At 45.0% G+C, this 1,153,433-nt stretch overlaps 1 protein-coding gene across 3 annotated transcripts; it reads right to left on the reverse strand.

The window, feature by feature from the left end:
- Positions 1 to 313,685: 313,685 nt before the first annotated feature.
- Positions 313,686 to 935,680, reverse strand: PRR5 (proline rich 5). 3 transcript variants are annotated; one of them, XM_078673851.1, is made up of 10 exons: positions 935,551 to 935,680; positions 798,671 to 798,802; positions 736,466 to 736,579; positions 565,281 to 565,361; positions 484,073 to 484,121; positions 451,021 to 451,078; positions 392,056 to 392,147; positions 391,123 to 391,263; positions 341,704 to 341,842; positions 313,686 to 315,634 (listed from the first exon to the last, which is right to left on the reverse strand). In XM_078673851.1, the coding sequence occupies exons 3-10, from the start codon at positions 736,567 to 736,569 to the stop codon at positions 315,072 to 315,074; spliced, it is 1,227 nt and encodes a 408-aa protein (XP_078529977.1). In that variant the 5' UTR covers positions 736,570 to 736,579; positions 798,671 to 798,802; positions 935,551 to 935,680; the 3' UTR covers positions 313,686 to 315,071. The 3 variants fall into 3 exon arrangements, with proteins under 3 accessions (XP_078529977.1, XP_078529976.1, XP_078529975.1); XM_078673850.1 differs by lacking the exons at positions 798,671 to 798,802; positions 935,551 to 935,680 and adding an exon at positions 737,198 to 737,219; XM_078673849.1 differs by lacking the exons at positions 798,671 to 798,802; positions 935,551 to 935,680 and having other exon boundaries at positions 736,466 to 737,150.
- Between the last annotated feature and the right edge of the window lie 217,753 nt (positions 935,681 to 1,153,433).

Genomic DNA, 1,153,433 nt, shown 5'->3' on the forward strand with positions numbered 1-1,153,433 from the left:
TTACAACAACTTCACTGCTCCTCTCTCGTCGTTCTTCATCCCATTTTTTTTACTCTGGTTCCGTTACTATCCATCATTTCCTTTTTTTCATTGTCCTTCTCTTTACTTTCATCACCAAATTATTTTTTCTCAGTAGCACTGTTTTAGTCGTGTTCTCCTCTCTTTCATTTTTTTTGCTCACTTACTTTTTTCTTTTCTCACTCATTGTACTCCACCTCACTCTGTTTTTCTCTTAGTGTGTCTACCTTATAACTTCCTTAGTCCATTTCCTTCGATTGTTGTATATTATTCTGTCTCCATTCATCCTTTCACTCTATGCCTGTTCTTCACTTACTCTCAGTTATCTTCTATTCCTCATTCTTCTAAATGCATCATTAATTAGACTGTTTTCTGTCTCAGTCATTATCTTTTTACTTACTTGTGTTTCCTGATTTAGTTTTGCTAACTCACATTGTTTTAGTATCTTTCTTACCTTCAGTTCATTTCTCTGTACTTCTCTCTCTTTTTCTTAGTGAATCTATATGCCTTACTCATTGTAATTTGCTTTCCTTCTATTTCTTTTTCCCTTTTTTTGTCCTTCTAACTTAGTTTATTTCCCTTTCTGTGTTCTTCACTCTCACTATATTTCTAAATAGAGTGTTATGATGTTTTTAGCTCTTCATTTGTATATTTTAATTTAAAATACATATTTTACTAATTATAACTTATATATTTTTTCTCTCTTTCACAGATACCAACTGTAGTAAAAAAAAATAAAGTTACATTTATTATATGGTAAGTATGACTAAAAAAATGTAGTTTGTTATCACCCTTTGCTTTAAGGTCACTAACATTTTCTCCATCTACCTCACTCCTGTGTTTTTACTCTGCTTCTCTCACTTATTTTTATTCTCCATGTTTACTCCCCTTCCATTATTTACCCTCTCATATTCAACTTCTTTTGATCCCTATTCTGTACTTCACTTACCCTCTGTTCCCTTCCTTTGCTTATTTACTCATTCTCTTTTTGTTAATTATTTACCTTACTCCTACATATATACCTCATCCCCCTCCCAACACATACACACACCTGTAACATACACCCCACACACACACCACACCTACACATCATACACACAAAAAAACATCCCACACACACTCCTCAAAAACACACACACATTCCATACACACGCATACATTGAACACATATACACCCCACACTCATACACTTCTCACACATATTTCACACACCCTCATCTCTACCCACACCAGAACACTCCACACAACCACACCCACAGACACACCTTACACACCCACACTTTGACCTACACCCACTAACTCCCTGTAAATCACACACACTGCATTACTTATCTTTTTTTGCTGTTGTACTCAAGCCCATTCAGGTACTGTTCCTTTTACTCTCTTTGTCCTCTCTCTTTGTCACTCACCATGTGTTATCCTAATTCAATATTTCTCCCTCTATCACCCCTCTTTACTTTTACTATGGGTAGCGCACCGGGAAGCGTAACAAGGGGAAAACAAAGAGAAACAGTAAAATAATATTTTAGAGTGCTTTGAGGTAGGGTAGCTGTTGTGTTGTGTGGGTGATTTACTTACTGCACTCCTTCCACTCCTTTTCTCAGTACCTCTGTTCTCACAGTTCTTCATTCCCGTTCACTCAGTCCGTCTATCTTACTGTAATTGTCTCTGTCTCTTCACTCTTTCACTACTTGTTCATTATGCTTTCTCCCTGAAGTTCAAGCACATTACGTTATTTACATTTCTTTGCTGCTTCAATTATTCCCTTTCTGATACTTCTTCTTTTCTTCTTTTAGTTTTTTTCTCTGTCAATCCACATGTTTTAACTTTATTCCATGTTATCCATCTTATTTCATCCCTCTTTATTTATGCACACTACTTTTTTCTCTCTCTCCTTTACCAGTGTTATTTAAATCTGGTTCCGTTATTACCTTTTATTTGTACATCATGTTTTCTCTTTCCTTTTACTCTTTACAGACACTCACATTCTTCATGTGCCTCTGCTTTAGTATTCTTCTTCTCTCTTTCTTTGTTTCACAGCCTTATATTTTTTACATTTTCTCTCTTACACTTTGTTATATCTTTTACACTGTTTTACTATGTATTACACAGTACATCTGTGTTGCTCTCTCTTGCTGTCTGTCTCTTAACATTACTCTCTCTTTCTCTTTCTCTTATGCTCTCCTTCTCTTGTTTTTTTTTTTCTTTTTTTTTGTGTTGTGCTAACGGGGCGCTCACCGGTGCGCGTACCGGGAAGCGCACCCATGAGAAAAATGAAGTGAAGAGTGCTAAAAATGTTAGTAATTTTTTTAAAATGGGAGGTAGTTCTGAAAAGAACTTTTTTTAAATGTTTTTGTTGTTTTATATTTTTTTTTATTTTTCTGAACATTTTTTTATTTTTTTATTTTTTGAACAATTTTATGTTTTTTTGGGGGTTTTTTGGTGGGGAACAACAAAAAACAGGCATTAGAAAGGGCTCAACAGGAGCAAAAAAAAATAAAAAAAATTTTGGGGCGTTTTGAGCACTTGTGGTTTTCAAATGCTCTGTTTATCAAATTGATACTCATATTTGCACATGAGAGTAGGTCACCACAATAAAGGCACACTATCTTCATGTGCACAAAATTCTGTTGGATGTTTGGGACCGTTTCCCTCGCCTCTGGTCCCGACAGAGTTACCTGTGCCGATGTACTGGCCACAGGAGTTGGTGGGTTGTCTTGGAGGTGACGCATCTCTGCAACGCTGTAATTCAGTGGATGCCACCTCTGCATATGACGGTGCATAGTATAGTTACCATAACTATACTTTTTGTCTGTACCTCTAGATAAAACATCTTTACAAATGAGGCATGTCACATGTCGGGCATTCACTTTTTTTTGGCCTCGAGGAAAAGAATAAAATTGCCAAATAAAACTGTCTTTGTGGTGGGATTTCCGGGGCTCTTCACGTAAGAACTGCCTCCACTCTACTTCTTCTTCCTCTTCTTCTTCCTCTCCCTCCTCTGGGTTGGGAAGGAACTGTGGAGGTGGTCCTTCTTTCCTAGGTGGTTGTGGTGGTGGTGGGGGTCCACCAGCTGCAGCTACTACAGATGCCATTATTTTAATAAGCAAAAACAGGTCTTCTTCTCACAAAGATGAAAGTCAGAGTGAGGAAAGAAGGAGGGGTTTTCATCATTTGGGGAAAAAAAGTTCTAAACCAATGAAAAGTGTTATTTACAGGTCACATGACCTGTTAAGCTTACGTTACGCGTCCCGCTCCGCGCCCGGAGCACTTCCGGTAAGCTGCGCTTCGCGCCTCGTTCGCGCACCGGAGCACTTCCGAGTGCGCGAACGCGGCGTGTCATAAGACGCATTACGCGGCAACGCGATACGTCGTGCTTACGCGACGCGTCACGATGTTCTCGAACGCGGCAGTTGTGCAAACGGTACGTTTCCCGGTACGCGGACCGGTCGTGGCATAAAAATGAGCTAACGGGAATCTACCCGGTGCGCGGACCGGTAGCGAAACTAAAAAAAAAAAATATATATATATATACATAAAAAAATATATTAAATACATATAAAATATATTTTTCCTTTAAAAGAAGAATACATTTAACAGCTTTTGATATTTACTATTAAAAAACCATTGAAATTCACTGAAAAAACCATAGGTTATAGACCATATATAGTTAGGAATTAGCATTTACAAAACCTTGAAAATTCACTGAAAAAACCATAGGTTATAGACCATATATAGTTAGGAATTAGCATTTTTAAAACCTTATTTTACTCACACAAAACCATTGAAATTCGCATATATAGTTAGTTGTACTAACTATGTATTTCGCGCACCCGCAATCCACTGCTGATGATGTCACATATTACATCATTCATGACATGGTCAGTGACATCACTGATGACATCACTGATGACATCTCATTTGACATGACTGATCACATCACTGATGACATCATTCATGTGATAATACGATGAACTTCTTCAGACTCTAATATAACCTTATATACACTCAGTGTAAACAGACACTCACAGAGTGTCACTCATCCATGGAGTTACTCACACACCTAGTCAGTCATGCAAAGAATCAATCACACCTCCATTTCCTCAACTATACAGTTATACACACCTTACTTATTCAAACAGATACTAACACATATTTACTCTCTTATACAATCCCTGATACAATTTCAGAATGATCCATACAGCCACTCACACATTCACTGGCTCTTATGCACAGTTATTTATATATGTCAACTCTCACATATACTGTGTTTTACATATGTTCTTACTTTGACATGTAGCACTGAGATATCCATTCACTCACCAATACACTCATGCACACAGTCAACCGCCCATACAGCTGTTCCCACATGCACTTTTGAACCCATACATCTAGTGAATCAACTGCTCACACATCTATGCACAGTCATACACCTCCCAACCACCCACACACACACTCAGTCTCCCATACAAATACTTGGGCAATCAATCAATAACCCATATAGTTACTCATATAGCTACTGATCAATACATGCAGCAGTTTACAGAACAACAGACATAATGATGCACAAATTAAGACAGTTTAGTCACTAACCCATGCCCTCAGTGAGACACATTTAATCACTCACTCATACAGTCAGTCATGCACCTACTAAATCCTTCATCCAGACACTTATACATCCACTCATTCTTCAATATGTAAAACATATTTAAAGTTTACAGAAACATACAGACACTGGATGTTGTTATCAGTGATGTCATCAGTGATGTCACTGACCATGTCATGAATGATGTAATATGTGATATATCATCAGCAGTGGATTGCGGGTGCGCGAAATATATAGTTAGTACAACTAACTATATATGCGAATTTCAATGGTTTTGTGTGAGTAAAATAAGGTTTTAAAAATGCTAATTCCTAACTATATATGGTCTATAACCTATGGTTTTTTCAGTGAATATATATATATATATATATATATATATGGATTCAATGCTGGTTCATCAATATTCAAAAACAGGCACCGACTCCGTGGGTTTCAGGATCAAAGAAATGTATTAAAAAAACGACCAGACGCGTTTCGGCGGACAAGTCCGCCTTATTCACTACATCTGATTACACCAAAGAAGTGAGCTTATTTGTAGTAGAGTCAATTAACCAGTGAAAGGTCAGGTAGTGAGCTTTGGAAAACATGTGACTTGTGAAAAAGACATGGAAGAGTTCTATACTGTAATTGCAAGTCATGTTGAACATTTTATAAAACATGTAAATAAGTTTACATTTACTTATTTCAAAGCTGTTTCTTGTGTGCTGCGCTTTATTCTGTACATGAAAATGCATTTTGGCCTGTTGTGGTGAGAGGCAGAGGCGCAACTAGAGCCAAATTTCGGGGGGGGGGCTAAGAAAAAAATTCGGGGTGGGCTGAACCTTTAATCAGTAGGCAGAGTGGAGCTGCAGGGCCTCCAACAAGGGGTGAAGCAACAGCAAGGCCTAATTAACATTCAAACGGTCTTTTAAAGACCTGTGAAACGTTCGGGTGTGCTTGTGTGTATGCCCAGGATCTGTCTCATCCCGGGCTGCCACACACGACGGGGGAGGCTGAAGCCCGGTGAGTCCAATGGGTGTTGCGCGCCTGGTGAGAGGTATTGTGCTTTTGGGGGGCCCCCTGAGGCAGCGTTTGTGATCAGGGTGTGTAAGTGCTGGGACAGACATAGATTACATGAAAACACGGCATAAAACATTTCCTGCGCGCGCGTGTTCTGTAATCTCTCCAGTGTCAACTACGGCGTTGCCATGTGTTTGTGTGCGCTGTCCTGTTACTGTTGTCATTCGCCCGCCTGCTCTCTTGTGCTGAAGGTTCATGGCAAGTTATGTGAGAACTGGCATTTGAATCGTGGTGAGTTTCACTTGTAGTTGTGTACAGCTTTGTTTGCAAATCTGACCGCAATGTCGGTAAAACTGCCAATTTTCCGTGAAACTTGATTACTTCAGATTGGGGCTGGTATTGTCGCGTGATGCATGGTGGTGTGGGCCCATATGTCTGGAGCACTGCCTTACTGATGTGGGGCTTAGATTTATGTTCCGCTTATGTTGAAATGCCAAAACGGGGAAAACCTTGTCGTTTCCGAGTTGTTTCAGCCTGCTTGTACTCCGTTTTCCTCTTGATTGGTTGTCCTGCCGTAGAATAGCCCATGTGGGCGTTAAAATTAGAGCTGCGGCGGATACCTTGTGTGATATAATGGGGCCCTTAATGTGTTTTTGGATCCCTGGTATGTTTGTGAGGCGTCCGTATGGGGTAGCCGCATGTGGTGGAGGGGCTTAGCGGTACAGCCTTTCACACCTAAACAAGCATCTGTATTTGTGTATGAGTGCCTCTTCCTGAGTGGTCTGTGAGCGACGTGAAGTGGGTTAGTGGTTTACCAAAAAATACCACAAAGAAATAATTTTTAAAGTAAAAATGAAATAAAATAAATTTAAAAGGAAAAAGATGGTGAAATAAGATGTTCGCAAATGAATGGGTTACTGTTGCAGCGCGAGGAGGCCTGAAAGGATCAGTAAGAGAGTGCGTATCCTTTACAGATGTACGCTTAATGCTTCATCTGCGTTGAGTCCATTAGGGATTTTGCTATCTAATGTGATGATGTACTTGGATTCTAGTCTGCGCAGTGTTTGTTGTCTGTTGCCCCCTCTGGGGTTCTGTGTAACACTGTCTATCACATAGTATGTTAGGTCTTCTGCTTTGCCATTGTGGTGGGAGTTAATATGTCGTGCCACTGGGTAGGTCTGGTCGTCATTGGTGATAGCCCTGAGGCTATACATATATATATTACCTACTGGCGGTCGCCAGTAGGTAGTTATAATTAGGACCTATTATCCATAGGAAATCCACAACATTCTATTCCCAATAACTTTGGCGCCGATTGATGAATCCTTGCGAAATTTCTCAAACATTTTGCCAGCTCTGGTCTGCTCCTATCCTAAAAGTTTCGGGATGATTCGTCAAGCGGGGGCCGAGAAAAAAGGGGGGTCCCAAAACGCATTTTCCCCATGCAATTTTCATAGGAACTTTAGCCACAGCTACAGCCCGAACTGCTGAATGGTATTACTCCAAATTTGGCAAAGATGTAGTCCTCAGTTCAGACTTGTGCCTTTTGCTTAAATGGTGTCAATCTGTTTAGTAGTTCCTGAGAAGATTATAATTAAAAGTACATATATATCTATGGCCTCGGTGGATCCGCGCAACTTGCGCGCACTCTTAGCGCCCCGTCCCGATCACGCGCTGAATGCTAATTGGCTGCCAAGTGGTTGTCAACATTCGAAACCAGGAACTGTTGGCAGCCATTTTGTGCCTCAGTAGAAGCGAGGCTGTAGAAGTCAGTGGAATATGTGTGCAAAACATAGAAAGGGGGCAGGGTAGAAATACTTTTACCCTCTAGACCTACGCTAGAACTTTGTCGCGCTAGCTGCTGCATGTTGTGCTCCTTTTACTCTCGCACTGATATTAAAAAAAATAACTTTTAGTGTGTAAATACCTTTTGTGTGCCTGATCTCCTCTGCTCACTCGTAACTCCAGCTACTCCGCCCCTACGGGGGTTCACCACGGGCTCGCCCCGATTGATGTGGAGGGTAGGGCGGCCAATCACTACTCACTCACAACGCTGGGAGGGTTGAGTCAGGGGTCAGTGCGTCAGCCACTTAAGGCAAGGCTGCTACCTGTTTGCTGTGGACGCACGCTAGAACTTTGTCGCGCTAGCTGCTGCAGGCTGTGTTTGCTTTTACTCTCGCCCTGATATTTTAAAAAAATAGCTTTTAGTGTGTAAATACCTTTTGTGTGCCTGATCTCCTCTGCTCACTCGTAACTCCAGCTACTCTGCCCCTACCCTGGTCTACCACGGGCTTGCCCCGATTGATGTGGAGGGTAGGGTGGCCAATCACTACTTACTCACAACGCTGGGAGGGTGGAGTCAGGTGTCAGTGCGTCAGCCACTTAAAGCAAGTCTGCTACCTGTTTGCTGTGGACGCGCGCTAGAACATTGTCGCGCTAGCTGCTGCAGGTTGTGCTTCCTTTTACTCTTGTCCTGATATTTAAAAAAAATAGCTTTTAGTGTGTAAATACCTTTTGTGTGCCTGATCTCCTCTGCTCACTCGTAACTCCAGCTACTCTGCCCCTACCCCGGTCCACCACGGGCTTGCCCCGATTGATGTGGAGGGTAGGGCAGCCAATCACTACTCACTCACAATGCTGGGAGGGTGGAGTCAGGGGTCAGGGCATCAGCCACTTAAGGAGATGCACTTCCGGACGCGCAGCGGACGCGCCGCTGGCGCGCTAAAGGCAAGCCCATCTGCGCCCGTCCGCGCCTGTGCCGTGTCCAGCGCCAGCCATGCCGCCGGTGGCCCTCCAACTCGGCAATCCTGCTGGTCGAGGTCTCAACTATTAGCTTTGAGGCCGGAGACCGGCTGTGGCAACACCAAGTGCAACCCCTCTGGGCTGCTTAGCAAGCACTTTATGTGCAATGACTGTTCCTCCTCTCTCACCCCTTTTCCTGATAGCCCTCGAGTATGTAGCAAAGAGGAGCATCATTAAGTACCACCTAGAGAGATAAAAGCCTGTCTCCTCAACTGCCAGTCTCACTCACGGCATGTGGGCGATATCTGGCTATCCCTAACTACGCAGTCTTGGGACATGATGTTCCTTACCGAGACTTGGATTAAAGATACGTCCAACCCAGATATTGCCCTGGCAATTCCTCCAGACTACCAAATTGTCGGGATCAGTCGGCCAGGCACTAAATTAGGAGGAGGGATCACCATAATATTACGGCCACAATGGAAGATAACTTCTAGGAAACTAGCTAACACTGGCCCTATTGAAACAATGTATTTCAGTATCTCAGACTCATTGCATCTGATTCTTGCGGGTGCACTGATCTACAACCCGCCAGGCACCCAGCCTGCTCATCTCTCGGAGCTATTAGTGACCCTTGCAGACCTATCCTTGAAACACCCCCATTTCACCATCTTGGGCGATTTTAATCTACATGTTGATGACATGTCTTGTGCAAAAGCAAGGTCCCTGATGGAAACTCTAGCTGGCATAAACCTAGACCAGAGAGTACATGGCCCTACTCACAATGCGGGTCATACCCTGGACCTTGTATTTTCGAATTTGGCAGCCCTTACTACCTTGTCACCATTACCCTTGACCTGGACAGACCACTTCTTAATCCCTTTTAACCTGACCTCCCTCCCCCTCTGACTACTTACAGTAGGACTGAGAACTGGGGGAGAAAGTGGTACAAAGTTACCTGTGACTCGCTCAAACCCACAATGACCGACCTGAATTGGCAACTTTCGGACGACTTGAACGCCGATGTCAAGAAGTTTAATAGTTATCTCTCCACAACTATAGACACCATTGCCCCCTTACAATCCCTTTCATCAGCCCGAACAAAACCCTCCGCCCCCTGGTTCTTGCCGACTATGCGTGAAGAAAGAAGCAAATGTAAGAGGCTTGAAGGCCTATGGCGACTCACCTATGACCCTTCTGCTAAAGTCATATACAGAACCGCCTTAAAAAAATTCCACAAACTCAAACAGGCCACCATGAAAGAATACTTTGCCAATGAAATCAACGCCGTGGACAATTCGGCCAAAACACTATATCAAATTGTGAAGGGCTTCACTAAACCGGCAGCCCTTACTCACCTTACTAAACCCAGTCAAGAGCTCTGTGACGGCCTCTCTGACTTTTTCCATAATAACATTATTGATATTTTTTCCTCCTTCAAGCCCCCTGAGAGGGCCGGCGAGGAGACCCTACCCCAGCTCCAAACCCGCTGTAGCAAAAAGATGTTCTGTGCCTTCAAGGCAATCCTTCTGGACATGGCACTTCTAAAAATGCAGCGCTGCAAATCAGGTTCACCTCTTGACCCGGTTCCCTGGCTCCAGTTATCATCCAACCATTAATTACAATCTGGAATTCCTCCCTTCTCTCCGGCCACTTCCCTTCAGCATGGAAACAGACCACACTGATCCCTATTCTAAAAAAGTCAGAGGCTGATCCGTCAGTATACAGTAATTATTGGCCCATATCGCTCCTTCCCAAACCAGCACAGATAATGGAAAAAGTCATGCAAGAACAGCTGTCCGACTATTTGGAGTCCAGAAATCTCCTCCATGATTCGCAATCCGGATTTAGAACCGGATATAGTACAGAGACAGCACTATTAGAGGTTACAGAGACGATTAGGGAGAGGGTGGACAGAGGCGAGTTGGTGCTCCTCGATCTGTCCACGGCTTTCGATATCGTCTCTCACTCCATACTGCTGGATAGACTCCATAATATAGGGATACGAGACACTCCTTTGGCCTGGATAAAATCATTCCTAATGGATAGAACACAACAGGTGTGGTGTCGACCCTATCTGTCCAAAGATAAAAAAAACCTTAGTTGTGAAGTCCCTCAGGGGTCGGCTCTCAGCCCCCTTTTCTTCAATATTTATCTGTCACCTTTGGCAAAGGTGATAGAGGCCTATGGAGTCAGAGTGGTCTCCTATGCTGATGATACACAGCTAATTTTTTCTTTTAGAGACCACTCTGACAAAGGACTTCCAAATTTCAAAACTTGCCTTTCTAACATTGTATTATGGATGACCTCCAATACCTTGAAGCTAAACGCCGACAAAACCGAGGTGCTATTCTTCAACCAAAAATCTCTTTTGCCGCCGTCTATGTGGTGGCCATCAGAGCTGAACCCTTCCCCATCTCCTGTGAAAGTTGCTCGGAATCTGGGCTTTCAAATTGACAATGAGCTATCAAACAAAACCCAAATTCACAAAGTGACCTCTGCCTGCTTTGGCAAACCGCGTATGATAAAAAAGCTCTCCCCCTACTTGCCCATGGCCTCCATGAAGACTATTGTGCATGCCCTCAAGTCATTACCTTCCATCTGGACTACTCTAATAGCCTATATGTGCGAGCTCCAGCATATTTCCTACAACGGTTGCAGATTGTTCAGAATGCTGCGGCCAGGCTGATATGCAACATTCCCTACCGCCATTCTATCTCCCCTCACTTAAAGAACCTTCACTGGCTGCTGATATCCTCCCGCATCCAGTTCAAAGCCCTGGTTCTTACCTTCAGGGCTCTGAATGGAAGGGTCCAGGGTATCTCAGACGTATGCTGAAGCTAGTCCATTCATCACGAGCCCTTAGATCCAACCACCTTCGTCTCCTGCTCCCCCCACTTTATTCGATCTAGAAAAGGAGGTAGAGCTTTTGCGGTGGTCACTGCAAAGCTATGGAATTCCCTTCCGTTAAGCCTTCGACTGATTGAATCAGAATCGTCATGGGCAGTGCGAATGCAAAGCAACCCAAACTTACCTTTGATAATAAAAAAACGAACAAGCAACCTGACCAGGACCCGGGCGCTCAAGGTGCGGCGGGAGGTGATGCCATGTTGGAAGATGGAGAGAGTGACCTGCGTTCGCTCATGCTTGAAATACGCTCCAGCCTCCGAAACATAGATGCGAAGCTAGACACTTTGACCTCGCAACAGTGAAAACGCAGGTCACAACGTACGAAACGCTCCTGGATGGATTGGAAAATAGACAAGTCGAGTTTCATGAATTTCAAAAAGAAACGAAGGAGCAACTCCTAAATATGGACAAACTCCTAATGGTCAGAAGGGCAAAGAACGATGACCTTGAAGCGCGCTCCAGGAGGAACAACATAAGACTCACTGGGATTCCGGAGACCACGGCCATGCCCAGGATGGAGATCTATGTTTCAGACTTGCTCCACGAACTTTTTGACCCGCACCTATCTCTGGTCTTCGCAGTGGAAAGAGCACACAGGGCATTAGGCCCAAAGCCGCCAGTTGGGGGCACACCCAGACCCATCCTTGCTAAAATCCTGAACTATCAAGATAGAGACACCATCTTAAGACTGTCAAGAGAACGGGGTTGCAATATACATAAAGGGAACACTCTATCGTTCTATCCCGATTTTACACCAGCGGTGCAGGCTGCATGCCGTGAGTTCCTCCCGACAAAAAGATTATTGCTGCAGGCGCAGATCCCATATTCTTTACTCTATCCAGCAAAACTTAAGGTGTCTCACGATGGTACAGCCCACTTCTTTGCAGATGCAAAATCTGCACTTAAATTTGCCAAACATATATGTGGGCCTCAGTCAAAGAAACATAGAGATGGGTCAGAATTGCAAGCCGATCGGCTTAGTGATAACGATTGATTGCTAATTTCTTACACTATGTATTACTCTGCTGTTGACCGCTGTTCCTTTTCATACGCTTTGTTACTTTCACTCATGATGTCGCAACTATAATGTTGATGATGCGTTCACTGACACTCTCTTACATTGACTGTGCTTATTGGATACCTATGTACTGCTACCATGGAGGGTGACTTAGTGTTATTGTCATTCTGGGTCTCGGTGGGTGGCCTAGCCGCGCCTTTGCGTAAGGGCGTTTGATTTTGCCCTCAACCACCCTGTGTAAACGGGGGTGTATGCCGCTGTACCCTCGCGGGAAAGTTCCCTTTGTTCATGCTAGCCCGCTTTACTAGTGGGCATGGGGGGGTTTCACACAACCTGGTTGGGGGGTTGGAGTGGGTGGGGGGTGATGTACGGGGAGTTTGGTTTCTTTGTTATGGACCACGATACCTCTGCTTCTTCTGATATCAAGTTTAAAGTACCAGATTATTTTGGGGAGCAATGCACAAAATGTCTACATGATCTTTCTGCTGACGTACAACAAGTTAAGGTTAATGTGTTAACTTGGAATATTAGGGGTCTGAATGATAACAGGAAAGCCAGACTTGTGCATGCTTATTTGGCCAGGCACAAAATTGACATTTGCTTTATACAGGAAACGCATCTCAATGTTACACCATCTCCTAGACTCAAGCATGCACAATGGGCGACAATACATTCCGCTATTTACTCAAATTACGCACGTGGGGTGGCCATATTGATACGCAGAAATCTAGATTGGAAGGACATAGCAGTTCACATAGATCAGGAGGTCAGGTATATAGTCCTACATGGCCTCTTGGGGGGCAGACCAGTTGTCCTGGTGGCTATATATGGGCCTAATATTGACTCCCCGGGGTTCTTTAGGGATGTATGGGCTCGAATTGTAGCGACACAATGCGACTCTATAATTTGGGGAGGAGATTTTAACGCAGTGCTGAATGACCACCTAGCTAGACAGGGCTCACCGCACCCATTACATCCTCAAGCAGGGGCGGCTCTGCGTGACCTGATTTCTGAGGGGGCACTGGTGGATATTTGGAGGGAGAGATACCCAGCACTGCGGGAGGGGACTTGCATTACAACACAACATGCAGCATGGTCACGCCTGGATTTCTGGCTGTTATCCCCTGACGTTGCCTCCTGGGTGACACACACTTCTCACCTTGCACGCTCCCTATCTGATCATGCCCCCTGTTTAATCACACTGTCGCCACCTGCTGCGCCAACACATGCATTCAGCTGGAGATTGCCTCCTCAGGCGCTGTTGGACGAGGCATTTAAAGAGGAATTCAGAAAAGACGTGCTTGAGTACTTTGACCTGAATACCGGTACGGTCCAATCGGAGGCCATTTTATGGGATGCCTTTAAGGTGGTGATTCGTGGGAAGTGTATAGCCCGACAGGCAGGGGTCTTAAAGGCACTGAGGGGTACTCTGTCACAGTTGGAGCGCCAGATCAAGGTCCTAGAGGGGCGTTTCAGTTCGGAAGCAAGCCCTGCTCTGGCGGCCGAGCTGAAAAGCAAGCTGCTTGAGTTTGCTGAGGAGGCCCAGAGAGAGCTGAAATTCCTGGGGAAACATGCCGAAGCCAGACGCTATGGGGAGGGTGACAGGCCGGGCGGACTCTTGCTAACATGCTCAGGCGCTCTAACTCCAACACATTCATTCACACAATTCGCACACCGGGAGGAGTGGTGGTTACGGGACAGGAGGAGGTCCTATGGGAATTTGTAGCTTTCTACACGTCTTTATACACGGCCACCCAATCTGTCCATTCCAAAAACCTGCAGGAATTTCTAGACTCTATAGCGCTTGTTTGGTTTAGTGACGTGCACAGGTGATATATGGACTTACCCATAACAATTGAATATGTGAAGCAGGTTGTCAAGAGCCTACCGCTGAGCAAGGCTCCCGGTCCTGATGGCCTGACAACATCCTTTTATAAAACGTATAGCGAAGAACTAGCCCCCGTTTACTGGCAGTATATAATGAAGCTCTGGAAACTGGAACCCTTCCCCCCCTCAATGCGCGAGGCGCTCATAATAACCTTGCTCAAACCAGATAAAGACGAACAAGAATTCGATTCGTATCGCCCACTCTCATTGATCAATGTGGACGTGAAAATTTATGCCAAACTTCTAGCCAATCGTTTACAGCCTTTACTGCCAATGGTGGCTCTCTCGGACCAGTCCTGGTTTATCCCTGGACGTGCGACATCACACAACTTGCGAACGCTATTCTCTGTTCTCCATTATTTGCACCCTAGCACGAAAGCGGCCGCTGTTTTTTTGGACGCCACAAAGGCATTCGATTCGCTGGAATGGCCTTACCTTTTTCGAATCCTTGTCCGCATGGGCTTCAGCCCCTTATTCATAACTCGCATAAAGCTGCTCTATGAACAACCGCAGGCACGTGTGCGCGTGAATGGCCTGATCTCTGATTGCTTTTCCATAACCAGGGGAACGAGACAGGGCTGTCCCCTTTCACCCCTCCTATTCGCGATTGCGATGGAACTGCTTGCGGCCAGGATTAGGCAGCATCACACGGCCCGGGAATTGGGTTCAGCTCTAGAAGCCTCCAGATTTCAATGTACGCCGATGACGTCACGCTATATATCCTGAACCAATCAGAAAATCTTGACCCGGTGCTTCGTGATTTTATTAGTTTTGGGGGCATCTCTGGAATCACCATAAATTGGAAAAAATCGGTGATTTTTCCGCTTACTGAAGGTACTTCTGAAGTACATTCGGAATACCCATTACGGTGGGAGGCTGGGGAGGTGAAATACCTGGGAGTGTGGCTGAGTCGCAGTCTGCAAGACATTTGGAACCTAAACTTTGGAAGGGCTATGGATTGGCTGGAATCTAAGGTGGCCATATGGTCCGCACTGCCACTGTCCATAACGGGGAGAATAGCAGTGTTGAAAATGGTGATATTGCCTAAATTCTTGTACTTGTTCACTAATGTACCCATTCCCCTTACCCAGCATTTTCATAAAACTCTACGGAAACAGATGCTGTCATTGGTATGGGCTGGCGGACAGGCTCGGGCCTCCTGGGATCTGCTGACGCTCCCACTTCACCAGGGTGGACTCGGAGCACCGGACATCCCACTATACGCGCTATGCGCACAGGCTCAATTTCTTCACTTCTGGGTGTTTCCCACTCCGTATCAGCCACACGTCGCGATGGAGATGGACGCGGTAGCACCCACCCCTTTAAAAGTGGCCCTGTATAAAAAGTCTTCACCACCCCGACAAGACGTTAATACTGCTGACCTGTTGCGATGGGTCTGGAGGGAACTCCAAAGGTGTGCCGATGTCCCAATAATGTATGCCCCCTCTATACCATTGCGTGACAACCCCATGTTACCATGCCTGGAGCTGGGTGGCAGGTTGTTGGAGATTGGTGGGTCACAGCTAATAACTTTTGCGGATTTATATCCAGATGGAACCTTCAGGTCACTATCGGCAGACACAGAGGAACAGATTACCCCTTTTGCAGTACAATTTGCCTATCATAAATTAAAGGCGGCCTGTCGTACGTTGTGGGAGGGTTTCCCTGAGGCTCCGCCGACGTTCCAAGCACTTGAAGCTGTACTGGCCAGGGAATCCCATAAGAAGCTAGTTACTAGGCTATACATTGCCATGCAAGAACAGAACCCAATCACACGACCCAAATCATTCCAACTTTGGAACGCTGAATTGGACCCCCCCCTGTCTGAAGAGCAGTGGAGTTACTGCTGTAACCAATTGACGGAACTGTCCCCGAATTACAAACTTAAGCTTGCGCATTTTAAATTTCTCCATCGCTATTATAGAACCCCTATCAGTCTTTATAGAATGGGGTTGCGGGAGGATGACCGCTGCTGGAGATGAGGACATGCGCATGCCTCGTTTTTGCACATGGCGTGGGACTGTCATGCTCTTACACACTATTGGGAGGACATCTTTTTGGCAGTGAATCAGATCATAGGGCGCGATGATGAGCCATCACCACACTTGGGTATCTTGGGACTAGCGCAGCATACTATACCTCAGCGGCGAAAATTTCACGCTCTCCTTCTGCTCTATGCGTGTAGACAAATTGCACTTAAATGGGGCAGGAAGAAAGTACCCACCTTTGCGGAATGGCTATCGGATGTCACCTATGGCCACACTCAATTTGGGGTGTTTTGGGAGCTGCTGCCGCCACCCTCTCGGCCTAAAGACATTTGGGAACCGTTTATACAGTGGTCTAACAACTGGGCACATACTCCCATTGACTCGACACATCTGGACTCTCCCGATGGAACACACTAGAGGGGGGTTGAAGGAGGATTGGACAGCCAATCCCGGTCTTTATGGACCGAGCTCTGTGAGTTTGTAACCACATATAGACTATATCAGGGCCCTGCTGCTGCATGTGCCTCATGACTGTGTTCTCTTGCTTAGTCCTTCTAGTCACCTGACCCATCAGACCAACATGGTTGTCATTTTACTAGACCTCTAGAGTTTACTGATGTCCGACATGTACTATGTGCTTACTTTTCCCCAGTCTTCCGCAGAACATCATAAAGCAAGGTTGTTAAATGCGGTACCTACTGTTATGTTTGCTGTTAGTATTGTAATACAGCTGGAGATTTGATGCGTTGTGCAAAAGTATGTTGATAACTGCTGTCTATTTTATACTGTGAAAACTCAATAAATAAAGTTTGAAAAAAACATTACAAGTTAAGGTAACACTTGGCAATATTTGGTTATTTGCACGTCTGCAGTGTGCCTGATACATCCCACCTCTGTTATAGGCCCGCATTCAAGAGGTGTCTGTACGGAAGTGCCTACTGCATCAGATTTACAGTATGGACCAACAGGTCTTTAAAATGATTCAGAGACGAGACAGAATTAGTTGCATACAATTGCACACGTATATTTTTGCTTTATCTATTTGTACACTCAGGATAATGTATTTCATCAACTTCCACTGTAAGGAGGTGTCTGTGCCCTGTTTTTCGTCCAAAGTAATATATCCCATGCACTCCTACTGCATAGCGGTGAGTTCTCAATATTGCGTACCTAGACTGTTGCACCCCATTGAGTCGCAGAGTCCGGAGGTGAGTGTTTTTCTTGGGAAGTCAGAGGCAGATTTAGAAGCTCCTTGCGCCACTTTTCCCATGTTAAAAGTGACACAAAAGTGGCGCAAGGGGCTTGTAGATCAGCCCTCAGACTGTTGTAACCTATCCTCACTTGTCGGAGGTAATTGTACATTTCTACGCAGTAAAGCTGCTGCACACTACCCACTCTCTCCTTTCACAGATGACTTGTCGTTGTTTCGGAAACAAGCTTATTTTCTCACCTTGTGCCATTGGCGTGATTCAAAGAGGGTGCACCACGTGTCGAAGCAGCCTTCTCAGACGTTGTTATGATGGCCACGCATCATCGCAGAATCCACGAACGTAGAGCTTTGTAGGTGTTTTGGGGGGGATGATGCCAATTTGTGAAACACAACCTGTAAGATAACAAAAAAAGAAGTTGACATTGTGTGTCATTTCTTTATCAAAATGAGAGGAAGTGAGAGAGTGACTGAAAAGAATATTCGCAGCTCACCTTTCTGTCACTGGTGTGTTTTTCACCACGTGCCGGGACATAATGCACCCTGAAGCTCTACATCTAAAAGATAGTAAAAGAAAGATGCCATGATTGGTATTTGTTACTATCTTAATGTGGAGTACAATAAGATCGCTCTTTCACACCCCTTCCCTCCCGCATTTAAAAACAACTATTTGTACAGTTTATATTCCGGATGTTTGACCGATTATAAAAACGTTCCTGCTATTGTGAGTGCGAGGGTGGTGGCAGCTCCTCGCTCTCCGCTCGTGTGTTGTGACAGACTGCGAGCTACTTTGTGACTGTGATCTCTTCTGGTCACACTCCCAACCTGCTATCTGTTTTTGCTATCTGTTTTTATTTCGTGAAATCTTTTAAACAATTTTAATATTGTGCGCTCTGTGGCAACAATTACTTTGTTTTTAAAACACCTACCTCTGCTTGTAGTGTGCTCCCCCTGCCCTGGTCCACCGCGGCTTTCTGTGCCGTTTGCTGTGGAGGGCAGGGCGCCATCTTGTGTCAGTCCCGGAGCCCGGCGGGACGGTAGGCAGCGGTCTAGCTGGGGGAGGGGCTTGCGCATAAATCGCACATGTCATCGCGGATGCCCAGCGGACGCGCGCAGCGGGCACGCTGCCGGCGTGCCAAAGGCAAGCCCGTCTGCGCCCGTCCGCGCTAGTACGTAGCCTCTCGCCAGGAATTCTGGCCGGAAACAGCTTGCACTACTTTCTTATGGTAGGGAAGATCTCCTATCAATGAATCTTGGTTCTGCCATATGTAATGCTTTCCCCCTGAATTAGGGGTAAAACAATGGGAATGTCCGGTGTGTAGAAATTTCTCGATCCCGACCCCTGTCCCTATAGTAGGTGTTCAGATCAGTCAACCTCAGACTCAATTGAAAATATTTCAACTTAATGTAAGATCCCTAGCAAAACACTACTCGGAGATATATGACTTGATTACTGAGGAAGCCCCTGACTTATTTTTTATGTGTGAAACTTGGTTAAAAGATGATATGGTAGCGGATGCTAACCTAGCTCTACCTTCAGGGTACTCTATCTGTACTATAAATAGAGACTCCAGGGGGGTGGTCTGGCCATTGCTTTTAAATCTTGTTATTCCTGTCAATTTAATAAAGAAACTATTGCAGGCTGCGAATCGGCTTGCTTCAGGGTCTCTGTAAGCCCTCAGTACACCTTAACAGGTCTCTTGGTATATCATCCTCCGGGGCCGGTGGCCAAGTTCAAAGAGGCTATTTTGGATGTGGCAAGTGTGCTTGCTGCGGACTCAGCTAACTTTAGTATCTGTGGAGACTTAAATCTCCACCTTGACCACATCCAGGACAGTGCCATTTGTAGCCTACTTGCGGACCTGGTGGCGCTACAGTTGGACCAGTTGGTAGCTGGCCCTACGCATCAAGCTAGGCACCTGCTAGATCCTTTATTCTCTAATTTGCCATCCGTAAGAGTGGATACACCTAAACCTATGGGCTGGACCGATCACTCGCTGGTTGAGTGGTCTGTTACGCTCGCAGAGCCTCCTAACTCTGTGACCTCTAAGTCGCTCTTAAAACGCCCTTGGCGTAAACTGAAGCTAGCAGATTTTCACACTTTCCTTGATGCCAACCCATTGGGACATTCGCATGACAGTGACCTAGATTGACAACTGACAACATCCTTTTATAAAACGTATAGCGAAGAACTTGCCCCCCGTTTACTGGCAGTATATAATGAAGCTCTGGAAACTGGAACCCTTCCCCCCTCAATGCGCGAGGCACTCATAATAACCTTGCTCAAACCAGATAAAGACGAACAAGAACTCGATTGGTATCGCCCACTCTCATTGATCAATGTGGACGTGAAAATGTATGCCAAACTTCTAGCCAATCGTTTACAGCCTTTACTGCCAATGGTGGCTCTCCCGGACAAGTCCGGGTTTATCCCTGGACGTGCGACATCACACAACTTGCGAACGCTATTCTCTGTTTTCCATTATTTGCACCCTAGCACGAAAGCGGCCGCTGTTTTTTTGGACGCCACAAAGGCGTTCGACTCGCTGGAATGGCCTTACCTTTTTCAAATCCTTGTCCGCATGGGCTTCAGCCCCTTATTCATAACTTGCATAAAGCTGTTCTATGAACAACCGCAGGCACGTGTGCGCGTGAATGGCCTGATCTCTGATTGCTTTTCCATAACCAGGGGAACGAGACAGGGCTGTCCCCTTTAACCCCTCCTATTCGCGATTGCGATGGAACCGCTTGCGGCCAGGATTAGGCAGCATCACACGGCCCGGGGAATTGGGTTCAGCTCTAGAAGCCTCCTGATTTCCATGTACGCCGATGACGTCACGCTATATATCCTGAACCAATCAGAAAATCTTGACCCGGTGCTTCGTGATTTTATTCGTTTCGGGGGCATCTCTGGAATCACCATAAATTGGAAAAAATTGGTGATTTTTCCGCTTACTGAAGGTACTTCTGAAGTACATTCGGAATACTCATTACGGTGGGAGGCTGGGGAGGTGAAATACCTGGGAGTGTGGCTGAGTCGCAGTCTGCAAGACATTTGGAACCTAAACTTTGGAAGGCTTATGGATTGGCTGGAATCTAAGGTGGCCATATTGTCCGCACTGCCACTGTCCATAACGGGGAGAATAGTAGTGTTGAAAATGGTGATATTGCCTAAATTCTTGTACTTGTTCACTAATGTACCCATTCCCCTTACCCAGTATTTTCATAAACTCTACGGAAACAGATGCTGTCATTGGTATGGGCTGGCGGACAGGCTCGGGCCTCCTGGGATCTGCTGACCCCCCCGCTTCACCAGGGTGGACTCGGAGCTCCGGACATGCCACTATACGCGCTATGCGCACAGGCTCAATTTCTTCACTTCTGGGTGTTTCCCACTCCGTATCAGCCTCACGTCGCGATGGCGATGGATGCGGTAGCACCCACCCCTTTAAAAGCGGCCCTGTATAAAAAGTCGTCACGACCCCGACAAGACGTTAATACTGCTGACCTGTTGCGATGGGTCTGGAGGGAACTCCAAAGGCGTGCCGATGTCCCAATAATGTATGCCCCCTCTATACCATTGCGTGACAACCCCATGTTACCATGCCTGGAGCTGGGTGGCAGGTTGTTGGAGATTGGTGGGTCACAGCTAATAACTTTTGCGGATTTATATCCAGATTGAACCTTCAGGTCACTATCGGCAGACACGGAGGAACAGATTACTACTTTTGCGGTACAATTTGCCTATCATAAATTAAAGGCGGCCTGTCGTATGTTGTGGGAGGGTTTCCCTGAGGCTCCGCCGACGTTCCAAGCACTTGAAGCTGTACTGGCCAGGGCATCCCATAAGAAACTAGTTGCTAGGCTATACATTGCCATGCAAGAACAGAACCCAATCACACGACCCAAATCATTCCAACTTTGGAACGCTGAATTGAACCCCCACCCTGTCTGAAGACCAGTGGAGTTACTGCTGTAACCAATTGACGGAACTGTCCCCCAATTACAAACTTAAGCTTGTGCATTTTAAATTTCTCCATCGCTATTATAGAACCCCTATCAGTCATTATAGAATGGGGTTGCGGGAGGATGAACGCTGCTGGAGATGCGGATATGCGCATGCCTCGTTTTTGCACATGGCGTGGGACTGTCATGCTCTTACACACTATTGGGAGGACATATTTTTGGCAGTGAATCAGATCATAGGGCGCGATGATGAGCCATCACCACACTTGGGTATCTTGGGACTAGTGCAGCATACTATACCTCAGCGGCGAAAATTTCATGCTTTCCTTCTGCTCTATGCGTGTAGACAAATTGCACTCAAATGGGGCAGGAAGAAAGTACCCGTCTTTGCGGAATGGCTATCGGATGTCACCTATGGCCACACTCAATTTGGGGTGTTTTGGGAGCTGCTGCCGCCACCCTCTCGGCCTAAAGACATTTGGGAACCATTTATACAGTGGTCTAACAACTGGGCACATACTCCCATTGACTCGACACATCTGAACTCTCCCGATGGAACACACTAGAGGGGGGTTGAAGGAGGATTGGACAGCCAATCCCGGTCTTTATGGACCGAGCTCTGTGAGTTTGTAACCACATATAGACTATATCAGGGCCCTGCTGCTGCATGTGCCTCATGACTGTGTTCTCTTGCTTAGTCCTTCTAGTCACCTGACCCATCAGACCAACATGGTTGTCATTTTACTAGACCTCTAGAGTTTACTGATGTCCGACATGTACTATGTGCTTACTTCTCCCCAGTTTTCCGCAGATCATCATAAAGCAAGGTTGTTAAATGCGGTACCTGCTGTTATGTTTGCTGTTAGTATTGTAATACAGCTGGAGATTTGATGCGTTGTGCAAAAGTATGTTGATAACTGCTGTCTATTTTATACTGTGAAAACTCAATAAATAAAGTTTGAATAAAACATTACAAGTTAAGGTAACACTTGGCAATATTTGGTTATTTGCACGTCTGCAGTGTGCCTGATACATCCCACTTCTGTTATAGGCCTGCATTCAAGAGGTGTCTGTACGGAAGTGCCTACTGCATCAGATTTACAGTATGGACCAACAGGTCTTTAAAATGATTCAGAGACGAGACAGAATTAGGTGCATACAACTGCACACGTATATTTTTGCTTTATCTATTTGTACACTCAGGATAATGTATTTCATCAACTTCCACTGTAAGGAGGTGTCTGTGCCCTGTTTTTCGTCCAAAGTAATATATCCCATGCACTCCTACTGCATAGCGGTGAGTTCTCAATATTGCGTACCTAGACTGTTGCACCCCATTGAGTCGCAGAGTCCGGAGGTGAGTGTTTTTCTTGGGAAGTCAGAGGCAGATTTAGAAGCTCCTTGCGCCACTTTTCCCATGTTAAAAGTGACACAAAAGTGGCGCAAGGGGCTTGTAGATCAGCCCTCAGACTGTTGTAACCTATCCTCACTTGTCGGAGGTAATTGTACATTTCTACGCAGTAAAGCTGCTGCACACTACCCACTCTCTCCTTTCACAGATGACTTGTCGTTGTTTCGGAAACAAGCTTATTTGCTCACCTTGTGCCATTGGCGTGATTCAAAGAGGGTGCACCACGTGTCGAAGCAGCCTTCTCAGACGTTGTTATGATGGCCACGCATCATCGCAGAATCCACAAACGTAGAGCTTTGTAGGTGTTTTGGGGGGGGATGACGCCAATTTGTGAAACACAACCTGTAAGATAACAAATAAGGAAGTTAACATTGTGCGTCATTTCTTTATCAAAATGAGAGGAAGTGAGAGAGTGACTGAAAAGAATATTCGCAGATCACCTTTCTGTCACTGGTGTGTTTTTCACCACGTGCCGGGACATAATGCACCCTGAAGCTCTACATCTAAAAGATAGTAAAAGAAAGATGTCATGATTGGTATTTGTTACTATCTTAATGTGGAGTACAATAGGATCGCTCTTTCACACCCCTTCCCTCCCGCATTTAAAAACAACTATTTGTACAGTTTATATTCCTGATGTTTGACCGATTATAAAAACGTTCCTTCTATTGTGAGTGCGAGGGTGGTGGCAGCTCCACGCTCTCCGCTTTTGTGTTGTGACAGACTGCGAGCTACTTTGTGACTGTGATCTCTTCTGCTCACACCCCCAACCTGCTATCTGTTTTTGCTATCTGTTTTTATTTTGTGAAATCTTTTAAACAATTTTAATATTGTGCGCTCTGTGGCAACAATTACTTTGTTTTTAAAACACCTACCTCTGCTTGTAGTGTGCTCCCCCTGCCCCGGTCCACCGTGGATTTCTGTGCCGTCTGCTGTGGAGGCCAGGGCGCCATCTTGTGTCAGTCCCGGAGCCCGGCGGGAGCGTAGGCAGCGGTCTAGCTGGGGGAGGGGCTTGCGCATAAAACGGCTTTCAGAGTGGGGCTCGAGGCGGTAGTGCGAGGGTGGTGGCAGCACCTCGCTCTACACTCGTGTGTAGTGACAGACTGCGAGCTACTTTGTTACTGTGATCTCTTCTGCTCACACCCCCAACCTGCTATCTGTTTTTGCTATCTGTTTTTATTTCGTGGAATCTTTTAAACAATTTTAATATTGTGCGCTCTGTGGCAACAATTACTTTGTTTTTAAAACACCTACCTCTGCTTGTAGTGTGCTCCCCCTGCCCTGGTCCACCGCGGCTTTCTGTGCCGTTTGCTGTGGAGGGCAGGGCCCCATCTTGTGTCAGTCCCGGAGCCCGGCGGGACGGTAGGCAGCGGTCTAGCTGGGGGAGGGGCTTGCGCATAAACCGCACATGTCATCGCGGATGCCCAGCGGACGCGCGCAGCGGGCACGCCGCCGGTGTGCCAAAGGCAAGCCCGTCTGCGCCCGTCCGCGCTAGTACGTAGCCTCTCGCCAGGAATTCTGGCCGAAAACAGCTTGGACTACTTTCTTATGGTAGGGAAGATCTCCTATCAATGAATCTTGGTTCTGCCATATGTAATGCTTTTCCCCCTGAATTAGGGGTAAAACAATGGGAATGTCCGGTGTGTAGCAATTTCTCGATCCCGACCCCTGTCCCTATAGTAGGTGTTCAGATCAGTCAACCTCAGACTCAATTGAAAATATTTCAACTTAATGTAAGATCCCTAGCAAAACACTACTCGGAGATATATGACTTGATTACTGAGGAAGCCCCTGACTTATTTTTTATGTGTGAAACTTGGTTAAAAGATGATATGGTAGCGGATGCTAACCTAGCTCTACCTTCAGAGTACTCTATCTGTACTATAAATAGAGACTCCAGGGGTGTGGTCTGGCAATTGCTTTTAAATCTTGTTATTCCTGTCAATTTAATAAAGAAACTATTGCAGGCTGCGAATCGGCTTGCTTCAGGGTCTCTGTAAGCCCTCAGTACACCTTAACAGGTCTCTTGGTATATCATCCTCCGGGACCGGTGGCCAAGTTCAAAGAGGCTATTTTGGATGTGGCAAGTGTGCTTGCTGCGGACTCTGCTAACTTTAGTATCTGTGGAGACTTAAATCTCCACCTTGACCACACCCAGGACAGTGCCATTTGTAGCCTACTTGCGGACCTGGTGGCGCTACAGTTGGACCAGTTGGTAGCTGGCCCTACGCATCAAGCTGGGCACCTGCTAGATCCTTTATTCTCTAATTTGCCATCCGTAAGAGTGGAGACACCTAAACCTATGGGCTGGACCGATCACTCGCTGGTTGAGTGGTCTGTTACGCTCGCAGAGCCTCTTAACTCAGTGACCTCTAAGTCGCACTTTAAACACCCTTGGCGTAAACTGAAGCTAGCAGATTTTCACACTTTCCTTGATGCCAACCCATTGGGACCTTCGCATGACAGTGACCTAGATTATGGTCTGTTTTGTAACTGGATTAAGAAGGGCCTAGATACCCTTATCCCCGCTCAGTGGGTCAAGGAACGGACCTCCTCCTCTAGCCCCCGGTACAATGACTCCTTGATTGCTTTAAGGAAAGAATGCAAACAAGCAGAACGGGACTGGAGGAAAGACTATGAGTCGGGGAAAAAGATATGTTATCTGGCCAAAACTAAACACTATCACAGAGCTATTTGTAAAGCTTGTGCTGCCTAGTATGCGAATTAAATTAGGTTAAGTCCAAATCCAGCTAAATGCATCTTTAAAATCCTTAAAGATTTTAGGGCTAGGAAATCTGCGGCATCTGTTATGTCATCTGCGCACCAATGCGACAAACTTGCAACCTTTTTCGTGGAAAAGGTTCGCACCATCTACCAATCTTTTCCACAAATTTCCACCCTTCCTACCTCATTGTTGTCTGGCAGCGGGTCTGGTGCTACCTGTCAATAATCCCGACCTTATTGGAGGAAGAGTTCACTAGACTAAGCGGAAAAATTAAAACTGGATCCCCCTTTGACCCCTTGAGGCCAATGCAATTCAGGGAGTCCCTTTCCATCTTTAGGGGTCCGCTTTGTAAAATTATCAACTCCTCCTTTTCTACTGGAACAGTTCCAGCCTTATGGAAACAGGCATGGGTCTCGCCCATTCTAAAAAAAGTTACACTTGACCCAACCAAACCTGAGAATTTCAGACCCATATCCCTTCTTCCTTGGGTGGCCAAAATCGCAGAGGAACATGTTAGTAATGTACTGACTCAGTTTGTGAACTCTAATAACATCTTGGATCCATTACAGAAGGGGTTCCGCCCGGGTCATAGTACGGAAACGGCCCTGCTGCCCACGACTGAACATCTGCGGTCTGTCATGGATACCGTTCAAAGTGCGGCTCTGTTTTTGCTTGATCTCAGTGCCGCCTTTGACATGGTTTTTCATGGCATCCTACATCGAAGGCTAGAAGAAGTGGGGATAACGGGGTCTTCTCTAGAATGGTTTTGTTCTTTTTTGACTAAAAGATCTTTCCGTGTGTCTGCCCTCCCTTTCCTTTCTAAAGTCCATTCTATCAATCAGGGGGTCCCCCAGGGCTCGGCACTGAGCCCTTCTCTTTTTAATCTCCATGTTCAGCCTTTGGCTGCGGTCGCTAAGCAATGGGACCTTACTATAGTCTCCTATGCTGACGACACGCAGCTTGTTATCACCCTGGCTGAAGGATCTTCTCTGACTGCCTCTAGATTCAGAGAAGGGATGACTGAAGTAGCTGAATGGATGGCCGCCAATTGCCTGCAACTAAATGCTAGCAAAACTGAGAATCTGTTAGTTGAAAACAATGCTAGTCTCTGGAATGAGGATTGGTGGCCCACTAAATTGGGTGATATTCCTAAGCCCAAGGAAGTGGTTAAAAACCTTGGGGTCCTGATGGATTCATCCCTCTCTTTTCAAGACCATACAAGGCAAGTTGCCGCCACCTGATTTGGCCTTCTTTGGGGCCTTTGGCCCGTTCTGAAGTTCTTTGATCCTTCTATATGACAACTGATTGTTCAGGTGACTATTTTATCTCGCTTGGACTATGCAAGCTCCCTCCTCTTGGGGGCAAATAAGGCGGAAATACTCAGGATGCAGCATGTGCAAAATGCTGCTGCCAGAGCCCTGGTGGGTCTTCCACGTTTTTGCTCTGCCACCAGTACTATCCACAGGTTGCACTGGCTTCCTGTGGGAAAGCGAATTCAGTTGAAGACTCTGTGTCTTTCTTTTAAGATACTGAAATCTGCTAGTCCTGATCTTTTGGGCAATCTGCTCTTCTGCTATGTCCCTTTCCGCCAGCTTCGCTCGGCCGGGCAACATCTGGCGGTTGTGCCTAAAGTTAGGCTCTCCCGTGTTGGCGGACATTCCTTCCGCCACCTTGCCCCGAGGCTATGGAATTCTTTGCCATAGCAAATCCGTGGCATTGACTGCCTGTCTGCTTTTAGGAAAGCTATCAAAACGTTTCTTTTTTTTCCTCTATTGTAACTTCTTATAGGATCTACGGCCACTTTTTAGTCTGTTATGTAGTCTGTCCCCTCACACGGCCAGCGCTGGGATGCCCCTTTGCTGGGGCAGCTGTGCGCTTTATAAAACTCATTAACATAACATAACATAACATTGGAAAAAAATATATAAATGTAATAAGATACGGTATATAGGACTGTGTATGCCTAAATCGCTGCATCGTTTTTTTGTATCCAGTCTGCTGTAGCCCATCGACTCCCTCCGATGCGCATCCACGCTTCACTGCTCACCTTTTCGGGACAGGACACCTTCTACATCATGCAGTCCTGCTCTGCCACCAAGAAATCTGGCATATGGTGCCGAGTGTTGATATCAGTATGGCTAACGACAGACTTGTGCTCCAATCATCATCGCAGGTTCCTCACCCGCTCAGTCCTTGCGATACCATTACTCAGTAACCAAAGAGGCCACGCACGTAACGGTGGGCCCTTGTACTCGGTGGTTCGGGCCTACATGAGGTGTCCGAACCACTAGGACGGGCCATCTCAGCATTTGAGATGGGAACAACTCTAAAATTGTGTAGAGCATGTGCGCCCCGTCTTTTTTATTGGTACGGTCACGTATGTAGTGACGCATGTGCTGGATGGGAGTGGTGTGGGTGAATACCAGCCATGAGGGAGTGTGTGTGTGCCGTTCTGACAACTAGACCTGGAACTAAGAAATCACTACAATGGAAATCTGGGCAATGTTTTGTTTTTGTTTTTTCCTGGTAGCGTAAGTGGAATAGGCTGGCCTGATGTTTGCCTGTGCTGCGCGAGGCTCTGAACCATGCTTCCGGAGCTATGGGCATGATTCCGTCATTAGCTATATGAAAAATCAAGTGATTCGGGTGTACGTTTTGTAGTGCTGACGTCACCCGGGTCTTAAAAGCAAATGTGTCATATCTGTAAAGTTCCACAACTTGGCCAACATGGAAGGTTAGGGGTATCACTGACTCTATATCCGTTCATAGTTGCATACATAAAAGATGGTGGAAATGACGCATTTCTGTGATTATGAATGTGTGTTGTACATTCAGTGGAGTGTTGTAGCTGTAGTAATACAGGGCTGTGAAAGGTTTAAGTTGCAATTTTTGGCACATGAACGGCAGCTAATATATATACGTATGTGGTTATTCAGGTAAACTGTAGAACTTGGTGCTGGAAATCAGTGTTCGAGGCTCGAAGTTGGGTCTACATCCTGTTATTGTAGAGTAATGACGTAATGTATGCTTGCCTGAAAATGTACTGTAAATACGGTGGTCATGAAAATTGCTGATATAGTTTTGAGTTGATTTTGCGCTATATAAATACGCTAAAAAAAAAGGAGGAATAGCCCACACTTACTGTCAGAGGTAAGATGCTTGTATATGCTGTTTATAGGACAATATAATGTGGTAGGGCGCAGGAGCAGCATTTTACAAACATAATAAATACACAGACACAGATAGATAGTTGAAGTCGGTACGGGCACGTGTGCTCGACTCCATTTTATTACGTTGGTAACAAGTAGAATAGTAATCATGATATCTGACATAGATATTTAATCATAAACGGTTTATGACCGCTGCTGTACAAAGGTAGGAGCACTGTATGTGAAATAATACATAGAAGTTTCTATTGTAAAGAGTTCATGAGTTGTGGTGCACTGAGGTAGGGGCGGTTTGTGTGGAGCTTGCGATGATGCGTGGTTCAGGCATACCACACTGGTAAAAATGTGTTTTGACTATTGAATTTTGCCTTCACAAGGGCATGTGGCGATTATTTATGGTGTACTAAGTTAGTGGTATGTCTGGTGTTTAGCGTGTGCTCACCCTGCGATGATGCGTGGTCTGAGCGGGCTGCACTGAAACCATTCACTGTTGCATACTAGACTATATGAACTTTGAGGGGGGAACTAGCATCAATGGTTATCAATTGCTGTGCAAATTAGGTGTACTGATTGCTCCCCGTAACAAATTAAACAATTCCATTTCTTGCAGTGCATTCTACCTTTCACAAATTGGGGACGTATGTCTGGTGGCGATGTTGAAGGTGATACCCCAGAGGTATTTGGTATTGCCGGTGGTGGAGGTACATTTTGGCACAATCTTCTACATTCTTTGTGACCATAGTTCACAGGATGCAATGAAGGTGCTCTCGCATACTAGCAGTACAACAGCACTATTTTTTTCTATGCTTTAAATAAATCGAGGCTGCATTTAATACTGTCTGTTGTGTAGATCAAAAGGTAAATTCAAGTTCTGTACCCTATTGTCCACAGTGTACATCGAAGCTACTAGTCAGTACAGTTATAGAAGAATGTTTTTTTCACTTATTTTAACAAAATCTGAATAAATACAGTATAATTGTCTCTGCATTAAATAAATCAAGGTTGAATTCCCTACTATCTATAGTGTTGATGGAAAGGTGAATTCAAGTTGTAAACCCTGCTGTCTGCAGTGTAGATCTTAGGGTGGAGTGCATCATCTGCAATCATGATTGAAGTGGAAGATCGAACATGTATGCAGCATGCATTTTATTATTCAACTAAATCTATAAGTGATATATTACATTTTTGAAGGAAACATACTAAAGGGATATTGTGTAGGGTTTGATAGGTGTTATACTTAGTTTGGTTTCCACTGAGTTAGTGGTACCTGAAACAACAAGGTTCTGCGGAGCCTGCGATGATGTGTGGTCTAGGCAGGCCGTACTGATAGTAATGTTTTTTGTCTTGTGAATTCTGGCTTAGTAAGGCCACATGGTGATTTTGTGTAGGTTTGAGGGATGATTTTTGGTGCACTGATTTAGTAGTACCTTTGGCGCTTAGCGTGTACGTATCCTGCGATGATGCGTTGTTGGGGGGCACAGTAATTGGAGTGTAGATCGAAGGCACTACTCGACACAAACATCGATGAATGCTTTTTTTTCACAGTTAACAAACTCTGAGGACACAGTACAGTTGTCTCTGCCTTAAATAAATCAAGAATGAATTCAATGTTGTCTGTAGTGCTGATGTGCTTCTGGTATCAAGTGGTGAACTCTGTTGATTGGAATGTACATTTAAAAGCAGTTCTCAGTACAGACATTGAGGAATGTTTTTTGTTGCATCATTTAACAAAATTGTCTCTGCCTTACATAAATTAAGGCTAACTTCAATGCTGTCCGTAGTGTGGATGCAAAGCTGAATTCAAGTTGTGAACCCTGCTGTTTGCAGTGTAGCTCGAAGGCAGTAGTTGACACAAACGTCAAGGAATGCTTTCTTTGTCACATACCTTAACAAAATCTGACGACACAGTAGAATTGTCTCTGCTTTAAATAAATCGAGAATGAATTTAATATTGTCTGTAGAGCTGATGCGCTTCTGGTATCAAGTAGTGAACTCTGTTGATCACAGTGTACATTTGAAGGCAGTACTTTGTACAGACATTGAGGAATGTTTTTGTGGCATCCATTAACAAAGTTGTCTCTGCGTTACACAAATCAAGGCTAACTTGAATGCTGTCCGTAGTGTAGATGGCGAGCTGAATTCAAGTTGTGAACCCTGTTGTACGCAGTGTAGATTGAAGTCAGTTGTTGACACAGACATGGACGAATGCTTTTTGTCACTTATGTAAACAAAATCTGAAGACATATAGTACAATTGTCTCTGCATTAAATAAATGAAGGCTGAATTTCCTACTGTTCAAATTTTAACAAAATGTGATGACATAGTACAATTGTCTTTGCTTTAAATAAATCGAGACTGAATTCAATGTTTTCTGTAGTGCTGATGGGCAACTTGTATCAAGTTGTCAATTCTACTGACCGCAGTGGTGTTGTATGAGTGAAATGTCCAGCTGACTATAACAGCAACTATAACACCCCTAAAACCTATGGATTTTCAATGAATCTATATATATAAAGTTACTATTGTTGCAACTTACAAGCACAATAATGGATACTAACCCAGAACACAGTAAGAATTCAAAGGTTAAGATTGCACAACATGTATTTACAACAGCGCTACTGTCTTTCTGTTTTTTTGTGTAAAGTTTTTTGAAAAATGTGTGTCAAACTACTGATCCCAGAATACCACTTAGAGGTAGATATGGGTATAAAAGTAGAAATGAAGGAAGGACTTGCTGACCGTGAACAAAGACGTGGTGGCTGAAACGCGTTGGTGGGGGAGAGCTTATCAATAAAATAAGCGTACGGCCGCCTCTGCAAACTAAAAGCCCGCAGCCCATGATTAAGTGCAGCCATGCACGAAACGCGTTGGGGGAGCAGGACAATTATGAGTGTGTGCCACAATCATTCCTGCTTGCAGTACCTCCTGTAAAGATTCTACAGACATTACCTACCAGTAGTGGGCTCTTCCTCAGCAGGCAACTCATTGTTTTAATGTTTAGCGGTTCCGCCTGGACCTAGGAAAGAGCCCTGCTGTTTTCACAGATCTGCTGCGGGGTCAACCGGCTCTGCGGCATTGGTACTGGGAGCTGCTTTATTGGAGGGGCAAGCTGCTGATGTTTGAAGGACGAGATTCCACAACCCACTTGGGACAATACAGCTATGTTTTGAGGAAGCGGCATGCAACCCACTGGGGATTACGAAGGCACCACAAGGACCAGAATTCCACTCGCTGTGGACACGCCTACAGAGGCGGGGTTCTCAGTTATACAGGTGCTTCAAAAAGTGTACGGCCACCTCTGCAAGCTAAAAGCCCGCAGCCCATGATTAAGTGCAGCCATGCACGAAACGCGACGGGGGAGCAGGACAATTATGAGTGTGTGCCACGATCTTTCCTGCATGCAGTACCTCCAGTAAAGATTCTGCAGACATTACCTACCAGTAGTGGGCTCTTCCTCAGCAAGCAACTCTATCTATATATATATTCACTGAAAAAACCATAGGTTAGAGACCATATATAGTTAGCTGGACATTTTATTGACATAAAACCAATGAAATTCCATATATAGTTAGTTGCACTAACTATATATCGCGCACCCGCAATCCACTGCCGATGATGTCACATATTACATCATTCATGACATGGTCAGTGACATCACTGATGACATCACTGATGACATCTCAAATGACATCACTGATGACATCACTGGTGACATCTCAAATGACATCACTGATGACATCATCTAGTGTCTGTGTGTTTTTGTAAAGTTTAAATATGTTTTACATATTGAAGAATGAGTGGATGTATGGAAGAATGAGTGTGTGTGTGGCTGGCTGGGAGGTGTGTGACTCTGTGCATATCAATGTGTACTTGTATCAGTGATTGTATAAGAGAGTAAGTATGTGTTAGTATATGTGTGAAAAGTATGGTGTTCTGTGTTTAACTGTATAGATGAGGAAATCGAAGTGTGATTGATTCTTCACAGGACTGACTAGGTGTATGAGTGCATATGATAGTGTTGTAATAATGAGTGACTGTATGTATGAGTGACTGTATGTATGAGTGATTGTATGGGTGAATGAGTGAATGTGTGTGTAGACGTAGGAATCAGTGAGTGCGTATGTAGTAACTGGTATTGGTGTGTCATGATGTCATCAGTGATGTCATTTGAGATGTCATCAGTGATGTCATTTGAGATGTCATCAGTGATGTCATCAGTGATGTCACTGAAGTATGGTGTTCTGTGTTTAACTGTATAGATGAGGAAATGGAAGTGTGATTGATTCTTTACAGGACTGACTAGGTGTGTGAGTAACTCCATGGATGAGTGGCAGTGTGTGAGTGTCTGCATAGGTGTATGAGTGCATATGATAGTGTTGTAATAATGAGTGACTGTATGTATGAGTGATTGTATGGGTGAATGAGTGAATGTGTGTGTAGACGTAGGAATCAGTGAGTGCGTATGTAGTAACTGGTATTGGTGTGTCATGATGTCATCAGTGATGTCATTTGAGATGTCATCAGTGATGTCATTTGAGATGTCATCAGTGATGTCATCAGTGATGTCACTGACCATGTCATGAATGATGTAATATGTGACATCATCAGCAGTGGATTGCGGGTGCGCGATATATAGTTAGTGCAACTAACTATATATGGAATTTCATTGGTTTTATGTCAATAAAATGTCCAGCTAACTATATATGGTCTCTAACCTATGGTTTTTTCAGTGAATTTTCAAGGTTTTGTAAATGCAAATTCCTAACTATATATGGTCTATAACCTATGTTTTTTTCAGTGAATTTCATTGGTTTTTTAAAAGCTAATATCTATAGCTGTAAAATATATTCTTTATTACGTGACGTATCACGTAGCCACGTAAGACGCCTCATGACGCGTCGCATAACCGTGACGTATCGGCTCTGCAGCGCAAACAAAACCCGTAACGTAAGCGTGCCGGAGCACGCTTACAGATATATATATATTTTTTAACCTTAATTAGACAAAATCCACACGTGCACATATCTTGAGGCCTTGCAAAGGCACATCAAACAAACAGTCCCTACAATTTTGCCAAGTTTGCTGGAAATCTATTCCCTTAATTTTTTTTTTACTGTTTCTCTTGGTTTTCCCCTTGTTACGCTTACCGGGACGCTACCCGGTACGCGAACCGGACGCTCCAAAAACACAAGATGGCGGACTCCCGTTACGCTGCCGGTTAGCTGTCCGGTTCGCGTACCGGGAAGCGCCTCTACCGCGAAAAATCGCGGGGGACTTTAATATCCCCCTCATCAATCCTAGGGGGTCAGGAGGGGTTTACCTTGCCCCCTTTCCTTCATTTCCCCCTTCTTTTTTCACCACATCTTGTCTCTCGAACCTACCGAGAGACAAGATGGCGGCCGCTCCGGACTGTTTACAATGTTGACAGCTACGCTGCCGGTTAGCTGCCCGGTTAGCTGCCCGGTGAGCTGCCCGGTTCGCGTACCGGGACGCGCCTCTACGGCGTAAAATCGCAAAAAAAAATTTATTTTATTTTTTGCCCCGCGGGGCACTTTAATATCCCCCTCATCAATCCTAGGGGGTCAGGAGTGGTCTACCTTGCCCCCTTTCCTTCATTTCCCCTTTCGTTTTTCACCACATCTTGTCTCTCGATCGTACCGAGAGACAAGATGGCGGCTGCTCCGGACTATGTTAACAGACACCGGAGAGCCAATCAGCTTCGCTTCGCGAAGTTCCGTTACGCGTCAGGTACGCGAACCGGGGCGCTAACCGGAGCGCTGTCACAGATATATATATTTTTTTAAACGTTAATTTCTCAAAATCCACTGGAGCACATATATTGAGACATAGCAAAGGCACGTCGGGCAAACCATATCTACAATTTTGCCAAGTTTCATGTAAATTTATTCAGCCGTTCGAGCTAAAAGTGAGTCCAACCGCCCTATGGAAAAATGAATGGGAAAAACGCGTTTTGGGACCCCCCTTTTTTCTCGGCCCCCCCTTGACGAAACCCCCCCAAATTTTCAGGGGCTGCTCAGAAACAAAATGTGCCATTTTCCACAAACGCCAAAGTTATTAGACATAGAATTTTCAGAAATCCCATAGAGAAAAAATCCTAACTATATATACCCACTGGCTATCGTCAGTAGGTAATATACATATATAAACATATATAATCTGCATATCTATATAAATATAAATGCATGCATACATATACATATATGCATACATATGCATGTTATTTACATGAAAGTTTTAAAAACACTAATAAAAGGAAAGCTAAAAAGCCACCTCATTACAAACAGAATGGCTTTAACTTAAACGAGGGCGAGATCTATTGCATTTTCAATGCTTGTTTACTTTGGTTCTATCAAGAAGGCATTCAGATGTGTCACACATTTGCCATAAATTCTGAATGTTAGCACTCTAGTTGCTCATTAGATCACTGTAGTAAAGCTAGTGCTCACCAGGGAAGTCTGCTGCTAATCATGGTTTGCAGCCATTTTCCCGCATTTTTTATCCCGCAGACTTTCAGTCCGCATACCATTATCCCGCAAGGTCATTGACCTCGCATACCATTATCCCGCATTTTTTCAAAACGCATGTGCATTTATCGCGCATGCCTTTACAAAGAATTACGTTTTAAAGGCATATATGGTAAATGCATTTGCGTTGTGAAAACCACGATGACGAGAGAGGTAAGTGGGTTTGTGTTAATTTTTTCGTGGGTTAGTGATTGTGTAGTGTAGTGTAGTGTTGTGTAGTGTAGTGTTGTGTTAGTGTAGTGTAGAGTTGTGGTGGTTGTTTAGTGTAGGGTCATGCTGGGGGTAGTGTTTTAGGGTTTAGGGTTGTGTTGTAGTGTTTGCGTAGTGTAGGGTCATGCTGGGGCTAGTGTTTTAGGGTTTAGGATAGTGTTGTAGTGTTTGCGTAGTGTAGGGTCATGCTGGGGGTAGTGTTTTAGGGTTTTGGGTAGTGTTGTAGTGTTTGCGTAGTGTAGGGTCATGCTGGGGTGTAGTGTTTTAGGGTTTAGGGTAGTGTTGTAGTGTTTGCGTAGTGTAGGGTCATGCTGGGGGTAGTGTTTTAGGGTTTTGGGTAGTGTTGTAGTGTTTGCGTAGTGTAGGGTCATGCTGGGGGTAGTGTTTTAGGGTTTTGGGTAGTGTTGTAGTGTTTGCGTAGTGTAGGGTCATGCTGGGGTGTAGTGTTTTAGGGTTTTGGGTAGTGTTGTAGTGTTTGCGTAGTGTAGGGTCATGCTGGGGTGTAGTGTTTTAGGGTTTTGGGTAGTGTTGTAGTGTTTGCGTGGTGTAGGGTCATGCTGGGGGGTAGTGTTTTAGGGTTTTGGGTAGTGTTGTAGTGTTTGCGTAGTGTAGGGTCATGCTGGGGGTAGTGTTTTAGGGTTTTGGGTAGTGTTGTAGTGTTTGCGTGGTGTAGGGTCATGCTGGGGGTAGTGTTTTAGGGTTTAGGGTAGTGTTGTAGTGTTTGCGTAGTGTAGGGTCATGCTGGGGGTAGTGTTTTAGGGTTTAGGGTAGTGTTGTAGTGTTTGCGTAGTGTAGGGTCATGCTGGGGTGTAGTGTTTTAGGGTTTTGGGTAGTGTTGTAGTGTTTGCGTAGTGTAGGGTCATGCTGGGGGTAGTGTTTTAGGGTTTAGGGTAGTGTTGTAGTGTTTGCGTAGTGTAGGGTCATGCTGGGGTGTAGTGTTTTAGGGTTTTGGGTAGTGTTGCAGTGTTTGCCTAGTGTAGGGTCATGCTGGGGGTAGTGTTTTAGGGTTTAGGGTAGTGTTGTAGTGTTTGCGTAGTGTAGGGTCATGCTGGGGGTAGTGTTTTAGGGTTTAGGGTTGTGTTGTAGTGTTTGCGTAGTGTAGGGTCATGCTGGGGGTGTTTTAGGGTTTAGGGTTGTGTTGTAGTGTTTGTGTAGTGTAGGGTCATGCTGGGGGTAGTGTTTTAGGGTTTAGGGTAGTGTTGTAGTGTTTGCGTAGTGTAGGGTCATGCTGGGGTGTAGTGTTTTAGGGTTTTGGGTAGTGTTGTAGTGTTTGCGTAGTGTAGGGTCATGCTGGGGGTAATGTTTTAGGGTTTAGGGTAGTGTTGTAGTGTTTGTGTAGTGTAGGGTCATGCTGGGGGTAGTGTTTTAGGGTTTAGGGTACTGTTGTACTGTTTGTGTAGTGTAGGGTCATGCTGGGGGTAGTGTTTTAGGGTTTAGGGTAGTTTAGTTGTTTAGTGTATGCTAAAGGCATATTCGTTCTAAAAGTTTTCGTTATTTTAATTTGCGGCCTAATAGTACATGCGGGATTTTTTTTGCGGACTGATGGTATGCGGGATTTCGTCATATATTCGCTAATCATACTTTCTATGGCAAAATGAACCCCCTCATTTTGTTCCTTTTTAAATTAAATGTTTTAAGAGTTACCACTTTATTCCAATCAAGATGGCTTCAGGTGTGCCATACCTTTGTAATAAGTAGGACTGTTAGCACTCTAGTTGTTCTTTAGAACACTCTGGGACATTCTGTCATTGGGCTATAGTTGGGCTACATCTGGCTGATATTTGGGCTACATTTGTATTTTTTTTTGTCTCTGGTGGCCATCTTTGGGCTACATTGGGCTACATTGGGCTACATTGGGCTACATTTGGGCTCCAACATATATATAGCCCAATGTAGCCCAATATATATTTTTCAAAGTTAATTTTCGTAAAAACCACTGGAGCCTATATCTTGAGACATAGCAAAGGCACATCGGGCTACCAGTCCCTACAATTTTGCCAAGTTTGGTGTAAATCCATTCAGCCGTTCAGGCTAAAAGTGAGGCCAACCGCCCTATGGAAAATTGCATGGGAAAAACACGTTTTGGGACCCCCCTTTTTTCTCGGCCCCCCCTTGACGAAACCCCCCCAAATTTTCAGGGGCTGCTCAGAAACAAAATGTTCCATTTTCCTGAAAATTTCAGCCAATTCTGCCCTCAAACGCCAAAGTTATTCGACATAGAATTTTCAAAAATCCCATAGGAAAGAAATCCTAACTATATATACCTACTGGCTATCGCCAGTAGGTAATATATATATATATATATATATATATATATATATATATATATATATATATATATATATATATATATATATAGTTTCGGCTAGATGCCTTTTTCGATGTTGCCGGCACCACAGAAATGGTTGATATGGCTTGTGGATATATTGATCTCCTAAATGTCAATGATTTCAATCTGCACTTCTCGGGTTCAGGCAGTCCAGTGGCAGTGGACTACCTGGACCTTAGGGTGTTCATCGAAGAAGATAGAATTTAAACAGCTTTATTACGCAAACCCACTGCTGGGAATTCAGTATTATTTGCTACCAGCAGCCACCCCCAAAAACTGGTCCAAAGCATACCATATTGCGAACTTCTCCACTTAAAGAGAAATAGCACTATGGAGAAGGACTTTGAGGCGGCTGCCTCGGAGAGTATAGCCAGGTCTATCGTGAGAGGATATAACCCTGTTGCATTAAATGCCACTTTGAAGAAAGTGAGAGGGATACCTAGGAAGAATCTATTGATCGACAAGGAAGTGCAACAGACAAAAAATTAGGGCAAATCCCGGATGGTTACCCATTATTCAGTGGAAGCAAATCATTTGAAAAAGATGCTAAAAAAGAACTGGCACATTTTAAAAACAGACAGCACTATAGGAAACGACATTCTGACTGTTCCATTAGTAACCTTGAAAAAGGCAAGATCACTTCATGATATGTTGGTGAAAAATCCCTTGGAAAAGTTACCACAAAAAGTGAACATGCTAAAGGAATTAATGGGCTTCTACCCGTGTGGTAGATGTAAAGCTTGTGCCAATAGCAAGAGGGTCCACTCATACACTATACCGGACATAGGCAAGGTTAAAACAATAACCAAATTTATATCATGTAGTACACCCTATGCGGTATACTGCCTGGTATGCCCATGCGGGCCGCGTTATATAAGCAGTACAGTTCATCAATTAAAGATCAGGATCCTAGAACATCTGAGGGCTATTGATAAAGTAGATCAGGTGTACCCTGTGGTGCGTCGCTTTGCAGAAAAACATCATAGTGATCGCAAACAATTGCTGTTTTTCGGTCTAGATTTTGTCCCTGGAAATGTAAGAGGGGGGGACAGAGTCCGTAAATTGCGTAGATTGGAGTCCCGATATATAATTGATTTACTTACAAAACATCCACGAGGCCTAAACAGTGGAGAAGAATTAGCAGTACACATAGGTATATGCACACAAAGGGATTACTGTTAATGCAACTGCCAAATGTTTCATTCAATGTATTTCTGCTGTTTATTACTTGCTGTCTGTATTTGTTTTATTTATCTGTCTATTTGCTTAATCTGCTTTGTATTGACTTTACGTCACTTAGCTGTGACATCTATCAAGTTGGCTAACTGGATAGAATAATGACTTTGTTTGGTGCTCTCTAAACCGCGATGAAATTGAAGCAAAAGAGAAATAAGGACAAATATGTGCTATTAATGCAGCCTCTTAGGAATTAGGACGTGTATAAATGAGAGTAAAGATTGGCCATTATTGGTGATTTGTGTTTACAGTGAAAGGACATTAGCCGATCCACAGCTTTATGACAAATGCTTGTAGTCAATTGTTTAATACAAGGTCAAGGCTAGGACGAAGTATAAGACAAACCATGTTATGTGTTTACATAGAGTTGTTTCTTGTCAATTCTATACGAGAGCGTTGTGAGCCGATACACGGCATAAGAGTAAATACTGAGAGAAGGTATGCACATTACGAAGGGCATGTATGATAAATGTGACATACGGGTATGAATTGTAAAATACCGTTGACAAAAATAAAAATGTTGTTAATAAGCAAAGATTGACATTCATGGATTACAAGTTAAACTTCCATTGAGCATTGAACCATAACTACGTATATACATGTAGCTCAGTATTATACTGTTTTAAGATGGCGCCAATGTAAGAGCATTGCCGTTAGTCCTTTCACTGTTTTGATGAAAGTAAAAACGTTGATAAACATGGAGTTTCTGTGGTGCCGGCAACATCGAAAAAGGCATCTCGCCGAAACGCATCTGTTGCTGCTGTTCTCTGAAAGAATAAAACTTCTTTGTAATGTCCCCCGAAAGTGTGGATTTTCCTTGGGGAAGTTTGAGGGACGGAGCGAAAATAAGTTTGCGGTGTCCACAATCCGCAAGTCTGCACCCGTCTGCAAGTGCCCCCGTTTGTCTTTGTGGAATTGGAGCGCATATATATATTTATATCACTGAAAAAACTGAAGGTTACAGGGACTTTATAGTTAGGCTCAGATTTTACTCGTACAAAACCATAGAAATTCAGCAGATATAGTTACCTCAGCTAATTATAACTTACGCCCTCACAATGCACTGCTTATGACCTCGGATATTACATCACTCATGACATAGTCAGTGATATCACTGTTGACATAACTGATGACACTTCTAGTCCTCCTCTAATGCACAAACACTACACGAAGCGGTTTGGAAGGAAACAAAGGGAATCATGATTTAACCTCTCTGCTGCTGAGGATATTCCCCTGCTGTGCTGGTAAATCGTGAATCCCATTGTTTCATGACGAGCTGGGCTCGTCATGAGCGTGCGAGGAGGCTACACCATGACGAGCCCAGCTCGTCATGAGCGTCGAAGGGGTTAATAAACAAGGGAAAGAGATGGAAAGGCTAAAGGCCTATTGATAGACGAAATTGTCCTGATTATAGGAGGCCAGACATTAACAGTGGGAATGAATCAAAGGAAGAATTTGAGAAGAAGGATAAGTCAAATCATAAGTAAAGTAGTGATATTCTTGTATGCGCATTTGAGGAGGACTAGAGGTCTTAGCACTGGTGAACTGCAATTACTCTTAAATAAATTGGTGTCTTTGGGTTTAATAAATTACATTTTTGGATAGGGTGTTTATGTATTAATCTGTATATCTGAAAGGGGTGTGTAATAGAAATGTAGATTAATGCACTCCTAGAAGGGGAAGTGTTTTTCTGTTATATTGTAAATGACACATATACAAATAAAATTCAGAGTTGTTGATTTTAACAAGTTTAAAGTATTGATTTTATGTTTTTCCCAAAAACTTTATATCTCTATAGTAATTGTGAATGTATTTATATATCGCTTTTGATTTTGATCCCTGATGAGGCATTGAGGTTTTATATATATATTTCTACTCCAAAAAATGAATACGTTAAAAACTCTTAGTGAAATGAGAATGACGAGTAAAACTGACAGACAATGCAGACCATACTCTGGCTACAGACCCATCTAACAAGCCAACAATGTATTTGTGAGGGTATGACACCTGAAATACCCCCTCTTAAGCTACCCCTGAACTACATTTTTTAAAAGTGCTCTCATACGTTATAATAAAAATTGGAGGTTCTTTGAAATAAAATGTTTGACAATAATCACACAATTTAGACAAGCTGGGAAGTTGGTATTGATTCCAGGTTATCTGGTTTCACATTTTGCAAATCAGCGAATAGATGCATATCTGCCGCTCTCTAATATTTTATATCAAAGGCCATTGTTTTGTCTTCTATTCTTGTATCATGAGAAAAACCAACACAGAAATAGCAGCTTACGACCCCTGAGGCACTTTAATAAATATATTTCTACTCCAAAAATGAAAAAGTTAAACATTTTTTGTGAAATGAGAATGACGAGGAAAACTGACAAACATAGCAGATCTGACTCAGAGCCCTAGACCCAACTATTGTGCCAAGTATGTGTTTACGAAGTATAACACTCGAAACACCCCGTCTTTTTAGTTTAGAATGCTTTATTGAAATAGTAAGCAAAGTAAAACATCATTACAGTATTAAATAAACAGAGGGCAATCAGTAAAAAATGGCAAATTAAGGTGTAGTAAATAAAAAAGAATAGGAATATCATCAAGACCAAGTAAACCTTCTAAACCTATACTTAGAATAAATGCATTTTAACATTTTGGAATTTTAAAAGAGGGGGGAGGAGAAAGAGGGAACGGCGGGAGGGAAGTATTATGATTAAGTTAAACAATTATGCGTAATAATGAAAAGGAATTAAATTATAATAACATTAGGAAGAAATATGGCAATGTGAATGCAATGTGAATACAAAATAGATCAAATAGTCAACCTGGAAAGAAATGTGGTTAGTGGTGACCAAAGTAAATCTTTTTTAATCAAAAGAGGTATTGAAGTAGCATGTGCACGGTCTAGTCTATGATGGTGACAAAGCAAGTTCCACCAGGCTTGATATGAAATTTTGTTTGTAACCTTCCAGTTGGTGGTAATGATCTGAAAAGTAATAGCTATAAATAAATCAATAAATCTACCCATGTTTCCCTGGGTATCCCATATAGAAGAGGAGCTACCCAGAAAAACGTGCACAATGTCAAAAGGAACATTGGTAGATAAAATGTCTTTCGATTTATTCCAAATGAGTAACCAAAAGCTCTTAACCATAGGGCAAAGAAAGAACATGTGAAGTAAATCACTGTTTACATGAGGGCAAGACCAGCATTTCTTAGAAATCAACATGCTGAATTCATGCAAATCTGAAGGGGTGAGAAACAGCCTATTATGGAAATAGTATAAAGTCGGCGTTGTACAAGCTGAGCATGAGGAGGTGTGAATTTTTGTCCAGATGGTGACCCATGTCTGAAATGAGAATTCCTGTGCCAAGTCTTTTTCCCAGAGAAGTTCTATATTGGATTTGGTTCTAGAATCGGTGTGGCAAGATAATATCTTGTATATAGCAGGTGCCTTGAGTTGAGTACAGAAATCGGATGTACGATGTTACAACGCGATCAAAATGATCACGGTACATCACAACGCATCTTTTACAATGCAAGTCGTTACCACGACTTGCGCTGTAGGGTGCTGGACTTAGGAATAGTAAGATTTACTATTCCAACTCCAGCCTACGTACAGTAGGGAAGGTATTGGAATAGTAAATCTACTATTCCTTAGTCTAGAGCACCCTCCAGCGCAAGTCGTGGTAACGACTTGCGTTGTAAAAGATGCGTTGTGATGTACCGTGATCATTTTGATCGCGTTGTAACATCGTTCATCCGTTGTAAAAGACGCATCGTAATGGCACCGCGGTGTTTTGACCGCGGTGTAAAGGTTGTAGACCACAGAAATCAAGTTGGGGAGTGAATGTTTGATCGAGTGAGACTGAGGAAGAGTTCTGAGAGTAAAGATGAATTATAGATGATCTGAGCAGGGGGTAATGAGGAGCATGCAGGGAGGATATACCGTACATCCTTTGAATCTCCGTGAAATTCATAAATGACCCATCCTTTTAACAGATGTTCAAATGTAATAATACCTTTATCAATCCATTCCTTCCAAAATAGAGCTTTGTTTTTAATCTTTAAGTGTTTGTTGTACCACACTGGAGTGTGTGCAAGATAGTCTGAGTAGGAAAGATGAGTTTTAAGCAAAGAGGTTACGACTGCTGTAGAATGTGTGAAGGTAGGAGATGAGAAACGTCTAGGGGGTTGGGATAAATGAGTGGCTGCAGTAAAAGAGAAAGGTGTGTATTGGGCTTGCTCTAACGAGCTCCAAGCCGTTAAAAGTGTATGAGGCTGCAGATAAAAAGGTCCAAACTTTTTTCAAGGTGAATGCAGAGTGGTAACGTCTAAGATTAGGAAAACTAACCCCTCCTAAATATTTGGGCTGCTGAAGATGAATAAGTAAAATCTTAGCCTTTTGATTGTTCCATAGGAATTTTGTTAAGGAGCAGTTGATAGTGCTAAAAAAGGAGAGTGGGAGAGTGACCAAGAGCATAGAGAGATAAACATTGATGATTGGAAACAACATCATTTTAAAAGTAGCTAGTCTGCCCCAATAGGACAAAAAAAGTGGGGACCAGCTATCAAGGAGTGTAGAAAGTTTTTTAAGTATGTCTACATGATTGATTTTAACAGTTTCTTTAATACTATTAGTGTAGATGATACATAAGCACTTAATACTCCTTGGATTCAATTACGAAACCTGTATCATGAAACATATGTGAAAAGCAATGTTTATTTAATAGCATGACCTAGAATTTGTCTATATTCAATCTGTAACCAGAGACTAGAGAGTATTCCTTTAGCAGTGAAAAGAATGTAAGCAAAGAAGTAGTGCGGTTAGAGAGGTATAGCAGAATATCATCTGCATATGCAGTAAACTTAATGTCTGTGTGTTTAAATTAGAAACCTGTATATTGTGGGGAACGTCTAACTGGCAGATGCATCAAAGTTATAGTTTGCGAGTCCTTAATAGCGAATTTTAAGGAATCGCTATTAAAGACTCGCAAAACGGGATGCATGTAGGAATCGCAATGTTATTAGCGATTACTAAATATTCCTTATTAGCGATTCGGTAATAGCTAATCGCTAATAAGGAATGGCTTTCCCATTCATTCCTATGGGCCTAGGAATGAATGGGAAAGCCATTCCTTATTAGCGATTAGCTATTACCGAATTGCTATTGTTCCGCTATTTCAAGGGTGCCAGGGTGTCCAAAGGACACCCTGTTGCACCCCTGAAATGGACCTGTGCACAAATGTTACACACACACATGCCCTAAGGGCATGTGTGTGCGCAACATGTAACTTTGAAAAATGAACAAAAGTGCATTTTTCAAAGTTTTAGCAAATTACCACGAAGTTCAACTTCATGGTAATTTGCTCCCCTTATTAGCGAAATCGCTATTTTTTTGGGTTTCATGCATTGCATTTAAGGAATCTCATTTTGGGATTCCTTAAATGCAAGAGCAATTTAAGGAATCGCTATTTAGAGATTCCTTAAATTGCGAATTCTGCATTTGGGATGATGCATCTCAATTGCAAAAATACCGGGAGCAAACGGCCAGATTCTGAGAATCTGCCCGTTTGCTCCCGGTATTTTCTTTGATGCATCTGCCTGTAAGTTTCTCTAAAAAGGGTTCTAAGGCATGAATAAATAAAAGTGGGGTATGAGGGCACCCTTGTCAGTTCCTCTATCGCAGGGATTCTGCTCCTACACAGAACTGTGCATAGAGACTTGGAACCTCAGTGAATTAGAGTGTGCCAAAACTCACCTTAGTATCCAAAATCCCCTACCAGACTAGCAATCAGTGTCTCATTGGTTCTTCCATACCCCCAATGATTAGACAACCCGGAACATGAACTTAGAATACCTCAGGTAACGTGGAACACACAAACACTCTTTCGTTATACTATCATACCAGTCCAAAACGAGGAGTAAATAAAGACACGTGCAAGTTTGAAATATTTATTTCTAGTGACGTGTTCTCAAGCGCAGTATCTTAGCTAATACAAGCAAACTTATCATAAGCAACAAGGTTATCAGCATAGTTACTATTCCATAAAATACAAAGGGAGACAGCATGTTAAAATGCCAAAGGGAAGCACCTCAGCCTTACCCTCCCTTGCTAGTATATTATATTATATCTACAGAAGGTCTCATTGGGTTTACAAGGCCGGTCCCATACCTCTGGTCCTAGTAGAAAGGTATCACATAATTTTCTACACCAGCTCTCTGCATGCGAATGTTCTCCAACTGTGTGTGCATGCTCTGCGCAGTGCATTTTTAAATGCGCCAAAATTAGAGGTGGCCACAGCTGCATATGTGTTATGTCTAGGACGTGCTCTGATCAGACCGAACAATAACCACTGTGTTGAAATAACCTTGAAGGCCTTGGCACTCACTGTTTAGACATAGCTTACCAAGCATGGCTGATACTATAGGAAAACATATTATTCTTGTGTGAAGCAAAATATTCTGCTAAACTCTAAACATTTATAATATTGTGTGCCGTGTGCAAAAGCAGCAGAGAGGAAAAATGGCGTTTAAACTTCTAATAAGCTCATGCTAACTTAACACAGTGTAAAGGCAACGCCCATCTCCATGACACCCTCCCTTGATCCGAGCACAGAAAAGATATGATAAGATAAGAGAAAGGGCAAATTTAGAAATGCAGAGTTCAAGAACGACAGTCAGAACCAGTCCCAAAGTTGCACAAGTGGAAAATAAATTTAGAACAAAAAACCTTATAGCCCGATAATAGTTCAAGTTCAATAAACGTAGCCCTTGGACACAGTGAAGTCAATAGGTCTGGGCAGAGAAAAAAAATTGAGGCTTGATAAAAAAATAAAAATATCCAATGTCCAATAAGCGACCTCGGTCATGGAAGAGAGTGAAGCAATGACACATCTCATTCTAACAATGAATATGCAAAATATGCAGCAACAGCCTCCAACAGGAAGTCACTGTTCTCATCTGAAAATATTTCAGCCAGCCAATTTAACAAAGGGATAGAACATACATATTCCTCAATTACTGGAGCCTCCAGCACCATCAGAGGACAACTCGGTGGGTTTTCAATGAAGCTGTGTGCCAAGAAATCTTGCGCCACTGCGAACACATTCCAACGACCCAGAACTCAATGCATCGCTGCAAAGTCCATAATCCTTCCGCCAGAACAAAGCAATTCATGAGCAACTAAGGGGCTCATAAGCTGATCATAATCCGCATCGGGAGACACCGTATTGCAGAGACACAAATCCAGGGCCCAGTCGAAATCGCAACTCAGGAAATGAAAGACAGGCTGGTTGCATGTAAATTAGGAAAATCGAAACGATAATCCATAAGCTGCACTCAAAGTAGCAAGAGGCAGCGCTCCATAGTACTCAAGCATTCGGTTGCAAAGCAGCACCAGCCGTGACAGCTCTTCGTGTAACACAGGACGTGCATCCATTTTTAAATAAACAAAACAGTAAAGGAACGCCTGCAGCCAGAGCCAGCAGTAAGGGAAATCCACCAAACAGGCTGGAAAAAATCGAATGAAAAAGTTTGAAAAGAAGTCACAAGGCCACTGCCTACAACTTTAAAAAAGTGTGCCAGCCCTGTGGTGGAGGGCGCATTAAAGATAGTGTGAATTAACTCACCGAAATACAAGGGCAAATCAGTATTTAATAAAGCATGTACTTCTGTGCGGGTGTTTGCCACGTGAAGGACAAATGTCTCATGAGCAGATGTGAGGGCAACTTCTTTCTGGGACAATAGAGCTCTTATGCGACTCATCTTGTTGAACTCTGCTTACAAGGTCGGAATCGTAGGCCAGATGGACACATCAAGCTTCCCATGCGGAGGAAGATACATTAAATTTTTACAGCAAACGATACGTTCACTGACGGTAACTACATAAGCAATTCCCGCTACTAACCCACAACAGTCCTCATTATTTAAATATAAATAACTCCCGTTTTCCAGTAATGTGAAGGTGGGTACGATAGCAGGCACAGGTGTACCTTTCAAAATACAGGCTAAATTCGGCTCATTCTGGTTACAAGAGCCATGTAATTGGATATGTCTACACATCAATGAGTGATCTGGTGTTTCAGCGCAATCTTCACCATTCAAATAAACTTCCTTACCCTCCCTAAGGCATCCATAGGTAAAGAGAAGCGACCAAGCCTCATGAAGATAAGAAATGCCTAAAGGCTCATATCTACCAATGGCAAAGTAATTCATACACGCCTCAAACTTAAATAGAGGAAACGGGAGAGTTATTAACCTGTGGATAAGCCACGTTGCTGAATTGGCCTCAGACACTGAAAATGGTAAAGGTTCTTACTTCTCAATGTGTAACATAGAAAAAGTTGCATCTTTCATTGACATTAAACGTTGCTTGTCAGTCAAATTAAACAGGGCAAACAATGATGACGTGTTCATGCAGTACCATGGCACTTTTCCAGCTTTCAAGGTTTGCAAGGTCCATGCAAACTGCATAATGGAACGCAATTGATTTTGACCATTGTACAAAACAGACACTTCATCCTGCACAATATCAACAACAGATGATACAATATTGTCTAACGTGTAAATGCGGGAAGAGAGCGTGTTAATGCTGTTATCTACAACTGCTAGCACTTTCTCTAAATTAGCCTGATCTATAGCTCTAATGCGGGTAGCTGCCTCAATCTGGGACATTATCCAGACCTCGTTGTAAATAGCATATATCCATCTTTTGGATCTACCCTTAGCTGGGCCTCTTATAAAATCATTCAGATCAACATCGTCAGTCAGTTAAGATAAATGCAGCTTAACTGATGCCAAAGTGGAATGTTTGAGCCAATTCTGACATAATTTGCCTACAGAATAGGTAGTCACAGAATGGCCACTTTCAAAACGGGGATCCACCCTGACCTGTGTAAAGCCATGAGCCAAACCCAGAAAACAATGCTGGCAAGAATCAGCACTTCTGTGCCAGAGCAACCAACCCTTGGGATTCAAACTGGATATGTTAAAGGAAGAATTTAGCAACAGAGTTTGTAACTCTCTGATCGAAATTTTAGTGGCATTATTCCAACCGGAATATTCTTCTAATTCAGGAAACGAAGGATCATTTAATTTTTTAGTAGTAGCCAATCCAAAGCAAGTTGTCTCTGAAATTGTAGAACTCAAGAACAAAATATGGTTCGGGATGACGCATGCACGGTGCAAAGCCTCAGTGCCTTGCACTTGCCAGCTCGTAGAACCCCAAACAGATTTAAGATCAATGGTATCCTTCCACAACTCGTAGCCCCCAACAGCTAATTGGTCTAGAAAGGACTTCGAATACAATAATTTTGTGTCGGTAAGTCTAACCTTGGATGTGGACTTTTCAGTCATCTTAAAATAAAATGCATTGGGATTTGACTGATTAAAATCGGTAAAATAAGTGAACCTTTTCAAAAAGGAAGTAGATCTGCCTTGTACAGGAGCCAGACAATGTTCCCACTGTGTATAATTGACAGTGTTCCTCCTGGTATTAGCTTTATGCAGGTAGTAATTGCCAAAATGTTGGTAACAATACAAATCACCGTAATTAGCAGATTCTCAATACAAATCTTCAGCATCAAAGGCAGCATAATATTTCAAATCAGAAAACAAAGCTTCTATGGCCTGAACATCCCAATCATCAGAACGTATATTTTGTTTAATCACATCCCCCATAGAAACTCTAAGCACATTAGGGACATTTATAACTTCAGTGGGCCCATGGATTTGAAATCGAACAGCATCCCATACAATCCCATCTAAGACAGGCAAGCAGTGATATTAACAAAAGCCAGTCCCCTCTTCAATCTGTGTGATGAGGAATGGGGAGCCAATGTTCCATTGATATGTCGAATGCATGTTCTCTCCTCGACATAGTGTCAGTTGACAAGACGAAAAAAATATACCACAAAGCCAATTGAAAAGAATAAGTAAATTGAAAGAAGCACCAACCAAATGTAGGTCCAAGGTGGAATCAAAAAATGTTTTTTAAACAGTGTTGCCAAAACAGACATTTTTGAAGGGATCTTTGATGTGTGCGAGTCAGTGTCAAATGAAAATCTTGATTCTGTAGCCAAACGAGTTTGCAAATCAGGCATTGATAAGTCAGTGGGGTAAGTGTAGTCAGTTTCATCAAGATGAGTACCAGGCAGTGAACTCAGTAAAGGACTCGAAACCGCAGGCATCTTGAGGGCAAAATCAGGCCTTGGATCAGAAGCCGGGGCAAAAACAGAATTTCTCAAAATCGTAGGACATGAGACTGCCGGTGTCATACTAAGAAGAATCGGCCACTCTGTGTATTTTGACATTGTCAGTGGAGATATACCTGTTTTCCTTACGACCTGGAAGAGGTGGTAAAATGACTGTTCTTGTGCCCTTCACGCCAAGCACTGGAAATGGAGCTCAATAAGAGGGACCAAATTCTTTCTTGTATTCGATCTTTTCTCGAACCAGTTCTCCAACTTGGGGTAGCCAGCCAACTACCGGAATCTGCAACGCAGCTTCAGATGTGCAGGGCAAATGTCCTTTGCAAGACAGTCTCTCGTCTTTTGTAGATCCTGTTAAACATTGCAATGTTCATCTACGTCAAAGGAGGCAGCAACAGCCGCCTGGTCTAGACCGACAAGGTCCGGGACGAACATCTTGATACAAAATAGCATTTCGTATGAGGTCCGCCCACCCAGAGACCTTCTAGGGAGATTATTAAGGGCACGCTGCACGCTATTGAGGTGGGCCAGCCAGTTCCTGCCAGTGCCTTTAACCCTAGCTGTCAACGACTGCTTTAAATCACAATTCATTTGTTCCACAACACTCTTACCCTCAGGTCTGTATGGAGAGGAAAACTTGACTTGGACCCCCAACAAAGCCATTGCATCCTTATACGCCTTAGAGGCGAAAGCAGGACCCTGATCTGAATGGAAGGTACCACAGGCAAAAATCCCTACAAAGACACGCAAGTCTCTTATGACAGTTTGTGAATCAGCGCTGCGGTGCGGCCACACCCACACAAAGCGTGTGCATGAATCAACTGCTACTAAGATGTACTTATATGCAGTATAAGAAGAAAAAGGACCGCAGTGATCTAAGTAAACACAACCAAGTGGTTTATTAGAAATGTACAACTATGTCTGGGGCAGACGCGCAGCAGTGGAAGGTTTAATCTGCTGGCAAATATCACATTGGAGGACATAAACACGTGTCTGCTTGTACAGTCCCCGCCACCTGAAACGTTGTTGTACCTGAGATACAGTAGCCGAAACGCCCGCATGCGCAGACGCAACACCTTCATGGGCAGCTGTAATCGGTGTGGACCTGCGGTCTGCATTGGGAATTAACTTTTCACCAACGTCTGGTATTTTCACATAAGGAACTTTATCAGGACTTAAGTGGTATGAATACTTCGAAGGGAATCCCTTAGGATATTTACTTCCCTTCTCAGTCGTGGCTACAGCCGCCAAGATATCATCATCAATCTTACTGGAACGTGTAACTGCCGCAACCAAATATGTTGATACTGCTGATTTCGCAGCCTCATCGGCCAAAGAATTGCCAACAGCGTGAACTCCCACGCGCTGATGACCAAGAGTGTGAATTACATACACGAGTGGCAACTGCTCTTTAAGCTCAGCCACTCGTACCCAGATCATTTTATGTTTTATTGTGCCACCCTTGGAATCACGAAAATCATTCTGAATCCAAAAGAACAGATTTTCATTGTAAGACTGGACACAGTAGTAAGAATCACTCACAATAAGAGTCGTCACACTAGGATCAGCGTAATTCAATGCAAGCATTAGAGCACAAAGCTCTGCCAATTGTGCGGTGCAGTCCCCTAAAGTCTGCGTGTGCACGACCTTGAACTTGAATTCATCATTCACCATGGCACCTACCACAATGGCGCAAGCTGAAACGTATGCGTGCTTAGACCCATGCGCAACTTGTGCCAAACCATCAGTGTAAATGATACAATGGAAATCCTCCAAAGGCCGCATAGTCAATGGCGCAGGATGAACAAATTCATACTACAAAAACTCTAGTGACTGTAAGGAGGCATCAAAAACAAACGTGACATCCGGAGACGTCAGCGACGCAGCCCATTGTATCCACCGTGGGTGCACAGCCTTAGAATTTGGTACACTGACTTTCGTCACTGCTTCAAGTGCAGGATACGAGGTAACAATCAACATGCGTTTTCCCTGCGACAGTGCTCGTTCCTTGAGAATCGCCATTTGTACTGCTGTCAAAACTTTTTCCACAGTGGAAAATCGCATTTCAGCCGTAGTGTACAAGTGTGACTTGTAAGCAATAGGTACTGTGTCACCTTCGTTAAAAGTAAGGTAAGTGAAACCCACCGCCCCAGGGATAATTCTTATCACCAGGTTGGTGTGGGTATCGCGAGTCAGTAAGAATTTAGATTCAAGTAGATCATCCTGCAAAGATTGCAAAATGGCTGAATGTTCAGGCAGCCAGTATGATTTGGTAAAATTAGGTTGTATCAAAGCATACAAAGGCTTGATAAGCTGGGCATATTCGGGAATGTATGTACGCCCAAAATTCAAAAATCCCAGCAAGGACTGTAATTTTTTCAGAGTTGTAGGAGCGCGCAGTTGTGCGCATTTCTCCAAGAAGTGAGGAGCCAATCCTCGACCTTCATTGTTGAGCTCATAGCCCAGGAACAACACTGTGTACTCTGCAATGTGAGACTTTGCAAAGTTGAATTTGTTACCGAAGTCCGCAAAGTTACAAATTATGCGATCAACGTGACACAGATGCGCCCAAATTTCATCGTTTGTGAGATATATGTCATCGACATGCGAACACACATCTGGGTCAACTCTCTCCAAGAGAGAGACTATGCGGGCAGCAAACACACCTGGACTATTCTTATAGCCCATCACCAGGAGTTTAAATTGGCGCTGTTTGCCGCCACAGGTAAAACCATCCAAATTGTGGGCAAAAAAAAGTTAGATATGTCAAGTGTGGTTTTAAACCGTTTTCGCACAAGACCATCCAACAAAGCAGAGCCGTGGGTATTCTGTACTGCACAGGTACAGCAATGTGAGTTTAAATGCTTGTAATCCAATACCAAATGGTACGAACCGTCGGGCTTGGTCATAGTAAAAAGTGGGTTATTCATCAGTGACACACAAGTTTCAATTACACCTTGATATTCCAATTGTTCAAGGATTTCCGCAACGGAAGCCTTAGCTTCACATCGGATGGGATATTGAGGTTGAGGCTGCGGCATAGACTGTAATGGAATCTCGTGGTGTGGGGAAAATGTATCCCAACCACAATGCGCAAGGGCCTTAGCCCACTCTTCTGCAAAATTCAGCGCAAGCTCCTTTGAGACAGTGTGCGCGGAACTAGGGAGGATCACCTCCTTCCCTCTCGGAGCTGCGAGAACAAAAGGTGGGGGCCAGTCACCCCTTTTGTGGTACGTTGTATGTCACCTTCAATTAAAAGGACTATTTCATAAAGTCTATCAGGGGGAGCTACTCTGGTATCATCTGTCTCCACAACAACATATTGGTCAGTCGCTGTCACCTTCAGTAGTGGACGCAGGGCCGCTCGTACTATGGTAATCTCCGCCGCGCTGTCCAGCAAGGTCAGAGCCGATGTCAGATTCCGAAGCTGCGTTCTCAGTATCTGTGGCATATCTCGCTGTTAAAGAGGCAAATTTATTTTTCTGAAACTGGGGTCTCTTCTGTGAAGAATCATCCTGTTTGCCTTTTCCGTCTTTCGGGCGGGGCTGGTCGCGAGTCTGCGGGCCACCCTTACCTCTTCTGCCGGCCTCCACCACCGGACGATAAGGCCGATGTGACCTGAAAAGACGGAGGAGAGCATTGATCAGGAACCTGAAATCTATCATGCGACTTAATCGTACTGTGGTCGCGCAAGTCATAAATGCGCTCAGTAGACGCAGGCACTGGTGATGGGGGACGGGACTCCTGTTTCTGTTGTTGTTTACCTTGTTTTTTGTTTTTAGACCAATTTTGCTTTTTGGTATTGGGTTGATCGTCATTCTCAGACTTCGACCCTTGGGGTTGCTTTTTCTCTTTAGTAGAAAATGGCTTGACACCCAGACTATTACGGCCAATGGTTTTATAAGCAGCCGTGATAATCGTCGGTAACTGTCGGGGTTTATCAGCATCGGGGACCGCGAGCAAAGCATTAGACACCTGAAAGTTTACCACGTCTCCCTTTATATTAGAAATGATGAGCTCGGAAACTATGTCAAATGCGCCGCAGAGTCTCATTCCCAATTCTACCCGCTGCATCAGGTCCCTTAATGACCGTAGGAAGAATAGCCATTGACGGAGCGCCGAAGCACCTCCTGTACACTGTTGCAAAAATTCTACCCCATGGCTCGCAGTCAACGGAGTCTGGAATCAAGTCTTTTGGCAAACTAATTGTAAGAATCCTGTGCTTTTCAACAGGAGTCGTGTTAGGAAATTCCGCTTCCAGCTGGTCAAATTTCTCAGCAAGCCAGAAATGCATATCATTCATTTTTATCCTGGGGACGCTTGCCCATCACAGCATTAACTGGACTCAGCTTCATACCACTCGGTCTGGCTGAAAGCACCGCAACATCTGGGGCCCCACCCGGGAGATTGCGGGTAATGTATTGTACTAAGGCCCTAATAACTGCAATTGCTGTTGTATGTAGGACCCGTAGATCAGCAACGGGCACAGCACCCGATCGAGGATGCGGAGTAAATCCTGCCAAAACAGGCCAAGTTGCGCCTGGAATGGACAAAGGCCCCAATCTAGTTGTTGCTAATGAGTGGGGAAGGGCGCCATTAAACCAAACATGATGCTGCCAAGCATTAATTGGAACCTCCTGTGTCCTATAAGGAACATATTCTGCGGGCACGGCTGAGTGAGTATATGTGTGAAACACACCAGAATTTGCGTCCACTGCAGGAAAAGTCACCCACGAGTAAAAGATCTTATATGGGTACGCAACTTCAGCACTCACCACCATGATCACCGCCATGCCCTCCAAGGCGACGTTATAAGTCTGCAAATGATTGCGTACCGCAATGCGGCTATGCTGTGGTATGTCAACGTCACTCATTCTGACACAGAAATAAAGTGTGACAATACAAAATCTACGTAGCACAACTGGGTAGTAATTCAAACGAAAACCTTTTTCAAGCTTGAATAAACCTATATAACTATAGGTAGGTTTGTCCGACACTACTATTATCCGGAAACAATAGTGAAGGGGTTAAGGACTGTTAGACGTACTACTCAAGTGTCATATAATAAGACCACCATCGGTTGGGCGCCATGTCGCAGGGATTCTGCTCCTACACAGAACTGTGCATAGAGACTTGGAACCTCAGTGAATTAGGGTGTGCCAAAACTCACCTTAGTATCCAAAATCCCCGACCAGACTAGCAATCAGTGCCTCATTGGTTCTTCCATACCCCCAATGATTAGACAACCCGGAACATGAACTTAGAATACCTCAGGTAACGTGGAACACACAAACACTCTTTCGTTATACTATCATACCAGTCCAAAACGAGGAGTAAATAAAGACACGTGCAAGTTTGAAATATTTATTTCTAGTGACGTGTTCTCAAGCGCAGTATCTTAGCTAATACAAGCAAACTTATCATAAGCAACAAGGTTATCAGCATAGTTACTATTCCATAAAATACAAAGGGAGCAAGCATGTTAAAATGCTAAAGGGGAGAAGGCTAAATTGCACCTCAGTCTTACCCTCCCTTGCTAGTATATTATATTATATCTACAGAAGGTCTCTTTGGGTTTACAAAGACGGCCCCATACCTCTGGTCCTAGTAGAAAGGTATCACATCATTTTCTACACCAGCTATCTGCATGCAAATGTTCTGTAGTAGGGGATCTCTGTGTATAGTCATATTCTAGTAAATAGTCCCGCTCATGTGCGGGGACCCCGGAGCAATCAAAAATAATCTCTTAAACTGTCTTCTGTGCAGTCCTGCATAGACACTTAAGAGAGAATTAAAGACAAATAATGCAGCCTAAACATGCAAGGCTACACTGTCCAGTACTTCAACTAGAAATGCAAAAGATATTCCACCAATATCATATTCAGCACAGTCTGCCAAGTTTCACCCATAGAGAAAACTTCCCCCTTCACCAAATCCTTGGAATGATAGAGAGGAAGGTATGGACAGACAAGCCCCCCATAGGCTGCCATTATGTGGCTTAAAAAGGGATACCGTGCCTTTAAGGAAACTTCCCAGAACTCTCTTGGTATCCCAGAATGCACAGCAACTCCCTCCACTTTCAGTTCTTTTTTCCGGCTCCTGCTAGCAGGACCCTGGAGCATTGACCTCTCCCTTTTTGGGTGTTTTGTCTAACTTTTTTGCACTTTTAAAGTGTTTAGAGTGTTTCACTCGACGTGTTTTTGTTCCTTCTGCCCTTTGCTGGAGTTTCTGGTGATTTTGGCTACTCTTATGTCAGATATGCCTTCCTTATTTGACAAATGTCCTGAGTGTGCCAGGAAGAAGGCCAAATCTGATCCACACAGGGTGTGTATCCTCTGTCTCCCTTCTTCTCATGTTCCTGTGGATTGTGAGATCTGCCAGCAGTTCTCCAACAGGACCCTGAAGGACAGAGAGAAGACTCGGCTCCGAGGACTGGAGCAAAGAAGACAGCAAGATCAAGGTGGGTCTGGGCATGGAGAGGCCTCTTCCTTTGCCCGTACTTCGGCCTCTGGGGGCTCCCCAGGAAAGAGAAGGCCAGAAAACATCCTCGGTCTCCGTCGACGTCAATAGCCTCGACGTCGGCGTCGAGAGGGCTGACCACCGTCTGCTCCCTGTCTCCCCAGGGCTCTGGGTCGTAGCGACGTCGCCGTTCGACGTCGAGGGGAGTGACGTTGAGACCTCAGACGAGGTCGACGTCGAGGACCGCATCGTCGTCGAGATGCCATCAATGTCGTGAAGGGTCTGGAAGACACCGGCGCTCGCTGTCAAGGCGACATCGCCGTTCGGCGTCTACTCGACGTTCGTCGTCGAGACGCAGATCATTGACGTCGAGACGAAGATCGTCGACGTCGAGAAGAGGAAGAGCATCGACGTCGAGAAGGCGATCATCAACGTCGAGAAGGCGTTCGACGCCGAGGCGCTCGACGTCGAAGAGGAGGTCAGCGTCGAGAAGGAGAAAATCGACGTCCAGGAGGCTTTCTAAGACCAGGACGGAGTCCCAGGGCTCGGTAGTCAGCCTTTCCTCGGCTTCCACGAGCCCACGTTCGCGGCGACGCCGTCGCTTGTCCACGAAGAGGTCGGCCACTAGGTCACCCCCATCAGGGCCGGCGCGGAAAAGAAGAAGAGTGGTAGAGTCTCCGGGCTCGGAGTACTCCCAGACCTTTTCGCCCTCATGGCCCAGGACGCCTACGCCTCCCCCGCTCCCCAAGGACCCTCTTCCGCGTGATCCTACGCCTTCACCGCCTCCCGCCCCGCCCCATTAGCCGCCGCCTCCTCCACCGCCACCTCCTCCAAGGTCTATCTCTTTACCTCATCACCCGACACCACCTACGGGGCTTCCACGTCCTAGGCTCCCTCCTTTACGGCCAGTGGACAGACCGAGGCCGAGGAGGTCGAGATCTCGCTCCAGACGGAGGGATAGATCCAGAAGTGACCGTCGTTCTTCCACACGGTCCCAACGGCGCCACAGGAGGGACAGGTCTAGGTACCGCCACACGGACTCGTCCAGTGCCCGGGACTATTTGCCTACATTGTCGGACTCCCCTCGGACGAGGGTGTCTCCAGTAGATGACATCGTCTCCTTCCAAGAGGTGGGGCTGCGAAACTGGGCATTACACTCACGGTGCCCACGCCATCGACTTCAGTCATCTTCTCGACCCTGCATAAGAAACAGCTGTCTCGCCCCTTGTTGCCCTTGGTACCAGGGCTGGAAGAACCTGCCATGGAGCTCTTCCTCACCCCTGCCTCTACAAAATCGGCACCTTCCAGTCGGCAAAAGAAATACAGGGCCCCGGACTCAGACCCGGCGTTCCTTCGCTCGGACCCTGTACCTGACTCGGTGATAGTGACGGCGGCGAGAAAACAGCACTCCACTGCCCCATCGTCGACGGTACCTCCTGACAAGGAGAGCCGCTTGATGAACTCGGCCGGCAGGAAAGTCTGCGGTACGGCCTCCACGTCTATGAAGGCTGCGAGTGCCTCGGCCCTGTTGGGCCGTTATGATCGGGCCTTATGGAAGTCTTTGCAGCAGTTCCTGGAACACCTTCCCAAGGACAAAAGAGAGGATTTCCAAGAGATAATTAATGAAGGGATAATGGTCTCTAACCAGGTGATAAGCTCGGCCGTGGATTCCTCGCTCTTGGCAGCCCAAGGGTACTGCCATGGGATCAACCTGCGACGCCACGCCTGGCTGCATCTGACGTCACTGAAGCCAGAGGCCAAGCAGAGGGTCGCCAACCTACCGTTTTCAGGAGCGACCCTGTTCGGCAAACATGCGGATGAGGAGATGGCCCGCATGAAGGCGGAGGCTGAAACCCTGACGGCTGTCGTGTTTTAAAAGCCAAAGGAACAGAGGAAGACCTTCCGCCCGTTCCAGAGGCATTACGGTGCGCAGGGCAGAGGGCAAGGTCGGCAGGCTGGACAGCAACAACAGCAGCAGCATCAGTACCAGCGGCGGCCGTTCCAAAAGCGCCAGAGAGGCAGAGGTGGTCAGCAGTCCTCATCCGTGAACAAGGGCCCAGTCTAAGCCCTGAGGTGCTACTTCCCCCTCTTCCGTTACCCGCTCCGGTGGGGGGAAGCATACAAAATTACTTGGCAGAGTGGAGAAACATTACTCAGGACAAGTGGATGCTGAATATTGTTTGCAATGGATACAGTCTTTGTGTTCTCAGCCCGCCTCCAGCGATTCCACCGGTTTGCTCGCAGTTCCAACTGCGCGAGCTCCAGGCGGAGGCAGATACCCTGTTAAGAAAAAGGGCGATAGAAGACGTCCCTTTGTCTCAAAGGGGAAAGGGTCTTTACTCACGCTTCTTTCTGGTGCGCAAGAATGACAAGAACGAGTTCAGGCCCATTCTGGATTTGCGACAAGCAAACAAATGGATTCGCAGAGAAAAGTTTTGCATGCTGTCTTTGTACCAGATTTACCCTCAGCTGCAAAAGGGAGACTGGCTTTGCGCGATAGATCTGCAAGATGCGTACTTCCATGTGTCCATTGCTCGGAAACACTTGAAGTTCCTGCACTTCCAAATTGCGCCAATCATTACCAATACACCGTACTCCCGTTTGGACTGAAGTCTGCGCCCAGGACTTTTTTGAAGTGCATGGCAGTGGTGGCGGCACACCTGAGAAAGAACAAGGTGTTTGTTTACCCATACCTGGACGATTGGTTGATCAAAGCCTCCACCTTCCAGGAAGCGCAGTTGCACTTCAACAGGACGGTCGTTCTGTTGAATTAGCTGGGATTGCACATAAACATGTCCAAGTCGGTCCCGACTCCGGTCCAGTGCCTACAGTACTTGGGAGCCTCCATCAATATGCTGTCAGCAAGCATGTCTCCTTCGGAGGAGAGACGCTAATCGCTCCTTCGGAAGGCTCAGGCTCTCATAACTGTTCCATCTACAACAGTGAGGACGGTGTCTTCTGTGTGTACGTATTGCGACTTATATAGTGCACGTATCACCCGAAGGCATCAAGGCGCTTGCCTTGGGAACCCGTCCTGGTTTTTCCCTGTGAGATAACCCCTACTGGGTATCCCCAGGGTGAAAGCCAGGCATCCCGCAGCGGGTGGGCCGCCGTAGTGGAGATTAAGCAACTATTGCCCAGAGTTGCAGCGTGGGACCCCATGATTAGAATAGGCACCGAGGCGAGAATTATCGAGTCCGTGGACATTTTTTGGGCTCAGGACCCTGCCGCGTCGGGAATTGAACCCTGGTCCCGGGCCAGACCTCTGCAACAGGGTCTGCCGCTCTAATCAGTGAGCCACACTCCTCCACTTCTACTGGGGTCGATGGCCTCTTGTATCTTCCTCACTCGACATGTGCGCCTACACATGCGGCCGCTGCAGGAATGTCTGGAGGATCAGTGGGACCAGAGGCAAGGGAACTGGGACGACAGGATACGACTGTCTCTGCACGCTCAGCAGTCCCTGAGATGGTGGTGTTCAGCAGAGAACCTCCTCAAGGGGGTTCCGTTCCACAAGGACATTCCCACTCAGACTATCGTGACGGATGCTTCTCTCCACGGCTTGGGAGCGCATTCCGGACAGTTGCAGATTCAAGGAATGTGGTCCCCGACGGAGTCCACGTACCACATCAATTTCCTGGAACTCAGAGCTGTTCACTTGGCGCTGAAGGCCTTTCATCCGTCCTCCCAGACCAACTCTCTGCTTGTACAGACGGACAATACAACTACGATGTATTAACTAAACAAGCAGGGGGGCTCGAGATCGCGCATACTGTCACAGGAAGCGCAGGCGATCTGGCACTGGCTGCTAGCCAGAGGGCTGACGATAACGGCTACACATCTGCCAGGTGTGCAGAATGCTCAGGCGGGTGCACTCAGCAGACTGATTCAGGAAAACCACGAGTGGGTCATAAACGACGAAGTGCTCGAAGACGTCTTCGCCAGGTGGGGCACTCCAGACGTAGATCTGTTCGCCACCGCCGACAACAGCAAATGCCGAGACTTCGCATCCAGGTATTACCAGCAGGGGACTCTGGGGAATGCATTATGGATCAACTGGTCGAACAGCTTTCTGTACGCTTTTCCGCCCATACCCCTGATTCCGGCGGTGCTCATAAGCTGTCCCAATCCAGGGCGCGGATGATCCTCATTGCTCCGGAATGGCCCAGACAGTGATGGTTCACGGACCTGCTTCACCGGTCTCTCCTTCCTCACATACAGCTGCGGTGCCGGCCGGACCTTCTCACGAAGTTCGGGGGGCAGATGGTGCACCCCAACCTCTCGTCTGAGTTTGGCGGCATGGCTCCTGAGATAGTGCAATATGGCCATTTGAATCTTCCTGAAGATTGTATGGACATACTGAAGGAGTCTAAGCGGTCTTCCACTAGGACTTCCTATGGTTACAAGTGGAAGAGATTCTGCATCTGGTGCACGTCCAAGAACTATGATCCGACGACATGCAAGGAAGATGTCATCCTTCATATCTTTTGCATTTGGCGCAGTCTGGCCTTAATTTCCATTCTATTAAGGTTCATCTCGCTGCGCTGACTGCCTACAGGAAATGCCCTTCACAGACATATTTCTTCCAGATTCCTATGATAAAGGATTTTTTGGAAGGCTTGAAGAAAGTGTTTCCTCCTGTTCGGCTTCCTTCGCCTTCGTGGGAGCTGAATGTGGTGCTGTCCAGGTTGATGAAGGAGCCTTTTGAACCTATCCATAAGGCTTCGCTGCAGCACCTGTCCTGGAAGGCGGCGTTCCTCATGGCCATTACATCGGCCCGCAGGGTGAGTGAAATTCAGGCATTGTGTTGCCAGGAACCTTATACTGTATTTCATGCTGCTAATGTTGCGATGCGTACTCACCCTAAGTTCCTTCCTAAGGGGATTTCTGATTTTCATGTTAACCAGACTATAACTTTACCTACGTTTTTCAGAATCCTTCCACTCCAGCGGAAAGATCTCTTCATTCCCTGGATGTCAGAAGCGTGTTGAAATTCTATCTGGATAAAACCAAGGATATTCGTAGGTCAGACCAATTGTTTATCAACTATGGGTCGGTCAGGACTGGTCTTGCTACCTCTAAACAGTCCATCTCTAGGTGGATTGTGTCCTGTATCCAGTTATGTTATCAAAAGGCTAATAAGACCTTAGGGGGTAAGCCTAAGGCTCATTCCACCAGGGGCAAAGCGGCTACAACAGCTTTGCTCCGTAATGTTCCCATTGCAGACATCTGCAGGGCTGCCACGTGGAAGTCAGTCCATACCTTTGCGAAGCACTACTGTCTGGACTCTGATGCTCAGGTTGGGCAGGCTTCATTACGAAATCTGTTTGCGCAGTAGTGGTGTTGTCTTTTTCCTCCACCGCCGGTTTGGTTGTGGGGATGGGCTTGCCATTCTATTCAGCAGATTATGACTATACTCAGAGATCCCCTACTACAGAAGGAGTAGTTTCTTACCTGTAACTCCAGTTCTGTAGTAGGGGTATCTCTGTTATAGTCATAAGCGCCCGCCCTCCTCCCCGGTGGAGAAAAGGATGGATTATGGAATGCTACGGGTCTAGCTTTATACACCTCCAAAAAGAACTGAAAGTGGAGGGAGTTGCTGTGCATTCTGGGATACCAAGAGAGTTCTGAAAAGTTTCCTTAAAGGCACGGTATCCCTTTTTAAGCCACAAAATGGCAGCCTATGGGGGTTTGGTCTGTCCATACCTTCCTCTCTATCATTCCAAGGATTTGGTGAAGGGGGAAGTTTTCTCTATGGGTGAAACTTGGCAGACTGTGCTGAATATGATATTGGTGGAATATCTTTTGCATTTCTAGTTGAAGTACTGGACAGTGTAGTCTTGCATGTATAGGCTGCATTATTTGTCTTTAATTCTCTCTTAAGTGTCTATGCAGGACTGCACAGAAGACAGCTTAAGAGATTATTTTTGATTGCTCCAGGGTCCCCACACATGAGCGGGACTATTCACTAGATTATGACTATAACAGGGATACCCCTACTACAGAACTGGAGTTACAGGTAAGAAACTACTCCTTCTTCAACTCTGTGTGCATGCTCTGCGCAGTGCATTATTAAACGCGACAAAATTAGAGATGGCCACAGCTGCATAAGTGTTATGTCTAGGATGTGCGCTGATCAGACCGAACAAATACCACTGTGTTGAAATAACCTTGAAGGCCTTGGCACTCACTGTTTAGACATAGCTTACCAAGCAAGGTTGATACTATAGGAAAACATATTATTCTCGTGTGAAGCAAAATATTCTGCTAGACTCTAAACATTTATAATATTGTGTGCCGTGTGCAAAAGCACCAGAGAGAAAAAATGGCGTTTAAACTTCTAATAAGCTCATGCTAACTTAACACAGTGTAAAGACAAAGCCCATCTCCATGACATCTCTGAGGATAGGAAAGTAATTAGATTGACATCTGTTCACCCAAATAGAGGTGGAGGGTGCAAAATATAATAACTGGATGTATCTGATAATAGGGGAGCAAAAGCTGTGCCATTTCAATGCGCCAAAAATGAACTGCCAGTTTACTCTGTCGAATGCCTTTTCAGCATCTAATGTAATTACAGCAACTGGTAATTCTGCCTTGGAGGCTAAATTAATAATATTAAGGAACGTTCTCGAATTATTTTACAAATCCTGATTGATATATAATAATAAGGTCCGGGATTACTTGATGAATATGAAGAGCAAGTAGTTTAGCAAAGATCTTATAATCCGCATTAATCCGGGAGATAGACCTGTAATTTTTACAAAGAGAAGAGTCTTTGTCTTTTTTAGGGATCAAACATAGCATTGCCTGAGTGAAAAACCCCTGTGTTTCACGGGCGCTTAGAAAATGATTTATCAAGGCTAACAATTGAGGGACCAGAAATTGTTTGAAGTGAAGGAAAAAATGTACAGTAAAGCCGTCCGGACCTGGTGTTTTGTCTTTGGGTAGTAGATTAATGGCATTTGAGAATTCTTGTTCTAATATTGGATTATCCAGGGATGTAAGATCAATGTAGTTCTCAGGGGGTTTGGGAATGGTGTGGAAGGAAGAATCAATTTGAGCAGAGGAAGGAGTCGACTCGGGGGTGTAGAGAGAGGTATAGTATTCAGTGAAACAATCAAGGATGTTAGCATCTGTAATTTGTCTGATCCCTGCATTGTTTGTGATGGCAAAGGTTTTGGATTTTAGTTTTTTAATTTTAAGATAATTGGCTAGGGATTTGACTGCTTTATTCCGGCCACCATACATTTTGGCATTGAATTTGGGGAGATTGTTACAAGCATTGTCCTAGGATTGCTTATTATATCGCAGTTTTGCTTTAATGATATTGGATATTGTATTGGGGCAATTTGTGGTAAAGTATTCATGCTCTAGGATCTTGCTTTAGAGTGGATGTTGCCTCCATAAGTGCTTTCCTCCTTTTCAGGGAGACAAAGTCTATTATGTAACTTCTGGTGGAGGCTTTGAAAGCGTCCCGAATAAAATGAAATTGTGAAGCGGAGGAGAGATTATTGTTGAAAAATTCCTGCATAAAGTGTGTAAATTGTTCGACAAAATGAAAGTCCAACAGAAGGATGTTATTAAAACGCCATCTGCGAGAAGTAGGTGCAGGTGTTGGATAATCCATATCTAAAATGATAGGGGCGTGGTCCGAAATGAGAATGGAGCCAATCTCGGCATTACTCATGAATTGAAGAGATCATTGAGTGAGAAATATATAAGCTATGCGTGAGTGAGACCTGTGAACAGGGGAGGGGGAGAAAAAGGTGAATTCCAAGACGTCAGGATGGGAAATTCTCCATGTATCCAGCAATCCTCTAGAAGTGATAGCGTTGTGAAAGGTCTTTTGCATTTTACTGGGAATGTATTTGGTTTGGGATTTCAGGTCTGAAAAGGGATCCATAAATTAATTGCAATCACCACTCAAGATCAAATTTTCTGAGGCATGGGAAGAGAGAATAGTGGAGTAATCATTCCAAAATACTAAATCAATACCATTGGGACCATACACATTTCAAATAGAGAGTTGGGTATTGTTAACTTTAGTATTCAATAAAAGCCATCTACCGTTAATGTCCTTGACCTCATTTTGCAAAAGAACATTTAGTGACTTATGAAATAAAATTAGTACACCATTCTTGTTGTTCACTGCAGGGGAACAAAATAAATCTGCAACCTATAATTTGCGCAAGGAGGACAAATCTTGCAATTTAAGATGCGTTTATTGCAGTAACGCTACGTGACATTTCAATTTAGCAAGGTGAGACAGAATTTGCTGCATTTTAACTGGATTACAGATACCTTTAACATTCCATGAGATAATATGAAGGCCACTCATCGAAAATACCTATTCCAAATTAAGCAAAGAGACCATTGAAGCTTGAAGAAAGTGTGATAAGAAAGGTGCAAGAGGCAGAGTGACAATGGGTAATATAAGTACAGAAAGGAAGCAGAACCAGATAAGAGAGGGAAATTCCCAGGCCAAGAAAAAATAGAAAGGCAGGAATTGACAGAAGGGAAGGAAAGTATAACAGCTAGCCTGATGTATCCAGTTAAACATACCAGGTTGAAAATAGTAAAATACCCCAGAAATGTAGAAATAGAAAGAGATTGCAATAAAATGGAGGGTTAAGAGGAGAGGAAAAGAGTGGGAGAGAGGGAGGAAATAAAGAAGATAGATTGGAGAAGCAAGAGAGGAACACAGTCGCCCTGTGAGTGTAAACAAAGAAATGATGACAAAAAGCCATAAGACTTTAGTCATAATGATCACAGACAGAAAGAACATAAATGGAGGGGGGGTGAAAGGGATAGAGGCCACTCCAGAGATGGACACAGAGAAAGAACAGGTTTACTGATGCAAAAGAAAGAAAACTGAAAATTATAATCAGTAAAGGTAAACATAAGCAACATAATGGAAGGGAACTTATCAAACAATGGGGAAGACAAAGCAACGGAGTGATTTATACACAACAAAATAGATGGACAATGCAGATGGGGACGTCAGCATGGACAACTTGCAAGGAGTGAACCCGAAGAAATAAGGGAAAGAACATATGAGAGGACAATTAAGATTTACTCTGCTCCATAGCTTCTCATTTATGAACTTGAATGAATTTCTTAAGCTCAACAGGCTCTTCGAAAATGAAAGTTCTGTCCTTATAAGTCACTTTAAAGAAGCATTGATGAATGAGACCGTAGCTGGCGCTCATGGATCTCAACGATGGTCTGAGGTCTAGAAACTCTTTTCGATGATTAGCACTAGACTTGGAAACATCTTGACTGAAGAAGATTTTGTAGCCAGAGCATCTGTTTATGTTGCTTGGCTGCGTTGAGGATTGCCATGAGATCAGAATATAGTAGAAAATATGCAATGATTCCCCATGGTTTAATTTAGGAAGGTGTGTTCTGGGGCTTATCCTGTGTGCCTTTTGGATATTAAGATCAGTAGATTTCGGCAGACCAACTATCTGTGGAACGTGAACCTTCAAGAAGGAGATCCTATCCGAGCCTTCAGAACCTTCGGGAATTCCGTAAACTAGTAGGTTGTTGCGCCTATTTTGATTTTCTAAATCCTCTGTATCTTTCTTCAGTTGCGTAATTTCACGAGAAAGAATTTCCACTTTGGCAACAACATCTTGTGCGTCACTGACTTTTTGTTCCTTATCCGAAAGTCTTGATTTCAACCCGGACCACTTCTCTTCAGTTCTCTGAAGTGTTGCAGTAGTATCCGTCATAAAGGGTCTCATATTGCACAATTCGTCCATGATGTCCTCCAATGTCAAAGAAAGAGGTTATTAAGTTGGGAGGACGGATTTTTTTGGCGCGTTTGTTAGTATTACCAACCAAATCTTTGCGCCCACCAGAATTGGAACCAAGAACTCCATGAGTCTTGTTTGAATGTGGAGGGTTCATGAACAGAACACAGTGTATCAAACAGGCTTGTGAAAAATCCCTGCAAGGCACAAAATTCCAAGGTCACGCGCAGTAGAGACTAGATAGAGGTTGGCCGACAAACCCTATAGAAAGCCTGACTTAAAATGCTGGCTGAGTAATCTCAGTGTCCCAGGGGGAGAGAGGAATGTATTTAAGGGTGAAAAGACATCCGTTGAAATTATGACCATCTCAACATGAAGTAGTAGAAATTATGTTGAAAATGTCCCAAAAGGATAGAAAAGTCCATTCACAGGAACATAGCTGCATCGTCGCCTGCTGTGTAATGTGCGGGTATTGAGCATACAAAATGGCGGCCGCAATGCAAGGCTGAATGAGGCAGAAAGAAAATGGAGAAAAGGTATCCAAAAAGACCTCTTGAGGTCTAAAAAGAACTTGCCCCATCACTCTGCACAGCTTCCGACGGGAGAATCCATTGTTATTTCTCCGCCCCAATGAAAAAGTAAAGCCCTTTGGCTCCCACCGCTCCTCAGTGTCACAGAGCTGATTCAGGGAGCGGCCATTGGTTCGCCGCTCGCCTTGAAACACCCCCTCTTAAGCTGCTACAGAACTCAAGTATACGTGTGATCATATGCTATAATAAAGAAATAGGAGGCTCTATGAAATGAAATAATTGACTAGAATCACACAATTTGGACAAGCAGGGAAGTTGATATTGATTTCAGTTTATCTGATTTCACATTTTGATATTCAGCCACCATATGTATATCCTTGTCTCTCTCTCCTGTTTTATATCAAAGACCACTGTTATGTCTCTTTTTCTTGGCCCACGAGAGAAACCAACATAGAAATAGCAGCTCTGACTGCCATGCTAAGAATGAATTTAGATTTTGGTGTCACACTCAAAACACCCCCGTGAATCTTTGCCCGTGGGTCCTGCTTAACATATGCAAAAATTAACTGTGGATTGCCATCCTGACAGGTAATATTCTAGGTAGCACCTTAATGTATGAAAGATATGATAGCTGAAAAGCCACTTTATACTAAGTAACAGATTTATCTCAACTCTTTCCACAACTCAATATTCTAGTACTCTTTCCATATTTATACTCACAATGCTATACAGCTTTCTAAAAGTAAACATGAAGCTTCCAAGACGTAGTAGACGAACATTGATGTTCTTACCACTTCTAGTTCAATTGATCAAATCTCTGGCACAAAGTCTATTTGAACCCCTATTTATAAATGTAACATGCTTCTCATTTCACTGAGGTGTGTGCATTCCTACTAGGAGGAACAGTTTTACCACCAATATACACACATCACCAAGCAAAGTTGAGCTTTAATGATCATTATGGAATGCAGTTTGCAAAGTTGTCTGTCAGTCATCCCATCATCTTCTTCTAGAGATTCAAAAACCTATGTGGTTTGGTGCCGGGTAAATGGTTCCATAAAACAAAACACATAGGGCCTGATTTAGATCTTGGTAAATGGGTTACTCTGTCACAATGGTAATATTTTATCCGTGGAAATTTAAATCCAATTATAACCTATGTAATTTATATTTCTGTTTTGATGGAGTAATCAGTCTGCCAAGTTCAAAATCAGGCCCATAGGTTAAGTCATCACTGCTTAGAAAGGGGTACCAACCTAATTAAGGATCTATATTGCCTGAAACAATTTTTGTGGAATTCTTTCACAGACAAACTCTGGCCCATATTTTCAGATCAATGCAGAAGTTGCCAACTTTGATATTGCCATCAGAGAGAAGCATCAGCATGCTGAGAAGTTGGATTCTGCCCCCTAAATTGTTCACATTTGTTATCTTTGTTGTTGGTGCTCTTCTTCATATTTGGGGAGTACCTTTTAACCTCTTTTTTGACAATTTGTTTGTTAGGGTTCAGTATCTTTCCAAACAGAGCATACACCAATGCAATTAGAACCACAAAAAGACAACCCCATTTCACACACATATTTGAAGTATTTGAAGCTGACTGCCCTTCTAATGAACTCTACAAGGTCATACCAGAACTCTGCAGTCCAGAGTGCCAAAACATAGAAACACCACAATCACAAGCCTTCTCTAAAAAAACAAAAATTACCTCATGGAGAGCACAGCTAACACCATCTTGACACACCATAGAAAAAATGAGTTTTCCACCTCCTAACACTTATATTACTGTCTTAGAAAACAGATTATCTCAACATTATTATCACAACCAGCAAAAACCTTTAAAAATAGCATTCGCACATCATGCACAGGGAGGTATCAGGAAGGCTAATCAACAAGTCTTTGGAAGTAGATTCATTCTTCCCCAAGTTGAAAATGTTCTACATTGGACCACTTCTATAAAAACAGAAACACTTTGATACATCCCATCCAGCAAACTACAGACCGATATCTTATTCCACGATCCAAGGAAAAATAGTTGAAAGAGAAGTTTTTACTCAACTTTCCAGGTTTATGAAGGAAAATGATTTGATGTCAGACCAACAAATGAGATTCAGACCAGGCAGAGGCACAGAGTCAGCCCTCATTTAAATTTGGGATAACCTAAAACTCACTGTGGAGAAGAAAGGAGTTGTCAACCTATTATTCATGAACCTATCCACAGCATTTGACGCTACCTACCACTACACTCTACTACAAAGACTCCTTCCTCATCTCGGAATACGTTAAACCCACTAAAATAGATTACTTTCTACCTCAGAAACAAACAAGTGTGGTAGACCTACCGCCCTTCACATAATCTCATCACCTCCAACACTGTTGCGTCCCTCTGGGATCTTTCATCTCTCCTCTATTGTTCAACATCTACCTAAACATTTTCCTGGACTTAATTAAATCAAGGTAGAGTTCTTAAATCAAATTAATTAGCAGGATTTTTCTTTGAGAGTGAAGTTTTTTCAGCTTAATTACACACACCAAGCTGATGCTCAAGCAGTGTCCAATAATGAACTCTAAGCACCCATAGATATACGCTTTCCCAGCAAAGGAAAACTACCCAACAGTTTAGTTTTCAAGCAATGAAAACAGTTATGTATTTATTAAACATGTAACAACCCCCGCCTTGTAGAGTTGATAACATTAGCAAAGCAGCACATTCTTCCCACTGTAGGTGAAACCTTGAGAAACATTACAATTGAGAACATCATTTTTTGCTCTCTTGTCTTCCGTTAGAGTCAGTAGTGGTGCTCTGCAAAAGATCACTTTAACTATTAGCCGCTGAAGCCTATGCATGTGTTAGTGCTGCAGCAATGTGCTCACTTGGTTCAGATGGAGTTGGGTTCGTTTCATAACTTTGGCCTATATGCTCACAATTAGACCATTCAACCTCACATGTTACAACAATGCAGATTATATGCAAATTAAACTGTGGTACTGGCATTCCAAGATGCAAATTGTCCTTCTTTCAAAAGTAGCCAAATTACTCTTTATGTCGCCCCACAGCAATGCTGATGAAGAAAGGGCGTTCTCTAGAATAACAAAGAATACAATCATATTCTGTAGCACTTTATCACTGTCTAGAACCCTGTCTTCTAAATGTATGTTTCAAAGGAACATGCTTGAAGGGGAAGCATGTTATAGACAGTCTGTTTCTGAAAACGTGAAAAAGAAGGGCAGAACTGTGACGTAGGACTATTGCAAATTATACAAAAGCAAAAAATAAACTTGTAACCTAGAGTGTTATTTTGTTATAAATTTGGTCCCAGATTGAGGGGCCCTCACTTTATCCTTATGTAGGGTAATAGGGGAAGATGGCATTGCCAGCCTCTGGTGCTTTTTACTTCAACACTGTGATGATCTGACTGGGCTGTTAGCCCCTGGTCTTACTATATTTTCGTTTTTTGTCCAGTTGTAGAGATATTGTACTCAGTCTGCACTGTATTTCTTTATTTACATTTGGACTTTGATAGTACATTGTCTATTTTATAATGTAAATGAAAATCTGTCACACTGAGTATGTTTTTGTATTTATGTGAGAGAGCACAAGTCTGAAAAATGTATAAGTGCACCATATTTACAAGCACGTAGTTAGTTTAAACATGCGCTGCACACGAGTGTTTTATATCTAGAAGTGAAATACACAGAGTGCCTTATATTCAGTAGTGAAATGTATAGAATGTTTAAGTAGAGTAACAATAGTCATAACTGTGTGAGATTAATGTAGAAATGTTTGGGATGAATATGAAAACCTCACGTTCTCATGTTAAAGGGATCATGTAAGAGTTGAATGGAACTCTGAAAACCAGTTATATTGTGTAGGCCTTAGGGCAATTCACAGCAAATCTAAACGTGCTGCTAAAATAATGTGAGGTGGGGTTAACGTAGTTCTTCCAAAATGTATTATCGAATTTAGTTTGAAATATATGCTTTATAGATGTGTGCTTTAAGAAACGTATGTTAGTTAAGAATGCTGTTTAAATCAAGTTAATGTTTTAGAGTGCAGGGACCCGCTTCATGTAAATCAAGTAGGCCTGAACTGATAATGTCATCTCCTTTGATGTGCCATGTGCTCGTTAGAAGAGAAGTCGAGAGGCGTCCAGTACAGAGCTTCGCGTGTGCTTTACGACCTATAGATATGGTGGAGTCTGGAATTTGAGGCCCACTGCAGGACAGACTGTATGCAGGTGCGAGGGTCCTAATCAGCTAGAATGAAAGGGGCTTTGTTCAGTGGCGCTTGGCGCAGGCCTGTAGGAGTTTTCAGGAATTTCAGGGGGTATCGGCGCACTGGAGAAGAAGCCTGGGAGCCAAGGTCAACTTTAACGAGGGTCTTGAAGAGTACCATCATGGAGTTTACCGCGCAAAGATGTACCACGTGAGGGGCGTCCCAAGGGGCGTTCCTATCGGAAATGTGTTTTGGTATTAGGGAAAGCGACCCGGGAGGAGGGCAGAGCAGATGATTTTGGGAGCCTAAGGAAGCGGATGGGTAGGCAGATAGACTGATCAGGAGAGACCCATTATCAGAGAAGAGACAAAGAGAAGTGCGTGATCTTCTTAGGAAGTCACCACGGCTGACACCTAGAGGGGTAAAGATCTTGTTAAGTAGGGATGTCACTTAGTATAGTGTAGGGACAGACTAACCTTAATTTTCTTTTCTGTAATGACTTTGAGGTTGCAACTTGTATCCATTTTGGCAACGCTCATGATATTCGAACTTGTACTCATTATTCTGTTTTGTAGACTCAGATTGTTCAAAGAATTTATGTTCATAGTGATACCAGTTTATCTTTTGAACCTCATCTTGAGAAGTTTGTATCTTCAGTTATCTTTGACTTTATATTAAATCTTTGAAACATAATCCTGGTCAGTGGTCATTTAGAGTGGTGTAACTTCTTAATTGATTGACCTATTGTTAGATTACCTTTTACTCAATGACAGGTACCAACGATCCAGTCGACTTGGTTTGGGATCTGGTAAGGTAACTAGTAACCAGTAATCCCGCGTTAACAATTGGTAGCAGAGTAGGATGGTTATCTTCTTGAGGAAGGTAATCTAGAGAGGTTAGTTTACCCCAAAGCCCCTAGACGTCGAGAGACGAGCAGCGGAAGAATCGTGCGCCGAAAGGTGCAGACGGTGCGAGAAAAGCAGCAGTATCGGAGGACAGTGAGTATAACAAGGGTCATGCGTGAACAGATTGCGGTGTTTTGTGTTGTATTTGTATTGTAATGTCTTGCGGAGTTGAATGCCTGTAGTGTGAATGAGAGAAGGTTGTGAGCGCGCGCAACCTGGTAAACTGGTTACCTGGTAAACGGGTGAACTGGTGAAATCTTAAGTTCAGGCCAGAGCTTAAGTGGTTTTGGGTGTATCGAACATCCAGAGTAGTTGTCGACCATAGTACGGAGGTCACGAGGTACCATTGACCGCCGTGGAACCGAGATAGGGGGAGTGTAAGAGTGAGCGTATGAGTAACGGACGCTGGTCGGAAGTTACTGTGTGTGAGTAACCTATCAGAGAAGGCGATTGTCTGGAAGTAAACGGAAAGACATTTCGTCAAGTTAAGGTGACAACTACAGAAAGACTGTGGGCGTACAGTCAAGAAAGGTGATCGCTTGGACAGAAGTAATCATTTTTTTCAGAGTATGAATGGGACGCGTGCATGACCGAGGAGACGAGCTGAGAAAGGAGGGGAACTGCTGCGAAGGGGGACGGGTGACGTCGGCTAGAGCCGCGCTGTGATTGAGCGGTTGGTGTGACGTTAGCTAGAGCCGCGCTCTGGTTGGGCGGCTAGAGTGACGTCGGAGGAAAGTCGCGTACGGATAGGCCAGTTAGTGAGAACTGGGCTGAGATTGGTGGAGTATCATCAGGAAGTAAACAAACGCGGAGAAAGAGAGAAATCATGAAGTGTTTTAAGTGTTTGAAAGGGATTTTTAAACGAAAACGAAGTGAACATTATTATGGGGAAGAGGCTCCGCCGGAGGGTACACCAGCTCATTATATGGCAACGAATGTTGGGCTGCATACCATATTATGGATTGGGGCTTGGAATAAGCTTACGGAAGGGAATGAGGAAATGCAGTTCCCGAGGTACGGGACGTTTAATTTAGAGGTGTTACATCGGCTAAAAGCAACTATGTCCTCATTGAAACCCTCACCTAGACCTACACAGTTTGAGGCCCTTAATGCATGGATTAGGGCGGCACACGACAGAAATTTGAACAGGCGTCAACAAAGACTGACGCGATCGGTAAGAGCAGTGCGAGATTCTAAATGGGATGAGGAAGCAAAGCGGTGGAGGGTACAGGCTATTGAGGTGGAAAAAATGTATCCGATGAGGGAGGTGGCAGGAGGAGGAAACCTCATGGATGAAGACGAGGAAAGCGAGTCGGAAGACAATCTGATAAACAGATTGTTAATGGACAGACCACCTCCGAGAGTGGGGGTGATAGAAGATAGGGGGCTCGCAAGGGAAGATGGGAATGCCATAGAGGGGTATACACCACTCCCTATATCGGAATGGACACCTATCAAAGGTGGGGAGACACCTCAACCTAGTACAGTACAGAGTGTAGTGGGAAGGTTTGTGGTGCAGAAAACGCCAGCCACCGAAAGGGTTGAGTCCTTTGGATTGCCAGACGCTCTTCAAGTGCCTGTTACCATAGGACCTATAGTATCGATCTATAACCCAGAGAGGGATAGAGAGGAAGAACAGAGGCAATTGGATAGAGAAAGGATCGAGATGGAAAAGAGGAATAACGTGACAAATGCATGGAAGCAATTGCCAGGTTCGGTAACGTGGAACACCCCATTAGATACATCTGTAGGTCCCAACACAGGACAGGGAGGTCAGAGAGGACCGATGGACCTAAGGGGACCGCGGCCAAAGTCCTATACAGAATTAAGAGCTGATTTGAGGGAATGGGATGGGTCCGCAGTAACCCCGAGTAACAGGTCAAGAACAGAACCAGAATGGGAAAGCAGAGGTAACGGGACTGTATCTCATTGTGGGGCCAGCGAAAGCAGTCAGGGGCGGGAAGGCCAAAGTCAGGAGAATAGAGGAGTTACACGTCCTACGGATGAGAGGGAACAACAGGAGCAAAATGGTAGGAGTGTAGAGTGTGAGGAGATGTCCCGCCTCTGGGAGAAAGGTGGAGACCAAATGGTACATGCTTTTCAGAATAGGTTTAGGTGCCTTCATCATGTACTCGGAGAAGACGTTCAACAATGGAGAAAGGAGAACAGTGATAGGTCCCGCCACGCCTCGAATAATCAGGAATCACAGGGAAGTAGTGAAGAAAGAGGGAGTAATGGAATATCTTACCATGCATCCCGCGAAACTAGCCAGGATGGGGAGAGAGGGGCTATGAGGCGTGAAGGAGTGTTTCACCATCCACCCCGAGAAGATGGAAAGGCATGGGACCTAGAGAGATGGGAACAGGGGAGGACTCCCTATAACTCACCAGTACCTAAACGTAGATCTCGGAGCTGGGATGGGAGAGATGCGGATGGAGTAACTAAATTTAGTGTCTTGAAAGCTGAAATTAAGGCAAAGAGACTCGATGTCACTAGTTTAAAATCAGATGTTGATGAGATAATAGATGGAACATTGCCTTTGGAAAGGATAGAATTGTATGAACAGGATGAGTTATTGTTCATGGCAAAGGATATTACTAGGAAAGCTAGAGCGTTTCATGAGAAACTGACTAATTTGGCAGACAGGTATGCAGTGGATTTATCTAGGACAAGGGCACTGCAGAGTAACCACAGATTGCAGTACGCAGACCAGGACCTACATGAGAAGAGAACTACTGGATTAAAAACACACATAAGAGAGCTGGTATCAGGGATAAGGGTGTGGAGAGAATTGGACAAATGGGAAGAGAGGTGGTCAAAAAAGGGCACAGTTAGACGAAGTACAAATGTGATGACCCCCGAGGGAAGGGTAATGCATATGGAGGCATTCCCTTTGCGAGAAATATCAAACGGAAATTATGTACATGTGCCCTGGAGTAGAGGAGACTTAGCTGCATTTACCAACTCATTTCCGAAGTTAAGGGACAATCCAGTTGAGTGGTATAAGCAGGTAGAAAGGTTTGTAAAGATCTCGAAAGTATTGTGGATTGATTTGAACACGTTGTTTGACATCGTGGTCCCATCTGATTTGTGGACCCCGTGCAAGACTAGTGTTGAATGGCCAAATACTGAACCAGTGAGGGATGCTCGAACTAATGGACCGTCCGAGATTGTCATGCGAAAGTATGAAAGGGTAATAGCATGGCTGAAAGATAAGGTACCACCACAGGATATAGATTGGGTGAAAATAGACCGAACGAGGCAGGAACCCAAGGAGACAGTTCACGAGTTTTATGAGAGATTATTGAAAACATTCAAACAATACAGTGGACTCGATGTAATGGATCCCAAAGATATAGGGCAGTTTGTGTCAAAGTTTGTCTTGGGGTTGAGACCTGATATTTGTTTGATGATACAGCAACATTTAATCTGTTGGCAGAACAAACCACTAGATGAGATCTTAAGTTATGCAAGATACTGTAGTGACGAGATAGATTCTAAAGCCAAGAATCTAAAGGAGAAATTGATGGTGGTGCAAATGCAGTCCGCTGGGAAGGGTGGCCAGCAGAAGCAGGGGATGGGACGAAAACCAAACAGTCAGAACAAAGATAATGAAGAAGGGCAGAGACCTAGGGTAGACTTTGCCACTTTAAAGAAAACGACAAAGTGCCATTTGTGTCACCAGGTGGGACATTGGCGACGCGAGTGTCCCTTTAACCCTGAAAATGGAGAGCTAGAAGTAGAAGAGCAGGTTCAAGAAGTCCCAACTCCAAAGGTGACAGTTCCAGGAAGCAAGGTGGCCAAAGGGGGGACTTCGGCTCCACGGGCCCAGTTCCCACAGCCACCGAAAGTAGCGACAGGGGGAAAGGTCTTTAAACAAATGCCTCTCTTCATCGAGGAAGAAAGGTGTTATTACATTGATCCATTGACAGGACAACGTGTGAGCAGTGAAGAGGACTGTACCCTCGGGGCAGTCCTAGAGGTGGATCAAAGAGGGCCATTTGTTGAGGCAGAAGTGGCAGGGTGTCCCACAACGTTCTTAGTGGATACTGGGGCTACCCGATCAACTCTGAGGTCAGCGGTGGTTCCTGACTTGCCGATGTCAGGGGAAACAATTCTGGTGGTAGGAGTCGCAAATAAAAGGCTGACTAGTCCATTGACAGAACCAGTGTCTGTGAAGATAGGAAACCATATGAACGAACATCAGTTTGTGGTTTGTGATTCGAGTCCTGTATGTCTGTTAAGAAGGGATTTGTTGTGCAAATTGAACTGCACAATATACTGCACCCCGCAAGGAGTGGAGGTACAGACTACAGACGATGATGCTACTTTCAAGGTAGCAAACTCAAAATCCTGTGTAGAATTATATCCTACTCTGACAGTAGAAGATCTTCCCCAAGACTTAAGAGATGCAGTGGCGTCAGAGGTATGGGATTTCACAGGAGAAGAGATAGGATTGATTAAAGGGGTAGAACCGGTAAAAATACTAGTAAAACCAAATGCCGAGTTTCCAAGAACGCCTCAATACAAATTGTCCCAGGAAACGATTGCAGGAATAAAACCTGTGATCGAGTCAATGATACAGCAGGGAATACTGGAAGAAATTGTGGGTAGTCCTTGTAACTCCCCGATTATGGGTTTGCAGAAACCTAGTGGGAAATTCAGGATAGTGCAGGATTTACGAAAAATTAACAACATACAGGCAGATGCATCAAAGAAAATACCGGGAGCAAACGGGCAGATTCTCAGAATCTGGCCGTTTGCTCCCGGTATTTTTGCAATTGAGATGCATCATCCCAAATGCAGAATTCGCAATTTAAGGAATCTCTAAATAGCGATTCCTTAAATTGCTCTTGCATTTAAGGAATCCCAAAATGAGATTCCTTAAATGCAATGCATGAAACCCAAAAAAATAGCGATTTCGCTAATAAGGGGAGCAAATTACCATGAAGTTGAACTTCGTGGTAATTTGCTAAAACTTTGAAAAATGCACTTTTGTTCATTTTTCAAAGTTACATGTTGCGCACACACATGCCCTTAGGGCATGTGTGTGTGTAACATTTGTGCACAGGTCCATTTCAGGGGTGCAACAGGGTGTCCTTTGGACACCCTGGCACCCTTGAAATAGCGGAACAATAGCAATTCGGTAATAGCTAATCGCTAATAAGGAATGGCTTTCCCATTCATTCCTAGGCCCATAGGAATGAATGGGAAAGCCATTCCTTATTAGCGATTAGCTATTACCGAATCGCTAATAAGGAATATTTAGTAATCGCTAATAACATTGCGATTCCTACATGCATCCCGTTTTGCGAGTCTTTAATAGCGATTCCTTAAAATTCGCTATTAAGGACTCGCAAACTATAACTTTGATGCATCTGCCAGATAGTCGTTTCATGTTGTCCCGTGGTACCGAATCCATCAGTGATACTGTTTCAAATACCATGTCAAGCAGAATGGTTCACAGTGATAGATCTTTGCCAGGCCTTCTCTTCAATCCCATTGGATGAAGAGAGCAGATATCTTTTCGCTTTTAAAATGGAAGATCGCGTTTTAACATGGTGTCGAATCCCACAAGGATTCACAGACAGTCCATCTATTTTCAACCAGTTGTTGAAAAAGAACCTCGAAAATCTAGTACTGCCCCAGAACTCAGTTCTGGTCCAGTACATAGATGACCTACTTGTTGCGTCAGAGACAGAGGAAGCCTGTAAAGTAGACTCAATTGCCTTACTGAACCATTTAGCCGAAAATGGACATAAGGTATCTCCGAGCAAGTTGCAGTATTGTCTGACAGAAGTACAGTATTTAGGGCACCGGTTAGAGAAAGGAAAACGTAAGGTGTCACCAGAGAGGATTGAGGCGATAATGAAGATGAATGCGCCTACAACACAGAGGGAAGTTAGAATGTTCCTAGGAATGGTGGGTTACTGCCGACAGTGGATAGTTAACTTTTCACTGAAAGCAAAGCCCTTACAGAAACTGACGCACAAGGAGGTGAGTGATCCGGTACCATGGGACGAAGAATGCTTGGTGGCGTTCTTGCAGCTGAGAGACGATTTGTGTCGTGCTCCGGCTCTGGGAATGCCTGATTACGAGAAATCATTTTTACTCTATTGTTGTGAGAGAGAGGGATGTGCTTTGTCAGTCTTGGCACAGACCCACGGAAATGCCCGTAGACCAGTTGCATATTTTTCGGCTACATTAGATCCAGTAGCCGCAGCGTTGCCCGGATGTCTCAAATCCGTTGCTGCAACGGGTGTCAGCATTGAAAGGAGCGAGAGTATTGTGATGGGACATCCAGTGGTGGTGTATGTACCGCATTCAGTTGAGTTGCTAATGACCAGGACGAAGACGCAGCATCTGACTAATAGTAGGCTCACGCGCTACGAGCAAGTTACTCTTGCCGCGGAGAACGTGACACTCAGGAGATGCTCTGTCTTGAATCCTGCTACTTTAATGCCATTACCTACTGTAATAGAAGGCGAAGGATGTGAAGACCACGATTGCCTTGATGTGACTGAACTATGCACGAAACCCAGACCAGATATTGTGGATGAGCCGTTGTCTGACCCCGATGAAATTTATTTTGTTGATGGCTCATGTTTAAGAGACGATACTGGTCGGTTGAGAGCAGCTTATGCTGTTTGTACCATTACTGGAGTTGTGGAAGCCGCTTGCCTGGAAGGAGTACATTCCGCACAGGTAGCAGAAATCATTGCCCTAACCCGTGCCTGCATAGCAGGAAACGGAAAGAGAGTCACCATATACACTGACAGCCAATATGGTTTCGGTGTGGTTCATGATTTCGGGCAGTTGTGGTCTCAGAGAGGTTACATGACCTCCTCTGGTTCGCCCATTCGAAATGGAGAATTTGTGCGATTGTTGTTAGAAGCACTACAAGGTCCAGTTGACATTGCAATAGTAAAGTGTGTAGCTCATACTAAGAATACAGATTTTGTGTCACAAGGCAACAGATACGCTGATGAGGTCGCACGCTATTGTGCGGAACAAGATTATTCTTTTTCAAAAGTGGAAATAGATGGTGCTGAAGAAAAGACAGAATTAAGTATGATGTTAGAAACTGTAGACACTTGGGAGGATTTAAGAATGATGCAGGAGAACGCACCTGAAACAGAGAAAAAGGCATGGGAAATAGCAGGTTGCGTGCGAAGTGAAATGGATTTTTGGGTTTCAGCAGATGGGAGGGCTGTGTTACCTGAAGAATTAGCTAATCCCATGGCGAGAGAAATACATGGTCCAGTACATCTGGGAAGGGATGCTATGATGAGAGTGTTTAAGCAAACTTGGTATTGCCCTAAATTTAGAATAGCAGCAGAATCAGTATGTAAGCGATGTGTTACCTGCCAACAACTGAACGTAGGCAAACGAACACCAGTCACACTGAGTCACATTGGGAGGTCGGGGGGGCCTTTCAATAGAATGCAACTAGATTTCATCGAAATGCCAAGAGTTAATCGCCTTCGGTATGTGTTGGTGATTGTATGCGTATTTTCCAGATGGGTTGAAGCGTACCCTACACGTAGGTGCGATACACTCACAGTGGCTAAATTGTTGCTCAGGGAGTTGATACCGCGCTTCGGGGTGCCTGCCTCTCTGGAATCGGACAGAGGAAAACATTTTAACAGCGAAATAGTGAAGATATTGTGCTCCACATTAAAGATCGATCAAAAACTGCATTGTAGCTATCGACCAGAAGCTTCAGGAATTGTGGAACAAGTGAACGGCACTTTGAAGAATAGATTGGCTAAAGTAGTGGCATCCACATCTTTGAGTTGGCCAGATGCCCTTCCTTTAGTGCTCATGAGCATGCGCAGCACCCCTGACAGGAGGACAGGTCTCTCTCCACACGAGATTCTGATGGGGAGGGCCATGAGACTTCCCACGGTTCCAACTGCTGCCCTATTGAATATTACAGATGATCTGATCTTGGATTATTGTAAAGGACTGTCTGACGCCATCCATTCTGTGTCCCTTCAGGTGCATGCGGCTGAAGTTCCAGCATCGAGGAACCTGTGTCATGACCTGAACCCAGGGGACTGGGTGTTGGTCAAAAAGCACGTCCGGAAGAACTGCCTAGATGTTCGCTGGCGTGGGCCCTTTCAGGTAATCCTGATCACGAACACCGCGGTGAAGTGCGGGGGGCTGCCAAATTGGATCCATGCATCCCATACTCGAAGAGTTCCAGCACCTCTAGAGGAAACAGCTCCTATCCCAGACGAAAGCCCAGAAGTGGAAGAAGAGTCGCAAGAAGGGATCGAAGCAGCTGAGGGGGTGTCGGAAGAAGTTGGGAACGCATCGGATCCAGACGAAGAGCGAAGGCAGGACGGCAGTGAGACTGAAGACGCAACTGAAGGAGAGAGCAGCAGTGAATACGATTCAGACACAGATCAGTACCAGAGTGATCAAGAACCGAGTGGGAGGACGAGACATAGGAGAACAAGGTGTGAGGCTGCCACTTGGCCGGGAAGAAACAGGAGGCTAAGTTTGAGGTCGGCCCAGGAAGAAACGCTTGCTCCTATATCCGAAGACTCGGATCAGGAAGAAGATACCCAGGATCAGGCCGAGGAGGGTCCTAGAAGGTCAAGGAGGGTGCGGGTGCCTAGTAGAAGATACTCTACTCCTGATTGGACCTACCTCGTTGCAGATGTCAGTGGGGCACAGAACCGGGAGGGTCAGGGAAGTGAACCTGATCAGAACTGACCCGATAATCACAGTACAAATACTGTTCCTGCTACCGGGGGCGGAGACCGAAAGGTTGCTGACACTCAACATCGTCTATCCTCCTCTCCTAAGCGGAATAAGAAAATTTATTTTAGAAACAGTTGAATTTCCAGTTTGCTGTTCACGATATCCAGTGTTGGAGGGAACTCTCCTTCGGTTAGAAATGCTTGAGCGAGTAGTGGAAGTTCTTGGAGTGCTCATTGTTTTGGACTAACACTTTGTTGCAAAAAGACTTTTTGAAAGGACTTTGTAAAATTACTGCAAGATAACCTAGCGCCGAGTGGAAGAAGAAAAAATGGTAGGGGTTTCCTTTTAGCGGATGGAGAAGGGCTAGGGTTGTCTGTTTTCTACAGGACTTTAAACTGTTTGCGGAGAAAATTGTCAGCTTCTCAGAGTCCAAAGAGAGAGAGAGAGAGACATTGTTAAAAGAAAGACTTTGTTCAAAGAGAAGAAGAAGCGAATGCCGGAAGAACGACAAGAGCTACACTGTTTGAGAACATGGAGGCTGGCAACCCGAACCGCAGGGCAAAATGTATAGTTGGCACACTGTTGGGAGTGGTGATTTCCCTGATAGTTTTAGTGGTTACTGTCTCATACATAGTGGGACACGAGAGAGATGTAACGGCAGTCAAAGAAGTCAAGGGAGTGTCAACACCGAGAACTACTACTGTTAATGATAAGGGAAACATCAATGATAAAGACAAAGCGTTGTTAGATGCAGAAATAAAAAGGTTACACACGGATGAGTCACAGGGAAATTTCAGGTCAAATGCTTATGCTAAACTACTTTATGAGTACATTGATGTCATGGAGGCGAAGAATTGCTACGTTTGTATGCAGTTACCAGCTTCTGTAGATGAGGGAATCAGATACCATCATCTTCCATTGACGTATGGAATTACATCTAGTTTATTGTTAAGCATATTCTATGGACGAGAGGGGTTCGAGTATTATTTCTCGAACTTTGATTCGACATTGCCAGAGGTCCCAAATTACAAGCATTTGAACAAGTGGGACTATTACAAGAGCGAAGACAGATTACACAAATGGTTCATTCCATGGAAAACGTTAGATACTTCACATGCCCGAAGAAATCATCTGACTTGTCAAGTGTCAGAAATCGAGAAAAAGTTTATAGGGCAGGTGGATACTAGATACAGGAGGCAGAAGATTCTAAAGGCTTCAGGGCAATGGGAAACGGATTGGACCAAGGAAGAAAGGATACACCAAAGAAAGGGTAGCTTTGGTCCAATTGCTTTAGACAAGGAGAAATGGGGGAAACTGTGCATTCACAGGAGTTACTCCTATTATGAGAATCTGTATGTAGGTCAAGTCAGTTGTGAACATGCTTTTCAATTGGAGTACTACTCCAAGGATTTCCTGTAGGTGGAAGAAATGCCTATGTGAATCTACCAGATAATTGGTACGGATCATGCTATCTGGCTATTGTCTTCCCTAAAATATATCATGTTGAGAATTTAGAAACGACGAAGAAAGGAATACCAACTAGAGGGAAGAGAGGGCTGGGTGCAGCAGAAGTAATTGGGGATGTATTCGGTGCTGCATTCCCTATCCTAGGAGTGATACTGAATGACATTAAGATTAGGAGGTTAGCTACAGTCGTAGATAGGCTATCTGCCAGTACTGCTAGATCATTGATGCTGGTGGAAGGTGAGATGCAATCGATTAGGGCAATGGTTCTTCAGAACCGACTTGCTTTAGATGTTCTGTTAGCTAAAGAGGGAGGAGTCTGTAAGGCTTTGAAGGTCCAGGAATGTTGCACTTACATTCCAGACAATTCAAAACCTCTAGAGAAGTATATACAAAACATCACTGCCATACACCACGAAATTGAGGATCTGACAAAGATAAACGTGTGGGAAAAAGTAGGTCATGGAATGGGTAAAGTTGGAGGTTGGTTTGCCATCCTAGGAAAGGGTATCGTTTGGTACATACTGAAACCCATCATCATAATTGTGATTTGTGTAATCACTTTATGGGGACTGGTGCGTTTGTATCAGTGGTATAGAGCAAATAGGTTGCAGAGATCTATGAGGAAACAGGAGAAAAAGTTGACAGCGATGCAGGACACTCAATACAGGAGTCTGAAAGCATTGGAGACAATGAAAAGAGGTGGCACTGCCACGACTTCACTTTGAAGGGTTCTACATTTTTGTGATGATGTCTTGATGGTGATGACCCCTGAAGGTCATCAAAGGGGGGATTGAGAGAGCACAAGTCTGAAAATGTATAAGTGCACCATATTTACAAGCACGTAGTTAGTTTAAACATGCGCTGCACACGAGTGTTTTATATCTAGAAGTGAAATACACAGAGTGCCTTATATTCAGTAGTGAAATGTATAGAATGTTTAAGTAGAGTAACAATAGTCATAACTGTGTGAGATTAATGTAGAAATGTTTGGGATGAATATGAAAACCTCACGTTCTCATGTTAAAGGAATCATGTAAGAGTTGAATGGAACTCTGAAAACCAGTTATATTGTGTAGGCCTTAGGGCAATTCACAGCAAATCTAAACGTGCTGCTAAAATAATGTGAGGTGGGGTTAACGTGGTTCTTCCAAAATGTATTATCGAATTTAGTTTGAAATATATGCTTTATAGATGTGTGCTTTAAGAAACGTATGTTAGTTAAGAATGCTGTTTAAATCAAGTTAATGTTTTAGAGTGCAGGGACCCGCTTCATGTAAATCAAGTAGGCCTGAACTGATAATGTCATCTCCTTTGATGTGCCATGTGCTCGTTAGAAGAGAAGTCGAGAGGCGTCCAGTACAGAGCTTCGCGTGTGCTTTACGACCTATAGATATGGTGGAGTCTGGAATTTGAGGCCCACTGCAGGACGGACTGTATGCAGGTGCGAGGGTCCTAATCAGCTAGAATGAAAGGGGCTTTGTTCAGTGGCGCTTGGCGCAGGCCTGTAGGAGTTTTCAGGAATTTCAGGGGGTATCGGCGCACTGGAGAAGAAGCCTGGGAGCCAAGGTCAACTTTAACGAGGGTCTTGAAGAGTACCATCATGGAGTTTACCGCGCAAAGATGTACCACGTGAGGGGCGTCCCAAGGGGCGTTCCTATCGGAAATGTGTTTTGGTATTAGGGAAAGCGACCCGGGAGGAGGGCAGAGCAGATGATTTTGGGAGCCTAAGGAAGCGGATGGGTAGGCAGATAGACTGATCAGGAGAGACCCATTATCAGAGAAGAGACAAAGAGAAGTGCGTGATCTTCTTAGGAAGTCACCACGGCTGACACCTAGAGGGGTAAAGATCTTGTTAAGTAGGGATGTCACTTAGTATAGTGTAGGGACAGACTAACCTTAATTTTCTTTTCTGTAATGACTTTGAGGTTGCAACTTGTATCCATTTTGGCAACGCTCATGATATTCGAACTTGTACTCATTATTCTGTTTTGTAGACTCAGATTGTTCAAAGAATTTATGTTCATAGTGATACCAGTTTATCTTTTGAACCTCATCTTGAGAAGTTTGTATCTTCAGTTATCTTTGACTTTATATTAAATCTTTGAAACATAATCCTGGTCAGTGGTCATTTAGAGTGGTGTAACTTCTTAATTGATTGACCTATTGTTAGATTACCTTTTACTCAATGACAGGTACCAACGATCCAGTCGACTTGGTTTGGGATCTGGTAAGGTAACTAGTAACCAGTAATCCCGCGTTAACAGTTGCATGTTTTTGCATATGTCCATAGAGCTCCAATTAAATACTCCCTCTGAAAGACTTCTTTATTGTTTAATATAATGGCGACACAATTCATTTTTAGAAAGGAGCAGTAGGTTAACAACCTTCTATTTCAGGTGTTTTGCAGAAGTTTCAAGATTTTTTTAGGGCTTCTCATTGCTCAACAGGGTGCATCTTATGATATTCATCTCTTTAAATACATTTTGTTGCTTGGTTTTACACACAAAAGAGTTTCACTCGAAGTGTCGCACATTTGCTTGTTGAATGTCACTCATAAGTAGGCTGAAACCAAGGAAATGTCACACATAAGCAACCTGAAAACTTGGCAGCTAGGGTAGCCTAGGGTTCGGATACCTATATCTGCAAAGAAAGACAAAAGCAAAAATTAGAAGGGTAGTTGAGAACTTCATGTTCATCTCTCTGAGAAAAATATAGATTCATTCTTTCAGGGCAGTGGGGGGTGTTAAGGACAGGTACAAGGAAGACAACTGAGGGGGTAATGACTATCACTGTTGGAGTGTGTAGGAATTTCACCTGTAATGCGGTAAAAATGAACCAACACTGACATCATACCCGGCTTCTGATTGGGGTGGAGGTTAGAATCATTTGCCTACCGTAGGTAATTCGGTTTTGAAAGCAGAGGGCAAATGAAGGGCAGCTCGTGGCATTTTGAGTGTTCGCTGCTTTGCTCTGCCAGTAGCTCAGTGTATTCTCTCTTCCTGGTTTGGAAAATGTCTTTAATGGCGCGGGCTCGCGCTCGCTATGAAAAATGATTTACGGCTAGTCAGCAGAGCGCGTGCTTTGCATTGGTAATTCAAGGCAACCTCGGTGAGTCGTTAAAAGTAAATGACCAGGCGTCATAGTTTCGTTGTGAAATGATGCTGTTTATTGTCGTCATTCTGAGCGGCAGTACGTTCAATTTAGGGACCAACATACCCAGAGAGGTGGGCTGCACATTTCCACATGCATCACAAATGTATAGAGTCCCTCTGAAAGCGCGTGCTAGAGAATAGGTGACTCCCATACATCTATGAAAGGTATTAAACCATTGTATTCCCCACCGAGACCAGGAAGACCGTCACCCAGGCCCTCGTCACCAGCCGGCTGGACTACGGCAACGCCCTCTACGCCGGGACCACCGCCAAGCTCCAGAAGAGACTCCAGCGGATCCAGAACGCCTCAGCCAGACTCATCCTCGACCTCCCACGAACCAGCCACATCTCCGGACATCTGAGAGACCTTCACTGGCTCCCCGTCAACAAAAGAATCACGTTCCGCCTCCTCACCCACGCACACAAAGCCCTACACGACCAAGGCCCGAGCTACCTCAACAGCCGAGTCAACTTCTACGCTCCCAAACGCCACCTCCGATCAGCCAACCACGCCCTCGCCGCCGTCCCCCGCATCCGAAGAGCGACATCAGGAGGAAGGTCCTTCTCCTACCTGGCCGCCAAGACCTGGAACTCCCTCCCGACCGACCTGCGCCTGACCCAAGACCACCTCTCCTTCAGGAAGAAGCTGAAGACCTGGCTGTTCGAGCAGTAGCGGCACCCCCCCCCCAGCGCCTTGAGACCCTTCGGGTAGGTAGCGCGCTTTATAAGTGTCACTGATTGATTGATTGATTATTTGCGGATGTGTGGAGGGGGAGCCTCGCGTGTGTATGTGCATGTTTCTCAAACACCTGGGTGGACTCATGATGACAATTTAATATGCTGCGCGGCCTACGCTTTTAAGCTCATCACGCAAACTTCAAATTGAAGCAAAAGGGGGTTACATTAATTTCTTTCGATGTATTTTTGTCTTTTCCGTTGCCATTTGCAGCACTCGCCATTCTTTTATGGACTGGTAGGTACTGTTTGTGTTGCTTCGATTTATTCTTCACTAATTTCTGTTCTGTTTTTCTTTGTTTTACTCCCTGCCCCGTGGCACTCGCTGTTGTGCCATGTGCTGCTCGCTGAGGAACATGTTGTGCATCTCTGTATGCTTTTTCCAAGGATATTGTACGGGTGTGCTTTTGAAAATTGGGGGTGTCTTATTTGTGTGTTTATTTATTCATAGCAGATCGTGCTCAGTGGTGCTAGAACGTTTTTTAGAGAGAGGGTGCTCTTCAATAATGTCACTCCATAAAATCACAGGGGATATTTGACACAGCGTCTTTCAAAATTCAAAAACGCTGCCAAAAGAAAAACCTTTGAAGGACTCCTTTATTTCTAATTCGCCATTGTTAGAAATGGGGATCTCTAGTTGCCAGAGGTAGTTACCTTTGTCCAAATAGGGACCCTTGCTTCTAGTCTGGGTAAGGGGATACACTTCTAAAAATAACCCCTGTTCAACCCTTTGGTACCTTGTCACAAGCAGACAGGCTTATCTCAGAGGCAGTGTGTAAATCATTTGGGAACACATACAGTTTTACAGTGAAAATCCTACAAATGGGCACCACACCAGTTTAGAAAAATAAGTAATCTTTATCTAAACCAAGACAAGACCAAACGACAAAAATCCACAATACAGTATCAAAAATAAGGCTCTTAAATGGTAGAAATAGTTCAGTTCAATGCAAGTTGTAAATGGGACACTTTTACCGCAAAGTACCTTACGTGCGTCTCGCAAAACAAACAAAAGGGTCGTAGGAAGGTAATGCGTTAATTCCTTGCTTCGGGGAGGCGATGCGTCTGTTCCTTACTGCAGCGCAGCGGAGGCAATGCGTCTGTTCCTTATTGGAGAGGAGGGGATGCGTCTGTTTCTTACTGCGTTCCAGTTATGATGCGACAAGATGGCGCCTCGATGCGTGACGATCCTGTGCGATGTGACAAAAAGGCGGCTCGATGCAATGCACGATCCGGTATGTTGCATGAACTTTTGCACCCGCACGGGAGGTGACACTACGGTCTTCTCGGCGATGCGTCGGGACTCGGTGTGGATGGGGCGCGCTTCTTCCTGGTTGGTCAGCGAGGCATCGGAACCCACTGCAGATGCGGCACGCTTCTTCCCCATGGCTCGCCGATACGTCGGGAATAGGTGCGGCTGTGACACGCTTCTTGTCGTTGCGTCGATCTTTCAGCTCCCAGCGACAAACAGTCTCTAGAGGTCCTAAACAGCAGCAGGCACCTCTTTGCAGGTTGGAATTCCCAGCAAGGAAATTCAGGGGAACAGGTGGTGAAGTCTTTGTATCCCTGAGACTTCAGAACAGGAGGCAAGCTCAGTTTCAAACCCTTGGAGATCTTTTCTTCAAGCAGGTGGCAAAGTAAACAGTAAAGTCCTTTTTCTCCTTTCCTTGGCAGCAAGTAGCCACTGCAGGCCAACCCCAGACAGCAAACAGCACAGGAGCAGAAATCCTCCTCAGCTTCTCTTCTCCTTGGCAAAGGGTCCTCTTGATTTCCCAGAAGTGATCTAAAGTTCTGGAGTCTGGGTCCCACTTTTTATATACAGAAATCCTTTGTTCTCTGAAGGCAGAGAGTGTCTGTACCCAGCCAAAACCAGTTCTATCCCCGCTGGTGCTGCTTCCTGGCGGGAGGTGGAGACGGCATTGTTAAAAGTAGACCTGGCCAAGGCAGGTGAAAGGAAATCACCTCCCCTACTCTAAATTCAACTCAGGTCCATTCAGCCCAGCCCTGACTCATCAGACTGCTGGAGCCGCTGCCCTCCTCCAGCCCCTGTCACTCACAAGCCAGACATTAAATACACAAACCTAGCAGAGGCACACTGGATGGTTAGGCAAGAAAATACCTATTTTCTAAAAGTGGCATTATCAAACACAGAATGTAAAAATCACCCTCATTAAAAGATGCACTTCAACCTTCTGAGTTCAGGCATACTAAACTTTATTTTCCAGTCCCGTTCCCAGGGTCAGTTATGTTTATAAGATTTTATAAGCAAACTGCCCATTCTGGCATATGGGGAACAGTTAGCCTTGCAATAGAGAAAAACGAAATTGGCAGTCTTTCACTATCAGGACATGCCACACACATCAGGGCATGTCCTACCTTTCACATACAATGCCTCCTGCCCAAAGGGGTACCTTGGGCCTACCTTAGGGGTGACTAACATGCAGAAAAGGTAAGATTTGGGGACTGGCAAGTGTGTGCACGTGCCAAGTCGACATGGCAGTCCCAGACAGCACACAGGCTCTGTAATGGCAGGCTTGAGCCACATTTTTCAAGCTGCTTCTGTGGGTGGCACAATCAGTGCTGCAAACCCACCAGCAGCATTTGATTTACGGGCCCTGGGCACACACAGTGCACTATACTAGGGTCTGACAAGTAAATCAAATAACTAATCATGGAATCACTAATCCATAACAACAATTTACAAAAGGGAGCACTTGCACTTCGGCACTGAACAGCAGTGGCAAAGTGCCCAAAGCATCTAGACCAGCAAATACACAGGAGGCAACAGCAAAAGATGGAAGGGAGACCCACGCCAATGGTGCCAAGTATGACAGCCATCTTTCAAGTTTTATAGGGGGAGGGGTTCTACAGCAGCTCGTGCACGCCCAGTTCCAGCGTGACTGATTGCAAAGTGACCTCTGCAAATAACCGGTGAATATACACACAGGACCAACTGATAATTGAGTTGGGGAGGGTTGGTGGGGTGGGGGTGGTTATGAGGAGTGGAATGCCTGGTCGGCGTGGTATTTCTCCAGTTTCATTTATTCTGAGTGTTTGATTTGAACAGTGTTGGTTTAAGGGCTCTTGAGAAGGGCGACAGGTAGGACAGCCGAGATCGTAGGGTGCCACATACACCTACGTGCGTGCCTCACTACATCAACATACGCACCAGAGTTTGTCATGGCAGAGGGGGTAAATAAAGGGAAAGGTGACCATGCGGGTCAGTTCCGACACAGTGGTACAGCCTGTGTGATGTTTTGGCTGGGGCTTGTCTAACTAGCTGCACGTGCCAGCCAGTTCTAGCAGACACCACCCTAGATGTATTTCTTAAAAAGAGTCTTTCGAGTCCCGGGACCATGATTTCGCTTTTATTTGTAAAGTTTCAGGAATTTCAAAGAAGAGGCATGGTTTGCTTCTCACTTTTTCACTCCTGTGACCAAGTAAGGCGTTGAGTGTAAAGTACCTGTGATGAGAGTATATCCTCTTTTGCTACACCCTTCAACTGCCTAGTTAGTTCTAAATGTGAAGTAAATGGAAAGCTTGTACTACCATTGTACACAGCGGTGGCTCCTCCGCTAAGGCGGAGGAGTGTTGACTCACTGCTTTTCAGCAGCGCAAAAAAGGGAAAATAAAATGATAATAACACAATATTATTATCATTTTATTTTTCCCTGCTGAGGCAGTTTTGTGGGAGGGCAGGGCTGGGCTGCTCACAGAGCAGGGAGAGGAGGGGTTGGGGCACTTTCTAAGTGCACATGATGGAATGGCTGGCCGTCTTAAGCCATCCAAACAGTCATGCGCACTTTGCATGTTCTCCACCAGGCTGCAGAACATGCACAGGCTCATAGTCTCTGTCTGAGCACCGAACCACTATGCTCAGACCAATCAAAAAGTATGAATCCAATTGCTGCAATGGTAAATTGTGGTGGATTCTAAGCCCACTCTATGTAGCAGTGGCTCTCTTTCACAGCTGCTCTTTTAAACCAATACCTAAAAAACAGACAAGGTATATTCTGAAAGAACAGCCCATTCATGGCTTATAAAAAGGTATCTGTCACAAAAGATTTAGGAGTAAAACTTTCCCGATATGAGCATATCTACTCAATGTATCAATCAAAATCACGGTTTTTGACAAGTCAATTTATCACAGTCCTCCTTCCATATAAAGCATCACTTCTGTACCAAAACCTGTGAAAAACTTTTATAGCCATTGAAGTGTCTAATTTCTACACATCACTCCTACTCTGAACCTAAAATTGGCTTTAATATATCAGTCTGCCATTTTCTTCCTAATTAGTCAGAACAATTATTATTTGGATGATGATCGCCAAACAAGATGAGTGTGATAGGGGAAAACTACAGTGGATGTAATGTTTCCCGAAACCGTTACCCATTCAAAAAGAGCCTGTGCTCTCCTCAGCCAGATGTTTGCATAAACTCTTGCTATGATGTCCTTCAAACAATGTTTTGTCTCTTTGCTTTGCAATGTACAGAAACTATGGAGTCTATTAAAGGAAAATCTACATGCGGACAGCTCAACGCACATAGATTTACACTTCCATTTGGGTGGAAATCTCCACCCAGATGCAATTCAGAAACTCTAGTTAGAAATGTACACTCCACAGCAGGAGTACATGTCTTCACCCCTTACATGGGTGTTTGGAAGGACGCATGACTTAAAATATGTCCGCGAATGTACTTCTCATCATTTATATCTGTATTTTAGGCATTCGCTGTGAAGCATAGTGTAGTGTAGGCGAAGATCTCCACATATGCTATGTAGAACTATGTATTGAAAAGTATGTGGAAACAGTTATCGTCTGTGGAAAATCCCACACAAAACAAATATTAACGCTGTTGAGGGAGGACTTGGAGCCAGACTCCAAACAAAAGCTACCATGGTCCAGACCATGGTTCACTGGAGGGAACTAATTGGTCTTGTAGGAAAGTGGGGTTCTGTTGCAATAACCTCTGCACTTTTTGCCAGATTTCTGATGCATTTTGGCTAAGTGTGCGCTGGGTCCCTGCCAATCAGGATCCTAGGGCCTCTGTTCTTTCCCAAAACTGAACCTTTGTTTTCACAATTGGCACACCTCTGACCCACATATAAGACCCTTGTAATAGGTACTACTGGTACCAAGGGCCTTGTGAGCAGAGAAGGCCTCTGAGGGCTGCAGCATGTATTGTGTCACCCTTGGAGACCCCTCATCTAACACATACACACTACCATTGTAGATTATGTGTTTAGTGCCGACAACACTTAAAAGCAGACATGGGACACATTCCTGTGTGACATACCTAACTACCACTGCTTGTGGCATAGGTAGGTCACCCTTTAACAGGCCTCACAGCCCTAAGGCAGGGTGATCGATACCACAGGTGAGGGCATAGCTGCATGAGAAACATACCCCTACAGTGTCTGTGCCCATGCATAGACATGTTAAGTGCAGTGAAGCTATATTGAGTACATGGGCTGGGAGTTTTTCATTACAAACTCCACAGCTCCATGATGGCTTTACTGAATGGTAAGGAGTTTGGTATCAAACTCCTCAGCATAATTAACCCACACTGATGCCAGTGCTGGAATTATTATAAATGCACTCAGAGGACATCTTAGAGATGCCCCATGAAAAATAGCCACCTTCAAGTGTATTGGCTGACCAGTCTCTGCCAGCCTACCACCACCAGACAGGTTTCTGACCTCATGGGGTGAGATCCCTTGTGCTCTCAGAGGTCAGGAACAAAGCCTGCTCTAGGTGGAGGTGCTTCACACCTCCCCCTTGCAGGAACAGCAGCACTTAGCGGTGAGCCTCAAAGGCTCTCACCTTGTTTTTGTGCTGATTTGGGCAGCTGCAAATAGTGGAGATGTTAGCCTTCCTGTCCCAGCCCCACTTTCTGGTGTCAGGACAGGTGGGAAAATTAGTAAGCAGAGTAGGTGTGTCCACCTTGGGTTGCACACCCCTAGGGTGACCAGAAGCTGAGGTGAACCCTTCTCTTTTGAATTCTCCTTCTTGGTTTGGAGAATTAGGCCCAATAGGAATAGGGATGTGCCCCTCTCCCCAAAGGAAGGGAGCACCTGAAGGGTGTAGTCACTGTATGGGACAGTATCCATTGGCTCCTACCCTCCAACCTCAGTAACAGCCTTACATTTAGTGTTTAAGGGCTTGCCTGAACCTTGTTCCTCAGATTTGATGATGAAGAAGAAGGATCAAAGAGATGTGCAGCAGTGGAGAAGGAGATGGCAACTGTCTTGGCTCCAGTCCTACCGGCCTGTCTCCTCGACCAGCGACCCTGCTCCAAGAAAGTAGCCAGCAACCTCCAAGAACCCGGGGGACCTGTGCTGTCTTTCACAAAGACTCTTTTCTCCCATGGACACAATATTTGTCCGGAAAGAAACTAGCTCAAGGACTTCGGATCCAGGCGGATCCGTGACACTTGCAAAACTCTGCACCCGATGCCCAAGGCCCACCTACCCAGTGATGTCTCCACAGAAATCCTGGCCTGGGATCAGGCATTGGACGACCTCTCCTGATCTTCCCCACGATACCTTAGCCTCAACTTGAAGGGTCTCCTGACTGCGACTGGATCCGGTGAGAGAAATCCGACGCCTAAAGACACCCCTGAACCTACAGCCCCTGGCATTGGTGTGCCCAAACAACGGTGTCCTGACATCCCCCCATTATCCAAATTACCTCTCCAGTTTTCGGATTCCTTCAAACGGGCTGCTGAACCGAGCCTGCAGCCGTTTTCTCAAATGGAGGATCTCCATTGATTTCTACAGGGCACCCGATGCCTCCTTTGCACTCTGCAACTGCCACCCTGGTGCCACTGGTGGTGCAGTCTCAGTGCTATTTGGTGGACCCTCCAGTGCTGACCTCAGCCCCCATGGCCTGTGTCCTTAAACAGCGGGTACTTACCTGCAACTGGTGCCTCTTCAAGGTGCCCCCAGCTTCTATAGGATAACATTGGGCCCAGTGACCTGTGCACCCGGCCACCCCTTGCTGCTGGTGGTGCAGCATCTACCTTGGTCAGACCCTTGCCCAGTGTTGACCAAAACCCCTGCAGACTGAATCTGAAAACCATTTATTTACTTGTAAATTACTCACCTGTCCTTCCTCCCATAGAAATATATTGGTCTCTTACTGTATTGTACCAAGTGCTGATTCTGAATACAAAGTTGCTTTTTCCACATTGAAAAGCATTACCTGCACATGTAAAGTATTATTTGATGCTATACAAACCTTTGCCAGTATTAACTTGAAAGTATTGCATAATTGAAAAGTCTACTTACCCGTAATGGAGTTCACCTTGGTTCCAAAAAATAAAAAGTAACTAAAGTAATATTTTTACTAAACACTGGACTGGAGTTAGTCATTGAAGTGTGTGTTCCTGTCTTGTATGAGTGTGTACAACAAATGCATTCACACTACCCTCTGATAAGCCTATCTGCTCAGCCCAGCTACCACTAAATTGAGAGTAAGGTATTGTCTACTTTTTCCTCTGCTATATGTTTGGTGACTCGCTAGACTCAGTGCACACCATACCTCTTTTTGGTATAGTATACATAGAGCCAGCTTCCTACTGGTCTGCTTCTCCATAGTCTCAGTGGAGCAGAAAAGGCGGCCACGTGCCAGCAGCACAGTGACTGCAAATGCATTGAGTATAGAGGTACAAACTATGGGGGAATCTCGAAAAGAAATGGCAGAATGAGATGAAGCAGATGAAGGAGAGATTTTCCAGCATACAAGTGACGAAGGCTGTTTCTGGTGGCGGACCCAGATCCCTCCACAGTCTCATCCTTCTCAATGAGCATATCCTCGCCTCTGTGCACACTGACCAGATAATGGCCTGCCTGTTCCGGGGAATCAAAGCATCAAGCCAGGTAAGAATAAAACTCCTCTATGTTTCCACAAGATGTTGATTCTCTATTAATGTATCACTACCCTCAAGCATTCACATATAAGCATATATTCACTCGTCACTCACTCACACCTTCTCCCAATAGAGTGACGACTGATTATAATAATCTTGACGCTTTAACTTTCATGTGTACAGCTCCAATGTCTGGTGAATTCCAACCAGAAGCTGGAGCCGCAGCCTGACTCCTGTGGCAGGGCCACAACCAGGACAGCTATAACAATGCATGACTAGCACCCAGCCATGTATGCCACATTGATGTCAATGTCAAAACCGCACTCTTGCTGTGTGTCTATCAGTGACATCAGGGCAGATCCCTGATGAATCTGCCATCCTTTCAAACAAGTAAATCTGTGCCCTGGTACAAATACTATCTGCGCCCTGGTACAAATACTACTAGCTTTGCTTGTTATTCACCCCTGTATCACTTCTAACAAATGTCTGTCCATTTATAATTGTGTCCATGTGCAAGAAAAATACCTTTGACTTTTTTCAGCATTGACACAAACTGCCATACATATCTCAATTTTCCTCAGTTACACTGTCAGAACTGTAAATGTTTTCATTATTCTTATCTGTAGCTACTACATCAAGGGACTTATATGCACAGCCACCGTCAAGGACTGTTGCTGAAAACATGACTTTAAGGGCACAGCAAGAATCCTACATGGTACGGCACTATCTTAGTTCATGTCCGTGGGCAAATACCAAGCAATAGATACCTATATAAGCCAATGTTCTGTTCCATCTGCCTCTGTTCAAGTGTCATCTCTAACCTAAAGTTACAGTACCACATGCCATGTTATCTGAACAAAATACCTTTGTACTCTCTCAATTGTCATAGTTCAAACTATAATTTTCCTTCCCATGCAAATGTTCTAATCAATGTTTGTGCAATGTCAAGGATCACATTGCTAATGCTGCTTCCCTGGTCATACCAAAGATAGTGAGCCTCTGTCCATAGATCCCCTCTCTCCTACTGAAGTAGTTGTTCCACAAAATGAGGGGCAAGACAACAAACATATTAACTAATAAAAATTGGTTTGCCTGTGGCTTGCCGTCCTAGATAGCAGGCTGTGCTTGATTGTTTGATGATATACTGCGTTTCACCTGATGATGGGTGTGGTAGATTCATGACTGTTTATTCCCCCATCCCTTGCATTGGCATGTGTGAGGAATGGAATGTGTTCCCTTGTAGCTAACTGTGTAGTCCACCACGTGTGAATCAATTGTTTTCCATGTTTTGTGTTATGTATGCTTCTTCTGTAGGTGTGTACATGAAATGGACGTGCTGTATCTGGGTTTATGATTTTTCTGATCATTGTGGACCACTGTTTAATTGTGATTGTCTTTTAGTATTTATACTTGGCCATATGTGATGTGTGACTTATTCCAGGGCTTTGTTGGAGTAGATTCGAGCCTTCCCCGAGATGTAGTACTACTGAAGTGGATGTGGGTGTAACTGGTGAATAGCACTTGATTTACCTTTTAGTAGGTTTGTAGGGGTGGTTTTGTATTTGCATGGACCTACCTTTGCCCCGTCATAATGTTCCTTTTAATCCTCCCACTAAGCTGTCGCTATGCCCTATTTTCCTGCTATTGCCCCTTGCAACTTGTATACCATCAATATATGCCTATGCTTGTGGAATTCTTCACATCTGTGGCAAAGAACCCTGCACATAAATGATGTTCCGAATGTAGGCAGAGATCTCCCTCTCTACCTATTCATGTTGCATTTGTGAGTTGTTGAAAAAGTACTGCAGCAAAGAGCACAACTTTATAAATGCATTGGTGAACAGTCCCATATATTTCTATTTCTCTCTCTCTCTCGCTCTCTCTCGCTCTCTCTCTCTCTCTCTCGCTCTCTCTCTCTCTATATATATATATATATATATTTTTTATTTTTATTTTTTCTCAAGAATTAATCTTAGAAGGGAGTGAAGATAAGCTGGCAGGGTATATGTCATGAATCGAAAAACATGTAATTTAAATGTAACAGCAAGAAAATCAAACTTCGAAAAAGTGTCAAGAACCCTTGTGATAGCACAGACATAGCATGTTTCTGAGACATGCCTGTCAGTGCTGGTCTATCTATAAGGGTCGAGAGTGGAGTGCTCTGGTCCTTGTTGACCTTATCTTGCAGGACTTGCCTATTTTGTTATTCACCCCAACCTTGATCTAGTTACAGGCATATAGTAAGATGAATGCTAGCACAATGGAATATTTCTACATGTCCAATCATGGTAGGTTCCTCAAGATTATACCGTCTGTGGGTTGCAACGTTTCAGAAAATCCCTAAATACATGGTTATACAGCAATTAACCAAGGCCATCCACCGGGCAAATCAAATCTGATCTCACAACAAAGCACTCTATATGCAGTTTTCAAGTGCGCAACATGAACTGGTTGATAAGAATGCCAGCTTCAGCTAACAGGAAGTCCAATTCACAGTGGAAACATTGTTGGCTTGTGCATTTTAAGAAATCTGGTCTTTGTAGGAAAGTAGGATCTGCTTTTATGGTTACCCCCACTTTTAGCCTGGTGTTAATACCCATGGCATAGGTACATCAGGGGTCCCCCATGGGCTGAACATGTATTAGGCCAACCATGGGAGACCATTCACACTGTCACTGCAGACCTGCAATTGCAGTCTGTGTTAGCTGGTGCTAGCACCACTTACGACAGATATAGGTTTTCCTATATCTGATGTCACTGCACTTAAAACCTATAAGTCACCCCTAAGCAGGCCTTTCAATCCTGAAGGCAGGGTGCTCGGTTCTCAGTGTGAGGGTTCCCCTGCATGAGCAGGACACCCCTACAACCTTAAGTACGACATTAATAGAATTATAATAATAATTCCAATGACATTAGACATAAATTACCAACATAAACTGACAACTGCACTTTCATACTATTAATAAGAGAGTAAAGGACCGCACAAAAATTTGGAGATACACCAAGTGTCTAATGTTTATATTGTCCGTGAATAGAACCAAACTTCCCCGTGAAGATTAGATAAGTAGAATATAGGGATGATATATGCTCCTATTTATTGCTCTCATGCCATGCCATACTGATATAATTAGCTTATAAGCATGCGGTTATTTTTGTGCTTGATGTGCCTCCCTTATAGATGCAGAGTGACATCATACAAAGGCAGTCGAGAGACGTGAATTATCTCTATATTAGATGCTCAATTACTGTATAAAGGGAGCGGAACAGACATTATTTTAACCTTTTCATACATATATATTTTTTATAGATTTTATTTGAGTAGTTTATGAATTGATTTCATTTAAGTTAAGTCTACTGTTTTTACCTGCGTGTTAAGATTCTCTTATCCTGGCACTATGTTGATTATATTTCATGTGGCTGAGATCCCATTCAGTAACAATGTGGGGGAAACTAACAGCCTAGATGACAATGCACATTATTAAGGTCAAAAAAGAATATTCTTTACAAAAACACCTTATATAACAAGTGAATTAACTGATGTCTACCAAAACCCCATCAGCACTTGTAGATTTTACAAAGAATGCGATTGTTATTAACTGGGGAACCAGTGGAGAATATGGCAGATTCACCCTCTATATATCATTTATTGCTGGGAATTCATGCACAACGTAGTTTATTTAAAGAGTTAGAGGGGAACTATTATAAGAGAACGCGATATAAGGTATTGGAATCAGCTTTTAGAGTCTGGCGAAAGGTGGCACGAATGATAAAAATTGGGAAAGTGTCATATTATACACCATTTAACGCGGACAAAATATTACCCTGTGTTTTTCAAGATACAGGGACCAAAGTTTGGACACATTTGGGGATAGTGCAGATTGGGGATTTGTTTGAATCAGATTGGTCATTGGCTACTTATGAGAGATTGTCCTTAAAATATAATTTGACTAAGTCGTTTTTTTTCAAATATCTTCAATTAATTGACTTTATTAAAAGAAAACATATCCATGGGGGAAAAAGTTCTTTAGTCGAGGCGATTCGAAAAGAGGAGAAAATCGGGCTTTTATATAGTATGCTATTGGAATACAGACCTGATGATTTACAGAAGTTTAATTTATATTGGCAGGCTCAGCTAGAAGAACCTTCTTTATTAATAGAAGATGCAATTATTATGTCTAAGGAAGCATTCTTATCTGCTAATTTGAAGGCGCAATTTTTTAAAACTATTTTTTATTTATATTATACTCCAGAGCGCATGATGAAGTGGGGGTCGCAATACGATGGGAAGTGCTTCAGATGTAAAGCTGACAATGCTGATAGTATACATATATTTTTCAGCTGTTGTAAATTACGTCAATTTTTGATACCTATTGAAAATTTTCTTTCAATGATTACACAATCTACTGTGAAGATCTCTCCATCTATGATGCTTTTAGGGATAGGTGAAAATGTTCAACAGGGCACTGTTTTATTTAAATTTAGATATTTCTTATTTGTAGCTATGACTGCTGCACGTTTGTGTATCGCCTCAGACTGGTTACAAGAAGAACCTCCTGCATTTGAATTTTGGGGCTCGAAGCTGTATAATCTATTTGAGTTGAAATGGAGTCTCTATGCACTGAAGGGAGCTAGGAAACGGCAACTGGGAATATTGATTTGGGGTGCAATTAATGATTATCTTGCAGTCTGAAAAAGTGAATCATGATTTTATTCTCAATTTTTTAATTTGGATGTATGAAATAATGTCAAATGTGTAATTTCGATACATGAGATATGTATTGATGGTGTAAACCTGTGCTGATGTTTTCTCCCTACGGGGGAAAAAAAAAAAAAAAAAAAAAAAAGCACTTGTAGATTTATTAATTTATTTCTTTAGCAGCACTTTTCACAAGTGCTGCTACACCTATGTGTCCTGATCCTCCCCCTCCCTTCATGGCCTGTAAGCAGTGGGTCGCTATTCAGTTTCCAGGGCAGTAGTCCATCGCGACTAGCATGCCAGACGTATTTTCCCTCTGTGATGGACTTCCTGTGACACACTCGAAGCCCCCCTCTTCCTCCCCTGGTGCCACCACCATCACTCCTGGCCCCCTTCTTCTGTCTCTCTTAGTGTAAGAATACATTTGGGTCACAGTAACACCAAGAATCTATTGTGATGGAAGTGCATTCTGGGTGCAATCTGATCCTGTATTTCTGGTGACTGTAACGCTGGCCTTATAAAATATATCATGGGTGTGTAGGTATGGTTAATGCCACCTTTTTTATGCTCACTGCCTGCATTGTGCATATGCACTGCATAAAACTATAGCATTCCTCTGCTTGTACTAACGTTTTTGACATTTCAGGGTGCTCAATTTTCTGGCATCCCAATCGAATTATTCATAACTTGGAGCTCGTAGGCATTTTCCGCTGAATGAGTGCTTCCTGACATTCATAGTCTGCCTACCATCTAGCACTACCAGGTGTTGGCAGTGTGATGCACACAAGTAGGTTTTCAGAATTCCTCAGCTGCTGCAGAGGTTTTACTTATTGCTGAGCTAACGTTAATATTTTGTGGCACCCCACCCCTACTCTCTGTACCAACAGGTAAAACAACTTTAAAGATTTGTTACCTTTTATGTACCATTCCAAAGCAAGTGAGTGTTTGCTATAAATCAATGCTTAGTGTATATATTCCAGTAGTCGCAGTCAGGGAATGTAATGGAATGGTCAATGTAGAAAAGTAGGATCTGCTTCTTATGGTTACCCCCACTTTTTGCTTGATGTGATGCTGTTTTTGACTACTCTGACTGGGATCCTGCTAATCAGGATCCCAGTCTATCTGCTTTCTCCCTAAACTGTTATGTTATGTACTTAGGTACACTTCAGACTGTATACTGGGGTACCCTTATCAGTCCCTACTAAATGGTAACCATGTACCCAGGGCATAGGCAACCCAGAGCCTATTATGCCACCCATGAGAGACCATGCAAAATGGAACTACAGGTCTGCCATTGCAGCCTGTGTAGGTTGGTGCAAGCACCACTTACTAAAGATATAGGTTTACTATGTCTAAGGGCCACTGCACTTAAAACGGGGAACATCCTTTACGACGCGGATGTTACCCCGCGCTACCATTACGTCACATCTCTTACAACTGAAGTCGTAACCACGACTTGCGCTGGAGGGCGCTCAAGGACAAGGAATAGTTAATTTACTATTCCAACTCCTTCCTTACTATCCACGGGGACTGGTGTTGGAATAGTAAATTAAACTATTCCTAAGTCCGCACCCTACAGCGCAAGTCGTGGTAACGACTTGCGTTGTAAAACACGCGTTGTAACGGTACGCGTGGTAATAGCCCGCGTCGTACCGTCATACATCCCTTAAAACCTATAACTCACCATTATATCAGGCCTTTACAATCCTGAGTGCAGGGTATGTGGTTCTAACTGAGAGGGTTCCCTTGCACAAGCAGGACACCCCTGCATCATACGGAGTCCATTCTCCCACGTTGTCAATAAAGCAGCCATATACTAATATAGAGGGGCATTATGCGACTGCATGATGACCATCTCGAAAACAGCTGCAAAGAACCTTATCGTGTTTGGTATCAAACATGTTGGAATCATAACCCCCACACTGGTAACCGGTGTGGGAGGTATGATTCCACTCATCAGAAGCGCCATTCGTGGGGCTCCTGGTGTTCCCGGTACCAGCCTTGTAGTCACGGATAGCACATTATGGTTTGCTGTCGACCAGAGACACATTTCTGCCCTTCTGCTGCTGTGCCAAGCTCGAGCAAGGGAAGGCAGGACAATAGGCATCCTATCACAGGGAGGTGTGACCACCTCCCAGACAGGATTTCCTGTAATGGGGCTGGGTGGGTGCACTTGCCACGCCTGAAAGTCTGCATGAGGGGCACATTTGGTGTCCCTGTGCATAGTCCAGTAGAAACCTGTTCTGGGAGCCGTTGGCTTCCGCTCTGGTGCTAAACTAGACAAAGTACATGAAAGCAACCTCCCCCTGTCCAGAACCTCCCCTAGAAAGGTCCCCTGAATTTTTCCAACCCTCTCCCGGTGGTACTTAAGGGCTTACCTGGCTGTAGGACCTTAGATTTGTCATGGACAAAATTCAGAACTGAAACCACTGCACTTCGACCGTCTGGGCACTCTGGACTTTTCAGGACTATGTTTAGGCCGGACTCCGTCTCCCTCTCAGTCTGCTGCATCATCTGTGCCTATGCACCATACAAGATCTACACAGTACCTGTGGAGCATCTAAGACACCTGAAGATAATCTCCCTTGGAGTGAAGGAGTCGCTCCCCTGTATTTGCCGGTCATTGTAACACTGCTGACCGGTCTGATGATCCTGAGCTCCTACGGACTCCGAAGGGTTCCGCAACACAGCAGGTGGGGTCCTACATCCCTCGAGGCCTGAGCTGCCCTTTCACTCAGTTTGAAGCCAGAATCCCTCGTGGGGGCTGCAATACCCGAACCCCTGTGCACGGCGTACTTTTGTAAGTGCCATGTGCATTGGACTCTGAGTAGCATCAACCTCTGGCAACTTCTACTGCAAAGATCTTTAACTGCCTCGCACCGAGTGCTCCGTGGCCTGTTGTTTTGTGAAGCTGCTCGAGGTCCTCTTGTGAATCCTGTGCTTCCGGTCTGTGGGTCCAATTAAGAGTCAACTTTGCTTTCCTTGGGCTCCCCTGACTGCTCGGGGCCTGCCCTGACTCCCCTGTGTGTGGTGAGTCACCTGGACCTTGCTGGGCTAAACTGTGCACTTCCTTAACCTTCTGCATGGGTTGCCATTGTCACGGCTTGTTGGTGCTCCCGCCGAACACCGACCCCATAGCACTTGTCCCATTATCCTTTGTGGGACAGCTTGCATCCGACTCCTGGTCATCCTCGACATTGCCTGGTCCCCGCTGCTGCAGAGTTAAGGTCACCGTCAACTATCCTGAAGCACCTGACATTGGTGGACATTCGTCTACCAAGCCCCTGGTCACTCTGAAGTGACCCAGACTCTGTCCCCTCTGCTTTCAGGTACTCTTCATCAAGAATCCACGTTTGGATTCCAACTGACATTTTCATCTCTTCCAGCAGTGGCAGTTTCTCGAAGTCCTCCATTGGGTTTGACAGCAGTTACCGTACCACTTCACACCTATACACCTGGCTTGCCTGGGATAGGTAACTTGGGTACTTTGATATCCATGGGTGGGGTGGATCTTCAACTTTCTGTCTTCCAGGGGGTTTCTTCAAAGTCCACTGGGAGGGGTCCTTAAAATGTAAAAGTCCAACCGCGACTTGCACATAGATTTGTACGGAGCACGCAGTTGTGTTTTCACACTGCTCACGCACTCTGTGGGGTCCCTATCTACTCACCTTAGGTAATTGCTTGGGGTACCAGCAATTCTACGTCCTCTCGATACTGTCTTGACTCGAGTAATGGTTCTTATACCACTTTCCTAGTAAATGGTTTGATCTCCCCCTGGGGCCCACTGTGTATTAGTGCTATTTACTGTTATTTCTTTGCTTACATATTGTGTGCTTTGTGTCTGTCTCCATGTGGGAGATACTGTAACGTGCTAGATAGTGTTATAAATAAATAAATACATATTTTTATAACTACTGTGTGGTTATCTTTTCATTTAATCTATACTATAAGATTGTTTTCTGATAAAATAAGCTGCTTTATGCTCCTTCAAGACTAAGCATGAAGGCTGCTCTCCACAGCTACCACTTGGAAAGCTTTCTGAGACCTCTTAAATCACCATAAGGGTTGTCTGGACTGGTGCAAGGTTCCCACTTTAATTAGTGGACATCATATACCAAGCCTGCATCTCACAGTCAATATATATACAGCAATCAATACGGGCAGTCTCAAAAACAGATGTGTGGCTTAAAGACTTGCACGCTGTGCATGCCTTAGAGGACCATGTACAGCATTGCAAATCTGCCCCGAAGAGCTCTACATAATATAACAACAAGTTAGGGCAGATCTCTAAACAGCTGTGCTGCCAAAAGACTTGCTGCACACCACACAGTACCAAGAAAGAAACAGCCAGTTTGGGAACCATGAGCAGCACTGTAAATGTGTCCCATCAAGCACTACTTCAGCACAGTGATAAAACCTACCTGTTTCAAGGAGAGGGAAATGGGGGTCTGCAAGGGGGTGCTGGGAGCTGATTGTATCCTAGACCCTTAGCACAAAAATTTGGAAATAGGACCATGCTGTACATTTAAAGAACATCGTTCCCAATTTTTTACTAAACAGATTGTAGAGGCAGAATTGATGGCCAATTCATGAAATACTCTGACACTCAAGGCTCAGCTTTATTACCAAAAACATTATTCCTGCGGCTCAGCAATAGCACTTTACCATTGGAAAATAGTGTAGCAGGTTGAGACACTGGGCTTTCAGATGTGGACGTGTGTCCAGTGGAAACGGGATGCATGTAAACCTTGTGCCACAGAAGTGCCAAGCTTGTAAATAAGAGATGTATTCCCGTGTTGAAGTCTCAGTGAAACACCAGTGAAAATTCCCGTTCACTGAAATTAAATACCATAAGAATTGCTACTATCATATGTCAGGTGCAGCCAGGCTATTGGTCAATTATATCCGAATGCTGTTCTATACTTTGCACGTATCGCATTGTGCTGTCAGTAGCAATAGTGTGCTGCTAAGTGTGCCCAGTTACTCAAATAGGGCGCCAAGCTGCTCAGTGCTAAGTTCTGCTCACTGTACCCCTGGTATTGTTCAGCTGCTCTCGGTACTCCTGGTATTGTTCAGCTATACAAATTAATCCATTCTGTTGCTGAAATGCAATATTGCAGAGGTGCTTAAATATGCTGTCGACCTACTCAGTTTCTCAGCATGGTAGGGCAGCTTCTTTCTGCGCTATTGGTGATACCCAGTTATACCGGAGCTCATTAGTGTACCAGTTCTGCTGTTCAAATATGTCATGATTACTGACTATTTTTTGGCCACTTGTGCCAAGGCTTCTGCTCTTATGCACATGACTGACTATATATCTGAGCAACTGCTGATGTGACATGTGGCTGTTGCTTATTCTTTGGCATCATGCTGTTGCATTATATGACATTTGTTTGTACATGTTGTTGGGCACTTCTCACGTGCCTTGGGCATGATGCTTATCTGTGGTTGATCTAGCTGTTTATCTGACGTTTCATGGTTCCAGGGAATGTGACCTCATGGTACGAAGGGCACTGGGCTGCTGTGCTCAGGTGTTAGATGGCTGCCCATGAGTGACTTATGTGCTCTTGAGGCTTCATTGTGTTTCATGAGGCTGCTTGTGTACAGTGGAGATTGTTGTTGACCTGATCAAGGAGGGAAAGATGTGTATTATTAATTCTAGTTCCAACTTCCCTACCCCTAGATTGGGTTACCTGGGGCGAGGAGCGTTGTTTAGTCTGAATTAAATCAAGTTAACTTACCCTATCCCACACCACCAGCCTCTGTTTTACCACGTGATTTAACACAAGGGAAATAGCAAATCTTTATTGAATTTACTCAATCTTACCTCACATGCTTGACTAACCAATAAAATATGGCGTTAAAGGCTAGATATGCTGTTATCTTGCTACTTGGCAGCATACATGGACATCAGAACCATAAGGTACACACTTAGCCAACATCTGTGTGACCATGTTATGTCCCTATACTTATTTTGCATTTGCTACTGTACTGGATGCTCATTCCTCCTGCCATCTGAAAGTCCAAGAGCTGACGACTGCTGACTACGTCGGCCCAATCATGCCTCCCATAGTCGACAAAATAGCTAACTCCTACTTTTACACAACCTGTGGTGTGCTCTGTAATAGCTGTCCATCTCTCTGACTTCCTTCTTTAGTCTCTCCAGCATTCATCTTCTGGAAGTACTAAATCTTTTTAATTGAATTGCTGTTTTCCTAATGTCAAATCATGCATCTGACCTGCACCACTGATCCACCTGTCAACAGAAATATCTGTAGCAAATCTCCCCCCGAGTGACCGTTCCAGAACATTTGGTTGCCACTTTTCTGTGCAATATTCATTTACACTCTGTAGCTGCATATTAGTAAAGGATAATTCACGTACTGCCTTACCTACACATACTATGTTTATGACTTCCCAGCAGGCAGATGTAGGGGTGTTACCACTATTTTTAGCATTACGAGCCGGTTCCCAGTTTTGCCATTGCAGACTGGTGTAGTGTCCTGCTGGACACGGTCTAGTTGTTCTAATGATGTAACCTACACTTTACTCCCACCCACCACTGGTGTCACGAGTCAGGTGACCCAGTCAATAAAGGGGGCGGAGCGCACGTGCTCTTGGCCCATTCACTAACCAACTATCCCTGTGTCTGTGTCTCCGATTCATTACAATAATGCGGGCCTAGCGCCCGACATTACATTGGCGACGAGGATGGAGCTGTGCCCAGCGTGCCACAGCTGAGGAATTTGTGGGGGAAAGGGGAGAGAAGTGCAGAGCGACGTCGCGCCCCCCCTTCACCGCACGATTGGCGCCAGACGCCGAGAGGCCCGCGGGGCGTGTGACGAGCCCCGGGCCGACATGTCAAGGAGAGAGTGACCGGGAGCCCACCCCACACCTCTCCAGCCCTGCAGAAGGCCGCCCTGCTGAATGAGAGGCCCAGGAGGAAAAGTGGACCGACCGGAGCCCACCCGCGTCGGCTGCCACTGACCCCGCCACGCAGAGACCAACGTGGAGCCCACCCGCGTGGTTGAACAGGCCCGTAGGCCGAAGGTGAGCCCAGGTACGGGGAAATGCCTGGGGGGCCGCGCAAGCCAGAAACGACTCCCCTTATGATCGCACAATAAAGCGGAGCCCACCCGCTACGAACAGAAACTGTCCCCAACAGCATGAGCGGCAATTGGCGCCAGCTACTGTGCCCCCACCCCCGGTAAAAGCAAGGCCAGCGGAGCCCACCCGTGGCCTGCCAGCAGCGACCACTGCCCCCGCCGCACAGCCTGTGACTGAAGCTGCTGCGGCGGGGTGAATGTGCCTGCAGCATGTGGAGAGCTGCCGGGCACGGCTTACAGAAAGCGGAGCCCACCCGCGAGGCAACAGCTAACTCTGACCCCCACCCCGTGCAGCGTGTGACCGTTTGAAGCTGCCGGGGTTAGAAGGGAAGCAGAGGGAAGACGGCGTTCCACCTGCAGCAGATCGAACCCCCCACCTGCGCAGCCTGGGAAGACTGAGGCCTGCTGCGAGGGGCGGGGAGATCACAAACTGAATCACTGGCCGGAGAAGAAGCGGACTGCCCGAGACGGGAAAGGCTGCCCCCCACTAGCACCGACTCTCCCCTGCCCAGCGCAGCCTGTAAAATGAGAGGCTGCTGCGGGCAGGAACGATGAGTAGGAGAGTGCGGGTGGCCTACGGCCGTGTGGAGCAGCACTAGCAACCCCCAGCCCCCGCGCAGTGTGTGAACGGGGAAGAGCTGCCACGGTGGGGGGGAACGCCGAGAAAAAAGGCAGCGAGGCGGCCAGCCTCGTAATCAGGAGCCCAAAGTGCAAATGCCCCATCGAGCCAGAGATCCCCAGTGTCCACTCTAGCCCCAGCGCAACGCTGAGAAGAGCAAGGGGAGCCGAGAAACCACGCTACAAAGGACAGTGAACGCCCAGAAACGGGAGAAATTAGAAAGACACTCACCGGGGCATGCAGAGTGATCAGGAAGCGTCGATCTTCCCCCCATCTACTCCAATGACGCCCGTGTGGAGGAAGGCAGAGTCAGGAAATTGATCCAAATCTCACGAGCAAGGAAACCGGCTAGGAACTACTGCAAGTTAATCCTACACTGCCATCTAGTGAACACCGGGCGGTACTGCACCACAAATAGCAAACAAGCCCACGACAAGCCAAGGAAAGGAGTACTGAAGGAAGGCAAGCCTGCAGCAATGCAACCTAGAGACTGTAACAAGAGGACCCTGGTTCGTGAGAGTCCAGGAACGCGCCAGGAGCACAAGAACTCCAAACACACACGAGGACAGCACAGCAGGACAGCACAGCACTGCGCAGGATCACGCAAGGAGTGAAGGAACTCCACGCACCAGGAGAAGGTCAACGGAGCAGAGGCGTAGTCCACCAGAAGCACTGAAGCCACACCAGCCTGGTCGCAAGGAGAAGAAAGCCGGCCACCCAGCCTGGTCGCAAAGAGAAGAAAGCTGGCCATCCAGCCTGGTCGCAAGGTGAAGAAAGCCGGCCACCCAGCCTGGTCGCAAGGAGAAGAACGCCGACCACCCGGTCTGGTCGCCAGGGAGAAGAATCCGACCACTCAGTCTGGTCGCAAAGGAAAGGAAGCCGACCACCCAGTCTGGTCACAAGGAAGGTAAAGCCGGCCACCCAGTCTGGTCGCAAAGAAGAAAAAGCCAACCACCCAGTCGGGTCGACCACCCAGTCTGGTCGCAAGGAAGGTAAAACAGACCACCCAGTCTGGTCGCAAGGAGGACGAAGTCACAAAGGAGAAGATAAAGCCGGCCCCTGTCTGGTCGCCAACTAAGATGAAGTCACAAGGAAAAAGGGTGACCACCCAGCCTGGTCACAAGGAAGACGAAGCCAGAGAATCGACTAGAAAGGAAAGTGGAACGACCAGTCAGATGGTCGCCAGCGCAGAGAGACCTGGCAGGAGGTCTGCTCCGAAGACAGAAGACGTCCGTGCACCAAATGCCCGAGAGTGTCCGGAAGAGGACCCGAAGAGACGGACGCAACACCTACAAGAACCAGAAGTAACAGGAAGCAAGAAAGATCGCAACGACCGGTCCAGTCACAGAAGAGAAGAAGAGAGTGTCCGAACGCCAGGACAAGACCAGAGGGAAACAGGCAGAGTGCACGCTGCCTGGAGAGGCCTAGTCAGGAAGACAAGGACAGCGAGATGACCAGACCGTTTTGCGAAAAGGAAAACGGAGAAGAAGGGCACGACGCCATGAAGGAAAGAGAAGAAGAAAGGAGTCATGTGGCACGACGCCATTAAGAACAACAAGATCCAGAAAGGTGAGGAGAGGTGTGACAAGTCTACACACCCACCAGAAGAAGAGGTGACACGCACCACAACACCGCGTACAGTGACCCACATGTCCAGGAGAACATTGATGGCACTAGGAACAGAACAGGCATCTACTTACAAGTTCCCCGACGACCGGTCGACTACAGGAGAGTATAGGCTGGAGCATTGGTGACATCTACCTTTGGGATTGAGCTAAAGATTGGATGCGGAGAGCGCTCAGACGTCTGGCAGAAGGAGAACTGACCACTCCACACCAGCCCGTGGATATCCAAGGGGCAAAGGCCTCAGGGACACCGGTGGCAGAGGGTACAGAAAAGAGAGATGGATCCACCACCGTCTATCCTGCACGTCCTGGGAAGAAAAGGAACTTGTGCGCAAAGGTAAGAGTCAACAGCCACCCTCCAGGTGGAGCTACGGACTGCGAGGTAGTAATCTCATCGCCTCCTCCATTCACACCCAGACTGTGGAGTTGGAGCAAAGGAGAAGATAAAGCCGGCCCCTGTCTGGTCGCCAACGAAGATGAAGTCGCAAGGAAAAAGGGTGACCACCCAGCCTGGTCACAAGGAAGACGAAGCCAGAGAATCGACTAGAAAGGAAAGTGGAACGACCAGTCAGATGGTCGCCAGCGCAGAGAGACCTGGCAGGAGGTCTGCTCCAAAGACGGAAGACGTCCGTGCACCAAATGCCCGAGAGAGTGTCCGGAAGAGGACCCGAAGAGACGGACGCAACACCTACAAGAACCAGAAGTAACAGGAAGCAAGAAAGATCGCAACGACCGGTCCAGTCACAGAAGAGAAGAAGAGAGTGTCCGAACCACAGGACAAGACCAGAGGGAAACAGGCGGAGTGCACGCTGCCTGGAGAAGCCTAGTCAGGAAGACAAGGACAGCGAGATGACCAGACCGTTTCGCGAAAAGGAAAACGGAGAAGAAGGGCACAACGCCATGAAGGAAGGAGAAGAAGAAAGGAGTCATGTGGCACGACGCCATTAAGAACAGCAAGATCCAGAAAGGTGAGGAGAGGTGTGACAAGTCTACACACCCACCAGAAGAAGAGGTGACACGCACCACAACACCGCGTACAGTGACCCACATGTCCAGGAGAACATTGATGGCACTAGGAACAGAACAGGCATCTACTTACAAGTTCCCCGACGACCGGTCGACTACAGGAGAGTACAGGCTGGACCATTGGTGACATCTACCTTTGGGATTGAGCTGAAGATTGGATGCGGAGAGCGCTCAGACGTCCGGCAGAAGGAGAACTGACCACTCCACACCAGCCCGTGGATATCCAAGGGGCAAAGGCCTCAGGGACACCGGTGGCAGAGGGTTCCGAAAAGAGAGATGGATCCACCGCAGTCTATCCTGCACGTCCTGGGAAGAAAAGGAACTTGTGCGCAAAGGCAAGAGTCAACAGCCACCCTCCAGGTGGAGCTACGGACTGCGAGGTAGTAATCTCATCGCCTCCTCCATTCACACCCAGACTGTGGAGTTGGAGTAACACTGCAAAGAACACCAGCCCAGCAGAAACCTGAAGAAGAAGGCCTCCGGGACATCTCGTGGCAGGAGAACACCCGCGAGAGGGGCGTCTCAGTGAGAGGGATGTCCTTCATCCACTCCCTCCTTTGCAATGTGAAGCCAAGCTGCCTACAGTGAAGAAACCAGACGGACTAGTAGAAGACAACATCCATCAAGTCTACCATTTGGTCAACCTGTTTGCCGTCACCCCAAAAGCAAGATTTCAGTGGACTGAGGAACACACTTCCAGGGCGCAAGTCCAGAAGAGCACGCCCACCGAGAACCAGGACGTCGAGTCCAAGAAAACTAAAATTTCAGCGTCAAGTTCCACCGGCTTCATCTAGCAAGCAGCTGAAGAGACTCCTTCTAAAAATTATGAGATTACATATTTTGTGTTTTCCTCCCACAGGTTCGGACTTTGTTTTATCTCAACTTTTATTAAAGTTTGGGAGGAATGTAGTGTCCTGCTGGACACGGTCTAGTGTTCTTATGATTTAACCTACACTTTACACCCACAAACCACTGGTGTCACGAGTCAGGTGACCCAGTCAATAAAGGGGGCGGAGCGCACGTGCTCTTGGCCCATTCACTAACCAACTATCCCTGTGTCTGTGTCTCCGATTCATTACAATAATGCGGGCCTAGTGCCCGACATTACAACTGGGAAACCCTGATTATTCGGTCGTCCATCATTTAATCTCTAACAGTATTTCCACATTAGCTGTTGTCTTGCCATAGTGAAAAAACAGAAGTCCTTTTTTGTTTCTAGTACAACTCAGCAGAGTTTCGTTTTTTTGTTTCAATACTTCACTGCAGGCCACACATAAATCTCCCAAACAACTGTAATTTTCATCTCCCCAGCTGGGTTAACATTACTAAATCCGTTCAATGTATTCTTCAATATAAACTTTTGCTAAGATGCCCTAGTCTAAACTATGCACAGAACCCATATCACCAGCCATGGAAACTTGCCACGGTTTGTTCTTTCTGATGGCTGCTTGACCTGTTTCTCACTGATGAAGACACTACTGGAACTGGTGTATCTGAAAATCCCATGTCCCTTCTCAAAGCTGTTCTCTACTCTACCTGTTGACTCATCACTGATGGAAGACATCGTGAAACTACAGTGCATATGTGTCTATAGTCGTTACCACTTAATGCTTTCTTTTTTTTAATTGCACCCTTAGAAATCCTTCTACCAGTAACAACTAGGCTAGATAGGTGGGAATTGTATTTTAGAGGTGAATGGACCATTCTCAATAAAGTTGTGGGTGGGTTGTTAGTCCCAAAGTGAAAAATATTAAAACCTCAATCAATCTTTTCCTCCTTTATTACAATAATTTGAAATACTCTGCAAGTTTAACGAACTCAGACTCTTTATTTCTTAACCTTATATTGTAATCCAGCGCTCTCCCAGCCCAGCTCTACCTAACTCTTTAATCTTGTTATGTTTGCAAATGCTACTGCTACCTTGGTTAAAGACAATGTGCATTGCTCTCTAACATACCTTTTTTAAATTCTCACATTTAGACAGCTTTAGCTGTCCATTATCAAAGACCTATTGATGGAGCAAGGACTCATATAAAAGAGACTTGCTTGGAAGCAATCCTCTCATTTAACTCCCTAACATGTTATTAATTATGTATTGTGTAAAACTAATACGCATCACATAAAAACGAGGGATAGTGAAGCTTGTGTATGTGTTTGCTAACATGATTAACTCGAGCGGCTTTCTAAAAAGGCTGTAAACAGTAAATCTTTATTGCGCAAGCGCCAATTGCATCTACGCAGTATGACGAGCTGTCACTTGAAGGGAAATTCTTGCGCATGATACGAAGGTACTAATATTGTGTCTTGAAGACTCACATGCTTTGCATCTGCTTTGCTTGAAAGTAAATGGAGTGAATTTACCAATGCCAATGCGGGGAAAGTATTAATAAGTAAAAGGGATTCGAGTAGACATGGGTGGTATACAGTGAAACCATTGATTATTGAAAGTAACATCTGTCTTTCTAACTTTATTACTAGTGCGCATTTGGGTATCTTGGGTATGTCTGGAGTGAGCCGTGTCACATGGGTTTTGTGCATGATAGGTGGAAGTCAGCCCGGAAGGATGACGTGTGGTTCAAGAAGAGTACAAGGCCACAGCCTGCCTGAAGCCTGAGAACCGGCAGAACTAGACCTGAATGAATAAGACCACATATTAAAGTTAAACATTTGTAATAGATGTAATGTGAATGCAGGTGGGAAAATAAAATATGAATAAAAATTAAGGGGATGGGTTTATTAACAAAAGGCTAACTGAAAAGAGTGAGATGTAAGCATGGTGTGATGATCTTCCCCCTTGCCTGACCAATCAGAGTTAGTATTTTAACGATATTGAAACGTTAATGGGTGGTACATGAGGAATGAAAAGGTATAATTGAGGTAGTTTCATTTAGTTAGAAAGACGTCGTTCCTGAGATGCTGTGAGCCCAGGGTGCTGTTGTAGTAGCGAGAGATGCTGATGAAGAATTGAATGCAGAGCTTCATATCCAAAATTATTAGGCTGAGAAAGAAGATCGGCGAAGAATCTCTTGGAGAAAGAGAATGTCAGAGAGGGGTGCGACACAACCGTCAGTGTTAGAGAGGTCATCAATCCTGTCCTGAATCCTGTCCTGAAGTCTTTGTCTCCTGAACTATCCCGGGGTACCCCTACCAGCCCTTTGGCCAGGGGGTTGGTCTTCACACAATCCTAGGTAATCATACATTTCGGGAATTTGCAGATGTTCTTTTCTCTCTGTCCTCTCCGTTCTAAGCATAAGTTATTGCAAGTTTGGAGTATATGTCGATGATTTGATTAATTGAATCTTCTCTCCTATTCGTGACGGTGACTGTATTGTACTTTGAAGTGGTTCACATGCAATTAATTTAGATAAAGACTTAAAACTTACCTGAGTCTGTGGTTATTTACTTCAAAGTGTAAAGGTTAGAATTAAGTTATAATTTTCACTGCCAACTAGTTCAACTAATGGTTCATCGACCAGAGGAAATAACTTTTTGTTCAGTGAAAGTTTGGTTAGGAGTAAGAAATAATCAATCTTGAAGTATAATAAATGTAATAAACTTTGACTCCAGAGGTTTACTAAATTGTGTGTGTTTATGGGTCCAGGTGAGTATATGGTATTAGAGTATCTGTTGTTGGTACGCCGCTGGATCAGACCTATTATTTCTGATACATTAAAATATGTAAATATAGTGGGCTTTTTGTCAGCCCCATGATAATGATTGCTGCCTTTCTTCTATATCATTTCCCTACTCCGTATTCAATTGTTTTCCTTCTCATTGTTTGTCTTGTCCATAGAGCACTTCTTCATTTGGATCACGTGTCCTTCCATGCCTTGCACCCATTCAACTTCCTTTTTGTTTGTCAATCAACACCTCTTGGGGGATGTATTTTCTTTCTTGCTCTCTACCTTTTGTTCTGTTTCTCACTCTAAAGTGCCCCCTGAACTCCATCCCCTCTGCTATTCAATGTCCCGTCACCACGCCCCTCCTAGCCTTTTTTTCCTTTTTGTACTTGTTCACAACCTTGCTTCTCCATTGCTCCCCCACCCTTCCCTGTCCCTTTTTTAGGTCATGCCTGGGCAGCATTGCGCTTTCTCTTCGGGACATGCTGTAATCAGGAATGGACGTTAAGCTTAGCCCATTTTCCTACCCATCATTTCAATTGCCTCCTGTTTCAGTCCTTTGTAAATAGTGCTTTTAATTCGTCAATAGGCTTAGTAGCCCCTCCTTAGTACCTCCTTTTCTCCTGTTGTATCCTCCCATGAGGACAGCCCCTGTTACATCTGTTGTTACTCTAGATGTTTTAATTACAACCTGTGAGCACTGGTTTCTTAAATAATTTTTTCCTGCCTGCTGTACGCTCTCCTGCAACGCCTTTTTGTGAACCATCGCGGCACGCCTCAGCTGCAATAATGGCGGCCGTACCTTTCTTTTCTTATGTGTGGCTCCTGTCCTGCCTGCAACAGCAGAAAAAAACATGTAAAGCTAAAGCTCGGGTGCCGTGATCGCTTCAAGAGTCAATAAATAAAAAGAAAATGGACCCGCATGTTTACTTTTGTTACAATCATGCAATCCCCGCTTTAGCTTTAAACACCGTAAGCTAAAGCAAGGGTGCCGCAATCGCTTAAAAGGTAAATAAATAGAAAAACAAGCCTTTGCAATGCAATAGGTCTCGCATTACAGAAAGTTTAAGCTACTGGCGTTGCATTATTATTAGCAACACCAATAGCTCAAACTTTCAGTAATGAAAAACCTATTGAATTGCAAATGCTTGTTAAAGATGCCAGAGCACCAGGCCCGCATGGTTAAGCTGCTGAATTTGACAATTTGGGGGCACCTCAAATCCCTATGTCACATAACTAGGAATACCTTTTGTTGTGAGAAACAATAAACTTAATTTTGAAATTGAGAAAACTGCATGAAATGTGACAGCTATGACACAGTTTATCTACTGAATACTGAGTTTGGAATGCCTTACAATGGAACTACCAAACAGAATACACCTCTATAAATGTCATGTACAGTCCTAGAAAGTAGGGGATCCCCCCCAGATCCCAGTTCCAGCAGGTATCTGGGATCAGTCATTACACACCTTGAGAGGGCAAACCACTCCTCCTCTGCAGAGCAGCCCGCCCGCCCAACAAAGCTGCGCAGCAGGAACAAATAAAATGATAATTACCTCGAGATATTATCATTTTATTTGTTCTTTCTTTCACTATTTTGCAGCAGTGGAGCTATGCTGCTCCGCCTTTGCAGAGGAGCTGCCACTGCTACTCATGTGGGTGGCACTATCAGTGCTGCTGGCCACTAGTAGAATTTGATTTACAGGCCCTGGGTACACACAGTGCACTCTACTAGGGACTTGCTAGCAAATCAGATATGCCAATCATGGAAACCAATCACCAGTGTTGTAGCTGGGGGGTGGGGCGTCTCGGGTGGCACAAGTTTTGGGGGCGGCAGCCACCCCCCGCTCTTACCTGTCTTCTCTGGGCGGCAATAGAACCCAGCCCCCCTGATCTTCAATCAGCTCTGAGGGGCGACAAATGCAAAACTTCCCCCCCCCGCTCTTTGATGACACTGCAGCAGGGCGGTAAACACGGGGACCGCCACGGGTGGCCTAAGTGCTTGCTACGCCACTGTCACCAATGCAATTTAGACACGAAAGCATATGCACTTTAGCACTGGTTAGCAGTGGCAAAGCACCCAGAGTCCTAAAGCCAACAACAACAGGTCAGAAAAAATAGGAGGAAGAAGGCAACATGTTTGGGGATAGCCCTGCAAAAAGGGCCAGGTCCAACACAGCTACTCACTGCATCATGATACTTTTGGAATGAAATTCCACTCAAAGCCATGCAAATTTCGATTTTGTGGCTTGGTAAATGCCAACATGGGATTTTGCGTTGGGGAGGGGGGGGCTACGACACAAAATCTTGGTAAATCTGGGCCTTAATCTTTTGGATACTTAACTCTGAGGCCCTCATTATGGAGGCTGCACTTATGGTTGCACTCACGGCATGGGCCCTCATTCTGGAGGCTGTTCAAGGGCTAACCTCAAACAGACACATACAGATTGCTGTGTCCGAATCCAGATGTGCGGTAATGGATTTACCCATGATGATTTTACCAAATGGTATTTCTGCCAAGGTCTAGATGCGGCCCTGGATGTGCCTTGATTCGTCTGTCGATTTCATGTATAAATAGATTTATGTATCTCGCCTGTGCCCATCTCGAAAAATATTCAAAATGTGAATAACTTTCAGTTTTTAGAAGTTGTATTCCTTTTTATCATTAAAATTGTCTACATTGATACTTATTATATTTGCTATTGCTTGTGATTTGAATTAATTTGGACAGTAAAATAAATTCGTGAATTCTGACTCCATTTTCATGTTGACTAAGAGCTCTTCCTGAAAGTATGTATTTGCATGGTAAATGCAAAGCATTTTAAAAGCCAGTTGGTTTGTTCTATACGTGCGCTGCAGTTCTTCAACTAGAGTGTCGACAAGTATGCCTGCTTTAATTACAGAAAGCAGTCCCGTGGCAAGGGAAGAATAGAAAAAAATACATTTTAGAATAAAACTGTAATAAAAAAACTATTAACGTGCAAACTTTCATCAAAGTGTCTTTTTCAATAATATAAGCCCTTTGACCTGCCTCAATATCCTTCTTCGACCTGCCACTCCATTTTGACTCATCCTCATCCACATGGCCCTCTGCTGTGCCGCATATTATTGATAGGGGTTTGAGCTGCTTCGGAAAGGTTTAGCCTTCTTGAAAGCACGGGGCGGTGAGGGCACAGAGTCATTAGTTTTCCTTTCCCTTGGTTTATTCTCGCTGGTTTTCCTCGGTGCAATGGTGCAGTCCAGCGGCCAGCTGGTATACGGCAGAGCAGGGAGATACATATTACAGTGAACAGTGCACTCAGCACCATTAACACTCAGGAGACGAGGTGATTATCCGATTTCTTTAACCGAGGCTCTGTGCTCGGCTAGAACGGACAATGAATCTGCAGGTTATGGCATCCCGCGCTCTGTTTGTGCACCCGAGTGCACGGAGCAAAAACCAATATTAACTGAGGCGTAGATATTGTATTCTTATGAGAGGTATTTGCGCGTCCGTTCATCGAACACATTGTCACATTAACAGTCTGGGGCCGAGTGATTCCCTTCGTGCTCGTTACAGCGCCGCTATGCGTTGCACGAGCAGGGCCGTCGACAATCTGCAGCAATTGTATTTTAATGAGGCACAGACCGCGCGTGGCCTCGAACAGACTGGCAACGCTCCCGCCCACAGCGGACACGATGTTCCCCCGAAGCCAGGATGCTGCACTTTAAAGCTCATTCTGTTGTTTATTTTTTAACATTTCTGAAGTGCAACCTGGCAAAAGTAGTCGGGTTTTCAGGTCTACAAGAAGACAACGAAGAAAAACAATCATGATGCACTGACATCATTATTCTACAAAGAGGGCAGTGTCTGGAGAGCACAGACGTCAAAGGTAAAGAACACACTGTGCTGTGTACACTAATGTGAAGAACCTTGAGCATGTACCTCTGAGTAGGCTGCTGTTACCGAGCATATCCATAAGGCATGAGCATTACTTTGCATTCATCGTCCTCATTTTATTTTTAATAAAAACTCATTCTCACACAGGAAAAAGAAGTTGCAATACCTCATACATCATAATATAAATATAGAAAAATTCGCAAACGAGTAATATTTAACAGATGCCCATTCAGATGTTCTTAGAATTTGCCGGGTTTTTACCCCATTGACTAAAATCCTTAGTTAGATTTTGTGTTGAGGAAAACGACAGCCATTCTGAGTGCGTGTGATAGGCCGACATAGTTGACAAGTACACATAACATGCAATTAGACATATTATAATATGCTACTTTCTTTTATTTCTTTTCAAGTGTCCAAGGTTGTTTTTGTCACAACAATAATCTTTGTTCATATTTTGTCTCTGTATAGGATATTTAGAGATCGATTTTACTGCTTCATGACAGAACTAAACCCTTCACAAAATGGAGCAAACTAGCAGAACTTTACAAACAAAAGTATTGTGTTGATAAAAAAAGCACCCTGGTGTAAATCCAGCCGCAGCAAGGAGCACCGTAGGCATAAGTCATGCACCACATTACCAGGCTGAACATGGCAACGAAATAACAGATGTTGCTATAGAGATTAAAGTTCATTGATGAAGGGCTCCAGAACGTCACTGGCGGGGTTGTCATGGAAACAGCAGCCCTGTTGTCTTGGCTAAAAACATTCTAAGGTCTGGGTTGCTGTCACGTAAAGTACATGACATTGCCACATATCACCAGAGCACAGGCCATATGAAGCAGAGATGAAATGCCCAAATGGTGGGGTTATGCAGCAAGGCCGTGCGATGAAAAAATGACAACAAACACTGGCAAAGTCAATAGGTGTCGCCTATGCTAGAGGTATTGGCTTTGCCAATGTGTTTCAGCGATGTTGTATGCCATTGTGTTGCTGTTCAGCTAAAAGTTAGTGGTATAGAGGACAGTGATGTGGATAGGTGTGTCATGGAGTGTTGTATCGAAGAGTAGAGTAGAGTTGCGTAGAGTGCAACAGAGTGGAGGGGTGTCGTAGAGTGTAGTGGTGTAGAGTGATGTGGATTGGCACAGAATTGTGTACAGTGGAGTGATGAAGTGTGGAGTAGTGTGTAGAAGAATTGGGAAGTGTGTGGTAGACTGGCATAGACTGGAGTACAGTGGAGTGCCATAGAGAGGAATAGAAAGTTGTAGAGTGGTATAGAGCACAGGGTAGAGTGCTGTAGAGTAGCTTGGGAGTGGAGTGACGTAGAGTGAAGTGGCGGAGAGTAAAGTGGAGTAAAGTGTCATAGGGTAGAGTGGCATAGAGTGGAGCAAAGTGTTATGTTATGTACCCCAATCTAGGCTTAGGTAGTGATCCAGCGCCCCTATAGAAATTCTGTCTCAGCAACGCTACCCAACACCAGATACTCACCATTAATCATAATCACTCATAAGGCCCATTAACCAACGAGACAGATTTTGGGCAACTGAATCATGTGACCTAATTAATCAGAACCTATTCACTAACTATTTACTCATTTATATACAATGACCATGGTTTTGCGCATAAAACATTTAATTAAGTCACTAAGGTAAATGGATTTACTAATGGTAACAAGACTACAAATAAACAAGTCCAGCTTGTTTTATTAGAATCTTATTTTATTGGCTTTATTCATGTAAATGCATTTTATTATCTCTTTATTAGCAATTTTTGAAGTTTTTATTGAGGATTAGCACATTAGACTGTCAATTCAAAGTAAAATCAATTAGCATGATTAAAGTAAAATAAACAGTTTCCATTACCTAAATTCTATTTTCCCTGTCTAAAACTCACTTAACCTAAAGAAATAGTCAATAGCCCTATTGATCCTTACGTGCTCCAAAAAGTCCTTCAGCACGGATTCGGAAAGCGAGAAGTGCCCTCCTGCCCAAGGGGGCAATTTTTATACCTTTTTCCCTAGCTAATCTAACTTAAAAGAATACTTTTTCCTTGCCATCCAAAGTCCTGATTGGCACACAGGATTCGGAAAGCGAGAAGCGCCCTCCTGCCCAAGGGGGCAATTTTTATACCTTTTTCCCGAGCAAAATATACTTAAAAGAATACTTTTTCCCTGCCATCCAAAGTCCTGATTGGCTGACAAATGTCAGTCCACACATGGTGTCATAATCTTTTCGAAGCCTAGTTCCGACCTTTCTAAGAGTCTATTGTCTCTTATTCACAAGTCACGCAGCTTCCTCAAAGAGAAACATTTTGTAAATGACAGTCCGTGACTTCCTTAGCTTGGCAATCTCTGCCGGTTTCCGAACTTGGCTTGGCTTTGTCCTTCCATGAGCTTGTATAACACATTCTTCAATTGAACTTGCAAAATAGTGCAACGTGATAAAACTTTCCACGCAGGGCTCTTGCTTTTTCTGGACAGGACTCGACAACACCATCTTAACAACGTTAGGCCTCAAACTTTAGGCCTCTCTCATGGAAAACTAGTATTCAAAGAAACACAAAAGAATAACTAATGAAAGAATTAGAGTTCGTTCGGTTACCCACCCACCTTTGCTAAATATTAACCTAATAATAAATGTTACCTAGCCAAAGCATTTTAGTACTTACACCACATAAAGACAAAAAGACATAACATGGGCACACACAAATAAGTACATGCCATTAATTAAAACATAAAGTGACTACAAGGGATTTTATTTTAAATCTGACTCGATTATTTTATCTATTTACTGGTTCATTCATTTGAACCCAATGTATCCTCAGGATTACTTCTCTAAATAATCAAACAATTCTATTTAACAAAAAATGATACAACCAAATTTAAAAAGTAGAAAGCACACAGCAGAAGAAGGTTATGTTAAAAAAAGTTTTTATATTGATTTGAATCACATGAATGAATCAATGGGGATAAAAAGAACAGAACTATATAAAAGCAGTCATGAATAGCAACATATATACATTAGATTGACAATTCATAACAGCAGGATCAACTCCATTAAGAAAAATGAGGAAACCAGAGTCATCAATGTATCATGGAGTCCTGTAGTATAAATAGCTGAGGAGATGATACTTATGTCGACGTTTCGGTCGTCATCAACAAGACCATCATCAGGACTAAACTTTTCAAAATGTAACCCCTTGGATCAACACACGTTATATAGTGGATCTTCAGTTTTATGCGATAATTCAACCTGGGATAATTCAGGATGTAATCTGGGTTTAAAGTTATATACAGCCAAAGCTTGTTTCTTCAAAATGGATCCGTAACCGGATAGTTCAAGACAAATTATGAAACGGAGAAGGTCACCTGAATCAGTTGTGGTTTTCCAAAGGACTTAGGTGACCAGCCATCCTAAGTTTTAATCAGTCTCAATGTTTAGACGTAATCAAGCAACCCAGCATAGATTCGGAGGTACAGCAAAGAGGTTCAAAAATCACTCAGCTACCAGCACGAATGGAATCGCAAATCGTCACAGTAACACAGTTATCTCGTGTTTTTGCTGCTACAAGGAGATCATCAATGTACTGAACTAATGTCGAATTACCCAGGTAAATTTAGATTCTCCAAAGATTTCTTTAGCAATTGATTAAAGATAGATGGACTCTCTGTATACCCTTGAGGAATACAACACCATGCTAATATGCGATCCTGGAACTGAAATGCAAAAATTTGCTGGCTATCTGGATGCAATGGAACAGTAAAAAACGCATTGCAAAGATCAATGACCGTATACCATTCTACATCATGCGGAATCTGGTAAAGAATCACTGCTGGGTTTGGAACAGCTGGACAACATGGAACAACTATTTGATTAACCTTTCTCAGGTCTTGAACTATCCTGTACGTTCCGTTTGGCTTTTTGATCCCCATGATCGGTGAATTACAAGGACTACTTTCAATCTCTTTCAGTACACCTTGTTTAATGAATTTGTCAATTACTGGGATGACACCTTCAATTGTTTCTGCTTCCATTTTATACTGAGGAATGTTTGGAAAATCTATTCCTTGTTTCACTGTAATTTTAACTGGATCAACATTTTTCATTAAGCCCATTTCACTTCCTGTCAAATCCCAAATTTCAGCTTTAACTGTCTTTTTTAATTCTTCTGGAAGATTTTCTTTAGCAAATGCAGGAAACAATTTACTTTCCTCTGCTTCAACCATTAACATTGTTAATCTGTAAAGCCCATCTTCCTCTAGTGTTTGAGGCTCAATACCCTCCGGTGAGCAATATATTTTACAGTTCATTTTACAGAGTATGTCCCTTCCCAACAGGTTTACAGGACTGCTGTTACAAACTACAAATCTGTGTTTGTCTTTGAATTTTCCAATTTTGACCTTTACGGGCTCAGTTAAATCTGTTTTAATTTGTTGATTAGCTACGCCAACTACTTGGATACTATCCCCAGAGAGAGGCAGGTTTTCTATTTCTACTGATCTAACAGTAGAACGGGTAGCACCAGTGTCCACAAGAAAAGTGATTTCTACATCATTCACTTTACCATTTATATATGGACCTGACTGATCTACCTCAAGCACACACTCTTCCCCCACTCTCAGGCACCGTCATAAGTAATCCTCAGAATTACTTACTCCATTTTCTGTCATCAAACATTGTTGAGAAACATTTGGCACATTCACTCTTTGCGGTCTGATTACCTGATCACCTCCGCAGAATCCCGTTTCCGAATTGTACCGAATGGTAGTGGAGGCTGTGGAATCTGACTCTGCTGATTCACTACCTGTCGCTGTAGCTGTTGCTGCAGATTCAACTCATTTAACTGTCGCTGTAGCTGTTGCTGCAGATTTACATCATTCTGCATCTGTGGATTCAATGATGCATTTTTAAAATTTCTGGGCGGATTTTTACATTCGAGCTTCCAGTGTCCAATTTCGCCGCAATTAAAACAAGGGAGCTTTTGTTTCAACTCCTCTATATTAACATTACATTTTGGTTTATTACCTTTAAATTTTCCCTGATTCTGATTCTGATTAACATTAACATTCTTACTTTCTAAATTTGCAATTTGCTGTTCAGCTACCTTCACCTGTGCCCACATTGCTTTTTCTTTTAGCTTTTTCTGTTTAGCATCTATCTCGTCACTACAGTATTTAGCTTTTCTCAGAATATCATCAACTGAGAGTGATTGCCAGCCGACAATCCCGTTTCTAATCATCTCTCCAATTTCAGGTCTCAACCCATAAACAAATCTGTATATGAAGTGGCTCATGTCCTTTTCACTTAATTTTTCATAGCCACTGTACTGTTTAAATACCAACAGTAACCTTTCATAAAATGAATGTACTGACTCTTTTGGCTCTTGATTTGTTCTGTCAATTTTAACCCAGTCAACTTCTTTTGGGGGAATCTTATTTTTCAACCAATAAATTACCTTATCATACAGATCCATAACTTATGATGATGGAGCACCTGTTACTTTATCTCGAGCAGGTTCTACCTTTGGCCAACTTACAGAAACTTTACATTCTGTCCAAAGATCTGACGGGACAACAATGTCAAAAAATCCATCCAGATCAATCCACAGAACTTTTGAAACTTTTATGAATCTATCCACCTGTCGATACCATTCTACAGGTTTTTCTCCGAGCCGAGGAAAATCATTTGTAAACAACAAGATATCCTGTCTTGACCAAGGAACGTGCACATATCCACCTCCTGCTATTTCCCTCATTGGATATTGATTTGCCATCATGCCTCTTTCTCTCCTTTCTTTGTCCATTTTACTCTCCATTTACTTAAATCTCCCAATCTTTTTATATACACAATCAAGTCTTTTATATGCAAAATTCTTCCCATTGTATTCAAGTTCTCAATGTCTTTTTCAGTAAAATCTAATCTGTAGTGTTTTCCCACATTCTTCTGTTTGCTCAACTCAATCTCTAATTCAGTAGCTAATTCTTCCAACTGCTCATATTTATTTTTCGTTTTTCATTGTACACTTTTACAAATAAATAATAAATCATCATCTTGATAATGCTTTAAATTATCAGGTCCAACTGTGCCAATGATTAATTACTCCAAATCTGCTTTTAATCTAGCAACATCAAGTTTTGGGGATGTTACATTTGATTTTTCAACACTCTTTTCTGGGGTTTCAGTATCAGATTCTGTACCAATTGGTGTTCTACATAATGAACTTGGATTAAAAGTTAAATCAGGCATCATTGTTTTTTCTCGATGTATTTCTGTTAATTCTGAGTAAAATATTTCAGCTACTTTCTGAATTTCTGCATTAAGTGGAATAGTTAAACCTGGATGTTTAATTTCACCCTGATCGAATACTGGTTGAACAGGACCAATTGTTACCGGAACTGTTACTGCTTCCATGCCTTTAGTTAACTGTTGAATTAATTCCTCTTTTGATCGTAAATATTCTGAAGCACTTGGAGTTTCCTCATCTCTTCCAGTTCCCATTTGACTTCTTGAAGTCTCATTTCTCGAAACTGGAGTTTCAGGAAAATTTCTACTTTCACCATATGTACTAGAATTAGTTCTTGTTTCTACTCTTTCAGGAGTTTGCATATTATTCGGGTAAAATCTGGGTGATTCTTCATTAAGTGGTGGTGCACTTGGAGTGGTTTCTGTAGAAACCATCGGGGTAGACCATGCGCAAGCTGGTTTAAAAGGAGTCTGTTTTCTATTTGTAAGATACATTTCTTCTAAGACTGAATCTTCTAATTCATTTTCTTCAATATTATTTTTCTTTTGAGTATTCTTTTGACCTGGTATTTCAGTAACCATTACTCTTACTGGGTAGAGACCATCACACATGTCTTCTTGTCTCCATCGACGCATTCTATCTTCATGATTTTCTTTATTAATGTTTAATTTTGGACCTTTTGTTACACCTCTGGTTTCTCGTGCAAGTTCAAACATCTCATCCTCCCATTCAACTAAAGCTTCAAATTGTGTAGGTCTAGGCTTTGGCACAAGAGCCATCATTTCTTCTCTTAAATTTTTCAAAACCCTCATATTAAATGATCCGTCTTCCGGCCATGCTAATACACCATCATCTTTGGTATAATCCATCCAATTATCAAACCAAAGGCAAGTATGATAACCATATTCACCTTCCATATAGGCTGCAGGTGTTTTGTACTTATAAAGTAATTTTCCACCTCGCGTTTCTGTTTTCTAATCAGGTGAAATTATATTTTTCAATTTCTGAAGCCATGTTAGCTTTTTCTCCTCTTTTTTGTAGTAATAACTCATGTTTTAATCAAATCCGCTTATTTCTAAATGATCGTAAACGTTTCCTGGTTATTCCGCAAAACCAGCCAATCCGTGCGCGAAACTCACCAACAAACCAATCAGGTTAAGCTACGTCACCACCTTGCTCAACCAACAGAATAGCTACTTTCTGGATGAACCAATCAACTAACAGCTCATCTGAGTCACATGAGCCAATCAGAGCGCTAGCTGTGACGTATGTTAGCCAATCACAGCGCTGACTCTGTGACGTACACTGCCGCTGCAGCTTCTCGTCTCTCACTCCTAGAGCTCACCCCTCCTTCACAAAATATTTCCACAGCGCCATTTTAAGAAAACTTTTCAATGACTTTCGATTAATAACAACAGAAAAACAAACCATTTGTCTGTTTCACTAAATAAAGTGATAGTTTATACAATCATTCAAGTATTCTTTCACGTGAAATAGAAGACGCTATTCTCACAGAATATTCATTCATTGATAAAGTAAGACTACTCTACCCTTCAAACAGGAAAAACGAACTAATTTCCCTCTGAATGCACATAAAGTAAAAATTCAAAGTTTGACTCGAACGGAATTACAAAATCATTCACGCACTTTCAAACGGAAAGTATCCCTAATCATACGTACATGAAATCTTGGTAGGACTTTAACCAACCATAGAAATCCACATTTGCCAGTAAAATAAACGACGTTACCTTACCCTTCACACAAGCTCAGATAAATTCTATTACTCTTTTCGCAGTGAGTTTTAAAACAGGCTCCAAGTCCCTATACTCAAAAGCTACAATTTCATAGACAATCCTCACTATACATTCTACCTAGCATACCTAAAATCCCTAAACTTGTGCTGTACGTCCACAACACTAGTGATATATGACAATACCACTATTTTGAAACAGAACAAATGCACTGTGCAACTTTACCTGTCACACTACTCTTGTACCGGTACAAAAGCAGGAATTTTCACACTGCTGGAAAAAACCTTTCGACTACAAGTAACAAGTGAACAAACTCAACATATGTTAAACATTGATCCTATGTAATTACCATGTAGCATGTCCGTTACTATAGTAACCGTAACTCTGCTACCAGAGAATTGATCCAGCGCCCCTATAGAAATTCTATCTAAGCAACGCTACCCAACACCAGATACTCACCATTAATCATAATCACTCATAAGGCCCATTAACCAACGAGACAGATTTTGGGCAACTGAATCATGTGACCTAATTAATCAGAACCTATTCACTAACTATTTACTCATTTATATACAATGACCATGGTTTTGCGCATAAAACATTTAATTAAGTCACTAAGGTAAATGGATTTACTAATGGTAACAAGACTACAAATAAACAAGTCCAGCTTGTTTTATTAGAATCTTATTTTATTGGCTTTATTCATGTAAATGCATTTTATTATCTCTTTATTAGCAATTTTTGAAGTTTTTATTGAGGATTAGCACATTAGACTGTCAATTCAAAGTAAAATCAATTAGCATGATTAAAGTAAAATAAACAGTTTCCATTACCTAAATTCTATTTTCCCTGTCTAAAACTCACTTAACCTAAAGAAATAGTCAATAGCCCTATTGATCCTTACGTGCTCCAAAAAGTCCTTCAGCACGGATTCGGAAAGCGAGAAGCGCCCTCCTGCCCAAGGGGGCAATTTTTATACCTTTTTCCCTAGCTAATCTAACTTAAAAGAATACTTTTTCCCTGCCATCCAAAGTCCTGATTGGCACACAGGATTCGGAAAGCGAGAAGCGCCCTCCTGCCCAAGGGGGCAATTTTTATACCTTTTTCCCTAGCTAATCTAACTTAAAAGAATACTTTTTCCCTGCCATCCAAAGTCCTGATTGGCTGACAAATGTCAGTCCACACATGGTGTCATCATCTTTTCGAAGCCTAGTTCCGACCTTTCTAAGAGTCTATTGTCTCTTATTCACAAGTCAAGCAGCTTCCTCAAAGAGAAACATTTTGTAAATGACAGTCTGTGACTTCCTTAGCTTGGCAATCTCTGCCGGTTTCCGACCTTGGCTTGGCTTTGTCCTTCCATGAGCTTGTATAACACATTCTTCAATTGAACTTGCAAAATAGTGCCAACGTGATAAAACTTTCCACGCAGGGCTCTTGCTTTTTCTGGGCAGGACTCGACAACACCATCTTAACAACGTTAGGCCTCAAACTTTAGGCCACTCATGGAAAACTAGTATTCAAAGAAACACAAAAGAATGATTAATGAAAGAATTAGAGTTTGTTCTGTTACCCACCCACCTTTGCTAAATATTAACCCATTAATAAATGTTACCTAGCCAAAGCATTTTAGTACTTACGCCACATAAAGACAAAAAGACATAACATAAGCACACACAAATAAGCACATGCCATTAATTAAAACAGCCGCATTTTAATACTGACAAAGACAATAGACAAGGTTAGTTCATTATTTTTCACGTACATGCAGTTGCAACATAGAGCACAAATGTTAAACCCTCATGTCATGTATGCGTTTTAATCTAGGTTGATTAATATAAATCACTCCATGCTTATTAGTACAAATATTTAATTATGGAAGTTTAACTTCCTTCCTATATGCACCTCTCAGCAGTGTTGTCAATCGGAAGCACAGAGGGCGCTAGAGAGTCGGTAGCAGCTGCAAGCAGCAAGCGGTGGTGAGCAGTGGCAGGAGAGGAGGAGGGCTGTGGCGTGCAGCGTGCGCACGGCAAGCAGGGACGCCGCCGCTGCTGGGATCCGAGATCCGACCTGAAAAGCTGAGACCCGGTGAGACCCGGTGCCGGACTTCGGACTTCGGACCCGCCGCCACCCCAGCCGCCGTCACAGTCACTGCCACAGCCCACAGCCCACAGCGGAGGCGGTGAGGAGATTGAGGAGAACGCGGCGATAGCAGGACGCGATGGCAGGGCGAGGACGAGGAATGCAGGCACGCAGAAAGCGGTAAGCGGAGACCTGTACCTTTGCCGCACTGTACCGCACTGCACCGCACTGCCGCAAATTATCGCTAATCACCGCCAGCACTGCCAGCACCGTGCCAATACTGCCTCCCCCCCCCCCCGGCGTCAAGCGAAAGACAGCCAGCCGTGGAGCAGCAAATAGCGGCAGCAAACAGCGGCCAAACAACCACAAGTGAAGTATAAGTGAAGCAGCAAGTAAGCAAGCAGCCTATCAACTTAACAACTCACCAACTTAAAGTGGTCAAGTGGCCAAGGCAAAAAATAATCAGCGCTAGGTGTGAGGCGCGAGGCACCTATTTGCAGCCGGCGGACCCCACTGAATAGCGGGAGGCTAGAAGCAAGAGGCAACGCCAAGAAAAGCAACGCAGCGCAACGCAGCCCCCCCACCGCCTGTACTCCCTGAGCGGACTTGAGGCCCAGGACCGCCCCCAGAGGCCAGGCACGGGACTCACAGGGGACTCATAGGACCCACAGGACTCACAACACCTCCTAAACTCCCCCACAGGGCCAGGAGGCTAGGGGGTCCGCGCCCCTTGTGTTGACGGGCCAGGAGCGCGGTGAGAGTGCAGCACCGTGCACTCAGCAGTACCAGCTGCACCATTCAGCTCAGAGCCCAGAGTCAGAAGTCAGAAGTCAGAGTCCCAAACATCAAACATCAGACGCCAAATCCACAACTAGCATCTAGCACTCGCCCACCAGTACAAGCACCGGCTCGGCAGCATCATCATCAGGGGGGCCAGAGCTCCTTATTCAGCAGGAGACTCCAGGAGACTCCCACAGACTCCATTTTTCACGTGGCTCCCTTCAACCGAGTCGCAGCAAACCAGGAGCCGGCAAATCACCTAAGCCAACCCTAAAATGAGGACAGAAACTCTACTCTAATCCAACCCCAGGAGAAGCCCCGGCCGCACAGCTCTGCCAAGAGACGGAAGGCGAAGCTATTTTACCCTCCAGTATTAGAGATAGGGGGCCTTACCAAGGCCTAGGGCCCTGGGACGAGGAACACGCAGGGGCAGCGGGAGCGACTGGAGCAACCCCAACCTTCCCGGGACAACACACCGATTTCATTGTAGAACTGCCAGCCCCCTCCCTGCCAGTCCACCCCCAGACTGACACCAGAGGGAAGCCTCCTAGTTCCCCGAACCCAAACGTGCACAAGCCCAGGCTCAGCATTAAAGAACGCTTAAACTGCTCCGTTGGGAACAGAGACATAAGAAGTTTTTTGAACCCCAAAACATCCTCCACCCCCACTTGTCCCAGGACTTCGGACAGTTTGCTTACCATGAAAGTAACGGAGGAAGAAGTGTTGAACTCAACACCTGAAAGCCCTCGAGCAAGCAGGATACCCCTCTCACCAACAATACTTACCCTCCAGAGTGGCATGCGCCCTAAACCTTTGATACTGGACATGGCGGCACCTGGGCCCACCCAACCAAACACCATAGCCCAGACTCTTCCCCCCTCAGCGGACTGCCAGCAGAGCAGCGGTGCAGCCACAGCTAGTATATATGCCACCTTGGACAGTTCCCACGCCGACAAGAGAGGAGGCCCAACTCCACCCTCCATATCGATGCACACAGACTTGTTCTATGACTCTCCGGCCATTAAGGAAGGTGTAACCCGTCAATTATTCGACAGGACCCCAAAACCCCTACTGAACTCTCCCAGATCGGGCCTCCCAGAAAATGATAAGATGGCCCTATCCCCGCCCTTTGATAGTGGCCTTGCAACCACTAACCATTTATCATTAATCAGTGAAGCCCTGGTCTCAATGACAGGAGCAGCGATAATGCACGCGGACAAGCTCGATGTGCAGATCAACATCCTACAAATAGTGGCAAATCTGATCTCGGGGATAGACTCAAAGCTGGACAACTTGAACGCCCTGATACGCAGAGCGCAGGACAGCACACAATTCAAACAAGAGTCATGCAGCTGCAGCCCGATTCTGCACAGCTTAGAAAAACTTCCAAATATTATGACCACACTAATAGAGGACCTCAAGGGTGAAGCAAACAAAAAAAACGGTTTGATGAGCATGCCTTCAATTACACAGGGTCTCGCCCTGGCATACTCCACGGAAAACAGCCCGGCCATTCCCTGCCCAAGTAGCTCGGAAAAGCCAGTACCCTTGGCCTCGCCCTCTGCCGGCGGCACAAGACCGACCCTGACGAAGGCCGAAAGTCAGGTCCACCAACTAACCCTCAAGCCGCCCAGCCCAGAGTCTCAAAACCTGTCAAGGAAAAACAAGAAAAAATTAAGAAAACTCAACAAGGAGAAGAAAAACAATGCATACGCCACCAGCGTTATTCACAACTGGTTACGACCTAATAAGCAGCCTCCTGACAACATCATCACAGACGAAACATCTAACCTGGCAGCCTCCGTGCACACAGCAGAAGCCACAGGACCATCGACTGAAAACTTACACTCCTTTACCTTAGCCCAGGACCCAAGCTTGTTAGCTCCGCCCGTGGCTTCTCAATCCGCGACAGCGCGAATAACACAAAAACATGCGCATGAATCGCAGGCAACCACCTATGATGAAGCCACGCAACACCTGCAGGAGCCTCGCCAAACAAGTTCTGAGAATCCAGCGCAAACCAAGTTTTCAATGAGCGCAGCATTAGCCTCCGATATCTCAAAAACTATCAACGTCACCATCGGAGATTTTCAGAGTGCCCCCTATGGGCCAATACCCTTTAAGCCGGAGCAAGCCGTCGATAGGCAATGGAATAAGAACTGCTCCCCCAGTACAACGCCCCTGGAGGCACCTCATCTGACAACAGGACCAAACCAGCAGACAAATTCCCACCAGCCCAGTTCGACATTGATACCTTCAATTAAAACCCAGGGCAAAACTTGGCTCAAAGAGGCAAGTGCAAGCCAAGTAAATGCAGAGGACCGCAAAATATTGTTATATCCAGAATACACCTTGCAAGGAAAATGGGATATCCTCAACCGAAGTAACCTTCTATCACTCTGTGCAAACCTGCCGGGATTGGAAGGTATAAAAACCAAAGACATTGAAACCATCTCTTTCCTGCCCCCGGATGTAGAAGAAAAAAATGAAACAACGGAAATAACTTTTACCAGACCAGACCTGGCGGAGGCACTGAGGAGCCAACAACCACTACTAGAAAGCTGGGGCATAAAGATAAAGGCAAAGCCGACCCAAAAATATCCCTCAATTATAAAAGCATCGATCCTACACTCTAAGCCGGTCAATCAGGCACAGGGCATGGTTGACTCGACAGTTACAAATGCTCCTTCCATCCTTCGGCAAAAAATTGTGTCCGTCCTCCAGGGGTGCAAAGGAAGCATAAACAACAGCCCAATCGATGGCACCCCAATTAAAATCACAACAAACCTTGCTCAAGGAAAACGATCGTGCACAACTAGAGGTCACTCATGCAACGACTGGTCCTGGCTGTCATCTGCACTAAATCCCAGCACCTAATACAGCTCGCTTTGTAAACTTAGCTCTAACATCTCAACATGCTTCTAGCGAGCGAGAAAAAAATCTAAAGAAAAAAGAGAAATTCACAGAGAGCCTTAAAATAATAACGTGGAATGTCTCAGGACTCAAAAAGCTGCTACTAAGCCCAGCTGCGGTGAAATTCCTGGAGGAAGCTGACATTATTTGCACTCAAGAAACCTGGCTGACCCAACCACTCTCGCTAAGAGGATATGCAGAATACAGTAAAGCGGCTAAAAAGCCTAACATATTTGGAAGACCATCAGGGGGAAAGTGCGTCTACATAAAACACGCCTTGAACATAGAATTCTTGGAATTATATAACCTACCAGACTCTCTACAGGCGGGCATTCTGAAATTCCCCCACTCCACCAACGGAATTCCACCAATATTACTAATCAACATCTACCATAATATGCAGGAGAATACTTCCAACTCGCTCACACTCGTAAATCAATTAGAAACTTTACTGTTAGGCCATCCATCATTAGACTGCATTATCCTCGGCGACTTTAACATTCATAATATAGGGGTTTCAACCAAGCAAAAACAACATCGCGGGGGAACCGACGTATTGAACAAATTCTTAAACTCTCATAAACTGGCGACGGCCCATACATTGCTCTTAAAGAACACCCCGGGTGCCTTGATCGGTCACACGTACAACAACCAAACGACGATCGATTACAGCATCTTAAGCGACAACCTGCAAGACAAAATGATAAACTTCGTGGTTCACCAACGTAATGAGAGCGATCACGCAGCCTTAACAATAACCATGAACTTATTGGTGCAACCACGATATCAGCTCACATGCGTGGGGGCATCGGACGGCCAGGAATTAACAAAACTGCCCAGAAGAATAAAATGGGGACACGTAGCCACAGCAACCTTTAACAACTGGGCAAACACGTGGGTAGGCTGGCCCCCACGCAAACACAACCAGGAGATAATAGCTACATGGGAAGGAATTACCTTGACCCTAGCGGCAGAACTCAGGGGAGGTGGGGATAAACCAAGGGCAATCCACTGGCACCCACCGACCTCATTCGGATTCAACGCAGAAATCAAAACCAGTGCAAAGGACTTAAACAAAAAACGAAAAGCCTACAGTAAAAACCGCACAACCAAAAACAAAATCCAACTGCAAGAGGTCGCAAAGAGCCACTCCATAAAAGTGTGGGCTGCAAAGCGTAACTATTGCGAGGCTCAGTGGCTGAAAATTTTCGACCTGTTGAGCCCTGGAAAATCACAAGAGTTCTGGAGTTACATCAGTCATCTTGGTCGAGGTACAAATCATAGAGAAAACTCCCTTGAGGCATCTGTCTGGGTCTGCCATGTAAAAGCGCTTTACAAGGAAGAAGGACTAACTACCCAGCCTCACAACACGCCCCCACAAAAACTGGACTCGGCTTTAACCACTAACACAACACCCCCTCCCGGAAAAGCTCTAGTGACCAAAATATTAAAAAAAATCAGAGCAAACGGCGCACCGGGCCCTAATGGTCTACCAGGCCATTTATTTAAATCAAACATCGAATTCTGGTCTGAAAACCTGACCTACTTATTTTCTGACTGCTGGCTGTCGGGGGCTGTGCCTGACTCATGACGAGGCTCTCTACTGCACCCAATTCACAAGAAAGGGACCAAATCAGACCCAACAAATTACCGCATGATCGCCCTGTTGGACATCGAGGGTAAAGCGTACGCAAGCGCCATCTTGAAAGACCTTACAGACTGGGCAAGCGAAGAAAATCTCCTGCCATTCTGTCAAACCGGTTTCAGACCAGGGTCCTCGACTGTGGACAACATCACAGCACTTTCTTACCTAATTAATCGAGCACGGCGGTGCAAAAGTCTCCCCTTATTCGCCTGCTTCATCGACTATTCTGCTGCGTTCGATGGAGTAGACCGTACCATCTTATGGAGAAAGCTGGTCCATTGGAACATCGATCCTTCCTTGCTAAGAGCGATACAATCACTGTACCAAAACACCTGGGTAAGAATCAAACTTTCAAATGACTCTGCAACTGACAAGATAGACACGAATCGCGGTCTAAAACAAGGGTGCGTGTTGGCGCCCCTTTTGTTCAATTTATATACAGCAGACCTGGAGACAGCCCTGCTGGGGGCTACCCTAGCCACACCAAAGATCGGGGCAACCAAAATACATCTCATGCAGTACGCAGATGATCTTGTAATTCTGGATCACACAAAAACAGGACTCCAAAAGGCACTCACCGCCCTGGCAATATATAACAACAAAAACAGGCTGGTAGCAAACCCGACTAAATCAAAAATAGTCATTTTTGGGCACTACCCCCAAAAAAAAAAGAGAGCAAAATGGAGCCTTGGCCATTTAATCTTGGACAGTACCCAGAAATACTTATACTTAGGGGTCTCCTTCCATGAATCAGGGTTGTGCGGTACCCACTTAAAGAAAATACAGGGTAAAGGTAAGTCCATCACCTTTGCCCTATGCAAACTACAAGCCCTTATACACAGTCCATCAGCAATGGCCATCCAAAGAGTCCTCAAGGCCAAGTTAATGCCGGCCCTTAACTACGCACAACAGGCGTATCCGGGCAAATTGAATAAGGAGCTGGAAAAAATCCATTGTGGGGCATATAAGAGACTGTATCACTTGCCGAAATGCACAAGAAACACTCTAATTCGCCTGGAATTCTCCCTTAACCAACAAACTCTGGAAGAGATGGCAGCCCTAAGTAAATATTATTACCTCACAATAGCGGCACGCGATAACACACTGAAGGCCGCTCTGAAACATATTTTCACTGAACCAGGGAATCCCTGGTCAGCCACCATCGAAGCTGCCATGACGCAATTGAACCTGGCGATCGAGTCGTGGAACCCAGACCTTGTCAACTACACGACCATCAAATATGCGATAAAGAGGCAAGTGCGCGCACGCTCCCGGGAGCTGGACTTGGAGTCCCTCACGAAAAGAGCCTTCCACGAGTCCTTATGCTTGCCACATACCGCGCACAATCCTCAAAACCATCTCACGCAGGCCATGGGCCTCCCAGCTCTCCACAAGATTCTCGCCTACAGACTGCACCCCCTGCCGCTCAACGAACTATATCATCCGGAAAATGCAGGCACAGGAGTTCGGGATTGCAGACTCTGCAACTATAAACGAGAGTCACTGGCCCACTTACTGTTTTGCTGCCCCGCCTTACGTGCACCCCGCACCCTCTACCTTAGGCCCATTCTTAGGGACGCCGGGACACGAACAGCCAAGGAAGCAATCCATCATTTATACACCTTGAGCATAGTAAAACAGATGGCCTCATTTGGAAAATTTGTACAACAGACTCGGCTCGAGCTGATAGCTGCCAAGGTCACGCAGGAATAGAGACTTTGTCGTGGGACACTTGGTGTTTCCCACAGGTCCCCGACCGCGTGTGCCCTTATGAACTCTGGGATCCTCTTACAAAAGCCTGCCTACAGAAACTTTGTGGTTTTTTAACTTTTGTAATTTTATATTTTGGTTTTAATGTAATGGTTTTAAGTAACCACATAATAAAAGTTATTCATTCATTCATTCAAAGTTTAACTTTGCGAATCAAAATAAAATATATTTCTAAACCTCGCTCCATCAGTAGCTACATGACCTTTGACCTGCATTTGTCCTAGCTTGCTCTCCATAACGGTTCTAGCACTGACATTTTACCCAGTTATGTGCTGAATAAATGTTGATTGTTTTCCTTGAAATTAGCCTCATTTATTATTCATGAGGATTCTTCACATGCACATGAGGTGCATAACAGGATTAACATACCACGCATAAAACCCATGGTAATTTTCATCCGAGGGCGAAAGATCTACTTTGCCTAGTTGCAGGTATTGATTTAGACTCATTTATATACTCTTACTCACAACATATCGATTGTGTAAGGAACCCTGAGCCTATCTTTATGGCATAAAACTACCTTATCAACACTAAATAGGTAGAGGAGAAGCTTCCACACTGACACAAGATGCTGAGGTCCCTGCAAGCAGAAGCTAAAGCATGCAGTCCTTACGGGGTGGCACCTCGAGACCAAGACGGGGTCCTTTGTTCGCTCCAATCAGGTAATGAGGTTGGCTCTTTCCTAGGGGATTCTTGGCTTTACATCCACATACATGCTTGGTACACTTAGGTGGGGTATGCATCATAGGAGTATGTTTGATTACTACCCTGTCTATATCCATGCATATATTCACTGTTTTAGCACCATGGTAGAATTCTACCTTTTCTTTACTCTGTTGGTGCTTGTAATCTTGTACATTTGTTTTTGTCAAATGATTGGCGCAGCAAACATATTTTATACTAGAATGACGCTGGTTCAATAAATACTTATTGAAAACGTCCCCATCATTTATTCTGTGTATCTCTCTGAAACTAAGTGAGCATGATTGACTGAGTGAAAAGTACCGCTCTGTTTCCACGATCCCTGAAGGATCAAGGGTTGTCAAGTTCGGTAGTTGCCAGAAACTTTTCGCTCCTTGGTAAGGTTAAGGGGCTTATGGTGGCACTGTGAGCTAGCTGGTCTAAAGGCTAACATATCCTTTGCGGGTTTCTGGAATCAGTCTGGACACCAATCTCTTAGTTTATTTTGTCTAAACATGCAGATACTAGGTATTTTTAGGAACTACACAACAGTTGTAGAGAGGAGTGGTGCAGAGTGGAGTAGCTTGTTATAGAGTGGAGTGACATAGAGTAATGTAGAGTGAAGTGTCGCAAAGTGGAGTGGCATAGAGTCTCCTAGAGTGTTGTGGCATAGAGTGATATACATTGGAACAGTGTAGAGTGGAGTATTGGAGTAGAGTGGAGTGGCAGAGCAGAGTAGAATAGAGTGGAGTGTTGCAGAGTGGCATAAAGTGGAATGGAGTGCAGTAGAGGGAATTGCATGAAGTTGCATAGAATAGAGTAGAGTCTCGTAGAGTGGCACAGATTGGAGTAGACTGTTGTGGAGTAGAGTAGCCTGTCATAGGGAGGAGTGTCGTAGAGTAGAGTGGACTAGAGTGGAGCGGCATAGAGTGGCCTAGAGTGGAGTATGTCCAACTTGCCAATGTATGCCTATGAAGCAGATTTTTTTAACTTGACTCTTAACAGCGAAAGGTCAGTTGTGGGTCTTCTTATCAATAGACCCCCAGGTCTGGCAAGAACATTCATTGATGCTCTGGCTGAGGTAGTGCCCCCCTACACCATCCGCTACCCCAATTTTATTATTCTGGGGGATCTGAAATTACACCCAGAGGATAAAGAGAGTCGAGAAATTGGGGAGATGACTAGGGGACTACAAGACATGGGTTTAGAACAGTTAGTCCATACCCCCACACACATTAGGGGCCATATTTTGGACATCTTCTCTAAAAGTACTTTAGTAGAAGCGCTGTTACCTGTGCCCCTAGTTTGGTCCGACCACTCGATTCTCCTTTTCAGGGTGTGAATCCAAGAAAGGCACCCTGCAATATGGGAAAGCGATCAGAGCCCATATTTATCTGGAAATAGGCTTCTCTAACCCATGATATCTTTAGGGATAAATTGGCTTTAATCGCTCCGGAATTAAGGGAAGAAACGCAGATAACAGAGAATCAAGCCTCTCTTTGTCTCAGGGAGGTAGTGGACTCCGTGATACCTCTGAAACCTTGCAAGAGTACCCGTCTAACTCCTTCGGCGAAATGGTTCTCTGAGGAACTGGCATTATTGAAAACCCAATGCAAACGCCTTGAACGCCGCTGGAGGGGGAACTATTTGAATGAAAATAAGCTGAAATACTTAGAAGCACTTAAGGCTTAACATTAATGAATTAGGAGAGCACGTAGGGAGTTTTATACTGAGCAAATTGATTCAGTAAAAAATTCCACTAAGAATATTTTTAGTGTTGTCAAACAATTGACTTCCCTAGAACGTGTCACAGCAGTACTGCCTGCTTCCACAGACTACTGTAATAAAGTAGCGGATTTCTTCTTGGGAAAGATAGAAAAAATATACACTGCCTTCCCTGAAAGTAGCAGGAACTATAGCCCTGCTCCAGCGATAAAGGATTCCTGGGTCGGGGATAGGTTTTCTTTCCACCCTATTGAAGAAAGTGACGCCCTAAAACTTATGGAAATAGTTAAATCTGGGTCTTTCCTGGAGCCGATCCCCCCAAGACTTTTACTGCGAGGAAAATAAGCCATCGCACCAGTTCTCACAAAACTCTTGAAGTTGTCCTTTAGCTCAGGGCATGTTCCTAGCAATTGGACACATGCTATGGTGGTGCCACTGCTAAAGAAACCTTCTCTAGACCCAACTCTTCTGGAGAATCTAAGACCTATATCTTTGCTTCCCTACTTTGCTAAAATTGTGAAGAATCATCTGAACATTCAACTGACAACGTTCTTGGAATAACGGCGTATTCTCCATGAAATACGTGGCTCACTGGTTAGAGGAGGCAGACCCTGAAGCAGAGGTCAGACCCGGGACCAGGGTTCAATTCCCGACGCGGCAGGGTCTTGAGCCCAAATATCCACGGACTTGATAATTCTCGTTTCGGTGCCTACTCGAGTCACGGGTTCACACTCTGCAACTCTGGGCATTAGCTTGCTTAATCTCCACTACGGCCCCCCTGCGGCGGGATGCCTGGCTTTCACCTTGGGGATGCCCAGTATGGGTATCTCACAGGGAAAAGCCAGGACGGGTTCCCAAGGCAAGCGCCGAGATGCCTACGGGTAATCGAGCGCTATATAAGAACACTTAATAATAATAATAATAATAATAATTCAGGCCGCATCACAGTACCGAATTGGGCTTACATTTGGCATCTGAGGCCTTGAAAATTGCAGCTGATTAGGGAAGGACAACCGCACTGATTCTACTGGACTTGTGTTCTGCGTTTGACCCCGTCTCCGACGGCCTTCTGTTGCAACGGTTGTGGGAGGCCTGGGTCTGCGGCAGCTCATGGGAATGGATAAAAGACTACTTGCAGAATAGATCCTTCCAGGTCTTACAACCCCCTTTTAAGTCCAAGGTGTGTCCTCTGTCTCAGGGTGTACCACAGGGCTCGGCCCATAGCACTACTCTAGTCAATGTTTACATGCGCCCCCAGGCAGACATTGGGCTGAAACATGGGGTGAAACTGGTGTCATATGCCGATGAAACTCAGTTGATTGTTACTTTGGAGCAAAAGGAGGCAGGAACGGCATCTAATTTCAAGGCTTGCTTGAGTGATTTTGCTAACTGGATGAAGTTCAAATGCTTGCAACTGAATGCAGGAAAGACAGAGGTGATGGTAGTTGGCAAGCAGCCCTTCATATGGTCACATTTGTGGTGGCCGGAGGAACTGGGGCCTTCTCCAACTCCCACAGCTAAGGTTAAGAATTTGGGAGTCTGGTTCGACAACACCCTATCATACACAGAGCAGATTTCAGCTGTGGCCAGAACCTGCTTTGGCATTCTTAATATGTTGCGTAAAATCCTGGACTTACTGCCATTAGACACCAAAAGGACCATTGTTCAGGTCCTTGTCACGTCCCCATTGGATTATTGCAACATCCTCTATCTAGGGGTGCCCAAAAGAAATCTCAACATTTTGCAGAAGGTCCAAAATGCTGCGGCCCGGTTGATATTGAATATCCCTAGGCATGCATCAGTGGGGGCAGCCTTGAGGGAATTACACTGGCTCCCTATACAGGCTAGAGTCACCTTTAAGGTATTGTGTTTCTGCCATAGGATTCTCAACGAGAAAGGGCCAAGATATCTGCGCCCATTACTCACTGCCTATAGACCTACTCGGAATTTGAGGTCATTGGGCAACGCTAGGCTGATCGTGCCTAAGGTTCGTAAGGTTCGGTCAGGAGGTAGTTCCTTTGGTTTTCTCGCGGCTAAGGCCTGGAATGAACTACCTATGGAACTGAGTACATGTCCATCAGAGACAATGTTTTGGAAAAAACTGAAAACCTGGCTCTTTCTATCTCCCCCTGGGGATGGTAGCAGGCTTCTCACATCTTAGGGCCTATGGGACTGGGGGAGGGGTATGGGCCAGTTGCCGTGGTCTACGCAGTGCTTAATTTGAGCAGGTGCTTTCTGTTGCTCAGCACCGGCACTTCTTTCACAGGGCCTGGGCTATGATTTCTGGTCCTGGAGGTGATGGTCTCAATATTAATTGCCCAATTTAAAATAAAAAGAACTGCATACCTTGCATGGTGATGGGCTGGTAGGTTTTCATAGGGAGGCATACATCTTTTCAGGCAGGCATGATTGTGTATCATCACTTTAGTGATGGTGTTGTCACGCCTGTCATGAATCCAAGAGGTCATCACTAACAAATGGCTTGCATTCTATTTCCAGAGTCTGCTGCACCCTGCCACTGCCTGGGCCTAAGCCTCCCATTGGATAATTATAGTGGGGGGCTGCAGCCCTGCACTGCTACTATCCGCAACATGCTTGATGTGGCTGTAGCCCACTGCAACTCTTGTGCGGTATGGAGTCACCTGTAGTTTCCGTGTGCTGCCTCCAAGCATGCTAATTGCTGAGTGTGCTTGAGCCCAGTAGGGGCAACCGCCATACTCGCGTCTCATAGGCATTGCAGCATTACGGTTGGGGACAGTGCTTTTGCTGTAGCAGGCACGGTCACAGCAAGCTGAGCAGTGGATGCCTATGCCATCGCCATAACTGGACCAAACTAATTACAGGCAGCACTAGCAGTGACATGACCTGCTGTGCTCAAGCAACCTCCTGACCTGCAACAAACCCAGTCAGACCGCACTGATTAATAGGTTCAAAAAAAGCATTTTAATTTGATATACATTTTGTTTTCGCACTCATCTGTCGGTGTAGGTAAAGAAGGTAAACGCATATCTTATGGGGCAGCCAGCACAACATGGTTACAGGATAGAGAGGCAGTGTGGGTGTTAAAAGTTGGCCACACCGAAGGGAAAAGTGAGCTGTAGCCTCCTTGGCAGCATTTTCAGCCCAGGCACTTCATTTTTTACAAATTAAGCACTGGGTCTACAGTGTCTTAGCACAGGGACACTCATTTGGATTAACCAGGTGCTTTACAAGCTTAATAATATGTATGGGGCTGGCAAGTATGTGTTGTCATACAGACATGAATGTTAGATGTTGGTGTGCCACCAAGTTCATGCTGCATTTAAAAACTGCCTAAAAAAGAGCTAAGAGGAAGAAAACCGCAGTAAAAATTAAAACAAGGAAAATGTGTGTCATCAAAGTCTACATAATTTATGTTACATGAAATCTAAATGTCAGAGGCACAAACTTTTGCTTAGAGACTGTTTGGAAAGAAAATGTTTCACCGAGACATTTTCTTTCGAACAGTCATCATCCAGTATTTAGAATAACTTCTGAAGATGGGAGGCCAATTTTATAGGCAGAAGGCAGTAAAAAAATGTACGTCTCTTACAGAATGTTTGCTGTAATTAATTGATCGATGCGACGGCTAGTGTAGTCGTGATTGATTGAGTCTGGACTTTACTTACTCCATACTGCTGGTAAACGCTTGGGGCTCGTAACTTTCAGTAAGTCTCTCTAACAGGTTTCACCCTCGGTCGTCTCATGAGCAATGCGCCGGACATGAAGAGGAATACATTAAAAGCACAAGGCATAGAGGGGCAGATTTATGATGGGAATGCGCCACGTTTGCGTCACGCAACTGCGGCGTAAATGTGGCGCATCCCTATGACCTGTTTACAACGTGACGCATCTAGTCAGATGCGTCACGTTGTAAAGCCCTGTGCCACTTGTGGGCGTTCCGGCGCAGGGTGGGCGTTCCGGGGCAGGTGCGCCTCGCAAAAGTGGCTGAGTGAAATCTATAAGATTTCATTCAGTCACTTTCAGGCCAATGCTGCGTCAAAACCCTGCGCCTGCTTGAAGCAGGCGTAGGTCTTGACGCAGCATTGTATAGATGGGGTACCCCTGAGCCTTGCTGGAGCTGCGTCGCGCTTGCGATGCAACTCCAGCAATGCGCCACCTTTACGGCACAGATGCGTCACGCATCTGTGCATCTGTGCCGTTTTTGCCCCATGGTGCGCCGCATTGTAAATGCGGCGCACCATGGGTGGCGGAGCAGCGGCGCAAAATAACTGGCGCATCCCTGGGGATGCGCCAGTTATCATAAATCTGCCCCAGAAAATGGGCAATCACTGCATGGCTTCAAATAAAGTCATGCAGTGATTGGCCACATTTGCTTGAACTCAAACCTCTTTCGAGAGCTTTCAAGAGATTATTAGAAATATGCCTACTTCCATCCTTGAGTCAATCCAGAGGCTGCTTCCTTGCTGTTTATATTAACAAACAACATGAAAGCAGCACCTGTGTTGGCTGGAGCAGGCACAACCAGCGCTCCTTAGGAGACCAGGGAAGTTGCAACTATGATCCTTGGCTCACCAAGTTGTGCAAATAGCAAAGGCCTCCAGTGCGCATGTCGGGTTGGTCACAGACAAGCACCCATCAAACCGACATGTGCACTTCAGAGACAACCTGCTGCGCTGTCAATGGTTAAGCCCCTCCCCCACTGGCACAGTAGTGATTCTGCATGCATGGCCTGCCTGCAGTGAGCACCGTGACTCGATCCAGCCAGCCCACGGCTGAAATAAAAGTACCATTAAAAAAACATTTTCAAACACAAACATCATTTAATATTTGTATATTTTAAATTATATTTTAATACCGGTGTAATGAAATAAATAAAGTCAACGCCCCAGTGCCCCCATACAGAAACCGTCCCAGGGCACATGTCACAGAACTAACCATATAAGCAGTCATTTCTATTGTACCACAATACTTAATAATACCAATGGTCATCTTACTGACCTGAGGACAGAGCACAAGTCGAGGGTGCATGTGGGTTGACATCGTCTAGGCTCTCTTTTCAAAGGGTGGACGCCGTCTACCCTGACAAGAAGTTGGGCTCTACAGGCATATGCTGAACTCGTCCCGGTGTAAATTTCAGATCCTGGGACACCATAAGCAGTGTCTGCACATTGTCTGATTTCATTCCGAGCAGCAACGTGCAAGCGAGGGGGATTTGTTATTTTATATTTCAGGTGAGCCCAAAACAAAGGCCGAAGTTACGAGGCCACTAGGCCTCCTTTTGATTGAGTATCCTGGCTGGGAACTTTTTGGAACCTCATACCGAGATGCAAATGCAATGGAGGGTAAATAAAGGCTCACAGTTTGTTATTACTTCACAGATACTGAAGAGAGGCATGCTTTTGACTTTGTTCTGTCCCTGTATAAAAGACATATGAATGAACTGTAAGAATGTTTTATGTGTATGTCTGTCCCAGTATTTACACAAATAATAATTTAAAAACCATAATTTTGTTTTATTTATTTTATAGCGCTACTCATCCCAATCCAGGGCGTTGGAGCGCTTTACATAATACGTACACATTATACATTGACAATAAGTCATATGCGTGTAAATCGATGTACAGGATGTGCTACATAAGACAGTGAGGAATACAAGGCGTAGGAGTCACCAGTCCTTCGTAGCTCACTATCCTATAGTAGAAGGGTTACCATTTATGAACTGCAAGTAACAAAACTCATTTACCTATTTCAAAGCAGTAACCCACTTACCCATCTACATAAAATAGGTGTCTGTCTTCTGCGTGTTACATGATGTGCTTTACAGGAGTTATACTAACCCTCTATAATACTTTGATTCAAAACTGGGACTAGACAAAACACAGATCTTTCCAGCAAGTACATTAACTTCCAGAGTTACCTTACCATTATAATTATTTCCTGAGATTTACAGGGCACACAAAGCTCTATGTAGCAAGTGCCTTAACACCATAAGATATTTTAAAATGCAGACTTTGCAACCAATTAAGCAGAACAGATTTACTGACATTTACTGGGGTCATGTCACTTTTTTTGTCCTATTTTGGCGCTAATTTTTGTTAAATATTGTAATGCGCTCAAATGTACTCATGATAGACCTGCTACTGAACATATGTACAAGGTCTTAAGATCGGATGTCACTTCCTGGGATGTCACTTCCTGTGCGGTCATGGGTCGTTATGCCACTTCCTGCGATGACACATGCGATGTCACGTGCCATAATGTCACTGCATACTGCCTAACTTGGTTAGTTCCCCCACTTCTTTTTTCAGGACTTGTGCCCTGCCTAAGGACACCATTAAAAAAACCTGAATCCATACATCTTGAGCACTGGAGGAGCACTGGAGGAAACAAAACTATTGCCCGGATGAAGCACCAAAGGAAGCCGCTACCTGCCACAACTAACAAGTCAGCCCCATTGAGCACTGCATCACGTGATCCATATGTAGGAGAAACACCCACTCAAGCAGGCATTGATTGTATTCCTTTCCAGACATTAGACTTCACAGTGATCCCAATCTCAACACGGCAACAAGCTTTTACTTATTCTTTGCTATTTATACACAGCTACAAACCATAACCTAATAATAAAAAGAGTTGCACAGATAGGGAATACATATGCCATAATCCTAATGCAGACACATCAAAACATGCAACTCAGCAAGATCAAATAATACAAGACGGCTCCAATGACACCAGTTACATAAGCAGCCACCTTCACAAGACTGCCACCAAGAAGGTGCCCATCATGAGACACATGACAACTGGCATCATTCTAGACTTAATTTGTACCTGAAATACTCATCCACACACAGGAGATAGGGTCTCATGTGAAGTTGATTTTTCATTTGAATCAAATGTACAGAGCACTCAAGGTAGCCACAGGGATGTTGTTTACATATTATTTACGCCTAAGCACAAAACATACTGTTAAGTGAAATATGCATGACTTCAACACTCCTGAGGGAACAAAATGGAGAAATAGTACATGAGCCAATTAAATAATTTCTAGCACAAATTGTTGAAATGTCTTCCTTAACAGGCATAAATCAAAGACCTAGGGCAATGAAGAGGAGAGTAGGAGTGCTACCTCCGCGATCTACCAGGGACAAACCATTGCATTAAGGGGATGACACACACAGATCCATTGTAGAATGGAGAATACCAAAATCTGGCACCATCCCCTTCTTTGATGCCAGAAGGGGGAGGGCATCAACATTTCGCATTGATCTATTTTGAGAACAGGATGCGCCGGGTACTAAACCAGAAGCGGGGGACAGTTATATATATATATATATATATATATATATATATATATATATATATATATATATGTTCTTACAGCAATATGTACATCTTGAATCTATGATGGTGCATCTACAGTGTTTTAGATGCTTCTGTGTTTCTGCAGGAGAATCTAACTCAGATGTGGTGGGGAGATGTCCACAATCCAGAAGTGCTCTCCTCCCCAGCCTGCAGCCACTGGCCACCTTCTGTGTTATGGGTGGGGGCAAAAACTCCTCAAAGGGGGCCATTCTTGGTGGTGACTGTTGGCCTTTCAAAATAGAGGGACATAAAGAATTGCTGAAACAGTTTTGGCAGGTGAAATGTGATATAGATGCAGCATAAAATACTTACCCTGAATTGAAACAAGTCTGAATTCCGTGAGTGAAACTTGTAAATATGAAGCCAAATTGTACATTTTAGAGTGTGCCTAAATTAGCTAAAACACAGAGGGGGATATTCTCAAGAATGTGCGATAATCATCGCCAAAATAGGTTAATGCAATGTTTCATATCGCCCTCTATTGTGGGAAAATAACTCAGTTTTAACGTCCTATTCACAATACGGCAGTAACATGCGAAAGTTTCCTGATAACGCGTCAAATATCTCCAATAAAGTCACCGAGACGGCGATAAAAATCTATACCCAAACGTGAAAAAAGTTGCGAAGGGCCCAACCGCGATAAAAAAAATCAGCGATAATCTTCGCCAGGCCTTCAATGCACACACGTCAGGCGGGAAAAATCACTAGCAAAGAAGAAAAATAAAACACAAACAAAACCAAAACAACTGCGAAGCACAATGGAGGTGGCCAGAGCAAGTACAGTGGACAACCAGAACCCCACAAGCCCCACGGAGGACCAGCCTGGGACCTCGGGGTCAGGGAACGGCAAGGAGAAGAAGAAGAGGAAAACTCATTCAGTCCAGAGGAAAACAGGATCCTGATAACGGGGGTTATAGAACACCATCAACTACTGTTCGTCACCTCCACTGTGTCATTGGCAACAAAAAATAGAATATGGGCGTCCATCGTGGACAAGGTGAATGCAGTCAGAGTGCTGAGGAGGACAATGGAAGAGGTCAAGAGGTGCTGGAATGATGTGAAGCGCAAAACCAAGCAGAAACTCGGCAACAACCAGAAGGCAGCAATGCAGACTGGAGGTGGGAGTCCAGCGCCACAGGAGGAGCTGGATAAGATGGAGGAAATGGTGTCTTCAGTCATCAGTGTGCAGACGGTGGCAGGAGTTGGGGGTCCGGACACTGCTCAACATCACCTGACACAACAGCAACAGGGTGAATAACGACCAGGGACTGGGGGGATGGGGGGAGATGGACACAATGGCACACATGCACAATTAAGTATAGCTCAGTGCACACCCACAATGACTCTAGAGTATGTCCCTAACCCCCTTGGCCCACTGCAGCACACCTAGAAACAGCAAGTAGGCCCCGTCGACATTGTGCCCAGAGGGGGAATTTCCCACACACCACCAATCTCACAACCAACCCATGCACATGTGCTAAACCCAGCAAAGCGGTGTGTCTGTGAGCAACACTGGCAATGCAGATGAATGCTGCTGCTACCACTCCATCCACATCTCTGTCCCCTGAAGTGTCGGTGCCAATCAGTGCGGCAGACATTACACCTCCTGCCCCTGATGTGTCACTGCCACACAGTGATGCAGACAAAACAACACCACCCACATGTGAAGCACATGATACATCAGAGGATACATCAGAGGACGAAAATGCAGAAGATTCTGCCTCAGTGGTAATAAGGACGCAGTAGCATTCATCTCCGCCATATTGCCTGTTTCTGCCCCCTGCATCGTCACCTTCCACTGTACTCCAATACACTCTACGACACTCACATTGGACCTCGACATGGACTGCCATATTCTGTTTGGTTACCAATGACATAGCAATCAGACTACGGAGTGAACTCTTCCTCTTCCGATGAACTTGTCATTCCCTAAAGGACTCAGGCTGGCCCTCCATGGGGAAACAATGTAAAGAGGGGTGCATGTCCTGTACTGCTCCACTGAATGTGCATTAAACATTCAAATTCACACAGATGTGTCATGTCTATGATCATTCAAGTGTGGAAGTATGGATGAATGTAGGGTCAGTGATTCCCTCTTACATCCATGTTGCTCATGTTGTGGGACTTGAGTCACAGGGTACAACATTACCGATTGTGATCCGGGTGGCGCCGACACTACAACAGACGAAAAAACACCACTGGGTCCGGGCCCCCAACAGCACAGCTTGGCCATAAGCTACTAATAAACAAAAAGGAGTGCTAGTTCTGCTATTTGATTCAACTCAATCAATGTCTCAAAACATCCTAATTAAACAAAATGCTTTGTACTAATATCTGTATTTTGATTTCGTCACTTTATTTTCATCAATGATTTAGATGTTGAGTTTTTAGTTTTCTAAATTAACCAATTTCACAAAACAGATGTTTAAGACCTTATATACACAACAAATACATTAATCAGAAAAACAATTTACAGCACATTATATACATTTTGTACATTTCTCAAAATTCACACGTTCAGTCATACCTCTCTCATACAAACACAGACAACATACAATTGAAAATCAAAATATACACTGGCAGTATATTATTCACAGGAAAGCCATCAATTGTTTGTTTTAAAAAAAAAATCTTGTGTTTAAATTGTCTATGACTTCTTATGTTTTTATGGCCTTGATAGTCTACGCGTTTCAAACTCGCGTTGTTAGGGAGTTCTCATCAGGACCTAAGTCTGTGAAAGAAAAGGAAAGAACCATTCTTTAGAGGATTATTCTTATGGGTGTATCTGCAAGCTACTCACTCCATCACTACTAGCCTCCTTATCTTACCTCTGTTTAAGAGAGCGCCTGTGCTGAAAAATTGACCCCGACGTGTCCACAGTTCTATTGTGAAAAGCGTCATAGTCAAAACAAAACCATCAACATTAAGTCGTCATCTCACATACTCTATCTAAAAATTCTTCCAATTGAACTTACTTTTAAAGCTACTTGGATTGTCTCACTGGCTCGTGGTCTGCCTGCCTGTGCGGAGAGAAAGCACCGGTTGATTTTTGGGGGATCTCTTGTGCTGGGACCTATTCTATGTGAATCGATATGATTCTGAAAGTTGTGCTTACCTGCCTCGTAGGCTCGGGCTGCTGTGTGTCGAAATTCGCGTGCTCCCGCCTAAAAAACCACACAGGGCACATGTCTGTTATCTAGGTCACATCTTAGTGCAGATGCAAGGTGGTAGGCTACAAGGCTCTGTCGGTTGTTTTACCTATGGGTCGGGGAACGGATCTCCTAATGTTCTTCACACTCGTAGAGACAACGCCGAGTACACCATGAAAGTGACAAGCTTCCGGTCCGCAAAGGATCACGGGAATTGTAGTTTGGAATCGGCACGACCCGTCTTATACGTACACGCCTCTGTGGCTGGAATTGATGTAATTGTCAGAGGACTCATGTCTGTTCGAATTTGGGGTGCAGTGTTCTCATTTATTTGTGAGACATCTACTAAATTCTGGTTTGTGCATGTGAAGTGGTGGCATGTCGTTGCATGCTGCGTGTATCTGATTTATTAACATAATTTATCTACGCCTCGATTCTTGTTATAAAAGGATTCTTGCGGTCCTCGCCCAATGTTGATCGTGGGACCAAGGGGCTCCTGGGAGTTGAAGTCTTGTGCTGAAAAAGTTGCACATGTAACACGTTGGTTACTTATGTACTGTCACAGCTTTTATTGGGGTGTCGGTGGAAAAGGGTTGGCGGTGTAGAGACAGGTATGAACTTGTGGAATACCAAAGTCCTGATGTTTGGACATGTGGGACGTGAGGGGGTTGTCAGCCCGCAAATTTATTTTGTTTTTTTTAACAAACAAAGGAAGAAGTCGAGACTTGTCCGCTGTAGAGCAACACGTGTTGTTGGATCTGATGGTGTCCTTTTCCTTGGTGTATACCGAGAGAATCTGGGGTTAAGTCATATGGCGATCACTCTTTTGCTGGTGGATACTGTGGAGGTCCTGGTTTGTCTTCTCAACATAGTTTGACCATCTCTGTGAGCTCATTCAATCCCTGTATAGCAGAGTTGAACTTTACTATTAACATAGCTTCTCTTTGTGAGAGTTTGGCATCCAAATCTCCTCCTCTTGCATCATTCTCGACTTTAGATATTACAGTCCAAACTAAGGGGCACATTAGGATCGCGGTTTTCCCGCATCCTCCGGGCCGGCGGAAGCCACCGCCAGCCCGGAGGATGCGGGAAAACCGCCGGGGAGGCACAAAAGACCCACCGCCAAATTAGGATGGCGGTGGGTCTCAAATTCGGTCCGCAGCTTTTCCACCGCCGTCGCCTTCCGACCGTGGCGGAAAAGCTCTAACATGGCTGGCGGTGTCTATCAGACACCGCCAGCCATATTAGGATGGCGGAAAACAGATGCCTTTCCACGGCGGATTCTCCGCCGTGGAAAGGCATACGGTGATTTCTTTGGGGGCCCGTTACGGGCCCCCAGGGAGATTGGGGGGGTGGGGGTGCACATGGGGGGGTACCTATGGTACCCCCCTGCATTTGCGTGCACGAAGCGGCAGGCACCACGCGGTGCCTGCCGCTTTGTGCATGCAAATGCTAAGCATGCATATTTAACCTTGCGGCGGTTGCTGCTTCAAGCAGCACCCGCCGCAATGTTAAATATTGAGGATGTGACCGCCAGGCTGGCGGTCAAATCCTAATTGCACTGGAGGGACCACCGCGGCCCCTGTGGATGGTCCCTCCTCCTCTAGGGTGGCGGACGGACGCAAGTCCGTCCGCCATCCTAATGAGCCCCTAAGTCTGTATCTTTGTGATTTTTTTCCCGCCAATGGTTGACTAGGGGAGCTGTCAGTACGTTGTTCTTAATTCTTGATTTGTGTTGTTGTATTCTTAGCCGTACCTCCTGATTGGTTTTGCCGATGTATACTAGATCACAGGGGCATATGATCCCGTATACAACATAAGGACGCAGTAGCATTCATCTCCGCCATATGGCCTGTTTCTGCCACCTGCATCGTCACCTTCCAATGTCCCCCGATATACTCTGCGACACTCACATTGGACCTCGACATGGACTGCCATATTCTGTTTGGTTGCCAATGACATAGCAATCAGACTGCGGAGTGAACTCTTCCTCTTCCGATGAACTTGTCATTCCCGAAAGGACTCAGGCTGGCCCTCCACGGGGAAACAATGTAAAGTGGGGTGCATGGCTCTGTACTGCTCCACTGAATGTGCATTAAACATTCAAATTCACCCAGATTTGTCATGTCTATGATCATTCAAGTGTGGAAGTATGGATGAATGTAGGGTCAGTGATTCCCTCTTACATCCATGTTGCTCATGTTGTGGGACTTGAGTCACAGGATGCAACATTACCGATTGAAGGTCCGGGTGGCGCCGACACTACAACAGAGGCACATGCATTAGTTACTTCCTTGTCCAGCCCAGAACGGACCCATCCCCAGAGCCCTGGGGTCATTGTTCACACCCCTACGCTGGACTGGCATACTCCAGGCCAGGTCAGCCCACTTTGCTTACGCTTACAGAGGGGAAGACAAAGCTACATGTCCCAGGTCTTCCCTGTAGTGATCTGCTGATCACAGGTCTAGTTATCAGCATGCCACAGCCACTCCCTGAGGGCTGGTTTACACACACACCACATCCATCCAGCACAGGCGTCACAGGACATGTGACCCTGCCAATAAGACGGGCTGGGCTGGGCGCTTGTGCTCGAGGCCATTTACACTATCTATTTGAGTGTGTCCGTGTGGTCATTATTTATGCATGAGGGACAAGGGCCCTACCACATCACATTACCCACTGCCGGACGTGACATGATGGAGTCCGCACTACGAGACTCAATCATAAAGGGCCCATGATTTGTGGTGCACAGAGTTGGTGGCAACCGAGGCAATTTGGCAGAGATCTGGGTTGAATCCATCATCATTCTTTAGCTCACTTCGCCACCTCAATTCAGGGAAGACATGGCTTGGCAGTTCGGACTGGACTGTTGCCATGATCCACAGGGTCAAGACTGATTTGCATAAAGCTGGGTCTGAACTGAGGTGGCGAGGGGAGCTAAAGAATGATGATGGATTCAACCCAGATCTGTGACTAGGGATGAGTGTCTGAGAAGTTTCAGCGTTCCGTCCATCATCTCCTTGTGTTTGCTTTGTTCGACCTAAGTTGTCAGGGTATGCCCGAACGTGGGTCCCTTGCTCACTTTGCCACTGGATTCAAGCTAGCCTGGCTGATGAAAGGTGTTACCCAGAGACTGGTCCCAGGATGCTTGTTTCCGGTTCAGGGGAGACCTGGCTTGGCAGTTCAGGGTGTACACCCCCTTTTGTAGCGCTTTGGCCGCCATAAGTGTGACAGGGTATGCTCAGACGTGAGTCCCTTGCTCACTTTGCCACTGGATTCAAGCAAGCCGGGCTGAAGAAGGCTGTAATGCCAGAAACCGGTCCTCGGAAGCTTGTTTCCGGTCCAGGGAAGGCATGGCTTGGCAGCTCGGGCTGGACTGTTCGCCTTGAGGCACAGGGTCAGACTGATTTGCATATAGCCATGTCTGAACTGGGGTGGCAGAGTGGACTAAAGAACGGTGATGGATTAAACCCAGATCTTTTGACTGGGTGTGAGTGTTTGATTGGTTCAGATGCTCCGTCCATCACCCCCCCCTTTTGTACCGCTTTGGCCACCATAAGTGTGGCAGGGTACGCTCAGACATGAGTCCCTTGCTCACTTTGCCACTGGATTCAAGCAAGCCGGGCTGAAGAAGGCTGTAATGCCAGAAACCGGTCCTCGAAGCTTGTTTCCGGTCCAGGGAAGGCATGGCTTGGCAGTTCGGGCTGGACTGTTCCCATGAGGCACAGGGTCAGACTGATTTGCATATAGCCATGTCTGAACTGGGGTGGCAGAGTGGGCTAAAGAACGGTGATGGATTATACCCAGATCTTTTGACTGGGTGTGAGTGTTTGATTGGTTCAGATGCTCCATCCATCACCACCCCCTTTTGTATTGGACTGTTCCCATGAGGCACAGGGTCAAGGCTTATTTGCATAAAGCTGGCTCTGAACTGAAGTGGCGAGGGAAGCTAAAGAATGATGATGGATTCAACCCAGATCTGTGACTGGCGGTGAGTGTCGCAAAAGTTCGGGCGTTCCGTCCATCATCTCCTTGTGTTTGCTTTGTTTGACCTAAGTTGGCAGGGTATGCCCGGACGTGGGTCCCTTGCTCACTTTACCACTGGATTCAAGCTATCCGGCTGATGAAGGGTGTTACCCAGAGACCGGTCCCAGAATGCTTGTTTCCGGTTCATGGAAGACCTGGCTTGGCAGTTCGGGCTGGACTATTCCCATGAGGCACTGGGTCAAGACTGATTTGCATAAAGGTGGATCTGAACTCACGTGGCGAAGTGAGCTAAATAATGATGATGGATTCAGGGAGTGTGGCCTGCAGCCAAAGAAGATGGCCGCACATTAGAGGAGCTGCTCTAGCAGAATCATCAAATACACCCACCATCCGGCATTATCCGAGTATTGAGAGGCACTTACCGCATGCGGAGGCTGAGGAGTGACTGTAGACAGCTTTTTGACCCTGCCAATCTATATTCAGTGGTATTCTGAGGCAGCTGATCCGGGGCCCGGGCTGTGAGTCAGGCGGGAAGGAAATGGCACCTGCCGCCGCTGAGTCCGGTCATTAAATATTCGGGCGCCATCTGAGCATCGGAGCGGTACCTATCGCTCGTGGACATTGTAGGCCTTATCGGGCTACAGACTGCGGTTCTCCTAGGCTGGGGACCCGGGGCCAGGACTGCGAGTGGGACTGCGATAAAATGGCGCTGGTGCATCATGGGAGACTGCCGCTGTCGAGCGCTCTGCCCTGCCTGGTGGTGCGCCCTGGTGGCGGTGGGTCTGAAAACGTGGGGGTCGGCCGGGCAGCCCGTCCCGCTCTGAGAGGCGGGTGTCATGGTGGGCACGGAGGAGCATCGTGAAGGCTGGGCCCAGGTGTTGGACTAAGCGGTGGAGAAGACAGCAGTCCTCAGGTGGGAGCAGGTCAGTGTGAGGCCTGACGGGCCTGGTGAGAGGCGTGCCGGAGAGCGTAAGGGGCGGAATGGCGGCCCAGGTGGAGGCAGTGGAGGTGGGGGCAGGCCTGGCCCTGAACTGGAGACAGCGGCGGTGCGGTCCGTGGTGGAACGTGGACCTGTAGAGGCCGGTTTGCAACTGAGCTGGCTGACGAGGGACTCAGAGAAGTGTGGCTTGGACAGTGCGGAGGGGCTGCCATTGTTGGACCCTCTGCGGGTGGCGAGGCGGCGATTGCGGTGACACAGTGATGGCTGGTGCGCCCACTGGATCCTAAGTGTGGCGGCAGGAGAGACTGGGGCACGTTTGGGCAGACACTGGCTCGCAATCCTGTTGGCATTCTGCGGCTGCTCTTCGGGACATAGGGGGGCCCTACTATTGCACATAAGAGCTCCCCTCTGGAATTACTGGGCCTGACCTTGCACCGAAACCAGCATGCAGGCTTTGGCCTGTGACAGACCATGAGCTGCTGGGTGTTTGGCTTGGTTGAGTGGCTAGACGGACCGAGATTGGACCGGAGGCATAGTGCGCAGCAGGGGGGTGCAACACCTAGCGGGCACCGCATCATCTACAGGGGCTGCGGTAACACCCTGGTGAGTGTCCTGGGGTCTGCCAGAAGGAGTGGAATGGAATCTCTGTCTGAGGTGGAGTTCAGGACCATGGGCCGCAATAGACCCCTGACACAGAGACAGGCAAACCACATAGACAGGTACATGGTCAGCATGGGGAGGGAGGACGACCCTCCAGGAGGGAGCCAGCGAAGCGAGGTGACGAATGACGGGCCAGACCCTTCGTTAAAGGACATCATGTTGGCTATTATGGAGATGCGTGGCACCATAAAGGAGATGCAGGGCACCATGGAGCCCAAGCTTGATTCGGTGACGGAAGAGGTCAATGTTTTATGCGCGGACTTGTCAGATAAGGTTGCGGAGGTTGAGTGTGGCGTCGGTAGATTGCAGTCTAAAACAAAGAGGTTTGAGGAGCAGGTAGCCACGCTCACGAAGAACCAAGCTGACATGGCGGCCTGCCTGGATGATCAGGAAGGCCAGGCACTGTGCAATAATATTCGCATCGTGGGAGTGCCGGAGCAAATGGAAGGCCCATCCACGGACTGGTTTGTAGAGGATCTTATACTTAAGCACCTCAAGCCAAAGCGTCTGCCCAACTTTTTCTCGGTGGAAAGAGCGCACCGTGCGCTGGGGGAAGGCCCAAACCTGGGGCCCCTCTACGCGCCATCATCGCCCGTATCCTGAACTATAGAGACCGGGATGCCATCCTGCAGGTATCAAGGGTGTCGGGGGACCTACATCTGGACAACACCACGATTCGTTTTTTCCCTGATTTTACGTTCAATGTACAGCATCAGCATCGATCATTTGAAGGGGTCAAGAGAGCTCTCAGGGAGCAAGGCATAAAGTACATGATGTTATACCCTGCACGTCTCAAGATCCTAGACGGGGAAAAGGCGTTCTTCGTTGACTCACCAATGGAGGCAAGCGACTGGATGGAGGGCTGCAGACCGTGGTCTACCAGAATGGGTCGCGATGCTTCCCACACAGCCGTAAGGGTCAGGGGACAGCCAATCTCAAGAGCTCCAGCAGATGGAGCAGACACCGATCAAGTGATTATAGTGGTGTGGTGGACATGGGGCACTGTGGTTAAGGGAAGTAAGAGAAGCGATGTGCCTCCTGGGTTCTGGTTTATTGCAGGGGGGCGGACGGGAGGCTCAGGAACTGTGGACTCTTCATCAGCTGGAAGGTTTGGGTCCTTATTGTGTTTATGGTTTTCCGTTTAAGGCCTTGGGCATTGGTACAGGGTGTTAGGGGGGAGGGCGCTGGGGAGGGCGTCTTGCCAGGTTTTTTTTTCATAGGGTGTGGACTCCGCCACTTCAGTATGACTTCTTCTGCGAATGCAGGTTTATGTTTCCTCATTTGGTTGGTATGGGATTGACGGGGCGACAGGCACTCTGCATGTTCCAGTGGTTGGTGGTTGGGGGCCCACCTAGCAGGGAGGCAGGGAGGGGGTGTGGGTTGGGGGAGCTGGGTGTTGTGGGAATGTTTATGTTTGACTCATGGCGTCTTAACCTTTCATGTATATAGCTTAGCATGCAGCAACAAGCAGTGGTATGTGGGAGATCCAGCACACTCTAGGATTCTGTACTTCAATGGGTGATCAGTAACGATTAAGGATCTGGTCGTGGAATGTTAATGGTTTGGGTAATAAAATAAAGCGCACGTTGGTCCTGCAGTATGTGAAGCACCACAACGCGGATGTAGTTCTCCTGCAGGAGACTCACTTGTGAGGCAATACTTGCAGGGCGCTGGACCGGTTTGGCTACAAGCTGTTGGCCCACTCGGGGTTCACGTCTGGCTCCAAGGGGGTAGGGATTCTTGTCGGCACGATCTTCCATTGATTGTTACAGGCAAGTGGGAGGAGGACTCGGGTTGCTTGGTGGTGGTTGCGCCAAATGGGAGGGTCGCACGCTGGATTCCATGCCCCGACATACACAAAGCTTGGGTCCCATCTGGTGGATTTTCCGTGGGGTACTTTGGTACTGGGAGGGGACACTAACGCGGTTATGGATGCGGATCTGGACCGCTCAGGGGAGAGGCAGGGCAAATGGGGGGGAAGCTGGCTTGCGAAGCTTTACCTCAGTGCTGGGCCTCATCGATATATGGCGAGTACACCACCCCACACAAAGGCAATAAACTTTTTACTTTGCTCGGCATGGGTCCTTTTCCAGAATAGACCATATCTTGGCAAGGGTGGAACAATCAGGTGACTTTGTGGACTCCTGCATTATGGCCCGGGGAATATCAGACCACTCACCGGTGGGTGTCACTCTCAAAGGGGCAGTAACAGTAAGGGCAACCTACCCGCGGATAGACCCATGGCGCCCCAAAGACGACTCTATAGTGGACAAGTTGCGAGAGGGCTCCCAACTATACTTAAATGAAAACCAGGGCTCGGTCGACTCCCATGTAACCTTATGGGAAGCATTTAAGGCCATCTTGAGGGGTCAGGTCCAGGCGCTGATTGGCGCGCAAAAGAAGGAAGAAGCCCTTCAGATGGCACAGTTGGAGCGGGAAGTGGAGGCGCTGGAACGGGGTTTTGGGGGGGCCCCATCGGCAGAGCACAGTCACAAGCTCAAACGACGGGAATTCCGCTCATTGGCAGAGGGTGAGGTGCGTGCCTATTCCCTAGCCATGCAGCAAAGACGACTCTATAGTGGACAAGTTGCGAGAGGGCTCCCAACTATACTTAAATGAAAACCAGGGCTCGGTCGACTCCCATGTAACCTTATGGGAAGCATTTAAGGCCATCTTGAGGGGTCAGGTCCAGGCGCTGATTGGCGCGCAAAAGAAGGAAGAAGCCCTTCAGATGGCACAGTTGGAGCGGGAAGTGGAGGCGCTGGAACGGGGTTTTGGGGGGGCCCCATCGGCAGAGCACAGTCACAAGCTCAAACGACGGGAATTCCGCTCATTGGCAGAGGGTGAGGCGCGTGCCTATTCCCTAGCCGTGCAGCATCCGATTGACGATGCCAGGGATAAAAGTATGAAGCTGCTAGCATGGCTGGAACGTAGGGATCGGGAGCGTTCCTGGGTCGCGGAAGTAAGAAACGAGGTGGGAACCCTGGTATCGGTGGGAGTCGACATAGCGGAGCCCTTCGCGTCTTACTATGAGGCGGTGTATACCCCGGTGTGCACCAGATCTGAATCTGATTGTGAGGAGTTCCTACGGGATTTCGCACTCCCCACGCTGTCTCAGGAGCAGACTAACAGCCTAGAGGCGGACCTCACGGTCCTGGAATTGGGTGAAGCCCTTAACACGCTTCAGGCTAGGAAGGCGCAGGGGCCCAACGGGCTCCCAGTTGAAATTTACAAAAGGCAGGCCAATTTCGTGGCAGAACCCATGAGATGCATGTTCCTTGAGGCGAGGCAAGTGGGAAGACTCCCGCCTGACCAGCGGGAGGCCACGATTGTGGTCATCCATAAGGCGGGGAAACCGGCAGACCAATGTTCATCTTATCGACCCATCTCACTCATCAACCTGGAGGCCAAGGTCTTGGCTAAAATCTTGGTGACGCGTCTGCTCGCAGTCCTGCCTGATTTGATACATGTAGACCAGTCAGGATTCATGCCCCACAGGAGTACGCGGCATAACCTGCAACGGCTCTAAGGGGGTGCTGTATATGACTGTGGACGTGGGCGACACCCAAACGGCATTGATGGCGCTGGACGCCTCAATGGCCTTTGATAGCATTGAATGGCCGTATTATTTAATTGGTCCTGCAATGCTTGGGCTTTGGGCCGGACTTCTGTAGCTGGGTGCGTCTGTTGTATGAGAAGCCGGTGGCAAGGGTGAGGGTGAATGGAGTAATGTCCTGTGGGTTCTCCCTGGGACGTGCCCTCCATCCCCTCTCCTATTCGCCCTGGCACTAGAGCCATTGACCCACTGGATTAGAAGAGACCGGTCGTTCTGGGGCCAGGCGCTCACAGACAAGTGGGAGGAGCGTATATCTTTATACGCCGCCGATATAGTCCTTTACATGGCCAGACCCTACCACTCAATGGCGCAGGCGCTCCACCTCTTCGAGTTATTTGGTAGTTACTCTGGCTACAAGATTAACTGGGCCAATTCCTTGATTTACCCTCCCTCGGGGCCCCCCGCGAATCCCGTCGCGATGCCCAGCCTTGGTAGTCACTGAGGGATTTAAATACCTTGTGGTGTATGGCACTAGCGTATGCCACTAGGGACAGGGCGGAGTTCTTTACCAAAAATCTGGAGCCGCACTTGGCACGGTTAGCATTGGATGTCGCTCACTGGCGGTCCTTGCCTCTCACCCTGATGGGGCGCGCCGCACTCTTCAAAATGCTGGCGTTGCTGCGCCTCCTTTATACCCTACAGAATACGCCATATCCAGTGCCAGACGGGGTGTTCCGGTGCATATCCCAGGCCCTGCGGACGCTGCTCTGGGTCGAGGGGAAACCCGAGAATTGCGCTGAGTAAACTCACGAGGTGGGTGTATGACGGCAGGCTGGCCCTACCATACGTTCCGTTGTACTATTGGGCGTCTCAGTTCCATATCATCAATGACTGGATATACGTGGCGGGGTCGGAACCAGCCTTTAGATTGGATAGATACGCCATGCCGGAGGGTAATTGTGAACCTCTTCTATACTCATGGAAGAATCGGAGGGACTTGCCTTCGCACACACAGGTGGTATTGCAGTGCTGGAGAGAGGCCATTAAATTATTGGGATGGGCAAGCACTATAACAGGTAGGACCCCACTCTGGTTTGGGGACCAGTTGACGGAGGTGAAGAGCCTAACCGGCTTCAAAGGCTGGAAATTGATTGGAATTGAATACCCGGGGGATGTTTGGAATGGAGGTGCCCCTAGGTCCTTCGATTACCTAAAAACATTTTTTTACGACTCATGCCAATTGAACACTGCTATGTATTTAGCGAGTCTGTGAGCATAGTTAAGAAAAAGATTTATAAAAAAAAAAAGAATGATGATGGATTCAACCCAGATCTGTGAGTGTCTGAAAAGTTTCAGCGCTCCGTACAACATCTCCTTGTGTTTACAAATATACATTTCACAGCAAAGTTTCCCTAGGTACAAGCTAAAATGCGTTTTTTTTGTTAGAGACTGGTAACAAATCTTAATATACACTTTCTTATGGCCCATATATATTTTTTAAATGTATACAGCACCTTTTTCAGTTCTGTATTCTGCTTTCTTTCCTTGTTTCATCTTGTCAACGCCAGGTAGATTCTACAGCATATTTTATGATTGATAATTTATTTGGAAAGAGCAGTAATTAAAAATTTAAAGTGACATAAAAATGACAATCTTACACTACAGGCAGGAAAGGCAGTCCAATCTAACAAATTCATACAGATGAGGTACGTCTCAGGTTACAGAATCCTTAAGGCTCAGGAGACAGACAGGTGCAATGATGCCACAAGCCCAAGCCTCAAACTGTAGTTTCTTTAATGTAGTACAACATTTCAGCACCATGGATTATAGATGGAATGCCACCAGACAAGTATGGAAATAACTGCCATAACAGAAAGTGGCTTCAGGTACCCCCTAGTAAAATACTATTAAAAAATGATAGTGGTAATACCTGGCATATTGTGGATATCCATGGTATCACGGCCCACCCCTCAAACAGTTCTGGCTCCTCCTCCACTTCAGATGAGGCCCACATCTTAAAACAATACCATGTCACACTGTAAACTCTCTAGCACTGAGATCAGACTCTATTGAGTAAACTCCCCACTTCCTACTCCTACTTTCAATTTCCTCAACAGACCCAGCTCCTCAACTACACCCATTCATCATATAACACACATATAACACCAGTGTCTCGAAAAGAGAAGTCGTCCTTACACTCTGTTTTCACAAAGCATGGCTTGATTAACTTCTCACCTAGTGAAGGAGCAGGGTTCCTCTTCGTCAATGTACTCTGGAACCCTCGGTTAATGGACCATTTGTACCTGCTGGGAAGTGTAGAGGGGAGAAATAACTCATCAGCTTAGGCTTCCAAGTTCAGAGAATCATGACTGCAAAGAATCACAGACTCCAGGTTCCAAGTCAGTGGGTTTATTACAAAGCCATAAATAACTGGACATACAGCCACCTCAAGACGAGCTTGTAGAAATACATTAGAACTAATACAAAGTGAGACCTACGGGCAAGGTTGAACGTCTGGAACATAAAAAGAATGACACATTCTAAAACCAGGACACAGGCAATAAGTGTCCCCACGTCTGGATCAGTCTTTATTGGAAGTTCGTAAGTAAAACATTAGTCTGTCCTTACAGTACTCCTACCATGATATCCCTACTTAACACTCCCAAGACAAGTTCAGGAAAAGGTGTCAGCTCGTGAAGTCTTCCTAAGAAGTGCACTTACGTGGAATGGGGCAAGTAGCCAAAGGTTACAGAGCTTGTTTTAAGATGCTGCTTCCCTCTCCATCGATCTTCTATCTTCTTCCCTCTCAACTTCCAGGCACTGTCCATAATTCAAACAGCAGAATCTCAGTACATGTCCACTGCTTGTCTCACCTCATTCAGCTGGGCACTCCTCATAGGTGATTTTCCACTTAGTTTTCATATTCCCAGCTCCTGGCTCGAGGACCTTGATTCCCAGGCCTTCTCCAATGAGAAAGAACACTGTCTCACATTATCAGCACTTCTTGTGCTAATGTATCCTCTCCTCCCCTGAGCCTAACTCCTAAAACAAAAGCGTTATTCTAGCTAACAAAGACGGGTTTCTCCACCTGCAACAGAAACGTGAGAATAGAACAAACCCAACATGCACATGAACATTATAACTACGAGAGCCGGGGGAAATGCTTTTCAAGCCTACAGAAGTTGGGCAACATAAGAGAATAACACATAGGCCTTATGGAAATAACACATCGATGAACATTTTACTAAGCATTTCAAAACCAACACATTACATGAGCACATCAAATACCTGAATAATTGTGAGCAGTCTATACAATCGTACACGTAAAAGCTCAATTAAACACATCTATGTGCAGACTTTATAATGATGCAAGTTTAAATCAATGCATTACATTGTAGTGAGCAGACTTCACTAGTCAGTTGTAAACAAATACTAAGGATCACATTTTTCAGAACACTACTACCACGTTAGTTTCTTTACATAGTACAAAATAATGTGATCATTTCACCCTCACATTTTATTACAAGGTACATTCTAATGCTCCAAATGTTAAAGAGAATAAATGCAGGTGCAAACTACTCATAATTATGATGCACCCCTACAAATGAAAGAGCACAATTGCACTCCATCACTAGCATGACAAGCCCTTACATCCATTTATAACTGTGGTACACATTCAATGACGCGGCATCCATCCCTTGACCTCCCCCTTTTACTCTGGTCAAAACTACTTAGTAAAACTTCTCACTCTGTTTGTTCCCACACTCTTTATCTAGACAACTTACACACCTATGTAGCTGACAGCCACCACCGTGTTGCCCTTACATTGTGTTATCAATCTTGTTCAAGTTTGTTTTGTGTTAACACCAGGTTAGACCTCTACAAGTATCACAAATATATAAATATATTTTGCAATTAAAGCATTTTCGCGACAAAATCTAACTCAACAGTCTCTGAAAATATACACATTTTGCAAACACATGCAAGCTTCTTAGGATAAATGAACAAATAAAACATACATTTCACATTCATGAAAAAAAAAAATCCTAGAATTCCACTTTTTAATTTTAGCATTCTTTTTAGAAAAAAAAACATTTACACATCCACAAACATCAGTGTGCCATTTTATCAAATGCTTGCATATTGTGCTGTCGTACATAAGCAGGTTCTGATTTCCATGCTAAACTAGTTTGATCACATGTGAGGAATGGACAAAAATGCCAGGTAGAGCCAGATATCTCATTATGCCAGATATGTCAATAATGCTCAGAATAAAGCAGGACATACTATCATTATGCCTGGGATGGGCATCATCATGCCGTGGACGCCCACAATGTGCTAGGAAAGTGTCACTGATAGTCTGCAAATAACTACCATCATTCTGCCAAAAAGGCATTATGCCAGGGATAGCCACCAATATATAGTTGATGCCCACTATATGCCTAGAATTACCATCATTATGCCAGAGCCAGAATTGTGTCAGTGGTGGGCACCGTCATGCCTTGGATATCCACAATATGCCAGGTATTACCACTATTATAATCCACACAAAGAAGGGGGAGAGTTTGCATTCCTACCCCGACCGCCCTAGTCAAAATACAATTCACACAACAGAGCGGTACGAATGTGTACTATGGTTTAGTAGTGGCGTGTGCTCTGTGAAAAAAGACTGCCCTCACTCACAAATTGTGACATGCTTCATCAGTGGGCTTGCTAACTGACACCCCTGCGCATACTAACGCCTGTGTGGGTGCAAAGAGGAGGGGAAGATAATACAAACATAAAGTAGCGGGATCACCAAAGAATGTACAGTTTGTGAAGGTTAAAACTTGCTTGGTGTGTCGGTTGTATTTTTTAATTCCTGGACCACCCGGCCAGGGTTAAACATGTGAAGAATGGTGGTGAAAAGAGAAAATTAGGATCAATTCACCCCGCCTTACTGCAAAAGTGTCTACATGTTTCTGCCGATTAGACTGCGCCCTCAGTGTTGGGTCACTCCAGCATTCATCAGGACTATCAACATCCCAATCAAAACACTCTCCAGTCCTATTTAGGATTTTACTGTGTAATTCCCTTGTGGCACAGGGTTTCGTTACTCACACTCTCGAGTTATCCTGTGGACAGAGGAGTCACTCCATGAATACCTCTTGCTAGAATAATCATCACAAGAGCATACAAATACCCTTTCTGTCAGTGCACATATTTTACCTCACACACCACATGACCATCACACTGGGACCATTATGATCATTTAATCAAACTTCCTTTCTCTCTGGTCAGAAAGTTTAGTATGGTTAGTCCATGTATGCATTAAAAATCCAACGACCAATATTAGACCTCCTCATACATTCAACATATGTCCGTCCCATACTTAGTGTGGCAATATAATCACAAGGCCCCTGTCACTCACCGAGTTCCATCAGTAAGTAGACTTGAACTGGCGAGGGAATAGGAGCAGTTCCCTGTAGTTACACACTACATGAAAAATACATAAAGTCAGTGGTAAACGGTTACTCATCTATATATCATGAGTCATGCATCTCTTAATCTGAGGGTCGTCGCTGATTTTTGAGAAGCCATACCACCTAACACTACGGAGATCGTTTGATCTGGGCAAACCCCGCCCTCGTCGGTGCTCTTTATTTTATAAAAGTTTCCCTTCTGCGTGATAACTAAAACATGTGAGAGTGTCACATCCCTGTGTGTTATCGTGAATTGCCAGCATGGTAAGAGTAAAACCACGTCTGAGTTCTGCTGATTTCCAATTATCAATGTTTATTCCCAGTTCCTAAAAAGTGCTGTGGTCAATGACCAAGTAGCCCCCATTCTGTAATGTGATTGTTAGGGACATACTCTAAAAGCCTCCTGCACTTATTAAACTCTATGTGCCACACCCTCAAGAATTTTGTAGGGAATGAGAATAGTTATTACCCCCCGCCTCCGACTCCTTACTTTGTCAAGGTGAGACCGCTGCTCGGCATTGCCCTTCTCACACTGTGAAGGTAGCCGTCTCTCTTCATGGCGACTCAGTTTTGCGGAGATTGTTCAGGTCAGTTGCGGCGGGGTCCCATCAAGTAATCAGGACGTGCCTGCCTCCAGGCCCTAGGGGTGTTCACATTGCGCCATTGGAGAGTGGTGCGAGTTCCTCAATGATGTTTCTCTTTCCCTGATATTATGTCTACTACAATAAGTGATCATAGGTGGGATGGCGCATGAATGGTGTACTACATTCTCCGCTTTTCCTCAGTAATACAGGGTATGAGTTATGCAAGAGCCTCCTTCAGTCTGCATTCAATGCCTAAGCATATAATGTAATGCAACTTAATGCCCAAAGTAGGTACATTAATCCGCTGATTGTTCGGGTGGGTTTAAACTGGGGAACCAGATGGATCCAAGACAGAAACTTGTTTCCAAAAATACTATTTTGCAATGTGAGTAGTTACGTATAATCCCATCACAGAAATCTTTTGGGAGGATACACAGTTGTGTTGTTGAACCACCCCCCTGAAGTGCCTTGAGTGCTGATGTACAAATTCTTCATATACGTCCAGACTCTCCTTTGACACTTTCTAAATTATCACCCATTCAGAGAACTCCACTGAATGTCGTCGTTGAGAATAGTATTTTACTAAGAGGTACCATTATATCAAAGGTGCTCACAATATGGCAAGAATTACTACCATTAAGTGATGGTCATCATTATGCGGGGGGCACCACTGTGCCATAAGTGACCTAAATAATAAGCACCTTACTGCCATGGCTACATTAGGTCAGGGGTAGGTATTAGTGCACCACAGATGTTCACCTTACTATACACCAAAGGTTACCGCCATTAAGACTAGCATTAAGCCTGAAGTGTGCACCACCACAACAGGAATGTCCACATCATGCCACAAATTCCCACAATTATGCCAGGCCTAACACTATATCAGAGGCAGACATCTTTGTGAAGTGGATGCCTCAATACTCCATGTACTGCTACTGCTCTGCCAGCATAGTGTCAGAATTGAGTGTCAATCAAGCCATCAGTGCCCACAATGTGTGTGAGTTGTCAAATATGCTAGATGTAGCTAAGAGGAAGATTGTCAGAATGGCTGAGGGATCCAGACACTCTCAATTAAGGCATTCTCTTACGCAAGAAGGACCTTAAGTTGCTAAAGATCCAAGAAGCTGGTGAGAGAAAGATTGCCAGCCAGCTACAGAGACACCGATCCACTCACACACTAACAGACAGGCAGGCACTGTTTATGTCTAACCCACTGACACACATAGATACACATGTAGATATTCACACTGATACATCTACACACACACCTCAAAGGCATATAATTGCATTGACATATGTGACATATGTGCACTCACCCACGCATGCAAAGACGAGTCAACACCCCCACACCTTCTGTAATACATATTGTTAGGTTTCGCCTGCACAGCGCTAGTACTGTGCTTGAGAAATCTATTGTTTTTAATATAAAATTAAAAGAGACTTACATACTGCCTCCTCTCCTTCCTGGCTTCTCATTGGTTCCTGTGCGTGCCACTTACCTTTCCTCCATTTTTATTGGCTGTAGCATATTTTACAGTATTTACCAATGCTTGTTCCTTGTCTGGTTCTCTTATCAGCTTCCCACTGCTGAAATACTGTTAACATCCGCTTTTATGGAAGTATATTTTCATAAAGTTTTGCCTTTTACTATTGCAGCATTTTTTTATAACAATTTATCACCCAAAGAGATTAAGTGATTCACAGGCTGTTGTGCGACACTACCGAGACTCAAATCCCCAGCTCATCTGGCCACTGTGCCACACCCACTCCCATGTTATCTGTCAGGGAGCTCTTTCCTTCACCCGGACGATGATTGATGAAAACAGCTCTTTATTCATTACATAGGCAAAACCGATGCATTACCAAAGCTTGTTTGCTTACCTGTTTCCACCCTGCTGAACCCTGGACTGGCCAGGCTTCTAGTCCCAGAACTATGCCCTCTCAGGGTCCTCTTTGTCCCACACTGTCAATAACACTGTGTCAGTGCTGGAAAAAGATGATTAAAGCAGCATTTTGGTGAAGCCACAATATTGAAAAAAGTGAGTATTTTCATGTGACACTGTCAGGCAGATATATTGATTGACCAGCGCCTTGAAATTGAGGCAAATCGGTAACCTTGCTTCTGCGAGCCAATACCAGCTCAGCCACTGCTGTACATCATTGAGCTGCGGTAGAAAGAGAGAGCATTTTTTAGTCCAACTCTTCCTTCCCCATCTTGTCTTTAGCATTCCAGTCCCACCAACAACTACAAGTCATGACAGACTGAAATGAAGCACGTACTAAAGTGTGGCCTAGAGTGTGTCATGGGTCCATCACAGGAGACTGGCATGTGTACTTTGCCAGATGTGCATCCATGGTTATGGGTTTATACTGTCCCATTTGTCTTGCACACAGTTCTGAACAGAGCAAGGGGATTTCAATTTGAACTTTCCATATTCTACACCATTGGCCGACAGAACCCCACCCCTCTGAAAATACACTATGATAACTTAATGCATTGTTTCTTAACATCACAGGCCAGGCGTAAAGTTCAACATTGCTGCATGGGTTAATTGATGTAACCTGAAAGCATTACCAGTGTAAAGTAGGACAAAGAATAACATTAAACAGAAAATTAATTTCTTTAATGAGGGATTTGGAAAGTATTTGCCTTTAGATATAAGTGATCTGTATTCCCAGATCACAGAGTCTCAGGGCTAGGCAGGAGATGGGCAGGACAGAGACTCCCCTGACTCATATCAAAAGGGGATGATGTCCAAGTGATATGGTGTGATGTTGGTGGGCCCCAAAGAGCATTTCTTTGGGTAGGTCACAAACAATGATGGTGTTTAGGTACAGCAGAAGTCAATACTAACCACGCCGAGATTGTGATCAGCTGTGATAGCACTAAAAGGTTACTGAGTACTGTTATCCAGCTCAAACATGTCCTACATGATTGACACAAGTCAGTGGAGAACCAAACACAGCAGCAGTGAGCAACACTGTTTGAGTTTCAGCATGGTACAGAGGGAAATTAGCATGACATACAAAGAAAATAAAGGATAACAATTGACACTAAAGATTAATACACAGGTCATAGATGCTTTGTTAGCAGAGCAAAGTGAAAATCTGGAAGCACTGAAAGAAATGTGTGATGCAATATGTCAACATAATGTTGAGTATCGTAAAATATGGACAGCAACATTCATAAGGAGGCACGTCCTTTGAATAGGTCTATTGATGACAAACACCATCATTATTGGAGAAACTGACAGTTTTCACTACATATCTCAATACTGAGATGGTCCACATGCAGAGCTGCTCTGCCAGTCCCTATGGATGATGTGATTCAGTAGACATGAAGCACTAGCAATACAATATGTACTTTATCGAAGAGACACTTCCTCATCCATTGCACAAAGTAAGTAGACCCACTACGTTATAGAAAAGGCTAAGAAAATTTGAGATATTTGTGGGGTGAATGGAAGCTATGAATTATAGGACCATAGGTGAACTTTAAATCATTGCCACATGAAATGTACTAGATCAAACAGGACGAGATATTAGCTTCCCCTTTGTATGCTACATCATATGTGTGCATGTGTATATATATGTATGTATATATATATTATATACATATATATATATATATTATATATATATATATATATATAAATATTACAGCTCCGTGGGGTTGTCTAAGTAGCGGGTTGCACTCGAGCCTGCGTGCGCCTTCCCCAAAGCGTTTGTTGGTCTGGGCAGTTGCGTGTTTGAAATAGGCCCGGCGCGTTTCGGAAATTTATTTTCCTCATCAGGGGCCAGCAGTAAAGTGCACGACGTCTACCATCTCCCTGTATGAAAACACACATTGTGCTTATGGGAGATGTAGTCCATATGTCCTGGATGGATGCACTTTCAAATTACTGCTTGTTCCTAAGGCTCTACCATGAGCCCCAAACAACACTCCTGTCCTTATCCATCAAGCAGCTCCACATACGCGACTCCTTGAATAGCGAGTCTCGTGGACCCCGTTTTCCGGGGTGGTGCAACCCAGCGGCAGGACCGCCGCTAATGTATTACAGCTCCGTGGGGTTGTCCAAGTAGCGGGTTGCACTCGAGCCTGCGTGCGCCTTCCCCAAAGCGTTTGTTGGTATGGGCAGTTGCGTGTTTGAAATAAGCCCTACGCGTTTCGGAAATTTATTTTCCTCATCAGGGGCCAGCAGTAAAGTGCACGACGTCTACCATCTCCCTGTATGAAAACACACATTGTGCTTATGGGAGATGTAGTCCATATGTCCTCGATGGATGCACTTTCAAATTACTGCTTGTTCCAAAGGCTCTACCATGAGCCCCAAACAACACTCCTGTCCTTATCCATCGCGCAGCTCCACATACACGACTCCTTGCATAGCGAGTCTCGTGACCCCCGTTTTCCAGGGTGGTGTAACCCAATGGCAGGACCGCCGCTAATGTATTACAGCTCCATGGGGTTGTCCAAGTAGTGGGTTGCACTCGAGCCTGCGTGTGCCTTCCCCAAAGCGTTTGTTGGTATGGGCAGTTGCGTATTTGAAATAGGCCCGACGCGTTTCGGAATTTCTTTTTCCTCATCAGGGGCCAGCAGTAAAGTGCACGACGTCTACCATCTCCCTGTATGAAAACACACATTGTGCTTATGGGAGATGTAGTCCATATGTTCTGGATGGATGCACTTTCAAATTACTGCTCGTTCCAAAGGCTCTACCATGAGCCCCAAACAACACTCCTGTCCTTATCCATCGCGCAGCTCCACATACGCGACTCCTTGAATAGCGAGTCTCGTGGCCCCCGTTTTCCAGGGTGGTGCAACCCAGCGGCTGGACCGCCGCTAATATATTACAGCTCCGTGGGGTTGTCCAAGTAGCGGGTGGCACTCGAGCCTGCGTGCGCCTTTCCCAAAGCGTTTGTTGGTATGGGCAGTTGCGTGTTTGAAATACGCCCTACGCGTTTCGGAAATTTATTTTCCTCATCAGGGGCCAGCAGTAAAGTGCACGACGTCTACCATCTCCCTGTATGAAAACACACATTGTGCTTATGGGAGATGTAGTCCATATGTCCTCGATGGATGCACTTTCAAATTACTGCTTGTTCCAAAGGCTCTACCATGAGCCCCAAACAACACTCCTGTCCTTATCCATCGCGCAGCTCCACATACGCGACTCCTTGAATAGCGAGTCTCGTGGCCCCCGTTTTCCAGGGTGGTGCAACCCAGCGGCTGGACCGCCGCTAATATATTACAGCTCCGTGGGGTTGTCCAAGTAGCGGGTGGCACTCGAGCCTGCGTGCGCCTTTCCCAAAGCGTTTGTTGGTATGGGCAGTTGCGTGTTTGAAATAGGCCCGACGCATTTCGGAAATTTATTTTCCTCATCAGGGGCCAGCAGTAAAGTGCACGACGTCTACCATATCCCTGTATGAAAACACACATTGTGCTTATGGGAGATGTAGTCCATCTGTAGTCCATATGTCCTGGATGGATGCACTTTCAAATTACTGCTCGTTCAAAGGGTGATGCTTCCCCTCCCAGCACAGTTTGCCCCTTTGCATCCTGGTAAATGCAGTTCAATTTAAATGCTCCCATCCCCCTTCCGTTTAAAAATGCTCCCTTGAGCCACTGGACTGACGAGCTCTTGGAGTTGCATCTGTGCACCAGGAAGAGGTACAGAGACCTGAGAGGATTGTGGCAGCTTTCTCAGCAAACCCAGAAGAATTTCGTTTTAGCTCTACTGATGAAGGATATAATCCAGAAACACATGTGTCTAGAGATTAACAGCACTAACCTGCACCAACTTTGGTGAAACACTCCGTAATATTTCAAGTAAGCATTTAAATTGAACTGCATTTACCAGGATGCAAAGGGGCCAACTGTGCTGAGAGGTGAAGCAGTGTGCTGCCATCCCCCTTCTGTTTAAAAAGGCTCCCTTGAGCCACTGGGCTGATGAGCTCTTGGAGATGCACCTGTGCGCCGGGGAGATGTACAGAGACCTCAGAGGACTGTGGCAGCTCTCTCAGCAAACCCCATTAGAATTTCGTTTTATCTCTACTGATGAAGGATATAATCCAGAAACACATGTGGCTAGAGATTAACTGCACTAGCCTGCACCACCTTTGGTGAAACACTCTGCAACATTTCAAGTAAGCATTTAAATTGAACTGCATTTACCAGGAACCGAAGGGGCGAACTGTGCTGGGAGGTGAAGCAGTGTGCTCCCATCCCCCTTCTACTTCCCACATACCATTTGTTGAAGGTGCATATCAGAACGTGAACACAATACACAGAGTTGCAAGTCAGGGATTTTCTAATAGTGAATTCTCTTTCAGTGTTTGGAATGGTCAATCTGGTACAGTCATGACTCTTTCTACAAGCTTTGCAGTTTGTACAGCATCTAAAGCCCAGGTAGTTCCGATCTTTGTCACGATCAAAGTTGGTAACATGATTGTGACAGAGATCATCTCTCAAAGACCGGCTCTTTCTGAACCTGATTTGTGGATAACTACCAATATGGGTTTTGAGATGTACATCAGTGGACAGCACTTTCCAATGCTTTTTAGATATCCGCCGAATCTCCGGTGCCTGTCCAGAAAAGGTGCTTACAAACCTCACTTTCTCTTTAGTTTCCTCCTGTTTATTGGGATTGAGTAACTTATTGCGCTTGATTTTTTCTTCTCTCTTACAGGCATCCCTGAGTGTTTTATCATTTTAGCCCCTTTCTTTAAAGTATTCACACATGATCTCTTTCTCTGCTTCATACCTTGTTATTGTGCTGCAATTACGTTTCGAACGTAAAAGCTCCCCATAAGGGATGCTGGCTATAAGATTGTGTGGGTGTGAGCTCTTGGCACTCAGAATGCTATTCCCTGATGTTTTCTTCCGCAACAAACTGGTCACCATTGTTTCTCCTTTGATCTCAACCGTGACATCAAAAAATTCAATATATGCCATACTAATCTGTTCCGTAAAGTTGAGATTACAAGAATTAACATTCAGTTTGCTGACAAAATTCTTAGCTGTTCCAGCATCCCCACTCCTAACCAGAAAAATATAATCGATGTGCCACAGGACCACGTTGTTTTCAAATTCCACTATTTGCGTGGATACTTGCTCTTCCCATCAGCCCATGAACAAATTGGCATAGCTGGGGGTGAAGCAGGTGCCCATCGCAGTGCCCTGTAACTGCCTGTACACCGAATCATCAAAAACAAAGAAATTGTTGGTGAGACAAAATTGAATCATCTCAACCAACATTTCTGAGTGGTGAAGTAGTGAGATGGAGCGTGTTTTGAGGAAATGCCTGATGGCCTGTATACCCGATTCATGTGCTATACTTGTGTAAAGACTGCACACATCTAGAGTAACCAGTGTATACTTCTCATCCAAGTGTATACCATCAATGATTGTTAAAGTGCATGTGAAATCTTTCAAATACACTGGGAGAGCTACTACAAAAGGTCTTAAATAATGATCAAGGTACCAAGACCAAGTGAGTGAGAGCGATGTATCGGATGGAAGCCTCCCTGATATTTCTACATCGGGTCTCAATCAGGAAATTGGTCTAGATTCTTGCCTCATATCAACTGTGAGGCTGTTGACATTTTTGAGAAAGGAGTTCTTAAAGACCTCAAAAAACTTAGATACAAGAAAATATCAACCAATAGAAAGAATCTCACAGCTGAACAGATCAGAGCAGTTGATAATTTGAAAAATGATTGTAAGAATGTAATTCGCCAATCTGATAAAGGCGGTAATGTGGTGGTGTAAGATAAACATAAGTATCTAGCAGAAGGCGCAAGGCAATTGGGCGATACCCCATGCTATAACATCTCAAACACCGCAGCTATTTGCCAGTGTAACAAGAGGTTCTGGGAGATGCTGGTTGAATGGAGAGAGAAAGGCTTACTTGAGTGGGAAGAGTACAACTATCTCAGGTGTGTCCGTCCCAGGATTCCCATTCTCTATTTACTCCCAAAACTGCACACTGCTGAGCGACTTACCAAAGCTGCCTTCGTTGAATGCAATTGCCTGTCTCAATGAGCACATTTCGCTTGGGGGCAACTTCTTTCATTTCATAAACACGGCCAGCCCGGCAGTGAAATGCACCACTGCAAAATCCGAGCGACCCTGAAGGCTTATTTGGGCTACGTTATGGGTATTGACGAGGCACCTGGATTTAGGGGTAGCTTTTGTGTAAGTTGAACTGGCAGAAGAAAGTATTCTGGGTATGTACATTCATGGCTAACTAAATGGGTAATACTGGACTACCTATCCATTGATTCCAAGCACTGGCTTTTGCTCACCTAAGACGAATGAGTCTTCAAAAAGAGGGGAAGTATTGGTGGACAATGTTTGCTGTGCATGAAGCATGCTGCCTTTGAGAAAGTAAGGAGATTCTAAAACGCGTCATGCATTACGCTGCTGTGCAACTTACCAAAGCTGCCTTCTTTGAATAAAATTGCCTGTCTCAATGAGTGCATTACGCCTGGGGGCAACATCTTTCATTTAAAAAATACGGCCGGCCCGACTATTAAATGAACCACCGCGAAATCCGAGCGGCACTGTAGGCTTATTTGGGCTACGTTATGGGTATTGACAAGGTGCCTGGGTTTGGGGCAACTTTTGTGTGATTTGAACTGGCATTAGAAAGTATTCTGGGTACGTACATTCAAGGCAACCCACATGGGTAATACTGCACTACCGACCCCATGATTCCAAGCAATGGCTTTTGCTCACCTGAGAGGAATGAGTCTTCAAAAGGAGGTGAAGTATTGGTGAAAAATGTTTGCTGTGCGTGAAGCGTGCTGCGTTTGAGTAAGGAAGGAGATTCTGTAATGCCACTCACCAAAGCGGCCTACTTCGAATAAAATTGCCTTTCTTAATGAGTGCATTACACCTGGGGGCAACTCCTTTCATTTCATAAATACGGCTGGCCCGACCGTCAAATGCACCACCGCAAAATCCGAGCAACCCTGTTGGCTTATTTGGGCTGCATTATGGGTATTGAGAAAGCGCCTGGATTTGGGGGCACTTTTTGTGTGAGTTGAACTGGCAGTAGAAAGTATTCTAGGTACATACATTCATGGCAACTCACATGGGTAATACTGAACTACTAATCCCATGATTACAAGCACTAGCTTTTGCTCACCTGAGAGGAATGAGTCATCAAAAAGAGGGGAAGTATTGGTGGACAATGTTTGCTGTGCGTGAAGCGTGCTGCCTTTGAGAAAGGAAGGATATTCTCAAACACGTCAGTCACTACGCTGCTGTGCACCCGACCAAAGCTGCCTTCTTTGAATAAAATTGCCTGTCTCAATGAGTGGATTTTGCCTGGGGGCAACTTCTTTCATTTCATAAATACGGCCGGCCCGGACGTGAAATGCACCACAGCAAAATTCGAGCGGCCCTGTTGGCTTATTTGGGCTACGTTATGGGTATTGAGAAGGCGCCTGGATTTGGAGGCAAATTTGTGTGAGTTGAGCTGGCAGTAGAAAGTATTCTGGGTACGTACATTCATGGCTACATAAATGGGTAATACTGGACTACCTATCCCATGATTCAAAGCACTGGCTTTTGCTCACCTGAGAGGAATGAGTCGTCAAAAAGAGGGGAAGTATTGGTGGACAATGTTTGCTGTGCGTGAAGCGTGCTGCCTTTGAGAAAGGAAGGAGATTCTCAAACACGTCAGGCACTACGCTGCTGTGCACCTGACCAAAGCTGCCTTCTTTGAATAAAATTGCCTGTCTCAATGAGTGGATTTTGCCTGGGGGCAACTTCTTTCATTTCATAAATACGGCCGGCCCGGACGTAAAATGCACCACAGCAAAATTCCAGCGGCACTGTTGGCTTATTTGGGCTACGTTATGGATATTGACAAGGTGTCTGGGTTTGGGGGCAACTTTTGTGTGAGTTGAACTGGCAGTAGAAAGTATTCTGGGTACGTACATTCATGGCAACCCACTTGGGTAAAACCGGACTATCAATCCCATGATTCCAAGCACTGGCTTTTGCTCCCCTGAGAGGAATGAGTCTTCAAAAAGAGGGCAAGTATTGGTGGACAATGTTTGCTGTGCGTGAAGCGTGCTGCCTTTAAGAAAGGAAGGAGATTTTGAAACACGACAGGCACTACGCTGCTGTGCGACTTACCAAAGCTGCCTTCTTTGAATTAAATTGTCTGTCTCAATGAGTGCATTTTGCCGTAGTTGACCGTGATCAGGGACTTGTAACAGTCCGAAACACGTAGGTGGGGAATACCTACTGGAGAATAAATACAACTGAAACTAAACTGAAGTGGTGTGTGGCGTCTTCTTGGAAGAAAACTTGTTATAATGATTTGCAGCGAGGTTGTCCCAATCCTCGCCACCAGCGCCAGCTAATTGGACGCTCCCCCCGCTTGGGACATTTGCTCGTGAGATATATATATATATATATATATGCATTCCTGTTTTCTCCGCGGAGAATTTTGCTCGTGCACTCCAGACTCAATATTTCACAAACAGCGATTACTCCCAAATCAGTGGTTAGATTTCTTTAATCATAACAGCTCAGCCAGCAGCAACTCTACGCGTTTCAGTCTTAACCAAGACCTTGCTCACGAGACTGACATGGAACCACAATTTTTTCGTGACATTTTTAAAAAAACCTTAACAGTTTCATGTGACATCACATCCTGTTCATCCTCCCTGTGCATTATGGTACTTGTAGTTATTCCTAGAAGGGACGCATTTATACACAATTTTTCACACAATTTGACTTAGTGATTAAAGATAGGTTAAACGGTAAGTTACAACTCACTTTGTTTGATCATGATCTCTATAGATTTACCCATTATAGAGGTACAATTATTATCATCCCTCATTTAGTTATTGGGCACACGCCATCTAGTGGTTACAAATATCGCTCACCGCAGTTTATCACATTCTCTCACCCTCCAGTGGGTGTATCACACATTTTAGTCATATTCCAATTTAAATGAAATACAGTGGGGGAATTTTATATCATTCTATTGTTACCCTCTAGTGGGTGTTTAATTAAAGCAATCCCCATTAGTTATTCAAAAAAAGCGCGTTCCCTTTCTTATTCCCAACCCTTGTTTGATTTATCATTCAGTGTCCACCCTATTCCAAAAAGTGAATTTAAAACTTGATACAGTTCTATAAGAAAAGTCCAGTATTTGCCCTCAACATTTTTTCAGTTATCAGTTTGTTAAAGATGATAGTGTAACTCCTCGTCCTGGTTCAGCCCATACGGGGTTAAAGTACGAAAATTAATAATGTGCTTTGATTCTTTCTGCCTGAGGATTTTTTCACGATCCCCCCTTTTGGGGTGCATCCCAACCGATTCCACAGCATAAAATTTTAGTTCTTTCCAATTGCTCGAGTGTTCTTTCTCCATATGTTTGGCTATTGCATTAGCTCTGTCTGTATTGATAGTGGCTCTGACATGCTCCAAAATGCGTTTCTTCAACTCGCATTTCGTGCTGCCCGAAAATATGATAGATTTAAACAACAGGATCCAACAACTAACAGTGGTAGCATGTCGTCACTAGCCTCAACAGATGCTAGCACAAGTGGAAGTGAAGTAGAACAGGGAGCATTTGGACCAAAAATTCCTTTTTTAGACAAAATGAAGTTGGCCCTGCAACAGAAAAATTGGGAAAAGACCAGGGGTCCGCCAACTATAAATCGGGGAAGAGGAAGAGGCCGCGGAGCAAACCGCGCAAACCAACAAGAAGAGGCAGGCGGGGCACAAAACCAAGGATTCACCTCAAATCGTGTGGGAACATTGACGAGAAGCATGAGGCAGAAATGGAATTAGAGACAACCAATGAGCAAGTGGATGTCGAACCAGAGATATTAAGTGAGGACGCGACACACGAATTACAAGTTGTTAATCTATCTAATAAAATCTTGACGACATCAGAACAAAAACTTTTACAAAGGGGCCTCAATTTCTGCCCCACAAATGGATTTGACTTAGTAGAAACTAGAGTGGATCTATACAAATTTGTTCGTAAAATTAAGTTAGCAAAATTGTTTGCAGAGAATCCCAAAAAGGCAAAACACACAATCAACCCGGAGGTGCCGGTAACGGAACTAAGTGCTAGGGACACGGAAAGTTTTATTACACTCATGGAACTAGACCAAGATCCGGAACAAGAGAGAAATAGCATAGGATCATACATGGCCCAAATCGGTGCTGGGAGCAGTAAGAAAAAACCGAAATCCAGATTCTATCCGCAGCTAACCCCAGGAAATAAAATCGATTTGTTCCATGACTGTGTGATCAAAGAGCTGTATAAACTGAATTATCCCAAAATAAAAGACAATCTCAACCCAGAGGAACGCAAGGCGTTACACGATCTTCAAAATGATCTTTCCATTGAGATAAAAATGGCAGACAAAGGCGGTAATGTCATAATTTTGGACAAAGAGGCCTACATGCGTGAAGCATATTCCCAATTGAGAAATAGGGAATATTATGAGAAAATGAAAACAAATCCCACGAAGAAATGGAAAGAGGATCTGGACACAAAGTTGGATCACTGGCTGCATCGAAACTTACTAAATGATGATGAAGTGAAGTATTTAAAGGTAGAACATCCCAAAATGGCCACAATATACTTCCTCCCCAAGATCCACAAGCACCCCACTAAACCACCAGGGAGGCCCATAATATCAGCGAAGGGAGCACTATTGGAGCCTATGGCCAACTACTTAGATGTATATCTGCTACCATATGTGAAGGGACTCACATCATACATACAGGACACAGGCGATCTGTTGAGGCGCCTACAGGAAACACCGTGGCAACCTAATTATAAACTTATCACTATGGACGTGGTGTCCTTATATTCAAACATCAGCAATGATATTGGTCTTAGTGCTTGTGAACATTTTCTATCAGAGAGAAGCATACAGTATTTTGAACACAATCAGATGCTAATACAAATGATCCAACTTTGCCTAGAACAGAATATATTCTTGTTTGGAGATGACCTGTTTAGACAGACAAAAGGGACGGCGATGGGCTTTTCCTTTAGCCCTTCGTACGCATGTTTGACAATGGGACTTTGGGAAATGACATGGGCGTGGAGGCATGAAAATGACCGGTTTGTAAACAAGACAATCGCATGGCTGAGGTACATAGACGATTTACTTTTGATTTGGGATGGTACCAGAGATGAGTTTTCTGAATACTTCGAGATATTGAATAACTCAAATTACAATTTAAAATTCACTTTTGATATTAGTGAGGAACGGGTCATCTTCCTGGACACGGAGATATACATCTGGGACAATGAAGTACAAACCACCCTACACCGCAAGTGTACCGCTACTAACGCTGTGCTACATGCTGAAAGCTTTCACCAAAACAGCTTGATCAATAACATTCCCTTTGGTGAGTTCCTGAGGATCAAAAGAATTTGTTCCAAAAAAGAAGAATGTGACAAACATCAACAAAATGCAGTACAACGTTTCAAAAAACGAAAATACAAGATGGGAAATATTGAAAAATCATTAAAAAGAACGGAAATAATGCAGAGACATGACTTGTTGAAACAAAAAATACCTGAGACTGAGGAAAATAAAATTCGCATGATAACAACCTACTCCACAGCCAATCACCAACTAATGAGGATTATGCGTAAAAACTGGCATATTCTACATATGGATGAAACAACGGCAAAAATAGTGGGGGATCATCCAAATATAACTTATCGACGAGCAACAAACTTAAGGGACAAATTGGTGCATAGTCACTTTCAGCCACCAAAGAAACGAGATGATTGGCTGAAACCAAAAGGATTTTTCAAGTGTGCAAATTGCAAGGTATGTGCTATTGCCCAAAACACCAAAGAAATACAAATGGCAAACAATCGCATGTGGAAGATTCAGCAATTGATCAACTGCAAAAGCCAATTCGTGATTTACATCATAGAATGTCCTTGCTCGCTAAAATATGTGGGCAGCACGAAATGCGAGTTGAAGAAACGCATTTTGGAGCATGTCAGAGCCACTATCAATACAGACAGAGCTAATGCAATAGCCAAACATATGGAGAAAGAACACTCAAGCAATTGGAAAGAACTAAAATTTTATGCTGTGGAATCGGTTGGGATGCACCCCAGAGGGGGGGATCGTGAAAAAATCCTCAGGCAGAAAGAATCAAAGCACATTATTAATTTTCGTACTTTAACCCCGTATGGGCTGAACCAGGACGAGGAGTTACACTATCATCTTTAACAAACTGATAACTGAAAAAATGTTGAGGGCAAATACTGGACTTATCTTATAGAACTGTATCAAGTTTTAAATTCACTTTTTGGAATAGGGTGGACACTGAATGATAAATCAAACAAGGGTTGGGAATAAGAAAGGGAACGCGCTTTTTTTGAATAACTAATGGGGATTGCTTTAATTAAACACCCACTAGAGGGTAACAATAGAATGATATAAAATTCCCCCACTGTATTTCATTTAAATTGGAATATGACTAAAATGTGTGATACACCCACTGGAGGGTGAGAGAATGTGATAAACTGCGGTGAGCGATATTTGTAACCACTAGATGGCGTGTGCCCAATAACTAAATGAGGGATGATAATAATTGTACCTCTATAATGGGTAAATCTATAGAAATCATGATCAAACAAAGTGAGTTGTAACTTACCGTTTAACCTATCTTTAATCACTAAGTCAAATTGTGTGAAAAATTGTGTATAAATGCGTCCCTTCTAGGAATAACTACAAGTACCATAATGCACAGGGAGGATGAACAGGATGTGATGTCACATGAAACTGTTAAGGTTTTTTTAAAAATGTCACGAAAAAATTGTGGTTCCATGTCAGTCTCGTGAGCAAGGTCTTGGTTAAGACTGAAACGCGTAGAGTTGCTGCTGGCTGAGCTGTTATGATTAAAGAAATCTAACCACTGATTTGGGAGTAATCGCTGTTTGTGAAATATTGAGTCTGGAGTGCACGAGCAAAATTCTCCGTGGAGAAAACAGGAATGCATTTCTAACGGCTGGGCTCTGCCGTGGCTCGTCTGCACCGTCTGAGAGCGCCCGACATAACCTGAACCCGGGCCAAAGGAGAAAAGAAGATATATATATATATATATATATACAAACTAGCTTGGACAAAAGGTTTATTTCAGTCATGCCATTAAAACATTATTATTCACCTTGGAAATGAACAGAGGCACAATCCCTTTGGTACCCCACTTACCACTTAGTGTTTCTTATAATGGACTTCATTAAGGGAATTCTCTGTCGCTTATTGCAAGCTACACACTGAAGCCAGCAGAAATCTAGCAAGACAAGTCGCCCAACAGCGTCAACAATTCACATCTTACCAGGGCTTTAAGTGGGATGAAAAAACTGGGGGGGTCACTCATAGGGGTGTGGCCGATGTAATTAAGAGCGAGGCTAAAACCTGTAAGCTAAAAATCTGTACTTAGCATAGTGTGCTGCGCAGCCGGTATTTTGCTGCTTCTGTTCATTCATCCCGGTATATAACACCAGTAACATTACACCTACAACAAGCCAGGACTATTGGCTTTGTCAAAGTTTGGTAGTTGCATAAGATAAATGAGCAACAACTATGACTTTTTGGTACATAATACTGAAAATGCTCCGTTCTTGCAGCCGAGGTTGTGGTGTAGGTTAGAGCTGCCGACTTTTGAACTGAGAAAGCAGGTTTGAGTCTCACGTCAGCAAATATTCTGTGATCCAAAAAATCAATATGTCCTTGAATAATGTAACTGGTTCTAATCTAAAGAGCTCCAAGTTTGTGCAGTGAAAAATTAGTTTTTTTGAAGTTACATCAAAATCAGTGACAGGTTTTACAAATGCAGAGTTCAATTTTTTTTCACCCTGAGGGTAAAAATGGAGAGCCCTATAGGGACCTATCTCGGACCCTGCTCTTAAAAACTGCTGGTGCTGAGCACCAGCAGGACCCAGCCCACTTAAAGCCCTGCATCTTACCCACAATTGTGCGTCCTATATGAAATTGGCCTTTTCAGCTGAAGACCTGGAGCAAAAAGTCCTCCTCCAAAAAGTCCCCTCCTTGGCAGACTTCAGAAAGAAACTCAAGACCTGGCTTTTCGATGGAGACACAGCACCCTCAGTGCCCTAATACCATTAGGAGAGACAATGCTGTGCTATACAAATATGGATTGATGATGCCGGCAGGGTCTGTCGCTAGGGCTGGAGACACCTGCACATACATGAACAGAGCCTAACAATCACTGCACTGAAATGTTGGTTTGTCAGAGCAATCATTCAGCAATATTCCTTTGAAGGCAGTGGTGCAAAGGTGGACTCGTTCTAATGCAGGAATCAGAGACACAGTGCGTCTCCGATTTACTTTGTCGGCCAGATCTTTCCATCATTGAATTCTCCCGCTCTGTGTCAGGCCGCGTGATGGGATTTCAGCGTACTCTTTCCGACATGCTTTATAGATTTATTCCTTAGGTATAACCTAGTTCACACCAAGCGTGCAGGAATTGGTATGGCGATGACATGTACAATTTGTATCATGCAGAAATGCTAGGTCTGTTTTACAAATGCTACATTTTCAGATGAGCTTCAACTTGGACTGTTAAGAAGAAATCCAGCCTTTCAGTATGGAGAGAAAATCAGATTTTCCTTCCCGGCGACATTGCTTCCTTTTTTGACTGCACTATGGATGTTACATCTTTTTGCACTCTTTATTAATTGTTATCATGAGTAAATAAAGCATTGCGGGGATGTTATAATATTTCTGCAGAGCACTGTGAATTACTATGCCTGGAAACTTTGAAGTAGAAGTATATTGTTATATGACTCACCTGGAAAGACACTCACAGGACGCTCGTGGCTTGTATCTGTAACTCATATAATAAATGCCGAATAAAGTATGTGTTAAAAAAAAATAGTAAATAAAGCACATTTACAGAAGAGATGTCCCCGGGTGATTAATTCACTTGCTGACATTTGTAATGACCTAGGGACTGATTTAGTTTGTCAGATCAGTCATTGCACAGACAGCGGAGTACCCTCTATGCCATTGACAAACAGGTCTACCGCATCAATTACAGACTGTAAGTACATGAGTGATGGAGACTACATGACCTCCGTTGTTCCAAGGGCGTAAGACCTGCCGGATTTGCCAATTTTCAGTGTCCCTCACCGCAGGGTACAACCTGGTGGTAAGGTGCAGTGAAAACTGCTAAATGACCCTCACACCGTGGGAAACACACCCCATTGCCTCGGGGTCATTAGTTTTTGTATTTACAAAAACAAAATCCCACTTTGGGATTTTGTTTTGGAAAATACAAAACATTAAAATTGAACGGATGGAGCAATTGGTCAAACTTTTAAAACACAATGGCACAAAACAGGATCCTGCCATTGTTAAGAGATGTTTCCTGTGCCAGCGGACCTCTTTGGAGCGCGGTTATTCCATCAGGGAGAAAGGGTATTTTACTCTGTTACCTCAACGGAGTATTTACATAGTCCGAACTAGAAATAAGGTTCATATTTCAGCTCAGTTGTCTTTCTGTGACATAATAGGCACATAGGGACAAGTATTGGTCATACCAATACGTCTCGACTTTTAGGATGACACAAAAACATGTAGAGGGGCACTTGATAGAAAATGAACATGTTTTTGGGTGTTCCCAGTGGCCTCACATGGGCAGTACTGCCATGCAACCAAATAGCAGTGTTAAAAGTTGCTTTTCACTTTATAGTAATTCATCTGTGCTACCTTCAAAATAATAGTGTATTTGTGGCTGACAAATTGTGTTTGTTTTTGCGGCTTGTTGGAGTTCTGTTTGCTGTGGCCAGGATGTTCTTAACATTCACCATGGCTCACTTTTATTTTAAAATAAGTCCCAAAGTCGACATGCCGTTATGATGGGTTTGGCTTAAAGGCTATTTTTAATAACAATTAAGGGGCATATGCATCAAAATTCGGTATTCCATGTCCTTATTAGCGAAAAATAAGGAATCGCTAATAAGGACATGCAAACCGCGATGCATCAAGAGGATCGGTAATAATTACCAAATCGCTAAAAATCGTTATTCCACAGCAAAACTACGATTGCGAGACACCAAATTAAGATTAGCAAATACCGAATTAGCAAATACCGAATCGGTAAATGCGATTTCGGTATTTGCGAACTCGCAAAAAGACGCGACGCATCGGAAGCAGGCTGATGACATCACAACCAGGAAGTTGGACAGCCCATGCTCCATTCAGTGCCCTGAGGAGCTCAGAGGAGGAGGCAGAGCACAGGAGCTGAGGAGCTACACAGAACCAGCAGCAACCAGGACCTGCCAAGCATTTGATTATGGAGAAGGAAGCACCCCAGCAGGGAAAGGACACACCCAGGAAGAGAAAGCGCAAGTTCTCTGATAAGGAACTTGAAATACTCATTGAGGGTGTCAGCAGCAAACATGAGAGGCTGTTTGGGAAGCTGTCCCTGAAGGTGCCTGAGGCAGAAAAAAGAAAGATGTGGCTGCGCATCAAGGACAGGGTCAATGCTGTAGGAGTCACCCACCGCAGCATTGACGATTTAAAGAAACGGTGGTATGACCTCCGTAAAAGGGCAAAAAAGAAGATTGCTGAAAGGGTCAAGGATGCAGCAGGCACAGGTGGGGGTCATCCAATGTGACACCAAACACAGCCCTGGAGGACCTTGTGGAGTCAACAATTGAACCTGAAGCTGTTGTGAGGGTCACCCAACTGGACACCTCTGGTGCTGCGGAAGGAGGAAAAGGTAAGATGCATGCCAGCGTAGATATGCAGCGTGTTGGCAATCCCTGCCCACTCCCCCATGCCAGACACAGTGCACATGTAGCCGTGTCTAAAGCACATATTGAGTGCATGTCTGACCCCAGAGGTGAATGATATGAAAACAGCAGCAAAGGGCCAAATGTCAGTCCAAATATGTACTTTATACACAAAAAAGAATGCAATACCCATATATAATGACAAAATAATAACAATGCACTGTTTCACACACAGATGCATCCCCCATGGAATCTGATGACAGCGGCCGCCTCGTCATCTCTGAGACCCCAGTGGTGACCGATGCCGAGTACCCACAGGGACATGAAGCCATGTCCTCCCCTTCACCACCACCGCGAACAACACCTCCACCACCACCATCAGTGCGGACAAGAACACCACCTCCACCACCACCATCAGTGCGGACAAGAACACCACCTCCACCACCACCATCAGTGCGGACAAGAACACCACCTCCACCACCACCAGTGCGGACAACTCCGCAGAGCCGCAGGGCAGATGCCCCCTCCCTGCACGAGATGGAGACGGAGCAGAGTCCAGCAGCCCCAAATGTCCCACGGCAGGCTGTCGTCACTCCAACCACCCTAACAGCAGCACGTCAGCGTATCCCTGGGTAGGGCTGCAGCGAGACCAGTGGATCCGGCAGATGTGTACGGAGTCGTTGAGACCCGGATGCTGCATCTCCAGCGCCTGCAGGGGAGACACATGGGTGCAAATAATCTTACCATGACAAAACTGTCCAACAGAATTGGCACCATGACTGACGCTGTGCGTGAGCTCACCACAGCCGTAGCTGAGGGCAACAATGACATTAATCTATGCCTGCAGGAACTGACACGTGCTGTTGTTACAGGCCAACAAAGTAAGCGCCGGAGGCACAGGCAGAACATGCTCCATACAAATTCCACTATTAGGGCCATCACTAAGCTGTGCAACAGCACAGCTGTGCTCTCCCACAGGTCCGTGTCCCTGCAGGTTGACTTAGGGCATTATTGTGGGGATGTGGCAAGGGCCCTCGAGAGAGTGACCACTGTATTGGAGCATCTGCAGTCTGGAACTGTCAGTGTCAGCAGTGTGGGAGTGGATGAGGGGAGTGAGGCAGCCTCAAGTGTGAGCAGCGTCTCCTTGCCGGAGACCAGTGGGAGGAGTCGCAGTGTGCGCAGCGCAACAGCCACTGACACTCATCGTGGAGATGTGGAGGAGTCACGGGACAGGAGACTGGGGATACGTGGCAAACGCAAGTAGCCATGTGGCAATGGCTCACTATCCATGGTGACATAACCATGGGCCAACTATAGTGTCACATGCAGCACCCGTACTGACGGACAATTTAAGTTTTGCATTTATTTCAGCTGCATCATGTTTGTGTTACATTTCTCTGCACCAGTCAGGTGTTCATGTCCATTAAACCCCTGCAAACCAGATCATGTTGTCAAGGCTCTTTCTTACCGTGTGAAATATGTCCGCCTCCGTTGCCCTTCTGCTGTGTTGGGCACATGTGCCTGTTGGTGTTGGGGGGGGTTGCTGTGCACGTAGTTCATCCTCTCCGTCCACCTCTATGGGTATCCCCCTACGGGTGGCGATGTTGTGCAGGATGGCACAGACAGCTATGATCTGGCAGCAGGTCAGTGGGTCATACTGCGTCGTACTGCAAGGCACCTCTTGTCTTGTGCAGTATTCGGAAGCGACTCTTTAGGATGCCGAATGTACGCTCCACCACATTCCTTGTGATGTGTGCTCTGTTGTAGTGCTGCTCTTGAGGTGTTGCTGGGTTGAGGTAGGGAGTGAGTAGATACTCATGCAAGGCGTAAGCGCTGTCACCTTCAGGATGGGGAGAGAATGGTCAGCAGCATGAATGCAATGATACATGTGGGGATGGAGTAAACGATGATGCATCAATATGTACCTAGTAGATGTCCCTCTCCAAAATCACCGTTGATCAGGCACCTGTGGATGCCACTGTGACGGAAGATTTATGCGTTGTGTGTGCTCCCTGGGAATTGGGCTACGAGGTCCGTTATGATGTGCTTAGCATTGCACACGACCTGCACATTGATGGAATGATATGACTTCCGGTTGCGGAAGATCTATTCAATGGCTGAGGGAGGACAGATGGGGACATGCGTGCAGTCAACACACCCTATCACATGGGGGAATTGTGCCACCTGGTAGAACTCCTGTTTGGTGCGGGTCAGCTGCTGGGGGGTTGTGGGGAAGGTGATGTGGCGTTGTATGAATGTCAGCATGGCCTCTAGGAACCGGTGGAAGAAGCGTGATAGTGCGCTTTGCGACACGCCTCCGGCCTCTGCTATTACCCCCTGGAAGCTTCCAGACGCCAGCAGGTGCAGGCTGCATAGGACCTGGACATGGGCTGGTATGGCGTTGGTCCCACGGGTCTGGTGCTGCAGTATTGGTTCCAGATCTGATATTAGGCGCATGATCATGGCACGGTTGAGTCTGTACTTATCGTACACCTGTTCCTCTGTCTGCCCCAGCAATGTGATGCGCACCCTGAAGACCCTGTCCTGGATCATCTTCCTGTGCTGAGCCTGGGCGTTGATCCTCCTCCTCCTAGCAAGCACGTAGGGGGCAGCCATTTTGGTAGGCTTACAGGGTTTCCAGGGGCATTTTTAAAGGGTTACTGATTGTCAGCACCTGAAAAGACTTTTTTTTTTTCTTCATTCCTTCAAATAACTTTACCTCCAGTTTGAGATTCCCCTTTTTTTGCTCATGCTAAATTGCGATTTTTGGCATTTTCGGTATTTGCGATGTTTCATGCATTCCATTGCGATTCTTTATTAGTGATTCGGTATTTCAGAGGTCAGCTTTGGTGTTCGTTATTTCCGATTGTCTGAATTGTGATTCGGTAATTTACCGAGGGGATTTTTTTAGCGATTCTTTATTTTTTACCGATTTGGGTTGATGCATTGCATTTTCGGGTTTTGCGTTCGGTATCGGCCTGTTTTACCGATTTGCTATTTTACCGGGAGGTATTTTGCTTGATGCATCTGCCAGTAAGTTTTAAATCGTAGTGTTGTATTACCTAATGCAACAACATCTTTTTTGGGTTACAGACTCTTCCGTTTCAAACCTATTGTGTTTGGCCACCGGTAAAGAAAAATAAACGTAGACTCTAAAGAACAGGCACGGTTGGGTGAATAAGAATTAGTGGTAAATCAGCTGCCATCATGTTTATCATGGCAGTTATAGGTCCCAGTAATTGCACTGTAGGTGTAGGAATCTTTTGTGAGCACCGTAGCTCTCGAATTGTGGTTTCTATGTACTTTTCCTCTTGTGTTGGCTTAAAGTGGCCACATTCTTGGTATGTGCTGACTTTTCACTTCTTCTCACCTTTATTCCCAGGTGGCAGACTTCTCTGCCACTACAAAAAAATTGACATTAGAAAGAAGGCTTCATCCACTCCCACTTGACAGATTATCCTTGCACCAGCTGTGTGTGCAGTTAATGAGCGTGGCCTATGTACTGTTCCATGGTGACTTAAAGTATGACATGTGCTAAGGTGATATCATTGCAGGTTACTTGCCACTTTCCAGCACTACTGTTATATGGCCGTTAGAGTAATTCTCGACATTGCAAAGTTAGCATGAGCTCTGCTGCCATGATGTTGCTTTTGTGCACATTCCTACATGACTTTATTTTGCAATACTTTGTTTGTGCCTTTCACATGAGAACAATCTGCTTTCTGCGATCTATGCTTATTCCTGGAGTTTGGTCTGAACACGGTGTGCAAGGTTGATAAACATGCCCCTTGTTTTTCTGTTCTGGTCAGTCCATAGCACCTAAACAAAACATCCTAAACACAGCTGCACTGCTGGATACTTGTGCTTTGATATTTCGGGGATGCATGTTGTTCACACACACCTGGGGAGAGACCTTTCCTTGGAGAAGAGCTATGCTGTTCCTATGATGTAAACCTACCATCTAGACTCTAAGGCATGGGTACTCACAAACATTTTCTGGGGGGGGGCCTAAAGTTTGGTCTATGGTGTGACTGAGGGCCGCACTGATGGGGTGTAAAGTGGGTATAGGGGCCCAATTACTTCCTTTCCGTAACTGCAATTAACTAAGCATGGGCGGATTTTGCGGATTCGCAATCCGCGAATTTGCGGATTTGCGAATTTGCGGATTGCGAACATCCGCAAAATCCGCGAATTCTCGTGGATTTTGCGGATTTTTTTGGGGGTGTGTGTTCGCACGGGTTTCTGCAAGTTCGCGAGGGTTTTGTACAATTTCGCAAATTGCGAACTTACTTGTCGGGTCGCCAGTTTTGCGAACTTGTTGTTTCTACGTGCCCAGCCTGTTTGCAAGGCTTTCTTCATCACTGCCACCCTCTGTCACCACTGGCACTCTCTTTGTTCACCCATGCCACCCTCTGGCTCACCCATGTCACCCTCTGTGTCATCACAGCACCCTCTGGTTCACCAGTGTACATAATTGTGGCAAAGCAAAGCACTGCCATCCTCTGTCAACACTGGCACTCTGGTTCACCCATGCCACCCTCTGGCTGGCACACCCATGCCACCCTCGGTGTCATCACAGCACCCTCTGATTGACAAGTGAGTGTACATTATTGTGGCAAAGCAAAGCACACCTGCTAAGTGCTTTAAGTTTTGCAAACAACAACACCTGCCCTGCCCCAACTGACATTAATGAAGGCTGGCACCTGCTTGTCTGCTCCCTTCTCTTTTTGTTGCAATGTAAAAAAATTTTAACAGGATGCAATGGCATACTTGTAGCTATTCTGTGACTGTCAGAGCAGGGTCACACAATAGTTGCAAGTAGGCAACCGGATTCTGGAGGGCCCCTTCAGGAAGCACTACAGGGAAATGGTTACAAATTATGAGCTCGAACTTTTGCACCTGCTCGTTGGTTTTGCTTTTGCAAAACTCGTTTTTCGGTAATTTCGCCCTATTCGCGAGGCGCGGCGTCGAGCGAACTCGACCGTGGAAGATGCGAACTCGTGCGAGTTACCCCAAGGTTGAGTACGGGCGCCGCCATTTTGTTTACGTGACGTATTTCCGTTTCCGCCCGCTATGTGTAATCTCGCGGAATGAGCGCCTTGCAAATGCAAGTTCGCACGAGTTCGCGAGAGAAATCGCGTGCGAACTTACTTACGCGCACGTGATCGGGCCGCCATCTTGTTTTTCATTCATTCCTATGTGTCTGGGCATGGTGATTCTCTCCTCTATATCTCTGCCATCTTTTGCTTGTTTTTAGATTTTTTTTTATCTATTTCACTTTTTTTCTATCCCTCTAGTTTTCTAGGTCTAAAATTTTGTGTTTTAGGCTACTTTTGTTTACTTTTCAACTACTTTTTTAAACTTTTATTTTCTTCTTCCCTAGTTTTATTCTTTTTCATTTTGTCTCCTTGTTCCTAACACCTGCCCAGACCATGGTGAAGACAGGTGTGAAGCTGCCCAAGACGGTCCCCGCAGCCCGTGCCCGGCTCCCGTGTGGCCGCTTGAGGGCGGAAATGGTGGTGCCCAGGGAGATCTTCAGCCCTGAGGAGGTGGGCGCACTCGTTTTTTATGTACAGCGCCGCCTCCCCAAGACTATCGCGGCAGGCGGCAGGATCGCTGGAGGCTACACCAACCGCCAGGAGCGACGGAAGCGGTGGGAGCAGGTGTGCCGGGCCCTGTTTCACATCTCGGGGGTCCAGCGCACCTATAATCAAGTGACCCACCGCTGGACCGATATCCTGGACCGAGAGCGCGACCTGCTCGACGTGCTGGGAGTGGAGGTCCCCGGGCTTGTTGAGTAGTAGTAACAATTTTTTAATCACTCACTACTCTGTTTTTTCTCCTGCTCTGTGTGTTATATTGCAAATGTTTGCTTTAACTTTTTTACAAAGAGCAATAATGCTGCCGATTACATTGATAGGAGAGGTAAATTAATATTTCAAAATCTTCTGTGCATTTCAGGTGCACTGCTCTCCTCTGTGGCGGTGCCACTGCTTATTTGTTTTCTATTTTGTGTTCATTTTATTGGGCTGAGTAATGTATGAGTGTACTTTACAGAACTGCGTAATGCTAGACACAAAGGGGCAGACTTACAAGCCCCTTGCGCCACGTTTACGCTGCCTTACCACACGACGTAAACGTGGCGCATCCCTGCGAGTCATGTACAACGTGATGCATCTAGGGAGATGCGCCACGTTAAGGCCTGGGCCTGCGCCACAATGGATGCGTTCCCACGCAGGGGGGGGTGGGAGGTGGCGGTCAGGCAGCTGTGCGCCTCGCAAAAGTGACTGCGTGAAATCTACAAGATTTAACGCAGGCACTTCCGCAACGCTGCTACGTCAATTCTTTATGCCTGCTTGCTTGAAGCAGGCGTAACGACTGATGCGGTATGTTGAGTATTGGGCAGCCCTGAGCATTGCTAGAGTTGCATCGCGCCTGCGACGCGACTCTAGAGATGCACCCCTCTTTCGTCACAAGATGCGTCACGCATCTGCCTACCCTTGCGTCAGGGTTTGCCGCATTGTAATTGCAGCGCATCTGCCGTGACGCAAGGTTAGTTTTGCGTTAAGCATTTCTTCTGGTGCACCTCTGGAGGTGTGCAGCCCAGAACTCGTAAGTATGCCCCTAAGTGTCAGATTAGCAATTACCTGCGCATCCCTGCAAAGTGTGCGGCACGCCAGCACCACCCATGGTGCGCCGTATTTACAATGCGGCACACCATGGTCCCAAAACGTCACCGAAGCGTTACGCATCGGTGCCGTAAAGGCGGCTCATTGATGGAGTTGCGTTGCAACGATGGCGCAGCTCCAGCAATGCTGCGTCAAGCCGTACGTCTGCTTCATGCAGGCGCAGGGTTTCAGTGATGCATCATTGTCCTAAATGACTGATTGAAATTTTATATATTCCCCATAGCCACTGTTAGCATGCGTTCCTACGCAGGAACGCCCTCCCTTGCGCTGTAACGCTCCCTTATGGCGCAGGGCTTTAGAATGGGATGCATCTCCCATATGCGTCACGTTGTTAATATAAGCCACACCATGGCGCCTCTCTTGTTGTGGCGCTGCGTCACAAAAGTGACGCAAGAACGGAGCAAAAGAGCTGCAAGGGGCTTGTAAATCTGTCCCTAGCGTAGAGGCTCAGGTGCAGTCCTTCTTTTGTAGCCCTCTTTTTGGCTGAAATAGTTGGTTCTTGTTCTTTCTAAATGTTTGATTTGGTTGACAAGGACATCGACAAACAGCAATCATCAATGTTTTCTGTTCTTTCTTTCATGTTGTACGTCAGGTCCGCCCAGGGGCAAGCGGACAGAAAAGGAGGATGCTGTGGCTCCAAAGGAGGAGGATGTAGGCCAGGGCGGCGAGTGCTCCTTTGCTGGCCCCAGTAAGTTTTCATTTAAATATAGAGGACCTATTGTTGTCCAAGCGTTCTTAATGTAATTTTTTCGAAATAGTGTTTAGATAAGAGCAAAATCCATAATACTACTGTTGCAGGGACAATTCTCCACAAACCGAACTATGGACACCAAAGACCAGAGTAATAATATTTCAGAGTGGCGTGTTTGGCACATTGTATAAACCTGGTAGTGTCAGCGGCACGGACTCCTCCTTGCAAAAATTGCAAAATTTTTCGCTCAGTCACTCTAGTCTGGAGGACCAAAAACCACAGAGTCTATTCAAGTTTAAAAGCTTTATTAAAAGTTAAAGTAAACACATATATTAAAATAAAGTTAGCTGGAAATGGAAAAGTGCTTGGTGCTGAGTTGATGAGTAATGGAACACATTTCTTGTGGTCGAGCCGAGCTTTCACCTGGTTTGAAGTTGATGTTGCTCTTGTCCTTAGAAGTCCAGTTTCTGTCTGTTCAGAGAAAAATGGTGTGTGTTAAAATTAAGCAAGCATTCATCAATTGTGACAAAAAAGTGCAGCAAGACAACAGCCTTCCCTGGAAGGAGGGACATTTTTACTTTAGACTAAAGTAGACAGTCAATTACTTTTTCTGTTGTTTTCACATTCTTCATTCCTAGACCAAATACTAGTGAGTGGTGTAATCTAACATTCTTAAATCTACTTTGTAGGTGGAACATCTGGTGACGGGGCCAGCTCTGATGTGGTGGTGGTGATTGACTCGGAGTCCGAGGACCACTCTGGGGAGGAGGCGGCGCAAGAGGACCAAGAACAGAGTCAGACTGTGAGGGAGGAGACAGTGGTGGTGGTGGGTACAGGTAAGCTGGATCATGGTACTATCTGACTCTTAGATAGCATATGATGTGTATCTACAGAGAGTAGACGGTCACTGGATGAACTACGAACATACTATGAAATGTTTCCAGGGGGGGGGTGCAACATCATCACCATCTCCTGAGTCCTACTCCTGACATGATTGAGCACAAGTATTAAATACATTTTTTTTTAAATCTAACACGACAGAGCTTAAATAAACAAAGAATCCCATAGGGGGAAGACAAAAATCTTGTGCGGCACCACAGCAGACGACCTGGCAACTACATTAAAACAGAGGGAAAAATAAAAAATTGCCAGAAAAAAACAATTCAATCTAAATCTGGAGGATGTGGTTATAGAGCATGGGTCCTCACAAACTTTCTCTCGGGGCCAAATTTACAATGTGGTTTGTGGCCAAGGGCCGCACCGAAGGGGGCAGGGTCAGTGGGGGAGGGGGGTGGATCTAGAGCAACAAAAAAAACTATGACCATGAGGTTGAACTCATGCCCCTCTCTGCGGACGCCATGATACTGGCCTGAATAGTTTTGTACTGCGCTGGCTAGTTGCTAGTTGTACTGTGACACAACTTCATGCTGAATCATTTTGTGTTAATCATATTCTTAAAGAGCATTGGTTACAGATTATGTCTTTCTTTCTTCATATAGTTGGTCATACTCGAACAACAAAACCTACAAGGAGTATGCAGGCTGTACTGGCCCGGCAACGGAGGCTGGATGCTACTGTTGCCCAACATCGGCGGCTGGTGGAACTGGAGGGGGACGACACGCAGTCGAGTACATCAAATGGCACATCTGCATCCTCCTCCGTGACCCCACGTTCTGCCGGTCATCGCAGTGCTCCGGCGAAACGGAGCCGTGCTGTCAGACGCCACCGCCGAGCAGCAAAGGCTGCCCCTCATAGTACTGTAAAGGCTCGCTTGCGCCGTGCTATCCACCGAGTGTGCGACCTGGAGGCGGAGGTCCGTAAATTGAAAGAGTACCAAAATTTGGTGGAGGGCCTCCGCTTAGATCACGCCACCCTCCGGGAGCAGTACAATGCCCTGGCCCTAAGGCATGATGCCCTGGAGGCCAAAATCAACAACATGCATCCCTAGAGTGTCCCTTGCCCTTTTTTTAGTGACTTTTGGGGGGTGGGAATTGGGAGTTGGGGTTTTTGGGGACTTTTGAAGGACTATTTATTTGTTGGGGTTAGGGAGGGTCTTGCGGGAGTTTATTTTGTTAGGGATATAAAAATGCACTTTTTCAAACTTTATCTGAGCATACTTGTTTTTTACTACTTTTGAGCCTGGTGGGTGGTGGGTTTGCAGTAAGTTCGTTTTACTGAACACTGTCATCGTGTTGGTTCACGTGTAATTGGCCAAATGTTTTCCAAAGTAAATGCCTTTCACAGAGTTTGTTAATTCAAGAGTCCTAGGACTTTACTACTAGTACCACTGTCACTCTCTCGCCTCTCCTAATACTCCATTATACTACCTCCCATCCAAACACTTATCTTACCTGTAATTTGTGTTTAAGGGCTGGCTCCACCTGGAATTCACATTGTCCTAAAGCGTTCTGCAGCAGGGCCCCAACTGGAGTTTCCCGGCGTGGATTTTCTGCAAAACAAAAGCAATCAACATTGTAAATGTGGCAGCGGTGCTCACAGACACCAAAAACCTACAAGCCCCACAGACAGCACCCCTAAGACAGGCAAGCGAGCAATAATAACGCGTGTAAATGACCAAATGTTTTCCAAAGTAAATGCCTTTCACAGAGTTTGTTAATTCAAGAGTCCTAGGACTTTACTACTAGTACCACTGTCACTCTCTCGCCTCTCCTAATACTCCATTATACTACCTCCCATCCAAACGCTTATCTTACCTGTAATTTGTGTTTGAGGGCTGGCTCCACCTGGAATTCACATTGTCCTAAAGCGTTCTGCAGCAGGGCCCCAACTGGAGTTTCCCGGCGTGGATTTTCTGCAAAACAAAAGCAATCAACATTGTAAATGTGGCAGCGGTGCTCACAGACACCAAAAACCTACAAGCCCCACAGACAGCACCCCTAAGACAGGCAAGCGAGCAATAATAACGCGTGTAAATGACCAAATGTTTTCCAAAGTAAATGCCTAACCAATTTCATCCCTTAATAGACCTTGCCAGCAATGGCCCAGCCAAGACCCGTAAACCCAAGCGCAAACAAGTTTGTTTGACACCCCCCAAACAGCCAAAAAGCAAATCGGGGAAAAAAAGTCACACTTAGCAAAATGTATTTAAATGAGGACTCACTACTTCCAGTCCCTCTTTAGGGGACTCGTCAACGTAAGTTTCTTCATTGTGCAGAATCCAGGCATCAGCATTACGGGAAACAAATGGATAGGGTGAGTCTGGAAGAGGAGGATAGACGACCAGGACTGAGTTGTCAACTAACTGTTGTGAACCTGAGGAATGCTGCGGCATCAAAATCAAGACAGTTCTGCTGATGGGCTTGTTGTTTGATTGGATGATTACAGTTTTGTTGTGAATGTGATGAAGCACTTGCTAAACAAAGAAAGACAGACACACAGGAATAAAAGTGAATAAGGACGAAATAATGAATCATTGACTCATTTTCAGAACTCGCTGTCAGGGAAGCAGAGCTCGTCCTCAAACTCTGCAAATTGAGTCGGTAGTACTTCTGGTAACTGATGAAAACTTCCCTCAGGTAGGTCGGTGTCCTCTTCTTCCTGCGTGCATTCTCGTACTTTGTAATCTGATGGTATGAAGTGCTGGTTCATCTTTATCATGGTGAGCCGCTCCACATTTGCAGGCAAGAGGCGGGACCTTTTGCAAGTCACAATGCCACCAGCAGAACTAAAAACACGTTCTGAAGACACGCTTGCGAGTGGGCAAGACAAGTAATTGATAGCCAGGTTGGTGAGCTCTCGCCATATCTTTCTTTTCCCATGCCAATACGCCAATGGGTCCTCAGTAATATTGACCGCTGTTGAGTCATCCAGATAGGCCTGCACCATTGAAACAATGTTCTCCCGGATTCCTGTACTTTGCACTTCTGTGTCCTTTCTGGGACAAGGAAACCCTAGCTCACTTAGCCAATCCGCTTCAGACATATCACCTGTGACTGGTGCAGATGATACGGTTGCTGGTGTGGTTAACGGCTCAGAGGAAAAGTCACTCACTTCTGCCACAGGCACAGATGCAGAAGTGTTTTTTTGGGACGCCTGATGGCCTGCTGATTCACTAGTAGTACTGTCTTCAAGTTCTCCTACAGTTTCCTTCCGCTCTCTTTCAAAACGAATGGCTGACTGAGCTAGCCAACCTTTGTACTCTGTAACATCTGATGTTTCAAAAGGAATTATTACTTTGCCAAACAATGGCTTTTTGTAACGTGGATCCAGAATAGTAGCACAAATGTAGTGCTGTTGTTTCTTGATATTTACAAGCCGTTTATTGCTAACTAGGCGTTGTAATAATCTCTGCGCCAACTCATATGCTTCATTCTTTCCAGCATCTTTTAATTCTGAAGACACCACATTGACTTGGTGCTCGAGCTTCAGCAACAATGGGATAGCTTTGCTCAAAGAACAGTCCTCCCTGCTGACGTCACGCGTGAAGACCTCAAAAGGACGAAGCATGTCTGTCAGGCTTTTAACTAGCTGCCATTGCTCCACCGCTAGCATCATTTCTGTCGTATCACCACCCAGGTTGTAGAAATACTCATTGACTACTGGAAACAGCTCATGCAGACGCTCAAGCATGTAGAAGGTTGAGTTCCAACGTGTTGCCACCTCCTGGATAAGTGCTTTCACTGGCATTCTACGTACATTTTGCTGGCGCCTCAGCTCCTTCCGGGCCTTAAAAGAATGGTTGAAATGTGTGCATATTCTTCTGCAGATGGTCAGTATTTTGTCGACTGCAAGTTCTTTTTTCAAGAAATTTTGCACGACAAGGTTCATACAGTGCGCCAAACACGGCACTCTGAAATAGTAACCGTTCTCCATGGCCTTAACTACATTGCTGCCATTATCAGTAGAAACATAACCAACCTTGCAATTTCTTGGGGGCAGCCATTGCGAGACCTTTTTGTTAAAGTCATCCAAAATGTTGGCTGCAGTATGATTTTTCTCCATGCCAAACATGGCTAATGTTGCATGTTTACGAGCACCCTTAAAAATCTCGACCAAGTCACCACCTGCATTTATCTGTTTGGCAACCCCTGAAAAAGAGACCCAGTGTGCAGTGATGCACATGTAATCAAGGGCTTGGCAACTGGTCCACATGTCTGTTGTCAGGTATATAGTGTGAACAGCACTCTTCTGCAAAGCTGCCCCAACCAACTCAAGCACCTCTTTATGTAATGCTGGAACAGCAACCCTGGCAAAATAGAACCGGCTAGGAACCTTCCATTTAGGGGCCAGTGTTGCCACGAGTTCAAGAAAACCCACATTTTCGACAAACGAAAAAGGGAGAAGGTCCACCGCTAGCATTTTAGCCAGCTTAGTGTTATACAGGCGTACAATTGGGTGGTTGCGTTGAAATTGCGCATCTGAGGAGAACATTTTTTAAATGGTGCGCTGGACAAATTTACTGGATGATGCGGATGCCTTCTTCGACCCACTTCTGCTCAGTGTTGACATTTTCCGCATTGGTGTGTCTCCCAGACTCTCAGTGTGCCTCCTATGTGTTCCGGAGGGTGTGGTGCTGCCAGGGGTACTGGGTGCAACCGGACAAATGTCTGACGCTTCTTCTACCTCCCCGTCATCTTCAGATGAAACACCTAGTATGGGTATATTTTGGCCACTTGCCCTTTGGGATTGCTTTCCCTTGATGTTTGCTAGGTGCGCAAACCATTCGACAGCGTGCCTTCTTTTAAGATGACCTATCTGGCCTCCGGTTCCATAGTTGGTACCAGTCTTACCACGGCTAACTCTAGTCTTACAAATGCAACAAACGGCTATGTTATCATATTTTGCATGGACACTAAAAAAGTTCCAAACTGGGGACTGGAAACTTCTGGTTTTGCCGCACGAGATGATACTGCCAATGCCAGATGAAGCAGTGGTGGATGAGCCTTGCAGACATCTACTGGGTTGTGCAATTATTGCAGCAACCCTACTTGAGGGAGTCGAGCTGGATGGAGTCCCCCTCTGGGGAGAAAATATGGGAGCTGTAGGTTTTGTTGAACTTGTTGTACTACTTGACTGCGTTGGTGGTGCTACCAGTGCCACGTCGCCAGGGTCACGCTCAGCATGACGTCGGGATAGGGTATAAATGTCTGTCTGCTGCATGGCCGGTGTGGCTGGAATGACGTGTGTGATGACTAGGTCATTGCTGCCATCCTGTTCATCAACATCAGAATGAACCACTTCATCAAGTCCGGCGTTCGGATCCATAAGTATGAGCTTTCCGGGGCCCTTCCTTTTAACATTTGATACCTTTCGCAGCGAGTGGTGTGCCTCCCTCTCAGACGTCGGAGGTGGTTGCCAATCTAGATCCAGATCATCTGATGAGGCGGGGCTTGAAGAGGAACTTCTACACACACTCCTTGATCTTTTCCTTGCTGGGGAGCTGGGAGAAAATGAATCATCAGGAGGAGTTCCTTCGTCTTCCTGACATGATACCCCGGCTCCAAAGTCAATTTCCTCCTGTGCCCCTACTCCTGGAAGAAGAACCATTGTGGGCACTTGCACCGCTCCACGCGCCGCTACATGGGCCTCTTCACTGACCTCTACTTGCAACTCTCCATGGACCTCTCCTTCTCGGCCTTCTCCTCCTCGGCCTTCTCCTTCTCGGCCTTCTCCTTCTCGGCCTTCTCCTTCTCGGCCTTCTCTTTCTCGACCTTCTCCTTCTCGACCTTCTCCTTCTCGACCTTCTCCTTCTCGACCAGCTCCTTCTCGACCTTCTCCTTCTCGGACAGCTCCTTCTCGGCCAGCTCCTTCTCGGCCAGCTCCTTCTCGGCCAGCTCCTTCTCGGACAGCTCCTTCTCGGACAGCTCCTTCTCGGCCAGCTCCTTGCGCATGTACTTTTGCTTGTACTAGTAGCCCAAGCAGTTGTTGTTGCGGCTTTGGTTGTTGAATAGTACTTGTGAGATGAGTTACAACCTGTGTTGATGGTGTGCTGCTACTTTCTTGCGATGAGCCGACATCACTGGTCGTTGGTGATTGAACCACTAAACAGGCTACCTGTGCAGCACTCATGGTGGGCCTTTGTTTTTCCCACAAAAATTTAGTGGTTGAGCCACCAGTCTCCTTGGTAAGTGGTGCCACTTGCTTCTTCTTCTCCTTAGTAGAGACATCTTTCTTGCAAGAGGAGCTACGGGCACCTCTTTTTGGAGCCATCTTCTTCAGATGTCGGAACAGCAGGCCGCAGCAGGACTTCTTCCTGGCACTGATGCTCAACGATGATGCGGAGTTATTGACTTTGTGCACCTAAAAGCAAACGAAGACAGAGGAACATCAGTAAATATATGTTGCATATGTAGTGCTTCAATAAATAGTTTGCAAGTAGGCATTTATGAATACACACGTGCACACCACACAATATGGAAATTTCAAAATTAAGAATTGCTAAATTTTTGGGAAACAGGAATTTAACATTGATCCAAGATAGCACACACACAGAGGGTTATAGTTTCATGTACCACTGACTCCCCCTGGGCACAATGGGTGAAAGCAAGGCAAAATGGGTGCAGGCCTATGGCACAAAGCTCACTGCCTGCCTTCAAAATGGCCGCTTGACCCCCATCCACATGGCCAGGACCATGCCTCAAAATGGCCCCCACCAACATACCCAGCCCCCAACCCCTACTCCAAAAGTAAAAAAACACAACACCAATCAAATCACCACAATCCAATGCCATCCATCAAGTTTCAGAAGGTTTATGCTGCCTGCTGATGGTTTTCTGGTGCAGAATTGCAATTTTTGCAATTTCGCGAGTGCGAGGTTGTTGCTTCACGACGCGAACGTGGCGAAAAACCAGCAAAATCCGCAAACAGACCGATTCTGGGCCCCCTGGGCATGATAAAATCACAGCAGACTGGGTGCAGGCCTATGGCCTAAAGCACACAAACTGCCTTAAAAATGGCCCCTAGACCCCCACCCACACGGGACCAGGCAATAAAATGGCCCCCACCCACATAGCAAGCCCCCAACACCACCCCAAAAAGTCGTAAAACATACAAATATCACCACAATCCAATGCCATCCATGCCCTGGCCAGAATCATGTTAAAATTCAACAAAACAGTTGTATCATGCATGCACCCATAACTAAGCCTGGTAGTTTTCAACTCATGTGCAGAATTGTCATTTTTACAATTTCGCGAGTGCGAGATTGTTGCTGCGCGGGACGCGAGCAGTGCGAACACAGGCAACATTTTTTTTTTTTTAAATCCAATTTTCTCCTGGGCATAATGAAAAAAATCAGAGCAGACTGGGTAGCCCTAGGGCACAAAGCACACTGCCTGACTTCAAAATGGCCGCTTGACCCCATCCACATGGCCAGGACCTGCAGGACCATGCCTCAAAATGGCCTCCCACCAACATAGCCAGCCCCCAACCCCACCCCAGAAAGTCGAAAAACACACACAAAAATCACCACAAACAAACAACATCAACTTATCAACTTACTTGTGAAATCAAATTTCGAATCCAAAAGTAATCCAAAAGGCCTCAAAGCCAAATCTCCAGCAGCATCCACAAAAAGTAATCCTTCCCAGTCAAGATCGAATTCAAAGTGGCCAGGAAATGGACTAAACAATGGGAGGAGCTTGCTGGACAGGAACAGGAAGTTGGAGACTGGGCCACTTCCTTCACCCCTCCCCAATTGTAATTTTTGTAATTTCGCGAGTGCGAGATTGTTGCTGCCCGCGCCGCGGACCGCGAGCAGTGCGAACACAATCAAAAAATCCGCCGCGCGCGGATTTGCGTATTTTCGCTACATCCGCGAGAGTTCGCGGATTGCGGATTTACCGAAAATCCGAAAAATCCGCGAGCGGAACGGATTTTGCGCCCATGCTTACAATTAACCATTAAATAAGTGGTTGCTGTATATTTAACTTTTTTCTTTGTTAGTGCTGAGTCGAGTAAATGGAAGCCCAGTGCTGCTGCTGCCCAAGGGGCTGCATGTTAAGGTCAGGAGGGCCGCATGCGGCCTCCGGGCCGTACTTTGAGTACTACTTCTCTAAGGTATGGGGTCCGTTGACAAAGCCCAGAGATCTTTCTTTATATAATAAACTTCAACTTACCAAGGGGAGGGTGGTTAGGCCTTATAATCCTTTTTCCACTGTCTGTATATGATGATATCCCTTTTATATTCTATGGTATTGTAACAATGCTAACTGTTTTAGGTTTATGTATTTTGCTGCTGGTAGTGGCTCGTATACTGCATTATAGAGCACAATAGTTAAAATAAACATTTTGAACTATACAGCGACTCTGACAATCCTTGTTGTGGACAAGTATGAGTGAGTTAGCGAAAGGGTATGTCTTGCTACCACGATTCCTGAGAGAGTCGGGAGTGTTTTGTCCTGGTTTGTCTAATCTAAGCATGGGCGTAAAATCCGTTCCGCTCGCGGATTTTTCGGATTTTCGGTAAATCCGCAATCCGCGAACTCTCGCGGATGTAGCAAAAATACGCAGATCCGCGCGCTGCGGATTTTTTGCTTGTGTTCGCACTGCTCGCGGTCCGCGGCGCGGGCAGCAACAATCTCGCACTCGTGAAATTACAAAAATTACAATTGGGGAGGGGTGAAGGAAGTGACCCAGTCTCCAACTTCCTGTTCCTGTCCAGCAAGCTCCTCCCATTGCTTAGTCCATTTCCTGGCCACTTTGAATTCGATCTTGACTGGGAAGGATTACTTTTTGTGGATGCTGCTGGAGATTTGGCTTTGAGGCCTTTTGGATTACTTTTGGATTCGAAATTTGATTTCACAAGTAAGTTGATAAGTTGATGTTGTTTGTTTGTGGTGATTTTTGTGTGTGTTTTTCGACTTTTTGGGGTGGGGTTGGGGGCTGGCTATGTTGGTGGGAGGCCATTTTGAGGCATGGTCCTGCAGGTCCTGGCCATGTGGATGCTTTGTGCCCTAGGCCCACCCAGTCTGCTCTGATTTCTTTCATTATGCCCAGGGGGCCTAGAACTCCCGCGGATTACCCGAAAATCGGATTTTGTAAAAAAAATGTTGCCTGTGTTCGCACTGCTCGCGTCCCGCGCAGCAACAATCTCGCACTCGCGAAATTGTAAAAATTACAATTCTGCACATGAGTTGAAAACTACCAGGCTTAGTTATGGGTGCATGCATGATACAACTGTTTTGTTGAATTTTAACATGATCTGGCCAGGACATGGATGGCATTGGATTGTGGTGATTTTTGTGTGTTTTACGACTTTTTGGGGTGGTGTTGGGGGCTTGCTATGTGGGTGGGGGCCATTTTATTGCCTGGTCCCGTGTGGGTGGGGGTCTAGGGGCCATTTTTAAGCCAGTTTGTGTGCTTTGTGCCATAGGCCTGCACCCAGTGTGCTGTGATTTTATCATGCCCAGGGGGCCCAGAATCGGTCTGTTCGTGGATTTTGCTGGTTTTTCGCCACATTCGCGTCGTGAAGCAACAATCTCGCACTCGCGAAATTGCAAAAATTGCAATTCTGCACCAGAAAACCACCAGCAGGCAGCATAAACCTTCTGAAACTTGATGGATGGCATTGGATTGTGGTGATTTGATTGGTGTTGTGTTTTTTGACTTTTTGGAGTAGGGGTTGGGTAGGGGTTGGGGGCTGGCTATGTTGGTGGGGGCCATTTTGAGGCATGGTCCTGGCCATGTGGATGGGGGTCAAGCGGCCATTTTGAAGGCAGGCAGTGAGCTTTGTGCCATAGGCCTGCACCCATTTTGCCTTGCTTTCACCCATCGTGCCCAGGGGGAGTCAGTGGTACATGAAACTATAACCCTCTCTGTGTGTGCTCTCTTGGATCAATGTTAAATTCCTGTTTCCCAAAAATTTAGCAATTTTTAATTTTGAAATTTCCATATTGTGTGGTGTGCACGTGTGTATTCATAAATGCCTACTTGCAAACTATTTATTGAAGCGCTACATATGCAACATATATTTACTGATGTTCCTCTGTCTTCGTTTGCTTTTAGGTGCACAAAGTCAATAACTCCGCATCATCGTTGAGCATCAGTGCCAGGAAGAAGTCCTGCTGCGGCCTGCTGTTCCGACATCTGAAGAAGATGGCTCCAAAAAGAGGTGCCCGTAGCTCCTCTTGCAAGAAAAATGTCTCTACTAAGGAGAAGAAGAAGCAAGTGGCACCACTTACCAAGGAGACTGGTGGCGCGACCACTAAATTTTTGTGGAAAAAACAAAGGCCCATCATGAGTGCTGCACAGGTAGCCTGTTTAGTGGTTCAATCACCAACGACCAGTGATGTTGGCTCATCGCAAGAAAGTAGCAGCACACCATCAACACAAGTTGTAACTCATCTCACAAGTACTATTCAACAACCAAAGCCGCAACAACAACTGCATGGGCTACTAGTACAAGCACAAGTACATGCGCAAGGAGCTGGCCGAGAAGGAGCTGTCCGAGAAGGAGCTGTCCGAGAAGGAGCTGGCCGAGAAGGAGCTGGCCGAGAAGGAGAAGGCCGAGAAGGAGAAGGCCGAGAAGGAGAAGGCCGAGAAGGAGAGGGCCGAGAAGGAGAAGGCCGAGAAGGAGAGGGCCGAGAAGGAGAGGTCCATGGAGAGTTGCAAGTAGAGGTCAGTGAAGAGGCCCATGTAGCGGCGCATGGAGCGGTGCAAGTGCCCACAATGGTTGTTCTTCCAGAAGTAGGGGCACAGGAGGAAATTGACTTTGGAGCCGGGGTATCATGTCAGGAAGACGAAGGCACTCCTCCTGATGATTCATTTTCTCCCAGCTCCCCAGCAAGGAAAAGATCAAGGAGTGTGTGTAGAAGTTCCTCTTCAAGCCCCGCTCCATCAGATGATCTGGATCTAGATTGGCAACCATCTCCGACGTCTGAGAGGGAGGCACACCATGAGCTGCGAAAGGTATCAAATGTTAAAAGGAAGGGCCCCGGAAAGCTCATACTTATGGATCCGAACGTCGGACTTGATGAAGTGGTGCATTCTGATGTTGTTGAACAGGATGACAGCAATGACCTAGTCATCACACACGTCATTCCAGCCACACCGGCCATGCAGCAGACAGACATTTATACCCTATCCCGACGTCATGCTGAGCGTGACCCTGGCGACGTGGCACTGGTAGCACCACCAACGCAGTCAAGTAGTACAACAAGTTCAACAAAACCTACAGCTCCCATATTTTCTCCCCAGAGGGGGACTCCATCCAGCTCGACTCCCTCAAGTAGGGTTGCTGCAATAATTGCACAACCCAGTAGATGTCTGCAAGGCTCATCCACCACTGCTTCATCTGGCATTGGCAGTATCATCTCGTGCGGCAAAACCAGAAGTTTCCAGTACCCAGTTTGGAACTTTTTTAGTGTCCATGCAAAGTATGATAACATAGCCGTTTGTTGCATTTGTAAGACTAGAGTTAGCCGTGGTAAGACTGGTACCAACTATGGAACCGGAGGCCAGATAGGTCATCTTCAAAGAAGGCACGCTGTCAAATGGTTTGCGCACCTAGCAAACATCAAGGGAAAGCAATCCCAAAGGGCAAGTGGCCAAAATATACCCATACTAGGTGTTTCATCTGAAGATGACGGGGAGGTAGAAGAAGCGTCAGACATTTGTCCGGTTGCACCCAGTACCCCTGGCAGCTCCACACCCTCCGGAACACATAGGAGGCTCACTGAGAGTCTGGGAGACACACCAATGCGGAAAATGTCAACACTGAGCAGAAGTGGGTCGAAGAAGGCATCAGCATCATCCAGTAAATTTGTCCAGCGCACCATTACAAACATGTTCTCCTCAGATGCGCAATTTCAACGCAACCACCCAATTGTACGCCTGTATAACACTAAGCTGGCTAAAATGCTAGCGGTGGACCTTCTCCCTTTTTCGTTTGTCGAAAATGTGGGTTTTCTTGAACTCGTGACAACACTGGCCCCTAAATGGAAGGTTCCTAGCCGGTTCTATTTTGCCAGGGTTGCTGTTCCAGCACTACATAAAGAGGTGCTTGAGTTGGTTGGGGCAGCTTTGCAGAAGAGTGCTGTTCACACTATACACCTGACAACAGACATGTGGACCAGTTGCCAAGCCCTTGATTACATGTGCATCACTGCACACTGGGTCTCTTTTTCAGGGGTTGCAAAACAGATAAATGCAGGTGGTGACTTGGTCGAGATTTTTAAGGGTGCTCGTAAACATGCAACATTAGCCATGTTTGGCATGGAGAAAACTCATACTGCAGCCAACATTTTGGATGACTTTAACAAAAAGGTCTCGCAATGGCTGCCCCCAAGAAATTGTAAGGTTGGTTATGTTTCTACTGATAATGGCAGCAATGTAGTTAAGGCCATGGAGAACGGTTACTATTTCAGAGTGCCGTGTTTGGCGCACTGTATGAACCTTGTCGTGCAATAGTTCTTGAAAAAAGAACTTGCAGTCGACAAAATACTGATCATCTGCAGAAGAATATGCACACATTTCAACCATTCTTTTAAGGCCCGGAAGGAGCTGAGGCGCCAGCAAAATGTACGTAGAATGCCAGTGAAAGCACTTATCCAGGAGGTGGCAACACGTTGGAACTCAACCTTCTACATGCTTGAGCGTCTGCATGAGCCGTTTCCAGTAGTCAATGAGTATTTCTACAACCTGGGTGGTGATACGACAGAAATGATGCTAGCAGTGGAGCAATGGCAGCTAGTTAAAAGCCTGACAGACATGCTTCGTCCTTTTGAGGTCTTCACGCGTGAAGTTAGCAGGGAGGACTGTTCTTTGAGCAAAGCTATCCCATTGTTGCTGAAGCTCGAGCACCAAGTCAAGGTGGTGTCTTCAGAATTAAAAGATGCTGGAAAGAATGAAGCATATGAGTTGGCGCAGAGATTATTACAACGCCTAGTTAGCAATAAATGGCTTGTAAATATCAAGAAACAACAGCACTACATTTGTGCTACTATTCTGGATCCACGTTACAAAAAGCCATTGTTTGGCAAAGTAATAATTCCTTTTGAAACATCAGATGTTACAGAGTACAAAGGTTGGCTAGCTCAGTCAGCCATTCGTTTTGAAAGAGAGCGGAAGGAAACTGTAGGAGAAGACAGTACTACTAGTGAATCAGCAGGCCATCAGGCGTCCCAAAAAAACACTTCTGCATCTGTGCCTGTGGCAGAAGTGAGTGACTTTTCCTCTGAGCCGTTAACCACACCAGCAACCGTATCATCTGCACCAGGCCCAGGCGATATGTCTGAAGCGGATTGGCTAAGTGAGCTAGGGTTTCCTTGTCCCAGAAAGGACACAGAAGTGCAAAGTACAGGAATCCGGGAGAACATTGTTTCAATGGTGCAGGCCTATCTGGATGACTCAACAGCGGTCAATATTACTGAGGACCCATTGGCGTATTGGCATGGGAAAAGAAAGATATGGCGAGAGCTCACCAACCTGGCTATCAATTACTTGTCTTGCCCACTCGCAAGCGTGTCTTCAGAACGTGTTTTTAGTTCTGCTGGTGGCATTGTGACTTGCAAAAGGTCCCGCCTCTTGCCCGCAAATGTGGAGCGGCTTACCATGATAAAGATGAACCAGCACTTCATACCACCAGATTACAAAGTACGAGAATGCACGCAGGAAGAAGAGGACACCGACCTACCTGAGGGAAGTTTTCCTCAGTTACCAGAAGTACTACCAACTCAATTTGCAGAGTTTGAGGACGAGCTCTGCTTCCCTGACAGCGAGTTCTGAAAATTAGTCAATGATTCATTAACTTTATTGTTCGTCCTTATTCACTTTTATTCCTGTGTGTCTGTCTTTCTTTCTTTAGCAAGTGCTTCATCACATTCACAACAAAACTGTAATCACCCAATCAAACAACAAGCCCATCAGCAGAACTGTCTTGATTTTGATGCCGCAGCATTCCTCAGGTTCACAACAGTTAATTGACAAGAACTCAGTCCTGGTCGTCTATCCTCCTCCTCCAGACTCACCCTATCCATTTCCCGTAATGCTGATGCCTGGATTCTGCACAATGAAGAAACTTACGTTGGCGAGTCCCCTAAAGAGGGACTGGAAGTAGTGAGTCCTCATTTAAATACATTTTGCTAAGTGTGACTTTTTTTCCCCGATTTGCTTTTTGGCTGTTTGGGGGGTGTCAAACTTGTTTGCGCTTGGGTTTACGGGTCTTGGCTGGGCCATTACTGGCAAGGTCTATTAAGGGATGAAATTGGTTAGGCATTTACTTTGGAAAACATTTGGTCATTTACACGTGAACGTTTAGGCGTTATTATTGCTCGCTTGCCTGTCTTAGGGGTGCTGTCTGTGGGGCTTCTAGGTTTTTGGGGTCTGTGAGCACCGCCGCTATATTTATAATGTTGATTGCTTTTGTTTTGCAGAAAATCCACGCCGGGAAACTTCAGTTGGGGCCCTGCTACAGAACGCTTTAGGACAATGTGAATTCCAGGTGGAGCCAGCCCTCAAACACAAATTACAGGTAAGATAAGCGTTTGGATGGGAGGTAGTATAATGGAGTATTAGGAGAGGCGAGAGAGTGACAGTGGTACTAGTAGTAAAGTCCTAGGACTCTTGAATTAACAAACTCTGTGAAAGGCATTTACTTTGGAAAACATTTGGCCAATTACACGTGAACCAACACGATGACAGTGTTCAGTAAAACGAAATTACTGCTAAACCACCACCCACCAGGCTCAAAAGTAGTAAAAAACAGGTATGCTCAGATAAAGTTTGAAAAAGTGCATTTTTATATCCCTAACAAAATAAACTCCCGCAAGACCCTCCCTAACCCCAACAAATAAATAGTCCTTCAAAAGTCCCCAAAAACCCCAACTCCCAATTCCCACCCCCCAAAAGTCTCTAAAAAAGGGGCAAGGGACACTCTAGGGATGCATGGTGTTGACTTTGGCCTCCAGGGCATCATGCCTTAGGGCCAGGGCATTGTACTGCTCCCGGAGGGTGGCGTGATCTAAGCGGAGGCCCTCCAACAAATTTTGATATTCTTTCAATTTCCGGACCTCCGCCTCCAGGTCTGACACTCTGTGGATTGCACGGGGCAAGCGAGCCTTTAGAGTGCTGTGAGGGGCAGCCTTTGCTGCTCGGCGGTGGCGTCTGCCAGCACGGCTCCGTTTCGCCAGGAGCACTGCGCTGACCGGCAGAACGTGGGGTCACGGAGGAGGATGCAGATGTCCCATTCGATGCACTGGACTGCGTGTCCTCCAGTTCCACCAGCCGCCGATATTGGGCAACAGTAGCATCCAGCCTCCGTTGCCGGGCCAGTACAGCTAGCATACTCCTTGTTGGTTTTGATGTTTTAGTATGACCAACTATATGAAGAAAGAAAGACATAATCTGTAACCAATGCTCTTTAAGAATATGATTAACACGAAATGATTCAGCAGGAAGTTGTGTCACAGTACAACTAGCAACTAGCCAGCGCAGTACAAAACTATTCAGGCCAGTATCATGGGCGTCCGCAGGGAGGGGCAAGGGGGGGCGCTTGCCCCCCCCTGGATCGCAGGTCCATCCAGTGCTGGCCCAGTGACAAATTACAATATGGTAATTACAGCAGGCTGGGACCGACAGACAGATAGAGGCAGGTACAGGGACAGAGAGAGAGGAAGACAGAAGGAGAGAGAGAGAGGGATGGAGCCAGAGGGTGACAGAGGGAGGGTGAGGGAGGGAGACAGAGAGAGAGAGACAGCGAGGTAGAGGGAGACAGAAAGAGGGAGACAGAGAGAAAGAGAGAGAAGGAAACAGAGAGAGGGAGGGAGATAGAGAGAGAGGGAGGGAGACAGAGAGAGAGACAGAGAGAGAGACAGAGAGAGAGAGAGAGAAAGAAAGATGTGTGTAATGTGTATGCCAGGTCTGGTGGCTCAGTGGACGAAGGCATCCGCTGCAGGGGCATGAGTTCAACTTCATGGTCATAGTTTTTTGTTGTTGCTCTAGATCCACCCCCCTCCCCTATGGGGTTCTTTGTTTATTTAAGCTCTATGTCGTGTTATATTTAAAAAAAAATATTTAATACTTGTGCTCAATCATGTCAGGAGTAGGACTCAGGAGATGGTGATGATGTTGCACCCCCCCCTGGAAACATTTCCTAGTATTTTCGTAGTTCATCCAGTGACCGTCTACTCTCTGTAGATACACATCATATGCTATCTAAGAGTCAGATAGTACCATGATCCAGCTTACCTGTACCCGCCACCACCACTGTCTGCTTCCTCACAGTCTGTTCTTGGGCCATTTGCGCCGCATCCTCCCCAGAATCGTCCTCGGACTCGGAGTCGATCACCACCACCACATCCGAGCTGGCCCCGCCACCAGATGTTCCACCTACAAAGTAGATTTAAGAATGTTAGATTACACCACTCACTAGTATTTGGTCTAGGAATGAAGAAATGTGAAAACAACAGAAAAAGTAATTGACTGTCTACTCTAGTCTAAAGTAAAAATGTCCCTCCTTCCAGGGAAGGCTGTTGTCTTGCTGCACTTTGTCACAATTGATGAATGCTTGCTTAATTTTAACACACACCATTTTTCTCTGAACAGACAGAAGCTGGACTTCTAAGGACAAGAGCAACATCAACTTCAAACCAGGTGAAAGCTCGGCTCGACCACAAGAAATGTGTTCCATTACTCATCAACTCAGCACCAAGCACTTTTCCATTTCCAGCTAACTTTATTTTAATATATGTGTTTACTTTTACTTTTAATAAAGCTTTTAAACTTGAATAGACTCTGTGGTTTTTGGTCCTCCAGACTAGAGTGACTGAGCGAAAAGTTTTGCAATTTTTGCAAGGATGAGTCTGTGCCGCTGACACTACCAGGTTTATACAGTGTGCCAAACACGCCACTCTGAAATATTATTACTCTGGTCTTTGGTGTCCATAGTTCGGTTTGTGGAGAATTGTCCCTGCAACAGTAGTATTATGGATTTTGCTCCTATCTAAACACTATTTAGAAAAAATTAAATTAGGAACGCTTGGACAACAATAGGTCCTCTATATTTAAATGAAAACTTACTGGGGCCAGCAAAGGAGCACTCGCCGCCCTGGCCTGCATCCTCCTCCTTTGGAGCCACAGCATCCTCCTTTTCCGTCCGCTTGCCCCTGTGCGGACCTGACGTACAACATAAAAGAAAGAACAGAAAACATTGATGATTGCTGCTTGTCAATGTCCTTGTCAACCAAATCAAACATTTAGAAAGAACAAGAACCAACTATTTCAGCCAAAAAGAGGGCTACAAAGGAAGGACTGCACCTGAGCCTCTACTCTAGGGGCAGATTTACAAGCCCCTTGCAGCTCTTTTGCTCCGTTCTTGCGTCACTTTTGTGACGCAGCGCCACACCAAGAGAGGCGCCATGGTGTGGCGTATATTAACAACGTGACGCATATGGGAGATGCATCCCATTCTAAAGCCCTGTGCCATAAGGGAGCGTTCCAGCGCAAGGGAGGGCGTTCTTGCGCAGGAATGCATGCTAAAAGTGGCTATGGGGAATATATAAAATTTCAATCAGTCATTTAGGACAATGATGCGTCACTGAAACCCTGCGCCTGCATGAAGCAGACGTACGGCTTGACGCAGCATTGCTGGAGCTGCGCCATCGTTGCAACGCAACTCCATCAATGAGACGCCTTTACGGCACCGATGCGTAACGCTTCTGTGATGTTTTGGGACCATGGTGTGCCGCATTGTAAATACGGCGCACCATGGGTGGTGCTGGCATGCCGCACACTTTGCAAGGATGCGCAGGTAATTTCTAATCTGACACTTAGGGGCATACTTACGAGTTCTGGGCTGCACACCTCCAGAGGTGCACCAGAACAAATGCGTAACGCAAAACTAACCTTGCGTCACGGCAGATACGCCGCAATTACAATGCGGCAAACCCTGGCGCAAGGGTAGGCAGATGCGTGACGCATCTCGTGATGAAAGAGGGGCGCATCTCTAAAATCGCGTCGCAGGCGCGATGCAACTCTAGCAATGCTCAGGGCTGCCCAATACTCAACATACCGCATCAGTCCTTACGCCTGCTTCAAGCAAGCAGGCATAAAGAATTGACGTAGCAGCATCGCGGAAGTGCCTGCGTTAAATCTTGTAGATTTCACGCAGGCACTTTTGCGAGGCGCACAGCTGCCTGACCGCCACCTCCCACCCCCCCCCTGCGTGGGAACGCACCCATTGTGGCGCAGGCCCAGGCCTTAACGTGGCGCATCTCCCTAGATGCATCACGTTGTACATGACTCGCAGGGATGCGCCACGTTTACGTCGCTGTGCGTCAGGTAAGGCAGCGTAAACGTGGCGCAAGGGGCTTGTAAATCTGCCCCTTTGTGTCTAGCATTACGCAGTACTGTAAAGTACACTCATACATTACTCAGCCCAATTAAATGAACACAAAATAGAAAACAAATAAGCAGTGGCACCGCCACAGAGAAGGAGAGCAGTGCACCTGAAATGCACAGAAGATTTTGAAATATTAATTTACCTCTCCTATCAATGTAATCGGCAGCATTATTGCTCTTTGTAAAAAAGTTAAAACAAACATTTGCAATATAACACACAGAGCAGGAGAAAAAACAGAGTAGTGAGTGATGAAAAAATTGCTACTACTACTCACCAAGCCCGGGGACCTCCACTCCCAGCAGGTCGCGCTCCCGGTCCAGGATATCGGTCCAGCGGTGGGTCACCTGGTTGTAGGTGCGCTGGACCCCCGAGATGTGAAACAGGGCCCGGCACACCTGCTCCCACCGCTTCCGTCGCTCCTGGCGGTTGGTGTAGCCACCAGCGATCCTGCCGCCTGCCGCGATGGTCTTGGGGAGGCGGCGCTGTACATAGAAAACGAGTGCGCCCACCTCCTCAGGGCTGAAGATCTCCCTGGGCACCACCATTTCCGCCCTCAAACGGCCACACGGGAGCCGGGCACGGGCTGCGGGGCCCGTCTTGGGCAGCTTCACAGCTGGCTTCACCATGGTCTGGGCAGGTGTTAGCAAGCAACAAGGAGACAAAATGAAAAAGAATAAGACTAGGGAAGAAGAAAATAAAAGTTTTAAAAAGTAGTTGAAAAGTAAACAAAAGTAGCCTGAAACACAAAAATATAGACCTAGAAAACTAGAGGGATAGAAAAAAAGTTAAATAGATCAAAAAAATATTAAAACAAGCAAAGTATGGCAGAGATATAGAGAGGATAGAAACACCATGCCCAGACACATAGGAATGAATGAAAAACAAGATGGCGGCCCGATCACGTGCGCGTAAGTAAGTTCGCACGCGATTTCTCTCGCGAACTCGTGCGAACTTGCATTCGCAATGCGCTCATTCCGCGAGATTACACATAGCGGGCGGAAACGGAAATACGTCACGTAAACAAAATGGCGGCGCCCATACTCAACCTTGGGGTAACTCGCACGAGTTCGCGGCTTCCACGGTCGATTTTGCACGACGCCGCGCCTCGCGAATAGCGCGAAATTACCGAAAAACGAGTTTTGCAAAAGCAAAACCAACGAGCAGGTGCAAAAGTTCGAGCTCATCATTTGTAACCATTTCCCTGTAGTGCTTCCTGAAGGGGCCCTCCATAATCCGGTTGCCTACTTGCAACTATTGTGTGACCCTGCTTTGACAGTCACAGAATAGTTAGAAGTATGCCATTGCATCCTGTTAAAAACATTGCAACAAAAAGGAAAGGGAGCTGACAAGCAGGTGCCAGCCTTCTTTAATGTCAGTTGGGGCAGGGCAGGTGTTGTTGTTTGCAAAACTTAAAGCACTTACCAGGTGTGCTTTGCTTTGCCACAATAATGTACACTCACTGGTCAACCAGAGGGTGCTGTGATGACACCGAGGGTGGCATGGGTGTGCCAGCCAGAGGGTGGCATGGGTGAACCAGAGTGCCAGTGTTGAGAGAGGATGGCAGTGCTTTGCTTTGCCCCAATAATGTACACTGGTGAACCAGAGGGTGCTGTGATGACACAGAGGGTGACATGGGTGAGCCAGAAGGTGGCATGGGTGAACAAAGAGAGTGCCAGTGGTGACAGAGGGTGGCAGTGATGAAGAAAGCCTTGCAAACAGGCTGGGCACGTAGAAACAACAAGTTCGCAAAACTGGCGACCCGACAAGTAAGTTCGCAATTTGCGAAATTGTACAAAACCCTCGCGAATTTGCAGAAACCCGTGCGAACACACATCCCAAAAAAATCCGCAAAATCCGCGAGAATTCGCGGATTTTGCGGATTTTCGCAATCCGCAAATTCGCAAATCCGCGGATTGCAAATCCGCAAAATCCGCCCATGCTATTTGTAGCTTCATGATTATGTAGGGGAACAAATGAGACACTATAGCTAGTCGGTTTTGAGATTTTGGGTACTAAGGTGGTAGGAAGATACAACCCCTATACACCAAGGTCCTGTTTTCCTGCGCATAGTTCTGTGTATGTGCAGAATCCCCGCAACACTACCTACTGGCAAATGCAGACCTTCAACCTCTAAAAACCTTTCGCTGTGTGAGAAGGGAGGGGGGCTTGGTAGGGGTAGGACCTTGTGCCGAGCACAGCCTGAGGCCCATCACTCATTGCCTTTCCCTTCCACCACCATAAAAAATACAAGAAACAAACAAAGCTGCTGAGGCTGCTGCGGAGTAGTTTACAGAAGCGAGAAGTACTGCTGACTGGGAGGCGCAGCCGTCCGAGAAGGATGACAGCTCCCCCCACCTCGTGGGCGGCAAACAAAAAGCACAGCAGCAGCGGGGCATGAGAGCATGCCAAGCCAAATGGTCAAAGAATGACCAAAGCAAGTTTGGGTTTAAAGGGCCCAATCAGGAGAGGAGGGTGTGACTACAAGGCAACCGGATCGAGCCATTCCCAGCATTTAGCTGCACCTTGCGCTGACCTTTGGGAAGTTGAGAGCTGAGATAACATGGGTTTAAAAGACCCTGCTGGAGAGTACTTTGTCTGACTGCCATTTGCTAGGCAACATTAAAAAAGTACAGATAACACTGGTGATTAATGCTCCTACTGGAGAGAAATCAGGGTTTTGTCTAGTGCAAGTTTTGACTCAAATACAGTAGAGCAGTGGCGCGTGCCTGCTGTGAAGAATTCAGGCGTGCAACGCCCATAGGGCTAAACAGGCTTCAGCTCCCCCTCCGTAGTTTGTTTCAGCCTGGAATGCTGCAGCTCGAGGTGCTGTGGACTCGACTGGGCAGTGTCTGGAGTCTTATCTCTGGCACACCTGATTCTTTCAGAGGTCTTTAAAAACCATTTGCATAATTACATGCCTTTATAAACTGGTTACCGAGGCTTCCTTTTTTTCTGGTTTCTGGCCCTCCTAGGCCCCCACTCTGCACATTGCTACATTTATATTTTACATTAACTGCCCGTAGTGTGAGAATGCATTTCATGAAAAGGAATATGAAGCTGGGTTTCCAAAAGAAAACTTCCAGCCATATGTTGTTTAAAGAGTCTGCAAAGGCTTAGTCTTGATACTAAATAGGGTTATAGATAAAAGTATGTATTAATTTGTAATGTGACTTTTTTGTCTTTGTTCCCTTTAATAATCAGACATGGACCATTCAGGCAGCCTTAGAACACAATTAAACAGTTTAAAGGTCTTTCTATTTATATTTGCTGTTCGATGTATGCACATATAGTGTTGAACACACGACTTTAGGTGACTGTTTATTTTTGTATCATCTGGGACATCAAAATAATGACCTGGCAACCGTAGTCATAAGACTGGAAGTTTGTTGCAGGATCAGCACATTATTTTATTTCCTCCACCCTCGATCCCCGATTAATGCAATAATAGCAATAGTTTAACTTATATCTGAAACCCCATGCCGCCATCAATAATATGCTGAATTACTTTGTGTCTGGAAATAAACCCTGAATTCAGTCAAATCAATCCTTATTCTCGCCCTACACTTTCACCCTGCACTCACAGCGATCACAAGCACTCACACAGATCACCATGTACTTACACCATTCACCCACTCACCCTGCACTCACAGTGATCACTCTGCACTCACAATGCATTTGTGCTGTTCACCCTGTACCTCATCCTACAGTCACACGAGCACACTACTCATCCTGCAGTCATGGGACACTTCACTCACCTGTCCCCCTCAATGCTCAATCTGCAATCTCACTCAAACATGGCCATCACTAACCATTCATTAATTCGTCCCACTCTGCACAAATTCATATGGTCACCTCACTCACCCTGCAGTCACTCCTCTTACCCTACTCTCACACTGTTGCATCAGTCAAGGTGCACTCACATGGGCACTTCTGCCACCCACACAGTGCATATGGTCAATGTGCATGCTACAAAGAACGTGTACCATGCAGATGACAGAACTGAGTGTGAGTAAACTATGACTAACGCTATAAAAAAATTAAATGTTTGTCAGAAAGGTGCTATAGAGAGATAAGGTGCATTGTTGGTGAGTGGTAGTGAGGGAATTCATGGAGAAGGAGGAAATGGGGGACGGGCACCAAAAAACACCGTTGCACCGTGTGCAACTAGTGCTAGTGCAGCCTTGGCTGGTAGTGTTAGCCCCTCTCCGAAGTTCGGGTCTCGTTGCGCCCCTGGAAGAACGTGCATCATGCATTGGCATTGTAAATGGCAATGCCTTTTATAATATAAAAAAGCATAGTCATTTACAATACCAATGGTTCAAACTTTGGCAAAAGCGATATCTATTGTATTGCAGAGCGATGTTGGTTCAAATATGGGAGCAGCATTTTTGCCCCTTCCATAAGGCCGAGTTTGGGAACCGGGAGATGATCTTTGTTGTACTCCAAATAAAGGCAACGGCAGGAGCAAGCGTCTCATTCTTGCGCCAGGAGGAGTTCAATCGAGCATTTGCAATGCAATCCCGGTACTCGTGCTTTAGCTGTAAACTTCTTAAGATAAAGCACAAGTGCCCTGATTGCTTAAAAAGTAAGGAAATAAAAAAACTGCTTTTTCTATTTCTTTCCTTTTGAAGCAATCGCCGCACCACGCTTTAGCTTAAGATATTTTAAACTAAAAAACGAGTGCCGCAATTGTAACCAAAGCAGATAAAGAAAAAAAAGTCGGCGGCACACAAGTTTTGTTTTTTCTTTACTTACTTTGGTTACAATATCCGTACTCATGCTTTAAACATCTTAAGTTAAAATGTGGTGCCATGATTGGTTCAAAAGTAAAGAAATTGGAAAAAATAAATTTCTATTTCTTTACTTTTAAAGGAATCGTGGCATCAGTGTATTAGCTTAAGATAGTTACAGTTAAAGCACAAGTGCAGCGATGTTTACCAAAGCATTCAGCCATGTTTGGCAATGTAACTAACCATAAGATTGGCGTGGATGCTGTTACTTCTCCTGGGATGCCGTGCTGGATACATTTAATAACAAGACATAAGGCACCCATGATTTAAATGTAAAAAAACAAACCAACTATTTGGGAGAGCTGCATGGCACGTTCTGTGAGTGGTGCATGTGATCCCATAGTGAAAGCACGCGTAGCGCCAGCAAATACGAAGAAAATAGTGCTCACCCACTTATAAGGCAGACTGTGTAACATGCTAAGCAAAAGGTCCAGTCGTTATGGGTTTAACAAATGCAGACAAGGAGGGACTACAACCCTATTTCCGATTCAGAAGCCAGCATTTATCAAGGACAATGATAAAAGCCATTGATAAATATGGGTGGAGAGTGGGAAGGGCTGCCAGTGCATAGTCCAATACAGCATGCCTCGCAGAGCGAGCAGCGCATACACGCTGCTGCTAGGCTCGACCTAAAAGCTTCATAAGTTATAGGCATCAATATTTAGAGTACAAGAATAAAATTACATATGAGTTAATATTAAATGTCATAAAAGGAATATCCTGCAGAGATAATCTACATAAAACAAAATGACCACGTCACAATCTCATATAAAATGTTTCAAGGCATACGTGTCACAGCACTTTTAAGACATAATCTTTGAACGTTTCAACCAAACATTCAGCAAAAAGCATCTCACTGCAAACACAATTTGGTCGGAGGGATCTGTTTTTTTTAGAATTCTATATGCAATCAAATAACACGTAATTTTTAAATTTAAACAGATTGGGCATATCCATCACTTGCGAGGATAGTAATGCCCAGTGTAGAAGAAAAGGGCATGTTCTTCTGTTTCTGGCACTAGGCCACATGCTGGTTACTAATCTGAAAGCTTGCTCTCTATTCCAATCACCAAAGGTCCTTAGAGGCAAGCAGCACAAACAGAATCTCAGGTACAGGCTCTGTGAAATCATATCTAGAAATAATTTAAAATTAGGACAAGACTTAAAACTCAGAAATTGACTAGTCAAAAGTCCTGCCTTTGTGCTCAAGGTATATTGGTCACACACACATTCCAAGTATTTAGCTTTCACAATAGGTGTCACTGTCTTGCTTATCCCCTCAGGGTGATCCCATAAATGGGACAGGCCAAGCCACTTAAAGCAGGAGGGCATAAGTTTCAGACAGGGAATCTTTTTGCCATTATTCATCCTCAACAACTCCATCAGAGCCTCTCAATAATCAAGTGGCTCAGATATGGTTCACAGTCGTAGCAAAGGCTTCAGTGAGGCAATATCTGCAATTCTTTTGATGCCTACAAAACAGGGGGACAGATGGAGTACTGATAGGAACCAAAACAAGAGACCTTACAAAGTTATTCTCCCCTAATACCAATGTATTAAGGTCGGCATATCCTCCTATCTCAGCACCAAAAAGAGCAACACCTTGGGCATTAGCATGATAAACCTCCATCGTTGGTCTAATTGGGCATAACTGGGTCTGCTTGAAGAAGCAGTGGATAGGTTTTGATTTCTGTACCATAGGTAGGTGGCTTTTGCTGAGTTGTGACTCCCAATTTAACTTGTCCGACATCCTAACACCCAAATAGTCAAAACTGTGAAACTGCTCAAGGGGCTTCCAGTCAACCTAGACTTTAAATTATCGATATCTGCCCCTCCCAAACACCATACATTTTGTCACTACTGTGTTGAGTTCCAATCCCCTGCACAAATAAAAGTTCAAGAATGTATCTAGCAGTATCTGTAGACCTGCAGGAGTCTTAGATATTAGCAGTGGCGGCTCGCACAGGTAACGCTGTGGGGCAATGAGGCTGGGTGGGAGCGGGGCTGGGTGGGGGGATGTAGTGGAGTTCGACATACGACGGGAAAGTGTAAAGTAAATAAATAAATGCACTTACTTTGCGCCAGTAGCATCGCCGACTCGGCGATGCTGCGAGCGCAAAGTAAGTGCTTTTATTTATTTGTTCACTCTCCACTTTCCTGTCGTGTGTCACACTCCACTACCCCCGACCCAGCCCCACCCCCGCCCGCCTCGCTGCCCCACAAGGTTACCTGTGCGACCGCCACTGGATATTAGTAAGGAATCATCACCAAACAACAAAATCTGTATTTTCATCTAATTGAGGTGGAGTCATTCCTACAGTCAGCGAGATCGTTTACCACCCCATTTATATACAGGTTAAATAATGTTGGTGCCAAAATGCAACTCTGGCATACTCCACACTGTATGGGTATTCTTTCCGTTAGCTCTCCATGCTTCCCCCAGCGCACTTGAGCATTTTTGGCTTCATGCATCCTGGCTAGCAAAGTTAGCAGGTATACAGGGGCTCCCATGCTTAACAATACATTCCATAGACTTTCTCTAGGCACTAGGTCACAAGCTGATCTTAAATCAACAAAAGCAACGTGCAGTTTCTGGTTATTTAACAATACATATTTCCAGTTTAATAGTGATACTTGGTCACAGGTACTTGTTTTAGCACAGAAACCTTCCTGGAAAGGTAAAGGAATGCAGTTTGCATTCACCTGGGCCCGTAATTTGTCCAATACTTGTTGTGAAAATTCTTTTAGCAAGTTGTCAATTAGACCTATGGGCCTGTAATTCATTGGACTAGAAGCATCTCCTTTCTTATACACTGCAATAATCTCCGCACCCCTCCAAGTGTCAGGAATTTCTCCCCCGCTGCTGCTGCATTTCATATATAATATTAATGTATGGTGCCCAGTTTAGGGGCTCTGATTTAAACAGTCGCCAGGAATGTGATCAGGGCTAGGAGCTTTTACTGATTTAAATCGGTTAGTGGCCATACATGTCTTCAAGACTAAAAGCTAGTTCAACATTTGTAGACGCATAACAGGGAAGAGTGTTTAGTGCTATGGACTTGGGTAAAATAGTAATAGTATCAGCTTTGGCATAAAGCGTAGAAAAGTAATCAACCCACTTCTTTGGCTGAATAGCCAGGACTTCCAATACTATCTAAACTTCCATTGGAAACAATGTGCCAAGCGTAGGAGTTATCTTTAGCCCTCGCTGCTGTCCTGCCATATTTTCTCAGCCCATTCGTTTTTCGCTTTGCCCAGCATAGCTTTATATCTAAGCCAAGCTGGTGAGAGGTTCGGGTGGCTGCAATCTCTAATGGCCCTCTTGAGATCTTTCCTTGCCAACTTACACTTGGGGCTATACCATTTATGCCCATTATGGGACCTGTAGTCTTTTGGGTTGCCTCCTTATAAAATACCTGGCTCAGCATTTTAAACTCACAGTGGATAGTCAATAGTGATACAGGGGTGAAAAGAGCCATTTTTATACCTATTACAAAACTGTAAAAACAGCTGGTAGATCCTAGAGTACAACCCACAGTCTGCTAGAACTGGTGCCATGTATTTCTTCAAAAATTATGTTAGGATGAGCTCCAGAGCTAAAGTATAGCAGGGAGACAGACATCGCTGGAGCAAATTGCCAACCAGAGATAAAAGCAAAGGAATGTGGTCACTATCTAATCGAAAGACAATTCCCATGTCACTAGGTAACGGCCAAATTCTTACATGGAGCAGGATGTAATCAATGACACTACTACTAATTCCCTTTTAGAAGTAGGCTGTCTATTTGGATCGGAAAATTTTTGCCCGCAGACCCTTAAGCTCCTGCCAACCACTAGGGAAGCTTTAGGGAAAACACACTGGGCGTTACCAGACAAATTGGGGATGCCCCAGAGCTCATCAACCTCCTCTATCATTGGGTTAATTAGAAGAGATAGCTCAAAAGAAACATTAAAATCCCCTGCAACCACAATTTTAGCCTGCTGCTGGTAAAGGCCTACCAGATGATCTAACCTAGCCAACACTACTGAGTCAACACCCAAAGAGACTGATCTTGCATAAACATTAAGTAAAACCAGGTTTAACCTAGAGGGAAACTTGAGCTGGAGCCCCATTATATCAGGGGAATCCATTTTTAACACCTTGTGGGCACAGGCAGCAATTTTTTTTACTAAGATCATTAAACCCCTGATCACTCTCCCAGCTTTTAGCGGAGGGCTGGCTTCAACACCGTATTTACAGAAGCCATTGGCATACATTTTATCCACTGACCATGTCTCCTGTAAAACATATAGAATATTTTTCCCAATAAACATCATCCAATCAGGGTCAAAGAGTTTACAATGAATCGCTGCCAGGTTCCATGACATCAAAGTCAAACTATCCTATCCATAAGGATCTGTTTCATTTCCAGAACCGTCAGATTGAGCCAAGGGTTGGGAAGTAGAATTCCAAGTATTCTGTTCTATTTCTATGGCCTGTTTCTCCTGCAAAGTGTCAAAATTGCTTAGAGAACTCAGTGTGTCGCCAATTGACTCCCTTTGAACCAGGACTGTACTAATTTTAAAATTAGATGAAATCAAGATTTTCCTCCCCACAGAAGAAGCAACAACTTAAACTTACATTAACACATTGAGGAATTGACTGTAGTCCATTTCTCCATGTGTTAATGCATTTTTAAGTGACTGCTTTATTTAAGAAAGATATATGTCACTTTCAGTTTTTATTTGTATTGGACTGTTTGCAGACGAATTACAGGAAGAATTGTTAAACTCCTTGTTCATTTGTAAGAATTGAAATCAACTTGAATTGTTGAAATGTACCCTATGAATTTATGAAATGTAAATAAGAAAAATATTTTCTCAAAAGATTATCCCTGTTGATTTAAAAAAAAAAACAAAAAAAAACCTTTATTAGCATAAAAAGTGTACAGATACAGACCCACAACCATCAAGGCCGGTCCGGTATACAGTTCAACAAAAACAAATCAAAACACAGCTCTTCAGCCGACAACCCGAGGGTCCGGCAGCAGAAAAGCAGGATGAAGGTAGGAGCATCTGACGGTATAGGATAAATAAAAGGTTTTATATTTTAATACAAACAGACAACAAGAAAAAAAACACACAAGAAGAGTTGAGGCAAAATTACCAGAATGAAGGCTGCTACATGCGGTAAGGGGAGACAATGAAAGGCAAGCATCAAAGGATCATGGAAGTGTGATGCAGGGACCAGGAGAAAGCAATATCACACAAGAACCGAAAAGCAAAAAACTGGAACGCAAAGTCAAGGAGATCCAGTGGGATCAGGCGGTTCAACCAGGGGAGGGTCACAAATCTCTCCACGATACGAATTCCACTGACCCCAAATCCTATCCCATTTCTTAGGCCTACCTCGGGAGACATACACAATTTTTTCTCGAAACATGCACCAGTCCATGTTCTCCTCCCAGGTAGAGATCAGTGGTGCCTTGTTAGAACCCCAGAGCTGAGCGATATCTCTTTTCGCAATGGAATAACCCAACGTAACCCACTGTGTCTGAGCAACGGTGCAGTCATTCGGCTCCCAAACATTCAGCAGGCAGCGTCGGGCTTCAGGAAGCAGCCCGACTCCCGTCACCTCTTTCATAACCGCATGCACACGGAGCCAGAAATATAATATGGAGGAAGGTAGCAAGCAAACCACACCCACGCCGACACAATCCATCCACCGAATGGCCCATATGCATCAAACGTGGACCCGTGACATAGACACGATGAAGAATCTTTAGCTGCACCAGTCGGAGACGCGCCGGAATAGCGACTTCCTTTGGGGAGGATATTGCAGCCTGCCAGTCCTTATCGTCTAACTCCAGTCCATCATTAGTCCACGCCTCTCGCAGCTGTAGAAGAAGGTCCGAACGGGCATTAATAAGATTCTTGTAAATGAGGGATATAGTGCTGTCAGGGACATGCCCATCCAGCACCCTATCCTCCAAGGGAGAGGACTCAGGGATCGAGGTACCGGCGGGGAAGACCGAATCAAGCGCGTGGCGGATCTGAAAGTATCGAAAGTATTCTCTATCACACAGTTTGTATTCCCGTTTCAATTCATCAAAAGTTTTGACTCTATCGGTAGCCCAAAGATCCCCCACTTTGCTAATACCGATAAGGTCCCATCTATCGAATCCCTTTGAAGACCATAAACCACCCAATCTTTCAGATGCATATAAGGGAGTCGCCCTAGTGAGTTTACCAGTCCAGCCCGTGGCCGATGTTGCACTATCCCACACCCGTATCGCCACCGCAGTGGGGCCCGTCAGTTGCCTCCTATCGATCCTAGAATAAAGCGCCCTATTATAATCGCCTCCCGGCAGTTGCCACCTATCCATATCATAAGCGGGATTAGGGACAGGTCCATACATGGCGTGGTTGATAGCGCTCAACTGGGACGTCCAGTAATAGCGCTTGACATCGGGCAACGCCACACCACCGTCATACCAGGGCAGAGTCAATTTCGCCAGCGCAATGCGTGGCCGCCCCAGACCAACCTCCTCTGGAGGCCCTCGATTTCACGGAAGTAGCCAGCTGGAACCAGATCAATCGTGTTCTGGATGGCATACAAGAATCGGGGAAGAGACATCATTTTAAACAGGGCCGCCCTCCCCAGGGGGGAAAGAGGCAATCCACTCCATGCCGCCACATCCGACCGAAGTCTGGCAAGCGGAGGAAGCAGATTCCGCTCAAAGCGAATTTTAGGGTCCATAGAAATGTAGATCCCCAGGTACTTGAAACCAACGCTGGAGACAGGTATAGGGCAAAAACGAGGCAACTAGGTAGTTCAGCCATGAGTGGGTAAATACAGGATTTAGTCCAGTTAATTACCAGACCAGAGTTCTTGCCGAAAAAGCTAAGGACATCAAACAGGCCACCCAGCGACTTACAGGGAGTAGTGAGGTACAATAATATGTCATCAGCGTAAAGGGACACTCGATCTTCGAAGGTAGGGGACCACCGTATGCCCTTGAGCGAAGGCTCCCAACGGAGCCACGCAGCAAGGGGTTCAAGAGCGTGCGTGAAAAGGAGAGGCGACAAAGGGCAGCCCTGTCTCGTGCCACGCCCAAGAACAAAAGGTTCCCAGGCCCGTCCATTAACCACCACCTGTGCAAGCGGTTGTTCATATAAAAGTTTAACCCATCCGATAAATTTGGGACCAAAGCCAAATTTAGCGAGGGCGGCACACAAATAAGGCCATTCCACCGTGTCGAAGGCCATCGAGGCGTCAAGGGAAACCAAAATGGCCGGTTCAGCAAGAGATCCCACCCTCGCCAAGGCACCATGAAGGCGTCTAAGATTGAGTGCAGTATTACGGTGGGGGATGAACCCAGACTGGTCAGGGTGCACCAGATCGCCGATCACCGTGATCACGCGGCTCGCCATAATTTTAGCAATAACCGTAGGCTCTACATTCAAGAGCGAGATCGGACGATATGACGAGCAGTGCTCCCGGGGCTTCCCATCTTTATGAATGACAACAATGGACGCCAGTCTCTGATCTCGGGGAAGAAGCCAGAGGTCACGTGACGCCAAAAACGTCCGGCGAAGGTGTGGCGCCATTTTGTCAGGACACAACCTATACAGCTCGACTGGCAAACCGTTTGGGCCCGAGGCCTTGCCAGGGCGAAGCGCACGGATAGCGAGCACTACTTCATCGGTGGAAAAATCCGCCTCCATAAGCTCTCTATCCGAGTCCGACAGGCTAGGCAGCGCGATATCGTGGAGCAACAGATACGAGTCCTCCTCAGGTCTGTCCGAGACCGGCGAGTACACCTTCCGAAAATGCTGGGCAAAGATCTCAACTATCTCGACCGGGTCCACAACTCGCACACCATCCATTCGCTCAATAACAGGCACCACACGACTCGCTCTATCCCGCTTGTCCAACCAAGCCAGCAATTTCCCAGCTTTGTCACCCACATCATACAAGCGTCCCTGCTGTTCACGGTGCATCGCCTTGGCAGCATCGGTCACCAGAGCTCTATATTCAAACTGTTTAAGCGCCAAGGAGTGTAAATCAGCAGGTGTAGTTACAGATCCCATACGTTCCTCCAACTCAGAGATATCGTTTTCAATTCGCACCACTTCCGCATTTTTTCGCCCCCTCTCCCCAGCGATCAAAGACAGAGTCAGACCCCGAATCACAGTTTTACACGCCTCCCAGAGGGTCACGGGGGAGGATACCGACCCCTCATTTTCAGTGAAGTAATAATCTATACACTTAACTACTTCCTTACTAACGTTAGGGTTGCGAAGATGCCACGGATTAATAGGAGCAACACGACCCCCGGACTCTAGCCGCACATCAATAGTAAGCCACACTGGGGAGTGATCAGATATCCCCCTAGCCACATGCCTTATTTCTCTTACGGAAGCCATCTGAGCCGCTGGTATAAGAATGTAAGCAAGTCTAGAGACTACCATGGGCCCCCGAGTGAAAGGTGTATTGGAGCTGTCCAGGGTGAAATTGTCTCCAGCAATCCGCCAGTCCCAGCGTATCAATGAATTTGCCCAACCATAGCTGTGACGCGGGGAGGGTTCTACGAGGGCTACGATCCACCTCTCCACTGACCACCGAGTTACAGTCACCACCCACCACAAGTAAACCATCGGGGAGTCCCAGGACCACCCCCCCAAATCAGAAAACGTGGTAGACTGCAGACCAGGGGGAACATACACAGACAAAATGGAGATCGCCCTCCCCTCCCAGCGACCCACGACAGCAGCATACCGCCCCTTATCATCCAACACCTCGTCATCTACCTCCAATGGGAGGGAGTTCCTAACCAGGATACCCGCCCCCCTCGATCCAGTGGTGAATCCAGAGTGGACCACCAAACGGTAGCCTCTTCTATTCAATGCGCGGCAAGTATAGCCCACTAGATGCGTTTCCTGTAGCAAAACAATATCAGGGGAGTGCCGCTTCAGATACTGTAAAACAATCCCCCGTTTTAACCTATCTCCGAGTCCATTAACATTCCAGCTCAACACCCTCAGACCCCTACCCCCCATCCCACACAGAAACCAACAGTCCCCCCGCCACAAAGCAGACAAAAAGGATAAGATAGCAACCAGAGCAAAGCCTCGACACAAACAAACAAGAAAAGATTCCCCCACCACCCCCCAAAGAACCCGTAACACACAACCCCCCACCCTGCACCCCTGCGGTAGACTAAAAAGCCACCCCAACTTGCAGTGTGCCTGTCGCCCCATTAAACTAACCTACAAGAAGAGAGAGAAAACCGTCCCCTGAGGAGGAAGAGTCCCGGATCCCCCCACCCCTGAGCATCCACAACGGAGAGAGCATCACTATCACAGAGCCACTGCAAAGCGTCCAATAATGGCTCGTCGGAACCAACTCACTGCTCCTCTTCTTCCAGGCCACCTTCGGCACCTCCCGAACTCTCCGGAGCAGCGTGCTGTGTGGGCAAAGTGTCTAACCAGTCACTGGGGACGTCAGGTCGATCCAAAAAAAGGTTACGGTCATTATACACAATCCTCAGGCGAGCCGGAAAAAGCATGGCGTATTTCAATTCCATGTCCCTGAGGTGACGTCTCACCCCCATAAAGGCCATACGTTGCTTCTGTACCTCCTGTGTAAAGTCCGGATAGAAATTGACCGACACATTTTCAAACTTGACAGGACCATTAGTACGGGAGGCTTGCAGGATGGCGTCTCTATCACGGAAGTTAAAGATCCTGGCTATGATAGGCCTCGGGGCAGCTCCAAGCTTGGGCTTCCCACCTGGAATCCTATGAGCGCGCTCCACCGCAAAACGTTTGCTAAGGCCCTTGGGATTCAAATAGTTTTGGATAAGGTCCTCCACCAAGAGATCTGTTGGCACGTCCGCAGAAGTCTCCGGGACACCTATAACGCGAACGTTATTCCGTCTGGCTCGGCTCTCAAAATCATCCAGCCGCCGGGCAAACGAGTCTCTGGCTAATCGAAGGTCGCGGACCTCGGTCTGAAGGTCCGAAACATCCGTAATCAGGCTCGCTGTTTTAACATCCAGGGATTTGACCCGGTCATTAGTTTTCCCCAGGTCCGTCCTGATGAGGTTGACCTCAATTGCAACCGTGTCCAGTTTAGTAGCCAATGTTTCATACTGGTGACCCATCGCAGTCTGGATATTTGCAATGGCGCCCATAACGTCCGTAAGAGTCGGCTCCTCAGTCGCAGGAGTACCGTCGCCAACTTCTCCATGGGCCTTGCTTGGCCCACCCGGGGAGACCTTAGGACGAGTAAAGCGTTCTATAGTCTGGGTATGCGCGGCTCCCCCTCGATTCGGGCCTCTGGTGTTGCGTCTCTCAGCCTCCGGCTTGCCCGCCATGGCGGCCGCAGACCACCGACGGGTCCTCCGAAATCTTGGTCAAAAAGAATCGATTCACGGCCAGCACAGCGAGTCGAGTGGTCGAGGAACAACAGCCAGAGGACAGTCGGCAAGCAAGTCAGGGCAGCAGTATTAGGCAACAATGAGGCGGAACCAGCGATGACCAAAATCGAAACCGAAAGTACCACAGGGGAAGCGGAGGCGTAACTCCAGCCGTTGTTGTTCACTTGCCACCTGGGCACCTCGGGAACTCAAACCCCCGGATGGTCGTCACCGCAGGCCTCAGGTTGCGGGGAGCAGCAGGTCCAGTTTCCGACGACCAAATCAAATTCCGAAAAAATGCTAGTAATATCAGCAGGGCATCAGCAAGAAATACCCATCGACCAATTCAGGATTAATGTCAGGATAGATGAGGGTGGCGGAAGGGGTCTCAAGAGCCCTCTGCTCACGCGTCCATCTTGGATCCGCGCGTAGCTCCTCCCCATCCCTGTTGATTTTTATCTCTATTTTGACTATATTCCCTGAATAGATTGTCATTGCATTAATTACTAGTACAAATTGATCAAGGTTGTAGTGGAATTCAATTAGATTGATTCAAAGTTTATAGAAATTGAAACTTAGCAATTCGAATCTGAAAGTAATTTACCTGAATAAAACCCCTTTCAGACACTTTATACCTAACATTATTAGCATTGCCCAAGCCGCAAGGGTATATTGGGTTTTCCCACCTCTTTGTTATTTCCTCCTTAATCACAGCACCTGGATTCGATGTTCTACGCCTGGTCGGACTAGACTTTGACCTCTGGCCGAAGTGGACTGCTCTGTGCCTGTTACTCCCAGAGGCGCCAAAACACAGTTCGCCCAACCTGCCATACCGTGAACAGAAACCCCTTCTTCAAATCTGAGGTCGTGCTACAGACAGGTTCCCCCCTCCCCTTCAAGCTCCTACCTGCAATAAACGTTATGGGATATGAGCTGTCCAACTCCGTTCAACTACACCTACACACTCCTGTGACCCAGCTGACCCATCATCTGACACAAGGGACTATTGCCTGGCTGAAGACAGTCCCCTCACAAAGAAGGAACTACCACCACCCTGATAGCAGCACCAGAAGCGACTTCTGATCACCACTTGGGGCGAGCAGTATCCCGAACTTCTAAACTTGGCCAGAAATGTCCCAGAGGGGCCACCAGATGCCTACAGCCCAGCAACTAGCCATGGGTCGCTTGTGCTCCCACACTCCGTCCTCAACAACATGCCAAGTGATGAGTCAGGAGCCACAGCCTAAGGAATGCACAGAAGATGAGCCACCCCACATGGCACTGAATGCTAAACTGGACACGTATTGAAAATCGTAGAGCAAATCAGAGCAACCCTGGACCAAACGTGCACATCATTGGAGTCAAAAATAGACAAAGTAACTTCTGACTTACCCCTCCTATGGGAGGACCACCACAAACTAGCCGATAAAGTACACACCAACAAGCTTGCATTGGCTGAGCTACACCCGGTGGCTCACAAAAACACTACAGTGCTGCAAACTCTCCCTGAACATGTACCTTAGAACATAGACTTGAGGATGCAGAAGGCCACTCACAATGGAATAATATCAGAGTGGTGGGCCTCCCGGAAGGAGCAGAGAGCCAAGACGCAGCAATATATGTTGAGAAATGGTTATGTGAGCTGCTGCCAGATGCTGTACTGTCTCCTCACTTCACGGTTGAGCATGCCCACAGGTTGCCTGCACGCAGACCACCTCCAGGCGCCTACCCTAGGCCCTTTCTGTTTTGATTGTTTAACTACAAAAACCGACAGGCCATCTTAAGGAAAACACGTAAACTGCAGGAAATCAGGCTAAACAATGCTATGTTCATACTATTTCCAGTCTATACAGCGCAGGTACAGAAGCAAAGGAGCTCCTTCCCATAGAAAAGTACCCCTTTATGCATGGTTACCCCACACGTTTTACCTGACATCTGATGCAACTTGACTTGATGTGACCAGGGTCCCTGTTAATCAGGTTTCCAGGTCCTGTGTTCTTTCCCAAAACTGTACTTTTGTACCCACAAGTGGCCCATCTCTTGTCGTGTAGTTCATAGGAGTACCCCAGGACCTGCAGGTTTTGGATGACCTAAACTGAGGGCTTAGTGTCTCAACCGCTTCTGTACACCCCCACAGGATATGTCAGCCATTAGACCAGCTACCTCTACAGTGCCATTACTACCCCCCTGTATTCTACAGTGGTGTAGGTAGTCTCTGGCAACCACTGAGCATGACAACCCTGATTCCTCAGGGATTGTGGAAAACAGTATAGTACGTTTCTCTCAGACACTCATGCTTGCTTTCTCTCAGATAATACACAGAATGGCGATTAGGACGTTTCAATATGAATTTATTGGTCCAGCGACAGCTTTGTGTAAAACATATGTGCTGCGTCAATTAGGAGACAGCAGCATACAAAAGAGATTGCTAGTACCAATATAGTGAATAGTAGATACATTTCTATCATAGTGCTAATAGGATGAACAGAAACAGTTCAGATAAAAACAGTAGCACTTGCATATTCCTAAAATGTGCACCCTAAGTCATTTGCTAAAATGTACGTAGCCTAACCTGGATGTGTAGGTGTAAATGAGTATAGATATGTGTATCTGTAGCCAAGAAAACCCTAGAGATGAACCAGCCCCCTCACCTGATGCTTTAGAATGAAGGATTCCGTCTCTGTGTCAAGGATGACAATGCGCAAGGGATGTCAGACAACTGCTTGTCGGAAATTCGGCATGCAGGACCCCAGTCTAGCTTGAAAGGAATTCTCCTCTCATTTGTAGGGGGAGTGAGGGTCTTTTATACTAAAGTGGTCACTCCAGGGTTTTGTCTAGAATTGATATGTTTTTAAAACAACCATGGATGTTTTGAAAACAATCAGAAATTATTTGAAAAGAATCCCCGAAGCTTCTCTAAATAAGTGCGATCATGCACAGCTGGCTGTTGGCCATGGATGAAAAAAGTGGTGACTCTTCTACAGAATAAATCTGCCGTGCCTGGGGACATGTTTATGTATGGCGGGTACAGGAATTTAGAATCAAACTTTTTATTGGTATTATTATGCGGCAAGGTAGCATTGAACACAGCCCAGCTGCCTACATCAGTTTGCCGGCAGGGCGTACGCAAGCAACAATCGTACACAGCGTTTGGACCTACAACCCGGGGGGCGGTCCCGCGTATCAAAAACATTAGCAACCCCCCACCGGAGGCAATTCGTCCGCAACTTTGATAGAGAAAAAGTCCAACAAGACCCAAAAGAAACAGCACGGACAACTCACTTAATACGTCACCCACCCCATTCCGCATCAGACATAACTAGGATCCACCTGCCCAAAGGCCTACCCCTGCCTGGACCACGCAGGTCCCGTAATATCAAGTGCTGGGCACGGCTCCCACCGGCTCCAGGGGTATGAGTTGCAGTATTTGCAGGTATTTCGGGCATGTAACTTCCCTGAGGTCCTTGGACAGGAGCTGCAAAAAAGGGGCTCACAGTGTAGCGTATTCGGAACCTCTGCCGTCTATGCTCAGGGAGAGGCGCTCCATAGCCAGGGCATGCCATAATCGCAGCAGCCAATCGCGTACGTCAGGTACAACCGGGGAGCCCCATCGCGCCAGCAACACCTGTCTCGCAGCCAGTAACGCTAGCGCTAGCTGTCGTCCAATCAACGAGCGCAGTGGGAAGCAGGTAGGATGAGGTAAGCCAAGTAAAGTATGTTCGGGGCGCCTGGGCAGTGTGATCTGGAACGCGCTGTCTAACTCATCAAGCACTGTCTGCCAATAACGTTCTAATTTCGGGCAATGCCATAGCAAGTGAATAAGGGTCCCGGGCATCCCGCAGCCCCTCCAGCAATGGCCTGATTTTGTCTTATCCCACTTGGAGATGCGGTCTGGAGTATAATACCAGTACGTCGCTGTTTTATAGGCCGATTCCGTTTCAGCCGTGTTGGAAGACGTGTGATGTGCACAGTAGAACACATGTTCCCATTCTGTGTTCGAGAGGGGGCATCCCAGCTCCACCTCCCATCGCACTTGCGCTTTTGTGCGTTGCTTACGAGGGCATCGCAAGATCATAGCGTATAGCTCGGATATAAGGCTCTGGTCGTTCTTCTTACACACGAGCCAGCATTCAAAAGTCGAGAGAGGCCGCGACATAAGTGCCACATTGATCGGGCGAGTCACCCAGTGCGCCACTTGAGCATAATAAAACCCATCCTCCACATCCAGCAGGAAGTACTCCGACCGCAGCACAGGGAAGGGGATCAAACCCTCCAGATCAAAAAGCATGCCCACTCTCTTACACCCCCTCTCCCGCCAGCGATGGAAGACCGGCGATGCACGACCGGGGGAAAATCAGGGTTGTCCATGATCGGTGTCATTGGCGAGGGGAAGGAAGTCCATCCCTTACGAATCGCCAACTGGTCTCATGCTTTCAGCGTCGGCGAGGTAACCAGCGAGGAGTATAGCCCCCACGCCCTGTCTTTACGCGGTAACCAGAGCTCTCTCCAGATATTGCATCCTGCTACTGTCTGGTCCATGAAAAGCCAGTGTTTACTGGACATGGGTCTATTCCACTCAACGATGTATCTCAGGCAGGAAGCTTGGAAGTAAGCCGACAGCTGTGGGAAGCCTAGACCACCGGCCGACTTCGGGGATGTAGTCGTTGTGAACATGGCGCGGGGACGCTTATTGTTCCAGAAGAACTTATTCAGTAAGCCCTGGAGTTTTTTCAGCGCGCCCAGCGGCGGCGCCAGGGGCAGCATCTGAAACACGTACAGAATCTTGGGGAGGAGGGTCATCTTAATGGCCGCCAATCTCCCAAACCAGGCTAGGTTGAGGCGGGACCATTCGGATATGGATTTGGAGACCTGCTCGATCAGCCCGGTGTAATTCAAGGAGAGCGTCTTAGTCAAAGTCGAGGCCAGATGAATGCCTAGATAGGTGATGTCGGACTGGGTCCAACGGAAGTCGAAGTCCTTCTGCAGGTCCTCCACCTCACTCGGCGGAATAGATATATTCAGAATTTGTGATTTAGTAAAGTTAACCTTAAATCCCGATGCTCTATGAAAGGCTTGGATCTCCGCCGACAGGTGTCGTAGGGAGGAGTGGGGATTCTGAAGTGCCAGGATGACATCATCTGCATATAAGCTGATTTTATGTTTGTCAGCCCCAAAGCGGATACCGGTGATGTCAGGATGTGACCGTACTCGCTGGGCAAATGGCTCCATGTAAAACGCAAAGAGGACCGGCGAGAGGGGGCATCCCTGTCGCGTTCCCCTGGCGATGGGAAAGGGAGCTGACCTACGGCCGTTGACATGAACCACCGCCGCGGGAGCCGCATATAGACACTGAACCCAGCGCACAAAGTTGTCACCAAAACAATACGCTCGCAGCACCCGGAAGAGGAAGCCCCAGTCCACTCGGTCGAAGGCTTTCTCCGCGTCAATGGACAGTAGGAAAGCCTGTGTCTTCGACCGGTGTACACCGTCCAGCAGGTGCAACAGTCGCTTGGAGTTGTCACTACCCTGCCGGGTGGGAATATAGCCCGATTGATCCAGTTCAATCACTCCGTCCATGAGGGGGCTAAGCCGAGCAGCAAGGATTCCCACAAATAGTTTGGCATCGATGTTAAGGAGAGAGATCGGCCTGTAGGAACCACAGTCAGCGGGGTCCTTGCCGGGTTTAAGGATGACCTTAATGGTGGCTTCAGACATAGAAGGGGTGACCGAGCCAGTGTCGAGAAAGGAATTAAAGAGCCGGGTTAAAAATGGGGCCAACTCCCTACAAAAGGTTTTATAAAAAATTGCAGAGAAGCCGTCGGGCCCGGGGCATTTGGCTAGCTTAAACCGGGAGATAGCAGAGATAACTTCCTCCACGCAGATCTCCGTTTCCAACTCCTCCACCGCATATCCGAATGGTCCCGCCTTCTCAAGATATTGGGTTATATCTGTCGATAACGTCTCCTCTCTTGAGTACAGAGTCTGATAAAAATGACGAAAGGAGTCAACAATTGCCGCGTCATTAGTGTGGGACTGCGCCTGGTGATCCCGGATTGTGGCGACAGCATAGGCCTGGGCTCGCGCTCGTAGGCGGTGTGCCAGCATCCTACCTCCCTTATCCCCACTTAAATAGAATTTGTGGCGCAAGCGCAACAGAGAGTGTTCTGTCCTATCTAGGTCCAGGTGTTTGAGCATGCGCCTCTTCGTCTCGAGTTCCCTCCATACCCTACGCGCACCCGTCGTCTTATGCACAGTTTCTAGTCCCTGTACTTCGCCTTCCAATTCTTCTCTTTTTTCCCTACGCAGTTTAGCGTATGTGGCCGCAAGCACGATGAAATCCCCCTGACCACTAGCTTCAGTGCTTCCCATATTGACGCCAGGGCTACGTCCCCTGTTGTATTCTCGGCTAAATAATGAGTGATAGTGTCCCTAATCCTCGCTACTACAGAGTCAGCGTGTAGCATGGAATCTCTAAGCCGCCAACCAGCTGAGGGGGGCGCGGGCCGCACAGGGAGACCCTCACTGAAAGAGGTGCATGGTCAGACAGGGAGCGAGGAGCAATGTCAGCTTCCGAAAGGTGTGGCAGGAGGGCCGACGAGGCTAGGAAGTGATCGAGGCGTGCATACGTCTTGTGAGCAGCAGAATAGTAAGTGTAGTCGCGCTCATGGGGATGCTGCAGCCGCCACACATCATGGAGCCCTCCATCCGCCAGCCATTGCTTTCCTTCCCGTGACCAAGCCCCGGAGTGGTACACCCTATCGACCGATCTGTCCATTCCCTCGTCCATCACGAGGTTGAAATCTCCCCCAATCAGCAGGAGCGCATCAGGGGATGCAAGGATCTGTGCCAAGGCCATGCGTAGGAAAGGCTCCTGCTGTGTATTCGGGGCGTACAAGGACCCAACGGTGAAAATCGTGTCCCCACATTGCACCTGCACAGCCAGGAATCTCCCTCTGATATCTACCAACTGGGAAAGTACTTTGCACCGCACACGTGAGCTAAACAGCAAGGCTACACCATTTTTCTTAGCAGGACTAGAGGACCACAGTTGCAATGGATAGCGCCTGTCACGCATACGCCGCTCATCCTTAGGAAGAAGGTGGGTTTCCTACAGGAGGCATACATCCCCTCCCACGTTCTCAAGCAGGGATAGAACCGCTGAGCGCTTCACAGGGTTGTTAAGCCCACGAACATTGAGACCAACTACCTTCAGTTCCCTAGCCATCACACCACAAGCAGAATAGGAGCTCCATCAAACCAGGCCTCCTCATGGGTAAGCAGCTAACCCCCAGCCATTCATCTAAACACCCTCCCCTCGCTGACAAGGGACAGTCCAGGGCTAAGACCACCAAGATCCCCCAGTGTCTGATGCGGAATCCCCCCACCCAACCCGCCCACCCACCTGCAACACACCCCATACATTCAAACCCCAGGCCCAACAACACAAAACAAAAAAGGAAAAAGAGAAAGCAACATATAAAAGTTCGTAATACAGGCCTCAAAGGCAAGGGGAGGTGGCACCAGTCATCAACCCTCCAATTCCCGATGCGGGACTCATTCACGCAGCAGGACATAAAGTTCAAGGTGTACCTGTAGGGGGTGGTCCCCTCCGACGCTAGCAATCAACCCTCCCAGGGCCTCACGGCACCACTGTACCATCATCCACAACTGCCTCCGTCACTAGGGCCACAGAAGCCACTGCAGCTCCTCTCTCCTGGAGGCGCACTGAGGGATCGGAGCCCCTCGCAGACGCCGATCCACCCACTTTCTGCCATTCCGATGAACGTCGCCGTCGCCTGGGGGCCGCTCCAGTCCCTTCCGACTCGGGTCCCGGCTTGTCTAAGCCCAAGAGCTCCATGGCGTCCACGAGAGAGTGAACCTGGACCAGTTTGTTCTGCCATCTGAAGATGAGTCGGAACGGGTGACCCCAGGCATACGCAACGTTACGCTCTCTTAGATGAGCGGTAACAGGTCTGAAGTCCCTCCTTTTCTGCAATGTTGATGCTGCCAAATCCTGAAAAAGCGCAGGGTGATGATCTCGGAACTGCAGGGGAGCTAGGTCGCGTGCCTTCCTGAGGATTCGTTCTTTCAATTGAAAATCATGCACGCACACGAGGATATCGGGCGGTGGGGCCTTCGGGCCCCGCAGCAACCCGACGCGATGCACTCTGTCCATGCGGATCTCTTGCACATCCTCATCGCTCAAGACATGTTTAAACAGGGCCTCCACATACTCCCGCAGGTCGGTCCCCTCGCCTTTCACCGGCACTGCCCGGATCCTTATGTTATTGCGGCGGGACCGGTTTTCCAGGTTCTCCGCGTGTGCTTGGAGGTCCAGGTTTTGTTCCGTCAGCCGTATGACATCTTGTTGGAGCTGGTGTATGTCTTCAGCTGTCCCCAGGTCGTGCTCTTCAAGTGTGGCAACACGCTCCCCCACTCCATCCACGTCTCTCCGGACTTCTCGCAGGTCTGACACCAATTGGGAGCGTAAGTCCGCAATGTCCTCTTAGATCGCTTGGAAGAGTTCGACCATAAAGGCCTTAGTTGCAGGTTCCTCTGCTGAGCCCAGACGCGGTGACTTATCAGCTACTGGCGACACATTTTGCACCGAGCCCTTCGGTTGCCAGTCTTTGCCCAATTTGTCTTTTTTCAACCTGGCCGTCGCCATGCTGACCCACCGCGCTCACCGACCCTAGGACGCGTCGGGATCCGGGGAGCGACCCTCCGTCTAGTGGGGAAGTGCGTCGACGTCCTAGCACCAATAGGGTAGTCCCAGCTCCAGACCACTGTGGTCCGCTACTCTGCACGAGACCACCAAGTCACCGCTCCAACTCTCCACTCTGTGCTCTCTCAATACTCCTCAGACCAAATCGCCCTTCGAGGTAGAGGCCCAAGCAGGGGCGAGAGCGACCCGCCGGGCCCCTAGGCAGGCCCACACCATGAGGCGTCGGACCTCTCCTACCGCAGGTCTTCGCAAGGGTGTCAGCCCCTAGGCAACCACTGCTCCTCACCACAGGCAGTATACCCGCTGCTTCCCTCCGCCTCTCACCTCTGGCACGTAATTATGTCAGGCTGTGGGGGACCGTCTCCTTCCATCCACCGGTCCTGCCAGGCCTCAGGATACTTCAGCCCGGTGCTGCAGTGCGGACCACGCCGGCCGTGTATGCCCAGTGGTCACGGCGGGCTAAGCAGCGCACCCGGTCCGTGGACTCCCTGCTGCCGATGCTCACCCGTTCGCCGGGTGGGGGAGCGCAGCCGCCAGCACAGCGGGGCGCGGCAGTCTGACCGCGCGGGTAAAGTCACCAGGCCTCAAAGCCCCGGCCTTGGTGAGCACACGCCACCGAGCCCTCACACTTACGGGACCGGTGCGCGGCACCAACGAAGCACGCCCCCCTTTCACAGGCAGCCCGTGGTGCGGTCTACTTGTCTCCCGCCGCCGTCCGCGGCCGGATCCAGCGATCGGGTGCACCCAGGCTGCCAGTCCCGGTCCACGGAGCAGCTACTGCCCACTGCTCTCAAGGAGGCGGGCTCGTCCGTCGGTAGGCCTGCCGTCAGCCCCGCAGGTCCCTCCGTCAATCTCGATGGATCCCAACTCGGCGGGCAAAAGGAAACCCCCAGGCAGATGAGCCCAGCCGCGGGGAACACCCAGGACAGCAGACACGGGTGGAAGGTAGCCTCGGGAGGGTGCTAGACAAAGCTTTGGATGTTGTGGCGCCGGAGGGACTCGGGAACACGTCCTACTCCGCCGCCATCTTGGCCACGCCCCCCACAGGAATTTAAATAGAAGATTGAGAGCCTGCTGACACAGAGACAGGAGCAAGCTATTAGATAACAGGTAACTGGTTTAGAATCTGTATAGTCGTGTGGAAGGGATTTAGTATGTAAAATGGAGTATACATTACAGGGCTATCCTAAAGGACATGACACTCTGGCGATAGGTATGCCCCTTTTAAAAGGAACCATGGGTACCAATGGCACTGTGACCAGGAAAGGCCTTTAAGGGCTGCAGCACCTATGGTGCCACCCTTAGAGAACCTGTACCTCAACACCCACACACTGCCATTGCAGGCTGCGTGTTTTGGTGCAAAAGTGAAGAGTCGACATGGCACACATCCTGTGTGCTATGCGTGTAGCTGACTGTCTGAGGACTAGGTAAGTCACCCCTCTAGCAGGGTGCACTAGCCCTCAGGTGAGGGTACAGTGGCATGAGCCCTGTACCCCTACAGTCTCTAATTCTATTCTTAGACATAGTAAATGTAGTAAATCCATAAAGAGTATATGGTCTGGAAGTTGGTCATTACGAACTCCACAGCTCCATAATGGCTTTACTAAAACGTGGGAAGTTTGGCAACAAACTTGTCAGCAAATGAAACCCACACAGATGCCAATGTGGATTTAATGTAAAATGCACTCAGGGGGCATCTTGGAGATGCCCCCTGAACAACAACTAGCCCTGGTGTGGTTCCTGAATGTCTGCCCGCCATTTGCCATCATGAGACAGGTTTCTGGCCCCCTGGGTAGACAGCCTCCACACTCTGGGTACAGAAACAAAGCCAATCCTGAGCAAAGGTGTCACGCCTCAGGATGGTCTGGGTCCATGAATGGGAAGCTTCAAAGGCCTGAAGCCTTTGTAAGCTGTCCCTGCCTTTTGCTGCCCCCAGCAGCTGGCTCCGACCGGTTATGACTTCCACTTTGGGCGGTAGAATCAGCAGGAATTAAGAGGAAAACCAAGCTAGGAAGAGAGGTGTGCCCACCTTTGCTAACCCCACCCCTCAGGTGGAGGAGGCAAGGTGAAGCACACATCTCAGTTCTCTCCATCTGAAAGATGAGGGGACCCAGCCAATTAGGGAGAGGCATATTCTCCCTCCCACTGGAGGGTATCATAATAGGGGTGTACCCATCCTAAGGAAGGGACCCATTGGTCCCAATCTGCACAACCCTAAATTTAGTATCTAGGGGCAACCCTAAAACTTGCCTCCTCAGATTCAAGGAAGAAAGAAGAAGAACTGAAGAGCCATGCTGACACAGGAAGAAGAGGACATCAACTACTTTGGCCCCAGACCTACCGACCTGCACTGACTCTGACCTGACTTCCCCTGCATGTCAGCAGCTCCCAGAGCCCGGAGGACCTGCCCTGCAACCCTCTTTAAAACTCTGTCTCCCATGAGCACCATATTAGCTAAATTAAGACTCACCTACAGAATCTGGATCCAGGCGGCTCTGCGATTTTGCACTACTCTGCATCCGACACCCATGGCCCAAGTGGCACAGCACCATGAGGAGGTCTCCCAAGCCACCCTGACCTGGGATCTGGTGATCCTCCGACCTCCCACAAGTTTCAAGCCGAGGCCTGCAGCCTCAATCTGAAGGGTCCCCCGACGGCGACCGGAGCTGGTAAGAAGAACCAGACGCCAAAATACACCACTGCACCAGACGCTTCATGGCCTTGGGTGGCCTAACCAATGGTGTCTTGGCATCCCCCAAGATCCCAACTTACCTCTCCAGCCTCCCTGCCCAAGCCTACAGCATCTTTACCATACCAGAGACCCTCTTTGAAATCCACAGGGCCCCATCACTTAACATTGGCACACTGCAACTGGCCGACCCTGTGCCGCTAGTGGTGCAGCTCCTGTGCTGATTGTTGGCCCTGCAGTGCTGATTTCTACCCCAGGATCTTTTCTCCCACAACCAAGTGGCCTGCTCATAAGCAGTCCCTGACCGAAGGCCCCCTAACCCCCTTTGGCTAACCTTGTGCCCCTGCACTCTGCACCCAGCCGCCTCAGTGCCGCTGGTGGTGCAACTTGAGTGCCTATCTAGACCTCGTAGAACCTTGATCCTGACCCCCAAAACTGCCACTCATAAGACATTTACTTACCTGTGAAACCGATGACCATTTTTCTCCCTTAGGAACCAAGGTTATGACTTTTTGTTCCAAAATGATGTGTTGAACTGACTTTGTATGAAAGAAAAAGTAACTAAATTACAAACCCTAAAAAGTCCTACTTACCTTGTATTGCGAGATCCCCAGTGTTGCATCTACTCATACCACCCAGAGTAGTCAATGTAATCTAAAAGTATTACAAAAGTAATTACTTGTAATTTAAACTGCTTTTTGAACCAATACAAACCTGAAATGATTGCAAATCCATTCCTAATTGCACTTCATGAAATGCTCTATGATTCTAAGTATATTTGACCTACCTGTGCCAAGTCCTGCTAGATTCTAGAAATAAAACACAAGTACACCTTTTTTATACTCATCCAATTGGTCTGGATTCAGTCTGAGTGTGTGCCTTCAGTCTTGATTGAGTGAATACAATAAATGCTTAACCCACCCTCTGGATAAGCCTAACTGCTCTCCCTCACTACCACAAAGAGAGCTTTTAGTACTTACCTAATTTAGCCTCTGCTATAACTCTGGGGACTCCCTGGACTTGTGCACACTATACCTTCCTTTGGTATAGAACACACAGCGACAGCTTCCTACACTTCCAAACAGTAAAATGCTGCCTCCGCGAACTGGATATACGCTACTTGCTGCTGTTCCTGGCCCGTTTTCAACTAGTGGCAAAAGGGCACTGTTTCGACTCTTTGACAGGTGCATGCAACTATTAACCACAAGCCGGGAGATGCAGAGAGAAACTCGGCTAATAGCCGGGGCAGGACCCCTTAGTAAAGTGTGACTACAGGGCGCCCCTCTTCTGCTCTTGATGTACACAATACCCAACAATTGTCGGCGATCCTGCAAAAAAAGATTGCACATAGGCAAGTATTATCACTGTCTGATTCTCACTTGTTTGGCACAAACTAGCCACGTATTAAGTTCACCAACTCCGTAACCCTTATGAAAGCCTCAAACCTTTTTGGGCCTTAGAATAGCGCTTAAACATGTCAGTTTGAAATAGGGTCATAGGACCATAACAGCCCACACTACCCGCTAGATTTTGTTTTTACTTTCCCCACCTCCTTCGCTAATAAAGGGATACCTTGGAGAAGGTGAGGGACTTTTAATCTTTAGTTAAGCCCCCTGGTCACCCTTCTCAGTAGTGCTCCCTGGAATATGGTTGAGCCCACCCTGACCTCTAGGAGTCAGGGTGTACTCCATGATGAAGCATGACACTACTAGTGTGTGTGACGGTTATATATTTAAAAAAAAAGATTTTTTTCCTTCCCCGCACTAGTCATGCGGAGCCTCTGTACCCACTTGGGGTTACCTACCCTCTATCATTTGTTCCTCTGTTTTGGTAAGGAGCACCTATGTGTGCTTAGGTGGGATACTTTGTTTGGTTGAAACAGATAAGAATATATCGCCAACACGGGGACTTGCTAGACTTGAACCTTGGAATGGCGATGACAGTCATCTGCTTTCATAATTCCTTTTAGGAAACACTTTCGCTGATAGGCAAGGGACGCCTGGCCTTACTTAAAATGGTGTTTTTGCAGAGACTCCTATATTACTCACCAATCTGCCTCTTTACATTCCACCCCTTTTCTTACTTGCCTTCAACGCACCATTAGGGACTTTCTTTGGGGCAACAACCGCCACAGTGTAGCCCTCACCAAAGTCTACCTGCCACCAACCCGAGGAGGATAAGCGATGTCAAATATGGAGCAATACTACCACGCCACACAGATCCGGTGCGTGGTGAGATGGATGGCAGACAATGAATTCACTGACAAAGCCGCAATCTCAACACGTTGGTCACTTTCCTCGCAATGTTTGTTATTCCACTCATGCACTAAGGGGAAGCCGCCAGAACCTCTGCTACGCTTAACTGCATACCGATGTTAACGCAGGAGTTAGTTCATAACGCGGACGGTAATACCATATGCACCTGCGCTGCCCATACAAGACACGCACAGAGGTCGCACGGCGATCACATCCACTGAGTTATGCCAACGGCAGAGAGCAGGAATTCACACAATAGGTGAGCTGTACGTAGATGGCACCTTTACACCATATGATGCAGTCATCTAGGGGGATGGATTACACCCAGGCCAGTTCTTACTACATCATTCGCTGCTTGCAACCCTGAGTAACAAATGGGGACACATGACAGGTGAACCTCAAACCCACTTGACCATTCAATACTTGCATGTCACGGCTCCAAATTGTTTGCTGCCTCACTCTGACATAACACCGGAGTATCATTGTCACCTCTGAGGAAACACTGGGTAACAGAACTGCGCAGCCCCTGCACAGGCAACAAATGGGTCACTATACTGGAAGGCCCCATCCATGTCCCCAGAAACACATGCTTCCACCTAATACAATATTATATTATTTAGAGAGCAGCTCTCACTCCTGTAAAAATTACCAAATATTTTAACTGCATGGATGCCATCTGCCTGCGCTGTTGCCTCACAGATTGATGTTAAAGGGGTGGCCTAGCCAATCCCAGTCTTGTACACCCGCGGATGGCCATCCCTTGGCCTGGGCTTCGAGCTGTGGGTCTAGTACAGTGGGTCTGGGCACACCGTGGACTGGGTCACAGACAAGTGTATTTTATCTCCTCTACCAGGGGTGAGTAGCACCACTGACGGGCATCCCTGCGCCTGGCCTGGTCTCCTGATGTAGTCTTCAGCCTCTGGTTTGCCTTGACATGGGCCCGCTGGGCTCATCTATCCTCAATGCAGCAGTCCAGTACCAGGACCAGGACCACGCCACTAGCAAGCCAGCAGTCCCCAGGACATCACAGGCAGACTGCTACCACTCTATTGCGTGCAAACAGGGAAAAAGGCAAACAGGGCAGGCCCCTCGGCCACAGGACAGGGAATAAGCCAGCAGGGGGCAGGCGGGGAGAGTCACTCTAGAGCGCTCCTAGAGCTGGTCTAACTATTAGTATGCATATTCGTTATCTACCCAGTAACTACAAACTGTCAACGCACAGCAGCAGGTCTGTTCTAAGGGTTTAAATGACTACCCTTCAGTAGACAATGGTGGTATTGAAATACAGCACAGTTAGTATTGGGAGGAAGCCTGTGGCCAGGCAGGGTTAACAATGACAACTTGGCAAAATAGCCATGACACAAAAAATGTAAGTGGCATAATAGCCAATGCTTGCTGTATAATGCCATAGCATAGAATCAACTGTGTCCTGAAGCCAACCTTTAAGACACTCATGGCTTCTGAGATTGGCCTTTTCAAAGGGGAAATACACAAAACTCACTTCCTCTGTTCGGGTACGGTGATGTCCCTCTAATTGTTTCCCCTGGGATTACACAGATGACAGGGTTCATCTGTAAAGCAGAGAGATCGACGTGTTCCTCCTGAACATTGAAGGGGCATTGAGCTGCTGGTATTCTACTGGGTTGGGGTGAGCTGTCGGAGGTCGGTAAACCACCTCCAATGGGGAGTCACAAGGTTTAACAAGAAATAGCTTCACATATGAATGTATAGAGGGCAATTGCCTGGACAAGGTCCTTGGGATGCCTCACGGCAGGGAAACTTAAAGGCAGGCAAAGGGGTAAGAAAACAAACACAAGGTGATGATGGACGAAGCGCTGAAACTTTTCAGACACTCACCCCAGTCACAGATCTGGGTTGAATCCATCATCGTTCTTTAGCTCACTTCGCCACCTCAGGTCAGACCCAGCTAAATGCAAATCAGCAAGGTCTTCCTGAACCGGAAACAAGCATCCTGGGACCGGTTTCAGAGTAACACCCCTCATCAGTGAGGCTTGCTTGAATCCAGTGGCAAAGTGAGCAAGGGACCCACACCTAGGCATACGCTGCCAACTTAGGGTGAACAAAGCAAACACAAGGAGATGATGGACGGAGCGCTGAAACTTTTCAGACACTCACCCCAGTCACAGATCATGGCTCAAGGGTGGTGGGGGCGGGGGCGGGGTTGGGCAGGGGTTTAAATAATAAAAACTAAATAAATAAAACTTACCTTTCCTCGGTCCTACATCTTCACTGCTCGGTCTGCTCCTGCTTTCCTGCCTCTGCAGGAATAGCAAGCAGGCAGCCTCCCTCCCCTCCCCTAAGCCAATCACAGCGCTGCAATGGCAGCATTGTGATTGGTCGGGACGCCGAACAGACAGGCGCATATGGGGAAGCCATTTTCTCCATGTAGGATGCATGCAGCCTACATGGAGAAAAGCCAGAGTGTGCATTACAGGTTTGGTCGGCCCGAGAGGGCTGACCAAACAGTCAAGGCCCTCAGCAGTGGGCAAGCCACTCCTCCCCTGCCCTAGAGCAGGCCTGCCCACCCGCACGCCCCCAACCAAACCCTTCTGCTTTCTCACAGTGCGACAAGCAGAAACATAAAATGGTATTTATAATACCATTTTATGTTTCTGCTTCTCGCACTGGGAATAACCAGTGGGGCAACCCTCCTCCGCCCACATGGAGGAGCCGCCCCTGTATATATATATATATTTATATATACACACACACTCACCTGTGAAATAATGACATTTTCATTGTAAAGGTATGCATGGTAAAGTTATATGCATGTTAAAACTTTTAGTGGAAAAGGCATATGGTCAGTAATTGATGCAGTAAAGGTATTGCGTGGTAATGACAGAGTTGTAAAGGCTGTTTCCCCTTCTTGCCAAGGTACTTGCTGCTTTAAAGAAATGTTAATGTGTGCACTTAGTTAATCTGCAAATGTAAAGGCTGCTTGGAAGCCCATATGTGTTAATAGATGCAGTCACTTTAAACTTCCTGATGACAAAGGTTTATTTTTTTTTAGAAGCATTGTAAGGGTGCTCTAATCTAAGCTGTGGAGTGCTTGTTTTTAATGAACAGTTATAAAAAATGTTTGCACTAGCTACAATCTATACTAAATTACTAAAATCTATACTTTGTAAGCAATTTTTATCTTAAACCATGCATTTATTTGCCCATCTTGTGGCCACCTATCTTATACTCAGGGCTACTGAAATTTTGTGATTCTGAAACTGTAGATACTTTTGCATATTTGTTGCATTTGCCACATAATCCATCATCTGCTGCATAATCGATTTTAACAAATAAAATCTTGTTTCCAGCTCAAATGGATCAAAAGTTACTAAAACCATGGCAACATGTGTTCATGCATAGTGAAAGGCCTGTTGCAGTTTAACTGCTCATCTTTTATCTTCTTTCTGTATTTGGTTGTTAAACTGCTGCTAATGAGGTGAAATCTTTGTCCAAACTGTATTACCATGTGCAAAAATTACAAAAAATGGAGTAATATCAAAATATGTGCAGCATTATGCTGCATACTTTTCCTTTTCCGGAAGTATAATTTAGTTGCCTGCATAATTTGGTGCACCCATGTCACATAATTCTGCATACATCAAGTGGCCTTGCTTATACTGTCAGTAATGAAAGTTTAAAATAATGACACATTCACAGTGCTTTCTGTGACAGGCAGGGGACCTCCTAGCCCTGAAAATACATATCACTATTCACGGTGGAAGGATTCAATCTATGAACCTGTGGTTGTACACACAGACATCTGCTGTGATCACATTAAACTAGAGGTTTTGTAACATAAAATAGCGCATTTCTCACTGATTGGTTTAGCTTGCATTTATTTTTCAATTAAGGTGTGTGTTATTTTATATGCAGTTACCTAATGGTGAAAGATTAATAAAATAGTACATGATACTTTGTTCCTTTTAGCCACACCTTTGACTCTTTCTCTGCTTACTGATCCTCCTGTTCACACATCACTCGGATTGACAGTATCCATACTTTTTTTTAATACAATTCGACTGCGGCGTTGAATAGCTATGCAAAGTCTGATAAAGTCAGTGATATTAGCTTATGGTGTCTGCCATTCCTTACCTTCATTAAGCACGTTTTTTAGATACTGTGTTAGATTAACCTGTGATCTGTATTTATTTAACACATTGTATTATTCATCGGATCATGATTGGTCGGGACTCTTAGAGTCCCCTTCGGTATCCTTTCAGCAAAACAATGGCTAAAACATTAATGTCATGGGAACCTCAAAGGGGTGCTGGCATCAATGCGTAAGGAAGTTGCAGTTGTATGGAGTGTAGGGGTGGTCGCTGACGCGCAGTGCTTACCTGTAGCCTTCCGCACAGGACGGTGGGATCTGCACCAGCTTCTGGCCTGGGGCTGGCAAGCATGGGCCATAAAGCCAGTCATAACCTCACTCAAGAACTGTTTTTAATGTGGTTAATTATAAACAAGTAGTTATGGTTCGGAGATCCAATGTATTGGAGTAGTTTGTTAATGCCAAACTCCTTTTGGGACTATCATGCAAACAGGAAATGTGGTTACTGTGTAAAAAAAAGTATGTGGTTATATTGACATTTAATGTGAATAATATTTGTTGCCTGTCAAATAAAATACGAGCCGAGATCTTTCGATCTGAACTCCAAAGACGGTCTCATGCAAATCGGTTTTGTAAATGCATGCTACCCGACCTCCTTGCGAATATATTGACGCGCTACCCACGCGTCAATATAATCGCAAGGAGGTCGGTCCCCCCTGGCCGTATAGTAAATTTCACCTGCCAGTGTCAGCAATGCCCGCTGCTGCTCCGAGTGAGCTGTGCCAGGCCCCTGCTGGCTCGCCATGCCTGCACTGCAGATTAAGGGAGCGTGCCTGCAAACACTGCACGAGCCGCACAATAGCAGCAGTCAAACACCGCGTGCCAGATCAAGATCATTAAATGTGCACACGACACGTCCTGCTTGCTCACAAACAACTTCTAATTAGGGAAAGGTTTACCGTAAAGGTCCTCTTCGCTTCTTACTGACGAAGTGCTGTGATGTGAAAGTATATAATTGTTACAATTCGATACCCTATTCAGCGGAAAGAATGTCTGTTATTTACACTGCTCAGCAGGGCGTGGAGTCACCACAAAGGCTCCAATCACCAAGGGACAAGTAAACATTGAGCGTGAAGGCCCGATTCACAAAGCTGCTTACGGCCATGAAGGACGCGGTGATGGTGGTATGGTCGGAATCCTGGCCTGGTGCAGCTCTGCAGGAGTACCGCTGGGAACATGTGGGAATTGCAAGCAAGTGTAAATATATTTTCGAGTGGAGGTGTACATCTCTGCACGTACTTTAAAACTTTTTTGTGATTCAGGCTCGGAGTGTTTTACACTTTACATGTTGACAAGCTCGCAGGCCTTTTTCAGAACCTCGAAACAGCAATGTATAAGTGATAACTGGTATCATTTTAAACAGATTATGTCATAGAATAATAAACTTCATACTCCATAGTCAAGATCAATAGAATTATATAGCAATGCAGGATCTAATTATTCGAGGTGGGCAGACTCCTAACACATCAAGCAATGCAATGAGGCATTTTGAGTAATTAAAGGCGAATTATATTGCAAATTATCATACCCTCAGATTGTGTCATAACACACAGTGTTACCATTTTATGAAGTTTGCTTATTGTTTTTATGATGTAGCCTACATTTTACATTGTTATAGTCAGATGTTTCTTGCACATGTAACAAATTGTAATGTTCGATAGGGCAAATTAGAAAAACAAACGGGAACAAAATGAAATCTAAAAGAGCACAGATACATAAAAAAATTTGTCTTGTTGCATACTGTTACGTTTGCGTAGCCTACTATTTGTATCTGCCATATCAATAGCATGTCGCTGTCAGCTTCAGACAACTGATGTATTCTTTCTTAATGGCCTCAAGTTGCGGCGTTTGTGTTGGTTTCAAGTCATAACTATCTGCTTCTTGGCAGGTAAAACAGCTGGATCGGCTATTCTGTCCTGTAATTTTGCTTTCTTAGTTCTCTTATAGATTTCAAGTACGCAATCCTCAGGTTGGTATGGACCAGGCCTACCAGTGATTTTAGTAGAATGGTATGTTACTGTCTTGCAATCTGTGTTTAGTGTTGAGCATTGCTAGAACAGGTGGTTTAAATCAGCGCTGTCTTTTGTGTATTTTGGGCACGAGTCTTGAACGTCTTGTGCCAGGTACAATCCAGGCGGTGCATTGAGCTGTATTAACTTGAATCCTACATTTCTGGAGATCTTAGAAGTGACTTCAGTTACTGGTGTTCACTATTTGTCAGCCAGCTGCCTAGTTATATCCCTTCCTATCTCCTACTCAGATCAGTTATGTCTATACTAGTTTGCTCTGTGGTGTGATCGTATAAGGTAGTGATTGCGTTGCGGGTCCTTCCCAGTGTTAGCATTTCATGCAGTGTTTCTAATAAAAATGATAGTCACATCTGTACGTCTTGAAGTAGAGGTTTATTAACACCCACCAGATCAATACACCAGCAGCAGTCCCTGTAACTGACACTTACTCCAGAGGTCTTCTCAACATTCTACTGATGTACATAACATTCCCCACAGAGAGTCACACATTAAAGGGGAAGTTACAATACAACTTCCCTTTACAATATTAGTGGAAAGAAAGAAAAGAACAAAAGAGAAGAAATAGAGCAGCAAGGCATGAATTATATTTAAAAAAATATATATTGCAAAAGCTAAACAAAGGAAAACTGAAATGCCTAAAAATAACATGAGAGAAATATGTCATTACTCTAAAATGTAATCTTGAAGATACGAAGGTGACTTCCTTACTCGTTTGTCACGACATAATGACCCAGACTGGACCATCACAGTACCAAGATTAGTCAGAGGCTCCAAATTACCGTCCTCCCTTCCACATTTTGACAAACGGGACATGCTCCAGACATCACCATTAAACATCACAACATTTCTCATAACCTTGATAATGCGTTTAGGTCCCAAAAAATTGTTTCACCTTTGGGAGACCACACAGCTTTTTTAACAAACACTAAATCACCCACAATCCAAACACTTGCAAACCCCCATCTTGGTATCAAATCTGCATTTGTATTTTTCTTGATATCTTTTCATTCTCCAATCAGCAACTCTATTGATCCTATCTTTCACATTCAGCCACACCAGGTTGAGTGTGGACCCGGCTGCTCTGCCCTTGAGTTTTCCGAAACGGCGAGTAGCCAGTCACACTATTGGGAGTGTATCTGTGTGCCCACAATTTTTCTCTTAAAATGCACTTCAAAGGGGATCTTGTTTCAATAGCAGCCTGTATAGAAGCCCTTACAAGCCTATTCATGCTTTCCACCAAGCTGTTGGCTTATGGTGTGTAAAGAGCAGTGGGGTGGTGGGTAATTGAGAGATCTTTCAAAAAGTCCACCATCTCTTGAGAAGTGAACTTAATGATATTTTTTGTAACAGAGTTCATGCAACAAGCTGAGACCCATTTGGAGGTATAATCAACATGGACTACCACAATCCTCTTGTTAAGAGACAGAATATCAAAAGGTCCAACAATTTCTATAGCCAGCTTGGACCAAGGACGTTCGGGTAGGACAATAGGAGAATGAGGTGCAGCACTGACTTTCCTGGATTTATCATTACCAGCAAAAAAAGTACACTCCCAAACAACTTCTTCAACTTGGTGAGCAACCTCAGGCGACCAAATACGATTCTCTAACCATGGCTTTGGTTAAGCTGCATCCAAGATGGCCCTCATGCGCCAGATTGATAATATTTTCTCACATCATGCATGGAGGAACTAGTCTTTCTCCACGGAAAAGCTCCCCATCCACAATGTTCAATTCGTCACGCATATTCCAAAACCCTTTTGCTCACTGGGGAACATCATTAAGGGTGGGCCAATCATTTACCACAAATTCCATCACAGGCTTCCTAGATTCATCACTCTCTGAGCTGGCCTCCCATTCAACCTTATTGAGTGCTGATTCTTTCACCCAAGATACAGAACAATCAGAACTGGTAGGAATAATCTTGTCCGGAGGCATCCTCAAGATAAAATCAGCCGGAATGTTTCTAAGACCAGGCAGGTACAGTGAAATTATATTCCCAGAGTCCTTCAATCCACCTTTTTATTCTAGGAGTGGTACTTTCAACATTCCTGCAAGCAAACATGTGGACGAGAGGTTTGTGGTCTGTCCTGACCAAAAAGGGTTAATCCCAGAAATAGGACGTGAAATGGTTGATTGCCCATGAACAGGCTAACGCCTCACGCTCAGTTACTGAGTGACGTTCTTCAGCTCATTTTAGTGAACATGAGGCAAAACCTACAACTTTTTCATTGGCGTCAACCATCTGCGATAGAACAGCACCCAAACCCTGCTCACTTGCATCAGTAGTCAAAATCGTTCTTTTTACTACATCCAAATGACCCAAAGTTGGCATGCGTGCAATTTCATTCTTAACTTTGTTGAACGTATTAATACAGTCTTCAGACCATACAAAATCAGTCCCCTTTTTTAACAGTAACCTCAAGGGTTCAACAACACTGGCAAAATTGTACACAAATTTCGAAGAATACTCAGATAAACCAAGAAAATATTTTACTTGGTCTTTGTTCAATGGAGCTGGTGCCTCCAATATTGTTTCAGCAAGATCAATTTTGGGACTAATGCCTTCACTAGACAGAGTGACCCAGATAGGATACAGATCCAACTCTGAATTTAAAATGTTAACTTTGTAAAGTGAGTCCACGTTCCTGTAGCCTAGACAGTACTTTGAACAGCACTTCATCATGGTTGACTCTGTCTTCTCCATAAACAAGTATATCGTTGTGGAAGAAAAGAACCAAATCTATACCGGCTAAAACATCTTTCATCAACCTCTGAAAACAAGCAGCAGCACTCGCCAACCTGAAAGGCATTCTGATGAATCTATATGCACCCAGAGGTGTAACAAATGACGTTAGGGCCCTTGACTCTTCATGTAGCATAACCTGATGATAAGTCCTTCCCACTGAAAACCCACACACCACCCAATTTGGCCAGAGCTTCATTAATATTCAGTAGTGGCTGCCTGTCAACCCAGATACAGTTGTTTAAACTTTTAAGTCAACACGTCCTAATTTTGCTACCTTTGTCATTGGGTGCTAATACGATTAGAGCCAACCATTCAGATGACCATCTGTTCAATGACCCTCATCTCAAGTTATCTGTGAATTTCTTCCGGAAGAGGTTTCAGCATACAATTTGGTACCTTCCTGACCTTGTGTACTACTGGTTTCGCCTTTGTTTTTAAAATTATTTTGTGTTTAAATCCACTCAGAAGCCCAAGTTTATCACTGAAAACTTCCAGGTACTTCCCAACGATATCCCTGTCATCATTCTAATGTGTGACCAGCATTACCTGATCAGGAGCATTGGGATTAAAAATTATTCTAAGGTCTTTTTGGTTCCGCCAACCTAAAAGAGTATCACCACATTTGGCAACATACACTTTACCTACAGTTTCTCTTCCCTTGAACATGATGGATTGGATAAAATACCCAACCAGGTCAATATTCTGTCCACCATAACCCAAGGGATTGATGTCTGGTGGCAAGAGTACATGCAAAAATTCCTATATCGATTCGCTGAAAGAAACAATGATGCCCAGATCGCGTCTATTTAGAATAACAAAATATGGTGAAAAAGATGTAACCACTAGTCAAAGTTGAGACCCTAATATCGGACCAGTTACCTTTTGTACGCCTTTCTCGAGTCTTGATAGTTAATATTCGAGGTGTATCTGTTTAAAATTTCTCTGCGTCAACAATATACTGGGATTAATATGTCTGGAGAAGGAAAATGAAAATATGTATCGATAAGAAAAGGACACAGCGAATGAACATCTACTGGCTTTGGTCTTAAGTTTCGCGCTAATTCCCTTTAGCAAGATCTTTTTATCGAGGACACCACATACCAATTTTACAGGTATGAGTGAGCGTGAATAGATGTTGGTTTATATTGAGCCCTTTGCATTTAGCAATATTTTTGACATCATGTTTATATGAAAGTGTTTAAATTAAGGAAACACATCTGCCTAGCCTCCCAAATATCATCGACATTAACAGTAAATCATGGTGTGGTCCTCCATCCCGTTTTGCATTAGTATGGCAACATGTGCACATTTGACTCTCAATTCACCTTGCATTGATATTAACATTTGCAATTTTGATATATTTTATTTTCTATGCTTAGGTATATCGTTTACCTGCCATCCGTATAAAAATACCACCTGTGTGTTTTTCCTGTCTCCCCTTGTAAGTTGCAATCACTTCATACATTGGGGTTGTTGTCTTGATCTTTGAAATTGTTAGAACTGTGAAAACTATGTAATAAAAAAAAGGTCTCTGAGTACTATACAATCATGTTTCAGATTATGTTTATCATAGGACATGTTAGAAACAAAGTAATGATCTTGGACCCAGTAGCTTTAGGTCATAGGTAATATGTTAAGGAATATATGACATGTAATATTGCATTCTATGTATGTAAAATGTTTAATTTTAATTTCTCAACCTGTGATTGTCAGCCACCAGAGAATGGCATTTTATTGTCTTTTTTTTTACATGTAATTGCAGATTATAACTTGTGGCTCCTGAAGAAGGCGTTTTCGCCGAAACGCGCGTCGAGTATTTTATCTTTAGCTTGGTTGTGGACACTTTTTAGTATCTAAGAGTGTCCTTTTATCTTATTTTTAATATTGTAATTCGTGCCATTATATGTATTAATTGCACATATTGTTATATTTGAATTGTCATATAGTCGGATTGTCTTCTGTTTTCTATATAATTTTTAATATGTACATTAAAAACATGTTTGTGTTTTACAAATGATTATATTTTCCTCTGTTTCTTACCTGTTCCTTTTGCATTTGGGTCCAGTTACTTGTTGTCTATTATTAGGACTGCCTAGGAATTTTTGCATATACTTTGTTTACCCTGCCCTAGGAGTCTGTTGTAACCACTACCCAGGGGGTCCTTGTTTTCTCCACATTGGTGGCAAGAGTACAACATTGTTAATCCCAAAAGTTGAATGCCAAAATTTGTTGCTTAACAATGTATAAGGTGTACCTGAGTCAGCCAGAACCGGGACTAATTTGTCACCAATAAACACATCACATTTTGGCATAACTACAAAGCCCATAGCTAAATTTTTTACATCTTGTACAGTGTTATTGACATTTCCTGTAATACAGTGAACAGCTTTTTGGGATAACATTTCATCATCATCTACCATGTTTACTATGGTGGTCCTGCACATACGCGCATAATGCCGTTTTTTTCCGCAACTCTTACAATTCATACTTCTGGCAAAACAATTAGGAAAATTGGGTCCATGGTTTTGACTCCCACACCTAGGGCACCTTAATTTAATATCCTTACTAGAATTGTTGTTCCATCTCTGTTTATCAATCTTACTGGACACTTTCTCTTGTTTACTATTCAATTTACAAACAGTGGTCGTTGAGGTGTCATGACCAGCACTGTCAAATTCGTCCCTTTTTACATTAACAACAGCTTCAGATGGTACAGTAGTTTTGCGCATCTCTTTTACCCAATCTGAAATGTGTTCGATGCTCTCAACAATAGTAATGGCTTCCTTCAAATTAGGATTCTTTGACAACAATTTTTCTTTAATTCTAGAGTCATTTGTGCAACTTACCAATTGATCACATTTAGGTGAATCAGTTAATTGTTAAAAGTCACATGTTTGGACTAACGATTTAAGTGCTGCTACGTAGTTACCAACCCTTTCCCCTTTAGCCTGCACACGCATGAAGAATTTATGTCTCTCCATAACAACATTCAAACGTGGTCCAAAATTAGTCTGGAGTAGTAGCACACTCATTTCATATACATCACTAGGTTCCCCAGTCCCTCTCAATCGATATTTGCCCGGCGGTATTGCCTCTGTGACCCTCTAGTTATTTAATCAATGAAGAGGCAGGCGCTGGAGACTGGAAAGCAGGAAACAAGGTTTTTATTTTCTCCGGAGGAGAACACAACGAAACGGACAGAAGGTATCGTTCTGAGGTGCTCTAGATACATTTCTGAGGCCTGGCCTCTTATACACTGTTTTACGACTTTATTGTAGATTACACATTCATGTTAAAGCTTTGATGTATGGAAAAGATATTCCCGGAAATCCCCTTTGGGCCCGTTCCCACACACATTTACAGTTGAAGTCCCCACCCTAGTCACAACAGGTGATGAGTATCACGCAGCTGGATATTCCGCCGATTCACGGAATGTGGGGGGTTCGATCGGATCTCATGGAGTGGGGGCTTTGATCAACCCGGGGATCCTTTGATGGGGGAAGCTTTCTATTGTACGGGGAGGGGCAAGGAATGGTATCGGCAGAGCTGGGTGTCGGCCTGGGAACGGGGAAGACAAAACGGGCACACAGGGAAAAAGGGGGTTTGCATCTAAGGGCCGGAGATCATGAAAGGGAAGCAGGGAGGTGTCGCGCTGGGAACAGGATGAGGGCCTGGGGCAGAGCAGCGCCGAAGAGGGGTTTATGACTCACGGCAGGTGCAAGCAGGGGGTGGTCAGCGTGCAGGCTTAGTGAAGGCGAAGGGCTATGTCAGGGGCCAGCAGCATGCAAAAGGGTTCGCTCTGATCGGGGCATCTTAAAAAAATGGCGGGCGCGCACGACAAAAGTGTGGCATCAGGGGAAGAGGCAAGATGGCGCAGATAATGTTCACCAAAACGTACTAATTTTCAACAGTCCTCCCTTTAACATATTCAAGACATCTTGCTGGTTCATTTTCTACTCGGTTCTATTGTGGTGGGCATGAGAAAGAAAACGGTAGGAACCCTAGAGGAAAAGAGTTGTAAACAATACATTTTAACGTTTCTAGTTTTTAGGAGGTGGGCCTATTTGATAAACTTTGATCAATTTGTTTAGCAGGAAAGTCATAGGAATGCAATACAAAAACGATTCTGTAGCGAGAGCAGCAAGCATATTTCATACTGGCAGGTTATTACATATATATCAGGTTCGGATTGGAGCATGATCAATACGATGGCGGCTGGGAGAGAAATGAGGTCTAGCAGAAACGGCGATTGGAGATGTCAAATGTTCGAAGTTTAACGAGTTCTCGTCATTCTTTGTTGCCTTTCGTTGGCGCTGTTGAGCACCGGCGGTGGAGCTATAAGTCCAGCTCTGTTCTAAGTTCTGCGTTGCAGGGCACGACCCTTTCCTCGCGTTTCTGGTCGAAAAGGTCCTTTTCGCCCTGTGTCCTTTGAGGTGTTTGTCAGAAAGTTCAGATGGAAGAAGAGCGTACAAAACAGTCCATAGGGTAGGTCAGAGGAAAAGGGGGATGGAGCAAGGCCAAATTAGGAACAAAACTAGGGAAACGAGAGACTTCAAATAGGCGGGCGTGTGACCGAATTCAGAGAGCGGGGACTTGTCGACAGACACTGGACATCGAGCAGGGGCATCAGGTCGACCCTTTCTTCTCATGTTGTCGAAAACAGTGCCTCGTCCTGCAGCTCTTTTCTGTCGTGGTCTCGCCTTGGCTAATGTCGCAGGTGTTCCTTAGTCTGTAGTCAGGCCTCGTGCTCCCACATCCGGTCCTTCTCTCCTCCAACAGCAGTACCCTTAAACAAGTTTGAAAAGACAGTCTTTAGAGAATTTGCAGATGAAGATAATCAAAAAGTCTATTTCTCTCCCAGCTCCAGGCAAAGAATGAAAAATGCCCGTTATATTAGTGTTCACAACTGGCATATGAATGACCGGTGACGGGCCTGTTGGATTTACTATGACTTTCCTTTACAATTATTTATTACAGTCACGACAGTTCATCTGATGGTGACCCACCTCCGTGAGACGAACCTGGCAAAGATATGCCGTTCTCTAGAGTTTTACATTTACAAAGGGTACTGTGAGTCGTCAACATGGTACTACACAGGTATTTTGCTGAGAGACGAACATGACTAAACATTTCCTTTCTATCGATGCATCCTGCCTTTCAACTACTACGGGGTTCATTTCGATGATTTCTTTACCTTGGACTAGTCTGTTAACCTTGTAAAACATCACTCTGGATCCTACGTAACCCTTTACAGCCCGATTACTTAATTAGGAAGGACAGGGGTTTTATGGGGAACAACCAGGGACATAGGAAACTTGTGGTAAGGGCATAAATCGACCCATCTCTCACAACCGGAAATGAGGGGTAGTTTCATAATTCCAGTTTTTGGGCGGCTGATACAGGGGAGGTAACAGGGGTGATCATTTTTCCGGTTTGGGTATTGCGACAATTCGGGGAGGGGAGGGTCGCGTATTCTGAGGTCCTTGTTTTATACCATAGGAGCCGTTGACAGGTAGTTCCCTTATTTCGGGTCAGATTAGGGAACCTCTGTCGTCTTACCTGTCCTTTCCCTTACGGCCCAACCTCGGTTCATTGACTTCTAGCGGAAAAGGAGAGGTAATGACGCGGCTTCAGGGTGATTGTATTAAAGACAAGTTTTTGTGCAAATACTGACGGTATTTGAAGCCAATTAGGTGGTGTGCTAGGGGTGGCAGTCTGCCAATTTCGGGGCTAATCACTCGGAAGAGTGGGAGTGCAAAAATAGAGGGAGAGAGAGAGAGAGAGAGAGAGAGAGAGAGAGAGAGAGAGAGAGAGAGAGAGAGAGAGAGAGAGAGAGAGAGAGAGAGAGTGCAACGGCAGGCTAAATAGTACACGTGCAACAGAGAGGGTGGCGGTGTATTCAAGAAAGGCTATTTAGTGCATTACACAGTAAAGGGCATTCACGGGTCTGCGTTAGAATCTTGTAATCATGCAGTTTGAGCATTAGACAGGGTAGAGGGGACGTGCCTTGAGAAAAAGGAAAGAAGAAAGGAGGTACCATTTTGTCGCACTTCTCGCATTCTCGGTCCTTCGACCAGTTGGGTCGACGCCTCAGTCACACACACACATTCCCTCATAGTTTCGCATCATACGTGACATGGGTTCATTCGTCCGGTCTGGTTTAAGGGTGATCACTTTTTATCAGGTTGCGCTAATTTTTCGGGTTTGTTCGATACGTGAGTAGTTTGCAGGCGCGCTTAGACACCACCTTGCGGCGCTAGTCAGCTTCGTGTATTAGACATGGCAAGGCTTCAGATCTTCGCCACACCTCGGCTGTAATCTCTGATGTAACCTGCAGAGGGAGGGAAAAAAGGGGGGTGGGGGAGACAGCATTCGCGCATATTCAAAATACATGGATTCATAAGTCCTTTACTTACCTCTTACTCGTCTTTCCTCCTCGGGGCAGGGTCCCCGGGGATATGGTTTCTGGAGTCGAGGGGGGGTAGTGTGTCCATATAGGTCGTGTGCGGGGAAACGTAAAAAGGAAACCAGAGGTGCTTAGTGCGAGGTATCTAGTCAAAGGATGTATCTCACTATCGGGATCCTTAAAACCTCGTTCAACGCTGTGGCGTTCTAAGGTTCTTCGGTTCTTGGGTCAGCTCCGTTCCCTGATACTTTGGAACGTTGTACTTTATAACATTTACATTATTTCATTTCACCCTCCTTTTACATTCCCTTATTTACACCGTTCGTTTTACCCATCCTTGGAAGTCAAGGTCTTCCTCTACGCGAGAGCTCATGGGTCAGTCGCGTACGTTGAAGGCGGAGTGTCGTGTTGTCGATCCGATCCGTCCTCCAGGGCTGGGCAACCATCTTCTTTTAACCTTAAAGAGAGAGCAGAGTAGGGTGCACAGAAAAGAACTTTCCCACCGATCCCACATTTTTTTTTAAATAACGCATGCAATACCCGTCCATAGTTTCAAAAACTTTATTTTGCAAAATCATGTCAGCATGAGGATTATGAGGGTGCGGTCGTATTTGGCCGGTCGTGGCAATGGCTAAAGTGCGTACAGTGGGGGGTGTCGTTTGCAGCAATAAAAACATCGGAAAGTTTTACTCATTCATTTGTAAGAGACTAAAACGTCTATTAATTGGCTGGGGGTTCGGGGGCATTTATTTTCATAATTTAGAAGCATAATCATAATAGTGGTAATCAGATTTCCTATATGCATACCGTACGTGTGCGTCGTAAATGAGGTTTACATCAGTTATAAAAATATAATACATTGTACATTTGTAATCAACATTTGTAACGGGGATCCTTTCATACTGTTCGTCGAGTGAGTTCTCCTTGTCTTTTCTAGCCAAGTGTACAAAGGATCATATAAAATCTCGGAACATCAAGTTTATATTAGTGCGAAGGAACACCACGAGGTGTTCGTAAGTTCCGATTGATACCAGCGCCATTTTGGGCGGGGCCGGCTCAGTCCGGAAGCAGCATCAGGGGGAAATGTTTCCCATTACTGGCAGTTTGGACCAGAGTCCTTTTCGGCAGTTCTAGAATTCATGCTAACAGAAGGAGTGGCAATGTCATGTTTGTTTCGTTGGCGATCAAGGCAGCCGTCCCTTACCGGAAGCCTGCAGAGGCCGAAGGTTCCGCCGGGGACCTTTGTAGGATCTTCAAGGCTGCGGAGATGCTGTCGGAGATGGGGGCTCGTGCTCCAGGGGGCAAATGTTCGAGTTATATTGCTGGTCAAAGTTACTCTAGTGGCCGGGGCCCGCCTTCCAGCGGACCCAGACGCCATTTTGAGGCCCTACCGGGGCCACTCTCGTCGAGTTTGCAAGAGTGGGAGAGATCCTTCGGAGTGAAAGGAAGAGGTCCCTGTTGTGTGAAAGCGGGACGTTCAGCTGGGGTGCAGCTGTGATGCCCCCACCTGGGGGGGGGCGAGGGAGACTCGTCCGCATCGTCTCCTTCTCCCGGTGCACTCCATGCCGATCCTTTTCATCGCCCCGCATGAAGGTCTCTCCACATCCGGTGTTCCCCAAGTCCTGGGCTCAGTGCTGTGGGAGTATGGCCACCTGTGGCGCGCATTCGGCGCGGCACGAGTATCAGTGCAGTCATTGCAGGTTCGGTGTTCCGAAAATATGGCCACCATTGCACGTTCGGTGCTGCGCAAGTACTGGGGTGCCACCATGGTGTGTTCGGTGCTGTGGAAGTATTGGCACCATCGCCTGACTGGGGGTGTTCGGCGTCGGGCCGGGGGCTGGGGGACCTCCTATCGGTGGAGGTGGGAGAGGCTCGTCCGCGTCGCCTCTCCCTCCCAGCCCAACTTGGACAAATTGTGGTGGAGGTACGTGCAGGACATCCCGCCGTCCAGAGCTGCTGCGGCTGTTACGGAAGAGAAAAGGAAAAAAGGTGCCTCGTTCTCCTCTGGACATGTGGCGGGACTACTTAAGTCTATCCAGGCCCGTTGCGGCTGGCTGAGGAGACATGTGGCGGGACTACCTACAACTGCCCCGGCTGCTGGCTCCTGCCTCTCCTCCGGCTCCCCCATACGTTAAGATTTCCTGACCAAGAGTTGGCGGCCGGGCCCGCCTTATATGGGTTGCCGTTGGTTGGGCGTAGCCGTAACCCTGCCCTACTTTGGAAGGTTCCAGAATGGGGGGGGGGCGAATGTTCTGTTTGACTTTCATTTTCTACAGTTTACCGTTATTATTCCTTGTTTGTTGTGCTAAATTAAAAGTTCTAGTTCATTAATGGTCTACGGATTTTGTTTTACCATTTCTTTCTTTCCAGGTTGCTTTTATGCTAAGTTTCTGCTAACAGAGGTTGAGTAACACGGAAACACGTGTAGAGGGATGACGCAGATTTGTACATTACATACACACAAACTCAGACGGGGGACAGTACAAGTACGACATACAAAGACCCAAGATGAATATAAAACAGTTATTGGTCATAATTATCTCTTTCCGTCTGTGAATTTGAAACGAGGCTGGGTTCCCGTCTTGACGTTGCCCGACCTAGGAAAACTTGAGCATGCCGCTGAAATTGTCCTGGCGAAATCTGTGCCATCGGGCATAATCAAACGTGGTGGTTCTGTCTGGTCTGTCTATGTAAGTCGGGTTCTTCTTTGTCTCGTGCTTTTTCTCGTGCTGCCGGCCTGTCGTTCCTGTCGGCCCTTTGCCTTTACTCACGCTCAGTAGAGTCGGGCATTGGGCTTTCCAGTGTCCGACATACCTACAAAAAGCGCATTGGTCTGGCCCTAAGTCTGGTCGTCTTTTGCATAGTGTCGGGGGATAAGTCGTGGGTAGCGATGTCCTGGGGTTGTCCTGTCGGTATATTTCTCTACTTGGTTTGTCCTCGTCTTTTCTCTGTCGTTGCATAGCCTCCCTGCGCCACATACCGAGACTGTCGAGCATAATTGGCGTTGTCTTATTATTTCGAAGGGCTATTTCTAACGTTTCTATTTTATCAAGGTCAAAGGATCCTGCCAGTGGCCACTGTTTGTCTTGACTCTCTTCGGTATACCTGTGCCACAATTTATTATAGGCTATGGTGACTAATCCATAGTTTATGAACATGTCCCTATTAGGGGTGCCTTCTAGTGGAGCTATATGGTCCACCTCTAATACACGGTCCGGGCTAAACAGGCTATTAATCAGTGGGGAGAAGACAGACATGACGGCTCGTAACGAGGGACTAAAAAGTCAGCACTGCCTATCTTATCACTAGGTGCAAAGACTGGACAGAATATTTCTATTCAACGTTGTTTGCAGGCAGTGAATACCTCATGGATCAAAAATAACAAAAAAAGACCAATAAATAACAATGGGGAGAATGAGTAGGTCCGCAAAGATCTGCGTTACCTACCCTTTTCACTATCTGCAAAAAGGGTGGTCTCTTCCCTGTTTGCAGACAGGGAATCTCCAGGAGACAATAGTTTTGCGAACAACAGTTCAGTTTCAAGTAATTATTGAGTGGGGGAGAAAAATAAGCACGGCTGCTGCCCTACCTATCCTCCACTGCTTGCAAAGAGAGAGCCCGTTGTTTCTCCGTTTGTAGACAGTGAATCTCCAAATAAATAAAGAGCAATACTAGTATTTGTAAACAATCAAACAATCAAGCAATTATTTCGTAACTTGTCGTGATTACACGACCTTACCCGGACCATGTGGACAGTTTCTTGTCTTCCGAATCCAGCGCCCGATCGTCCTCTTTTTCTCGTATTTCTCACGGCACTCCTGATGGTCCCCAGTCAGGACCGTAGATCACTCGAGAGAGGTCTGTTCGGAACTAGTGAAGTTCGGATGATCGGCTGCCAGACGAGGGTCTATTGGGCAAGAGCTCTCCCGATCGTTGCAGTCGTTCACTCTGTCGTCGGGACCTCTCCCACTGGATCCACGAGTCGCTGATGGGCCCCACGCTTGGGACGCCAATTGTTAAAACCTGATTCGGGTCGGGGACAATCGATATTTGCCCGGCGGTATTGCCTCTGTGACCCTCTAGTTATTTAATCAATGAAGAGGCAGGCGCTGGAGACTGGAAAGCAGGAAACAAGGTTTTTATTTTCTCCGGAGGAGAACACAACGAAACGGACAGAAGGTATCGTTCTGAGGTGCTCTAGATACATTTCTGAGGCCTGGCCTCTTATACACTGTTTTACGACTTTATTGTAGATTACACATTCATGTTAAAGCTTTGATGTATGGAAAAGATATTCCCGGAAATCCCCTTTGGGCCCGTTCCCACACACATTTACAGTTGAAGTCCCCACCCTAGTCACAACAGGTGATGAGTATCACGCAGCTGGATATTCCGCCGATTCACGGAATGTGGGGGGTTCGATCGGATCTCATGGAGTGGGGGCTTTGATCAACCCGGGGATCCTTTGATGGGGGAAGCTTTCTATTGTACGGGGAGGGGCAAGGAATGGTATCGGCAGAGCTGGGTGTCGGCCTGGGAACGGGGAAGACAAAACGGGCACACAGGGAAAAAGGGGGTTTGCATCTAAGGGCCGGAGATCATGAAAGGGAAGCAGGGAGGTGTCGCGCTGGGAACAGGATGAGGGCCTGGGGCAGAGCAGCGCCGAAGAGGGGTTTATGACTCACGGCAGGTGCAAGCAGGGGGTGGTCAGCGTGCAGGCTTAGTGAAGGCGAAGGGCTATGTCAGGGGCCAGCAGCATGCAAAAGGGTTCGCTCTGATCGGGGCATCTTAAAAAAATGGCGGGCGCGCACGACAAAAGTGTGGCATCAGGGGAAGAGGCAAGATGGCGCAGATAATGTTCACCAAAACGTACTAATTTTCAACACTGCCAATTGGTATAGGATCCAAACTATCATTAATATTTCTTCCTTCAATGCCAAGATTATGAAACAATACTGCTTGTTTTCTTGCCGCAGAAAACTTCTCTCCACCAATAGCTATCAAGTACGAGTCAAAAAGGGGCGTCCATTTTTTCCAAGGAAAAAATAGTTTGACTACGCTCACATAAAAATTGTGGTGGTTGGCTCATTCCACTGGATGTTGACATTCTAAAAAGTAAAGCAACTAAAAAAATAACCAAATAAGCTAATAGAATAATCCAAAATAACAATTTAATATAATAGAGTAAAATAATTTAAACAAAATGCTCATTGTTAACTGTTGATTGTGTCCACCTTTATACATATTCCTAAAAGCATAGACAGCTTCTAAAATGTCTGTTGGTATTGACAAAAAAAACTTGCAAATAAACAGAATTAGCAAAACAAATTTAAATAAACTCAATAGGATTACTTAATTCTTTGCGTGTTGGGGTACGCTTGAGTGAACACACTATTTAATTTTGAGGTACGTTGACACGTACATGACTCGCTTCCTTCCGAACTGAGACAGCGTGCACTTTCACAACCCGTCTTCAAGCTTCAGTACACCTCGAGCGCTCGTGTGCTCCTAAACTCCAGCGTCATCACAATGCTCTACAGCTGCAGAATGGAACAATCGCACACGCATTATGTGCTGCTCATGGTGAGTTTCTTTTTAAATCGTGTGTGCTTAACGGTGTCAGTCTGATTTATACAGATTGGAATAAAAGTCTTAATCCCCTTCGCTGCTGGCACTTTACAATCCTGCCCGAGTGAGAATCGACATTGATCCTAATTTTAATCATGAAGCACACATCCACTCTTTCCCTCCCAAAAAAAACCGGAAGACTGACCTAAGTAAACAATTTGGGTTACTCTTGAAGTATTAAGCATGCCGAGTTCTTCGGTGGGTGTTACGGGTCGTCGACAGTAATAAAACGATAGTCACATCTATACGTCTTGAAGTAGAGGTTTATTAACACCCACCAGATCAATACACCAGCAGCAGTCTCGGTAACGGACACTCAGACTCTAGAGGTCCCTCAACATTCTACTGATCTACGTAACATTCATCTACATTTCATTTACTTAGAAAAACAAAAGCATGACATGAGTATCAATCTTTCCAGTGAAATGTGGATTTTCCTATCTATCACAAAGTAAAATCCTGCTTTTATTAATACAGAGGTGGTGAGTATCGCCCCACCTCTCTCTTTGCCCTTGATGATTGGGAAGCAGCTCATTTTTTCCTATTTTAGCATTTCAGAAGTTATGTTATCCATAGCTGTGAGACAACTTTTAAATTATTTTACTCAAATCAAGACAGACAGCTGTAGTCTTTAGGGATATGTATTGACTTGAGTGGGTGCTCGAGGGCTGATGGAATACCTACTACTGCGGTTTATTTTTCACCTCAATTTAAAGGGAATAAGTGTTCAGATTGTTGTTAATTTATAACCATCTGCTGCCAAAATTCGGTAGTAAAAGCAGACCTAATAGGAGTATTTGGTCTTGCCACAAAAATAACATTCCTTTCCTTAACGTTTAAATAGGATTCCATCCTCATCATACCAAGTGACCGTCTATATTCATCCATCACTCATTGTTATATTGCTATCAAGTTTTTGCAGTCCTTTAAAAAATCTATTTATAGAATTGATCTCCTAGTTTCCAACAGATTTCCCCCATCTCAGACAGGGCATGCGATTGGTGCCACAGCACTGGGCACTGACTTCTGGGGAAACTGTGTTATCCCATGTATCGTGGATTTAAAAGCACCTGCTGCCTCGTTCCTTGCCTCCAGAAAGTGTCAGGCAACATTAAAAATGTCAAGGAGTGATCAAGTTTTGTTTAGTGGGGGGGCGTGGCCAAGCTGCGGATCAAGATGGCCGTGCGGCGTTGAAGCTCCGAATGGTGGCCCAGCATCGATCTGGCTGTCTCTGTTGAAATGGCCCATTGCGATACTGCAACACAAGGCATTTAACCCTTATCCGCTGGAGCGGCAGTGATATTTCCATCTCCTAAATTCGTCTCCAACATGCAGAAATCGGCTCTGAGACCTGAGAGGACGGCGCCTGAGAAGGCCTACGACGCGGCCTGCTGGGGCATCCGTCCTGTTTCCCGCGGGAGCACGCCGGTGGCGCACAGGGTTCCCCGCGGAGGAATACGGGCAGCGGTGAGTGCTCCGCTTGGTTAACCTCCCCACATTTTTGCCCCCAGGTGGCCGTCGCGGCATGCCCCCCTTTTTTTGCCTGCTGACCTCGGGGCCACATACTGCTCCGCCAATGCTCCTGTAGGCCCACCGAGGAGATAGGGTCCTCGGGTGTGCCAGGGAGGCAGCCATCCAGCTGTGCGCGCTGGCTGTGTGGGGGGGGGTTGTAACGCTGGAGCCCCCATGTTCCATCTGCCGCTGGATTGATGCATGGAATAGATTGTGAAGACTGGGAAGCCATATCTAAAGCCCGTTCTCAGCCTCGAGACGCCCCTGAGTGGGGACGCCACACCGTCCGCACCGCATGAAAAGTGATGGGCACCTGTGAGTAACTCTCCGTTCCAGAGGGTGGGCTTGCCCTCAGCTGCATCGGGGTTCGCTTTGTAGATCGCTGGGACGTTGCAGCCCCTTCCAGTGCAGTGTGTGATCTCAGCCTACGGCCTACTCGTATGGTGCAACCTGTGACTCTCCTGTTGAAATCGCACCCACAGGCCCATTCTTGGCAGGGAAGCTCTCCTTCATATTTCTGGTCCCGGCGGCTCTCTGGCTACATCTGGGGCCTGCTTTGTCAGCAGAACACTGCAGTGCATGTTCACCAAAACGTTTACGCCCAGAACCTCTCAAATTGAGGGCTGAGGTGCCCCAACGACTCTAAATTCGTCATCGCAACCACGTGCCCTCATCTTTACCTGATCTCGCTGTCATGAGTATCGGCGAACAGCTCTTCTAGCCACGGGCACGCAAGTATGGGCAGAAAAGACCCCAAGCAGATAGTGCTAGCATTTCCCCTCGCCACGGAAAAAGCACAGAACAATAACGTCACAATAGCGGATGGTGACCGGGGCTCGGCTGCGGTGCCGGGGGCTGCTACCGCTCACATCGATCTATTGGTAGAACTAAGGGCTGGGTTCAAATTGATCGCCAACAGATTTAACATGCTCGACAAGCACCTGTACTTACTTGGGGCCAAACTAGACATTCATGATAAACAGTTAGATACAGCTGAAGGTTGTATCTCGGATCTTGAAGACGGCACCGCTCAATCAACAAAATGACTGGAACGCATGGAATAAATCTTGAAAGACATTGCTTTTAAAAATGAAGTTTAGAAGCTCGCAGTCGCCGCAACAACCTCCGTATTATTGGGGTTCAGGAGTCAACAAACACGGGCAAAATGGATTCCTTAATGGAATCGCAGCTAGTTGTCATTTTGGGAAAAGTAGTGTTCACGTCTGGCTTCGTTGTGGAAGGGGCGCATCGATCATTGGGCCCTCGTCCTAATCCCAACTCTCCACCTCACCCAATCATTGCTCGTATAATGAACTTTCGAGATAGGGACACAGCTCTGCGCTTGGCCAGAGAACGTGGTGCGCTCACATGGCAGAGCTCCACTGTGTCATTATTCCCGGACTTTACAGTCATGCTTCAGGAAGCCTGCCGCAAGTTCATTGACATCAAAGCAGCGCTGAGAAATCTAGGCCTCCGATATGTAATGCTGTACCCGGCACGACTAACGACTACGGGTGGATGTCAATGGGCGATCCCGCATCTTTGATTGCTCCAATGAAGCTCAAACTTTTTGCATATCCTATAAAAACTCTGACAATCAGCGGAGAGATGTTGGAAATGACTCTTCCCCCTCCTCACAGTGGTTCTGTTGCCACTTTTTTCTCACGAATGACCCTCGAGCTGTTCTGTAATTTTTCTGCTCCTATTCCACAGCAGCATAGATAATATGTAATAATTGTGCTATTATGTTTCTTGAAACAGCATGACTATTGTTTCTTTCACACTGTTTTAGTATTGCTGAGCGCCATTGGAGCGTTGCCACCCATCTAGGTGCGTAGTGCACTGTTGAATTCTCAGATTACAATGCATTAGTCTTCGACTTGGGGTTTACCAGGATGCATTAGGGTATTGGTTAATTGGGTGTTCGCCTTGAGAACTGGGATACGAGGTTGGGTGGGGGGCAGAGGGTAGGGGAATTTTCCCAAATTGTTAGATGTTATTTCTTTACCAGCTCCAAACATGGTGTTCCTGTTGAAAATCTTCACGCTCCTCACCTTCATTATTTCACTGCACAGCATCAATGAAGACCGCCCCGGACTTAGCCGAAACAGTCAAATCCGTCTCTCCTAACCTGGAATATCAGAGGTCTTAACAATCCTAAAAAATGTAACCACGTGCTACATTATTTACAACGGCATAAGATAGACATAGCCTTCCTGCAAGAAACACATTTACCTAGGTCCGATTCCACACAGTTTGCGACTTGATGGAGTGCACACAGATTATTTTCCAATTACAGCACCTATGCCCGGGGCACAGCGATTTTAATGCATAAGAGACTCCCATTTTCCTTGACTTACTGCAAATAATGATCGAGATGGGCGATAATCAATAGTAGTGGGCAAACTGATGGGTCACACTGTTACTCTTGTATGCGTTTACGCCCCGAAAGTAGAAAGTCCTGAATTTTTACAAGAGCTTGACGCTGCACTTTTACGCATGGGTACTGGCAGTGTACTGTTGGGCGGGGACTTCAACTTACTTTTAAATCGCACTATTGACTGCTCTTCTAGGACGGCATATTCCAAGCCCAGGGCTCGTCGGGTGTTGTTGGACACATATGAGGCATTCCAAATCTCTGATATTTGGCGAGTCCGCAACCCGACGAACCCGGGATACACACATTCATCACAACACGATGCCTGGACAAGACTAGATTTCTGGCTGCTCGTCCTGATCCCACATACATGGTATAATGTATATTGTGATACGCCCCCAAACTTACTCCAATCATGCACCTGTCCTGTTAAAACTACGCACTCCCAGACCGGAGGGACATGAGCACCAGAGGCGCTTCCCGGGCAGGGCTTTAAATGATGACCTATTTGACTTTGAAATTAGGGAAGCTATTGAGGATTATTTTGAATTAAACATGGGGTCAGTGGACACATTGGCAATGCTTTGGGAGGCCTTCAAGGTGTACATGAGGGACATTGCCATGTCAAAACACGCAGGGGTCCTGAAAGATTTGAGGAAAACACTAGCAAAAATAGGTCATCAATTGACTGCTTTGGAAGCCGCTATGATTGATTCCCCTGATGCTGCTGAGGGACAGCGGAGCCGCTTGGAGTTATTGTTAGAGATTCGGGAGCTGCAGAAAGAGAAACTCACTTCCTCAGCAAATATGTGGTAGCACGCAAATATGGTGAAGGTGAATGGCCGGGGCACACGCTAGCATCACTACTGAGACCCCCATATTCAAGATCATACATCACAGCCCCTCGTTCAGATACCGGGACCACTTTAACGGAAACATCTGATATCCGAGATGCATTTGTGGTGCATTACGAACAACTGTACACTTCCAAACTTGTGCACACCGCCACGGATATTATATGTGGATAAATATATACAAGACTTCCTTACTGAGCCAGTCTCGAAGGACGGAATAATTGGCACGATCAACGCATTAAACGGTGCATTCGCCCCTGGTCTAGATGGCTTCATGGGCGATTTCTATAAAAGATACAAAGATATACTGGCCCCTAAGATCCTAGAAGTCTATCATGAATCCCTGGAACAGAATCAGTTGCCACCAACTTTGAGAAATGCGATGATCGTTTCACTACCCAAACCCGGCAAGGATTCTCTACAATGTGGGTCATATAGACCGCTATAACTTAAATTTTGATTATAAAATGTTGGCGAAAACAATCTCAGTTCTCCTTGCCCTGCTACTAGATAACATAATACCTTCAGTTCAGTCGGGGTTTGTACCCCATAGATCTACCTCCCCAAACCTGCGTACTCTCTTCACAGTCCTGCAACAAATTAATCTGGCCGCAGCGGCAGTGTTGTTGGACGCGGAGAAAGCATTTGAGTCTTTGGAGTGGCCATTTATATGGACGGTTATGCATGGTTAGGCATGCACTTTGGGTTTGTCAATCTCACTGCGCTGCTGTATTCGGCCCCCGCCTAAATGGCATGCTTTCCGACTCCTTTACACTATCCCGAGCCATGAGACAGGGCTGCCCTTTGTCTCCACTACTATTTATTCCAGTAATGGATTCACTTATTAGACACTTTCAGGATCGGCATTTACACAGGGGGATCCAATTTAACACGGGCCATTACTGGTATCACTATACACAGACAATGTCATAGTATATGTCAGGGACCCTCGAACCAACTCAGCCCCCCTGATCAGAGAGATAATTCGGTTTAGCGGCTTCTCAGGCCTTGGTATAAATTGGCATATTTCCCCACTGTTAGATGGGAATGTGAATATCCACTTACCTGGTGTACTGACTCTGTCAAATACGTTATGTTATGTTATATAAGCTTATAAAGCGCCTGGTTACACTGTACTAGTGTGTCCCCATGCTGCGGACTGCTCTGTGGTGAGCTAACTACTGCAGGATGTGACCCCTAAGCATACCCTAGCCCTGCTGTTTGGGAAACAGGAATGGTTTCAGCTTTTTGCGGAACTTGGACTCCAGCCGGAGTTCCAGAGGCAATTTGTTCCAGTGTTGGGCTGTCAAGACCCAGAGGAATGGCCTTCCATTCTAACTCTCCTGAACTTAGGCACCACCACCATCCCTATCCCACTAGATCTTAATTGGCGGGCTGGGTGGTATGGTGCAAGCAGGTTGTGCAGGTAGGAGGGTCCTCTCCTTTGCAAGATTCGGTGGCCAACGCAGAGTGCTTTGAAAGCCACGCCTTCTCTAATTGGGAGCCAAAGCAGAATACTCAGAGCTCTCCTGGAGGCGGCTCTCCTAGGCAGCTTCAGAACCATACATGCAGCAGCATTTTGCACGCTCTGCAGCCTTTGTAGGCATCTGAAACTAGCTCCCAAATACAGGACATTGCCATAGTCCAGCCTGGATGTAATTAATGCATGGACCATGGTCTTTCTCGCGGTCATGGCTAAATAGTTCAGAGTCTTCTTAAGAACTCTCATTGTGCCATAACATGTGCCTGACACTCGTTTGGTGTGGCAATCAAAAGAGATCTTGTCGTCGATCTACACCCCAAGATTTCTCACTTGGTTGCTGGGTTGAGGTAGAGGACCCAGTACGGTGGGCCACCATGCAGAAGTCCCCAGTGATTGGTCTTTGCCCACAATCAAGACCTCTGTCTTATGTCCGTTTAGTTTAAGACAGTTGTCAGCCATCCATACCGCCAATTCCTGCAGACAAGAGCTAAAATTATCAGCTGCCTGTTCTTTAGGCTGGGTCAGGGCCACCACCAGTTGTATGTCATCTGCATAAGTCACGACTCCCAGCCCATATTTTTCTACTGTCTTGGCCACAGTAGTTACGTATAAGTTGAAGAGGGTAGGGCTTAGGCTGGACCCTTGGGGTACCCCCTACTTCAAGCCGACGGGGTCAGATCGAAAAGTGCCCTGTTGCGATCCAGCAAAAAGGACTCCAGCCATTTCCATGCCCTCTCAACTAACCCTCCCCTCCTAAGACACTGTAGTAGCGTGTGATGGGCTACCGTGTCGAATGCGGCGCTTAGGTCAAGTAGGATCAGCGCCGCCGTGTGGCCTTCTTCTGCATGTTTCCGCAGGGTTTCCATGGCCATCAGTAGTGCTGACTCGGTGGAATGAAATGCACGGAAGCCCGACTGGGTGGAATAGAGCAGTTTGTTGGCCTCAATGTGGGCTGTCAGCTGAATGTTAACTGCCTTCTCCGTAATTTTAGCCATATACGGTAGGAGAGAAATAGGACGCAGATTCTCCAATTGCTCCATGCCGATGTTGGTTTTTTTTTTCAAGGGGAGTACCACGGCCTCCTTCCAAACTTTAGGGGGCCTCCTTCCAAACTTTAGGGACCCTACCTTCCCTAAAGGAGAGCTCTAGAAGATAACTTATATAAGGCTCCAGCGTCTCCACGCTTCCTCTCCGCGCTTTAGGTGTTGCGGGGTCTTTCGGAGAGCCAGACCTGATACTGCCTGCTATGGAGCCGATAACCTCTCGAGAAGGAACAGTAAAGGTTTTGAGGCAATCCATGCTGGCTACCATGGTAACAGTGTCGCCTCCCGGATGGCCTTCTCTGGCCATTGCGGGAAAGGAGGAGTAAATATTCTCTACCTTTTGTGAGAAGAATTGAGCTATTTTATTGCATGACTCAGTCGACCCGTTCACCGGGGCCATCGTAGTCTCGAGATTGGAGGTCTCTTTATAAATGGAGAATAACTCCTTAGCAGAGTTGTCTACTCCCTCTATCTTGTTGCAATAATAGGTTTTGCGTGTAATCCTGATTAAAGCATGGTATTCTCTCAGCATGTTTTTGTAGGCTACCTTGTCTCCCTCGCCATACCCTCTCCTCCATTGCCTCTCCAAACGTTTGCAGTTCGTTTTCTTGTCCCTCAGTTCAGTTCCGAACCATGGGGCAGATTAGACTGCCTCCTCGGTGCAGTGTTAGACCGGGGCGCCGTGCTGTCCAGTGACTCCGTGATGCGATTATCAAGTGCTGTACATGCTTCCTCAATTCCCCAACCTCCTGGGGGTCCTCCTTGCATTAGGGCCTTATTAAGTGCCTCAGTGGAAAAGTTTGCCCACTTCCTACTTCTAATCATGATGCCCAGCGTGCTCCAGCCTGGAGATTGCGGGTGTTCCTATCTTGAAAAACATAAGGAGGTGGTCGGACCATACCACCTGTTTGGGGGGCTCAATGTGCAACATCTCCCCGTTAGCGAATATTGGGTCCAGGATAAGTCCCTGGCAGTGTGTGGGTTTCTCAGATTGCAAAAGGAGTTGGACTGCCGCCAGTTCCTGCCTAAATTCTTGTGCCTCCATGTTGGTGATCTCGTCAAAATGGAGGTTCAAGTCACCCAGCACCAGGAACCTCTCGTATCTAAGCGCAGGTTGGGTGACATTCTCTACCAAGCTAGCCGCGAAACGTGCCCCTGGTCCAGGTGGTCGGTAGACCAGGAGACCCTTAAGAATGTGAATCTTAGATGCTGAGATCGTGAAGGGACCGGATTCGCTGTCTGCGACATCCCCCTCCTCTAAGGTACACTGGATCTCATGCTTACATATAATGGCAATCCCCCCCCTCTACCCGCCTTTCTATCAATTCTGCTGATTTCATAGCCTTGCGGGAGAGCTTCCAGGATTTCGGGTGCCGAGGTGGCATCTAGCCATGTCTCGGTAAGAAATAGAACATCCACCTGTTTATCCACCAGATGGTCGTGTATTTCCACCCGATGCTTCCTTAATCATCTGCAATTAATCATGGAGATATTTAACATGTGTCCCCTCTCTTTGCGGTCCAGTTTGCGATTTAATGTGAAGCAGCAGTTGGAGCAAATTTTGTCCTGTTTTTCCAGGCGGATACTGTGCTTACACTTCTCTCCCAGTCTAGGACACAGCTGTCGAAGATGTTGAGCGTTATAACGGATGACTGGAGTTAAACCGGCAGGGGTGGTGGCCCCTGTCCCCGGCCGGTCGCGGACGGGCACAGACGGGCTTGCTTTTGGCGAGCCTTTGGCACGCCCTCTGCGCGCGTCCGCTTCGCGCCCTGATTGGCATCCGGTTTTTATGGGAAGGCAGGCCGCACTAGCGCCACCCACCCTGCCGCCGGAAATAACTCCTCCTTCCACAACTAACGGGATTCTCCCGCGGTGGTCCGGGGAAGGGCAGGCCAGGACCAAATCGTAAGTGCAATCAGTGCAAAATATACCCAACAGTGTATAGTTTTACTTTAAAACAAAGAACCAGTTTAAAATCGGTTATTTAAAAAAAAAATTGCAAAATAGGCAGCAGTATAAAAAATTAGCAGCCAAACATTAGCAGGTTACTTTCCCGTCGCACGTCCGCTTCGCATCCTGACTGGCATCCGGTTTTTATGGGAAGGCAGGCCGCACTAGCGCCACCCACTCCTGCCGCCGGAAATGCCTACTCCCTCCACAACAAATGGGATTCTCCCGCGGTGGGGATACACATAGTGGAGAAGTGTGGCTCAATGGTTTGAGCGGCAGACCCTGATGCAGAGATCTAGCCCGGGACCAGGGTTCAATTCCCCGCCTCGGCGGGTCTTGGGCTCAAAAATTCCACAGACCTGATAATTCTCGCCTCGGTGCCTATTCCAATCATGGAGTCCCACTCTGCAACTCTGGGCAATAGCTTGCTTAATCTCCACAACAGCCCCCACAACGCTAAGGATGCCTAACCTCCACCTTGGGGGTGCCCAGGAGTGGACACCTCACAGGGAAAGCCAGGATGGGTTCCGCAGCGGTATTCGTACAAGCGCCTTGAGACCCTTGCGGGTGAGTAGTGCGCTATACAAGTATCAATTTACATTTACACATACATTTTACTATTAAACTATGGCACAGCAATACACATTTTGGAGCAACAAGTGGATAGGTGGCTAATAAGCATGGGCGGATCTAGCGGATCTCGCGTACGCGAAATTGCGGATTTACGGATTCGCAATCCGCGAAGATACGCGAACTCTAGCGGATTTGCGGATTTTCCCGTTTTTTGTGTTGGCGCGCGTTCGCGCCGATTTTGGGACAAGTTCGCAATTGCGAACTTACTTTTCGGCTCGCAACGGCCGCGACTATGTTGTTTCTACGTCTGGTTTATCATCACAGGTTCACAGCACCCTCTGTTTTACCACTGCCACCCTCTGGGACACCCATGCCACCCTCTGGTACATCCTCACTGCCACCCATTAGGTTTATTTATCACTGTAGATTATGGTGGTTGAAAAAAGCAAGCACACCTGCCCTTCTTCAACTGCCATCAATTAATTTGTGGGTCATTAATGTGTCAGTAATTTTGAAACTTCCAGTCTGGCTGGCACCTGCTTCCTTCCTTATCTGTAATTTGCTTTTTGTTGCAGTGAATTTTTTTTTCACAGGACCTTTATGGTCTACTTGTAGCTATTCTATGAGCCTGCTGTTTGGGTCATAGCAGGGTCATAGAATAGTTGCAAACTCTGGAGGGGCCCCTCAGGAAGCACTACCTTGAATGTTACTAATGTTAAGTTTGAACTTTTGCACCTGCTCATTGCTTTCAGTTTAGCTAAAATCGTTTTTTCTGCAATTTCGCGTGTTTTTTGGGGCGCGAATCCGTGCGAGATCGATTTCGGAAGCCGCGAATGCGTGCGAATACAAAATTGTTTTTTTTGCGACGTGTATGTTCGCGTGATCTTGCGCGTGTTCGCGAGGCGCTTCTAGCTATACGTTTGCCAAGTTACCCTATCGGTCGTACACGGGCGCGGCCATCTTGTTTGCGTGACGTAATTCCGTTTCCGGCCGCTATGTGTAATCTCGCAAAGTGTGCTGCTCGCTAGTACAATTTCGCGCGTGCTCGCGAGGAAAATCTCGCGTGAACTTACCCACGCGGTCGTGAACGGGCGCGGCCATCTTGTTTCTCATTCATTGCTATGGTTCTGGGCATGCTTTCTCTATCCTCTCTCAATCTCTGCCATCCTTTGCTTGTTTGAAGTTTATTTGATCTAATTTTACTTATTATCTATCCCTCTATTTTTCTAGCTCTATATTTTTGTGTTTTCTGCTGCTTTTAGTTACTTTTAAACTACTTTTTTAAACTCTTTTCTTTTCTTCTTCACTATTCTATTTCTTGTTTATCATTTAACTGTATTTCTGCCCAGACCATGGTAAAGGGAGCCGGGAAGCACCCTGAGAAGGGGAAGGGTCCCGCACCCCGTGCCCGGCTCCCGTGCGGGCGTTTGAGGGGGGAGCAAGTGGTGCCGCGGGAGATCTTCAGCGCGGAGGAAGTGGCGGCACTCATCTTCCACGTCCAGCGCCGCCTCCCCAAGACGATCCTGGGAGGCGGCAAGATCGCGACTGGCTATGGCATCCGGGATCGCCGCAAGCGGTGGGAGAAGGTGTGCCGGGCCATGTATAAGCTCTCTGGGGTCCGGCGCACATATAACCAGGCCACCCACCGCTGGACCGATGTCATGGACCGGGAACGGGACTTGCTGGACGCGCTCGGCGTAGAGGTCCCCGGGCTTGGTGAGTAGTAGTAGCTATTCATTTACTACTCTGTTTTATCCGGCTCTGTTATTTGCAAATCTTTGTTCTTTACCAAGAGCAATAATGCTGCCGATTACATTGAGGTAAATTATATTTCAAAATCTTCTATGCATTTCAGGTGCACTGCTCTCCTTCTCAGTAGCCTTGCTTGCTACTATGCTTCTTTGTTTTGTATGTTGTGTTCAGAAGCATTTCATTGGCCTGAGAAATTATGTATGAGTGTAGTGTAAAGATAAGAACTGCGTAATGCTAGACACTAAGGGTCATATTTTCAATTACCGGCGCATCCCTGCAAAGTAGCAGGGATGCGGCAGTAATTGTGTGCCATGCCACCACCACCCATTGGCCCAAAACGTCACAGAAGCCTTACGCATCTGTGCCGTAAAGGCAGCGCATTGCTGGAGTTGCGTGCCAACGATGGCGCAGCTCCAGCAATGCTCTGGGGTACCCTATCTCCCCAATGCTGCATCAAGCCGTACGTCGGCTTCAAGTGCGCAGGGTTTGAGTCATGCATCATTGTCCTAAAAGTGACTGATTGACATCTTGTAGATTTCCCTCAGCCACTTTTAGGATTCGTTCCTGCGCAGGTACGCCCTCCCTTGCGCCGGAACGCCCCCTGATGGCGCAGGGCTTTACAACGTGATGCATCGCCCATATGCCCATATGTGTTTTTTTTAATATATACGCCGCACCAACACCATGGCGAGTCTTTTGTTCTGCCGCTGCGTCACAAAAGGCACGCAACAATGGAGGAAAATGAGCCGCAAGGGACTTCTAAATCAGCCCCAACAGACTGAAGTCCAGTCCTTCCTTTAGACACATGGCTATAAGAAGAAATAGTGGCGGTGGTGGGTGGATTGATAGTTTGAGTATTCACTGATCTGCAAGCAGGATGGACTTTGTCTGTCACTTCGCGTGCTGCGGACTGCTGCCTGCAGTGCCAGGCCTAGGCAAACCTCTTTAGTAGTCTGTTTATTGAGTTACATAGGAACTTTCTAAGTCAACGTTCCGCAAATCAGGCAATACGAATAACGTAGTATACCACATGAGATAGATCCCGTGGAATAGTTGTCTATCTATTTGCTATTTCTCCAAAATATTTTGTTATTGTTCTTTTGAAATGTTTGATTTGGTTGAAAAATCTCATCCATGTTTTCTGGTCTTTCTTTCTTTCATGTTGTACATCAGCTCCCCCCAAGGGCAAGAGGACACAGGAGGAGGGTGCTGAGGATGCAGGCCAGGATCGGGCAGGCGAGGGCTCCTTTGCTGGCCCCAGTAAGTTTACATTTTAATAAAGAGTACCTATTTTTTCCTAGCGTTCCTCATTCGATTTTTTCTAAATCGTCTTTGATCTTCTTGTAGACTGGATATAAATTCTTATCCTGCCTCGAATATGACTCCCTGTGGTATTATTAGACTATTCTTATTAGTCTGTCTGTGTAGCTAACTAAGATTGGACATTTGGCAATTCCATTGGACTCCCATTCTATTCAGCAATAGCTCTATGCACTGTCTCCTTACTGACTAGATAGTGTGGCAGAGTCATTCAGCTCCCGAAGTCACCGATTATTGATCCCCAATGATCTCTAGATTATCGTACGCAGGACAAGAGAGTACGGAGTCACAGCACAGTCAAGAAGTGTCAGAGGCACTCATGCTTGCAAAAATTCCAAAACCTTTAGCTCATCCACTCTAGTCTGGAGGAACAAAAACCACAGAGTCTATTTAAGTTTAAAAGCTTTATTAAAAGTAAACACATTTATTAAAATCTACTTTGTCATAAAACTATTTAACTGAAAACGGAAAAGTGTTTAGTGCTGACGATTAATTGGACACATTTCTTGTGGTCGAGCCGAGCTCTCACCTGGTTTGAACTTGATCCTGGTCGTGTTCTTAGGAGTCAAGCTTCTGTCTGTTAGGAGAAAAAGTGGTGCGTGTTAAAAATCAAAAGCAAGCATTCATCAGTTGTGCATAAAAGTGCAGCAAGACAACAGCCTTCCCTGGAAAAAGGGACATTTTTACTTTGGAGTAGACAGTCACAAATTATTACATTGTATTCAGTTTTTTTAACATTTCTCCTAGACCAAATATTATATAGTAGTGAGTGGTGTATTCTAACATTCTTAAATGTACTTTGTAGGTGTAACATCTGGTGACGGGGCCAGCGCGGAGGTGGCTGTGTTGGGCGAGGACTCGGAGGACTCTGGGGAGGAGGCGGTGCAAGAGCCGGCGGACGGTCCTGTGGGGGTTCAAACGGTGGTGGCGGAAACAGGTAAGCTATATATTCCTTACTTATTGAAATTGAAGACTGCATAGTGTGCTTTCTGCATGGGTGTATTACAAATCAACCAGGTAGTAGCCTCCTCGAAATGTACTTCGACTTAGCTGTGAAGTTTTTGGTGCGAAGAATCCCAATAAGTTCTTAGACGAACGTGATGGATGGGATGAACGAAAAGCGAAAGAAGGGTGTAAGTAAGTGGGACGCGAACTTGTATGATGGCTGGCAAAGAAGAACGATATGTGTTTGCTTGGCCCCAGAGGTGGCTGGGAAGGAAAGAATATGGTATGGTGCATGGCTGGGTCAATGATGAAGCAAGGATGGGTGGAAGGACAGCAGCCTGGGTGGGTGAAACAGAAACTGTATGTGTGCGTATACTTTGACTGAATGGATGCCTGGAGCATGGTATTCTCTGACTCTTAGATAGCACATGTGTATCTAGAGAGAGTAGATGGTCGCCAGATGAACTAAGTGTTACCTTGAAGAGCATGTACCACCGCACTCGCACGTCCGTTCCAGTGCAGGGAAGGCAAGGAAAAGAAATTGTAAATGTGTCCAATACTACCATGAATAGTAGCAGTACTTTGTATTGCGTCTGCAATCACAGCATATATCTGGTTATTACGGTGGACACTCCGTACCTCTCTTAATAACTTTAGTTTACTTGTAGTACGTCATTCATGTGTGGGTGTATCACTGTTCACTCAATATTAAGCAAAGCACCTAAAGTCATCCCATATGTCATCAAATACGTCCCATGTGAAGTGATAGATAATCAAATTAGTTAGCTTCTTCATTTTCCTTTTCTAGTACTCATTTGCACTGTAGGGTGAAAGGTAAATTAATTAAGCAGTAGCCCTTGTAACAGAGTATTCTCAGTGCCACCCGTAATAGAAAAGTAATAGCTTCACCACCTGCATGTACTGGACCGGTACAGTAACGCAAGTCTGTCTCACTCATCATGGTGTGCAACTTTTTTTCTCGGGTGCAAGTTCACTGTGCTGTCCATGTCATTCTGCCGGCTTGCATAAGATAACGTACCAATTTCCCTAAACAAGAGAGAAGAAGAAGAATAAGACTGGTGTACTGTCATAGTCGACTGTAATGGAAGTCCATAGTGGTCGTAGAATTTGTTCATTAAACTACCACTAATGTTAGAGCAAGGATGCAGAAGTGGGAGGTTACATAGATACTGTCCTCAATAGTTATGTACTGTGCTTTCAATTTGCTACTTGTACTGTGACCCAACTTTCGGCTCAATCACTTTGTGTTATTAATGCTAAGGAGCATTGGTTACAGACTAACTGGCAGATGCATCAAAGTTATAGTTTGCGAGTCCTTAATAGCGAATTTTAAGGAATCGCTATTAAAGACTCGCAAAACGGGATGCATGTAGGAATCGCAATGTTATTAGCGATTACTAAATATTCCTTATTAGCGATTCGGTAATAGCTAATCGCTAATAAGGAATGGCTTTCCCATTCATTCCTATGGGCCTAGGAATGAATGGGAAAGCCATTCCTTATTAGCGATTAGCTATTACCGAATTGCTATTGTTCCGCTATTTCAAGGGTGCCAGGGTGTCCAAAGGACACCCTGTTGCACCCCTGAAATGGACCTGTGCACAAATGTTACACACACACATGCCCTAAGGGCATGTGTGTGCGCAACATGTAACTTTGAAAAATGAACAAAAGTGCATTTTTCAAAGTTTTAGCAAATTACCACGAAGTTCAACTTCATGGTAATTTGCTCCCCTTATTAGCGAAATCGCTATTTTTTTGGGTTTCATGCATTGCATTTAAGGAATCTCATTTTGGGATTCCTTAAATGCAAGAGCAATTTAAGGAATCGCTATTTAGAGATTCCTTAAATTGCGAATTCTGCATTTGGGATGATGCATCTCAATTGCAAAAATACCGGGAGCAAACGGCCAGATTCTGAGAATCTGCCCGTTTGCTCCCGGTATTTTCTTTGATGCATCTGCCTGTATGTCTTTCTTTCTTCATATAGTTGCTCCTTCCAAATCAACAACACGGAGGGAGCAGGCTAGAATAGCCCGGCAACGGAGGCTGGAGGCCACTGTCGCCGAATATCGGCGGCTGGTGGCCCTGGAGGAGGAGGAGGACACACAGTCGAGCGGGGCAACAACAACATCCTCGACTGGGACCGCTGCATCCTCCTCCGTGACTAAGCCAGCGGGACCGAGCCGGGCTAACAAAGACAACCGCCACCGCCAAGCAACAGAAATACCAGCTGCCCCCCACAGGAGCTGCAAGGAACGCCAACGCCGCCTACGAGTCCGAATGTCCAACCTGGAGCAGGAGGTCCTGAAGTATAAGAACTTGGTTAAGGGCCTCCGCTCCGAGCTTGCCACCCTCCGCAAGGAGTATGATGCCCATGCTGCAAAATGCACCAGCACCAGCACCCTCCAGTAGTGGAGTGTCCCTTGCCCTTTTTTTATAGACTTTTGGGGGGTGGGATTTGGGAGTTGGGATCGTTTTGGGACGTTTCAAAGACAATCGTTGGGGTTAGGGTGGGTGAGGGAGATTATTTTGTTAGGGCTACATAAATATATTTTTAAACTTTATCTGACCATACCTGTTTTTTACTGCTTTTCAGTCTGGTGGGTGGGGGGCGGGGGTGTAACAGTAACTTTGTTTTCCTGAACAGTCGTAGGACTTTAGTAGTACAACCGTCAATCTCTTGTCTACTCCGAAATAATACTCCATTATACTACCTCCCACCAAACGCTTATCTTACCTGTAATTTGTGTTAGAAATTAGGGCTAGGCCCAGGGCTGGCTCCACGTGAAATGGGGATTAACGTTGTCAATCCTGGGCGGGTGACATTTCCTCATTGCGGTGGTACTAGTGGTGTGACACAGTGGCAGTTGCATGCCTATGGAAAAAAAGAAAACGAAACCTTGTTTGTCCTTACTGTAGCATTACAACGGTTACGGTACGATCGAGAATATAGCAGGTGACAGACAGAACAGTGCCATAATGTAGCCTAACAAATGGTAAAGTATTTGCTTGCAAGTATAACTAGTACTTGCGTTGAATTTATTTGACATTGGCTACTACTACTAGAAGATATAGTACTGAAGCTGAGTAAGTCTAGAAGATATCCTCGTATTCCTTCACCAGCCTGTTGCTATGACCTTATCCTCCCCAGCAAGTGTGTGGAATTATTGATGTCATTTTAGTCAGACATCAAGCAAAACAACACAGCCCGGGGGAAGAGGGTTAGGGTTTGTAAAATGGATGGGAATGGGGGTTTCTTTTTGGGTAGGTTTTGTTGAGAGAAGAAAAAAAAAGCAGAGCATGGACAAACAATAATTGAAGATAAAGACAATCTTTGGTTACAAACTAAAGCTAAGCACATGCAGTCACACTCATAGAATAAAACAATGGATACTGTATCTGTATTACGTATGTTGTTGGAGTTGTCCTGTTGAATTCGGTAAGTAAGTTGCATGCAGCAAACAATTCCTCTTATTGGCGGCACTCCTCCATTCCAGCTGACGCTTCGTCCATCAATGTTGGTGACCACTGACAGAAGACACCCTGTCCACTGCCTGCCTGGCGGATGTTGACTGAAACCCGGCCTGTAATTATTGAACGGAAAACAGGAAATGCTATTACAATACCACTGATAAATAAATAAAAGGTATGTACGCTGTGTGGTTCAAAAAGTGACACTTTGATTTCCCTAATAGACAGTACAATATTTTTGAAATTGCGTGCTCTGTCTGAGTCACCTTTTTAAGGATAAATAAGTATGGCCAAAATATTATAGCGGATCTTTCCCCTCAAGGTAGGTGTACTGTAAACTGTGTTTTAGAACAAAATTTGACCTTCCCAGCAATGCTCCCACCAAGACCCTTACTAAAGCCAGTCGCAAAAATGTAGAAGAACCCCAATCAGATCTCCAAAAACGATGCCTAGCAGAAAAATGGTTACAAAACGTACTTTGAAAGTAACAGTAGGCCCAAATACAGACCGTGGATTGTATTCAAACCACTTGCAAGCAAGCAAAAGTATCCATAGGCAGCATCGCTCCAACAGTGCTCTACAACACCAGAACTGCGTTGCAATAGAACCCCCCGAAACACATGCAATCCTGCTGCTAGGGCTAACCCTAACGAACCCTAACTTACAAAAAGTGCCAAAACTGGTGTTTCCTTCAGGATTTTGTCCAAAACACTTCTATCCGGTATTAGACCTTCCCAGGAATGCCCCAGGCAAGACCCGCCAACCAACCCACCCGGAAAAAAACACCCGACAACACCCCCAAACAGCGAAAAAGCTAAATCTCATACTTACAATATCTCTCGGCCTTCGGTCCAAACGCGGCGCTGTGCAGCTAGGTCATCATCATCATCAATCATCATAACTCCTGTTTTCCACCACGGATTTCCTGAAAAGCAAATGCAATCAAGATTAGATTGTCGCAGCAGTGCTTCGACAGAGACCCCGGCCGCAACCCACCCACGAACAGCAGGAAGCCCCCCAAAACGCTACATTGAGCAAGAGACAGAAGAAATAGCAAAAAAAAGGCTGTTCCTTAAGGATTTTGTCCAAAACACTTCTATCCGGTATTAGACCTTCCCAGGAATGCCCCAGGCAAGACCCGCCAACCAACCCACCCGGAAAAAACCACCCGACAACACCCCCAAACAGCGAAAAAGCTAAATCTCATACTTACAATATCTCTCGGCCTTCGGTCCAAACGCGGCGCTGTGCAGCTAGGTCATCATCATCAATCATCATAACTCCTGTTTTCCACCACGGATTTCCTGAAAAGCAAATGCAATCAAGATTAGATTGTCGCAGCAGTGCTTCGACAGAGACCCCGGCCGCAACCCACCCACGAACAGCAGGAAGCACCCCAAAACGCTACATTGAGCAAGATGACAGAAGAAATAGCAAAAAAAAGGCTGTTCCTTAAGGATTTTGTCCAAAACACTTCTATCCGGTATTAGACCTTCCCAGGAATGCCCCAGGCAAGACCCGCCAACCAACCCACCCGGAAAAAACCACCCGACAACACCCCCAAACAGCGAAAAAGCTAAATCTCATACTTACAATATCTCTCGGCCTTCGGTCCAAACGCGGCGCTGTGCAGCTAGGTCATCATCATCAATCATCATCATAACTCCTGTTTTCCACCACGGATTTCCTGAAAAGCAAATGCAATCAAGATTAGATTGTCGCAGCAGTGCTCCCAGACACCAATAATCACCCACAAACACCCGGAACCCCGCCAAAGAGCACCCCAAAGGCAAGCAAGTCAGCAAAAACGGCAAGAAATTTCCACCTCATATTTGGTCCAAAACACTTTTGTCCATTATTAGAGCTTCACAGCAATGGGCCCAAATCCGTCAACTCACCCGCAAAGAAGTACAACACCCCCACAAGTGCTGAGTCTTTCTTCATTGGGCGTAATCCAGCACTCTGCTTTGAGGGAAATCGCAGTCTGGAGGAGGAGGATAGAGGAGCATGTTCTTCAGAACTTGTGAACCTGAGGAATGTAGACTGCCGCACCTTCAAATCAATAAGCAAACAAGTGAAGACAGTTCTGCTGATGGTCTTGTTTTTGGGATTAGGTGATTAAAGTTTGAATTAAATTAACTGTGCAAACCAAAGAAAGAGAGACAAACAGGAATAAAAGTGAATAAGGACGAAAAAGAAAGTTCTTGATTCATTGATTTTCAGGGCTCGGTGTCAGGGAATAAGAAGAAGATTTCGTCATCATACTCTGCGAATTCAGGCTGGATGAGGTCAGTGCCACCGAACAGAGAACAAATCCCCTCATCTACGTTGCCGTCCTCCTCGTCTTCATGCGGCGTCCTTTCTCGTACTTTGTAATCTGGTGGTATGAGGTGCTGATTCATCTTGATCATTGTCAGCCGCTCCACATTTTTGGGTGAGAGGCGGCTCCGTTTGGGAGTTACAATGCCACCAGCAGCACTGAAAACACGTTCAGAAGACACACTTGTGAGTGGGCAAGACAAATAGTTTATAGCCAGGTTGGAGAGCTGTGGCCACAATTGTTTTTTGCCATGCCAATACTGCAATGGCTCATCATTAAGAAAGACCTCTGTTGAGTCATTCATATAGTCCTGCACCATCGGCTCAAGGTCATCAACGGTTCCTCCACTTTGCTTACTTTTTGCTGTGCCTTTGACATTTTTTCGAGAACCATACCCAAGCAAATTTAGCCAATCCTCTACAACAGCCACTGATACTGTTGTGTGTGGTGCAGATGATCCAGTTGCCTTTAACGGCTGAGAGGTCACTTGTGCCCCAGCCACAGGTGCAGAAGTGGATTCTTGTGACTGGGGATGGCCTGCTGATGCTGATGCTGATGTACTGTCTTCTCCTTCAATAACCTGCCGTTCTTTTTCAAACCTCTTGGCTGACAAGGCTAACCAATGTTTGTACTTTTGAACATCTGCATCAGCAAAAGGAAAGAATGCTTCGCCTGCCGGTGCCTTTTTGTAGCGTGGATCCAGAATAGTAGCACAAATGTAATGCTGTTCTGACTTGATGTTTTTAAGACGTTCATCACCACGTAGGCGCTCTAATAATTTCTCAGACAAAATAAAATGGTCTTTTTTTTTTCATCTTTTTTAAACTCAGAAGACACCGCCATCAGTTGGTGCTCCAGCATGCACAACAATGGGATAGCTTTTCCCAAATTACAGTCCTCCTGGCTGACTGCACGCGTGAAGAACTCAAAAGGACGAAGCATGTCTGTCAGGCTTTTAACTATGTCCCATTGCGCCGCACCCAACCGCATGTCCTCCTTCTGAGATGTACCCTCTGTGAAGAAATAGTGATCGAGTACCGTATACTGCTCATACAGACGCTCAAGCATGTAGAAGGTTGAGTTCCAACGTGTTGCCACCTCCTGGATGAGTGCTTTCACTGGCATTTGACGTTCGAGTAGCAGTCTCCTCAGATGCTTCCGGGCCTTAAAAGAATGGCCGAAATGGTTGCACATTTTGCGGCAGGTGGCCATTACCTCGAACGCTGGACTGTGTTTATCACTCAAGAATTTTTGAACTCCAAGGTTGATACAGTGCGCCAAACACGGCACTCTAAAATAGTCACCCTTCCACATGGCCTTAACTACATTGGCGCCATTATCCGTGGAAACATAACCAATCATGCGTTTTTGGGGGGATAGCATTTTCAAGACCTTTTTGTTAAACTCTTCCAAAAGGTTTTCTGCTGTGTGACTTTTCTCCAAGCCAAACATGGCTAATGTTGCATGTTTCCGAGCAGCTTTAAAAACTTGGTCCGGGTCAACACCTGCGTTTAGCTTTGCTTTAACACCTGAAAAAGAGACCCAGTGTGCAGTGATGCACATGTAATCAGCGCCTGCGCCACTGGTCCACATGTCTGTTGTCAGATGTATTGTGTGAACAGCACTCTTCTGCAAAGCTGCCCCAATCGCCTCCAGCACATCTTCATGTAGTGCTGGAACCGCAACTCTGGCAAAATAGAACCGGCTAGGAACCTTCCATTTAGGGCAGAGCGTTGCCACTAATTCTAGAAAACCTACCGCTTCTACAAAAGAAAAAGGGAGAAGGTCCACAGCTAGCATTTTAGCCAGCTTAGTGTTATACAGACGCGTCAGTGGGTGGTTGCGTTCATATGGCACGTCTGAAGTAAGCATTGTTCTAATGTTGCCCTGGACCAAGCATTTACGGGCTGATAATGACTTCGTTGACCCAATTTTGCTCGCTGGTGAACTTTTGTGCGTTGGTGTCTCAGTCGCTCCAACACTCTTAGTGTGCCTCACATTGGGTGTGCTCCTGACAGGGGTACTGGGTGTAAGGGAAGTGTTTGACACGTCTTCTTCCTCCTCGTCATCATCAGATGAAACATCAACGTTTCCTTGAATTCGGCCTTTCTTGATCGCATCTAGGTGCGCAAACCATTTGACAGTGTGCTGTCTCCTAAGATGACCTCTCTGGCCTCCGGTACCATAGTTGGTACCTGGCTTACCACGACTAACTGCTTGCTTACAAATGGTACAAATGGCAAACTTTGGATTTTTTGGACAAACAGTAAAGAAGTCCCAAACTGGGGACTTGAAGTGTCTGTGGGACATGGAGGAGGCGGCGATACTGGTGGTGGTGGTCATGAAGCTAATGCCAGATGAAGTGGAGGATCTGGATTGCCCAACTTTTGTACGTTTTGCACTTTCACCGCCACTAATTAAGGTCGAGGTTGACGGAGGTCTCTTCTTGCCAGAAAGAAATATGGAAGCGGGACGAGTTGGTGTACTACTTAACTCCAATGATTGTGGTGTTTCCACTGCCTCCTCATCGACAACATCATCATCATCATCACGCTCAGCAGCTCTTCGGGCTAGGGTCAAAATGTCTGTTTGCTGCATGCCCGCTGGGGCTGCAGTGACCTTTATGATGACTGGGTCGTCGTTGGCAGAGTCTTCATCAGCAGCAGTATCCGCCACTTCTTGTTGAGCCTCATCACACTCCATAACTCTGAGACTTTGGACGAGCTTCCTTTTACGCTTAACTACCTTTGTCGGATCATGGTGTGCCTCACTCTCAGACGGCTGTGGTGCTGGTTCCCAAGTTTGATCCGTATCATCAGAAGGAGGTGTGCTTGAAGAAGATGTAGACACCACCCTTGATCTCTTCCTTGCTAGGGGTGTGGAAGACAATGAAGGATCATCAGGAGGAGTGGCTTCCTCAAATGATACCTCGCCTTGATTGTCGATTTCCTGATGTGCCCCTACTTCGGGAGGAACAACTATTGTGGCCACTTGTGACCCTCCATGCACCTCTGCTTGCGCATCTCCTTGCACTGCCTCTCCTTCCACATGTACTTGGGCTTGTACTTGCACATGTGATTGTTGTTGCGGCTGTGGTTGTTCAACACTCGTCAGATGAGCTACAACAACCTGTGTTGATTGAGGGACATTGCTGCTGCTTTCTTGCGATGAGCCAACATCACTGGTCGATGGTGATTGAAGAACTATACTGGCTGCCTCTGCAGCACTCAAGGGCTTGGACTTAAGTTGGAGTGGTGGTGGTGGTGGCACTGAGCCCAATGGAGCGGGGGTGCTGCTGCCAGCTTGGTCCCCAGCAGATCCCGCTGCTGCTGCAGGCATACTTTTTTTTTTACTCCCAAAAAAAGGGGCGGGCGGCACACCAGTGTCCTTGGTAACTTGCTTCTTCTGCTCCTTACTGGCACTTTTCTTGCTAGAGGAGCTACGGGTTACTTTTTTTGGGGCCATCTTCTTCAGAGCAGGTCAGCAGGCAGCAGTTGCACGAGTTGCAGAGGGTTCTGTGTCCAGACGTGACGTCGCATGCCGTTATGCTGCACACACACACCGCTGCAGGACTTCTTCCTGGCACTGGTGGTTCTCTTGAGTCTTCTTGTGCACCTAAAAGCAATGGAAGACAGAGGAACATCAGTTCAGTTATACACCCCAAAAAATGGACAAAACACAGAAAAATGAGCACAATCCCATGCCATCCATGATGTTTACATTGAAGACACCCCACAGAAAGACTAGGGACATGCAAGTATGCAACACTCACTACCCCTGGGCATAATGGATGAAAAGGAGGCAAAATAAGTGCATGCCTCAGACACTGCCTCTCTTCAAAATGGCCCCTTACACCCCAAGCACATGTTGCCTGTACCAGCCAGCACTCAAGATGGCCACCACCACCACCCACATGGCCAGTCCACATCAACAGTACACCCCCCAAAAACAGAAAAACAGCCAGAAATCACCACAATCCAATGCCATCCATGATGTTTACATTAAAGAGAGTGAGACCAGACCACACCACAGGCACACTCAGTCCATGCACCACCACCCCTGGGCAAAAGGCCACACCAGCAGGCCCAAAAAACCGACAAAAAACAATCAAATCAGCACAATCCCAGCCCATCCATGGCCTCAATGGTGTTTAAATTCAAGAAGACACCCCTCAGAAACACTAGGCCCATGCAACACTCACTACCCCTGGGCATAAAGGATGAAAAGTAGGCAAAATAAGTGCAGGCCTCAGACACTGCCTCTCCTCAAAATGGCCCCTTACACCCCAAGCACATGTTGCCTGTACCAGCCAGCACTCAAGATGGCCACCACCACCACCCACATGGCCAGTCCACATCAACAGTACACCCCCCAAAAACAGAAAAACAGCCAGAAATCACCACAATCCAATGCCATCCATGATGTTTACATTAAAGAGAGTGAGACCAGACCACACCACAGGCACACTCAGTCCATGCACCACCACCCCTGGGCAAAAGGCCACACCAGCAGCCCCCAAAAAACGACAAAAAACAATAAAATAAGCACAATCCCAGCCCATCCATGGCCTAAATTATGTTTAAATTCAAGAAGACACCCCACAGAAAGACTAGGCCCATGCAACACTCACCACCCCTGGGCAAAGGGCCCCACCAGCAGGCCCAAAAAAACGACAAAAAACAATCAAATCAGCACAATCCCAGCCCATCCATGGCCTCAATGGTGTTTAAATTCAAGAAGACACCCCTCAGAAACACTAGGCCCATGCAACACTCACTACCCCTGGGCATAAAGGATGAAAAGTAGGCAAAATAAGTGCAGGCCTCAGACACTGCCTCTCCTCAAAATGGCCCCTTACACCCCAAGCACATGTTGCCTGTACCAGCCAGCACTCAAGATGGCCACCACCACCACCCACATGGCCAGTCCACATCAACAGTACACCCCCAAAAAACAGAAAAACAGCCAGAAATCACCACAATCCAATGCCATCCATGATGTTTACATTAAAGAGAGTGAGACCACACCACAGGCACACTCAGTCCATGCACCACCACCCCTGGGCAAAAGGCCACACCAGCAGCCCCCAAAAAACGACAAAAAACAATAAAATAAGCACAATCCCAGCCCATCCATGGCCTCAATTATGTTTAAATTCAAGAAGACACCCCACAGAAAGACTAGGCCCATGCAACACTCACCACCCCTGGGCAAAGGGCCCCACCAGCAGGCCCAAAAAAACAACAAAAAACAATCAAATCAGCACAATCCCAGCCCATCCATGGCCTCAATGGTGTTTAAATTCAAGAAGACACCCCTCAGAAACACTAGGCCCATGCAACACTCACTACCCCTGGGCATAAAGGATGAAAAGTAGGCAAAATAAGTGCAGGCCTCAGACACTGCCTCTCCTCAAAATGGCCCCTTACACCCCAAGCACATGTTGCCTGTACCAGCCAGCACTCAAGATGGCCACCACCACCACCCACATGGCCAGTCCACATCAACAGTACACCCCCAAAAAACAGAAAAACAGCCAGAAATCACCACAATCCAATGCCATCCATGATATTTACATTAAAGAGAGTGAGACCACACCACAGGCACACTCAGTCCATGCACCACCACCCCTGGGCAAAAGGCCACACCAGCAGCCCCCAAAAAACGACAAAAAACAATAAAATAAGCACAATCCCAGCCCATCCATGGCCTCAATTATGTTTAAATTCAAGAAGACACCCCACAGAAAGACTAGGCCCATGCAACACTCACCACCCCTGGGCAAAGGGCCCCACCAGCAGGCCCAAAAAAACGACAAAAATCAGCACAATCCCAGCCCATCCATGGCCTCAATGGTGTTTAAATTCAACAAAACAGTTGTATCATGCACCCCTAACCAACCCTGGTCCTACTGGATACTGTGGCTACCCACAATATAATTTATTTAATGTTCTGAAAAAGTTCCAAAATTTTACTTGCAGCAACTGTAATGCCCCAAACAAACTTACTTGTGAAAGTTGATTTCTAATCCAAAAGTGATCCAAAGACAGTCAAAAAGGCCTCAAATCCAAATATCCAGCAGCACCCACAAAAAGTAATCCTTCCAGCTCCAGATCCAAATGAAAGTGACCAGGAGATGGACAAAGCACTGGGAGGAGCCTGCTGGACAGGAACAGGAAGTTGGAGACTGTGGGGCACTTCCTTCCTCCCCCCCCCCCCCCCAAAATGGACTCCTTGCAAAAAAAAAGGCCATGCAAATGTCAATCTGAGGAGTGATTCTGATAAAAATCATAATTTTCTGAAGGTTTATCCTGTTTGCTGGTGATTTTCTTGTGCAGAATTGCAAAAGCTCTATTTCGCGAGTGCGAGATTGTTCCTTTCCGCCGCAACTACGTGTTCACAATTGCGAACTCTCGCGAGGTGTGCTGTGCAAGGTGGCAAGCCGCGATTACATATTCGCGGGCGCCAAACTCCCGCGGGATCACGCAGCAAGATCCAAAATGGCGCGTCACTCGCAAAGAAAAACAACTCGGCAAACGCTAAATGACGGAAAGTGAACGCCGTGCACCACGCCGCGCGCCGCAACCAAGCAAAAAATCCGCCGCGAGCGGATTCACGGATTTTCGACAAATTCGCGAGAGTTCGCGGATTGCGAATTTGCCGAAAATCCGAAAAATCCGCGATCGGAGCGGATTTTACGCCCTTGCTTAGTGGCTAAGGCTTCAACTGTCGATCGCGGGTTGAGTGGCACTGATCAAGATGATTGTCCTGCGCAAATGTTTGTACCTATTTAATAATATACCTATCCCGCTCACAAACCACTTCTTCAAGTCTATTCAAGCCTACCTTATTCGGCTGACTTGGGGCGGCAAATGCCCCAGGGTCCGCTGGGAGGGCATGACCCTCCCATATCACAGAGGAGGCTTGGGAGTCCCTAATCTTCAATTTATTTAATCGCACTGTGCAATTATGACGCCAAAATCCCCTATCTAATACCCGAGGCAGATTTGGTCCAGCCGGACACATTGGGCTACCCACAAGACATCCAGACGGTCTCCACCACCAGCTGGGCCTGGCAAAAATTGATCAGGGTGCTTGGATCACCAATTATGTATTCCTCAAGCTTACCACTACCGAATCAACGATGGATACCAATAACTGAGGAAAGAATAGTGCAGCACACTCTTACTCGGTTTGGCGTGACCAAAATAGGGGACCTTTACACAGAGGGCCAGGCCTTCTCAGTCTCAGATGAGGACAAGTTTCAAGAGGCTTCCTTTATGGACAAATCTGTGCTTACCCGTCTGCATGCAGCCTTAAGAGCTAAGATTCCTGGCTTTCCAATTGAACTGTACCCTCTCATCCCTCTCCACAGTTATAGATAGCAACACGGGGGGACCATTTGGTTTCGAAGTTGTACAGGGCCTGTGTGGAGATAATTCCGGTCCATGACGCTAAGTTACGGGCTGCTTGGGAGGCAGATCTCAGTCACCCTATAACTGATGACCAGTGGGCTGCATGCGGTTTACAAATTAAGGAGGTCTCATTGAACAGCCACCATTAGCTTCTGCTCTTCAAATCCTTACGTAGAATTTACATTACACCAGAGATATCACACAAAATAGACCCAGATAGACCTCACTGCTGCCTCAAATGCAAGGCCCCACATGCAGACTTCGCACATCTGGCGTGGACTTTTCACAGATTGGCAGATTTTGGACCGACATATTTCACACACTGGGGGACATATCGGATTCGACATAGACCCTACATCTGCCATAGCTTTTTTGGGGTACGTGAACAACATCCCCAAATCGGTCCGGAAATTCACAGCCTTGTGGTTGCTGTTGGCGAAAAGTGAGATTGCACTCAAATGAGGGCGGAGGGCAGTGCTGCAGTGCAAAGACTGGTTAAATAGTCTGGCATATTGCAACCTCAACTATGATTTATACGCTACCACGCTGCCCAGTACATCCCGTCCGCTGGATATTTGAGGCCCTATTAAACGATACACAGCTACAACACAATCACATCCATCCCATGGTCCAATAATGGACTAGTGCCTGCGGGTATTGGCTGAACTTTGCAACACTGATTCATGAGCTCATAACTTGGATATTACACTTTAGCATGCGCATGTTTCCTGCACTGTGATTTGACTGTGATCCAGAAGTTCATTGTAAGAAACTAAATTTGTTTGGGATTTGCATTATGTAAGTGAAACTCTGTTGGTCACTAGCGCACATAGTTAAGTGGAGCCGGATACCATGCAATGCAGAAACATCTGTAATATAACAAGAAATGTCGCAACTGTATTTGAATTGGTGCTGGAAATTGTAATGTGTTAATTCTGAAACTGGTAAATAAAGTTTAAAAAAAAAGTGTTGTCTAGTGGACGTTTTGACTCAAAGTAGCGCAGGGGGTTAATAGGACTGCTGCAAAGCACGTGCACCATTCAGACTACAGAAGCGCATATAATGTAAATAGTTCAGTGGGTTACTGCTTTCGTCAGAGAGATCATTTTATTACATGCAATTTATAGATAATCATCCTAATATTGAACAGTGAGCTAATTACTATCATCAAAGAGCTGCGTGGAAACTGCAAGGCATTGGTTAAAGCGGGAAGGCTCTTCTTCAGCCGGCGGCCTCAGCCCCACGAAATGGCGGACCCGCAGCTGCTCTGATCCTGGGCCTGAGGATATCTCTGGACGGCCCGGTCCCCCGCCTGCGGCGGGACGACGGCGGTGTCTGGGGCTCCTTCACTCGCCCCCAACGTCTGCAGCGATCTGAAGGTGAGCCCTTGGAGCAGGAGCCCCGTGGCTGCGCCGGCTGCTGACAACACAGGTGGGGCTCCGTGGGTCGGGGCTCAGCCGGGCTGCGAACTTGATCTGCTGGCCCTCCTCGGAGCTGCTGCGGAGCGCCTTGGACCTCGGCCATTGTTGTCGGGCGGCGGCGAGGGGCCGGGCGGTCTTCAGGCCCCCCCACATGTGTCTCCCCCTGTCACTGTTTCTTTGAAAGCCAGTGGCGGAGGCCCCCTGGACCCGGTTGGGGCACCGCTTCTAGGCGCTTTTGGGGCCGCCTGGAGAGCGGTGGGCCCAGCGATGTTGTGTCCTTTGGTGGGACCTGTGCTGTTCCGGGCGCGTGGGCTGCCCGGGGCCTGGATGTCCTGAGCCCGGACCTCCCCGCTAGCCCGCGCCGACATAGGATCGGCGGCAGCCTGCCTTGGGGACATCTGAAATTTCCGGGAGGAGTGGTGGCACAGTACCGGTGAGTGGGGCCAGGGGTGGGGGACCAGCAACCTTGTCGGGTGGCAGGGCATGGGGGCATGGTGCACTCGCCCGCCAACCTTCCTCGCTCTCCTCCCACCCACAGTTCTGGGCCTGCTCCTCCGGATCACCCTCACTGTCGGCTAGGGCCTGGAGGTCCTGAGCCCGGGCCTCCCCACTAGCCCGCGCCAGCGTGGGATCAACGGCGGCCGGCCTTGCGGACATCTGAGACTTCCGGGTGGAGTGGCGGCGCTGTACCGGTGAGTGGGGCCTGGGGTGGGGGACCGCCCACCTTGTGGGGTGGGAGGGCGAGGGGGTGGCCTGGTGCCCCCGCCCCCAACCTTCATCGCTCTCCTGACTCCCACCCACAGTTCTTTGCCTGCTCCTCAGGATCACCCTCACTGTTGGCTACATGCCTGTAGTTATTGGACCGCCTAGAGTCCTGCGTGGGGTTGCGGGCTCCCCATCATGACAGCCTCTGGTGGCTCCCCCGGTAGCAGACGCTTGGGCTGCTTTAGACAAAAAACATCCCACCACCTAACCCTACGAGGACACAACAGCTTCACTATTGCTGTCGGGCGACTGGGCCCAGGGACGGGTGAGAACCCCCTGTCGCCCCTGCCGCCGGTCCACCGCTGAGTGGGGTTGGGGAGTGGGGACCGGCCACCAAGTCAGGTGGTAGCGCGGGGAGCTACAGTCAGTGCCTCCTCCCCCTCCTCCTCCCTCGCTGCCTACTCTTCCCCCTTCATATGCAATACCCCTCGTCGGAGAGTGCCTCCCTGGGGGCAGTTGGGGGCCCTCTGTTCCGGCTGACTTGTGGTAGTGGCGGACCCACCACAGAACTTGGACCATCTCTAACCCCTATCCGTTTCAAGCTACCCTCCTGGGATAGAGGCCATCTCTGCCAGACAGGGGGTCCGAGTGGTGGACTTGTCGTTGTAGATACTGACTGACCCGTCCCAGCGGCCTTCCACTGGAGTGCTCCGCGCGGACCCGGCACCGGCCCTGAGGTGCTGAATCCATCTTCCTGCTCAAAGGCGGGCTCGAGGGGGTGGACCTGGGTGCCTGGAACGGAGTATTGACGGCCTGGGTGACCGGGGACCCCCTCCCCTCTGCAGGACCGCTGTTTTCTCTCCCTGCCCCAGCCAAGAACGGATCCCATCTTTGGTGGCAATGGGAAGGAATCTCGCCCTACAGAATCCTGCCCCTCCAGCCCAAACCACAATGGACCGACAGATGATAGGCACCTTGCAGGCCTCCGTCGAGACCAAGATTGGCGAGGTGAGGGTGGATGTCCGCCAAGACCTGCGCAATATGCCACAGCACGAATCACGGAGGCAGAATCCCGCATTTCCACGGCGGTGGATGACATTGACCAACTTAAGACACAGGTGGCCTGCCTCCAGACCCAGACCTCGGAGCTCCACCGACGGGCAGAGGACGCCGAAAACAGGTCGAGAAGGAACAATCTGCACCTCATAGGCTTTCCCGAAGGAACGGAGAAAGGTTGTGCGGGAACGTTCGTGGAGGACTGGGTGCGTTCATGGTTGCGTTCATGGTGACCCAAGGAGTCCCTTTCACCCTGGTTCGCCGTTGAGAGCGCACATCACTTTCTGGCCCCCAAACCCCCGCCCGGGGCTCCTGCCAGACCCATCATCCTGAGGGTCCTTAATTTCCGGGATAGGGATGCCATCCTCAGGGCGGCTAGGGCTCAGGGCCCTCTGGTGTTCCAAAACAGGTCTTCCCGGATTACACCAGGGAGGTTCAGGCACAGCGGCAAACCTATGATGAGGTCAAGCAGAAGCTCGGCAACCTAGATCTTAGATACGGTCTTCTCTTCCGGGCCCGGCTCAGGGTGGTCTTTCAAGACAAGATATTCTTCACCCCTCAGCGGGCATTGACCTGGCTCATGGAAGACCGACCCCTCCTGAATCGGCCAACCCCCTCCCTGACCCGGCTGGCCCCCTGCACTGCTCCACCCACCCCTGCCTAAACCCCAAAGACGCCGGACTAGGTCACGTAAGAAAAACGACCGTCTGTGGGAGGCATCCCTCTCTCCAGGTGCACTGTCTCAGCGCCCACGCTCACAAGCTTCAACTCAAAGGTCCGCCACTCCCAGTCCTACTAACCCTCTGATTAATTTGAGCCGTGTCCCGGACCCCTCCAGGACCTTGCGCCCCTCCCTCTCTGACTCAGACCAGTATAGGAGCCCTGCGCTTCATGGATCCGGAGAGGATGGTGGAGCTTGAACTGTGGCCTTGTTCCCAATATGGCACTTACACTTACGAATGTTTGCCAACCTCTATAGGAGGTGCGATCCATCTTCACTGTAACCACAGCTCGGTGAACTGTTTCCCATTCCAACTCCTGAATTTAAGTGTACTTCTTGATGCATATTAGTTTAAAAGTAATTAAAGCTGTTGATGAATCTCTTAACCGGCTGTAGGGTGGGGGGAGTTGGGGGGCGAGGAATGGTGGGTAGACCGTTGTCTCCCGATTGTTTGTTTTTTTTAGCCACCTACAGGCCGCTGTTTCTTGTTTTTCTTGGTAGCAACCCAAGCATGTATGCCACTGATGGCATGAGATTTACCAAAATCCACAACCTTTACCCAAAGACCACGGCCAGGAAACGCTACTTCCCTTGGGACCCGGGCTGATCTACGCTTGCATTACCTCTTCCATGCACTTCCCACCCCAATGACGTCCACCTTACATAGATCCCTCCACATCCTCTCGTGGAACGTCAACGGCCTCTTAGACTGGATAAAACGCACTGCTGTCCTTTGTAGCGCCCAGCGACATATGCCAGATGTCTTGTTCCTACAAGAAACACACCTTATGGGCATCCAGTGCAATTTCCTCTCTCAGTATTGGTTTAACAGGGTACGGCATTCAGGTTTTGCACGGGGTTGCCATACTGCTCCGGAAGGGCCTTCCCTTTACCCTGGTGCAGGCTGAGACGGATACACAAGGCCTGTACGTGGCCCTGATGGGTAAGGTCGAGGGACACCCAGTTAATCTCCTGTGTACTTACATTCCCCCGCCAACATGGCCTCTGCCCTTCGCCGTCTCACACTCATGGTCTCCTCCTTTACTCAAGGTCTGACTGTCAGCGGGGGGGATTTCAACGCCGTTCTGCAACCCTCGTATGACACGACAGGTGCTCCTTCAGCAGCCTGCCTTGCCTCCGCTAAACGCCTGTCTGATTGGTCCTCTGCTTGGAGTCTTGGAGGGTATGGAAACCCCGCAGAAAACAATATACTCACACATCAGTGGCCCACCACTCCTACTCTCACATCGATCTGTTTCTACTACCTGCCACAGACTGTCAACTGATGTCCGGGGCCTCTGTCTTGCCCAGAGGCATCCCGGATCACTCCCCCTTCTCCCTCCATCTTGGGAACCCCACTAATGGTACTCGTACGGCATGGCGAATGAATGCCTGGTTCACACATGACCCAGAATTCATTGAGTCCCTCGGGCAGGAACTGAGGCATTACTTTTCGACAAATACGGGCTCGGTCTCTTCGTCGGAGACGTTATGGGAGGCCGGCAAGGCCACCATGCGAGGGGTGGCTAGAGGTTTGTTCCACGCAAAGCGTATGGAGCAGACCGTCCGACTCATACAGCTGAAGGTCCAGGTGGAACAGTTGGAAGGGGCCCTGGCGGGCGCGGACAGCAATGACTCCGAGCGTCGGCTTAGTCACATTGATCTGAGAAGAGATCTGCCAGATTTCACTGGAGTCTGCTAAAATGCTCTGGTGCTCCTCTGTGGCACGCTTGTATGGCTGGGGCGATAAAAACTGTACATTACTTCACAATTTAGTGTCATATCCCAAAGCCAACCGCATTATCACTGAGATCTGTGACGAGACCGGGGCACACCACGCCACCTCCCATGGTATCACCCAAACTTTTGCATGCTATTATACTGCCCTTTATGCAGCTCGACCTCCCAGGACCACCCTGGCTGACTTGCTATCTGAGACTGGGACTCATCTGCCCTGCCTCTCCCAAACGGACTCTGAGATGCTTGCTCTTCCCCTCACCCCAGAAGAGATACACAGGCCATTGCACTGTTGTGCTCTGGCAAAACGTCCGGGCCTGACGGTTACCCCCAAGAATACTACGCAACTTACCGTGACACACTGGTCCCGCATTTAATGGAGCTGTTCAAACATGTAGTAGACACAGGGTCCTTCCCACCCGAGACCGACGTGGCCACAATTGTGGTCCTTCCAAAGACACAGCTGCCCTCCCTTGCGTGTGCGGACTATCCCCCCATCTCCCTCATAAACACTGAGGTAAATTTTTTTGCCACTGCCGTGGCCAAGTGACTCCGCCCACACTTACAAGATTTGGTTCACCCGGATCAATGCAGCTTTATGCCTGTCCGGGGCACCCGCCACTGCATCCGTCATCTCCACCTTGCCCTGGAACACCGTCACCACCTCACCCCGTATCTCGCTCTGCTTTTCGATGATTTTGAAAAAGCATTTGATAAGGTGGACTGGAACTACCTTGGGGACGTGTTGGAGAGGATGGGTGTCGGCTCCCGTCTCAACGCCTTATCCGGGTCCTATACTCCAATCCTACGGCAAGGGTCCTCATTAACGGCGTGCTTTCGGAGACGTTTCCCATTTGGGGAGGCACTCGTCAGGGCTGTCTGCTCTCGTTGCTCCTATTTGCCTTCGCAATGGAGCCTCTGGCCTCCCTTGTCCGTCAGGATTCCCTCATACGAGACTGGGCTTGGGACCCATACCAGACCAATAAGATCGCCTTGTCTGCTGATGACGTCATCCTCTTCCTGGCGGACCCAGGGAGCTCAGAACCGAGTTGCTTGGACGCCCTCCTAGCCTTCGAACGGGTCTCCGGCCTCCGGCTCAACCCGGCTAAGTCCACATTGGTTCCCTTACATCCATCCCGGGTGTGCTTCGACTGGCAAACGACCATCCCCCTGCGCAGGCACTTGGTGGTGTGGGTCGCCCTCCTTCCGAACCTCGAATAGGCCCTGAACATCACGCCACTGGTCACTAAGGCCAAGGCGGACCTCAAGAAGTGTCAATCTCTCCCACCCTCAATCCCCTTGGCAGGAGCGCCCTGTTTAAAATGATGGTCCTACACAGTTTTATATACATTTTACAGAATATCACCCTTCATCTCCCAGGGGGTTGGTTCAGAAAAATAGACAATGCCCTTACCTGGTTTCTGTGGTGTGGGGGGAGGTCACGATTGTCTCTGGTGCACTGCCACATACCTCATTATGGGGGCATGGGGGTAACCAATCTCCACCTATACTACCTGGCCCCAAAGCTCATTGTGATCCATGACTGGTTCGCGGGCTGCTGGTCCGACCCAGCGTACCGGGTGGATCTCCGGTCAATGGGTTTCCCACAGCTCCAAGCCTACCTTTACGGGACCCCCGTGCAACAGGCCCTCCCCCCATCACCCGAACGGTACTTATGGCCTGGCGTACAGCCTTACGCCAAACGAATTGGGATTGGAAGCTTACCAGACAGACGCCTCTGTGGAGTGGTGTTTGGCTGGAGGAGGTCTCGTCACTCAGAGACTTCCGCTGATGGGGCCTCATCTAGATTTTGTTGCTGGGGGACATCTGGGTAGGGGATCACATCCGATAGTTTGCAGACTTACAACACCTCCACTCCCTCCACTCCTCCCAACTTTACAAGTATTTACAGCTAAGGCATGCCCTCCGAACACAAATTCCATCTCCCACATACCTCTCGGAATTCAGTCCCCTGGAAGCCCAAGTGATGATGGGGAACCTAGGCAGAGGGGGGCGGGGGGGGTCGCGGATTTTCTGCTCCTTGGTGAACAATTGCCCGCATCCCTGGAACTGCTGCATGCCCGCTGGGTAGGGTGGCTGGGTGAGCTGGAGGACGCGGAATGGAGGGATGCCCTTGTGGTTCCCAGGACCCTGACAACTTCCTCCAAGCTGCGTCTAGTCAAACTCTATTACCTCCACACAGCACACCTCACCCCTGCGTGCCTCTACAGCACCCATATGTGGCCGTCCCCATCCTGCGCGCGATGCAACCACGCTCCTGCGGACTTCTACCACATGACATGGCAATGCCCCGCTCTTGCACCATTCTGGGCAGGGGTAGAGCTAGAGCTTATACAGACCTTGGGTTGGGAGGTTCCCCACGACCCGTTAAGCCGGATACAGGGAGTGTTCAAGGGCCTCGATGGTACTCGGGCCAATAAGCGCTTCCTCGGAACGGCAGTGGCAAAATGCGACATAGCGGCGCTTAGTAGGCGGCTTGGCCTGAGACCAATGCGGAAACGGAAACGGGGTGTGGATTGCTGCAGAACTCAGGAGGAACCCCTCTTTGAGGCCCGGGGCCGTCCAAGCTTTTTGGTAAGATATGGGGCAAATGGTTCAACTTGGTGCCCTGAGTGACACGAACACGTCCTGTATAAGAATGTTTGCCAGCAAGTGCTCTACTCATTCCCAAAGTGTTGTACGAGTCTCAGTCATCCTTCTTCCCAATGTAATTCACCTCATTACCATGTCTGATTGTGCTGCCATTATATTTTGTGATTTGTTCTCAAAAATATCAATAAACTTGATTATCAAAAAAACAATCAGGAGACAAAGATTATAGGACAGGATCAGGACAGAATAATACTTACTAAACTCCTCTAGAACCCCGATGTACCAGCACGCATCCCTCTCTTACTCTCTCTCCCTTCTCGATATTCTTCCGAAATCTTCAATCTAATCAGGCTGTCTTTCAGGAATAAATCTTCCCAGTCTGAGGTCTTCTCCTCAGTAGGCTCTCTCGCCCACACTTCTCTCAGCAATAAATCTGCAATCTCCAGCAACGCTAGCTCTTAATCTTTGGTCACCCTAGGTATATTCTTCACATTCTAAAGCTGCTTCCGCTATTTTCTCATGAAAATTCTTTGTCCTCCAAGTTATACTTTTGCACAGAAACAACTCTTCATCTCCATATGAGCCTAATCTGTCAAGATTTATCGTACCAATGATTCATTTCTTCTAAATCGACCGTCAACTTGCTTACATCTTTTTCCTAATCCTTTTGCCCATTCCTCCGGATTTTCAGGAGAAAATCCAGCAGAACTTCTTGCCACTGGAGTGACAGTTGATACTTTCCTCCTTGCATATATGGGTGAGATTCTCTTTGGGGTTTTAGTCACAGTCTCAATATTTGGGAGATCTAATAATGAAACATTCAAATCACTCTCACTAGTTTGATATTCTAGCATGACTATCTCCTTTCTAGCACTATTCTGTGAGACTACCACATTTTGCAATGTTGGTGTACCTCATTTATCAGCATACAGTGGAATAACAGTAGCAATAGTTACTGGTACTGTCAGTGCTTCCGCATTTAAACCTAAAGGATTTATTTTCTGAATTATCTCTTCTTTGGTTTTATTCAATGCATTCCTTTCTTGCGATGCTCGAATGACTGTTGGATCATATAGAACTTGTGGAAACAATGGAGTTCCCAACCCATAGGGGCACTTGGAGTTGTATCGTTAGCACTTTTCTGATAAGGCGGAGGTCTTTTTTATATCCTCTAACAACTCATCATCCGACTCATCACACCCTATTCCTGTCACACCCATGTGTTTCATTTTTTCCTTTAACTTGCTCCCTTCTTTGTCTTCAACCATCAATACTGGATACAAACCCTCCAATACTGCAGCCCTTCCCCATCTTTTCATCTGATCTACCGGAGTGTCAAATGGATATCTGTGTATAAATCCACGTTTGATTCTTCTACCTCCTCTATACTTCCCCAGGTCATATGCCTCCGTTTTCCATTCTTCCAAAGTCTCATACTGTGTTAACCTAAGTTTCGGTTCTAATGAATTCATCTTGTTTCTCTAATATCCAGAATGCTCCCTTTAAATGTGCCATGTTCCGGGAAAGCTAGAACACCATCACCTCTTGTATACTCCACCAAATTCAAACACTTATGATATCCACTTTCCATCATCATAAAGGAAGCAGGCATGTTAGGAGGTGGCATAAGAACTCCCTCCCTAGTCACTACTTTTTTGTCCTTTTTAAAGAAATTCTTAATCTCATTAATCAGTTTCGTTCATCCAATTCTTGTAAGTTAACTAATTCAGTCGGCAAATCTCAAAACTCTTCTGTATTTTCACAGACCCTGTTCATTAACATTCGACCTATACAAGCACGACTCACACCAACAGTCCAACCAGGGCTCACTACGTATTCCCCTCTTAAACCAATATCAGCACGCTATTTGCTTACTGACCAATCGGAACTTACAACACACCCACTAGTCTGACCAATGACAGCACGGCTCCTGTGACGTCAGTATTGCTCCTTCTACGGACCTTCCCTTTACAATCTGCAGTTTTCTCACGTCTGCTGCTTCAACCAATACCAGCGCGGCATTCTGTGCTGTCAGTATAGCTCCTGCTACTGACCCTCCCTTCACAAGGTAATACAACAATGTATTTTCTAACTTTTCTTTATAAAATTCTTGTTAGTAACAACATAAAAACAGTGCTACTCTGTCTGCTCCGCTAAACCAAAGATAGTTTCTTCACTCGCTTCAAAGAGAAATTACTTCCCGTCACTATGAGTAAAACCACTGTTTACCCTTCACTTAAGCTGGGGGAGGGCCTGTTACTAGAGATACTCCTCCTCTGGGTAAGGCCAAAGTTTCACAGGCGGGCCCTTTGCTATCAGTTACACTTGACTCTTATACGATATAGTCCCTAATATAATACTGCCAGTCCTGCGTAGCTTCTCGGTATTATGACAACAGACGAGTAACCTTCTGCAGTGTGATTTCCTTACCACACTCTTCTAAATTCCGTTTCCCGGGATTCCCAGGTATCTCTGTACCTGTGCTTCCAGAAAACATAAAACGTGACATTATCTCTTAGTGTTAAACTTATAGTCAATAATCAAAAACTAATCAGTAATCACCAAACTAATCAATAATAACCATTGCCCTGCAAGTTTTATTTCTCTTTGATCTTGATTAGTCTGTGTCTAACTAATCTTCACAGAGCAACACTCTTCCTTTGGTCAATGGACCATTAGTTGAGTAGTTAATGGTGATATTAACAATTAACTAACTTACAAATTTTAATGAAATAGCCACAGACTCTGGGTATGATTCAATGGATGTTTATCTAAATCTAAATCAAAAGTAAACACTCATTTGTACACATTCACAGTGTAAACTCCATCAACTTTAATGGGAGAGAAATTTTTTTATCAAATACATTAAATTCACAGACTCATTCAACAATTCAATGCATTGGGAGGGGATAGATGAAGAGAAAAAAGACATAATAAATCATACATTTGCAAAGATATGCAAATTTAAGACAGAATAATAATTACCCAATGGTGAAAAAGGAAAACTCAACCCTCTGGCCAAAGGACTGGTGGAGGTCTCCTGATTAAAAATCAGGAGACAAAGACTATAGGACAGGATAAGGACAGAATAATACTTACTAAACTCCTCTAGGACCCTGGTGCACTGGTGAACGCATCCCTCCCTTACTCTCTCTCCCTCCTCGATATTCTTCCAAAATCTTCAATCTAATCAGGCTGTCTCTCAGGAATGAATCTTCCCATTCTGTTCTATTCTTTTCAGTAGCAGCTCTCACCCACACCTCTCTCGGCAATCTCCAGCAACACTAGCTCTTAATCTTTGGTCACCCTGGTTATATTCTTCATTTCTGCATGTCCCACCCTTAAAAGTTGCACATATCAGTGGATCATGGACTGTGATTGGGCAGGGGAGTTGTCATCATCTCATGCTGTCATGCTCAATTTCTTAACTAATTCTTTGTTTAACAAACCCTTCCCCTTTAGCTCATTTATTATTCTGCCTTATTTTCTCAGGCATCTGGTGTATCAATTTAAACAATTTTTTCAATAGGATTCTACAGTTGATGAACGCTCGTTCACACAGCGACTTGTCCTTGGCTCTTGAGAGCCTGTCAACGATATGGTCAGCGGGCCACATCTTTATCACTCTGTGCATGTCCCAACTGGCGTACATCTTCACCGCCATCTTTTTCATTGGCTTAGCACATTAGGCCCAAACATACACTATTGATAGAGGAATCATTAACAAATGGTAATTTCTTAAAAATGTGATTTTCACTGTTCACCAACCACTTCTACTCTATCCCATGTTAAATTCTCTTCCTTTAAGCGAAAGCATTAGCAGCAACAGCTTCTTTTAAACTTCAGGCAAGCAAAGGCGAGGCATGTGGTACCTCAAGACCTACAGTTAGTAACTCTTGTGCATGCATGAGAGCTTCCCCTCTCAAACGGGTTAGTCACGTGGTTATTTACGTAGTTCTGATTTGCACATATGCAAAAGCTTTTGTCGGTTCCATGCGGGATTCTGTTGCGTAGCAAATTATTCTTTATTTAAGCATGCATAAAGCTCTTTTCCCCATATGTGAATGTCGTGGACATGTTATTTTTCACTTTTTTTCTATTTCCAGTGATTAGTACTTGTTAATGAGAGGTTGATCAGAGCAAGTTTTGTTCTCTTGAATCCTTGCTCCATCAAGGTCATCATGTGAAAGAGATGCACTAGAGAAAAGAGCACATTGGAAAAGTGTAGTTTAGATTGTTGTTGGTCAGTGCTCAAACACATGTACACAGGAGGACAGAAATGTATAACACAGTCTTAGTAAGTCTTTTTTTCCAGTTAAAGCACCTAAGATGCCCAAGCAAGGGGTCAGACGTTTTAAGAATTCAATTCCTGAGGTTGCTATTAGTATTTGATCAAGAAGTGGACCGAAGCAATTAGAAAAAGTCTGAACCAAAATGGCGCTTTCATGACAGTAAGATGGCGCCCAATTATATCCCAGGGAACAGGAGTGTCTAAACAAGTTGAAAACGGTAGAATATCTAACATGCAATGCTTACACAGAAGAAAGCAACCAATGAGAAATCAACACAATTTTTTTGCACTGTACCTATTTGCTAAATAAATGTATTAAGTATTCTTGAATAAGATATAGAATAGTCCTCTAAACAGTGGGTTATTTGTCATAGAGCAATAGTTTACTGCATTGCAAAAGAATATCTGAAAAGTGCTCGATTCTTGCATAATTGTCTCTGAGGGAAACGATGCTAAATCCATTATCTTGGATACTCTGGGGATGTTGTTAAAAGTGTTCCTCTGCCAAGCTGCATTCTCCAGAGAGATTTGCAGGGTTAAAGAAGATAAGCTACAGGACTAATGATCGAATTGCAAAGTGAACTCTGTTTTCTCAAAAATAAAAGCCACACAATACATAAAAGCAGAAATGTCCACCACACACTTAGACAAAGAATATCCAATGGACATTAACGCATGAATGAAGGTAGAACTCTTCGATTCACTAGCAAATATATTTGCTCGCATTCGGACCTAAAATCAGGGGAGGTATATCTTTTTCCGACACTGCCCCCATCATCGGAATAAACTCGCCCCTAACCTCCTCTTATGCTCAGACTATCTCCTTCAAGAAGGGTTTGAAGACCTGGTTGTTTTAGGAAGCGGTCTCAGCAGTTCAGCACCAAGATACTGTGTGCTATATTAAATGTCTATATCATCTCATTATATCAAATATATGACAGACATAATTTACATAAACAGGAAATTGTTGTCAATGGGTTGGCTGAGGGTAATGGGCGAGAATACGTTTAGTGGGACAACTGAATGCAACAGACAGCCAACACAATCTTGTCAAGCACTGGTAAAGCCAACAGGTCTGGCTTGCATTTTCACTTGAGCCATTTCTATTGGCCTTTTGCAATGATGAAGCCTTAATAATGCAAGTGCATAAAAATGGAAAGGGGAGGTAAGAGCAAGCAGGGGCGTAGACAGAGAAGTGTCACCAGGAATAGGTGCAAGAAAGGCGAGATCAGGCACAGGCTAGGAGAGATGTGAGCAAGAAGAGGTGACCGGGAGATATATAGGTAGGGAGAGAAGTTGAACTGAAGAGGTGTGAGCAGGTTGAGGGGCCAGCGGGGGAGCACTACAGGTTCAGGCTGGGATAGGGATTCCTGCGGACTTGGAAAGGGAGGGATAGGAAGTGTGAGAGGTGCAGGCAGTGATAGTGGAGTCAGGCAGAGGTACAGAGAGAAATTGTGGGAAGGTGAGGATGGAACAGGGAGAGTGTGAGAAGTTAGCCTGGCATATGTTGTCCACTATTCTAGTGGGCACCTTGCACCAGTATAAACGACCCTTATGATGGTGTTTGTAAAGTCAGCCTAATAGATCAGCTATCCTAGTGGTAGCATGGACCAGCAGTCTTAGGCTAAAACTTCAGAGAGCATGTGAATCCAGCTGTTTTACCATATATAATCTCTTGAATACCAAATGAAAGGACACCACAAAAGATATATATCAAATATATATATATGTATTTATTACTAACACAACCCCTCTGCACTCTTTATGAGGTCAGAGTTCGAGATACGTTACAAGTTACTCATTTAGCATACTATAAGTTGCACTAATACAATTCTGCCCTAGAGTTGTGGTATAAGGACCACTTTAGGAATAGTGAATAGGCCTAGGGCATCGCTGGGGCTACACTACAGCACCAAAGGTTAGGAAGTAGAAGACCCCTGGGAGACGCGTGCAGTGTGGGAACACAGTCGCGAGTTACCATAGAGTTATAATGGGAACGTAAAAGTTACAAAGTAGTAGATTAAGAACACTTCCGGATGGACTACGGTGAAACCCTGTTAAGCTAGGACACTTCGAGAGTCAACACCCACGGGAGCACCGGAGTACTCGAGTTACCTCACCCAGGGAAGCCGGGTGCATAGGTGTCTTTTCGTGTCTGGTTTCGTCGCTGTTTCTTATGGAGAGCTGCAAAGAAGTGCTGCAGGCGACCAGGAGAAAAGTGTCCGGGTGGATCCAAAGGTGGATCGAAGATGAGAAGAACCTGAAAGCAGAGGGGACAGAGTCTGGGTCACTAGCCAGTGACCAGGAAGGAACCAGGCGATGTCGAGATGCTATCAGGTGAAGAGGTGCAGCTTGTCTCTGCAGCCACGAGGACCAGGAGGCGTCGACGACGACCAGGAGTTGGATTTGAGATGTCCCACGAAGGATCTAGATGTCTGTGGTGTCGGTATCCGGATTGGACCCAACAAGACTTGGCAAACGCAATCCATGCAGGAAGGGAAGATTGGCTTCAGGTCAGACCAGCAAGGTCTGGGGAGCTTCGCCTTCACAGGGAAGCTGGAGCAAGCCCGGAGCAACCAAGCAGGTGGTGTAGTTTCACAAGGAAGTCTTCGGAGGGCTAACTAGCCAACGGGCTAGCAACCGGGAAGACGCGTCGAGCTGAAATGCAAGAGCAGGCCCCACGCAGCACTCGTGGAGTGTGGAGGGCTGATCTTCGGTGCAAATGGCGCTTGGGTCTGGGGCTTCTCAAACCCCAATGCACAACTTCGAGGGTACCTCAGAAGCTGCACGGTTTAGCAAAGAGCAGTTCCTGAGTCACGGAGTCTTCGGGTTCCGGCAGGAGCGTCGACAAAGCAAACCGGCAAGTTACTGGTGGTGCCTGTTTGCACAGGGTGGTCACTCCTTGACCTCAAGGGAGATGTCTTCAGTCTTCTAGTCGGTATAGAACGTCGAAGGTCCAAGAGTTCCATTTCAGAGTTTCAGTCCAGGATAATCTAATGTCTCTAGACACAGCTCCTATCTTTATACTAATCTAAGGGGCTGGATTACCTGCTAGGTCCCTCCTATGGGTGGACCCTGAGAAGGGGGTGGTTACACCCCTTTCTCTTTGTCCAGTTTCGCGCCAGAGCTGGGGCTGGAGTGCCCCAGCAACTGGTTTGAACCAGGCTATGCATGGAGCACCTTGTGTGCCCCAGGCAGTGTCTCATTTTGTAGCCCTCCCTGCCTCAATACACTAAAAGCCTGTCTGGGGAGGTGCTAGCACCTCCCAAGGCAGGAAACCTATTGTCCAGGCCTCCCCTGCCGGAGTTTCGTCCAGCAGCAGGAGGTCAGACTCGTGTCTGTGGCAGCCGCATCCATTTTGTGATGTTGAGGCTCTGTTTAACTTTAACCGGGTAAAGCAGTAACTACATGTCTTCTCCATCTAGAAGGGTGGAATGCTACCCCCGCCGCCAGAACTGGTGTTTGCCCCCATCACACAACATGTTTTGATAAAGCCAAACCAAAGTTAGCATTAACCGCGAGGATTATAATGCACTTAAGAGTATATGGTATGGCTATATCATAGAACAGCTATAAGGACATGGCTCCCAAAGCTGCAGAGGGGCTCAGCTCAGGCTAGAGCACCCTCTCACATAAAACCAACCACTCTGCCTTCAGGATTGTCAAGGCCTGCCATAGGAGTGACTTATATGTATATATATATATATATATATATAAGTAGATATAGGTATACTATATCTAAGCAAGGGGTGATTACACCACCTTGCCAAAGCTGAGTGATCAGCCTGTGGTGTCAGCTTGGATGGCCAGAGATGACCCAATTCCCAATTAGGTATGTACATAAAGTACATGGAGTCCATTTTACAGGGAGAGCAGATAGCCTGGGGCCCTGAATAGCAGGATCCCAGGCCAACTAAGTCAAAAACCAGCTGAACACTAGGCAAAAAGTTGGGGTAACCATATAGTCAGATATCCACCTTCCTACAGAGAGGTGTGGACAGGGAGACATGAGGGCAAGGAGAGGTCAAATGAAAGGTGCGTGGGTGAGAGGAATGGGGTATATAGATATGTGCGAGATTTGGAAGGCTGTGAGAGGAGTCAGCATGAAGTCCGTGCGGGGAAAGTACAGGCATTGTGAGGGTTAGACAGGCAAAGTCGGGCAGGTAGAGGGGCGGGCAGGGAGAGAAAAGAGGTTCAGCTTGGGAAAGGAGAGATGCACGCTGGGAAGTAAATTGGCTGACAGAGTGCAGACTAAAAAAGGAACAGCCAGGGAGAAGTGAAGACAGAGATATCAGTTGGATGGTTCCAGACGCCGGGAGGTATGGGCAAGGAAAGATGCTGATGGGTGGAGGCTGAATAGAGCTGGATGCAGGGACAGGTGCAGAGAGATTGGAGTAGTTTGGCAGCTGGCTGAAAGAGCTGTGGGCAGGAAGACATATGTGCAACGCACAAGCAGGGAGCAGGACGACCAGAGAGCTACAGGCAAAAGATATACAGTGAAATGACCAAACTGAACATTCAGAAAAGAAATACCAATACTAAGTAACTAAAACACTTTAAAAAATTGCCAGTTTGCACAAGTAAGAGCAGCCCTATATCTGCAAATGCTTTCATCCTCTTTGATGTGTAATGGGGTTGCGAGCTTTTTAGCTGAGGCTGTATGCAGAAACAAAAATATGGATCGCTCGTGGAATTGAATTGGGTTTTGTTGAGCTCATTTGACGACTTTTTAAACTTAGCATGGATATTGTATAACCTGTATTTTCCTGAAAGGTATTTGCTGGTACTATAGGTTTTATTACATTACGTCACATGTATATAAGGGCTAAGCAACATGTGTTATAACAATTGCATATCTAAAAGTTGTTTTTCTCTTTGTTTTGATCATGTATTTGTACTGGTTACTCCTTGTGTAAACTTCCTTTTATGCGGCCGAATAAAGTTTTATTGACTGACTGAACTAAAACACTTCGTTGTTGAAATGCATCACATACGTAAAGCATGATGGTTCGAGAAATGCAAGCCACGTCAGCAGGGTTTACACATTAGCTGCAATACAAAACTGTTATTTCACAGAAAATGTCAATCAAATGACAGTTTTTGGTGCACTTTACAGAAATCGAATTTGCATGCTCCTTTTTTTCATTAAGAGATTTAGGTTTGGCTTTTAATTTTGTTTTTAGTAGCAAAATCAAAATGTGGAAATAGCAATGAATCACAGACCAGATACCAGTTTCAGGTGCATATTTCTGAGTTCTTGTTCTAAAAGAACACCAAATATTCCGCTTTTTTAAATTCATCAAAAAAAATTCTTTCAAGCATTTCTTCCCATCATATTGTGGCATATCAATGTCTTTATGAAGCTGCTTTCAGTGTCCAGGGTCCACCAATTAAGGAAAGATAAGCCATGTCTATGTCTTGCTTATCCAGTATGTAGCATAATTACAAGCTAAGGCCAAAATTCCAAAAAGGGTGTTGAATTATGATATGTACTTTACATATCGAAATTCCAAGTGTAACAGTAATTACCGCACCTCCTGTAATTCTCCGCTGGTTTATTTCTGCAGGTCAAACCTGCTGAAAGTCATCAGGTGAAAACGTGCAGTAAATATTCATGCTTGCAGAATTTGACCTTTGTAATTAATCCCCTGTAGTCAAATATTAATTTCAGAATATTACATTTAAGCACCCGATAAATACCACGTTGTCAGTATTTACTGGATGCTGAAAATGCCTCCAACCTATCCCAACCCCTCTGAATCGGACGCTATTTTCCATCTGCGTGGCCTCACATCCGGTGAAGACGAGGAGCCATTGGCGTCACCTCCAGGCGCACAGAGGTACCATCAGGTCTTTCTGGATGCCGTCTGACGCCTGTGGAATATTCCAAGGCAAGAAATCTGCAGTTATATTGAGTCTCTACCAGAACAGGCGTTAGCAACGGTGAGTAACTTTTTTGTTGTTCTGTTTTTTCTTGTCTTGCGTTTCTTCTCTATTTGGCTGATGAATTCTATGTAGCATTTTACCTTATTTTGTAAAATGTTATTTATTATCTTTACTAATGTCCCATTGCACCATAGTTCTCCTTAAATATTTGTATGTATATATATTATATATTGGGAAGATATATCACCACTTCCCAATACTGGAAAACTAAACATATTGGGGGTTTTCTTAGTCTTCATTAAAAATGTCATCTCCTTATTTAATTTTTTTTACATTCTTTGTATTTTTCCATATTTTCAAGTATTTTTTAGTAGTGGAAATAAACATACTTCTAAACTCTCATGCTGGTGTTGTTGTTTGTGAACCCCTGAACGAGCTGATGAATGGCAGGAAGGCTTCCAACACCTTCTATGCTCCTGACACCTTCTATGCTCCTGACGAGCTCAGCTCGTCATGAGGCACTGTGCTCGTGTGCTCATGACGAGCTGAGCTCGTCATGAGCCGTGGAACGCTCACACGCGGGGATAATTCCCCTGCTGTGCTGAACGTTCCACGGAAACGGGTGTGGTCAAGCACATGAGCACTGTGCCTCATGACGAGCTGAGCTCTTCATGAGTCCCCACCGCCCCCCAGCACAGCGGGAAATTACCTCCGCTGCGAATGGGTTAAAGCTAAGTGGACAGTCCACAGCTGCAAGAGGTTTATGTGGCAGCTGTACTCTGCCAGAGATCACAATCCTCTGATCAATGGATTTAGGCCCAGATCTCTGTACTGGGGTGAATGTATGACATTGTTCTGCATTCTGTCCATCAATAGTTCTTTTTGCATTTGTCAACCCGAGTGGGACGGGTATGCTCAGACGTGAGTCCCGTGCTCTCCATGCCACTGGAATCAAGCTATCCTGGCTGAAGAGGGGTGAAACCCCGAAACCGGTCCTAGGATGCTTGTTTCCAGTCCAGGAAGGACCTGGTCGGACAGTTCGGGCTGGACTGTTCCCATTGGGTGCAGGCTCAAGACTGATTTGCATGTGGCTGGGTCCAAACTGGAATGGGATAATGAGGAAAAGAAATGATGGATTTAGGCCCAGATCTCTGTACTGGGGTGAATGTATGACATTGTTCTGCATTCTGTCCATCAATAGTTCTGTTTGCATTTGTCAACCCGAGTGGGCCGGGTATGCTCAGATGTGAGTCCCGTGCTCTCCATGCCACTGGAATCAAGCTATCCTGGCTGAAGAGGGGTGAAACCCCGAGACCAGTCCTAGGATACTTATTTGCGGTCCAGGGAGGACCTGGTTGGACAGTTCGGGCTGGACTGTTCCCATTGGGTGCAGGGTCAAGACTGATTTGCATATGGCTGGGTCCAAACTGGAATGGCATGGTGAGCCAAAAAACGATGGATTTAGGCCCAGATAACTGTACTCGGGTGAATGTATGACATTGTTCTGCATTCTCTCCATCAATAGTTCTTTTTGCATTTCACAATCCTCTGATCTCCACCTCTCCATGGTGGCCACCCCAGCCCAGAAGTGATGCATTAGTCACCACTGTCAACTCGAGGAGAGGAAGGGAGTGGGTCCTGCCACTGACCAATTTGCGATTCAGTAACTACCACTGCAGATATCTTGCAGTCTCCTCCAAAATCTTGACCTGATCAGAGATTCCCCTGGTGTTGTGCCAACTGGGACTTCAGATCCCACTGCAAACACAGCATATGCCATTCAGCATACTTCACCAGCAGGATCCAGGAGGTCATCAGACCCAGCAGCCTCAGAGTCAGTCTCAGTGAAATACAGGACTGAGACTGACACATCGGGATTGTAGGAAATTGGGTTACTGGTTGAAGAGGGTGAAACCCTACTCAAACAGCAACCACAATTCTTTTCAGGATGAAACACAAGCCAAACACAACATGTGCTTACCCTCTGGTAGCTTGGCAGAAAAGCAGTTAGACTTAACTTAGAGACAATGTGTAAAGTATTTATGCAGCACACAATAAATAAAGTAAAAACACAACACTTGAAAAACTCCACATCAATTTAGAAAAAAGTAAATTTTTAACAAATTATTTTTAACCAAAATGACAAATATACCCGGAGATATTCACGTTTAAAGATTTTGTTAAAACTAGTGCTTAAAAGCTTAAAGCTCCAACTGTGGATATCTCTTTACACTGGAACCGAGACAAGGTCACAAGTTCAGGCTGAACACAATGGAACGTGGGTCGGATACAGTGACCAAGTACCTTATATTGTTGTTGTGGAGCGTTGAGAGGTCCCGCATAGAAGATGCATTGCGCAGCAGCGGTTATGAGGAGCTGCAGGCTGCAATGTGAGGTCCTGTGTCGAGGATGCATCGTCCACTGGAGGTTCCTAGGAGCTGCGGGGCTGCAATGCGTGGGCCTGCATCAAGGATGAGTCGCGTATTGGTGGTAGTTTCAAGCTGCTGCAGTGCTGCAATGTGAGGTCCTGCATCGAGAATGCATTGTGCAGAGACAGTTCGAAGTAGCTGCGAGGTTCTGAGTTAGGGATGTGTTGCGCATCGGCAGGTACCGATGGGGACCTGCAAGGCAATGCATTACACTGCGTTGGTTCTTCTGGGAACACAGTTGGGCTGGCAGAACACCAACAGGCCTACTTGCAAAGGTCCACGACTGCGGTGGCACCATGGGGGTATGGATAGGACTCCGAGCAGGCAGAGAAGCACAGTTCAAGGTGGTTGGAACCTTTTCTGACACGAAGGCTCTGATCAGGGGGCCATTCAACTAGCCCTTGAAGTCACTCTGATGGTCCTTAGCTGAAGATGAAGGTCCAGTCCATCACACTACGGGAACAGGGCAGCAGAGTAGTACCTTGAAGCAGAGCATCATAGCAGTCCTCCTTCTGAGTCACAAGTCCAGATGTGTACTAAAGAGATGGGTCTGAGGGTCCACTATTTATCCTTGGTGCCAGCTTTGAAATAGGGAAAGGTTCTAGAGGTTTCCACTCCCAAAGTCGTGTGGAATTTCCTTCCTCCCTGCCCGGGCCCCAGCTTGTGTAGGGGCACAAAAGACCAGAGTGAAACCTTTTGCGAGTGTGCTGAGGCAGAGTCTTTGTGATGTGCAAGTGGGCTAGGTGACAGCTCACCCCCTATCAAGTCAGAAACGATCCATCCTGCCAACACCTGTTCTTATTGTGTGCACTTCCACATTGACCCAGAATGGAGTACATACCATGGTTTTAAGGTACTGGTGTATGAACATGTATTCTTGAACAGCACTAGTAGCGAAGTATGCATGGTTGCCACTCGATACCTTCAGGTGTGGGATAATGGTGCACAGCGGCATCACTCACAACAGTTTGTTTTGACACGCTATCTAGTGTGCACGAGCATGTTTATAAGATGAATACCACTGAATGAGACATTTTTTAATAGTACCGAAAGAGCATGCAAGGAGTTGTGATTGAAGTTTTGAATTGGAAGCAATCACCTATTGGCATTCATCTTTAAGCCATGTTCACATTTATTTTCAGGTACTACCCAGATCAGCAAGTATTAGCACAGCCCGGGCATGCTTTGAATGTAATTGCATGTCATACACCAAAACACGCTTTATATATCTCCGTGGAGGTGACAGAAGTATGAATCCACCCTGAAGAAAGCCCAGGACCGTTGAGGCCCTCAGTATAGGGCTGAAACTAGTCAGTGTTGTAGGGTCATAGGACCATTATATCCTTACTATCCCTAAATATAGATGTTTAACCTTCCCCATCCTCCTCAATAATAAAGAGATACCGGGGGGGGGGGAATTTTTAAAGTCACACCCCTCCCCCCCTCCCCCTTTGTAATAGTCTACATAAGAACTCCCTGGAATAAGGTTGAGCCCACCCTGGCATTTAGGAGGCAGGGTGAACACAATGATGAGTGGCTGAGGGTTTTATAAAAAAAAAAAAAATTCCTTTCCCCACGGTCTGTGAGTGGAGCTTAGATTTGACACGGGCTCCTGGCACGTACTAAGACGGTTTAGACTAGATACTTTTCAGGTCATAAACAGTTCTCACAGCCATGAAAAGGCTGGAAAGCCAGCCGCCCTTGTGGGTAAGGCTGATATTGAAAAAAGGACAGAAGACCCCCTACCATAGCCATGGAAGGGGCGAAAGGATGAATGTGGCAGGCAGAAGGCAGTCGATAACCCCAGGGTGAGCTGTGGCCCTGTGGTCCTTAAACCACTTCAGCACTACACCCGCCTTGTCGCTTAACAGGCGAGAGTCATCGAAGGGTATGTCGATTAGGCTCCCCTGGACATCCCAAGAACAGCCGGTTAGCGGAGTTTGCGGAATTTTGCCAACTCCGCGCTCCAAGGGGAGTACAGAGTTCAGGAAAAAACTCCAACTCTGCCACATAGCGGAGTTTGCCCCTTACATTTAGAGGGGGCGCAATCCAAACCGCATAAATAAACATTAACACCCACAGCAAATATTTTTCAGGGCTAATAATTGAATGGCCTAGATTAAGCATACAATTGTTTTAAAAAATGAGCAGCAGGAGCTTCCAAAATGAGACCTTAGGTGTGTCTCTGTTTCAATTCCAATACACTGAGGCCATTAAGACAGGGGGAGACTACGATCAAAAGCACCTGCGGGTACCGATCACTGGTAACACAAAGCTTTCATCCGTCAGCACGGACTTCACTAGAGACCCAGACCGCTGATGCGCAGGAGCGTATCCATCCAAGCGTAGGCTACAATGCAATTTACGAGGCCAGACAGCAAAAAGCTCTTGCTTGCCTTTTATTGGATTCATGACTGTACCTTTGCATATCATCATGAAAGAGCAGCTCATTAGGGAAAACATGTAAGGCTAGATCTCTCCTAGTAAACTGTAAAGTAACAACTGTGAGTCTGACGTTAATGTATTTTACCACTCTGGGCGGGGCTCATGATAACTGCACACCCTAAACAGAAAAAACAAGTGATTACCAGGGTTTATCAAGTTTTCGAAAAGAGTTATACACCATCCACATACTCCTGCAGGCCAAACACTTAAGTGATGCATTTGCTAGTCAGACTTTGGTGGATCCTCACTGAATCATTACTGGAATCCGGCGACCCCTAAGGTGTCATTACTGAAAGACGAGGATCCCCAGTCTTAGCAATTTTTATAATTTAAATCTCCAAACAGTATGCAAAAATATAAAAATACATTTATTCAATACAGAATGAAGGTTATACCCCTACAATACATTTAGTATGGTGACAAATACCAACATAAAGCAGAGGTTTATATTGAGAAGTCATTTCATAAGTAAACTATGGCTTCATGACTGTTTGTACCTTTGCATATAAATATATAAGAGCAGCTCCCTAGGGAAAACATGCTAGGCTAGGTCTTTCCTCCTACTAAACTGTAAAGTAACAACCGTGGTTATGGCATTAATCAGTTTTACTACTCTGGGCGGAGCTCATGATAATTGCACACCCTAAAAGGAAAAAACAAGTGATTACCAGGCATTACCAATTTTCCTTTATCCATTTTCCAAAAATGTTGATCGGATTCCAGTAATGATTCAGTGAGGATCCACCAAAGTCTGACTAGCAAATGCATCACTTAAGTGTTTGGCCTGCAGGAGTATGTGGATGGTGTATAACTTTTTTTGAAAACTTGATAAACCCTGGTAATCACTTGTTTTTTCTGTTTAGGGTGTGCAATTATCATGAGCCCCGCCCAGAGTTGGAAAAATCCATTAACGTCATACTCACAGTTGTTACTTTCAAGTTCAAGTTCAGAGATTTGTATAGCGCACTACTCACCCAGAGGGTCTCAAGGCGCTTGGGGGGGGGGGGTGCTTTACTTATCGAATAACTAGGTTTTTAGCTGCTTTCTGAAGGAGAGGTGGTTCTGTGTAAGGCGGAGGTGGGTGGGGAGAGAATTCCAGGTTTTGGCTGCTAAGTAGGAGAAGGATCTACCCCCCATGGTGGATCTATGGATGCGCGGAATTGCGGCGAGGGCTTGATTGGACGATCGTAATTGGCGGGTGGGTGTGTAGAAGGATAGTCGTGTGTTGAGGCATTCGGGTCCTAGGTCGTAGAGGGCCTTGTGTGCGTGGGTGAGGAGATGGAACGTTATTCTCTTGCTGACGGGGAGCCAGTGGAGGTCTTTCAGGTGACCGGAAATGTGAGCTTGACGGGGGATGTCCAGAATGAGTCTGGCTGAGGCGTTTTGGATGCGTTGGAGTTTTTTCTGTAGTTTGGCTGTGGTTCCAGCGTAAAGGGTATTTCCGTAATCCAGTCGGCTTGAGACCAGTGCGTGGGTGACCGTTTTTCTTGTTTCGGTGGAGATCCAACGGAAGATTTTTTTGAGTATGCGTAGGATGTTGAAGCATGATGATGAGATGGCGTTGATTTGTCTGGTCATCGAGAGGGAGGAGTCCAGGATGAAGCCCAGGTTACGTGCGTGATCTGTAGGTATGGGTGCTGTACCCAGGGCCGGTGGCCACCATGAGTCGTCCCAGGCAGAGGGGGATGATCCAAGGATGAGGACTTCCGTTTTGTCAGAGTTCAGCTTTAAACGGCTGTTCTTCATCCATTCTGCTACTTCTTTCATTCCTTCGTGTAGGTTGGTTTTGGCGGTGTTTGGATCTTTGGTGAGGGAGAGGATCAGCTGGGTGTCATCTGCGTAGGAGATGATGTTGAGGTTGTGTTGGCGCTCCATGGATACGAGGGGACTCATGTATACGTTAAAGAGGGTGGGACTGAGTGATGATCCTTGTGGTACGCCACAGATGACTTCGGTGGCCTTTGATTTGAATGGGGGGAGGCGGACTCTCTGGGTTCTTCCGGTGAGGAATGAGATGATCCAGTCCAAGGCTTTTCCTTGTATTCCGACGTTGCTGAGGCATTGTATGAGGGTGTTATGACAGACAGTGTCGAAGGCGGCGGAGAGGTCAAGTAGGATGAGGGCAGCTGTTTCTCCGTTGTCCAGAAGCGTTCGGATGTCGTCTGTAGCTGCGATGAGGGCCGTTTCGGTACTGTGTTTGGCTCGGAAGCCGGACTGTGAGGGGTCGAGGGATTTGTTTCATTCAAGGAAGGCGGCGAGCTGATTGTTGACGGCTTTCTCGATGACTTTGGCAGGGAATGGGAGGAGCGAGATGGGGTGGTAGTTCTTAAGTTCAGAGGGGTCCGCTGTGGGTTTCTTCAGAAGGGCGCTGAGTTCGGCATGTTTCCAGATTTCCGGGAAGGTAGCGGAGTTGAAGGAACAGTTGATGATCTCGCGGAGATGGGGTGCGATGATCGAGTCTGCTTTGTTGAAAATGTGGTGAGGGCATGGGTCGGTTGGCGATCCTGAGTGTATGGAATTCATCAGGCGGATGGTGTCTTCAGTAGTGATTGGGTTCCAGGCGCAAAGGTTGTTAGAATGCTGTTTTGGTTCGGGGGTGGGTGGAGTCGACTGGTCTTCTGATTGATTTTCAAAGCTGTTATGTATGTCGGCAATTTTGTTGTGGAAGAATGAGGATAATGAGTCGCAGAGGTCTTGGGAGGGAGTGATGTCGTTGTTGCCGGCGGTGGGGTTGGTAAAGTCTTTTACGATGTTGAATAGTTCCTTGCTGTTTTGGGCGTTGTTGTCCAGTCGATCTTTGACTGCTGATTTCTTGGTGGATCGGATCAGTTGGTGGTGTTTGCGGGTGGCGTTCTTGAAGATGGCCAGGTTGTCCGTGGTTGGGTTTTTTCTCCAGGTTCTCGAGGGTGCGGCAGAGCTTTTTGGATTTTTTAAGGTCATCGTTGAACCAGGGTTTTTTTTTGCTACCTTGCTTGATTTGCTGGTTTTTCAAGGGTGCTAGTACGTTGGCGCTGAGGGTGATCCATTGTGTGAGGTTGGTGGCTGCTAGGTTTGGGTCCGAAGATTTGGCGGGAGGGTTTAGGTGAAGCGAGGAGGAGAGCTGGGCGGTGGTGATTTTGTTCCAATTTCTTCGGGGGATTGGTTGTGGGGGATTGTGGGTCGTGGATTTTTTGGAGTTGAAGTGTACGCAGCTGTGGTCCGTCCAGTGGAGAGCTGTGGTGTGGTCGAAGGAGATGTGTTTGCTGGAGGTGAAGATTGGGTCGAGCGTGTGTCCGGCAAGGTGAGCGGGGGTGTCAACAAGTTGTTTGAGTCCGAGATTGGCCAGGTTGTCCAGAAGGGTGGTGGTGTTGTTGTCGTTATTCTTTTCCAGGTGGAAGTTGAGGTCTCCCAGTAGGATGAAGTTCTCGGAGGGGAGGGCATGTGGGCTGATGAAGTCAGTGATATCTTCGCTGAATTGTGTGCGGGGTCCTGGAGGTCTGTAGATGAGGGTGCCTCTGAGTGTTGTCTTGGGGTCGGTGTGGATCTGGAAGTGAAGGTGTTCGGCAGTAGCGAGGTTATCGTCAGAGCTGGTCGTGATGCGGATGGTGTTCCTATGGACGATGGCTATGCCTCCTCCCGTTTGGTTGATGCGGTCCTTTCGAATGATCTTGTAGCCGTCCGGGTTGGCTATGGCGATGTCGGGCGCTGATGAGGCGTTCATCCAGGTTTCTGTAAGGAAGGCGATGTCCGGCGATGTGGTGTCGAGTAGGTTCCAAAGTTCAATGAAGTGTCTGTGGACCGAGCGGGTGTTGAGCAGAATGCTCTTTAGGTGGTTGTTGTCGGAGTTCTATTTAGAGTTAGTGGATTTGGTGTGGGTTCTGGTGCAATCATATTTGCAGGAGAGGCAGGTGAAGGGTCCATGGGTGTGTTCTGCGGCAGCTTGGTAGCATTGTGGTGTGCGGCCGGGGTTAAGGGCTGAGAGGGTAGCGGCGTCATAAGTGATGCGGGAGGAATGGCATTTGCGGGGGCAGGGGGTCTGGCGATAGGCACGGGCCAGGCGCGGACGGGCGTAGACGGGCTTACCTTTGGCACACCTTCGGCGCGCATGGGGCGCTTCCGCTGCGCGTGAACGCTGCGCGCAAAAGCATCTGTCATAAGTGGATAGTGGAGGGGGGTGGGGCGAGGGGGGAGCAGCTGGGAGGCGGGAGCGGGGTGGAGGGCCGGTCTGGGAGGCACAACAAACAAACAACAAGATGGCTGCAAGCCACAAGTGGGAACAGGACGAGATTGGGCACGACCTTACTTAAGCAATATCGACTGGGCAGCACAATCACGCAACAATATTCAAAGCGAGTGGCACAGCAATTGATTATGGCACAGTACAATACAAATCACGGTCTGCTCATGAAGCGCTACGATGATTCTGATCACGGTCTGTTAATAAAGCGCTACGATGATTCTATATATAGCAGTGCGCTCAAGTCTGGCAATAAGCGTTACTATGGTAGTGCAAGATTAAAAGCAGTGCGAGGCAAAAACAGCGCCACGATACCACGTGTGGGTGAGCAGGGAGCAGCGAGGGGAGCGACCGCTTCAGAGAGGCTCCGGATGGTCACAGCGCTAAAGCTGCGAAGGTAGAGCCTACACTCTCTGTGGGAGGGGGGAGCAGCTGGGAGGCGGGAGCGGAGTGGAGGGCCGGTCTGGGAGGCACAACAAGCAAACAACAAGATAGCTGCAAGCCACAAGTGGGAACAGGACGAGATTGGGCACGACCTTACTTAAGCAATATCGACTGGGCAGCACAATCAGGCAACAATATTCAAAGCGAGTGGCACAGCAATTGATTATGGCACAGTACAATACAAATCACGGTCTGCTCATGAAGCGCTACGATGATTCTGATCACGGTCTGTTAATAAAGCGCTACGATGATTCTATATATAGCTGTGCGCTCAAGTCTGGCAATAAGCGTTACTATGGTAGTGCAAGATTAAAAGCAGTGCGAGGCAAATTACAGCGCTACGATACCACGTGTGGGTGAGCAGGGAGCAGCGAGGGGAGCGACCGCTTCAGAGAGGCTCCGGACGGTCACTTTACAGTTTACTAGGAGAGATCTAGCCTTACATGTTTTCCCTAAGGAGCTGCTCTTTCATGATGATATGCAAAGGTACAGTCATGAATCCAATAAAAGGCAAGCAAGAGCTTTTTGCTGTCTGGCCTCGTAAATTGCATCGTAGCCTACGCTTGGATGGATACGCTCCTGCGCATCAGCGGTCTGGGTCTCTAGTGAAGTCCGTGCTGACTGCTGACCACCTGTAGTTAACCGCCTTAGTTTTGGTGAACGGTGTCCGGATGAAAGCTTTGTGTTACCAGTGATCGGTAACCGCTGGTGCTTTTGATCGTAGTCTCCGTATACTCCTGCAGGCCTTTTACTTAAGTGATGCATCTGCTAGTCAGCGGTTTGTAACCTTTTGACTTCTGGAATCCGGAGACATGCAGTGTCATTATTGGAAGCCGAGGATCCCTGGGCTAAGCAGTTTCTATGACTTGAATCTGCAAACACGCAAAAATATAAAAATAGGGATCCACCATTTAAATGCTCAAAATATTTGTTTAATAATTTCATTCACAAACAAAAAAAAATTCATTTTTTCAACATTAGCTTATTTGTATATTTATTCATTTTAATGTAATAATGTTAATATTATTTTTTTTTTTTGTAAGAGTTGCGGACCCACTGAGTAGGCCTCATGGACCTCCAGGGGTCCACGGACCACAGGTTAAGTACCACTGTACAAGTTCACACCATCATTTCAAAGTCTTACCTGTAGCTCAAAGAATAAACTCTTGTCGCCTTAGATTTAGCATTTGAGTTTCCAAAGCGGACAATCTCTCTTCTCCATCAGTTACTTTGGCAGTGACCCTGAAAAAATGTATAGTTAGAGGTTTGTGTTCCCGGACTCACTTGTGCCTCCAGTGTAGGTGCCAGATTCTCACGGTCCTAAAAATGTCCATTATGGATGCACCCACTGCCACAATGCCTTTGTTCGTCTGAATCTGCTCAGTGTTACATGGGACTTTTCCTGACTTTTTTCCTTTTCAGCAGTGGGGCTGAAGTGATAATGCTATGCTAATGCTACAATTTAACAAACTAATGCTTAGGCACAATGTAACAATTTCACAGCTACTGAACGTTGAGCACGGTTTGACCCCAGGTTGAGGACCCATGCCTCAGATATCAGCAGATAATAATGTTCATCCTATGTTCAAGAGGTCACAGTGTGTTTCCTGCTTTTAAGGATCTCATTAAACACAAATTACAACACAGCTAGACCGACCCTTCCCATTACACTTGCCACACTGGCGTCAAATCCTGGATTAACAGCCAATATTTGTATTCAAGGATTTTTTGCCGGTTACAGACCCTAGCCGAGCTCCGTAAATCTCATAAGGAAGTCTACCAAAGTTCCTTCTGTAGCACAGCCGGCTGTATATTAAGTGTTAACACTGTAGCAGTTTCAATGTTCCACACATGCAACATCAACCACAGAATATTTCATCCTCATTTAACTGATCTGTGATAGCTCCATGTCTTCTCCAGAAAGATGGTGATCATAAAAGTCTGGGGTCCTCTGAGAAACTCCCCATGACACACAGACACCCTGCCAGTCACCACCCACACTGATGTACAACTAAACCACCGACAGGAAGCTTCTTCTCACCTAGGGCAGACAGGAAGGGGCCACTGATGAACACCATGTGCACTGGCAGATGCAAGCAGCGCAGACCCAGCCGACACACGTGTCCATCCATGTTTATCCACATGAAGAGCTCTGACTCTAGAGTCTGCGGACAAAGCACCGCCTGTCTTTCTCTGCTTAGATCACCAAAGGTTTAAACTTTCATAATGTTAATTAATCACCTACGTGTATTTTCACATGTACAGAAATTTAACATTGATACTATAGAAACTATAGCCTAACTAGTAAAAATAAATGCTGCAACAGCTTTGCTTCCTTTTACTGTAGGATTATGCTTTATTAAATGAGGCGAAAGTGGAAGCAACCCAGGTTCACAACACAATGCCAAATTTCTGCAGAGTGCTGGTCGCTCACCGGTTATGGCGAAAAGCCATTCCTGGTCTTGGTTATCATTCACAAGGTGCAACTTTCAATACTTAACCGCATTTACCGTCCCATCTTTTAAAACGTCAGCATTTGCTTTTGAAGTATAGCTTAAGGTAATTGTAATCATTAATTTTCATTAAGAAAATACAGAAGCCACTTCAAAGAAAAAAGTTTAATTGTAGTAGGTATCCTTTTTAAACCGAGCCTGCAAACAACTGTTAATTCTCTGTGCTAGTTTGAGCCAACACTGTGGCACTTGCTAACCTTCTTAAAAACAACACATGGAATTTGATCTTCATTTCACTGGGCCAGAATCCACGCTGAGAATAATGTTAACACACAGAAAAAACTAAATAGACCGGGGTCTCGCTTAGAGATCTCCTACAGAGCTATATAAAAATGTGTAAAATATAGAAACACTTAACTGATACTCAATCCTATGATAGGTGGTTGGATGTATCCTATGATAGGTGGGTGGCTGTAAAAGTCTAAAAAAAAATCTTTCAAATGTGATGGACAAAGAGAACAAAGACTCTCTTACGATACCAAGAAGCGACACGTGGCGGTGCCAGGCGTCTCCTCCAACCTTGCGTGTCTATGTATGAATGAATGAAGAGCAAGGGAGCATCTCAGATTAATAAACGGCGCAGGGGCTCCTGAGCTCTATGAGAGATAAGGCACTCAGGACAGGTCATTCTCTGATAAAACTGAAGGTTATATATTGCCTAAAGAACAAATCTGGAAGGAACAGGAATATATTAATTGGTATCTGTAAAAAAAAGTCCAGAAATTGTACCTTTAAAAAATATACACGTTTAGCAAAACCAGCCACAGCCTATAAAATGAATCAAATCACAATTTCGAAATCGGTTGCTTTGAACGGAAACACCAAATTCTGATGGGATTTTGTTTTATTGGCTTGGTAAGCATATAACTCGTTCTCTGCAATAATATAATCTTGTTTTTGGAATAGTAACTCACGTAATCTTGTTGTACTCCGAATCAGTTCACAGAACTTAGCTAAAATGTAAAATATGGTCACTTCTAAAACCTGCAACACAGAAGATGTGAACAATGGCCAAAAATTTCTATTAAGAACAGTGGGACGGTGCTGACACTACATCTCCAGTTCCTGAAAAGGTTCAGTTAGTTTGCTCTCCTTTAATGTGATGTTTGACTACAGACAAGATATTTTTCTGAAGAGTGGATATAAAAACATTGCTGCAACGATGCAATGGAATTCAGTAAATAAAGGCAGTAAATGTATTACTACTTTGACATTATCAGTCTTCAAAGAGTACTCTATGCTTTTACAGTAACCTGACACAAAATAAAAGTAAAATAACAACAAAGGGATGGAAGCAGGCGCCCAATGCGTTGTTTTTGCAGAGCTTTAAGTAAATACAGGATGTGCTTCCAGCTACCATCCACTCTGCTGGAAATCAGCCATTAATAACAGTGTGCAGGTATTACAGGAGTCTCGAAAGCTTGAGTCTTTAAAACAGAGGATAAACAAGGACACTTCATCATCCTCATTCATCACACAATGCTCTGTCTGTTCACGTCCAGGTTATACCCTGAGGAGTTTGTACCGCCTCGTCCAAAATCAATAAAGATCCCTTCGGAGTCAGAGTCAATGGACTCCAGAATCTGGTCCACTATAGTTTCAGGACTGGAAGAAGGCGCTGGAACCAAAGTGGAGTCTCTATGGATCTTGAAAGCACTGTTCTGTTCATCCAACATGTCTGGAGTGTGGTACAGCCCTTGCTGTTGCTCAGACGCGTTCACTAGGCTGGGCGTATGCGTTGATCCAGTTAGGAGTCTCTCCTGGTCTCCTGAGGGCTGGACTTTGGTAGCAGTCATTGAAGTTTTGGAGTCACTGTCCATGATTGTGGTCAAATTGGAGAAGTTTTGCATGTCAATTAAAGAAGTCATTTCCGATACAGAGTGCCTTCTGATTCCGGTGCCATTACTCGAAACGCTCTCTGCTTCGTACTCGGCCACTGGGGTCAAGAGCGGATTATTGTAGCTTTTAGAACGCACCACTGGGTTCTTGGTGACAACCTCCCCCGATTTTGGACATCGTCTAAACAATCGCTTTTCTGCAACAGAAGCACAAAACACACAATTAGGTTTTTGATTCCACAGTTTTGATGTGATTTCATTATGATGGAACAAACAGAAGTGTAATATAGGTAATATAGAAACTAATGACTAACTAGTAAAAACAAAAGTGCAGGGGCTCAAAGTTTTTCTTAGGAGTCAGGCACTGGTGTGAGAGTTTGAGCACCAACAGTGGATAATCTTGATTCTGCCCAATGGCTCTTTCTTCCTCCACCCTAAACTTAGCTATTAACCTCCCTCAAGCATGTTTTTCATACCTACATTCTCCCTGTGAAAACAATCATATATTCCTATATACTGCGGTTATTCATATATATATATATATATATATATATATATATATATATATATATATCCGCACACCACAGTATGTAGCAATACATTTTATAATCAAAAGTGGAAGTTATTTTTTTATTAATTTGAAGTATCCTTTAGCCTCAAATATGCATGCAAAGTGTAATTGCTCTATTAAGCCCAGAAGCCAATAGTACATTTGCACATTTCTGCAAAGCATAGCCTCGTTTCCAGTACTGGCAACTGGAAGTGGAAGTGGATCTTGATCTTGTGGAGAATAATGAGCTTGATATTGTATTTATGAGTGATATCTTCTCCTCAAAGACGCCCTGTGCTTCCTCTAGGAGAAGGTCCTATCCTGCTCATTAGATACGTTTTTGATGAAAGTAAAAAGTTTATGTCACATGATTAGGTTCCACACACTTTTACTGACAGAAAAACTATATAAACTGTCGTAAAGTGTATGTATTTTAAGCATTAGGCTCCAATTGACTCTTTTCTACCGAGAGGTCGTCAGTTGATATGATAATTGCCTTTTAATAATTTGCTGTAATGATTGCTATTTTACATTAACGCACGTTAGGTATTGGACTTCTCGATCTGTTGTGCTATATTTTTAACATCCCTTTATCACTATATTCCGATCTCTCTCTTTCTGCAACTTTCTCAATTTTTCTCTTCTCTCTTGCATGACAGTCTGATGATGAAAATGAAGTCCCGGATCCCAAAAGTGAGTGCCAGTGCCCACCACCAGCACAACTCAGTATGATAGTATAGATTTAAAAACGTATTAAAGTTATAACAAACTAAAAGGAGGCAAGAATGTACATTATCTTGAGAACGCTAGATTCATAAGTTAACCTCATCCTACCTTAAATAAAAATTGGGTACGCCGTTGGATATTTGAAAGTAAAAAAACTGCAAGGTTCTAGGGGACTTTTTGTAATTCACAAAACAGACAATACTCTATTTACAGACACACACAAGGCTGAGTTGTCTCATCCGTTGTTCCAACATATATTGGTATCCTAAAACCGGGGTGGGTCCAGCTCATGGAGATTGGGGGGGGCACTAGACACAGAGAACATGATTTGCCGCAGAATGTTGCCCTTGCATCTCAAAGTGGGTTAAAAATCCTTCAAGCTGTTCCGGTGGCCTAGAATAACAAGGAGCTTTTCATTTCAGTGATTTGTGGGATAATTAATGATCTACTGTTCCTGACCAAGGCAGAATGATGTCACTGCAAGTCTTGGGTTCCTTAGTCTGGATAATTTACTAGGTGGTACTGTGCGGTGGGAGATGGATGCTCAGATGGAGAAAGATGAAGGCAGAGGGAAGCTGCCCTGCTCCTGGTGACAATCTCCCTATGTCGTCCCTCAGTGATACCTTTTTTTTTTGTTTGAATATTTTTATTGGGTTTTAGCATACGTTTACAACAGTGTTAGATCCGTGCAGTAATTTAATGTTACAAAGGGTACTTGAACAAATAATTCCCAAGTCACAATGCCATACAGATGTTTTGTACTGTTCAACTGTTATTGGGGTGATTGGTCCGCGTGTACACATTACATGTCGCTGCACCGTCCATGTCGTGCACTTCCCCTCAGTGATACCTTTGACGGGTATCTCTGGTGATCAGACTGGAGCATGTTTGAGAATTCTTACACTCTCCGCCTTTCCCTTCATTTACTGACTAACGGCCCGGACAGACGTGTGAGGGCGTACTACATCCACTGGTAAAACAGGAATTGCATATTCAGACATGGGAACGAAACTGTTGTTCCCATATAATACTGGAACTTAGGTGTAGATAAAATTGATTGTATACTCATGCCATTGTAAAATATTATGGGGCCTTTGTGGTAAATATTAAGAGGATGTTCTGTATTTTAACTAGGTTGCTGAGGAGTCAACAAATAAAGTTAAGTCGGCAAACATCTACCCCCTCATCATAATGTTGGAGGAACCGGAGCGGAGTGGAAAATATCAGGCAATTGTGGTACCTCATATTTTAATATATGAAAATATGTTGAGGATTACTAAATAAGGAACAGTAATTCTAGACACTATGCAGTATTACAGTGTTGCCTCCAGGTAATCCAGCAGCTTGTCGGTGCTGGTATTCACGTGAAGTTCGGAACCATGAAAACAAAGCTTTCACTGAATAGTTTCTAAATCCTCTGCATAAATGTGAATATGGTGGAAAGAGCAACAAGGAAAGATAACCCATGCTTGGAGCCGTTTACCTGCCCAGTTAATAATCAGAGCGTTAGCCTAGGATAAGAGGATAACAGTAAATCACTGTGAACTGCTGGTGGCAGCATGTATACTGGCTAAGACCAGCAGTGGTGGAATTACTCAGAAATGAAAGGCAAAGAATGACAAATTGCACAGCACATCTTGAGTTATTTTATCTAGATACTTTTACATTTGAACACACATGGCTATAAATACAAAATGGACCCCGCCAGTGTTGAAAGGAATACGATTGTCCTCTAAAGGAAATAAACACATTCAGCGGGCACTATTCGAACCTTTACAGAGCACAATCTAATCTTGCAATGAAGCAGAGGTGCGCCACTTTATAATAACATATGTTTTTTATCTACCACAGGTAATGGTTTGTGTGAAACCTAATGTGCCACTGCAAAATAAGAGATCTAGATATACACACTAATATAATAACAAGCTTTTCCAATGCAATGGTTCTCGCATTTGCAACAGTTTGAGCTCTTGGCATTGTAAATGACAATGCCTTTTATTTATGTGTTGGTTTTAAAAATATAAATAAAAGCCATTATCACTTTCTAAGAGGGTTCCCCCCTCACCTACTCTTCCCTTTTTTTACCCATATGTCTTGCATAGCCCGCTTTACTTTTTATTTTTTACCTTTACTACTTCACTCTACAAGATGAGGAAACAACAGTACAAAAAAGAAAAGATGATAAAGAGACGAAAGAAAACCAGGGAGACAGTACACATAGAGGGGAAGAAGAAGATGAGAGATATGTACAAAGAAAATGTAAGGGCAGGCAGGACATTGACTAAGAGAGCAAGGTCTCTCGCTGTATGTACTTTAAAGTCGGCAGCAAGGAAGGGGCGGGGTGGTGGTAAGGGGCATCAGGGAGGAAGACAGCCAAAGTCGCAGAACCTTCCCAGAGCTTTTCAAAGGCTTCAATCCTCCCTCGAAATCTTCCTGACCTCAGTGTCAGACTCTTCCAGCCAGCGCACTGACAGCGCGTTCTACCATCCGCACATCTCCCCAAAGACGCCTCTATGCACCAGCAGGTGGCAAGATGTGTGCAAATAAAAGTCCGGGGGAGGGGGGCTTTCAATCCCCAACAGTCTGCTCGCCTCAGCAAAAACCATCTGGATCAAACCCTCGTGCAGACAAATCCCAACTCACCCAGAACTAACCCCCTGATCTTGTTTACGTCACCCTCTATCAAATCTCAACCGTACCTCCGGCTGGAAATGGCCACCCCAAGGTTGGCCACAGAGATAAACTAAGGAAGCAAATTCAGGCAAAGAGCAGTAGAAACGTGTTAACAAGAGATGTGTGCTGTCAGGCTTGCGCGCAGGCAGAGCTTGGGCAAAAGGGCACGTGCAACAAAGCAAAGATCCGTAAAAACACACACTTTTAGAATGTATAACATTAAGAAAAAGCAAATAAAAAAGGGTCTAGGAGATACAACCTAACCACATACACAACAGGTGCACACTAACTAGCAAGACGTTTGCAGGGATTTTGAAGGAAGTCCCGAGCTTGCTCAGCGCTATCTCCGTGCGGAGCAAGTCAAACACACAACGGAGTTCAGAATATTGAATGACTTTGGTCTGATTCAAACCAGAATACAGCAAACTGCAGAAATAGGAGCAAGGGCGTATGAGAGAGCGGAGGGCTGGACGGGACTGACTGAAAAAAACATAGTGCCTAATGACTAATGAAGCCCACAAGTGAAAGATCCAGTCTGGGTGGGCGGTGCCAAAATAGGACAGGGCGGTAACATAGAGGGACTAAAAAGCCTCCATCACAATAGAAAGACAGCGATTAGCCTAAGCTATGACGCAAGCCAATGGGAAGGAGGGGCTTGATTACAAAAAGCCCTCGCTTCATTGCTAGGTCTGCGAGACCTAAAAAGGTTACTTCTCATTCCTGTGCATCCCAGATCAGTCCTTCTCAATTTTACGGTAATTCTCCCAGGGATACCTTTGGGGAAATCAGTGGCGTAGCAAGGTCAGGTGGTACTTGGTGCTGAAAATTTCTGGTCACCCCCCACCCCATGGAGTACCATCTGCAGAGACAGACTCTGACTGAAAGAAAACACCCCCTCCTCCTTCCTTATCCATACACTCTCCATCGTTTTGTCACCCCCTCAGTGATGACACCCGGGCGGCCTGCACCCACCGCACCCCGCTTCCTACGCCATTGGGGGAAACCTCAGGTTAAATCTGGAGAACTGAACGGGGTGGTGTGTGAGGGGGGTTGTATGCCTGGGCTTGCATTGCCTCTCTTTGTGCTTTCCGCCACAGAATCGATGGATCACACTAGATCTTAGTATATAGGCCATCCACATCACTCCAATATTTAATGACATCCCAAAATAATGCTCTATTCATGAGGATTGCACTAGCTCATTCAGCTGTATTGTAATTATTCTTTTTAAGTATAAAGCAATCCATTGAAATGTTTATAAAAATTTAGCAATCTATTTATTACATGAACACATTGTAAATGTGGTTATACAAGAGTTTTCGCAACTTGTGATATTACGTACAAGAAAATGGGACGAGAACTGCCATATTCCAAAATTTAAAAAATCCGTCCAGGATAACAAATGTTTATGTATCAAAGGCAATATAATGTAAGGCGCTGCATGACATGTGTGCTTGATATAATGTTTGACGGTTAAATACAAAAACCCGACAGACCAACACTATACCCTCATCTCCTGTACTTGTTTTTCTATTTAATTACCCATATAGTGGTAAATAGATTCCTGCTCAATTTTTCCCAGGAGGACCAAGCGAGTAGCTCACCTGTTCATTGGCCACACCATAGAGTTGCCACCTAAGAGTTTGTGAATCAATAATTTATCTTTCTACACAGTAGTTCTATGATATCTACTGTACTTGAGCAACTTTGGTCTTATTGTGCCTCGAGCGCACGCACAGCATCCGTAGCTGTTGCTGCTCTGCCGACTGAGCCCTATGGACTAGTTAAACATTCTGTTGCATGTAACAAACAAGTGGAGTATGAGTAACAGCACCAGCCAAAGATCAGTAAATAAGAAAACAAAAAGCTAGTCTATACCTCCCACAGTAGCATAGTCGCGAGACTCAGGATTTTTAGTATGCCAAGGATCATCCAACAACCATCTTTTCCTAGTTACAGTGATTTTATTCGCCTCATGTAAATTCATAGTCAAGTGAGCTGCATAATATGGAAATCTTTGCCCTGGCAACCGGTATTACAATTATAGGCGAACAAACCGTCATAAAATGTTCGTCCTCGATCTTTAAACAGCCAATAAGAACTAACCACTGCATGCAATGTACCTTCATTCTTCAATTATGTGTGCTGATCCTTTACAGAGGAGACTGGAGACTATACAAATGTCACAATGGTGATTCCCCGCCCACGAATCTAGTTGCTTCCACAACTGGAAGAAGTCCCGCTGCGCACTATTGTATGACTTTTCCAAGCTTTAACCCAAATAAAGAATGTTTCTTACTTTACATTACAACATGTCCTCAATGCATTTAGGTCTGTTTTAGCCCTTCTTCTGGGGGGATTACTGAAAACAGAACAATAAATCATGTATCCGTATCAAAGATGCTACATTGAAAAATAGCATACTGAAGAGACCACAACGTAAAAAAAACTACCATTTCAAAGGCGCAATAGAAAAAACCTCTCAATGGTGAAATATACACTGTAGTTAAATGCTAGAACTTGCTGCATGTAGCTCAAAAGACAAAACACTGTGGTAACCAAGTCCCCGCCAAGAAAATATCGTAAGATTTATAGCTATTTCTGCCCTATTCTTAACTGTGATTAGTTGAAACCATGCAAGGTGAATACATCACACGAACTGCATACCTTGCATAAGTTAATCAACTAGTATACCTCACACAAATTGATCCAAAGTTCATCCTCCACTGTACCAATAATCATGCATTTGAAAGCTTGTTCCACTCACCCATGTCAGGAATGCAGCTACTACCCAATTAACCGATGTAATTAATTTGAGACACTGACCGTAGAGCTGAATAAATATGCATGTTTGCCAGTGTACTTGCCATATGCTGCCCTCGCTTAGAAACTTGCATGCGACCCACTGCTAGTCAATTACTAGTCTAGGCTTCTACCTGGAGTTAAAAAAACCGCTGCCATGTTAAAAAGGTGAACATAAAGAGTGTGCTTAGATCCTACATGTATTGCTTTGTTCATTGAACTCACCAATATGAGTTGTGCTGCTACTTCCAGATTTACCATTGTAGTAGTTCAAGTGAAATGCCAGCCATGGAGTTGAATAAATATTCACCCATGTAACAGCTCCAAATAACGTCCTCTCTTCAAAACGTGCACATGAACCACTATTGCTTAATCACTAGTCAGATCTCCTCCCTGAAGTATACAAATGCCCGCCATGTTAAAAAGATGAACTGAAGAGTATGCTTAAGTCATGCACTAAACCTGGCTTCTGCAACGAGTAAGCTCATGAACTACTGGTAGCTTTCCTGTGTGCAGCCCAGCTAAATTAGAACTGCCTTTGCTTGGCTGAATTAATATATGCATATCAAAATTGAAAAGTTGAATTTCCAAATTTTATTTAAAACTACTATTTGAGTGATAAATAATTTGGCATTCGGGAGACTTATTACTAATATTGGTGTCAGCGATGTAGTGCCCATGTAAAGGCATTCCAAATTGACGGATCGTCTTTTACATTACTGCTGGCAACCCTGCCTAATACATTGAGGTGATCACTGCTGATAATCTTGTATACGGTAGCCATTAAAAGTAACCTTGTCGGGTGTGCTCACTATTACAACACTAATAATATTAGTAGCTCGGGATGATTTTCATTGAACTTCAGCAACTCTTATTAAAGAAAAGGTTGGAAACCCCTGCACTAACCTGACTGTAATATGACAAATGCTAGGTAAATGCAAAACAATTATGATAAAACGTCCTGGTGGTGTGCTATCTTTTCATGATACAGGATTATAAATTCAGACTGTCAAACAAATCATAAAACTACAAATTATCAAAATATGCTGACCCAAACAATAAATGTTCATCAACAAGATTAAGAAAACAAGACATTTCCAGTCTATCATTCATCCTCATCCGGTGGAGTGTCTTTAATAATTGAATCCAAAATATTTCCTTTCGCAACAGTCTCTTGGTGTTATCCACATCTGCTTTCATCATTTCAAGTGTAAGGACCTGAAATCGAAGTTGTGAAATATTATGATGTAATTCAAGCCAGCCAATTAGATGCCACACTGGAGTTCTTGTGTTTACTGCAGATGTTACTGTTGTGTTTGGGTATTCTCAATTTGATTCTCTGTTCAGTTTCACCTATGTATTGAAGGACACAAGGGAATTTTAGAGCCTAGATACAATTTTCCTGAATCACAACTTAAAGAATGTTTTAATGTAAGTTTGTGGCTATGATGTGGATGTACCACAGTGTTCCCATGTAAAATTATTACAATGAACGCAGTTTCCATATCTGACGGCCCGTTTATACTTCATTGCAGAGTTTTTCCTTTGTCTGTTAGCTAAGATTTCTTTCCTGTTATGTGAACATTGATAAACGTATAATGGTTTCTCTTTAACCAAATCATCGAAATCTCTTTCTATTGTAAAATTTCCCAACGTTTATTGATGATTTGCTTGCTCTTTACACAATAGGTGGGAAATTTAGATAGAAATGTAAGCCTGGTTTGTTCTTTCTTATTTGATCTTTCCAACGAAATGTATTTTCATTAGATGCAATTCTTTTTAATCTCATAATTTGAAAATAAGGAAGATGTTCTTTTAAAGGTTCTGGATAAAAACTGAGGTAGTGTAATCCATTGTTCCAGTCAGTCGGCTTTCTATACACACCTGAATTAAGTAGTTCTAATCCCGTACTGTTAACCATAACATCTAGAAATAGTATATGACTATCTTCGATCAAATGTGTGTATATTGACATTTTTGGTGGTCAGATCAAATATGCTCATCTCTACGGTTCCTTGTGAACCATTCCATATTTTAAAAAAAACGTCATTAATATATGGCAGGTATAGTACTAGACTATTGTTCAATTGGGCGTTGCTGATGAATTCAAGTTCATATTTTTTCATGAAAATGTTAGAATGTAAACTGTGTAGAATTACGAGAGACACTGAGGAGAACCATGTGCCCTCTCTCCCGCTTGGAGTGGTTGAGGCTACCTCGGCTTACACAAAATGGATAGACGCAGCATGCAAATAACTAGCCCGGTTAAAAAGTGGACCCCCAAACGGGCCCAACCCTCAGCCCCCTGGTACTCTGATGAATTAAGAAATCAAAAACTGGCATGCAAGCGACTAGAACCGGCCTGGAGGAGAGGTTATAAAAGCACGGATAAAGAAATGTATAGACATAGTATTATGATTTATAAGGAACTATTGTTGGAAATCCCAAAAAGTTGTTTGCAGCACAAATTTCTCAAGCCAAATCCAATCCCAGACACCTTTTTAAAACCATTACTAAACTTGCTGTTGCAAATGTCCCTGAGAGCTCAGGCAGCCCAGAACTTTGGGATACACCGGACAACTTTTTCCAACAAAAAGTGGAATCCATTTTTTCCTCATTCACATTAGCTCGTAAAGGGGAAAAGGTGTCACCTACGGCGGTATGAAATAGACTCAACCCTACACCAGTCTTAGACAAATTCTTATTGTTAGAGACACCAGGCATGATTACATTTTTTAGTTCTATTTGATCAGGGTCTACCACGGATTCATGCCCAGTGTCTGAGCTGAAACAAATTCCAGAAGTCATAGGGTCAGCCCTTACACCCTTGTTTAATGCCATAGGCATATCTGGCAAATTTCCTAGAAAGTGGAAGAAGGCCTCCATTCTTCCCCTACTAAAAAAACAGACCCTTGAACCCAAGGACCCAAATAATTAGAGGCCAATTTCACGGCTTCCGCTTCCTGCAAAAATCATTGAAAAAGCCATGAATATCCAGCTCAGTGCATTCCTCCGAACTAACATACTTGACCTGTCTCAATATGGGATTAGTGTGGAACACAGCACGGAGTTGGCTCTAATCAAATCCACAGAGGAAGTAAGGGAGGCCTTCGACGGTGGAGGTAATACAATACTGATCATGTTGGATCTGTCTGCGGCCTTTGACAAGTTCCATCATGAAGTTTTGATGGACCGGTTGTCAGAAGCAGGGGTACAAGGGGCGGCTTAGAACCTCCTCCCGTCATTTCTTTCTGATAGAACACTAACTGTGGATCTTGACAATAACAGGTCAAAGCCATTTCCCTCTCATATGGGGTGCCACTGGGCTTGTCTCAGCCTGGTGCTCTTTAATGTGTATGTGGCAACACTGGCAGGCTTGATAAGATCCTTTGGCTTCCAACTCACCGCCTATGTGGACGACACTCAAATAGTGTTGTCGCTTAGTGATGGGGCAGAGAAGGAACCAGGGGCACAATTTCATGAATGCATGAAAGCCATCTCAGGGTGGATGTCCTCTAATTGCCTGAAATTAAATTCAAACAAAACAGAGGTTATGTTCGGGAACAACTCCCATATGTGGACGCCTGACTGGTGGCCTGAAGATTTGGGTATCTGCCCTGCACCTACCAGGAAAGCAAAAAATTTGGGGGTGATAGTGGACAATAAGCTTACTTTTGGTAATCACATAAGCACAGTGGTCTTTGCCTGTTTCCTGGCACTCAGAATTAAAAGAAAAATAACGTTTTTTTCTTCGTGAAAGTAGTCTTAAGACAGTGGTCACAGCACTCATCATGTCACTGCTGGACTATTGCAACAGTCTATATTTGAATGCCCAAAACCAACACTTTAACAGGCTTTAAATTGCGCAGAATGCAGCGGCCAGACTGCTGACACAGATGCCGAAATTTGTTTAGGTCAAAAAAGAATTAAAACAGCTTCACTGGCTCCTTGTAAAACAAAGGGTGTGTTTTAAAGCCCTTAGCACTTTTTTAAAGCCCACAATGGACTAGGCCCAGACTACCTGAGGCAAAAATGTCAGTGGTATGTCCCCAGAAGGACCCTTCGCTCCGCAGGAGCAAAACAAGTCCTACTTACTCCGGTCAAAAAAGTCAGTTGGGGATGTAGGAGTTTTATCACCTGCGCCTCTAAGGCTTGAAATGATCTTCTCTCCTACAGAAAAGGTCTGAAAACATGGCTTTTTACCCAGTAGTACCCTCTACTATGATAGCCAGCAGGTAGTGCTCAGCGCCAGGACACCTCAGGGTAATTGTGCTCTTTAAAAGTTCAATTAACATAACATACCTTGGAGCTCCTGTAAATCCCAACAAAGTTCCACTCTTTGAGAAAAAAAATCTTCCTGCCATTGAAAACAACTGTGACACAAACAAAAGTGTATCAGCTCTAATAAAAATGCTTTGTTGGCTACAATTTCGTTTTTTTATAAGGGCCCTTTCCACTGCTTCTATGCCTTCGTTATGGGAATAGAAGTATAAATCGCATTCACAAAAATCATGCACATCCATATTTCCTGAAGCTTTTGTATTTGTATAGTTTTTTTAATAATACTTTTGTATCTTTAATATAAGATGTCAAAGCTTGGACAATAGTGAACTGTTTCTTAATAAAAGAACCCTGGAACCCTTTAGGTTCCCACTGTATACCGTAGGCCTGTGCCATAAGTGTTGGATGTTGAGACGAGTTCGTTTCACATTGCACGTTTAAAGACGCCAGGAAGTAGGTGTATGACACCCGGGTGAGGTGCGGTAGATATAGAAATGGGACTAGTGAGGCGGCCATATTGAGAGGGTGAAAAGTAAAGCGTCATACACCTACTTCCTGGTTTCGCGGGAAGGAGAGCACCGGAGAGACACACCATAAACACGGAGCACACTAACTTTAAGTAAGTAACGCGTCGCGACTCTGCCAGCCTCTTCACATAAGCGTCTTTAAACGCGCAATGTGAAACAAACTCGTCTACTAATACTGACACTCGGTTGTACAACTTTATTGCAGATCCTTCACACATCGTGAACCCGTGAGTGAAACACACCCTCCTTTCCTTTTTATCGCATTTAGGCACATAATGGCACAATCGAGCACCAAGTTGTTTCATTATTTTATTAGTCTATTACCACGATCTCGCCTAATCACCTTGATATAGAAAGCACAGTAAAGCACACCATTGAAACCCAATTCCGATCACTTTGCAATTAAAGCCGGTCACTCATTTCACCAACCATGCCCCGCATGTTACGTTAATTACTCCCTACGACCTGAAGCCACCTTTAGTGCTATATTTTCTGTTTTTGTTCACAGAAGCTCCCCGATGAAGGCTATACCACCCGAAATGCATTGGAGCCGTTTTTGAAACGCTTAACATGTAAAATATGAATGAAATGTCTTACATCATAAAATCAATGGCAAAATAAAGTACGACAACTATCTATACTGTGGAGGCTTATTGTTTAAGCACCAACGGTGTGCACAAACTGCAGGGATGTCACCAAGGTAACATGGTGACATCAATTGTATCTACAATAGACGTGTGCTGGACGGACACGCCACCTGCTTGCAGCACCCAACCTCTAAGAAAAAACAATTTGAATTCAAATTGAACTCGTTGTGCGCTCCCCAACCACATTTTTCTAGTGATTACTAAAGATACACATTCAGTCAAGAACGCCAGAGACCAGGTGAAACCATTGATGGATTTGTTGAGAGACTAGATGGTCTAGTGAAGCACTGTAGATTCAATGAGTTTAACGACGAGGAAGCTACTAGCCTCAGAGTGAAAGACAGATGTCTATCAGATTCCTTTTTATGACGAAGGTTGGAGGAAACTCTGAGCTCAACAAGTCCTCAAGGCTGCTCATGCTGCAGAATGTGCTGATCATCAAATGACTGACATAGTGGCCGGAGGCGCCCAAAGTGCATCAGTCATGAGCCTGAAAAGTAAGACAAGGTACAAGGCTGAGGGACACAAGGGATGTCTCCAAAGAAAACAAGAACGTGTTACAGATTAGATGTGCCTTGTCCTTTCCATCTGAAGGTAAATGTCCCACCACTGGACAAACATGCCTTGGCTGTGGTAAATCAGTGTGAAGAGAAAAGTAAGTGCGTCACAGAGTGAAGGTAAACTGTCTGCTTAACGCTACCCAGTGATGTTGGACGCGCTCTAACAAAGGCAAGCTGTCACATCAACTGAGGGAAATTGACACCAAACGAAGTTGATCGTCATTTAAATCATCGCCAAAGAGTTCCTCAGTCTCAGTTTCTAGTGAAAGTAACAAAGATAATTGTGCAATGTCAATGTTTACCTCAGAAAGGCATGAACATGGGGGGCTGGTCAAATCTGAGAAAAAACTCAAAAGGAAGAAAAATCGACAGGAAGAACCAAACACATTCAAACATTGTCCGAAGATCACTCTAAAAATAAATGGGTGTATGATACCGTTCATAATAGGCAGTCGTCTGTCGATAAATATCATGCCTGAGAAGAAGTATCAAGAATTGTCTCCAGTACCACAACTTACTAAGTCAAAGACAAACTTATACACATGGGCTGCTTCAACACACATTAAGTGTCATGGATCCTTTATAGTCACAATGAAAAACAAGAAGAAAGTGGTTCAAGCACCTATTCCTGTATTTCAAGGAACCGCTTCAAGTGCCTTTTTGTTATCTTTTAATACTACAGCTGATTTGGGACTGTTATCAATGAATTACAATATGAATGCTCATCAAATTGTAAATCAATTTCCTTCATTATTTCATGGGCTAGAAAAACTCAAAACAATGAAAGTAAAATGACACATAAATGAGGGTGTTTGTCTTGTTACTAAGACACAGACGAACTACGTTTCACGAGTAAGACACTGTGGAAAAGGAACTCAATTCATTACTCAAACGTGAAATTATTGAACGCTCCACTGGTCCAACACCATGGGTTTCTACCATTGTAGTAGTGCCCAAAAGAGACAATGAAGGCGCTGTACGCATATGCGTTAACATGCGTCAGGCCAATAGGGCCACTGAGAAAGACAGATATCCTGGTACGCACATTGCGATATGATAACTCAAATGAATGTTGCAAAGTTCTTCTCTCGATTTGACTTAAATAAAGGATTTCACCAAATGGAGTATGAAGAAAAATCCAGGTACATTACAAACTTTTCTATGCATACTAGTTTGTTTTACTATAAGTGATTGAGTTTTGGTGATTCCTCTGCTGCACAACTTTTTCAAGACTTTATTCGACGTAGCATACAGGCTGTAATAAATTCATTTAACTGTAGTGATGACATATTACTTTTTGGAGCCACACAAAAAGAACATGACAAGGCTCTCATGCAAGTATGGGGTTTATTGACTGTTGCAGCCTAACTCTGAACGCCGGCAAATGTTAATTCCACAAGAAAATTTTCTGATTCATTGACCACGTCTTTTTTGATGTGGGTATGAAACCTGCTCCAGCAAAAGTGCAAGCATTGTTTACTGCAAATCTCCCACTAGACATTTCTATGTTACGATCCTTTCTTGGACTGCCAAGTTACTGTTCGAGATATATATGAGACTTTGTTAAGGTCAGTGCACCATTACGAGAACTAAAAAAAGAACGTATCTTTTCATTGAGAGTGCCACTGAAATGGCCTTCTTTGATTCCAAACTACCTAAAAAGGTTGATGCTAGCCCTGTCGGGTTGGGGCAATCCTTTCACAGCACAGCGGACAGCCAAATGCCTGGAGACATATCGTTGCATATGCCAATAAGAGCTTGACACAAACAGGACATGCTTACATGTGAGAAAGGAAGTTTGGCAGTGGTTTGGGCTTGCGATTTTACTTTCATGTTTTTTTGTATGGAAAGCCTTTCACTGAGTTGACTGTTCATCAAGCACCGCTGACGATATTTGGCAATCCTAAATCCAAAATGCGTTCTCAAATCGAATATCGGGGTGTGAGGTTAAAAGAATGCAACTATACGATTATGCATTGTCCAGGGAAAGAACAGAATCCGGCTGATTATTTTTAAAGAGTGCCATTGAAATGCCTTGATAACCCAAATAAGACAGCGAAGGCCTACATTAATTTTATTGTGAAATCGAGCACACAAGCTGTCATGTCTGTAGAATAAGTTGTCAGTGCCATGAGCCAAGATAGCAACATGCTAAGATTAAAATACATGATTGCTCTTCAATCCTGGGATCAGCATTCCAGACATTTCACTAATGACAATAAGTATTAGAAGTTAAAAAATGTAAGAGATGAACTTTCAGTTGACATAAGAAGTCCTCATTCTGCAAGGTACACAGATTGTTATTCATGAGATTCTACAACAACTAATCAATGTCATCCATGAAGGACATCGGGGAATAGCTGCTACCAAGAGAGCTCACTCTGACCGAGTCTGGTTTCCTTATCTCAACAAAAGGGTAAAAAAAGAAGTAAAGACTTGTCACATATGAAACGGTCTTTCATCTCAAGACATTCAGCACACTTTGAACATGCCAGACTTGCCACTGCATGCTTAAGAGAGAATTGCTACGGATTTCTTTGGTCCTCTTGAGAATGAACATCATCTTCTAGTCAGTGTTGATGAATATTTGTGTTTCCCATTGGTGTAAGACATTTCATCCACTACACATGAAAAGGTCACTCAAAAACTAAATGGCTCCTTTGTGACATGGGGTGTACCTCCTTTATTAAAGTCTGACAATGGTCCACCTCTCAATAGATGAGAATGTATAAAGACTTTCTAAATCAGACCAATATAAGGCATCAAAAAAGCACTCCTCTTTGGCCCCAGGCCAATGGCCTCGGAGAATGCTTTTTAAAAGTTGTGACTTTGTATTTAACAGTTCAGGAAATGTAGTGTCTTGTAAAGAAAGAACGCTGAAACTCTTTGCTCCCACTGTGTACCGTAGGACTGTGATGTTAGTGTTGGTGGGATGAGTTGAAGGCAGGCTTAGAATGTTGTATTCAAACTTAAGCACAGCAAAATAAAGACATGTAAAACTACTCTCCGTGTGTGGCGTACTTAATGGCGAGTGCCTAGGACGGCAGGACACTATAAATAGGTTGCAGGAAATATTCCAAATGTTTTCCCAGAGGTTCGTGGATAGATGGAGTTGAATTTATGTTAACTTGATCTCTATTTTGGGTAGAGATTGCTTTCTTAATTATAGTTCTGAGGAAGGGTTGGCTTGTGATGGGTTGGTAGGTGACCAAAACATCAGGGTTGAGGTTTGCTATTTTCATTAACTGGGAGATCATGACAGTTTTATTTGCATTACTAATGTAGCCAAGTGCAAGGGATGCACTGAGCACACTGAGGGGTGTGAGTGCTCCTCTGGAAAGGGGAGTAGCGACGGTGGAGGAGTTGATTGCATATGCGGTAGATTAGCAGTTGGAAGGTTGTTAGTATAGCCTGGATGAGGAGGCAGTTTTAAGGATGCCCACTTCAGTATACTACATGGAGGGATGGGAGAGATGGCAACAGTTTGCTTTGTGCAACTCCAGTTAAGCTAGAAATCATAACTGATTGGTGCCAATGAAATTGCAGACTGGCTGCAGTATCAGGGGTATGACATGAAACGGAGTCAATACTCAGGATATTGTTTGCCTTGTTATAAGTGGTTTTGGCTGGGAAGATGATATTTTGTAGTGAGGACAGAGATATTTCAGCCTCAGATTTAGAAGTAATTTTTTTCTCATTTGCTGTCTGAGTCAGAGTTTTTGTTTTACAGATCACTCATTTAGCGGGGGTTTCAGTGTTGTATCTGTTTTCGGGATCTGACTGAAAAGTACAAGAGCAGTACCATCATTTGCTAGGTTTCATAGATCGTTCTGAGCTGTTGATGTCAAGAGAATGTTGCTAATTGAGTGTCATCTAGACTGCACAATGCGGGCGTCCAGACTGACAATATTCGCTTTAGTACGAGTTGGTTCAGAGGTTTGTTTGATTTTCATAGTGTTACAATGCTGAATAGTGCTTTTGTCAAAGTTTAGCTCGAGGACTTGCCTCGAAGTCTGAAGTCAAATAGTAAGGTATTGTCGGATTAGTACATATATGTGAGGTGCTAATGAAGTCTGTGATTTCCACAATGAAGGGCTTGCTGGAATCAGTCGTGTGTTTGGGTCAAAGGTGATGTGAAAGAGAATGACATGGGAAAGTGGCTGTTCAGCAGTTATACAGAATTATAGGGTTCCTAGAGAGAACTTGGCCAGGCAATGTGTGGATGACCGTGGGGTTATGATATGTAATTTCTAATACTAATTACATCTAAAAGGTCAAAATGGGGCCCCAAACTATGTATGTGCACAGGACCTCTGAAATCTTTAAGAATCCAGAAGAGAGAACAATGAAGAATTAAGTGAAACAAAAGAGACATTTTGTTACTGATCTGCCTGCTTGAAACATAACCAAAAAGGCCCAAAGGTCTTAGAACTCTAATTTAAACATATGCCTACTAGCTACTAATTATTAGCACTTTGTTTTAATACCTACAGCGGATTTTGCAGGTACAAAGTATGAAATATCAATAACGCCAATGATCACAGCCAGCGTGCACACACAGTTCCCCCATGTGCAGTGCTTTAAATGGGAAAAAATAAGTGCAGGTACTCATTAGAATAGAGGCGTGGCAAGTGGGCGGGGCTAGGGGCGGGGCAAAGAGCAATATATGATCGTACCTAATCACTTCTGTACCAGCTGCATGTCAAAACACGCACATATATTGCATTAAAATGTAAACAAACCTCCTACAACTAAAAACTCACACTCTAATTACTAATTATCAAGTCCAACAAGTCGTGGTGAACTCCACAACATTTCTAATCTATCACCCGACTGCACACAAAACAGATGCTGAAAACAGTGAACACAAACGAACCATGATGCTGCCGCCCAGTGACAAGGACCACAGGAAAGAACATCATTTACCTGAAGCTGGTAATGATGCTCGTCGGAAGCAGAGCGAAATCTGCCCTAGAGGAGAAACGAAACCTGCGCCCACTATGGATCACGGTACCGGTACTCTCCCAAGGCTGGAGAGAAGTGCCGGTACTGTGGGCAAAAAAAATCGGAAGTGCCGGTACTCAGTACCGGCCCATTTAAAGCACTGCCCATGTGGATAAACACGGAGCCATTCACAAAGGAAAATGGATACTTACAGATTTATTCGTGTGCAAACTTACTACCCCATCTAGTGTTAACTTTTTTTGCTATTCACCATTTCGTAGTGTAAATATGCTACTAGGTACAGACTTGAATGGCTCCACCCCATCACTACTTGTTCTACTAACGTTTCACTCGTAGGCAGAGGCCTCTAACATTAGGGCGTAGATCTCTATATGGTACAGTTTAGAGAAAAATAATAACGTATAAGATTTTTAAAACATGTTATAATATTTTAATGTAATATAAAAATGTAAATAAACTTACAATAATTACTATTACCCTGGAGCTTCATTTAAATGCTACATTTTACAGCACAATAACTCAAAGTAAATGGTTTAGTAAATAATGAAATAAAATAGATTTTAAAATTATTATATAAAATATTTGTTTTAAGAACTGCATCCTCACTTTCATTTATATATTTATTTAGTAAATGTTATTAACGTATTTTTATTTAATAGAAACTTAAAACGTTTAGGAAAAGATTAAAAGTTGTATTTAATTATTTTAAACAAACATTTAAATATCAATCTATTCAAAAATGTAAATGAATATAACTTTAAATACTTGAAAATATATCTATACATAATTTAAATTTGAAATAATCTTATTTATTCAACATTACTTCTATGAGGAATCATTTTATCAGACCTCGTAACATTCGATCAGATTTCTTGCGTTCAACAAACAATTCGTTTCTACAAATTGCTTACAATTGCAATCATTAAGAATCACCACTAGATGGTAGTCTAGCCTTTTGGAAACTATATCTGCATTCGGCAATTTTTAAGAAAACGTCGATCCTTTTTCACAGTTTGCATGATGTTTTACGCAGTCCTTTAGAACGGTGCGTGTGGTCTGAAAAAATATTTGGCAGAGTACTCAAACTCTTTGTTATTGTGAGCACAGAGTTGTATCAAAATGTTTAAATTTAAAATTAAGGATGGGCTGCTGACCAGTGTTTTGCCTGGGAAAAGGGTGGGATTGTCAACTATTGTCCACGAGGACACAAGTCCCAGGACGGCCCCTTCTCCTGGAGGGCTGATACTCACATATGCTCGCACCCATCCCTCACATGCGTGATCAGCCAGGCGAACCAGTTAGGAAGGGAGAGCTGGGCGCAGAGCATGGAGGCCTACGCCACACGGGATCTTACAATAGGGACGAGGACATGAAACTGCCCCACCTGCAACCACAGACTCTACCCAGCGTTGTGGCGCTGCTGTTCCAGCCACCAGAGGGCTCCCTCTTCCCGTGCCATCCACCTAGAACCAGCCTCGGATTACCAAAGCGGGCGATGGGCCGTTTTTTTGGTGGCCCTGATGGTCTCAGCAGGGGCGGCTGGTGACATTTGAAAGTGGTAGGGCATAAAATGATTGGCATACTGCGCCGTGAGCCCGAAACACCATAAGAGAAAATTTTGAAAAAAGAGAAGAAAAATGGTGCACTTTCAAGCAAATTTGAGAAAGCAGGAAGGTTAATAAAGCAATTGCCAGCAGTCAGCAGACAGTCACTAACTCCCTACACGCACCAGCACTAGGTCTAGTATGACTGTGTGCGCCGGTGACGTGGGCTGTGCTGCGCCTGGGACGTCACTACACACACAGCCATGGCCAATCGCTACTGCATGGCTTCACTGAAGTCACACAGTGATTGGCCATAAATCTGTAATGACAGGTACACAGGTATTACTGCACAGTAATTACCACAGTATGTAGAATGGTAATATTTAAAGACTGTAGAAGTGGGTGCCTTAATTTCCCCATCGCTCCCCTTCATTCTCTGCTCAACCTGCCCTTCTTTCTGTACTTGGCCTTTCCATCCTACCTTCTATCTGCCTTCCTCCTTTCCTCTCCTCTCCTCTCCCATCCCCTACCCCTCTTCTCCTCTCCTCCTCTGCCGGTCACCCTCCCCAGCCCAGCCCGCCCCTCCTCTCCTTAGCTCCACTTCCTTCATGTACTCTCCTCCCCTTCTCTACCCTTCCCACTACCCTCCTCTCCTCCCCTCCCCTCAATTCTCCTCTCTCTACTCTCCTCTCTCTTCTCTCCTTCTCCTCCCTCCCTCCCATCCTGTCCCCTCCCCAGCTCTCCTCTCCTTCTCTTCCCTTCCTTTCTTCCCGTTTCCAGAAGGGGCCCTGGCACTCGTCTCGCAGGCCTCATAGTCAGTTTTCCAGGCCTCCTCCTAATGTTCCGTTTCGCGCTGACACGAGTTTTATCATAAGAGGTGCGAGCCGGCAATTATTCTGCGCGAGTGTTGCAATGAAGGACAACATAAATAGAATAACTTCAAGTGTGAAGTTTATTGCAAGATAGAAAAGTTGAGGTGGTCACAGTGACGACGTGACAAAGCCAGCCAGCAGTCAGACTCAGCAGACAGTCACTGAACTCACTACACACACCAGCACAAGGTCTAGCGTGACTGTGTGCGCCGGTGACGTGGCTGCACTGCGCCTGGGGGGGCACAGTTAGTATTCGCCCTGATCGCCCATTTAGACCCGAGGGCTGCCTGGCGGCATGAAGCAGCACCCTTGGGTCCCTTGTAAAGGTGGAAACCTGTGCTCTGCGCATGCTCGGGCTGGTTATAGCCCTGTGCCACTCAAACAAGATGCCGCAGCCCAGCCGGTGTCGCACCACCCACAGGCTTCAGCAGCGTGACGCGTGAGGTGAGGAAGGAGTCGAGGACGGAAGGTCAAGGTAAGGAGCATTGGCAAATACAATTGCATTTTGGCTGCTTAGCGTGCGTGCGTCCATGTGGCTTAGTGGGGCTACGCCCCAACGCCCCAATGGACGCACAGCGCCTGGGTCTCAGTCTCCACTGCAAGTGCACAACATCAAACGCCTTTGCATTAATATAATAAATGAGCCTCAGCCAGGCGCGCAACACCCATTGGGCTCACCGGGATTATCTCATTATTGTCGCCTCATAGATACTTTTCCCCGCGAGTCTCCGCCCACTCCAAGTCCCCATCCCCTCCTCACAGTGAGATTTGTATTCAGGTTGACAGGTGTGTCAATAAACCGGAGATACTGGACTCTTGCATGTTATCTCAATACTACGGGGCTGCATCAAATGTTCAATGGCTCTTCAACTAAACAGAGCTGCTGTTTCCCCCCCCCCCCTTGAGACCCTCACGGGTGATTAGTGCACTTACAATTCCCCTGATTGGTTGATTTAATGCCACAGTAAAGGTGAGGAAAGCAGACAACCTTCCAGCGATACAAGTGTCAGACCCAGTCCGTCCTGCACCGGCACCCAGAAAAGGGAGGCTGCCAGCTAGTGTATTGACCTTGCTGAAGTCCCTGCCCATTCCTCACCGTGAAGACCGCCACAGAGGCGCAGAGTCTGTCTGCAATGTTGAACTGGAGGAGCAGTTTACCCTCCTCCTACTCTATCTGGCGCCCCTTGGAAGAGACCCTCTACTGAGGACGGAGCACCAAACAGGTACTGGCCAACCCAACCCACTAGGTGTGGATGGTCCCATGCACCCCTGATGACATGAAGGTGATTCCAGCATCTGAGTCTGGCTGGCTGCAGAAAGGCTATCTGTCTTAGCCGTCTTCTCCTTGAACAGTTGCTCTCTCTCACCTAGCGTGAATGTTTATGCCCATGGCTGAGGGTGCCCAACATTCTTTTTTGCTCAAAGTTATTAGATATCCATAATATTTCCACATGCCTCCTCATCATAGGTGACTGCTGGAGTATCAGCCCGTGTGTCACATCTACCATTTGTGTTCTGATGTTGGAGACCATGTGTTACCAGTGGAGAGTGGGTGGAACCGCTGCGAGTGTGGGCCATTGCCCTGGTTTGCCATGCCAAGGACGCCAGAAGGAACACTGACTAATTGCCACAGGAGTTGGGCAAAGACATTCAGCACCAACAAGGGTTGTTCGATTTGACTGACCTGTCATCAGGGAAAGAACGCAAGAGGTCTCGGCCCTCAGGGTAAGGAGATCGGAGCTCAACAGGGAGCACCCTGTCCTCCAGTGATTGCCAGAAGCAATCCAGTCAGGTATGATTGTTCCAGGCATCTGGTCTGCTGGGAATTTGCAACAGCTTAGTAGCTAAAACGCTGGGATCCATGACTCTTAAGGCAAGACATAGGCTTTGTTGCAAGGGGACAACTGTTGGTCGCATCTGGGAGTCCTCCTCAGTGTAGAATGGGGAATAACTAACCTCATACAAGGGACTGAAGGACTTGGGGATTCTGATAGGTATGACGCTAAGCCACTGAGCTTAAGAGGCTGTGGGCATTATTTAGTGTGTTAAATTTATGCTATGTGCAATCCCATTAAAATGCTCTTTTATATTCATAAAAGGAAGTATTTGGTTGGACAATCATCTTATTGCCGTTACTGTCTGTACTTTAAGTGTTAAGCCTGTGTATGCTTCACACCTACCTTCCCTTTGAAGAGCCTTACACTGCTCAACCCACGCTACCACAGAAATTCAAGTGTTGAAAGGGGAAGTACTCGACTCAGTTACTCAGGACCCCTGGTATGTCAGGCTGCGGGATATCATGAGTAAAAGATCAAAATACCTATGGATTGGCGCAGTCACAATCCCCCTGGTTGGACCGAGTAACTCTTGCTTGCCTTGTGGCCTTCTGAAAGGAGTCTGACACTTGCCATCTACTTTGCAGCAACCCGTTAGTTTAGTCCTCCAGCTATTCCTAACAGTTTTCCTCAGTACATAATCAGTTATGGTGCTTTTTGTGGTACATGAACATTGCTTGTGGAACCAGAGAAGCAGGCAGTCCTACGCGATACACCAGGAAAAGAATCACTAAACACGAGAACATGAAGTTTATGCCTCTTGTTCTGCTACCTTAAGGCTACATATAAACAGAGAAGCGAGCAGTCCTTTGCAGATAAATAGCGAAACTAACGCTGACACTGCTAGGACAAGACTTCGGCGCCTCTGGGTTTTAATATTAGAAAGAAAAGAAGCTAAACAACATGGAGCGTAATAATTCTGGATAGCCCATACTCCATGCGCAAGAACTTATATTATCAGGAGCATTTGATAGGCAGCTTCAACTTGTTTTGCAGTTTTAACAATTTGCACACAAATACCGAACAACATAGAATCTGAAAATATCCTTCTAACACGGACCCCCAGGGCAATTATATTGACCCCTGAACCCTGACAGAAATCAAACATTGTCTTGATAAAGGTGGATAGAACTTTGGAATACCACCGAAACGCGTCGACGCTACACCAAGTATAATTCATGATCCCGACATCTTTTGCTGATAGACAAAATTATGGTGTACATAGCTTAGGTGTTTACAAACGGGTCCGAATATACAATCAGTATTGCATTATTCTATGTCTTACAGCCCTTTCTGTCTTTTGTGTTTCAATCTTGCTGGCCAATATTGAATGTTACATTTTTTTTTATTGTTTTAGTTGTGTGGAGTGGGATCCTTCTGGTCCACTCATCGTTTAAAAAATTTTTTTTTGTACTTTCAATAAATTGTAAGAATTCTTGACTTAATTTGTAATTTGTAATTATTTTCTCTTGACCCTTTGGCTCACTTCATCTATCCATATTCAAGGGAACATCCTGTTTTACTGGTATATGAACACTTATACAAGAAGAGGTGCAATAACCACTTTCCCGAAGTTCAGTAACCAGCCGCCAGATGCTGCTTGTTAGACCTGACATTCTTGACGTAGTTTTCCTCAACTTTTTACTTTCAATCCTCCTGTTTTGCTGACTTCATTTTTGCTGGGTGTAGGACTATTCACATTTTACCACTGCTAACCAGTGCTAAATTGCTAGTGCATTCTCCTTTAAACATACTAAAATAGGCTTACACCTAATTGGCACATTTAATTTACTGTAACACCCTAGTAAAGTGGTTCTAAGTGTCCCCAGGACCTGCAAATTAAATACTACTAGTGGTTCTGCAGCACTTATTGTGCCAACCACTTCAGTAGCCTTATAAACATATCTCTGGCCTGCCATAGCAGCCTGTGTGTGCATTCTAAAACTGCCATTTCCTCCTGGAAAAATAAATATTTTGCCAATCCTAACACTTCCTTTTTAATACATATAAATCACTCCTAGGGTACGACCTGAACCGCCCACAGGGCAGGGTGCAGTGATTCACAAACTTGGACACGTACTTTTAAGTTTTACATGTCCTGGTAGTAAAAAACTCCTAAATATGTTTTTTATTATTGCAAGGCCTACCCCACCCATAAGATATCATTGGATTGCCTTATTGCATTTAATACGTGATAGCTTCCAATTGGGAGCAGGTAGGAATGTTGAGTCCTCTAAAGAATTGTATGCAATTTAAACCCCTCCTTAATGGTAAAGTTGGATTTTAAGTCATAATTCTGAAAATGCAACTTTTAGAAAGTTGGCATTTTCCTTTCCCAACCATTTGGTGCCTGCAGCCTGTATCCTGGGTCACATAACGAGGTGTAGCTGGTGGTTGGTCTTTGGGTATTACTTCAACAAACTGAGACAAAAGGAGAAATAGTTGTTGTCAGGATGGGCTATCTCTGACTTTCTAGTGGGGCAGAGCTGTCACCCACCACACTTGCACATCACAAAGACTCTGCCTCAGCACACTCACAAAGGGTTGCAGACTAGTCTTTTGTGTCCTCACACAATCTGGGGCTAGGGAAGGGAGGCAGGAAACTCCAGACACCTCTGTAGGAGGGCAGGCTCTAGAAGGTTCTCTCACTTCAAAGTAGGCTCCAGATAGAAGTAATGGACCCTCAGATCCAACTCTCCAGTACACTTCTGGGCCTACGAAAGACTCAGAAGGACTAATGAGCTGCTCTGCTGCAATAAGGAATGCCATGCTACTCTGCTGCCTGAGTGAGAAGAACTAGACCTAAACCTTGGAGCCAGCACCACCAGAGTGACTCCAAGGGCTAGTCGGCTGGCCTCCTGATCAGAGGCTAAGGCACAGAAAAGGCTCCAACCACTGTGAACCATCCACCTGGACTCTGCCTGCTGTGAGTCCTAATCCCCCTCAAGTGGTGCCCCTCCAGTCCTGAAACCTAGTAAAGTGGGCCTGAATGCACTCTCCTAGTCCAGCTATTGTCTCCACCAGTTCGCACATGAAGCAACACAAAGCCTAGCTGCACAGCTGCTAGCTTCAATGGAACAGACTAAGAGCGACACAAAGCCCAGCAAAGTCTTGCCATCCAGCCTCATCGGAACAGACGAGCGTAATGCAAGTCAACTCAAGACCTCGCATCACAGCCCTTGCAGCTCCTCTTTGGAAACGCTACAGCCCAACGCAACTCTATACTACACCTTGCATCGCAGCTTCTAAGAACCAGCGCCAGACGATGCAAAATTTTGCAAAGCAACGCCACCTAACCGTGCATTAATAAGGTAAAATACTCAGCAGGCCTAACTTGGTCATTATATCCGGCCCGCATTACATCATGGTAGGGCTGAACTTGTGACTGTCCCTGTCCAGCAGGGCCAGATAACCACAGTTGGCAATTTGTGCTTGTAAGCACAATTTTTACCTAAATCTTTAAAATTGCATAAATGTGGTTGTACTAATTGGATTTTTGTCATTTTGGTGTCAAATTATTTATGACATTTTACTCTAGTTTTCTAAATTGGTGTGGCATTTTCTTTGTGTTAGCGTTTGCTTTATTAATGTTTGACATGCTGCATAAAGACTTTACACATTGCCTCTACATTGAACATGGCTGCTTTGAGTCAAGCTACCAGAGGGTTCAGCACATGTTGATTTGGGGTTTGCTCTTTTTTCACCCTGACAAGAATTGTGGTTGCTGTTTGAGTAGGGTTTCATCCCCCTCAACCAGTAAACCAAGCTCCCACACTACTATATTGAACTCTTATTACTTCCACCTTCTTCAGAATTCAAAAGACCATCTAAAAGTGAAAGGTCCACTTACCACAAGATAAGATCCTATCTCTGTGCATTTGGTGTTGGCAGGAGGCCATGCCACACTGGATGCCTGCCCATAATTTTTGGGGGTTTTACTATTACTGTCAGAGGCTCACCCCGGTCATCATTGGGATTTTGTTGAGACAGGAGCATTCTCCACTGATGCACTGGATATTATTCACCTCTCATTGAAGTCATATGAGTGGCTTGACCTTGGAGAAAACGTCTACATTTTGTGTGAAAGCAGGGGCCACCCACTACCACAATCAAACTATCTCCACAGTGAGTGCAAACACAAAAATATATTGTGCTGTGACCTCAGTTTAATCATGGCGCGCTGACTTGTTCTTGCAGGAATCCTAGGCAGGCCAATCAAATTGGCAAAACTGTTTTTCTTCAAGTCAAGACTGCCTCACATGCACACCTTTTCAGCATATTTACCCATAATGCAGGAAGAGTGCGAGAAGGGTCCTTCATTCGAATATAATCCATATGTGCCAAGGTAGGGTGACACAACCCTCTGTATTAGCATCTCGAGCTTCATGTACTCTTCAGTAACACCTTTCGACTCATGCACCCCCTGAAAACAAAAGACAGAAATAACATTGTGTATGCATCACAAAGAGGCAGGAATGACATTGTGTAGAGGATCACAAAGAGAGGCAGAAACGACATTCTGTAGAGGATCACAAAGAGAAGCAGAAATGACATTGTGTAGAGGATCACAAAGAGAGGCAGGAATGGCATTGTGTAGAGGATCACAAAGAGAGGCAGAAACGACATTCTGTAGAGGATCACAAAGAGAAGTAGAAACGACATTGTGTAGAGGATCACAAAGAGAAGTAGAAACGACATTGTGTAGAGGATCACAAAGAGAAGCAGAAATGACATTGTGTAGAGCATCACATAGAGAGGCGGAAATTACATTGTGTAGAGCATCACAAAGAGGTGTTGACACACACAAAGTAGGCTGGGAATAAAAACAGTCAGAAAGAAGTGACACTAATGTGTGCACGGTCACATATTTCTTCTATAAGCAAATACGATTACTTGTTTTCAGTACTGAGCTTCACACAGAACTGATGCAATTTCTATGCACTGTAATACATTAGCGTTAGCAAAATGATGGAGTTCAGTTTACCGAAGGCATGTCCTGCAAATCGTTATGTTTGAGAGGCGAGTGCTGAAATCGCAATATTGCTATATAATAGAACAGATCCAACTGGTTACTGAGCGGTCTTTTGTCTACTCACATAAGCAGCCGACAGCATTATGGTGGGCACGCTGGAAGTCGTGCCTGTAGAGCAGTGCCAAGCCACAGAAGCACTCGCAACTTCCTAACCTACAGAGGAAGATGGTGGAGGCTGTCCTCCATGAAGAAACTGTCATGAGAGTTGTGTGTACACGTGGCGAGAATATTGCAACCTTTGAGGCGGTTTAAAGACATCACAGGACAGGACAGGCACGGACCTCAGAGGAAAAGGGTAGACAGGACACGTCATCGAACAAAGGCGAAAGTCACCCATCAATATTTTATGAAAGACTTCCGAACGTTCACATTTCTACACTGGAAGACCATGATAGAGGCATTCAGCATATTAAAAAATCTTTTCTGACGGTCTCCTCGTCACGTAAGATAAGAGAAGAGCAGTCATAATTTGAGCTTTTAAAAGTAACTCACATTATGAATACCCTTCTATTATTATACAAGCAGCCTTCGTGTTAGTTAGAGCTGCAACATATTTGTGGAGACCACTCCACGGGTACGCATGACAAGTTCCAGCTTATCTGCGATAATGCACAAATCGCCTACCACATGCCTTTTACTGTTTAAAAGTTTCCTGAAGTTACACCGGGTATCTCTGCTGCTACAGGCATAGTCAGCCTCGGTCTGCCAGGGAGGAATCCCAGGAAATTTACTAGCACAGTCCTTCCCAAAGTTTTTACAACCGTTACCCACTTTTTAGAATGATAAACTTTAGTGACCCACCGAGCTTTAATTGCCATGAGACAGGCAATTTTTAATGTAACTAAAGTAATGAGTGGCAACACACTTGTTTACAGACAGCACATTGTTTATTGAAATGGCTACTAAATTTGTACAGACAGTTTCACCTGATTTGCACACAAATGATAGTGTTTGGAAATCGGTTTCAGTGAATAATTATCATTACGCATAAGCAAGTAAAGTGTCTTCATTTGCTTTGATCCTATTAAAATCTTTTCTTCAGTCACTCTTCAGAATTGTTAAAATGGACTTTATTTTTGCTTTTCTAACTGCTGATTGTGTACAGATTATTTACAGGTATTTACATTTTGTAGTTGGTAGACCCATCAGCCTTAGGGTGGTCTTACCCCAAACTTTTTGCTTTCCTCCTTCATTTTTTCTGATCTCGTTTGTGCTGGCTTTAGGACTCCGTGCACTTTACCATTGCTGTACACGCTTAAAAACATGGTACCATTGGCATATTTAATTTACTTATAAGTCTCTAGTAAAGCGGCCCTACCTGAACCCAAGGCCTGAAAATTAATGCTACTCGTGGGCATGCAGCACTGATTGTGCCAGCCACTCAAGTAGGCCTTTAAACATGCCTCCGGCCTGCGTGGGCACTTTGAAACTGCCATTACGAACTGGCAAAATAAACCTTCTGCCAGGCCCAAACCTTCCTTTTTAATACATATAAGTAACCCCTTGGATAGTCTGTGGACAGTCCAGAGGGCAGAGTACAGTGTATTTAAAAAGTAGGATATGTAATTTTAAGTTTTACTTGTCCTGGTAGTGAAAAACTCAAATTCATTTTTCACTATTGCAAGGCCTACCTCTCCCATACAATAATATTATAGTTACCTTATTACACCAAACAAGTGATAATTTCCAAATGGGAGCAGGTAACCAGTTCATTTTTGGAGTCTTTGTAATTGTAATAAAAAATCCTCTCTTGTGTTAAAATCTGATCTTAAATTACAATTTTGAACATGGCACCTTAAAAAAGTTAACACAAGGAGATGATAGGCGGCACGCTGAAACTTTTCAGACACTCACCCTCAGTCGCAGATCTGGGTTGAATCCATCATTGTTCTTTAGCTCACTTTGCCACCCAAGTTCAGATCCAGCTATATGCAAATCGGTCTTGAGCCTGTGCCTCATGGGAACAGTCCAGCCCGAACTGCCAAGCCAGGTCTTTCCTGGACGGGAAACAAGCATCCTGGGACCGGTTTCAGGGTAACACCCCATCTCAGCCAGGCTAGCTTGAAACTAGTGGTACAAAAATGATGGATTTAAGCCCAGAACTGTGTACTGGGGTGAATGTTTGACATTGTTCAACATTCTGTCCATCAATTTTAATTCCTGCATTTGTCACCCAGAGTGGGACGGGTTTGCCCAAACGTGGGTCCTGTGCTGTCCACGCAACTGGAGTCAACCTAGTCTGGCTGATGGAGGGTGAAACCCGAAACCAGTCCTAGGATGCTTGATTCCAATCCAGGGAGGACCTGTCCTGGCACTTCGGACTGGACTGTTCCTATTGGGAGCAGGGTCAAAACTAATTTGCATATTGCTGGCTTCAAACTGGAATGACATAGGGAGAACAAAAGCAATGGATTTAGGCCCAGAATTCTGTACTGGGGTGAATGTTTGACATTGTTCAAAATTCTGTCCATCAATTATACTTTTTGCATTTGTCACCCCGAGTAGGACGGGTATGCCCCGACATGGGTACCGTGCTCTCCACAACACTGAAGTCAAGCTAGCCTGGTTGATGAGGGTTGAAACCCCCGAAACTGGTCCTAAGATGCTGGATTCCAGTCCAGGGAGGACCTGGTCTGGCAGTTCGTTCTGGACTGTTCCCATTGGGAGTAGGGTCAAGACCGATTTGCATATGGCTGGGTTCAAACTGGAATGGCATAGGGAGCAAAAAAACAACAGACTTAGGCCCAGATATCTGTACTGGGGTGAATGTTTGACATTGTTCAACATTCTGTCCATCTATTGTACTTTTTACCTTTAAAAAGTTGGCATTTCCCTGCCTTAGCCATTTAGTGCCTGCAGCCTGTATCCTGGCCACATGACTGTGTGTAGCTGACTTTTGGGCTCTGCGCTTTCCTTGTACACAGCCACACACAATTGAGGGCTAGGTGTGCCTGGATGGGCAATCAATGGCAGGATGGGAGGACAGAGCTGGGCAAATCCCTACTTAGCCTGTAATATGTTGTGCCCTGCCTCCACACAAAGGGCACATAACCCCTGTAGCTAATCTGGAGCAAGAACAGGGAAGGCAAGATGTCTAGAGACTTCAAAGGGAAACCTCAAGAATAGAGGTCTTTAATCTGTGGGACGCGACCCCCAGGGGGGCCCTGGAGTCATGGAAAGGTGGGTCGCACATTTCCAGGCCTCACTTCTGCCTGGAATCCAAAATGTGCTTTTCCTTTTGAAAAAAAAACAACCGTCCGGGACGCTTCATTATGATCGGTAAAATGCTTCTGCTGAAGTTAATTGCTGCAGTTAATGGAGTCTCCTGTGCTGTGAAAAAAAGAGGCCGGGTAGACAGGTAAAACAATCCTTCACACCACAGTGCCTGCTTGGCTGAATGAAATGCAAATGCAGCTATGAATTAATCTGCAAATGTAAAGGGTGCTTGGGAGTGGTAATCACTCCAACCATTGTGATTACAAAGATTTGTTTTTTTTCAGTGGTAGTAGGAAGAGTTAATACCTGGGCTGTGAAGTTGTGCTTTTAATTGTAACTGTATTTACACAGCGCTTAGTACCCCTGAGTAGGGTCGAAGGGACAGTTATGCAAAAAAAAAAATGCATAACTTGTGTACTGGTATTACTAAAATCTACATTTTGGAAGCTCCATTTTATCCTAAAATATTATAAAATAATAATTACTTTCGCATTGACAGTGCTCTCTGTCACAGTCTGTGACCTCGTAGCATAAAACAATAACACAAATCACTATTGTCCACTGCACCAACCAAATGTAAATCTGTGGCTCTCGGGTTACAGACACAGACCTCTGCAGTGCTTTAACTAATAGAGGTTTCATAATGTACTACAGTGCATTTCCCACTGAGTAACATCGTTTTAAAATGCATTTAATCTATCCTTTATTTTATATGTAGCTACCTATATATGAAAGTTCTAAAAAACGAACAAAATATTTGGGTGCTTGGGCTGCTGGGGCGTCACTTTTTTATAAGCTCCAGGAGCGCAGGCATCTCAGTTATATTTATGTGGCCACGCAAAGTCACCCCGCTTAGCTTTGCATGGCCTCATAGATATGGAGTAAGACAAAGCAGTGCAAGACGCTGCGTTGCCTTTCTCTGTGTCAAGTAGGGGTTCCATGGGCATTGCAGTGAGTGTTTCCACGCAACGCCCATGGATTTTGTCGCTGGCCCAGATTTACAAAATCATGTAAACCTGGGGGAGCGCTAAAACCTTACGCTTCCACAGAGCAGGCACACCAGGGAGAAATGTTTTTATTTATCCTCATTATTTTCACTTTCCATGTGTGCTGCATTCTGCAGCACACATAGAAAGAGAAAACCCCTCTATTAATTATTTTTGTGCAGGAATGTGCCCCTTCCTGCACAAAAACAATCATGCCTATGTTGGCACTAAGTAGCAATTTGTGCGCCAACACAGAGGAGAAAGGACAGGAATGTACCATATTTCATAAATAAGGTGCATTCCTGCCCTTTCACATTGGCATACGGCAGCACAGCAAGAAGACTTGCGGCGCTGCCCTACGCAGGCCCTCGCATCACAAATCTCTCATCAATGGAAGCCTCAAAGATGGCGCAGGTTTTCACATCACAGCTCCTCAGAACCAAAGTGTCGCCTCAACTGTGTGATACAAACCTTCGTCGACGGGATCCTCAATGACACAGGACCTCACAGCTCTTCGGAACCAATGCATCTTCTTGGCTGCAAGCCGCATCCTGAGCGCTGGACATCACAATGCTACTCAATCAGTATCCAATGTACTTTGTTCAGTGGGTCTAATTGGGTCCATTATAGCCGGCCCCCGATCCATCGCGGTCACCCTGTACCTGTGACTTTGTCCAGGGTAGGCGCGGCCAGATATCCACAGTTGTCGCTTTGTGCATTTAGGCAACAGTCACATTAAAATATCTAAATCTGCATATTTACGCTTCTACGGATTGGATTTTTGTTATTTTGGCCTTGTTGTATTCCTAAATCTAGTTTGGGATCCTTTTGTGGCGCGTTTTCAGAGTGTTACTGTTTTAAGTGTTTCACAAATACTTTACACATTGCCTCTGAGTATGACTGCTCTGTGCCAAGGTACCCAAGGGTCGAGCAAAGGTTAATTTTGGGTTTGCTTATGACTTCATTGTGACAATGATTTTGATTGCTGCTTGAGTAGGATTTCACCCCCCAACCAGCAACCAAATTTCTTACAGCAGTGTGTTACAAAAAATAACATCCTACAGCCTCTCAGTACCCCAGCAAGATTATCACATAATTCACTCTACTCTTCTTTCTACCACTACTAAGTGAGAGGAGCTTGTAAACACCAATCCCCAAGTTAAAAAAATAAGCAGCAATTTGTCATAAGATTCAGCCTGACATCTGACCTCTGTCTTTTGAAGAGCAGAAAATGTGACACGTTAAATGTAGGGTATAAAGGCATCTTTATATATTGCTTGAATTTTTAAGCCCCACCAAAACTCAGCTTGCGACCCACCAGTGGTTTGGGACCCCTAGTTTGGGAAACAATGTACCAGGGGGATTTTCCACACAGCTTACTTTTGTATTAAATGTGCCATGATCCACTCTCGCTGCAGTGGGGTAAAGACAGATAACTCTGATGGGTGTTAGGAGTGCAGGGATAACAAATTGACTAAATGGTATAAAAGGAGGCTACCTAACCCGGAGAGTTAGCACCTTAGTTGGGGCAGTCAAAGCCTACAGAGGTCTTACTTTGAGGGCCCAGACTATTTAATTAAAAGTCCTTGGCCATAACTATGATAATGTAAAACAGAGGTAACAGTTCAAAACATTGTCCATTTCGGACTAATAAAGCAAAAAATGTGCCACAGCCTTACAGAATGAGACTCTAGAAGCCAGCAAGTCTTTGTGCTTCATCTGCATAGTGTTGTGTCTCTTAAAGAGCCACGTTTGCCCTTTTAGCAAGCCTCTTTGACAACTGAGCTGAGGTTGAGAGGAGAGTTATTCTCCATCCTTAGTAGTCAGGTTGTCATGCAGGTCTTTTTTTTTTGTACTGGTGTTCTAGACCAGGGTTCTCCAAAGTCGATCCTGGAGGCCGGATCCATGCCAATTTTTTGCATATTCCTAGTTAGATAAATGTAGTTATCTTACAAATCTGCCATGGATCTGGCCCTCCAGGACCGACTATGGAGAACTCCGTTCTAGACTATCCAACTAATTTTTCAGCTTGTGTAAAAGAGGCTAATGTTATTACCTAGAAGCAGGGCTGCTTGTCCTTCGGTCAACTACAAAAATAACTTGCATTGATAGATGCTCCTCCTCCTCTCCAAATGTGATTAAGTTATGAACACATTGTTTTGTAAACATATCCATTCTGAAGCAAAGAAACAACAATATTTCTATAGACAAACGAAGAATCAAATAAAATAACAAATATAAAAATCTAAGTGAAATACAGAAAAGATTTTGTTTGGAATTACAAAGAGTGAAGGCTTCAGTCTCACTTTGGATTTACAAAATATGCATAAAAACTTTTATGAATCTGGTCCCTGTTTGCTGTTATCATTTGGGCTTTTAAAAAACCGCCCTTTGAAACTGTTGTATTCTGCAGGGAATGCGAGATTTTTTTTTTTAACTCCTTCAGTACCAGTTTGAACCAGTGGTCGAAGTGGGGGAAAAAAAGTAGGGGAACTGTGGGCAAAGACTCAGGGGGCGGTAATAAGACGATTGGATTAGTGGGCGGAGTTGGCTAGAAATAGCAAAACATACCAATTTTTAGTATTTTTAGAGAGCTCGATATTCACATATACTGAACACATTTGTGGCACAGTGAATGGAAATGCCGGGCATGAACTGCACCGCTTGTTAGCATTTAAAAGGGGTGATTTGGAGCGAAAGGCAAGAACAAAATCTAGCCGAGAGGGAAAACACTGAAAGCAAAAATGATGCTTCTCGTTTAGCATCTCAGTTTGAATGTAATTGCTAAGTCAAAAATAACTTATCTTTGCAGTTCTATGAAAGCAGCAGAAATATACATTTGATGTGCGTGTAGGCTTAAATCTCTATTTGCAATCTCCAGTTTTTCCAAATACCATCCCACCTACCTTTAAGTTCACGTTTCAGCACACCCATCAAATCACTTAAAGCTTTGCCACCGAGGTCCCAGAGCACGGCCCAAAATATACATGAAAAGCTCCAACTCTCTTTCAAACCACCCTGCAAGCCAGGTTTTTTGATGCGGCCTCCTTTGACTGAGCGGGGTGTTGAGGAGTAAGCCGCACCTATTAACAAAACATCTATGTTCATCAGCTAAGTGGGCCAAGTATATCTCATGTTACCCAGCCCATTAGAAACAGATCTACGCGCGCTTGTTTTGGTAATGTTGTGATTGTGGCTGCATGCAGTGGGATGAATTATCACACAACAGATGTTGTAGGGTGCCTGCACCTTCTCGCCCACGCCGCGTGCACCCCATGCATGTTTTCCCCCTTTTGGGTATGTCAGGTAGTTGACCATGTGCTGTTCTCCTACGCCGGTGGCTTTCACCCTCTCGCCCACCACATCCTGGACTTTTGTTTGAGGCTACCCATAAGTAAAGATCCGAGAGCTGCACAAAGCACAGATAGAGCATGGAAGCACACACTGTTCTCCTGGCGCTGCTCGTAGCCTGGGCCACTTCGGGCAAGGCAGAGGCTACCAACGTCAGGCATTACCTGTACACAGTGAGTACTGACAGAGAAGTGGAGGTATGTCTGCTCACCCTTTCTTACTGTGACCGTTTGGGCTTCAGAAAAGGAGGCGGTGTTTAGCAAGCACAGTAAATACTGATTCCACAAGGCGAGGTGTTTACTGGGTGTAGTAAATTCTTCCGATTCTGTGTTTTGTAGGGTAAAATGAGGCATAACCAGTGGATTTGTTATTTGTCACGCTGAAAAATTTATATTTTGCCTTTTTACGTCACATTTTATCTTCATACATTCTGGCAGTTTGACCTGCCAGGATCTGTCGCGAAAAAAATAGCGCAGTTCGATAATTATCACTCAACTCTGAATTTTTCTCCACACTCAGAATAAGGGCCCTAAACAGAAATTTTATATTATAGGTGTAGAGAGATAAAGATCTCGAGACTGAGAGCTTGTTTAAGGCGAGAAAGACGGACAGCTCACTTTCAACCCTTTTGTATGTGAGATTTGTGTTACTATGTACTCAGTGGTGCAGGAGTTGCCCATATGAAATAACAGTTCGAGCCAAAGCACCCTTTTACTCCCAGGCATGACTTATAGGGACAGCCAGGCAAGTGACGTCACTAGACTGCAGCTACGAAGATGAAGCGTGGTCCTTCTAAAAGGGAGGCCCTTGTAATTAAATAGTGCATGAATGGGTAAGTGGAGCTGTTAAGACCAACCCCACTCCCATGTAAGAGAGTAGATTCATGAGAAGAGGATTGCAAGTTTCTGAGAAGCAATCAACCCTCATTTTGTTTTCTTTTAACAAAGGTACAAGATGCTCTCCAAAACGTGGGCTTATTGAATTTATTGTCATAAGAAAATTCAGGGGCCTGGCTGCACAGTGTGGTGAAGAGGCCCTGAGACACCCATATGCCACAGATATTCATGGTTGTTGAGCTGCATGGGGCGGCCTGAGTGGATGGAACAGCATGTACTTAAGCAGGAAACTAGCCGGCAAGCAACCACACCCTTCCTTGTGTGACACAAAGCATGTGAAAAGATTATTTTGTGCATACAAGAAAGCTACCAGTGCTCTCCTGCTAAGTGTACAGGTAGCATGTGGGCCACAGAGGGTAGGAATGCTGATCTCTTGGCTCATGTCAAATTTGAAAAGCATTTTTGGGAAAAAGAGGACGCATGGCTTGAGGACCATGGATTCCTAATAAAACAGTATTGTGATATTGTGATTAATTTTTCAGATAAGGCTTGAAGAAGGAATATTTTACTCACTATTTTTCGGGGTTAGGAGTACATTCTTTTCATAAGTATTTAAAAAGTAATTCTGTTTCCAGAAAGGGTTTAATTTTAGGCAGGTAAAAACAATTAAATATGCTTTTATGTTTACACCTCATATTTATTTTATGCTACCCATGCTTTAGTTGTAGATGCGTAATTGCATAGGTTACATGATGCATCTGATCTGAAAGTCATTCTTCAGATCAGGCAACAACAGCAGAACGTCGTCGTGGGGAACGCCACTGACCTAGGCACGAAGACAGTGTGGGTTGGAAGCGTGGGTTGAATTTTGTGCATCTGTTACTATCCATCGCAGCGCTCTTCTACAGATCTCTCTCTATTCGCTGTCTGTAGCTGCGAACTCCTGCAGACTGTCCTCTTCTTGTGTTTGCCCTCTCCTGGTGCATAGCGTCTTTACCATCCTTTTGATTCGATGGCTTGTTTACTTCCGTAGAAGACATCAGGAACCAATTTATTTTTATTTTTCGTTCAACAATTTGGGAGTAGATGTGCTTTCTTGCTCTCTAACATATATTTGCTAACCCCTACAGCCCCGCCCTCGACTCTTTCCATGTTACTTCCTCCTGAGTGTGTCTGTTGCTTGTCTCACGTCTCCTCTTCTGGTTGCTTTTTTTCTTCAATTTTTACACCCCTCTCCTGCCATCTCATTAATCCCTCCTTGCATTGTTGCTTGCAGAAGAAGAGGCCGCTTAATCCTGCTCATCACCGCGCCGGCTGAATGGCGCAGCCCTCTGTGACTGTCGCCCTAACAGATAAACCCCTGCGCATTGTTTTACAGAGGTTCCTCAAAGTGTGACAATATCATGAAGAATGGAAACATTACTTGTGCTAAAACCAAAACAGGCTGAAGTTAGCAAGCCCACAAGGTGAAAGGCTTGAACCGTCCCTTTCTATAAAACATTCTATAAAACCGTACTATTAGAGCTCCTCCTTCCCACTAATTGAAAAGCGCCTTGCTGCGTTGTGCGTAACATACGGGTAGCAGCATCATGTTATCAATCCGTTCTTGTCTTTAACATTCTGTTAGCATGGGTGCCACCATTCTGTTTACTCTTACTAAGGGAATAGGATACTGCCTTCCTAAAGACTAAATCTCAAACGGAAAATTCAACCTTTACAGCCGAGCACGGCTCCGCTTATGCAGATAGGTGTACACATAAAGATGCTTGGCAGGTGGATATTTTGCCACGTAAAAGGTCCCAAAGGCGAGACCTATTGGAAATTCCAATGCTTGTTTTCTGTCCCAGGTGGCGTCCGTCAGTCTGCGTGACATCAAAGTATCCTGATGTGACCATTGTATTGGTCACCGTGGGGGCAGGCAGAGTCCTCACAAAATGAGGTGTGAATCACGGGCTCACGGCAGCCGCAGGGCCATCAGAGATAGCCGTTTTCGCGCTATCTTAAGACTGATGGCCCTTTCAGTGTCACTCTCCAGGCACCTAGACACAGAGAGGAAGGGGAGGAAGTCAGGCGCACTGCAGAGGCCTTCCTAGATGTGCACGTTCCACCACTCAGGCAGAAAAATAAAGTTGTCATTTTAAAGTAGGGCTATTCCTCGAGTCCCGGTACGTTTTTTCAAAACCAAGAAGTAGGGGAACGGACTAACATAATTTTTTTAAGTAGGGGCACGCCGTGCCCTTCCGATCCCGCCCACTTCTAACACTAGTTTGAACCAGATAGTAACTCTACTCTTCGAAGCAAGTGACTTAATCAGGCCTCAGGACGGTGTAAAACCAAGGAGGCCTGCTCTATTTGGTGACTGTCCCTTTAATTTTCAATCAATCTAGCTGTTTCATAGGCTTGAGACTGAGCACACAATCAAAGGGACTGCAGGAGCCTCGTTACAAGCTGTATCCTGGCAGGCTGTTGAACCCTACCGGACCCCGTGCATAAATATCGATTTGTTGCGTTGCTTTTTTACAACCTGCGCAGGAAGTCGAGGGGAAGCGCGAGCCCTTCCATGCGCCCGTGACGTCATTGCGGCGGTGTTTATTCTGCAGCTACACTGTACGCCGCATGCAGAGAGATAAGAACGACCGTTTCATGGGGAATTTGTCTCACTTTGCCTAAGAGCATCATGGCTCCATGCGAGAGAAAATGGAAAACACATTAGTCTAAAATTCTGTTTCAAGAGCCGGTGGGAAATAAAAATGCAATCACACTAAAACAGACACATGGTTCGTCCCTGCGAGAAAAAAGGCGCCGCAGATCTCATCCGTCACCTCACGGCGCTGGCAGCGGCTCGGATTCGAAAATGACGAATTCTGGATAACTGAACTGCCTGCTTCGTAGTACATACAGCAAACATTAGGGGAGAAAATGGAATTTTCAATAAACGGCGAGCTAAGCATCTGCAAAATTTGATTTGGAAGCGAAAAACAATTACAACCATATTTTCCCCTCGTAGAGGCACAGCACGCGCCCCAGCCCTTGGAGCCACGTCTAATAGTGGTAATGGATCTACGAATGCCACAAGGCATCACAGTTGGCACATCATGGGGTACTCTAAACAGTCAAACATTTCATTAGGAATGCACAGCATTCTCTGCTGGAACAAAATATGAAGTGGAAGTCTCCTTTTTGCAACGAAGCTTGTAAGGAAATTTTCGACCCTGCTTGATAGGAATAATATTTCTACTAAAAGAGAGAGGGCGGTTTTTTGCTAAATCTTTGCCTTTTTTGTGACTTAATACTGTTTCGTCCACGTCTTGCTGTGCAGCCCTACGATACACAGGCCTCCATTTTGAGAGGCTCAGGAATACGCCTTTTCCATAAACAGGAGTTTGCACCAGAGTAGAGATTATAACTTGTGTGATAATACAACACTGACTATGAGGTTTTTCCCTCACAAATTTCGCTCAGTGAAAATGCAAGATAATAAATAAAATGCGCATTACACATCAGAAAGTAAGAACAAGCATTGGCATAGCCAATAGGTCTCGCCTTTGGGACCATGTAAGTAAAAAAAAACAACTGAAGTGTAAGACGTCACGTTTACATTTACTGCATCCTAAATACGAAGTTAATGTAAACGTGAAGTCTTATACTTCATTTTTTAATTACAAGGTCCCAAAGGCGAGACCTATTGGCTATGGCAGGAGTCTGAAAATGCAGTGTCACAATTTCCTCTGATGTCACTTCCTGTGATACATATGCTAATTAGAACAGTACTTCTTTTTATTAGGACTTGTGCCCAAAACACACCCCTGCCGTATGTTATATAGTTTCACACAACATTACCCTGTGCCACAACATCCCACACACCTCCTTATGATGCAACCACACATCAAACTAAACCAAAACTGACACTATAATGGCAAACATCAAATTCCACCGACGTTCACAACTTTACACTAAAGCACTTCACAGCATCTATCACCACTCCAAACTTCATCACACTGTACCATACCACTCATCGAACAACATCTTGATTGGTGATACTTCTTTCAACAACATTATACTGTAATTTGGAATAACAAATCACATTCTCAACACAACTTGCAACACTACACTACACCACACCACATCATATCTACTCACAACTTGCTGTGCAATACGCTGGTTTCCCAGTAAACAGCACAGTTTCTAACTCTTCGATTCCAGAAGCTGCACCAGTGCTTAATTTGTAAAATACTGAGCGCCGGTGCCCAAAGTGCTGCTCAGACAACACCTGTGCTTTAAAATGTAAGCACGCCGAATACCAAGGAATCTGCTTCAAGCCTCTTTATTCCACTGCCAGACCCTCCCTGCCCCCCGCTCTTACTCTTGTTGTCCTGTGCTTTCTCCTTTTGCCATAGTCTTAGTTCTTTCTCTAGCTCCTTCTTTCCCGTTCGTGTTTGTTGCCTTTCTTGATTGTTGGAGAAATGTCTGATGAGGAAAAATAACTGCCTTTCCCAAAAACAATTCAACAAAAGAGAGGGGGGACCAAGGAGCCAATAAAGGTCCAGTGTCCATGCTCCTAAACCAAATCTGGTCACAAAAAGAGGACAAAGTTCCTATACCAGGGTGCAAAAGTCACCCACGTATCTGAGTGCAAATAGTCACCCATACATTAAAAACAGGGAAGAATGGGGAAAAGTAATCCTAGGTAAAAAATACCCTGATGGGAGAGGGAAAGACATACTACATCCTCTGCTGCCCTCACACACCCCGGAGGATGTCATGCTTCATCATCGGGCAATTTTGCTCCTCGTAGGGCCGGCGCTGCAATTCCCTACGGGTCCCCGAAGGGTCACTTTATCGGAGATCTTTTAGATGATTAGCCGGATGTTGCATGCAGGTGTGTGGGGAAGGGTAAGGGAGGGTAAATCAATTACGTGCAAACATGATAGTGGCTTCCTGCATGCATGCAACTGAATATTCCTTATCAGAGGATGGAGACCATGAAGAGCCTCCGGGTGAGGATCCGGCAGCAGGACTCTTCCTCCCTTCTTCGGCACCGGGGCGCAGGGTAGGCTCCTGCCTGCTCCGGTGCTGCCTCTGATAAGGAATATTCAGTTGCATGCATGCAGGAAGCCACTGAGATTTGGTACACATTATCCGGTATCATCCAGGAACAGCTTCAATGTAACAGCTACAACCACATAGTGGGGACACAGGTCGCCTGATCCGCCCTGGATGAGATAAGAGGGTTCTCATTTTAACTTTTATGTATTTTACTCACGTGCACCTCACTTTGTTTTTGGTCCTGACGAAGCGCCAATGACCTACGGGCGATAGAGGCGCGAAACATGTTGACCTTGACTAGTGACACCCAGGCATAGTGGGCCTTGTGGGGTCAGTCATTTTTAAGCAGTACTTTTAACTGCCAAGGGTTACCTAGACAATCTTGTCGCTGCTTCCATACCCTTCATTTTATCACACTATCATGTTTGCACGTAATTGATTTACCCTCCCTTACCCTTCCCCACACACCTGCATGCAACATCCGGCTAATCATCTAAAAGATCTCCGATAAAGTGACCCTTCGGGGACCCGTAGGGAATTGCAGCGCCGGCCCTACGAGGAGCAAAATTGCCCGATGATGAAGCATGACATCCTCCGGGGTGTGTGAGGGCAGCAGAGGATGTAGTATGTCTTTCCCTCTCCCATCAGGGTATTTTTTACCTAGGATTACTTTTCCCCATTCTTCCCTGTTTTTAATGTATGGGTGACTATTTGCACTCAGATACGTGGGTGACTTTTGCACCCTGGTATAGGAACTTTGTCCTCTTTCCCAAAAACAAGTCTGGTCCTGCAGCAGCTGCCGCCCATAAGCGGCGACGGCTTTTGACCAGGGGGTGCACTATGGACGATTTTACAAGTTAGGTGGGCTGACAAAATAATGACATTACACAAGCCCAATCTCAAATAAATAAAAATGCTTGATTGTTGTTGTAGTTTTAATAGCGAAAAACGGACCCGAAGGTCACCAGTTACATTACACAAGGACACATTCTTTATTTAGTAGGTACCAGGAGATTAAAGTGATTTTTGCAGGTGCCGCATGTCTACCGTTTTTATTCTTTTGCATTATTGTACTGTTTGGTTTTGAAAGGTTATATTGTTCTGGTAGCATTTCCTTTTCCTTTTCAATGAATTCGCCGGCTGTGCCCCAACCCCTGCAGTTCAAGCTGACTAGCTGAGTTGTTCTCTCTCAACTGTTTTTCCAGTCAGCCTCTGCACCCGGGAAACGGAGAAGCTCATACCTTAAGCAAGTGTGCGCAGCAGTGAAAGTGGCGGGAGGGGGCATGGGCGATTTCCTTTCAGGAGCGTGCGACCATATGGCGCCACCATATGGCGCCATACGCTCCAGAAATCGCCAAGATGTGCACACGTTGCATTGCAAGCAATGCAACGCGTGCACTTATTTGCTGAAAAAGCTCTGCAGATGGCATTAGGTCTCCTCCTATGCAGCACATGCGCGCTGCATAGAACGAGACCTAAAAAGTGGTATTACCGTGCAATTCCCCATTCTAACCTGCAGCACTAGTAATAATTTGGCAATATCACACACATGAAAAAGCACTGGCAAAGCCAATAATTCTACCATTGACTGCAAGGTAGGGTTGCTACCTGGCGTCAACCTTTTGCCTTTGTGAATTTGTGAATGCTTGTTTTGTTTTTCATTGTTTTTGCAAACCTTTATTTTTGGGGTAGTTGTTAAGACTAAATAAATAAAAAAAATAAAAAACACTGGCTAAAAGCAAAACATTTTTTTTTCAGTCTCAAAATCCCAGGCTGCCATAGTAGTCCGTGGCACTTCAGGGAACAACTTTGTGTGTGAACATGCTCCTTGTAAAAGGGCACAATGTGGTCACTAAAACAAAACAAGAAACACTTGGGTCTGGGAAGAGGTAGAGAAAAAAACTAGCTGAAATGGGATGTTCCTTTTTAAGGATGCATTCCATCATTTGTCAGAGGTGGCATGCTTCACCACTGGGATTCTCCTCGCACAGTGACAACTGATCACAGTGTGGACTACAACACTCTCTCCCTCTCTGAGAAGGAGGATCTCTCCGGATGTTTTAAAAGAGTTAGTAGAAACCCTGTTGTGAGCTAAAGGGTGGTGAGGAACCCAGAGCGTGCAACGAGGGGATAAAGTGAGTAGGACTAACAGCAAGTTGGGTGTTCAACTTCTTTCATACATGCCTGGGCCAGTGTTAAAAAGAGAGAAGGGACACAATGCTTTAGTTACATAAAAAATTGCCCTCCTCTCATCAATTAAAGCTAGGTCTTTCACAAAGTTTTCTCTGAACAAAAACAGGGTTGCGGTTCTACATAGTTTGGGAAGCACTGTTCTACACTAAACAGGTGGAGGTAAACACTTCCAAACTCATTACTTTATATTATGTTTTTGCTTAGGTTTTAGAACATTAATCTGAATGTTGTCAACTTCACCAATTTACTTCTTTACTGGGGTGATATCCCCAAAACTCCCAGACACGAATCTACGGCCATGTTTGAAGTGGACAAAACAAATTATGATGAATTAATTCGTAAATCACTGTGAAATAATTTATGCAAGTTTAGTTACTAAATACATATGAGAGCTCCTAGTACTGACTTTTAACCTAAAACCCTACTTTTCACAAGCATAGGCTGAAAACAGACTGAGTGTGGATAGTTTGAACACAATTATGTTTTTAGACTGAAACGAGTAGACCCAATACTCCATATCTCCATCAGATAATGGCTACAATAAACAGATCGCTAATTAGACTTGGGATCAAGAGAATACAAAATTAGAGGCAAAGCAGATTCTCATATTGAAAGAAGCATGCCCACCTGCTGAACCTTCATTAAACTGCAAGACACATTGATTCGGGGGAATGAGAGCCCTTCTTCAACAAATACTTACATCTCCGAATGGGCCTAACGGTTAACTGAATGTGTGTTTCTATATGTATAATTTTTTTTGGATTGGTGTTGTATTGTTTGTATCATTCAAAACTATAAAATATAACGATGATTATTCATGATATTTACATAGTGCATACATAGTAAAATGCTGGATTCAGTTATGGTTAAAATATTATTGAGTGGTACTGACACAATAACTATACTTCTGTAAGACACACCAGTGAACTTATTTAAATAATAAAAATACGAATCTTCTTTATAACCACCATCTGCCGGAATAAATTGAGAAAAAACGTAAACAGTAGAGTACACCTCCGAAGAGTGGCTTTCTGTGATTCTGAAGTAGTATTCCCAAGATGTTGGGAAGGGTGAACCCATACAAACGTAAACACAATATTGTTAGGGCAAATACTTTTTAAGGGTAAAAGTGCCTATAAAGCCCATTGGAAAATGTCAGTGTGCATTTGACTGAGACCTAGGAATGATTTTAGTCCAACTGAGATGGAACTGAGTTCAGAAACAATGAGGGAGCGGATCATCCTGGTAACACCTTTGGACTTTATAGCATGGTGCCAGGATCGTACTTTGAATTTCTATGGGTAATATATATGGTTACTGGTTTTCTAAGCCAGTTTTGGCTCAGCCAGCACAAAATAAATTTATATAAATTCACTCTTCCACCAATGCTCTGAAAAATCAGATTTCATCATTTAATTAGATTTTGAAAACTGAGTGGAAAATAATTAAGATTCATTTTGATAGCATTTTTCCAGGAAAGTGTATTATTATAGGGCAGACTTTCTTAAATATATAGTGTGCTGCTTTCCTTTTATATATTAAGTGCCTTACCCTGTGGACTTAAAAGGCACACTTTAGGGACGACTGATAATTTCCATATGCAGCACAGATCATTTTCCTTTCCATACATCTGAGCCCTTCCTTTAAACTGCAATCCCGCCACAGCATGTAGGTGTTCAGGGTCCTTCGTGGTGCAGCTACATATTTTTATAATATGTGGGTGGTGTAAATAAATATTGCAGCTCACATTTGAAACTTAACAGCCAAGCCATTGGTGCATGTTATGTGCCATTTACTATGACCCTGTATGAAAGTTAGAGACCAGCTGGGTGAAACTAATTTCAAAATACTATTTGAAAGGCAAAGCACACACATTGTGTCAATGATTAGCAATTTCACAGTGCACTAATTAATGCCTGCATAAATAGGGTGCAGATAAAGTCGAAATCTAGAGTGACCAGGCAGAAAAGGTGGATTTTCTACAAAATACCTCACACTTTAAAAAATATATATATTTTTCCCTATTTCACCAGCATGACGGTCAGACCGGTACTCGCATTTTGTTTTTTATTGAAATGAGGTAGAGCCCTGAACATTTACAAACATGAAGGTTGATGGCGTTTATGGTCCTTAAATCCATTTTTACCACTATTCACAAAGGGAAGTTATGGGTGATACTTGTATACTATTGCTTTGTTCTTTTCATTTTTGTCTAACCCAAGATGGTACATCAGCCTTGGATAAAAGGTGGGGGAAATACCAATCCATTTTCATACGCATATGCGATTTCACCACTTCTTTTCAACTGATATATTAAGAAAATGTGGTTGCCTTTTTGAAAGCAGTCCTTAATATTCCAATGATAGACATATGCCCGCAATGTTGGGACACTCACAAGGACTGAGAATAATCAGCATACTTTGCAGTCTTTTAACAGTTTATTTAAAACACGTTCCTTTACGACAGATTCATCAAAATCTAAGGCTTGGAGAACCTCATTTGACTGGAATATATTTATTTTTATGAATCATTGCTTTTCCAAAATAAAGCACCTTAGCAGTGAATGACAGCTCATCGTCACAGCTGATTCCACATAACATACTAGTGGCTCGTATTAAGTGGCGTAGGGCCGCTGCAGAATAGAGTATTGTCAAACTGTTAACAAGATCAGTAAAATGATTCAAACGTTGTATAGTGGAATGAGTGTGTGTTGTAAGAAAGTGGGTATCCCCAGTTCTAACTGTTCAGAGGTGTATCCATTTCAAATGGCTGCAGTGAGGCATTTGCACAGTGGGTGGAGCACTACTCAGTTAAGGGATTCCTGGTTATCCGCAATCTACTTGGAATTTACCGGTTAATTTTGAAAGGCAAATTGATTAAAGGCACAACAGGTCAGTGACATCCGGGGACTCAAAAGCAAGAAGCAGATGCATCAACGACGGAGTGCAATGAGATAACTTGACAATATATAGTATTGAAATTCTGGTCTGCTTCTCGTGTTCAGTCCATCGATAATTCTGTGATTATAGTTCTGACCCTGCTTGCAACAATAATCACTATACTATAATTGCAATTAAACGCCTGATACAGCACAGTTCATGCATTCAGCACTGAGGGGAAAATTGGATGTGTTGAAAAAGATTCTAGCAGTGTTAGATGTGCTCCTTTTAATAGGAAATAACATGAAATTGAGATACACAAATCCATGTTATGGAAACTCTTTTTTCTTCTGCATGGAGCAGACTCTGTAACCGTGTTAACTTGCATATGGGCACATAACCGTAACTTGTGGCTTTGGAAAGGCTCTGGAGATTATTAAGAGTCAAATGTAATTTAACAGATTTGTTGAAAATGAAAATGTTCCCAATGTTGCGCTGCAAAGGCATGGAAATATACCAAATGTGGTATCATTAGATCTAGGCATCTTCAATTAGGTGCTCCTATGCTTTAGAGAAAGGCCCCTTCCATAGAGAATATGATTCTAAGAACTAGCGCAAAAGTTTACCATCTTGAAAGCTATTTCATGGCACCTATCTGTAAGGTTTGGAATATTGTTCAGAGTAAATATGCAACTTTCTTCCACTCCATTATCCTACTTCAGAAAGTGACATAATTGCATTACATAGCATCCACCTTTACAAGACGTGGCATCAATCAATTTCCTAGCATTCATCTCTTCAGAAAGTGACATCACTCTTTTGCTGCCCAAAGCATTTTTAAAAGAAGCCAGAAAAGCAGACGTCATTATCCATCATCCATGGCTAAATTAGGTAACACCATTGCATTAACCAGAATCAACCTCTCCGAAGTGACATCACTTCCTGACTTTTCCCTACTTCAAAATACTTCTTAAGGTGTTACATCACCTGGGCATCACCCAGCAAAGTGCACTGTCTGTTTGGGCTGGTTAAGGACAATAAGTGCCATGATCAAAACCCCCATTCTTCTGCAGCTTACAAGATAAGATGTAATCAAAGAAACATGGTTCACTTCCACACTCTCGACATCCCACAGGCCACGGCATCCATAGTACATAAAGAGGGAGGACGCCTTGTGCCCTAGGCAAGTGAGACTTAGTTCCATTATGCTCTTTACATGCCACTTACCACACTCTGCAACTCTGTCTGCCACTTTACATTTCAACTTCAGGGGCTGAGCTAGGACGCAACTGAAACATTCTCATAGCTGCTCACCACCGCATTCACGCAATATACATCATCCTGAGTGACTTCACCAGTGGCTAGGCAATCTACAAAATCTCATCAAAACACTCAACAGGGTAGAGACTGTCAACCATCCAACACACTTCAAAGGCCGCATCTTGGACCTCATCTTTTCAACATCAACGATCCAATGCAATCACCCATACCTCTACTCTAAATTGACCACCTCGCCATCCCTATCTTCTTGCTCAGCGACCAACCAACTAACCAAGGTCAATTCAAAAGACAATACCAAACCTTTGTTAATGTTAATGTTATTGGCACTTATAGAGCGCACCTGCTACCCGGAGGTGTCCTGGCGCTTTATAGGATATCCTTCCTTGGCCTGAGTTGGAAAAGTGCAACTGGTCTTAAAGCGTAAATAGCCATGTTTTCAGGGCCTTCCTAAAATCCAGATGTTTAGTTGTGCTTCTGAGATGTAATGGAAGAATACTCCAAGCTTTGGCCGCTCCCACAAAAAAGCTTTGTCCCCCCCAGTTAACTTTTTTTGCAATGGGAACTGAGACTAGTTTTGCCTCTGATGACCGCAGCGTTCTTTTGGGTATATACCAGGGAATGCGCTTGGTAAAATGAGAGGGTCCATGTCCATGAAGGGACCTATGAACCACACACATGGCCTTAAACAAGATTCGTTTTTTAACAGGTAGCCAGTGTAGCCTTTTAAACTCAGCCGAGATTGAGGCGTCTTTTGGAATGCCAGAAATCAGTCTGGCGGCTGCATTCTGCAATAGTTGGAGTTTTTTCAAAAGCCACTCCTGGATGTTTAAATATAGGCTGTTACAATAGTCCAATCTGGACAGGGCCAGGGCTGTAATGACTATATTTTGGCTATCTTTCGGTAACAGAGGCAAAATCTTTTTACATGACTTCAGAGTGTAAGATGTAGCAGAGACTAAGGCATTAACTTGATCTTTAAAGGACAGCTTGTTGTCAATTATAATTCCAAAATTTTTTACCTTCCCGCTAGGGATTGGGACGGGTCCAAGTGAATCTGGCCACCATGCTGGGGTCCAGAAATTTGGGTAATTTCCAAAGAGAACCACCTCTGTTTTGTTGGAGTTTAATTTGAGGCAGTTTTGGGCCATACAGCTGCCTAACGCAGTCATGCAGTCCGGAAACCCCAAAGCTGTCTTCTGCAGTCCCCCAGGGAGCAAAGACGCCACAATCTGGGTGTCGTCAGCATATGAAGTAAGGTAGAACCCAAATGATTCAATCAAGGGGCCAGTTGTTTCACGTAAATATTAAAAAGCGCTGGGCTTATGGATGACCCCTGGGGAACTACACAAGGAAGGGAGAAGGTTTTGGCAGTGAAGTCCCCCAGAGTAACGGTCTGTACTCTTTCGTCCAGGAATGACTTAATAAGTTTCCAAGCTGTCCCGTTCACTCCAATCTCTTGCAGCCGGTCCATCAATAACACATGATGGACCGTATCAAAAGCCGCGGAGAGGTCCAGCATAATCATAGCCGCTTTTCCTCCTTGATCCAATATAGACCCGATTTCTTCCGTAGACTTGAGGAGGGCAGACTCTGTACTATGTCCCCCCCGGAAGCCATACTGGGTAGGGTCTAGTACATGACCTTCTTCCAGAAATCGACTGAGTTGGATGTTCATTATTTTTTCAGCGATTTTAGCAGGGAGGGGAAACCTAGATATGGGTCTAAAATTATTTGAATCATTGGGATCCAGATTCGTTTTTTTCAAAAGGGGAAGGACGGAAGCTGATTTCCATGCTTTGGGGAAATAGCCTTTTCCAAACATAGCATTTATAATAGTTGTTAATGTAGCTGAAACTAACTGGTTCAGGTGCTAGTTGCAAGGCTGATGGAGGACATGGATCCATTGGTGAACCTGATCTGGCTTTCTTCAATAGTTTTTGAACCTCAGAAATTGTGACGGGTGTAAAGTTGTTATTGACAATCTTCAGGTCTGCCATCTCAGCCAAGGATGATAGGTTAGCAGTGTTTGAGAATGTGGAGAAGATAGCTAAATCCCTCTTTAATAAGGTCGAAGCTATCTTATCACAGAGTTCTTGACGTGCTTTTAAAGGGGAGGGCGCTGGATGAGCTAAGGCTGCAACAGTTTTAAATAATTCTTTAGTCAGACCCTCCAGGATATCGCGATTTCGCGATTTGCCGCGAAATCGGCACTATTGTAAAAATGCCGCGATTTTTACAAAAGTGCCCGCAAAATCGGCACTTTTGTAGAAATCACGGCATTTTTTCAAAAGCCGCTATATCCTGGGGGTCTGTCTAATGCGTATAGAAACAGTAAATGTTCGACCGGAAGAGGGCACAGCAAAGGCTAGCACCAGGCGCCGGCCGTGCACACTACCCGCCCCCACACGCGCACATATCACTTATTCATCATGTCGGCCCCGGTTAATTTCTTCTGTCAGTTCTCTAGTCAATGAATGGCCCTGCTTGTCAGACAGATGGGGGAAAGAAAACTCTTGTCACTCTGGGGCTCGGGGGCTCAGACATCATTTTTTTAACCCGAGCATTGATCAAAACGCTGCCTGACTCAGGTGGGAGCACGTGGTGACACTTCCCAGGAGACAGGAGAGTGGGGGGAAGGGAGTGCGGCTTGTAGGGGAGGGCGCTTGTGACTCCGTGCAGTTGTATCAGGCAGACTAAAGAGGCAGGCGTGAAAAGGTGCCCAGGCTCTGTTAATAAATTACAGTAGTGAGACCGTAGTGAGACTGTCATTCTCAGGAGGGGCGGTGGACTCCGCTTTGGATGTCTGCACTTACTTTCTCCCCGAGAAAGCATAGAAATAAGGTCTATACAAAAACACGTGGCGGCACTGACGAAAAAAAGAGAAGCAGAGGTGTGTTGAAATAAAAGGAAGTCATTTTGTGGCCTGTAACTCTGCTCTGCTGTCTGATCTGCTTTCAAATGACACTCGCAGAGAACCACCCTCTCTTTTCAGGGCAAAATATAATCAATGTTTGCAAAGTGAATTGAGAATCTGCCACATTAGTATTGCTCCCCGCATGAATATTAGGGCTTCAAGGTGCTACGCTAAATGATGCATCAGACAAAGATATTATTTAGGTATGCTGATCAAGAGCGAGGACAGGGTGGTGCAATACCATACAAAAGTTGGAAAACAGGGCCAAACTATGGGAGCATTTATCACTTTAGAGTCACGGCTGCGCTTTAGTCAAAACAGGCATTGGCAAAGTCAATAGGTCTTGTTCCTTGGTACCTGATTGCTTGGTCACTGGCTTTTAGCGACGCTTTATAGTGTTGGGGAAGGAATGAGAATGGGAAAAAGAATGCCATTCCCAACTCAATGCTGCGCAACATTGGTTAAAGAAAGGAAGATAAGTAAACAGACAGATAGATAGACAGAAAAAAGGCGCAATGATGTGACATACCCAGTTGAAGCATTCCGCAGACACGCGCATGTATCACAACGCATGCATGCACCAGCAGAATGACACTATTTTCTAACTTTGTTTTATTTACCATACCAACATGGCAGATGCCACTTGGATCTGTTAATAACAACAAGCATTTACAAAGCCTGAAGAAGTCGATTTGTTATTGGGAGTGTGACATGCTGCACCGAGCTGCGACGTGTCTCCCAGCATGGGTCATGTGTCAATTGTCGATTTGCATGAAGTGACAACAGCTTTCTAAGTACCCGCTTGCCATCCAGCATCTCTCCTGTAACCTGAGAACCTGGCACTCAGCTGTAGACAAAGGAGTCATCATTACTGTCGCTAGTGGACCAACACCTACCCCCCCCCAAACCTAGGAAAAATGGCCACATAAAATGCCGCAAAATTGACGCAAAATTTCCATATTTGTGCCGCTAAATTTCCATTTTTGTGCCGCTAAATTTGCTAATCCATGCCGCTATATCCTGGGGGGTCTGTTTAGTGGAGGTTTTTACAGAGTTAATTTTAATTGCAAAAAACTCTTGTTTTGTTGTATGGAGTAGTTGTTTATATTGAGTCAGGCTATGTTTATATTGATTTTTATCAGTTTCATCATATTTCCTTCGCCAAATTCTTTTAAGATGTTTACAGGACAGTTTTTTCTCTCTTTAGTTCTTGAGAGTACCAGGGTGAAGTCGGTCGATGAGAGTACCTGGGTCGATCCCTAGTATGGCGGAGGATTTTTTTTTTTTGGGGCCAACTTGTTACTTGCAGCTACTAACCAGTTAGAATAGTTCTAACTGGTTAGATCTTTCGAAGACTTTTCCATGGAAACCTTTAAGCTTGAAATCCTCTCTTGCCCTGCCACATCCATGTTCATTATCAACACCCTTTTAAATGGTTTTAACACTTTTCCAGGAAAACTATGTGAACTCCTGAGCTCCAAATAAAATGTAAGCCAAAAGAATTTGCACGCTAGTACTCCAAAAGACCTCATCAATAACAAAAGCTTCACTCGAGGCAGAAAAGAAAATGGAAAAAACAGATATGACAATGACTTAATTATCCTGAAGTCCTGCTCTAAAACATGCAGACAACTTGTTACATCAGCCAAAGCAGAGTACTAGACTAACAACATAGATGAAACTGTCAACAGAAGCAGAACACTCTTCAGGACAATCATGCACTGTGTAAAAAAACCTCACCTGACTCCTAGCCCAACCCCCACATACAAATGCAATACCATCAACCTCAACTCAAATCCCTCAAACTATGAAGACGATTTCTACACTTCTCTTTTTTGAAAGTACTCTGCAGAGAAACTCTTACAATTACCACTGGTAATGCCTCTCTCACTCAAGGCATCAACTCAAGGCATCAACCCAGAAGCCCTCAAGATAGGCCAGATCTTCTCACTCTGAAAGAAGTCTCTACCTGGAGTCTAGTCACCAGTAACCATCAAGATTCACCCGTATGTTAATGATGCACAACTCCATTTGAAAGTCTCTTACTCTATACACATTTAGCACCTCAGACCCTGCCTGCACCTTATCTAGCCCTGGATGTCCAGCACCTAGATGAAAGCTCATCCTCACCAAGACAGAAATCCTCTTACCTGACAAGAACAAGCAGCAAGAAATAGTACACAACTGGCTCAATGACATGAAGCTTGATGGCTTTGAATCAGAATGTTTACCCAATGCAAAGTCACCTAGATTCACCCTGGACACCAACCTAGCCTTCACGTTGCCAAGAAAACATATAGCATGGTGCCAACTCTCTCTTCTTAAAGTAAAACTCTCCCTTCCAGAGAGAGAATTTAGACCTGCTGTTAAAACCCTTGTTCTCTTGCATCTGGAAGATGGAACCACCCTGTGCCATGACCTTCCAAGCTGAACACTCCCCTTAAAGGCATCCTACACACCATAGCTCGTTTCATCCAGTGCCTGAAGAAATACTATCACATCTCCATCTTGAATAAACGTCACTTGCCAGCCTACGTTATCTTAAAAAACAGCGCCATCATTTAGAAAACCACGCAAACCCGCCCCCTGCCTATCTGGCTGACAAAACTACAATCTCTAGCGGCTCTTGGCACACCCACAGATAGGACTCGAAAAGACATAACTCAAAAAAGTGTAAAATAGAGAAAGCAAGGCAACAGGCATTTTCTATATAGGCACCCAGGATCTAGAACAATATCCCTGTAGAGACCAGAACTGCCTCAACCCTCTTGACAGGATTAAAGACTCACCTCTTTAGGGAGCAAAACATTATAATGCAGTAACATTCCACAAACCCGCTTCCACTTAAATAAAAAAAAAATATATATATATATATATCCCAAAAATCACCGTTTGAAATGTTTAACCTGAATGACTTTCGTGCTTAAATGTGCAAAGCTTGCATACTAAAGAACTTCAAAGTCATGGAAAAGTTTAATCCCTATAGTTAGAATAGCCTAGTTTTTCACTGATAGAAGGTCGGTGAAGTTCACCTGACAAACTCTCCCACCCATGAACATTACCAGTTCAGTCAATCAGAAAAGTCAGCAACTGGAATTCTGCATATGATTATGCTTGATAACGTTCAGTGACTGGACTGCCTAGGTTCCTACCAATATTCTGTGAAGCTCCGGGAACATTTAATTGACAGTTTACTACTCCAAATACTACCTGGGAAGGCTGCGATATTGATGTTTAGAAATGTATCCCATTGCTATAACTCATTTATGATTTCAAAAACCACAACCTTGATTTGGATTTAGGACTTGCAAGTCTTAATTATTCACTGGAGCTTCTCCCTAACACCTAAGGTGAGAGTTTAACTACTAGCTGAATTTTATTAATCTGTTTTATTCCAGAAAATAGCTGTGCAGACTATAGTCATAATATTACCACACAGCCCTATCACAATAAAGTATCCCTTTGGTGAGTAAAAGCAACATATACATATATATATCAATCAAACACTCCGTTTTTGCTCCGGTGATTCCTGGGTGTCACGGATCCTGAGTTGCGCCCCTGTCTGCTTCGGGGCTTCGGAGCGGCCGGGTCTGGCACTCCTTGGCGGCGCCCGGGCTGGACGGGACGCGGTGGCCGGCCCTTGGTGGTGGTGTGGAGTCGGTCGGAGGGGCCGATGTGCTAATAGACCGATTGCGGCCTCCCGGGCCTGGTCCGGCGGTCCTGCGGCCTGGTGTTGGGGAGCTGACTTCCATGGACGGGGTTAACCGTACATCTGGCTCGTCTCCCCTTTGTTCTCCGGCCCGGCCATTTTGAGTTCCTCCGCCCGGACTCGGAGAACGGTGCCGGCGGCGTGTGGGGTGCCGGCGCATCGCCTTCTTCTGGTGGCTCCCCTTCCTGCCCTGGTGGCACCTCCGCTGGTGGTTGCCGGTGTCCTGTTTTGCCCCGCTGATATCCGGGCGGGGGTCGGTGTTCGCAGCGGCCCCGCCGGGCTTCTAAGATGGCGGCCGGCCCCATGATTCTCGGCCTTGCGGGGACCGGCGATGCGGGTCCGCCGCGCGGCACGTTTGCTGAATACTGTAAAGGTGAGCCTACGCTCCGCGACATCCTCGCCGCATTGCGCTCCTGGGGGGCACCCATGACCACACCGACCGCTATCCTGGAGGGGGGTCCCTTTGTTGGGCCTGCCGGACCCCCCTCGGTTTGTGCGGCTTCATCTTTGTTGTGTGCTGCTGGAACTTTCCTTGGGGTTGTGGACCTGGAGGCTGCTGATGGTGTGGATGTGCGGGGGTCCGCTGCCCTTCTTCGTCCTGTGCCTCCTTCTGTTCCGGAGGTTCCCCGGCTGGATCCCGTCTGGACCGACCTCGATGGGTCTCCTTTTCCTCTTTTGCCTCACATGGCCGTACGAAGATCCTGTGACGGTGCCGCTGGACCGGCTTTCTCCGTATTCTCATCGGAACTTTGCCTGTTTTGCCTGAAGTGGTTACTGTACTTTCTGGATCATCCGGGTCACGATCGCTACAACTTGTGTGTATTTTTGATTCGACTCCCTGTTATTCACCTCCTGCTTTATGTGGTCTGTTTCCTGGTGCGCTGGACGATTACAGTTTGCGAAAAACGAGGACAGGGTTGAGCTGATCATGCCTCTGTGGACTGTTATTTTGTGGTATGGTTGGGTGATCCGTTCATAATTGTATGATTATGTTTGATACGTCTTTACGTTCCTGGAGCTTATCCGTGTGTTTATTATCTTCCCGTGGGCTCTGAGTATTTTCGGGCGGGGGGGGGTGGGAACTGAAGGGGTTTTGATTATGTGGCTCCTCTCCCGCTGTTTTTTCCCTGTTTCCCCTTCCCCCCCCTTTTTAGTCTACGTGTTTCTTTCTTTCTTATATTTCTCTATATTTCGGGTTCTAATTAGGGCGACAGGCACGCTGCTGGGGGGTAGGCCATAGCCTTCTGCAGGGGTGCAGGGTGGGCTGTGCGGGGTGGTGGGGGGGTCGGTTTATTGTATCTTTCCCTGTTCCTCTTTTTGGTTCTATGGCTCTTATGTATCCCCTAATTTCGAGGCGCGGTGTCGGCGCGTAGCCCCCCGGGGTGTTTGTGCTGGCATGGCCCTTTTGGTATGTCTGCTGTCACGGTTTACTACGCATTCATTTCTCCTGTTGCCACTAGTTCCATGTGCCGGATTAGTGTTGGGTGATTTGTTAGCCGTGGGGGGCGTGCACTGACGCTGCGCCCTCACTTTCCCCCTCCCCTTTTTTGATGTCCTCTTCCTCCCCTTTTTTCCTTTTCCCCACCCCATTTTCTTTTCCTCCCTTGGGTTGTTGTAACGGAGGGCTTTTAGTTTTGTAAACATATTTTTTGCTGTTTTATTATTATGTGCCCTGATAGTGGTGGGTGGGTGCTGAGCAGCGATTGTGATTGTTCTTGATGTGGGACTCACGTTCTGCCTTTGCCAAAATGTATTGTTTTGTTGGTCTTTTCCTGTATTCGAGACTTCGGCTTGCTCACGGCCCACCACGGCCCTCTGGACTTTACAGATTGACATTATCCTGTGACACCCTTTTTTCTATTATAAAATTAACCTACTTTTATCCTGTCCGTGATGGCGACTCAAAGACTTGTTGCCTTTGCCTTTCATATGAGCTATTTAGAAATCCTGTTGTCTCTCCTGTATTGCCTCGTATGTTTCTTTATTGTGGTGGCCGGCCCGGTGGGTTGTAGGCCCGTATCTGTGCGCGCCTTCTGTACAATAAAGGTTTTAAAAATTTTTTTTTTTAAAAATAAAAAAAAACACTCCGTTTTTTTGTGCTCGCGAACGACAGAAAAATGGACACTTGCTTGTTTCCTCTCGAAGCAGGTATTTATTTTTCAACTATTTTCCGTGAACTGCCATGTGTAACCAGGCGCGTTTCGGCGAACGCAGTCGCCTTGGTCACTCGAACTAGAGTGTTAAGTGACCCAACATTTTTTTATATATACATAATTCGAACACACTGACCACCAATCTTGTGCGAAGGAGGTCACATGATTGATACAATGAAATGGAAGAATGACTTTCACAACCATATACGTATCAATGTAAACACTGGCAGGGGCCACATGTATGTCTACAAAACGTGATAAAAATAATATCTGTACAAATACAAATACATTGGAACCAAAGTTTGTCTAGTATGCATATCATTTTTGTTCACCAAAGTGATCACAAGTTTATAACATAAAAGACCAATGGTACTGTATGAGATCAAATCAAAAAACATAAATTGCTGCGTAATGCACATTTGATTATGACATAGATTTGAATCATCAAAATAATAATCACTAATAATGTTAGGCATATATGAAAACGGTTCCTGTATATCAATAATTCACATAATGGGTCCCTGCCATATAAGGGTTGTGACCTACCAAAGTGCATGTGCAAAAAGTGCATGTGAAAAAGGTGCAAATATATCAAATTAAAATTAATGATTTGTTGTAACAACAATATCACTACAAGTTCAGCCCTGTATTGATCAGTCATGACCCCGGACAATCCTTATTTTGTCCAAAACTAACCCAGCCGGGTATAGTGTCACAGGTTTGAACAGTTGGGGTGGGGGAAGGGCATAGAAGAGAGACTATGCTCAAATTCCTGAATTTCATTTAATAAAGTAGTTAGAGTAAGTTCAATGAACTAAAGTGCATATCATATAGACTGGATGAAATATTGACCAAGGAAAAGAAAGCAGAGAGCATATGATTACATATCATCAACTGGTATAATTTAAATAGCTGATTTTTCCAGTCTACATCCAAACAATAAATAGCCGGTAAAATTGTGTCAAATAAATACCATAAAACCAATCATCCATAAAACAAATATATATATATATATATATATATATATATATATATATATATATATATATATATATATATATATATATATATATATATATGACCATAGCTTTCAGGTGCGTTATAGTTAGCTGGACATTTCACTCATACAAAACCATTGAAATTCCCTCGTTCTAGTTAGTTCAGCTAACTATAACTCGCGCGCCCGCAATGTACTGCTGATGATGTCACATTTACATCACTCATGACATGGTCAGTGCCATCACTCATGATATCACTGTGAGCCCCCCATTATCATACAAATATTGCCCCCGGGACTTGGCCCACCCGGGGGCTAAATAGTAATGAAGTGCAGTGGGCCGCGCTTCGTTTTCTTTTTTCCGGCAGGATCCGTGGATCCTCCGCGGATTTTGTCGTTTAAAATGTTTTTTTTTTAAATATGCCGTCGTCATTCCTTGGTTGCTGAGGAGGGTGCATTGATATATATATTATTATGTATTATGCAGTTATTAATCAAATGTAATTATCCCTTCGTTTACTACAATTTGCTATTCCTGTTTGTTCTATCGTGACGAATGATAATCATGGTAATTTGTGAATTGAAAAGTTTCACTGGTCGTTCTACATTGTATTTGTACATTTATTTGAACCCTATCGCTAATAATTATTATTGTCTTAATACACACAGCTAAGATATGTGCAGTTACAACTTGAATTTTATATGTATTATGACAAACGCCAGTCTATTTTCTGAAATTCGACCCTGGGTGAAAAGTCTTTCATTTATGGCTACTAGTGGTCACATGACAATCTGTTAATCTTTTCATTGGTGGTTAGTATTTTAAAAATGTGTTTGGCTCTAATCACATTCATCTGGTGAGCAAGGCGACTGAGTTCGCCGAAACGCGTTGGATCGGGGCACCCTTGATTCACTTTAAAATGGAATAAAAACTTTACTGCAACACGCATACCGGAGTGAAGTGTCCGTTTCTCCTGGAAGGTGCTGTGTTGTGCGGCATGCTCTGGAGCGTTGATTGATATATATATATATATATCAATGCACCCTCCTCAGCAACCAAGGAATGACAAAGCCATGTCTTGACAAATCCTTACGTTTTTATTTGTCGGCTGATCAGACGCGTTTCGCCTGAACCAGCAGGCTTGCTCACCAACGCGTCCGATCAACTGACAAATAAAAACGTAAGGATTTGTCAAGACATGGTGTCATCATTCCTTAGTTGCTGAGGAGGGTGCATTGATAGATATAAATATATATATATATATATATATATATATATATATATATATATATATATATATATATATTCCAACAAAGTTGCCTGTCAGACGAGAAGACCACTCACGGGTAAGTTTCCTTGTTGCATCTCTTTAATGGAAAGAAGGCACTCACAGTGTCATAATGCTTTGGCTCAAATAACTGTCCATTTCTCCCGACGCGTTTCGTGACATCGCTCTTCTTCATGGGGCTTTGGACTGACAGAAGGTGAAACCAGGCAGTGTTCGAGTACTACTATTTCAATTCGATACTTCCCCGCCCATAAGGCGTGGCCATCTATGTGGCCTGCTGGGACATGTAGTACTCGTGTATTCCTGCAGTGAGTCGCCGAGTTTCACTTCCTTACTCCGTCAAATATTGCCCAAGTGGGTTGGCAAAAGCAGTTCTGTACCCCGGAGTGCCACTTGCTTCTTTCAATCGCACTCACCCGCCCCAGCGCTAGTACGTCATGTGGCGTCCCAGCAGGGCTGCGCGGAGCACAGCGGGGTTCCTCTCACGGCACAGGCGGGCCGCAAACAATTCCAACAAAGTTGCCTGTCAGACGAGAAGACCACTCACGGGTAAGTTTCCTTGTTGCATCTCTTTAATGGAAAGAAGGCACTCACAGTGTCATAATGCTTTGGCTCAAATAACTGTCCATTTCTCCCGACGAGTTTCGTGACATCGCACTTCTTCATGGGTCTTTGGACTGACAGAAGGTGAAACCAGGCAGTGTTCCAGTACTACTATTTCAATTCGATACTTCCCCGCCCACTCACCCGCCCCAGCGCTAGTACGTCATGTGGCGTCCCAGCAGGGCTGCGCTGAGCACAGCGGGGTTCCTCTCACGGCACAGGTGGGCCGCAAACAATTCCAACAAAGTTGCCTGTCAGACGAGAAGACCACTCACGGGTAAGTTTCCTCGTTGCATCTCTTTAATGGAAAGAAGGCACTCACAGTGACGCCACATGACGTACTAGCGCTGGGGCGGGTGAGTGCAATTGAAAGAAGCAAGTGGCACTCCGGGGTACAGAACTGCTTTTGCCAACCCACTTGGGCAATATTTGACGGAGTAAGGAAGTGAAACTCGGCGACTCACTGCAGGAATACACGAGTACTACATGTCCCAGCAGGCCACATGGATGGCCACGCCTTATGGGCGGGGAAGTATCGAATTGAAATAGTAGTACTGGAACACTGCCTGGTTTCACCTTCTGTCATTCCAAAGCCCCATGAAGAAGTGCGATGTCACAAAACGCGTCGGGAGAAATGGACAGTTATTTGAGCCAAAGCATTATGACACTGAGTGCCTTCTTTCCATTAAAGAGATGCAACAAGGAAACTTACCCGTGAGTGGTCTTCTCGTCTGACAGGCAACTTTGTTGGATATATATATATATATATATATATATATATTTCGTCAAACCAACTTTGTAGGTAGAAAAGAAGGAAACTCGAGCCACAATCTCCATAAGCGTGATAGATTTTAATTCAGCAAAATGGTCTCAAACGCCCGACGCGTTTCGGTGCAGCCGCACCTTGGTCACGGGTGAGTTCAGTCATTACATTTTGAGTTTTTAAAGTGAAAAAGCAAAATAAGTGCAAAACATAAAAGTAGGACTACTTCCTCATAACTTCAGGTTTGTTGAACAATGGAGGCGGCCATAGTTAAATATTCACAACAGTCTACAAGTTTAAACTGATACATTCTCAATTTAGTGATACCCAGCATTTGAGATGTTATAGTCCACATATAAAGAATATAAAGTGTCAATGTTGATATTTAAACAAATAATACAATTTGTATTTCTGAGTTGAAAACATGGTTGTCCATGCTGTTAATAAACTCCACAAAATTTTGCCCAAGTGGGCATGAATTCGTAATGCCTGGAACACACTTAATTGTCCATACTGATTATAAAATCAATAAAGTTCATATATATACATATTCACAAACATTAGAAATATGCTTTCCCTCATTTGGGATTTTTAGATCGCTTAAAAAAAAACTTTCAGCAACACTTTATCCTCATTCTGAATCACTTTGGACATTTCTTATTTGCATTTCAATCTTAATATATATTGTATTTCGTATGTAGAGACACAGATTTTTTTCTCTGTTTCAACTTGTGTAGTACAAAGCGGATTTGTGTGTTTTTCCCCATCATATTGGCAATATAATATCTATTCTAGATTTGGCTCTCGAAACATTCGGCTTGTACAGTTTACATATGAATCCTGGTAGGTTTTAGTATATTTGGGAGGAGGTTTATTTTAATTAATTTAAAAGATTCCGATGTCTTAATTGATTAATACATGTACCAATTCTGTGACGTGTAATAATAAGCAGCAATAGAGAATTACATTTTTTCTTTCTGTATATATCTGTAGGCTTGTTTATTGCAAGAAACTACTGCAACTTGTTGATGTTGTGTTCATGGCAACTTCTAAAACAGAAACGGGCATCTCCTGGAAGTTGTGTGAAATTGGTCAGTGTTTTAACAAGAAAGACTGTTGTCTATTAAAAGTTCTATTTATAACACTAGGGCTCATGAGTCAGTTCTCTTTAGTTTGGGATACCTCCTTAATTAAGACCTGTAATTTGTACTGATAGTATGCTGCAAGACAGACAGGGTTGGATTTCCCGGTCTGGCGTGCAGTATATAGAATATGTTAATTAATTGCACATTGTTATGAAATAAGCCAACGATAATGCTTACCTTAGAACTATTCCATCATTACTTCCTGTAATTATTTATACTCAAATTCAAAACTATTCAAGGCAAGTCGGGGACTTGACCTTTTAATCAATTCTGAGATTAAACACTCCATGGTGTGCCGAAACTTTTGGGTTTTAGCACAGGTCCACCACATGTGCAGGTACATGCCAATGTGTGTTTTACATTTGGGGCAGAGAACACTATTGCCTAACCTATGCATCAGCCGAGGGGTCACGCATGTTCAGCGTATCTATTTTAAAATTAGTTTTAGCCTTTCATTTCTGGTTACTGTTTTATAATTCATATACATTTCGTCTGCTTTCAGTTTCTCTCCCAGTTTTTCTATCCAGTTGTCTTCGAGGAAAATTGGTTTAGTGGCGACACAGATACAAGGTTCTGTACTGTGTAATGAAATACGAGCCCTTAACTATTGGTTCAGTGTATGAATTTCGTACTCTATCGGCCATATTTTCCAAATGGTGGCCACTAGGTGGGAGTAAATGAGGAGGCTTACACATTCCTTTAGATGTGATCTAGCACAGAACTCTGCAAAACTAGTGGGCACCCTTCATCATAGAGGTGTTACAAGATGCACTGGCTCATTCCCCGCCATGATTATGACACAAATTTAGGCATGTCAGGGAATATCAGCCCTTCAGGTTTTATGTATAGTTTTTCATGTGTACTTGAAGGGTCCTGATTTTTCTCCTTGGTATCAGTTGTAGTGTCTATAGGAAAGTAGGATCTGCTTTCATGGTTACCCCCACTTTTTGCTTGGTGTCAGTATGTTTTTGCCTAGTCTGACTGGGATCCTGTTAATCAAGAGCCCAGTCACTGTGCTTTCTCCCTAAATTGACACGGTAAGTACTTCTGTACATCTACAATTGGCTACTGCTGTACCCTTGTAAGTTCCTAGTATATGGTACTAAGGTACCCAGGGCATAGGTACCTTACCTTAGGGCATTTTGATACATATAGTGGAGATCCGTCACTACACTGCCTAACTATGAAGTGGCTGTGCCGAACCTGGGCATGTTTGGTGTCAAACATTTTGGAATCATAACCCAAAACAAATACCGTTGTTTGATTCCATGCACTGGGGTCTCCTCCAGGAAGCCCCCAGTACTCCAGGTAACAGCTTTTCAGGGTTTGACAGCAAGCTAGTGCTGCAGCCGACCACAGACACGATTCTGCCCTCATGCTGCTGAGCTGTGCTCAAGCAGGGGAAGGTAGAACAATAGGTTTCCTGTCGCAGCAAGGTGTGACCACCTTTCAGAAAGGAGTTAGTGTATTGGGCTGGGGTGGGGGCACTTGCCAGCTCCACCAGCCTGCTTTGAAGGGCACATTTGGTGCGCCCTCCTTGCATACTCCAGTTTGAGCCAGTTCAGGGAGCCCTTGGCTCCTGCTCTGGCGTGAAACTAGACAAAGGACATGGGAGTATCCTCCCCTTTGTCCAGCCCCTCCTATGGGAGGGACCCCTGAGTCGTTCCAACTATTTCCCTAGGGTACTTAAGGGCTTACCTGTGGGTGGCTCTTAGATTAGTTGTGGGACAAGTCTCAAGCCTGAAATCACATCACTTTTCGACCGTCTGAACACTTGGACTTTGCTGGACTTCGCCTGGAACCGAGACTGCATCAATGAAGACTCCTGCTGCTCCTGGTCCTGGTCCCGATGTTCTGCAAGTCTTTGTCATCGGTGTCTGTGCTTCTTCCAGGATCTTCAACAGGCCTTTGGACATCACAGACACCCAAAGTAATCTCCCTTGGAGTGAAGGAACCACTCCCCTGCATATGCAGGCAACGCAACGTAGCTGACCGGTCTGCTGCTCCTGACATCCCACGGACCTCGAATGGCTCAGCAACACAGGTAGTGGTTCTGCAACTCCCTCGAGGCCTGACGTGTCCTCTCTGCAAATTTGAGGCCAGTATCCCTCATTGGAACTGCTGGGATCAAACCCCTCTGCACCGTGTCGACTTGCCATTGCCAAGGCTTGTTGGCTCTGTACTCCAGAGATCTTCAGGCTGCAAGAAGCTCTAGCCTCCAGCATCTCCTTCTGCCTAGTAAAATGCACTCACCGCATCCTCTGCACTGTGGGCCTTCCTTCTTGGTGAGCTGCTCTAGGTCCTCTTGTGACTCCTGTGCCTTTGGCCTGTGGGTCCTGCTCAGGATCTTCTTCTGCTTGCAGCTGCCAGGGCCTGTTGGTGCGCCACCAGACACCGACCCCCCCTGGTTCTCAACCTCCTATGTGGGGCAGCTCGTGCACAGTTCCTGGTCTTACTCAGTGTTGCTGGGTCCTCACAGATGCAAACAAGGTCACCGTCAACTCTTCTGAACTGTCCCACATCAGTGGGCATTGCTCTTCTGTGCCTCCTGGTCACCCCGAGTGGCATAGACTCTGTCCCCTCTGCTTACAGGTTCTTTACTTCAAGAATCCATCCTTGGATTCCACCGGACTCTTGCACAGTTTCCTCCAACTGCATCTCTTCTGAAGTACTCCATCCATACGGCAGTTTCCAACGTCACTTCGCACCTATACACCCGGCTTCCCTGGTGTAGGTATCCTGGTACCTGGGGTATCCACAGGTGAGGTGACTCTCTAACCTTCTGCCTTCCATGGGGTTTCCTCAGGGTCCACTGTGTAGGGTATTTCTTGAAAATTGCAACTGCGACTTTCCTGTGGATTTCTATTGGAAACGCAGCTGTGTTTCCACTCGGCACACAGCCTTCATGGGGTTCCGGGGTACTTACCTTGTGTGGTTCCTTGTGTCCCCAGCTCCTCTGAGTCTCCTGGTCCAAGTCCCGTCTTGGGTCGCAGTTCACTAATTTAGTATAAGGTTTGGTTTCCCCCTGGAGAACACTGTATTTTGTGCTTACTTACCTATTTGCAATTGAAGTATTGTTGTGTATCAGTGTTGATATCACTGGGTAGGAGATATACCAATGAGTTAGTGAGTATTGTGAAACAAATAGACATCTTTTTATATACACACTGTGTGGTTCTTTTTTCTTTTTACCTACACTACATGAATAAACTGGTAAAACAAGCTGCTTAACACTCCTTCAAGATATGCCCGAAGGATACTTTCCAAAACTACCACTTTGAGAGCTTTCTATGGTTATCAAAGACCACTAAAATCACCATAAGGGTTGTCTGGATTAGTGCAAGATGCATCACTTAAATAAGTGGGCACCATATACTAAGCCAGCCTCCTACAGTGTTCCCTGTGCAAAAGGACACATGAGCGACTATCAATTTGCAGACTGGATCAGTTTTATTTTCTGTAATTCAGGGAACAAAATGTTGTAGCTGTGCTGGCTGGTAAAATTTCCCAAAGTGAGGGATCAGCAGACCACTCCTGTCCTAAGGCAGTAGAAGTAAGCTCAGACCCACTCCCACTCTTCCGGCGTCTCGCTTAAACTCTAAACGTCAACAACACGTTTCCAATATCTACAGTGGCATGTGTTACAACATAAAGCACTATGAGTTGAAGAACAATCTTACTGGGAGAAACATCAATCACCTGTCAAGCGAGTTCTCAAGGCTCGCAAGTAGTGTAATTATACTTGCTTTACACACTTCAACCTTCTAAAGGTTTAAACATAGCCCTAGATATTTAAATGAGGTCAAGGGTACTCTTGACGAAATAGCATTTAGTGTCGCTGGGCCAGCACCAGGAAGCATCGAGTTTGGTAAGATCGATTTAAAGTCAAACACCAATCAAGTTTTATTCACTTACAGAATCCTGCGACTGAATTTTTGAACGTCAAAAGCACATCATCTGTGTTTAGAGATATATGATGTTTCTCCAGTCTTTGCTCCATATAATGATGGTCATTCTGTCATTATTTGCCCCATATGTTCTATAACAAGTGCAAAAATCATTGAAGATAATGGGTGAACCTTTAGTGTGCCCTGCAATATCCCCATCTCTGAAATAACAGCGTCATACAGACATTTCACTATATAATATTAACATCCGTGGTATGACGGTCTCACCTAAGTCATGTTGTCTTGATACCTGAAACAAGGCATGCCAGTTAAGTATGTCAAAAGCGTAGTGGGCATCCAGCCTGGCCATCGTGTGAGGTACACCTCATGCAAATGTTTCAAACAACAGAAATGATTTTCTAATGTTTGAGGTAGTATAACGACCACAGATAAATCCTGAGATGTCGTCATGCACTAAGCTACCTATTTCGCTAGTATGTATCTGAATCTTTCTGTGTGAACAACAAACGTGGAGATCCCTGCCACCTTTTGACAGCACTACGACTGAATCCCTCAGAGTTTCCGCCAAATTCCCAGTTCAGTTTGCCTCTTTACAACACATATATAACAGGGGCAGTGACATTTCCATGTACTCATGGTAAAGTCCACAGGGATGCCATCGCTCCTAGGCATCTTATCAGTCCACAGGTGTGATATCACCCATTTAAGTTACTGACATCTATTGATGCACATTGACTATATAGGCAGCACTGCTTGATATACAGAATTAGCAACAAATTAGAGACCTCACTCAGTTTGTCGACTATATAAATTAGAATACTACTAGATGATACTATGAATTGCTGTCTATTCAGTCAGTCTCTTCCCATCTTAGTCTTTTATAGCTGCCCCCGTTCTCACACCTCTTCCCTATTCACCAGCCATGCTAGTAGGAGTCATGCCTGGTCCTCAATCTCATGCTGCAATTCTGCACACTGCCTATAGTTGCGTTTCGCTAGTCTAGCTCCCATAGCAGCTAGTTCTTTCTTTTTAGCTTGCCCTGTTGTAAGTCAACTATCTGAATTTTTGTGTTCTCATTAGGGTTGAATCTAAACAATCATGCACACTCATCATGCACACTCTGAATCAAAAAAGGAGAAACCTAATTAATTGTATAAGCTAAATGTTCAAATACAAAAAAATCTTTGCGAGGTTCTCGAGGAACTTTTGGGGAGGAAGTATGCAGAGGGACCCTGGGAGTGACATTGGATTTCACAGAAAGAAAACGCATTGGCTCTCCTATGCGAGATCAATATGCTTTGTCAATGTACTTCCAAACATGCTGAACAGCACCCATGCAGCTGTAGAACATGGCTCAAAAAACATTGAAAAGCCAAATAGTAGAGCTAGTTGGGTTTATCAATGGTTTTTTGGCCATGCTGTACAGCTGCGTGGCTGCCGTGCAGCATGAAATGGTTGTCGATGTCTGAACTGGACAGTGCTCCACACAAAGAAAATGGAGTGATTCACTACATGTGGTGCCAAAATAAAAGGCAGTAAATAGGAGTGATAATGATGTCAAAGAATGGTATGTGATGGACGGGCTAAAAGCCTCTTTTTAGATACACAATAGATAGTCGCCAAAGCAACCGCACAAGCGTGCTGCCTGTAGGCAAGACATAAAAAGGTGATGCACAGCTTTATCCCTCTCTCCATTACTACCATGCAGGCGCTTAAGGAGGGTGCGTCGGGTTTGATGCTGTTCTTCGTGTGCCTTGTTACGAAGAGCTAATAACTATTTGTAAGAGTACTATATAGAAATACTGTTGAATCTCTACTGTTACATGCTTTTCTTGAAGAGAAGGATTGCACTCAGGGAATACCATATGACATGATCAATGGTTTGATGTCATTTTTGCAGGAGATGCTTTTCTTTGATTTGTCAATTGTGGCATTTAAGAAAATTGTGCTTCCTAGCAGTGGCGGCTCCTCTGCTAAAGTGGAGGAGCATCGCCCCACTACTCAAAAGGAAAGCTAAAATGCACATAACATATTGTTATTATCATTTTTACTGACTCCCTGGGCGAGGCAGGGCTGGCCAGAGCAGGGAGATGAGTGGTTTGCACTCCTTAAGTGTGCAGGACTGCTTGGCCAGACCTCTTGGGCCGGCTAAACAGTTCTGTGCACTTTGCATCTTCCCCACCAGGCTGGCGAGGAACATGCAAGGCTCCCTGTCCCAGTCTGAGTGCCGATCTACGGCGCTCATACCAATCACACGCGTTTTGATTGGCTCAGGGGAGCCTGGTTTCTTACTCCTGCTGGACGGAGAGGAAGAAGAGGCCAGAGGAGGGTCAGTGGCTGGCCATCACAGGTAAGTGTTTTTTTTGGGAACTTTTTTCATCCCCATTTCTGCCCTCCACCCACCACCCGCCCCCACCCTGCCGCTCAGATCTGGCAGCAGCGGCTACTGCTTCCTAAATTGAAGGATCATACTAAGAATTCAGTTTAATCCCATTTACTCAGCTCTCCTTCCACAGGTCATTGTTTACGTATGGAATGGAAGGATGAATCTTTTTTTCTGCGTCCATGAGAATATGCACACAACAGAGGTGGCATGCACAGGGGATTTGTAGGAATTTTGAACAAAGGAAAGCGTTTACATTTGTAATAGTAATGTCCTGGAAAGCATACATAATGTATCCTCTGGCTGTTCACCGATTAATGAATGATATAGGATAAGGTAGAGATATTTTAAATAGTTGATATATTTCCTTAATACTTCTGAAGATTTGAATACACCTTTAGTTTTTAAATCTCGTGTCAAACAGTACATCGTTTATAAATGCACATTTTAAGTATTAGTATAGGGAGTGATTAAATGTATTAATTTAGGGCTGTAATGTACAGTCTTCTTAGATGTTACTGTTTTAAGACACTGTAAATTCAAATTTACTAAATAAAGAAAAAGAGTAGAGAATGCCCCAAGGGTTCTCGAGAAACAAAATATGAATGCAACATAAAATCATTAGAATCCAGGGTTCTGACGTTCTGTGTATGAAGGGTAATTATTTTCTTGTAGATTGAAAAAACACCACGAACCATTCCAGTAAGTTACAATCAAAATACGGCATGGCCGGGGGGTGAAAGCCTTCATCAAACAGCAGCGCTCTGCAGAACTGGCTGCGCAGCCTGTCTGTCTTTGCTTCTTCCTAGGCTGCAACCGCTGCACTCCCAGAAGCAAACATTAATCATTGCGTAAGTAGCCTTGCTGCTCCTCAGCCGAGCTGCAGGTTTCAGCTGACTGGGCTGTTCACTCTAAAGTGCGCTGGCATAAACTGCAGGGTCATATTTCAAGCCAGGCAGCGTGCCAAGCACACTCTGAGTACACTTCCACGACCTTTCAACCCACATTTACAATTTCCTTGAGCGGCAGGCAGGCTCCCAGATACCTACAACACGGTGCTTAGCGACTCGGTCTGTTGCTCCAGCGTCACGTGGTGACTGCGTATCTTTAACAGGTTGGGTGAAGAGCAGGCCAAGGGATGAATTACTTTCTCACACACCCAAAACCTGGTTTAACTTTCCATGCCACACAACCTCTGTAATGCCCTTCTTACATCTGTGTGAACCTTCACTCGAGGGCAGTGGCGTAACAAAACTTGAGGGGGGGGCAGTGCCAACTAAATGGAGCCAACCCCCTCAACAATCCCCCCCCCCCCCCCCCCCCCCTCATCCTGGGACCCAGTCAGAAGCTCTCAGGTCAGAGGCACCCACCCGTGCACAGTGTTGGATGCTATTCTCTTGTGCGTGGTTGAGGGTTTGGTGTCGGAAGCTGGCTCTGTATATACTATACCAAAGTGAGGTATGGTGTGCATAGGGTCCAGTGGGACCCCAAAGGTAGGCAGAGGTAAAAGAAGATAGCACCTTCCTCTCTATTTGTGGTAGTAAGAGTGTTAATAATTGGTTGTACACACTCAGGCAAGAAATTATGTCACAGACTCAAAGACTGAACTCGGACCAATTAGTATCAAAAATATTATTCAGTTATTTTATTTCTAGCACCAAGCCAAGCCTGGTGTAGGTAAGTGAAATAATACTTTCCAAGATTTTATGCAGTGAATTACAGTTTAATGCAGGTTCAAATGCAGTTGGTTGATTTACAGGTATGTCAACAGTTCCAAATTATTTTTTAGTTACTTTACAGATTACCTTGCATGAAACTCATTGGATTACTTTTTAAGTTACTTTTGCTAATCAATATGATATGCCTAAAATCACACTGAAACATTTCCTAGATAAAAGGTAAGTAATTCAGTTTTTACACATCTGCAGTTTTTCAATGTTTCATAAAAACCAACTCAGCACGTAGAAGAATTTTCAAGGAAAAGCAGTCAATGCAATCCTATGGGAGGAAATGACTGCAATCCTATGGGACGAAATGACGTTATCAGTTTGCAGGTGAGTACTTATTTATGGGACTTGGTATATTCTGGGTTTAGAACCAGGGTTCCCCCAGGGTCGAGTACGCACTCTCAGAACACCCTCAGCGGCACTAGGGCAGCTGGGTGCAGAGTGCTGGGGCTCAATGTTTTCGAATGGGGGATAGGGGGCCTCCAGTTGGTGGATACACACAAGCAGGCTACAGGGTTGTGGGAGCAAAGCTCCTGGTGTTAGGCTCAGGGCAAAGGGGGATCCAAGTTAGCACCCAAAGTGCACACGCAACAGCACAGGGGCAGCTGGGTGAAGGCTATTTTGGCGTCGGTGGCCCTGTTGATTTCAATGGGGATTCTCTGGTTGCAACCAACACTGCAGGCTCGGGGACAAAGATCTTCTGGAGGTGACCACCGGTTGGAGAGGTAAGTTGAGATGCTGAGACACCCTCAGTTGGGCCACCCAAGGCTGTGGGATGCCGGGGGCAGGGGTGTCTTTAGGCGTCTGGTTTTCTTACCAGCTCCGGTCGGGGGGATCCTCCAGAAAGGGGCTGCAGGCGTCGAATGGAGATTCGAGGCAAGTCAGAGATCACCAGATCTCAGGTCAGGATCGACAAGGAAACCTCCTCGGGGTGTTGGGCCACTCGATCTCGGGCTGTGGGCGTTGGGTGCAGAGTGGTGCAGACTCATGGATTTCGCCAGAGCCAGTGTCTGTGGGTGAGCAAATCTGGTGCTCAAGGGAGACAAAGTCTTGTTTTTGGAAGGCAGGCCATGTCCTTCGGGTTCTTGAGGACTGCTGGCTGCAGGACACACTGGGATTCCGCTCTAGCAGGTTCGAGGAGGGACAGACTGGTAGGGCTGGGGCTAAGTCAGTGGGCGTCCTCCTCTTAGTTCAGCACTGCTTCTTCGGTCCTTCTTCCGGTCTGTTCTGGTCTTCTGAGGAGGCAAGGTACGGGGTTGCCCCAAAATACTAGATTTAGGGGCATTACAGGCAAGTAAAGGTTGGGTCCAATGGGTCCCTTCCTTGGGGTGGGTACACCCCCTATTGTGCCACATATGCCTCACTTTGGTTGGCTCGGCCCCCACCCCCATCTACAAGATTGCAGGGACTGAGAGCTGGGCTTCACCTCGCCTCCCCAACCTGAGAGGTGGGGTTGGCAAAGGTGGGCACACCTCCCTTCCTCACTTGGTTTTTCTGCCGATTCTCCCGCCCCAAGAGGGGGTCAGAACCGGTAGGGGCCAGTTGCAGGAAGCAGTAAATGGCTGGGGTAGCTCACAAAGGCGGAAAGCCTTTGAAGCTTCCCCTTCGTGGACCCTGACCATCCTGGGGGAGGAGTCGTGGCACTTCGTCCCAGGATGTGCATTGTTATAGACCCCTGAGAGCAGCAGGCTCTCGACCCAGGGGTCCAGAAACATGCCTGGTGGTGGCAGCTGGCGAGCAGCCACTCAGCCAGGAAACTAGAATTAGGTAGTTTATTTCAGGGGGCATCTCCAAGATGCCCTCTGAGTGCATTATTCATTAAATCCCACACTGGCATCAGTGTGGGTTAAATGTGCTGTGAAGTTTGATACTAAACTTCTCAGTTTTCAGCTAAGCCATTATGGTAATCAGGAGTTCGTAATGACAAACTCCCAGCACCATATACTCTTAATGGCATTACTGCACTTACAATGCCTAAGAATTGGTTTAGACACTGTAGGGGTACAGGGCTCATGCACCTGTACCCTCCTCACTGGTATAGTGCACCCAGCTAGAGGGGTGGCGAACCAATGCCAGGGCAGTGGGTTATAGGCATGGCACACAGGGATGTGTGCCATGTCGACTCTTCACTTTGTTCTGCACCAAAACACGCAGCCTGCAATGGCAGAGTGTGTGTGTCAAGGTACAGGGCCTCTAAGGGTGGCACAGTAAGAGCTGCAGCCCTTAGAGGCCTTCCTGGCCACAGTGCCCTTGGTATCGTTCGTACCATTCACAAGGGACTGACATGTGGCCAAAGAGTGGCAATTGGGTTTTGTATCAATGCAGTTTTAGGGAAAGAACAAAGGCCCTGGGTACCTGGTTGGCAGGAACCCAGGGCACACTTAGTCAAAGTACATCAACAGTTTGGCAAAAAGTGGGGGCTAGAGTGCAAAAAGAGGACACTTTCTTACACTTGGTGGATGGCTTTCTCTTCTGCGTGGTCGAGGGCTTGGTGGATGGATATTCTCTTCTGCCATTAAAAGAGCTCGACGAAGTAAAAGCGGACTACAATAATCTATGTGCAACCTACTGTCTAATTTATAAATTGTAACAGATTCATCCTCTTAGGGTTGCTATAATGAGCATAATTCCCATCCCTGAACACCCCTGAATAAACACGTCATTAGTGCAAGAAAAAAAGCCACACAATCACAAATATTATGTTGCTGAGGCACTCAATTTTTAAAGAGTTGACTAACTGAAATGCAGTGTCATTTTGTTTCAGCTTGAAGATGATTGCCTTGGAGGAATTTTATAGTGCATTATAATATAATCCCCCATTTCTTCAGCGCAGGTCAAGGAAAGTTGTGGGATTCTGACCAACAATGCATATGACCATCAGCCTTCGAAGCCCAGATAAAAGTTGTGGGACCGTGATAACAAAGACAATTTTTCACCTGTTCGCTAAAGGTTACCGAGGGAGCTACTGTCCCATTATGCAAACGTCGGTGGAGACCTGAGTGGAGCATGAGTCTCTGCCTGTCATCCCTACTGTACCTGAGGCTAGTGAATTATCTGCAGGGGTTTGCCCTGGGCAAATAAGGCCCTGCTGTCTCCCTCCCAAGGTCTACACCAAATACCAGTTTGATAACCCAGGTCTGACATTGTGAGAGCACACACAGCCTCCCTTTGGACTAGCTTTTCCCTGGTCTAAATTTGAAAGAATTGAGGTGAGAGAGAAGATTCACTTGCACATCTCACTGAGATTTGACAGCATATGTGGAGGGTTCCAAGGATCCTATCTAGTCTTAGAGGAGGGAGCCAGAGAGGCTCTTTCCTTACTTGGGGCAGGGGAGATGCCATCACCTCCACCCTTAATAATAAAGGCACTACATCAGGGAGCTTATGTCGGGTGTGTGTAGGAAATACTGTAAAACAGTGTGTTCACTACCTTTTCCTATGCACCAAGTATGCATTAGAGGCTATTTGTATAGTGCAAACCTAGTTAAGCAGCAATGGAGCACTGAATGCTTGGCGAGAGCCAAGAGTTATGGTACCAGGTTGTTTACAGAAAGGTAGGTAACAGGTGCATTCTTATTATGCCAGAGGCAGGATAGATTTCCTCAAACTGATGAGGATTTAGCTTCTTTGAATGTCAGTAGATTCCAGTACTTCTGATATCGATGGGAATGCTGTTCTATACCATGTGTGCACAGATGGACAAGGCCTACATTCTGTGTTCATTTTTCTTGCAAATTTTCATCTACTGTTCGGTGATGTCATGCTCCAAGTATGGTGCTATTCACCTGAGATGGTCAGTTTCCAGTCTAGTTAGTCAAATATTGTTTATGACTATGGGTGACACATCTGGTTTTGAAGATGCTGCAGCCCTGAAGATGGTGCCAATGTAATTGCTTTGAATGTGGTAGAATTCCTTTAGATCAATGAAAAGGCACTGTGGTAGAATTCCTTTAGACCCATGAAAAGATGTGCAGTGGCATGTAGGATTCCTTTGAGGGGTGCCAGAGTGGTGGTGTGTATAGTATTGAAAGTGAATACAAATGATTTAGCATAGTTCTGTTGAGGGGTGAGGCCATCTTGGTTCAGGTCCGATAGCTAAGCGTGGATTTGTTTGGGCTTTAGACCGGAATTGAGACCCAATTCTGAACAAGGGTGGTTTTGAGTAACTAAATGTCATCAGTTATGGAAACTTTAAGTTAGTGTTGAGCGTAGTTGGTATACTGATGGACCTTGACGGTGAGTAAGGATGCAAGACTTTCCCTTCAAAGATTGAGGATGATGGGTGTAAGGATAAATCACGGAGGTTTGCAGCATGAGATAGGAACTACAAAATCCCAGAAAATTCCCATTTGTGCAAAGTGTTGGCAGTTGGCAAGGCAGTAGATGAACTATTGCAAGACATTCCCAGAGTATTTCCTGTTTGTTTGCAGGGTGTGAATAAGTGCAGGATGTGAGACTGTGCTGAAGGATACAGAGAGGTCATCTAGGATTAGGTAGCAGGAGTTGTAATGTTGTTGCCAAGGATAGTACAGTTGACTGCTTGAAGATTAGCTGTTCTGGTGCTACAGAGTGGTCAAAAGCCAGATAAACAGTCATGTAGATGATCTGCTCCTGTAGTTTGGTGGCAACTGCTCTCTCAATGATTTTTCCTATGAAGGGTGTGTGGGTGATGGGCAGGGGCCGGTGTGGTTTCCTGGATCGTAAGCAGGTGTGGGATTGGTCCTTTCTGGAGGCCGCCTGCAAGAAATCAGAGGCTGAGATGGAAGTTGGCAATGTTGAGGAGGGGTATAAGATGAACAATCCAAGAGGCTGAATGATGCATGATGCTAGAAGGTCATCATGTGTGGAGGTTTTGAGAGAGTTCAGAATGTTGGAAGTTCAGTGTGTGAGAGGCGGTTGAAGGCTGTTGTCTCAGAGGTGGAGTGATGGGGCTGGAAGGTGTATAGATGTTATTTTCAGGTTCTTGGTATGGGCTATAATTTTGTCAATCTTGTCAGTAAAGGAGTGATGAACAGTACTGCACTTGTAGTCAGACTGAGGGATGATAGGGTCTATCTGGGAGTGGAATAATGGAGTGTTGAGGGTTTGTTGATTGATTTTGTGCTGGGTCACCAGGTAGGGAAAGGCTCTGAGGAATGTAGGGAGTGAAAGTTAAATGAGGGTATAGGTGATGAGTTGTGAAATTATTTTGTTTTTATTGGATCGCACAGTGGGTAGGTCAGAATGAAGGAGCCTATTTGAGATGTTGAGGGTAGAAATTGGCAAGTGAGGAGCTCAAATGACTTGCGACTTGCTCAGGCTTGAGGGTACAGTTAGTGGACTGGAGACTGAAGACAATAATTTGAATGCTATAGTCTGTATGGATGAAGACATCTAGGATATGCTGTGAGGTGGATGTGATTTAGTGTCCAGCTAGGTGTTTTTGGTGATTGTGTCAGCCATGTCGGGAGTATGATTGACAGCAGCAGAATGTGTTGATGAGCATAAGTTTAATGATTTGCGCTGCTGTGAAGTTTGCTCGAGATTGAAAGATGAATACCGGACACTGTGCCCTCTAAACCAAAGAGTGTGCTTATGGATTCAAATCCTTTCTAGAAAAAGATGCCTAGTTATTTGTTGCCTTCAATAATAGAGTGCTTGCATTTCAGTCCAGAGTACGTATGTGCCTGGTTTGTACCACAATGGTGCAATATGGAATGGAAATTAGAAGGTATTCTGCTTTCACTGGATTGAGTTTAAGGTGGTGTTAATGTTATCCAGGATTGGATGTTGGAAAAAGTTTGTGCAATAGGTTTGATGTCATTGAGGGAGGAGATATTCAGATAGAGCAGAGTGTAAGCATAAAAGTCGTCAGTGTGAATGTGGTAACTGATGTAAGAGTGTTTGAGGGAGGAGGCAAGGGTTCCATAAATAGGTTGAGGAGGATGGGGGAAGAATGCTATGCAGCAGGGCTGGTGAGGGAGTTAGACAGTTATATATGTTGATATCAATTCTCGAGGTATGATAAGAACATCTGAGGATTGAGGACTTCAACCCCTTCCTATCTCTGAGAATATCAGATAGAGGGGAGTGAATTATTGTGTCAAAGGCTACAGACAGATTCAGGAGTCACGTTTGTCTAGAATGTGAAATCATGCTCTGAAGTCAGAATTAAACACATTAGATCAATTTCATCTAAGAGTATCTACACAACTTAGCAGGATTTTTGCAAGGATGGGAATGTTTGAAACTGAGTAAACTGTTAAATCTTTGTGAACTGCTTCTGTGTTTTTGGTTTAAAAAAGTGGAAATCTTCCACATTTATGGCAGTCTGGGACTGAGTCGTATGACGGAGAGGTCTTAATTAGGTTTGTCCAGAAGGGTGTAACTGAAGGGCTTATTCTCATTGAAAAATGTTGATGGCATAGGTTTGAAAAAAATGAGGATGGTTTTGTTTTGGCAATGGTGTTTAGCATATCTGATTGGGCTAATTCTCTGAAAGAGGTCCAGGTACTTTGTGTTTTTGGATGGTGTAATAGAATTCAAAGTCCTTGGGGAGGGGCAGTAGAGAAAGTTCCACATTATTCAACTCATCTTTAAAAAGGTGAGGAGCTACTTACATATTTCAATGGTGTAATCATCTAAAGGAGGTTGTGTGGAATTTCTCATTATCTCAAACAACTTTTTGGGTCAATTTTTAACTTGGTCAATCTTGATTTGGTTCCAAAATATGTTGTTTGAATTTCCATCTCTTCTTTAGCTTTGGTAGGTTTACAGGGAAAGGATGTTTGCACAATAAATATGTTGCACCCTCAACGGGTCTTTCTTTGTTCTTTGTGGTCTTTTAAATACCAGTTAATTTTTACTGATGTGTCAATTACTTCTGTCCCAGTTTCAGAATATTGATTTGCAAGCATATTGAGTTCTTGGTGTGGTAGAACCTAGAAGTGAGGTTGTGTTATCAGCTGGGTTGCAGGAGTAGTGCTATTAAGGTCTCCCTCTGAACAGGTGTTTGGGTTTCTTTGGTTGTGCTTATGATGGTCAAGAAGCTTGCTATCCTTCTGACGATAAGATGGTTTTTGCAACACATTCGCGGATACTATTAGGACACTAAAGACTTAAGAGGCTACCTCCAGAAATAACATTTTCATAGACCATTTACAGTATTTTTATAAATAACATTTTAATCGTTGTGATAATGCTGCTATGTGGATGAGGCAAGTATGATACTCCAGAATTAACTTTCATAAAATGATTTAGAGATTTCCCAATTTTAACTTGCAAAGGACACGTATCACAAAGTAAAAGCTTACCTGTAGTATTAATAACATCTGTATAATCGATGGCGGTACCCTAGCCCGAGGACGTGACAGGTTATCTTCCAGTTTTATATTAAGTGCAATGATGTTCCTGAAATGCAGCAGAGCCAACTGGCGGACTGATGGCTCTTTGCCCTGGAGGTGGGAAAAAATATTGGAGTACAACAATGTAATATGAGCAAGCCTTAATATATGACCTCTATAGATGTGCCCTGAACTAAGGTTATGCGATCAAAAGATGAGCAATAAAACGGTAGGTTAACAGTCTTCATGGAGCATGACATTTTGGGTGACGTCATCCGAGGATATAGCATTGTTGATGCCTGTAAGCCCGAGCTTCTTTCTTCTAAACACATTTCAAATATGAACTTGCCAATGGATCTAGCAGTTTTCCTATACGCCCTGAAACTAACTCCTCTTGTACAGGAATGGGCCATACAAAGGTTTGTAAACAGCTACAATAAAACAAGCTTGAGGGCATTCCCACATTAAAAGAACCTCTTGCTGTCACTGAAAGAAGATTTTCACAGAAAAAATTATGTGTGAATAAATATTTTTAAAAGTGTAAAACCATGTGTTGTGAATTACAAACGTGACTTTACACTCCTAAAAATGTGTTTAGGTATATTAGATTAAATTACGGTGAAAAGGCTGTGTGAACTCGATTGCAGGATTTGACATTCTTTATCTGAATTACAATTTATTTTCAAATGTATATCATTCTTAGCACTTTGGAAAACAAGTATTACTTCCGGTGGAAGTTCACTTATAGAGCTCAGTGTACAGGTGCACTCATCTATCTCACACAATTGGCAGAGTCAGTGATTTCTGCTTCGATGATCTTCATAAACTACATAAAGACCCAGGTCACTCCAGTCTATAAATGAAAGAACGTCTTGTAATAATGTACGGTAGTGCTACACTTACCTGAACGGGGTAAAAAATTGCCTGAAGCATTGGCAGGACATAGGTGAAGAAGAAGTCCCAGGTTTCTGCCAAGGTGTCTAGCAATTTCTGTCCTGAAATAAGTCAAGAGATAACATTTAAACTACAAAGAAATTCCGGTGGCAAACTACACATCCACATTTTGGCATGCTATATTTTTGTGCTGAGCTCATCAGAACACTGAAATGAATTACATTTTAATATATTTCCTTGAAAAGAACACACACAAAAAAGCCCACCTCAACTGGTGTTTAGTGCCACACCAAGTATTGGAAAGACCTGGAGTTCCTTGACTTATGAAAGGTCTGGGCACGAAGAACAAAACGAGTTGCTTTGAAATGAGACATTTATGGAGTTCACAGAGAATCTGAAGACATTTGGGTAATCTGTGACAATCACAGATTATCAGGGGCAGTCGCATACATATCCATTTAGGCACATATCTGTATGCGGAAACAAACCACTAATGGGACTTTTTTTAATTCTCTGCTAGGAAATTACTATTTCATGTAGAAAAGAAAAACCTTTACTGAGACCTACATCAATTTTGGGGGATGTCCCTCCCGATTTCAATACTGAATACAAATTTACTCCTTCACTTGACAGGAGAATACCTGCAAAACGTTTGTGAATGCACACAAGATTGTGGGTGTTCATGAACTTTACAAAAAGACCAGCCTTGGACCATCCATATCTCACCCTCCTCATTGGGTTTGAAAAGCGCAGCTTCTCACCCAAAAGGGTCTCAAGGCGCTGAGGGGGCGGAGGGTGCTTGCTGCTCCTGGGTGTTCAGGGGGGTCAGTCGGACAGCCAGGTCTTGAGGTCCTTCAAGAACTTGGGGAGTGATGGTGTCTGTCAGAGGTGGTGAGGGAGGGAGTTCCATGCCTTGGCAGCGAGGAGAGTGAAGGAGCGTCCTCCTGATCTTGTCTTCTTGATGTGTGGTACCGTTGCAAGGAAGAGCTGGGCCTAGTGGAGGGCTATTTGGGGTGCGTGGAACGCGAGATGGTGGTTCATGTAGGCAGGTCCAGTGTTGTGGAGGGCTTTGTGGGCGAGAAGTTTAAAGGTGATTCTTTTCTTGACGGGGAGCCAGTGTAGTGTTCTTAGGTGTTGGCTGATGTGGCAGTGGTGCAGTAGGTCAGGACCAATCTGGTGCCGGCATTCTGAAGTTTGCGGGTGAGGTTCTTGTTGATCCCGGCATAGAGTGTGTTGCCGTAGTGAAGTCTGCTGCTGATAAGGGCGTGTGTGATGGTTTTCCTGTGTTCAATGGAAATCCAGTTGAAGGTCTTTTGGAGCAGTGGAGGGTGAAGCTAGGAGGATGTGGCAGCATTGATCTGATTATCATGAACAGAACTGAGTACATGGAAATTTCAATATACTGACAAAATTTCCTAATAGGCAAAATCCATTAATATGACCAAAATCCCACTCTCTCTAAATCCGATTTTGCCCTTGTAAGTGCTGCTATTTGTTTCGTTTAGTTGCACCAATAACTTTTTGAGTCAGCCTCAGGCTAGCAAAATACACTCTGCACACTGAAAAATCATTTTTCCAGTGGTAGAAAAAAGTGCCTGAAAAATATCAGATCGAGTAAGTGTGTGTGGTAGCATTGTTGCAACGAGTTCAGGTGTAGCTTTCTTTTTGGATTTGTATGAGCCAAAAGAATGATAAAATTATTTTTCTGAAATAAAGGAGGACTGGAATTTCTGGATGCAATTTTACTCTACAGTTGCGTTCATGCGTTTCTTTCCATTCTCTCTCTAATTCTCTTTCTCGTTCTGTCGGTTTCTCCTGTAGGATTGGAGTCATTCTTTTACACTTCCCGATTCTATCAGCCTTTTATTTCTCCTCTTTCTCTGCAAGTTTTATCATTTCACTTTCCAACAATTTCTTTTTTTTCCTTTCTCATTGAGTGGGTTTATTTTTTCTCCATTTCCCGCTGCAAAATATTTCTCTCTGATGGTCTACATATACTTTCTCTCTCACCTCTTCTGTTCACGCCCTCCACTTGTTTATCTACTGAGTAGCTGTTTCACGTTTTACCTTCCAGTTTCACTGTTACTGCCCTTTCGCTTCTGCTCTATCTCAGTCACACTTTTTTCCCTCTCTCAAACCTTTTGGGTCTTTCCTTCTGACATCTCATTGACTCCCATCTTAATTTCTCTTGTGGCCCTGTGGTCATTCGAATGCCTTTCTCCTCATCAGTCCTGTCTGCTCTCTACTCATAGTATTCTCTTTTCTAAACTCCCTTAATCAGGATCTCTTACACTCTTTGACCATTTCCTTCCCATATACTCTGGACACAACCTTACCCCAAGTTTCATTCAGTGGCGGCTGCTAGGGAGCAGGGGAGGTGGTGCAGAGTAAGGGGGGGGGGTTGAAAAAAAAAATCACTTCCTTGGTATCAGCCGCCACCTCTCCATCTTCTTCTCTTACTCCTGACTACAGGAAGCTCCAGGCTCCCCTAAGCCAATCACAACACTGCTGTCACAAGCATTGATTCAGAAAAGGGGGTGGTGATGAACAGAGTGTCTGAATTAAGCAGACCACTCTTACCCAGTCCAAAGATCAGGGCTTGATCCATCACCGTTATTTAGCTCAATGCTTAATTCAGACACTCTGTTCATCACCACCCCCTTTTCTGAATCATTTTGTCCACCATAAGCGTGGAAGGGTATACTCAGATGTGAGTCCCTTGCTCATTGCACCATCAGAATTCAAGCAAGCCGGGCCGACGACGGCTGAAATGCCAGAAACCGGTCCCCGGTAGCTTGTTTCCTTCCCAGTATAAGAATTGGCTTGGTAGTTTGGTTTGCTCTGTTCCCATCATGCACTGGGACAGGAACAGACTAATTTGCATGTAGCCAGGTTCTGAGCTGGGATGGTGCAGTGAGCTAAAAAACGGTGATGGATCAAGCCCTGATCTTTGGACTGGGTAAGAGTGGTCTGCTTAATTCAGACACTCTGTTCATCACCACCCCCTTTTCTGAGTCACAAGCATTACAGCAGCGTTGTGATTCGTCTGAGCAGTCTGTTTGGCTGTTCAGGCAGTGCCTGACAGCCTTGGGACAGTTCTCGACCCAGACGTGCAACACAGCCAGGTGGAGAAATGCTAAATGTGGAGGACATTTTGGCTGGCTCAAGACGACCAGCCAAACCGTCATGCGCACTTAGTAGTACCCATACCACTCCCCCTCCTGTGAACCAGCCCCGCCCCAACCTGGCTCCATGCAGAAAAACAAAATGATCATAACAGTGTGTTATTATCATTTTATTTTTCCTTGTTGCACTGCTCTGAGAGCAGTGGGGCAATGCTCCTCCGCCTTAGATGAGGAGCCGCCGCTTTCTTTCACACACAAACGCATGACACACACAATCCTAATTTATCCCTCCATTCTCTAAAACTATCTTTGGAGGGGGAGTCACTGTCCTTGGTTCCGACAGTGCTGGAATCCACAATAATGCACATAGGTGGTGCCGAGGCATGCACATCTCATCACCCTCTGTCAGCAGGTGCAGAGAGTGTAGAGAAGGGGGGCACTGACACCTGCAGAACAACACACAGCTTAAAATGGAAGTGACATACTCTCCGCACCTCCTGTCTATAACCCGGAGGCAAAAAGGAAGCATATATATGTGGATAGTTAACAACCTTGCAAACAGGACTCACATTTGCCAAGCAGATGTTGCATTTCGGGTATGAGGAACAATCATGCTAAAGGAAGTATTGCTCAAAGCATCCCTAAGGAATAAAGCATAACTGGCGAGTTGTCAACTGCAGTAAAACACAGACTTGCGGTATTGAGACAGTGCAGAGGTTTACAACAAACTTATTAACAAAGTCAGTTGACTTCGCTTTTTTCAAGTGTATTTTGTTTTGTTTTGTATGTTGTTGTATGTGGTGTTTTGTATCCATTACAAGAAAACACATACATGTATGCATATGCAGTCAATGCATTTCCCCACACCAACAGAAGCAGAAACATACAGTGACAAGGAGAGGTAGATACATACACTATCACAAACAGTCACACAGTGATGCAGATACATAACCACACATGGACGCATGTGCTTGCAGGCACACCAATACACACACACATGCAATGTCAGACTGAAAACATCAAGCTATTAAAAGCACACTAAGTTTGTAGCTCATACTACATTGGGTTACATATGCTGTATTTTGTCAGTAAGAAGCCACTCTCTTTCTGTACAAATTGTACCTTACTGAAGAATTGACATTAAGTCATCCAAATATCTAAAAGCGGCCTGTAGCCAAATTTAACAAGGTGCGTTAGCGTCATTGGGCCCTTTATGGTCAATAACCTTTTTCTTATCACTAGCCTTGGATCTCATTCACTTAGTCCTCTGTTGGAACTTGCTTTGTGACAAGAGGGGTCAGACATAGGGGATCCAGCTCCAGTTTTCCAATGAGGACCAGGACCTGGGTAACTGACTTACAAGCTTGTAATTAGATTAATGCTTATATCTCAGAACTAAGCTTGCCAAGTAAAGTATTATCACTGCTAGACTAAATCTCCTGAATAAATTCAGTCAAACCAAAATCATATGAACCAATAAGTCAGATTAGTATCTGCTGTCTAGAGATCTCTCTATTTGAATTCCTTCTAATTATCAACAACCCCACTGGAATGCACAATCAATAATTGGAGATAAATTATGGAAAGACAGAAACAGGATTTAGACAAAGTTAGATTTTGATCATACTTTTAAAGAAATTAGTACATACATATCAGGCATTTAAAGTCAAAGAGTGCAGGATAATCAAATAAAATGTTGAGTTTGTCACTAATTACCAAAGCTCTTAAAAAGTTCAGAAAAGAACATGACAATGACTGCTCAGAGGCACTCTCCCATGAAGAGGGAAAGAAGTCTGAGAATAGCGCGCACAACGTATGCGTCAGTCGAAAGGAGAGCCAGTGGAGTCTGCAAGGAAGTTCCGCAAGTAAGATGAGCGATGTGTGTCTCCATCCGAGAGAAAAAGCGTGAATCTCTCCTTCTCATTAATGCATAGCATAATATAATCCTCAGGTTCCGGGGTGACACCTTCTGAGTCACCTCATCTGGTCAGTTCGTATAGGATGATTGTCATGCAGCATAAAGAAGACACATATAGCAACAAGCAGTTGCAATGCAATCGGTCTCGCCTTTGGGACCTTATATGTATTTAGCTATGCAGCACATTAGCCTGGGTCCTGAAACATCTACTGTTCTTTAACATGGAGGGAAAGTAAGCACCAAACTGCGTGATACTCAAGGTATGGGAACACATGGAGAGAAATATTGCATTTCAGCGGGAAATGTTATAGTCCAAAGCTCTGTTTTTAATATAAAATCAGGGCCTTCGGTGGTCATATCACTGAAAATACAAGATTTGAAAAAAAATATTATTGTCTACGGGTGCTCGTGGAAGACAATTTTTATGGACTGGAATCTAGAGAATGCTAAAGTGATTCTGGTATTTTACTGACCTCTGCTGGTCGTTTTCTATCCAGAAATTTAAATAGAGGCAGTTGCCAGAAAAAAAAGTACCTTAGCAGAAAGCAATTCTGATATTTTAATGACCTCTACTGTTTTCTATCAAGGCAGTTGAATAGAGGCAGTTGAACAGAAAAAAAAATACCTAAGCAGAAGCAGGCAAGTCCTAGCGCTGATCTCCAGAGCCCACAAAGTACATACACATATAAGTATATACAAGAGGTCTCGAAAGGGCTACCTAAAAAGGGTGGTGATCATAACATAAGCTGTCGAGCACATGAGTGAGTTCAAGAGAACAGTTTCTCATGGCAGATGTTCTCAAAGTAACACAACTGTTGCAGACAGTCCTCATATGGGCATGGGAACTCTCCAAGTGATACATAGTTTCCCCTCACATTGCAAGTTTACAAGCCTTTCCATTCAAACAGAATCGAGCAAAGTATGGAAAATGCAGGCCTAAATTGAATTTGGTTAATGAAATACAGACTATAAAATAATGGAAATATACATTTAATTTATAACTTTTGGGACCCTATATATTTCTTTCCCTTATTTGCATTCATAGGGCATCTTAATTTTGTAGTAAATAGCATGTGTAACTATGACATATTACTGCATTTTCAAAGTACCAACTTATAAAATGATTTCAATGTATTTATTTTATTTATTTGATGAGTTTTATATAGCGGTGGCTAGATCCGGAGGTATCAGAGCCCTTTACATGAGGATCCACATTGTTACAAGGTTACATCAGTTACAAGTTACATATGTTGCTATAAACATTTAAAGAGCATAGAAGACGAGATAAATGGAGCGTAGAGGGAAAGGGGGTAAGGTAAAAGGGTAGGAGGGAGATACGGATGAGATACGAAGGAAAGTCTGTCTAAAGTCCAGCTGGGTAGGTGACGGCCGAGGGGGAAGTCCACAGCCAATCTCCTCTATAGCTATCAGGTAGCTCCACCGGGCATCGATCAAAATGCTAGGTCTCAACAGTCTGTGGCAAGTTCACAGATTCTTTGTCCTGATGGGTAAGCCGGTTGGGGGATATGCTCGAGGTCTGGTCGATGTTATAATTTGTGTCCAAGCGTAGTAGCTCATCATGGTAAAGGACCATTGTGGAGGCCATCTTGGGGTCGGGTAATTGATACTGCCCTTGGTGTTCCATTTGGCCGGTCCCCAGTCACATGTGGGCATCCGCATCTTTCCGTGGCTCTCATAGCTGCAATGTTTACAGTGTTTTATGTGTCCGGCATTAGGCCTCAGGCAACCATTTTAGGGTCAGGCACGTTATAGTTTCAGGGGTTCCCCCCTGAGCATATTGAAATGAATACGCTCTTTGAGCAATTAGTGTGACATATGCCCCACGCATCATCCTTGTGTAAAGGTGCCCTTCCAATCATTTGTGCAACACTTCATGAGTAAAGGGCTTCCCTCGGGTCACCGTTTTGAGGTCAGGGGTGCCGAGTTGAAGTTACATTTTATTCAAAAGAGTCCCCCAGTGATAAGGTAGACGAGGCGCACCCAATGTCCCCCGGTATAGAGATGAGCTGCTTCCACTCTTCACTCACTGGTTCAGGGCACGTTCAGGAGCTTTCATAGCCTCAGGCACAGGCCTCCAGACTATGGCGTTGAATGTGCCTGCCACCTCCATCAATCATCCACTGAGGCTGCACCAGGTTCTCTGGATCAGCCGAAGTGCTGACGCTCCCAGGAGGTGCGGGGAGTTCCGTTAAGGAGCCTTTTCAAAGATACACCCCTGTCGCTGCTCGTCTGTTACCGCCCGGCTCCGTCCCAGGAGCCATTTTAGACTATATCCCAACACAGCTATATCAGGTCAGCGATTAACTGGATTCATAGCTTCAGATCGACTTTGGCAATGTACAACAAAGTAATGCGCCTAAAGTGTATAATATTAATAATGATGATAATATGGATTTGCTGGTAGCAAAGATGTTCTTAGGGTTTAGCATCCCAAGACTGAAAAGAGTTATTGGTGCCCAAGGCCTTACAATACATAAATTGTAGCACATCCTATCGAGTCCCACCACCAAAGAGATGCACTTCTGACAAGGGTGGTTGTAACAGGCCTGGGTAGCAATATTTATGTTTAGCTAGGATTGAGTCTGGTGACCTGTGCCAGAACAGGGTACAGTTTCGGGAAGATGTGCTCTGGGACATATGTCTGGGTATTTCAGAACCTGCTTTGTGAACATATATTTGCATGGCTGCTTTGGGTTGGTGTCTGTGTTATTTGTCACTTTCCCTTTGTGAGTTATCTATAAGATTGGGAGTTGTGTAGTAAAGTGTATTGTTCTTTTTTGTGTTCTTGTTCTGCTTAACCTGGGTTGGTGAAGTCATACCGACTGTTCCTTTTGTCATTGTGTGATGCCTGGCAGGGTCAGTACTGGAAAGAGGAGATGCATAGTAGATGCTGTTCCTGGTGCAAATTGCAAAAAACACAGTTGATGGACAGAATGTAGAACAATGTCATACATTCACCACAGTACAAGGATCTGGGCCTAAATCCATTGTTTTTTTGCACTCCACACCACCCTGGGTTGGACACTGGCTATATGCAAATCAGCTCTGACCCTGTGCCTCATGGGAACAGTTCAGTCCGAACTACCAAGCCATGTCTTTCCCAGACCGGAATCAAGCATCCAAGGACCGGTTTCTGGCTATCAGCCTTCATTAGCCTGGATAGCTTGACTCCAGTGGTGTGGAGAGCCTGGGACTCACGTCTGAGCATACCCAGCCCACTCGGGGTGAAAATTGCAAAAAACACAGTTGATGGACAGAATGTAGAACAATTGTTCTGGTGCAGCATCCCCCCACAATAATTTTACCCTGCTTTTTAGGTCTCGGCCTGATCCAGCGCATGCGCAGATCTCGGCCGAGACATTTAGTAGCTCTGAGAAATGCTACTTTGCCGGCGATCAGCGTGTTAGAACGCACACAAGAGCGCGCATGCATGCACGTAATAGCAAGCTGGTGGCCGGCAAAGTATCACTTGCGGGCGTGCGCACCACTTGCGTCATTCCTGCCATGACGCGCGCTTCTGCAACAATCAGAATACACTCAAATCCATGTTTGTTTTTACTTGTTGAACAACTGTGATCTCCAGTTCGCAAATATTTCCCTTAGCAGAAGTCGCGACCAGATGCTCCTTTCCGCGCAGACATCCGATAGGATGCGCGTGTGCAGAAAGCGCTGCGGGTGTAAACCACCACCCCATTCCCTCAGCGCCGCCTGCCATAAGAAGGCATTTCAGTGTGCGTCACCCCACTATATCGCGAGCAGGGCCCACCTTCTGCGTGATTTTGCAGATACACGTGTGCAGAAAGTTTCCGTCTCAGCGCTCCCCGCAGCCAGCACGTATTCAGATATTTCGAGCGTCGCCCCATTCTTTCTCTGTCATCTGACACAAGACAGCATTTCAGTGTGAGACACCTGCAGAGGGGTCGCATAAAATGTGGGTGTGCAGAACGAGTCTATGTAGCCGATTCATTGAACAGTTTGAGAACAGCGCCCATTTCTTTGGGTACTACGGATTTCAATGGGTGATCTAAGCATGTCGTGAGCAGCCGCCTCCTTCTGCACACAGATCACAGATAGAGTGTGTGTGCAGGAGTCGGCGTGACTGCTCCACATGGCTTACATATGTTCGCTTGTGAGAGCATCAGTGTTCATTTTATTCTGGGTCCCCAACCCCAATCTCGCAACATAAAGGGTCGCCGCCTTCAAAACCAACACCCGCCTTAGGCACGACAGGGGTGTCATTGTAGCGGCTCTGACTCGTGGTGTACTAACATGTATCAATGTTTCCTTCGCTGGGATCCGTGCGTGGGTGCCGCAGCCCCCAGGCAGGCGAGCCGTAGCTCTGACATCTGTTTGTCACCGTGTTTCGCACTTAGCTGACACCCACCATTAAGTGACACAGTTGTGGCAGGCTGTCACCGGCAGCTGACTGACAGATGCTCCCCTCGCTAAACCATTAAAATGTTTGCACCAATTGAAGCCCTAAAGTCGAGCCCGCCATTTCTGTTAGTTAACATTTGTATGTCTCAATGCGAAACTCGGCGACCATCTTTAAGTCGTTTTTATTCCGAATTTGAGACTCCAATGGAGGGCGCATGGCCGCTTTCAGCTGTGGCGTGGAAAAAGTGCATTATTGTCAGACGTGACAGCAGCACGGCTTACCGAAAACTTGAGTAAACGAAAACTGGCAATGCACAGAAACAAAAGCGAGGGTTTCCTACTGGCATCCTAGGCCCTCTTGTCCTGCAACAAATGACACGACATGTGTGTGGAGTCTGAAAGTACCGGAGCAAGGTGAATGTTGTCTAAAAGGCATAGAGGTAACAAATGTGTGTCCGCTCAAAGGCCAGGGCAATGAGAATGAACGTAGTCGACAATTTCCCCCCCAATGGCCCGTGTACATATTTCTTAAATCAAACGATACGAAATAATACATTCAGACACCATATATACTGCGGAACATAATTCAACCACACCCTTTCCCCTAAAAAGCATTTAGGAATTTTCATTCACCAGTTGCAACTATTCATATCTCTGGAATTGCCACCTGACATTTTTCCGCACCCCACTTCCTTACATGTCCAAACCCATATTTGTAAACACATTTCTGACTCCTGTTTAAAATGAATTTGCACCATTGTTCACTTATGGTTCAGTGAGCACAACCCTTCCACGGATATTAGAGTGCACACATTTACAATAATATTTTACTAATGTTAGATAGCAAATCATTGTTTAAGGGGCACCTCTGCCTTTCATCCTTCTAACGTCGAGAAAGAAGAGTAAAATTGAGCCGGATAACACGAAGGCCCGTTATTTAGAGTGAATGTCAAATCTGATTTTAGTATAGAGGTTGTAGTAATTTCTCCCAGGCGTACACCGTCATTTTTTGCCTTTGCACTTTTGCATGTTTTCTCTAAAAATGTTACATGCCAACAATGAAAACACAGAACACTGTTTAAACACATTCCAGAAGCAGAGAATTGCATAGGGGCAGGTGCGACACAAACGGAGAATGGCGGACAATGAGGTGCACATGCCAGCGTCTTGCCCCAGTGCACATCGGTCCTGCATTTCTGGCAATCCTCTCTGATCACACAAGGCGCATCAAAGTGCTATATATATTTGTCAATCGCATACAAGAAAGCAGAAAGATTCTCATCTCCTCGAGTTTGGCCCTGTGCTGTGTCACACTTCCGGCTCCGCGCCATGTTAGTTATCTAGGGTTGCCAGATTTTGAGAAGCAAAACAACGGGACAGGCCAGACATAAAAGTAGGACTAAAGCATACTTCTAGATCTGGCCTGTCCCGTTTTTTGCAGAGCCTCGTAAATATGTGCACATATATGCATATACACACACGGCCCCAATAGGCTTGTAACTGCATGTATGTTTATATATGTGTGTACACAGACACTAGGCTTGTAAGTGTGTGTGCGTGTATATGTGTGTGTATATATATACATATATATATATATATATATCAGTGGTCGAAGTGGGCAGGAACAGCAGGGCACGGCGTGCCCCTACTTCTTTAATTCTGTAGATTCCGTCCCCCTACTTTTTTTATTATGAACATGCGTCCCTGGACGTCAGAAATATTCCGTTCGTGGACAGGCAGAGAGAAGAGAAGGAAAAGGTCTCTGTCTCTTACTTCCTGCCCAGACAAGACAAGGAAGGTGTCCGCTTCTGCTCTGCCGCTGGCAGCTGCCCCCTCTTTCTTACTCCTATTCCCTCTCCTTCTGTCTAACTCCTCACTTTTCCGAAAATCATGAATCAAGAAATGGTTCTCACGTCTCTTCCGGTCGTCCATTTGTACCCCTGTGAAATGGATGCAAAAAAGACAAGCATTAGAAATGCAATCGGGCTCGGATTTTTTGAGTTTGAGCTAATGGCATTGTAAATGCCAATGTATTGTTGCTATGTGTTATGGAGTGTGTTCATGTGGTGTGTACTGCCAGTGATCTCCTTGTGAGTGTGAGAATATTGCACCGTTACTGCCTGTGATGTCCTTCTTGTGAGTGTGAGGAGCTTGCACCTCTGCTGCCTGTGGTCTCCTTGTGAGTGCAAGAAGATTGCACTGCTGCTGCCTGTGATGTCGTTCTTGTGAGTGTGAGAAGCTTGCACCACTGCTGCTTGTGATGTCCTTGTGAGTGGGAGAAGCTTGCACCTCAGCTGCCTGTGGTCTCCTTGTGAGTGTAAGAAGCTTGCACAGCTGCTGCCTGTGATGTCCTTCGTGCGAGTGTGAGAAGCTTGCACCGCTGCTGCCTGTGAGTATGAGAAGATTGCATTGAGCATCTCTGTGCTGTGCCTGTTCTTTGTAAGGGACTCTTGCTCTGTTGCTGCTGCTGCCTTGGCACAGTACCTGCTGTGAGTGTGTAAGGGAAGCTTGCACCACTGCTGCTTGTGATGTCGTTCTTGCGAGTGTGAGAAGCTTGCACCTCTGCTGCCTGTGGTCTCCTTGTGAGTGTAAGAAGCTTGCACTGCTGCTGCCTGTGATGTCGTTCTTGTGAGTGTGAGAAGCTTGCACCGCTGCTGCTTGTGATGTCCTTCTTGTGAGTGGGAGAAGCTTGCACCTCAGCTGCCTGTGGTCTCCTTGTGAGTGTAAGAAGCTTGCACAGCTGCTGCCTGTGATGTCCTTCTTGTGAGTGTGAGAAACTTGCACCGCTGCTGCCTGTGAGTATGAGAAGATTGCATTGTGCATCTCTGTGCTGTTCCTGTTCTTTGTAAGGGACTCTTGCTCTGTTGCTGCTGCTGCCTTGGCACAGTACCTGCTGTCAGTGTGTAAGGGAAGCTTGCACCACTGCTGCTTGTGATGTATTTCTTGCGAGTGTGAGAAGCTTGTACCTCTGCTGCTTGTGGTCTCCTTGTGAGTGTAAGAAGCTTGCACTGCTGCTGCCTGTGATGTCGTTCTTGTGAGTGTGAGAAGCTTGCACCGCTGCTGCTTGTGATGTCCTTCTTGTGAGTGGGACAAGCTTGCACCTCAGCTGCCTGTGGTCTCCTTGTGAGTGTAAGATGCTTGCACAGCTGCTGCCTGTGATGTACTACTCACTACTCTACTCTACTCACTACTCTGCACTCACTACTCACTACTCTGCACTCACTACTCACTACTCTACTCACTACTCTAGTCACTACTCTGCACTCACTACTCTACTCACTACTCTACTCACTACTCACTACTCTACTCACTACTCTACTGACTACTCTACTCACTAGTCTACTCAGTACTCACTACTAGAGCAAGGCATAGCCTCTGACCCTTATAATGCTAATGCAAACAACAGGCCAAAACACAAAATGACAGTTACTAAAAGACATTTTTAAACTAACACCATAAATAAAAACAGAGGCACGCCTAGTCCCCACCAGCATGTCAAGAGAGCACAATCAAACCAATGTAACACAGCTTAGCAATCAGTCCTCAGCGCTTTGGAATACATTTATAGACCCAGGAAAACAGCCTGGACCTGAATGAGATCACATACTCGGGAAAGATGGAGGGGTTCACCCATCACTGAGCTGGGCAGGTGGCCTCTGGCCTGAGTGAATGAAAGCCTGCCTTCGTTTCATAGGTCTGAAAACACAGCTGCTGCTTGGAAACTACTTTGTCCTTGGTACCCCAGGTGCACAAGCCATTCGACGTGATTCTCCTGGGCTTTCTGTCACTCACAGAACATTGACTGTCTTTGCAATGGTGTCTCAAACCCTCTACAAGAAGTTTGTTTCCAACTTTTTCCACCTTTTAAAGTGATGAAGTTTGCATGCTATACACGTTCGTAAATGATCCTCAGTGAGGATTGATATAAGTGTATCGTGTACACAAGGTCAAAGCTTCTAAGATTGCTAAATATTAAGAGCCATAGGAAGTGGAATGGATTTCTGCGCATGCGCGAGAGCCTCGGGGCTAATCTGCTATAATTTAGCCGCATGTCTCACAATTCGCAGGCAGTATGCTCCTCCGTTACAAACGTGTGTCTAAATATTAGCTGCTTAAAATACTGAAAAGTGGATTCCCAGTAATATTTCATGTATACCTGTCCACGATTCTGACAGGCATAAATGACACCCTGATAAACGCACAGCTGTGTGCCACTTCTTTCGTCCCCACCTGCAAGGGATGTCGTGTGCCAGATTAATTGGTGCAGAGAGCTCTTGTGTGCCGAACACATGCTAAGAGCGATAACATAACAACGGTTATCACCCTGCCTGCTGACGCAGCTTCCCAAACATGCTTTGTTCAGGTGACATTCGTGTTTTACATTATGCAGCCGGTTTTCAGCTCAAGTCACTGCTCACCAGCGTTCTATAGTCAATGGCGATGAATGTGGCTAGAAACCAGGTGACAGGAGCACTGAGTTCACAAGTGTAAGGCTAATAACCTGCAGGGCCTGTGCGCACAATCAAGAGCACGTGTAGGTGTATCAATATTAAACAAACCACCAAATTATATTGTTTTCTAGATGTGCATCCACGTTGGAATTAAGAAGGGTTCTGTTTTACTATGTCATGGGGTTTACCTACGAGTGAACTTCAGGTATCACTGCATTTTTCTTCACCTTCTAGGGTGTGGCAAATCGGTTTGCACTGCTGGTGAATGACACACTAAAATTCAGGTCCTTTGACCCTTGTCACTCGCCGCTGCCGCTGCGGCTCGCTCAGCAGATGCCTCCCGCCTCTGGGGCCGCCCCAGCCGGTCGCTGGCATCGGCCCTCATCTATAAAGCCGCGTTTCGTTAAATGTTTACACGTTTCAGTGGCAGAGATGAGCGTGTTTAGATTTCCAAGTGGCGCTTTGACAGGGGCGCGGGCAGAGAAGAAGCCGCCAGGAGCGCCTCAGCTGAGACTCACATGCCGAGGAGTCACGGTATTTATCACTCTTGTCGCTTCCGGTCCTAAAACCCGACGGAGGCTGCAATGCTCGCTCCCGGATCCGCAGCCGAGCCCAAGGCTGATAAGACTGGGTGCGTCGTACTGCCTATAATCACGAAAGCTACGTTTAACATAATACGCCTGGGTTTGCACCCATGAATCTACTGCCCCCTAGTGGTCCGTATCTGAGACCCTGGGAAAAGGTAAGAACAAGGAACAGCGCGTGCCCAAGCTCTAACCACACTGGTCCCCACATCACACTGATGCCGGGGCCCTCGTTCACCTCAGATTTCTAAAATGCAGTTCCGAGCAGTGAAAAACAACTGCGTCGAGTGTGCTGACACCTGAGCACGGCCTTTTGGTGCTGTAAAAGTAGATAGTTACTGAGTTTTAAAGTGGTCAAGAATATACGGATTACATTCTATACCCACCCGTCTGTGGTTCCCTACACTTCTGAAACACGGGCTGGATTTACTCACATACATGCAACACAGTGCTGTCGCATAGCGGGGGGTGAGCCAGAGAGCTGCAGAGCAGCTCCCCGGGCCGGCAGGAAGGAGCCGCACACGGCGTCTATGCCTGTGTGCACGTGAGGACGCGCGCCAGACAAACACACTGCTAGATGGTGAACGCGCGCACACCATCTGGAATGCATTACACGGCCACCCTGACAGCTCCTAATTATAATTAATGTACTTCTTTGCGCGAGCACGAACGAAATATGCCCAAAATGGCGGAACAAAACTACATTTACCCTATCACTTGAAGCCTATTAAAACGACAACACAACGAAGACGAATCACTGGCCAGATGACAGAACACGCTAAGGAATGTGTGGAATTTGTCTCGGCCAAAGCCCTAGGAGATACTTCTTTTTTTTCTTCTTTAACATTAGTTCTCAAACTCCTCCCACTTTCAGTGGGGAGGAGTCCGAGCCCTAAAAACCACTTTTGCTGGAAATGCCGTTTTGACATTTTTCTATTCCAAAGTGCAGCCTCGGAAATAAAATGTTCAAACTCAGAAAAATAATTAAATAAAGCAAGATGGAGTGTTCTTAAAGTGGCCAGATAATTTTTTTTCAAACCCCAACACATTAGCGCCACTTTACAGAGTTTGCCAGTAAAGCGCTACTTTTGCTTTCTTCTCTTTCTTTGAACAGCATCGTTTTCCTCCAGTACCTCCTACCTTGAAGCAGGGGCGGCGCTAGGCATGGGCAGTGTGGGCAGCTGCCCAGAGCCTGGCACTCTGCCTGCCAGGATGGGGCCCCCCACAATGGCAATTAACACTCACTAGTCCTCGTGTATGTATGCCGATCAGAGTGAAAGAAATGCTTTACAAACAGGCTCATGGGAGGAGGGCCCCCCCTCCTGGGGCCTCTAAGGGATGGTGTGGGAAGGCCTAGGAGAGGGTACAACTCTCAGGCAGCCAGTTCAGAGACTCAGCAGGGCGCCCATTGTCAGCACTTTAGCCCACACAGGTTTAACTCAGCCCCCAAGCAATTCTCACACCTTCAGTTCGAAATGGGGTGTACAAGAGTTGCTTGGGGTGGCTGAGAAGAGGAGCTGTGGCCCAAGTGGAGTCTGCACAAAGCAGCTTCCCTGAGATCAGAAGGTGTCACTTATGTAGATTTCAGGGGCCTCCCACATTCCCTTTTGCCCAGGGCCCCGCAAATCCTAGGATCGGCTCTGCCTGGAGGTACTGCAATACCTGGTTGATGGGTGGAATGGAAAACGAAATGTGTACGGCGGCTTTGTGTTCACAAATGTGGTCTTTTGAAACCATACTGCTTACGTTTTGTAAGCTTATAAGCAGTGGACATTGACATGGGTCCTTTCTGGGCCCTGTAGTTATGTCCTTAACTTTTCAGGCAAAAATACTTGTTGATTTCTGAATAATGACTGTAAAAGCGTTAAGTTCACCATGTTCCTGCTTACATTTTACATGCGTTATTAAATCTTTCATTCCTTACGAGTGGTTGCTTTTTCCAGGATGTTGTTACCTTTTCTTTTAGACAGCATATTGCTCTTGCCTAGTGTGTAATTTGAATTTAATCGCATCCAGTTATTTATAGCAGGTCAAATTGGATTGTAGCTGAAGGCAGTAGGAGTTTCTCTCAGTGGGGCAGTATGGTGTTCAGTGAGAGAGAAGATGTAGCACTGGGGGCAGAGCTGCTGAATTTAGAACTGGGGAACCAGGTTCAGCCTTCATGACCAGTCCCCCAGACCACTCTCCTGAGGGAGCACATTCCCATGCCAGACCTTAGAAGGCACCAGAAAAGCCCTGGTGTGTTAGCACCAGCAGGTGGACCCTAGCAGTGGCAAGTGTGGGTTCACCTTGAAGGCCTGCCCACCACAATCCATACTGAAGTTCACCTCCAGTCTTGCGGGCAGGCCTACGAAGTAGCAGACCCTAGAGCAACAGTGACTGTCACTGAGGTCACAGGACCCCTGAGAAGAACTGGCTCTAGGGCGGTGCGACTGGTGTGACCGCAACGGGCGCTGACTTTGAGTGGGGGCGTCATATATTATGGTTTTAAAAGCACTTGCTGCCTCCTTCCTGGCCGCCAGCTATTTTGGGCAATAATAAAAATGTCTTGATAACTCTGATGAATACACTTCTTCCTAGAGTGAGATCGGAGATTTGTCTAGTGGAAGTTTTGACTCCTGGAAAGATAGCGCAGAGGGTTAATGTGCCTGCTGCAAAGAAAATGTACCAGGCCTATCACAAAGTGCAGATATTATAAATAGGTCAGTGGGTTACTGCTTTTGTCAGTGAGATCCTTTTGCTACTTGCAGTTTATAAGTTAAAATCCTAACAAAGAACAGTGAGCTATTAACTTTCATCTAAGAGCTGCATACAAACTGCAAGGTATAAACTAGAGTGTTATGGTTTTTTCCCTAAGCCTTTGATTATCCTAATGTTGCAAAAAGTGTTATTTTTTTATACAAATCAATATTTATTTTTAACCGCATGCGTGCGGGCGGAATTCCGCCCGTACGCTGAGATTTGCGAAAGCGCACTTTACGTGACGAGCTGGGCTCGTCATCAGCGTAGCAGGAGGCTACCTCATGACGAGCCCAGCTCGTCATCAGCGTCGAAGGGGTTAAAGAGAACCCCCAATCATGGTATTAAGTTTTAAATTCTGAGTTTGTGTTTCTCCAAGCCAATCACTATTAAACTATACTGTCTACTAGTATGGTTGTCATGTGACTCCTACACCTTGTAGTCCTTTGTCTTATGTAACATTTCCTATACAGTCATTTACACACGTAAAATTGATTGTCTCTGTGTATATTGCTGACTACAGAAACTCCATGGCTCGGAAACAAATGGCTCGTGCTTCCACTTTTAATCATTTTTGGGACATTCTGTGATTAAAATAAATTCACAAAGTGGAATAGGTTTCTAATGTCAATAGCTCATATTAATCGTTAAATAATCATGTGTATCCATTGGTTGAATTACATAACATAATAAGCTGTAACTGGTCAGTGAAATGCCACACAAATACTAAAGATTGGGATGTTTTGCGCATCCTGGCCACACCTCTAACTCCACCCAATGATCCAATCCTCAGGTTATTCCCGGCTTCTGATTCTACGCCCACAGTTCCCCTACTTTTTTTCCCCACTTCGACCACTGATATATATATAGCGTGACCTCCTCCTCCCGAGCTCCCCATGAGTCTCCCCTCTTCTGAGAGTCTGCAGCCGCCCCCCTCCTGTGCCACCTGACAGAAGTAGATACATTACATTCAGTCTTCAGACGCTGTAAACGGAGCCCATAATTTCACATTCTGCTTTGCAGAATGGCCTGACCTTAGTCCCGAACTTTTTTAATATTTAGCTAAAATGACCTAAAGCGGAAAAAGTTTCAGGACAGCGGGACAGTCCTCCGAAAACCGGGACTGTCTGGAGAAATCCGGGACGTCTGATCACCCCTCACTTCCCTTTCAGCATCACCGGCCCTCAAGTCGTTTAAGACATTCACTGGTACCACGTGGTTTCTTAATAGTAAAATAAAGAGACATCCACTCTGTTATAACTTTGAAGTACTGTTTTCAGTTAATGCAGTCATACGAATGCGAGTTCGCCAGTATGCGAGGTCGGTCCAGACACACGGTTGGGGGAGAGTAAAAACTTTTATGAAGAAGATACCTCTTCTCGGTTGTGCCCGTGCACGATGTGGGAGTTGGAAGAGGACAAGTGGGCGGGGTGCTGGTCTAAAGGACAGGGTTCGGTGATATCATGCCTTTAAAACCTCTCCTGGAATACCAGTCCCCTGAAGGACGCTGGAAACACGCACACTGTCGATAATTACACTCTCCGGTGAGCTTGAGCACCACAGGGACAGGGGTTAGCTCTACATCTTGGATGGATGTGGCGAGCATAGCATGCTTGATGGAAGGCCGTGCCTTAAATGGGCCTGTCCTGTCCGGTACAGAGTACCAGGTCCGGACTGGTCGTTGCGGGCACCGGGCAATCCCCTGGTGCGCCGCAAGGGTGGGGGCCGGTTTTGGGCCTCTGGGGGCCGTTTTTGTTACAGGGCCTGTAACAAAATCGTCCGAAATCCGGCCCTGGCAAAGAGCGCGGTCGCACCCCCAACCCCCCCTGGGGGCTGAAGGGGGGCGGCCGAGCACTTTGCCAGGGCCGGTTTTGGTTCCCAGTCCGGCACTGCCTAGTTCCAGCACTTTGCGTGTGGCGTGCACAGTGCCCTCCCTTGGCATGCCCTAGCGTGCAATCCTTGCACGGAATGGCTCCATCAATGGATCGGCTCCTTCTTGTATTTATAAGCTACAAAACATTAAGGCGACACCTTCTGCTTTCATCGTTCACGCGAACCTACCACAGTAACAGAACAGTAACAGTAACATCGCCTTTACCCACCACACACTCCACAGCCATTCCTAAAATGCTAGTATTGGCTTTTCCATCTAGATTTTTGCATCGTCCATTTCATCTCAAAAGGGAATCTTCTGTGTGCCTCACTCCAGTTTAGCAAACTCGGAATGAAAAACATGGGCAGTTCTGAACCAGAAAACCTTTGGTCCCAGATGTATAAGGCTTTCCACCCGGGCAAAGCAACGCAAAGCAGCTAAAGTTATTTACTATCAGGCACGAAAGGGTTTTGCACTGGTTAGGTGCCCTTTAAATCAAGGATGTGACATTGAGTTGTACCAGTGCAAATACCCGCAGGGTTTGATGAAAATCGTTTTCTTCTAAGGGGGCCAAAAACTTCTGCCTACCATAAGTAGTACGCAAAAAAGTGATGGATGGAATGCTTGAATTAATCAATTCAATTTCAATTCAAAAGTGCTTTATTCGAGTATTACTCATAAAAGCAGACAAACAAACACATAATAAAAATACAATTAAATTACAGTTTCGAATATGACTTTAGCACGATACATTTTAAAAGACAATTAAAAATTCATTTAACAAATATATATTGACAAAAAGTGCAAAGTTCGCATGATAAAAATAGATTAACAGATCAGACACCCCGCATGGGGAACAGAGAGTAGATGATCTAGCAATCTCTGTTCAACTAAGCAGAGAGTAGTTACCCTACTAGCAATCTCTGCCTAATTACCCACGACCACCCCAAAAACTTTGCGGTCGCTATGGTAATCCAATTTAAGGAGGTAGTTTTTATTATACGTAAAGCTACCATGCTGCTTTTAGTACCCAGATTTCTAGACATAGGAGCCAACCAAACACGTCTAGGAACAGAATATGCATAACAAGAGAACAAAAAATGACCCAACGTTTCCTTTCCTTCCCCACAGACTGGGCATAGAGCTGGACTTCCCTCTCTCCATTTTGCAGTTAGATTACACAGAGGTAGAGAGCCAGCCCTCATTTGGAAAAACAGTTTCCTATCCATGGGTTTCGTTATTAAATCCCAATAGATTTCATACATGGGGAAGAGCTTAGCTTCAAGAAAAATAACCGTCATAGACCCATGGTTGTTACTAAGAAGACTCCTGTTTTCTACCTGTTCCCAGAAAAGATTTTTTATAAATTCCTTAGTGGGGAAGGACGACCCAGTTGGGTCGGACCACAGTTCAGCTAACCCTAGTTCGCCTAATGCTGCTTTTAAAAATCTAAACCATTTGATTTTGTGAAATCGGTCTGCTTTGATGACATCAGCAAACCCAGCTGCATATTGTGACAACTCAGGGGTGGTCCAGATTCTACGCCAGTATAATATTGGACGTAATTTGCACATTACCGATATTTCTTTCCTACCGAGATCATATCTAAGAGGCAAAAGGGGACTACTCTGTGGGGTACCTGTAAGTTTACGAAGGAAATTATTTTCTGAGACCTGAAGGTCCAGAAGATTTTCTTGACCCCACAGCTCAGCCCCATACAGGGCTGACCCCAAGGCCTTGGCCTCATATATGATCAAAGGAGGTTTGATTGGTTTTGTCAGAGATTTAAAATGCTCCTTAATGATGGTACCAGCCAGTTGTTTATGTCTTAAAACTGCGATGTTTATATGTTGGTTCCATCTGTTGTCATTTGAAATATGAATACCCAGGTAGGTAAAAGAGTTTACTACTTCGAGGCAACGCCCACTCATGGTTATTTTAGATTTAAAATTTCTACATGGATTAAAAGCCATGAGCTTTGTTTTATCGGCGTTGACCTCCAGGCCATGGTCGCTACAAAATTTGTCAAAAATTACCAAAGCCTTTTGGAGACCGCTGGGGGATTTTGATAAAATTAGGGTGTCGTCTGCAAACATTAAAATAGGGACTTTTGCACCTGCAAGGGAAGGAGCATCCACTACCTGCGATTGCATGCGGGCAACGACTCCATTAATAAAAAGAGTGAAAAGTGTTGGTGCCATTGAGCAACCCTGACGGACGCCTCTGGCGACTGGAAAATCAATAGTGTCGTTGCCATAGCCACCCCATTGGATTTTGGCATAAGTGCCCTCGTGGAGTCTCATAATCATCGTTAAAATAATCTTTGGGACCCCTAGAGCTGCAAGGACCTCCCACAATTTTGCCCTTGGCACCAGGTCGAATGCAGCCCGCAGGTCAACAAACGCTGCGTAAAGGCTGCATCCTCCCAGTACCACGGTCCTCCATTGTATCAATTGAAAACGGAAGACCTGGTCCACAGTGCTAGTTGCCCTGCGGAACCCAGCCTGGAAGGGGGATAAAACATTCTGCTCCTCAGCCCAATCTAACAAATTGTTAATAATTACACGTCCAACAACTTTTTGAACTGTGTCAATTAAGCTAATTGGGCGGTAATTGCAAGGTTGGGCACGGTCTCCCTTTTTATATACTGGAATAATAACAGCACCACGCCATGATACCGGGATTTCTGCTCCCTTGGCAATATGATTCAATAAGAGGCAGATATATTTACTCCACCTGTCGGTGTCATTTAGAAAGACATCCGCAGGGACTCCGTCTATACCCGGGGCTCTGCCAGGGTGAACAGATTTCAGGGCAGACAGTACTTCACTTTGCACAAAGATGTCATCATCTGCATACAGGTACTTTAGACTTACACTATTAAAAAGTTGATCCCTGGAGGAGTACTGCTCACTGAAAAATTTAACCCACGCATCATGGGAGACGTTGTTATTGGGAGTTTCTGGAGGCCTATCATGACCCCATTTGACAATATGCCAAAAGAGTCTGGAATGTTTACGATCGCTTGCATCCTTTAGCTTCTGCCAGTATTCTTCGTCCCAGTCTCTTTTAGCCCTTACAATACAATTTTTGTAGTGCTTCCTAGCTGAACGGATCCCATCCAAATTCTTACCTTTAATTGCAGCTCCTAGATTTAATCTTGCCGTCCTACAGGCAGGGTTATACCATTTTGCTGATTTGCAAGGGCAGGCCCTCTTGTTCACAGGTTTCACAAAGAAGCCTTTGACTTCCGTAAAGAGAATAGTATGTGCATTTATAATATCCTCATTGCCCTGGGAACACCCGTCTACATTCTCCAATGCCATGATGGCCTTGTCAGCCGCAGCACTTATTTTTACAAGGGTCTGTTGGTCTGCCTTGACACCTGCCCACCTTAACCTACGCATATTGTTAGATGGTAGAATCGTTGGGGGCAGAAATTCATCTGAGAGGTTGTGAATAATTTCTTTAGATGTCCACCATTTGTGTGAGACACATAAAGGGTCGTGGTCGCTTTCTGGCCTGGCTATTACTACCATGTCATTGAGAGATGACCATAATGACGTACTACAGATGACATAGTCGATACGACTTTTATTACGCCCATTGTTAAAAGTCGTAGCAGGAACACGGTCTGATTTAGTTCGACCGTTCAGGGCTCGAAGCCCGTGCTCAAGACACATTGCGTTCAAGCCTAGTATGTCAGATGTCCAGCGAGTTATTGGTGGTGATTCTAATATGGGGATATTCCAAAGCTTATCTTCCTCTGCTCCAAGGGGAGAGTCGCCAGTGATAAGGGGTTCGAATGTGCGATTTAAATCGCCTGCAATTAGAATATTTTTACCTGCAGAATGAGTCTCAAGAAAGTTAAAAAGACTCAAAAGAACCTCTGATTTACCTTTACTGCCACCTCTAGCATAGATATTATAAATGTCTATGGTGATGGATACATCACTGGTCAATCTGATAAGCTGAATATCTTTATGGTCAAGCTCCACACATTTTACTATGGTTTTCAGAGACTGCCTGATCCATATGGTAAGGCCCCCCATTGGCCGACCTTTAGGGCCCTTAGTGGCAGGAACATAAAAATTTATATACCCCAGGGCAAAGATAGGGTCACATGCCCAAGTCTCTTGAAAGATACAAAGATCATATTTATTAATGAATCCCAACCAGTCAGCACAATCCATCCTCGAACATAGTCCAGCTATGTTCCAGGACAAAAGCTTCCCTGAACTAGATATCATAGGAGAACAAGGGTTTATAATAGTCTCGTGACTCTCCGTACCACCAGAGTTCTGCACACTATTATTTTCGTTGGTGGGGGCTACTAGCTCCACAGCGGAATTCCCCCAAATACAATCTTTAACAACATTACCAACCCCTTCAACAATACCTCCATCACAATCAGACAAAATCAAAGAATTGCTACTAAGTGGTTGTCAGTCGCAAGCATTTAGATTCGATAGTGCAGAGAATCGATTTTCCAACCCCAATCCCCAATCCACTGAAGCAACATCCTTCCTCCCCCTCTTTGTCACAATGTTCCATTTAGTTCTTAGAATACTAGGATTTGGCCCGCTTCCCTTTCTTGGGTAAAAGAAGTCCAAAGTCAGTGGGACAATTGAGGTGGATCTCCGTTGTGGTGGGAAAATGTTGGGCAAAATGTTAGGTAAAACCCCTGGGTCGGAAAAATGTAGGACAACACACTCCCCCTTAAACTTTTTCGCTCTGTCCCCAATCCACTGTACCCTTCTCGCTTTAACAAGCTCTTCTGCAAGTTGTTGCTTACCCCAGGGAGAAATAACCATATTGTTGGTCAACCACGATAAGGATTTATTAATTAGGGAAGATGTTGTTTCCCTCTCATCGTGGGCCAATGGTGGTACGTTGGCAAGAACAAGTACTAGTGGGGAGGCTTCTACTACAAGCTCGAAAGATCCTTTTACCACAGCTTGGTCTTCAGTGTCGGGAACTGGGATGAAAACATTAGAAGCATCACCAGCCGGGACGCACCTAGATACCAGTTGAGGATTTGGGACGGAAGTGGAGACCAATCCGCTGCTATCAATTGTGTCTGGTTTGCTTAGGATGTCCTTAATCCTGGTAGAAACATTTTCTGGGATCTTATCCATCTCACTCACAGTATCTTTTAATAGACCTTCTAATCGGCTAACCTCAGATGTTAACTTGTCTATTTTACTGACAAGAGGTTTAACCGCACCTTTAATTTTATTATCAATCAGAGACAATAGTCTGTTGAATTGGGCATTAGAAAGTGTAAGAGAAGCCTCGTTGGTCAAATCAAGCTCCTCTTCCTCTGAGTGTTTCCTAGGAGGGTTTGCTACTCTGTTCTTAGCTGACCTTAAGCCCTCCCGTTTCCCTGCAACTAAAATAGGAGCTGAGGGGGAAATCAGGGGTTCGCTACTATTAGTGATCTCTACCAAAGCCTCATCAATACTGCGGTCTACAATTCCAGCTACAATACCACTAGGCTGAATAATGCTGGTATCAGGAGCAGGATCAGGCATTACGCCATTAGAGCAGGTGTTAATCTGAAGACCAAAAGGATCATCTAAGTCAATATCAGTAAGGGAGGATTGGGTAGTCAGATCTATACCAAGAGAGGATCTCCTATCACTATTGATTCTTTCAACAACCTGTACAAGATAATTCTCGATAGAATTACTAGAAGTGACTGCCTTTTTAACCGGCATGATAAAATATGTGCACAGCGTCTACAATACACACTTGTGAGAATCACCAGATTTGCCAGATGTAATAACACAACGTTTACGAACACCACAAAATAAGGGACCTGGCCCAACCCAACCTTGTCCGACCTCGGACGGCCTCAGACGGCCCGCCCTTCGTCCGGGCGTCCCGCGCGCGTCCTCGCGGGACGAGGGACCTGCAAACGCTTTATGCGCCGCCTGGCGCGCTGTTCCTCGTCGTAGGCGCCTCCCCCCTGGAGGCTGCTGGGAGATGTAGTAGTTGACCGGCGGAGCCAAGCCCGGCCGGTCGTCAGGAAGTGCGGTTTGGCGGAGCAAAGCCCGGCCGCTGTGCCAGTAAGTTCAGGGCAGTAGAGACCCTCGCAATTCGGGCAGCAGAATGGATGTCAGACAAGGGACTCAGCCCCTGCAAACGCTTTATGCGCCGCCTGGCGCGCTGTTCCTCGTCGTAGGCGCCTCCCCCCTGGAGGCTGCTGGGAGATGTAGTAGTTGACCGGCGGAGCCAAGCCCGGCCGGTCGTCAGGAAGTGCGGTTTGGCGGAGCAAAGCCCGGCCGCTGTGCCAGTAAGTTCAGGGCAGTAGAGACCCTCGCAATTCGGGCAGCAGAATGGATGTCAGACAAGGGACTCGGCCCCTGCAAACGCTTTATGCGCCGCCTGGCGCGCTGTTCCTCGTCGTAGGCGCCTCCCCCCTGGAGGCTGCTGGGAGATGTAGTAGTTGACCGGCGGAGCCAAGCCCGGCCGGTCGTCAGGAAGTGCGGTTTGGCGGAGCAAAGCCCGGCCGCTGTGCCAGTAAGTTCAGGGCAGTAGAGACCCTCGCAATTCGGGCAGCAGAATGGATGTCAGACAAGGGACTCGGCCCCTGCAAACGCTTTATGCGCCGCCTGGCGCGCTGTTCCTCGTCGTAGGCGCCTCCCCCCTGGAGGCTGCTGGGAGATGTAGTAGTTGACCGGCGGAGCCAAGCCCGGCCGGTCGTCAGGAAGTGCGGTTTGGCGGAGCAAAGCCCGGCCGCTGTGCCAGTAAGTTCAGGGCAGTAGAGACCCTCGCAATTCGGGCAGCAGAATGGATGTCAGGCTTGAATTAATCTCAGTCACTGTTAATCACTGGGGTGGCATCCCAGTCTGTTAACATGGCCTGGAAGTTCAGGCTGAGCTGGTCCATTGGAACAAGGTCAAGGCTGGGATTCAAAATGAGGTGGAATGGTGTGCAAAGATAATGATTTACGAGTTGATGAGATTTTTTCCAGCATTCCATCCATCACCTTTTTAGGTCTCGCTGAAGCCATCCCGTTAGGGATGCTTTGGCGAGATTAAAGTAAGGGCTTTGAAAAGTGCACCCAAAGTGAGGATCGGGTACAGTGCATGTGAGCACAACCACGCGCACTGTGCATAGCTCCCATTTGCCACTAGACACTTCCACTTCGTGTGCGCGCCGCGATCCGCCTCTGCTGCCACACGCATTCAGCTCACCAGGCGGCACACCCCCTCACCCCCATATGCTCGCTCGCCAATGTCCCTCCCACCTTTCCTTTGATCTCCGCTGCGAGTTCTCACAGGCTACTCTCCGCCCCCTTCCTTTAATGGCCCTCCCCCTCCCCCAGCACAAATCGTGCATCGCTTGTTCTTTTTGACTCGGCTAATTTTCTTTGTTCATGTTGCCTTTGCTCCTGCTTCTGTCCCCTCCCGTTGTCTGAAAGAGCTGTGGCAATATACAGAAGATGGACTCCTTTCTTTGTGTCAGGGGAAACACTCATATCAACCAGAGCGAAAGTGCTGGACTCGTACCCCATCCCTTCTTGCATTTCATTGCTCAACCAAGAAGGGATGCATGCGTGTCTTGAAAAACGGAGCAATCCTGTTCCTAGCCTGCCCCTTTATCTTCTGTGTGAACTTATATCCTAGACCATCTATGTTATGTCACGATCCATAGCATACTTACTAGATTGACTATCTTCAACAGGGTGGAACTAAATCAAGTTGGCTGGGTAAACTAATTTATTTATTTTTGAAGTGTGCCTTGGTATGTATCTTTTACAAGGAGTCTTTCTACATTTCCGCGTCACGTCCAAATGATAGTTTTTACTTTTTTTTTCACTACTGTTTATTTTATGATATTTTGGGCACATTTACTAAGCTCGTTTAGCTGTAGCTGCGGCGCTGTTGGGGCTCTGTATGCGGAGGCACCAGGCTTTAAAGGGCTGTGCTCCTGTGTCTACCGTATTTGCTCTTTAACCCAGGCTTCCTGGCTCACAGTTGGCTCCCTCTGCTTCAGCTTTCAAAACTCAGACGAGATTATTTTAGCTTTCAGTACACTAGGTAGTTTCAGTTCATTAGCTCGTTGTGTCAACTAGCTCGCCACAACTCTGTTTTGTACCATATGAGCAGCCCGGGAAGAGCCTCAGAAAACCAGACCGCCATTACTGCTGACGTAGGATTGCTTGTAACAGTAAGGAAGCAAATCTCGTCATCACACTGCACCCTAACACACTGCGCACTCGCACACTGCGCACTCACACATCGCACACTCACACTACTTTAGGCCACACACACTGAATCCTCACAACCCGCACCCTCACACACCCCATACCCTCACACACCCATTACACTGCCCTCTCACACCCTGCACCCTTTTTTTTTTTTTTTCTTTTTTTTTTTCATTTGTAGAGCGCGGCTGACACCTTGCAGGTTTCCTGGCGCTGGCGAATACCCTTACCTCAGGGGAACAACAGCAGGGAGCAAGGGGGAAGGGGATTTTCTAAGGGAATAACCACGTCTTGATGCGTTTCCTGAAGGGGAGGAGCTGTGATATTTGACGGATATCAGGAGGAAGACTGTTCCACAGTTTAGCCGCTGCGACTCTGAAAGATCTGCCCCCCGTCCTGACTTTGTTGTATTTAGGAACAATCACCAGGCGAGCCGAGGCAGAGCGTAGAGATCTGGAAGGGATATACCATGTGAACATAGCCTGCAGAGGTTTAGGTCCAGCTCCGTGGAGCGCTTTAAACACAAGGCAGAGGGACTTGAAGGCCACACGTTGCCTAAGCGGAAGCCAGTGTAGTTCAGCTAGGGCCGCTGTGGCGGAAGCTCTCCTAGTCCAGCCTAGAACTAGTTTAGCTGCGGCCGACTGAACTCTTTGAAGTCGGTCAAGCAGGGCAGCTGGAGACTCAAGTAGCAGCGCGTTGCAGTAGTCCAGGCGACTGAGGATGGTACACCTGACTATCTGCTCCCGAGCTTGAGCGGGTAACAATGGCATAATTTTGCGTAGGGAACGTATGAGAGCTGTGCAAGTTCCCACCGTTTTTGCAACTTGGGTTTCAGTGTTCATTTTCTCATTCAGTGTGGCCCCTAGATTACGAACCGATGTAACTGGCCGAGGTTTATCTGTCGATTCCGGGGGCCAAAAATCGCAGGGGAATTGCCGGGGAATGCGGCTTCCCGCACAGTACAGAACCTCCGTTTTGGAGGAATTAAATTGCAGCGAGTTAGTGTGTAACCACCCAGCCGTCTCCCTTAAGCAGTCGTGAAAGGCTGCCAGGGGGGTAGAGTCTTCTCCCTCCCAAGAGAGAATGAGCTGGGTGTCGTCTGCATAATTAATTGTTTTTAACCCGTGTGCCTTTATTAATGTGATCAGAGGTCTAAGATACACATTAAAAAGAATGGGGCTGATGGAGGAGCCCTGGGGCACCCCGTGGGGGACAGGGGAGAACGTAGATTGATAAGGGGGAAGAGATACCGCCTGTCTCCTGTCCCGAAGGAAGGAGTGAAACCAGAGAAGGGCAGTGCCATCAATCCCCGCTCACACACTGCGCCCTCACACACACAACCCCCAACACACACAAACACACAACCACACACACGCAAAACCCCACACACACGCAAAACCCCACACACACAACCCCACACACACACACAACCCCACACACACACAAACACACACCAAGATAGCAAAACATAGCATAGCAAAACAAAACATAGGATAGCATAACAAAACATAGGATAGCATAACAAAACATAGCATAGCATAACAAAACATAGTATAGCATAACAAAACACAAAAAACATAGCATAACAAATCACAACAAACCAGCACAACAAAACATAGCATAGCATAACAAAACATAGCATAACAAAGCATAGCATAGCACAACAAAACACAACAAAACATAGCATAGCATAACAAAACAAAACATAGCATAACAAAACAAAACATAAGATAGCAAAATATAGCATAGCATACAGCATCACTCAGCACCACCACATCATCACTCGGGCACCACAACATCACTATGCGCTACCACTGCATCACTGAACGCCACAGCATCACTCGGTCGCCACCACAACATCACTCAGCGCCACCACAGCATCAATCTGTGCAACCATTCAACAACAACTGGTTCAAATAGGTTCTCTCAATGTTTAAAGCTTTATTACAAATGTCACAAAAAGTTGTTAATATTTCACTTCTGTTCTTGGATTTTTGTCACAATAAAATACACTGAACATAATCTTCACAAACGTTATTTACAAAACTTTAAGCTATTGCCATTATAAATGACAATAACTTATTTAATGTTAGGCCTGACACCCTTGGCGTGGTTTCCCCCCATCTTTTTGCCTCTGCCTCCTGTATTTTTGATGCTGTGCTGGATTTCGTTTTTGCTGGTTTAGATGCTTTGGACACTCTGCCACTGCTGATCAGTGCCAGAGTGTAAGTGCTCCCTATGTAAATTGTCATATTGATTGGGTATACCTGATTGGCATATTTGTATCACCATGAAGTCCCTAGTAAAGTGCACTGTGTGTGCCAGGGCTGGTGATGACAGATGCTACTAGTGGGCCTGCAGCGCAGATTGCGCCACCCACATGAGTAGCCCTAAAATGGTGTCTCAGGCCTGCCAGCGCAGTGCCTGTGTGCAGTCAGTGGACTGCCATGTCTGCCTGGCCAGTGTCCCCACTGGCTGGGCCTAACCCTTCCCTGTCTGTGCACATCAGTCACCCCTGTGGAAGGCTCAAGGTACCCCCCTGGGCAGGGTGCAGTGTATGGATAAGGTAGAGCATGTACTAGTGCAGGTCACATGCTCTGGTAGTGAGCAGCAGCCATTTTGTGTGCTCACTGCTGTAAGGTTATCTTGCTCCATAGAATAACATGGGGGAGGCTGGTCCCAATGGATACCAGCCTATCTTCTCATAGGAACAAGATGGGACACAAGTGATTGATATCCCTGAACTCAGAATTTAATAACACATCTTTTAGTAAAGGTTGTTTTTAAATTCTGTGTTTGAGAATAGTACTTTTAGAAAGTGGCTGTTCTCTTGTCTAACCTTTCTGTGTGCCTGGGCCTGTTTGTGGATTGACTGTCTGGTTTGAGGGTGACAGGGGCTGCAGAGCCCCCAGGAGGTTGTCTGAGTCAGCCCGTGGATGAAAGGCAGCATCTGCTGCCAGGGAAGTGGGAGGAGATAGCACCTGATAGTGAATAGGGCTGTGCCTGCCTGACCACAATGCTGGCTCCACCTCCCGCTGGGCGACTGTCACCTCTGTCCCTGATACTGAAAGAAAGAAGGAAGCCAGGAAAACCCCAGTGCTCCAGCAACACCCAGAACTGGTTTAGACCGGGCTCAGGGCCCACTTGCACAAAGACGTCAAAGGACTTCAAAGACTTTCAGGGGTATAAGAGAAGGACCCCTGACTACAGAAAATTAGATTCTACAATCAAGAGAAACCTCTGCTGGAAGAAGGACTGCTGGAGAACTGAAGGAAGATTGCCTTGCTGTGTGCACTAAGGGCTGACCTGTTCTGCTGACCAACTGAAGCTGAGGAGAAGAGGGACTTTGCTGTGTGCTGTGACCCTGCTTGCTTGAACTCCAGAGACTTTGCTGAGTGCTGTGTCTCCTAAACTGAATCTCCAAGGGCCTGAGAAGAGCTGGCCTCCTGTTTGGTAACTCAGGGACAGAAAGGTTACCAAAGACTACAAAACCCTGCTGTGTGCTGCAGAGATCGTGAGCTGTTTTGCCTAGACCATCGCTCATCTGCCCGTGTGGAGCGCTGGCTGCCATCTGTTTGGCTTGAGAGCGCCGCGCTGCGTATTGTCTGCCCACCAGCTGCTGTGCCGTGGTATCGACGTGCTCATCGGCACGTGGGAAGTGGTGGCAGTGCGCCCGAGAGCCTTCCCAGGACGAAGGAATCCTTGTGGGGGATTCACGATACTCAGATTGCCCTGCTGTCCTTGGGCGCAATAAATTCATCTGCCCGCAATTCACCGCCGCGGCCCGGGGGCCTGAAACTGATCCGAAGGGTTCCCGGAGCTGCAGAGAAAAGCACGAAGAGGCTGCGACCTGATTGGCCGAGCCACGAGGAGAGCCGCGCTCTGATTGGCCTTTGCAGTAGGCCTGCCCCGAGAGCCGCGCTCCGATTGGCCGAGTCGTCCTGCAAGTGCCCCGCGTCATAGGGGCCTGTTCCAGGAGCCGGGCTGCGAGTGGCTGACTCCTGGAAGCTGTGTGACGTCATCGGGAGGCTAGTCTGTGGAGCCGCGACAGGATTGGCTGGCGGGACCGGGACCTCCAGAAGCCACCGAGAGCCGTGATTGAAGGGCCGAAGTCGGGGAAGACTGACCCGACCTCGCCGAGGGAGCGACGTGTGTGCTCTCTGCCCCTGGCCTGTGTCCCTGCGCAGGAGCGCCGAGTCAGCTCCCCGCCGCTCCCCGAGGACCTGAGAGCGGGCGGAGGGCTGCTGGGACCGGCCGGGGCGGGAGAAAGTCTGCACTGCTTGGCGCAAAGATCGACGGTGAGGCGCGCTGATAGTGTCTGGGGCTAACCAGTTCGAGGGACTGACCCTTGAAGTAAATCACACGCTGGCATTATTTTAACAGAGCATATTAAGGGCATTTTTTTAACTAAATCAGGAGCATTATCATTACTACTGATTTTAAAGAGACTTGAGACTGATCTTTTTACATAAGAACTTCCTACTTACGTGCAACCATTAAGATTGAGTGCAACGTTTTCCTAAAGAAGTAATTATCGTATACTGTTGATTTTTACTGCTGCAAATAGATAAAGATATATTTTTATAAATATACTTACCTGTGTGGTCTCAGTTTGTGGTGGATTGGGGATCATTGTTTGTGTTAAGTGCATTTATTATACACATTGCCTTAGGGATAAGTCTGTCTGCTCGTGCCAAGCTACCTAGAGGGTGAGCAGGGGTTATCTACTGTGTGTAATTTCTTCAACCTGACTAGAAGCAAGGGTCCCTACTTGGTCTAAGGTACTTACCTCTGCCAATTAGAGACCCCCAGATCTAACATTTAAATATTAATTATTTAAAAAAATTAGCCATTGTTTTTTGTAATATCAATACATGTAAGTCACGTAAATACAACACATATTGCATTACAAATGCTATAGGTGTCACATTTGCGAAAGTTATAACTATTGGCATTGTAAATGACAAAGCTATTAATTTCGCTATTTTCAAAGCCAACACATAAATACAAAATGTGTCATTTACTATACCAATAGCTCAAACTTTCCTAATGCGATACCTATTGCATTGCAAATGCTTGTTGAATTATGTTTGGCCTTTTCTACACCTGAACATGTCTGAAGTTCTTACCCTGGGCACAAAAGATACCTTGGGTATTTGATGGCTGACCATGTACGTGTATGTGATAACCTCAAAATAAGAAAACTGGCGTCGGGGAAACTACACCCCTGTAAGGTTATCTGTGATCAGGGGTTGTGTTTCTGAGGATGTGTGTGGCAATGCATCTGCTTAATCAAGGACTCTTGGGGTCCTTACAATAAGTAGTTTGGCTCTGATAATGTCAATTCACGCATAGAACCTCAAGAGACATTTATTTTCATACAGCGGCAATAAAATGTCACATATACAGCAGAGATTCTAACTAACCCTCTTCTTCCCCCTTTTGAATGACAATCTTTTCATCTGGACATCAAATGTCTGCTTCACTTGAAAAATAAAACTTTGTCAAATTAATTTTCCAAAACTGAATCGTGTTGCTAGTCACCACCTGTTCACTTGGAGATGTTCCAACCTTGCACCTACTGGGACACAGGAGTGTCAGTCCACATGGATACCACTGACTGCTCCCACAGACTGTTCACCTCCCCGAGTCTACACCTTGTTTTGATGAAGCTTCTCAGATTTTGAGGTGCACGTGGCAAGCATGTTGAATTTGGCAACGTATTCACAGTGAGCACCAAAAACAGCTTATTTTGCCACTCATTAAGAGCTATTACATTATTCAAAGTTGTGGGGTAACGAGGGGGGTATAGTAAGAGTGTGGAATAGTTCCATCTGTTGGATTGTGTCTCTCTCTTTCAACGTGAAGTTTTACACAATTGAATAGTATACACATGTAGGGAAGAAAGCGCTTCGGAGAGCCTGCTGGGAAAAGGAGTGAGTGCTGAACTCTCTTTTGGGGGAAGTTACAGCAGAAACAGCAAAAACAGTGAAAAAAGAACTAGCGCAATGAGTTGCTTGTGTTGTGGTTGACACCCGGCAAGTGTGAAGGAAATGCATCATGTGTCACTGGTGCCTAACGTGAGGTCAGACAAGCCGCTAGGCCCCTCCATCTGTTTCCTGAAATTAACAAGGGAGGCAGCACACAGGTCCCCACAGCCGTGATAGGCTGGGAGCTTCAGCAAGCCAACAGGGCTCTGCATGGGTTTCTTGACATGTACAGGGGGCGCATCATTTGTACACTGGTCCTATGCCACAGAGAGAGGCTGTGAATATCGGAAAGCCAGTAGTGCTCTTCATCCTTCCTGAAAGCCGGCAGCACACTCATGGGCCGGCGCAACTTGGCGGGAGATACAGCTCTGGGTTGGGTTCATGAACGGCGCGGGGGTCTGGGGCAATAATGTCTCTACTTGCCCTGGACAATGAGTCTCCGACTCAGTAAGGTGATGGTGCCCGCTACCAGAGGGCCTTCAGAGGCGTGAGTGGGCTGGAAAGGGTGGCACGCCGCTTCTTTTCTGGTTTCCGCTTAAAATTCAACCCAGGTGAGTTCAGAGTCCTCGGTCCCGGTACAAAATGTTCCGCAGAAGAAGCACAGTCGGCTCCCTTCTTGTCAACGACGCTTTATCGTGGCGCCGGAAATGTGATAACAGAGACGCAGGTGCACTGTAGGCATCCCTACACTTTAACATGTATTAAGGCAGGCAGAACACTAGCGTTATGGTTCAATAAAGAGGCAGAGCAAGGGGCGAATAAACCACAAACAGCAGCAGCTAAGGTTTTTTTTGTTAGAAGAATGTGAACTTCGCTGGCTGTGCTGTTTTGATCACTCGAGTACATGTCGGCGAGAGCAGGGGCGGTTTGTTCGAGATCTACAATAGCTTTTCGTACAGAAATAGCAACTCCCCAGCACTCTTCCCAGCCTGTTTGAATAACACGCTGTGTTCCGGCTGAGCGCCATCCTCCGTGGGACGCACGGAATTCAGGACCGAGCCGGGGGCCGAGCCCCTCCCATCACAAGGACCTCATTTCAACGTCTCGCGACGGCCACGTGCCGACACGACTGTCAAACGAGGGGCCCAAGATCCCAAAACAGGGAAACCGGGGAGGCTCAGTCTGCTTTAAACAAGTTACCGATGCGCCAAGTCTCATGGGGAATAATACAATACGTTTCTGAATCCTCGGACAGATCTGAATGCCAGCCTTTAAGATGGCTCGATCTAGAGCACACGGTTTGTATCACAAAATGAATCACAGCTCTAGTGTGTCAAAACTGTTCATTGCATCATTTTCATAGTTTGCAATATCAAATCTGGTGCAAAAACACATTTGTAATTTTTTTTCGACTCCGGAAAACTGCACTTTTCCATTTGTAAGCTGCTGCCTACAATTACCACGTAGGGGTTTAATTGGTTCCCAAGACTTTCTTCTGTAAAATAATTGTACCACTTAGCCACAGTTGGTTCAAATTGCACTTTCCGTTTTCAGACTAGTAGCAAGTGTTGAAGCAACGTAAATGAGGTAATTGGAAGACATTCCTTCCTAGACAGCACGCCTGAGACTGCTTAAAGTTTGCAGCTGCTTCAAACATGAGTAACTATTAAAAACAAGCATTTCCAATGCAATAGGTCTCGCATTTGCGGAAATGTAAGCTATTGGCATTGTAAATGACAATGCCTTTTATTTATCTGTTTTCAAAACCAACACATAGGTAAAAGGTTTGTCAGTTACAATGCCAGTAGCTCAAATTTGCGAGACCTATTGCATTGCAAATGCTTGTTTAATCTTGGCGAAGTCAAAACTTTGTTACATATAGCCTATACATGTGATGCAATTGGGTGGCCTTGTGAGAAAAGAAATTGGAAGTTAAACTGAACAACTGAAAGTACGCCATAACTAATACCTGCTATGGGGCTGAAATGTATAGGTGTCTACTTACTGGCTTATGCAACTGGTACTACATGACCGTAGCTCCTAATAAAACTCGTGCAAGGCTAGGAGGAGAATTAAGAGCTGGCGGCAGTGCGCCCACCTGTCGGCACTCCTCGTTACTATGCATGTTGTATGAAGTTATTTACAGTATCGTAATTGCATTTATATAGCGCTTACTACCCCTGATGAGGTGTCCAAACTATTTGACAAACGAACCCTCAAAACACCCAACCAGGGTCGGCAGAAGGCTGTGGCTGTATTACCAGCTGAGCTGGAATCAGGCAGTTAACTGCTAATCAACACAATAGTGGTTGGAACGGAAGGTACCGGGTCACACAAAACTGTCAATCTCTGGTGCAAAAATAGAAACTGGAAACAAGTCTATGAAAGGTGCAAGGAAGGAACACAAGCGTCGTCAGCAGTGCAGAAAGCCAGAAGGTAACTCAGTGAGAAAGTCACTTACGATGCAGGCCTGTGGACAGCCTGCTCTGACAGGGTTGGATCCAGACAGGGCCACCCAGCCTTTCATGCTTCCGAGGTCACCATTGATGTGGATGACAATGAACATTGCTATTGGGACTTAGAAATCGGTGTAGGTGTGCAGTATATGACTGTTATATAGCTCAAAAGCCAACCTTTTACTTACCTCTGAAGCTACTGCATAGAATAAACGCACTCTCCCTGCAGCATGGTCAGAAAGTCAAGCAAAGCCAGGCCGAGGTGCTTTCAATGGGGGTCTACTGCCTGGGCCAGCCTTGATCTAGGTCGATTTACTAGTATGGCCTCTACTGCAGAGCAGGCTACAAGCAAAGGCAAGGCTCGAATGCTGGCGCATGGCAGATCTTCGTGTTCCACTAAAGCCAATGGTGTCCGCCAGAAGCATTTGGAGAATTGTCTCTTTGGATGGTGGAGCATCCTGGATTGGATTCTTGCACCTGCCGTGCTTGGCATCATGCAAGCACTGATTTTTAAAGGAAATATGGCTGACTGAAACACCTGTCAATCATGCTTTCAAAGAACCATAAAGCCCAGGACATGTACACGAGGCTTTGTTGTTTGAGGGGTAATACCACTGAGGGGTGAGGGACTGATTGTTTTTTTTTAGGACCAGGTGCTCAAACCTAACAGTCAAATTAGCAGAATTGTAAAAACAGAGCCAACCTACTCTGTACGATGAAAAGTCGTAAGAGCATCAGTTGTAATAGGCAATTGTTTTAGGAGGTTGCTGAAGGCTGAAGCCTCTCTATTGGAAAACAATCAGGGACAGTGGCCACCTTGGCATAGGTCAACGCAGGTTAAAACTTTTAGCTGTATTAGAAGTAACTTCAAACTCCAGTTTGTCCCTTCATACAGTCAACGTAGGAAAACATGTTGACCAACTTCCAGCTTATTCAATTTGGGTAGTCAACGGATGGGCTCTCGTAAAAGGTTCAGACAGACTGATGCATGTGAAATAATCCGGCAGCTGCAGACATTCTCAGCAGAGGTCTGCCACTGCTAAGGCAAATGTCAGTCAGTTTCAGGATTCAGTCTGAAATGGATCCGATTCAAGCCCGGCGCTAAAAACCTGCAGGCAATGGAGGGCGAGCTGCTTATGCGGCCTCTTATGGAGGGGTGGGGGCAGAACACATATGAAAGCAGTGCAGTGGATCATAGAGATGTGGTTTGGGCATCATTGTAGGCACGCAGTGGTCCGTGAAATGAGGCGGTTCACCCCATTCGGGGAATTAATGTGACTTATACAAGCTACCCGACCGTAGTTTATGAAGCCTCGCGTACCGCCTGCGGAGCGAAGCACCTTATTATAGCACGCATGCTCTCTTGAAAAATAGCAACAAGACGCTCCATTTCGCAGTTCTCAAGGTTAATTGCAGCCCATAAGAGAGTCGCCGAGCGCGCGATCACAACGCCAGCTCTTGCGCACGGCACGGGGCCGTCCATCTTTCCCTTTCGCGCTCTGGTGACAGGATGTAAACATTTAAGAACAAGCCAGCAACAAAACAAAAAAAATTAGTGGTGAAAACGAGGCCTGACACGCAAATAGCATTTCCGGCCGGGAGAAAGGAGAGGCGTGACACGCACCTGAAGGGGCGGAGAAACAACTGAGCGGGCTGCGGAGTCTGGACACGGAGGGACAGGACGAGAGGAGCCGGTGAGGGGGGGCATCGAGGGACAAGAGGGGCGGGTGAGTTTGCCTGTATGCGTGTGTCTGTGTGCCTGCGTGTGTGTGTGTGTGTGTGCGTGCGTGCCTGCCTGCCTGCCTGCCTGCCTGCGCGTGTGTGTGAGTGTGTGTGCCTGTGCCTGCGTGCATTCACCAACGCGAAAGCGTGCGCGTTCACGAGGTCAAATCTCCGGCAGGAGAAGCTCGTGACAGTCTGCTGTCCACATTCCCCCAAAAGTGATCACATAAGTTGTCGAGACCTAGACAGCAAAGCTTTCGCTTTGCTTTCATCTAGGCTCGACCTAAAAAGAGACCGGTAAGATAGTGGGGTCTTTAAATAAAATAAAACAAGCATTGGAAAAGCCAATAGAGGAAACTTAGATGTATGTGTCTGTGTTTATACATATTTATTTACTACAAAAAAACACAAAAGGTTTGAGCGAAGTTCTGCTTGGCTTTGGTTAGAAACCCTCAACATACGTCCAGTCAAGGTCAACTTAGAACTGCGCATCTTACTACAGCCTTTCACCGTGTTCGGCGTTCCCCGGGTCACATGATTCTATTGGTTTGACATTGACTGTGGCAACATCAATGAATTGGTGTCTCAAAAAAAATGCTCAACTTTGGAACTTCATTGACAATACTTAAGTCCTGATGAAGCTCATGATACTTGAGCAAAACGTGTTAGCTGTCATGTTGATTTATTCAGAGGAGAATAAAGATTAATCTATAAAAGAAACTTGGATCTCCTTGCTTCTTTAGACTTTTAAGATTAGTGCATCGTTTTTTCCCTACTGTCCGTTATTGTATGACTTTAGTATTTTTGACATGAAACAGCATATCCAGGGAGGTGGGCAACAACGTTGAAACCTATAGGAACTAGCTGGTAGAAGCGGTGAGGAGCCTTTAGCGGTCCATGGTCTTGAAATGTGCCTGTGAGAGATTGGGGGGGCGGGGAACCCTACTCAAGCAGCAACCACAATCCTTGTCAGAGTGAGGCAAAAGCAAAACCCAAATTAACCTATGCTCAACCCTCTGGTACCTTGGCACAGAGCAGTCAGGTTTAATTTAGAAGCAATGAGTAAACTATTTATGCACCACCTAAAACAGTAATAACATAGAATTGGTGGGTTGTGCGAGTGATAAGGTTTCGGCACCAACAGGCCCCTTCGTGGTCACAAAGAACCCAAAAACTTCAACTCGGCCTCTATGAGACAACACCAAGGGTCCAGAACCCAAGAGGCACCACTTGGGGGTGAGGGCTTGCACCAGCTGAGGTCCGGTGCAGGTGGTTGGGAGCCCATTAAGTCCCTGAGGCTCTGAACAGGAGACTAGCCCTTGGAGTCACTTTGGGAGTCCTGGGTTCAGGTACAGGTCCAAATCCCTCTGCCTCAGACAGCAGGGCAGTAATTAAGCAAAGAAGTAGTCCAGCAGGGCAGCAGTCTAGCAGAATGGCATTCCTTTCAGCAGCACAACAGTTCTCCTTCTTGGCAGAGTTTCCACAGATCCACTATTAAAGCCCAGCTCAGACCTCCAATCCTGCCAGTGATGACCCATTCAAGCACAGCTAAACTCTCTATTGTGTGTTGCTGTCTGGGAGGAATACACAAAACCCAACTGTTCGCTACACCCAGTCATGTGACCCAGAGACAGACTACAGACACTAAATGGCAAAGGCAAGAAAATGCCAACTTTCTAAAAGGGGCATTGTTGGACCTGGCCCTTTTTGGCAGGTTCACCCCGAAACTTTTTGCTTTTTCCTAGCCTGTTTTTGGAACCTGGTGTTGGTGATTTTAGGTCTTGGCGCACTTTTTCACTGTGGTACAGTGTAAAGTGCGTGAGCTCTCTGTGTATGTGTGGTGAGTGACCTGCCCTCCCATTGGAATGAATGGGGAATATGTATGCCCATGGTAGTTCCTGATGTGTGGGGAGTGCAGGGTCGAGTTTGGTATGTACGAACTCGTGAGATTGAATGCTGCGTAATGATGTATGCGGCATGAATGTGTCTAGTGCGGAAGTGCCACTTTTAGAAGTTGGCATATTTGTGTGATTTGTGTCTGGCGTGTGATTGGCTGGTGAGCCTGGCCCAGGAGTGCCTGGGCCTGCTTGTGGATTGACTGTCTGGTTTGAGGGTGGCAGGGGGTGGGGAGCCCCAGGAGGTTGTCTGAGTCAGCCCGTGGATGAAAGGCTGCATCTGCTGCCAGGGAAGTGGGAGGAGATGGCACCTAGGAGTGAATAGGGCTGTGCCTGCCTGCCACAATGCTGGCTCCACCTCCTGCTGGGCGACTGTCGCCTATGCCCCTCACCCTGAAAGAAGTTCCCTATAACCAGTTCTAGCTGGTTCTCACACTGCCTGCACCCTGCTAGACAAAGGAATTTACAGTATAAAAAGGGGCTGTGTCCCCTTACAATTTGTTCTTGTTTCTGACTTGAATCTGCCAGGGGCGTGCTGCTGCTTGGGCCCAGGGAATCCGTGGGCCCTGCCCAGCCCCTGGACACCTGATGGACTTTCCTGGATGCCTGGAGGACCTCTGGGGGACCCCTCCGCCTTGCCAGGGCTGATTGGGGGGACTTTGCTTTGCCCCTTGGAATCTCTGGGACCTTTGGCAGCATGGAGAAGCTGCATTTCCCTTCAGAGAACTTTTCCTTGTTTTTGCCAGGGCTTATTATAGCCTAAAGCGCCTGGAAGCGCTGTTTTTCCTGTCCTAGCGCTGGGAGCGCTGCATATGCCTTTGTAGCGCTTGGGAACGCTTTACTTTTAACTTTCTGGCAGAGCGCTGTGGTTATCCCGTGTTGGGAGGCGCTCCTGCCCTTTATGTGACCCTGAGTGCCTCGTGTGCGCTTTATTTTGATAAATTCGGGTGCTAACCAGTGTATGGCGCCACAGCGAGTGCCCACCTCGCTGGTACGTTTATTTTGTTAACCAAGGGTGCCCACCCCTCACTGCAGCCGTTAAAACCCAGAGATCGCTGCCGCCGCGGCCTGCGACGGAAGCAGAAGTGCGGCCGTGAGGAAGAGGAAGTTTGGGCTGTTGCGGGGCTCCCGTGTGCCGAGGGAGCCCCGAGACGAGAGAAGAGGCCGGGAGGAGGTTGTTCCCACTTCCCCCTGCCTGGGGGAAGCCTTTCCTTGCCTTTCCGGTCTCCCGTGCGGAGAGGGAGACCGGAGATGCTGAGCGGCCGAGAGAGGAGAAGAGGCAGCGTGGAGCTGCTGCCCCACCGCACGTCAAAGAGCCCGCGAGGAGCCCCGCCAGAGCAGCCGGTGAGTAAGACAGGCTGGGGCGGGCTCCATAGGGGCTACTGCTGGTGCGGGGGACGGGCGCAGCGTGTTGGTGCAATTAGGGCGGCCCGGATGGCAGTGGGTCGCCCCAACGTTGTATAGAGGCCGTGAGGCTCCCCTGAGGGCCAGCCATTGGTCGAGCCCCGAGGGACTCCGGGGGCATATTTGATTAAGGAGCTGAATGGGCTCCCCCCGCCCCCCTTATTTCTGAGAAGAGCCAAGGTGCTCCAATGCCACAGTGATTTTAGCGTCCCCACGAGGGACTTGGGGGACATCTTTATTTTACAGAGCCCCGTGTGGCTACAGCCTGCGCAGATGTGACTTTGAGGGGACCTGTTAATTTACAGAGCCAGAGGGCTCCAACAGTGGGCGCAGTTTTGTTTCCTAAGGGCTAGTGAGAGACCTGTCGCAGTTTTGTTCTCCAGCTGCCCAGCAATTAGTGGGCAGCTGCACCGTTTAGGCGCAAGATGGAGAGTGAGTCCCTGAGAGGGACAGAGATGGCACAGAGGTGCCCGGCCAGTCACAGCTGCGCAGCACTTAGTGCCAGCTGCAGCGTTTAGGTCTTGTCATTGTTCCCAGGTGCCCAGCAAGTAGTGGGCACCTGCACCGTTTAGGCCCCTGACTTTTGGACTACAGGGCGTCCTAGCCCCAACAAGGCCAGTTGGCCTAGGGACTGCCACAGGTAGTGGCGTATGTGAGTTTTGCGCAATTGTGTGGCTTTATTATACCTCTGAATGTTTTTGGACATCATGTGTTTTTGCGCTATTGAGTTGTGTTCTGGTACCTCTGAATGTTTTTATGCATCATGTGTCTCCCTTATTATTACACCGCTGAATGTGTTTTTATACATCATGTGTTTACCTTTTTCCCTACACCTCTGAATGTTGTGATGCATCATGTGTAATGTGTTCTTGCTGATACCCCTAAATGTATTTTATTCTTAGGTGGTTGTTCTTTCCAGTACAGGTGGTCCTAGTGAGGTCCTGGTCCCCTGCGTGACATTCTCCTAATGTGGTTAGGGTTGCGTAGGTGGTACTTACCTGTTACCAGTAATTACTGGTTGAGTGTTATTCTTGCTGATTTGTGCTACAGTCATTTTATATCCTTTTATTCTAATTTCTGAAAGTATTTCTATTTCTAAAAGTGTTGATTCTGACAGTGGCCCATGTGGCCCTGTCTTGTGAATAATCCCTTGTGAATATTGCCCGTGCCAGTTGGCACAATGTACATGTGTGATTTCTATCTGATGTGGTTTTGACAATACAGAAGTTATTTTTATATAACCTTGTGTGGAGTTCCTTTTGTGGTGTGCCTAGGATGTTGTTGCTGTTGTGTGCTGGCGCAAATGCTTTACACATTGCCTCCGAGTTTAGCCTTACTGCTCGTGCCAAGCTACCAAGGGGGTGAGCAGGGGTTATCTTGGCGTGTGACTCCCTTACCCTGACTAGAATGGTGGTTTCTGTCTGGCTTTGGCGTCAGCCTTAGCCTACCAGAAATAGCCAGTTCTAACATTGTTGGTCAGCGGTGCGGATTAGGACTTGTGTTTGCGCAGTGCCACAGTGACAACTGGCTACATTACAAAACTCTGCATTTTTCAGATAGTCACATGTTTGGGATTATTGTTTTTGATTTTGATTTTTCCTCAAGGGTGTCATTTTCAAATGGTGTTCCTGCACTTTATGTTTAGTGGCAGATGAGAGAAAGTGACAGGGCGGGACGCCAGTAGAGGGGGGAGGTTCCCATAGATTAGGAATCCCTTGCTGGGTCCAGTGGCCAATCCCTGTTCCTGTTCCTGTGTGGGTAGATGGAAGAGAGGGAGTGTGGAGGAGAAATGGCTTGCTTGGGAGGGTGGTTATCCCCTGAGTGTAGTGTGTGTGTCTGGATTCCCCAGTATGGTAGGATCCAGTGGTGGCAGCTAAAATATGTCCAGTGCGTGAAGTCCCATACCCAGTTCCCAGAGTATGGTGCCTGGTGCTCAGTAAGAGGGGTACAGGTTGAGAGTCAGGGGCAGTGAGGAACTGTCTCACCAGTCTGGAGGGGGAGTGTGGGGATGAGTGGTGTGTTGAACTGGAGGAGTTGGTGTGAGGTTTTTTTAAAGGAGCTTGCACGGGAGGTGTACCTCTGGTGGTGTGCAGGAGGTCCTGCAGAGGCACTGGACAAGAAGGTGGATGTCTGGCGGTGTGCTAGATGTCTTGCAGAGGCATTAGGGAGTGATTCTAAAAGTAGTGGCTTGTGTATCTGATGATCCTGTGTAGGTGAAGAGGTTCATGTGTAGCCCAGCTAGGTCCCAGTAGGATGGTAGGGGTGTAGGGGCTCACGTCCTGTCTCAGTGGAGGCAGAGTGAGTGTGGGACGGTGTGTCCCACGTTGGCCCGAAACCCTGTCTCAGGGCCTGGAGGGTTCCCTAAGGGAGCGCCAGGTCAGGGGCCTAGGCTGTACTTACAGGTCATTTGAGGAGGATCTTCCTGTGTCTAGAGGACGGGGAGTGTCTGTAACCAGAACTCCGGCGGTCCTGGTGTTGGGTAGTACCGCTCCTAGGTGGAGGGTGCAGAACTCTGGAAGGGGGTGCAGAGGGACGGTGTCCTTACTTCTGACCCCGGTAGAACCTGAGGGTTTAGATCCTAGGTTGGGAGATTAGGAAGCTTCCAGATCAAGAGGAATCTCTACCAAAGTGGATCAGCTGAAGAAACTGAGGGGGCTGCCCTTGCTGTGTGATCTGGGGCTCACCTGCAGTTTGTTGTTTCCGCTAAGGTGGAGGAAAGGGGACTTTGCTGTGTGCTGTGTCCCCCCACCTGCTTGAAGAGGAACTGTGCTGTGTGCTTTGTACCTCAGGAGTGAAATAGTTTCCAGGTGGTAGACCAGTGGTGGAGTGAGATCCTAATCTGGTAGGAGAGTTATGTTCTGGTGAGTGCTTCCCTGTGAGGGTGCGGAAACCCAGAAGTAGAGGTAGGGTGGAGCATTCTTGCCCGTGACCTCTGGTCAGCCTGAGGGTATGGTCCTTAGGTTGAAGGATCAGTGGTAGTTGTGGCTACACTGAGAGGGAGAGTGGAGAATGGCTATTGTGTGCCAGGGGTTACTGCCCCCCACTCTGTGGATTAGTCAGGACCTGTGATTTGGATGGCCTGGGGCCTGGTCCTGGCCGTGGACGACTAGGTAGTGCCAGTGGGGTATCCTAGTTGAGACAGAGAGTTCTTGTTGAGAGAAATCCATGTGGGTTTAGAGTGGCGAAAAAACGGAGGGTGTCCCTGCCTTGCGGGCCCGTGTCCGTGTTTTGTCGCCCAAAGCAAGGAAGCCCATCAGTGGAGTGATTGGTCTACCCTGCGCTTTGGCTGGAAGGGGGTTGTGTTGGACCTGGCCCTTTTTGGCAGGTTCACCCCGAAACTTTTTGCTTTTTCCTAGCCTGTTTTTGGAACCTGGTGTTGGTGATTTTAGGTCTTGGTGCACTTTTTCACTGTGGTACAGTGTAAAGTGCGTGAGCTCTCTGTGTATGTGTGGTGAGTGACCTGCCCTCCCATAGGAATGAATGGGGAATATGTATGCCCATGGTAGTTCCTGATGTGTGGGGAGTGCAGGGTCGAGTTTGGTATGTACGAACTCGTGAGATTGAATGCTGCGTAATGATGTATGCGGCATGAATGTGTCTAGTGCAGAAGTGCCACTTTTAGAAGTTAGCATATTTGTGTAATTTGTGTCTGGCGTGCGATTGGCTGGTGAGCCTGGCCCAGGAGTGCCTGGGCCTGCTTGTGGATTGACTGTCTGGTTTGAGGGTGGCAGGGGCTGGGGAGCCCCAGGAGGTTGTCTGAGTCAGCCCGTGGATGAAAGGCTGCATCTGCTGCCAGGGAAGTGGGAGGAGATGGCACCTAGGAGTGAATAGGGCTGTGCCTGCCTGCCACAATGCTGGCTCCACCTCCTGCTGGGCGACTGTCGCCTATGCCCCTCACCCTGAAAGAAGTTCCCTATAACCAGTTCTAGCTGGTTCTCACACTGCCTGCACCCTTCTAGACAAAGGAATTTACAGTATAAAAAGGGGCTGTGTCCCCTTACAATTTGTTCTTGTTTCTGACTTGAATCTGCCAGGGGCGTGCTGCTGCTTGGGCCCAGGGAATCCGTGGGCCCTGCCCAGCCCCTGGACACCTGATGGACTCTCCTGGATGCCTGGAGGACCTCTGGGGGACCCCTCTGCCTTGCCAGGGCTGATTGGGGGGACTTTGCTTTGCCCCTTGGAATCTCTGGGACCTTTGGAAGCATGGAGAAGCTGCATTTCCCTTCAGAGAACTTTTCCTTGTTTTTGCCAGGGCTTATTATAGCCTAAAGCGCCTGGAAGCGCTGTTTTTCCTGTCCTAGCGCTGCATATGCCTTTGTAGCGCTTGGGAGCGCTTTACTCTTAACTTTCTGGCAGAGCGCTGTGGTTATCCCGTGTAGGGAAGCGCTCCTGCCTTTTATGTGACCCCGAGTGCCTCGTGTGCACTTTATTTTTATAAATTCGGGTGCTACCCCGTGTATGGCGCCACAGCGAGTGCCCACCTCGCTGGTACATTTATTTATTATCCGAGGGTGCCCACCCCACACTGCAGCCGTTAAAACCCAGAGATCGCCGCCGCCGCGGCCCGCCTGGTTGTGGGCGGGGCCTGCGACGGAAGCGGAAGTGCGGCCGTGAGGAAGAGGAAGTTTGGGCTGTTGCGGGGCTCCCGTGTGCCGAGGGAGCCCCGAGACGAGAGAAGAGGCCGGGAGGAGGTTGTTCCCGCTTCCCCCTGCCTGGGGGAAGCCTTTCCTTGCCTTTCCGGTCTCCCGTGCGGAGAGGGAGACCGGAGACGCTGAGCGGCCGAGAGAGGAGAAGAGGCAGCGTGGAGCTGCTGCCCCACCGCACGTCAAAGAGCCCGCGAGGAGCCCCGCCAGAGCAGCCGGTGAGTAAGACAGGCTGGGGCGGGCTCCATAGGGGCTACTGCTGGTGCGGGGGACGGGCGCAGCGTGTTGGTGCAATTAGGGCGGCCCCGGATGGCAGTGGGTCGCCCCAACGTTGTATAGAGCCCGCGAGGCTCCCCTGAGGGCCAGCCATTTGTCGAGCCACGAGAGGCTCATGGGGGCAAGTTGTTTTTCGAGCCCCGAGGGGCTCCGGGGCGGCATATTTGATTAAGGAGCTGAATGGGCTCCCCTCCGCCCCCCTTATTTCTGAGAGGAGCCACAGTGCTCCAATGCCACAGTGATTTTAGCGTCCCCACGAGGGACTTGGGGACATCTTTATTTTACAGAGCCCCGTGTGGCTACAGCCTGCGCAGATGTGACTTTGAGGGGACCTGTTAATTTACAGAGCCAGAGGGCTCCAACAGTGGGCGCAGTTTTGTTTCCTAAGGGCTAGTGAGAGCCCTGTCGCAGTTTTGTTCTCCAGCTTCCCAGCAATTAGTGGGCAGCTGCACCGTTTAGGCGCAAGATGGAGAGTGAGTCCCTGAGAGGGACAGAGATGGCACAGAGGTGCCCGGCCAGTCACAGCTGCGCAGCACTTAGTGCCAGCTGCAGCGCTTAGGTCTTGTCATTGTTCCCAGGTGCCCAGCAAGTAGTGGGCACCTGCACCGTTTAGGCCCCTGACTTTTGGACTACAGGGCGTCCTAGCCCCAACAAGGCCAGTTGGCCTAGGGACTGCCACAGGTAGTGGCTTATGTGAGTTTTGCGCAATTGTGTGGCTTTATTACACCTCTGAATGTTTTTGGACATCATGTGTTTTTGCGCTATTGAGTTGTGTTCTGGTACCTCTGAATGTTTTTATGCATCATGTGTCTCCCTTATTATTACACCGCTGAATGTGTTTTTATACACCATGTGTTTACCTTTTTCCCTACACCTCTGAATGTTGTGATGCATCATGTGTAATGTGTTCTTGCTGATACCCCTAAATGTATTTTATTCTTAGGTGGTTGTTCTTTCCAGTACAGGTGGTCCTAGTGAGGTCCTGGTCCCCTGCGTGACATTCTCCTAAGGTGGTTAGGGTTGCGTAGGTGGTACTTACCTGTTACCAGTAATTACTGGTTGAGTGTTATTCTTGCTAATTTGCGCTACAGTGATTTTATATCCTTTTATTCTAATTTCTGAAAGTATTTCTATTTCAAAAAGTGTTGATTCTGACAGTGGCCCATGTGGCCCTGTCTTGTGAATAATCCCTTCTGAATATTGCCCGTGCCAGTTGGCACAATGTACATGTGTGATTTCTATCTGATGTGGTTCTGACAATACAGAAGTTATTTTTATATAACCTTGTGTGGAGTTCCTTTTGTGGTGTGCCTAGGATGTTGTTGCTGTTGTGTGCTGGCGCAAATGCTTTAAACATTGCCTCCGAGTTCAGCCTTACTGCTCATGCCAAGCTACCAAGGGGGTGAGCAGGGGTTATCTTGGCGTGTGACTCCCTTACCCTGACTAGAATGGTGGTTTCGGCCTGGCTTTGGCGTCAGCCTTAGCCTACCAGAAATCCCAGTTCTAACAGGCATTTTCAAAATTGTAACCAAAAATCTTACTCCACCATAAGACAGGGGTTTTCATTACAATTCCAGAGAAACCAAACATGAACTGGTTACCTGTTACTGTTTTGAAGTTACAGCTTATTAAATGTAATAAGGCTGCAGGGATGTGGAATTCCTATAGCCCGACGCCCAGGACATATTGTTTGGGGTCAAGGGCAACAAGTTTTAATGTGTATTTTGTCCTTGGGACAAGTAGGCCCAACCCCCTGCAGCACAAACACTTTTGCTGCCAGTTTGCAGTACCACATTAGGGATCAGGGAAGGGCACTGCCTATAGTTAAGTTAATATTTGTGTGAAGTGTTAATGTTAATGAATTTATGGTTTATTAATTGAAAGCCTTTATTATTACGGTGAGCGCTCTAAGTAAATGTACTTTCTGACTGCACTACTGACAGTAGTTCCAGTATGAAAATGTGTACACACGGTTTCAAAGTTTAGCAACGTGAGGCTATGCATGATGCTCACAGAATGTTCTCCGATTAGATGCAAATATTTGCAGAAGCTTGAAAGCAAGATTAATGTTTCTTTGCTTTCAATATAAAATGTTCCTAAAAAATGAAAGAGGGGGAAAAAACATTTTGCTAAACTACTGTAAAATTTCAGGTACCATTTCTTTGCAGCATCATTTAGTAAAATGTGTTGATGCATGCCAGTATTTCCCAAAAATATTCATATTGGAAATTTGTGTAACCAATTTCAATAAGAATATGGGGAACAAAAATAAACAAGCCTTGGCAAAGCCAGTAGGTCTGACATTGGCGATCAGCTTTTTAGTTTTGGCAATGCATGGCTTGTTTTGGCATGGCTTTTGTAAAACCTTATTGATGTGAGAGCTGCCGGGCCTTTACCATTATAACAAACCTTGGCCAACGCAAAAATAGTTTTTGGTCTCAAAAAAGCACACACTGCCACATTAGTTACTGGCACTCAACAAAACTACTTTGTGTACCGATATGCTCCTTGTGAAAGAGCAGAATGCTGTCACTCACAGTGAAGTCAGTCGATTCTGAGAGAGAGAGAGAATTTTAATAAACACAAAAGGTCATAGTTAATGCCAGACCAAATTAGGGGCGTAATTATTAAAGAAAGTCTCAAAAGTGCACCTTTGGTATATGGCTTTTGTGAATTCACAAGACTTTACATTAGTAGGGCAAGAAATTGTACTTCTACAAAATATTTGTGAACTGCATTTTAACATGAGCAAATGTGCATGTGCAGATTTGCTCGTGTGAAAACTTGGATGTTTGAAAGTTCATTTTCCCTCCAACTACTTTTTTCCAAACTCTGAAAAAAGGTTTACGCCTGCCACTCTCACGAGTAAATTTCCAACATTTCTCAGTATGGGAAAGATTAGAGAAGATTTGTTGAAACCCTTTAAAACATGCAAGTTAGTAGGTTTGCACAGATACAAATGGGCATTGTAACCCTTGAACTACTGCTTGCCACCATTATCAGTCCCAGTATGTAGATCTGCGGGAAAGGTGGCAACATAAAATGATTACTAGTATTCAAACACTACTAAGGTATATGCCCTGGCATAATCAGAGAGGCTATATAAGAGCTCTTCTATAATGAGGTTGCTGCCATAATTTGTGGCAGCACTACATGGCACCAAGGGGACAAGTGGATTTTGTTACAGGACAAGTAGATTTATGAAGTAACCTGCCCCATGGACAAGTAGATATTTTAATAAATTCCACACCCCTGTTAATAAGGTAACTCCAATATCATCATATCGGAGAGGTAGGCCTTGCAGAAGTGAAAAACAAAAGGTAAGCATTTTTGACTACCAGGACATGTAAAAATAAAAGGTACAATTCCAACTTTTAAAAACATTGCACCATGCCGTCTGGGTTGGTCAGGGCCAACCCTAGGAGTGACTTATAGGTCTTAAATAGGAAGGTTTGGGTCTGGCAAAATGTTTATCGTGCCAGATCGAAATATTGGTTGAAACTGCACACACAGGCTGCAATGGCAGACCTGAGACATGTTTAAAGGGCTACTTAAGTGGGTGGCACAATCAGTGTTGTAGGTCCGCTGGTAGCATTTATTGTAAAGGCCCTGGGCACAGGTAGCGCCACTGTACCAGGTACTTACAAGTAAATGAAATATGCCAATTATGTACAAGTCAATTCTACCTTGTTTTAAGTAGAGAGCACAAGCACTTTAGCGCTAATTAGCATTGGTAAAGTGTGCATAGTCCTAAGGCCACCAAAAATAAGACAGCAAAACAGGATAGTGGAGGCAAAAAGTTTGAGGAAGACCCCACAGAAAGGACCAGATCCAACAGTGTCTTTCTAGTGATTGTTTTTATATAATGAACAAGGTTTCATCAAATTGATATCTCAGCTTCTCATGAACTGTATCCAAACAAGAAGAATGGTTTCATAGAATGTAAAAGTAAGTGAAAGTTTAGAAGGGCATTATAAGTAATTGTTCATTTTGAAAATGTTCAACAAAGTTCAGACAGAATATATAAACCCGAAAAGAATGTTACAAGACAGAGAAAAATGTCATCCCAGGGACTCCAGACCAAGGATCATACAGAGTCAATCCCCTTCCCTTGCCGATGGCTATTGGAAGGCATACTCAGCCTTTGCTCAGCTTATCTGCTGACTTTCAGATGTAAATGCTGCTGTTTCTCTAGTGAGCATTGATTCCATTTTTCAGAAAAGTATACAGGTGTGAACCTCTACGAAACTCTCTCAAAGTAGGCTCTTTTGGTGCAAAGGTTAGTTAGCTCAATTAGCTGAAAGAAATGAGGAGTTGGGTATATGGATATAATGTTTTTATTTTATTACAATAATAATATATTTGTTATTATTCACTCTTATTATAAACAATGTTGCCACTATCTTGTTCATTTTTTTTAACAATAGTTATAATTCATATTCTGTGCACTAGGCTGGGGTTTTGATTACACCTATTCATGATGAAAGAGGTTTGGGATTCCACTGATTATCCCTGTAATGCTTCACAGTACACATCCTTACCTAGCCTGCACCTCACACAAATTATGCTCAGTAGGTGGCGGGATGGTTGTAGTCCACTGGGTTTTTTGAATCAGGTTGGCACACTGCCTAAGTCATTAGTGCCACTGGGCCTAGTACACCCATATCCTGGCCGTGTTCTGGAAAGAAATCCAGAAAACGTATTATTTTCATTACTGGAAGTTGTATCGGGCCCATAGCATACTGAACGCATGAGCACCCCAATGCCATATCAAGCATTTTCTTCTTGGATTAAAAAAAACAGACAGATTTGCCTTATATTAATGAATAGGTTCGATGAAGGAATTAATGACGGAGTAAACAAAAGAAAGAAGGTCTGTAATGAAAGGTGCGAGCCTTTATTGAGAAATATAGGGCATCGATTTGGACTTAAATCTGTAATATTGTTTGTTTTTGAGGCCAGTAATGTACACAGAGTTCTGCATAATTACATAAGTAAAGTGAGACTTCAATGCATAAAGATATATATTTCAATTCATAATAAATTAATTCAGGACAAGTCTTTTTTTAATGAGTACGTGTTTTACCCTGAACTTAGTATTGAAGTTTGTTTAAATAATTAGGTTGACAACAATTGTATTGCTTTAAAAGTATCAATGTGTGCTGGAATGTCTTTTACAATGATATGAAAGCAATGGCAATAGTGCAAAAAATATCAGAAATTCACATAAATTACGGACTGCGTTTCAAAAATTAGGGAGAGGTTCTGTGAGACGTAAGCAACTTTATAACACAAACTACACTTTTTTATTTTATTTCTCCCCATGCATGGATCTTCTATATTAATATGCAAGACGAGCAGAAAATAATGGCTGCTTATTAGCCATATTTTGCTTTTGATAAGAAATGGAACTTGGTACTTAAGATACAGAAGACAGTTACTGCATGCCCACTGGGTGACTTGATACTGCATGCCCGCTGGGTGACTTGATACTGCATGCCCACTGGGTGACTTGATACTGCATGCTCACTGGGTGACTTGATACTGCATGCTCATGCATAGCCTTGCACCCCTCAGAGCCTCGGCCCCCTAAAGTCCTGCGCCTGGCGCAGCTGCTAAGGCCACAGCCAGGTGCTATCTACCTTACAAATGGTCCGATTCTGTCTGTGGCCACATTAAACGATGTCTCGTCTGATCCTAATATGCCATCATGGGATGTGTCCTTCAACCCTTTAGATCCACCCAATGCTCTGCAGAGCCTTCCACTCTGAAACATTGAGACCCACAAGGATGTCTGGAACAGGAAAATTAGGATCCTTTGAGCAGAGTAGCATCTGTAACCTGCAGCACCCTCTCCCGGCTAGAACTACAGCAGAGGTGCTCAAGACCAAGAAGGACTTCATACAAGTTTCATTTGTGTTGAGGCAACACGGTTGTGGATATGTTCTTTTTATGGACCGAAGCAGCGCGGAGGGCCTTGTGTAACTGCAGCCACTGTAGCTCACACAAGACTGAAAATACTGTTTCTTCATATGATTAATTTGCGAACTGGAAATTAATACTGACCCTTGTTTAAAACACATTCTGATCCTCTCTTGTGCTTGGTGATGTTCTCTAGCATGATACTGCAGTGACGGGATTGGTGGAAATCATGCATATATAGGAACGAAATCTGCCATCCACATTTGGGGACGTAATTTGGCCGAGGATTCACATTGAAGGGAGTGATTAAGGAGGAGGAAAAATACAGACATAAAAAGATCAGTGTATTCTTTTCTAAAAAAGTCTCTCCACCTTTCACTGATAGTTTTACTTTCCCTTTTCTCCTCCTAGCGTTCACTACTGCATTTCTCTTTGTCACTCTGGGCAAGTCAGATACAAAATGAGAGCTAGTGCCCATTACCGCCAACCACACGCACAATATTAAGAAGGACTAGCTCAATTCCAATTATTCATTTAAAACTACCACATCAAACCACCTGCTTCTCCATTTGCTTACACTAGTAGACAATATCTGGGTGCAGACAGCCACCGACTTCAGAAAGTAGCTAATATCAATTCTGGCAAAACGATCTGATAAATTACAGATCGCTGTGCCAACTGGCAGCTTTGGGTGTGCGCAGATGAAGACATGAGCAGTTAGTCACCAGAGCAAACTTCCCTTTTCAGTACAGGAACATAATGTGGTGGCTCGGAAAAAGAGGTCCCAGAACACAAAATACACAGTGTGGTAAATATGTAAAAAAAGAGTAAAGTATGTGGTTTGGAAGTTGTTCGGGTTTTACAAGGGAGGGTGGGAGCCGAATTATGAGGTCCTGCACACTAGCTCCCGAAGAGACAGTGTTTTTAAGGGGGTGTGCAGTTCCTGGCTGGGTGTGGGGGGGCGGGGAGGTCTTTCTTCGTGATGCCCTTACACACCCCGGAGGATGTCATGCTTCATTATAGGACATTTGCTCCTCGTCAGGCCAGCGTTGCAATGCCTGACGGGCTCCCGTAAAAGGGCCTCTTTATCAGAGATCTTTTTGAAGGCCGTTCGGTGCGTACGGGTGTGAGGGCTGGGTAGTGCACAGGAAAGTGAAGTAAAATAGGTCTGGAGCAGTCCTACTTAAGTCAAGTTTAATAGTTTAGGTAGCTCAAGCCTGATTGGGAGTTGTTCGCTCAGAAATGTATTTTTTCTGTAGTGTGAATTTTGTAGCCTAACCTGAAATCTTTTTAATCCAGTAGTACAAATATGTTTCAAGAAAGCTCTAGGTTGGTTTGTAATATCTGCACAATGTTGCAAAAGATTTTGTTCCGCTCTGCGACCTTTTGGCATCTGCAGGAAATATTCCCAATGTGGCAAGTTCTTAGACGGTGAATGCATTATGTTTCCAGTTTTTTTCATTTGTTCTGCAATTCACATGGTTGACCACCATGAATATTCAGGTACTGCAGGCTAATTCTATGTGCAGTCGGTAACTGCAAATTTACTCAAATCTCTTTTCTCCTGACATTTGAGCATTAATATTATTTCAAATTCTCATAATAAAGCAAGTGTCTTTCCGACAACATTTTGATTTGCAATGAAAGAAATATCTGAACAAAAATATGAAATAAAATACTGAACTTTTTAGATTAATGATACAATGGTTGCACAAAGTGCCTACGCACTAATGCTTTGTTAAACTATTTACAACACTATCTGCAGTTATTCCTTACATTGCCTCACTCCCCCATAATATCAATTATGTCATATTTAGAGGTTTTGTTACATGCTCAACATGCAGTCTTAGCACTAACTTAGAAAGTGTCAGAATCTTAAAATATCGATCTTACCAGTCCCATATGGATAGCTCTAGCTCTTGTATTCATGTGATCAACTCTAACCCAATAGGAATACATTAGTACAATCTCAACAGAAAGAAACACACTTGGGGTAGGCAGTCTAGTATGTATGTAGAAGGTTATTTCATTTGCCACGTCATTGAAAAAAACACAGTTCGTTACTTAATGCTTGCCCGAAGAGTGCAGGTTTCCAATATGTCCTGATTCTCAGATAGTTTCTTTGCACTTTGAGAGTTGTGCTCCAGAAGTTTAAACTGTCGTTTCACCAGTTTGTTGACTGTCATCGTTTGCCTTTTTACAATGCCTGATATTAATAGGATTGAATGATGTTTGGTATTCTCTCACTTTTCACAAGTCTTTACTTATGAAATTCAGCCCCAATATGTCTCATAGTAATCATCTCTAGAAGGCTGGGACTCTTCACTAAGCTGACAGAGTGGTACAAAAGAAGCAGAGAGAAGATCTTTCATGATCATGTTTAGATGTTAGAGTTACCACCATATTCATTTGATGGGATATGAATATCTCCGAATCAAAAAAAAAACACAGACTCTTCATTGATTGGGACGGTGTAGGGGAAGTTACCTAGGCAGTAGCACCAAGTGAATCGAATTAGATAGGCTACCTCTATACATACAAGATAACTTATAACTAGGAACCGGTTGGGCGAATACATCTCTTCTATTCAAAAAATGTCTGTCCCAGACTGGATGAAAGGTAGATTTAATACTCCAACATGCTTTTCAGTCACAGTGTGGGTGAGAATCTTCCATGTCGCTACAAGGTTGGTGCTCTTTTACGAAACAAACCAAGGGCTGCATGTAAATCATTGAACAGTGGAAGGGGGTTGAAAAATCCAGGTGGTACCCCACATGCTATTACTTTAGGCATTTGGTCTATTGTCACAAATTCATGACAAAAACTTAGATTAACTGCAGATCCGTACTAGAAAACGCATTGAATTTTAAAGGAATTTCACACTTATGCCCATAAATCACCTTCCAGTGGAAACATCGTCAACAGTGTGGAAAATTTGTCCAGGAAATGTAGTGTCTAGACTTGACTTGTTGGATAGACATAATACATTTTGCCCCAAAACTAGTGCTTTGTTTTGAATTGGTCTTTTTCTTGAACTCTGTATACACATTTTTTTTCTGCACGAGCACCGAGCACATTTGCACAGTTGTAATAATTTGTTATGTACTTTGTTGAGAATTAAAGCAAACTATGTAATACTTGTAAAAGACTTCACATGGAACAATCCACTAGTGACAATTGCAGTATTCGTTGCTTAGATATCAGGGATATGTAATTTGAACTTTCTGAATTCAATGTTAAATTTTCCAAACTTCACAATTGATATTGCTGCTTACAGATAATAAATATCTGGACTGTTTATCAGTCTATACAGGAGCTCCCGTTCTTTTCTGAAGATTCAATAAGGCTGCCTCAACATGCGTTATTAAAATCACTGATTATGGATACAAATATATTTTGTTGCAGTGCTCTAGCAGATGAGTATTAGCAAAGCAGCTTATGAGAGAATAAAAAAACCCAGAATAATATAAAAGTTGCATATAAATGTAAATCTAGAAAACATGAAGAGATATTCTACTGGACATTTCAAAATAGATAGAGAAATACAGAAAGTTTGAACTATTTTCTGAACCATGTGTCTTAATATTAAAAATGTTATTTCAACTGCTGAATAACGTGTAAGGAGTAAGATGAGGACTTTAGATAAACAACGCCCTATGCCATGATGTGATCAAGACAAGACTTACTAAGATGCTAAGTTCAGTGTTAGCTCAACTAACAGCAGCACGTTTTGGAGAACCACTATGCTTTTGTTAGATAGCAAATAGAATGGGCACAGTTAGAACCTGATAAGCACAGACCAATATGTTGAACGAACAAGTTACTGACATAGGTAACACTCTTTATTGTGAATACTCTATCTAACTGCAGATAGCTCACTGTTAAACGCCGCAGTTTCGCGCTGGCTAAGACACATAGAAGCTAGTCAGAACCCACTGTTCCAAACAGAATGAGTATGATACACTTATCTAATAATCTGTGGTCCCCCTCTGGTAGCTTTGACCAAACAGTCAGGCTTATCCTCAGGGCTTGAGAGTAAAGCGCTGGTTTAACACCCCCTCATAACACACTGCGTTCATCACAAAAAGACTCCACATTGTACGTTTAAAAACACTTGTCTTTGTATTACACACACACACACACACTGAAATCAAAACGAGATGCACATATACGCTTTACAGTTATACGCAATTGTCAAACTTCTTTATTGAAATCCCAACACACGCATTGTATATACACTTTACAGTTACATGCAACTGTCAAACTTTCTTATTGCAGGAAGATCAAACAGTCACGAAACTGTGTCTACACCTCGTGACCCATCCCCTCAGTCTTTCAACTCCACCAGCCAATGATACACATAGCTCCTGGTGGCACCCTGTTCACTAGACAATCAGAACCACTTAACACTGATAGAAACGGTCACTTCATTTCATCCAGTTGGATGAGCCCTTCAGGCGTCCAACAGCACCTGCATGAAGGCGGGATCCCTTTCAGGAGAAACCTTTTCCCCTTCAAGAGAAGGTGTGACCTGCTGTAGATCCCCGGCAGTTAACTGCAGACGCCCACAAAGCACAGGAAACCCTTCAGGTCTTGTCACAAGGTTTTTCCAAACAAAGCACCGAGTGGCGTGGGTCCTGGGAGAGGGAGCCAAAGACCTCGAACAGAGGCCGCAATGTCTTCATGCATAGACGTACAGAACTTGCAGGCCCAGGTGCAAGACTTTGCCCTGCTGCTGCAACACAGGGGCCTCCCAAAACGGCAACTTGATCAGATCCTGGCTCAATTTGGAGCCACTAAGATAACTTGGGCCCAATCGTTCCTGATCTTCAGAATTCAGGGCAGAAGAAGCAGAAGCGGAAAGGCATACATGAGTCCTGTGATCCACTCTAAATTGACTTTACCTCTGAGAAAGAGAGTGCCTTCTTGGGAACACAAGTGTGTCAAAGGGTTGACATGGTGTGCTCTCGGTGGTGGTGAAGCGAATCAGCCAGGGTTCTCCCCATAGTAAGAAGACACTTTTAGACACATTCGTGTGCAGATGTCGTTCATGATCTGTGAAGTGTTGCCGACCGGTTTTGTCTGCCATGGGGTTTAAAGTTCCCCACCAGGTAGTGGACCAGCCAGTTCCAGGGCTGCATAATTTCCTGGCACAGAGCCCAGGACCACACCCAGAGCTGCTTTTTGCAATACCACATGGCAGTGGCATTGACAGCGAGGACCTGAACCAGTCTCACCTTGCTAGACAGTAGGAAGGCTTTCAATGACAAGCGAATGGCTCACAATTCCAGCAATTCCGCTGGAGACCAGTGTCCGTTGAGCTCCACCTCTCAGATGACCTCTCCATGCCATCATCAATGACCCTGTCACCATCATCTTTAGTTGCGGCGGGGTAGGGAAAGGTGTCTGCTACTGATCCATTTGTAGTCGAGTTGCCGCCACTGCAGATCTTTTGCAGTACCCTCCAAAGCCAGGATGGAATCCAACAGGTTTCCCTGGCGCTGGGCTCAGAGACGCCAGGTCCCACGGCAGAGCCTGCACATGCCACTTTAAAGTATATAAAAGAAAGTGATGGATGGATTGCTTAAATTAATCTCAGCCACTGGTATTTACTGAGGGCTGCATCTCAGAACATCGATATTTTGTTCATCATGCCACCTCAGTTTGATGCAGCCACAGGCAAATCATACTTGACCCTGCTCCAATGGGAACATTCCAGCCCGACCTGGAACCAAGCTATAACTGGTTGATGAGCCCTAATTAGGGCAACATTGGTCCTGGGTTGCTTGTGTTCCATTTCAGGGAGACCTGGCCTGGCAGTACACTTTTCAGATATATGAATTCAAAATGAAGACTTCCGCACAGGACAGTTCATTGTAGTTGTGATGTACCAGGCAGTAGCGAAGATCTGAAATGCCAATGACACATTGTCTATCAACCTCGAAAAGTCCTCAGGTCCTTTGTCCATACTGTCCCTTCCAGGTAGATATGCATCCATGTGTTAGGATTGAGAATCTGCTCAGAACGGGCAGGGAGAAAAAAATAAAAAGTCTCCAAATGACAGAGCACAGAAAGTAGAGCGAGATAAATTACACAGGGTCAATATGTAGACTGGACCACAGATGGTTTACTCTAGTTTTGCATGGCCAGGCACGTAACCAGAGTATTGTTATCATTAAAGCTTTTCGATTAAGGACTACAGAGCCAATGTCATCAATAACCTTCCCAAACTCAGCTTGAATTACTGTTTAAATAACAGTTTTACAATTTTTGGAATGCAGTAAATATGTCTAAACATCAGCCTGCCATTTTTAAAAAATGCAGTCATTTCAACGTAAAAAAAAACAGATTTTAATTTTAGATAAATAGGCTTGATTTCTTAAACCGAACCTGGCCATTCTGATGAAAAAACATTTTTTTTCCTGAAATATAATACAAGTTTAATCCCCCAAAACAAGCTTGGCATTGTCACCATATGCTCACAAGAACTGGTGTTCGAAATAGGCAGATTCAGTATTTCACACACAATTATCAGCAACAAATAGCAGAAATGTCGATCAAATATACAAATATTCAAAATATATTAGTGCATGCATAAAAACACACACATACAGCAGAAACTGAATCTATTGAGGCCTAGGAGCACAAGGCATAGCAAAGCAGCATGTACAGATGAGAAGATGTGGCTTAGCGACTTGAGTTGCTGCCTCTGGAACCTTGGGACAGAGGTTTGAATCCTGGCCTTGGTGCTAGACTCAACATCGTGTGTTTCTGGGCAAAACACAATCTCCCACTGCCTAAATATCTGTATTTGTGTAATCCCGATTTGATGTACATGATTTTATAAGCCTCCCTCCCGACCCTTCACCTAACACAGCGCTCTGTCCCTTTACGCTATACTAATACACACACAGAACAGGTAGAGGCTGTTATGATTGACAGGTTGCATGCATTACGCCTAGGACCCTGCCTCTACTGCCTCGCTGGGGAAGGCTTCGCCTGTAAGAGCTGGTGAGGCTGCATGCTGTCTGTCCTCTGTGCGCAGGAGGGCCTGGGCTCAGCAGCCCTCGGCCACCTTCAGTGCCCATAAGCCAGTGAGTAATTAGATAAAGTCCAGGCCTGATAGTCCAGACCCTCTGCTTAGCGAATCCCTCTCTGAGGCCGGTAGGAATGATGGACCGCCACCCGCCTTACCACAGTGGGGCAGCCACCGTTGAACTCCCACATACATTTTATGATGGAAGTTCGTGTCCATTTTCAAGAAATATCACAGACTAGGACACACCATTTTATCCGGAATTCTCACATTAAGTTAACATGATGATGTACTCGAATTAGTGTTTCGTGGAACTTCAATGTAAGTAAATAACAGCTGGATGCAATAAAACATATGCCATGCGTGACGTACACTCATGCCAATTACCTTCATAGAAGCGAATCTTGTCCCGCAGAATTACCATGCCTTTTGTGAGGAGCTGGTTCTGGAAGAGGAAAGGACACGTAAACCTCAAGTTTCCTTTAACACTAAATCACTGTAATTGCTAACAGGCGCTCTTCTCTGCAGGATTCCTCTGCCTACCTGCCTACTGTTGACATGCTTTTCTATCTACATCATTTTGTGTTTCTAACTCAAAGTGCAAAACATACGCATAGTTTAGCAGTGCGTGGGTGTAAATCTCTGAAGTGAAGACCAAAATATTTTGACTTTTTTAAGTAAACGTTTTGCAATTACCCATCAAAGTCAAGACTGAGATTGCAGCATTGGGTAAAAAAACAAACGACTTGTGTAAAGGCAACAGCGACAACACGTAATATTAATACAGTTAAATATCGGGTAGGTATAAACCATTCACAACTGGTACCTGTATCCAACAATGCCATCAAGGCAACAGGTGACAAGAAAATATACTACTAGGCACTGGACAACGAGTTGTAAATGTCACCCAGTGCTTCAGGTGGCTTTGCTGGCCAGTAAGACAGATACCTCGTTATAACATGTTTTTTTATTACAGGTTTAGTTTGGTTAAATTGGCACTGAAAAAAGATGCATATTAGTTTCAAGCTGAAAATTGAGTACTGAAAACAAAAAACAATAAGTGAACCATTGTTCTATATTGCTGGGTTCTGGGTGCGGTTTGGGGAGAATAGAAAACCAAATATGTTAATGTATTTATTCAGACTGAGGTTTTAATGTAGCAGCTGTTTCCCATATAGAAATCTCCCTGTATGCGCACAAGATGGGGTTATTCGTCTGCTTTCTGCAATATCTGACAACAAAGGAAAGTGGACTGTAGATTAAAGGTTCATGTTTTGTTTAGTGTTTGTGAAGGAATGTTCACTATACAAGAGCCATATTTATATAGCGAAATGTCAGATTAGTTGGCGACAAGGGACTCACACTAAGGGACTATGGAATAACCTACGTTTTTAGGTCACCCTGTTTAATTAGTTAATGGGAACACCTTTTAATTGCAGAGCTTAGAATCAAGAAAAGAGTAAAAAAAAAAAAAAAAAAAAAATCAAGAAATGATGCTGTATCCGGAAATTAGAGAACATATTCATGGTTTTTGGCATCATGCTCATGTAATGAGTCCCGAAACCACGAGCCTTTTCGGAAGAACAGCGAGACTTGCAACATTCGCCCAGACACATGCACACTCACTCATATGCATTGCATATATGTCCTACGGAGTTCTGTTATAACATCCAAATAATGTCTCGACTAGGACTCCCTTACATTGGGCATGTTCTGATAAAAGTAGACATAAACGCCACGTCTGACATTACACAACTTGAAGTTAGAGCTGTCTCATTCTTTTAAAGCCGGGGCTTGTGGTGTTTCTCTTTCAGAGACAGCTGCAGGAACTCACAGTGGTGAGCGTGGGATGAGTCTGGTGGCCTCACTTAAGTTACTGGACTAGTGTTTTTACAGAAAGGAGTGCTCAGCACGGGTAATAACGTTCAATATCTGGAACAGCAATAATGTATGCGGTTCTCTTTTGTTAGTAAATGAAGTTCTAAACGTCCGATCTTACAATAGAACTGGAAGTATTGTGACTTTGTTGTACATTTAAATCTGTCATTTCTAGGAATGAAACCGTGTCCATGGATTTTGCCTGATGAGCATATTTACTACCCTGGTGCGAGAGATGAAAGAGTAGCCTGCGTGCACACATTCAAAAAATAAATGTTACGATATGAAATGTAATTTGACCATGATTTTGATTTGATTCTTGGGTTTTATAGAGCACTCTAATGCTCTAAGGCATCTTGGCGCTAACCAGTGATCAAAGTGGAGCACACTTACTTGCCATAGAGGCAAGTTAAAACGTTTTGGGGGAACATCAAAGAGCGGGGGCTGATCATGCAATTGTAGAGCAGTGCTTCTAATAAAACTTTTACCTCCTCAAGAGACCAGCTTAAGGGGAGGAACAACACATTTTTTTTGTAGCGCTGATTGAAGGGATCTGCTTTGTATACTAAATGAAATTATTTTTCAAATAGTCAGGGCCTATTCCAGCGAAGGCTTTAAAAGCTATGCAAAGTGCTTTAAAAATGTCTCTCTTCTGTGTAGAGAGTCAATAAAGCTCATTCAGGGCCTGGGTTGCAGAATGGCATTTGAATATGAAAAGCAATAACTCTATGGGCTTCAGGAGGAATGGTGAGCATTTCTACAAACTGAATGTGGGGGATGGAAGGAGGAGCTCTCTCCCACTCATATGTTTTTTTTTTGAACCACTGTATTCAATACTGAGATAACATCCTGTTTTCAGTAAATTTCTATGTTTTTTTCTAACATATGTTAAGATATTATTACCAAACCTAACTATAATGCCACTTTAATCTTTGTTTTTCAGTGAATTTCTGGTGATAATTGATTATATACTTTTTTCCTGACCTCAACTTTTATTTACAACTCTCATCTCGCTCAGCTGTGCACAGCAGGGTTGGCCACAAGGACTGCCTTGGCACCGGATTATTATCCTAATCAGCTTTTGTTTGTTTCTGTACCATTGTCAAATTGGTGTTTTTTGCACAGCCGGTGGCGTGAGTTATGGTGTATGATGCTAACCATAAAAGGAGAATTTAAGTGATTTGCCAAATCTGAGTGAGAACCATAACTCAGATTTTAAATGTGTTTTATTCACAATTGTAATTTTTTAATGATATACTTCATTTTTAATGCTGCTGCACACACAAAGGCAGTGCCTAGCAGGGGTTATCCTCAGAGCCTGGCCTATTGCTAGGCCCTGCACCCAACCCACACTGAGCATGGTGCTGTTGACTCCAGGGCCTGGGCAGCAGCCAGGAGCTGTGCTGTGCGCCCAACCAACCATCTCTGCCCAATCCACACTACACATGTAATTTAACCATGAGCAGCAGGGGCTGCCCATAATGCCTGGCTGCCATGGCCTAATATCTCAGGCCTTAGGCACATAAACAACACTCAATAACTAATTGACAGCCACTCCTAAAAATTGTTAATTTTTTATGCACACACTACTCAACTGAATACATTAGTTCACAAATATGCCCTAGGTGGCAGACAGAAATACAAATGGCAATAGACTACAGCAGTTGCTGCTCCTGCATGGGCCGATTCCTACAATCACAAAAACCCCTCACCTCGTCGAATGCTGTATAATTGGGTACCATTTTCAAATCTAAGAAACGTGGCATTGTCAGCACGTCATCACACTCAATTCAATGATCTTTATTTCGATTTAAAAAAACATAAAAGATTTTACATTTAGTTAATGCACTTCACAATGGAAAAACATCATGTCATGACCAAAAATAAATTAAAAAAAGGGACTTCGCCAGACAAATACGCAATTATTGGGAATCAATATCCCAATACAAGACCTTTCTTAAACATTAAAAAGAACAATAAATATACATAAAATTTCACAATTTGATCAATCGGTTAATAAAATAGCGCAGAGGAGCATTTAATTTCGGACATTCATAAGATGAATTCATACTTTATCATTTAAGAGGTCTAATTTATTAAAAATCTATTAAAATATGCGTAGTTCATAGCATACACCTAATATAATATATAGGGGAACACATTTCCTCTAGTGCAATGCCAAACTAGTATAAACCTAGTTATGAATTCCATATGTACATAAGGTACACACATAGTCTAAAGTTTCAACCCTACTCTTTTTCTTATTAAACTTACGCCAAACAGGTATCTGCCAACACTAAAAACCACTGTTTGTGTGGTATCTGTTTGCAATATTCTTTCCGCCTCATGGCAGGATCTAGTGCCCAGAAGCCGGAAAATGGGTTTAATCCATTTCCTCCTACACTGTATATAAGCTGGACAGAAGAATAGTAGATGTAATTTATTTTCTATTGCACCTGTGTGGCATAAAACACAACATCCCCATTTACATCCCCATCGGTATGGACCCATTTTACTGTATTTGCATTTATCTGTAAAATACCATAGCGAAATTTCAAATATAAAGTATTAGACAACTGTGGTTGTATTTCATCCAAAAATGATTCAAAGTTCCAGTTTGGTTTCAGTAAGAGGAACCGTGTAGATAATGTACCTAAGTTTTGAATAATGGGACAGTGTATATCTTGATTAAAAGCCCAAAAGGTTTGCTTTAACAACTTTTTTGAAGCCATGGACAATCCAAGAGGGTCCTCACAAAAATGCTTTAAGTCCTAGTTTATGGAACCAATCATGGATATGTTTTAACCATGGCAACCCAGTATCATTTTTGAGTCAAAGGATTTCCTCTAACCACTAACAACAGCGAGTTCGTCTGTAGACAACAGACGGACCCAGAAAAATAGTGGCTGTAAAATTACCTGATCATCAGTGCAGCGTACATTTAGGTCCATTACTATTGGTATTAGCGGTGTGCGCACAGGAAGACTTAATAATTTTCTAAAAAACGTATTTTCGTCCGCCATAAAAGTATTAATAATCGTGGGGCCCCACAGTTCTGCCTAGTAAAAGGATGCCGATTGCGCCCTATATTTATACACCTCGAGGGAAGGAGATACTGCTTTGGACAAACTATTCTCTTGTTTTCTTATTATTGGCAGAGAGTTTTGGAGTAAAATAGTTAAAATTAAGCACATATTCTATCTTCTCATTATTGACAGTTAATTTAAAAAAAAAGATTTATGTGGGTTAACTGCCATATATTTTGTTTTGGTAGAATTTATTTCCAGGCCCTTAGCTTCGCAGTATGTCCCAAAGGTGTTGAATAAACTTTGCAAACCGTTGGGGGTTTGGGATATTAAAATTGTATCATCAGCGAATAAAAGTGCTGGTACTGGCACCCTTCCTAATTTGGGAGAATCATGTTCGCAGCCCAAAAGTTGTTCAGGAATATCATTAACATACAACGAAAATAGGGTGGGGGCCAGCACACACCCCTGCCTTACACCCCCTTTTTCATGAATAGGATCAGTGAGTTCACCCATTGGACCCCATCTAATCCTTGCAAAGTTATCCTCATGTAGTCTTATTATGTGCAAGAGGATTTCCCCTGGAACCCCCGGATCTTTCAATGATTTCCAAAGGAGGTTTCTGGGGATAAGATCAAAGGCTGCCTTGAAGTCCACAAAGGCAATATATAGATGACCTTTCCTGAATATAGTATATTTCCAAATTATGCAAAGAAATCCAAAAACCTGGTCAATTGTGCTAGTTTTAGCTCTAAAACCTGCCTGATATTTTGATAAAATACTATGTTTCTCAACCCAATCATTCAATTTCTTTAAACTTTGCCGTGCATATAACTTCTGTAAAACATCAATTAAACTAATCGCTTGACAGTGCGAAGGGTTACCCTTTTTAAAAATGGTTGCAATCTCAGCCCCTTTCAATGTTTCCGGTATAGGTGCGCCTGTGGCGACCAATTTGCATAAAAGATTGATATAAGGGCCCAAACCTCTTTATCATGTCTCCATAGATCTCCTGATATCCAGGTGCCTTCTCCTGGTTTTACTGCGTTTATTGCTGCCATTGTTTTATCCAAACTAAAATATAATGAAGCACTATGTTATAACGAAGTAATAGAGCAGACATCACTTGTAGAAGGTATAAGATGATTTATTCATGTAGTGATCTATAGGTATATAGTTACAAGAAGATCCTTATTAATAACTAGTAATCTCTGGTAGTACTTAGAAATGCCCCACCAGGAGCAAGGTCCTCTCTGCTCAGCCCATTACACCAACTGATTCCCAGCTAGATACAAACCAACTCCAACATTCTAAGTGACCTCACTACAGACTGAGCAGACAGGCAGAGAACCACAGTGGGGAGACTGAAATAGTAATTAGTATATTACAACACACTACTTCAAGATGTTTCATAATCCTGTGGATTATATTCGATATCACTAATGGATGTAAAATAGAGGGGGGAAAAATGGCTTACACAAGTATTTACATCTAAAAAAAGGTATTTGCTACATCTCCCCTTTTTATTACCTTTAGATCTCAAGTGCCAAAAAGCTGATTGGTCATCTGTTTTGGCAGCAATAATTAATTCAGTCCAGATATTATCTTCCCAGATTTTTTTAGCTTGGGTTAATAATCTCTTATACTGGGTCCTTTTTTCCCTTAGGATCACTATATCTTTGGCTTTCATTGCCTGGATGAGTTTCTTATTTGCCTCACGGCATTCTTTATTGTACCATGGGTTGTCCAATGTGTTTACCTGCGTTGCCCCCTTTTTTCGTCCTTTCGGGATCTTGCCCAATGTAGGCATTAGATCTTCTACCAATCTATGGTGTATTTCCATAATTGGAATCTCTGTTACAGGTAGATCTATATACAGGGAAACGATCTCTACAAAAGTGTCATAGATCTTTTTAATAGCCATTTAATTTCCCCATATCGAGGGCTACTTAAGGGCTCTACTACGATTGTTGGTTAATAATGGCTCATTAACACTACTGCTAGTGTCTCCAACCCTCAAGGTGGCTAACTGAAAGAGGTGGGCAGCAAGTGTCAGACATAAGGGATAATGATCACTCTCAGATCTATCCTCAATTACTAAGTCATATACCATTGACCACAAGGGAATAGATAGCAATATATAGTCTATGCAGCTTTTAGAATTGCCCCTACTAAATGTGGGGACATTTGGGCTGTCAGAAGGCAATTGTCCATTACAGGCCCGTAGGCCGTGACCTGAAACTAATCTTGTTAGCTGCGCAACAGCAGATGTACAGGATACTACTGGACTACTGTCTAGTAATGGGATGTCATTGGCCGTATCCTCTTCCTCGAAAATCTTTTCAAATCCAACAACAGGTTCGAATTTGCGGTTGAAGTCACCCCCCACAATTATCAGAGCCCTTTGTTTAACTAAGGTTAAACATTGATCTAAATATTCAATAACCTCAGATTCCTTACTTGCTAAATTTGGTCTACAATATATATTTATTATGTAGACTTCCCTTATATCAGGTGCTAAAAACTTTATTCTCAACATATCCTGACATGGGAAATTATCTGCTTTCTGTCGACACCTAGGGTGATTTTTCCCCAAATAGCAAGACCTCCTGAGGCCCACAATCTAACTGAAGGAATAGCAGCAGCACTAAATGTTTTAAAGCCTACTTTGTGGGGGGTTTCCAAAGCCCATTTTTCTTGTAATAAAATTATTTCGCTTTGTTCAATATATTCCTGCCATACTACATCCCTTTGGTTTCTTTTGAGCCCTGCAATATTCCACAAAGTCAGTCTTATCTCAGTTTGGCATTCTCCCATATTTTGTTCATTATCTATTTCTTCTACTTCATTTCCTAATCTTGGCATTTCCTCACAGTCATTGACCAAGTTACAAATAAAATTATTGTTTGGGTTATCCCTCTCACTGTTTTGAATTAAGGAACCCAGCTCAACGCCCACACCATTCAGCACACTCAAAAAAAGATTAAATATATTATTAGCAGTCAATGTAAATATCATTCAGGTGTGTGAAAATAGCATAATTTTCCTAAAGTAATACCTATGAAAAGCAACAAACCACTATTATCCTTAGCTGTGTCAATAAATCCTTTCATATTCCAATACCCTGTGCATGAGTCTTTTCTACCTTTACAAGAGCTGCTAAACAGTCTTGGACTCCACAACAAGGGTTTTTACAAAATAGAGCGACAACTAAAATGCAAGCTCCAAGAAAATTTGCTGTAAAGGGAACAAATAACTCTCCTAGGGTCATATATAGGAGACTCCGGGAGATATAGGGTGCCACCAAATACTTTCAATTCACCATTAAGGGGTCTTAGAGGGCTCATCACGCTTCTGGGTGCCACCGTAGTCATAAAAAAATTCTCATGGTGCCCCTGCTCTCCACTTACAAAATTAGCAAATTGGGCAGCCACAGTGCCTGATGGGGTGCCTTTTTTTGCCTTTGGGCATCTTAAGTTAAATAATTGCAGCCTCGCACTGCAGTACATTTATGCATTTGTATATAACGCTTGCAGAGAGTGTGGCAGAATAATTTTAACCCTGGGGACAAAGCTAGTCATAAACAGGCCCTGAAAGATCATTATAAGAAAATCCGCAAGGGGAAGAAACAGTTTTTCGCTTCCAAAATTGAGGCCGCAGGGAACAAAAGCAAGGAAATCTTTAATATTGTGAAAGATTTCGCCTCCCCTAGTATGGTGGAAAGGCCGTTTATGCCCACGAATGAGTGGATCAGTCTTCTGGCGGGGCACTTTCACATTAAATCAGAAATATTTAAAACTCTTGGAGACTACGCCTTTGGCGAATGAAGTAATCATAGTGCCAGGATCCACGGCTAACCTGGAAGCAGGCTCTGGCCTCATCCAGTTTCCTCCGGTCTCCTTGGAGAAATCACTGGAGATAATGAAAACTCTTAAGTCAGGCTCCCCTACAGATTCCTGCCCAGCCAAGGCACTGTTCTCTATAGCTGGGATTATTAATCCAGCGGTCAACCCGATTTTTAATACTTCTTTGCTCAAAGGTCAGGTTCCGGATAGATGGAAAATCCTCTACTTAAGAAGCCTGCTGTTGATCCTGCGCTGGCCTCAAACTATAGGCCAATATCTCTACTGCCCTTCTTTTCCAAAGTTTTGGGAAAATGTGTGAATTTCATTTCACTGCAGCTGCTGGCCGCCTCCCGCCCTCCCAGAGTATTTAATTAGGCTGACAGCGCAGCGTGCTGACTCTACAAGTGTCTCTCCCCTGAGGCGGAAGCCGGGGGCTCTGTTTGCTCATTTTTAAAACATTTCGTTTTTAACTTGTATTTTAATTATTACATATTGTGCATTGCCTAGTTGACTTGAGAACTATATTGCACATCCTTATGCCCCCTCGAACCCCGATTCCCAGCGCACATTACCACCTTGTGACGCTCGGGGAGAAAGGGTTATAGCGGCCATCTTGGGTGAGGGAAGGGTGGCGCTGGAGCTGCTGGTCGCCTCCCGCCCTCCCAGAGTATTTAATTAGGCTGACAGCGCAGCGCGCTGACTCTACAAGTGTCTCTCCCCTGAGGCGGAAGCCGGAGGCTCTGTTTGCTCATTTTTAAAACATTTCGTTTTTAACTTGTATTTTAATTATTACATATTGTACATTGCCTAGTTGACTTGAGAACTATATTGCACATCCTTATGCCCCCTCGAACCCCGATTCCCAGCGCACATTACTACCTCGTGACGCTCGGGGAGAAAGGGTTATAGTGGCCATCTTGGGTGAGGGAAGGGTGGCGCTGCAGCTGCTGGCCGCCTCACGCCCTCCTCAAACCGGATATAAGGACATGGCAAGCCCATCTGCGCCCGTCCGCGCCCGACCGGGCCCAGGGGCTACCCCCCTTGGTCTTTTTGTGGGAGATAGGAGGTCATATAACTCGAGCCTCCTACATCAGCTTCGCCCACCCATGTCACCTAGTTGCTGTCATTCTATACATCCACTGGAGATGCCCCGCCTCTGCCCGCACTGCAAGTCGGAGCTAATTATTAAAACCACCAAGTCCGAGGTAAAGGCCTACTCCATGTTTCTGCTTAATTGCAGGTCTCTCCTTAGGCACAGTTTAGAAATCTCCTTGTTGTTAGAAGAACATACACCTGATGCGATCTTCCTGACCGAAACTTGGTTGAGTCAAGATTCTCAGCCGGAACTGGTGCAGGCTCTTATTCCTGGTTACCAGATAGTTCGGCTAGACCGACCTCAGGGTAAAGGTGGTGGGCTTGCTATTATTTATAAAGATAGCTATGTTTGCCGTTGCCTGACGGAAGAGATTGAGGATTGCGAAAGTCTGCCCTTCGTGATCGAGTTTTCCCCTAACAACAGTTTTACTGGCATCCTCATCTATCGTCCCCCCGGACCCATCGGACAATTTCAAACATCCCTCCCTTCGGTGGCTGCTGATCTGGCTACCTCTCCCTCAAATTTTACTTTACTCGGAGACTTTAATGTCCATTTTGATAATCCGTCTGACACCACGGCTTTAGAGTTGATGTCAAGTTTAGCTGCATTTCAATTAGAGCAATTAGTCCCCTCTCCAAGGCATGAAAAAGGCCATCTCTTAGATCCGATTTTCAGTAATTGTGAATGTCTTAGAGTGGGCACTATTAGCTGCCTACCGTGGTCAGATCACTTTTTGATAGCCTTCACTTGGACCACTTACAAACCTCCACCGTCCATTTTCTCGTCCCGGAAAATCCGAAATTGGTCCAAACTTCCTGAAGATAATTGGACGAAGGTCCTTAGTTCCACCAGACCACTACTCTCTAATGACCCATCTGTAAATAACAACGAATATAATAATTGGATCACCACTTCTTTAGATCAGATTCTCCCTTTTCACTTATCTGGGTCAAAGAGACAGAACAAATCTGCACAGTGGTATACAGAGGAACTTAGAGATAAAAAGCGTTTCTGCAAAAGATTGGAGAGGAAATGGCGTATGACCTATGACCCCATTGATGAATCCACTTACAGGGACGCCATTAGGACCTATAAATCTGCCATCAAAACTTCACAGGCAGCTTACTATAATGAGAAAATAACATTGGCTAAATCCAAGCCTAAAGAAATATATCGAATAGTTAAATCTCTGACAAAACCCCCCCCGCCCGTGGCAGACAATAGTAACTCTCTTTCTAGATGCAACGAGCTGGTTGATTTTTTCTTTCATAAAGTCACCAAAATCTACCTCTCCTTTCCAGACCCAGTCACTGAACAACTCACCCGAAGCACTGATCCGGTCCTGGATACAGTAATTCCTTTTCAAAATAAGCTAGACCTTTTCCCTTTGTTGAATCTGGAAACATTAGAGCCTCTAGTACACCAGACAAGATCTGGCTCTCCGTGTGACCCTGCCCCGCCAGGCCCGCTGGTACTGGCCAGTAAAACCATTCTCCCCACTCTCATGGAGTTGTTGAACTCCTCCATCTTGAGCGGGATGGTACCCGTGGCATGGAAGCATGCAATGGTTCGGGCCTTGCTGAAAAAACCTGCCCTTGACCCAGCCAATCCCAGTAACTATCGCCCGATCTCCTTGCTCCCATGGGCAACCAAGATCCTCGAGAAACACATCAACACCATCTTGACGAAGTTTCTCGAGAAAAATCATCTTCTTGATGTTTCCCAGACGGGCTTTCGCCCTAAACATGGGACAGAGACCGCCCTTTTAGCTGTGACGGAGGAGGCGAGGCGGATCTTAGATCGGGGGGTTGGGGGGGCAGTCGCAGTGATCCTCCTCGATCTGAGTGCTGCTTTTGATACGGTTCATCATAAAATTCTTATGAACCGTCTCGCCGACCTGGGTGTGTCCGGAGAGGCTCTGGCTTGGTTCAAGTCTTTTTTAACTGATAGAACCTTCCAGGTCTTTGACGGCACATCCGTCTCGTCAAGCAGGCCTCTTGGGTGTGGAGTACTTCAGGGCTCCTCATTGAGCCCAACGCTCTTCAATGCATATATGAGACCGCTGGCTGGGATTGTTCGTCCGCATGGAATTGACATCATCTCCTATGCGGACGACACCCAGCTAGTGGTTTCCCTTGTGCAAAAGAGTGGCCTCCAATCACTGCCTAATTTAGCAGTGTGTCTGGAAGAGGTTAAGAGCTGGATGATGAGCTCCTGTTTGAAGCTCAATGACGACAAGACAGAGCGCCTGCTCTTGGGCCCATCAGCCCATTCTACTTTGGGGTTGTTATGGCCCGTGAGCATGGGTGCGGTCCCTTCCCCCAGTGACAACATCAAAAGTCTGGGGGTATGGTTAGATAAGTCGCTGACCTTCAACACACAGGCTACCAAGGTGGCGGCCACTTGCTTTGGCCTCCTCAGGGTGATAAAAAAAATCCTTCCCCTCCTCCCATTTGAGGCCAAGCAGATAATTATTCAGGGCCTTGTTCAATCCCGCCTGGATTTTAGGAACGCTCTGTATCTTGGGGCACCTGACTATAGCCTACAAAAACTTCAACGCACCCTAAATTGCGCAGCTCGCGCATTACTTGGAGTCCCACGAAGAACGTCAATAAAAGCTGGGCTAAGAACATTGCACTGGTTGCCCATCAGGGAGAGAGTGAAGTTTAAATCTCTATGCATTGCTCACCAAGCCTTCTGGAAACTGGGCCCAGAAATCAACCACTCTTTGGTCTCCCCCTATCTGCCCAATAAAGTGCTTCGCTCTTCATCTGCATCTCTGGCCAAGATTCCCAGAATTTATAGAGCCAGAGCAGGAGGCCGTTCCTTCTCTTATAATGTATCAAAGCTATGGAACACTCTCCCTTTGTATATGAGAATCAACTCTAATTTATCTAGCTTCCGTAAACAGCTTAACACTTTTCTGTTCCAGTAATTAGAACCCCCTGTTTCTGTTGATGGCACTTTTTAGTCTTAGCGCCTGGACGCCTGAGGGCAGCTGCAGCGCTTAACAAATTCCATTTTCATTTCATTTCATTTTCATATGTGGAGGCTAACCATGTATTACATCCTAGCCAGTCGGTTTCAGAGCTCATTTTAGCACCGAAACAGCCCTACTGGAGGTCTCTGAAGCCCTCAAAGAGACATTGGACAAAGGGGGAAAAGCCGTGTTGATTCTCTTGGACCTCTCCGCTGCCTTTGACACTGTGCCCCATGACCGGCTCTTACAGAGACTCCATGAGTCCGGCGTTGAGGGAAGGGTGCTCTAGTGGTTTTTGTCCTTTCTTAGTGATTGTTGGCAAACGATCTGCCCCCCCGCCCCCCTTTGCGGCCCCCATTCCCGCTCTGAAGGTGGGGATTCCGCAAAGATCTATTCTGAGCCAGTCATCTTCAATGTCTATATGGATCCCCTCGCGTTGCTAGCTGAGGCACATGGTGCTAAAATGGTATCATATGCAGATGATACTCAACTGCTGTTCGCCTGCAAGAAGGGTGCTGATTTCAGAGGTGGAGACATCAATATTTGCCTGTTTGAGGTCGTCACCTGGCTGAATTGGAAGCAATTAAAGTGTAACCCAGAGAAATCGAAGACCATTTTCTTTGGCCTCCCCCTTGCGAAGTATGGCACCAGTGGTGACCGCAAGACAGCCCCTGCCCCCCCCAGTAGCTTCAGTGAGCACTGTAAAGAACTTGGGGGTTAAGCTAGATGCCCAACTATCAATGAAGGCCCACATACCAACTGGAGCCGGCACCTACTTTGGCCTGCTAAAAATGTTTAAAAAACTTTCTTCCCCTGCTGCCGGTTGTGCACAGGAAAACTATAGTGCAGTCCCTGATCGTGTCAAGGCTTGATTACGTCAACGTCATGTACCTTGGCCTACCGGAGTACTTATTAAATCGTCTGCAGGTGGTCCAAAATGCAGCGGCTAGAGCTATTCTCATGGTTGGGCCCAGAGCACGAATGTCCACACATTTGATGTCCCTGCACTGGCTGACGGGTCGGAAAAGGATTCAATTTAAAGCTTTGGTCCTGGCTTTCAGGGCCTTCCATGACACAGGCAACACCTATATTAGGAATAGGATTCAGCATTATGTGCCGCAGTCACAACAACTTCTGATGTCAATTCCCAGGTTTTTCCGCATCCGACTAGGCGGTCGCTTTTTCCAAGTGCTGGCCTCCTGGTTATGGAACTGCCTGCGTCTGCCTCTCCGGCAGGTCCAGGATCTGCTCTCTTTCAGGAAACAGTTAAAAAATGGCTGTTCCAGCAGTAACAATCTACAGTGCTTGTCCGATACTGGCTGGTCTTCTGTCATGTGATCCTTAGCGCCGGGACACTCTGGAGTAGCCGTGCACTTTACAAGTACCCATTTACATTACATTACATTATTTTAAAAATGGTTATTATGTTAATCTCCCCAGGGACTACGTCCTCCCTGGGGAGATCAATCACCGTCACACTCCTTTAACCGTCATCTTCGCCAGGGACTGCCACGGTTCCAGGAGGGGCAGTGCTGAAGCCGGATGCTCTATTCTGTGAAGTAGTGTGGCTCACTGGTTAGAGGCGGCAGACCCGAGAGCAGAGGACGGCCCGGGACCAGGGTTCGATTCCCGGCGCGGCAGGTTTCTGGACCAGGGTCAGCGGACTCGATAATTCTCTCGCCTCGGTGCCCACTCTGATCAGCGTTCACACTCGGCAACTCTGGGCATTAGCTTGCCTCATCTTCACTAACGGCCCCACCAGACCGCCGGGGATGCCTGGTCTCACCCTGGAGATACCCATTAAGGGACCATCTCTCAGGGAAGCCAGGAAGGGTTTCGCAGCGGTCGAAGCGCCTTGGGACCCTACGGGTAAGTAGTGCGCTATATAAATGCCTATACATTTACATTTACATTTACATTCTCCCACCCACAGTCAGTGCGGGCAGGAGTCTTTCTGCCCGTCCCGCTTTTACAAGACAAATAGAGGGAGGGGGCTGATTCTGCTTCAGGGCTCTAGGCCTCCCTTGGTGCAATTTTGCAAACATGAGCACTCACTCTTCTGCAAGGGAAGGTGGCACTCCCAGGGGGAGATTAAAGTAAAAGGAACATAGCAGCACTCACTTTTTCCTGGGGAGGTGGTGGTCCCCAGCGAGATCAAAGTTAAAGAAGAATAGCAGCGCTCATTCGCTATTCTGTCTGGCGAGGTGGCAGTCCTTGGGGAGATTAAAGTAACTAGCATTTGCAATGCAATAGGTCTCGCTTCTGCGAGAGTTAGAGCTATTCGCATTGTAAATGACAATGCCTTTTATTTATGTGTTTTGAAAACTTGCAAGAGGTGCGTAAACATGCACTCTGTACTTATAGCCTTTGCTTGCGAAAAGCAAGGCTGGCAATAACTGCGCCTCTTTTACTGCCAGCCTTGCTTCTCGTAAGTAAGGATTATCTGTACAAAGTGCGTGTTTATGCACCTCTTGCAGGTTTTCATAACACATAAATAAAAGGCATAGTCATTTACAAAGCCAATAGCTCAAACTCTTGCAAATGTGAGACCTATTGTTTATTTTAGGTGAAAGATGAGTAACACTTCTCCCCCCACGCACCCTCCCCCGGGCTCAATACACCAACCGAATTTGTCTCATGACCAACCTCACTGACACCCACTCCAGGTACCCTATCCAGATAAAACCCACCATCCAAACTCTTTCTATGAACTCCACAGCAGCATTACTGGAAGCCAATGCAGTACCAATGGCGGAGGAGCGTCGCCCCACTGCCTGGCGCAGAGCAAGCAAGCAAAGAAAAAATAAAACTATGCTCTATAATCCTTTTATTTTTCGTTTGCCTGCTCTGAGCCAGCTTGTGCAGGAAGGGGCGGCTCATGGGAGGGTGGACGAGGAGTGCTTGACCACTCCCAAAGTGCTCATGTGTGTTTGGCTGGCCGTCTCAGGCCGCCCAAAACACGCATGCACACTTAGGTTTCAGGAGTCGGGCTGGAGAAACCCCACAGACTCCATGAACTGAGCAGGGTGCTTTTTCTGCCTGTTCAGGCCAATCCTGTGCTGCTGAGCACAGGGATTGGCTAGGAGTCTTTAACAGGAGCCACTGGGACCCAGGAAGAGGCCAGCAGGAGCAACGCAGGAAGCAGTGTCAGGGACTTTTTTTAAAAGTTTTTTATTAATAATAACATGCCTTCCCGCCCCCCATTCCCCTGTCTGCGCGCTCACCCCACCCTCCCACCACCCTTTTTTTAATGGCAGCCGAGGCGGGGCAAATACCTGCACAAATCTACCCACACAGCAACCTTCCACACTCCCTCTAGATGCCCCTTCACACCTGCAGCCCAAGGAAATCTAAGACCCCACTGCCCCATCTCCACCAGAGCCCTTACCACTCATCTTACCTTCATCCCGACCTCTAACACCAAAATACAAGCTCATCCTCATGTCCAGAGCAACTCCAACAACCAAACCAACCCCAGAACTACCACACCCATCCTTTACAGTCACCTCAACACCAGGACTCAAACACAACCCTTCGATGTGACCACCTTTCAGTCAAACACCCAAACTATCTCGCTGACCCCAAGCTCACACAAACCTTCCATGTGACCACCTTTGAGTCAAACCCCAAACTATCTCACGAACCCCAAGCTCACACAATCCTTCCATGTGACCACCTTTCAGTCTAACACCCAAACTATCTCACTAACCCAAAGCTCACACAACCCTTCCATGTGACCACCTGAGTTAAACACCCAAACTATCTCATGAACCCCAAGCTTATAAAACCCTTCCATGTGACCACCTTTCAGTCAAACACCCAAACTATCCCACTGACCCTAAGCTCACACACCACCTACCTCCCACAGACAGTGGTTAATATTGAAAAGACTGAGCAACGGTGCCCCAAGCTTTGTTCATAAGCGTGCAGCCAGTGCAATTAAATGTTGTCAAACTCAGACCCAAGGCTAGTAGTCTTAAATAGACCGTAAGCCGTTTTAATGCACCACAAGGCTCTCCCATGCCCCTTTATCTCACTCTTGTAAGTTACTGCTTTCAACATTTATGACGTTTTTCCCGTCCTGTTCTTCCTCCATCTTTATGCTTTATTTTTTCCTCATTTGCTCTTGTAAATGTTTGATGCAGAAAAACAAGTACTTGTTCCCAAAAATGAGTGCAGCTGGCCCCCACCGGCTCAAATTAAGTACTGCCAATTGCTGTGTCCCCCAGGTTCACATGCCGTGTTACCTCATAAACAACCTACCTCGATCCTCGGCCCTAACATGAACCTACAAAACGGCACCGCACAAACTACCTCATCCACCTCTTGCTTCCACCACATGTATCACACACCCACTCACCAATTTATGTGTGCTCAACCCTCACACTCAAACCCCACCTCGGCCCTCAAGATCACCCTTCCTCTCTCCTTCACCCAGTTTCACATCCATTCACCTTTCACTTTCACCACATGCACACCCTCGCACACAACCACCAAATCAACGTGTGCCACACCCTCCCTCACATCATACATCCCTACCTGCTCTCCCCTCACGCCCAACCCCCACATCCCTCAAGCTTACCCTCACTCTTTCACTCACCAAGCCTCGCACTCACCGCTCACTTCCACCATAGACACCCTCGCACTCTCTCAACCACTTCTACGTGTGTTACGCTCTCTCTTTCCCTCACTCGGCCCCGCGCCCTCCCTCACAAACATCCCTCCCACTGCCATTCACTTGCAAGGCCAAACCCCACTTAATAATCCCTCAAGCTCCCTCGCCGCCTTGACTACGCGATCGAAGCCATGCGCAGGAGGGTTTTACAGCTTTCATGGGGTGCCCTGTGGCAAAGTAAACAAACATTGTTTTTGATAATATTCCTTTTTGTCTTCCATTATCGTGGCGCATCGGCAGCAAAGGCAGCAGCCGTATCCCAGGGTGGCCACGGAGTCGCAGACACCCTCCGATCCCCTTTCAAGCCCAGAGATCATGTAACAGCACTCCGAGAACACACAGCGTCTCCCCTCCCAGACAATAGCAGAGCCCGCCGGCCTTTGTGTCCAGGCATTAAAAAGGCGATTAAAAAACAGAAAGTGCTGCCAGACAAGCGTTTGCGTTCGCTATTGTAAACAAGCTGGCTCCGTGGAGCCGACATGGGGGGGGGGGGGAGAGGGAAACTGAAAGCGCATGAGGCTCGCTGCCAGCCTCCGAGGACAGGAGATGTGCGTGTGTACGGAGTGCACATCTCCTGTCCGTACGTGTGCACATCTCCTGTCCGCGCATGCCACCTTCTGTCTCCCTTTGGGACAGAAAGCGGCAACAATAGAGTCGAGCAAGGCGAAGCAATGAATGCTCTGCGTTCGCTAGCAAGACCTAAAAAGGAGCACGGCGGAGCACACTCTTCTACCCAAGGAGGTGGTGGTCCTCAAAGAGATTAAAATAGGAGGCCCATGGCACAGAGGAGCTAATTTTTGCGTGTAATTTCAGGACTTGGGGACCACCCTGTAATGGCTGCCACAGCATATTCTCTATGTTGTCGCCAACCAATCAGTTTCACCACTGTCTAGATATCTGTAAAGTTTTCTGAGGATCTGTTGGACCTGGCCCTTTTGGCAGGTTCACCCCGAAACTTTTTGCTTTTTCCTAGCCTGTTTCTGTAACCTGGTGTTGAGGTTCCGTGGTTTTCGGGACCGGACTCCATTTTGTTTGCGTTGTTCATAACGCCATTTTGTGTTGCCCTCACGTAGGCCGTGGAGGTAACCGAACGAATAAAGTTGCATGGGCCTCATTGTTCATCTATGCATTAAACAGGCCCTTTTCTGAATTGTGAGTGAACTGCAGGACGCTGACCTCTTCACCTGAAACTGACCCTTCACGAAGCCAATTTCTCTGGCTGATCGTTGTCTGAGATTGCCAATCAATGTTCAGGACCTCGTTAACCTTTAGTTTCCTTGCACATATCTTATCCTAATCAGCATCTGAATTGTTTCTTTCCTTACGACTTTTCATTACATGGGTTGTGCTTTTCAATTATAAATTTGTCCGGCTTGCAAAGATTGAATTTGGGACAGTCCTAATAATTAACTTTTGGGTTGGGTTACTGTAAATTGGGTTTTTGTTAATGTGATACTCAGTTAGAAAATGTGTCCTATTGGTCAGAATTTTGTGCAGTGGGTGTACATTTATAATGAGAATATTGTGTATAAAAGGTGATGTCTTGCTCTATGAATTGGAACAGTTTCTTGAGTTGTACACCGTGTTGTATTGCTGAGATTACTGTTACTAGCTGCAGCTAATAAATTTGATCTCTGACGCCACCTAGAAGTATTCCGTGTCTCGGTTTGCCAAGACAGGAGAACCCGAAGACTTTGGGCGTGTCCCTGGCGCAGCTGGGTTCTAAAACCCGGTTCTTCAGTGTTGGTGATTTTGGGCCTCTGCGTAGTTTTTCCCTGTGGTACAGTGTAAAGTGCGTGAGCTCTCTGTGTATGTGTGGTGAGTGGCCTGCCCTCCCATAGGAATGCATGGGCAATATGTGTGACCATGGTAGTTCCTGATGTGTGGGGAGTGCAGGGTCGAGTTTGGTATGTGCAAACTCGTGAGATTGAATGCTGCGGGATGATGTGTGCGGCTTTAATGAGTCTAGTGTGGAAGTGCCACTTCTAGAAGTTGGTGTGTCTGTGCAGTGAATGTGCTGGCTTGTGATTGGCTGGAGCTGGCTGGTGTGCCTGTCTCCAGAAGTCAGGATGGGTCTGCCCCGGTGGTGAATGGGAGTTCTGCATGATTGATGTGAGGGAGGAGTACACCTGGGACCTGAATAGGGCTGGGGTTTCCCCACACAATGCTGGCTCCGCCCCCTGTGGTACGACTGATGACCCTAGCCTGACTAGTGAATGGGAAGAGGGACTGAGCACCACACAGTGCTCCAAAACCAGTTGCATCTGGTTTTCCCTTCACCCTGTAGCCACAGACAAAGGATTTTGCTGTATAAAAAGGGGGCTGTGACCCCATGAAAGTGTTCTTGTTTTTCCTAACTTGAAACAACCAAGGGCGTGCTGCTGCTGGGGCCCAGGGGAAGGCTTGCCTCCCTGGGCCCTGCCCAGCCCCTGGATGACTGATGGACTTTCCCTGGGAACCTTTGCCTGTGTTCCCCTGCTTGCAGACTTCTGGGACCTTTTTCCTGCCTTTGCCCAGGCTTGTGGTAGTCTAGCGCCGTGGGAGCGCTTTATTTTCACCCTGCAGTGCAGTGCTGCCTAAAGGGGGTCCCCCTGCCTGGGGATTCCCTCCCTTCTTGTGCCCCTTGCAGGTGCCCACCCTGCATTGTCCGTCCACTTGTGCAATTATTTCGAAGCGCAGGTGCCCACCCTGCGTCTCCGTGTGGATTTATTTAATTTTTTCGGGAGCGGGTGCCCACCCCGCTATTAATGCGCCTTAACGGGTGCCCACCCTGTTTCTGCTGTTATTTTTCACCTCAAAGGTGCCTACCCCTCGTTATGCCCCTTTGTTTCACCGCCGCAGGCCTCGCGCCCGAAACCGGAAGACAGGCAGCCTTGTGCCTGGCGGCAGGCGGGACTTCCGGTTGGCCGGAGGAAGTCCTGCGCACGCCGCCACTGCTGCTGAGGAGAGCCCCGGGTCCCAGGAGGGGGCCCAGGTGAAGTGGGGACGCTGCGGCCAAGGCCGCTGATAGCAGCGCGGGGCTCCGGTGATGAAGGAGGGAGCCCCGCAGGTGCCGCGCTGCCCACCGAAGCCCGCCAGCAGAGGATCGGAGACAAGAGACTGGTAAGGAGGGGTCTCAGTGTTGTGCGGGCTGGTTCCTGGAGCGGCCCCCGCTTGATAGCGGACCGCTCCAATGTCTCGGGGGCATATTTGATTTAGAGCCCTGAGAGGCTCCTGAGCAGTTGATGATTTTGAGTCCCCAGAGGGGGGACTCCAATGACGGGGCGCCTTTTCTTTAGAGGCCCGAGGGCATGGTTTATTCAGAGCCTGTCGGGCTCCACCGAGTGAGGGGGCAGATCTGATTCAGAGCCCCGAGGGCTCCACCCAGGTGTAGTCGTTCTTGAGTCCCCCATGAGGGACTCCAACGTTGTCAGGAGGCTCCAGAGGGCACATTATTGTTAAAGAGCCCACGAGGCTCCTAAGGTCATTGTTGTTTAAAGAGCATGTGCTCGAATTTCATAGTTCCTGTGACCATTCTTGCTGCAGCCTTGAAGGTTGTTTTCAGGGGGCCTAGGTGTGATTTTGCTGTCCCGGTCAGGGCTGCGATTCCATAGTCAATTCTGGAGAGCACCAGTGCTTGAGTGGCCTGTTGAGGGTGTTTCGGGGGGAAGGAAGGGTTTTATTTTGTATAGAAGTTTCAGATTGAGAAAAGCGCTTTTGGCGGATCTTGTAATGTGTTTTTTCATATCCAGTTTGGGATCAGGGTGATACCTAGAGATTTCACCGAGTCCGCCGGGGTGAGGGTGCTATTGAGGGCATTGGCTTTGAGCCATTCTTTGATTTGGGAGTTTTCGTCTCGGTTGGAGATGAGGAGTACTTCTGTTTTCTCTTGATTGAGTTTTAGGTGCTTAGTTGTGAGCCAGTGTTGAACCTCTTTGAGTGTGACATTTAGTCTATGTATGTCGTCAATGGAGGTGGTTTCCAGATAAAGCTGTGTGTCATCCGCATAGAGGTGGAAGGGGATGTTAGAATTCCTGAGTAGTGTGGTAAGGGGTTCCATGTAGTTATTGAAAAGTTGAGGGGAGAGTACTGACCCTTGAGGAACACCTCTACTGACGGGGTGGAGGTCGGACTCAAAGTTTAAAATTTTTATTCTTTGTGAGCGGTTGAGGAGAAAGGAAGAGAACCAGTGGAGGACAGTCTTTTCAAGACCAGCTCTTTCTTGAAGGACTTTGAGGAGCAGAGTGTGATCAACTGTATCGACAGTGGCCGATAAGTCTAGGAGGATGAGAAGGCAGCATTGGTCTGAGTCAAGTGACTTATGTAGATCGTCTGACATTGAGGATTGCGATTTCCGTGCTGCAGTACTTTCTGAATCCCGATTGATGGGGGTCTAGGAGCTGGATGTTATCCAGGTGTTGGGTTAGCTGTGGGAGTACACATCTTTCCAGGATTTTGGATAGCAGAGGTAGGTTCAATACGGGTCTAAAGTTGTTCATATCCTCGGTGTCTAGCCATGTTTTTTTTTTTTAGTAGTGGCGTGACTTGGCCTACTTTGAGGCAGTCTGGTACGATTCCAGAGCTCAGTGAGCTATTAATGATCTTGCACCATAGTGGGGCTAAGATGAGTTTCAGGTCTTTAGCCAGGCTCAGGGGAGGCTGATCTAGGGTGTGGGATGAGGGTTTAGCGTTGGAGATTAGATTGACTATCTCGGTTTCCTGCATGGGGATGAAGGATCGTGTAGGCGCTATCCTTAGTAGCCGGTGTCTTGATATCGGGGGGGGGGGGAGAGATTTGTGCTAAGAGAGAGATCGATCTTGGCGTTTTTTTCATTGAAAAAGATGGCGAAGTTGTCACATTGTTCTTTGGATGCCAATATTGAGGATGTCGTCAGTTTGGCTCCTAATGATATTAAAGAGTTCTTTGGGGCGGTTTTTGCGGTGTCTAAAGCGGAGCTTTTTGTAATTAATGTGCTTTTTGTAATTCCTGCGGGCTGCCTTGAATTGATCACGATGGAGGGTGGGAGGATTGTTCCTCCAGATTCTTCCTGAGGCTCTAAGATGTCTTCTTTCTTCATTGATGTCGGTGGTGAACAATGACCTGCAGGGGATGATCCTGGATTTTTTTAGTTTCAAGAGAGCAAGGTGGTCCAGGGTGAGCGTCATGTTGGAGTGGTAGAGAGAGGTGAGTTTGGTGGTTTAGAGGTGATCAGTTATGCTAGGGAGGAGCGAGTTTAATACTTCTAGGCGGCCCGAAGGACTTGAGCTGTGTGCCTGACCCATTTGGGGGGGGGGGGTCTGTTTGGGGGTTGAGTTAGGAACGATTGGTTGATATGGAAAAGAATGATGTGGTGGTCTAACCAGTCCACAGGAATGATATGGTCAATAGTGATTGTGTTGCTTTCAGAAATGATTGCGTCAAGGATTGCTCCTCTGTGGTGTGTTTCTTCTGAACAATGTTGGGTCAGATTATTTTCTAGAAGGAGGCTGTTAAGAGTTTTGAATGAGCGTTTTTTTTTTCATTCCATCTTATGTTGAGGTAACCGAGAATTATGTTGTTGGAGCTGCTGAGTGCGCAGTGGGCAATCAGGCCAGAGAGGTGTTCCCCAAATTCGTTGGAGTTAACTGGTGGGTGGTACAGGAGATGGCAAAGTAGTGGTCTGTTAGTGCATGACTTGATGTTGCCTGAGAGGCACTCAAAGGAGTTATACAGGCAGGATGTAATTTTCGTGATGGAGAAGTTACTTTTGTGAATAATTGCTATGCCTCCACCTCTCTGCTCTAGTTTATCTTTGTTAATCATTGTAAATCCGGGAGGAACCAGCATGTCCATGCTGAGTTAAGACAGGTTGTTTAGCCAGGTCTCCGTGATGAAAGCTATATCTAAGTCATGGGAGAGGATAGCTTCTGCTAGTTCTGTTGCATGTTTCAAGGCAGATCTGCAGTTGATGACCATGTATTTAATGGGGGGTCTTCTTCTTTCCTCAACTTGCTGGGTTGGGCTCTAGGTAGGGGAGTTAGGTGAGCTGGGGGTCTAGGGACTCTTGGGTGGGGGGTTGTTCCCTTCCAACTCCTGTAATTACCTGGATTTGTGGGAGGAGTTTAAAGGGGGGGCATATGTTAAGGCAAGTGGTATTGCTTCCTGGGAGAGAAGTTTGGATTTGGGTAGGGGTTCGATGAGGGGTGGTCATATGATGAGGCAAGTAGTATCGCTTCCTGAGGGGAAAGTGTGGATTTTGTTCTTCTCGGTCTGTCTGATCGGATCTCGTTCCCTGGTTTAATGATCGAAGGTCGGGTTCTTGGGGGGGGGACAGGGGGCCCACTGGGGGGCGGAATTTTACTCCTTCTGGGTTGCGAGGGGATTGGAGGGGCGGCGGAGTGTTGAGTGGGCATTCGGATTTTATCCAGGGAGGATAGGGTTTCGTTCAGGCCTCGTATCAAGATTTCAAGCTGAGATTCTAGAAGGTTGAGGTGTTGCGTCATGTTATCTGTGGTGGGGGAAGGGTATCACGGGTGGTGCTGCATGCAGGGGAGGGGGGTGCGGTCCAGTCCTGTTGGATGATATTGGAGGAGCTGCCCGGATTGTTGTTTCTGAGAGGGCTCCTGGGTAGGAGGGGAGCTGCCTCTGGTCGAGGGTCAAGCTCCATTAGGGCTGGGGGCGGGGAGGGGCTGTGGTGAGGCTGGGCTTGGGGGTAAAGCTCCTCTCTGGGTGGATGGTTGGGATTGGCTTCTGGTGCAATATTTGGTAGAAAAGTTCCCGCCCCAGTTCAACAAAAGTAGCGTCTGGGGTCGCAAATGGCCCTTTATATAGTTTCTGTGGGCATGGGGTAGGTCGGGATCTTCCTAAAGCCTTATTGCAGGACCCTTTCTGTCTCTTGTCTGAAAAGTGGTGGCCATTTGTAGGTCAGGCGACTGGGACTGCTGGTTTGAGGGGTCAAGGGGTCCGCTCCCTCCACAGGTCATCCATGTTAGCGCCTTGGGTAGCAACTGACCTGTTCTATAGTTATAGAGGGCTCTTGGTAAGTCGGGATCCTCCTGTGGCCATGTCGGAGATCTACTTCAGACTCGGGTCAGAAAAGTGTCAGCCATTTTAAGGTCAGGCGGCTGGGACTGGTGCTTTGTTGGGTCCCGGAGCGCTATTCCGGACTCAGACCGTCCTCGTCAATTTAGTTGAGGGTCCCCACTAACCTGGTGTTGTTAGGTCGTGAGGATCCGGCTATCCGGGGTCATTCCCGGTCTTGAGGCAAGTTAGATACAATAATCAACAGAACTCGTTCGACGGGTAACACTTCGTCTGCCACCAACGACATCGTATGTTTTGCGTGAAATCTGATGCCATTTGTTTTCTGGAGGTGCATGTTGCAGCATCTCTATGTGATTGTCACCATATTTGTGCCACCAACGACATCGTTGGTGGCAGACGAAGTGTTACCCGTCGAACACGGAGTGGAAAACCGTACGAGGACAACCTTAAAGCATCAGAGCACCCACGAAGCAAGGAGTAGAATTATTTATCGGGTGGCCCTGGAAATTTGAATCTGTGAAGTAAATCGCAGGCACATTCAGGTCCAGGTGAACGGACTATAGAAACACGCCAGCCTACTATTGGTTAGATGTGAAAATAACAGAGCACAACCTTTGAAGTTTTTAAAATGCAATGAGAAACAAGTTTGTGAAATACTCCCACTCCAGCCTTAAAGGGAAACTGTTTAAAACAGAAGGTTCATAAAGAATTTAGAGTTATTAATACTCCAGGTTGTAGAGAACAGTTGATTTATCTGGAGGGTCCTGATGAAGGTGGTCTACATTGCTGTTTCTTTCCACCGAAACGCGTTGGCCAAATCCTTGTAAAAACTTTACCCATTTGGGTATATGCTGGACAACAGATAAATAAAGAAACAAGGTTGTTTTGTGATTTTGAGTAATTTAAGTGGTGCATGGAGATGAGTGTGTACTGGTTGTGAATAGGGTGTTCTCTACCTGGAATATAATTTATTAACATGTTGTTTTTTGTAGAATTGTGTTTAATAACGTAGACTGAGATGAAAACAAATGATTCTTCAAATGAGAAAATAATATGTTTGTATATGTTGTAATAAGAATACAGAAATCAAATGAAAGAAAAATAATTTAAATAAAAAACAAATGCAAAAAAAGTAAAAATATTGTGACGTGTTGTTGCCCTGCAAATCAGAGGTTATACCCTGAAATAACATTTTAAAGGTCACGAGGGAGTTCTGTTGTTTATTGTATTTATTGTTTCCCCCCTCTTTCTCCCTGACCTCAAAGCAAACTTCAGAGGGGGTCCCTCAAAATAGCTACTTGAGGCAAATTAGACCCAGTGCCTGCACCGTTACGGGCTTCCATTTTCAGGTCAGGCGGCACTAGTGCAGTGGTGCGAGACGGGGCTCCGAATCTGCAGTCTCTCTTTCCTGATGTTTCCTAATCTCCTCGCCACTCCAGACCAAAGCGGGGGTCATCCCGCCACCGGCAAGGTTCCGGTGAGCTCAAGTCGGACTCTGTAGGGGGATAAGCTCTCAAAGCAGCCCGAGTCCCTCCCGTTGCTCGGCTCGCTCCCAAGCTCACTCCTCCTCAACCCGGGACCAAGGTGAGTGTTTGCCTCAGATTTACCTGGGGGGGGCTGGGGGAGGGGGTCACTCCAGTCACCCCACCGTTGGTAGGGCCCCGGTGAGCCCAAGTCAGATTCTCTGGGGTGATCCGACCCCAGTGTAGACCGCGTCTTCCTTGATGTCCCGACGGTTCCTGGGTCTGCTGATCTTCACCCACTGGACCGTCCGATCTCTTTGCCGGTCTTTAGGGAGGCCTGGGGGGGTTGCTCCGGTCGGGATTTGCACTGTCGTGATCCCGGACCAGGAGCTCAGCCCAGCAGCTCCTTCCTAATTATGCCACATTTCTTTGTGAGACGTTAGTTAAAAAATTAATGCAGTTCTGGTGTTTTTACTCATCATGCCCCTGTTCATCCCCCTCCCAATCAGTGTCCCGCTGCAGGTCATCTCCCATTTGTTTCCGCAAAACACCAAGCGAATAACGTTAAAGATATGAAGGTGGACAATTGTGTTAGAAAGTTCGTATTGTAAATGAAGCTTCCATTGTGTACCCTAAGTATAGTTTTCAGAGACTTCTGTTCAACACTCCATTGTAGGCATGCTAATTCTATGAGCTGTTGCTGGAGAAACGTTTCATTTTGTATTGCACAACTCCGGAGTGCAGTTGCTAAGGTATAAGGTGGATGATTTATTTTCTCATAAGAAATGGGTTAGTGATAAAGAGTTTAAGTATTATTTTGCGGTTTCTGATTTGCCAATGTGACCCTTTATCAATCAATCAATGATTAGATTTGTAGTGCGCTACTTTTCACCCGTGAGGGTATCCAGGAGCAAAAACGGCCCAGCTGCTTAGCCAAATATCCAGGTCTTCAGGGTACTTTGAAACACTGGAAGAGATGGGGAGGTCCATAGATGAAACTGTTGCTTGTTCCATGTCTTCACTGCTAGGTAGCAGGAGGAACAACCTCTGCATCTACTATGTTGGATGCCGCGGTGAGGGTTAGAGAAAGGGACATGGAGCTGAGGTGTCTGGTGGGCTAATGAAAGTTCAAGTAGGCAAGTCCATAGTTGTGTAGGGCCTTGTATGCATGGTTCAGGAGCTTGAACTGGCATCTTTTCTGTACACGGAGCTGGTTAAATTCCTTGAGGTAGCGGATGATGTGGGTTCGTCTAGGAAGAAGCAGGATGAGTCTGGCTGCGGTGTTCTGTATGGTCTGTAGTTATCGGAAGAGGTGAGCTGTACTCCCTGCACAGAGTGTTGCCGTAGTCCAGTCAGCTGGAGATGAGATTCTGGGTGATTGTGCATCTTGAGCTTTGGGGTAGCCATTTGAATATCTCATGAAGCATACGGAGGATGAAGAATCGGGAGGAGGAGATGGAGTTGATCTGAGTCATTATGGTTAGCTTGTTTGGTCATAATGATGCCTAGGTTCCTAGCGTGGTAAGTGGAGGTAGGAGTAGGTCTGAGTTCTGAGAGCTACCAGAATGCATCCCATGTGGAGCTTTTGTGTCAGAAAATCAGTTCCTCGGTTTTGTTCATGTTGAGCTTCAGGCAATTGCCCTTCATCTAGTTGGCAATGTCTGTCATGTAGTTGTTGAAGTTGGTCTTGGTGTTGTCTTGAGAGAGGATGAGCTGGGTGTCATCAACTTAGGATATGATGATAAGTCTATGGGGTTTGGCAATGCTGGCCAAAGGTGTCATAAAAGTGCTGAAGAGTTTGGGGCTGAGCGAGGATTCTTGGGGTACTCCACATATGATATCCTTGGTTTCAGAGGTGAAGGGGAGGGGGCGGGGGGGGGGGAGGCAGACATTTTGCATTCTTCCGATGGGGAGGGAGGTGATCTATCTGAAAGTGGCTCCTTGGATGCCTATGCTGTGCAGCCTTGTGAGGAGTGTGTGGAGGGGGGACTGTATCGAATGCTGCTGTGAGGTCTACGAGGATCAGAACTGCAGTCTCTACTTGGACAAGTAGGGCTCGGAAGTTGTCAGAGCCATCATGAAGGTGTTTTGGTGCTGTGGTTGCTGCAGAACCCCAACTGGGAGGAGTCGAGTGGAAGATTCCGTTCCAGATATGAGGAGAACTGTTGATTGATGACTTTTTCTACCACTGAGTGGAAACAAGAGCAGGGAGATAGCTCTGTAGTTGTTGAGTTCGATGGGGTCTGCTGATGGTTTCTTAAGTACGGTGTTGACTTCTGCATTTTTCCAGTCCTCGGGTAAGGTGACCATGACAATTGAGGTGTTGAACAAGGTTGTGAGTATGTGGCTGATTCTAGCTTTGCCTAGGTTGAAGATGTGGTGAGGGGCCTGAGTGGACAGAGTTCATGATGGAGGGGGTGTCCTCTGGAGCGAGCAAGGTCCATTCGGTTAGTCAGGCATCTGTGGTGGTAGCGGGGTTATTGTGTTGCTTAAGCAAGACGGTTGTCTTGAGCTGGGGTTTGAAGTTTCTGTAGAAGTTGGCGATTTTGTTGTGGAAGAAACTTACAAGGTTGTCACAGAGTTCCTGTGAGAGGGTTATGTGGTTTGTTGCAGCTGAGGGGTTGGAGAATTCTTTGACAATTTTGAAGAGCTCTTTGCTGTCATTTCAGCTTGATTCAATGTGTGAGGCTAAGGCCTTTGTCTTTGATTCTCTCAACTGTCTGTGGTAGAGGTTGAGGGCTGCCTTGAAGGTAGTCTTGTCTGTCGTGCCTTGCTGGTGCACCAGCTCCTTTCCAGTTGTTTACAGTGTCATTTAGCAGTTCTGAGGTCTTCAGTATACCACATAACCTACTTGGTGGACCTTCTATGGGTGTTGCTGCTGATGGGAACAACACGGCTGGCGCAGCTGTTGATCCAATTGTTGAAGTTTCTGACGTTTTGGGCTAGGTTTTTGGAGGAGATGGGGTGGGTGGTGTTGAGGGTGTTGATACAGGTCTCTTTTGAGAGTTTGCTTCAGCTGCTGTGGGGGGGAATTGGGCAGACTGGGGGCAGAGGTGCAGGAGCTGGTGATGTTGAAGTGGACGATGAAGTGGTCGATCCAGGAGAGTTCTGTGGTGTAGCTGTACCAGATGCGGTTGATAGAGATGAAGATGGGGTCTAGCGTGTGACCTGCGACCTGCGTGGAGTCATGAACGAGTTAGAAGAGTCTGATGTTGTTCACACTGTGGAGGAGGTTGGTAGTGTTGATGTCATTTTGGACAACAAGAGGGAAGTTGAGGGGGCAGAGGAAAATAAGATGTTGGAGTCTATGGCGAGGGTGGTGATAAAGTTGCAATGAAGTTGCAGAAGGCTCAAAGTGGTACTGGAGGAGGAAAGGCAAGGGTGCTCCTAATGGTGGTTTTGCTGTTTGTTTGGAGTCCGAAGTCAAGGTGTTCCATGGCTGAGGTGATGTCGTCATCTGTGGTGCTGCATTGGATGTATTCCTTGTGTATGATGGCAATCCCTCCACTAGGCTTGTTGATGCAGTCGTGGTGGGTGGTCTTGCAATTTTTGAGTATTGTGGTGGTGATGTGAGGCACTGAAGTGGGGTTGAGCCAGATCTCAGTGAGGAAGAGGACATCAGGTGTGAGGATGGAGATGAGGTACCAAATCTCAGTGGTGTGTTTGCATGGTGAGCAAGTGCTCAGAAGGGTGCATGCGAGTTGGTGTTTTTGTTCAGGTGGTGTCTGTGGTGAGTTCGGGGTGGGACTGCTCGGGACTGGTGTGTGTGCTGTGGCAGGTGAAGTGGCAGTGGGTGCAGGTGAAAGGTCCTACCGTGGTGTTTCGGTCTGTGCGGTGGCAGCGTTTGTCAAGGGTGATGGTGTATCTACAAGAGATGACAGAGACAGAGGTTGTGGCGTTGGGTGTGGTCCAGGCATGGACGGGTGCAGACAGGCTGCCAGTGGCACAGATGCGCTGCAGCCTGCATTAAGTAGGTCCTGGGCTAGGCATTGCTTCTGTTGGCGGAAACAATGGTGACAGGGAAATCCCAGGGGGAATAACCTGAGCAGCTGCAGTGCCACTGGATCAGGTTTGAACAAGCAGGAACTGGAGAACACAGGCAAGTGGCAGGCTAGGTGTCCAGGGGCCTACCCTAACCATGATCATAACATGCTGAATTTGCAGAAGCTATTAATAGCTTATGTGAATTGTGTATAAAGGCTCTTGGGACTAGAGAATCTGTTGGCTTTTTTGGGCTGATATTTTCTGGGTTAGGGACTTTTCATTATTCCTGAGACTTTGTCCTTTTATAATTCGATTTCTACTGGGATGCTGTCAGTACTCTTTAAGAGTTTGACTCTTGGAGGTTTTGCAATGATTTATTTAACTAGGAATTTTGACTACATTTTATGGCTTTAATTTTCTGTATTTGAACTTTCCTGGGGATTCAGGCATTTTTCTCTGTAGTAGATGTATTAATATTCCTGTAAAAAAAATGTTTTGCCTTATTTCTGATCTATCTAGAACTGAGCTATTAATGTCTTCATATTTACTCTGATTTAGCTCTGCTAAAATGTGAGTTTTTCTGATATAGTTTCTTACCGCAAGATCAACTGAATATTCGGAGCCTTAAGAGGTAAAATTCATGGTGTTTGCAGTTCAGGTGATTATAGGGGTTCACTCCCACAAAGGCATTCCTTCTAAATACCAAATCAGTATGGGACGTATTACTGTTTTGCGGCCGAATTCTGGTTGCAAAACAGTAATACTTTACCACCAGTTTAAATGTGGAGGTAACCAATTTGCAAATAGGAAGGGGACCCCCACGAAACTCCTTTCCCTTTGAGAATGTAAAAAGAAATTTAAAAAAGTAAGAACACCCTGCTTTAAAAAAATTAAACTTAAACCTTTCATTTTTTAAACCCATCTCGTTATCTTTTATAGAAAATAGGGTGCCTTTAAAAAAAAAAAAAAAAGACTGCTTTATTAAAAAGCAATAACAGACATGTTGGTCAGCTGACCCCAGCAGGCTCCCATCCCTGTGATGGTGGCGATTCTTAATGGGTCGCGAATTATGATCTACCTCATTAATATTCATTAGGTAGTTCGATACTAGAAATCGCTATTTGGGAACACAAAAATTCATACATTAGGAATATCGATTTCCTAATTGCAATTCGGAGATAATCGCAATTAGGAAATCAACATTCCTAATGTTTGTACATCTAGCCTAAATTACTGGAAGAAATCTACGTGGCTCAAGATACCTGTAATAACTCAATGAATAAATAATCTTCTATCATTCGAGGCAGACAGTAGACCACTGGTATTCATAGTATGGCCCACGGGCTGTCAGTGGCCCGACATGCCTTCACTGGCGGCCCGCAGACCTTCCCTTGCAGTTTCCATAGCCGGCAGTAAACACAGAAGATGACTGGAGGAGCATACGTAGTGAATACGTGTTAAATAGGTATTCACTACTTATGCTCCTGTGGCCATATTCTGTGTTTACTGCCCGCCTCAGTGACGTAAGGGCACCTTCAGAAAGCTTCCCAAAAGGCCCTTTAAAAGTCAGGTGTAAGCGCTTTCCCAGCTGACTTTTAAAAGGGCGTTTTTGGAAGCTTCCTATTTGGACAGAGACAGATAGACACACAGAGAGAGATAGAGGTGACAGATAGAGGCAGAGACACAGACGGACAGAGACAGATAGAGACAGAGCGACAGATAGAGACACAGAGACAGATAGAGACACAAATACAGAGACAGATAGAAGCAGAAACAGAGAGACAGATAGAGACAGGGACAGACATAGATAGGGACAGACAGAGACAGAGACAGGGACAGAGAGATAGAGACAGTGACAGACCGAGATAGACGGGGACAGACAGAGATGGAGACAGAGAGAGACAGGGACAGATAGAGACAGAGCCAGACAGGGACAGATAGTGACAGAGCCAGATAGAGACAGGGACAGACAGAGACAGATAGACAGGGACAGACAGAGGCAGAGACAGTGACAGACAGAGATAGACAGGGACAGACAGAGATGGAGACAGAGAGAGACAGGTAGAGACAGAGACAGGGACAGAGAGACAGATAGAGACAGACAGAGGTGAAGAGAGAGATAGGGGTAGGGACAGATAGAGGAAGAGACAGGGACAGGTACAGACAGATAGAGACAGACAGATAGAGACAGGGAGATAGAGAGGGAGGGGGACAGAGGGAGGGGGACAGAGGGATGGAGACAGAGGGATGGCGACAGCGGAAGGGAGACAGCGGGAGGGAGACAGACAGAGGGAGGGAGACAGACCGAGGGAGGGAGACAGACCGAGGGAGGGAGACAGACCGAGGGAGGGAGACAGACCGAGGGAGGGAGACAGACCGAGGGAGGGAGGGAGACAGACCGAGGGAGGGAGGGAGACAGACCGAGGGAGGGAGGGAGACAGACCGAGGGAGGGAGGGAGACAGACAGAGGGAGGGAGGGAGACAGACAGAGGGAGGGAGGGAGACAGACAGAGGGAGGGAGGGAGACAGACAGAGGGAGGGAGGGAGACAGACAGAGGGAGGGAGGGAGACAGACAGAGGGAGGGAGGGAGACAGACCGAGGGAGGGAGGGAGACAGACCGAGGGAGGGAGGGAGACAGACCGAGGGAGGGAGGGAGACAGACAGAGGGAGGGAGGGAGACAGACAGAGGGAGGGAGGGAGACAGACAGAGGGAGGGAGGGAGACAGAGGGAGGGAGGGAGGGAGACCGACAGAGGGAGGAGGGTGAGGGAGGAGGGGGAGAGACAAAGGGAGACAGCGGGAGACGGACACAGGGAGACAGGGGGAGGGAGACAGAGTGAGACAGACAGAGGGAGGAGGGAGAGAGAGGGAGAGGGAGAGGGACAGAGACAGCGAGAGGGAGGGAGACAGAGAAAGGGAGGGAGACAGAGAGAGGGAGGGAGACAGAGGGAGGGCGACAGAGAGAGAGGGAGGGAGACAGAGAGAGGGAGGGAGACAGAGAGAGGGAGGGAGACAGAGAGAGAGGGAGGGAGGGAGATAGACAGAGAGAGAGGGAGGGAGGGAGGGAGGGAGGGAGGGAGAGAGAGGGAGGGAGGGAGAAAGAGAGAGAGGGAGGGAGACAGGGAGGGAGGGAGACAGAGGGGAGGGAGAGAGAGAGATGTGTGTATGCCGGCTCTAGTGGCTCAGTGGATGAATGCGTCCGCTGCAGGGGGCTGTGTTCAACCTCATGGTCCCAGGTTTTTCTTTTTGCTCTAGCCCCGCCCCTCTCCCCCACTGACGCCACCCCCACCGGTGCGGCCCTCGGCCACAAACCACTCTGCAAATTTGGCCCCGAGAGAAAGTTTGTGAGCACCTATGCAGTAGACTAATACTACATCCGTGAAGCACATGTTCTGGAGTCATTTTAGCAGCACGCACTGGATCCGTCCATGAGCACAATAAATACAATTCAAATTCAAGAGACAGAGATAATTAAAATATCACACTTACCTGCAGGTATTCGGTAAAAAACGAGCCCAGTTCCGTTTTTAATAATTGCCTGTGAGTAAAAAAGAGCGCATATTAAGTAATTATGACAAAGGAATAATAAAAACCTGCTTTATGTTTAAAAGCATCAATTTTAACATGCTGAAAGTTAGGATATTTTTATACATAGACGGAATCATAAGCAGGGGAGTGTTTGGGGTGTTACTCCCCTCTAATAAATGCATTCTCTACAAAATAGTTGGGTACAGTTGCAGTTGATTTCACAAGGAATTTTTATATAAATCGCCAAAAGCGAGCACACACAGTCTCCCTCTCGGTCTTGAAATTTTTAAAAAATGTTGGCTATTTAAAAAAATATTGTGTTTTATCTTACTAAATACCCCTACCAATCCACATTTGTCTCTTTTCACAGCCCCCTTACCCGCTCTCATGTGCCCTGCTTGACGTATGGTGTATTTTAACATTATAGGTCAGCAGGATTGTTGGAAAATCTGAGGCTCACACCCATCAATCTTCCAGACCAAGCAACGCCCCGGGTCATAAGGTCACTCTGAGGCCCCTACAGTTTGCATAGCAGGGGTAAGCACGGCCACACAACTGCGGGTTATTTCTTTGGAATACACTGCAATTCGATGCATTAACTAGATCTCTAGAAATCTTAAAAACAAACACTCTGGCATCCTGCACTCCCTAGAATCCGAAGGTAGGTTTGGAAAGAACACCATGCCAGCGGCTCACAATAAAGTGCACTGAGAGGACTCAAACACTCTAGAGCTCCTTGTGCTCTTTCAAAACAGGTCGTCCTCAGCTGAGCTACATTTCCATTGGCTCCCACCACCAAGAGTGCCCTTTAGGGTCCAGGATTCCAAATACTGGGGTGCCTGTACGTGAAGTTCCTCTACACTAAGTTTTTCAAGATATACCTTTAGAAAAATATTGACTTTCTGAAAATGTGACTGCTGACTTAAACTCCGTGTTCTTTTGAATCTCCTTATCTTCCACTTTCACTTGAAAAACAATAGCATTTGAAAATCCTACAATATTGGTCTTGGCATGTCTGCTCCGCATGGCCTGCAGTGCAGAATGGATCACTGCTATGTATTCAATGAAATGGAATGGGAGGGGAGGTTTACAATAGTGATTAGTGTTAGGGAAAATATATATAAAATAATAATCTGTCTTGATAAGACCTTGTCCACCACTATAGCGGCTCATTAGTCCTAATGACAAATGTTTATTGTTACCCAAGTCATCGGGCTCTTTCATCTACCTCTTAACGATGAAAGGCTGAGTGGTCCAACCTGGACTCAAACGTCTGACTTAATGGTTAACCACAAGAGACATAGATGGTTTATGTCAATTATGTTTGCAGAAAACCTATGAAAAATGGCAAGATTATTTACTGAATACCGTGAATCCCGCTTAAAGTTCAAAACGTTGTCTTCCTAAATAAATTTGTAAGAATTATGTGTGTGTGAAGAACAAACCATAGATTAAAAATAAAAACAGCACATTCTGCTAGTCCGCTGTCAAAGCCGTGAAAGAGGCCTGCCAAGGACAGCTGCCCTTCACCTCTAAAGAAACAACTATACATCAAACAAATACACAAGTTATGCAAGATTTCCTTTAAATCACAAACAAAAAAAATACAAAAATATACATTTTAAGGAAAGGTTGCATCGTTTCAAAATTTGCTCTTATTCCTGAAAGACAAAGTGATGGTCTAGACTCCAGCATATTACTTAGTCTTTTTAGGTCGAACCGCTAGTGGCACCGCGCATGCGCTGCCCGCCTTGCGTAGCATGCAGTAATAGAGTATGTAGTGGAAGCTCCGTCCACTCTCTGCCCATGTTTTTAATTGGCTCGCGTCATTGTCTTTCGTAAATGCTGCAGTCTGAATGATTAGGTGGCTTGTTAGCTTGTTAGTCCCTCCTTATTATGGCCATGTTGTCATTTGTACCCTCCAACGACTAGTTCCCCTTTACTTTGTGTGTTACACAGTATGGTACCTGTTATTTGGACATGTGAGCACTACTTTGTTCCTGCCTTCTCGTCCCCCTCCCGCACACTTGTTGTCCGTGCTCCCCCCGTTGTCTGTAATGCAATGCAATAGGTCTTGTGTAAATGCGAGTCCTATTGCATTGCAAATGCTTGTTTGCTTTTAGTGTGTGCTCTGTTTTTGTCGGTGCAAATTAGTGCTTCAAATGAGGCACAACTCGTCAATTCTACTGTTTGCTGTACTTGGACTGCCCCCACAAATCAAAGCAAAAGATACCAACGTGATTTTTAGCCTTCAATTTCCTTCAAATTACCAAAGCATTAAAACTTTAACATTTTACCTTTCATGCACATATAATTAATATTCTGATATTAATATTTAACTTTCTAAACAGTCGCAGACACCCCTAAGAAGGCATTACGGGCCCTTAGGTGTCCACAGACCTAAGGTTAAGAACGGCTGGCCTGAAGCATCAATACATGCCATGCAAGTCTCTTTCTTTTGCAACGTTTACAGGCTCATAATGCAGCCACCATTGCATACTGTAAAATGTCAAGAGCTTCTGTAACTGCACTATTCATTGTTTGAATGGGAGCCATATTACAATCTGCCGAACTTTTAATTGCAGCCATTTCATACACTTGGGCCCCGGCCTACTACAGTTACTTAACGAGAAACCCAAATCAATCGGTCTAGATAAAGAGGTCAATAAAAAGGAATATTTTATTAGAGAAATGAATCTAAAAGAATGTTGGCACATGTTCAAGAGCAGGAGTAATTAACACACGAGTTTTCATTGACCAATGAGTTCATTTATTAGTAAAAGACTTCCATAAGCTCTATTAAAACTTTCTCTTTAAATATACGCTTACCTAAGCAGTAATCTTCTTGAAAAGTAAGACTATCTAAGACTTAATTGATTTTTAGATACCCTTAATTTTTATGTCTGTCTACAGACATCTCTAACGATCTGGTAACACATAACACAAGGCATATTACATAAACCAAGGGGCTTTAGGTCGGCCCTCTGCCATACATGCCAAAACGTCCAATTAACGAGGGAAACTAGGTTTGTGAAGCAAAAACTGATGCTTAGTCTTGCCTAAAACGTTTTACGCACTAATAAAAGTTTATAAGGAAATTGTACAACCCGATTTCTCCCCTTTGCATCTCTTTAGTGTTTCCTAGAGGTATGCTCTTGAAATATTGAATTACTTTGGTGAGCACCGTTAAGTCATGCTTTCAAACTAATCCATGGTATTTCCAGTGGCAGTTCCTTCGGTAAGGCAGAGAGAAGACTCACCCCACTACTCTCAGAGCAGTGCAGCAAGGAAAAACAAAATGATAATAACACATTGTTATCATGACATTTTTCTGCACGAAGCCAGGTATGGGCAGGGTGGGGCTGGACTTGGTCACAGGCGGAGGCGTGGTAGGTGCACTACTAAGTGCGCTTGACCATTTGGCCATCCATACTGGGCCTGCCAAACCGTAATGCGCACTTATCATTTCTCCACCAGGCTGTGTTGCACAGCTAGGTGGAGAACTGCCCCAAGGCTCCCAAACAGGCTGCTCTTGTTATGCGTGACAGCAGCGCCATGATTGGCTTTGGGTAACCTGGGAGCTTCCTGCTACCACGAGTCGGGAGAAGGAGAAGAGGACAGAGGAGAGGTGGCGGGCATAACCAGGTGATTTTATTTTTGTCAACCCTCCCACCCCCTGCCCGCCACCCCTGTTCCTTAGCAGCCACCACTGCGTATTTCGCAGATGGTTACGTTTTCTGCTGATGTAGAAGATGGAACTTGTAATGGGAATAAATAATACTTGTAGTGGTGGTGATGTAGTGTAGTTCCTATATTCCCAATAGGCTCTGCGCATTGGAATAATATATCCTGCAGCTTAGGCGTAGGACTTAAGTCGACTAGGTCTCTGCCGAATATATTAGACTTAATTGTGAGTGCCAGCTAGCTCAGAGGTCATTAGAAACTTTCTCGAAAGTACAAGAAGGGATTAGTCTCTGACAACCATATAACATGACAACTTTGTTTCCCTAGAATGAAACAGATCTCTAGAGTCGCGAAAACAATAGACGGCTATTTCACTCAGTCAGAGGTGCATGCTTCGTTTCACCAGAGTTGCTCAGAAATAGAGAGACGGCCGTTTTCAATAAAAGTATTTATTGAACAGTCTTAAGCATAAGAAATGCACTGCTACAATTGAAATGCTAGTTAAGAAGTAGAATGCATATAATACGAATAGTATTATAAAATAGTACTGTAAAAGCATGATATGTTTCTAAGCCATAAACATAGAATACATAAAATGCATAAAATACATACAGTGATCAAATAGTGGCTAAAAGTACTCAACTGGTGCTTCTAAAAGACACCTACCCCGGTGTACCTAACCTAAGTCTAGTACGAGGGAGGAGTAAGTGTGGTATAGTTTAAGTCTAGTAATTTTCTGCCAAGAATCTGTTCCAAGAATTCTCTAAGGGTCTAATCAGCTCCGTACCTTGGTTTTAGAAGGATAGAGGTCTTGTATCTCTCTCTTAGGACTCGATCTCCCAGCAACCCGTAAGGGCAGCCTGGAAACACCGGAGCTGGATTTCTCGGCAAGAGAAAAGACAGCGTCTTCTCAGTGCGTCAGCTGGAGGGTCGGCTTCCTTTGGCCCTTGCAGCAGCAGGGCGTCGGGCAAGTAATTAGTCGATCTGCTCCTAAACCACCGTGTGTTTGACTGGGCAAATGTAGGCATATTTATACTTTGAAGGTGCAGAGTTTGACATAAGATTGGATATAATATCGTCACTAGTGCCTCAGTTCCTTGAAAACTCCAGGAGTTCTTGGATAAATTAATATTCAAGCAGGGGGAAGTCCCTGACTGCTGAAGGCGGGTTTTTCTAAGAAATCGTTGTGGATTTTCGGAGTTTAGTGGAACTAGCCATGCCGTATTTGGGCTGCATAGGCTAAGACTAAATAAGGTAATGATTCCTATGCCTATATAAGGATTGGGTGAATTATACCTATATATGGGCATGAATTGGGAAAATTACACTAGGGTCCTAGATTCCTACATAACAGTGAGTTGGGGCTTGAGACAGCAGCACGTTCCGTATACATGGGAAGGTGAAAGCAACTAAGTGTACACAACCACTGGCAGCCGAAGAGGAGCTTACCTTTCTTGCTGTACACGGACGGATGCTTTTTCACTCTGTGCTGTAACCGCACTTGGGCTGCATGTGCGAGAGCCACCATAGATTTTACTCTTGTCAGCCACATAGGAAGCAGCGCAGGTTGTGATGGCTTTGTTTATGGTGCAACTAGATTTGAAGATGGTGTGGGTTGGCAAGGGGAGCCAGTCGAGTTCCATCAGGATGGGATTGATGTGATTCAATTTCTTCAGACCATGAAACATGCTGCGGTGTGTAGGATGCCTTTAAGAGGGCCAGTGTAGAGTCTGGGAGGTCACTGAGCAGGGTGCTTCCATAATACAGATGCAAATATACAAGGGCTGAAACAACAGTTATGAAGTCGCCTTCTGGAAGGAACAGTTTCACTATCTTCAGCAATGACATCAGGGTAGCAGGACATCTTTGTTTTCTTGAGAATATGTTCCTTGATGTAAAAGCAGTAGTGCTATTTTCCAAATATGATAGATAGGCAGACAAAGTCGATTTTCACCTCTCTGACCTCTCACTCATTCTCCAAAATGTATTGATTAACCTGCTACTTGTCCACTGAAAGTGCTTCTGCAGCTTGCCAGGGCTCGGAAGTGCTGTACACGATGCTACAAATCCTTCAGGAGGGCGGTCACTCAAGAGAAACAGGTCCAGGAAACCAAATACTGGGTGAAACTGGTGTGGGAAAGCAAGCAAAAAAACTCAAGGAAATTCTGGTCTCTTGTTAACCTCACTAATCTGAACCTGATAAATTCCGGTTCAGCGAACATTCAGGAAGCGGAATGGGCATCATATTTAACGGATCACTTTCAGGCACAAGATCACCATGATCATACTAGATCAGCCAGGGTATATGGCACTGGCTCCGGCGCATGACCGAGTACTCCTTCCGACACAACACAGGGGTTCGCCTCGGTATATGTATTAACCGAAGAACAAGTTGTCAAAACAGTGACAAAAGGGAGACAAGACGGAGCACCAGGCCCGAATGGCCTGCCACAGAGGTTATTTAAATCGGACATTCCTTTCTGGTCTATGGTGTTATTAACCCTCTTCAACTATACTTTGAGGACACTGACAATCCCGGACTCATGGCGGGGTGCAATTATTCACCCCATTCATAAAGCTGGATTACGAGCTGCCCCTAATAACTATAGATTAATTGCCCTTCTGGACATAGAGGCGAAACATTATGCAGGGCTCATCTTGGAGGACCTTAGGCAATGGGCAAAGGATCATAATCTGATTCCTCTGAATCAAACAGGGTTTGTTGCCAACTCAGGAACCATGACAAACCTACTAGCAGTTTCCACCATCATCGACAAAGCTCTCTCAAAATCTAGGATGGCATTTTGCTGCTTTGTCGATTTTAAAGCAGCATTTGATAGGGTGCCCAGGGCGGCACTCTGGAAAAAACTGAGCCAGTGGGGAATTCCAGATAAAATCCTGAACCCTATCATTCAACTGCATTCTAATACATGGGTTCGAGTGAAGTTAGGGTCCGGCACGCATCTCTCGCGAAAAATCATGACCTCACGTGGTGTCAAGCAGGGATGCGTGATGGCCCCCTTCTCTTCAACCTATTTATAGCTGATCTGTCAAGTACCCTAGATACCGGCCCAAACAGGAGGTATGGCATTATGTAATCTATTATATGCCGATGACCTGGCCCTGTTCAGCCTCACAAGGGTAGGGTTTCAAAGGCTCCTTGACTCATTAACGCAATACACGATCAGCAATCAATTAGAAATTAACATGAAAAAGACCTTGATAGTTCAATAGCTGGTCAATTAATAAAATAAGTCTTTCAACTGGCCTATCATATAAATATTTAGGTGTCTATCTGGATTCCAGGGGCTGCTTTACAAAGCAGAGTAATGTGATCGCTGCCAAAGCCACGGCTCTAGTGGGATCTTTGGCTAAGCTATCGAAGAAACTTTCAGGTCCAACTTTTTCTCCTCTACTGGAAGTTCTTAGAGCAAAGATCGGGCCAACACTTTCATATGGCATAGAGATCTTCAAAGGTAAAATGAACACTGTTTTAAATAAACATACAACTAAAATCTACAAAAAAGTACTTCATTTGCAGAGTACTGCATCCCCTGCACAGATTAGATTAGAGCTGGGGTTAACCAATTACGAAGCCTCTAATGTTGGTACATATCTCAAGCTTTGTCATAAATTAAGACAGGCTGAACCAGGTACTCTAGAATCTCTAGTCTGGAAAGAAATTAATGAGATCAATCCAGGAGGATCATTCGGCTGCCTTTTGAACGATTACATCCATCAAATGTCTGCTGCCGACCTCTGGGCCCTTAACCCCAGTCAGACTGCCTTTAAAAACACAATTAAAAAATGTGTAAGACTGACATCCCTTGCTACAGATAAAACTCTTCTCACGAAACGCAGTCATTCCTCGGCAGTAGTCAACTCCTACAAACGGCTATCCCCTGCCATGTACCTCTCTACGACATTTTCACTCTATTTAAAGCGTTGCTTTATTGCCCTAAGAATGGGAGATTGGCACTTTCTTCAAAATCTACCCACCTGGCGTCGTAAGAAGGAGGACACTACATGTAGAGGATGCGGGTTAGCAACATAAACAATTTTGCATGTGGTTTGTATCTGTCCCTCTTTCAATTCCCAACACAGGTGTTTGCTTAGGTCAGAATGGAACAGGTTGGGAGTTCGGACTTGTAGACATGCCATTATTGCTGCTTTGTCTTCGGATAATATTGTTTTAAATATAAAATTGGCCAAATTTATTCAGCAAGCGTATTGCAATTTAGATAAAAAGGAAACTGCTAAGGCCCCGTTGCTCACTGTTTAGATTGAATATGTACTTTAACAGATCTTGTAACGACTGGGAGGGTCACACCACAAATTGAAATATTTTGGCAAGTATGCTTATGGTCAAATTTTACTCTTTCTACTCTTTTAATTATTTTTATTCATAAAACTGTATATAATGGGATTTGGGAAAACTTTTAAAGATATTGTTTTTATATCTAAATAAAGAAATTATTACTTATTACCTGATGCTACAAATCAATGCGATGATTAATTTGACCGCATTTAGATGCTGTCATACTCTATTACCAAACCAAACTCAAACAGTGGGGAATCCTGTGGACTCTGGATGGGTTAAACTGGTTAAGGATGTCCACTAGCTCGATGTCATTTCTTGTGGGGAATGTCTTCTCCACAAGCCTATGTTGAATCTACAGGCCTGCCACCTTTGAAAAAATGTTTACCATGAGAAGGGGGGGGGGCACTGGAGGTTATGAGGTCTGGAGAGGTGGTAGAACTTTGAACATGTTATTATCTAACCAGACCTCTGTGGCACGGCGGTCAGAGACAGGGGCGTGGCTTTGTGCTGACCATGGCCTGGGAGAAATCTCTGGCACTCACCCAAGAAACAGAAATCACAGTTTGAGCCTGCAGCAGATGCCCAGAGAAGTTACGAAACCTATGAACGTCAGCCGAGCTGTGTCTCAGTACATGGATTTGAAAACCACACAGTGCAGGGGTTTCGAGATCACCGTGTCTTCTGCAGTGCAATATCGGTTATCACCGTAAAGCTGTGTGTGAAGACTGTGAATATCTTGTGACACATGGTGGCCTTGAATGAGTTAGCAGATCTGAATATAGCTTTAATATGCTAATGCATACAAACGTAAGCATGCACACATGCTATCTGCTGCATTATTGTGTTTTTATCCAGGAGCCTAAATCGATATTACTATTTTATGTCCTTGTTCGGTTATAATCAATAATATCCCTATAACGGCATAGTAATCATATCCATATTTAGTCGCAGCACATGCTGTCACATTAGGCAAGGCTACTTCCCCAGACTCCTAGAAAGCACAACGAGTTCTCTAAACAAACCAAACCTCCAGCAACCTGGGACATTCCCCTTGCTTTTGTTTTGATTTCGTCCTAGAACTCCTGTAAAGCACTGTAGTGAACGGCCAGTTCTTAGTGACATCTTTATTGACGTCTTATGTCCAACCTTACGTCAAACCCGGCACCTTTCAGGTATAAATATACCAACGTTGCCTTAAGCAAACACACGGTGGTGGTTTTGGAGCAGAGCAGCTATCTACTTGCCCGAGAGCCCAGCTGATGCGAGAGCCCACAGACGCTGCCCCTCCCTTTTGACGCACTGAGAGAGACGCTGTCTTTTCTCCTGCCGAGAAATCCAGCTCCGGTGTTTCCAGATACCTTCGCGGGTTACTGGGATATCGAGTCCTGAGAGAGAGATACAAGACCTCCTGCTTTCTATTAACCCAGGTACGGAGCTGACTAAAACCTTAGAGAGAATTCTCGAGTCAGATTCTTGGCAAAACCAACCTAACTTAAACTGCTACTTTCTTACTCCTTCCCACGTATTAGGCTTAGGTCAGGTACACCGGGGTAGGCGTATTTAGAAGCACCAGTTGAGTACGTTAGTCAATGTATATAAGTATGTATATATGTTATCTATTTTAAAAGTATCTTATGGCTAAGAAACCACATCAATGCTTTTACAGTATTATTTCTTAATCCTCCTTTTACTGTACGCACTTTACTATGAGTATTGCAATTGTGGCAATTCATTTCTCTTGTATGAGAAAGAAGACTGCTCAATAAATAACCTTTTATTGAAAACGCCCGTCTCTCTTTTCTCTGCACTCTGGTGAAACTAAGTATGCACACTTGACTGAGTGAAATAGCTGTCTATTGTTTTCACACGACTCTAGAGATACACTCTTATTCTGAGGGACAAAGTTGACATGTTATATGGTTGTCAGAAGCTAATCCCTTCTTGTCTATCCAGGGAGGTTAAACTCCTCCTCGTTTATTCGAGAAAGTTTCTAGTGACCTCTGAGCTAGCTGGCAAAACTTAAGTCTAATATAGTCAGTAGAGACCTAGTCGACTTCAGTCCTACGTCTACACTGCTGAATATATTATTCCAATGCGCAGAGCCTATTGGGAATATAGGAACTACACTACATGGCGCCCAACGTTTGGTAAGGCGATAAATCTAACGCAAGACGTTAGAGTAACTCAGTCGTGCTTTTTCACACAGACCCTTTTCCTGTAAATACTCCAAAAGACGTCTGGAGTGGGTAAAAGGTTAAAATCCGCCGGAACTTAGTAGGAAGAGATTCCTATGTATAGTTTTTGGTATAGTCAACGTTGAAGGATACAGTGTTCCAAAAATATTGTGCACGTAATCTTTGTTTCCTTGCAACTTGATCTGCAACAAAAACCTTTCTGTCAGTAAAAATGTCAGAAAGTGAAGACGAAAGGGAGGCAGCTAGAATAGCAGCTCGACTCTTAGAGGATGACACAAGTCTCCAAGAAAATGACCCGACTGTTATACTCATTCCGGTCAACATAAGGAAAACTATAACTCTTAAACTTATAGAAAACGGACTAACACCAAGAGGTGGAATATTCGTATTCGTAATTGAGGCCCATGAATATCGGCAGACAGAGGTATTCTATTCATGGATAAACTTTCCAGCAGCAAATGCTGTCACACACGACTTCCACTATTACAAAATAGAGGAACCTCCGGATGAATACACCCCTTTCGAGGAGGTTGAAATCCCATTAAAATACCAAGAGCACCTGCTCTGGTTTAAAGGTGCCCTAAAACATAATAATCACATCACCAGGCTCGGTCCACTAGGTAGAGCAGGAGCAACGTGGCCGGTTCTAGCCAGCTACACACCACATCCAGACATTGAAAAAATGTCAGTACCAGAACTTTTAGCACAGCTAAAACAACTGATTAAAATACATAGACAATTAGTCCAATATGTAATGCGGACTACAACAGTCCAACCAGCTATTAACATTCCACAGCTGACCCCTCATCAGGGGAACACAAACAAAATAACACCACAGAACATACAATCCTGTCTTGGTAAAACACCCGCAAAACGGGAACAAATTCCATTCTGGTTAGCACAAAAAATCACTCAAATAGGAGGCAGTATTCCCGGATACTACACCTACTGAGAAACACAGAATACTGACTATCTGTCTTCCAATGGGGATCACACCACATGTGGAGGACTAGACACTTGGGGCACAGTCTTTGCCTCCATTTACACAAAAACACATGGTGTTCCATCCATGGCGGTTATACCAGATGTGCTAAGACAGATTCAAAATGAATACGGTCCAGAACCTGCTTTAACTCTGGGTATGAAACTAATGAAAGACTTCAAGCAGGTCTCGGCTATATTATTAGCCAACATAAAAGGAGAAGCAGCATCTGTGGCGATCCGCCAGAAATTGAAAGAAACAGATATAGCAGACCAACCAATTGAACTTGCCAGAATCATAGAAAAATCGTATGAAGAGCTAGGAAGAGATAGTTTGGGTGGGAAACCAGTAAAACCCCAACTAACTGAAAATCCTGAAAAAATATTTATTAAAAATAATATAAACACTCAAAAAAAGAGCTGGGATGGAAATCCATTCCCAAAGAAAAAAGATTCCAGTCCAGAGGAAGGTCTCTTCGGCGGAGAAAAAGATCTCCGGACCAAGGACACAAGTCTCCCCAGAGGGAGCCCTCTGAGAAAAGATATAACCTTAGAAATAGGGATAATCTGAAGAAACCTGATAGATATCAAGATATTGATACACGTCCCTCTCGATCTTTTCAGACTTCCTTGCAGAAATTGGAAAGAAGAGGACAGTCAGAACACAGGGAAGAGCACGTCAAGTCCAAAGACAAAGAACCTGCTCAACAAAGTAAAAATTACAATTTCCAAGAAAGAAGGTAGCCAGTATTAAAATAATTAAACATGCCGAGGATACTGAGGACACAACTGAAAAACGGAGAGTGGGCCCAGACAATGCTAGACAGCGCAGCAGAAGTGACAATAGCTCGCAAGATCCTGATGAATCATCTGGAGACAGTGGACACGAATGAATACATTCAGGTGGAAACTGCAGATACCAGAGTTAGCAAACCTCATAAAATATACAAGATAACATTACGTATAGAGGGAGATAAGACCAGGAAAGTAAGGGGTCTCTTTTGGGATAATCTTTCAAAAGGCTACGACATCCTTTTAGCTGAGAAAGACTGGCCACCAGAGTTTGTCAGGGAGTGCCCTCATGGCGAAGAAATTATTATGCCTGCCTTCTCAAATCATATATCAATTCATAAAAAATATACATATGCAAGAAAATGGGCAGTAGCCCAAGCTCCTGCATTATACAAAAATCATGTAGGATGGGATGAGGACTCTCCTCCTCACAAAATCCAGTTAAAATGTCAACCCACTGCCCAAAGGCAGTACCCAATTAAACAAGAAGCTAAAAAGCAAGTCAGGGAGATCTTAGATCAACTTGAATACAAGGGGGTGATTGAAACATGCACCTCTCAAATGAACAATCCTTTGTTTCCTGTCTCCAAGCCAGACGATTCATATCGTCTAGTTTTGGACTACAGACACCTTAATTCATGTTGCAAGACATTTGCAGTACAAAACTCACACAGTGCAGCACTAATGAATAACATCGTGCGCAAAAAATACAAAACAACATTAGACATCTCTAATGGATTCTTTTGTCAAAACATAGCACCTGAAAGCAGGTATTTGACCGCTTTCTCAATAATGGGGTCACAAAAAAATTTCTGTCGACTCCCACAGGGATTCAAGAATAGCCCAGGATTATTCTCAGCAAGAGTAACAGAGTTACTACAAATATATGATGATGAGGCATTATCTTATGTCGATGACATCTATCTCACAGATGATGACCTGGAGACTCACTTGAAAAGAGTAAACACCATAATACTTGGGTTTGCAGCAGAGGGTTACAAATTCAACTTTAAAAAGTCAAGAATTGCCCATCTAACACTCCTGTTTTTAGGATATTAATTATCAAGTGAAGGCAAAAGTCTAGCGGACAATTTCTTAGAGAAATGCGCTGTACTCCAAGCACCAAAAACGCTGAAGAACTTACAATCAATACTAGGTTTCCTGAATTTTGGAAGAACATACATTCTAAATTATGCAGAGAGGGTTAAACCTCTCTATGAATTAATAAAACCTGATTTCAAACCAATGAATTGGACTCAAAAACACACAGAAATTTTGAGATCATTGCAAGCAGACATGTTAGCTAAAACAAAATTGCAAACTCGCGAAAACATACGCAACCTTGTAATCCGAGTCATCCCAGGAAGATGCGGATTCACGTACCTGACCTCTAATGAGGGAGAAAAGGTACCAATAGCTTACAAATCACACTTGTACACACAAGCTGAAATGAAATTCAGTTCTACTGAAAAAATTCTAACTGCGGTTCAGACTGCTGTAGCAAAAGAAAGAGCCCTAGCACAAGGTAAACGAATAATAATCGTTACACCAATACCAGCCCTAGAAGCGGTAACAAAAGCGAGCATTCCAAATGCTAAAGCACTACATCCGAGATGGATACAATGGGTTAATTCTCTTGCTGCAACAGACGTAGTATACGAATTTGATCCTAATTTGAAAACACAAGAATTTCTACAATACGAATATGAATGTCCTCTGCCAACCGAAATCCTGCCTCTAGAACGCTACGGCTGTATAATATATACAGACGGATCAGCACAACCCGCAGTTGGGGGTAAACAAGCTTACAGTGCTGCGTGCGCGATTGTTAAAGGTCGTTGGCACGAAGGAAAACTTAGACCATTGGTCTCTAAAACCCAATCTCTAGGAGATTGTACAGCTCAGCAAGCTGAACTACTAGCATTTAAGATGGCGCTTGAAAACACCGATCGCGAATTCCCCACACTGATAGTGTGTGATTCATATTACTGCGTCAAATCTTCTAATGAATACCTGCAGAACTGGGTTCAAAACGGTTTCAAAGATGCAAAAGGTGGCACAATCAAGCATAGAACGCTTTGGGAACAAGTAGTTCTTTTACAGTAAGAACTACAAAAGACTCACGTGATACATACACTGAGTCATCAACGTGATGGCGTGCACGTAGCGGGGAATTCATTGGCTAATGAGGCCGCGAAGGCAGCTGTGCAAACAGCTTCCGTAGCTGCTATCACCTGGTCAAAAACAAAAATAGACAGCGATATCATGCAAGCTGTCAGTGCAATCTTAAAAGACGATATAAAGTCACTCCCGAAAGGCTTTCCAGTAAAATACTCGTACATAACTGATGCGAATAATGTTCCATTTGCTCGAATCCCTGGAGTGGGGGATAGGGCAATTCCAAACATGGAACACAGGTTAGGACTAATTACAGCGGCACACGAAGGGCTCGCTTCTGCACATGCTGGTGTTTCCGCCACAATATCGTTATTAAAACAGAGATATTGGTGGGCGCGCATGAGAAAACTAACTAAGAACTATGTTCTAGAATGTGAAATATGCCAAAGAATGAAAGTATCAACAGTGAAACGACCAGCACAGACGCCCCTTCTAATGTCAGATAAACCATTAGCGTGTGTTTACCTGGACCACTGTGGTCCCTTACAAAGGGATGGCAACTATAAATATATCATGGTCGCAGTGGATTCCTGCACAAGATTCATTTGGATGTGGCCCCAGCGCTCGGCTGACGCCAGAACTGTTATAAAAGATTTGCGAGTCTATATCGGCACATACGCAATTGGCATGCTACATTCTGACCAGGGTCCTGCTTTTAGCTCTCGAGCTAATAAGGAGGCCATGACCAGCATGGAAAAACCGAGACATAAAGAAATTTATAACGGCGAGGGTATTAGGTTCGGGTGATGGGTGGGTCCAACATTTAACAAGTGTCCAACGTAGTCTTAATAATCTGCCAAGAAATTCTCTAAAAGGTTTCAGTCCGTACGAACTATTGTTCGGGACTAGAATGCATATTCAGGACTTAGATAGTCAGACTTCAGTGGTAGAAGAAAAATGCTTTGATATCAAAGATCGTTTGGCTATTTTACAGGACTTAAATGAAACAAGAAAAGGCCTGAGCAACGTAAAGTTAAAACAGCAGCCAACAGCCACTGAAGATAAACCACCTGTCCCAGCAAGGCCTGTCTGGATTCCAAAGATTGGGGATCTGGTCAGAGAGAAGATCGCGGTGAGGAAGGAATTTGGGCCTTCTTACAGAAAAGCAGTACCTGTCTTAGCTGTCAGCGGAACGAGATCAGTTGTACTACCGCCCCTTGCTGGTAAAAAGGAGAACAGAGTTGTATCCATCGACCTGGTAAAACCACAATCATGTGGCCAATAATAAGTAGTAGGCCCAGTGGACTCCCAAGATGTAGCAGAACACCGAAACTTGCTACAATAGAAGAGGTTCAAACTGAGAGACTAATCACACTTGATAAACTTGCAGTGAATAAAAAAGGACTATGCAACAATGCCATGGAACTTGTGCCTCTTGAAACCCAAATTTCAACAGTTCGTCAAGAAACACCAGTCTACAACGATGTAGCCTCAGACTATGCTAATGAAACAAAGAAAATTCCAAAAGCAAATACAAATTCGGAAGCGATTCCAACAATTGACAGAACTGCATCTGGCTACTTCATCAATTTCGATAACTTTTCCGAAGATCCAAGCAAGCCTGAAGAAATGCCAACAACAAAAACTAACTGAACTTCTACATCAACTCAAAGAAACCTATCTGATTTCTCCATGGATTGAATTTTGGATTGTGTTAGGTGTACTTTTCCTCCTGCTTTGGCTCATCATGGTTCTTTGTTTAGGAAGATTTATTGAGGGAAAATACAGTAAAATGGACACAGCAAGTCAGAACATCAACTTGGTCCTAAAACCACACAAGTCATCTCACATCGAGAAAAGAGAACTATCATCAGTAAATGTCACAGCCAATCCAATACCCGGTGGGGTAGCTTGGGAGAAAACGGATTACGAAATCTATGGCCCGGTCGAGCTCTTGAAATATCCACACCAGTTCAAGGTTTCATTAAGTGACTTTGTAAAACCGAGTACATTCTCTGATGATTGGGATTTTGAAAGTATTAATGATATGATGTCAGATTTAGTAATGTCAGCAAAATTTACAGAACATGATTACTTACAGGGTTCATCAAATTATGAAGAAATGTATTGTTACAACCACTTTGCACATCACTATTTGCATAAATCTGCTCAGCCTAGAAATGTTTTTAATTATAATCAATGGTAACATTGTGCAACTCCACCAAAAGGTAGTTTGAAAACATTTTACGAGAAATTCCCATATTTTTCAGGGTTTAACACAAGTGATGCAGAAACGTTTTATTTCAAACTGTCAAATAAGACAGGGGTAAAAACAATGCTGACAAACACTAAATTGATCTATTCGGAAACATTTTTTGAAATATTGACTACATTTGGTTTCGATTTTTGGAAATATAACATTGAAACAAAAACCATCTGGGGTACAAAAGAATGGCAGGTCCAAGGTTTAGAAGCATTATTTAGAGCCTGCATGATCCCAGAACAAATTATATTCTTGAATGACACTATTCAACAGACAACCTGTCTTGGCCTAGCCAAGATAAAAGAATTAAACAAACCGTCTATTCCAAAACCAACACCTGACAGTAATAGCACTACAGATGTTGAGATAGACATATCCCATATTTTTAACCAAAACAGAACACATCCTGATTGGAAAAAATGGTTGATCTGGCCCACAGACACAAATAACTGTCAAAATAGATTCCTGAACAAAATACAGGGGTTCAAGTTGACCAGGCCAGACCCTAGATACTCCCAGAGGCAACATCCAGGGATAGTTACAACATACAGTGTAGGAAAACTCTGCCTCGAATGGTTACAGAAATCCACACTGGCAGAAATTAAGCAACACTTGACTTTACTTAAAGATGGTGCTGACTTGCGTGATTTCATAATGGGACCACGCAAACAGCGTCAAAAACGTTTCATAGCGGCCGGTATATACGCTACTTACAACGAAGCTTGGAAAGTGATGCAAATTAAAACAGCAGAAAAAAACGAGAAATTGATCGTATTAATATGGAAAAATCATTTTCTGTTGTGGACAATGGGTTAATGACTCTGTCCTCCAGAATATATTCACTGGACAGTATTGTATCATATGCTATTGATATAATAGCACAAGACTTACTAATGTTACAACACGGTCAGTCCAAATTACGTTCTATTGTACAGCTTGGCTGGACGTTGCAAAATCTGCATTCAGGCTACGTGCCCTGGCGTTTAATCAACACAACGTCATTATTCTCTATCTTTAACCTTACTGATACACAAATCAGTTTGGCACAAAAAGGAGCAGACTATACGATTCTGAGCATTGAAAAACTTGAGAGATTACCATTGACAATGTCAGAAAGACCTGTCATTGAATGGATAATACATGGAATAATCACAATTCCGATAACAACTTTCCAATTTAAATACTGTCAAGAATATATACCAGCGGGCCAGTATGAAAGGTTGGGTAAAGGGTACATTAAGTCATCATGGAAATTGCCTTACACACACACATGTTATAGTGAAAAGAAACAGAATGTATTTCTTAGTGGAAACAATTGTAAACAATCACTAAGCGGTATACTTCTGTGTCAAGGTATTGACCTGCATGGGGCCTGTGAGGGGACCTTTCATGTTACCAGCATGGCACACCTGCAACAAGAATAGAGCCATTCTTTAGACGACTTTCTAACGGGAGTTATATTCTAATAGTGGACCACAGCTGTTGTGGCATGGTGCCAGGGAAAGCTTATCTTGTAAGCGTGAGCTCCATGGTCACTTGCTGTATGCAAGTATTGTATCGAAACAGCACTCCAGACATGGAGGCAAAAATGTGGCCTTCTTTGAATATCTTCTATTCGAATTGATACTTTAAGCAGAATAAAGTCTGTCCTTTTACAGACAACAGTGCCGTTGACGTCATCAAAAGAAACATATGATCTGCAAGTTGCAAGGACAACGGCAGAGATACATACTCTTTTATCAACAAATTGCCCCGTGCATTTCGTAGAAATGCTAAGCCAAATCCTAAATATGTCTGATACCAGTGGTATCCCACATATATTTAAGACAATTTTTTCGGGACTGTTAACACTCTTCGAAACAGTTCTGGGCATTTTTCCTAATTTTGTCCATTCTGTCTTTGGCGGCCTACCACTTCTGTTGGGACTCGTAGCAGGCATTTTATTTTTTATCCTTCTGCTCCGATATGGCAAGCCAAGTCGCAGACAAGACTCCAGCAACAATGGAAGAAACGATCCTGGCTACACGCTATCGGGACCGCATAAGTAAAGTCCTTGGATTAGCCCGGCTAAGAGATCTGAATATGACCTGGTTTCTTTCATTCAGACCCATCTGGCAGAATTGCATCTTACCTGTGCTTCGATGTATGCTATGCGGAGAAGAATGCGTGTTGGACGTCTGTCTTACGCTACCATCAGCAGTACCATTGGATACAGATACTTTGCTAAGTCCTGTAACGGCTCATGCATCGTGTTGTCCCCAGCGGTTACCCATCCTGATGACGGCATTCGTTGAGACTTCGCCACTACGATTAGGTGGTAGTGAAGTACGAAAGGAGAGCAACATCACCCAGGTACGACCTTCTGTGAGCATTGCTGATCCTGACATCGACAATAGCAATCATGCTCGAGACTGCTCAGTTGCGGCATTTTCGAACTTGATCGAACTTTCACCTGAAGCCGTAGACAACTTTTTTGCGAGTTGGTCTGAAATGATGTTCTCCCCTGAACAAAAAGAATAACTTTTTAAGCAAACGAGCACACAGCGTTCCCTGAACTCTGAATTCGGCCTTCAGGTTTGATAAACAAAAGCTACTGAAAATATTTGGAACTATTTTCTCCCACTGAAAGCAGAATTATTTTTTCTTCGATTCCAAAATATTTACCTTTTTCATGGCACTTGTACTCTGCTTAATGTAGAACTATTCTTAGAGAACAGAGCTTCTATTTTTAGGAACTCTAGAGACAATATATTACCTCAGCCTCTAGCACATTTACAGCGACTGTATTTATATGTGATGGAATGGTCTCAACCTTCTTTTCTGTATTAGGAGCCATTTCATGTGTAAATTTCGCAAATCGTTCAGCTAATCATATATATGCATCGTTTTAACTGAATGATTACACTGCTTGAAAAACGTACAGTACCAATATCATTTTCGTGTATTTCGCATACACCATTTCAAATGCAAAAAAAAAATGTTTTTTGGGGTGGGTTGGAATACACATGCACCTTTAAATGTTTTTTATTGCTTAGTTTTAGTAATGATGGACATTAGATCGTATTGTGTTTTTATCCAGGAGCCTAAATCGATATTACTATTTTATGCCCTTGTTCGGTTATAATCAATAATATCCCTATAACGGCATAGTAATCATATCCATATTCAGTCGTAGCACATGCTGTCACATTAAGCAAGGCTACTTCCCCAGACTCCTAGAAAGCACAACGAGTTCTCTAAACAAACCAAACCTCCAGCAACCTGGGAAATCCCCCTTGCTTTTGTTTTGATTTCGTCCTAGAACTCCTGTAAAGCACTGTAAGAACGGCCAGTTCTTAGTGACATCTTTATTGAAGTCTTATGTCCAACCTTACATCAAACCCGGCACCTTTCAGGTATAAATATACCAATGTTGCCTTAAGCAAACACACGGTGGTGGTTTTGGAGCAGAGCAGCTATCTACTTGCCCGAGAGCCCAGCTGATGCGAGAGCCCACGGACGCTGCCCCTCCCTTTTGACGCACTGAGAGAGACGCTGTCTTTTCTCCTGCCGAGAAATCCAGCTCCGGTGTTTCCAGATACCTTCGCGGGTTACTGGGATCTCGAGTCCTGAGAGAGAGATACAAGACCTCCTGCTTTCTATTAACCCAGGTACGAAGCTGACTAAAACCTTAGAGAGAATTCTCGAGTCAGATTCTTGGCAAAACCAACTTAACTTAAACTGCTACTTACTTACTCCTTCCCACGTATTAGGCTTAGGTCAGGTACACCGGGGTAGGCGTATTTAGAAGCACCAGTTGAGTACGTTAGTCAATGTATATATCAAATCAAATCAAAACCAACTTTATTCGGTTTTTCATAGTTGTAGAAATACCATAAAAGTTCATAAAATACATTTTATACAATTTTCTCAGTTTCTAAAAACAGTAAAAATTTTAAATTTAGTTATTGCTATACAATGAAAAACAATTTGTATAAAAATCACAATTCATAAAGTTATGACCATAACATGCAATTTTATGATAGCTTCATCAGTCCTCTATTATGCAAACATAAAGGCTCATCTTTGTTAAAGATTTAAACGATGGCGAATACAAAATTTAAGGAAGCACGCCATTGCTTTCGCTATTATTTCGTCTTCGAGGTACTGAAGCGCCAAATATGCTGGACGGCATTGGCGCAGGCCCCAGTTTTTCAGTATAGGCAGTAGCCAGCGCCTCCGTGGTATTGTATAAAATTTACAAAAAAGTATTGTATGTATGGTCGATTGTATCGAAACAGAATCACAAGGGCATGGGGTTGATTTTGATGACCATTCGTTATGAGAGGGAAAAGAGACCATTAAATGAAACATATTAAGTCTAATACGTGTCAGGAGCAATTTTTCAAATTGAGTTAATCTGTACATCAAATAAGGTTCAATGGAAAACACAGTCTGAGCTAATAAGCCCTGTTGAACAGAGGGTTTCTCTATCTCTTTTAGCAGGCGTACCTGACCCAAATGTGCCAGGCATGCCTTTTTTAGATCTGCCTTTGAGATATCAGTTATTGATAATGGCTCTGTAAAGTTTTTTTCATACCCTAAATCTGTTAATAAAGCTTTGACATATGCTAACCATTTTATCTTTCCACAATGATCAAGTGTCTGGATGTCTTGTACAATTGATCTTGTTAGATGGCATTGTTCAGTTACCCAAATTCGGCGCCACAACATTACTGGTTGGGTTTTTATGGTGTCTGTTAGGTAATCTATGCCCAACTCTAAATGACAGGAATATGTAGAGGAACACTTCGGTACTCCAAGTAGGTATCTTACAAAAGAATTTTCTATTTTTTGGAGTTCGTCCACATTCGCAAGACCCCATATCCCTGCCCCGTACGTGGCGGTACTAACACATTTTGCGTTATATATTTTTAACAGTTCTAATGATGGTCTCTGACCCAGTCTTTGTGCAAACGATTTTAATGCTGTAGTTGCTCTTAGGAAAGCCAGTTTCCTTGCATTAATCGCTGCCTTCCACTTAAATTTTTCATCAATAACGATTCCCAAATATGGGTATGTTGCAGTTCTGGCCAGTACCTCACCTTTTACAAACAGACTTCTAGTCTTTACAATTTTTTTCCCCGCATGCATAGTGTAAGTTTTTTTTTACATTCAGGGTCAGGTTTAGACTCAACATGAAGGCACAGTATCTGTCTAATGCTCGCTGCAACTCAACAGGAGTTCTAGCTAGGATAACCGCGTCGTCGGCATATAACAGGGCGGGTATCTGCCGACGACCAATTGAAGGGAGATCTTTACTTCCTTCTAGCATAGCGGCCTTAAGCCCATTTGTATACAGGGTGAATAGAAAGGGGGCCAGCACACATCCCTGTCTGACCCCCTTTTCCACCCTAAAGCTTTCTGTGAGTTGTCCTTTGGTCCCAAATCTTACTCTTCCTGTTGTTCCAGTGTATAATTCCCAGAGAAAATCTACAACCGGGGGGGTCAACACCCATTGTTAAAATGATTTTCCACAGCCTCGAGTGTATTACACAATCGAACGCTGCGGATAAATCAACATACACCATATGCAGCGCAGTCCCCTTGGCCTCCACGTATTTTCCTGCCAATAAAGACAGGTTTAATGCTTGGTCTACTGTACCTAGCCCCTCTCAGAACCCATATTGTATTGCTGAAATGATGTTCTGACTAGTTGTCCACTCCTGGAGTCGGTCGAGAAGAATCCGACCTGCCATCTTCCCGAGCGAATCCAGGAGCGAAATAGGTCTATAACAAGATGGGCAATTTCGGTCCCCTTTTTAGGGCGAGGCCTCCGCCCACGTAAGTGGGAGGAGTTTCGAGATCCTAATGTTAAAGAAGAGAAAAAAAAAGTATCTCCTAGGGCTTTTGCGAGACAAATTCCACACATTCCTTAGTCTGGTATCTCATCTGGCCAGTGATTCGTCTTCGTTGTGGTGTCGTTTTAATAGGCTTGAAGTGATAGGGTAAATGTAGTTTTCGGACGCCATGTTGGGCATTTTTCGTGCGTGCTCGCGCAAAGAAGTACATTAATTATAAGTAGGAGCTGTCAGGGTGCCTCCGTAAGTGAATCCAGATGGCCGGGCGCGTTCACCATTCAGCAGCGCTCAGCGCGCAGCTGCTCCATGCCAGGCCGGGAAAGGGCTTCATTAGTTCAAGAATTCTAAAAGCAAGCATCTATCGGAAGTGGGAGATAGGAACCTTTTGACTGGTTTCATATAGTTCAGAGATTCACTTTCATTCCTCTTTAAATATCACTCTTTAGGTGTTCAAGGTTTGTGTATAATTTTTTTACATATCTTAAGACAATCCAAAAGTATTTTTTCAAGATGAAATGCCAAAGCAGCACAATGCAGAGCAATGACATACTACAAGTGGCATACTATAATATTTTTTTAATAAGGGGCAAGACGTTGAAAGCCTAATAGCATTCTCAAAGTTTATGTGTAGTGTTCATAAAAGCAGCAAATCTGGGATAAGCTGGGGGGAACTGTCTTTCGCTCTAAAGGCTGTCTGTCAACAGGTTTCCCCTTTCAGAAGTCTAACTGGAATTCTTCAGGACTGTTTATATGGAGTAGTTGCACTATTCTAGCAGACAGTAAAGCATCTGATTACAGTGGTCTTGGGGGCAGAAAACATGACCGCCTTGCTCCTGTCACACTCACATACGTGTATATGACAATTGTGAGAGTGCAGTTTGAGAGTTGAGAGTGCAGATTGAGAGTGCAGATTGAGAGTGCAGATTGAGAGTGCAGTTTGAGAGTGCAGTATGAGAGTGCAGATTGAGAGTGGTGTTTGAGAGTGCAGAGTGGAGATTGAGAGTTGAGAGTGCAGTTTGAGAGTGCAGAGTGGCGGTGCAGAGTGGCGGTGCAGAGTGCGGAGTGGCGGTGCAGAGTGGCGGTGCAGAGTGGCGGTGCAGAGTGGCGGTGCAGAGTGGCGGTGCAGAGTGGCGGTGCAGAGTGGCGGTGCAGAGTGGCGGTGCAGAGTGGCGGTGCAGAGTGGCGGTGCAGAGTGGGGGTGCAGAGTGGGGGTGCAGAGTGGGGGTGCAGAGTGCAGAGTGGCGGTGCAGAGTGGCGGTGCAGAGTGGCGGTGCAGAGTGGCGGTGCAGAGTGGCGGTGCAGAGTGGCGGTGCAGAGTGGCGGTGCAGAGTGGCGGTGCAGAGTGCAGAGTGGCGGTGCAGAGTGGCGGTGCAGAGTGGGGGTGCAGAGTGGGGGTGCAGAGTGGGGGTGCAGAGTGGGGGTGCAGAGTGGGGGTGCAGAGTGGCAGTGCAGAGTGGCGGTGCAGAGTGGCGGTGCAGAGTGGCGGTGCAGCGGTGCAGAGTGGCGGTGCAGAGTGGCGGTGCAGAGTGGCGGTGCAGAGTGGCGGTGCAGAGTGGCGGTGCAGAGTGGCATTGCGGCGGTGCAGAGTGGCGGTGCAGAGTGGCGGTGCAGAGTGGTGTTGCGGCGGTGCAGAGTGGCGGTGCAGAGTGGCGGTGCAGAGTGGCGGTGCAGAGTGGCGGTGCAGAGTGGCGGTGCAGAGTGCAGAGTGGCGGTGCAGAGTGGCAGTGCAGAGTGCAGAGTGGCGGTGCAGAGTGGCGGTGCAGAGTGGCGGTGCAGAGTGGCATTGCGGCGGTGCAGAGTGGCGTTGCGGCGGTGCACAGTGGCGGTGCAGAGTGGCGGTGCAGAGTGCAGAGTGGCGGTGCAGAGTGGCGGTGCAGAGTGGCGGTGCAGAGTGGCGGTGCAGAGTGGCGGTGCAGAGTGGCGGTGCAGAGTGCAGAGTGGCGGTGCAGAGTGGCGGTGCAGAGTGCAGAGTGGCGGTGCAGAGTGGCGGTGCAGAGTGCAGAGTGGCGGTGCAGAGTGGCGGTGCAAAGTGGCGGTGCAGAGTGGCGCTGCAGAGTGGCGGTGCAGAGTGGCGGTGCAAAGTGGCGGTGCAGAGTGGCGGTGCAGAGTGCAGAGTGGCGGTGCAGAGTGGCGGTGCAGAGTGGCGGTGCAGAGTGGCGGTGCAGAGTGGCGGTGCAGAGTGGCGGTGCAGAGTGGCGGTGCAGAGTGCAGAGTGGCGGTGCAGAGTGGCGGTGCAGAGTGGCGGTGCAGAGTGCAGAGTGGCGGTGCAAAGTGGCGGTGCAGAGTGGCGGTGCAGAGTGCAGAGTGGCGGTGCAGAGTGGCGGTGCAGAGTGGCGGTGCAGAGTGGCGGTGCAGAGTGGCGGTGCAGAGTGCAGAGTGGCGGTGCAGAGTGGCGGGGCAGAGTGGCGGTGCAGAGTGGCGGTGCAGAGTGGCGGTGCAGAGTGGCGGTGCAGAGTGCAGAGTGGCGGTGCAGAGTGGCGGTGCAGAGTGGGGGTGCAGAGTGGGGGTGCAGAGTGGGGGTGCAGAGTGGGGGTGCAGAGTGGGGGTGCAGAGTGGGGGTGCAGAGTGCAGAGTGGCGGTGCAGAGTGGCGGTGCAGAGTGGCGGTGCAGAGTGGCGGTGCACAGTGGCGGTGCAGAGTGGCGGTGCAGAGTGGCGGTGCAGAGTGGCGGTGCAGAGTGGCGGTGCAGAGTGGCGGTGCAGAGTGGCGGTGCAGAGTGCAGAGTGGCGGTGCAGAGTGGCGGTGCAGAGTGGGGGTGCAGAGTGGGGGTGCAGAGTGGGGGTGCAGAGTGGGGGTGCAGAGTGGGGGTGCAGAGTGGCAGTGCAGAGTGGCGGTGCAGAGTGCAGAGTGGCGGTGCAGAGTGGCGGTGCAGAGTGGCGGTGCAGCGGTGCAGAGTGGCGGTGCAGAGTGGCGGTGCAGAGTGGCGGTGCAGAGTGGCGGTGCAGAGTGGCGGTGCAGAGTGGCGGTGCAGAGTGGTGTTGCGGCGGTGCAGAGTGGCGGTGCAGAGTGGCGGTGCAGAGTGCAGAGTGGCGGTGCAGAGTGGCGGTGCAGAGTGCAGAGTGGCGGTGCAGAGTGGCGGTGCAGAGTGCAGAGTGGCGGTGCAGAGTGGCGGTGCAAAGTGGCGGTGCAGAGTGGCGCTGCAGAGTGGCGGTGCAGAGTGGCGGTGCAAAGTGGCGGTGCAGAGTGGCGGTGCAGAGTGCAGAGTGGCGGTGCAGAGTGGCGGTGCAGAGTGGCGGTGCAGAGTGGCGGTGCAGAGTGGCGGTGCAGAGTGCAGAGTGGCGGTGCAGAGTGGCGGTGCAGAGTGCAGAGTGGCGGTGCAGAGTGGCGGTGCAGAGTGGCGGTGCAGAGTGGCGGTGCAGAGTGGCGGTGCAGAGTGCAGAGTGGCGGTGCAGAGTGGCGGTGCAGAGTGGCGGTGCAAAGTGGCGGTGCAGAGTGGCGGTGCAGAGTGCAGAGTGGCGGTGCAGAGTGGCGGGGCAGAGTGGCGGTGCAGAGTGGCGGTGCAGAGTGGCGGTGCAGAGTGGCGGTGCAGAGTGCAGAGTGGCGGTGCAGAGTGGCGGTGCAGAGTGCAGAGTGGGGGTGCAGAGTGGGGGTGCAGAGTGGGGGTGCAGAGTGCAGAGTGGCGGTGCAGAGTGGCGGTGCAGAGTGGCGGTGCAGAGTGGCGGTGCAGAGTGGCGGTGCAGAGTGGCGGTGCAGAGTGGCGGTGCAGAGTGCAGAGTGGCGGTGCAGAGTGGCGGTGCAGAGTGGCGGTGCAGAGTGGCGGTGCAGAGTGGCGGTGCAGAGTGGCGGTGCAGAGTGGCGGTGCAGAGTGCAGAGTGGCGGTGCAGAGTGCAGAGTGGCGGTGCAGAGTGGCGGTGCAGAGTGGCGGTGCAGAGTGGCGGTGCAGAGTGCAGAGTGGCGGTGCAGAGTGGCGGTGCAGAGTGGCGGCGCAGAGTGGCGGCGCAGAGTGGCGGCGCAGAGTGGCGGCGCAGAGTGGCGGCGCAGAGTGGCGGCGCAGAGTGGCGGCGCAGAGTGGCGGTGCGGCGGTGCAGAGTGGCGGCGCAGAGTGGCGGTGCAGAGTGCAGAGTGGCGGCGCAGAGTGGCGGCGCAGAGTGGCGGTGCAGAGTGGCGGTGCAGAGTGGCGGTGCAGAGTGGCGGCGCAGAGTGGCGGCGCAGAGTGGCGGCGCAGAGTGGCGGCGCAGAGTGGCGGTGCGGCGGTGCAGAGTGGCGTCGCAGAGCGGCGTTGCAGAGTGCAGAGTGGCGGTGCAGAGTGGCGGTGCAGAGTGGCGGTGCAGAGTGGCGGTGCAGAGTGGCGGTGCAGAGTGGCGGTGCAGAGTGCAGAGTGGCGGTGCAGAGTGGCGGTGCAGAGTGGCGGTGCAGAGTGGCGGCGCAGAGTGGCGGCGCAGAGTGGCGGCGCAGAGTGGCGGCGCAGAGTGGCGGCGCAGAGTGGCGGCGCAGAGTGGCGGCGCAGAGTGGCGGCGCAGAGTGGCGGCGCAGAGTGGCGGCGCAGAGTGGCGGCGCAGAGTGGCGGCGCAGAGTGGCGGTGCAGAGTGCAGAGTGGCGGCGCAGAGTGGCGGCGCAGAGTGGCGGTGCAGAGTGGCGGTGCAGAGTGGCGGTGCAGAGTGGCGGTGCAGAGTGGCGGTGCAGAGTGGCGGTGCAGAGTGGCGGTGCAGCGGTGCAGAGTGGCGGTGAAGAGTGGCGGTGCAGAGTGGCGGTGCAGAGTGGCGGTGCAGAGTGCAGAGTGGCGGTGCAGAGTGGCGGTGCAGAGTGGCGGTGCGGAGTGGCGGTGCAGAGTGGCGGTGCAGAGTGGCGGTGCAGAGTGGCGGTGCAGAGTGCAGAGTGGCGGTGCAGAGTGGGGGTGCAGAGTGGGGGTGCAGAGTGCAGAGTGGCGGTGCAGAGTGGCGGTGCAGAGTGGCGGTGCAGAGTGGCGGTGCAGAGTGCAGAGTGGCGGTGCCGAGTGGCGGTGCCGAGTGGCGGTGCCGAGTGGCGGTGCAGAGTGGGGGTGCAGAGTGGGGGTGCAGAGTGGGGGTGCAGAGTGGGGGTGCAGAGTGGAGGTGCAGAGTGGCGGTGCGGCGGTGCAGAGTGGCGGTGCAGAGTGGCAGTGCAGAGTGGCGGTGCAGAGTGCAGAGTGGCGGTGCAGAGTGCAGAGTGGCGGTGCAGAGTGGCGGTGCAGAGTGGCGGTGCAGTGGTGCAGAGTGGCGGTGCAGAGTGGCGGTGCAGAGTGGCGGTGCAGTGCAATGTTGGTGCAGTGGTGCAGAGTGGCGGTGCAGAGTGGCGGTGCAGTGCAATGTTGGTGCAGTGGTGCAGAGTGGCGGTGCAGAGTGGCGGTGCAGAGTGGCGGTGCGGCGGTGCAGAGTGGCGGTGCAGAGTGGCGGTGCAGAGTGGCAGTGCAGAGTGCAGAGTGGCGGTGCAGAGTGGCGGTGCCGTGGCGGTGCAGAGTGCAGAGTGGTGTTGCAGAGTGGCGGTGCAGAGTGGCGGTGCAGAGTGCAGAGTGGCGGTGCCGAGTGGCGGTGCCGAGTGGCGGTGCAGAGTGGGGGTGCAGAGTGGGGGTGCAGAGTGGGGGTGCAGAGTGGGGGTGCAGAGTGGAGGTGCAGAGTGGAGGTGCAGAGTGGCGGTGCGGCGGCGCAGAGTGGCGGTGCAGAGTGGCGGTGCGGCGGTGCAGAGTGGCGTCGCAGAGCGGCGTTGCAGAGTGCAGAGTGGCGGTGCAGAGTGGCGGTGCAGAGTGGCGGTGCAGAGTGGCGGTGCAGAGTGCAGAGTGGCGGTGCAGAGTGGCGGTGCAGAGTGGCGGTGCAGAGTGGCGGTGCAGAGTGGCGGCGCAGAGTGGCGGCGCAGAGTGGCGGCGCAGAGTGGCGGCGCAGAGTGGCGGCGCAGAGTGGCGGTGCAGAGTGCAGAGTGGCGGCGCAGAGTGGCGGCGCAGAGTGGCGGTGCAGAGTGGCGGCGCAGAGTGGCGGCGCAGAGTGGCGGTGCAGAGTGGCGGTGCAGAGTGGCGGTGCAGAGTGGCGGTGCAGAGTGCAGAGTGGCGGTGCAGAGTGGCGGTGCAGAGTGGCGGTGCAGAGTGGCGGTGCAGAGTGGCGGTGCAGAGTGGCGGTGCAGAGTGCAGAGTGGCGGTGCCGAGTGGCGGTGCCGAGTGGCGGTGCCGAGTGGCGGTGCAGAGTGGGGGTGCAGAGTGGGGGTGCAGAGTGGGGGTGCAGAGTGGGGGTGCAGAGTGGAGGTGCAGAGTGGCGGTGCAGAGTGGCGGTGCAGAGTGGCAGTGCAGAGTGGCGGTGCAGAGTGCAGAGTGGCGGTGCAGAGTGCAGAGTGGCGGTGCAGAGTGGCGGTGCAGAGTGGCGGTGCAGTGGTGCAGAGTGGCGGTGCAGAGTGGCGGTGCAGAGTGGCGGTGCAGTGCAATGTTGGTGCAGTGGTGCAGAGTGGCGGTGCAGAGTGGCGGTGCAGTGCAATGTTGGTGCAGTGGTGCAGAGTGGCGGTGCAGAGTGGCGGTGCAGAGTGGCGGTGCGGAGTGGCGGTGCAGAGTGGCGGTGCAGAGTGGCAGTGCAGAGTGCAGAGTGGCGGTGCAGAGTGGCGGTGCCGTGGCGGTGCAGAGTGGTGTTGCAGAGTGGCGGTGCAGAGTGGCGGTGCAGAGTGCAGAGTGGCATTGCAGAGTGGCGGTGCAGAGTGGCGGTGCAGAGTGGCAGTGCGGCGGTGCAGAGTGGCGGTGCAGAGTGCAGAGTGGCGGTGCAGAGTGGCGGTGCAGAGTGGCGGTGCAGAGTGGCGGTGCAGAGTGGCTGTGCAGAGTGGCGGTGCGGTGGTGCAGAGTGGCAGTGCAGAGTGGCGGTGCAGAGTGGCGGTGCAGAGTGACGGTGCAGAGTGCAGAGTGGCGGTGCAGAGTGGCGGTGCAGAGTGGTGGTGCAGAGTGGCGGTGCAGAGTGGCGAGTGGCGGTGCAGAGTGGGGGTGCAGAGTGGGGGTGCAGAGTGACAGTGAGTGCAGAGTGACAGTGAGTGCAGAGTGACAGTGAGTGCAGAGTGACAGTGAGTGCAGAGTGAGTGCTGAGTGACAGTGAGTGCAGAGTGACAGTGAGTGCAGAGTGACAGTGAGTGCAGAGTGACAGTGAGTGCAGAGTGACAGTGAGTGCAGAGTGACAGTGAGTGCAGAGTGACAGTGAGTGCAGAGTGACAGTGAGTGCAGAGTGACAGTGAGTGCAGAGTGACAGTGAGTGCAGAGTGACAGTGAGTGCAGAGTGAGTGCAGAGTGAGTGCAGAGTGACAGTGAGTGCAGAGTGACAGTGAGTGCAGAGTGACAGCAGAGTGCAGAGTGACAGTGAGTGCAGAGTGACAGCAGAGTGCAGAGTGACAGCAGAGTGCAGAGTGACAGCAGAGTGACAGTGAGTGCAGAGTGACAGCAGAGTGACAGTGAGTGCAGAGTGACAGCAGAGTGACAGTGAGTGCAGAGTGACAGTGAGTGCAGAGTGACAGCAGAGTGACAGTGAGTGCAGAGTGACAGTGAGTGCAGAGTGACAGTGAGTGACAGTGAGTGCAGAGTGACAGCAGAGTGACAGTGAGTGCAGAGTGACAGCAGAGTGACAGTGAGTGCAGAGTGACAGTGAGTGCAGAGTGACAGTGAGTGCAGAGTGACAGTGAGTGCAGAGTGACAGTGAGTGCAGAGTGACAGTGAGTGCAGAGTGACAGTGAGTGCAGAGTGACAGTAGAGTGACAGTGAGTGCAGAGTGACAGTGAGTGCAGAGTGACAGTGAGTGCAGAGTGACAGTGAGTGCAGAGTGTCAGTGAGTGCAGAGTGACAGTGAGTGCAGAGTGACAGTGAGTGCAGAGTGACTGCAGAGACAGTGTGTCAGGGTGCACATTGTGTGAGTGTGCAGAATGAGTGTGCAGGGTAAACAGTGTGTGACTATGCAGGGTGACATTGGGAGTGTGCGGGTGAGCAGTGTGTGAATGTTACGGGGCAGTGTGTGAGTGTGCAGAAAACATCACACACACATACACCACACACACATAACACACACACAAACCACACACCTCAGTCTCTCAACACCACACACTTGTCACCACACTCACTCCCCAGGCTCACCCCCACAGACTCACCAGCACACACTCACCAGCACACAGAAAACAACACACACAACAACACACCCCCAGCCGTCAATGAATGCTTTCACCATGCACAAACACCAACAACCATCATCCATCTGTGCACGCTTTTACCAAGCACACACCCACCAGCCGTCAGTGCACCCTTCCACCAGGCACACACACCTCTAGCCGGCAGTGCACTTTTCCACCAAGCAATCGCAGTATGGTACACTTTACTTTTAAACATATTCATATAAAGCACAGCATGCCACCATTGGTAAAATTACAATTCAACCAACATACTTCCACTACACACCACATGCACACACTCCATAACACATGGCAAAAAGACATTGGCATTTACAATGCCATTAGCTCAAACTCAAATAAATCCGAGCCCGATTGCATTTCTAATGCTTGTTTAAATATAGGGACCAGTATTGAAGTTTTCCAAGATTTTATTAGGCCCTCTTCTATGGTGGCATTTAGGACATTTGTCAGTAACGAGGACCAGAGATCTACTTCATGTTTAAAAATGTCCACAGGAACTCCGTCTGGGCCTGGGGCTTTACCTGTTTGAGGATTTTAGTGCTTTTTGCACCTCGTCATGTGAAAAATGCAATGTTATTGGGTAGGTAACCTGGGTCAGGGGATCTGCATAGTCCATACCCCATATATTCCCTTCACTGAAAACGTTAGAAAAATAATTCACCCATTCACGGTCACTAATCGCAACCCATCGATGGATGGTGAATTCTCTCTGTCTGTTAAAAAAGGAGATCTAACTATTTGCCTGAAAGTTGCACTGTCTTTTAATTCTGAGCTTCTACTAAGACGCTCCCATAGGTCGGTTTTTAGCTCTTGTTTTCTGGTTTTTAAAGCTAAGGCATATTCTTTTCTTAATCTAAAAACCTCCCCTCTGTCTCTCTTTCCCCTACTTAGGGCTTCCTTTAATTTCGAGTATGCTTTTGTACAAGCTGGGCTAAACCAACCTTTTTTCGCCTGACTTTTTGGTTTATGTGATCTAGTGAGTGCTTTCTTTATATTTTGAGAAATGATATTAAAGCTAGCCAGAACTTCCCTGGATTTTGTCCTAGGGTCAAGACAATTTATGATATCTGTCTGACTTTGGCTAACTATTTTTGCAGTTGCAGCTCCTTTATCAATATTTCCCCATTTTAATGTATAACCGTTCAAGGATCCTAGTTCGAGTTCTTGCTGGTCTAAGATTTTTATTATGTCGTTTTTTTTTTTTAATTTTGAATCATATAAGGCAATGGTATTTGGGAAGTGGTTGCTCAATGGGTTTTTAATTACTTCAAATAATTCGATGTTTGGGCCTTTGCATGATGAAATCAGAACGTAATCTATCAGGCTCATTATTCCCCTGCCATTGAATGTTGGCGTAAAGGCTACTGGGGAGGTCTTTAACTCATTGGCGAAGCCCAGTTCCAGTTCTGTCATGATCTTGTTCATTTTTTCACCCTCAGTCGAGTGTAAAAAGTGTGTTATACTGTTGCCATCATCCTCTTTGATTCCACACTTATCAATGTTGTTATTTCTGCATAGATGAAGGTTGAAATCACCACCCCACACTATTGTGCATGACTTCTTAATGTACTGTGCTTGGAGATCTTGAAGGGCTAGGGAAATCTCTGAAAGAAGGTTGATCAAGTCGTCTACATTCAAATTGTTGTAAAAGTTTACTATAACATATCTTTTGTTTAGTTCTCTTTAGGACTATTAACTGGTAGTTCTCTTTCAGTTTTAAGGGAAGAATGTCCTCACTATGTAAAGTTTTTGCAATGTAGGTGACTAGACCACCACTACTTCTACCAGAAGATGATTTTTTAGCTGCAGAGAATATAAGTATGTATATATTTTATCCATTTTAAAAGTATCTTATGGCTAAGAAACCACATCAATACTTTTACAGTATTATTTCTTAATCCTCCTTTTACTGTACGCACTTTACTATGAGTATTGCAATTGTGGCAATTCATTTCTCTTGTATGAGAAAGAAGACTGCTCAATAAATAACAACCTTTTATTGAAAACGCCCGTCTCTCTTTTCTCTGCACTCTGGTGAAACTAATTATGCACACTTGACTGAGTGAAATAGCTGTCTATTGTTTTCACACGACTCTAGAGATACACTCTTATTCTGAGGTTGCAAAGTTGTCATGTTATATGGTTGTCAGAAGCTAATGCCTTCTTGTCTATCCAGGGAGGTTCAACTCCTCCTCGTTTATTCGAGGAAGTTTCTAGTGACCTCTGAGCTAGCTGGCAAAAACTTAAGTCTAATATAGTCAGTAGAGACCTAGTCGACTTCAGTCCTACGTCTACACTGCTGAATATATTATTCCAATGCGCAGAGCCTATTGGGAATATAGGAACTACACTACAGCATAAGCACATAAAAGCCAGACCTATTACCTTTGTCACTCCTTGTTATATTAGTCAGTCAGCTTAAAACTGGAATGAGTAATGTCACAGACTCTCAATAATTCATAGGTATTGTATATGTCCCGGAGGCTTGGAAAAACGCCCAAGTCATTCCTCTGAAAAAAAAACCTAATGTTCCGATCACTCATTTCCAAAATCTTAGGCCAATATCTCTACTGCCTCAATGCGCCAAAATAATAGAGAAAATTGTTAACATCCAACTTATGGCGTTTTTAGAGGAAGAAAACATTCTTCACCCCACTCAATCCGGTTTTCGACCAAACTACTCAACGGAGACAGCTGTCTTGTACTCCACGGAATATATCCGCAAGATGGTGGACGAGGGTGAAACAGCAGCGTTGGTCATGCTTGACTTAAGCGCAGCTTTCGATACTGTGTTACATGCCACGCTGCTGTCCCGTCTTTCAGATATCGGAGTAAAGGACTGCGCATTGGCGTGGATTAAATCTTTTCTGACTAACAGAACTTTCCAGCTTCATTGCCCGCCCTTCAAATCGTCATCTCGGACCGTCAGCCATGGGGTTCCACAGGGCTCTAGTTTGAGCCCTACATTGTTCAACATCTATATGGAACCCCTGGCTCAGATCATAGAGAACTTTGGGGTTGGCATTGTTAGCTACGCCGATGACACTCAGCTGATGTTTAGGCTTACCCCTAACACCGAGGAGTTCGCCTCAAACTTCTCGGAGTGCATGGCTGCTGTGGCCGTGTGGATGGACAGCAATTGCCTCCGTCTTAATGGAGATAAGACGGAGGTGCTAGTGATAGGGAATCAACCCTCCCTATGGTCTCAAGCGTGGTGGCCCACATCTCTCGGCGAATGTCCCCGACCTGTCGAGAAGGTCAAGAACCTTGGGATCATGATCGACTCGGACCTATCAGGAAAATCCCAAGTTAATAAGATCATTGGAAAATGCATCGGCACATTAAGAACTCTCAGAAAAATCATTGACCTGATACCAATCAAAGCCAGGAAAACCATTGTGCACGCTCTTATTACACCTCACCTGGACTACGGGAATGCCCTCCTTCTAGGCATCAACCAAAAACATCTTCACCAGCTGCAATGTTTTCAAAATGCAGCAGCCCGGCTGGTATTAGGCCTTCCCAAAAGAACCTCTGCCAAAACTGCATTATCCAAACTGCACTGGCTCCCCGTTAAGGAGAGAATAAAATTCAAGAGCCTCTGCTATGCCCATAGGATAGCCCACAACAAAGGCCCCACCTACCTTAGGAGTCTCATGACCATTCACCGCCCTACCCGTCATCTGAGGTCCTCAGGAATGTCCCTTTTCAAACTCCCACGCATCCACAGATCAAAAATCGGTGGTCGCTCCTTTCGCTATCTAGGAGTGAAACACTGGAACGCTCTGCCTACTCATTTAAGAATGGAACCATCGGAAACCTTATTCAGAGCTAATTTGAAAACCCACTTGTTTCCTCAATAATCTTTTCTCGCTTTTTCCCTTTGACTTGACTTGACTCTCGGTTGAGATTCTTCAGCAATTAGCGCGGGGACACACAGTCGTGCAGCCATGCGCTTTATAAGTGTTTTATTATTATTATTTTATTATATAATAAACCAAAGTAGTGGGGTGCGCTTAACGTAGTCCTCATTTTGACATGCAAAGTCTTACAGAAGTTCTGAGTTTTGAAACTTATGATTTGCCATAATATGCTGGAAAGGCCAGGACCACCCTGCTTGACCATATGATTCTCAGTCGACATCAGTCAAAGTCTCACAGGAGTTTTAGCAATCAAGTAATCAATCAAGTGCAATCCCTTTATACTTGTCCAATTTAGATCCAAGGTTATTCTCAAGTGGCAAAAACCTTCCTTACCGGTCCTCATTCCAGCTGGTGACTAGTCATGAGGTGGGTCTCAAGCTAAAATCCCACATCAAATTCGCATTTTTCCAGGAAGTCAAGAGATTAAGGTTGTTTGAATGTAAGCACCACACTTCTATCCACCCATAAAGCAGACACGCTAACCTTTAAGATAGTAAGTTTATTTGGAGCTAGAATAAGAAAAATATTTACAATATTAATTTAAATATTTTCCTGGGCTTAGTTTAAAAATTGCTCAGAGATATTTCGGATTATTAAGTAATGATTGTTTAGCATTTTAATTAACTTTACAGAACCAGCTTTCTTCTTTTAGTTGGCCAGACAAAGCATAAACTAAGCAGATTCCATCTTGAATTTGAAATGTGACCATGTTTAATCTCTCACTGATTCGGCATGCACTGAAATGAGCCCATTGAAAAGTAACTGTTCAAGGACCTTTATGTTTGTAAATCAGAGGGCCTTTTCTTTCTATACGTTTGTCATTGTGGGAAGATGGGCTTTTGTTGCAGTACACCCCTACGTTTGAGTGGTGTTTGATGCAACTTTGACTGGGGTGTACTGGGTCCCTGCTAACTGGGTTCCCAGTACCAGTGTTCTTTCCCTAAAGATGGTAACACTGTTGGCACAACTTCAGCAACCTCCTCTAAGACCCTAGTAAAAGGTGCCCCTGGTACTGAGGGCATTGGGACTGAAGAGAGGCCACTAGGGCTGCAGCCCAAATTGTGCGATCCTAGGGACCCCTCATCAAGATCATGCACACTACCATTGCAGGCTGCGTGCCTTGGTGCAGATAAGACTGAAGAGTCGACATGGCTCACATCTGTGCCATGCTCACAGACACTGCATGAGGTATAGGCAAGTCACCCCTACTGCAGACCTTACTGCCCGAAGGCAGGGTGCACCATATCCCAGGTGTGGCCATATATATCTGTTCTTGGATATTGTAAGTGCGCAGTGAAGCCATAGAAATTAAATGGGCTGGACACCCGTCATTATGAGTTTCCCAGCACAATGATGGCTTCACTGTACCCAGAGATGTTCGGTACCAAACATCTCGTCTTAATAAATCCACCCTGATGCCGGGGTTGGATTTATTAATAATTGCACACAGAAGGCACCTTAGAGGTGCGCCCTGAAAACATACTAAACTCTACTGTGGTCTCTGACTGGTCTTAGCCAGTCTGACACCACCGGACGTGTTTCTCACCTCATAGAGTGAGAGCATATGCTCTCAGAAGCCGGGAACAATGTCTGCTCTGGGCAGAGGGCTTTACACCTCCCAGGCTGGAATGGTCTGCTAAGTCGGGAAGCTTCAAAGGAGATACCACCTTTGAAATGCAACCCAAGCAACTCCAGTTAGTGGAGGATGCCAATCCCCTTCATCTAGTACGGCCTGTTTTGAGGTGGCCCTCTTCTTTGTAGTGCACCCGCTACCAAGGACCTCAGCTCCCTGCGAAATCCGAGATGCTCCAGACGATCTTCTGGTGGAACACTGGGCCTTGGCCTGCTGCTCCTACCCAAACATCTGAGGTGAACGCCTAGAACAGACTGTACAATTTAATATAGATTTATGTGTTTTTCTCCATAGACTTTCATTATGCGTAACTATGCACACCACTGATTTATATTCAGAACTTTGCAAAATTCATAACTAAAAAAGCACTTACCTGTGAAAGAGGTTCTTGGTCTTAATATTATATAAAAATCAGTGTTACTTTTGCAAATTGGTCTCAGATTTATTCTTGAGTTTGTGTTCTATTTAGTGCTTCTGTGAGAACAACAAATGCTTAGCACTACCCTCTGATAAGCCTAACTGCTCGCCCACACTACCACAAATAGAGCGTTAGTACTATCTAGTTTTGCCTTTGAGTAACAATTTGGGACCCACTAGACTTTCTGCACAGTGTACTTCGTTTTAGTACACAATATAGAGAGCCAACTTTCTACAGCCATTGTTTTATATGTAACTACATTTGTGCTGTCAAATCTTAAGACATTAGGACAGGAGGGTACTAACTGAATATTCATTTAGGGGATGGTGTTAGGTGATGATGTATTCATTTTGTATTGTGATGATCTGAGCCTATTTAACAATTTGCCCACCTTATTCTGACAGTATGATTTTCACTTTGTGATTTCCTATAAAAAGGGCTCCTTCTGGAGAGAAGCCAGAGTCAGTCTATTGAGACTTAGAGAGCAGACCTGTGTAAATCTGTCGCATTCTTAGCACCTAAAATAATTTGCCAGATTCCATGCTGATTTTTACTGAGCTTTATGATATTTTGCCGTCTGTATTTAACTTTAAAAAAAAGACTAACTGCCATGACTCAAGAAGGCATATTAATTAATTCTGCTGTCTGTTTATTTGATAATTGTGATTCTGTTAAGGGCACATTACTTTATCTATCCTTGGTGGTAACACTGCCCCCGGTCCTGCGGAGGTGCATGATCTATTATTTTATCAGATGATCAAAAACAGCAACAACATTTTATATAAAAAATCTGATGACAAACGTTTGCAATATTAAATTCACTCACACTTACCAGAGTACCAGTGCTTAATTTGTAAAAAAATATAAGTTCCAAGGCCCCCCTCGGGAGCCCACTGCAGCTTGCACCACCCATTGCTCTTGCCAGTCATACCAATGACAGTACCTACACATCTATTAAACATCACACTCATACAAGTTTGATCATTCAGAAAAATGAAGGGCTCTAAAGCTATAAAAATGGCTTGGGTGGCAGGCATTAGTTGTTTATTAATTCAATATACATTATAAAATGACTATTGTGGTGCTAATCTCTAAATTAGACAAACAGCTCCACCATATGGCAGACTGTGATAAGTGCCGGTTTTGACAATTAAGTGCTGATGTCGAGCACGGGAAACAACTGGTTCAAAGTAAGCAATGCCCGAGACCCCACCCACGTTTATCACTCCTTGCTATTGCAAAGTTTTAGCTCATTTTTAGGTTTTGCCTAGCCAATGCGTACAAAGTACGCATACGCTAGCAAAATCTTATGTTTTCCTCTGTGGGGTCGGGTATCCGCCCCCTCCTCCCATTGGCTAGCTCCATAAATGGAGGCTAGCCATTGGGAGACGGCTCTGTCCGTCAATCCCGGACCAGATTCGGGGGCGTTCCCGAGATTTTTTCTCTCTCCACTCACTTCTGATCGTCATCGCGGCGGTGGGTGTGTGTTATTTTTTTTTTTCGAGTCGGCCTGTTTTCTTCTTTTTCCAAGTGTTTGTTGTTGGAGTTGGCTGCAAGATTTGAGTTCCCACGAAGCGATCAGGTAAGGAGCATTTTCTTTATAAATATGTTTTCACTTTGTATGTTTACGTACGTTTGTTTTGATCCCGTCCCCGACCCTCCCCTCCCGCTGTCCGTTCCCTCCCCCCCTCCCGCTCTCCGTTCCTTTCCCGCCCCCCCTCCCGCTGTCCGTGTGCTCGTGGTGCTTGTTTGTCAGAGCTAGCAGCGAGGATGCTAACTCATAACCAGCACTATATATTAACTGCAGCTTCTCTTGTAAAGATTAGCAGTTTCTGTTCTGACCTATTATGCGAAAAACAAGCCCGGCTTGCTGCTTGTTGTGACGGCGCAAGCCGTGTTTACATCGACGCTCATACTTACGGGGATGCGCCGAAGCAGCTGCGCCGGGAAGCTAGAGGAAAGAAAATTGTGCGCGTCTGGGGAGGGTTTATATAGCACCAGATGCCGGCGGCTCAGGGCGTTCCCAAATATAGCCTGAGTAAAGCCCTCTGCAAAACCCAAAGGGCGCTGGCGCCCTGCAGTGATGGAGGATGGGGTGGGGGGGCAAAACCCAAAGGGTACTGGCGCCCTGCACCCGGCAAGGGAGGGGGGGGGCAAAACCCAAAGGGCGCTGACGCCCTGTACCCGGCAGGGATGGAGGGTGGGGGGGCCCAAAGGGCGCTGGCCCCCTGCACCCGGCATATGGGAGGGGGGGCAAAACCCAAAGGGCGCTGGCGCCCTGCACCCGGCAAGGAGGGCGCGCATTCTGACCACGTGCAGAGCAAGACCCCCTCAAACAGCAGCACAAAACCTTCGACCCGCCCGCGGTCCCGAGACGTCGCCCATAATGAGAATACATGATGCTCTGAGATTGACACGTATATCGGCGGGTCACTGCTCCTGTACACGATCAGATGTCAGACAGAAAGGAAACCCCTGATATCGAGAACAGAGTCGCGTGGTGGATGGACGGATATGGAAACATAAGGAACTCAGCAAATACAAATGGACCCGGATGCCATATAGGCACTATATTGCATAACTAATGTGCAAAGTGAATTGTATACTTTTTAAGACGCGGTAAAGAACCAGCGATCGCCTTGTGTGCGCTGGTAGCCCAAACCCTAAGCAGGCATAAATAAGGCTTTTCTGTAGAAGTTGAATTCACGCATGGATAAAATGTGTCTAAAAATATGTGAACTTCTAAACAACATGAATGTGTCCTAACTCAACATGTGCTCATGTAAAGCGCTCTAACCCCTTCGGGTCTCGTTAGCGCTATATACAACTTTTTAAAAAAAAGCTTTAATGTGTACTGCCTAGTAGTGGCATCGGGAGCGGGGGGGCCCTCCGGCGGACGGGTGGCAGCATACTCTTCACGCCCCTATTAACTCCACCGTGTGGGAGAAGCTCCGTAGCTCACTATTTCACCGAGGTGTTTATTCAAAAGTGCCTCTTTGTGTTCACGAGTGGCACTGCTAGGTTGAAGCATTACATATTAATTAAAAGCCCCACTCTCTTCTTCTTTGGGCCACAGGGATAACGTGAGAACTTGTGGGGCAGAGAAGGGGGAGAGTGCCTATGATAGATAAGGCTCTTTGGTCCGGTTATAGTCTAAGTCTGCTAGACAGAAATTTTACTGATGGGTTTATTTAATATACAGCCCAGCCAGGGATCTTCTTTTAATTATTTAGAACTAATACAGCCTAAGCTGAGGATCGAACTCTGCTCTCCACCTCCAAGGTCGGCAGCTTTATGTGTTACGCCACCTCTCCTCGCTTCACTTTGTTTCCATTGCGTGACCTTTAAGTGCCCCTGGGGCACAAGCAGGGGCCTACTAGAGTGCTTCTCTATCGGAATGCACTGTGCGGTCCCCCGGGGTATACACTATGCGTCATGTTTTCTCTTCTGCTCTTACTCTCATCCCGTCACTCACTCTTCCCTTTCACCACACTCTCCTTCTCTCACTGCCTCTCTTTCTTCTGCTCATTCTCTCATCCCGTCACTCACTCTTCCCTTTCACCACACTCTCCTTCTCTCACTGCCTCTATCTTCTGCTCATACTCTCATCCCGTCACTCACTCTTCCCTTTCATCACACTCTCCTTCTCTCACTGCCTCTCTCTCTTCTGCTCTTACTCTCATCCCGTCACTCACTCTTCCCTTTCACCACACTCTCCTTCTCTCACTCCCTCTCTCTCTCTTCTGCTCTTACTCTCATCCCGTCACTCACTCTTCCCTTTCACCACACTCTCCTTCTCTCACTGCCTCTCTCTTCTGCTCTTACTCTCATCCCGTCACTCACTCTTCCCTTTCACCACACTCTCCTTCTCTCACTCCCTCTCTCTCTTCTGCTCTTACTCTCATCCCGTCACTCGCTCTTCCCTTTCACTACACTCTCCTTCTCTCACTCCCTCTCTCTCTTCTGCTCTTACTCTCATCCCGTCACTCACTCTTCCCTTTCACCACACTCTCCTTCTCTCACCACCTCTCTCTCTTCTGCTCTTACTCTCATCCCGTCACTCTCTCTTCCCTTTCACCACACTCTCCTTCTCTCACTGCCTCTCTCTCTTCTGCTCTTACTCTCATCCCGTCACTCACTCTTCCCTTTCACCACACTCTCCTTCTCTCACTGCCTCTCTTTCTTCTGCTCATTCTCTCATCCCGTCACTCACTCTTCCCTTTCACCACACTCTCCTTCTCTCACTGCCTCTCTCTCTTCTGCTCTTACTCTCATCCCGTCACTCACTCTTCCCTTTCACCACACTCTCCTTCTCTCACCGTCTCTCTCTCTTTTGCTCATACTCTCATCCCGTCACTCACTCTTCCCTTCCACCACACTCTCCTTCTCTCACCGCCTCTCTCTCTTCTGCTCTTACTCTCATCCCGTCACTCACTCTTCCCTTTCACCACACTCTCCTTCTCTCACTGCCTCTCTTTCTTCTGCTCATTCTCTCATCCCGTCACTCACTCTCCCTTCAACACACTGCTAACTCTCTCCAATGCACCACTCTCTCTCACCCTAATTTGTTTTTCCTTCTTGGCTCTATCTCTATTCATTATCCCTCCCCGACTCCTCCTGATTCTATAGAGCACTATCCAAAAAATGTTGTAACCATCGTCCATTTGCGTGAGATTACGCTATTGGCATTGTAAATGACAATGGCATTAATTTATCGGTTTTCAAAACCAACACATAAATAAAAAATGTGTCATTGACAATGCCAATCGCTCTAACTTTGTCAAAGGCAAAACAATTGCATTGTAAATGCTTGTTTGTTATGGGCATGGTCTCACACGTATTGCCCCCATCAGACTAAAGTATATGTCTGTCAAAGCATGTAAGACTATTAAGCGTTCCTTATTAGCTAGAGTGGACGGGGATACACTATTAAACCACACAATGTACTTTGTATCTTTCAATTCTTTCCTTATATTAGCTGACACAGGTCTCAAAATGTCTCCTTATTAACAGGAAATGTTTACACCTGCTACGGGCTAATACAGGAAAGATGCATGGAACTTAAAGTGCACAGTAGAGGAGAGGACAGAGTGAAGAGAACAGAGATTAGGAAGGAAAGAAAAGGAGGAGACTTGGAGAGGATAGTCTCAGCAGGGGGCAAGTTGATGAAGAGGAGAGAACAGGGAAGGGTAAGGGAGAGATAAGAGAGGAGAAGATGAGTAGGTGTGAAGAGAATTGGCAGGAAGCACAAAAGAGGGGAAAGGAGAAGAAGGAATGGTAATAGGAGGGAAGGAATGGGTAACACGAGGGAAAATCAAAAGAAGGGGTGACGAGAGGAATTGAAAATAGGAGTATGAACGGAGCAGGAAGGATAGAAACAAGAGACAGGTATGGAAAGAACAAGAAATGAGAGAGAAGCACAGGTAAAGAAGATCAAAAAAGGGGGAAGAGACAAGGAAGAGAATAAGGGGTGGAAACATGTTGTTCCTTAGGAGGTACAGAACAGAGTATTGACAAAACACTGATCGCCCAACCTCGAGAAGATAAATGGGCTCGTGTATGACAGCAACTTGATCATAGATAGCGCGGTTAAAAAATAAATATATGAGGGGCGTGGCTTAAGCGCCGAGGTGAGATGGCGGATAGTCCGTGAGCTCCACTGAGTTATGGGACATTTTCCTTCATATGGACCTTGTCCACCGTCGTTAAGAGCCTCCTGTGAACGAATTGGACCGGCGGAAACCGGACTGCAGACGACGGAGGCGTCTTTCCAGGTTTTCCGATGTTTTCCACGCAAATATGACGAGCGGCTGACTCTCTCCGTTTCTGGACGCGGGCGGCTGCCATTTTGTGCCGCCGAGCCCGCGTCATTTCACAACCCCCCTCCGCATTTTTTGTCACCGCATATGAGCTGGTTGCCTCAGCCAGTATAAGAAGTACATTGTCAACTTGTCTTCGGCTATTGAAAGGTATGACAAAATCCGCGATGCTTTCACCATCGTCATTGTGTCATGTTTCCTGTCAGCTATTTTCACTTTTTTGAGGATGACGGTGTAATTCTCATGTTTTTATGCGGAAGGTTGGCAGCTTTCATTTGTCGTTGGGCTCATAGCCCTCATTACCAATTATCTGCAGAGGAGATTTTTTTTTTTTTTTTGCTGCACCATTTTTCTGCTGTTCATTTGCCTCATACTTGTATGCTTTCTCCACATTATGACTTTTTGGCATGTTTTCGTCGACATTTTCATTCACATATCTATGGTTCATTGCCTATTTTTGAAGTTTTTTGTGGTGCTTTTCTTTCATTCTTGGATGCAGGCGGCCGCATTGTCACTATGCCGCTGAGCTCGTGTCCTTTCCCTGCTAGCCAAAACTATTTCACCTCTTGCTGATGGAATATCTCCTCAACCTTCGCTTTATATCACGTTACCTCAGTCTTTCAACCGCTCCTCAAAAATTGGCTCGACTGGTGATGCTAATGTTCTGCTGCTGACCTGTTCTGTCTCACATGGTCATATTTTTACTCTCCTGTGAGATACTTGGTAGCCATTCAAGGAGATTGGGTGCAGGCCAGTTTTTTGCCTGTGCTTTTTGTCCCTTCTTCACCTTTTCCTACACCATGAATTGATATAACTACGTTTTTGGTCTGCTGTGTCCCATTACTGTTGAGGGGGACATTTCTGCGTTTTCTATTCTGGTTCATCTCCTGAGAGCTTGCTTTTACCCAGACTTCCTCCAACTACTGCAGTGGGGTTTTCCTCATTTTCATTCCACCATGGCGAATGATAATAATAACGCTAAGACATCTCACACTGGCACAAAACCCAAACGACTAGAAAACGATCCCCCTTCTCCCATTCATACTTCTCCAAATCCTGTTCTGGACTCCATTTTGGAGGAGGTAAGGGGTCTACAGCCGTTTATGAGTGCGACCAATGAAAAGCTCAAACAAATTGAGGAGAGATGGGTCATCATGGAAGGCAAGGTTTTAAACCTAGAACAGCGTATCAGTGATATTCAGGATGTTGCCTCTAAAGTCCCGTTATTGGAACAAGAGATTCACAAACTGAAACTCCACACTGAGGACTTTGAAAACTGTAATCGTAGGAACAACCTACGCATTTATGGCATTCCGGAGAATGTTGAGGGGTCAGATATGGTGTCTTTCATACGGAAATTTTTACATGAACTTTTGGACCTCCTGCCTGCGTCACACCCTCTTAACATACAGAGGGCTCATCGCCTGGGTCATATTGCGTCCAATACCTCCAAGCCTCGTGGTATTATCTTGTTATTCCTTGAATTTACTGAGTTGATGATTGTTCTTAAGGCTGCTAGGCTTAAAAGGCGTCTCCAATGGTCTGGACATAATATTTTTATCTCCCAAGACCTCTCCAGTGCAACCAATGGCCGGCGCAAGGAATTTCTAAACCTCCGTCCTATGATGAGACAAATGAACATCCAGTATGGCATCCTGCATCCGTGTTTTTGTAAAATTACTCATAATGGTCGTACCCGCTCGTTTGATGATCCTCAGAAACTTCAAGCATATCTGAAGAGTATTCCCTCAACTACTATGGACACTAACTCTTGATTTCTTTTTTGTTTTTGCATGATCTGATTATGCTCTCTGTGATATTGTGGCTCCTTTGCACCTCCTCTTTGTGCTGAATCTTTTCTTACGTTTTTCTTGGTTTCTCCTCTCTTTTTTTTGCTTTCCTTCTTTGTTCTCCTAACGCTTGTTGGAGTTTGTGTTCTTTTCGGTGCCACTTCAATCCTGTTTTATTTGTTTGCTCTTTCATCTCCATGGCTCTGTTTTGTATCCTCCTTCTTTTTGAGGTTCTATCTTTTATTTCTTCTTTATGCCCGAATTTGCTCTTCTGATGCTGACGGGGATCAGTGTCCCCTGTGGCGTCTCCTCGCTCCTGATGTCTTGGTTATCTCTTTCATCTCAGATCAGGCTTCTTTGCCTTGATCTGTCTTCTTATCTCTCTCCTGCTGTTCTTCTCTTTTCTTTCTCCTTCCTTACTAGCTCTCTTCTTTCCAGTCTTCTTTCTCTATTATGCACTCTTATTTTCCCCTTCCTGGACAGTCTCTGTGTTTCTTCTTCTGGTTTCTTTGGTGTTTGCCGTTGGTCACAAGTATTTTGGACGTATTTAATCCTCTTAATGTGCTTGTAATGGGTCTCTTGTTCTTATGTAACCTATTTTTTTGCTGTGTCCTTTCTTGTAGCTGTGATCCTGTAATGTGTCTGCCCCAAGTGTATTCCCTCCTCTCCTTCCATCATGTGTAATTTTGTATCGTGGAATGTTCGAGGTCTTGGTCATCCAGTCAAGCGTCAAAAGGTATTGTCTCATTTATCCAAACTCAATTCACAGGTTGTTTTTCTTCAAGAGACTCATTGTACAGATGTTGAATCTTCTAAACTAAAAAGGCATTGGGTGGGTCAAGTGGTGTTCTCTCCTGCTGTTAACAAAAAAGGGGGTGTTGCTATTTTGTTCCACAATGGGTTGTCGGCCCAAATTTTCTCTTCTCAAAATGATGATGAGGGATGCTGGGTAATGGCTAAGGTTGTGATCCAAAACAAAACTTTGGTTTCACTAAACATTTATGGCCCGGTTTGACCAAACCCCAAATTTTGGAATGACATCAAAATCCTTATTTCCACTATTGATTGTCCGAATATTGTTCTTGCCGGTGATTTTAATCAATGGTTCGATCCATTCTCTGATAGGTTGTCCTCAAGCAAATTTCACCCCGATAAGTCTCATAAATGTTTCCAATCTGCCATTGCCTTGCGTCCCTTTTATGATGTATGGAAAACATGTAATCCTGACTCCCTGGAATATACCTTTTTTTTTTTTAATGTTCACCATACCCGTTCAAGGATAAACTATATTATGGTCAGTAAGTCTCTCCTTCCCTCAATTCAAAAATCTGATATTGGCTCTATTTTTATTTCGGACCAAGCCCCTGTTTATGCGGTCCTGGACCTTACCCTAACGTCCTCTAGATTCAGCCGTTGGAAATTTAACACATTTCTATTGTCTGATACTACTTTTGTAAAAGAAGTCACGGGCTTTATTAATGAGTTTTTTACGTTTAATGACCCTTCAGACACCTCTATCCCTAATAATTGGGATGCCTTCAAAGCTGCCCTTCGGGCATTCACTATTTCATATGTCGCTAAAAAGAAGAAAGCAAATAAAACTAAATATGAAGACCAACTGAAAAATATTAAGCGACTTGAACTTTCATACTTTTCTTCTAAGTCCACTGATGCCCTCCAGAATTTAATCAAAGCAAAATCTGAAATAAATAAACTTGCCACTGTTGCAGCATGCAATACCCTACTAAAAGTCAAATCTAAGTATCATGGGGGCCAGAACAAGGCGGGTAAAATGTTGGCAAATTATCTTAAAATCAAATCTGAACGCAAAACAGTTGGCCCTATCCTTAATGATTCTACCAATAAATTTGTGTTATCTGATGAAGACATTGCAGAAGTCTTTCATGATTACTACAACTTTTTATATACTGATGACACACATCCTTCTGATGTCAACTTAACTTCTTTCTTTGATGGTCTCCCAGCTCCACCATCACTCCCGGATGAATTTGCCCAATTAGAGAGAGAGACATTTCCCCTCTGGAAGTGCTTCAGGCTATCAATGCTCTGAAAAAAGCCAAGGCTCCGGGTCCCGATGGCTTACCAGTTGAATTTTACTCTACATTTCATGCCATCTTTGTACCCAAACTGCTTCAACTCTTTAATTCTTTTATTTTCCACTGCTAAGGCTTCAGGGTCTTTCCTGGAAGCTCTAATTATCATTATTCCCAAACCCGATAAAGATCATTCCCAATGTAATAATTATCGCCCGATCTCCCTGATTAATTATGATTGTAAAATTTTTGCCAAAATTCTTGCTTCACGTTTAGATTCCCTCATCCCCCTTTTGATTAAAACGGACCAGGTTGGCTTTGTAAAGGGTAGATTGGCTGCCGATAATGCCCGTATGTTTTCTAACATTATTTCCCATAGCAAATCCTTTAAAACCCCGTTAGCAGCCTTGTCCTTGGATGCAGAGAAAGCCTTTGATCGCATCAATTGGCAATTTATGTTCCACAATGGTTTGGATTTTGCCCCAATTTTATTTCCTTGGTTAAACTCCTCTATTCCTCCCCCGTGCAAGTATTTTTGTTAATAACCAGTTCTACAGATTCTTTTCCTTATCTAGGGGTACAAGACAAGGCTGTCCTCTCTCCCCGTTATTGTTTATCCTTTGTCTTGAACCTTTTTTGGAACGAATCCGAAATAATCCAAATATCAATGGCTTTAAACTAACCTCCAAATAAACGAAAATTTCTTCATACGCAGATGATATTTTAGTCTATATGGCTAACCCAATCTCGTCCCTCCCTCCTTCCATGGAAGAGGTCCGTTTAAATTCTTCCATTTCAGGATACAAACTTAACTTATCTAAAACAGAAGTTTTGCCCTTAAATTCCATCTGTTACCAATACATGTTGGATTCTACGGATTTTGCTTGGTGTCCATCTAAAATAAAATACCTTGGCATTTGGTTTTTCTCATCCCTTGTCGACACACTTAAATTCACTTTCAACTCCCTTATCAAGAAAATCCATTCCCTCCTCCAAAGTTGGTCTCCCCTATTCCTCTCCCGGTGGGGTAGACTAGACACCATTAAAATGATGATCACACCTCATGTACTCTACACTTTATCTATGCTCCCCATAAAAATACCTAATTCATATTTTGTTCGCTTAAACTCTATTTGTTCTTAATTTCTATGGAATGATAAACATCCCGCATCGCTTTGCAAAAACTCATCCGACCCAAGAACGAAGGAGGTGTCCGTTTTCCCAACTTCAAAACCTACCACTCTGCCTTTGTGATTAAACAATCCTTTTCTTTGGCATATGACTTTTTGGATTCCCCAATTCCTAGATGGGTTGTATTTGAACGCTCACTGTTAAAGGACTTTTCGTTTCAACATACTGTTTTTATGTCCAACTGTTCTTTTTTATCCAAACACCCAGTTCTAAAATATTCTCAAACACTGTTGCATGACACATTCTCCAAGGACTTATCTCCTCTCCAATGTTTTTTGTCATCCACGTGTGGTATAATAAGTTTCTTAAATTTAAGGGCAAGTCTTTCTATTTCAAATATTGGAAAGAGAAGGGCATTTTGTTTGTCCATCAATTTCTTTCTAATAATGCTATTCTTCCTTTTCCTGCGATGCAAAATGTATATAAATTGCCAAGTACTTGTCTAACTGAGTATACCAACATAACTAATGCTATACAGGCCCACTTATCGACCCTTTCCCCACCAGATGCCTTACCCTCTTTTTCTCCCTCAACTCCACTTTATCCTTTGTTCTCTCTTCACCAACCTAATGCTGCCCTTGTTTATAAAATGTTGGTATCAAATGTTATTGCCCGACCCAAATCATCAACTGAGATTGCTTGGGAAACTGATTTGAATGTCTCGTTGCCTGTTGATGTTTGGGATCATCTTTGGTCCAAATTATTTAAAGTTTCTATTGCTGCACGCATTACCCAATCCCTTTTTTTTTAAATGTATCATAGAGTTGTTATTACTCCTGTAAGTATTTCCAGATTTTCACCTTCATCTTCTTCATGCTGGTCCTGTTCTTCTGAAACAGGTACACTTAAGCATCAATTGTATGAGTGCCCTTCTGTTTTATCCTTTTGGAATTCTGTTTGGGATATATGCATGCGAATGTTTCATTGTTCTTCATCTTTATCAATTGTGAATGTATTTTTCGGTTCTTTGTCGGATAATATTGATATTGCCTCATCGAAAGCTAAGTTACTTGATCTTTTCATTGCTATTGCATTCAAAGTGATTTTATCTTGTTGGACAGATAATTCCAAATTATCTGTAAATACTTGGTGGAATTTCATTTGTGACGAGCATAGAATTGCTATCGCCTCCTCTTCTTCCATTTCTTTAAAGGTTAAGTCTGATCTCCTTTGGCTCCCTTTTGTTACTTACCTCTCTTCTCACCGCCCCAATTGATTGCCTGTCTTGTTCTTCCCTTGCATATATTCCTCTTACCCCTAATTTACTTTATCTACTTTCTAGATTCTTCCCCTCCTCTCCCTTCCCCTTTCTTTTCCTTTCTTCTTCTTTCTTTATCTCACCCATGGTTTTAATCTGTATTTTATATGCATTTTATGCCTCTTGTTTTATCTTATTATACTCATTGTTAATTTAGAATGGCTATGTTTTTGTATTTGTTAACACTTAATAAAAATCTCTTGAACTGAAAAAAAAAATATATATATATATATGGGACCCATAAGAGACTCTAGTCACAGTGAAATCCAGTTTCAGTTTGGAGTTATTTTGTTGGAGATACTAATGGAGTGGGGAGTGAGAGCAGCAGACGGCCGATTACATCCCTGTATGATGTTCCCTGGTCTTTTGATTCAGTTTTACCATGGGGTATGTCCTACAGTGCAGCATCTCATATGTGTGCACCGTTTCCTTTTAGTTCAAAAAGAAAATGAAGAACATATTTAAAAAACACAAACAATAATTCTCTGCCAGATAAAACCTGTCCGTGTTTTGAACGGTCTAAAATGGTCAGGAATGAAGAGGCAAATAGAAGAGGCCGTGGTGTCTGCTTTCAGAGAACGCTTCTACGGATGAAGCCTGCAAATATGTGAAAGTGAGATTATTTGTATTTCTCATTTTAGGCAGTCGCAGGGCAATGCGAGGGCGAAAGGAAAGCAGGCACTAACACCCAAGCTGACTTACAGAGGGCTAAATATTTTCATGAAGTGTGAACATGTATACAGAGCATGGTGACAAATGTTGCACCTTACTAATTCAACGCCAACTCATGTTATCTATTTTTGCATTTTATGATAGCTCCTCTCCCCCTCCGAACATCAGGCAGACCAAATGGAAGAAGCGACCAGCCCTCTGGCAAATCATGCCCTTAAAACCGATGTTCTCCATGACTGTAAATAGGCATAATGTCAATTTCCCACAGCCTATTTTGGTTATGCTTGAAAAAAAATCTTGATAATTTATTAGTATGTATAACAAATAAAATCACTATATAAGCATTGTAGCACCGCTCCTACATGAAGGTATATCACACAACATTTTGCAGATGCTGGTCACTGATGTGATTCGTAGTGCAATTCACAATTTTAGTTTTAATTTCTTTGCAGCAATTACATATGAACGCTTTCCGGAAGACAGTTCATATTATTTCGTATTGTACAGTTCATTTCAATTAAGTAAACACGCCCCATGTTTGTTCTTGCTGACAATATCATGGTTCTCTTATACACCATGTATACAAAACAATACATATTTGTTGAGTCATTTTGTGTCTCATGTTCTATCTCAGGCTCGCACACTAATCACCTGAGATTAAACTAGAAGTTACTTGAGTAGCTGAGCCAGGGAAAGGTTATTTCATTTCTGTTAGACCTGGCATCATTGGCTTGAGTCTCTCCTCCATTTTTTCTGTTTGCCTCCTCTGTTTATGATGTTTTTGCTGGTATATGGCTTTGGGCACTGTGCCACTGCTGATCAGTGCCACAGTGCAAGTGCTACCTATGTGAAATTGATGTGTTAATTGGATTCCATGTTTGGCTTATTTGGTTTACTGTCAGACCCTAGTAGCGGGCACCAGGAGTGCCAGAGCTTGTAAATACAAATGCTGCTAGTGGGCCTGTAGCACGTGTTGTGCCACCCACAGAAGCAGCCTGGTAAATTATGTCTAAAGGTCTGCCATTGCTAGACCTACGTGCAGTCTGGTACTGTCACGCAGACTGCGCAAGTACACCTACTTGCCAGTCCCTAAACCTTCCCTTAACTTCATGTTAGTCACCCCTATGGTAGGCCCAAGGGCAGGGTGCGTTGTAAGCATAAGGTAGGACAAGCCTGATGAGGTTGGCATGTCCTGATAGTGAATTACAGTCATATTCGTTTTTCACTATTGTAAGGTAACCTGCTCTCCATAAGATAGAATGGGCTGCCAGGATTATTAATGGTATAATCCTAGCGGGCTCGGGGAGCATGGTGCAATGTCGAGTTTGGTATCCCTGAACTCAGGGTTTAATAACGCATCCGTTTGGGTGGATGGCTTTTAGACTCTGTGTTTGAAAATAGCACTTTTAGAAAGTGGCAATTTTCTTGTCTGACTGTCTACTGGTCTCTGCTGGTTTGGTGTGCATGTTGTAGAGATGAGGCAAGCTTAATGCCCAGAGTTACCGAGTGTGTTCCCTGGTTAGAGTAGGCACTGAGGCGAGAATTATCGAGTCCGTTGACCCTGGTCCAAGACCCTGCCGCGTCGGGAATTGAACCCTGGTCCCGGGCCGTTCTCTGCTTACAGGTCTGCCGCCTCTAACCAGTGAGCCACACCTCTCCACGCTGGTTCCACCTCCTGCCAGGCGACTGATGGCTCTGTGCCTGCCAGGGATGATCCTGGCCCCACCTCCTACCGGGCGACTGATGGCCCTGTAGCGCTCCTCGCGGTCGACGCCGAACCTTTGGATTAACTTTGCCTCGACGTCGTGTGACTCCCGTGTGGGTTACATTGTTGCCAAGAACTGTGTTTTAAAGAAGAAGAGTTGATTTTGTTACTAAAGACTTTGTGCTAAGAAGAAACTACACTTGAACTGTTATTTTTCCTTCCAAGAGTATTTATGAAGATTGTGGTATATTTTTGTCGTTATTTGGTCTTGTGCTAAGCCTTATATAAACATCCTTATTTTTATAATACTACTGTGTCGTGTCCATTTGTAGTGTATTCACTTTATTACTGTATGTGGTCATAAATGCTTAACGCACTGCCTCCGAGATAAGCCTGTCTGCTTTGCCAAGCTACCAAGGGGGTGAGCAGGGGTTATCTAAGTGTGTGATCCCCTTGCCCTGACTAGAAAAGGTGTGTCCCTATTTGTCAGAAGTGTATACCTCTGCCAACTAGAGACAGCCGCTTCTAACATTGGTGAGTCAGCGGTGAGGATTTGAACTTTGCATTTATGACCCATGTGCAGTGATTAGTGTGCGCTACATAGTGAAAGCAGACCATAGCGCAGCCACAATCTGTTTTGGTTGGATATTCTATTTTTGTTCTCCGCTTTCCTGGAGCTTGATTTTTTAAACTGCCAGTTTTGACCATGAGTGATGCCGGAGTCACTACCCCTGTTGTTGTGGAGGAGTTTGATAGGGAAAAGATCAACGACTACCCGTTAAAAATGCTGAAACACTTTTGCAAGCAATTTAAAGTTCCTACCACAGGCTGCAAAAACAAAGAGGAAGTTCTTAAAGCTTTGAAGGCCTGGTTAGAGGCCAGAGATCCCTCTAATGCGGTGGTGGTACCGCTATAGGAAGGGGAGGAGGAGGTGCCAGTGAATGGGCCTGGATCCCCTCCCGGCAGCAGTGTTTCCTCCAAGGGTCTTTCTCCTGAAGAAAGAGAAGAAAGGGCGAAGGAGCGAGCATACAACATGGAAATGGCAAAACTTAAGATAGATGGGCTGTTGGAGTTAGAGAATGCAAGAGGCAGGAGAGAAGCTGATATGGAGATCAAAAGGTTGGAGTTTGAAAGAGAAAAGTTAGCTTTTGAGCGTGAGAAAATGGTGAGGGACATGGAGCTCAAAGCTAAGAATTTAGAATTGAATCCCTCTGGTGGCAGCATCCCATCTGTGCCTGCAGAAAGTAGGTTTTATTTTCCCAAAGATGTGATCAAAGATTTTCAGAAGCATGAGGATATTGGTCAATGGTTTAAAGCATATGAGTTAGCATTGTTGGCCCACCGGGTCCCTGAAAAGGATTGGGGAGCGGGGTTGTGGGGTCGCTTTGTGAATGAGGGAAGAGATACCCTGTTAGACATTCCTGTGGAGGATAGGATGTCTTATGCTCATATGAAAAATGCTTTAATGTTAAGGTATGGCCTAACCCCAGAAAAGTACAGACAAACTTTTAGAGAATGTAAGAAGTTGCCTGGTACTACGTGGGTTGAACATGTGTCATTTTTTTGCAGAGCCATGGATGGTTGGGTAAAGGGCAGCAAGGTGGAAAGTTATGCTGCTCTTTATGATTTGTTTGCTTGGGAGCACTTGTCTAATAACTGTTTTCCAGAGCTGCGCCAGCACCTTATTGATAGCAAGATATCTAACCCTAGAAAACTTGCTGAGGAGACGGACCGCTGGGTCAGTACCAGGGTTCACAAGGGTCCAGTGGGAGACTCAGCCAAAGGTGGACAGGGTCCCCAGCAGAAGAGTGGGGGGGGCAAGGGTAAACAGAGGGAGTTCCAGAAAGGGCCCCAAAATAATCCCCAAGGGAACCAAGGGAAGGGTTCCCAGCCTCCCCCTGTGAAGAAGCCAGAGGCCCCGACAGGTAAACCTGTTCATAGGGGCCCAATGACCTGCTATGTTTGTAAGCAGGTGGGGCACCGTTATTATGATCCACAGTGTCCCCTGAAGAACTCTAATGCACCACCTCGTGCACCCCCCGTGAGTTGGCGAGTGTAGCCCTGGGAGGGGAGGAGATGGTTGCCCCTGGTGGGGAGGGTCCCGCAGAGATGTCCCTGGTCTCTTTAGGAGACAGGGAAATGGTCCCTCCACCCCCTCTGCCTAGTAACACTAAGAAATATAGGCAGTGGGTGACCATTAATGGCCATAGAGTGGAAGCTCTCAGAGACACCGGAGCAAGTGTGACAGCTGTCAAGTGTCACTTGGTGTCCAGAGAGCAGGTGGTTCCCCACGCATTCTACCCTGTGATAGCTGCTGACAACTCCCAGAGAGAGTGTGAGGTAGCTCAGGTTCCCTTTGAATGGGGGGGGGGAGTTTCAGGTACTCTTTAGGTTGCTGTAAGGCCCGCCATGCCTGTTGATTGTCTCCTGGGCAATGATTTGGAGAACTCCCCATGGACTAGGGTGGAGAGGGAGACACATTTGAAAATGTTGGGTGTGCCAGAGTGGGTGTGTGCAACCACTCGATCGATGACAGCCAGTAAGGGTGTTGATGGGGTCCCGGAGCCTGAAAGTATGGCCCAGGACCCAGCTGTGAAGAGAAGAGGCAGGGGGGTGCGGGAAACCGTCCCCCATAGTTCCCGTGGTCCAGGAGGAGGCAGACCCTGAGGGGGATGCCCTGGAACCCACAGGTGAACAAGTAGCAGAACTGGGAAACCTGCCGGAGCTGACCCACTGGCAGCAGGATGGTGGTCCCTCCAGGGAAGAATTTTGTGCTGAACAGAAAGTGTGCCCTTCTCTTGTGGGTATGAGGCAGCAGGCCTCAGCCCAGACAACAGGTGATCAGTCAGGGTCACATTTGGTCTACTGGGAGAACGATCTCCTGTATAGCGAGCCTAAGGCTGCTGAGCCTGGGTCAGCCCGTGTGCTGGTGTTACCCCAGCGCTTCAGAGCCTTCCTACTGGGTTTGGCTCATGTCGTTCCTTTAGCTGGACATCTGGGGCAGGACAAGACCTATGACAGGCTGGTCACCCATTTTTATTGGCCTCAGATGAGAAGGGATACAGATATCCATTGCAAAACCTGTCAAACTTGCCAGGCAAGTGGGAAAAGCGGGCGGAAGCAGAAGGCTCCCCTCCAACCTTTTCCCGTGGTCAGTACCCCCTTTGACCGGGTGGGGATTGACATTGTTGGGCCCCTGGACCCCAAGACAGCCATGGGCAACAGGTTCATCCTGGTCTTGGTGGACCATGCCACACGGTACCCGGAAGCCATCCCTCTCAGAACAGTGACGGCCCCCGTGGTGGGACGGGCACTGATGGGTGTTTTCTCCCGAATGGGGTTCCCCAGAGAGGTGGTGTCAGACCGGGGCACCAACTTCATTTCCAATTATATGAAGTCTCTGTGGAAGGAGTGTGGGGTAACCTACAAGTTCACCACTCCTTACCACCCTCAAGGTAATGGGTTGGTTGAGAGATTCAACCGTACCCTCAAAGGCATGATTATGGGTCTTGAAGAACCAATGAGGCGTAAATGGGACGTCCTCTTGCCATGCCTGCTGTTTGCTTACCGTGAGGTGCCACAGAAGTCTCTAGGGTTCAGCCCCTTTGAGCTTTTGTATGGATACCCGGTAAGAGGACCTTTGAGTCTGGTCAAAGAAGGCTGGGAGCAATCTCCCAGGAAACCTCCCCAGGATGTATACAGTTACATGCTGGCCTTTAGGAACCAGACTAGGCGCTTCAGAGATCTTGCTCAGGCAAATCTGGAGGCCAGCCAGGAAGAGATGAAGCGGTGGTACGACCGGAATGCCACTCTGGTGGAGCTTCAACCTGGACAGAAAGTTTGGGTCATGTCCCCTGTGGAACCTTGTGCGCTCAAGGACAGGTGGACTGGACCATTTGAGGTTGTGGAGAAAAAGAGCGATGTCACCTACATGGTGGACTTGAAGTCTCCCAGGAACCCCTTGCGGGTCCTGCATGTCAACCGTTTAAAGCCCCACTTAGAAAGGTCCGAAGTGGGCATGCTCCTAGCTACAGATGCTGGAATGGAGGAGGAGAGTGAGCCTCTTCCTGACCTCCTGTATGCAAAGGAGCAAGATGGGTCAGTGGATGGTGTTGTCCTCTCTGATACACTGACCCCTGAGCAGCAGCAAGATTGTCGCCAACTGTTGGGACAATCTCCTGATCTGTTCTCCTTGATTCCTGGTGTCACTCAGTGGTGTGTCCATGATGTGGACACCGGGGACAGCACTCCTGTGAAGCACAAGGCCTACAGAGTGACTGACAAGGTCAGAGCATACATCAAGGAGGAGGTCTCCAAGATGTTTGCCTTAGGGGTGGTTGAGTCCTCTAGCAGTCCTTGGGCTAGCCCAGTGGTCTTGGTCCCGAAGGCTGCAGCGCCTGGTGCTTCACCATAACTTCGGTTCTGTGTGGATTACTGAGGGCTCAATTCAGTCACCAAGACTGACGCGCACCCCATCCCCAGAACTGATGAGCTCATAGATCGGTTAGGGGCTGCTCGGTACCTTAGTACGTTTGACCTAACGTCTGGGTACTGGCAGATCGCCTTGACTGATGGGGCAAAGGAGAGGTCAGCATTCTCCACACCAGATGGGCACTACCAGTTCCGGGTTATGCCCTTTGGGATGAAGAATGCCCCTGCCACCTTCCAGAGGTTGGTCAACCAGGTATTGGCTGGACTGGAGGATTTCAGTGCCGCCTACCTGGACGACATCGCAGTGTTCAGCGCCAGCTGGGAGGAACACTTGCGCCACCTCCAGGAAGTGTTGTTGGCCCTGCGCAGAGCAGGCCTCACAATCAAAGCCAGTAAGTGCCAGATTGGGCAGGGTTCAGTGGTGTACTTGGGGCACCAAGTAGGGAGCGGCAAGGTGGCCCCCCTGCAACCCAAGATTGATACCATCCTGGCTTGGGCACTGCCCAAAACCCAGACTCAGGTGAGAGCCTTCTTAGGTCTCACGGGTTACTACAGGAGGTTTGTCAAGGATTATGGTAACATTGTGCACCCCTTGACTTCGCTGACTTCCAGGAAGCAGCCAAGACTTGTGATCTGGACTGATGCCTGTCAGACGGCCTTTGACACCCTGAAAACTGCAATGTGCACAGCACCTATACTCCAGGCACCCGACTTTTCTAAAGAATTTGTTGTCCAGACGGACGCTTCAGAGCATGGCGTGGGGGCTGTTCTAGCTCAGGTGAATGAAGAGGGCCGAGACTTACCTGTAGCCTTCATTAGTAGGAGGTTACTTCCCAGGGAACCGAGGTGGAGTGCGATAGAGAGAGAAGCATTTGCTGTGGTCTGGGCGCTGAAGAAGCTAAGACCCTACCTGTTTGGGACTCACTTCCGGGTTCAGACAGACCACAGGCCCCTCAGATGGTTGATGCAGATGAGGGGTGAGAATCCAAAGCGGTTGAGGTGGTCCATTTCTCTACAGGGGATGGACTTCACGGTGGAACACCGCCCTGGAACAGATCACGCCAATGCTGATGGTCTGTCCAGATTTTTCCGCCTTAGTGATGAGGACTCCCTAGGGTAAGAGTAGTTCTCCCCACATTTCAGCTGGAGGGGACACGTGTTAGACCTGGCATCATTGGCTTGAGTCTCTCCTCCATTTTTTCTGTTTGCCTCCTCTGTTTACGATGTTTTTGCTGGTATATTGCTTTGGGCACTGTGCCACTGCTGATCAATGCCACAGTGCAAGTGCTCCCTATGTGAAATTGATGTGTTAATTGGATTCCATGTTTGGCTTATTTGGTTTACTGTCAGTCCCTAGTAGCGTGCACCAGGAGTATCAGGGCTTGTAAATACAAATGCTGCTAGTGGGCCTGCAGCACGTGTTGTGCCACCCACAGAAGCAGCCTGGTAAATTTTGTCTAAAGGTCTGCCATTGCTAGACCTACGTGCAGTCTGGTACTGTCATGCAGACTGCGCAAGTACACCTACTTGCCAGTCCCTAAACCTTCCCTTAACTTCATGTTAGTCACCCCTATGGTAGGCCCAAGGGCAGGGTGCGTTGTAAGCATAAGGTAGGACAAGCCTGATGAGGTTGGCATGTCCTGATAGTGAATTACAGTCATATTCGTTTTTCACTATTGTAAGGTAACCTGCTCTCCATAAGTTAGAATGGGCTGCCAGGATTATTAATGGTATAATCCTAGCGGGCTCGGGGAGCATGGTGCAATGTCGAGTTTGGTATCCCTGAACTCAGGGTTTAATAACGCATCCGTTTGGGTGGATGGTTTTTAGACTCTGTGTTTGAAAATAGCACTTTTAGAAAGTGGCTATTTTCTTGTCTGACTGTCTACTGGTCTCTGCTGGTTTGGTGTGCGTGTGACAGGAGCTGGGTGGCTCCAGAGGTCTGAATGAGTCAGTGTGGGGTGAGTGGGGCATTTGCATTGAGAGTAGGGGAAGAGTAGCTCTTGATAGCCTGCCCTGCCTGACACAATGCTGGTTCCACCTCCTGCCAGGCGACTGATGGCTCTGTGCCTGCCAGGGATGATCCTGGTCCCACCTCCTAGCGGGCGACTGATGGCCCTGCCCCTGCCAGTGACAATGCTGGCTCCACTCCTAGGGCGAACAAAGCGATACAAAAGGGGATGATGGACGGAGCGTTTGAGCAAATCAAACACTCACCTCCAGTCAACTGATCTGGGTTTAATCCATCACCATTCTTTAGCCCACTCAGCCACCCCATTTCAGACATGGCTATATGCAAATCAGTCTGACCCTGTGCCTCATGGGAACAGTCCAGCCCGAACTGCCAAGCCATGTCTTCCATGGACCGGAAACAAGCATCCTGGGACCGGTTTCGGATTCATAATCCTCATCAGCCAGGCTATCTTGAATCCAGTGGCCAAGTGAGCAAGGGACTCACGTCTGAGCATACCCTGCCACACTTAGGGCGAACAAAGCGATACAAAAGGGGATGATGGACGGAGCGTTTGAGCAAATCAAACACTCACCTCCAGTCAACTGATCTGGGTTTAATCCATCACCATTCTTTAGCCCACTCAGCCACCCCATTTCAGACATGGCTATATGCAAACCAGTCTGACCCTGTGCCTCATGGGAACAGTCCAGCCCGAACTGCCAAGCCATGTCTTCCATGGACCGGAAACAAGCATCCTGGGACCGGTTTCGGATTCATAATCCTCATCAGCCAGGCTATCTTGAATCCAGTGGGCGGCTGAAGACTCTGCCCTGCACAGTGAATAGGCCAGGTGCCTCGGCCTGGCAACGCCCACAACAAACCCAGGATGGGGGGAAATTCCCCTGCATGGACAAAGGGATCAAAGCCAAAAAGGGGTATAAGAGAAGGACCCCTGAACTGAGAATTTAGATCACTTCTGACAAGGAAACCTGAACCAAGGACAAGAAGCCTGCTGATCCAAGGACTTGCCTACCCCTTCTGCCAGTGTGCTGTTTGTTGGGGGGAATCCTGCAGTTACTTCTTTATTTTTGCCAAGGAACCAGGAGAGAGGAACTGAGTGTGTACTCTCAAGCTTTGCCAAGGAAAATCTCCAAGGACTGGAAGAGTGCTAGTCTCCTGTTGAAGTCACAGGGTCAAAGGACTTTATTTATTTGCTGAAAGTGCTTGTTGCTGGAACCTGAAAATCCAGCACCTCTGAAGAATCCAGCAATCCCGACGCCGACGGACGCCACCGAATCCAGCTCGACATCGTGAGTGCAGCTCCCGTGTCCCGCACCTTCGACGCCGGCCGCCAGGCCAGATCGACGCCAATAGCGACGCCAGTGAGTAGTGAGTTCGGCTCCAGCTCCAAGTGACCCCGTGTCGACGCTGCCGCTGATCGCATCGACACCGAGCCCTCTCGACGCCGTGAGCGCTGCTCACTCTTGCAACATCATCATCGACGACGATGCCGTATCCTGCTTCGACTCGTGAGCGCTGCTCCTGCCTGACATCTGTCGACGCCGCTGCAGATCGCCCCGACTCCGAGGGTCGATCGACGCCGAAGACGCGACGCCGGACACCTCGACGCCGCTGATCCTCGTGTGCTTCACTTTTCCAAGGTACTGTGTTGACGGGGTCTGTGCGACTCCGGGCTCGACGTAGCGCTCCTCGCGGTCGACGCCGAACCTTTGGATTAACTTTGCCTCGACGTCGTGTGACTCCCGTGTGGGTTACATTGTTGCCAAGAACTGTGTTTTAAAGAAGAGTTGCTTTTGTTACTAAAGACTTTGTGCTAAGAAGAAACTACACTTGAACTGTTATTTTTCCTTCCAAGAGTATTTATGAAGATTGTGGTATATTTTTGTCGTTATTTGGTCTTGTGCTAAGCCTTATATAAACATCCTTATTTTTATAATACTACTGTGTCGTGTTCATTTGTAGTGTATTCACTTTATTACTGTATGTGGTCATAAATGCTTAACGCACTGCCTCTGAGATAAGCCTGTCTGCTTTGCCAAGCTACCAAGGGGGTGAGCAGGGGTTATCTAAGTGTGTGATCCCCTTGCCCTGACTAGAAAAGGTGTGTCCTTATTTGCCAGAAGTGTATACCTCTGCCAACTAGAGACAGCCGCTTCTAACAATTTCTATCATGCATGCAGACCTCTTCGGAGCCTTCCCCGGCAAAACTGCCACCTTTTAGACACAATGATCTGACAGATCATGTTTAAGCAACTGCTCTAAAAATTAGCAAAATAGGGATCAGTAAGGCTGTCTCCATAGTCTGGCAGAGCTGCTTAGCAAGATCTACAACCTTTATCTTGTGCAAGCCCAAATCAAGGCTGCCTTTTATATCAAGATGTCCAAGTCATCTCAAGTGCCCCTAAAGGGCTCATCTTCAGAGCGTATTACTGTATTGTCCATTTACGATATAAAGTGTACCCTTTGCATAACCTACTGTTTCAGGACTTATCATCAAAGTCTCGTTTTGCATTATTCACTTGGCTTTCTGTCCAATTGTCCAGGTTGTGAGACAACAGCAGGTTTGTGTAACTATCTCCCATCCCTTTAAATCAAGACATTTTTATCGTCCATGAAAACCAATACTCAAAAGCTTATTTATGAATCTTCCCTAGAAATACATTCTCTTTTTCTGGGCTTTCTTAAGAATGATAAACGTACTCTGCACAGGTCTTCATGGGTCTTGGCTAAGAAGACTAAGCCTGTACTTTCTTGCCAAAAATCAGGAGTTGGTCTATTTATTTTCTTATAAAGTCTGCTCCATCCGAGGGTATCCGTGTACGATGCATATAAACTATGGAAGCCAGAGCTTCAACTAACAAAGAAGAACCTATCAGAACCAGAGGCAAAAATCCTTCCACAGTATTGTCTGAGTAACCCTTAATATGAGTGGAGAGAGAGAACGGCAATTTATAATTATAGCTATGGCGTCATCAAGACAGGAAAATGGGAGAACGGGAGTGAGGAGGATGTATAAAATGGGGCGGAAGTAGGTGGTTTGTCAAACTAAGGTAAATACGTAATTAGAGGACACAGGTTAAAGAAGCATTATACCATATGCAGTTAGGATTAGAACATTTTCAATTTTTTACGGGAAGCCAGTAAGGATTGAAGCCCATAGACATATCCTGGGCACACTTGTAAAATCAACAGTTGATACAACGTTAGAAATATGATGCAGTCGACACCTGTGGGTTTATTAAGGGTTGTTTATGTGAAGATGTTCATGCAAAAAAACAACGCCAGCCAGGATTGAAGCCCTACAGATAATAAACGCCAAAGTGCTATCTCAGGACCTGAAAAGGTTTGAGTCTCTTTTTTGGGCAGTAAATCTTAAAATCTAAAGTGAGATTTTGTACACTGCAAGTTCTTTTTGTCTCCCAGTCTCTTTATAGTTATGAGGAGATATTGAGGTTTGTTGTGTATGGTTTTGAGGGTGATGCATTCTAGTTTACGCTTTATTCTGGCTTCAATATGGAGCCAATGAAGTTCTTTCAGCACCGGCTTGATATAATCAAATTTCATGAGCCTGAGATAAGTCTGGGCATGGAGATCACAACTGCTCTAATGTGAGCTAAATAAGATCCACATACGCCACTGATGGATGATGTCAAACATCTCTGAACAACAGTATGTTGAAAAGTATCTCCTCGGCAAACAGCTAATTGTCAGAGCCCTATTTTTCTAGATGGAAAACAAAAGGACTAACATTCAAAGGTTCTCTTCTCAGTATTTTTTGAGACTTTCATTTTCACGTGGAGCTCATGTCCAGGCTACTTAGTTCCTGTTACTGAAGATACCTTTGTGGGATCCTCTGCTTTTAGATTCCCTTGTTCTTACTCGAATTAGAGTTATTTAAGGCCATGCTCGTTGTACCAAAGTCTTTATTTTTTTACTCTTTACTTTTCTGCCTGTGCCGTCCTTAATATTTTGTCATTTTTCCCAATGTCTTCATATTCTTCCCAGTCACATCGTTTTTTTAAATGTTGTTTGAAAGTTAACCATCTGGGGTACGTATTGTGTTTGAGTCAGACCAGTCAATCCAGCTGGCAAGTGTTAAAAACAAATCTCCCATTGTGTTTAAATGCAATAGGTACAGCATATTCTTTTCAGTTTCGGTCTAGATAACCATGATATAGCCCTCACTTTTACACCAAGGCAATGGTCTTATCACATATAAAAATAGCATCGAATTATTTTAGTTACACAAAAATAGTATTTGAAATTAGTAATTTTAGAATGCCAGGTAGAGCTGCTGTACTACAATAGACAGCACGAATTGTTCAGACTGGCGCATTTAATCTGCCTCAGTGCATTAGTGTTTTTCCAAACCAGTAATTGCACTGCAGACATTCAAAATAAGTACTTTCCTAATTATAAGTGGCAGTACCGCTATCTGCACAGTTAAAGCAGACGAGACCGAGAGAGAACTTATTGATGAACTCATCTCATCTGAGGACCCTTTCATCCATCCAGTTTGTTTTCAGTGCCGTCACTAACCTAGTCCTCTATACTCTTTTCAGGATGACTTGAATCAGAAAGAAAGGATGTTAATGCCTGTACATGAGTCTTCACCATAGAAATATTCTGATTGCATTTTTTTTAAACTGAAAGAAGGAAAGAAAAGTCGATCAGTTTGTCTACCAGCTCCCGCTCAAAGGCAAAGAATTGCAAGAGAGAATTGGCAGCCTGTGGCCCTACTCTTACAATATTTGCTACATTTCAACATTTTAGGCGGAAACCAGACACAGAAGCGGTCAATGCAGTCGTGAAGAGACGTGCTTTGCGGTAAACAGAGGCTACTGTCTGTTTTGGACCCTGTCTCACCAGGGTGTATTTGTCAACACAATAAATATTCTGTAACTTTCTTCTTAAGCCGTTTCTATATATCAGTTCTGCTTTTAAGCGTATTGTTTTGATGAAGACTTATGTGCATATCTATCCCGCGCAGCAGAAACACACTGACCCTGTTTCTATGGTACACTGGACTTTCAGTAACTATTACACAGATGTCCAGCCGTGGCCAGTCCATTGGGGCTGAGAGGCCACACCCCCTCACCTTTTGCCCCTGTCTGTCAGGGTGAGCAAAGGTCGGCCTGACAGAGGGTGTTCGTTTTCAGGTCAGGCAGCCCGCAGCTAGACATGCTCTAAATGCGCAGGCTTCTGGCTGCTTGAGCTGAACTTTACTGGGCTGAGGAAGACACAGCTCTCGTGTGCATGACCTCTTCCTCAGTCCTCCGCCCTCAGTGACGAGGGGGAGCATCACTCATTGCCTCGCACTTGGGCGCTTCAGTTTCCCTGAAGCGCTCAGGGTCGACTGTCAATCAGTGATACCTTGTCACAGAGTAGGGTGGGGTGGGGTAGGGTCAGCAGTCTCACTGACTCGATCCCACTCTGTGACGAGTTAGGGACTGCTGCCTCCCCTCATGGGAGGGAAGGCAGCAGTCCCACGCCTCCTGGGTCCTATGAGGCAGTGCTGCAGGGAAAGGTGATCTCTTTCTTCTTAATTAATATTTATTGAATATTTGGTAATGAGTGTTGTGAATGGATGTTTGTGAGTGTGTGTATGTGTATGTGCATGTGTGTGAATGCATGGTTGGGAGTGTATATGTGTGTGTCCTGTCTTCTCACCTCCCTCCAAAAATTACCGGCTGCGACTATGGATATCCTTGTATTCTAAGCTACCATCAGTGCCTCACTACCCACATCGTAATGGCTACTGTTTGTGCCATTAGGTAACAAGGCAGGTATACAAATATCCCTATCTTACTTGAACAGTGCATGCATAAACATCTTGATTTTGCATCCATATCACCACCTATTTATTTGAGAGAATGCTTCCTTGGTATGACAAAGGACTAGCCAGGCTCTTGTTGTTATTTTAGTGAGATAAACATCTTGCGCTAAAAGTTAGCTTGCTGCTCTTCTTACATTGTTGTATCAAGAATATACACCAACAGACTTCCCACCTCAACTTTGTGAAGTTTCTTTTCAAAAACAAAGTTCGGTACACATGAAAATAAACAAGCAACATGGTTGTATGGGTCAAATGACTGTGGAAGCCCACTCTACTGAAGAGAAAATACCTATCCGCTTAAACAGTGCAGTATGTAGTGTATTGATTATTTTATTCAAAGTTATGTCCTAGTGATAAATGGTTGAAAGTGTTACAAATGCCATCTGCAAAACCAATAGGTTCCCTCAGGTATCTGAGGAACATGGGGAGGGGAGATGCAGCAACCATGCATTAACTAGATTTTCTAAGCTTATTGCAATCTTTTCTGGCATATACAGTGAATGAGGATTGACCAAGTTGTCTTCTACGAGCATGAAAACGTTTGCAAATTTGGTAGCTAGAGTAAATCTAGGAAAACCATTACTGGTAATTATAAATTATCAGAACGGTCGCCGACAAACATATGCAAAAAAATAATTATATATATATATATATATATATTCATATACATATACATATACATATATAGATATATAGATAGCGAAGACTTTCACACTCTCACCACCTCCTCCCAGCGAAGAGAGAGTAACGGACCCAGAAGGTATTTCGGCAAGATGTTTATTCAAACCTCACTCCTCACATCGATGACGCGTTTCGGTCAACAAGTGCCCGTGTTCACATACGGAGCGCAGTCAGCCTTAACTTTTTATAATTGCTTAGTACACACCCCCCTCCTTCTGTGTCACGTGTTCATGAACAGGGAAAAAATACTTTCTACATTTACTGTGTCTGATAACATCGTATATCTCATAAGGTTGATGTTATTTTTTATCATTCAAATATCCAGTGGACACTATCATATTAATTACGACTGCAAGCCAATAGACAAGCTATCCACACACATATATAGAAATATATAAAAATTGCATTATGAATATGCGAGGCATAGGCATACTTAAAAAAAACACATATTATACATTCCACTTAGTGTTTTCTATTTGTAACATTCACCAATGTGTGATTTGCCCATCCAAACTTAATCTGTTAGGCTATGCCACTTCCGTGACATTTGAATATATAATAATTTATTCATCTTCCTGCACAAATGCTGTAACTAGCCTAATCAATGGTATGGTAGCAATGATCTTCAGCTTAAATGCCTTTACTTTGCAATATTGGATTTAAATGACAATCACATCATATCAACCTTTTTAGGATCGATTTTCTTACTTCTTTTCTTTTTTCAATGTGTCTATATGAATACATCGTGTTTTTATTTTAATAATTATTACTTAATCATTTTATTAAAGTGCATTGGTGCTTAGCTGCAGAACTAAATGTGCAACAAAAGTGCACAAAAGTGCTTGTTCTTAAAGTGCCTGATATTGCTTGTTCAAAATTTTAGCATATTGCCAACAGTAAAAACTTGATTTCAGTTAATACTATTTACAAAATCTATAAATATTTATATGTACTAAAATGTATCACATCATAGAATTAAGGCAACAATTAAAACACTTAAAATAATTGCTTCATGATTAAAAGGTCCTTGCCATAGCATCTACATATATATTTATTTCAAAAACTCCTCTTTTAGTATTTCATTTGTTGAGCCTTCATATTCTCTACTTGTCTGTATCATTAAAGAATATTATACATATTTTCTGTATTGTTGAGACCCTTTGGTATTTTGCTATCAAAGTCCAGAATCATCCGTGTCTCCAACTGTCTTAATTGTCGCTCTCTATTCCCACCTCTACGGAGTTTGGAAAATGTGTCAATTACATAGTATGTGAGACAGTAAACCTCATTATTGTGTGTCCTCTTGAAATGTCCTGGCAGCTGGGTATACGGGATCATTATTAATGATGGCTCTAGGATGTTACAATATTCTGACATGCACCTGCAGCTTTGTGCTTCCAATGTAATTTAAGCCGCAGGTGCATGTCAGGACATAAACCGCATATTCAGTTTTGCAGTTGAAGCTGCCTTTAATCGCAACCTCTTTTTCACTGAATGGAGTAACAAAATGGGTTTTATTGATTCAAAATGTACAGGCTCTACACGATGAGCACTTAGTGAAACCTTCTCTGGGTTTTAGCCAAGTCCCTGCCTGACTTAATTCCGGGTTATTTTTTACTAATTGTGATCCCATGGTTTTCGATTTCCTAAAGGTGATTGCCGGAGTTTCAGGAAGTCTATTTCCTAAAACACTGTCAGTGAGCACTACTGGCCAGTTCTTTTTATTATAGACCTTATTTTTCTTTCTTCATTACTGTACGTGGTTATTAGCCGAGGACCCTCAGTCTCTTGAGGTGAATCTGAATTTGTTTTTTCTTTTTTTCTTTCACTTTCTGTTCTTATAAGGAGACTTGCTCTGGGTCTTTCTTCTGCATTGTTAATCGCCTCTTTCAGGATATTTTTGTTATATCCTCGCTTATTGAGTCTGGCCATAGTATCCTCCACACAGTTCTTAAAATCAGAGATAGACTACAGATACGTTTTAACCTTTCTCTGTAAGGTATGGTCTTTATTAGGTGCTTCATTTGGGCACTGCTAGCGTGTTGCGTAGCATTGCCCCTGTTAGTTTTCTAAATAAGCTAGTCTCAAAGTTGCCATTTTTGATAAACTACTTTCACATCTGGATTTTAATGCCCACTTGGGCGGTACTGTGGGGAAGACTCTTATAAATTATGCATACCAACCCACTTGGGATTCATTAATGCAAAATTATATTATTATCTGTTAGAGGTATACATTGATGGATTTTTTCATGCCCTTCCTGTAGTTAAGCAGAGGGAATCATTACGGCGTTGTCATTGCGATGTATAGACCATTAATCTGTATTGAATGAACCTTACACTGTTTTCTTCTGCAATTGAGTGATATTAACATTCAATTATTAGGATGTTTCTTATTTTTGGACTGTCGTATTCAACCTATATAGGATGTAACGATTCCCTTAATACTATTCATTGATAAACGACAGGGAGTAGTACGTATGAGATAGGATCATATAAGCCAAGACGATTTCTGTCTTATTTGGGGGCTTTAATGTTTTACCATTTGCTATTTTTACTAATGAATAGGGTTGGATGATCTGTAATAATTTTTAACAAGTAATTTTGTAAAAACTAATAGTGAAAAATGTAACTGTACGTTTTCTTTATAACCGTTCTAACCGAAAAAGAATCCCTTATCAAGAGGACTCATTGATTGAGAAACTGAGGTGTTCCGGTTTAAAACATAATCATCTAACACTTGTTATTCTATAAGAAATCTGATGAATGTTAGTAAAAATAGTATGTTTCTCATGTTCGTAATCCTATTATGAAATGGCCGATTCTTAGCAAATATGCAGCGCTATGCTTTCACCTTGTTGTCCACTTTCTATGTCTTTCACTTTTTCACGCAAAAATTTAATGAATTTGCCCGCGATTAAGGCTTTTTACACCGAAACGCGTTGGGTTTTCCAACTTGGTACCATGAAATAAAACTTGTCCCAAGCACTTTGGATCTGTGCTTTATTTGGCGGAAGGATTGTGCGCATTCAACTTTGTGCGGTGATTTTGATTTAAAACAGGGCTGACTCGGACACTGGCGTGCATCGCTGCGACTGTGTCCCGGCTTACTCGAGGAGGTGGAAAGGTGATGTGACATAGGAGCCGGTTGACCGCGGTGTGGAAGGTGTTGCCATTTCAACACCCAGCGTTTAGGATAGCGGCTCTTGTACCACAGAATTGCGTTACTAACTCTGGGAACTTTATAAGCTTGCAAGCCATTTTTATCGATGTCGGCTATCAACGATGGCTCGTGGAAGGTGCAATGCCGGTAGCAGTAGGCACGGCTTTCTTTCCTCCGTGACTATTCCGGAGTGACGTACTTTCTCGGTGTACTGCTGAGTGTTGGTTATGATAAAAAGACACTGTGCATGAAAAGGCATAATTTATTCTACACCGCAGCTTTCCCTGTAAACCCCACCTAATTTCTTGATGACTGGTGGTTTCAATGGGCTTCCGCATACACTAGTGTGGTTTCCGTTTGAATTTCATGCAAGTGCTGATTATTATTTGGATGTGAAGAAATATGTAAAAGTTTAAGTTGGGTATCCAGTATTTAGTAGAAATGGAACAGGATACAGAGAAGGCTGAGAGTCAAGATGATGTCTGTGAAAACAGCCAATCAAATGAAGGATCATGAAAAGATAACGCTTCCTACTTCTTTGAATCAAAAGTACCAGAAATTGGGAAAACTGATCAGAAAAGAAATCCCTAAATGGTGGGAAGCCATAACATTAGAGAAATATCTGGAAGAAGGACGGGTCCCACAGGGACTCAGGATCCTCATTGCTCCATTTTATGAGGATCCGGATACTGAATTAGCTAATAAATGGGCAAGCAACTTCATGGACTGTTCTAATCGCATGTGGTCAATTTACAAAAAAAAGTTTGCTTGGAAAGAACGCCCAGTTCTCCTTAAATCAATTGCAGAACTTAAAGAGGAAATCAAAAAAGAAGAGAATACACAGACATTTGTGACGAAAATTGAGGACATTATGAAAAAGATTGACAAGCATGAAGAAGAGATTATGGCTAAAAAAAGAGAGGAAATTCTTGAGAGATAAGATTGATTATCAATCAGGCAGAGTGTTTACTTTTAGCCGTAGATTCGACAATGCGAGTAACAAGGGAGTACGGGAGTTATCGGATGAAGCAATAGCAACCAGCGAAACTGGCAGTGATGCAAGTGAGAGCAATATTTCAGAAGACGGGACACCGGTAAATGACAAGGTTTTGCCTGTGCCGACAAATTTTGCGGAGGAATTCAGACTACTGAATCAAACCAACCGAACTGGCAGAAGGACTGAGGTCAGGGAAAAGGAAGGGCCTAAAACGGGTGAGGCAGAGGAAGAGGAAAAACTATTGAAGAAAGAGCGCTACGACCCCGTTCTCTTATCCGCAAGAAAGAATTTATCTTTTTCATTTTGTAAGAAAATGAAGACTGCGGAAATGGCATAAACTGAAGGTACAAGTTTCTCCACCTCAGAATACTTTATCGCAAATTGTTCCTGCCAATGTGTCAATCAATGAGGTGGATACCTTGATTGCACTGAAGGAATTGGTTTCGAATAAACTTGATCCCATCTACAGATGCTCAATCTTTGGGATATAAGGTGAATTTGAGCTGTCCCAAAGTTTTTAGACTGCAGTCTACTTTCAATCCCGCACTCCCCCCCATGTGGTATTGACATTTTTGAAACTTTGGTGGTTAATGATCTGAAAGTATTAGCCAAAAAAAAAAACTGGCGACATGGTAACTTGAACAAAAAGGAAAGAAGGGCTGTGAAATCGCTGCAATTAGTTTGCAGTATAGTAATCCGCCAATCAGATAAGGGGGCAATGTTGTTGTTTTGAATGTGGAAGACTACTTACAGGAAGGCACACACCAACTAGAGAACTATAATTGTTATGAAAAGGTCCCCAAAGAAAATGCTAAGAATGCCAATCTCATATCATGGTATGCTAAAAATGTGGCATACGCAGGGAATTCTTTAATGGGATGAGTATTCTTATCTTTTAAATCGCTCTCCCAAAACAACAATTCTCTATTTATTACGTAAACTACATAAAGCTCCATTCAGACCACCAGGGAGACCCATTGTGTCCTCTATAGACTCATTATTGGAAAAAACCTCTAAATACATTGATTATTTTTTGCAACCGTGTGTAGAGATGTTGCCCTCCTACATACAGAATAGCAAAGATTTTTTTAACAGAATCAAGGATGTGGTTCGGCTAGAGTTTTTTTTATTGATAACTTTAAATGTTTGCAGCCTGTACACCTCCATTAAGCATGTTGATGGTGTCCAGGAGTGCAAACATCTCTTAGAATCACGTTCTATTTCCTTTTTGCAACATAATGAAATGATATTGCTGATCACATTTTGTCTTGAATTATTTTTTTTTTCAACAATATTTTTTACAGACAAAAACAGGGGACTGCTATGGGCATCTGTTTTGCTCACAGTTATGCTAACCTCTTTATGGGGTGGTGGGAGCAGCAGGTGCCCAAGGTCTACAAACAATATAATGACCACATTAAAATTTGGCTGCATTATATTGACAACCCTTTTATCATTTGGCAAGGCAGTCAGGAACAAGCAATTGACTTTGTCTCATTCCTTAATACAAATGATGTTAATCTTAGATTTGAAGGCAATATGAGTCACACATGTATTGAGTTTTTGGACTTGCAAGAGGAAATGGTGCAAGGTCAAATAACGTCCAGACTTTTCCGTTGAAAAACCGCAGGGAACACCCTCCTGCATGCAGAGGGTTGACACTCTAAGATGCTGATTCAGAGTATCCCTATATGGTGAGTTCCTCTGGGCTCGGAGGAACTGCAGCTCTGATATTGATTTTGAGAAGGGATGTGAATGATTGACCACTGGATTCTTAGATAGGCATTACACTGCTAGGTACATTAAGGATGCATGTGACAAAGCAGCAAAGGGATGAACTGCTAGCTCCTAAGAACAGTGCCAGTAAAGAAAATGACAACATTATTAGATACGTAACAACTTACAATTCTGGCTCACAAAATCTGAATAAATATCTGAGAAAACATTGGACAATTTTAAAAACTGAGCCTACTTTGGAAGGGGTGTTGAAGGACTCTCCAAATATCTCATTTAGAAAGGGCAATTCCTTAAAAGACAGGCTCTGTACTAATGAAGTCACACTCGCTAAACCCATACATTCAAGCATCAAAGGTTTTTTCACCTGCATGTCTTGTAAAGCGTGCAAGTTTAGCTCCAATGTTAAGAAGGTTTTGTATCCCGTAACAAACTCAGAGAGAATAATAGAAAAACATCTGACTTGTCTCTCTGACTTCTGTGTTTATTTTCTAATATGTCCGTGTTCCAAGGCAGCACTATGTTTCCTGCGAAGAAGCGTATTTTGGAACATATGTGGGGGATACAAAATAAAGATAAGGTGTACCCAGTAGTGCACCACTTTGAGGAATTTCACAAAAGTAACCACAATCTGCTGCGCTTTTATGTAATTGATAGAGTCCCTCCAACTATCAGGGGTGGAAATAGGATTCGTAGGCTACGCCAGTTAGAATCGAAATACATTTTGGAGCTAGACACTAAAATTCCAGGTGGCCCTAATTCTGAAGAAGAATTGTCCTGGTTTTTCGGTGATTGAATGCAACATATTATAGTAATTTTGATAACTTTACTCAATACTCTTTCCTTACTCTACTCCTTTATTCTACTCGTTCTTTTAGACTTTTTACTGGATTGATCTCACATTTAGCATGTTGACCCTTTTTGCTAGGTGCTTCAAATTGGACTTTCTAAAAAACATTACTTCTGAGATAAGGCAATTGTGGTGATATACCCTCAGCTTTGTTGATGAATTTTTGATGTTTAATGCCTTGTGCAGTCTGTATCCGAGAATTTTACATAATATTTTAAATTGCACTTTCACCTTTATATATGTCACTTTTGCACTGTTTATGTTGCTGTGCGTAGCACTAGACTTTACGATAGAGCCATGACATTTGATTTTTGCTCCCCCTTTTTCCAGGTGGAGACACAGTATTGATGCAAAAGCATACTGAAGACCTCCTTTTTCCTGCTGTCGGTCAGACTATATACAAAATGAAGAAGCATTATGGGGTTCAAGAGGTCTTGCACAAGCCTAGATAGAAAGTTATAGAATGCTTTTATTAGCCGTAGATGATTGGATTTTAATGCCCACTTGGGCGGTATTGTGGGGAAGCCTCTTATGAATTATGCATAGCAACCCACTTGGGATTCATTAATGCAAAATGGTATTATTATTTGTTAGAGGTATACATTGATGTATTTTTTCATGCCCTTGCTGAAGTTAAGCAAAGGGAATCATTACGGCATTGTCATTGCGATGTAAAGACCCTTTAATCTGTATTGAATGAACCTTACACTGTTTTCTTCTGCAATTGAGTGGTATTAACATTCAATTATTAGGATGCTTCTTATTTTTGGACTGTCTTATTCCACCTAAACAGGATGTAACGATTCCCTTAATACTATTCATTGCTAAACGACAGGGATTAGTATGTATGAAATAGGATCGTATGAGCCAAGACAATTTCTGTCTTATTTGGGGGCTTTAATGTTTTACCATTTGCTATTTTTACTAATGAATAGGGTTGGTTGATCTTAAATAATTTTGAACAAGTGATTTTGTAAAAACCAATAGTGAAGAAAATAACTGTTTTCTTTATAACCATTATAATGTAAAAAGAATCCCTTATCAAGAGGACTCATTGACTGAGAAACAGAGGTGTTCCTTTTACAAACATAATCATCTAACACTTGTTATTCTATAAGAAATCTGATGGATATTAGTAAAAATAGTATGTGTTTCATGTTCGTAATCCTAATATAAAATGGTCGATACACATTCCACTAAGGAAGGAACTCAACACAGATCAAAGCATACCAGTAGCATGACCATAAAATGCAAGAATTATAGAAATTATTCACCAGGTGGAAAAAACAGCAAAGGTGCAAGAACATACTATCATGCAGACTTGCAGGGAAACCCAATTAACAGTGATGCTGACACTATTCCTTTAAACCCAGCCCAACGCTGTCTACATCAGCAAGAACTGTACAGCTAAAAGGGAAAGATAGGAGAAGGAGGAAGGCTGCGATGGCCCCACTGGCCTGGAACCCAGGGAAAGTGGACTGCATAAGCCCAACAGTCAGCAAGCTGTATATACGGAGCCGGAGAAACGTTCACTACAGCAGGGACAAAAGACAACATGTTGACTGTCCTGCACCATGTCAGAATCTTGAAACTTCACACTAGCAAACCATTCAGCCCCTGCATTAACATAGAATTAATTGCAGGAAGCTACATCCCTCCTGTACCACCCACCATGATGCAGCTAGAGTGCATTAGTGTGGTGGATCACAACCCCAAATCAGCGATGAGATCGACCAACTAATGCATGGCAAAGGGGGAACAACTCCAAACAGCCATTGGCAAAGCCAGTAGGTCTGGCGTTGTCAAACAACCTTTTGGAAATTCTTGTTTTTTTGTCACGATTGTCACAAAGCTTTATTATTTGGGAAGCATCTGGGTGTTGGTCAATCTAAAACAAACATTGACTGAAGGCAAACAATATTTTGGGTTTAAAGAAGGCACACATTAAAATAGTGCTCAGTAGCACTGAGGGGATGTGCTCATTGTGAAAGGACAGGATGCCTTAACTCACAGTGAAGTCAGCCATTGTCTGACGCAGTGCCCCTTGATGCATGCATGAGTGAGTGAGTTGGGGGAAAATGTGAATGACAAAACTTCAGACAAATGGATGAAGTGTGGTTTAAAACCCCTGTAAGTAACTATGTCATACACATAATTTTATTAAAATCAATATGGCTTGGCTAACATAGACCTAATAAAGCCACTGGCTGTCAGCCACCTGCCATTGAGAACAAAAGAAGGAAAAAGAAAGAAGAAAATCAAGAAGGAAAAAAGCAAGGAAGAAGAAATTAAATAATGAATAGTAGAAAGGAATGAAAGAAAAAGAAAGAAAGGAAATAAGGAAAGAAAGCAAGAAAAAAAAGACAGCAAGAAAGAAAAAAGAGAAAAACTAAAGGAAAAAGAAAGAAGGAAAGAAGGCAGAAAAGGAAAGAAGAAAAAAGCAAGAAAACAGAAGGCAGAAAAACAGAAGGAAGAAAAGAAAGAAATAAGGAAGGGAAGTAAAAAGAAAGAAGACAAAGAAAAAAGAAGGAAAGGAAAAAAAGAAAGCCAGCTAGAAAAAAGAAAGGAAATAAAGACAAAAGTAATAAAGTGAAAACGAAAGAAAGGATGTTGTGCCAGTTCTACAGTACAAGAGGGAAGCAGCACCATCCACCAGTATATGTGGGAATGGAAAAAAATATTTTCCCAATTAAGGAATATAGGGTTATTAGTCTTTTGGTGAAGATTTAAGTGATTTCAAAGGGAAAGCATGCTGTGAAAAGCATGTTGGAGAGTTTTGCATAAACGTAAGTCCTAAACCCTGCATATTGATATGGGTGTGAAAGCAAAAACAAATAACAAAAGCAGACTCTTCAGGGTCAAGACAAACTAATGGATCCTAGGATTTACAGCATTTCAGCACTGATACCTATCCTGAAAAATAGAGGCATGATACCCACCTAAGATCTCTCAAAATTGTACCATATGCACAATTGCACATATTGTAATCTTGCTTACTGCCATCACAAAAACAAATATGATTTTAGTCTAATTCTTATTCTGAATTACATTTATGATGAATATCCATACGGGTACTGTTCCTTTGTCCCTCAAACTTTAGATATGTGTCCTCTTGGCTAATTGGTCTCACCAAACGACTTGGTAGCTAAGCTAGCATTTTGTCTCCTGTGCTAATTATACACAGATCCCAAGGAATACAGGATCACCCCCTTTATATCCATACCACAGCACTGGAATCCTAGAGGTCGAGCTTGAATGGTGCTCCATTAAAGGCATCTAATTAAACAAGATAACAGTAGGTTTTGGTTTAGTTCTCAATACACATTTGTGGTCCTTAAGTCCTTTTCTTTAGGTTGTTGTGGGAATACAGTATTTATAATCAATCATTTCATGAAGTCAGTCATGCTTCCATTTTTTTCTGATTCTCTCGCAAACCAATCCATCCCAGACTCGGTTTATCAGAGTGATTTTCTAAATCATTCACTTGATAATTGCACATCTTTAGGCGAAAGTCTCAACTTGCATGTCTACCAAGTCACATTCCCCATGCATGTTAAAGCCACACCATTTTTGTACAGAATATTCTTCAATGTAGAGATCTATTCCTAATAATTTGTTTGACTATCTACATAGGAGGATAAAAAGGTAACACTTATAGTTGGAGTCATTTTCATTACTATCTCCTTCGAGGTCAAAAGACAGAGAAATATCTGTATCCTTTATCATGCTGGCCTCATATGGTATATCTGAAGGGTCTACAATCCCCATATGGTGACCTGACTGCCATTTTTTAAAGAGGATTCTGCAAAACCATTAAGACCATTCCCACATCCCACTGAGGAGAGTGGCTTTTAATTAGCCCTTTCATTTTCTGCTCCTACGGAAATATCTGTTTTTGGAATGGATCATGTCACTTTTCCATATCACTTCGATTTACCCCTTTTGAATCTTTAGTTCAGGAAGGCTAGGTCTTCTTCACTCAAAGGGATAACAACATATCGCTGGCAGTCCAACGATCTTGTATCACGTATTCTTAAAGTCCGATTTTACTGAATGATTATATTATACCTGTAAATATTTTGAGGTTGGGTTGCCACTTTTCAGTAACCACTGGCTCCAATCAAGCACTGTCCAGGTCACTAGCATAGTCCGCATATCTTTCCGTTATACACACAGCGGTAAGTCAGAATGGCAACAACAAAAATATGGAAGAACTATTCTTCACTCCAAATATATGTACCTATATATCGTGAAGATACATATACGTGGGCATTTACCTTAATGATATTGTGCTAGTCAATATTTTGGCCACAATATTGTGGCAGATCTATAATTAAATTTAAATATTCTGATAGCAAACTCACACAGACAGAGGGAGTAAGAGTGGAAGTGCAATGCACGTGCAATGCTAGGCCAGCGTGGGTGGTAATGTATACAGAAACAACTTGGTATCATGTATCATCAACTTTCATCTTCATCAAATTACATTTTTGTGAATTCTCATTGAATACGGTTTTGCATTGCTCGGCATTTTAAATAACTTTTTTATTACGTTTTAGGTTATAAATTCCTAAAGTAATTTCTCTATAGGCATGTTGCAACGAATTTTTAATATTCTGGTTGCAAACATTTAAATCGATTGAAAACGACTGCTTATTATAAAAGTATGGGGTCTCGTCAGAGATGTGTGATGAAACAGAAATATTCTGTTGGTGTTGTTATTCTTTTAAGTCTAGATGCTGTCGCTGCAAAACTAATGCCAGAAATATGCTGACTATAGCCTTCTGCTTCCTCAGAAGCTGGGGACCCCTAGAGTGAAAGGTCAAGTCCTCCCTTTTAGAGTAATTAGATTGAGTTGTAAGGGCAGTACTTTAAGAATGAGGACACATGCCAACCCAATATAATCACTTTGCATATATTAGGTTGAAATGTGTAGAACATTACCTTTTGTGCGCACAAACTCATAAGCCGTGAAGTTTCATTAACAAAAATAATGCACAAGTTGTTTTGGACTTCAAACAAAATATTAATGAGTTATACATGACAAGAGTTAATAACTTGCATTATAGAGCGAGGCAACACGTTAACATGGGTTCTTATTTTTGAGAACTAACGCCATCATCAAACAATTTGAAGCTCACTGTACTTGAGCACAGATAACAAGATCACCCAACGTGGCTAACACATACATACAGCCGGTGAATATTTTAACATTCTTTTTTAATGAAACATGGTGATCAAATTTCTACCTATTTGTGGTTCGAAAAGGATTCTGCTAAATTTGGCAAATATGACCAAATATGTGTCCTTTTTTTTTAATAAACACTCCATGAAATACTTAACATTTTCAAATATGATCCTATTTTTTTTTTTTCATTTTAATTTAGAAAATAAACAGGACAATGACTTAGTGCACCTCTTAGAGCTCATGACATCTTTGAGATTTTAGGAACTGGTTCAAGCTCCAACCCACATGAAGGTCACACCCTGGACGGCATTTTTACCAACCATGACAATTTAGTGATCAAGACAGTTCAGCCCCTTAGTTGAGTCGACCACTGGTTTGTTGAGTTCAAGTCTGTCCCACTCTCCCCATCGTGGAGAAGAATGGCTCCTCCCCGAGGCGCATAAGCTGTAGGGGACTGAACAAGATCACAGCCAAAAAATGAGAGGCCGCCTTGGCTACGACCTTTGAAAGGAGGCACATCATGCGCCCTCCCTTTGCAGAGGGTTTCCGCGACTGGATCAATAAGGCTCTTGACACTTTCAGGCCAAATCCCGTTTCCTAGCCAAAAAAATCCTGTCAGCAGATAATTCCTCTAGCATGCTATTCAAAGTCATCAAGGAAATCTCTGAGCCACCAGGGACTCGGCTGCTGATCCCCTCCCAAGATTTCTGTGACAGAATAGCTACCCACTTTCAGGAAAAGATCCTTAAGATCTCTCAGGAGTTGAGTCCTACGGAAGGTGATAAACCTGATATTGAGGAGCTCACCCAGGACCCCAGGAAGGATGCCCTTACCTCCTTCCCGCAAATTTAGGCTCTGCAAACCAAAGGACTATTGGGCCTTAAATCCAGTGCACCGTTGAATCTTGAATGCCCTCCTTACTCCAACTAGGTCCTGAACCTGTAGCTAACTTCCTGTGTAAGGTATTTAACAACATACTTACATCCGGTAGCTATCCAACCACCCGGAAGGAAAACATCGTCTCACCACTTCTTAAAAAACCCAACGTTGACCCCCTCGTAGTTGAAATTTTTTCGACCAGTCTCCCTTCTCCCAGCCCCTGCTAAAATCTTGGAAACGTTCATCAACACTAAATTGCTGAAATATAATGAATCCCAGGAGATCCTAGACCACTCACAGAACGTGTTCCGCGCTGGTGAAAGTACCTAGTTTGCCATTATTGTGGCCACAAAACACATTCGCACGCAGGTGGAACAGGGTGGATCAGAGGTGCTGATTATGCTCGACCCATCGGCGGCATTTAACACCATCTCCCCGGTGTGCATGGTTAAGCGTTTGCAGGAAGTTGGAGCCACGGGTAAGTCTTTGCAGCTTCTCCACTCTTTCATGTCAGGGAGAACGAACATTGTCTGCTGCGGAGGTTTCAGAGCAAGGACTTTTAGCCTTCCATGTGGGGTCCCCCAAGGTTCTTCCTTGAGCCCCACTCTCTTTAACCTTGATGTGACCCCTTTGGCAAAGTTGGTGGGATTATTCGGGTTCCGGGTGCTTTCCTATGCGGACGACACGCAAATCATTGTCGCTCTCTCAAATGATTTGCAACTGGTCGCAGAGAAATTCAACATGTGTATGGCCAGCATTATTTGTTGGATGAAGGGCAACTCACTAAAGATTAATGCTGATAAGACCGAGGTCCTGGTATTTGGCTCACAGAACTTCATCTGGTCAAAGGCCTGGTGGCACACAAACTGTGGTCCCCACCCTGTCCTGGTTAGGACAGCGCAAAATCTGGAGGTCGCTTTTGACGAGGGTCTGACCTTTGATGCTCAGGTCAGCTAAACTGTCAGCACTTGCTTCTATATTTTAGGAACCCATAGAAAGGTGCTGCTGTATCTTCCACCTGCATTGTATCTGTCCACCATCATTGCACTAGTCACCACCCAGCTGGACTACTGCCATGCTCTGTACCTCAAAATCAATGGGACGCCCCTGGACAAGCTTCAGGTTGAAGAGAACGCAGCAACTAGGCTGATCCTTAACATCCTGAAGTACCAATCAGCCAGGGAGGGAATCTGTGCCTTGCACTGGCTCCCCATTAGGAAGAGCATCTCCTTCAAGGTCCTGAGTATAGCTTATAAGGCCTTGCACAGTAAAGGCTCATCACAGTTGAAAACCATATTTGAATGCCACGCCCCCGGGAGAACCTTAAGATCCCCCACTCAGAAAAAACTGGTCTCTCCGACACATCGCAGGGCCAGATGAGGCGCTTGCTCTTTTTCTGTACCAGCCGACGAACTCTGGAATTCCCTGCCTTCCTCCATTTCCAACGCAGAATCTCTACCAGTTTTTAGAAAACTGCTGAAAACAAGGCTATTTTTATCATAGTTGGTTGTTCCGTGCTTCTCTCTTCTCCTTCGTCTGCCCAGCGCCTTCACACCCTCGGGTATAAGTGCGCTTTAAAATTGTATCCTATCCTATCTCATATTTCCATGGTTAAATTAGTATATTCATGCATAGAAATAAGTATATTCATTGGCAAAAGGTGTTAGTTTTCTCGTTTTGTAACATGTTTTACCAGAGAAAAGGTTAAACCATAGATAAACCCAGAATTTAAAAGGCTATATGACTTGATATGATTCTAGAGAGGAGTTGTGTTAGGTTTACCTACAGTTTGAGGAGGAACCTGAATGGTCCTGAGTAATAATTACAAAAAAAGTAGAACATAAATAGAGCTTCAAACTGTCTAAAACATAGCCTGTTAGTTTATAGTGAAGTAAAGACGCAAATTGACTAACATTGACAAAGCCAATGGAACTGGCATTGATTGCTGTCCTTTTGACTTTTCCAGTGCTGAATTTGTTTGTGAATGGTTTTGTATGAATGTATGCACTGTATCGAGACAACCATTGCCTAAAAAGAAGAATATTTTTTATGTAAAAGGCCATATTGTACCAGTAGTCCCTGGTACTGAAAGGGACTACTTCTTGTTGGACATGCACACTGCGCAAGGGCAGCATGCCATCACTCGAAGTCAAGTAAGCTAGTAGCTGAAGTGGTCTGATGATATGCTCTATGGTGTATGCTATGGTGGGTGGCAGCAAAATGTGAATTACATTACAGCAGACCAATGGATGAGGAAGGCTGCATGAATGTCGCTGTAATTTATAATATATACTATACACTAGGGTTGCAGTGGGCCTGTCAGAGCCCTGGGAAATCATGCGATTCTATCTGATTGCTAGATTCAGATTGCTAGGCCACGGAGTCAAAAGGTCTTGGCTAATGCCAGACCTAAAAAGTAGTAGCAATAAAGTAGCACATGCAAGTGTGCAAAACCTTTTAGTAGCATCAAAAAACTGGAAACATTTAAGACATTTTATAATACAATTGCTAGAAGACCACCTGTGTTAGAAGGACAATATTAATTAACAATCTAAAACAAGCCCAGATACATGGTGATTCTGTAATTCTAGCAACTTGGTAAGCATCTTCCAATCTTTCCAAATGTTGTTAAATTAACTACAAATGCAAGTGATAAAAAAAGAGTACCTTGCAGATACATATATAGAGTTCTCCGTCAGCCAAATGGAGGCGCAGGGTCTTGTAAATGGAACAAATAAGGAGGAAATGGATACTTCCGCTATAGATCTGTTACCAACCGTACACATGTCAGAGGAAGATGCTGATAGGCAATTGGTTTTAAGAATTTTTTTTTTAGATCTAGCTGAGAGGCTAACTAAATATTCCTCAGTGGACCACTTCTACTTGTGCCTGGTATGTATAATGCAGAACCTGGATGGTCAAAGAAGTGTCTTAAAAGTGCTTTATTTACTTTAACCTGATAACAAGGTTTGATATTGGCCACATCATTTCAAAACATCTGATCTAGGCACTGCCTTGGCCCTTAGTGGAACTGTAGTGTATTTTTTTTAAGTCCTCATCACCTTGAGGTACTGTATTTGCCTTGCTTGTCTCTCTCTTCCAGGCCAAGTCATTGCACATATTTGATTTACCTATTGCAGATGGGTTTATAATGGGCCATCAATTCCTACATAATCCAGCATAACAACGGTGTAATCATTTGCCTTTATAAACAGGTGGATTTGGAAATATCCCTGTCTTACATATTTCATATCTAGTAATCAACATCAAATGGAAAATTCGTTTTTGCTTCTGTATAACAAACTATAAATAGTAGAACCTGAATCTATGACATGGTAGCCTCTTCTGCAGAGACAGTAAAAATATACACACTAAACCACCCCAACGTATGTATTTGCGGCACATTTCATTATATCCAAGCATTCCTTTGGAAAACAAAAACTGGATCTGGAGTGTACAGAACTTTTTAAAAATTGTTTTATTTACTTGAGTTTTATATAGCGCTGGCTAGACCCGGAGGTATCAGAGCGCTTTACATGAGGAGAGCTACATAGGTTACAAGTTACACATTGTTACAGAAGGTACATCAATTACAAGTTACATCCGTTGGTTCATGGCATGTAGAAGGTAAGGGGGTAATGTAAAAGGGTGACAGGGAGGGAGATTAAACGGAGAAGTGGCACAAGGAAAAACAAAGCAGGCAGCAGGAGAGAGATTCCGGGGAGAGAGGATTGGAATAGGGGAGGCAAGCAAAGAATGAAGGACGGAAGAGGTGGGGAAGGGGATAGGAGACACAGTGAGGAGACGAGGAAGTAACTTTGTCTGATGTCCGTCTGGGTAGGAGACGGCTCCCCACGGTCAAGCGATCATTCCCAGTCTTCCATTTTGTGCGATTCCCTTGTCGCAGTGGGCTCTCTCAGCAGGGACGCTGAGACTCCACGGCATAGATGCTGTATCCCTCCCCAACAAGGGGAGATGAGTGCTTAGGTCATGGGCACACTTAGAAGAAAGGAGGGAAGAGGAGGGGGAGGGGGTAGAAAAGCCCAGTGTGAACACAGTGTCCGACTTCCAGGAGGGTAGGAGAAGTTTCCCAGTGGTAAGGGGATCAATCCCAGCCCTCCACTATGTGAGACTCCCTTGTCACTGTGGACTCTCTCAGAAGGGTCTCTGAGACTCCAGGGCAAAGATGCTGGATCCATCCCCAACAAGGGGAGTAGGAGTGCTTTGGACAAGGCATATGAGTCTAGACCAGGAGCAAAGGAAACAATTATCCTGGAAGCATCGGTATGCTTGCTTTAAGTAGGATACAACACTATTTAAACAAGGGAGTTAAATATGCATGAATTAATGCCTGAATAAATGGTGCAAACCCCTTATGCCAAAAACGAGCATTCCTGGATGGAGTGAACAGTATTTGGCAAGGCAGAGGGAAGGACAGCCTGTTACAACAGAAGGGATAGCATACCCTTTATACAACCAATCTCGAATATAAATCACACATAAATTCAATCACTTTTGGGGAGAGTTTGCTTCAAAAATGTAACGGTGTAGAGTAGAGTTTGGTATTCTGGATGGGGTGTTTCACAATAAACAGATGCAGACTTTTTATTAAAAAAAGAACATACACATGGAAGGAGTAGAGTAATATGCTACACAGGAGAAGAGACTGCAAAGAAATTATGAAAAACTCACCTTACTCCTTCGTTAAGGTGGTAAAGTTCATGTTCAGGCAGTTCTTTACGTTGGAACACAGCAATTACGCCATTGTGGATGCTTAAGAAAGAAAAATTGAGAGTTATTGACACCTTTGACTTATTATAAAAGCTATAATGTAGCCTCATCATTTCTAAACAACTCTATTTTGAAGGCCTATTATTTCAAAAGTGAAAAATAGCCACTACCAGATGGGAATTGAAAATGTGGAGGAAAGTGAACGTCCTCAGTGTATTTAAGTTTCTCATTGAGGCACAAAAACACTTCATTAGATGTTGAATACAATCATATTCTTTAAAACAAAATCAGTCAACACCATCTACCTGACAGAGAAGTTTATAAGTGACCGCGATGCGCAGATGAACTTATCAAAATTACACACATTGCTTAAATTGGAAACAGAGAAGTGCAGGTACTCACTATCGGTCCCGGTTTTCTAGTTAGACGTGCTGGAACCCTCCGATTAAAAGTAACGCGTCTCTGTGCAGACATTTTGGTACTTTCCCCCTCTAATTAAAGAATGCAATGTACCAGCCCGTTTAACCCGCACAAAAACTTACATTCACTCGACAGAATGTGCCATACCTTGAAACACAGAGCATGTAGTGCCTTTTGCTTTGGTAAGCATGTTTCAAAATGTCGCCTAGAAAATCAAGTGTGATCATGCTACATAACAAGGTGCATGTTGGGCGGTGAGGACAGTGAGGTTAGTTACTGCAAAGAAAGCCAAGTGAGTTAAAAATAAAAACTGGGGTGGGGGTGACATGAACTGCCAGCACTCCACAAAACATACTCTCCACCTCAATTGGAAGGTCTGTAGGCCTTGTGGAGACACATAATTAGTATTCTTTTGAAGACCACCAGAATGGCTAACAGTATTAAAAGGGAAAGGATGAAATCCAGGATCCATTTGGTGAGAAATCTCCATAGAATGATATGGAAAAGTATTTATATAATGCAAACAGCAACCTCATGAGAAGTATCTCAGCTCTAGAAAACAACGTTACCAATTAGACCATACCAGAGGGATTCCGCTGGTCGCTTACTGGCGAGATATTCCTATTTATTTATTTAAGATTAAACCCCCAGTGCGGCCCCCCTCCGAGAATGACTTCCTCGCCCCTCAACCGTGAGTCATGCCGGACGCAACTGCCCTACGAGCAAATCAGGTGTGCCAATCAAGGATAAAGAAAATAACACTATAACACTGTCTGCAGGTACCTAATAATGGTAACGGAAATGTGTTGTAGACGGATATGACAATGGACAACACATTTTTAGAGTTCACGTTGTATCTGTGATGGTAAAACAAACAGTGCTCTAACAATACCATACTTATAAGACCAGCAAATTATGCAACTTGGACAGAATATAATGAAAAAAATGCAATTAAAAAAAATAGAAACTGTCAGTTTAGTGGGCACCAAAGTATGGGCTATAATCTAATAGCAAGCTAAAGGGTCAAACCTGAACCTAGCATAGATGCGGATTTCTGAATTCACAACAGAGTTCCAAGGTTAGGCCTGGAAGCCTGGCACCTTCCTGGAAAAGATTTGCAAATTCGCACTTGTGACAGCGGTAGAATTTCTGAATGCACATTGTACTTAGGGTACACTTCGGATGAGGAAATGCCATCACGTTTGTGCAACGGTACTTTTAATCCAAGGTGAAGGATAATTGGAACACCAAGAGCTCTCTCACTCGGAGCATGACCATAGTACATGAATCCAATTTCGAGATTTATGACACCTGGTACACTTATCTGAATGTCTGAGGATTTAACAGCGGTACATTAGTGAGCAAATGACTAACAGCCTGATTCATGTAGGTAAATTGCACTCGCAAAGGGCCAGATTCTGAGAATCTGGCCCTTTGCGAGTGCGATTTTTGCATTTGGTATTCATGATACCAAATGCAAAAATCGCTATTTAAGAAGTCGCAAATATGCGAGGAATAGCATTTAAGGAATCTCTCATAGAGATTCCTCAAATGCTATTCATGAAACATCAAGAAATAGCGATTTTGAACTTTTGGGGCCGCTATTTACCGACAGGTCAGACCTGTCGGTAAATAGCAAAAACTCAGAAAAATGCTTTTAAAAGCATTTTTCAAAGTTGCATGTAGCACACACACATGTCCTTTGGACATGTGTGTGCGCAACACCTGTCCAAAAGTGCATTTTAGGGGTGCTACAGGGCGTCCTTTGGACACCCCTGGCACCCTTAAAATCGCTATCTTAGTTGCGAGTAGCAAATTGCTACTCGCAAATCCCCATTCATTCCTATGGGCCTCTTGGCCCATAGGAATGAATGGGGAGTATTTGCGAGTAGCAAATTGCTACTCGCAAATAAAGAACATGTAGGAATCGCTATTTAAGTAGCAATTCCTACATGAATGCCGTTTTGCGTGTCCTCAATAGCGAATCGCTATGATTCGCTATTAGGGACACGCAAAACGGCATCTACATGAATCAGGCTGTAAATACCTATCTAAAGTTCCTCTGTTGCAGTGTGACTCATGCACCTGATAAAGAAGATAAACTGCGGATTCCCTTAGTTGACACATAAAACCGATTTTGACAATCTTGAGCAATAGATCATAAAAATACTTAGTAACTACATCATGAAAACATACAGAAGAGTATAGATTAGACGAAAATGCTCGTTTGAGTAACAGGTTCATGTTTTCCTAAATTGCAATGGTGTATTCGTTTATAACGTGGAATACAAATGCGAAGGTGATGGCTCACGTGTTCTAGAGATTTCATTAACCATTTTCCTTTAAAATAATAACGTGTGTGAAGAATTAATGAAACTAATGACATTTGGATGACGGTGTGTATTTCAGTAGTCTCGTTTTAAATCTGCATGCAAAAAAGGGGGTAAAGAAAGAAGTGGTGTGGCACTCATAATAATTCCAATTACTCTGAAACTTCTACAGAATAATCTTTATACATGTACTGATGAGTATTTATGGAAACAACAACATTGTTTTATATAAACAAATGATTTTTCACGTTAGTACTTTAGAAAGGTAATACTATGTTACATCCACACGTGATAATTACAATTAAACTAAAATGCTCCATGAATCCAATGAATTAAAAGTAATAATGCAAAGGTTCTAAGACTCAAAATGTAATGCATATTTCCATTATTTTATATTTCGTATTTCATGAGCAAGTTTCAATTTAGCCTGCAATTTCCTTCCTTTGCTTGATTCTGTTATCATGGAAAGGCTTTGTGGACTGCCAATGTGGAATGAAACTGTTTCACAGAGAGCGTTCCAAAGCATACTATGACTATTCGCTACTTTTTTGTTACTGTTTAGGAACATCTGCCATGAAAAATTGTCCTCTTGAACTCACTCATGTGCTTTTGCTAAAGGACTATTGTTCACAACCACACACTTTTGAATGGTTCGACAGCTTACGTGATGATCACCACCTTTTTGCCATAAATGTTTGTCTTCTTCATGATGCTTGACAATCACCCTTTACGTACTGACCAATGGACTGAGTGGTCTGACCAGATGTGGTGACCCAGGAGGCGTCACCCCTGAACTTGTGGATTAAAATACGATGTGTGATGGAGCAACAGGTTGTTGTTGCTGCTGTTGGAGATCCTTTTCCTTCGGAGAGCTTGCTCTCTTGCAGAGTGAGAGACAGCTTTCGATCTTGCGGACTCTACTGGTTTTCCCACTCTACTGGTTTTCCCTGGGCTGATGGATATGCTGTGTGCACTATTCCCTGACCCATTTCTCTCACTGGGGGAGAACCTTTGAGCTGATATGATTCATGTACTTTCCTGAACTCTCCTCTTATAGCTTTGGTAATTGATGGTCATAACAGATTCATTTGATTATTCTGCGATTTCTAAATTTAAATGCCTGATATTGATGTATTTTCTCTTCTCAAATTTACTGATAAAACGAAACCATCCTCAATCCTGTTTCTGTCTCTCTATGTCTCGTCTTCAATTACTGATTGTGCATTCCAATGGAGTATTAATGAGGAATGGGAATTTTAAAAAGAGAGGTCTCAGGTCAACAGATCCTAATGTTATTACTCTGCATTGCTTTAACAGGGTTATTGGTTGGTATATTTTTTAGTCAGACCACATTTCTTCAGGAGATTCGGTGTAGCTGTGATAATTCTGTATTTGTATAGTGTAGTATTGAGGGTATATAAACACAGATCTAATTACTAGTTTGTAGGTAAGTTAACCAAATTCATGGTCCTCATTGGGCAACTGGATTGATCCCTTATGTCCGACCTCTCTTGGCAAGGTTCAAAGAGCTATCGGTGGACCTAGGAGGTGTAGTAGAAGGAGCTAAAGCAAGACTAAATAAATGGGCCCAGTAGTGCAACAGCACACCTACATATCTTAAAGGATGTGCTAGCCTTCCAAACTGAAATTCCAGGAAAGTTTATAATCTTCAACATGGCATAAGATAGTTACACCATGGCATAAAATGGTTCTGCTTATATCAATCTCAAGTATATTTCAAATATGACACATACATGCCAACATTATATATCAGGGAAGTGGGACATTTTGAAAAAGAATCGAGGGAATGTATTTTCCCCAAAGACGTCTATTGAAGCGGAGGCAGCTTCTGGAGGGAGACCGCTAAATAAACTCTTTTGCTTCAAAAAACTGAAGTCTCATGTCTGAATTGGGTCTGTTGGCATGGGTGATGTCATACTGTGGTTCCCAAAAACTAGCACATAATTGGCGAGAGATGGTGCACCTCTGACAGCTACCTCGCTCGATCTCCATGGAGCCCATGTACTCCTTGTTGCCCAGTAATGGCATTGTGGACTGGGAGGCAATATTAATTTCCTGCAAAACAGCCTTCAAACACTTCCAGCATATCAAAACAAAAGATTTTTGGGGATTCGAGAATAGGCGATACAATGGTATTGCCATGTGTCGTGGATATAAAATGATGGATAGTCATGTAGTTTCTTGATGTTCCTTTATTCATATAAGATGGTAACAAGATGTAATGAAGAAAACCCCACCAGAAACAGGATGGTCACTGCTCAGCCCACTCTCTTCAACTGTCATTCCACATACACACCAGGCACACTAACATTCTACTCACTCTGTCATCCAGCATTCAACATTCTAGACAGACATCACATTCATACTGGCTGAGCAGCTACAAGGAGATAATCCAATGTACAACACCATGCTGGTAGAGTAATCAATTGCCCCTGTAACACTGTGTGTGCTTGACGCCAAACTACACCCGGAAATAAAGCCCATTTGACTGGAGAACACCGCAGCCATTCATACTGAAAAACTGTCAAAAATTTGATAATCAGAGAATCATAAGGTAATTGGCTGGTATGATACAAAGAGTTCAGGATTTTTCTCTCCTTTAAAGCGCATCCTAAGACTTTCGCATCTGAAATAATAAGGAGCCTTCTCGGCTCTCTGGAGAGCGTTAAATAAGACAGTCAAATAAGGCAGTCAACCTTGGTACAATTTCAATTTTCAAAGTCTTTTTCTTTTTCATTGGCAAGCAGTCTCTCCAGGAAAACCTTGACAGGAGAGCGATATATATTGGTGTTACCAACCTCTTTAACTGTAATTAAGTGACCTGTTCTTCTAGTGTGATTTTATTAGTATCTGCGGCAGTCAGGAAGCTCTCTAGCTTGTCAGGTGCAGTGGACACAATTTCAGCATATAGGTTTGATAACCGTTAAACACTTTGCTAAATGCCATGTGCTCTTCCACATGAGCTAATTAATCATCAAAAAAATTAATACATGATTTTGCTTCAAAGATTCTTTGTAACATAGTCCCTTGTTTTGCCTAGGATAGATCTATTGTGACCATGCTCTGTACACTACTCAGTTCCTTTTTCGGATCTTGGAGGGCTACCTTATCCTGTCCCTCTCCCCAAGAGGCCTTAAAATAGCTCAAAGTCACGACGAGGGAGGATGCTTCCTAATACAGCTTTTTAAAAGTCTGCTTCCATTTGCCTACAGTGTTTAAGGTGTACTGAATCCAACAACAGAGCGAGAGAGATCATCCCTCCGCCTAGAGGGATTACTTCCATCATGCTTACCTGTGATTGCAAGTTGGCACATTATATAATTAAGTGAAAGGCCCAACAAAACAGGTAGTGAGATACCAGCTGTCTCACATATTAAGTACAGTGAAAAAAAATCTAGGTTTGCTGGACTACAGTATTTCTTGCTAAAGTATGTGAAGCTAGATAGGTTTGGGTAAGCTTGATGACAAATATTCACAAGTCTCTACCTTTGAAGGGTTAAGCCAATCACTTCCCTCATCTTAATCCTTCTCTTGTGAATGTTCCTTGACAAATCACTTCTAGAGGGTCTATCTTGGATGGTAAGTAAGGGAGAGAAATGTGCGAAACTCCAACATCAATTCTTCTTAAAGACGTATAGGAATATAATTACCATACAGTCTTCATACCCTTAATTGTGAGCTGTAAAATTAACTAACCACCATGGCCCACCCAACAGACCACAATTTCTTTGTTACATCTGAGGATACACACAACTCTACTAGCAAGAGTGAATGCTTTGGCATAATATAACCTCTACGCCCAACCACTCCCCTCAATCAACTGTGACCCGCCTCCAGTAATGCGAGTCTCCTGTAATAAAATTACTTTTGCATTTAGCTTTCCAAAAAGTGACAGAAGAACAAATTAGTTACCTTCATTATTGCTCTTTCTGGTGGACACTATCAAATCACAGCTTTCTCACCTTTAGAATATCCCCAGGTGCCAGACTGGATCCAAAGGGGCAGATTTATGAGGCCCTTGCGCCTCTTTGCGCCGTAATTGCATCACATAATGTGACGCAACGGCGGCGCAAACAATGCGCCCTATTTACAACGTGACGCATCTAGGAGATGCGTCACATTGGAAACCCCTGCGCCATAAGGAGGCATTCCTGCGCAGGGGGGGGGGGGCGTTCCTGCGCAGGAACGCCTCCTAAAAGTGGCTGAGTGAAATCTATGAGATTTCACTCAGTCACTTTCTACGTCAATTCCTTACGCCTGCTTGAAGCAGGCGTAAGGGTGACGCACCATGCATTGTAGGAGTCATGTCGCACTTGCGACATGACTCCTGCAATGCGCCGCCCGTACGCCGAGAGATGCGTCACGCATATTCACTGCCTTGCACCATGGTGCGCCGCATTGTAAATGCGGCGCACCATGGGTGGCGGAGCAGTGGCGCACTGTGGCGTACATTAACTGGCGCATCCCTGGGGATGCGCCAGTTAACATAAATCTGCCCCAAAGAATTTAAACAGCATTGCTCCTGCACGCCAGTAGGTGGCACTGGGTGGCTTGGGGTTGACTTTGTTTGACCCCGGAAGTAACGACAGAGCTGCATATAAGCAACACTGCTGTGCGTTAATGCCACTTCTTTCTTTTTGAGCCTTCGTACGCTGATCCGGAGCTCTCTCCCAACATTTTCCTCATCTGTTGATGAGTTTTTTTCTTACAATGTTCTGTGTGTGCAGTGTGCAAGGTTACAATGTCCCCTCCTAAAACTAAATGGTGTAAGCCTTGTAGAGACTGTCCTAAACAAATGTCTGTGACAGATCCCCACAAGGATGCCTCTGGTGTTTGGATTCGGGACACACGTTTACGGCTGACACGGAGTGTGCCCTTATGAATTGGAGGCGATTCTAGAATGTGGAGCAGAGTTGTACAGTACAAACATCGAAAGTCACAGAAGCCCTGCTCGAAGTCGAGCGAGCAAACCTGCAACAGGGCCACATCATTATCCAAGTCTTCTGGTAAATGAATGTCCAAGCAGCAGCACAAGTCCGCCAAGAACGATTTGTGCATTAAGGAATAAAGGTAAAAGGAGGATAAATGTGGCAAAGGAAGGAAGAGTGTAATGAACTCTGATCGCCCTCATCGATCTACAGATTCAAATAATTTGCTGCAGAGATATTTATTGAAAAACAGAAGCAACTAATAGAAACATCTGAGTTACATTGTAGATGGGTCCACCAAAGGACACCAGGAAATTACATTTCTGGCCACCCCACTCCCCACCAGGAGACAACCCCTGAGGCCACGCTCCAGTCTGTCACACAGCAGCATGCCACACAGCACACAATTATGCAAACAAGAGCCTCAACCTCTTATGAAATACTTCTTCCTCACCCACTATACTCCGAGTTTGAGGAGATAAATCAAGATTTGCTGGAATCTGTAGATTTTTTCAATCTCACTATATCCTTTTCTTCAAGCTAGAGTCAAGTAATATTGTGCCTCCTTCCTGTGCCACAATATAGTTGCCATTTGTTTGGAATTCTAGGGTTAGTTTAGTATAACCTCTTAGTCTAAACTGTAGTTTAGGCACCTTTAGGGCACATGGTTCTCCACTTGTGCTGCAGGAAGGAAATCACAAACTGCTGGAGGTCAACAAACAAATTCTGCTGCATAATGAAGACTGTTTGACCGACCACTGCTGAAAATCCAGGTACTCGCTTTTGACTGACTCCATCTGTGCTATGTATGCTTGTGCTCCCAACCTTTGACACTCAAGAGAGTTAATCAGTGGAGTAAATGCAAAGTCTTTGCTCTGAATGGTATCAACAGCAATTACTGATGTGTCATTCAAGTTGTGTGCACTCCCCGTGGTTATTCCTCCCTCCCTCATATTTCCGTTCTCTTGCAACAGATTTTTTTCCTTAAAGATAATGTAAATTGAGAATAATCTTGTGCACTCTCTACTAGCACATTCCGAGTGCTCCGATAGTGCTATAGTTAACCTCTTCCATGCTCATGACAAGCTGAGCTCGTCATGAGGCACGATGGAACGTTCACACGCGGGGATAATTTCCCCGCTGTGCTGAACGTTCCAAAATGGGTATTGCTGTGACAAGCTCTGCTCGTCATGAGTGCAGCTGCACTGTGCCTCATGACAAGCGTCCCCCCTCCCCCCCCGCACAGCGGGGGGAAAACACCCCGCAGCGAAGGGGTTAAGTATCCACCTGGTGAACAACATCTTGATGCACTACTCTGTCAATTACAGAAACAATAACCTTAATTATCTGTTGCTACTGTCTTTCGAGCTTTGGAAGCACTGTGCTTCCATTACTCCATCCTTTATCCATCCCCCACTCTCGAGTTGCTAGCAAAGATTCCATCAGATATGGTTCTTCTGTGTCTCAAAAACCGCACATTAACATAATAGCTCCTGGCATTGAAGGAAACCAGCTTATGAAAGAACAGAGGGACAGATGTAGATGCCTTTTACTGGTCACAAACAGCCCATCGGTCCGTTTCAACTGGTAAAATGCATTTTCCTATGTACCAACCCAATTTTGTGAGGCGGTAACCTATTACCGACTCGCAAAATAGGATTTGCGAGTCGCTATTAGGAAGGGGTGTGTAAAGGGCACCCCTTCCTAACAGTGAATTAATGTTTTAAGACCGGGAATGCACTCGCAAACCATTTGCTGATTACCACCAATTTCAAATTGGTGGTAAGCCATTTGCAAACAGGAAGCGTTTCCAAAGGGACCCATTCCCCTTTCTGAATGTGGCGCCCACATTCTTTCAAAGCAGGCTGTGGTCTCCTGGACCACTGCCCACTGTAAAAAAAGAAAAAGAAAACTTAATTTTTATTTTTTAAATGCAGCTGGTTTTCCTGTAAGAAAAACGGCCTGCATTACAGAAAAAAACCTGCTTTATTTAAAGAGCGGTCACAGTCATGGACCCCAGCAGACGACCATCCCTGTGTGTTCTGACCATTCCCAATGAGCCGCAAATTGCAACTTGACTCATGAATATTGATGAGGCAGGTCCCGTGCGACCCATTTGGGAATCGCAAACAGCGTCTGAGACACTGTTGTACATCAAGTTTTGCGACTCGCAAATTGCGAGTCGCTAAAAGTCTCAATTTGCGAGTAGTAAAACCTGACAGTCGTGCATGTGGCTCAGAATGCCATCAATTGCAGTGAATTAAGCCAAATGCTAAAGTGGGATGAACCCCTGCCCTATGCTGTGTGCTGTAGTGGGCGGAAGAAAGATGTGAATGACACAGCAAGAGACCAATGGATGAAGAAAGCTGTGTGAAAGCCCATAGAAGTATGCCCATTACATATTTAATTTTAATAAAATCAAAAGGTCTTGGCTGACGCCAGACATACAAGCAGTTCCCTGTTCAAAATAGCACAGTCAACCTGGAAATTGTATTTTTGTAGCACAATCTGAAAATCTTTAATTTGCAAGTGTGTGAATTGATAATAGTCACTATTTAGCGAATTTCCAAAATCGCAAATGTTGGCGACTGGCAATTTAGCAAGAAGACTACTGTCTGCAATACACTTGCGCTGCTCTCATGCTTGGTAGTTTGAGGTAATAGTTCAAAGATTTATGGGTGTATATTTGATCATTCTAAGTGCCATGAATGTGGGCCAGAAGACATTAGTGAAAAAATCTGCTTCCTGCAGACAAGTTTTGTAACTGTCCTATTAAAAAATGGCAGCGTAGCAGGGAATAGGAGGCACTGTCCCATTCATAACTAAAGCACATCTGGAGAAGGGCTTCTGGGACCTATTATAAGGCACTCGGGACAGCAGGCGGATACGGCTTCGAAGAAAAGTTCTCCAGTGAGCCAAAGCATGGCATACAAAATACAAGGCCACATTAATCAGATGGAGATGCAATGCACTCCCAGTGCAAAACGCTGCAGCCTCGTCCAGGTCTGCCTTGTTACTCAACAGCATTCCCTTAGTAAGGTGCTACGTACAGACCCAGGTGCGTGGAGGCAAAAGTAAATCAGCTCTAGTGGCACAGGGCCTTCGGACAGCCATGAAGAGAAGTCAGCTTCTCATGATTGCATACTCTTCTATAAGGAGAGTGATGATGCTACAAGCTCTATTATATCTGATATAAAACATCATAAGACTAGCAAACGTCTGGATATAACGTAATCAATGTTAATTAAAAAGGGGGTTTACTTTCTTTGGGGAGTAGAACAAAACGTGATGGTGAAATGCTTGAATTAATCTCAGCCATTTGGAATTAATTACTGTGGGCCACATTCCAGTCCATCTTTTTTTTTTGCTAACCCAGCCACTAATGACACCAACCAACCATAAAGAAATCAGTCGTCACCAGTGTTCCTTCCAATTATTTTCCTCTCTGTGAGACAACAAAATGATATGAGCACATTCTTCTCCACTCAGTGAGCAATTGAGGGCAGTGAGCAGCTGCTAAACCATTGATCATGGTACAAGCAACTGGAGTGCTACTGTGCAGGAGTGCGACGTTAAGGAAGAGGAGCGTCGCTCCACAGGAATAACAAAATGATAACTCCACGTTATTTTAATTTTCTGAAGGTGCGGGCCTCTCACAAAGGGCATGGGAGGATAATTCAATCAATCAATCATTTGTAAAGTGCAATACATACCCGTGAGGGTCTCAAGGCGCTCGGGGGGGGGGGGGGGGGGGGGTTTCTACTGATCGAACACCCAGGTCTTGAGTATCCTCCTGAAGGTCAGCAGGTCTTGGGTCTGTCGAAGGCTCAGTGGGAGGGTGTTCCATGTCTTGGCGAGGTGGGAGAAGGATCTCCCACCGGTTGTTCTTCGGATGCGCAGGACGGTGGTGAGTGAGAGGTCGGCAGAGCGTAGTTAGCGGTTGGGGATGTAGAAGGAGAGCTGTCTGTTGAGGTAGGCTGGGCCGGTCTTGTGGAGTGCCTTGTGTGCGTGGGTGAGGAGCTTGAAGGATAGCCTCTTGTTGACGGGGAGCCAGTGCAGGTTTCTCAGGTGGGGGGTGTTGTGGCCGTGGCGTGGTATGTCAAGGATCAGTCATGCCGAGGCGTTTTGGATGCGTTGTAGTCATTTGATGAGCTTGGTCGGGGCTCCCGCGTAGAGGGCGTTTCCGTAGTCGAGTCTGCTGCCGGCGAAGGTCTGGGTGACTGTATTTCTTGTATCGGTCGGGATTCATCTGTAGATCTTGTGGAGCATGCGGAGGGTGTTGAAGCAGGAGGAGGAGACGGCGTTGACTTCCTTAGTCATTGAGTCGAGGAGGATTCCCAGATTGCGTGCGTGGTTGGTGGGTGTCGGGCTGCCCCCAGTGCCGTCGACCACTAGGAATCCTACCAGGCTGAAGGGTTGGAGTCGAGGATGAGGACCTCCGTCTTGTCAGAGTTCAGCTTCAGACGTCTGGTCTTCATCCAGTCGGCGACGGCCTTCATTCCTTCGTGGAGGTTGGCTTTGGCGGTGATGGGGTCCTTGGTGAGGGAGAGGATCAGCTGAGTGTCATTGGCGTAGGAGAATATGTTGAGGTTGTGCTGTCGAGCTACGTGTGCGAGCAGGGCCATGTAAATGTTGAACAGCGTCGGGCTGAGGGAGGATCCCTGGGGTACGCCGCAGATGATCTCGGAGGCTTTGGAATGCAATGGGGGAGGCGGACGCTCTGGGTTCTGCCGGAGAGGAAGGAGGTGGTCCAATCCAGAGCCTTGTCTCGGATCCCTGCGGCGTGGAGGCGTGCGCGTAGTGTGCGGTGGCAGAGGGTGTCGAAGGTGGCAGAGAGGTCTAGGAGGATGAGTGCTGCGGTCTCGCCGTTGTCCAGCAGGGTCCTGATGTCATCGGTGGTGGCGATGAGGGCAGTCTCGGTGCTGTGGTTCCTGACTGGGAAGTGTCCAGGATTCGGTTTTCTTTGAAGTATCGGGTTAGCCGTCTGTTTACGGTTTTCTCGATGACCTTGGCCAGGAAGCGGAGCAGAGAGATGGGCTGGAAGTTCTTGAGGTCTCTTGGGTCTGCCTTAGGTTTTTTGAGTAGGGCGTTGATCTCGGGTTGTGTTTCCAGATCTCTGGGAAGGTCGCAGTCTTGAGGGAGAGATTGATGACGTTGCGCAGGTGGGGTGCGATGAAGCTGCTTGCTCTGTTGGAAGACGTGGTTCGGGAATGGATCTGACGGAGAGCCAGAGTGGATTGTGCGCATGGTCTTGATGGTGTCATTGATGCTCACGCTGGCCCAGGCAAGCAGGGGGTCATTGTTGATGGTGTGCAGAGGGTCTGTTGTGTTGCTGTCTGTTGGGGCTGTCTGGGTGTTGAAGCTGTCGAGGATGTCTGCTATCTTGCGGTGGAAGAAGGTGGCGAGGGAGTCGCACAGGGCTTGCGACGGCGGGATGTCCTTGGTGTTGGAGCTGGGGTTGGAGAGTTCCTTCACGATGTTGAAGCGATCCTTGCTATTGTGTGCGTTGTTGTCGAGGCGGTCTTTAAAGGAGGTTCTCTTGGGCGCGTTGATGAGGTGGTGGTGGTGGTTGCGGATGGCGTCCTTGTGTGCTGCATGGCAGTCCGGAGTTTGTTCACTGTGCCATTTCTTCTCTAGTTTCCAGCAGGCTTGCTTGGAGGCTAGGAGTTCTGGGGTGAACCAGCTGGCCCTCTTGCTGGTGTCTCTGTGGGGGGGGGGGTTTCTTCAGCGAGGCGAGGGTGTTGGCGCAGTCCTCGATCCAGCGTCTGAGGCTGTGGGCAGCGCCGTCGGTGTTGGAGGGTTCGTTGGGTGGGCTGAGAGCGAGGGTTGCGTGTAGTTGGTCTTCGGTAATTTTGCTCCAGCAGCGGCGGGGGATCAGTTGGGTGCAGTGGTGTGTGGTGGGCTTCTGGAAGGCAAAGTGGATGCAGCCGTGTTCGGTACAGAGGAGTTTGGTGGTGTGGCTGACGGAGACGTGCAGGCTTGAGGCGAAGACAGGGTCGAGCGTGTGGCCGGCGGAGTGGGTGGGCGTTGTGACGAGTTGCTTCAGTCCGAGGTTGGCGAGGTTATCGATCAGAGTTGTGGAGTTGTTGTTCTCAAGGTGAAAGTTCAGGTCTCTGAGGAGAATGTAGTCAGTGGAGGTCAGGCGTGCGTGTTGATCAAGTCTGCGATGGAGTCACTGAACTCGGGATAGGGTCCGGGGGGGTCGGTAGACAAGGGTGCCTCTGAGGGTGGAGTTAGTGTCTGTGTGGATCTGGAAATGCATGTGTTTAGCGGTGCGGAGCGCGTCGTCTGTGCTAGTCGAGACCCTCATGCTGTTCTTGTGGACGATGGCGATTCCTCCTCTGACTCCGTTGGTGCGGTCTCTGCGGGTGATCTTGTAGCCGTCTGGGATGGCTATGGCGATGTCGGGTGCGGAGGAGTCGTTAAACCAGGTCTCTGTCAGGAAGGCGACATCTGGAGATGTTGTGTCGAGCAGGTCCCAGAGCTCGACTGCATGCTTGCGTGCAGAGCTGGTGTTCAGTAGTATGCATCAGAAGTGGTTGGGGTCTTTCTTGGCGGGTGGTTTGTCGGCTTTGAGGCTGGTGTAGCTGCAGTTCCGGCAGGTGAAGGGGCCATGTGTGCATTTCGGGGTGACCTTGAAGCAGGTTTGGCTCCGTCCAGAGTTGAGTGTGTGGCTCCGTCCGGAGTTGAGAGTGTGCAGAGTGCTGGCGTCGTAGTGGCGGCGGTTGTCGTGGCGGGTGAGGGGGCCAGGGGTTCTGGCTCTGGGCGTGGTCCAGGCTCGGATGGGCGCAGACGGGCTAGCCTTAGGGGTGCCTTCGGCGCACCAGCTGAGCAGCCGCGCAGCGGTCGGCATATATGGGGAGGTGGGAGGGAGGAGCAGCTGGAGGCGGGGGCAGCAAATGGGCAGTGTGCCGTCGGGGGGTGGGGCCATAGGGGACGCAGCGGCGAGGGAAGTCAGGGACAACAAAGGTGACAGAAGGAAAAAGGGGCACAAAATCGAGGGAAACACAAGTGGCACAGAAGGCAAAAGGGCACAAAAAACGGTTGGAACAGAAGGCAAAAGGGGCACAGAAATGAGAGAAAAACAAGAGCCACAGAGGGCAGAAGGGCACAAAACAACGAGTAGAACAGAGGGCAGGAGGGCACAAAAAACGAGTGGAACTGAATGCAACAGGGACACAAAAACGAGGGGAAAACGAGTGGCACAAAGGGCAGAAGGGCACAAAAACGAGTGGAACAGAGGGCAAAAGGGCACAAAAAACAAGTGGCACAGAATGCAAAAGGGCACAGAAACGATGGAAAAAACGAGTGCCACAGAAGACAGACGGGCACAAAAATCGAGTGGAACAGAAGGCAAAAGGGCACAGAAATACCGGAAAACGAGTGGCACAGAGGTAAAATACAGAACACAGAAATACAGGGGCAGCTAAGAATAGAAGGCAAACGGGCAGAGAGGCACGGGGCAGGGAGGGGAACAGAAGGGATAACCGGGCAGAGATACGGGGGCAGCGAGGGGAACAGAAGAGAAAACCAGGCAGAGGGGCAGCGAGGGGTACAGAAGGAAAGACCGGGCAGAGAGAGCACGGGGACAGCGAGGGGAACAGAGGGAAGAAAAGAAGGGGCATGGACCACGTACAGGCAGCGGGGGAAGACAGACATCAGTTACAGACACAACAATGAAAATACAGGCAATACAATAAAAGCAATAAAGCGGAGGATGAACAAACCTACCTACGGCCTACCACTGGCCACCAGGGATGAGGCGCAGGTGGTAGCCTGCGGGTGGTGGAGGGCCTCGAACTGCCTCAGCAGCGGCAGCTTGGGCAGGGAGACACAGGCGGTGCTGTGCGGAGGGGGAGCGTCCTACCTGGTGGGGTCAAGGGTCACTAATTCATACTAAGCTTGTTCTCCCCCAGGTTATAATGTACAGCCTGAGTGGAGAACACACACAGGCTACTAACTGCCCGTCTGAGCGCTGAACCACGGCACTCAGACTAATCACGACGCTGCTGCCATAGTGACAGCAGCAACGTGATTGGCTACGGAAGTCTGCTTCCTGCTGGACGGAAGTCTGCTTCCTGCTGGATTGAAGAGGAAGGACACAGAAGCAGCAGCCGGCAGCGCAGGTAAATTAATAAAAAAAAAATCTTGACCCACCTTCGCCTCCCCCCCACCACTACTGCCCTATAGCAGCTCAGAATGGATGTGAGGCCACACAAAAGGCAGCAGAACACTATGCAAAAGCAAAGTAACAATAACAACTACTTTTAATTACAATTATGGAAAAGGCTGCTACAGAAACTGTGGTGTTCAATAACTTGTAGGGTGGCTCAGTGAGTTAAACTATTGCTGCCAACGTAAATGTTGATATGCATGTCAGAATTTCAAACCCTGGCAAGGCCAACTTAGTCTTCGTTCCTTGCAAGAGACTGTCATAAACCTGGGTATCAACACCTATTTACAGCACTTGCAATAATGCGGTAAATAGCACCACACGTTATTTTCATTTTTGGGCAAACCCAAATTAAACTTGAAAATGTAAATTCTGCAGAAGTCTGGACTTCCTCCTATGTAACAAAGATCCAATGACCAGGTTAGAGAAGGGCAGATATGCAGCATGCTCTTTTGCCTTGTTGGTTGTCAAAGGAATACAGGGTTATTATTACTAGCCAATGTAAATGTAAATAAAATGTCGGAATTTGTAAAGCGCACAGCTACCTCCACCGGAGGTGTCCCGGCGCTATCCGTATACCGCTTAGGAACCCTTCCTGGCTTTCCTGGGAAATGTCCACTCCTGGGCACCCCCCAGGTGCAGCCAGGCATCCCAGCGCTTTTGGGGCCGTTGTGGAGACTAAGCAAGCTATTGCCCAGAGTTGCAGCGTGGGACCCATGATCGGAACAGGCACTGAGGCGAGAATATCCAGTCAGGGGAATTATTGAGCCGGAGACCCGCCGAGGCGGGAATCGAACCCTGGTCCCTGGCCAGAGCTCTGCATCAAGGTCTGCCTGCTCTAACCATTGAGCCACACTTCTCCACGATCGCCAATACCGATCTTGTTTCAATTTAATATATTAGATAATATCACTGCACTGAATGACATTTAATGAAAAGCTTATATACAAAGTCAAAACATTTCAGGATATTTCTGTGCCAAAAAAGTTGCCATAAGTCAACCATACAAAAATGTATGTCATGTGCGCTGTATATATGATCAAGGAGGATATTAAACATGTCACACTGTTTTTCCACATTAATATACATAGGAGTGGCGTTATTGTATTACACACATCCTGAACAGCATTACTTCACGAGTCTCTCAAATCAGTCACTCTAGGAAAAGGTGGCACGAAGAATGACAATGATTTGCCTATGACCACACAAGTTGGTCAAGTACAGAAACTGGGATTTGAGCCCAGGATTCCTGGTAACGCATTGTGTAATACAGCATGTAGATTGAGGTTTTACCCAATCTCCCATTTGCTAACAAGGGCGGACGCTTTGGGATATAGTCACAAAGGCTTTTGGAGTGCATAAAGTTGTACCTTTATAGAGCACTTTTACCTACTCTTACATGCCTTTGAAAATTAGCCTCAAAATACCTAAAACGGGAAACATAATAGTTATTTTGATCGAATATTCATATACAGATAGAAAAGACGGTGCCCTCTTAGCACTTTTAGTAAAAGTGAGTTGGACATTCAAGGGCTAAGTCACAAAGCCATTTAAAAGTATATGAAAGAGTTCTCCTTTTGGCACTATATCCCGCACTCATAATTGCTCAATAACCTCGATGTATCGAGTTCCTCACAATATGAATTGGTACACCATGGCCACTTAATAACCAACCATCACGTCCAATTAATCTGACGCTATATACAAAAAAAGTACACTTGAAGGCAGGACACCATTTCTATGTTCATATGGCTGGCTTCCATTGAATATCTTGTTTAAAAAATATATATAAATAAATACAAAATCTGAAAGGTGATTATTTCTGCCCAGGACACGGTGGTATGAGCATTTCTCATTCTGCGTGAAAGATTACACTTTGGCCATGCAGGATACGACCTACTCAGACCTCACACCATCAACATGAGGTTTGAGTCTTTTTAGCACCTAGCATTAGTTTGCGTGGGAACCCGTGGGCAGGAGTTGCAGACAGGCAGGCAGTGCTTTGACAGTTTAGCATTGGTGTTGTTAAGAAGAATTGTGACGCAGCCCTAACCCTGCAGCGCACTAGCCCTAAAGCCTTTAATACATTGATCCTGAGGGCCTTTACCTGGTGAGCAGAATGAACGATCCATTCACCTCTGAAGTTAGAGCGACTAATGTTCTGTGTTTTCACTATTTTTATGGCTCTCTGCGCATGGAAGAAAGGCAGCACCTGGGTGCCCATTCCCCCTCGTGCCGCCCCAGGAATGAGCCTTACAGGGCACACAACTAGTCACTGCCACAATCAAAGCATTCGCTGTTAGAAATTGGGTCTCAAGTTGGCAGAGGTTTGCACCCTGAGACTTCAGAAATCAGTAGGCAAGCCCTTGGAGTCACTCTGGGCTCAAGTGAGATGGGTCTACAGGGCATAAATCAGCAGGCAGCGGGGCAGCTCAGCAAACCAGAGACACAGTTTCTCATAACAGTCAAGGCAAAGTGGCAATCCTTACAGCACAAGAGTCTTTACTCCAGCAGAGTTCTTCCAAGGTCCAGAAGTGCACTGATTTAGTGGATCGGAGCCCCAGTACAAAATGTGCTTCTGAAGTGGCGGGTGACTTCAAAGCAGCTCCTTGAAGGACACAGGTCCGCTTTCATCCCTGCCTGTCTGCCAGGCGGGGAGTAATCAGTACTTGGTGTGAGTGAGGAGTTGATGCAGCCTATTCAGATGTTACCTGTGAGCTCCCTCACACCCTTCCTGCCCAGGAAGGCTATCTAGAGGAAATGCACAACGTGTAGTTAGCACCTAGCCCAGACATGCATTGGAGACAGACTCCAGGCACACAGAGTCATTGCCATACCAAAGATATGAAACACGGTTTAGCTACTCCTTTCTAATCAGAAAATATAGCTTTAAAGATTTTTAAGGAATTCCCAATGCTAGCCTATGTGAGGAGTAGCCTCACAGTAGTGAAAAACGAATGTAGCTGTTTGTCACTACCAGCACCCTGTTTTACTTACACAGCACCCTGCCCTTAGGGCTAACTAGGGCCTACCTTAAGGGTGACCTAAGTGCAATAAAAGAGGAGTTTTTAGGGGAGGCTTGACAAGTGGTTTGAAATGCCAAGTAGAAGGGGCAATAAAATGCACACACATGCCCTGCAATGGCAGGCCTGAAACAAGTTTGAAAGGCTACTTGTGTGTGTGGCACATCAAGTCACATTTACATCACAGGCCCAGTGTATATGATATAACACTTTACACTGGACTTATGAGTAAACTAAATAACTACTTTACAATGGACTTATAAGTAAACTAAATATGCTAATCAGGTATATAGCAATGTCCCTATGATTTAGGGTAGAAGAACATGCACTTTAGCATTGGTTAGCAGTGGTAAAGTGCTCAGAGTCCGAAAGCCAATAAGAGGGCCAAGAAAAAGAGGAGGAGGAAGGCAAAAATAAGTTTGGGGTAACCCTGCAAATAGTAAGTAAGTAAATGTTATTATCCATGATTAGGCTTTCCTGGTTTCAGTTTCTATTTTTGGTAAATATTCGTGGGATTTTTCAGTGTTTTGAAGTGATTTCGATGCCTAAAAAAAACAGTGGTCATCAGTGGTAACCCTTGTTCGCGCCATTAAAAACAGAAACCGTGTTTTTCCGTGTTTATGCAACGTTTTGCTTTTAGTATCGCTTGCTTTCTAATGCATGGTATATGTATACTGTGTGTACAGTGTATATGAGGTCCAAATACATTTTTGCAAATCAAACTTATTGTAGTGCACCATACAATACTTTTTTAGTCAGTCTTTGATCACGTGCGCTCGCTTTTTCCTTCCCATGTAAACTTTTTTCTGTGAAAAGGCCCTCTCAACATTGGCACTTGAGACTGGCAACACCAAAACAGCCAGTACACAATTTGCTAACTCTGGCCACCGACATAGCTTTCCATGCCAGTACTGGTGCCCTTGAAGATTGCAATTCTCTGGGCAGGTTCTGCAACATTTGTGTTGAACTGAGCGCTTATGCCCTCAGAGTTATTGAAGCAGTCAAAAAATGAAGCAGTACTTTTAAAACCACAGAGAAAATTCCCCCTTACTGAAGGGACCTAGAATTTGTACAGAATACCACACTGAGGTTTCATTGACTTAAAATGCCATTGGTGGTGAAGGGACATTTCTATGCATCATTGCAAGCCATTTCTCATACATTGTTAAATAAAAGTTCCTGAATTGCTCTTCAGCATTGCTTTGTTTACCAAGTGGCAAGCACTCGAACATAGAACATGTTGCAGTGCCAAAGTCACTAAAAGTGTCACCCAGCCTACTCTCAAGGAGTTATGTTTTCCTGTAAAAATCTAAGATGCAGTAGAGTGTACTTTTTTCACACCACTATCAATATGCGACCAAAGATCCTCACATTTCTTGCCTTTGGCATCACCACTCAGCAAAAATTCAGCAAACTGCTGCCACATGGATAATATAGCATTCACAGCCCCTTGGACTGAGAACCATCAGCTATGTAACACAGTTGGGATGACTCTTTCTTTGATGCCATAAAAAGCACAAAATGAGAAATACTTGCATTTTAGTTCCCACGGATAACAAAACAGTACACCAGAATTGATTAAAAAGCCAATAGCATTCTCCATTAACTCTGAAGATAGAAAAGATCCTTTCAGCAGACCATCTAACAAGTAGCGAGGATCTCTTACAGGGAAGTACTTCAACTCAGGTATCGATTTTAATTGGTCATCACACAACCTTTTCATATTCGTAGCTGAATCACTGCAAATACAAACAATTTCACTCCAATCTTTGTTGAACTAGAAAAGAACCTTTTTGCAGCAGCATTCTAAGTGACCCTGCGTTCCAGGTTCCATCCTGTCATGTTTTTACCACTATCCCAGATGCTTGGTGATAGCACTATTTTCACATATACCTTGCATTGAATTTTTACAGCCTGAGGTGTTGGCAATTCACCTACTATCAATACTGACTCACTAGAAATTGGGGGCTGATATTTAAAGGGTGTCTACCCATTCTCTATGGGTAAATGTGATGGCACACATTGAGCAATATTCTTATGAAACCAGCCACTTTACATATCAGTGAAAGGGTCAAACGCAGCCAAAATATCAAATATGATTTTAATATTTCCTGATCCTCTTCAATTTATAAAATGATTTAAACAAGACCTAAAACATGCTTCTAAGTCCTGCATCTTTAGACCAAAGACCACAAAACTGAAAAAAGCAAAAGGGAGAAGAAACAATATTTTAATGACATCCTTAAACAACAAAACTCAAGCAGAATAATTTAAGCAGATTCTTTCCGTAAACAACTGAAAACCTTCCTGTTTCATTCAACCTAAATTCCCCCCTTTCCCGTGCCTCCCCCCTCTGTTGGACCTGGTATTCTCAGCGCTTGGACGCCTCCGGGCAGCAATTCGCGCTATACAAATCCGCATCAAATCAAATCAAAATCTTTCTTGCTGCTAGCTCGTATAACAAAGTTACATTGCATTGGCCCCTTCAGGAAGAAAAAAAGTCTCTTTCCCTCTCCTTTTCATTTCTTTGAATGGCATTTAGTTTGTGGTTATGCAGGTGTTTTTTCACTGTTTATACGTTTACACTGGTGAGGGCTACTGCCCTTTCGGTGGGGTTTAATCAGTTATTATAGGTTTAAACCTAAAACCAGACAGCCTATGAATGATTAGTTAGAACCATAGCATGATTGTAAAATACTGTGATACATCAATGAATAAAAACCCTGCAAATAGGGCCATTTCCAACATGACACCCCTCCAGCCTAAAGCCAAGGTAGGCTAATCATTTCCTTGAATGACTCCCCCCCCCCCCCCCCCACCCTTGGGTGACAGAACCTGTACAATAGTCTACTGCAGGTATACTTGCCAGTTCTACACATCTCTGAACCAAGTTAAATCCCGTTTTTCAACGCTCAAAGGGGCCGCTGAGCAGGTGAACCCTTCTCCTCACATGTGGACCCCATCTGTGCAGTACCTAACCGTAACTTGCTCCCAGATGCATCCCAGTAGGCAGACAGTGACACCAAGGTCAACAAAGTGCTGTGGCCTGTTCCACCCCTTGCATCTGAATTCTGTCCCCAGCCTAAATAAACTCTGTCAACAGGCCAGCAACCAACAGAGGCCACTTACTGCTGTCAGTGTCAGGATCTAGGCCACAAGCCATTTAGGGCTCTCTGATCTCCAACGTTTCTCAGAGTGGGGGACAGTAGCCACATGTGACCTGAAACCATTCTCCAGACTCCCCCCCCCCCTACCAGATCCAGGTCAGGGGTGATATCCTGAACATGATCCTTCAACCAGGGTCGTTACCCTTAGGCTGAATATTTGCCTAGCAAACCAAGACTTCCTGGGGAGTACAACCCCCCTCCCTTCCAGGAACACACATTTTACATGTGTTGTACAAGAGTCTGCCTGGTGAAGGTCTCCAGCCCTATCCATACCTCTGGGCCTCAGTACCCTCCGTTGTGGGGTGGTAAACCCTGTAAACAGAACTGGTATGATGCTTGTGGCAGCTGCCCCACCCAGTTTGACACTGTGGGACTCCCCCCAGTGGCTGGTCTCATGGCACAGACCAGATCCCCCTGCTTGTGCTCCCTCTGGGAACATCCCATGCTCTGGAACTGGATATAGGGCATTCTGGGCCTCCACCGGCCCCCATCGATGCTCCTACTCTTACAATGGACATCAGATCCCCCCCCCCCCCCCCACAATACTGGGACCTGTCTGGGTTACTGTGAACCTCCCTCGCGCTTGGTTGGAGAAAACCTGAACCATTCCCTTTAGGATCACTCACAAATGCCTTTTCAGACACTCTAGTACTCACCAAGAGGTCAGCCTCCTTTGCAAGTTCCCTAGGCTCAGAAAACTTACACTCCACCAGGTGTTGGCATAGCCCTGGAAAACAATAACTGAACATGTGCTCTCTGGCAATCAAATTGTACAGCCCTTCAAAAGCGTTTAACATGCTACCTTCATACAACCATCCAGTGTGCTTTGCAAAAGCACCCCACAAAATCCTCCCATGACTGCAGAGTCCGTTTCTGACTGCCCCTGAATTTCAACCTACACTACTCTGCGGTGACTACATACTTCTTAACCAGGGCCTCCTTCATGGGGGTATACCTCAACCTTTCCCCCTCCTTTAGGGCCAGTAGGGTGTCCCTCCCACCACTAGGAATATGAATCCACATGCCAGCTCCCCAATCCTTCTTAGGGGTCCTGTGCACCTCTACTGCTACCTCATATGTGTGAAACCAATGGTGCTTGTCATCCCCCTACTTGAAGTCAGGTATCAAGTCTTTGGGTATGTGGACTGTATCTTTAGCACTAGACACAGTAGTTTTGCTGCCACCAATATTGTTTTTGCTGAACCCTATCTTCAGGGCTCGGGTTTCCAGCTCCTTGAGATTCATTTCACAAGCCCACAAGCCCACAAGACCTTTGTCTCCCCCAAGGCTCTCTCAGCCTCAGGGTTTCTCTCCTCTGCAGCCAGCTGCAGACCCAGGCCCCTGTCAGCTGGTCTTTCCTTGAGCTCCTCAGGGGAAAGGGTTTGGGAGGAGATACTGTTCCCAGCATAGGATCGAGTAAGGGCCTCCTCTATGGGTTCCCCCTTACTCTTCTGGAGCCCAGTGATCTTTCTCCTCCTCCTCATCCTCATCCTTCTCAGGGCCACTGCCCTCTTGTGAACCTGATTCTGAGGTCAGTTGTCCCCTTCAGACTCTTCTGGAGGTGCAGTTTGCAATCTGTGGATGTCTTTCCATGCTTTAAGTGCTATCTGGTGCTCCAATTTTGTCTCACCCTTTGGGGTTATCAGTCCCCTCTCTCTGCACAACCTCCTCGGCTCAGCCTTGCTGTAGCTCCCAGCGTTGTTGATGTCCAACACCATATGTTTCAAGACTCTGGCATCTACACTGCACTCTCCCATCAGCTCAGGGTTCTTATCCCCTGAGGGCTATCTGTAGGTTTGCTGTGGAAGCTTACCTGTCCACATTCAGCCCACTATCCTTGCAAACGTGCCTCAGTTCATCACAATGTAGTAGGTTAGGAAGTTGAGATCCATGAACATTCTGACAAGGTATCACAAGTGTAACACAAAGAGCACCAAATTGATGAAGGTGACGCAGAAGTCAAATTTAAGAAAATGACCAATTGAGAGAAAGGAGAGACTTCAAAACCTGCATTGGTCTTATGTATAGAGTAGAAGGCAACACTGAATTACTATATGCTATTGTACTAAAATAAGCCCTTTTTCCCTCACCGCCAATCACAAAGTTAGAAATGCGGTTTCTAGTTGGCAGAGTTTTACACCCTGTCCCAGCAGGGACCACAATCCTAGTCAGGGTAAGCTAGATACACACTTAAAAATAACCTGTGCTCCCCATACGGTAGCTTGACACAGAGCAGGCAGGCTTTACTTAAGAGGCAATGTGTGATGTATTTGTGCAACACACACTCAAACAGTATCCTCATGTAATAAACTTGTGCTATGTAAAGCGCTCCGATTCGGGTCAAGTTTGGGCTATATAAAACTAAAAAATAAAAATAAAAAGTAGTAACACAATGAAAACACCACAAAAAGATAATACACTGGTTTAGAAAAATTGAGAATATATACTGAATAAAACAAGACCAAAACGACAAAAATCCCATCAGTAGAGTCGAAATATGAATTTTTAAAGAATAAATACAAAAACAGTGTTTAGAAGTCAAAATGTTACTTGAGTTTGCGAGTGACCAGGGTAAATCCAAAGTTCAGGCCAATCGCGATGGAGTCAATACACTTGAGGGCTTGAGGAGTTTTAAGGACCCGTGTGAGCTAATTCCCCATCAACTATTGTAACGCACAAAAAGAGCCACGGGTCCGGATTAGGCGGAGGTTCGTATGTCATGCAAGAAGGGGGGGATTCCCTTTTCAGGACGGTTCCCCTCACACACCAGAGGTGTCATGCTTCATCATAGGGGTGCCTCCTCACACAAAAGACCTAGTCTTTGTGTGGGCTACAACCCCCTATCTACGAGAGGAGGCACCCCAATGATGAAGCATGACACCCCTGGTGTGTGAGGGTGTGAAAAGGGAATCCCTCCTTCTTGCATGACATACTACCCTCTGCCTAATCTGGACCCGTGGCTCTTTTCGTGTGTTACAATAGTTGGTGGGGAGTTACCTCACGCAGGTCCTTAAAACTCCTCAAGCCCTCAAGTGTATTGATTGTTCAGTGCAGCGGCTCAGCTGCGGGCTTATTACCTATCTATTCTCTTCCTAAACTGCTACCTAGCGACTTCTGACCATGGCTGAACGCACAGGACTCGCATACGTCGATGAGGTATTAACAGAGATTCTGACAACACCCAGCATCCTAGAAACACAACTTACACAAACTATGGCCATGTCGGATGACTGGCAGAAATGGACTAATCTCAAACGACTGTACATAAGAACAACCACACATGGCTCTATTATGACCGAATACCTTCGGGCAATTATGCCCCAACAGGACTCATAGTAAGTAACATCCCAAGACTATTCCTGGACAATCCTTCGTTCCTAAAAGACTGGTCCCTCATCGCATGGCGATGCACGAGGGACTGGCTCATTTTAATTATCAGTGCGGCCAAGAAGGAAGCTGAGAAGGTCCTGGTTCAAATCCAGTTAATGGAGGCAGACATCAAAGTCATCATCGGAGCCACGGTCTTTAAAAAGAATGTGGATGAAACAGACATTACAGTGAAAGAATATAAGGAGACTCTCCTCATTAACAAGATCACAAAATTTAAAAAGGATTTGGCGAAATTCTCAATGGAAAAAGTGTATCCTTACACTGACCCCTCCTATCAACCCCCAGAATTTCACAGGACAGGTAGAAGGTATGGGTCCAACTACTTCTCTTCCGACAGAGAAGACACCTCAAGCGACTCAGACACAAGCCAAGGGACCACCAATCAAATAACCCAGCACCAGAATCAGAGAAGCTGGTGTGGATCCCGGGGTGGGGCACCTAACAACCAATGGTGGCCCCCCGAATCCCTGGAGTTACCCTACTTTCCTGTTCTTTGGACAAGGTCCACCAGGTCCACTGATGAACTTCCAACGACATCCACAAACAGGGTACAACCAGCCTTTTTTAGGACAAGGCCGAGGCTGGTCCAGAGGTCACCGGCATTCCCAACAAGTACACTGGAGCTCCCCGGTCACCCAATGGAACACGAGGAGCATGACCAAGACCAATTAACAAGTAGGCCTGAGCAGGGACCCAGCCTGATCGTCAACCTGAGTAAGCGGGTTCTCACACCTTAAGAAACAAAAGTACTCAACCGAGGTCTAGGTTTTGTACCTACAAACAGTGGTGATCCATTCCGAATACAACAAGAGGTACACCAATTCGTAAGAAAGGTGAGACTCCACTTCTTCTTCGCAGACAAAGACCCACAATTTGACAGTCAACAGACTAACAACATTAATCTACGCCCAAAGTCAAAATTCAACCCCACGATTGGGATGGTCCCATCGGAGGTAGCAACGTTCGAGAAAGCTGTCCTTAAAGACTTGAATACTGGATTATCCACACCGCCGAAGACCTTAAACAACATTTCAAAAGGAGAACCATCAGCACTACTCTCCGTGACTACAGACAAAACTATTACCATCAAAGCTGCCGACAAGGACGGAGCGACCGTAATACTGGACACAGACACCTACAGGGCGGAATGTCACAGACAACTTAATGACAACACCGCCTACAGACGACTGGATCGCTACTACACAGAAAGGATCACGGACACCATCTCTGTCATAACCAAGGAGGCACATGACAATGGCTGGATAACGCAGAAAGAGGCGGAATTCCTCTGTACTAGGGCACCTACAACACCCTATTTTTATGTATTACCAAAAATAGATAATCCATAAAGTCCTCCACCAGGGAGACCCATTATCTCCGGGATAGGGTATAGAGTTATACCTACAAATCTCTGGCACATCCATGAGCAGCACCTTCTCGCCGAGTCTAGCTAACCTCTACGTGCATGTGTTCGAAGAAGGTGTTGTCCTGGGAGGCCAGAACCCATTACTCACACACATACTCCTATGGAAGCAGGCCTACTTGGAGACTCCCCCAGGTCCAGCTGAAACAGTACCTTGGATGAGCAAAGCGTTGATGCTGAGGCCACTATGCATCAATCTTTTCCACTCTGTCTAGTTGAGCTCCATTGAAATAAAGGCAATGAGTCATCGATGAGCCGCACAGAGCGTCGTTGTCGGGCAGTGCAGGATGCAGAGCCACTGTTGTCCTAACAGTCTCTGCGTTGGCATCAAAGGGTGATGCTTCTGTTCCGGTTGGTGCAATGGTAACGATGTGTCGGTTTGGTAGCAAAACAGCTGCTGAACCCACTTCTGAGTTTCAAAACTGGAGGGGGCACCTCAGGCAGGGTAGGACTCACAGATGGCAGAGTCCAGCAGCACCAACAGGATTGTAGGAAGATGTTTGTGTCACTGAGACTTCAGAAAACAGGAGGCAAGCCAGCAAGCCCTTGGTGTCACTCTACGTTCAAGTGAGATGGGACTAGTCCTTGTCCTCAGCAGGGCAGAGCTCAGCAGGCAGTAGGGCAGCTCAGCAAAGCAGAGAAGCAGTTCCTCAAAATAGTCAGGCAAGGCAAAGAGGCAATCCTTACACCACACCTGTCTTTACTCCAGCAGAGTTCTTTTCAGGCCCAGTAGTGTACTGATTTGGTAGGTTCAGAGCCGCAGTACTTATACACAAATGTGCCTATGATGTGGGCGGGTGACTTCAAAGTAGCTCATTAAAGTGCCTCATTAAAGGTCCTCCATCATAGCCTTGTCTTCCAGGCAACCAGTGGTGGCAGTGGCGGCCTTGTAATTGATCTGAGCGACATGGTTCGGCGCTCAGACAGGGGCTTGTACTCTGGGCATGTTCTCCACTAAGGCTGTATAATACACCCTATGGAGAACATGCACAGTTTGGCAGGTCCGAGACAGCTGGCCAAAACGTCATGCAAACTTTAGACTTTAGGTGCAGCCACCACTCCTCCTCCAGCCCCAACGTCTGGGAGGCCTGCCCCGCCATATCAACAGGGCTGCACTGCAGTGCAACTGCAATAGTAAAAATAAAATGATAATCACGGACGTTCCGTTATCATTTTATTTTGACTTTGCACTGCTTTAAAAAGGTGGAGAACGCTCCTCTGCTTTAGCGGTGGAGCCGCCCCTGGTAGGGGGGAATAATTAGTCCTTTGTGTGGGGACAGGACACAGCCTATTCAGATGTAAGTGTGAGCTCTTGCTCACCCTTCCTGCCCAGGAAGGCTATCAGAATGCAGAAGAATCCTCTGTCACACCCATCCTTCCTGTGTTTGTGGCTGTCTAGAGGGAATGCACAAAGTGTAGCTGTCACCCAGCCCAGACATGTATTGGAGACAGGCTCCAGGCACACAGAGCAAAGTTACAAGTGGCATTTCTAAAATAGTATTGTCAAATCCAACTTTTTCCCTAAAGAGAATTTGTCATTACCATTCCAAAGATATGAAACATGATTTAGCTACTCCATTCTAATCAGGAATTTGAGCTTTAAAAAGTTTTAAGGAATTCCTAATGCTAGCCTATGGGAGGAGTAGGCCTCACTGTAGCGAAAAACGAATTAAGCGGTTTGTCACTACCAGGGTATGTAAAAGTTAAAATGTCCTGACTTTTACTTACAAAGCACTTCCCTTATGGCTACCTGGGACCTACCTTAGGGGTAACCTGTGTGTAATAAAAGGGGAGTTTTCAGGGCAGTCTTAGCACGTGGTTTTAAATGACAAGTCAAAGGGGCAGTGAACTGCACACATAGGCCCAGCAATGGCAGGTCTGAGCCAGGTTTGAGAGGCTACTTGTGTGGGTGGCGCAACCAGTGCTGCAGGCCCACTAGTAGCATTCAGCATTCAGATTGCAGGCCCTAGGTATATGGCAAATCACTTTACAAGGGACTTAAAAGTAAACTAAATATGCCAATCCGGTATATACCAATGTAACCATGTTTTAGGCGAGAAGCTTAACCATTTTAGCACTGGTTAGCAATGGTAAAGTGCTTCGAGTCGTACAGTCAACAAAAAGAAATTCAGAAAAATAGGAGAAAGATGGCGAAAGGTATTCCTCACCAGTTGTGGTGAGGAATACCTTGAACCCTATGGCACAGCCACAGGCGCAATAGGTGGCCATACCCATTCAATTTGAGGCTACCATTGAGATCATGTAATTGTTACAAGGAAAGAACTTTTTAATTCAAGTAAGTGTGAATATTTTCATTTCATTTGGATGAGGCAATAATGACCTTTTGCAGAATATTTGAAATTTCAATATACACAGTAATGAATGCAATGTACACTTATAAATGTTATAGTTATTTTGCACACCTTGTCACCTAAGTTTGGACCCAACCATATTCAAATCAGTCTTGACCCTGCATGGCATGATGTGCAAATTAAAGATCGACCGGGATGTCGGCCAAGTAATTACCAGTGGCTGAGATTAATTCATGAATTTCATCAATCACTTTTTTCTATACTTCAGTATGACTCCCTAAGTGGTAAGGGTATGCACAGAACTAGGCACCGTGCACACTGTCACTGCAACCAAGCTATACCAGACTGATGTGTTTACAAGGTGAAAACCAGTCTTGGGTTGCTTTTGTTTTGGTTCAGGTAGGATGTTGCCTGGCAGTATGGGGTGGACTGTTCCTACTAGAGCAGGCTCAAGATTAACTTGTATACAGCTTGGTCCAAACTGAGGAGGCCTGGTGTACAAAATAATTATAGAATGAGATGAGGCCCAAAGTAATTACCAGTAGGTGAGATTTATTCAAGCATTCCATCCATCACTTTTTTTTTGCATACTTCAGTGGATGTCCTAAGCGGTACGGGTATGCCAAGATATGGGTCCTTTGCACACTGTGCCACTGGAACCAAGGGGTCCGATTGATGAGCCCCAAAAAATGTGAAAATGGCATTAGGTTGCTTGAGTTACGGTTCAGGGAGGGCCTTGCATGAAATTTGGGCTGGACTGCACCTATTGCGATCTGGCAAATCTCCCTCACAGAAATGCTCATAGACCAACATTATGGATATGGATGTACCAGGCCTTGTGAACATTAGGCAAAATGTAATTAAATCTGTATTTGTAAAGCGCAAACTACTCACCCTTACGGGTCTCAAGGTGCTGGGGGCCGTCGTGGAAATTAAGTGAGCTATTGCCCAGAGTCACGTGGTGCTGAGCTGCCGCCGGAGCCGGGGATCGAACCGTGAACCTTGTGCTCCGAAGTCAGCTGCCCTGGCCGCTGCACCACACCTCTCAGAAGGATTTCATTTGCATACTGGCAAATGCAGCACATTTAGTTCTAGAATATCTCAGTATTACCCTCAGAAGAAATGTTTGGGCTGATCTGTTCTGGTGAAACACAGCACATTACCTGGGCTCCTTAGAGCCCAATACTATGCATGTGCCTGGATAAATCTTAGCTCACGTCACCAAGGACGCAAACCCTGTAATGGAGACTAGAGGGATCATGTCTGAAGGAAACTTAATATAGTATTATTTAGGTCTATCTTAAACAGAATGTGGTAACCTTAGAGAAATGGCCTGCTGGCTCCACCTAGCAGGAGTCCAATTAAGGGTGTTGGGTAAATTAAGTGTGACCGATGGTGAACTTGTAGGTAGGAACTTATTCACAAGCATTTTCACAACCACAAGAGAATGATGCAAATGCTGAGCCAGCACTACAACATTATATCCTATTCTAAGACTTTTGCATAGTATGCTTTCACCTAAAGGGTATCCTGTAACAAAAGAATGAGAAAAGAGCACAAGAGTTTGGTGTCCGCCTAATTCTAAGTGCATTAGAATATAATGCACTTGTAATAAGGCGAAAGGGATATTTGTCATGTTGGTGATGGAGTAACCCATCCGCCAAACTCTAAATCAGGCCCCAGAAAAAGAAAGTATTAAGAAGACAAACAACTTTGGGGAAAGGGTTCAGTAATTTGGCTGAGAAATAAGAAAAGGCTCAGTGTCCGAAGCGTATGAAGCGGATGTTGATAAGGAATAAAATTGAAAAGCAGCTGATCATAGCAGGTAGGGAAGACAGTTGAGGGTCAATTTGCTTTGCATATAGGTGTGGTCCTGCTTGAGAAAAGCACAGTGAACAACAAAGAGTTGAATGAGATCACATTGGTCACAAAGAGACAGTTTTGATATGTGGGCATGCTGGGGAAGCTAAAAGAGTAGCAGTGAGATGGCATGCTGGATCCTGGAAAGTCAGGCTCTAGGGAAGAAGCCATGAGGGAACGACCTAGGTAGTTACTGTAGTCCAGGCACGAAAAGATGAAGGTCTACTGGGGCTATATTACACATTATCATTACCTTTCAAAAGGTGCACTGTGCGCAAACAATGATAATGCACCTTATTATGGTGAATGGCTGGCCATTCATCTGAAAACACGGAACAGCTGCTCTGTGCTTTCACTGTGCAGGCGCCACCCGCCTGCACTTTCAAAGGGGATTAGAGATCCCCTTGCAGGCGGGTGTAGTCAACGACTGCACCCGCCTGCATGGTTATGTCTGGGCAGTCCATGGGACCCCCTTTAACTCCTGAAGGGGGGTGCTCTCAGGGGCACACTGACAATGCACCTCCTGCGGGCTTCTTTGACTCTACGCCCGTCTGTAATATGGCACGGGCCCAGAGTCAAAGGAATTCCCTCATTTGCATAGGGCACACTCCTGTGCAAATTAGGGAACACCCTCTGATGGTAGTGCTGCCGCATTAAGTGCACCAGCGGTATCAGTATTATAGAAGGGGCTGCACAAGCGTCTGCTCCCCCTTCTAGAATACCAAAGAGCCATGGGGGCACACAAAGCGGGCGCAAACGCCTGTTGCTCCCCCGGGCACCTTCTGTTATACGGTATGATAGGGAAGTGGATAAAGGCATAATCATCTGAATAAGGCAAAGATGGAAGAAACAGGGGGGGCGCTAGGGGGCGCACGAGCTAATGGCCGCACTTTAGTGAGGCTCTGGCTGCCTGGTCAGCTTTATCCTTATTCTATCCTGTTTGCCTGCGGATCTATGCCTGAAACTTTCACCGAGTGTGAGCCATCCTGCCCAGTAGCTCCGGTCCGAGTTTGGAGACGAACCGAGCATCGGCGCCGAACTTAGCCGGCCGAAGACTCTGGCCGGGACGCATCGCAGGGGAGAGGAGACGCGGGACCCTGCGTGCGGCGCCACGCGAGGTCGAGGCTTACCACGAGGCAGGTGGGCCTCGGACTTAGAGTGATCGGCCCGGGAGGTGCGAGACCTGCCGGACCTCGGAGGTCGGTGACGGTGGTGAGTCTTCCCCCTTATCTGGACATGGCACCGCTCGGTGGTGCTGATCGGCGGACCTACGCCCTGCTGGGATAGCAGAGAGTGCTGTGTACTACCGCCTGAGCCGGCGGGTGTTTGACCGGGACCCCGGCCACTAACTGCGGATTGCCGGCGGTCCCCCCTGATCCTGCTTTGGGCTCGCTGCTTCTGGGCACTGGGGATCGGGGAGTATCAGGGGACTCATGGGGGCCACGGACTGAGGCCATACTGTGGACGTTGCCGCCCGGTGGAGGCGCGCTGGGCCTCCCCCCCCATCCCCCCCACACTGCCCCCTAGGGCACCTTGAATGCGGACCTTGCCTGCAAATCGCCGGCGCATCACTGCCCGCCACCCACATAGCGTGGCCAGCTGGAACTCCGACCCCCCTCGTGTGCAGTGGCGGCTGGTCCTGGGCACCGGAGAAGGGGCACGTCGGGGAGTAATTCTCACGCAGGAGACGCGGCCAACGACGCGACCATCGCACAGGGGGCACGTATGCACAGAGGAGTGGCGGGGAGCAGTGAGAGCCACACTGGTCGCCTCTCGCTGGGCGCCTCGGGCCCCTACAAGCGGAGCACAATGGGGAAGAACGAAAATAAGCAGTCTAAACTCTCTTTTGAGCCTGCGCCGCCCAGGAAGCAGCTGCGTGGCACGACGGGCGCTGGTAGTGCCCACGATCCACCGGGCACTGAGCTCCCTTCCACGTCCATGGCCCCTGAGATGCGCATAATGCTGGAAGAGATGAGACAGGGCTTCGCCACAATAGTGGACAAGGTAGACCGCCTGTCCTCCAGGATGGATGGGGTCGTACAGAAGCTGGAGGTCCATGAAGAACGCTTGACGGAAGCGGAGAGACGCATTTCTGCCTCGGAGGACTCGACTGCTTCTCACGATGCGCGCTTCTCCAGACTGGACAACATATTGCGAGTAATAGCGGCAAAGAATGAGGAGTTGGAGGCGAGAAGTAGGCGCAATAACATTCGCGTAACGGGTGTACCGGAATCCACCAACACTGGGCGCATGGAGGAATACGTGGAGAAAATCCTGATAGCTGCGGTGGGCAGAGAGGCCTTCTCTGGTCAATTTATCGTCGAAAGGGCGCACCGCTCCCTTGGTCCAGTGCCCAAGCCTGGGGCGCAACTGCGGCCTATCATCGCTCGGTTGCTTAACTACCGGGACCGCGATGCAGCACTACGAGCAGCACGGACAAATCACAACTTGTCTTGCGATGGAGTACCCTTCTCGGTGTACCCGGACTTTACGCCGCTTGTGCAGGAACAGCGGAAAAAGTTTCTGATTGTAAAGAAAAAATTAAGAGACATGCAGGTGGATTACGCCCTCCTATACCCGGCACGACTTAGGGTGACCCATCAGGGTAAACAACATTTTTTCGTCAATCCACAGCAGGTGGAGGAATACATCTAAAAACTCCGAGCTACCAGGAGGTGACAGACGAGATGCGGAAAATGGGGATGCGGACGAGAACCCAGAGGAGCAGGCTGCGGACTGAGGTTGCCTCATTGTTGCTGGATGGTTGACCTCCTGTTGTTGATCTGGCGTTCGGATTGGATCCTTCGACCTGTCTTGGCCCCGGTTGTTCTGACCAGGGTTCTGGAACTGGATTGCAGATTCATCATTGTGTGAACTGGCTGTGGACTGGCGGACAGGTCGTATGCTGTACTCCAGGGTTGAGCTTTGTATTGGAATGTCCAGGTTGGATGTAATGTTGGGGGTGTTATGCGCAGTGGCGGATGCATAGATGACTCACCTGGCCTGATTGGCACCTTCTCCAACAGGGGGGGATGCCGCAAGAGATGGTGATATGTTGGTCGGGCTCTGACCTGCAGGGGTGATATATACCAGGCTCCACCCCCCCTTCTCTGACTGTTCCCGTATGAACTGTGCGGGACGGGAGGGGATTGTAGGGGTGTATTGGTGCGTACCTCTGATGCCCTCAGAAGGGGGTTCCCCACACAGTTTTTCTATGGTTGTTGAGGGTGGAGATTGGGGTGGGGAGGGGGGATGTGATACCGGCAAAATTGGGTTGCTTCAGTGGGAGGGGGGAGGTCTTGCTGAGCGGGGGTTGGGGTGTTGCACGAATGGGGGGGGGTGTATGACTGTGGGGGTGTGCGTTGTTGGCCCCAGGGGCAGTTTTGCGGGAGATGTTCATGGCATGTATGCAGAAATCGATGACGGAGTGTGCGCGTGTGTCAGTGGATGGGCAATGCGAAAGTTCCAATCAGCAAAGAGACTTGTCATTGGTGCGTTCCGAGTGCGGGCTGGTGCACCGGCCATGGGTCTTTTTCAGGGGTGTGATGATGAGCATGGGTGATGTCGCCTTGAGCAATGTCTCAATCGTGTCCTGGAATGTTCGGGGCCTTAATGACCCCCGGAAATGCAGAAATGTACTTGCATATTTGGATAGACATCATGTACAGATCGCAATGCTACAGGAAACCCACCTGAATCCACGTAATGTTCCTAAGTTTGCAAGTAGATGGGCTACAGTGAGGGAATTTTCCTCATATTCCACTTACTCGAGGGGTGCGGCTATTCTGATCAATAAGGGGCTTCCTTTCCAGAAGTTGGGAGCGAGGGTGGACACTGAGGGGAGGTATGTGCTACTTTGGGGTAGATTGGGCACTGATGTGGTCATGCTTGTCAATTGTTATGCACCCAATATCGACACACCCGGTTTCTTTCTTGCATTGTGGGGTCATGTACTGGAGGTGGAAGCTACACATTTAATTTGGGGGGGGGGACTTCAACCTCTCATTGAATCCTGGGGCAGATAGGTCAGATGGTAGTGGACAATACAACGTGAAGGCTCGGGACACTCTTCAGGGTATACTGTTGGAGGCGGGCCTATTGGATAGTTGGAGGCACACACACCCAGTGACTAGGGAGGGCACTCATTTCACGACGCACGCACGCTCGTGGGCGAGGATTGACTACTGCTTCATCTCGCGGGGACTGGCTGGGGGTGTAGTTCGGGTGCAACATCTGCCTCGTACTTACTCAGACCACTGCCCCGTATTGGCTGTGTTGGAAATGCCTGGATATGCCAGAGTGCGGCCGCCGTGGCGGCTCTTCCCCTCTGCCCTGCTTGACCCTGTTTTTAAACACGAACTTGGTGAGGAGATTGAGGCATTCTTCCCTAGAAACAAGGGGTCGGTCGATAAGGTGGAAACGATCTGGGAAGCCTTTAAAGTGACTGTTAGGGGCTTCACGATCTCTAAGAGCTGTGGTATACTCAAGGCCATAGTGAGCACGTTGTCAAAACTGGAATTGGAGCTTAAAGCGCTGGAGGCGGAGATGGTCAGCAATCCTCGCCCTGACCTGGCGGAGGAATTCAGGGCCAAGCTTTCGTCCTTCGAGGAGGAGGCAGCTAGAGAGGTGAAGTTCCGGGGCAAATACCGGACGGCTAGGCGCTATTGTGAGGGGGACCGGCCAGGAAAGGTGCTCGCGGCACTCACTAGACACCAGCGCCATGCCACCCACATATTAGAAATCACTGATGGCTGAGGCGGGTCCTATCAGGACACTAAGAGTATCCAGGACACCTTCCTGCAGCACTACCGTCGGTTATATTCCACACAGCAGGAAAACGAGGTGGACTTCGGGAACTTCCTAGATGATATAGCACTCTGCTGGCTGAGTGACGGCGATAGGGCATTCCTAGGATGTCCTTTTGAACTGGATGAGATCAGGGAAGCGATTATGTCCCTCAGCAATGGCAAAGCTGCGGGGCTGGACGGCCTCCCAGCCGAATTCTATAAGTGCTACATCGACATCATGGCACCGGTGCTGAAGGAAGTCTTTGAAGAATCGCTGGAGATGGGGATACTGCCGGGCTCAATGAGGGAGGTGGCGATAACCTCACTTCTGAAGCCAGGGAAAAACCCGGTTGAGCCTGACGCCTATAGACCCCTCTCGCTGCTCAACTGCGATGCAAAAATACTTGCTAAAGTACTGGCGACTAGGCTGTCCCTACTCATGACTACACTGGTGCTGCCGGATCAATCTGGGTTTGTCCCAGGGCGAGCCACTTCGCATAACCTTCGTACGCTGTTCTCCCTTATACCCACCATAGCACCTACGCTACCGGTCGCTGCTGTGTTCCTGGACGCCACCAAAGCGTTCGATTCTGTCAAGTGGGGCTACCTCATGGCTATCTTAGGTAGGATGGGGTTCCCTCAGATATTTATTGCCTGGGTGAAACTGCTCTACACCTCTCCAGTCGCTAGGGTCGTCATCAATGGGGTATTGTCTGCTCGAATGCATATCACGAGAGGTACTAGGGAGGGCTGCCCCCTGTCGCCCCTACTCTTCGCCTTGGCAATTGAGCCACTGGCTTGCAGGATCCGGCAATTACATAAGGCTAGCGCCTTTAACTGTAACCAGCGGCAGATTGGGATTTCCCTTTATGCGGATGATGTTACATTGTACGTGCGGCACCCACAACAACACCTTAACCCACTTCTGCGAGAATTTATAGTGTTTGGCGGCATATCCGGAGTGCACATTAATTGGCAGAAGTCGCAATTCTTCCCCCTCACGGCCGCAGTTACCCGATTTCCATTGGATTACCCATTGGAGTGGTGTGGCTCTGACCTGAGGTACCTGGGCATTGAGGTATCACTCAATAAAGAAGACGTGATTCGGATGAATTACGGAGTGGCTATCTCGCAATTGACTGACAATGTGACCCGCTGGTTGGCCCTCCCGCTGTCGATGGCAGGCAGAGCCTCACTGATAAAAATGGTCATCCTACCACGTTTCCTATACCTATTCCAGAACATCCCCTACTACCCGGGTAACTATTTTTTTAAGAGGCTCCGAACCGAGCTGCTTCGTCTCTTCTGGGGCGGCAAACAACCGCGCCTTAGCTGGAAGGTCCTAACGCAGCCATATGACAGGGGCGGATTCGATGTCCCTGATCTCGAAGTGTATTATCTCAGTGCTCAGGCGCAGCATGCATATCACTGGGTCAGCCCCGCCCCTTTTATGCCGCAGGTAGCTGCCGAGGATTGGATAGTACATCCACTCCCGCTCAGGGGCATGCTACTGGGTCAGGTTGGCGATATCGAGACGCCTGCTACCACTGTTACCTGCACTGTTGACTCTTGGAGGAGAGTGACTAAACTGCTTGGAGCGCCCATGCTTTATTCACCGGCAATGCCTCTTGCGTACCACCCAAAGCTGTCGCTATTGTTGGAAACTGGGTTTCGATCCATGTGCAAACGGGTACACATAGCCACGTGGGGCGACTTGTTCCAGGATGGGTTGTTCCGCTCCAAAGATCAGGTGTTTCGTACCGGCCCCCCGACGCCGATGGAGGTGTTCTATTATATTAGGCTGCGTCAGGGTATGCGGGACATACTCCCCAGCTTTCCGGATGAGCCGGAGACGGTTCTGCCTTTGCATGTGTTGCTGGTGTCGGATGGTAGGCACCTGGTGTCCAAACTGTATGCTGCCATCCGTGGGCAGCGGCCGCCGGCTCTGTCAAAGGCACGGGTTGCCTGGGACTCTGAGCTGCCTGTTGACCTCACTGACGAGCAGTGGAAATATTGCTGCTCGGTCACGGCTGACATATCCTCCAGCTGTCGATTGAAAATTATTCACTACAAGTTTGTACAGAGGTACTATTACACCCCGGTTCGGAAGCTGCGATTTCACCTCTCAGAGGACGACAGGTGTGCACGTTGCCGCGCGGAAGGTGCGGGATTCCTCCATTTGGCCTGGGAGTGTGGAGCGATACAGGCATACTGGGCGCAGGTACATTCAGCTCTCCAGGTCATGATTGCTGGCCCCCTCCCTCTGGACCCGGTGGTGATGCTGCTGGGGTATACCAAGGATGTGCCCAAGGCGGACCGGAGGTTTGTTAATATAGCTTTGCTGCTAGCTAAGAGGAGGATAGCCTGCAGGTGGGGAAGGGGCAGGGCACCGAAGTTTAAAGACTGGCTGGATGACCTCACGTACTGCCAAGACCAACATGGCATCTATGCGGAATTGCTCCCCGCTCGCTGTAGACCCAGTGATTTTTGGTCCCCTTTACAGGTTTACTGGTTGTCCCAGATGGCTCACAGTGATTCCTCTGGGGATGAAGATCCGTTGCCTGCCCCCTGAGCGTGTGGCCGTTGCGTAGAACACTCACCATGTTACATAACGACCGAGAGGTGGGGACACAGCCCCCCCTGCTCGGACCATGATGGTAGGCTTACTGCTAGAGGGCTGCTGGGGACTCTGGGGTACTTACCAGTAATATGCTGTTACTCACAATGCACATCTTCCTGACCCTCCCGTTATCCTAGTATGACAGGTCTGCGGGGGGTAAACATACACATTGGCTCTAGGGACTGCGCATCGGTAGAGATGACGCTTGCATGGGTGAGCACTATGCCCCGCTTTTTTGGCATGATACACATATATTGCCTGAGCGCTGCACGCTTCCTGGGGTGTTGTGAGGGGCCACCCTCTCCTTGTCACAAATGAGGCACACTTATACACTCGGAGGTGTAGCTGGTTGACTGGTAGAGACTGAGGTAGTCGGGGGGCTGGTGGGCTTCGTGGCACCTTCCACCCTTGATTGGTAGTCTGTTTTTATGCGTTGAAGCTGTGGGATCCCCACACCTTGTGACCATGAGTGGGTGGGAGGCGTGCTGTACCGTGGATGTCTTCGCAATGTTGATCACTGTAATATGAGCCTTGTGGGCTGACCTATGCGTGCTATACCAGCCCATGCCCAAGTACTGCTTTTCTACTGAATGTACCATACATGTTATGCTATATTGGTTTATTGATGCTGTGACTGTCATGTATCTCTGTTGACCGCAATTAATAAAAAAAAGGTTTAATAAAAAGATGGAAGAAACAGGAGGAGGAAAGGTTGTGTATTTGGGGCAATTATAAAAGTGAAAGTTCCAAAATAAAAGAAAGCTATTGGGCTGTTGTAGCAAGGGTAGCTCGCTTGCCTAAGTTGGCAAACATAAAATGGGGCATTTGGCACTATGAAGATTTCTGTTTTATCAGTATTTGTTTTTTTTAACTGTTGTCCATCTGACTGGTTGTTCATGTGAGTACCATCTAAGATATAAGACCAGAATAACCTGATTTGGAGAATCAACTAAATGATAGGTGCCAAAGGGGCAACATATATTAAAGAATAGGGATGAGCAAGAAGTCTTGAGGGATCCATGTGACAATTTCTGGGAATGGGAATGTGAATAGCCTCAGAAGAGTGCTTAGGATTGTTAACTATCCAGGCAAAGGGATTTTCTCGAATGCTGGCTTGAAGAAGGCAGAAAGCAGGATACTATGAGATACAGTATGAAAAACTGCAGCTAGGTCTAGCAGGTTTACAGCAGATGTTCCAACCCAATCTACCAGCAAACTTAAGTCATCCAAGATGGAAACCAAAGCTGATTTGTTGATGTGGAAAGGACGCAATGCAATAAGTATGGGAATGAAGATAGTGTGGGATTCCAGAAAGGAGAACTATTGAACACAGACTTAATTTACAAGAAAGTTGATAGGAAGCAGCTGCAGAAAAATAGGATGGAAGTAACTAAGAGTGTTCGGGTCATTATAGGTGTTTAGGTTTCAACTGAGGCAGCATGAATGTCACTTGCAACTATCTGTTGCATCTAAAAAAAAGAAAAACTAGACTTTTAGCCAACCCATTACTTAACATTGGTTAGCTTCATTGTCACTCTTATTTTCTTTCCTTTCACTGGTGACCAGGAGTCAGCACGTTGGCTTCACTTCGTCTCCATGTGTTTCTTTTATTTTCTGGACCATGGCCCAAGTACAGATTGATTTCTTGATTAGCGTTCTTCTGCGCTGCTTGTGCTGAAATTGTGGTAATTTGTTTTGCTTTTACTTTGCAAGACAACTTGAGACCATCAGAGTTTAAGCTCATGTTTTACTGTATTTCCAAGAGCTGCACACAAACAATTAGCAATCACAAACCTTTGTGGCAAGTGACCAGCTTCAGCATTTCAGTCACCTATCACTTTAATGAAGCTTTGAGACAGTTGCCATACAGTATGTGTTTTCTGTATTACGGTTTGCTGCTATGCAACACTGACTTATCTGTTGGTTGCCTCTTTTATAGTTAAAGGGATGTTTTATTCATCATTAAACACACAATGATTTCAAACGCTTTAGGTTTCACCTTTACCTCTACTCACTCCAACCCCTAAATTCACCCTCATCTCTACCCACCCTAAACTCTAAAATCACTCTTACTTCCCATTACCTTAACTCACCCTTGTACATTAAATTCACTCTTACCTCCCTTTACCCCTACCCACCCTTGAACCCTCAAGTCAACTTTACCTTCCTTTACCCCTTACCAATCTCTGAACCCTCGTGTCACGGTCATCTCTTTTTACCACCACCTACCCCTGAGCCCTCAAGTCACCCTCGCCTCCCTTTACCTCTACCCATCCTTGAGCCCTCAAGTCATCTTCACCCACTCCCAGGCCTTCAAGTTAACCTCACTTCTCTTTACCTCTACCCACCCTCCAACCCTCAAGCCATCCTCTCCCCCCTCACCTCTATTTACCCCGAGCCCTGAAGCTACCCTCCCCCAAACCCTAAAGTCATCCTTGCCTCCACCCATTCGTAAAATGTAAAATCACTTTTTAAAAAATAATAAGATAAAAAAAAGTATATATTTAAAAAGGAAAATGCTTCTTACCAGTATGCATCTGTTTTTGGCATGTAGAGCTGCAGAGTTACACACTGTGCATAGATCGCCACCTAGTGTTGGTCCCGGATGTTTGCTGTTTTTGTCCTGAAAAGTCTTTGGAAGTCACGAGGTAGGTGGCTCCTCCTTTGGACAATAGTGCGCATGGGCATCGGCCCCATCCTTAGATTGTTTTTCGCCAGCAGGGAAATGACGGAGTTTTGTAAGAAACAGGAAGGATGCTCATGTAAGCTGTATCTAATTAAGATAATACTGGAACAGATAAAGGTAGCCGGGGAGGCGGGTGGGCGTGTTTAACTCTGCAGCTCTACATGCCAAGAACAGATGCATACTGGTAAGTAGCATTTTCCGTTCGAGGCAAATGAGCTGCAGATTACACACTGCGCATAGATTGTATAGCAGTACCCACTCTTAGCGGCGACCACCCGTATCTGCTGCAGTAGTTTGAAACAGTGTTTTGAGTACAGCCTGGCCCACAGTAGCTTGTTGTTTAGTTTGCACATCTACACAATAGTGTTTTGTGAATGTGTGCGGTGTAGACCATGTCGCTGCTTTGCAGATGTCATCTAAGGGAATGTTCCCTAAAAATGCCATTGAAGCCCCTATCTTTCTTAGAGAATGGGCTTTAGGAGGAACAGATAGCGTACATTTAGCTTTGTGGTAGCAAATCTGTATACATTTGACAATTCACCTAGCTATCCCAGATTTTGATATGGGGTTGCCTTTGTGTGGTAGTGAGAAAGACACAAAAAGTTGTTTAGTTTTACAAAAGGGTTGTGTTCTTTCAATGTCGTAAAGCAATGCTCTTTTGACATCTAAGGTATGAAGAGCTCTTTCTGCGACTGTTTGTGTCTGCGAGAAGAATACGGGCAGCTGTACAGATTGATTGAGATGGAAGGGCGAAATTACTTTTGGATGGAATTTAGGATTGGTACAAAGAACAACATTATTATGATGCATTTGCAGAAAAGGTTCTTGAATGGTCAATGCTTGTAGCTCACTAACTCTTCTTAGAGAAGTAATAGCTACTAGGAAAGCAACTTTCCAAGTTAAGAATTGCAGTTCGCATTTATGTAAAGGTTCAAAGGGAGGTCCCATTAACCGTGTGAGAACAATGTTTAAATTCCACACAGGTGAAGGTGGTGCTCTCGGAGGAATTATTCTTTTGAGGCCCTCCATAAAAGACTTTATGGCAGGTACTCTAAAAAGTGATAGATGTTGTCTATTTTGTAGGTATGCTGCATTGGCAGCAAGATGCAATCTAATAGATGTGTACGCTAAGTTACATCTTTGGAGGTGTAGTAAGTATTGTATGATGTGTTGAATAGACACATCTAGAGGATTGATGTCGTTGTTATGAAAGTATATTACAAAACGTTTCCACTTGGCTGCATAACATACTCTAGTGGTGGGACGTCTAGCTTCTTTAATAACGTTCATACAGTCAGGAGGAAGGTTAAGATAAAAGAACTCTAGGATCTCAGGAGCCAGATCGCTAGGTTGAGTTGAGCTGGGTCCAGGTGTCTGATCTCTCCATGGTTCTGGGTTAGGAAGCGTGGAGACAGGTATAGCTTTTGGCGGTGTACCACAGAAAGTTGCAGCTGTGTGGTGTACCACGGTTGTCTGGCCCAAGTTGGAGCAACTAGAGCGAGGGAATGTTGCTGTAGTTTGCGCACTACTAGCGGAAGCAGTGGGAGAGGTGGAAAAGCGTACACAAATTTGCTGGACCAGTTCATCCATATCACATTGCCTTTGGACAGCGGGTATGGATACCTGGTGGCAAAGCTTGGGCATTTGGCATTTTCGTGGGTGGGGCGAAGAGGTCTATCTGAGGTTGTCCCCACATCTGAAAGAACGGTTGAAGAACTTGTGGATGAAGTTCCCACTCGTGGAACTGTTGTGTTGGGCAGCTTAACAGATCGGTTATGGTGTTTTGTACCCCTGGAACATGTTGTGCTAAGAGGATGATGTTTAGAGGCCTAGCCCATCTCCATATCTGCTCCGCTAACTGAGAGAGATGCAGCGAGTGTGTGCCTCCTTGCTTGTTTATATAGTACATGTCTGTCATGTTGTCTGTGCGGACGAAGACAGTTTTGCCCGATATGTGCTTTTGGAATGCTTTTAGGGCTAGAAAAATGGCTAGTAACTCCAGGTGGTTTAGGTGGAGTAACTTTTGTTGCAGTGTCCACCTGCCCTGCATGGTGTGCTGCAGTAGGTGGGCTCCCCAGCCAGAGAGCGATGTGTCCGCTGTCATAACTATCTGAGGAACTGGCTCTAGGAACGGTCGGCCCTTGGAAAGGTTTCTGGTGCTCCACCATTGCAGAGAGCGGTGAGTTCGACCGTCTACTAACACTAGGTCTGTTAATTGACCTTGTGCCTGGTTCCATTGTCGTGCTAAGCACTCTTGAAGAGGACGCATCTGTAGTCTTGCATGAGGCACTATGAATATGCAAGAGGCCATCATTCCTATGAGTTGCATGAACACTCGAGCTGGAAGAGAGTGTTGCGGTTGGAATTTGGTTCGAAGAGCTTGCATATCGGTTGTCCTGGCAGGAGAGGGATAAGCTAGCTCTGTTGAGGTGTTTATTATGGCACCGAGATATTGTTGTACGTGGGAAGGTTGCAGGTGGGACTTGGTGTGATTTACTGTAAACTCCAAGTCGTGGAGTAATTGGATGGTGGTGTGAGTGTGTTGTACACACTGACTGCATGAGCTGACTTTTATGAGCCAGTCGTCGAGATATGGGAAGACGTGAATGTGCTGTCTTCTTAAGTGTGCTGCTATCACTGCTAGGTACTTGGTGAACACTCTTGGTGCTGTTGTGACTCCGAATGTGAGTACCTTGAATTGATAGTGCTGACCGTCTAGTACAAATCTGAGATACTTTCTGTGAGCTGTGTGAATGGGAATGTGGAAATAGGCGTCCTTGAGATCTATAGTGGCAAGGAAGTCGTTTTGTAAAAGGAGAGGAAGGACCTGCTGGAGTGTGACCATATGGAAGTGGTCTGATTGTATGAACAGGTTTAGTGGTCTGAGGTCTAGAATAGGCCTTAGAGAGCGGTCCTTTTTTGGGATACGAAAGTACAGGGAGTAAACTCCCTTGTATCGTTGATGCAGGGGAACTGGTTCTATTGCGTTTTTTTGTAGGAGGGATATTACCTCCTGCCTCAGCAGTAGCAAATGTTTGGGTGGTATGTTTGGGGGGGGGTAGATGTTAGTTCCAGACAGTAACCTCCTTGAATTATTTGTCGCACCCACCTGTCTGATGTGATCTTGGTCCAGACAGGAAGGAATTGTTGTAGTCTTCCCCAACTGGATTGGAATGTGGTGGGGGAAGTGGAGGGAAGTCATTGGGCAGGGGTGGAGACAGAGCGGGAGTTGTTAGTTTTGCCTCTGCCTTTGTTGTTGTTACCCCTGTAACCCTCTCTTTGGTAGCCCTTACTGTAGGTGGCTTGGGTAGGGGCCTTGTAAGAAGTAGAGGGACTATTTGAGGAGTAGCCTCTGGTAGTGCTTCTATAGGATGAGCGACAAAAGAGCGTCTGGGAACGTGCGAATGCAAGGCTCCCATTGATTTAGCTGTGTTTGTATCCTTTTTCATTTTTTCAAGGGATACGTCCACATTAGGCCCAAATAAGTGTTACTCATCAAAGGGTTGATTGAGGATGGCACTTTGTACTTGGGGTTTGAAACCTGAAATGCGTAGGCAGGCAGGCCTACGCAAAAGGACACTGGTATTAATCACCCTTGAATCGGTATCTGCTGCATCTAGGGCACAACGAATAGAGGTATTGGTGATGGTTTTACCCTCTTGTATAAGTTCATTGGCCCTATTCTTGTACTTGTCTTGAAGGTCCTGCATTATGGATTCTAACTCGTCATAATGAGCCCTGTCGTACCGTGCTAGTAGTGCCTGGGTATTAGCAATACGCCATATATTTGCTGCCTGTGATGCTGTTCATTTGCCTGAGGCGTCTAGGAGTTTAGACTCTTTATCTGGTGGGGGAGCCTTGCCTGTTTGGGAATTGGCTCTTTTGCGTGCGTTGGAGACTACAAGGGAGTCTAGTGGTGCAGGCCCTTTAATGTAGGCTGGATCTGAGGGGGTAGCCTTATACTTCCTTCTCAATGCGAGGGTTGATGATTCAAGCTCTAACTGGATCTTTGAAGACCTCTGGCGCATGCTTAATGACCCCTTTAAGCATGGGTAAAATTGAGGTAGACCTTTATGTTGTGTCAAAGCTATCCATAAGGAAATCTTCCTCTACTGGGTCAGTATGTAGGTCAACCCCATGGTATTTGGCAGCCCTATGGACAAGTTGGTTAAATCCCATAGTGTCCTCTGGTGGGGAAGGCCTGGAGGGGTATATGTCATCTTGTGGCATGTTAGGGATGTCTGGGGTACTATAATCATCCCAAGGGTCAGGTGAGCCAGGAGGACTTCAGAGGTATTATCCCCATCATCATCTTCTAATGGAGTAGGAGATGGTGTATGGGATTAATGTGGTGGTGGAAGAGGTGGAGGAGAAGGAGGAGGAGGAGGAGGAGGAGGAGGAGGAGGAGAAGGTATCCTTAGAGGAGAGGTTGCAATGTCCTTTTTAGGATGAGGAGCCGGCGTAGGCGTGTCTAATGGTCATTTTTTTTTAGAACTAAGAGTCAATCAACTAGTTTTGGGATCTTTTACAAGAGTCTTTTGTGTAGGATCTGGATGAAATAGTTCCTCTGTGGAAGGTAGATACTTCAGTGCCGAGGTTTTTGGTTCCGTAGGCTTTTTCGGCCCGAACCAGTAGCATCTTTTGGCTTAGAAACATGTTCTTTTGAAGTGTCTTTGGCCGGTGGAACGTGTTTTTTTCGGCTCCGAAGCATGGGAGTCGGGTCCTTTCAGTGGCAATTTTTTGCTCGGCTCCGAGGGTGGTTTAGGTGCTGAGGAGCCGGTGCCAGTCTTCGGCGCAGAGTGCTTAGTTGTGGAAGCAGCTGGCGTGGAGGCGGAAGAAGATGGCTTCTTTTTCGGTGCCGGTAGGTGTGCGCCGGCACCGGGGGCAGGCTGACTCGAGCCAGAGTCGCCTAAAGGCTTATTAGGCTTCTTTGCCAAGTTCGAAAGCGGGGCATGGGAAGCAGTCTCTCGGTGTGCACCCGGGCCCGAAGGGGAGGGTGTGACCGAAGCCTTTTTGAAGGGTGTCGAGGAAGGGTCGGGGTCGACGTGTGTACTTACGACCTGCTGTGCCGGAGTGATGTCCTCGATGTCTGAGTTGTCGACTTCGAAGTTGCTGTCGACAACATGTTCTCGCTCTTGTTCTGGCACGTAGACGCCTTCTTGGAAGATGCCGTCTGGGATCGAAGATGACAAGCATGGTTCTTCGAGCTCTTCGGTCCCGAATCGTCTTCTTGGAGCAGAAGAAGGCGCAAGCGGAACAGTCTCTGGCCTCGTGCTCCGGTGAGAGGCAAAGGTTGCACACCTCATGGAGATCGGTGTGGAGAAACTTCAACCCACATTGAGGACACTTGTTAAATTGCGTCCTTTCCATGAGCTGGAAGATAAGCCCCAGGTAGGTCCGAAGGCCTTCATCGATGACTGGAATCGGAGACTTCGAAGGTGTGAAGAGTTGTGTCAATTGGAAACGCGTTCAGAACAATACCGTCGAAAAGGGTGAGGATTGCGCGCCGAAGGAGAATCGGTTCCAAACTGGAGCGCAGGAAACCCATCCGAGCCCGATGGCGGAAAAAAACAATTAAAAATGGAGCCGATGCCCATGCGCACTATTGTCCAAAGGAGGAGTCACCTATCTCGTGACTTCCAAAGACTTTTCAGGACAAAAACAGCTGCAAACATCCGGGCCCAACACTAGGTGGCGATCTATGCGCAGTGTGTAATCTGCAGCTCATATGCCTCAAACAAATGCTTACCTGTGTAGTAAAGTACTGGGTGGTAAAGATGCAAATACTTACCTGTATGGTACTTCCCCCTCCATGTACTTGCACTCCCTTCCCCACTCCCCCTCCTGCATTCGTGCATGCCTTTCCCCTCCTTCTTCTGCGTTGTTGCTCGTCTGGTCCACCCCTTCCCCATTGTTGCTTGCCATGTTCACCCTATCCCCCCTTTGCTGCTTGCCTCGGCCTGTCCCGCCAGAAAAATGCACAAATGCACTAAAATTTCACGCCAATGGGTTACAAGATGCTACAAAGATGCAAACAGTGCTGTGCTCCCAGCTCTGCATATCATTTTTGGCGACGTCTTCCTCTGGGACAACACGGTAAACTTTAGCTTGGACGTAAGATGAATACACTTTTTTTTTTGTTACGTAGAGAATGATCCCATACTAGGAAAACTGATGGCCCCGCGCAATCAGCTCTTGTGCGCAAAAAGTGCTATTTTTAAACTTTCAGCCATGCTGCACACCAGCTGCACTATTTACAACAAGGGGTGGTGAGGGACAGAGTCTCTGAATTAAGCAGAATACTCTCACCCAGTCAAGAGATCAGGGCTAGATCCAACACCGTTTTTTAGCTCATTGCACCATCCCAGTTTCAGAACCTGGCTGTATGCAAATTAGTCTGTTCCTGTCCCAGTGCATGATGGGAACAGGGCAAACCAAACTACAAAAGCCAATTCTTACACTGGGAAGGAAACAAGCTTCCGGGGACCGGTTTCTGGCATTACAGCCGTCTTCGTCCCGGCTTGCTTGAATCCTGATGGAGCAATGAGCAAGGGACTCATGTCTGAGTATACCCTTCCACGCTTAGGGTGGACAAAATTATTTACAACAAGGGGTGGTAAGGGACAGAGTCTCTGAATTAAGCAGAATACTCTCACCCAGTCAAGAGATCAGGGCTAGATCCAACACCGTTTTTTAGCTCATTGCACCATCCCAGTTTCAGAACCTGGCTGTATGCAAATTAGTCTGTTCCTGTCCCAGTGCATGATGGGAACAGGGCAAACCAAACTACAAAGCCGTGCAGCATGGCTTAAAGAAATTGACAAAGACAATAACTCTCCCATAGGCGAGACCTGTTGGCTTTGCGAATGCTTGTTTTAACAACAAAATAACAAAAGCTTATTTTCATTCTGGACGGATACAGAATGTGGCCAGAGAAGCGTTGCATGGATCAGTGGCGACGACTGGAACTGACAGAGGTAAGAACATGAAAGAAAGGGTCTAAATGTGAAGTTGATTTGATGGACAGCAAGAGTTTAGTTGTGTTCCTGGGAGAGTTGTGAAAACTACGATAAGCAAAGAACGTATTTACTTTCAGTGGAACAGTGGATAAGAATCGAAACTGGTACACAGGGAGTAGGTGGGCCATATATTTTTTAAATTTTTGTTGTTAAAAAAATTAAAGAGAGAATCACAGAATAACTGGGAAGGCAAAATAGGTGTGTTACAACCATGAAATGGAGGCAGCTATCTTAAAATATTTCCTTAGAGGAGCGAGTGGCTGATAGATCAAGCACTAGGAGAATAGCATTGGTATCATGTCTTTCCAGTTTTTAGGTCCTGAGTACACCATGGAGTAAAAGGGAAGTGATGATCACAACTGGAGGGCTTCAAGGGGGATAATCTTGTTCAAGGATCCAGTTATCCAAGAGTTCACGCTGTTCATCACACGCTGGGAGGCGTACCTAAACTTGGGGATTCTTTTTTTGGATTATATCCGTAGCAGGGGCGATTGAGATTGGCCAAGGGGCAAGTCCATTCATGGACAGAACCAAGTAAAAAAGCATGGTAGATTATGAGAACGTCTCTAAAACAAGGCGATGGGACCGCCAAGGGGGGAGGGTGTTGGGGGCTGGGACCACCCCTTTTTTCGGGCAGGTTGGCTGGACCGGTAGCACATGACAGGGAAAATCCCTGAAAAGCTCGAGGACAGGACAGTGCATTCATAGATGGATGGGCTGAGGAATTCTCTTCAGTATTACTCAGCCCTTACAGCACCAAAAATAGCAGTAAGAAAGTGGCATCCCGTTTTATTTCATCAATCTACGTATTATTTGCTGCTGCGGTGGAAAATAAATGCTCAGAGGATATGCTGTAACCTGTAGTACTTTTTTAGCCAGTACGTTTGGGATATAGTGCTTCTTCGTCCTGGTTATTAATTTTTTTTAATGTATTTATGGTATGACAACACCCTCGGACCACAGGAGTAGCATTAAAGCATTATCATGGGATGTCTTTAGCTCCCAAGTCAGCCGTGGTAGAAATGTGCGAAACAACGGCTTTGCTTTCTTCCAACTGTTCCCCCCACTTTAGTTCTTATGACCCTCAGAAGTGTGAACCATTTTTCTCATGCGATTTACAGCTAAATTACAGACAGCTGTATATTTTTTTGTCTTTAATATTTGTTTCCAACATTCGCTGATGCACACAGCTAATTATGGCAGTCTTTGTACCAGAATCAACATTCGGTCTTTTTTTCAGTAACCCTATTAGTATGAATGGCTAGATTGTGACTCATTGTGTTGGCCTTAAATGAGATATTTTAACACATGTTATTCATTTTAAAGAACGCAGCATAGCTACAATTTGGACTGGGGACACATATCAATTACTCCATAGAATGAGACAGCAAAACAACTCGCCTGACACTAAAGAGACACGCACTGACAAACTCAACATGCTTCGCTGTTCAAAGGGTAAGAGTGTTGTTTAAGCGGCAGTTCAGTTGTAAGATGTGTTTGGCACCATAGGAAGTGTACTATAATGTTGTTTCGACTGGTATTGCAACCTTTCTGTGACAGACAGAAAGGCACCCACACAGGTGCAAAGATGCATATTAATGGTGAGAAGGCAAACACAGAGCCAGAGGCTGCAGTGTGAGAGGAAAAAACGGGGTTATTTTGAATAGCTGCTCAATAACGAACACACGATTCTGCCCAAATCGGCATTATAATAATAATAACAGTCACTGCAGGTCTAATGCTTCAGGTCAAAACTGAAGGCACTGAAATGGTCCAGAAATTGCCCAGAATTCAAGAATGACATGAGGAAACTGGTGTGTAAACCACGGTATGCCTCATTCCATATATGTGTAACTTGGAATGCTTGGAATTTTGCATCCCCAGAAATGACTGCACTGTTTTTACTCTTATACTTAAATGTGAGTCTTATTAAATTGTTGTTTCCCCTGCAATGTCTGATTTCACTGGCTGCATCAATCATAGTGTTAATAATCACCCCCTGCTAAAGGCCACTCACAATGAGGGCCTTAGTCTCATACATTGGACGTCTATACAGTGGTTTGATCATGGTCTATTTGTCAAGCAATTGACAATTAGACCATCCAAACACTCATATTTTTGTCTCTTTCTGCTGGTATGACCTATATCTAGCTCAGGTGATGAGTCAGATTAAATGAGGAGTGATCAGGGTTTCTGGAACTTATAATTATTTACTCAAGCAAGATATGTCAACTGAAGGAGTACTATGGTTATAATGTCAACATAAAGGAACAGAAAACTCCACCATAACTTTCACAATGTTCATGACCTCACAGTTTATGTTAAAGATGGCATCATAACTAAGATCAACTTTGCTGCTTTGGTGTCTGGAGCACTTAGATCAGAGTGTCTCTGAAAAATTAGACAGTTACCTCAACATGCAGATTTTGATGCGTAAGCACCAACAACAAGGAAGCCAAAGTACGAGTGAAGTGAAATGCGGGATAAGGATGTCGACCAATGAGCTTCAATATACAGCCTACACCCACAGCTTACTGGGCACGGTGGGCACACAGATATTCTTTGGCCCTTGGCCAGGCCCTGCACCAAGCTCCTGTGCACGTAACCCCATGCACACTGCCTTCAGCCATGAAACAATGCATACTAGGCACTGCTTTGCTGTCAGTCCACATGCTTCACAGGCCCATTTAGCCACTGTGGGCTTACTTGTGGATCTCAAAACATCTCTGTGGATCATATATTTTTGTTAGTTCAAGGACAGGATCTACCCTTCTGTGATTCCTGACATCCTCCCTGGTATTGAGGGTGCCCTCTAACTCATTACACAAATTACTTTTATTTTGGCGTTCCATGAAAATTCATAGGTTTGTCTCATTACAAAATGGAGGTCACAAGAATCTGCAGGTCCCAGTCTGAAGATCTGCCTCTCTGTAATCCAGCCACCTCAAATAAGGTGGGGAAAAACCAATGCTTAACTTGTAAAAGAGTCAGTGCTGGGGCCCTAAGTTTTACTAGGAAGCGTGCAGCCGGCGTTATTGAAGGTTGGGGTGCTGGATACTACATCTGTATAGCCTTGATTCCACCCCTTGCCTCTCTAATTCACCACCAGCCACATTCTGCCTCCTTGTCTCCATTTTGCAGGTTCTTTTTCTTCCCCGCTTTCTTTCACTTTTTTGTGTTTCACTACCTCTTTGCTCCGGATCTGTTAAAAAAATATTAAGCGCCAGTCCCAAAATGAGTGCCAGTGGGCTCAACTGCAACTGTAGGCTTACTGGCTCAAATTAAGCATTGTGAATAAATGAAATGAAATGAAATGAAAAATTGCATTTGTATAGCGCATAACTGCCCTAGGGCCTCGCAGCGCTTGAAGACACACCTTCTCCAATATTTTTGGGTGTTGCAAGTTTCATAAACAGCTATGGCTCCTTCACATGGTTTGACGAAAGCCGTAACAAAACTTTCCAGATATATACAATTAGATTGCTGAGAATCATGAACGCTTTCATTTGAAAAGGAAACGGGCATTTGCAACCATTTGCAGAAGAGGACAGACACGGGCATATGAGCCTAGACCAGTGGGAAACAGAAACAATCATCCTGGAACTATCGGCATGGCGTTCTTTAAGTAGGATACAACACCATTTAAAAGAGGGAGTTAAACATGGATGAATTAATGCCTGAATAAATGGTGCAAACCCCTTATGCCAAAAACGTGCATTCCTGGATGGAGTGAACAGTATTTGGCAAGGCAGAGGGAAGGACAGCCTGTTACAACAGAAGGGATAGCATATCCTTTATACAACCAATCTCGAATATAAATCACACATACATTCAATCACTTTTGGGGAGAGTTTGCTTAAAAAATGTAACGGTGTAGAGTTTGGTATGCTGGATGGGGTGTTTCACGGTAAAAAGATGCAGACCTTTTATTAAAAAGAACATATACATGGAAGGAGTAGAGCAGGATGCGACTCGGAAGAAGAAAAGAGCATGCAAAGAAATTATGAAGAGCGGCAAACTATAGTTATTCAAGGCAGTATTTTTCCAGCAGTGAAGGTAGCTTGAGAAGAAAATTAAATACACACGGTATGGCAGCAGGAAAGAGCCTACAGGGAAACAAGTATCCACACATTGTTGCAATTATTTGACCTAAACTCACTTTTATCATTATTTCTTTTGTTTTGCCTAGCACTATTTGTCATATAAGCCACATCTGATCCCATTCAGAAATAAAATATCCCTGTGCTTGCTTTAAATAAAAAATATTTCTCTATTAAAAACTGAAACTGAGGAGCTAGAGATCAGGTTAATATAGATCAGTGGCAGCTAATGCTAGTGGGGTTATTCTAAAAATCTTGAATATAAAATTCCCCTACAAAAACTACAACTGTAGAACCCGTGTACAATAAAGCCCTCATTATGAGTGGACCTGCAAATGGGCTGGAGTTTCCCCACTCCTGGATTTACTGATACTGGGGGGACCAGTAATTCCGTGGGTGGGGAAAATCCAGCCCATTATGAAGTAGACCTTGGGGGTCCACTAAGAAATGCCACTATCAAAAGCCACCTTTTCCCTCCTGAGGCGGAAGCCGGGAGGTCTCTCTCTGTCACTCTGTCCATTTTAGCATCTACTTTGTATTTTCACATCGCGTGATATGTTGTGCTTGATTAATAAGCGCCAGAGATTTTAGCTCTTACTTTGTATTTTAACATTGTGTGACTGGTAGCACCTGAATAATACGCGCTAGAGATTCAAAGACTTTGAAGACTTTGACAGCGCTCCTAAGCGCTGTGTGCCTTCCTCCCTTCCCTGCCTCCGGACCGCCCTCGGCCGAGTATCGACGCCGAGGGCTGGGATCCCGGTTAGTGGCGGCCATATTGGGTGTGGGCCAGGCGGGTGACGCGCTCTAGCAGCGCTTTAAAAAGAACGGTTACGACTCCGAGCAGCGGACGCGTACAGTGGACGCGCCGGACCTGCGCCGGAGTCGTGCCAGAGTCCTGCCGGTCTGCGCCCGTCAGCGTTCCGGAGGCGACCGGTGCGGCGGGCGGGGCTGGCCCTACGGGGATACCTTCTCCTGCCGCCATCATGGTATGTTATACGTCGCTAGAGCTGCGGTCTCTGCAAAAGGTATCTTGCGCTTGTTACAAAGTCTTTCCCGGTCGATATAGGGGTAAGAGGAGATGTCCTGGTTGTGGTTGGTTACCAGGCAATGCCCCGGCCACTATATCGAACAGGGAGGTGGACAGTGTGAAGCATCTCTGCCTGCTTTTAAATACCAGATCAGTGCGCAGACATGCTCAGGAGATCTTTGATCTCCTGGTCACTGAAAAGCCGTTATGTCTGATGTTGACAGAGACATGGTTAGGAGATTCGTCTAATCCCGACATCGCCACAGCAATTCCCCCAGAATACAATATCTTTAGGCAAGATAGATCGGAAGGGAGGGGCGGGGGTGTGGCACTTGTGGTGAATAAATCTGGCGCATGTTCCATTATTCCGATGGATGCCATCAAAGGATCTGAATCCCTTGCGTTTTCTATAGCATTGGCGCCCCATCTATCTCTTAAAGGACTTTTAGTTTATAGGCCCACCTGGTCCGGCCGGATCCTTCTTGGATGAGCTCCAGTCGGTAATGTCGGCGCTGGTCCTGAGAGCTGAGCACTGTGTATTGGCCGGGGATTTTAATTTCCATATGGATGAGGGATCAGACCCTGACACGATCAAATTGATTGACATCACGGCCCCCCTAGGCCTTGTCCCTTACCTCTCTGGACCAACACATGATAAAGGCCATACCTTGGATCAGGTCTTTTCCACGTCCCCTATAGAGGTGACGGCACTTTTGCCGGTGCTCTGGTCAGATCATCGGCTGGCCAATTTTTATGTGCCGTGCACAATGAAACCATCGAGCACTGCTCTCAGGCAGCAGGGACTAGCACCTAGGGCGTATCACCGGGTGACTCCAGAAATGCTGGCACAGGCATCTCTTGACCATCTCTGCCCTTTTACGGGTGATCTGGATAGAGATTTAGTGTCTCTGCAGACGTGGCTGACGGACAGGCTGAACGATCTAACCCCTGTGATGTCCCCCCGATTAACATCTAAACGGGTCTCTGCCCCTTGGTTCACTGAAGCGCTGTCGGCTTCTCGAAGGCAGTGCAAGGTGGCTGAAAGGGCTTGGCGTTCACAGTATGATTCCACTGCCAGGCTTGTCTACAGGACAACGGTTAAAGCTTACCATCGGGATATCCTCCTTGAAAAAAAAGGCTACTTCGCTAGGAGGATAGAGGCTGCTTCGAATTCTTGTAAGGAGATCTTCACGATTGTCAGGGAATTTACGGCCCCACGATCTAATTCGACCCAGGCCGCCCCTTCCGAGTCATGGGTTTCTGCCCTTGCCAACTTTTTCACTACCAAGATAAAGCTGATCCAGGACTCTTTTCCCTTGAGGCTGGTTGTAGTCCCTCCCAGCCTCGAGGATGGGCCAGTTCCATCGGCCCCTTCGGGTTCAGTCTTGGCAGACTTTCCGTCAATTTCAGTCTCTTCGTCTTTGGCATTTATGGCCAATCTTAAATCCGGGTCGCCTCTTGACCCATGCCCGGCCAAATTTCTGGCAAAAATGGCGGCAGTTGTAAATCCGTTGGCGAACCCACTTCTGAATCTCTCCTTGAGTCTGGGGATGGTCCCGCAGGCTTGAAAGCAGGCGATGGTCATTCCCCTCCTCAAGAAGCCTGGCCTAGACCCTGAGGTTCTGGCCAATTATAGGCCCATCTCTCTCCTCCCTGCACTGGCCAAGATCTTGGAGAAGCATGTGCATATCGTGCTTTCCAACTTTTTGGAATCCCACAATCTGCTACACTCCACTCAATCTGGCTTCCGCCCCAATCTAAGCACCGAGACGGCGCTTTTGGAGGTGTCTGAAGCCATTAAAGAGGCACTGGATTCAGGAGGCAAAGCTATGCTTGTAATGCTGGACTTGTCGGCGGCCTTTGACACCGTCCCCCATGAGGGTCTCCTCGACAGACTTCATGAGATCGGTCTGAGGGGGACGGTGCTCAGCTGGTTTAGATCATTTTTGGCTGGCCGTCGACAAACGGTCTGGGCCTCACCTAGCTCTGCGGTGATGCCGCCTTTGGGAGTCGGAGTCCCGCAGGGCTCTGTGTTGAGCCAGACTCTTTTCAACATCTTTATGACCCCTCTGGCGGCATTGGTGGAGTCTTTTGGGCCCCAGATCGTATCCTATGCCGACGATACCCAGCTCCTCTTTACGTGCGGGAGAGGAGAAGATTTTGATGGAGAGAGTATCCGTGAGTGCCTTGGGGCTGTTTTCAAATGGTTCCAGCTTAACAGCCTCAAGTGCAACTCAGACAAATCGGAGGTACTCTTCTTCGGCTGTCCATCTGACCCAGACTGGCAGGAATGGTGGCCTGTCAATATGTTTCCTCCAGCGCGCTCGTCCCAGCTAGTAAAGAACTTGGGGATCAAGATCGATAATGGTCTGACGTTAAGATCTAAAGATCCTTGCTCTCACGGGAACTTGTTTTGGCCTCCTCAGGATGCTCCGGAAGTTTCTTCCTTTGCTCTCAGAAGATCACAGGAAGACTACGGTGCAGGCCTTAATTGGTCCAAGATTGGACTATTCCAACGTCCTATACCTTGGCCTGCCGGAGTATCTCCTGCAACGGCTGCAGGTGGTCCAGAACAAGGCCGCGCGGGCCATTTTTGGCCTTCACAGGCGAGCCAGAGTCTCCGGCCTTTTGCAGTCACTCCATTGGCTGCCTATCCGGAAGCGGATAGTGTTTAAGGCCTTGACCTTGGCTCACAAGGCTCTTCACGCCTCGGGAGCTAAATATCTCCAAAGGAGGCTTGCCTTTTACCAACCGGCCCGATCTCTGAGATCTGAATCATTGTTCCTTGCTGTGGTTCCTCGAGTAAAAAAGGCCCGCATTGGAGGTCGCTCCTTTAGGCTGCGGGCTCCACAGCTTTGGAATACCTTGCCTTTGGCATTACGCAGCACCTCTAATCTGCGGACTTTTAGGAAGGGCCTTAAAACTTGGCTCTTTGCCCTTTAGTGCGCTCTTCTTTCTTTTTGCTGGGTCTGTTTTTATTTTACTGGTCTGTTTTTATTTTACTGTGTTGTGTTCGTCTGTTTCAGGCTGTCAATAAAAGCGCCGGGACACTCTATCGGAGTAGCCGTGCGCTATAAAAGACTAAATTAATATAACATAACATAACTAAGAAATGGGGAATCACCGAGAGGTGTCATTTCAGTGCGATTCCCAGGGTAACTCCTAATATTGGGCCAAGCATTCACCCAGAGATTTTGTCTTAAACATAGGTTGCTAGGAAAATCAACCCTTGCGGCCAATAAAATAGGCTGTAGGAATGAACAAAACGTGAATGCAGTTTTCAAAACCAAATATCAGATCTTTGAATCATGCATTAACAAGGTAGAAAACATTGGACCTTACATAAAATATTGGAACCAATAATCACCCTTATTTCTCTCCATGCTTAGCCTTTCCATGTCAGAAACATTGGGCCACATTACAAGTGTCCCTCTGTGGGGAAGCGTACTAACTCGGCACCCCTGGAGTTAATGAGACATGGGGACCTGTGGAAACAAATAACATTTTTTGTTGGACCTTGAATTACCCTTCAAGAATGAGGAATTACGGGCCCAATCCCTCCCAGAGATTTCAACCGAAATCTCAAGGGTCAGCATGACAGGTCCATGGTAACTTCACAGTTATCAGCACCACCAAGAATTTCAGGCCTCTCTCAATGGGAGTCTTTATGGCGAAATCCTGATCACAGCTCTGATTGAAATATTTTACAAGCCCTTGGTCTAACATTATTGACTATGGAGGCAATGAATCTACCTGCTTCACTCCTTCCAGCAAGCTACTCACCAGACAATCCTAGAAGTAACCATACAAGTGAACACAGTGAGTTCACCTTTGGTCCCATGCCCAAGCAAGAGCTGTAAATTAGCCAACTCAATGACATTTTGACAAATCTTCATCTTCATCAACAAACCAATCCTTTTATCCTGCCATTTCTTTGTTAATTATTTGTAGGAAGTGAGAAGAATGGTCAAATGTTTATGTTCTATATTCTGTAGTCCTCTGCGTACAATACATGTGTTTACCTTTAGTTTCGGTTCATTAGTTACTGGTACATTCAGTTCCCGAGTACACTGACTGTGAAAGACCGGGCAGAGCAAGTTCTTTTCATAAATGTTATAGTTTCAATGAATTCATCATTCTGCACTACAATATGGGAACGAGAGTACCATTGAGATCTCGCCATATCCGTCTATGTACAGGTTCCCACAGTCGTTACAGAAGCGGAGTGCGAGCACTGCGCAGTGGAAGCAGGTGCAGCTCAGCTCCTTTGTAAATGGTTGCTCCTTCCCGTGGTAGATAAAGATGTAAACGGGCAAAATGCTGTCACTCACATCCCACACAGAAAATGACATGAAGGTTAATCTGTATAGACCCCCTAGGATATTGCGGCATGGATTAGCAAATTTAGCGGCACAAATATGGAAATTTAGCTGCACAAATATGGAAATTTAGCGGCATTTTTGTGGCACTTTATTTTACTCAATCATTCCTTTACAGCCTTAAATCAATAGAAAATGTTTTTGCAGAGTATTCCACTATAAAATATGCATGTTTAAAGTTCTGCCGCTCTACGGAAGCACAGCTCCAATCCTAACCTCGTTTGAGGGGGTCCTATTTCTCCCTGGGATGTTCTAGCACCCATGTACACACCCCTGCTGGGGCAGCGCTGCCTCCTGGACCCATGAGGCACAACGCCTCTTCCTCGGGTGCCCAGGATCGTAGTGGGTGGAGGTGCATTGCCACTGCTAATGTAAGGATGTTAAATATTGCTCTATGCCATGGCAGATATACTGAGGCCTATAGATGGGAAAACGTGTAATGTTTGGTTCACTGTTAGTTAATATCGTATTATTGTAACATGCTACAGAATGGATCTGTCCTAACCTTAAAAAGAAATGGGAGATGCAATGTACGTGCTTTTTTGTAAATTCAGTAATCTTGCGTACCAATAAAAAGATCAAAATAAAATTAATATAGCTCTAAGCAGATCAGTGGCATGGGGTGGGTGTGAGTCCTTATACAATACAGGCCCCACCTCAATGTGACTTACAGGTGATGTGTGTGCAGTCTACATCCAAAATATGAGACTCTTCCCACCTCCTCTGCGATCAACCCCCCTACCCAGGCTTTTGGCACAGAGATCTGTTTGTTACTTTCAGCTGGTACCTTTGCAAGGCCTAGTGGGAGCGAACTTCATGCAGACATGCACAGAGTGGAAGGGCATTTCCCAGCTCTTCAGTTTTTTACGAAACTCTATTGCAGAAATCTTTTTTTAATCACAGGCACACATCCTTCCTCTCCATGTATTCCATGGAATTGTTTTAGAAGGGACATTGTTCGGATTATTAGTGAACAAGACAGGTATTTTTCACTGATGCAGAACATCCAGCAAAAGCAATCTGCAGGGATCGAATATACCACAAGCACATTTTACATAATATATAACTCTCAGACATGGAGCTGAGCATCCTACTTGACAAGAAAGCCAGGTCAGCTGGCCTTCTTCTGCTCAAACTTTGCAAGATTCCTAAGAAAAGAGGGCATTTCAGTCCTAAAGAAGGTACAGCGTAGGGTTGTTCAGTCAAGAAGGCAAAAGAAACGATAATTAAAATGAAAATAAAAACAGCAATAGACGCTACCTTTCATTCTCACTACTCTTCCCCTCCTTTCGCCTCTGATGTTTGTGGACCCCATGTGCCTTTTCGCCTGTTTCTCACGTGTACCTTTCACTCTGACCCATATCTCTAATGCTGTACGGAAACACGTAGTGATATGCATGTTTGCGTACATACAATAAGAAGCCACTTTTTTTAAAAATTGCAGCAGGGACACCTTTTTCGCAGCCGAAATGGTAAATATCGCAGCCATCGCGCTTTTCAGCTGATTTCGCGGTTTTTTCGTGAATCGTGAAATCGCGAAAAGCTGGAGGGTCTGTCTGTAGTCAACGGCTGAAGGATGCTGATCCACTGCCCCATTCTATGCTCCTCTGTGGGCGGATTCAATATGTGACTGACACTCCTATCAAGCAATGGCTAAAGGTGGCTGACCAAAAGCCTATCTCTTTGTATTATTTTATGTATTATAATGTATTTATCTCAAGAGACCTGAAAAGGCAGTTAAAGCAGTCTTATAAACCAAACCTAAAAAGGTCCTTACTAATTGCAAGCAGAGGCCGAATGCAAGCCATGTGAGCTTTGGGAACTGTTCTTTTGCATTTCACTACAGATTCCAAGGCTCTGTGAGAACATCACACGCAATAGTGAAAGGTCTATGGGGTGGGAGTCACTCCCCATGAAATTTAACACACCGGACAACAATCCCCCAAGAAATTTAACACACCGGACAACAATCTTTGTAGCAGACAAAGGGTTCAAGGCCCATATGTTCCAGCGGATACTTCCTTAACTACAAACAGAACTCCAAACAGAACTCTGTGCCTGATTAAAATTGAGGCGTCATTATTGGCCATTTTGTATGTTCAATAGATGCACATTGTGTATTTGTAAAGCATACTATCAATCACCCGTGAGGGTGTCCGGCGCATCCAGAAGTGAAGTGGCGCGTGGCACAACACAAAACAATATTTACCATATCAAAGATATATGCCTAATGTGCAGATCAGAGAAAGGAAACGTAGGTCGGCCAAAGCAGACCTTCATCCTTTTGAGTCTGATAAAATGGTCAGTAGTACCAATATCCACTGATCAAGCCACAAAAACATCTGGATTTTCGAGTGCATTAGCTACATGGTCAATGTTTTTCAATATCGTGTTGTTGTAAAGGAACAACAATCCAGGAGCTCGGGCTTGGCAGGCAAGTGGGCTGATCTGGGCCCGGCTTCGGACTCTGAGGGCGGAGGCATGCAGTCAGCAATACAGATGGACCATGCTCTGCTAGTTCAGAAAAGATGCTGTCGAGGCCTTCCCGGTCGCGCAGCGAGCAGTGACTGAGCAGCTTCTAAATTTAGCTCCCTCATGCGACTCTATCAACAGACTTCTGTCTTTAGCAATTATGGTGATGAAATAGCGGTAATTGAAGTAAAAATGGCGAAGCGTCTGATGCTGCAGTGCTGAAGATAAAAACAGTGATAAGGGAAGTCTGAATGACAAAGCTTCTCAGTGTAGACGACACTGCAGGGGACGTGTGTGTATATATGTATATGTATATATATATATATATATATATATATATATATATATATATATATATATATATATATATATATATATTCACTGAAAAAACCATAGGTTTCAGGAGTTATATAGTTAGGAATTAGCTTTTAAAAAACCTTTGAAATTCACTCAAAAAACTATACGTTTTAGTGGTGTTATAGTTAGCTGGACATTTTACTCATACAAAACCATTGAAATTGCTCCTATATAGTTAGTTGTACTAACTATATGTCGCGCACCCGCAATCCACTGCTGATGATGTCACATATTAGATCATTCATGACATGGTCAGTGACATCACTGATGACATCTCAAATGACATCACTGATGACATCACCGATGACATCATCCAGTGAATGTGGTTTGCTTCGTTATTTAAATATGCATTATATATATAGCAATTTGCATTGAAGAATAAGTGGATATATATAAATAAATATTTGGATGGAGGATTTAGTAGCAGTGTAATTGACTGTTTACTTGACCAATTTATAATGTCTCACTAAATATAGTGGATAGTGACTAAACTGTATAAATATCTGTATCACTTTGTCAGTTGTTGTGTAAACTGATTCTACAGTTGGTTACTAGCTATGTGAAAGTCTATATTAGTTATTGATTAGTTAACTGAGTATTTGTATGGGAGTGTGAAAGTGTGTGTGGTTCGGTGGGGGGTGTGTGACTGTCCAAAGATGTGTGAATAGTTGATTCAGTAGATATATGAAGTTAAAACTACATGTTCTAACAGTTGTTTGGGTGAGTGAATATCTTTATGGGTGTGGTGATGAGCAAATATATTTCTCAATGGTACAGGTCCAACAAACTAGAAAAATAAAAGGCAGTGTATGTGTCAGTTGTTGTATATAAATAAGTATACATAAGACACAATGATTGTGTGAGTGACTGTATGGATAACTGTATACTTGTAATAATGATTTTAGAATTCACTAAGTATGACTTACTATCTAAATTAATAGAAGAAGTGGTGTTAGTATAAGTGACTTCATATGTGAATAGGATGCGTGCTGTTGTTTAATGTCGATATAGATGTATAAGTATTTTTGATAGTGTTCTATTGTTCATTGACAGCATGTATGAGTGAATCCATAGGTAAGTGATTAGATGTGTGTATACATCTATGAATCACTGAGTGGATTTTTAGATACTTGTATTGCTTGACAATGGATTTAAATATGATACTCTGTATTTTACAAAGAGTGATGAAAAATTGTAATAGTGTATGAAAAGGTGTATGTGATTGTCACGTGGATGATGTCATCAGTGATGTCATAAGTGATGTCATTTGAGATGTCATCAGTGATGTCACTGATCATGTCATGAATGATCTAATATGTGACATAATCAGCAGGGGATTGCGGGTGCGCGAAATATAGTTAGTACAACTAACTATATAGGAGCAATTTCAATGGTTTTGTATGAGTAAAATGTCCAGCTAACTATAACACCACTAAAACATAGTTTTTTGAGTGAATTTCAAAGGTTTTTTAAAAGCTAATTCCTAACTATATAACTCCTGAAACCTATGGTTTTTTGTGAATTTCAAAGGTTTTTTAAATGCTAATTCCTAACTATATAACGCCTGAAACCTATGGTTTTTTCAGTGAATTTGCAAGGTTTTTTAAATGCTAATTCCTAACTATATAAGGCCTGAAACCTATGGGTTTTTTCAGTGAATTTCAAAGGTTTTTTTAAATGCTAATTCCTAACTATATAAGGCCTGAAACCTATGGTTTTTTCCAGTGAATTTCAAAGGTTTTTTAAATGCTAATTCCTAACTATATAAGGCCTGAAACCTATGGTTTTTTCAGTGAATTCGCAAGGTTTTTTAAATGCTAATTCCTAACTATATAAGGCCTGAAACCTATGGTTTTTTCATTGAATTCGCAAGGTTTTTTAAATGCTAATTCTATTAGCGGATAACGTTTTTATATATTAAAACGTTTTTTAAATCTCAAATGCCTGCTTTGCTAACAGAGTTTTTAAGCACAGGCTCTTTTGTCTCTGGTGGCCATCTTGGGAGACTGCATATCGGAATTTTTTTAATGAAATATAAGAGGATTTGAGAAGTCACTCAAAATGTGCCCTAATTTTTCTTTCTTCAGCACTAATCATAATTTCTATGGCAAAATGAACACCCTCATTTTGTTCCTTTGCAAATTAAATGTTTTAAGTGTTAACACTTTATTCCAATCAAGATGACTTCAGGTGTGCCATACTTTTGTCATAAGTAAGACTGTTAGCGCTCTAGTTGTTCTTTAGAACACTCTGGGACATTCTGTCATTGGGCTATAGTTGGGCTACATCTGGCTGATATTTGGGCTACATTTGTTTTTTTTTGTCTCTGGTGGCCATCTTTGGGCTACATTGGGCTACATTTGGGCTCTAACATATATATAGCCCAATGTAGCCCAATATATATTTTTTCAAAGTTAATTTTCGTAAAAACCACTGGAACACATATCTTGAGACATAGCAAAGGCACATCGGGCTACCAGTCCTTACAATTTTGCCAAGTTTGGTGGAAAACCATTCAGCCGTTCGGGCTAAAAGTGAGTCCAACCGCCCTATGGAAATGAACATGGGGAAAACACGTTTTGGGACCCCCCCTTTTATCTCGGCCCCCGCTTGACGAATCCCCCCAAACTTTCAGGGAAGGACCGGAGCGCCGCGAGGCAAAGTTAAGGAAAATTTCAGGAAGATTCCTCAACCGGCGCCAAAGTTATTCCCAATAGAATGTTGCGATTTCCCTATGGAAAACAATCCTAACTATATATACCTACTGGCTTTCGCCAGTAGGTAATATATATATATATATATATATATATATATATATATATATATATATATATATATATATATATATATATATATATATATATATATATATAGATATATATATATTGCATCAGCTTCTTCTTCCCACGATTCTCGTAGATAAAGACACGGCACAGCAACAGATAGCTTCTCCACTATTTTATTTACACACCATGTGCAAAGCAAAGTGCATCAATTGGACGGTCTACGCGTTTCGGCTTCCTGCCTTCAACTGGACCATAAAGTCCCTTGGTCTAGAACTGATTTAAATACAGTTCTGTGTATAAGTACCCTCTACCATTTCCATGGTCATCTAGACCTTCAACCCTGCACAGTCTATTCTTGGCTAGCACATACTTATGGCCATTTTGTGGGTATTTACAATTATCGTGAAGTACGAGTTTAAGCCTTTACCATAATCAAAAATAAAGTATTTACAATCTCACAATTATCTGCTTGTTCTGATTCTTCTCTATGTATAGTAAACTAATTCATTTCAGTAAAGTACTCATTTTTTAATTATATAACAGGGAAGGTGAATTCCAAATTCATTGTTGTTGTAAACTTCCCAAATATTTAACAAAAATAGAAATAAAATTAGAAAAGGTTTCCTAAATGTATATATAACATTCCAAATTGTAATCAATGTTAGATCTTCTATTTACAATTGTATACATTTTTAAGTAATTCTCAACCCTTGGCCAATCTCGCTTGATTCTTAGGATATATAAAAACATAATATCTGTAAAGTACTATATCAAACCGTTCTATATCCCTTATTTCAGTTAATTATTACTTTTTACCTTCCCCAATTGTGTCCTATACCTCGAAAAAGAAGAAGAATTTTTTGAGATTCGTTAAACTTATACGGGCTTCTAATATGTGCTATATCCAACATCAGTAACGAATGTTGAGGTTAGGTACACTACCCTCCAGACTGGGCGCCAAATTCACCACGAAAACGACGTTTTCTATTGCAAGTTCATTTGCGTTTATTCAATATGTTCAAAATTATCCAAATCCATTTATTGGTTTATGCGATTGTATATCGTTATCATTGGCAACATAATATCATTCTTATGTCGCAAACATTATTCTTGATGATAATCCACTTCATCATAACACCCAATGCATTTCGGGTCGAAATACATGACCCTTCGTCAGGGGTCTGCAAATTGAAATCAAACAGGACCAAATTAATCACCCTCAATAAAGTCAACATAATACACTGACAAAAATTTAAACGTGAAAGAAATGCAATGTACTGTTTCTAAGTTAACAGATCTCCCTACGTGAATGCACGTTATCTGCATTACGGTAAACAATGGTATCTACCACCCCAACATTAAATCTGCTCAAAGTTGAAAAAGCTCTCAAGTGCTCACTTCATTTGCCACTACATGCCTCGCTTGAATGCGCGTTACACATACACATAATAAACATTTAAAAACACTTACGCGAATAAAGACGCCTTCGCGCCTCACAAGGTTCCAAAATGTTTGCAACATTGTAACACCAGTACTCCTCATAGGGCCTCATAGGGCCGAGCTTCAATCACGTGATCGCGACCGCAGCCAACGCGGTTGCGGCTCTCCGGTCACGCGGTATGAGTGCTACGGCTTCACTACATGATGACGCAGCATTTTGGAACCTTGTGAGGCGCGAAGGCGTCTTTATTCGCGTAAGTGTTTTTAAATGTTTATTATGTGTATGTGTAACACGCATTCAAGCGAGGCATGTAGTGGCAAATGAAGTGAGCACTTGAGAGCTTTTTCAACTTTGAGCAGATTTAATGTTGGGGTGGTAGATACCATTGTTTACCGTAATGCAGATAACGTGCATTCACGTAGGGAGATCTGTTAACTTAGAAACAGTACATTGCATTTATTTCACGTTTAAATTTTTGTCAGTGTATTATGTTGACTTTATTGAGGGTGATTAATTTGGTCCTGTTTGATTTCAATTTGCAGACCCCTGACGAAGGGTCATGCATTTCAACCCAAAATGCATTGGGTGTTATGATGAAGTGGATTATCATAAAGAATAATGTTTGCGACATAAGAATGATATTATGTTGCCAATGATAACGATATACAATCGCATAAACCAATAAATGGATTTGGATAATTTTGAACATATTGAATAAACACAAATGAACTTGCAATAGAAAACGTCGTTTTCGTGGTGAATTTGGCGCCCAGTCTGGAGGGTAGTGTACCTAACCTCAACATTCGTTACTGATTCAGATAGGCACGCGTGTGACTACGTGCGACGACGAGGGCACCTAAACTTAGATTTGAGTAACATTAGTGTAATTGAGTGCTCGGGATACCTTTCTTTTTCTATATCCAACATCAGACACATCATTATATACATTAATCCACACAGTTCTATAGTGAAGGATTCCAGTCCTGTACTTTCATCAGTTTGTATCTATGTAATTCTACAGATGTACATGTAATTCGGCATCCAGATTATGCCCAAACGGCACCTCAGTTCCCATACTATATATCATCCTAGATTCCAGTCGTCTTAATTGTACAGTTTGGTCACCGCCCCTCTCAGAGATTTTGCTCAGCTTGATCCCTGAGTATTTCAATAGGGCGGGGTTGCTCTGATGATATTTAGCAAAATGTGTGGCCAACGGGTAGCATGGGTCCTTGTTCTTAATGGCCCTTAGATGTTGGAGTATTCTTAATTTTAGTTTGTTCACAGTGCTCCCGATATAAAACTTGCTACAAGGGCACTGTAGCCTGTAGACCACACACTTTGAGTCACATGTAATGTGGTCCTGAATTATTTCCGTTTTGCCGTTTTGCAATTTGTAGTTTTTGATGTTTGTTCCGTGCTCACAGGCCTTGCATTTGTGACATCTCCAAAAACCTGGTGTTGTCAACCACGCCTGTTTCCTCTCTTCCCGTAGTTCCAAATGACTTTGTGTTAAAATGTCCCTTAGGGAAGAGGTCTTCCGATATGTGATACTTGGATGTTTTGTCAAGGTCTCTTTTAATGTATCGTCCAAGAGTAGGACTTGCCAATGTTTCTGAAGGGCTTTTTTCATGATGGTACTCTGATCATTAAAGTCCATAATGAGTCTGGTTACCTCCATCCCTTGACTTATCTCATGTTCCTGATTGATCTTAGGCCTCTTGTTTTTTGGAGTTAATAGATCAGTCCTGTCTTTTAGATGCATCCTATTTCGTGCAGTAGAAATTACTTCCTCAGGGTATCCCCTTTCTAGAAATCTTACGCTCATTTTATCAATTTCTTCTGTTAAATCTTCCTGTTCGGAACAATTTCTCTTCGCTCTCAACATTTGGCCATATGGAATACTCCATTTTAGTCTCATGGGGTGTCCACTATTTGCATGTAGAATGCTATTACATTCAGTCGGTTTTCTGTGGATTTTGGAGCAAAGTTTATTATTTTTCACAGAAATTTCCACATCTAGGAAGATCAAGGAGTGAGGACTGATTGTTGAAGTGAATCTCAAGTTGTATTTGTTATTGTCTAGAGATCCGATAAAAGTTTCTAGCGAGTTTTCGTTTCCGTCCCATATGACAAACAAGTCGTCTATGAAACGACACCAAAGCCTAATTTTTGGCCCCTCTGTATTCTCTTGATCTCTTGTTATCACTTCACTTTCCCAAGCCCCCATCAAAAGATTTGCATAAGTGGGTGCAAATGATGTCCCCATAGAAGTCCCCTGTTTCTGGAGGTATGTCCCCCCCAAAAACAGAAAAACATTATGGGTCAAACAATAGCGGAGCATGTCAAGTAACATAGTTGTATGTTCAAGTAAGTTCACAGAGCACGCTTCCAGTGCTTTCCTTACCACCCCAATACCGTCCTCGTGGCGGATTGAGGTGTAGAGCGATGCAACATCAATGGTTGCCATTAGATAAGTTGGTCTCCATTCACATGTAGAAATTTTTAGTAAAAAGTCCATTGTGTCCCTTAGAAAAGAAGGTAAGTTTGTTACATAGTTCATAAGAAAAATGTCTATAAACCTTGATGTTGCTTCCAAAAGTGATCCTATCGAACTCACAATCGGTCTCCCTGGTGGACATTCAAGTGACTTATGAACTTTTGGTAAAAAGTATATGGTTGCCATGATTGGGTTGTCTGTTTTCAGGTAGCTATACTCGTCAAAATCCAATAGACCCCTGTCTTTCCAGTTCAATAACATGGAGTGATACTCACATGTCCATTCTTCCATGGGATTTTTTGTCAATTTTTCATAGTGTTCTTGAACTTTTAATTGTCTATTTGCTTCCTCAATATAACTTGAGACATTTTGTATTACGAGGTTGCCTCCTTTATCCGATGAGTTAATAATTATCGATGTATCATTTTTCAATTCGGTCATGGCTTTATACTCTTTTGGAGAGAGATTTTGTTATTTCATTTGCCCATTTTTCACAGATTTAATCGGCAATTTTAGTTATTTCCTCGACCATCAGTTCTTGAAATAAATCCACTTTATTACCTGGTGGAAGTTGCGGGCAAAATTTTGAATTTCTTTTCAACCCGCTATTGCCTCCTCGGTTTGTCGCTATTCCAAGAGTCTTACAGAAGTCGATTTCCATTCCTGGAGATATTGTGTTGTCCTCTTGGCTGGTTGAGGGGACTTCTTTAATTGACGCAAGTGTTATCATTGCTGCTAAATCCTTCTGTGCGACAGTAGATGTTGTTTCACTTATTTTGGGAACATTTGATTTTTTGTTGCTGCGGTCTTTTTCTGCAAAATATTTTTTCAATTTTACTTTTCGGCAGAATTTGTAGAGATCAATGCGTGCATTGGGTACATTTATGGATTTTGTTGGGCAATAAGAAAGACCTCTATTTAAGAGCTTCAATTGTATATCCGATAATTGTTTGTTAGATAAGTTTATTACTATATTGTTGGATATTGACATTTTCTTTTTCATAGCTACTTTTGCTTTCCTTTGCCTCGCTTTGCTTTTACTTCTTTTTCCACCCCTTCTGGTTTTTGGTTTTTTTGGGGGTTTCTTCGGTGGACGTTGTTCCCTTCCCCAAGCATTGGATCTGCCTCTTCCTCTTTGTCGCGTGACCATATGTGCTAGCTTTATCTCCCCCCGAAAATCCAGCGGTGTGGTGGTGGATTCTCCTTCAATGGAGCTCACTTCTGAGCTGTCGACCTCCTCCGTCGGCTCATTGGCTCTATCCATGTTTTTGTCCATAGCAACATGACTTCTTAGGGTGTCATATTTACGTGCGAATGTATAAATCCGTCCGTTCATATAATCCAACCTATCCCTGGTGAATTTATTGGCCTTTCTCTTCTCCACTTCCATCTCATGTTTTGCCACCTTCTTTTCCATATTCTCAATTGCCTCTTTACTTTCTTCCGATGTTGGAATGTCTGCGAGTTCTAATTCTAATGCCGTTATTGTGCTTGTAATCTTTTCTAATTTCCTCTCGGCATGAATGATCAAAGTTCTCATTAACTTGAAGGAGCATTCATTTGTATCTGTTTGCCATAGTTTGATCAAGTCCGCATCCAAGTCATTTAAAGTTGGCATTATAAGAATCCTTAGACCTCGCGGGATCCTCTTATATTCAATATACTTTTCTAGAGATGTTTTTCCCACCATTTGTTAATTTCTTGGATTCGCTGTATTTGCAGTTCTCTAACTATGTTCACAATTGTTCTTTCCTTTGTTCTTTCTCCTCCATCCCCTTTGGCATCAGTGGTCATTGTAGGGGGGTTATCGTCATTTAGTAGCTCGCTCGCCCTTAATTGGCGATTCCTAGATTTATCTGCCATTTCTTGAACTGTGCAGGGTTGATTTATTTAATTTCTTGTTGATACACTCTTTCTATTGCCAGGTGTGTGTTTTTGCTATAATTCTTCAAGGATAGTCAGCTCCCTCATAGCCAAAGTATGCTGAATCCAAGAACGTGTCTGTTGCTCCTTACTGAACACCCTGTGTTCATTTAGTTTCCAGTTATGCTGCACGACCCCTTTAAGGAATGTTCATCCTTGCCGATGACGTATTCTCTCGGCTTCCTTTCCGGGTGACTTGCTAATCTTCTCCCGCTTGGCGCGGGTGCAGCCAGGTTTGTGAAATGAAAGGTGAGCGTTTTCTTAATTTAAAGCGGATTTAGTTCTCCTACGCTTATTTGCACGCTACACCCCGGCTTCGCTTTCAAGGGTTCGCTTGCGAATGGGAGGATGTCCCCTCACCCCACCCGAACGCTGCCTCCGCCGCGCTACAGAGCGGAATGAAATTGACACACACCCCGCCGGTTCACTCACCCTTGGGTCCGTCGCCTTTACAAACTCCCGCGAATTCCTTTTCTTACTGCGAATCTTCCCGCAGCATATTTTCACGGGGGTTCCCGGCCTGCAGCAGAGGCGTCGGTCGTTTCTCCCAAATTGAAACTCACTGGATTACAGTCCTTTCACGACCGCTTCACCTCTTTCTGGAGTGCCTGTGTTGCGCGTTCCAGTGCACACGCCAAATTTTGCACCAGCTTCTTCTTCCCACGATTCTCGTAGATAAAGACACGGCACAGCAACAGATAGCTTCTCCACTATTTTATTTACACACCATGTGCAAAGCAAAGTGCATCAATTGGACGGTCTACACGTTTCGGCTTCCTGCCTTCAACTGGACCATAAAGTCCCTTGGTCTAGACCTGATTTAAATACAGTGCTGTGTATAAGTACCCTCTACCATTTCCATGGTCATCTAGACCTTCAACCCTGCACAGTCTATTCTTGGCTAGCACATACTAATGGCCATTTTGTGAGTATTTACAATTATCGTGAAGTACGAGTTTAAGCCTTTACCATAATCAAAAATAAAGTATTTACAATCTCACAATTATCTGCTTGTTCTGATTCCTCTCTATGTATAGTAAACTAATTCATTTCAGTAAAGTACTAATTTTTAAATTATATAACAGGGAAGGTGAATTCCAAATTCCTTGTTGTTGTATATATATACATACACACACACACACACACACACACACACATACCCTTTCAGGCATAGAGTGATGAATAAATTATGCAAAAAAAGAAGCAGAGAACTCTGGGTAGTTCTCAAGTTTAGGTGAAAGCAGCTCCTGTATAGAGCACTCTCAACACCAGCGACACTAGATCTCCTCACCTCAAATGTCCGCCTTTCTATCAAAGTCTTTAAGCATAGGATTAGCACAGTGCCATCCACGCAGAGATAGAAAAGGACAATGTCTTTTGCCATTTCTACAGCACAGTCTTTAAGCATAGGACTAGCACAGTGCTGTCCTTGCAGAGCTGTAAAATGACAAAAGCCATTTACCACTCCAGGCACAGTATTACAGCTTCGAATTGGTAAAATACCAACCAAGCCAACCTGAAATGAGTAAAAGCAACCAATGACACAGTGTTTTGCTCTACTTAGAGCTTTTCCGAGAGGTATAGCTTTGTCCAGACACAAGGGAGCACCCAGTATAAGTAAAAAAAATACCCTTTCAGGCATAGAGTAATGAATAAATTATGCAAAAAAGAAGCAGAGAACTCTGGGTAGTTCTCACGTTTAGGTGGAAAGCAGCTCCTGTATAGAGCACTCTCAACACCAGCAACACCCTAGATCGGCTCACCTCAAATGTCTGCTTTTTTTATCAAAGTCTTTAAGCATAGCATTAGCACAGTGCCATCCACTCCTTGCTATGAATAACTTAATTTTGCTTGTGCACATGTACATATCTGCCTAAAAAGTAATTTCTTTCAGAATCAGGGCTGGTCGGTCATTCTCTTTTATTTCGGATTTCTTCAATTTATATTTGTGAAGGGTCATTTTGTACTTATTTTTTCTGAAAACATATGCATGCCACTTTAGATGGCAGAATTTGTACTTTCCGTTACTTTTAAAACTTTTAATGCCTATTGTGTGTGTATATATATATATATTTATTTGCCAAAATAATGAATAAACAATAATACTATTAAGAGAAACTACTTATTATTTTACTAGTACGTCTCAAATTGTACTTGCCTCACTTCCAATCAGTTGCCCTCGAGAAAGATGCACTCAACTGGACAGTCCGGAGCACTTCTTTGCTGCACTTGCTGGATCCACTACTTGTTAGGCACAGAACGAGGTTCAAAGTCCAATGCATTGAGCAGCAGGTTTTTCCAAAGGCCTCGTGTCTCGCCACTCTAGCACTTTGGATCAACTTGCTTTTCCCCGTTTTTAAAAGCACAAGGAGGAGTCTGTTCTCCGTTTTTGGTTCACCTATTGTGGTATTCTGTTTCCACTCAATGCTTCACAGTCGGTAGAACCAACTCTTTGACTTGAGCACTGCCATGCTATGGCTTGCTGGTGGTTTCTCCAGTATTATTATTTATGCTAACTAAACCTCTCCCCATTGAATTAGCATTGCACACCACTTTGCTATAATTCACACAAGTGAATAAGGGAACTTGTAACTCTCAGTTAACTAGGATTAAAGATCGGCTTAATTCACTTTCAATGCAACAAAGACCTTTTGTCAAAAACAACCTCGAGTACCCACTGGGAATTGCAGAAAGTGTAAAGCACACTTTCGTACACTGGTGCTTGGGATTACCAAACAGTAAATTGCAAATATTAGCTATTTGGTAATCGCATACCATTACCTATGTACAGCTAGCCCCTAGTTTCTGCCATGAACATCAAATCACCCAAAGACCAGCGGTAGCGGAAGTGACATCACACACCATTTGACCTTTATGCACACGCTTACTCATACACACACAATCACACATATGCACTTCTCTGCCACATAAATTCACTCTCAGCTGCACGCATCCACTCAACATACATTTAAAAGCATTTTATTCTTACCTCTGCTGTTGGGGAGAGTCATATTCCAGATGACTGCACTCCATTTCTACTACACTAATAGTGAATAATATATTAATGTGGGCTTATGCATTCATCAGGCCCAGGGAGAATGTTCTATTATATTACAGACATAAGGTGATGGGAGGAATACTTTCAAATAGTCTCGGGGTATCATTCCGTACCAACGTTTTTCACCCAGAGTGCAACTCTACAAATAGTCCTGACTTTGCTCTGCATTCCATCCGAACTGGCAGGAGAAGCCCTCCAAAAGTCACTGCAAACAACCCCAGACTGGTATTGGCCTTATTAGTCCTGGTCAGTAAGGTATAGCTTGAGGCCATTGGTTTTTGCCCACTGTGCCACTCTAGACTGTGCCACTGGAGCCCAGCTGCACCCGACTGAAGATGCCCACATAGGCTGTTATAAGTCTACGTGTTGCTTGTATTCCAGGTCACAGATGGCCTGGCTTGGCAGGACTATTCCCATTGGAGCAGGGCCAAGGCTGATTTACATATGTCTGTATTTAATCTAAGATGGCAGCATGGGAAAAAATACAATGTGCTTGCTGGAATGCTAACCCAAGCAAATGCCAGTGGTTGAACTATTTACAAGCTTTCCTCCCATCACTTTTGTGTGCTTGAGGTACATTCAATCAACCAGACTCAAGAAACAATACACTTGGGATATTAAATTCTTTGATGGTTTGTCTATCGGACAACAACTACAATTAAGAATCTCCTTACCACAGGAGAAAGGCCATCAACAATTTCCTACATGTACCGATTTTGACACTACTGTTGTTGGGATAGAGTTGGGTTGACCTTGCAGAATACAGTCAGGGTATCAAATGCAAGAAAACATGAAGTTGAAGAATGTGGCCTTGTATGATCAAAGTTGGTATCAATAGTCTGATCTTATTGGCCAGGCTAGTTTATTAAGGTAAGAGAGCACTGAAAGGTCGATTCCAGATTAGGAGCAGGAAACTTTCAAAGTACTCAGCATATGAGTAGTTGATCTCTGAAAGCTTAGCCTGCTTTGAAAATGAAGGGGGGCCATTTATTTTTAATGTCAATAAAAGCCTGGTCTCTTTGAGAAATATCTTCTTCTACGGAGGTACAGTAGCAAAAATAACCTTGCCCAAAACCTTAACTTGATTTATGTCATATAAGTGTATTTTGGTGGATAAAACATGTCTTTCCATGATTCTATTGTGCCCAAGACCTTGTAACAAACTACAGCGAAATGCAATCCTTGTAAGATATTTTTACTGCACTCCGAACAGGGAAAAAAAATCTGCATGTTTTTCAGGTGTGATGCAGGCCATGAGCTCACCTCAGCTGCACGTCTCACTTTTATGCACTAATTTGTAAATGGTATCGGACAGAAAAGATGCAATTTGACAAAAATGAACACTAAGGTAAGGAAAACAGCTTTCCGTCAAATGAACAGACGGACAAAATGTATGCGCTATTATGGAACTGTCTCCTGTGCTTTAAGACTATATTTGAGGAAAAGAAGAAAAATATCCTCAAAGAGTGCAGGATTCATTAAAAGCCCCATTCAATGTCTTTCTTCTTGCAGAGGCTTCCCTCTCAGCCGTATGAGTTCTACTGCACACTCCTCTTGGGATCTGTAGTCTGACCCCACTTTCCATTGCAATGGGTGGTGAGGTGGCTCAAACAGGTTTCTCTAGTAAAGTGGGACTGGCTGAGAAATGGGATGTCTAAGAATGAAGTTATATCTCGGAATTCTTTTTTAACAGAAAAGAGAAGGGATATATGAGGCTCATTCTGTTGGTCAAATAGATATGTGGAAAATTCCACTGTTAATGTAATGAAAAGTCTGCATACACAAATGCCGTCACAATAGCTTTGTTGGTACTGGAAAAAAAGGAAAGGGATTTGAATGGGGACCAATTAGACAGAGACACAAGAATGATATTTTAAAGGGGCCAGGGACCATCAAAGATGTAAGGGAGTGATATAGGGTGGCAGAGGGACACTTTGAGTTAAGGGGAACTAATGAAACTGCTAAAACAAGTCTGGAGATCAACTACCATAAATGAGCCCACCATAAATGACACATTATATACCTTACTCACGTTGAGAGGTGGACGAAAGGTGATTACTCCATGATCTAGAGTGATGCTATCAAACTCTTACTCAGCCTTGGGACAGTTTAGGAATAAATGGGTGCAAGACTTCACTAGGAATATTTCGGAGGTCTACTGAGCTAAGGTCATAAGATAACCTAGAGCAGTGTCTAGAATTGTGCAAGTCAAAGGTCAAATGTTATTTTATTTAAATATTTTTTTATTGCCATTTCTTGAAACAGAAAAGAAAACAAGTACGGCAGGCACGCCCCTTCATAAGTAGGCATTAAATCAACAGTTACAATGTAATCATGTGGCATTGCCTGTTTCCATTTTGGGTTATAAACCGCTTAGTAGCGGGCGGTCACCCATTGTATCACATTCCGTAGTACTCCAGCCCCACCCTGGGTGGGGGAGAGCGAGAACCCACCCTCACAGAGAAGAAACCCACATACAGACAACAAAGAAAAGTAAAGAAATGATGAAAGAACTCAAGAACTTGATCGAACAAATGACTGGCACAATCATTAACCCCAACCCAATTATGCATTAGCTTCAGCAGAAAGGGTGGGCATAGGAAAATAGACTTCAAGAAAGTTGTGGGTGAGGTCTAGTCAGCATCTCTCAGGGCACCTCATCGCAAAGGTCAAGAGTCGCGACAGCAGAGCTCCCCTTGTAATCCGCCCCAACAGCCCGGCCACAAGGGCACCCCCTGGGCTGGGATTGAGCAAATCCCCCAAGATCCTGCGTATCTCTACTCACTAGCCACCTTGTAAACCACTGCAGCTGTGCCAACAGGAAATAAAATTCCATGTTTGACGCAAGGTGGCAAGGGATACACTATCCCACCCCACCATCCTAGATTAGTTCCCGGAGCACTGTATTAAGGCCTGAAACCAACCTCAGGGTATCCAAATCGGAAGGTTAGAGAAATCATACAAAACTCGTGGGAGGACCACAATCATCGTGAGAGCAACTCTTGCCATAATGAGGAGTTTAAGAGACCGCCAGAACTTCAAATTGCCTCTATAAGAGACCGTTAGAACTTCAAATTGCCTCTGACTCCCCACAGTGTAGCCCCCAGGTTAGCCTCCCTGGTGTCCTCCTCACTTTGAAACACACACCACTAAATATTTCAGCTGGGTCGAAGCCCATTGGATGTGTCGGTCCATTACGGAACGGGGTGCATCGATCCCCACCCGGAAACAAGGGGAAGGCATAAGTTTTCTCCCAAATGGTCGTAAGACCCAATGCTTCACCTAGGTCCTCCAACATGGCCATGCACCACTGCATACCCAAGTCAGGGTGTCTCCGGTAAATCAGCAAGCCTTTGGCATTCAAGGACAATATATGCACTTTATTGTGCAATGGGATGTCCCAGGGTATGCCCTAAATTATCATTATGGTAGCAAAAGGTTCCACTTACAAAGCAAAAAGCTTCAGGGAAAAGGGGCATCCCCGTCATGTACCCCAGAACACCCCAAAGGACTCTGAGATGCCACCCCCACCATCACCTGAGCCTGTGTTCCCACACACACAAAAGGACATCTCACCGACACCATTGTGTGCGCAGGTTCATTCTCCTCATCACCTCCTGTAAATAAGAGCATCCCAGCGTATATCAAAAGCCTTGCACAAATATACCAAAGGGTCAGGGCGCCATGGGCATATTCTTCGGACGTCTCGTTCAAAAGGCGAAACAATCTACGGATGCTGTATGAGGTATTGCGCCGCTGAATGAAACAATTCTGGTCGCCATGGACGAGAGTGGCCAGATGAGGATGTTACTCAATATCTTGTAATCGATGTTTAGCGCTGATAATTTTCTATACACCCCTACCCCCAAATGATCCCCTCCCCCCCAAGCTTAGGCACCAAGACAATCAGAACCTCCTGGGAGGTAACATGCAGGTGTCCCTCCTCCAGAGCTTGCGCATAGGGCACAGCAAGCCTGGAAACCTGGTTCCCCACAGAAGTTCGGTAAATCTCACCAGGCAGACCATCGGTGCCTGGGTTCTTCCCCCCCCTGCTAGGCCCCCTATGGTGGCCCTGATCTCCTCCTCTAGAATGGGGTCACACAGAGCCTCCTGTTCCTCCACCTCTAAAGGCCGGAACTGTGCTCTGCTCAGATACCAGTCCAGGACCTCAGCGGAAGGCTCTGGGCGAATGCCATATAGGTCCAGATAGTAGGGGGTGAAGATGTTTAGAATCTCGTCTCGGGAGTACACAAGACGACCTTGACTATGTCTTATGTGGGTGATGGCGTGGCCGCCCTGGTTCTCTCGGATCAGGCAGGCCAGCAGCCTGCCAGCCCTCCTTCCACGTGCTAGTTGTCCACATAATCCTTTCAATTGAGAGAGCGCAGCTATTCGATAACCAATGCAATCTCTTCTTGAAATTCCAGCAGTCTAGGGCCCACCACCGGGTCTGTAGGGAAGGAGAGCTCTATGTCTGGCAGTTCATTTTCTAGTACTCTCAGCCTATTAGACAATGACCTAGGCAGTCCAACGGACTGGCCAATGCAGAATCCTCTAACCTCCACCTTGAATGACGCCTATTTGACAGCTACACTCCTCGTCGTTCCCGCATTATCCGAAAAGCAGCACTAATAAGGGCCACCAGGGGCTTTCTGAATGTGGCCTCTAATAGGGATGAGGCCATCAGTCTCCCGGAATGAATTGCTGTAATGTGCCTCCCCCAAGCTAGGCCAAAAAGCACCGGGTTGTGATCAGATTGTTCGTTCTAGGTGTTCCACCTTGGCGCTAACTCCGTTTACAGCTGGGCTGCACAACGGAGGCGGACATGCAGGTCATAGAGCGGGGAGTAATATGTGTATTCCCGCAAGTGTGCATGCCATGGGCACCATGCCTCTAATAATCCCCAATGGGAGCACAAACCCCTGAATTCAGTGGCCACTCTAAATGTTGAAAAGTCTGAAAGAGGTGGAGTGGAATGGTCTAGGGCTGGGTCTACTATAGTGATAATGCCGCCCGAGGAGTATCAGTACCTCTGGCATTACTGCCTGGAGCAGAGCCAGGGAGTCGTAAAACAGTGTTTGGTTAGCATTCGAGCACATATGATGCCGAACATCAACTCAACACCATTGAGCCGTCCCCTAATGAAGACATACCTCCCCCTCCTTATCGATATGGTCCGACATGACCTCCAGGGGCGTCTCCAGTCTGAGCCACACCAGTGCACCCTGAGTATAAGAATAAAAGGTTGTGGCATACATCAACCCCTCCACCTCAGTCGCAGTGCTGGTCAGATGCGTCTCCTGTAGAAGAGCCACATCCACCCTCCTGCGCCATAGGTACGGGAGGATGTTGTTCCGCTTCACAGCCGAGCCCGTACATAACACATTCCCACTAAGGAGATAAGGTGCCATTTGTGCCATAATGATGTATCAAAACTTTGCCCAGCACCCTTCCACATCCCTCTCCTGTCGTCACAGAACGGCCACCCAACAAAGTAAGAGTCCAGTGCGTTAGAGGTTGTACCATCACGCGAGTCACACATTACCGACTTCCACTCCCCAGGACAGTGTGGCAACAACCACCTGGTCGAGAACCAAACTACTAACCATAAACCAACTATGTTTGCATGTACAGTGAACTTCACCACTCTGGGGGAGTTAGTGAGGGGTGCCATTTAGCTCCAATATCAGTTCCCGACACAATACAAAGGACCACAAATAATTGCGAGGTCATCAACAGCAGGTAGTCCATTAGTACTCTGGAGTGCCAAGCACTGTCCATCAGCATGTAGTCCTGGTGTGTGGAAGCCAAGGGCATCTCGCCACAAGTCAATACATATAGGCTCTCATGGTTGTACACTAGGGCACAATGTCCTAAAGGTCCTCCTCCGAATGATCACTGTTAGTGTTTGATAAGCCTTTCACTCACCCTATGAGTCTGTACCATTTGGGTTTGATTCAGAGGAACCATCATCATAGTCTGACTGCCTCAAGGCAGCAAAGGCGTTGGCGTTCTCAAGTGCCTCAAGGTGACCCCGAGCCACCTGAACTTCCAAGTGTCTAATCACATAAGACAAATAAGACATCTGTGTCTCTTTCTCAGGGGCAGTGGGGGTCTATGCCAAGTAGCACCGTCCGAGCCTGCCCTATGTGTTTCAAGCCACTGTTAAGCAGCCGCAGGAGTGTTAAAGAACATATTGTCATTTTTTATATTATTCATTTTTATTGGTATTTAAATAACATATGCACAGTCGACATAAGTAAAGAACAACATTCAGTTACAGTGCCTGACAGTCTAAGTCATGAAAACGAATGTGGTAAACAGAATAATACAGACATACATTGGTAATCTCTAATAAAGAGCACTGTGTGCAAACCTGTGTGGTAGCTGTCTTCAGACGTTCAGTAACCATAGATTTGCAAACCAAGGAGGGGAGGAGCAACTAGCTCACCCAGGTTATAGTGTGCAAAGATAGGCCATATTTCTATGGAAGGGGAGAAAGGTCTCACGTCCCTACCTCTATAGTAAAAAAGGAGGAGGACAGCGCTTATGGCAGGGTGGCAGGCACCATGCAGGGCAGCAGAGGGTAAGAGGGGTGGTGGGGAAGAGTGGGCCAACCAGGGTGGTATCAACAGTGGAAAGGTACAAGAAACAGGCATTGAGACTACTTGTAATCTGCTGCGATGGTTACTCCCCTCTGATCCCTAAATAAAAAAGCCACAGACAGTGAAAGCCGATAAAGGTTCAGAAACATATACTATAGAGATCGAAGGGAGAAGAGAAATAAAATAAGCAGATGTAACCATGCACACTAGAGTAATGTTGAGCTTAATCCTGACATTACTCAGTCTATGAGTTCAGGTCCATTTCTCTAAATATTCTTGCACTTTGATTTCTGAGGTGAATAAGCGGACATGTTCTCCTTTAATTATTTTCAGCCGGGCAGGATGCAACAAAAATGCCTGTGCCCCTCAATATTGCACTGGTTTAATCATTTGTCGAAGGCGCCAACGTATTTCTACAGTAAAATGACAATAGTCCGGTTGAACAAAAAAAATATATTCCCCGCCACTGCGTTTAGTTGTAGGTTTTGCTTTATCATAAACCGCCTGGCGAAGCAAAAAGTTACCAAAATATATAAGTATTGCACGAGGTTTAGTATCTGGCTTTGGAGATTTTTTTAAATTGAAAGGAACACGGTGCACCATTTGAATCTCCGATTCCCAGTTCCACCCTTCAAGCTCTAATTCTTTAGACAAAATATCAACCATATATCTTTGAGCATCGGCTCCTTCTCTTCCCTCTGGCACACCTAAAACTCGTAGATTATTTCGGCGCTACCCGTTTTCATAATCCCTGAGCTTCCATTGTATGTCAATCAGCTGCGCATCATGTGCCGCAGTGGTCGTGCGTGCAGTTGCTAAATCACTTTCCACCGCTTCAGTCCGGGTTTCAAGAGCTGTGAGCCGTTCATTGATGACCACACATGATTTTGCAACTTTTCTGACTGCCCCTTGGATTTTACGCATTGTTGTCTGTGCACGTTTACTATCTTAGCGTGTCTCTTCACGATGAGAAAGTAGGCATTGAATGACAGTATCCAGAGTTGGAGGTGCGTCAGGGGGTGTATTCTCCATTGATGGTATGCTTGTATTAAGTAACTCTGCTGCCAGATAGTACCATCTTAAACTTTTCTTCTGTGGGCTAGGGTGGGTTGCCCTTCTCGTGGTTTTGCGCATTGTGGCAGTCATATCTTTTTACCCTATGTCCGAATTCTCCTCACTAGAGTCCTCCTGTGACTCAGAGGGCGAGCCGGATACCGACCAGATACCATCAGAAAGTGAGTTAAAATCTTGCTCACTATGGTTAGAAGATGACCATTGCCATAGTGCCTTCTAAGATGATAGTGGGAGTACTGGGCCTTGGTTTAGCATGATTTTCTGTGTTCTGTGAGTCCTGAGGCTGCTATTGCATCCCCATTGCTGAGAATTTGTATCTCTGGCTGCAGGCAGGAGGTGGTATCTACAGGGGTGGGGAGTTGAGTATGTTGGATTGACTGGCACAGTTCCCTTATTGCGCTGTCTGGTACTGTTCTCATGCTCTGGGTCAGACTTTCATCTGTAACTGGCGGTTTTAACACATCCTTTCCCCTGGATTCATCTCCTTTATCCAGACTCCCCCCCCCCTCTCCTGGGGCTGCTTACCTGGTACATCTTCTTGCTGCAACTTGGGCTCTGGGGTCGCACGCAGCATTGCCAGCACCATGGGTTCAGCTATCGGCGGTATTCCGGTCCGGTTTTTCTTTTCATCCGGTTTGAATTGTGTGTTTACTGCTGAGCAGATTTGTTTCTTGGTCCCTGGTTTGGTTTGAAGGTCAGCGGCTGTACTCATCTTGGGGGATAGTCCAGCGCACAGACCTGAGCGCGTCTTTCCTTTTACCCCCACCGTGATGGGAATCTTCAGGGCCATGATTAAGCAACACTTCCGACAGAGCCAGGAGCACTGCAAACTATGATCCCTTTCAGCTGCACCAGATGCCGAAACTGCCAAGCAATCCAGGAGAGTCCTCGCCAGCTCCGCTAGGCAGAGCAGCATTCCGCACAGGGCAGGCCAGGACAGATCTCGAGGTACGGAAACAGTGTATCAGCTGCATCCATTCCGGTTTGCCCGCTACTTTGTTTTCTAATAGCTCAATACCTCAGGCTTTTTTCTCTCTTCTCCTCACGGATTGCTATATTTCCATAGCGCTACGGACAGCTTATGTTTTCATCCACTTTTACTGCCGCATTCTGACTCCGTACATGTCCATGGTCAGAGAGGACCAAACGGCCGTCTTACTCAGCCGCCATCTTGCCTCCCAGCATCAAGCCTCAATGCCTTTTTGTAAGGGAAGGGTGGGGGTGTGAATCAAGGGGAAGGCAAGGGTAAGGTAGTGGGCACGGTTGCAGGTTGGGAAAAGGGGGGAAGACGGTGGTGGAAGGGGTGATGAGGGAAGAGTCAAGGAAAAAAGGGGGAAAATGGAGAGGATGTAAGCAAAGAGGAATGTAAAATAAACAGTATCAGGAGGTAAGGGCGATTAAGGCAGAGGAAATAGAGTAGATTAAATAGCTAAAATTACTATTTGTTCAGTGAATGTAGGTGGTCTTAATGATAGACTAAAAAGCATTAGAGTTGCAAAAATGTTAAGAAGCTTTAATGCTGACATAATATGCCAGCAAGAAACGCATATCCCTTTGGGGAGTCGCGACATGCTTGCTATAAGAGGATATCAACTAGTAGAGGGACTACAATACATATGAAAAATCGGGAAGATGGGCTATTGCCCAGCTCCCTAAGGGATTGACTATATGTACAGTATATGGGTCAAATGAGGACCTTTAACAACTTAGAAATTGAGGCAGCATCAAGGCCTGGCCCGCTCCTATTTTGTGGAGATTTTAATATTCATTATGAAAGGGGGTTTGGCAATACTCAAAGATATCAAGGGAGAAAATCCTGAGTTCATCGAGCACTTTCTGCTTTACAAAGTAGCTATGATTTGCGCGATGTCTGGGGGATGATACATCCATCAGATCCTGGCTATTCATATTTTTCAAACCCTCATAAGAACTTTTATAGGCTTGATTATTTTCTGGTGTCATCCTGTCTTATTCCAACCGCTGATATAAAGAAACTGCCTAAATTGTTCTCAGACCATAACCCCTTAATTATGGGTTCGATACTCTCAAATTTAGATCATCCAAATACAAAATGGACGTTTGATAGATCACTGCTACTTAATGAAAGCTATCTAACGCATATTAAAAAATGGGCAATTGAATACTATGAGGTTAATCAATATAGTTCCTCATGTAATGTAGTTTGGGATACCTACAAAGCTGGACTTCGGGGGGAGACAATTAGATTCGTAGGAAAAGTTAGGAAACCAGAAAAGAGCAAAACTAATAGATGCTGATAATCAAACTGGGAGAGCTGGAAAAAGAATATACAGAGGCAGACGAAATCAAGAGAGTGAAGAAACCATTGTACGTCAAAATATAGCAATTACGAAGGCTGAAATAAATAACCATTATACTGCGAAGGGAGCCGCCATTTATCAAGCACATGAGTCTGAAGGATATGAGTATGGTGAATCCATTGGTAAGGTTCTCGCTCTTCGGACTAAACAAAAAATAGCTAAAAACAGTATAACAGAAATTAAGGGTAGTGATGGAGTTTCATATATAGCAAAAAAGGACATTATTAAAATTCGAGAAATTTTATCAAGATTTGTATAAGCAAAGGTAATACTGATTATATGCTAGCTAACGATACTGAGCATATTTTTGGCAACCAACGTATGCTTAGCGAAGAAATGCAGCAAGAGCTGGATAAGGAAATAACTGAAGCAGAGGTACTCTCCGCCCTTCAAGCTATGGCTAAAGGGAAAGCGGCAGGTCCAGACAGGATCCCACTGGAGCTATATAAGGCGATTCAAAAGGAAATAATCCCTATATTATTAGACCTGTTTTTGGGGGTGAAATATAATGGGACCCCGCCTGAGTCCTGGAAAAGGGCAGATATAGTGGTATTCCTAAAAAAAGGGAAGCCCGCCAATAACCCCTCCTCATATAGACCTAGATCTCTTATGAACGCAGACACAAAACTATACTCAAAAATTTTAGCTACCCGGTTAAGGAGGATCATAGCTCATCATGTCTCCACATGACAGCACGGTTTTATACCAACGAGAGGTACAACAGATCATATTAGACGTGCAATAGCTCTATTAGATATTACTGAGGCAACTGGTGAGAAGATGGCTATGATCCTCCTAAACGCGGCGAAAGCGTTTGATCGTGTGGCGTGGCAGTACCTATGGGCAACTATGGTACAAAGGGGCTTTGGACCTGGTATTTTAACAGCTATTCAAGCAATGCATCACCGGCCATATGCCAGATTGAATATTATGGGGGAGGAATCAGCCTCTATAGGGATTGCAAGGGGGATGAGACAAGGGTTCCCCTGTTCCCCAATATTGTTTGCTCTGTATATTGACATCTTTAAAGAGCAAATTCTCCAAGATCAAACTATCACACCAGTAATGTAATGTCCATGAGACCAAAATATTGGCCTACGCTGATTATTTGGCTATATTAACAGTAGACCCAGAAAAAGAAATTGTGCAAATTCAGAAACTAGCCAAGGAATATCGCCGAAAATCAGGGTACCTGCTAAATACAGGGAAAACTAAGATTTTATGTAACATCAACACTGGGTGTAGTGATCCTCGAAGATTAGCCGAAGTAACCTATTTAGGTATTAGGATCACCAGGGACTTAGATGCCATCTGGAACATAAACATGTCACCAGTACTTAAGATTAGCACAGATCTTTGTCGGATAAATAGACTTTGTCACTTATAGGACGCTGTAATATTTAAAAAATGGTTATGTTTCCGAAAATCTTATACCCGTTTAGATCTATATCAGTTGCTATTGAAGAACAATTTTTAAAGAAAGTAGACAGTATCTTCAGCAGCTTTGCCTGGAAATACTCTAAAATCCGGTGATCTTTTAAGTTCTTAACATTGCCACAGGAGCAAGGAGGATGGTCCGTTACAAATATTAGATACTATTACTATGCATGCTTTTTACAGCAAATGGCTTTTGTAATCTTGCCAGGTACAGGAGGCAGACAGTATACCGTAGCTGGCGATCTACCTTCAATATACGAGTTAGCCGTAGGAAATAATGCTCAGGGGATACTTCTTCGGCAAATTGAGCCAAGCTATTATAAAAAACACAAGTTTAGGATAATGCTAGCAATTTGGAAAATTTGGAAAAGGATGAAGACCCTAGTTAATATACCTGTATATAAGAGATATACTCCATTGTGGCGATCTTCCCTTTTTCCTTTATCAATGTATGACATATTGGCTAGACAGTGGGAGGAAAAGGGAATCCTGACGGTGGGTGATTTATATTTGGCTGAACAAAGATTGCTATTTTTGGAGCTCCAGCAAAAATATGGCATATCTAATGGCTCACTGTTTAAATATAGACAAATCACAAGCTATCTGAACAAAATAAAGGAAAAGGGATTTTCTCTGCATGAGATATCCTTAATTGAAATTATTTCTCAGCTCCAGACTAGAATTAAGAATATATATAAAATATTAATGGGCACACTCCCAAACGACCTGGAGGCTGTAGAAGCTAAATGGGCTATGAAAACTGGGGATCGCGATACTGATGTATATCGCTCTCTGAATCTGTCCAGTGAGATTTTTCTCGTAGCAAACTTGAAAGCTCAGCATTATTACACAGTATATGAACTCTATTATACCCCTGAGAAATTGTATCGATGTGGGAAAAGAGAGGACAATAAGTGTCCTAAATGCAAACAAGGACCAGCGGATGCAATTCATATGTTCCACAGCTGCGAGCAATTTAATTCACTAATTAAACAAATAGAAATGTTCTTGACAGAAGCTGTAGAGTACCCTATTAAAATATCTGTAACTTTAATGCTATTGGGATGTGATGAGAATATACAATGCGGTTATCGTAGGAGCAAGTTTGTTATTATTGCGATAGCTGTAATAAGACTCCTTATTTCTACTCACTGGAAAGACTCAGATCCTCCGCGGTTTCAAGCTTGGATAGGTCGCTTATTGGCTATATATCACCTTGAGAAATCGCTGTATAAATGTAAAGGCCGGGGTGCTCGTCAGCCAGGAAGAGAAATCGGGGCTCCTCTGGAAAAATGGGTTATCAGACAAGCCGGTATGTAAAGGAAACAGGTTATAGTAGGACTACCGGAAGGTTAGACCTGCAATAATGGGTTGTTTGTATAAATGTAATCTTCAAGACTATTTTTTTTTTTTTTTTTTTTAGATGCCACTCGCCTGCAAATAGTTTATGTATTTTTGTTCTTTTCATTTGATTTAATGTATATATATGTAAAATGTTGAATTATAAGCTCCTGTATAATTGGATGTTAAAGGGTATATATGTATGATATATTTATGAAACTTGATTTTGCAAATCCTCTTAAAAAAAAAAAGGAAAGGTACAAGAAACAAACAAGCATCTGCAATGCAATAGGTCTCGCATTTACGCGAGTTTGAGCTATTGACATTGCAAACAACAATACCTTTTTATTTTTGTTTTATTTTTTAAAACATAAATAAAAGGTATTGTCATTTACAATGCCAATAGCTTAAACTCACGTAAATATGGGACCTATTTGCATTGCAAATGCTTGTTGTAGAGTGAGGTTCTTTTAATACTTCGCAACATAGCGTTTTGCACGTGCAAAGCCTGACATTTTTTTCACCACAGGTGTGAGCGTAAACAGGCATTTCGACCTCTTTTCAGAGCGACCAATAGATATGCAAATAATCTCTCAAGGATTTCAATATATGTAAATTAGCTTCATAAGTATTCATTGAGAATGTCTCAAAAATCGAACTGGGTTTTCAATTTGATAGGTCGCCGAGCCCAGCCATGATTTGATAGGATGTGCGTGTGTACATTAGCAGAGCTGTATTTAACACGTCATCCGGGTGCTTCTGTCCATACAGAGATATAGGGAACTTTGGTGGTGCTCTATACACGTAATTATGATAATTTATGAGTTTTTTAAACCGCGGTTTCCTTGTCATGCCGTGCATGTAGCCGGCTGCCGAAGAAAAACATTTCCTCCGATTCCACAGACCCTGCCCGTGGAGTTCTCACGCAGCCAGACTTTCCCGTTCATTATAATCACCTGTGGTAACTGGTCACATCTCCTCTTCCTCAAGGGGTAAATGTCTGATTTGCGAGACTGCCGAACAATTCCCAGTGGTTGACATATGGAGAGAAGACACCAATTAGCTCCTTCCCGCCTACAAATTGCAATTATTGTTTATGCTTTTTTGTCATGCTGTCATGTAAAAAAAGGAATGGGAGATGCATTGGGAATCAAGCTTGCGACTTGTAAGTCAAACATCTTGATAGGTGCATTAACCCACCAAGCTCTACATTCTGAGACTTGTGTATGTGTGCGGTCTAAAACAAGCACTGTTCCTACTATTATATGGGCTTGCTTAAAAAAATGAAAAAGTCAGCCAAAAGCAATTGAGCGGACATACCTACATTTGCGTGTCTCACTGAGCAGTTGGATGTTGTCGCAGCTTCTCATCACCGTATCCTGAATCTCATTTTGCGGCGGAAGCGGAGGGCTTTTTCAGGTCACAGTAGGCAACAACAGCCTGTTTGCTTTCATGAACTTCATGCAATTAGTAATGCCCACTCGTCCCGCACGCTGCACACTTCCGGAAAAGCTCAACGGATGCTCGGGACGGTCTCCTTGGTGATACAGAAGTGGATGCCTGCTTGTGCCCCGGGGAAACTTCCGGGTTGCGCGCTGGATCGGAGCTATGAGGGAAGCGGCATTTTCATTGCTATAGCAACAAAATGGCATGGGACTGTCCACAGTCTCTACGGACACGCGCATGCTGTCTACTATTGACAAATAGCAAGAGCAGTCATGTTTGTCCATGCCGGCGCACGTGCATTCAGCTTTGGCTGAATAGATTACAAAAGGTGCTCTCCATAGCGAGAGCAGCGCATGCGCTGCTTTCGCCAGGCGAGACCTAAAAAGGGGACAGGTTGATGCATATCAGAGCAGCCAAAAGCATTGAGCAAGCAGAGAAAGGAACTAAATCCCCCCCCATATGTCAGTGGGCCCGTCAAGAATTACAGCACCCTGTGGATCCCATAAATCTCTGAGTGATACTCCTGGATAGCACTATTCTCACATCTGATTTGGCTTCCACTGCAGCCAGCTATCCGTCCCAGTTTCAGGGTCTGGGTTTACCACCCTGTCCCATGGCAAGCTTACACAGCACATCCCGCTCAGCTAGTATTCCAGAGCGCAGAGGAGGAAGGGGAGATTTCCAACCCATGGCTATGTGACTCTTGGCCAGAATGAGGGCCAGCTCAATAAACTTATTTGGGGGGTTTACATTCAGCAGTGCATGTGGTAATCCCAAGTACACAATGCAGTGCATTTTGAGGTAAGAAGGAACACACTATCTCTGAGGTATGGGTGAGCACCTCATCTCAATATGTACTGATGGAGCGATACTCCCACACCATATGTATAAAATCCATCCTAGAGGATGTACATCATGGGCAGGCTTCCACGGTCCCCGGATACATCTGCACTAACCTTGGAGGGATGAGATAGGTATGATGCAGATAGTTAAACTGTGTATACTTAAGTCTAGCATTGGTGGAGATGGTTTTGGCCATTGGTATGCATTCTGTCAGCCAGAGGCGTATCTAGTGTTGTCTCCCACTAGGTCTTCAGTCGGTGGAGTGGTACTGCAGTGTCCATAAGTAAAGTGCAGCACAGGCATGTAATGGCCTGCCTGGTCCCCCATGTGTAAGCAGTGTTTGCAAGAAATGTGATGTTTCCGACCCATTATGAATTCTATGCCAGACCTGGTGTAGATGGCTTGAGAGTGCTGCATAGATCAGAAAGGAGCCCCAGGAAATGTCATAGGCATCCATCAAGCTTTCAAACGTGCAAAGGACCTTGTCATTGAATAGGTCCCACCAGGTCTTCTCTGGTCAGCTGTAGTCACTGTCAAGGGAAAAGCTGAGACTTGTCCCAGTTGACCCTGAGCCCGGATGCCTCCCCAAAGAAGTGCAGGAGATCAATGGGTTGCAGAATATTGTCTGATCATCTCCAAGGTACACTAGAGCATCATCAGCATACAGGGAGACTATGTGCCACCTGTCTCCGACCCAAATACCACAGCCAGGAGGACAATCTGTACTCCATGCCACTTTAGGTACTGGTGAATGCGATACCTTTTGACATAGCTGTCCATGCCACGAACATTCTAAGTCATAAGCCGATATTGTGTCCCAGCTGATCGATTAGTACTCGGTATAGTTAACGCAGCACAATGCTAATCCGGAAACCGTATCCATCCCCGCCCCATGCTCCACTCCCCTGCGTGGGCCCCCGCATTTCCAGGTACAAGGACAGCATACAATGCATAAACATGAAGAAAACAAAGAAAAACAGTCAACTTTCCAACACCCTGTCCCAGGCCAGATTGCCAACAGCCGCCTGGCCAGCAGCACTTGTATGCAAAAGAACAGAAATTTAAAACATTAATTTAGAAGGGGAGGTTACCAGTGGTGTGATGGAAGTCTCAGTGTAGCGCAGCGACTGTGCATCGGCCCATGTGACAGCCCTGTTGGCCAGTCCACAACTAGTATTGGGGGGTCTCACCACTGACCCTGTGAAGAAATAATACTCACAACACCCCCAGAAAGTGTAGCCCCCCCCCACATAATGAGGGCAGTTGTCGGGTGTCACCATGGGCAACCTGACAGAAGTCCAATAATGGCAGTTCAGGGAATGTCACCTGCTGACATAGGGGTGAGAACTGGCCCCTGTAATATTTAAGTGTGTGTGCACAGGACAAGGCCAAACACAGTGAGCGGGTTCCAAGGAAAACATATTTTTGTTTATGTTTAAATCCCAACAGGAGCCTCCCATTCAAGTGGTCTCTGCCCCCACTCTCCTCTCACCAACCATGCTGTTATCTCTGCACGAGTTCCAGAACATACAGAGGATCCACATATCTCCCATATATCTTTTGTTTTCCCTTAACAAACCCAATAATAAATAGCATTAAAAAATCTTAAGATAGTAAGGGAAACAAGTATAAATCATATAACATTCCATAAATGCCTATGAAAATATAAATCAATGTAGCCTTTCAGATTAATTATTGTAACATGTAGTCTTGGAGCTTTTAAAGCATATAACGAGGTGGACCAGTTCTCCTAACTTCTTGGCGACTAAATGCATAATTTGATCCACTGACAACCTCTGAATCTAAAGCAACCATCTCAGTAGGTGTTATGTTTCCTCAAACATCCAAGAAAATATTGATGTCACTCAGTCACCAACCCCCACCAACAGTTTACTGGGCACTCCACTTTTCTAACCCATCATTCTTTTCAATTACTACTTGTACGCGTCAACATGCTTTCTTAATCCTCCTGAAATTCACCTCCTATCATTACTGCATTTATTTTTTAAACACCATGGTACCAACTTGGAACCCGTTTTCTGTCCCTTCAGCAATTCAAATGGAGACGCTAATGATACAGTATTGGGCATGGTTCTATAAGCAAAGTGCTTTTGAAGCCTTCCTCCATTTGAGTCCACCTTTGATGGTCTATTGGATTGAGTCCCTAAATACTCTATTGAATCTTTCAACTTGCCCACTGGCTTCTGGATGAAACACTGATCTCCCTTAATGCTGTATACTGCATATGAAAAAGAACTCTTGAATTAGGTTGCTAAAAAATTGGGGATCATTGTCGGACCCAACAATTATTGGGATACATTCACTGCAAAATAACTCACCACGAAATTCCACAATAAACTTAGATGTAACTTTACCAACCATTCGGCCTTCCGTCCATTTGGAAAAATAAACTTCTACCACAATACCATATCATTCTTGTTTAGGAACAACAGAAAAAGGGCCAATGATGTCCACATCCAATTTTGGAATTAAACCAATCTCTTCACCCAGTTCTTCACGCACTTTATAGAAACTTAATCTCTCCTAAACCAGCTTTCTCCACTGGTCCACCATCCAAAATATATTGCTGTACTTTCAAACGCACCTCATCATTCATAGTTTCCTTGAACCATTCTTCTTCTGATATGGCACACAAACCAGCATCATCTTTCTCCAATTCACTTACATGAGCAAAAGTAGATTTCACTCCACACTCAACAACATGTTCATTATACTGGGACTTCTGCATGATGGGTAATCTGGACATGCAGTCAGCATGCACATTGCTATATCCTGGAACGTACTCCATTTTATAATGAAAGGACTGTAGCTTAGAAGGAAGTCTTACCAGTCATGCAGTCATAGACCTAACCCCACCTTGTGATAACATGTTGATAAATGGCTTGTGATCTGTCCGTATTATACATTTGGTTCCCCATAGAAACATCATGTATCATTCAGCTTCCTACACACAAGCTAGTAACTTTCTTGTTGACTGAAAAATACCTCTCAGACTTACCTAATGCCCTGGAACCATACAATACAATGTATTCTCTTTTCCCATCAATCTGCATCAAAACCGCTCCCAAACCACAATTGCCAGCACCCAGCACCCACTCCCACAATGCATTATTTCTCAACTTCAAATGGTTTCAGACATGAAGGAGTAACCATTTCTTTCTTCAAGGATTCAAATGCTTTATCTTGTGAAATTCCCCCAAAACATTTCCATTTTTCTTGAGGATTGACCTTAAAGACTACACCTTAGTTGCATAATTTTTGGACCTTATACCTGAATCTGAGATAGTATGTTTCAGATACTCAACCTCCTGCTTCTTAAATTTACATTTTGACAATTTCAGCGAGAAGCCTTTCCCTTGAACAACTTGGACAACCTCCTTTAGATAATGACCATAACTACTGTTGTAACTTTACATGACCTTTCTCCCTTGTTACCGATTTCCCCCCTCCCTTTTCCTGTACCTTGGTTTAACCCTAGCTGTCAGCTTGGAGGCAGCATTGGAACGTTGATTATTATTATGCGACCCAGCTTGGTGCACCGGATGATTTATGACCAATAAATTCTTCACATCTCCCTCACTGTGTAGTGTCATTTTACTACACTTTTGGCGATGAGGGTCAAGGTGCTGAGCCAGGGTCAGCGTGGTGTACCCCCCTGGTGTGAATTTTGCTGGGTGACGTAGAAAATAAGTAAGACCATCCACCTACCCGCTCTGGTGAATCTCTGCCTGGCGCTTTCCCTGAGAGTCTCCTTAGTTTCTTTTCTTTTGGACGAAGCTAGGTGTGAGAAGCTTAATTGAGTTTTGAGGAGGAATCCTGGCATCTTCGGGAAGGTTGCTGTGATCCATCGTGAACCAGCGATTTGGCGGCGGAGCTGTTTGAAAGGTCCCGACTCCAGAAGCGATGGTTCGTTTCCATGTTAAGAGGAGCCGTGTGACGTGTGAGGTGGATCGAATCGCGTAAGGTGTCTGACTCTAGCTGAGGCTGTCGGTGCTGATTTTATGTGAGCGGACATCAACTTTTCACCGTTTCCTGGCCGCGCAAGAGGTTCGTTTTCAAGATTGATTCAGTGCCTTGCGTGGGAGAGATTTGAGTGACGTCGTCTCTGTGTCGAGCCTCCGATGTGGAGAGAAGCCGCTATTTGGTGAGGGGCGGCGATTTGGTGAAGCGAGACTATTTTGGTGAAGTGCCTTCTTCCTCCAGTCCCTGGTTAATTGCTTGCGGAACGTTTTCTCCTCACTTCAGTTTTTTCAACGTCAGCTTGGTGAGGGAGATCAGTGCGTTGGGAACTTTGAACGGCGGTCGCATCTTCCAGCACGGTGAGGCAGGGGGAAAGCGACGGCGCCCACCACAGGAAGTTCCCGCCCATTTCCACTTCTGAGTAAAACCAAGGAAACTGAAAGGGGACTTGAGGGATTTATTAAGCCTGGAGTCAGGAATAGTATCAGGGTTAAGTGCTGATTTATTTGGAATCCTTGGGAGCATTACATCCGCTTTTCATTTTCTTCTAGTGTCAAGCCTATGCAAGTGTGTACCTATTGAGTTTGCTTTGCGAAACATAATTTTTCTTCTTCAAAGTTGAGTTCAGTGACAATTTGTTTAAAAGCAAGCATTTCTAGCCCTCCACTGTATGGCCATGGCAGGTGCAGGTATGAGCCAGCCCCCACCTTTCCTAAATGAGCTAGGAGAGCCGGAAATACCTTGGAAGAGATGGGTTGGAATTTTCAAGTCTTATCTCATAGCGATAGGGGGAGCTAATTATAACAATGTAAGGAAACAACATATATTGTTACATAATTTGGGCATACAAGGAAGAAAAGTGTTCGAAGACATATCAGGAAGGCTAGTAGATGACGAACAAGAAGAGGTAGAAGGGGTGAATGTTTATGATTATACCTTGATAAAATTGGAAGAACATTTTAAAATGAAGCTCAATGTAGTGCTGGAAAGGCATAAGTTCTATAAAAGGGTCCAGAAGAAAGATGAGAAAGTCACAAATTACGTAGCTGTTCTTAAGGGCTTAGCTGCTACATGTGATTTTGGGGCATTAACGGACTCTATGGTAAGGGACCAGATTGTTAGGTGCACGAATGATTCAAGGATTCAGGAAGAGCTCCTTACAAGAAATCCTGACCTGGAAGAGGCTTTGAGCATAGCTAAAGGGTTAGAGCATACAGCCATGTGTATGAAAGAGATGAAAATACATGATGGAGCTTCAAGGGAGAGGAATGAGAGTAAAGGGGCACAAGAGGGGGAGACCATTTGCAAGGTAGGAGAGAAAACTAAGTCTGGTCAGCGCAATAACCCCCAGGGATGGTTATGTTACAAATGTGGTAGCCCTAATCATCTGGCAAACAGCTGGAAGTGTCCTGCCAGGGACACTATGTAGGAAATGCAACAAAAGAGGGCATTTTTCCAAGGTGTGTAAAAATGTAAACCAGAAAATACACATGGTGGAAAATGTTGAAATTGAGGATGCAAAGGAGAAGACGTTTATTTTCCAGGTGGGGGATGAGGAGGAAAGTGAATGTAATGAACATCCTAAATGTGAGATTACCTTGGATGGGAAAAGATTTGAAGTTTTTGCTGATTCATGTTCCCGTTACACACTCATAGACAAGAAGGAGTTTGAGGAAAAGTTTGCGGGACAAGGGGTAGTTTTGGAGAGAGCAGATATAAACCCAGTAGGATATTATAAGGAGCGCATACCGCTAGAGGGAATGACAAAAATGAGAATAACTTTTAAAGATAGGCACACAGTAGGGACAGTGTATGTTGCCAGGAGGGGTTCTAATCTGTTGGGTTGGAAGCACCAGAAGGATCTTGGCATCAAATTGGATCCCAACAACAAGGAACAGGTACTCATGGTGGAACCCTCCAGTGTTGCCGATGAGGTTATCCAGGAGTTTAAGGAAGTATTTAGTGAAAAGCTAGGGGTGTTAAAGAACTATATGCACAGGATTACACTGAAGGAGGGGGCAAGGCCTGTGATACACAAAACACGTTCCATACCTCTACGCATGAGAGAACCTTTGAAAGCCGAGTTGGACAAACTTGTACGACAAGGAGTGATCAAAGAAATAGAGACATCTTCATGGTTGGCCCCAGTCGTGATCACGACCAAGGACGGTGGTAAGAACATCAGGTTGTGTGTGGACCTGAGAGACTTGAATGCAAACATTCTTGTAGACCGGTACCCCCTCCCAAGAATTGGAGAGATGTTAACCACCATACAGGGGGCGAGGTATTTTAGTGTGCTGGATTTATCCTCAGCCTATTATCAGATAGAGCTACATCCAGATTCACAGTCCCTGACAGCATTTACAACACCTTTCGGCAATTTCAAGTTTTTAAGGATGCCTTTTGGTTTGGCGTCAGCGGCAGCAGCTTTCCAAAGGGTTATGCAGCACATCCTAAGGGAATGCAGAAAAACCATGTGCTTCCAAGATGACATTCTCACCTATGGCTCAAGCGAGGAGGAACACAGTGAAAACTTGAAAGGAGTTTTAAGGAAGCTTAGAGATGTAGGATTCACCACCAGGCTGAGCAAATGCAAATTAGGTGTGAGCTCCGTGAATTACTTGGGGCATACCATCTCCGAAGAAGGGATTAAACCCAAATGTGATTTGGTTAATGCGGTCAGAGATGCACCAACGCCTTCCAACAAGGAGGAATTGTTGTCATTCCTTGGTCTGGCAGAATACATGGCTAAGTTCATTAAAGACTTTGCAATCAGAACACATGCCATGAGAGAATTGGTGAAGAAAGACAGCAAGTTTGAGTGGTGTGAAAGGCAGGAAGAGGCCTTTAGAGACATAAAGAATGCTATAATTCAGGCCCCTTTCATTGGCAAATTTGATCAAGGAAAAGAAATCGTAATAACCACAGATGCAAGCAACAAGGGAATAGGAGCAACATTATCACAGAAGATGGAGAAACAACTCAAAGTGATAGCTTTTGCATCCAGGACACTTACTTCCCCAGAAGCGAATTATTCTACAGTGGAGAAGGAGGCTCTGGCAGTGTACTGGGCCATCAAACACTTCAAGTTCTATGTGTGGGGGGTACCATTTGAGATACACACGGACCACAAGCCATTGGTCCCACTATTCAGCAAGAAGAATATGGAGGATATGACCCCACGCATAGCCAAGTGGGTCTTGGGCCTACAGGGGTATAATTTTCGAGCAATTTACATTCCTGGACAACTTAACAGAGTGGCGGACTTCCTCTCAAGGGCTCCGGTCTCCGTTGAAGTATCTGAAGAAAATGTGCAAGATGATATCTTGGAAATAGATGTAACTGCTGTGATGAAAGAAGAGTGGGAAGAGTACTTAAGAAAAGATGAGACACTGAAGAAGGTCAAGGAATACATTGTTAAGGGATGGCCGAAGAAGTGCAAGGATCTGGAGAGAGAAATCCAACCATTTTGGAATGTAAGAGAGGATCTCTCTATTGATGCGAACTTTGTCATGAAGTCAGGGAAACTAGTGCCTCCTGAGGGAGTGAGGCAGCAAATCATCAACTTAGCTCATGAAGGCCATCTAGGCAGAAGTTTGTGCAAGAATAGATTAAGAGCAGACTATTGGTTCCCAGAGATGGACCGTGAAATGGAAGAGAAAGTCCGTGACTGCTATGCTTGCAGCATCAGCGACAAGTCAAAAATCACCAAGCACGCTCCATTAATACCAGTTAAGGTACCAGAAGCTCCATGGAGTAAACTTGGATTTGATATCACAGGACCGATTCATGGAAGAGGTTCACAGGAGATGTATCTATTGGTGCTGATAGACTATTTTACCAACTGGATCTCTCACAAATTCGTGGCTAACATCAACACCAAAGCTTTGATAAGTTTCTTGAAAGAGGTGTTCACGAGAGAGGGGTTTCCCGCTACTATAATAACAGACAACGGGGTCCAGCTGGTTTCAGAAGAAATGACTGAATTCTTGAAAGACTGTTCCATTTCCCACATCCGCACGCCGTTGTACTGCCCAATGGCCAATGGCAAAGTGGAAAGGGCGAATCGTTTACTAAAGGAAAGCATCAAGTTGGCAGGAAGATCAGGGAAAAATATGTAAGACGCTATTGTGGAAACTTTGTGGGCTTACCATACCACCCCTAATTCTACAACAGGGTATTCACCTTTCGAACTAATGAGAGGGAGGAAAGCAGGATGTAAGCTGTCCCCACAGTGGATGGAGAGAGGAAATCGTCTAGAAATAGACTCTGGAGAAGTGAAGAAGAGAATTGAAGACAAGCAAGACAAATATAAAGAGTGGTATGACAAGAAATGGGGAGCGAGAGAAAAGAAACTTAGTAGTGGACAGATGGTGTACATCAGGAAGCCTGACAGAATGGGTAAAAGTGAAGACAGGTTCTACCCTCCAGGGAGGATAAGAGAAGTTAAGAGCAATGTGGTAGTTATGCAGGATGGGAGGGTGTGGAGTCAGGATAGGGTGGTTCCAGCTACAACAGAAGGAAACTGGTTAAGGGAAGATAGGGCTGGATCAAGAGACAGAGCAAGGGAGATGGGGCACCGCAGGGAGAGTCAAAGACAAAAGAGCATCCCAGCCTGGCACCGTCAGTATAGCATGAGGTGATTCTTTCCTTCCTTTAAAAGTATTTCCTTATCTTTTCCTTAGATACTGAATTTGTTGCATTTACCGTTTTCTGGGACACATGTTATTCATTCATGCCTAACCATCTTTGTCCTTTTCCTTTTCCTTCATTTTGTTCCCTTAGGGAAAAAGATGTGTTGTAACTTTACATGACCTTTCTCCCTTGTTACCGATTTCCCCCCTCCCTTTTCCTGTACCTTGGTTTAACCCTAGCTGTCAGCTTGGAGGCAGCATTGGAACGTTGATTATTATTATGCGACCCAGCTGGGTGCACCGGATGATTTATGACCAATAAATTCTTCACATCTCCCTCACTGTGTAGTGTCATTTTACTACAACTACCTTTTCCCATGGACCATTAGTAAGATCATGGCAGCACATTGGTGGTTTGATTGTATGTAATATTTCTAAACTCCTTCTAATCTCTTACTCTACGCTCCACTAAAATATCCATACCTTTCCACTAAAAATCTTGTCTCAGTCTCTCTTTAGTTTTAGTTATCTTTAGTTTTACTCATCCCAAAATGACCCTTGTGGGCTAATTCAAATAATTTCTCCCTGAAGATCTTAGAAGGGAATAATTTGGTACCTCGAAATAAATTTCTATCAGACACAGACAATTCCTCTTTGGGGATCCAAAATGTTCTTTCTTGTATGTTCCCATGCATCCTTCCCTTGTTTCAATCCTTCCTTTATCATTTTGATAACTCTTTCTAATGCAGGCTTCTTTTCTAAGGATTTTTTCCACTCGTCTTCAGTAACTATTTAATGCGATTGCTCCTAAAAGATCTTTCAACATATCTTTCATTAGCCTCTGAAAGACTGAAGTTGCAATGGCCAACTCAAAGGTGCTCTAAGGTGATGAAACATTCCCTCCGGTGTAATAAGCGTTTTAAGATATTTGGAGTGATCATCCAATACTACTCGATGTATGCATTTGTTAAATCTAAAGTAGAAAATACTGTTGATCCAGCTAATGTAGACACCATCTCATGAAGATTAAGTAAGGGTTGAGAGTCCACCAAATCCCTTCATTCAAGCTTTGCAGATCAACGCATAATCCCAAATCACCTGAGGCTTAAATCGATATAACAACCAGTGACATCCAGGAGGAAGACTCAACTGGTTCTATTATTTTCTGCCTGCACAACTCCCTCAACAAATCCTTGAGTTTGCTTCTATGTGTGTGGGGAACATTCCTTACACAATGCTTAATTGCCACCTCCCCATCCTTTAAAATCATGCGATGTTAAATCCCTTATACTCACCCAACTTATCACTAAAAACTCCACAGAAAGTAAGTTTCATTTCACCTACGAAATCATCAGGGGGGTTATCATTATTATCAATCATAGCTGGCTTGGTTACTCCAGACTTAACCACATAGACAGGAGGATCAGCAATAATATCTAATCTGATTCCCATTCTTTCCTTTTGTGGGCACCACAACAATAATTGTCCATGCTCTGCAACATAAACCTTACCTCGAGTGCACCTCCCAGGAAACTCCAAATCTACCCAAAAGTAACCTACTTATTTTACCTTATGCCCAGTTTAACCTCTTGGTAACACATAAGGTAATTGTAAATCCTGTCACCCCAAATTCTTTCTGCCACATCCCTACTTGAAATGGTATTCCACGCACAAGAGTCTATATACACAACAATAGCAGTCCAATCAATATAAATGATGCACAAGGGGAAACTTCTATTCTTTTGGCTCCTTGGTTCATCATCAGCACTCCAAATCACATTTGGGTCTTGCTCCAACTCTGACGAGAACTCATTTTTCTCTTTATCAAATACTTAATAGACTTTTTTGTATAATCAGAGACATTCTTGCATCCCCTGCTGAAATGGCCCCTATTTTACATTTGGAACAAAGTTTATCAAATGCAGGACAAGTTCTATAATTCCCCAAATGTGTTTGAGTTCCACACCTGTAAGATCCTAAAGAGCTATTTTTCTTTTTCCATTCTGATATACAAGCATTATTTGTAAGTTTATCATCTTTATATTTGCTAGTCACTTCATTACTTGGGGTTTGAGATCGCTTCATATTTCTTGAACAAACCTCTCCACCCCTTTTGCTATTTCTATTGCTGCATCTAATGTCATATCTGCAGATACCCATAACCTTTCACGTATCATGAATCTGGCCTTTGAGAACTTGCTTGTAGTTTATGTGTTCAAAATCACATGAGGCTGCTAAAGCTCCGAATAAAGAAATATAGTCTTCAATAGTCTCCCATTCACCCTGTCTTCTTGAATACACCTTGTACCTCTCCATGAACACATTACTCTTCCTTCCAAAACTTGTATACATTTCTTTAGAAGCATACTAATATACATCTATATCACCAGGTCTGTCAAGATACGGAAGGTTCTTGAATTCTTTTAGACCAAATCCATTCATAGCAATGTTTTAGTAACGATAGTTTCCTTTCCGGTTCACGTGTATCCTTCCAGTAGTCTTACATAGGCCAAGAATATCCATTCCCATGTTTCCCAATCCATTGATGGTTCCCCTCGAGATGGCAGGTAAAAAACTGGTTTGGCACAATGCTTAACATTTTACAAAGAAATACCAGTAAATGGAAATTAAACAAACTGGTCCCTGTAATGCCAGATAATAGTTTACCAATCAAAATGGATTCCAGTGTAATAAAAGAACCAGGATATGAGATAGCCGTAATATTACTGGATCAATCCTACCTAAAATGGCTGCCAAAACGAAATTACGCTGTTCCAAAATGGCCACTGTACTCCTAGAAACTATGCCAATATAAAATGGCAGATAGTACTGAGAGTACACTGTTTCGAAATGGCCGCTGTCCCCCCTTATGAGGTCTTGTGCATGCGCACACATACTTTGCTTGCCTGATAGGAATGAAACATTACGGCAGTACAGTTCTTACTGCCCCTTGCAGTCACGGATACTCACACCATGCTCACTTCCCGTAAATCACAGACCCAAAAAACTTCCTACAGTTGCCGAAACTAACCTCACATAATTTTCAGTACAGTTGCCAAACGAAGGCGCCTCTAAATTCCTCCCACCAGTGTCAACTTTAAGTGTATGTGCACATGACAAAGCCCAACATGGTAAGAGGGTTCCAATGGAAATGCATCTTGTTTATGTAGCCTCCCAACCAACCTGTATCTGCTCCCCCGCTCTCCTCACACCAACCGCCCGTATTCTCCGCATGAGCGCTCGGTTCCAGAACACTTGAGACATGCACAGAGGATACTACAGTCCCCCCCACCCTCCCCTCTCAGCAGAACACCTGCCAGGGCCAGGTCGCTGACTGCTGGAGAGTGGGCCACTCGTTTGGTGACGTCTAAAGGAGGGGAAGGGGATGTGCTGTGTCATTCTGAAACTGCTGCCACCTGAGCTCTCCCCTTGGCCAACACAACAAGATGATGGACGGAGTGCTGAAACTTTTCAACCACTCACCCCTAGTCACAAAACTGGGATTCATCCATCATTTGTTCCTTTTGCTTTTGTCGCCCTAAGTGGGAAGGGTATGCCCAGACGTGGATCCTATGCTCCCTGTGCCACTGGATTCAAGCTGCACTGTCTGATTTGGGGTAAGGTCCTGAAACCGGTCCTAGGATGCTTGTTATTGGTCCAAGAAGGAGGCACAAAAGGTTGAGCGACCCTCATGTATGATCTTTAGGGTCGCTGGAAATTGTAGGGTGTACTTTATATTCAGGTCCTAAGTTGCCTCTTCACATCCATGAACAAGGCCCTGCGTCTCTGAACATCTGCAGTGTAATCTGGAAAAATGTTTACAGAGGAGTTGTCTATTGTCCAGGGCTCCCATGCATGCACCATCTGCAGGATATGATCTCTGTCCCTATAATTAAAGATGCGAGCGACCACCATCCTTGGAAGTGCCCCAGGAGGGCCACCTGCCCAGGACCCTGTGTGCCCGTTCCACTGAGAAGGGTGAAAATGTTCCCCCTGTGGTGGCCTGCAAAAGCGACTTTTCAAGACAGCTCCATACAGGGGCCTTCGATTTGTTCTGGCAGTCCTACGATTCTCACGTTGTTGCAACAGGAGAGGCCCTCCTGGTCCTCAACCCACTTCTTAAAGTAGCTTACTTCTTCCTTTAGCATCTTAAATCGAGAGTCTGCTTTGCGGACTGCTGGTCTGAGAGCAGCCAGTGTGGACTCTGAGGCCTTCACCCGGTCCTTCGGCTTTTTATGGTCCTCACGCATGAGGCCTATATCAATTCCCATGGCATCTATTTTTAGCTCCAGGGAGGATCCGGAGGGGCTAGTGCCTTGGTAGAGAAGATGGAGAGTGAGTCTTTGCCCCCACCAACTTCCACAAGGCTGTATATTGCAAGAGGGACAGTCCCTTGCGGTAGGCTAAGTCTGTTGAAGACATCCATGTGGAAATTAAGATGGAAGGCCCAGCAGGGGTTGGCACTGGCAGTTGAATGGGCGCAGCTTAGGGTGAAGGCAGAAAGGAGGAAAAGGTTCTCCATCTCACCTCATCGCCATGCTGGCCACGTGCCCCCGGGATGAGAAGCATATAGAGAACATTTGGCTCCCGGAGTGCTCTTTTTACTTCAGTGAAAGAGGCCCTCCGTCACTGCACCTCAATGGTGTAACCTGAGAAAATAGGTACAGAAACACTGTCCACTTGAAACCTGCCTACTTCATGAGATCATTGCAGGCAGTGCTTCAAATTAGCCAGTACTGTCCAGTATGGAGTATCTGCTCTTTTTTATTTTGAAAGGGAGAGTACCTGCACTTCTTGAGACAGAATACTTTTAATTGGAGAGTACCAGCACTTCTCAGAAACAAGCAGGTACTCTGATACAGGGTACCTGCACTTCTATTTTTCCATTTCAAGCAACAATTGCAGGATATGGTCGCGTCTCGATAGTGCAGAAGATGTGCGACCACCAGGCACAGTGAGCCCCCCGGGGGGAAGAGGTCGCCTCTAGGCAGGACTAGGTCCTGCCTAGTGGGCCCTCTCCAGGGCAAAGAACTGAGACAACCCTTGCGGCGCCACCGTCAACATAAACCAAGTCTCCAGATAGTGACTCATGCCCTCCAAATGAAATCTCGCATCTATGTCTGCAGGGCATCCAGTCGAGGCAGAACTGCCACGCCGACTGCCTCAGTCCCAGCCACCCTTGTACTCAGCTTAAGGTGATCGTCACAAAGGATCCCCTGGTCTACCACAAGTAGTTCAATTTTTTTACTCCAGGGAGACTCTGAATTTGTTGATAGCCTTTAGAATTTGTGCCAGCATGATGTCCTCTGATGCCCCAGCAGCAGACCCCCCCACCCAACTGTCTCCGCAATCCCTTCTGATGGGCCATCTTGCTGCAGTGTTGACTCCGGAAGAGATCTAGAGCCCACTGTAGACTTTTGCACTGTTCTAGTCCGCCCTATCTTGAAAGAGATCACGCTCAGGATAAAGGCCCACCACCAAGGGTAAATGGAATATCTCAATTAGGCAGGTGCAAAGGGAAGGGGTGCAGGGCATGCCATCCTCTAACCCAGGAGATCCCAGGAACAAGGGGGGGAACAAAAGTAAAGTTGTTCACTGGCAGCTGCTATTCAGACAGGAGCACAGCATAGGTCCAAGTTGAGAGGGGGGCAGCACACCCACAGCAGCAACAGCCCCTAAACTGGCCTATCATCTTTCAACATTGCTTGGTCAATGATAGTTCACTGCCCACAAACGCAGGGCCACAGTCTGTCCCCATGGCGGCTCCCAAGAGTTCAGGGCTTAGCAGCCACCCCGGGGAACTCCACATACGTGTCCCTCAGGTACAGGACATCCACCAGGGGCACCCTCCCCCCTTTAGAGTACACAGCTCTAGCCCCCAGTGGGCTCAACATCGCTGCCAGGCCTCCTTCTGCATAAACCCCTGTAAGCCCTCCAGGCCAAACTCTGTTTTCAGGCAGCAGTCATGGCTGCACTCATGTAGGAGGGAAGCCCTTCTTCTGCCACCTCCCCAGTCAATGTGGCACGCTGCACATGGCAGTTCCTGGTACTCGGAGGGCATCCCACAGGGCACTACTGGCGGCCTGCCATGGGCCCCTTCTGTCATTATGTTAAGGGGATTTATAAAAGACATGGCTGCCCCAAAAAAGAGGCTTCCCAGCACTAGATCACCCTACTGCGCTGTTGTCACTCACTCTGTCACCAGCTAGGTTCCGCCTCACAGGGGCTGCATGTATGTGCCGCGGGGCTGCCACAGGCAGAGTCCCCAGGTTCTCCGTCTAAACCCCCTGCACTTCTGAGGAAGAGGAGAGGTCTCCACTGTTGGCAAGAACATTAGGGGTCACCACTGGGCCTCAAGCAACTCCAGCTGAACTCTAGTCGCTCTGTGTGTGGGCAATGCGCCTCACAGCAAAATGCGGGAGCTAGCCAAGCTCCATTGCATAGTGGCTTCAGCCACCATTTTGGGCTGCTGTGGTCAAATGTGTCAGAGTTGTACGTAGGAACCCCCTGCTGCTTAAAGGAAGGTCTGGGGCCACCCCTCCTCTCCGTGCATCGCCCATCTGTCCCTCCAGTGCTTGCTGTGCAGGGAATATCGGAGTGGACAGCAGGGAGCTCCTATAGGGCACCGTACACTGCCGTCAGCCACACCCCCAACTTCAAATGTTTAAAATGCTTTATACGGTACATTTAAATCCAGCCAGAATTGCTCAAATATATTCAAAATCAGTAGTTAGACACACGAAATGAACAGAACAGAGGGAGCAGAATTCCTCCACATGGTTTAGAATTACCTATGTGGTGGTCAAAGTATAGGGAAAGTGGGTTTTGTGGGGCACAGAGAAGTTTGTTCGGTCTGTTCCGAAACCCAAACAAAAAAAACGTTGGTAATACATTCCTGGATTCAGCCCTGACGATAGCTAAGAAATGACTAACCATTATGTGACTATCACTTAAAGGCCCTACTATACTCAAAAGGAACAACATGATTATCTACTGTTGGCCTTAGAGGGTGAATGCGACCGGAGAATTGCAGGGGCAAGCAAGGCTTCTGCCAGAGGTGGAACCAAAATAGAGGCATGCAAGGTGACCATAGTACATAGACCTCTCCAGTTTGGTGGTAGCTGAACATACAGTAGTTCTCCACACTGCCAATAATAGTCCATGAGGCTGGAGGTGCCCTCTTGCATGTCCACTTTATCTATTGGGACACCACAGTTGATATTCCTGCCTACATTAATGGTGCGCTTTCCTCCGATACAAAGAAACAGACAAAATCAAGACTATCTGGGGACTTACTGTGCTATCTATCAACCCGGAACAGGCAACATAGTCATCCCATTAAGCGTACACTTTCTCACTGCATCCCGACTAGTATCTGTACCGTTCCATAAAGACATGACTACATGAAAATTCGATATCTGAATGCCATTGATCATGGGCATAAACTGATCCAGTATCTCTAAATCCTGGCCCATGAACAGAACGTAGGGGTAAAGAATTTACTAAATAACTATTACACCAATTTATAGCTCAGTGGCCTTTGACACATGATCAAAGCATCCAAGTCTGCAGGTCTACTGCACTGCAAGATTTTGAATCCTTTTCAATTATGGATTGTTTTAGCTTAGAGAGGTATATTTTATTGCAATTGTCAAGATTGTTCATAATGTATGACCCTACTACTGACAAGTTCAAAGCAGGTGGGAGAAAATTGAGCACTGTCAGCAGAAAATCAACCTTCCACACCTTCTCTACATTCTTGTGCAAGAGGAGGCTGGAATTATAGATGACACTCAAATTCTTCACCCAGGTGGCGGATTTGGGCTGTTGGTGGCATATGCATTTTGGACTGTACAAATACATATTTATAATGTTTGATGTCATTTTGCCCTAAAGTGGTCATCACTATACCTCTACTCTTTCTTTTGCATCTGAGCTTTCTCAAGGCACTTATGAGTGTTAGAGTTATTGACAGGAGGTCCAGTTGATAATAGGTGACTCCTATATGGTAGGTTAGAGACTGAATTTATTTCAGTCTGGGGTCTGATATGCAACTGCATATTAGGTTCCATATGACACTCACATATTCAGACGGTCAGTACAGGAGCATTGGGGGGTATGTATGTATATATATATATATATATATATATTATTTTTTTTTACAAACAAGTAGTGGGTCCTTCCGAGATCCATCCCGTCGTCAGTTGGCGCAATGCGAGCAGCAACCCAAGCCGGTCAAGATTGATTAAAGTTCAATTACAGAAAAAATTGCGCACTCGGAGTGAGAGTTGATAATCACCATTTTAATCCATGATGCAGCGGTATCATGGATTAAAATGGTGATTATCAACTCTCACTCCGAGTGCACAATTTTTTCTGTAATTGAACTTTAATAGATATAATATATATATATAAAAAAAATTAAATCAATAAAAGTTAATTAAGTAAAGCGATGAAGGTACCGAATTTATACCTCAAAGATTCAAAGGAGAATGCAGAAATGTTGCTCTCAATTAGCACAAGGTGAGAACAATCCTATTGCTTGAAATTACAAAGGAATTCCTCAGCAATCTCTTGGAATAAAATTCTGAATAAAAAAAGACCTCTTTCTGAAAACAAATTGAAAGGAATTCTAAATAACATTGAAAGAATAGTATGGGGAAATATCTTATGTAGTTAAAACTGGGACATGTAAAAAGAACATATGTCATAACAAAATACAGGTGGGGTTGTATATTAGAATATTGCTGGACTGATATTTGGCGTTGATAAAAAATATACAAAATTACTAAATTATAGTCCCAATGGGTGTGTGCTTTCATTTACTAAACTCTAATGGGGTAATAATTTGTAATATTTAGGATAAAATATTTATGTCAGACAACATTTTGGTTACAATATTCTGTTACCGTACTAGCTGTATTTGTTTTCACTTTCTACCCCAACTGAATTAATTCAGAAGCCATAAACCCGGATGAATAAGACAGATGCAGAACATACCATAGACAGATCGCAAAAACAGAACAAAAAGGGCTTATAGTGGTGGTAGGAGCAGTAACTGGTTGGAGAAGATTCCCACCATGGAGGAAATGGCCTGCAAATGTGACAGCAAAAACAAAACTCTCAGTACAGATTGGAAATAGAGAAAGAAGAGAGGGGAAATAAATGAAAAGCCTTACTTGCTTCTCAAAAATACTTAGGAGACAAAACAAGAGGAGATAATGGAGAGACCAGCATAAGCACATAGAATCAAATTAAAAATGTACAAAAAACATGAAAGCCAGGGAGATCGGGATGGTGGAAAGAATGGAATTTGGGAGATGCCTCTTAAAAATGAGGTTTGAAAAGAGGTGAACGTATAGAAACCATGAAAAAAAACAAAGGGAAAACTCACATGATGATCCCCCAAGCAAGGCATTCACCAGTCAGTGTTAGTCAGTTTGGTGAATGCTATTCAAGCTGAAAAAGCTAGTGTCTTTCTACCCAAGTATAGGATGCAGACAATTCATGAAAAGAATTCTTTTATACTTTATATTTACTTTGTGACAAAATTGTTGCAACTCTGAAAATTGGGTGAAGTAATACTAGTTCACGAATCTTTCATGGAAAATCCCCATCATCATATACTCCATACCTAGGCAAGATACAGGGACAATGGCAGTGTTAGAATCTACTCCCTTAATAAAAAAAACAAGCTTAATGTCACGACTTGAGTTGGAGACCACTAGCAGGCTAAATTGATTGAAGCAGGATGGGAAGCTATGAGAGAAAGCAATGTCGATTCCTCATAAGAGTGTGAGCAAGAAGATAGGCAGATCCTTGAGAAAAAACGACATGTTTTTTGTGGAATAATCTCCCAAAGGAAAGAAAAAATATTGATCAGCTTCTAACCATTTGGAAGGTCATTAAAACATTCCTTTTGTAGCCCTCCTGTTTATGTGGTAGAAAATGTCAGATTCTAAACCCTACTTATGATCTTAATGACAGTCAGAAGGATGCAGGATTATTATTTGAATCTTGGGTAAGGAGATCATGTATAAAGCAACAACTACGGAGACGCGCGAGCGCGCGACGCAAGATGGCCGCCTCCGAGTGAGCTCCGGAGCGTCGGACCCGTTTTTTGCCTATAAACGCCGAAATTATGACAGAAACTTGGCGAAAATGAACTCACTTGTATTTTAAAAGCAGTACCTGTTGGAGTTGGTGCTTTTTGACGATCTTGGTGCAGTTTGCAGCGCTTTTTCTTCTCTGGGCTTCTGCTTCCAGCTCTGCTCTCCAGCTCAGCCAGGTAAATCAGTCAGGGGGGCGGAGTAACTCTCCAGGAAAGGGCCTGGCTTGAGCCGAGCCACTCCCACAGCCTATTATAGCTGCTGCACCGGTTCTTCTTCAGATTTATTTTTGCTGCATTATAACTCTGCTCCTATTTTTCGTTTTTTCACTTAAACTACTGCATTTTATCTCATATTTGAAATGGAAAATAAAAATCCTATTCATTCAAAAAGAAGGCAGCACGTTTCTCCCCCACCAATTAAATCAAAGGCAGTGGAATCATCAGAACCTTCATTAACTCTGATGATTTTAGAGGAAATTCAAGCCTTTCGCATTAATACAGACTCTATTGCGTCTGAAATTAATAATGTCCGTAAGTTAATGGGAAGTTTATCAATGAAAATCTCTGATAATACCATTAAAATTCAAGACAATAAAACTAAGCTTGATTCTTTTAACCCTCTGGTTGCTAAAATATTGCCAATGTCTACACAACTTTTAGACATGGAAAATCGTAACAGGCAATACAACCTACGCATTTTTAATTTGCCGGTTGAGGGTAATAATTGCAGGTTGTATTTAGAGAATTTGATTCCAGGTCTTCTACAAATTAAATTTCCAGAAAAATTCGAGATTGATAAGGCTCACAGGATTCCTTCACATCGCAATCCTAAGCACTCTAAGCCGGGTCAAATGATTTTCAAAGTTCTTCGACATCACCATTTAGTCCTAATTCGAAAAGCTGCGAGGGAGATTCCTTCTTTGATGGTTAATGGGAATAAAATTTTCATACACCATGATTTCGCTAAAGAAACTGTGGCAACACGCAAAGAGTTTTCTGAACTGCGTCCTCAACTGAGCAGTCTTGGGTACAAATATAGTCTTTTTGACCCATCTACTATGCGTATTTGGAAAGACAATGTTTCAAAATCTTTTTTTTTTAAATGTCTGGTTTAAGAACATAGAGGGTATGATCAATAGATTTATATGGTCTAAAGGGAAAACTAGGAGGGCAATGCGATATATGGCACTACCAAAAGAACGAGGGGGCTGGGCATTACCAGATCTGAGACTTTATTATTGGGCAGCTGCTCTGAAGTATATGGTTGTTCTGATAGGTGGGGCGGAGGCAGAAGGGGAGGATGATCTAGGAACTGTAGCAATTTATGCCCTGCTGATGGGAGGAGAGGCGGAAAATGTGATGTTGAGACAATTCGACTCAAGCTACTTTAAGAGGACGCGTTTCAAGACGATAATGGCTGCGCATAGTATCTGGAAGGCTTTTAGCAAGAAATATGGCTTAGGCAGATATAATAGATATACCAGAATGATTGATAATCCAGCATTCCCTCGAGATATTTTTTCAGATGCAATATTTAAAGAATGGCCTAGAAAAGGAATTACAAAGATTGGGGATGTTATGGGGACACAGGGTATTTTACAGTTTTCTGAGATCCAGCTAAAGTATGGGGTGGATACAAGGCAGTTCTTTAAGTATCTGCAAGTAAGAAGTTTTTTGGCCAATAAAATAGGGGGGCCTATGGGGTTTGCAAAAAATGCTGTAATGGAGGTGGCACAGGGTGGAATAAGCTGTACTATTAAGCGATTCTACGATGAGCTAATTGAAACTAAACAGGATGACTTGGAGAAATGGGCGGATAGCTGGGCAAGCAAGCCGGAGGTTGAAAGGGATTGTTTTAAGGCCTCATTAGAAATGGACATGAATGTTTTGTGCTCTGCAGCCCTTCAGGTGCAGCATTACAAAACACTGTATCGGCTATACTACACCCCAGCGAAGATAGCGCAATGGGGGTGGGGGGGAGTATCGGGGATTAACTGCCCTAGATGTGGAAGTTTGCAGGCGGATATTATCCATATGTTTTCAACATGTCCACATCTTTGTATGATCTTGAAAGGGATTGAGACATTTATGCAGAGGGCACTAGCCATACCACTTAACTTAACGCCTTCAATAATTATGCTGGGCGTGAATCCGGACGGTACCCTGAGTGAAGATGGGTACTTCGTCTTCGTGGCTATGGCAGTACTAAGATTGTGTATAGCTACAGTGTGGCTCGACCCAGTGCCACCGACGTATCAGCAGTGGTTAGCCAAGATACTTAGAATATATAGTCTGGAAAAAGCAATTTACGCTAGAAAGGGAAGGAGGGGGAGAAGGCTTGGATTAAAAATTTGGGAGCCAATAACCAGGTGGAAGGATGAGAATGATGACAATGTTATTTAGTTCCCTACCCTTTTTTTCCCTTTTATCTTTTCTTTTCTCTCTTCTTTTTTTTTTCTCTTCTCTCTTCTCCCCCTTCTCTCTGTATGATTTTAGGAGGAGGTAGCAATGTTTGAACTATAATAAGCAAAGCAGAATATATATTGAGATCTGCCATGTATTGTTTACATTTTTTTTTTCTGGATGTCAATGTCACTGTACTTGTTTTTTTTTGCTGGTTATGTATGAAGAAGTAATTTCTTCTTTGTTATTGCTGTGCCCTTTACCCTAAAAAAATGGGGAAAAAATCTCAATAAAAAAATCTTTTCAGCGTCCGGATGATTTGTGTCGCTTTTTAGACCAGCAATCGCACCATTCCATGGATACTCATGACTCTAATACTGGATTTCAATTCAGAAGAAAAGATTTCTATGTTCTGACATGATACTTGCTTTTATACTATGGGCTCCAGCGGTTCGGTCATACTTGTAGAACGCATGTGCGTTTCTTTCTTGATATTAATGTACTTTGTTTGTCCTTTTCTAATTATTTTAAAAATTGAATAAAATATTTTGAACACAAAAAGCAACAACTACACTTAAATTAGCAATGTAGCGTTTGATTAGCTTCACGTGCCCCATGCATTCTACACTAGTTTCTTTAAGCTCTGCTTCAAAGCCAAAAGACTGCATTGAAAGTTGCACTGCTTAAGATTCATCGCAGTCACCTTTGCAGAAAAAAGCAATCTGCAATAAGAATGCTAAGGAGAGTGGATCATATGAGTTCATGAAGCCTATAAAGGCTCCACCTTAGTCAGCCATCTTGGGTTAAATGTGTTCACTGCCAAGAGGCTCTACATAAATCGGTGCTCATGTCTTCCAAGCACATTTGTCACAATGAGTTGTGATTTTTTTGTATTTCATTTAGTTTTCTTTTCCGTATATGTTAATTTGTATTTGAATTTACATTTTTCCTGTAAATATTTGTATTTTGGAATCAAAGCTCCCTTTGTGCAAAGGCTTCTTCGATTTTCACTAATCATTCTTACTTGAATATTTGATATACTAACCTTGCAAAAAGGTTGCTGATTATTTACACTCCTTTACGCATAACGTTAGTACATTGTAAGCAATTTCAAGTACTTCAACCCAAAGACTCCGAGATAGAGGTTCCACTCCTCAAAAGTCTGAAGAGGCTGGATTGGCTACGTTGAATGACAACTTACCACCTCTGAGGAGGTGGCAGAGGAAAGTCTGGGATGCAATATTGTGTCTCAAATAAACACTAAATCAACCATGCTGATTTGAAGTACATTGACAAAATATGTGTTGCAAAATAAAACAAGCATTTGCAATGCAATAGGTCTCGCATTAGGAAAGTTTGAGCTATTGGTATTGTAAATGACACATTTTATATTTATGTTTTGGTTTTGAAAGTCATAAAATTAATAACTTTGTCATTTACAATGCCAATACTTTTAACTTTCGCAAATTTGACACCTTTAGCATTTGTAATGCAATATGTGTTGTATTTACGTGACTGAATGTATTTTCTACTATTTGGATATCCCTAACTTCTCTGTATCCCCAGAGGTCAGAGCCATAGCTTGCTATAGTAATACATTTGGCCCTGTATATATTTAGCATTGCTTCCATTGGCCTCTTACAAAAACAGGCCAAAAATAAACAAAAGACTGGATAGCTCTTATGTGGTGCAGAAAAGCTTTTTTAATTTAAGACTATTTACATTCATTGTTTTTTTTTTAATGGTAGTGATGGTTGGGAAATCTTTGTTTAACATCCCCTGAATCTAACTGACTAAGCTACTTACCTGATTGTGACTTAGGTTATTCTGACGATGTATGGCGATTCCTTTGGTAACTTGTGTGAAATCATCCTGTGATCCAAGCTGAGGAACTGGTGCTCTGTCTGACAGACTTAACATTTCTTGTCATTTGGTGGATACCTGGCTGGCAGTTTCAAAGGCCAGGGCAAATAGTGAATGAGCTTTACCTGCATCCTCACCATGCTGGTAGTACGTGAAAACATGGACTGAAAAACAAAGACTGGCAAATGTTGAAAAAAAATCAGCTGTCAAGATCTAGACCTTACATAAATCTCTTTTTAAAAACTGTCAACATGCGTCTAAACCTAAACCCGCTTTCAAAGACTTGCACTCAGATATCTTCATACAGAACTTAAAATACTAAATCCACTTCTGCAATGTGTGGGAGGAAAGTGTGACTGTATTTTTGTTGGGAGCTATGTATGTAACATGCTATTAATGCATTCAGATTTCTGCTGAAGTACCATCATGCACAGCAAAATGCCCCTTTTCAGACTTTTTGGGAGGGTTGGATTATGATTGAAAACAGGTTGGCGAGCCCATCCAAACCGAATCATGGAAGGGAGAAAAAAAGGTAAAATTTTCAATAATCGTATCAGTTCAAGCATTTGTTGCATGTTTTTAACTGCACCAAAAAAAATTGTTAAAACAATAATGGAACCGCTGGGGAAATAAAAGCAATAACATGATTAAAACAGGTGGCTGGCCCATGAAAGAACAGGAATAGACTTTGCTGAGTGATTCAGCAAACGTGATATAATAAAGAGGTAGGAATCTTGAGGTGAGTAAGTAGATAATGTTACATAACTCCTGAGCAAGAGTCGATAAAGGTTTAAAATGCATCGAGGGGACAATTGTATTTATACACAACCTCAAGTCTAAACTGGAAAAAAAGTATTTGATAAAAAGCTTTGGCAAAGCTTATTGGTCTCGCCTAAGAGAGCTATGGCTTTGGCCATGATTTGTAACCATGCTGTACCGCAGACGGCTGAAGACTAAAAAAATAATTAAACAGCAAAAAAAAATGTGCCTAGCACTATTGCACGTTTAAACAAACCAACCGGGGAGTGCGTTGTGGGTTGGCAGACGAGCCAACAATGAGGGGGTTGGGGAAAGCAAGATGGCAATGGAGGTTGGGAGGGAGAGGCTGGGGAAGCAAGTTGACAATGAGGATAAATCGGGAGGTCTGGGGCTGCAAGTTGATAACAGAGGGCGAGCTGGAGGGGATCGGACAGGAAGTCGGCAATGGAGGATGAGCGAGAGACACTGAGGGTGGGTGGAAAGGGGTGGGTAGCACACCATAAACAAGCAAACAAATCCCCCCCCGGCCCTCACTTACCGAAAGCCGTCTACCTCCGGACACAAACGCTGGAGCATTTGCACACCGCAAGTCGGCCTGGAGCGCGCCTCGGAAGAGACGCCGGAGGGCAGGAGCGTGACGCCGTGAGCGTGCACGTTGGCGTTCACAGACCTGAGTCGGCTCGTGCCCAGGTCTGGATCGGCTCGTGCACAGCTCTGTCTCCCTTGGGAGAGAGCAAGGCGACTATAAGTCTCGTTGGCGGCAGCGCTTCGCGCTGCAACGCCAGCGAGACCTAAAAAGTCACCATTCCGAGCTGTCGCATATTTGACATCAGAGGTTTCAACACATAGGTATTAGTCCCGAGGCTTTTTAAGCTTTATTTTGTTAATCTAAGTCATCAGAGTTGGGTATAATGCAATCACTTCTGAGTTATTCCTGATGACATGGAAACGGACACGTCAAGCTGTGAACTTCAGTACAGCAAAGAAGTCAACACACTTGGATCAAAGTCACCTAACCGATTCGGTCAGCCTCATTTCCGATCTAGAAACTCTAGGGCTCAAACAACGGGTTACGTCCCCTACCCACCAAGCTGGTCACATCCTAGACCCCATATTTTCCAACTTAGAAGGCTTACAAATATCCAACATCCTACCCATGCCTTGGACTGACCATCATGCAATCTTTGCAACCATAGCCACCAACATTCGTCGTAATAACAAACCCCTTCCCATTCCCAAACAGCCCTTTAAAGATTGGAAAAATATCAATCAGGACGATCTAAAACTAATACTGGATCATTCCCGTCCAACGCTGTCTACAGAGCCTAACTTAGCTCTTCAGCAATTTCACACCTGGTTGGGCCAGGCCACAAATCAGTCAGCCCCTACCAAAGAACTATCCAGAAATAGATCTAAACCTACCGCCCCCTGGTATAATGAACAACTAAGGGCACAAAAGCAAATCAACCGTAATAAGGAAAGACAATGGAGAAAAGATTATGACACAGCTAGCAAAGCAGCTTACAAGGAAGCCTTGGCACTCTATAAAGCCATGATCGTTAAAGTCAAAAAAGACTATTACACTGACCAGATCCAGAAAGCCAAAAATTCAAGCAGATTATTGTTTCAAATCACCAAAGTATTGTCAGGCAACTCCCCCAACCTTACTCCTCCCCCATCGCAACTTCTATGTGATTCGTTAGCTTCCTTTTTCTTTACCAAAGTGGATGATATTTACCAGGCTTTTTCCGCTAACTCACTTGTGAGGACAGTCAACCCCCCCATTTTAGCTCCAGTTAACATGTTCTCTAGCTTCCAACCAGTCACCTCCGATCAAATAAAAACTACACTGTCTACCATTAAATCAGGATCACCCCTGGACCCCTGTCCACTCTCAGTACTCCTGCCGGTAATGGACTCTATCATACCATTACTGACTCAGGTGTGCAATTCCATTCTCCTATCAGGCAACTACCCAGACCCCCTTAAAAACACTCTACTAAAACCCCTGTTAAAAAAAAACGTCCCTGGATAAAAGCGAGCTAAAAAACTACCGTCCCATCGCAAGTCTCCCTTTCATGGCAAAGGTGATTGAAAAAACCATGAACATTCAGATTTCCGAATTCATTGAAAAACACCATCTCCTGGACAACACGCAATTTGGATTTAGGAAATACCATGGGACAGAGACAGCCTTGATTAAGGCTGCTGATGACATCAGGGTAATCAGGGATCAAGGGGGCACAGCCATTTTAGTAATGCTGGATTTATCAGCAGCTTTCGACACGGTCGACCATACCATCTTGGTCGACCGTGTCGAGGGATTTGGCATTTGCCACACTGCCAAAGACTTAATTGCGTCCTTTCTTGCCAAAAGAACGCAGGCTGTTATCTTAGGACCCTTCCAATCAGCCCACCTTTCATCTCCATGTGGAGTACCTCAAGGCTCATCCCTCAGTCCGACACTCTTCAACATCTATGTGTCGGACCTTGCTAAAACCATCAAAGCACACGGGATGAGCCTAACCTCCTACGCCGTTGATACCCAACTTGTGTTGGCGATTAAGGGGGATGGAGATTTAGTGGCTGAAAAATTTAAGAAGGGATTGCTAGACATAGGAGAATGGATGGCTACCAACTGCCTCAAATTAAACTCAGAAAAAACCGAGGTACTCATTTTCGGACCCCTTTCACCAGCCTGGCCATCAAGCTGGTGGTCAGAGGCTTTCGGCACTCCTCCCATTCCAACTGCTAAAGTCAGGAACCTCGGTATCATCTTCGACGAGGGTCTAAATTTCATGGATCATGCCAACAAAACAGTGTCCATAGCACACCTGAAGTTAAAGATGATAAGGAAAATACGTCCTTTTCTTCCTGACTCAGCTATCAAAACACTGGTTACCTCTCTTGTCCTTTCTTCTCTGGACTATTGTAATGCTCTCTTCCTTAATGCTCAATCCAGAGTAATTACTAAACTGCAGACTATTCAAAATGCAGCTGCACGTCTGCTTTCGGGCAAAACAAAATATGAATCCATATCCAACAATATAAAGGACTTCCACTGGCTCACTGTGCGAAATAGAATCCACTTCAAGTCCCTCTGTATTGTGTTTAAAGCACTCAACAACCAAGGACCCCACTTTTTGAAAGAACAGCTACAACAATACAAACCTAACAGAGTTCTACGTTCAGCCACCCTCAATAAACTGGTCATTCCTCGCACTAAAACTGTCACCTGGGGCGACCGGCGCTTTTTGGTGGCCGCCCCAAGGCTTTGGAACACGCTTCCCCCAAACATCAGGGACAGCTCCTCTCTGCTCCAATTCCGTAAACTTTTAAAAACCTGGCTGTTTGCTCAATGATCATCCCCTCCTCATGTTGACCGTCACAGATAAACTGGTTCCACTAGCGCCAAGACGCCCAAGGGTAAATGATGCGCTTTATAAATATTAAAAATAAATAAATAAATAAATATCCTGTTTATGAAAATTTCTTTCTTTTCTTAACAAGACAAACTCAGACCGTGCCCATTTAATGAAATTAGATTACAAGGTTTCATAGACAACACAGGAATATTGAGCATCTTACATCTATGGAGGCAGGAATGATAAAAAAACAAATCACACATTCCCATAGGACTCTTACAGATTTGATAATGGGGCAACTGTACCACCACCAAGTATTTACTTTGTGTACCCAACCTGAACATAAATGTTGCTGCACCCTCTCTGCATCACATAATGTAAACTACAGAAATATATGAACATGTCATAAAATATTAAAATACACTCTTATGTTACAAACATCTCATGTGAAAGTGGTGAAAAACTGCACTGTCAAACAGGACCATGGCATCAACTGGAAAGCTTCCTGCACCCCTTTATGCCCAACCCACAAAGAGAAATTAACAAGTCAGACATTCAAAAATTACATAAAATGACCAGCAAGGCCTCGGTTAGTATAAGCAGTAAATTGCATAGACTGGAGCGCAGCTATCTGATGTAAAATAAGAAGCATCAATTCATCAGAGGGTGGAGGAAGAAAAGAAAAACAAGAGAGAGAGTTATCAAGACACGTTTAGCACTCGTTTGCCAGAGCACTGAAAGGGTTCTTAAGTTATCCTTTATCTGTGACATTGTGGAAAAGTAAATTTTGCCATGTTCTGTGTCCCTACGTGTCATCCATCATATGTTGTGTGTGCATGATTAAATATGCATATGCATTCCCCATGTTCGATTAATGACGCAATTACAGTTGTGTCCACCTCTAGTATGCTAGTTTCCAGTCCTCGTGAATACTACGAATATCAGGCCTATGTAAAGCTACGTTGCCACGTTTCTCAGTGTGCACGTTATTCTATTATAAAGTCCCCGTTTCTAGGCCTCAAAAGGGCCTGGACATCAGATTCAGCTCCTGTCTCCTGAAGCCTCGCTGAGGAGGGATACAGCCCCCACCTGTATCCTCGACCCTTCACTTACTTCCTGCCTCGCAGTGCCCGGTCCAGCCTGGCTCGGTCTCTGAGTCTGCCAAGAATATGTTATGATTCCAGTTATCAGTTCAGTCCTCCTTCTCTGCATTCCTAAGCTACTGAACTGCATCAATAGTTTCCGTCATTGTCTAGCCTTCTCGTCTCCACGTTAGAGAAATACTGCATTCAATGGTCATTTCATATTCTTCATCACGCACTACATGTAGAATAATGCATGGTCCAGTCTTAGAGTCAAGTTAGCCTTTCCTCTCCTGACTTCTAGTTTATATCAACATGTTCCCTAAACATCAGATACTAGATAGGGTTTAGGTACATGTCGCTCCGACCCTCCAGACTTCAGTCTCTGCTCCTAGCACAGAGTTCATAGCCCCCAGCTTCTCCTAGTGATACGTCATTGCTAGTTTGCGCGCACCATCAGGTTAGAGGTCCCGGCTCCTTAGGTAGCCCCCTCCATGGTTTCCGCCCCATTCATGACATATCCTGTTACGTCTGCACCACATGTCTATGTATACGCCCAGTTACACCTACTTTCGCCCTTATCTTTCGCGACTGCTACGCGTCACGCCTTCTGTTCCACCCACTGCTACGCCTACTGCAATGTAATGCTATGTGTTTGCGTTATGTATATATGCTCATGTATTGTTATTAAAAGTCAGCGCGCTCATCCCAGATCCAGCCCCAGCAGCTGCTGGGCCCTGTCATCCTATTCCCATGCAGGTTGTCCTGTTCCTGTCCTTATGCTGTATTAAACCTGCAAAACTCCTACTACCTCGAATCTTGACTCTTATTTATTGAGCTATCTGTTATGATATATGTCTAGTCAAAAATAGGGTATTATTTATTTATTTACCACATAATGGCGCCCGAACAGGGACTTGCCCTTTCCCCACGCGTCGGTGAAGCCACGCCGACCCCCTGACCCTCTGCAGTCGTGACGGAACTCTTCTGCGCAGTGGCAGATATTTCTGCTCAAGTATCCCTCAGGCCCACGAAGGAGACGGAGGAGGCGGTCCAGCATCCAGACGAGACGGTGGAGGAACGCGGCGAGTCCCGACCAGAGCCCAAGCCAAGAGTCCAAGGTCCGAGGTATCCGGAGGTCCACCCGTAACTGAAGTCCGAAGTCCGAAGTTCGTCGTCCGTCGTCGTAGCAGTCCAGTCCAGTCTGAGGCCTTCCGTTCTTGCTGCCCGGTGAGTACCGTTACTGGGGTGGTATCTAGACAGGGTCAATTTAATTGACTCTGGTCTGTGGGTTGGTGGTACACAGTCCCACAAACGAAGTGTCCACTTCGGTGGATGCGGGTCCTGACGTGTCTCTTTACGAGACCGGTAAGTTTCGTACTGTTTCAGCAGTGCATCTAGTTTCTGTTCTAGTCAGTTTCTGTTCTCGAGAAAATGTATGTGTTCTGTTCTCAGTATTTCCAGGTAGTATTCTGTTCGAACTGATTATTTTAAATGTTTTTCATGTATTTTAATGTCGTGGTATGAATGGGGAATAAGTATCGTGTTCATTGTGTATTGTATTGTGTCTAGATTACAGTTCAGTCATGCCCATATTTTCCAAGTTACGTCAGTTAAAAACTAGAAAGGGTCTGCTGGAAGCAGCAGTTCCCGTCCCGCCTAGGGACAGTCCAGGTCACTTTATGTATCAGAAACATGGCATAAGTGCCATATTGTATCTAGATTTATGGGTAGAGTATACCAAACAGTTAGAAGAAAAATATAGATGGCCCGTATCGGGTACATGGGATGCCGAATGCATCATGCGAGTAGAAGAAGCATTATGGAAAAAGAAAGCCAGACAGTCACAGAAAGATGCCATTGAGTTATGGCGTAAAGAAGCTCATAAAAGAACTGAAAAAGAAATCAGAAAGTCAGAATTAAGTAGAGAATCCTTAGAGCGAGCCCAAGAAAAAGAATTAATCGAGATAGGTGAACAAGTCAAAGCCGAACAGTCAGACAGACAGAGGCATGCCCTTATTAAGGGTATGTACCCTCTTCTTGCCGAGGGCTTGCCAAAAGCGACCCCAGAGGCATCCAGTAATTTCCCGCCACCACTAGTTCCGACCAAGCTACGTCACAAACCGACCGCAGCTGATATTTTCATTTCGTCCTATCTGGACGACACAGTCCCTGAATATGCAAATCCTGTTCGCGCTCCGCCAGTCCCTGTAAATCAGGCACATCCTGCTCCTCCAGACACCGGGGCACCCCATGCAGTACCTGCTACGGTACCCCCGGTCCAGCCAGCATTTCAATTTCCCGCTCCGCCACGAAGAATATCAGTCGACGATTCTAGTCTAGGGGCCGCAGGAGGAGGTCCTCCTCAAACCCCGCCGCCACGCAAGCGTTTATCAGCACTCGAATTACATGCTCAAGCATCACAGCGTACTCCCAAGAGTAATAAGTCTGTTGCAGAAATCAGGCAAGCCCTTGGCGAATGTGCCTATGACCCAGTCCCAGGCGAGAATAATATGGTTTTATATTCAGTACGTGTAAGGAGGGTGACCGAGTATCTAGTCACCCTACCAAACATGAAAGAAGATCTAGACAGAATATATCGTTTCATCCGTACAGGGGATGATCCAGAAAGTATTAGTGATGCCATGTCTCAAAGGAAAGCTGAGATCCAGCGTATGATATTAAAGTTTTTAATTAACTGTCTAATAAGAGAACAAGATTACCCGTCTAAAGATCAGGCCGAAATGAAAATCCTGACAAAGTGGAGTGATAATATAGCCGAGGGTAAGCACAATACCATTAGTGCCATGGAGAGTATGTACAAGAAAATCCGTAGAGAAATAATAAAGATACACGAACAACGTAAAGCAGCACAAGTAAGCGAGAAAGAAAGTAACTCTGATACTGAAGAGGTAGAGGACGAGAATCCTGCCAGAATAGCGTATGTAGGAAAATCTAGACTTCCAGATCGCCATTTACGCCTAGAACGCAAGTCAATTTTCCATCATTCAGCACCAGAACAAGGTTCCCTAGAACAAGTATTCCAAGCTACCGATCACATTCTGAAATCACGAATCGGTTACAGTGAGTTAAGTACCATGCATGAACAGGAACTAGCCCGATCAGCAGTCAGATGGATTACTGATTCTACCACTTTTCCAGACGAAATAGTGGCACAAATGTTTCTGAAATTGCCCCCAGCCGAGCAGCGACTGGTGGGTATGTATATGATCCAGCACCTCATTACATTGTATGAGGGTCAACATTGTGATCCAGGTCCGTTACACGATATCCTGAACGAGTTACTCCAGTACAGATGGAGAGGTCTAGGTACCGATTTAATTAGTGTCATTCTAGAACAACGCCATAAATATAAAATGTTCTTGAACCCGCATTTTGTTCATGTCTCACCCCCAGAAAGTAAACCATTTTACATGGAAAGACAGAACCCGTTACGAGAAGTGCATCCAGTTAAGACAGAGGACGGTGAAATGCAACGAGTGTTTGTTTACACCCCGATTACAAAGATGGAACTCCTCGAAATGAAGAAATTAATTCCCTGTCATGACAAAGATCCAGCAGGGTTCCATAGAGAATTAAAAGACATGCTCCGTATGGGAGAATACACTTACCCAGATATCATTAAAATGTTAAAGGTCCTGTTGCCCGCAGGGGTGTATGAAAAGCTAAAGGAAAAAGAATGGGAGGTGGGAGAGAAAAAGATAGATTGGACAGTTCTAGAAGCCGAAGACAAATCACGTGTACCAGGTACTGGTCTTGGAGATAAATGTAAAGAATTACCAGAATTATTAATACAAGTTTTACCCAGATTATTGACAACTAGAAAAGAAGACTGGGATGCAATCTCAGCCTGTAAACAGAAACAAGAGGAAGATATTAGTGATTTTTATTCTAGATTTGAAAAATGTTTTAGCATCAACAGTGGCCTCAAGACAAGTAGTGAGTCATACCCTCACCTTTTTGTTACTAAATTAGTCGAGAATTCAAGTCCACCAGTTAAAAATCGAGTTTTGAAAGTCGAAAGCACCTGGCAAGCTAATACTCCGTCCCAGATGCTCCAGATGCTCCAGTACCACCAGAATAGAATCAGGGAAGAGCAAGAACACGAGAGAAAACGTATGAAAGACACGAAAATGAAAGTACTAGTTGCACAATCTGTTCCTCAAGACAGTCAGAAGAGGGGTCCGAATCAAGCCAGTCATCCTGCAGCTCCCGTTAAAGGGAACTGCAATTATTGTAAACAGCCAGGTCATTTTATAAATGAGTGTGCAGTTCTGAAACACAACATAGCTACTGGTAAGACTAAAGAAAGACCACGTCCGCCTAGACAAGAGCAAGTTTCACAGACTCCTCAGTCACAGAATGCACCACAGACAGTTACCGCACCGCAGCCTATCGCTGCAACACAGCATGTTACCTCGCAGATGTACCAGTATGCACAGTCTGAGTATCCAGAGTACCAGCAGTATTCATGAAACAGCCTAGAGAGGGAGGTAGGCTTGCCTCTCATCGAGATACCTGTAGATCAAGAAGGTCCCTATGTTCACAGTCAAGTATTAGGGAAAGACAGAAAGTTCTTAATTGATACAGGGGCAAGTAGGACCACAATTAGTCATGCCGAAGTTCCAGGGGCTCCGCTCTCAGGCTCAAGAAATGTTTCCCTTGGATTTTCAGGAAAACCTATCGTAAATGAGATTTCAAAGCCAGTTACTCTAGAAGTAGGTCCATTGTCCCGTACTACTGATCTGTTACTTACTAAGTCATGTCCAGAAAACCTATTGGGCATTAAGACACTGAAAGAGTTAGGTGCAGTTATATGCTGTTCCCCAGAGGGAATACGATTGTTCCTACGTGACTTCAAGGGTCACTACGTATTACGAGATTTTGATTCGAGACTGTCTAATGTTCCGCAGCATTTATGGGCGCAAGGTCCAACTGATGTAGGTTATATGCAAATCACACCTTATCGTGTGACTCTGAAACCAGGTGTAGTGTTACCACGAATCAGACAGTACAGATTGCCACCTGAGGCTGTAGCAGCCTTATCCAAAATTATTGACGAGCTCATCGCTCAAGGAGTAGTTGTAGAAACTGACTCCAACGTATGCAATTCTCCGATCATTCCAGTTATGAAACGTACTGATCCAAATGCACCCCCAGTATATCGATTAGTGATCGACCTACGAGAGCTTAATAAATGTATTATTCCGCAGTACCCAGTCGTCCCAGATATCTCTTCCCTATTGACAGCCATTGATTCCGAAGCCATGTTCTTTACAGTAATCGACCTCAAGAATGCATTTTTTAGTGTTCCAATTCATCCAGACAGCCAGTTCCTTTTCGGATTCTGTTTAAATGGAAGGAGCTATATGTTCACACGCGCTCCTCAAGGTTTCACAGAAAGCCCTAGTATTTACAGTCAAGCACTTAAGAGACAACTAGACAACATTCACATGCCAACTGACACTGCCCTGCTCCAGTATGTCGATGATCTACTGATCACAGCCCGTTCTGAACGTGCTTGCGAACGAGCATCCCTCACAGTTCTGTATTTCCTAGCCGAGATGGGGCACAAGGTGTCCCCTTCTAAGCTTCAATTCTGTGTCCAGCAAGTGGTCTACTTAGGACACTTACTGTCCAAGAGGGGTAGGCAGTTGACACCAGACCGTATCCAGTTAATAGCGAGTCTTCCTCAGCCCAAGACCCAGAAGGAGGTACGTGCTTTTATCGGCCTTACTTCTTATTGTAGACAATGGATTCCTCAGTATGCATTTCTAGCCAAGCCACTGATACAGTTAACGACACAGGAGGCAGCCGTATCGACTGTTCTCCCTTGGACATCTGAACATACACTTAGTTTCAATGAGTTAAAGAAAGCCCTATGCCAAGCTCCAGTTCTAGCGACACCGAACTACAGTAAGCCTTTCACACTTTTCGTTACTGAACGTGAAGGTACAGCATTATCTGTTCTCACACAAGATCAAGCAGGACAATACAAGCCCTGTGCTTATTTTTCGAGCACATTAGATCCTGTAGCCCAGGCTTTGCCTGCGTGCCTTAAGTCAGTTGCAGCCACAGCACTAGCTATCAGACAAAGTGATTCCATAGTGTTAGGACACTCCCTGACAGTACAAGTTCCACACTCCGTGGAAGTTCTTTTAAACCGAACACAAACTCAGCACTTGACAATTGCACGTTTAACAGGTTATGAATTGACACTGTTCCAGCCACACATAGAAATCAGACGCTGCAACGTCCTGAACCCTGCTACACTGTTACCATCAGTTACTTCGAATCCTGACCCACATGACTGTGTGGAAGTAGTTAACATTACGACAAAGCCAAGACAAGATCTGACAGATATTCCGTTACCAGATCCCGACCTGACACTTTATGTGGATGGTTCATGTATGAGAACTAGTACAGGAGAACTAGTCGCCGCGTATGCAGTGACTACTGACACTGAAGTTATTGAAACACACCGTATTGATACTCTGTCCGCTCAAGCAGCAGAGCTAGTTGCTCTGACACAAGCCTGCATACACGCCAAGAACCTGAAAGTTAATATTTACACAGATTCACGCTACGCATTCGGAGTCGTACACGACTTCGGAGTGCTCTGGCAGGAGAGAGGTTTCATGACTTCTCATGGAACCAAGATTCAGCATGGTCTCCTTATCCAAGCTCTATTAGATGCAATACATTTACCGACATCCATTGCTATCATGAAGTGCAAAGCACATACGAAAGTCACTGACATTATTTCCCAGGGTAACGATCTAGCAGATCGCACAGCCAAACTTACAGCACAGACTCTAGACATTCCAGTTAACATGACACACACTCCAGATCCGATTACATGTATGACAGTTAAGGACCCTACACAAGATGTCATAGATATCCAGTTACATGCTACTCCTGAAGAAATCAAGAAATGGTCCGAACAAGGAGGGGTCCAGACAGATCAAGGATGGGTAACGAAGGGTAGAACCACATGGTTTCTCCCCGACTCTATGGTTCAAGTCATTATCAATACCGCACATAGTCCAGCACATTTAGGGGTAAAAGCTATGTTAGATAGTATCCAGAACATTTGGTTTAACAAGCATTTACGAGCTGCAGCTAAGCAGAAAGTCCGTACCTGTATGATATGTTGTCAGTTTAATCCAGGTAAAAGTGTCCCGGTGGAACAAGGGGGATTCCAGCCTCCTGACCACCCTTTTGAGGTCCTCCAGATGGATTATATTCAGATGGAGCGATGTCGAGGTTTCAAGTATGTCCTTGTAGTTGTATGCGCTTTGTCCAGGTGGACAGAAGCATATCCAGTCCCAGATTACACAGCCGCGACCACTGCCAAGCAGTTGGTTCGTGAGTTCTTCCCTCGTTATGGACTCCCTAGAGTCGTATATTCTGATAACGGCCAGCCATTCTCATCTGAACTCATGAAGCACGTTTCCCTTTTATTAGGGTACCAGTGGAAGTTCCATTGTGTACGCCATCCTGAAGCAGCCGGTCTCGTTGAGAGACATAATCAGACTCTAAAAATCCGTATTGCAAAAGTGTGTAAAGAAAAAGGTGTGGACTGGCTAGTAGCTCTGCCAGTCGCTTTATTTTATATGCGCATGGTCGCACATTCCAGATCAGGTCTGTCCCCGTATGAGGTCGTTTTCGGCCGCCCCCCAAATATGTGGGGTACTCCTAGACCCCGAAGTATTACCGATGTTTCAAGTAATATGCTGACAGATTACCTAGCTTCCTTGATGTCTGCCCTCAACTCATGTCGTTCACAGGTTGCCGCCGCATTTCCAGACAATACCGAGGTGGCACCGCACGAAATCGTTCCAGGATCCATGGTGATGGTCCGCAACTTTGACAGATCAAGTCCGCTGGAGCCTCGTTGGAAAGAGCCCCGACAGGTCCTCCTCACCACCCGTACAGCCGTGAAGTTGGAAGGACGCAAGGGCTGGGTGCACCTTTCTCATGTTAAACTTTTTAATGGACTGAAACCCGTCTTTAAGAACATTTCCCAGGATTTGAAGGATTGCCAGAATATTGTTCTCAAGGACTGTCCCGCAAAAGACATTGCTACAACCCCTGCCCTGTTAGAGAAAACTCCGCAGCAGGAGTATAAACAGAAACTACGGTCTAGTAAAATAAGTCAGTCAGTTTGATTGTCTAAGTCCTCCCCTAGGTGAAACGGTTAGACTGTTTCTGACATGTATAAAATAGACCCCCATAGTGAGAGAGTTAGTCAAAACTCAATCCGATGTATCGTTTTTTTATGTTTCATATTGTTTTCCAGCCTTATGATTTCCTGCACCAGTTATGCATTTTACCTATGTTTCCCAGTTTCACATGTAAATAAGTCTGCTAATGCTACAGTAGAGCACACGTTTAGTGATCTGCCTCCTCATGAACTGTCCTACCGCCTCGCTATGCGTAATAACTCATTTATCCGCATGTTACATTACTCACACCAGACCAGCAATGCCACTAATTGTTGGGTGTGTGGTCGACTCCCCCCTTTCCAGACGTCAAAGGGAGTTCTGCCACTCTTTCCTTATCCTTTTTCCCATAATGGTTCGTGTGGAGCATGGTCCACGTTAACGTCATCCTCAACAGATATGTCTTTTCTTAACAGTACATGTTTCCCAGACAAGCAAGGTCCCCCCCACAGAACAGGTTTAGATCTAGAAAATGAAGTGTACAATTTAGGTAACTATTCGTCGAATTTCATGGTCCTGAATGTTCAGTCTGATACTACTCCAGACTCACCTGCTATTTCAGTATTACCAGTCAAAGGCGAATTATGTGTCCGAAATAATGGTTCCGTACATGTAGGACATAGTGATTGTACTACTATTGTCAAGTATAGTGACAGTGGGAAATCTATTTTCAAAGCTTCACGTCATTCTTATTTTATTTGTGGTCAAACTGCATATGTTCGCCTGCCCCTCGATTGGGAGGGAACCTGTTACATTGCCTTCCTACTGCCACCAGTTTTTCTAGCCTCACCTGATTATCATAGGAATACACATCTAGTACACATTAGACATAGAAGGGAGTCCCCAATTGTCGATTATACTGAAACTGCTCTAGAACAGTATACAGATTTCAATAGAGGTTTCTTTTTCTTTATAGGCCCTGTCCAGAATAGTAAACTAATCCGTAGGTTAACCAGAACCCTTGAAGCTGTAATAAATGAGACTGCCTCTGCTCTAGGTAACTTAACCGAAGAGCAATCTGCTATGAGATTTGTCGTTTTGCAGAATCGTCTCGTCCTTGACGTCATACTGGCCGATAGGGGCGGGGCCTGTAGAGTCATCGGATCTAGTTGCTGCATTTTCATTCCAAATAACGCGCCGTCTGTTTATTCAGCTATAACCAGACTCCATAAAATTGCCCATCTGTTACACCAAGATCCAGGCACCTGGACATGGTCCGGTTGGTTCTGGAATATAATTTCCGCATGGGGATGGAAAATATTGTCCTTTCTAGGTATAGCAGTAGCGATCATATTCAGCTGCTGCCTCTGTATACAATGTGGCCCTGCGATTTGCGGCATTTGTGCTACCTCTTGTATTCCTAGTCCCAAGCCCAGTTCTAAATCCCGTTCCAGGATAATTCGAGACGAGCAAATGATACTGTATGAAATGATAGATGGTATCATGAATATTGATGTTTCCTGATGGAAACGTAGTGACAAGGAGGGAATGTGGAAAAGTAAATTTTGCCATGTTCTGTGTCCCTACGTGTCATCCATCATATGTTGTGTGTGCATGATTAAATATGCATATGCATTCCCCATGTTCGATTAATGACGCAATTACAGTTGTGTCCACCTCTAGTATGCTAGTTTCCAGTCCTCGTGAATACTACGAATATCAGGCCTATGTAAAGCTACGTTGCCACGTTTCTCAGTGTGCACGTTATTCTATTATAAAGTCCCCGTTTCTAGGCCTCAAAAGGGCCTGGACATCAGATTCAGCTCCTGTCTCCTGAAGCCTCGCTGAGGAGGGATACAGCCCCCACCTGTATCCTCGACCCTTCACTTACTTCCTGCCTCGCAGTGCCCGGTCCAGCCTGGCTCGGTCTCTGAGTCTGCCAAGAATATGTTATGATTCCAGTTATCAGTTCAGTCCTCCTTCTCTGCATTCCTAAGCTACTGAACTGCATCAATAGTTTCCGTCATTGTCTAGCCTTCTCGTCTCCACGTTAGAGAAATACTGCATTCAATGGTCATTTCATATTCTTCATCACGCACTACATGTAGAATAATGCATGGTCCAGTCTTAGAGTCAAGTTAGCCTTTCCTCTCCTGACTTCTAGTTTATATCAACATGTTCCCTAAACATCAGATACTAGATAGGGTTTAGGTACATGTCGCTCCGACCCTCCAGACTTCAGTCTCTGCTCCTAGCACAGAGTTCATAGCCCCCAGCTTCTCCTAGTGATACGTCATTGCTAGTTTGCGCGCACCATCAGGTTAGAGGTCCCGGCTCCTTAGGTAGCCCCCTCCATGGTTTCCGCCCCATTCATGACATATCCTGTTACGTCTGCACCACATGTCTATGTATACGCCCAGTTACACCTACTTTCGCCCTTATCTTTCGCGACTGCTACGCGTCACGCCTTCTGTTCCACCCACTGCTACGCCTACTGCAATGTAATGCTATGTGTTTGCGTTATGTATATATGCTCATGTATTGTTATTAAAAGTCAGCGCGCTCATCCCAGATCCAGCCCCAGCAGCTGCTGGGCCCTGTCATCCTATTCCCATGCAGGTTGTCCTGTTCCTGTCCTTATGCTGTATTAAACCTGCAAAACTCCTACTACCTCGAATCTTGACTCTTATTTATTGAGCTATCTGTTATGATATATGTCTAGTCAAAAATAGGGTATTATTTATTTATTTACCACAACATTGCATGAGCCTTTTCAGTGGTTTCAGTATTTGCAATGTTAAAAATGTCTTTCACCTCTCCTGAGAGCTTAACATGAGGTTGTGTGGTACTGAAAGTAAAACACAGGGGAAATAGGATGCCCCATTTCTAGAGCATTTTCTTTTATCACAGTAAAGTAGTGTCTTCTATAAAGTCTGCACGTTTAGCCAGGGCAGCTGCTGACAGGACTCGAAAGAGGGTGATATTAATACAATTTTTTCTCCCTTCATAATATGCGCTTGAGTCAGAATATCTGGAACAATTATTTGTGCAATTGAAATGCAGAACACAATTGCATGAATGATGTAAAATGATCCAAAGTCATCAGGATCTTGGAGCAACAGAGTCCAATGTTCAATGAAAACAGTCAATGATGTAACTTTTTTCATAGAATCGGTACAATTACTGTCTGTGCAAATATTGACAACTGTGGGGTTGGACTGGGATGTGCTGTAAGCTTTCACTCTAGCAGCTTTGTAAATTGGTTGCTGTATTCGCAGGGTGCATGGTATTTAAAAGTAGGACATGTAAAACTTTAATTTCAAACATGTCTATACAGTGAAGAGGCCCTAAAACTATTTTCAGTGTAGCAGAGGTTACTCATCTATAGGAAAGCATTGGGATACATTATTAAATTTAACAGTGTTATCTTGAGCTAGGAACAAGCTGCAAGCGTTTTGGACTTTTCGAAATATTTATTACGAGCCCAATCCACTGGTGAAGTTGCCTTTGTAATAAATGTTTTGGAAAGAGTACTTTTAGAAAGGTGCCTTTTCCTGCCTAAAGCCTTTGCAGGGACATATCAGGAGATTCAGCTGTCAACTGAATAGCCCCCGTGATTAGGTGTGAACTTGCTCCCAGAGCTGGGACAAAGGCCTTGGGTATGGGGAGATGATCTGTTCCTTTGGCAGTGTGACCATCTGGGCTGCGCCTAGATTCCTTATTATGTTCAAAGAGGTTGCAGACAAACGTTAGCCGATACCTGGGCAGGTCACTTTTTTAAGGACCTACATGACGAAACTGCACACTGGTTTGTGAAACACTTCTTTATTCCCACAGTCAGCCTGGCACCAATCCCAATGGAAGAGACGCTTCCCTGAGAACTGGTTTCGCGGGATCACAGAGGAGGAGTTGCTCATTTCATGGGCTTCACCTCTGGGATGAGCATATGAGTAACTGCACAAAGGAAGAAATGTTCTGACATCTTGGTTTTAGGTAGAGGAGGGCACTGTGGGATTGTTTGCAGTAGGGCATTGAGGAGCTGCTACACAAGTGGGTAAGTTCACCCCTGGGAGGTTTAACCCCAAATGGTTAGGGAGTGGCTAGACTTTACGCCACACACAGGCTGGTGCCATGCATTAAGGTGGCACCCAGAGTACCCTCCTTAGGAAATTTTCTGGACCTGTGGAAAAACAGAAGAGGACTGTACTTGCTGTCTGTGATGAGTTCAGAGTCTAAAAGACTAGACCAGTTCTCCACCTTGCACCCAGGACAAGGAAGTGGACTCCAAGGGCCATAACACTGACCTCCTGTTCAAATTACAGGGACTCAACAAGCAAGAGGCCTTTTCTTCAACTTCCCAGCTGACCAGTTCCAACTGGACTGGCCCTGGACAATGCTCCTGGCCTCTGCTTGAGTAAGTCTTGACACGCAAGTGCTGTCCTCAAGTTCCTGGACCCTTGATTCGTGTCAAAGTGTACTCCTCCTAACATTTCCTGAAAGCTGGGACTTGGAAACATTTTGCTGTACACCTGTGCAGCTGCTGTGCAACATGGTTAAAAGTTGTTAAAAAACAACAAAAATGCGATGATGCGGCCAGCGCTGACCGCATCACAGTGCTGTCTTTCTTTTTTTTTTATAGCTGTCATGTTTCATAGCAGCTGCGCTGCTGTACAACATGGCACAAAAATAAAACATTGAATAGCCAAAAGATCTTACCAAGATCTATTGGCTCTGGCTATGCTTGTTTACTTTCCTGTAATGGCAACGCGAATGTCCAGCTTGGACAAAGCAGCAACTACATGGGAACTAAATGTAGAATTAAGGTACAACCAAAGACATATTATAATCTATACACACGTTACCAATATTCTATTTTGTAAGGAAGCCGACACACTGCAAACACCTCTAATAGAAGAGTTAGTAAAAGCTGTGCTTAGCAGTTGACAAAGCTGCCTCCGGTTTTAAATTGATGAATATGTTTTTTCCATCTCAGTTGAATCTCTTGCCTTGATTCTGAATTTTATCAAATCCAAATATGTACGCCATCTTCCTTATGTTTTCCCAGGTACATACAAACTAGGGCTCAGTGGAGAGTTATATACTTACGATTTATTAAGTCTACATGCTGAGTGAACATGTCGAGTGAACAAACAACTATATTAGAACCAGCCTATATAATTCTGAGAAATATTATGAGTCTGTCTCAGTGGCAACCACAACTTCATATCAAGAGGCCACTGAGTAGTGTTCTTCACTTGTCTTCTACACTAAAAATATATGCTCAATGACCAATTTAAGCCACGGTATATATGAAACGTGAGAAGGCGGTCAGCTCTGTTAGGTGCTCAGGAATCACACACGTTAAAGGGCTAGTGAGGAAATTGTTATTAAGCAGCAAACATGCCTGGGGTTGTTTGTGTTTGTCAAACACACTTGTCATAGCGTGATATATGCCAGTCTCATATTTGACCCCGATTATGAATCGGCTATAATGGGGTGAGGTCTGTACCATACCAGATAATTAGTGAAAGTGGCAAATACCTCATATTCCAAGGTGTGGCCCCGGGGAACATGTAGGATGTGGCATTTTCGGCATCAATGTTTACGTTTTACATATTTTCCAAGCATTTTTTCCCAATAAATATTAGTAGATTTGACTTGCCCAAACTTTTATGGGAAAATTGCAAGAGGAATGGTAAATACAGAATGTGGTAGATACCCCAGCCTGGGCTATATACTCAGTAAGGTAATTACCTCATTACTTATAATTCTGATTCCTGTGAGAACTCTCATTTAGCCCTGTCCTTTTAGTCCGATCATAAAGAGTCTTTGAGATCAACTTGGCAGCATGCAGCGGGTTAAACTGTGATGCAGCTCCCCAAAGAAAAGTAGATTATAAGAAAATATATGTAAAGCTTCTATTTGGCATACAATAGACATTCAGCACTGATCGCTCTTAAACACTATGAAAGGCACTGCAGGACTGAGTTTAGCAAGGAATGCCAACTATTTTAATCCATTTTTGATTCATTATCTGAAAATGAGGCTCCAACTACTCTTGCGAAATCAAAAATGGTTAACCTGTTTTCACACCATTTAATAATGGTCATTATTGAAGACGTGATCGTGGTACAAAACACTACTGGCCTAATAAATCATGGATCTGATGGTGCCACAAAACGCTCCATATTATTGAGGGGAAGAAAATGCACAAAAAGGACCTGAAGTTGCAAAGAGCAGAGCAAGGGAACATGACCAAACGAGGGGGTGCAAGTTGTGCTCTAAAATTCTTGAAAAACAGACATTTTTCTCTAGTTTCTGTAACTAAATTGTAAAATTCTGGATTAAAAAACACCACATTTGATGTATGTTCCTTTTGGGAAAAAATGTAGTGCATGAGAGCCTACCCCTTATTTATGTACCTGCCCAGAAATATCGAGGTCATTGTTAAATAGTCTGTGCCCGCGCTACATAAAACAGATTAAGCACATTCTCCAGCGCTTTGTTTCTATTACATCAAAGTTTGCTCACTATAGATGGACAGGTACTATTTATTTTGTCTTGATTAAACCCGTAAAAGAAAGCTACATATCAACCTCCGGTAAAAACAACCAGAGAAACGAGGTGCTTGCAAACTTTGTAATCCTTATCAATTTACTGGCAAGGGGTACTGTACTCCCCTCACGGCTGTTTTGCCATGCAGCCTCAATAAAATTGGATTTAGGATGTTCAAATTAAATTTGCAAAGATCTGGCACGTCTATGGTTCCTTCTGGTTGTAAGAATTTCAGACCCAAATGGGGTTTCCAAAGGCATGGTTTAAAAACTGATTACATAAGTGCTAGTCTAGACTCCAACTGAAGTGGCTTGAGTGTCTGCTGCAGATTTAGATATTTTCGAATGTACATGGCATTTCTACAGAGCAAACCTAGCCACAAGGAAGTAGAGCGCTGTACATGTTCAAAGACAAATTTGAAGTCCGCAAGTAACCGGAGAGGAAGTGGAGTTTTGGTCGGTTAATGGATTGTGATGTAGTGTTCTTAAAGAAGTGAGTCTGCAACGCTTTCCGAAATTATAAAATTGTAGGTGTACAAACTGATGTTAAAAGCTGCAATAACCTTAGGATATCTCTGTGAGCTACACATCTAATGCAAATATCCATCTAAAATCTGTAAGTCATGTCCAAATCCAGGCAATGACAATTCTTTCATCCTTCTCAAGTCCAAATCAATTGAATGGCCATTTTAGAACCCCTCTTGCAACTGGGAAACTCTTCCTGTGAAAGTCTCTAGGCAGAAACTGCTGTAATGTTTTGACCCGTTTTGGGCAAAAACATTCGGATATATTCCAAATGCCGTGAACATTCTAAAATGGTTGGAGAGATCAGCAAATTCAAAATGGGATAAAAATTCCGGTAGATCAGTTTATTCCAAATATATTTCCAACTCTCTTAGCTGTGGACTTTAGGAGCTTTAAAACTGCATCATCCCAAACCCATATTTTCCTTTAATGAACAGACGAGTCAGCTGCAAAATCTGATCAACTCTTAGACAGAAATCTACAGGTAATTTCTAAAGCTTTGCTGGACCTAAATGATCTTTCCCAGAATAGCCCTGATGGAATATTCAGGCCCACTGCACCGTTCCTAATCTTCAGTGGACCAGATTTGACCCTGTGCATACACTGCACTAAAGGAAAATCAAGTGCATCTTTTGGTCGAAGTCATTCTAATATCAGATAGCATGGGCCAGTCCACCAGTATAAATAACATTTTCATTTACCACTTGTCACAAACCAATCCGTCTGTTCCTGATTTCCTGTGAGAGTGGAGACCAAATGCTGTACTCTCTAGGTAAGATTATCTGTATCCATTTGTTCTGGATTCAAGTCCATGCATGTATTGTGGGGCTCAAATATTAAAAGGATCAGCTGTGACTTTAAGTGGTTTTGAAGTAACTTGGCTTCATATGGGGGACAGGCAGATTAAATTGTATGGAACTTGCTACTTTGTTTTGGCTATCATATGCCCAAGTTTAGTGACCATGTAAGTAATCGCATCACAGTCTCCTTGTTTGAGCTATTTGAAAAGATAGGATTTTTGGCAGTGAATTTTTGTCTCTGCACTCAACCAACCTTGGCACCGCTAAGCCTTTTGGTTGTGAACAGTCGAGGTTGGCCATGTGGAGTGGCCTACAACCAGGCCCTGCCCCTAACTGTCTGCGACGGGTCAAATCCTGCTGGGTATGGCATTTGCTATGCACAGCTGGGGTGGAGTGCATCACTGATATATATTCACTGGGAAAAACAGTTTAAAACAGACAGATTTACTGTACTGTCTCAAATGTGGCAAATCACTGAAATTCTCCATTACACTTGCTAAGACTTGTCCACCATAATTAACAGACCAATTTGCCAATTATACTGTAACAGAGAGAAAAGAGCCATCAAGAGGCAAACGCTATGGGTAATGTTGTGTACACTGTTAACAATTAAATGGACACATTTCTATGGTTTTCAGCATTTCAACCATAACTATTTTTTATTTTTTTTTCCAATGAAAATCATTGTTTTTTTTAATGATGTACATGTTTTTAAAGCCCTGCTGCCAGAAGTCTTTGGCCGTGCACAGCAGAGGCTGGCCGCAGACCGGCACAGCATGGTGAGGAGAAACGTGCCTGAATTTGTTCCATACAGGCATGAGGCTTGCCCTCCATTCACAGTACAGTTTTAGGATTCACAGATGCTAAATTCCTCAAATACTTGCGGAGGTCAGTACCATGGACACGTCTGCCATTTATGGGTCGGGGCTTTGCATTTCCTGAAAAGGTACTGCAAATTCTGCAACGTATTTATACATTTTTTATATTTATTCTATAGAGTGCCCTTTTGGGTTTCCCCAATATGGCCTGGAATTAAAGGTGAACCTATCATGCACCATTATATGACCTTTTGATTTTGGAAAACAATTTAAAAGAATGTGTCAACTGACAAACAGGGAGTAGAGTTCCGGATCCGACCTCAAAAGAGCGGAAAGAAAGGAACGGATATTGGCATGCAGGATTTTTTTGGCTCCACTTCCTAACTTCTGGTGCGGACCTAGGCCAATATTGCGTCACACAACACCAGCTAGGAGTGCGCTGAAGCACCGCTGTGAAAACTTCTGGGTCCAGTCTGGCACCTGGGAATATTCTAGAGGTGAGGAATATGCGGTTAGAAGTATTCACAAAAATGAAAAATTCTATAGAACAATATTCATAACTACACAATGGTGACTGCCACTGTATAACCCAAATACACGCACAGACTCATATGCATTTATTTTCAAAGCTCGACTGGAGAGACCAGAGCTGCATATTTTACTAATGAAACCTGCAGACTTTTTCTCACTGACTTCAACCCTTCGATTTTGAGATGACAGTGTATCAGGTATCTACATGCTGTATGTTCAGCAATATACTTCGTTTGAATGAAAGCCTGATCAAGCTTCTATGCACCTTAGAGTCTGAAAGTTAAATCGAGCATGCTCTTGATGTGGTAATTATAGTGAAATTACATGTTCAGCGGTCACTTATCTTTTTCAGGAATCTGTGAGTCACTTGGGAAGGGACGGTAAATACAAACAAACATTTCTGAGGAACCTGCAGTGGGTATAAGTTCTGGGGAGCCCAGATTTCACAAGATGCATACCGCTGCCGAGATGTAGAGTTTATGTAAACTCTTGCTGGTGTTGTAGGGTATAGGTGTTGGGCCTCAAATGAATCTTTACTTCAGAATACATTTTCCCAGAATAACCTCAGCTATCACATTTTGTCCCTTTAGGTCCTCTGATGGTTATTGTTCTGTGCTGAAAGGGTCTGGAATATTTAGGGGATGAACTATTACATGAGGAAGATAATAGTTCACATTTAATCATTACCAAACGGACCCACTCAGGCAGAATCTTTTTAGGTTAGTACATTTGGAAACAGATTAAATGACTACAACAAATGAATGAAGCAGAATCAGCGGAATAGTTATTTCAGTTCTTATTTTTATCGCATTTGAAGAAATTCTCATGCCAAAATAATTTTACGATTTATAGAGATTTAATAGGCATTAATAAAGCTGTGAAAATAGAGTTTGAAACTAATTTTCTTCCTCAGACAAGGGGGATTGCATCATAACAAATTAGTCCTTTAAAGCATAAAACCCTCATACAAACCCTATAGATGTAAGTTCAGAAAGTGCCAAATGACTAGTTCCTATTCATGAACAGGTTAATCTGCCCCAGTCCGCACTGCAGCGTCAATGACACAACTGTTGTCAGAAACCTTCCAGCCGGAAAGGTCCCACTTACGCAAGCATACCGGTCGCCAGCAAACACAGTAATACGTCTCAGTCTGTGTTAGTTTCTGGAAGTCCAATTGATCAGTCTCTGTACCACAAGGTGGGTCAAGAAGATGGGCAAGATAGGAACCGCCCCTGTCCACACTTCAAGCAATTATACTCCATCGATTTCTGGTTCACACCCCTTGACATCACCAATCTGATCGGACCATTCTGTCCCATTGGTCAGTTTCGATAGGATGAGATGATGTAGTAGGTAAAGTATACAAATCCAGAAGATTAAGCAATCCATTATTTTGCATTTTCCATAAGACCACTGATTTTTATTCATGTAATTGGTTATGACAATCTACAAAGTAGGCGAGTCCATGCGCTCATCCTCGTCAGTCCTTTCCCAAGCATGTACTCTAGGAAGTAACACATTTGTTGCAAGTCCGGTCAAGTAAGGTACACGAGTGAAAGGAATTATTTAGTGATAAAGCACAAGTAGAAACTTTATGAAAAGTTATCATAGGGTACAGACTATTCAGTTCATTAGTTCATGCTAGGAAGGAAAAGTAGTATGAGGCCTATAAGAAATGCAGTCTGTGCGCACTGAGTTTGTGCTAAAATATGAATTTCACATCATTGAATACAGTACATTAGTTCTTCAATTAGGCAGGTAACATAAGTATAAAGAACCCCTTATAAAAGTTTAATAACACCTCATTATTATTGTGCATATTCGTTTTGCAAATCTCTCCTCATGTACACGTTGAATACATCATTCAGTATTTGGAAGCATAGCTATAATAAACCTTTATGAAGCACAAAATATTATGGCATCTATTTTCTCATCCATGTCAGTACTCCATTATACATTCTAATGTTAATGTCCACTTTCTTAATAGCTAAAACAACTAATTATTATTATTATTATTTTATGTTTTGTAAAGCGCCTGGTGACCCGAAGGCATCCCCGCGCTATCGAGTTGTGAAATCCTGGAGAAGGAGACCGGGGGAACTATTTGGGAAAAAGGAAGGTTTTAAGTTTTTTACGAAAGAGGGGGAGACAAGGTTCCAGACGCAGATTGAGAGGGAGAGCGTTCCATTTTGAGGAGGCATTGACCGAGAAGCGGCGGCCACCGGTGCGCGACTTCTTGAATTTAGGAACTATGGCCAGGTGTTCGCTGTCAGAGCGAAGGTTTCTGGGGGCTTTGTAGGGGATGACCATGTCTTTAAGGGCGGCCGGGCCAGCCCCGTTTATAAGTTTATGCGTTGTGCACAGGGCCTTAAACTCTACACGCTGGCGCACAGGAAGCCAGTGCAGAGCTTTGAGGGCCGGTTTGGTAGAGGCTCTAGGCGGGAGGTTCAAAATGAGCCTCGCCGCGGCATTCTGTGCACGTTGGAGCTTAGCCAGGGTGAATTCAGGGGCTCCAAGGTAAGCGGCGTTCCCATAGTCAAGCCGGGCTAATATAAGCCCTTGGACCAATAGTTTCCTGGATAGGGGGGGAAGGAGAGGGAGAATCTTACGGATTGACCGCAGGAGGCCAAAGCATGTTCCAGCGGTCTTTGCTGCCTGGGTCTTCATGGAGAGGTCCTGCTCCAGCCAGAAACCTAGGGTTTTAATTTCTTTCTTAGGCGTGGGGATGTTCCCGAAGGCATCCGGCCACACTGATGGAGGGATGGAAGACCATTTGTTGCCTAGGAGCATGATTTCGGTTTTCGCACCGTTCAGCATCAGGGAGGATTCACACATCCAGGTGTGGATATCCTGCAAACAGTTCAAAAGATTATCTGGGTGCTTGTCAAGGTGCGAAAGAGAAACGACAAGTTGCGTGTCGTCAGCATAGTTTACTATTTTTATCCCGTAAGGGGTCACAACATCTTCCAAGGGGGCCATGTAAACATTAAACAGGGTGGGACTAAGCGAGGACCCCTGGGGTACACCACATGTGAGAGGGAAGGGGTCAGAGCGAGAATTGCCGTCCCACACCTGGAATGAACGACCGGCTAGAAAGGATTCAATCCATGCATATGCCGTTCCCCCAATTCCTGCCCTGGCCAGGCGATGGAGGAGGACACGGTGGTCCACCGTATCAAAGGCGGCACTGAGATCCAGGAGGATCACTGCCACTGATCCTCCTGAATCCAGGATACATCTGGCCTCCTCGATGACGGAGAGGAGGGCAGTGTCCGTGCCCTGGCCCGGCCGAAATCCTGTTTGAGACTGACGAAGAATTTTGTTGGTCTCGAGGAATTGGGAAAGTTGCACGTTAGCCAATTTCTCAGCCATCTTGCTGATACAGGGAAGGAGCGAAATGGGTCTATAATTAGCCATGTCGCCCGGGTCTGCTTGGGGTTTTTTCAACAGGGCCTTGACGACAGCGCTCTTCCAGTTTGGAGGGACAGAGCCTTGATGAAAGGAGGTGTTAATTAGATCCCTGATGGTGGGGGTTATGCTCGGTGACACAGTTTTTAAGAGTCTGACAGGGGCCGGGTCAAGGGGGGAACCGCTTTTCAATTTGGCCATCGTGGCGGTGACCTCAGTGAGGGAGACTGCCCTAAAGGAGGTCAACCGTGGGCTGTTAGTGCAGGTGTCTGTGTCAGCCTGATTGAGCGGGCTGATTGAGGGAAGGGAATCCAAAATCCGCGAAATTTTGGAATTGAAGTAAGTAGCTAGGTCCTTGCTTCTATCCGGGGGAGGGGGAAGAACAGCCGATGTTGTAGGGATGTTAAGTAGTTCCTTGACTATCAGGTAAGATTCTTTAGCAGAATTAGTCGCATTTTTTATTCTATTATCATAGAATGTGGCCTTGGCTAGTTTTATAGCTGATTTGTATCGTTTTACCGAGCTATTGTAGGTATCCTTATTACTGTGGAGCCAGTCTTTCCTCCACTGTCTCTCAGCCTTTTTACACTCTTTGCGGAGGTCATGGAGTTCCGAGGTGTACCATAGGGCATGGACCTTTATCCTATTTTTGATCTCACGATTTTTTAGAGGGATAATACGGTCAAGGGAGGAGAATATCCAATCTCTAAATTGGGTATCAGCCTCGGACGGGTCCTCCACAAGGCTGGGGGTGGAGGAGTCCAGTACTTTAGCCCAATCCTCCGATGAGAGTCTGGCCCACGGTCTGTCTCTGCTAAAGGTAGGGGGTTTGTGAGGTTTCTTGTGTGCCCCAGGAAGATGGAATGTGACCAAAAAGTGGTCCGTCCAAGGGAGAGGTAGAGAATTAATGTGTTGGAGGGAGGGGATGTTAGAAAACACCTGGTCGAGTAGGTGCCCTTTAATATGTGTTGGTCCGGTGTTGGCAAGAAGGAGGCCATGAGCCGCCAGATCGCGGATTAGGTCAGCTGCTCCTTTATCCAGGGGATCATCGAAATGGATATTTAAGTCTCCTGTTATTAGGAAGTTCGATGTTAGATGGGCCGAGGAAGAAATAGTGTCCAAAAGGGTCGCTACAAAGGGAGCAGAGTTACCGGGAGGCCGGTAGACCAGGAGGCCTGACAGGGAGCTGGTCGGAGTTAACTGGATCGTGAAGAGGCAGCTCTCTGATTCCCGATTAGCGATCTCCTTGATTCGACAGACGAGATGGTCCCTGTGGAGGATAGCTAATCCACCTCCTCTGCCTGAGGGGCGTGGTTGAGATATGATAAGGAAGCCCGGGGGCAGAGCCAGTACTATGTCCGAATTTGAGTGCTCCGTGATCCATGTTTCTGTCAGGAAAAGTATGTCCAGGTTGAGGTCGACAATGAGATGATTAATAAGCAGGGCATGCTTGGGGAGCGATCTGCAGTTGCAGAGCGATCTAATCATACACGTATATGGAATTTATATGCTATTGTTTATCTGATATTGTTCATTCATGCATTAAGAAAACATATACCAATAGCTTTATTAAACTTCATTAGTTCATCTGTGGTTAGGTGTCATCGCAAATCTACGTCTGACATGCTTTTCCGATGCAGTATCTAAATCAAATTTAATTTTGTACATGTTCTTAAAGCATGTTAACTCGACACACATTTGTCAAATCCTTTTCAGTGTGAATTCATAGAGATCAGATGAACGATAACAGCAAGCTCTATCAATTCCCCCTTTGATGGTGAATCGAGCCATCACACTCTTATCGTTATCTGATGTCACATTCTGTAGGCAGAGGTCTTCATTAGCTTCAGTCTAGTTTGTTATAAGGTCTTTATTTCATCATAGTAGCCACATTGCCTATCTTCTACTTCAATTTCTGCTTGTTTTCTCTTTAGCCTTCTTTTTCCTTTCTCAAATTTTGTTTGTTTACAATATCTGTAAATTATTATTAGTCAGCCAATAGCAATTGTTAATATAGGTGTCAATATTTTCCCAACTAAACCATTTTCCCACGGACGTAAATCCTTTCTCAACAGATTCCCAAGTCAAATCATTTCCCAGTTTAGTAATATTGCTGATATATCAAGGCAGATCTTTTATCAGGGATATAAGTGCAGCACTGTCGGACTCTTAGCATGTGACAGACTCAGCCCTCTTTTGTGAGTAGGACATCTAATGCAAGTCTGTTTTGTAAAAACATAGATCTGATAGCAACAATTTCAGTATCTATAACAAGGAAACTCACACTGTATCAGTTGACAAACTATCAATTACCGTAGAGTGCTTTCTAATTTTGTGAGAATTTAGAATCACCCTAACCGATGGTATTATTGCACCAAAAATATCTTCAATTATTTCAGCAGCACTGATTACCCTTCTTAAACAGGTGTGTTTAAAATTATTGGTTCCACTAGTTTGACCCACATGCAAAATTTTTGGAAAAACTATTCCCATGTAACGCATCCATACCATTGTTTTGGCAACCTATAATAGGAATTTCTCCTACAAATATAGTACACCTCTAGGAAAAGAGGATCAGACCCTCTAAAATATAAACCCAACCTCCCACAGTTTGGAAAGTGTGATCACATTCACTGGAACCAGCACATTTATTGTTAAATTCGGATTTTAGTTCTTTGTATGCACAGCTTCCCTTTGTGTTGCCAGTCCAGAGTCATTGCAGAGTGTGCTTCCCCCTTTTTAATTTTATCTTCCGGCTTTGCCCAATGTGCGATTTTTATTGTGTTTCAGCCTTCTTTATGTCCCCACGTCTATCCTCAACTAAATTTATGAAATCCTTTTCTATATTATGTAAAAAGCAAGTTAAATTAGGTCTATGCGCATATACCGTACCAATGCACTGTGTAGATTGGAAAAATTCACCCATTATTTCAGTCATTCGTGAATCTGGTACAACATTAAAACATGTCTTGATAGGTATTTCAGAGAAGATCAAATCATAATTTGAGTAATGATATTGCAATTGCCCCTTGCGATAAAATAAACTAGTTAGTACACTACAAGAAATGCCATATGTTAAAGGTAAGTGATGGTAAATCACGCCCTCTGATACTCAGGTAGGTAGTTACACGCATACATAGAAATCTCACAGCCATAGTGTCCACATACTCATAGGAGAGTTTGGTGACAACATTTAAAGAAAACTCATTAATAGATTGATCATGATGTAAAGTCTTATTAGGTAGATCATTAGTTAGAGCTCCATCATTCTTCCCTTCTATTGGTTTAGTAACAGGGGTAGGGTAAATGACAAGCTTTACACAGACATGATGAGGCAGATTTAGAACAATTAGTACTATTACGAGAATTATAGAAAACGCAGCTAGAAGGCAAGTAGCACATATTTGGTTAAGTTTTAACGATACCGGGTTTGGATTTACCATCTCCCCAGAAAAGGAACTTATAATCTTTGTCAAAATTTAGAAATGCCTTAGAACATCGGACTTTGCAGTAAGAATATTTTTCCTCTGTTCAGGAAACACATTTTCTTTGCTTCTCCCATAGTCACAGTGCACAAGTTTCAATGGTTTGGCATCATCCAGTATATTTTGTCGCTTCAATTATTCAAAGACCACTTTCTGTGTTTTCTCCTGCTTTGCACAAATGTCTCTCATCATATCAGTTTCTAAAGGTGTTTTTTGTGAGTTCAAGTTCTTGAAACAAAAAGCATAATGCACTCTCTCCCAGTTATTTGCTGCTGCTACATAAGTCCACTCTGGTGCAGCGTATCTCTGACTTGGTACACTTGCTCTTTTTGATTTTCTCACTGCAGTCTCATCATCGTCTGTGTCACCCTATTCAGGTCGGCTTGGAACTTCAATTACAGTTGGAGGTATTTTTTCTTCTGCCAAGATTTTCCACAATCTGTCAGTTCCCTTGGGCAAATGGTCTCCATTTGCCACTCACTTTCCGCCTGCACTGTTCACAACGAGGGAGCGGTCAGTACTTTACCTAGTCAGGTCACTTTCCACCTGGCCCTCGTTTACCAGCAGGGACTGACTCTCTCAGACCCTCATTTGAGCCAGTGCTTCGAGACCCAGTAGCTGGCGCACCCTCTACTCTGTGACTGACCTGTGTTGGACGTCTTACTGCAACCACTGCAACATCCACTGCAGGCAGATCATTTTCAAGGGGACATGGGAATCAGTGAGTATGGACAGCATGCACCCAGTTAGGCAGACCACCACATTTGAAAGCAGTTGTGGTAACAAGAATCACTTGGTACGGTACACGTCGAGACTCCAAACACATTTTGTGCATGTGCTTCTTGACTAGCACCAAGTCTTCAGCACACAAGTCATGGCACTGCTCATGTTGAGTTGAATTAGCAGCTTCCCCCAACATTGTGAGACACAGAACGGACCACATCAGCCAATCCTGTTCAGTAATCGAGTACCAAATCACCAGTTATATTCACAAGCTGATTGGCTGGGACTGTAGGCAGTCTCATATCCCTCCCCATTATGATTTTGTGTGGGAACAGTCCAGTTCTTCTGTCTGGGATACTTCTCAACCTCATCAACACCAAAGGCAAAGCATCTGGCCATTTGAGACGTGGACTCACTTACCTTTGCAAACAGGACTTTAGTGTTCCATTTACTTGTTTAGCCACTCCGGACGCCTCTGGTCGATATGCACAGTATAAAGGCGCATCAGGGCATCCCTCCCAACATGTGCAGGTCCATGACAGTTTCTTGTCATTGGTGACAACATACTATCAGGTAAGACAGGTCTCCCATTTGTATACATCCACACCTCATTCTCCTGTCTCAGTATGCATCCTGCTTTAATCCACCCTTGTCGCTCAGTCTCTGGCACTTCATCCTGTAATGTTTTTATTTCTTCCCATGTTTACACAACTGAAAACATCAGCCTGCATTCTGTGACACCAGTTTGCTATTTCAGTGGGTCCCCATTGAAGATGTAAGAATTTAGAGCGCAATAGCACTCGGTCTCATCCACATAGCGGTTGTCGGCCGTCACATAATAATTTTCTTGTCGGTGGGCCAAGCACTTCACCAATGCAATTTGGGCTGGCAATTCAAATGACAGCAGGTGGTTTTTCACGCTCTCTCTGTTTTGGATAGGTGAACCCGAAGAGGTCATGAATCCATGCTGAGACCACAACTGCTCAAAATCATGAACAACCCTAAATCCATATTGGCAGACCGTGAATATGCTAACTTTCAATTACTCAGTAATGTTGCAAGCCCTTGTCAAAGCAATCAGCTCAGCCACCTGAGCCGAATATACTCCTTGCAACCATGATGCTTCCACTACTCCCACAAGCATACAATTGGCATGCGCAGCTCCTAGGTTTCCTCCAGTATCCCTCAAACATGATCCATCCACGAACAACACACGATCTGATTCAGGTCGTGGAACATCCACAATATCCTCATGAGGTTTTGTACACAGCTTGGTCATGTCCAAGTAATCATGATCTGCTTCATCAATCACAACTTCATTTCCTGGCAAAGGCATCAAGGTAGCTGGCTTTAAACTCCTGCATCTCACCAACACGTTTTCAGTACCCAACATCACATCCTCATTCTTGGTTAACCGACTGCTTGTGAGATGTTGCGTTAGGGTAGGAGTAAGCAAGATCTCATCAGAGTGTGGTACATGCACTTTCAATGGATGAACCATCACAGCGACTGCCTTTAGACATACGGTCATGGCTGCAGCTACAGGGTCTAATGTAGATTAGAAGTATGCAAGAAGTCTGTGCACAGTTCCATGCATCTGAGTAAGAACTGACTACAGAACAGAATGGAACTTTTGTTTAGGTCGGGCATTTCCAATGCTTGAGCTCGACACAAACTCTCTCGCAGTTCATTAAAAGAGCGCATACATTCATCACTCCATGGAAATGGATCTGGCACATCCTTGTGAGTAATCCTCTTAAATGGCTTAGCAGTTAATTAAAAATTTGGAAACCATTGTCGGCAATATCCAACCATTCCCAGAAACATGCAAACCTCCTTTTAAATTTTCGGTGGGTTCACCTGCAAAATGGCAGTAATCCTACCTTGTGACACCTTTTTGGCTCCCTTCTCAATGTAATGTCCTAGGTAAAGGACCTCCCTTTTGCAAAACGGTAACTTAGAAGGAGACACCCTATGCACACTCGCTGCCAGATGATTGAGTAAAGCAATCGTGTCACATATGCAAGCCTCCCGAGTATCTGACACTACCAACAAGTCGTCAATGTACTGTACCAGAGCAGAGTGGTGTGGCACTACCAGTGACTCCAAATTCCTTTTCAATATTTGATTGAAAATAGAAGGACTCTCTGTATACCCTTGTGGAACTCATCACCATGCCAAGACACAGTTTCGGAACCGGAATGCAAATAAAAATTGGCTTTCCGGGTGCAAAGGGATGGAAAAGAACGCTTGACACAAATCAATGATAGAAAAACATTCAGTTTCACAATGAATCTGATACAGTGTCACAGTGGGATTTGGCAAGATTGGACAGCACAGTACCACAATCCTATTAATTTTGCGCAAATCCTGCACAATCCTATACCTTCAGTTTGGTTTTTTAATTCCTATGATAGGTGACTTACATGGGCTTCCCATGATTTCTCTCAAACGTCCTTGCTCAATCAAAGGTGTTCTACCTGCGATGAGGACTGTGGTTAACCGGTGGAGTCTGAGGGAATTCTGCATTTGGTTTCAAAGTGATTCGTATTGGAGCAACTCCTTTGATCAACCCAATATCCTTTCCTGTAAAATTCCAAACGTCTGAGAACACAGTGACTCACAATTCTAAGGGTAAATAATTACTTGTTAATAAATTAAACAATTGCTCAACTCCTGTCCTTTGTTTTGACATTTTGAATACGATATCCTCATCATTGGTATGAAATTCTGCTCCTTTTGGATTACAATAAATGGAGCAATTCAATTTGCACAATAAGTCCCGGCCTAAAAGGTTCACTGGGTTGGAATCACATATCACAAATTTGTTTAAATCCTCAAATGATCCAATTTGTACTGTAACAGGTTCTGATACATGTGTTGACATTAATCAGTTTGAAACTCCTACAACTTGGATCCTTTCTCCCAAGAAGGGTAGGTTGGGAACGTCCGCTGTTCTCACAGTGGAACGGGTAGCAACAGTATCAACAAGGAATGAAATAGGTGTTCCATTAACTTGCCATCCACAAAAGGACCGCTCTAATCTACGTCCAAGGATGCACCAAGCACACAATCTTTGTCCCCCCCTCAGGCACCGCCATTGGGACAGATCAGAATCACTGTAATCAATCTGTATCAGGCATTGCTGGGTGACATTTGAATTGGTATTGATTTGATCATTTGTATGAAATTCCATGTCCATGTTACATTTCTGCACTTGGCCATTAAATTGGGGCATAGGGGCTTGTGACATGGTCACATTTTTATATTTCTGCCTTTGGGTCTGCTGATTCAGTATCATTTCACCTGCCTGGACTTGTTTAATTTTACCCTGTGCAACATGCCCATTCATCTGATTCAGTGGATTAAACCTATACTTACGCTTCCAATGCCCCAACTTGCCACAAATATGACACAGAGGAGTCTTTTTCAACATTTCCACGGAAATCCCTCTTCCTCTACCTTGGGATGTCACATTTTGTTGCTGTCCCCCTTATACTCCCAGATTTCCTGTGTTTGTTTGGTTATTTCCCTGTACCATGACAGAACGATCAGTACCGAGTCCCACATAACCTCTCTTTGCTGCCTTCATATGAGCCAACATCAACTTTTCCTTCAGGGGCAGAATGGCAGATGTGTTTTAAAAGCGCTCCACTACAAACCCCCTTTATCCACCTAATTTACCTATTACAATAAATCCTCCGCTAAGGTGCAGCTGGGTGACAGCTCCTTAAGTCTCTTGGGGTTTGTTAGGAGGAGATGGGAGCCATATAACTACCACCTGAGCTGTCGGACACCAGAACTGCAGCGGGGGCTGGGCCCAGAACAGGGCTTGCAGAGAGGACACCTGACCGGTACGGAGGCGAAAAGCCTGGCGAGGGGATAGCAGTGACTGGCCTGGGAGGTGCTGGAGTGTGGGCCGTGCAAACAGACTAGGTCCGAAAGGTGGAATCACAGGAACCGGGGTGCCCACGCTCTGTAGCTGCGGCCCAGAGCAGGAATTGGATGGTGGGTCAGGGACGGCACTTCAGCGGAGGCTGGTGTGACGTGCTGTGGCATAGAGGTCGACGACGGCTGTGAGTCTGCCTGGGTCCCAGTGCTGGCGTGCAAACCGAGGGCACTGAAGAAAATCGTGGCAGGTGGCAGGCAGTAGCGGGCAGAGTAGAGTCAGAGAGGTAGGTGGCAGGGTGGAGAAGACCCGTTGGAGCAGCAGTGCAACAATCCATAGCACAAAACACGTGAGGAGCGGTGCCTCTAACACGCCAGAAGGAGCAGAGTCCAAGCCTGACCTGGGATGTGCGGACCGGGGACCTGAGACCGGAGGCCACCCGGGCTGCCGGGCAGGTGGCACCGCTGGCCTAACACATTGGTGGAGGTGGTTAGTGAGGCACTGTGGAAGCGACTTAGAAGCTGGGGCCTTGCACATCTATTAGCACCCCCCTAACAGGCAATTACCGGCCCCTCTGCATGCCGATGGCACTTGTGGGGTGCCCGGGGGTAGAGTCCTCTGAGAGAGCAGGGTGTGTGAGACAGGTTTGGCCCCCCACGATTCAGGAGAACTGCAATATCACACCATAAAATAATATGAGGACTTACATGCATCTTGTGGTACACCACCTGCTCCCCCCTGATGGCAGAGAAACACGTCCTTGTGGTGTATGTAGCTGAAAACACCCTTCTGCTCCTGAACACCCCCTGTGAGGAGATCATAAATAGGTCACTGAGGCCATCAGCAGGGGGCAACAGAACCGTATAATCAGGTGGCGGCCCACGAGTTCTCCCCATAGTACCGAGGATCACAGGGCTGCGCCATCAGTCGACCTTGGCATTCCTACCATTGGCACCCGCCCCCTACTCTTACTGAACCTACTGAGGCTGCGGAGATGCCAAGGGCCACCACAGACGCAAAACAGTTAGATCATGGGGATGGTCGCAACAAGGGGTACTGGATCACGTGCCTCCTCACACACCTCAGATGTGAGTCCCTTGCTCACTTTGCCACTGGATTCAAGCAAGCCGGGCTGAAGACGGATGAAATGCCAGAAACCGGTCCTCGGAAGCTTGTTTCCAGTCCAGGGAAGGCATGGCTTGGCAGTTCGGGCTGGACTGTTCCCATGAGGCACAGGGTCAGACTGATTTGCATATGGCCATGTCTGAACTGGGGTGGCAGAGTAGGCTAAAGACCGGTGATGGATTAAACCCAGATCTGTTGACTGGGTGTGAGTGTTTGATTGGTTCAGATGCTCCGTCCATCACCACCCCCTTTTGTACCTCCTCACACACCTCAGGCATGATGGACACAGAACAATCAACTCACACAGACCACTCTCACCTCCCGGAGGATAGGCTAGATGTAATATTGAATGCCATTGAGAGATCCCGCAGATCACTGGAATCAAAAATAGACAGTATAGCAGCAGACCTCACGCTACTACATGCCAACCACAGGAAGTGGGCAGATTGGGTGACAACCATGGAACACACCCTTTCAGAACTCAAGCCAGTAACAGACATAATTGAAAAGCAGCAGTGTGAACAAGGAGATCAGAATCCGTTACTAAGAGGACATGGTGGAGGACGCGGAGGGCCACTCTAGGTGGAACAATGCCCATCTGATTGGCTTGCCAAAGGGGGTAGAGGTCCAAGATAGAGTCGCATTTGTGGAACAATGGACCAGAGACTTATTGTTTGCGACCTCATTGTCCCTCTTCTTCACGACAGAGCAGGCGCACCACATCCCCTCTAGGAGACAAGCGTCTGGAATGGGGGCCGGTCCGCTCATCTTTAAGGTGTTGCACTATAGGAATAGAGATGGAATACTACGTGAACCGAGGAAACTCCAAGAAATCAAAATAGAGGACACACGTTATGTTCAACCCGGATTACATGTGGAGAGTGCAATGCCAAAGGGGCTCCCTTCTTGCAAATGAAGCAGAAGCTAAGTCAAGTGGATATTCAGTATTCACTGCTGTTTCCAGCGAGGCTCTGCGTAGTGGCTGGAGGACAGACAAAACTCTTTGACACGCCACAGGACACATGGGGACTGGTTGGAGACGACGGGTCTATTTATGGGGCCCGTCCTTCTGGTGAGTCAAGCATCTGGAACAATGCGACAACTGGGCCCAGGACCCATGGCTGATGAAATAAGAAACACCCATATGGTCTGGTGGCGGTGGCGGTGCCGGACCCGGAGCAGATCATAAGGGAACGACAGAAAGCTGTGCGCAGAGCGCCAAGCTGTGCACGGAGCGGAGCACCAAGCAGCCGCTCCGGAAGGTTCTGGACAGGATGTGGCATCGATCCCTTTATCTGGAGATGAATGTTCATCAGTGGTGTGCCTATCAGAAACCGCCTCACTAACTCGGTCAGATATCACCCCACAGACTTCTGATGCTCTTATTTAACATACACCAGGCCCTACACCACCTGCTGCCTTTTACGAGGGCCCTGCTCCTCTACACACTGACATGATAAGTATGTTATGCTGTTTGTGCTTGTGGGGTGGCTGTCCCAGGCTGTATACTGCTGCCTCACGGATTCCTCACTGGATTATAGTTACACTGCATGCACAGTTGGCACAACATAAGACATAATTAGGGGATGATACTTTTGAAAGTTCTGCAAGGTCCCACGCCGTCTTGCTTCCACTTTCATTCAGGGACTTGATTACAAGTACAAAATTTCTGCTTAGGTTTGGGCAGCAGGCACAGGCCTTTAGGAGGGAAGCACCTGTTGTCACCTATACACATGAACACATGCATACATTAACCTAGGAGTAAACACAACTTCCCCTGTAACAGTGACATGACAGATCAAAAGATACTTACTTGGAACGTGTGGGGCCTCCTCATAACTTCCAGCGGCTATGCTGTATACTGCTACCTCAAGAGGCACAATGTGCTCATTGCTTTATTGCAGGAAACTCACCTATCGCACACCAACACAGCTAGCCTGCAGAGTAAATAGAGGGGCCGAGTGTATGCCACAGACTTCTCCTCCTATGCCCGATGCATGCTGGTTTGGATCTGCCCAAACACTCCCTTCCTGGCAGAAGAAGTAGTGACAGACAAGGAAGGCAGGTCAGGTATGTGCTTATTATAAAGGGTAGGGTAGATGGACGACACCTTCTACTGGGCAATATTCATGCCCCCAACACAGATTAGGGTCCCTTCCTGAGATCGCTTACGCGGTGCTAGCCAAGTGGTGTGTCATGCCGTGGCTGTAATGGGGAGACTTTAACAGTGTCATGGATGTAAATCTAGATAGATATTTCCCTCCCATGCGTTGCACTGGGTGCATCAATGGGTTCTTGGTGGGCAAATGGAGGCACTATTTTTAAACCCTTTAAGATTTCCATGCTTTCTGGCCAAATATTTTAATGTCCTTCACAATTGTTCCACTCTGTTTCGAGAGCAATCCACTTCCTTATTATTATTATAGCTTACAATCACTGCGTGACTTTCCTCTGACGCAAGCAACCAATCCCAGTGTGGCTCCACACCAACCGTCCTATGACAGCACAGCACTCTATGAAGTCAGACCAACTCCTCGCAGCAACCGAACCTCTTTATACAATCCAAATTCTTCAAATCCGATTTCAAACAAACTTCTAACCACAGATAAACTCATCTGCTCCACTAAAAGAAATTATAGATCTCCACACAACCAAGAATTATTCATCCAATCCTTAACAAAATCTCAACCAGCCAGACTTCACCTGAAAGAAATCATTATGATTGATCTCGGTGCTCTTGAGAAAAATCCACATGATTTTTGGCTTTTCAAACTGTCACAAAGTTCCCTTCTCTGGTGGTACTGCAGATGTCTCATGTACAGCATCCTCGAAACAGCAGACAAACTTATTCCGCGTATGCCACACTGAGACCACCCTTAGGTGTATATCCTGGGTTCTATGCCACTTCAGACCTGATAACTACCTCAAACATTAAAACAGACTTTTACTAGTCAACATTAGTATCACATACAAATACAATATTTTCACAACCTTATTAAAACTCACACCACCTATCTTGTCGTCTTAGGAACTGGCATTCGGCTAAAGAATCATTGAACTCGAGAATCTGTAATAATCTCCATACACATCCCCCTTATAACCCAGTTTTGTCAGACAGGAAACCATCCTACACGCCAATAGAAAAACTGTTCTAGCGTATAGGTGTTGAGCCTCAAATTAATCTTTACTTCAGAATATATTTTCCGAAAATAAGCTCAGCTACCACAGTTTGTCCCCTTCGGTCCGCCGATGGATCATGTTCTGTGCTGAAAGGGACTAGAATATACAGGGTATGAACTATTATCATATGAGGAACTGGAGTAAGATAATAGTATTTATTAATTACTAAATGGACCCACTCAGGCAGAATCTGTTTAGGTCAGTGCATTTGGGAACATATGAAAATCACCAAAACAAATGAATGTAGCAGAATCAGCAGAATAGTTATCTCAGTTAGTATTTTTATTGCATTTGAAGAAATTCTCATGCCAGATTAATTTTACGATTTATAGAGATTTAATAAGCATTAATAAATCTGTGAAAATCAAGTATGAAAGGAATTTTCTTCCTCAGCCGAGGGAAATTGTATCATAAGAAATGCGTCTTTTAAGCATATAACCCTCATGCAAACCCTATACATGTAAGATCAGAGTCGCCAAATGACCAGTTCCAGTTCATGAACAGGTTTGTCTGCCCCTGTCTACCCTGCAGCGTCAGTGCCACAGCTGTTGTCAGAAACCTTCCAGCCGGAAAGGTTCCACTTACGCAAGAATACCATCCGCCAGCAAATGCAGTAATACGTCTCAGTTCTCATTAGTTTCTGGAAGTCCAAATCATCAGTCACAGTACCACAAGGTGGGTCAAGAAGGTGGGCAAGATAGGAACTACCCCATCCACACTTTAAGCAGGTAGCCTCCATCGATTTCTCGTTTACACCCCTTGACCTCACCAATTTGATTGGACCATTCTGTCACGTAGGTCCGTATCAATAGGATGAGATAATGTAATAGGTAAAGTATACACATCTGGAAGATTAAGTAATCTATTACTTTGCATTCTCCATAAGGCAGCTGATTTTTATTCATACAATTGGTTATGAGAATCTACGAAGTAAGCGAGTCCATGCACTCATCCTTTGTCAGTACTTTCCCAAGCATGTACTCTAGGAACAAATTTGTTGCAAGTCGAGTCAAGTAAGCGTGAAAGGAATTATGAGTGTTCGAGCACAAGTAGAAACTTTACGAAAAGTTCTCGTAGGCTTCAGACTATTCAATTCATTAGTTCATGCTAGGAAGGTAAAGAAGTTTAAGGCCTATATGAAACGCAGCCTGTGCGCCCTGAGTTTGTGCTAAATATGAATTTCACTTGGGGCGTGGCCACGGAGTGGAATAAGATGGCCGCCTTTGTTTGAAGCTCCGCCATCCGGGCGGCTTATTCACGACATCCTGAGGGCCTGAGACGTCGTTAGCACCGCTCCCCTCATCCATCCTGCAGCTGCGGTGATTTGCTGCCAATTGACGCCGAAATTGGGCTCGGGGGCATCCGGAAGGGGACACACCGGCGGAGGAGCGGATCGCCACCCCGCCGGCGACTGCTCTCCCTGCGCCTGGATCGCAGGTGAGTTCCGTGCTGGGGTGCTGTGCCTGCTGTCCGGGGTCCGCTTTGGGTGCCGGGTGCCTGTGCTCGTTTTCTCGGGTGCCGGCCTGGGGCTTTGTCCGTGCCGGCTCTGTGGTTCCGGGCCGCGCGCGGCCTAGTGTGCGGGCAGGGGGCTGGAGTGGCGGCTGCCCCGGGCGGGGATCGGAGGGCGGGCCGGACCCGGGTGCCTGGAGGGGTCGTCTGGGCGGGGGTGGGCGGCCTTCGGTTCGGGTCTGCTGCGAGCCTGGGCGGCCCCGCCTTGCTCCCCCTGTAGGGTCCCCCTATGCCCATTGGCAGCACGGAGCGGGGCGACAACTGAACTCTCAGCGGATTGCCCGCCCTGGGCCGCCATCTTCTCTGGTGGTCCCGCAGATGGCGCGGTGTGCGCCCTACCGGCCAGAAACCTCGCGAAAAGCTCGCCAGCTACGCAGTTGTCTGGGAGTCGTGACCCAGTCACATGGTCAGTTGTGGTGCGCTGGAAGACTAATCCCCTGATCGCTGCTTGCCCTGATGCCTGCCGGGACCTGGTCCTGACAACCCATTCTGTCCTGCCTGCACAGCCTACATATTGCAAGTACTCTGAGCACTGAGAGCCTTGACTGACGGTTACCGCTTTACCCTACTACTTTGCACAGCCACGCTAGGCCTCTCCATTTGCCTCCTGCCGGGCTAATTGGCTGCTGCACACAGCAGGTTAACCCTCGGCCGCCATGGGGAAAAGAGATCCTAACCAACGTAAGCTCAGTTTCGATAAGACCCCCCTGCTTAACAGTGACACTACCATGGGCGCCACGTCGGAAGCAGTACCACCTACTCAGCTGGACAACGCTACTACACTGGTCACGACCATGATGTCTGAAATAAGGGCTGGGTTTAAGGCACTAGACAATAGATTCGATGCGCTGGAACAAAAACTCGCAGACATTGGATCTAAAGTACAGGCCCATGATCGCCGTCTAGACGTGGCCGAAGCCCGCATCTCTGATATGGAAGACTCGGGCTCTAAAACGCTGAAACGTCTTGATAGAGTTGAGAAGATCTTGAAAAAGGTGGCCATAAAAAATGAGGACTTGGAGGCGCGCGGACGACGCAACATTCGCATTTTGGGTGTGGCGGAATCGACCCAAACCGGCCGGATGGACGTCTTTGTGGAAAAACTCCTCATTGACCTGTTCGGAAGGGACCAATTTACTCTGGGATTTGTGGTGAAAAGGGCGCACAGGTATCTAGGACCACAACCAAAACCGGGCCTGCCACCACGCCCTATCATCGCCAGGCTCATGAACTTCAGGGACAGAGATGCGGCCCTGCGTGCCGCTCGAGAGAAAGGTGAAACACGATGGCAAGGCGACTCACTGTCATTCTACCCTGATTTCACCGTTATGGTCCAGGAGGCAAGACGGAAATACACCGGGGTTAAGGCTGCCCTGCGAAATCTGGGCCTGAAATATGGTATGCTTTACCCCGCACGCCTCAGGGTGGAGGTGGCTGGCATGGCCCGCATCTTTGACTCCCCATCGGAAGGGCAGGAATTTTGTCGCACCTATAAGGCCACTGGTTCCCAGAGCACGACCAACTGCAGGGCACCGTCACCGGCACAGGGAGACACTCAACAAAGCGTAGATCTGTTCACTGACACTGGACATGGCTGACATTTGCTCTCCTCGTACTGCTCACACTCTCATATTGTGACCCATAGGCGTTGCTGCCAGAGTCTCACTGGATTGACAACTCCATAATAGTGATTTGACAGCCCGGATGTCGAGGCGTCGCTACCCCCACTGGCGATCGCCATTGTGTTTGGGGACTTTCTTGTTTTTTGTTTTACGGAGGTCTTTACTGCAACTGCATTTATACTGTTCATAAGGTTCTGTCTTTCCTCCGCGCAGGGTGGGATGGTCCTCTTCGGGTTTTGCAAGAGGTTGGGTGGAGGGTGGGATTGGGTTGATGCTGGGTTTTGTTTTGTTTGCAGGTGTCCAAAAGTCTATACAATCACAGTTTCGATACTAAACTGCTGATGCTACAGGTCATTTAACCCTACTTTACCCCTATGGCCACATTAGGATTGCAGTCGGGCCCCTCAGAAGTGTCAATGATGACCTGGAATGTTAGGGGTCTGAACAACGACAGAAAGTGTAAACAGGTGTTGAACTATATAGCCAGGCATAAAATAGACATTGTCTTCCTGCAGGAGACTCATTTGACCACTGACACCGCCACTAGGATGGCCAGAAGTTGGGGCACACATCGCTTCTTTGCTAACTACAACAGATATTCCATGGGGGGTGACAATTTACATCCACAAGAGGCTCCCATTCAAACCGCACCACACTGTCATAGATAAGATTGGCAGATATGTCATTGTTACGGGAACCCTAATGGGACATAAGATCACACTCGTTGGGATATATGGCCCTAATACTGATACTCCCGCCTTCCTCAATGATGTACAGGTACAATTGTTAAACTCGGACCCGGGCCTAATACTGATGGGCGGTGATTTTAATCTACTCTTCGATCCGCCAAGGGACAGCACGGCGAATGCCCCGGACGCGAGACCCCACTCACGTCCAGTCCTGCGTGACATCTGCACACTTCTCCCTAGTGGACATTGAGGCGTTATTGCACACTTCTACACTGGCTTATTCCCACTACTCGGGGTTTCACGACACATGGACCAGAATCAACTATTGGCTAATATCCCCAGAGGTGGTTGGGTGGGTGATGGATCTACTAACATTGCCGCGCACGCTTTCCGATCATTCTCCCATAGTGCTTCGGTTGAGGATCCCGCGGGAAGGGGGTTATGAAAGGCAGTGGCGCTTCCCTGGGAAGGCTTTAATGGATCCAGTTTTCACAGAGGAGCTCAGGGAGGCCATAGTCGACTATTTTGACTTAAACACGGGCACGGTAGACACCTGGGCTGTTCTCTGGGAGGGATTTAACGCAACCATAAGGGGTGTATGCATCGCTAAACATTCTGGAATGCTACATGATGTACGGGCTACCCTCTCTCGCATAGAGCGCGACATAGCGACGCTGGATGCGGAGCAGCTTCAACAGCACACGGAGGAACGGGAACGTAGGCGCTTACAACTGATGATTGAGTTTAGGGAGGAGGCAGAACGAGAACTCCGATTCTTGGCCAGATCATACACGGCCAGACAACATGGGGAGGGTGACAGACCTGGCAGACTATTAGCACACCTACTCCGTCCCCCTCACTCCTCTTCCTACATCACAGAGCTTAGAGGACAGACGGGAGACATGGTACGCACCACGCCTGAGATATGTGACACCTTTCTATCCTACTACACCAAACTATACACCTCCACATTATCTGACGATGCTGCTGAGAGAGGGGATTATCTGAATGAGATCGCAATGGTGTACTTCGATAAATGGATGATAGATTTTTTGGCGGATCCCATAACAGCGGATAGTGTAGAGGAGGCCATTGACTCCATGAAGAGTTCTTCGGCCCCTGGGCTAGATGTGTTTTCAGCCGATTTCTACAAGGCTTACAAAGATCTACTGGTTCCCCATTTGGTAGAGATGTATGCCGAGGCGCTCAAAACTGGTTGTCTGCCCCCCACTCTTAGAGAGGCAGTCATCGTGCTCTTACCTAAGCCGGGCAAAGACAATACACTTTGTGACTCCTACCGCCCACTGTCCCTACTGAATCTTGTTTATAAGATCTTAGCAAAAGTTCTCGCCATTCGCCTCTCGCTCCTGATGGAATCCATAGTTTCGCCTGCCCAATCAGGCTTTATCCCACACCGCTCCACATCCCTCAACCTCCGCACCCTATTTTCCGTCCTACACCGGGTAGACCCCGATACACCGGCGGCGGCGATACTATTGGATGCCGAAAAGGCGTTTGACTCCTTGGAGTGGCCTTTTCTAATGTCTGTGATGCGCCGCATGGGGATTCCGGAATGCTTAGTCAACACTGTTGAAGTATTGCATACTCTGCCCGTCGCTCGACTGCGCTTAAATGGTACACTCACTGCCCAGTTCCAACTAGCGCGCGGTACGAGACAGGGTTGCCCCCTATCCCCACTATTATATATTCTGGCTATGGACCCATTGGTCCATCATTTCCAGGACAGGCACTTACACCACGGCCTCCAGTTTCACACTGGCCCACTTCTTGTCTCGCTATATGCGGATGATACCATCCTCTATGTCAGGCAGCCCCAGACCAACCTGGAGCCCTTGCTCCTGGAAATCACCCGATTTGGCAAATACTCTGGCCTTCGTATTAACTGGCACAAATCGGTCATATTCCCGCTTACGCCCAGTACTGTCGAATGGCCCAACTCTTTCCCCCTTGCGTGGTGCCGAGACTCCGTGAAATACTTAGGCATCCATATACATTTGGACACAGAATCCATTATCAGATTAAATTACGGTACTGCGCTAGCGGCCCTTGAGGGACAGGTTGAGAGATGGAATAGACTCCCGCTGTCAATGGCTGGCCGTGTTGCTATCATCAAAATGATAGTGTTGCCGAGGTTTCTATATCTGTTCAACAATATACCTATACCCCTCACCAAAGTTTTCTCCACGCAGCTCCGCTCTTCACTCCTAACCCTGGTCTGGGGCAACAGGACCCCACGAGTAGCATGGCGCGTGCTAACGCTCCCATATGAACGAGGTGGGCTGGGCGTCCCAGACTTTTATCTCTATTTTCTGGTGGCGCAGTGCTCATACGCGTACCCATGGTTTCACCCTGACGCCAGAATTCCATATCTGAAACCGGAAGCCGATTTTGTGCTGCCGGGTTCACTATCTACCACACTCCCGTCGGGCTTCCCGAGAGATCCGAAGGATGTCCAAACGGTTTCAGCAACGTGCTGGGCATGGGGGAGACTGGGCCGCCTGGTAGATCTCCCGCAATTGTATTCCCAGGCCCTTCCGTTACCAAATGCCACTTGGCTCCCGATAACTGGAGAAACTGTGGTGCGACAAACATTGACCAAGTTCCACATAACCTCTATCGGGGATTTAATCCCGAAAGGTCATGCATTCACACTGACGGAGGATCACCGTTTCACTGAGAGGACATTCATGGACTCTTTTGTACTTACCAGACTGCGCTCCTTACTGCGCGCTTCCTTTTCCTCGTTCCCCATCCCCCCCGAGGAGATGAAACCCCTCACCTTTATCATTCAACATCCGTCGAGCGCGCACCTGGTCTCCAAATTGTATCGTATGTGCTGCGACCTCCTCCCCTCTCGAGATCAGGTTGTACGTGCTGCTTAGGAGGCAGACTTGGGATACTCCATATCGGATGATCAGTGGCTGTGGTGCTGTAGAGCGACCAAAAATGTATCCATCAATAGCAAACACAAACTTCTACATTTTAAGTTTCTGCGTAGGCTGTACTTAACACCAGCGCGGCTCCACAGGATTGACCCATCCAGACCTCATGCCTGTCCCAAATGCGGTGGCCCATCCGCAGATTTCGCACACCTTTCATGGACCTGCCCTAGGCTGCAGGACTATTGGTCCCGAGTACACAACACACTCAGTTCCATGCTTCACTTAACCCTGGCCCCAATCCCGGAGATCGCTCTACTGGGATATGTGGCTGAATTTCCAAAGTCAGTGCGCAGACTGGCGGCGCTGGGTTTTCTGCTAGCCAAACGAGAAGTTGCACTGAGATGGTGCGACCGACGTCCCCCACTACATAGCTCCTGGCTCCGGAGCATGGCACATTGCAACCTCAACAGTACCGAATACTCAGAAATGGTCCCTGCCACGTCCAGGCCGGTCGACATCTGGGGCCCATACCGTGCATATGTAGCAAGCACCATTGAGAATACTCAGCATACCCCTGCACCTGCGATGGCCCCGGAAGGTATTGGTTGAGGGGTGTGGATACGCCCTAGTGTTGACCATTTGATAGGCGCATACTTTATGGGATATCCCCGTTCCCCTTTGGTGTGGCGCCTCGTTGGCCTGGGAAATTGCTCTATATACGCACACGACTGAAGACGCTGAATGGTAGTGATTAAAGTAGATGTGTTCCCCTATCGTGGTCCTTTATCTCTATCTTGACCGCATAATTGGAGTATGTTTGGATACTTGTGCTATTAATGATTGTGACTAGAGTGGCACCTTATGAATCGTCATTTCATATTGCATTTGTATACCTCTCTTTATTTTTGTATTTCTTTTTGATAAAATATAACTAAAATTCAAGTATGTTTATTCATGAAAATTTTGGAAAAAGGTTCTTCTGTTCTGCCATGTCAGATATGTTTAGCACGCGGTACATAATATGTTACGGATATTAATACCACATGCCACCGGGCCTCCGGGCTGTCGGTAACGAGGCTGTGTTACTCCATCCTACACCTTGTTGTTGCCAATACTGACATGCTACCGGCCCCCGGGTTGTAGGTGCAAGAGCGGTGTACCGTATGACAAATGCAATAAACAGTTGAACACCAAAAAAAAATAAAAAAAAATATGAATTTCCCTGAATTGAATTCAGTACATTACTTCAATAAGGCAGGTTTATGACTTGATTACATCCTGTAAGTATAAAGTACCCTTTATAAACATTCTATAACACCTCATTATTTCGCACATTAGTTTTGCAAATCTCTCCCACAATTTACAAGTTTAATACATCATTCAGTATTTGGAAGCATAGCTAAAGTAAACCTTTACGAAGCACAAAATATGTGGCATCTGTTTTCTCATCAATGCGAGTACTCACATAATGCATTCTAATGTTAATGTCCATTTTCTTAATAGCTAAAACGACTTTATTCATACACGTATATGGAACTTATGTCATTGTTTATCGGCTATTGTTCATTTATGGATAAAGAAAACATATACCAATAGCTTTATTAAACTTCTCATTAGTTCATCTGTGGTTAGGTGTCATCGCAAATCTACGTGTAATATTCTGCATGCTTTTACGATGCAGTATCTAAATCAAATTTCATTTTGTGCATATTCTTAAAGCATTAAAACTCAACACACATGGTCATATCCATAAATGTTGTTATAAATTATTTTTCCAGAGTGAATTCACAGAGATCAGATGAAGGATAACATCCAAGCTCTATCAGTTGCGTACAATTGAGTGTAGCGACATACTTGTTTTCCCAGTAAGAGAAGATGAAAAACACTGCACTATATAATCTATTGGAAATGTTTGGACCAAAATGAAGTCGATTCCTCGGCCTCCACCCCTCTTCTGCTTCTTCACCTACACGTAGCCTGTACTGTGTCTGGTTAACACCAGCACTACCTTCAGCATGTTTACAAGCAACACCTTCCCTCTCACAGGAGACAGTGGGTCTCTGTCCTCAGAAGGGTGTCGAAGACTCTGGTATCACCCACATTGTGCTGTCTGTTAACTGGCACATTCTGAAATAATGAACCTTTTGTTTTACTGTACACATAACTTACTATTCCAATGCATGTTCAAAAGACGAATATGTCTAGGTCATACAAAAGACAAAACAAGAAGACATCAAAATATAATTCGTAAAATTCTGCAAATATCCCCCGCTAGAAGGGATAACTGACAGAATATCGGAAACAAAAATATTGTGTGGACAGAATATCTCGTCCAAAATTTTGAGGATCAAAATAACAGGACGGTAAGAGCAAACAGGAAAGTATAGATTTACGCTTCGTAACTCCACACCTACATACCTTGAAGATACATATATCGTCAAGGTACATTATGTGGAGTTATAGACAGAAAAATGTTGCTTACCTATAGAAAATTACTTTCACAATATGTTTGTACTCAACATTCTTGACAATATTTTGTCCACATGACTTTTTTTCTCCAATATTTTAGTCTAAACACGGCTAGAAGTCTGATTCTTTGCCACGGAAACAGTCTGCTCCATTGTGTGCCAACCTAGTATAGCACACACAGGATACAAACGTGAGCTCACACAAACCACATGTAACTCTACATACACACAAACAAAATACTTCAAGGCACACTTGGTTAGAAATAACTAAGATTTGAGAACCATGAGCACCAAGATTTAGTCTACAGAAACAAGGAGTGATGGAAATCCCAACCAGTTAATTTACTTTAGGTCCTTTCCTGACAGTACAGAAATAAGAACATTTTTCACATGAAGATAATACAAACAGAGAAAGTTAGATGTTAGCTGTTCATACATTCAAATGTTCACACATGATAATTTATACTTTTCACCTATTCAAGTGTTTTGTGTGAAAATGCCTTGGTTACTTATTAGTAATCTTATTATTCCAATTTGCTCTTTCACTTTGAGGGGAGGCCACCTCATAACACTGACCAGACTAAATAAATTGGGCTTCAGATATTGTTGTACCCCACTTTCAATGAGGGATAAATCTTAAAGGGCCTGATCTAGATCTTGCCGGTTGTGTTAGTTTGTCACAACGGTGACAGATATCCCGTCCACGGAAATATAAATCCTATTATATCCTATTGGATTTATGTTTCAGCAGATGGGATATCCGTCACTGTTGTGAAGAAGTTATCTGTCCGCCAAGATCTAAATCAGGCCCATAAAGTCTACAACCTCTTCATAAGTGTTCTCATTTCAATCCTTCATAAGCCTTGGGGATAATCACAAGCCTCGTGCTTTATAGACCCAAAACTAAAGCCGGCTCGCTGGTGACAAAAGCACACTTGACTTTAAAAGCTAAACCAGAATGGCACCAACTGAGCAGAGGCTAAGATAGAGAACTTAAACTCCAAAATTCTTTAAACACTGATCACAGCATACAAGGAGCTCACAGTGGTCCTTCTGACATTTCCAAAAAGGAGGACCCCAAGCTTTCACCGAGGGCGCACCGTGCATCTGGGGTCTCAACTGAGAAACCCCATTCGCAATGGACATAAGCCAAATCATATCATTGCGCTTAAAGGCTCAGTCCAATGGTCCACAGAGGGTTTCAATCCCAGTCTACATAAACAAAAAACACAGAAACGCTCGGTCATCACCATCAACATCCTATATTCTGGGTTAATTTGTCATCAATGTCTCACGTCCAAAGTACACATAAAAAGACAAATAGACCCTGGCAAAAAGACAGAATATGGGAAATAGTGTTCATGCAATATTATCAGATGAGACACTCCTTTCACCGACTGGACCCTCACTCTGCCGTTTTGCATCTTATTTACTGCTCTAACATAACCTTGAGAAGACACGCATCTCTATGAAAACTCTAAATATATCACATTACAGAAACCAGGTTGAATTATCACAAGAGCAAAGGTTGTAGGAAAAACATGCATACCTTTTAAGTGGCCTAGAAGCCAAATTTTGGACACCTAACTTTATTTCAATACGATGAACTGGGGTGATATGGTTAATGCAAAGGCCTATTACCACAATTTACCATCAAACCACTAGCAGTTGATGCACAAATGATAAACCACATAATTTGGCACGTCTTAAAGCAATTTAAATATTCTTCACCTACTAGCATTTAAAAAAGGCAAATTCATATCCCCCGTTTTCCTGTTTGGAGCTGAAGTTGAAATGAATGTGCCTGTAACATGTTTCTTTTGCACTAGTAATTGTTTTACCCATAATTCTGCCTTGGAGAATGTTGAGTTTAGATAAGGGAATAGATTCACTTTCTCGAAGCGAACGTTCTCCTATTCCAATATGACTTTCTCTTTCCCAAAGAATTACAATTTTAGTTTTTTGTTATTTATAGCCAATTGATCATTGAAAAAAAGCTATGTATTTACTGGAAAATAGGTACTCAAACGCAACGGAAATCTCAAAATGTGACCCCAAAAAATCTATTAAAAAATTATGGACATATCATTGTTTATATATGATCACTAATGGGTCACATTTTGAGATTTACGTTGATGACATCTGAATTCAACACACAGGCAGTGCTTCAAGGAACTATTTGTCAGTTGACAGATAGATTGTTTTAACATTATGGCACACTCTGGGGCAGAGTGTGTACCTTGACAGCAAGCAGACAGTCGAAAAAAGAGCTTGCAGGTGAAGAAAAGTCTCGAAGTGCAAGATAGTAACAGGCACCCATGTGTCAGAACAGTGGTTCTTAACTTGTGTTCCGGGGATCCCTGGTGTTCTATGAACCTACACAGGGGGTTGCTTACAAAATAAAATAATATGAACAGGTTAGGTGCATTTAAATAAAGAAGCAAAATGTTAAATGTTAAAGTGTCAAATATTCTGCAAATGAGAAGAACGTTGAAATTGGAGGCTGAAAATTATGTTAGTATCTTCAGATTGGTTTGTGGGAGCAGGGCAAGTGCCTCAAACAGGACATAGTGTGGATGATGAGTGGCCTCAATTGAATTTAGAAAAGCTACAAACTTCCTATTAAAATTTAAGCTTTAATTGTTTATTTTGGTTTGTCAATTAAATAAAATATTTCACAATTTGTGTATTTGTTGATAAATGCTCGTGTCTGTATTTTTGTGTATTGTTTTGCGGTTCAAATCATCGAAAATGCTTGGGCCAGGGTCCGCAGCTTCCAGCGGTCCACAGTTTCCAATAATGATCTAGTAGGGGTCCCCGGGTCCCGGTAAAGATTAATTGGGGGTCCACAGAAGTCAAAGGCTTAAGTAACACAGTGTTAGAATACAATGGCACCAACATACGTAAGAGAGAATAATGAACACCAAAGTTCTTCAGTTTGTGCCACAGGCCATTCTGTTTTAGTTGGTAGATACCTGGATGATTGCCCCTAAATAGTCCGAGGGAGTAGCCAGTGCGGAGCATAAAAGGACCAACCGCCAAGCCGGTAAATGGGATCCACCTGAATGTTCTGCTAAAACCTTCCGCTGTCTCAGTTTCTGTACTTCCTTACGACTCTGATGCTCTTCTACATCAGCAACAAACAACGTCTTTCTTATGATATCTTTGGATTGAACACAAAATACGGTCAGCAGGGCCCTCTCTTTTTAGGTTAAGCCTACTAAACACAGCATGTGAAGTCTGTTGCAAGACATATTGTAGGTTTACCAAGACAACAGAGAGGCCTGGAGCCTGCCCATTGCTTACAACTGGTTTGCTTTCCTGACACTCCTCACAGTCGACGCTTCTCGTTCATGTACCAGCTAATCAATCTTTTGATAGTCTGACTTCTATGGTTTTACTGTTTGGTTTTCAAGCACTACTTTTTTCTATTGGTTTAAGAATGCTATGGGAGTGCATCTGTTTTCCAGCTGTCCCCCTTGAGTACTTCTCCCCCCCGGTAATCCGTCCTGCTGTCTGTCATTTGTGTGCCCCTCCTCATCCCCCATGTTAAGCTCACCCTCATGTTCTTGCCCTGTTTTCTCGCCTGTGTGATTCTCCTCCCCCTGCTCCATGTTTCTCTTTCTCCTGTTGCTTCCCCCTTCATTCCCTATCACCTGTTGCTTTTCTTTCCCTCCCTCTGTGCTGCTGCCCCATATATGTGCCCTTGTCTCTTGCCTGTTGCATCTCCTCTCCATTCCGCCCTCTGTGCTGCTTCCATACATTCTCCTTCTTCCTCGCCTGGTGCATCTCCTCCCCACTCGTACCCTCCATATTGCTAGTGGCGTCACATCCTACATTGGTCTCCTTCCTCTCCCCCACCTGTGGCCTTTAGTGCTGCTTTCCTCCACCCCTGCCATCTGTGTTGTTTACCCCCAAGCCGGCTCTCTGGTTTGTATCGCCATACTTGTACTACAAAAAGAAAATGCCTTTGTACTACTTATTTTTTTTTTTTTATTTACGGGTCCAAATTGGTAAATAAAAAAATCCTTGCATCATTTTGTAGTGCCTACAAAATGCAGTGAGAGCTTTATCATAGTGCCTTTGTTTCCCTTTGATTTTTTTTGCCATGCTACACAGCATCTGGGATGATTTATAGTCAGGTTAAAAACCTACTGTCGAAGACAACAGGTCCCAAAAGCAAGAACTATTGGATTTGCTAATAGATACCAAAGTTGAGACGTATTGGATTTGTCAGTGCTGGTTAAAAGAGGCCACTTAAGAATGTCAAGGGAAAAATTCCTCGCTCGTTATTTTCACACAGATCATTTTACAAGAAATGGACTGGGGAACTGAACTCTTCCTAGAACTGTATAGCAAATATTCAGGGGTGAACACTGCTGCCCTGCATAATATATGAAAAGGAAAATAATGTGTTAACAAAATTCAATAAACCTGGCTTATTGTTAGAGAACATATATGGTAATAGGCGATGGTGCGTGTTGCTCCCATATGTCCTGGACAGAAGATCCTATAACGAAGAAACACCTTTGACTCCAATAATAAGGAAGGTGGGAGAAAGGTCCCTTTGCTGAGCAGACTGCATTAGCAGAGTTAAACACTACTCTCAAATAAGAGCTTTATGAAAGGGGTCATAAGATTTCGTTTTTGTATTGAAATGGGTGAACTCAAAAGACAAGCACAGCAAAATATTGCACATTAGGTACTTTTGACTGAAAACCAGCATTTTTGTGGCATCTTTAAGACAGCCTATGTGAACGCACATCTTTATTTTCTGAACAATAAAAGTCACAAATCCAAAATGCTATTAGAGAAAAGTTAAACAAAGGAATGAAAATGAATGTGCAGGTGGAATTAGTGACACCACTGTCTCTTTAGGGTGGACTAAGTCAAGCAAACAGCACACGCTACCTAATCAAAAAAAATGCTATAAGGCAGCCTAATAAAAGTTATCACACAGAAAAGTAAATGCATTAAAACAAAGACTGGCTCATTTAACTGTACCTATGAGGTCACATCTGCTATCTAATGAAAGGGATACTTCCTGACCCATCTTCAAAACCTAATGGCACACACATGGGGCAATGTAACCCTCTGTGAGATATTGGAAACTAAATTTTGACCGGCTGGCGCCAGAGAACGCCACTGAACTCCTTAAACAGAGACCCTGTGAGAGGTATAGGGCACTATCAAGTCCAAGAACGACTGCTGAACTCTCACTTCAATAGAACCTCTCACTGGAAACTCAGCACGAGGCAAACAAAACAGAAGTGTTTATTTTTCTGTGAAGATTAACACCAATTGGGGCCCAGCATTATGGGTGGAATCCGCATTACCAGAGTTGTGCAAATTCTACCTTGCCCTAGGATTTGTTTCCAGTGCAAACTTTGCCAGTTCAAAGATAGCGAATTTTATGTGAAGAAATAGCACAAGATTCTGGGTTTAATAGCTGAGAAGAGGGGAAAAACACGCAGAATCCTCATGCTATCCCCGGTGCTGCAGAACTCATAATGAGGAGGTAATACCACACTTGGGGAAAAGATGCCTACACAGTCCAGTTATCTCCCTTGGTGTAATAGAGCCCTGCCATACCACTCCAATAGGAAAGAAGGGCCACAGGGTGCAAGGAAGGTTCCCTTGTTTTGGCCCACCAATGATGGGAGGCAGAGCTAGTACATTAACTAAGGTCATAGGCGCTGGAAGAAAAGGTGCAGGCAGTGCTGTAGCATCATTTACTATGCTGGAGTTCAGGAAGATGATGGGCAATAAAGACGTCTTTAAATGTTGTTTTTATTTTGTCACATTCACTGGGCGTTCAAAGACAGAGGTCAAGTGTCAGACTATGTCTTCTTACAAATTGCTACTTGTTCTTTTAACCCCTTGGCTGCTGGGGCTATTCCCCTGCTGTGCTGGGGGGGCACGCACAGCGCCCCCATGCTCATGACGAGCTGAGCTCGTCATGAGCCACGGTGCTCCGGTGCTCATGACGAGCTGAGCTCGTCACGACCACGCCCGTTTAATGGAACGCTCAGCACAGCAGGGGAATTAGCCCAGAGTGCGAGCGTTCCGCGGGCCATGACGAGCTCAGCTCGTCATGAGCACCGGAGCACCGTGGCTCAGACGAGATGAGCTCGTTGTGGGCATGGGGGGGGTTAAAAGGGAGGTTTCGATTTACTTTTCATTCACTAACTGCAAAGTTAAAGGATTTTACAAAGTGAACTGTGCCACAATCTAGCTGGAAAAGCTGATATGCCATTTTGTACAAATATTTCAAACTATATCAGCATATAGGAAAGTACAAATGATTCACTTTTTTTTGTAATTCTCAAGTGTGGTAGAAAGACAGATCAAAACAAATACGTGATGCGCAAATGAAATATATTCACTTTAACCATTTTTGCACACATTATTGTTTGCCCTATATAGTTCCATCAGTGAAACTGTACGTCTGTTTGTCATTTACAGACAGCACATTTTCTATTGAAATTGCCACAAAATTTAGTGTGCTACCACACCATGCTGTAGTAATATATTTGCAACAGTCTGCTCTAAAATACACCACCAGCTACATACTTCACCCTTACCGCTCACCTGCTGCATGCAATTCCAACACTTGTTCTTTGTGTGACAGTTAGATTGTTCACAATACCTAGGACGTCAGTGATATCACATTAATGCTAGCACCTTCCACTCTAAAAATGTTTCCAGTAGCACTGGCTGACAGTTTGTTTCTTTACATTTGGCACGGGACCGTGTTGTGAATAGGGCTTTGGGGGCGGGGAGGGGGGCGGGGAGGGGGGCGAAGGAGGCGGCCGACATGCGGGAGGCTTGCTCCCCCTCCTGGGGGTTTTTGGGCTATTGGTGCAGCTCAGAGCCTAGTTGGGCTCTTTGGGCTGGGGGCCATATATGCGGCCGTTTTGGCTCTGTGTCACCATATCAGTAAGGTGACACGGCAGCCGGTTGGGGCTGGGTCAGCTGGGCATGGGCAGTTTAATCGATTTTAAAATGGCGTCCTTCCCACTACCGGAGGACCCCAGGGTGGCGGACGATATGCGCCTGCTCGCTGAGGCTGGTCACATGGATCTGATGCGCGTGGAGCCTGAAGCGCGGCGGGCAGCAGATGGCGTTGCCGTGGCGCTGTGGGCGTGTTCACTGCCGCGGAGACGGAAGGCCAAAACCATAAAGCTGGTAGGTGCAGGCGGCCCCCTTGGGAGTGCGGCTGCACGCGGGAACACACAGCGAGGAAGGAGGCAGGGCGACGCGCGGCGTCCCGTGCATTCCTTTATGCCAGGAGTGGGCGGGGCCGGCAAAGGGCGTTATGGGGTCACGACCTTTAGAGGATAGGGTAAAGGAACAGGTATGGAGGAAAGGGGTGGGGGCGGAAGGCACAGAAACAAGGATAGGCAGTTGGGGGCACAGTGGGGTCAGACGCCTTCTCTGGAGTTGGAGGGGGGGGGGTGGTTGGAGAGGGCCCCAGCAGGGCTCAGGCATTGTTGGTCAGAGGAGGTGTGTTGATCATGGGGTAGACTACCACCGCCCTTGGGACGGGGGTAGGAGGGAAATCGGAGGGGACATGAAGGGAGGGGTACCAGACAGGAAGGGAGGAGGTGGTCATGCGTCTGCCATAATGGCAGCAATGCTAGAGTTTAGTGACAGGGAGGAACAGGAAGTGGTTAAGGGAAGGGGCTGAGGGGAAGGACTAAGACACCGCCAAAGCATACACACACAGGAGGGATGGCCTTGTGGGATCCCTGGAACGGCGGGGCGCTCGGCAGGACCTGGCAGGAAACATTCGAGACGGACGGAGCAAGACGCCGGTGTAGGGGACAACACAGAGGGGTGGCAAGAAGGGGGGTGGGGCGTCACTGGCAGTGGTGTCCGGCGTCAGCAGGAACAGGTGAGAGCAATAACCCTGGTTTGCCAGACCTTACTTTTCAATTAGAGGTTCAGCAGGTGTAGGAGGTAACAGACTCCGGTGAGTCACATGCGGCTTTGCGTTACTGAGGAGAAGGGATGGCACTGTCAAAGGCTGGCAGCTGGACCACGGCGAGGGACGAACAGGACACAATCAAATGGCAGACAGAGGCGCGATCAGTGGTACAGCAACCCCGTTGGGTTGATGCAGCCTCAGGGGCAGTGGTGCGAGTTACAGGGCAAGAACCAAAGAATGGGTCGGAATGGTTCGTGGCAGTACAGCGATAAACAGGCTTAGAGCTGGAGGAGTTAATTCGCAGCAGACGGGAAAGGGTCCAGACACAAGCACAGGATATACTAGGAGAGGATCATCGGCAATTAGATTACGATGATTATGGCATTGCAGAAGGGGAGATTGTGGAGGACGATGAGGGAGACCAGGTAAGATGGGGGGGGCATATTAACAATGTGCCTAGTGTGTTACAGATGGAGAAGGAAAGACAGCGTTTGTTCAAGACAGCGTGGTACCACCTCTAGCACGATTGGTTAGGTGGAAGGATCCAGTGAGGATGCCGCCTTGAAGCCAGGTAAGGGTATGAAAGGGAAAGCTGTTTTAAGTCACATCAAAGGTAAAGTGTCGGTGGGAACAGATACACAGAGATGAGACACAGAAGGGAAGGTACGTCTGCTGAGAGTTTTGTACATAAAGGATACAGGGGTGGGTCCAGAAAGACAAGACTTGGACGTGGCTAAGAAGATAGGGGAGCAGTAACAAGTGGACAGAGTGAAGGGTGGGAGACAGCGTCAGGCAAGGACGAGACGACAGAAGACAAGGACGGGAAAGGGGTACAGGCAGACGAGACAAAAGAGAGCCATGAGATAAAGCTCAAGAGGTTGATACACATGGGGGTTTGTCAAAGCCACTGAGAGCACACCTCATGTCCTGTAATGATGCATGACATCATAATGTGAGATGTAAAAGAATGTCAAAGATAAAAGAATGTTCAGGGGACATTCATAGGATGCACTCGGACAGATATGGAAGCTGACTTACAAGCTCCAATAAAGAGATATTAATTAATGATATTTATTGAGTCTAATGGAACATTCATAGGATGCACTAGGACAGATATGGAAGCTGACTTACAAGCTCCAATAAAGAGATATTAATTAATTATATTTATGGAGTCTAATAGATTTCTTTACAATGTCTACCAAAGAAAAGTTTTGGAAAAGGGAGTATATAGACATGCTGAAGTTGTTGCATAGAGATCTAAGGGCAAAGGAGGGCTTAAAGGAAGAGGAGCTAGAGTTGGCCAAAAGACTTAAAGTAGCCATGAGCATTGAGAATTGGTTAACGGCATTCTTGATAGTCGCAAGCATATACTGCGAGCAATACTGAGACAGATGCGTCTCGCTGCTTGAATGCATGGATGTGATCAAGAGAGCTCAGGTTACATATGGGGGATAAGCTTGGTTCCATTACGATAAAGAATTCAGGGCAAGGCTTGCCTGGCATTCAGAGGCGAAGTGGGGAGAGATAGACGCAGATTGTTACCAACAGACAATAGGAGCGGTTAAGTTTGGGAAAGCAACGTATACGACCAGTGGGCCTCCTCTAGTTTACTGCCCCTTTCAGAACCGCTCCACCCGAGCGGGGGTGGGCTACGCAGCCATGGCGCAGGAGACGTACAAGCGGCCTGCTGGGATTTCAACAAAGGGTCATGCTCAAGGGAGCATTGCAACTTGAGAGTGCCAATGGAGCACCAATGGGTGTGCAGGTAGACACCCATTGGTGCAATGCTATGGAGCAGGATACCATAGACAGGGGCAGCAGTTTAGCCATGGTTGCACAGCAAAATGCAGGGGCAGGGAAGGCAGAGTAGCACAAGGCAATAAGGGAAAAGGCTTATACACACATTAAACAGCCATGCTTAGAGCAGTGGTTGGCATACTACCCACAAAAAGAAGACGCATCTTTATCGAGAGAAGGGTTCAAGAAAGGTTTTAGGATAAGGTATGCCAGGTGGGCAGACAATTTAAAATCTGTGAATTCACACAAGACAATAATGCGGGACACATTGTTCAAAGAAGTTGAAGAAGGACGCATGACAGGCCAATTCACAGTTTGCCCTATGAGAGACCTGTTAATTTCACCAATAGGGATAGTACCCAAGAAAGATACCGGACAACTTAGATTAATACATCACCTTTCATGGCCGGAAGGGGCCTCAGTTAACAATTTTCCAGTCGCTCAGGAGCAGCGGTATGGGTAGGTCGAGAGACTGGTTCCGACTGGGAATAGTGACACCACTGTTTGGGTGTCGATATAACCGCTTCACCAGATGAGGCCAGACTTCACACTGCTTTAGGTGGTCTCCATTCCCTGGGAGGACTTCCCCATGGGGAGTGACAGTGGCAGGTAGCATAGCACACTTACCACACTTTTATGTAGATAGCTTATATTTTTTTCACAAATTGGTTTATGCACGGTCCTGAAGAATCGCCAACGATCTTACATTGACAATTACAAGGCGAGAAACATGTTGACCATCTGGGATTAGAGTAGGTATTCTTCCACATAGATTACAGAAAACACTACCCCTCCTTTAGTATTTTATTTAGGTAAGGTACCCAACAGAATAAAGTCTTCCAGAGGAATCCTTAACCTATTTTAAAACCAACTGACACACATCTACATCTGACTAGAACCTCTCACCCCCACTGCACCTTTACGGCAAGGAACAAAAGATCTCCGAAAAAGATCCCCTTTAAGGGTGCCCGTTGGGCATTGCAGCGCCGGCCCAACGAGGAGCAGGCTCATATGATGAAGCATGACACCTAGCTTGCTGGGTGTGTGAGAGCCCTAGTTCCGAGAGGAGGAATTCCCCATCTCCTTTATTTTGACCCCTGTTTTATATACTTTACCAGACATACTAGTCTTGGTTTTGTTCAGTGAACAATATTTCACTTAGGAACTGTGTACTCTTCTTTGTTTCTCTTTCTGCTGGGGCCATATATGCGGCCATTTTGGCTCCGGGTCACTATTTCAGTAAGGTGAGACGGCAGCCGGTTGGGGCTGGGTCAGCTGGGTGTGGGTAGTTTAATTGATTTTTCCCTCTCACCCTTCCCTTTGATAGGGGGCGGGGGTGTCCAGGCGGTGATCCTGTAAAGGGGGGTTTGTGGCTGTTTTGTTATGCACAGGTGCGCTGGGATGAAGCTGTAGATCGGTTGTCACTTGAAGCAGGTGCGTGGCGTTTTGGTAACTCGGTGTTCCATATGTTTACAGGTTAAGTTTATGGTTGAGAACATGTTACTCAGGGAGCAGGCAATAAGGGGAAGTTAGCATAGGAAATGCTTATTTAGGAAGATGTTTTAGGACGTAGTAAGAGGTTACATGGTTAAAGTGTCAACAGTTAATGACAGAGTTGGGGGTTTATGAATAGTTGTAAGGGAAGGAAAAAGGGGAACCTTAGGGGTGGGGAAAAGAGGCATATTTGGGGAAAAGATGTATAGTGAGGTTTAGTTTTGTACAGCAAAGGCCAAGGGAAATGTTTTGTAAGGTGCACCGGTCTTCAATTAAGCAGCCTTTTTCACACATATAGAGCTTGTGTGGTCTGTGCTGCGCCCCTCCCCCCCCCCTTTGGCCCAAACTGGCACATCTCAAAACTGAGCAAAGATGAGGGTGGTTGCATTACACACAGAGAGGACGTGGTGACACGTTATGCTGTTTAGAAGGGAACCTAATAGCTCCACTATTTTAAAAACCTTGTTATACTGTGCCTCCAATACTTTAAACAGGGCATAACTTGGACAGTAAGATTGGGGGATCTAAATTTCAGATTTTCCAACAATCATGCTGGCATTTAATGTTAAATTCTATTACAGGACAAGCAGGTGCATGAGGAGATCTAAGGGGCAGTGGAAAGGGAGAGGAATGTTGATTGGTATGAGTACTGAGCGAGAGATAACACAATATTCTGTAGAATAAACATTTTCAAGAACAGAAAGGAAGAGAACGTATGCGTTTTTGTCTGTATGCATATAAAAGTTCCTGGTGAAATCCGACAGACACCTCCCCATACCCGAGTGAAAGTACCTGTACCAAACTATTTATCAGAAAATCCATTTATTAAAGGGGTGTAACACCCCAAACATCCCTCCTGAAGCTGCGCCCCTGAACACCATGAGAATTCACAAGACTCTGGCAAAATACATCAGTTGCCTACTCAAAGACAAGACGTACTATGGAATTTCTATCAAAGCAGTGTATAACCACGCACAAAAACTACCTGCAAGCAGGAGAAGCGTGATGTAAGAATCAGCGGGCACAACTTGTGCCTCATAATAAATGTTAACATTAAATGCATGCAGGTGTTACGGTCTGCACACACTATCACACTCGGCGCCCACAAAGAAGCTCCCCGTCTTCTACATGGCAAATGCATGTTCACTCAGCGAAATTAGGAACCAACCCTTCCTACGGTGCTTCTTAAATGCAAAACGGAAAAGTAATAAAGGATGACACTGCGCCTGAGGTCTGTTAGTGCCCAGCACAGGTCCAATAAGGAAGGGAGATCCACGCCAGATTTACACAATAACCGCTTCCTGTGTAAATGAGTTCCAGGTCGATTTACGCTGTGTGTAAACACATCCTTGGAGCGCATCCTGGATATCTGGCATGAATCCAGCCGTAATGACCCTTGTTGGACAGCCCTGGTTCACAATAACATGCCTGGTGTAACAGGTGGGACTTGAATGCATTATCTTGTGACGTGTGCTCCCAATAGCACGTGATCTTGGATAAACAGACAGTGAGCATCTTAGTAGCTATTACAAACAAGTCGGTCATGAACAATCATGCATACTGAAGAAAAAAACATGAGGCACACACTGTCAATGTGGACATTTTAAATACTGATCATCAGAGGCGGACGGGCCAACAGAGAAGCTGGGACATTGTTTGAGGGGGCGCAGTCTCTGAAAGGCTGGTGGGGCTGGCAAAGTCAGTCGCGTTAGAAAAACTGACCCGGAAGTTTTATTTTATACTATGTAAGAGATGATTTGTTGACTGTTTCAGGGGCGTAGCTATCTCTAGTCAGCAGGTGCCGTGGAATCTGTTCCATGGGTATGAAAATCCCATAGCCCGCCAATGAACCTAAAAAAAGTGACTGGCTGTGCCCAGAGGAACCCCGTGCCGTGCCCTGCTTACTCTGTGAGCCAGTCCGCCCGAGTGCGTGCCATCTGCTTACCGCTTCCCCCATGCGTGCGGTGTACTAGCCCGGAAGCCCGACCAGGGCGTGTGCGAGGGTATTCAAGAGGAGCTTACCTGTTCCAGGTAGCGTTGGAGCCGGCTCGTCGCTGCTGCGTGCCCCGCTCCTCCAAGGCGGCCTGCTCCCTTTTGCCCAGTTCACTGAGGCTGGGCGAACTCATGAATTTCAACCTGCGAAGAGTCCTCATGGTCAATGTCTGAGCAAGGAAGCCACAATATCCGTTTACACACAGAGCACAACGTATCCGTTCGTGTGAGAGATTTCTCCGCTCTTTCCCAAAAAAAAACAAAAAACAGAACTACAAAAAATAAAAAAAATCAATCGCAGCAACCAGTTTCAATGAAGCACACTTCAGCAGCACAGACGAAATGCAACCTCTAATCAGATCAGCTCATAATTCTGCCGTCATAAACCGTAGTTAATGTTTGCTCCCGAGCTCAAGGCAGCTGAACTATGCGCCGCTGTGGAGCCCGGCGCGGGGCCTCTTTAACCAGCAGCTGCCCGCACGCAGCGTGAAGCGGCTCCGTCCTCGGAGGCACAGTTCTCACAGCTGCCCACTCCACCTGCCATTGATAATCCACTGCAGTCTTCGAACAATCGTTCCTGTGTGGTTTACGATAGTTTTTTTTTTTACACACTTGTTACCGGAAATGAAACTACTAGTGCACCAACAAATGTAGAAGGCGACTAAATGTATACACACGCAAGTGACAGCTCTGATGCTATTGCGCGAATTTATTGGAAAGTTTCACAAGGTGCCGAAACCACGAGCTGCTTGCGACACTTACAAGGAACACAGGTCTTCGGATCTTCTTAAAGAGGCCGTGTTTACTCTGAGGTCGGCAGAGAAGCGTGCAAGAGAGGAGAGAAAGGGAGAAAGGAAAAGATCAGGACAGAAAGCGCACAGAAGGCACGAGTTTTAACCCCAAGGGATTTTCTGAAATTAGCGCAGCCCTCCCATCCCCAAACGAAACATTCTTTCCTGTCAGCGGGCATGCACAGTTTAAGTTTGCACACAAGCAGAGAAACACTACGTGGGAACAATAGTCAAACAATTAATTATACATTTGAACAATACAACGCTACTTGGGAAAGGTTAACACATTTTTACATTTCATCTCTCTCCATCTCTCAGAGTCAAACTGTTCACATTTTATTTCTTCATACATTTAGCCAGGAACTGTGTGGCTTTAAGGCTTTATTTATTTTTTGCGGACTTAGTGTTTGGGAACGATGCCAACTTGTAAGCTTGGCAAGTAATATTAAAGCAGCCCAGAGAGGAGAGAGAGAGAGAATGGGCCTGGTGCAGGGGTAGTCGCTCTATACTGGTATAATAAACATGTGCTGTTTAATTCCCTTCTTGACAGCAGATTCCACGACTTGTGCAAAGAGCTGGTATGGACTGATTAAAAGAGCACATATTAAGTGCTATGTCATGTGTGACTTAAGCCATCTGTATATCCTGTAAGATAAATGCAAATATGAATACAAGTTTAAACTAAGATAAAATATCAGTTTAGTAGGTTAACATATATAGGACAATAGTTGTGCAACTCTTACATTCTGTCTAGAGACATGGATTTCCGCTCGCTTGACAAAAGACATCAGCAAGAACGAACATACATTAGATAGAACATGCTCAGGACAGTGTAGGTATCATTTTACGGTAAGTGATGTTATGCTTTAATTATTTACCGCAAACCTCATTACTCCAATTCCTTGTTCCTTACAAAATGAGACGTGTGCAGCTCTCAGACAGACAATGCCGCTGACATAAACGAACTCACTTGAGTTATCATCAGAGGAGGAGCCTCCCTCCTGTCTCCCCCAGGTAATATAGTCTGATACCGCCAACCACATCCTGTAACTGTACAAAAGTCCCTAAAGAAAGGAAGCCGTAAGTCTACCCCTATGTTAAGACTGGACCAGGAAGAAGGAATGTAAGAGGTTACTGGTAAGCAGCGCCACTGGAATTATGTGACTGTGCAGCGATTTTCGCATAATTATAGATTTGCCGCATTTGCCACATAATTCATCATCTGCCGCATAATATGCAGATTTTAACCAAAAAAAAGTTTCTGGCTCAAAAGTTGGTAAAAAAATCAGTGACACAGGTTCCCATGCAGTTAAAGGCCCTTTGCAAAGGTTAACTGGTCACCTTTCTGTAGCTTATTGTTATCGCTGGGTGTTAAATTGGTACTAATGAGGTACAACCAATGCCTAGACCGTGTGAACAAGCTTAAACAAGACAACACAATGAAGTAATGCTATGGCAAAAAGTTCTAGCTAAATAAAGTTCTGTCCGGCTGGACAAAGGACACACATAATATTTAGTGTGTGTCTATCATTCATGCGATCCTAAATGACTAGGGTCCCCTGTTTTGTGTAATAAGCAACCGCCCAAGGACCCTAGCGATATTCCTTTTGGGTTTTCCCTTGTTGTGTAAAAAAAAAATGGCAAAATGTGCAGCATAATGCCGCATAATTTGGCCCTCCCCAGTCTCATAATTCCAGTGGCCCAGCTGGTAAGCTATCAAAGCATTACCGCAGAGCTTTCCAAACTGTGTGTCCCGACACAGTACTGTGTCGCCTGCAAATGGTGGGTGTGTCGCGGACACTTAGCTCATAACTGCTGCCAATTAAGAGGCATTCCTAGACACTCTGCTCTATGGGAGCCCAGCGATTCACAACAAAGCCTCATTAACAAGTAATTGAGGGAGCTAGACAGAGGGAGGGAGATAGAGGGAGGGAGACAGAGAGAGGGAGAGGGAGACAGAGAGAGGGAGGGAGACAGGGGGGGAGGGAGACAGGGGGGGAGGGAGACAGGGGGGGAGGGAGACAGGGGGGGAGGGAGACAGGGGGGGAGGGAGACAGGGGGGGAGGGAGACAGGGGGGGATGGAGACAGGGGGGAGGGAGACAGGGGGGGGAGGGAGACAGGGGGGGAGGGAGACAGGGGGGGAGGGAGACAGGGGGGAGGGAGACAGGGGGGAGGGGGGAGGGAGACAAGGGGGAGGGAGACAGGGGGGAGGGAGACAGGGGGAGGGAGACGGGGGGAGGGAGACAGGGGGAGGGAGACAGGGGGAGGGAGACAGGGGGAGGGAGACAGGGGGAGGGAGACAGGGGGAAACAGAGAGGGCGACAGAGGGACGGAGACAGAGGGAGACAGACAGAAGGAGGAGGGCAACAGAGGGAGCGAGACAGATAGAGGGAGACAGATAGAGGGAGAAAGAGGGAGGTAGACAGACAGAGGGAGACAAAGGGAGGGAGACAGAGGGAAACAGAGGGAGAGAGAGGGAGGGAGACCGAGAGAGAAAGATGTGTGTATGCCGGGTCTGGTGCCTCAGTGGACAAAGGCATCCGCTGCAGGGGCCTGTGTTAAACCTCGTGGTGTGTCACCAACATGAAAAGTTTGGAAAGCTGTGCATTACCGCCTCTTCCACTTCCACCATAGCACGAAGCAAGGCCAGTAGTCAGGTAAAATGAGTAATCAGTGAATGCAAAGGACTTTACTGTGCATCATCTGGAAGAATGGAAGATCGCACATTAGAACCAAAAGATTCCTTCCTCTCTGAACCCAACCCCATTTGGTACTGGAAAACAAAAGAGGAAGCACAGGACTAAGTAGCAGCAGCACATATATCTTATAAGGAAGCACCTCTACTAGGGCAACCCACCTCCCCCAACTGGGTAAAGGTAGATCCGAAAGTCTGTAGACTCTAGAAATGACTGATCTCAACCAGTGACTGGGGGAAAACAGATGATTGGCGTCCATGTCTAGTAGGTCTAAAATGAATGAACAAGGAATCACATTGTCTGAATGCTGCCATGCAGTCTAATTAGAGGACTACCGCACAGTCCTCATCTAAGCTGTGAAGCTGAACTTCAGTAGGGATAGAAGCATTGAGAAAGAAAACAGGAAGAATAATCTTCTGAGAGCAAGAGAAAGCAGAATGGACATTGAGAACCATTCCTGGACTGTGACAAAGTTAAACGATCTGCAAAAACTAACGTAAGGAACACCATAAACAAGAGAACCCAACTCACCCAATCTAAGTGCAAAGGTAACGGCCATTAGGAAAAAAACCTTAACGAAGAGTAATATAAGAGGGAAAGATTCCAAAAGCTAAAACACAGGAGCTAAAGATCTTTCAGATCAAAGGAGAGAGAAAGAAACTTCAAACGAGAACAGGCACAGAAAAAACCTTTGAAGAAATGTGCCACTATATCAACTGCTCCTAACCCACCCCAGCAATACTGAAAGTTCAAATATCTGCCTTTTGTACATGGAGGATGGAAGAAGGAAAAGCCCTTCTTAAAACCAAGTTTCTTCTTGAAGCAACACAACACTTATAGAGGTATTCACTATAAAAGTCCATGCATTGAAAATATTGTCGCATCTCAAAGGTTACTCCAGCCTTTAACACAATTATATCATCTCTGGTGTCTCATCAATTCAGTTAGACCCAAGGGCTAATCTTGATCCCTTCTTTTCCTAAAGTCGTCATGGAATTTTTTCACCTGAAACAGAGGTTTCAGGAGTAAGGATTGCGATTGTTCCCATTCTGCAGCATAACTTGGCTGATTTCTCCCTGGCTTTTATAGGAGTGGTCTCCTCCTTCCTTACGCCCTCCCTTCTCTTCCCAAATATTCATTGGTCACCACCTACCCAGTTCCCCACCTTGTATCTGAGCTCCTATTCCTATTGGTTCCTGCACTCGTTGGCTCCACTCCCTAAAAAACCCATGACCCTGCCCCCTTCCCCTCTCAGTGGAGTCATGGAGTTTCAAGGATTTTCTCTGTGATGTGCCTGTTATATGGCTTCCGATTTGCATAGCTACCTTCCTTGCAGGTAAGAAATACAGCATTTCATGGACCCTCCATTTCTCTGCCTCAGAATGTGCTGCCCTCTTACTTACTTATTCCTCTTTACTTTGTCAAAATACATCTGTCTGGCGGCAACACCCATTTGGAGCCAGTCTACTGACCACAGGAGCCTCAGCCTTTCCTCTAGGCACCTGCTATCGGGGTGGCTTCAGGATCTTTGGGTATATACCCTTAAACACCTCCTTGCATTTGCCCCCCTCTTGACCCCTGACATCTGGGCAGGGCATTCCCATACAATCTTGATTAATAATCAGTTGTATTTGTCAATTTCCATGGTTCAAAATTTATCGACAAGGAGTATGGATGCAAAGAAAGAACCATAGCAATACCCTATGGGTACTGTTCTTGATTAGGGCCATTTACTAACAATAATTGGCTGTCCCTACACTGATACACCATAAATATTTTTCACATAACAGCTCAAACGGGTCAATAATTTTCAGACATCATTTTACATTAACCAATTAGAATCATTAGGCTGTAGTGTATCCAATTTCTAAAATGAGAGGAAATAAACTACCATTCACAGACCTATCATTCACAGCAAAAATGTGAGACGGAAAGAAGGCACCTCACGGTAGCAACACCAAGGGGGAAAACTGACTGGTACTCGCCAGTAACCCACTTATCATCATTGGTTACCTTCTTTCCAACAAGGAAATGTGCAAGTGTATTTATTAAGACAAGACCTCAACCCAATGAAAGCAAAAAAGAAGCAACCTAAATGTGAGTGTACTTCCTATGTGTACAGGAATCATCCACGTGTTCAAGGATCCCGTGAGAACAAAAACATAATCCTCAACAATAAAAATTGGTAAAGCTTACTTGCTACTGATACTCTTTATTCCTCGCTGTAAGCTTTTCCACGTTAAAAAAATGACTCCTATCAAGTCAAGTCTCGTTGCGGTTATCAATTTAAAGAAACTTCGTCAGGGCTAGGGATCCGAATCAATATTTTCATGTGAGATTTACATCATACCTTCCGGTTGCGTTACTGCAGCATACCGGCAACCTCACTGAGATGAGAAACGCGTCATATGATCGCGTCCGTCTGATGACCGTCAACGGGTCTGTATCACCGCACCTCAGACCTGGTACGTTTCCAATCGTCCGGTAGGGCCAACCAACTAAATGGAGCATGCTTTGTTATGACCTTGGTGTGGCACCCTTATGAATACCATTTCAGGGCTTCCATAGCCCATTGAGTAGCCAAAAATTGTTTTTCAATAGTCGCATATGCCATTTCACGAGTCAACACTTTTGAAGTAATGCATAACACTTGAACTCCTGAAGCAAGACTGTCCCAAGCCCATTTCCAGATGCATCTGTTTGTGGCAAAAGTTATTTTAAAATACGGACATCTCAAGATTGAATCTACTGCTAATGTTGCCTTTCAGGTGGCAATGCCTCTTTTTGCTCCTAAACAGATGACTTTTTAAGTAAAGCTTAAAGGGTTCTGATATGGTTGAAAGTGTGGGACAAACGTTCTAACCTGGGGGTGTACTTCACCTTTCTCTATCCGATACCCAACATACGGCATCTAAGTTGTAGCTATTTTAAAACAAATATGATAGATTTGGGAATCCTTTCTTCTCTATGGTTGTGTTACTTGGTAAGACAGAGATCTTATATTTTCAGTCACCATGTAGGGAGTATGCCATTTCGCTAGTATCTTATTGCTTATGGTTGGTAACAATATCCAAAGGTAATCTCCTTTTTCTAGGTTTCTCAGCTAGGATCCTTTGTTACATTGTGCTTCCTGGAATCTTTGGGCATCTCTTACATGTTCTGAGCTAATGATTGGAGAATATCTAAGGCTGCTACATATTCTACTAAATGAACTGTCCTCTCCACAGGTTCCACCCACTCCTTGAGGACCATGTCCAATTTTGACCTAGGTTGTTCTCCAAACTGAAGCTCAATAGCATAAACCCAGCCGATGACTGGGGAACACATAGTAAGATGAATACCAGAGGTAACAGTTTATCCCAGTCTGTCATGTCCAGGCGGACTACCTTTCTCAGCATCTCCTTCAAGGGCTTATTAAACCGTTTCGGCAATCCATAAGTCTGTGGATGTTAAACTGAGGTTTTTATATGGTGGGTATTTTTTCTTTTACAGACTTGAGCCATGAGCTTAGGCGTGAAATTGATACCCTGATGATTCTTTAACATTTCATCTGGCAGTAGTACTCAAGAAAAGTTTAGAATGAACACATCACAAATACGGGCAACGTATGCATTCCTTAAGGGAAACACCTCAGTATATTGTGTGGCATAATCCACTAATACCAGTATATACTTCTGCACCCTCCCAGATAGTACCATGGATCCTATTAGGCCCATCCCAATTTGTTGCAAAGGCCTGGCGATGATAGGCAGAGGTTGAAGAGGAGCTTTCGGTATATAGTCTAGATTTACCTTTTGAAAATTGGGGCACTACTTACATAAGAGTGGCCCCAGCATATACTCCTCCCAATAAAAATGTTGAAGAATGGCCTGCTGAGTTTTCTCCACTATCAGATGCTTCCCCGGTAAGGGGACTATGAGTCAGTTTTAACACTGTACCTCTGAACAAGGCAGGTACTAGTATCCCTTTAGTGGTTGTCTCTTGAGCTTGAAGATTTATACTGGACACCAAACCCTTTTTCCTCTGGAAGTATAGACATAATATTATGGGGAGAAGTGTCCCATAATTTCGGGACCTTAAGCCAAGAAAGGGTCCACGTGTTGTTCTTGTAGATACATTCCCTATTTTCACAATTCCAAGCTTTCTTATGTTCTGCTACCTTGTTGGAGACTAATACTCTGGCTTGAGTTTCCCTTCACCGCAAATCCCCTTATAACTCCCTCACCCACCCCACGACTTTTTTTTTTTGTCCTGGGTACACTACTCTCTAAATTAGCAGAAGGGGCCTCTTCCCATCAGTCATCAACCCCTGGCTAGTGAAAAAATAATAACTTAAAAGGTAGAATATCAGTACCCTATACTATAACCTTAGGTATATTTGGAATCATCACCACCAGTAAAGGGACATCCTTAGTTCCTATTGATAAAGTGCTTTTTGTGGTGGGATATGCACAAGTGGTTGCATGGAAACATGATCGGGAGTGTGCCATGGACAGTGACAGTGGATGGTTTTGGAATTGCCACAATATGTAGGCAGCCACTGCCTCAAGTCGTAGAATTTTCTTCCCATCTAGACTTACTTCCTGTGAGTACCTGGAACAACCATTGTTGTGGAAAGGCTAGTATCCCCAGAGCAGAACTGCCGTCAGGCGTGTAGGGCGACACAGGCACTGGAGCAGGACTTCTTCCACTCTATGGCCCTGGAATCCCTGAAATGGGGTGGGGAGGTGACTCAGAGGAGGGTAAAAGTTAGTCCTCGGATGCCCATAGACTGCATTCTGGGTACTGAGTAGCCCCCAGTGTCAGGGTAACTGGGAGGGGCGACAGCCCAGAGCGCCCTGACAGTTCATCCTTCTGGGGGTACCACTACCAAGCGGAGGGTACAGAGCCCCAGATGGGGGGGTAGGGCGAGAGAGAACTCACCCCTGGCTCCTGTTCAGCCTCAAGGTGCAGATCGTGGGCTGAGTGACCAGTCTCAGGATACCCCCTTGTGAACTGGTGGGAGGTGGAGTGGAAAAGGGGTATAAAGCACTAAGGGCTACTGCCCCCTACCCTGAGAAACCACAGAGTTCAGAGACCCCTGGATGGCCTGGCTGTGGAAACAGACAGCTGTCAGTGGCCTCTGTTGGTTTTTGTCCATGTGGACAGAGTTTTCCCTGTGTTGGGGATAGAAGTCAGACACAGGGGGTTGGAGTGGGCAACATCACTTTGTTGGCCATGGTGGTACTGCCTGCCTAATGGGATGCATCTGTGAGCAACCTAAGGTTGGGGGCTGCACAGATGGACTCCACAGATGAGAAGGGTTCCCCGTGGGTCAGTTCAATGTCTCAGGAAAGTATAGACAGAAGGATGCAACCGAGTTCAGAAAGGTGCAGAACTGACAAGTGCCCCTGCAGTAGAGGACCACTGTCCATGTTCTATCGCCTACGCAAGGAAGTCCATCAAGTTATTGACTTGTCTACCCTGGCTTTAGGCTGGAGAGGGGTTGTGTTGGAAATGGCCCTTTCTGCAGGGTCACCCCAAACATTTTACCTTCCTCCTTCCCATTTTGCTTAATTCATTTTTGCTTGCTTTCGGACTCATGGCACTTTACAACTGCTGACCTGTGCTAAAGTGCCTGTGCTCTCCGTTTAAAGTATGGTAAATTGGCGTATCCACAATTGGAAAATTTGGTTTGCTTATAAGTCCCTAGTAAAGTGCCCTACATGTGTCCAGGGCCTGTAAATTAAATCCTACCAGTAGCCTGCAGCACTGATTGTGCCACCCACTTAAGTATCCCTTCAAACATGCCATTGCAGAGCCTGTGTGTGTAGTTTTGAACTGTCATGTCAACCTTGCAAGTTTATCCTCTTGCCAGGCCCAAACCTTCCTTTTTAACACACAAAAACCACTGAGGTAGGCCCTGGACAGCCCAAAGGCTGGGTGCAGTGTATCTAAAAAGTAGAACATACACTTTTACGTTTTACATCTTCAAGTAGTGAAAACCTCTTAAATTAAATATGTTTTTCACTACTTCAAGGCCCATCTCTCCCAAAGGTTAGCATTGGGATTACCTTATCACATTTGATAAGTGTAATTTACATTTGGGAACAGATTGGAACCCCAAGTTTGGTTTCTCTGGAACTACATTTTAAAATCCTAACTTATGGATGGTGAAGTTAGATTTTAAATTGTAATTCTGAAAATGCACTTTTAGAAAGATGGCAATTTTTTCTTTTACTTTAACCACCTGGTGGCTTCTGCCTGTCTCTGAACACACACCTGGGGTGGGTGACAGCTAGGCTTGTGCATTCACTCTACTCAGTCACACACAAAGGGAGTTTAGGTGTGCCTGATGGACCATCCACATCCTGATGGGCCATCCTGTGCAGGATTTGAGGAAGGAGATTACACTTTCACCTGAATAGGCTGCATCCCGTCCCCACAGAAAGGGTTGCATTACCCCCCTGTAGTGAGTCGGTAGCCGGGGCAAGGACTCTGTACCTGTAGATACTCTGCCAGGAACAAGGACGGCTGTGCTGCGAAGGGACTGTCACTCCGATGGACTGGTATTCTGCCGGACTCCTGCTCTACTGTGCTGACCTGCTGCCTGAGAGTGAGAAGGACAGGACCTGCATATCTTGAACCCACAACCAAAGTGACTCAAATGGCTTGTCTGCTTGCCTCCTGTTTTGAAGTCTCGGGAGCATCAAAGACTTCTTACCATCCACCTACAGCATCTGGACTTTGCCATCCAAGAGTCTTGCCCTGCCAAGTGGTGCCAATCCAGTCCTGGCCCTTGGAAGTGAGTATGGAGTGTTGCGTCAGTAAAAATCCATGCATCGCCATTGTGACGCTTAGAAAGGTGCATTTCTTTCGAAGCTGACACATTGTCGCTGCCTCAAGGACAGAAGACATCATATCGCTTACTGGGGGGGAACAGCGCAGCTCCACCAGTTCCCGATTCATCCTGGACTTGTGTGGCTCGACGACTACGCATCGCCTACATCTTATGGTTCGATGACAACACATCGGACTTGCGTGGGTCGGATCCAATGCATCGCCTACATCTGAAGGGATCAACGATGACTCATCACCTCCTCTGCGTATTCAAACCTAAAGCGGATACTAGTAAAGCGCGAACTACTCACCCATAAGGGTCACAAGGCGCTGGGGTCCGTCAGGGAGATTAAGTGAGCTATTGCCCAGAGTCACATTGTGCTGAGCTGAGCTGCTGCCCGCAATCGGGCCATGCGACCTGCGCTCCAGAGTGAGCCACCCAGTCCACTGCACCACAACTCTCCATCTCATCCTCAACACAACCACAAACCATGGTAGTGTTTCAGTAGGCCAAAGCTAGTCCCTGTTTCCGACTGCGCTCCATCGTAGTCGGTCTGAACTCTGGATTTGACCCGGTCTAGCGTGACCAGATAGTCCCGATTGACGCTTTATGCTTTTCAGTTTATTCTTTAATAAGTCATAACTCAGATTATACTTATGAGGTTTTTGTTGTTTTGGTCTTTTGTTCAATACATTAAAGCTCTGTTTTCTAACCATGTGTGGTATCTTTTTGTGCGGTGTTTCAACTCCTTTACTTTTGAATTGTTTCACAAATACACATTGCCTGAAAAGTTAAGCCTTACTGCTATGTGCCAAGCTACCAGAGAGGGAGCACAGGTTAATTTAGGGTGTGTATCTGACTTACCCGGACTAGGACTGAGGTTCCTGCTTGGACCGGGTGCATACCTCTGAAACCCAATTTCTAACAGGACGGTAAGGATACAAAGGCTTGCTGAACGAATGAAATAAATGTCCGCTTTTATTCGATTGTGGGATCCACAGCAGAAAGATGCAGATTATCTTTAAATCGAGCAAATAGTCATTAATGTCGAGACACCCTTTTTAGGTAACTGTTCACGCTTTCTACATTTCTATATTTCATTCCAGATCTTCATGTTTGATACATTTCCCTTTGCGATCCAAATGGACTCGCCCCAAATCTGCTGCAGTTATATTCCTAGGATGGCCAGGAGGAAGAACATAATAAAAAAATAAGAGGGAGAAGCCGAACTGCCAGACAAAGGAAAGGTGTTCATAGGTTTACTTTTGTGACCTTTTTACCAGTGGTCCTTTTTTCTAGTAGATCAGCAAGATCTTCTTTCACAAGGGTTTTGTTTTCCAGTAGAAAACGAGCGCCATGCAGCAACATTGGCGAACCCGTTTTCCTGTTTACCAGCTTTCTACATCAGAATACCAAATATCAAAACATGGGAGAAAAGAATCTGATTGTTGGCACTAAATAATTACCTGTCACCAATCAAAACACATTCCGGATCAATATGGAGACCATACTTGTGTGGATGCCATGAAAACAAAGAAGTCTTAGGGAGGAGGCCCAACCCAATATGGCAACCTAGCGCACCAAGACGCTTTGAGCCTCTTGAACGAAGGAGGATTCTGAGACAGCACGTGCCTCCCCTCTCTCTGCAGCACCAGGGAACGCCAGAGACCCCTTGTAGTATCTACTTCCCTTGAAGGAAAGTACTCCTACCCCAGCAATAAGGAGAAGCCGACGGAAAGATAAGCAGGAGGTAAAATTCCCAAATACCCCCCACCTTGCTATAAAAGAGGAAGGAGAGCGAATCCAGTAGTGCTCGAGCCCAATATAAGAAAAGGAACGTCCAGTAGTAAGCAAAATGTAGCCTCTTAGGAAGGCTAACACATCTACGCAAAATAAGGCAACCTTACCTTGAAGAGAAGCCAACGGGGTTAGGACTCTCGCCCAGGATCCAACAGTGCAATATTAATGCCCAAAGACCCACAGGCCAGTGCCCAGCACTCAGTCCAGAGAGAGCGGAAATAACAAAAGGTAACCATGGTCTACTACCAATGTGGATGAGCTTCTTTGGACACATGGGTCATGTCCCATTTCATTTATTCTTTGCGTTTGTGAGGCAGAGGACTTCTCTGAGGTTGGAACTGTTGGTCCTACTTCTAGTTAAAGGGGTGCATGCAAAGTTATATCGGTTTTGGCGTGTGCAGTAAGTAATTAATTCATTCAAAGGACACTGCATGGTCTATTTAGAATGAAATGCTCCTTGTAGCATGTTCTTCGGATTTGACAGTTTGATATGCTTTACTATTTCTGGCAGCCTTTTTTGGTGCTGAAGCTAGGGACGACTTGAACCGCCAACATCTCATGATGCGACAGGTGAAGTGTCAGATGCGTTCTGATAGATTTTTGAATGTTTTGTATCTTGGTAGTAAGTGCTGCATATTTTTGCAGTTTTACATAGCGCGAACTCAGCCGAGGGAAATCGGAGCGCTTTGCTTGTGCATGTCTTACATTGCACGAACTCAGATTATTATTAATATCTTTTAGGCAGGGTGAGATGAAGTGATTGGCGCATAATCAGAGGAAGTTGAGTCGACGTCGAGACTGGAACCTGGTTACCCAGTTCCAAAGTCAGCAGCTCTGGCCCTAGCGCCACACCATCTCTACCTGTGTTGTGTCGTGTCTGTGTGCCTCTTTGTTGTGTGAGTTCATGAGTGCCTAGCTGCATCTGGTCTGCAAATGCGTGTCGATTTGTCCATGTGTCTGCATGCATCGGTTTGGCATCCTTTTCTGTGTGCGATGGTGTTAATATGAATTCTGCTTTTTGTATGCCTGGGTGCTGCGAGGTGTTGTTCTTTGAGCAGGCGTTTCTTTATGTACAGGCTTCAGTTTAAATGCGCTCCAATAAAGCCAGTCTCTGGCGGTGTGCGTTTGCATTCTGCATCCCAAGGAGATATGCTTCCCTAGCGACATGTTTTGCGCGATCAGACACCCAGAAGTAAAGGTTGATTCGTGGCGATTATGGTTTTATCGCACATTTAGTTAACAATAAAAGTGACTAACAGGGTTATCAAGGCCAGCTTTATTTTTGATCAGCACAACATCGCGCTAATGATCAGCTTGACCTCCGAATGGCCTCTCCTACACAGAAGTGAACAAAACAAGACAGGATTTATTGCCAGAAGATGTAGTCGACACCATGGCGATTAAATGACTGAGCAGAGCATAGAATTCAGTGTCCATGTACTGCTAATCAAGGCACTGTGTCTGTAAAGCATGAAGTTCACGGAGTTTACTTTAAACAATGAAAAAGTATGGATTTAGAAGACCATAACATCCGCATGCTGAATGTGTGGTCACAGTGTATGTCAGTTGTAAAATAGTCCATCATGCAGTTCAGTGGAGCCGGAAGCACACACTTAGAGCCAAGACAAACAAGCATTTGCAATGCAATTGGTCTCGCATTTACGAGACTTACAACTATTGGCTTTGTAAATATATAAGTGGGCGCCGTGCTGCAACATAAAGCGCGGCGCCCTTGTAAATATGAAAGCAGGTGCTGTGCTGAAACATAGCGTAGCACCAGTGCATATTAAAGCTATGCGCATGGCGGCTCGAGAAACCAGCACCACGGTGATAAAAAACAAAACATGAAAGCGGCGCTGTGGTGCTAAAGTATAACTACCATGACATAAAATAAGTAGTCCCTAAACGAAACACATAAGCAACTACAGCATAAGTAATCTGTTGTTGGCCGGTGCTCTTCGCTATAAAACAGAGTGGATATGTCGGGAGCGCCAACCAGAAAAGAAGAGTGACGCAGGACATAACCAATGGCAAGTGGCAGTCGGGATTACACTCCGTATACGGATTACAGCAGGTCTAGCAGACCGTGCATGCGCGCTGTTTAGGTACGATTAAATAAATGGTGAGGCTATTAACTGAATGTTAGTGTATATATATATATATATATATATATATATTTTTTTTTTTTTAAATCGCTGCCTGAGCCATAATGGACTCCAAGCAATGAGTATAGGGCAGGCGGTGGTGGGCATGGCAAGGAGGGGGAGTAGTGTGCACTTATAAGTGCGCATGTCAGTTTAGCTGGCCATCTTTGGCAGGCCAAACAGACATGGAGACTTCTGTTTCTCCAACCCAGCTGTGCTGCAGATGGGTTGGACAAAAGTCATGGGCTCCCAAGCACAGTATGGGTTGGCCACTCAGACCAATCCAGGTGCTGCTCCCATGCTAGGGATAGGATGAGAGCAGCATCTGGATTGTGTGGGGAGCCTGTTCTTTAAGGCCCATCCACTTCTGAGCCGGACGAGAGGGGCAACGAGGCAGCCAGCAGCAAGAGCGAAGCAGCAGGTAAGGCTTTATTTTTATTTAAATCCCCAACCCTACTCTCCCACCCCTTCCCGGACACCCTACCACTTTAGATAGGATCAGCCACCACTGCTGAAATCCCTTTTCACAATTACTTTTTAACCTTGCAATGTTCTTTCTGGCACCGGCTGACAGGTCTGCCTTCCTCCACCGACTATGAACCTTAATACCAAGAGAGGAATGAAGCGTCTTTGTTAGACGAGGCAAATTCAGCCAGTCCTGTCAATCAGAACGACTTCTTTGCAGTCGGAGGCTTGCAGGCTCAGACTTTTCATTATGTGTGTAAAGCTATGGGCTAGTAAGTGTCAGGGCTGGCTGGTATGGTCTCGTGGAAGGCATATGCTGTGGCTGTGACACCTGTTGTGCTAGATCCAGAGAGCTGGACTAAGGCAGGTGGAGAGGTTTGGTTACAGAGTGCTTGGCAGAGGATAGAAGATCTTCCTCAATAGTATTTAGAGAATTGGAGACGTAATCGGGGGCTCTTTGGTATACTGCTTGTCTTTTAGTTATAGTGGTACCGAGGGCAGGGTGCTCAGCAATGACGCTTCTGTAGAAAGTTTGGAGCATAAGCCTTTTGAATAGGTTGGGATGAGATCGACTTGGATGTGAAGAAACTGGGGTGGGATCTTTAACTCGAACACTTATGGATTTTACTCAAGAACAATCGGGCAGTTACTGCCAGCCATGAAGTGTCACTCAATGTGTAAGTTATGTAACTGTTGTAAATACGTTAGATAAAATATATAAATGCGCATAAACCTGCTGAAAATGTGGTTGCCCTCTTTGTGTGCCCCACAACCCAAATACTGTGTCCCTCACTCATTTACTTACCACCTCTACCTGATCTACTGTCCTTTACTTTCTATCCTGTCCTCCCCTCATCTCCCTTCACAAGCTTCCCCCTCAACTGTGCTCTCTTATTCCATCCCTCCTCATAGGCTCTCTAAAACAGACCGGCCACACACCCTGAATCCCACCACTTACAATGATCTTACCCATAATCCACGTGGATGCTCTTCCTGTGCTTATTACCCCTCGCTTACCAGGTTCCTCCAGCTGCCCAGCTCCGCTGGCTTCTTCCTCAGGTTCCTTCAAGAGACCATCGTCAACTATTTGTGACGTTACTCATAAGAAGCAAAGGCTGGGGGAATGGAATCACACTGCACCATGGGGAGCACAGTATTTCCCTCTACCCAGATGATATGCTCCTCTTCCTCAGAGACGCAGGCACGGGGATACTGTGGTGCATTTAAATGTTGCAGCTGCTGGGTGAGGTGATTACTTTTTAAACAAATTGGGAGAAAACGTGTGCCTAGCCAGTCTTCAGAACCTTGCAAAGATCCCCCAGCACTCAGTACTCCAATATGTGGGAATTAAAATCCATCACCAAGACAAACATGTCAGGGAGGGAAATTGTTTGGGGGGTGAGGGGCTTCGCTATCAATAGCTCAATGTTGCATTCTGGCACACACGGATCATGGCATTAATGGCACCCACAACGATGATTATGCTGCCACGTGTAGTGTTTTCTACCTATATCCAAATCCCCCCATTTGGATACCCTGAGTATGGTTCCAGTTGTCGGACACATGGGGTAGAGGCAGACACAGGGTTTCTTGCAAATAATGCAACGCACTATCAGGGAGGGAGAACTGGGAGTCCCTTATTTTGAGGTATTTCATATTGCAGCTCAGTTATAATGGCTGGCGGGCCATTCAATTGACGGGGCACCTTGCCCTGGAGCAACGAGATGGGAGCACTGGTCTTTACGGAATCTCTACCAAAATTGGTGAACATGGCGCTATGCTGTTTGTAGAAGCTCCTAAAATCCACCCACTTTGTCCCACTACATGCACTGCTGATTCCACTGGTGGCCTCCCATCCCTGAGGGGTCGCATTTTGGTGGCATGTAGGCTGTTGGCATGGACACAGACCTACTCACAGCCGCCCTCCTCATGTTTTGGAGACAGTCGCAAATTATTCTCTTCACTTTACAAATCATCCTCCCGTATGGTCAAAGCAGACTTAACAACTCTGGGGGAAATGGGAGGATGCTATAGGCCAGAAAGTGCGAGACCAGGACTGGGACAGAATTCTGGACCATACTCACAATGTCTCCCGTAACACCAGATTGCCCTACACTCAGTTCAACTATTTACATATCTCTTACCTCACACCACACAGACCAAACAGAATCCATAAGACGGAAGATAAATCATGCCCAAGATGTAAAGTACCCCATGCTGATTTCTTGGATATGACCAAGGCTTTGAGTGGGCCGGGTCCTGCCGGTGCTCAGTACCGGCAGTTCTAAAAAGCAGGTGCTGAGACGGGTCCCTACCGGGCTTTCCATTTTTGCCCTCACTCGGAGTGAAGAAAAAAAATTAACTCTGCAACAGTACCACCCTTCACTGCCTTTCTTCTAAGAGACTTGTTATAGTTCTTTCAAAGTCTCATCATTTCCGAACGGAAGTATTTTGAACATTATATACAACAAAGCCACAGTTGTTGCTCATTTATCTCATGCAACTAACAACCACTGACAAACCAATAGTCGCTCACTGACCTGCTCTTTTCTGCCCAACAGAGGAACTGCTTTTCTCATCTCCCAAACCGCATTCCCTGAGGCTGAGGTTGGCTGGTGGGAGCGTGACTGCAATCGGCAGTTCTTCAACTCGCTCTCAGCGCGACCCGCCCAGGTTGCAGTGCGTTGTCTGAGGCCAGGAAAAGCCTACCGGGGGACTGCGAGGCCCAGAAAACACCGCTCCTTGCAGCCGGCGCCTCTTCCCCCGGCGGCCACGCCCACTGATTTGAACGCTGCTTAAATACTTTTCGCGCCACCCGCTGCGCGGGTGCCGCTCACTGACCTGCTCTTTTCTGCCCAACAGAGGAACTGCTTTTCTCATCTCCCAAACCGCATTCCCTGAGGCTGAGGTTGGCTGGTGGGAGCGTGACTGCAATCGGCAGTTCTTCAACTCGCTCTCAGCGCGACCCGCCCAGGTTGCAGTGCGTTGTCTGAGGCCAGGAAAAGCCTACCGGGGGACTGCGAGGCCCAGAAAACACCGCTCCTTGCAGCCGGCGCCTCTTCCCCCGGCGGCCACGCCCACTGATTTGAACGCTGCTTAAATACTTTTCGCGCCACCCGCTGCGCGGGTGCCGCTCACTGACCTGCTCTTTTCTGCCCAACAGAGGAACTGCTTTTCTCATCTCCCAAACCGCATTCCCTGAGGCTGAGGTTGGCTGGTGGGAGCGTGACTGCAATCGGCAGTTCTTCAACTCGCTCTCAGCGCGACCCGCCCAGGTTGCAGTGCGTTGTCTGAGGCCAGGAAAAGCCTACCGGGGGACTGCGAGGCCCAGAAAACACCGCTCCTTGCAGCCGGCGCCTCTTCCCCCGGCGGCCACGCCCACTGATTTGAACGCTGCTTAAATACTTTTCGCGCCACCCGCTGCGCGGGTGCCGCTCACTGACCTGCTCTTTTCTGCCCAACAGAGGAACTGCTTTTCTCATCTCCCAAACCGCATTCCCTGAGGCTGAGGTTGGCTGGTGGGAGCGTGACTGCAATCGGCAGTTCTTCAACTCGCTCTCAGCGCGACCCGCCCAGGTTGCAGTGCGTTGTCTGAGGCCAGGAAAAGCCTACCGGGGGACTGCGAGGCCCAGAAAACACCGCTCCTTGCAGCCGGCGCCTCTTCCCCCGGCGGCCACGCCCACTGATTTGAACGCTGCTTAAATACTTTTCGCGCCACCCGCTGCGCGGGTGCCGCTCACTGACCTGCTCTTTTCTGCCCAACAGAGGAACTGCTTTTCTCATCTCCCAAACCGCATTCCCTGAGGCTGAGGTTGGCTGGTGGGAGCGTGACTGCAATCGGCAGTTCTTCAACTCGCTCTCAGCGCGACCCGCCCAGGTTGCAGTGCGTTGTCTGAGGCCAGGAAAAGCCTACCGGGGGACTGCGAGGCCCAGAAAACACCGCTCCTTGCAGCCGGCGCCTCTTCCCCCGGCGGCCACGCCCCCCTCCTCCCTCTATATTTACGTAGTTTCTAACGCGCCGCGGGTCGCGCCGCGGGTCGCAGCCCGGGGCGAAGACCCGGGCAAAGACTGGGCCGTTTTAGGCCGTTAGAGGCTGGTAGAGACTGGACTGGGCCACCTCCCTTGATTTTAAAATATTTATTTGATCTTACGTTTTAGTAATCCTTTCAGGGCTTACCTAGTCCCCATTACCTAACGAGAATAGCAATGGTCCTCACGAGAGGGAATAAATCTACAACTAAAGCCCCTAGCGCAGCAGGTAAATTGCTTGGTCCCATGGATGACTTTCTAGCGAAGGCTAACACACTCATAGATGAAAGCATAACACTCATTGAGGAAAGGGTCTCATTAGATCTAGCATTTGCTAAAAGATCCTCACTAGGTATCTTGGCAGAAGCCAGATCTCCAGTATCAGGTGTCCCAAATGCAGAGCTGATTCCAACTAGAGAGAGACGCAGCCTACCAAATACGGTAGATCTGTCGGTATCCCAGATAGCGGACTCTCAACTCAGCTTTGACCTAGAACAAACCCCTGAACTGCTCCCAATAACGCCCGCTGAACTCTCCTCGTCAGAAAAAAGAGTAGAAAGGGGTAAGAGGGAGGGAGCAATCAGTAAGAAAAGGGCACCAGGTAATCCATCCTCCCCAGTAAACCTGGCAATAACCTCAACTATCCCTCAAATTCAAGATGATAGGGCGATACATGTTGAGACTCTAGCGTTAGTCCACCAGGTAGAGAAGGAGCCACCCCCCTTGATAGTTTTGGACCCTTACTCTACAAAACAAACCCCGGTGGAATCTAACGCAGTTGAGGCTCGGGAATTGACACTTTCTAGCATAGCCAGGGTAGTCAAACATGCCCTACAACCCTTAGAACATCGGCTAGGAACCCTGGAATCGCAAATTTCCGAGCTTCTAAAAAATCTAAAAAATCAGCAACCATTGCTACCACCATGTCCACAAAAATCATTACAAAACAATAGCAAAAATTCAGGAAGCACTAATCCATTAATCCTTAAACCATCCTTACCTAATCCACAGCAAAAGACTCTTCAGATAAGTACTTCAAATCCTCCGAATAATAAAAACACCTTAATTCAAACTAAAATAACAAAAACTGTAGTAGCCCAAAGTTCTACTAGCAACCTACAACAGTCCACCGTTCCGACTCCCCCAGCTGTGCCTGTTACAGCTGTACCCGCTGCCACTGCCGCAACTCCGACGGCACCGAGCAGCATAGCCAATAAAACCACAGGGAATACCACGCACAACGCAACAATAAAAACTTTACCCCCCCCACCTGTACCACCAAAAACTCCTGCGGGCAGGCCCAAGAGAAACGCTGCGGGGAACCCTGGCCCGCCAAGATTCCCAGCAGACTTCCCTCCAGAGGCCTCACCCTATGTGGCAGTCATGGCTGGAGTGCCAGAACTAATAGACTCTATCCCAGAACCGATCTGGTCCCTAAAAAATAAAGTTCAGCACTGGCTCCAGACCAACCGCCCAATTCCATCTTCCTGGCGCGGAAGAATTAGATCTGTAGCCAGGGTTCCATGGGTGGGCAATACTCGAAAAACCATTTCCGGGGACTGTATCGCAATCACATTTGAGGATCCTCGAATAGTGGATTATGTCTGTGCCTGGGAAGACATCACCTCGAATGGAGGAATTAAGGTCAAGTCCCTCCCCTTCTTTTATCCTTTCAGGCAGGTAGACAGCTATATACAGGATCAAGAGCCCCCTTGGTCTGTCCCATTCTCCAGGCAGGATGATTTTTCAAACATCAGTTACAACGCCCCCCATAATCAATACGAACCAGACTATTCCTGGCACCCAGTGAGACAACGCCGCCAGGGAGGAAGGTGGGACGATAGAAGATCTCATACACATTGGCCTCCACATAGAGAGCAACCACGCTGGGACCCATGGCAAAACATCCCACTAAGTAATAGGTTCAGCGGCCTAGAAATGGTCGACTGACCATCAATAGTTGCTCCTCCCATCGACACTCAACTATCCCCCTCTCCGCAGTCTAATACCATCGTCCCACTTACCAGTAACAAGGACACGATAACCCCAGAAGTAGAATCGGCCGATGATGCTTCACCCCTTAGAGTCTCTTATTGGAACATCGCGGGCCTCCGAAATAAAATCGAGGATGGCTCTGCGCAGAAATTTCTAGCCCCATACCAAATAATTTGTCTCCAGGAGACATGGTCCGTAGAAGAACATCATCTACAAGGCTATAAAACCTACAATGTTCCAGCCCTAACCAGTACAATGGGCAGACCAAAAGGTGGGCTAGCAATATATATTTCAAATTCCCTTCCTCTCAATAAAGTGGTCACACTCTCTCAGGATGATAATCATCAAATCCTATCACTTACCTTCCCAAACAAAGACATCATTATTCTGACTAACACGTACAATAATTTATCGGAAGATAACTTTATAATCCTCCTCACCACTATAACTGAGAAATTAAAACAAGTACTCCATCAGAGCCCTGCAGACAAAGCAACCCAATTAATTTGGGGAGGCGATTTTAACCTCCATCCCTGCACAGCTCCTAACTTAATGTGTTGTGGGATTGTAGATGACTTCAACGTTCCACTAGCACACCTTGCACACTCTAAATTAGGAAATCTAATAAACATCGCTCTATCAGATCTGGATCTTCAGATTGCCAATCATATAAAAGCAGACCCAAATGAATTTATACCGACCTATGTGGGTAGGGGACATAAGACAACAGTAGATTTTATATTTCTCTCCCAAACCCTAACCCCGAAATTCAAAAACTTTGAAGTCATTGTCACTCCTTTTAGTGATCATGCAGCTCTAATATTAACAATGTCTATCCCTGCAAACCCCTCCCATAAATCAGAGATGGCGACCACTCTCAGGCAGAATAAGATTGACATTAGCAAACGGAATGGACTAACAATCAGATGGGCTAAAATTAACCCATCTGACATAATGAAAAAATTAATAACGCGGTCCTACCCTAATATAATGAAATGCCTGGATCTGACAACTAGCCATAAAGAAGTCCTGAGAAATTTTAATCTAATACTAGATGCTATAAAAGAATTACTCACCACAAAATCGAAATCAAACCGCCCTACAAAACCAAAGTGGTTTAATCATAACTGCACAGCGGCCCTATCAAAGTTGAAATCCGCACTTAAAAATAACCCACGTGATGCGGCTCAGATTCAGTTGCTCAGGCGACAATATACAGGGGAAAGAAAGCTGAGAACTGCCCAACTAAAGCAAAAGCTGTGGGATGATCTCCACCACGGTGCAGTCTCACAAAATAGCGAGCTTTTCTGGCGTACGGTCAGAACCCCATATCTCACAGAAAGAGATACCCCAAAAATAGAAGTCGCTATCGACGAAAATACTTGGGTTTCGCACTTTGAGGAAATTTTTAAGAATACCCTCCCAACAGAATCCCCCCTTCCCAAGGTAAACTACCCTATTCTGGTCCCTTTTGATATTTCAGACCTTGTAGATGCCCTACAGAGTAGTAAATCAGGTAAGGCACCAGGACCCGACGGGGTCCCAGTGGACCTTTTTAAAAGTAACCAAGACCTCTGGGCCCCCATCCTAACCAGAGTATGTACAGCAGCAGCAAGCGAGGGAATCCTAACATCTTGGACAAAATCAATAATGGTTCCCATTTTTAAAAAGGGAGACCGACAAGATGTAAAATGCTACCGGCCCATATCACTGCTGGATTCGCTCGGGAAAGTAGTGGGGAGAGTGATTCTAGAGCGTCTCCAGCAGTGGTCAGAGGACCGGGGCATAATTTCTGATATCCAATTTGGATTCCGAGAAGGATTTGGTACCCTAGAGCAGGTCCTCAATCTTACTCTAATAATGGGGAAATACACACAGGCCATTCACACCAAGATATATATGGCCTTTGTTGACCTCTCCGCAGCTTTCGACTGCGTGTCGCACAGAAAGCTGTGGAGGGTCTTAGCTCAATTGGGAATAGATCCACCCCTTTTAGATTTTCTCAAAGAGCTCTACACTGGGGCCACAGCCAGAGTACGCTTTGGCGTCAATGGTGAGCTGACGTCTCCGTTTGGCGTAGGGCGTGGGGTCAGGCAGGGATGTGTCCTGGCCCCCTTCCTCTTCTCACTCTATACCAATGGCTTGGAGGGGGAGATGTTGGGGGGGGCCCAGGACCTCCCACGCATAAACCGTCGCCTGATCCCAGCCCTGCTCTACGCGGATGACGCCGTTATTTTAGCACGCACACCCAAAGAGCTCCAAAAAGCAGTGAACAGATACACGTCCTTTATGGGCAACCTAGATTTAAAGGTGAACGTGAAAAAAACGTTCGTAATGACAGTTGGCAGACACCGAAAAAAAACCTACCCTATAGTCCTTAACAATCAAAAGCTCGAATCTACCCCACATTATCCCTACTTGGGGGTTATGATAGATGACCAACTCTCTTGGAAGCAAGCAGTGAGCACTAGGGCACTTTTATTCAGGAGATCAATTGCAGCACTAATAACTTTTTCCCAGAAATTAGGCAAGAGACCGCCAATAGAGCTCCTTAAGATTTATAACGCCAAATGCCTGGCAATAGCCACATATGGTGCAGGAGTCTGGGGGTACACAGACGTCAGCCCTATTCAAAGGGTGGAAAACACATTTTTAAGATTCTTGTTAGCTACCCCCAAAGGCACCTCAATCTACGCAATGCACCTAGAACTAGCCATACCCTACTTAGAGGATTTAATTAAAATTGAACCTCTGATGTTGTGGCGCCGCATCTGGAAATCAAACAAAAACGCTCTGACTCAAGCCATTATCACAGATGCAATGAATATGGACAACTCTGCAAAAATAAAGTGGCTTTTATATGTCAGGAACTTTTTTACAGATTTAGGCTTCGAGAACTACTATACAGACCCGACAACTATAACGGTCATTCCAAAAAAAGATCTTAAACGCCGAGCCTTATGTCATTTGGAATCGTTAAGACTCGCATCCAACTCCACAAAAACGGCAGTGATTCATTCAAACATGATACAAATAGCCTTTGTCATTCACCCGTACTTAGAACTCCAAATATCAACTTACGAGAGAATGCTTATCACAAGATTCAGGCTAAATATTTTCTTTAGAATGGTCACCTTTCCCTCACAAAATTGTTGGGAACCCACACTCCCGCCGTGTCCCTGTGACGGTACATCGACGCAGTCGAATCTGCACGTGATCCTACTTTGTAAATATCACCAACCCCACAGAAAGATCTGGCTTTTACCAATATTAAAATCTTGGGGGCTGAGACAGTGCAGACCCGCTCTTTTAAGACTGCAAATGTTGGAAACACCGAATGTCTGTTACTTTATTAGTAGTTTCTTAAAGTGTATTATGAAACATAGAAAGAATCTCTAACAATCCTGTCAGTTTGAGCATAAGCGGTATTTTGCACATTTCTTGACTAATTTTTCTCTTTTTAATTGCGAAATGAATTTTATCAGAAGCATATGTAACATGTTTACTTTTACTGTGTTTTGATATTTTTGTGTACTTTTATGGTTTTTCCACCGTGAATAAGCCGAATAAAGATTTATATATATATAAACCAATAGTCCTGGCTTGTTGTAGGTGTAATATTACTTGTATTATATATCAGTATGCAATGAAAGAAGCAACAAAATACCAGTTGGGCTGCACGCTATGCTATGCATAGATTTGTAGCCGTGTTTTTTAGCCACGTCCTTAACTACATCGGCCACGCCTCTGAGAGACCCCACAGTTTTTTCATCCCACTTAAAGCCCTGCATATGACTTGGGCCTGCCCCCGGATAGTACAATTTTGGCAGGCGGTAATCGATGACCTGGAACATACCTTGACCCACACGGACCTCCTGAAACTGGAAATATGCCTTTAAAGCCTCCATCCCATCCCCCGAACAGCGAGAGTACAAATATGATTCTTAAATCTAGCCCCGGTCCTCGCCAAGAGGCAACTGCAATGCATTGGAGATCACCTGGGGGTCCACCTCATTGCTGATGGAAAGGGGAGGCTGAACGCTGGGCATTGGCATAAGAGTCAGCTGTAAGAGACAGGAAAGCAAAATGTCCCATAGGAGAGGATTGGGCTGCTGTCCTGGTGACCTTTGTGACAGGGGTGGGGACTGAACCCCCCCCCAACTCCTTAATTTCTGGTCTCAATAGCTTAGGAGCCCTGGACCGAGGATGTGGGTGTGACATCTGATGCGGGTGAAGGGGTGTGAAAGTGGTAAGATTCACAAAGTTAAAGACTGAATAACCGGCCTGGTAAATGTTAATTAATAATATTTGTAAAGTGTACCACAATGGTCACCAACGGCATACTTACACCACAACAGACTCACAACACAACTGAACAACCCTGTAGATTGCCAGGGAACGATTTAATGTGATACTTCATCTTTGTTGTCCTGGCTGTATGTAGAACTGTCTGCGAAGTTGGATCAATACTATGGTGCTGCAGTGGTATGTAGTGTTCTGAAGTTTTGAAAACCGATAAAAATGTTTAAACAACCATTTGTGATTTTTGTAATACTATGGGTTCAATTCCCTTAGATGGACCTGATTGGAATAAGAAGCATCATCAGGTAGGGCATGTGATGCTTGAGAAGGGATTGGATCCTAGTGATATGTTTAACAAAGGGACGGGGCTTGGAAAGGCATGCAGTAGTTATTATAATTATAATTATAATTATTATTATTATTATTATTATTATTACGGTGGCCCATGGCTCTAACAGACAGAAGAAAAAGATTAAAACATAGAACAGAAGACCCAGATGGAAAACCCTAGTGGCACAGTCTGTTTTGTAACCAATGACCGAGAAGTGTTTCTGCATGACTTCAATGCATGTTCTCCATTAAAGCAAGATTTTCAAAACAAAGACAATTTTCAATTTTACCATTACCCTTAAAACAAAATACTATTTTCCTAAAGTCGTAATTTTATTTAATGTACTAATGTAAATGGCATTATATTTATGGCATTGCAAATGTAAGGCTATATTTTTTATAATGTTCTTTTGTATAAGAATAAAGTGACATATGAGAACACAAGATCATTATCGCATGCTCTTGATGCAGGGCAAGTTACCAGCAGCCATTGTTCCCTAAGTGTATGGCTAAAGAATACCATCCTGCGGATGTAAAACATGTGCTTGTAAAGAGGCACTGGAGGCCATCTTGGAATGGAAAGGTTTCTAGTCTGTGCATGGTGATGGCGTTTGCTGTCTATGCCCAATCAGTCACTCAGTCTAAAGTCTGAGTGAACCCTTATTTTTTCGATGCACCAGCTCGCACACACTGACACCTCTTTACATATGGAAGCGGTGACCGCATCATGCCAGTTACACCAGCCCTGCTGCCTAGCACATGCAGGGAGTGCAGTGAGCAGCGGGTACAGGGATGGTTTCTCAATAGGAGGCCCCACCATGTTCCACATTTGTGCCAGGGAATCTCAGTAGTGTTGTTGTAGAGCGACACTACTTTTTAGCCCGCTCATCAATGCAGTAATACAATTTTATTTGCTTTTGCAGTTGTAGTGCACACCATCCTGGTGCTCTTTTCAGAATCTACTATACCCAATTTTTCTAGGGTCTCTTTAGTGAAAAATAGGTATGTTTTGGAGGGTTTATGGAAGCAGAGAAGAATGGTTGTGGTTTTGAGATCTGGTGATAAAGCGTTATAGGATTTGGCAGTAAAAACTAAGCAAGCCTTCGGGCCTTGTTAAAGCGTTGAATCAACAGGCGATTGCCAGGTTGCAATCTCGGGGCTCTTGTGAAAATGTAATGTTTGATGCGATTTTGCATATTGTGAGCATAGGAAGTCTAACAATGTACATCTTTAGGACATACAATAGGGACCTTAAAGAAGTACATCTTGTTAAAAGGGAGCCAATGAAGAGACTAAGTAAGCGGATATATGTGATCCTTTGGAAAGTCCTAATATACACTGAGCTACCACATTCTGATGAGCTACAATTTAGAAATAAGATATGAGAGTAGTCCAGTAGTCCAGATGAGAAATCACTAATGCCTGGACCAAAGCTTTTCCGTCAAATTCTGGAAGAAAATATAGCATGTTTCTCAAAGAATGCAAAAGAAGGAACCCATTTATAGACCGCTAGGTGATATGCATTTTGAATAGAAGACTGGAGTCAAACAATACCTATATTTTAAGCAGTATCTGTGGAATCGGGAGAGGATCCTAATCAATCTGGCCACCAAATAGTGGACCAACAGAACCTGTCTCTAAAGAAAATCATTCTGTTGCATCTGAAGTAAAACACAAGGAGTTTTCACTCATCCAAGTCATAACAATCCGAAAACAGTTTTTCAGTCGGTTACAATCATGTTCTTTAGTGGAGTCTAACCACACTATGGGTTAAGCATCATCTGCATATGAGTGAAAATGAATGTGAAGAAAGTGAATTAGTGCTAGAGGTGTTACATACACGTTTAATAGGTCTGGGCTTATTCTCGATCACTGGGGGACCCCCACAGAGTCTCTTTAAATTGTTACATGAACCGTTTCAATGACACGGCTTTGTAACGAGCTGATAAATACGAGATGACCCATCTGAGAGCAGTGTCCCCGGGCATTATATAAGCATATAATGAGACACTGTGTCAAAGGCCACTGATACATCGAATAGATTACGGTAGCAGTTCCATTTGCATCCCGAATCCAACAAATGTTATTCACTACTGTGACTTTTATGGTTTCAGCGCTATCAGAAGCATTAACGCCCAACTGAGTTTGTTCTAAAATATTGAAGGATTCCATACATTGAGTCACTGAGAACTGACAATACTTTTTGGAATTTTTGATTGAAATGTAGTAGTGATTTACGGCAACAGTTGGCCAATATGGTTGGATCCATATTGGATTTTTTTTTTGTATTGGAGTAACTCTATCCACTTCTAAGAAGCATGGCCTGTCCCTAACTCCAATGACCGATTACAGACAGAAGTGAGTTTAGGTATAATAAAGCCTGCAAGTAGTCTATCACCATTGCCAGGGCTTGGTTCCAAAGGACGGGCGAAGAAAATCCTTTACATATTGAAATAAATTTGATCAAACATAACTAAAGAATAATGAGAGGACATTGAGTCGAGTGATAACTTTTGTATTCCATTGGTGATTGACTGGTTTTCCTTTACAATAGTATGACATCAGGCTGCTGCATTTTGAGCGACAAAGTAATTAAACTGCTCACAACAATTATATCAATTTCATTCAGATTAGAAAGGACCAGTAAAGAGCCTCTGTCTTGTGCTCGGCCCATGATTTATTTAAATGTGAAAGCTTGAGGGTACTCTATGAGAAGACAGAGGGAGCAGTTAGAGTAAATAATGCCTTATGGGACAGGTATGCACAGACATGGGTCCAGTCCGCACTCTGTCACTGGAACCAAGCTATAACTGACTGATGAGCCTTAAATAGGGTGAACCCGGTCCTGGTTTGCTTGTGTTCTAGTTCAGGAAGGACCTGGCTTGGCAGTTCGGGCTGGACTATTCCTATTGGAGAAGGGTCAAGACTGATTTGCATATAGCCGGGCCCAAACTGAGGTGGCTTGGTGTGCAAAATAACGATGAATTGGATGAAGCCCACGTAATTACTAGTGGCTGAGAATAATTCAAGCATTCCATGCATCACTTTTTTGTATAGTTTATTATGGCTTGTGCATGGCAAAGCTATTGTGCAAAGAAATTAAAATTGTTCAGAATTTGCAAAAAGTAGGTGTATGGTTGTGTAGGGCCTTTCACCAACTGCACCAAACCAAAAGTCTTACAAGAATCTCAAAGGGTCTGGGCATCCCTCATTAGAAGGTCACTGACCATACATTAAAATCTCCAATTAAGAGGATTTTATTAAAGAGGTGCAATGCTATCAAATACTCTACTTGCCATGCAGTTATATAAATCTTATGGCAGAGAAACTTCTTGTGGAAATCCTGTATAAATCCTTTTACACTTTGGGTATCTGTTAAGAATTCAAAATCACTTCAATCATATATGCCATGCAGTACTCCTACTTCCATAAGTGAACTCGTGAATGTTTCTCACTAAACTTCAAAGGAATTCCTTGGAGAATCCACTTGAGTAAATAATCAGGAAGCAGGCAGTTCAACATTTTTTTTTTATTTGATCCACAGGGGTAAACGGTTTCCATTTCAAATACACATACAATATGAAGAGAAGCCGGTCCCTTATCATTCCTGCCTTACTCCAAAATTTCACAATAGTAAATGTACATGAGTTTTAAGGACCAATACTAAATGCAAACTGTTGGTAAATACCCACTTCAATTGATAAAAAAAATACCACTGCCCCTCAATCTACACCTATTCCTGAACCCAAACACTACTCTTATGCATTGTAGTTTGAAAATTTACCCTCATTACCTTATAGGTGCAAAACGCTGTAGCACAAATTTATAGAGGGAGGTTGCAGTAATGGAACAGAGTTGTTCACCGATTTATTTTAGAAGCTATGTCTTGACCCTCCACATCTAGGAAACTTGCAAACATTTATAAAAGCGCCTGGCTTACCAGAAAGTTAATTAAATAAGCGTATTGGGTGTGATAAGTGTATTGGAAAAGCGTTTTAATTTTAAGCACGACCTCTCACGGCTGGCCAATAAATGCCAGGAGGAAAGCGAACCTAAACGGAGAGCATCAAACACTGACGATAATTAAAACAGCACAAAGCCAATGCAGATGATTAAAAGCATCAGGCAGCAGAGCAGTAAAGAAGCAGAATTCTAAATTCTTACTGATAAAACGGTTCGACAATCCACTGATTATGGAAAATAACAATGCATGGGGCCTGAGATGGGCCACACCCAGTCCTGGCGACACCTGACCGCTGCAGGGGGCCTTGAGGGTTGCAGAGAGACAACGCTGCAGAATTTTCCTGTCATAAGATTTTCTCTTTGCAATTTTACTGCAAAAATGTGAGCCACAATAAAAATTAAAAAGTTTGGTAAAGTGCACAAAATTGTATGCAAATCACAAGGTGTATTTAGGAAGGGGAGACAAAAAAAGTATGCCAAATGAAATGTATCAAAAGCTAAAACATGAAATTCCACTAATTTGCTAACATACGTGTGTTGTATGCTTACGTGCAGCCGTAGCAAAATAGGATTAACTCAATTTTTTTCAGACCAACGTGCCTAGGTGGGTAATATGTCATACATAAATAATGTATGCCCTTTAACTTGAAATGTTACTGAAATCGACTAACACTAGAAGACCCTTCTTCAGCGTAACCTCTCCCACTAGAACTGACCTAAACCAAGAATGAAATCCCACTGCTAGCACGGCCACTCCAGATCAAAACAACCAAGATGGACGCCCGGGCACGCACTTCAATGGCGCACTTCAGTGGTGGTGTGGAAGTGTATGTTAAGATGAGATCATGGAGAGACCTACCATCGGAGTACCTCTAAAACCAGAAACAGCATTGAAGTCTCAACTAAAGTGCTTTATTTGAACAACTACTCCCCCAAAAATAATCCAGAATGTCCAGCATCACATCATGTTAGAGGGGAAAAAATTGTCATATGTTCTAGACAAAGAGGCGTGGCTAAACAGAGGGCTACATTAACTTTGCTAGAAGCAATCAGAGTAAATGTATAATGATTTATATGCATCACAGATTTTTGTTTGTTGAGAATGCCTGACATTTGGAAGCAAATTCATCCAGTCATGCCATATTGCTCAAGTAACTCTGTAGAGCAAGATGAACTTGTTACATTTTTTTCTCCGCGCGGATTGTTTTTCTGGGTTCTTATTTTGTGCATTAGTAAGGACAATTGATATGATTTTTTTCATACACATCTTTGTATATCTAGGGTAAATTAACATGATCTCAGATTAAACAAATGTTATATCGAGTATCGAAGTGCGTTTATTAATGTGCTTTAGTGATGCCATATTTTCTTGTTCCATGCCATTTTACACAGGGATGCTATTACTGTCGCTTACTCCTTTCACCCCAAGCGCGCTCCCACATGCTTCTTCTCTCCACAGGCTCTGCAGAGCACCGGAAAGTCAATGTGTTTTGATGAACTTTCTCATGTTCCCTATGATTTAAAAACATTATCAAGGACCCTTCTGCTACCTTCCGTTGTGCATACTACTTCTTTCGTTAATCGCAAGTTCCACTGCTTAAATGTTTCATATTTGATAAAACATCTCTGGATAGTATTAGCACAGAAGGTGCTGAATACGTTTTTTTGAAATGGGATAGTGTGTATAAGTTCAGGTGATGTGTAATTTTCCCTGTGTTTTGATTTCCTAAAGAATCCAATACATTTGCTCAGACCACGTTGTTTTCTCAGTTTGCCCGATTAGTTTTGCGAGAATTGTGTGTAAGAACCCCTGGATTTTGGGGGTGAGCTAGAAGACTTTCCTGTTCTACTTGTAATGTTGTCCAGCTTCTTTTTGATTTTGCTGCTCACTTCGGAATAATTCTGATTTTGCATACCTTTACATTTGAGAGCCTTTATTCTATACTTTGAATTTTGTAATATAGCCCTTCAAGTTTTTACTGATCTAGAACTCTACTATAGAGTTGGCCCATTATTTATTTAAACTGTTTTACTCTGCTAATCGATGTTAAAGAGGTGCCTTAACGTGCAATTTAATTTGTGGGCGAACTGGATGACGTAAAAGTTTAGTGTCCACATTTTGGGTTTAATGTCTCCCAGGCTACTGCGTCTAATCGGATACTGCACAACATCCCTAGCACACCACATCTGTTAACCCTTCAGCATCTAAGACATGTTTTACGGTTCAGAGAAAATATATATTTTAGGGCGGGTACAGATATGCAGAGATGCCTGACAACAACTAGTGCGAGTATGTGCACCAAGTTTTCAAATATGTTGTTCAGTTGTACTAATTATGTTCTACTTTCTCCAGTTTACTGAACGCGAACAGTACATTTCTCTGTGGGAAACACAGGGTCCGCACCTTCAGGAATACTTTAGCAATATATCATTACATATAGATGAATATTATTTCTGCCTCCCGATTCAAAAATCTATTTCACACAATGACTCGAGGTGCTGAACTGCATTGTATTGCGTTTGCACTGCCTTGCGGATGATTCAAGGGATACAATTCTGACCACTGCACTGACGGGGTAGATCCCGTCAGTGGCGGTGGTCTTCCCCCTGATGGTTTTGGTCCAACCGCCTGCATAATAATGCGGCAGTCGGACCAAAGGGCTGTTGGTGCAGTCCTGCCAAGTATCACGCAACAGGCGTTAGACTAACGCAATTTAGTGTGGTGGTCCGCCTCACCACACTAAAATGCTTAGTCACGCATTAGATGACCTCCTGACACCACAGGACTGACTAGTGAGAAAGAGCAACACCCGGCAATCAAGCAAGCGGAGCAGTGACGTGGACTGCAGCGCTGCTCGAGTCTAGTAGTGTGCACTGTATGACTGCACATTGATTGTGCAGTGCTTCGCTTGCTGGTGCAGACTAGAATTTAAAATGAAAGCAATGTAGTGGGTTGAGCGGTCCAGGGGGCTCTGTTGCGCAGGCGGCATATTCAAAATTCGCAGTCAGCTGTCTGCTGCTTAGACTCACTCAGCTAGAGCCGGCTGCGGCGGCCTCACGTTACGTGCCGTCACTTGACTCTATTTTCCAACAGGAAGTGTCACTAGTAGTAAGGCGGAATTTAAACGGGGGCAATAATGTTTCTTGGGTGCAACACTTCCAGCCTACCAGCCTGTGTGCAGCCAGTCAGTAGTTTGCTGCCCCATCTTCATGCGGGACTACAAGGAGAACACTCAGCAGAAGAGGTCGGACAGCCATCTGTGCAGGGGGAAGATCTCTAGAAATCTCTGTGTCTCCACAATGCTGTGCTGAAAGAAGAGATCGCTCTCGTCCCATCCGCAACTCAGGTCTGACAATTCATGTTACTTTCCAACATTATGATGTCGATTTACAACATTAATAATAATTTAATTTTAGAAGGTTACCTGAGCCTGCAAGTTAAGTAGAACATTGCGCTGGTGCAGCAGCAGATTAGGGTCAGAGCTGAGCTACCTGACATTGATTAAGATCAACTGAGACCCTACAGGACCCTGTCATGGGGCGTCTGTAGGTCCCTTTGCATATGTACATTAATCCCCTGGGGGTGGGACCTTCCCTGTTGCCATAAGCTGTTTTTACAGCCTGCAGCGCTCATTTTCCTTACTACTTCGGGGACACAGAAAGGCCTGTCTCCTTATATGCTGGTTACAGTCCAGCAATAAAAACTTGAAAGTTCGATGTTCAAATCATATCTAGTTTAGAAGCTCTGTAGGTTTTAGGCCTCGCTCCGTGAGCTCAAGGATGTTTGATTTTAATCCAACAATGACGAGGAGTTTAGAAGAGAACAGGGGCCCTGAATGACCTTTGGCTAACAAAGTACTGGTGAGGAAACATTACAAAAAGAAAATGCTATGAAAAAGGCAGACTTTTTGGTGGGAATTGCAGCTAATGTAATGTAAGTAGCAATGCACTTGAAAACTGGATCGATTGGCATTGAGATAATAATAATAATAATAATAATAATAATAAGGAAATTTATAGAGCGCCTGGTTACGCCTTCCCGGCATGTTCCCACGCTGTGGAGAGAGAGAGCCAGTCCAATAGAAGAAGAAAACGCAAGCCCGTCGCTGATCACAGAGACTAGTTGGCGAACAGGTGAGTTTTAGGAAGGCTCCTAAACCTGGTCTCCGATTTTTCCCTCCTCAGACAAACCAGGAGTTGTTCCAGTTTTGCGCAGCTAAGAAGCGAAATGAGCGGCCGCCCATTCTCGCTTTCTTAATCCTAGGGATTTCTAGCTGCCCTGTCCCGCCTGACCTCAACGTTCTGCCCGGTACATACCTAGTAATCAAGTTTCCCAGGTACATTGGAGCCTTATGCCAGAGGATGCGATGACAAATGAGAAGGGATTTAAACAACACCCTTTTCTTAACTGGAAGCCAATGAAGAGCTTCAAGGGCTGGTTTGGACGCCGCCCTTCTGGGTAGTCTCAAAATCAGTCGCGCTGCCGCATTCTGCAGGACTTGAAACCGTCTGAGATTCTTTTCTGGAGCACCCAGATATAAAGCATTCCCGTAATCCAGACGGGAAGTAATAAGAGCGTGCGTCATCGTCTGTCTAGCCTCTAGTGGGAGCAAATCGAGTGTTTTGTTAAGAGTTTTTAAAGTACCAAAACATTTTCCCACTAGCCGGCGGATATGACCTTCATAAGAGAGGGCCGGATCCACCCATACCCCTAGATTCTTAGCCTCCAGACAGGGTTTGGGGTGGGGCCTAGACATTGTGGCCACCAATCTGTGGTCCAGCAAGATTTGTTTCTACCCACCACCATCACCTCGGTTTTGCCTCCATTCAGCTTTAAGCAGTTTTTATTCATCCAGGAGGCAAGCTCCTGCATGCATGCCTTAAATTTGGAAGTCTCGGCCGAAGGTGCCTGGGATAGGGAAATTGAGATCAGCAGCTGGGTGTAATCTGCATAAGAGACTAGGGGCCCGATGTAGGTAGCCCTTTACCTATCGGAATCGGCCGAAAATACCGATTTTCGGCCGTTTCCGATCGGTAAAGGGCTATCGAGATGTAGGGGCACATTTTCGGTAATTTTACCGAATCGTTATCATTTCCGAATCGGTAAAGTTACCCAATCGGTAATATTTACCGATTCGGTAATGATGACGATTCGGTAGAACTACCGAAAATGCAATGTAGGTAGCCAATGTTCCATCAGCACATGGCCTACATAATCGGTATTTTACCATGGAATACAAATCCATGGTAAAAAACCGATTCCTGTGTACATGCACATCTGTGCATGTACACATGTGCCATGTGACAGACAGACGTGCCCTTAGGGCATGTCTGTGTGCCACATTGCACACATGCCCGTTTTGGGGGTGCTAGAGGGTGTCAAAGTGACACCCCCTGCACCCTTGTGAATTCTTAAATTACAGATTCGGTAAATACCGAATCGGTAATGCCTAATCATTCCTATGGGCTTCAAAGCCCATAGGAATGAATGGGCATTACCGATTCGGTATTTACCGAATCGGTAATTTAAGAATTGTTAAGGATTCGGTAACGAATCCAGATGTTGGGACCTACATCCCATTTACCGATTTTTGAATACCGAATCGGTAGGATTCGGTATTTCAAAATCGGTAAATGGGATTTACCTACATCGGGCCCTAGTTCCACAGAAAGGCATTTCATTTTCACTTGAGTGTTATAGAGAGACCAAACAGTCCTCTCAGGATAGGTTAGATAAATTTTTTAATTGAAATTAAGATCTTTTTGAGTCAAATGTTAGTGGTTATGGCAGTGGTGTTTTTTGTTTATTTGTGCCTCTGCAGTTTGGGTGCATGAACCAAAGTACTAGCCCACCACAGATTATGGCGAGCAATGCCTTCACTGCTGCAGAAGGGGTGAGAAAGAAAGGATGTAGAAGGAATCAAGGGAGAGGGGATAGGACATAACTAGGTAAGAAAGCATGAGAGAAAGAAAAGGAGTTTGAGAAAGGACAGTGAGAATGGAGGAGTGAGAGAGAGAGAGACAGTGCGACAAAAGTAAGAAGTGAAAGTAAGAAGGTGAACCAATAAAAAGAGGAAATCGAGTGGAAAAGATACATATAGAAGAAACAGGAAAGTGGATGTATGGGAGATAGATGAACAGAGAATACAGGGGAGAGAATAAAAGTTAAGGAGAAAAAGCGGCCAGAGAGAACAGTGTGAGAAAGGAGAAGAATAGATGGAAGCGCAAGGAAGGAGAATGCAGAGAAGAGAAAGGAAGAGGAGGAAAAGCAAACATTGAGAGAAGTTTGAGAAAGGAAGAGTGGATGAAAGAGCAAGGGAAAAGAGCGCAAGTGAGAGCATGAGATGAGGGAAATCGGACAGAAAGAGTGGGAAGAACTAGACCAGCTACAGTGCATCCAGCTGGTTCCGGTTAGCAAGTGTGCTGATCTCTCAAGATGGCATTTATTTCCATTATCTGAAGTTGCACTCTGTAGCACTGCTCCTTAACCCAGTTACCTAAGTTTGAACCATCACCTTGCAATGCTAGGACAGAACTAATGGGCGGATTAGCACATATTTAGCGTTTGCGCTGGCCTGTAATAGAACAGCACTGTTTTCTCTTCCCTCATATACATTGCACCCCTCTCGTTTCGTCACCATACTGCATACATTTTTTCAACATTTTCAAAGGGCATGGGGACACAAACTCAAGTGGTCTCTCAACAACACCATTCTGTTTTTGCTTCAGAACACTTTTACAAATTCAGGTTTATCTTATTGAAAGAATGATTCAAGATATTGCCCTTAAATGAGCAAATGAAAGATGTTGGTCTCTGTTATGAGCATTTCTAGACCATTACATTGCACACACACACAAAAAAAAAAAAAGAGTCATTGCTGTAATTTATCTCATTGCGGGTGAGATAATTAATTTGTTCTTGCAATGAAGTTTCGCTCATAGTGTAACTTATGGCGCACTGAATTGTCACTCATGAGGACACTGAAAACATGTATATAGCTTATGAGGGCTCTACTTTGCAGCAATCGCACAGTCTTCAGTATACACAAAATTGAGTTCAGCCGCATAAGTAAAGTTAGTACATCGGAGAGCTCTGCATTGGAGTGAGTCGCTGTCTGCAGTACGATTAGGTGCTTTGCAAGCCTTTTTAATATCTTCTTAGAATTTATTGTCGCTCAAATGGGTGTAGTTTCTGTTAGTTAAACGTTTCCCTCGTCTTCATGCCATGATTTTGCTCGCGAGAAAGTGTCACTCATATTCATTGAATGTCACTCATAATTACACTGGAATTATGAAAATGTCACACATAAGCAGTCTGAAACCTTGTCAGCTATGTCGGTGGTGGTTCCACCGACATCAAAATCAGCCCCTAAGTGTGATTGAGGTAAGGGCTATGTTAGCTCATGACAGCATAGCAGACAGGCCATCCCCTTAGACAGAAAATAAGAACACATAATGTCTCCTTTGGCGCAAGAGGACGACTTGTCATAAATATGCTGGCGAGATTACAGTCCTATATTTAAAAACATTTAAAGCTGCATGTTGTGTATGGTGTGTGGCACCGGTTCAAGGGAGAGAGAGGTGACTCCGATTAGGAGTACAAGTTAAATTTATTGAGGAGTCCTCTACAGATGTAAGAGAACCCTCTGCTTAGAATAAAATAAAAGAATGAGAACCACTGCATAATTTTAGAGAATATGGTACCTGGAGCAAGCCTGGACAAAAGAGTGATGATTGTTGCCATCTTTTAATGCCTTTCTTTTATACTGTTTTCTTGGTATTCGTGGTAGGGAGGTTGTAGGATAAGAGCAGTCCTAATGAACACCCATGACGCCCAGTGGCAAAGAGAGTTAGAAACATGTCGAAACTTTAGGGTCGATGGGTTCAATAAGGACTCTTCTGCTTCATAAAAGAGGAGATAACAACCATCCACTACACTGTTTAACCCTGGGATCCTACAGTGAAGAGGTCTTCTCAAGAGGGAGACGTGAAAGTATCATCAGCACAGCATTTAGCACAGAATACTGTAGTATATTTGTGGATCTTGTCAGCTGGCTAGGTGTAACGCTCTGCTGTGCTACCTTAATAAATCTATCTTGTAACCTGAAGATGTGTCCTGCTGCCTACCTAATCTACGTACGAAAAAAAACCCAACTCTATTTACACTTGTTCTGATTGTTACTCGAATACATAAGTATACTCATCAACTCATGAAGAGTTCCCACAGAACAGAAAGTGGATAAAAAACAGTCAGACGATGGAGCAAGCCACTGAAGTAGGTGAGGATTTCCTTCCCTTTATGACGGCCACATAGGTTAATGGAAGTCGTACTGATGTTAAAATAGGCAGATCTGAATTCTATGATAATCAAATCACACTGGGACAGTCACATACTTTCCTGAAGCGCTTGCATATCTTAATTTTCTTTTATATACGTCTAGGGACGGTAGATTGGAGCCTTTTCTGAAACATTTGCACTCTCTCTTCCATACATGTGCTTGCACAGTTCCCCACTAAACCCCCTGTACAGCTGGTTAAGCGTGCATCTAAAAATGAGGGGACAGTGTTATATAATCCTTTGAATTGGCTTCTTTTTACAGGGCTTTTTATACGCATTTTTGGATAGTGTCCTGTTCATCATATGTAACTGAGTGAAAATAAGTACATGCCCACATAGTCTTACTAATGAAGAAATCAAGGCTGCGAGATGCAGCTGAAACACATTATGGCAGTTGTGTTGAAATAAACACCTCATGGTACACAGTGGTGTCGGCAACCTTCTTTGGTGTGGTATGTGAGAAGGAACTTTCATTCAATAAAAGAGAAGCTGATTATTTTGCGGGCATTTCCCTTTGGTTTGGAGCACAACAGCAGTTCAGCTGCAAGAGTGGATTGTCTGACTAATGCAAACGTCCATGTTTAGATGATAGTTGTAAATGAAAGCCAATAAGCATGGTGACTACATCCTGTTCCAAGTCAGGGGATAGAGAGGACAGAACTTCTAAGTACATCATTGTAGTCCAGCGATTAAAACCTTTTAATAAGATTATGTATAGAAGATTCAGTAGTGTTGTGGGCATCTTGATTGGATGTAGTGATGCTTCTTTATTATGGGAGGCTCTAGAAAGGGTGGGTGCCATTTTAGATGCATCAGTTCTTTTTGCTATGTTAACCTTCTAGTGTGTAATTATGTCTAATACCTGTGGTATTCGGAATGACTGTTTGCTGAACTGGGGCATTTGTTGCATTTCGTTTTGGAGATTCCAGATTGGATATTGCTTGGCACAGGCGTGACACCTATACTCCTACAGCTGTTTTTCATGTGTAGGATTAAGGGTTCACTTTCTATGCTGTGAAGTGGTGTGGCAAATATTGCTGATTATGTAAACCAGAGATTATTAAATCTGCTGTGCGTTTAAAGGTTGAAGGATCTACTTCCAGACCCGAAAGTCATAAATACAGCATTGCCGATATATTTGTGTATAGTTTTTGCGAGCATGGGTACTAAATACCATGTCAAACCTTGTTTCTCTAATGCAACCAATGGCTTGCTTCACAAACAATTCTCATAGTTTGACGATGCCACTACATTGGAGGTGAAAATTATTAAGTCTGGATTTGTTACACCGGTTTTGAAGCGGACTGTGCACAACCAACTAAACTTAAATATGTGGGAGATATGTTGTCACCTCTTGAACATAGGTGAAGGTGAAGATGGAAATACTGCAAAATTAACAAAAGAATGATCCAATAAAGCCTATATGAGTAGTAGCTGCAGGTTTATCACTTGAAATGCCTATTAAGATTTTTTAAATTCTTACCAGTGGCAAACTTCGATATGATTTTTCCTCTCATCAGTTCCATTACAGACTATAATTGGTTCTGTATCCAATAGGTGGGTCGATTTAGATCATTTAATGCTTATAGACAGGCTGCCAGAGAAACTGTTTAATTTACCCTGAATTACTGGATTACCAAAAAAGTAATACCCCAGAATAGGGAAACTCTAAATCGTCAGTGTTTCCTAGAATGATGCTACTTCATAATCCATAAAGTGAGTTCACCCAAGATGTTTTTTCTTTTATAAATACACTGCTTTTTCAGAAAATCCAGAATGGATTATATTCCTTAAAAAAAAAAGTCAGGAATAATGAGAGTTCTGGTGATTGAGACTATAAATTAATAATTCAGTAACTGTCTTTTCACTATTCTGAGCATCCGATGGCACTATGAAGACTCCTACTTCATCATCTGGACCGTAATACTGCAATTTGCGTTCACTACCCTTTCAATGCAGAGACTGGAAATTGAAGATATTGCAATTTATATTGCGGCCTGTAGCTCCTATTAACTAATGTAGGATTTTTATCTGGTCTAGTTGTTAAATTAAGAGGAGGTTTATTCAGTGCCTGGCCAGCAGTACTCTTAATCTATTAAATCATAGCCCAAGGATAGTCTTGTCTGCATGTGACAAAAAGAAAGTTGCTGATGCGTTATGCCGGAAATTGAACCTTAGCGGTATTCCAAGTTAAAGGCATATCTCTAAAAACAAAAAAAACAATATGTTTCAGCAAAAACGAAAGCACATGGTTGAGACGTGGAATGAAATATTGATAATTATCTGACAATTAATATATAACAATAACTCCATGAAATCAAAATCGGAACTCGGGTCTCATGTATCCAAGAAATAATTTTCTCTGGATTGATCACCTAACTCAATATTTCGAAGTTCATCTCTGATTATAATTGCATCAGTTAGTATATTTCTTTAAAGTGCAAGTGAAAATCAAAGCATCAGCTGGCATGTCAGCATGAAAAACTACAAGATCTTCCTTCTTAGGACAACTGGTTCAGTGGCGGTATACAAGTTCATATCGCAGTAACACTATTGCAATTCTTGGGCTCTTGAATAATATTATATAGAGTGAAATTTTGCTTCTTGCAATTATTTGTGTTATTTTAGCTGAATTAATTGCCACATTTGACATTTGCTAAGTCTGACCATTCCTTATGAGGCGCAGATTATAACTTTTGAGTTTATTTTGTTCCTTCTTTCCTTCTGACACACTGATACAATAGCCCATTGATTAAAAACATGCGGCCCCAGGGACATCCGAGTAGAAGTAACTCTAAATCCAAGAGTCAATCGAAGGTTGATTAGGTATTTCATTGTTGCCGCTATAAGGTTTTGTGTTTTCCACAGCAGTTAAAGTAGTACATACTTGTATTATTTTTGGTGCTTCAGGAGAAACGTGGCACACTTAAGCAGTATTTGCTTCAGGCATCGGATAAAATCAAGTCCAATTTGTCCATAATCATTGATTAACTTAATTCTAGTTGGGATCTTCCTGTTTCAAGTGCAGCCACATGCTATGTTAACATGAAGTTCAAAGCATCTAAAGCCACCAGGGTAGTTAAATCATTTCTGTCCAGGCAACTAGCAGCTAAACTACAATGAATTCCAAATAAAATAGTCCACACTGTTTTAAGAGGAAATTTTAATACTAAGTTAATAGTTGCCTAAAACAATTCTTAATGATATGGTGTCTTTATCTTGGTCTACTCTATTAGTTGGTATAGATGCTCTCCCTGGCACTTAGAATATACTTTTACAATACAATGGGGGGGATTTACTCTTCACAGCGCAGGGTCACCCTTTCATTCTCCTTCAGCCCTTTGTACAATGCTTGGAAGAACGAGGTCTATACTTCCTCAAGGCACAGCACATAAATGCAATTCTGTAGTATAAAAAAAGACACCACAATATCCTGGTTGTTATCTTTTTTGAACACATTTAAGTACTTTGAGGCAAGTCACTGTCAAAGCTGTTTTTGTGGTTTAGATCATGCAGGCAGGTTCCTGTTCTCCATTAGTGAACGTCAGCAGTACAATTAACACGAATTCTGCCACATATATTCTCTAAAATGAGAACGACTAGATTTTCATTGAGAAAGAAAAAAAAGGGATTTGAAAAGCTACTTTATTTCTTGTGTTTAGGGGAAAATGACATCTGAATTGTCTTCTGAGAAAGTTGCCACCCAAAGACCTAAAATACTAAACAAAGGCAAACCGATCTATGCTCACTTGGTGCTCCCGCCCTATATAGCTTCCTGCTTTTTTTATTCAGCCGAGTGTACTTTTTTTTCACTGCATTTAAAAAGTAAAGGTGTCTGGGCACCCTTTGTAAAAGTCCGCTCGTCACTGGTTCCGATATTTGCATGTTCTCTCTTTTCATTTGGACATTAGATAGCATGAGAATTTCAACTTCTTACCCCCTTCGTCAAGATTGGGAGAGTCTCTAATGTTAGCTCCTTCCCTTTATATTTCCATGAAGAACACAATACTCTTTTAATAGAGAGGCTGTTTCCCCTGACTTGCCACATTTTGAAAAAGAGGAGTTACTTGGCACTTTAATACAAGTTATTCAAGACACATAAGATGAATTAAGTGTCCAGCCCGAGTCTAGCGCATTAACCTGCAACGTTGTCCATTTCACTGAAATCATCTCTAAAACCCGCCGATGTAGCTAGCCTGAGTATTCAAGCTTTCTGGCTCCACTGCAGTCCACAGGCTTCCATGCTTGGGTGTCCTCCAGGTGCAGGGACACCAGTTTAAAGTTATACCCATCAGCAGGCGCTTAAATAAAAAAATAAAAAAGTAAAACTAGATCGGGACAATTGCAGGCTACAAAAAGTTGCCCTGTAGAGCAGCACATGCACCAGCATTGAACACACATCTTTCTTTGGATAACTGCATACACCCTAAATCTCCCAGATGCAAGGATCAGTAATCCTGGGAGAAGTTTTTCTTGACTGCAAACCCTCCTATGATAGACTTTTCAGTGTGCCTGGGTCATTTGTGGCTACTAGGCCATTGTGTTTAACTTCACATGGAATGTATGTCAAAGCCCATATGAATTACTTCCTTTGTAGTGAAAGTCAAAATATGTGCCAATTTATAGCAACATTGGGAACGGATTCATTTTGGTGAGGACTTTATTAGGGAATGACTAGTAAACTACTGGGGATTATATAAAGACAATTTATGACAAAGCTCGACTGACTTTTAAACGGGTACTGTGATTTTTCGTCCTGCTGTTAAAGGTCACTCTAACCTACAGAGCCTAGTCCAAATTTTAGGGCTTTTTTGACCTTTGAGACCATTCGTTCCTGTATGCCGTGGTACTTTAGTGACCTTTCAAAAGGCATACCCATTTGTTTTTCCACTTATAATCTTGTACGGATTTGAAATTGTGTGCGTAGTATTTCGGTCCGAGTGTCTTAAAGTATTTTTCCTGCTTTCTTTAAATAAAAAAAAGGAACAGATTAAACTTTGATGTATTGAGTGTTATCTGATGCGTTGCTAATTTCTAGTCCACAGCACCTCCCTGAAGAAGCTTAGACTGCTCTGCTTTGCTGCCCTGGTTATCAAGTGCTTTTAGGGGTAGTTGGGTGCCAGTTTTAGGGTCCCCAGTACGATGGCCCAGGACACCAAAAGCAAAAGACCCCGGTTGTTATGATTGGAGACCAGTAACTTCTAACTGCTTTGGCACTCTATGTCCAGGATCTCTTACAAAGGGGTTTCTAGAAGCGAGGAACTCGTGACCTTGAGTGGTCGTTGGTCCTGAGATGTCAAATATCTAGGCTGGGTAGACTGCAGAGAGTAGAGGGCCTGGCTAACTACACAAGCTAGCATGCAGATACTTTTATCATCAAAGGAAAGCAGTCTCAGAGGGATTAGAATTGGTGAAATATGTTCAAGCTTTCTTGTCTAGCAACTATTCTAGCTGCAACATGTAATGCTGCTTTTAGAGACGCTGTGTGAAACATGGAAATGTCTAGAAGTAGTGATGGAGCAAGGATTTGAGAAAAATAAACTTGCTTAGATTAATCTCTCGTTCACAGACACTAACTAGTAGAAATCATAGATAAATGAAAATTAACATACATACGACATTCATACACAGGGAAGGCAGCTTTTTGCTTGCTTAAATAACAAAGAATAATTCGCTATGTAATTGAAATCCCGCTTGAAACCAAAAATCGCTTTGGGCATACGTGAACCTATACTGTGCAAGTAACCATGTGATTAACCATGTGAGAAGAAAACTCACACATATGCGCAAAGAGTTGCTAACTGTAGGTTTCGAAGTACCACATGTCTGGCATATGCTTGCCTGAATCTTATAAGAAGCTTTTTGCAACTAACGCTTTGCTTAACAAAGAAGAAATAACAAAGGATAGAGTAGAAGGCGGAGGTAAACTGTGATAGTAACATATTTGAGAATTTAACATTTGTTTATGATTCTTTGGTTAATAGTGAGCGTTTTGGGCCTGATATGCTAAGCTGAAAGAAAGACGGCGGGTGAAACGTGATGAAAGTTGAGTCTGCGTATTGAAGATCAGGAGTGACCCGGTGACCGGGACATTGGTTGCCTGCCAAATCCAAAGGACGAGAGCTTGAGAACAGATCATCAACTGAAGAAATTATCCAAAATTTGTATCCATCTATTTGTGTGAGATGTATGGGAACAGGAAGAGTCATGAAAATGTAATAAATTAAGTGGGAAGGGTTTGCTAAACAAAGAGTTCGTTAAACATCTTAGGAACACCACATGAAGGGATGACAACTCCCCTGTCCTGGCCCAGTCATAGTTCAGAAATCACAGACATTTGCAACGTTTGAGGGTGGGACATGCAAAATTAAAGGGTATAATTCGAGTGACTTAAGTAAGTAGGAAAATAGTTGCTGAGATAGTTGCTGATAAAAGACGATGAGGAGAGATGATGAGAGCTGCTGCTGCTGAGGAGAGTCGTTGACTGGGAAGATTCAATACTGAGGGACTGCCTGATTAGATTGAAGATTTGCTGAAGAATATCGAGGAGGGAGAGAGTGTAAGTGAGGGATGCGCTCCAGTGCATCGGGTTTCTAAAAAGATATAGTAAGTATAATCCTATACTGCACCTATCCTAAAGTATTTGTTGCCCGACTTTTAAATTAGGTGACCGCCATCAACCCTTTTGGCCAGGGGTTCTATTTTGTGTTTCACTTTGGTAACTATCACTCTCCCTTGGGGCGGAGCTAGCCGCGGAGCGAGATGGCCGCTGCTTGAGCGAGCTCCTCGCCCGTGACCTCACTATCCTTTCATAACCATCCTTTATGCCCAGCTGATCCCGCACTGCCGCAAGCCATACGCTGCTGAAACTGAGGAGGGGTGGTAGAAGTGTTCAAAAAAGCCGTTTATAGCCCCCGAAGTACCGGATTGCTGAGGGGGAGACCAGAGGCCTGGGGAGACCGGAGGCCTGGGGAGACCGGAGGCCTGGGGAGACCGGAGGCCTGGGGAGACCGGAGGCCACGGCCTCGCGTGAGCGGGGCACGCGCCAGAGGAAAAGTCCCGCCCACCACACCGGAGAACCGCGTGAATCGGCGCTGGGCACTGGAGGAGTCGGGCTGGAGTGCTCTGCCCTGCTGGCAGTCCCGGCGGGGAGTGGCAGTGAAGTCGCCGGTGGAGGCCTGAAAGGAAGCTGGGGAGGTAGGACTGCTGACTTGTGGGCCGACTCTGGCACTGGGGCTGGCGGGCGTGGAGCCTCCCCCTCATCCTTCAATTGCCCTAGGCCTCTGCTGTGGGGCTTCAAGGCGGACGGCGTGGGAACTGGGTGAGGTGCCCTGAACACGTGTGCAGTTGGCAGCGGCCTGTGCAGACAGCTGGTGAACTGATAAGCGGGGCGCAGGCTGAGTAGGCCCAAGACCCGCGGAGTGAGCGGAGAGCGCGACACTGGCACTAGAACACACCGGGGCCGGCTCTCCTGCTAAAGGAGGTATCGTGGGGAGGCCTGCGGTGGCCGGGGCACCGATATATTGAAGATAACCCATTGAGGTGTGTGTCGCTGAAGCAGCCACGGCGCTGCGGGGCAGGACCGGCGCTAGATGGTCCCGGCCCTGTGGTGGGGCTGTGCTGGCGCTGTGTGCCGCCGTGGGGCACTTGGAGCATACCAGGGTGAGGAACGAGGTGCAGAGACTGTCGCCATAACTGCACGAGCGCGGCGGCGCGGTCATTGGTTGTACTCGCGCTCCCGGCGCGCTGGTGCCGCTGCCCTGCCTGGCCGCCAGACGTGGCCCCGGCTGACACACCTGCTCCATTAAAACACTCCCTCACTGATCTCACACAGCCCACACCGGTAAGAAACCAGATTGCAACCAGCCAAAGATAACTTTTGACCAGACCAAAAAACAGCCGGATAGTAGCGCTGAGACGCAGGCCCCCCTCATGGTCCCGCCACTGGAAACAGGAGCAATCACAAACGATGCAGTACAAACCATGTTCCGTACCATACAGACATCACTCACAAATATAGATGGGAAAATAGACACTTTAACGTACCGAGTTGATAGGATGTCTGAACGCTTAGATAAGCACACAGAGCGCCTGGATATGGCGGAAAGACGGATTTCCGAGGCCGAAGACTCTCAGGTACAGTTCGAGTCGAAACAAACAAGGATGGAGAAACAGCTGGTGACGTTGGCGGCCAAGGCGGAGGACTTAGAGGCCAGGTCTAGGAGGAGTAATATCCGCCTGATGGGAGTTGCTGCGTTGGCAGTTCGGGCTGGACTGTTCCCATGAGGCACAGGGTCAGACTGATTTGCATATAGCCATGTCTGAACTGGGGTAGCAGAGTGGGCTAAAGAACGGTGATGGATTAAACCCAGATCTTTTGACTGGGTGTGAGTGTTTGATTGGTTCAGATGCTCCGTCCATTACCACTCCCTTTTGTACCGCTTTTGGCCGCCATAAGTGTGGCAGGGTATGCTCAGACGTGAGTCCCTTGCTCACTTTGCCACTGGATTCAAGCAAGCCGGGCTGAAGACGGCTGTAATGCCAGAAACCGGTCCTCGGTAGCCTGTTTCCGGTCCAGGGAAGGCATGGCCTGGCAGTTCGGGCTGGACTGTTCCCATGTGGCACAGGGTCAGACTGATTTGCATATAGCCATGTCTGAACTGGGGTGGCAGAGTGGGCTAAAGAACGGTGATGGATTAAACCCAGATGTTTTGACTGGGTGTGAGTGTTTGATTGGTTCAGATGCTCCGTCCATTACCACTCCCTTTTGTACCGCTGTAGACCCAACACTCGACAGGTCGACTGGACAGGATAGATATGGCAAATGATCAGCTAGGGTCTTGAGGGAGGGGATATCTGAATGGGCACTGCTGGATGTCTGGAGACAGAGAAACCCTGATAAATTGGAGGGAACATGTTTTTTGTCCACACACCTCACGTGGTCCAGGCTGGACTACTGGTTAGTGACACAGGACGTTTGCACTTGGACCACGGAAGTGACACACATGCCTAGGACATTGTCGGATCATGCTCCGGTCATGCTCACACTAGAGGTACCGACGCACACCCCACAGCAGTTTACTTGGAAACTGAGGCCAAAGACACTGCAGGACCAGGTGTTTCGAGAGGGACTAAGACAGGCCATAGTGAGCATTTTTTAGCACAATACTGGCTCTGTCCAGAGCACGCGAACTCTATGGGTAGCCTTTAAGGGAACCATACACGGTTACTGCATTAGTACCCATGCGGGTATATTGAAGGATATCCAGAGTCAACTGGAGAAAATTGAAGGGGAAATTAAGGCATTAGAACGTAGGTTCGTGGAGAACCCTTCTGACTCTATCCTAGCCGAGATAAGGCAACACATTGACAAATATGATAGCTTCGCTGCAAATGAAGTAAAATACATCTCCCGTAGATATGTAGCGCGGAACTATGGTGATGGTGGCAGGCCAGGTAGGGCATTATCTTTCAAAATTAAGCCAACACAAACAATGGCGCATGTTACCGAATTGAGGACAGGGCCAAATGTGTCCGTGTATGACACACCGTCCATATTAAATAGCTTTACTGAATTCTACACACAATTGTATACGGCCCGGACTGTACCCCCTGATCCAGATATATGGCAATACCTAGATGATATAGGATTAGCATGGTTATCAGATACACATAGAAAATATTTCTGACTCCCAATCTCCAAAGATGAACTGCTTGATGCCTTCAACTCACTACCCAATAATAAAGCCCCTGGCCTAGACAGTCTTCCGGGGGGAGTTCTACAAGGAGTATCGGGATATACTAATACCCCACTTTGCGGAAATGCTCGAAGAAGCATACGAAGAGGGCACACTACCGGACACCCTCACAGAAGCTTTATTATTAGCGCTCCCGAAGCCGGGAAAAGACCCCCAGAAGTGCGAATCCTATAGGCCCCTGTCCCTAATCAATATAGATGCAAAGATCCTTGTGAAAATAATAGCGAACAGAATACACCCACTCCTCTGTAATTTGGTATTGCCAGACCAGGCGGGCTTCATGCCAACGTGGTCTACTGCCCAAAACCTGCGCACGATCTTCTCCCTCTATCATCAACTAGACCCGGAAGTGCCGGCGGCTGCGGCCCTGCTGGACGCCGCAAAGGCATTTGACTCCGTGGAGCGGAGTTTCAGGTTTGTGACCTTGCGCAAAATGGGGTTCCCGAACCTTTTCTGAAATGGATTTCCCTACTATACAAAACACCAAAGGCACAAGTACGTGTTAATGCTTGACATCCGATCCCGTATTAATTACTAGAGGCACGAGGCAGGGATGTCCTCTGTCACCCATGCTCTTTGCTCTGATACTTGAACCACTAGCCTGTAAAATTCGACAAAAACACTTTGCCACTGCCCTGCAATTCACTCTCCAGCCAATTAACATTTCACTCTACGCTGATGACATGGCTCTCTATACTACACATCCGGATAGACACCTGAACCCGCTCATACGAGAATATGTACAGTATGAACAGTATGCCGGCCTCAGCATCAACTGTGACAAATCGGTGATAATCCCACTGACCACTAGTACTGAGGAACCAGAGTTAGACTACCCTTTAAAATGGAGCACTGATCCAGTCAAATATTTGGGGATATGGATACACAGAGACCCACAGTTAGTCCTAAGGGAAAACTATGGGACGGCAATGACTAGGCCGGAGGAGCAAGTAGAAAGATGGATCAAGTTGCCCCTTTCAATGGCTGACTCCAGAAGAGGATTATATTACCCAGGTTTTTGTATCTATTTTGGAATATCCCCATCTGGCTGACAAACGCTTTCTTTAGCAAATTGCGCTCTGTGGTTCAGAGGCTGACGTGGGCCGGAAAGCAAGCCAGAGTGAGTTGGAGAGTCCTCACCCAGCCATATTACCTGGGAGGATTTGAGGCGCCCGACCTACAATTATATTATATCTGCGCGCAAACTCAACACGCATACTACTGGACGCGACCACATGCATATATACCACACATAGCGGTGGAGCATGACAGCATCTCTCCGAAGCCGCTGCTGGCCGAGCCCATATGCTACACACCAAAAGATACGATAAACACAGCAAAAAACACCTCGAGAGTGTGGCATGCACTGGCGCACAGAGCGAATAAAATACCGATATACGCGCGAGCATTACCAACAGTCAAACACCCTAATCTCTCAGTGACACAGGAACCCAGAATGCAGACTCTGCTAGAGGAAATGGGATTCAGCACTATGGGCCAAGCGTTCCCGCATAACACGTTTCTCATAAGTTCAGACCCTGCCTTATGTGCACATCAAACCCCGATGAAAAATGTTGCATACTTGTACTTACGCGCGGCCATGAAGACACTTTACAATACGTTCCCTAACTAACCTGATCAGCTGACGACACTACAGGCGCTGCTATTGGCCCCGACACGCACGCACTTGGTTACACGGCTCTACACTACAGCGTAACGCGAACAGGCCACAGAGATTACGACACCTAAAAGTAGATGAGAGGGGTTGCTAGGTACACCACTTGATGAACAGGACTGGCAGTATAGCTGCACACATCTCCCACTCCTTACCTCTAACTGTAATCTATGCATAATACACTTCAAATTTCTACACCAGGTGTACTACACGCCCGCAAAACTACACAGATTGGGACTCAGAGACAACGACTCCTGTAGTCGTTGCAATTCGCCAGGTGTGGATTTTTTGCATGTGGCGTGGTCCTGCCCCGGCCTGCAGGCCTACTGGCACGCAGTCACAGAGGCATTACAAACCATGCTCGCGGAGCATATTCCGAACACACCGCAGACGTGTCTATTGAGAATCAAGAAACTCAAGTAAGCTAGAAGGAGGTCGTTTCTGGCGGTGGCGCTGCTCCTTACGAAACGTAGAGTAGCGATCAGGTGGGGTAGCAAGAGACCGCCTAGGCTAAAAGACTGGATCACTGATATGACGTATTGTAAAACTACTTTGGAGGCCTATGCTGAAGAAATACCAATGGCGTCTAGACCCAGGGACTACTGGGAGCCGCTGACACAATAATTGCAAGACACCTCCGGTTAAACGCACTACACGGCTGCCACACTTGTCCCACGCTGATGTGGAGGCTTCTGTGAGAAATGCTACTTGTCTAAGCTGTGGAAGATAGATATGTATGGATATGTAGGGCAGGGAAAGGTAAAAGTGTGTTCACAATCATTGACATATGTCCTGATGTGTATGTTTAAGACTGTTGGATTTTATGTACAAAATGATACTGCTCTACAGATGTCAGCTGTAACTTGCACTATTTGTTATACTTCATTGCATGACGTGTATCTGCTGGTCAACAGAAAAAAAAAAAAAAAAACTATCACCCTCCCTTAAAAGTTTGAATATTTTCTGCAAAGTACAGATTATTGTATTTTTTGTCTCTTCATCTATCACTCTTAATGCATTTGGGGTTGTTGAAAGGGTCTGTGTTTTGAATGTAAATTGATAAATGAAATTTTCTCTCCCATGAAAGTTGATGGAGTTTGCACTGTGAATCGGTACAAACGAGTGTTCATTTTGATTGAATTATTAGATAAAAATAATTGAATCTTACTTGGAGTCTGATTATTTTACTGCAAAGTTATAAGAAATTTTTAATGACTTTTGTTAATATCACCATCAACTACTCGACTAATGGTACACTGACCAAAGGAAGAGTGTTGATCTGTGAAGATTAGTTGGGTATTGACTAATTCGGATGTATGTCATTACCACGCATGCTTTTACAACGCATGCCTTTACTACGCAACTTTCACTAATTCAGATCAAGAAAAATAAAAGTTGACCCCCAGCGAAACAGTCAGGAAATCCAAATGAGTATATAAGCCCATTGTAAATGTTAGTTTGATGTGTGAAAGGTTTATCCTGGCCTTTCGCTAGATCAGTAGTACATTTTCCTAGTCCAGCCTTGACAACACAAAAGCTTGAGAAACTAGTTTAAAATTCGTTTCTGGGGAAAAGGTTTTGATACCTCAAAGGCGCCATGGCTGATTTCTGTGCCACTTTAGAGAAAGAGCTAATGTGTGCTTGTAAGTTCAAACTGTTCCTTAGCAAAAACCAAGAGATATATATATTTATTTTATAGGTTCACCTTCTTCTCTAGGAAGAATCTTACAGATTTAATTATGTATTTGTTGGTTTAATTCATTCTCTTAACCAGTCAGAGGATTATAACGATGGCAAGAACTAACCGGAGACAATATATTTGGGGGACAGAACTGGATGGGAAGATAAACAGAAGTGGATAGTTTTACTTACTTTCCTGAAGTAGAGCTAATAGAGTTTCAGATGCAGGCCTTTTAAGAGGTCAAGACCAGGCCTTTGCAAAGATCATCCATTAACCTGTGTAATCTTGAAACAAGGTACATGCAATAATGGAGAAAAAAAAAATCGAAATCATACTTGGCTCGGTTTCACAAATCTTGCTTGTGTATGATGCACAGGATTTTTAAACAGACTCAGTTTTAATAGGATGCTCTGTAGCTACCTTCTAGCCACTGACACATTGTCAGACTTCAAAAGTTATGTCACTTTCATCACTGTGAAAATCAGAATTTGATGAAGTTTGATTAATGCTGAATCTGGATGGCCCAGATAGACACAATTACAAGTCAATCCGGGAAATTACACATGACATTTGCATGCCTTTAGAACTTAACATTTGGTGCTGGTATTGCAGGACACACGATGGTGCAGTACCAGCGGTGTTTAGAGTTGCCTCACTACTAGGAGCTCAGTTTAGCTCACAATTAATCTGTTCAGGATGCAAATGTAACAGTGCATCGTCAAACATACATTAGTACAGATCAGTTATGTTGCAATCCGTGAAGGTAGGCAGACGGTTCAGTCCAGAACAAATATTGAGAAAGGTTTGTAATATAATGCAGCATTTAGAAGAATAAATTGGACATTGTTTTGCTTTGAGAGGTTTGAGGTGGGATAACTCCAACCAGGCTTAAAGTGTTTGGGCAGCAGTTTTAATGGTATTCGTGGAGAAGACTTTCTGAATAACCTCAACATAAAAAGGGTAAGCAAAGTCTGAAAGATTGAGGGATGACGCAAGTGTTCCATAAAAAGAGGGTACCATGTGGGTCACCTTGTCGAAGTGACGCAACGTTTGAGAGTGAGTTGCCCAGTTTTATATGTTGACATCAGTTTCCAGTGATGAAGGTAGTTCCTCTAGACCCCGGTCGGGTCCCTAAAATATCAAGCAGCGTAGGATGATTTAATGTGTCAAGCGACAAGTCCAGGATAAAAAGAGGAAGGAATCACCTAGAAACTGAAATTTATCCTCATCTCTTAAGGATTGCTATTTCTGTTTTGCACCCTGATTTGAAGCCAAGGCAAAACTCATCAAAGGAGGTAATTTTCAGCTATATATGTTTGAGTTGAGAATCCACAAAGCTTTCCAAGACTTTCGCACGGCAAGAAAGGGGAAGTTTGAAACTGGGCACAATCTGTTTAGGTTTCTGTGATTCGTTCCTTTTTTAAAGTGCAGAAACCCATCCCATTTTTAGGCGGTATAGGACTGAATGTAGTGTCAGGAAGGAATTCATTAATTAGGTAGGTCGATTAAGTTTATTTAAAGGGCTAAACCGCTGAGAAGTGTTAGTGTTATAAGTTCCAGGAAACAACCGGATAGTCTGGTTTAAGCAGTTTTGTTTAGTATATCTGACTGGATGATCAAATAGCTTTGGATTTCTGGATGTTGATGCATAGTTCAAAAGCGGCCTGGATTGATTTTGGAAGATTTCATTGTTACAATTGTTATCTTCAAGGAAAGCTGGGAAATTCTTACATTTTTCAACAAAGTAGACATTGTTCCCCCTAAAGAGTTGCTTGTGTGTGATTACTAAATAATGCAGCCGGGTTTTTGGGGAGATTTTATCTAGGTTAATCTCCTTCTAGTACAGGTGGATTTGGCTTTGAAAATTCGTTGTTTATGAAGAGCAAAAAATAAATACAACTTTACTCATTTGCAGGTGAAGGCTATAAGTGTCTTTTATTCTTAAATCAGTTCCTTTACATACCACTGTTCTGATTGTTAAAATTTTACTCTTTTAAGTTTTTTGGAGCTGTTGTAACCTTTTAGAACGTGTTGGTTTGTGAGCTTATGAACTTGTTGATATTGTGGGACAGAGTCCAGAGCTTAGCAATATTATTGATTTCGGTTGCATCACTTATGTTGTTAACATCTGTGACTCAGTTTATAATTTTTATGTTGGTCTGCAGTCATTATTTTAATAGGGAGAGTAGGGTACAGGAAGTGATCTGCTCATTCAAAAGGTCCAAAATAGAGCTATTGAAGTGAAGTGAGCGGTGGTCATGAACCCTTGGGTGGAATTATTATTTTTTAGAAAGAACACATAGCAGGTTCCTTTAGAGCTCTCAATTGTAGGCGGATATTCCAAAAGAAGATACTATAACCCAAGGAGAGCGTTGTCAGTTTAGATTGCTTGTAGTTGCTCCACGAGACAGTAGATTTAATGAATTTTGGTAGGCTTGAAGTCAAGATATCTACTGTGAAACGTTAAAAAATTATGTGAACTTTGAAATTATTTAGTCTATAATTGACTTTTGTGTTTAATTGTGAGCCCCCGCTAACTTTCACTTTAAGATCAAGGTTTTCTGTTCATCATAAGTGGCACTGCTGTTGTTATTCTGGATTCTTTCAAGTCTTCCTAAGGATGTATGGAGTTCACCCTTCATGGTTTCCCTGAAGACATGCTATGGTAGAGCGGGTAATTGTGAGCATTGTTCCGAGTGTTCTCATATCTCCAATGGAGCATATGCTACAGATGTGTGCTACTCTTTTTAATTTCAAGGGGAATAAGAATCTCCATGCCATGTGTGGGAACAGATACTACTGCACGTCGAGAGGTAAAATGTGGGCCTGCTCCAAGAGAAGGCCGGGAATTTCAAGGTGCTTTACTTTGATTTATCAGTGAAAAATGTATTGGAATGGGACGTGTGGCTTCGGAAGTCTTATTGGCCAAATCTAGATGTTAAAGGTTGGAGGGTGGGATACTGATGAGGGGGATAAGTGGGAGATAGGAGAGGAGAGTATTCGGTTCATGTCGTAGGAAGTGGTTCACTGAAGGGAGGGGAGGCAATGGCATCAGGTTGTAAATCAATGGTCTCTGAGCTCTTAAAGGACGGGAAGAAACTGATACCTAGGCAGCATGTGGAGTTGTTAGGTAATTTTGGAGCTTTGGGTAATTCTGGAGAACTTTAAAGAAATATTGTAAGATGGAGGAATTTTGCGTATGTCAACTGGGTAGAAGACAAAGGTGTCGAATGGTGTCATTTGAAAAGATGAGGCCCATTTTAAGGGGGCTATTAAGGTCACTATCAAATTGATGTCAGATAGGATAGTATGTGTGTTTATAGAGCACTCGATTGCCGTGGCGTCTTGGCGCTAGTATATGTCAGAGGAAAGGCCTATATTACCAGATGGACTAGGTGGATGTAAACAGATCCTTCCTAAAAAGCTGCCGATTTGCTTGGAATCTCATGGCCATTGGCATTTTGTTCCATAATGTTGCTGCGCCGTTCGATAATGTCCTTCCTACCCATCTTGCCCGCCTAGATGAGTGTTTCAAGGTGGTCGTTCACAAATTCCAGTCTAATGATTATGACTGCATTCTTTGAAAGGCTCAGTTGATATTTTAAATCAAAGACGTTTTTAATACGCAACTAAAAAGAGAGGCAACATTTGAGACAGTCATATTCCTAATAGCCTAAGGAGCATTTGAGCAATGCTGATGGTATCAATACTTATCTAATAAAAATCCTTTCACTTTTCTTAAGGTGTTCCTTGTTTCTTGGGCAGGGGTAGGACACTCTGAAGTATGCTCTAGTAATGGGACTGTACATACGTGGAGGCAATACATTTTAAATAGTAATGCTGGTCTGAATATCATTTTTTATTAAGGCAGGACCAGAAGTCTGCAGTTTGAGATGAAGAATAAGTTCCAGGCAACTGACTACGGTCATGGAATGTTTGAATACGTGTTTTGTCAGGAAGTTGAAATACTCTCAAAATGGCCACCAAAAGGGTATGACTAATGGGGATTCATCCCTCCAGAACTTCTAGGAGAGGGTAATCTAGATTTAGATGTTGTTTTGGCTTTTTACTTATGGAGACAACAAGGCTGCCTCCATTGGATGATTTACTGCTCAGTCCAGATCTAACTCCCGGTACCAAGGACATGTGGGGATAGAAATAGGAGATGGGATTGATTTACACTTCGATTTCACCAACCACCAGTTTGCCTCTCATACCCCTACTCGCACTGCCACTCACATGCCTGCAGCCCCCCCTTCCACTGCACGTCTTCATAACTTAATTAAGGAGGTGCGAGGAAAGTCACAGGTGAGACCCATGTGGTAATTTTTCATTTCCCACATGCTGACATGGACAGGAAAAAGGGCTCAAGAAGTGTGTATCTATCTAGGGTCTCCTGGTGGAATTGTCCGAGCAGGGGACTGCAGCTATCCATTTCTATTAGAGTTGTGTTCCATCTCTGCCCCCAAGCGTTACCAGTGCTGTCCTTACAAACCTGTCCTCAGCTGCTCGTTGTAGGTTTCAGTTTCTCACCTTTCTTTCAAAGTGCCACACTCGTGTCTGCATCTAATCAGTTCTTGCAGTATTGTAAGGCCTTGAAAAAGCTGTGACCGACCATATTTCAAGCAGGATTTGCAAGGCTTTCAAGGAGTTTGAGAGAGGAAGGCAGAGGAGCTCATTACAATTGTTTCTTCTTTCAAGCCTGGGCTACAGATTATTGAGACAGGTCTTATGTCCCTCTGCTTCCAGCCACAGCAAAATGTCTGGCCCCCAACTGCTCTAAGCATTCTGTCTGGATTATACCAATGCTCCCCAATTCCTAGAGCTTACCTGGGAGGTTCCAGCCACTGATTCAAGGACTGACCTCTCTGTCCCTGCTTATTTAGGACTACCGCTCTCTTCATTATGGCCACAGACAGATTTCCAATCAGCATGGGCTTGCTCAGACCTTCTTCAAAACTGAAAGGTCTAGCAACGTTATAATTAAGTCAACATTATTATAGTGGAGTTGATATTTTCTGTATAGATTGGTGAAGTAGAAATATTTGTTGAAGTCGGACAACAAAACAATATGTAGACCTGAAGTAATCCTTCAGAAATTACACAGTGGTAATAAGGATTAGCTCATGCCCTACTTCATATTCTAAACTTAACTATTTGGACCAGATTTTACAGATACATACAAGTAGAAGGACATTACCAGTGGCAAAAGCAGTAGATCACCACATAAGGATCAAGTTCACAATAGCCTACTAAAAAAATTAAATCTTACAATTACATTTTATTCTACACTTCTCATGTGAGAAGATTTTCTAATCAAGATCAAGTAGAAGTCTGCAAACGTTGACGATGCAGACAAATAGGACCAACATAATAATAGGTTGACAATAAATATTGATGTCTTAAGGGCTCTTTGGGCTCCTGGAGATATGACTGGATAGGCAGGGGTGGGTTAGAGACAGGGGTATGACTTAGAACTCAATTTATCAATATAAAACAAATTCTCTAGCTATGTGGCCTTGGACCTTGCCAGTCTCACACGCCATGCCTTTTCTGATGCGGTTTTAAGACGAATTACATCTCAGTAACCTATAGAAGTAGGTGCCTTTTAATTCCGCTTTTTGCGAGCCCATTCCTTATTTACATTTGTTTTCATTGTCGAAGCACTTTTAAACACTGCTAAAATGCACCTCATATGAGGTACATAGATTAACTGATACACCATTTTATTGTAAAATATTGCATTGCGACAGCAGAAAAATATTACTGTGGCAGCAAGACTAGAAGTTCCACATGGCGGTACACCTTTTTGCAATTATAACCCAACGTTTGATTTTAGTATTTTTATGAAACGTACTAAAAGTAAATAGCTTCTCAGAGTATTTTTGATCAACATGATCGCTACTTCAATATCTGGTTGGTAGTAGATAGCAACTCAAGCAAATTTCAAAAGTATTTGTCCTGTCGGAAATCAGATATACCTTAGGAATATTCTAAATTAGATAATTTTTTTATGATAAAATATTTGCACCACATCACAACATTTCTTCTCTTAGACATTGGAAACAGAACAACAAAAGGTTATTAGATTCATTGTTTGGAACTCAGTAGACGTGCTTTAGGCAAAACTGGTCATCGATCTACTACCGTCTTGATAAAATGCAGCACACACCAGGGAGAGCAGTCCACTAGCTTGTGAGATTCCTTTGGATTCATAACTTATTGATCAAGAAAAATTGGATTTCCCACCACTGATTATGCCTGACCTTTCTTCCAACTGTCCTACTATAAAGGGTTTTATTGATATAATCCTTTCTTGCCAGGACTTCACATTCAGCATATACAAGCAATACTCTTTTTAGAGGACTAGGATTTTTACAAATTGAGGACCCCCACATTTTTGGATGCTGTTTTAATAAAGGCACATAGGTGACAAGTGAGGCAGAGTTGGAGGTCAGATACCAAAAATGTATCATACTTATTTACTCATGTCATGCAACTGAAAGGTTAGCTCAACCCATTCTTGTCCTTTTAAAAAATCTTATGTTGATCTGTTCGTTTTTAAACTTTTGTCCCTCACCTCCCTCTGGGATTCCTGCTCGTTTTCCTGCCCCCCGCACAGCCGAGGTGAGCGCTGCTGCGGGACAGGCTCTCCCCACTCGCCGCCATCAGCGAGCCTCCCCTCAGGCCACGCCCACCTCTACGAGGCCACGCCCATCGCCATATTTAACTAGGAGCTGACTACGAGCTCGGCCCTTCACTAGACTCTCCTGAGGCTCCCCCGGGAGCATAGCTCAACCCATTCTTGTCCTTTTAAAAAATCTTGTGTTTATCTGTTCGTTTTTAAACTTTTGTCCCTTACCTCCCTCTGGGATTCCTGCTCGTTTTCCTGCCCCCCGCACAGCCGAGGTGAGCGCTGCTGCGGGACAGGCTCTCCCCACTCGCCGCCATCAGCGAGCCTCCCCTCAGGCCACGCCCACCTCTACGAGACCACGCCCATCGCCATATTTAACTAGGAGCGGACTACGAGCTCGGCCCGTCACTAGACTCTCCTGAGGCTCCCCCGGGAGCATAGCTCAACCCATTCTTGTCCTTTTAAAAAATCTTGTGTTTATCTGTTCGTTTTTAAACTTTTGTCCCTTACCTCCCTCTGGGATTCCTGCTCGTTTACCTGCCCCCCGCACAGCCGAGGTGAGCGCTGCTGCGGGACAGGCTCTCCCCACTCGCCGCCATCAGCGAGCCTCCTCTCAGGCCACGCCCACCTCTACGAGGCCACGCCCATCGCCATATTTAACTAGGAGCCGACTACGAGCTCGGCCCTTCACTAGACTCTCCTGAGGCTCCCCCGGGAGCATAGCTCAACCCATTCTTGTCCTTTTAAAAAATCTTGTGTTTATCTGTTCGTTTTTAAACTTTTGTCCCTTACCTCCCTCTGGGATTCCTGCTCGTTTTCCTGACCCCCGCACAGCCGAGGTGAGCGCTGCTGCGGGACAGGCTCTCCCCACTCGCCGCCATCAGCGAGCCTCCCCTCAGGCCACGCCCACCTCTACGAGGACACGCCCTGAACACTGCTACAAACCATGTGCCTCCCACGTACGCGCAGCGGACGGGCGCAGCGGGTGCACCGTTTGCGCGCCGAAGGCGCCCCTAAGGCAAGCCCGTCTGCGCCCGTCCGTGACCGGCCGGGACCAGGGGCCACAGACCCTGCCCGTCCTCTGGTCTACTCATCAGCACAACTTTCTGCACATCTGGCCCCCTTCCCTCTCCCCCCCTCTCTGCTGCAACGCCTTGATTCCTTTGGTATTCTTGCCTCCCATTCTCCCTGTCCACCTCCTCCCACTCACAGCCCTATTTCTCCCTCCCCCGTTCTTCCGCCTGCATCCTGCTCTTCACCTACCCCCCTTGCAGCTGCTGCCTGCCTGCTCAACACTCGCTCGGCAGTCAGGCATCAGATGGAACTTTTTAATCTTTTGAGCACTGATTCTCCAGATTATTTATTTCTCACTGAAACCTGGTTCTCCACCGACTCTACTCTGGATCTCCTGGCCATTCTCCCTGACACTTACTATGCTCTTCGAGCGGATCGCCCGGCTGGGAAGGCTGGGGGCGGTGTGGCGATGATCATTCGTTCCACCCTGAAATTTCAGCTCCTTGATCACCCACCCATACCCAATGTGGACTACCTGGTGGCCCGATCCCTCAACCTCCCCGATCCTATCAATGTTGTCCTCATGTATCGTCCCCCTCAACCCATGCCCCTTTTTGTTGCTACCTTGCAGGATCTTTTAGCCACTCTGGCAGTCAATAATTCATCGGTTATCTTACTTGGCGACTTCAACTACTGGCCAGGTGACCCAAGGGAAGACTCTTCTTCTAAAGACTTCTCTGCCACTCTCCAGTGTCTGAACTTCTCGTCACATATCTTGGCCCCCACCCATGTCAAGGGTCACATTCTTGACCAAATTTGGTCATTGCGTCGTGATGTCTCACCCCCTTCTATACTCCCCTGCATTTGGTCTGATCATTCCATTATTTCTTTTTCCATTTTTTCTGCTTCAACTGTTAAACCGCCCTTACCCAAAAACTTACTAGCTCGCAGCTGGAACCAAACGGATCTTAACCTTCTCTCGTCTTCCTTGGCCTCCTCAGTGCCAGATCTCACTGGCCTCTCCTTAGATTCGCAGACAGAAGCCATCAGCACCTGGCTCTCTCCCTCCTGCGATCAGGTTGCCCCGCTTAAAAAGGTCAAATCCGTCCGCCCCCACGACGCACATAAATGGTTCACCATGGAGCTCAAAGATCTTAAGCTCGATCTCAGGCGTTCAGAACGCCATTGGAGACGAAATTACTGCCCCACTCTCCGTGCTAAATACAAATCCCTCCTTAACGACTATAAAAAAGCAATCTTGACGGCCAAAACTAAATATTTCACCGAGAGAGTTGCTCTCTCTGCTAACAAACCCCGTGAAATTTTCTCTCTGGTCCATCACCTCGCCACTTCCGACCGCACCAGCACCAGTCCTGTCCCCACCCAGGCTTTCTGCTCTTCACTCAACGATTATTTTATTGACAAGATTGCCAACATAAAGGCCATCATTCCCGTGGCGAGTCAACCCGGTGTCTCCTGTCCCCTCCCTCTGCCCTCCTCTTCTTTGGATCATTTCCCTCCCATTCCCATCGATTGTTTTCTTAACCTGCTCTCTAAAGTCAAGTCTGGCTCTCCGGCGGACTGTGCCCCGGCACGGATCCTCAAAGTTCTTTTTACCAGTTGTCCCGCTCCTCCCCTTGCCCTTCTTAAAGCCTCCTTGGCCCTGGGTTCTGTTCCTCCTCCTTTCAAAACCGCTATGGTTCTTCCTATTCTTAAGAAACCCGGTCTAGACCCCTCTCTCCCCTCTAACTTCAGGCCTATTTCTCTTCTTCCTTACCTGGGGAAGATCCTTGAAAGTTACGTTACATCTTGCCTGTCCTCTTACATCGAGGAGAACCACCTCCTGGCCTCCCACCAGGCGGGCTTTCGACCAGGACACTCCACGGAGACAGTGATCATCGCGGTCCTGGACGAACTTAAGGGGAAGCTGACACCAATCTTCCCCAAGCGCTGGTTCTCCTCGATCTGTCCGCTGCGTTTGACACGGTCGACCATGCCATTCTTCTCGACCATGTCAGCGCAGCGGGCATTCGGGGTGTAGCCTTTTCCTGGCTTGCGTCTTTTCTTCAAGGGAGGTCCCAAGCGGTCCACCTCTCGGGTTTCTCCACTCCCCCTCGCTCAGTCACCTGCGGGGTCCCTCAAGGCTCCTCCCTTTCCCCTCTCCTCTTTAACCTCTATATCCACCCCCTTATCATTTCTCTCCGCGAGCTGGGGGTCTCCGTGTACAATTACGCGGATGACCTCCAGCTCGTCTTTGATCTCTCCTCTCCCTCGGATTCCCTTCCCAAATTCTGCTCCACTTTAGTTTTTATTTCTGAATGGATGAGCACTAACCATTTGAAGCTCAATCCTGACAAGACGGAGCTTGTCCTCACGGGTGGCCCCTCCAATCCTTGGTCCTCGATTCACTGGCCCCCTTCCTTTGGTTCCCCTCCCTCTCCGGTTTCCTCCGTTCGGACTTTGGGCATCAAGGTCAGCCATGACCTTACCATGCATGCCCAAGTCAGCTCCGTTGTATCTTCTTGTTTTTTGTTCCTCCGTCTCATCCGGAAGATCTCCCGGTATTTCACAGCGGACGCCCTTAAATCCATAGTCATGGCCCTCATCACCTCCCGCCTCGACTATGGGAATGGCCTATACATGGGCATACCTGCCTATGAAACCCGACGTCTACAGGCCATTCAAAATCAGCCAGCCCGCCTCATCCTTCATCTTCCCAAATCTTCCCACATTACGCCCGCACTTAAATCCCTCCATTGGCTTCCTGTTCACCTCAGATCCTTCTTCAAATTGGCCTGCCTGGCTTTTCGGGCTTATACCCACTCTGCTCCCCTCTTTATTAGCTCTATGATTACTCCTTACACCCCAACCCGCACTCTTCGCTCCTCTTCTCTCTCCCTTCTGCACGTTCCTCGCTTCCGCAAATCCAGAACGGGTGGTACCCGTTTTTCGGTCTTGGCGCCCCAGACCTGGAATAGTCTTCCTCTCTTCATTCGTTCTATCCCCATCTACACCCACTTTCGTAAAGCCCTGAAAACTTTTTTGTTCTCTCAAGCATTCCCCTGCTAGCTCCTCCCGATCCCTCTGCAGAGTCAGGTTTAGTCCCCAGCGCCAGGAAGCCGCGTGGCCGCAGTGCGCTTTATTAAGTTTCTTTTTCATTTCATTTCATTTCACAATTAAGTAGAAAGCCACAGAAAAGAATGATAACATTTAAAATAGGGAAGACAGTGATGTGACCAAAGCCCTAGAGTAGCAAACCATGGCTTCAGATGCATGGAGTAAAAGGGGCATTTGTGGAGGATTCAATTTATTGCTTTTTACGTATTTTTTTTATAGAATGGACCTAGCCACAATAGCAGCAGAGCACCTTACAAATAGCCACATGCCTTAACATTTAACAGGACAATTTTATTTTCTCTACATTAGCTACCCGAGATGTAATCTTTTATTCTGGTTACGCTAAATGTGGATGTTGCTAGACTATCTGGTAAATTCTTCAACTACTAATTTATAGTGCAATTTTTAATGAAAAGCTAGTTGTCCAATTGCATGTGCTTTCCATCCTGTTATGCATTTGTTGCTTTAAGTATTCAATGGTTTTAAAAATGTGGTGCACTTGTATGTTATATAAAATGTCTATTACACATTGGGTGGTTGTACATTAGGTCAACAATTCATCCGCAAACCTTTAATAGTAGCTGCATGTTTGTCACATTCAGTAAGTTGAGTACCTCCATTCTCTTACAGGTGAAACATGGGATTTATGCCATGCGTTTAAATTGATGGGCAAATAGCTCACCTGCTAAACGTATCCCAAAAAAGGTGGGGAAAAAAAGATCTTTGCAAAGGTCGTGCAGTGTGATGTTCGCAGCAGTCTTGGTCAAAATGTAGAATGGACAATAGTAGCTGTTTGACCAACGCTTTGACACTTCTGAAACGAAAAAACAAAATAAAGGTTTAGGGTTAGCTCGTGGTTCCATCTCAAATATTATGAGATGGCAATCGATACCTTATTTAGCAATATGGCAACCAATGAAAGTACGTCATAGCTTGATTCCAGGTGCAAAAGAGCAGGGGTACAATCAGAGGGCGACGCTTCATACTGATTTGTAATACTCCCCAGTAGCTGGGGACACACCTCCTTGTGTAACCAGTGAATTACAGGTGTAATTTAAATTAGACAGTTGCCTGCTCTATAACAAAACCAAGATCCATTTTTCGCTCTGTTTTATCCAACTCAGAATATATATATATATTTATTTATTTTTTCACTGAAAAAAACATAGGTTTCAGATATGTTATAGTTATGAATTAGCATTTAAAAAACCTTAGAAATTCACTGAAAAAAACATAGGTTTAAGGGGTGTTATAGTTAGCTGGACATTTCACTCGTACAAAACCATTCAAATTCGTCCGTATAACTCGGGCGCCCGCAATTCACTGCTGATGATGTCACATATTACATCATTCATGACATGGTCAGTGACATCACTGATGTTTGAAAGGACGATTATTTAGGAACAAGGATTTGAAATAAAGTGGACTGACAACAATGATTACTGACAGCAAAGATTTCTAACTATGGATACACAGTAGAGGTAAAAAGGAACAGAACATTAAGATAATATTTAATTCAAAAATATATTTTTATTTTGTTTTTCTTTAGGGTCTGATTTGAACATTCATTAAACATTCATTGATGATACTAGACTAGTCATCGTAATCTGTTTGCTATGTATCACAATACAGTTTGGTAACAAATATATACATTTCATAGATGGGTTCAAGTAAATACACAAAATGTAATATATATACAGAAAAATAGGTTGTACAATCACAGAAACATGGCTAAGGGTAATTTAACATTACTGATGACATCTCAAATGACATCACTGATGACATCATTGATGACATCATCCAGTGAATGTGGTTTGGTTCGATATTTAAATAAGTATTATATATACAGCAATCTACATTGAAGACTGAGTGGATGTAGAAGTGTCTGGATGGAGAGTTTAGTAGCACTGTGATTAAGTGACTAATTTAAAGTGTCTCACTAAATATATGGGATAGTGATTAAACCGCGTGAATATCTGTTTCACTGTAACTCTTGTTGTGTAAACTACATCACTTGGTTACTAGCTATGTGAAAGTCTATATTAGTTATTAATTAGTTAAGTGACTTTGTATGGGAGAGTGAATGTGTGTGTGGTTGGGTGGGAAGTGTGCGACTGTCCAAAGATCTGTAAATAGTTGATTTAGTAGGTATATGAGGTTAAGACTGCATGAGGAAACACTTGTTTGGGTGAGTAAATCTCTTTATGGGTGTGCTGAGGAGTAAATATATTTCCCAATAATACATGTCCAACAAAGTAGAAATATAAAAGGCAGTGTATGTGACAGTTGGTGTTTATAAATAAGTATACTTAAGACTCAGTGATTGTATGAGTGACTGTATCGAAAACTGTATACTTGCAATAGAGATTTTATAACACACTAAGTATGAGTTACTATCTATATGAATAAATAAAGTGGTGTTTGTATAAGTGTGTAGCCTAGTAAATGTAAGTATGATCATTTGTTTGTATAAGTGAGTAGGATGACTGCATAAGTGAATAGAATGTGAGCTGGTGTGTAATGTTGATGTAAGTATATAAGTTTATTTAATAATGTTCTATTGATCTTTGTTAGCCTGCTTGAGTGAATCTATAGGTAAGTGTTTAGATGTGTGTAGATGTAGGAATCACTGCTTGGGTTTGTAGAAACTTGTATTGGTGTGTCGATGGTTTCAAATATGGTACTCCATATTTTATAATGAGTGTTGATGAGTGTATGATGAGGTGTATCAAATTGTAACGTGGATGATGTCATCAGTGATGTAATTTGAGATGTCATCAGTGATGTCATCAGTGATGTCACTGACCATGTCATGAAATATGTAATATGTGACATCATCAGCAGTGGATTGCGGGCGCACGAATTATAGTTAGTAGAACTAACTATAATGGAGGAATTTCAATGTTTTTGTACGAGTGAAATGTCCAGCTAAATATAACACCCCTGAAACCTATGGTTTTTTCAGTGAATTTCAAAGTTTTTGTACATGCTAATTCCTAACTATAACATATCTGAAACCTATGGTTTTTTCAGTGAATTTCAAAGGTTTTGTAAATGACAATTTTTAAATGTATTAATTGTTATATTTAATTTTGTGATACTGATTTACTACATTTTTATAAACTATTTTTAGATACTTTATTTTTTTTAATTACATTATAATTACATTATATATTACATTACAAAATATACTTTCTCAGAATGAATTACTTTAGTTTAAATACTTTGCAAATAGGCAATAGTCTTAAGTACAGTAGTTACAGTTGTTGCAATGGGCAACACAATTTCAAACACAATGCAACATTGAGCTCAATGTGAATTTCTAGTTAAATGCAATTAGTTACTTTATGGATTACTTTTCTAACCACAGGACTTGATCCTAGATTCAGTCCTGGGACATCTCCTGTAAACAGTTGAGTTAAAGTGTTTTGGTTACAGTATTGATTTTTAAGGAATATTATTGTATTTTAAAAGTTGACAATTTTTTTTCACATAGAATCACCAATGTTATCCTATGGGAGGAAATTCACTTAGCAGGTAAGTAGTGTTATCGTTACTTTTTCTTACTCCGTGGTGGATCCTGGATCCAGCACGGGCGCATCCTGTATACAGTTGAAAGAATGCATTTAAGTCATACAGGCGATTTTTGAACATTTGTAGTTTGTGAAAATAGACTCTTAGAAACTTTTCTGGTGAAAACCAGACAATGGATTCCTATGGAAGCAAATACAAGTTACTGGTAAGTACGGTTAGAATTACTTTTCAGGGTCAGTGCTGGGCTTAAAGATGCAGCACTGGGTTCTCTCCTGATAACAAGTGAGTGAATCGGAATTCGTTGTTCGGATGATTTTAGATGAATATTTTAAAGTTCCAAAACTCCATACTTAATAGAATTTCCAAGTGAAACCAGTCAATGTTAGCCTATGGAAGGAAATTCAAGTTACTGGTAAGTAAGGTTAGAATAACTTTTCAGGATCAGTACTGGGCTCAAAGATGCAGCACTGAGGTCTCTCCTGATAACAGGTGCGTAGATCGGAATTCGTAGTACATACAGTAAGCGCCACAGAGCTGCGTAGCAGAGAGATGTAAAAAGGGGCACGGCCTGCACCGCCTCTCTGCAACGCAGCACAGTGGCGCTTCCTGGAAGCACCTTGTGGGCCACTTGGCCCCCATGGTCCCTCAGGTTTTAAGTGGAATTTTTTCACCAACTTAATGTGCCACTGGGCGTGTTTGCACACATCACGTCAGGCCCCGTCCCCTCCCTTCACCACTGTGTAAACGCGGCCTATGGCCGTTCTAAATTGAGAGATTAAGTCCCCTTTAATCCTAAGGGTCTCTAAGGTCAAACTAGCCCACTAGGTACCTCCAATGAGCACCACAGAGCTGCATTGCAGAGAGGTGTAAAAAGGGGCGTGGCCTCTGAACACCTGTCTGCAACGCAGCTCCCTGGCACATACTGGTGATACCGGTTGGGCCATTTGGCCCTCAGGGACCCTCGGTATTGAAAGAGAATTAATTACCCAACTTAAAATGCGCCACAAGGCACGTTTGCCCAGTAATGAAGGAAGGTGCGCGGCCAGAGGTGACATGTCTTCAAACACGCCCTGTGACGCATTTTAAGTTAGAGAATTAATTCCTCCTCAATCCTGTGGGTCCCTGGAGGCCAACTATCCCACCAGGTACCTCCAGTATGCGCCAGGGGGCTGCGTTGCAGAGAGGTGTTCAGAGACCACGCCCATTTTTACAACACTCTGCAACACAGCTCCATGGCCCCGCCCTTCACCACTGTGCAAACGCGCCCCGTGACGCGTTTTAAGTTGGGGGATTCACCCCCCTTGAATACTGAGGGTCCCTGGGGTGCAACGAGCCCACCATCTACCTCCAGTAAGCGCCACAGAGCTGCTTTGCAAAGAGGTGTAAAAAGGGGCTTAGCCTCAGAACACCTCTCTGCAACGCAGCCCCCTGGCGCATACTGGAGGTTTCTATTAGACAAGTTGGCCCCCAGGGACCCCCAGTATTCAAGGGGAATTTGTTCCCCCTCTGTAAACGCGCCAGGGGGCGCGTTTGCAGTGTGCTACAAGGAGGGGGGGTGGCCTCTGGCGCGATGCCGGTCTTTTCCTTTTTTTGGGGTTTAAGAAGGGAGGCTGTGTGGCCCCCCTTCTTTTCCTAATATTTTGGCCCTGGGGACCCCATCCCCCAGGGCCTGCCCCCTAAAAAAAAAACTGTTTAAAAAAAATTTGGGAAGGGGCCATGTGGCCCCCTCCAGAGGCCATAATCGACGCCAGGGACCACATCCCCCGGGACATGGCCCTTTAAAAAAAAAAAATAATAATATATAGGAGGGGGGCTGCCTTGCCCACCTCCTTATGCCATTTATGGCCCCGGGTACCCCAACCCCCGCGGTGGGCCTTTATTTATTTATTTTTAAATAATTTGTATTTTGGGGAGGGGGGGTGCGTGGTCCCCCTCCCGGGTGACTTAATAGCCATGGGGACCCCATCCCCGGGGCTGGCCCACTCCGTTGGGGACCGTGGGGGTGTCCCCAATCCCCCCCACGGTCCCGCCGGCTCCCCGCCTCCTGAGGGAGCCGGCATTGCTTTTCCACATGGGGAGCAGCTAACATGCTGCTCCCCATGTGGAAAAGCAATCTGCTTTGCTATTTGGGAGAGAGAGCAGGTTTTCTGCGCTCTCTTCCAAATAGCAAAGCAGTTGGCGATGAGAGCGTGGGAGCTGCGAGGCTCCTGCCCTGCTATAGCAAACTACAGTGTCCCGGGGGTGGGCACCCAGGGACACTGCATGAGCCGTCCCTGGGGGGTGGCGGTCCCCAGGGCCATCACAAGGCTCCAGGAGGGGGGCCGCGTGGCCCCCTTCCCACCATCTGCAAAACCCCACGGGGTGGTGGTCCCGGGGGCTGGGGGGGTCCATCACGGGCCCCCCCCTCCCCCCACAGGGTATGTACTTTAAAAAAAAAAAAACAAGAGTGGCGGTCTCCGGGGCTGCGGGGGGGGCAGTGTTCCCACCCCACAATCAAAATTTAAGTCAAGCCCCAAGGGTGGCAGTCCTTGGGGCTCGGGGGGGTAGTGTGCCCCCCCACAATTATACGTACTTTTGCCCTGGGGGTGGCGATCCACGGGGCAGTGGGCCCACACTTTTTTTTTTATATCAAGATGACCCCAGGATTTGGCCCCCCCCCGGTTGCTAATAACTAATATAGTGCGGGCTCTGCAAGATCCGCGCACCCTGCACGGATTTTGGCGATTTAAAAAAAACAAAACTAATTTGAGGCATTGGGGGTCCTTGTGGGACCCCCTGAATAAGCCTAGGGGGTCAGGGTGTTTCTACCCTGCCCCCTTTTTGCGTTTTTCGAGTTTTTTTTTTATAGGTTTCTTGTGCCTCGGTTCTTGGCTGCCAACACTTCTTGATTTGGAGTGTTGACAGCCAATTAGAATACAGCTTGTACACAGCAGGGTGCGCGGATATATATATATATATATATATATATATATATATATATATATATATATATATATACTTTTAAATGTCATTTTCTCAGGAACTACTGAACGGATTTATATCATTTAAGCACAAGGCACACGTCTAAACTAAGGACTACCTCTTTGCCAAATTTGGTGTAATTCCGTTCAGCAGTTCAAGCTGTAGCCGCGTTGAAATGTTCCTATGGAAAATTGCATAGGGAAAACACGTTTTGGGGCCCCTCTTTTTTTCTCGGCCCCCGCTTGACGAGACTTTCAGGATAGGAGCGGACCGGAGCTGGCCATTAGTTTTGAAAATTTCACGAAGATTCGTCAACCGGCGCCAAAGTTATTCCAAATAGAATGTTGCGGATTTCCTATGGAAAATAAGTCCTAACTAGAACTACCTACTGGCGACCGCCATTAGGTAAAAGAAATATATATATATATATATATATATATATATCAATAACACACGAACTCCAAATGCTGAAGAAAAAGCCTTTAATGCAGTTTAAAGGCAACCAAAATACTTAGTATTTTGGTTGCCTTTAAACTGCATTAAAGGCTTTTTCTTCAGCATTTGGAGTTCGTGTGTTATTTGGCAAAAGAAACGGAGAGCCAAGTTGTTGATTTGGTATGTAGGTTCGCTACCTACACACGAACCGCCTTCGCTGAGAGGCTTGAGGAGAGCGGAGCTTGGCGGCTGCTGGGCTATTTGAATTTATATATATTTATGAGTTTATAGAGTAAGCAACTGTGGACAGGAGTCTGTGGACAGGAGTTCTGGTGCTAGACAGATGGGATATACAAATAAGACTTCAACCTATAAACTTACTGCTGCAAAGCCAAGTTTTTAATTGTTTACGGAATCTAAACAAGTTGATTTCAGAAACAAATGTGAAGAGGAATTTTGCTCCGGTTTTTGCCTGTCAAATAAGCAAAGGAGCTACCACCCTGGTACATTTGACTTACTGATGGAACTTGAAGAGAGTGAGTACAAGGGAAACAAAACGCACCGATAGGACAAGAAAGGAAAACCAAGATCATGTATAGCCTTGAAACTTGTACACAGACTTTTATAAACAATCCGCTTCTTCACTGGCAGCCAGTGCAAACTTTGAAGATGATGAGTAACTGAAGAGTGCTGCGGGAACCTCCAAGCCAGCTGTGCCAGATTACTCTGAATGATTTGGTGATGCTGGGTTGTATTCTCCATTTAAGAAATCGGATTTTTTTGGGGTGCGCGACTGCCCAGTTCACAGGATAATCACAACCCCCTATCAGGGTGAACCCTCAAAGTCACTAAATTAAGCTGAGCTCAAACCCCGGTATGTGTGGCACAGAGCAGACAGAGTTAACTTAGGGCAATGTGTAAAGTATGCAGTACCAAAACAGTAATAAAATCAGAAACCAAGCCATAAAAACCCGAAACCAACTTAGAGTAAAATGACACCAAAATGACAAAAATCTAATAACAGGAACTGTAAATATTATTTTTTAAAGATTTGAGGGAAAATAGCACCAAAAAGCACAAAGCACCCAGATCATTTAAGATCGCAGTGGACTAGGACCTCGGTGAGATTTTAGGCCAACCGAGCCAGTCTGATACACCAACCAGGTTCAACTCAAAATGGAAGTCAAAATCCTTCAGCAGGACAAGGCAGCAGAATCTTACAGAAGAAGTCTTTCTAATGTCTGACAGGCATTGGACAAGGTCCTTCTGAAGCCCATGGTTTTGCTGGGAAAAGCTCAGAGCAGGAAAAAAGTTCATATTTTGCACTTTTGGCACCTTTGCCTGGTCAAGAGTTCTACTTTGAGATTTAAGTCTCTTTTCAGAGCTCCAAATTCTCCACCAGGGCAAGGCAGAAGGGGTGGCTGTATCCTCAATGGGTTCGACAAGGCTGGATTCCTTTTCACCGCGGGGATACAGCAATTGTAATGCTGTCTGAATTACGCATACCATTACACATTTACAACGCATTGCATTTTCCACAAATGAATGCAGGTATAAATGTAATTGTAACACATATATATATATATATATATATATATATATTCATATCATGGCCCTGTAGAAGGCTTTGGCCAAAACGCTTGGGTATAGCTTTACTTAACCTGCACAATGCACTTTGATTGTTAAAAGATATAAAAGGTAAAGGAAGAAAAGGAATTGGAGAATCTTCGAGTTGATTCAGGAGTGTGTATATATAAAAAAATATATACACACACACACACACAACTCCTGCTACAGCATTAAACACAGTACCGAACTTTCTCTATGAGTCTTCCCAATAAACACAATATAAAAATTCCATTATTGTTAACTTCACTCAAATCCATGGACTTTCTCTAATCACAAGACCTTAATTTTGTAAAGATTCCCCTTGTCTTTTTTCCTTTTTATTCTTTATAGAAAGGCAGAAATAGTGAACTCTCAGTTGCATAATCATAGCTATATCTTGGTCTCCATTTTCTAAATCAATAACATGCTAAATATTATATATATATATATATATAAATAAATAAATAAATAAATAATCGGTCGCCAGTAGGTAGTTATAGGTAGTTAAATGTTTCCATTAGAAAAGTGTTTTACGACTTGGCTATTTATTGGCACCGTCTGGCAAATCTTCGCAAAATAAAAAAATAATAATTGTGCTGGTAAATCTAGTTGTGTATGGACAGTTTCAGGGTGATCCGTCAAGCAGGGACAAGAAAACCAGGGGCTCAAAAAAAGTGTGTGTTTCCCATGTTAATTTCCATAGAGAGTTTAGACACGCCTACAGCCCAACCCGCAAGACGTAATTACACCAAATTTGGCAAAAAGGTAGCTTTTGGTTCAGAAAGCACGCTTTTTGTTATTTAGTGTAAATACGTGGAGTACTGTTTGAGATATTAAACAAAATCAAAATTGATATATCCAGGGTTACGAAGCCTTCACAAATAATGACGAGCTTGTCCTGATTGGAGGCTAAAACTTCAACCAGTAAGTGTTGGCAGCCATTTAGAACTCAACCAAAAATAAAAAAAGAAGGAGAGTACCCTAACTCCACCAGGGTATAGTAGCATTTTTTCTTTTTTAATTAAAGGCAACATTTGTGAATATTCGCAAATATCATAGTGAATAAAAAAAAAGTGCAGTCTCTTGTGCTTATTTTTAATGTAGCCCCTGGGTGCATGCAGAGTTTATTTTTATTTTAAATGGAGAGGGTGCATGAAGCCCCCCCACCTTCAGGGGCTTATTTATGCCCCTTGGGACCACCACCTGCCTCGGGTTATTTTGAAATAAATATGTAGGCAGCCGCATGGACCCCCGACGGGCCCTGTGGACCACCACCTTCCTGGGGCTTTTTTTTTTTATATATATAAAAAAAAAAAAAAAAAAAAAAAAAAAGAGGAGGGGAACTGCTCAGACCCCCTCTCCTGGAGCTTTCAGAAGTACCATCGACCACAACCTCCCCGGTGCAAATTAAAAAATGAAGAAGAGGGTCCGTGCAGAGCCTGGCCCCGGGGACCACCCATATCACAATTAATCTTTCAAAAAGAGGAGGGGGGGGGAAAGTCTCCTCCCGGGACATATATGGCGCCGAGGACCACCACCTCACTGAAAAGGTGTTTGGAACTCACCGATACAAATATTCCAGTAGTCTCAGAGGAAAGATCGGGTTCACTGCAGAAATGTTTTTAAAAAGCAGCAAGCAGCTTACCTTCCTGTTTACGGCTTCATAAGAGGGGGCAACAGAAACCGCAAAGAGAACAGAAAGAGAGTTATTAAAGAAGGGTGTAATTATAATTGCAGGATGATTCAGATATGGCACTGTGAAGGAACTCAAGGCCCATAGCTGACAGGGCACCACTTAATTAAACCCCAAAGGGTTCACAGTCTACCCACAGTTTAAGCTCTCCCTTGATAAGGTTTTTCTGGGCAATATACTGGACATATATATGGAATTTTAAGGTATTTTATCCAGGAATAGATGAGGTCAATAGACAGTTACAGGGTTGTAGAATCCTATCACCCGATGCCCAAGAGATATTGTTTGGGGTACAGGATCTCCAGTTTGTTTTGACCACTGGGCAAGTAGGGCAGACCTAACCCTCACCTTCAGCTGCCAGTTTACAGTACCACAGCATGGATCTGTGAAGAGTATTGTCGGTAACTAAGGCAATATTTGCACCCATATTTATAAGTTGCTCTAACTTGTATATATGGTTCATTAATTCAAAGCCTTTATGGATAAGTGCAGTGAGCTCAGCTTGCATTACTGAGTATTCCACTATAAAAAAACTGCACCCACGTTTGCAAGCTGTAACAATTTGAGGATAATTATAGCGCTTCCAGAATGCGCCCTGACTACATGTATATACATTCATAAGACTGGCCATTTTTTAAATTTAAAAATAAAACGTACTTAAATGAAATCTGCAACTTGAAAACATTTCTTGCCAAAAAGGTTTCACAACTTTAAATACCATTTCTCTGATGCATTATTTAGTAAACCAAGTTGGAAGCTTATCAATATTTAAAAAAAAGATTACTAATGGGAAATGGTCTAAATCATAATGGGCAATGAGAAACCATTAGGAGCTCAAATCTTAAAGATGTCGCAAATCTTAAATGGGCCTACATTTATATGTCTTTGCATTGGTGCCTATCAATAAGTTTTGAGGTTTCACAGGAGTTCACGGAAGTAGTCCTGGAAACCGTACTCCTCACAAACATTTGATAATCGCATTTTGGTAGGAGCACATATAAATGCTAATTATTGTTCATGCAAAAATCTTTAGAGTGATTGCAGATTCACTTTTCCTACACTCCGTTTTGTCCACCTTGGAAAAGGTTTTACTCCTGTCTGGTGTTAGAAGAGATTGGTAAAGAGTTTATGAATTCCCTTTAAACATGTCATTTAGTGGGTGAAGACACACTCGTGGGACATTCCAACTCTAGAACTATTGCTTTCTGCCTACTTTCAGACACTATGTAAATTTGCGGAAAGATCGCAAAATCAAATCATTGATAGAAATCAAACCCTGATAAAATATGCGCTATTGCATAATCAAAGAGGATATAATTAGAATTCTGATATAATGAGAACACTGCCATATTTTGTTACCTTGCTGCATGGCACCAAAAGGGACAATTTGATTTTTATTTTAACTGGACATGTAGATTTCTGAAGCAGCTAATTCCCTTAGGCAAGTAACTGTTTTATACAATTCCACATCCCTGCAGTTGGCGTAAAAAATCTATTCAAGTGACAACACATCACAATGTCTGACTAACTAGACACTGGAAGGATGAAAAACGTCCTCGACTTCCATGCAATTCAGCCGAGTCAAAAAGCACTGCCCTCATTTGGGTTCCCGGTTTTGTAAGGATGACCTTGCATCAACGTGGAATTAAGTCATCAAAGGTCATAACTGAGTGGTACTTGAACCTATTTATTCAATGTCAGCTCAAGTAGGTGATGTCCAGATTTGATTAACACGTGTGTTTCCAAAGCATGTTAAACCCTGTGCACAAAAGACTAAGTAAACATATATGTTTGTAACAGAAATGATGGGAGAGTTTTTTTATTCTGTGCATCTGGAACGCACCCAGGAAGGCAGGGTGAATGTAAGCAGAATGGAGGCTGTTGCGTTATCTATCCCACAGCAGTCAGAAATACTTTGCATGCTCGTGGTAAATAGATTTGCTCTCAGCTGTTAATTCAACTAGAGTTTTTGAACGTCAGATGTTCTTTAGAAGGAATGTAATCCTAAAAAACCTTGGATTAGGATTAAGCCTCATTATACTGCAGGCAAAATAAGGGATAACTCTGGTAGGTCGGATATGAATAATAAATATGGGAGATTGGCATATTCAAATTTTAGTTAATCAGCTTAACCATGCATGCAATGCGCTTTTGCTGTAGAACCAACCGTGTATGTAGGTTTCACCTCCATGCATACCAGTGGCTACGTCAGCATTTTGTGGGAAAACGGCTCAAGGAATTAGGCGCCGACATCTGATGTAGCCTACTGTTTGAGAGTCGCAATCCCAGAAAAGCCAAATGAGCCCTGAACCCTTCTGAGATCAATAAACAGTGTCTTTAATCTTGGTACTAGTAACATCTGTTGTTTACGGGAATTATAAGCGGCAGGATCGTGGTATGCAGCGCTATACATAAAACACATACTTTATTTCTCAAAGAAAGTGATGGGGGCATTCTACGTATTCCCCGTCCATAATATAAATAAACTGAGCTTTGTGGATATATTTTCATTTTAAAAGATGAAGATTTACCTTACCAATGTTTTTTTGAGGTTTCATTTTTATAATCGCGTTTCCTTGGTCAGACCTGCAGCATAGTTTTGTCGTCACGTACAATAATGGCTTCCCATGTAAACACCAGAACATTTTCTTGGCTGCCAACACCCATAAAAGAATGATTTATATTCCTTGAAAGAGGAATCCCAAAGGCCAAACAACCATTATAACACTTCAGCAATGCGAAAGGCGCGCAGCCGGCCACTTCTCGAAAGTCGCACAACGCGTTTTAGTTTTTTTTTCTTCTTCAAAATATTTTATTGGCATTTCAAGGAAGTATAAACATTCTAGTGAGGTACACTGCTCTAATGCACCAGCTGACGGCGCGGAAAAGGGCTGCTATCAGCGAGCACAGAGAAGCATATTAATCGAACAACCCGGGATCCAATCACTGCGCCTCGTACTGTCAATTCCTTGTATACCTGTCCCACTCCTCTCCTTACTTCCCAATGTCCCCATCGGTGGGAGGTATAGCAACCCCTAAAGTCCAATGTAAACCCAAAGCAGCCCTGGCAATTTTGTAGACCCAGCCAATCCACCAGAGATATTTGAGCAGACACGCATACAACCCTATATCAGTGAGTGAGCCAGCGATTAGCACCCAGGTAAATTAGTGCCCTTGCTACATTTCTTGGATATATATCCTAGAAATGTGACGAGGGCACTAATTTACCCGAGTGGCAGCACTCACTCACTTGAGATATGTGAGCACACAAACATACAACCATATACAAGACCGGATTTAGGAGAATTGGGTTAACCTTACTTTGTGTATATTCTAGATTACAGCTTGGGAAACTGAGGGTTCACCCCAAAAAGTACTACTCACTACTTATTGTTGATGCACTGCAGTGATGGGCAGAGTTTTAGTGGCATCATGTTCAACAAGGCTATAAACTCAGAGGAGGAGAATTGTCCGATGTCTTTATTGGGTTTGAGGATAAATAGGACCACTGCTTCGCCCATGGAAGGAGACACCATCCCCGACTTGGTCCAGTAACTGAACAGGGACATAAGCTTCGGCACCAATTGGGAGGAATATGCTTTATAGAATTGGGCCCTAAAGCCATTGGGCCGAAAGTTTTATTTGGTTCAAGGGATTTGATTGCTAGTCTGACCTCAAGGATTCTTTTTGAGCCTCTGTTAATTGTGGGAGCTATGTACGGTCCAGGAAGATCTTCACACTGTCAGATGATGGTGAGGACCCCTTACAAAGCTTGAGTAAAACATGCGTAACTCCTCTACCTTCTGCCTGTCCTCAATCAATGTGACCGCAGAATCATTTATCAATTCTTAGACACATTCTCTCTCTCTTTTACCCCTCAGATATCTAGCTAGGAGGAAGCAGACTTCGTCACCTGCTACATATGAGTGTTTAAGACAAAGAGAAAGTTCACCGTTACTAGTGTAGTGCATCCGTAATTGGCTCGTAGATGTCCTAAGGGCGCGTGTGAAACGACAGGAAGTCAGACGCCACCGCTCGTCTTCCAAGTCTTTGATCTCTTGCTCTAATCAGTGCATCTCCAGTTTGCGAAGTCTTGTGTGTTCAGCTGCAACTGCTATAAAGCGTCCAAGCCTTCAATGCATTCCAGAACCCTGTGATCGAGACCTCCCATCCTTTGCTATGTTCAAAGTACTCCGTTACGTGCTCTCCTAGCTTGCCTTGAATGATCGCACTTCAGCTTAAGGAGACGTGTTGCCTCTAAATCCCCCGAGGTCTCCTCACTCTCAAGTTGAGGCACACCATGACGGATGCATGGTCCGAGACCAATATACGATCTATCTCTGTAGATCCGATCCACTCCATTAGGGAGTTGCTCACGAGTATACAAGCTATGTACGAGTGAGTGCGGTGGAATTGGGAATAGCATAACAGCACCCTGCACGCTCTTTTAACACTGAAAAAGTTAGACACCCTCCTGGGGATCAGTACCTTTACAATCTACACCTTCAGAAAGAGCTCTGCTGAGGAACCTTCTGCCTTCTCCGGAAAGACCACAAATCTTAAATTATTCCTGCTTGCTCTACCTTCGGAGTCTTCGGCTCGGTCCTCAAGGGGCACAATTTTTTTTTTTTTTTTTTTAGAAGCACTAGGACAGTGTCTCGGAGTGAGCGAACCTCAGTCTGCAGCGTGTCCACGGTGTGCTCAGTGGTGGTCACCCTCTCAGAGACCTCACAGAGGTCACAGTGTAACAGATTGACCTCGATGGTTACAGAATCTATCCTGTGGACCATGTCTTCGAGTATTCTGGATCACCACTAGTACGTTTTGTAGTGAGGGGGCTGCCACCGCAACTCAGTCGCTCCCCCATCACGGCCCTCCAACGTGGTCTTAGTTGCTCCCGATCAAGGCCCTCCAGCGTGGTCCCCTGCAGCCAAAGATCTGGGGTTGTGCATAATTCAGGATTTAATTGGTTTGTGCTGGTCTACCCTTTTTGTTCCTCTCCATCTTGTTCCTTCAGCCTGGGGCTGGTCCCGGGCACTGCAGCACACCAGGGACACAGCTACCCCAGGCAGGCTCCACTCGTGTTAAGTTACGTATCTCCTCCGTGCAGGTCCACCTCTAAGGCCCACAGGCCTCTGATGTTTAGATTTTCATTCACAGGCTCCCCCCCTGGTAGCAGTAGCATACCAGTTCAGGCTGGGGGTGGAAGAGGCCATGGCAAGCCGCTCCACTCTCATAAAGTCCCTTCCAAAGGTATTCGTGGCAGCCTAGTCCCTCAGGGCCCACTGTCAGCACCAAGGTCGTAGCACTCAAGTTCTCTCCGCTGGGCTACAGCCCTCCTCCCGGCGGTGGTGGCAACTGAATTCCACTCCAGGATCCCATCTTGGGTCTTCAGGAGGCGCTCCCCTCCATCCACTTTGCTTGCTGCATGCCGCCACCAGGGCAAGGTGGCTTATTACCCTGCTCGACTGGCTGTGGACCCTGGTGCAACCCACCATCAGTCGTCCGGCAGACCAGGCCTGTATGTGTCCGCTTCCGGCTGCACATGGTACCGGGCAGTCCTTCTGGTCCCGTGCTCAGAATGCTGGGATGCCTTCTTTCCCCAAACTCAGTCAGTCTCCTGACGCACTCTCGGTTGCGCTGGATCAGCCTGCAGCGCGCCCAGACTCAACAGTCCAACGCTGCGGACCCGGGTCTTCCTCAGCAGGGGGCCTGATAAACAGTGCACTACTTGGTGATTGCTCTCCACGCCAGTCGTTAGCCGCCAGCCAGTGTGTGATGGAGCCAAGATCCTTGCAGGAGTGTCTCTGCTGGGTGTTTAGGCCTGCACACGTCTTGGGCCCTCCTGCAGTCCTCCGCTGGACCGTGAATGCAGCAAGGGCCCATCGACCTGCCCTCCTCTCAGCTGTTGCCCGGCTCATGGTGGCCCCAGGACCTCTTGCAGGAGCACCACTGCCGGGCCTTTAGGGTCTTGTATGTCCTGGGGTTTCCTCAAGCAATCAACTTTGCGGCCGCCAAGATGGCGTCACCCCACCAGACCTTGATCACTTTGGATCACCAGATGCATTTTGGTGATCAACTTCAGTTTTACTGCGCTCAGGACGAGCCCTCTCGAACTCTAGACAATATTTCCTCCTTTCTGGGGTGTTATGGTCTCTGGAATCAGGAGCTTGCTTCCTGATGAATACACCAAAACTTAGGAAAGCAAGATGGGGTGGAAGATCCTCTTCACACCTAGCCCCCTAACTCTGGAATAGCCTGGATCTAGAACTAAGGCTAACCAAGAATGAACGGGGTTTCAGAAAAACACTAAAAACTTGGCTGTTCCCCCAAGACCTCACATGTGATTTGCTCCTCTCGGCAGCGCTGGGATGCCTGCGGGAAGACATGCGCTTTATAAATCCTTTAAACTAAACTATAAACTGGGGGTCTCAGGATGTTGCTGGATACAGGGCTTGTCCAGAGCGCCACCAGATGAGTCTACACAGCCATATTGCTAGGCCACGCCCCCACTGAGAGCAAAGCTTTTCTTTTAGGGGGCCTGGGTCTATTTCCCTTCCTAGATTTTGTGTCAAGCAACCGTATCTGGAGGTCGAGTTAAGGAGTCACCTGTGCAAATCGTCCTTGTGGAGAAGTGTGGCTCAATGGTTAGAGCGGCAGACCCTGATGCAGAGGTCTAGCCCGGGACCAGGGTTCAATTCCCCGCCTCGGCGGGTCTTGGGCTCAAAAATTCCACGGACCTGATAATTCTCGCCTCGGTGCCTATTCCAATCATGGAGTCCCACTCTGCAACTCTGGGCAATAGCTTGCTTAATCTCCACAACTGCCCCCACAATGCTAAGGATGCCTGGCCTCCACCTTGGGGGTGCCCAGGAGTGGACACCTCACAGGGAAAGCCAGGATGGGTTCCACAGCGGTATTCGTACAAGCGCCTTGAGACCCTTGCGGGTGAGTAGTGCGCTATACAAGTATCAATTTACAATTTTTTTTTTGTTTGGGGCAATATTAGCAAAGATGCAGACTTTCAGTTCCACAAATGTGCCTCTCAAGACCTCAAGGTTCGGGACCTTCAAGAACACCCAAGCCAGTCATCTCAAGACTGCCATATGGTCACGGCATGATTCACCGAGCCCTACCCATGGAGGGGGGTCATCATTGTCCAACTGGGGGATCCGCCAAGCCTTTGCTATTCAAGCCTGACAGCACTAGTAGTGCCCATGACAAATTAAACTCCTCCCGTGTGGCTGCCTCTTGGGTACCTTCAGTGGGGCCCATACTGCATCTTATTTCTCACTAGTATTTTCAAAGCACGGATGCCTATGGGCATCCTGTCGCCAGCTCAGTCCACTTCATTCACAGGCGCAGGGATAGGCAGCGGGCCCCAGCATTCCAATGACACAGCCTCTTGCTCTAATGGCCCCTGCATACCAGCCTCCTTCTCGCACAGGCCTCCAGCCTCCCAATGCCCTGCTGAGGGTGGCGCTCTCACCCTGGGAGTCAGACTCCACCAAGAGGCCTTTTCTCCTCCTCTTGTCTGCTGCTCTGAGGCCAGGGGAGCCCCCAATGGCTACATCATATCTGCTACTTCTAGGCTGCTCTGGTTGCTTAAGTCTTCTGCGCAGCTCAATGGCCCCTGGTTCACCATCGCATTGCCGCCATTTGGCTTTCTGTTCAGGTGGCAGGGGCCACCAGCTGTGCCCCAGAGTGTCCAACGACACTGTACAGCTGAGAGCTGGAGGCTGGGCATGGTGGAGAATAGAAAAGAATAACTTCCCTTGGGAGCGATAGCAAGAAGCAACTCACCACTCTGCTACATTGGCCCTGCCCCCATTTTTGTATTTTTAATAACTTTATTATTTAACGTCACGAGGCATGCATGCAGTTTTAAAAAGGGCACACAATGAAAATTATACCTTCAGGTTTGTATAATATAACCGATGAAAAAGAAGTGAACCTGGGATTGTGGAAAATAAATCCGGTCATCAAAATATGATGTAATTCACTTGAGATTTTTAAAGCGTGACTTATCACTCGTAAGAGTCTCCAGGCGGTATGGGGCAGATTCTTCGCTCACTGCTTCGGAGCAATTTGTTTAAGAGCAAGGTCTTCAGTCCCTTTTGGAACTCCAGTAGAGTAGGTGCAGATTGCAGGGGGAGGTCGTTCCAGAGCTTGGGTGCAAGGTGGGAGAAGGTGCAGCCTCCACTTCTGTGAGAACGGGGGGAGTAGATGGTGGAAGTGCACTCTCTGTTAGAGGTAAACTGGGCCCTTGTTGTGGAGGGCTTTGTAGATGTGGGTGAGAAATTTGAAGTGACAGTGTTTGCTGATTTGGAGCCAGTCTAGAGTTCGGAGGAGGGGGGTTCATCTCCGGAGGTCGGGGACGGGCCTTGCGGCCGCATTTTGTATTGTTTGGAGCGTGTTTTGGAGATGCGTGTTGTATACATTTAGGGCGTTTCCATAGTCCGGGTGGCTGGCGAGGAGACCCTGGGTGATCGTGCTTCTGGTGTCTGTGGGAAGTCAATTGAAGATTTCCATCAGCATGCGGCGGATGTGGAAGCTTGCTGAGGGGATGAGTTTCACCTGTCTTTTCATGGATAGGTTGCGGTCGAAAATAATGCCTACTTTTTTATTGCGTGCTCTGTGGGCTGGGAATGGGAGCCTAGTTCAGTGGGCCACCATGTGTGATCCCAGTCGGGAGCAGAGCAACTGAAGAAGATTACCTCGATTTTGTTGGTGTTCCGTTTGAGGCATTTGCTCTGTCTCCAGCTGGCGACATTGGTCATGCAACTGTGGAAGTTGGCTTTTGTGTTGATGGGTTATGAGAAGAGGAACAGAATGAGCTGGGTGTCATCCACGCAAGGTATGCTGTACATGTTGTGGGATTTGACCAGGGTGGCTAGGAGGGCCATGTGTGTGTTGAAGAGGGTGGAGCTGTGGGCGGAGCCTTGGGGGACTCTGCAAATTAGATTTTTGGGAGCGGAGGAGAAAGTTGGGGGTGGATTCTTTTGATTCTGCCTGAGAGACAGGAGGGAATTCACTGGGGGGCTTCCTTGGATGCCTATCTGGTGGAGGTCTATGTAGTGAGATACGGTGTTGAAAGCAGCTGAGAGGACTAGGAGGATGAGGGCAGCGGTTTCTCCAGTGTCCATGAGGGCTCGGATGTTGTCCGTGGCTGCTATGAGGGCAGTTTCTGCGATTGGCGCGGAAGCCAGATTGTGAGGGGTCCAGTAGTTTGTATAATTTGAGGTGGTCAGTCAGATGGATGTTATTCACTTTTTCCATGACTTCGGCTGGGAAAGGAAAAAAGTGAGATTGGTCGGTACGCTTTGAAGTCTGTCTTGTCTGCAGAAGGTTTTTGTATTTTCTTTAGAAGAGGTTTGACTTCCGTGTGCTTCCATGCGGTGGGGAAGCTGGCCTCTGAGATGGAGGTGTTAAGAATGAGGGTGAGTTCCTTGCTGATGGCGCTGGTTCCTTTGTTAAACGTGGTGAGGGCAGGGGTCCCGTGGGGCTCTGGAGTGGATGGCGTTTGAGGGCGGCAGTAGTATGCATGGTGAAGGGGTCCCAGGTGGAGATGGCGGCTGTGGTGTTGATGTTGCGGTTTATATTGCGCTGATGGCGTCAAGAGGGGGTTGGGGTTAGAAGTGTTTGTATGTTGCTGCTATTTTATTGTGGAAGAATTCTGTGGTGGCATCGCAGAGGTCTTTTGTAGGGGGTGACGGCATTCTCTGTTGCTGTAGGGTTGGTAAACTCTGTTGATGCTGAAGATTTCTTTGCTATGATTGGAGCTGGTTTTTAGGCAGTTGTTGAGGTCCTCTTTCTTGGCATTCTTTAGCTGGGAGTGGTATTTGTTTAGGGCATTTTCAAGTATTTCCCTGTTGGAGAGGGACTTGTTGGTGCGCCATGTCCTTGACAGTTTCTTGTGTTTGGTGTTGATGAGTTCATCTGTGAACTGAGTGACCCTGTGGGGTGTTTTGGGGGCCGGATGGTTTGTGGGAGCTACTATTTCGGCACCCCGGGATATCCAAGTATTGAAGTTTCTGACTGCTTCATCAGGGTTGAGTATGGGGTGGTGATGATGCGTCTAGGGTGTGAGAACAGAGGTCCTCTGATACCTTGCTCCAGCTCCAGAGGGGGGTTGCATGGGAGGTTGCTCCGGGGCTTGGTGGTGGTGAGGGTGTGGAAGTGAACTGGAGTGGTCGGACCGAGTTATTTCACTGGCGTGGCTGTAGGTGATTTGGTTGCTGGCAGAGAAAATTGGATTCATTGTGTGTCCTGCTGTGTGTGTGGGGTCGGATACAAGTTGAGAGAGTCCAAGGTTCGTTAGGGTCTCGAGGAGGATAGTGGTATTGAGGTCAAAGGGGTCATGCAGGTTGAAATTGAGGTCCCCTAGGAAGAGGAAGTCTTTACAGTTGATGTCTAGGGATGCGATTAAGTCTGCAATGTCATTGTGTAAGGAAATTACACGTATGGTGACTCGAGGGAAAATAACTAACAACCCACTTTTTAAAACTTGAGTGCTACTGGAGTTCAAGGCAAACTAAATCATAAATCGTGTAGGTGTGAATATTGTGCATGGATGTGTGAAATTTGTAAAGTCGGCTTTTCCCAGCCACATGTTTAAAACCTTCGAACACTTTCAAAAGAATTGTCATAAATAGCGCCAAAGGTAAAATGGTGCCACGTGCACCAGAACAGTAGCCACCCTCATGGGAGTTTCTCTACACAGATCAACACTATCTGCATATACTGCCATCCAGTGGCCATGCCAAGAAATGATTAGGAAAACCCATTTACGTTTCCATTGAGACGACGCATTCTAACAATTAAAGCCCCTACTACTACATGTCGGTAGGGAAGCATAACACCTCAGCTACAGCTTCGTCAGACAGACAAATTAATCAAGCCTCCATCCCTGAGGGATAATGTTAACTCGTGGATTCTTGAAGGTAACAGCCACACAATTGTTTTTCTGTAAGTAACAATGTTCCGTCTTCGAATCCACATTCTCAAAACGCTGTATGGCCCCACAGTGCAAAGGTAAATTACCGACTGCTTGATAAAAAATAAAAAAAGGTTTCCGTACAATGCCATATCAAACTAGGCTTCAGCCATGGATTCAGAATGAAAACAACTTCATCTGAAACAGTTTCCAGAAATGTCACTGCCTTGTGAGAGGTTATTCATGAAGTAATAACCTAAGGCCACAAGTATCAAAAAAGCATTTTGCGATTACCAAATAGATTAGCAATTATTACTAAATCGCTATTTGGTAAGCACAAAATGCTATCTATGTAAGGAATATCCAAAGATTTTGCGATTCCTTAATGTTACCAAATAGCAATTCACTAAATAGGTAATCGCTATTAGGTAATACATATTCCATTGGTTCCTAGAGGCCTAAAGGCCCATAGGTGCGAATGGTTTTGTATTAGTTAATTTGGAATCACCTCATTGGTAATCTGAAATTAGGTAATGCAAAGCCAAGGGTGCCCAGGGGGCTAAGCCCTCCTACAGAACGCCCAAAAATAACAATGTGCACCTATAAAGCGCTCACATTCCCTAGGGGCATGTGTGCGCTACATGGCACTTTAAAAATGCATTTTTCAAAATGTTCACGGTTACCAATGACTTAAAGTCGATGGTAATAGCATTTTCCTAAATGCACAGTTTGTATTGAGAAAATGCTTGGTACTTGTGCGAAGGGGATCGCATATCGTGAAGGGGCGCGAACGGGAGGAGGAGCCTCAGCAGGCAGACGTTTCCTGCTGAGGCTCCGCGATCGGGCTTTCATACTGCCCGCTTCCTGGCGTCGCCCCGACCTGCACTGACATCAGCCAGGTGACGGAACGCATGCAGCACTAGGAGATGCCGCAAAATCATACCTGGGTACGCACCCAACAACGCTACGCGCTGAAGCAGTCTGCAGTGCCTGTTCGTCCTGCACGGTTCCACCAAAATGGCGGCCAGCACGATGCCCACACGATCGGAGGCTGCTTCCCGGTAGGTAGGGTTGCCGGCTGCTCGCTGATTCCTAGCGGAGCCTCCCGCTAACATATCTGGGCGGGGGGCGCACAACTAGCCCCAAGTGCTCCGGCGGCTCCCCCTCGCACCACCCTCCTTGCAACTTGCCTGGACCTAAGATGGCGGCCGCCAGTGACCGCAGAGCGAAGATCGGCGCCACGTGGGGGTTGCTCTTAACCTGCCTGGGCTTCATGTGGTCTCCCCCTGTGATTTCCCCGCCTGTTTCCAGGTTGTCCCCCAGGTTGGGAATGTGTTCTTTCAACATTGCAGACAGGGCCCAGCAATACCTGCCTGACCTGCCTTCAGCCCCAAACAGCCTTCGGTAGAGCAACTTCCGAGGGGTGGGCCGTGCTTTGGGGGACCCTGGCCCTCGCGCCCCGCAACGCCAGTGACTACTACTTTTTGGCACAGGTCTCCTGATCAGATCCACTACCCCTGTCGGCCGGCTGCTGCCCATGGTTGAGTCCGGCCACCGATACACTGCGAAGACAGTGCCTCTGGATTGTTTTGGTTTTTACTGGAACTTGCTTCTGTCCCACCGGCTGCCGTCGCAGCGCCCCACGGCCAACGCGTGACCGCATCAACACCTTCACCACCTTGCGCACTCTCACGCCCACCGGGCCGGATGACCGCAAGCTCTCCAAGATGGCCTCCAACTTCATCTCCCACCTGAACTCCCACCTTCTCTCCTGGACTTCTTGTCCTGACCGACACGTTGCTGCTGTTTTCGGACAGTTTTCTCTGGACTCTAGCCCTTCTCCCATTCCCTCGTCCTTTAACCCTTTTCCCCATGGATGATCCTCAAATGTTTCCACTCTTTTCTGCTTCCCCTTCTCTCCATACCCTTGCATCCCTCCCACCCTCCCTTTGTGCTGTGACTGCATTCACACTTATGGAACTCTGCTCTTTGACTTTTTGTAATAACTCTAATCAATGGTATTTGCTTTAGACCTTGCACCATATACCATTCCTATGCGACTCTTAGAGTATATCCAGTCATATTCCTTCCTATGTATATAGTGATAACTCTAATGACTAGTCACCTATGTGACTGTTAGAGTTTATCCATGTGTATCCCTTCCCTTTGTATATAGAGATAGCTCTAATCACTAGAACATGCCGTAGTCCGCATTGCTCTCTACCATTCCTATGCGACTTTTAGAGTATATCCAGTCTTACCCTTTCCCTATGTATATAGAGATAACTCTAATCACTAGTTTATGCAGGAGTCCGATATGCTCTCTACCATTCCTATGTGACTCTTAGAGTATATCCATGTGTATCCCCTCCCTAAGTAGATAGAGATATCACTAGTACACTAGTATATGCCTAGAATTTATCCATTTGTATCTCCTCCTTGTGTGACTTTATCTCTTGTACATTTGCAATTTTTTCCGTTTGTACCTTTTTATATCGTATATAATCCTAAGTCCGTATGTTTTCAACTGGTTCTTATGCAAGTCAAAAATTTGCAAACTTTTTGTCCGCTTGTAACCTTCAGTCCTTATGTTTGAAACTGGGTCCTATGTAAAGCGCTCTGACACCTTCGGGTAAAGTTCGCGCTATATAAAATCGCAAAAATAAATAAAAATAAATAAATAAATTGTGATTCAAAGACTTTTGTACATCTTGAAAGGCTATTTTGCATTTGCAAACGGCCGAAATGAACGATTCTCACGGCTTGCGACTGCAACATTGTTTGATAAATGTGGCCATTGATGTGGATAGAACATGCATAAACTCATAATCACATATTTCTTATGACTTAGTGCTTCTTCTTGTTGAAGAGCATATACAAAAAAGTGAAAAACAGTTTATCATAATAAACTCTGTTCCTGAATCCACTAAATCTGTTTTCTCAGAAGAGTCTCTAGAGAGCTCGGACAGAGGCACCAGGGTCAGAGCTGGTTTATTGAAATCAGAGTTGCATTTTTTTAATCTTCAAAAGCAGAGTGAAAAACAGTGAGACAAGTCACATTTTGTAATAATACACATTAGACTTTGACTCAATTGAACCAAATAGTACACAGTGGAGCTGGAACCATTTTCAGAGTGGAGGGAGTGATACCATCAATGTGACATCACTGAAGGCATGGGGATTGTGAAAACTGTGAGCCCCCCACAAAGAACAAGTGTAGCAAATACATTCATCAGGACAGCGGGAAGGGTGTAGTATGTAGCTGGTGATATTTTTAGAACACTGTTGAAATATAGTACTAAAGCATGGTTGCGCTGTATCATTTGCAGACAGCACAGGTTCCATTGAGATGGTAATTAAATTTGCTCAGACGTACAGTTTCTTACTGATCATAACAAATATGTGGAAATCTGGTTTCGGGAAATTAGTATGTCTTGATTTACTCTGAGCCTATTAAAGTCTTTGTTCTCATCCCACCTCATAGTTACACAAAATAGTGCTTCATTTGTGCTTTCCAACTGCTGACATAGTCTGAAACATTCGCACAGTTCCTTTAAAAGCATTTAAATACTATTTTGTGTTAGAAAAAGTTACATATACCGTACCCTTTCAAGATTGACCCATAGTTCACTTTTCGAAAATCATCTTGCTAAAACAATCTTCATGTTATAAGAATAAACATTTGATAAAAGTTATTGCCTGACATTTGACCTCTGCCTTTGAACCACAGCAAAGGTTTTTACATAAAAACTACATTTAAAGGCATGTTTATTGCTCATTCACCTTCTGAGCTCGAACATGGATATTTGGGGGGTGCCATACCCCCAGCACCCCAACCTTACGCTCATATGTGGTACAACAGGCACAGCATGTAAAGTCCATGACAAACCACAAATGTGCACCATTCAGAAACATACTTGATTTTACCCTGCATAGCATGGATCCCTCTGCAAGGCGCATGCAGTGGGTGATTCACCGTCTGCCACGGCTGAGGGGGTTGACTAAGGATTCCCTGGCACCTTTCATCCCTCACTTAAGGGGTGCCTTCGGGGTAAGTCTGTTTGCCCCTGCATCTGATTCAGAGTGGGTTATTCTGGAAGGGGTGGCCCTTACCAACTTAGTAAACATACTCTGTTTAGGTCACAACACAGTTCTAAGAGAAACTCTGCTCAACAGCTTGCAGCTGTGGCACAAGCAGCAGGCAGTTCCATAGAGAAATGTGGGTTAACTTCAAGCAGTACCAACAATTTTATGGAATAATTATTTTTATTGATTTTCAGTGGACACAACTCAAAATTCTGCTTACATTCAGTTGGCAGGGTAAAACACCCCCTTCAAAAACATCCACCTTTTCCTTCCCCATTCCCTACCACCTCCAAAGCCGTTTCTTTTCCATGTTTCGGTTATCTGGCAAAACTATTTGTAGTCGCTTAAGGACTGGCAAGCCAACATCAAGTTCCATTGCATACACGTGTATTATTTTGTCTTTATCAGTACCTTCTTAAGAGCACTTTATCTCAGTATCCTGAGATACATGGGGCAAGTAGTTTTCCTAATTCCAGTGGCTAATAAATCAGGCACAGGCCCCACCGTTTTTCAGTCTTTTCCTTTCTCATCCAAGGGGAGAGGAGTTGGCCTAACGACTAGGGCCGTCAACCTCGAATTTGGGGAATTGGATTAGAGTCTCAGCAATGATGCTGAACACCCTGTCATTCTGAGCAAATCACTTAATCTACCTGTGCCTAACACAAATGAATGTGTCCTCATGTAATGCAATTGGTGCTAGGTAAAGCGCTCTGATACCCGATTCGGGTCAGGTTCACGATATATCAAACTCTGTAAAAAAAAAAAAAAAAAAAAGGATATTATAGGCAGTCTGTAGTCAGGTACCCTGTTTGTACCCCCAGAATGGTGAAACCGCATGCGTAGCCACACACAGAAGGATCATAATGAGTTTGCTTCTGGGGTATTTAAGCGGAGTTTATCATCAACCTCAGAATTTGCTGCTCATGAAAGGAAGTGTTAGGGAAGCTAGCAGCCCATCACAAAATGGTGGGCATGTAAATGGAAGTAACAGGGTGGCCAGAGACAGTCCTGCAGGCAAAGGGGCACCAAAACCCACACACCTAAATAATTTGAAAAGATGTCTTTCAACCCCTCGTGTTGGTTCGCAACTTGGAAAAGCAAAGGCATGTAGATTTTAGTTAGAAGCATCCAAATCTGCTCAAGCAGCAAATGATTTCAAACAAATAGTAACTAAGCTTGCTTTTAAAATATGTGCACATATCTTTTTTCCAATACACTCCATTCCCATATAACAGCTCTCCGTCTGAGCAATTCTATATTGAAGTGTTTTAGGATGTTCAGTGTAAAGCTGTAGATGATAGCGTGGTTAGTTAAAAGTAAAGATTCCGATCACCTTCCTTTCTCTTTTGCCGATGAATGCAATAGAATTTTAGAAGGGAGTAACGCAAACTGTATTAAGGGGTTGGTTATGCAGAGTGATGGACACATCTTTTTTTCCACAGAGGTTATTGTGAAGATGAATCCCTGATCTTAAAAAATGGAGATGAATATTGTACATCCGGTGAACAATTAACATCAATACTGGGAGGAGAAAGAGACTTATGTGCCCTCACATTATACACACTTTTGTCTACAAAAAAAATACAACTCGTTATTTTCAACATGGTTGGCAATTCTGTATTAGCATAGCAGCGTGCTTAAAAAAAATAAAAGTCCATATTCAACTCCGTGAGCTTTCAGTCATGGTTCAAAATGCGGGAAGTGCCAAATAATGTCCAGAGATAGACAGATCTATACTATGGAGATCAAATGGGTGTGGCACTGGGAGTGGCACACCTGTGCCCATTCACGGATTGGCTTTGCCCTTTGCTTCCCCAGTGGCCATCACCGACCTAAGCCTCAGATAACAAATCAGGGCAGCGAGAACGAAAGTCTTGAGTTGGCTGGAGGATTGAAACTAGGGGTGCATAAAGACCCGAACTTCAGAGGGTGCTACCACTCCCAGGCAGGGCTGGCCCTAGCACTAGTGTCACATGGTGCAAGTCTTTGTTGGCACTCCCTTCCCCATTTCCTTTTTCGCCATGAATTCCCTCACTACCACTCACCAACAATGCACCTCATCTCACTATAGCACCTTTCTGACAAACATTTAATTTTTTCACAGCGCGACTCACACTCCGTTCTGTGATCTGCATGGTATACGTTCTTTGTAGCAGGCACATTAACCCTCTGCACTTTGTGGGTAGCAGGAGTGCCCATGTGAGAGCGCAGTGAGCGATGCAACAGTGTGAGAGTAGGGTAAGAGGTGTGACTGCAGGGTGAGTGAGGTGACCATATGAATTTGGGTGCGGATGTAAGTGCAGAGTGGGACGAAAGAATACATGGGAAGTGATGGGCTTGTTTGAGATTGCAGATTGAACAGTGAGGGGGACAGGTGAGTGAAGGATGAGTAGTGTGCTTGTGTGACTTAACGCCTTAACCGCGACGGTAATTTAACGCCTTAACCGCAGCGGTAATTCTGCCGCGGTGTGGGCGTTCTAGAGAGTGGGCGGGGCTGCGACGGCCGTTGGCCATTCGCAGCACCAAGGAGGGAGTGCTCCACGGAACGGGTTAGGGGTGAGGTACAGGGTGAACAGCGCAAGTGCATTATGAGTGCAGAGTGGTCACTGAGTGCAGGGTGAGCGTAAAAGTGAAGGGGAAGAATGAGGAGTGAGTTGTCTGAATGCAGGCGCTTTCCCAGAGACTTGAAGTAACTCAGCATGTTATTGATGACTATTGATATTATGGCATTAAGAGGGATTGAGGGTGTAGGAAATAAATAATGGGCTGATCCTGCAACAAACTTCCAGTCTTATGATTAGGATTGCCAGCACATTTTTTGGGATGTCCCAGACTAATTTATCTGTGCATATTTCGAACATCAAATATGAATTGAAAGCCCTTTTAATTGTGTTCTAGGGCTGCCTGAATGATCCATGACTGATAATTAATGGGAACAAAGACAGAAAAGTCACATTACAAATGACTACATACTTTTTTATTTATAACGAGGGCACAAGCCCTAAAAAAAGAAGTGGGGGGGGCTAGCCTAGTTAATCAGTATGCAAGTGACATCATGGCGTGTGACATCACAGCGCACGACAGCATGACGTGTGACATCACAGGAAGTTGCATCATAAGAAGTGACATCAGATCTTAAGCCCTCACATATATGTTTAACATGTCTATCATAAGTACATTAAAGCACTATACAGGGAATCCCTCCTGATTTAGGCAGAAGATTTGCATGTTTGTAAGCTACACATAAAACAGTGTTGCTGTTGTCAGCGTAAACTTACTCTACCCATAGTGCTTTACAAGAAAAAAATAGTGATATTTAAATTAATACAACGCCTCCTCAGGGGTAGTAAGCACTATATAAATGCTATTTATTTTATGTAAATACTGGGAAAGACCAACACATCTGACATTCTTACAGCACATGCATATCTCCTCAACAGAGCCTGAAAAAAGTGAAAAGCTGCCTCTTTTAAGTATGTGTGAAGTGCTAACAAGGTGTAAGCCTTTGTTTTCCCCTCTGCTGAATTTGCCTCTAGGCACGAGGTTCCTGACTCCTGCCAGCCAGGAGACTCCAACAAAAGAAGGTCTGATGACTCCTCAGATTCGGCCTTTGTTATGGGCCCAGCAGGAGTCAGAACTAAGAAAGCCCCCTCCCCGCCTGCACGTTATTGCGATCAAAAGCAGACAACAATGTGCAAGCGCTGCTGAATGTGTTCCGGTGTTTGCAGATTACAGTGGGACGCCTTCAGCATATTTTTCAGTGGGGCCCAACTTCTTGGCAGGGTCGACGGTGTCCACACTGAGAAAATAGTGGGTGGACGCCGTCCACCCGCGTTATCCCAGACTTGTGCCCTGTTTATAACCTTATTTAGTGTCAACATGAGTTCTTTCCAAGCTCTTTAAATACTGGCATTTTTCTACTGGCAACCCTACTTTATATTCCTGTTCATGAAATGCATTCTCACACTACAGCAGTAAATGTACATTTCAAATGTAAGTAATAGGCAGAGTGGGGGCACAGGGGGTACTGGAACTAGAAAAAAGGTATGCAACTACGCAAATAAAAATACGCAAATGTTCTCTGGCCGCGAGGCAGTTGCCTTCAAACCACTTGGTGCTGGGCCTGGAAGCTCAGGTCACCTGCACCTATCGCAACTACCACTTAATGTATGAGGTAGGACAACTCAACTGGTGCAACCAATGAGAAGAGAAGTGAAGTGCTGTCTGTGTGCACTACAGGCAGCTCTGATGAGGCCCCTGGAGGCTGCTGTGGGGCCTATATTACACATTGATCCCGGCCCCATGATGCATCCCACCCCACCCTCTGAGACTCCTCGCTCATCCGACACTCACCTAATGCCTGGCCTGCAGCTTCAGTGGCAGGCGCGAACGGGCAGTAAAAGGAAGGGCAAGGCTAGCCAGGGGCTAGCAATAATTAGATTATGGCCGGAGGCCGCACAGTCCCTCTGTCGTCCCGGGGATGCCTCACCTCCTTATGCGCACTTTTAATTGCGTGATGTGCACGACAATGGTTACCAGTATCCGCGCAAACGCGGAAATATGTGCGCGCCACGCACCATTTAATTTACTGAAGAGGCGACAGCAAGGTATCTATGGCGAGCATAAAGTAAGGGTTGGCTGAGCAGCCGCGGAGGGGGCCCCTGGAGCCCGGGGGCCCCCTCTCAATGCGGGGGCTATGGGGGCCTGTGTTACATCCTTGTCTCTGCTGCAGTCACCCCGCACCTATCTCTGCTGCACTGGATCGGTGTCTCTGCTGCGGTCACCCTGCACCTGTCTCTGCTGCTGTCACCCTGCACCTGTCTCTGCTTCTGTCACCCTGCACCTGTCTCTGCTTCTGTCAACCTGTACCTGTCTCTGCTGCAGCCACCTTCCACCTGTCTGCTGCACTGGACCCCTGTCTCTGCTGCAGTACCCCACCCGTGTCTCTGCTGCACTGGACCCCCCTGCCTCTGCTGCCCGGGACTCCCGTCTCTACTGCCCGGGACCCCCGTCTCTACTGCCCTGGACCCCCGTCTCTACTGCCCTGGACCCCCGTCTCTACTGCCCTGGACCCCCGTCTCTACTGCCCTGGACCCCCGTCTCTACTGCCCTGGACCCCCGTCTCTACTGCCCTGGACCCCCGTCTCTACTGCCCTGGACCCCCGTCTCTACTGCCCTGGACCCCCGTCTCTACTGCCCTGGACCCCTGTCTCTACTGCCCTGGACCCCCGTCTCTGCTGCACTGGACCCCTGTCTCTGCTGCACTGGACCCCTGTCTCTGCTGCACTGGACCCCTATCTCTGCTGCACTGGACCCCTATCTCTGCTGCACTGGACCCCTATCTCTGCTGCAATGGACCCCTATCTCTGCTGCACTGGACCCCTATCTCTGCTGCACTGGACCCCTATCTCTGCTGCACTGGACCCCTATCTCAGCTGCAGTCACCCCACCCTTGTCTCTGCTGCATTGGAACCCACTGTGACCCTGCACCTGTCTCTGCTGCACTGGATTCCTGTCTCTGCTGCAGCCACCTTGCACCTGTCTCTGCTGCACTGGACCCCTATCTCTGCTGCAGTACCCCACCCGTGTCTCTGCTGCACTGGACCCCCCTGCCTCTGCTGCCTGGGACTCCCGTCTCTACTGTCCTGGACCCCCGTCTCTGCTGCACTGGACCCCTATCTCTGCTGCACTGGACCCCTATCTCTGCTGCACTGGACCCCTATCTCTGCTGCAATGGACCCCTATCTCTGCTGCATTGGACCCCTATCTCTGCTGCAGTCAACCCACCCTTGTCTCTGCTGCACTGGACCCCACTGTCTCTGCTGCACTGGACCCCACTGTCTCTGCTGCACTGGACCCCACTGTCTCTGCTGCACTGGACCCCTGTCTCTGCTGAAGTCACCCCGCACTGGTCTCTGCTACACTGGACCCCGGTCTCTGCTGCAGTCAGCCTGCACCTGTCTTTGCTGCACTGGACCCCTGTCTCTGCTGCAGTCCTCCTGCACATCTCTCTGAAGCTCTGGAAACGCCCTGTTTACTGGCTAAATTACACAATGTGTAATCCCGACTTCCCAATTTCACCAAACTATGTGATCCTAAGCAAATATTTTATTTCATCTTTCCTCTTATTTCTTCGTGATTATGATATGCACTGTACAAATAAATTCTTGTGTTTTATTTAATGGAATATAATTTTGCTCCTTCTAAATACAAATATAGGCCACTTAGTGTGTGCACGAGAAGCCTCTTCTCCAAGCATTAGACTTCTGTGACTGCTGCAGGACGAGTTAGACAGAGGATCCTGGGACTGTAGCAACAACCAAGAGGCCAAACACAGGTTCCTCCTGTGCACAAAGGTTAAAGAAGTCGAAATACTTATGACCTCCTACAGCCTGCTTTGGGTAGCAATAAAGTCAGGAATGGGAAGCGGTGCCAAAATCCCAGCCAGCGCCAAATGTGTCCTGACAAGGTGTCAGTATATCTATGACAACCTCTCCTTTTCTGGACCTGGGAGGCTCTGGCAGTACCCACTACCCAACCCAGCTGCTGCACACTCACAGCTGACCCCGGAATCACACCAAAGCACTAATTTATTTACGAGGTTGCATCGAGGTATCTGCGTCGAGCGTAAAGTAAGTGCTGGCTGGGCGGCCGTGGAAGGGGCCCCTGGAGCGCGGGGGCCCCCCCGCAACGCAGGGGCTGCGGGGGCCTGTGTTACGCCCCAGCTTTTTGCCTGTTGGCCCTTTGGCCACGCTTTGCTTTTTCCCTCGTCTCCCTGGGCCGGTCAGCCACTTGTGGAATGCCAAAGTACCTTCTGAGGGTCTTCATTTTGGACATTGCAGTTGAGAAATTTCCGAATTTATTTTATCCTTCAGACCCAAACATTGATGCACCTCTCAGGCCCACTTCCCCATGTAACATGGTGGAGCCTTTGAACGAAGAGAGGTGGGGACCAGGAGCCAATATTTAAACAGGTCCAGCACCCATAGCTCCAAGGAGAACGTCTTTACCGAGTGGGGCACAGTTCCTAAGGGGATAGGGAAAGGGGGGGAAAGACACAACTTTTGTCTTGTTGCCCTCACACACTCCGAGAGGTGTCATGCTTCATCATTGGGCCTTGCTCCTCATCGGGCCGGCGCTGCAATGCTCGACGGGCTCATCGTTTCCGGGGCTCTATGTCGGAGATCTTTTGGAGGAAGCCGTTGGGTGCGTGCGGGTGTGGGGGAAATGGGGGTTGGTGTGCACGGGTTGAGTGGTTTAAAATAGGTCAGGGTCGGTCCTAGTAGCAATAATTTTAATGGTAAAGGTGGATCCTGCCTAACTAAATTAAAGTGGACGCCCTACGGGAATGTAAGGTTGCTAGCAGGCCGTCTCTAGAGTGGGGTCGACATGTTTCGTGCCAATTGTTCCAGGGGAATCGGTGGGCACTTCATCAGGACCAAAGTGAATTAAAGTGCACAAAAAAGAGAAATTGGAAAAACAGTAGCCAATACGCCTAACCTCGTTCCGTTTCATGGGGAAACGGAGCGAGGGGAGGCGTACTGGCTACGTTGCCGCAACCCACGAGGGTGGAGCCACTACTTGCTCCCTAACAACCCCGTCAGGTCGTAGTTGCTGTTTCACGGGTGTCAACTCCGCCCGTGAACAGGACTACTGGGGCCCCATAACAGGCTACTTCCAAAAGTCTTGGTGCCTGTTTTTCCAATTTCCCTTTTTTGTGCACCTCTCGGGTGTGTGAGGGCAACAAGACAAAAGTTGTGTCTTCCCCGCCCCTTTCCCTTCCACCATCCCCTTAGGAACTGTACGTGGAGTCTACACTCATTCGTGCTCTAGTTCCAGTCCGATCGCTCTGCTCCATCAGTGTTCCTTTTGGCTGTTTACGCCACCAAAAGGCCACCACAGTGTTCAGTGACCGCCCAGGACTGCAGCGTGTTTTGTAGGATGTTATCTCTCTAGCATAACTTTTACCAACATGTATATATTGCCTGCTCGATTGCCTATAGCCCGACGTCCAGGATATATTGTTTGAGGTCAAGGGCAACAAGCTTTCTTGTGTATTTTGTCCTTGAGACAAGTAGGCCCAACTCCCTGCTGCACAACCCCTTTGTCTGCCAGTTTTCAGTAGCACATTATGGATCAGGGAAGGGCACTGTCTGCAGTTAAGGTAATATAATTGCCCATATGTTAATGCTGTTCAAACTTGTATTCAAGAAGAGGAAGAGGTGTGGCGCCGTGGCTAGGGCGACTGACTCCGGAATCTGGGGATCACAGTTCGATCCCCGGCACCGGCGGCAGACTAGCCCAGCACCATGTGACTCTGGGCAATAGCTTGCTTAATCTTCCCGACGGCCCCCAGCGCCTAGAGACCCTAACGGGTGATTGTGCGCTTTACAAATGTGGATATTATTATTATTATTATTATTCATGGTTCATTCAATGAAAGCCTTTATTAGTGTGAGTGCTCTAAGTAAATGTAAGCTCAGACTACTCTGACAGAGGTTCCAGTATAAAAATATGTACACAGGTTTTCAAAGTTTAGCAATATGAGACTCTGTATAATGCTCCCAAAATACTGATTTAATGCAAATATTTGCAGAAGCTTAAAAAAGATTGATTATTCTTTACTTTCAAAATAAACTTTTCATAAAAAATGAAAACAGGTTAAAAACAAGCATTTACAATGCAATGGTTTTGCCTTTGTTAAAGTTAGAGCTATTGGCATTGCTCTTGACATTATTTTTATTTATGTTTTTTTTTTAACATAAATGGCATTGTCATTTACAATAGCAAATTCAACCACTCATCTAACCCATCTGAACACCCAGCCACTGATCCACCCGCTCATCTATCTACGCATGCGCTTGCCAATCTCTTCATTCACCCACCCAGCTGCCCACTTGACCATTCCGGTACCCACTCATCTATCAAAGCAGGCGCCCGCCGACCTCATCATACATCCGCTCCCTCGTCCCTCCCTCCAGCTGCCCACCTACTCATCCTTCCACCTATTCATCCATCCGCTCACACATCCATCCGCCCACTCATCAATCTGCTCATCCTTCCACCCGCTCATCCATCCTCTCACTCATCCATCTGCTCATCCTTCCACCTACTCATCCATCCACTCATCCTTCCACCTACTCATCCATCCATCCACCCACTCATCCATCCGCTCATCCTTCCACCTACTCATCCATCCGCCCACTCATCCATCCGCCCACTCATCCATCCGCCCACTCATCCATCCGCCCACTCATCCATCCGCCCACTCATCCATCCGCCCACTCATCCATCCGCCCACTTCTAGGATGGTCAAACAGTTTGGAAAATGTTTGCAAAAACTCACACACTCCTGAGCTTTTATTTTCTCACTGCATGTTGCACAGACGGCCCTCGCAATGCTCCTTTCCTGCGGTGGTAAATGCGCCATTCTGGCAGATTTTCCACTATTGTAAGAGCAATTTATGATCGAGTTTTCTATTGCAATGGCATTTTTTGGGTGCCCACGGTCTGCTTGTTTGACTCTGGCCTTCTAGGTGCCTTCATAACCTGGTCACAACAGCATCTCTGGGTCTCAGCAGCCCTTTAATACTCTAGTGTGCAATGTATCGATGCAGCGCCTGCTCACGCCCTGTGCACTGACGATGATTCAATGCAGTGCCTGCCCACGTTGCTGTGCACATGCAGGGCCTGTCTAGCCCCTGACCTTACATGCCATTGTGTACAGCTTTACAATGTATCAATGCATTGCCTGCCCACACCCCTGTGCACTACCTTCGCATGCTATTGTGCTCTGCCTGACAATGTATCATTGCAGTGCCTCCTCACGGCCCTGTGCACTGTCTTTCCATGCCAATGCAGTGCCTGACATGTATCAATGCAGTGCCTATCTATCCCCCTGTACCCTGCCTTTACATGCCACTGTGCACTGCCTGATAATGAATCCATCCAGCGCCTGCCTACGCCCCTGTGCACTGTCTTTCTATGCCCCATGCTCTGCCAGTCCGTGCCTCCGTGCCGTACCTGGCCATGCCCCATGCTGTGCCAGTCTGTGCCCCCATGCTGTGCGTGTCCCGTGTTGTGCCAGTGCGTGGCCGAATGCTGTGTCAGTCCGTGCCGCGCGCAGTATCCGGCCATGCCCCCATGCTGTGCCTGTCTGTGCTCCCATGCTGTACCGGTCTGTGCCCCGTGCAGTATCCGGTCATGCCCCTTGCTGTGCCTGTCCGTGCCCCCTGCGTGCCCCCATGCTGTACCGGTCCGTGCCCCCATGCTGTACCGGTCCGTGCCCCCTGCGGTGCCAGTCCGTGCCCCCGTGTTGTGCCAGTCCGTGCCCCCATGCTGACAGTTCGTGCCCCGTGCAGTATCCGGTCATGCCCCCATGCCGTGCCTGTCTGTGCCCCCTGCGGTGCTCGGGCAGCAGGGCACAGTGTGAGGGGCAGGAACCGAGAACTAGGAAGAGAGTGAGGGACAGTGAGAAGGAGGTCGTTGGGGCGAAGGAGGGGAGAGTGTGCAGAGCGCCAGGACTGACAGTGAGGAAGGGGCAGACAGGCGGCAGCGAGCAAGAAGGGAGAGCGAGCAACAAGAAGAGAAGGAAAACGACAGCGCAAGGGTGAGAGGGGCGGGCAGAGAGGGAGTGGCGGAGGGCGGGGAAAGAAAGAGAGGGGCACCGAGGGGAGAAAGAGACAGATAAGAAAAGCATTAAAAAAGAGGAGCGGGAGGGCCTTGGCGAAGGAGAGGAGCGGCCACAGAGAGACAGGGTGAGGGAAGGGTTAAGACTAAGAGAGTGCGAGGGGACGAGTGAGCCACGGAGAAACACCGAGGCAGACAGAGAAGACAGAGCACGGCGTGTGTATGAGAGAGACAGAGAGACTCGGAGAGCTGCTCTCAGACGGGGGAGTGCGGGGGTCCCACAGCCCCCATCCCTGCGGCCCGGGGCGGAGCTGAAGCCAGCGCCGGAGGAGGAGGACAGAGGGAGTAGTATTCCGAAATGTGGTGTTGATTTAAAGACTTCTCTGTTCCTATTCTCCGGCGAGCCCTGCCAATTACAGAAATCTAACTGGGCCAGAGCTCAACTCCAAAACAGTGCCCCGGAGGCACGGGCCAGGAATGCGCTTGGAGGAATGTGATGTCAGCACCACATCTGAGGCGCCGTGGCGGGGGTGAAGATCGGAGGTTGCGTGTAACTAAACAGCACTCATGTAAACAACTCTCAGTCACACCTCAATCCCGTTCCTCCGAACCACTGCTCATCTAACCCAAACCGCACTCATCGAAGCCACTCTCGGCCAAGTCACACTCATGTAAAGCACTCTCAGCTGAACCACAATCGCATTTATCCTTCTCCTGTAACCAGCACTTAATTAAATTACAAACATCTCCTTTGAATCGCTGCTACACTCTCAGCCATACCCCTGTCATCCATACCCCTCTCATTTGAGATACTTTCAATTCAGCCGCAGACCAGGCACTCGTCTAATCCAAACTGCACCAATCTAAATTACTGCCCATAAGGCCCCCTTGGATAGTCCTCAGCCAAGCCCTCTATTTACATTGCTGGAATCAAAGTGCGACCACGAGGGGGGAGAGCGGGAGGGGGGATGGCGGGAGGAGGGACACGGAGAACTTTAAAACTCACCGGACTGCTTAGGCTTTCATTACCAGGCTCCGGGAGGAAGACAAGACCACACGGAGAGCGGGAGGGGGGAGAGCGGGAGGGGGGAGAGCGGGAGGAGGGACACGGACAACTTTAAAACTCACCGGACTGCTCCCAGGAGGCGGACTTTACCCGAAGGCATCGAACACGGACAGTGGGCGGGCGGGAGAGAGACGGCTAAAAAAAACAAGTCAGGTCCCGGGCCGCGCTGTGATTGGCTGACGTCACGGGGGTGTCCCGGGCCGGCAGCCAATCGCAGTGCGGCCCGGGACAAAGGGGCGGGGCTTAAAAAAAGCACCAGAAACGCCCCCGAATCGCGTTTTCAAGAGCCGACATAGAACTCAAGAGGTTTTGCTAGCGCATGCGTACTTCGTACGCATTGCTAGGCAAAACCTAAAAAATAATTGTTAGGCTAATGTAAAATTTCAGGTACCATTTCTTTGCAGCATCATTTAGTAACATGTGATGATGCATGCTTGTATTTCCCAAAAATATTCATAATGGAAAATCAGTGTAATCAGTTTTAATAAGATTATGGGACACAAAAATAAACAAGCATTGGCAAAACCAGGTCTTAAATCGGTGGTCAGCTTTTCAGTTTTGTCAATGTGTGACTTATTTTGGCATGTTTGTTGTAAAACCTTATTGGTGTGGGAGCTTCCGGGCCCTAACCATTATAACAAACATTGGCAAAAGCAAAAATTGTTTTTTGTCTCAAAAAGCAAACACTGCAACAGTAGTTACTGGCACTGAACAAAACTACCAGGTGTGCAGATATGCTCCTTGTGGAAGAGCAGAATACTGTCACTCATAGTGACTCATAGTTTTTGTCAGAGCGAGAAAGACAGAATTTTAATAAACACAAAAGTTTATGGTCAACGCGAGACCAAATTAGGGGATCAATTATTAAAGAAAGTCTCAAAAGTGCACCCATGGTGTATGTCCTTGCATTAAGTGCAGCTATACGGATTTCGTGAAGTCCCAGAAATTTACAGAAGTAAGACAAGAAATAGTATTCCTAGAAAATATTTCTGAACTGCATTTTAACATGAGCAAATATGTATGTGTAGATTTGCTCATGCCGAAACCCGAGTGTTAGCAAGTTCACTTTCCCTCCAACCACTTTTTTCTCCAACTCTATAAGAAGGTTTATGTCTGCCATTGTCAGGAGTAAATTTCCAACATTTCTCATAATGGGAAAATATTAGAGAAGAGTTGTTGAAAACCCTTAAAACATGCAAGCACTGACTCAAAAGGGCATTCTAATGTTGGAACGATTGCTTACCATTACCTTCCTCCCCAGTATGTAGATCTGAGGAAACGTGGCAACATAAGGGCATTGAAAGTATTCAAACACTACTACTGTATAAGCCCTGGCATAATCAGAGAGGCTATATAATAATATAAATGAGATTGCTGCCATAATCGGTCACCGCACTACATGGCACCAAAGGGACAAGTGGATTTTGTTACAGTACAATTAGATTTATGAAGCAACTCGCCCCATGGACAAGCAGATATTTTATTAAATTCCATACCCCTGGTGCACCAGCTCTTCTTGTGTGCCTTGGAGTACTTTTTGATAAAAATGTTTTTTCTGTGCTGCCTGGGATATATCTGTACCTCTCACTTCCTGCGAGGAAAGACGCCTCTCCTTCCATGGCATTAAGTCCCAGAATGCTGACACCAGTCGGAGGCCTACCACAACTGCCAGGGAGTGGGTTTCTGCCTCGCTGGATCAGCAAACAATCTAGAGCTCCAACAGGCTCGTTTGCTTGCTAGATGGGAAAAGTTCCCAGCCTTTGTCCCCAAGCTTCTTCTCGGTCTCAGGATTATCTTCGAAATTGCCCTTATCCTCGGGCCGATCATGCAACCACCTTTTGAATCGCAATGATGAGTGCCGTTGAAGTTTGGGCTGATCTCCAATTTGGGGCCAAAACTCTGTCATATCAGGACAGTTTTGACCCCCCTAGCCGGTCTTTTATTCCCAGGTGCCAGTGGGCTTATTATCTTGACCCAGCTGGCCCTGCGGCTTGGGAGTGTAGCTCTTTTTATGCAGAAAAGGATAGAACAACACACAGGGCATCTCACCATCTTAGCCCTGACCCTCACCAAGAATCTTTTTGGAAGGGGATATTTGCGGATATCAAACAGGCCATTGGGAAAACATTTCTGCCAGTGGTAGAAGTGGCCCTGTTCGGTATATGCAAGGATAGGAGCAGGTTTAATAAAGCTGAAGAAGTATTTATATTTATATCTTGTGCTGTTGCTCGATCTTTAATACTTCAAAACTGGAAATCCAGTGAGATCCCATCACAATTAAAATGGTTTAACAAAATGTGGAGAACCTGTCTTTTTGAAAAAGCCTATGCTGCCAGAGTGGGAGCCATCGGGAGATTTGAAAAGAATTGGAAATATTTTGGGAATCTAGAACAATTGAAGGGAGGATGATTCGAAAAGAAAATCGAGATTAGATAATAAAAGGTTTTTCATTATTAACAGCCGTTTCATCTATGAATGCAACAGGTTTTTTTAGGACATTTGCACTTTATTAGCATCTCTTGCTGATTTGCACTAGCTTGCACTAGCACTTTTAAGATAGCACTTTATTGTACCTTTTGCACTTTGCAGTAGCACTTTATTGTAGTTTTGCACTTGCACTTTATAAATTGTGGATTTTGCACATAAGGGAACAACTCATTTGTAGAACGTCCAATGCCCACATCGAGGACTGCGAAAGTTGCCAATTTTCCATTCAAACCTCCCCAGCCCACTCCCTGTCAGGACTACTGATTTACCGCCCCCCGGGTCCCCCCGGGAATTTCCTTAATGCCGTTACCGAATCGATTTCACAATCAGCATTATCTACCTCCAACTTTCTTATCCTAGGCGACCTAAACTTGCATTTCACGGATCCCACGGACCGGATAGCCTCCGATCTTCTTCAGGACCTATTGTCACTCAATATCCGACTGGTCAACAATGAACCTACCCATGAGAAGGGACACTTGCTGGATCCCATCCTCACGAATGTGGCTACCATCACCACCAGACCTCCCCTGACCCTCCCATGGACGGATCATTTTCTTGTCCCTATCTCCTGGGAAGTACCTACCATGAACCCTCAAACTATTAAAATTCAGGTCACTGATAGACGGTGGCACAGACTTGTATCTGGGGAATGGGCTGTCGTCCTCTCAAAATCCACTCCTGAGCTCTCCACCGATCCTGCCATGGCCGATAAGCAGTTTAATGAATGGATTACCTCTTCTTTAGATAAACTTCTCCCCAAAACTGCCACCTTTAAACATCTTAAAAGAATATCGTCCGCTCTGTGGTACACCCCAGAGCTTAAAGCCCTGCGCCAAGAGTGCAAGAGAACTGAACGCTCCTGGAGGAAAGATAAATCAAAAGCAAACAAAGACGCTTACTCCACCTCCTTCTTAACCTACAAAACTACTATTCGAAAAACTAAAAGCGCATTCTTCCAGGAAAGAATAGAAAAAGCGGTATGCTCCAGCAAAGAATCCTATGTGATCCTAAAAGAACTTCTGAAGACCCCAGAACCCGGACCAAGACACCCCCCAGACCCCAAAGCTGATCAGGAAAAATGCCAACAATTGGCTAATTTCTTTCACGAAAAAATTTAAAAAATTCTTGACTCAATCCCTCCCGGGAGTCTATACGTGGAAAACGACCTCCCGCACGCCCTGACACATATCTGCCTCTCTTCTTGGGGTCAAGTAACGACCGAAGAAGTGGGAAACACGTTAAAATCCATAAAAAGCGGATCCCCCAGGGACTCCGCCCCGCTTCGGATCCTCAAGGAGGTAGCTCCTACGATTGTCCCCCCCCTGACCCACCTGATCAATACCTCATTCCAACAGGGAGTTATACCCCCGAGCTGGAAGGCGGCCGTCGTTAAAGCTTTACTAAAGAAACCCTCCCTCGATCCGGAAAACTTGGCCAACTATAGGCCCATTTCCCTACTCCCAGGAATCAGCAAGATTGCTGAAAAACTGGCCAATAAAAAACTCTCCCAGTTCCTGGAGGACAACAACAGGCTAAAAAGCTCTCAGATGGGCTTTCGTCCAGGACAGGGCACTGACATCGCCCTCCTGGCAGCGGTAGAGGAGGCCAGAGCACTCTTAGACGAAGGAGGATCAGTGGCAGTGATCCTCCTCGACCTGAGTGCGGCCTTCGATACCGTCAACCACCAACTTCTCATCAAAAGACTGAGGAGAGTCGGTGTGGAAGGCTCCGCCCTTACCTGGCTCTCATCCTTTCTGGCCCAACGGACCTACCAGATCTGGGAGAATAACACCTGCTCCTCCGAAACTCCCCTCCAATGTGGCGTGCCTCAGGGCTCATCCCTGAGCCCCACATTATTTAATATCTATATGTCCCCATTGGAGGAGGTCATCACTCCGTTCGGAATGAGCGTCGTCACCTACGCCGACGACACACAACTAGTTGTGTCACTATCCCACCCCAGACATCAACCAGCAGATTTATTTAACTGCCTTACGCAAGTCGAATGTTGGATGAACAGTTCAGCCTTAAAACTGAACGGGACGAAAACTGAGGTTTTGCTCCTCGGCCAGAAAGGACTCACACTCTCCCCGAACATCTGGCCAGCTTGTCTGGGCCCCCCCCCTGATCCAAAGGAAGAAGTAAAAAGCTTGGGTGTGTGGCTCGACACCGATCTTTCATTCACCGTGCAAGCAAATAAAGTAGCTGGGACTTGCTTCGGGCTCCTGAAATCGTTGAGGAAAATCCTGTCCCTCTTGCCCCCCAATTCCCAAAAACTGCTTATTCAAGGCTTAATACTCTCGAGGCTCGACTTCAGCAATGCGATCTACCTGGGTGCCCCCGAAAAGACGCTGAACAAGCTTCAGAGAATTCAGAACATCGCGGCCCGGATTCTTACAAATACCCCAGCCAGAGCCTCGGCCAAACCGGCATTAAAACTCCTCCACTGGCTTCCTATAAGGGAGCGGGTCAAATTCAAGGCCCTGTGCTTAGCTCACAGACTACTACAAAACCAAGGCCCCCCTGTTCTCAGGAAACTCATCAAACCCTACAAATCCCCAAGACCCCTCCGTTCTGACATGGAAAACTTTATCACTATCCCCAGATTTAGGAAAGCCCGCTCAGGCGGAAGACGTTTTTCAGTCCACACCGCACGGCTCTGGAACTCACTCCCCCGCGACCTGAGACTCGAACCAGAATATCTTCGCTTCAGAAAGCGGCTTAAAACCCACCTTTTTCCTAAATGAATCATGCCTGTCCGTAACCCTGATCTTCTGTTTCCCCCCTATCCTCCCTTTCCTCCCCCCTTTCTTCCGTGCCCCACTGACCCGAAGAGATAGGATCTTTAAGCGCTGGGATACCTCCGGGTGACTACGCGCTCTATAAAAATAAATAATAATAATAATAATAATAATAATAATAATAAAAATTTCTTGAAAGCCCTAATGATGATATTGGCTGTTTTTTTTTTTATCTCGATGAATCTCGCTCCCTCTTATCTTCTTTTTATCTCTTGTTTGATATCCAAAGTTTTTTTAGAAATGTATTGAAATGTATTGATATTGAAATTTAAAGTAAAATAGGTTTTGTATCCATCGGCTACCTATTGCTCTGTTCAATAAAAAAATTTAAAAAATAATTAAAAAAAAAAAAAAAAAAAAAAATAGATTTCAAAATAATTGAGAACGGTTTAACCTGCAAAAAAAACATACAAATGGTTATACTCAGATAATGGGAACCACAGATGGATTTCTAATGTGTTAAGGCAAAATGGTAAAAAAAAAAAAAAAAAAAAAAACACACAAATAGGGACACTGGAAATCTAAATGTCACTTTCAAACTAGGTGCATTACCTAGAACGGGCCATCAGAGGTCACTCTGTCACCAGAAACAAAAACAAGGAAAAATTACCAGCAAATTGTTCTGCCACTCACAGGCCTGGAATACTAGGGCAGTGTCAGTAATCTGCAGTGCCTGTAATCTTCCTGTACTCCACTCACAGCTCTCAAACCTTGCTTGCTGCTTCAACCAAGAGCCCCAAACCTTTCTTAAAGCAGAGGAGAAAGTCAGTCCTGGGGCTCTTTAGCCAGGGCTCTCCTAGGCTCCAGTTCAAAGTAGTGACCTGGACCTTTTTGAGAGCAGCGAGCGCTTCTGCCATTTATGTCCCCATAGCAGCAGCAGGGGCCAAGCACATGACCCTCGGCAAGCAATTCCAGAAGATACCAGAAGACTTTCAGTCTTTATTTCCCTGCAGTCTGTAAGTATCTTCTTTTCTTCCCAGGCGGAGGTGGTGGTGGTGAGGTGCAGTTTAATTCTGTATATTGACAAGTGATTAAAGAATTTCCTTCACCCAAATTCCAGACTCTCTCACATTATCCCCGCCTCCTTTTTCATCACTTCCCCTCTTAGTTTACACCAGACCTTTTCATGAGCCCTAAACCAAGATGTTTCCCCCTGCCCCGTGTCAGGTCCAAAATTGCTTTTTCCCTCCAGCTGGGTTTGAGGTTAAAACGTCTACAATGGCCAAAGGAATGTATGGCAGCAATTCTTGCCAGCCCAATTTGGCATCACCAAGTCAATGGAAGAGATATTAAGGCTGCCCTTGTTCTGACATCTATTCCCGGTCGCCCTTCCAAATGGCTTATTGTTCTTCCTAGACCCAAAGGCCATGCCAATTTCCACCAGTGGCATTGTCATTGGCAGCTAGCCAAGCATGGATGGCTTTAGAGCAGCAGTCTTCAAACTGTGGGGCGCCCCCTCTGAGGGGGCGAGGATGTGTTCCCAGGGGGCGCTAATGGGTCTGCAATTACAGGTTAATGAAGGTAGCCTGGAAGCGGGAAAGGCTCGTTTCTAGGCGGTCTCTTTAGATGCAGCATTTAAAGTCCATAGGAAAGTGTGAGGACCGTAGTACTGAGCTGCATGGGCAGGTCTAGTGAGTGTGGAGACTGGGTTAAAGACATAGCAAAAAAAGAAAAAACGCCTTAAAGTAACTGCATATTAAAAACACGCACACACCGCAAAACAAAAATAAATGCAAGTTAAACTAATCAAAGGGAAATAGTCTCTTACCTTTTGAAATCTAGGTTAGCCAATGTGATCACTGCTAATTTCTTTGTGTGTGACCAGAAAGTCACATAATTAAATCCTTAATGGTGCAGTGAGGAATAGTGGCTTGCTTATTAACAGTGGTACGCGGACCATGTGTGTGATGGAAAGCAATGTGAATGTAATAATTCTAAAATAGAATTACACAGTATAAAACATCCTGCTGCAAAATACTGTTTAAGATGAAACAAGTGCTTTAAAAATATATAGTTTAGTGAGAAGCATTCAGATGATATCTAGTGTAGATATTTGATATGTGTCCATTAAAAGGGAGCACTCTTTTTAATGGACACATATTAACTCTCAAAATACATTTATCACTGTGAAGCTCCAAGTTCCTTAACTAAAACCTACAATGGCTCCAAAGCAGCTTTTATATTTTTGGTGATTAATCAGTTGCACACATTTAGATTTCCTTCAGGAAGGGGGCATCCTGGTGGTAAGGCATATTTTTTCTTTAACAGTTCTCTATTCCTCTCTCTGCTTCACAGGAGTACCTCTCCCCTGCCTGTAGGTTATTTGAGTGGTCACTGGTTATGTCGGTCTTATGATGAAAGACTGTGGGGGTTAGCATTCGGGCACACCATCATTTCTGAGCATGGAACAGGGTCTAAAGAATGGTTGGGGGGTCTAAATGTACTTTTTTTGTTGTTCTTTTACACAAAGCGGCAGAAAGCATGATTTGGGCATCCGGCCTATAAGTGATGGCGCTGTTCAGTTGGCAAAGTAGACAGTCTGCTTGGCATGGCTGTATCATTGGTGCTACTGCTCCTTTAGAGACCCAGGGCCTACTTGCTGTGCCAGTGTTGCCGTGGTCCTCAGAGCAATGGACAAAGGGAAAGGAACATTGATGCATAGGAGACAACTTGATTTGAGCATCAGAGAGATGGGGGTGGATGATGAGAGATCGAGGGAGAGGGATGAGGTGAGATGGGAGCCCATGTTAACAAAGGTCCGAGGCGACAACAAGTTAGTAGCTATCATTAGTGAAGCAGGTGTAGGTTGCCCAGGGGCCCATTGCATCACAATTGCATCACAATTATGATTGTTTTACTATAAAAAGTGAGCATGAGGACTCATTTTTCTTACTAGCATTAGGGCAGATGGCACCCTTGGGGCATAAAAGGGGGGCAGCATAGAGTAGCTCATGCTTTTTAGAAAGAGACTGAGCTTGTTTTGAGATTGACGTGATGGTCAAACATGGTGGGGAATGAGTGAATGAAGGAGATAACCAGCTTCTCCAGGCTACAGCCATCATTAGTGCAGCAGGTGACGTTGCATTGGGGCCCACAGCACCCCTATTATGGGGAGTAGTGTGTTGGTCAATTCTGTTCTTGCTTGTATGCGGTTGCTTTTTTTGTAAACCCCACAGTTAGTCTGGAGTACAATCTACAGAAGAGTACATCTAAAATGATCTAATGATCGCCCTCTCCCCCTGCTATCATCTATATCCCTTTCCAAATCTAAGCCATATAGTTTGAGGGGGGCCCCAACTTCAAAACATTTTGCTTAGGGGTCTCAGAGCCAAAAGGTTTGAAGACCCCTGCTTTAGAGCTATTCGCACCCGGTGCAACAAACATTTTTGGCACCCACCCTCCCTGTCCCCTCCTTCGCAGGACTACCTCCTCAGATTCCCTCCAGACTACCGGGCAAAAGTGCCCCTCATTTCTACATAGCCCTTATCTCTCATATATTTCATTTGTTTTAAAGCACTGGTAAAGCCTGACTTTACTAATAAGAGTGTATATCTACCCAAGCAAACACTTTTCAGCAACATTAGGAATAGATCATGAAAGCCTGGGGGGGAAAAACAGAACGTCCTAACCTATGTTATGAAGTTTGCCTGCAGCTCTTTGATGACAGTTTGTAACAGTCAATGTTCTATATTAGGGTTGTATCTTATGAACTGCAGTAACAAAAGGATCTCTATGACAAAAGCAGTAATCCACATATTAACCCTCTGCACTTCTTTATGGGAGACTCAAAACAACCCCTAGCCAAAACTCGCGCCCCCAACCCTGGTCGCGCCCAGTGAGTCCGTACCAGTTGCACTGCACTAAAGCCGGCCCCGCAGCCATGGATGTGTATGTGGGTGAAAGGCAAACCAGTTCTAATCTGGTGTTCTCTTGGGCAACACAAAGTACGTTTTCATAAAGTTATTTTCCACTAAAGTTATCAAAGATTTACTTTAACCATAAATTAGATTTTTTTTAAGTAACGATTTTATCCATAGTTAGACCTGTTCCTGGAAAATACAGCTTTACTTGCACAGCTTTTAGGTAATTATTCACTTTGAGGATGCAAGATTTCTATTGTGTAATATTACACTGAACGCTTCAGGAATGACCTAGTTAACATCTATGTACACTTAGGTTTTTTATTATGACAAAAATACTTTCAATTGTCATGTATTGCTGTTGTACTCTTAACTGCAGCACGTCAGATCACAAGATACTTGTGGCAGCCATATATTTTTGTCATATGTGGGAGATATAAATGCCCCTAGCAGGCCATATATGACATTGCACAGCAATAATGCAATTTTTTTGCCAACTTACAACGTCCGCACTGGAGCGTTAAATACACCAATTAGGGGCAATCCATATTACAGTCCATTTTAGGGGCAGAGAACTAACTCTGTGGCCCGCTGCAAGGTCGTATAAGAGGAAACAGTCCTATTCCCAACAAAAAGGTCGAGAGAAAGGTAATAAATCAGGACAGATATGCTGAAAAGGGAAGATTTCCTATAGACTGTATGTAATGCATCATGTGCTCAGGAACATAGCCATTTCCTATTATGGCAGGGAACAAGCCATCAGAACCTTGGTTTACAGAAAAACGTAGGACACAAAAACAAGTATGCAGAAGGGCTGAGAGAAAATGGAGATCCAACTACGACCAAAACTTAAAAAGTGATTACGCCCGAACTCTATCAGATTATAAAAAATTGGTCATAGGGTAAAAAATTACTTTACTAGAAAAATCAAGGAGGCTAAGAACTCCTGTAAGGAGCTCTTCATGACAGTCAAAAAACTAGCAGACCTCCCCGTCAGGAATCAATTGGACAGTAAGTAGTATTGAACTTTGCAACACATTAGGAAAGTTCTTTGTGGACAAAGTCTCAAAGGTGTATGAATTATTTAAGACCAACCATAACACCAAGACTTCACAACCATCCGAATCCGCATCGAAGTATACAAAACCCTAATGAGGGATCTGTTTTACGTCCCCTTCAGTAGAACAGATCTGTCAGGCAGTAAAAACCATCAGATCCGGAAACATAACTGATCCATGTCCGCTTAAAAAAATGCATCTGTTCCCAGAAATACTTAGTGAATAGCTACACAGCTTGTTCTCTGAGATAATCCAGTAAGGGATCTTCCCAGATGCCTGGAAAATAGCATCAGTTACTCCACTTTAAAAAAAATCTAATCTGGGCCCTAAGGAACCCAGCAGCTACCGGCCAATTTCCAGGAACCCTTTCCTAGCTAAAGTGTTGGAGAAGTTGATCAACAAACAACTTAAGGATTTAATAGCATCTAGAAATCTGCTGGATCAATCACAATACGGGTTTATGGAGCAGCATGGAACGGAGACAGCTTTGATCATGGCAGCTGAGGGTCTCAGGAGTACTCTGGACGCAGGAGGGAAGGCCGCCCTGATCCTATTAGATCTTTCGGTGGCCTTCGACACCGTGAACCATTAGATTTTCCTGGCCCGTCTGGATGAATTGGGGGTCCAAGGCTCTGGTCGTAGGCTGATTTCTTCCTTTTTAAGGGACAGAACTTTTTCAGTGATGTTGGGAGACTTTGCTTCCAATTTCTTTAGGACTCCATGTGGAGTGCCTCAGGGCTCGGCCTTGAGCCCCACTCTTGTCAACATTTGTGTTGCGCCCCTGGCCGCAATTATCAGGAAATTGGTGTTCCTACCGGTCTCGTACGCTGATGACACCCAAATACTGGTGTCCGTATCGGCCAACGTAGATGAAACCACAGACCACTTTAGGGACTGCATGATGCAAGTGAATCAATGGATGCAGCGTAACTGTTTAAAGCTGAACGGCGATAAAACTGAGGTCATGCTTCTGGGCACCAACGCAGATTTCTGGTCCCCCAAATGCTGGCCTGACAGTCTGGGCAATTGCCCAACTCCAGTAGGTAAAGTCAAAAATCTCAGATTTATATTTGAAGACAAACTGACCTTTAAAACTCAGACCAGTAATGTGTCCTCTTCCATTTAGTATATATTAAAAATTATCAGACAACTATGTCCGTTTATCCCCCTTGATTCACGTGAAAACCGGCACTTGCACTTGCCTTGTCTAGATTGGACTATGGCAACGCTTTATATGCAGGAATTTAAACCCAATACCCAATACCTAACCAAACTACAACTCTCCAGAATGCAGCAGTAAGGCTAGTGCTAGACCTTCCTAGATCCGAATTAGTCTCCCACAGACTGAAGGTCCTTCACTGGTTGCCAGTGGACAAAAGGATAACATTCAAGTCTCTGTCTGGCATTTAAGGCACTCCATGGGTAAGGACCACAGTTCCTGAGAACTCATTTCAAATGGTATGTTCCAGCAAGAAGTTTAAGATCCACCCACGCAAAACTTCTTCAAGTACCCAAGTTTAAGCAGGCTAGGTGGGGAGAAAGAAGCTTCCTACTGAGGACAGCCAAGTTATGAAACCTTCTACCTATTAATATAAAAAATAGCAAGTCGCTTCTGACCTTCAGAAAGGATATCAAAACATGGTTGTACTCCCGTTAGCTAGAACAGCCACTCTGCAGTAACCTGAAGGGCATCCAACAGTAGCGCCAAGACGCCCTTGGGCATTTGTGCGCCTTATAAGCTTACAATCAAATCAATCAGAATGGGTGGGTGCAAAATGTGCATATGGTGACGCACAAGCATTTATGTAATACACAAAGACCTGCTACACAAAGACCTGCTACACCTCATGGGTACTTCTGGTTTGAGATTACCATCATGAAAGGAAACAGCATGTATGTACGAAAAACAGACACTCACTGGGCAATTCGCTGATTAGTAAAGAGAAAGGGTGCATTCACTAGGACACGTTCTAGATTGTACTCTTTACTACAATGGCCCCAATCAAGCAGATTTTGTTCTTCACACTCGGCTGTTAAAACACTGTACTGTCAGATTGACACTTGTTTCCAGAAATACATTGGCTTTCCAACTTAGACTTAAAAGTATAACATCTGTCAAGGACAACTGCTTGCAATCATCACATTTTGTTTCAGTCATCTTTATATGCAGTGCTTTTTCCAGGTCTATGAACAAAGCCAAGAACAGGGTCATTATTAATGAGAGCATTTGCTCCCACTACCAGGGCATTTCGTTTTCTGGTTCTGGCAGCTGGCTCGCTTTTGCAAAGTGAGCTATTGCTGGGTTCATCACATGACCTATCATCCATTTCTGGAGTTCCAGTGATTTGATGCTTAGTGCATGGGGACATATTCTCTGTTGCATGTTTACATAAATACTGCTTTGCATACTGGGGAAAAGACATAAGGATATATGGAGGCTGCAGCCAAGAATAATAGAATCTGGGTACAATAGAGAACAGCATGTTCAAACTACAAGGTGACTATGAAACAAGATCCTACGATGGCATGTTTCCATTAAAGTCAAGACCAGGAACAATACAGTCCATAGGAGAAAAGATCTGCAGACACGGTCCTAAAAAGACTGACACACCACCTACATCATTTGGAAAGACGAAAGATAAATTGTCGCTACGCGATAACACTGTGATGGGTTAGTTAGAAGACTTCAAGATCTGAACCTCACATGCAAAGAACCAAGAAGAGGCAAACCACTACACACCCATCATTCATATAAGTCACATGAGCACTGCTTGATGTGGCACTCGGGCAATGCAGCATGGAAACATATCAAAAGGTAGATGTCTTCAGTAAGGCTCCACAGCATTTTCAACATTAATTTAAACAGTAACATACTTTACAATTGTGATTAAGGCTTTCTCCTTTAATATAAACACTCACTACAGCTCAGTTTTCACTGAGACAATCTCCCGACAAAAATGAGTTTCTCCTGCACAGGGAAGGCTTGTGGATCTTAAGAACCACTTTCCTTTACAGAAAGCATCTGTGACAATAGCTCCATACATCAATACATCAATGCAGTGCATAACAAAATCCCTTTGAGGTGAAAATCTACTGGATGAAAACCACAGACCAATGTCAGCCAGAACAAAGAGCAATACATCAAGTAATTGGTCAATGCTGCATAAAGACATACTCAGTAGCATAATATAAGATTTCGATTATCTATTTTGTGATGCAGGAAATAAAGCACAGACTCCAGAGCCAGAACCAGTAGGTCAAGGAAATCAATACTCAGTTTTCTTCTTAGCACAGGCCAACAAACAATAATTCAAAGGAAACATGAGAGATTGGGTGTCCTCGCTAAACTGGATTAGGCATCAATGCAGAGAGTCAGAGACAATAGGAGATGCTTAGAATGCGGGTGTGATTCATGCACAAATAGGCAAGCAACATCTATTCAACACTTATCATTTGTAGGTGTGCATGTGCCACGAGCAACATGTAGTAGGTTGTTAGACACCTTAAGATCAGACAATTTGAAACGGCAATCTCTTGGACTGAACCACCTTTGTTTGTTTCTATATGTAGATCTAGATCAATCTCTATAGTCACTTAAAACACAGTGTAAATTATGGTTGTGAATTAAAACAAAAATTAAACTCCATGACATTCGCAAGATATGATTAACTCCGCAATATGTGACTCCCACAAGAGCCATGCACATCATAATTCACACACCAAAGGTAATGCTCATTGCCTCACCCTTGATGTGGCACATCCAATTAAAAATGTCAAATAATCTAAGAGATTATATTATCTATCATCTTACCCATAACACTATAAAGGAGACCACTATGAATGGCGCAATACCTGTTGGAGTAGGTGTCGTTAAACTATATTGTGCTTTTAGGTGTTGTTCCTAGTTTGCATAAATATTGAGCATTTGTCCTTTCACTATTTTACTCGGATTTCAGTAGACCCCGGGCCTTGGGTTTGACAGATTTTCCACATCACCCCCATGAGAGCAGGATAACAGTTTTGTTTTTTACTGCAGTGAATGCATAGTGTCTGCCTTACTAGCAGTCTTTGACGAACTGAATGGATGGATATATGACTTCGACACCGGTCATCGTGCTTGATTCGAGTGCCACCTTCGACACAGTGTACAACAAGGTGCTAATATGGAGGTGTCTGGGCTGCGAAATCAGTAACAAGATGGTACGAGTGGTTCTCTTCTTTTCCGAAGGATCATTGCTATTAGAAAGATTTCGAGTGACATCCCAGATAATAATTGAAGCTTGAGTTTATGTGGTGTGATCGAAATCCTGAAGTGCCAATAGTGGTGTGCCACTGTATGTTCAGTATGACCTACTGTAAGCCCCCATTCCTAAACTGGGAACAGGGTTGGAGTCATGGAAGATTCATGCATGTTCTAGGTGCAACCTACAGGAATCATATTGCATAACCTGTCTTCTATTGTTACTGTCATTTCAACTACTCTAGTATACCTACCTTAGCCAGGAGGGATACAATGAAAGAAATCGCTTCTATTATATTGGAGCACCTGATTAATTCACTAGCATATATTCCTATCTTTTTCAATTGTTTACTATATGTATTATACAAAGGTGTAAGTAAGTAAGCAGTGGCCCAATATCATAGGGTTTCAATTTGTGAGACCTATCTAACCAGAAGGTTATTGGAAAAGACTATTGGATTCTTTTTCTATTTATTTTGTTCATAATACCAGCCTTACATGTAAGTTTTGTACAATCATTATTTTCTTTAAAAGGAACATAGCAAAAATTCATATTTACCTACATAGAAACACAAACCATGTGTCACGTACAACAAACCTCCTTTATGCTGCATAACTCATCACATTCCCGACCATTCAAAAATACCTTCTTGCAAATATCTCACATTAACAACTCCACTCATGCCAAACAGCAGTGGTTTTCCATACACCCTATATAACCAGTTACATAAAAAGTCAAATAACGCACACAGTAATGGTCATGACATGTACAATTTATTAGCATCCAAGTTTTGACCCCCTCACGCAGTTGATTCACATGGGCCTATTTTAAGAGACAACATACATAACAACATCATTTACACAGCTATACATATTGATTTAAGGATTTACCAACCCCTTAAAATACTATATAAGTAAATCAAATCACAATTAATGCCTCATGTATGTACCCCAAGTGAATTTGTACTATACAAGGACTATCTTGTTAAAATCCATTATAGAGCTCACCGATCCACCATCATCAAGAACAACCTGTACGCAAAACGTTAATGGCTGTGCTCTTTTGACATGGTGCAATTAATTATTTCTACAGCACCAAAGTGCTACTTTTGCGAATATACTATTTAGGGCCAATCTAGCCGCAGCCATTAACCAGATAATAGAGCTTACTGCTCTGTGACGATTCCAAATTCTTTGAGATATGCCAACTTTAGCAGGGAAATTACAAAAACTTTTCCCATAAAGGGGAATGGTAACATCTAATTTTCAAGCTCTGTGGCAACCATTTCTCATGGTTTCATCTGAAGAAAAAGATTTACTCTGTAGTTGTTCCTCATTCATAACCTTAAGATATTAAGCAATTGATCTTTACAATTTTGTATAATATAAGGGAAAGAAAACCTCTGAATAGGGAACTTTTCAAACTGTGGAGCGGTCACTTTGAAACAAGGGGACAATGATTTGTGGAGGAATCGAAGCTAGTGAAATGTTTTGGCTTGATCAGAGACCAAAGTCAAATCAGTAGCATACATAAAAATCCTAGAGATTCAGAAATGGCAGCATTTGACACTTAAAGAAAAACATCGGTTTTTCCAAACACACCCAGTTAATAGTAAAAGGAGATGAACTTCGACCTAAACATATTAAAGTAAACGAGGTAGTATTATCTCTTTTACTGCATCGGAATCGATGTAATAGTTAGGGGTTAAAATCGCACGGCTGTCCTCATTTTTCTTTGTGCTCATCATTGTAAGGTGCATTCTGAAATGTATTTACATTTCTTTAAGCACTTTCCTATACCAGTGACCTGGTTCTTTGGAAACTAAAATTGGTCATTAATTAACAAACCATATCAGATAAGCTTCTATCCTGGGGAACTTAAATGACCTTATTGGGCAAAGACCAGAGACCAGACCCTGAATAAGGATTACGATTCATCTAATACACACCCAGCAAACAAACAAAGAAAGACACCCTATCTTCTAGATACTTTATTTCAGCCTAGAAAAGGACAACCCACAGACCACTCCCTGGTTTTGTTCTAACTAGTAAACCAATCCTAACCAAGAATGGTCACATCCGTCCCTCCCTATTTTTGTGTGCAACAAAAATACCTAGAAATTCTATCAGGTGTAACATTCAAGCCTAGACGAAGAGGAATCATGCAGAAAACTAACATCATGAGCACGAGAAGGCTCGCTCCAAAATGGAGATTACACAGAGGTTGAAAACACCCATGTTCATCAGTAAAACACCATTGCAACCTACTGGAGGCTGCCCAGTGCAGTTTGTGAATGAGTGAACATGCCCAACTTGAGTGAAGGACCCGTTTTCCAGTTGTTTTTAATCCAGCACCTTTGATTTTATTCAAAATGAAATAAGTACTCTGGTGAAGGACATTCAGCCTCTGACACCATATAGACATGTACAGTTTTTTAAATGAACTCTTATATTTTGGGTCACAATCAGGAGGAAGAAAACTCAATTAAGGATATTTATGATATTTAGATAAACATTTTAAAGAACAAATCATGGTTTAACTCATACCACCAGGGTTCTTGAATCTACAACTTTTTCTGTCATGGAGTTTAAAATCTGGGGCATAACTCCTGTTTTATGATATGCGATACTACTGTGCTATCATGATATTCCATTCAACAACACAGATTCATACAGTGTGTTAACAGCATTCAAGCAAATAGTAATTTTTCTTTCCACCTTGCTTTTAAATGTGATGCTTGCTGCATCTAAACCATTCGTACTTTTTGAACCTACATGCTGAGAGCAGGGTGTCTCTCAAAGAGGTTTCTGAAGTTTGCTGCTCTATGATCGTGGAAACCAGGTTCATATTTTATAGTGTGGCTTGACAGTACAAGTGCCTTTAACACCTACTGTCACCAATTACCTACAATATACATAGTGAGGGCTTTGACTCCACCCAGAAGAGTATGACTCTCACCTCATGGTATTGCTTATTTGGTGCATAACTCAATTTTCAAGGAAGTGCTTTCTTTAAAATACATAAGGGTCTATTTATTATTTGAAAAGTATATTTCCAATATGAATTCTATACAGAAAGCAACCCTTTTCTGCTATTTTTAGCAGCCTTGTCAAAGCTGAATTAAATAAAAACAAAAAAAAACAAAGGGGATGATGAACGGAGTGTTGAACATTGCAAGCACTCACCCCCAGTCAACTGATCTGGGTTTAATTCATAATCATTCTTTAGCTCACTCCGCCACCCCAGTTCAGACATGGCCATATGCAAATCAGTCTGACCCTGTGCCTCATGGGAACAGTCCAGCCTGAACCACTAAGCCAGGTCTTCTCTGGACCGGAAACAAGCATCCTGGGACCGGTTCCTGGCTAATTGTTCTTTTTGCATTGGTCACCCAGAGTGGGAAGGGTATGCCCAGACGTGGGTCCTGTGCTCTCCATGCCACTGGAGTCAAGCTATCTGGGCTGATGAGGGCTGAAAGCCCGAAACCGGTCCTAGGATGCTTGTTTCCTGTCCAGGGAGGATCTGGCCTGGTAGTTTGGGCTGGACTGTTCCCATTGGGCATAAAACGTCTTGCTAAAAGCAACAAATATGACAATATAATGAAAGAATAAAAAAGGGAACGTTCAATATTGCGAAAATTGTAACCTAAGGGACGTAAGCTTTGAGCCAATTTAATTTATGATGGGAAGGGAATGACAGTAAGGGGATATATATGACTAAACAAAGTATAATGTATTAGGAGTATCAAATAACATGCAGATCAGTGAACTTAAGCAAAAGAACCCATTAAAACTATGAAACAGTAAAATACAATTGCTAAAAAACATTTATGGACAGAGAATTCAACATATAATGGCGGTGTAAAATTTTCTGATGCTATACAAATAGTATTTGGACAATTTGTACAACACTTATCTTGGAAGAGTGTCAACGGCAGTCAAATTAAATCTATGTCTTAGTTAAAGTGAATGAGACACAAGGTCTGTTTGGAGTCTATCATGATGACAAACATACCAACAAGCTTTACAGGAAATATTTAAAGAACATTTCCAATTAAGTTTGCTGAAAATCTACAGCCAATAATAAATCTAACAATATATTTTTAAGGATAGTAGTGTAAATATTAATCAAACAAACTCCCTAGAAATACATGTAAAATGGAAATGGAACTTTAATTTGAGACTAAGCCTTAGGCCAAAAAGCAAGTGTGTTTGGGCACCAAAATAATACGTGCATTAGGTCACTGTTAGGTTGTTGACAAGACCAACATTTACTATAACTATCAAAAGAGAATTTAGCAGTAAGGGAGGGAGTGATATAAAGTCTATTATTAAGGAAAAAAAGTGTTTGTGTGGTGCAAGCATTTCGAGATATTTTGTGAAGCCAAAGCCATAGTATTGCCCGGAGCGCAATAGGCCGGGAGGAATTTATGTCCGATTCCCAGAAAAGTTCCGGGTATGCTCAGACGTGAGTCCCAGGCTCTCCACACCACTGGAGTCAAGCTATCCAGGCTGATGAAGGCTGATAGCCAGAAACCGGTCCTTGGATGCTTGATTCCGGTCTGGGAAAGACATGGCTTGGTAGTTCGGACTGGACTGTTCCCATGAGGCACAGGGTCAGAGCTGATTTGCATATAGCCAGTGTCTAACCCAGGGTGGTGTGGAGTGCAAAAAAACGATGGATTTAAGCCCAGATCCTTGTACTGGGGTGAATGTATGACATTGTTCTACATTCTGTCCATCAACTGTGTTTTTTGCAATTTTCACCCCGAGTGGGCTGGGTATACTCAGACGTGAGTCCCAGGCTTTCCACACCACTGGAGTCAAGCTATCCAGGCTGATGAAGGCTGATAGCCAGAAACCGGTCCTTGGATGCTTGATTCCGGTCTGGGAAAGACATGGCTTGGTAGTTCGGACTGGACTGTTCCCATGAGGCACAGGGTCAGAGCTGATTTGCATATAGCCAGTGTCTAACCCAGGGTGGTGTGGAGTGCAAAAAAACGATGGAATTAGGCCCAGATCCTTGTACTGGGGTGAATGTATGACATTGTTCTACATTCTGTCCATCAACTGTGTCTTTTGCAATCATCGTGACACGAAATGGCTGGTTATAAACCCTATGCAGCCCAAAAATAGCCCACCCAGCCCAACCAGCCCAAAGGTAGCCCAACCAGCCCAACCAGATTCCCAGGTCCCGCAGCCCACCTCTCGCTGGTCGGGCGACCCCAGAGCACTATTGGGCCGCAGGGAGGGGGGCAGCACAGACCACAGACTAGCTTGTTTGGTGTGAAAAAGGCCGCTTTATTGGAATTAGGTGCACCTTACAAAAACATTCCCTGGGCCTGTGCCGTACAAAACTAATCCTCACTAAATATTGTCTTCCTGCCTTACCCCCACCCCCTCTCCTAAACATGTTCCCCCCTGCAACAATTATGAAACAAACTTGACATTCCTAACTTCTCTACACCTACCTAACTATGTACATTCTTATGTTCCTTCATAAATGCAAACCACCTTATTATCTCAGATAAAACTTAGAGAAAACACCACTCGAAAGTCGGCCTTGCTGGCTTTCAACCCCCCCCTCCCCTCCCCACAGGCCTCCGGACTCTTCGGGTACCTGCGTACACCTATCGCCCTGTCCAACGCCTCCTTCAACTGCACAATGACAGAGCTCAATGCCATACCGGGATAAATGCACAACGACCTCCATAAAGAAATATACTGCCGCATAACGCAGCTCCGGGTGCTCCATTCTCCCAAAACCTTCTTGGTCACAAAAAATTCTCATGTCCCTGTTAAGATTCCTGCGTGCCCGGTCTATCGCCGCTGGTCGCTCAGCCCCTCTCCAAATCCTCTGAGGTATAAATTCAGACCAAATTACATGGCAACCTGCCCACTGTCTCCGATTCTCCAACAAATCCCGCATCATTTGTTTCATCAACGCCAAGCCCTTACATTGCACCAAATCGTTCTCTCCTAAATGCAGTACAAGGACATCAGAACACACACCCCCGACCACTTTATTCAATGCCGGAAATAGCTTGTGTCACCTCAAACCCCCCTTTCCCTGCTAGTGACAAGTGTAAAGCCTAAAGGTCCAACTCTAGATTAAGATTCTTGTGCTCATCCCATTCCGACTGTTCCGCTCGCTTCACAAAAGAATGCCCTATGATGAGGATGGACAGTCCTGCAGAATCGGAGGCCAAGGAACAGCAATTCAGGCCTCTTTCTTCATCCCACAACCCCGCAACCGGATATATGTCCTGTAACAATCAGATTTCCACCGCCCCAATCGCATCAGCTCCTCCCTTCCCCACCCTTTTTGGGCCCGCATCCGTCACGACCCCTATGCGGAAGGAGTGTGTCCCAAACTGTCTGGGGTCCTCACAGATGGCTTGCAGGGCGTGCCGAAGAACCCACAGCAGCTGTGCCGCCATTACCCAAACTCCCGTCGGAAAACCTCCACGGTCGCTGTATATGCCCCGGCCCCTAACCTCACCCCCCCCCCTCACCACTGGGCATACCTCTCGCTCCCTCACTGGACCCATGACCATCCACTTCCCCACCCCCCTTTGATCAGTCTTCGAACGCCGTAGCAGGACACCACCTCCCTGGACCTCAATTCCACGTCCCCCCAGGGCAAACCCTGCCGACCCCCCGGTCCCACTAGTTCCGACACCCGAAATGCCCCGAAATACATCCACGACATAACTGTGGAGAACAACGCTGTCTCTTCCCGACTGCAGCAAATCTGCGGCAGGAGCCGTAGCATCCCCCCTCCCCAACATACGCTCTGTAATGGGACAGCACTGCTGCGCCTTCGTGTGCCCCTCTCCCGCGACCATCCTTCCAAAAGACGGGCGCCCAATTCACCCGCCGACGGTGCGTAGCCCCACCACATCTTCCCCATGAATGTTATGGCTGACAGTTTCCCCGCAATCTTCACTTTCGACAGACCCTTGTCTATCATTGCTAGAATAAACTAAACCACCTGTTCACCCCGCACCCAGTGGATGTCATGCCACCCCGCGCCACTGTCCAGAAACTCCCACCAAGCCTGTTCATATGCGCTCCATGTGGAGGCAGCCACAGATCGTCTTACCAACTGTAGGACCCTCTCTCTCCTACCGACCACAGCCCCGCCGGCACTGGCGTCTTGTATTCGTCCACCTCCGTGGCTAACCCATGGAACCTCTGCCATTGTGAACGAGAGAGCATCCGCAATGTCATTGTCCACCCCCGGCACATGAGGAGCTTGAAACAAATGTGTTCCAAACATTGCAGTACAAATATCCACAATAACTTAAGAACCTGCGTGTCCCTGGCAGACTGTTTGTTAACGACGTGTACCACTGAAATGTTATCCACCTTGAATCACACCTTTTTTGTGCGCCAGCTCCCGCTCCCACACCGTCACTGCCACCACCAGTGGGAACAATTCCAAGAATGCAATGCTCCCTCCCCCCGTTCTGCCAATGTGGGGGCCATACCTCCGCGCACCACCTCCCCTGCCAGTACAAACCGAAACCACCTACCCCCGCCGCGTCCGAGGAGATGGTCACATCCCATTCCCTCTCTTCCAGGGGGGCCATAGGGATACTGTTGAAACGCTCCAAGAAGGCTCGCCACATGCGCAAATTCTCCTTCGTACCTGCCGACAAGCACAGATGATGGTGTGGCAGTGTCAAGCCGGAGAGTGACAAACCCAAACGCCGATAGAGAGTGCGTCCCGTCCACACCACGCGAAGTTCAAATGGCTCAACAGCACCTGCACCTCCCTCACCGTCACCTTCTGTTTCGCCAACATGGCACCCACCAACAACAGCATGTGCTCTTTCTTGTCCTCCGGCAAGCGCGCTTCCATTACCACCGAATCCAGCTCTATGCCAAGAAATTACAGCACCGTGCTGGGACCTTGTGTCTTCCCTGCGCCAGGGGCACACCCAGGTAGCCCATGAACTCTGAAAACTATCCAGCTGCTGCTGGCAGTCCGTCGAACCGGGCTGTCCCACCAGGAAAAAATCATGCAGGTAGTGCGTCACCTTGCCCGTGTGCCATGAAAAAGCCCACTGCAGAACAGTACTAAACCGCTCAAACAACGCGCACAAGATTAAACACCAAATGGACAAAGCCTTGTCAACAAAAATGGACTCATCGAACTGCATGCCCAGCAGTTGCTGGTCCTCTGGGTGCACTGGTAAAAGCCGAAAGGCTGACTTGATGTCACATTTCGCCATGAGCGCCCCCTTCCCTAATGTCGCCACCAAACGTCGCGCCACATCCATTGACGAGTACGACACTGTTGACAACTCGGCCGCTATGAAGTCATTGACGGATGACCCCTCCGGCCACGACAGATGCTGAATCAACCGATACGGACTGGGGTCTTTCTTCGGCACGACTCCTATGGGAGAGATGATCAGGTTCTTCAGAGGCGCCTCCTGGAAGAGGCCCGCCATCCACTCCTCCCGCACCTCCTTGGCCAGTTTGTCCCGCACCACTGCCTTATGCATCGAAGCAGATTTCAGATTTTCCGCCCATCTGGCAATTCTTGGACCTTCGTACCCCAGCCGGAAACCTTCCCTAAACCCCTGACGTAGTATGTCAGCGTCCTCAGTCCGTGGATAAGACACTAAGAAAGTTTCCATCCTCTCCTGCCTAACTGGCGTATGAGCCTTTCCCCAAAGGCCCCTGTCCTCCCCTGCCGCCCCAACCCCCTGCTGGCTGCCCTGCCGCTGTAGACTGGTGACCTTGACCCCCGCCCCCCAACATTGCACCACTGGGTGGCGTTTCCCCCTCCGCACATTTAGAGCATTTGTGCCAAAACTTTCAATACTGCCTCGTACAATTGCCCTTGTTGTAGTCCCAGCACGCCCCCACCACGGCACAGACAGTGTTCTCACTCGATCCCACCCCTCCACGGTTGGCGCGAGTCGTAAAGGGGCGGAGCACAAGTGGCAGACCGCTGGTCGTGTAGATTGTTTTTCCGAATTTCGCCCCCCCCATCGTCTGCTGATATAAATCTGAGTCAAGTTCCCCCCACTTAGCCCCCGGGTCCCCGGCCATACGCACCCTGAACTACTCGTCGTAATGCGACCACGCATAACCCCCATAGGTGACCTGCGCCCACCGTATCACGTCCATTCCGGGTACTTGTCGCAGTGCACACTGGCAAAGATCAAGAAACCCGCCAACCAATTCTCAATGTTCAATGGGACCCTCGGTCGCCTGGCCAACTCCATTTTCTTCTTCTTTGACCCTTCTTTTGCCGTGAGCTCCCAATGCAACAGTTTTATTAGATCTACATACTCCCCCTTCAATATCTTTTCTTAGGTCCCTAACGACAGGTGGGACCCGAATGGCTTCGCAATGCCCATGTATGGCAGCTTGCGAATCGGAACTTCGTGACTCTCCTTCCCCTCTTTAATCTCCTTGGGGATCGCCCCGTGCGCCTTCTTACCTGGGTCCCCACTCACGTCCGTACCCACGTCGCTCGCCCCCACCCCCGCATCTTTAACGTACCGGCCGTTATTCAAGCGCCCTTCCTCCGTAGCACCCGAGTCCCCGCTCCCGCCCCACCCCTGTGTCCTTCACGTATGTTCCCTTACTCAAAAGCACCCCTTCACTCCTTCCCCCCCGCATCAGTCCCAGCCGACACCTTGACCCGTGGGCCCCCGCCGCCCCTCCCCCGCTCCATGACGCGCCTTACCTGGCGTCAAGGTCGGCGTCCGCACCGGATCCCGCCGCCTAACCAGTTGAGCAGGAGGGGCCGTCACTCTGTCCGCCTTGGGTCTCCCGTGCTCACTCTGCAAGAGACTACAACAAACGTTAGTCCGCTCCCCCTCCGTCCTGCTCCACCCCGCCAAATATCTCTCCTTCTTCAACGCTCTCTTCGTCAGTCTAACTGGGACAGGCCGCCCTCTACGGACTCCAGCCCTGCTGTCCCCATGCATTCCTGCCCCAGGCCGCCCTCTACGGGCTCCAGCCTGCTCAGCCCCGCTCGTTCCCTGAATGTGCGTAGCAGCTCCCCCAGATCCACACTCTCCCTCCTGAGGCCCCAGCGCTACTCCTCTGGGTCCCGATTTGGACTGACGGGCCTCCGCCCTCGTCCTACGGCAGCCGCATCGACCCTTCGGGGTGGGGCTGGTGGGTACCTACCGCCCCGCCTTTTGTATGCTCCTACCAGCGAGTCCCTCGTGGGAGCGTGACCGCCCGCATGAGGCAGAGCCGGCCTATCCCCTCGGTGGAGTGGAGCCACATGCTGCTCTCCCGGGCCCCTCGCCAAGCAATTCTGTCGAAAGAAAAAAGTGGAGTTCAACATGCCAGGGTTAAATTCATCCCCCACTCCGCCGCACCCCCCAGAGTCGCCCCGCGGTCTCTCCCCCCACGCGCCGAGCCCCCGACGAGTGGCCCCCCGTCGCAACAGTGTCGACCTTCCCAACCCCCAACCCACCTCACTCTCCTCCCCCTCACTCCACACCAAATCCTCCAGTTCTTTGCAGACCGAGCTAACCCCCAACGGCCCCCCAATGCCCCCACACCTCTCCCAAAGCGTATTGACTAAATGTCACACTGATTATTACATTTGAGAGAACCTCAGTGCAAATCCAAATATTGTCATATCTTGTGATTTGAGCGATCAATAGAATACATAGATCTTGTGTTTCAATTTAAAAAATATATATATTTCTGACGTGGCTCTAATTACCGTTGCCAATGTGTGCTGCAATACCGGACATGTCGACACCAAATGACAAAATCCTCAATCTGGCTGTCGGAAGCAGGGACATTCCTTGGGCTACTTCAGAACATGTGATGTATTGATGTAGGGAAAGGTATGTTTGATGGACACAGTTTGTGTATAGCGGACTATGGGGTTACAGGAGACCAGTTTGATATGCGCCTTCATCATCCCCTTTTATTTAGTTGAGAACTCTTTCCCCATTTCGGTTTCCCATTTGGTTCTATTACTGGGGTTCGGGTTCTGTTGTGTCTGCAATAGAGTGTACAGTGTTGTCAGAGCCTTCCACACATACCATGGACAAGAAGTCCCGCCAGGAGTGGAGGAGTGGCCAGTTCAGCTTATCCCTCACTCCACATTGTGTGTATGACATGTTTGAGTGCATTGTATGTTAGAAACTGGTCAGGCGCTTAAGCCCTTTTAGAAGAATTTGGCTCATCTTCCGGATATTTAGCTAACTCCTCCAAAACAGAGGTGAGGAGTTGGAATATTAATAACTGGGAGGGCAGCCTGAGCAAAAGAGTTTAGATATCTGGGAATCTCTATAGTCAATGATTTAGATAATATACCTTTGATCAACATGAAAAAGGTGTCTAACAAGGTAGACCACCTTTTTTTTAAATGGAAAAACCTCCCCCTGACGATTCATGGTAGGGTTAACCTAGTTAAGATGGTCATCCTCCCTAAACTGACGTATTTGTTCAATGCAATTCCCCTCGACTTTCCTAGTAAGGATATCAGTAAAATTCAGAGCAAAATAGGTTGTTTTATATGGGCTAATAAGAGTGCCTTGTCTTGGAAGAAGTTGAGATATAAACTACTGAAGGGGGGGGGGGGGGAGGGTCTTGCTCTTCCGGATATAGCCTGGTACTCTACTGCCTTCCAATTAAAAAATATACGGATGCTTTTGACCACAACGGATGAAACAAACTGGGGGAAGCTATTGAGAGAAATGGCCAAAGTTGAGGGTAGGGGAGAAGGTTTTCTGTATAAATTTGGGGTTCCAAGGTTTTAAAAAAAAGTTTGCTCGAAAGTTCTAAGAGCAGCTCTTAGTTTATGGTACAGGGTCAGATGCAGGTGGGGATTGGTTACTATTCTGATGTTGCTCCTATTTGGGATTCCCAGGGACGCCTGGCTGCCTGCCTGGAAGATAGTCTGGCGATACCAATTAAAAGGGCTGGTATCTCGATATGGTCAGATCTTGTATCTTCAGATGGAGTTCATCCGTGGGAATTATTAAGATGTAAAATCAGAAGCTTTTTTTCTAAATTTAAATAATTACAATTGGTTTCTTGGTATTCAGCAGGAAAAGAGTCTATTAGTGGGGATTGGGAAAGGGAGTTTATTCTTCAAAATTCAAAACCCTAAAAAGAAGGAGGTTGCATACTAGTATAGTAAACTCCTTGAAGCAGATGAAGTGGATTACATTCCACAATACGCGGTCTGGAACCAGTCACTCTTAGACTCTAAATCTGAAGACCTATTGGTTTTATCATTGCAAATCCTATATAAGTTTGTCAAACCGGCACCTTTAAAAAAGAATCATTTTTTTGTTATGAATAGATTATATTATACCCCTGTGAAAATAGCTAGATTTGCCCCTTATTTTCTCCTAAATGAAGATGTGATTTCCCTAAAGCAGATAACATTCACATATTTTATGAGTGTTCTAAACTAAGTACGTTTTGGCAGAATGTGGAGCATGTTCTAGGCGGTATTTTTAAAGTTAAGATCAATTTGAACCTTACTGTAGTGATTTTTGGTATTGATAATGACTCCATGAATCTTTTGCAGAAAAAATAAACTGGTCATGCGGAATTTCGGATGCATCTACCATGTGCTGAAACTTATTCAGTTTGTCATCAGTGAACAAGTCTCCCACCGGTCTCACTTCAACTTCTTTCCATGATTCGGCCTCGTGTCTTTTCAACACTTCCTGGACTTCTGGTATTGCCCACAGTTCTAATTGGGGGCGTAGGGAGAAGATAATCTGCTTTTATGTATTTATGCCAACATAACTTTGCTGTCCTCATCAACTCAATCCCTGACTGCATCTACCCTGTTGTTTAAAGAAGCCAGGTCAGGACAGTGTGGTACCTATAAGTCGCGCCTCTTCCTGCCTATATACATTTGGGCCTTCACCCAACCATTTCATCGGCCACTGCAGTTGTGTTGCTGCATGGTACAGCTCATAATTAGGGGAAATCAAGTCACACTCAGTCACTGGTCGCTGCACTTAATGCAGTGCTACTCTTTTTCTGTGGAACACACATAGGAGGTTGAAAAGGAGACTATGCAGTGTCTGGAAATAAAACAGTGGCTGGATCACTGACCAGGCAGTGAAGAAATATAAAAATCTTGACAGTATTATCATTTTAGCTATTGCCACTCGGCCTACCAGCCAGAGCAGGAGGGAGATCCAGAACAGCATAGAGCTTCGGATCGATCTGAAGCCTTTCCCAGATTACCCTCCAGGAGGTCCGGTGTTATGATGTATCTGTACACCAAGATATCTGAAAGTATCAAATCTCCGTTCAAATCAGATAGGGAAGACTGCAGGCCTTTGACCTTCAGATGTGAATCCTAGAGGGGATAGGCAGGAATTGGCCCAATTATTTTTGAGTCCTGAGAACTTCCCATAGGTTTCCAGCAATATCTCAAGTTGAGGCAGTATAGAATGTGCGTTACATATGAGTTGGCCTAACGGCTAGGGCAGTCGACCTTGAATCTGGGGAACTGGGTTTGAGTCTCTGCAATGACGCTGAACATCCTGCGAGTCTTGCCAAATCACTTAATCTCCCCGTGCCTAACAAAAATTAATGTGTCCTCATGTAACGCAACTGGTGCTATGTAAGAGCTCTGATACCCGATACCTTCGGGTCAAGTTTGCGCTCTATAAAACACGGTAAAAAAACAAAAACAAAAAACAAAAAAACAGGGTGTCAGACACGTATAATGAGATGATATGTCATATTCCAGTCGTGTGGATCACCCACTCAACTACCTTTGTATGAAGTAAGAACACCAGTGATTCCAGGGCTAGTGTGAAAATCAATGGGGAATGTGTGCAACCCTAGCGGGTGCCCCAACCTATTGTGAAGAGGTCTGATATGACTTGTCCCATCTTAACTCTTGGTTGTATATAGTACCAATCCACCCCAGGAACACAAGACCCTTGCCCTTTCTCTCAAGTACCATTAGAAGATATTCCGAGCCTTGGATGTACGGTTCGAATCCCTGGACAAACAGATGGTGGAACTGGGGTCCAAGATACAAGCTCACGACCGGAGGCTGGACATAGTGGAATCTAGCACTTCTGACTTGGAAGGTGGGACAGCGCAATCCTTAGACTTGATTGAATGGAACGCATCCTCAAGGAAGTTGCGGTCAAGAATGAGGACTTGGAGGCACGCGGCCGTCGCAACAACATACGTATCCTAGGTGTCCCGGATTCTACAGCCGCTAGTCACATGGACACGCTGGTGGAAACGATTCGGATAGACCTGTTTGGGAGAGAGGCTTTTACAGATGGCTTTGTGGTTGAGTGTGCTCATAGGTCACTGGGACCGCATCCTAACCCTGGGTGCCCGCCTAGACCCATAATAGCAAGGGTCATGAACTTCAGGGACCGTGACACTGCTCTCCGGCTGGCTAGGGAACAGGGCGAGACATTGTGGCAGGGATCCAAACTATCCTTCTACCCAGAATTCACCATCATGGTGCAAAAAGCAAGGCGGAAATTTACCAGAGTCAAGGCGACCCTACGGAACCTAGGATTGAAATATGGCATGCTATACCCTGCCCGATTGCGCCTCGCGGTGAATGGATATATCGCGAGTGTTTGATAACCCCACGGAGGTACAGAAGTTCTGTCACAAGTACAAACTCAATAATAAGCGCCCTACCGAAGAGGACAGATTACCCCCATCCCAGGCTGGTTCGGATGCCAGCTTGGAACTTTTTTCTGGTGAGGGACATGGCCGATTTGGTTTTCTGGTGTTGCTCCATGTGACGTCTTAAGAATTGCAGGGATTTCGTGAACTCATTTGTTAATGCTCTATGTCAACTGCCACATTGTTGTTTGGGGTGTTACCACTACCCCACATGGTGTTCACCTTCACATGGTTGTGTGAATTCCTCAAGTATTACCTATGTTTCCTTTTCAATACTACAGAGGAAATCTCATTTTTGCACCGTTATTCGTTAATAATGGTTTTGCCTCTCTGGTTGGGTGGGGAGGCTGGGAGGGGGGTGGGTGGTATGGAAGGGACAAAGCTTAGTTGTGCTGGGACTTTCTTGCTTGTACATATTTCTGATTGTAATAAGTGCATGAGGCCCACTTTTTTTCAATACTCACTCCAGATTCCCCCATGACACAGATAGGACATAACGCTGGCCCCTCAGAGGTTATTCTGGCTACCTGGAATGTGCGCGGCCTGAATACCACCAGGAAAAAAGGCAGGTAACGCAGTACTTGTTACGTCAGAGTGGACATGGCTTTCTTGCAAGAGACGCGCCTACCACCCGCAGATCAGGCCCGATTTTGGCCATGGACCCCCTTATAAGGCACTTTCAGGAAAAGCATTTACACAGGGGATTGCAATTTCGTACAGGCCCTCTTTTAGTCTCACTGTAAGCAGATGGCACAGTTTTGTACGTTCACAATCCCCAGCTTAACTTAGACCCCCTCATTCGGGAGATATTGCGTTTTGGTGTGTATTCCGGATTGGGAATCAACTGGCGCAAATCTGTAATTTTCCAGCTCACTACCGGCACGGTCAGATAGGACCTGGAGTTCACCCTGGAATGGAATACCGACTCGGTCATGTATCTAGGCATTCAGATACACCTTAATACCGAGAAGATCATCCGGTGTAACTACGGGACGGCTGTTGCTAGATTGGAGATGAAGGTCGAGAAATGGCTTCAACTCCCTCTGTTCATGGCAGGTCGGGTCTCGCTAATTAAAATGACCGTGCTGCCTAAATTTGTATACTTATTCCAAAACATCCCTATCCCACTCACTAAGAAATTCTTTTTAACTCTACAGTCCCATTTGATAAAGTTGGTATGGGGTGGCGGTCACCGCAGAGTTAGCTGGAGAGTGATGACTCGCCCCTGCGACAGAGGCGGGTTCTGGGTGCCCGATCTTCGATTATTTTACTTGGCTGCACTGTTCAGTTTTGCACAGGCATGGCACCACCCCGATGCCAGAATCCCCTACCTCCGGCCGGAATCAGATTTAGTCCTACCAGACACACTGGCGGCAATTTTACCGAAGGGTTTCCCCAGAGACCCTACGGATATCCGATCTGCCTCGACCACCAGCTGGGCTTGGGACCAATTGCATCACATCACGCACATTCCGCTGCTCTACTCTTCGGCTCTCCCACTCCCAAATCCTAAAGCGATTCCCATTACTGGCAAAAAATTTATACAGACGACGTGCCTCAAATTCTGCATTGCGAAACTGGGCGACCTATTCCCCAATGGGCATGCTTTCGATCTGGAGGATTTGGCCCTCTTTCCTGACGCCACCTTCATGGACAGATTTGTCCTTTCTCGAATCCGCTCTGCCCTGCGGGCTACCTTCCCTTTAGAGCCCCCGTCCTTCCCCCCACTTACTAAGGTGATCGACAGCGAAAGATTGATACACATCGGATCCCAGCTCTATAAGACATGTGCTGCTATTGTACTGGTCAATGAGGATAAAATACGTAAAGCCTGGGAGGAGGATCTGGGTGGCCAGATTTCGGACGAACAATGGGGTGCCTGCTGTTCAGTCACCAATACGGTGTCCCTCAACAGCAGACACAAATTACTTCACTTTAAGTTTTTACGTCGATTCTACATAACCCCAGCCATACTCCACAGAATAGTCCCTAACAGGGCGCATCACTGTACCAAGTGTAATGCTCCAAATGCGGATTTCCCCCACCTGGCTTGGACTTGTTCAAACGTACAGAGATATTGGGTGGCCATTCATGGGAAAGTCAGTGAGTTGGTTAAGGTGCCGATGACCCCGTTGCCCGAGATTGCATTATTGGGATATGTTACACAATTTCCACAGGCTACACGCAGATTTGTTGCTATTAGTTTGCTCTTGGCCAAGCGAGAGGTGGCGATTCACTGGGGTGTTAGGACGACTCCATCGGTGAAAGGGTGGCTAAAGAGTATGGCATCTTGCTCTACAAACAGTGACATTTAGGCTCCCCCCATCCTCCAGACCCAAAGATATATGGGGCCACTTCAAGGCGTATCTGCAAGCCCGGCAATTGACCCCTCCACACAAGAAGATCATGGAATAGTACCCGCCGGAGTGGGCTAAATTCACACATTGTGCTTGACGCAATCCGCCTCTTGGCGAACTATTAGTCATGTCGCTATAGCTACGACATGTTTGGCCTTGAGCTCGTTCTTCCCTTCAGTTAAATATGGGATTGTGTGTTGGGGGGTGGGAGTTTGAGGAGCTCTCTCTGGGGCAGCATCTGTACACCACTACATTGTCGATTGTATCATAGGAAATGTATATTTGTGCCTATGCGTAATTGTCACACTGCTCTTTTTTTTTTTACGCATCTGATCCCAGTGCACTACTGTAAATGTAACGAAAATGCTAAATAAAGTTTCAAAAACAATAGTACCATTAGAAGATAAGGCCAACCTAGTGTATCAAATGCCTTTTCGAGAGATACTGCCAGGCAATCTGTGGTGGCAGTTGAATCTTCTCCCATGAGGGACAGAAGTCTCTCGATATTTAAAAATGTGCTCCTCTCTGGAATGAATCAGTTTTGGATTTGGATTGGATGGACCAAGGACCCCACTATTGGCAGGTGTCTGTTAGCAAGAACTTTAGCTAGAATTGTGTAGACCAGGTTTAACAAGGACAGCTGTCTATTTGATTTCACATCTGTGGGGTATCTACCAGGTTTAGGAAGCACCAGATTAATTCCTCCCGTAAGGATTCCAGCAGTAGTTCCTTTGGCCGTGCTTCAGTATACATCTGGAGAAGTTTTGGGGATAGGCGCCTGCTGTAGATTGAGTAAAATTCAAAGGGGATACCATCAGTCCCTGGTGTTTTGTTGTGTGCTATCTGTGCAATGAAGGCTCGTATCTCCTTGATCTGGAGTGGTTTGACCAGTTTTCTGCTTTGCAGTGGATTTATGCTGGGTATCAGTATATCTCGGTGTATTCAAGTAGTTGGTTGGTTGTCCCAGGAATCTCCGCTTTCCCTAGTGTAGCCTGCATTATATACACTTCCACCCACACGAAAGTAGATCACTCCTGAACCCCCTCTGACCCTGCCTGCTCCCTTACAGGTTATCTTTGGACCACCTACTGGGTAATGCGATCATGTTTCCCGAATGCTCGAGCGCGAACTCCTGGCTTTGTTTGTAAATAGAATTCATAAGTCTCTAATATCTTCAGCTTACTAACCTTGTGCAAAAGAATACTCATTTTTCGGCTGTTTCGAATAAAAGTGCTTCCAATATGCGTTCGTTTAGATTTATGATTACACTGCTCAATAGGAAAGATGTGCTAGTGGACACAGGCAGGCCTTTTAAAAAATACAAACTGCTTTGTGAAATTTAGATTCAGGTCACTGTTGATTTAGTTCGGGTTAATTATCCTACAAACTATTTCACAGTTTTATCTTTGAGATTCCTTGAATACTGCTGTAGTAGTATCCAAGCTGATCACATACCAGAGACAAGTCTCTCAACGACAAGCACTTAAATAAATTAGGAAGAAATTCACTCTATAGGATGGTTTGTATGTAGAAACGCAGGGCAAATATTTGAAAAATATTTAAACTCACTCTGATTTAATGCGAACAACTTCCGCAGTAGCTGTCTCCTAGAGGAATCCTCTGCTATAGATCAGTCCCTCTCCGAGCAAACCTCCCCCCCTTCCCTCTTGTAAATCTTTGGAGCTTTCAGACTGTCAGATGATTTCACTATGTTTCTCAGTCCTCTTTTTCTTCTCTTCTGTGTTTTTCGGTTTTATGTTTGAATTCTAGTGTCGGCCTCCGTGATTTTGTAGTGTTTATTTTTTTTGCATGATGTTAATGCGATCTTCCCTTTTAATTTCTTCCATTAGAAGAATGTCTAACACCCATCAGTGTCTTATATTCTTGAAGCACTTGAGATAGGCATGTTACATTCAGATTTGACCTTTCAATAAATGATAGTACATAGTGTCTACTAGGTATGCACTTCGTTTTGTTTTACTTTTTTCATTTATTTTCCAGATATTTCACAGATTTATTTCATGCAAATCTGTAGATTAAAGTAAATCTCACTAGGATTGAAATTTTCGAACTCCTGATATTAATATGTAGGGCCATGACTGTCTCAACTTTTATTCAAGTTGGATGAATTCATTCTGAGGAAATATACATAACCAGTACCAGGTAATTCGGTTTAGCAGAACTCCTCCCCGCCCCTTCATCCTACTGCCCCTTCTGTATGTTTCTAATTATCCCTAGAAGGCCAAAAGCCACACTTACAATAGAGTAGACTAGTTTTTTGAGAGCATTCTACATTGATCCTTGGCCTTTGTGCAGATATCTCCTCCCATCTGGGCAGTGGATGAAAGTTGAGCAAAACATTTCTTTTATTTCCAAGGTTAAAGCCATCGCAAGCGACTTGGTCGTATATTTGGCTGACAAGCAGGCAATCTCCATTGTCTCTCAGAAGACCTGCAGCCAGTATACCATCAGAGAAACAAAACCGGTCTTCTCCATCTGGGCACCGAGGATCAGGGTCTCCTTCAAGACTCCCCAGGTAAGTTCCTCTACTGAAGACTTGAGGGTCTGCAGCTTGGAGAAAGACTTCAAGCTGTTGCTTCTAGTTCGTGAGGGACATCTAGTAACAACCCTAGGCACTGCAGCAATGTGAAAGGACAGACCTACTGTCTTTGCTAATGCCTGTTTTGATTAACCCAACGGAAATGATGACCCATCACTTTTCTGTTCTTTCCTACTCTCTACCATGAGATCGCTATATTAATATTCTGGATAATAAGAATTCCAATAATTTTTTGGGGCATCTAGTGAGGACTTCAGCACACTGGTAGTTAAGGGATCAAAGACACTGCTATTTAGGCTAGCAATCATCTGCATAAAGCAGCAGCCATGCTTTTATAACTCACATGTTTGTTTTTCTTGTGTTTTTTTCTACCACTACGCTTGAAAACAGTTTCCCAAATGTTAATGAGCCTGGAACCTTATTAGCATCAATGAATAATTTACAGCGAAGTGATCAAATTCAGCACAGATTGATGCCAGTTTAATTAAAATACAACATACTATACCAAGATTAAAATCTATGCCCGGCACAGAAGTGCTTCTCGGATTGAGAAGAAGTGTGGCACCTGCTAGCCCAACTCATATAAAATTCCATTTGCATGAAACACCAAGACCCTTGCACTCAAGGCCGGACTGGGAACTCAAAGCAGCCCTGGCAATTTTCTCGGACCAGCCCCTAAGGGAGCAATGCCTGGCCCAAGTGGTTGGAAACGCATGCTTGTTGCTTTTGTTACTAGGGGCTGATACTGCAGCACTGCCGCAAAATCGGCCCCCTGAAACAAAACCGGCCCCTACTGTTGAAAAACTGTCTCCAACCCTTCCAGCCTCCCAGGGAAACGCCTAATGCCCGGCAAGACCAGTCCAGTCCTGCTTGCACAAATATACCAAGTGTATGTTGAATGTGTAAAGTGTGCTTTGTAGCAGGCTTCTGTGTGGACATTAGTATATGGCTGTTAAAACTGGCACAATCTATTTTTGATTGCCCTTGTTTTATTTGGCACTGCCTCCACAGACAGGGGAGGTATATTGCCTGCAATCCTAAACTGAAGGTTGTAATCCTAGACACTGAAGCGGGGAAGGATGGAGACAGGGCTGCTTGAAATATTCTATGATGACTTTTTAGCAGGGGATTTCTGAAAACATATTCCTCAATGCTTCAATTCTAGCTAATGGTGAGGAAATGGGGGCGAGTCCCCATAGTCAGTTGTTACAGGGAGGGAAGCTTATAGGCAGACCCTGTCCCTTTGTCTCTCCCAGAGTGGTACTTCTGCAAAGGTGAATACAGCCAGGTTCAGCTTTTACACGTCACTGTGCTCATGTTGTTGGTACTTCAGTCTGGAGCGAGAATTATCAATGCCTGCCGTGAGAGCCATCATCTTTTACAGAGACTGCCTGCTCTACAGAAAGAACATAAAATATGAAAAGAAAACACCCCAAAGCAGTTCCTGCACATTAGTAGAGGGATCAACATCCCCGGGAAGTGTGTATAAATGCTGAACTCAAACTACCCCTCTTGTTTCCAGTTCCAAGTTGTTCAAGATCAATGAAGAGAGTGGTCTGCAAAGTACTTGAAGAACTGCTGAGTTTTAGGGTTGGTGTAGATCTGAGAGCAAACCTTGCAGGGGTATCCGTATCTTGCTGACCAGGAAGCATGTTGGACCTCCTAAGAATGAGAAGAGTGTCCGCCTCTGCAGGAGCTGACTGTGAAGGCAGAAGAAGAACCCCAGTTGTTGAGCCTGTAAAAGGGGCAGCCCAGAAGAGTAAATTGTTTGCAGGAGAGCAATGGAAGCAAATCTAAGCCTGCCAACAGGCCACTCGGCCTCCTGATTGTTTCTATGGTTAAGCAACACGAGTTTAACCAGCTTCCCCCCCGCACTCCCTCCGCCATGCGCACACGTGCTCCAGAAACCACCACTAAAGTGCTGGCTACCTTCTGAGCACCATGACCAGGGCCCACACTATGGGCCACAGGATGAAAGCCAAACATTGGGATTGCCAGAACCTGTCCAATATGAGCAGACCTCCCCACAGCTGCTGCCCAAGCATCGGATCCTATGTGAAGAGAGGAAGCAGAGTCACCTGGCCCAATTGTTGCAACAGCGTGAGAGTCTGCTCATCTATGTGGCCCGCACACTTACACTTAGGCCTAAAAAGCGCACATCTCGGGTAAAACCATCTCTTGAAATGAACATGGACTGTGACCTTTACCACATATTATGTGTAATACATGCGTTAACAATACTGGTTAAAGAGAACTGTAAGTAAAGGAAATACAGTTCACAGAAAGCAGGGAAGCTGCTCAACTCCACCCATAGTGGGCTTGCACAGGTGCTGTAATCTAGTCTCCTAATTTTCGTAGAGAAAATCCTTGTAGCACTCATACTATGCCATTGTGTGGCACTTAATATTCCTTGCGTGTAGGTTCTCATTTTAGTGCAATTAAAGTACTTCTCTTTGTTGCTAAAAGAAGAGTAATCTCGCTATCCTAAGAGTAAAGTGTGGAAATTGACACTCCTGTTTTGTCTCTATGGTCAAGAGAATCAACGCAAAGGTGTCTGGTTCTACCATTTTGTCGAAATTCCCAAACAGGTCATACTGCTCATACTCTCAATCAGAGTTGTATTTGTGCGAGGAACAAGGAGCGTTAGCAGAGATCTTTGAGTAGGTCAGCTTTCTTACATGTGCAGTTAATAGGTCTAAACTTCACTTTGTTTACTTAATAGTATTGGTGTGTACTTCATAGAGATTAGTCTCTTCCAACGTATTTTGACAATTTCTTTGCAGGCAACCTGGGCTGTATTTTATGTACCATATGTGCTTCTACTTTGCCAGACAAACTGAGAGGTATTTGGTAGCTTTAGGTCTCAAATCTGGACAGGACAGGTGTACGGTAGAGCAACTGGAAATTGTCTTTTTACTCATTTAGGGGTCTGTTCTTTGCTTCCCACTTTCTTTCCTTAAAAACTATTTTCCCACTCAGTTGAAACTCCCATCTGATTTAATACACCATTTTTAAAAAAATAAAATTGCCCACTTTTTCAACTCCAAATCTTGATTTAAGATTGCTGTCTCAGCTTCTGCCTTACACAGAGACCTTAATCGGCACTGTGGCTGCCAGCCTCGTGTTTGAAGTCTGTCTGCTGTACTATGCTATAATAATCATAATGAGATAGTTCTCCATTAAAAGCCTACATGCTGTTTTTAATTCTAACCACTGGAATCATTCGTTTGTTTTATTAAGATCCTAAAGAGCGCATTTGTAAGTTGTGTTTCAAAGAGGAAATATTATGCTAGCTTTTACGTTTAAAGAAAGTACATCTTGAACCACTTACCCCAAATGCATTCCCTGCAAACTGACTAATATCAGCAGCGAGTTAAAACTTTCCAGACTAGAGTTTGGCGTTCACGTTTTTAATATGTTCAATATGATTTTAAGTCCTATCGAAGGAAACTTAGAAAAACATCTTTACAAAATGGCAAACAAACACACGGAATATTTACCATAACGACAATGCAAGTGAATATTGTACATCCAGGATAGTTCCTTTCAGTTTCGGTGAAACAAATAAAACGAGATTTTCCCATTTGCTTAACTTCTACATTAAAGTGGAGTGTAATGCACAAAAAAGTGTATCAAAGTTAAATGGGTTCAAGGAACCACTATGTTTAGGAAGTGTACCTCCATTAAAAAAAAAAACGCTGCAAAAAAACCCAAAAATGCAATAAACTACTATTACGAAATATCACATGACAAAAATGAGCCGAAATATATAACTTGCAACAACATAACAAAAAAGCATTAACACATAAAGAAAGTTACTGAAAGCAAAATGAAGTACACTAGTACAATCAAGAGTATTCCGCATGCGAATCTAGGAAGGATTCATTCTAGTGTACAACCCTCCAGCTGAACGGCTCCATCCGCTTCTATGACGTATTAACGTACAATAGTGCGGCAACAAAACGAATGCAAATCACGGAGCTGAAATACAGTTTGCCAACAAGCGTCCAGTACCATTCAGCCTTTACTTCCTCCAGCAAATAAGAACCTCTAAACATGGCCTTCTCAACTCTGCAGGTTTCATCCTCTTTTACAATTAAGTGTTCAATATTTTCTTTCCTTCGGGAAAGACGTTGGGAAGTCAAAATATCTAATGGGAAAAACAAGCAACATTTGTAGGGAAATTTTGATGTTCACCTGCTCAAAAACAAATGAATTCAAGAGGCACTCTCAAACCAAGGAAAACCTCTAAACGTGCTCCATCCCAGCCAAATGAGCAAAGTACCAAGATTGAGATGAGATCCTGCACAATAAAACATATGTAATAATTGTTACCCTATATTGGCCAAATCATGTCATTTACATGTAAAAATGATAAGAAGTGGCATCTGTTATATAACACTGCTCTGGAGATAACAGTACATTCTCAAAAAATTGGTATATACCATTAATATAGCAATATTTCAACATGGAGCCAAAATACTACACCTCTACTCTACCCCTCTGACCACGTAACGCCCCCCCCCCCCCCATTCACCTTCGAGGGACTTAACTCCTCTCAGGTTACAGTACAGAGATCTCCTTAGGACCTCTTTCTTTAAGACTGCAGGGATTTCTGCTCTTTTTTTTTTAACCCACCTTTGCACACTATTTTCATGAAACATATTAAATAGGTCACATTTTTATAACTAACAAGTCACTGACCAGCCTTCGTAACCCTTTATGGATTAATGGGCTGCTCCCTATGACAGGCAATTGCAGACAAGAGTGCCATTAGTGCAACGCAAAGCTGTCCTCTCTTTACACATCACACAATATGACAGAAAGTGTCTGCAGAGATGTGACAACCGTGCACCTAGCACACATTTCTTACTTAATTCAATGATTTATGTGAAAAGTTACTCAATATTATTAAAGAGTGCATTTGTTGTAGAATTGAAGAATTTATACATAAATATGTGCTTAACCATGCTGTTTGAGATGTTTTAATGAAGATTGATTAATGTAGGAGCCATCCTAGTAGATTAACTGATGTATTTTCACTAATGAAGAAACCCAACTTCCCTAAACGTGGGCTACATTGTGTGTATAATCATCCTTACATGTGTAGAAGACCACTTCCAGTCAAACGAAAATGTATATGCAATGTATGCACTAATGTTTCATGTATACACATTCAAACGTAGTTCTCACTCAAACTTACCCTCGGATAATTTGATTATTCACAGTATGATTTATGCAATATGAACTAAATGTATTAAAGAATCTATATTCTTTATGTTAAATTGTACACACACATATTAAATGTGTGCCATAATGTTTAATAGTTAACTTGACATTATAGTTTAGGCCTGTATTTCACCATACTGAATCTCATAAATTCTGGTGTTCTATCTTTCTGCTAACGTGGCTTTCTTGCAGGCATTCACACACATTGCTAGTTTAGAATAAATACATTTCTGTATTAGAGTTAGATGTATCGCCTGAGAAACAGACCTTGAAGAAAGTACATGAGAACCCAGGACGTCAATGAAAGGACTAATATTTCCTAACCTGGGTGTGAGAAAGAGATGTTGTTCCCATGTCTAGTGTGAGGATCTTTCATGGATGTTGCATTCTGCAATGTGGAGAAGGAAACCAAGACAATGGACGTTTGAAGATGATGTGACCAATATATTTATAATATCCCTATTTATCCTGGCTGACTACAGATCTGTCCATTGGATTTCCTTTAGACTTCTTTGCTGAACTCCTTTCTGCAGACTCTATGCAGAACCTTCCTTGGACTCTATGCTAATCCCTTTCGTGATTCCCAACTGCCCCTTAAATGGACTTTAAGAGGCCTAAACCTTTATGACCCTTTTGAATCCTGCCATAAGTGTGACTTCAGCTAACACAGACTCTGACCTACTGAAGAATCTTGACCGAGCTTCTGAGATGCTCATGCTTGTCGTACTTAAGCTTCTGTGTCTCGTACCTATTTCTTACATGGTACTCTTTGATTTCTGAGACTCCTTAGACAATTGAACCATTTTGTGCCTTGGACAATGTTTGGAAGATTTAGATTACTAATACATAAGAGAGAGAATTTAAGGCCGTTTTCTGAGCAGCAAATTCTTATGTTGTTAACTTGTATAGCTGCTATTAAGTTACTTGTCTGTCTAATACTGGTCCACCTCAACTTCTTCAGGAGGCTTTGTCTCCTTTTTGTTGTTTTGTACCTTTACAGCATGATCCTTAGAGTGATTTATCTAAATCTGATTACTAATTGGTAGTCAACATTCTTTTTTTTTTAATATTCTTTTTACTAAACATTTGTGACAGCATAGCGAGGTAAATTGCAAAGCTATATTACATTTAAATAGGACAGTAGTACAATAATGATTAAATGCAGCAATGCAAATTGTAATCAACATTCTTAAACTTGGCTACCGATTCCTGGTCCTCATTGTGTAGCCAAATGGGTTGCACTGTTAAATATAATTGATTAGATAGGACGAGGAATGATAACAATCGTTCCCCTCAGTGCGACAAGAAATATTTAATCGCAGGACCAAGATAGGAAGTGAGTAAGAAGAAAACAGTTGTAGGCCCAGAAACACTAGGTCAAATCTGGTAGCAATTCAGACGGTCTGTCCACTGACATGAGAGTTAGGGTGTCCGATCTAGAAATTGCCTAAGCCCAGATCAAACCCCAAATGCCCATGGTTCGTCGGAGGATCGAGGTAGTCGCACCAGTGAGGAAACTTGTAGCAGCAGAGGAGTGAGAGTATCAATAGGGATGCACATTGTAATTGCTTATGCATAGATTGTGGTGTTCATAAAATGGCTGTGTGGTGTCATGCAGAGTTGATTTAAGTGGATGTGTGAGTGTGGTGCATATTACAGAGAAGCTGAAGTGGTTATTGGGTCTGTCGTGGCCTAAGATCCCAGTATAAGAGACGTAAAGTCAAGTTTAAGGGTAGAAGACACGGTGTGTACTGGTCTGCTGTGTGGTGACGTTTGTCATGAGACATCGTCAATACCATCTTTGAGATAGGGACTTAATCTTTGTGGGATTGTGAGACGCGGTTGGTATAGTTTTTCTCAGTGCAAAGGGAATAATTGTATCAATCTGAGCGCGATCCCGCTGGTTGAGGTTTCACTTGAAGTGAAAGTTAGAAAGGGGCGGAAAGTATTGTTCCCAATTGCCTTGTGTGCATGAATATTCTTTCAGTTCTTAATTGAGCAGACAGAGTTAGCTGTTGAAGTTGCTTGCATTGTTTTGTGTGAACTGCTTAGAAAACATGCTCGGGGAAGATTGTAAACAAGGGTGAGCGGCTGAGAGGAGAGAGATTGAAGTCACAGTGTGCCGCGCTGGTATAAGTCGGTTGGAGTAGAGCCGTGCTAGCATTGGTTGACTACTTCATAAAGAGCTGCACTGGGATTGGTTATCACTGACAGGTTGATCAGTTTGTGAAAATATCGGTTATGGAAAGATTTGGATACTTTACTTGAAATTGTGGTTCCAAGTGATTTGTGGGTACAATACAAGATTTCTGTGGAATGGCCTGAAGTACTTGACCTGATTGCACCCTTGACAGATCGAAAAGGGAGACGAGCTAAACCTTCAGCCGAATGATTAAATGAGGAACTTATCATGCAAAAAAAGACTTGCAAGCATTTAGAGTACCTTTGGCGCAAAGTATTATGTTATGGACAAAGAAACTTACCGTAAGGCTCTGACAAATTACCAAAGACAGATTAGAGTCACGTGTAACCTTTACTATGCTAATAAGATAGAGTCAGTCTGAAACTCATCCAGAGAACTTTTTTCTATAGTGAAATCTTTATCCTCTCTAGAACGAGTGTCTCTGTCTTTCATCTCCTCTGCAGAGGGTTGCAATCTGATTGCGCAAATCTTTTTTGACAAGGTTGCCAATATCTATACAACTTTTCAAAAGGCAATTAGAGACGTTCCATACTCAGAAACCTGGTTCCAACCATTGGAATCTAATACAGGACTCTCTAGCGTTAATTTACTCACTGTAGAAGCGCTACGTGCTTTGCTGCCTAATGTAAAAAATCGGGTTCACCAGCCGATCCTGCCTCACCTCTGATGCTGGATTGCGGGATGGAGGCTATCCTACCCAGACAATAAAATGTGCTCAATAAGTCTTTGGAACATGGTGTGGAGACCTTAAGGTAGAAAGATGCCATGGTAGTGCCACTTCCTAAAAAGGTCTGCCAGGGACCCTATAAAGTCTGAAAATGTAAGGCCCATCTCTCTCCTTCCGTTTTTTTTCTAAATTAGCAGAGAAGCATGTTAATACTCAGCTGATGAATTTTATTGAAGCTCAAGGCTTACTGCACAAGACCCAATCAGATTTCCGTTCACAGGATGGCACGGAATCTGCACTGTTGCTTGCTGCTGAAGCCCTCAGAACGATCGTGGACGGTGACAAAACTGCTGCACTGCTTACACTGAACATTAGTGCAGCATTTGATACAGCGTATCTCATGGTCTTCTCCTTGAACAGCTATGGAAATGATGTATAGCTGAACCGACCCTACTATAGCAGGCCTCATTCCTTCAGAAACGCACCTTCCAGGTGGCTCAACAACCCTTTTCATCAGTGTTTTTCTGCTGCAGCAGGGGGTTCTTTAAGGCTCCACTTTGAGCCCTACATTGTTCAATCACTACATGTGCCCCCTAGCAGATGTCATTGATAGTCATGGTTTCACCATCATATCATACGCAGATGACACGCAGCACATCATTACTCTATCGCAGGATGAGGGAGCAACCACGGCTCAGCTTAAATGCTGGCTAGTTGAGTTAGCAGAGTGGATGGACAATAGCTGCTTGAAGCTTAATGCCGGAAAAACTGAGGTACTGGATGTTGTCTCAAGAGAGGGTTTCGGCGATTCCAAAAATTAATCCACCAACTACCCAGAAAAAAAAGTCTGAATGTTCTTGGGAATGGTGGGCTACTGTGGACGGTGGATTCTCAACTTTTCCCTGATGGCCAAGCCTCTTCAGAGGTTGACCCACAAAGACGTGTCAGATCCCGTACCATGGGATGACAGCTGCTTGCAGGCTTTCTCAGAGCTGTGAGTATGTCTCTCCGCGTCCCAGTTCTGGGAATGCCCACTTATAACAAATGTTTTGCTTTGTTTTGCAGTGAAAGAGAGAGCTGCTCTCTTTCAGTGCTTACCCAGATACAAGTCAATGCCTGAAGGTCAGTGACCTATTTTTCTGCCACAATTGACCTAGGGGCCGCTGCTCTGCCTGGATCTCAAAGGGGTTGCCTCAGCTAGTGTTAACACAGAGTGGAGTGAGAGCATTTTTATGGGTCATCCTTTAACTGTTTTTATGTCACATTTAGTGGAGGTGTTGCGAATACGTACTCAGACGCAGTACGTTATAAACAGTCAGCTTACCTAGTATGAACAAGTCATACTTGGTGCCCAAAAATCTGACCCTGAAATGCTGGACTTTACTCAATCCTGCTACGTTACTGCACCTTCCTGGGAATGAGGAGGTAGAAGATGAAGTTGCACAGGACTTCTTTGCTGTCACTGAACTATGCACAAAGCTGAGACCTGACATACAAGATGTGTAACTGCCCATGTCAGGTCATGTGCGGTTTGTTGAGGTCTCCTGTTTAAAAGACCAAGATGGAAGTTTAAAAACTGCCTATGCAGTCTGTACTTTTTCAGGCATGGTCGAAGCCTCCTGGCTTCAAGGAGTATTTTCAGCACAAATGGCCAAATTGATTGTGGTGTTTCAGACCAGCACAGAATGACAATTTTCAATGATGGTCAGTGCTGCTTTGGTGGTGTTCAGGACTTCGGGCAGTTATGGTCCCAGCATGGATTCATTACCCCTTCGAGGTCGGCAATCTGCAACGGGAAAGAGCATGCGGAACCTGCTACAGCCCCTACAAATACCAGCCCCATTTGCAGTAGTAAAGTGTGCCGCACCTGGGCAAGGCACGGATTACGAAACAGCGGGGAACAGATATGCAGATGAGACAGCTCGTTATTGTGCGCTAAATTCTTGCACCTTCAATGAGGAATACGTCAATGAAAGATTGTTGGGACAAATTGCAGAATGAAGTGTCAGCAGTAGAACAGTAAGGTTGGGTCAGTGCAGGTTGTATTAAACGAGAGGAGGGGGACACTTGGGTTTCAAGTGGTGGAAGACCTGTGTTGCCAGGCAGCTTGTTACAACCTACGGGAAGACACTACTATGGCACTCACATGTAGGGAGAGACACAATGATGAGCCTCTTTAGGCAGACGTGGTTTAATCCACGATTCAGACTGATGACTGAAAGGTTGTGTCACAGATGTATTATGTGCCAACAGCAGAATGCAGCCAGGAGAACACCAGTCACAATGAGTCACATAGGGAGATCAAGAGGTCCCTTTGACAGGATTGAAAGGACTTTGAGATGCCAGTTTGTAATGGGTTGAGATAAGTCTTTGTGATAGTGTGCATCATTTCACAGCATATCGAAGCTTACCCGACTAGGAGGAATGACAGTTTCATTATCATCATCATCATCATCATAATCTTTATTTCGGTAACATGTGCCATAAAAGTACAAATGACATTAAATCTAAAAAAGTAAATGTTAAGATATATACAACCATTAAAACATTTAAGATCAATGTACAGGTATAAGGACCAGCCATTCAGCATACTAGAAATATCTACATCACGGTTTATCATTTTAACAGTTTATCATAAGTCCCCATCTAGAAGATGTCTCCTCTTATGCCAAACTATCCCCAAATATTTAGCTAAGGCAAAGATTATATGCCCTGATAAATCGGTCTTAAGAACCCTATATGCTTGCAGACAGCGGGAGAAACCCAGGTTTTTACACAATGGGACGATCCATTTCCTCCGCGCCTGCACATAAGCATTACAGAAGAACAATATGTGCAAATCAATTTCCTGTTCAGATTTACACCCAGGGCAATGAGACGGGGAAGATTCGGCCCATTTCCTAGTATAGGCCCGTAATGGTATGACAGTTTCACAGTGGTTAAGCTGTTGAGGAATTTCTCTGGTGTAAGACCGAGGAACTCATTTTAACAATGAGGTCCTGAAGATATTGTGTGAAGCATTACAAGCGGAGCAGAGACTACAATGAAGTTATCATCCAGAGGCTTCCGGCACTGTGGAGCAAGTCAATGGAACGTTGAAATTCACATTGGTGAAAGTGTGTGCTTCAACATCTCTGAAGTGACCTGATGCATTGCCTATTGTGTTAATGAGTCTGCGTAGTACTCCAGACAGTAAGATAAGATTGTTGCCCCAAGAAATCATTACGGGGAGGGCCATGAGACAGCTAGCTGGGCCTGCGAATGCTCTTGTGAACATTACAGATGACATGATTCTTGATGACTGCAAACAACTGTCTGGGACTGGCCGACATGGTGCGTTCTGTGTTTCACCAGGTTGTAAAGACTACAACCCCGCTTCAACATGCCATGACCTCAGTCCGTGCGACTGGGTTATGGTGATGAAGTACGTGCGCAAGTCGTGCTTGGAACATCAGTAGCGCGGGCCATTCCAGGTAATACTGGTCACCAAAACTGCTGTGAAGTGCAGAAGTCTACCTAATCGGGTACACCCTGCCCATACTCAGAGGCCCATGTCCCCTTGATGATATAACAACACCTGTTTCTGACATGCCAGCAGTTACAGTGAGATAGATGGAGCAGGTTGGTCAAGCTGTTCGGGATCAGCAAGCAGCTGGAAAAACACTTGTTCAGCCTGAGAGAGTCAACTGTTGTCGGTACAGAAGGGTCCTATCTAATAGCGTTGACTGCGCCAGAATAAGACCCTTGTGAAGGGCCTAGTGCAATAGTAACACAAGCTGTACCTGGAGACAGATGGCCCAGAATGCAAGAGAGAGGAAGACTCTGCTGATTGAAGTTCATGTACTGCGCACCATTCCAGAGTGTGCAGATGAATCTGGCCTGATTGACAGTGACTAAGAAGGGCCAGCAGTGAGGAGATCAAAGAGTACCCGGTCAAAGGCATTCCTGACCTACATGGGCTTATTTAGCAAGCAATGATTGGGAGAGAGCATACTACACTTTTTGCTATAACAATTCACATCCACCTGAACCTCTTTGAACTGACCTTTGTGACTGAACTGAGTTTTGAAATTGCATTGCCACTAAACAGGTGGAGTCAACTTATCCTGGAAGTGATTATTAGCAAATCTGAACAGTGCATTTATTAAAGGCTGCCTTTTAAAGCTCTGTCCAAACTGCAAAGAAGAGTACAAAGGCCTGAGTTGGTGAAGGATCCTACAGTTGTCCCTTAGAAGAACACAGAGCAGGGATAAGGAAGTATCACGAAGATCCTTTTACTTATTTTGCTGGTAAAGACATTTGAACTTTGAATTGCTATCTGTGCAATTGGAAAATAACAAAAAAAGAATCGTGCTGCAATATTCTAACTAAAAGATCTGTCTCTAGAGAACTCGTGGAACCTCACACAACCACCCTTACACACACAAACATATTTTGCGCCGGAGTATTAGCTGTCGCTACAATAGTGTTAGTTGTTTTGCTTATTATTTTGAATTTGCCCCATCATTTACAGGTAGACGAGCTTAAGACTACACATGCTCCACATGGTACACAAATCAAGCAAGAGAAATTACTCGCTCTGTAAAGGGGCGAGAGGAATTCAAGAGGGGAGTGCAACCTACCGTGTTGTAGCACTATTTCACAAAAAGTACTCCCCTGATTATTTAACTGTTGGTACTGGTTAAGTTTTTAGGAAAATACCTGAACTAACACTGGTGGAGAATCCTATGTAAAGCTATGAAAAATACACCACTATGACGTGGGAAAGGAGGCACGTCTTTTGTCTTATATTTCCTCACACACCCTAGTGGATTCATGCTTCATCATCGGGACACCCTGACGCCTAGAAGTCAGGGTGAGCTCGAACATATTTCAGGGAGTACTTGGAGAGATGTTTTTGGCCAGGGGATAAAGATATAAAAATCCACTGTCAGATCCCAGTTTCCCTTTATTCTTGGATCTGTCAGGGATATTAAAAAAGGAAAATTCGTGTCAAAAGGGATATTATGGTCCTAAGACTCTATTGCCAACATGTTTCAGTTCCTATTTGGAGAGGGTCCCAACGGCTTGGCTCCAAGCCATTGGGACCCTCTCCAAATAGAAAGAATTGGGGGCAGGACCCTTGATGGCTGTTTGACTACAGGGCTACCCCAATGTAAGGGGAGGTCCCACGTGGAGTACAACCTCTCCCAAAATGGGATGGAGTGATTTAACGGGAAGCAAAAGTCCAAGTACATCTAAGGAGCAGCTATCTGCCCTTATTCAAAATAGTATAGATAAATTCTCTTACTACTGCTACCATTCCCGCCTTGAAGAAAGTCTGGCGCCCTTTATGGGGCACCAGCGGACTGAGACATGTTGGCAATAGGGACTTAGGACCATAATATCCCTTTTGACCCGAATTTTCCTTTTTTAATATCCCTGGCAGATCCAAGAATAAAGGGAAACTGCGATCAGACAGTGGATTTCTAAATCTTTATCCCCCTGGCCAAATACATCTCACTAAGTGCTCCCTGAAATATTGTCGAGCCCACCCTGACTTCCAGGCGTCAGGGTGTCCCGATGATGAAGCATGACCCCACTAGGCTGTGTAAGGGAATATAAAACAAAATGACGTGCCTACTTTCCCACTTCATAGTGGTGTAATATTCCTACCTTCACATAGGATTCTCCACCAGTGTTAGTTCAGGAATTGTCTTAAAAACGTAAACAGTGCCAACGGTTAAATAATCAGGGGAGTACTTTTTGTGAAACACATGCCCCACAACCATTCTTTTCTACCGATAATAAGTTACCTGCAAGAGACACCAATGAGTTACATGTAGATGCCTCTAGAAGAAATTACTCACTGAATGTTTATTCTTAAATGGCTTTATGAATATGTTAACACTATGGATGCTAGGAATTGCTATGTATGTATGCAATTACCTGCATCATCTCCTGAGGGGATTACTGATCTGCCCTTGACATATGGACTTTTCTGTAGGTTATTACTTAGCTTATTTTATGGGAAAGGTAATTTTCAATCCAATTGCGTGAATCATGACTTGGTTCTTTCAGAAGCTCCTGTGCTAAAGCACTTTAACCGACAAATGGTGCTAAAAATGCTGAAATAATGGGTAATTTCTTTAGACCCATAATGAGACTGGTTACAGCTTATGCACATAGACACAACTTGACTTGTTCTTTAACAGAGGTAGAAAATAAAGTCATAGATTCAGTAGAAGATATGAGGGACCTTTTAGCTAAATCCATAAATCATTCAAAAGCACCACCCTGAGCTAAAAAAGAAAGTGAAAACATAATAGAGGGAAAGATGGCAGCCTGAGCTTTAGACTGGAAACAAAGGGAGATTATGCATTTTCATTGGAAAATCCACAACCGATACACATTTTTTAGGGTCTAGTGAACATGACCATATGTTTGAAATTAGAGGAAACTGGGGTTTACATTTAGATGGAGGAGATCCTGTTTTTCCTGAAGTTTTACGTTTGAGGGAAAAGTGCATTTCTAAAAATTTTCATGTGGGGCAAATTGATGATATGACAAGGGAACAAAGTGAGAACCAAAGAGGTGCTAGTGCCAGTAAAATTGTAGGATACATTGTTGGTGCCTTTATACCATCAGTAGTAATGATACTCAACTCGCACAAGATTAAAAAGCTTTCTACTGTTGTTGATAAACTATCTACTAGTACAGCTGGAGGATTCTTCATTATAGATTTAGAAATGGTTGCCATTCTATCAAGGGTTTTGAAGAATCAACTTGTTTTATATGTCCTTCTTGCAAAGGAGGGCAGAGTCTGCCAAATGTTAAAAGTTCAACAGTGATGTACTTATATCCCAGAGAAGAGTAAAGACCTGAAGAATTACATTAGCAACATTACTGACCTGAAGACAGATTTGAAAGGGTTGACATCAACAGGTGCTTGGGAAGCAATAGGGAATACATTTTCTGTTATAGGCAGATGGTCTGGAAACTTACGAAGTGGAATTGTTGGAAGCATCTTGAGGCTCTTAGTGGTAATTGCTCTTTGTGGATTACTCTTGTTCATGAGTATTAAGATATACAAACCTGCAAAAGGTAACAAGCATTTACAATGCAATAGGTCTCGGGTTAATTAAGTTTGAGCTATTGGCATTGCTAAATATTGCAACACCAACTGCAACAAAAGCTATTGGTGTTGCATTATTTAGCAATGCCAATAGCTCAAACTTTAATAATGCGAGACCTATTGCATTGCAAATGCTTGTTTTCCTGGTTGTTGGTACCTGTGGTGGGGCACTGCGTGCGTCTATGCGCTGTACAGCAGAACACAGTTCTCAAGAAGTGTATAGTGCCCCATGCTGGTATACCCCAAGACACTATGAAGGCCAGTCCGAGGCTGACGTGGGGGGATGGAAGGAGGGTGGGGGTTCGGGGGAGGGGGGAGGTGAAAAGTTAACGCCGTTCCAGATGAGGGGGCTGTGGCTGTGTGTGGTGGGGTCGAGCTGTGGCTGTGTGATGGGGTCGGACACGTCAGGGGTGGATGTACGTATGTGGTGCGTGCATTCAGCGGGGATCAGTGCGGGCTATATGGCATAGATGAATGTATAGGGAGGACATGCATAGGTGGGGACGTTCGATGAGGGACATCCCGGGGGCTGGCGGGAAGGGTTGGCTTTCTTGTGTTCGGCCTTTTCATGAATGGTCTGAGCTGATATGTTTCCGTCCTGTAAAGAGCGCTCACGCAGCGGGGATGCACCCCCTGAAATAGACCAGAAAGGCAGGGGTGTGTTCATGTGCTGGTGTGAACACCCCTCTAAGAGGTTGTGGGGTTCAGTGCTACAAGCAATGGGCTGAGGGGAGCTGTACCCCTAAGTTTAAATGCTGCCTTGTTGCTATATTCCACAAGAGTGGAATTTGAGACCTCTGGACAAGAATGTATATTTTAATTAACGTTGCAACGCAATGCTCCGAAATGGGAAAGTATGAAGTCTGGCGGTGCAGCTACGTCACCAGCTAACGCCGCTTCCGGTCACACATTCTACGATGCATGCAGCGCCTCGCGGACTGTCACCCACTTCCACAGACGGGTATTCTGCGGGTCTCCTCCTCAGTTTCCAGCCGGTACTTCTTACACGCCTACGAGCAGTAAGCGCGCCGCTTCTGAGCACCCTTGTAGCGCTGGTCTCCACCTCCGGGGGAAGAGCTGGGTCCGATCCTCTGCTTCGCTACACCCGCCCCTCCAGACCCATGCCAATCATTTTTTATTTATGTATTTATTTTATGCGTTTTTATATAGCGCGGACTTTACCCGAATGTGTCGGGGCGCTTCACAGTAGGAACAGAACTGATACATGAAGGAGAAACATTACAAGTTCACAAATTAAATAAAAAAGCCAACTTGAAGTTACATGAGGCAACAAGTCAAATACCGCTGCTTCCTGAAATAAAGCCTGCCTGTTTATCAGCGCCGCATGCCCCTCTGCAGACTCCCCCTGCATTCCAAAGTCAGTCACGTGACCTCTTCCCGAGGCGGGCGACGTGATCCGATTCTTTCTGCCATGCTGAAAACAGCAGAAGTTCACGCGCGCAATGTAATCCTATGGCAAAGTGATGCGCGTGGCCAGCTCTTGTCTCCGCTTTCCTCTCGTTGTCGGCTGAGCCGACAGCTATAGTTCTCTGGCGAGAACGCGCTTCGCGCGTTTCTAGCCGAGACCTAAAAAGGAGCAAAGAGAATGAGAGCAGACATGGAACTAGAGGATTGACCGAGTAAATACTATCAAGACATGAACATTATGGAGGATTCCAGAAGAAAAATGATGAAGACAACCATATTGTAATCTGACCATCTGATAAGATATTGATGTGATGCCTTGATTCGCCATCAGAGGGGGAGATTGGTGCAGCGAAAGGCTGTCAACTCTTTATAGGTCGCAAAATGTGACAGACAGAAAGTGTCCGCAGAGATATGACAGAATAGTGCAACTTGCATACGTTTCTTACTTAATTCAATGATTTATTTGAAAAGTTACACAACATTATTAAAGAGAGCATTTATTGTAGAATAAGAGAATTTACTCATAAATATGTGTTTAACCATGTTGATTAAGATGTCTTAATGAAGCTTGGCTAATGTAGGAAACATCCTCATTTAATAACTGATGTACTTTCACTAATGAAGAAATCCAACTTTCCTAAACGTGTGCTACATTGTCTGTATAACATGTAATCAATTGGAAAGTTGTTAATAATCATCCTTACATGTGTAGAAGGCTACTGCCAGTGAAACGAAAATGTATATGTATTGGGTGAACTGTTACATGTATGCACATTCAAACGTAGCTCTAAGTCATACTTGAATTATTTGATTATTCACAGTATGATGTATGCAATATGAACTAAATGTAATTTGTTTATATTAAATTGTGCACACACACATATTAAATGTGTGCCATAAAGTTTAATGGTTAACTTGACATTATTAGATTAGATCACTCTGCAGCAAAAAGGGGAAGGAATAGGGATACACTAGTATTAGGGTTATATATTCACTAATGCAGAGTGCACTACATCTCATTTAAAGCACAAAAAGGAAAAGAAGAAAGAATCTCCTGCCTTACTGGAAAATTAATCCCTGCTTTGTCTGCTAGAGAAGTGGAGCTGTCCCATCTATGAAATGAAATCTCAGCCTCCAGGGTTATGTTCTAGAACTCTGATAACCCATCACATAAACACACACACTCCTAGGGATATGAAGATGTGGTCTGCTATGGATGACTGCAATGTGCACTAGAACCAGTTCCCTGAACCTGAAGGTGCCTAGCACTGAAAGGGCCTATCAAGGTTTGTGTGAGCCTGACTCAAGCTTACTTTCCCACTTGAACTTTACCTACATTTCCGTATAGGGACATCTCACCCAAAATGTACAATATCTGTTAGGATTCTTTTTCATTCTCTTTTGTCCTCGTCGAGGCCTCACTCATCACAATGTATCAACAACCACGATTTATGTGTGCCCTGTCTGAAGTTTTTTTTACTGAGCAGATTTGCCCGTTTATTTCTCATATAAAAGTGTTTTAGCAATATAATGAGTAAAATGTCACATACAAATACATAAACAAAAGTTCTGGCTGAGCTTCTAGAATAGTATCATAATTATAAAAAAAATATTATTTTGAGAACATTTGGCTCCTTCTGAAAAGAGAATGGGGTCACTTAAACTGAAGTTAGCCAGTGGCTGAAGTGGACTGATCCACCGACCCAATCTGTATGCAGTGATGGGAGGAAGAAAAACGTGAATGCCAATAACAAACTAATGGATGAAGGGGATGACTGAAAGCCCCTAGGAGTATATTAAACATGTAATTTTTAGTAGCATCAAAATGTTTGGCTTCAACCAGACCTAAAAATGAATGAGTATTGCTGCCACAGGATCAGATTCACAGAGAGGAACATGGAGTTTCATAGACGGCAATATGCACAGGCAGCCTAGTTCAAAGCACATTCATATTTGATATGTAAACAAATGGCATTAAATAGGAATTTGGTGATTGTTTACACTGGCTCACGTTTGGAATCACTTAACTTACTCACTCTTAGTATCCACTCTATCTCTTTCTGTTGGTTTATAGCCAGGCTCTGTTACAAACACAAAGGTCTCATCTCCAGACTCGAGTAGGGATGCAAAGCAATGTTTGAAACCATGCGTTTTATAAATTTACATTTCCTGTGAATGAAAGCACGTACAGGAAAGAGAAGACATGTGATGGTGTCAAAACAGGGGACCATATGAAGATCAAAGATCTGCTCAACTTCTCAGAAATACATTTCACTGGAAAAAACTTTTATAAAGTTGCAATGAGTGGTGTGCTTTCTCTATACTAAATGCAGTATTAAAGAAGTACATCACATCCTTTAAACAATTGACAGATGTTTACATTCAACAGTCACCCAAAAACAGAAACCTATGTAGCTTGGCTGCTAATCAAATAAGCATGGGCATGTCCCTTTGAGATGAGTGTTGGGCACATAGACAAAGCCAATAGATATGGATTGAATTTTGAATTCTGAGCACATCATAAATAAAAGGCTGCTGCAATGTAAAATCGAAAGACAAAATATATTTTCTGTATGAAATTAATCTATGCGATAAGTAATTTAATGCAGAATGATGCAAAGTACTTTTGAGATGATAAAATAGCCACTTATGCATTCCAATGCAGTCATTCTGTAGGGTGGGAATGATACACCAAACAGCCGACTGCATGAAGAGTAAGAAGATACTCCTCTGGGAGGAGCCAAACCCACGCCATGTATATTTTAAAGAACTGGTAACAGGATAATACTGACTGCTGCATTGTCAAGCCAGACCTAAAAATGTTAATCTTCATAGAATAATTTAATTGATGTAGTTTTAAACGGTACGAATATGACCTCAGGGTATTACAGAGCTTAGCAAGGCCAAAGCTAACCAAATAAAAAGTTGCAATAAGTAGATGGAGAGGCGGCTCTAAAAAAATTACATGCAAATTAAATACTGGCAGAAATAGCTTCCCACATCTGAGAAAAAGAAAAAGTCTACTATCACTTAATAAGGAAAAATAGAATGAAGAACTGTGAGAGAAAAATTAATTGGGAGTGGAAGGTAAAGCCAAGATGTCCTAGCTGCAGACTAGGACGAAAGGTCCTCCAGCAAACTTGATCAGACATGAAATAGGCATAAGTCATAGTCAATTAAACCAGTGGCTGTACACTTGTCCCTATAAAACCTTCAAATAGAAAAGTCTTAAACCTTTGTTTAATTAAATATGCATAAACACATTAATGATGCATTTTCTAGTGAGTGCGAGAAATGTAAATTATTTTTGCTGTGGCAAGGCTCACATGTACATTATAAAGGATGCTTTTGGTGTTTGCTGGACATATGCCTGGGACTGAATCTAAAACTATTTCTCCAAGGATACTCTGCTGCTTTGGACCTTGAAGTGAGGGGAGGAGAAGATAAGCACTACATAGCATGCTCTGCTCTCCCGCAGAATGTGCCCAGGCTGAGTCGGAGTGAAGACCGGGCCAAGAGCGGGCCAGTCAGCGCCAGGTAGTGTATGGGCCGTGCCATCCCCTTGTATCTGCTCTCTCTCACTTGGTACTCTCTTATTCAGTGGCAAAGCGCAAGACTTCAGGTGACTCAAGGCCAGTTAATAATGGTCTCTCCGACTCCACATTTGACTGGTTAGAGATAAATTGGTGGAGAGGAATCTATCAGTGGAGGCTCTCCCAAATTATTCCCTTCTCCCTCTACATCCTCAATGCAGACTTACAACTTCAGGGCCTTCTGCTTCTTCAAACATGTTCCTTTCTGGAACAGCGCCTGACTCACTTTCACCTTTTGAATGCAATGTCATTAATGCTTCCATCTTGCCAGCCCACAGCCAAGCACTAGAAAAGATTCACTAAACTCACTCTAAAGCACCTGTGTGCCATTTTAATAGCTCAGATTAGTCACCTATAGTTTAAGGTCTTTTTGACAGCATGTTGGGAAAAATCACTTCTATGATTGATTCAAGTTTTAATATAGTTGAAGACAGGCTCTCTGGTATTGAACATGCATTAGACACACTAGTTAACTGCCCTACCAATCAGGTCCAACTTATATTGTCGAACTAAACTCCTTTCATGCTAGTAGTGCTTTACTAGGGTCTAGTGCTCAACACTGGTGCTTCTTTGGCCCGTGCTGCTGCACCTGTTGCTGGCAATTATTCCACCTCCATCGATATCCAGCTCGTTGAATCATCTAGGCATAGTAGCCAACAGACTAACTCCAACTTTATTACTTCCACGAGCCATACCACAGGCCGTTCCTATAAATCTACTTCTCCATCTTCGACTTTGCATTACCTTCCTGAAGCTTGGCCTTATGTCATAATTCTGACCAACGTTTCTCTTTCGCCCCCTAATACTACAGAGACCATCTCTCAACTTAAGAATAAGGTGTTGTACTGGTTGTCCACTAAAACGAATTCAAGTTTTGCTATTATAGAGTTTTGCTTGTGAGGTGAAATCCCTGGTTCCCATATCACCTAAAATCTATCAAGGAGTTGGTGTGATTGTTAACTTTAAACATCCTGCTAATGCAAGAGATATTCTTAAATTTATTCTTAATTTTTTTTCGTGACGCTCTTAATGATTCAGTTAAAGTTTTTCAACTGGGCTATTTGCAAACCCTCCCATACACATAATGTACCTGATTCTTTTACTATACCTAACAATGTTTCTTAGACTCTCTACCTCATTTTCTATCGTTCCTACTCATAACCACTTTGCGGCTCTTGGTTGCCTATATCACAGCGACTGACTTTCTAGCATATGCAATAACATCTGTTCTGCTTCCAGGGCGGATTCCCGTCTTCTGATGGATAATATCTTCATGCAATGTATTCTTCTTTGTCCTGATGCTTCTATCAGGGGCGCTGGGCTAGTGAGTCTTTGGAGTTGGAAAATGGCTAGATTAGCTAGTTAGCCAAGTTTGATAAATTAGCTCTCCTATGTGAGAGACTTTGCCAATGTTATGTTTCAAGAAACATGGACCGTATCAGATTTTGTATACGAGGGAGTGGTCGGTTAGTACTTGATCACTTCTTCATCAACTTCCGGGTATGGTAAGGCAGGCCTTTCATCCGGTTTAGGGTAACACTGAAAGACTTCATCAGTTTTCTTAGCACTCAGGCATTCAACAATTTCTTGTTTCTTGGCAAATTTGTTCCCAGCTCCATTTGTTCAATTTTGACGATTGTGTTTCAGTACAGGACTTTAATAGTGTTTCTACATTTTTTAATATTGTCGACAACTTGCTATTGCCTCGTTTTCTTCCTTGGGTAGTGATTTCAATTCTAAAATTAGTTCTAACTCTTCCTAATCCTTTCTGTCTGTATGATAATATGGAGTCTTTTTCCTCACCTGCTGATTTCTTTAGAACTCTATTGTATGGCCGTATAATTGAATGAGCTCTTGTTAACACCTTGGCTGCGTCTGGAATTCCGTGCCGGTGCTGGATATTCCGATCGCGGGCATGGTCATGACGGCTACCGGCCGTCTTCAGCACACGCCCACCGTGACTCATGATGGCCGGGAGCCGCCATGAGCATGGAAGGGGTTAATGTACACAAGTTGTTTTCTGATCATGAGTGTATTTTAATTTTTATAGGTAAAGACTGTTTTATAGCTTGCATTTTTGTATCCAGTCTGACCAACTCTGTTACTGATTATTTGTTTAAGTCCTTTTGTATTGTTATTTTAAAATTGCCAACTAGATCCCTCCATATTGCTCAGCAGCCCACCCATAAAGGATTTGACTGATTGTTCTGGGGCTAATAGGTGTTGTTTGGCTGTTTTTTTATATGTCCTGCATGTAAGTTTGAGATCACTTCCTGTAGAGCAACTTATAAGTCTGCCCTAAAGTGAAGAAGAGATATTAGATAAGCTGCTTGGGTGCACCTGGAGCAGGCTAGTAGATTGCATTTCACTTGTTTGGAAAGTGAAAGTATTTTTTTGTTGAGGGTTCTGGAACCTGCTTGGGTTTTTACATCTGCGCCAATTTCCCATTTTATCCTTTGACCTTTAGCACTTGCTTTAGATTTGATTATGTAGATGTTCTAGGTACAATTTCAGTAAGGCTGTTTAGTAAAGCCCCTGGACCAAACTGTGTTCCCATGGATTGGTTTAAATCCAATATAGGGCACTGGCCCCACCTTTTGACCAACATCTTGAACGTTGCCATTCATTCAAGAATACTGTTTCCCCGGACAACTTTAATTATCATCACTGTATTAAAAATTATTAATAAAAGTGATCCAAAAGGAATCATTATGGACATCAATAATCTCAACCCTTATTCAATGGGGCGTGATCTGTCTCACAATGGTCATAACTCAATTCCGGATCTTCTGTATGCAAATGACACCGGGGGAGAAGGAAACTCGAGCGGGACACCACACCTACCCGCTAGGCTGCATCAGTCGTCCCTGGGCCCCTGACGCTGTTGGCCACCCTCCCGCCGCTACCAACATCCCGCGGCCGCTGAGGGGGGGGGGACCACAGCTCCCAGGCAGAACTGCGACTGCCCTGCCCTGCCCACTGCCACGCATCACGCACGCCCGGAGGAGCTTAAACAGCGGAGGCTCCTCCCACATCGCGGGACGCGAGCGGGCGGCGCCGGGCTGAGCCCGGGCAGAGGGCGGGCCGTCTGTGGCCGTCCGGGGCATGACGAGGCAGGGAAGGGCCACATCCCTGTCATCTACTTTCCGAGAAGCCGACTGGTGAGTGCCTTCACATTTATTTCCGGGCTCATACCCCCATCTGCTGCATAATATGGGGAAGAATGGTGCAATAGCTACTGCGACTAATTTAAATGCCATTGACACTGCATTGGAGCATGCTATGACCTTGGTAAGCAATGAAATTCAGATGGCAAAGAGAAGATTGTCCGTGGGTCCTAAACAATTAGGCATAGACCTACACGATACCTCTGACATTATCATTGTCCCGCACAGTAACTGTACATGCACCCCAGACAGTAATGGGAGACACACCCTTGGACCTGGAAGGCCATAATCTGACTAGCCCGGATATGCATGCTGAAGTTGACCTAAGCCAAACTGAGGAGCTACCAATAGTGAATGTACCCACTACGCCTGACCCAATAATATGTGGAACCAAAAAGAAGAGGAAGGCATCAAAACAGCCCTGTCCAAAACCTAAAAGAAAGCAGCCATCTCGCTTGAAACCCCAATGTGCAACCTTAAATAGATGGCTTGAGAGTAATTCTACTATCATTGATCCTACTATTGATTCCGATCCTTCCACAGATCCTATTCCAACTGACAATATATGTACTGATAGTACTACTCCAATCATTGTACTTGAGGAGGACATACAATACAATTCTATGGAATCACAATCCACACAAACCGGTTTCTCAGACTTTATATTGAGGGATACTGCAATCGATATTATTGTGGATACAGTTTGCAACCGTATTAAAAGGTTGATAGATTCAAGCTTTGAGAGGTTGTGGAAACGATTAGACCGATTGGCAAGTTTAACCCTGAAACCTCCACCGCCACAAAAGGTAAATAATATACGTACCAATCCTGTTAACATCCCGAGAACCCATATGCCTGGAAAGCAACTATCTATCCCTCCACCCTTAGTATCCAAAGTTGTAGCACCCAAGCCACCAGAGGCGTCAAAGCCTCCTCCTGCACCCTTAGCAATTCAAACTGTAAAATCTTTGTCAGTTACGACTGATCGTAATAAACCAACATGCCCTGGTTTAACATGCAATCCCAGCCCAAATCTTTCTTACAGCAGGTCGGTAGATAGTGCCAATACAACTGTGGCTGCGGATAAAGGGCCTGACGAACCCAACAAAGATATTTTGAATCTGCCACCTCCATCATGCCCATACGTTTTAGTTCTTGCAGGGGTCCCTCCCCTACAGAAAAACAAATCTGAGTCTTGGGTCCAGCTTAGAAACAAATGTATGGATTGGCTGGCCAAACACAAGAGGTTTAAAAGGCCCGACATGAGTGAAATATTTATGGTTCGTAGGGTAGGCTGGGTAGGACCGACACCAAAAACCATCAAAGGGGACTGTATTGTTATTAAATTTTTCACACCCAAGGATTGCTGGATCGATACTTTAAGTCAGGGAAACTATCAATCTTGCCCAAACTAACATCTGTGCCTTACCCCTTGGGTTTTTCTATAAACGTTTACCAGCACAATCCTCAGTCTCCCCTGCTCCCAGCTTACTAACCAATATCAGCCCCTCTCTGATTTGAATACACTTGATTGACCCCGAGTTATCTATCTTTAATAGTTTATCGGTGTATGGGAATGAGGATGTGACTGCCTCTGTTAATCCCAAAGCGCCCCCTATCTGTAAAACCGATACTCCTGACTCTACATTGAATGTTCTTAGTTGGAATGTGGCAGGTTTAGCTCTAAAGTTAGAATCAGTAGAGTGGGTGAACATGATTAGAGAATATGATGTTCTCTTGTTTCAAGAGACCTGGGCCCCTAAAGAGCTATACCTTGATGGATACGAATGTTTTAATACCATCCCCGCCACTCCGAGTTACGGTAGACCGATAGGGGGATTATCAATTTGGATTAACATCGCTTCAGGAGGCAGAACAAAATTAATTCCCACCGGTCATACCAACTTCCAAGCTCTGATTTACACACGGGATCCTTCTATTTGTTTTATTAACTTTTATAATAATGATTTTTTTAAGAACCCCAAATCCCAATTTTGTTAAACCTTTTGATTTTATTATGGATCAAGATAACCTATTAGGGAAATTGGAAGAGGCGTCAATTAACTCCCTTCCGATCGTAATACCCATAATCCATGTAAAAGGGGGTACGAGTTAATAGATCATCTAGTAAACACCAGCCTCCTGAATGTAATGGAGATTGCCCCAATTAATACTAATGGGAATTTAATACCCACCTACAGAGGATCAGGACGAGGGTCAGTTATTGATTATGTGTTCTTATCACCCTCACTACAAAGTTATCTCCTCGGGGCAGAGGTAAAGCGGTCTACCTTTGGAGACCATAACCCCATAGTTGTTTTGTTAAAGGTGGCCCGTCCAGTTAATCTTAGGAAAAGAACCTGGTGCCAGCAACCTGCAGCTCTTCACCGACACCTTGAGAGTCAAATGGAGAGGTTTGGATTATAAGGAGATCTTTGAGAAAATGGTAAAAACATACCCAACCTTATGGGAGACATGTCTGGTCTTGGCAGACCCTAATCCTGCGGTCGTCACAGCATTCATCGAACTATGCGCAGGCATAAAAACTCTGATTTCTAGACCAGTGGGTACATGCAACTCTGACCCCAAATGGTTCGATAAAACTTGCTCAAAGGCTAACAGGGAGCTGAGAGCAGCTTTATCTGCAAACACCAGAGATCCCATGCTTATCCGCACACTAAGGTCTAATTATAAGAGGGTCCTGAGAACCAGGCGCAACACCGTTCTGAAAGAACACTGGGATAATTTGGATTGTGCAGTTAACACTAAAAGAACAACTGCCTTTTGGTCTGCAACCAAATCTTTAAAAACTTTCAGGAATCCCTCTACACCCCTTGATTGCAATATCTCCAGTGAAGCGGTTTGCTCATTTTTCTAAAATATACGCCCCCCCATTACATTGTGATAATTCTGTGTCTAATATGTGCCCAACTAAAATCACAATAACTATAGGTGAGGTCGAAGAGGCAATATCGCAGAGTTTGGGCAATAAAGCACCTGGACCTGGTGGTCTACCGATAGACCTTATAAAAGTGGAACATAAATTTTGGGGCCCCATATTATTAAATGTTTTTAATAATCTAATTACTACCGACATTCCTAGTACATGGTCAACCTCTATAATTGTACCAATTTTTAAAAAGGGATCGAGATCGGACCTTAGTTGTTATAGGCCGATCTCATTAATCGACAATACCCTCAAAATTTTAGGACGAGTTTTATTTAATAAAATCAGGGCATGGGCGGAGGTAGAAAATATCTTAAATAAATGCCAGTTGGGTTTCCGGAGCCATCTGGGTACAGTGGAACAGTGCTTGAATTTGAACCTAATTATAGGCAAATATACCATCGCTCGACACAGTCCACTGTACCTGGCTTTTATGGACCTCTCGTCCGCTTTCGATTTTGTCAACAGGTCGAAGCTCTGGCAACGCCTTTTGGACTACGGTCTGGATAATAACCTGGTATACTTCCTGGCATATCTGCATAGAGATCTAAAAGCGAGAGTGAGGTTAAGCATGGATGGAGCAGTGTCAGGTGACATAACGGTTGGCAGGGGCGTAAGACAAGGGTGCGTCCTTGCCCCTCTTATTTATTTTATATATCAACGAACTTCATAACGCCCGGTCTAATTTAACTTCCGATGTCCCCATAATAAATGACACTAAACTCCCCTCCCTACTCTATGCAGATGATGCAGTTTTAATGGGTCGCACACCGAATGCCCTGAGGATGTTAGTGAGGGGATTTGTAGATTTTATGTATAGCCTTGACCTTTGCAATAATTTTAAAAAATCATTTTTAATGTGCCGTGGCCCTAAAAAACACCACATTAATAGGATTGTTTTAGAACAGGGATCGCTGCTATGCACTCGCACTTTTCCATACCTGGGCTTACAATTTGCCGATAATGGCTCATGGACCGCCCATTTGGCTTATGGTCGGTCCAAGTTCATCAAGGCCATAAATTCGGTATTGTCCCTTCCGAAGCCTAAGAGATTTATGGTGGTCCAGTCTTTATTAAAAATATATAAGACACAATGCGCCCCTGTTATGATTCATGGGGCCGAAATCTGGGGATACTCAAACTTAAAAAATGCCCAGGCAGAAGAGAACAGATTTTGCAGAAGGCTTCTGGGTCTACCAATTTCATCCTCCACTTTTATAAGCCATAATGAATTAAAATTGTTTTATCTGGAGGATTACATCAAGGCACGCCCTGTTTTATTCTGGATTAGAGTTTGGAAAAACCAAGAAGCATCATTAACAAGGGAAATTTTATATGACTGCCTAAAATGTGATCAGGGTCTTAAAATCCCATGGCTAGCCCAAGTTCGGGAAAGCCTGGCAGCAATCAATCTCGAACACATATTTGACAATCCAAATAGACTAGAGGGGATTAATGAGAAATTAATACGGAATACCCTCTATAGGCATTACATTACAGATACAATGTTGAGACAGCAAAATCCTCTGTGAAAAAGGTACATTCAAATAGAAGGCGAAACTGTATTTACTATGCCCACACCAGCTAGCTACCTCCTCAAAGAAATTACTTGTTGGGAGTGCAGCCTTCTGTTTCGCCTACGAGCAGGATGCATAAAGTATTTACTGTGTTTTCCCCTAGGCTACCACTGTAATATTGAGAATCTGGTTTGCCCATGTCAGAATTCTGGGAAGCAAACAACAATGCACTTTTTATTCTTTTGCTCTTACTATCATAAATATAGTAAGTCCCTTTTGATACCATTTTTTAGAGCTAAAGGCATAAAAGATTTTAATGTTGCATTTAAATCAATTTTACAGCTTAATGATGATGAATTAATGTATTGTCTGTGTACGTTTTTAAAAATGGCCACCCGTTCTCGTATTTCTATGAACTAATATCTATTCTAATGCACTATGTCACCTAAATAGATCGGAAGAAGGCCTTTTTGTATTTTGCACATTTGCACTTTAAATTTATGCTGCTATTTGTAAATGTGTGAATTACCTTTTCTTTGTCTGTAATCTGGAAAATACAGAGATATAGATATCAATTCACTCTTTGATTTATGGCTGCTATCACACAATGCACTTTATCCAGATAGTCTAATAATTTGGACATATGCCTTATGCACTTTAGAAATTTATGATTAAAATAATGCTGCTAACCGCTTGCTTTATGTACATTCTGCTGCTAGCTTAACATTGATTTTTGCACATGTATATTTATTAGATTGAGTTTTTAGAAATAGATAAGAATTGATGAATAGATGCCCTGTTCTTTTTTATTGTTATTGCTTTTATCTAGGAAAATGTAGTACAGTTATTTCAAATTTGACCATGTACGTAATTATGTGTATACTTTTATGGATAATGCAATATCCGAATAAAGGTTATTTTGATTTGATTCCGTTTAACTATCACATACTGCTAACAGTCTGAAAAACCATGTAGACACTTTTTTGCTTAAATGGATGGCCTCGATTTGGATACCAACATTCTAAATCCCATTTGATGAATTTTGGGCCAAAAAAACAGAGCACGACACCATGTTAAAAACAAATCGCTGACAGAGTTTATCACTTCTCTTATCTGAGAGTTATGTTTGATTCTGCTAGTAGCTGGTCTCCTTGCTATAACCTCAGATGCACACATTTGCCCAATTGGTAGTTGTCGCTTTTAATTTCACCTTTAAACTGGAAAGGAAAAGTCTTTTTCAAAGGTCAGTGATTTTCAAAATGCAGTGAATTCCCATTTTGGGCCCATCTCTGAACACTTCTCACTTTTTTGCCATGAGGAGCTTGGTCTGCCATATGTTGAGGATCTAATTTTGCTGGATCCCTTATTAATATGGCTATCAATTTGGTCTAATTTAAAAAAAAAATATTTCAATAGGGCCATATTTATTCATGATCTTAGCTCCTCTAATGCACTTCGAATTCTGTAGAGTTTGATAAACACAGGGTAATGATTGACTTACTATATAAAAAGGCATTGTGTAGGTATGTTCTCATCTCTCATCAGGAGGAACGTTAAAGATTTCTCACCCAGAGACCCACTGAGCAATCTTCTCTCCCAATGATCTGTTTCCCGACACCATTTTGCAGCTTGTTTAGTTGTGCAGTTATAGAACAGTATTCTGCGTCAGGCTGGCCCAGGCTTTTTTTGGGCCCATCTTCAGGGACTCTAGACAAACGTGATTATTTTCACTGCCCATAATTGATTGGCTAACTCTTTAAAGACTAAATGTGAGATGGTGCATAATGCATTTTGTAAGTTATATAAGCAGCAGTGGAGAAATAACATTTTAGTCATGCAATTCTTCTCATTTTGGACAGAGGGATGGTGTTCCAAACCCCCACTGAGGCCCTAAGCCCTGAATTACCCTCCACATCTTGTAAGAATACGGTTCTGCCGCAGTATGACATTCCCTTGGCCATAATGGAGAGTTATTCAAATTCCCACATTGATCGCTCCACCGGAAGGGGCGGCGGGTGGCTATCATCTTTCACTCCACTATCAGCTGCACCTACTCGAAGCTTGAGGACGTAGATCTTATTGAGGAATTGATCTATTTCCTCCAGGTATCGCCAAACTGCTCTCTATCTCATGCGCCTTAATTTACCATCCTCCCAAAGCCTCCTCCTCTTCCCTCGATGCACCTATAAATGCATTTACCCGATTCTACCTTTAATAGTCCAGTTTTGTAGTTTTAGGAGATTTCGATGTCCACATGGATGATCCAAACTGCAGACTAGCAGAGCAGTTTCGAGGCAACATGTGATCTTAACCTACCCAATTAGTAGTGGATGCCACTCATAGTGGTGAACATACTGTGGATCTGATTATTTCTAGTAATCTTTCCCTCAGGTTGCCCCTCACCTTTCAATAGTCTGGACTGATCATTTCCTAGTGCCTTTCCAGGAACCCCTCTCTATTGCTAGACCGGACTTCAAAGTCTAAAAGTATTTTCAAACCAGGGCGGAATATTCCAGAGTCTTGCCTATCACCTATGTTCTCTTCAAGTGCAGCGGATACCTCTGAGGAAATGGAGGGTGCAATCACGGACTTCAATAACTCCCTAGATCAAGGCTTTGATAATCTGCCCCGTCCAAAACATATCCTAGTAAGCATACACCTTAAGCAAAGTAGCTTCCATCGAATCTACAGGAATATAAACTTAAATGCAAACAATTGGAAAGAAAGCGGCGAAGGAACAGGACGATGAGGACACGTGGACTTCTAGCACGGTCCACACAAAGTTCAAGCGAAACATAAAAAAAGATAAAAATTTTAATTTTTTTCTATGCAAAACGCAGCTGCCAACAACACCCCTAGAACAATTTTCAAAATTGTAAAAACATTTTTGCAGCCTGAGGCTTTCAAACAAAATGTTCCCTCATCCCAGTTAGTGGCTGAGGACCTTTCTTTATTCTTCCACCCTAAAGTGGATAACATCTATTCCAACTTCAATGACCAGACCGACAATCCCTAACATGGCGTCACTGCTTCCTCATAAAGCACAGCTGCTGCTGCTTGAGTCACTTGCACCCATCATGCTAGCAGAATCAGAACACATGATCCATAAAATCCAATGTAATTCACCACTTGATGCCTGCCCCACTCCCCCTTTTTGCTTGCCAAGGCGGCCTCAGCCATTAATCTTCAAATCAATAGCTTTTTTAACCTGTCTTTAGAATGTGCCTCTGTGTCTCTCAATTGGAATAGGGCACTGGTAATCCCTCTCCTAAAAAAGGCCAAGGCGACCCATGCACCCTGAGCAACTATAGGTTCATATCCTTCCTTCCACGCATAGGTCTTCAGCACTTAGTTGACCCTGCTCGGAGTAACAACATTTATTAGACACAACCTTGACTCAGAACAGAAAGTGGTAGTCATACTATTAGGTCTTTCACCTCCTTTCAACCTTGTGTTGCATAAGATTATTCTTCAAAGGCCGGAGCAGGTGGGAATCACAGGCCACTCTCTGTAATGGCTCTGCTCCCATCTGGCCAATAGACAATAGGCAGTATTTCTCTCTCCCTTTGTCATCGCAGTCAAGAGCAGTGAGCTGTGTGTTCCTAGGGTTCAACACTAAGCCCAACCCTCTTTAATATTTATCTGGCCCAGCTAGCTAGAATTGTGCATAGCTGGGGTATGAATATTGTCTCAAGCTGATGATACTCCGCTTATGTTGGCCTTCCAACAGCTCAATGACTCGAATAAGGGACTTTCAGGGCTGACTTGCGTCCATTGCTCAATGGATGCATTGCAGCTGCTTTTGAGACTTCCTCCCCTTTTAACGCGATACGTCTTTGGCCTTCTGATTTAGGCCCTGTACCCATCACATCTACAGTGGTCAGGAATCTAGGGGTTTTGATGGACACAGCTCTGTCCTTTAAATCCCACATTAAGATTACCACAGCCACTTGCTTCGATTATCTAAAATCCCTAAGGAAGGTTCTAAAATGTCTTTCCTTAGAAACCAGCAAGAAGATTGTCCACATGCTAATCACCTCCGGGTTGGATTGCGCCAATGTACTTTATCTTAGTGCTTCCCAGAATCAGTTGCCTCGTCTTCAGCATATTGAGAATGCTGGAGCCAGGCTCATCTTGAACATTCCCAAAAAGAAATTTATCAGACATAGGCCAACAGAGCTCCACTGGCTTCCGATCATATCCAGGATCACATTCAAAACACTTGTGATCACCCACAGAGCACTCCACCTGAAGGGTTCCAGCAACATCCTAGACTAGGTCAAACCCTATTTTCCTGTAAGGGCTCTCCGTTCTTCTAATCTTAACCTCCTATGTATTCCACTATATTGCAAAACCAGTTCTGGAGGCAGTCTTTCTCTGTTCTGCCTCTCAGTTTCTTCAATTGATTTCAAGTGAATGCCTGCTGTTTAAAGCTCAGCTGAAGACATTGCTGTTCAGTGAGCTTTAATACTGATCCTATGTGACTTTGAAAGCACCAGAATGCTTCTTTTGAAGCAGTAGCCACGCTCTACAAATATTGTTTCATTCATTCATGTGCTATCTGCATACCCAGGTATCTGAACTTATTGGCTTCCCGTTGTAACCATATGTCCAGAAGATCCTCATGTGCAATTATTTCCAACTTTCATAGGGGAAAGACCACAGTTTTGCCTCTGTTAAGGCCAGCGGTCCCACCAAACCATCCCAGCTCGTGCATCAATACGAGTAACGATCTGTGATGTTGACAAAAGGTACACCAAGGTATCACTGGCATACAGTGAAACCGAATACACCACACCATCATTCTATATGCACAATTCTTGTAATACATTTCCTATCACGATTGCCACGGGTTTATTCACTAGGATAGCAGTGAGAAGTAAAACCCATGCTAGTGTCTCCCTCTATGGCCCACTTTAGTCTATTTATCAGATATAATGCCATCAGATTTCCTTGTAGCTACAGGGTCTGTGTATAACCCGCTTTTCTTAGAAGGCATAACATGAAGTCCTAATTCAAATTAAAAGGCTTTAACAATATAAAACGCAACTAGTGCACCAGTGATAACTGATTGAACCACAGCATGTAGTACATGACTTACCATTCTAATATTCAGGAGTGTGCTGTCACCTGTGGGGAAGCCAGCATAGGACTGCGAGAGTTACCGGTGAAAGGCATCTACTCCTGGAGCTTTTCATGAGATAATTAACTCAAAGGCTGGGATAACAGTCTATTTCCATAATCGATTTACGAATCACAGAAAGATGAAAGGCTTAGTCAGTTTTGGAGGGGTTTGAAAAGAGCTAAGCTAACACAAGGAGATGATGGACGGAGCGCTGGAACTTTTCACTCACCCCAGTCGCAGATCTGGGTTGAATCCATCATCATTCTTTAGCTTACTTCACCACCCAAGTTCAGACCCAGCTATATGCAAATCAGTCTTCACGCTGTGCCTCACGGAAACAGTCCAGCCCGAACCGCCAAGTCAAGTCTCCTTGTGTTTGCTTTGTTCACCCTAATTTGGCAGGGTATGTGTAGACGTGGGTCCCTTGCTCACTTTGCCACTGGATTCAAGCTAGCCTGGCTGATGAGGGATGTTAGCCCGAAACCGGTCCCAGCATGCTTGTTTCCGGTCCAGGGAAGACATGGCTTGGTAGTTCGGGCTGGACTGTTCTCATGAGGCACAGGGTCAAGACTGGTTTGCATGTAGCTGTGTCTGAACTGGGGTGGTAAAGTGAGCTAAAGAACGATGATGGATTCAACCCAGATCTATGACTGGGGGGAGTGTCTGAAAAGTTTCAGCGCTCCGTCAATCATCTCCTTGGGTTTGATTTGAAAAGAGCTACCAGCAACAGTTTAAGCAATAGGTGCACTGACTCACTATTTTAGCTTACCAGTTGACCACATTTAGTGCTGCTAATGCTAGATTAAGGTACCAATAAGAAGACCGATAGAATTTCGGGGAGGGCACAGATATATAAACTGTGCTGATTAAAAGAGGATGCTGTGGAGGCTTGGTGACAGTAAAGGTCTCTCAGCTGGTTTTATACTTCAATGCCATTGGTTTAAACATTCCAAAGGGCTTCTCTCTGTCAACTAATACCATGCGTGGGATTTACTTAGGACAGCAATGTGCCTGTTGAAAACACTAGACCACAAAATTGTGAAGGGGCACATATCTAGGTCACAGCATTACAGCCCTCAAGCCACACATGTGGGCTAGCATAACCGCCTCATTTTACACATTCTATTTATACACAACTTTCCAGGTGATAAACCAGTTTTATTTCTAGAATGGAATTTATTGTGTTTACTTTCTTCAAAGAAAGCAGGGCCTGGTGGGTGTAGTGGGAGGCGGAGAGCACATGGTGAAAGAACCGGAAAAGTGACTGATTTACAGACCCAGAAACCTGCAAATCCTGGTTCAAACACCAAAAGTAATAAAATGTATGTGCAAATATCTTGTTCCACTTAAGTCCACTAGCTTAGTTTTGCAAGTCCACAGTATCACCATTTTTCTCCAAATCTCTCCTTTGGGTATTTTAAAGGACTGTTTTGTGCCAGTACCGGTGACTGGACTCTAAAAAAAAGTTTCCAAGACGCAAGCAGGCTTCGTTTTTGACCAGCTAACCGAGTTACTAGTGTTTTAAATGTTCTGTTATCCATGGAATTTCTTGGTTTGGTTTTAAAGAGGGTATCTAGTCTTCCATTTTTAACAGTGCATTGGCAAACCCTACATGAGTTCGGCGATAGCCTTTAGATAATTATACCTGCAGCTTCTAGCAAAAATGAAATAGCACTGGGTCATAGCCAATAGGTCTTGCCTTTATAAACGTGTGTACTAAGTTAATGACTTTGTTTTTAAAACATTGAAAAAGAATAAAAACAAAGGGGCATCTGTATCAAGCCCTTTTCACGTTCGCAAATGGGCCGATTCTCAGAATCGGCCCGTTTGCGAACGGGAAAAGGCCTTTTGGTATGTATCATCCCAAAGTGTATCGCAAATTAGAGAATCGCAAAATTTGTGATTCTCAATTTTGCGATTCCATTTAAGAAATCGCAAATTGTGATACCTTAAATGAAATGTATAAAGCACCTAAGTTGTGCGATTTCTCCTTAAGAAATCGCAAATCACCACCAACTTCAAGTTGGTGGTTATTTGCGATTTCTTTGAAAAATTCACTTTTTGGCATTTTTCAAAGTAAATGTAAATGTAAATGTAGGTGTACTTATATAGCGCAAACCTGTCACCCAAAGGGCATCCTGGCGCTTGCTTAGGGAACCCGTCCTGGTATTCCCCTGTGAGAAACCCCGGCAGGGTGTCCACAAGGTGAAAGCCAGGCATCCCGCCGCGAGGGGCCGTAGTGGAGATTAAGCAAGCTATTGCCCAGAGTTGCAGAGTGTGACCCCGTGATTCGAGTAGGCACCGGAGCGAGAATTGTCGAGTCCGTGGAATTTTTGAGCCCGAGTAGGCACCGGAGCGAGAATTGTCGAGTCCGTGGAATTTTTGAGCCCGAGACCCGCCGAGGCAGGGAATCGAACCCTGGTCCACGGTCGATCTCAGCTTCCGGGTCTGCCGCCTCTAACCACTGAGCCACGCTTCTCCACTTTGGGCATGTATGTGCGCCACATGTGCAGAAATGCTCATTTCAGGGGTACATCAGGGTTTCCTTTGGACACCCTGGCACCCTTGAAATTGCATTCTCAATTTGCGATTCTCAAATTGCGAATCGCGAATTGAGAAGGTCTTCCCATTCAATGAATGGGAAGGTATTCCTTAATTGTGATTCGCAATTTGCTAATTGCAATTAAGGAATGCCAAGAAATCGCCAACTATTTGCAATTTTTTAAATACACCTCATTTGCGATTCTCAAATAGCGATTCTCAAAAAATCGCTATTTGAGACTCGCAAATAGAGTATTTGATACATATGCCCCAAAGATACTGGATGACAAAGCATCAGACATCTTATGACATCTCAAAATTGTACATTGAATTCAGTGTTTTCGATCTTTATAAATGGCATGGTTTATTTTTCAATGAGGAAACTCTGAACAGAATTTTAAAAGAATAAGTAAGTGCCAGAAAGTAAAGGGAAAAGATTGTCGCGGACTAATTTACTTTCTACAGTATTCAGCCATTTTGTCCTCTCTAGTAATCCAGGCAGCAGCTGTATGGGCTTTCATGGGAAGCGTTATGCTATGAACACCTTCTGCCTTGGGTGTGCCAGCTGATTTAGAGTAGCAGGAGCCCTTGCCCCAGTGCTGTGTTCCAATGCTTGTACTTTCATGCACTATCTGGAATGGAAAGAGTGCAACAAAAACATCCCATAAAGTCTGCTCTTCAGTTGTGTCCCAGCAAAAATATACCTGTTGCTGGGCCTTTACAGACAAGCTGGAAGAGGTGGAGGGCGTTGGGGGCAGAGGTGGAGGATGTTGGGGGCAGGGGTGGAGGGTGGAGGGTGTTGGGTGCAGGGGTGGTGAGTACACACAGTAGAGAGCTAGAAAACACGTGCACGGGTCGGCAAACACAAGTAGAGGAAGGCTAGCCCTTGAATAAGAAGCAAGCAAATGAGTGACAAAGACAACCAATTGTAACCAAAGGGCATACTGTAACTCCGCCTTACGTTCACGATAGGTCTTTCATGACGAGGTAGCTTGCGGTGTCTTGTAGTCAAGACCTAATAAGTGCCCTCTTCTGTACTTCCTGTATGCCACTGTCTGCTTTTGAAAATTAGTCAGAACTGTTACACGTGAGTGACTGACTCTCCCTCCTAGAGGGTTGATACGAAGCAAAAGGAAATGAAAGTCCAATACTTGCGGACTCTCTTGCCCATTAACTTATTTCCTTGTTATTGGCACAACTGGTACATGTGCTTAATGGCTGAAGTAGCTCTAGGTGTTGAGCTGTAAGGCTATATTAACACCTTCGATGCTCATGACGAGCTGAGCTCGTCATGAGCCACGGCGCTCCGGTGCTCATGACGAGCTGTGCTCGTCATGAGCCGTGGAACGCTCAGGTGCGGGGAGAATTCCCCCGCTGTGCTGAGCGTTCCACAGGAGCCAATGCACCTTTGACGAGCTCAGCTCGTCATGAGCACCGGAGCGCCGTAGCTCATGACGAGCTGAGCTCGTCATGAGCAAGCGGGCGCTGTGCGCGCTCCTCTCTCCCCCCCCCCGCCCCCCCCCCCCAGCACAGCGGGGAAATAACCCCCGCAGCGAAGGGGTTAACGGGGTCCCAGTCGGAAATAGGACAGCATAACAGCCCATCTATCCACTGCAAGGAGCAGGCATTTAGGTCTGCTCTAAAGGCAGCTTTACCTGTCTCAGACTCATGTTTTCCAAAGTATAATAATAAAGAATACAAACTAATATAAGTAGAGGTGTTTTCAGTCAGCTATCTTCATTCTTTAGTCTGTTCAAAGATCGTTCACATTTTGCTTCCGCCCACTAGCTGCCTGAAAAGGGAGTGCACTTTAGTGCCCGGGCTGGTGTACCTGGGCTACTCCTTTATTATTTATAAAGTTGCACTTTATTGTTGCACATTGCATATATTTGCAAAAAATGATAAAAACAAAAACTATTGCACGCTTGCCTAGGCCAGACCTATTGGCTGTGCCGATGCTTCTTCTAAGTGTGTTTAGTGAAGATTTAATTTAATTTTGAGCCCCTATAGTGCATTAGTGGCGTGACAATAATCCACCAACAAAGATTAGTGTTTACATTTGGCTATTCAGAGCGCAGCATTTACATCTACCACTCCAGCCCTTGCCTCCAGGTTACCAGGAAACATTCACAGTTGCTCAGCAATTTGCAGTATTCTCAAGCGGCTGTCAGAGCACTTTATCACGGCAGAAGAAGTAGGCTGCAGGGTCCTATAAATATTTTAAAGGGAACAAAAGTGTTATAACAAACAGTCAAGTCCATTTAGATTTCTCACACTACTTTTGTCTTTGGATTCTTCACTTTGGGGGATCAGAATGGTAAACGCACTCCGAAACAGCCTTTGTCAAAAAGGAAGAGGCGCTTCTACACCTTGAATTCCCTGTATTCTGCTGATATGAAGAATGAAGTTGACACTATACAAACCTCCATGAATAAATAAACAAATAAATGACGAATGTTGCAGACTATTTACCCTTTCCTTGTGAGGAGACATTAACCCTTCACCGTTTACACTTTATAAAAGTTTACATGAATGACGACTGTCAGAACCACAGTTAGAGGGCCACAGGGCAAACAGAGGTTACTGGGTTCAGCCATAGGGGTAAGGACTTTTTACTCCTGATGGTCTCAGGCCCGACCTACTATGGATCCTGGGCAACTGGGCCGAGTACCACTTCAGCACTTGACGCTCAGTGGCAGCAAGGGTCGAGCAGTCCAAGGCTTCTCTGGAGTGGGCGGGGGGGGGGGGGGGGCAAGGAGGGGAACAGGGGTGGATAGACACAGAGGGGGTGAACACAGGTTCACAAATCAAAATAATTGCAGCAGCAAATGATTGTCCAGTCAAATACTTGCTTTTGTGATCAAGGAAGAATGTATCTACGGCTACAAAGTAAAATTATCATTGAAAATGATATTCATAAACAATCCCCTAAGGTCAGGGATCTAGTGTTTCATAGAAAGATCCTGGAGTCCTACTCCTCTCAAATTAAAGTTAGTGGTTATTCCCAATCCACTATAGGTGATATTCAGGTTAAGCTCTAATAGTAGTCCGAGTGTCAGGAGTCCCACTCAGGCTCGGTATTAAAGTCAAAAGTGTTCCAGCGCTGAAGCATTATCTGGCAAGCAAGTTCCGCTAGGGTCGACTAGCTCGAAAGGAGTCATATCCACATCAGCAGGAAAGCAAATGGAGTCTCTGGAGCTGCAGCAGCTGTCTCCGGTAAGTCCTTCACATGAGGCCATTCTACAGTTCGTCACAGGCAGTCATGCAATAGCAGTGGCCGAGGGGTTCTCAAGTCTCCCCCAAACTGGGTAACTTCTTTGGCTCTTCCCATCGGTAGCGGGGTGGGAGGAGGAGGGGTGAGAGTAGTGAGGATCCGGGAGCTGGTCCTCAGTCATGGCTCAGGCCTGCTAAGGTCACTACGGTGTCCTCTCTCATTCAGTGACAAGCTTGACTAGGTCACACTTCTTCCTTGGTCCAGACTGTCCCTTCTGGCATACAGGACTTCACTGCACATGACCGGACCTGCACAATGCCTTTTTTCATGGCAGATCAACTAGCATACAGGCGATCATCATCATCAAAATACTTTATTTGATTTAACACAGTAAATCATAAAAGTACATAGTCATAAAAAAAATTGCAGATCAATTAGATCACCTTAAAAAGTACCACGAATGTCACAAGGCTGAGTGAAACACCCCTGCTAAGAACCATAGTACATAAAAGCAAACATTATAACTAGATAAAAATTGGAGGTATAATAAAGCAGGTCATACATGAATAAAGTCCATAGACAAAAATAGGGGCGCATGTACTGGTGACGTGGATTGGCAAATTTAGGGCAAATAAACACAACAAGTGTCCAGTGCAGCAGTCATTTCACATGTGCAAATTGGAGGCTCCGAGGGACTATGCCATTCTACCAACAGCTGAGGGAACAGATTCAAACAAAAATAGGACAGTAGAAGTCTGTGCAAAACTGCCAAAATCTAGAGTCGAATACAGCTCTAACTTGCTCATTGATTTTACCATGGCATAATAGGTACAGATTTTTTTGACAACATTCATTCCGCCCTTTGTTCAGTCACATTAGTGCGGAATGTCACTTTAGCCCACACAACATCGGTTTTAGTAATTTGCTCAGGGTCAGAAAAAAGATTTGGGTTACCAAGATCAGTCAAAATACTGTTGACATAGTGAAACCACGGAATAGGAGGACTAAAATCCAGGCCCAAACAGTCTTTCAGGATCTTTCTATTAAACTCCAGATCATTTTTCAGACAGACAGAAAACCACAGAAGTATGGGGTGAATTTGTACATAATTGGATATAAATCCTGCCCCCAATACGTTTTGCACGCTCTGGGGTATCGTCAGAATCCTCCTAAAAATGTGTTTACCACAACTTTAATAGGCTGACAAGGCTTGTACCCCCAGATATCCGCTCCAAATGAAACTGTTGGGACACACTTTGCTCTATAAAGATCCAATATAGATTTCACATTGATATTGTCAAAGCGCCTAGTAAAGGCATCAATGCCTAGAGCAACCCTGTTAAAGGACTGGGCATAGGACTCAAAGGGTCTCAATTCACTTTACTGTCTAGCCAAATGCCTAGATAACAAAATTAATTGGTGTTACCAATATGGTGTCCATCGATTGCCAGCTTCTCACCACACGTGGGCTACAGCGCACTCTGCATGGCAGTACTCTTCACGGCAGCCTGACCTGGCACACGGGGTCGCTGACTTATCCTGCACATGGGTGATTACCAGTTTGGTGCAGCAATGATCATGGCTCCCTTCACAACAGCCCTCCTCTGGCATACGAGGGTAACCAATGTCCCCTGCATATGGGCACTAACCCCATCGGTGCAGTAGTGATCTCCTCACACCTTGCTTTTGGGATCAATTTGCCAGGATTTCCTTCTAACTCTCGAACGCTCTCCTCTTCCTCACAGGGCACACTGGCCTTGGCAAGCCGGCAGATGCTGGCGCTTCAGGCTCCTGGGTAGGTGGTCTTGGATTTCCTGGGTGATGTCCCCTCACCCAGCTGGGAGACTAGCAGGACCTGGCTCCAAGTCCTAGTCACAGGCACAAATTTTGCAGAGCTTCTTGCACAGCCCGACTGGCTGCTTGACAATTGACAATTTCTGGGGTCTTCTAGCCCATTTCCAGGCAGCAATTTTTGCTTTTTGCTTCACTGGTTTTAGACTACTGAGGCTGTGGGCCTGCTAATCAGACCCCCAGCCTGCTGTTCTCTCTCTAAATTATTGATACATGTGCTATAGGTACATACCACAATTGGAAATGGTCTCCTTGTCAGCCCCTGTACCAGGCACTATAGGTGCCCAGGGCATAGGTGCCACCAAGGCCTACCAGGGGCTGCAGCATATCTTTTGCCACCCCTGGCTGGTTCTTAAATTGACACAACTGGCTGATCACTCAGCTGGGGCAAGGTGGTGTAATCACCCCTTGCTTGGATATAGTATACCTATATCTAAACCTATATCTGGACACATATAAACCTGTGAGCCACTCCTATGGAAGGCCTCATCAATCCTGGAGGCAGAGTGCGTGGTTTAATGTGAGATGGAGCTCTAGCATGAGCTGAGCCTGTCTGCAGCCGTTGGGAACAAATCCCTAAGCTGTTTCAGGATAATGCCATACCATATACTCTTAAGTGCATTATAATCCTTGCGGTTATATAGCAACTCTGGTTTGGCTTTATCAAAACATGTCGTGTAAGGTGTCATACGATTTGGAATACTATCCCCTCGCCAGTTCTGGCGACGAGGATAGCATTCCACCCCTCTAGAGGGGTAAGACATGTTACTTTACTTAAATGCGGTTAATTTCTAAAAGGGCCTCAGATCCACAAAATGGATGCTTCTGCCACAGACACGAGTCTGACCCCCTGAAGCTGACCGAGACTCAGCCCAAGGGGCCTGGACAAAGGGTTTCCTGTCGCAGGGCGGTGTTACAACCCCCCAGACAGGAGATAGTGGATTGTAGCAGGGAGGTTTGAAAGAAACCAGACACTGCCTGGGGAGCACAAGGCTGCCCCTTGCATAATCCGGCCAAACCGGTTGTGGGGCACTCAAGCCCCCGTCCCAGCGCGGCCAGGATCAAAGGAAGGGGGTGTATCCACCCACTTCCTGGGTCCCACCCATAGGAGGGGACCTAGCAGGTAATCCAGCCCGCCAGATTCGAATAAGAGTGGGAGCAGTGCCAATGCACTTCAGATTATCCTGATGAAACATAAGAAACGAAACTCTGGACCCTTCGACATCCTACTCAACGTAGAAGACTGAAGAATCTCCCTTGTGGTCAAGGAGTGACCACCCTGTGCAAACAGGCACCATCCAGCCCTCGACGTCTACTTTGTTGCAGTTCCCGCCGGAACTCGAGCGACCGAGATCGACAAGATCAAGCTTGCCTGCCTTCTAACAGCCCGATCCACAGTCCCTGCAGAGCTGAGACCCGTGGAGGCGACCGGAAGCGTGGGGCACGCCATCTTGGAAAGACCACGAGACGCTGACCGTGCAGCCCACGAGTCACCCTCGAAGCTGTACAACGGGGTTTGAGAAGCCCCAACCCTGAGCCACTCTTGCACCGAAGTTCAGCGCCCTACACTCGACGAGTGCTGCGTGGGGCCCTTCTGCTTCTTTTGGCTCACCGCGTTGGCCAGTCCCTTGTCAGCTGGCTTGTGGCCCCTGTGCCGACGAAACTTGAAATTCGACTTGTGATTCTGGTTGCTCCAGATTTGCACCAGCTCCCCTGAAAAGGAGCCCCCACTCTGACCCTCCTGGTCCGAGTGAGAAGCAATCTTCCCGTTCCGCGTGGATTGCTTTTGCCAAGTGTTGTTTGCTCCAATCTTGAAGCCGACAGCGCCGACGGCGAGAGCCTGCGTAGGACAGATCGTGACCTGCTCCTGGACTTCGTAGATGCCCCAGAGCCCACGTGACAGCGGAGAGAAGCTCTTTGACAACCACCTGATTGCGCCCGACATTGCCTGGTTCCGTCCTGGTTCCACCCTGGTCACTGCTGAGTGACCCAGACTCTGTCCCCTCTGCTTTCAGGTACTTTTTGACTCGAGTCCACCCTTGGGCTCCACTGGACACTTCTTTCACCCCGCCTGCAGCCCTTTCAGCTCCAAGCACCAAGAGCCTGCATGACGAAACCCGACTCAACTTCGACCCTGTGCACCCCCACTTCCTGTTCCTGTAGGTGAGGTAACATTGCAACGCCGGTGTTCCCACACTGGTACACACCTCTAGGGTCTGTGTCTTAAGTTTTGTTCCTCTAGGTTCAGCTGAAGTGTCCTTAAACTCTAACTTTGTAACTTTTACACACCATTGGTTAACATTGATGCATGCGTGCACTTTCTGCACTGCACCCGAATCCCGCGGGCTTTTCCCGACTTCAGCCTTGCTAGTCCCGACTGCTCCCAGCGATTCCCTAGGCCCTAGGCCTAACCACTGATCGATTGGTATCTCTCATACCATTTTTTTAGTATATGGTTTGAGTGGCCCCTAGGCCTCATCCAAAATTGTGCAACTTTGTATGTTATACAGTGCTTTTGATTTAACGCTTGTGCCCCTTTATTCATAAAGAATACTGGGGATTGTTTTTAGTAATAAATACATATATTTTTATAATATATACTTGTGTGGTGTCCTTTCATTTGATATTACAGGATTGTATGTGGTAAAACAGCTCGCTTAACACGACCTCTTAAGTTAAGCCTTTAGGCTGCTTAGTCCATGCTACCCCTAGGATAGCTTGTCTAATAAGGTTGACTTACAACCAGACACCATAAGGGTTGTTTGGACTGATATATGATGTTTCCAATTCTGGAACCACCTTGTATCAGGCCAACTTCTCACATAAATTGTGAATTAGAGTTTGAGAATTTGAGGTTTATGTTAAGGGTCTGCTTCCTTTTGAACGGCCCACTCCTCTGTTCTCTCTTCTTCCTAAAAGCAGTCCATCACAGTAGAAGCGTCTCCTAATCTAACAGTCCCACAACACAGGCCATAGAAGTGGCTAGAGGTTCACAGCTGGATGTCAGCCGCAGTGATATGTGCATCAAAAGGCTTTCCCAGGCTTCAGCCCTCTCTTTATGATTCTCTCATCAGCCTCATCTCTTTCCTGAGATATAGCCAGGCCCCTTCATTGTGACCTCCCTCTGAATCAAAGAGCACCCTTTGAATGTACTGGAGAGCGCGGCTCTCCCTTCTCCAGTGAGTCCCACCCAGTTTACAGGAATGCAGCAATACACTAATCTGTCTAGGGGATTTCTCTGCCTCCTTTTCTCATGTTTCATCATGCAGCACTAGGTCTCCCAAAATGGAACCCAGAGAACTTCCACATATTGCACCATTCGCAGGCACACATATACCCCAGCACATGCATATAACTTACATGCACTGTAAAATACTGCATAATCCCTCTATTATACTAGTCGCAGGCACACATACACCCAGCACATGCATATAAAATTCACACTCCACAGCAATACATCTCTTATGGATTTTACCACTCATAGGTACACATACACCCAGCATATGCATATAAAATACATGCGATGCTCAGTACTGTTAACCCTGTATTGTACCATTCATGCGCACACATACCCCCAGCACATGTGGATCACACATGCACTACTAAACATCAAACCCATTTAGGCCAAGGGTGAGTAAAACACAGAGCTGCAGAATTTTAAATGAGTGAGCCTGTAGGCCTCACTCCAGTGACACAGGTGAAAAGGACCCATTAACTCCTACTAAACACTACAAGGTATGCCGCTACCACTAGGTTTGTGCTATTAAACTCTTAGTAAAGCTAGTAACCTTTCGCAACTATGAGCACGACGCATTTGGGCACCCCGCCGTTCCAACCAGACTGCAGTCCGTTATACAGGCCTATACCGAACAACCGGATTTCTGCTTTTTAACGAAGACATGGCTAAAACCCCATTCGGTCCCCGCGATCACCCTTAATATTCCAATAGGGTACAAAATAGTAAGGATGGACCGCCCAACAAAAACAGGCGGGGGTATTGCCATAGTACATAAATGTGCCATTTCCATTTCAATTTTAGATCAATGCTGCACTACAGATATGGAATTAATGATTTTCAGGATTAGTACTTCGTCAAGGACCAATTGGAAAGGGGCTTTGGTTTATCGCCCCCCAGGCCCTTGTACGACCTTCTCTCTTCCCTTAGTGGAAGCATTGGCCCCGCACATGAACTCTGAGAATGATTTTCTTCTCTTGGGGGACTTCAAAATTCATAGTGATTTAATGGACAACGCGGAGGCCCAGTCGCTGCTCTCCCCCTGGTAGGGCTAAAGCAGCATAACGTGGGCCCCACTCATCGGGCAGGACATACTTTAGATCTAATTCTGTCCAATTCCTCAAAGATTATATGCTACCCTCCCAAACAGGTTAACTGGACAGATCATGCGATTATTGAATTTGTCATGCCCAATTTGGTCAAATCTTCTAAATCAGCTCTCTTCTTTACCGCTATGGCGGAGACAATGGCATAAGGTGTCAGAGGATGTCTTTCAGAAGACATTTGTTGTACCTCACATCTCACCTACTGAGAATATTGAGTTGGCCTTATCCAGCTATAACCTCGCCATTCATTCGGCGGTAGAAACTATTGCTCCGCTGAAAATATGCAAATTACGTTCGGCACGAAGTGTGGTTCTCTGATCAATTACGGTCTCGCAAACAGAAATGTAGGAAGCTTGAAAAAGCTTGGAGATCGTCTCATTTGGAGGCCGATAAGAACCGCTATTATACGGCTTTATCTGGTTATCAAAGGACATTCGAGCAGCACGCAAGAACCATATTGCCTCGCAACTCACGGAGGCTGGCAATGCCCCTAAGGTTCTGTATCAGATCCTTCATACTTTCACGAAACCTATAGCTTGTGAGAGCCCTGATTTATCGTCACAACAATTATGTGACGATATCTCTCTCTATCTCACTAATAAGATTGATAGGATCTATGATAAAATTGTTGGCTCAAGCCTCTCCATGGACGGGCCTTTGGCACCATCTTTGGAACCTAGGGCAGCTAATTCCATCCTGCTCACCGAGTTTCCTGCTGCCTCCCTGTGTGATGTTGAGGACCTCATTGGTCAAACCAAAAGTGGTTGTCCATCAGACCTTATTCCAGCCAGAATTATGCCAACGGTTGGCAGGGCACTCGGTCCTGTGATCCAGTCCCTTGCCAACCTCTCACTTTCCGAGGGCCTAGTCCCACAGGAGTGGAAGTCGGCTTTGGTGCGACCCATCAGGAAGAACTCCTCTATTCCGTGGACAGATCTGTCCAACCTTAGGCCCATATCCCTCCTCCCGTACCTGAGCAAATTAACGGAGAAGCATGTCAATAGCCATCTGTCGAGCTTTATCGAACGTACTGGAAGTCTGGACTATTCTCAGTCCGGCTTCAGGCCGAATCATAGCACCAAATCAGCGCTCCTTTCTGTGACAGATGATATTCGAATGTTTCAGGATAAGGGGCACTTAGTCATCTTGGTGCTATTGGATTTATCGGCAACGTTTGATACCATATCCCATGACATCTTGCTCAGGCGTTTGGTAGAGGTTGGGCTCGAGGGTTTGGCACTGGCTTGGTTGAGGAGCTTCCTGTCCGACCGGACACAGTGTGTTAACATGGGTACAATTCGCTCCACTGTAGTAGAGATTACAAAGGGGGTGCCACAGGGCTCATGCCTGAGCCCTACACTTTTTAATATCTATGTGGCCCCCCATGCCAGGATTATGAGAGCTTTTGGATTTATTCCAGTGTCATACGCGGATGACACTCAGCTCCTTTTTCCCTTCAAGTCACTCACCCCGGCGGTTAAGCAAGCCTTCTCAGAAGGAATGAAGGCGGTCTCACTATGGATGGCCTCAAATTTCCTACAGTGCAATGTGGGAAAAACTGAGGTTATGCTTTTTGGGGAAGCCAAAATGCTGTGGACCCCTGACTGGTGGCCTTTAGATCTAGGCCCTGTTCCTAGCCCTAAGCAGGGGGTGAAGAACTTGGGTGCATGGCTGGACCAAGATCTATCTATGAAGGACCACGTGAAACATACAGTGGGGTCATGCTTTTATATAATTGGACTTCTCGGCAAAGTGTTCCCTCTACTCCCAGATACCACTAGGAAAACTTTGGTCCAGGCCCTGGTGCTCAGCCGCCTGGACTATTGCAACGGGTTGCTGGTCTCGGCCAATGAGGGTGTACTTGGTAGGCTCCAAGTGGTGCAAAACACAGCTGCTAGGCTGGTCTTGAATGCCCCTCCTAGATCTCCCTCTCGTCCCCTGCTGGAAAAGCTGCACTGGCTACCGATCCGCCAAAGGGTCAAGTTTAAAATCTGCTGCGTGGTCCACAAGGGCCTACACGGCCTGGGACCTTCGTACCTGGCCGAAAAATTCAACCCGTATACGCCAGCACGTACCCTCCGGTCCAGTAACCAGTTTCTTCTGCAAGTACCTACAGTAAAGAAGGTGAGGCAGGGGGGAAAAGCCCTATCTTTTATTGGCCCCACTCTATGGAATAAACTTCCCATCTCTCTTAGACAGTGTACGGACCATCTGACCTTCAGGAAAAGGCTGAAACTTTTTTGTTTCAGTCTTAGCACCCAAATCAGTTCTCTTTGTTTCCACCCTTGATTCTCACTAGTGTTGGGCGCGGAGATACTCCTTCGGGAGTCGATTCCAGCGCGGTACAAACTCACAAATAAATAGGTCATTGCGCATAAGCATGAATTGTGTTTTATAAACAATGACAAATTGATCATCATTGTCGAAATTACAGAACACAAGTAGGTTACATTACACAATTTTTGTACAGTGTAACATCTACAAATGACTTGGCAGACAGCTGCTTGTGGATTTACGTAACAGTGATGCTTCATGCAAGACCCGACAACAGTCTTCTGTGGTGCATATGTGTGGTTCAGTGGTTTGCAGGGTGACTGTTTCCATTATCTGTGCTCCAATGAGAGCTTGTCGGATCTTGAAATGTTTCAATGTAACAAATGTGAGTGTTAACGTTGTCATGGGCTAAATCTGTAGTGTGATCTGCCGGTGGACGCAGATTTTAAAACACTTCACCTAACCCATGTTAGCTATGGTAGTTGTTGGACTGGACATCCTTGGTGTGGTTTTCCCCAACTTTGGTGCCTTCCATCCTCCTATTTTTGCTGGACTTGGCACACATCATTACTGCTTACCAGTGCTAGTGCTCTCTTCATTAAACATAGTAACATTGACTTCCAACCAATTGCCACATTTAATTTACTTGTAAGTCCCCAGCAAAGTGGTACTATCTGTACCCAGGGCCCGTAAATAAAATGCTACTAATAGGCCAGCAGCGCTAATTGTGAAACCCAATTAAGTAGTCTGTTTAAAAGTTTCAAGCCTGCCATTGCAGCCTGTGCAGTTGTAAACTACCATTTCGACCTGGCCAAATAAACCTTTTCCCAGGCCTAAACCTTCCTTTTTAATACAAATAAACACACCCCTAGGTTAGGCCATAAACTGGTCAACGGGCAGGGTGAAGTATATTTAAAAAGGTTAGATAATTACTTTTAACTTTTATATGTCCTGCTAGAGATAAAAAAAACCTCTTTAAATACCTTTTTGACTATTGCAAGGCCTGCCTCTTCCACAGGATAACATTGGGTTAACTTATTACATTTAATAGGTGAAAACTCTCAATTCAGAGCAGATAGGAAAGTCGAGTTTAGTCTCTTAAGAAATGCAATTTCAAATCCTCTTTAATGGTAAATTTTAAGCACAATCCCGGAAATGACACTTTCAGAAGGTTGCAATTTTCTTGTTGTAACCATTAGGTGCATCAGGTCAGTATCCTGCACTATATGACTAGTTGTAGTTGGCAGTTGGTCTGTCTGTATTGCTCCTACACAGTGTGACAAAAATGGAATAGATGTTGGCTGGATAGGTCCTCTCTAACTTGACAAGGTGTCACCTACCACACTTTCAAGTCACAAAAACTCTGCCTCAGCACACTCACAAAGGGTTTCTCACTGGGTTTTTTTGTGCCTCCAGACAAGCAGGCAAAAAATTCCAAACACCTCAGGGGTAGGAATTATCTAAGAACTTCTTCTACTTAAAAGCTGGCACCATGTATAAATATTGGATCCTAGAACCCACCCCTTTGGTGAACCTCTAGACCTGTGGAAGACTAATAAGGACTGCTGTGCTGCTCTGTCCAAAGACGGACTGCTACTCTGCTGCCCTGCTGCCTAAGGGAGAAGGAGGACTGGACTAGCATCTTGAACCCAGGATCACAACAGTGACTCATTAGCTAGCCTCCTGAACACAGCCTCGTGGACAGAAAAGGCTCCTACTCTCTAGACCCTTGCTCCTCGACTCTGCCTGCTGTGAGCCCTGCCTCCCAAGTGGTTCCACCTCAGTCCTGGACCCTTGGAAGTGGCCCAGAAGGTGCTCTGCCAGCCCAGTTGTGGCCTTAGCAGAACCGATGGAGCATGATGCATCAAGAGGACCTCCTCGACGCAGCCCTTCAGCAAGGCTATTGCCTGAATTATCCTTTACACAGGCCCTCACATTGCAGCCTGGCAGCTCGTTGGAATCACCGCTGCACAACGCATCCCCGACACAGGACCTTGCACCCGCCACAGCACGACGTATCCTCGAGACGGGATCTTGCAACCCTCCGCAACCAGGATTTAAGGTACTTTGCTCAGCGGGCCTAACTTGGTCAATGTATCCAGCCCACACTCCATCCCAGTCGGCCTGAACCGGTTACTTTGTCCCAGTCCGGTGCAACCAGATAAACGTATTGCCTAATGACTGTGGTTATCTAAACATTTAAATTTGCATCTCTCTCCTAATTGGGTTTATGTCACTTTGGTATCAAATAATGCATTACATTTTAATCTATTTTTCTAAATTAGTGTACGATTTTTCTTGTGTTGGGTTTCCATTTTATTACTGCTTGAAGGGGTGCATACATACTTTACACATTGCCTCTAAGTTACACCTGACTGCTTTTGCGCTAGGCTACCAGAGGTTGAGCACAGGTTAATTTGGGGGTTTGCTTGTATTTCACCCTAACAAGATTTGTGGTTGCTGCTTGAGTAGGGTTTCACCCGCCTCAACCAGTAACCCAAATTCCTACAGTAGTGTGATCTATAAATTTTGACTGACTGACTGATGTGGGAATTAAGGGTCTTCCATAGACCTATGTGGGTGCATGCCACAGTCTTTGCAGTAGTGTTCATAGCTCTGGATATATGTTCTGATAAAGAAAACACTGTCTTGCTAGTTACCAGTCTCCTTGTCTTTCGGTCAGATCTGTCCCTTTCTCACCGCTACCTCTTGGTGCAGATATGTGATGTGGTATAATGTAGTGTGCTGGGCTGTGTGCTGAAGAAGTATGGCGTTGCATGTCATTAGTTGTGTGGTATTGAGTAGTTTTCTGTAGCAGTGTGTGCTAAAGTATATTGTAATGATGCACAGCTTTGATTCATGTGGTATGATCTGAATCCGGTTTATTTAGTTTGGTATATTGTAATTTTGTATGAGAAAGTGTAGCACATGACAAGCAATGTTTTGTGTGCTGCCATATCGAGTAATGTTGTCTGTGCTAGGGCGATGTGGTAAGAGACCAAAAGTGTAGAATGGGATCAAAAACATGTGGCATAGTCTTGTGTGCCATGAAATGGTATTGAAAAGTGTAAGGTGTTTGTTCATGCAATACAAGACTTCCTCGTGTCCTAAGTGTTGCATGGTGTTACTTTGTAGTGCAGAATTCTGATATGGTGTGATAAGGGGTAGTGTGATGGTGTAAGTGGGGTATTGCACAGTGTGATCTTGCGAGGCATAACAACATATGACGTTTAATGATTTTGTTCCAAGTGGTGCTGTATAGTGTTGGGTGGTATGCTCGAGAGTGGTATGAGAGGAAGTATAGTGCAGTATCATAGGTTGAGGTGATTTTTTAAGGAATGTGTCTGTGAAGTGGTATATGTGTGCTCTGGGTCTATAGGTGTAATGTGGAATGATGTGCTGAGCAATTATGGGATGTTAATATGTGGAGAACGATATGTGGTGTGGCAAGCGGTGTTTTGTGGGGAGATCTGCTGTTACATAAGTAGCATCATGAGGGTGGTATACTAGGGTATGATGTGTTTCATAACCTTTTCCAATACTGTCCTCACATAGAATTCATACCTAAAAACAAATGAAGGAATAAGAGCTTTTTTTAACGTACAATGAAGAAGCTCATGCCACTGTAATACCCAACCCACCCTCCATGAAACAACAGAGTACAATAAACGATACGGAAAACAGGAAACAACTGACTCAGTGACGGGCACAGCATTAAACGGTTACTTGATGCAAAAGGACATGGGTTGTTTTTAGATGTAATCAGATGCAGATGACAGATTCAGAAAGACAAGACACGCATTATAAGTGTATCACGTAAATTGACAGGAGACTATTGTTCCCTCTGAAGGCACTAAATAGAAATTGCAGTAAGACTTTCATGGAGGTTTCATTCTTATGCATCTAGCCAAGTCCCAAATGATTCTGTCCTTCGTTCTAACACATCTCAGAAGGTGTTGTACCATAGGCACGCTAGTACCAGTGTCTTAGTTTTACAGTGCTAGCACTTGTTGGTTTGAGTAAATCTTGTGGACTTCTGCAGTGCATGGAGGCATGCAGAGCCGAATACTCTTTGATTGCTTAAAAAATTTGAAACGGCGAAAACTGATGCTGCTGCTGCCGCCTAAATCACTTTTTGTTGTTCAGATAAAACAGTTCTTAAGTCTAGATTCCAGCATACTACAATTCACTCTGAATGGTTGCCTCAAGCGATTCAGCAATCGGTGTCCATCCATGGAAGTGAGATATGGGGTGAGGACATAGCTCACTGGGAGCACCATAACTTTATGGGTTGGAAAGCATTGATGCATCGGATTAAGTATTTCCCCACAGATCAAGAGGGAATTTGGATTTCCTCACTTGAGAAAATAAGAAAGCACCCTCCCCTTCCATCAGATCACTCATGTAAAGAATCATTTATTGTGTAACAATTGCCAGGACAGATGCATTTACATTTTCTTAATTGTGCAGTACTACAAAGCCCCATAATATACCACCCATTACGTACCAAGTGGGTTAATGCAAAAAAACTATGCTAGAGCAACATCTCCGACATTTTGGACAATGCAATCAATGTCTTAGCGGACAGCTCGGTATGAGGCCAAATCCCATTGTGCTGCAGAATGGTTTGCATGAGCAACTTTGACAAAACGTGAAAGGTGACCTTACCATTGTGGATGTTCAATGGCATCTACTAAATTATTTCTTTTTAAAGTACAAGAGAATGTAATAGTAACTGGTACTATTTCCAATCTACAGTCCAGAAAGCCTTCTGGTTTCCATGTAATGTATGTGTTAGGTAATAACAGTCCAACATCAATGTCTAAGATTTGACGTCCTGAAAAATGAACCAGATTGCTAGCAGTGCATTCTCTCCTGGACAAGGGATATGTCCCTGGCCCAGTGCCGCCCTGTCTGACTCACAACTTGGTGATTAAAGCAAAATATGTTGTGGAGGAGGATGTTATTGATCAGTTCTGGCAGATATATCCACCAACATGAGGGCAGACATGCCGTCTCTGCCCACTCTTGCAATTACGCTGGGAATGTGCTCAAAATTCTAGGGCTTCCTCACCAAGAATCACGAAACCCATGCAGGACCATATACAACTGAACATATACAATTGAATTAGTCCTTCAAAATCAGCTACCCGAAATGAATCGTATTGAGAGCAACAGAGGAAGAAAATAAATACAATATTTCAAATCACATAAAAATTGGTATTTTGTTGAAAACCACCACAACGGCAGACAACAATGAATTACTACCTTACATTTTCTTTTTCATACTGTACCCATTTTCTACACATGCATACTCCGCTTTCTCGCTTCTTACGAAAACAGTCTCATTCTCATGTTTGGCATCTCTAAGTGAGGATTTACAAATGACTAGGTCGGCGTCTCACAGTTTACATTCTTAGTATCTTTTTCAAGGAATTTTTTGGTACTCACATGAAAGCTGCACACCTGCTAATCTAAGGTTCAGTTTCGATCACATTTGCCTCATTCGAAACAATATTTTTAGGAAAGCTATAAAATGTCGTAAATAAAGGGGTGGAATTTCTTAGTATCTTTTTCAAGGAATTTTTTGGTACTCACATGAAAGCTGCACACCTGCTAATCTAAGGTTCAGTTTCGATCACATTTGCCTCATTCGAAACAATATTTTTAGGAAAACCTATAAAATGTTGTAAATAAAGGGGTGGAATTAGCATTACATGCTCATTGCTAGGGGTACGCTTCTGCTTTAACAATTTTGCAATTTGCTTGTTTTATTGAATTAACATTACTTTAAGTGGAAATTAAATGAGACTATCATATGATTGATACGGCAGTCAATAAATAGGAGTCAAATATGTCCAGTAGTTTTGTTGATGTGTCCTTTGCCGGGGAGCCATTTTTGAGTCCACTCTTTCTTAGTCAATTGAAATAGCTACAACACAGTTTTTCCCCTTTTTGAGATGAAAACAATCCTTTTTCAATGCAAATAAACTCACATGTCCACTGCTCAAATGAATTTCATATATCCCTATACTAATTCACCACTAATCCTTTTGGGGTTTTGGAATAGTATACTTCTCGCTGAAAGTGCACCGAAACCTCATTAGGGGTAGTAAGCACTATATAAACGCAATTATTGTTCATCCATCTCTGAATTTCATTAAAAACTATAGCAACCTGCTCATTATCTTTCATAGGTTCCTATAAGACATGAAACATTTTGAGGTCATGAGTCTAGTTCTGAAATTCCATCTCAAGCAATGTAAATATTAGAGAGCTGTGGCGAGACGTATGATCTCCAATAACCTTAGTTTTAGGAACCACTGTCTCACACTTTCCTGACCGACCACTACAGTGGCATTACTAGTTGACAGGGAGGGCTTTAGCCAGCTAAATGCAGTTAAAGGAGCATCACTGAACGTGGATCCCCTTCGTCAATATTGTTGGAGAGGGTTATTTGTATATGGACTAAGGAAATTTCGCACCCTAGTGAGGCAGCTTCATGATTGTTTATCACTTAAAAGTTTATTCTGCTCATTGTATTCCTGTACCTCTATTGAAGTCACCCTTTCAAACCAGTTTAGTAAGAGATGCATATTAGGAATGGATTTGAATTTACATCAAGACCATGTCAAGACCTGGTCTCTTCTAGTAAGCAAATATGTTAACCTGATCTAAGGGGACCGCTTGCTATCTCCATTACAAACAGGGATTTTCATATCGTCCCTACTTATTTTAGAAACAAATGCATATATTGTATCGAGTTTGCACACTGTTATTTAATCACAATGTGTCTGAGAATGCACTCCTGACAAATTGAAAACCTGCTGCACAGTACACAATTAAAACAGCAACGCGCACCTCTCTGACATGAGGGTGAAGGCGTTGAGTGTGTTATTATAATCTCGTTTCAGATCTCATGAACAATAACATTAATTAATGGGTTTAAAGCGAATATCACTGTAACAGTAGACAAAGACATGTCTAGTCGGACAATAGAGGTACAGAGTGCATTTTAGACTGAATGATTGTAACAGTAACGATATTAATACCGCACACCTCTCTAGCAAGAGGGTGAAGGCGTCATTACCGGTGTGGATTAAAAACATCACCAAAAAATGGTGGTAAACTCGTCAAATTATCCGAACAAAAAGGGCTATTATGGATATGTTACTAGGAATACATTTGTAGTACCTAACTTTACGTTTGGGGTCGAAACGCCAACAGACACAACCACGCACCAGCTTGCGCGACCAGAATCGAGGATATTAACACAAGCGCTGGCAGCATGGTTTCCAACCAAATTAACCCCTTCAGTGCTGATGACAAAGCCAGCTCGTCATGGGCATCACCTGCGCTACGCGGATGACGAGCTGGCTTTGTCATAAACAAGCCATTTTTTTATTTTCAGCGCACAGCGGGAAAACGCAGTAGCGCGGTAGGGGTTAAGCTATGAACATTGACTGTTTGTTTCCGTAAACTGGCTGATAAAAGCCAGGGTGATAATTGTTCATGTACTATTATGTTTAGAATCTACTTTTTGCACTGTGTTTAATCTTGCACATCCCTTTGTCTCACTCAACACTCCATCCCACCCTTCCAATCCTTGGGGCACTAATGTACTTGTATTATGAAAAAAGTGATGTATGCATTCTCAGACACATTGTGATTAAATAACAGTGTGCAAACTCGCTACAATTTCTATATTTGTGTTAAGCTCCATTTTAACTAGACGCTACGTACTGGGACCATTCTATCAATGTACCTTATAGCACCCAGGTCCCAGTGACTTTAATGGTTAAATCCCCTTCTTTTGTAACATACTTATTTTAGAAGGCATGGTGTCGATATTCAAGGACTTAATCGCAACAATGGTTTCCTCTAAAGACATGCCATGAAAAGAAAATTTCCCACAGGTCGGTCCTTGGCAGCATTAATTTGATGATATTATTCTGAAAGTAGTCTTGTATAACTTCACACAAGTGTTCCATGTAATGATTACTTTCTGAGAGAAAAGGTCCCAAGACTTCTTGTAGATGGAAAACCAGTTCTTTGGTAGCATTTGTCGATTTGATTTTTCATTATATGAAAAACTTTTTTCCACGTGAAATCTTTCCTTAGCCAAAGTCACTTATGAGAATCAGACCTTTTGATGCACTTTGCTACACTGCCCATATTGCTAACAACTACTCTACATAGATGTAAATCTATAAGTGCAGGTTAAATGTTAGAAACTAACTGCAGATATTTTCCACAATGTCAAAAGTCTGTGGACATTCATCTGATTTTTGTTTACATCTAATTTGATTTGAATAGGAGGATACAGAACAACACAACAAGGCCTTATTAAAAGCATCAGCTTGGAGTATCCATGTCTATAGCAATGAACATCGAGACCACCAATATCCAAAATAACATATCGTAATGACATATGATAAAGACTTGTTAATCAGTGTCCTGCAAAAAAACCAAAGTCCATGGGCCCCAAATCTTTAGGTGCTGGTTGGTGCAGCCACGCCATTTATAGATTTCATTTCCTGCTTTGCAGCAAAACTCCATTCCACAGGACGAGGCAGATATTGAGGAAGGAACCAACCGCAATGGATCGCACACCGCTAGCCCCTCCTCCGGATTGCCCCTAAGGATTCTGGTACGTACAGTTCACAACAACAAGTACTTACTTGCACCTACTGAGGTGAACCACTCATGAACTATACGTACCAGAATCCTTAGAGGCGATCCGGAGGAGGGGCTAGCGGTGTGCGATCCATTGCGGTAGATATTGAGGAAGGGTTTTGAGATCTCCAGCCTCTGGGGATATCTCATTTGGCACCTTAGTAGTTTAGAACTGTGAACGTTCTCTGGAGTCTGGTATTGGCATAGCCCCCGATGATCACCAAGCTAGCCACCTTGGTGTCTAATATTACCATGGTTTGTATCAACTGTGTTATCAACTTAGGTATCACAGTCCAATAGGCTGCAATAATGAGGCAGTGCCCTATGACATGGAGGAAGGACTCATCTGGCTGAGATGGCTGGCTAGCAGCCAGAGTGGGGGGGGGAAGAGGGCGCAAATGTGTGATTGGTGTATTCATGCATGCAAGGTGAATGGTAAGTGTAAATCAAAAATAAGAAAACACTTACCTTGATTGCTGCACGATGCTCTGACGTCCTCCTCACTTCGTCCATGTTCTGCTCTGTCTCCAGCAAATTCCCTTAAAAAATCGTGAAGTTGCTCTCACCAGCATGAGAGCAGTACCAGGATTAGAGGAAGCATCCTCTCCCAGGACTCCAGTGGGCACTGGAGGCTTGCACTTGCTCTAACCCAGCTGTCTTGAGACAGCTAGGTTAGAGAAGTTTTAAATGTGCATGTCTGACTGGCCGTCGGGAGACGTCTGGACGAAGACATGCACACTTTAAACTGAAGTGCACAGCTCACTGCTGCCACTAAGCAGCAGTGACCCCGCCAGTCCCGACACTGGATTCAGGACTGGTGGATGAAAAATAAAATGGTAATAAATTAAGATTATTACCATTTTATTTTTCTTCTATGGGGCTTTCCTGGGGGCATTTTCTCACAGAGGAGCCTCCCTTGTCGTCTGGGTTCGCACAGCATGCAGACTTTGACCACCCCATTCTCCACAACCTATCTGGGCTGTAGTGTACCCGAAGAAAGTAGTTGAACTGTATAAACCTATGGTGGAGGCCATAGTTACTATCTCCAAGGCTATTTTAGAGTTACCAAGGGATCAAATTCCTCTACATTATCCTCCTTATTCCCTGAAGTTTTTGATAAGGGTCAGTAGCACTGAGTAAGAGGGATTTATAGAGATGGGAAATACCCTGTTGCGCAAGTGGGCCCATCATTGTCAGTTCTGCCTCCGGGAGGTTAAAGTCTGGGACTCCCTCCAGTGCCTCCCAGTAGGCCTTAAGGGCGTGGTCCACCTGTAGATATTTAACAAACTGGGACCTGTGGAGAGCACACTCTGATTTAAGGCGATCAAAGAGCACAATGTGGTCGCCCTCCCACAGGCCACCCACTGCAGAGATTCCCATAAGGTCCTACCCATGGAAACCTCCAGTTAGGTCACCAACCCAAGCCATATACCCTTCCACAAGGGTGTCTGAGCCATAAGTTTCCCCAGCCATTTAATGTGGGTTAGTGCCGCCGGCCAACAAAACAGATTGATCCTGGAGACTTGCAGAAGAGAGGCTGGGAGGCGGTTGCAGTACAGCAGGCTGCTTATTGTTCAAGGACGGACAACAATAGGCACCAAGAGGAATCACACTGGTCTCCGAATAGCCAAGCTTCCAGAGGTATCATATTAGGCGCTCAGTATTATAGGTGAAGGTCTTTCACACTCAGGCTACCTTCATACTGCGAAGCCATACGTTTAGCATAGGATACTATGGGTGTCTTACCTGCCCAAAAACATCTTGTGGATGCAGACTAAAGCTTTGGTAAGTGCAATGAGGAGGTTGTGAGGGTGTGGACATATGGATTAATTCTGCAGCACAAATAAAAACAAAGGGAGAATTAACATCTTAGACCATGCCATCCGACTGAGAAGGTTGAGGGGGAGAGAGAGGTCCAGGCCGCTGCACGTGTACTTCAGTTTATGGACTATGTTCAGCTCCGAGGGGGATCTTTGGGTCACAAGTAATGGTGACATCCAGGTATCGGAACGGTCCTCATGTGACCTGCATTCTAGCATACAGCAGGGGATTGGACTTGTCAGGAGGAAGTACCGAGAGTTCTCCCAATTGACCCGCAGCCGGATGTATTTACATATATGTTGCGCATCTGGATCAGACGGGGTAGGGTTATCTGGGGTGACTATGTATTAAAAAAGGTCCGCATATAACGCCACCCAAGCCTCGCTGCACCAGAATCTTCATGGAATGTACACGTCACTGGGCTGCCCTAGGCTTGAAAATTGCCTACATTTCCGATGGAAGGGGGCAGGTTTTTTTTTTTTTAGACAATTGTTCTAATTATAGTCATAGCTGGAAAACAAGGAGGCCCTCTAAAGAAGAGTCAGAGTTTGAGATCTGCATGTAAAAATACAGTAGCTACAAAACAGCAAAAATGTACTTTGATTACTGCAATAGTTTTATAGCAAATGGGTGTTCCTCCTGTACCACACATCATTTTTGCCATGTCCTTCTCCACTATGCAGTTATTAGTGTGATATTGGAGCATTCCTTTCTGTGCCTCTCGTTATTATTTGTCTTCACACTGCAGCCATCTGGATACCTATTCTTTAGTAGCATATCTAGTAGTTAAATGAGGCAGCCCACTTTAGTCATTGGCTAATTTCACTGTGACGGACAGGATTCTGCCTTTCACAAGGAGCATATCCTCACACAAGATAGTTCCCTTCAATGCAAGGGACTACTGCGGATGTGTGTGTTTTTTTAAGACTAATAAGGTTTACTTTTAGTCCGTTTTATATTGGCTAGAGTCTAGTATTTCCCACCAACGACAGTTTTACCAAAAAAAATGATAAAATTCGCATTGCCAGGCCTATTGGCTTTACCAATGCTTGTTTCTTTTGTTCACTGCTGCACCCATTAAAAAAATAATAATAATAATAATTTGCTGGGATTGTGTGACTCACATATACAGGTACAAACACAATCACAATCCAGCTGCTTAAAACAAATGCAGCATCAGCAGAGCCAACAGAGCTGGCGTTAATGTGGCAATGCATGGAGACGTGTAGGCACAGATGCAGTATGACCAGGGACTACCGAACATCCCCCTCCCCCGCCTTGTGTACACCAACATTTATTAAAATTGGACATGAGGGAGGATTTCTTTGGAGGCGGGGGGTAGTACAACCTCCCGGCCATATTTATTGAAAACATAAAATCAAAATAAACAATATTTACACAATTATTTACGCAGAAAAATGTACTTGACATTAGATTACAATTCATATACACAGATATCAGATGGCTAACCTTAACATGTTTCTAATACAAAGTATTTCCTATCCGAAACTAATATCTGAATCATAATCTTTTTCTGCGTACCCTATTGGGCCTACGGTAAGGTCTCTAACTAGTGTCAGATCCTTATCACTCAGCCACGCCCTCCCGTAGGAGTGCGCATGCGCAGAGGGCCCTTTCGCCGAGAGGGTCTTACCCCCCCCGGTTACCTCCGTACGCTCCATGAACCCCATTAATAAAAATGGGGGGCCCTTGCACTCTGCGCCATTTAGTGATGTCCTTGTGCCCGTGCGGGGTGGCTAACCAGCCTAAAGAAAGCATGACTCACCCCTCCCCCGCACCCATTCAGCCAACCGGATGTAGCGCCCCTGGAGTTCTAGGAGAGACCAATTGTCCCTTCTACTGTGTGACCCCATTCAAGAATAGTGCCGCCACCTAAGGACCTTAAATTGACTGCTCACCAATCATGACCTTACCGCCTGACCAAGTTATAGCAATAAATACGACGATGGATGACCTATAAACGGGAAAAAGTTCTAAGGAACAAAATATTCATACAATACACCTTTATATTGGGAAAAACCATATTATTACACAACAATCAATATCTGCTTTAGGGGATGGTGGGTGGGGAAAAAGATAACAGCCTCCTACAAGGCTGAGGTAGGGCAGGCCTGGGAGCGCGGGAACAAGAGAACGCCTCCCGCGCTCCCAGCCTTTTAAAAACCTAGGGAGACCAGACCAGTTCTAACTGGTCTGACCCCCAGCTCCCCCTTGACCCAGAAGCGATCCCATCACTTCCGGGTCACCTGGGAGCCTCATCACCAATCAATGGTGAGGCACGCTCACCGCGTCACGATGACGCTGCGCCCCAGCATGGACTGTAGGCGAGGGGGTGGGAGGGGCGGTGCCCTACCATACCAGCGGCGAGGCCGTTACCGGCCCCGCCTTTCTCTTCGCATGCATTAGCACGCTGAAGCCAGACGTGTTGGCCTTGCTAACGTTTGTTGTGTTGACCCGTGTGGTAGCGCTCTAGTGTTCCTTTAGCGGAACAGGAACCACGTCACAGGATGTGGTAGGCGGGGTCATTGTTCTCTGGCGCCCACGCTAGAGGTAGCCAGCCCCGGCGCTCCTAGATTAAATAAATAAGTTTAGAACATCAAGCGGTGTCCTAGCGTCTTTACAACCCGCTGCTCATATTTGCTTTTATTCACCCCCTGCCCACCGTTAACCACGTGAAACACTGTTGTTGGATGAGAAACTGAAAAGAGGATTCTAAAGAATATTTCAATTCAGTATTTTTCTTGAGTTCTATGAGGAATAACCCACACGATCTGATCAGGCTGCGTATAGACTGCACATATAAACGTGCTACACGTCCCTGGCTGAAGGAGCAGCATGCAATAGTCAATGGCCTATATACCCGAGCCCACCATTCACCGAATTGTTATCCTGGCACATTGCATGTGTGTGTGCATGAATTCAAACACTTGCTGCTGGGAAACCTGACATCTTCATGAATTGTAGAGTGACTACGCATTTTCTCTCACTATACTGAGGGGTGCGTTTTGCTTTGGAGATGGTTCCCGTTTCACTCGCTATCACGGAACAAGGGTCGAAGAAAGCTGACATAATTTCCTGTGCAGGTGTGTCAGCACGTGGATGGGTGGCTTGTAGGCGTAAGTGGTTGCAAAAATGTGTTTTTGCGTTTAGATCAAGGACCAGGGGTTGGCGCAGATCGGGATACTGGAGAGGAAGAGACTAGCTAAATGCAGACGTTCTTCATAAACTGCAAAGTTCGTGTCCCAAATGGAATGTTCAGAATGTTTATGGTCTCACCCATGGGAAACGCGGCCCAGAGAAGCCTGCAGTGACTGCGGTCGCCAGCGGAGTTAGAAAATGAATTTTACTAATCAGGATCCCATCAATATCGCACATACCTAGAGGGAAAACGCCGACAACATGAGATTTTAGATAAACAAAATGTAAGCATTTTAGAGATGCAAATAGTGGCACAAAACCAAAGAATATTTTTGACACACGAGATGCTCAAAACAGTGGATTCACCAGGCAGGGTGAGTTAATGGTAGTGTCAAACAGAGAATAGGTACAGAGCCTACTTTAAAATACCTATAGACCTTTAAGCAGCTAGCTGGTTTCTCACATCTGCTCATTTAGCAGTGCTACTAGTAGCATCAACATGATAACAGATGGTAGTCACGAGTGTGCTAGCACAGCGCCAGACATGCGTTAGCCCCAACTCCAAGCACTCTTCAAGCAGAGAAAGCACCACACCAATTGCAATTGTTTATTATAAAGTTTTCTTCAGAATTTAGGCCGACATGCGTGCATATTTAATTGTAATTTCAGATTGGAGAAATGAAAGATCTTAGCCAACTTCAATAATTCAATCATTCTATTTCAAAATAAATTCCAAGAACCTGAAAGCAAAAAATATATTCCTGGCAAGTACTGAATCAGAAGTCACACGTTGTACTATAACAAGTAGAAATGTACTGAGGGTGTTATTTAAAAGCGATCAGTCCATTGTAATACGTGACATAGTACCCACTACCCCAATAATCAAAATATTACAAAAAGGTATGAACGCCAGGGATAGGAGAGGCGCAGATATCATGGACAGCCATGAGGCTCATGCAGGTTCTATGAACAGACGACCCTGTTTGAGGACAACGAAGTTCTATTGAATCTCAGTGGAAACCAGACACAAACTCCTGTTTTCAATGGACAATCATCAGAGTGCGGACCTTTGACCGATCAACCCAGCCAACTCAAAAGTTATTCGAGCAATGAATTTCAGTGTAGGTACTCGAGACAGATCACAGCAAAACGATTCCTACAGATCCTTGTTATTTGTCCAAAACATTATTTAATTTATTAGAATATGAATGTACATACTGGAAGTAATGTAGCTAGCAAATAAAGTAGCGGCATACAACGCAAAAATGATGCCTCAAGGTTGTGATGGGGAGGTGTGGTAGAAAATGCCATCTCCTGTATTGAGCAAGCATACTTTACAAACTATCCTTCTTGGCACTTGGTTAACCCCTTGTGTGCTCAGGACGGCCCCGGCCATCCTACGTCACAGTGGGCGTGTGCTCTGGAGGGCCGGGGACCGCCCGAAGGCCGCCAATTCCCCAGCGCGGCCCAAATTCTCCGCCTGTACGGAAGAATTATTTAGTGGGCGGAGTTCAGACGGCCCCCGGCCGTCCTCCGCACAAGCCTACCGTGACGTAGTACGGCCAGGGGCCATCCTGAGCACGCATGGGGTTACACCCCCTAATTAAATACCCGCACCGCGGCAAAATTCGCACCGCAGGGAAGGGGTTAAAACATAGGGCTTGGTCAAGAGTTTGGCAGAAAGGTTACTCCGCCACAATGTGAAGGATATTCCATCCGACTTATTACAAGTGCATTATAGCCTAAAACAAATGTCATTAAGAAAATAGTGTATTTCTTGTCACCTAGGTGCACTCATTACAGCCAGAGAATTCCTGGCAACTTCCTTAAAATGAATAAACAAAAGTTAGTAAATGAGAGATTAAGGATCCTGAGTAGTTAAAAGATCATGCTTGTCACCTTTGATTTACCAATTAAATTTTATATCGTTGTAAAGAAAAGAAATATCATAAATTAAGGTTTTTACTGGGCCTATTACTAAGGAACATGTTTTTGCATAGGAGCAGTTAACGTCCCACTGGGTATCAAAAATAAAATAATTATAGTCTGCATATATTGCAGTTCCGAGAATCATAGTGAAGAGAGCATCTAGGGAATTAATGGAGACAGGTCGATTGTATGTGAAGACACTAAACCCGAGACGGGGTCAGGGTATTCCACTGCTTCAGGCACCCTGATTAGAATTCATGTGGTTTCATCCACACCTAAGATATCTCCCAACCAAGTATCAGAGTAGAACATATTAATTTATTTTAAGAATCAGGAGGGGGATATTTACCTACTTCAATTTCTGCTGCAACTGTGAGTGGGACTGCCGAAGGCATTCTAGACATTGTTCCCCGGTGTACCTCTCTTCATTTTTTGATATTGGTTGACAGAGTGCTGCTAACCTGCACCCCAATTATGCATACAAAGTACGTTTATAAAACTTGCTTGGACTGCAGGTAGATTTTTCATACAATCAACCAAGGTTTGTAGATTATGCAAACTTACTTTGGTAAATACTTTATCAAGTCATAAGTTATAACAATATCACCTTACTACAACATTACTATACCTTTGCTAGTAAACAGAGACCACATAACTCGTCGACCATGCATCAAATAACTAACAGTTAAAAACTAAAAAATAAGTATATGAAACTCATGAAATTTTAGGGTGTGAACATAAGCACACTATTCAGAAACACACCTGGAACTTTTTATCGTGAAGGAGAGATCACTCTCGTACCAAATATGAAATTGTAAAAGCTGTGGGTCTATTCACTTTAACACAAAAGGCATTGAGCCCATCTGTACAAATTCACAATGCCAGAATGGAAAGGGTAGCCCATGAAATGACAACATTAGGCACTTGAATCAGGAGCAAATCACCAGAAAGAAGAGTAATAACTCCAGGACACCATAACTGGGGTCAAATATATAACATCACTCCCTGTAAGAGGAAAGCCAGCACAAGAACCATGAACTGGGAGCAGCAACAGACCACCACATGCATGAGGAAGAGCACTGGATATCATTCCTAGCCTAAAACAAATATGCCACCACCTGTAGGAGGAAGGTTAGTGCAAGCAAGCACTCAGGATGTGGTAAACCAATGTGTGCTTTCTAAATTATAACTAGGGTGCCCGTTTTTTTGTACATTTCCGTCTGTATTTACACATATTTCTTTTTTGCTCTTTTTTTATGTATTTATCCATTTTTTGGTTTTGTGTTTTCTGTATAAATGAAGCTGACATTGGCATTTTTCCACATTTATTAGACTTATACATTTTTACTTGCCTTTGAATGTCCAAAAGGTTTTAGCAGTATACAGTGCAATATAATTTTCTGAAAAAACACTTGCCTTGTAGAATAGCATAAATAACTGTAGATCTGCACTTAAAGCTTTATTTGGAAATCTATTGCCTTTTTTCATCTCCCCTAACTTTCAATCTGTACACTTACTGACCTACCACTCACTAAAGAAGACCTATTTTTAGTATTTTTCTCTATTAAAAAATAAATACAGACAGGATAATTTATAGTTTTCTATCTGTATTGATCTGTAAAAATCAGTGAAAACGGAAAACCAGGAGCCCCAATTATAAGACACGAGAAGGAAACTCTTGGCATGGGGAAGAGCTGTGCAAATATCATGCTCGACTCAGACAGACTGCCTGCAGGAAGGGTAAGCAGCAATGCAGCCAACTTGCATAGGCAGAACAAACAGAGCCGGTAGTAATGCAGGTGAGCACCAAGAAAGATAAGAAGGTATGCAAGCCCTTGCAACATAAAACGAGGAAGGGTTTACAAACAAACAGACCAACCATCCGCTGCCCATGAATGTATCCATTTAGGGCACACCTAAGCAATCTGTTGCAGCAAGGCTCATAGATCGAAAGAGCGAACAGGCCATCCCTCGCTGGTGAGCACAAGCATTCCCAAGCAGCGAACATCTGCACAGGAAGCATGGACAACCATCCCTTGCAGGCAAGCAGCTTGACAGTTCAACCTGAATGATATACACAGAAGATGGGCACTTAGTGGCGAGGGGAAGACTTCAGTGATGGGCCAGGGAACATCTTCCAGAGTTGTAGAACATTCTCAGCTGAAAAACGGAACTGCTGTGCACTGAGACTTTATTTGGGGTAGGTGTAGAGGGGCAACCCTGGTTGGCACAGTTCAGCAAGAGCACCATACAAAGAGGGTGTGTGTATGAATGATGTAGGTGGCACAGACATATCACCCCTCGCCTGAGCTAAATGAGGGGCACAGACAGGACATGTGCATTGCGTGTCTAGTTGTGTGTGTGGGTATGCACAGACAGCATGTAGGTCAAAGTAACATCGCGCAAAAGGACTGAGATCAGAACAAGCACATTGTAGCTGGATGAAAATCTTTATTTGCGCAGTTAATTAAAACCATTGCAATTAAGAAAACATAGGTTAAGCAGGATGATAAATGTAAGTCAATTCATTCAGACATATGTTACAATCATAAAACCAGATAAGAACTAGGATTATAAAGTCCATGGCATGGCATCGACGAAAGAATTCTTACGCGGCTAAAAACTAAAACAGATACAACATCAAAGCCAGCACAATGTATGAATAGCGCGTCACATCCCACGCAATACGCGCACAATTAAAATGTACAGACAACTCTCGCAGACATGTGGGATGGAAAAAGCAAACAGCGTGAACATGTAGGAGGCCAAACTAAGAGAGTATGTGCATGAAGGAGCACCATGACGATCCTGCATGAGACACACTGAGCAGCCCTTACAAGCAGTCAAGTAAGGGAGGAGACAGACACCTGCAGGCTAACCATATGCAGGGAGATCACAGATCCGTCATATTTTCAAGGGGAACATTTGTAAACACAACATAGTAATTCCAGGTAAACACCAATCATTGGAAGAGAACAGAGACCAGCCCTGCCACGCCGGATCACGACACAGGTCATTCTTATTGCACATGGGGAATAACACAGCTTGCCAAGGGGGTATAAAAGGACAACACACTAGGCGCTCGCGTGGGGGCACAACTTGCCACCCCCTTAAAAAGTATGACAGCGAGTTTCAGCCATGTGGGAATCACCCCAGCAGCCTATCGCCTGCTGTCAGACGCCAGCACGTGCATGAGAGGTAGAGGGAGGCACATGTGCAGCCGCTGGGCTGTGTATGAGGCTCACAGCTCGCCCTTTCCCAGCAGCATCCATAGACGCGGGGAGGGAGGGAGCACAAAAAGACCACCCCTGGCTGGGGAAGAGCAGTCTGGGCGCTCAGTGCGGCGTCTGCGTGGAAGCTCGCAGGGCTGAGGCATGCCCTCCCTGCAGGAGGGAAAGGAGAGGGTACGCATGGCGCAAGAACTGGAGGGGTGACAGGAGTATTAACACAATGATGACTGTGGGGGCAGCAACTGATACCACAGGACGGCAAAACATGCAGCCACCAGACTGTAATTGTGTATTGTGCACAGCTGCACACGGCGGAAAAACACACCTTGCACAGCAAGATTGCGGAGCATTATTTCGTACTAACTACCAGGCGCTGGTTGCCCTGTAGGGTGCACACAGCACACATGACAGCCTTGCGAAGTTAAAATGAGTATTATCAGGCGCAGGTGGGAGGCGTGCACCCTTTCACCGACAGTGCCTTGCATAAAGGTATTTTCTGATGCATGACTGAACTACGCATTTGCACCGGAGAAGCGGACCGGGATCCCTGCAGCTCCAAGTGGCGCCAGCGCGAGCGGCACTCACCGTGTGAGCAGCCTGAAGCTCCGGGAGCGGCGCCCGCCCTGCAGGGATGGCTTGGAGAAGACCCGGCGTCTGCATCCAGAGCCTCGCGCTGCCGCCTCGCGCTGCTTCTGCGACCTGCTGTCCTCGCGCACCCACTGCTGCTGTCACCGCCGCGCGCTGCCACCTCACGCTCCTACTGCTGCTTCGTCAAAGGTTGCATTTTTTTGTAATTTTGCTGCCATTTTCGCTTCCTCCGGGTTGGTTACACGCCCCCTCCTGGCCTGCTCTGCCCCTCCTCTAAGCCCTCCCCTTCTGCGTGAGTTTGCCTCTCGAGTGCCTCTCTCCCTTTTCGTGATCCCCTCTGACCCTCCCCTATCCTGCTCTACGCCGCCCTAGCTTCTATCTCTCTCCTCTTCACGCTGTTTTGCAGCGCCACGCTGTCTCCGTTCCATAGGCAGTCTCCATTCCCTTTCTGTCCGCCTCTAACCCTCTTTTTCCATCCCTTGCCATTGAAGCTCCCATCTGCTCCCTCGCGCTGTCACTCTTGCTTTCATGTTACGTCCTAATATCTAAGGCTCCCTTTTCTCTCACATTCTTTATTTCCCATGTTTAACCTTCTTTTCCACTCTCCCTGGCCTGTCTCCTTCGGTCTCATTCTCATGACTCCTTCTCACCTCTGTGTAAGTCTCTCATTTCCTTCCTTTACTCCCTTTCGCCCACAGAGGGCTTCTCTAATTTATATTGCATCTTATACGCCACCAAAGTACGAAGTGAATATAGGCAGATAACTGCACTCCCGCCAAGTACCCCGCTCCTTCCCCTGAGGTTGGATCTGGGATTGAGACCAATAGCCGATGAAATAGGACTGAGACCCATAGTCTTCTGGCGAAGACTATGGAGCAGTGAAGCACTTCTAGCCTATAGGGCCGAATTAGGGGAGCTGATATCCCACCCAAAAGCGTTACAGATCCCTTGGCTAAAATATATCCAGAATTTATGTACGTCACTGGGGTTTCCTGATCTTTGGTCCGATCCTGCTGAGGCCTCATTGAGCATCTCCCGCAGAAATTTGGTCGATGCCTATCACGCTCATAAACTATCCTCGGCTCTGGAAAACCAGCGAGAGGGATCACTGACCTCTGTATTTATGCTAGGCAAAGAAACATACAAGATGGAAAGGGTGTTGGACGCTATGTCCCCCGTGCTGGCCAGGAAGCTGTTTCTGCAATGGAGATACGGCATCCTGCCCTTACGGGCTTTTACGAGCTCTTGGACAAACCCGCCCTCCCCTAAGCAGTGTCCAACATGCTCTTATGCTGAGGAAAGTGACTTGCATGTAGTTTTGTTTTGCCCCACGTACTCGAAAGCGAGGAGATACTGGCTTCTCCCACTCATTAGAAACCTTGGTGGCAGAGAGTATCTCCCAATGTATAGAATTTTAAAAACTGATCTTTCGAGTCCAATTGTGTTTGCATTGGCTAAATTTCTTACCAATGTCTGGCATATTCGCACCAGTTTACTGAAGTCACGGACATTGAGTTAGCTTCAGTCTCCTATATGTAAGCCTTTATAGTTTTAACCTACAGATATGTACGATTTTATAATGTACAAGTATGTCTTATTGTTATTGATGATGTTTTATGGTGTATATGTTTTATCTTGTTGTGTATCTTTGATGGCCGCATGGCCGAAATAAAGATTTAATGATGATGAGAAGTGAATATAGAACTTCGAAACATGCACAGGTGAGGCTCGTTACAAGAGGATGTATCGAGACAAGCCCTGCTACTTGTGAGTGACTGCAGACTGGTGCTTGTTGGATTTTCTCTGCAGTTGGGTTCTAGTGGGCAGAGTCTCAGAACTAGCATGTGGTGTATATAGGTTGTAGGTCTAAGGAGAAGCCAGAAAATAAACATCCTCCTCCACTTGGAACCAAAGCTCTGAGGTCACCGCGCAAGCGAAGCAAGTGAGGTTGAACCTCCCTGGACTAGCTCCCCTTTCTCTTTCATCCAATCATCTGTCATGTTCAAACTGGGACAGAAAATAGGCAGGGACACCGTGGCCCTTGCAGGTAAGTGGGGTCGAGCCAGAGGAGGGGGGATTTTGACAGACGATGACGAGGGAAAATTAATAAATAATTAATTTTCCCTTATCATCGTCTGTCGAAATCCCCCCTCACTTGGCCCCACTGCTGTTACCTGCACAAGCCACGGCTGGGCAGGGTACCAAAAGAAAAGTGGCCCCCATTAGCGACCCAGATAGCTAAAAAAGTGGGTATATCACTGAAACCAACATTAAAAAAACCCAGCCTAACTGGACCATAGCTGATAAAAAAAAAAAACAGTCCACTCACTGATTTGTCAGGCCATCCCAGGAGCACTGCCTGATTGCCATATATGTCAGTCCAACCTTGATATCTATCTGTTCAGGCAAACATTCATGCAAGCACTTATGAATGACTGATATAACCAGAAAGCTATGATGAGCGGATATCAAGAAGTACAAAAGGTGTTGGTGCTGAATCCTATTTGTCCCAGAGTTTTAGGGAAAAAATGGTGTAGGCCACACCAGGTAGTTCACAGGTTTCTGAGGTTAGCTACGTGATGGACACAGGTGCCGCAAGGGAACCCAAGAGTGTGTTTGATGTGAACCGGCTGAAGCCTTACATCCGGAAAAACTACACATTGAATGCCATGGCCATGGTAGAGGAGAATGAGGAAGGCAGCAAGCGTCTACTTAACCTGCTGCATGACGACGAGAGATGGCTCTGTGGAAAGGGTTCAGTTAGCCCCTAAGCAGATGCCTGAGCAGCATAGAGAGTGTAGAGACGTGTTGGGATGGTTTTCCAACTTCTTCTCACTGACTCCAGGGTTGACATCTGTCTGTGTCCATGACATTGATAGAGCAAGCTTCGCATCGCGACTTGCTCGAGTCATGAACCTCGCCCATGTGTAATCAATTAATAAATTTGTACGTCTTACTAATCTTTTATTTTTTTATATTCGAACGAAGTAGATGAAGCTTGCATATGTGTTTTCTAATACAACTAATCCATGTCCCTAAAACATGGCCGCCGCTTGGAAAATTGCTTCTGCGCATGCGTCAGTCACACTCACGTGACCTGACGTAGTTATAAGTTTGGTGGGAAAAGGTGCGCATGCGTAATACACAGCTTTCGTGAATAACGTGGTGAATGCTCTTGTGTTCGTGTATATGTTGCTAATGTTTAAACTGCATAGTATATTTTTATAATGATAAGTTTAAAGTACAAAACCAATGATGTGTTTTTCATACCGTCACTTCTATGTTTTAATTTGTTTTCGCTTACTTTTCATGTATCCTCGACTCGGAGGGGCGCTGGGGCTGGGGAGTCCATCTTGGAGGGTATTTCTGCGCAGAATCACTAGAGGCTGCCATGACATTGAACTCAGGCCAAAGAAGGTTGATGCCAGAGCCACCATGGGAAAGTGCACCTTCACCCAGCAAAAGCATCATGATTATGTTCTATTGTATCGAAATGTATTCTTTCCATTGTATTCTCTGCGACTTCTCGTGGGAACCCCAATCTTGCTAGGCGGTACCCAGAGATGCAAAATAGGCCTCCAAATAGTCTGTTCTGATTGGTGTGTTACCCAAATCCTACCTTAGGACCAATCCAAATTGAGGGATTCTGACACTTTGCAACATTGGGGGGTGGTACACCATCCCCAAACCGGAATATATCTACCCTGGGTTCACCTAGGGAAATTGTCCGACTTGTCTGGTTTAGCTGACCTGTCACTGACCCAACGCACTCAATAGGTGACTGTAGATACAGAGAGCTGCGGAGCACTCTGTCCGAAATTTGACCATAGACTAAGGTTTTACTAAACCTTAAAGTGCTGGCGGAGCACTTTGCTGGGAGTTCGCTGACCCAATCGGGGTCTTGATCGATAGCTGCAGAGAGGGTGGAGCGCAGGCGTTGCTTCCGAACTGCGGGTGCTGGTCCTGTCCTGAGGGTCCTGTCCGAGAGGTCCTGTCCTGATTCCTAATCTGAGGGTTTCCTGTCCTGTCCTGGGTGTCCATTCTGCACCTGCTGTCCATTGAGGGGTATCCTTCCTTGAGGGTTTCCTGTCCTTAACTGACCCGTGGCCAGGGTTTGGTTTCCACACCAGTCTAGGTAAATATTCCTCTGAAAACTCTGAATCTTGCACCTTTCTAAATTTCCTGTCTTTTGCTTTAATAAAGACATACCTTTGCATATGTTACTTTTCCATGCTTTTCCGCAACCATTTAATCATAAAGTCATTTGCATTTGGTTTCATAACGTGTTCCTATGTTACCCTACTTGTTAGAAATTATATTCTGCATTGCAGTTTGTCACTTTCTCATATGGTCTAGAACCTCCTTACTTAAATTGTCTAAAGAACTTTTGCCTTGATGCATAGCGTGTTTCTCTTCATAGACTCTCCTATAGTTATATAGGATCTTTGAATTTACCATAGTATAAACTCTTCCAATAGGGAATCTCTAGTACGTGCATAAGATTGTTTCCTTAATGAATGTCCATTCTTAAAACTTTCTTCTAAAATCTGCATAGCATATTCCCGTTGCATCTCATATCAGAATTTCAATGGTTACCCTGACTTTATTTCTCTATAGTTATGTACTTTTCATTATTTTGATTATTGATTGTCTTATTCTTGTAAATCTAATGATTTCTGAGAACGAACATTAGATAAAGACTTTAAAACTTCCAGTTGTCCGTGGTCATTTACAAAGAGAATTTGAATGTTATTTGTTGGGTTTGTATTTTGCTGCCTTTCCTTTTACAGCTAGCTCCCTGATCCATTGTGGTCATAGGTACCCGCATCGGTGGATGGTAAGTCGGGTATTCTGAAGAATAACGAAAGGAACTCACAAATTATTGATAGTAGACCGTGAGGTCATCCGATCAATGTATATGGTGATTTGAAATATATGGGCCCGAAGACCGGAAGTGGCGAAATTATTGGTCGGGTGACCCGCGCGCTCTATCAGTATTTTCTGGTAGCAGAGTTATGGTTAGGGAATAGTTAAAGGTTAGGTAGGACTAGTTAAGCTAGCCAAGTCGGTAGCTGCTAACATTATTGCTGCTATAAGAGCGGCCATTTCGGGGACTTGATCACTCTCTTGAGATGCGTTGCTTTTGAAATTTATGAATTGTTTGAAAATTGTTATTCTTGTTCTTATATTGTTATATGTATTAAACCATGCGTATGTAAAACGGTTTGTTAAGTGTTGTCGGAAATCCCCGGGGAATTGAATGGCAAGTGGTGAATAGAATCTACTTGCCTCGAGGTCGCAGGCTCAAGGAAAGTTAGGTGCAGGTTAGGTAGAACCGGAAGCACTAACTAGGGCTTTTTCTGAATACATGTGTGAATAAATGTTAGTAACGAGGTTCATTGGCAAAATTCCCATAGTGGCGTAACCTAATAAGGGTCACATCGGAAGAGTAGCAGGTTCATCGGAGCTTGGGTGAAAGCAAAGGGGTCCGCTGGGAAACCTTAGACTCGGATATATCCCGGAAAGAGTGGATGGGTCTAGGGAAGTAACAGGTTCACTGTTGCTAGAGTGAAGGGTAGGCGGAAGAGATCTACCCGTAGTGTGTGAAAAGTAAATGGAAGTAGTTTACTTGCAGTAAAACAACTCTTTTTCTGGCTAGACACTTGAGCACTGTGGCGAATGTGTATTCGTCGTAAAATAACCAAGTACTAAGCACTTTAGAAAGAAAGAAAGTTTCCGTTACCTTGTGAAGGGAGGGAGTCAGTCGCGAAGCGTCTCTGACGTCACTCCGTGCCGCGTTGGGATTGGTAGAAACAGCGGGCGGGTAGCGGGGCTGGAATTGTGAAGGAGGGGTGAGCGCCGAAGCGTGAGAACTGTCTCGCGAAAAGGCCGCGCACCCATTGGCCGAAAATTATTTGAACTCGTGCACCCCATTGGTCGCACGGAATTACAAGACGCATTCTGATTGGAGGTAATTTTGTAAACAAAGTTAGGCGTAGGAATCGTATGTGGCACTCGTATACTCCAGAGACTAGACCCGATCCAAGAAACCTAGGGTTTGAAAGGGATCAGTGGAAGGCTAATAGATACGGCATTATGTACGGAAATAAGCGAAAATTGTCCCTTGTAAATAAGGTAAAGAATTACTTCAAAAAGGACAAGCCGATCAAAACTAGAGAGGGCATTGTTATTCCACCACCAAATACTCCCGCCTCTTTCATGATGTTCGACAGAGGGTACAATACATGTGTGTGGTTAGAAAATTGGGCGAAATACACACAAGATGACGGAATAATGGCCTTTCCATTAGAAGGTACCTTTAATGGTAGGATCCTATTCAATTTAAGAACCCGAATGAATGAATTACATCCCAGACCGAGACTAACGCAGTATGAGGCATTAGAGGAATGGGAGATCGAGGCTTTCCAAAGAGAAAAGCCCCGAATGGACAAAGGGCTGACAAAGTATTACCCAAAACTGAAACAAGAAACCCGAGACAAAAAGATGAAAGAATGGAGACAGAGCATGATTGTTGAGGGACTGTTTCCCATGATGCCAGCAGAAGATCCTCCTGGGGGGGGGAAAAGGACAGAGAAATCTAAGCACTGGGGGCCCCTCGGAGAATCAGATGACGAATTGTTAGATGACATATGCATGAGAAGTCCGCCTCCTTATAATGAGGGACACCGACCTTCGAGTGCAGGAGATATTCCCCGGAGACCCCTACAAAGGGAAGAGGTCAGGTCCGCAAGTGTAGGAGGGGATTATCTAATTCCTCCTTATACTGAGAATCTAGGACCCGTAGAAACCAGAAGTATTTACCCAAGGAGACCAATTGGTGGGGAGATGGGACATTCACGGGAAGGAGATTTTTGCTCTCGTCCCCCTTACGGAGGTGAGGTGAGGTCCTTAAGTTCAGGAATGCCATTAGTACAGCCACGGGATGAAGAAGATCCGAGAATTCTAGGCACAGGAAGTTTGTTTCAGAAACCTAATTATGGCGGAGGACCATGTGAGACACATCCCACTGCCCCGAGTTATGCTCCCATTCTAACCCCGCAGGTGTTACATGACAAGTCATTGGACAGGTTATTAGAAGAGAAAGAGCGAGAAGCGCTAGCAAACCAGAGAGCTGAGATAATACAGAAAATGTCACAGCTAAATGCAAGTCCTGAAGCCTTGACGATCCCAGTAACTATCGGACCAGTGGTTCCGTTGTACGGGGACCGTCAAGGAAGTCCGAAAACTCCAGTAATTACTCCTGCCATTGCACCGACCAGACCAGAACCATTAATTGTAGATGACCAGACAAGTGAGTGCGAGTCGGAGGTCTCGCTGCTAGATCTGCCCGTTAGAAATGCCGGAATAAGGATACAGAAAAGACATAATCCTTTTAACGCAAGGGAAATTCAAATGGAATCGACCTCAGGTACTAAGAGTGTCACCTTGGTGACTCCTGAAGAAATCGAAAGATGGAGTCAAGAAGTTGAGAAACAAGCGTCCCCAACGAAACCTTTAGATCTCTACAAGCTGAGAATAGAAATAGAGGAATTGATGGCAGGAAACGTAGGATTAGATAGATTAAATACCTACTCTGAAGACGAAATGCTGTTTATCTGCAAGAGTCTCACCCGAAATACCCGAGTACTTCATGAAAAACTGACGGATACTGCTGCTAGCATGGGAATAGATATTTCAAAATCGAAACCGCTGCAGAAACCATACAGGGCAGATTTCTCAGACAAGGATTTGGAAAACTTGAATGTTTCAGGGAAGAAAGCACAGGTCAAAGAACTATTGACAGTATTGCAAAAATGGGGAGATGTGGAAAGGTGGAAAGCCAGATGGGCCAAGAAAAAGGATGAGGCCAGGTCTAGGCAGGCAACTCCCGAATTCGCTCTAAGGGAAGCTGACAAACCAGAACAGTTATGCCCTATGCGTGAAGTACCAGGTGGAAAATATGTACATGTTCCATGGTCCAGACAGGATATTGTGTCCTTTACCAATGACTTCCCAAAATTACGAGAAAAGCCAGTCGATTGGTACCGGCAGGTAGAAAGATTCGTGAAAGTGCAAAAATGCCTGTGGAAGGACCTGGATGGGTTCTTCGACATAGTGGTCCCTGTGGATCTATGGACCGAGTGTAAAATAGCCATAGATTGGCCTAGTGAGGAATACCCAAGAGATGACAAAACAGGGGAACCATCGAAGGAAGTAATGAGAAAATATGAGCAGGTAATACAGCATCTGAAACTAAAAGTGCCAGCAAAGGAAACTGATTGGACCAAGATAGATAGAACCACGCAGGAAAGAGACGAGACAGTGCACTCCTTTTATGAAAGACTGTTGCAGGTGTTCAAAACATACAGTGGTATAGATAACATCGAGATGAAGGATATGACACATTTTATTTACAGGTTTGTAAATGGTTTAAGACCCGAAATTTGTCAATGGATAAAAGATAACAAAATCTGTTGGCATACTAAAAAGATGGATGAGGTCCTACGGTACGCAAAGTACTGTGAGGACGAGATGGCAGAAAAGAAAAAGGCTCTCAAGGAGAAGGTTATGTGGGCTCAAGTGAAGCTCGCAGAACAGCAGGAAAAACAATTGAAGAAAATGGCCAAAACTACTCAGAATCCAGGTCCTGGGGGTGGGGGTGGAGGAAAGCCCCGGCCCAAAATGAGCAGGGAGGAGGCTAAGAAGAAATTTCCCTGCCACCAGTGCGGAGAAATTGGACACTGGCGAGACGAGTGTCCCTATTTGCAGGATGATAACTCCCAAACACCTGATTTAACTCCACAGACGCAGAATGAAAGACCAAGAAAGACCCAACAACAGGTAAAAACTATTCAGTTGCCCCGAGCACCAAAACAAGTATTTAAGGGAAAATCCACGCAGGGTGATGACATAGAAGTCTGGGGGAGCAATGAGAACAGAAATACAGCAACTTCGCAGTATTTACTAAATGATACCTTCCTTTGTGATGACCAGTACTGACGGGGCCTGAGAGGGGAGGACGAGGAGTGCGTACTTGGCGCCTCCTTGCCGGTAGACCAGTCAGGGCCATACATTGAAGGAAAGGTTGACGGAAATGATGTCACTTTTCTGTTGGACACTGGCGCTACCCGTTCTACTGTGAGAACAGTGGACGTTCCAAACCTACCCCTCTCGGGAGAAGCAATCCAAGTAGTGGGGGTATCTAATCAACTGATTAGTACTCCTGTTACCGAGCCCATGGAGATCTCAATTGGAAACTTTAAAGAAATGCATAGATTTGTCGTTTGTGACACCAGTCCAGTGAACTTACTGGGACGTGATTTGCTGTGCAAAATGAACTGTACCATCTTTTGCACACCAAAGGGTGTTGAAATTCAGACCCCAGATGAAGATGGCATTTATAAATTAATGTTAATCAAACCCGACTCAGAAATTAAACGAATGACTATGCAGGATTTGCCCAAAGAACTCCAAGAAACAGTGAAGCCAGAGGTATGGGACTTTACAAGGAAAGATGTAGGATTAATGAAAAACGTAGACCCCATACAGATAGCAATAAAGGACAATGCAGTGTACCCTAATACTAAACCATACAGAATGAATGCAGAAGTAAGAGCAGGTGTTGCTCTAGAAATACAGAAACTGCTAGAAGGAAACATCATACAGGAAGTAATGAGTAGCCCATGCAATTCACCCGTTATGGGCATCAAAAAGCCTAGTGGCAAGTACAGGGTAGTTCAGGACCTAAGAAAGGTAAACAAAATAGTGGTTCCTTGCTGCCCTATTGTCCCGAACCCAGCAGTGATTCTGTATCAGATTCCCTGGGATGCTGAGTGGTTCACTGTGATAGACCTATGTCATGCATTCTTTTCCATTCCCTTGCATCCAGACAGCAAATTTCTTTTCTCGTTTGCTTTCAACAGTCACGTGTATGTCTGGAATAGGGTCCCTCAGGGGTACACAGAGAGCCCCTCTATCTTTAATCAGATCTTGAAAAAATGCTTGGAATCTTTGGTCTTACCTGGAAATTCTGTTTTGGTGCAATACATTGACGACCTCTTGGTGGCGTCCAAAAGTCATAAAGATTGTGTGATTGACACCATTGCCCTACTGAATCACCTGAGTGAAAAGGGACATAAAGTGGCCCCTGAAAAATTACAGTTCTGTGCAAAATCAGTGAAATATCTGGGGCACCAGATAGAGAAAGGCATCAGGAAAGTAACGTCAGAAAGAGTGAGAATAATTCAAAAGATGCAGTTACCCCGTACTCAGAAAGAAATCAGAATGTTCCTTGGGGTGATAGGATACTGCAGGCAATGGATTCTGGGATTTGCAGTCCTAGCTAGGCCTTTGATAAAAATGACCAAGAGAGGAACACCGGATATCATAGAATGGGATGATGAAAGCTTAACAGCCTTCACAAAATTGCGAGATTGTCTGTGTACAGCCCCTGCGTTGGGAATGCCAGACTATTCCAAGGAATTTGCCCTGTTCTGTGACACTCGCGATAATTGCGCGTTGTCAGTCCTAACACAAGAGCATGGCACAACCAGAAGGCCAGTGGCATATTTCTCTGCCACCCTGGATCCAGTGGCTGCTGGATTACCAGGATGTCTGAAAGCAGTAGCTGCTACTTGCACAAGTTTAGAGCAGAGTGAATCCATTGTCATGGGACATCCTGTAACTGTGTATGTTCCGCATGGAGTGGTGATTTTACTAACAAGAACGAAAACTCAGTATCTCACCCCTAGTCGGCTGACTAAATACGAGAGGATTCTCGTGGGTGCTGCGAATATAACCATTGTCCGGTGCAACATTCTGAACCCCGCCACTCTGCTTCCCAACTCAATGGATATGGAAGATGGAGAAGAAGACGAACATAACTGCATTGATTTAACAGAATTTAGCACAAAGCCACGCCCAGACATTAAAGAAACACCTTTGCCTAAACATGACATGGAGTTGTTTGTGGATGGTTCATGCCTAAGACATGAACAAGGAGGCCTGAATGCTGCCTATGCTGTAGTCTCCTTAACCAAAATTGAAGAAGCAGGTTATTTATTTGGAGTAAAGTCTGCACAAGTAGCCGAATTGATCGCTATGATAAAAGCTTGCAAATTGGGGAAAAGCGAACGCCTAACAGTGTATACTGACAGTCAGTACTGTTATGGAGTTGTGCATGACTTTGGCCAATTATGGCTACAGAGGGAGTTCCTGACTTCATCAGGTACCCCTATTCGAAATGGAAAAGTTGTTCAAGACCTTTTAGAGGCAATCCAATTACCAAAGGAATTGGCAGTGGTCAAGTGTGTTGCTCATAAGAAGGACTTTGACCCTGTATCTTTGGGAAATGATTTCGCTGATCGAGTGGCAAAATTATGCGCCAGGGATCGACTGATCATAAATCCAAAACGGGGGGGGGGGCGGAAACAGCTGCCAACTTCGAGTGTTTGAAGAAGTGCCTACATGGGATGAAGTGAGAGAATGGCAGCAGGCGACACCCTGGCAAGAGAGAGAGAAGTGGAAGGAAGAAGGGTGTAGACCAAGACGTGAGGATGGTGTCATCTTGGGCCCAAATGGTATGCCTGTGTTACCCAGACACTTGCTTGGCACAATGGCTAGACTGATACATGAGGGATCACACATTGGTAGGGACGCCATGATTCTGGTATTCCAACAGACTTGGTACAGCAAAAAGTTCAGGAAAGTAGCAGAGTCCCTCTGCCAGAGGTGCTTGTCATGTCAACAGTTCAATGCAGGCAAGAGAACAATGGTGGAACTAGGGAGAATTGGGAGGTCAGGGGGTCCCTTTGTGAGAATACAGGTTGATTTCATCACCATGCCACGTTGTGAAGGGAAACGTTATGTCCTTGTCATTGTCTGCCTATTTTCAAAGTGGGTGGAAGCTTACCCTACTCCCCAAAGTGACGCACTGACAGTAGCAAAGTGTTTACTGAAAGAACTGATACCTAGATTCGGGGTTCCAGTCACTATTGAATCAGATAGAGGCCGACATTTTCAGAATGACGTGATCGACCAACTCTGTAAGGCATTTGGGATCTCGCAAAAACTCCACTGTGCATATCATCCAGAGGCTTCTGGAGTGGTGGAACAAATAAACGGGACTATCAAAACAAGACTAGCGAAATTGTGTGATGCATCTGGCATGACCTGGGTAAAGGCCCTGCCTCTGGTTCTGATGGGACTCCGAAGTATTCCAGACCGGAAAACAGGCCTGAGCCCCCATGAAATCCTGATGGGAAGAGTGATGAGACAAGCGTGGGTACCAGGAAGCAAACTGTTGAGTATTACTGATGATTTGGTGCTTGAATACTGCAAGAGATTAGGTGACCAAGTGCGTTATATCTCTCGCCAGATCGGAGAAGACGCCATCGCCAATCCAACGACTCCTCTCCACAAACTGGTTCCAGGGGACTGGGTCAAAATCAAGAAGCATACTCGGTCGAGCTGCCTGGCACCAAGGTGGGGACAGAAGCGCCAAGTAATCCTGGTAACGACCACAGCAGTAAAGTGTGCAGGTGTACCCCATTGGATCCACGCCAGCCACACCCAGAAGGTACTACCAGACAAGGAGCCTGGAGAAGAAGGCCGTCCAGCAGAGGGGCCTGCAGAAGCAAGACCAGAAGTAGCTGACAACGTACAGCCCAGTACCAGTCAAGCTGAGGGGTCCGCAGACGTTGGTCCAGGGGTAGTTGATGACGAGCTACCAAGAGTCGAGCCTGCTGAGGGGTTCCCAGACGTTGGTCCAGAAGTAGCTGATGACGAGCTGCCGAGCATATGGCCAGAGGAGTGGATACCCTTGATTGACCTCACAGAAGACCCAATCAGAACAAGAGAGCGAATTTGGGAAGGTAGAGAGTGGAATAGAGAGGAAAAGCAAGGCACAGGCGAAGAACCTCAGACTATTGAGATTCACATCAAAACTGAGGAAGGAGAAGGTCAGACAGGGACTGAGCAAATAATTGATACACCTCCACTGACTCCTGATGTCGAAAAGGGACAGACTAGACATAGTGTAATAGTTCGAGCAGAAGAAAATCAAGGGATCGAAGTGCTCGAACAGGATCAGATAGGGTTAGAAGAACGTGTTCAGGACACAGAAACAGAGACATTTGAAAAGCAAACACAAAACTCTCCTGAACAAGGCCAGTTTAGTAACCAGCCAGAAGAAATAGATACGAGCCCTGGAACTAGTCAGATAGGAAGGGAAGAAAAGGAAGAAGAATTGCCACAAGCAAATGAAAATAAAAGGGCAATAAAAGAAAACGAAATCCCAGTACCAACTAAAAGACTTAAGAAAAGAAAGCACCTTAAGCCTGGATTCATAAAGAAATTGAGGCTGAGGATAAAAACGGTAGAAGAAAAACGTGCCGAAGAAAGGAGGAGTTCTCGCATAGCAGAGCAACCAGAAGACACTTCCAAAAGAAGGAGCGATCGAATAAAAAGGCAAAACAAAAAGTACAAGTCTCCTGAATGGACGCTCGTTTTGGAAGAATTTGAAGATCTTGATATAATTGACGAAAGCGACGGAGAACCAGTCGCTGAGTACTCTGCCGAAGAAGAAGACGAGCCACCGTGAAATTGCTCAAAATAAACTACTCGTGCAGAGACACAAAGAGGGGTCGAGAAACTTCTTCTGAGCCAAAATGTCTGATTCAAACGTGAGTGGTAGACCTAGTCGCAGTTGTTGCAAAACATGCTGCAAGGTATGTGTATGTAGTATAATTATAGTGATATTAGTTTGGATAGGACTAACAGTTTTCATTCCTTTTGCGGTGAGCAAAAATACTAATATTGACCCTACTGAGATTGTAAATACTGACATTGAAGAACTGACAACACAGAGTGTAGCAAGACATGAGAGAGCACTCAAACAAACAAAACGAGACCTAGAAGCATCAGATGAGGGAGGACTACATTATCATGGAGTTAAGAATAAGACACATTTAAATGTTTTTGCAAACTTGTTAATACACTATGTAGAGACTATGGAAATTGAAGATTGCTATGTCTGCATGAAGCTACCTACCTCTGTGGCTGAAGGCGTGACATACCATCACCTGCCCCTGACATACGGAATATCCTGTAGCATTTTAGCAAGCTTATTTTACAAAAGAGGACCATTACAGTACTATTACTCTAACAATGACGTGATCTTTTCTGAACTTCCTATACGTGGGAACCTGAATCCTGTACATACCAAAAGTGACGTTACTCGCTATATGGGCGAATACTTTCTGACTATAGGTAATATAGACATAGGTGACGCACACCGAGATAACTTGACCTGTTCTTTGCGTGAACAGGAAAAGATGTTCCTGAACATGGCAGAGAAGAGGAGAATAAAAATACAAAGAAAGGCAGATGACGAAAGACAGAAAACGCCAAAATGGGCTGAGGACATGGAAGGCACCTCAAAGGGTGGGGCGGGACCTGCTCTGTTGCTGGATTTTGAAAGGAAGGGAAAGCTATGTCTTCACCGCGAGAAGACTAGCTATTATAATAACATTTTCATTGGTTCCAGTGAATGTGAACATAATTACAAGGTAATTGGAGGATGGGGTTTCAAAAATGGGCCGGAGCCTGTGTTTCCTGGAATTTATTATATATGTGGAGACAAGGCTTATTTCAAATTGCCGGATCACTGGTATGGAAGCTGCTATTTTGGCATTGTCTTCCCGAAAATATACCATGTGAATGAAGTTGCTGGAAGCAGTGAAAATACTAATGGCTTAGTGCGTAGTAAAAGAGAAAGCGTAGGTGAAATAATGGGTAGTATTTTCAGTGCACTGATACCTGGAGTGGGAGTGGTTCTGAACACTCACAGAATTTGCAAATTATCCACAATAGTGGATGTGTTGTCTACTGACACAGCTCATGGATTTCTGCTGGTCAATACCGAAATGGTTGCGATCAGATCAATGGTTTTGCAGAACAGACTTGCTCTTGACACCTTATTAGCAAAAGAGGGCGGAGTCTGCCGGATGTTGAAGGCGCAACATTGTTGCACTTATATTCCGGACAAAAGTGTGCAGCTCAAAAGATATGTGAAAAACATTACTAATTTGGAAAAGGAACTCAAACCACTCGAGGTTGACAGTGCCTGGAAGAGACTGGTAGATGGTCTCCCAAATGTAGGTCATTGGCTTGCTAGCTTAGGTAAAAGCTTATTGTTTAAGGTACTGATGCCAATTGGAATTATAGGTCTTATCCTATTTTTCATATTTGTCTGTTGCAAATGCCGTAAGCACACCAGAAAGCATCAAGTGAATGCCAGAGGAGTGAAACGGAGTGTGGATGAGCTTGAATTAGAGGAAATGAATAATCAGATATACAAAAAGGTGAAAAATTCTCACCCTACCAAAAATGAAAAAGAGAAGCTGAATCGCTTGCTGGAAGAGATAGAGTTGTATAAAGTGTGAGAAGTTGGCATCTGGTTCCGTTATTTTTGTGATGATAGTAAATATCATCAAAGAGGGGATTGATAGAGCAAGCTTCGCATCGCGACTTGCTCGAGTCATGAACCTCGCCCATGTGTAATCAATTAATAAATTTGTACGTCTTACTAATCTTTTATTTTTTTATATTCGAACGAAGTAGATGAAGCTTGCATATGTGTTTTCTAATACAACTAATCCATGTCCCTAAAACATGGCCGCCGCTTGGAAAATTGATCTGCGCATGCGTCAGTCACACTCACGTGACCTGACGTAGTTATAAGTTTGGTGGGAAAAGGTGCGCATGCGTAATACACAGCTTTCGTGAATAACGTGGTGAATGCTCTTGTGTTCGTGTATATGTTGCTAATGTTTAAACTGCATAGTATATTTTTATAATGATAAGTTTAAAGTACAAAACCAATGATGTGTTTTTCATACCGTCACTTCTATGTTTTAATTTGTTTTCGCTTACTTTTCATGTATCCTCGACTCGGAGGGGCGCTGGGGCTGGGGAGTCCATCTTGGAGGGTATTTCTGCGCAGAATCACTAGAGGCTGCCATGACATTGAACTCAGGCCAAAGAAGGTTGATGCCAGAGCCACCATGGGAAAGTGCACCTTCACCCAGCAAAAGCATCATGATTATGTTCTATTGTATCGAAATGTATTCTTTCCATTGTATTCTCTGCGACTTCTCGTGGGAACCCCAATCTTGCTAGGCGGTACCCAGAGATGCAAAATAGGCCTCCAAATAGTCTGTTCTGATTGGTGTGTTACCCAAATCCTACCTTAGGACCAATCCAAATTGAGGGATTCTGACACTTTGCAACATTGGGGGGTGGTTCACCGTCCCAAAACAGTATATCTACCCTGGGTTCACCTAGGGAAATTGTCCGACTTGTCTGGTTTAGCTGACCTGTCACTGACCCAACGCACTCAATAGGTGACTGTAGATACAGAGAGCTGCGGAGCACTCTGTCCGAAATTTGACCATAGACTAAGGTTTTACTAAACCTTAAAGTGCTGGCGGAGCACTTTGCTGGGAGTTCGCTGACCCAATCGGGGTCTTGATCGATAGCTGCAGAGAGGGTGGAGCGCAGGCGTTGCTTCCGAACTGCGGGTGCTGGTCCTGTCCTGAGGGTCCTGTCCGAGAGGTCCTGTCCTGATTCCTAATCTGAGGGTTTCCTGTCCTGTCCTGGGTGTCCATTCTGCACCTGCTGTCCATTGAGGGGTATCCTTCCTTGAGGGTTTCCTGTCCTTAACTGACCCGTGGCCAGGGTTTGGTTTCCACACCAGTCTAGGTAAATATTCCTCTGAAAACTCTGAATCTTGCACCTTTCTAAATTTCCTGTCTTTTGCTTTAATAAAGACATACCTTTGCATATGTTACTTTTCCATGCTTTTCCGCAACCATTTAATCATAAAGTCATTTGCATTTGGTTTCATAACGTGTTCCTATGTTACCCTACTTGTTAGAAATTATATTCTGCATTGCAGTTTGTCACTTTCTCATATGGTCTAGAACCTCCTTACTTAAATTGTCTAAAGAACTTTTGCCTTGATGCATAGCGTGTTTCTCTTCATAGACTCTCCTATAGTTATATAGGATCTTTGAATTTACCATAGTATAAACTCTTCCAATAGGGAATCTCTAGTACGTGCATAAGATTGTTTCCTTAATGAATGTCCATTCTTAAAACTTTCTTCTAAAATCTGCATAGCATATTCCCGTTGCATCTCATATCAGAATTTTAATGGTTACCCTGACTTTATTTCTCTATAGTTATGTACTTTTCATTATTTTGATTATTGATTGTCTTATTCTTGTAAATCTAATGATTTCTGAGAACGAACATTAGATAAAGACTTTAAAACTTCCAGTTGTCCGTGGTCATTTACAAAGAGAATTTGAATGTTATTTGTTGGGTTTGTATTTTGCTGCCTTTCCTTTTACAGCTAGCTCCCTGATCCATTGTGGTCATAGGTACCCGCATCGGTGGATGGTAAGTCGGGTATTCTGAAGAATAACGAAAGGAACTCACAAATTATTGATAGTAGACCGTGAGGTCATCCGATCAATGTATATGGTGATTTGAAATATATGGGCCCGAAGACCGGAAGTGGCGAAATTATTGGTCGGGTGACCCGCGCGCTCTATCAACATACACATGGTTGACAGTCTGCCAGTGAAGAGCAGAATGTATAAACTGTTTGACTGGCTTCAGTGATGCATTAAGGCAGAATCTGCCAAGATATTGAACCTGTGGGTCATCAAGAGATCTCAAAGTCCTTAGGCTAGTGCTGTGGTACTAGTGCCAAAGCAAGGGTTTACAGATTTAGGGCCAGATGTAGGACACCAAATACCGGTCGGTAACGGCCGATTTTGGCTGTTACCGACCGGTATTTGGTTTGTGAGAAGTAGGGGGCCCAAATGTTAACAATTCGGTAAATTTACCGGTAAATTTACCGAATCGGTAAATCTAGATGTAGGTGGCACTTAAAATAGTGCCACAGGCCCTTAAGAATTCGTTATTTACCATGACATACTATGTCATGGTAAATAACGAATTCCTGTGTACATGCACATCTGTGCATGTACACCTGTGCCATGTGGCACACATACATGCCCTAAGGGCATGTATGTGGGCATGTATGTGTGTCACATGGCACACAAGCCAGAATCAGGGGTGCAACAGGGTATCAAAGTGACACCCTGTTTCCCCTTGCAAAATCGATAATTTTACCGAATCGGTATTTACCGATTCGGTAATTGACATTGATTCCTATGGGCCTCAAGGCCCATAGGAAACAATGTCAATTACCGAATCGGTAAATACAGATTCGGTAATTACCAAATCATACAGATTCGGTAAAAATTACCAATTTTTTTTCTACATCTGATTTACAGAATCTAGAATACCGAATCGGTAAAATTCGGTATTCTAGAGTCGGTAAATCAGATTTACCTACATCGGGCCAGTACTGTTCTGTGTGGACTATCTGGCCCTCAATGAGGTAATTTAGACCAATGCCCATCCATTTCCGAGAGCGGATGAGCTTGTGAATCGGTTATATGGTGAAAACTACATGAGCAACTTCGATTTGACTTAGGTAATTGTAGATCTCCTTAGCATCAATGCAAAGCAGAATACTGTATTCTCTATGCCACAGGGGTTTATCAGTGTACTATAATGCCCCTGCCACTTTTCAGCGCCTAGTAAACTATGTTCTTGAAGTGCTAGAGGAGTTCTGTGAAACCTTCCTGGATAACATTGCGGTATTTAGGAGTTCATGGCAGGATAACCTGAGGTATCTTGGACAGGTGTTAGGCTAGGATATAGAAGGCAAAACAGATCATCAAGGCAGCCAGGTGGGGCAGTATTCTGCAGTTTACCTGAGGCATGAGGTAATGGGCAGATTCGCCTGCTGGATATCAAGATACAAAGCGGTACAAAAGGGGGTGGTGATGGACGGAGCATCTGAACCAATCAAACACTCACACCCAGTCAACAGATCTGGGTTTAATTGCCATCCCAGTTCAGACATGGCCATATGCAAATCAGTCTGACCCTGTATTTCATGGGAACAGTCCAGCCCGAACTGCCAAGCCATGCCTTCCCTGGACCGGAAACAATCCTCCTAGGACCGGTTTCTGGCATTTCAGAAGTCTTCAGCCAGGCTTGCTTGAATCCAGTGGCAAAGTGAGCAAGGGACTCACGTCTGAGTATACCCTGTTGAGTCCCTTTGCCACTGGATTCAAGCAAGCCTGGCTGAAGACTGCTGAAATGCCAGAAACCGGTCCTAGGAGGCTTGTTTCCGGTCCAGGGATGGCATGGCTTGGCAGTTCGGGCTGGACTGTTCCCATGAGGCACAGGGTCAGACTGATTTGCACATGGCCATGTCTGAACTGGGGTGGCAGAGTGGGCTAAAGAACGGTGATGGATTAAACCCAGATCTGTTGACTGGTTGTGAGTGTTTGATTGGTTCAGATGCTCCATCCATCACCACCCCCTTTTGTACCGATTTGGATATCAAGATACAGCCTGTGATGGAGTGGGAAGTGCCCACTAGCCAGACTAAGGTATGGGCCTTTTTAGGACTCACAGGATATTAACTGAACTTTGTGGATGGCTATGGGAGTATAGTAGACCCATTGACTGCAGTGACCCCAGGAAGCCGCCCAGGAAAGTGATCTGGACTGATGAGTGCCAAATGACATTTGAGGAGTTGAAGAAGTCATTATGCACTGCACCAGTACTGAGCACCCCTGACCTAATTGTGCAGACAGATGCCTTTCACTAGGGACTTAGATCTGTGTTAGCTCAACTGAATGAAAAAGGTAGAGAGCATCTGGTGGCCTTTATAGTAGGATGTTACTACCAAAGAAAAGTAGTTGGGCAGCCATAGAGAAGTGGTGCTTTGTGGGCCTTGCGGAAGTTTCGTCCCTACATGTTTGGTACTAGATTTGTAGTACAGACAGTACATAAGGCATTGACGTGGTTGATGGCTATTAAGAGAAAGAATATCAAGTTTTGGAGATGGTCTAATAAGGGTTAGGTTTTGAACCAGCACACTCAAGTACGTTTCCCCTGCTGTGTACTTAACACACAGATTGCCTGCATGGTGAATATGTGAAGTGCCGGGCAGTGCATGATACTGTTGTGTGTTGATTTAGATACCGTATATAGGTTTCCCGACTTATGCCTTATATAGGCACAATTCACATTGCCCTTATTTAGGCATAGAAATCCAATCCTTATTTAGGCTTTATCCATGCTAACCAAATACAGGCATGGCCACCTACATCCGTCCATCCACATCACAACGAGTTCTTGGAAAACCAGACTCTTAAGCCTTTAGGACTTCCCCTTGCTTGGATAATTGATTTCTCCAAGAACTCATTTGTTATGCATGGACATCTATTCCTTAGGGGCTCATTCATGACGTTCCTCTGCCCGACTTTTACGTCAATACTGGCATTCCTAAACACCTTCACGGTATAAATATACCTTCACTTGCCATGGCAATTCACAGCTGCATACTTGAACGGCTTGCCACGGCAAGTTCGGAAGGAAGTCGAGTCCCCGCCTGACGCACTGACCAGACGCTGTCATCCTCCTCGCAGAGAATCCAGCTTCAGTGTTTCTGACTCCCCTTGTGGGGTGTTAGAGATCAATACCTGGAAAGAGATTCCAACCTCTCTCATTCTAAGGTATGGAGCAGACGAGCACCTAGAGGGACCTTTGGCAAATCTTGGCAACACCAATCCTAACTATAGCTAAACTAGACTATAGAAAAACAGCACCTACTTCTTTCCTCGTACTACACTTAGGTTAGGTACACTGGGGTAGAACTAGCTAGAAGCACAAGATGAGTATTCACATTTTAGCCTGTGTTATTTATGCATGTATTTTTATGAATATATGTCATAGCTACAAACCATGATATTGCAGTGTTATTATTTCTTACTGCTAATGCTGTACGTATTATACTTCGCATTCTGTCTTACGATTGTAGCAGTTCATATCTCTTACACGAGAAATAAGACTGTTCAATAAACCCTTTTTATTGAAATGCCCGTCTACCTATTTCTGTGTAAACTCTGTAGAAACGAAGCATGCACAATTGACTGAGTGAAACTGTTATCTATTGTTTCCACGATTCTGAGACTGTCCGATTCTAAAGGGAAACACAGTTGTCATGTTTATGCGGCTGTCAGAAACTAATCCCTTCTTGTTTATTCGAGAAGTTTCTAGTGACCTCTGGAAATCCAAATCCAAGGCAGAGTATTTTGCAAATAAAATAAGGAGTAGCAACAACCCTTCAAAATAGATTTTTAGCCTTTTAAATAGTCTTACAAAACCTGTAATTTCAGTAGATCCCACTGAAGCTTCCAATGCTCATTGTGAAAAGCTAAGTATTTTATTGGTAAGATAGATCATATTCATTCGAACTTTACCCTTATGACTACCGCCTTGAGGCCAGATGGCCCTACTAGCAATGCCTTGTCGTCGCTAAATATCCTCTTTCTTTTGATTCTGTCTGAGTTACGTACTCTATGTTGCTGAGTCAAATCAGGCTCACCTGCTGACCCATTTAAGCCTGATGTGTTCCTTAAATTTCAGGACTATCTTCTTCCACCATGTCTAGAATTGATTAATCTTTCATTCTCGTCCGCATGTGTACTGGCCCCTTAAAGCATGCCAAGGGTATCCCCATCCTGAAGTAACCCTCTCTGGATGTTTCCAAACCTGAGAATTTTTGGCCTGTCTCTCTCTTGCCTTTCCTTGCCAAGGTAGCATAGAGACATGTTGATGCTATCCTAACCAAGTGTCTAGAAGAGAACCAGGTTTTGGACATTTCCCAGCACAGCTTTAGGCTGGCGTATAGTACAGAATCTGCACGTCTTGCGGTTACTGGGCATCTCCGTAGCACTTGAGACGATTGTAGATCCACAAACTTGATTCTGCTTGATTGAACCATTGTGTTAGATACGATATCCCATAAAATCCTGCTTCAGCACTACAGGATATTGGCATAGGTGGATCCGCATTGTCCGGGTTTGCCTTCTTTCTCTCGGAGCGTTCTTTCCCGGTTATTTTCCCACCCTACAGTTCTCGGTTGCATGCTCTGCGCCATGGCGCCCCTAAGGGCTCGTCATTGAGCCCAGCATTGTTTTAATATTTACATTCAACTTTTGGTTCAGTGGTGAAAACCTTGGGGCTTGCCCTCGTGTCTTATGCAGTCGACATCCAGCTCGTGCTCTCCTTCTCTGACAACCCCATGGCTGACCTGGCCAATTTTTAAAGAGGAATGTTGGCTGTCACAGAGTGGATGTATTTTAACTGTATACGACTCAATACGAGAAAAACAGAAATTCTCCTATCAGGAAAAGATACCAACTTCTGGGGTGACCATTGGTGGCCTGTCACCCTTGGGTCTCCGCCCCGCCCCAAGACCACTGTCAAACATGTAGGCATTTCTGTGGATCACACCTTAACTTTTGAAGCGCAGACGAAATCGATGGCAGTCACGTGTTTCAGGCTCATGCGGGGTCTTAAACCCATTCTTCCATTATATGACCCTGGCACCAGTCAAATTATTATTCAGGCAGCAATTCTTTCTCGGCTGGATTATTGCAACATCCTATACCTGGGAGTCAACAAGCCAGTGAGTAAAGGACTCAAGTGGGTTCAAAATGCTGTGGCTAGGCCGATGTTCTGGCTGCCCATACAGAAAAGAATATTATTTAAGATCCTGGTGATTACTTTCAGAGCCTTTAGAGACTCTGGACCTAAATACTTGGCAGCCAAGTTCACCCATTATGTCACAACTAGGACCCTCAGATCCCCCGCAGCGAACCTTTCTTAGGCCTTCCACCTTTAGGTATAAAACCAAAAGAGGAAAATCCATTAGAACAAGAGCATGGAATCTTGTGCCCGCACACCTAAGGGCGATAGAATTAGAGACCCAATTCAGAAAATCACTGAAAACCTGGATATTCGGGCTCACAGATGCATTCTGCTCCTCACTGGTATAGTAGGACCATTCTCATACTTACAAATCGTTCTGGTTTCTTCTGGGTAGCACCAGGATGCTCCCTTCGGAGCGAAGGCTGTGCTTTACAAATATCTAAATCAAATCAAATCTTCCGAAATTGTGTCTTGCTGCTGGCCTCCTTCGAAAACTGCATTGGCTCACTGTGGAAATGCATGTGCACTTTAAGACCTTTTGTACCACTAATAAAATCTTACATTCCCAGGTGCTCCCATCCTGTCTCATCCACTATCCTTCTATTGACTTTTACACCCCCGGATTTCAGCCGCCCATAATCTGGCTACTATCCCCTGTGTTAGGAGAGTAAGAGCAGGTGGCTATTTGTTCCATGCAAAAGCCCCAGTGTTCTGGAATGCTCTTCCTCTGTCTATCAGGAACATCCAGAAGCACTTGTCCTTCTGGAAAACTCTGAAAACTTGGCTTTTCTCTTCTTAGGTTTTTCCCTATGGCATCTCTTCTTTGGGTCACTGCTGCAGTTGTTTAATTCATGGACTATCTCTGATAAACCCCATTGTTGGGGCAGCTATGCCCTCTATACATTGTATTGGATTTGGCCCTTTTTGGAAGGTTAACCCCTGAACTTTTTGCCTTAATCTCTGACATGGTGGTAGAGATTTTTAGGCCTCTGGGCACTTTAACACTGTGGCCCAGTGTAAAGTGCGTGTGCTCTCTGAGTGCGTGTGGGGAGATTGGCCTGTCCTCCCATAGGAATGCATGGGGGGTGAGTGTGTCCATGGTAATTCCTGGTATGAGAGGCATGCAGGGTCGAGTTTAGTATGTATGATCTTGTGAGAATAAATGCTGCGCACTGGTGTGTGCAGATTTATGGTGACTGGTGGAGAAATGCCACTTCTAGAAGTTGGCATTTCTGTGTGCTATGTGTCTGCCTGCCTGATGTGAATTGCATGTCTGGCTTGTGATTGACAGGAGCTGAGCGGTGTGGGTGGCTCCATGAGGGGCAGGGTGAGTCAGCTAGGCTGAATGGGACACCTGGGCTGAGAGTGGTGGGAGGAGAAATCCCCTGACTCTGAATAGGACTGTGCCCAGGCTGTACAATGCTGGCTCCACCCACTGTGGTATGTCTGATCACTGAGCCCCCACCTGACAAAGAGGAAGAGGAGCTTTGAAAAGATAGTGCTCCAAAGCCCCTCTAAACCAGTTCTGCCTGGTAGCCCTAAGCCCTGTTCTGTGACACAAAGGGAAATGTTAATATAAATATAGGAGCTGTGACCCCATGAAAATGTCCACTTCTTGTTCCTGTACTCTTGGGGACTTGCTGCTGCTGGGGCCCAGGAGGAACCGCCATGGGGGCTGCCTCCCTGCTGGAGGGCCCTGTGTGCTGGTCTCTCTGGGCCCAGCTATCCCCCTGGGACCTTTTGCTTAATTTCTTTTATCCCTAAGGACTTTAAGCCTAGCGCCTGGTGAGCGCTTTATTTTCTATTACTGCAGAGTGCTTTATTTGTCCTAAGAAGGAGCGCTTCTGTTCTCCCCTTGCAGCGCTGGGCTGCGATCATCTTGGAGGGAATCCCAAAGTAGGGATTCCCACGCTCGTTCTGATGTCATAGCCGGTGTCCACCCCGCGTCATGGCCGCATCGGATCCCTTCAATTTTAGGGATGAAGGTGCCCACCTCGCGCTCTCCGTCCTAGCGGGTGCCCACCCCACTTTATATCATTTTAAATTTAGAGGGAGCCTACCCCTCATTGCCACCCCAAATGGAGAAGAACCCACGATCCGTGGCCCGCCTGGTTGTGGGTGGGGCCTCGTGGATGGAAGCGAAAGGGCCGTGCGGCAGGAAGCGCCGCGTTCAAAGACCCAGGCGGGAGCCCACCCGCACTGGGAGCTGCTGCAGCAAAGGTCTGGAGCTTGGCAGGCTCCACATCCGAGGCCCGGGTCCCAGGAGGGGGCCCGGGTGAAAAGAGCAGGGGGGCTGAGACCGCCAATAGCAGCGCGGGGCTCCCGTGGTTGAGGAGAGAGCCCCTCCTCGCACTGGCCAGGATGAGAGAGGAGCAGCCGGAGAAGCCAGGAATCCCCCGAGACAGCCCGGTGAGAGCGGGCTGAGCGGAATCCATTGCAGGCATCTTTTTTTTCATGAGTGGACGCGCCGTTGCGGGCCGCTCCAACGTTATTGGCCTATTTGTGTAAAAAAAGCCCCAGTGAGTAGTGAGGCACAGTGTTGGTGCCTGAGCGTAACCGCCGTTTTGGGGGGCGCTCCAACAAGGGGGCATGTTTTGCTGAGAGAGCCCAGTGGGGCTCCCACGGGCATTATTGGTGCCCGCTTCGGGGCACATTGTCGGTGCTCACAGCTGCCCCGATAGACAAAGGGCAGCTGCAACGATGGGGGCAGTTCTTGGCTCACAGAGCCCCAGTGGGGGCTTAAAGGGCACATGTAGCACCAGTGCCATGCCTGCAGTGTTTTGGGGGCAATTCGACTTAGAGAAGCCCAGTGGGGCTGAAGAGGCACAGATGTGCCAGGGCCCCTTTATTTTGTTGATCCTCAGCTGCATCGCACTAGCGCGGGCAGCTGCAATGTTTTGCACATTGATTCAGAGGGCACCATTCACAGCTGTGCAGCAATTAGTGCCAGCTGCTCCGTTTAGGCCATCATTTGATATTCCCAGCTGCCCAGCTAGTAGTGGGCAGCTGGAACGTTTGGGTCTATGCAAATTGCGCACCCTTGACTTCTGCTGCATTGGCAGCATGCCCTAACTTTTGGACATAGGGCATTTGAGCCCCTTTTGACATGGGCAGCTGGCCAGGGGGACTGTTAGGTTAATAGGGCACCAGGAGTTATGTGGTGCTAAGAAATGTGATTCATGTAGTATGAATTACGCACCCTGTTTTATACCTCTAAATGTGGTTTTTATGATTATGAGGTTGGTTTGCATATTATGGTTTATGCTAGTGAGATTATGTTCCAATGTGATTTATGCCCCTAATATGAGTTATGCTTAGGAAGTTAGGGTCTAATGTGTTTGGACTTATGAGATAATTGCATAATGTGTTTATGCTAGTGAGGTTGGCGCAGAATGTAATTCGCGCCTAATGTGATACTGTGCATAATGTTGTTTATGCTACAGGCTGATGCTGAGTACGTGGTTACCAGTGATTACTGGTTGTACGTTTATGATATGTCTTATTTTTACTAAGTTTGCTTTGTGATGGTTCTGACAGTGGTCCAGTGGACTATGTCCGGTGTATATAATCCCTTGTAGATATGACCTAGTGCCAGGAGGCACCATGTATATTATGTGAGTACTATTCTAATGTGTTATAAGAATACAAAGGCTATTTTTGATATAAACTTCTGTGGAGTTCCTTTCCTAGTGTGCCTGAGATGTTGTTGCTGTGTGCATGCGCAAATGCTTTACACATGGCCTCCGGGATAAGCCTGACTGCTTGTGCCAAGCTACCAAGGGGGTGAGCAGGAGTTATCTTTGGTGTGTAACTCGCTTGCCCTGACTAGAGTGGTGGTCTCTGCCTGGCTTTGGCGCAAGCCTTAGCCAACCAGAGATCCCATTTCTAACACATTGTATAACATAAAATAACATTTTGGAATCCCAGAAAAGGCTGATGGAGGTGAGGACTGCAACCCCAGACATGAGATCTGAATTACAGACATGCCTTAGAGCTGGGGTGGGACTAAACTTACTGGAGGAAAGGGAGTAGAGCAACCTGTGTGCACATCAACGGTCTCTTTGATTTTTGATTTTATGAAGTGTTACTGGTCAGTGAGGCCAGGGCTTTTGTAAAGCTAGTTGGTGTGTCTTATAAAGTTGCCATTGTAGGACCAGGGAATCTTGAGATAGGGGAAGGCTTAGGCGCTTGAATCTTTGTGAGGCATATTGAAGCAGAGGCTGACAGCCAGATGTGATCTTCGATTACTCCCCTGGCCTGTTTTATGTGTATGTAAAAACTGGAACTGTTCCTGCTGTGTTAGAGTGTCCCTTTGAAATGATCAGGAAAGGGAAGAGGACACTTCACTGAAGCTGGCACCCACAATAGGAATATCAAAGGACAGGACACAAAACCAGTGTCTGGATTTGGACTATAGAGGTGAGGACCTGAGTCCCTCAAGTTATTCAACAGCAGTGTTTAACAAGGGTGAAGCCCACCAAGACTTCTAGCTGCTTGTACCAGAACTAGGGACCAAGGTTTGATAATTGCCCTGCTGTATGAGGGTCCAACACCCAAGAAGTAAAGACCACTTGTCTTGAGCCTTAATTTATAACAGGGGGAAACAAAACTGCAAGTCTCGAGATGCAAAGAGAAAACACAGAACTCAATAAACACCCACACTAAACATGCAGTAACTTTAGAGCTAGCCCTCTATCCCCTCTCCTGTCTGACCTTGTGGTATCTCTTTTGTGATCTTCTTGGCGTTCTCTATTGAGTGCACAGGTCAGTCCCTGGCTTAGTCATTCACTTAAGTGACTGGCCTGCACCCACTTGCCCCCTGCTTCTCACACATTTTACCTGAATTCATCCCATCAAGCTAGCTCTTTCATGCCAGAAACTAGTGGTAGTCAAGGGGCCCTGTGGAAGGGTAGACTAAAAAAGGGGTTACGGGAAGAAATGCAAAGCTTGGGGTTTTATGAGCATGGCACAAACCTCTACAGAAAATATGTGATTTAAAGACAGTTTTCATTTCAATTGAGTCAAATCAGAGGGTGACTGCTGTGCCATCGGTCTAAACGCAGATCAGTGCTCACCTCTTGGTGCCCTGGACGTGGACCCACCACACTTATGCTGTAGGCTGCCCTGGATGCACCTTTCTTATCCCCAAACCACAGTTGTCATGTTCTTGTCCTTTGCTTACCATATCCCTTCTAGCTGTATTTATCCCTCATACTTGCTCCAGCTCTTATTCCTCTGCTGCATGCGTATCTTGCACACTGTGGTTTTGTGTTGCACCTTGGTTCTGTTGCTTAGCCTTTCTATTAGATTTCTATTAGATTTCTGTCCTTTCTGCTCATGTTTTTCTCCTCTCTGTGAAATAGTCTCCCACGCAAGCCGTGACCACCCTTCTTTCAAGGTCAACCCCTGCAATTCACTTTCTCATTCCCTGTTTGTGTCTCACCCATACCTGGCTGTGAGAAGCTGGCCTGGTATCCGATGTCCACTAAGGTAAGTGGGCACCTTGCACCAGTCCAGACAACCCTTATGGTGATTCAAGAGGTCTCAGACAACCTTAGAAAGCTATCCAAGTGGTAGCTGTGAAGAGCAGCCTTCAGGCTTAGTCTTGAAGGAGTGTAAAGCAGCTTGTTTTACCAGAATGCAATCTTATAGTATAGATTAAATGAGACAAGAAACAAGAACTTCACAGTAGTTATAAGCAAAATTATGTATTATATAACACTATCTAGTACATTACACTATCTCCTACACAGAGATAGACGCAAAGCACACAATACTTTAGCAAATAAATTACAGTAAATAGCACTAATACACACCAGGCCCCAGAGGGGGACCAAACCACTTACTAAGAAAGTGATATGAGAACCACGACTTGAATCAGGACATTGCCGAGAGGACATAGAATTGATGGGACCCCAAGGAACCACCCATGGTGATCAGATAGGGACCCCACGGAGTGCATGTGCAGTGTGTGAACACGACTGCGTGCTCCGTACAAGTCTATGTGCAAGTCGCGGTTGGAATTTTAAAGATTAGGGACCATTCCTAGTGGACCCTGAAGAAACCCCTTACCATATCCCTTCTAGCTGTATTTATCCCTCATACTTGCTCCAGCTCTTATTCCTCTGCTGCATGCGTATCTTGCACACTGTGGTTTTGTGTTGCACCTTGGTTCTGTTGCTTAGCCTTTCTATTAGATTTCTATTAGATTTCTGTCCTTTCTGCTCATGTTTTTCTCCTCTCTGTGTAATAGTCTCCCACACAAGCCTTGACCACCCTTCTCTCAAGGTCAACCCCTGCAATTCACTTTCTCATTCCCTGTTTGTGTCTCACCCATACCTGGCTGTGAGAAACTGGCCTGGTATCAGATGTCCACTAAGGTAAGTGGGCACCTTGCACCAGTCCAGACAACCCTTATGGTGATTTAAGAGGTCTCAGACAACCTTAGAAAGCTATCCAAGTGGTAGCTGTGGAAGCAGCTTGTTGTACCAGAATGCAATCTTATAGTATAGATTAAATGAAACAAGAACTGCACAGTAGTTATAAACATAATTATTTATTATATAACACTATCTAGTACATTACACTATCTCCTACACAGAGATAGACACAAAGCACACAATACTTTAGCAAATAAATCACAGTAAATAGCACTAATACACATCAGACCCCAGAGGGGGACCAAACCACTTACTAAGAAAGTGATATGAGAACCACAACTCGAATCGGGACAATGTCGAGAGGACATAGAATTGCTGGTAACCCAAGGAACCACCCAAGGTAAGTAGATAAGGACCCCACGGAGTGCATGTGCAGTGTGTGAACCCGACTGCATGCTCCGTACAAGTCTATGTGCAAGTCGCGGTTGGAATTTTAAAGATTAGGAACCATTCCCAGTGGACCCTGAAGAAACCCCTTGGAAGACAGAAGGTTGGAGAGACACCTCACCCGTGAATACTGGAGTACCCAAGTTACCTATCCCAGGGAAGCCGGGTGCATAGGTGTGAAATGGTGTCGGAAACCGCTGTCGAACCTAATGGTGGACTTCAGGAAAGTGCCGTTGCTGGAAGAGGAGAAAGTGTCCGTAGGAATCCAAACATGGATTCTTGTTGAAGATTACCTGAAAGTAGAGGGGACAGAGTCTGGGTCACTTGAGAGTGCCCAGGGGCTCGGTAGACGAATGCCCACCAATGCCGGGTGCTTCAGGATAGTTGACGGTCGCCTTGACTCTGCAGCTGCGGGGACCAGGCACTGCTGAGGATGACTAGGAGCTGGATACGAGCTGTCCCACGAGGGGTGCTGAGGGGTCGGTGTCCGGAGGGAGCACCAACAAGCCTCGGCAACACCTCTGGTGTACATATGGCCATGGAACATGGGTACGATATACTAGGGACTGACAATGGTACCCCAGCATCCAATCTGGAGTGTACCTAAGTACATAACATAACTGTTTAGGAAGAAAGCAGATAGACTAGGGTCCTGATAACCATGATCCCAGTCAGACTAGTCAGCTTAGTACCAGGCAAAGAGTGGGGTACCCATGCAGAAAGATCCTACCTTCCTACAGTGGCCATCTCTTGGTCCTCTTCTGATTTCCCTATTTGAGAGTCTTATCTCCCTCCCTCAGGAATGTGTTACCTGCACTTCGAGATCTAGAGGCACAGAAAGCTGATCTCTGCTGTTCATCAAAGGGATAAAAAAGTGAAAGTAGGAAGGTTGTTGCTTGCAGCTATCACAGGAGGAAGAAGCAATCGAGGTCTTTGTTCTTCCTTTCTGTTGTGTAGTTGGCCCCTTTCTCTGTAACCACAGACAGACATTGAGACATCTCCCACCACAACCAGCTGAGAACAAACCCTTCTGTGTCTTAAGAGAAACAATCGACCTCCTGCTGCACTTTGTGTTCCACATCATGTTGTTGCATCTCTCAAGAGATTATCAAACATTTACTATTACATGCAAAATATTCACCTTGTCTCTTTAATTTGTATGACACAATCACCAACATTACATCCACATAAACACCCTGAGAGTCAGAAACTCTCTGCAGACTTCACTCTTTGAGCAAATTTGCATTAGGTTGGTCCCTATCTGTGGTGGCAAAGTGAGCAAACAAACGGTGGACTGGAATGCATCTCAGAATAATTCAAGCACTTTACCTATCATCTTTTTGCTGTTGTCGGACAGTTCTGGAAATCATTCTTTCAGTAATTCTGATTGCTGATCCACTTTCTATTGTTTTCCACACAGAACCAGGTGCATAAGGTGCAGAAGAAATCAGGCAGAACAGTGCAAAATGACCTTTGCCTCCTCACATTCCACACAGGCTAATTGCTCCCACCAGACCAGGCTGATCAAATGGGTGTTGTGGCATAAATTCATTGATAATCATGGAACTGGTCTTCTTCTAAACCAAAAACTGAGATATTCCATAGTGAAACTCAGACAACACAATAGGTTTCACATTTGCGAGAGTTTAAGCCCTTGGAATTGTAAATTACAATGTCTTTTATTTATGTTTTAAAAACCAAAACATAAATAAAGGGAATTGTCATTTACAATGCCACTAGAATAAACACACGTAAATGCGAGATCTATTGCATTGCAGATGCTTGTTTAAGAGCAGGCAGTGGTCCGACGGACAACTGCTAGCCCTTAAAAAATCAAAAGAATAAAAAAAAAAATGTATTCTGTTTTCCTTTAAGGAAAACGGGCTGCATTTGAAATAAAAGTTGCTTTATTGAAAAATCAAACAAAGGCATGGGGGGTCTGGTGTCCCCAACAGGCAACCATCCCTGTGTTTACAGGCCATTCCTACTGGGTTGCAAATTGTGACCTGCCTCATGAATATTAATGAGGCAGGTCCCTTGTAACCCATTTGAGAATCACATTCCATTTTCCAAGTCGCAAAACAATGCAATTTGCAATTTGCAATGACTTGCACAATGGAAGGGTCATACATCTGGCCCTAAGATGCCAATTCCAGAGATATTTGTGCCTCTAGCAAGTTTCAGAGTACAATAGTGGTGATATAACTCCGGTTAATGCAATTGCTGGAGAGATCTGTGCGAATCTCTGCTCATAGTTGACTCATCATAAAATAGATAAGAGGGTTAATGCGCCTACTAGAGCACAGAATACAAGATGTAGGTCACGTGTATATTTTATACAAGGTAGCACAGCTGTTTAATGTGTTCAAGAGATCATTGTGTTATCTGAAGGTAACAATTTACATTTCTGGAATATAACTCAGTGAGTCATACACCCGAAAAAACAGCTGCATGTAATTGCAAGTTATATGTTTGAAACTTTGCAGGTTTTATCTTCGATTTAGCTTTTTTAGCTTTGATAAAATAGGTCCTACAGTATTAAACATGTATTCAGTACTATATAAATAGTCATTAATAATAATTACACAAAGATAGATATACCTGAAATTCTTACAGAGCATGCATAGATAGACCTACCACTCTTGGATACATGGAGAGTTTGAAAAAGTCATAACATACTTTTGAGCTTCAGTTTATCACTTAGCAACTCCTGAAGTGACAGAGTGTATTTGTTTCCTCTGACGGAGATGTTATGTTCCTGCAGTGCCCTTTTTATCTCCCACTGCTCCTAGAGGCAGACAAAACGTATTGCAAACTACATTTTAAACCATGGCAGCTCTTTAATAGGGCTATGAGATCCAACATGAGATGCCCTTTGCCTCTGACCACAACTGCTAAGTATTTAGCTGAGCAGATTTCATGAGACATGAATTTAATGTTTTTATGAACACTGCCAAGTGCGTAGGTCGCCTCTTTTCTAGGTTCCTCAAGACTGGAGTCCATCTACAGAGTGTTGTTTAAAAACACGGCACTCTGTAGGTGGATATCTGGATTGCACATGTGAGGGCAGTAGTGAGGAAGGGTACCATGGGTCCTAGTGCACATCAAGGAAAATTACACATTTGACTGCTGTTGGGGTAATAAAACACATCAATTATCATGGGTCAATGGGCCCATGTGCCACTACACCTGGCACACCAATGATAGCTACACCACTGTGTGAGGGGCCGTTAGAAATGGAATTGCTGGTTGGCTGAGGTATGCACCCAAGCCAGGTATGAACCACTACTCTAGTCAGGCTAAGCTAAGTACACACTAAAAGTTTCCTTTGCTCACACTCTGGTAACTTGGCACAGACAGACTGGCTTATCTAAAGAGACAATGTGTAAAGAATTTGTGCACACAGTAACACAATGACTATACCACAAAAAGACTCCACACAGGTTTATAAAAAATAGTTGTTTGTATTATTAGTAAAACTAGACCAAAATTATATAAATATCACTTTCCTAAATTATGCACAATGGAAGAATACCAAGAATCACAGTGTTCAATGGTTCTTAAGTTCAAAGCAATTTGTTTAAAGAAGGCATACATTAAGGATTACCAAACTCTGGAGTGACAAAAGAACACTCGCATTCAAAGCGTTTTGTCTAAAGTAGGCAAAAATGCAAGATTAGCAAACTCTGAAGTGCCGAAAGAACACTCGCGTTGGATCGGTCAGTCACAGTATCTCTGACCAGTTCACACTACCAGACGCCAACAACAGATGAAATGGAACAACAGGGCCCTTCTACTGAGACAGACTCCGCCTGTCAGTGGGATCATGGAAGCTGGCGGGATCTCTGGGATTTGCTGTGTATCTGTACCTGCTCTAGTCACAAGAAAAGTGGGTCTCCGGAATCGGATGGCCAAAGGTGGCTGGGAAGGGGACGACATAGTAGCTGCACTCCACGTTGCCCAGACAATTTGTTTGAAGGTAAAACAGATGCTCTGCTTGGCACCCAGCCTGAGGCGCCGCTCTTGTCTGGAGTCTCAGCTTACAATGCACAGATTTGGAGTGTACAGAGCGTTGGCCTTCCAAGTCTGAGAAGGTTTGAGCTGCCGGAACCCGAGTCCTACAGCAGCGCCGGTATGTCAAAAACAGTCGTTGATGACCATGAGAATTTTAGGAATAGGGTCTAGCCAACAAGCCAGAGAACACTTGTAGCACAACAAAAAGTAGTAGGCTGCAGGCTAGCATATGAAAGCAGGTTGTGGAGTGGCAGTCTCTCCTGCAGCACATCACTCAAGCAGGCTAAGGCTAATGCAGCAAAGCAGTTAGAAAAGTGACAGTCCCTCCTGATAGCACAGCAGTCCTTCTGGAAATGTGCAGATGAAGAGCCAGTAGCATCTGATTACAAGTCCCACACAGTGTCTGCTTTAGGAGGGTCAGAGCTTCATGACTTATGCCCAAAAGTGCCTTTGATGTGGTGACTAACTTTAAAGGAGTTATCTGAAGTGCACAAGGATCTCTTTCAACCCAGTCATATCTGCGAGGTTGTCCACGGGGGGTTATCAGTACCTTGTGTATGCGCAGGACACTACCTATTCTAGTGGAGTGGGAGCCCCACCAACCCCTCCCAGCCCAGGAAAACCCATCGGAATGCAGATATAGTTGAGGGAACAGTGTTGTGGCTGTCTAGAGAGGAATGCACCAATGTCGCTGTCACCCAACCCAGACGTGTATTGGAGACAGGCTGTCAGGCACATGGAGCAGTAAGTGCAGAGAAATGCCCAGTTTCTAAAAGTAATCATATAACAAAAAGATCTGGCTGCGGCAATTAGAAGTGAACTTGCTTTAAACGGACTGACCCAAATGAATTCATCATTACCTTGGTCTGTGTATTTATTTCACACCAAATAAAGCAATTATTTGCACATTTCCTCATGACATTTAAATATGCCTAAAGGACAATGTCCTCTATATCGATGGAGACCTTTACATCAAACAAAAATGGGAAAATATTCATCAGAAACATATTCATGGAGGATCCCAAGTACAAGAAAGGCTTCAGTTTCATTAGTACCAAATGCAATAGGGACCTGATGGTCCACTCCATTAAAACAGCACAGAGGATTTGCAAGAAACGAGCCGATGAAATTGAAGGCTTGGAACAAGCCATCAAAGACAACCAGACTGCAACAGAAGCTAAAACTCTACTTGAAAAAAATTATAAAGATATTACTACATTCAAAGATAAAACCATTAAGTTTAAAATCGACAAATTTGAAAAAGACAAAAAAACTCAATATCAAAACAGTTTATCCATATTTAAAAGACAACTACTACTCAAATCTGGAATAGAGGAGGCAATTGACTGACTACCAAGACAGATCCAAAAATAGATTTTTGACCTTTTCTAATATTTCTTCTGAATCCCTTGACGGACAGGATAGTCGAGAAGGAAGTTCCAACCAAAATATCCAGAACCCTTTTTTAACAAGAGGCTAAGTAAAAAACAATGCCTGTTTCAAGAACCAGCCATGGGAAATGCGTACAAGGCGCCAATTGTATCTGAACTAATAAAGTGTCCCATAGTTAATTTATCATCTAAGACTCTCACAAAAGAACAATACCAAGTCCTCGAATTTGGCCTGTCTATTGTACCAATGAAACCTATTGATTTAGCAAGATTAAAAATAAAAGCCCTAGAATCTTTTTGAAACGTGATTAAATTTTTTTTTGCAAACAAAGAGATCAAATAATGGACGAACCATCTGGACTAAGTAAAAACATCACCATTCTGCCCCCCTCCAAACACCATCCCTAAAGAAGTAATTACCTTTGAAAAACCAGTTCTTGCATCTCTAACAGATCTTGACAATAAGAAAAGATTTCGTGAAAACAACATCACAAAAATCAGGCTTTGGCATTTCAAGAACTTCAGAATGACAGTTCTTTGGTGATCAAACAAGAGGACGAAGGGGGTGCAGTATTAGTGTGGCCTAAGATCAGTTTGGAAGGCTACTTCTGTGAGTGGCAGAATCAGTGCTGCAGCCCACTTGTAGCATTTAACTTACAGGCCCGGGGTATATGGTATACCACCTTACAAGGGACTTACATGTAAATTAAATATGCCAATCAGGTATACACCAATTACACACGCTTAGTGAAGTAGCCCATGTACTTTAGCACTGATTAGCAGTGGTAAAGTTCTCAGACTCCTAAGGCCAACAGAAAGATAAAGCAAAAGTGGAAGTAAAAAGAGAAAATGTTGAGGAAAGATCCCCCTAAGGATGCCAGGTCTAACAGAGGTGTGGTTTAACTATGATTTTCTCATACAGGCACAATCCATTTTTAACAGTCATACTGCACATGCCTCAGGCAGTAAAGTACCTCTCCTAAAATTCACCTGTCAGGGCTTAAATCAGTGCATCCTAGAGGCAAACGAGGAGCCACACTGAACAGCAGGAGCAAGAGCCTCAACACTGTCCTAGCATCTTATAGGGCTGTGCTTCCAGTCCTATCAATAAGTTGAGAGGTGGGGTTGAGGTGGGTCTTCCTGTTTTTATCCTGGCCCTGCTGCTCCTTGTTGGGAATCATCGCTTGGTGGTTTCAATGTTAAGGGCTGAATTTCTGCTCTTTTGCTGAAATGTGGCCTCCGAGTTTCCAGCAAAGGAGGCATAGTACGTAATTCTTTTAATTCTCTCTGCATGTATTAATGTGTGTTTTGAGTGTATTAGTGAATGTATTTCAGACTGACAATGAGAGTGAAAGTAAGTGAGAATCGGTGAACAGAGTGTGAGTGAGTACGAGTAAGGTAATGCAAGTGTGAAGGATAGAGTGAAGAAGTGTGAGTGATTTAGGAGTTAATGAGAGGTGATTGTGAGAGCGAGTGGAAGTGGGTCAGGAGCGTAGCAATCAAGGGTTCAGTAGGTGCAGTTGCACAAGGGCCCTGTTATGTTGCATGTTTCTTTAAGGCTCGTGCCTGAGCGTGCCTTTGGAAGTGATTATTACATCATAGTGGTTCTGTATAGGAAGGGTCAGTTGTAACCTGACCACTTCGCTGTGCAGCTGTGCTTCCTGGCATCACCTGTTCTTTTTATCGTTAATCTACAATAAAGAACCTACTACTATCACCTGCCTCTTCCATCATTACAAGTGGCGACGATGAGGGATACGAATCATTTTTAGACTTGAAGCAAAATTTTGAATTTTTTTTTTCTGATTCCCAAAAAAAAAAAAAAAAAGAAAGAAAGAAGAAGCTGAAGAGAGCGGACGACAAAGAAAGGAAGAAAGAAGAAGCTGAAGAGAGCGGACGACTAAGAAACCAAAGTAACACCAGCTGTGCAGATTACTCGTGAGTGAACTATCTTCTACCAGGCCATTAAGGTAGGCGGAGAACTCACTGTTGCCGTTGGCGGCGCTTGCCTGCATTTTTCAATCTTGAGCGGTGTTCCATGCGCGATCTCCGATTGCGCGACCTCCGCGATCCATTGTAGAACGCCTCCTCCTTTCCTCACGAGACACTGTTCACGGCATGACGAAAGCGCGCAAGGTCACGCAACGTGACCCTGCGTAGCGGCCATTTTGGGTTTCTGCAATATCGTCGGAAATACTTCACTCGCAAATTCACACGGCAGGAGGGAAATAACCGATTTTCTGCTAATTGATTAACGATTAAATAGCGATTAAATAGCGATTCTATTATTATCCACAGGAAGAACAGGTGAGACTGTCGGGGCACTGTTATTTCATTTTATAATATTATTGACATAAAAAATTATCCATAGTATATGGAAACTGGTGATCAATCTGGAGATCAACCTCAGAGTACACAAGAAATGGCCCAACAAAGTTTTGTGATCAGCCCTCCACAACCCTTCTGGGCTACAGGTTCCCAACCCGATATGAAATGGGTAGAGTGGAAAGAATATTTCACAAATTACATTTGTGCTATTGATGAGAATACAAAAATGAAACCAGAGCAAAAAAAGAGATTACTTCTGCATTCCTTAGGACCGAAAGGGCTAAAAACGTATTCACGAATACAAAAAGCAGTTAATACTGATTTAAATGAATTTGAAAATGCCATGACGGATATGGACAGATATTTTGCTCCTAAAGTGTGCATAGGTGTAGTGCGACACAAATTCTTTCAGAGGAAACAGAAGAAAGAGGAACTAGTTGATGAATGGTTGGATGACTTAAAGAAACTGGCAATTGACTGTAAGTTTGGGAATTTACATGACGATCTCATTCGGGACCAACTAGTCATGCATAATGATAACTCACCGATTCAAGACCGTCTTTGGGTAAACGGCGATGCACCTTTAGACGATGTACTTGCCATTATGAGGAAGTCAGAAATGTCAGGAAGGTGTGCTGTTATTGTCAAGGACACAGTAAAAGACGCAGACAAAGTATCATCTGCTGTTTTTAAAATACAGGGAGCAGCAAAGACTCAGACCAATCAATTTCAGAAGAAAAACTTTAATCAACCATTCAAGAGTCAAGGAAAAGAAAGGAACACTGATGAGAGAAGATGTTACCGTTGCGGTAGCAAAGAACACATGGCTTATAGCAAGTCGTGTCCTGCTTTAAGAAAGAAGTGTGGTGTGTGTGGATTGACAGGACACTTTAGCAAAATGTGTCGCAGACGTAGTAATGTGAAATGTATCTGGGACCAGGAATTAAGTACTGATGAAAGTGGTGAAGACGAGGGCGGTTGTGTGAAGAATATAAGAGGGAACTATATGCTGAACATCACCGATGAAGCTATAGAGGGCAAACCTGTTTGTGAAGTGTCATTAGGTGGTATTAAGGTAAAAGTGTATGCGGATTCTGGATCTCCATACACTATCATTAGTGAAGAGTTGTGGAAAAAGAGATTTACAGATAAAATAGGAGATAAATTGAATGTCTCTGATGTTAATCCTGTGAGTTTCACAGGAGAAAGGATAGGTCTGTTAGGTTTCAGATGGCTCACCTTCCTTTTCAAGGGTAGATTAACAAGAGGGAAGTTATACATAGCCAAGACGGGACCGTCTGTCCTAGGGTGGCATGACCAGAAAAACCTCCACATTATTTTGGATCCCAACAGCGAAGAAAAGGTGTTGGTCCTGGATGAATGCAGTAAGATAGGAGAGGTGTTGAAGAGTAATTTCACTAATGTGGTGGAAGGGAAGCTGGGCAAATTGAAAGGCTTTGAGCATAAGATTATGCTAAAAAATGATGCACAACCTAAGGTGCATAAGGTCAGACCTATTCCCTTGTTAATAAGAGATGAGGTAAAAAAAAGAGATTCAAGGTCTTTTAGCCAAAGGTGTAATTGAAGAGGTAGACACATCGGAGTGGATTAGTCCAGTAGTGGTAGCGAGGAAATCCAATGGTAAAATTCGTTTGTGTATTGATTTACGCCATCTAAACAAAAATATTGTGATTGAAAGATTCCCGCTACCCAAGATTAATGAGATGGTCTCTTCATTAAGAGGAGCAACTTGGTTCTCCACGATAGACCTTTCGGCTGCCTATCACCAGGTAGTTCTGGAGCCTGAGTCAAGGCATTTAACGGCTTTCATCACACCGTTTGGCTGTTTCCAGTTTAGAAGGATGCCTTTCGGGCTTGCATCAGCCGCTGCAGTTTTCCAGCGATTGATGCATAAATTATTTGGTGATATGGAGGGTATTAGCTTCTTCCAGGATGATGTTTTAATTGCAGGTACCAGCAAGGAAGATCATGACACCAAACTGTGGAAAGTCTTTGATACACTAAATTCGGCAGGGTTAACAGTAGAATTATCCAAATGTAAATTTGGTGAGAGAAGTGTATCATATTTAGGACACATTATCAGTGAGGAAGGAGTTAGGCCAAAAGCATCACTGGTAGAAAGCATAGTCTCATCGCCTGCACCTGAGTCTAAAGAAGAGATTAAATCCTTCTTAGGAATGGCAGAGTACTGCGCTGAATTCATAAAGAATTTTGCTTCAAAAGTGTATAACATCAGAGCATTGTTAAAGAAAAATGTGAAGTTTGAATGGACAAAGGAATGTGAGAAAGAATTTGCAGAAGTAAAAAGAGAATTACAAAAAGTAAATGCATTGTCTAGCTTTGACCCCAATTTAGACTGTTTTTTGACAACTGATGCAAGCAATAAAGGTTTAGGCGCTGTATTGTCACAGATGGGGGAAAATGGACATGAGAGGATTATTTTGTTTGCTTCTAGAACCTTGTCACCAGCAGAAAGCAGGTACCCTATAATAGAAAGGGAAGCCCTAGCTTGCGCTTGGGCGCTGGAACACTTTCGTGCATTTGTGTGGGGCAAAATGGTCAATATCAGAACGGATCATAGACCATTAGTCCACATTTTGTCTACGGATGGCACTGCAACAGCTTCTGCAAGGTTGGCAAGGATTTCTATGCGTATGAAGGAATATATATATTGTATTAGTTATGTACCAGGGAAGGATAATGTGGTAGCGGATTGTTTATCTAGACTGCCTGCACCGCTAGAGGAATGTGTAGATGAACCGTGGGGAAATTTTGCTGTAGCTTTTGTTCAAGATTCTGGGATTCCTGCCATCAGTAGAGAGATTTGGGCGAAGGAGCACGATTTAGACAAAGAGTTAGGTGAGGTTTCGAAGTTTATTCACCAAGGATGGCCCAAAGAAAAATTCATGGGAGACAAATTGAAACCATTTTGGGAGGTACGTTCTGAGTTGTCTTTTGAAAAAGAAGTTTTAAAGAGGGGTGACAGGATTGTCCCACCGGCAGGATTGAGGAAAAGGATTTTAGAGATGTGTCATGAGGGACATTTTGGAATAGTGAGAACTAAATTGGCTGTCAAGGGTTTATTTTGGTGGCCGAAAGTAGACAAGGAAATAGAGACTTTTGTAAAAAGTTGTCCAGTTTGTAATTCGGCTGATAAATCCTTGAAAACTCTGAGACCTACTATGAGTGAAGGACTCATTCCGAGTTTTCCTTGGGAGACCATTGCGGTGGACATTTTTGGTCCAATTGGTGATACAAAAGAGTATGGTTTGGTTGCTATTGATCTTTTTACCAAGTGGCCTGTGGTCAAGTTTGTGGAGAGAGCGGACACTCAAGCAGTTTTGAAATTCTTGGATAAGATTTTTCTTATGGAAGGGTTACCTGTAAATATCTTGACTGATAATGGTGTGCAGTTTTTATCTAAGGCTGCTAAGGAGTATTTTGAGAGGTGTGGTATCAGACATAAAACGACCTCTTTGTATAATCCTAGAGGAAATGGAACGGTAGAACGCTTTAACAGGGTGATTAAAGGAGTTTTGCAGGCGGCTAACAACAAGGATTTGGATTGGAAGGTGGAAATACAGAAGGCGATTTGGTCCTATAAAGTAACTTTAAACAATTGTACTGGGGTGTCCCCTTTTGTAATGATGAGAGGTAGATTACCTAGGTGTAAGTTTAATCCTGGCTGGTGGTTTAAGGAAAGCGTACAGAATTGGTCACCAGTGGAGGTTAAAAAGAATTTGGAGTTGGTCCATTTCAAAAGCAAGGAGTACTATGATAAACGGCATGGTGCCAAGGACCTTGTAGTGAAAGCAGGAGATTGGGTCAGGATCAGGAAGCCTTACAAAGTTATGAAGGGTGATAATAAGTTTGATTCACCGAAAAGGGTGGTTGAAGTCTTAAGGAATTCGGTTAGGCTAAGTGATGGTAAGGTTTGGAACCTTAAAAATGTGGCCCTTGACATTTGTCAAAGTCATGATGAAGAGCAAGTGGTGAGTAAGAAGTCTGGTGATTTTGATTGGGTAGAAGACTATTTTAATAATAGTGAGTTACAATCCCAATTAGCTCCTGGTGGTTTATCTTCTCTATTAAAGGAAGGAGAAGGGTTGGCTAGCAATCCTGGTTGGGACTGCCATGCCGAAGGAGGGTCCTTTCCAAGTCAAAGTGATGTAGGAAGTAAGGAGAGGAACTGGAGTTCTGGTTCCACTGATATGGAAGGAAGTTCAGAGCCTGGTATGATATGTACAGAAGACTCTAAAAGGAAAAGAATTTCGCCTGGCTGGCTTAAGGATTATGTTAGATAGAAGTCCTGTTTTATTGTTATGTTTTATTGCTATTTTATCTTCCTTTTTATTTCTTTGTGTTCTGCCTTCTGTTAATTAGTTTGTTCTTTTAATTCTGTATAAGAGGGGGGGATGTGTTATGTTGCATGTTTCTTTAAGGCTCGTGCCTGAGCGTGCCTTTGGAAGTGATTAGTACATCATAGTGGTTCTGTATAGGAAGGGTCAGTTGTAACCTGACCACTTCGCTGTGCAGCTGTGCTTCCTGGCATCACCTGTTCTTTTTATCGTTAATCTACAATAAAGAACCTACTACTATCACCTGCCTCTTCCATCATTACAGGCCCAGAGGCCTTAGGGCCTTACTGATTAAAGCAGAGTGCCTGTTCATCTGGAGTTGGCAGTGAGAGTCAGTGAGTGTAAAAGTGTGAGTTTGTGTGCAAGTGTGTTGGTAAATGAGAGTGAGCATCAGTGAGTGTGATGAGTATGTCTGTGTGCAAGTGAGAGTGAGTGGGAGAGAGTATGAGTGAGAAAAAGTAAATAAGAAAGTGATTTAGTTAGAGTGAGGGGGAAGAGAGTGAATGAGAGTATGAGTGAGAGAATGCAAGTAAGTGTGTTTGCTAGCCTGGGTTATCCCCGGAAGTTAGGCATTGGCTATGACATACTCCGTATAATTCTGAGCTTACGGGGGCACACAAGGTAACATGCTACCGTTGGCATATTGGAGGGAATTCTTAGCATAAGGCCAGGCATCCAGGGCAAAATGTAGAACCCGAAATAATGAAAGTAATACTTGACATATGGGGACACTTATTGCAAAATGTTTATGCTGGCATACTAGGGGTAATTTCTAGCCCCAGAGAGGGCAGCAATAGCATATTGGGACTGAGGGAACGGGTTGAGGAAGCAAACCATGCTAAAATGCTGGCTTTGAAATTGTTGGAGGTACTTTTTGATATATGGGTTCTGTTAGACTTGGCATCTGTGGTGTGGTTTTCCCCTAACCTTTTGCCTACATACCTCCTGTTTTTGCTGACTTTGTTTTTGCTGGCATTAGGACTGTGAGCACTTTACCACTGCTAGCCAGTGCTAAAGTGCTTGTGCTGTGTCCTTAAAAATGTTAGATTGGCTTATACCCAAATGACATATTGAATTTAATTGTAAGTCCCAACCAAAGTGCCACTACCTGTGCCCGGGGACTTTAAATTAAATGCTACTAGTGCGCCTTCAGCACTGATTGAGCCACCCACTTAAGTGGCACTTTAAACATGTCTCAGACCTACTACTGCAGCCTGTATGTGTGTGCAGTTTTGAACTGCCATGTTGACCTGTCATGCTTTTTTCCAGGCCCAAACCTTCTTTTTTAATATACATAAGTCACCCCTAATGCCCTGGATAGCCCCGAGGGCAGAGTGCAGTGTATTTAAAAAGTTGTGCATGTATTGTTTAATTTTTACATGTTCTGGTAGTGAAAAACTCTTATATTTGTTTTCACTATTGCAAGGCCTACCTCTTCTAAGTGTAATTTCCAAATGGAAATAGGTGTCTCTGGAAATACAATTTTAAATCTTAACTTATGGTGAAGTCGGATTTTAAATCAGATTTCTGATAATGGCACTTTTAGAAAGTTGGCATTTTCTTGCCTTAGCCATTTGGTGCCTGAAGCCTGCCTCTGGGTCACATGATTGGCCGTGGGTGATAGTTGTGCTTTGGTATTCCTCCTAGACAGCCACACAAAACGGGGAACCCAGGTGTGACTAAATAGGCCATCACTGGCAGGATGGGAGGGAGGAGCTGGGCTGATGCCCCATTTACATTTGAATAGGCTATGTCTGGCCTCCACAAAAATGGCTATATACCCCCTGTAGAAAGTCTAAAGCCAGGACCAGGAAGGCAAATCACCTATACACTTCAAAGGCATGCCTCTAGAAGCTTCTCCCCGCTTCAAAGGCACAACTTGGTTTAAATACTGGACATCAGACACCAACTTGTAAGTGCACTTAAGCTTAAGGACCTGTGGATACTCTGCCAGAAGAAGGACTGCTGTGCTGCTACAAGGACTGCAACTCTGCTGAACTGCTGCTTTGAAGGAACTGCTGCCCTGCTGTGCTGGACTACTGCTCTATTGACTGGGAGAGAAGGACTGGACCTGCAGCTCTTGAACCCAGAACTCAGAGTGACTCCAAGGGTTAGTTGGCTAGCCTCCTGATCAGAAGCTTAAGGGACATAACAACCTTGCACCTGCACCTGGACCATTTGTGAGAGGACCTTTGGTAGTGGCCTTAAGGTGCTCTTCCAGCCTCTATGGATCCAATGGAACCAACGCATCTCCTCTGCTGCATAGAGCAACCACGAGCAGAACCAACATATCTCTGATGCTGCGCAAACTGGACCAGTTGCAAAGACCTGCATTATCGCTGCCGTACTGGCACGCCTATGGAACCGCTCCTGTGCAACACATTCTCGGTCCAGGCCCTTGCATCCCTCGTCGAGGGCAGCCTCTACGATGACGATGGACTCTGCATGGCAGCCCTGCAGAACTTCGATACTGACACATTGTCCTCACTGCGCATCTTATCCTTGACGCTGGACTTCACATAGCAAGCCCCGTTGCTGGGATCCTCGATGATGACACAGGCCCTGGTATTGCAACCTCACTGCATTTCAGAACTGACACATTGCTTTGGCTGCACGAAGCATTTTCGATGCGGATCCTTGCAACGTTCCACAAATCAGGATTTAAGGTACTTTGTTCAGCGGGCCTAACAGGGTTCATGTAGCCGGCCCATTCTCCATCGTCATCGGCCTGAACTTGTGACTTTGTCCTAATCACAGTTGGGACTTGTACCTTTTGGGGCTATTTTTCTACAGTCTTTATCTCTGGTTATGCTGATTGGATTTTTTTCATTTTTGGACTTGTTTCATTTATTGAAAAAAATCCTTTTTTCTAACTTGGTGTAGGAGCCTTTTTGTGGGACCTTTTCACTTTATTACTGTTTGAAGTGCTCCACAAATACTTTACACATTGCTTCTAAGCAAAGCCTGACAGCCCTGTGACAAGCTTCCAGACTGTTGAGCACTGGTTAATTTAGGGTGGCCTTGTGCCTCACCCTGACAAGGATTGGGGTTGTTGCATGAGCAGGACTCACACCTCAGTCAACCAACAACCCAATTTACTACAGATCCCCCTCCCTGGAATATGGGCAGGATCGAAGGCAAAATTCGGATACTGGCACATGTATTGTATGTAATACTTGGTGTAAAGGGATATCCATGACAAAATGCTGGCATTGTCACAGTGGAGGTAATTCATAAAATATGGGGAACACCAAAGACACATTTTGACTAAGAAAAATGAGGTGATCTCCTGGCAAATATTACACTCCACCAATTTTGTTAACGCTGGGTTTCTGGTCTCTAGTTACCTTACCAGATCCCTAATCCTGTCGACTGAATCGTTGGTACCTGTCATTGAGTAAAAGACAATCTACTACTAGGTTAGTCAATTAGGAAATTAAACCACTCTAAAGAACCACTTACCACTGGGAAAGGTTACAAAGTTTTAATTCAAAGTCAAAAGTATCTGGAGATACAAACATCTCAGAATAAGATTCAAAAGGTATACAGGTATTAGTACAAAAAGGTACTCCCTGAATATTCTCAATCGGCAAAAGGAAATTATCAAAAATATCTCAAAGAACACGAGTGTTGCAAGAATCGCTGTGAGTTGCAACTTGAGAGTCATTTACAGAAAAGAAAAATATAAGTTAGTCTGTCCCTACACTAGACTAAGTGACATCCCTACTTAACAAGATCTTTACCTAAAAAGGTGTCAGCAGTGGTGACTTCCAAAGAAGATCACACACTTCTCCTAGTCTCTGAACCAAGTTGGTATCTTTCAGTTCTCTATCTGCCTACCCATCCGCTCTCTAAGGCTTCTCAGATCATCTGCCCTAACTCCACCCCGGGGTGCTTTCCCTAATACAAAATCACATTTCCAATAGGAACGCCCCTTGAGACGCCTCTCACGTGGTGCAGTTTTGAGCGGCAAATTCCGTCCTGGTGCTCCTCTGGACTCTTCATTAAAGTCGACCTTGCTTCCCAGGCTTCTCTCCGTCCAAGCGGTACCCCCTAAAATTCCTGAAGACTCCTACAGGCCTGTGCCTGGCACTTCTGAACAAGGGCCTATTCATTATTTCTGATTTAAGTTCCCCTTGCACCTGCAAACAGACACTCTCTCGGTAGGCCCCAAATTCCAGTCTCTACCATATCTAAGAGTCATAAAACATCTTGAACAGACCTATCGTTCGTGCTCTGTGCGACTTCTCCTTAACGAGCTCTTGCAGATCAAAGAAGCAACTTTATCTATTCAGGCCTACTAAAATTACATGAAACGGGCCTCTGCAATATGCACATTTAATTTCTTTGTTTAAACGATATTTAACTAACACACATATACTAAAATATAACACATCTATGTAAAACATATACTTCAATACTATGCCTAATAATACATTTGCACTCAAATGACATTAGAATCCACGTCACTAAAAGTGTAGCAGCATCTTTCGTTTCCTGTGAAATGCCATGTGGCCTACACATTTTCATGGTTTGCAGAATTACATTTCGTTTTCACTTAGTCATCTAACGTGTGACTCCAACATCATTTTAACATTTCTACAACCTCTACATTAGTTTTTCACACTTATATATGCATCTATTCTAATTAAAACAAACACTCATATATTTTCACTATATAAGTTGACACTCTTGTATATTCCACACTAAGCTAATACTACGTGCTTGTAAATATGGTGTACTTATACATTTTTCAGATTTGTGCTCTCTCAATTTCAAAGATCACAAGCCACCACTGAGATCACACCTCAGGCCCCTCAGCCCCTCCTCCATCTGCTGTCATCAGAGGTCTGGAATCGAGGTCAAGAGGGCTGACCTGTGCACTGCCAGCGTTCATGAAAACACTAAAGTCATGTTTTCATTAACATTGCTCAGCTAAATAATTAATACTTGTGAGCAGATATAAGGGGGAGCAAGTGGCACCTCACAGGAGGAAGGGTGTGCCCTGAAGCCTCTGTTAAGGAGCCACTATGGGGAGTAAGCCCACACTTCTTTCTGACTCCTGAACAATGTACCCCAAACTTAGCTGATCAGCATGCTGTTTATTAGGCTCTTCAATAGTTCCTCGGTTTCCTTGCCCTTCAGCCTTTTTCTCTCTGTTTCTCAATACCATGCATTCTATCACAGGAGCATTTGATAATTGCATCAGGCTCGGCCGGCACAGGTTAGAGCGATGGGGCGGGGCAGGGCGGTGGTGGGGGCGGGGGGAGGTCAACAAACTAAGTGATAGGTAAAATTAAAAATTAAAAAATAAGATAAAAGCACTTACCATGCGCTCGCTGGCAAAAGGCGAGCACATGGTAAGTGGTTTTAATATTATTTTGTATTTCATTTTACCTATCCTGTCCTCTGTCGACCACTGCTCTTACCTCTGCTGGCCGTGCCTGGATTGCATGCACCCCAGCACCTGATGCACAAGTGGCTAAACTTCCAAACCTGTTTCATTACCTTTTTTTAAACGCTTTTCTTTCTGAACATGTCCTTTGCCATACCTCAGAGTATCCCCTGAAGATGGGATAATTGCAGAGGACAAACTACTCCTATTTCCCGCCACCCCACAGCAAGCCTGTTCCAGACTGTTTCTGGGCGAGGAATACTTAGGGCTAATATTTTGTGGTGGCCCAGGTGCCACTTTTACTAGTGGGACAAATGTCGGTATCACTAGAAAGAAACAATTAAAAATGCTTTTGATAGAGGAGAAAAGTTTACTCAGTTTTGATCTGATTAGATGAACTAAGAATATGTATAACAGAAACATAGACTTCCAGGGGCATTAAGAGTCAAAGTTTAATATAAACTGGTGGCCCAGGGTATACAAATATAGCATACGCCCTTAAAAATTGTCTCTTGGACATGCATAAAACTTCATACAATAGTAGCCCCCTTGAATATGTATCAGTTCTATAATGAACTATAGTGAGCGCCTTTCACACGTGGGTGTCACCTTCCTGTAGAAACGGATATTTGTCATGAGATACGCACTGCATTTAGATGCTGCTCTCTTCGTCTCTTCCAAGTGGAGGGTGTTACCATACCAACCCATGAAGCAACAATGCGATTAAAGCCTTCAAATCTGTGTTATAAATTAAGGGTTGTCACACCCTGGCAATACGAAGAGCAAACAGATTTTACAATCGACCTGTTTGCTCTGTATATCTCTATCGTTTTTGCCAGCACTTCCAATGAAATTTATTAAAGGTCCTGCCTGTCGCTGGTGACGTTAATGAGTTTCCTCTGCGTCTTGGCAAGCTCAATGTGTTTTCATTTATAAGTAGTTAATAGCTGTGAATATTAGGTAAATCAACAATCACGTTTCTAAATGTAACGTCTGTACCTTGGTAGATAATTAGAGTATGGGGAAAAGGCAAAAAAAGTAGATACTTTTTAAAGCTGCTAAACCTTAGCCACGTTTCATAACAAACAATGGTACCTATCCAGACCAGATCCCCATGATGGCAATTTCGTAGTAAATAGCATATTCCACTCAATGGATCGGCATGTATAGTTTATGCCATGTGTTTTCATTTGCAGTACTTAAAAAAAGCAATGTAACTATAAACAGCAATCAAATCTACACAATAAGATAATAATAATAATAATAATAATAGTACAGACATTTATTGAGCGTGAACAGCTACCTCCAATGAGGTGTCCCGGCGCTAGAGCGATAAGTGACACACGGGAGACAGGCAATGATCAAGACACTGCAAATTAAGCCTGGTTAAAAAGCCATGGTTTAACTGCCTTCCGAAATTATGTTTCAGAAAAAATCTGAGGTGAGGAGTTAGGAAGGGAATTCCATAGTTTGGACGCCCCAAACAAAGAAGATCTGCTACCTAGCCGGCTTTTCTTCACTCGAGGAGCGCACAGTAGTTTCTGGGAGCTGTATCTCAAAGCACGCAACTGCGTATAGACACCCAGCCTCTGTTTCAGATTCGAAGGGCTTGATCCATGAAAAGTCCGAAATGCAAGGGTCAAGGCCTTGAATTTGATTCTCTTGGCTACCGGAAGCCAATGTAGTTCTCTAAAATGCGGAGAGATGTGTTGCCGAAAAGGAACACGTTTGATTAATCTCGCACCCGCATTTTGGAGCATTTGGAGTTTCTTAACCAGATAGGCTGGTAAGCCGATATAGAGGCTGTTTGCCTAGTCCAGGCGGGCAGTTACTATGGCATGGACTACGGTCCTGCATCAGTTCTCAGGCAGCAGATGGATACATTTTCGCAGGTTTATCAAGCTACGGAAGCAGGCAGCGGTGACCTGCTGAATTTGGGAAGAAAGGATAAATCAGCCTACCATTTTATACCCAGATTTTTAGCATATCAGGCTGGTAGAGGTGGCGAGCCCATTTCCTCAGGCCACCACAGGTCTGCGGCCAGAGGCTGGGTTTTGCAGACGAACATCACTTCAGTCTTATCAGCATTCAATTTAAGTTTGTTGTTGTTCATCCAGCCTGCAATATCTTTTAAGAAGCCTTTAAAGCACTTAAAAGAGTCTTCGGTCTGATCCTTGAATGGGAAGACCAACGGGGTGTCGTCGACGTAGGAAATCGCCTTCACTCAGCAGTTGGCTATCAGAGTAAATAGGGGGGGCCAGATATATGTTGAACAGTAGTGGACTTAGGGCCGACCACTGTGGTACCCCGCACTATAAAAGCTTGTGGTGGACTAATGTGGGTATAGGGCTACCCTTTGAGTTCGCAAGTTGTGGAAAGACTTCAGCCAGGCCAGGGATGTGCCGTTAACCCCGCTGTCCAGAAGTCGTTGCGTCAGTATAGAGTGGTCCACAGTATCGAATGCTGCAGAGAGATCCAGGAGCACCAGCATCGCTGATGCCCCTGAATCCAATGCCATTCCGATTGAATCAACTACCTCTAATAGCGCAGTCTCTGTGCTGAACCCAGCTTGGAAACTGGATTGGGTATCGTGCAGGATATTGTGGCTTTTCGATGAAATTGGCCAATTACTGCTGCACTACTTTTCCAGCATTTTTGCTGGAGCTGGCAACTTGGTCTATAATTGTTCAGTTCCCCTGAATCTATATTGGGTTTCTTTTTAAGGGGAAGTAAAGTGGCATGTTTCCATAGATCAGGGAAAGTGCCAGAAGAAAGGGAAGTGTTCCAGATTTTAGACAGCACATCGCTCGTGGAAGTTGCCAACTCATTCCAACGTTTGGGGGGGCACGGATCTTCTGGGGAGCCAGACTTGCAGCCCTTAACACAATCAGAGCTTCCTTCTGAGAAATAGGGGTGAATTCAGAGAGGAGAGGCATGGGTATTTTCCTAGCTACCACGTCGGATTTAACTGTAGTAGTTGTAGCAGAAAAGGAATTGTAGACCTTACTGATTTTATCATTGAAAAAATTAGAGATTCTCTCACACAGCTCGCAAGGTCCGAGGAAGGAGTTGACCACCTTAAAGGTAGCCTTGCCCGGTTTATCGGAAGTGTCAATACACTTGGCAATGTGTTCTCTCCTTTCCTCCTTCATGAATTTGTGCATAACCTTCAAAGATTTCTTATATGTCATTTTGGCTGAGATATCATAATCCATCCTCCATTGTTGTTCCAAGCGCTTACACTTGCTTTTCATAGTCCTAAGCGGCTCTGAAAACCATAGGACTGAGGGAGATTTCCTTATAGATTTTGTAACTCTGGCTGGTGCCGTAGATTCTACTGCAGTGGTAATCCAATTATGTAAATATGTATAATAACATGTTACTTGTCTATATTTACTAGCATTGTGTGTGTGTGTGTATATACACCTATATATATATATATATATATATATATATATATATATATATATATATATATATATATATTCACAGAAAAAAACAAAGGTTAAAGTGACGTTATAGCTAGGGGAACATTTCAGTGACAACTTAATGTTTTGAACTAAAAAAAATACAGAAATTCACAAGTTATGATTATCTCTAGTAACTATAACTCGTGGACTACAGTAACTATAGCTTGCGTCACTGCCATGCACAGCCTTGTAATCAAGATGTTGTTTCAAATGTTGCAGTGATGTCTTCAATGATGGTCTAGAACATGTCATGAGTCATGTAATATGTGGGGAAATTGGCTGTGCATGGAGTATGTGCTAGTTGTACTGCGGCCAGGCCCTGCGGGCAACCGCCCACAGGCAGCCAATCCAGCCATGCACCTGTGGCCATGCACGGCAGGGGGGTTATGCTACCTGTGGGGGGTGGGGGAGTTGGTGTGGCCAGGTCCTGCAGCCTACCCTTCGCCACGCATGGCCTTTGCAACACCAAAATAAAAGGGTTAAGCATATCAATATATATAAAGCAAGTCTATCATCTTTCTTCAAAAATCACCAATAGTTTTAATCAAATGTATATTTCAATAATTCACACAATTCAATGTTTATTAATATTGATTATTCTAAAAAAAACTTTTATGACATTTTAATCAAAAAACATGTAAAGCTATCTTTTTACTTAATTTTTATTATTATATTTTGTGGATGAAATAAACCAAATATGTCTCTGAGCCTTTCTTTTAACATTTTCTGTCCAGGAAATACAATCATAAAAACAACCACAGGAGCACTCCAGCTGAAGAGCACGGTGCTCCAGCGTTGCTTGTTTTAAGACATATGGTAGGTTTTCCCGGGGTCATGGATTTAATGACCCCGGAGAATGTATTGCTTTTTTAATGGTGCTAGTGATGCGGCTGGCCTCACTGCAGCCCCTAACAACATAAAAAAGTCTTGGTGGCGCCTTCCCTATTATAGGGGCACCACCAAGCTAACAAAAAACATAAAAAATAAAGCCCTTGCATGGCGTTATGGGTCACTCCTTCAAAGGAGCAGTGAATAATAAATGAGCAGATCCTTCTGCTCATGTATAGTAAATACACTTTCCTTTTAAAACAAAATTAACTGTGAGGGGTGGCTCCATGTGGGCAGAGGAGCGTTGCCTCACTGCTTTCTCACAGCATGAGAAGCAAAAACATAAAATAGTACGATAAATACCATTTTATGTTTCTGCCTCTTGCACTGCGAGAAAGCAGAAAGATTTGATTCGGGGCAGGGGGTGGGCAGTCCTGCTCTAGGGCAGGGGAGGAGTGGCTTGCCCACTCTGAGGGCGCTGACTATTTGGTTGGCCCCAGGGCCGACCAAACCTGTCATACATACTCTGCCCTTTTCTCTTCATGGAGAAAAGAGCCTCCACATAGACGCCTGAGTGGTCGGCGTCCCACGCAATCGCAATGCTGCAATTGCAGCTTTGTGATTGGCTTAGGGGAGGGGAGGGAGGCTGCCTACTTCCTGTGTGGAGGAGAAGACACGGGACGACGCAGGACTGGATCGGGCCGTGAAGGTAAGATACATTTTTTAAAATGTATTAAAAATTAAACACGCCCGCACGACCACATCACCCCCCCACTGCGAGCCATGCTGAAGGTGTAGTGTAGTTCCTATATTCCCAATAGCCTCTGCGCATTGGAATAATATATCCTATAGATTAGACGTAGGACTGAGGTCGACTAGGTCTCTATTGAATAAATTAGACTTAATTGTGAGTGCCAGCATAAACATGACAACTTTGTTTCCCCAAGATATCTTCAGAGTTGTGTAAACAATAGATAGATATTTTGCTCAGTCAATCGTGCATGCCTCGTTTCACCAGAGGTGCAGAGAAATAGAGAGACGGGCGTTTTCAATAAAAGGTATTTATTGAACAGTCTTCTTTCTCATGCAGAAGAAATGAACTGCTACAATCGTAATACTGGCTGCAAAGTATAATGTGTACAGCAAGTAGAGTATTATAAAATAATACTGTAAAAGCATGGTATGGGTTCTAAGCCATAAAATACATAGAATACATACATGAATAAATAAAGACTAAAAGTACTCAACTGGTGCTTCTAAAATACGCCTACCCCGATGTACCTAACCTAGGTCTAGTACGAGGGTAGAAGTAAGTGTGATGTAGCACAGGTTTAGTATTCTTTTTGCCAAGAATCTATCCAAGATTTCTCTTAGGGTCTAATCAGCTCCATACCTTGGTTTAGAATGAAGGCGGTCTGGTATCTCTCTGTCTCAGGACTCGATTTCCAAACAACCACAAGGGTAGCTTGGAAACACTGGAGCTGGATTTCTCGGCAAGAGAAAAGACAGCGTCTCTCTCAGTGCGTCTGCTGGAGGGTCGGCTCCCTTCGGCACTTGCTGCAGCGAGATGCGTCGGGCAAGTAGATAGTCAAACTGCTCCAAACCACCGTGTGTTTACTAGGACAAGTGTCGGCATATTTATACCTTGAAGGTGCCGAGTTTGACGTAAGGTTGGACATAATAACGTCATCAAAGAGTCTTAGTTCTTTGAAAACTCCATGAGTTGTTGGACAAATCAATATTCAAGCAAGGGGAAGTCCCTGACTGCTGAAGGCGAGTTTTCCAAGAAATTGTTGTGGATTTTCAGAACTAGTGGAAGTAGCCATGCCGTATTTGGACTGCATGAGCTATGTCTAAATATGGATATGATTTCTATGCCTATATAAGGATAGGGTGATTTACACCTATAGAAGGGCATGAATCGGGAAAATTACACTAGGGTCCTAAAATCCTATACAACAAAGGAGAGGGCCATGCGGCCCCCCTCTCTGAGCCTTTCCAGGTCCCGGGGACCCCATCCACCGGGGCTGCAATTTTTTTAATAATGGGAAGTGCTGTGCGACTGCCCTCCGTGAGCCAGTAGTGGCCCTGGGACCTTTTTTTTTTAAAGAAGGTGACGGGGACGTGCGGCTCACCTCCCAAGCTCGCATGGGATACAGGGCCTTTTTTAAATTAAGAAGAGGGGCCTGTACTCCCCCTCATTGAGCCTTAAGGGCCCTCCAAAACCCCACTCGGAGCACCCACAAAGCAGTACTGTTAAGGGCCATGGGGGAGCCCCAGGGCCTGCAGCCCCAGTCAGCTGTCAAGCCAGAACCATATTATGTGCTGGCAGGAGCCAGTACCTTTCCTTTGCTCCCACGATATACCAGGAGACTGCCGGGGATGCCCATCCATGACCCGATTTTCACAGCGGCTGAGTCAAGAAGTAACACGGACCCTGGCTCACACTTGCGCGCCCTTAAACAGGCATTTAACGACGATGAGGACCTACTGATCACCAGTAAGGAGATTTGATTCTGAGGCAGCTCCATGATTCGAACATAAGGACATGCCCACCCCTTTGTCCTGAAGAAGACCCGCCATGTAAGGAGCAACTTCCCTACAACTGGGGTCGAAACTTTGACTTTCAGAACTGAACACATAACCAGAGTGTGATTTTGGACACCGGTTGCAATGTGATGTTACCATTATAATAATGCCAACAGATCTCTGGATGTACTCTTGTATGGCTCTTTTTAGAAGCCATTGTCTATTGTTAAAGGGAATTTACAATTGACTTGTCACTTCACCCATCTGCACTTACGCCGATCACTACACTTACCCTCCCCCCACCTCCTATAGTGGGCACTGCAAAATGTTATTTATGTGTACAATTATGTAAAAACTTAAAAGAAAAATATAATGAAATACATATGAACACTATGTGAATAAACAATAGTGTTTTGTTAAATATTTTTGCCATTGACTGTTCTTTAAAAAATGTTTTGTACTAACTCTAATCTGGTCAGAGACCACTCTATATATATCACGTAACTACCCAGGTCCCTCTGGTCCTCTGGGTCGACCCCCCATTCTGTAACCCACCTTGGCAGTGGCAGCATTTTTAACTAGTCCTGCCAGGTGGGAGCAAAGTGGAATTCCCTGGACAGGAGAATGCGGGCAGTGTATGCCTTCAGTCTCCCGGGCAGGGAGCCACAGTGTTCTGTGGCACTGTGTTATATCCGCCACAGGAATCGGGGTTCCCAGGGCGGATACCCACCAGGGGAAGTAGGCATGTGCCCCCCTCCCCTTTTTCTAGTTATTTTGGCCCAGGGGTGAGGATGCATGCTATTTCTCCCTCTTAGTAAATTTTACCCCAGAAATAGAGTCCCTAGGGCCCATAAGTGGCTCGGGAGGGGGGCTACATGCCCCCTCTCCTTAAACTTATATTTGGCCCCAGGACATGGAGTCCCTGAGGCCCTAAGTTGGGAGAGGGGGCCCAACTCACTCCCTTTTTCCCAAAAATTAAATTTCGAAGACCCCTGAGCCCTGACCCACCCCAGGGGTCTAATATAATTATAATTGAAATGCAAACAAGTAGTTCTCTTTTTTTTATTTTTTTAATGTCGCGATCCCGTGAGTCCGGCAGGGTCACAACTTTTGAAATCTTTTATTTTGAGCCTTGGGGAAGAAGGGGTCCTCTTCACAAGGGCTAGGGGTGCAGGGTTCTCTACCTTGCCCCCTTATATTTTTCTTATAAATAAATGCAGGACAGGAGATTAAGTCTTCGAGTCCTATAATGGCTGACAGAAATATTTTTCTTCATGTTGCAGGCAGCCAATAATGTGCTTGCTTCCATGGGATTATGTCTCCAATTGAAGCAATTTGGACCAAGGGAAAAAAGCCCCAGGTCAATCAGGATGTTCTATTTTTTTTTAATTGGGTTTGAGTGACTCTCGCAAGAGTCCCTCGAACCCAACCATACAGAAATTCTAATATTTTTCATCCGTAGTTTCTGAAACACTACTGAACCGCCACTGACTCAACTACAATACATAAATGTGTGTGTATAATGTATATATGTATACACGCATATGTAGAAAGTATATACATATATGCACGTATATGTGTGTCTGTCTATATATACCCACACACACACACAGATATGTATGCACACATATACTCGCTGAAAACAAAGGTTAAAGTGATGGTATAGTTAGGTTTTGGAAATAAGATAAAAAATGTACATTTAAAAACAAAAAAGACTGAAATTCACCAGTTATAGATTACTGAGCTAAATATAACTTGCACCCATACCTTGCACTGCTTATGACCTCACATATTACATCACCCATAACATGATAAATGCCATCATTGATGACATTACTGACATCTCAAACGACTTCAGGGCCCACTCCAAGAACCTCTTTAAACACACATTTATTGAACAGATTCACACCAAATCATACAATACAATTGTTCTGACTAAAGTTCTAACTTTTTGCCAAATTTGGTTTCATTCCGTTCAGCAGATTTTTCTGTATTGGAGAGCAAAGTTTCTTATTAGAATTAACATGGGAAATCAACATTTTTTTTCATGGCTGCCAGTTGACGACTTTTTTTAACGTTTTGTGCAGATTCCTCAAATAGCATTAAGGTTATTAGCAAAACAAAAAATGCTCTTTATGGAAACTTTTTTGTGAGTGTATATATATCTATATATATATGTGCGTGTGTGTGTGTGTGTGTGTGTGTGTGTGTGTGTTTGTATGTATATATATATATATATGTGTGTGTATATGTGTGTGAATGTCATATATATATATATATATATATATATATATATATATATATATATATATATATATATATATATATATATATATATATATATATTTAGACATATTACCTACTGGCGGTCGCCAGTAGGTAGTTATAGTTAGGACCGAGTTTCCATAAGAAATCCACAACATTCTATTTGGAATAACTTTGGCGCCGGTGGACGAATCTTCGCGAATTTCTCAAAGAAGATGGCCCGCTCCGTTCCGCTCCTTCCCTAAAAGTTTTGGGGGGATTTGTCAAGTGGGGGCTGAGAAAAAAGGGGGGTCCCAAAACGTGTTTTCCCCATGTTATTTTCCATAGGACGATAAGACACGGCTACAGCCCGAACTGCTGAACAGAATTACAAGAAATTTGGCAAAATGGTAGAGTCTGATTCGCAGATCACGCTTTTGCTTAAATGGTGTAAATCCCTCCAGTAGTTCCTGAGAAAATCAAAAGAAAAATAAATATATATATCTAGCATTCCGAGCACGAGCTGCATGCTGATTGGCTGTCAACTGTCTGTCAACACTCTAAACCAGAAATTGTTGGCAGCCATCTTGGGACCAATATACATGATAGCACCTCATTAAAAATCATTGCAGTTAATAGAAGGTTTTAAGACTTTAGTTACATTATAAATCATTTGTTGATAGTACCATACTAATTTTAGGAATTGTGGTGTGTTCTAAGGTGATTTTACCATGTGAAAAAGCCTTCTGCTGGGATATCATGTATCATGTTTTAGAGAAAACTATTTTCTCATGCTTTTCCCACAGAGGTTTGGAAGGTGATCTATAAGCTAAACTGAGAGCATATTTTCTGTAAATTCACATTATCTTTCTCAGTCATGTGAGAATGAAGTCTGACATTCTCAGTAAAACATGTACATCCAACAAGAGCAGAGACTGTCAGTTGATTCCTTTGTGTTCTACTGCAGCTTCCTAGAGTGCTCTAAAGAACAGCTAGAGCGCTAACAGTCCTACGTATGACAAACGTATGGCACACTTGAAGCCATCATGATTGTAATAAAGTGGTAACTCTTAAAACATTTAATTTAAAAAGGAACAACATGAGGGGGTTCATTTTGCCATAGAAAGTATGATTAGTGCTGCAGAAAGAAAAATTAGGGCACATTTTGAGTGACTTCTCAAATCCTCTTCTATTTCATTAAGCAATTCTGACATGCAGACTGAAACATGCACTTTCAATACCAGCAGCAGACTTCCCTGGTGAGCAGTAGCTTTACTACAGTGATCTAATAAGCAACTAGAGTGCTAATATTCTGAATTTATGGCAAATGTGTGACACATCTGAATGCCTCCTTGATGGAATCAAAGTAAAAAACTGAAAGTATTTCCTACTGAGGAGACTGTAGTAAATGAGGAAATTAGGAAACTTCATAACAAATAAGTCTCCCAAGATGGCCACCAGAGGCAAAAGAGCCCAAATGTAGCACAAATATCGCCCAGATGTAGCCCAAATATAGCCCAATGACAGAATGTCCCAGAGTGTTCTAAAGAACAACTAGAACGCTAACAGTCTTACTTATGACAAAAGTATGGCACACCTGAAGCCATCTTGATTGGAATAAAGTGGTAACATTCAAAACATTTAATTTGCAAAGGAACAAAATGAGGGGGTTCATTTTGCCACAGAAATTATGATTAGTGCTGCAGAAAGAATAATTAGGGCACTTTTTGACTTCTCAAATCCTGTTCTATTTCATAAAAAAATTCTGACATGCAGACTGAAACATGCACTTTGAATACCAGCAGCTGACTTCCCTGGTGAGCAATATCTTTACAAAACAACAGTTGATGGACAGAATGCAGAACAATGTCATACATTCACCTCAGTACAGAGATCTGGGCCTAAATCCATTGTTTTTTGCACTCCACACCACCCCAGTTCAGACATGGCCATATGCAAATCAGCCTTGACCCTGTGCCTCATGGGAACAGTCCAACCCGAACTGCCAAGCCATGTCTTTCCTGAACCGGAATCAAGCATCCTAGGACCGGTTTCTGGCTATCAGCCGTCTTCAGCCAGGATAGCTTGACTCCAGTGGTGTGGAGAGCATGGGACTCACGTCTGAGCATACCCATCCCACTCGGGGTGACAAATGCAAAACAACAGTTGATGGACAGAAGGCAGAACAATGTCATACATTCACCCCAGTACAGAGATCTGGGCCTAAATCCATCGTTTTTTTTAACTCCACACCACCCCAGTTCAAACATGGCCATATGCAAATCAGCCTTGACCCTGTGCCTCATGGGAACAGTCCAGCCCGAACTGCCAAGCCATGTCTTTCCTGGACCGGAATCAAGCATCCTGGATCGGTTTCTAGCTATCAGCCGTCTTCAGCCAGGATAGCTTGACTCCAGTGGTGTGGAGAGCATGGCTGAAGACGGCTGATAGCCAGAAACCGGTCCTAGGATGCTTGATTCCGGTCCAGGGAAGACATGGCTTGGCAGTTCAGGCTGGACTGTTCCCATGAGGCACAGGGTCAAGACTGATTTGCATATGGCCATGTCTGAACTGGGGTGGCTTGGTGAGCAAAATAACGATGGATTAAACCCAGATCTGTGACTGGGGGTGAATGTTTTGCCATTGTGCAACATTCCGTCCATCATCTTGTTTGTTTTGCTGTTCACCCTATGTGGGAAGGGTATGCCCAGACGTGGGTCCCGTGCTCACTGCGCCACTGGAGTCAAGCTATCCTGGCTGAAGACGGCTGATAGCCAGAAACCGGTCCTAGGATGCTTGATTCCGGTCAAGGGAAGACATGGCTTGGCAGTTCGGGCTGGACTGTTCCCATGAGGCACAGGGTCAAGACTGATTTGCACATGGCCATGTCTGAACTGAGGTGACTTGGTGAGCAAAATAACGATGGATTAAACCCAGATCTGTGACTGGGGGTGAATGTTTTGCCATTGTGCAAAATTCCGTCCATCATCTTTTTTGTTGAGCAATATCTTTACTACAGTGTTCTAATGAGCAACTAGAGTGCTAATATTCCGAATTTATGGCAAATGTGTGACTCATCTGAATGCCTTCTTGATGGTACCAAAGTAAGCAAGTATTGAAAATGCAATAGTTTTCGCCCTCGTTTAAGTTAAAGCAATTCTGTTTGTAATTAGGTGGCTTTTTAGCTTTGCTTGTATTAGTGTTTTTCAAACTTTCATGTACATAACATGCATTTGTATGCGTATATGTATATGTATGCATGCATTTATATTTGTATTTATATAGATATGCATTTTATATAATATGTTTATATATGTATGTATATATATATATATATATACACACTAACATATATATATACATATATATATATATATATATATATATATATATATATATATGTGCATATGTGTGCATGTAGAGAGAGGTAGAGAGAGGTAGAGAGGTAGAGGTGTAGAGGTAGAGGTGTAGAGGTAGAGAGGTAGAGAGTAGTAGAGAGAGGTAGAGAGTAGAGAGTGAGTATTAGAGAGTAGAGAGTGAGTATTAGAGAGTAGTAGAGAGAGTAGCAGAGAGTGAGTAGTAGAGAGTAGTAGAATGAGTAGTAGAGAGTGAGTAGTAGAGTAGTAGAGAGTGAGTATTATAGTGAGTAGTAGGTAGTAGAAGAGAGTAGTAGAGAGTGAGTAGTAGAGAGTGAGTAGTAGAATGAGTAGTAGAGTGCGTAGTAGAGAGTGAGTAGTAGAGAGTTGTAGAAAGAGAGAGAGTAGTAGAGAGTGAGTAGTAGAGAGTAGTAGAGAGTGAGTAGTATAGAGAGTAGTAGAGTGAATGAGTAGTAGAGAGTAGTGGAGTAGTAGAGAGTGAGTAGTAGAGTGAGTAGTAGGGAGTAGTAGAGAGTGATGAGTAGAGTGAGTAGTAGAGAGTAGTACAGAGCAAGTAGTAGAGTGTGTAGTAGAGAGTGAGTAGTAGAGAGTAGTAGAGAGTGAGTAGTAGAGAGTAGTAGAGAGCGAGTACTAGAGAGTGAGTAGTAGAGAGTGAGTAGCAGAGAGAGAGTAGTAGAGAGAGAGTAGTAGAGAGTGAGTAGTAGAGAGTAGTAGAGTGAGTAGTAGAGAGAGAGTAGTAGAGAGTGAGCAGTAGAGTAGTAGAGAGTGAGTAGTAGAGAGTAGTAGAGAGCGAGTAGTAGAGAGCGAGTAGTAGAGAGTGAATAGTAGAGAGTGAATAGTAGAGAGTGAATAGTAGAGAGAGAGTAGTAGAGAGAGTAGTAGAGAGTGAGTAGTAGAGAATAGTAGAGTGAGTAGTAGAGATAGTAGTAGAGAGTGAGTAGTAGAGTAGTGGAGAGTGAGTGGTAGAGAGTAGTAGAGAGCAGTAGAGTGCTAGTAGTAGAGAGCGAGTAGTAGAGAGCGAGTAGTAGAGAGTGAATAGTAGAAAGTGAATAGTAGAGAGTGGTAAAGAGAATAGTAGAGAGTGAGTAGTAGAGAGAGAGTAGTAGAGAGTGAGTAGTAGAGGGGGTGTGGTAGAGAGTAGTAGAGAGTAGTAGTGAGTAGTAGAGAGTAGTAGAGAGTAGTAGTAGAGAGTAGTAGTAGAGAGTAGTAGTAGAGAGTAGTAGAGAGTGAGTAGCAGAGAGTAGTAGCGAGTTAGTAGAGAGTCGTAAAGAGTGAGTAGTAGAGCGTGAATAGTAGAGAGTGAATAGTAGAGAGTGAGTAGTAGAGAGTGAGTAGTAGAGAGTGAGTACTAGAGAGTGAGTAGTAGAGAGTGAGTAGTAGAGAGTGAGTAGTAGAGAGTAGTAGAGTATTAGAGTAGTAGAAAGTGAGTAGTAGAGTAGTACAAAGTGAGTAGTAGAGAGAGTACTAGAGAGTAGTAGAGAGTGAGTAGTAGAGAGTGAATATTAGAGAGTAATAGAAAGAGAAGTAGAAAGAGTTGTAGAGAGTGAGTAGTAAAGAGTGAGTAGTAAGGAGTAGTAAAGAGTGAGTAGTAAAGAGTGAGTAGTAAAGAGTGAGTAGTAGAGATTAGTATAGTAGAGAGTGAGTAGTAGAGAATGAGTAGTAGAGAGAGAGTAGTAGAGAGTAGTCAGTGTCAGTCAGTCAGTGTCAGTCAGTCAGCAAGTGTCAGTCAATCAGTGTCAGTCAGTGTCAGTCAATCAGTGTCAGTCAGTGTCATTCAGTCAGTGTCAGTCTATCAGTGTCAGTCAGTCAGTGTCAGTCAGTCAGTGTCATTCAGTCAGTGTCAGTCAATCAGTGTCAGTCAGTCAATCAGTGTCAGTCAGTCAATCAGTGTCAGTCAGTGTTAGTCGGTGTCAGTGTCAGTCAATCAGTGTCAGTGTCAATCAGTCAGTCAGTGTCAGCTAGAGCAGCTCTGCTGACCTGGTTCTCTGGCTCTAAAGCAGCTCTGCTGACCTGGTTCTCTGGCTCTAAAGCAGCTCCGCTGACCTGGTTCTCTCCTAAATTAGCTCTGCTGACCTGGTTTCTCTGGCTCTTCAGCAGGTCTGCTGACCTGGTTCTCTGGCTCTAGAGCAGCTCTGCTGGCCTGGTTCTTAGGCTCTAGAGCAGCTCTGCTGACCTGGTTCTCTGGCTCTAAAGGAGCTCTGCTGACCCGGTTCTCTGGCTCTAAAGCAGCTCTGCTGAGCCGGTTGTATGGCTCTAAAGCAGTACTGCTGACATGGTTCTCTGGCTCTAGAGCAGCTCTGCTGACCTGATTCTCTCCCTCTAGAGCAGCTCTGCTGACCTGGTTCTCTCCCTCTAAAGCAGCTCTACTGACCTGGTTTCTCTGGCTCTTCAGCAGCTCTGCTGACCTGGTTCTCTGGCTCTAGAGCAGCTCTGCTGGCCTGGTTCTTAGGCTTTAGAGCAGCTCTGCTGACCTTTTTCTCTGGCTCTAAAGCAGCTCTGCTGACCTGGTTCTCTGGCTCTAAAGCAGCTCTGCTGACCTTGTTCTCTGGCTCTAAAGCAGCTCTGCTGACTTGGTTCTCTGGCTCTACAGCAGCTCTGCTGACCTGGTTCTCTGGCTCTAAAGCAGCTTTGCTGGCCAGGTTCTCTCCTTCTAAATCAGCTCTGCTGACCTGGTTCTCTGGCTCTAAAACAGCTCTGCTGACCTGGTTCTCTGGCTCTAAAGCAGTTCTGCTGAACTTGTTCTCTGGCTCTAAAGCAGTTCTGCTGAACTTGTTCTCTGGCTCTAGAGCAGCTCTGCTGACCTGGTTCTTAGGCTCTAGAGCAGCTCTGCTGATCTGGTTCTCTGGCTCAAAAGCAGCTCTGCTGACCTGGTTCTTTGGCTCTAAAGCAGTTCTGCTGAACTTGTTTTCGCCCTCGTTTAAGTTAAAGCAATTCTGTTTGTAATTAGGTGGCTTTTTAGCTTTGCTTGTATTAGTGTTTTTCAAACTTTCATGTACATAACATGCATTTGTATGCGTATTGTATATGTATGCATGCATTTATATTTGTATTTATATAGATATGCATTTTATATAATATGTTTATATATGTATGTATATATATATATATATACACACTAACATATATATATATATATATATATATATATATATATATATATATATGTATATATATATATATATATGTATATATATATATATATATATACATATATATATATATATATACATATGTGCATATGTGTGCATGTAGAGAGAGGTAGAGAGAGGTAGAGAGGTAGAGGTGTAGAGGTAGAGGTGTAGAGGTAGAGAGGTAGAGAGTAGTAGAGAGAGGTAGAGAGTAGAGAGTGAGTATTAGAGAGTAGAGAGTGAGTATTAGAGAGTAGTAGAGAGAGTAGCAGAGAGTGAGTAGTAGAGAGTAGTAGAATGAGTAGTAGAGAGTGAGTAGTAGAGTAGTAGAGAGTGAGTATTATAGTGAGTAGTAGGTAGTAGAAGAGAGTAGTAGAGAGTGAGTAGTAGAGAGTGAGTAGTAGAATGAGTAGTAGAGTGCGTAGTAGAGAGTGAGTAGTAGAGAGTTGTAGAAAGAGAGAGAGTAGTAGAGAGTGAGTAGTAGAGAGTAGTAGAGAGTGAGTAGTATAGAGAGTAGTAGAGTGAATGAGTAGTAGAGAGTAGTGGAGTAGTAGAGAGTGAGTAGTAGAGTGAGTAGTAGGGAGTAGTAGAGAGTGATGAGTAGAGTGAGTAGTAGAGAGTAGTACAGAGCAAGAAGTAGAGTGTGTAGTAGAGAGTGAGTAGTAGAGAGTAGTAGAGAGTGAGTAGTAGAGAGTAGTAGAGAGCGAGTACTAGAGAGTGAGTAGTAGAGAGTGAGTAGCAGAGAGAGAGTAGTAGAGAGAGAGTAGTAGAGAGTGAGTAGTAGAGAGTAGTAGAGTGAGTAGTAGAGAGAGAGTAGTAGAGAGTGAGCAGTAGAGTAGTAGAGAGTGAGTAGTAGAGAGTAGTAGAGAGCGAGTAGTAGAGAGCGAGTAGTAGAGAGTGAATAGTAGAGAGTGAATAGTAGAGAGTGAATAGTAGAGAGAGAGTAGTAGAGAGAGTAGTAGAGAGTGAGTAGTAGAGAATAGTAGAGTGAGTAGTAGAGAGAGTAGTAGAGAGTGAGTAGTAGAGTAGTGGAGAGTGAGTGGTAGAGAGTAGTAGAGAGCAGTAGAGTGCTAGTAGTAGAGAGCGAGTAGTAGAGAGCGAGTAGTAGAGAGTGAATAGTAGAAAGTGAATAGTAGAGAGTGGTAAAGAGAATAGTAGAGAGTGAGTAGTAGAGAGAGAGTAGTAGAGAGTGAGTAGTAGAGGGGGTGTGGTAGAGAGTAGTAGAGAGTAGTAGTGAGTAGTAGAGAGTAGTAGAGAGTAGTAGTAGAGAGTAGTAGTAGAGAGTAGTAGTAGAGAGTAGTAGAGAGTGAGTAGCAGAGAGTAGTAGCGAGTTAGTAGAGAGTCGTAAAGAGTGAGTAGTAGAGCGTGAATAGTAGAGAGTGAATAGTAGAGAGTGAGTAGTAGAGAGTGAGTAGTAGAGAGTGAGTACTAGAGAGTGAGTAGTAGAGAGTGAGTAGTAGAGAGTAGTAGAGAGTGAGTAGTAGAGAGTAGTAGAGTATTAGAGTAGTAGAAAGTGAGTAGTAGAGTAGTACAAAGTGAGTAGTAGAGAGAGTACTAGAGAGTAGTAGAGAGTGAGTAGTAGAGAGTGAATATTAGAGAGTAATAGAAAGAGAAGTAGAAAGAGTTGTAGAGAGTGAGTAGTAAAGAGTGAGTAGTAAGGAGTAGTAAAGAGTGAGTAGTAAAGAGTGAGTAGTAAAGAGTGAGTAGTAGAGATTAGTATAGTAGAGAGTGAGTAGTAGAGAATGAGTAGTAGAGAGAGAGTAGTAGAGAGTAGTCAGTGTCAGTCAGTCAGTGTCAGTCAGTCAGCAAGTGTCAGTCAATCAGTGTCAGTCAGTGTCAGTCAATCAGTGTCAGTCAGTGTCATTCAGTCAGTGTCAGTCTATCAGTGTCAGTCAGTCAGTGTCAGTCAGTCAGTGTCATTCAGTCAGTGTCAGTCAATCAGTGTCAGTCAGTCAATCAGTGTCAGTCAGTCAATCAGTGTCAGTCAGTGTTAGTCGGTGTCAGTGTCAGTCAATCAGTGTCAGTGTCAATCAGTCAGTCAGTGTCAGCTAGAGCAGCTCTGCTGACCTGGTTCTCTGGCTCTAAAGCAGCTCTGCTGACCTGGTTCTCTGGCTCTAAAGCAGCTCCGCTGACCTGGTTCTCTCCTAAATTAGCTCTGCTGACCTGGTTTCTCTGGCTCTTCAGCAGGTCTGCTGACCTGGTTCTCTGGCTCTAGAGCAGCTCTGCTGGCCTGGTTCTTAGGCTCTAGAGCAGCTCTGCTGACCTGGTTCTCTGGCTCTAAAGGAGCTCTGCTGACCCGGTTCTCTGGCTCTAAAGCAGCTCTGCTGAGCCGGTTGTATGGCTCTAAAGAAGTACTGCTGACATGGTTCTCTGGCTCTAGAGCAGCTCTGCTGACCTGATTCTCTCCCTCTAGAGCAGCTCTGCTGACCTGGTTCTGTCCCTCTAAAGCAGCTCTACTGACCTGGTTTCTCTGGCTCTTCAGCAGCTCTGCTGACCTGGTTCTCTGGCTCTAGAGCAGCTCTGCTGGCCTGGTTCTTAGGCTCTAGAGCAGCTCTGCTGACCTTTTTCTCTGGCTCTAAAGCAGCTCTGCTGACCTGGTTCTCTGGCTCTAAAGCAGCTCTGCTGACCTTGTTCTCTGGCTCTAAAGCAGCTCTGCTGACTTGGTTCTCTGGCTCTACAGCAGCTCTGCTGACCTGGTTCTCTGGCTCTAAAGCAGCTTTGCTGGCCAGGTTCTCTCCTTCTAAATCAGCTCTGCTGACCTGGTTCTCTGGCTCTAAAACAGCTCTGCTGACCTGGTTCTCTGGCTCTAAAGCAGTTCTGCTGAACTTGTTCTCTGGCTCTAAAGCAGTTCTGCTGAACTTGTTCTCTGGCTCTAGAGCAGCTCTGCTGACCTGGTTCTTAGGCTCTAGAGCAGCTCTGCTGATCTGGTTCTCTGGCTCAAAAGCAGCTCTGCTGACCTGGTTCTTTCCCCCTAAAGCAGCTCTACTGAGCTTGTTCTCTCCCCCTAAAGGACTCTTCTCTACTTAATAAACATCATCTGGGTAGGTCAGAGAGACTCTGCACAATCCTTGATAGCTATGACATAAGCAGCAGGCACGCCAGAGAGAAGTGCATGCTCCGGGCAGACTGTTTAGCCACTCCCCCATATTGATGAGCTCTCCTCCCAGCTGACAAGATCAAAACTGCTTCTCTCCCCTACTGTGATCGGAACCAGCCATTCTGGGAGGATCCTAAGAATGAAGAGGAAACCCTCTCTGGCATCTTGAAGTCAAAAGCGGTAGTGTTAATGCTGCTTTTCAATCTGCAAACTATTCCTGTCCACTCTGTTAGAATAGACCCGTTTATATTTATGTAGGGCTTTATGTAAGTTAGCATTTGCTGCACCATTTTCTTTTCAGGCGCCCTTTTAGGCTGTTCGAAACTGATCTTGTTCAATTTCGAGAAATGCTCTCCTCTAAGTTTCATTTCTGAACTTTAGGTTTTGTTCCAGTAATGAGTACACTGTTCATGTTAGCACATAGCTTTCTCACTAGATAGAGGCCCTCTCCAACTTTTCTGTGGGCAGACCAAGGAAGGAACGATCTTAGACTATGCTAGTTTGTGTAAGATACGAGTGCTGAAACCTTTTTTTATATTTCACTGTGGGCGTGCCTTTGCTCGGTTATGAAACGTACATAATGTATCTATGCTTGTTGAAGTCAGTCCTCTCTGTAACACTCCTAGCGACTGTACAGTTATTGGTTTGTATTCTCTACTGTCCGACCAACTCTTCATTTGGTACAGAAGGCCTAGAGGTGGTCATTAGTGACCCAGGTGGCCCCAAGCGGGCGACTTCCCTCAACTCCCAGCTATCTAGTCCTGCTAAGTGGTCAGTAGTTAAGTTTCATTTGCTCTTCTAGTGCTCAGAAGTAGGCTATTATGCTCTGATCTACCGTTGTCAACACTCTCTGCCAAGGATGTGTATTCCTGCTCTAGACATGTAAAGAGAGGCAAAACTGGTTTGAAGCCAGTCTGACTCAGGCAGCCTAAAGTATATTTTTATAAAGTTGGTTATCCACTTACGATATCAAAAATATGATTTCACTATTAAATCAGATTGGAAAAGTAATTAAAAAAATTATGTTGAACCATTTTCACAGTATTTCCCCAGCAAAAGTAGAAAATAAAGATTTGAATCCCACCAGGGAAATCTCTCAAATAGAAGAGTAAAATAGCTTTTGAGCTTTCTTTCAATGTGTAAACACACAAACACCAATATATGATGTGCCCTATTTTCATATAGTTGCAGCATTCTCTGTCGGCTTGCAAGGCACATTTTAGTGGTGCTTAGGAGTAGGCTTTCCCTACATGTCAACCGCACTTTCCCCTGCCATGTGTAACTGAAGTTTATTTAAACTTCACACTGGTGCTCCTGGCAGACATTTATATTTTTGATTTATGTGTATGTAGAAATGCACACTGCAGCCCACATATGACATTAGGGGCCAGATGTAGGTAGCCCAATACCGGTCGGTAGCGGCTGAAAATACCGATTTTCGGCCGTTTCCGACCGTTATTAAGCATTTGGGATGTAGGAGAGTGAAAATCCTCAGAATCGGTAAATTTACCGAATCGGTAAAGTTACCGAATCGGTAAAGTTACCGAATCTGTAAATATTCCGAATCGGTAAAATTACCGAATCGCAACGGTTTGCGAATCGGTAAATTTACCGAATCGGTAAAATACAGAATCGGTAAATAAGAAGTGGTAAAATTGAAGTTTGAGATGTAGGGAAGCTCTTAAATACCGAATTTGCTTGAAATTCGGAATTTAAGAGTCCGTATTTACCATGGATTGAAATCAGGTGGTAACAATGTACAGCCTATAAAAAAGGACCCAAAATGCATTTTTTTTTCACTATGGCGGCATTCTATGTCATTGCAAGACGGCTACGGCTACAGGAGGAAGGAGAGAGGGAATGGGAGCAGGTCTACAGACAGAGGATCACCTTGTTCATGCTCACAGAGGCAGAGATACTCCAGAGGTACAGGTTGGACCCAGACACCATCTTGGACCTCATAAGGGACCTCCAACCACTGTTGGAGCACACTACCCCAAGGGCACACGCCATTCCACCCCACGTGCAGGTGCTGTGCAGCCTACACCTACTTGCGTCTGGGAGAGTGTGGTTGCTGCGGTAGGTGGGGTGACCCAGAGCAGCCTGTCATGCTTTTTCCACAAATTCATAGATGCCATGTTACAGAGGATGGACCATTATATATCATTCCCTGCAACCCATGCTGAACTGCTCCAAACAAAATCAGACTTTTATCAGATGGCGCATTTCCCCAACATCATTGGCTGCATTGATGGCACACACATTCCCATTTGTCCCCCTGCTGCCACAGAATACATATATAGGAATAGAAAGTCCACCCACACCATCAAAGTGCAGGTGATTTGCAATGCCAAGTGCACCATCACTGACCTTGTGGCAAATTTCCTGGGAGTACCCACGACTCCTACATATTTCAAAACAGCGGTAAATATGCACGGCTGACAGCAGGGGATTTTGGTGAAGGATACCTGCTAGGTAAGACACAGTGTACGACCCCATTAACACCTATTGCAGAAAGATGTACATGTATGCATGTGAGTAATGTACTCCCATTTCCTTTTAGGAGACAGTGCATATGCCCACTGCTCCTTCATACTCACCCCCTACCTCAACCCCTCAACACCCAGTCGAAGGAGATATAACAGGGCCCACAAGAGCACAAGAAATATTGTGGAGCGTACCTTTGGTATATGGAAGAGCAGGTTCAGGTGCCTGCATAAGAGTGGAGGTGCCCGGCAGTATACCCCCATCACCTGCTGTAAAATCATTGCTGCCTGTGCCATGTTGCATAACCTTGCTGTGAAGAAGGGCAGAGAGGTGGAGTTGTCAGACTGTGAGGATCATGACGACGAGGTTGCTGTGCCTGAAACACAACCTGCTGGAGTGTCAACACCAAGTGATGGCAGATACAGACGTGAGGATATCACACGCAACTATTTCTGAGTAAGTAATGAGACTGAGACCTATGTTGAATTCACGAAAATGTGTTTAATTTTGTATATATCTCGGTATGTTAAAGAACAAAAGTGCACCAGAAAGCATTTCACTGCAATGCTTACAGTGAGTAAACACACACAGACAGGTGTTGAATGCACCCACCGTAGTTGTATATTGTCACTACGCAGGTTTCAAAGGCACAAATGTGCAACACAAACTTTACAATTTCTAAATTGTATGTCCAATGTCAGTAGCCCATACTATTAACTGTTCATTTGCGTCCACGCTTCGCACTGCCAGATGTATGTGGCTCACTCTGTTCACTGGGCGTTTGGCCTGTAGCCTCACCTTGTCTCCTGCTGCTCCTCCTTGTCTCTACAACAAGGGGGCTTGCCATGCTGCTCCTACTGGTGCTTCCTTCACTCTCAGGCACTTCAATAGCAGCAGTTTGTGCTGTTTGAGCATTAATTAGAGCCTCTAGCGCAGCGGTCATTCCGGCTATGCCCCTTGTCAGCTGATTGCTGTTTTGACAACAATTGGTCCTCGACACAATTTCACCATTGAAAAAAACCATAACATTTGGTCAAGTTAATTCACTCCACATCAAGATTGACTCTATAGTCTTAATAACACAGATAAAACTAGCCCCAAAGTTTTTTTTTATAATAAGTGCCAATAAACCAATGAGACTGAAAAGAGTCCAAATTGGACGATCAATTTAATACACAATATAACAATCAATGTATCTATATACATATATTTACATGAATCATAAGGCAAAAAATAAACTTTTTTTAAAAAAAAGGAGAGACCGTGCACAGAGAAAGATAAAGTATGTGCTCAAGTGAATGATCAAGAGGATCGGAAAGACAGTGTGGATCATTTATATACAAAGAAACATGAGCCTGTCCTCGGAAATCCCAAAGGGAGCCTGTACCTACTGACCCTTGTCCCGTGTCCACCCCCCACCCCTTCTTTCCTGGTATTTTGATTGCCATTGGTGCAATTCAAGGACCAAGGAATTGTAGATAGCATTAAGCTAGTAAAAAAGAAGTATTTTTTACAAGCATTTCCGAGGACAGGCTCATGTTTCTTTGTATATAAATGATCCACACTGTCTTTCCGATCCTCTTGATCATTCACTTGAGCACATACTTTATCTTTCTCTGTGCACGGTCTCTCCTTTTTTTTTAAAAAAGTTTATTTTTTGCCTTATGATTCATGTAAATATATGTATATAGATACATTGATTGTTATATTGTGTATTAAATTGATCGTCCAATTTGGACTCTTTTCAGTCTCATTGGTTTATTGGCACTTATTATAAAAAAAAAAACTTTGGGGCTAGTTTTATCTGTGTTATTAAGACTATAGAGTCAATCTTGATGTGGAGTGAATTAACTTGACCAAATGTTATGATTTTTTTCAATGGTGAAATTGTGTCGAGGACCAATTGTTGTCTATACTATTGAATACCCAGGTCCTTGTACTAAATTGGGTCAACCCCTGTTTTTATAACAGATTGCTGTTTTGAGTCAAGACCTCCTGACTGTTCATGCTACGCCTGCATACCAGGGATGTGGCTGTGGCCAGGCTGTGAATTGCTTTGTCAGTTCTCTGTGAACGCTGCTTCTCCCTGCGCCTTGATGATATTTCTGAGTCCAGTTTTGTGCACAGTTGCTGCATGGATTGTGTCATGTCATTTATCCCTGTAGCCATGTTCTTGTTTACTTCCACCAGTTCCCTGATGCCCTTTCCAATTTCTTTCATATTGATATTGAGGTTGCGCATTTGTCGTTGACAGGACATGATGCCCTTACCCTGCATCCTCTGAATCTTTACCATGGATCCCTCAAGGCCTTGGAAGACACTGGACCCCTCCCCACGTGCACCTACACTCCTTCCTTGTACTGTGCGGTGTCTTGTGGTACTAGGGACAGGCTCTGCGCGGGGCTGCAGTGTGGCAGAGATGTCAGCTCCAGCCAAGGTGTGTGGGTCTTCACCCACCATTTCACCAGCAGCTGTCTCCATTTCCATCAGTGGGGGAACGACATGCCTCCTGCTAGGTTGTGCTGCAGGTGTTTCAATATCCAGTGATGCTGGCATTTCAGGTGAGGACAATAATAGTGGGGACTGTGAAGGTCTTGGGGATGCCTGCATTTCTTCCGTGATGTCAGGTTCTTGGGAAGGTGGCTGGCCACTCGGTACACATGTGTCCTGTGATGCACTGGGTCCTGGCTCATGACTTTCATCCCTCTCGGGTGCCGTGCCTTCTGCCTCCTGTGACTGCCTTCTGGATGTGTGACCTGTGGACATATGAGCGTATATCAGCTAGGCGCAAATGTCTCACAGCCACTACAATAAACACTTTTGAAATTGCACTTTTTACATGTTGCCTGCCCTTCATTATGTCTGAAATCATTTGCCTAACTTGGTGTTACTGTGCTGTATGACATGGTCTTTCATTAACTGACTACATGTACCATGATGCATTGCTACTGTTTGGCGCAGACACACTGGGACTGGGGTAACTTAGCCTCAAGGGGTGAGGGAAGGATGAGGGTTTGAGGGGGATTGCTGTGCATGCATCTTACCTTTTCTACTTGCAGCTTTGGCCGAGCTGTCCACTTCTCCCAGTCCGCAGACGCTTTCAGGCTCCAAGGATGTGGCCACCATCTCCTCCAGGTCAGTGAGGGGGGTGCTGTGTTCTTTCCTCCACCTGTTTGCGAGGCCTGTTTGTGGTGGTCTGCTAATTTTTTTTGTGAGGCTCCTCAGGTCATAAAACCTCTTTTTTAAATCTTCTGTGACTCTGGTGGTCACTCCCACAGCATTGACTTTGTCCAGGATATCAAGCCAAATCTTCCTTTTTGCAGATTCAGCCACAGAGAGGGACTGCCTTCCAAAAAGTTTGTGGTGCACCTTTACCACCTCCTCCACAAGGACCTGGAGCTCCATGCTGCTGAATTTCAGTTTTCTTTTTCTTTCTGTCTGCTCTGTGTCTTTGCTGCTTGCCATGTTTAAGTTTTAAAATGAACAAACTCTGTCTGCTGCTGCTCCCAGTCTCTCTGCTCCAACTGCCTCTCCAGAACCTTCTAATTAGTTGCAGCTGCCTGCGTAGCCACTTCCTGGTAGGGAGGGGGAGGATGGTTGCACCTGATTGGCTGTTGTCTTAAGTTTTACTTTTGCTTGCTTTCCGATTCGGAATTTACCGATTCGGTATTTACCGAATCGGTATTTACCGATTCGGTATTTCCCATTCATCCCTATGGGCCTTTGGGCCTTTGGGCCCATAGGGATGAATGGGAAATACCGATTCGGTAAATACCGATTCGGTAAATACCGATTCGGTAATTTCCAAAAGTCCGATACCGAATTTTACCGATTCGGTAAAAAATACAGATTTTTTCCCTACATCTCATTTACTGATTTTTTAATACCGAATCGGTAAAATTCGGTATTTAAGAATCGGTAAATGACATTTACCTACATCTGGCCCTTAACCTCTACACCTACATTCTTCTTATAGGACAGTGGTCTTATGAGGCAGTTATACAGACCAAACAGGGAGTTTCAATGTACAGTACATGTTTTAAGGGGAAGGATAGGTGCTTTGATACTGTTTAGCAGGGGTAAAGAAAAAACAGACAGGATAAAATGGGATGACCACAACAAAAATGGGGCCATTTATTCTATACAAAATAATGTTTTATAGACCTGTCTTAACTTAAATAAACAATGGAACACTTTAATTAGAATACAGTAGACCTAGCTCAACCTTGGTGCTGAAGATGAAGAGAACAGGGGCGGCTCCTCAACTAGGGCGGAGGATCGTTGCCCCACTGCTTTCTCACAGTGCCAGAAAGCCAAAACATAAAATGATAATAACTTTTAGTTATTGCCATTTTATGTTCGCTTTGAACATTGCGGGCGGGCGGGGATGCTCTGCTCTTCGAGCAGGGCAGGGGAGTAGTGGATTGCCCACTCCTGAGTTTGCAAAGACTGTATGGTCGGCTCTCTCAGGCAGCCCAAACCAGTCATGCGCACTCTGCCCTTCAGTCTGCATGGAGAACATGCCCACCCCACTAATCCATGGCTATACGCCATCCTGACCAATCACAACAATGTTTTTAGCGTTGTGATTGTCTTAGGGGAGGGAGCCTGGCTTCCTGCTTCCTGCTCCTTCGCAGGAGAGCAGGTGCAGAGAAGACTCGGGACCCAGCAGAAAAGTGCGTTTAACTAAATTTTTTTTAAAATATAATTCTGCGACCCCCGTGACACCCCCTGTGAATCCCACCCCTGCGACCCCTTGTACCCACCCCCCCACCCGCGAGCTATGCCGGCTGCTACTGGTGAAGTACATGGAACCTCCCCAGCTGCCCTTTCTGCACTGATTGGTATCACATGCCCCACACCCATTCCATCCTTTCACCAGGCCTAAGACATTATCTCTGCTCCGGAAACAGTTTTCACACCTTATTAAGGTCAAGCACTAGTGGGACAGCTGCTAGAAGGCTAATGCAATTAGTCTCCCAGAGCTTCAGGCAGGGAAAATTTAATTTGTTAACAGTCATTTTTGCAAATATTTAATTAAGGAAGGAATATTTAAGATTGAGACATCAATCTCAGTAGACTTTGTTTTAACACTTCTCTTCCCCTTCTTGGTTCCTTCCTACAAAGTGATGAACACAGACCATACCAAAACAGACTAACAAAGGGTCAGAGATATTATAAACCTTGATCCTGACACCTCAGCAGAAAACATGACCTTATCCCCACAACACATCCCATGGTACCAGTAGGTCAATTGGCTCGCAGATCAGTATATGGAGATGATGACAGTATTTATAGACAAAGTAGCCCCAAAAACTAAAATTAAAAAGTTGTCACTTGAAGCATCTGAATGACGAAAGGAGAACTCGCGTTGCTTCAGTGAGTACAAGGCACCAAACCTTTTCCTCTAAGATTCTGTCAAAACAGAAGCAAGGAAATACAAACAGCATAGTTTTAAAGCCATGTTTTTTTTTACTTGAAAAGAGATTGACAAAGATTAACATAGTTGAAAAGAGGTAAACTGATATAACCAAAGAAAAATGCAAGGAGTTTATCACCTATTTTCAAGGATAAAGTGAAAAGATGTTATGTTATGTTAATTGGATTTATTGAGCGCAGCGGTTACCCTGGGGTGTCCTGGCGTTATGTACTGCCTTTACGTTAAAGGGGTGAAGGTCAATGAGTAAACAACCAGGTCTTCAGTCCCTTTCTAAAGGAGAGGAGATCTTCAGCATTCCTCAGGTGGAATGGCAGGTTATTCCAAGCCGTGGATGTGCATGTAATAAAACTCCTGCCTCCCCAACTGTTAAAAGTGGAGATTTGGACATTTTTTGCTCCTGCAGACCGAAGGGTCCTCCCGGGAACATACCACTTGAACTTTTTCCTCAAATGGTCAGGGCCTATTCCATTAAAGGCCTTGAAGGCTGTGCATAGGGCCTTAAAGCGTACCCTTTTGTTTCACAGGAAGCCAATGTAGCAGAGTTAATTCTTTTTTCACAGAGACAAATTTGGGTATGCCTGACAACAGCCTGGCTGCTGCCTTTTGGGCTATTTGAAGCCTATTGATGTGCTGTTTTTGGACATTCAGATAGATGCTGTTATAGTAATCCAGTTGTGCCATTACAAGTACCGTGACCACAGTCCTGAGATTTCCTTCTGAGAGATAGGGTTTTATTTTCCTTAGGATTCGCAATATCAGGAAACATGCGGTTACCACAGAACTTATATGATCACTAAACGTCAGTCTGTTATCTAATGTTACCCCTAAATTCTTTGCTTTCAGAGTCGGGGTAGGGCAGTTGCCCAAGTCTGCTGGCCGTCAGTCAGGTGTCATGAGGATTATTTCTGAATACAATAATCTCGGTTTTGCTGGAGTTTAATTTTAAACAATTTGTCGCCTTCCATCCTGCTACAGCCTTCACGCAATCATAAAAGCGTCCTGCCATTTCTTTTTCCTCTCCATTGTTGAAGGATAACACTATTTGCGTATCATCCGCAAACGAGGTTAATTGGAAACCGAAAGATCTTATCAGGCCCGCCAATGGTATCATATAAATATTAAAGAGCGTTCGGCTCAGTGAGGACCCCTGGGGGACCCCACAAGGAAGGCAGAATGGATGGGATTTATTATTGCCCGAGTCGACAGTTTCTGTTCTTTCGGATAAAAAGGATTGCAGGAGTTTCCAGGCTACCCCATGTACCCCTACATCCGACAATCGGTCCATCAAAACCATGTGATGGACCATGTCGAAGGCTGCTGATAGATCTAACATAATCAGTATAGCCATCCCTCCGCAATCCAACGCCTCCCTTACCTCTTCTAGAGATTTAATTAGGGCCACTTCCCTGCTATGTTCAAGATTTTAATGGTTTCAGCTATTCCTAGCAGTATGAAATGATCAAAGACTGGTCCAGGATTGGGTTCTGGCTGGACTATTTCCAGTCGGTGTATTCCTCCTCCCTTCTGAGCTGGAGTGAATGTGGAAAAAATACATTCCACCTTATGTTGAAAGAAAGTAGACAGTTATCCGCACAGTTCTGGGCTACTTGCACTCAGGGGTATTAGGTGAGGCAAGTTTTTTCACAGTTTTAAAAAGTTCTTTAGGGTTGGACTTAGCTTGGAGGATTTCATTAGAATAGAAATTCTTTATAGTTTCCAGCAGTAGTTCTTTATAAAGTTTAAGACTGTGCTTATAGAGTTCTTTGTCGTTATTTTTATACCCTTTCCTTCATGCCCGTTCAAATTATTTACAGGCCAGTTTCTGAGTTTTTAGTTTGTCTGAATAACAAAGGGCCGAGGGTTTAGCCCGCTTGGGGGTCCATTTTTTTATTGGGACCAATTTCTTACAAGCTTTATCTAGCCAGTCTGTGTAAGTCATAACGGCTTTGTCTACCTCCAAAGGAGGTGGGAGTAGGATTCTCTTTAGTTCCTCCTCTAGTTGAACCCTATCTAGGTCCTTCCATGTTCTTTTTTCCAACATCTTTATAGGCACATATTTAGATTTAGGGGCTATTGACTCCTTCAACTAGAATATAATGGCACTATGATCTGACCAAGACAGAGGGAGTACCTCTGAACAAGACAAATCAGGGTTGTTAGAGTACATCCCATTCAATGTGTGTCCTTTAAGATGTGTTGGACCTGCCACCAACTGTTAGATAGGACTCGCCAGTGGCTCAAGAGTATTGTACCAGCATCTTATAGAACTTGTTCATCCTTTAAAGAAATCACATGCACAGGAATTCTCAAAACCATAGCTAAACACCGCCATCTTTTTTAGAACAGTTACCACTGACGCTTACCAAATAAACTGTTTGAGTAGTCTCTGCTGGATTAACATAATCAAACATTGCTTCCCACAGGGTAAAGTTCCAGGCTGTCTAATAAAGAGTCAAACAAAAATAGAAGGAGTGTCAAAGTAAACAATATTATCTAGCATATTGAAGCAATGCAGTCCATGTAGAATCAGAGAGTTCCACGCAAGCTTCCTTTGCACTTGTAATCTGTTCTTTTATTGTAGTAAAGTGATCATTTCATTCAACAAACAGTCTTTCTTCATGAAGATATCAAAAAGATGTTCACAACACTGTATTAATGAAAATATTCACCAGCCTACACGTTTCGTCCCATCAGGGACATCATCAGGGCTGTGAAGAAAATAGAAGGACATTACAATCAAAAAATCTCTATGTTGATCAACATGTACAACAAATGGTCATCCCAACTTTGAAGCCTGCCTATATACCATTCTACACTAGAATCTATTAAATACATAAACCTGCCTATATAAAAATCCGTCTATTCTACAGCTTGTATTGAACATCACTTACAACACTGATGGTCAGGAAATCATCAAAATCTTTCTTGAACACAAAGTATCCACATTTTCACTAGGCATCCAACCTACGCATCAACATTTCAAATATCGCAGTGCATACATTGCTAAAACATTCCTTCAAAAACAAAAAAACAACCAAGAAGTGCCCTATAGACCTGTTTCGTGATGTTATGCTGATGTATTTATATTCCCCAATACTACATGGGGAAATCGCTAATCCCCCAATCATTCTTGCTTGCTGTAACACCAAAAAACTCTCTCACCTCTATTTTTATCCACGTGGTAAACTAATGGACAATGTTGCTTATTCGTTCTTAGTCTTATCTCAACCCACGTATTTATGATCAATGCCTAGTGTATATGAAAAAACCTAAAATTAGTGCCTACATCCCTACTTAACAGGCTTGAACGTTGCTTGATTATTTAATCATTCACTCACCTACTATTGGGCTATCAAACATATTCCTCCAAAAATGATTCTGAAGACTTGCACTTAATCAAAGTTTCACAATATATTCTTTATAAAGTCCTCCTATTATGGAAAAGAGAGGAACCACATGTAAGAACTGAATGCTAATCCTTAAATCCACAAAATGGAAATCCCATTACACAATATAATAATCTCACCTCTAATTGGTCTTGCTCAACAGAGGTCCATCCTCAGTTTTTCTAAGTTCCGAAGTTACTGTAATGATTGCCTGAAATTAACCAAGAGATACCTATTCAGGTCCCCTTCCTCATGTGAACGACTGTCATGTAGCCAACTTGTTAAAAACTGTAGCCCAATAAAAACAAAACAGTATTCTAACACATCTCTTGAATTTCTCTACTCAAACTACACTACAATGCTCCCAATCTCACCTTATTTTTCCATTAACTCCTATTGCACGTCTTTGCTCCGCGACAGCTAGGCCCGATAAATCCCGCCGTGGATTACCGGTCGTGAGCAGGGCTATTTAAACTCCCTAGTAACCAATCAGTCAGTCAGAATATCTTTATTCGACTTATTCCAAGTCATACAAAGAAAACAGTAAACAATAAAACAAGACAAACAAAAACATAACATGAGAAGCAAACTAAGCCTTCCAGTTATTCCTAAAAAACATCGAGCTAAAAACACATTATAAATACTATATACAAAATTTTACAAAGTACAATATAAAAAGATGCATCTTATCCCGTTTAAGGAACATTTTTTAAGAAAGAGTTTGGCCAGCAGCTTTTACCCTTGTAGCTGCCACTAAAAATTTTGCAATACTAAAGGTGGTGCGGGGATTTGTCAAAAGCTGTAAATAGAGCAGTGCAGGGCGCACCTGTGTGAACCCTGCTTCTTTCAAAATGGGAAGCAAATATTTTTTCCTCTGCTCATGAAACAGACTACAAAACATGACAAAGTGCATTGTGTCCTGCACAGAAAAATTATCACAGCTGCAAGGGGCGGCTTGTTCTGGCTTCTGCCAGCAATTAAAAGAACCAAGGTGAAAGTGTAAAAGGTTAAACCTAAATTTAATTAAAAGGAACCTATGATAAGGGATTGTGACGAAACTAAGATAAGGTGCAAGATGGGGTACACTTACCAAAAGGTAGTGAGCCCTAACTGCTGGTTTCTGCAGTTCAACTACCTCGCGGCATGCAACTTTCCTTTCATAAAATAGCTTCTTTATGTGGCCTATATCTTGAACCCTGATTTGTTCTGGGCAGAAAAAAAGTTCTGGGCGACCCAAGTCCGTAAATGATTTAATCAGGTAGTCCAGCCATGGGATTTTACTATGTTTGTCCAATAATTGAACATCCCTCAAAATCATATGATTCAATGGGAGATCTTCATTTAGCCACATTTTCAACCATAAGGTCAAGGGTGCTAGGCTCAAAATGTCTGACAAATACGGTAGGCCCACCTCCTTGTGGATTGAATAGGTTGGGGTTGACTGGGGGACAGATAAGAGAGATCTAATAAATCTATTTTCAGCTCTCTGGATGGGGGTCAAGATTTACATATCCCCACAGAGGGGACCCATATAGAGCAATGGCCACAGGTTTACACTTATAAATTTTCAACAATGCTTCCATGGGCCTAGCTCCCAGCTTGCCCGCGAAACCTAAGAGCGCTGAGGCGGATCTTGTGACCGCCAATCGTTTTGCACTTATCTGCGGGCCCCACGTCCCTCTATGATCAAACAAAACGCCCAAGTAGGGGAATGTAGTAACCTTGGAGACTGGGACCCCACTGCAAAAGAATGATTTATGGTTTTTTTTGGCACGATCACGGCCCATGATCATCGTATGGGATTTGGACACGTTAACCTTAAGGTCCAAATTCTCCATAAAGGTGCCAAAGGCATTCAAAAGCACCTGAAGCCCAATACCAGTGCGGGCAATCAACACGGCATCATCCGCGTACAGGAGTGCCGGGATTTGGACATCTCCTGCACGCGGAACATCCGTGCCCCTGCCTCGCAGGTATTCCCCCAGGCCATTGATGTAGATAGTAAAGAGCGTGGGGGCCAAAATGCAGCCTTGCCGAACCCCTTTTAAAGATTTAAAAGAAGGGGTACACCTGCCGTTGTTAGACACTCGCACAGCTGCAAAAAGCTCCTGGTGCAAAGTGGCCATAAACGTGACCAGAGCTTCGTCAATGCCCAACTCCAATAAGCTTAACCATAGTTTGGACCTATTGACGAGGTCAAAAGCCGAGGAGAGGTCCATAAATGCTAGAAAGACAGAACCCTCCTTGGCCACCGTATACTTAGAAATGAGTAAATGCAGGTTTATACATTGCTCAATAGTGCCTTTTCTTTCCCTGAAACCATATTGTAGTTCGGACAGCCCCCCACAGCCCTCAACATTCTCCTTTAATCTATGTAAAAGGACCCTCCCCAAAACTTTTACGGTTGAGTCCAAAAGTGAAATGGGTCTATAAAATGCTGGATCGTCCCGCTGACCCTTGTTTTTATAAATGGGGACGATAGTCGATATTGCCCAGGATGCGGGAGCTGAATTATCGTTAACTGCGTTAAACACATTACACAAAACATTCGACCACAATTTAGGGGAGTGCATAAAAAAGTCTGCCGGGACTCCATCTGGTCCAGGTGCCTTGTGTTTGGTAGTTGCCTTAAGTGCTTTCTCCACTTCTTGGGTGTTAAAAACAATAGGATGTGCGGTCCCAGTGGGCAATGAACCAATATTAGTACTCTCATCTACTTCATCACCACCATATACATTTTTGAAGAAAGACAGCCATTTATCATCAGAAATCACGCAATCCATGGTTGCATTACTGTCATCGGAGAATAGGGGCTGCTTAATGATCTCCCAGAATCTCCTGCTGTCCTTCAGCACTGCCGCTGATAGGAGATTTTCCCATGTTTCACGTTTAATCGATTCTTTGCAGTTCTTTATGGCTGTCTTGTAGATTTTCCTTAGCCTCACAATGTCATCTGTTGCCCTCGGGACAGTTTTTAGAGCCCTCATCAGATCTCTATGGGCCTTCGAGCATGCTGAATCGAACCATCGCTTTTGTCCTTGAGGCCCCTGAATAGGTTTAGCTAGAAGATCCCTAGAGACCTGGGCACATATCTCCTCAAAGGCTGCTACAATCTGTTTCCCTTGTGTATCCGGATTTTGACACAACTCAACCTGATCTTTAATTTTAGGGAGACATTTTTTATAAAAGTTGTCCGGAATCACTTTTGCCCACTTCACTCTTCTGTCCTGATCAGTAGTCCTCAAGGGATGTGAGGCTTTAACAATTGATGGTGATGCACCCATCTGGTCTCCCCAGGCCACTTCCAGTAATACTGGATTATGATCGCTATGATGGGTTACTACTGTGCGGTACGCAGTAGTCCGATTCAAGATACCTAGTGAGACAAAAATATAGTCTATCACCGTTCCATGGTGACCGCCGATAAAAGTTGGCATTCTCAGGCCATAGTCGGGTTCAAGAAGATTATGTGTTGCAAGTAGGTCTTCAAGCTCTTGCCCCTCTACAGAATGTTCAAAATGAGGTCCTACTGGGGCTGCATCATCTACTTCATCAACATTTGATCCCTTACAATCTAAATTACATAGATGGATATTAAAATCACCTAGTAAGATTAACTCGGAAGCAAATACGATATTCTGTGAAATTTTATTTAAAATACTGTCCAGACTAGCAATGTTACGGCCACCGTAATCACTATTCCCGGAATTGTAAAAATTTACATATAGAGTGCTACTAATTTTGCTAATCACCCTTTCCACTATTAAGATGTTATCAGAATCAGAGGTGATCTGCCTATAGCTACCTTTTAGATCCAGAGCAAAAAAGAGCGCCAAACCCCCTTTGGCCCTACCCATTCTGCTAGGGGCTGCGGGTCTTGTAAAGCTGGTAAACCCATCCCACCAGATATTGCTGGATGTGACCCACGTTTCTTGCAGAGCAATAATATGATGTTTTGAAATGAAGCTCCGCCAGACAGGGTCCTGGTTTTTAGCGTTTAAACCTGCTACGTTCCAGCTTATAATCTTACATGAATCAATGATAACATTTGGCTCATTTCCACCCTCTGAAACTTCTTCTTGTATATCTTGCGGTGGTAATACCTCTCTAGTGTCACCTTGACCGGGCCACTGTGAGTCCTCTCCGATAGTACTTGATATTTCACAGATCACAGACCCAGATGGAATTAATTTCTGGATAGAATTGGTAGATAAATGTGGCTCGACCACTGCTTTTGACAATAGAGAACTGGAGTGATCATCACTATTAAAGCCGCCACTACTGGCTTTTGGGATGCTCGACCCCACACGTTCCCGGTCGACTCCTGTTACAAGTCAGTCGCAGGTGTTTAGGTCGGAGAGGGGGCCAAATCTATTACCTGTGGTGAATCCCCACACAGATGGCATGGCTGGCTGAAATTGTCCATTTTGAACTGGATTCCAGATGGAGTGTGGGGTATTTGGGTGGGTCAAAAATGGATTCGATCTCTGCCAGCGTGTAGGCCTTAAACCCAGCGCACTGTGGTCATATTCCAAGGGCCCTTGCCCCCACCCGTTTGCTCTTTGCTCATACGGGTGGCCAAACTGACTGTTTTGCTCATACGGATAACCAGATCTTCCAGGGTCCCGATGTGCAAATGGCTGTAACCAATCAGTTGGGTGTCGCGGTCTAGTGTCCCTCCCCCAAATACTGATGTTGGTAGGCTTGTGTTGCCTAAAGGTGTTCGCAGACTGGATTTCATCATAAAAAAACTTAAGAGTCAGTGGAATAATAGAACCACTACGGCGTTGGGGTGGGAACACATTATTCAGAATGTCCGGGAGGACTTCGGCGTTAGCAAAATTTAAAATAACACAGTCGCCATTAAACTTTTTAGGCTTACTGCCAATCCAGGGTACCCTTCTAGTCAAGACTATATTCCCAACCAAATTATCAAACCCTTCTTCGGCCATGTGCATATTATTTGAGAGCCAATGTACGACTTTATCTTTTAAACCCTGTTTGGACTCTGTTTTATCTTGTGGTAGGACCGGAACATTCGCCAACACCAAGACTACCGGTGAGGCTTCTGCGATAAAATCCACTGAGGCAGTCTCTTGATGCGCTACCGCTATAGCGGCAGTCACATTGGTGTGGGAAATGCTAGTTTCAACATTCTGATCCATAACGGGTAATAATTGCACTGAAGGAGAAGATATCGGTCCTTGTTGGGTGGGCTGAGTGTACTGTAAGTTAGTTTCATGGGGGGCATCCTCCTCGTCCGTGGCTGTAAGATCTGTGACAAGTGAGGATAGGTAACTGTTACTGTTACTGTTACTGTAATGATTGCCTGAAATTAACCAAGAGATACCTATTCAGGTCCCCTTCCTCATGTGAACGACTGTCATGTAGCCAACTTGTTAAAAACTGTAGCCCAATAAAAACAAAACAGTATTCTAACACATCTCTTGAATTTCTCTACTCAAACTACACTACAATGCTCCCAATCTCACCTTATTTTTCCATTAACTCCTATTGCACGTCTTTGCTCCGCGACAGCTAGGCCCGATAAATCCCGCCGTGGATTACCGGTCGTGAGCAGGGCTATTTAAACTCCCTAGTAACCAATCACTTAGCGCCAAACCGCAGTACTAATTATTCCGTCCCGATTCTATGGCAGGACCGGAGGCTTCTGATTATGCTTTCTCATTTCTTTACTGCAAAACACAGCAGCCAATGAAAGAAAAACTACAGTATTGCAAAACTACAATACCCATGAGGCTTTAAACCACACCTCCATCATAATGTCCAATCACAGCATGAACAAGCATACAAAGAAGAGAGACACTAATCTAGCCTCCTCTTTCTTTGCTGCTCCGCAGCCCAGATAAGTGCCTCTCTACCTTGTATGCTTGTCACTGCTTGATATATGCATTGTTTGGTATATTCATATAAATACGATGTTTTATTGTCATAGTTATTGACATATTACTCTTACTGTCGTTTTTAGTTTTTGCTCTTTGCGGGGCTTCTTATTGTTTCCAGGTGCGCTTCGCGACCCCTGCGGTTCGGCACCGGAGCGCGGCTCTTCCGAGCCCGCTCCGTTCCCCGCTGTGTGCCCCGAGCTCAGCGCGTGTTGCGCTGTAGGTGTCCCGTCCTGCTCCTTCGCCCGCTGGCACCGCCGCTCACAGCGCTAGCCGGAGGAGCTTTGCCCCCACCTTCTGGGAGAGAGCGCACGCCGGAGCCTTCGCGGGCGCCCTGCGTCTGTCTCCAGGGCTCGCGCACGTCTGCAGACGCACGCAGCCCTCGTTACAGTGCCGACCAAAGACGCCTTTACCCCGGGCTGAACAGGGGATACCGCCAGGAGCCATTTGGGGCCTTTAACCCTCGTGCAGACAGCGTTTTTCAGAGCGAGTGCCGCGCTGATGCACTACATTAACCCCTGATTGCCAAGGCCTTCAAGAGCCTTAATTTTTGGACGCCCCTCTGCTGGATACAGCTTGAGGCCTTTCTCCCTCCATTAGTCCTGAAGTGGGACTCGACTTACCCTGTTGGTATTGTTTTGTGGCTCCTGCGCCAGGCACTTCTCCCAACCGATGCCCTTTCCCAGGGCCGATAATTAATCTTCCCTCTGGGGTTTTGGATTTAAATTTATTCTATTGGAAGATGGCAGAGCTGGATTGCTATCAGGAGGAGGTTGACGCTGTCGGTGAGCAGGGTGACGAAGAGTTTTATACTGATGAAACTATGGAAGATTTGATTGATAAGAAGCTTGACGCTAAATTAGATAAAGCTTTATCTTCTGCCTTGTTACCCTTGACCCAGAAATTGGAATTGCCCGTTCCTTCTGGTCCCACAACTCCCGCTCTCTCTGGTTCTGGCCAAGCCCCGGTCCCCAAGCCCAATGATCCTTCTAGCTCCTTTTGGCCTCATGTCCACTCTTATGCTAAGCTTTGCAAAGCGAAAGAGAGTGCCAAGGATGTCACCCTTCCCTGCCTCAGTCATCGCCTATCCCTGTGGTGGATACCACTACCGATACTGATACGGATACAGATTCCTCCCAAGCGTCCAAAGCGCACAAACACGCAAAGAAACGTAAGCATTCTTCCTCCCCTGTTACCCCGACCCCCTTCATGTTTGACCCTTCGGACATTGTCCACCCCAGATCCTCTGATTGGGTTCCACCCCCGGCTGTGGCAGGGTATTTAGAAACTCACCTGCGCAAGGCCTTTGACAAGGAGGTGAGAGCCCGACTAAGGTCAGAATGCCCGCGTCCAGATCTAGCCCATAAGGTGGCCGTTACACCTGACATCGATACCTCCATGACCACCTTCCTCAAGAAATACAAGAAAGATCCAAAGAAGGGGATTGATTGCGCGCTCAGAGCGTGCCAAGACAAGGTCCTCGACCTTTTAGGCCCACTGGCAAAAATATTGGAATTGGCCTTACAAGCTCAAGAGACTGGCGATGCCATCCACCGGGAGGTGTTGGCTGGTTGGGCGCAGCGAGCCATTTGCATGCTTGGGAACGCTAACTGTGCCCTTGCCTCTGAGAGGAGGAAATCTGTCCTACTGCGAATTTACCCACAGTTAGTGGAATTGGCCTCATCGGAGCCCGGCCCATTGGCGAAGGACAGTTGTTTGGGGACAAATTTGTTAAGGATATTGCAAAGTTTGTTAGTACATTTGCCTCTCTTGACAAGTCTCAGGCCTCACTGAAGAGGGTCTTGCATCAGGTCTCTGGAAGGGCCGGGCGTGGCAGAGGACGCTCGACCGGCCGCTTCTCTAACACCAGTCCTCAGAGAGGATATGCCCCGCGACGTGGCAGAGGGTACACCCAGGAGCCCGATCAGGCGGGCTTTTACCCTTCCAGATCCCGCAACTACAGAGGTCGCTTCAATCGAGGGATCAATCGAGGCTACAAGAATTTTGACAATCAGTCCTCTGGTAAGTCCGGTGACTCCTGTTATGCCTCTGGGGGGCAGGTTGCGATTTTTTGTGAGGAATTGGGAGATCCTCACGTCAGACGTTTGGATCCTTCAAACAGTTCAGGGGTATTGCATAGAAATGACGGAGTGTCCGCACCAGGCCTTCCCTTCTCAACCTCTCCTTTTTTCCTATCTAGAGCAGAGTTTAATAGACTCAGAGCTGGAAGAGTTGCTAACCAAGCAAGCCATTGCTGTAGGACCCTTCATTCCAGGAGATTTTTGCAGCAACGTCTTTTTGGTTCAGAAAAAGGGTGGCGGCCAGCGCCTAGTTCTAAACCTGAGAGATTACAATCCCTTTGTAGTGTATTGTCACTTCAAGATGGACGGTATTCACCTCCTGCGAGATCTCCTGCTGGAGAAGGACTGGATGGTCCGCCTAGATTTAAAGGATGCTTAGCTGACGGTCCCCATTTGCCCCTCTCATCAAAAATTCTTGCAGTTTCCTTGGAAAGGGCAATGGTACCTCTATCGTTCACTCCCCTTCGGTCTCTCCTCAGCCCCATGGGTATTCACCAAACTCCTCAAACCAGTGGTCTCTCGTCTTTGAGAGATGGGGGTGCGCCTCATTGTGTACCTCGACGACATGTTGATTCTGGCGCAGGATCGAAGTCTCCTCTTCACTCATTTGGAGTGGACGACGTATCTGTTACAGAATCTGGGGTTCGTTATCAATGCCAAGAAATCTGTGATGCTTCCAAGTCAACAGATGGAATTTCTGGGTTTCATGATAGACTCAGTGTCCACCCAACTCCTTCTTCCAATGAGCAAAATCAGGTCCATAAAGACCGAAATCGGAGCCACCTTAACCAAGGAGATGATTTCTTTGAGAGTGCTGGCGAGAATTGTGGGCCTCCTCGATCCAGGCTATCTTCCCGGGACCCTTACACTACAGGGCCCTTCAGAGGTTAAAAATCTTTTATCCAAGGAAGAACTTTCATTACGACCATCTCATTCCCCTATCTCCGGAAGCTCGAGAAGAACTTCTATGGTGGTTGGAGCACATGACTGCTTGGAATGGCCGAGCAATATTCGGCTCAGCCCCGGACGTGGTGATCGAGTCCGACGCCAGTCAGTGGGGTTGGGGCGCTCGCTGTGGAGAATTTACCACAGGAAGAAGATGGTCAGCAGACGAATCAATCAATCAATCAATCAGAGCATTTATATAGCGCACTACTCACCCAGAGGGTCTCAAGGCGCTAGGGGAGGGTGGTCCGCTACTGCTCGAACAGCCAGGTCTTGAGTTGCTTCCTGAAGGCGAGGTGGTCCTGGGTCAGGCGGAGGTGGGTCGGGAGGGAGTCCCATGTCTTGGTGGCGAGGTAGGAGAAGGACCGTCCCCCTGTGGTGGCTCTTCGGATGCGGGGGACGGCGGCGAGGGTGTGGCCGGTCGATCGGAGCTGGCGTTTGGGAGCGTAGAAGTTGAGGCGACTGTTGAGGTACCCTGGGCCTTGGTTGTGTAGGGCTTTGTGTGCGTGGGTGAGGAGGCGGAAGGTGATTCTCTTGTTGACCGGGAGCCAGTGCAGGTCTCTCAGGTGTCCGGAGATGTGGCTGCGACGGGGGATGTCCAGGATGAGTCGTGCTGAGGCGTTCTGGGTCCGCTGGAGTCTCTTCTGTAGTTTGGCGGTGGTTCCGGCGTAGAGGGAGTTGCCGTAGTCCAGGCGGCTGGTGACGAGGGCCTGGGTGACCGTCTTCCTGGTCTCGGTGGGGATCCACCGGAAGATTTTACGTAGCATGCGCAGGATGTTGAAGCACGACGAGGAGACGGTGTTGACTTGTCTGGTCATGGAGAGGGAGGAGTCCAGGATGAATCCCAGGTTGCGTGCGTGGTCTGTTGGTTTGGGTGCGCTGCCTAGGGCGGGGGGCCACCAGGAGTCATCCCAGGCGGAGGGTGAGGATCCCAGGATGAGGACTTCCGTCTTGTCCGAGTTCAGTTTCAGGCGGCTGTTCTTCATCCATTCGGCTACCTCTTTCATCCCTTCGTGAAGGTTGGCTCTGGCGGTGGCGGGGTCGTTGGTGAGGGAGAGGATCAGCTGGGTGTCATCGGCGTAGGAGATGATGTTGAGGTTGTGCTGGCGTGCGATGGCTGCGAGGGGGCTCATGTAGATGTTGAAGAGGGTTGGGCTGAGCGAGGAGCCTTGGGGAACGCCGCAGATGACTTCGGTGGCTTCAGATCTGAACGGGGGGAGGCGGACTCTCTGTGTCCTTCCGGCGAGGAAGGAGGTGATCCACTCCAGTGCCTTCTCCTGGATTCCGACGTTGCTGAGACGCTGTACTAGTGTACGGTGGCAGACAGTGTCGAAGGCCGCGGAGAAGTCTAGGAGGATGAGGGCTGCTGTTTCTCCGTTGTCAAGCAGTGCTCGGATGTCATCGGTGGCTGCGATCAGGGCGGTCTCGGTGCTGTGGTTGGCCCGGAATCCAGACTGTGAGAGGTCGAGGGATCCGTTCATCTCGAGGAAGGCGGCCAGCTGCTTGTTGACGGTCTTCTCGATGACTTTTGCAGGGAACGGGAGGAGCGAGATGGGGCGGTAGTTCTTGAGGTCGGTGGGGTCGGCTGATGGCTTCTTGAGTTCTTCCAGCTCTCCGGGAAGGTAGCGGTGGCAAAGGAGGTGTTGATGATGTCCCGCAGGTGGGGTGCGATGACAGCGTCGGCCTTGTTGAAGACGTGGTGGGGGCAGGGGTCGGTCGGAGATCCGGAGTGGATGGAGTTCATCGTGCGGACGGTGTCTTCGGTGCTGATCGGGGTCCAGGCGCGGAGGGTGGTGGTGGGGGGCGGTGGTTCGGACGTGGCGTGCGTCAGTTGAGTGCTAAAGCTGTTGTGTATGTCCGCGATCTTGTTGTGGAAGTAGGAGGCGAGGGAGTTGCAGAGGTCTTGCGAAGGGGTGATGTCGTTGTTTCCGGCGTTGGGGTTGGAGAGCTCTTTAACGATGTTGAAGAGTTCCTTGCTGTTGTGTGCGTTGTAGTCCAGTCGTTCCTTGAAAGCAGTTTTCTTGGTGGCGCGGATGAGTTGGTGGTGTTTTCGGGTGGCGAGCTTGAGGGCAGTCATGTTGTCCGGTGTTGGGTCTCTGCGCCAGGTTCTCTCGAGGGCTCTGCAGTTCTTCTTGGAGTTCTTGAGTTCGTCGGTGAACCATGGGGCTTTCTTGCTGCCGGGTCTGCTGGGCGGGGTCCTCAGGGGGGCCAGGTCGTCTGCGCAGTCGCTGATCCACTGCGTGAGGTTGTTGGCCGCTTGGCTGGGGTTCGTTGCGCTGGTGGGTGGGTTCTTGCTGAGGGAAGTCGCGAGCTGGTCGGCTGAGATCCTGTTCCAGTTTCTGCGTGTAACCTGTTGCTGGTGGTGGTGGATCATGGTCCTTCTGAAGCTGAAGTGGACGCAGCTGTGGTCCGTCCAGTGGAGTCCGGTGGCGTGGCTGAAGGTGATGTCCTTGTTGGATGAGAAGAAGGGGTCGAGTGCGTGTCCGGCGTAGTGGGTGGGGGTGGTCACCAGCTGCTTGAGTCCCAGGTTGGCGAGGTTGTCCAGCAGGGTGGTGGTGTTGCGGTCGTTGTTGTTCTCCAGGTGGAAGTTGAGGTCCCCGAGGAGGATGTAGTCAGCGGAGAGGAGGGCGTGTGGGCTGATGAAGTCGGCGATGTCCTCGCTGAATTGTGTGCGTGGTCCCGGGGGTCTGTAGATGAGGGTGCCTCTGAGAGTGGTCTTGGGGTTGATGTGGACCTGGAAGTGCAGGTGCTCGGCGGGTGCGAGGGAGTCGTCGGTGTTGGTCGTGATGCGGATCGTGTTCTTGTGGATGATGGCGATGCCTCCTCCGGTCTGGTTGATACGGTCCCTACGGATGATCTTGTAGCCGTCTGGGATGGCGATGGCGATGTCGGGCGCTGAAGAGGCGTTCATCCAGGTTTCCGTGAGGAAGGCGACGTCTGGTGAAGTTGTGTCGAGCAGGTTCCAGAGCTCGACGGCGTGTCTGTGGACGGAGCGGGTGTTGAGCAGGATGCATTTCAGGTGGCTGCTGCTGTTGCTCGTCTTGGTCGGTGCTGGAGAGGTGCAGGTCCGGATGCAGGTGAACTTGCAGGAGTTGCTCGTCTTGGTCGGTGCTGGAGAGGTGCAGGTCCGGAGGCAGGTGAACTCACCTTACACGTAAATTGTCTGGAGTTATTGGCAGGTTCCTTTGCCATCAAGTCTATCTCACTGCTGAAGAGCAACTGCTGCATTCTACTGCGAATGGACAATGTCTCAGCGGTGAGATACATCAACCGCCTAGGGGGGACGAGGTACCGCGTGCTAGTACACATTGTGAAGGAGTTTTGGCAGTTTTGCCTGGATCGCAAGATCTCAGTTGTGGCAGAATTCCTGCCCGGGAAATTCAATCAGGATGTGGATTGGAATTCCTGGTTCCTGCTCGACTTCAGCGATTGGAGACTTCTACCCTCGCTATTTGCGCAGATCATGGATATGCGAGGCCCCTGTCAGATAGATCTGTTTGCCTCGCAACTCAATGCCCAGCTTCCCCAATTCTTCAGCTGGAGACCGGACCCGATGGCGATGGGAACGGATGCGTTCCGGCAGCATTAAGGGCAACAGATTATTTGCTTTATATTTTGAATTATGCTTTTCCTCCGTTTGCATTGATACCGAGGGTGGTGGCCTTTGTCCGGCACCAGAGAGCTTCCCTAGTACTAGTAACTCCATTCTGGTCGACTCAGTCTTGGTTTCCCACTCTGTTGGAGTTGTCTGTGGACCTTCCCTTCCGGCTTCCAACTCTCCCGACGCTTCTCCAGGACCCAGTGGGATCTTGCCACTCCTTAGTCCTGCAGAACCAATTAACATTGATGGTGTGGACGCTCTCCGGAGACAAGAGAGCATTGCAGGACTTTCACAGGCGGCTGCCAATTTTATGCAACAGGCGTGGGCTCCTTCCACCCGGAAACGATATTCTGTTTCCTGGAAGCGATGGGTGGGTTGGTGCCTTTCAAAGCAGGTGGATCCCGTGGGATCATCTATAACTGAAGTTTTGAATTTTTTGTCTGAATGTGCCGAGTCAGGACTTGCTTACAGGTTAGTTAATAATTTCAGGCCTGCTATTTCTGCTGGTCATGATCATGTTGATGGTAAGCCTGTGGGGATGCATCCCCTGGTTTGTAAGTTACTTAAAGGGGTCCAAGTGACTAATCCCCCTCGGCCTAGGTATTCCACGCTATGGGATGTTACTAAAGTTCTCACTCTCTTGGAATCTTGGCCCGACAATGCTGATCTTTCTTTGAAGCAGCTTTCAGCCAAGCTTACTATGTTGCTCTGCCTTATTTCTTGTCGAAGAGTGTCAGATGTCAGAGCTTTGGACCTAGCTGGTAGGATGTTCTCTCCACAGGGTGTTTCCTTCATTATCACGAGAAGGACTAAGACTATGTCTAGGTCAGTGGAATACCCCGCTTTTCCTCACAATAACAAGTTATGTGTGTTGCAATGTTTAAAAGTGTATGAAGAACGTACTATATCTCACAGGGTGGACCCTTTGAGTCAGTTGTTGATTTCTGTTCAGAAACCATTCAAACCAGTTGCTGCTGCTACTGTAGCTAGGTGGGGCAGGTGGATCATGTCTGAATCTGGCATTGATGTTTCTGTTTATGGTGCTCACTCCGCTAGAGGAGCTATGGCTTCTAAAGCCTATTTATTAGGGTCCCGCTTAGAGGACATTCTTAAAGGAGCTGATTGGTCGTCCGACTCAATGTTTAAAGTGTTTTATTACAAACCTATTCCTCATGTTTCTGATGCTGTGATTGATGAGCTTTGAACCAGTATAATCAGAAGCCTCCGGTCCTGCCATAGAATACAAAATTTTCTAGCTATCGCGACAAGAATTTTAGATTCTATTAAGGACACTGAGGCGAGGATTATCCCACCCGTTGGGACAGTTATGCAACTTTAAAGTTGTTTGAATGTTATGTTGTTTAACAACTTTTACGCCCACCCAATGAGAAATGCAGTTGTGGGCTCCTTTCTCAACCTTGTCTTTCTGTTATAGGAAATGATTCCAACAAAAGCTGAGTGCCTTCTCCGGATGGAGTTGCTGTACCTTCAAGATGGAAGCGGACGCCTTCGCTGGTTTTGGATTGTTCTCCGTTGAGAACTTCTTTCAGGAACAGTTATCTCTCCGTTGAGAGTTTAAAGACTTTGTTCTTATTGGACTGATTTGCGCAAAGAAAGAGGAGGCCAGATTAGTGTCTCTCTACTTTGTATGCTTGTTCATGCTGTGATTGGACGTTATGATGGAGGCGTGGTTCAAAGCCTCATGGGTATTGTAGTTTTGCAATACTGTAGTTTTTCTTTCATTGGCTGCTGTTTTGCAGTAAAGAAATGAGAAAGCATAATCCTCGCCTCCGTGTCCTTAATAGAATCTAAAATTCTTGTCGCAATAGCTAGAAAATTTTGTATTCTCTACGTGGTCCGCAACCATTCCATTTCGACCACGTGATATCTCAAAACAGGAAAGACTCCTTTTATTTTCTGTTGCTGAAAGTAGCCAATCATAACACGGCTTGCCCCGATCTGGTTAGCGGTACGTGTCAAAACTTGCCCCTTCTATTCATCTGCTCGATACCTGAAAACAGGAAGGACTCTATTAATTTCCTGTTACAAAAAGTCACCAATCACAGTGTGACCTCACCCGCTTAGCTTTGCGGTGCGCATTGGAAGTTAAACCCCAAATTATTATTGTTTGAATTTTGGTTTTAGTGGCTTTGACGGTGGGCTGCAAGAAGTCGAGCGCGGGAGAAGTTGTTTTTGTGATATTGATTGTGGAGACTAGTTGTAATACCTCATTGTGCGCACTAGTGCATTGCCCTCACTGTGTTATTGGTTTGGATGTCTAAAATAGATCCCTGCAAAAAAAGTAAAAGCAGATCTTAAAAATCTGAACAGTTTATAATCCCGCCATCCTAGCACTACCCCACGAAACTAATAATTATGAGTCCCTTTTGACCTACTGTCATTGAGGGCGTCCGAACAAATCAGGTTACATAAACAATGGAAAGACTCAGAGATAAATAGTCTAGAGTGAGCGAGCAGGAAGAGGGTTCCTCTGGAGTTCTTTGAGAACAATGTCATTACAAAACAAACAGTACTCATTTTTCTGCGTGCTGTGTCAATGAGAAATATAAACACATGATGAACATTATGAAGCAGCTATACAAATACAAGATGAGTCAAGGCCTAGTTGAGGGCATAGTTTAACATGGGTCTGGATAGTTCTGTAGATCCCAGCATTATTGTTTCAATTACAAAACATTCATATTAATATGCAAATATGATTTACATCAAATAATAGCTACATCATCTCTGTACTGATAACCCTGAATAGAGGCCTACATTTAGTCCTAGATGATGATTCATCATTTAAAGTGAAACAGAATCAAAACAGAATTTCTTGTGATCCCCACCCCGCTTGACCCAACAAGATAGCTATATGTAATGATGAGGCAGGAACAGAGTTGAGTTTGACGAGTTTATTTCCAGTAGGCTACACAGCAGACAAGACAGCATAGGCAGCTCACCGTCCAGCACCAACCGGCCACCAAGTCTTTCTGAACAAGACAAACCCAACAACAAGGCAACTAGGCAACAGTAGAACATTTATTAGAAGATGGCACAAGGAATAGAACATTGGGCTACAGCATCTCCTAATGTTACACGCCAGGATACAACACTATATTATACTGCCAACTTGCCATTTTGGATATACCCGATTCCTAGAATTCTTCATGGACAAGAATCTGTACCTACAAGCACACATTAACTCATTGACTTAGGGTGCACATTATCAGCTTTGGGTCATCCCAAGTATTAAAACCTTTACCAGAGATGATCGCAAATTAGTTTTTTGTTGTTTATTGTTTTCAAGGCTGATTTATAGAAACACTATACTTGTAGATATTCCAAAACTACACACAGTTTTTCTCAAAGCTACAGCTAGGCTCACCACTAGCTTGAGAAAATGTGGTTTCATATCTCCATTTCTAATGACATTGACAGGACCCTCCATTTAGGCAAGAAGTGTGTTTAAACTAGCCTAATTACGTATATGATGAACCACTGGTAAACCCCTACCATCTTTCCCAGAAACAAGCCTTCTCATGGGCTCATACCGACTTCGCAGTATGGACAATCTGTTTCTTGAATTACCATCCTTCAAGAACACAAAGACATTTAAAAAATCCTTCTTTATGAGTGCCTCTAGAGCCAGGAAACCCATACCACGAACAATGAGGATAGCTCCTTCCTGTGACACCATAAAAAGGGAGAAATCCGTTGTTCCACTACCCAGTCCTGTTTTAAGGGGTCCATGCATGCACCAAATTTCACTGATTCCTATGGACCTTCCTCTAGGGATATTACTTGCAATCTAGGGAATATGATGATATAGGTTGATTTGTTAAATTTACCTGCACTGTTATATAATACAATTATATTTTTGACACCCCACTTTTTAATTGAGATCAGTCTGTCACTTTACCACACATATATGCATTATACATAGTGATAATCTTTATACCTAACAACATGAACTGTATACGTTCTCTGTGATTTTGTAACCACAATGTTTCACTGTGAATTATGACATATGTACTGATAACTCTTGAAACCTGTAATGTGCAGCGCGATTAGAGGTAAACTGGTCTGTCATCCTCCTTGTGTTGTAACACTAATTAACACTGTTATAAATAAATAAATAAATAATCAAATGCATAATTAAATCCTTTTGGGAGCATCCGAATGTTCTTTGTGATTAGCATTATAGTATTATTTCTGAACTTTGAACTACTAATGGGCTACTTTGACTTTCTTTTTCCACGAGGTTTAGATTTTCTGTAAAGTATCCAACTTAGGCATGTTTCAAGAGCCACTTCTGTATGTTTCAAGCCCTCTGGATCTGTAGAAGTACTTCGAGCCCACGAAGGGCAATGTTATGCCTGTTGAAAAGGTACTGTCTTTACTGTATTTGCTCTTCTCTTCAGAAACTTTTCCTCCACTTTTATTCTAACTATAAAGAGCTTGTCTGTGTACCTCCAGCTGCTTCTTGGGAATACCTAGATCCTACGAAATTAGCTGCTTAGGAAATTAAAAGATCACTTTTTAGAAGTCTGTGCACCTGTTGTCACCACACACTACGAACATGCCTCCACAACGCTGGGATCCAAGAGAAGGCCCTGGACTGGACCACCTCCTTCCTCTCCGGCAGAACACAAAGCGTCTGCCTTCCCCTCTTCCGCTCCGAAGCCACCGAGATCATCTGTGGCGTACCCCAGGGCTCATCCCTCAGCCCAACCCTGTTCAACATCTACATGGCACCGCTCACCAACGTCGCCCGTCGGCACAACCTCAACATCCTCTCCTACGCCGATGACACCCAGCTGATACTCTCCCTCACCAAGGACCCCCACACCACCAAAACCAACCTTCACGAAGGAATGAAGGCCATTGCTGAATGGATGAGGAACAGCCGACTGAAGCTGAACTCGGACAAAATGGAGGTCCTCATCCTCGGATCCAACCCTTCGGCCTGGGACGACTCCTGGTGGCCGACCGCACTGGGAACCGCGCCAACACCCACCGACCACGCACGCAACCTAGGGGTCATCCTCGACTCCACCCTCTCCATGACTAAACAGGTCAACGCGGTCTCCTCCTCCTGTTTCAACACCCTCCGCATGCTCCGTAGGATCTACAAGTGGATCCCCACTGAAACGAGAAGAACAGTCACCCAGGCCCTTGTCAGCAGCAGGTTGGACTATAGAAACGCCCTCTACGCAGGAGCCTCAGCCAAACTCCTGAGACAGCTCCAACGCATCCAGAACGCCTCTGCACGCCTGATCCTTGACATCCCTTGCCGCAGCCACATCACACCCCACCTGAGAGACCTGCACTGGCCCCCGGTCAACAAGAGGATAACCTTCAAGCTCCTCACCCACGCACAGAAGGCACTCCACAACACCGGACCAACGTACCTCAACAGACGACTCAGCTTCTACACCCCCATCCACCAGCTCCGCGCCGCCGACCTCGCCCTCGCAATAGTCCCCCGCTTCCGAAGAGCAACCTCAGGCAGCAGATCGTTCTCCCACCTCGCCGCCAAGACCTGGAACACCCTCCCCATCCACCTACGGCCGACAAAAGACCTGCTGACCTTGAGAAAACTCCTCAAAACCTGGCTTTTCGAGCAGTAGCAGCATTCCCCACCCCAACGCCTTGAGATCCTCACGAGTGAGTAGTGCGCTTTACAAATGATATGATAGATTGATTGATTGATTGATTGTACACCAATGAAGTCTCCTGGAAATATGAACACTATGAATACATAGTAGATTTGCTATCATTATATTAGTTTGCATATGGAAGGGCTCTGAGAAACTGGTCTGCATGAGTTCCATAGATAAAGTAATGCAACATATTGTTGTGATAGAGTATAACATCATAGCTTGAACCGACAACACATTTATATCCAGCATTATTCCCACTGTCTTGGATGAAGGCTTTCACACTCTCGCTTGTGCCTTAAGGCTCCATTTCTAGCATGAATGTCTTGCCAGTCAACATTTTCACAGCATTCTCAATAACACTTTCAGGTCAAGCAGAAATTGTACAGCAGATTCCTTTTGAATATGGTAGCCTTAATTAGTCTTAACCTCTTCCAAGCGTCGGACGGCCCCCGGCCGTCTGACGTCACGGTGGGCGCACGCGTAGAATTTGCCCACACAGCCAGGAAATCTTCCGCACAGTGAATCGGTTAAATCCCACAACTTGCAGCTTGGGCCTATAAATGGGTTAATGGTCTTCAACAACTGGCATTGCCCACAGCAGAAAGGCGTTAAAACTATTTGAACATGACACCCACTGAATGTAGAATATTAATAAAAACTGAATTTGAAAGGGAGCTACAACATAAAAAACTTTGGAATGTTAGAGCAGAAGGCTATCAGCCATTATTAGCCCTATGCCACTTCATTATCTTCAATGGAGCTTCCGACATTCTAGCACTCTAATTAAACAGATACATCCTTCTGATGTTTATGTTTGGCAGCAAAGATCAACCTACACTTATCTGAAGGTATGCATTTGGCTCTTCAATCATGAATTTCACATACTCAGTGCCATCAGCAGAACCCCCTCCTAGTTTAGTGGTTTTGCTCATGACTGCCTGAATGTGCCTAAGTAGAACCCATAGAACTAATGTCAGTGGAATTGGAATTGTACCTGCTCCAAATTGATACTCATAACAACTATTAATATAATGGGGTATGGTGCATTTATTTTTATTGAAGGCTCCACTTGTATATGATCATCATTGTTTTCCCAATGTTCAAGACATAGATTTTGGCGAGGTGGCTTCTTCGCTTCCTCTCATGGAGCAGTGGTATGTGGCTGTTCTGATCCTGGCAGTGACCTTTGTGACCATCAGCATGGTTTGCAACCTTATAAGAAAATGCAGATATGCTTGGTGAGTGGAGGTTTTTGGCAATGGAACATGTTCTTTGTATTAATGGAAATAACTACTGCAGGTGTACTTGGCATGGTTGAATCTCAAGAAATATGAATAATTCATTCAAACTAGAAAGGTGATTTGAAAATGAAGAAATCAAAACGCAGAAGGGAGATTTGGATAGAAGGCGAATCTCATAACTACTGATGTTCCAAGAGCAGACCATGAGCCTGACAGCTGGTTAAAGTCTAGGCAGATTCAGAAATCTTTATTTCCAAGAAATACATTTTTACAGAAAAATTGCAAATTTTGGTTACACTTTTACATTCCCCAAATACAACACATAAACATTTTGAAAATTATCACGAAATACGTATCCGAGTACATCAATACATCCGCTGTATTCATGAGAATACACACTAACAATCATACAATATTGGCCAACCCATCAGTTGTTGCACAATACCTCAATTAAGTTGCAGAGCTTGATGCATTCATTACATAATAAAAGTTCAATAACAGGACCAGTCGAGCCACAGAATATCACAATTATGGCCTCAAAGTACAGAAGACAAAGTGCGTTGTGCAAAGAAAGTATTGATGGAGCCTTCATTAACCCGCCATTTGAAAGCCCTAATTGACCTCTATGGAATCATACTCCGTAGGTCCTCCTATTAAGGTCTGCAGCATATCACAAATTGAGCTACTAAAGTGAATGATACAAAGTGAAAGGTGCAAGAAACAGGGTTATGAAAATCTTCATTTCTCAAGCCTTTTTTGAAAGGCCCTGGAAGCTCACTTTATTTCATAATCCAAACAGGTCAACAGCAATCTGACAAATCAGAAAACACATCTGGCCACCAGGATGGGAAAAATGCTAGTCTACAGCATCATATGCAGGAGAGATCCTGTCACAAAATTATACAATTTTGCGCAAGAATTGACCTACAGCAATAGCCGCATCCTCATGACTTAACCCACACAACAAGTTTAACCCCATGACTCTCGACCTTATCCCATGCTTTAAAAAATCTGGTTTCAGAAAACTCTTCCTTTCCTCTACAAAGAATACACAGTCCACCAATAGATTTCACTACACAAGGTCCAATCTGGAATTCCAAATAAGTATGGAACAAAGTCTAGGTCGTCCTAGGAAGCTAGGAAGGGGGCAACTAATCTCTTATTCCCCAAATACTGGGAATCCTCACTCCCAGGGCCGGCGCTAGGCATGGGCAGTGTGGGCAGCGGCCCAGGGCCTCGCGCTCTGCCAAAGATTAGGGCCCCCCCCATCAGTGTGAAAGGCCACACTTTCACATTAGCCAACCTATTCTTGCGAGGCCCCCTGCCCCAGCTGATCATATTACATCATGAACGTGCTGGCGTGGTGACATTCCTGGGGGTGCAGGGGTGGGGGAAGGTACAAACTGAATGGGGGACAGCACACCAGCTGGGCCAGCAATTATCTTGGCTCAGTGTCAGAGGCAGACAGCGCCTCAGTTAAGTATCAGCCATTCTAGGCCCTTTGTTTCCAGGGGAAGGCGGACACAGGTAAGAGGAGGTGGGTGATGGGTGGAGAGGGCAGCCAGATCAACTTGTTTTTGACCTTTCTTTGTGTATAAACTGTGTGTTGTGGGAAGTGTGTCCTTACTGTTTCATGGCCCAGGGGAGGGGGCCCCCTCCCTGGGCCTTGAAGCACTGGATCAAGCTGCAAGGTTCAGGTGTGGGGGCCCCCTTCCCTGGGCCTTGAAGTAATTATGCAGTGCCAGGGTTGGATTGGGAAGGGAGTTATTCGGCTGGTGCGAGAGGCCCAGTCCCTGAGGCTTAAGTGGGCCGTTTTTTTTCCTCATTTATGTTGAGGCTTGCTCTGCTGCTGTGAACTCAAGAGGCCTCAGCAGCTTCTTCCACTGCCCATTTTCATAGAAATAATTCGTTTTTCGATTGTCCTTGAACAGCAAAAGAACTGAATGGTGTTTGGGATTGATTTAATATTAAATGTTCAATCTTGGTGCTCCATGTAAAGCAAGCATTTGCAATGCAATAGGTCTCGTATTTAAGCGAGTTTGAGCTATTGACATTGTAAATGACAATGCCTTTTTATTTATATTTTGGTTTTTTAAACATAAATAAAAGGCATAGTCATTTACAATGCTAATAGCTTAAATTCGCGCAAATGGGAGACCTATTGCATTGTGAATGCTTGTTTCCTTCTGGCACTCCGAGCGCCGCAGAAGGGAAGTAAAACTACAGGTCCCAGAATGCACATGTGTGAGGCAACTATAGAGCTCTAAGTATCTGCTTGATGCCTGCCCACTAAGTCTAGTTAAGCATATTAGTTGCTCAGAGAGTCAGTGATAGCACTGCCCACCTTTGGAGCTGAAATCATCCATAACAATTACTCAGTGAGAATTATCATGGAATACTCATCCTCCTGTGTAACCTTTGACCCACAGTGTGTCCGCCTTGCATGACATCTGGCACTGCAAGTGAGACACCAACTTCACCTCTCTATTAATTTTTGAACTTCCAAAGACTCTTATTTTGCAGTCATATTTAAGTATTATGTCCCTTGTGGTTCTCACTGAGTCATGGATTAGGAGCCTGTGGTCCCAGACCAGTTATCTGATCTGCATAAATGAGCTTTGCCTGATGCTTTTTGTCCGTAATTTAAAAAGAGAGAAGTCTGACAATACCATCTGCATGTATGTATTAAGCGGGTATATCGCTCCTTGGTACGGGGCCTGTCCTTTCACCAAAAACACACGATGTAGCATGCAGCCTTTCAATAAAAGAGACAAAATTAAACACACCCAGCCAGCAGTGGTCTGCAGTAGTTTATTTATAGCTGGCAGAATAGTTTCAAAGAGCAGAGCAGGAGTGCTTAATTTGTAACAACATAAGTGCCAGGGCTCTCATCAGGCGGTCACTGCAGCTTGCACCACACATTGCCCTCGCCACGCTGCCAATTTTAGTAACAACACAGCTACTAACCATCACACTACTGCAAGCGCGGTCATTTGAACTATTTCAGGCCCCCAAGGCTGGAAGAATGGCTTGGCTGGCAGGTACGCCTGGCTGGTCTGGCTTGTCTGCGTACCGACCAATCACAATGCTGCCATTGCAGCCTTGAGATTGGCTTAGGGGAGGGAGGCTTCCTGTTCTGTTCCTGTTCCTGTTGCAGGAGAGCAGGTCAGCAGCAGAGACGACGCGAGAACTGGGAAGGTAAGTTCATTTTATTTTTAAATTACGCACCGCGTGCGAACACCTACGTGACCCCCCGACTCGTGCATCAGGCCGGCCGCGATTGGATGTTACATGCAAATTCAAGGGGCCTCACATCTTTCCTTTCGCCCGGGGCCCCAGAAGTTCTAGGACCGGCCCTGCTCACTCCTGATTGTTTCCTCTGCACAACGTCTTAGGGCGCTCTTATTTGTTTGTTGATATAACGTTATTGGCTTTTACGAATCATTGACAGGCATTTTTTAAAACAGAAAAATGCCAATGAGACATATATCTCCCAACTTCTCCTCCTCCCGTCCTCCAAGACAGCAGATATAACCCATTGTAATCATATTGACCATTTGGAGAAGTTCAGCCCTTATAGTTCCATCCAATTATTCCTATGCCAATGTAAAACAATTAACTCCCCTCCAGTCCCTCCCCCCACCCGTTCTGTGTCAAGGTCTCTCATGCCCGTGGCAGTGTATGGTGCATGGGGATTTCCGGTGACCCAGGGTCAGGTATTACTTCGGGGGTATTCTTGTCACTTACACAGTCAGGTCCTCGGCCTCACTGTGGGTCTGCGACTCCCACAGATCCGCCAGCATAGACGCCCATGCCCAGAGATCATCCTCAAGTTTTTAGTCTTTTCGGGCCTGCTTCATGCGGATCGCCTCCGCAGTCTCCCATGTCTGAGGTTGCTCTTAAGTTGACTAATCTTATCCTCTTTACTCCCAACTCCATGAATAGCCGGCACACCTAATTGGTCTACCTGGGTTCCTCTTATCAGGAAAAGTTGACACAACCTCCGGGAAGATTAAAGATGAGGGTTTTGTTTTACCTGGTATCCTTATCGATCGTGAGATAGAATGGCAGGGCCCTCACATCCGCTGCAGCACTTCATGCTACTGAATACAACTCACATGTTATTGATTAGATCATAGCACTTTTTGGTAAATTAAGCACAGATTTCACAATGACACCCTCGAGTCCTTCCCATGCAACCCGTCTGTCCAATGCCAACACCTCTGCTACATATAAGGCCTGAGAAATTACCTTGCCCAAAATCACTTTACTTAATGGCTCGAAGGAATAACCACCATATTTACACTTGAAATGTTTCTAACTACCTACTTCAGACTGCAGTGTAAACCTTCGACTTGCAAGATGTTTGCCTCATCTCAGATCATCTGAGAAGATCATACACAGGTATTTGTACTCTCGTACCGGCCCTTGCTGCATATTATTCAAAAACCACAAGAAGGTCTTTTTCAGCTTAGTAAAGAGCAATGTCTTCTCAGTGTTAATCATTAATTTATTTTTGTTACAGGCCGAAAGGTGTAAGATCCAAGACACCAAGTCTTACGCAGACATGAGTCAGCTGACAGCCTTTCCCCAATTTTTGGCAAAAAACTATGAGTTGACCCAAAAACTTGGGGAAGTTCAGCTATGAACAGACTGAACCACAAAGGCACTAAAACACATCACTGGTGTAAGCCATTTTTCACCGGAATTTTCCTTGCAAGTTACCTGCCCCTTCAAGATCGACTTGGACTCAATTATTACTGTGGAGTTTTACCAGGAGATCACACAGGGCCTCAGATATTTGCCACTGTTGGAGTTTGCACCATAGTGTCCCTCTATCCACCCTGCCAAATGCCGCCCAGAAGTCAACAAAGCAGCAAAAAACTCCCTACCGACTCCATTGACCAGTGGTCCATTGTTGAATATTTTGGCTGAAATCCTCTGTGCTCCATCGAGATTAACCTAGTATCAAAAGCCCAAATGGATAGATGTTTTAATAAAGTTTGGGGGTATAATTTAGAGGTAATATTCAAAAGTGAAATCAGGCAATAGTTAGCAGGTTGGTCCGTTTTACCTTTTTTATGAATTGGTTTTAGATCCCTTGCATGATTCTGGGAGAATACCTGTGTATGTAACCCACTCAAAAAACCCCACTCAAAATAGAGCCCCATTTCTTGGGATCCTTCTTAAAAGTAACAGAAGGGAGGCTATCCGGGTCGCCAGCCCTGGAGAATTTCATATTTCAGACCGCACCTCTACAGTCTGGCTGTTACCAAGGGCCTCAAGGTCAGATTGTCGGTTAGTAAATAGGACCAAAGAATTTTCAGAATATCCACTAATGTATAAGGAATAAATAAAAGAAAACTAATCCTCCTCACTTATTTGTGCCTTGAGGAAAAATGGAGAAGACAGAGTAACAGAGTTAACCAATCGCCAAAAATGTTTACTATTCTTCTCTACTACTGCGTTTAATATTATATTGCAGTTTGCTTTATAAAGTTTCCTTATTTTGAAAGCACATATATTGTGATGTGCAGTTTTTGCAACCTTCAATGATCCACTGATACTTTCATTGGTTGGATTTAGTTTAAAATGATGGCAACATTTATTCAAGATTCTCCTTTCTACCCTACAGTCATCGTCAAATTAATTGCCCTCCCCTTCTTTACTACCACCGACCAGTTTAGGGCCAGCCATTGGTAATTTAAAGTGGGTTTCTAACTGCCTCATCAATCTACTATACCGGCCAATCCCTTCATTACCTATTTCCATGTCTAAACTCACAAAATTCATAGTTGATAGGACTTCAAGAGAGTCTTCCATGATCATATCCCGGATTCTTCGATGGTAAACTACCTTTGGAAACATAGTTAGATTAATACAGGACACAGAGGGGACTTTCAATTCTAGACTAAGTGCAAAATGATCGCGTCGGCCAAGAGCAAGTCCTTTGTGCCAATTTACCATTTCCATTAGGTACAAAATCCCAAACACATAATCAATTGGCATACAACCACTACCATGTTGAAAAGTTTTATCTGCGGGGATACCAGCATTACAACTTCCAATTTCTTTCTCAAACTCTGCTGTCCTAAATAACATAGGGCATTTGCATCCCCTTCAAGAGAGTTTGACGACATGATACAGTCAGGAATATTTGGGGCCAACCGCTGTTCCTTGAGGGAATCATCAACTATGTTAAAGGCCGATTTCTCATTAAAATCACCCTCTACAATGAAAAGATCATCCAGGTAATCCAGTCACAGATTTTCCACACCATTAGCTAGATTCTGCAATTCCTGACACGGAGCTAATTGGTGGGACATAAATATGTACACAAACCATTTGTTTATACCCCGCAACAGCATTGAAAAGATCAATTAAACAGGCAAGAACTCAGGCACATGAGGATTACAGCGTATACACTTTCCCCACAACTAACAGATACCAAAATTAATAAACCCCCTACTGCTCACCCTCTGGCCGCAGCCTTGGCATTACTCGACACAGGGCCAAACTCCTCCACCACAGGGCACTCTAACAACCAGATTTTCCAAAAGAACAATACAGGGTATTTACTCAGGTTCCCTCTATAGTTTCCTGATGTCCTAAAGGATTTAAACCAATATATGTTCCATATCTTGACTTGCTTTTGATTTGTTCAAACGCTCCGTCCATCATCCCCTTTTGTTTCGCTTTGTTCGCCCTAAGTGTGGCAGGGTATGCTCAGACGTGAGTCCCTTGCTCACTTGGCCACTGGATTCAAGATAGCCTGGCTGATGAGGATTATGAATCCGAAACTGGTCCCAGGATGCTTGTTTCCGGTCCATGGAAGACATGGCTTGGCAGTTCGGGCTGGACTGTTCCCATGGGGCACAGGGTCAGACTGATTTGCATATAGCCATGTCTGAAATGGGGTGGCTGAGTGGGCTAAAGAATGGTGATGGATTAAACCCAGATCAGTTGACTGGGGGTGAGTGTTTGATTTGCTCAAACGCTCCGTCCATCATCCCCTTTTGTTTCGCTTTGTTCGCCCTAAGTGTGGCAGGGTATGCTCAGACGTGAGTCCCTTGCTCACTTGGCCACTGGATTCAAGATAGCCTGGCTGATGAGGATTATGAATCCGAAACCGGTCCCAGGATGCTTGTTTCCGGTCCATGGAAGACATGGCTTGGCAGTTCGGGCTGGACTGTTCCCATGGGGCACAGGGTCAGACTGATTTGCATATAGCCATGTCTGAAATGGGGTGGCTGAGTGGGCTAAAGAATGGTGATGGATTAAACCCAGATCAGTTGACTGGGGGTGAGTGTTTGATTTGCTCAAACGCTCCGTCCATCATCCCCTTTTGTTTCGTTTTGTTCGCCCTAAGTGTGGCAGGGTATGCTCAGAAGTGAGTCCCTTGCTCACTTGGCCACTGGATTCAAGATAGCCTGGCTGATGAGGATTATGAATCCGAAACCGGTCCCAGGATGCTTGTTTCCGGTCCATGGAAGACATGGCTTGGCAGTTCGGGCTGGACTGTTCCCATGGGGCACAGGGTCAGACTGATTTGCATATAGCCATGTCTTAAATGGGGTGGCTGAGTGGGCTAAAGAATGGTGATGGATTAAACCCAGATCAGTTGACTGGGGGTGAGTGTTTGATTTGCTCAAACGCTCCGTCCATCATCCCCTTTTGTTTCGCTTTGTTCGCCCTAAGTGTGGCAGGGTATGCTCAGACGTGAGTCCCTTGCTCACTTGGCCACTGGATTCAAGATAGCCTGGCTGATGAGGATTATGAATCCGAAACCGGTCCCAGGATGCTTGTTTCCGGTCCATGGAAGACATGGCTTGGCAGTTCGGGCTGGACTGTTCCCATGGGGCACAGGGTCAGACTGATTTGCATATAGCCATGTTTGAAATGGGGTGGCTGAGTGGGCTAAAGAATGGTGATGGATTAAACCCAGATCAGTTGACTGGGGGTGAGTGTTTGATTTGCTCAAACGCTCCGTCCATCATCCCCTTTTGTTTCGCCATATCTTGACCATGCCAGGCGGTAGATCCTCTGACTCCTGCCAATTAATCTCATCTGCTCCCTGATCACACTGAGCCACAGACAGACAACCGTGCATAGATTTGAATAAGGGAGGCCCTACTCCCCTTGAAATATATTGCTGGGGTTGGGTCTCTCTTCTCTCCATAGATTATGGGAGTGTCTGCTCAATTCAGGGTAGTTGGGCGGGTTTCGAATACCCCTAGCATAGAATCTGTTGTTTTGAAACCTTAAGGTCACTATTCTCTCTTGCGAACCATCTCATTCCCACCAGCTCCTATCCTCTCTGTGGAAAAGTCAGCCCATAACGCACCTGATGCCCAGGCTGCTGGCGCAGGACGCCTCTTAGTTCCCATCTTGAACAATTACCAAATAAAGAGACGGGCGCTGGAAGCAGGAAAACAAGAACAGAGTTTTATTTCTCATGAGGAGAGCCTGTCATTTCGGACACTCGCATAGTGTCTTCAGGAGGTGCTCTAACAAGTTTCTCTGAGGCTTCGTCTTTTATACACATGTTTATGATGCACAAACATTCCTTATTGCAATAAAGACGCTTTGAAGTAGGAAAAAGCATGCTTGGAATCCCAGCTTCAGGCCTATTCCCATACCAGTCGCTCAGATGTCATCCTCCCCTCCTAAATGTAACAAGAGATTGTGATCTCTCAGCCGGACATTCCTACAGGACACGAGGGCAGGAGGGGATGATCAGATCAAAGGTTGGGCAGGCGATAAGATCGGGCACTTCGGTTGGTGTATCACGGTTTTGTTATGTTGGGCAGGAAAAGGGGGGGGTGTACATCCACGAGGCTTGGTCTTAGGACTTGGGACCGGGTCGAAAGGCCAAGTGCAGCTGGGGGGGCTCGTCAGCTGAGGGGAAGGGTGTTCTTGGGAGGAAATGGGGGGGTGTGGGTCAAGCAGGAGTGTTACTTCTAGAGCAGGGTCACGCAGAGGGAGAGGGTTTTATGGCCGATGCATGAGCAGTGCGCGCGGGGAGGGGTGCCGGGGGTTTAACAAACGGGCAGAGAGGCCATGGTGCCTAAAATGGCTGTCGTGTACGTGTGTGCATGGGTCTATGCTGGCGGGATAACACAGTCAGTGTTTCACGATATCCGTTCTGCTTACAACAAGGGGTACAGTGAACACAAATGAACGCCGCTTATGTGCATATACATTGCCATTTTCAACAGTCGCCGCTTTTTTACATAAGCTAGTTCATTTCGGTGTTTAACTCAACTGACGGAGTGTACATATAGCCATGTGTGGCCAATGAAATAGCGTTTGTCACTACTGGCAGATTGCGTGTAACCATATACAGTCGATACGATTGGCGGAATGCGGCACGTATGAATTTACATTTGTTGGGTTATTCATACAAGTCTAGAGATCGGCATAATACTTAGTCGGGGTCAATCAAGAAAAAGGTTCCGACACATTATAGAATTAGGTTCTGACTTTCTCTCCGGTGACATCAACATACAGTAAAAAGTGCTCTGATACCTTCGGGTCTCGTCAGTGCTATAAGAGACTTTTGGAAAACTAAATACATGAGTGACCGATTAAACATTTTTGAAAGCAATGCAAAAATAGTTGAGGGAGGAATTCAGTTCGATACAAGCAATTAGTCAAGGGGTGGGTAGAAAGTTCAGGAAGGGGGGTCTTCGTCGCAATGTCTTTTTAACAGCGAGCCATCACTGGTAGGCTCTGGTAGTCCGTCTTCTTTCGTTGGCGCTGTTGAGCACCGGCGGTGGAGCTATAGGTCCAGCTCGGATTCATCCTTACGCGTTGCAGGGTGCGATCAGTCCTCTGCTGTTAGATCACAGTCCTGTTTCCTAACTGATCTTCTTAGGGGTGCCTCATGCTGGGCACCTGCGTATCTTTCTTCTTCCGTGGCAAACCTTATTCTATCTAAATGCTGCTCTTCTTTTCTGAGTCAAAAGTTATGCGAAAAGGGTGATGTTGTTGAATAATCGAGGGAAGAGAGGGCGGAGTGGGATCAGATCTTTGAACACACCAAGGGACCAAAGGAGCAAAGGACGACGAGCAGGCAGGCCCATCAGTCGGGCTCAAAAGGGACGGGGACTTCAGGCACGGTTGGGTCAGCAAATCGAGGGCTTCAAGGCAGCCCTTCATTCCTTCTTCTGCCGAGTTTGAGAGTGGTGCCTCGTCCCGCGTCTCGTTGCTCTGCGACTCCACCTTTGGTTGAGGTCACACGTGCTTCATGATCTGTGGCCAGGCTGTGCGTCACGTCCAGCTCCTCTCCTCCGGTGATTGTATCTTTGAATGGGTACAAAACAAGTTTTAGAAAACTGGCAGGAGAAGACATTTATACATACTCAATTCCGTCCCCAATCCTAAGTAGGTGGGGGATAGGTTCATCGGTCACAGTCAGAAGTCATCACTTATGGAGTATGTAGGAGGGCATTTCCACTGACTTCGTAAGCCTATTTGGCGTTCATTCGTGACGTACGTGGAGAGAAATCGGACTCCCATCGACAGTGTATTCTATCAAACTCGAAATCGAGTCCTTAGGTAGAGACTCGCCCTTTTTTTTAACCCAAGTACTGACAATCTTACATTTACCTTCGGGGTCGGCTAACTCTTGCAAGCAGGGGGGTTATCATCATGAGAGGGGGGCAGAGGTTAAACATGCTTTTCTTGGGGAGCGACGGTTAATCAAGGTCATCAATTACGCTTCGGGGATAGCTGATATGGAGCTGGGGTCAATCGGGAGAAGCGAGGACGCTTTGGACAGGGAGCTGGGGTCAATCGGGAGAAGCGAGGACGCTTTGGACAGGGAGCTGGGGTCAATCGGGAGAAGCGAGGACGCTTTGGACATCCGCACTTAAGTGCAGAGGGGTGAGGCAATCTGGGCATTGGGGATTGCATTTCTAACGAACTGAAAAACAGAAGACCATTGACGTTATAGTCCCCCTATAAAAAGGCCAGATTAGGGGACATCAGTCGTCTTACCTGTCCTTTCTTTCATTACCAACTCGGGTTCTATCGTTTTGCAGAAAGGAGAGGTAGTAATATGGCAAGTTACAATCGTTTTAGTTCCTGTTAATTTTGCCGAACACCTTTGTGTTCGAAGAGACCCAATTAGGTTTGTGCCGGTGGGGCACAACGTTACCACACAAGGGAGGAGGGAACAGGGGGACCCTCAGAGAGAGAGAGTCGTCCGCACTCTAGACGAACCATTCGGTACACGTATGACATGGAGAGAGAGAGAGAGAGAGAGAGAGAGAGAGAGAAACGTGTACAATAATAGGCCATTTAGTGCGCACACAACACAGAACAGCAGGGGTCAAGTAATACGGAAACACAGGCAGAGGGACGACGTAGATCCATACATTACGTACACACAAACTCAGGCGGGGGAGACAGTACATGTATTATATACAAAAATCCAAGACAAAACATAGAACAGTTATTGGTATTATACACAAAAATCCAAGACAAAACATAGAACAGTTATTGGTATTATATACAAAAATGACCTCTTCCTGTATGCTGCGCATCCTTAGCATCCTAAGCTCTTTTTACCTTTTTCTTTTCTTTTATCGTCGGCTGCCTTCACTGGTGGCTTTGGTTGCACACACTTACGCCTTTGGCAATTGGTCAAGAACTAACCTGGTCGGGCTAATGCTCACGGTGGGCTGAGGCAACAGTGGGTGTCAGTTGGGAGAACAATGGGGCAGCTTTGAGTTTCATGTCTATCAGGGTGCGAAAAGGAGGTAGTAGATTTTAAACACTGGCAACATTCCTAGTCCTTCAAGCGGAGGGTACTTGGGTAAACCTCACCTCGGAATATTCCTTAAACTTTCCCTATTTAGTTAAACGTAGGAATTTATTCATTAGTGCACGTCATTCTTGGTTGTATTATTCGGGGTGCCGAGCGAAGTTATATTTTGTAGTTTCCGCTTCAGGCTGTCCTCCCAAGCGCTAAGTTCAGGGAGAGAAATAGTCATTGTTTGCTCGTCGTGTGTAGGCACCATAATCGAACCCCTTTTTCCCATCTCTTTGTCCGCTAGACCACCATTTTTTTTTTTTTCGTACTTTAATCGACGTTCCGATGTGACCTGCAGAAAGAGGGAAAAAAGAAGGGGGGGGGCGGGGGCAGCATTTAAAAACACATTAGCGCGCATAAACCCAAAAAGGCTTTTACTTACTACATACTCGGCCTATCTCCACAGGATGCAGTCCCTGCCAACTTGGCGTTTAAGCCCAGGTGGACCGTTTAGTGTGGGAGAGATGATTATCGGAAGCCTGTGGATAGCATAGGTCGCCCAAGTGTGGTATTACGGATCGTGTGCAGGGGGGGGGGTCAGAACAAAGGGCAGTCGGTGCAAAGTGGGGGGCGAGCTCGTGCTCTCCTTTGAGGAAAAGGGATAACCTACAGTGGTACGGGGTCGTTGTCGTTCGCACTAGGGGGGTCAGGTGGCACTCCTTCGGGGCGACTTAGGGGCATTTTAAAACAACTTTCCTGATACAGGTAGCATATAAAGTATAGGCTAAATACCAGGATCTTTATCGGTTGCTTTAGGCTGTACAAAAATGAAAAACACATACAACAAAAACCTGGACCGTTCATATTTGCAATATTTCTGCGTACTATACTTTTTAACCCTTAACTAATCGAGCTGAGCCATTTCACCTGTATTTTAGTTATATCGGAAATAGTGGTCATTTATTCGAAACTTACCAATCTACGCGTGACAACTACGTTTGCTTTTTCCAAGAATCTTTAATAAGAATGTCGGTGCACAAATACGGGCCTACAACCCCGTGGGCCGGCCACGGAGCAGGCTGGAACTGTACATGTGGGGATACTTATTAGTGGAAAACCTAATGGAGTCGGTGGTCGTTGATTTCATAATAAAAAGTGCGACAAGTGCAATAAAATCATATCGAAACTTCAGTGTGAGCGAGTATCATAAGTGTTGAAATTCGAACTTTCAATAATCATGATGCGCCAAAACTTAACAACAATTCATTGTCCGAATGTTCAATCAGTACCCATCTCATGTCAATTCATTGTCCGAACACATAATCAGTACCCATCCCATATCAATTCATTGTGTTTAAAAAACTGCATACATATCTCATGACACCAAGGCTGCGCAATCGGGGTACAACAAGGAGTTGAAAGTTTCATTTGTACCAGCGCCATTTTGGGTGCAGCCAGGCAGATCCAGGCATAGTCAAAATCTCCACCAACTCGTGGTTGGCCCAGAGCCTCTTTCGGCAGTCCAAAAGTTCCGTTAAAGGGCAACAGAAAGGATCGGCGGTATGAACCATCAATCAAAGGGGGAGGGAGGCAACAATTTTTTCTACCGGGTCATACTGGGTTTTCACCGGAACTGATCGGAACTGTAGTCTGCAGGATTTTAGTCATTCAAACTGAGGCTGGCGCCAGCATGGGAGCGCCGACGTCACGCGGCTACATTTTCATCGTTCCGCGGGCAATCATGGCAGTCATTCCCCATCGGGGGTGTCTGCGGGGGTCGGAGGCCCCCGTGGCTCTTATAGAATCTTCAAAGTCGAGGAGAACACTTCTGATTGTGGGACTCATTTCTTAATTAACAAGCAACCGGGCCATCCCTTCACGCCGGGCCCGCTCCTGCAGGGTCGACCGCCATTTTACGAGTTCCAGCAGTCACTGCATCACAAGAGTGGACGAACCCTTGTCGGGTGAGTGGAGCGTTGGGGGTGCCACTGGGGGCCTCCACCTGGGGAGGTGGGAGAGGCTCGTTCGCGCCGCCTCTCCCTCCCAGCGCACCCCATGCCGTTTTTTCTCGGCGTTAACATTAATGATGGCCGGACCAGGCGATGACAGGGGGGGGTCGGAGGCATAGGCAAGACATCCCCCCCCGGTGGCCTGCAAGGCGCCGCTTCAGGGCCGAACGGGGAGCTCATACCAAGCCGGGGCTGAACCAGGAGATACGAGGGGGGGGGTCGATGGCATGAGCAAGACATCCCCCCCGTGTTGTCGCAGCCATTATTGAAGAAAGAAGAGGAGGGGACGCCCGGATCCCGTCGGCCTCGGCTCCTCTTCTGGCCCACCTTATGCGACGACCTCCCCGGCTGACGGCTGGCAGCAGGACCCGCCCTATACGTGCCGAAGATCTCGTCTTCCGGAGGGGCGTAGCCGCGGACCTGTTGCACTTCGGAAGTTTCCAGAATGGGGGTAGGTATCTGCTGACTTGTATCTTTCTCATGTTACCGTTATTGGGGCGTGGCAGGCGGTGGGACAGATAAGTTTGGAGCAGTGAGGGGTGGCGAAGCCTAGTTGCCTCGTGGCCGTCGCGATGTCAGGCTTGGCTTCTCTCACCATTTTCATGTTTCTTATTACGGGCTTATTTCTAACGTTTCTTTATTTCTAGCGAAATCATGTGTTTTATCGTGAGCTATTTCTAACGTTTTCCTATTTGTAGCGAAATCAAAAACTCATCAGTGGCCTACTGATTTTGCTTTCTTATTCCTTTCTCTTTTTTTTTTTTTTTCTTTCCTTTCTAGCGTGTTTCATGCTAAAGTTTCTGTTAACAGGATACAGTGATTACTTCGTTATTGTTGCATATGTCCTTTTTATTAGGGGTGCCCTCCGGTCGAGCCAGATGACCTACCTCTAATAAATGGTCCGGGTGGAACTAGTTTACCAATCAATGCAATGGGGAGTAGATAGGCACGAGAGATTACAACGGGGGACAAAGGTCCACATTACCTACCCTTCACTACTTGCAAAGATTTAGACAGAATATTTCTTTTCTACGTTATTTGCAAACAGGGAATGCCTCGAACGAACTATTCCTTGAACAATAAAATGTCCAAGTAATCAATCAATCAGTGGGGAGAAAAAAAATGGGCATGACGGATTACAATAGGGGACAAAAATCTGCATTACCTATCCTTCACTATCTGCAAAGGGGGGCAGAATATTTCTATTCTTCCCTGTTTGTAGACAGGGAATATCTCAAAGAGCAATAATCGATAAAAATCGATAACAAACAATCAGTGGGGAGAAAAATAGGCATGACGGATTACAATGGGGGACAAACGTCTGCATTACCTATCCTTCACTATTTGCAAAGAGAGAGGAACGTTCCTATTCATCGCTGTTTGCAAATAGAAAATGTCTCAAAGAGAACCAATACTTCAAGTACAATCAATCAATCAATCAGATGGATAAAGCCATCCTACCAATCGGACGTAAAGACGTCCTACTTAACCTTACCCGGACCGGACCGTGTGGGCAATTCTTCGCCTTCCCTTTTCCAGCGCCCAATCGTTCTCTTTCTCCATGTTTTTACCGCAGCATTCCTGTGGGATTCCAGTCAGGACAGTAGGTCACTTGAGAGAGGTCCGTTCGGAATCGGTGAAGTTCATTCAATCGGCAGCCGGACGAGGGCCCTCTCAAGGCAGGTATACTCCAATCGTTTAGATGTTCACCCCATCGTCTGGACCTCTCTTACCGGACCTTATGTCGCTGATGGGCCCCACGCTGGGCGCCAATTGTGGAAAAGTCAGCCCATAATGCACCTGATGCCCAGGCGCAGGACGCCTCTTAGTTCCCATCTTGAACAATTACCAAATAAAGAGACGGGCGCTGGAAGCAGGAAAACAAGAACAGAGTTTTATTTCTCATGAGGAGAGCCTGTCATTTCGGACACTCGCATAGTGTCTTCAGGAGGTGCTCTAACAAGTTTCTCTGAGGCTTCGTCTTTTATACACATGTTTATGATGCACAAACATTCCTTATTGCAATAAAGACGCTTTGAAGTAGGAAAAAGCATGCTTGAAATCCCAGCTTCAGGCCTATTCCCATACCAGTCGCTCAGATGTCATCCTCCCCTCCTAAATGTAACAAGAGATTGTGATCTCTCAGCCGGACATTCCTACAGGACACGAGGGCAGGAGGGGATGATCAGATCAAAGGTTGGGCAGGCGATAAGATCGGGCACTTCGGTTGGTGTATCACGGTTTTGTTATGCTGGGCAGGAAAAGGGGGGGGGTGTACATCCACGAGGCTTGGTCTTAGGACTTGGGACCGGGTCGAAAGGCCAAGTGCAGCTGGGGGGGCTCGTCAGCTGAGGGGAAGGGTGTTCTTGGGAGGAAATGGGGGGGTGTGGGTCAAGCAGGAGTGTTACTTCTAGAGCAGGGTCACGCAGAGGGAGAGGGTTTTATGGCCGATGCATGAGCAGTGCGCGCGGGGAGGGGTGCCGGGGGTTTAACAAACGGGCAGAGAGGCCATGGTGCCTAAAATGGCTGTCGTGTACGTGTGTGCATGGGTCTATGCTGGCGGGATAACACAGTCAGCGTTTCACGATATCCGTTCTGCTTACAACAAGGGGTACAGTGAACACAAATGAACGCCGCTTATGTGCATATACATTGCCATTTTCAACATCTCTGTATTCAGAGTCCTGTGTAGAATAATCTGAATGCCTTGTAGACCGCTATGTTTGGTCAGAAATCGAGCCTTCCTGAGATGTCCACCCAGTCTCCCTAGCCTACCACATGATCTTCCTCCAAACCAGTTAATATGCAAATTCAATGTGCACCTAGCGCAGGAACCGATGCTTCGATTAGGTGCTTTGCCTCCTCATATGTAAACAGTACTTCTGTCAACTCCACACCAGTCTAAAAGGCAACTAATCCCAGATCTCTTGAGGAAATATTCTTCCAACTTTTTACGTTTGTGAAGATATTTAGGAGCCTAGATTGATTCAAGGGACAATAGGCAGAGGACCGCATCTTCTTCATAAGTTGGAGTTTAAAGAATATCCACTGCTGAGGTGTAAGACTAAGATCGTCCATCCACTTTACTATAGGGGACCGCTTAGGAGCCACTTTGGCTTCAGTCTTACCAAGTTTACTATTAGTGATCATGGGTTTAGGTGGGGACCGTTTAACAGAGGGTTTTCCCTGAATTACCTCCTTTCTTTCTGTTCCTTGATTATCCCTACCTATTATGGCTTTTCCCAGTCTTCCTGAGCCAGACTTACCATATTCCCCCTGATAACTGAACACTTGCCCTGCCCTTCTCTGGGTGCTTTACCTTGGCCTAGCACCCACGTGGTGGCCTTAATGGGACAGTTCTAGCGACCTTCAGCCTTTTGATCCATCCCATGCTGCAGACTGCCCTCCTTTCTCTCACCATCCTGCATGACCACTTAATACTGAATTTTGACAGGACAGTTCTTTCCCCAAAAGCACTTCCTCTTTTCAAGACTTGCTAAGGGCATTTTTAGGTTAAAGACACTCCCCCAGCTGCTCAAACAGAAGTTGGCACGTTCACCCGGAGGCTCGAATAGCCCCCATTCTCACATGAGGAACCTCCATGTGTGTGATTCACTGACCTATCCTGCAATGTTCTACTTATGCTTTCCAGGAGCTGTATCTGCTTAACATTTTGGGTATTATTAAGAACTAAGGGCTAGATGTAGGTAAATAGGATTTACCGATTCTAAATACTGAATTTTACCGATTCGGTATTATAGAATCGGTAAATGCTATGTAGGTAATAATTCGGTAAAAATTACCAAATCGTTAAGATTCGGTATTTACCGAATCGGTATTTACCGATTCGGTAATTGACATTCATTCCTATAGGCCTGGAGGACCATAGGAATGAATGTCAATTACCGAATCGGTAATTACCGATTCGGTAAAATAGGGAAAGAATCAAGGGTGGCAGGGTGTCACTTTGACACCCTGTTGCACCCCTGAATAGTGCTTGTGTGCACATGTGGCACACATACATGCCCTAAGGGTATGTATGTCTGTCACATGGCACAGGTGTAAATGCACAGATTTGCATTTACAGAGGTATTCGTTATTTACCACCAACTAATAGTTGGTGGTAAATAACGAATCCTTAAAGCAGAGAAGCACTCTTCAAAGTGCTTCCTACATGTCATTTACCGATTCGGTAAATACCGAATAGGTAAATGATGATTCCGTAAATAACGAATCGGTAAATACCGATTCGTTATTTACCTAATCCTCCCCTACATCCCAAATGCCCAATACCGGTTGGTAACGGACGAAATTCGGTAATTTCGGCCGTTACCGACCGGTATTGGGCCACCTACATCTGGCCCTAAGGCCTTTAACATTACTTGGAGGATTACTTGCATAAGGGATTGGAGGTCCAACAACATCAATTCTTGGGCAAACTCTGATATATTTCCCTTGGAGTTGGGCTCATCAATGACCTCACCCCAGTCCTCGTACTCCAAAGCCGATAAACTTTCAATTTAGGAGTATGAGGATGACTCGTCGAATAGTGGCATAGGTCCTCCTGCTCTCACCATTATAGGAGAGTAAGATGATCTTGGGTGTTTTACCCCCTTTGGGCCACCTTGCCACATTGAAAACCGCTTCTTTAGATTGATAGACTCTTTTGCCCAGACTCTCCCTCCCCCGACTTGGCACTATCAAAAGGCAACTGAAGAGACCCCACTACAATTATCCTTACATCAGATAGATTATTTTGAACCAGTTTTGATGCCCTTAAAATTGGGTCATTAGCATTCTTGCAGGACTTGAGGGGGAGCACTAACTTTACCCCGTGAAACCACACATCGAACTTAAGCATAATCCCATTTCCCCACAGTCATGGATGAAACATCCACACTACCAGTTTCTCCTTTGCTAATTGCGACCAGAAACAGGGCTAAGATTTCAATAGGGGAATGGCAATACCCATTGTTGTTTCCTCAGACATTGCTAAAATTCCTTCCCCACCCACATCCATCAACGATCCTGCTGCACTCCCATTGGCATAGTTGTTGTGGTTATCATTGACATTAACATTAGAGTTGACATTTCCATTAACATTACACAGATCCTCGTCTGCCACTCCCTCAGGCATATCAGCCACAGGCTTCTTACTTTAAAGTGCTTTGCAACAAACTCAAGTAGGGAAAAAGTTAGCCCGGCGACAGCCCTAACCAACTTCTGATTCCTCGTAATGCCAAAGGAGTTAGAAACAGGTGTAGCTTCTTTTGATAAGTTAGTTAGGGACTTCCATGGGGGCTCCACCAAACCCTCCATACACTCTTTAATATTGTGCTCACATCTAAGGAGAGGAAAGCCCCCTTGCTCAGCCTGCTGGGATACCATAGCACCTACATCCTGTGAGACATTCACATTAGCATTCACACTGTCATTACCATTAGCATCTGCATCAAGAGAGTTAGTTCACAGTAGGCTGAGTTGCTGCAGGAGGCTCTTCAATACTCTTTTCTGTATTCATTTCAAACGTTTCCCCCATAGTGCAAAACGAGCCTGGGCCATCACGCGTAGCAGTGATCGCCTTCTGCTAATCCACAGGACTAAGTCCCCCTATTAAAGGGGAATCTAACAGCCCTTCTTGTCCTGCTTGTGTGGTTCGCCCTGGTGGAACAGCCACAGGATCTATCTGGAACAGAGGGTGGTAGAGCTGATTCACTCAAACTTAAACTCTCTGATCCTTAGAACAAACATTTGAACACACATTTCTCAGTACCACGCCCCTTGGAAAGTTCTACCCCCCTGCTTGACCTTAGCAAGCTATCTGTAATGATCGAAATTAAGTGGTCGGAAAAAAAAGACTGCATGGTTAATAAGCTTGACCCAGCCCTAAAAGTATGGTCGAATAAAATAGCTGAGGTCGCCAATATTGATTGACCTGCACACTCCTTGTATTATCCAGAATGTACAGCACATAATAAAAAATTAAAATACTGAGTTACATGAAATGATCAGGTTTAGTAGGGATAGTCCGGGAGTATCCAAGTGTCCAATGTCCAAATATCTAGGTAACCAAATATCCGAATGCCCAAATGATCAAATACCATCAAATGTTAGGCAATACCCATAACTAGCAGAACCAGCCAATTTATTAACACAATTTTTCATGAGTGTAGATCATGGGAACTCACAAACATTTTCCTGGGGGCCGCAAAGTTTGGTCTTTGGTGTGACTGAGGGCCGCACTGATGCCAGCTAGGGGTGTACAGTGGGTGTATGGGAAGCAAAGTATGTGTCTCTAGTGGCTGAACTCAATTGCGCAAAGTGAAACCAGAAAACGTGGGGTGAATCCCAGCTTCTCCACTTTAGCTAATTGTGTGACCCTGGGCAATTGTTTTATTTCAATTTCCCTCCTTTTTCTTCATCATCACATATAAAAGGAACTCGAAATACATTACTTCAGGATGCGTGCTGTACAAAACCATCTTGTGCGCTTAGATGTAGTCACTACTGGCATTGTTGCTAGAGTGTGGGGAAGCATGAACGTTTCTAAATTCATGTTTAAAAACCATTACTTGAAAAAAATACTTCTGAATGCACTGCAATAATTTGATTTACTAAGGTAAAATAGTTCTAAAGGTAAAAAAATAAACTTTTAGAATTTTGAAAAGACTGTCAGATTTTTTGCTGTCTTTAAAAAGGAATGTGTTCATAAAGTTAAGGGCCTAGTTACCTCATTTCCCTAGCTGCAATTAACCTTTAAATATGTGCTTCAGGTATATTTAATTTTTTTTTTAGTGTTAGTGCTGAGTCACGTAAACAGTAGCCTAGGGCTGCTGCCGCCCAGGGGGCCACATGCAAAGTTCAGGGGGGCCGCATGCGGCCCCCGGGCCGTACTTTGAGTATCACTGGTGTAGATGCTGCAAATTGAGGACAACTGACACCCAGCAAGATAGGGGAGGAAAGCAGAGAGGTCCCCCACTGGGCGCAAGCCGCACCACGCCCTAGGCATGCCACTTCCGTTCACCGAGAAAACCACCCTCTGCACACGTCTAGTACACTCCCCTTATTCTTTCTTTAGAGCCTCAACACCACCATTATGCCTTTCTCACAGGGGACTCCTCATCTTGAGCATCAGGAAACCAGAGGACACTCCACGTCCCCCTTTCCGCTCAGCGGTCCGTTCAGTTCTGTTTCCAGACTGGCCTCCACTCCTGCAGCACAACTTCGACAGAATTAACATAGGAGCCACAAAAAAACAAAAAGACAAGACTGTCGATAGTGAAAAAATATCAGGAGGACAAATGATGACAGAGCAGCAGAAACTGATGTTAGAAGGCTACTATCACTTTGCAGTTTGGTCATGTAGCGGTTTGAAGGTTCGTAGAGGCTTATAGAGACCTGTAGGGGGCTTATAGAGAGAGCATATAGAGGGCTTATAGAGGGCTTTGTGGGTGCTTGATGGAGAGCTTTGTGGGTGGGGTGGCTAAAAGAGGGCTTCAGAACTTCAGCAAAGCCAAAAGGTCGTAGCAGCGGAACGTAGTTGAATCCTCATATCCGACTTGCCCCCCCCCCCTCTCCCAGGACCACCCTTCAGCACCTCCAACACCACCAACACCAAATGGCTGGTCGACTGCTGCATGCAGGCTAGTCTGCCCCAGAAAAACTGTAGTACACCACCCAATGTAACAAAGTGGTGAAACTAACTCAAGAGAGAGCCAGTAATAAATATTAAATGACAAAGGTCTTGATTCTGAGATGCATGTATATAGGATCTTGTTGAATGACTGCAGGTCAATGTCTTCATATACATGTACCTGACTTGTGTTCTTAGTCTTGGAACATCTACTGATAAATGGCCTGGCTGCATGGGTGACTATGCAGGGTTTAGGGACAACACCAATATGAAAAGAGATTCTAATCATAATCTTGGGTTGAGATATAAAGTGTTGCACCTTTGATATACACTGACAGCCATTTATTTGTAAGATGCGCAATGAGTGAGATATTGCATCTTGAGTGTAATCTGCTGGGTCACTATGACACATAACATATTTTAATAAAAAGGGGCCTTTTAAGACCTATGGCTTCCTTGTGGTCCTGTAACGTCTCTTCATCTTGAGTGGTCAAGAGTTAGGCAGCAGAATTTAGTAGCAGGAATATCAGAAAAGAGGAGGCAAGTCAATAGCAACTGCTTACAAACTAGTATCATGGAACTACAGAATGCAGAAACTCTTGTCCTCTCTGCCTTCTGTCTCACGCCGATCACATTTGCTAGTGTTTTTTTCTTTTTCAAGTCTACATAAAGAGAAAGATAAAATGAGAATATGAAATCATGGACAGGCTAAGGTTTACTGCTTCTTCACATTATTGCTAATAAACATCTGGCTTAACCACAAAACGACTCTTTATGCAATCCTGAAACTGGTTGTAAATTGCTAACACCCTTTCTTCTTCTAGAAGCAGAGTCTACAAATGAAGCAAAGAAGAAGAATAACATGTGTCTATAATGTTTGCTCATAATATGAATATATTGACTTCAGAACAGGGGAGTGATGTGTCAAATCCTCCTATTGTCACTCTCCTGAACTGTCTATGTTGTTGTTTTTGGCACCACTGCCCAGCTTACCTTCACCCATTTGCTTTTCCAATCTCTGCTGTGATTATCCTTCTACCTCTGCTGTATTTATTCTTCTAGCTTCTGATTTCAGGTCCACCCTAGCTCTTTCTCCCTTGAACATGTATCCTGACTGTTAAGCATATAGAAGTAACACAATGGCCAGTCTCAAACAAACGAGAAGTAGAAAGTGAGGTTGAGCACCATTACTTGGAAAGTCCTGTTTTGACAACATAACATACCTGTTTGGTTTTTTTCGTAATGTTTTCTAAATCAGTATTATTAGGTTATTGTATTTTTGCTATTTTATTTTTTATAAGAAATCATTGAACCTAGCCTTCACCATTAAAAATAAAATAACACCGATAGCAAACCAGTTGCAAGACATAGTTCCAGAGTTGCAAACAACACTCCACTGCAAGCAGAGCCTTGCAGGTATATTAATCTTGTGGAGCAGTTTAACAGGTGTTAGACCTGGCATCTTCTGCGTGGTTTCCCCTGTCTTTTTGCCTCTACCTCCTGCATTTTTGACACTGTGCTGGATATCGTTTTTGCTGCTTTAGATGCTTCGGGCACTTTGCCACTGCTGTTCAGTGTCAAAGTGCAAGTGCTCTCTGAGTAAATTGTTATTGTAATTGGTTATCCATGATTGGCATATTTGTATTACCAGGAAGTCCCTAGTAAAGTGCACTGAGTGTGCCAGGGCAGGTGATTCAAATGCTACTAGTGGGTCTGCAGCACTGATTGTGCCACCCACATGAGTAGCCCTAAAATGGTGTCTCGGGCCTGCACCGCAGTGCCTGTGGGCAGTTGCTGACTGTCATGCTGCCCTGGCCAGTGTCCATACTGGCCAGGCCTAACCCTTCCCTTTCTGTACACATTGGACACCCCTATAGAAGGCCCTAGGTACCCCCCTGGGCAGGGTGCGGTGTATATGAAAGGTAGAGCATGTACTGGTGTGTGTGACATGCTCTGGTAGTGAATGACAGCCATTTTCGTTTTTTACTATTGAGAGGGCTATCTTGCCCAAGGGCTATAATGGAGATTGCTGAGTATAATGCTTACCTGCATATCTTCCCATAGGAGCAAGATAGAAACGTAAAGTCTGGTATCCCTGAACTCAGAATTTAATAACACATCTTTTAGAAAGGATGGTTTTTAAATCCTGTGTTTGAGAACAGCACTTCTAGAAAGTGGCTGTTCTCTTGTCTAACCTTTATGTGTGCCTTGGCCTGTTTGAGAATTGACTGTCTGGTTTGTGAGTGACAGGGGCTGGGGAGCCCCCAGGATGGTGGATGAGTCATCCCTAGGCTGAATGACTGCATCTGCATCTTGAGTGATGGGAGGGGATAGCACCTGGACCTGAATAGGGCTGTGCCTGCCTTCCACAATGCTGGCTCCACTTCCTGCTGGGCGGCTGACGACCCTGCCCCTCTCTCTGAAAGGAGAGGAGAAGACAGAAGAAAAAAGTGCTCAGGAACTGACCTCAACTGGTTCTGACCAAGCAAAGGCCTCTCTGCCTCTAGAGAACAAAGGAAAGACTGGTATAAGAAGGGCATTCCAGACTATAGAAAATTAGGTCATCCTGAAATCAGGAAGGAACCTCTGCCAAGGAGAAAGCTGGAAGACTGAAGGGGAAGGACCTGCTGTGTACTTGTGGGCTGCCCTGCAGTTGCTTTGCTGCCAACAAGAGGGGAAGGACTTTGTGGTTGCTGTGTCCCCTTGCTTGAAGAGATCTCCAAGGGCCTGAGTAGAGCTGGCTCCCTGTTAAGAAGTCCCAGGAACAAAAGGACTTCATCCCCAGCTTCCCCCTGAACTCTGCTGTATGATTTCTGCCCTTCCTAGAGTGCTTGGTCCAGTTGTGGTGCCTCTGGAAGTTGTAACTGCTGTTTGGGAAGCTGGAGAAGAAGAAACTAAGACAATCTGCAAATTTTCATGCATCGCTCGCTTGCGGAGCGCATCCCCAACAGTGCGAGGAAATTCCCGCCGCCTCGAAGATCGAGATCGTCGCAGAGCCTGTTGCCGCTGCAAGTACCAACGCATCCTTCACTTGCGGAATGCAGCGGCCCGGTACGGGAAGATTACTGTCGCTGCGAACATCGTTGCAGAGCCTGTCGTCGCTGGGTGAGATCGCCGCACCACTTGCTTGCGGACCGCATCACGTTGCTGCGACCATCGTCACAGAGCCATCGCATCGAGGGGCGGAGAGAGGAGAAGATCGAGACTGTGCTGTGCATCGTCGCTGCACCTGAGATCATCGCCGTCCCGGAGATCGTCGCATTGTGCCTTTGCGAAACGCTTCCGACCGCACCTGAATCCATACAAGGTATCGCCTCCCTCCCCTTACACACCGGATTCATCGCAACACACCCTCTGCATCCAGCAGGGTTGTCGCGTCGCCTCTCCAGGGTATCAGGAGTGACGCAACGCTTGTTTTTCAAAGCTACAGCTTCCATTTGGAACTTTTGTCGCATCTAAAGGTACTTTTGGCTAAACGTGACGCAACTGTGGATTATTTTGACGCAACCCTACAACTCTTTTAAAATCATATTCTTGAACTGTATATGTTGGATTTTTGTCGTTTTGGTTTTGTGTAGTTTAGATAAAAATACTTTATTTTTCTAAACTGGTGTGGAGTCCATTTGTGGTATTTTCACTGTGTTACTGTGAGTGTTGGTACAAATACTTTACACGTTGCCTTTGATAAGCCTGTCTGCTCGTGCCAAGCTATCAAGGGGGTGAGCAGGGGTTATCTAAAGTGTATATCCCCCTTACCCTGACTGGAAGCAAGGGTCCTTATTTGGACATCGGTACCTACCTCTGCCAACTAGAGACCCCCAGATCTAACAACAGGAATAAAAAGAAATGCAAGTTTAGCATTCATTACAAAAAGAATAGTGTGTGACACAAAATATTACATGCAGAAGGGGAGGGTTTAAGACTATCAAAGATAGCATAGCGATATTAGGCTAAAAAAACTAAAACACTTGTATAGTGTTAGGACCTGATTACGGGTCTGGTAACATGTTTGTGTGGGGACTACAATTATAAGTGTTGCGATGTGTATCACACCTGGTAATTACCAGGTACGATAAATTACCAGTTGTATTCGTCATTACCTGCCAGGATTTACAATGGGGCAAGGCCTGGTATTTATTTACAGGGATATGTGAAGTGCCCCAAAAAGTCAGAATAGGTGATCCTTATCACATTCAATGAATTCGGAACACCTCAGTGTCGGATTTTGATGAGTGTGATAATTATTGCGTCTGACACTCACAATCAGGACCTTAGGCACAACGTTTAATCACAATTTCCAATATTACTGTTCTGAATACAGACACGCTGTGTGCCTCTTTGGTGGCACCCTTTACTGCCTCACACAGCCCCCATATTTTGAAACCACTTCTCTTCGCTTCTCCTAAACGTAACATGTCCATTTTGCTCAGAGTGCCTACACTCTCTAGCCTAATACCTTTTCAAGGATGTACCTGCGAGGAAATAATTTCTTAACAAAGCCTGTCAATCACCTTCTAGCATGATACAGGCCTTACGCCACTTCTTGAACCCTTCCCGGTTTACTAAGACTCGTATAACAAATGCCAGCAATTGCTTGGTGATGAGTTCATCCAAGACTGTATTCCTCTTAGTGGTGTACATAAAACATATCCATGTAATAGCTTCATTATTAGGTCCTTTCAATAAAAAACCTCACACCGGGTTCTCACCAGGTATTTCCACTTGAGCTGAGCACTCGGACACATTGGAACATTTTGGTTTGCAGTTAAGCCATTGGCTCGGTACATAAAGAGGTGTTATGGTCTAGTTTTCGTGCATACTGTCGTCGAGTAGATTTGCACCCTTTGTCATTACAAATTAAGTTACGTTTTTGGTCTCTCCACCACATGTGGGTAAAGGTGGTTTCCGTTGCACCTGTACAGTATTTTGAGGTAGCCTCGCTTCTTTACTTTGTTCATCACCACATGATGATGTTGCTGTGGTAACACACTGATAAAGACCTAACTATCCCAATCTTGCTTGCTAGCCTCCTCAAATGTTTTGACTACCACGACCACAAGCTTCCATTAGAATGATCTTAACCACACTCAAAAACGCCGAAATCTAGCCTTTTCGGGCCCTCCCCAAAAGGCACTTGTACATAGTTTGAGTGATATGCACCATATTCGAAAACGCTGTTTAAGAGCACCCTTTTGGTCGGACGCTTTAGCTATATCAAAGGCTCCTTTTGATACTAATACACCTTGAGAAGAATCTTCATTTTGTTTCCGGTAGATAATATCTATGTTTCATTTAACCTTGCCTTATATGAAAACCGTATGGTTCTACTCCCCCTGAATAAGAGTTCGGTGATAGCTCGAAATCCTTTTGGGCACACAATGGGGCACATGCATCAACATCTGAATTTGCGATTACCAAATTGCGATTTTTAACCCCTTCGATGCTGATGACGGAACGGTTCAGTCATGAGCGTCGGTTGAGCTGTGCTGATGACGGAACCGTTCCGTCATGACTCCGCCCGCGCAAGGCGGAGTCAGCATGGGCGGGGAATTCGCGCTGCACGCATGCGGTTAAGGAATCCCTATTTGGTCATTGCAAATGCCTATGCATGTAGTAGTTGCAAAATAAATTGCGATTCCTTAACATTACCTAATAGCGATTCTGTATATAGGGAATCGCTATTAGATAATGTGACTCCATTCATTCCTATGGGCCTACATATGGTCATGGATTCGCAAATTGCAATTACCAAATTGGTAATCCCAAATTGCGAATGCAAAGCCAAGGGTGCCCAGGTGCCTAAGGCCCCCCTAAAGCACCCCAAAAAAGATGCAAATGTGCACATGTAAAGCCCATCCTTGCCCTATGGCATGTGTGTGTTACACAACACTTTGAAAAATACATTTTTGTGCATTTTTCAAAGTATGCACATATTACCATCAACTTGAAATTGATGGTAATTAGCTTTTCCTAAATGCACAGTTCGCAATTAGGAAAGGCTTTTTGCATCTGCATTAGGGAATCGCAAATTGTGATTCCCTATTTGCATTTGCAATTAAGGGAATCACAAAAAATTGTGATTCCCTTAATTGCAAATTGCCAAAAAGGTACATGCATCAGAAAAGGCCATCATGCGATCGCAAACAGCTAATTTTTGCAAATTCCACTATTTGCGATCGCAAAATGGTTTAATGCATTTGCCCTAAATGACTATTCTTGAAAGAGCCTAATAACTTACGTGGATATGTTTTTTAGGTCGAAGCACGACCTGCATTCAATGCGAAGCATTGAGTGCAGTCAGCTTCGACAACTATTGTGATCCGTATTTGGGAATGTGGACACGACTCAGACGCGCGCTTTTGCAGTCTCAGTTTTGACCGCGGGAGCGCGCGTCTGAGCCGCGCTTGCGCAGACGAACTCCCAGCCCCTGCTTTTGCTTCGCTCCGCTCGCATGCATCAACGGCGCACACACACAGACACAGCCAGCCCCCACCCCTCTGCATGCATGCACGCACGCACACACACACACAGGCGCGCGCACACATACACACGCTGCCGCCCCCCCACACGGTGGTTGGGTGTCACGGGGCCCCCCCGCCCCACTCCCCACTCACCGCATCGGCGCCGCCACTTCTGCAGCCATCGCAGGGCTCTCCCTTGGGCATGGGAGCCCCGTGTCAGTACTGCTTCTCTCCCAATCACTTCGTGAGCGCGAGCTTCCCATGGAAAACGGAAGTCCCGCCCCACAAGAGTCGTAATGCACCCTAACTTCCGGCTGCACATCCCCACATCACGAGTACGCTGCATACACCAACAATTAAAGACTGTTAAGCCTGTGCTGTGTGGTTTGTTTGAATTTTTCTTTTTGTGCCTCCATTATGTCCCTTTCCCCCACTAAGTGCTTCCCGTTTATCTTCCCTTCATTTCTTTTACACTCATGTGTGACCCTGTACAGTTTCCAATTTTGCATATTTTATTTACTTCCTCCTATGTGCCCCATCGTTCTTCCTTCTCTCCTTCCCCGTGTTTCCTTCCGTGTCTCTTTGCTGCCTCTTCTATTGTATGTATCCCCGCTTTCTTGCCGTTCTCATTCCATAGGCTCCCGCCTATGTTAACTCAATCCACTCGCTTCAATCTTTCATCGTTTTATTCTCTCTGCTCCTACTTGCTTTCCTTCATCTTTTTTCTTCCATCATTTCCTTCCTTTGGTTGTTCGTCTTTCTCCGACTCTCTCCTTTACTTCCCTTTCGCCTCTTTTCACATTTTGGTTCGCCCTCCCTATATTCCCTCCCTTCCCCTCGCTAGCGCCGCCTTCGCATCCAGGACGCATCTCCCTGGTAACAGAATGCGGCCCGGCGGCTCCATGGTGACTAAAGCAGAGCACACTTCTGTCTTGCAAGACCCGAATCCCACGCGTGGCTCTTCGGCACTCTCGGCCTGGACCCTCAGCCAGCACCATGGCACTCCTCAATATGGAGAAGTACTTCCGCACCGCCCTGGAGGACAAGCTGCTAGTGTAAGAGGAAAGAGTGGGGTGTTCTGCTGGGGGAGGGGAGCGTCGCGTGAGGGGACATGTCTACTAGAGAAGTTCTTCTGCAGGACGTGCTGGTCGCTGCGCGGAGCAAAGTGGCCCCTTTCGCTGCTTTTTGTCAGGGTTCTATGGATCCCTCGGGGGCCTGGGTCCCAGTGCCACTGCACCAGGGGCACCAATGCTAGCTACGCCCCTGGAAGGGGGTGGGCGTGTTGATAGGGGAGGTGCTGCTCTGTACAGGAAGGGTGCGCATTGCTGAGGAAAGCGGCAGCTTTGTAGAGAAGAGGCGTTCGCTATCTCTGCCAAACTATAGATAGGAGATGCTCTCTGAAGGGACATACTCTCTCTCCTGAAACAGGGGACTCAATGGGGCGAGATTTGTATATTTTGGGGGCGCGTCCGGTAGAAGGCACATGTAGGAGGCCCATGATCTCTCCCATAAGGAACCTCCTTGCACGAGGCAGGTGGAATGTCTATTGTGCTCACTACCCAAAGGAGACAGATATGGGTGGTTACCCTACTATAAACACTACTACAACCAGCAGGCAAGGTGTAAGTAAGGTAGTGCATCCGCATCCCACTGCACGAGTAGTGTAAGGGATGTACACTACATCAAGAAACAGTTAGGACGTGCACACTAGAATAATAGAGTCTACTCCACCAAAAGATACAGGAAACGTGGTGTGCTTTACCGCAAGTCTGCAACGGGGGAGTGAGAGTTGTACGTTACTGCCAAGTAGCGGGAAGGGGTATGCATTTATACAAGGAATGAAACAATCTACTCTACTTAAAAAAAGGCACGTGGCACGATGTTACTATTAGCAGTGATTATGGCTTACACTGTACAATACAATGCAGGTAACAGTGCGCCCCACTGTAGGGGGTGGGTGTGCAGGGCTGCACTACTACAAGTAGTAGGTAAAGGGTTACAGACAACTAGGAGGCCATACGGGCTTCATAGTGAACCAAAATAGTGGAGAAGTGGGTCACACTGCTACAAGCAGAAGGATGGTGCATGCATACTGGAGGGAGGCTCACTTGAGGGCTTCAGCTACCCTCTTTTTAGGTCGAGCGACCTATCTCAATGCGCATGCGCATTGAGCGGGAGCGAGATATAAAGGGGCTTAAACAGAGGTTTAACTAGCTGGCGATTTGGTTCTGTGCCCGTGCACTTTTAGGTCAATGCGCAAGCGCATTGACCTAAAATGCGCGTGCACAGCATCAAATTGTCAGCCATCTGTTGCCCAGCTTGGTGCCGCTCCACCCCCTGCGGCATCAAAGGCTTTCACGGCCGGCCGGCCGTGCTTTCAGTTTCACGGCCGGCCGGCCGTGTCTCCCTTTCTTTTAACTTATTTAATGTGTTTTTTTTATCCCCCTCCCCCCAGCGTTTGCTTGGCTCACAGCCACTTCCTGTGGCTCTCACCCAACTTCCATGACTTCTCCAAACCTCCTCTCTATTGTTCCCCACTCATCCCGTCTCGTTTTATTGCAGCAGATGCCCGAATTGCAAGGCTCACAGATACAACCTTCCAGTTTCACTTCTTGTGCTTGCCTCCTCCTGTTGTTCAACCACCTGAAAAAAAGCTTAACGCAGTTACAGATCCTAATGCGGTTAGAAACTTAGCATTATTAAATTTGAATTTTGAATTTTAAAATATTTGTAAAGCGCTCTTATACCGAAACCGGTTCCATGGCGCTAGATAGCCGAGAGTCAGTGGGGAGACGAGCTAAGCTGCAACAGACCTGGAGAACAGAAGAGTCTTCAACTGCTTACGGAACTCCAGATAGGAGGGAGACATTCTGAGGGAAAGTGGGAGTGAGTTCCAAAACGATGGGGCCAGCACGGCAAATCTGGCCCCACCAGCCTTCTGTTTCCTAAAACGAGGGACTGACAGAAGGGACAGGTGGGTAGAGCGGAGTTCTCTGAGCGGAACATAAGGGGAGATAGCTTCGCACAGGAAAGTGGGGGCGGTCCCAGCTCTGGCCTGATAGGTAGTACAGCCCAGCTTGAAAAGCGCCCTCTCCCTCACAGGGAGCCAGTGAAGAGATTGAAGCAAGGGAGTCGTATGATTGGACCTTGAAAGGCCAAAAATCAGGCGGGCCGCCTGATTTTGAATCAGTTGAAGTCGGTGGATAAGATAAGCCGGAGCGCCATTAAGAATGACATTCCCATAGTCAAGGCGCGACAGCACCATGGCCATGAGAATGAGCTTAAGTGCAGCCGCAGAAAAGAAACGTGAAACCCTCCGGATGGTCCGGAGGGAGAGGAAACAAGCAGACACCACCGAATTGATCTGAGTGTGGAGGGTAAGCTGTGGGTTAATGAAAATGCCCAAAGTTTTAACTTTAAGAGCTGGGAGGGGGGGGGGACCGAGAGAAGGGGGCCAGAAGGAAGGGGACCAAGGGCTGCAACCACCCCCCGTCAAGACCAGCTCGGTCTTGTCCGGATTTAATTTGAGGTGGTTGCAGTTCATCCACCCTTGGATGAAAATCATAACCTTTTGGAAATTAGTGGACGAGGAAGGGGAGGATGAGAGGTCAAAAATGAGTTGGAGGTCATCGGCGTAATTGAACACCGAGACCTCCATCTGCTGTAAAGAAATAATGAGGGGTGAAATGTATAAATTAAATAATAAAGGAGATATGGACGAGCCTTGTGGTACTCCACAGGTTACCTTCCGAGGGGGGGCCCTAAAGTTAGCCAGTTGGACGGCCTGTTCCCTGTCGGTCAAAAAGGAGCGGAGCCAGGCAAAGGCCGTGCCCCCAATGCCCGCCGCTTGGACACGGGTTAACAAGATGTCGTGGTCCACCGTGTCAAAAGCGGCGGACAGATCTAACAGGACTAGGGCCTGTGGCCGGCCAGTGTCAATCCCCTCCCTAAGTTGGTCCATCACTGACACCACCACCTTCTCAGTTGAGTGCAGCGGGCGGAAGCCCGCCTGTCGGGTGGAAAGGGCGCCAGTGGATTCTACGAAGGAACTGAGAGACCGGGTGACGTGGGCCTCTGAGACCTTCGCAAGGTAAGGGAGGAGAGAGATGGGGCGGTAGTTGGAGGGTAGAGATGGATCCGCCCCTGCCTATTAGAGCTGCTTGTTACTCATATTGCCTTGTTTTATTAATTGCTTTAACTTTAAGCATGCCGACTCACTTAGCCCTCCCACAGCTCTGCCTGCCCGCCCCCAGGACCCCTCCGAGATCACTTCTTTTTGTTTTTGTTGTTAAATTAATATTAATGCTTCTCAGTGCTTCATAATATAAGTGTGTCACAGCACCCCAGTGTGCTGTAAATAGTAGCCAGGGGCGCCGCACCAAGCACTCTGTTTGGAAAACAACAGATACACTTCATCACGTAAACAAGCCTAATCTGCAGTAATGGACCAGCATTCACTGTGTTGTGAAAATCACCCGCTGCTGGAAGCCCTGGCCTACTACTTCCGTACGCTGCGATACACAAATTTACATACATCTTTTGAATAAAACAAAGTATAGGCTACTCTCAACTAGCACAATTTGCAGTGAGCGGGGCTTTAAGCTGATTCATAACACAAGTGTGAATCACGGTTGTGGTGTTACTGTACACAACGTGACAGAGGCGTTTCTTCTGAACGTACCTGGTGCAGAATCCGGTCGCTATTAGTGCAGGTCAGGGCCACTGTATTTTTTTTATCCCCCCCCCGCTTTTGCTTGGCTCACAGCCACTTCCTGTGGCTCTCACCGAACTTCCATGACTTCTCCACACCTCCTCTCTATTGTTCCCCACTCCTCCCGTATTGCAAGGCTCACAGATACTCTCTCAGATATCTCTTTAGATACACTCTCCTGCTCTCTAGAGATGTGGCCTAACGACCAGAGCTGCCATCTAAGTCACGTAAATACAAAACATGTTGCATTCCAAATGCTATAGGTGTCACATTCGCGAAAGTTATAACTATTGGCGTTGTAAATGACAAAGCTATCAATTTAGCTATTTTAAAAACCAACAAATAAATAAAATATTTGTCATTTACAAGACCAATAGCTCCAACTTTTCTAATGCGAGACCTATTGCATTTCCAATGCTTGTTTATATATACAACTAAGAGGAATAAAGTATTGGATAAACTCATCACACCAAACAATTGCTGTCATTCGTTTTATGATTCTTTCATATACCCAGAAGGGTACAAGAAGTGGAGCACGACCAGTATCACCCTAGACGGAAGGGTGGATGACAGATGTGATTTTAGACAGGTTTTCTACACAGTTGGGGGCCTGTAGTGCGTGGCTGTTTGCACACTATAAACCTGGAGTTATTTGATTAACTTATAAAACATTTGGATTAACGTGTGTGCTTGAAAATACAAAGGAGCTGCTTAACATTAGAAATATTGTTTGACAACCTGGGACTGAATGCAGAGAATAACAATGTCTACTGCTGTAGCAGAATGGAGAGGGTGTCATAACATGAACATGGTAATTTTCAGAAAGTGTACCTGTTCACCTTGTCACCCTGTCATTAGGTACAGGTTGTTATCATCCGACGTGTTGCTTTCATACACTTAAACAGACGTAGTAGTTTTTAACATAAAAGTGCAGTCATTTTTAGATTGTGCTGTAGTTCATAAGAATATCAGTAGATGGGCGGCCATATGGAAATGGTGATAATACATCATCGATAAGAAATAAGATGTATACAGTGACCACATCATATATATGTCGAAGATGTAAATTAAAACACTTCATTGGCAACGGTACATCCTATTATCAAAACACAAAAAGTAAGTCTAAACTGATAAGAAAAGAAAGTTAACACTAGAAGCAAAAAAGGGGTTCACAAAAGGGCGAGTTCACTTCTTATCTGGATTTTTTCGAGTGCACAAGCAGATATTGTCCAGCGCTGAAAGCAGGACCTGTGCTATTTCTCCTCAACCTCACAATGCGGGACAATAGTAGTGCGTGTGCCATCTAAATATACAGGTAGAGTAATATATAGGTTCGTTTTCTACAATGTGAGAAGGCGTTGATTTTCAAGGCTGCTTTTTGACACCAGACTGGTCTGAAACTGATAATTTTGTAAATATACTGTGATTACTTCAGTCTCTGGATCATGGGTTGTGACTGCTCCAAATGCTTGTTTCTAAAGATTTATACTTGGGGATATTTGAACAGGAAACGTGTACTACTAATATAATACTTTTGGGCTATCGGGACCTGACGATTACTGCGCCAAGCAGGTAGTATATTTATTTTTTTAATTTTTTTATAAGAGCTAAAACCTTGTACTGCACTGAATAGTAATAAGTACTCCTCAGTTATCAATTATTTAATGAATTTAGTAAGCCATGTATTTACACGATTAAAATTCAAAATAGATACAATACCACAAAAACAATCAAGGTGTCAAAAATAAAGTGTTCACCGAATGTCTCAATACCATTTATAGCTGGCCCATTTCAAGAACTCAGCTTTCCTTATTAATCCGGCCATAAATTCAATCATCACTACAGTCCGTCAATAGATGTGCTTCTGCTGCGTGCCCCTAGTGGTACAACTACTGCCAATGTTTAACACAACAGAGAGATGTGCAGTCTTTTAACTTTGTTCCTAAATAACCTGTTGAATTAAACATTTCAACCACTGAAATACACATTCTTAGGCCCTGATTCACAAAGGTAACTTACACTTTAAAGTTTACCCTTTTGAGTAAGTTTACTACTTTTATAGTAACTTACAATTTTGCAGAAAATCCAGAACTACACTTGGCCAACTACTGGTACTAAAGCACCCTCTCACATATAATAATGATGGTAGGTACGTACTACAAATGTTTAAGTTACTACAAAGTGGAAGTTACTACAAAAGTGCAGCTTTTGAGAACTGAAGAATATTAAACTTATTCAAAGGTGTAAGTTACTACAAAAGTGCATTTTATAAATAGCACTACAAAACCTACTAAAAGGTGTATTGTTCAAATCAGGCTCTTCTTTTTCTGGTGGGTGTAACTCTGGTGTACGGAACAAGGCCAGTTGCTAACCTTACTTATGTAGTCATCTGGATATCGTATTCCTGCTGTTCATTGATTGTAAACATCAGATGCTACTATTACCCAATTGATTTACTCTTGTTTTACATACCTTGAGATTTTCAAGCTGTCCTTCTCAATCCTGCAAATGTAAGGTGCACGTAGCTTTTACAAATGACTATGTGGTCCCAAAAAATGCAACCAACATTGCTTTTTCGTATGCTTTAAAATCAGTTATGTTTTTTGAAAAATATGATGTTCCAGGTCCCTATCAACTTTCAAAATATACTAACTTTCATTTAAAAGACAAGTTTTGAAAACATTAATAACAGATTACCAGACACTCAACATAACATATGTAAATACATTCCTTGGTCATGTCATTACATCGGGAGTCACTGCACTGCAGCCTCTTCAACAGTACTGCAACACCAGGAATACTTTTCCATTCAGCTTCACAGGTAAGGGCAGTCACCAGTTTATAGTTATGATTGAGCTGCTCCTTCAAATAAAAATAACTTTTTTGATTTGCCTATTACTGTGGTCCCCATCAATGGATCAGCACCAATTTGCCAATTGCTTGTTGTAGTCAGATAAGGTCTGGTCTGGCAATTGTTGCACAGATCTGTGCAAAAAGGACCAACGTTAAGAGGTTGTGAATACAATTGTTTTCCATTTTAGCTTAATCAAAATAAGAAACCCCTCGATCTATAATGAAAGGAAGAAACAGAACTGAAGAGACCTAGTAGTGGTGGAGATCCTCTTTTAAAGGATGGTTTCCCTCACCCACCAGAGGTGGCATGCTTCATCATAGAGTAACCTCCTCACAGTGTGAAAAATTAATCATAGTGCAGACTGCAACCCCCTCTCTGAGAGGGAATAGCTCATGGATGTTTTGAGGAGAGGTATAATAAATACCTAAGATGAATTCATTTTGATGAGGGCTGCAGAGCAAATAAAAAATAGAAATGTGATAGCTAAAACTAACTCTAGGGTATGAGAACGTCTTTATCAGTGCATCTCTTGGCCAGGATTGAAAGCCTAAAAAGGAAATCAGGAGGGGATTCAACCTGCTCCTTGGCCATGAAGTGTTAAGGTAATAGTAGGTTGACATGTTTCAGCCTATCACCCTCAAAAGATTGATAATAGGGCCTTCTTCAGGCCCTATTATCAAAGCTTCTGCGTAATAACATCCTCTAACATCGAGGATCATACCTCAACATGTTATGCTGCTCAAGGAATTATCTGTCTATCTGATATGCAGTCAAGATGTCGACACCCACACGGGGCGAAAGGCATGCCTTGTATAGACTTGAATCCTTTCACATGTGTGTGTATGTATACATATATACATATTACCTACTGGCGGTTGCCAGTAAGTAGTTCTAGTTAGGACCAAAGTTTCCATAGGAAAAGGGTTTGTTATTTTGCCAATAACTTTGGCGCCGCTGGACGAATCTTCATAAAAGTTTCAAAAAACGTCCCCTTTTTGGTTCAGCTGCTGTGTGTCGAAAGTTTCAGGGTGGTCCATCAAGTGGGGGCCGAAAAAATGGGGGTCCCAAAACTAGTTTTCCCCATGTTTTTTCTATGGAGATTTTTCATTATTTGAACATGAGTACATCCTGAACCGCTGAACGGAATTACACCAAATTTGGCAGAAAGCTAGAAGTTGGTCCAGAAATTGTGCTTTTTGTATAAATCTGTTCAGTAGTTTCAGAGATATTTAAGTTTTAAAAATATAGATATCATGGGAACCCAACAGCCTACTGAGACCCTACTGAAATGGCTGCCAACACTTCAACCAGGAAGTGTTGGCAGCCATCTTGAGACTCGGTTGAACCGAGTCCCTCAAAAAATGTTTAAAAAAAAGAAAAGGGGGCAGGGTAGAAACACCCTGACTCCCTAGGCCTCTTGGGGGTCTTAGGATTTTGGCCGGATCAGTGGATCCGTATGAAAATAATTCAAAGAAATGAAGTGTGGGTGCCCACGCTTCGTTTATTGTCAGCCTCCGGGTGGGCCAGGTACCAGGGGCTTGTGTAACTATGTAGTGAGGGGCGCATGGGGCCCCCTCCTAGAATCAATAAAGACCCATAGACTGCCACCTCCCTGGGGCATGTTTCATTATCTTTGCTGGGTTTGTCCTTGCGGCAATCCCCATGCCCTGAGTACCACCACCTCACCTGGGCAAGTTTTTTAATAATGTGGGGGGCCCACGCAGCCCTTCCATAGCACCGGGGGCTGCCACTTCCCCCCGGACTAAATTTAACGGAAATGCGGGGGGCACATGGCCCCTCGCAGCCCCAGGGACCACCACCTTCCCAGGGCAAATGCTAAAAATTTAAAGTGGGGGGCCCCCACAGCCCCAGGGACCTCTACCTCCCTACGGCTAAAAAAAAAGAAAGGAGGGGGCTGTGAGATCCCCTGCTGGAGCCCTATTTGGCCCTGGGGACTGCCACCTCCCCAGGGCTAAACATAACAGAAATGCGGGGGCACGTGGGACCCGCAGCCCCAGAGACGACCTCATGCCTGGGGCTAAAACAAAGAAAGGAGCCCTAGATGACACTGTGGACTGCCACCCCCCAGGGCCGGCTACAGGAATGTTCCGGGGAGCCCACCTCAGGAACATTGCAGTTTTTGCTCTAGCTTGGTGAGAGCACTGCTTCCGCCAAGTGTCAGAACTAAGACTTACTTGTGTTTCTCCAGCTACTGCACAGGAACAGAGATGCTAGAACCACCGACCCTTTTGGCAATGCTGGTGGGTCTTTACATAGAACCCTGCATCATTATCTCAAGGGACGGGGGAATTGGATAAAATAATAAACAGAGAAGAGACTGGTCCGGTAATGGATTCCTAAATCAGCTACCCTCTGTGCGGTCTGGTGGAAGGAAACCTAAAAACAATAACACTTGGTTACAACCTAACTTCCTGCTCTCTCTATTGGATTCTATTTTATTATTTCTCTCTCACCCACCACTAAGCAACCGGACCTTTAGCTCCTCTTCGTTATGTATGATGATTCATTTCTGCTCTCCTCTACTTGTTGTCACTATGAAGAGAGAAAGGAACATGGACGGGTTTATTTATATATTTCTAGATTCCTAGCCATCTTATTATTAGCTACTAGATAAGTGCACTTACTTCACTAATAGAGAGAACGTCTTCTAATGGGGGTTCTGTTTTCTTGTGTGTGTTGATAATTCTTATTTCCTGTCGTTTTCTAATCTTGCCCTTTTCCTTTTCCTCCCACAGGTATTGAATTATTCACACTCTTGACCTTGGTTAGTCTCTGAACATATTTACAAGGAATTATTGCTTGAGGAAATGATACATAGTTCATATTACTAATGCTGATTTCTCTTTCTTTCTCCTTTCCAGGTTTTCTACAACCGTATTTATTTTCCACTTGAATGAACACAGTAAGTACTGAAAACGGCGCTTGTAAATTGTCTTATTAATCCTTCTGCTTCACTTAGCTTATTATCTGGTCTGTGTTCCAGCGCTGGCTTCCGTCGTCTAGAACTGTCTCAAGACTCTGACCTCTTTCTCAGGCAACACTCGATACTCCTTAGTTCGCTGCCGGTCGTCTGAGGAGACCCTCGGCAACCCGCGCTGTCTCCAGAGCCGGGTTCCGAAGCTGTAACACAATACTTCTCTCTGACGCTCTTCAGAGACAATAGCACGGCAACCCGCGTTTGGATTACACGCCGGGTTCCGAAATGTAATTATTACCGTTAAGATTTTTGAGGAATTACAAGGACTCAGACACAACCTCTCAGAACGATGAATCTCGGTGAAGTGCGCATTTCTGCCGGAGCTCGCGCTTCACATTGCCTCACGAAGCTCAGGGTCAGAAAGACTAGCGCGCCTACTGGGACTCCACCATGGCCACAGCGGCAGCCATCTTGAGTCTCCAGGAGCGCACCCTTTTTGTCCAGGCATTTCGTTCCAAGTTCATTGGAATTGGATCAGAGAGGGCAGTACCTATGATTTGAGTCCTGACAGTACCCCCCAACAAGGCAGATCCTTCCCTTCCTGGCTTGGAGGGAAATCGTTGATGAAAGGACCTAAGTAACCTGGGTGCATTCGCATCTTCCACTCTTTCCCAGGATCGTTCCTCTGGACCATAACCCTTCCAGTCTATTAAGTAGTACAGTCTTCCTCTGGATTTTTTCGAATCCAGAATTTCTTTCACTTCGTACTCAGTTCCTGTTTCCAGTTGAATTGGCATCGGGGGCGAATTGCGTCGCAGGCTTGTAGGGGCCTTCTTTAATAGTGAAACATGAAAAACTGGATGTATCTTGAATTTGGGTGGCAGTTTCAGTCGATAAGTAACTGGATTGATTTGTTCCTCTACTAGGTAAGGGCCGATGAATCGAGGTTGAAACTTTCTGCTTCCCTTCAACCTCAAATGTTTGGTGCTCAGCCAAACCTGGTCTCCTTTAATCAATGATGGACCCTTTCGTCTTTTCCGATCCGCGTATTCTTTGTACTTTTCCTTGGCTACTTGTAAATTGTCTGCAGCTCGTTGTTGAACTTGAAACAGGTGTGACATAATCTCCTTGACTGCTGGGACTGCAATTTCTGTTTGCCGAATGGAAGTATTTGGGTGTCTTCCATAGTTCAGGAAAAAAGGGGAATAACCGGTCAAATTGTTCTTTGTATTATTGTGGGCGAATTCCGCTGTCCACAAATAATCCGACCAGTCACCTTCTTCTTTCAGAAGAACTAGTCGCAAATACTGTTCCAGTTCTTGGTTCACCCTTTCAGTCTGCCCATCTGTTTCTGGGTGATAGCTAGTGGAGAATCTGACTTCCGACCCTAAACCCTCCATAAAGGCCCTCCAGAAATGGGACACAAATTGGGAACCTCTATCTGAGATGATAATTTTAGGAATTCCATGTAACTTGACAATTTGGGAACTAAAATGGGCGGCTAATTGTTTAGCTGAAGGAACCCCCTTTAAGGCAGTAAAGTGGGCCATCTTTGAAAAGGCATCCACCACCACTAGGATGGTGTCGTACCCTTGGCTAATTGGTAGATCTGTGATAAGGTCTAGAGTAACTGTATGCCATGGGTGGGGAGGTGTAGGTAGGGGTTGCAATAACCCCTTTGGAGCCTGCCGTTCAGACTTCCCCTGCGCGCAAATCTCACATGACTTGACATACCCCTCTATATCTGTTGTCATCCTTGGCCACCAGTAATGTCTTTTTATTATCTCTTCGGTCTTAGCTTCTCCTTTGTGACCAGCCAACCTATCATCATGGCATTCCCGCATAACTTGCTGTTGCAACTCCGTGGTCGGAATGTACAAGGCGTTTTGGTGATAAGGCATTCGTTGGATGATTTTTCTGCTAGCATCTTCCTCCGCCCAACGTTGCATAGCCTCCGGGGTCATGATGTCAGTAATCGATTCCTGTAGTTTGATGGAGGTGATGGTTCCTATGATCTTATCACTGGGGATGATTGGTTGGACGTCGGTGATAGCCTTCTGTGATTCAGTACCAATCCTGGACAAGGCATCTGCCTTTCCATTTTGAGCCCCAGGACGAAATGTGATCACGAAATCGTAATCGGCGAAGTACAAGGACCATCTTAGTTGTCGTGGGGTAAGAGTTCTGGCTGTTTTCAGAAATTTTAGATTGCGATGGTCAGTGAACACCGTTACTTGGTGTCGGGCTCCCATCAAGTAGTGTCTCCACTCCTTAAAGGCATCTTTTATTGCCAATAACTTTCTCGGTGATCGTGTAGTTTACCTCCGCTTGAGTCAACTTCCTAGATCGATAAGCCACTGGGTGTAGCTGACCTGTGGTCTCATGTCGCTGCGATAAAACTCCTCCCACAGCGAAATCTGAAGCATCGGTCTCGACATAGAAAGGCTCTGATGGGTCAGCATGCAACAAGACGGGAGCTGTGGTGAAGTCCTCTTCTAGGGATTGGAAGGCCTCTTCCGCCTCCGTTGACCACTCAAACTTGGTGCCTTTCCTTAACAATTTTGTGAGGGGAAGAATCTTCCTGGAGAACTCTCCGATGAATCTTCGGTAGAAGTTGGCGAACCCTATGAAACTTTGGACTTCTTTTACACTTTTCGGAGGTTCCCAACTCCTAACCGCCTCCACCTTACGTTGATCCATCAGAACTCCGGAAGGTGACAGCACGAATCCCAAGAACTCCACCTGCGATACATCGAATGCGCATTTCTCTAATTTCACAAACAATTTGTTTTCCTGCAGTTTTCGTAACACTCCCTTCACCTGGTCATGATGCTTCTCCACGTCAGATGAATAAATGAGGATGTCATCAATGTACACTATCGCACATTGGTCTATAAATTCCTTCAGGACGTCGTTGATGAAGTGCTGAAAAGCTGCAGGAGCATTACACAGTCCATAGGGCATCACTTGATATTCGAAAAGACCAAACCTAGTCCGAAATGCCGTCTTCCACTCGTCTCCCTCACGCATTCGAACCAGATGATAGGCCCCTCTCAAATCAAGCTTAGTGTAAATTTGCGCTCCCTTCACTTGATCCAGAAGCACCGAAATCAATGGTAATGGGTACCGATTCTTCTTGGTTATCTTGTTAATGGCTCTGTAGTCGATGCACGTCCGCAATTCTCCTTCCTTCTTCAGCACGAAAAATAAAGGAGAAGAAACAGGAGACTGAGACGGCCGGATAAAACCGTTGGCAAGGTATTTATCCAGATACTCCTTAAGGTGCTGGTGCTCTCTCTCGGTCAAGGCATAGACTCGACTACATGGCAAATTGGATCCCGGCTCCAGTTCAATCTTGCAATCGTAGACTCGATGTGGAGGTAACTCTTCTGCTTCCACCTCATCAAACACATCCGCAAACTCCTTATACTCCTCTGGAATCTCCTGAACATTAATTACACACATTGTATGCTCGATGGAACACAAGGACAAGGCTGGGTTGTTCCTTATTCCTTCGGTTTTTGAATCTAAACAATTCTCCTGACAATAACTCGAATCCATCACTACAGTTCTGGAACTCCAGTTGATGGACGGATTATGCTCAGTAAGCCACGGGAGACCAAGGATCAGCTGAAACTGGGGGGCGTCGATTAGATTAAACTGAATCTTTTCGTGATGACCATCATTGGCCGTCAATTGGATCACTTCCGTGTGACTCACGATTGGTCCCGAAGAAAGATTCGTTCCATCCACGGCCCGAACAGGCTCACTCTTCAATTTTCGGATTGCCTGGATTCCCACCTTCGCGGCAAATCTCAAGTCGCAGAAATTTCCCGTAGCTCCTGAATCTATCATGACCGATACTTCTTTTAAGGTGGTTTGCCCAAACTTCACTTCCATGGTCATGACTAAGGGCCTCATTAGGATGGCGGTTTTTCCGCATCCTCCGGGCCGGCGGAAGTGTCCGCCGGCCTGGAGGATGCGGAAAAACCGCGGCGGAGACTCCAAAGACCCACCGCCAAATTAGGATGGCTGGTGGGTCTGGAATTCCGTCCGCCGCTTTTCCGCCGCGGTCGGCTTCCGACCGCGGCGGAAAAGCTATAACATGGCAGGCGGTGTCTATGAGACACCGTCCGCCATATTATGATGTTTGTGTAAATATGCTTTTCCACGGCGGCTTTTCCGCCATGGAAAAGCATACGGACATTCACTTTGGGGGCCCGTTGTGGGCCCCCTGGGTGAATGGGGGGTGGGGGGTGCACATGGGGGGTACCTATGGTACCCCCCTGCATTTGCGTACACAAAGCAGCAGGCACCGTGCGGTGCCTGCCACTTTGTGCATGTAAATGCAACACATGCATTTTTAACATTGCGGCGGGCGCAGCTTGAAGCTGCACCCGCCGCAATGTTAAAAATAGAGGATGTGACCGCCACCCTGGCGGTCACATCCTAATTGCCATGGAGGGACCGCCGCTGCCCATGCGGACGGTCCCTCCTACTCAGGGGTTGCGTCCGTCCGCCATCCTAATCGGCCCCATAATGCGGAGCAGCTGACTGCAGTGTATTTGCTACTTGATACTCATGTGGAGTTATCCTTTGAATCGCACCCACCTGCTCAACTCCTTCCACAGGTGGTGCCATTAGTTTTCCTTCGGCTTGAAGGTACCCTTGGGCTTCTTAGGGCACTCACGAACAAAATGATTCCCAGATCCACAGTACATGCATTGATTATTAGCCCTCCTTTTCTCCTTCTCTTCCTTAGTTAATGGACCTCTTATCGTTCCGATCTGCATTGGTTCGGCTCCTGAGTGAGTCTCTGGTGTTTTGGCTCCATCTGACCGAGCCCGGTCAAACCGCGGGGGCATTACCCTGAATTCTTTTTTCTTCTCTCCTCGTCTCTCCCCCTGGCGGAAGTCTATCTCCAATACCAAATCTATGAGCGCCGATACCTCAGTGGGCCGATTAGGAATCTGAGCCAAGGTGTCTTTTAATTCGTCTCTTAGTCCACGATAAAATATCGCCGCTCTCTTGCTCTCTGGCCAATCAGTTTCCACCACTAACTTATTGAACTGAGCCAAATAGGCGATCAAGTCTCGATTCCCTTGTCGCAAGTCGAGCAATTCGTTATCCACCACCTGAGAAATTCTCCGTCGGTCGAATATCCGTAAGAATTCTCGTTTGAAATCTTCAAAATTTCTTAACAAAGGATCATCCCGTGTGACTAATGGCATGGACCACGAAGCAGCATCCCCACTTAGATAAGAGAGTATGAAGGCCACTCTAGACTGCGCGTCTGGGAAGATTGAAGGGCGGCACATGAAGTGTAATGAGCATTGGGAGAGGAAAATTTGCGCCTTCTGTGGGTCCCCGCTAAATCTCTCTGGAGCTGCTAATGGTATAACTGGGGAGAGGGAGTGTATTACTTGTGTGGTTGTCCTATTGGTGGTCTCTAATACTGGATTCATGGCCTCCCTCTCAAAACTACTGGGTTGACGTAACCTTAGCGCCAATTCAGCTGTTTCTTTTCTAGCACTAACTACCTCTTGCCTTAGGTTTCGATTCTCCTCCCTAACTGCTCCCAACTCTCTCTGTATTGCGTCTAGGATTGTTCCTAAAGATTGAACATCAATTCCTTCCGCCATCTCTGTTCAGGTGCGAAGGCAACATGGGCACTTCACTCTGTCAGAACTAAGACTTACTTGTGTTTCTCCAGCTACTGCACAGGAACAGAGATGCTAGAACCACCGACCCTTTTGGCAATGCTGGTGGGTCTTTACATAGAACCCTCCATCATTATCTCAAGGGACGGGGGAATTGGATAAAATAATAAACAGAGAAGAGACTGGTCCGGTAATGGATTCCTCAATCAGCTACCCTCTGTGTGGTCTGGTGGAAGGAAACCTAAAAACAATAACACTTGGTTACAACCTAACTTCCTGCTCTCTCTATTGGATTCTATTTTATTATTTCTCTCTCACCCACCACTAAGCAACCGGACCTTTAGCTCCTCTTCGTTATGTATGATGATTCATTTCTGCTCTCCTCTACTTGTTGTCACTATGAAGAGAGAAAGGAACATGGACGGGTTTATTTATATATTTCTAGATTCCTAGCTGTCTTATTATTAGCTACTAGATAAGTGCACTTACTTCACTAATAGAGAGAACGTCTTCTAATGGGGGTTCTGTTTTCTTGTGTGTGTTGATAATTCTTATTTCCTGTCGTTTTCTAATCTTGCCCTTTTCCTTTTCCTCCCACAGGTATTGAATTATTCACACTCTTGACCTTGGTTAGTCTCTGAACATATTTACAAGGAATTATTGCTTGAGGAAATGATACATAGTTCATATTACTAATGCTGATTTCTCTTTCTTTCTCCTTTCCAGGTTTTCTACAACCGTATTTATTTTCCACTTGAATGAACACAGTAAGTACTGAAAACGGCGCTTGTAAATTGTCTTATTAATCCTTCTGCTTCACTTAGCTTATTATCTGGTCTGTGTTCCAGCGCTGGCTTCCGTCGTCTAGAACTGTCTCAAGACTCTGACCTCTTTCTCAGGCAACACTCGATACTCCTTAGTTCGCTGCCGGTCGTCTGAGGAGACCCTCGGCAACCCGCGCTGTCTCCAGAGCCGGGTTCCGAAGCTGTAACACGATACTTCTCTCTGACGCTTTTCAGAGACAATAGCACGGCAACCCGCGTTTGGATTACATGCCGGGTTCCGAAATGTAATTATTACCGTTAAGATTTTTGAGGAATTACAAGGACTCAGACACAACCTCTCAGAACGATGAATCTCGGTGAAGTGCGCATTTCTGCCGGAGCTCGCGCTTCACATTGCCTCACGAAGCTCAGGGTCAGAAAGACTAGCGCGCCTACTGGGACTCCACCATGGCCACAGCGGCAGCCATCTTGAGTCTCCAGGAGCGCACCCTTTTTGTCCAGGCATTTCGTTCCAAGTTCATTGGAATTGGATCAGAGAGGGCAGTACCTATGATTTGAGTCCTGACACCAAGCCATCGCAAACAGTGCTCAGCTTTCAGCAAGCGAGAGCAAAAAAGGCTCTCGCTTGCTGAAAGTGGAGCATGTCTGTTTCCCTGCCAGCTGTCAAGCGAGCAGGGAAACAAACAAATTGCTTTGACAATTTGCTAGCATACAGCTACCTGAGTCTCAAAGCAATGCCGGCTCCCGCAGGAGGCAGGGAGCAGGTAGGGACCGCAGGGGCCTTCAGTCTCCCCCGCAGTCCCCAACACTTAAAAAGTGGGTGTCCTGGGTGGGACCAGGGCACCCACACTACAGGCCTGGCCCTGGTCCCCTAGGCCATAATCAGCCCTGGAGAGGGCAGCGCAGCCCCCTGCTTTTCTTTAAAAAACAAATATATAACAAAAGGGGCAGGCCCTGGGGATTGTGGACCCCAGGGCTAAAAACGGCCCCTCCCTTTAAATATAACATAAAAAAAAGAAAAGTACGGGCCCTGGAGGATGGGTTCCCTGTGACTGAAAATGGCCCACGGTAGGGGGGCCACGTGGCACCCCTTCCTTTCTTTTAAAAAAAAAAATACAATGCAAAAAAAAAAGAAAGGCTGGGGGATGGGATCCTGGGGCCAACATTGGCCTGAAGAGGGGGACCACGCAGCCCCCTCCTCATTTTTAACATGCCTTTGCCCAGGGAATGGGGTCCTCAGGGCCAAAATCAGCCCAAGGAAGGCGGGCTATGCACCCGCATTCCCCTTGAACAAAAAACAAAAGCCTGGCAACAAGCAGGAGGCCTGACACTGTTTCTCCACCACTCTGTAAAACTCACCTCCCGGTGCACTGCTTGGTTGGGGATGTAGTCCCCTTGGCTGCTGAGGGCCCTTAGGGGCCAACAAGACCTCCTCTTACCTCTAGTAAGCCCCACACAGTGGGATTGCTGAGAGGTGCTCGGAGGCCATGCCTCCTTTCTCCACCACTCTTCAAACAAGCCTCTTGGAGCACTGCTGATGAGGGGATGAGGTCCCCATGCCTCCTGAGGGCCTCAGGAGTGAAGTGGACCTCTTCCTCCAAGTGGCAGTGCACCAAGAGGAGTGTTTGCAAAGTGTTGGAGAAAAGGGGTGCGACCACAGAAAACCTCTCAGCAAACCTAGTGTGTTGGACTTGCTGGTAGTAGCAGGAGGGGTTGTTGGTCCCAAGGACCCTCAATCACCAAGGGGACTTTATCTCCCTTCTAGTAGTGCACCAGGAGGGTCATTTGCAGAGTGGTGGCGAAAGGGTGCAAGTCTAACCTCTTCAGAAAAAATACTGCAGGAAATTCTATCCTACATGCTTGTAGCAGTCATGCGCCAAATTTCAGGTGGAGCATTCCCTATGGGGCATTTCTCCCAGTGAAACAAAATTGCAGTTCACAGAAGGAATACATAACGGCTTGTGATCTAATGATTTCTAGGTTCAAAGCTAGAGGGTATTCCAAGAGACCTCTTGAAATTGATAGAAAAAAAGATGATTCAATAAGTAGGGACAAAATCAGATTTGGTCAATCGAATGCAATTATTTGTGATAGAAGTGGAAAATGTTTCATCACTAAATACTCAGAAGGGGTAAATGACCTACGTAAGATGTTAAATAATAGATGGGACATTATGAAACATGATCCAATTTTGAAAAACAATATAAGTGAGGGCCCGGTGATCACCTACATAAGAAATACATTGGGGCCATGTTAGTCCAAAGTTTACTAAAACCAAAAGAAGGAATATGGCTTCCACAACCTAAAGGTTTTAAAATCTGTGGTCGTAAGGCCTGCAGGTTCAGTAACAACATTGAATCAGTAACATTGCAGAATACACAAAGAACATGGAAAATCACAAAATGCATAACCTGCAGCACTGATTATGTTGTGTATGCCATTGTTTGTCCTTGTGGAAAGTGGTATATAGGGTCTACTATTTTCTGAAAAAAGAAATGCATTGTAGAACATTGGTGAGCTATCACCAATAATGAGGACATTTATAGTACAGCAAGGCACTTTAATCAATGTCACGCAGGTGACTGGAGAGTAGGAAAATTCTTTGGTTTAGACACAATACCCAAACATCCTAGAGGGGGAATAGTCACCCTGAGGAGATTGTAATCACGTTTGATTTTGGAAGCTGGTAGTTCGATTCCAGCAGGGATGAATGTAGATACAGAACTATCCGTACATTTATGAGATGATTTGGAGAGTTCATAACCCGATTGACCTCAGCAGAATTTTTTTGCAACAGTAACTGAATTCTACATTACCACAATTTTAGGTGATTTAAAAAAAATATTTTTATTAACAAACATAAAAAAGGTGGGCAATAATACATGCAGATGAAATAATATGCATAATATGGATCATGGAAGCAAAGCAGGCTTATCCGTTATACAAGTTGTCTGTAAAGAATATATGAATGGACATATCGGTAGTCAACATCTCTACACGTCTGAACATTATCAATCTGAGGCACTATCATTGTCCGTATTATTTGGGGGGTCACAGATATTACCACGAAACTTATTCCAAGTCCCCCAAATTTTCTCCCATTTCTTAGGACACCCCCAGTGCAGGAATACTGATTTCTACGCCGCCATCATTTCGTCCATGTCTTTGCACCACTTACGGTGAGTAGGCAGAGTCTCTGAGCCCCACAGTAGAGCAATGTTACGTTTCGCCACCATCATGCCCAACATGACCCAGTCCTGCTGACGGTGATTTAGGTCGTTTGGTTCCCACACATTCAACAAACAACGACAGGGCTCGGGTACAAGAGAAACATCAACAGCCTGGGAAATTGTACGCATGACTGCCATCCAGTATGCTGCTATGTGTTTGCAGTCCCATATGGTATGATAAAATATCCCTTATCTTAAGTGTATAGAACACTTAACCTCTGTGCACTGTTGCTGGGGCGGTTCTAACTAAGAGAACATCACTTGCGCTTATTCGAAAATTATTCATTTTTTTGAAACATTTCAAAGATACACCTTCAATATATTGTTTTCACAGTTTTCAAACCATATTTTATGTATAAATGCAAACTAAACCATAAGTCTGAACATTATTGTTTTCATTCACAATAAATTGCACATTCAATACGTTTTTAACATGTTTTACAATGATCCAAAATTTAATCCACAGAATCATCATGGACAACTTTTCTTTTGCCCAATGCATTTCAAGCTCTACGAGCTCTTCATCAGGGACCTGTGAACTGGAAAGTGGGGTTCAATTAATCATTTATGAATGCAAAAATATCACATCTATCACAAGATACAAGGCTTCAATGTTCTAATGAGAATTTGTGAAGAGCAAGCAACATGAAAGCGACCCAGACACCTCACCACTGTGTGTTAAGAAAATAATAGTAATAATAAACTCACTCGTCCCGAAGTCCAAAAAGAACTTCAAACCTGAAAAAATGAAAAATCACGCTAGACCCTGAATCAAACAAATCTGATAGTAGGACTCCTCTGAAAACCACCTCTTCAACCTTCTTACCTTAAAGGAAGCTTGCTGTACGATAAACCACTTCTTAGAAGACTGCCGGCTTACTCCCTCGCCTGTGATAACAAGACCAGAAACTAACTGGTTCGTGGACCACATCTAGATATTATACAACCGCGTCAAATTTCACGAGCACCCAAGCACTCACCTCGCTCTTGCCACAGCCTCTGTTCAATGAACTCCGACTCGCGTACTCCACAAACTGCTCTGTTCGACGAACTTCTTAGTGCTTTAACCAACAGCTCCTCCACTCCTTGCAAACTACGTTCCTCAAAACTGAAAACGGACTACTGAGGCCGTAACCACAGGCGCCATACTAAAAGCTGAACTCTATGATCTGAAACTAAAAACTGAAAATGGACTGTCTTCTCAAGACTGCGGGAGCCATGTTGGAGTGTGCACTCAGTCTAAAACCTCTGTATTCTCAAAACGTGAAAAAGTGAAATTAATAATGATGTGTGAAAGTAAAAGATTCTCATGTTGCCAACTGGCTTGAAATTTACAGTTTACAAGTCATGAATGGAATTAAAACAGAATTACATTATACAAGCATCAACTTGTCTGCAGAACCAGAGTGAAATATTATAAAAAACACGATCAATCCACTTTTTCATTCATTCCCCTCGGTTCCTGAGTATCAAGAATTCTAATCCAATGTATTTCTCTTTGGAGGAGGGATCTGGTGAGATCAACCCCCTCGTAAGTTTTTACTGTCTCCAGGATGGAGAACCTGATCTGGGCTATGTTGTGATTGTTCTCATGCCAATGTTTTGCTAGGTTACTTTTGAGATTTTTATTGCGTATTGTGTTATTGTGTTCTGAGATTCTAGTTTTCAACTTTCTCTCTGTTTTTCCTGTGTAAATTTTTCCACAAGGACACTTTATGTAATAGATTACGTTTTTTTAATTGCAGTCCCCATCATAGTATGGAGACATTTCCTTTCCTGTTCGTGGATGATGTAATGTTTTACCTTCTATTACATTTGAACAATGAACACAGTTTTGGCATTTTTTCATACCTCTGTAGGCTACATCTGTTTGTCTAGTGGGAGTCTTCAATAATTCTTTGAGATTTTTAGATCTCGTGTAAGCAAAAATGGGCTTGTTCATGAAGATCCCCTTAAAATCTGTTTCATTTTGCAAGAGTTCCCAATGTTTGTTTATGATATTTTTCAGCTTATGTGAGGAGGTGGAAAATTTTGAGACAAAGACATGTCTTTCCAGTGTTTTCGTGGGTTTTTGCGTCAAAAGGTTATCTCTACTATATGCTTCAACCCTATTTCTTGCTTTCATTAAGATGTCATCCGGGTATCCTCTTTCCTTGTATCTTTGATGTTGTACGGTTAGGTTGTATTTCAAATCCTCCTCTTTAGAACAGATTCTTTTTATTCGCATATACTGGGACACCGGTAAATTATTTTTTAGATTTTGAGGATGAAAGCTCTGGAAAGATAATGAATTGTTCACATCTGTTTGTTTTCTGAAGACTGTAGTTTTCATTTCATCTTCTTTGATGTTGATCATGACATCTAGAAATGGGAGTTCTTTGTCACTAATGATATGAGTAAATTCAATGTGCTCTGTGCAGTGATTTAATTTTCCAATTTCTAATTCTAGATTCTCCCTTGTTCCAGACCACAGAACAAAAATATCATCTATGAACCGACGATAGAAAATCGCATGTTCATTCCAAGAGCTGTTGTTGTAGACAAAATCCGCTTCAAACTTGGCCATAAAAGTATTTGCATATGCCGGGGCCCCGGCAAATCCCATAGATGTTCCGTTTTGTTGAAGAAAAAACTTAGTTGACCATTCAAAATAACTGTGATATAAACAAAAATGCAATAGTTCCAAAATGAAAACTTTCTCTGCCTTGATGGATGGTTGTTGTAACAAATCCCATTCCACGGCTTCCATACCAGATTCATGAGGAATTGAAGTGTACAACGACTTCACGTCTATTGTGCACAAAAGGGTTTCTCTGGTTGTCTTGATTTCTTTCAATTTCAAAAGAAAATCATTTGTGCCCTTTATATACGAAGGCCATTGTTGGACAAATGGCTGAAGAAATTTGTCAATATATTGACCGAGTGGTTCAAAAAGGGTACCACAACCGGTAACAATAGGACACATGGGTGGATCTCTTAAGTTCTTGTGCACCTTCGGGAGCATATAGAGGCGTGGCCTCCTCGGGTGTTGAACAGTCAAAAATTGTTTGGTACTGGCTGAAATGTATCCTAGGTCATGTGCCTGTGTTAGTATTTCTTGAAGGACATTTTGTAGATCTTCAGTGGGATCTTTCTCAAGTTCAAAATAAGTTGAAATATCAGATACATGTTCATCAACTTTTTGATTCTACATGGTTCTGTCCATCACAATGATGGCTCCTCCTTTGTCAGCTTTTTGAATTAGAATATTTTGATTTTCTTGAAGTCCTTTCAAAATGCATCAAGAATTTTATGAGACACAGGTGCTTGAAACTTTGATTTGGGTCTAAATTCCAACATTTCTGGTTCCTCCTTGTCAGTTTGAACTGGTACTACATTAGTGAAGAAATGCTTGAGTTTAAGAACTCGCATAAATCTGTAAAAAGCAATCTCGCTCTCTAGTTTGTTGGTGTCATATGTGGGAACAAATCCCAGTCCTTTATTCAGCACTCTCAATTCATCTTTACTCAGTGGTGTTTTTGAAATGTTCAAAACCAAATTTATCTCATGCTTCTTGTTCGTGCTCCTTCTACCTCCTCTCCTTGTTTTGGACCAGGTTTTTTTTGCTGTTGTTTCCCTGGCGGTTGGCTTGAGTCCCCTCCCTGGGTTAAAAAAGACTGGCTGGTTCCTGCTGTCTTTGAAGAATCTGTAGGTACTTGAGTTTCGACAATTTGTGTGTGGGCAGGAGGCCTGTTGGTGTTTAGGTCACTATCAGAAACAAGGCTTTCTTCTGAAGTTGTAGGTGCCTTTTTCTTGGGGTATGTTCTTCTTTGGGCATAAACCTCAGCCCAAGTATACACTTCATTTAATTTATAATCCAAAGTATCCCGTTTAAACTTACGTAGTTTGCCTTCTTGTAGCTCTTTGGAGTATTTATCTAGTTTTGCATTTGTTTCATTTAGGGACCTCTCCCAATCGGCTTTGTCCATCCGTGTCTCCAGATTGTGTTTGATTTCCTCAATCTCTTTGGTTAATTCGTGGATTGCTTTTGCCAGTTCCTCAATTAGTAAAAGAATCAAGTCCAGGGAGCATTTATTTAAGATGGAGTACCACTTCTCCATAAACTCCTAATTTAGGTGAAATCTGTAAAGCATTGGTTTTATAGACATCCTTAGTCCTCGTGGGATCCTTTTCACCCTGTGATACTGCACCAAGGTTGATGCGTGTAATTTCTGGTTTACCTCACGTTTAGCCAGGTACTCAAATTGTTTTAATTGCTGGATGATAGTGTTGCCTTGTACATTGGAAGATCTGACATCCTGTATTAATGAGTAGATATCATCCGCTTGGTCACTTGTATATGCCAGCGTATTAGCTCTATTTTCTGTGATGCTTGATATTTGATCAAATGACATGATTGGGTGCTCTCTCCGTGTAGACAATATCTCAAAATGTGTAAGTAGGTTGAGAGGAGCACTCCTGGATTTTAATATATTTTTTAACTCAGTTATTTACTGTAGCTTATTGTATGATTTATGTAAGCGTGCTACAGGGGTGGCACGTATGTCCTAACCGTGCCTAACTTAAATCCCTTATCTTAAGTGTATAGAACACTTAACCTCTGTGCACTGTTGCTGGGGCGGTTCTAACTAAGAGAACATCGCTTGCGCTTATTCGAAAATTATTCACTTTTATGAAACATTTCAAAGATACACCTTCAATATATTGTTTTCACAGTTTTCAAACCATATTTTATGTATAAATGCAAACTAAACCATAAGTCTGAACATTATTGTTTTCATTCACAATAAATTGCACATTCAATACGTTTTTAACATGTTTAACAATGATCCAAAATTAAATCCACAGAATCATCATGGACGACTTTTCTTTTGCCCAATCCATTTCAAGCTCTACGAGCTCTTCATCAGGGGCCTGTGAACTGGAAAGTGGGGTTCAATTAATAATTTATGAATGTAAAAATATCACATCTATCACAAGATACAAGGCTTCAATGTTCTAATGAGAATTTATGAAGAGCAAGCAACATGAAAGCGACCCAGACACCTCACCACGTTTAGCCAGGTACTCAAATTGTTTTAATTGCTGGATGATAGTGTTGCCTTGTACATTGGAAGATCTGACATCCTGTATTAATGAGTAGATATCATCCGCTTGGTCACTTGTATATGCCAGCGTATTAGCGCTACAACAACCATCCATCAAGGCAGAGAAAGTTTTCATTTTGGAACTATTGCATTTTTGTTTATATCACAGTTATTTTGAATGGTCAACTAAGTTTTTTCTTCAACAAAATGGAACATCTATGGGATTTGCCGGGGCCCCGGCATATGCAAATACTTTTATGGCCAAGTTTGAAGCGGATTTTGTCTACAACAACAGCTCTTGGAATGAACATGCGATTTTCTATCGTCGGTTCATAGATGATATTTTTGTTCTGTGGTCTGGAACAAGGGAGAATCTAGAATTAGAAATTGGAAAATTAAATCACTGCACAGAGCACATTGAATTTACTCATATCATTAGTGACAAAGAACTCCCATTTCTAGATGTCATGATCAACATCAAAGAAGATGAAATGAAAACTACAGTCTTCAGAAAACAAACAGATGTGAACAATTCATTATCTTTCCAGAGCTTTCATCCTCAAAATCTAAAAAATAATTTACCGGTGTCCCAGTATATGCGAATAAAAATAATCTGTTCTAAGGAGGAGGATTTGAAATACAACCAAACCGTACAACATCAAAGATACAAGGAAAGAGGCTACCCGGATGACATCTTAATGAAAGCAAGAAATAGGGTTGAAGCATATAGTAGAGATAACCTTTCGACGCAAAAACCCAAGCAAACACTGTCTCAAAATTTTCCACCTCATCACATAAGGTGAAAAATATCATAAACAAACATTGGGAACTCTTGCAAAAGGAAACAGATTTTAAGGGGATCTTCATGAACAAGCCCATTTTTGCTTACACGAGAGCTAAAAATCTCAAAGAATTATTGAAGACTCCCACTAGACAAACAGATGTGGCCTACAGAGGTATGAAAAAATACCAAAACTGTGTTCATTGTTCAAATGTAATAGAAGGTAAAACATTACATCATCCACGAACAGGAAAGGAAATGTCTCTATACTATGATGGGGACTGCAATTCAAAAAACGTAATCTATTACATAAAGTGTCCTTGTGGAAAAATGTACACAGGAAAAACAGAGAGAAAGTTGAAAACTAGAATCTCAGAACACAAGAGCACAATACGCAATAAAAATCTCAAAAGTAACCTAGCAAAACATTGGCATGAGAACAATCACAACATAGCCCAGATCAGGTTCTCCATCCTGGAGACAGTAAAAACTTACGAGGGGGTTGATCTCACCAGATCCCTCCTCCAAAGAGGAATACATTGGATTAGAATTCTTGATACTCAGGAACCGAGGGGATTGAATGAAAAAGGGAATTTATCGTGTTTTTTATAATATTTCACTCTGGTTCTGCTGACAAGTTGATGCTTGTATAATGTAATTCTGTTTTAATTCCATTCATGACTTGTAAACTGTAAATTTCAAGCCAGTTGGCAACATGAGAATCTTTTCCTTTCACACATCATTATTAATTTCACTTTTTCACGTTTTGAGAATACAGAGGTTTTAGACTGAGTGCACACTCCAACATGGCTCCCGCGGTCTTGAGAAGACAGTCCGTTTTCACTTTTTAGTTTCAGATCATAGAGTTCAGCTTTTAGTATGGCGCCTGTGGTTACGGCCTCATTAGTCCATTTTCAGTTTTGAGGAACGTAGTTTGCAAGGAGTGGAGGAGCTGTTGGTTAAATCACTAAGAAGTTCGTCGAACAGAGCAGTTTGTGGAGTACGCGAGTCGGAGTTCATTGAACAGAGGCTGTGGCAAGAGCGAGGTGAGCGCTTGGGTGCTCGTGAAATTTGACGCGGTTGTATAATATCTAGATGTGGTCCACGAACCAGTTAGATTCTGGTCTTGTTATTCACAGGCGAGGGAGTAAGCCGGCAGTCTTCTAAGAAGTGGTTTATCGTACAGCAAGCTTCCTTTAAGGTAAGAAGGTTCAAGAGGTGGTTTTCAGAGGAGTCCTACTATCAGATTTGTTTGATTCAGGGTCTAGCGTGATTTTTCATTTTTTCAGGTTTGAAGTTATTTTTGGACTTCGGGACGAGTGAGTTTATTATTACTATTATTTTCTTAACACACAGTGGTGAGGTGTCTGGGTCGCTTTCATGTTGCTTGCTCTTCACAAATTCTCATTAGAACATTGAAGCCTTGTATCTTGTGATAGATGTGATATTTTTGCATTCATAAATGATTAATTGATCCCCACTTTCCAGTTCACAGGCCCCTGATGAAGAGCTCGTAGAGCTTGAAATGCATTGGGCAAAAGAAAAGTCGTCCATGATGATTCTGTGGATTTAATTTTGGATCATTGTTAAACATGTTAAAAACGTATTGAATGTGCAATTTATTGTGAATGAAAACAATAATGTTCAGACTTATGGTTTAGTTTGCATTTATACATAAAATATGGTTTGAAAACTGTGAAAACAATATATTGAAGGTGTATCTTTGAAATGTTTCATAAAAGTGAATAATTTTCGAATAAGCGCAAGCGATGTTCTCTTAGTTAGAACCGCCCCAGCAACAGTGCACAGAGGTTAAGTGTTCTATACACTTAAGATAAGGGATTTAAGTTAGGCACGGTTAGGACATACGTGCCACCCCTGTAGCACGCTTACATAAATCATACAATAAGCTACAGTAAATAACTGAGTTAAAAAATATATTAAAATCCAGGAGTGCTCCTCTCAACCTACTTACACATTTTATGATAAAATATCCCCTCATCCCCACAGTGACGTAAGCAATATTTATGTGAGGTTGATCCTATCTTGAATAACATTGTTCTAGTATAATATGTCTGATGTAATATTTTAAGTTGGACTAGTTGTAACCTCGAGGGGATGGCTATTTCCCGGGGGGACCCTAGGGCCTCCTGCCACTCAGACTCATCAAAGTCGCCAAAGTCTCCGGCCCAGTTCCGTCTTAATATGGACGTCATATCAGGAAGGTTATTTATCAATTTCCGGTAGGTCAAAGAAGTGGCTCTATCTGGCATATGTTCCGTCAGAAGCCTATCTTCTAGAGGGGAAGAGTCCTTTAACTCGGTATCAGCCGGTATGACTGACTGGAGTGCGTGTGTGATCTGGAGGTATCTGAATCTCTCGTTCTGGGACATTTCATACTGTGTTTGAAGATGGGAGTAATCTACATCTTACCTCTATTCCAAAGGTCACCCACCACTGAAATGCCTATGTTATCCCAGTTGCGGAACCCCGCGCTGTTGCGGAGGGAGCCCAACCTGTAGGAGTCCCACAGCGGTGTCATTAGTGTGATCGTTCCAGCGCAGCCAAGACGTCTATTCGCCTTATACCAGAGTTGTACCGAATGTCGTGTGGGCCCAATTAGGTCCCGGGGCATACGGCGGCTATAGAGGTTACCCAACAATCCTTTGCCTTCCAAGCACTGTCTATCAGCTAGGTAAGCCGGTTCGGTCTGTGGGGCATGCAATCAATAATTTATCTGCTTAAGATGGGCCGCCCAATAATAGAGTTCCACATTGGGAAGCGCTACACCATCGTCATACCAGCTCTTTGTAAATGTAAATGTAGTTGAGCTTATATAGCACACAGCTACCCGCAGTGGGTTTCCCGGCACTTGCTTAGGGAACCCTTCCTGGTATTCCCCTGTGAGATAGCAGGGTATCCACAAGGTGAAAGTCAAGCATCCCGCCGCGAGGGGCCGTTGTGGAGATTAAGCAAGCTATTGCCCAGAGTCGCAGAGTGTGAACCCGTGAGTCGAGGAGGCACCGGGGCGAGAATTATCGAGTCCATGGAATTTTTAGCCCAAGACCCCGCCGAGGCGGGGAATTGAACCCTGGTCCAGGACCGATCTCAGCTTCCGGGTCTGCTGCCTCTAACCCCTGAGCCACACTTCTCTTGTCAATTTAGCTTGTGCGATACGAGGCGGTCTTCCATCCCACAGTAAATCAGAAACAGCAGAGGCAATAGTCCTAAAATAAGAGTCAGGGAGCTGAAATGGTGTATTCTCGAGAACATATAGAAAGCGCGGGAGCGCCATGATTTTATATAGTGCCGCCCTACCCAGTAGTGTAAGAGGGAGAGTCCGCCATACTCTAACGTCACGCTTAAAGCGTTCTAATTTTAGGTGATTTTAAAGGGTTCTTAATTCTATACATACATTTTTTTTATTACATTTTTTTGTTTGGTATTCATGATTGTACCTTCCTTGAAGATGCATAAGAAGCATAAATGGTTTTCACTTCCTTGTGTGCGTTTCCTCCAACTTGCACATAGTGGTGTCCCCTTCAGAAAAAGCTTGAAGGAAAGTTAGATCGTGATCAGGATGGTGTGAGCCTTGGCGGGACTGCCTCCAAGTCCCACCTTTGCCTTTCCTGCCGTCGAATTGGTAGCAGAAGTCACAGTGGTGGCGGTGGTCCAGTGGCAGTCTTGTAGCAGAGTTCTCAACATGATTGTAATCAGGCGGTCGTGTGGGAAGACCGCAGAAAAAGCGACGGCGGTGCCTTTCCACCAAACTCTATTCAGGTACTTAGTGCAGATTGTTGGAGCTGCCTCCATATGCTTTGATTGAAATTGTAGTAACAGCCTTGTATGGCTGTGTGTGAATAAACCTTTAATATGGTTTGAATAATGGCTTGTTCAAAGTCTACTATTATTTTTTGTGGGTAGTAGTTATTTGTTTTATGTTTAATGTGGTTTATGAGTTCGTAGTGGTACTTTGCTTTTTTGGTAGAAGGGCATATATAAAGGGATATTTGCATTGTGATATTCGCCATATAACGTGTATATCTATGTGAATGGTTTGGGGCAGATTTTGAAGATCCCATCCAGCATTTTAATTTGACAATGGCTTAGTTTTAGTAAGTTATCTGTTGTAAAAAAATATTAGGATACATCGATCATTGTTTAGGTTGCATATAATAGGAAGGGTTCCTCATTATGTTTCATTTTTAAGTATTCAGGTATTTCTATATCTTGGTATCTTCTAGGGCAGGGGTACTCAAAGTACGGCCCGCGGGCCAGTAGCGGCCCGGCAAGCCTTCAGTGGCGGCCCGCGGAGCTTGAGACACATCGCACCTGTCTGTGTGTGGTTTTTTTTTAACTTCAGCAAACACCTCGGGGAGCAGCAGTGCGGAATCAGAGAGACTGCTCTGTGGGGGCCGGGCGATTCCAATCACAGTCAAGAGTGGAGCTGCAGGGGTGCTTAAAGGCGAACAAAGCCTCATTAACAAACAAATGGTCGTTTAAAGATATGTGAAGTACTGGGGTGCCAGGGAGGCTGTGTCAGCCAGGCTGACGCACAGGGGAGGGGGGGAGGATGGGGGAGGAGAGGACAGCAGGAACTGAGAGCCGGGTCAGATGGGAGGGCAGAGCAGGGAGTGAGAGCCTGGGTGAGGGAGGTGGGAGGGCAGCAGTGAGTGAGAGCCTGGGTGAGGGAGGTGGGAGGGCAGAGCATGGAGTGAGAGCCCGGGTGTGGGAGGTGGGAGGGCAGCAGTGAGTGAGAGCCCGGTGAGGTGGGAGTGCAGCAGTGAGTGAGAGCCCGGTGAGGTGGGAGGGCAGCAGTGAGTGAGAGCCGGGTGAGGTGATGGAGGGCAGTAGGGAGTGAGAGCCGGGTGAGGTGACAGAGGGCAGCAGGGAGTGAGAGCCGGGTGAGGTGGGAGGGCAGAGCAGGGAGTGAAAGCCGGGTGAGGTGACGGAGGGCAGAGCAGGGAGTGAAAGCCGGGTGAGGTGACGGAGGGCAGAGCACGGAGTGAAAGCCGGGTGAGGTGACGGAGGGCAGAGCAGGGAGTGAGAGCCCGGGTGAGAGAGGTGGGAGGGCAGAGCATGGAGTGAGAGCCCGGGTGTGGGAGGTGGGAGGGCAGCAGTGAGTGAGAGCCCGGTGAGGTGGGAGGGCAGCAAGGAGTGAGAGCCCGGTGAGGTGGGAGGGCTGCAGGGAGTGAGAGCCTTGTGAGGTGGGAGAGCAGCAGGGAGTGAGATCCGGGTGAGGTGGGAGGGCAGCAGGGAGTGAGAGCCGGGTGAGGTGACAGAGGGCAGCAGGGAGTGAGAGCCCGGTGAGGTGGGAGGACAGCAGGGAGTGAGAGCTGGGTGGGGTGACGGAGGGCAGCAGGGAGTTATAGCCAGGTGAGGTCACTGAGGGCAGCAGGGAGTGAGAGCTGGGGGAGGTGGGTGGGCAGCAGGGAGTGAGAGCCGGGTGAGGTGGGAGGGCAGTAGGGAGTGAGAGCCGGGTGAGGTGGGAGGGCAGCAGGGAGTGAGAGCCGGGTGAGGTGACAGAAGGCAGCAGGGAGTGAGAGCCGGGTGAGGTGAGACAGATAAAGACATATAGATACAGATAGAGACAGGGACAGATGGAGCTAGATAGGGTCAGAGACAGGGACAGATAGAGGCAGAGACAGATAGAGGCAGAGACAGATAGAGGCAGAGACAGATAGAGGCAGAGACAGATAGAGGTAGAGACAGACAGCGATTGAGACAGACAGCGATAGAGACAGAGAGAGAGACAGAGAGAGAGACAGAGAGAGAGACAGAGAGAGAGACAGAGAGAGAGACAGAGGGAGAGACAGAGGGAGGGATGGAGACAGACTGAGAGAGACAGACAGAGGGAGACAGACAGAGGGAGAGAGGGAGACAGACAGAGGGAGACAGACAAAGGGAGGGAGACAGACAGAGGGAGTGAGACAGACAGAAGGAGGGAGACAGACAGAGGGAGGGAGACAGACAGAGGGAGATAGACAGAGGGAGGGAGACAGGCAGAGGGAGGGAGGGAGACAGACAGAGGGAGACAGACATAAGGAGGGAGACAGAGAGAGGGAGACAGACAGAGGGAGAGAGGGAGACAGACAGAGGGAGGGAGGGAGACAGACAGACAGACAGAGGGAGGGAGACAGAAAGACAGAGGGAGACAGACAGAGGGAGGGAGGGAGGGAGACAACGGGAGGGAGACAGAGGGAGGGAAGAAGGGTGACAGAGGGAGGGAGGGAGACAGACAGAGGGAGACAGACGAAGGGAGGGAGACAGACAGAGGGAGGGAGACAGACAGAGGGAGGGAAACAGACAGAGGGAGGGAGACAGACAGAGGGAGGGAGACAGACAGAGGGAGGGAGACAGACAGAGGGAGGGAGACAGACAGAGGGAGGGAGGCAGACAGAGGGAGGGAGGCAGACAGAGGGAGGGAGGCAGACAGAGGGAGGGAGGCAGACAGAGGGAGGGAGACAGAGAGGGGGGGGACAGAAAGAGGGAGATACGCAGAGGGAGGGAGACAGGCAGAGGGAGGGAGGGAGGGAGACAGACAGAGGGAGACAGACAGAGGGAGGGAGACAGACAGAGGGAGACAGACAGAGGGAGAGAGGGAGACAGACAGAGGGAGGTAGACAGACAGACAGACAGAGGGAGGGAGACAGAAAGACAGAGGGAGACAGAGGGAGGGAGGGAGGGAGACAAAGGGAGGGAGGGAGGGAGGGAGGGAGAGAGGGAGACAAAGGGAGGGAGGGAGGGAGAGAGGGAGACAAAGGGAGGGAGGGAGGGAGAGAGGGAGACAGAGGGAGGGAGGGAGAGAGGGAGACAGAGGGAGGGAGGGTGACAGAGGGAGGCAGAGGGATAGAGGGAGACAGACAGAGGGAGACAGGCAGAGGGAGGGAGACAGAGGGAGAGAGAGAGACAGACAGAGGGAGACTGACAGAGGGGGACAGACAGAGGGGGACAGACAGGCAGAGGGAGACAGACAGAGGGAGGGAGACAGACAGACCAGAGGGAGGGAGACAGACAGAGGGAGGGAGACAGACAGAGGGAGGGAGACAGACAGATGGAGGGAGACAGACAGAGGGAGGGAGACAGAAAGACAGAAGGAGACAGACAGAGGGAGGGAGACAGACAGAGGGAGGGAGACAGACAGAGGGAGGAAGGGAGTCAGAGGGAGTCAGAGGGAGGGAGGCAGAGGGAGGGAGGGAGACAGAGGGAGGGATGGAGACAGACAGAGGGAGGGAGGGAGACAGACAGAGGGCAGACGGAGGGAGGGAGACAGAGGGAGATGGACAGTGGGACACAGATAGAGGGAGACAGATGGAGGGAGACGGAGAGAGGGAAGAAAAGAGAGGGAGGGAGACAGAGAGAGAAAGATAGGTAAGACAGAGAGAGACAGCGGGAGACAGAGAGAGAGGGAAGGAGGGAGCGAGAGAGAGAGATAGAAGGAGGGAGACAGAGGGAGGGAGAGATAGGGAGAGAGAGAGAGAGAAAGAGAGATGTGTGTGTATGCTGGTCTGTTGGCTCAGTGGATGAACGCGTCAGCTGCAGGGGCCTGTGTTCAACTTCATGGTCACAGTTTTTTTCTTTCTAGCCCCTTCCCCCTCCCCCCACTGACCCCGCCTCCACCGGTGCGGCCCTCAGTCACATACCACACTGTAAATTTGGCCCCAGAGAGAAAGTTTGTGAGTACCCATGTTCTAGGGTAAGGAGGTGTATCGCTGATGGGTTTTTTCATTTGCACAATTAAATGTTTAAAAGTGGGCATAGTGGCAGGTGGCAGTTAGCCTGTGATGTGTTTGGGGACTTTATGGAGTATATCTTTTAGGATTGTTGTAGGACCTAGTGCTTGCCTCTATTATATCTTGCAGCATCTCCCTTACCTCTATTTCTGTAAAATTTAGGGGATGGTTGTGTTCCTTTGCATCATCTTTTGTAGTGGCCCTCCCAAAGCATGCATTTGGGTAATGTTTGGTACATTTTCAATTCACAGTATCCACCTATGTACTTTCTTGGTTGTAGTTATAGCCCATGTGACCTAGGGCCTGTTAATGCGTTTGGTGGTGTGAAAGCGGGCTGCCCAGCCACCGTCCCGCTCTCACACAGCCAAACTCGTCCACACACCACCCGCCAGATTACAAGTTAATTTTTGGTCTGGCCTGTGGTGATTTGGTGGTTCCACTGCGGTGTCTGTTAGAAAGGAATCGCAATATGAGGGCCAAAGCACGTTCTGCTATGTACCCCGATACCGGCCTGATTAGCTAAATGACCTTTTACCTACATTTGTCCTACCTTGCTATGCATAATGGTTCTAGCACTGACCTTTTACCCAGTTATGTGCTGAATAAATGTCGATCAGTTTCCTTGAAACTAGCCTCATTTATTATGCATGAGGATTCTTAGAAAAGTCCCCTGCACATGACGTACATAACAGGATTAACATACTCTGTGTAAAAGTCATGGTCATCTTCATCCTAGGGTGAAAGAAATACTTTGCATAATTGCAGGCATTGATTCAGGCTTATTTACATATTCCTACTCATAACATATCCTATTGTATTAGGAACCCTGAGGCTATCTTGATGGTATAAAAGAACCATACCTGCACTGTAGGGCCCTCTTAGTTTCCTCCCCGCTACAGTTTTCATTGCGGGCTCACTGCCAAGAAAACTGTGGCTGTGAGAAAAGTCATAATATGCTTGGTGGTGCTGCAGCGACACCGCCAGCATATTGCTGGACTAGACCGCTGTGCCACAGCAGAGGGATCGTGTATGTCTCTGCAGTTACAGCGGTCCTGTGGTGGTGAGACAGCTGCACTCGTAATCCAGCAGTTGGACCACTTGTGCTGCGGATCCCATGCCGCCACCGTGAGTTTGGTGGTCCGGTAGTCACCAAACTCGTAATCAAGCCCTCAATAATTGCTTTGCTTTCTGTGATGTTATATGTATTGCTGTTTCTGTCATTATGTCTGAAAATAGTGTCATTGAATAAAGAAATACAGTTTTAAAATGTTTATAAGTTTGTTATTTACATATAAAATGATGCAACTAGTTTTCTTATCTTATTTATACAAATATGTATGTTTTCCTTAGATGTTCCACACTTTTTTACAGCTTTTCCGTTGGGGGTGTTGCAAAGTGGGGCAGATGCTTTCCTTTCTATTTGTAGAAAAAAGATCGTCTTTTCTTTTTAAATGTTTATTTGTTGGTAGTTTTTAAAGATTGAGGTTATGAAGGCATTTTTTTTACTTTTAGTATGAGTTTTGATTTTATAATAATTCACATATACTTACTTTTTTATGTCTTTTTTAGGTCAAGCCTAGACAGCTCTTGCGGTGTTAGGCGAACTGCTATCTGCACTTTGTGGGATCAGACTCATCCCACGCTTTGTGTGTGCCCATTAAAAAATCGTAGCCTGCAAAAGGCTAATGGTTGGTGAATGTCCCACCTTTTCTTGTAAGTTCATTCCCATGGAGTATTGCCGCGGGAGTGAGCAGGGGCGCGTACGCTGTTTGCGTGCCTTTATCTTCTTGTTCCCTACTGCTGCTAGTGACACTAGTGTCCAAGATTACAGGAAAACGCTGTGGTACGTGTCAGCAGCAATGCCTTCGCCCTACTCCTTCACCTCTGATCCCGTGATGTTCTGATGCTGTGTTCCACACGTCACTGTACTTCCTCACCATAGTAATTTAATCTGTCCTTGATATGTCCGTTCTTTGATAGATAAATACGCCATCACTCTTGCCTACCTAGTAGACAGCACTTAACTAGTTGAACATGGCTTGGTGATTCAGCCGTGACTCGCAGCCTTACCTCTCCATGTATGTTCCATTTCTTAGGACTTAACTGCATTAGCCGGCAATGAATGGGTTTGTTCCCCTTTTGCTGTTATCCATCTCTTTTTCTTGCTCTATGAATGGTGCAGTGGAGGCAATCATATTTTTGAAGGGGAATCTGTCACTGTCTTCCTGTTACATATCTTTCAGCACACTGCATTAACATGTCTATTTCCCTTTCCTTTTCTTAAACCCCCACAGTGCAGAATTGAAGGGATCTTGCTCTGGTTTAACTTTGGTTACGTTGGTGGGATTTTCAAATGTAATTTACACAACATATCAACGAGTTGTCTGGTCATAACAGAATAATAGACATGTTTTTAATGTCACCTTCTATCTGTGTATTTCTCAAGTCGTATAACCTCTTGTCAGGTGTGTGCACACCACCCGGGCCATTTCCTTTGAGCGCCATGCCCTATCACACGGTCTATAAATAGAAAGCGTCTGTGTCCAGAGCCAAACAGAAGGCGCTATAATATAGGGAGCATCTGTCACATGTATTGTAAAACTTTATTTTATGAAGAGTGCTTTATAATGTTTTCATAATGAAGATGCCAGTGCATAACGTTTTATTTAAAATGCCCATGTCCTGTTCCAGTCCTTTTTGGTGTGCATGGTTAATGTACACACCAAGCACATGTGATATCCTTCACATTATCATAACATTTCATATTAAATCACAGGCCTTCTGCTGTGTTGATAAGATTGCCTAAAGCACAGTGTGTGCCCAGGAGTCAGCTTTTTCTGTTTAGCTCACCACTGAATCACAAAGTTGACAGCGCGTGTTAGGACCATGTGTATTAATTAAGCAATATAAGCCTTATCTTCACACCCCTCTTCCTCTTAGCAGTTCTTAGATTTAAGGCACAGCAAAGCCAACTTCAAGTGTTGGCCCACTGCTAACAAGTAGAAAAATAAGAAAAATCACTGGGCCTTCGGTTGCTATAAAACCCATAAGACATGTTAGTATGTCAATAGCGCACAATAAAACATTTCCAAACAGTGCTCAGTTCCCTAACATCACATTTTGTTCCAAATCATCTTAGTCACTTGATGTCGAAAATGTCTTCCAAAAGTGTGAGTGGATGGCCATGTCACTGCTATGAAGTGTTCTGCTACTGGGCTACGCTTGACCTCTGGCCAGGAGTCCATCTTCTCCCCTTGTTCCAGTTCCGCAGACTTGTTGAGAGTCGAAACTCTGCAATGAATAGGTCAATCCTGCGGTCTAATCACTTATTTCAACCAGTGAAGGACTTGCTTCTATAACACCTTTGAGGGCCCAAGGACCTCCGATATAGCCCACTCAAGACCAAAGCCTTCGAAGTGGTCTATATTATTATTATTATTGCATCTTATAAATAGCACATCATAAAGTCTAGTGAAGTTTCTTTGCACTTTAGCTCAAATCTACAGTGGGGTCATAGTGAGGCTGCAAGCAATATGAAAGACACAAATTCTAAATTGGTCAAAAAGCCATGTCTTTAACAGTTTTAAAAATTTAGCCAGAGAAGATTCAGCCTGAATCTGAAGTGGGACTGAATTCCAGAGTTATGTGCGAGAAACTGTAATAAGCATCTATATAGCATAAAATTCTAGCTGTATATTGAGGGCTGGCAAAGGTGTGAAAAAAAAGCCTTCCCTTCTTCGTGCCCACACTGTGGCTCTTTGAAAACCCTAACAGTGCATCATTAGATTCATAGGCTTGCAACACAGGGAAAACTCTATTGCAGGAACTGTGCACCAAAAGAAAGAGTGGACAGCAATTTATGAGCACACCACTTTAGGACAAGCATTTGCAATGCAATAGGTCTCGCATTTCGAGAGCTTGAGCTTAGGGAATTGTAAATAACAATGCATTTTAATCGTGTTTTGGAAACCTGCAAGCGGTGCGTAAACACGTACTTTGTACTTATAGTCCTTGCTTACGAGAAGCAAGGCTGGCAGTAAAAGAGGCGCAGTTACTGGCAACCTTGCCTCTCATAAGCAACGACTATAAGTACAAAGTGCGTGTTTATGCACTGCTTAAAGGTTTCCAAAACACATAAATAAAAGGCATTGTCATTTACAACGCCAATAGTTCGAACTCTCGCAAATGCGAGACCTATTGCATTACAAATGCTTGTCTAGTTTGTGATCAGTGTCTTGTCAGTATTTTCTTTTAGTAAGTACATGTACAGAGATAGAAGTTGTTAGTTTACAATTTTAGTTTAAAGAAAAATTACATTTTAGTCTAAATACACTTTGCTAGGTAGTTGTCAAAATATATATATATATATAGCAAATACACTTTGCTAGGTAGTTGTCGAAATATATATATATATATATGGTTCTGTCAGAGAATCCGAGTTTCCTCTTCCTGCAGCTTTTCAAGTTTAGGAGCATTAAGTTAATAAAACAAATTTTAATTCTTTTTATTAGATTTTTGATTGTACAAAGTCAATAAAACAAAGCCAAGCAAAACACAGCAAAACCAACCAACCTGTCACTGAGTGAACCTATCAAGTCATCAAGGCAATCGTGTACAATAGTCATCAGGGCATTGCATTTGCATTGGGGTGGCAAGATCTGGGGACCCAAACTCTTCCCTGTTGTCTCCCTCTCAATCCCCTGCCACTGTGTGTGACTGCGACTTTCCCTCCACCCCAGCCAGCTCACCTCATCCATTCCCCACTGAGGTTGTCCTGGCGACCGTGAAGTTGAATACATTTGTGTGCCTTTTAATTTGTTGATTCAATTGTTTGTGGGATTTTATTAGTTAAGTTTGTTTATAGTTTAATTTTATTGGTTGGTATGTTTTGGTTCGATTTTTTTATCAGTTTCTATGGTAAACGCAAATTTTTATTTTACTTATAATGTTTAAAATGTAGTTCGATACATTTGAATTTTTATATATATATTAATAGTTAAATAGTTGTATAAATACTTGTAGTTTCTATAAAAAAATGTTTACTCATGTTATTATGTATTTAGTTATAGTTTTATTTGGGGTGATTTATAATTATTTTAGTCATATAACATGATTTTTTTAAAGAGATGTGTATTATTTAAAGATTATTTTAATGTTTTGTTTAAAGTAAAGCTTGTTATTTTTATGTTTATTAATAAAAGTGTAATATTTCGGGTAATATTATTGTAGTCGATATTGTGGGACAATATTTTTGACTAATAATATGCTTATTTAAAGGTAAAGAGATTTTTGGTTTCAATATTTTTGTTTTCGCTATTAGTAAAAAAACAACATTTGTGATTGTGATATTTGTGTTTATCGACATTTGTGGTTTTATTAGTACATTTTCCAAGATGTTCAAAACTGTTAACTCTTTGAGCCAAACCGGCACCTTTTTAAAATTAATTTCTCAAAAACTAAAGAGCAGATATAAATCAAATCAATAAAAGCACGCTTTCTGAGAAACCTTCACATTTAATTCAAAGTTTGATGCAAATCTGTTCAATGGTTTTTGCTGTAGGTTCTAGCAAATATTCTGTGGAAGCTAAACTCTGAAAACATTTTTTTCAGCCCCCATCCCTTAACTTTTTTCCTTTCAGAACTGTACAAACAAATGGTATCCTGGACCTCAACAGACTATGGCAATAAATTGCCCCAGTTTGGTTAAAATCCATCAAGGGTGGCCAAAGCTATATGCAAATCAAAAAATGATTCATAGCCAGACTTCTGATGTACTACCGGAGAACAGGTAACTAAGATAGACAAGAAGGCCATCCAGTCATGATCATGGAGCTGATGCAAAGGCCACTCTAAGGACCTTTTTACGACTATCGGGGTCCATTGAACCGCCGTAGTCGGTCCGTGGACAGCCTGACTGGCAGTCCACCCACCATATTTCGACTTTGGCGGTCGACTGCCACAGAACCACTGCTACCTGTTATTCCTGGCAGTCTTGCAGCGGTGTGAAGCGGGTGATATATTGGCGGTGCTGCTGCGGCATATTACTAGTTTCCTCATGCCTCAGTTAGTGCGACCACCACAAAAAGTGTGTGGGTGAGGAAACAAAGGGTGCCCTACAGGACCCCCTGGTGCCTGTGCGCTGGAGGATACATGCAGGGGGGCACATGATGCGCCCCCCTGTCTGCATGCACCCCCAGTTACTGCAGGGCATGAACTTGCCAGTCCATGCCCTGCAGGAACGTAGAATTGCATTCCAATTACGGTGCCTTGCTGTAGCTCACAAATGAGCCTTAGCACGGTACTGCCGTGGGTCAGCTGCTTCAGGACCGCCCGGCCTGGATTCCAGGCGGAATCCGGCAAGTGGTCTTAGTATGGGCTTGGCGGTGTTGGAGTCGGGCTGTGGCGCGGCGGCCCGCTCCAAGACTACTAAACTCATTATAAGGCCCTAAGCATATTTTAACGTATTTGATACAACACTGTCTGTGGTAGGCAGCTAGAATTGTGTGCAGTGGGGTCACACATGAAGTCAGTAAGAAAGCAAATAGGAGATGAGGTGGCATAAGATGAAGATAGAGGATGTAAGAGAGACAGATGAGTCCGAGGCCACAGAAGCACAAGAGGGAGGAAGGAGATGTAGGCAGGAGGAATACAGTCAAAATGCGAAAGAAGGAAGCAAAGATCGAGAGGATTCTCGAAAAAATAGAAAAAAGCTAATAAACAAACAGGGAAAAAAACGAAGGGGGGTGAATTAAGTGCTACCACTCAACATCAAACAATACCAGCAGGCAGAAGAGAAATCAGAGATAAACAAAGCAGCAGCACACATTTTTGCCAAAAAGGGCTGTCTACAAGTTGGGTTCGTCAGTCTTGTGAATGCTATTTATGGTAAACAAAAAACCAATAGGAAGCCGCTTAAAAAGAAATCCTTTGTCACCAGGTTTCTTTTTCTCCACTTCACATGCAGCTGCCTCTTGTACCGAGTACTTAAGAAACTGCTGAAAACGTAATTGTTCAAATCATAAAACCACTGAAAAATTTGCTATTAGAGGCTATGAACGAGGAGTGATCATTGGCCAGAGTCCACCTGCTCGTGGTCTTCATAGATCTTTGCACAAAACCTAACTCACAATGTCCCCTCAGTGCTACTAACTGCCCAAATCCGGGGCAGAGTCAGTTATCCAGACTGAAAGCTGAGCCTAATACATTGAGGTACATATAGTAAACATTTCACGCAGCATATTTTAGTGTAATCTATAGTCCACCGACCTTACTTATTATGTCTGTATGCCCACGTGTTTTTAAATTATTGAAAGGTGAGATGCGGGTACCATGGAAACACCATGATAAATAAATGCCAGTTAAGGTACACACCCCAATAAATGCATACACACTTGCATACAGAGTAAATGGTTGAAACACACACATCCCTGACCGTGAGCACGTTCATTGCCAGAATTCAAAGCTCTGAGACTATATTATGTACTTCAGTGTACCGCACTTATAATATTTTCTTAATTTTGCTGCATGCATTTAAATCTTTGATTCACAGCATACAGCAGTGTCGGCCTGCAACTGTGGCCCTGAACAGGGGGAATGAATTGAAGATGAGTTGTGTGTCGCTGAACAAGTATGACAATAACATCTGCAGAGATCAGCCTAGCAACAGACCTAGCCCAATAGAATATAATGGGAGAGGGGGCGCATTTGGAAGAGGTGGGTGTGGAAGAGAACTGGGGAAGTACCCAATGGGGGAACCTTAGCCCCCAAGGAAGACAACATGATCCAGTGGAAAACGCACATGAACATATAGAATTCACAAGGCTGTATAGTATAATACCACACAGCTTATGGCCTTGCAAAACAATTGTCTCCCCAGACACATCAAAGTGGGCCCAATATTTGGGGAGGGGTAATCATTAACCCCATTCCCATTTCCCACCCCCTTTAGTATCCAAGGGAGAGAAGGACAGACGACATCTTCTGAGGTGGGAGAAGAGGGCTTTCCCTCCAGGAAGGATCCTCAGACTGCCTCAAAAACATGTAGTTTATTGTTAAGCTTGTATGTGGAACATTCATGGTTAGCGACACTCTGAATAATATTTTCTTGATTTTGCTATATTTTCTACCCGTAAAGGACTCTTTTGTTGGTTAATCTAACCTAAAAACAAGAATTACAACTGCAAGATTTTGTATTAGTCAGCAGGTCTCCATCTCTCAAATTCGCCTCCCTGTCTGAAAGCTTCCAGATGCTCTGTCCTCTTCCCTTAATTCGTGAGTCATGTTGTGTGTCTCCAGAAAATCAATAACAACATCCGCTTACATGGCGTAAACGGAAAACATGAACTGATTTTTACTCTGCAAAGATTCTTCGATTACATTAAAAATAGACCTTTCCTCGTGAAGAAGGGCGCATCATATGCAATACCGTGACAGTAAATTATATTATGTTCTATGAATACACAAACGGCAGCAATTTGAGATCCCGTTTCTATGCCTTTTAGTGATATACAGCACATTCTAACTAAAGACCGTGGAAAGCATAAGCGAAGTGAAAACTCAGTGTTCCCCCTCAGATTTTATTTTTACTTTTCCTTGCAACTGCAGGCAGTGACGGCCACAGATGGACTCGCAGTTTCTTGTACTGCATTGCATTGCAACACTAGGAGTTCAATATTGGGTGCTGAAGCACTTACCTACTAGGTCAGCAAGTTACATAAACCATGTAGGGTGTGTGGTTGGAAGAGTGCCGACTTTTTCTCACCCTATGTGGGGTGTTTTTCCATGTTTGCTTGACGACCTCCAAGGTGGGATTATCATGTTATGAAACATAGCGATTTACATTGTGGGAGATAGACACATACCACCAGACTTGTGAGAGTGCGGTGGTGGTGGCCCTCCAACCGCTCTATTATAATTAGGGTGGTCATGCCGCCATTGGCCCGCCACAGCCGACAGGGAACCACCGTTCCCTGGTGGTGTTGCATGGGGTCAGAAGGTCACACTATGCTCGGTCCCACCCAGCATATTATAAGTTTCCACTCAGCCACAGTTTTCATGGCAGTTCCTCCTCTATGAAAACCGTGGCGGAGAGTAAACAAAAGGGGCCCTACAGGGCCCCTTGTGCCTCTGCGCACTTGAGGGCATGAAGGAGGCCACAACATGTGCCCCCCTGTGTGCATGCACCCCAGTTCACGCGCGGCATGGACTTTACAAGTCCCAAAGTGCATTGCAGAATCCTAGATTAAGTGTGATACTCGAGCACGCACATGGAAAGCATCAGATGCTGAACAGTAGAGTGCAGCAGAGAGCCGCAGTAACAGCGAGACAGTAGCCGAGCAAAACGCAGAGCAAAACGCCAGCCGCTGGCCGCCAACCGACATACTCTGCAGACCGAGCTTGCCGAGAAAGCTCCGGCCGTGAACCAAGGCTTTAAGGGCCACCCCCCCTCAGACGCACGAGGGGCGCTCGAGGGATAGGGGGCAGGGGACGGGCGGAGGCGAGGACTGAAGCGAGGATTGAGACGAGGTCCGAGGGCCGTGGAGGAGGAGGAGGAGCCCAGCCAAGCGGCTTCTCCCAGCGTCCAGTGCCCCGGTGTCTACCGGCATCACCTAGTTGTTTAGCCCGGCGGGGCCAGGCTACGGACCACAGCCACAGTTACAGCTGTCCGGACCTACAGGATTTCAGCAGGCAGCAGCCCTACGGGTGAGAAGTATCAGCTCTGGCTACATTATCGGCAGTATCAGCGCAAATGCATTAAACGCATCATTTAAATACTATTTTAAGCATCATTTAAGCGCCAGTGGACTGCTCATTTTGAAAAAACGTTTTGAAAACATGTAACTAAGGAAATGTCCACCTGATAAAAGCTAATTAACAGCAGCGGCAGACTAACAGCGTGTTAACAGCCACGCTAGTGGGATTGAGCTCCATCATATACCTGGTAAAACTGGATTCCAAGCGCTTTTCTAACGCCAGAGACAGTAGTCACTCCGCCACATACTGCAACTACACCTCGATATCCTCCCTGACGGCAGCTGTTCCAACTTAGAGGGGGCAGACAGGCTTGGGAGGTGGAGTGGGAAGTAGAGCGGAGGTGGCACAGGTGGTACAGGTACTTGCAGCACTAGTGACTAAAGGCGGGAAAATCAGGGCTCAGAGTGGGTGCCCAGGACTTCGGCCACATTAGTGCTGTGGAGGGCTTGGGAAGGTACGGAAATTAAACAAACATACGACAACCCTCCTAATCAGAAGAGAGACAGAAAAAAAAAAGAAAAGAAAAAACCTGAGAGCCGAAGATCCAGGAACAAGCAAACCTGACGGATCTTAATAAACAAACCGGAAAGAATGAGATCTGGGAAAGTGCGGCAGAATACAATGTGTAAGGTCACAAAGAAACGAAGAAGACAAAAACCAGGGTACACAAAAGTCAAGTAGAAAAGGCAGAAGATGGCACAACAAAGAGAGAGACTAGTGTCGGCACCTGATCTAGCAATTCCAAGTCCAAAACAAAGTAACATTGGGATCCAAAAATTATTTTATCTAAAGGATCCCATGGCGGCCATCTACGGGCAAACGCAGGAACAAGCCCTCCAACCCAGCCCAATCACACCAGCGCCAAGTGTAAAAGAGAACGTGCAGCTGCAATCAAACAGCAAGAAGGAGGAAAAAAAAGAAACACAAGGAACTCATAGCGAGAACAGTCCAACAAACAATCCAATAGCCCAGCTACAAACCTCTCGGACCCTTGCCAAGCTAAATAGTAACACTGGCCCTGGCAAGTCTGTTGTGGTACTAGCCCAAATAAACAAGAACGACTCCCAAACTCATGAAAAAGACAAGGAAACAAAGATCATGGTCAAGGACAAGGGTAAGGTGAAAGAAATAATGATGGGAAATAAATTGGGGGCTGGGCACAGTGTCTTACAGGATGACACATGTCCAACCTCCCTTTCCCTACCTGACGACATAAGTCTGGACACACAAACAGGAATAGAAAAGCACACCCAATCCCAGTCAGAAGTGTACCTAAAGACCAGCAAGGTCCGCAAGCTAAACACAGACTAGAAGAAGATCAGGGAAACGGACCAGGTGGTAAGGAAAGGCTGGAATCTACACCATTGCATCCTAATGACAATCTCCACGAATGGGACAAAGGGCAAAATAAAACTAAAGGATAGTCTAAAGGATGGTCTAAAGACAATCTAAACCTAGAATCTCCAATTACGATATCATCTATGAGTAGGTCAGAAGATGAGTCATATGTCCTGGAAATACCGCCCAGAGAAGACCACAAGGCCCCATGGAGTAAAACACTATTAAACACCTTGGACCAGGCAATTAAGGCCCTGAATTTCCAGTCAGACAAAATGGACGTTCAAATCGACCTAATAAACCTTATTGCGGGTCACATTTCAGGTATAAATACCAGGCTCGACCACATGGCAACCCTGCTTCTAGGGAGGGCGGATAAAGGACTCCACATAGAGACCATCCAGCCAAGCTGTGTATGCGGCAAACTAGTGGACAACATGTCAAATTTACCGGTCATACTAAAAGACATACTAGGGGCGGTTCAATCATCCGTGGTTACAAAACAAAATATCACAACCACGAGCCACACTGGGGTAATAAAGTCCGAAATGGAAGTTGGGAGTCAGCACATAGTAAGAGATCTTACCCAAAACAGCGACACAGAGGAAGAGACAAGTAAAACAAGTGAAGAAAATTCAGACAATGGAGCAGGCCACATAGAGGAGGCACAAGGCGCAACAACCTATACAAAAGTCAAGTTAACAAAAAGACAAAGAAAGCGTGCTAGGAAAGGGAGGGCACAACTTAAATTCCAACCTTCAACAGACATTCATACGTATCCCATCTTTCATCATACCACCTCAAAGAAAGAGAAACTAGTCTCCGATGTAACCATTTCAAAGCATACAGACAAGTCCCCAGACCAATCAGCTCAGTCAAGTGCAGTGAATGGGAATAGCCTGATCACAGAATCATCAACCTGCCCTACCTCCGCAAAACCAAAACACATACAAGGGAGCAAACATTTGAATAGTCCAAAAAAAAAACATACGCTTCCAGGACAAAGACAAGACTCAAGACGAGGTTGATGAAAGGGTTTTAGTCCAAGAGGACTGTGTAAATCGGATAGTTATGATTCACCAGACAGACGAAACTCAAATACCTGAGGATAAACTAGCAAATCAAGATATGAGGTCCCAAAATGCCTCAACCAAAGCGGATACAAAACAAAATGTAAGAGACAAAACTAATCAAAGGCAATCCATAAAAATAGTAGACAAAAAGGAAAACATAAGAACACCGATAAAAATTAATTCAAACAAACATGGACGAACTTGCAGCATTCATCAAGCAAACAAACATACAGTGTGCACTCAGATATTCCAATATACAAACAATGACAAAATCACGGATAAAATAAATAACAAGGATAACAAGCTGAATACGGACAGGACTAATGAACCCATCACCCACCCTAAAAGAACAGACGATTCAATTGAAGAAATAACAATAAATACTCAGAGTCAAGGGAGAAGAATAACCGTAAAGGGTGAAACAATACAAAATACAAAATCGGAAGAAGATAAAAAGGCAAAATTGAGTCCTCAAACACAAGCAGAAACAAGCGAAAAATTGTCATTCATACCCGAATACCAGATAACAGGGCGTCAAGACTTTTTGAACAGAGGTAAGATAATGCGGCTGCTGAGAGAAATCCCAGAACTGGATGATATAACATCCCAAGATCTCCTGTCTGTAGAATTTAATCGCACAAAAAACAATCCAAAGGTAGAAGAGTCTTTAACTACCTGGTCGTCTAAGGACATAGTAGATAGAATATTTGCTATGAGCATGTCTTTTGAAGCTTGGGGCATAGATCTAAGGCGGCAACAACGGAAAAAATATCCATTTCCACTTTTATTTATTTATTTATTTGCTTTTATAGCGCAGGAATTCGACCCCCAAAGGGGTATCTCCGCGCTTACGTTCTTACAACAAGACCGGTTTCTAGCATTCCAGCCGTCTTCAGCCCGGCTTGCTTGAATCCAGTGGCAAAGTGAGCAAGGGACTCACGTCTGAGCATACCCTGCCACACTTATGGTGGCCAAAAGCGGTACAAAAGGGGGGTGGTGATGGACGGAGCATCTGAATCAATCAAACACTCACACCCTGTCAAAAGATCTGGGTTTAATCTATCACCGTTCTTTAGCCCACTCTGCCACCCCAGCTCAGACATGGCTATATGCAAATCAGTCTGACCCTGTGCCTCATGGGAACAGTCCAGCTCGAACTGCCAAGCCATGCCTTCCCTGGACCAGAAACAAGCTTTTAAAAAGCATAACCATAGGAAAAACAAAAATGGAAGAGGGGAAAACCCAAAAATCATGCCTAAAGGGAGCATGTTCAGTAACTCCGCAAAAAATATCACAAAACATAAGGAGACAGGAAAAGGCAGTGGAGCAAGGAGGCGCTCAGGAACAGATCACCGACTGGTCCTGGGTGGCAACGGCTTTGAGCAATAAGTGTTCCTAGCAAGTCCGGATATCTAAAAGAAGATAGTAAACTACATCTACAGATAACAGTTGGTAACCAAAAGGAACCCATTGCTGCAAACACACACACGATCAGCCTCTGTTCCTGGAATGTCCATGGCTTTGATAGTATGGGGCATGCCCATGAAACCGCAAACGTCTTGGAACAACATGACTTAATATTGCTACAAGAAACCTGGAACCTGCGCCAAGTTTCCATCCCTGGTTACATCGAGTTTCATGTCCTCGCTGAAAAACTCTCAAAATTTGAAAACCCGAGAGAAGGCTTATCGACTTACATCGCCCAACAATACAGATGGCAAGCGGAAGAAGTAGACACTGGGGTAAACTGGACACAGGCAATAAAACTTACGGAGAAGCTGGACTCAAGTTCACGCACTCACAACGTATTAGTATTTAATGTTTACGTACACCCGGAAAAGAAACAGAAAAATGAAAAGCTGATAACACTACTAACTTTGATCAGGGCATTGCAAAGCACTCATGAATCACATTCCATGATCATGTCAGGAAATTTTAATACCAACCTAACAAAAGATGCCAAAATAACTCAAGTTCTCGGAGACTTGGGCCTTTCAATCTTGAACAAGAAAGAAAATGGGGACAGAGGCACACCTATAACCTTTGTAAGCGGCAATCGGAAGTCATCGATAGACTTCACAATAATGAGCAACAACTTGATACCGATGGTGAGCACGTTTTCGGTTGGGCAATGCGTGGAAAGCGATCATCTCCCACTAATTACCAAAATACAAATGTTGGTCGACAAGACAGAAAAACAAAATACCGTCATTCAGTATACCGAAAAATTCAATCTACGTAAACTGAAATGGGGTGGGAAGGACATAAAATCAACAATGGACAAATTAAAAAAAAAACTGCTCAGACTAACACCGGAAGAAAAAGAAAACCAGATAAAAACATGGGAATATCTATGTGAAGCCCTAACAAGAAACCCCCCAACCACAAAACAGAATGTGAGAAGACTCAATACTGGGAAAAAGCCTTGGTATAATACTACCTTGGGAGAGGAAAAAAGGAAAATCACACGAGAAGTCCGGAAGCAGGTAATAACGATAAAAAGTGGAATAAAACCAGATAAGGCTAAATTGAAAGTCATGCGGAAAAGATATAAGATCATGCTGAGTAACGCAAAAACATCATACCAAGCTGAAATCTGGACAAAATTATTAATAGCCGGGAAACACAAAAACGCCCGAACATTTTGGGGTATCATTAACAAACTGACAAAGGGTAATACCCTAAGACAGGAGGCAGGCATTGGAGAAAGTAAGTGGATCCAGCACGTCAAAAACATGTTTATTGACAGGGAGGATGGACAAAATTGGCACTCTATATCAGGGTGCAAACTATGCACTAGAAACTCTGAACAAGCGGGAAATATTCTAGGAATAGAAAACAGTCTACCGGAAGAAACTCTGAAGCCAACTTCGGGATGTGAATATTGGAAGACAGGGAAATCTGTAAACACACTCGCTATAAAATCAGAAAAATTAGTAGACATAGTGCCTGACACCCTAGTAACTACTGACCAGCTAAAAGCAATAATAAATCGATTGAAAAAAGAGGGTGCAGCGGGTCCTAACGGGCTTCCAAACGCAATCTTTAAATATTCCCCTGAATTCTGGGCAGAATATCTAACACTACTCTTTAATTCAATTTACAACCAGAACAAACTGCCAAAGTCCTGGAGCAGGAGCATAATTCACCCCATTTTCAAACAAGGTGATCACAATGAGCCCGGGAACTATAGGCTGATTTCGCTGATGGATGTGGAGGCGAAACTATATGGGTCATGCTTACTGTCACATCTCTTGAAGATGGAAGATACAAATATAATACCAATGTTCCAAACGGGTTTCCGGCCAAGGACTGGCACACTAACAAATTTGATAACCCTGGCTCTCCTGAAGGAAAAAGCAGAAAAAAGGAAGACAAGACTGTATGCTTGTTTTATAGATCTGTGAGAAGCTTTTGACAGGGTGAACAGAACCCGACTATGGGAAAAATTAAGATCATGGGGCCTCCCGAAGAAGCTACTGGAGGCAATTATAAGCTTGTATAGTAACACCTGGGCACGAGTTAAATTGGGAGACGGTAGCAGCATCACGGCCGAAATTAGAAAACAACAGGGCTTAAAACAAGGCTGTGTACTGGCCCCAAGCTTATTCAACCTTTATATGGCAGACATCGTCAGTCACATGGAGGTCGGGGAAGGCCATCCACCATACCTGTCAAAAATCCCAATCCCCTTCCTGCAGTATGCGGATGACATTGTTGTTCTGAGTCAAACGCCAATAGGCCTGCAAAGGACGATCAACAATTTGGTAACTTATCTGGAACACGAATGCTTGGAACTGAACAAAGACAAAACCAAAGTGGTCCGCATCATGGACCCGAAAAAGCCAATATTTAAATGGTACGCAAACATCACCCCAACAAAGGAGGAAGCATCATACAAGTACCTAGGTCTGAAATTGGGGCGAGGCCAAACAAACAAAGAACACAAAATAGATCTAAAGGCAAAAGCACAGTCCCTGATCTATGCATACCGGCAATTACAAAAAAAACTAAGCTGCCCAAATTATACACACCTGCTGAAAGTGATAAAAGCGCAAACCCTACCCACCTTGTCATACGCATTGGTCACCTGGTGTGGCAAAGAGGTGGGGCTGTTAAACAGCTTACAAACAAAGGTATACAAGGCAGCTCTAAACCTCCCAACATCAGCATCACCGGCGCAGGTTTGTTTAGAATTTGGCCTGCTGAATTAGAAGTTTCGCAGTATGGGAACATTCGTGAAACTCTGTCATAAAATACGCATGTCAGAAGAGGGCACACTGGACAACCTGTGTTGGAAAGAAATCGCCATCCAGCAGAAACAGCACGTGCCAAACAGTTGGGGATATTTCTTGTCCCAATCCTTGAACTGTATAGGAATTGAGGCAACATGAGACTTGATGCCAGATAGAAATAGCTTCGACAAAATTACAAACAACGCGGTCAAATGGTAATCCTATCTGGAAGATAAAACAAGTACCTCAAAACGACGACACGGGTGGACCGTGATAAACTCATATTCCGGGATAAAGCCGCAGACTTATCTGGAAAGTCACTTTAATAGGCTACTAAAACAAAGATACATAGAACATCGATTAGGCCTACAGTTTTCAAAGGACTTGTTACCATCCTGGAAAGGTAGTCACACTGACCCTTATTGTCGTCTATGTGGATATCAAAATGAAACATTAATTCATTTACTATGTGTTTGCCCAGCACTTAAGGATTTGAGGAGACGGCTTTTAAAGAACATTTTTAACAAACTGAACATTCGGACATGCAGGCAAGCTGTAATTCGATGGCTAGACGGATCATCTCCTATGTTGGCTTGCAGATTCTAAAAGTTAAAATTTGAACATGTTTTGCTATTTTTAACGATGATTCAATTGCATTTTGTAATAATTTTTAATAATGTTATACAATAAATTTGACTTGACTTGACTACAGTCCATGCCGTGCATTAACTGCTTTTGGCATTCCCATTGCGGTGCCCATTTTCAGGGAACGGCCATGGGAATGTTAAAAACAAAGCCCGCAAGTTACAAGAAATACTCTTAATCTGGCGGGCGACCCGACCACAAGTTTGGTGGTGCGGCAGAAGAGTAAACTCGGCGCTGCACAGCCACACTCGCTATCAGGCCCAAAGTTTATGGTTTCCAGTAAGCTGGCAGCTTTGAACAGCTCTGCAGGTCCCTTTTGGGTAATTTTTATAATTATAGGACATGTAGCTGATTACTGTGCAAGGTTGTCCATTCTGTGATATTTGGTTGAAAGTATATTGTCCTAACCAGGCATAGTTTGGATGGAGATCTGCTGGGAAGGACTTTGTTACTATTGTGAACTCATTGTGAATGTCAGAAAGCAGTCATTGTTGTAGATAGTGGGTCCAGTAGTGGTCCACAAATTAGTCATCTGCTGGGTACCGGTATGTGGCAGATCTCTTAAGATATTCTATGCCTGCTCGGTTATTGACGGGTGGTTTATTAATATGTTAAAGCAGCCATTCAGTGAATGATGTTACAATACAGCCTAAAGCCCCATCTGACATCATCAAACACAGCACCATTTTAGATTGCCTGTTGTTGGTGTTTACTAACCCTGCAGGACTGGGCAAGAATACTCTAAAGTGGATGGCATCTTTAAACGAGATGTAGGAAAAAAGATTTCAGGCCCATTGAGTATTCCCATTTTCATACCAATAATAGGTCATAGATACTCTTATTAGTTTCCATTTTCTCCAATGTTCCCCTTTCTGAAGACCTAGGAAGGAATAATTTGATGATCAAGGGCAATGACTTCCAATCTTTGCAGGCAGTAGAAGAGAAAGAGACCCCCTCCCCCACACAAAGGTGAGAATAGTAATCAGGAAAAAATGAAGCTGAATACATGGACTGAATGGGATAGTAATGAACAAATGTGGACTGAATGTAAAGATGGAGCACACTGCAGGCTTTACAACACAAGTCGTTTCAACGACTTGCGCTACAGGGCGCTGGACTTAGGGATAGTACGATTTACTATACCAACACCTGTCTACGTACAGTAGGGAAGGTGTTGGAATAGTAAATCGTACTATTCCTTAGCTTACAGCGCCATCCAGCGCAGGCCGTTGAAACGATTTTCGTTGTAAAGCCCGCATTGTAAACCTACCGCATAGTAAAGGTCGTCTCCCAACTTTACCCCACCATACTACTTGTTTTCCAATATATTGAAGGTACTGTTGTGAGAACATGCCCCTTTTTGCGTGGTCAACCACATTTATTTACTGAACTTTACTGCTGGAGTTTAGACTCTGCATACTGAGGCACTATTATCCAGCACCCAGTCTATGTGCTCTGACCCCTAAGCCTGTAGAAATTGGTTAATTCCGGTTTGTCATATTTAACTCCCCTATAAGGTCATTGTATATGGTATTGAAAGTGCACTCATGGCATGGAAAGTTAAGTCACTTGTGGAATGTAGCATTTATTGTGCCATCCACTGGTGTGACAATGAAAACATGACTTAAGGCTTAAAATTGTAGCCTGACTACGTTAGTTTAAACATGCAGTGCAACCCTTTCAAAACAACCCTTTTTGACAGGTAAATACCTCCCTTTTAAATATTACTAGGTACCCCTAAGTAGACCTTTCAGGCCACAAGAACGGGCACATGGTATTTAAAAGCGGGGCATGTAAAAAAACAAGTTAATCTGTCCCTACAATGACAAGGCCCAAAAACTATTTTTACTGGGACAGCCTTAGCTTAAGTCTGTCCTATGTAGAAAGTCAAAGTACACATTAAAATAATAATACAGTATCTCAGGAATGGAACCAGCTAGAAAGATACATAAACAAATATTTATCTTAGATATTAAAATTCCAATTCACTGATGAAGTCAGATTGTTAATAAGTATTAAGGAAAATTACATTTTAGAAAGTTACATTTTGCCTGCCTGAACTTCATGGAGGCTAATTTACATTGGCTCTCCAGATTCTCCCATCCAATGCTCTGCCCAGGACGAGGTGTGAAATTCCTCCCAGGATCAATCAGTAATCTGAATGGTCCGAGATGACTCCTCTGAGCACAATAAAATATACAGGGTCAGGTCTGTTCTGCTCCTGTTGACATCCAGTGTCAAATGGTACATGACAAGTCTATTTGAAGCACATGTAAAAGTTTTGCGCCCTTCAATGAAGCAAGCTGGACAATTCTTGCGTATCACCAGTCTGATTGCTAAAAGACCCTACCAGACTTCTGTCCCTTGGTTTGTTGTGGGTACAGTGACTGCTTCAAACTGGATTTTAATGTTAGATGTGGCAGGACACTAGGAGTACCATCACCCCCCCCAGAGAGCTCCCAGAGCCTAAGTTTAGTGTGCTAAAGAATTCCGCTATCTAGAATGTCCTGACATGCAGCACTGTGGGCCTGCACGCAGCAAACAGGAACTACTGTAAAAGTAGGTAGGTAAGGGCTTGGGACCCTTTACTTCATTGGTCAGAGGGAAACTAGGAGTGTCGTAGGGTGCCCCCCACCTATAGGCTGGTCAACCCTACAAAGCTGGACCCTCACCCAGCCTTTCTTAGATCCTCAGAACCTGCTTGACTCGTCATCTGTGACCTGGGAGAAGGACAGAAAGATCTCCAAGGATCACAAGGCTGATTCGTTAGGCAGCTCCAGGAACATGAAAAAGCTGAAGAGGACATTGCTCTGAAGAATGCCAGGTGACCAGTGGCAGCTGCATCTGAACTGTTCTTTGCTGTTGCCCTCAGCATAACTCCTTGAGAGATTCTAAGTGCTCCTACTGAGGTACTGGGGGCCCTGGAAGTGTACTCATATGGTTATCTCTCACCAAAAGAAGTTGGAGACTTTTAAAAAATGTTTGCACCATTGCTTCAAGGGGGCTGACTACGAAAAGTATCTGATGGCCAGTTTCACTGTGTCGCACTGAATATTAGATTCTTCCCACATGGAAAAAACGGACAAAGTCCCATTTCAGATTAGGACTTAGAAACTTTTTCCAACTTCCCTATTTCCAAATCCTAGCAGGGCCAATCTACTTGGTGTATCTTGACCATGCTCTATTGCAGTCCACCTTAAATCGCATCCAGGTCTCCGTCTACCGCAACCATTGACCACAATTGGGGGTTTGTTCTTCTGGGCACTATTTTCTCTTAAATCTTAAAAAAATCACATCTTTAGTTCTCCAATTGGATTTTTGTCATTTTGGTGGCATTTTGTTTGTTAAGTTTTACTTTCTTTTTCGAAATTGGAGTGTGCTTTAACTGATTGGTTATTTCTAAATGTTTAACTCATTTTCTGTGTGTTATGTGTCTCAGCTACCAGGGGATGAGCTCAGGTTTAAATTACTGAAACCTTTGGCTGGCCCTAGCAAGATAGTGACTTTAATGCATGTGGCGGACATCGATCCACCCCAACTAATAAATCCCTTTCTCACAACCGTCCTCATTTGTGAGGTCAATTCCTTAAACAAATGTAGACATCTAGGAAGAATGATCTAACTTAATGATCTTGAAATGTTTCTCAGGTCCTCATTATGAGTTCACCTAAATTTCCAATATGTATGGTAACTCCTATCATCTCGTATATCAAAATTATGAGTATTGCGATAAATATTGCACTCCCGGATACATTTCGGCAGATCAAACTTGCTGATTTCCATTGGGGAATAAATGCATGTTAAATACTTGGAAATTTTGGTGTGGTAAGCACCAAAGTCCATATGTTATTCCCCATTATCGAGGAAAACGCAAAATAGGGTTGCACCTATTTTACCTTGAGTTGAATTTTATCGGCTGTGATATATAACCCTCTTTATCCGCCAACTCATTAGGAGGGTCTTAATATTTTATATACCAAAAACTAACAGGTTCTACAAAATCTGTCTGTGCATGAAGGAAAGAAGAAAATAGATGAGACTGCTCACAGCCTAAGTCAGAGATACAAAGAATTTGAAAGCAGGAATAAAAAACATCAATCACCTTGTGCTTTTTTGGTTCCATATTCCCGGACTTCTATAGAACCCTGTGGTAGCTTGGTACAAAAGCAGTCAGGCATAACTTAGAGGCGATGTGCAAAGTATGTATACAGTATTCAAACACTAATAAAGTGAAAACACAATAGAAGAAAAATCCCACACCAATTTGGAAAAATAGAGTAAATATTAATACATTATTTAACACCAAATTGACAAAAATCCATTTAGTAGCAACGGAGATATGCAATGTTAAAAGTTTAAGTAAACATCACTCGCCAAAGAGCAAGAAGAGTCAACCGCTGGTATCTGGTTGTGGTAGACCAGGTCCAAGTCCTAAGTTCAGGCCGACTGCGATGGAGTATGGTCCGGAAACAGGACAGAGTTCAATCCACTGCAAAGTACCTTGAAGCATAGGAGCCGAGGTGCACAGTCCTTATGTCGAGCTGCATGGGATGGCTTTGTAGAGTCGTCAGTGAGGAGCTGTGATTGTGGTTCGGCGTTGAGATGCGTCATGCAGCAGCTGAGTCGATGAGCTGTCGACGGGAGCTCGCAATGTGGAGTCCAGCGTCATATTTGAGGGAGCTGGTGCTCAGTGTGCTGACACAGGGGACGAGCTGTGTTGCGTTGGGCAGGTGTTGCTGCATTAGCGCTAAAGGACCCACCAGGGCTTGAGAGGACTTATACTGTGATGTATGGACGTTGTGGATGAAATTTGTCGAGGTGGGCTGGTGCCAGTGTTGAGCTGTATCGCACTGCATCAAAAAGCATAGAGTTGACATCAAAGAAGCCTGTTATGTACCAGTGGCTTGACCAGGAGGCCAGCCGACTGACCCTTGGCGATTCCAGTAGTCGTGGGTTCACATAGGCAGGCTGGATTGAGCAAGGCAGCTCACAGCAGCAGAAGAGTCCTGGTACAACAACAGCAGGCCTTGGGAAGCAAAGTAGTTCTTGGTTGGCTAGCAGGTCTTGGGCAACAGGCAGACTTCACAGCTGGGGTGCCCTTCCTGTCAGAATCAGTAGGTTCAGAAGTGCTATGAAGAGTGGGTCTGGGTGTTCAATATTTATACCTTGTGCCCACTTATAAAGTGAGAGAAGCTACTGGGGCTTACCCCAAAAGAGGTGTCTGGAATTTCCTGTCTACCTGGTCCCAGTGTCTCTGGGAGCACAACAGGCTAGTGTGAAGTCCCTTGTGGATGAGGTGAGCCAGAGTCTTTGATTTGCAAGTGTGGTAGGTGACATCTCTACCCCTTTCCCATTAAGCCAGGATGGTCCATCCTGCCAATACCCAAAGCCTCTATTGTGATGCTGTCTGGGAGGAATACACTAAGGCCAACTGCCAACTATACCTAGTCATGTGACCCAGGGACAGGCTGCATGCACCAAAGGTTTAGGACAAGAAAATGCCAACTTTCTAAAAGTGGCATTTTCAGTATTGTGTCCTAAGTCTGATTTTACCATTAAATTATAAATCCGCAGACACTAAACTTGACTTTCCTACGTGCTCCCAAACAAAAGTGAGCACTTATTAAAAGTGATAAGGTAACCCAATGGTATCCTATGAGAGAGGTAGGCCTCGCAGTAGTGAGTTTTCACTACCAGGATATGTAAACCTTAAAAGTACATGTCCAACTTTTTAAATTACAATGCACACTGCCTCATGGCCTGTCTAGGGCCTACCTTAGGGGTGACTTATATATAATAAAAAGGGGAGTTTTAGGTTTGGCACTGGGATTTATCTTGCCAAGGCTGCAGTGGTAGACATGGGACAAGTTTTAAGGGTTACTTAAGTGGGTGGCACGATAAATGCTGCAGGCCCACTAGTAGTATTTAATTAACCTGCATTGGGTATATGATATAGCACTGTACTACAGACTTATGAGTAAATTAAATATGCCAATTAGCTGTAAGACAATTTAACCATGTTTTCGGGAGTAAGCACAAGCACACTATATTCAGGGTAAGGAAGTTACACACCCAAGATAACCCTACCTCACCCCCTTGGTAGCTTTACAGAGCTGTCAGGCTTATCCCAAAGGTAATGTGTAAAGCATTTGCGGAACACACCCAGACACACCAGTGACACAATAAATACACTACAAAAGAGAGTCCACACAGGATTATGTAAACATATATCATATATTGTATGTAACACATAGACCAAACAGGACATAAACCATAAATCACTTTGACAACCAGGCAATTGTCATAACATCACAATTAGTGAAATAAAGTGAAAACTTATATTTTGCACACGTCATAAAAATAACACCACCACTGTGCATATAATGTACACTCTGGAATGATACTCTTTATCCTATCATTGAAAGGCATAAAACAGCACTTAACATAACATCAGAGTTGGGGAGAGAAAACACATGAATTATCACACATCGCTATTATAACCTTGGGCACAAGGTTCCTAGGCTGCTATGCACAACAAAATCATAGAGCATTGTCATACCTGTGCTCCCATCACAGGTTATACAGTAATTTCCTGGACACCATGTAATGCAGGAAGCGCTTCATGCCTACTCTAGTGAATACAATCATATCAGGACGTTTTTCTAACATGCGGCGAGTTTCCAATCGAGGGCATCCATCGCAGACTTACCCTGTTATGCCAACAATAACAGCTGCCTCCCCCGCAGGTACTTCCCAGCAGGGGGAGAGGGCACACACAGCCAATTTTAGCAGGGGAGAACACCTCTGTAACTAGGGGGCCACCCGCGAAGGAGCGCTGTGCAGCAAACGTTTAGACCACTTGGGTCTCCTTCAGATAAATGAGGAGGGCGCAATGAGGTCTGCAGGACCGCTTGGGTCTGGTCTTGCCTGATGCAGCAGACTCCTCATGGGGCAGGCCCAGTGTCAGGGAATGGTGCTGGGGGAGGGCGGCTCGGTCCCTGTGCCTCCATACCATTGGTAAGAGATGCAGCCGGTGAGGCACGTGTGTCCAGCTCAATGATGAAGGTGGGGCTAAGGCATGCACTGTGGGCAGAGGTTCCCACAGCACTTGTTACATCAGCGTACGGCTCCTCAGATACTCGGCAACAGAGGGGCGTGGCTCCCCGGGTGATCCCACAGCACTCAGCATGCGCTGCTTCTTCCAGGTCAGAAGTGGCACTCCACTGACGGGAGAGAAGCGATGGCCTCCTGACACAACTGCGCCAGGAGTGCTCCCACAGGGGGGCAAGGCTGAGGTTGACAACCACGTTCCCTTGTCTTATGCGATTATAAAGCGCTCCACATGTGCTAATCTGCAGAATAAAGTGCTCACCATGCTTTAAGTTTTCAATCACACAGGGCAGGCTTAACATTTCCTCCAGAATCCCTCACAGAACAGGGGGAGGAGAGGCAAGCCAATAAGCCCCTGGAGAACACTGAGGGCACAGAGCAGGGCTAAGGCAGGCAGGCCAGCACAAGGATTCTTGTAGCAAAGTGGCAGTCTCTAAAGCAGGTCAGCCCAACAAAGCAAATGGGGCAAATGGTGGTTCATCCTGACAGCACAATAGTCCCTGGAAATGTGCAGCATGTAGAGCCAGCAGCGTCTGGTTACAAGTCCCACGCAGTGTCATTAATCATGGGGTCAGAGCCCCTGTACTTATACTCATAATGTCTTCGATGAGGAGGTAACTTCAAAACAAACTTTAGAAGTGCACACCACCTCCATTCAATCCCCAGCCCTGGCTCCAGACACACCACAGGGGGGTGGAGACATCATTGTGAAAGGCAGGCACAGCCCTATTTAGCTGCAGGTGACAACAACTCCTCCCTCCACTCTAGCTCAGGAAGACCCATCAGGATATGTGCGGCTCATCTCTGTTCACTTTATGACTGTCTAGAGTGAATGCGCAAAACAGGCCCCTGTCAGTCTAAAACAGCAGTGGATTGGAGTCAGGCTGCAAAGCACAAATAGTCATAAGCAATCAGAAATAACGACTTTGTAAAAGTGGCATTTCTGAAATAGTAAAAAGAAATCCACTTTCACCAGTAAGCAGGATTTATCACCGATATTCCAAACGAATGTAAAAAAAAAAAAGTAAAAGTAAATGTATGATGTTACAATGCATACATTTACAATGCGTGCCTTTACAACGCGGTTTTTACATCGCAACATCCTTTACAACGCATACATTTACATTGCATGCCTTTACAACAACATTTTCGAATTCCATTACATCTGATTATACCTTTACAACTCATACCATTACAACGCATACCATTACATTGCATTTAAGGTAAGTGTTGGATAGTGTAGGGGTAAAAATTACTATTCTAACTCCAGGGGGTGCAACAGTAGGGTAAGTGTTGGATAGTGTAGGTGTAAAAATTACTATTCTAACTCCAGGGGGTGCAACAGTAGGGTAAGTGTTGGATAGTGTAGGGGTAAAAATTACTATTCTAACTCCAGGGGGTGCAACAGTAGTGTAGGGGTACTATGCGTTGTAATGGTATGCGTTGTAATGATATGCAATGTAATGTCTGCGTTGTAGTGACATACGTTTTAGTGTCATGCATGGTAGTGACATGCTATGTAATGGCTGCGTTGTAGTGACATGCGTTGTAAAGGTTTTTGAGATGTAATGACTATGTTGTATATGTAGTGTGATTTGATGACTGCGTTGTAAAGGTTGTTTCCCATTCCAAACATACCAAACATGGCTAGAAATTACCACTGAAACACATACCAGGGTATTCCCAATGAAACCTATGAGATGAGCAGTATTACAACAGTCAAAGTCCAAATAGGCTGTTTTTCACTGGCAGAACATGCCACACAATAAAGCCACATGTCCTACCTTTTATCTACACGGCACCCTGCCCCTGGGGCTACCTGGGGCCTACCTTTGGAATAACCTATATGTAGTAAAAGGGGAGTTCCCGACTTGGCAAGTAACTTTAAATGCCAAGTCACTGCAGCAGTAAACTAATCACGCAGGCCCTGCAGTGGCAGAGGCCTGAGGCAGATTTGAAAGGCAATTTCTGTGGGTGACACAAGCAACGCTGCAGGTCCTCTAGTAGTATTTAATTTACAGGCCCTGAGTATATAGGATACCACTGTACAAGGAGCAGTGGTAAAGTGCCCAGAGTTCTTAAGCCAAAAAAAAAGGTCAGAAAAAATACAGGAGGAAGGCAAAAAGTTTGGGAACAACCCTGCAAAAAGGGCCAGGTCCAACAGTATAGCAATATTATAAATAAATAAATATGCCAATCAGATGTAAGACAATTTTGCCATGTTTTAGGGAGTAAGCACAAACACATTAGCACTGGTTAAGCGTGGTAATGCGGTAAGCGTCCTAAGGCCAAAAAAGAAGAATTCAGAAAAATCGGAGGAGATTTGGCGAAAAATTTGGGCATGACCCTGCAGAGAGGGCCAGATCCAACAGTCTAAGGCATAGCTGCATCAAGCTAAACACCGCTCGCAAACGGGCAGATCCTCAGAATCTGCCCCTTTGCGACCGGTATTTTTGCATTTGGGATGCATCATCCCAAATGCAAAAATCGCAATTTAAGAAATCGCAAAATTGCGATTACTTAAATTGCTATTGCATTTAAGGAATCTCAAATTGAGATTCCTTAAATGCAATGCATTAACCTTTTCCGTGCGACCGCGTTTCCCCCTCCGGTGCTGGGCCGTAATAGAAACGGGCGTGGTCATGACGGAACGGTTCCGTCATGAGCACAGCTCAACCGACGCTCATGACGGAACCGCTCCGTCATGAGCACCGAAGGGGTTAAAGTTAACAAATTAGCGATTTCGCTAATAGGGGGAGTAAATTACCATGAAGTTGAACTTCATGGTAATTTACAAAAACTTTGAAAAATTCACTAAAGTGCATTTTTCAAAGTTCCATTTTACACACAAACATGCCCTTGGGGCATGTGTGTGTGCAAGATGTACCCATATGCTGATTTCAGGGTGTCCTTTAGACACCCTGGCACCCTTGAAATTGCAATCTCAATTTGTGATTCTCTAATTGAGAATGACAAATTGAGATTATCCTCCCATTCATTCCTATGGGCCTCTAGGCCAATAGGAAGAATGGGGAGGTATTCCTTAATTGCGACTCGCAATTTGTGAGTCTCATTTCAGGAATTTTCAGAAAGCGCTATTTTTAAGCCTTTTGCTATTCCTTATTAGCGAATCCTTATTTTTCGCTAATAAGGAATCGCAAAATGGATGCTTGATGAATCTATGGGTAAATTTGCAATTCTTAACAACTGCATTGCGATTTGTGATTGCCATTACAACTCACACTGCACAAACTGCAGTAACCTTCTGAGTCCCAAGCAAAAGTGGATGGCAAAGACATGTTCCTCTCCTTCTGTGATTAGCCACAGAATGCACAAATACTTTGTGATGGTTTATACAAGTGCACATTATTGGCTACCACCTTCCAAGAGCCGGTTGTAAACTATTCTTAAAGTGTGAGCTTCAATATCTGACAGCTGACACTGTGCGAGCTGCTGATCTAAAGAGGAAAAGACAGAGGTCCTAGAAACTGTAGGATGCTACCCTGAATGTCCAATTCATAATGGGCAACACTTAGTGGCATTCTGACACAGGGCTTCAGGCACATGGGTCTTCTTTCGGTCATGTTACGAAAGTGAGTGCTCAGATGAAGGTCTGCTGACCCATCCATGCGACATCCATGTGATATTTTAATGAGGTGCAAAGCTGATTCTCGCCCCAATAATGTTAGCAACACTGGCAGCATGCACCTTGCTGTGAACAGCCTTTTTGTGCTGGGCAGGATTTGAGAATAATTTTTTGTGCAACAATTGGGTCAACTTGCAACTCCAAGTGAGGTGAGCAGCCTCTTTATGCATAAGGGTCAAGATGTCAGTCTTCTGTAATCTTAGCCACAGGAGGTTTGGTCTGCTCTGCTTCTGCACTGTCCAGGGCCCACTCTAGGGGTGACTTCTATGTTTAAAAAAGTAAAGTTTGGGCCTGGCAAAAGGTTTACTTTCTCTCAAATTATCAAAAGGGGGAGAGAGAAGCAAAGGAAAGAAGGTGTCCCACTCAGCTTCCAACAGGGTATCAACAGATATCAAAAGGAGTGGGAAATCACAGTGTCACCTAGAGGGGACCTTCAACAGCTACGTTCGGTCATTGACATGTTATCCCCACTGGCGTACTAGTCACCAACAGAATCATCATCGGCCCTTTCGTTCTAAAGGATGCCATTATGCACTATTTTAGTTATTCATGATTAGAATTTGGTTCATTTTACATTTTGATTTTTGAGCAACCTTAATTTTTTGGGTCCTTTTCAAATACTAATTCAATGACATTTCAGTAATAATCCGTTTGTTTTCCCTCCTCATGTTAGTGATATTGTGGCTTTTTAAAACATTTTCTTGAATCAACATATGTTGTTTCGCATAACAACTATTCTACACGCGTTTAGTCTTTTTTTTATTTTTCACCCTCACTGGTGCTCTTGTCTGTTTAAGATACGCATCTGCCATTATTCCTTTAAAATGAGCACCACCCACCAATATGCAGGAGGGGAGGGACCTTGATTCACACAGAGAGCCGGCTCCAATTTTAAGTCTTGACATCAGCACTTTTCTTTAACTAACGGCGCTACATGTGCACTCCTAGCATGCAGGGCGTTTCTACCATTAGGCAAGAGTAGGCGGCCGGCTAGTGCGGCAAAAGGGGGGGCAGCAAAAAACATGAGTTTGGGAATATCTAATGCATTAATTCTTCTAGCATGGATGACAGGGGGAGAGAGTGATGGTATTAAAAGGGAGGTGGTGGCATTTTTCAATTCTCTCCTAAGGCAGCAAAACACCTAGAAGCGGCCCTGCTAGCACGACTGCACATGTATTATGCACTCTTATGTTTACGGCTTCTTAACCGTAACTCTCTTTTTTTTATAAGCATAACTTTTCCGCATCCCCCCAGCGCCTATGGATCCTCATCAATGAGTTGTGAAGGTATTTTGCATTTTTGAGACACATCAGCTCAGGACACAACTAGTTTAGCGATATTTGCCATGTGAAAAGAACAGGGAGTGCTTTCTTAGTTCCCCCTAGTTTATATATAGTATAATTTCTGAGTTATTAAGCCGCTTTTGAGAATCATGTTGGATTGAACATGTTAGAGCAGATGCTTATGGCTGACTGCTCATGCATTTTAAAGGACTATGTCATTTTTAAACGAATGTTATAATGATACCGGGCATTACAACGTCTCCTCAACGAGAATTTTAATACTCTTGTTTTTTGCAATAGAACATAGCAAGATTAACCATTCACATGAATGTTTCTGATAGTGACAAACAGGGGGAAACATCAATAACAACGCGGGGGTTACATAGCAATGCTATTACATCGTGGTTTTCACAACGCAAGTCGTTACAACGACTTGCGCTGGATGGCACTCTAGGACAAGGAATAGTATAATTTACTATCCAACACCTTCCCTACTGTTTGTAGACTGGTGTTGGAATAGTAAATTATACTACTCCTAAGTCCAGCGCCCTCCAACGCAAGTTGTTGTAACGACTTGCGTTGTAAAAAACGTGATGTAATGTACCACGATGTACATGTATGCGTTGTAACATCATACATTCACAAACAGGCTTTGCTGAGATTCTCTCTGTGCACAAGAAGTCTATTAATTTTAAACCAATCTATGTCCTCACCACATATTATGCTATGCACAAACAATGGGTGAAATCTATTTGATACAGACTGAATGCGTGGCACAATATCTGGGTCTCAGAGCTAAAAGGTAGCACATGAGAGTGATATTGAGAACAGTAAGACTGAATATGTATGTGCTTTATTGTTCCTTACTGTTTCAGGGGAGGACATTGCATTCTTCCATATCCCCATAGAGAGAGCACAACTGTGACGTATTTGACCAAGGGACGCGCTAGAGGCTGCACATAGGAATTCAACAGCACTCTGTACCACGATACAGCCACAGCAGGAGCGCCTGGTAAAGGGCTCCTTAAACAACCTGCTTTTTTTTAACTCTGTGCTTGCACAATAGTTTTGCTACTAGTACCTGCACCTTCACTAGAATTTTAAACAGCCCAACATGCTTTTTGAATAAATGTTTTTCTAAAAGTCACAATTATCTGTTCTCACTGTTCGTGACAACCTTAGGTCACTCAGAGGGGTGCCTCCCAGGTCCAGCGCAGATTGCTCCGCTTGAGTGGAGTGAGTTCAGCACAACCCGTAAGTGACGTGCAGTAACCAGGTCAGCAGTTCAGCTGCCTGGAACTACAAATTCTCATGCCCAGGCCGACGCGCAGTGGACGTATCAGGGACCCCGCACTAAATATACTAGTCAAGAGCTAATACACATTAGGGACTGTAAAAGTCCGTCTACTATGGAAGCAGGAATGTATTAATGCACCCACAAATTCCCCTCAGCAGTTGAGGGCCCCGTTGCGTGCAAAACCTGCAGATTTCAGAGCATACCCCTCACCACCTATTGTTAATACGGAGAAGGCGAACATCTGTACATCTGCTTCACAAGACTCCCAAACCCACACACACACACCACCAATAATCTGGTAAGGAAACAGCTAGTTGGGATTGTTTCCTGGCTAATGTTCGCTCACTCCCTAAGCACGCCATCAACATTTGGGATATGCTCTCCTCTGCTCTCCCAGATATCGGGTTCCTAACGGAAACTTGGATGAATCCCTCCTCTACACCTGCAATTGCTCTGCATTACCTGAGGGGTACCGAATCCAAAAACTAGACAGACCGCGCAAGGTGGGGGGAGGGGTAGCTATCATATATAAAGACCCGATAAAAACCACAGTAGTAGATCACCTCAGCAATGACAACATTGAAATATTAGTGTTCAGAATTGACCTTCACCCACAGCTGAGTTGGAAAGGAGATCTCGTTTATCGCCCTCCCCCCCCCAGGGCCCCTCCTCGACTCTATCACCCTACTCATGGACCTGATCTCCCCCCATGTGATCTCTATCAATCAATTCCTACTTCTGTGTGACCTTAATGTCCACAGCGAGAACTCTGGTGACCCTGAGGCCTCCACTCTCCTGACAGAGCTATCTAGACTCAGACTTACCAAAACCAATGATGCACCCACACACATTGCAGGTCACACCTTGGACTTAGTTTTATCAAATTCCCCTCACACTATATATAAATCTATGAGCCCTCTGGCCTGGTCCGACCACTCCAAAATTGAATTCTGCTTAATGGGTTCCACTGAGCATAAATCCCAGGTAAAACTCACCCCACAATTCTATAGACAGTGGCACAAATTAACACCCACTCTCTTTAAAGATACTTTCACCTGTCCTCACATTTCAACCTTTGACACGGTTGAAAAGCACCTAATTGACTTTCAGCACGCCTTAAAATCCCCCATAGATGTGCTGATCCCACTGAAAAAATCCCTTGCAACTCCCAAGTGCCTCCAGACACCCTGGTACTCAACTGACCTTCGGACAGAGAAGAGTCAGTGTAACAAATGAGAGCAAGAATAGCGTGAACCCATGCTTCCCTCGACAAAGGAAAGTATCAAACTGCCCTAGCCTCTTACCATAAAAACCTGAAACTCGCCCGGAAGAAATACATAGCCAACCAACTCGAACAGGCTGATAACACCCCAAAAGCTCTTTTTCAGATACTCTTATCAGTACCAAAGCCTGCAACCTGGAACACGCGCCAACTCAGTCTCTCTGTGATAGTATTGCAGGCTATCTCTGAATAAAAATTCACATCTACAATAAAATAATGACATCCACCAACACATGCACCTACCCCAGCTTTGAACACCCCTTTGTTTCACCTAGCACCTTAACACTTAAGGAATTACCATTGCTCACCATCCAAGACACAGAATCCCTACTGAAATCAACCAAATCTGGATCCCCTAATGATCTCATCCCAGCTAAAATTTCAAGAGGACTCGCAGCTCAGTTTGCGGCTCCACTCTCCTCCATTCTAAACAGTTCAATCAAGGAAGGCAAGCTTCCCAAGGAGTGGAAAACCGCCCAGATCATGCCGATTAGGAAAAACTCCAAACAGCCCCCCGACATGATCTCCAATAACCGACCCTTCTCACTACTCCCTCTCCACAGCAAATTACTTGAAAAACACATTAATACACACCTGTCCACCTTCATTGAAGCCTCTGATTGCCCAGACCATTCACAGTCAGGCTTTTGCCCCAGGCATAGCACGAAATCAGCCCTGATAAATGTCACAGATGGCACCCGGATGCATGCGGAAGCTGGCCAAGCAGTAATACTCATACTGCTTGACCTGTCCAAGGCATTCAACACCATCTCACACCAGATCTTGCTGGAGAGACTACAAGCTATCGGCATCCAGGACAATGCACTGAATTGGCTGACAGACTTCCTGAAGGAGAGAACACAAACAGTAAACCTGGGTCCCTTCAAATCTCAGACCACAAGGGCGTGCCACAGGGCTCTTGCATTAGCCCCACTTTAATTAACATATATGTTGCTCCACTTTCATTACTTCTAAGGAACATTGGATTCACTCCTATACCCTACATGGACGACACTCAACTTCTCCTCTCCTTCGACAAAAACACTCCCAACATCAAAAGCATCTTCGCGGAGGGTATGAAGACCATAAGAAAATGGATGAGCAGCAACTTCCTTCAGTTGAATGCTGATAAAACTGAAATAATGCTATTTAAGGAAGCAATAACCAGTTGGACACCCAATTGGTGGCCCGAGGAACTGGGACCAGTGCCATCCCCAAAACCAGTGGTTAAGAACCTCGGGGGCCTAATAGACTACAAACTAAACCTGTCGGATCATGTTGCGGCAACTACGCGAACATGTTACCATGCTCTTAGCCTGCTTCGTAGAGTCTTCCATCTCCTCCCCTCCTCCACACGTAAAACCCTGGTACATGCTTTAGTTCTAAGCCGTCTAGACTACAACAATGCCCTGCTGATCTCTGCAAAGGACTCCTGCCTGAGCAGTCTTCAAGTGGTACAGAAATGGGCTGCACGCCTAGTAACAAGTGCTCCCCCAGAACACCCTCACTCCCCCTACTCCGCAAATTACACTGGTTGCCCATTTGAAAAAGAATTAAATTCAAAATCAACTGTATGGTGTTTAAAGCCTTGAACAAACTGGTCAGATATATTCCCTTGCGAACCCTCCATTCAGGAGGCAAAGCTCTCCTGTCCGTCCCACGAATAAAACAAACCAGATGAGGAGGCAAAGCGTTCTCCTACCGAGCCCCTTAAATCTGGAACCAACTACTTTGGACATTCGTCAATGCACCAACTACATGTCCTTCAGGAAAAAACTAAAAACCTCACTGTTCTGAGGAATCGACCCTGCTGTCTCAAATGTGACCTAAGCACGGAGATACCCCAACCGGGGTGATTCATGCGCTCTTCAAATGATTTGAATAAATATACAAGGGAAAATGTTGCTTTTGGCCTATGAATGTGATTCAAGAAAGCTTATGGTACTGACGAAAGCCATTGACCTTGACAGGCGCAAGTAGGCTGAAACATGTTGACCATATGTTTGTGTGGATGTGTGGGATATCTAGCTCTTCCCTATACACATCATTTTTTCTTTTAACCTTACCCCTGTCCCACCTTTTAATAAAGTCCTCTATCTTTGGGACATGAGGTAGTTTTAGAACAGAGTATCTATGTCATGGACACAATGGTGTTTGAGACACCTCCTCCTGGTGGAGGACAGGCTGTATGATGATGTTATTGGTTACTAGTACGCCAGTGAGGATAACATGCCCCTGACCGAATGTAGCTGTTGAGAGTCCAAAATTATTTTTAAAAGAGACTCCTTGATGTGACACTGTGTTTTCCCTCTCTTTTGATGTCTGTTTTTGAAAGGTTTACTTTGTCAGTTCAACATGGTAGTTTAAAACTGCACGCACAGGCTCTGCAATGGATTTTTAAAGTGCTTCTGAAGTAGGTGGCACAATCAGTGTTGCATTCCCACTTGCAGCATTTACATTACAAGCCCTGGGCACATATAGTGTTTCTTTACTAGGAGTAAATTAAATATGCCAATTGGGTATAAGCCTATGTTTACCATGTTTTAAGAAGAGAGCACAAGCACTTTAGTACTGTTTAGCAGTCCTAAGGCCAACAAAAATGAATTAAGCAAACAAATGGAGATTTGAAAGCAAAAAGTTTGGCGAGGACACTGCAGAAAGGGCCAAGTCCAACATTTATTTTCCCTTATCTGCAGACATATCAGTTTTATCAGTATCTGTGTTTGGTAAACTGAAAGACAAGGGTGTTCTCGAAGGGGAAGCCAAAGAAAATCATGGCCAATATGCAATTCTGAATTTCTGACCACTGAAAAATAGTCATTATAACTGTTTATTTTACAATTTTCATATAAATTGACATTAGAAGAAACCATTTGTTATTCGGTGGCAATAGACACCCATTGTTTTGCTTTTTGTGTTCTACCTACCTAGAAAAAGTTCTTAATAGCACGTAATACACCACTTAAAACAATTTAATGCTACAAAGTCAATGATAAGAAAACATTTAACTTGGCTGGTCCAACCACTGTCCCAGTCTACCACGTTGACAACTATAATGCATATCATACTAAGTACTGTGAGCTAAGTGCCATTGTATTATTACGGTACGTTTTGTTGCTATAAATTAATTGGTGGCTGATCGAAGGCAGGCACGTCACAGACAGGGCTTCCTGCACCTCTTCATCCTATTCATTGTTTCCAGAACCAAGTTCAGGGAGTCCCTACTTAAAGGAACACTTGAAGGGCCATGGACTCCGTAAATCCCAGATGAGTTTGGTGCACAATAGCACCATCAGCTTAATGAAAAACTGCAATGTGTTCTACCGGTGCAAACACGGCCAGGTGTGGATATCATTTAGGGTTGCTGAGAGTCACTCTTTCCTACCCCTGGCAGAGTCATTGCGACCCCTGGACCATTAAAATATCTGTTATCAGGGAACTCTGAATAAGGCTTGTAAAGGCCATACCAGTAACCCCGGAAGCACCTGCGGTGCTGGGGGAGGGGGCCTCAGCCTCCCGGTCTTGGGGCCGCTTAGCCATTTACTTGTATGGTAATCTTCAGACCCTATAAAGGGCAACAGCGACTTTGGTGCTGCTCTGGAGAAATAAAAAGAAACAAGTTATTGTTGCATTTTGTGAAACATTTATTGAACTTCTTTCTTCTTAGGAGGGTCAAGAAGGGGTCGTGGTCTGTTCATTTTTAGGTCTCGCGCCTACTGTTGCAGTGCGCAGCACGAAACGTTTAGTAGGTGAAAAATGGGGTTTCATAGACTTTTCCTTTTGTGCCACGCGATTGGGCTTTGTGTGTGTGTCTTTCACTAAGATGGCACAAAGTCTTTTACCACTTAATGTTGGGTGTTCTGATACAGTTTGGATAGAGAGTTGTAAATGGCGTGGTGAAATGATGTGCCATTTTAGCACATGGTACATGGGGTCACAGGCAGGCGCGCAACACCCATTGGGCTCACAGGGCTTCAGCCCCCCCCCCCCCCCCCTCGTGTGTGGCAGCCCGGGCTGACACAGCTTTGCAGGCTGGCGACCGTCTGATTGCAGCCGCACCCGAGTAGTTAACAGGTCTTTAAAAGACCATTTATTTGTAAATTAGGCTTTTGTTATGTTTTCACCCCTTCTTACACAGCCACTCTGTCTATGGTTGTTAGAGTTAGCCCCCCTTAAATGTTTTTCACCCCCCCCCAAAAAATTTGGCTCTAGTTGCCCGCCTGGCAAGGCGATGATGAAGGGATGATGAAGTTTGGTTTTAAATCACAGATTGAACATCTGCTATGAAGAGAGCTGAAGGAGCATGGGCTAATGGCGTTCTTCTGGTACCTTTACAGAGTCATTGGTAACTTATCTACCTACTGAAAACCATATGGCCCTATTATAGATAAATATATCTGGAATCTTTAAAGGGCTCATCAATTTCCCCAAACAAGGCCAGGTTCTTATCTTAAATAATATCCCACTTGCTGTCCTCTAAGAGGAAAACTTTCCTTGCAATTAAGTCTTTAATGTAGGGACCAATTTCACTGCTCATCATATTCTTCAGATGCAAGTGCAGTTGTTTTATGGGGCTCTCCCAAAACACCGTTCTCCGAAATGTATTTGTTATTGAACTTAGAGGTTAGAGATGCTCTTTCTTAACATTTACTGCTTCTGGGTTGGATAAATGCGGACAGTTCATTTTTAAATAGGAGCACACACTGGTTGTGATTTATTGGGTACGCCACTGGAGAGGCTGAACAGCTGCTTGCCCAAGGAGCCGTGAAGTCACGGCTCTGCGATCAACAAAGCAGGCTGGAAGAAGGAAGTGTACCCAGCAGCGAAGATTCAGCTTTGACCAGTGTGCCTTGCGGATAGCTTATTAACACAGTCCATCTAGTTGGTAATATGTATGGTTCAGTGGACTAGCTCTCCTGCGGGCATGTGTGGGTACGTGCATATTTGGCTCCTCCTTTCATCTGCTTTGGGGTTCGATAAATGCGGACAGTTCATTTTTAAATAGGAGCACCCACTGATTGTGATTCAAAATAGACAGACCTCTCCGAGTGAAGTGTGAGCTGCATAAAGTACAAATACTGTTACAAACGTCACCGCTCAGGTGGAACGGCGTGGCCAGTATACATCTGACAGGTGTTTGTGTGGTGTGAGTCAGGTGGGTAAGCAACTATCCGCAACCTTTTACTTGTGGACTGAACCATAGCTTTTTATTTTTGGTAAGCAGTGCTGTGCATACGGGGGTGTATGTTGCAGGCGTACACTGCTTTATGGTGAAATCTCCACAGGGGTCGAAGTTCAGTCTTAAGATTACTTTGAGTGGGCTCGGGTTCAAGCATAAGCTTCAGAACACTGCATGTAGCACCAGGGTCAGAATTCGGGTGGCAGACACTGCTTTTTAGTTTGTGCCTCCTAGACTGCGCATGTGCTGTCTGTTGCTAGATACCATCTCCGTTTACAGATAACTTGGAGCAATTAATTGTTTACCATTGGGTGGTTTCAATACCACTCATTTGCTTGGTAGCTTGTTATTTGTTAGCTTGTGCTGACTTTACCTCCGCTTCAAGAGTTTCTCACTCCCTTGGATCATGGACTAGTTACTTGTGTCCTTCAACTTCTCACTTTTTAGCCGCCTATTTTATTTTTTATTTAAGCCCTTTATGAGAGCAAGATGTACCTTATGCACAGCTTGAATTTTTTTGTAAGAACATACCTTATTAGCACACTGGAACGTGGATTTCTAATCTTTTGCTTTTTTTCCAGTTTTGTATAGAGCTTTCTTGACCCAAAGATATTGGAGCTCTAGGTTTCGCATTACTGAAAGTTTGCGCTATTGCCGTTGCATTGTTATTTGCAACTCTAATGGCTCAAACTTCAGTAATGCGAGACCTATTGCATTGCAAATGCTTGTTTAAGTGGGTACGGACCCATTACGATGGGCTGGCTAAGTGGCAGGGGTTTTACGAATGCAAACTGCAGACTTTGCAGAGCAGTGGGGGCCCCAACTGTTCAGGGGGTCCTTAACACATCAGGGGCCCCCTTTTTGCCTAATGCCAGTGACTATCTGTGAGACATGGGATACTCAGGGGCCTGCATCACATTCTGCAGGAGGCGCAGAATCCACTGCTGGGTGTATGAATCTAGGTGCGGTCTAGCGCTTTGAGTCCCTCACAGGTGAATAGCTGCGCAATAGAAGCCCCTGATTGATTGAGGTGAGCCCACAAAGGTGATGGCGGTCCGGCAGTGAGCAGTCAGTGTCACGTGTTGTCACGCTTGGATTTCATGTCCTGTGTCCTGTGTCTCCTCACTGCCCTGAAGCCCTGCAGCAGCCCTCTGCTAGTTAATGATGATTGTGAGGTATGAGGCGTGAAATAGAGTGAGGCTGTAACACAGCTCTCCGCAGGTGCTAAACAGGTGAGCAGAAGACACACTACTTCTTTCTGGCTGTCACCTCGTTTTAACCCCTTCGACGCTCATGACGAGCTGGGCTCGTCATGAGGTAGCCTCCTCGCACGCTCATGACGAGCTGGGCTCGTCATGTAAAGTGCGCTTTCGCAAAATCCAGCGTACGGGGGGGAATCATGCCGCACGCATGCGGTTAAGCCGATGCTGCAGAATAATGGGATACCTTGGCTGCCACAGGCATATGCAGAATATTGTATGATGCGTTGGGGGCAATCGTCAGAAAACAGGAGTATTTATGAATACATTTGCAAAATAGTGTTCCCAAAACTGGTATCAGGCTGAGGTACGACTGAGGATGGGTATTGGGCCCTCAGGCACAATACTATTTTGGAGCCGACTCACTGAGCCACTATGCATTTTGACACATTCTTATTAAGGGAAGGGTTATTTGCTGCAATGGGCCACTAAGGTAAAAATATTGTTTGTAGCATCCCTCATGACAAACGTTGGCAGCTGGCAGTTGCAGTGTGTACACAAAAAAAATATAACTAATCTTACATTTAATATATTTTAATGATTTTATCTCAAAATCTCCACAGCTCTCACACACATTTGATTTAGGCAGCAGAGCTATCCCCCGCATAAATGAGTAACTGTGGTTTTGAAAACAGCCCACAGAGCCACAGGCTACACACCAGTTACACGTTCATATTTCAGAGAGTCGAGCTCACTTTCATGTGACAGAATATAAAGAACTCATGTCTCCAACAGCAGTGCTATCTTCAATGTTACACTACTCCATTGCATGACTCATCATACATAATATAGCTCTAGAAAGCCAGATAGCCAAGATCACAAAGAAATCGCAGAAGAGAGCTGGAAATACCCGACTTGGAGCTAGGTCACAGAGTTGCTCCTGACTTCGGACCCAGTCATAACTATTCATGTCCCTCTGTCCTCCCCAACAGCACCCTCTGCCTTCGTTCGAGCTATCATTGCTGGTTGTAGGACAGAGGCACGCATGGCTAAACCACACATGCCTTTACTACGAGGCCCAAACAACAAATGTGTCAAAATACGCATTCCTTTATCACGCATGCCTTTCCCATGCAATTTCGTGGTAAAGGCATGACTGGTAAAGGGATGTGTGGTAAAGATCACAGCCCAACCCCCCGCCCTGAGCCCTAAACACTACCCCGACCCCACACCTGAGCCCTAAACACTACCCTGACCCTGTGACGCCTAAACACTACCCTGACCTCCCCCAAACCCTAAACACTACCTCAACCCCCAGAGCCCTAAACACTAACCGGACCCCCCTGAGTCCTAAACCCTATCCAAAACAGTGGACCACAACTCCTGCGTCACCGCGAGTCTGGTGGTCTCACTCTCAAGGCTGCCAAACTCGGAATCAGGCCATTAGACTTTCCCTTCTGTTACAATGACTGGAGTAGGAATAGTAATTTGACCCCCCTGCAATCCAACCCTTTCCCTACTGTTGCATTTATTGGAGTGGGAATGGTACATTTTACCCCTCCGCAATCCAATACTTTCCCTCTTATTGCACTGACTGGAGTGGGAATAGTAAATTGCAATTAAAAACTTTTCCTACGTTCTATTGACTGCAGTGGAAATATTACATTTTACCCCTCCACAATCCAACACTTTCCCTACTGTTGCACTGTGTGGAGTGGGGATAGTAAATCTTATCCCTCCCGAGTCCAACACTTTCCCTACTGTTGTATACATTGGAGAGGGAATAGTATATGCATTATTTGTGGACTTTTATAGCTTAGTTTCTATTTTTTTAAAAAATATATTATTATGTTTTTGTGTACTTAGAATTATAATAATTATTAATGTTTTATTATGTAATATTTTTTCTAAATTGTATTTTTTATGTTGTTACTGTTTCATTTGTATTGACATTGTTTTATATTTGATTTTTGTTATTTGGTATATAAGTATTTGTTATTGTATTCCATTTAAAATAAACTATTAAATGATAATATAAATTGAAAATATTTGTATAATATTATTTCAATTAGATATTGGTAAATTAATGTATATAAATTATTATATATATATGTATTAAAATGTTGTAAATAAGTATAATAGTACTATTTAATGTGAAATTAATTAAATATCTAATGTTTTTAATACGTTTACTGTTACTTTTTAATATTTATTGTTTAATATTTATATACATTTAAAAAAATGATTTTTGGGAGAACGATATTAGTGACAGTGATATTCTTAATCTTATATTTTTGTCATTTATATTATAAAGATAGAATGACAATAATTTTTTTATCGATATTTCTGTCACAATATTTTTTTAGTAGGATGATATTTTCAGTTGAATTATTTTGTCACTAAACCCAATCAATCATAGAATACTATTCAGTGAATGTTGCAGTCCACGGAATACATTGACTGTAGTATGATAGCCAGTGTCAGAATAGTTATTCTTGTAATGTTATTTTGTGTGTCACAGTAGCCTGTAGTGTCTGATTATTAAAGGCATTAATCATGCAATGCCACAATGGTTCAGACATCCATAATGTTCCTGTGGCACAGCCATTTTCTGCTGGACACAGCACAAAGTTTTTTTACTGAACACAGACCCTGTCTCTCTCGCTTTGTTACAAAGTAGGAAAATGTCTTCCACTGCCTCTGAGTCTCATTTAATTCATCCCTCCATTTATCTGGTTCTCTCTTTGATTCTATTTACCCTTAAACCAAGTAGTTTAGACTTGTTACCAGGACCTTCTTTTGAGAAGCCTGAAGCATGGCTGTCGCTATTAATGATACTTACCTTGGAAGGATGAAGTCTAGTTTTGAACGTGTGTCCTACAGGTTGCCTCATGTTTATGTACCATCCAACTGTCACCTAGCTGTCCCTTGGCACTTCATAATAGGTGTTTGTATTACCCAACAGAACTCATTTTTGCAACTTTAAGATTATGAAAGATTTAGCTGCTTTGCAGGTTACGGGTAGTGGCTCTCAGTTGGTGCCTAGTTCACTGAGTTACTTTACGAGGATTTTAACTTGTGACCAATGATCTCAGCACCAACTGCATTAATTTACTCAGAAAACTTTTATATAGTACAAATTGTTGACCCTCTATTTTGTATGATTCAAACATTAACCTGAGATTAATCAATGATCTCTCCAGCAAGACAATTGACACCTTAGCTGTTTTACCAGCAGTTCACCATGAGGTTTGGAGGATACACATAGGTGTCTGGAGGGTGTTCCTTAACTCTGGAGGGAGTTCCGTAACTCCTATGCTAACTAAAATGTAGTCAGTGACAAGAAGGTGCAGCCCGTGCAGGTAAGAGTGGTGGAACGGGCGGGGATTCGACAGACGACTACAAGGGAAAATTTATTATTTATTTAATTTTCATTCTGTGTCCTCTGTCGAATCCCCACCCTATCGCTCTTAACTGCACAGGCCGCACCTGTTGACAAGTGATACACTCCGGAAACGAACAGTGATGCAGGGAAACTAATACATATACACTTCTGTAGGGAAAGAAACAAATTAGTCCCTATCAATGAGTCATCAATCTCTACAATTATTTCATTTATATCAAACCAATACACACTCTTAAAGTGGTTGTTAAAGCATATATTTATCTGTTTCATACCGCTTAACACACATAAGGATACATACAAAACATATACATAAATACAAACATATACAAATAGCCAATCCTTCCTACCCGTTGTCTTTACAAACGCATGCTAAAAGTAAACAAAGAACATAATTCAAAAACAGCTATCCGAGAGATAAAATGAGGTAGCCCATTACACAATCGAGGGAATCGATACACCCTCCGATTGATAATAGAAAAGTGTAATTGCAATCTTTTACTAATTAATCACAGTCTGTCAGACTCCTCCATGATGAAAGGTCGATGCGTTTCGGCCCATTCATTCGGGCCTCATCAGGACAGGAGAGACAAGAAATAGCAATGCCTAGGTTCTAACCAAGGAAAACTCATTCACAAATTACTCGTGGCTCCAAGGGTTCTTCAGTCTGTGCGAAAAACAGAAGGGGCTCTTCTTGAGGACTTCCATATTGTCAATGAAAAACTATGAGGGAGTGAGCGTTTAGGACCATGCACAGTAGATGAAAAAATCAATTTCTATATGCCGAATGTCCAGAAGTTCAGGCTTCATAAAGAGTCTACAATGCTGCTCGTCCTACACCGTGTGCTGTAAATTAAACAACGCTGTGGATGGCGGTGTCCATTGTGTTCTCACAGCGTCCTCCGAATCGGAATGCCGATTACGTGAAAGAACAAGTGAAGCAGGGCAGCTTTACTATCACATTGTACTTTTGTCAATTTATCTAGGGGCGGTATATGTACAAATTATGCACATATGAGGATATCACCATAGGCAAGACCACTGGAAACATGTGATAGCAATGGCATTTTTTTTAACAAAATTATGGATGTGCTGTATTTGCCACCGAATCCATCATCTGCTACATAATCTGCAGTTTAGGGCCCTCCTGTTATGGTTAAATGGCTTGGGTTCTCCCAAAATGAAGGTCTTTATGTAATGTAACTGGTGCTTTGCAAGGCGCTCTGATTCATGATTCATGTTCACGCTATATAAAACCATAGCTGCCAAGGTTTCAGATTGCTATGTGTGACGTTTTAAACACTGATTGCATGTGTGAGGCAGGTTGTGGCCATGTAAGAATTTTCGAAATATTACAATTGCAAGCCTGTCAGAGATGCTACTTAAGTTGCATAGTTAATCTGGTGAGTGGTGCTCAGAACCTCTCTAGTGATTGAAGCTGATACGAAGGGAACAGCGACCAGTATGTTCTGCGCGCATAATTTAAGGTGGACTGCACGTGGAGGTATTTTAACGCGTGCGAGTCAGCTGTGATCTATGTGAGCGCTTTGGCATGAATAAATCATGTGGTAATATGCTCCGCACACCTGATTTAAGAATACTGGGAAGTCCTTCAGTTCCCACTGTGGTGCTACACTGGCAGGGGAGGGACTTGGCGGTATAGGGACTGACGCTGCCTGGGTGCAGTAATCTAAGCTGCAGGAGCACACATGACCTCCTTTTACATCATATATAATTAATCAACTCATCTCAAAATTCGAGGGATGGCGCCATGCGTGCCAGTATTTACAATGGGGGCAAATGCGGGGTCAAAGTGCATACAGCAGTCCTGGTAAGAATGAGACACGGCTATTAAGGGGCGAGACAAAGCCTAAAGTCCTGACTTCTAGGTGGGATACTGTTAACATATATCTGAGGGTATTGACAAGTGCCAGGCATGGGTCGTGTGGGTCACAATGAGGGTCACGCACGCGCTTATGTTTTTGTAACAAAGGAAAACAAGTGTATGTGTGCAGTAATTGCTTGCATCAATATTAGTGGGAAGGCATTGTCTGGGATGGCTTGGGTTTCTGCGCTAATGGTTGTATTGTCATTACTCTAAGCGGTTGGTTTGATAAAGGCCATTTATATTCAGGCTATTTGTAAAGATGGAAAATGTTGTCATGCGCATTTATTGAGTGGGTGAGCGCAGGACACACCGAGAATAATTGTCGCTGGCGCCGGGCTGGGTCTAGAGCACGGCAGTCTAAACGGGTCTTTATCGGGCTTTGTTGCTGAGCCCTGGCACTGGTGCCCTGTCTTCCAGACTGTAGGGACAGCAGGCTCTGCGATGTACATTTTAGAATTACGTAAGCCAAATACAGATATGATACAACAACAAGTAGACATCATACCTACAAGGTTTTTCAACGGTTGTTAGTGGTATAAGATAAATAACCAGCAACCACGACGATTTCTAAAGAGAAGGGTCAGGTGTTTGTTTTCTTTCTTCATCTAATAGATGGGAGGGACCCAGAGCTCAGGAAGGCTCTTGTATAGATATTGAATGATAGCGCACCCCTATGTTGGGTGCGTCACATGGTTATATCGTGAACATCCAACTGTCTCTCCTCTTCTGAACTTTATGCATTGCGGAATGCAACGAATTTTAGGTGGCAAGAACTTCCAGTCATCGGCCACTTGGACCAAGAAAGTCAATCCTCCAGTGGTTTAATTATTAAAATGATTTGAGAATCCGAGGTGCTACCCCTGAGCGGGGAGCCCTCTTTGGTCGACATTGCTTACATTAGGTGTGTAGTGGTACTCCTTTTCCTCGTGATGCTCTGTAGACGGTGCAGAAGGCCTTAAACATTGATCATCTAGCCAGATGATGCAGCCTTGAAGGACTTAGGGAAATGGTGTCATATATGGGGGGAAATTATGTGAGCATAGTGTGAGAAGGTTGCCTGGCGTATGCTGCCCATTATTCTAGTGGGCACATTGCACCAGTCCAATGACCAATATTGATGGTAGATTAAAGACAGCACTATGAGAAAGCTATCCTAGTGGTAGCTGTGGAGAGCAGCCGTCAGGCTAAGGCTTGGAGGAAGGTAAAGCAGGTTGTTTTACCAGTCTATAATCTCATGAGCGAGGAAATGAAAGTAGGACCACACCAGGTGTATATAAATATAGCTATTTGTTCTAAACACATCCCTCAAGTTCCTTTAGGAGGCTAGAGAAAAAAATTACAGTCAGTAAACCTAGTTAAAACACAGTACCTTAACACAATATACGTTGAGCCCTAGGGGCGTACAGCACCATATATCAAGAAAGTAGTGTAATAACCACGACTGGCATACAGACAAGGCCTAGAGACTTTAGAACTGCGGGGGGCCAACAGGAAGCACCCTGTCGTGTATTTCTATAGGTTCTGAATCAGTCCCCCTATTCCTGACCCTATTCTGGTTAAACTAACTATCAAGTTAACTAACAGTCAGCCCATGAGGCAAGAAAACCCCCATGATGCAGATACCGTTATCTGACGCAGTCACACTCCGGCACAGGAACGTGTTATCTGATTAGGTCATAACGCTTGAGATCTAATTAGACAAGCGACATTCCTCCAGCCCCTGATAAGGCATACGACGTTCTCATAACAAATCAAACCTATGACAACCTGGAAAATCCGTGCGGCCATTGTTTTGATTTCACAGAGAACTTTAGTAAAGAATGTGCTAACGAGCAAGTCGTATGACATCTTTATTGACGTATCTATGTCCATCCTTACGTCAATCTCGGCACCTTTAAGGTATAAATATTGCCGACCTTGCCCTATGCAAACACACGCGTGGTGACAAGACGGAGCAGCCATACTTGCCGAAGCCGAGAGCAGAAGCAGACCCCGCTGGCAGCAGCCCCGCCTTCCTGACGCGCTGAGAGACGCGCTGCTATCTCAAGCCGAGAGACCCAGCACCGGCGCTTCTGGGCAGCCCTCGCAGGCAGCCTGGAATATCGAGAGCAGAGAAAGAGATACCATTCCTCATTCATCCTAACTTCCAGGTACAGAACTGAATAACCCCTCACAGAGAATTCTTTAGTTATTCACTTGGCAAAAAACAAACTTAACTTAAACTGTAACTTTCTATTCCCGCCCACGCATTAGACTTAGGTCAGGTACACGGGGTAGGCGTATTTAGAAACACCAGTTGAGTACGTTTAGTCAAATGTATATGTGTATGTAAATATATTTTAATCATTTTAAACATCATATGGCTCAGAAACCATATCAATGTTTTTACAGTATTATTTTATACTATTGCTTTTAATGTATGCACTTTACTTAACTATAAGTATTGCAATAATATCGATCCATTTCTCTTGTACGAGAAAAGAGACTGATCAATAAATAACACCCTTTTATTGAACACGCCCGTCTCTTCCTTTTCTCTACAATCTGATGAGACTAAGAATGCACGTACTGACTGAGTAAAATAATTGCCTTGTGCTCACACGACTCTTGAGATTGACTCTTGATTAGGGGAGAGCAAAGTTGTCATGTTCTATGGTTGTCAGAAACTAAATCCCTTCTTGTCTAATCAGGGAAGTTAATCCTTCCTTGAACATTCGAGAAAGTTTCTAGCGAACTCTGAGCTTAGCTGGCAAACCCAAAAATTAAGTCTAGTATCGACAGTAGTAGACCTAGTTAACGTCTGGCCTAGGCCTTTACTGCTGTAGGCACTATTCCAATGCGCAGAGCCTATTGGGAAAATAGGAACTACACTACATGGCGCCCAACGTGTTTGGAAAGGGCGATAAAACTAACGTAAGACATTTAGAGTAACTCAGTCGTGCTTTCTCACTCAGACCCCTTTTCCCATTATACTCCAAAGACGTCTGGAGTGGGTGAAAGGTTATATCCTCCAAAACCTCACAGGAGGGAACTCCTATGTAAGGTTCTTGGTATAGTCAACGTTGAAGGATAAACAGTTCCAAAATATTGTGCATCTAATCTCTGTTTCCATAAAGAAACCTGATCTGCAAATAGACATAATACCATCCTGTCTGTAAAATGGCAGAGAGTGATGACGAAAGAGAGGCAGTTAGATTAGCAACTGAACTCGCAGATGCTGATGCTACCATGCAAGCAGCAGACCCGAATATAACACTCATTCCGGTCATTAAAAGGAGATCTATAACCTTAAAACTTATAGAAAATGGACTGACACCTAGAGGTGGCACAGTCATATTCGTAATTGAGGCACACGAATATCGGCAGACAGAGGTATACTATTCATGGATACATTTTCCGGCAGCAAATGCTGTAACAAAGTACTTCCACTATTACAAAGTAGAGGAACCTCCTGAAACGTACACTCCTTTCGAGGAGGTGGAAGTACCACTCAAATTCCAAGAGCATTTGCTCTTATTTGATGGCGCCCTAAAACATAACAAAACATAACAATCACATTACAAGGCTCGGTCCTTTAGGAAGACCAGGAGCAACGTGGCCGGTCTTAGCCGGATACACACCACATCCAGACATCGAAAGAATGCCTGCAGCAGAGCTATTAATACAGCTAAAACAACTACTAAAAATTCATAGACAATTAGTTCAGTATGTAATGCGGACTTCAACAATTCAGCCAGCGATTAAACTTCCACAGCTGACCCCTCACCAGGGGAACACAAATAAAATCACACCACAGAACATCCAATCCTGCCTAGGTAAAGTTCCAGCTAAACGGGAACAAATACCATTCTGGTTGGCACAGAAAATCACCCAAATAGAGGCGGTGTTTCCTGACACCACCCCGCTGGAAAAACACAGGATTCTGACTATATGTCTCCCAATGGGAATCGCACCACACATTGAGGACTGTGACACTTGGGGTACAGTCTTTGCTTCCATCTACACAAAAACGCACGGTGTTCCATCCATTTCGGTAATACCAGATGTGCTAAAACAAATTCAAGATGAATACGGTCCAGAACCTGCTTTAACTCTTGGTATGAAATTACTAAAAGACTTCAAGCAGGTCTCGGCTATATTATTAGCCAACATAAAAGGTGAAGCAGCAAACGTGGCGATCCGCCAGAGGTTAAAAGAGACAGATATAGCAGACCAACCAGCTGAAATTGCCAGAATCATAGAAAAATCCTATGAAGAACTAGGCAGAGATAGTCTAGGTGGAATACCAGTAAAACCGCAACTGACTACAAGTCCAGAAAAAATATTTTTTAATAATAATAATTCACCAAAAAAGAACTGGGATGGAAATAAACAATCCAATCCTAAAGAAAAGAAATTCCAGTCCAGAGGAAGGTCTCCGAGGCGAAGAGAGAAATCTCCAAACCAAAGACAGAGGTCACCACAGAGTGACCCCTCTGGGAATAGATATAACCTTAGAAATAGGGATAATATTAAAAAACCTGATAGATATCAAGACATTGATACACGTCCCTCTCAATCTTTTCAGAATTCCTCGCAGAAATCGGAAAGAAGAGGACGATCAGAAGAGCACGCCAAGTCCAAAGACAAGGAACCTGCTCAGCTAAAAAAGAAATTACAATTTCCAAAAAAGAAGGTAGCCAGTATCAAGGTAGTTAACAATGCCGAGAATACTGAGGACACAACTGAAAAACGAAGAGTGGGCTCAGACAATGCTAGAGAGGTGAGCATAGCTCGCAAAGTCCTTATGAATCATCTGGAGACAGTGGACACGAATGAATACCTTCAAGTGGAAACTGCAGACACCAGAGTTAGCAAGCCCCACAAGATATACGAGATAACATTACGTATAGAGGGAGATAAGACTAGGAAAATAAGGGGACTATTTTGGGATAACCTCTCCAAAGGCTATGACATCCTTCTAGCTGAAAAAGACTGGCCACCAGAGTTTGTCAGGGAGTGCCCTCATGGCGAAGAAGTAATTATGCCTGCCTTCTCGAATCAAATACCGATTCATAAAAAATACACACTTGCTAGAAAGTGGGCAGTGGCCTTAGCACCTGCTTTATATAAAAATCATGTAGGATGGGATGAGGATTCTCCTCCTCACAAAATCCAGTTAAAATCACAACCAACTGCACAAAGGCAGTACCCAATTAAGCAAGAAGCTAAAAAACAAGTAAATGAAATACTAGATCAGCTAGAATACCAGGGGGTGATTGAAACTTGCACCTCACAAATGAACAATCCTTTGTTTCCGGTCTCCAAACCAGACAATTCATATCGTCTAGTTTTGGATTACCGACACCTTAACACATGTTGCAAAACCTTTGCAGTGCAAAACTCACACAGTGCTGCACTAATGAATAACATAGTGCGCAAAAAATACAAAACAACCTTGGACATCTCCAATGGATTCTTTTGTCAAAACATAGCACCAGAGAGCAGATATTTAACTGCATTCTCAGTAAATGGCACTCAAAAACAATTCTGTCGGTTAGCCCAGGGGTACAAGAACAGCCCGGGGGTATTCTCAGCGAGAGTAACAGAATTACTACAACTATATGATGATGAAGCATTATCTTATGTTGATGACATTTACCTAACAGATGATGACTTGGAGACTCACTTGAAAAGAGTGAACACCATAATACTTGGGTTCGCTGCAGAGGGTTACAAATTCAACTTCAAAAAGTCCAGAATTGCCCATCTGACGGTCCTATTCTTAGGATATGAGTTATCAAGTGAAGGTAAAAGCCTGGCAGACAATTTCCTAGAGAAATGTGCCGTAATCCAAGCTCCTAAAACACTAAAAAACCTACAGTCAATTCTAGGCTTCCTAAATTTCGGAAGAACATACATTGCAAATTACGCAGAAAGGGTCAAACCCCTTTATGATCTAATTAAACCAGACTTTAAAAGATCCAGTTGGACTCAAACACACACAGAAATTTTGAGATCCTTACAAACAGACATGCTAATTAAAACAAAATTAGAAACACGTGATAACACACGCAACCTTGTGATCCGAGTCATCCCAGGGAGATGCGGATTCACATACCTGACTTCTAATGAAGGAGAAAAGGTACCAATTGCATTCAAATCACACTTGTACACTAAGGCTGAAATGAAATTTAGCCCAACGGAAAAAATTCTTACAGCGACACAGACAGCTATAGCAAAAGAACGAGCCCTGGCACAAGGTAAACGAATAATAATCGTGACACCGATACCAGCCCTAGAGGCGGTAACAAAGGCAAGCATTCCAAATGCTAAAGCACTCCATCCGAGATGGATACAATGGGCTAACTCTCTTGCTGCAACAGACGTGGTGTACGAATTTGATCCTTACTTAAAAACACAAGAATTTCTCCAATATGAATTTGAATGTCCTCCGCCGACCGAAATTCTGCCTCTAGACCAATACGGCTGTATAATATATACAGACGGATCAGCACAACCCGCAGTAGGGGGTAAACAAGCTTACAGTGCTGCGTGCGCGATTGTTAAAGGTCGTTGGCACGAAGGGAAATTTAAACCAACCCTCACTAAAACCCAATCTCTAGGAGATTGCACAGCTCAGCGAGCTGAACTACAAGCATTCAAGATGGCGCTTGAAAATACTGATCGAGAATTCCCCACACTCATAGTGTGCGATTCGTATTATTGCGTTCAATCTTATAATGAATACTTGCAGATCTGGCTTCAAAACGGTTTCAAGGATGCGAAAGGTGGCACAATCAAGCATAAAATGCTATGGGAACAAGTAGCTCTTTTACTAAAAGAACTACCAAAGACTCACGTGATACATACACTGAGTCATCAACGTGATGGCGTTCACGTTGCAGGGAATTCATTGGCTGATGAGGCCGCGAAGGCAGCTGTGCAAACGGCTTCCGTAGCTGCCGTCACCCGGTCAAAAACAAAAATAGACAGCGAAATATTACAAGCTGTCAGCGCTTCAGAAAAGGATTCGATAGAACCACTCCCTAAAGGCTTTCCAGTAAAATACTCATACATAACTGATGCAAACAATGTTCCTTTTGCTCGAATCCCTGGAGTGGGGGATAGGGCAATTCCAAACATGGAACATAGGTTAGGACTAATAATAGCGGCACACGAAGGGCTTGCTTCTATTCATGCTGGCGTCTCAGCCACAGTATCATTATTAAAACAGAGATACTGGTGGCCACAAATGAGAAGACAAACAAGGAACTATGTTCTAGCATGTGAAATATGTCAAAAAATGAAAGTATCAACGGTGAGACGTCCAGCACAGACGCCCCTTCTAATCTCGGATAAACCATTAGCCTGTGTTTATCTAGACCACTGCGGTCCCTTACAAAGGGATGGTAACTATAAATATATCTTGGTCGCAGTGGATTCATGCACGAGATTCATATGGATGTGGCCCCAGCGAACGGCTGACGCCAGAACTGTTATAAAAGATTTGCGAGTCTTTATCGGCACATACGCAATTGGCATGCTGCATTCGGACAATGGTCCTGCTTTTAGCTCTCGGGCTTATAAGGAGGCCATGGTCAGCATGGGCGTGCAATTGCGGTACTCTTGTCCATTTCACCCTGAGGGGAACGGAATTGTTGAAAGAAAAAACCGTGACATAAAGCAATCTATAACGGCAAAGGTATTAGGTTCGGGAGCTGGGTGGGTCAAACATCTAATAAGTGTCCAACGTAGTCTAAATAACTTGCCAAGAAATTCTCTGAAGGGATTCAGTCCGTACGAATTATTATTCGGAACTAGGATGTTGATCTCTGACCTTGATAGTCAGACTTCAGTGGTAATAGAAAAAAGCTTTGATGTCAAAGACCGTTTGGCTATTTTGCAGGACTTAAACAAAACAAGAAAAGACCTGAGCAACATACAGTTGAAACAACAGCCAACAACCACTGAAGAATCACCACCTGTCCCAGCAAGACCTGTCTGGATTCCAAAAGTCGGGGATCTAGTCAGGGAGAAGATCGCGGTAAAGAAGGAATTTGGGCCTTCTTACAGAAAAGCAGTTCCTGTCTTGTCTGTCAACGGGACAAGATCAGTTGTACTACCGCCACTTGCTGGAAAAAAGGAGAACCGAGTTGTATCCATCGACCTGGTAAAACCACAACATGTGGCCGATAACAAACAGTAGGCCAAGTGGACTCCCAATAAGTAGCAGAAGACCAAGGTTTGCTACCAGCACAGAGGTCCTATCAAAAAGGCTCATCACATTCGAAACGCCTGCAGAAGAACAAGAAGGACTATGCAACAATGCAATAGAACTAAGACCTCTGAAAACCCAAATAAAGACATTTAGCAGAGACACACCAATCTATACTGAAGTACCAAGTGAAAATGCAAGGAACAAAAATCCTGAAGCAATTGGAACAATTGACAGAACTGCATCCGGGTACTTCATCAACTTCGATGATTCCTCTGACGGCTTCAGTGAATCAAAGACACAGCCATCATCAAAATCCTTTAAAGACAAAGCTAAGGAACTTTTGAAACATCTGAAAGAAACATATCTGGTTTCTCCATGGATTGAATTTTGGGTGGGTTTTGGTGCATTTATCCTCATACTTTGGCTCATCATGGTATTTACTTTGGGACGCTTCATTGAGGGAAAATATGCTAAAATGGACACAGCAAGTCAGAACATCAACTTGGTCCTCAAACCACACACATCTTCACACGTCGAGAAAAGAGAACTTTCTTCAGAACTTTCTTCAGCCAACTTCACAGCCAATCCTATACCTGGTGGGGTAGCCTGGGACAACACTGACTATGAAATTTATGGTCCGGTCGAGATCCTGAAATATCCACACCAAATCAAGATCTCTTTGAGTGACTTTGCAAAACCAAACTCATTTGCTGATGATTGGGACTTCGAGAGTATTAACAACATGATGTCTGACTTAGTAATGTCTGCTAAATTTACAAAACATGATTATTTGCAAGGTTCTACAAATTATGATAGTATGTATTGCTATAATCATTATGGTAACCATTTTTTGCATAAATCTGCACAACCTAGAAATGTTTTAAATTATAATCAATGGGAACATTGCGCTACACCTCCAAAAGGGAGCTCTAGAACCGTGTATGACAAATATTCATATTTTTCAGGTTTTAACATAAGTAATGCTGAAACATTTTATTTTAAATTGTCAAACAAGACAGGGATGAAAACCATGATAACCAACACAAAATTGATATATTCAGATTCATTCTTTAAAAAAATGAATACTTTTGGATTTGATTATTGGGACAAAAATGTTGATTTAAAAAGTGTTTGGGGTACAAAAGAATGGCAAGTACAGGGTTTAGAAGCTTTGTTTAGAGCCTGCATGATCCCAGAACAAATGATATTTTTAAATGACACTGTTCAACAAACCACCTGTCTTGGCTTAGCCAAAATCAAAGATTTAATTAAACCGTCTATTCCGAAGCCAACAATGTTTAGCAATAGCTCTGATACAGATGAAGAGATAGACGTAAACCATATATTAAACCAAAACAGAACACATCCTGATTGGAAACAATGGTTGATCTGGCCCACAGATACAAATAACTGTCAAGATAGATTCCTGAATAAAACACAGGGTTTTAAAATGACCAGGCCAGACCCTAGATATCCCCAAAGACATCACCCAGGGATAATAACAACCTACAGTGTGGGCAAATTATGCCTTCAATGGCTACAGACTTCCACACTGCCTGAAATTAAGCAACACCTAACTTTACTTACTGATGGTGCTGACTTGCGTGATTTCATAATGGGACCACGCAAACAGCGTCAAAAGCGTTTCATAGCAGCCTCTGTATATGCAGCATACAATGAGGCCTGGAAGGTTACTCAAATTGAAACAGCAGAAAGAATACGGGAAATTGACCGTATTAATTTGGAAAAATCACTTTCTGTAGTGGACAATGGGTTAATGACTCTGTCCTCCAGAATTTTTTCATTGGACAGCATTGTGTCTTCAGCAATCGATATATTATCACAAGACTTACTGTTATTACAACATGGTCAGTCACAATTGCGTTCTATTGTACAGCTTGGCTGGACGTTACAAAATCTGCGTTCAGGCTATGTGCCTTGGCGTTTAATCAACACAACGTCACTATTCCAAATCTTTAACCTTACTGATAGACAAATCGGTATGGCGCAAAAGGGTGCTGATTATACAATCTTGAGCATTGAAAAACTAGAAAGATTGCCAATGACAATGTCAGAACGACCTGTCAGTGAATGGATAATACACGGAATCATAAATATTCCAATCTCAACCTTCAGGTTTCAATACTGCCAAAAATATATACAGGCTGGCATGTACGAGAAATTGGGAAAGGGGTACCTTAAAACAACTTGGAACCTGCCCTATTCACATGCATGTGTCAGTAATAAAGGACAGAAAGTGTTTCTTAGTGGCAACAATTGTGCTATGTCACTAAGCGGCATGCTTCTGTGTAACGGTATTAGTTTGCACGGAGCCTGTGAAGGGAATTCATACAACCTTTCATGTCACCAGCAAGGCGCACCTGCAACTGAAATAGAACCATTCTTTCAAAGACTCTATAATGGGAGTTACATTCTTATTGTAGACCGCAGATGTTGTAGTCTTATGCCCGGGACTCCTTATCTAGTCACTAAAACGGCGAAGGTCAAGTGCTGTGGACGTTCTTTGTTCCCCAGCTCCTTTCCAGACAGGGAGGCAAGGGCATGGCCCAGTTTGAAAATTACTTCTATTCGAATAGACACTTTAAGCAGAATGAAAACAGTGCTTCTTCAGACGCCTACAAGGCTCACGTCATCAAAAGAAACGTATGATCTACAAGTCGCAAGGACGACTGCAGAGATACATACATTATTATCAACTAATTCCCCCGTACATTTCGCGGAAATCCTAAGCGAAATCTTAAATAATTCTGATACCACTGGGGTCTCAAAGGTATTTAAGACAGTATTTTCGATGGCATTAACACCATTCAAAGCCATACTGGGTATTTTTCCAGATTTCGTCCATTCGATTTTTGGCGGACTTCCCCTGATCCTGGGACTAATTGCAGGAATCCTATTCCTAGTCCTTATTTTTCGTTATGGCAACCCATGTCACAGATCAAACTCTCGCGACAATGGAAGATACGATCCTAGCCATTGGATACCGGGACCGGATATCAAAAATCCTGGGACTCTCCCGGCTTAGAGACCTGAACATGACTTGGTTTCTATCATTTCGACCAATGTGGCAAAGGTGTGTTTTACCTGTACTAAGGTGTCTGCTATGCGGAGAAGAATGCGTGTTAGACACCTGTCTGACGCTACAATCGGATGCGCCGGTGGATGCAGATACACTGTTGGTTCCTACCAAGGTTCACGCTTTGTGCTGCCCTCAAAGGCTGCCAATCCTGATGACGGCATTCCTGGAAACTTCACCACTACGATTGAAGAGTAGTGAAGTTCAAGATGAAAGCAGCATCGAACAGGTACGACCTTCTGTCAGCAATGCGAATCAGAATGTCAATGGAGACAATCATGCGCACGAATGCATGGTTACACCTATTTCCGACTTAGTGGAACTTTCCCATGAAGCTGTTGACAGTTTTTTCGAAAGCCTGAATGTTATGATGTTCTCTCCAGAACAGAAATAGAGACTTTTGAGTAAAACTCGCACACGGCGTTCCCTGAATTCGGCCTTCAACTTTAAAAATAAAGTCACATGAACAATTTCACTCCAGTTCACGGACAGCAATTTTTTCAGCATGCCCCTTAAAATATTTTTCTACATATTTTTTCCCGGGACACTGATCTTCTGCTTAAAGTAAGAAACTATTCCTAGAGAACTAAAAATTTCTATTTTTAGATACTTTATAGACTTTAGCTGCCCGCTGGTAGGTTCACAAATATTTTATTATGTGATGAAATGGTCTCGGACTTCCTTTCTGTATAGCCATATTAAGAGCCATTTCATGTGTATTTCTCATATACCGATAAGCAATAATGCATAAAAATGCGTGTTTACTTTTGCATTTAATTCATAGCTTAAGTGCATACAATATATATGACTGCAATTTTTCAGTATATTTGAAAATTTCGAAATGCATTTATGTATTTTGGGGTGGTAAGGTATACACTATACTCTATAGTATGTTGTACTATGTTATACTATGCATAGATTAGTAGATATGACCATAGTTAGCGTGGAGTGGGTGTCATGTATTTCTATAGGTTCTGAATCAGTCCCCCTATTCCTGACCCTATTCTGGTTAAACTAACTATCAAGTTAACTAACAGTCAGCCCATGAGGCAAGAAAACCCCCATGATGCAGATACCGTTATCTGACGCAGTCACACTCCGGCACAGGAACGTGTTATCTGATTAGGTCATAACGCTTGAGATCTAATTAGACAAGCGACATTCCTCCAGCCCCTGATAAGGCATACAACGTTCTCATAACAAATCAAACCTATGACAACCTGGAAAATCCGTGCGGCCCTTGTTTTGATTTCACAGAGAACTTTAGTAAAGAATGTGCTAACGAGCAAGTCGTATGACATCTTTATTGACGTATCTATGTCCATCCTTACGTCAATCTCGGCACCTTTAAGGTATAAATATTGCCGACCTTGCCCTATGCAAACACACGCGTGGTGACAAGACGGAACAGCCATACTTGCCGAAGCCGAGAGCAGAAGCAGACCCCGCTGGCAGCAGCCCCGCCTTCCTGACGCGCTCAAGCCGAGAGACCCAGCACCGGCGCTTCTGGGCAGCCCTCGCAGGCAGCCTGGAATATCGAGAGCAGAGAAAGAGATACCATTCCTCATTCATCCTAACTTCCAGGTACAGAACTGAATAACCCCTCACAGAGAATTCTTTAGTTATTCACTTGGCAAAAAACAAACTTAACTTAAACTGTAACTTTCTATTCCCGCCCACGCATTAGACTTAGGTCAGGTACACGGGGTAGGCGTATTTAGAAACACCAGTTGAGTACGTTTAGTCAAATGTATATGTGTATGTAAATATATTTTAATCATTTTAAACATCATATGGCTCAGAAACCATATCAATGTTTTTACAGTATTATTTTATACTATTGCTTTTAATGTATGCACTTTACTTAACTATAAGTATTGCAATAATATCGATCCATTTCTCTTGTACGAGAAAAGAGACTGATCAATAAATAACACCCTTTTATTGAACACGCCCGTCTCTTCCTTTTCTCTACAATCTGATGAGACTAAGAATGCACGTACTGACTGAGTAAAATAATTGCCTTGTGCTCACACGACTCTTGAGATTGACTCTTGATTAGGGGAGAGCAAAGTTGTCATGTTCTATGGTTGTCAGAAACTAAATCCCTTCTTGTCTAATCAGGGAAGTTAATCCTTCCTTGAACATTCGAGAAAGTTTCTAGCGAACTCTGAGCTTAGCTGGCAAACCCAAAAATTAAGTCTAGTATCGACAGTAGTAGACCTAGTTAACGTCTGGCCTAGGCCTTTACTGCTGTAGGCACTATTCCAATGCGCAGAGCCTATTGGGAAAATAGGAACTACACTACAACCCAAGGTGGTGACACATGGGGACCCACGCAAAGGAAAAGCTTTTATCTCACAGGTCATCTCATGTTAGTACTACAATCAATGACATCAACCGATCTGATAGCTCCAACAAGCGTGGAACTCCCCACGCTAATGAACGATTTCTTGGGGTCCTGATAAACCTACACACCCTGGTCCCTGTTGTCACACCTTCAAAAGGTGTCCAAGAGCCTAGTGGCGGCATCACATAAGCAATGGGGAGGGCCGGTGTCTATAGCCCTAAGCGCCAGATGCGGTTAGTGTGCTTGGTATTCCAGTAGGTAATAATGGGGGGGCTATGGCATTCACTGTAGCCTACAGGCTTAGTCTTAGGCAAGGCTATACTAATAGGCAGCACACGGTAGCATTGAGTTAACTGCTGGGGTTCATCTCAGCTAAAGCCTAGCATCTGAGGACATTGAAGGCAGACACGTGTGGGGCAGTTACTTTGGCGGACGTTGCCATACCGCAACATAGTCTTATTACGGTGCGCAAACATTTGCAGACTTATAACGTCCCTGTTGATGGCATGGCAGTTATCTTGGCAGTGAGTCGTGGGTGACCTTCCCTGTAGTGAATGCTAATACTGGTGTGTTCGACCTTTATACTGCTGCTACCGTGCCTCAAGAACATGGTCCAGAAGTAACAATGGAGGGGCTATTGCATTCAATGTGGTGCACAGGTCTAAGTTTTCAGGAAGGTCATACTACCAGGCACCCTTAGGGAGCCCTAATGTGAATGTCCGCAAGTTGCATAAAGCCTAGCATATGAGGACGCTGAAGGCGGATGTATGACGTTACAACGCATACTTTTACTCCGCATACCATTACAACGCGGTATTTACAACGAATACCGTTACAACGCATAGCGCTTTGGGGTGCTGGATAGTGGTAAGTATAATTTACTATTCTAACTCCAGTCCCCGTGGACCCTAGGGAAGGTGTTGGATAGTAAATTAAACTTACCTCTTATCCTAGAGCGCCCCCCAGCGCAATGCGTTGTAATGTCATGCGTTGTAATGCCCGCGTTGTAATGGTAGTGCGGAGTAAAAGTTGCGTCGTAACGGGTGTATACCCTGAAGGCACACGTGTGGAGCAGCTTTCGTTAGGAAGCCAGAAACATTACCTAAATATACAGTACTATTGCACGGCATTTCACTCTGTGTATTGTCCCGAAGTGATAATGGATGGACTATTGCATTTAATATGGACCACAGGTCTAAGCTTTCATGTAGGGCATACTACCAGGCACCATGAGGTAGCCCTAATGTACATGTCCGCAAGTTGCACAAGACTGATGCTATGCGACACACTGGCGGTTTCAGGTTGGATGGAAATGCATCCTGGGTTGGACCTTAGCTAAGGCTTAGCGTGTGACAACAACATTGTGCGGGCATGTGTACTGTATCTCTCGTCCGGAACTTGGAAGCACTAATCATCTGTATTTGTTTTTCATTTTATGTCTGATCGGACCCATGGTGGATACGGTGGATACCTGGGAAGGGCTCCACACCACAAATGCAGGAGGTGGACAGCCAGGAGGATCGTTACACCTGGATCGGGAGTGTCAAAGAAAAGCATCAAGTGTGAGGAGCGGCCATTTCAACGGTTGAAGCGGTGCCGGCTGTTAAAGGTGCTACCCATGTATCATAATCGTAGTGCGTGGTGGTCACGCATTTGGGTTGCCAGGGGCAGGGCAATGCATGTCGGTATGCCCCATTGCAGTTTGACCAGGAATACAAATCACAGAGGGGGGGTAATATCACCCTCGTTGGGAAATGGATACGGCTAGGGGGATGCCTGGGTTCGCAGGCGCCTTTCTTCATAAATAACACTGCGGGGGTTAGGAGGCTCCATGGTAAGAAGGGTAGCCTGGCGCAGGGCTGAGCCTAGCAATGACAGTGTGGCATCCCATGATGTGGAAGCCGGAGGCCAGGTAGTTGCACAGACAACGGGTGTTCAGTACCGAGGAGTAGGCCAGCCCCAGCTTTGGACCCTGCAACTTGAACAGGATACTGAGGTAGGTCGGGTGTACACGTCTAGGGCCAGGATACCGCCGGTCACAGCAACTACAGGGATCCCAAAAATGGGGTCTGTCCGCCCAGAAATGGGGAATGAGAGTTACTCAATAGGCACACCCCACCGCACTCAGTCATTACCTGACATGAGGGTAGCAACGATTGGGGTTTTAAAGGGCAAGGGGGTCCTGGTGCAAGCAGGCTAGAAAAATATAAGACCCAGACTGCACCATAGGGGGTCTCAGTTGTTTCACAGACTGCAGGAATCACTCGGTAAAGAGGATCGACACTGGATTGGGAAGGTATTTCAAACACCTCATTGCAGTGTATTCCACAGGGGTGCATTAGAGAGTGACGATTTAGATTAACACAGGAAATGGTTGGCAATAGTTGGAGGGGTTGTCCCTACTTGCATGTTAGGGGAACATTTGATGGAGTCAGGGAATGCCCTATTGATAGGGAACAAACTAGCAGGGGAGAGGGGTTTTAATTAGGAGGTATGACCTTTCAGTGTAGGCGGTTGGGGGGGTCCAGATAGTCGGTCAACTATGCTGGCCTGTGGCGGTAAGGTCATAATCGGTGAGCAGCAATTTAAGGTCCTTAGGTGGGGGCGGCCCCATTCACGAAAAGGGTCGCCCAGGGGGAGGGGCCACTGGTCTCTCCCAGAACTTCAGGGGCAGGATATCCGCTTGCTTGGGTGCGGGGGAGGGGAGTCAACGCTTTCCTCAGGCTGGCAGCCACCCCACACATACACTATGACGCTAAGGCGCGAGTGTAAGGGCCCTCCTGTTATGGTTAAATGGAGTTCACGGAGCACATCAGGGTAAACGGGCCCTCGTGGCGTGAGAGCGTAGCTGG

Source organism: Lissotriton helveticus, chromosome 1_1 (genome assembly GCF_964261635.1).
Source record: "Lissotriton helveticus chromosome 1_1, aLisHel1.1, whole genome shotgun sequence".
NCBI lineage: Eukaryota > Metazoa > Chordata > Amphibia > Caudata > Salamandridae > Lissotriton > Lissotriton helveticus.

Coding starts and splice junctions, on each gene's coding strand:
- PRR5 (XM_078673849.1), bottom strand. CDS start 736,596: ATGAGGACTCTTCGCAGGTTGAAATTCATGAGTTCGCCCAGCCTCAGT. Junction 451,079..484,072: donor TTTTTACCGAATACCTGCAG/GTAAGTGTGATA, acceptor TTCCTCTTCCAG/AACCAGCTCCTCACAAAAGG. Junction 341,843..391,122: donor AGATGTTATTAATACTACAG/GTAAGCTTTTAC, acceptor TTTTGTTTTCAG/GGGGTGCATGAGTCGAAAGG.